This window comes from Pristis pectinata, chromosome 15 (genome assembly GCF_009764475.1).
Source record: "Pristis pectinata isolate sPriPec2 chromosome 15, sPriPec2.1.pri, whole genome shotgun sequence".
Lineage (NCBI taxonomy): Eukaryota > Metazoa > Chordata > Chondrichthyes > Rhinopristiformes > Pristidae > Pristis > Pristis pectinata.
In genome coordinates, this window is record NC_067419.1 from 1169047 (window position 1) to 2313973 (window position 1144927).

A 1144927-nucleotide genomic window follows, 5' to 3' on the forward strand; every position below is an offset into this window, starting at 1 on the left:
CATCACATGTTGCTTAGCATGCATGTCATGTGTATTGCAGCTTTGCCAGATTGGCACCTCAGTGTTAGGGATGCCTTCTGTTGTTCTCAGCATGACCTTCCACACCCCTCTTTGAACCAGGATTGATGCCCTGCTGGAGCGAGGGATATGCCAGGCCATGAGATTACAGATTAGGATGGTTACATTTCTGCTGCCCCTGATGGTCCATGTCATTTCCTGGATGCGCAGTTTTGGACTGCCAGATCTATTCTGAGTGTGTCCCACTTAGCATGCTGGAGGGTAGCCTTGGCATGAGGATGGGACTTTGTCACCGCAAGGATTGTGTCACTCCTACCAATGCTATTATAGACAGATGCATCTGCCACAGGTAGGTCGGAGAGTACACGATCGCGTAGGTTTATAGCTCATGTTGCTTCCTTCGGTACCTGCCGCAGACATAGTCTGGCATCTGTGGTCCCTGGAAATCAGCCACGTCAGGCCAAGATAGGCCAGAAAATGCATATGAAATGCAGGGTGATCCCATGTGGCTGAAATCCAACTTAATTTAAGTTGACCACCTTTCTTACCAAATTGGCCAGGTCCCTTCTCCTCCTCTTCTCAGACAGACCCAGACAGTGGATGACTTCGTTCCACTGCAGTCCTGTTGGTTCCCTCAAAGGATCAGAAGTGAATTTCCTTATTTGGACGTTTCCCCCTTATTTCCTCCTTATTTCCCCTTTGGGTTTTTGATTTGCTGGTCCAGAGACCACCTGTCGGTGGTTGGGCTGGAACATGTGGAATCATGGCGGTGACACACTGAATGGAACAGCATCCCCATCGTCTTTGAGGAGTGGAAAGTGATTGCAGGCACCAGTTTATAACCCAACAAACACAAGATGTCTCAGCTTCCTTTTCTTTTATTACCAATGCATTAGTTATAGGACACATATACAAAGTCAGCAATTCACATTTTCTACTGATAACGTCTATCAGATTCTTAAATAATAAGAATGCCTTATTTTACAGAAACCCAGGTAGCGTGCGAGTGTGGTTAGCCTGAAGCTTCAGTAGGAGCACGTGCAGAGTCAGTGATAGTCTGCATGCCTAGTGTATGACTGGGAAAATCAGCCCTTAACTGATGCAAAGGAGAGTGACCAGAAGTATTGGAAACCCACACTGTTGACAGACAGAAGCAGATCTGACGGGTAATACTGAGCACAAAAGATTGAACAAGTCTAGAAAAAAAAGTGAGGCGCGGTCTGCTGGAGTGCTTTAAAAGGGGTTTGATAAAGTAAACAGAGGCTTTGCATTTGTGAAGCAGTCCAAAAGTAGGAGTCGCAAATAAGATAATTTTTAATAAATAACACTAAGGAATGCAGGACAAAGACTTTACCCAAAATGTAGAAGTCACAACCACATGCAATGACTGAGGGAAAACAACTTGTATGCAGTAAAACGGGTTGAGTTCAAGATTGAGGAATGTGGAGAAAGATACACTGATAGGATTAGGTGAAGGCCGGTGTGAGGAGACTGTTGCGGAACACAAACCCTGCTATCATGGTGTTGAGGCAAACTGTCCTTCCTATGCTGTAATGTGCCTACAAACAAGAATCACATCTAATGATCCCCAAGTTTATTCTAATAACTGATCAGCAACCTAGCAAGAGCATTAGCTGAGGTAAAGGCACCTTTGCAGGTGATTTAAAGTCTCAACACCTATCTATTCACTGGTGGAATCAATGCTCTTCCCGTGGGTGGTGTCAGAGCAAGGTTAACACTATTGAGGATAAATCACTGTCCTTGGTTGTGATGCAAGGAAGGCAGACTAGGGTGGCTTCTCGCACAGTTCACTAGATTCTCATACAGGCGCACACACGTACATAAACAAACCATAATGTTCAGAATTTACCCCTGAAATCACCCTTCAATTCATATTTTGCTGTCAGTCTCGATCTTCTGCTTTACCCTGTGGGATATTGCCTCCCATAGGGCTAAGGTGCTTCAGCCAGGTGACTGCTTTCAACGCAGGAACCTGGGAAGTCAATGGCGATCCGGCCGTGGTCAGCATCAGGGGTGAGGCTGAGCCTGCCTCACCCACCCCCGGCCACACACTCTCCTGTTGTCACCAGCGAAAGAACCCTGGCTGATTTCTTTGCCTTAGTCTGCTATCAGTGGAGCAAAAGCAAGAGCCCAGTTGCAGCTGACCGCGAAGGCTTGGCTCAGAGTGAATATCAAATCCCACACAACCTGCTGCACACAGCTGAATGGTTGGATGTGCCATCTTAACAGTGGTCCATGATGCAATTGGTTCTGGTTCCTCTTTGTCTTCAGATATTCTGATAAAGTGCCTTAAATTTTTTCAATGGTTTCTAAGATGACAGTGTCCGTACACACCCTGGTTCTGTGGTTAGGGGCAAAGCTCAGTGTTTGAACGTGGAAGGTGCACGTCCATGCATCATTTCCAGGTCCTAGAAGCTGCCGTTCCAAGCATTTCCACAGGGTTGTGAATTCTGGTAAGTCCTGGAGGTTTGACCTCTCACCCACTCCTGCCCAGCAAGGATATTCCTGCTGATCATGTTCAAATAAAACGAGAAAATATGCTATTTTATTCATGCCTAATTATTTTGTTCCTCCAGGAATCACTCACAGCAATATCTAGGGAGGCTAATCTTTAATTGCTGGAGAATTTAGGATGATCTGAGGGCCATTGGCAAACAGACGAGGCCAATTACAATATTGGAAAGGCCATTATAAACTACTTCACATCTGGAGTTTCAGAGGGCCAGTCGGGGACAGGTTATTTCACTGCATGTTCGATATAACCTTGGTAAGGAGGAATCATAGAGGAATCTTCAGAGGCCAGACCTATACTCCTATTCCCAGAAGGGTGGGAGATCACCAGGCAGGTACGCTTGTAGGTGCTGACTATCCTCCAATACTCTGGTCTGGGTTACCTACAGATCTTAACTTTGTCCAGAAGCGAAGGGACCCAAATTAAAAGAAAATCTCCCTTAAAGTAAAGGCAAGCCTAAATGGTTAGGACTCCACGGTTACCTTCCCGAGTTCCTCCCCAACAGAGTACAGAATGTTCGAACTCATCTGTTCAATCCTGAATCGTGGGATTGAAGCCTACAGGAGATTCTCAGGACAGTAGGAGTAAGAACTGTACTCCCTGACAGCCTTGTGTTCAAAACCACAGGGGGATGGGGCCTTTATCTCTGAAAGCTCCCCTTCAGAACTCCTCGTAACACTGGGATTCCTCGCCTGTGGTATTCAGTTATCTCCCCAAGGCAACTCCTTGCAGTGATGGAAATGTGCTGGAAATACTCGGTCTCTGGAACCACGAGGCAGATTAACATTGGAGTTCAAGGCCCTTAGTGCTGTGCTTGCAAAGTTAATGGCCTTTCCTCTCCTCAATGGCTCTTCAGCGCCAGCACTTTCTGTTTAATTTCATGTGTCCAGCAGTTGATGGATTTCCTTAAATATTGATTTTTAAAAGAAAAACAAGAATACTGTCTCTCCTCCCACCCACAAGACCCGCCTTCCCACTTTCCACCCTGAGTATTTTATGCTCTGCTCTTCAACATGTTCAACCAGTCACTCTGAGCGGGGAGTGTCATTGGGCTGTTTAGCCAAAGGAGGCAGTGGAGTTTTGGGGGGGGGGGGGTGTGTTTATCTGTGATTCTCCCTCCCCCAAGGGCCAGGCAGAAAGGGGAAGGGATGCTCTGTTCTTTCAAGAGGTTATGGAGAGGATGCCACACTTCCCTCCCTGCCCACCAGGGGGAGGACTTACCCACAAATCCAAACAGAGCATTATGTTTCAACCAATAAATCATCTAAACATGGTCAAATATATAGTTTTATAATTTGGAGGGTTTTGACAGCACACGAGGCTAGTCCTGCTCCAGTAGGACACCTCCCCTCACAATGCTTTCTTTCTGCACCTGTACACTTGGATGGAGATGAACTCACAGACTCCCTGCAGCACTGAGGTGGATACTCATCAGTCGTGAATTAATCAGTGGTCTTACATCTTTTCCAGCTGCTGCAGAAGATGGAGGGATCAGAGGGGGAGAAAAGCACAGGGAGGCATCAGGAGCATTGAACTAATCCTTCTGCAACTGGGGAACACAAGAGACACATCCAAAACAAGAATGGAGGGAAGCGCGAGACACACGTGGTCACCACATTCCACAGCCCCAAATGGGATTCCGAGGTTTTCTTCAGTTTACCCGCAAAAAAGAAAGAGAATATTTACACAAATGGGGTAGAATGCTGGGAGGGGAGTTCCCCCGGAGTATTCTAAATCAATGCTACTTTTTGACCAGTAGGTTCTGGTGAACAGCTGACAGTGTAATAACTTTTCGGTAAAGGTACAATTTATTTACACACATCCAACAGGCAAAAATACTCTTCATTATCTATTTGACTTCTTTATAACATTATCAATACTATTTTCTTCTGCCAGGGTCGGCAGTCGGTTTGCTGTCCATCTCCATACAGTGTCACGTGATTGGTACTCTTGGCAACGTGGACAGGAGACCCTTCCTCAGTCGACACGTTGGAGGTGGCGGGGAAGGGTCCCTGCCTTTGGAAAACCGATGCTACACGTCAATGCCCTTGACCAGCGAGGTCTCTAGTGTAATGTTGAACTCTTGTAGTGTCTGGAGGACACGGATCAGGTTGTTGACAGAGGCGCGGTCACGGAGCAGGGCACCATCCTCATACATCCTCGAGATCACCGGGCACTCTGCCAGCAGCGGGATCCATTGGGGCAGCAAGTGGTCCCTGCATCAGATGGAGGGAGAACATGAGCAAAGGGTGCCGTCCAAATTGGTGTCACTGCGCACCTTCCCTTTGTATCTCTTGCTGCAGCAAGCTAAGGACTAATAGGACCATTGGAAGCGGATTTGACTCTCAACAAAGTTGTCCCTCCCGATCTCTGTAACTTCCTCCAGCCCTGCAGTCCTCCATTCCCCACTTCTCTTGCACATCTACTCCCTTAGGGCAGGCACGGTAGTGCAGCAATCAGCGTGACGCTATTACAGCGCCAGCGACCCGCGTTCAATTCCTGCCGCTGCCTGTAAGGAGTTTGTACATTCTTCCCGTGTCTGCGTGGGTTTCCTCCGGGTGCTCCGGTTTCCTCCCACATTCCAAAGACGTACGGGTCAGGAAGTTGTGGGCACGCTATGTTGGCGCCAGAAGACTGGCGACACTTGCGGGCTGCCCCCCAGAACACTCTACGCAAAAGATGCGTCTCACTGTGTGTTTCGATGTACATGTGACTAATAAAGAGATCTTATATGTTATAAATCTTCTTTGCCTGCTGTTGATAGCCAGGCCAGCAGTTGTCCAACTCCCTTGCTTTGAAATTCCTTCCCTGAACCTCTCCTTCAGAACGCACAACGCTTTGATTAGCCTTTGGGCACCTGTCCCGATGTCTCCTCCTTTGGTTTGGTGCCAATTTTAGTCAAATGTTTGTTCTTGAGAGACACACGTTAAAGTTGCAATGTAAAGTTGGGCGCTGTGGAACAACATGAGCACTCTTGCTTCAGGAGGTGTACTTCAGGGAAAGGCTTACAGGTTTCTATTGAGTTTCAAAGGTTGAAATGAATATTTCCCATGTCCAGCCCCCACTGCCACACCTCACTCTGTCGGAACCTCTGTGAGCTAGGTACAAACATCATTACCCACTGACTGCACCACACTTGGCTGCAGGACTGGGGCTAATTACAAAGACCTTTCAAAGAACTGGATGTGTCAAATGGAACCTCCTACACTGTTGGACTCTCTGCAATTTTCCCTGCATTTCCCTTCTATAATACAAACAGGACCTGCAGTGGCCTGTGACCAACACGAGTCTGCACTCTGCTTCCAACTGGGGTAGCGACCTTACTGCAGAAGGACAAGGCAGCCTTCATAAAAAGGCAGTGGGAGTTGCTGGTATCTGTGCAGGCAGAACTGCTGAATTTTGGCCTCTGTTACACCGATGGCAAAATCACCAAGAAAACGGGCACACGGCTCACGTTTTGTCTCTTTCATGTCCTGGCCGTTCCTACAACTGTGAACCAAGCCCATTGGTGAGCGGGGGAGGGGGAGGGGGAGGGGGAGGGGTGAGGAACTGGTGGAGGCGAGGGGGTGGAGGGGGCAAGGGGGAGGGGTGAGGAGCTGGAGGGGTCGAGGGGGTGGAGGGGGCAAGGGGGAGGGGTGAGGAGCTGGAGGGGGAGGGTTGAGGGGGTGGAGGGGGCAAGGGAGGGGTGAGGAGCTGGAGGGGGAGGGTTGAGGGGGTGGAGGGGGCAAGGGGGAGGGGTGAGGAGCTGGAGGGGGAGGGTTGAGGGGGTGGAGGGGGCAAGGGGGAGGGGTGAGGAGCTGGAGGGGGAGGGTTGAGGGGGTGGAGGGAGCAAGGGGGAGGGGTGAGGAGCTGGAGGGGGAGGGTTGAGGGGGTGGAGGGGGCAAGGGGGAGGGGTGAGGAGCTGGAGGGGGAGGGTTGAGGGGCTGGAGGGGGCAAGGGGGGAGGAGCTGGAGGTGGGAAGTATAGTAGGGTAGGGGATGGATGTGGGGTGGAGGAGATGGAGGTGGGAGGGGGAGGAGATGGAGGGGCGTGAGGGGGAGGAGCTGGAGGGGTCGAGTGGGGGGTGAGGAGCTGGAGGGGGTGAGGGGGAGGAGATGGAGGGGGGTGAGGGGGAGGAGATGGAGGGGGGTGAGGGGGAGGAGCTGGAGGGGTCGAGTGGGGGGTGAGGAGCTGGAGGGGGTGAGGGGGAGGAGATGGAGGGGGTGAGGGGGAGGAGCTGGAGGGGTCGAGTGGGGGGTGAGGAGCTGGAGGGGGTGAGGGGGAGGAGATGGAGGGCGGAAAGAATAGAAGGGTAGGGGATGGAGGTGGGAGGGGGATGAGATGCGGGGAGGATGTGGGGGGACGGAGGGGCAGGGAGACAGATTGTTAAGGAATTTCAATGCTCTGAGGGACAGAGGCATGGATGGAATGAAATGGATACAGTCACAGGTAAAGATTACACGGATACAGTCAGAGGGAAGGCCAGGGAGACGAGGAATGGGAACTACCAATGGGTTACAAAGTATACACAAGAGGGCCCCTTGGGGAGGGCGTGCCTGGTCGGGCAGCCTCTGCTGACATCTGAGGAATAAGTGAGAGTCCCGACCAGATTTTGTGCTGTGGGACTGTTGTCCATACCTGGCCCCGAGACACACGAGCAGCTGCAGCTTCCCATCTTTCCCGATATTCCTCGGTGTGCTATTGATGGCGTTCACGTACTGACATAGTGACTTCGAGGATTCCGTGCAACTTTTCCCCTCCAGCAGGTTGACTTGAGCCTCTTCCTCGTCAACGGATTCGAAGTAGGTGACCGCTTTCTCTGTGTTTCAAGAAATGGGAAAAGAATAACTAGTGGGTTGCAGCTGTGAAGTCATCGTGGTTGGGTCTGGACACAGCAGACCGGGGTCCGGACTGGCGGAGGGCGGTCCCATACACCAGCTGGGGGCAGCACTGTGCCGGGAGCCCACCTCAGCTGGGGCGCTGGTGTAGGAGACACATGGGGCCTTAGCGTCCCTCTCTCCCTCCCACCCTGAGTACGTGTGAACATGCAAGTGTGGAAAGTGAAGGCAAGAGCCAGTGAGAGAGAGTCCTTCGATGATGGAGAGCGAGGGAGTGATTGGCAGTAGGAAGGCTCAACTATGGGAGTGTTTGAGGGAGCAGTGAGGCGATAGTGAGAGAGAGACAGAGAGAGAGAGAGCATTTAAATGTTGGTGAGGCAATGGGTCTATATGGGTGGGTATGTGCGTACACAATCATATACATGTATGCTGTGTACGTGTGTGTGTACATGTGCACAATGTATGGTTGCGTGTAAATGTTGTGCTGTGTATGCGCCTGTGCATGTGCGCGCGCGCGTGTGTGTGCCGTGTGTGTGCCTGTGCGTGTGTGTGCGCCTGTGCGTGCCTGTGTGTGCGTGTGTGTGTGTGCCTGTGCGTGTGTGTGTGCGTGTGTGTGTGTGCCTGTGTGCGTGCGCGCGTGCGCCTGTGCAGGTGCGCGTGTGTGTGTCTCTGCGTGTGCGCGCGTGTGTGTGTGCCTGTGTGTGTGTGTGCGCCTGTGCATGCCTGTGTGTGCGTGTGTGTGTGTGCCTGTGCGTGTGTGTGTGCCTGTGTGTGTGTGCCTGTGTGCGTGCGCGTGTGTGCCTGTGCAGGTGCGCGTGTGTGTGTCTCTGCGTGTGCGCGCGTGTGTGTGTGCCTGTGTGTGTGTGTGTGTGTGTGTGTGTGTGTGTGTGTGTGCACATGTACGCGCCACGGTGGTGAGATGTGTCCTGTGTGAATGTGACTGAGAACAAGTTGTTAAGGGAATGTCCTGTGTGAGGGAGTGAGAGTTGTTGGGGTGTGTGTCCTCTGAGGAGTGTGAGTTGTTGGGGTGGGGAGGGGTGTCTTGTGTGTGCTGTGCATTGATTCAGGACCAGGATGATCGCAGTTGTGCCCCTCCCATGGGAAACAGTCAACCCACTGACCGTCTGTGTTCAGATTCCAAAGGGGCCTTGGTTTTCCCAGTGAGCAATCAACTTTCTGAGGGGATCAACATTTTCCCAGTGAGCAATCAATGTTCTGAGGGGATCAACGTTTTCCCAGTGAGCAATCAACGTCCTAAACTGTAGCGATTATAGGCCTAGTCTGTATAATCTCTCTTCATTTGACAAGCTTAGAGTGTCGAAGATAAAGGAGGAATCTGTTCAGGGTGCTAAAAATGTTAAATGTGCTCAATGTGTTGAATGTGGAGACGTTACTGCTTCCAATGGGGAATCCCTGAACAAAGGATCTGATCTTGGTGAGAAATAAGAAAGCACTCATTAACCAAAGTTCCAAAGGGAACTTGGGAATAGGAAACCTGGAACTTTCTCTCATAAAAGGCTCTAGATGCTGGGGGGGGTTAACTGGGGCATTTAAATCTGAGATCGGCAGACTTTTGTGGGTAAGGAGCAAAGGTGGGCAAATGTACAGATCAGCCATGATCTAAGTCAAGGATGAAACAGGTTTGGGGGGGGGTGGTGTTGAATGACTTACTCAATACTGTGGACGGATTCCTCAGCCAGTTAATAAATCTTTGGATTTAAAGTCTCTCGCTGCTGTGGTGGGATTCGAACTCGTGTCTGGATCAATAATCCAGTACTCTGGCTACCAGTGTTTTGTAACTTAACCGTCACACCAACATATTGCAATGGCAGACCATTTTAGTTCTGTGCACTAACTTCAAATGCATTTTACTGTTCAGGGATGTTTATTTATAAATGTCTATTGCCATTCACTGACCAAGGAGGTTAAGAGATACTATGATTAAAAGTGTTTTTTGCCTTCCTGAGTTGAACACCAGCAAACGTGAGTTAATTTTACTTTACCAATCAGAAATGCAATCCCAACATCTGGATTCTAAATGTGAGGGAGCCCCTCAGTGGAAAAACAATGAAGGCTCAGCCGAGGCGGCAGGCTCATCCGAACCTGCGGCTGAGCACTGAATTACATCACACAAAATACTTGGGTTGAAATGGAGAGGACAGAAATTTAATACATTAATTGTCGGAGAGGTCTTTCTCGAAAAAGGTCTTATGGAGGGGACGGTGGAGAATAAATCAAGTTCCTGGGTGTCAACATCTCAGAGGATCTATCCTGGGCCCAACACATTGATGCAATCACGAAGAGGGCACGCCAGCGGCTCTACTTCGTTAGGAGTTTGAGGAGATTTGGCACGTCACCAAAGACAGTTGCAAATTTCTACAGATGTACAGTGGAGAACATTCTGACTGGTTGCATTTCCGCCTGTATGGAGGCTCCAATGCACAGGATCGCAGGAGGCTGCGGAGGGTTGTAGACTCAGCCAACTCCATCACGGACACAACCCTCCCACCATCGAGGACATCTTCAACAGGCGATGCCTCAAGAAGGCAGCATCCATCACTAAGGATCCTCACCACCCGGGACATACCCTCTTCACGTTACTACCATTGGGGAGGGGGTACAGGAGCCTGAAGACCCACACTCAACAATTCAGGAACAGCTTCTTCCCCTCCGCCATCAGCTTTCTGAATGGTCCATGAACCCATGAGTGCTCCTTTTTTTTGCACTAGTTATTTATTTTGTAATTTATATAATCTTATGCCTTTGCGCCGTACTGCTGCCGCAAAACAACACATTTCATGAACTACAAGTCAGTGATAATAAACCTGATTCTGACTCTTTCTCCAGTTGGGTTTTGAGGAGATTCCCCTTTATTCCACCAGATGGGGCGATGCTGCCATCTCCACAATGTAAGGTTCAGCATGGTGTTTCTCAGCTGGGGTAAAAGGGGCGGATTGGCTTCATCGTTCAAAGGACAGCCAGTCACTTGCCAAGGAGCAGCTCTTGGAGACAAACTGCACTCATGGTGGCGTGGTGACCAAAGGAATGTGCTAATGGTTGTTGAGGGAGGAGAGTCAGGAGGCAGGAGGGACGTAGAAGAGCTGATGCTCACCACCAGCAGCAGCGTGTCGTCCTGAAGGCAATGCCTCTGGTAGAACAAATCCGTCACCAGCACATGCCATCTGGGAGGCCGCTTTACATACGGGTATCTCCGCAGGATCCAGAAACGGAGAGTCATCACCTGGGTCCAGCTGCACACCGGCAACTGACCACCCTCGTCAACTGGGAGGCGCGGAGCTGTAGCAGGGACCCAGTGTTTCCCCTTGCCCCAGAAAAAACCCCACCAGCTTCTTCCGGATCTATGGCGGCGAAAGCAAGAGGCGGGACCCACTGGTATCGCAGAATGGAGGCCACCAGCTGGTTCACGGCTGGAACTTGGCCCCTTCTAACTGGGACCTTTCTGGAGTCTGGGACATGATCGCCACCGGTCAGCTGCCCGGGTGGCAGGTTTTGAAGCGACAGACCAGGTGGCAGAGCAGCCTGTGACCTAAGTCTTTGGCAGTCCAGTCGCACTGGGTGTCGGGAGGGCTTGGGCTAACTCCTGCTCAGCTGAAGTTGCTCTGACCCAGGCCCCAAAACCCCCGCCTCAGGATCTGACCCCACACAGCATGTGCCGTCTCTGGAAATGCCCCCTCGTACCATTCCACACTGTGCTAAGGCACTTTTGTACAGGCTGCCCCTGCACACTCCCCACTTCTGCCATCTGGATTTGTCATGGAGATCTGTTCTACCATCCAAAAGCAATGGAGGTATCTCCAGGTGGGAGTCCTCCCCCTTTCCAAGGGTTTGGGTGGAGAGTGTGGTACGGAGCAGTGCGGTGCCACAGGTTTATGAGTTGGTTCACCGATTCCCTGGCCGCCTGCCGCTTCTGCGGCCTGGAGGAGTCCACGTTTGCGTAATCAGCAGTTGCAGCCCCTGTCTGAATATCTGAAGGGACTGCTCCTCAAGTTCTGGTTTCACTTACGCCCCGCTCTCCTGATATTTAGGCACCCGGTGTGAGGGGAGTTGGTTAGGGGGAATCTCCTCGATGAAGAACACTATGATTCGACTGGACAAGTCAGAGACTTCTTCCCAGGGCAAAAACGGCTAACACAAGGGGGTATAATTTTAAGGTGGTTGGAGAAAATATGAGGGGGATGTCAGGGGTAAGTTTTTTTTTACACAGAGAGTGGTGGGTGTGTGGAACGCACTGCTGGCAGAGGTTGTGGGAGCAGATACATTAGGGACATAGGTACAGTTAGATAGCCACATGAATGATGGAAAAGTGGGGGGCTATGTGGGAGGGAAGGGTTAGATAGATCTTAGAGCAGGATAAAATGTCAGCACAACATCATGGGCCGAAGGGCCTGTACTGTGCTGTAATGTTCTATGATGCTGGAGGAACTCAGCAGGCCAGGCAGCATCCGTGGAGAAAAGCAGGCAGTTAACGCTTTGGGTCAGGACCCTTCCTCAGGACCTGACCCGAAACGTTGACCGCCTGCTTTTCTCCACGGATGCTGCATGGCCTGCTGAGTTCCTCCAGCGTCACAGTGTTTTTCATCTAGATTCCAGCATCTGCAGATTCTCTAGGGGCACCTCCTTGTTGCTCTTCTCCTGGGCCTGACCACGGTGGCCGTTCACAGGTCCAGGCACTAGGCTGTCGAGAGGTCCATCCAAGGAGACTTCTGTGCCTGGGTGTCCCCAGAGAGAGAGAGAGAGAACATGGTAAACACTGGCTGACTGGAGGTCTCCTGAGACCACAGGAAACCACAGGGGTTGGAGTGCATCCTGGACAAGGATGACAATGTTTTGATCAGAAAATGTTGCAAGGGTGTAAAGATTTTCTTTTATATACTGGAAAACAGATTGCCTGATGAGCCCTCCTTGAAAATATAGAGAAATATAGAGGATCAGGATCACTAATTGCCCCCCAGGGGACAACAAGTAACAGTTCCAGCCACAGGTGTTTGATCCCAACCTCCGGTGCTGCCTGTGTAGAGTTTGAACCTTCTCCCTGTGACTACGTGGGTTTCCCCCAATTTCCTCCCACAATTGGCTACGGTAAATTACCCCTAGTGGAGGTGGCTGGCGGCGGAATCAGTAGATGGGGATGTGTGATGGAATGGATTACAGGCGAATGGGCCTAATGGGATTGTTCCGACGACCAGCATAGACCAAAGGGCTGAATGGACTCCTATGCTGTTATGAAATATAATACACAAAACACCATTTGGACAAGGTCCCAGAAGGCAACTAACACAACTCGTCTAACAGCAACCCAACAAAGTCAAAGCGCTCAGGAGAGGGAAAAAAATTGGAACCGAGAACATCGACTAAAACCAAGGTCCTGCAAATTCTAGTGACTGTAATGTAGGAGGGGCATTCAAATTGCAACAGGTTTTGGTCGGAAGCTCTTCCATCTGATGAGGCAGTGTGGTGTAATGCAGGCTGAATCTGGTGTCAGGGTGCTGGCTAACACCACAATGAATTAGATTTCAGCCTGCTCTGATTCGGTAACACATGCACCACTGCGTCAGGTTAACGCTTTGTCCCAACTTTAAACATGAGCCAGAGAGAAGGGGTTCCAGTAATTTAGTGCAGGTGATCAGAGAGCATATTCCACTTATTCAGGGTCCTTTCTCCAATTACCGTTCCTTTCTGCTCTCTCCCCCCCCCACCGTTAATGTATGGAATAAAGGCACACTGACTAAACAGCCACTGTTCACGTTTCTGGGTGAGCAGAGGGAGAAGCCTGGAGTACTGTCCCAAACTCCACTATGTCTGGTACCAGCTGATTCTGCGCAGACAGGCCACTGAATTTTGTACGTGTCAGCTCAGCAAAACACTGGGCCAAGCCTTTAAATATTGGGCCATCGACACAGCTCAGTCAGAGGCTGCTATCGAGTGACTATTAGCCTCTGTACAGCCTTGGAAGACCATGTGGTATCTGGCGCTCACCTATGAAGTCCCAGATGAAGACGTTCTTCTGGAAGAGGCGAACTGACTTGAATCCGTGGTGAAAGACTTGCTCCAGGGCAGAGACCAGGCCGAACTCCCCACACAGCAGAATGGTCAGGCTGCCTCTCTGTGGAAACACAAGCAGTTGGACATTCTTGAACACCGGCTACATTAACCACTTCAGTAAAGAATGGGAGCAGTAATAAAATGGTTAAGTTATTGAACTAATAATCTAGAGATGTGGGCAGCTAGTCTGGAGACACTAAAATCCCATGTCCCAGTTCAGAATACGAAGCTACTATGTTTGATCGTGACAACCATCAGATTGTCATTGAAGTCCACTGGGTTCATCAATGTGCTTTGGGAAAGGAAGTCTTTATACTGCATGGCCTGAAAACACAGAGCAATTTGATCGACTGTCAACCACTCACAGATAGTTCCCAGCAGAGAGTGGTTGATCCACTCAGTTGTACCATATTGTTGCAACAACAGAAACCTGCCTCTCATTACTGTGGGAGCATGTTCACCACATGGGTGCACCCGTTTAAGGCATTAAGCTCACCACCGGCTTTTCAATGGCAGCTGGGGATGGGCAGTAAATGTTGGCCTTGGTAGCAACAACCCACTTTCCTCTCACAAATTAGAAACACCCTTGGCCCTAGGTGGGATTTTAGAACAGTGTTTCCCAGCCTTTTTGAAGGAAGGCCCCATTTGTTGGCACTTGGTTAAAAAACCCTCACCACCATCCAATCACATAAAAGCCTGATGATGACATAGGCCACCCCCTTTTAAGGTGATGATTGGGATTCCTGGGGGGGTTTCTTTCTGTCCTTTCGTTACAAGTGCCAGTGTGCAGAGTATAGTTTTGTTTTTTTTTACTTTTCTGTGAACTTTCTGGCTAAACTAACGTGATGTCACATTTGCCACCCCTCCCCAGGTTGTAGAGAGTTTGAAGCCTCGAATCATTTCAGGGGAAGGAGAGTGGTCAAACTCAAAATAAAGAGCTTTCGATGAAAAAGTCTATTCCCTTCGAGCTGGAGAGATCCCTTGCCAGGAGGACCGAGCCAGTTGGTGACAGACTCGGAGATCATGACTCCAAGATTGGCTTTAACTCCTACAACCAAAGGATCTAATAACTTTGGAAATGAAGATGCTTAAAGGTGAGATGATGGCAGTCTCTCTCTCTCTCCAGTTACTCCAGTGGAGATGATCCATACTTCGAAAGAATGGGTGACTGATGAAATTGGATTGCGGGCAACCATGTTGGGAAAATGTTTCTCTGCATCTGTGGTAAGTTGCACTGGAAATACCGAGATCATTTCAACCTAAGGGAACCCAGGACATTGAGCAGAATATTGATTTTACTGTCCAATCAAAAATAAAGTTGCTGCAGCATAAAAGCAGGATTCCACCTGCTCCGGTCCCCTGACATAGGGATGGTAAATGCCTGTCCGCTCACCTCGATTACTTTCTCACACTTCCTTGTGGTAGCATTCAGCACTGAAACAAAATCGCCCATGTCACTGGTGATCATGGGAATTCTGCAAGTAAACCAATCTCTTCAATTGCAGACTGTGGCCATTAGGTGTCAGCGTAGCTCCACTGCACCCCACTTTAACAGCTCCTCTGATGTACCCACAGGAGATCAGGATCTCAGTTGTTAACCTTCTGCTCCTGCTGATGGAGACTTGCCCTGTTACCAGATCAGATTAACAGTTCTACAACATGCACGTCCTGGTAAACCACATGCAACATAACATTCCCCTGCAGCAGAAGGAACCCACTCCACCTTCACAACGTCACACACCTCTGGCCTTTTCTCAACCCATGTGCTGACGTTACCAGACTCCACCATCACAGTGCCCTCCTGCTCTTGTTTTCCAATCGCAGTTAACTTCAGTGCATCCAAATCTCAGCTGCTTGGATCCTACCCTTCTCCCCCATCACCGCTACCCTCACGTTCTTACTTGGAGTCTCATGTGCCTCGGGTTTAAAATTCCCATCCTCGCATCTTGCCCCTGCCTAACTCTGCGGCTTGCATTGGCTTGTTCCCGCACCCCGCCCCTAAATGTTCCCTTCCCCTGACTCTGGCCTCTTGTGCATCAAGTCCAGGGTTAACTGAAATACAGCACCGGCGGCAGTGCAGGACTCCCTCAGAACCGCTCTAAAACATCAGCTGTATTCTGCACTCAAGCCTCAGGAGTGTGGCTTATGCCCATAACTCTCTAACTCAGAGATTAGTCATTGCTGACACCTGGACAAAGAGAACTGCGAGAAATCTAAGAATAATAATGTCTAAATGTAATACTTCAGCTAATCACCAATATCAAACACAGTATTTTTGAAACCCACCTCTTTCTCTGGCTTGTGAAAGTGCTTCACAATATTATTGATAGACTCCCCAATTCCCTCTTGGATTTGTCCAGCGTTTGGCTCTGTCAATGAAACAAAAAGGATTTAACGGAGCTGACAAATTTTTTTACAGGAATATGAAGCACAAGAGCTGGGGTATCATGTTACAGTTGTACAAAACGTTGGTTAGGCCACACTGAGTATAGCGTGCAGTTCTGGTCGCCACGCTGCAGAAAGGATGTGATTGAGCTGGAGAGGGCGCGGAAGAGATTCACAAGAACGTTGCCTGGACTGGAGGGCTCTAGTTATCAGGAGAGATGGGATAGGCTGTTTTCCCTGGAGCAAAGGAGGCTGAGAGGTGACATGATACAGGTATAAAAAATTACGAGCGGCATAGATAGGATAAATAGCCAGAGGTCAGTTTCCCGTCGGAGGGATGTCTAAAAGTAGAGGGCACAGGTTTAAGGTGAGAGGGGGAGGAGGGTTAAATCTGGAATGAGTTGCTGGAGGAGGTGGGGAGGCAGGAACAGTAACAACATTTAAGAGGCATCTTGACAGGTACTTGAATGAGCAGGGCATAGAAGGGTGTGGTATTAATGCAGGCAAGTAGGGGTTAGTATAGACAGGCATGATGGTCGGCATAGATGCGGTGGGCCGAAGGGCCTGTTTCTATGCTGTATACTCAAATGTCTCTAACGTGTTAGGCCTGGTGAGCAACATATCCGTCATCTAGTAGATACATCTTGCTGATTGGCCAATCATTGAATCACACAGCACTGAATGAGGTTATTCAGCTCCTCCTGCTTACATTAGCTTGCTGAAAGCACCACCCTCTCTCCCTGCAACACTGCAAATGTCCCCAAGTTCAAATATTTCTCCAATTCAAATTCAACAGAACCTCCACAGCAGAATCTGCTTTCAACACCATCTCCGGCAATGCATCGCAGATCATAACACGTGCCCACCTCACCTTCCCCTGGTTATTTTACCAATTACTGCAAGTCAGAGTCCCTGAGCCTCTGGCCAGTGGGAGCAGTTTCTCCCTCTCTGCACCCATCAAAATCCCTCCCAACTGTGAACTTGGCTGTTCCCATTGGAGGAGGGGTCAAGGATGAGAAGTATAAAATAAAGAGGAAGGGAATTAAGAGGAACTGGAGGAAAAGATTATGTTTACACAATGCATGGTTGCAATCTGGAATGCACTGCCTGTAGACGTGGTGGAGGCAGGTTCCACTGTGGTCTTCAAGAAAGAAATGGATAAACGTGAGGTGAGGAAAGGCAGGCAAGACTGTGGGGAAGGGGCAGGGGGGTGGGGGGTGGTGGGGGTGGATCTAGTGAGTTGCTCTGGAAGAGGCCAGGTGCAGATACAATGGGCCAAACTGCTTCCTCCTGCATTGTGGAGATTCCTTTTGTCCTTTTCCTTCTCCAAAAACACAAATCAGGAGGCAGCAATTCTGGTAATGTTGTACCCACGCCCCAGTCCTTTCAGATTTGGAACATAATAATCAGAAATCTAAGCAGAGGTGAGTTGTCCTACATGCAGGTGGATATAGTGAGCTCCCACTGCCCACAGACCAAGGTAGGGAGTCATATAGTCGTACAACACGGAAACAGGCCCTTCAGCCCAACTCACCAATGCTGACCATGCCCATCTACGCTAATCCCATTTTCCTGCATTTGGCCTGTATCCTTCTATTCCGTTCCTATCCATGTAAAGGCCGTGATGTACCGGCTTCTACCACTTCCACTGGAAACTTGTTCCATATACCCACCAGCCTGTGTGTGAAAAACCTGCCCCTTATATCTCCTTTATACATATATCACTTCTCACCTTAAGCCAACGCCCTCTAGTTTTAGACTCCCTTACCCTTGGAAAAAGATTGTGGCTGTTTACTGTGTCTCTGGCCCTCATAATTTTAGAAACCTCTCAGCCTCCCCTCAGCCTCCAGCGCTCCAGTGAGAACAATTCACTGGAGCCCTCTGTTCCAAGCAACATTCTGGGGAATCTCTTCTGCACTCTTCCAAGCACTACCACATCCTTTGTACAGTGGTGGTCAGAACTGCACACCATATTCCAAGTGTGGCCTAACCAATGAATTGTACAGTTGCAACATGATGCCCCAACTCTTATGCTCAATACCCCTGTCGATGAAAGCAAGCAAACTAACACCTTCTGCACTGCCCGATCCACCTGTGTCACCATTTTCAGGGAGCTATGGAATTTGGAAATACTGCACCCATATCCATTCTTTTCTGATGTTCTATTGTAATAATCAGAAGTACAAAGGAAAAATAGCTCGTGTAAAGTCCACTGATCAACTGTTCCTTCTGTTAATTGAAGCAAGTAACATTTCCTCCCAGCTCACGGTTACCAGACGGAACTATCATGTGAACGGCCACATGGAGCTTAGGTCAGGAATTCAGCCTTGTCACTGTGTGTCTGGAGCGGGGTCGAATCCTGTACTGGCTGTCTTGGGACAGGAGAGTTGCTACTAGGTAAAGGTAGGTTCATCCAGGAAATGTCTCATCAGCTATAAAAATCTGCATCAAAGCAATTTCCTTGGAAGAAGTTGGAACAAGTAGTTTGGAGCTCATCTGAGGTGAGAAGTTACTGCTAAGGAATGAAGTGCATTCCATGTCAGGGAATGTGATTCGAGCACTTCCAGGTTAGATAGCGCAGTCAGGTACTGAGTAAAAGCTCCTAATTACACACCAACCCTAACTGCATGAATGTGCTCCATCAGACATTAAGTTGCTCCTCGCATTAACCAAGCCCAATGATTTCAGGGAGTCCTTCTCAATTCATTGGGGGTGTGTCCACTGGGAAGTCCAGGTGTGGTGAGCCTGCCTGTCCAAGAGGGGGAAGTAGCGAGCCTGGGTGGGGGACAGGCCTCTGAGCTAATCCACAAGCTGCAAGGGCAAACTCACTGCCGGTCTTCCCTCCGAGGGAGGTGATGCTGAGTCGTCGGGTGACGGTTGGGGACCGCAGCTGTGGCGGAGTGCGGCACTGCTTGCTCAGGTCCTCCTCCACCACCGGGGTGATGAGCTCGCCGACCAGGATCCTCTCCAAACTGCCGTCGTCCACCCCTTTCCCCAGCCACCTGCCGCACGGGAACCTGGTACAGTGTGAAAGAGCACAAGCCATTAGTTAAGAGAACCAGTGACGGTGGAGGAAGGGGTGGGGGCAGTCGGCAGGGGGCTAACAGCCTCCGAAAATTATATACACCTCAAGGACACTCTTGGACACTCAAAGGCAGGCATGGTAGTGTGGTTAGCGTAACACTTTACAGCGCCAGCGACCCGGGTTCAAATCCGGCCGCTGTCTGTAAGGAGTTTGTACGTTCTCCCTGTGTCTGTGTGGGTTTCCTCCAGGTGCTCCGGTTTCCTCCCACATTCCAAAGATGTACGGGTTAGGAAGTTGTGGGTATGCTACATTGGTGCCAGAAGCGTGGCGACACTTGCGGGCTGCCCCCAGAACACTCTACGCAAAAGATGCATTTCACTGTGTGTTTCGATGTACATGTGACTAATAAAGAAATCTTATATCCTTGGATCTATCTATCAATGATTCCCTGCAGCTCCCAATGCCCCAACACAAGCTATAGCAACTCTGTGTCCCCTAAAACTGGAATCTATTTGCATATTGTACACACGGTGCCTGTGCAAGCATGTGAATACGTATTTCGAGCACATGTACACAAACACAGATGCACACACACTGGTGCCCCACTTTCCACTCCCTGCTCAGCAATCATCCACTGCTGCACCCTCAGCCCAGGGAGAGAAATATTTTTACTAAAACATACGAGGAAACAAAATAAAATAAAATCAAAACTTGCCAGCATTGCTGTAGTGTTCACACTTGTGCAGCCAATGAGAGCGCATTATGACATTAGTGCTTGGACAATGCTGGTGCTGAATGTAATAACCCCTTTTAGAGCTGATTCGTGCTCTTGTTCTTGCTCCCAGGAGCACATCTAATTGTCGGTCCGCTATTAATCTCTGGCTGCCTCTCTTGTTGCAATTATGAAGAATGCTGCCACTCTCCATAGATGTGGTCTGACCATCTAACCCACTCCCCCCCCCCCCCCCCCCGTGAAACCACTCCTGAGTTTCCATCTTAGGGTCAATGTGATGTTGTCTGGGATTGTAGGCAGCTGGTGAAGCTAATGGAATCAGCTTGGTGAAGCAAGGTGTTTTCTATAGCCGTGTTAAATAAGGCTATCCCGCTGTTATCAGAGCCTTGAACTGACCTCTCATACGCTAAAGATGAATTCTTGATCTCCCAATCAACCTCTTGCACTTCATTTGCTTACCTGCACTGCACTTTCCCTGTAACTGTAACACACTATTCTGTATTCTGTGTTTCTTTTTACTACCTCAGTGTACTTACAGTATGTATAGTACGTTATGTACTTATATATGTATCTGACTGGATGGTATGCAAACAAAAGTTTTTCACTGTATCTCGGTACACGTAACAATAATAAGCCAATACCAACACCTTACCTGTAGGTGTGTCCTGTGATCTCATTCCTGACCATCACGCAATCCACCAGCCACTTGGCTAAAAGCCCTGAGTTGTCATGTCCAATCTGAACGGTTGTCAGTTTGCCCAGATTCTGGCACTGGAAGTGAGAGGAGGGGACAGTTGTTAGCCTCTTGCTGCAAAAGCGACATGATCTCCAGGACACCCTCCGCTCCCTAATCCTTTACCTCCAGGTTCTCTTCTCAATGGACACTTTCGACCTATTCAGTCAACAATGTGTTAACTGCAATGAGATGTTGGCAGCACCTGAGCTCAGTGAAAGGGAAGACTCATGACTTCAAATCACAGTAAACATCAGCAACGTGTGAAGATGAGATGGGACACAACAGTGGCACAGGTGGTACTACAGCCTCCCCACAGCTCTGGAGACTGGGGTTCAATCCTAACCTCCAGCATTGTCTGCGCAGAGCTTCTACATTCACCCCGTGACTGCATGGGTTTTCTCTGGGTGCTCCAGTTTCCTCCCACATCTTAACGACATTAACTTACCACTGTAAATTGCCCCAAGTGAGCAGGTGAAAGGTTGCATTTGGGAGAAGTTGACTGGAGTGTGGGGAGAATAAAATGAGACCACTATGGCTGGGAGTTCAATCCCTGACACAGCCTTGGTGGGTGAAGGGCCTGCTTCCACACTGTATGGCTCTATGAGATGCAAAAACCTGGGAAGAAACTTCACAGATTGTATCATACACATATTCAGTTGCCACAGGAATTTGGATGAGCAAACCTGGCATGTTGCAAGGGGTCAAAATCAAACAAGTCCCACAAAACCACAGAGGTTTTCCTCAGGGGAGCAAGTCACTTGGCTTAGTGTGCCTACTGGGGCTCTCCATAAGAGCAATCCAAAATCAATCCCAATGCCCTCCCTCGGTGTTCTCCTCTGCTACCAGTGTGAATCAAGAGGGTGAGATTAATTAAAATACCAGTCAGCTTTCCCCAACTTGGTTTAAGATCATTGAGATCAAAATAGTTTGCTGAGATTTTGGTTCTGTTTCAAGGAGTTAGAACTGAAAACAATGGTTCTTGAAAGCCACTTTGACGATGGGATGCTCCAGTATTTGGGTTCGAAGGTCATTGGATCGGAGAGCACCCATGGGTTCAATGTTAGTTGGTGACTGGCATGACGCCTGGAATAGTGCTCCCTGCCAGAGAACACCCAGCCACAGGGTTAGTCCTTCCTATTAACCGAAGCAGGCAACTGAGTGAGAATGGTACCTATGGATAGGTTACAATTTGCCAAGAACACACTTGATGCCCTGACCAATACTGATCTCTCAGTCTATACCTTGAGAACAGATTTGTTGGTCATTGCCACGCTGCTCCTTGTGGGATCCTGCTGTGGACAAATTGATAATGTGTTGGCTACACTTCAGAAGTAAAGTTGGCAGTTAAGTGATAGAGTCATACAGTGATACAGGAAGGAAACAGGGCCTTTGACCCACCGAGTCTGTGCCAACCATCAACAACTCATTTATACGAATCCTTTATTAAACCCAGTTTTTAAAATTCTCCCAGTATTCTCTTCAACTCCCCCCAAGATTCTCCCCCTCACCTGCACTCCAGGGATACTTTAGTGGCCAATTAACCTACCAACCCATGCCTTTTGAATGTGGTAGGAAACCAGAGCACCCATGGGAAACCCACGTGGTCACAGTCAGAACATGCAAACTCCACGCAGACAGTGCCCAAGGTCAGGATTGAACCTGTGTCTCCAGCACTGTGAGGAAGCAGTCCTACTAGCTGCGCCACTGTGCTCTGTAATGTCCTGAGAAGAACACGAAAGGCGTTACGGAAAAGGTGGTCAAGTCCTCATCAGCAACAACCCACATTGATGGAGGCCTTTAGACACAGTGAATATCCTGAAGGGTCCACGTGAGTGTTAATGAGCAAACTTTGATGCAGAACTATAAAAGATAATAGGATAGATGACCAAAACCAGGGTCAAAGAGACGGATTTCCACGGAGAGGCTGAGATGATAGGAAGTAAACAGGAGGAGAGAGTTGGGGGTGCAGAGATGGAAATTCCATGGCTTGGCCACATGCAGCTTAAGGCATGGCAGATTAATTTCAGGGGTGATAAAGAGGGCAGAAACGGAGGGTGGCTCGGAGAGTTTTCGGGCAGGAAGGGATTTTAAGGATAGGGAGGAATTTGAAGGGGTGAAATTTTTAAAACAGTGCTGGAATGTTTTTGGTTGGAAAGTGTAAGTGAAGTAACGGAGTCAGATGCCAATATACCCACCTCAAATGTCATCTCCAAGAGGTTCTTGGGGACTTGCATCACCCCGGTGCCACCCAGTTCACCCGACACACTGATCCAAGGATTGGAGGTGGTGATGGAATTACTCAGCTTTTTGATGGGGATTATGACCGCTCTGTATGGGATCACTGTGGGAAGCAAGAAGGCGTGGCAGAAATCACTGCTAAACAGAAAATAACTCCTTTCCTTCGCACCCACCTACACTGTACTTATATGTGAAGCTGCTCTTGTGAGGCTCAACGGGTGGTTTGTCTCTGAATCAGAAAGCTGAGAGTTTAAGTTGTACTCCTGACACGGAACACATCACCGTGACTGTTGCTCTCATTCTCCACGGAAGGAGTCTTTCAGCTGTGATATAATCCAATGCCTTGACACCCCTCTCAAAAGGCAGGAGGATCAGGATACCAGTTCACATCAGAGCAGGAAAGTTCCTCCCGGCATTCCAGGCCAATGACAAAGTCTTAAACAACTCCTCAAAAATAGATGGACAATCTTGAGAATATAACATAGGAGATCAACTTAGCCACAGGGCTCCCTAAGCAGGCTCTGCCTTTCAATAAGGTCGTGGCTGTTCCTCCCCTGCCCAATACCCATATCCAATTTCTTTTAAAAACCCAAAATGGTAGCAAGGATTGCCAGCTCTCAAAGGAAGAGTGGTAAATATTTATTCATGTTGTACTGATGAAATAATACGGTTTTGTAGGACATCCATTTAAGGTGAGAGGGGGGAAGTTTAAAAGGTGGTATGTGGGGCTAAAGTTTTTCTTTAAAACACAGAGGGTGGTAGGTGCTTGGAATGAGCTGCCAGCAGATATGATAGTGGTGTTTAAGGGGCTGTTAGATTGACACATGAATAAACATGGAGTGGAGGGAGATGGATCATGTACAGGCAGAAGAGATTTAGTTTAATTTGGCTTTGTGCTTGATGCAGACGTTGTGGGCCGAAGGGCCTGTTCCTGTGAAATGCTTAATGGAATACAAATTTATGTTAGAAAATGGATCGGAATTTTGATTAAATGAGATGTCACCCACCATTTAGGAAACTGGTCCTTTCCCTAGTCAAACTTCCCCTGCTAATTCTAATGGCCATATAATTACTGTGTGTGCAGCTGTGGATTGGATTGTTCAGGAAAAGGCAGAAAAATTACTTTTGTTTTGAAATAGGAACGCTAATCTATTTGCAGTTATTGAAGGTAAAATGCAACACACAAAGTGCTGCAGGAACTCAGTGGATCAGGCAGCATCTATGGAGGGAAATGGCCGGTCGATGTTTCGGGTGCCCAAAACATCAATTTTCCATTTCCCTCCACAGATGCTGCCTGACCTGCTGAGTTCCTCCAGCACTTTGTGTGTTGCTCCAGATTCCAGCCTCTGCAGTCCCTTGTTCCTCAAAGGTAAAATCCAATTTGTTTTCCTCCAATGAAGTACTTCTAGGCTTCATCAATGCAGGAAATGCTGCAGCCAATCTGCACACAGCAAGCTCCCACGAATAATAATGGCCACATCCATCCACTTTGGTAAGCGTTGGCCAAGGGGCTTCACCAAGAAAGGAGACAAGGCCGACTGTGGTAACCACAGAGGTGTCTCCCTGCTGTGTCTGCCGAGAAAGTCACCGTAATGTCCTCCTCAAGCACGTCCTCCCAGTGGCTGAAGTTCTGCTCACTGAACTGCAGTCTGGACTACCTTCATCTAGCGGCATGATGACGATCTTCACTGTGCATCAGCTCCGAGTGCAGGTGGAGGGATCAGCGTTGTCTACTGTACCTTGAAAGAAATGGGCTCAGAAATGCCTTGCTTATGAACTTTCACACCTGGTTACTCCATGTAACTGCACTGTGTAATGAATTGACCTGTACGATCGGTTTGTAAGACAAGCTTTTCATTGTACCTCGGTACAAGTGATGATAATAAACCAATACCAATACCAAATGCCTCGCTAACAGTCAGTACGCATGCTCCTCCTCACCTGATCTCCATGTAGACCTTCGTCTTACAGCCAACTCTGCCCCAGTTCTGCTTTGAGCACTTAAACCCTCCACTCTCTCCCATTCTGAGCAAGGGTCACCAACCTGAAATGTCAAATGGTTTCCCTTTCCACAGATGCCGCCTTGCTGGTTGAATTCTTCCAGTGTTTCTGTTTTTGTCTCGGACAATAACGGTCCCTGAAGAATGCTCCCCACATCTCAGCAGCCAACTCCCAATGAAAGCAGATATGAAATTCAAGACTAAAACCTCAACAGTAAACCCTGCCCTCCGGCATGCTTCTGAGACAAGGCCTAGCTATACAAGGCACCTTGAAGCACTGGAGAGATACAACCACTGCAGTCTCCATAAAGTGGAAGTGAACCAACATTAGTTCACTTCAGACCCTTAGAGCCCTCTCCCAGGTCAGTACACCTAGCACTGAGGCCCTAACCACACTCACTCTGCTCTGCCTCTTCTCTTCTTCCCTTTCCTAGCCCTTTCTTTTCTACCTTTTCTCCCTCTCTCTCCTTACCTGTGACCCATCCCACGGTGGATCTGCTCTCCCCTCCTCCCCCACACCTGTCTATCACTATCTCTCACCTGCATCTACCTATCACCAGCCTGTGCCCAACCTGCCTCCCCTCTTCTGTCCACCTATCACTGCTCTGCTTTTCCCTCCTATATATTGGACTTCCCCTGTTCCCATCTTCATCCTGACCCGAAACATTGACCGCCTGCTTTTCTCCACGGATGCTGCCTGGCCTGCTGAGTTCCTCCAGCATCATCGTGTTTTTCATCTAGATTCCAGCATCTGCAGTCCTTTGTTTCTCATTCTTCTCTGGGCAGGTTACAGCTGACAACAGACTCCTGAAATAGCAATTCTGAGCTCAGTTGGAATAAGGGATGACTAGGTGGGCAAAGAAAACATTTAAGGATGTTCTCAAAATCTCCTTGAAAAAGTGTAACATCTCCACCAACTCATGGGGAATCTCTGCGTCACGACTGCTGAAGGACAGCATTGAGAAACTTGAGTGCATTCAGCAGGAGCATGCAGAAAGCCCAGTGTGAACAGCAGACCACCTCAACTGTTCACCCACCTATCCCATTGAGCAGCCAGCCCAGTGTGGCCGAGTCTGTGGATCTCACGTTGGCCTCCCCTGCTACCTCAGAACCAGACTGGAAACAAGTCACCTCAACCCCAAAGTGCTGCCTTGGAGAGGAGAGTTCGATTGTTGGCCAGGGCATCATCTTTGAGCGATATCACCACCTTACGCCATTTGAGAGAGCAGGCGAGGTGTCTGTTTAGAGCGTCATCTGAAACACTGCCGACCAAGCAACAATCTCTCAGCACGAGTGTCAGGCTGAAGTGTAGTGCTTAAATCTCTGTACTGTCGAATGTACTCCAATGTCTTTCCAGAAAGTAAATTGTTGGGTGCAAAAAATAATTCTCGGAATTAACCTCGGGATTTTTTGACAGTCCAGATGTGCATTGTCTCTACTTACTAATAGTTGTGAAAACACTGGTAAAGCAGAAGTAGTCCACGGCATTGAGCGACAATAGGTGATACAGGAATTGCTCCTTCTCCTCCTCACAGCGTAGAAAGGCGTAACGCTTGTATAGCTTCCTGTTGAGAGGAAACGTAGACGTTCAATACCAGCTGAATATTCAACTCCTCTGACCGCAGGACGATTAAAATACCAATAACTTGCTTCTACAGAGTGCCCCCAGTCTAGTGGAATGGCCCAAAATGATTTACTGGAACACTGTCAGATGAAGTTTGCCAGTTAGCATGATTTCACACAAGTAACCAATAGATCAGTCAAAGAGGTTTTAGGAAATAGGGCCATACAGAACAGAGTCCGCACTGGCCACCAAATGCCTATTTATACCGATCTTATTTTCTTCTCCCCACATTCCCATCAACTCTCCCACCCAGGTTCTAACACTCATTTGCAAACTATGGACAACTTGCAGTGGCCAATTAACCTGTCAACCCGCTCGTCTTCAGAACGTGGGAGGAAATCGGTCACAAGGAGAACATGGAAAATTCCACACAGACAGCGCCGGTGATCACCAGAGAGGAATGAACCTGGGGGGGTGGGGGGGGGGGGCGCGGGTCACTGCAGTTGTGAGACAGCGGCTGTACGAGCTGCACCACTGTGTTGGCCCAAAGGGAAGAGGGAGAGCTGTGGAGGTACAGGGATGGAATTAGTGCAAGGGCAGCTGAAGGTAATGGTAGAGTAATAAACTAAAATGGGAATGCATAAGCAGCCAGGATTTTAAAGCTAAAGGGATGCAGGGAGTAGAAGGGATGGGCAAGGACTTGATGGGGTTCGATAAACAACTTTCAACAGCACTGTGCCTGTTCTCTAGTTGGATCAATTAAGGTGGAAACATAAAAAAAAGTACACATCTTCACACTCCCATTTCCCTGTTCTCACATCGTTAACTTTAGCTTTCTCTCGAATGTGTGCTTGGTGTTATGTAGGACAGTGCAAATTATAACAGGGAAAATAGCAATAATATGAGTCAGTATTCACGTCCTTGCATTCTGACAATGAACTGTTGGTGGCATTTGTGATCGTTTGGTTGAGATTAAAGGGAATGATCAAAAACCTGAAGATATCAGGTCCATGAGATCTGGATTACAATGAGATAAATTGGGGGGAAAATCATTTGTACATGTGAGTAAATCTGTAACTCTAGTGAGCATTTATCTTGGCAACAAAGACCTCCTTATTCTAAAGTACAGCAAACCTCCAGTCATGATCATGAAGGGCCCAGAACTAGAGGGAGAAACATCCAGAACAGAGCAAACAGAAGCATTGGGGGTATGTGCAGAGTTAGAGCAAGCAAAGGCACAGATTGCCCCCAGTAATCACCAAAAGAAAAATGTGTAACGCAAGATTAGGAAGTATGCATGTTTGCACTGTAATGTTAAGGACATACAGGTGTATCCCTCTAAGATCCGGTGATTAAATTCCTGTTTCCCATTAGTTAAATATTGAGGTGATGCCTAATTTGCAGTTCAGGAGGTTTAAGTCTGGATGAAGTCGGGTAAACTGGGGGGGAGATGTATTTCCTGGGTTTTAGGTCCCCTGAGTGAATGAATGCTTTGAAGCAAGTCAGTCTGGCAGGTGAGGCTGGGAGAATTTATTTTTTACATGCAGGTTGTTATTCAGCCAAGGAATGCCAAACCAGCAATGGTAACGCAAACAGTTTCCAAAAGGCGGGGGCCCAGCACTGTGGATAACTTTTACAGAGAGTTAGCAGACGCACTGTGAGTGGAATCGCTCTCTCGAGTGTCAGTACAGTTCAGTGATGGCTTGTCTGCCTCCAAGTCAAATGGCTTGATTTGGACCACACTCCAGAGACTGGAGCTCACACTCTGGCGTGACACTACTTAGGGTGCTCTAGTATTGGAGGTACCCTTCTGGAATGCCTCATTGAGGTGAAGCCCCATCTGTCCCCTTTAGGCAGAGAAATACCCTACGGTACAGATTTACGAAGGCTCGATTGATGAACTTTAGCTACAACACTATAGTTGCCTCTGATTTATAATGCTGTTTTCCAAATAGTGCAGAACTCTCCACACATGGAATGCACTGTACCCAAACACCCATCTTGCATTTTGTCCAGCTGTTACCGTTTTCAGATCTTCACCTCATAAACCATCTTCCAGGAAAGCACCCCAGTTGTAACTGGATGAACAGCTGGACTGTTTCGAACACAGTGGGGAAGTTCCCTCTGAGATGGGGCAAATTCATTCCCCAACATGCATCACCAAAACAAGAATCTAATCACCTTCTCTTTGCTATTTACAGCAGCTGGCTGTCGCTATCTGGCTGCCTCCTTTCCATATCTTATGACAGTGATTACACTCCCATGAGGTATAATTTGGGATTTCCAATGAATGTGAAAGGCAGATTGACGGTGATAGGAGCCAGAGGGTGGTACTGGAGGGTTGGTGATCAGATTGGAGGGCTGTGACCAGTGGGGTGCTGCGGGGATCCGGGCTGGGTCCACTGTTGTTTACCATCTGTATTACCGACTTGGATGAGAATGTAGTCTGCATCGTTAGGAAGTCTGCGGATGACACCAAAATTGGTGGTGTCGTGGACAGTGAAGAAGGCTATCTCAGATTAGGATAGGCTAGGACTTTTTTTCTCTGGAGTGTAGGAAGCTGAGGGGTGACCTTATGGGGGTATTTCAAACCATGAGGAGAGTAGATAAGGTAACAGACTTTCTCCCAGGGTAGGGGAGTCTAAAACGAGGGATCATAAATTTAGAGGGAAGAGGGCAAAAATTTAAGAGGGACCTGAGGGGTAGCGTTGTCACACAGAGGGTAAGTATGTGGAACGAGCTACCAGAAGAAGCTGTAGACATGGGTACAATTGCAATGTTGAAAAGACATTTGGACAGGTATGGGTAGGAAAGATTTAGAGGGATATGGGCCAACCACAGGCAAATGGGACAAACCATAGAACAATACAGCACAATACAGGCCCTTCGGCCCACCATGTTGTGCCGCCCTTCAAACCACACCTAAGACTAACTAACCCCTTCCTCCCACATATCCCTCTATCTTAAATTCCTCCACATGCTTATCTAACAATCTCTTGAACTTGTCCAATGTATCAGCATCCACCACCACCCCAGGCAGCGCATTCCATGCACCAACCACTCTCTGGGTGAAAAACCTCCCTCTGACATCTCCCTTGAACTTCCCACCCATAACCTTAAAGCCATGCCCTCTTGTATTGAGCATTGGTGCTGTGGGAAAGAGGCGCTGGCTGTCCACTCTATCTATTCCTCTCAATATCTTGTATACATCTATCATGTCTCCCCTCATCCTCCTTCTCTCCAATGAGTAAAGCCGTAGCTCCTTTAGTCTCTCCTCATAATCCATACTCTCCAATCCAGGCAGCATCCTGGTAAATCTCCTCTGCACCCTTTCCAACGCCTCCGCATCCTTCCTACAATGAGGCAAACAGAATTGAACACAGTACTCTAAGTGTGGCCTAACCAGAGTTTTGTAAAGCTGCATCATCACTTTGTGGCTCTTAAACTCGATCCCCCGACTTATGAAAGCTAACATCGTATAAGCTTTCTTAACTACCCTATCTACCTGTGAGGCAACTTTCAGTGATCTGTGGATATGAACCCCCAGATCCCTTTGCTCCTCTACACTGCCCAGAATCCTACCATTTACCTTGTACTCAGCCTTGAAGTTTGTCCTTCCAAAGTGTACCACCTCACACTTCTCTGGATTGAACATCTGCCACTTGTCAGCGCAGCTCTTCATCCTATCTATATCCCTCTGCAAGCTTCGACAGCCCTCCACACTATCCACAACACCACCGATCTTTGTGTCATCTGCAAACTTGCTAACCCACCCTTCCACCCCCTCATCTAAGTTGTTAATAAATATCACAAAGAGTAGAAGTCCCAGAACCGATCCCTGCGGGACACCACTAGTCACAGCCCTCCAATCCGAATGCACTCCCTCCACCACAACCCTCTGCTTTCTACAGGCAAGCCAATTCCAAATCCACACGGCCAATCCTCCCTGGATCCCTTGGCCTCTGACCTTCTGAAGAAGCCTACCATGCGGAACCTTGTCAAACGCCTTACGAAAATCCATGTAGACCACATCCACTGCACTACCCTCATCAATCTTCCTGGTCACCTCCTCAAAGAACCCTATCAGCTTGTGAGGCAAGATCTTCCCTTCCAAAGCCATGCTGGCTGTCCCTAATCAGTCCATGACTTCCCTAAATGCTCATAGATCCTATCTCTTGGAATCCTTTCTAACAGCTTACGCACCACAGACGTAAGGCTCACCGGCCTGTAATTCCCTGGACTATCCCTACTACCTTTCTTGAGTAAGGGGGACAAACATTCGCCACCCTCCAATCCTCCAGTACATCCCCGTGGACAACGAGGACTCAAAGATCCTAACCAACGGTTCAGCAATCTCCTCCCTCGCCTCATGAAGCAGCCTGGGGAATATTCCTTCAGGCCCCGGGGACTTATCTGTCCTAATATTTTCTAACAACTTCAACACATCTTCTCTCTAATATCTACATACTCTAGAACATTACCCTCACCAACACACTCCTCGGCATCATCAAGACCCCTCTTCTTGGAGAATACTGAAGAGAAGTATTCATTGAGAACCTCACCCACTTCCACAGCTTCCAGGCACATCTTCCCACCTTTGTCTCTAATCGGACCTACCTTTACCCTAGCCATCCTTCTGCTCTTCACGTACGAGTAAAAGCCTTGGGATTCTCCTTAACCCTACTCGCCAAAGCCTTTTCATGTCCCCTTCTCACTCTCCTCAGCCCTTTCTTAAGTTCCTTCCTTGCTACTCTATATTCCTCATGAGGCCTGTCCGATCCTTGCTGCTTACACCTTATGTATGCTGCCTTCTTCTGCCTAACTAGTTGTTCCGCCTCTCTCGTCACCCACGGTTCCTTCACCTACCATTCCTTCTCTGCCTCACCGGGACAAAGGTCATCCTGACATCCTGCAAAAGATCCCTGAACATCGACCACATCTCCATAGTACATTTCCCTTCAAAAATGTCACCCCCAATTTACACTCCCAAGTTCTCGCCTTATAGCCTCATAATTCGCCTTTCCCCAGTTAGATATCTTCGCGTCCTCTTTGCTCCTATCCCTGTCCATGATAATTCTAAAGGTTATGGAGCAGTGGTCACTGTCCCCCAAATGCTCACCCACTGATAGAGCTGTCACCTGTCCTGGTTCATTACCTAAAACTAGATCTAATATGGCATTCCCTCTAGTCGGCCTGTCAACATACTGTGACAGGAATCCGTCCTGGACACACTTAACAAACTCTGCCCTGTCTAAACCCTTGGCACTAAGTAGGTGCCAATCAATATTTGGAAAGTTGAAGTCTCCCATTATAATAACCCTGTTATTTTCGCAGCTTTCCAAAAAACTGCCTCCCAATCTGCTCCTCAGTATCCCTACTGCTACCGGGGGGCCTACAGAATACTCCCAGGAGGGTAACTGCCCCTTTCTTGTTCCTCAATTCCACCTATATTGACTCTAGGGAGGATCATTCTACATTATCTACCCTTTCTGCAGCTGTAATGGTGTCCCTGACCAGTATCGCCACCCCTCCTCCTCTTCTCTCCCCCCCCATCCCTTTTAAACACTGAAAACCAGGAATATTCAATATCCATTCCTGCCCCGATGTCAGGCATGTCTCTGTAATAGCCACAATATCATAGTCCCATGTACTTATCCAAGCTCTCAGTTCATCTCCCTTATTCCTGATGCTTCTTGCATTTAAGTAAATGCACTTTAGCCCATCCACCTTACTGCTTTTATAGCCTGTACTCTGCTTCTCCTTCCTCAAAGCCTCTCTACCTGTTAGATCTGACTTTTCCCCATCCCCTTCTTCCTCTGATCTACTCCTCTGGTTCCCTTCCCCCTCGCAATCTAGTTTAAACCCTCCTGAACCACCCTAGCAAACCTGGCTGCAAGGATATTGGCCCCCCTCAGGTTCGGGTGTAACCCGTCCTCTCTGTACAGGTCCCACCTTCCCCACAAGAAGATCCCAATGATCCAAAAATCTAAAACCCTCCCTCCTGCACCAACTTCTTAGCCACGCATTTATTTGTCATCCTCCTCCTATTCTTACCTTCACTATCACGTGGCACTGGCAGCAATCCCGAGATCGCTACCCTCGAGTTCCTGTTTCTTCAGCCTTCTGCCTTGGTTGGCATGGATGAGATGGGCCGAAGGGCCTGTCTCCATGCCGTATAACTCTATGACCACTGAAGAAATTCAGCCTCTTGTGCAGTAAAACTCTGTGAATCCCATAGGTTTTCAAAGTATTCTTCAACCATTTAAACAGAAATCAATCCCTTAAACTTACTTGATGAGATTTTGGTTGAATAAACAGTTGCTTGAGCTGTTGAGAAAGCACCTTTTTTTCGAGGGAGAGCCGGATCCAAGCCGGGCACGACCAACGTCTGTCTTGATCTCACTCATTTGCTGGACATGTCTGAAAGATTAGGTGACATCAGTGTTTTGAAAGGAATCATTTTTTTTCCCTCCTCTCCTCCTGCCTCATTCACAATGATTTTGTGTTTTCCAAGGGGTGGAGATTGTGAGTGGGCAGGCCAATCGCACGGGGTGTTAGCTGGTGACTGAGTCGGGATATGGTGGGTTCGAATCCTGATCAAGTCGGGTACTCTCGAAGAACCCAGTGTTTGTCGGATAGGCCTGTGTTTCAGGCTGTAATCTGCCCTCTCAGACAGATACAAAAGTTGCTCCTGCGCTACTCAAGGGTGAGCAGGGCAGCTCTCCTGTCAATATTTATCCTCGAACAACTGCCTTTCTTCGTACCACACTGTGTGCGAGTACTTCGCTGACTGTAAATTACCTTGGAGCGTTCTGATGAACATAAACGGTGCTATATAAATGCAAATCTCTCTTTCATTAACAGATGGTGAAGTACCACATGCTGAATTATTTATAACGTGTTGACAAGAAATTGCCTGTGTGTCAATTATCAGCAAGTGCTTTTGGAGGTTTAATGGCCACCGTCCATTTGAATCAGGCCGTATAAATAACAGGCAGATCGGTCTTTCTGTTGCAGGCTGTCTTTTTACAATGATCTTATGGTGACTCATTGTATAAAATAAGAGGCACAGTTGATAGCAAAGACAATAAAACTGACAGCCAACAACATCTGAGGAGGGTGGGGGAGATAGGTTCTGAATAATGTAGATTCCCCTGAGGCACTGCCTTATGCAGAGAAACAACAGAATAAGCAGAGGCACTGGGACGAAAATGCCGAACAAAATTACAAGCACGGTGACCAGAACAGAGAGGGTATAATTATCAGGAAGACCAATCAGGCTAGGATCCTTCTCTCTCTCTCTCTCTCGAGAGAGAGAGATGAGGTCTCAAAATAATTGGCAAGTAGTGTGCTCAGGCAAGTGAGGAGATGGTTCCTTGTGGACGGGGTACATCAAAAATAGAAGCCATTACAAACAAGTTCTGGAGAAACTTTTTAACTCAGATTGACGGGAATCCGGAATCTACCATTGCAGAGTGATTGAGGGAGAATTATTGATTGATTTAAAGGGAAACTGGATAAGTGTGCGAGCGAGAAAGGAATAGAAGGATTCACCATTCTGGCATCGTGTAGGGTGGTGAGCAAGCTCACAAGGAACATGGACAAACAGTTCAGTCTGGTGCTAGGGTGGCCTTCCCCCATGCTGTGATCTCTCCATTGTACACTGCTTCTGATTGGAACATCAAATGTGCCATGCCACAGTTTACAGGGTAACTTTCAATTCTAAAATTGGATTAGAAGTATCTCTGGTGATGCACAACTGTGTGTAGGTATGTTTGCGTATGTTTGTCTGTGCAGACACACATCGAGGTGATGGTATAAGTGTAGAGACCCCAGTTACACAATACCTCATGTCATGGATGAGGGAAACCTTGAGGGTTGGCAAGATCAGTCCTGACTCCGACTTCCGCCGTTCCGGCCCGGCTGCAACTGTGGGAACATTGGGAAAAGCAGAAGACAGCAGGCTGATGAGAGGCCAGGCTCAGTGAGAGATTTATCACCAACTGTAGAGCATTTATAAAGATATACTGCTTCCTGGTCATTGTATAAAGACAGCGTAAAGACAGCCATAGGTGGTTAAGAGGGATCTTGAGATGGAGATTGTTTCAGCTTTAGGTTGTCAATGTTCCAGGGGTGCTCCCGAGTCTCCAGGAATTAAAGATTTAATCTTCACGACACTGCTGGGGAGGGGTCAAGGGAAGGGAGTCTTGTGATGATAGCTCCAGGATGTATTCGACCAGAAACAGCAACATTTAACATTTTGCAAATAAACTCAGCGGGTCAGGCAGCATCTGTGGAGGGAAATGGACTGTTGCCGTTTCAGGTTGAAACCCCTCCATCTGTCCAGTTCCCTCCGCAGACGCTGCCGGACCCACTGAGCTCCTCCAGCGTCGTGTGTGTTGCTCCAGATTCTGGCATCTGCCGCCTTTTGTGCCTACACGTAACATGTTGCCATGAGTGTGGGGACTGTAATCCCAGCCAAACATTCTCTATATGGTGGAGGAGGGGTGGTCATGGTGTTGGGTCTTGGTGCTGATTTGTATGGAGCTGGACAAAGTGTGAGGCAAGTTGACTAACGGTGCCAGCTGATCTCTCTCCATTAGCTCACCAGCGCCCCACAAAAGGAGTGAGGAACGCCAGTATTTTGGAAGCCTCACGGTCAAAGTCAACTGTCCCTCATAAAGAGGCTATGTTCACCACATGTCAACCCTTCAATTATTCACACACTGCATCCAAAATGCAATTTCTGAACTTCTAATTTGCATTTGAATGAATCACAACTAGCTGCCTTTGAGTGTTTCCCTGAGGGTATTCATTCCATAGACTGCAATTCATTCACTGAAATACTTCCACAGATTAGTTTTGAATTTCCCCCCTGCTTCTTCAGATCGACTAGACTGCACAGACTGAAACACAAATGGAAGTAGCCATGGTTATCCCATCTGTGAGAATTCTAAAACAGTAATCATATTCACTGCGTTTTTTTCGAGCACGACTATATCTATAATAATTGCTTCTCATCTATCTGGCCCTCGGTCGTTTTGTTCGCTCCCTTTTGTGTCCTTTCAAAAGAGGCAATCTCCTCACTGTCCTGTGGGAACCAGAAACATACATAGTTTTCCAAGAGCGATGCTTCAGTGATTTCATCAGAGGCAGATGCACTCTGTACCAACTCCTCAATGCACTCTGTACTAACTCAGTGTAACTGTGTAATGAATTGACCTGTACGATTGGTACGCAAGACAAGTTTTTCACTGTACCTCGGTACAAGTGACAATAATAAACCAATACCAATAGATTGCTTCACTATTTCTGCACAATGCTGACTGCATGTACACCCGACTTTGAACACTCCAATTGGAGCATTGTTACAGCTTTGATGTGAGGTTAAACAGGAACCGCCCACTCCTCAGCACCACCTTCCTCCCAATCCCCACCCCCAAGCTCTTTCCCTTTTATCCCCGAGATATTCTTAAGCAATAGTCACCTCTTACAAACAGGGATCTGCTCACCTGGGGTCTCCACAGTTGCTTCCCGCTTCTCCTCATACTCCTGATAGTGCATCAGGTGGGACCAGAGTGCTGACTTCCCCTGAGATGATAAAACAAATGAACAAGTTCTGAACAAAATGCAGAATGCTGGGAGAATCCAGCTGGTCAGGCAGCATCTGTGGAGGCAAGAGGGTGCACCGGGACTGAGAGGGAAGAGGAATGATTGCCAGTACATAGGACAGGTGCTGAGGAAGGAAATATGGTAACGCATGACAGTGAGTCTTGGTAAGGACATTATCTAGGAGCAGAGGAGCAACAGAAACTACACAAGGAGAACAGCGAGAGAGGGAGACTCACAGTCATCCTGTTGTCGAGAGAAAGGAAACTTTTTCAAACTAGGCATGCCTTGAAGAGAATTCACAGTACAGCAGTAGTATGGATGGTGCTAGATCACACTCAGATGATCTCACACAGTGCAGTACAACCTGGGAAGGGTCTGATCCCCTTCTGAAGGACTCACCTGTTTGATGAGCAGCCCATGACTCCAGATTCTCTCCAGCAGGTCACACAAGCTTGCGATCAAGGTGTTCTCCTCTAAGCCGGTGATGTTGGCCTCTCCGTGTCCCAGCTCCACTGCCTCGTGTCCCATCTTTTCCACCAGCATTCGCTTGGTCTGCAGTGCAGCACATAGCAATGAATTCAAGCCACGCCACCACCTTTACAGAACGACTTGTGCTAAATGTATCTAATACAACTGACAAATCAGAGTCAACCTTCCCTTCCCCCAGTGGCCTTGTGGGCAAGTAATGATGATGTGCTGCTCAGCCATTAAGACCACTTTCACTTCCATAGCGACTGTCCCATCCGTGACATGCCCCAGAGCACGTGGCAGTCATTGACGGACTCGTGAAATGGAGTCACCGTCATGGTGCAGGGATCATCCGACACATATAAAACACGATCCCATAAATATCATTGCGAGGATTTGCTTCTGTGACGCCAGTTGAGGGGTAAATGTTTTCCAGGCTACAGATCTCAGGTGTGTCCCAGGTGGGATCCCTACCCTGGACTGTATTAGCCAACTTCCTGTCAGGGCAGCGACAGGGGTGACTTGCGGTTAAGTCACACATCGCGTTGGTAAGGTGGCGAGGCAGTGACTCACTGTGAAGTTGGGTGGCTTACCCCTTGCTTCTGTCAGTCTTTTTTCTCACATTTCCCCAAGCATCCAACAGATGTCAATGCTGATCGATCCAAGTCTTGAGCCCATACAGGGCGATTTGTCTCTACCGTGGCTTTGTCAAGACAGCCTAGGGTCCTCCATCGACACAAAGGGAGACTCCAGATAAAACAAAATGGAGGCCTCAGCACCCCTGGTCACATATAGCCATATTTCATCTCAACAGGGCCAGGCCATTCAGCCCCTCAAGCATGGTCTATCAATTATCAAGATTGTTCCATCTTGTTGCATTCTCCCTCCATTTAGCCTTCCACCCCAATCAGTTTGCCCCTCTATCATCTACACACCTGGCAATAAAAACAGATTAGTGCAATCCAGTACATTAACCCTGTTGGACCCCAGAATTATTTTGATGCATCTTTGCTGTAAAACCCATGGACATCCCCAAATAATGAACAGGTTCCATTTTTACAGACATCCATATGTCAATTTTGTCCATAAGTTGGAAAATACACAAAAATACTCGATACGGTAACCACACCTCCACAGCCTTGTAATGAATGGCATCAAAACCACTTAAGACCAATAAGAAAGAACAATTACAAAAAGGGAAGAGTGAGAGGAAACTGGTTCTGCTGTTGGTAGGAATGAGTGTCAGTACTTCTGTTGGACTTCATGGGACTACTATGGGAACTAGTTTGTATGTTCGGGTGTCTATAAGTTGGACATTCGTAGTCTGGGCATGGCCTGTACATATTCCCCCAAGTGCAGAGCCCAGAAAGGACTGTGTCAGTACGCTGTATAACTACTCTAAGTTCTAATCGATTGTATTCAAGAGCCCATGAGGTCTTATAGTTTTTTCAATCCATTTCTGTCCCTAAATCCCTAAATCTCACTGCGCCTTCACATTGCCCAACTTTTCACCAGTGAAATATTGGCACCTCGGTACAGTGGCTGGAAGATACCAATAGCCACACTAAGTGCAGTTCTGCCCACCCTCTGTTGCCCTTCTGCTAATCAATTCAGTACTCCATCCATTTGCTCCACACTTCCAGGTTCTCGTTCCTGTTGATCATCCCCAGCCATCGCGTTTCCTCAGCTGAACGTAGTTTCTGCCCCAGAGCCCAAAGGCTTCGGTCCACGCCCATCCCCAGGCAGGGGCTAATGACGTGGCTGACCTTCCAGTGTGGCACTGGAAGTCTCCCAGGTCTTGGTAAACAGAGATCCCAGCAGGTTCACAGGCAAAGTGATTCGGCCCACATTCCCCCAGACACCTCTCTTCCAAGGGCTCTGACATCAGTTGAAGGCAATAACCCAGTTAAGCTCAGAACTTAAATCCCAAGACTGCAGAGGGCAAGGAAACAAGTCACTGATATCACCTGCTCCAAATCGCTTTGATCCATGCATAAGTGGGGAAAAAGTGCAAACCAGTTACCTTAATGCGACATTCTTTGAGCAGTCCTTCCACAAATTTCCAGTTGGTTTGCGCGATGACAGCAGGCGACAGATCAGAGAGCTTCGGCTGGCGTAGGCTCTTCCCCAAGCTCCGGGCCTCCTGGATGTATTTCTGTGGATCAGGGAAAATACATTTAAGGCCACTTTTATCCAAGCACCCAATGAACTTCTGAGAAATCGCACTTGGTAGCGGGATACAAATGTGTGCTGGGGGAGGGTGGTGTGGTTAGAGAGTTACCATGCATATTACCAGTTGATCCATACACAGAGAGATCTCTGCAGTGGCTGTGTCATGCTCTTGGCTTTGACATCTGCTGGGTTATTTCTCATTCACTGCTAGTCTCCAATTCACCTAATTCCCAGTGAAAATGCTCTCCTTCCTGTTTCATGGATCCTGCAACTCTCAACGTTTGTCCAAACCCTTCTTCCTTGTTCCTCGAAAATTACTCACTCTTTCTTTCCCCTTGAGATATATTGCATTAGCCATGGTGTTGCCTCTGGGGAATGCTACTCATGTATTTCAGATCCAGGCAACCACGGATGAAAGCAACTGAAGATATGGATGTTTTTTTGGGATGGAGGCAATACAACAACACAGCAATGTGCATCTTTATAGCACCTTCAATGTTGTAAAATGAGCCCATACTTCTCAGAAGAATAATCGGACAAAATCTGATGCCAAGCATAGCAAGGAGGTCATAGAGTCACACGGCACAGAAGCAGACCTTTCAGCCCAACTGGCCCATGCTGACCAAGATGCCCTAATCAGCTGGTCCCATTTGCCCGCGTTTGGTCCATATCCTCTAAACTTTCCTATCCATGTACCTAAACTCAGCGGGGCAAGCAGCATCTGTGGAGGCAAAAAGTGTAAGTTGGGGTTTTGGGTCAAGACCTTGCATCAAAACTGAGAGGGAAGAGGGAAGATTGCCAGTGTATAACATAGATGCTGAGGAAGCACACGTACTATTAGAATGGCAACCTAAAGCTTTGGCCAAAGTAGTAGGAGGAATGAGCGAGGTTTAGGAAAGGAATTCCAGAATTTGGGACAAATGGTTTCTATCAGTGTGTGATGTAGCACACCATCTGATCACATTCTGAGAGCCTTTGATGTTGTAATGGAAAGAGATCTATTTGACTTTGAAATCAGAGTGTCTGATCATCTGTATTCTAGTTCCTAGAACACAGCAAGTGGAGATTCATTGCACAGAGGGAGCTGAGAGAGGAATCCAGAACAAGGGAAAGGTAATTGCACATGGAAGACATCTCATATTACAGAAAGCATCTGGGTTCTTGGGGATACCGGCACCAATGACCACTGCAGTTGCTTGAGCAGAGTCTAAAATAGGCCAAAGTTTTTGTTTAATCTTCTCTAAGAAGCAATGTAATTGGTAAAGGGCAGTTTGGGATGTGTTTATTGATCCAATTTATATACCTGTGGAGCAGGACAGACTTGATGGGCCATATATCTATTCCTGACTCTTCACATCTTTTGTTCGAAAAATTTTCACGCCAGATGGATCACACCCACCACTTGGTAGAACCAGAAAAGAATGGAACAATCCAGGACAGCAGGCATCCACTTGGCCCCTTCCACATGTGCTAGCTCTCTGTTAGAGCTGGTAATCAGTCACTCACCCATTCTTTCCTCTCTGATGGAATAAACCTTTCTATGTGCCGACGTAGCTGACATTAAGAGGGGCAGCAATGGGGTGATGTAGTTGGCCTTCTGTGTTAAGTCAAGACCCTGTCTCTGCTCTCAAGTGGGCACGAGAGATTCCACAGCACTACTTCTGAAGGGCAGCAGAATTACGTCTGCTGTCTTGGCCAGCATTTGATCAACTAAAAGCGGCTACCTGGTTATTACCACAGTTTGTTTATGGGACCTGGCTGCCAGTTTTGTACATAAGAACTGCGACTACATTTCAAAAGTATTCAATTCATTTTAAAGGAATGTGGGATGCCCTGAGGTCATGAGGGATTGTATATTTATAAAAAGTTCTTTTATTATTTGTAGTCCCCACTGACATACTTGAGATGTCCACATGGATAAGGTTCTGGCTGATTACCAATGGTTCTCAGGCCCTACCCCAAACAGAGTCTGATGGAGAGAAGTGGCCAAGACGCTCTGACATACAGCACTTGCAAAAGATGCTCTGAGCTGCAGCATGATGACACACATTTGTTCTGCTGACAATACCGATTTCATGAATGGAACATGACAACTGGTTACACGTTTGCGGCATGTCATCGAACGGCGAGGAGCAGACGAGAGCGACTCGTGGCAGCCTGCTGCTTGAGGGCCGTTCCCTCCACGACCCTGCAGACCTATCCATAGAAGTCTGATTCATTCAGTCAGTAGATCCCAGATGACAACAACAGCTGCATAAGGTTTCCTCAAGCTGCCTTTCCTTTGTCAATGTGCTGGCTACCAATCCACCTGCCACTTAAAACAGTTTGGCCTTATTTATTCTGTAAAAGGCATTGTAGGTTTGAACAGCTTTACCAACTTCTCTGCTGCATAGAGAACACCAGCTTCTCTATGAAACTGCTACAATCCCTGCTCCCTGCCTTCAGTCTAGCAGTTGCATTTCCTACACTGCATGCATGTGCGTGTGTGCGAGAGCGGGCACGTGCACATACGTGTCCTGCTGACCGTGTTGGGTAGGGCGGCGTTAATGCTGGAAAACATTCATGGTGAGGTTTGCGTGCAAATTTGCGACAGGTAGTGGCACATCCTAGCAAGGAATCAACAAAGTTATGACGGAGCGAGGGAGAAATGTAAATTGTATGAATGAGGGAAAGGCAGCGGATAGGGGAGATAGAGAATAGTTTGGGAATAGAAAATGGTGAGGGAGGGAAGGTGTGAAAATACCCTGTAATCCCACAGGTGACGACTAACCACAGACCCTGCAATATTTTCAAATAACCCAAGTTTTGAATGACAGCCTCTACAATTTTTTTTCATTTATTGGTCTTTCTTTGTGTAGTCACAGAATTAAGATTTCATTCATTGGTTAACACATCTTCAAATCAAGTGTCAAATCAAAACAGGTGAATATCCTTAGCAACTTACATCAAAATCAAGGTGGTGTATAGTCAAACAGTGGGGGTAGTGGTTGAAAGTTCATGTACAATTTCACAAAACTACTTCACGGGTGCTGCGATGAGAAAGCAGGAGTGGGTCTAGACTCAAGTGTGTTACAACTGTGAGGATGACCAACCAACATAGCAGATCAAGGACTTGGAGTAAAGTCTTGTTAATGGCAAACTGGAGGTGCTGCCAAATCAGGCTATATGTTTCGTGCATGGTGACTAGCCTCTTGTACAGTGATTAATAATAAGGCACCTCTTGGAACAGATGGGACTCAAGTCACCTCTGTCCCTTTCTTACACAAAATGCTGGGCAGTTTCACACCAGCTCCGAGTGGTCCTGACACAAATTCCCAGATGATGGCGGCAACTAGTGCAAATCTGGGAACAATCACTTGAAGATGACTAGTGCGGTTAAAAGGGACTTTAGGTTGGCCATGTGGTGAGGCAGGGTGGTGGGGACTAGTGCTGGAATTACTGAACTGGGAATTACTCAATTGAAGCTGAGGGGAGGGAGTTTTCCTTATCACCCAACCCCAGCCTGACACTAAGCCTGGAGGGAAAACGTACTGTGGCAGGACACACAAAGACCTTGTTTTGTCTTAAGTAGGGGAGACTGGGACAACAAAAATGGTGAAAGGGTTTGACATATATGGAGAAAATACTTTCTTTTGTGAAGGAATCACAGTGTGGGGGGGGGGTATAATCTTAAATCTGGAACTAAGCAACTCAGGAGTGGAGTCGGGAAACAATTTTCCATCCATTTGGCAGCAGTTTGGGACGTTTCCCCAAAACCTGCGTGCTTCCTGAGACAAACTGGACCTTTCAAGATTGAGATCGATAGATTTACATTGGGTAAGCAGGTCTAGGGGCAAGGAGCAAAGGTGGGGAAGAGTTGTACTGCAGGTTAACAATGATTCAATGGAATGATGAAGGCCCAAGATTTACTTCCAACCCTAATGTTTCTATGGATACTGGGCCTAGAGTGCTAGACTCCCTCAAGGCTGATGTTCCTCACTTCAGTGAAGGAAAATAGTTTAAAAACGTAAAGCTCCGAGGGCTTTGGGGAAAATGTTAAGGGAGATTTCTACCCTACCTGGAAGAGGTGATGGGGAATGCCTTCAGGTTAGTTCTTCAGGTGCAAATCCTACTTCAGTGAGCCAAACACACTAACCTTGTGAATCAAAACCGTGAAAGATTAGAGCCTCTCACCATGCTGCCTCACGCGGAGTTCGAGCGCAACGTACCAGTGAGCACTCGGAGAAGGACTTTTTGGGAGGTCGTACAGTAGGGGTTGAATCCTGGTCCCATTCCCAGAATGCCATCGAGTTGTGGTGGAGGGGGAGCCCCTCCACTGGCTAAAGGAGACCGGTGGCGGGAGCACAGGGGAGAACAGATTGCAAAACGAGTGTGTGCAGGAAAAAGGAGAACACAGAATACAAAAGGGGAGGAACAACACAAACACATTGAGAACAACCAGTGCAAGTCTCTGATCATCACAGATTTATTCTGCTGCAAGGTCACTGTTCTGAAAGAGCAGGGATAACTTTAACCAAACTGGCCTTTAGAAAGCAGACAATACCTTGCACGTGCAGTGCCCGGGTTACAACAGGGTTCCGTTCCCGAGAACTGTTCGCAGCCCGAACTGCTCAGAGGTCGTGAGTGAAGAGGGACAGTACGTGGGAGCGGATCACAGAAACAGTGGCGATGGGAGGGCGACCAGGCACGGGAAGAGTGGCCGCCAGCCGGCCTCACCGATGGTGAGTGTGCGAGTGAGACTGCTCAGCGCTCCCGGCTCTGCTCGGCCCCACCCAGCCCCCGATCGTTGCGGTTTGGGAGAGAGGGTGAGGAGAGAATTCACGGGGAAATGCCCCGTCCCCAACATGGTAGGAGATGCTTGCAGCGGTCGCCAAATCCAACCCCATCCACCCCACTGATCTCCCAGACACTCCTTCATATGTACGGACTGTCCATTAAGTCGGGTGTTTGTGACCTGGGGAGGACCTGTACAAAGTGAGCTTTTCAACGTGCACAGCATTTCTCTCTGTGAACTCAGCGATGAATAAAATCAGGGGCAGAGTGGAAATCCAGCATTTATGGATGCTGTTCTATAGGGCAATGGGCACAAGTCTCTGTGCTGGTGCACTGCCCAGCCCCAATCTCATTAACACATCTGCTGAGGTATGCTTCATTAATGTAAACTTTTGAGTGTGTTATTAACTTAATACCAGTTTGGGCCCAATTAGCACTGGTGAGCTCATGAGCACTGAGAATTGATTGAGACCATTTAAAGTTAATTCACAACCTGCTAATCACAGAGCAAATCTGTACCAATAAAATAACCCCTCCAAACCAGTCACCAATAAAATAACTCCTCCAAACCAAAAGCTACCAACGTGCATGGGTTCAAACACCAAGGGGAAGAAATCAATGCTGCTGTACAAAGGAATAGAGGCAGCTGCTGAGGTAAGTCTCCCTGATGTGAGGATATGTCCAGATTGTAGCAACTAATGGTCTCCTAAACTCTCCAGAATATGGGTGTGTGTATATCCATCGTTGGACTCAGCAGTGAATTAATTGTCAGGGTTAATCTGGAGTTCACTGGGTCTCTGAATTAACCCTGAAATGAGGTGTTAGTTCAGACATTATGTTGCATTTGTATGAATTGCTCAGATGCAACTGGAGTAATGCCTTCACTGCTGGACACCACTCTTCAGAAGGCTTAAATCAGATTTGCAGGATCACACTGTGAAGATTTACCTGAACGATATTGGAAGGGGTTGAGAGAAGAATTTTTTAAAAATTATTTCTTCATGGGGTGTCGACGGTCTGGAAATGCCAGCATTTATTGTCCATCCCTAAGTGCCCCTGAAGTAAGCAGCCAGTGAAGAGTGAAGTACATTGGTGGGGCTGGAGTTAGCTGGAGGCCTGAGTGGGAAAAGATGACAAGCTTTCCTCCGCTGAGTGAAGTGAGTGAGCCAGATGGGTTTCTGTAACAATCCTGCTGTTCTCAGCTACCTCTTAGTGAGTGTTTCTCTTAAAATTCCAGAATTTTACTTAATTACTTCTATTTAAAGTTCGAACTCCCGTGGTGGGATTTGAATGCGTGGCTCTGCATCAAAGGTCCAGAACTCTTGTTGTTATCAGTAACTTAACCTCTTTATCCTTGGGTATAGAAGATTAAGACATAATCTAAATGAGGTAGTCACAATTAAATGATTTTATGGGATAAACAGGGTAAATTAACCAAAACACAGCAGGCCAGACAACAACTACAGAGAGAGAAACAGAGTTAACATTCGAGGTCAACAAACCCTCAGTTCTGATGAAAGATCACTGACCTGAAACGTAAACTTTGTTTCTCTCTCCACAGATGCTACCTCATGTGCTGAGTATTTTGTTTTTATATTTCCAGGATCTGCAGTATTTCTCTGCTGACAAGTCCAAACAAGCAGGTATAATCTTAACATTAGACCGCAGCCAACACGAAGCAGACATTGGGAACTTCTTGTGGACTTCTGAGAACAGCTTTCCTCTTCGGAAGGTCTTGCTGATCTACAGATATACAGGACAGATTTGCCCTCCAACTATGAGGAAAACTTACACAAACTAAGTTTGTATTGCCTGGTATTTAGAATGGTTAATGTGCAGTTTGAACAATTTCTTTTCTGATATCAAGAGAAACCTATAGAGGCACAAACTGAAGATCATAACAGACCTTTCAGGAGCAGTGTAAGGAAGCACTTTGATAAGTAGGGGATTGTAGAAGTTTGGTAAACACTTCCAAAAGTGGAAATTGATGCTTGTTCTGCTCTTAACTTTAAAATCTGAGCTCTTGACATAAGGTATTAGGGGACATCAGGCAAGGCAGAGCATGGTGCTAGCTCATAGATCAGCTCTGACCCCATCAAATGGTGAAACAGGTCCGAGCTCTGAATGGCCTCATCCTGTTCCTTGGTCCCTGTGTTCGTGATGGTGTCCCAATTTTACTCTTTAGCTGCTTTCAAGGAAAAGGAGAATCCAATTAGGCTCTGGTAGTTATTTTGTTTTAAAATTCCTATTTGGTTGTTGATATTTTTATTTCATTGCAAGTTCAAAGGCCCATATTAATACTCAGTGATCAAGAACACCCTGGAGTTTCAAGGTCATGGGGACATCAGTTCTGTTGGCAGCAAGGATGGTCACTGTGAGAAGTCCCTTGCTCCCAGTCTTTCTCGAACTGTGATGCATATTGTTCTGGGGGACACTGGGTTGCCAGCTCTTCAGAGGGGGTCTTCAGGAATTAAAGACATCACTGGGAGCACCCGGGGGGAGGAAATTACAAGGGCATGAAAATCAATGTTGCTTGTTTGAATTTCTATGGTAACTCATTTCCTAGCTATGGAGATACAGATGGGGAAAAGGTTGTTAAACTCAAGGGGTTAGCGAGACATCCAGAAATAAAGTTGGCAACCCTTGTGGAAGATGAGAATGGCTGAACATGTTTTACTGCTCCTCTCTGCTCTCCTGCATCAAGGAGAACTTGGTAGATGGCTAGAGGATGCATACAATCCACATTCCAGGTGTACACAAGGGTGCAGTGAGAAGAAACTTGCTTAAACCGACCAATCATTAACTGAAGCACTCCTACCACTTTGCTGAGGGACAACCAGGAGAGAATCACACCACAAATGATACCAGTTTCCTCGTTTCTTTTTATTTCAGATTTCCAGCACCTGCAATTTTTCTGCTTTTCTACAGGAGGAGACAGTCGTCCCTGTGCCATCCAATTGCTCCACTCTGCTACTCTACCATAACCCAAACTGTAGCCGGCTCATCATTGAATACTTAAATTCCAGCTACACCAGATTGAGGGTCTGAGCTTCCACGTTTGAGGAAACCACATTCACTGATCCAACTGAAACTTTTACAAGCCTCGAGTCTGACCTGATTTATTTTTCCAAAAGCTCTGAGGTAATGCAACAGACATTCAGATGTGTAACAACACGTTGGAAACTTGCAAAGCATGTACAAGAAAGTTCTGCTCCCCTCACACACATCGCATATATCTTTACTAAAAGCATTTGGACCTGCAGATGCAGGTGGCTTCAAATGAATGTGGCCTGTTGTTATATTTAGTAAATGGAAATGTGATTGGAGTTCAGGAATATTAAAGAGAAAGGGACAGGCACCTCTCCCTGCACACTCATCCACTGTTCATGCTGAAACGATAGCTTGCTTTTCAAGTTGCCAGTGTTCCCTTTGGTAAAATGAGTGGATCAGGCCAATCCTGCTCATAATCAGTCAGCATCACTGAAGCAAAGTTCCTACAAGAATATATATAAAAAGAGCTGCAGATGCTGGAACTCTGAAATAAAAACAGAAAATGTTGGAAACTATCAGTCAGTCAGGCATCATCTGTGGGGAGAGAAATGACATGGAACATTAACTCTGTTTCTTTCCCCACAGATGCTGCCTGGCCAACTGAGTGTTTTCAGCATTCTCTGTTTTTATTTTAAAATTCCTCTGGGGCTTGACGAGCTGGATGCTTTATCTGAGCAGGGTTTCTAAAACCACAGAAATAGGGGATCAGCCATTCAGGAAAGGGATGAGAAGAAATTTTTTCATCCAGAAGACCATGAACCTTTGCAATTATCTACCCAAGAGGTCAGGGCAGTCTCAGTTGTTGACCAAGATGGATAGATTTTTAGATATCAAGTCAATCAAGGGATCTGGGTTAGTGCAAAGAAAATGTTTGCTGTTGTAAAACATAGCTGTGACCTTATTGGCTGGTGGAGCAGGTATGAGGGGCTAAATGACCCACTCCTGCTTCTATTTCTTATGTTCTTAATTTACTTTGGATGACAACAATCAGAACTATCATAGAGCGAGAAAGATTGACTAAAAGTTCTGAAAGAAAGAGCTGGGAATATCACAGACTAAGAATGGTTGGGGTAGGTTCCTGTTGTGAACGGTTACAGTTAGAGGACTTGGGATCACCCTGTACCTCCTTCAAGTCGTTGTCCAGTGCCAGGTGCTCCGAATGTTGCCGAAGGCGATCTTTCCTCCGCTGTGCTGTGGCGCCTCGATTTGCCCATCGACTGTGGGTGTGAAGATAGATGGAAGAGACAAGTTTTAACGCTTGGGCAGCAGCAACAACAACAACAACAACAACCTGCTTTGTGCAAGAAAAGCATCGACTCGAATCGTGGTACACCTAAAGCATCAGTTGCAGCTCAACTGGTAGCCATACCTCCATCTATAAGGAACAAATCAGTAGCTTGATGGACTATTTTCCACTTGCCTGGATGAGTCCAGCTCCAATAACTCCCAAGCTGCAGAGAGCAGTGGACTCAGGCTAATATGTGCCAGGCACATCCCTCCCCATCGTCGGTAGCACCTACATGAGGCGCTGCCTCAACAAGGCAACATCCATCATCAAAGATCCCCACCATCCAGGCCATGCCATCTTCTCACAGCTACCATCGGGCAGGACAATAAACTCGACTTTGACTTTGAGAAGCTTGTCACCATCCAGGGCAAAGCAGGCCACATTTCTGCACACTATCCTCTACCCTGAACAGTCATTCCCTCCACCAATGCAGCACAGCTGTTGTAGGGTGTATCATTTACAAAGTGCACTGCAGTTACTCACCAAAGCCACTGACAGCACTACCCAAATCTGTGATCTCCACCACCAAGAAGGCGCATGAGAATACCATCACTAGGTTGCAGGCTCCCCTCCAAACTGCACACCATCCTGACTTAGAAATATAGCACCATTCCTTCAATGTCACTGGATCTAAATCCTGGAACTCCCTCCCCTCCCCAACAGCACTGTGGGAGCACCTCCACAAAAAGGACTGCAGTGGTTCCAGGAAACTCAGCAGTAGCTTCTGAAGACCAGTTAACGCTAGCCTTGCTCGGCATTTCTAGATCACTAAAAATAAATTTAAAAGACTGGCACAGATGGTTGCGACAAACGTCCCAGTTCGGAGACATGAGCACAAATATCCAGGCCTGTGCAATGTTCACCAGGTGATACACCCTCAGATGAGATGGAGGGTTGTGCCTCCACCATGTCCATGACAACCTTTGTGCCCAAACCCTCGGGCTGTGTGCTATCTCAAAGGGTTTACTTATATCTGTACTGAGTATGTTGAGGATAAGCTGATACTCTGGCTCCTGGTCAGTATTAATACCATGGGAGTCAGATAAATAGAGCATTGTTATATTACTGATTGTTGGATCTTCCTGTGTGCAATTTTGCTGCTGAGTTATCTTACTCATTTTTTGAGATGCATGCAAGGCAAGGCCAGCAGTTCCTGTCCTGAACAGAGCGGCTAGGGTATTTCAAAGGGCATTTGAGAGTCCACCACATTATTGCTGATCTGGCGTCGCATGCAGACTAGACTGGGCAAGGATGGTAGATTTCCTCCTGGAACGTGGGTCGAGTGGGTAGTGTTTGTATCCATCACTGCAGCGGCCTGGGATCGATAGCTGGTCAGGGAAGTTTCCTTGGGGATGTACAATGACGCAGCTAGTTCAGCTGCAACCTCACATCTTCAGGGACCTGGGTTCAATCCTGACCTCTGGCACTGTCCGTATTTATTCCAAGTCCAAACTGGAGGAACAGCACCTCATTTTCCGTCTTTGAACCTTGCAGCCTGACGGCATCAACATTGAATTCTCCCACTTTAGGTCATCCCCACAAGCATCCCCCTCCCCCCACGCTTCTTCTTCCCTCTCCTAGCCTCTCTCTCTTTTTTTCTACCCCCCTTTTTCCCCTCTCTCTCCTTACCTTTGACCCACCCCCCCGGTGGATCAGCTCTCCCCTCCTCCCCCGCACCTGCCTATCACTATCTCTTACTTGTATCTACCTATCACCACCCTGTGCCCACCCCGCCTCCCCTCTTCTGTCCACCTATCACTGCCCTGCTTTTCCCTCCCATATATTGGTCTTCCCCCTTTTCCTATTTTCAGCCCTGAAGAAGGGTCCTGACCCAAAACGTTGACCGCCTGCTTTTCTCCATGGATGCTGCCTGGCCTGCTGAGTTCCTCCAGCATCATCGTGTTTTTCATCTGTCTGAATGCAGTTTGCATATTCTCCCCGTGACTGTGTGGGTTTCCTCTGGGAGTTCTGGTTTCCTCCCACATCCTGAAGTCATGCAGGCTAATATGTTAACTGGTAAAGTAAATTGCACCTAGTGCATAGGTAGGTGGCAAAATCTGGGGAGAAGCTGAGGGGAAAATGTGGGGAGGATTAGTGTAAATGTGTGTCTAATGGTCAGTGCAGACTCAGTGGTTCCATGATACAATGACATTATGATGCATTTTCACTACAATCTGGTAGTCATCCTCACTGAGATGTTTTCTTCAATTCTAGATTATTAATCCTAATTCAAATTCAGGTGGAGGGATTTGAAGCTGGGTTTCTGGATTTTAGTCCAGTCTTTCACATTGCCAATGCATTAACCACTGCGTCACCATCACCCCCATTTCCCATTATAGTGTGACTTCACTCTAAAGATCCTTCATTGGCCAAAAAAGGACATTGGTACAACCTGCCACTGTGAAATTGGCAATTCAAATGCAAGATGAAATGGCATCCCAAGCACCAGTCTGGGTTGAAGGAGCTGCAATTAGTCAAAGCTGAGTTTCTCCTCGAAGCCCCGGTGCCCCAAGACTAGGAAAGGTTGAGGGGATGAACCAGGAACTTGTCGTGGTTCCCATTTCTGGTCATTCTGTGGTGACATCTGCCTGAAATAGTATCTGCATGCCAGGTATGGCCCTGAGCCAACTCTCAACCTAACACCACGACAACATTCATCGTCAATGCTCACAGATGAAAACCGCCCACACAGGAGGCAAGGAACACTCAGTCAGCCCCCAGCAAGAGTCAGGAGTGGAGAGTGAGACAACAGGAATGAGTGAAAGGGTCACCACTTTGTGATGGATAATCTCCACCGACTGCGTGGCACTGCATAAAGTAATGACCCAGGCTTGGAAGTAGTGATATCTTTTGCTGGTAAAGCTCATTTCTAGAGGGATTTATCCATCACTTTGGCTGGGTTAATTAGGAACTAGAGAACACGAAGATCACTTTAACATCAAACCATTCAGAACATTAAAGTGAGAAAATGGCACTTTGGCTCAATGTGACATTGGCTGGTTTCCAAGGTTAAATGCTTTGCCGCTCCAGGCTCAATTTTGCGCAGATGGATCACCACATCACAGCCCTGGTTTGCTCCAGCCACTTACACAGCCAGCATTGCACCATGGAGAATAGAACCTATTGGCACATCTTTGGATGCGGGAAGAAATCAAAGCTACTACTTCAGTTAAAATTGAAAACTAGAAGCTAAAACTTGTACAGATCTTCCATGAGCATCCTGCTCCTGAAATCTCTTCTGCCATTCAAGCAGAGGTCACAGCTGACCTCTGTCCTAAGTCTCATCACCTGTCCCTTCTCCATATTGTTTTGATTCCCAACAAAATGTTGAGTTTTAAAAATCATCTGACCTCCTGGAGTCCACAGCCTTCTGGGGAACAAATTCTAGATTTCCGTCAGCCTTGTGTGAGAACAGACCTGATTTCCCTCCTCAATGGCAAGCGTTAATTTTAAGGTTGCATTGGTTTGCTCTGGATTCCAGAAGGAGGTTCCTTGCATCTATCCACTGAGTACTGTTCGCACTTTAGATAGTTTAAAGTTAGCACCCTCAAATGCTTTAAACTTCAGTGTGAACGAATCAGGATTATGCACTCTATAATTTGCATCACCCCACCCCCAGTCACTTCCAGTGAATGTGTGTACAACTTCTCCAACACCAGGTGACCTGCCTAACAACATGGAAGTACAGATGGGGTCTGCCGGAAGCCACTACCTTATGTTCACCGCTTGGTTTAAGAGGCTTCCAAGCTTTTATTCAGAGGGAAGTAAAAGCAGGAAATAGTGGGAACACTCAGCAGGTCAGGCAGCACCTGTGGAAGGAGAAACAGTTAACAGTTCTGGTCTGGGATCCTTCATCAGAACTGGGAAAGAGAGAAACAAGACAGCAGAGAAGGTGGTGGGGGCGGGGTGTGGCTAGGACAAAAGGGAATTTCTCTGATAGGGCAAGACTGTAATATGTCAAGTAAGGAGCAGTCTGGCCTACTGGGCATGTCTGACAGCCTGTCCATAGGCAACATATTATACAGACAAAGACAATTAGTCTAACTTTAAATGGCCCATAGCCATTACCTTACTGTAGATGTTCCACCCATCCCCGTCCCCTTCACCCACTCTGAAAACTACCTTGTCTTTCCTCTGACCTGAGACATAGAGTTAATGTGAAATGAGAAAATGCTGGATTACCCAGCAGATGCTGCCTGACCTGTCTGACCTGCTGGGTAATCCAGCATTTTCTCATTTCATATTTCCAGCACTTGCATGTTAGTTTTCTCCTTCTCCCCTCCCTTAATCTCGAATTTAATTATACACAATGAATAAAAGCTATCGTTATGGCAAAGAAACCTCCACCCTGCCTCTCCACACCCTACCAAGGAATACTATCACCCAGCTCAAAAGCCTACTCTCACTTAATTGCAATGATGTACAGATATCCCTGATGCTACGTTCTTCTTCCAAAATTGCAATGAACTTTGAGCAGTGGTGATAGGATCAGTGTGTGTGAACAAAGGGTACAGCACATGTTAAAGGAAGTCCTAATATAATGCATTAGCACTGTTTCAGTCAGCAGCTACTCCCTATTCAGAACACTTTAAACAATAGACATGGGTGTCTAAGAAGCGATTCCACTTGTTTGTGATGCCCACCAAGGTTGAATTGCGTGCTAACCCTCACTTCTGAGGGTACATGTTTGCTAAAGGTGATGTCGTACTCACTTGTTGTTGGTCGGCCCTGTTGCCAGTACATCTGCCTGGAGCTTAGGGAAGAACCCTTGCTCGTACTTGCCCTGTCCAATCTTCATATCTAGCAGGTGTGGGTGGATGGCAGTGTGGTCGATCTTCACCAGGCGCTGCTCAATGGCTTGGGCTGTGCGGCACAGTCATGAAGAGCAGAAAATTAGTCAGAGGTCTTGTAAACAAGTACAGAGGAAGGGGAACAAAATCAAATGTGTAGGACGGAGATTAAATAACAATAATAGTGATATAAAAGTTTCAAAAAGCAAACAAAAACAGATGTCGGATATCCGAAACAGAAACCGATAACGCTGGAAATCCTTGGCAGTTGAGGCAGCATCTGTGAAGGGAGCAACAGAATTCATGTTTCAGCTCGATGGCCTGTCATCAGAAAGAACATTCATATTTTGAAGATGCTGACCAAACCACTGAGCATCTCCAGCAGATCCAGTTTCCAATTTAGAGCACAAAGCTTTAACTTACCGAGACTCAGTGGATTTTTGGAGAGCTAGGGGAGGAGAATGCCAGACTTCCACACATCCAAGTGAAGCAGTATTTCCCTCTATTATTGTCTGATACTTCACTATTCTGCTTGGTAAACACTGTATGAAGGGATACGTGCTTTCTTTTGGTTACCTATTTTGGTTAACGGATGCGAGGTGCAGTCATTTAAAGTCACTGAGTTCTACAACACGGCTCCTTTTGGCCCATCCTGTTCAAACTAACCATTGTACTTATCTATATTAGTCCTGTATACCCACATTTAGTCTGTAACGTTCCATGCCCCTGGCTATTCAATTGCTTGTCTAGATGCTCCTTAAATGTTGTGAGAGTCTCTGCCTTCACCACCCCCTCAGGCAGTGCGTTCCAGATGCCAAACACCCTCTGGATGAAAAACTTCCCCCTCAGATCCCTTTTAACCCTCTTGCCTCTTATGTTATACCTGTGCGTTCTTGTTTTTGACCATCTCACCATGGGGAGAAAAGATTATTACCATCTCCTTTATCTATACCCCTTATAAATGTTATATACCTCAAGCAGGGCACCCCTCAGCCTCCTCTGCTCCAAGGACAACTAATCCCGCCTATCCAATCTTTCCTTATGGTGGAGATAGCCCAATCCAAGTAACACCCTGGTAAATTTCCTCTGCATCCCTCCGGCACCATCACATCCTTCCTGTGGTGTGGCAACCAGAACTGTAGGGTCGCCTAACCAAAGTTTTATGAAATTATGACATGAGGTCCCTGTTCTTATAAATTCCAAGCCAAGCTAATGAAGGCAAGCATCCCATAAGCCTTCTTCACCACCCTATCTACCCGTGTTGCCACTTTCAGGAATCTCTGGACTTCTGTCCCAAGATCCTTCTGTTCTTCAACACCCCCTGGGACCCTACTATTTACTGTGTAGGTCCTACCTTTACGTGACCTTCCAAAATGCATCACTTTGCAATAAAACTGGTCTGCAGATCTCACCAGCTGTTAAGTATCAAAATTATTTGCGGCCCCTGATTTGATGCTTGATGCTATTAAGAAAGCAAAGGGACCTGTGCGGACTGGACAATTGGAAGCTCTGAAGGTGGGCTATCCAAGTCAAATCTCAGCTGCTGAATGCAAAGTCATCTTAATGCCATTCAGTTTTTCTCCCCAGCAAATGCTCGGTTACTGGGGATCTGAGTGACGTAACAAGGAGGACAAGTGCAAATAGCGTTAGCCGAGTTTCACAAACTGTGCTGCGAGTCATATTCAGTGAGATGTATCCATTTTTTAGGCTGATTATATATATTTCTTGATACCAGCTCAGTATCAAACAGAAGAGATTAACAAACTAGAAGGTCCCAGACCACATCCAAGGTCTGTGCTAAATGATCTCTGTCAGGGTGAGGCTGGGGCACAGGAAGATGTTTCTGTGCCCCTGGCCCAGTGACAGCCAGCTTGGCCTTGTTGCTTCTGCTTCGTACCTACCTTAGTCACCGTCACATGGAAAATTCTCTGTCACATGGCTTGTGACATACAATGGAACAAATTCACCAATACTCACTGTCTAGGATCAGAATACTCAGGCCTGGACACTGATGCTTCTCAAATCCATGACAACCACTACCTGTCAGTTCCCTTCAATTCACACACCTTGGACAATATATATTGTCCTTTCACTGGCTCAGTCAAATGTTCCTGGCAGCCCACACACAAGTGTGGGAATGCCTTCACCACACAGAATACAGAAGGGCAGCCCAATACCTCTCTCTCAAATGCAAGTAGGGGTGAGCAATTAACGTGTCACCTTGCTGCTCGGCTCCTGTCACCAGAATGAATGTTTTTAAAAAAAAGCGAACTGCTGGTCAAGGAGTTGGAGGGTCATCACCTTCAACAGGCTAAGGGAAAGAAGGGGGGGGAATCAAAAAAGGCACTGATGGACTGATGTGTTGGCTTCTTGGAACCAATTCACACTCAGAAGACTACCATCCCAGTGAGAATTGGAGGTCACCCCTTCTTCCCACCCTCCACACACATTGCAGGGCTTCCCCTTTCCCATCTCCTTTTGCTTTCTGGGACACGCACGCACGCACGCACGCACACACACCCCTGACCATGCTTGCTTTTGTGTTGCAAGGTTTCACCTCCAGTGGTGCAGGCTCTTGGACCGGTCCCCATCCCACTGCCCCAGGAATCGCCACTCAAGAGGAAAAAATAGGTTGAAACTGCCTTCAGCTTCAAAACTGCAATGGAGGGGTCTGTCCTCCAAAACCAGCAGGGCAGTCTGGCACTGAATTCAGTCAGCACTCACAGGGAACCATTAAAAATTCTATCGCCCATGCCCCAGAAATCCTGATATTCTACTTAAGCGGTTTATGGTCTCAACTGCTGCACATTGAGAACACTTTTATACTAAACCCCAGAGGAAATGCATAAGAGTAGTCCTCAGATTTCATGGATGGATGGAATTATTTATTACTCTGTGACTCATGGATTGATAACAAAGATATGACAATAATTTAGATGCCTTATCAGATTAGCACTGGTTGGTGTGCCAGTGTGTAGGAAAACCTTTACAGTTTGTCGTCGCAATAGTGATCTTTGAAGGGAACAAGAAAGGCATCAGCACAGTCTCTCTACTGCTCGCTGGCTCTTACAAAGGAACAAAAACATTGGACATTTCTAACTAAACTTAGGTTTGTCAGTGCCTTTTATTACTGGCACTGAGAGGCATGGAAGGGGCGAGGGGTGGAGGGGGCGATGATGTGGATGGGACGAGGGGTGGAGGGGGCAGTGATGTGGATGGGACGAGGGGTGGAGGGGGCTGTGATGTGGAGGGGGCGAGGGGTAGAGTGGGTGGTGTTATGGACTAGTTTACTATTGGTGAATGTCCCTTTAAGATAGAGCATAGTGTGTGTGTGTGTGTGCGTGTGTGCGTGTGTGTGTGTGTGTGTGTGCGTGTGTGTGTGCGTGTGTGTGCGTGTGTGTGCGTGTGTGTGCGTGTGTGTGTGTGCGCGCGCGTGTGTGTGCGTGTGTGTGCATGTGGCGTGGTTACGACAACAGGAGGTAAAGGATGTACTGACGTTTTTGAAGCAGTCAGTCGGATTCATTCAGAGGAGGAGAGAGAGAGAGAGAGAGAGAGAGATGCCAGCCTGCTAGTCTCTCGATGGATGAGAAACAATAACTGTGTCTGTCACTACAATCCACGTATGGACTTTTGGAGTAATCCGGTGGAGTTCACCTTGTTGTTAACCTGCAGAGGGAAACAGGTATTTGTGTGGACGGCCACATCTCGGATGCTTTTCGGGGTGGCAGACACTTCGGAACAAAGCAGTGGAGTTCACTCTGTTGTTGGCCTGTAGAAGGAAACAGGTATTCATGTGGACGGCCACAATTCGAGAGCCTTTCGGGGTGAGGAAGATGCGGTGGAGTGGGCAAGGCTGGGAAAACACTGAGGTGTCGTTTGGGTTCCATTGTGGAACATTCGGATTTCGTAATTACTCTCTATGTTCTCTCTACATCTACGTTTTGTCTTCAGACAACGGTGGTTGTTGAAGAAGCCTTTGCTCATGTTTCACCTTACGGCTTGCTGAACTGAACTTTAAGAACCATTCCTGGACTTGGAGTTTAGGACTTTGCCACACACACACGACCAGTTTAGTTTTTGGGGTTAATGTTCAAGGTTTAATGTTTTTACTTCTAACATTCTAACATTTTTACTTTTATTTTTCTTATTATCATAAGTAGTTATAAATAAAGTACTTTTTAACACTGAATCATGACTCGGTGCGTTTCTTTTGTGGTGGAGGGAGCAGTGATGTGGAGGGGCTGAAGGGTGGAGGGGCGGTGAGGTGGATGGGGTGAGGGGTGGATGGGGTGAGGGGTGAAGGGGGTAATTGGTAGGTGTGCCCTGGAATGCTTCAGAAGACACAGGGAATGGGAAGGAGGCCCAGCAATGCATCAGGAATGCACATGGAGTGCAGAGAGGTAGGGTTGGGGCAGGTGACAGGGAATCATTAATGCTCGCAGGAACCCTTTGGAAATCCATCACTCGTCGGGGAACCAGGGAAGGGATATTCTCTTTGAGGGTCTCAAGTAAAGTTGCTTTCTGCTTGAGATAACTGAACTATTCCTCACTCTGCCACAATGACATCATGCAACAAACCTCTCGGGAGGTTTTTCATCCAGCTAACAAAACACGAGCCACTTTTACGAGGAAAATGTGAAAATAGTTATGTCAATCATTTTCACCTGGATGCTGGCACACCCACAATTCACCTAATGTTGGTTTTCTTCATACAGGAGCCTTGACGTTGAGCCACTATTGGACCGATATGGATCTTCCTCTTAAACAGAGGTCCAGCCACATCCAACTTCCAACAAGAGTTCCCCTTGGAACGAGTACCAATGGGAAGCCTGGATGAACTTCCTCTTAGCTGAAGCCAATTACCACCATGGTTCCTAGCTGGGATCATCAGCCTTAAGCACAGGGGAGGGTTTGAAACTAGGACCTTCTAGTTTGCAAATTATTTTCTTATAGCAGATTTTTAATCAGAAAGATGGAAATGGAAGAAAACAGGCCTGTACAGAAGCTTGGTGCAGGTAATTCTGGATGTGTTGTTTGTTATCAGTGTTGTTAAACAAGGATGTGATTCACGCCATGGAGTTAGCTGTGTAAAAAAGTCAGTAATAAGCTTATTACGTTCACCACCGTCATCCTGGCCTTCGAGGCAAAGCACATGAGGCTCTGGTGCTTGTATATCAAAGGAGCAGTACCTTCGAGCAAGCCAACTGTCTGGGAATAAAAAAGCACTTGGTATCAAAGCCTTCCTTCATAAACATCCCAGAGGTCATCATAATTGGAAAACAACTAATGCACAGCAGAGTAAAGAGAACGGAACCCATCGATCAGCATCTCAAACAGAAATAGCAACATAACTTTCCAATAACAAGAGGAGCAAATGAAATGCCTTGCCTGCAAATGTAATAGACCATTCACCAATGTCTGGAGCTGTCAGTCATTGCAGCAGTTAAATGAACACATTCTGAAAGGGTTTTTCCACACTTAAATGAACAACATATGTTGCCCTGATGATTTCATATCATCACTTATGAACTATTACATCAATACTCAAGATAAAGCATAGGCCCAATATTTCAAGATTTACCAAAACCTCACCTGTGGGAGAAAATAACAAACATTATGTGTCACACCTCGGAGGCTACGTCCCCAGCTGAAGGAGTTATTTTCTCCATTTCCCGACGCAGTTGATGGGTCAGAGGTTAACTGTGCCTCTCTTCCCCTTTCATTCGAGCTGCATTGCCAGCTGCTTTCCTGGGATTGCCCGGCCCCTGATTAGCTTCCTGCCTCCGCCATCAATAGGGCTGATGAAGAATGAATGGGCTGCTTCCGAGCCAATGAGGTCATTCAGCAGAGTTGCCTGGCAAGGAGGACTCCTGACAAATGTTTTGATTGGGATGAAATGCAAAAGGATGGGAATTTATAAAGTGCCTGTCACGATCGCAGGCTGTCATTTAAGTACCTTTTGAAGTGCTGTAAGAAACAGCACAGTCAATGCCTGTAGAGCAAGGGAAAGAATCTCCACCACTCCGTCACCTGACCCGACCCCCACACAATGCTCTTCATCCAATGTCATGGTTCCTTTCAAGGAGAGGTGGAACGTCAGTTTAAAACCTTAATTGTAAGATCGATCTTTCACTATCGTAACATTCTCTCAGTGTCTGGGATGGGACTTAAACCCATTCAGAGAAAGGAGCACACCAACATGGCCTATGTTGTGGTATATGAACTATTGGCAAAAAAAAAAACAAAGTAGTATTTTAACTGAGGTCACAGATTCAATTCTACTTCATTGATGGACTGGCTGATCTCTGCTGAGGGCTAGAACTGGGCTCGGCATCCGTGGGAGGAGAAGGCTGCTCAGATCTTCTGAATATCATCTGGCAACCCTCAGAGATAAATGAACATGTGATCAGCTGTGACTGTTAAACCTGCCTCTCGAGCGGTGGGGAACTCTTCTAGCTGGGCTTGCACTGAAAACAGTCACAAGCCAAAGGGCGTAGGAAGTGTCTGAGAACTCAGGTGGTTTAAAATGGGGGTCACTGCAACCTGGGAAATGAGGCATGGAACTGGTTCACTGTCAAACACGGCCACTTAAATCAAAATTATTAACTTTTCAGAAAGAGAATGCGTTCTTCTTCAACAACGGGTCTTTAGAGGAAGAAAAATTACAACAGCATGACAGGGAAACGGAAGAAACATATTGCCCCGGTTATTGAACACAATGGTTACCCTTCAATTATAATTGTCCTTGCATTTAAGCACTTTGCTTAATACCAAGTTCCAAGTAATTGAACTGCTGCATGCTTCACTGAGACAGCAGCACTCCGCATTGATATTTCAATTTAAACTGGAAGCTGCTGTTCAACTAAACTACAGGGAACCAGCAAGTCTCTTGAACTTTTCAGACCTTTACATTAATTTAATCACTTTGTCTATTTACCAGCTTTCCTGAAGGACGCATTTCTGCAACCAATAAAACCCCACAGGTCTTGCCAGCAGTTTGCATGTGTTGCCGAGTGTTGCAAGTCTGCTGTACCTTGGAGAGAGTCATCGGGTCCTGCCCACTTACACAGACTGTCCGAGAGGGGCTGCCGGCAACTGCCAGCAGTGAAACCATTTTTCACCCTTCCTCAGCCCATGACACCACTGAGGCCAAGTATCAGGGTACTAATAAGTTGGACATTAATACATTGCTGGACACCCAAAAAGGGGTAGGTCAAGGGACGTGACCCCACTCACACTACGAGTTCAGGATCTCAGGGTGATTGGCTAAAGGATAGGAGCCTTTCTCGGCCACATTTGAAGTATTGTGTGCATTTCTGGTCGCCACACTACAGGAAGGATGTGAAGGTTTTGGAGAGGGTGCAGAGGAGGTTCACCAGGATGTTGCCTGGATTGGAGTACATTAGCTATAGGGAGAGGTTGTTTTCTCTGGACATCAGAGGCTTGAGAAATGACCTGATAGAAGTATATCAAATGATGAGAAGTACAGACAGGGGAGACAGAGTTTTTCTCCCCAGGGTGGAAACATCAAATACCAGAGGGCATAGGTTAAAGGTGAAGGAGAAAGTTTAAAGGAGATTTGTGAGGCAAGTTTTTCTTTTAAAACTTGGAACACACTGCCTGGGGAAGTGGTGGAAGCAGATATGATAGCAATGTTTGAGAGGCACTTAGACACATGAACAGGCAGGGAGTGGAGGGATGCAGAGCACGGGCAGGCAGACGGGAACAGTTGAATTGGCATCATTGTCAGTGCAGACGTGGTGGGCACATTCCTGTGCTGTGCTACTCCATGTTCTAACTTAGGAGTTGGCCCACAAACCCATTTCAGTTTGATCACGGCTCATCCTTCCTTTAATCCTGTTTGTTCACCTTTGTTCCACATCCCTGACATCCTTGCCAATAAAGTCTGCTGAAATCAGTTTTGAAAGCCAAGTTCAACGCATCAAATAGTCCTTCAGGCCAAGGGTGAATAAATCAGGAGGGCTGACACTCCAGACCACTCACAGCCGAGAAATACAGGCAAGGGATCGAGAGCTTAGTCCACTGCTCAGCTGGAGTCGATATGTGTGGAATAAGGTAAGATTAGATTTCTTTATTAGTCACACGTACATCAAAACACACAGTGGTGGGAATTGAACCCAGGTCGCTGGCGCTGTAATAGCGTTACACTAACCGCTACGCTACTGTGCCTGCACAACAAGCAAGGAAAGAAAGAATGGAGGCTCTGAGACTGCTGCAGTGGTTCTAGAAATTAAATCAAGTGGTTCAATTAAACATGGGAGAAAGGGAGCAAGTCTTTCATTGTACCTGTACTCATGTACATGACAGTACACTTGACTTGATATGGGATGCACGGTAGTGTAGTGGTTATTGTAAAGCCATTACAGTGCCAGCAACTCAGGTTCTATTCTGGCTGCTGTCTGTAAGGAGTTTGTACGTTCTCCACATGTCTGCGTGGGTTTCCTCCGGGTGCTCCGGTTTCCTCCCACATTCCAAAGATGTACGGGTTAGGAAGTTGTGGGCATGCTATGTTGGTGCTAGAATCATGGCGACACTTGCGGGCTGCCCCCAGAACACTCTACGCAAAAGATGCATTTCACTGTGTGTTTCGATGTACATGCAACTAATAAAGATATCTTATCTTAAAGAATCTATGAAATCTAATTCAGGGTGTTAAAACAAAAAAAGTACTTATTGGCAACACTACATCAGCCAATGAGTAGGGGCTTGGCAGATGACTTACAGCAGTCTTGTACATGACAAAGTTAATTTACTCAAAAGCACAGTCCTTTAAAACAGCTGAACAAACAAAAGTATAGCAACCTCTCCCAACAAAAGTCTGGGCAACTCCTCCAGAGAACTGTAGTGAGTGGAGGATAGTTACGCCCAAATCAAGAGCATGAAAACAGTCTGAGTCACTTACACAGGTGTGGTCAAACCTGACTGATGAAAATATCATTCAGTCGCTTTCAGTCCCTACTGGGTGTCCCTAATTGCAGCACTTTTTAAAAAACATAGCCAACTGCAATCACAACTGTTATAACTAAGCTTGCTTCTTGATCAAATGGCTTATAAACACTTAACAAGGCTCTTGATTATCAGTGTAGTAACATTTGTTGCATGCAGTTTTAAACTAGTAACCTTGTCAATAGAGTCGAACAGCACAGAAACTGGCCCTTCAGCCCACCGTGAAGATGCTGCCTGTTGTACTTACCTGCACTAATCCCATTTACCCACATTTGGCCCCAACCCTTTTTATGCCTCTGTTCACCCTTAAATCTGGGGTATCTCCTGTGGCTTAGATACCAATTCCCAACAGCAATGCTGCCTATTAAGGTTCTTCCAAATATGAACTATTTCGCCCTACATCCTTGAAGAATTCACCCAAAGTAAATGTTTCCTTGTATTTATCCTGTGCATATTACAGTTCTGCAAATTCCTTGCAGAAGTCCCAGTTCCCAAGTCTTCTTGAGACATGTTCCTTACCCACCCCACACAATTCTTTGGAAGGCCCGTTCTCCTTGTTGAAGTGCCCATTCCCTATTGTGGGTTCTTCCATTTGGATTGGCCACCAGATATTGGTGAAAGTCACAACCAGGGAGGACCCCTTCTCGTTCAATGTCCAAACATGCTTGTGCTTTCCAGTGTGAGTCATGAACAAATAACCCCTGCAGACATCTTCCACACGTCAGTCAGAGATCACGTGTGGCTTGGTAACAATTGAATGGCTGAACTGAGGTCAGGTCTTGAACTGAACACGCTCTCCTCTAATCTATATCGTTTACCATTACACGAGGCAGAGCCTTTGCCCACTACGCCTCAATAAAAATGCTAACACCTGTATAGATGGACCTTCAGTTCCTGGGGTCTCCAAGGCAATCCCAGGAGGATGTCAGCTATAACACAGAAACATAGAACATAGTAGCTGGGAGTAAGCCATTCAGCCTTTTGAACCTACTTTGCTATTGAATATGATCATGGCTTAATTTCCATCTCAATACCACCTTCCTGCTCTCTCCCCATACCCCTTGATGCCCTTAGTGTTCAGAAATCTATCTCCTTCTTAGATATATCCAGTGATGTGACCTCCATCGTTTTCTGTGACACAGAACTCTGCAGGCTTATTACCCTCTGAGTGAAGAAGTTTCTTCTCACCTCAGTCAGAGATGTTTACCCCTCGTTCTGGACCCCCAACCTGCCAAGCAAAACATCCTCCCCACATTCGGTCTGTCTAGCCCTGTAAGAATTTTGTAAGTCACGTGGGTACACTTTGCAGTGTGAGAAAATAGTGAACAGTATTCACAAATTCCTGTTGTTGAAAGCTAGAGCAAAACATAGATGTTCCGCAAGGCCAACAAGACAGATGAACGTGTCTTAACCTTTGGAGTTCAGTATCATGAGCCAAGCGACTATTTTGAGATATCCTGCACAAGGTAAAAATGATACATTGTTCGGAAAGATGATCCTGCCCACATCTGACCCCAGAGGATAGCTGCACTCACCAGCTTCTTTCAAGATGGTACACTTCTGATAATTCGAGGTGCGTATTGTGGGGACGCGAACGTTGTAGATCTTCATTTTCTCGATGCGTGAATCAAACACCCTGAGAAGAGGGTCCTTCTCCTCCCACAGTGACACAATCTTATTGTCAATGAAAGTGGCAAACATCTGGGTCTCTATGAAGTGCGAGAGGAAAGGAAGGTAGGGCTCTGGCTGGTCAGACAGAAATGAGGCCTAAAATGAAAGAAAGAAATCCATTACTTATTTTTGAAGTCTTGTGTATAATGCAAACCAAACTACACATGATCAGTAAAACCTTGACAATCAATGCCCAACATATGTTGTTCCTGGGCCTGGAATAGTGAAGGTGTTTAAGGGATGAATCTGTCTGGTGCAAGTTACAACACTCTTCTAATAGTTGCAACTTGGCCTTCTTGGCAACACCTTCCTTCTATTGCTCTAAGATTCAGAGATTCGAGCACCATTCTTGTGCTTAAGTTTCATGCAAATGTCCTCCCACGATTTCTCATGAACCGTGGCTTTCTCCCTCCTCTGCTTACTTACCTTTGATAAGGTAAGATAAGATCTTTATTAGTCACATGTACATCGAAACACACTTTTGCATAATGATTTTTGGGGAGCAGCCTGCAAGTGTTGCCACACTTCTGGCACCAACATAGCACGCCCATAACTTCCTGATCCGTACGTCTTTGGAATGTGGGAGGAAACCGGAGCACCCGGAGGAAACCCACACAGACACGGGGAGAACATACAAACTCCTTACAGACAGTGGCCGGATTTGAACCCGGGGCGCTGGCGCTGTAAAGCATTGTGCTAACCACTATGCTACCGTGCCTGTTGAGTGGATTTGTACCATTTGCCTCAACTCCCTACTGAGTTCCACATTCTAACCATCCTCTGGGTAGAGAGGTCTCTCTTTAATAGTCCACTGGATTATCAATATATCACCTCATAATTCTGATCTCACTATTCACATGGAAACATCTTTTCACTTTTATTACAACAAATCCGAGTTAAAAGGTGTCTTTCAGGCAATCATTGAGTGGGACAACCCAGTGGCACAGCAAGTAGGGCTACAGTCTCACAGCTCCAATGACCCAGGTTCAATCCTGACCTCCACTGCTTTTCGTGTGGAACTTGCACATTCTCCCTGTGACCGTGTGGGTTTCCCATAGGAGCTCTGGTCAACTCCCACGTCTCAAGATCATGTGGTTTGGTAGGTTAATTGGCTGCTGTAAGTTGCCCCTAGTGTGTAGGTGAGTGGTAGAATCTGGGGAAGAGATGATGGGAATGTGGGGAGAATAAAAATGGATTATTGTAGATAGTGCTTGATGGAGACACAAGAGATTCTGCAGATGCTGGAATCTGGAGCAACACACACAAAGTGCTGGAGGAACTCAGCAGGTCAGGCAGCATCTATGGAGGGAAATAAACAGTCGACGTTTCAGGTCAAGACCCTTCATCAGGACTGGAAAGGAAGAGGGCAGAAGCCAGAATAAAAAGGTAGGCTTGCCCTATACCAGCTGCAGGGAGGGTGAGGTGTTGGGTTGTCCTGATCTCACAGTGGCCAACCAGTGAAACCAAAAATAGAGTAACGAGTCAAAATTCTTTTTGGGCCTTTTGCTTTGTTATATCACCTGGCTGAAAAACATTATATTATCCAATAGTCCTTCAAATTGGGTTTTCAGAACAACTTATTCTCTTTGCAATAGATTAAAGTTTTTTTTGAGGAAGTTGAAGATCCACTCAACTGAATGGCATCAGTTGAGACACTGTATAGATGCTGTGCCAGAGCTTGGCACAGGAATTGATGAGATGAACTGGCCCAAATGGTGTGAATGCCATTGGGCGTGTCTCTCATTTTCTATTTGTCCTACAAGAGGCTACGTTTTCCCAAACCTGGTCTCATGTAGTTCACGGTGGTTTATGTTTTCCAAGGAAATGTTAAAAAGCTGGGATCCTGTTTTGAGATTGCGGTTTGTGGTGTTGCAGGTTATCCAAGTGTTGCAAGGTGGGGAGGACAGGGTGGTTTGTCCTCAGTAAGATTTTACGTGCATTCATGGGGCATGTCCAAACTCCTCTCTTGAAATAAATTATCCTCTTCTGCAAAGTAGTTAAATCAAAGCCTTGTTCTCAACCCACCTTTAACATTATAGTCAATGGCTGTGCAAGGAGATCTGTGCTATAGGTGCTTGTCCTTTATTTGAGCCCATCTCCCATTATGGATGGATTGGTTTCGGCTCCGAACTTCTGCAGGGTTTTGTACCTCTCAAGCCTCTGTGAGGTTATCACTCAGGTTACCTCTTCAAGGCTGACCATCCCAATTTTTGGGCAGTCGTTCCTGGAGGCCAGGCTGGTGGCTCAGTCAACACGGGCCTTACGGGGACATTACACAGCGTAGTAGGGAGCACTTGAACCAAAGTGTCTGCACAAGCTCTTTGAAGGGGCAATCCACTTCATCCCACTCCCCTACAATTTCCGAGGAGTCCTGCATTGCATTTTACCCCTCCTTATCACAGGATCCATCCCCTTTTGACATTTCGACTGTTGATTCAGTTTCAACCACTTTTTCAGGCGATCATCTGGCGATGATAGCAACGCAACAAGTTAAAAAATGTCTTCAATTTCTCCTGGCTTGATGTAAAGTAACCCTTCTGCCAATGCAAACAGTTTTTCCCCAACATGCTCTCTCATAACACCTCGTCAGCTCTTTTGCGATCACTGCCTTTGCCGACACTGGTAGTCTCTAGTGAGAATATCCCCCTCTCTTCTTTTTGCTGTTCTGATATGCGGGACTGCTGGTTTGCAAAGGTACAAAACCCAGTGAGCTCATGAAAGCTCAGATGAGTGGGGTAAAGGCACAAACTAGTAAAATAGTAAGTAGATGCTTAATTAAAAAAAAGGATAAATTCACAGAACAATTGAGTCACTGCACACATTGGCCTACCTTGTGATAGGGAGGGGGACAACAGGTTTTAATTTAACAGAATTCAATTTTTATAAAATATGGGGTTTATAAAATCAACAAAGGGAGCAAAAAGCAAAAACAGCTGCAGATGCTGGAAATCTGAAACTAAAACAAAGATTGCTGGGGCTCTTCAGCTGGTCAGACACTAGCACAAGAAGCAGGAGTAGGCCACCAGGAGTAAGCCTGCCCCACCATTTAATATGATCATGGCCAATCAACCCCAGGCCTCAACTCCACCTCAAAGCCAGATCTCTATTGCCCTCAATTCCCTGATCTTTCAAAAATGCATTTACCTCCTCTCTAAATACCTCCAGTAACCTAACCTCCACACCTCTGTGGGGTAGAGAATCCCAGAAATTCACCATCCTCTGAGAAATTCCTACACACTTCATAAATGATCACCCTCTTCTAACTATGTTCCCTTGTTTGAAATTTTCCCATGGCTGGAGGCATCTTAAGATCCTCCCTGGCATGCCCCTTAGGATCTTATAAGCTTCTGATCTGCCTGGTCTTCTAAGCTCGATCTTCTGAGCTGCCGCCAATGCTGGCGTATCCTTTCTTAAATAAGAGGGCCAAAACTGTACACATTGGCAAGAGAAGCACTAAGTTAACATTTTGGATTGATGGCCTCTCATTGGACCTTGTGATCTGATGAACAGTCACACTTGGCCCTCCTTTGAGGAATCCGACATTAATGTCAAATCACTTGAAGTGTTTGCTTATTGGTGGTCTCTGCCAGGAACTCCAGCAGCCCTTGTTGACAGGAGTAGGGTGGCATTCTGCACTTGAAGATAATTTTGGTTTGCTGTTAACTTGAATACTTTGCTGGGTGCCCTGCTGTTAACGGGGAAAGCAGGCATGGGGTACTGGTCAGAAATAGACAGTTATTTTTCGACTTCACAGAGGAGATTCATTAGGATGCTGCCTGGAATGGAACATTTCAGTTACAGGGAGAGGCTGGAGAGGTTGGGTTTGTTTTCCTTGGAACAGAGGAGACTGAGGAGAGAATTGATTGAGGTATACAAAATTAAGAAGGGTGCAGATAGGGTCGATGGTGAGAAATTTTCTCCCCCATAATAAGATGTCTAAAACCATTGGGCATAGGTTTCAGGCAAGGAGTAAGAGGGTTAGAGGGAATCAGAGGAAATTTTTTTCACCAAAAAGATGGTTGTAATCTTTAACACACTGTGTGAGAAGGTGGTGGAGGCAGGTACACTCACATCATTGAACAAGTATCTGGACGAGCACTTGAATTGCCAAGGTATAGAAGTTACGGACCAAGTGCTGGTAAATGGGATTTGTGCAGATGGGCACCTGATGGTCACCGTGGACAGGGTGGTCCAAAGTGCCTGTTTCTGTCTTATATAATTCCAAGTAAAAGAGAATTTTGTAAAGATTGGGAATCAGGAAATCAGACAACTGAGCAGGTCACTGAATCCAAGAGCCACAGATTTCAACAAAGAAGCTTTTCCTAATTATCAAGCCGGAAACCTGACCGATAGAGGTTCAGTTTACATTGACCCAGGCCACTCTTCCACAGCAGTTATCACCAGACTGTCCACAACACAGGATTATCAGCAGAAAAAAAATTAACTTTCTGGGGCAGAAAAGGAACCTTCAGGAGATGCCACTGTCAGCAGCACACTGCATTATTGTGATCAGTATCTGGCTCCCTGCAGTAAAGATGTTTGGGTTCTTTCAGTCCCCTTAGCTCAGATAAAAAACACATCCACAGGCTTTTGCAGTCCTTCTTCCAGCCTTCCTCCACTTCAGGTATGAAAATTGCACGGTGTTACTAGGGCAGCAGAGTAGCGCAGCTGGTACAGCCGCTGCCTCACAGCACCAGAGACCCAGGTTCGATCCTGACCTCTGGTGTGTCTATGTGCATTTTGTACATTCTCCCTGTGATTGCATGGGGTTCTTCCTACGTTCCAAGGACGTGTGGCTTGGTATGTCAATTGACCACTGTAAATTGCCCCGTGTGTTGGTGAGTGGTAGGATCTGGGGGGAGGTGATGGGAATGTGGGGAGAATAAAAATAGGAATTGATTGTGGACTTCAGGAAGGGGAAGTTGGGAGAACACACACCGGCCTTCATTGAGGGGTCAGCGGTGTGATAATAAACCTGATTCTGAAAATGGGATTAATATCGGATTGGTGTAAATGGGTGGTTGATGGTTGGCGTGGACATGGTGCGTTTCCGTGCTGTATCTCTCGATGGCTGTACTTCTGGTAACACCAAGAACCAAACATCCCAGAACTTTAAAGCAGGAGGGGAGGGGGAAGGGGGAGGGGGAAGGGGGAGGAGGAGGAGGAGTACCTTGTCAAAATTCTGCATCTGCTCCCGATTGGTCAACCATGACTCCATATCCTGCGTGGGTTGGATGACAAAGGCCTCGTAATCGGCGAACATCTGGGTGAAGCGCTTGGCAAAGACTTCGCGGAGCTGCACAGCCAGTTTGTAATCACGCAGCTCTTCCTCGCTGCACTGGCATTTGGTGTCCTTCTCCTTCTCCAGGGGCGCCGCGATTTCCATCTTCTCCACGGCCACCCCCGTCCGCTTTGCCAGGGCCTGAAGCCGGGCCAGCGTCTCGTTGCCTTTCAGCAGCTCGTACATGTCGATGGTGGTGCTGGTCAGGTTGCCGTTCTTCTTGTCTAGCTCATCCAACACCAGGTTCTTCAGCTCGGTGGCGCTCTCGCTGCAGTGCAAGTTCCCCTCGGGAGGGATCCCAAACTGAAGAAGCACCTCCGAGATCTCCTGGATAAACTCCAGCTTGTTCGGGAACTGCGGGAAATCCTCCGGCAGATCGATGAAGTGGTTGTCAATGTCCACAAAACACAGATTCGCCTACAAGACAGATAAAAGGAAGGGTAATTGACAATCCTGCTGTACACTGAATCAACGGGGTCGGGCAGCTATTGGCTGCTGTAAATCGCCCCTTTTGTGTAAGAGAGTGGTAGAATCTGGGGATGGTGCAACAAATTGATGGGAATGTGGAGGGAATAATTGCAGTGAAAAATTAGTGGGGAATAGGATTGCTTGGTGAGCAGGCATGGACTTGATGGGCTCCTTATATGCCCTAAGGAAACATGGAGAAGGTTGTGTGCTTGAGCCCCACTCTAGAGACTTGAGCATGTAATCCAGGTGGACATTTCAGTGGAGCACTGGGAGCACACTGCAGTGTCAGAAGTGCTGCCTCATTATAGACCATCTCAAGCACAAAAAAGACTACGTCACTATTTCAAGAGCGGAGGCAATCCTTCTGGTATCTTGGCCAACATTTATACCTCAACCATTATTACCAGAGCAGATTATCTGTTCATTATTGTTTCTGCTTGTAGTGCCTCTCTGTGCACAGAGTGTCTCTTACGTTTCTGTACATTGCAACAATTACTGCACTTCAAAGCACACTGTAGGAGCACTAAAACACATAATCTCTCTCAATAGATAAGCATGCAACTTGTAAAGCTGGATTCTTTTCTCCACTGGGTTACTGGAAAAAAAAGTTGCAATCTAGTGTGAAACAATTTTTTCTCTTTCAACAGGACTTTCCCAACTGAAAGCCGACACTCTTGGCTGGCCCAGGTACTGGGACTCTCCACATTAATTCTCCCATCTATCCATTACCCTTGCCGATGTTTGACTGGGCGATTCAGTAGAGTTTTCAGCAACACAGAGGTTGCATCTGAATCGGTTTCTGCCTTCTTCTAGCATCCACAGACGTACATTTGCTGTTGGGGTCAAGAGATTGCCATCAGTAACACGAGGTAGCAAAAGTACAAGCTTCAAACCAGACTGTGTCCCAAAGTAACAGTACAGCATCCTATCACAGCCTCACATAAAACACCCAAACACCTCGTGAGAATGTCTGACTAATGGAGAATACTGATCCTCAAATTCACTTCCCCAGATGCACTGCTCGCTGTCAATATGTAGGTTGGGCAATCTGTTTGAAAATCCATGCCAATCTTAGTGGGGAAGGGATGTTAGAAGGATCTCGCACGTTGGGTCCTTATCACAAGTGCCTGTTTGGTGCTAGCATTCATTCACTTGCTTTACCATGGTTGTGGGTACCAGTCTACTCACTGAGATGAGACACAGAGTGCCACAAGGGCTCTCAGAATCAGCCTCTCAGTTTAACGATACTTCTGTCCAATCTGATGAAGGTCCAAAGCAGATAAAGGTAGTAAGGTGGTGAGGGTGTTATACTGAAAAGGTTAACAAGTGAGCCATCAGATTTGAACCGGCGCCATCTCCACAGCAAGAGAGAGAAATGCTGGGCACATACTCAGGAGATTGCATTGCTCAGGCCAAAGACTGCAAGAGGCTTCTGTCTCATGCTGACAATGGAGGCATCTTTCCTCAATCAACCATCAGGGTTAGCCAACACTTGGTCCTTGGCAAACTGACCAAGGCACAACCAAACCCTTTGCCTCCTGCAGCATCACTAACTCTCAACGAGAGATCTGACATTTCTCCACCTCTCAGATTTAACACAGCAAAACCCACGTACAACATCCTCAGCGTCTTCCCAGAATGATGCAAGCACTTCAGAAGCTGCAATTTATTAAATAAATATACTTTACCTGGGAGTAAAGATGCCAGAAACAAATCTTAAAAGCCCGAGAGCTGGTTTTATTCCAAGGATGAAACACATCGTTCTAAACTGCATTTGGATTAAAAATCAGATAGGAGTTTCAGTGATCCAATATTTAAGAATGGAATTAAGGGTTCATAGACCCTCGTTGAAATCGTTCCTTTTGTTATCTGATCTCACTGCTTTAGTAATTCACCAATGGGCTAGCAAGAAGTGTACCTCTTGGGGCCCCCTGTTCTGGTGGTCACAAAATATCCATAGGGGCATGTAAACTGAAATGTAGTTTACACATCTCCTTGTCAATGACAAGTTACCCATCAGTCGAAGCCTCAGCAGCATTCCTCAACACCCACATTAGGTGCTAGCTGGAACAAGACCCCAGTAACCTGGGCAAGCTCCTTCCCACACAACAGTTCAAATGCCTCCACTGTGTTGCAAATGTGACTGGATGTGCCCCATGTGGACTCTCACAAGGGCACACTGACACAGCAGTAATGCTGCCACCTCACTGATCCAGTGACCCAGATTCAATTCTGACTTCTGAAACTGTCTGTGTGGAGTTTGCATGTTCTCACTTGGACAGGGTGGGTTCCTTCCCACATCCCGAAGATGTGCTGCTACGTAGGGTATTGGCTGCTGTAAATTGCCCCTTGTGTAGATGGGTGGTTGTAGATTCAGGGTGCTGTTAGAGAGAATAGGCTACAGGCAAGTGGGGGAAGTGGGATTTATGGGAATACTCAGAGCTGGTATAGAATCAATGGGGCTGAATGGATTCATTCTATATCATAAGGAAATAAGAGGTTTAAAAAAGTCAAGGGCATCCTGATAGGTTTACAGCAAGCCATTGCCAGGATCAATATAAAGTAATACATGTCAGCTCCCTTGAAGACTCAGTTGGCAAGTTGCCTGCCTAGTGTGGTTAGCTCAAAACCAGAGTCCACGATTTAATCCATGTGCAGTAACGGGGCTCAGCACCTGTGGACTAACCTATCAATCTTGCTGCTGTTGGTCATTATCCGGCAACAGTAAAGTGCACATGAATCGACACTGTGAGGGAAGGGCCAGGTTGACAGAAGCCCAGCACTAGCCTCCAGTTGCTACACATGAAGGAATCGGCCATGCGCCAGACAGCACAGGGTGCCCTCTCGATCACTGCTCTACAACAGTGACTGCATTTCAGCGTAACACCAAGCAAATCTCCACGAGGCACCAGTGGATACTTTGCTGAGCCAGGGTCTTCTCACGCACCTCAGCGCAGTCCAGGAAGTGACAGGAGAAAATTAGTGGGACAGAAAATTAAACATCCCATTATAACTGCCATCAACAACACATGCTAAACCTGTTGAACACCAGCAGTGCCTGTTTATGATCTCATTAGTTAACTAGAAATGTCAGCACGGAGCCAGGTTTTAGACTTAATTGGGAGCCTCCAGGGAAGCAGTGACTTTTCTCTCTGAAAAGAGGTTGTTTTAGTTTGTTTGGTTTATGTAAATGGACACATAATACTCAAGGCAGAAAGAGGCAAAGCTGCATTAATATTTCTGGAAATTAACTGTGACCAAAAGGCAATGAAGGATGACTGTGAGCACTGAACCTTAGATACCCTCGGAGCTGATCAACGAAAAGAAGAATGCTGATGGTGCAGGTCATTTGGCACAAGCTTCATACTATCTCAGCCTCTAAACTACTATTCTTTGTAGGCAAGTCTGGGCAGTGTATTCTGGTAGGCTATTTGAAGGTGATAACATTACGATCACCGCCAAACCTTCCCTAACCCGATGGGCTGTATGGATCAATTGGACACCTGTAATGTGATTTGCTCACTGTCCAATGATGGGCCTGACAATCTCCCGACTAAGTTCATCACTTGACCATCCCTCCTGCATGCTGATGTCATCACTACCTTCATTTCATGGGTGATTGACATAGAAACCCTCGGTCCATTACACACGTTACTGGGTTGAGAAGTGGCCATATATCTGCTCCCTACTTCTATCCCAAAAAGAAAGGGCACAGTTGTTAAAATCTCCAAGCTTTCGACATCAGAAACAGGAGTTCGACAAGTTTTAAAAACTTCAAAAAAAAAATTTGGCCCAATTTCTACTTTCATTGAATTGTTTGCCCAGGATGAACTTAGTAGGGAGATTGTCAGGCCCATCATTGGACAGTGAGCAAGGCACATTATGAGCATCCAATTGATCCATACAGTCTGTTGGATTAGGGAAGGTTTGGGGGTGATTGTAATGTTATCACGGTTAAATAGCCTGGATTGGAGAGCATGTCTTATGAGGATAGGTTGAGTGAGCTCGGACTTTTCTCTTTGGAGAGAAGGAGGATGAGAGGTGACTTGATAGAGGTGCACAAGATGATAAGAGGCATAGATTGTGCGGACAGTCAGAGACTTTTTCCCAGGGCGACAATGGCTAACACGAGGGGACATAATTTTAAGGTGATTGGAGGAAGGTATAAGGGGGATGTCAGGGGTAAGTTTTTTTTACACAGAGAGTGGTGGGTGCGTGGAACGCAATGCCGGCAGAGGTTGTGGCGGCAGATACATTAGGTACATTTAAGAGACTCTTAAATAAACACATGAATGATAAAAAATAAGGGTTATGTGGGAGGGAAGGGTTAGATAGAGCTTAGAGCAGGATAAAATGTCGGCACAACATAGTGGGCCGAAGGGCCTGTACTGTGCTGTAGTGTTCTATGTTCTATGTTGTAGAATACATTGCCCAGACTTGCCTGCAAAGAATAGTAATTTAGAGGTTGAGATGGTATTTTGGGCAAAGATAGCTCAACCTTGTTGGCTGATATTTTGGGTAAACAATTATACAGGCAATGTTAACCAAACTCACTAGCCTGACTTCCCAGACCAAAACTCCAATGCAAAATCCCAGATGGAGTCAGAAGCCCTGGGAGATGCCAGGGCTCCACTCAGACAGAGGCAGCTTATCACTCAACTGTCCAACATACCAAAACATCTCAGAGCCACATTGCTGAATGGTGGGGGCTGCCCTCCAACACAAAGGCTGGGAAGTTCCACCTCCTGGTGAGTAGGAAGTCGGAAGGTGGCTCAGCAACCAGCAAGTTGCCCCACTGACCTGGGATCTTCCAATCAGGAACAAAGGCAAGTGCGAGCTGATATTCCAATATCTGTGGGTCTGACCACCTTGTGCACTGTTGAAACTTGCAAGCAGGGTTGTAGGGCAGCAAACAGTTGTGGGCATCCAATCTGACATTCCCTCCCTAACTCCGGGGACATCAGCCCAGTTTAAGTATTGGTATTGGTTTGTTATTGTCACTTGTACCGAGGTACAGTGAAAAACTTGTCTTACAAACCGATCTTACAGGTCAATTCATTACACAGTGCAATTACATCAAGTTAGTACAGAGTGCATTGATAGTTAGAGACATAGAGTTTAAATTTAAAAGTGTAGAATGATTATAGTAAAGGTAATGAGCAGATCTGTGAGAGCAGCTTGTAACATGTCGCCACACTCCGGCGCCATCTTAAAATTTTGATGAGAGTCACTTATTTTCACTACAACTGTTAGGAATGGTTTAGATGTCAGCTTATGGGCAGTGGGATAATTATCCATCTTGTGTTTGATGCTTTCTTTACCGGAGATTCCATCTCACTAGAAAGTGCCACGTTGTCCTGGCCAATGCCATCATTACCCTCGTCAAAGTTCCACCTGCCTTTATCGGGGTATGTGCGTTATTGTTTATTTTATTTTTATTAGGGGTGGACAGGATCCTCCAAAGGCGATTTCTCATCTGGAGCTAAGTAGCTTCTCGATCTGTGGTCCCAGCTTGGGCTTTACATTAGGGACATACAGGATGAGCAGACCTGGCTGGCAAGAGTCGGTCACAAAAGGTTGGAAAGGACCATAAACTCAAGTCCCAGGCTTAAAACAGATGATAGGCCTGAGAATTACATTTTCAACAAGACCTGTGGAACTTTATAAAGAAGTTGGAATATTCATGGGGTGTTTTTTTGGTTTAATATCAAGGATTGAATCTAAAAGTGCTTTATGAATAACTTTTTAATGACACAAAAGATGACCATTCTACCTGTTGTGCCAATGCCAGCCAATAAAGAACCACCCAGCTTAAATCCCACATCCCAGTACTAAGTTGGTAATCATGCAGGTCACGGTTCTTCAAGCACACAGCCAACCACATTTTAAATGTGATGAATATACAGCACAGTACAGGCCCTTCAGCCCACAATGTTGTGTCAACGTTTTATCCTGCTCAAAGATCTATCTAACCCTTCCCTCCCACATAGCCCCCTATTTTTCTATCATTCATGTGTTTATCTAAGAGTCTCTTAAATGTCCCAAATGTATCTGCCCCCACCACCTCTGCCGGCAGTGCGTTCCACGCACCCACCACTCTCTGTGTAAAAAAACTTACCCCTGACATCCCTCCCATACCTTCTTCCAATCACCTTAAAATTATGTCCCCTCGTGTTAGCTATTGTCGTCCTGGGAAAAAGTCTCTGGCTACCCACTCGATCTATGCCTCTTATCATCTTGTACACCTCTATCAAGTCACCTCTCATCCTCCTTCGCTCCAAAGAGAAAAGCCCCAGCTCGCTCAACCTGTCCTCATAAGACATGCTCTCCAATCCAGGCAACATATTGGTAAATCTCCTCTGCACTCTCTCTAAAACTTCCACATCCTTTCTGTAGTGAGGCGACCAGAACTGAACACAATACTCCAAGTGTGGTCTGACCAGAGTTCTATAAGAGCTGCAACATCACCTCGTGGCTCTTAACTCAATACCCCGACTAATGAAGTACAACACTCCGTACACCTTCTTAACAACCCTATCGACCCATGTGGCAACCTTGAGGGATCTATGGACGTGGACCCCAAGATCCCTCTGTTCCTCCACACTGCTAAGTGTCCTGCCATTAACCTCGTATTCTGCCTTTGAATTCGATCTCCCGAAGTGTATCACTTCACACTTAACCGGGTTGAACTCCATTTGTCACTTTCAGCCCAGCTCTGCCTTCTGTCAATATCCTGTTGTAATCTACAGCAATCTTCTACACTTTCCACGACATCACCAACCTTTGTATCATCAGCAAACTTACTAACCTACCCTTCCACATCTTCATCCAAGTCATTTATAAAAATCACAAAGAGCAGGGATCCCAGAACAGATCCCTGTGGAACACCACTGATCACCAACCTCCAGGCAGGATATGCTCCATCTACCACCACCCTCTGTTTTGCTGCTTCTTAGTCCAGACCTCTTCTACACTCTGGGCGAGAACATTAGTGCTCATCCCTCTAATCCTCCAGACGGTCCGTGCCCCTGATATTTGACTCCTCAGCTAAGGGAAATAAGATCTTTCCTATTGGCTCTATTCAATTTTATACCAGCTGAATACCATTTTTAGTAAATATTTTGCAACAATGCGATTGGTTCATCTTCTCGTCAATGTGCACGACAGAAAATAATGACAATAAATAAATTTGCAAAAAAAGAGCATTTTGCTTAGACAAAATCCAATTCACCAAGAAATTTGGGCAAGACAAACAGGGCACAACTGAAATATGATGAATCAGTTAACAAGGATTTCAAGATATTAATCAATATATATTCTGTTAATTTAATCCTTCAAACCCTGCCAGCAGATTTTTGTTGAATTAATGATCCAAATGATTGTCAAATCATGATTAAAAAATATAATTCATTGATATTTATGTCAAAGCTTGTATGTAAAATCAGTGGCAATGTTGGTTTGCTTTATTAAGAAAGACAAAAGAGATATCATTAAGCATCAGTTCCACATGATTTAGAGCAGCCCGTACATATCAATCATAGCCTTGCTAATTTTATTTGTACAGAGGAAGGGAAAAGCGAGCATGCTGGAAAATAAGGAATGGAGTAAGTCATTCTTGGGAGGTAATCACAGTGGTGCTTGATCCCTTCTCACTTCAAGTTCAATCCCGAGCCAATTCTCTGGCTTTAGGGAGGTGCGCGCAACATGTGCGGCCTTGAGCACAGACTGAAGGATGAAAACACACAGACACACAACTGCACTGAGGATGCTGTGAAGGGCATGTATACAAGCTGTGCCTGTCTGAAGGATACACACTGTAAACTGCTTCAGTACTTACTGAAGAACACAAACACACTGATCTCAGAATTCTATGCGGTAACACAACATTTCTGAGCGGAGGCTAATTTGGTCAATAACTTCACTGTGTACCTGCTGCATCAAGAGCATACCTGGATTCGTGCGTCAGGTCCTCCATTCACATGTGCCACTAGCACAGAAGCTGCTGTCCACGCTCAGTGAGGTAACATGGCAAGGAATGTCTAATGATGTTAATTGTTCAGTGTGTATGAGGTCAACACACTGAAGTAGATCCTAGCTATAAAACCATAAGATATAGGAGTATAAATAGGCCAGTCGGCCCATCGAGTCTGCTCCATTCCATCATGGCTGATCGTCTTTTCAACCCCATTCTCACGCCTTCTCCCCGTAACCCTTAACCAATCAAGAACCTATCAACCTCTGCCTGAAATACACCCAATGGTTTGGCCTGCACAGCCCTCTGTGACAACAAGTTCCACAGATTCACCACTCTCTGGTGAAGAAATTCCTCCTCATCTCAGTTTTAAAAATGTCCTTCCTTGGCCAAATTCCCCGCCCCTGCCACTATCTCCCCTGCGATCGTCCCTCTCTACGGCCTGCCATTCTCCTACAACCAGCTGAGTTTCTGCGTGAGGTCCATTCTTTGCAAGGGGGAAGGTTATGAGCAAAAGACCTTTGTGCAGGCCTCCTAGTGTAAAGCCTGATCCAATCTTGGGCCTGGAGTGTGAAAGGAAATATTGAGGTGGGAGGTGAAGGCTGGGTGTGGGAGTGCCTTTCCCAAAACCAATGCGAACCCCCTGTACAACTGCTCAGGTGTGTGGCAGTTCTGATACCACTGTGTCCTGCATTGGATGGACACTGAAGGACCTAAACTATGGCCTGCAGAGTGTACATATCTAAAGGGGCTTCCACACAGTGAATGCTCAGTGTAATGCTGCAAATACACATTTGTACTGTATTCTGATGCAGCATAGAATGCTACTGCTTGGAAAATCAATGCCACACATTATATATTCTTACTGGCACACTATTCAATTTAAAACTTCAAACAGTGACTGTGCTTGTGCATCACGTGCTTGGAATAAATAACCCCACCAGCCCTGGATCTGGGGATGGTGTTGGCCCAAGCTCCTGATTTGCGAATGAATGTACTATATTTTTGATTAACCTTTGGCAGCTTAGCTGAAGCAAACCGATTGACATTGGGTAGATCAACACGGTCATTGAACTCAGCAGGGGTCCATGAGCACACAAGGACAACTCCGAGGCTTGCCTGGAGTAGTCTCACGTATTGTCACTTCCAGATTCATATTCGGTCTTGTTTTTAATCCAATGTACAATATATGGATCTTTATTTTGTTAATGATTATTTTGTTGCTTGGCTGTGAACACAGGGACAACTACAGTGGATCAACAAGATGATGCAACATTTAGACAGACCTTCAGTGACTTCTGTTCCGAAAATTTTTTTCAGACGAGCAAATAAATGTACTGGCAGCACAGACTGCAGTACAGTTCAGAGAGTCATCAGGCAGCAACATCCCTGTAACAGTCACCCAGTGGGCTTACTGCTGCTTCAGGCATGCACACTGAAGCTTCCGCATGGAGCTAAGCTGGCTTCACTGCAGAGTGTAGCATTGATCCAATTCACGCTCAGTTTCTAGCATTGTATGTAGCTGTAAACTCAACATATCAAAGAAGTCTTTGTTGCCAGTATACAGTACAACACAAGGAGCACTGGGGTGAACACTGATGCATGTCACAGATTAAATTAGCTACAATTTTATCAATAATTAGGCTAGATGATATCAAGCAGTTAGGAAGTAAATTGTCAACAGGGAAATCTTTACATGGGACAAAACCAGACAATCAATCTCTCATTCAATCCATTCTTCCCTCTTGCTGGACAGGTGCCAGACACCCTCTGGTCTCTTGGCTGAATGGGCTTTAAAAGTATAGAGTTTGGTATCACATGCTGGCAGGTTAAGTGACAACAGACAGCCTGACACTGAGCTCACGTAATCCGCAGGTAAGCACTTCCAGTGGGAGCCTCAATCATAACTGGGAGTCCTTCCAGGTTGTTTCATCCCCAAAAACTGTAACATTCCTACCTCCATCCAAGGATCACTGAGCATAGTGTAGACTGGAAATAGTTCCAGATGCTCCTGGTTTGTGGAGCTCAGTTCCCTACTGGACAAAGAGTTGGGGGGACTAAAGGTACAGGGATGGAGTTTATTATCAAAATCCCTATTAATCAGTAGGGGTAAAAAGCAGCAAGGCTTTGGCCAGAGATTATACCATATGCAAAAATGCACCTTAGAGCAAGGGGACGGATGTGCTTATTTTTTCTTAGATCTTGGACTTCCAGTCTATTTTTACACAATTATTATTTGTTTAATTCGCACTTGGAAATGAGCCCTGTGATGTGTGGAAACTTTCACAAGTCTGGCAGCTGTTGAGACAGCTGCAAGTTATTGGGTGACAGATCTCCACAAATTCAAATGCCGACTCCTTCCGGAATACTCACTGCCAGCTTATTTCTGCCAACTCACCGCTGGCCAACAACTGGCTCAATGCTGGAACTTATATTTGCCTTGACACAGTTTGAAGTGTCATTTTCACTGACTCTTTCCAAGACATGCTATTTAAATGCAAAGCATATGAATTAGGAGCAGGATTAAACTGTTTGGCTCCTCAGTCCAGCTCCACCACTTAATAAGATCATAGCTGTCCAGTTCAAAAGAAATTTTCACTTAAACATGACATGGATTCTAAAAATAATTAAACTGGATTGGAGTAGAGGCTGCCACTGGACAAGTCTGTGTTCCAATGAAATAACCAGCCGACAATTGTAAGTATTTTAATTTGGGCAGCAAGTCATCATGTCTCTCTCACACACACACAGGGACAAGAGTCGAATATTTCTGATGAAGTAAACTGTTTTCAAGGGATCATGTACATTTGATATGCGGTTGTCTGTTCCCAGTCTGGGTTTATTTTCAATTGTTTCATTCCTTCAGCTGCATTTTTTCTTAACACAATAGGGTAGTGGTTACAGAAACACAGGAAAATGGGAAAAACCTTTCGAGGCTCTTCTGCTATTCAAATGGATCATAAACAAAATGATGGAACTCCCTCACCCATCCTGGTTCTGTAACTCTTCACCCATTTGCCTTATAAAAATTCATCAACTTCTGTTCAAACATTTTCAATTCACATTTTGCCTTAACATCATTTTGGGATTGAGTTCTGAATGTCAAGTACTCTTGATGTGCCCCGCTCTCATTTGGTTGGTGAGTGCACTTGGCAGCAAGAAAAAGTGAATCTGCATGACATGACACCTGATCACATCCTTGGGATGCCTCAGATTGGTTCCCTGCTAATGACTTGCTTTTTGAGACACAGTCCACTACAGGAAAAGCACGACTATCAACTTACGTCAGCAAACATAAAGACAAAGTCGTTGCTATTTGGTGGTGTTGAGGGAGGAATGCTGGCCAAGACACCTGGAAGAAAATACTCCAGCATCACAAAATCTTTGACAGCCGGCTAAGACGCCATGCGAATCCTCAGCATAACATCCAAGGTTGGACTATCAGTCTGGCATGCCTGTGACATTGTGGTGCTGGACTCGCAGATTTTGCATACTATTGGATGTTATTCCCATTAATAACCTTACATAACCTTAGCTCACGTTTTTTTAAGATGTCGCACTGTATCATAATAAATTTTCCAGAGAATCTGGTGAGTTTAAAGACAGAGTAGGAATCGGGGCCCCGGTGAGTCAAGAGGAAGCGCAACACACATCACTTGATGAGCCAGATGCAGATCGTCAGATTCCCAGGTTCAGTGTATTGCTCTGTACCATATTCTCTACATTAGGAGCCCCATTGCATTGAAAGGTTAAAATTTCAAGACAATCAGTGCTACTTAAAATACCTCACACATCAGCTCCTAAAATAGTCAGTCAACGAGATGCTTAACAGTTATGAACAAACCTGAGAATTTTGACAAGCGGCAGTTAATCATGACTAGAATTAATCGATTAACCTTGTGGGTACTGATACTGCTTTTGCAATACAGTCCAGGTGTAATAAGTACGTTACCTACCAGCAAATCATTGCACCTCAGAGCGAATGGCTGAAGAGCCGGGTGATGGCTCCAATGGAACAGTAATATCAAGGATGAGACCCAGTGTCCACCATCGAGTCTCTTCATCTAGTAAGTTGTGCAACTGTCAGGGTAGAAAGCTTTGAAGGTGCGTCACCAAACTGGGCTTTGAGAAAATCAATCCCTCAAAATAGGAACAGCTGTAGAGATTTTAACCCATTCCAGGCTCATTAATTAGTTCACAGTTGATCAGGACCCAATTTCAATTACAACCTCTGATCAATGTCCCGCCACATCCCTACTTAGAGATCCACCAATCCAAATCTGGAAAATTTCAATCTGCTTTTGTTTTGTGGTTGGTTGAGTGGTGGGGAATGTAAGTTCTAGGTTTCTGTAACATAAGCAATATTGGTGGTATCACTTTAAGAATTGTAGCATGTGACTGAGTGTTCACTCTACATTGGCACCTTTCAGTGTGGAAGCTTCCAGAATCTCTTTGCCTCTGTAGAGAAAGCTGCTAAGAAATGCTGCTTTTTACAATGTAGTTTAAAAAAATAAATTACCTGTTGAGCATTTCCAGCATTCCCTGCTTTTATTACCGCTATAGGTTTAAATTACCAACTATCCTCCAGTATCTTAGAGAGCGAATGACACGATTTCCACTAACCTTTGCTTTAAAAGAGTACCCACTTTGATGAGGATGATGTACGGAGATCGTGAATGCTTCTCTTCCTTGTACAAGTGAGGGGCTGTTGACCTGTCCCAATTATAATTGTAAAGGTGAAGGTGGCAAATCTTTCTTACTCAGTTCTTACACTGTATAGGAAACCCTTAAAATGGCTGCCAATAAATGTCCACAGAAAACAAATTTACATTCCCTCAGTGTGCTGCCCACAAGACAGTTGTGCGGGAGAAGGCACCGATGTGTTTGAGAATGAATATCCAAGTTTACTCATGATACAGAGTTGTTTGGCAATGGGGGCTGTGAGGAGGGTACAGAGGGGCTTCAGAGAGCTAAAGGCAGGGTTAAGAGAATGGGCAAGGATATGGCAGATAGGATACAAGGCAGAAAAATGAAGTCAAACTCTTTTGGTAGAAATAAGATAAAAGAAAGCGTTGTACTTTTTTTGAAATGGAGAGAGATTGAAAGGTGTTGGTGTTTCGAGGACCCTGGGTCTCCTTGCACATGAATCACTGAATGTTAACGTGCAGAAATAACAACTAATTAGGAAGGCAGATGGTATGCTGGCCTTAATTGGTAGAGTATAAGATGTCTTGCTCCAATTATGTAGTACCTTGACGAGAGTGTACATGGAATATTAAGTACTGGAATGGTCTTGCTGTCTGAAGAAGCATTTACTTGTGATAGAGGGAGTTGAATCAAAGCTCTCCAGATTTATTCCTGGTTTGGAAGCGGGGGGGATTGTCCCAAAGGAGATTAATCAAACTGGGCCTAAGCTCTCTAAAGTTTAGAAGAGGTAGTACTAGTGAAATATACAAAATACAAAAGAAGCACGGCAGGGTAGAAACAGGGTGATAACGCCTTGGCTACAGTGTCTAGAACCAGGGATTCCAGTCTTAAAGTAAGGAGTCAGCCATTCAGGACAGAAACGAGAAGAAATTTATTCACCCAGATGGTGTGCATCTTTGGAATTCTCTACCCAAGAGGGCTGTGAAGGCTCAGTCACCGAGTATATTCAGAATGGAGATGGATAGATTTCTGGATATTAAGAGAATCAAGGGATATGGATTTGAGGTAAAATGGCACTGAGGTAATAGATCAGCCATGATCTTATTGAATGGTAGAAGGGCCAAATGGCCTACACGCACTTCCATTCCGAGTTATTATAATGATTAGCTTAGCACCACAAACCAGTGGTGGGACAGTTAAGAAACTGGAGCTGACAGCATATGGTTGTAAATCAGGAGGCTCCTTGGTTCTCCAGAACATTAATTCTGTTGACTTTTCACTGCAGCCTTCCCAATCAGCCCAAATCCAGTATTTCACCAGCCCCTGCTGACCACCCTTCTGGCGGCGTTACGCTGAATGCATTTGCCTCACTCAGCCAACTGCACGTGGAACGAAGCTCAGATCCTTACCTCCTGTGCAAGCTCCAACTTGGACCGGTCATTGGGTTCCTTAGACTGCAAGCCCATCAGGTAGGGAACTGGAGCATCGAGAAAGTGCAGTAGGGAGGCCGGGAGAATGGGAACGTAGACGTGTTGCCACTGGAAGGGGAAGAGAAGAGCCGTGATCCCCTCAGCCACCGTCATCAGCCGTTGGTAATCTGAAAGCAAAGGTCACGTGTTTATTCTTTGCTGGAGCATGACACAAGATGGAATCTAGAAGTTGACACAAAACTCAAGACATTCTCCCAAGAAATATCAGTCTTCATTTTTCAAACAAACAGTTTATCAACATATTTTTGTGGAACCACTCTAGAATAGGGCAATTTATATAAAGGCAGCCTGCACTGTAATAAAGTCAACACAATAAGGACTGCGGTCAGGAGCACAAACAGACAAGGCCTTTGCTTTTCTTGGATAGAATTGGACTGTGATTTCCAAAGCAATAAAGATCCTCCAATCCCTGGAAAAATACAGCATTTGACTTTGTTCAGTGCCCCTGATTGCAGGTTAGTGCACTTGCAAGATGATAATAATAGATCAAATTAACAGTTACTGCTTGCATGGCTTGAAAAATAGTCATCGGTCATATTTAGCACATTGGTAGCAACACTGCACTACAATCAAAGCACACGTCATGCAAATAATGCAGGCGAGTTATTGGAATTTTAGACCCTTTGTTCTGCAGGAAAGTTATAGCTCTGAGTCACAGTAGACTGTTTCTTTTAAATTTTTTTTTGTGCTAAATTTAATTGTCAAGGGAGTAAAACAATGACAAGCCGTTCGGAGGTTTACTGGAATGGGCAGGTTAAGGAGAAAGAAGGACAGGCTAGGCTTGTATCCACAGAAGTTTAGAAGAGCGAGAAGGGATTTCATTGGAACTTACAACATCCTGAGATGTCTTTACAGAGTAGATGAGGAGGATGTTTTCTCCTGTGGGAGAATCTAGAGACAGGGCGTCACTTTTGAAAAATAAGAGTTGCCCATTTAAGGCAAAGGTAGGGCAAAGTTTTGTCTCTCAGAGGGTTGCGAGCATTTGGAGATCTGCTTCCATTATTCTTTGAAGAGAGTCCAAATATTTTTAAGGTGGAGGTGGATAGATTCTTGAGAAACAAAGAGATGAAGATTTACTGGGGGTGGGGAAGGTGGAAACTCAGAGCTGAGGTTACAGTTGGATCAACATTCAGCCTGACGAAAGGCTGCAGCAAGCTGGAGAGGCAGAATGGTCTACTTCTGACCCTAATTTGAATGTCACATGTTCATGAAGTGCCTTTAACATAGCAACAATTTGAAGACCTTTCAAAGGAATGTTGCTGAATAAAATGCATCTCTGAATCACACAAGATGTCAGGACAAGTGACAACTTTGGCCAAAATATAAGGAGAATCGTGAAGAGAAGTGAGAGAGCGAGGGGGGGTGGGGGGGACAGTGAGATTTCGGGAAAGAATTCCACAGACTGAGGTCTACATACCCCCCGAAGGGGGGCCACATGGACAGCAATGCTCTGTATATAGAATGTGCTCACGCATAGAATGTATAGGATCGATAACACTACGAATGTGTAGAATGAATCACACTATGAATGTAAAGAAAGCCACACATTTCTTTTTTGTAGTTCTTGTGTATATTTCAATGAAATAAAAGTGGTCATAGGATCGGGCAATAAAGATCAGTTGTTGCACGAGAAGGCAGAGCTGGAGATGTTGCTGGGTGCAGGGCTGGAGGAAATTGTGGGGGGAGAGAGAGGGACAGGAGTCCATGAGAACGCTTGAAAGTGAATAAGAGAATTTTTAAATCAAAATGTTGTCAAAATAGCAGCTATAGTTTGTTACATGGTGAATGGGACTTTTAGTGGGAGATAGGATAATGGCAGCAGAGTTTTGAATGAGGTTATGGAGGGAAAGCCCATTCAGGAGAGCATTGGAAAATCAAGCCTGTGGGTAATAAAGTGATGATGTTGCCAAAGCAGCAGAGTTGGCAAAGTGTTATGTATTGTGACTATCAATGTATCCGTTTATGGAGATGATGCTCTTCCAATTAGACAATAAAAGTCAATCAATTCTGGACTCATTGGGGTAGAATTCTGCAGTAAATGCACCAAAACATTGGAAGCTACACAATGTGCTTCTGAAATTCAGTTCCACTGGCTTCATTGTCGTGGGCCCCAGAGTCAGCTACAGACTAGATGATCTCAGAATATTTCCTTCCCTGAAAAACATCAATGAAACAGGCTGCATGACAATGAGCAAGTTCATGGCAGCTTTTCGTGGCACCATCCGCTCCAGATTATTCACTCTGTTGAATTTAAATTCTCCAGCTGCAGTGATGGATTTGAATTACGTCTTCATGATTGTTAGTTCAGACCTCTGCATTACCAGGTCTGTAACAACCACTGTGTTACCAATCCTACCGGACTGAATGAATCGGAGTGATAATCTGAGACAACATTGAAACTTTATAACACAGTTTATAGTTTATTTACTCTCTCAAACTGCTTGCACCATCTCAGTGACAGCGTTGCCACTAAATTTTGCTTCTACAGCCGACAAAAATTTTAATTTCTCCAGAATGTCGGATACTGATGGGTGACCTGATGGAAGTATATCAGATTATGAGAGGCACAGAAAGGGTAGACTCTTTTTCCCAGGATGGAAATGTCAAATACTAGAGGGCATACATTTAAGGTGAGACCAGGAAAGTTTAAAGGAGAATTGCAAGTCAAGAATTTTCTTTGTTACACAGAGTGCCTGCAATGTGCTGCCAGGGCAGGTGGGAGAAGCAGCCATGACAGCAACATTCAAGAGGCATTTAGACAGACAGATGGACAATCAGGGAATGGGGCATATGGAGCGTGTGCAGGCGAAAGGGATTAGTTAGATTGGCATCGTGGTCGGTGCAAAGACTGTGAGCTGAAGGGCCTGCTCCTGTGCTGAACTGTTCTATGTTCATGGTGGAGGTGTTTAAGACCAGAGGACATGGGTTTAAGCTTAGGAGGGATCGTTAAAAAAAATTTTTTTCACCCAGTGGGTGGTTAGAATCTGGAACGGACTGTCTGAGAAGGTGGTGGAAAGCAGGTACTGGGAACATTTACGAGGCATTTAGATAGGCACGTGAATCAGCAAGGCCATGGACCAAGTCCTGACAAATGATGATCAGCATGGACATGACGGGCAGAAGGGTCTGTTCTGTGCTGTGTGACTCTACGAACGTGAAAGCAATTCTGTTTTTCGGAGATGTGGGCTATGTTATTGACATTGCTCAAGTTGCTCGACGTTGGCCGTCATCAGGGAGGAACGTAGAGATGACAAACTCTGGCTGCAGAACCAGAGACCTTTCAGCTCTCTCAGTCTCCACTCTGATTCTGTTATTAATTATTTAAGCCGGTTAGTGTTTCTTTCAAGTGCTCGAATCTGAACCTAGTGCCAAGCCTCGTGAAATATTCCACAATCTCAACTATCCCTCTCAGAGCTTGGATGCAAGCTGCATGCAAGTCCATTGGAAGGAAGCATGCTTGGTTGCCAAGACGACTGCCACAACAGCTCTGGACTTCCTGTTGCCATGGAGATCAAATCAGGAGGCTGCTTGCACTTTTAAGTTTCATGCCACAGATCGACCACTGGTGCCGCTTGCTCCTCTTGCATCTTAAAATCATTTGTTCAATATTTTAAATATATTCAAGAATGCAGAATAAGGACCATGACCCAGTACTTCCCGTAAAATCTTCTTTCCCTTCCCCTTCCAAAATCCACCCCTTCCTGTAAATTGTCGGTGAGACGCAGTTGCAAGTACACTCACGTATCTGAGTGTCTCTCCTCAACTTTGCTTGTTTAGTAAATGGTGTCATTGTGGAACACAACACCACACAGCTTGGCTCAGCGACAACACATGCTGTGATAAAATGCCAATGCATAACCTGAGCTGTTTCTTCTCTCGCTCTACCAGGCCCCACAGATGCAGACAACAAATATACTGCACCTTTCAGCCTGGCTGTAAGCAGGGCACCTTCTTATCGAAATAGGGAGTGACCCAGCTCAGATCAACTCACATTTACGTATGTAGCGCTTTATCAGAAATATCCCAAAGCTCTCAAGGCGGATTAACAGTTACTGCTGGGGGCAAACAAAACGGCGATTTCGCTTACAAAACTAACACTGAGATAAATGACCAGCTTGTTTACGGTGAAGGCTGTTTGAAGGGCCAAGACCCAAGAGAATGACACAGAGCAGGTCGAATGCTGTTTCTCATTCCCTGCAATGCCCCCGTGTGTTTGTACAAAATAGGTGGTGATTGAAATGTAACGATGACCAAGGACATTTCTACTAGTAAATCAACATTAACAGAATCACAACATGTCTATCAGTGAAAATACTCCAATCATTTCTTACAAACAGGGTAGGGATTGTGCATATATCAGCTTAGGTATCAGATGTCCTTGGATAACATTGTGGTTTAGCAGTCCAAGTCTGATTTCTCCAAAGCAAGGCATTTACAGGCAAAAGATTGTTCAGCAGATGGGCAAACATGCATCACCTTTGATGGCTGGTCATAGTGCACCGACACCTGAACCCTCCATCATTACACCTCTTCATAGCGTAGACCTCATCATTCTCGAACAAGTTGGTCACTCTCCAGCACACCCAGCATGAAGGCGTGACTTGGAGAGTTGTAATGTTGTTCAGAGTTGAATAGTGTCCCAATAAATGTCTTCAAGTCCATACAGAAATAAATGGTCCTTCCCCAAGATATCAGAATGAAAATAATGCATTTTCCAACATGTGTAGGACGTGTATTTTTCATTCAGAAGATGAGAGAGTGGGCAAAATGTGCAAGTTTTGGGGGTGTGTGTCAAAAACTAATTTGTCCCGCATTCTCTAAACTGGGAGGGTACAACAATCCAATTTTGCCAACCAGTCAGCATCTCTGCTCTGACTTGACCAAAGCACTGACCGATCTCCCCTGCTCATTTGTCTAGTCTGTCTGGTCTGTCCACTATTCTGAAGGCCAAATGGAAATCTTTTCAAAATCCAGATCCTCTCCTGTGTCACTTTAACTGTCCAGGTTAGCTAAGTGATAACAACTCACGGAGATGCCTGATGGTTAAGTCATCACACCCTACTAATTTAGTACATTTGGGTAATGCTCACAAACAAAGGCTCCCTTGGAATTGGGATTGAGGCAACTTGTTCAGACCTTATCAGGATGTAATCGGAAGATTGGGTCAGGGAGGCAGGTTTCAATGTCACTCGGTGTTTGTGCATCTTGGTTGCTACATTAACTCCTCGGCAAAATGCTTCGAGAGATGTGATTATGATGTTGTCTTCTTTTGCTTCTGTTGAAGGCAGCTGTTAACAAGCATGACAACATCAGTGAGATTAGATTTGCTCCTTTGGCTTGGAATCCAAAAACTCTTGATGGCACTACTTTGGGAAGGTGGGTGAAAATTTCATGCTCAAAGATGACAGTACTGTCATGATGAATAGCTATTTCCAACCTTGCTACAGTGTCAGCAGAATACATTTCCAGATCTGACAATGTCTGAACAAGCTCCCTTGCATTCTATCTGATTCAATAGTGTGTAAATGAGACTGTGTTCTAATTTGAAAAGCTCATTCACAATGTATGAAGTAACTTCCATCGATGTATTTGCTGATGGTAAACTACTCTCTACTGGAGTAGTTGGAAATGTTTATCTTATTGTAAGACTTAAGTCTGTTTAGTTAATGACCATTGTAGTGGAAAGCACTCTTTCTCTAAAGCACCTAGAACATAGAACATTACTGCGCAGAAACAGGCCCTTCAGCCCACAATGTTGTGCCAAATTAAACTAGAAATTAAATGCCTAACTAAACTAATCCCTTCTACCTACACGATGTCCATAACCCTCCATTCTCTGCACATTCATGTGCTTATCTGAGAGCTTCTTAAACGCCTCTGTAGTACCTTGCCTGTGTAAAAAACTTGCCCTGTACATCTCCTTTGAACTTTCCCCCCTCACCTTAAATGCATATGCTCCAAAGTATTGGACATTTCAACCCTGGGAAAAAGATATTGGCTGTCTTCTTTATTCATGCCTCTCATAATCTTATAAACTTTTATCAGGTCTCCCCTCTGCCTCCAAACAACCTAAGTTTGTCCAACCTCTGCTTATAGCACATGCCCTCTAATCCAGGCAGCATCCTGGTAAACCTCATGCACCCTCTCCAGAGCCTCCACATCCTATCTATAATGGGGCGACTAGGACTGAATTCAATACTCCAGGTACAGCCCAACTAGAGTTTTATAAAGCTACGACACAACTTCCTGATTCTTGAACTCGATGCCTCGACTAATAAAGGCAAGCATGCCATAGGCCTTCTTTGCCACCCTATCAACCTGTGCAGCCACTTTCAGGTAGCTGTGGACTGGGACCCCGAGATCCCTCTGTACATCAACACTGTGAAGGGTTTTACCATTAACAGTGTACTGTCCCTTTACATTTGATCTCCCAAAGCACAACACCTCACATTTGGCGGGAAATTTGGCATCTAACTGATCTCAATTCCACAGGAGCGCCAGTTTTTATGCCAGTCTGGATTTCTCCAATTCCGAAATAATCGATGCTTATTCCATATGAATGAGTTGGCAATTAAGAATTTCACAATATGGGTTGGATACACTCAAAATTGTACTGGGAACTCTGCCCAAACTCACAATCCATTTGCAGAGAGGAAGGAGAGTTTAATCACAAACAATCTGCCTAGATTAGAATTCAGGGCCCAAGGGGTAAAATTTCAATGTGATCTGAGCATGGTATTTGCATGAGTCATCACACAGGAGGCTGAAGAGTTGTAACTAGATTACCAGTGAATTCCCTTGGCATGTATGCGATGCTTGGAACTGCCCTGCAGCATGCAGAAGCAAGTTGGCCTAGATACGTTAGCTTTTCCACTAACCATCTGCAGAAAGGGGCGACATTAAACATCCTTCCCCCAACGCAGGGCTGAGTGAATCACAAGGTAGTCCTACAGTCTTACTGACAGTCAATAAGGTCTGCACGGATTGCACTGCCAGCCTGTGCGCTATTGCAGCTCACGTGATCCGCAAGGAACACAAGCTTCGAGTGCTACATCCACACCCCTTGGAATATGGAGTGGTCTTTTGGTCCACTTCTGCTGATTTAAATTTTGCCACAGGGAGCCACAGCAAGCGAATTAGGATTTCAGTGATGTACACACAGTACATTGCTCACTGCTTTTGGATGCTGTTGGTTCGGAATACCAAAATAAAGCACCTCGGAAACAATAATCTGCTCACTTTTTGTGACTGCACCGTTTTAACGCCAGGTTCTTATGTTGGGTTATTGCAGATGCTGGAACACTGCGTTTCAAAAATTCTAGCTCAGAAGGTTCACTTGAAACTGCTGCCACTGCTTCCAAAGCATCCTTCACTTGTGAAGAGCAATTTTCACAAACTTGGATCCAGTTCTGCTCATCTCTCTGCCAGAACATCCAAGCTGTTCTGCAAGCTGCCACACAAGGCTGATGGTGTTCTCAAATCTCATACTTTCTTCCTGACATTGTCTTTTCCTCCAGGGCAGGGGGAGTTTAAAACTAGAGGGCATAGGTTTAAGGCGAGAGGGGAAAGATTTAAAGGGAGCCCAAAGGGTAAGATTTTCCACACAGAGGGTGGCAAGTATATGGAACGAGCTGCCAGAGGAAGTGGTAGAGGCAGGTACAGTATATAACAACATTTAAAAGACACTTAGACAGGTGAATGAATAGGAAAGGTTCAGAGGGATATGGGCCAAATGCAGGCAAATGGGATTAGCTCAGCTAGGCACCTTGGTCAGCATGGATGGGTTGGGCAGAGGGGCCTGTTTCTGTGCTGTACAACTCTATGACTTTATGATTCTAAAGGAGACTATTCAGCCAATAAACTCTACACTAGCAATCCCATGGGTCCCATTTCCCCTTGTATTTGCCTGTAACCTATTCTCTCTCGCATGCTCATTAACATTACCCCAATTCTCTTACCACATACCTACATTAGGGGCAATTTACAGTCACCAATTAACTTGCCAACAAGCACATCTTTGGTATGCGAGAGGAAATTCAAGTACCTGGTGTAAACCCGCACGGTCACAGGGAGAATCTGCAGACCCCACACAGAGAACACCAGAGATCAGAATTAAACCCAGTCGCTGGAGCTGTGAGACAGCTGCACCACTGCACCTTCAAGATGAGCAAAGCAACGGATTGTCATCAGTAGAGGAATGAGGTGCATTGGGGCAAAGGGGCGGAAAAAAATGATCACTTTGCTTGTTGTCCATGTACCATTAATCATTCCTGCCAATCCTCTCCTGAAGGATCCGAGTCAGTGAGGAACCATTCTCAAGCATCATCAGCACTGCAGGATCGGCAGTAAAACCATTCAGCCTGTTATATCTGTTGCCCCCCTCAGCTGGACCATGGCTGACCTAATCTCCACCCTGTTTTGCCTTCTTTGCTTCACGTATCTTAGTTCCCTAACCCAAATACCATCTGTTGATTCCAATAAGAAATTGTTCAGCTTTCCATTGAGCCACACAGAACAAATCCCAGCTTCAATTCTTGATGTCTTCCAAATGAGCCGATTTTAGCTGGGACAACAATGGACATATTATGAAGAGGTTCCAGGACCTTCAGAGCTCCTGTTATTCCAGTATCTGCAGCATTCAAGCACTTCATCCAAGTGATCACTCTTCATGCAAGATCCTGGACAGCTAACAATTCAATGGTGTAAGATGCCACAGCACAACCTAGTTCTATTAAAAGGTCATTGACCTGAAACATTAACACTGTTTTCCCACAGATGCTGTCCGACATGCTGAGTACTTCCAACAAATGTTTGCTTTCACTGCAGCCAAATCTAGTCTCACGTTCACCAAGTATCCCTGCATTTCAACACATCTTCCAGAGAGCAGGACAACATAGTGCACCGAAACATTGATGCAAAGTTCCATTCTTTATCCTAACATTCTGGAAACAGTTCTTAATACATCCAATACAATCACAGCAAAGGTCAGCTAATGCAGAGCATACCAAGAAATGAAGGTGGATCTTCTGTATGTTATTCAATTATTGCTGAGCAGTTTCATTCAGTACTCAGCATGTTCGGTAGTCATTGTTCACCACGGACCTCGGACAGCAGAGGAAATTTACTCGAAGAGTTTTATGATTTGAGGGTAGAACTTTCTTAATTCAACAGCTCAAACTGAAATACCAGCAGTGAAACAGCTAAAAGTGCTTGCTCCTGTGCAAAGCCTTCAGGAATAGAATTCACAATTTATATTAGCGACTTCGATAAAAAGATTGCATTTAATCCAACTTTGCTGAAGATGCAAAGCAAGATAGGAAATTGAGTTGTGTGAAGGACACAGAGACTCTGTGCTGTGATGTAGGCAGATTGAGTGAGTGGGTATGAAGGTATCAGATAGAGTATGATATGAGTAAATATTAATTTATTCACTTTGGTAAGGCAAGACAGACAGAAGATTATTCAAATAGTGAAAACTAGTTGGTGTACAGACTTATGAAACACAGAATGTAAAGTTACAGGTATAGCAGGCAACTAGAATGGCAAGCAGCGTGTTGATGTTTGTCACAACAGAATACAAGAATAAAGAAAACCTTGCCGCAATTAAACAGCACCTAAAGTAGCGAGCAGAGATTTATTCACCATCCAAAAGAAGAAAATATCTACCTTTGGAATGGTGCACAGTAGATTCAATATGTTAGTTCCTGGGATGAAGAAGTGGTGCAATGAAAAGAAAAATTCAAGGAGGATTAGCGTAAGGAATTTTGAAGGATGACAGGGATCTCATTGAGACAGGACTCTGGGAGGGACTGACAGGGTAGGTGCTGTGAAGCTGCTTCTTCAGGATGGAAAATCTAGAACTGGGGACAATGGACAAAGGGACAAAAATTTAGGATGAGATGAGTAGAATAATGGGTTGTAAACCTTTGGAAATCTCTGTCCTTAGGGGGTTGTGGACACTTAGTTGTTGAGCACATGCAAGACTAAGGTTGCCAGAATTTTTAAGATGTTCAGGGAATCAATGGGGTCTGGTGATTGGTTGGGAAGATGGGCTCGATACATCAGCTGTGATATTAATCCAAAGCAGCCTCGAGGGTTGGATGGCCCAACTCCCGCTTCTATCACTTATGTTCTTACGGAATCTGTCATTCAACTAGAAGGCCTTTTAAATAATTCAAGCAGTCTAGCATGAAGCCTTCTCAGCTTCCTATTACTCCTCACTGGCATTATAATTAAAAGAAAACTTGCTTGCGGAATTGTGGCACAAAGATTTTACACGTACTAACAAATGAAGAGTCATGACTTGACCTGCTATACTGAGGAAATATTCAAGTCACTGAACTTCTTGGTTAGGGGAATGTCTGTAGTGCCCAATGTCTAATTGCACTGTAGTGTTCCTGTCTTCTGTGTGAATTACTAATCTCACCAGCATGTGCAAGGATGGAAAATACAAAAATAATAAATATGCCGTACTTCCCCGTATCAACGGATTGTCTTGCTTCCATTAAGTCTCACTACTCCAAACTATCCTCTTTCTCTGGGAATGTCAAAAGCTTGCCCTAACTGTTTCTGTTTGATAAGTTTGCCTGGGTCTAGGGAGCTCCCAACACAGGAGGAGTGAGAGAGTCATCAGGACAGATTCACAAATTGTTTAACATTCACAGACTCTGAAGAAACAACCTCAAAATTAGTCCATCAATATTTAGCATTGTCTTAGCACACTTAAAGCAATTCTTGTGTGAATGAACTTTGTTTAAAACCCCAACATTTCAAAGTAACTTATTTCCATATCAAGAATCACTTCTGTGGAAACTAGGAACAAAATCCTGATCCCATTCACTTGTTAGAAATCAAAAATCAGGGTGACAATGATTTCATCACGCAAGGACACAAGAAAATAGGAGCAGGAGCAGGACCAGCCCTCAAGCCTGCCCCAGCACTCAATATGATCATAGCTGATCTATGCTGGCCTTTCAGCTCTGATCTCACTGTTCTTGGGTTACTCCAAATCCACACTCTCCAGTTACAGGAGGGGGAAAAACAGCACGTACAATAAACCTGACACCAAAACAGTGAAAATGGCTGGGAGGGGGTGGCTCACAGCGGGAGCTCAGCAAAAGAGAAAATACAAGTTCTCATCTTCCTTCACTGGCAACAAATGTCACTTTCAAATGAAAGCTATTGGAAGAACTTGCAAACACAAAGTGAAATAAAGAACTTTCATGTGGTGTCTCTTCAAGTTACCAGGCTGTGCAAGCAGCTTTGCATCCAATCTACAGAAATGGAGTGAAGTGAAATCACAGTTATAACTTGTACTGAAGGAAACCACAAACAGAAAATGAGATTGTTGCTTTCCATTTGTAAGAGTAACAGACCTAACGTGCGTTTCCAGAAACATGTGGTCTTATTTCACCAAAATAGAGGAGCTCATCATGAGAATTATTTTAATGCACCTCGTTGAGGGCATGTCCAGTCATCCAGGACACATTTGATCCTCTCAATGGGACTAGTGTCCATAGAGGCATCTCTATCTTGACCTTGGGGATCTCCACTCACACAAGTTCACCTTGAAGTCGGAGATATTTATGTTGCTGAATGTTTAACAGCAGAAAATATAATTTGCTTACTGCCTCTCCAAATAATTCAGATTGTCGGAGAAAGCAGAGATGCAACCTGCTCGGTTTATGGAACGTACACCTCTCACGAACACCAGCTAACTGAAGAAATGATTTATCAGGGAGTTAAGCAAGTCCCCGATGATATGTTTGATCCAGGTTTATGTGATAATGCCGTTCCTAGCTTTGAACCAAAGTTATGATGGACAGGTGAATACAGAGCAGCAGGGTGGTGCAGCATTTGATGCTTCTGCCCCAGGCTCGAGGGACACCGGTTCAAAACTGACCTCCGAGCTGTCAGCAGAGGGTTTGCATATTCTTTCTGCGCAAGTGTAGGTTTCCTCTGGATGCTCCAGTTTCCACCTACATCCCAGAAATGTGCTTCCAGATTAACAGACTATTGTAAATTACTTTCATGCAGGTTTAATAGCAAAAAGCAAAGGGAGGTCCACAAACGTATGTGAGAGAGAACAGGTTGCAAGGACGCAAGGGAATAAGCAGAGGGGGGATGGGACTGATGGGTTTGCTCCCTGGAAGTCAGCATGGACCCAATTGGTTAAGTAGTCTCCTCTAGCAGCATCATAACTGCAGGCAATTTGTGTGTCAGACTCATTAATTCAGTAACTATGATCTGTCATTACAATATATTTGCATTATAAGCGTGCCTCCTAAACAAATTATTTTATATTGTTTAATATTAATGATGAGAAACTAATAAATTTCAAAACAATCCACACTCTGCAGCAGACAATGTGAACCAGGATTAGTTTTTCTTGTGTGAGGAAAACAGGAATACAATATGGCATTAGCGGTAAATGACCAGATTAGTAATTCAGAAATCCACTTTAATAATCCAGTTTCAATCCCACTACCACGGTAGTTGTGGAACGTAAATTCAGGTACGTTCATATATTTCTTCCAATATGGGGGGATGCCGTTGAGCCCGTCGACTCCGTGGCAGATAAACTTTGAACAGATATAGCAGCTCAAAACTGGGCATCCGTGCAATGTTCTGGGACAGCAGCAAAGAATGTACAATACCACATCTGTAACCTTACAGCCCGGCATCACAGCGCTCCCATTCTTCTACTCCTCCAATGTATTCACCCCAATCACTAACCTGGACCAGAGCTGCAGCGGGGGTAATCAGCAATGATGAGCACAAGAGCTGCTAGATTATCATAAGAACTTCTGAATTTTTTGTTCTAATTGTGTTCTTTCTTGTAAAAAATCGTGTTTATGTTTTTCTTGCGAATGCTGTTTATCTGATGCTATGTGCCTGTGATGATGCTGTAAGTTTTTCATTACACCTGTGCACACACGTACCTGTGCATCTGACAATAAACTCGACTTTGGTAAGAACCCATCTGGTTCACAAATGATCTTCAAGAGAGGAAATCGGTCATCCTTAAACCCGGTCTGGCCTGTACGTGTTTCCAGATTCACCCCATGTGGTCGACTCTTAAGTGGCCTGGCAAGCTCTTCAGTTATATCATTACTGCTACACTCAAACAAGAGAATAGTAAAACTGGAGGGACAACCAGGTATCGACTAAGGCATTCGGACATGGCAAAGTCACTTCTCGTCTGCTTACTGCTGTCTAAAGTGGGAGAGCTGTTCAATGCGCAACAGTCTGACGTGGCTGCACTAACAGAATCATTGACTCCAGACCACATGAAGTCTCATGGGATCAGGGCAAACATGGGCAAGGAAACCTCCTCTGGATTACCACCTCCCTCAACTCTCCTCCATGTTAAACATCACGTGGAAGAAGCATCAAGTCCAGCAAGGACACAGAATGTACTCTCAGAGGCAGACTAAAACGTCCCCCACCAAGAGTGGCTTGATAGCGCCACCATTGACCCAGCTGGCCGAGTCCTGAAGGACATCTCCCTCAGACTGTGTCTGTGGCAGATAGGATGAGTGAACTAGCGTGACAGATAAACCTACTTGACTTGTTGGTTGCTCATCTACCTGTGGCAAACACATTTGTCATCGTCTGCATTGGTAGAAGTGACCGGCACACAGTCTTTGTGGAGACAAGCTCATCACAGCCTCCATCATGTTCTACGGTACTACAGCATGCTGACTGGGTTAGACTCTGAACAGTTCCAGCTCTAAAATCTGGGCGTCTATGAGGAACTGTGGACCTTCGGCAGCAGCAGAAACAACGACCACAATCTGTAACCTCGTGGCTCAGTATATCCCTCCCCCCACCATTACTAAGAAGTCAGGGGATCAATCCTGGTTCAGTCAGTGAAGGGCATGCGAGGAGAGACACGGAGCATTCCTAACAATGAGCTGCCAGCCTAATGAAGGTGCAACAAAGGACTACATGTGTGTTGAGCAGCAAAAGCTCATGTAAAAGAGAGAGCTCAACAGTCTCAACCAACAGTTGGAAGTTCTGCAGTCCTACTACATATAGTTATGAATGGTGGCGGACAGTTAAATGGAACAGGAGGCTCTAAGAACATCCCATTCATGAAGGATGCGAGGGCTGAAGCACTTTGAACCGCATTCAGCCAGAAGCACGGAACAGATGATCCATCTTTGCTTCCTCCCATGGTCCCCACCATCACAGGAGATGGTCTCCATACAACACCGTTCACACCATGTGATATCAAGAAATGACTGAGAGCACTGGAAACAGCAAATGCTATGGGACTGGACAACATCCCAGCTGTAGTACTGATGAACATCCCAGCTGTAGTACTAGCTCCAGAACTAGCTGCACCTCTATCCAAGCTGTACAGTTACAACACTAGCATCTACGACAACGTGGGAAACTCCCCAGGTATATCCTGTTCACAAAATGCAGGACAAGTGCAATCTGGGCTAATTGCCACTCAATTATCAGCAAAGTGATGGAAAACATTATCGACAGTACCACCAGGCAGCACTTACTCTTGACATCCCCCTCAGGGATGTCCAGCCTGGTTTTTGCCAGGACCACTTGGCTCCAGACCTAATTACAACCATGTCTATTGTGAGGTGAGAGTGACTATCCTTGATGTGAAGGAGGCATTTGATTGAGTTTGCCATGAAGAACCTTTGGTAAAATTCAAGTCATTGTCCTTCAAGGGGAAAACGGTCCAATGGTTGGAGTCATACTTCACACAAAGGAAGATGGTTGTGGTTGTCGGAGGTCAAACATCTCGGTTTCAGGACATTACGGCAGGGGTTTTTCAGGGCATTGTCCTCGGCCCAAATATATTCAGGTGCTTCATCAATGACCTGCATTCAATGCAGAGGTGAGCCAAGGCCCTCTCTGGTGGACATAAACATATCCTGCAGGATTATTTTAAAAATAAGCACCACAGTTCCCTAGCTGTCCCGGCCAACATTGATGCCTCAACCAACGTCACTAAAACCGATTAACCAGTCCCTATGACCCATTGCTGTTTGAGGAATCTCGCTGTGCTCTATGTGTTATTCGAAGAGTGGATACTCTACTGACAATTTTCTCCTTAGTCCTTTCAGGAACTGGATGGACTGAACACACACCACACTTAACTATAACACCAAAGCCAATTCCCCACAAAGACCCACCTATCCTTCCCCAATCACCAGCACAGTCTTCAGAAGAATGATGGCAAGCCCAGCGTTAAGATCTCCTTTTCCAGCTCTTGCAGTGCCTTAAGATTCATGTCCCTGCCACTGCACAACACACTTCAGCTACTGCAGCTCACATCCCACAAGTTCCATATTACCCAGAGTAAGTCTGCCCCTTTCACTCGGCTCCTCGCAGCAGAGACCTCATCCTCACCTCTGGTGTGGTCTGTGTGGAGTTTGCACATTCTCATTGTGACAATGTGGGTTTCCCCTGAGTGCTCTGGTTTCCTCCGGCGTCCCAAAGACGGGCAGGTTGGTAGGTTAATTGGTGTCTATGAAATGCCCCTCGTGGGCAGGTGAGTGGTAGAATCTTTTTTTTGGGGGGGGGGGGGAGGAGGAGCGGTTGAGAAATGTGAGGAGAGTACAAAATATAGGATTAGTGTGAATGGGTGGTTGATGGACTGGAGGCCTGGTTCCATGCGGTGTCTCTCTCTGAATCCTTCCAAGCCAGACAACAGTGTAATAAGATACACATTGGAAACTGGCTGGACAAGCATTCCAGTGAGGGCAGCAGTGAATTCCAAAGAAAACATGCCTTGGTGCAAATTCAAGCCACCGATTTCTCGCATAGTGTTCAAGAGTGATGTTAGCCCAAGTTGGTGACACTCAAGCACAATCAATCCATAGAAAGAGGGTGGTGACTTGTCACACCTTATTTCACTTTTAGGTGCCTCTTTGCTAAATTGTATCTGTTTGAGTTGGGACATCACTTTCCCAGCAAGGAGAAAGACCCTGTGGACTGTCCGAATCCAAAGAGCAGCCTCAAAACCAAGCTTCTGCTTAATTAAATCCTATATACTGAAGCAAACATCGGTCCAATTTGTAGATATCGGTCCTGAGGGAGCTCATTAGAGGAATATAAATGTCATGCCTTATCTGCTCCTCAAGGCTGGTAGAAGAAACATCATATATCCTGTCCAGGTTTCTGGGCCTCATTAACTTAGAGATGTATTTAACGGCTGTTAGAAGTGATCTGCAGTAAAAGAGATGAACTGACATGACAATAGTGCCGTCATTTCTAAAAGTCGTTTGAGGTTGTGAGATGGAAGTTAATTCGTTCATTCTTCCTCTTCTGGCAACCTCAGTTAAATTGGTCAATTGAATGGAAAGGGATCGTTCCTTGAATTTAAAGGGGGTGTTCGGCCCACCACACACCTTCCAACCCATTCATGTCTGGAAGAGCTGGAACAACCTCCACCCAGCAGATGTGGATAAGCAATCTTCCAAGTCCAAGAGCAAATTCACGGTAGGAATGAGGTTGTAGTTCAAATCAGATTGTTTGGGCGTACTAACCAGAGCAATACGTGCGTTATTAAACATAGCCTCTCTGGGATCAGGTGGGACATTTAAAGCAGAGTGAGAGAGAGCATCAGGAGAGCACATGATAGATTCAGACTGGGCAAGGGAGCTGGCACCTAATAAAAACAGCAAAGGTCAGCCATTAACAGAGCCATTTGACCATTAAGATAGGGTTATTGAAGTTCTGAGACCTTCCTTATCACATGTACAGATACCCAATGTAATCAGCAGACTGTTGTTCCAACATCATTGAATTGCCAGATACCTGAACTAATGCTAAATTAATGTCACCCAGATATTGAACTCAATTATAACCGATAATCAGTATTTTAGTTGATACTGAAATCTGAACATATTCTGGGCAGCCTTTGTAAATGTTACTCAATTGCTAGATAAATTGTCTACATCTATTTATATCTCCTAATTATCTGCACATAATATTTGAGTGGGGATAATTCTGATATCAATGAACAAACATTAGCACATGATGCACTGACATCTCACCAGGTGAGTTGGAACAGAACCAACAGAAGCAGGAGTGCCTGCTTCACCATTCAATAACCATTGCTATCTTTCATTTTAGCACACTGTCTGTACCAACTAATATCCATTGATTCCTTAACAACTAAAAATCGATCAAATCTCTCTCCTGAATATCCTTGACAACCCCCTTGGGTACAGAATTCCAAAGATTCACTCCCATCTGGGAGAATAAGCTTCTTTTTATCTCTGCAATGAGTAGCTGACACCCTTTTAATGACAGAAATGCCTAGTCTGGACACTCCAGCCAAGGGAAGTAAATACTAGGCCACTCAGTCCCTCAAGCCTGCCCTGCCATTCATTATGACCATGAGTGATCTGCTCCAGTCCTCAATGCCTTTTCTGTTGCAGTTCCACAGAGCCCTCAGTTCCCTGACCTTTCAATATGCATCTTCCTCCAGTGATCCAGCTTCAGCAATATTCTGGAGTAGAAAACTCCAGCCACTGCAAGGAAGTCCCGTTTTAAATGACTGCCCCCTAATCTTGTAACCATATGCCCGTATTTGTGACTCTCACTTGGGGAAAACATATTAACATCTACCCTGTATTGCACCCTTGGCATCTTATTTGGTCTATTAAGATCTCCCCTCATTCTCCTGTGCTCTGAAGATTACAGATCTAATGCTTTTGTGTCAGTGTTTTGTAAGATGACAACCTTCTCGTTCTAGAAATTGGCTGGATGAATCTCTTCCCATCTTTCCCACATATACTTGCTCAATCCCAGTCAAATTTTTGTTCCAAAGGGTTGCTACTCATCTTTCTAAACTCAAGAGAACATGGACTTCTCTTCATACAACAAAGCTGCCGTCCCACCATTCAATCCAGTGAACTTTTGGTACAGTCCTTCAATCACAAGCATGGCCTTCCTCAGACGGGTGTAGACTCACCAGGGCATGTTGCTCTGTGCAAGGTCAGCTGTGGTTGTACTGCTGACTCACCGCCAAGTGTTCATGATCTCAATCAACATTCAGATTTGCAGTGTGGTATTGACTCAAGAAGGTCATGGTCGCTTAAGCATGGAGTCACTCATTAGGAAATACAGCGAACTCCTATCAAACCTTTGATATTAGAGTCAGGGAATATTATTCAGTGCTGTAGAATGCAAAGGAATTTAATATTGTGTGGGCTTTCCTGGATGACTGTTCTCTTTGGATGTATCTGACATAAATCACTTGCAAAGGCTGTAATGTGTATCCAAAAACTCCAATTTATGTTGGTAAAGTTGAAAACTGGTGTTGTTATTGGTTTATCATTGTCATTTGTACCAAATGGATATTCAATGAATAATGACATTATTGGTAGCCCGGCAGCATAGCTGATAGAGCTGCTGCCTCTTGGCTCCAGAGATCAGGGTTCAATCCTGATTCCCGGTAGTCTGTGTGGAGTTCGCACATTCTTCGTGCAACCGTTGGGTTTCCTCCGGGTGCTCCAGTTTCCTCCCACATTGCAATGATGTGCAAGTTGATAGGTTAATTAGCCACTGTAAATTACCCCTAATGTCTTAGTGGGTGGGAGAATCTGGTAGATGCTGATGGGATTGTGGGGAGAATGAAATGAGGTTATTGCAGGATTCATGCAAATAGGTGCTTGACAGTCGTTGGGATGAAGAGCCTGTTTCTCTGCTGAAAGACCCCGTGACTCGACTAAGTATGCATCTGCGAGCAGAAAAATGTTAGAGACTGGTGTGAATACTGCACGCATATGCCCATCTAATTTCATGAAGGCCCAATTTCACTGGGCAAGAAATCAGAAAAGTTAAATGAATATTATTGCGTATTGCTTGGGAACCTCAATACAAAAGTAGGGAGGTTATGCTTCAGTCATTGGTGAGAGCACATCTGGACTACCATGTACTGTATTGGTTTCCTTATTTAGGGAAGGATGTTAACACCTTGGAAGCAGTTCAGAGAAGGTTTACTAGACTGATACCTGGAAACGGGTACTCTTTAGAAGAGGTTGAACAGGCTGGGTTTGTAACCATGTATCAGAGCAAGAGGGTTAGATTTTTATAACTTTCTTTAGTAAGTGATTTTAAAGTTTTTTCTAACTAGTCGAGTGGGGGCTGGACTGCACAGGTGCGGTGCGGGAAGCTTAAAAAAGCAAACAGCCTACAGAGCAGGCAGCGTCGGAGCAGGCAGTGGAGTGAGAGGCAGCAGAGTGGTTGGGCTTTGGCTCAAGGGGCTTCGGTGTAAAGGGGCAAGGAGGGTAAGTAGCTGGTAAGTAGGTAAAGGTAAGGTTTACCTGTTGTCTATTATAGATTTGTAGGTGGGATTAACTAGGAAAAAAAGAGGTAGTCAGATGGAGGACATGGTCACATGCTGGCAGCTGTTTGATGTGGGAACTCGTGGACCTTGCTGCGGTCCACAATGGCCACGTCTGCAGTAAGTGCTTGAGGCTGGACGAACTTCGGCTCAGAGTTGATGAGCTGGAGTCACAGCTACAAACATTGCACAGCATAAGGGAGGGAGAGAGTTATGTAGACACGGTCCATCAGGAAGCAGTCACCCCCCCCTAGAGCAGGTACATCTGAGGTTCAGGATGCAGATAGAATGGTGACTGTCAGGGGAGGGAAGAGGAAGAAGAAGTCAGGCAGGTAGACAGAGCAGGGTACTGTTCTCAGTAACAGGTTTTCCGCCTTGGAGGCTGTTGAGGGGGATGACCTGCAGGGGCCTAGCTGCAGTTACCAGGTCTCTGGCACTGGGACTGGTACTGCTGCTCAGAAGGGAAGGGTGGGAAAGAGACATGCGGTAGTGATAGGGGACTCGATAGTCAGGGAAACAGACAGGAGGTTCTGTGGCAGTGAGCATGAATCCCGGATGGTATGTTGCCTCCCAGGTGCCAGGGTCCGGGATGTCACTGATCGGGTCCACAGGATTCTTGAGCGGGAGGGAGAGCAGCCAGAAGTTGTGGTCCATGTTGGCACCAACGACATAGGTAGGAAGGGGGATGAGGTCCTGAAGAGTGAGTTCAGGGAGCTAGGCAGAAGACTGAGGAACAGGACCTCAAGGGTAGCAATCTCGGGATTGCTGCCGTGCCACGTGATAGTGAAGGCAGGAACAGGAGGAGGTGGCAGATAAATGCGTGGCTGAGAAGCTGGTGCAGGAGGGAGGGTTTTAGATTTCTGGATCATTGGGATCTCTTCTCGGGAAGGTGGGACCTGTAAAGAGAGGACGGGTTACACCCGAACCAGAAGGGGGGCCAATATCCTTGCGGCTAGGTTTGCTAGGGTGGTTCAGGAGGGTTTAAACTAGTTTGTGAGGGGGATGGGAACCGGAGGAGTAGGTCAGAGGAAGAAGGGAATGGGGAAAAGTCAGATCAAACAGGTAGAGAGGCTTTGGGGAAGGAGAAGCAGAATACAGGCTATAAAAGTAGTAAGGTAGATGGACTGTTTCCTTAAATGCAAGAAGCGTCAGGAATAAGGGGGATGAACTGAGGGCTTGGATATGTATGGGGGACTATGATATTGTGGCTATTACTGAGACGTGGCTGACGTCAGGGCAGGAGTGGATATTGAATATTCCTGGTTTTCGGTGTTTTAAGAGGGATAGGGAAGGAGGGAGAAGAGGAGGAGGGGTGGCGATACTGGTCAGGGACACTGTTACGGCTGTGGAAAGGATGGATATTGTAGAAGGATCATCTCTCGAGTCCATATGGGTGGAAGTAAGGAACAAGAAAGGAGCAGTTACTCTACTAGGAGTATTCTGTAGGCCCCCCGGTAGCAGTAGAGATATAGAGGAGCAGATTGGCAGGCAGTGTTTGGAGAGAAGCAAAAATAACAGTGTTGTTATAATGGGAGACTTCAACTTCCCAAATATAGACTGGAACCTGCTTAGTGCCAAAGTTTTAGATGGGACGGAATTTGTTAAATGTGTCAAGGAGGGATTCCTGACGCAGTATGTTGACAGGCCAACTAGAGGGAAGGCCATGCTAGATCTAGTTTTAGGAAATGAACCGGGACAGGTGAAGGATCTATTGGTGGGTGAGCATTTGGGGGACAGTGACCATTGCTCCATAACCTTTAAAATTGTCATGGACAGGGACAGGTGCAGAGAGGACAAGAGGTTTTTCAATTGGGGAAGGGCGAACTATGAGGCTATAAGGAGAGAACTTGGGAGTGTAAAGTGGGATGTCCTTTTTGAAGGGAAATGTACTATGGAGATGTGGTCGATGTTCAGGGATCTTATGCAGGATGTTAGGGATAAATATGTCCTGGTGAGGCAGAGAAGGAATGCAGGGTGAAGGAACCGTGGGTGACGAGAGAGGTGGAACAACTAGTTAGGGAGAAGAAGGCATCATACATAAGGTGTAAGCAGCAAGGTTCAGACAGGGCCCGTGAGGAATATAGAGTAGCGAGGAAGGATCTTAAGAAAGGGCTGAAGAGAGCTAGAAGGGGACATGAAAAGGCGTTGGCTAGTAGGGTTAAGGAAAATCCCAAGGCCTTTTTCACGTACGTGAAGGGTAGGAGGATGGCTAGGGTAAAGGTAGGTCCGATTAAAGACAAAGGTGGGAGAATTTGCCTGGAGGTGGTGGAAGTGGGAGAAGTTCTCAATGAATACTTCTCTTCGGTATTCACCAAGGAGAGGGGTCTTGATGACGCGGAAGGGAGTGCTGGTAGGGGTAATGTTCTCGAGGTTGTAGATATCAAGAGAGAGGATGTGTTGAAGTTGTTAAATAATATCAAGATGGATAAATCTCTGGGGCCTGACGGGATTTTCCCCAGGCTGCTTCGAGAGGTGAGAGAGGAGATTGCTGAACCGCTGGTAAGGATCTTTGAGTCCTCGTTGTCCACGGGGATGGTGCTGGAGGATTGGAGGGTGGCGAATGTTGTCCCCTTGTTCAAAAAAGGTAGTAGGGATAGTCCAGGGAATTACAGACTGGTGAGCCTTACGTCTGTGGTGGGTAAGCTGTTAGAAAGGATTCTAACGGATAGGATCTATGAACACCTGGAGAATCATGGAGTGATTAGGGACAGCCAGCATGGATTTGTGAAGGGAAGATCTTGCCTCACAAGCTTGATAGAGTTCTTTGAGGAGGTGACGAGGAAGATTGATGAGGGCAGTGCGGTGGATGTGGTCTATATGGATTTTAGTAAGGCGTTTGATGTTCCTCATGGTAGGCTTCTTCAGAAGGTCAGAGGCCAAGGGATCCAGGGAAGCTTGGCTGTGTGGATTAGGAATTGGCTTACCTGTAGAAAGCAGAGGGTTGTGGTGGAAGGAGTGCCCTCGGATTGGAGGGCAGTGACTAGTGGTGTCCAGCAGGGATCGGTTCTGGGACCTCTACTTTTTGTGATATTTATAGATGACTTAGATGAGGGGTTGGAAGGCTGGGTTAGTAAGTTTGCGGACGACACTAAGATCGGCGGTGTTGTGGATAGTGTGGAGGGCTGTCAGAACTTACAAGGGATAGTGATAGGATGCAGAGCTGGGCTGAGAAGTGGCAGGTGGAGTTCAATCCGGAGGTGTGAGGTGGTACACTTTGGAAGGACAAACTCCAGGGCAGAGTACAAGGTAAATGGCAAGGTACTTGGCAGTGTAGAGGAGCAGAGGGATCTGGGGGTTCATATTCACAGTTCACTGAAAGTTGCCTCACAGGTGGATAGAGCAGTTAAGAAGGCCTATGGGATGTTGGCTTTCATAAGTCGTGGGATTGAGTTTAAGAGCCGCAAGGTGATGATGCAGCTTTCCAAAACTCTAGTTAGGCCACACTTAGAGTACTGTGTTCAGTTTTGGTCACCGCATTATAGGAAGGATGTGGAGGCATTGGAGAGGGTGCAGAGGAGATTTACCAGGATGCTGCCTGGATTAGAGCGTATGGAATATGAGCACAGGCTTAAGGTGCTAGGGCTTTATTCACTGGAAAGGAGGAGGATGCGAGGAGACATGATAGAAGTATATAAAATATTGAGAGGAAAAGATAGAGTAGACAGCCAGCGCCTCCTTCCCAGGGCACCAATGCTCAAGATGAGAGGGCATGGCTTTAAGGTTATGGGTGGGAGGTTCAGGGGAGATGTCAGGGGGAGGTTTTTCACCCAGAGAGTGGTTGGTGCATGGAATGCACTGCCTGGGGTGGTGGTGGAGGCAGATACATTGGACAGGTTCAAGAGTTTGTTGGATAGGCACATGGAGGAATGTGAGATAGAGGGATATGCGGGAGGAAAGGGTTAGATAGTGTGAGGGTGGTTTGATGGACGGCACAACATGGTGGGCCGAAGGGCCTGTTTTGTGCTGTATGGTTCTATGGTTCTGTGGTTCTATGGAGCCTTGACTGAAACATGCAAGATCCTGAGTGGTATAGGCAGGGTGGATGTGGAGAGCACAGTTCCTTGCCTGGGAGAATCTCGAACTTGAGGTCACTGATTAAAAATAAGGGCTTGCCCATTTAAGACAGGGACCAGGTGAATTTTCTTTTCACTCATATGGTCGGGAGTCTTGGGAACTCTTCCTCAAAAGGGAAATGGAAACAGTGAATATTTTTGAGGTAGAGCTGGATCGATTCTTGATAAACAAGGGGGTGAAAGGTCACCATGGACAGACAGGAATGTGGAGTTGAGGTGACAGTTAGATTAGCCACGGTCTTATCAAACAGTGAAGCAGGTTTCAGCCTCCTCTTCAACGTAATTCCTATGTTCAAAATGATCGCTGGTGCAGTCTGCTCTGGGTTAAATTGATTTTTGTACAACTTGCACCCAAAAAAACAGGTGCTAATTGATTCAATTTCTAGGTTACAGTGCTTTCAATTATCAGATGCATGAATAATACAGTGGAAATAAAAAAGGAAGATTTGTCACTGTGTTAAGACATTTTTAATCACAGCTAGCTATGACTAAGGATGGATGGGGCAGTTAGGATTAACATTGTTCTATAACACAGAGGGAAGCATCCTCCCCCAGGTTTGCTCCCTCTGCTTGCCCTTTCCAGCTTGGTTCTTTGAGCAACCTGCTGCCTCAGAGAAAGAAGATTGAGGATTCGATCATCACCGTGTGGCTCGGGTCCACAGTCGAGACTCACACCTACGGCGTACTGTAGAGGGAGAAACAGACAATCTGATGGAGGAACAGCGGGTCGAGCAGCATCTGTGGGTTGGGGGGGGGGGGGAAGGAATTGCCGACACTTTGGGTAAAAACCCTGCATCAGGGCCGAGAGTGGAGAGGTGAGATGATTCTCCATTGTACTTCAGAAGGAATCCAGGAGGTGGTGCCTGTTGGGCGAATTGTCTCAGCAAAATTTGACTGGCAGAGCCATCAGTCCCAGTACATGACGAGAATTTCACAACACAATTCAACACCATGTTTCCCAATCAATACTCGGTGTTAGGGAGCTGCAGTTTCCAAAGTTCTCCACTACCAGGCTTTTTCCTCATCGGGTTAGGTACATTTTATAAGTGGGATTCCTTGCCTTGGACACCACGGGGTGGGACTGGCTCAAGCAGGTCTCACCAACACTGTGAAGGATGCTCTGTGTAGGGTACCCAACCAAATGTACCCCGCACACCAACGGAGAGCACTTCAAATGACTGAGCTTCTCCGCGTGAACATTGGAGCTACTTGGAGAAGCACAGACCTTCTGCACTCACAAGTCTCCAATCTTCCATTTCCTATGTATTGTGGATTTGTATGACACCAGCACTGAATGACAAATCTTGTGAATAATTCAACAAATCCCAGTCAATACAATTCAATGTATTACACTGCTTAGTTGTCACCGATCTGATGGCTTGTGTTTCATTTGGATACGAGAGAGCTCAAGGCTCTTCAAAACTGCGTCAAAGACAAAAAGCAGCAATCAAGCATTTTATTCTCCCTTGATTTGTTTGCAGATTTCATTAACAGCGTTTGCTTATGTTGTTTGCTCCTGCAGCTATGGTGTTTTGTTTCTCCATTATATACTTCCCTTTTTATTGATCCCTCCTCCACCTGCTGTGCCTTTTTCTCCTTTACTGATGTAGACTCTTCTCTACAACGGATGTGAATATGATGGCCAAATCTGCCTGTCACTGCAGAAGTTTTGTCAGCAATAGAATGACAACTGGGTGAGCTCTGAGATCAGTTCTTCCAACATTTCAACTGGGCGGGGAAGAGGAAAGTATTTCACAATTTTTGTTTTTATGGATCTAAAGATTAAAACAATTCTTAATTCTGTAATAACCATACAGTAACCAGGTTCGAACTAATTATTGGTAGAGCATGCAGGAATTTTTAGAAAACTCATGAATCTAACAAGCATCACTCATTGGCAGAACCTTGCCTACTTACGTGTGCCTCATCTCCTTTTCCTGATAGGGCACAAACTCTTCCTCCCATCTTTACATTCAGCTGCGGGCTCCTTCAGTTATATAGAGTCATACATTTACACAGCACGAAAACAGGCCCTAATTGGTCCAAATTGTCCACAATGACCAAGATGGCGATCCAAGCCCGTCCCATTTGCCCACATTTGGCCCATATCCCTCTAAACTCTATTTATCCACGTACCTGTCTAAATGCCTTTTAAATGTTGTAATTGTACCCGCCTTTGCCACTTCCTCCGGCAGCTCGTTCCATATATGCGCCACCCACTGTGTGATAAAGCTTCCCATCAGGTCTTTTAAATCGTTCCCCTCTCACCTTAAACCTATTTGGTTTTAGTCTCCTCTACCCTTGGAAAAAGATTGTGGCCATCCACCTTACCCTCATGACTTTATAGAACGTCACCACTTAGCATCCTACACTTCAGAAATAAAGTCCCAGCTGACCCAGTTTTTCTTTATAACTCAAGCCCTCCAGTCCTGGTAACGTCCTCGTGAATCTTTTTGCACTCTTTCCAGCTAGTGACATCTCTCCTTTAAGCTGGGCGACCAGAACCGTACACAGGTCTGGTCTCCCCAATGAGTTGGTGGGCTCTTTTGCCAGCAATCCTCCCCTTACCCACGGACTGAACTGCATTTGCTACCTACTGGCCATTTCATTGACCGACCTTACTTGAATGAATGCTGACCAACTTTGCAGCTCACCTTGCGAGTACAGAAGGATCTGCATCTCCAGAAGCACGCACGTGAAGAGTTGTACCAAATTTTCCAAGCCTAGTAGTTCAAAGGCTTCTCGCAGCGGGAAGTCGAACAGGGGCAACTCACTTGGCCCAGGCCGCTGGCAAATAATTGGCCCGTAGACCCCTGAGAATTTTAGTGAGCGGCCAGGTGGAGGCAGGGGCACCTCGTAGAGGATGTTGTGAATGTAGCTCTCCAGGGGCAGCGGCGGAGTCTGCTGCGAGCTCACCGCCTTGTGCAGCTGCAGCAGAAACTTGCGACAGGCCTGCACGAATGGCAAGGGGGTGATCAGGCAAATGCACTTCGAGACGTACAGGGTGTCCCGGCTGATGTCGTAGGAGTTGTAGCGCTGCATTTTGGCCAGCGAGGTGCTGTCCCCGTCATCGATGCTGCTCGCCAGGGAGTCCATGCTGCAGGAGGATGAGGCATACACACTGCTGTACTGTTCCACGTTGTGCATCTGGTACAGGGTCTGCATGGCACTGCAGATCTGCTTGCAAGTGACCTCCTCGTAGAAGGTGAGCACGAAGCCGTAGGTGCGTGAGCCATCTTCGCGTGTGATGAGGAAGGAGTGGAACTGCGGGTCTCTGTTTTCAGCCTGGGTTTTGAAGGACAGCCCTTTGGGCATGCAGAGCTGAGGGGGCAGAAGAAACAGAACACTTTAGAAGTCATCGAAAGAATGCAACCGTCTTACCAATATAACCCCACCAACAATCAACTCACTAAAAAAGCTACAGAGCAGGGACAGCTGTTTTAAGGTCAAGGGAGAAGACCGTGGGCCAAAGCTGTTGGTGTAAATTCCATGTGCACACCACACTGGCTGCTGGACATGTATGCTAAAAAATTGGTGTACAACACTCAGTGCACAGTGGCACAGCGGGTAGAGCCACTGCCTCACAGCTCTAGAGACCCAGGTTCAATCCTGACCTCTGGTGCTGTCTGTGTGAAGTTTGCACGTTCTCCCTGTGACTGCGTGGGTTTCCTCGAGATGCTCCAGTTTCTTCCCACATCCCAAAGACGTGCCGGTCGGTGGGTTAATTGGATGCTGTAAATAGCCCCTAGTGTGTAGGTGAGCGGTGCAATGGGGGGGATTGATGAGAAAGTCAGCTGATTAAAAAGGGGATTAATGTAGAATGAGTGTGAGTGGATTGTTGGGGGGGAGCACGAACTCACTTTCTGTGCTGTAATGTCCCTAGGACTCTCATTTGAGCTTACTTCGATAAAATTCAACAGGCTGCTTCAGTAGGAATGGGCTCCTCCCTGCCTGGGTACTGATGCAGAACCCAACACATCCATCTTCCTCCAGGTAGGCCCCTTCTTCAAACTTCCCAAAATTACAGATCCACCATATCCCATGCACAGCTGCCAAACTCCCCAGCCTCACGTCCCCGCCAATCACCTGCCCAGGCCCCTCCCTCCTGCCAATCACCTGCCCAGGCCCCTCCCTCCTGCCAATCGCCTGCCCAGGCCCCTCCTTCCCGCCAATCACCTGCCCAGGCCCCTCCCTCCTGCCAATCGCCTGCCCAGGCCCCTACTTCCCGCCAATCACCTGCCCAGGCCCCTCCTTCCTGCCAATCACCTATTCACACCCAGTCTGCCAATCATCCTCCTCACACCAGCCACTCCCGAGCCATTAACCTGAGTTCACAGTCAATTATCTGCCTGACCACTACCCCAAACCTGTCCCCATAATCACTTGTCTGGCAATATACTTGACGATCACTCTAAATCAGATTCTAAGTCTGAATCCAAGTCTGAACATGCACCTGACCATCCCTTCACTCCTCCATCTCCATGCACCATCTTCTCCCGGAGGAATCCCAAGGGAATGCCTCATTGTCAGAGGTGCCTTCCTTGGGCACGATTTTAAACCAAGGCTCTGCCCACCTTCTCAGGGGGAGATACCAGATCATGCAGTGCTGTTTTGCAGAACAGCAGGAAAGTTCTCCTAATGCCCTGGGTGACATTAATCCCTCTTCTAGTACCTTAAATGCCATTGGTTTCTGTGCGACCACCCTGAGCAAGTTGGTGGCTGCTTTTCTCTACATTGCGGTAATTTTAAGGTACTGTGGTCACCCTGTAAATGCAAGGCTTTTCTCTTTGGACTTTTGTTTTTAGCACATAATTTTAGTCATCCTCTGATTTAAAAGAAACCAACAATTTCAATGGATGCCGTTACAGGACACTGCCATCCTGACCTCATTCAAGCAACAACTCCATTCACTGGAGGTTGACAGCACATTAGTTGTGGAGACACCAAGGCATGGACCCTCACCTGAAAGCAACACCAGCACAATTTTAAGCAGAATGCACTGGGGAGAATTCAGGACCAAGGACTTAACTGATCAGTTCCCCTCACTAGCCCAGTCCTACAACTTCAGCCCAATGATAACAGGCCCACACACGATCACAGATTTGATAACAGATCGTAGATTTTACCGAAATCCTCCTGCTTGATGAGACTTAATGGCTCACGCTATTCACCTAGTGCACTTGCATCAGCCTTTTCATTGCAATCTTACTGTGAATAGTTATAATGCCTGATAAAGCCTACAATCCGCCTTTGATGACATCACATCCAGTACTAAATGCAAAACAGCTATTATATCAATGTTTTTTGTAACACACTACAAAAGTAAAAACCACAATTTTTTTTCTTGAAATATTTAACATAATTAAAACTAAAAAAAAATGGTATTGTTGGTGCAATGTTTAGACCTGCAAAGTTGAGCTAAAGAGGAGAAGTCAAGATGGGTGGTCACTGGAGTTTAATTTAGGATTTAAGGACTCCACTGAGCTAGGCTCCTCCCTGACTGATACAAAGAAAACCAGGATTATTTGAAGATCATTGAGCTCAAGGGCACAGGGAAACCATATTACAAAGTGCAACAATTATACTGATAGATTGCATAAATTAAAGGAACCAAACTTTCTCCAGTCATCAAAATACTTCTGTAATTATAAGCTGTTGGGAGTGCCTTGGTCCCACATCTGTTTCAAAACACAGTGCCTTCAAGTCCCAGAGAGCTTCACTTTCAGGGTTACCTCTGCCCTCTCACGTGGATGTTAAATGTTTGCTGGTAATATTTCAAGAGCAGAGGATTTATACATTGGTTCCTGGCAAAAACCTAACCTGCAATTAACACCCAAGAACAGACCAATGTACCCAGTTAGTTAATTCATCGCTGCTTGTGTGAGCTTGCTGTGTTCAAGTTGGCTACTGCATTTCCCTAATTAAGCCAGTAAGGTAGGTGTTACTGGTTGTAGGACACTGTGACGTTCAGGTTGTGAAGGATGAGATATAAAACACAAGAACATGAGTACATTCATCGCTGCAAGCGTGTCCCACCGTTCAATTTGTTCATGGGTGATCTCTGCTGGCCTCAACTCTTCTTCTGTGCCAGTCCCTCATAACCTTTCAATTCCTCGATCTTTCAAATGATGGGCTTCAAATGGTGAATAGTTCAAATGGTATTTTCTATCCACATCTTAAATGGAGACAGCAAGTTCCTTCCTATTATTTCCTTTTGTGATTAGAGTAGGTGTACAGCACACTGCCATTCTATTGTTCAACTGGGACAAAGATTATTTATACAATTCAAGGTGGATTGTGAGGAATCAACATGGAGTTAGCAACATGGGTACTTCTCCTTGATCTCTCAGGGGAAACCGGCCCTTCAGCCCAGAATCTGTGCCAACATCAACCACCCAATTTACAATAATCTTACATTGATCTCTTTTGATTTTACTGTCCCCACATTCTCCCAACTTCCCCCAGATACCACCACTCACCTACATAAGAGGGACAACCTACAGCAGCCAATTAACCTGCCAAATCTGCACATCTTTGGGAAGTCGGAGCAAACCAGAGCACCTGAAGGAAACCCATACAGTCACAGTGAGAATGTACAGACTCCATACACTCAGCAGCAGAGGTCAGGATTGAACCTGGGCCTCTGGCACTGTGAGGCAACTGCTCTACTATCTGCGCCACTGTGCTGCCCTGCTCCATATCCTTTAGTTCTAACTCATGGGTTTCCTGCCACTTTTGTTTAAAAGGATATGAATACCATCAAGAATAGCAAACTTATACCAAGGAAAAACAAATGGAGATTCAAATTCACCTCTGCAAATTGAATGTTAATGTATATATAAATCAAAAAATCTTCAGATGCTGGAAATCTAAATCAAAAGCAGAAAATACTGGAAATACTCAGCAGGTCAGGCCACATCTGTGGGAAGAGAAACAGAGTTAACACTTCAGGTCAGAGACCCTTTGTTAGAACTGTCCTTGCCCCCAAAGCATTAACTCGGTTTCTCTTTTCACAGACGAAGCCTAACCTTCTGAGTATTTCCAGCATTTTCTGAGTTGTTGCACAAAAGGTTTGTTGAGGTGGAAATGCATTTTCAATTGCTTCGCTGCCACCTAAAATGGATTCCCTCAATCCTGCTGATGAACATCTGTAGCACCCCAGCATGCTTCCTCCAATGTTGTGAAATGGGAACTTGCCAGGGGGCACTCCAGCCGGACACAGGGGACCTAAGTCAACTGCTGCTGTCTGCTATCAGCCAAATTCTTTGCCTGTGCCAGACAGCGTCCAATGTCTCATCCAGGCTCAGTCACCGAGCTGTCAGAGGCACTGAAATGGGAATGTCTGTCACGTCAACTGGAATACAAATCCTACTTTTCCTTTGTTTGGCACAGAACAGCAAAGCCATCGATATTTTGCCCAAAGTTAGCCTCCCACGATAATGAACAGAAAGGCTGTGGATATTGCAAATTAAATCTTGGGGCATGTGCAGGAATTTAAATGGGATTGGACTTAGAGGAGTGTTTTAAACAGATGTACATTATGCACACACAGGCACGTCCTTAATGAGATTAGTGATTATTGTGAGAGGCCATGGCTTCTCCTTACACATGCTCTGAAAATTCAAAAATTCTCAGCCTCTTTATAATAGCTTCTGTATTGTAGCAAACTTAAATAAATGATATCACTGCAAGACATCCTTGATCAAGACTGAATTGTGTCTTGATTGAGACACACTTTCCCAGAGCTCACCATTTCCAGTGTAATACTCTGCACATGACGCTATTGGGGAGCGGGAACCTAAGTGGGGGGTGCAAGATACTTACAGCATTTACAGTGAAGCAATACTCCAGAAATGGTTCACTTAGAATGATGCTCTGATTTCCTGCACCCAGTTCAATCACCTGAGAAGGTCAGTGACCGAGAAGTCCCCAAGTTTATCGCCTCATTGAGCCTGTAGAATTTATTTCTTCTTTCTCCAGGCTCCTGCAGGAGATTAAATGGCTGTTGAGTTGGGGATGGGTGAGGGAAGATTCTGCTGAGAGCGTCAAAGAGGAAAGATAAGTGGCAGCCTTTCCCCAATCTTGATCTGATTACAAACTTTCCCCTCCAGTTTTACCAGCTCACTGGGACAAATGACATTGCATTCAGGACTCCCAAAATTTGCCATTTTTGTACTGAGCATAAAGGCAGAAGAAACTCTCATATTGCAGGATACAATTCCCCAGAAACCCAACTTCTGGGATTCTGAGTTGTGCCCAAGATAAAACAAGGACAAGTCATGACCCTTAGTGTCACCGTAACTCAGCCCTGTACAATGGGGAGGTGGGACACCCAGTACACAAGGCACTCTTTAATCTGCTTTTATCTCCTTACTGAACATTTTATTGGGTTTGATCTTCAGTTTGCCCATCTTCTGCTAAGTAGAGTGAGATCTGACCCACACTGTCAAGACAGAGTAAAATGCCTCGTGATGGGTGGGTCATTACAGATTACTGGAAGTTGTAAAATAAAACTAAAACTTTCTATCAAGAGAGATGCTGGAATCTGGAGCAACAAACTATATGCTGGAGGAACTCAGTGGGTCGAGCAGCATCTGTGGGGGGGAGAGGAAATGTCGGCATTTCGGGTAGAAACCCTGCTTCAGGACTGAGAGTGGGGAGGGGAGGCGGCCAGTATAAAGAAGAGAAGGAGAGTGGTGAGACAGGAGCCCGAGGTGATTAGTGGACTGAGAAGGAGTGAAAGATGGCCGGCAGGTTCTGGCAGGTAGGGGAGGGGAGGAGGGGAGGAGGGGAGGAGGGGAGGAGCTGGGAGACAGTGGCAGGTGGATGATAGATGGAGGCAGACAGAGAGAGAAAATGAGAGGCAGAGGGAGCGAGGTGGAAGGAGGGGAGTGTGAAACTTTCTATCACATTGCTTCTATTGTTGTAGGTTTTATTTAAAAATATGGACAACAATGGAAGTTGTGGCACGAAGGTTTCTACTAAGCACGTCAATACTAAGACTACAGCAACATTTACTGAGATGTATAGCAGAGGTTTAATCCTTTGCCATACATTACAGGGAATGTTTAATCCTTTGCTATAACCGACATCATCAGGACCAGTTTCAGACATGCTGCAGACCATGAGAATCCTCAGCCATCCTTCACAGCAGGCTACATGCAACGGTCGACAACACGGCATTCGGGCCCCACAAGGCCAGTGACACCAATAACGACTTTCAATGGTCATGGGTCATTACAGACAGCCTCGAATTCATTACCCAGACAATTCTATTCAGAGTATAGCTATGATTCATGAAACAGAACATATTTTGTATATGGATTGATTGTTTCTGAATATTAAACGAGCAGAGTGTGCACCAGATTGACAGAAGGAGCCAGAGACATTCTTCATGAACACAGGCTTCTGTCACTGGTGGGTGTATGGCCATGACGTAATGATCCGCACAGGTTCACCCGCAGCCAATTTCTAACCTACAGAAGCTAAACTGCTGCTTTTTTTAAAATTTCACCTACAAAATGCTAGTAGATTCTGCAAGTTTAGATGTTTGTTCACACAGGGAAGCCAGGCAACAAAAACGTTCGTTTAGATAGTTCATGAAAAATAGTGTCACACAGGGAATTGGAAAGTCAATTTTGATTAAGCAGCTGATTCTTTAAACGTCCCTCACTCCTTGGGTTCTCAGCAACCTTCCACCCCTAGGCAGGGCATGGATACAGCTCCAGATGTGGCAGTCACCCCAATGGACGTGCAAGCTTTGTGTGAAAGTGCCGGCATGCCCCTCAACCTCAGGGATCAGCACAGCCAAGCTGGGTTCGATTCCCCTCCCAACATGCCCACAGAACTTCCAACAAGGATATTGGATATCAATGTGCAAGGATCTGGCACCCTTTCCTGCACCCATGTCCCAATACAACAGGGACTGCAACACCAGCCTTATTACTATCTGATTGCTGTGATGAAAGGAGCTCGCTTCATTAACAAGTCCCAGCTACACTCAGTTATTCCTACACCAGATCTCTGGCTGCTGATGCAATTATAGCCAAAAGAAGATCCGTCTTTCAAAAACTGGGTTGTAGGGAACTGGGACGCTGGAAAGGTCAACATGTTACAACTGTCACTCCCCTCTGTATCTGTAGATTGGAACTCAGGAGGACATCCTGCTCAGCTCCAAGCAAGTCAGGAGTCAAGCTGATGTAAAGAAACAACACTGTGTGCTCAGTGTTATTTCTTTACATCAGCTTGACTCCTGACTTGCTTCTAGGGTCATCTCCTGGAGTGGGACTTGAACCTTCAATACCCAGGTTCAAGTCCCACTCCAGGGAGATGACCCTAGGTATTGAAGGCATGTTGCACTGTCAAAGATACCTTCTTTCAGATGAGATGTTAAGCCAAGGTACTATCTTCCCTCTCAATTCCACCTACAATAGTGCATGGAAGTATCGAGGGATCAGAAAACTCTCCCCAATATCAAGGTCAATCCCTCAGTTAATAGCAAAAGAATATACCTGGAGATGATCTCATCAGTGTTTGTGGGATATAATTGTGCTCAAAATGACCACTGTGTTCCCTACATTACAACTGTGACACCTCTCCTAAAGTACCACCGACAAAGGTCTTTGGAACATCCTAACATAGGAATATATTCAAGCCAGTAATTCTTTTATTGGAACTGTTGGAAAAAAGAGAATATCTAGATCAGTTAAAGGGGCATAGAGAGCTTTCTTAGTTTTGTTCTTAATGACCATGCGGAGGCTTTAAGATGGTGGACTGAACATGATCATCTGTTTTCATTGATTACAAATGCAAATCAATCATCCAACACTCATTCTCAACACTCCCAGCATCGGAGTTCTGCTCCAGTCACCTGTTGACCAAGCATAACTGGATTGAGAAGCAGCACTTCCCTAGCAGGTGGCCTGTAGGATGCAAGAAACTCAGGTGGCAAGAAGGAACACAGATCAGAATACCCCAGACTGGGTGATTGGGTAATGTCAGGACTGAGGGGCAGTGCTTACTAACTGGCAAAAATCCTCCTTTATTCTGACTGAATTTAAGATCTTCAAAGGAGATTTATCGAATGCCAAACCCAGAGATAAATTTAATCGAAAGGGACTAAAACTCAGGCTCTGAAAGCATCAATTGCTGATTAAATTGTTTCTTTCCGGGGCAGCTTAAAAATAAAGATAAAAACTTGAACTTGTGCTGACTCCTTATCAGCCTCAGAACATTGCAAAGGCCTTTATGGCAAATTAAGTTTGTTTGAGGAGTAGACACTAGTAAAATATATGAAATACAACATCCAATGTGCACGAAGCAAGCTCCCACAAACTGAAATGAGATAACCAAGCAGGACCTGCATTAAGGAATGGTTATATGTCATGCCTGTCAATCAGCACCTCTGGTGGAACAGTGTTTTCCAATATTGTCTTGGGAGCACTAACTTGGATTCCTTATTCTCACCTTGGCAGTGTGGTGCGAACCCACAAACTTCAGAGAGCACTACCAACTGAACTGCAGAAGGCCAAAAGAATTCTGGATTCCTTTGAGTGGGGGAGTGAAAGGGAGAGGTTGAGGGGGATGCCTGAAAAGCAAATGGAATGAAGTGATGGCTAGAATTTGAGGGTGTCAAACAACTTGTTTCACTCAGCAGTCCACTTGTTTGGAGATAACCAGGGCAACTCTCAGAACCACCATCTCTATGCCTTGAGGGACAAGGGCTTCAGGTGAATGGGAACCTAGCCCACCTCAGGATCCTCTCCAAGCCACATACCAGCCGGCCCCAGAAATATATTACCAGTTCTTCACTATCACTCGGTCTAAATCTTTAAAATCTCCTCCAGTTCTGATTGCCTAGCGATAGGATGGATATCATTAAGCTGGAGAGGTGTGGAAAAGATTCACGAGTATTTTATCAGGACTGGAGGGCTTGATTTATAAGGAGAGTCTGGATAGTTTTAGGCTTCCCTCCCCCACTCCCCACCCCCGAGGCTGAGGGGTGACTTTATAGAGATGAATGGTCACAGTCTTTTTCCCAGGGTGGGGTGGGGGGGGGGGGTGGAATCTAAATCTAGAGGGCATAGGTTTAAGGTGAGAGGGTAACAGGGACGTGAAGGGCAGGTTTTTCCACACAGAAGGTGGTGGGCAGAGGGGCGAGCTGCCAGAGGCGGATACAATTACAATGTTCAAAAGACATTTGGACAGGTACATGGATAGGAAAGGTTTAAAAGGGACATGGGTAAAATGTGGGCAAATGGGACTAGCTGAGGTGGACAACTTGGCCAGCAGAGTCGAGTTGGGCCAAAGGGCCTGTTTCCATGCTATCTAACTCTATGATTGCTTGAGAGCACCGTGGAAGCACCTTCACCAGAAGGACTGTGACAAAGGAAGTCAGCAGCTCACCACCACATCCTTGGAGCTTACTTAGGGATGGGAGAGAAATGGTGACCTTGCCAGTGATGCCCATGTCCCAAATAATGAATTAAAGAAAATCAGGTGTGGAAGTTACTGTAAATGCAGAGAGATTATCGAGAGAATCAGGAAACAAAATATAAAATGCTATTGTTCCAAATCTCAGAACAATCAGTGAGCTTAATGAGCAGTTCCCATCAATAGTCTGTCGGACATTTTTTTGCATTGAATCTGTCCGGCAGATTTGTAATTCCTTCAAGCCAGAATCGCTGGTTGATTCACCCGATGGCGACAGTGGGATCCCAGTTATTATATTTGCAGGTAACACAAGGCAGTCACTGCGCATGATGAAGCAAGTGCTTGGATTGGTTACTGCAGAGACAACTGCCAGGCAACAACTCACCACATAGACCTCTTGTTCAACTGCTGCCTTGGGGTCTTCAACATTCACTGACCCATGGGACATGCTGACTGAAGCAAGAGGTGGAAAAATTGTGGGAAAGATATAAAGCGGAAAAAATATAAAGCTTTGTGCAGTGCTACAACTCTTAAATCAAGTCTGTTGGTCTCAGTGCATCAAATCAATGCTCATCATGGGTCAACAAGGGCAGTAGGTGCAGGGAACACCAGCACCTCAAAGATTCCCTCAGAGTCACAGACGATGCTAACCTGGAAACATACTGCTGTTCCATCATCGTTACTGGCTCTAAATCCTGGAACTCTCTCTCCCCAGTAGCTGTGAGGACTGAGCGCTTTAAGAAGATTGCTCATCATCATCTTCTCAAGAGGAATTAGGAGTGGGCAATAATGCTGGCCTTACTGGAGCACCTATACCCCCAGAAATAAAAACAAACCACAAAGAAACACTATTTATAGGGCAGGGCATGCGACTTCAACGAGTGTGTAAAATATGCTGGCAGCATTTTTGTTGATCATAATACAGTTATCTGATGTCTTTTCAATTGGCTTCAAGTGGAAAGATCTCACTATGGTTTTATCTGATTACATGGCTGTTACAATATAAGCAACACTTTTAAGCATAGTAGTATTTCCAATTTTCTACTACACAAAGCTTCATCCATTGGGTTGTAGTGGGGGATGTTCTGAGCAATTACCATCCAGGACATTAATGTAAAAGTTAGCATCCACAGCTTATTAATGCATAACTTAGCACAATATAAAAGTTTGCAGCAGTGGGAAAATAACATGGGTCTGATTCACCTCTTATCCCAATTCATTGGCACACCAAAAAAAAAGACCTGCCTGGTTTCCCGTCACCAAGTCAGGAAGTTGCAGGTTCAAACCATCTCACTCAAACTAATGGAAGTTCTGCATCCCGAATGGGAGAGTAAATTCCAGCCTTTCCTGCATCAGCTACGAACTTACAGCAAGTTATAGTTCCCTCAACAAACAGCCTAAAAAATAGAGAATTGTTCAGTTTCCTAGTGTACTTTTCTCCCCCAAGGAGAAAGCATTAGAATCCTGGTAACTGTCTCACTTACAATGAGCAAAATTTGACATTGAACAAGCACAAAATTGAAACAGACTTAAATTAGTAATGTCCAGCAGATGGCCCAGTGTGGTAAATGGGAAAGTGCCTATAGGATAAAGTAAGGAAGACTTCTGAAATTGGGGGCTGAAGCACACTTTTGGGACAAAATAATAAAAGGGCACTTTTTGACATCCAGCCACATTTGAGGTGCTGAACTAATAGTGCTGGGATGTTCTGAGGTTGAACTAAAATTTAGTTTCACATATGGACCCATAAAATAGCAAAACCTCTTCATATAGTGATTAGGAAAATGGATAGCCTGCTCAAAATGTGATCAAAAGCTTAGTTTAGAGATAAGCTTTAAGGTGTAATTTAGGGGAACAAGAACCAAGGAGCAAATTAGGTAGAAAGGATTAGAACGAAAACATAAGAATTGGAACAAGAATAAGCTATTGGGTCTTTGAGCCCATTCTGCAACTCATCAAGATCATGACTGATCTCCTCAATGCCATCTGAAGGAGGAATACAAGGCATTAGGGAGAAGGTTGAGAAGTAGGACCTCAAGGGTAGTAATCTCAGGACTACTACCCATGCCACGTGTCAAAGACAGGAAGAATAGAAAGCTCTGGCAGTTGAATGCGTGGCTGAGTGACTGGTGCAAGGGGCAGGGCTTCAGATTCTTGGATACCTGGGACCTTTTTTGGGGGAGGCAAGACCTATTTGCTAAGGATGGGTTGCACCTAAACTCTACAGGGTCCAATATCCTGGCGGGAATGTTTAATTTAGTTGTAGGGGAGGGTTTAAACTGATCTGGCAGGGGGATGGTAACCATGATGCTAGGTTACAAGATGCTAAGGTGAGGGAGGAAGTGTATAGAAACGAATCCATTGAGGATGGCAAGAAGGACAGGCAGGTGATAAGTCAGGATAATTTACTGAATAATAGAAGTACAACAAATCAGGATGTTAGGATACAGAATGTTAGGATCGGGGATGAGGATGTTAGGATACCGAATGTTAGGATAGGGGATGAGGTCTACAGGAACATGTCTAAGATAGTAGGCAGCGAAGATAGTAAGAAGGATGGACAGGTAGAAAGTCAGGATAATCTGCTGAACAATAGAAGTACAATAAAATCAATAGCAGATACCAGTCTAAACGTACTATATTTAAATGCACGTAGCATCAGGAATAAAGTAGATGACCTAGTGGCACAACTACAGGTTAATAAATATGACATCGTTGCAATCACTGAGTCATGGCTTTATGATGGATGTGATTGGGAACTGAATGTCCAGGGGTACACAGTGTATAGGAAGGACAGGCGGGTAGGCAGAGGGGGAGGTGTGGCCATGATGGTTAGTAGTGATATAAAATCAATAGAAAGGAAGGATATTGGGTCAGAGGAGGTGGAATCCTTATGGGTTGAGCCAAGAAATAGCAAGGGTAAAAGGACAATAGTAGCAGTCATATATAGGCCCCCTAACAGCAGTCAGGAAGTGGACCATAAGTTGCAGATTGAGATAGACAAAGCATGCCAGAGTGACAATGTGAAGATAATTATGGGGGATTTTAACATGAAGGTGGACTGGGAAATCCAGCAAGGCGGTAGAACTCAGGAGAGTGAGTTTGTGGAATGTCTAAGGGATGTTTTTCTGGAGCAACTTATTGAGGAGCCCACCAGGGGATTGGCTGTTTTGGATTGGGTGCTGTGTAGTGAACCCGAGGTGATTAGGGAACTAAAGGTAAATGAACCACTGGGAACAAGTGATCACAATATGATTGAGTTTAGTTTCAAGTTTGAGAAGGAGAAGCCGATAACTGGTGTATCGATATTTCAGTGGAATAAGGGAAATTACAAAGGTATGAGAGAAGAGTTGGCCCAAATTGATTGGAGGAGTAAGTTAGCTGGAGGGACGGCAGAGGAAAAATGGAAGAAATTTCTACAGGAAATAAGGAAAATGCAGGATAGATTTATTCCAAGAAAAAAGAAGGTTTTGAATGGAAAAGAGGCACAGATGTGGATAACGAGGGAGGTGAAGGATAAAATAAAAGCAAAAGGGGCGGCGTACAAAGTAGCAAAAATTAGTGGGAAAACAGAAGATTGGAAAGTTTTTAAAAATCTGCAGAGAGAAACTAAGAAGGTCATTAGGAAAGCAAAGATGAGTTATGAAAGGAAGCTGGCGGACAACATTTGGAAGGATTCTAAGAGCTTTTTTAAATACATATGGTGTAAAATAGAGACACGGGTTGACATAGGACCAATTGATAACGGTGTAGGAGGTATTATAATGGACGATAGTGAGATGGCAAGGGAATTGAATGAATATTTTGCATCGGTCTTCACCGTGGAGGACATAAGCAATGTGCCCGTTAGTCAGGAGTCTCACGAATTGGAACTGAGTTCAGTTGAGATTACTAGGGAGAAGGTGCTAGGAAAACTAAAGGGGCTTAAGACTGATAAGTCTCCCGGACCGGATGAGGTGCATCCCCGGGTTCTGAAGGAGGTGGCTGTAGAGATAGCGGAGGCATTGGCGATTATTTTCCAGGAATCGATGGATTCTGGCATGGTTCCGGAGGACTGGAGGGTAGCGAATGTAGTTCCGTTGTATAAGAAAGGTGGGAGGCAGCACAAAGGAAATTACAGACCTATTAGTCTGACGTCAGTGGTGGGAAAATTATTGGAATCTATCCTCAAGGAGGAGGTTACCGAATACCTAGAGGCGCAAGGCAAGATTGGACCTAGTCAACATGGTTTTGTGAAGGGGAGGTCCTGTCTGACCAACCTATTGGAGTTTTTTGAAGAAATCACAGGTAGGGTGGATAAGGGAGAGGCGGTAGACGTTGTGTATTTAGACTTTCAAAAGGCCTTCGATAAGGTGACTCACAAGAGACTGATTAATAAGATGAGAGGTCATGGAATTATGGGTAGGATAGCAGAATGGGTGGAGCAGTGGCTGGTTGGCAGGAAGCAAAGGGTGGGAACAAAAGGATTCTCGTTCTGGTTGGTTACCGGTTACTAGTGGTGTGCCGCAGGGGTCGGTGTTGGGGCCGCTCCTTTTTACCTTGTACATCAATGATTTGGATGATGGTATAAATGGTTGTGTGGCTAAGTTTGCGGATGACACCAAGATAAGTGGAGGAGTAGGGAGCATAGAGGAAATAGAAAGGATGCAGAGGGACCTAGACAGTTTAGGAGAATGGGCAAGGAAATGGCAGATGAGATTCAATGTTGAGAAATGTGCAGTTGTACACTTTGGAAGCAGAAATAAGCGGGTAGATTATTATCTAGAAGGAGAGGAGATTGAAAGTACGGTAGTACAAAGGGACTTGGGGGTACTCGTACAAGATACCTTAAAAGTTAACCACCAGGTTGGATCGGTGGTTAAGAAAGCGAATGCTATGTTGGCATTCATCTCGAGAGGTATAGTGTATAAAAGTAAGGAAGTGTTGATGAGGCTCTACGGGGCACTAGTGAGGCCTTATTTGGAATACTGTGTGCAGTTTTGGGCCCCACATCTTAGGAAGGATGTGCTGACGTTGGAGAGGGTTCAGAGGAGATTTACGAGAATGATTCCAGGAATGAAAGGGCTTACGTATGATGAGTGTTTGTCGGCTCTTGGAGTGTACTCACTGGAGTACAGAAGGATGAGAGGGGACCTCGTAGCGACATTTAAAATGTTGACAGGAAAGGATAGAGTAGATGTGGCTAGGCTGTTTCCCTTGGTGGGCGAGTCCAGGACCAGAGGGCACAACCTTAGAATTAGAGGGTACAGTTTCAAGACAGAGATGAGGAGAAATTTCTTTACCCAGAGGGTGGTGAAATTGTGGAACTCCTTGCCACGCACAGCAGTGGAGGCCAGATCAGTGGGGGTGTTCAAGGAGGAGATAGACAGATATCTAAATAGTCAGGGTATCAAGGGATATGGGGATAAGGCTGGAAAATGGGATTAGAATAGTTTTTTTTCCCCACCCCATTTCTTTTTCCCTTTTCCTTGGAGCAGACTCGATGGGCCGAATGGCCTGCTTCTGCTCCCTTGTCTTGTGATCTTGTGATCTTCCTGCATTATCCCTATATCACTTGAAACTCTTAATATCCAGGGAACCAGAGAGTTATACAGCACAGAAACAGGCCCTGCACCCCACAGTCTCCATGCTGACCATTGTTGGATTTGACTGTTTTAAGTAGTTTTTTTAACATGTACAGTGTTTAATACACCTCAAGTGGCTGCACAAGGAATGGCCGCTTCCTAGCTTATTGGTTAGTCCATCAGGTGAATATGTGTTTTCTCATTGGTTAGTTTTGCCACAAGTACCTAATGGGTTTTCTGATTGGACTATTGTTAGCTAAGGAGTACCTCTTATCTCAGGTGTAAAAGGTGTCATTTTTTGTTAATCACTCTCTTGCTCCCCTCCCGCCTCCAGCCCTAGCTAATTTTTAGTTCCTTTGGCTGTGCTCTGTGACTGTTTCTTTGTTTTAAACTTTTCCAGTAAAACATTGTGAAGCACCAAGTTGCTTTCAACTCATTCTTGGACTCCCGAAAGAACCTGTGGATTGGAAAATAACCGGATCTGACACCATCAAATACCCGACTATACTCATCCCATTTACCAGCACTTAATCAGAGTCTTCCATGCCTTGGCGATTCAAGTGCTCCTCTCTCAATCTCTACTGTTGAGATCTGTTTTGAATGAGCTCAACGATGGAGCCTTTACAGTCTCCCAGTGTAGAGAATTCCAAAGATTCACCAAAAAATGGAAGAAGTTCCTTCTCATCTCCGTCCTAGGCAGCACACCCCTTATTCTGACCCTTAGTCCCTTTGACAAATCTTTGATAGAGATTGTGAAGACCTGGGACCCAAGGTCCAATCCCTGTGGTATCCTATTAGGTCACAGTCTGCTAACTTGAAAGCACCCAATTATTTCCACTCTCTGTTTGTTAACCAACCCTTAATCTTTGTCAGTACATTAACCCCATTTCTACGTGCTCCAATCTTCTTGAGCAATCTCATGCATGGGACTTCATTGAAAACTTTTCGAAAATCCAAATATACTACATCCACTGGCTTCCTTTTATTTTTTCCATCAGTCACATCCACAAACATTGTGTCAAATATGATTTCCCTTTCATAAATCCATGCTGACTCAACCTGACTATTCTTTTCCTGGTAGCGCAGTTTCTACATCCTTCACTAAAGACTTCAGCATCTTCTCCCCTAGTGATGTTAGGCTAACATGTCAGTAGTTCTCCATTCCTTCTATCCCTTATTTCTTAGATAGTTGATTCACATTTAGAGTCAGAGTACACAGCACAGGAACAGCCCATCACATCCATGCCGATCTTTTTGCCATCTGCACTAATCCCATTTGCCGACAATAGGATCTTATCCTTCTTTGCCTTGCCTATTTAAGCATCTTTCCAAATACCTCTTAAGTGAGGCAATTGTATCTGATTCCACCACCTCCACATTCCAGACATCATCCACCCTCTGTAGAAAATAAATTACCCCTCAGATCCCCTTTAAAACTCCTACCTCTCACATCAAACCTACGGGGAAGAAGATTTTGGCTATCCACCTAATCTACGCCTCTCATAATCTTTTCTACTTCCATCAGGTCACCCCTCCTTCGTCCCTGGGGAAACAAGCCCAGCCTATCTAATCTCTCCCCAGAACTCAAGTCCTCCAATCCAGGCAACATCCTGGTGAATCGCCGCTGCACAATCACGTCCTTCCTATTGTGTGTTGACTGCAACTGCACAAAATACTCAAATTGTGGCCTAACCAATGTTTTGTAAAGTTGTAACATAATGTCCCAATTCTTATATTCTATGTCCTGACCTATGAGGCCAGCAAGCCACATACCTTCTTCACCACCTGATCGACCACTTTCGGGCTATGGACTTGAACCCCAAGGAGTTCCCTCCCAATCTGCAGGGGCCATTTCAGAACTGATTGAATGGTAACAACCAGAACATTCACCATCTTATACCCACCTCTTTCAAAACTGTGGAGGGAATAAGAAAGTCTGTTCAAGGGCTGTGTGGAGGGAGAGGGAAATGGAACGAAGAGGTTGGTGGCTGTGCTGTTGGAAGTGGCGTGAAACAGGAAGGAGGAACACACAGTAAAGAAAACAACTGTGCAAGTTAGTTTTCAACTCAATATCCCATCCCGACTTGGAAATATATCGGCAGTCCTGCATCAACGCTGGGCCCAAGTTCTGGAATTCCCCACCCAACAGAAGTGTGGCAATACCTTCACCAAAAGAACTGCAATGGTTCAAAAGGGTAGTTCACCAACCCCGTTGCAAAGCGCTGTTAGGGATAGGAAATAATTAAAGTCCTTGTCAGAGACACCCAGACGTGGAAATAACTTCTTAAAAACTATTGAAAAATAATAAAAACCTGTAGATGCTGGAAATCTGAAATAAAGACAGAAAATGCTGGGAACACTCAGCAGGTCAGGCAGCACCTGTGGGAAGAGAAACAGTTATCGTTTAAGGTCCAACACCCTTACTAGTTATTACAAAAAATACTGGACTGAAAGTACAGGGTGTGCTGAATGTGTCATGAGAGGAACTGCAGTGTCACAGTGAGACTATACTGCTCATGAACTCATAGAGAACTAACCTGTACAGTGCTATCAGGGAAAAGCTGGAGACTCAAAACAACTTAACAGCTCTTTCAAAGAGCTGGTTTGGACAGCATGAACGAGCTCCTTCTGTGCAGCAAGACATATTGATTCTAAATGACACTTCCAGTGTCACCTTTTCCTCAATTATAATTAGTTTTAAAATCCTAGCTGCAAGAGAAACTGATTTACATAAACAAAACTCAAATATTAGGGGAACGATAGATAATATTTATTGATCTATGGCACAGGTTAATCTTTCATGATTACAGTCAGGCAAAGCATTGAAGCAGACTTCTCTCTGCTCAGAAGGTCCCCTGAGGTTTTAGCAGAACAGTTATTTGGTACCTAGTCCGCAGATTGCTTCAGCCAATCGCCATCCACCACAGGTGACACTTGCATCATTTTACATTTTCTGAAGCCACATGCTGTGGGGTTTTCACCCATCATGACCCACAGTGCACGAGGAGTGCACCCCCATAGAAACAGCCGTTCCCTTGACAACAGTTGTTGCCTGGAGGAACTTATTGCTTTTCATTTTATGGCTACAATTGCCGAGCTATGCTACAAGTTTAAGCTAGTGCTCAACTTCTATTTCCCAGTGCGGTTAAATTCGTTTCTACTGTATTTTTTTCCATCGAGAAGAGGCTTCCCAAGCTGTGGTATCAAGGGTCCTTCAAGCCAAGTCCCAAGGATTTAGGGACACTGGTGTTTTCAGCGCAAAGAGCAGATATACAAGGTGTTGTTACAAGGCTCAGAATCCTGCCATTAACCTTGTACTCCGCCTTCAAGTTCGTTCTTCCAAAGTGTACCACTTCACACTCTTCCTGATTGAACTCCACCTGCCACTTCTCTGCCCAATTCTGCATCCTATGTCCCTTTGTAACCTACGACAACCTTCAACACGATCCACAACACCTCTAACCTTCATGTCATCCGCAGACTTACTGACCCATCCCTCCACTTACTCATCCGTCACTTATAGGAATCACAAAGAACAGGAGTCCCAGAACACCACTAGTCACTGACCTCCAGGCAGAATACTCTCCATCTACCGCCACCCTCTGCCTTCTGTGGGCAAGGCAATTCCGAATCCAGGCAGCCAAATCTCCATAGATCCCACGCCTCATCACTTTCTGGATGAGCCTACCATGGGGAACCTTGTCAGATACATTACTAAAGTCCAGATACACCACATCCACTGCATTACCTTCATCAACTTCTTTCCTCGCCTCCTTGAAAAACTCAATTAAGCCCATGCCCCTCAAAGCCATGCTGACTATCCCGAACAAGACTGTGCTTCTCCAAATGCTTGTAAATCCTGTCCCCAAGAATCCTCTCCAATAGCTTGCCCACCACTGACGCAAGACTCACTGGTCTATGATTCCCAGGATTATCCCTATTACCTTTCTTGAACAAGGGAACAATATTTGCAATCCCCTGGTACCACTCCTGTGGCTGGGGGGGGGGTGGACGCAAACATCATACGCAAACGCAATATCTGCCCCAGAGTGTCCCAATGGCTACTGGGGGCACCTATAGAATGCTCCCAACAGAGTGATTGCTCCCTTCCTGTTTCAGACTCCCACCCGCAATGACTCAGTGGACAATTCCTCCAGGACATCCTCCCTTTCTACAGCGGTGACACTGTCCCTGATTAGCAATGCCACCCCCCCACCTCCCTTTTTACCTCCCTCTCTGTCCCTATTGAAACATCTAAACCCCGGTACATCAAGCAGCCAATCCTGCTCTTGCAACAGCCAAGTCTCTGTAATGGTCACAACATACTGATCTGTGCTCTGAGTTCATCATCCTTATTCTTAACACTTCTCGCATTAAAGTAAACACATTTCAACTCATCCAACTGATTGCGTTTATGACCTATCCACTGCCTATCTTTCCCCACAGTCTCTCTGCAGATTGCATCTACCTTTACACAAAGTGCTCCATCATCTGACCTATCAGTCTGGTTCCCATCCCCCTGCCTACCTAGTTTAAACCCTCTCCAATAGCTCTAGCAAACCTGCTTCAAGGGCATTGGTTCTTCTCGAGCTCAGGTGTAACTCGTCCCTTTTGTACAGGTCGTACCTTCCCCAGAAGAGATCCCAGTGATCCACAAATCTGAAACACTGCCCTCTGCACCAACTCTTCAGCCATGCATTCCTCTGCCACTGTTACCCTCAGTGACACGTGGCACAGGCAGCAATCCAGAGATTACCACCTTTGAGGTCCTGCTTTTTAGCTTCTTTCCCAACTCCCTATATTCCCTCTTCAGGACCTCGTTTCTTTTCCTATCTATGTCATTGGTACCAATGAGTACAACTTCTGGTTGCTCACCTTCCCTCTTAAGAATGCTGTGGACTCGAAAGGAGACCTCTCTGACCCTGGCACCTGGGAGGCAACACTTCATCCAGGAGTCTCGTTCTCGTCCACAGAATTCCCGATCTGTTCCCCTAACCAATGAATCCCCAATCACCACCGCAGTCCTCTTCTCCCTCCCTTCCCTTCTGAGCCACAGAGCCAGACTCAGTGCCAGAGTCCCGGCCACCGTGGCTTTCCCCTGGTAGGTCGTCCGTCCCTCCCTTTCTTTCTTTTTCAATCTTTTTATTAGTTTTCATATTAATACAGATTGATATATAACATCAATGTTTGTAGATGTAATACAAAGAGATCAGGAGAACAATCATGGCATAGATAATCATAAAGAGCAATAAAGTATTTAAAAAATCTGTAGATCCCACGATCTCTTAGTAAACGAATATAATATAAAAGGAAGGAAAGAAAAAGATTTATTATATAAATTTTAAAAAACCCTAAATCAGTAAGAAAAGTTGTAAACAATATAAACTAAACTAAACAAAAAAAAATTTTCAAAAAAAAACAAACAACTGTAGCGGTTGCTACCGCGGAATAAAACAAGACTCACTCGGAGGATTGCCAAACAGAACTGGTTTATTTTCCCGCCTTGTGCGGGCCCTTTAAGGGAGAAAACTCCCGCCCAAAAAACCGGCAATGACGTAAGTCCTACGTCATCAGGACTTTCCCGCGCGCGGGTTCTCCCCGTCGCTCGGAAAGACGAGGCCCGCCGCCATCTTGGGCCTCGTCGCTCCGACACCGCGCGACCCGACTGCCGAGCCGGTTCACCCGACTAGACGGTGAGTCGCCACACAACAAAAGAAAAGAAAAAAAGACTGGGCTAAAATTTCTCAGTAGAAACAGAGCAATATTATGTCATCAACTCCGTTCCTCTACGTTGGAAAGTTATTGAAAGGGGATCTACATCATGTGAAAATATTGAATAAATGGACTCCAAATATCTTCAAATTTAAGCGAAGGATCAACAGTACCACTCCTAATTTTTTCCAAGTTTAAAATGATATAGTTTGAGAGAACCATTGAAAAGCAGTAGGCGGTATTGGATCCTTCCATTTAAGCAAAATGGATCGTTTGGCCATTAATGTAACAAAGGCAATCATACGGTTAGCAGAAGCAGATAAATGGCCAGACTCTAACCTGGTAATCCAAAAATTGCAATGATAGGGTGAGGTTGTAAATCAATCTTCAATACATTTGAAATAATGTTAAAAATGTCTTTCCAATATTTTTCCAAAAGAGGACAGGACCAAAACATATGTGTCAAAGAAGCCACATTCAACTTACATCTGTCACATATAGGATTTATATGTTGATAAAAATGAACTAGCTTATCTTTTGACATATGGGTCCTGTGAACTACCTTAAACTGTATCAAAGAGTGTCTGGCACACATTGAAGATGTATTAACTAAATGAAGAATTTTCTTCCAAGTCTCTGTAGGTGAAGATGTCTGGAGTTCGCTTTCCCATTCATTCTTAATTTTGTCTAATGATTCTAGACGTATTTTCATAATTAAATCATAAATTAGCCAGACTCAGTGCCAGAGACCCGGCCACTGTGGCTTTCCCCGGTAGGTCGTCCCTCCCAACAGTGTCCAAAACTATATACTTGTTATTGAGAGGAACAGTCAGAGGTACCCTACACTGACTGTCTATTCCCTTTTCCTCTCCTGACAGTCACCCAGCTACCTGCCTCCTGCAACCTAGGTGCAACTGCCTCCCGGTAACTCCTCAGTTTCCCGAATGATCTGGGGTTCATCCAGCTCCAGCTCCCTAATGTGGTTTGTAAGGAGCTGCAGCCGGGTGCACTTCTCACAGGTGTAGTCATCAGGGACACTGGAGGACTCCCTAGCTTCCCACATCCTGCTGGAGGAGCATACCCTTTGACACTCACCAACTTTTATCGATGCACGATAGAAAGCATCCTATTTGGATACGTCACGGCTTGGTACGGCAACTGCTTCGCCCAGGACCACAAGAAGCTGCAGAGAGTTGTGGACACAGCCCAGTGCATCACGGAAACCAGCCTCCCCTCCATGGACTCTGATTATACTAGCTGCTTCACCAAGGCAGCGAGAGGTTATAGACCTACCCACCCAGGTCATTCTCTCTTCTCTCCTCTCCCATCAGGCACAAGATACAGGAGTCTGAGGGCACGTACACCAGGCTCAAGGACAGTTTCTACCCCACTGTGATAAGACTATTGAACGGTTCCCTTATACGATGAGATGGGCTCTTGACCTCACAATCTACCTTGTTGTGACCTTGCACCTCATTGTCTACCTGCAATGCACTTCCCTGTAGCTGTGACACTTTGCTCTGTACTCTGTTATTGTTTGTAGCCTGTACTACTTCAATGCACTCTGTACTACCTCAATGCACTGTGTAATGAATTGACCTGTATGAACAGTATGCAAGACACGTTTTTCACTGTACCTCGGTACAAGTGACAATAATAAACCAATTCCAATAACAATACCACTGCCCTGACTGCTATTCCCACTGCTGTAACTGTGCAAGAACAAAAGGAAGAAAGAGACCTTACCAGAACCTCACCTTAGCCTCAACTCACTTACTCTGCCTCTTCTCGCTGAAGCCTCTTGAACTAAAGCGTCAAGGTCCCACTCTCACACTGAGCCACGACTACAATGGCCGCTCCACAATGGACACTCCGTTTAGCTTACCTTTTTTTTAATTGGCCACTGCTGCCCAATTAGCTAATCATCAAGACTTGCTCTTTCAATGCTTCCTGCTTTCGCTTCTGTGAAGTCTTGGAGTACTTTACTTGGAGTATTGGGTGCAATTCTGGTTGGCCCATTACAGGAAGGATGTGGAGGCTTTGGAGAAGAGGTTAACCAAGAGACCGATAGTTGCCTGGAACAGGCTGCCAGAGGAGTGGTGGAAGCAGGTACGACAGTGGTGTTTAAGAGGCTGTTAGACAGACACACGAATATGCAGGGAATGGAGGGGTGTGGATCATGGGCAGGCAGATGAGAATTAGTTTAATTCAACATTATGTTCTGCACAGATATTGTGGGCCAAAGGGCCTGTTCCTGTGCTGTGCTGTTCTGTTCTATGTTCTAATGGCATAGTGATGAAGCTCAGGGATGTACATGATGCAAGAAATGAAGGAATGCAAAGATCAAGGGCTGGATGGGATAATAGTCATCAGAGGTAGCGAGGATGGAAAGACCATGGAGCGACTTGAAAACAAAGATGAAGGATCTTTGACTTGAAACGTTAACTCTGATGCTCTTCCCTTAGATGCTGCTTGACCTGCTGAGAGTTTCAACAATTGTTTCTACTTCAGATTTCTAGCATCTGAAGTTTTTTTGATTTCCTTTTGCTGCAAACACTTCTAACTTTCCCATTCAAATTTTATGAAGACCAGAACCCCTGCACATTGTATCTGTCAAATCCCCGGTGATATTAATGGCGTAGTCCTCACCGGGAGGCATTTGAGTTTGAAAGCAAGAGTGAACCTCCTGTTGTATATGAAGTAATAGCTCAAAGTACACAGCACCAATTCTGATCAGGAAGGCTGCCTTAGTTCCACCCATTAAATCAACAAGTATTTGCTGGAAATAGGCAGATGCCTAAAGTTTGATCTGAAGACTCCAGAAGGGTAATGGCTATCCAACAGTTATTGCACAATAAAGTGCAGAGTGATGTAGAGAATGTCTTCTTTGTGCCAGAGTCCTCAGGGACTCTAAGCCACCCAAGTCAAGATCCAACGGGTTATGGGTTTAAATCATAGCAGCAAACTGTTGCCATATCCATATCTCCATCCCTGTCAACCTTGCAAATTCCTCCTCGCAAACATCTGGGGACTGATGTCTAAATTGAGAGAGCCGTCCTATAGACTAGTCAAGCAACTGCCTGGTATAGTTGTACACACTGGACTGAACCTTAACTACAATGTGCCAGACTCCTCTGTCACAATCCAGGCGCAAATGAAAAACTTACTTGCAGCAGCATTACAGGCACATTGCATTAGAGGTGCAACATTTACAAGAAAAATATAAATTAGATATAAATTATATAAGAAAGAACACAATTAGAAAAAAATGAAGTCCATTGTAGTGCAAAGTGACTATACTGCGATAGTGATTAGGGTTGTGTAAGTTGGTTCAAGAACCAAAAGGGAAGTAGCTGTTCTTGAACATGGTGATGTGGGACTTCAGGCTTCTGTACCTCCTGCCCAATGGCAGCTGTGAGAAGATGGCATGACCCCAGTGGTGGGATCTTTGATGATGGATGTTGCCTTCTTCAGGCAGCACCTCATGTAGATACTCTCGATGGTGGGTAGGCGTGTGCCTGTGATGTATTGGGCTGAGGCTACTATTCTCTGCAGCTTCTTACATACCTGCGCATTCAAATTGCCATACGAGACCATGATGCAAGCAGTCAGGATAGAGGATAGGCTAAAACATTGACTTCAATCTTGCCAATATTTTGTCGTCAACTGGTACTGGAGTCAAACTGAACAGTCTGACAAATTAGATTGAGAGATGGTGAGCTGGAGCTGCATGTCATCAGCGTAGATGTGGAAAGTGACACTATTTGTGGATGATATAGCCAAGGCATTGGGACAGAACACCAGAGATAAAAGTGTGAGACTGAGAAAGAAAGACACTGCTGGTGATTATCTAGTATAACTGCATAGATAAGAATTATACCAAGCAGGTGTGATCCCATCAAACTTGTATCCTGACACACCCTTACCAAAGCATTATACTGTACCTCCTGCCCGATGGCAGCTGTGAGAAGATGGCATGGCCTGAATGGTGGGGATCTTTGATGATAGATGTCGCTTACTTGAGGCAGTGCCTCCTGTAGATACTACTGATGGTGGGGAGGGATGTGCCCCTGATGTATTGGGCTGAGTCCACTACTCTGCAGCTTCTTGTGTTCTGCACATTCGAATCGCCGTACCAGACCACGATGCAACCAGTCAGGACACTTTGAACAGTACATCTGAAGAATTTTGTTAGAGTGTTCTGTGACAGGCCAAACCTCCTTAACCTTCTCAGTAAGTAAAGATGTCAGTGCGTCTTCCTTGTGATCACATCGATGTGCTGGGCCCAGGACAATTCATCCAATATGTTAATGCCCAGGAATTTAAAGATACTGATCCGCTCCGCTGCCTATAGACTGGCGCATGTTCGTCCCTCTTCCCCTTCCTAAAGTCAACAATCAGTTCTTTAGTTTTACTGACATTGAGTGAGAGGTGGTTGTCGTGGCTCCACTCACCCAGGTGTCCTATCTCGCTCGTGTATACTGACTCATCACCACCTGTGATTTGTCCAACCACAGTAGTGTCATTGGCGAATTTGTATATAGCATTGGAGCAATGCCTAACCACACGGTCATGTGTGTACAGAGAGTAGAGCAGGGGGCTAAGCACGCAGCCTTGGGGTGCACCTGTGTTGATGGTCAGCGAGGAGGAGATGTTGTTACCTATCCTCACTGACTGAGGTCTGCTGATGCGGAAGTCGAGGATCCAGTTGCAGAGGGAGGTATAGAGGCCCAGGTCTTGAAGCTTGATAATGTTTGGACAGGATGATTGTGTTGAACGCCGAGCTGTAGTCAATGAACAGCAGCCTGACATATGTGTTCCTGTTGTCCAGAGCAGAGTGAAGAGCCAGAGAAATCACATCTGCTGTTGACTTGTTGTGGTGGGAGGCAAACTGAAGTGGATCCAGGTCATCTCTGAGGCAGGAGTTGATATGTGCCAAAACCAACCCCCCAGTGATCACTTGGGTTTCCTCCCAGCAGCCACAGACATGGGGGCTGGTGGATGAATTGGCCACTGTAAATTGCCCCTAGTGTTGCTAGGTAGTAGAATGGATGGGAATGTGGTTTTCTATGTTTCTATAGCCTAGTAATTTCTAAGGTAGGGACATGTTCAGCACAGCCCGAAGGGCTTGAATTGTGCTGTAGGTTGTCTATGTTTCTATGTTTCAATATTGGGGGAACGAGATTGCTCTGGGAGCTGGCATTGACGTTGGCCCAAATGGCCTCCTTCTACGTTGTAAGTGATCATGACACACATTGGCAAGGATCAAAATTTTCTCAAGGGACCATCCTTTGAGATTCCATTAACAGACGAAACCCATTCTGTTAGCATTCACGGTATCTTTAAAGTTTCAAGGCACCCAAAACTCAACTGACAATCGGTCCATATGTTCCACTTGGCCCTTCAATCCACGTCCGTGTCTCTATTCGTCCCCAGAGTCCCCTGTCTGGGCTTTATCAGCTCATCTGAAGCTGTGGTCAGCTTCTGCTTGTCCTTCAGGCTAGCCTGCATAGTTAGCTTCTTTGTTTCATGTCACTTTATCAGATTATTCCCAAAATACTACATATTTTATTGCTGAAAAGGACATGTACCTCCAGAGTTTACACTCTCCAGACTTCAGTCACTGCTGCAAATTAATTTTCCCCACAGTGCAAAGTGCACCCCCCTCCCTCCCAAGTCAGATGGCCAGGTGGTTGTGAGAAAAGTATCTGAACAGCAGTGATGATAATTGTGCTGAACTGTAATTCATAAAACAACTTCTGAATGTGTTTCACTTTCTGCATGCTGAACTGTCATTAACTCAGCAGTTCCCTGCAAGGCTGGAACTGTCTTTTTTAGAATCGTTAAATACTGCACAGAACAAAGGTATTCAGACCATCATCTATTTACCAGCTGATTGAGAGACCAAAACACCCCACTGTCCTGTCCATTCCTCATAATCATTTAAGTGTTTCCCTTTAAAGTATTGAACCAATTTTTTTCTTGAACGGCGCCATCTAATCCTCTTCCATCTTCCCTTTCAGCTGTGTCCTCCCAATCCATCTTAAATCTGTGACCTGTTGCTATGGAAAAAAAAATGCTTTGCTTATTAACTTATGAATAAATTAATCCTGCTTAATTTGCATTAGATGGATTACTTTTCCCTGTTACTCTTCTGCACATCTGCACCAGTTCATTCACGCTCTTTCCTTATGGTGTTGGTGCCTGTCCAGTTCCAAGGGCACTGGGTAACAATTTCATCTGTGCACATTATTTATGCAGTGATATGCATCCTTGATCCAAAAGACTGCCCCAGAAGATGGAGCGATATGGTCCCTTAAGATAGAATGGTTACTTTGTCCTGACAGGTATGAATTGGAGGGTTGCTGGATTGTACTCCAGCACATTCCTCATTTGCACCTCTAAGAGGGACTGAGTGTAGTGGATCTAAGTTTACTGATGACACCAAATTGAGTGGAAAAGCAAATTGTGGAGGATGCGGAGAGTCTGCAGAGAGAAGCAGATAGGTTAAGTGAGTGGGCAAGGGTCTGGCCGATGGAGTACAATGTTGGTAAATGCAAGTTCATGCACTTCGGAAGGAAAAATAGAAGATCAGATTATTATTTAAATGGTGAAAGATTTCAGCATGCTGTTGTGCAGAGGGACTTGGGAGGGCTTGTGCATCAATTGAAAAAGATTGGTTTGCAGATGCAACAGGTTATCGAGAAGGCAAATGGAACGTTGGCCTTCAGTACTAGAGGGATTGAATTTAAGAGCAGGGAGGTTATGCTACAACTGCACAGGGCACTGGTGAGGCTGCACCTGGAGTACTGTTTGTCGTTCTGGTCTCCTTACTTGACAAAAGGTGTACTGGCTTTGGAGGCGGTGCAGAGGTTCACCAGGTTGATTCCTGAGGTTAGCGGTTAGCCTATGAGGAGAGATTGAGTTGCTTGGGACTATACTCGCTGGAATTCAGAAGAATGAGAGGGGATCTTATAGAAACATATAAAATTATGAAAGGGATAGTTAAAATAGAGCCAGGGAGGTTGTTTCCACTGGCAGGTGAGACTAGAACTAGGGAACATAGCCTCAAGATTCGGGGGAACAGATTTAGGACAGAGATGAGGGGAAACTGCTTTTCCCAGAGAGTAGTGAATCTGTAGAATTCTCTGCCCAGGGAAGCAGTGGAGGCTGCCTCATTGAATATATTTAAGACACAGTTGGATAGATTTTTGCATAATAGGGGAAAAGGCAGGTAGGTGGATCTGAGTCCACGGCCAGATCAGCCATGATCTTACTGAATGGCGGAGCAGGCTCAACAGGCCAGACTCCTGCTCCTCTTTCTTATGTAAGATATTAATAGGCATGTGCAAGAGAATAGGATACTGGGAAATCAGTGGGGGAATGGGATTGATCCGAGTCCTGGCAAAATCTCAATGAATGGCCTCCCACTACATAGTAATGAAATAAAAGTACGGACTTCAGTTTTAGAAGGACGACTGGGTGCCACACTCAATCAAATGCTGCCTTAACATCAAGCGCAGCCACTCACCTCTGGGATTCAGCACATTAGGTCCACATTTAGACCAGCTCCAAAGCATAACTAAGCTTCAGTGAGCAGTTTACCATCAGTAAACGCCACCATATAGTGGTGGTGGTGGTAACTTCCATCCATCGCCTTATTAATGATTGAGAAAAGTGGTTGGATTGGATTTACTGTGATCTGGGGACAGACTATACCTGGCTTGATGGTAATGAAGGATTGAGGGGTTTGTCGGGCTACAAGATTAAAGACGGTGGGCATACCAATCTGCTCCTGCTGATGAACAACAGTACCTCACTATGTCCAGTTTTAAGCTGGTACATCTGCTCTGAGTCCCACTGATTATTATGGAGAGGTGCCCTCAGTCTGAGGATGGTACATTGTCTCCACAAGGACTACATGGTTGGTCATTCCTCACAATACCTGTGGGCAGCACATTGTCACTTGAAGTAGTGCTAACTGCCTCACAGCTCCAAAAATCTGCTTTCAATTCTGATCTCCGGTGCTGTCTGGGTGGAGTTTGCACATTTCGCCCTGTGACTGCTGCAGTTTCTTTCAGGTTTCTTTCCACATTCCACAGACGTGCGGATGGCAGGTCCAAAACCGGCCAATGTAAGTTGCCCCCAGTGCGTAGGAGAGTGGTAGAATTTGCAGGGAGGGAGGGGCTGGGAGAATAAAATGGGAATAGCGCAGGATTAGTGCAAATGGGTGCTTGATGGTCAGCACAGACCTGGTGGGTGGAAGGGCTTGGTCCAAGCCCCTCTGACTAATACTGTAATGGACAGATTAATTCCCTCTGGATCTATTGCTGCTTGTCCAGTCCAGCAGTTACCTCATTCAGAACTTGGCCAGCTGCATGGTAGTGATGCCACTAAGCCATTTGGAAATGGGCAATGAAGTGTCATGAGATTTCACAGGCCCTGGGACAATGTTAAGAACACCCACTCCCTCCCAACTGTCCACCACTGGTGGATCTATCTGCTGGTTGGGCAGGAGGGACCCTAGGCTGGTGAAGGATGCTGGCTGCATATCATCCACTCAGAATAAACAAAAAGGCATTATTTTGTTCTGCACCCTCCATGTACTCAGGTTATCAAAGCACTTCGCTGCCAATGAGTCACCTCTGACCGCATTCGTTGTTATTCAGGCAGACAGCACCGTTAATTGACACACGGTACTCAGATCAATTTGTATGTGCTGAATGAGGAATGATTGTGGGTTAAAAACCCAACAGGATAACTCCCTGCTCTTCTATCAACACAGCCGAATAGCTTTTCATGTAGAATAAAAACAATGAGGCTGTGGTTTTATAACTTATATTTAGTTAGTGCCTCTACTTTCTCAGAAGGCTAAAGAAATTCGGCGTGTCCCCGATAACCCTCACCAATTTTTACAGATGCACCACAGAAAGCATCCTATCCGGATGCATCATGGCTTGGTATGGCAACTGCACTGCCAAAACCACAAGAAATTACAGAGAGTTGTGGACACAGCTCAGTCCATCATGAAAATCAGTGTTCCCTCCATTGACTTTCTCTACAGCTCCCCCTCCCTCAGGAAAGCAGCCAACATAATCAAAGACCCCTCCTACCCTGGTCAATCTCTCTTCTCCCCCCTTCCATCGGGCAGAAGATACAAAAGCTTGAGAACCTGTACCACCAGGCTCAAGGACACCTTCGATCCAGCTGTTTTAAGACTCTTGAAGGGACCTCTTATAACTAAAGATGAACTCTTGATCTCTCAATCTACCTTGTAATGGCTCTAGCACTTTATTGATCTACCTGCACTGCACTTTTTCTGTAACTGTAACTCTATATTCTGCATTCGGTTATCATTTTCCTTCTGTACTATCTCAATGTACTGTGTGTGAAATGATCTGTCTGGATGGCATAAAAACAAAGCTTTTCACTGAAGCTCGGTACATGTGACAATAATAAATCAATTCTCAGGATAAGACAAGGCCACGTTTAACACTCCGAGGACGTTAAGAGTCAGCACTATCATGAAGGACTGGTTGACAAGCCAGCTTCTCAATCAAGACTCCACTCTTCAAGCTGGAGTCAGTGCGAAGACTTTAAAATACAATGATGATAACCACCTCTTCAATGAGCAACCTGTTCGAAAATAAAAGCCCAGTTCCAAACTGAAGCACCCCGAGAACTAATACAGAGCACTTGAACTATCCCTGATTGAATCCCATGTGGTATGAACCAGTATCTGTCAACAGTATTTGATCAGGGGTGTGCGTTACTTGCATGGCCATTTCTATGGCCAGTTTGTAAAATGTACCAAAGCGACATTCACCATTTAGGGAATCTGGAGATGGAAATGGCTCCCCAAAATTAGCATCAGAGCAAGAACAGTAACTGGAAAGTCTTTGGAATTAAAATAAAATCAGTACTCTACCCACACTCCCAACATCTACAAAGATCATCTGATATCCCTAGATGGCTTGACAAATCCCCAAACCATTTCAAAAATTGGTTGGAACGAGTTCTTAATGATAATTCCACTATCTGCTTGGCTTATTATACTGATGAGCTTGAGAAAAGTAATTACCATTTTAGGAGTTCGAGAGAAGTAATTACCATTTTAGAAATTTATCGCAGGGGTGACGAAGTAATGTTGCAGCTGATTTTTATTTCAAAGCATCACATTCCCTCAGGGTCTAAAAAGAGCACAGTTCACGTCTGTTCCACTTGAGCATTTCACAATCTTCATTTGACGCACAGCAACAATCCCAGCAGAGGGTTGCGCAGCCATATCACGAGCTGGCTCATGTATGGGATATTTCCATTCACCACAGCTGACTGGCGTGGGTTATGTGTTAACAGATGGAATGATTTTTTTAGAAATTCCACAAAGTCAGCGTCTGGTGGCTGCAACGCACGATTTATACTTGTCGCCTGCAATAACTTAGCAAGGTTATTCAGAGAGTGCTGCCTTCTTCACCATGTCCTCACCACTGTAAAGGGATTGGATGGGTAATGACATGGGAACACTGTCATGTCCAGTTTGAACATGAACTTCACATGGGCATAACTCTCTATACCATTTTAAGTAAAAGTCTGAAATAAAAACACAAAATGCTGGAAACAGGTCAGGCAGCATCTTTCCACAGACACCATTAAATTTTTCCAGCATTTTCTGGTTCTATCCCAACCAACGAGCGCACCAACATGAAGGAATGATTCAAGGGCACAAGACAAGAACCAGTGTGCTGAACATTTAAATTCATTGGCTTGTGAGTTTTTCAATCACACAGTTTGGTTGTGCTCACTCTTCCTTTCTCTGTCAGTACTCACATCAACAGTTTGAACATTATGTTCCAAGCAGTACATTTTATTACTGATGCCTTAGTAAGAGCAAGTGCCTTAATGCTGCAAGCTTCAGAGTCACAAGGACAACCTCCTGGGAGAACAATCACCAAATAGACTGAAAGTTTCAAGGAGAAGTCAGCAACTATTTCCTTGAGTCTCCAGGTAATGCGCAATAAACCCCAACCAGTGACATCAGCAACTTCCCCAGGGAAAACCTATAACATTTGCTTCCTTTTTTAATTTTTAAATTTTTAAAAAAATTTTATTTACAGTGTGGTAACAGGCCCTTCCGGCCCAACGAGTCCGCACCGCCCATTTTAAACCCATATTAACCTACCTGTACATCTTTGGAATGTGGGAGGAAACCGGAGCACCCGGAGGAAACCCACGCAGACACGGGAGAACGTATAAACTCCTTACAGACAGCGATGGGAATCGAACCCCGATCGCTGGCGCTGTAATAGCGTCGCACTAACCGCTACGCTACCGCGCCGCCCCAGAAGATCTTTCACCAGAAGATCTTGAGCAATGATCAAATTTGGAGCATATCTGGGAATTGGATAACACCAGCAGGCCAAGCAAGCAGTTGGCTAACTTGGGTGTAGAGGTGAAAGATGAATTGAAACCTGTGTGGCCCATACCTTGGTGACTCATTCCAGTTACATCCATAGCAAGAACAGAAGGAATTACAGTAATTTTCTATTGCTTTCTTCTTACACTTGCTAAGGACTAGAGTTTACAAACACCAATTTACAGGGAAATTTGCCCCAAGAACAGCAAGTCCTTCCTGATCATCACCTGGCACCCTGACCGAAATGAACTTTTGGAGCAGGAGAGGAAAGCAATGGAGATATCCAAAGATGTAGTGGCTTGTAGCATTGCACATCAGTTCCCCAAGCAGGCGGCCCCACAATTCACATACTGCAGCAAAAGGTCACTGTGATAGTATCTCTGATTATCAACTTCACTAATTAACAAACAAAAACCTCCAAGAAACATGTGGATCTTGACAGCTCTTTCACAATCTCAAGATGATCCAAAGCCAGGGTGGTCACTATTGCAACTTTAGGGGACATGACAGCCAATTTGTACACAGCAAGCTCCCACAAACAGTAATGAGATCAAAGTTTGGATACTTTCAGTGGCTGCAGGATAAACATTGGTCAAGCAAACTAACTTGTAAGAATCATGATGATACAATTGAAATGGGAATAAGAAAAAAAGGAAAACACTGGACTCCAAATATTACTATTGCAACTTTGGTCAAACATACAAGCTTATGTAGCCTTGGATTCACTGGACATGGGGAAAGAAAACTTTAAAATCCACAACTCACCATATTGACAGCATCTTGATCGAAAGGGTTGTACTCCACATTTTGAGGATAATGGGCTAATACTTTAGACTTGAAGGTTCTCCTCAATGGACTCTGATCAAAATTTTCCCCTATGAGGTGAAAAGAGATAGTAAATTATGCAGTAATCACCAGGAAATTGCAGAGACGCTGGACAGTTCCAACTGTGCAATGAACAGGAACAAATCGTGATCACCGACTCACCTCAGTGAGAAAACACCTTGCAAAGCCATTAGAAGACAACATTTTGTTTTAAAGTTCACTTGTTTTAAACTTCCACTTGAACTCTTCAAACAAGGAAACATTGTCTGGTTGAAAGGCCAACCTCATAACATGTTTGCAGGCCTCGATATAGGTACAGGTCATGTCGCTCAGTACTGGATGGCATGGCACAGTTTGAAACATTTCACACCAACCCATGAGAAATGCCTCACTTCAGGTAAGAGGCCCCTACACCATTAGACAGTGAGCTCATGGTGCGGGAAGTGGACTCATGGTGCAGGAAGTGAGCTCAGTTCCTGGCACAAAGGGCACCAAGCTTTACGAGGATGACTTCATAACGAGAAGGTTATTACCATCATGAGCATTTGCACGGTGAGTTCTTTTCTCTGTACAAAGATGACTGGTGTGGTGGGCTGACAGAGGTTCTCAACATCATCAACACATTTGACAGTCGAGGGCAAATCAAACCAGAACTTGGTCCATTAATCAAGACAAAATCAAGCAAGTGCATCTGAAGAGATTCCTTCACCGAGAGAGTGGCGAGAATAAGGAACTCACTACCTCAGGGATCAACTGAGGTGAAAAGTATAGGGGCATTTTAAGGAAAGCCAGATAAACACAGGAGGGAACAAAGGATTTGTTGAGGTGGGAGAGGGCTCGGGGAGCTCCAACACCGAGTGGGTGAAGTGGTCTATTTCTAAGGCATAAAAGGAGGTTTCATGCCTCCTGCCAACCACTGGGACAATAGAAAGGCCCATCCAAACCGACCTATCACCAGCAGCAGAGCTGCCTGTTAAAGACATCCCACTGGTCAATGCAGAGACGTGGCTTACAGACTGGCATCTGCTTGGCCTGCTGCAGCATGGCTGCTGCTGGACTCACTGTGGGGCAAAGTGGGAAAGGGTACATGATGGTCGACTGAACCCTGGCGGTTGTCGGGTGCTGTAAACACGGAGGGGTGCTTGTTGGGCGAGAAGCCCACCCAGCAGTTGTCAATGACTGCAGCATGCAACATGCAAGGACGGTGGCACAGTTGGCGGAGCTGCTGCCTCCCGCAGCTCCAGTGACCTGGGTTCGATCCTGATCATTGCTGTACGCGTGGAGTTTACCTCATGTCAGGGTGTGAGCTTTCCCCTGGATGATCCAATTCCCTCCCACATCTAACAGACGTGTGGGTTGGTAGGTTTAATTAACTACTGTAAACTACCCCATAGTGCCCAGGTGGCTGGTGGGAGAATTGGGGGGGGAGGGGGGGTGATAACGCAAATGTGTGAGAGAGTGGGCTGTGGGGAAAACAAGTGGTGGGATGGATCATCATCTTTATTGCTCTGAGAGCTAGCATTGACTTGATGGGCCAAGTGGCCTCCTCCTATTGTCATAAGGAATTATGATAAAACAGATGGATGCTTGGGAACCCTACATTAGAGTCACCAGCATGATGGGGCAAGGGGGAGATGTGACTTGTTATCAACATCAGTTATTATGGACTGTTCACTGAAATTGAAGAAAACATTGATTACAACAAATGAAAATACTATAGAACACATGAAAGAATTTTTCAATGGAACTCAAAAGTCTGCAGATATTGAAAATCTGAAATGCAATCAGAAAATGCTGGAAACACACTGCAGGTCAGGCAGCATCTGTGGAAGGAGGAACAGAGTTTATGTGTCAGGCCAAAGATCCTCAGTCAGAACTAAAGCATCTGACAAAGGGTCTCTGTCCTGAAAAGTTAACTGTATTTCTTTTTCCCTCCACAGATGCTGCCTGACCTGCTGTGTTTCTCCAGCACTCTGGGTAAGAATTTTTTCAATGCCAATTGTATTTCTCACTCAGTTCAAAATATTAGTGGATGTAATTAACTACTGACATGTGCAGTCTAATTTGATTTAATTAAACACTAATTTGAGTCCATCAGATACAAACACCGGTTCGGCAAACCCACAACCAGGGAGAACAATGCAGATAAAGAAAGCATAGAGAAGAGTCCCATCACCAACACCACCACCAAACAAGACAGGAATGTCCACCAAGGCGCCAAGTCTTCGAGAACCGTCCTGCAGTGACAAGAACTGTTTGTGGACAAAAAGCAAGGATGATATAGCTCTACCCTAGTGCAGAAGAAGGAGAGGCTACAGATGCCAGGAGATAGTTCTGCCAATCAACTGCTGTAGCTGCATTACGATCATTTCCGTAATCCCTTTTCAACTAGGAATGAAACACCGGGAGGGATTCCAGCAGAATCTCCAAAATTTGGAGAAGTAGAGGAAAGGAAACAGAAAGCCGAGAGATCTGTTTTCCACTCTTTACCTGAGGCTTTGTTTGGACATGGAGTTTCTCGGCTCCTGCCATACCGGTCTGCTTCTACCCACTGGCATAGCGCTATACAACACAAATAAAGAGACAAGACTGTGTGTCAAGGTACATACAAAACAAAAAACAAGTTTTTTGAAATGTGGTTAAGAACATGTTTCTGCAAACAAAGGTGCCATTCGTATACATGAGACATACAGAACATTTGATCAGGAGCATAATACAGAGCCAGAAGCACTGAGATATCCACAGGCCATCAAGGGATTCATCACTGACTACATCATTACATCTGTGGCTCTTCGATTTAAAGGAAGCCCAGGTCCTTTGCACTTTCCCCAGAGCATTAAGCCCCACTATGAGCCTCCACCACATCTGATTCACAAACTAGGAGTTAACCCACGTCATCCTCCAGGGAGTCGAGGAAAGGTTGTTAATTTTTAATCCACAACATTCCTCAAGGCTTCTGATCCCTTAACACTGATGCCAAAAGCACATTACAGTTGCTAGGACACTGTTCCGCCAATCAACTGCAGCAGCCTCAGCTCAGTGGGAGAATGCATTTAAATCGAGTTTGATCGCAATGGCTCCCATTACATTGCACATTCGTTGCCAGAAACAAACTATGAAATGACTCAGCTCGTCCTGCCTTACCTTCACAATTATAGGGCTTCAAAATACACACCTGCTACAATTTAGTCACTGCCACTTTGCTCTTGACCACTGTCAGGGTTGATGTTGTCCCCCCTGATGTCTCTTCACCTCGTTGTGCTGACTAAAAGCAAATCTTATCTCTGCCTTAGGCCTGAGGCATCACCCAAATGTCCGTTTGGATATGCCAGATTCTGCAAAGGAGTATCAACAGAACCAACAATATTCGAGTGTGCTCCAAACTACAGCTTTGGGGCCGAGATCAAGTCACTATCTAGGCTGATGTTGGCCACCAAGAATGTTGACATTTCCAATTGATCTGGCCTCAACAGTTCTTTCAGTTTATTGTGAGACATGATTTGCGTGCAGTTCCATGCATTATCAAATAGCAGGGAACGTTTCTCATTACATCATAATCATTCCACAACAGACTATGGATATTATAACATTAGAATCACTTCACATTGCCTGTGTAAGCATGTCAAAATTATCTCCTGCCTGCAGCAACATGCATTCTCAGGTACAATTTCTGAAACTTTGTCAATAGCTTCCAAAAGCAAAAGAACTGCCAATTGAAATCTGAAATAAAAACAGAAAAAAGCTGCGGGTCCGGCAGCATCTGTGGAAAGAGAGAGAGATCATGTTTCAGTCGATGACCTTTTATCTATGTTAAGTCAGTGCACTAGACCTTTTGATACAAGGCTAGATCCCATCTGGTCTCAACAGACAGTCCTTGGAAGGGTCAGCTGGGAAACCAGATGCAAACTTTTAACATTGAGTAATGTCATTGACCAAAATGCTAGCTCTGTTTCTCTCCCCACAAATCTTGAATGACCTTCTGAGTACTTCCAGCAAGGTCTTTTTTTGCCATGTCAATTAACTTGTTGAACTCTGGAAGCAATTAACAAAGGGCACTGGAATCCCTGCAAAATTACATCACTTGACACATCCCATCTCTTTCCATTAAGAAATTCAACCTCATCAGGAAATTAATTGAGAGTTCACCAATGAATTTTGTTATTTCCAACTCCTGGCTGCTTCCCACAGCCTCCCCTCTACTTTACGTATCAGCTTGACTTGGTGAAATTTACTTTCTAAAGTTACTCAGAACCATTTGCCAGTTTCACTGGCAGACAGTCACAGGTCTTTTTTATAAAAATTTAAAAATACATTTAAAATCTTTTAAAGCATGTCAGGCAGGACTCTTGAACAGTTTTAAAAAAAGAACCAGTTTCGTTACAGGAGCCTCCTGAAAACCACAGACGAGCAACGTTAGCAGAGTGGTGATGAATTTGTTCTGGAGGTATGTCTGGTTTTGCAGGCGGGGACAGCTTCTCACGTAACGCTCCTTAAAGCCGCACCAAACATCACACTACATGATTTGTACTGGACCTACTCTGTGCCAGAACTTCCTCGATTTTTTTTATAAACTTAAAATGCAAATGGTTCTTTTTCCTAAAACATTGAGAGCACTGACGTGCTTTAAAAGAGTTTGAATATACGTTTAAACTTAAAGTAATCTATGCAGAGTTCGAATAATTAATGGAAGCAAGTGAAAATATCAGTCACAAACTTTCATTTTGTCATCTGGAAAATGAGGTCATACAGGAGAAATCAGCCTGGGTGGGTTCCTGGAGGGGCACTGCACGTGGGTGCACTCCCGTGCCCACTGCAAAAAGGGAAGGAGGGGTAAATTGAGTTTGAGGTTTCCTGTGTACTTTTTGTAATGACCGCTTCTTAAATTTGCAGAAGGAGAATGGGATCAATTGGAAAAAGCTTTCAAAAGAGCCACACAGCCTTAATCTGCACTACATGATTGGTATTGGTTTACTATTGTCACATGTACCAAGATACATTAAAAAAACTCTTTTTTGCATGCCATTCACACAGATCATTTCATCACATCAGTACCTTGAGGTAGTACAAGGGAAAAACAATAACAGAATGCAAAATGTAGTGTTACAGTTACAGAAAAAGTGCAGTGCAGGCAGACAATAAGGTGCAAGGGCCATGACGAGGGAGGTTGAGAGGTCAAGAGTTCATCTTCAATGTACAAAAGGTCTGTTCAATAGTCTTATAACAGAGGGATAGAAGCTGTCCTTGAGCCTAGTGGTACATTTTCTCAAAGTCTTGTAGCTTCTTCCCAATGGAAGTGCCTTTTTTTTCCTTGTTCTGGAATCATTCACCGAAGGAAATAGTTTCTTTGTATGTGGCCTACAGAATTCTTTCACCACTTTAAATACCTTCAGCCTTCCAAACCCATGGTCAAACATTATCCAGCATACAGCTTAAAGTCCGGTCCAGTACCACTTTGCCTCAAATGTCTGATCTGGATAACCATGGCAGCAATATCAGACTGTAGAATGAGGGAAACATTCAGGAACTAAACAAGCCAAATGCTGGTATTGGTAAAGTATATAAGCCAAAGGGAAACCCACTATAATTTAATTACTTCTGAAATGATTGGGTACTATAATCTCATACCATAAGCCTTACAGGCAGTGTGGTGGGATAAAGTATTTCTTCCAATCTTCAAAGCGGTTTAAAATGGCAAAGAGGAACTGAAATGTATTATTAAGCTGTGCAGCAGAAAGGCCTCCCGTACACAGACATCAAAGAGGAAAGAGGAAAATACAGCTTGCAAGAGATGAAAATTCTGTGTTGGCATTGGCAGCTTTAATGATGTTGCAGAATATTTAATGAGTGGAGAAATTCAATGTTTATGAAATGGAAGAGGTCGGCTGCACTCGTCACTAATTACGAAATCCTCAACATTAGCATTTCTTGACTCCCTGCTGGCAAATTGAATTATAACCACACCATGTATTCACACACTGTCTTCAATGTGGTAAAACAGCTCAACTGCATCATGGAAGTGTGACCCGCTCGAACTTCGTTTAAGGAAATGAAGATATGATCCAGGGAATATCTTAATGCAGAAAGAGAGGATAGAGGGGTGTTGGTATAGGAAAGGAATTCCAGATCAAGACAGAGGAGGGTATGGCTATCTCTAGATTGGGTCAGGAATGTGCAGGAATACGGGGTAATCAAAGGGTGAGAGGCAGTATAGGGTTATAGAGCAGGTGGCCATGGAGCAGTTGGAATACAAGGACTGTGCTCAACACTGGTGGTGATGTATGTTAGCAAGATGAGGGAATAAGTGGACAGGTATTTGGTATTGGTATTGGTTTATTATTGTCACTCGTACTGAGGTACAGTGAAAAACTTGTCTAACAAACTGATTGTACAGGTCAATAAATTACACAGTGCAGTTACATTGAGTTAGTACAGAGTGCATTGATGTAGTACAGGTAAAAACAATAACAGTACAGAGTGTCACAGCTACAGAGAAAGTGCAGTGCAATAAGGTGTAAGGTCACAACAAGGTAGATCGTGAGGTCACAGTCCATCTCATTATATAAGGGAACCGTTCAATAGTCTTATCACAGTGGGGTAGAAGCTGTCCTTGTCTGGTGGTACGTGCCCTCAGGCTCCTGTATCTTCTACCCGATGGAAGAGGAGAGAAGAGAGAATGTCCCGGGTGGGTGGGGTCTTTGATTATGCTGGCTGCTTCACCGAGGCAACGAGAGGTAAAGACAGAGTCCAAGGAGGGGAGGCTGGTGTCCGTAATGCTTGGCTGTGTCCATAACTCTCTGCAGTTTCTTGCGGTCTTGGGCAGAGCAGTTGCTGTACCAAGCTGTGATACATCCAGATAGGATGCTTTCTATGGTGCATCGGTAAAAGTTGGTGAGAGTCAAAGGGGACAAACCAAATTTCTTTGGCCTCCTGAGGAACTAGAGGGACTGAGCAGGTTAGGATACAGGCAGCAGAATTTTAAAAGAGCTGAAGAATGCACAGCAGGTAAAATTATATTTACAATTAAATTGATGTTTCTGTTTTATCTCAAGCTCCTCCAAACAAGGTGTTTCGAGTTCAAGGAACTCATTCACACTGACATTTGAGATTGCAAAGAATGGTGTTCTAGGGGTGCTGTCCCCAAGTGCTGGAAACCCACAGCTTCTTCACCAGGGAAGATCCATAAACAGCATTGCCCACTAGACCCATTCTTTCTGCCTGTTCTTGTTCCACCAAACACCTCTTCATACTTTGACTCTATCCTCTCTTCCCTTGTTCAGTCCTTTCCCACCTGCACCAAGAATACTTCTCGCCCTGCACCATTTTGATATTTTTTGGTCCCAACCGCCTCACCTTTACCATGAATGTCCAGTCTCTATGCACCTTCATCTCCCATCAGGAAGGTCTCAGGGCCCTCTGCTTCTTTCTGGAACAAAGTCCCAACAGATTCCCCTGTTCCCCTTCACTAAGACTCTCATCTGACTGGTAGAGCTCATTCTTACCCTCAACTACTTCTCTTTTGATTCCTCTCACTTTCTGCAGATCAAAGGTGTAACATGGGTACTCACATGGGCCCCAGCTACGCCTATCTTTCTGTTGGCTACTTAGTTCTCGTTCCAAAGCCCTTCTGGCACCCCTGCCCATCTCTTTCTCTGCTATATCAATGACTGCACAGGTGCTGCTTCCTGCAACCTCCTTCCTCTGCAACAGGAGAGGAGATGAAACACTTGTCCCTGCATCTCCTCCCTCGCTACCATCCAGGGACCTGATCAGATTCACAAGCACCACCTCCAACCTTGTCTACTGCATTCAGTGCTCACAATGTGGCATCCTCAACATGGCCAAGACCAAGCGCAGACTGTCTTGCAGAGCACTGCACTCTATCTGCAATGGCGGCCTTGAGCTTCTGGTTACACGTCATTTCAACTCCCCTTTCCATTCCCACACTGGCCTGTCTGTCCTCAGCCTTCTCCACTGCAACGGTGAGGACAAATGCAAATCAGAAGAACAACACATCAAATTCCACCTGGGTAGCCTACAACCCAAGGGTATGAACAGTGAATTTTCCAATTTCACATAACCCACATTCCCTGTCTTCTTTTCCCAGCCCATCCAGCTCCTCTCTCCCTTTATTCAGCTCTTCCATCTGTCCTTCCTCCCCCTAGCTCCTTCTGCCCATCGTTCTCCTCCCCATCTGGTTCCACCTATCACCTACCAGCTCTCCCCTGCACTTCTATAAGCTGGTCATCTTCCCCAACCCCCCCACTCCCCCAGTCCTGATACAGGGTCTCGACCCGAAGCAGGGACACATCCCCCTTCCCTATACAGATGCTGCTTGACCTGCTGAGTTCCTCCAGCAGAATTTTTATTTATTGCTCCAGATTCCAGCATCTATAATCTTGAGTCCTCAACCAATCCTCACTCTACCATGCTACCTTGGACAAAAAGACATCCAAGACTCTCAATCCTTTTAAAAGAGAACCCACATCTCCCTAATTATTGCATCAGCCACAACCACCACATTACCCTTCCACTCCTCCACATCTCATCCCAATTTTCAGGTTGTTTCTTTCTCCAAGGAACCTGTCCATTTGCTGGGCATCTTCTCACAATCTTTATCCGTTTCCCCTCTGGTATTAAGTACATTTTTCATGTTGCAAGAATTTGTTTTGACGGATCCCTGTTCTTTAGCTTATTCTGAACACTAACCCCATTGTTATTCTTCACCTTCAGAATAAGGGAGGCACCGTGGCGTAGCTGGTGGAGCTATTGCCTCAAAGCTCCAGCACCGCTGGTTCGATCCTGACCTCCAGTGCTGACTGTGTGGAGATTGCATATTCTCCCTGTGATTGCACGTTTCCCTTGGACGTTCTGGTTTCCTCCCACATGTGGAATAAAATCTGGAATAACTTTCTAAATATCTATGTATCCCCAATTCACACTTCAGTTCAACAACTCTTAACTGAAGAGATTAAGCAGAGATGTACGCTGTAAACAAGTTTGTTCTGGACAATTTGCGCTCCACATGCTCCCACACACAGCAGTCCACATACATAACCTGTGCATCTGTATTATAACCAATACTAGTTTCAGTTTTGAGCATGTTACAAAACTTGTGCAAGTGTATAAGTTTATACACCAACACAAAACAAAATTGGAAATATTGTTGAGCTTACTCAAAATTAAAAGCATTGGAACAAAATGAACAGTTTCCTCCACCCCCCCTACCCCCACCCTCCATACTGAACTCCCACCCTCTAAAAAGGTCTCAACTTTTGCACTCAGTAAACAATGAACTTAATTTATGATTCCTCTGTGTGACAACCAGTGCAGATTTAGCCTGATGATCTCAGTTTCCTCCAGACCAGTACAGTACAGATTTAGTGCAGTGATATCAGTTTCTGCTTGACCAGTACTCCATTGATTTGGCTTTGTTGTTAATTTCTTTAAGATCCGTCTAGATTTAGTGTGTTCTTTCTTTTGGAACTGTACAGTCCAGATTTTGTGCAGTTCTGTACATTTGGACAAGACCTGTATACATATAGTGTCGTGATGTTAGTTTCTGATGGACCTGAACAGTCCAACTTAGTGCCGTGAGATCAGTTTCAACCAGACTAGTGCAGTACAGATGAAGTATGCTGTTGTCAAGTTCTTACATACTTCTGCTATGTATATCTAGTCTGTCATTGTCAATTCCCACCAGTCCTTCATGTATTCTTAGGTAGAGATTAGTCATGTTCAAAGTCTCCCCACTGTCTTGGCAAATTTTTTTCACCAGGAATTTATCTACTTGGTGTTGAGAGCCCTTGATGTGCATCAGAATGTTGTCATCTTCCAACAGTGACTCACATTAGAAGTACTTCATGGAGACAAACAGCGTAGAAACAGGCCTTTCAGCCCATCACATTCATGCCAGCATGGATGTGATGGATATTTAGAAAGTTATTCCAGATTTTATTCCACATGTGGGAGGAAACCAGAACGTCCAAGGGAAATGTGCAATCACAGGGAGAATATGCAATCTCCACACAGTCAGCACTGGAGGCCAGGATCAAACCAACGGTTCTGGAGCTATGAGGTAATAGTTAGGGAATGTTAGAGAAATGGAGAGCTATCTAAATGTCTCTTAAATATCCCTAATGTATCTGCCCCCACAACCTCTGCTGGCAGTCCATTCCATGTACCCACCACTCTCTGTGTAAAAAATTTACCCCTGACATCCGCCTTATACCTTCCTCCAATCACAAAATTATGCCCCTCGTGTTAGCCATTTTCACCCCAGGAAAAAGTCTCCGACTGTCCACTCGATCTATGTCTCATCATCTTGTACACCTCTATCAAGTCACATCTCATCCTCCTTTGCTCCAAAGAGAAAAGCCCCAGCTCACTCAACCTATCCTCATAAGACATGCTCTCCAATCCAGGCAACAGCCTGGTAAATCTCCTCTGCACCCTCTCTAAAGCTTCCACATCTTTTCTATAATGAGGCGATCAGAACTGAACACAATATGTTGTGAATGTACTTGCCTTCACCACTCACTCAAATAGTTTATTCCAGATTCTGGGTGAAAAAATTCTTCCTCATATCCCCTCTAAACCAGTTACCCCTTAGCCTAATCTTTCCCTCTAGTTTCAGGCACCTCTACTATGGGGAAAAATTTCCGACTACACTATCTCCCAATTTTACATACCTCTATCAGGTCCTCTCTCAGCCTCCTCCACTTCACGGAAAACAAACCCAGCTTAACTGGTCTCTCCTCATAACTGTAACCCTCCATCCCAGGCAACATCTCCTCTGCACCCTCTCCAATGTAATCGTATCCTTCCTATAATGTGGCAACCAGAACTGTACACAAAACTCCAATTGTGGTCCAACCAATGTTTTATAAAGTCATGCCATCACCTTCTGCTCTTGTATTCTATGCCTCTAATAATGAGGCAAGTATCCTGTATTTCACTGCAACGTGGGATGTTCAGAGTATGGGAAAGATGCCATATAATTACAATTCACTCATTGTTACTTCCCCTCCACTCCCGGCCCAAAGCTCCTCACCTCTGTAGTCTTGGCCTGACACCAGCCTGCCCCGTCCAGTCCCAGTCTGATACTTGCCAGCCCCTCCATTCCCAACTCACTTTCCCAATTTGGATTAACAATACTAAATGATTACTTTTAACGGACATTCCTCCAGTTCTTCTGTCATGGCCCAAATCACTTAGCCTACTTCTACCGGCATTTATCTTGCTAATGATCTTCATTAAGGCCCCTCCCCAGTTTCCATAACTCCAATACAAGAAAGTCACTAATATTGTCATTCACTAATCAACTTGAACCACTGCATGCCATCACCATCACCCCACCCCCCACTCACTAATCCACCAAATAATTCTTCAATTCCTAAAATTTCATGCACCCCTTTGACTAAAGTGTGACCTGCACTGGGATTAACACATGTCAAATTAGAGTGGCATAACGTCCTCATGTACTCTTGACAATTGATTACCAGCATTGCCTCAGCCAGAATAATCAGCGTTTAATCAACAATGACACACAAATTAGTTCTCCCCTTATTAAATAGTGCCCTTTCATGGTGTTGCCATATCCTAACACCAATTAGTTTCCAATTGTCCACAGCAAATTCCAGCTGCTCAGCTCCACCTGGGGATTTAGTTCAAATCTTTCTGTGTGCTGTCGGCCAACCCCTGCCAACAAATTTAGTACCAGATTTAATAGTGCAGATTCACAAATTGTCCATGATTGTTACATCTCAACTAAACAATAACCAGCTGCTAAACACCTGAAAACTGAAGTTACCATTTTTTGCAAAGAGGTTAATGCTAACAAGGAAAGCCCAGCAAAGACTTGCCCCGATTTCTACAAGAATCTCCTGCCAACTGTCTAGCACACACTACATTCAAATCCAAATCAGGATGGAGAGAAACAGGCTATCCCTGATGATTCATAAAATCAGGGGAAGGATTTGTACCCTCCATGAACTAATGCAAAACCTAAAATATCCTTATAAAGGTCATTCACCATCCTATTACACTGGAATCGGAATAAATCATCAATGAGCAACACGTTAACAATGACCTGAGACATGATCTTCCCAAAAGGCCTCAGTTTCAACAACACACTAGCTATAACTCAACAAATGTATTTCTCTACAAAAATTATCCCAGCATGTTTTTGCAGCACAGACAACCTTATCTCAAGATTAGATACATTGGGACTAACATGTTCCATTCAGTCCGATGAACCTACTCACCTATCCTGTTAGATAATGACTGATTTATAGTTCAACTCTATCCGCCTGTGTGTCAATTTATGCACGATTTTTAAAAATCTATTCAACTCTGTCTTGAACTGACATCCATAGCTATTTGCAAACAAACTTCTAGCTTCCCAAGTAGTAAAGAAGCACCCGATTCACTGGAAAACAGAACTTGTATTTGCATTTGTGCCTTTCACACCTTCAGGACACCACAATAGAACACTAAAAGAGATAATAGTGGGAGAGTGCCAACCAAAATGGTAATGCTGCCCAATGCTGCTTGCCTTCCTTATATCCATGGAGATTTCTGTAATTCTCCTCTGATAAAAGAACTACAGAAATAGCTTTTACCTTGAACGCAGGCTGTAACTTTTCTGACTTAATGAGCGTCTAAAAAGGATACAGCAATCGGTGCCACAAATGGAAATCCTGTAAAGTGTGACAGTGGTACAATTAACTTTAACAGTCTGTCCACTTTGATTGTACAGCACACTTAGCCATGGAATCATAGATTATATACTACACAGGTTATGGCAGCAAAAAGGAACCGTTATTGTAAATCAATAGTATACAAGGCTGTTATTAGACATAGCAAAATTTGGTACAGGTCTGTTATTGTACAGCACAGATACAATACTGTCACTGTATAATGCAGGAGTGAAGGGTCTTGAGTGTAATGAGTTCAATGCTGTTGGGGACTGGTCTGTTACTGTATACATTGTGGGACAGTACTGGTACATCTCTGTACAGTACTGGCAGAAAAAGACTCTCACTGTATAACATTGGGGTGCAATACTGATAGGTATATGTCAGTCATGGTACAACGCTGTGGTATGCTACTGGTTGGGACAGGTCGGGATACACCATTGGTGGGTACAGGTCAGGCGCTGTACAACACTGGGGTGTAGTACTGCTGTGCTCAGATCTGTCACTGTAAAACATGGGTACCAGGCAGTCACTGTGTAACAGTACAGTAATGTTGGAGATAGGCTTCTTACTGTATTACAGTGGGATACAATGTTAATCAGTACAAATAAATCACTGTACAACACAGAGGTACAGATCAGTCACTGTAAAACATTGACGCAGTGCTGGTGGTTATAGGTCTGTCACTCTATAACACCGAGTCATTTTACTATTTTACTGGTAGACAAGATTCTCACACATAACTGGGGTACAGTTCTGGTGGCTTCAGGTAGGTCACTGTGTAAGTGGGATAGTGCTGCTGGGTACAGTCCATGACTGTACAACAATACAATACCACATTGGAGGCTTCGGGTCCATCACTGCACGTGTCTGTGAGGCAGTGCTGTGGGTGCAGAGCTGTTACTTTATGAACAGTGGGGTGCAGTGCTCAAGGCTGCAGATATGTCACTGGTGCCAGTGGAGCAAGTCAAGGCAGTGAGTTAAGAATACTGCTCAAGGACATATGGTCCTGACCCATGCAGACCTTTCTAAGCCTGTCCCCCACACCATCCCGTGCCCTCCCTGAAAGAGGCTGCCAATGCATTCCATCTGATGGATACAGTTGTGCTGTGGAGCACATAGTCTGAGCCTGATGAACACCCATCACTGAGTACTTCAGAATTGCGGAAAGGGAAACACTCAGGCTGTGTGGTTGACTTGACCTGTCTCGGAGCTGACATGCAGCAGTGTCACTTCCCAGAAGATACTACACATTCCTATGTTTCAAAGGAATGAGCAGGGATGTAATAGCTGAAGATTTCAATATACTGTTATGGATTTGACCTTCACACGAGTGTGTTGGAAGGCAGACAGTGTGTGCTGACTGCATGCATCAAGGTGGTATTTTGGAAAGAAAGATCTGCTGTCTGTCAGCATCAGTTCCTTTATATAGCTGCAGCCAGAGATGGGATTGTGCCTTTCGGTGTGGACTGCATGCAGTAGACTGAAGCCAGTCTCCAAAATAGAAAAGGAGAAAGTAGGTCAAAGGGAAAGGCTCACAATACTCAACAGAACAAGCCTCACATCTGTGTCTGTTATTCTTTTTCAGTTGACCTACAAAGGCAAGCTGAAGCATCATAAACTTGCACAAATGATAATGCATTGCTAACTAGTCTTTATGTTCTTGAGGAGACCCATTTCAGAAGCTTGCACTCTTTGTTAATAATTTGATTATTATAATAAATCAGTCCTTACTGCTCTCCTTTTCCAGGTGCCACGTCCTCATAGGATGGACTTCACTGTCCTTCAATCCATGCAACTATTCGGCATTAGTGAACATTCTCTGCATTAGTGAGCGTTCTCTGCAGTAGTGAGCGTTCTCTGCATTAGTGAGCGTTCTCTGCAGTAGTGAGCGTTCTCTGCATTAGTGAGCGTTCTCTGCAGTAGTGAGCTTCTACTCAATGTAAAGGATGTCAGAATTGTCCTCAGTCCTCATCTCACTTGCTTTTTTTCCCCACCAGCAATCAACGGCCAGTGAGCAGGAGCAGCAACCCCTGGCTGACTTATGAAATCCTACCTACCCTGGGACACCGAAGTCAGTTCTCCCACCCCAACTTCTTCTGATCAAGTAACACTTTGAATCTTTGCATGTGGTGGCTCAGCTTTGTAATGCACTGCTCTTCGTGGGTGAGGACTCCATACCAAAATTCTTCAACGCTCTTTTCTTGCAAATATGTCATTCCTTATCAATTTTCCAAGAGTCCATTCAGCTTACAGTATGTAGTAGCCCACACTGGGCAGCAGGTTAGTGTGGATTAAAGCTGAAGTGGCCGATGGCAAAGTTTGGGAGATTGCGAAGAATTAAGAACACTGGGGAATTGTTGGGGGAACTACCCAATCGACCATCTGCCTGGAAAGGCGAGATTGCCTACAAGTTGGGGTCGTGCTTGAAAGCAATGATCATTGGTTTTCTGGGTTAATGACAAGATTATTATTTCTGAAGTATCCCGTTGGGTTAGCAAGTACTCTTTTCCCAGACAAGTGGTGATCACCAGCAGGGGTGGTTGCTAAGACATCATATTTGTGAAGGATTCCAAAGTTTGAGATTGTTGGAGTGCGATCATTATAGAATACGTGACGGCCAAGTAGAGGAGGGAGGTGCTGAAGATTCTGGAGTGGGACTTGATCCTCAGCCTCCTAACCACAGTGGTACGTGTGCTGAATAAACTAACGGAGAGCAAGGGGGTGACATTTTGGGACTGAAAGTTTGAAAGACTTTCTCAAGATCCGAAGTCAAGACTGAAGTAGGTTGATGAATCTTCATTGTCCCAGAAATACAACATAACTCACTGACCCAGAAGGAGGAACAGATGGGACCAACAGGAGGAACAAAAGATTAGAGACAGGCCACAAATGAAGACAACATGATTGGTTCGCCTGGGCTGATTTTGCCAACAGCCCAGGAACAATGTGTTTAAAACATGTGATGATGTAGAGGAAGTACCAGTGCTCTTTCGAAGCAGGCGGACATGTTGAAACAACAGAACTAAAGGTAGAGGTGCAGAGGCCAGTCTGCAGAACATCCCCTGGAGCTGGTCACTTGGTTAGACGTGCAGCCAGGCTAATGGGTTTCATCTAAAATTTACTTGTATATTCACACAGTCATCAATCACACAACAAAACCAATCACAATGGGCATGGGGGAAAAGACAACTCTCGCCGTGTTCTGTAATTATGACACTTACTAAGTGCAGGGGATCTTTAGGCATTGCCTGCTTCTTATTGCCTCACTCCACATCCCTCCACTAACCCACTCCATGCAACTTCCTCTCCTGACTCCTTGTGGGAGATGAGGGTTCTAACTATGCACCACGCTAGTTACCCAGCACGCTCCAATTCCAAGTGTAACCTCTGTGAATTTATGCACAGTAAGATTCCACACAGTCATCTGTACACAGGTGGCTGACTGGAGCTGGTGAGGCAGAAGATCACTTTCAAAAAAAAATGTTTCTTATATTTGCTCACTTAAGCAGATACTCATCATTGACAAACTCCACTGAAGCTTAGTTCATTCTCAAGGCAAAGGTGGTGACGAGAGACAGAAACAGACAGAGACGGGGGGGTGGGGGGGGTTTGTGGAAGAATATTGAGAAAGGAACACAAACAGAAAAACAGATGCAGGCAGAAAGATGCGCGAATTCACACACAGAGCAAATAAAAATAAGAGAAAAGGGATGAGAAAAAGATCAAGGAGACAGAGAAAAACATAATTAAGATTCTTTTTGAGCAGTGTTTCTTGCTAATTTACAAAATTACATTGGTCGCACCCCATATAGTTGGTGGTTTTATTTCAAATCCACTGTGTTTCATCTTTTAAGATTGTTCCGTTTCCTCTCAGAGAGAAAAGAAATCAAAGAAAATCTCAGGTCCATCACCCTCCAAGCCACACAATCAACGTTCTGCATGCCAGCCGAGCCTTCACCCTGCTATTTTTACATTTCTCAGTAACCTTGATCTTTCAAGGGGATGCTGATTGGGAATAAACTCATGCATGTTTCACAACTTCACAAGTGGCGGGATAAAGGACTGCATCATTCAGTATACTTTGTCCGTGACCTAATTGGTTCCAGTTATCCTGTTTCTGTGCAGCAAACTTAAAGTGCTCTGCACGGTGCATCCTTGAAAATCGAGCTTATTTCTCAAAAAATATTCTGTGGTTGAAAACACTGCTTTTGCAAAGGAACCGGTGTTGCATTTTTATGGCGAGTTGATTAGACCACTGCCAAATGGCTGACAAGAAACTCTACAAAAGACCTCTTATTTCCTTTGTATTGTGCACCATTCTCCTGCCCCAGTTTCTTTCCCCCCTTGTTGTTCCTGAAGTTGCTGACTCTCACAGGGGCAGGGCTTTGTGTCTCACTACAGCCCTGCAGTGCCTGACCCAAGCTGCCATTCTTCAGGCATGATACGCAGTGAACAAAAGCAGGATAGCGGAGCGGAATGAGCATCAGGGCCTTGCCCAACCTCGCCCAACCCAAAGTTCATACCTAAACATTTCTCCTTAAAAGGCACGAGGTCCATTTCTGTAGCCCTGCTGCTGCTCAGAGAGAGATGGGCTGATTGGCAGGGATAAAGCAGGAAAGTTGGGATCTACCAGGTAACCTCAGCTTCTGTCTTTGTAAGCCGCATGTGTACACTGTTTGAGCTCAGGTCCCTTAACTGGTAAAAGCTCTCTGAAGCTACTGATGCAAACAGATTATCTGCACCAACAGGCAACATTGCGAAAAGGCCCAAACTGGCCCATGACATTCCCACAAGCCAAGAAGCAAGAGTGAGTTGCATGGGCATCAAGACTTACTTGTCAGTGCTTGGGTGGGAGGCTACACATGGCCCAAGAGTCTCCCAGTAAAGAGGCTGAGAGTCCCCGTTCAGAGATTTAGGTAAATAATCGGGGCTGAGACTCCAGTGCGGTACCCGAAAAGTGTTGCACCCATTAGCTGCATCTTTTACATGAGACGTTCAAGCAGCTTGGCTGAGCACTTTCCTTGTTTACTTACCTGGCCATCAAAGAAGCCCTCCAGCAGGAATTTTGTTTGATTAAATAGTCCTTTCCAAACCAAAGAGCAGCTCAAGGTATTTTACAGTCCTTGTTGAAGTGTTGCCACTGCAGTCAATTTATACACAGCAAGATTTCACGGCACAGTCCAATAGCTGGTACATTCTCCCCGTGTCTGCGTGGGTTTCCTCCGGGTGCTCCGGTTTCCTCCCACATTCCAAACACGTACGGGTTAGGAAGTTGTGGGTATGCTACATTGGTGCCGGAAGCGTGGCGACACTTGCGGGCTGCCCCCAGAACACTCGACGCAAAAGATGCATTTCACTGTGTGTTTCAATGTACATGTGACTAATAAAGATCTTATCTTATAGTGACCACATAATCTGCTTGCTGTGATGTTTGTTGGGAGATAAATGTAGGACTGGGCTCCAGACAGAAATCTTTCCCTACTCCCCACCATCTGCTTGAACATCTCATGTAAAAGACATCGCCAATAGTGCAGCACTTCCCAGGTACTGCACTGGAGTCTCGGCCACGATTATTTACTTAACTGTCTGAACGGTGACTCAAAGCCTCTCCACTGTGCAGTGGCTGCGACATTCTGGAGACCAGCAGCAACGGGGGCAAGGACGAGCATAAAAAAAGGGCCAAGTGAGGTGTTCCTGTAAGCGATACTGGTCCCTCAGCAACAAGCGTCAACGTAAAGAACAAAGTAACATTGCTAAGCAAACCATTGAAGGAAGGTGGGCTGATCCCTGCTTTGAATTACACCCAAGAGTGCAGATAAGAAGAAGCATTAGAATGTAACAGATGTGGAGGTTACAACTCCATGGGGGACAATGGGATCATCTTGACTGAATGTCAGCCCCGAGGTTAAGCCGTTATTATCTATAATGCATTTCCATCACTATAAACAGCATTCATCAGGTTACAGGAGAAATTACTTTGACCTACTGGAGACCTGTATCACAAGCAGTCTCTCTGCATCATTTCACACACGACGTGACACATGGCCTGCTGTGCACCCAGTAAACTGAATGCAAGGAGAGACTCTTTAACAACTGCAGCCTTTACATTTCTATGCTTTCTACAGAATTGCAGTGGAAAGTAATACATTTTTAATGTGGGGGCGATGGTGGCAGATTGTAGTAATAGCAATAAAAACATTGAATTAATAGCATTTTATTAGCCCTTTTTTTATTTATTCATTTTCCTGGCAAGGCCGACATTTATTCGCCATCCCTGATTGCCCTTGAGATGGTGTGGGCGAGCAGCTTTCTTGAACCACTGGTGAAGGTGCTCCCACAGCGCTGTTGCAAAGGGAGTTCCAGGATGTGGCCCCAGCAAAGGTGAGGGACCAGTGACATATTCCCAAAGCAGCAGTGTGCTCCTTGAGGGGGAGGTGTGGGTGGTGGCGCTTCCACGTTCCCACCGCTCTCGTCCTTCTTGGTGGTAGGGGTGGATTTGGGACGAGTCGCTGTTAGAGTAGCCCATGCGACTGACTGCAGTGCGCTTTGTACATGGTGCACACTGCAGCTATTGTGTGCCAGTAGAAGGAATGAACACGTTAGGGTGGTGGTGGTGGTACCATTCAAGCAGGTTGTTTTGTCCTGGATGGTGTTGAGCTTCTTGAGTGCCGTCAGAACTGCACCCATCCGGGCAAGTGGACAGTATCTGTCATGCTCCTGATCTGTCTCTTTGTGCAGTGCCTTGTCAGGAGGCAAGTCACCTGCCACAGGATGTCCAGCCTGCTATCGGAGCAGTTGAACTCCTGGTCAATGGTGACCACCCAGTATGCTGATGGTGGGGGAAGTGACAACAGTAATGTCATTAAGCATCACGGATGGGTGGTTTGATTCCCTCATTGGACTTCCCATGTATTGTACAGTCCGACTAGAGCTCCTCACAATGTGCTCTCCTAACACGCGACTAGAAGTACACCCTGGGGGCTCTGACAAGGTGCAGCTGACCTGAATACAGTGACCAATCGAGTGGAATACCAGCAGAGAGGTTTACAGGTGACATTGCTGGCAGATGGGGTATTGGGGTGGCCATGGAGCAATACTAGTGGGGATGGGGCAAACTGAGTGGTTTCAGAGTATCAGCCATCTGGACCAGTCCGGTAGGGTGGGGCGTGGGGAGGATGGAGATAGCTGTATGGTGGCTTTGAGAACATTATCAGACACTCTCATAGAATTACTCACAATACTTGGGTTTCTCTTGAACAAGCCTTCAAATCCAGTTACATGACCCACTACCATTCAATCAGTGTCAGTAACATCAATTCTGTATTCAAACTGTCTTGAAGAAAAGAGGAAAAGGTATTCTTTTTCAAAATAAAAACTTGTATTGGGAGGACACAGAGTGCCACGTTTCATAACAACTTATATTTTAGGTCGAGCATGTGTGGATTAGCTTTGATAACCTAACCCTCTGCAACAAACCATCGAGGATGTCTTCAAGAGGCGGTACCTCAAGAAGGTGGCATCCGTCACTAAGGACCCTCACCATCTGGGACATGCCCTCTTGTCATTACTACCATCGGGGAGGAGCACAGGAGCCTGAAGACCCAGACTTGACGTTTCAGGAACAGCTTCTTCCCCTCCGCCATCAGGTTTCTGAGCGGTCCATGAACACTACCTTGTTTTTTCCTTTTGCAATATTTATTTATTTTTGTAACTTATACTAATTTTTATGTCATTATGTCTTGCACTGTACTGCTGACACAAAACTATAAATTTCACAACACATGTCATAATAAACCTGATTCTGATATTACTCCTTCATGATGAGGTCCACTGATTTCCTCATAGCTTGATGCTACTCATCTGATTGGGAAACATCCCCACATTCAACTGTGATGGGATTAGTGTCAAACCAAAGCGCATCCTCATCGAATGCTTGCACACAGAAGGGCTCTTACTTTACCTCAGCATTGGTATACAACATACTTGACTCAAATGCTTCCCCAGTTCAGGGACAATTAGGGATGAAGAATAAACTCTGACCTTTCCACACCATGTGAACTATATAAAGATATATTGCCCTCCTATGGCACTGCAGATGTACAGTCAAACCAAACGTCCACTGCAGATTAAGCAGAAAGAGGGGAAGGTGAGGTTTTTTTTACGGTTCATAATAATTCATTAAACGAAGCTAGAGGACTTATCCTACAAAATAAATGTCCCTATCCCTCATGCCTTCCACCCCTGGGGTATAATTAGTTTCTATCCCTCACACTGCCCACTATCAGGGTATAATTAGTCTCTACCACTCACCCCTTTCCACTACTGGGGTAAAATTAGGCTTCAGTCCAGCCTCACTACTAGGCCGTTATTGGAGTCTACCCCTCACCCCCACCTCTGGGGAATAATTAGCCTTTACTCCTCTGCCCTCACCATCAGGGTAATGATAACCCTCCAGCCTCTATCCGTCCCAACCCTTGCACTGAAGTTAGCCTCTACCCCTCATCCCTATCATCACTGGAAAATAATTAGCCTCCATCTCCCATCCCTTCCACTGCTTGGGTAAAATAAGGCTCTGTCCCCCCCCCACTCCATTCACCATTAGGGTATAATTAGCTTCATCCCCCAATACACTGGGGTATAATTAGCCCCTAGCCCTTATCCCCACTGCTACTGGGGTATAATTGCCCTCATCCCCTCCATCAGTGGTGTATAATTACCCCCCTAGCCTTTGCCCCCTACACCTCTGGGGTATAATTAGCTGTAGACCAGACACCCTCCACCACTGGAGTATAGTCATCCCTTAGCCTTCGCCTCTTTTACCACTGGGGTATGATTAAACTGCAAACCGAGTTCAGTTCCCATTTTAAAGTCATACCCTCTGGTGTTGCCATATTTCAGCTCTAAAGCTATATGCCCACAGTTAGTCAAAGTCAAGTTTATTGTCATAAGCACAAGTACATGTGTGAACAGGTGCAATGCCAAATCTACTTGCAGCAGCATCACAGGTGCACAGCATTAGAGACACAACATCCATCAGAAAAACATCATGAATTAAACATAAATTATACAAGAAAGGACACAATTAGGACAAAAAACGGAAGTCCATTATAATGCAATGATGGAAGACATGATCAGTGTTGTTCCCGCAGCTGTCTGTCAGGGAATAGACTATTGTTCCACATGCTGGACGTGATGATTGGGACTAACCACTCAGGGACAACAGCTGAAGTATTCTTTTTCTGTGCTGGATCAGCCTGCAATTTTAATTCCAGTCTGAACTATAAATAATTCTTTCAAATCCTAATGTATCCTGATCCATTCAGTGTAGTTCACTGAGCTGATGTACTGCGGAACTCTGCACTCCAACACCTGCACACACAAAGTGCTTGGAATTCAAAATATGCCAGCAACAATTCTACTGGAGCATTATTGATGATTTATCCCTGTCCAGCTTCTGAAAGAGGGTAGCACAAGTATTGACCAACAAAATGTGAACTGTAGTTTCTCTCCTTGCCTGATCTCTCAGCTGATTTTGGCAGTGATTACCCGAGTGCTACAGGGCAGAGTGTCCTGGACTCTACAGCGACTCAGCTGGGATAAACAAGACAACAGAGCTCCTTACAACCTTGTCAGCTCAGAAAGGGGAAAGACCGCTGGACTAACCATTCTGGATGCATGATCCTATGATCCACGATGTAAGGAGTGTATGTGATGGCTGACGTGGGCATGAGCATGCATGCCTCCATGGTGCATACCTCACGCGAGGGAAGAATCCTGCAAACCTCCAATAGCCCAATGGTAAAATAGCTGCCAGTTCTCACACGGAGAGGGGCCAGCTGGATGTGGTACCAGATGCTGGCAATTCCTGTGGAAAGTTAGCCCAAAGGGAACCAATGCCTCCAGCACAGAAGAACAATCTGACACAGAGACGTCATCTATCAGATCTAGGAGATTAGTAGCTTATTGTTCATTATCCACAATCGGTATGAGGTTAATTAACCCAACTCTTCCACAAAATGACTCCTTGAGGACAAACAAGAAAGTGTGTGTGTATATAAGGGACACAGGAACATTGAAAATTCAGTTCTCAACTCCGTTACATCATTTAATGAGATGTTAGCTGATCGGACACTAAATTCCATGTACTCTACCCATGCCCTGTATATCTTAATACCTTTGGTTTACAAATTCTGTTAATATCAAATTTAAGAACAACATATGACCAAGATTCAATTTCAGGAGACAGATCCAAACTTCTACATTGCTTTGGGTGGAAACGAATCTCCTAACTAAACTTCTGAAAGATCTTCCTCTATTTTTTTAGACCGTCAGCTCCCCCTCACAATTAGTATCTCTTGGTCTTCCTTATTTGTAGATCCTAATATCCAAATTTCAGGAAACTCAACCCCAGTTTGTGTAAACTCTTCACAGAAGTTAACTCATTAATTATTCTGGTAAATCTCCATTGCACTCAGAAGGCCAATCCATCCTTGCAGAGATGCCCAGAAGTGCTTGCGGTATTCCAGAAGTGGATAAACCAGGGCAGTGCACGGTGGAGTCGAGAGTCGTCCAGCACAAAGACAGGCCCTTCGGCCCACATTGACTATCAAGCACCATTTACACCAATCCCATTTTATTCCACCCACATCAACTCCCCCCAGATTCTACCACTCATCTAAACACTAACGGCAATTTAAAGTGGTCAACTAACCTACTGACTCACACATCTCTGAGACGGGGGAGGAAACTGGAGCACCCTGAGGGGTTACAGGGAGAATGGGCAAACAACATGCAGACAGCATCGGAGGTCAGGATTGAACTCTAGTTGCTGGGGCTGAGAGACAGCGGCTCTACTTGCTGCGCCACCGTGCCATGCTGCGTAGCAGGAGTTTCCACCACCTTAGAGTCCTTGTTGACTTTTCTATCTTAAGGCCATCATCCCACAGGACCTTTGCTTTATGTTATTTTAAAGAACCAAGTCCACAGAGCACACAATCTCTTTGATTACCCAATGCTTCTAGTCTATTTCTGTGCTGGTTACAATACTGCCCATCTTCAAGGTATTAGCAATCTTGGATATCTGGTTTCGGATCCAATCATCCAAGTTGTTCATAAATGCATTTCATGGTTGCGGGGCTAAAGTGAATCTTCATGGGACTTCAAGGAACTGCTGGGTTAATGCTTCCCTCTGCTAACTCTGCCCTAGCGTGAGAACCACGGGACACCAAGCACCTACCAACACACAGATAAACAAACCATATGCCTGGAATAAAATGAACCAGCCGGCTCTGCAGAAATCCTTGCCTGCTGCCATATTACAAAAGCCGCACTGCACAACAACCAGGAGGCACGAGTTTACCTTATGCTTGCGTGATTAATTACCTTCTGCCAGAAAAGTGTTGTGACGCAGAGTCCCTGCTACATGGACTTGCAACAACATCATTAGTACCTGGAGTGAGGGAACCTTTGCTCAACAAGTCAATGCAAATAGAGTCATACAGTGCAGAAACTCTTTCAGATCACTCTTTGAGTAATGCAATTCCCCCTCTCTCACCTCCTATATCTCACTTTAAACCCATGCCCTTTAAACCTAAACCTCAATCCCACTCTGAAAAAAACATTCTTACTATCTACTTTATTAATCCCCCCATATTTTGTATATCCATTTTTTTGCCTATAATTCATCCTCCAATTATGATCTATTATGCATCCCTGACTTTCATCTCTCCACCATTGCAGGGCACCGTGGAAAGTATCCTGCCTGGTTGCATCATGGTCTGGTGCAACAATTCCAAAGCACAGGAACACAAGATGCGGCAGAGAGTATTGGATGCAGCCCGGTCCATGACGGGCACACCCCTCCCCACCACTGACAGCATCTACAGGAGGCGCATCTATCGTCAAGGATTCCTACTATCTGGGTTATGCTCCCTTCTTGCGGCTACCATCAGGCAGGAGGTACAGAAGCTTGATGTCCCACACCACCAGGCTCAGGAACAGCTACTTTCCTGCAACTATTCGGTTCATGAATCCACTTACACGACTCAAACCCTACCTCAGCAATGGAGCGCTACAGACCACCTCTTGCACTGCCATGGTCTTATCACTGATTACGTCTTTCTTTCTTTGCACCAAACTCTTGTTTGTGCACACTTTTTTCTCTCTCTATTTGCTGTCTTGTATAATTTATATCCTGTGTTCTTTCTTGTTCATGTTTGTGTTTTTCTTAGTGAATGTTGCATCTCTAATGCTACGCCTGTGACACAGCTGCAAACAAGTTTTTCATTGTACCTGTTCCTTACCATACTTGTACACGTGACAATAAATTCGACTTGACTTGATTTGCCTTCAGCTGCCTATGCCCCAAGAATGTCCTCCCTAAAACACTCCACCATTCTCCACTCATTTCAGGAGCTTTTGAAAAATTGAGCTCTTTGACCTAAATGTCCTCTAGACTAATTGGCCATGTTGCATTCCATTTCACCTGTAAAGCACTCCAAGGCAGTTCACTACAATGAACAAGTGCTTTATAAATGCAATCTGTGTAAGTTGATGTCTGCAGTGCTCCTCCAAACTTTCCACCAGTTTGCCTGTGAAGCCGCAGTCATACACACCTGTACATTCTTCCTGCTTACAATCTACAATGAATTCCAGACTCCTTGCTTCCGCTCCACAAATATATTCTGTTCTCACACCCTCCAAACCAAAAACCTTATGACTCGCTTCATTTTTCTACAATCTTTTTGACTTTCAAAACTGAAGGTTCAATTCAATTCAATTCAGCTGCCTTGCCTCTTCTCTTTCTGACGTCGGCACAGTCCTGTCCCATGGGCTTCAATTTTCATGTGGCTTTCTCAAAGTTCGGACAAATTGTAAATCAGCCAAATAATGTTCTCATATCTTTCATTCACATTTAACGAAAGGTGCACTTCGAAAATTTCAGGTATTCAAAAGAACACTAACAAATATGTGGGGATGGCCCAGAACATACAATATGAAAATTAATAGCCAAAATTAGAAAATATGCATCAAGACAGCTGCAAAATCATTCACCCTTGAAAACCACAAAACAGCTACAGAGGTAAACTACTTTGCTTATCTGTCAATTTTTGAGCTGTTTGATCCAAACAACATCTGTCTTGGGGGCTGTTAAATTCTTATTCTTATTCTTAGAAACACTGCATTCACAGACATGAGAAGTGTTTGTATAGAATGGATTATTGCTGAAATGGGCTCGGGTGCAGGTTCAATGGAACTCTCTCAGTTGCCTCATTCCAGTGCCATGGTTTCATGTTGGCAGGCAAGTTGCCAGTCCACTGGACCTTTGCAATGGTGGGGAGAGGGGGGTAATGAACATAAGCACAGCAGAATGCAATCAATTTACTCAGCAACATCTACAAACACTCACTGTTCCCATGTACAGATGACAAGAACGGAGAATCCTGGCTGATTTTCTCCCTCCTAGATGCAAAACCAGAGGGCAATTGAGAGATGCCTATTACCAAGACTCAATGACACAATAAGGCAATGTGTTCAACTGGGCTTCAGGTAACACGCGGAGAATTTCTCAGCTATCATTCACGACACCTTTCACATATGTAGTGCCTTGTGCAGAGCAAAACGCACTGAGGCATTTCACAGGAGCAGTCAGGGCAAAATTTGGATACCTGAGGTGACATTAGGACAAGTGAAGAAGTATCTCGGAAAGGAGGTGGCAGAGCCATTTAATGAAGGAATCTTAACGCCATGCCTACCAATGGTTTACTGAAGAACCTATGCTTTGCAGTGATGTCTTGTTTTTGCAGTCTGTTTTCCCCTCTTCACTATCTAGTACAGTTTATGTTTTGTGTGTTGTCTGAACCTACATGCCTGTGATGTTGCTGTAAGCAAGTTCTTCATTGTACTTGTACCTCACCGCACTGGTGCACGTGACTATAGACTCGACAACTAGACTTGACATGAAATCTGGAAAAGCCACAAAGGGTTAACACAGAGGAGCAGAGAGATCTCAAGAAATCGGAGGAAGTTACCAAGACAGGAAAGGGCAAGGTCATGTAAGAGATTAAGCATAAGAAATGTTAAAACTTTGTCATTACTAGACCAGAGGCTAACATCTATATTGGTGAGCACTGACCATCCACCCCTCCTTGTCTGCCGCTCCTTTATTGCGAGAAAATTTTAAATCAAGTAGAACTTAACACTTTTACCTCAGGTATGTGGAGTCAAGAGCAAGCCAGGGTGGGAAAATGCCTTGCAGGTGAATTCTTAATCCTAGGACTTGGGAGACATTCAAACAGGTGCCATAGTCATGGCCTTGGCTCTGTTACTGGTTAATTGACCACTTGTGCTGTGATGCAGAAGTACACAGAACATAATGGCAGAACTTACTCAAGATCTGTGGTTCAACAGGTACAACAGTATCATTTAAGCAGCACCTGGATAGGTACATGGAGGGGAGGGGCTTAGAAGGACATGTGCCAAATGCAGGAAATTGGGACTAGCTGGGTGGGCACCGTGGTCAGTATGAACTGGTTGGGCCAAAGGGCCTGTATCTGTGCTGTATTGCTCTATGACTCTAAGATGCAATTGGCCTCTGTCCCACAAACTGGTTCCTCAACAGATCTCTTGTATGATAAAGATGAACTCGTGACCTCACCATCTACCTTTTCAGGGCCCTTGCGCCTTATTGACTACTTGCACTGCACTTTCTCCATAAATGTAAAACTATATTCTGCATTTTGTTATTGCTCTTTCCTTTGTACAACCTCAATGCACTTTGTTCTGCAATGATCTGTATGGATGGCATGCAAAACAAAGTTCTTCCTCTGTGTCTCGGTATGTTTTACAATAATAAACAAATTGCCATCAAGTAAATTGGCATGGAGAGGAGTAACGCAGAGAGCTCAGTTAAGGAGATGAGTGCAAAAGGACATACAACAAAGAGACAGGCCATTTGGCCCAACCAGTCCATGCCGGCAGTTACGTTCTACTTGAGTTGCCTTCCGTCTTTCCTCATTTGAATCTATCAACGCAGCTGAAGGTTAAAAAGTTCAACAAAATATCTTTTTGCTAACCTGAAACATGAGTTTCAGAAGAGAATTGCTCATTAATACTGGTGTTTTGACATTGTTGCCAAAAGTGTGTGTGGCTGGTCTCCAAAGACCAATAAGCTCAAGTGAAATGTGACACCAGGGCTGCTGCTGAAATGCTTGAAGCCCTCCTGTTGGCAAGCTTTTCTTGGCTGAACGTGGTTTCTAACAAGCAGCAGAATCCAACAGCAAAACTACAAGTTAGACAACAGTATCATAAAGACTAGCTCAACCTAACTTAATTCAGTAGAAGTCCTGAACCATACATAAGAAACAGGTGATGGAGCAGGCCATTTGGCCCCAGTAGCCTGCTCCTCCATCCAAAGAGATCCAATCTTGGTCTCACCACCTATTTCCCATTCTCCCCATCCCCTTTGATACTCTGCATCAGACCCTAAATTCAATTACATTGGCCTTGAGGCTGTTTTCAATAAATACTGTCAGAATCGCACAGGTAGGAGGACATTCAGTCCATTATGATTTACCCTGAGCCAATTTCAAGAGCTTACAATTAGTCTCACTCCTCCAACTCTTTTCTTCCAATGTAACACTATATTCTGCATGGTGTTGTTGTTTTCCTTTTGTGCTACCTCGATGTACTTATGTATGGAATGATCTGTCTGGATGACATACAAACAAAGCTTTTCACTGTATCTCAGTACATGTGACAATAATAAACCAATTACACAAAGTCTACAATTATTTCTTTGCACCCCAGGATAATGGTTACAAGTGACCCCAGGGAAGGTTTCCTACACTGATGTCTGTTCAGGTGACATCTTCCACATTGTGGATCATTCAACAAGTTGAAGATCTGGCTCACCAGTGTCACATGGCCGACATTCATCACGTGAGCTCGACCACAAGTCATTAGTGAAAGGTATGGCCTCTTTGGAAGTGGATCCAAGCCACAAGGAAAAAGGCAATCAGAGGAAAAGCTGAAGGAAGGAAAGTTACCTATTCCCATTATCCAGCATCACACTGATCCGTAAATCCAGTCATGAGAGAAACAGTCACCGTTCAGCTCCGGGAGCCCACATCAAATCTGAAATATGATGAGTTACTCCTTCCACAGATGCTGCCTGGCCTGCTGACTGTTCCCAGCATTTTCTGTTCTTATTTCAGATTTCCAGTATCTGCAGTTTTGTTTTGATTACCAGTCGTAACAATTGTGCTTGCCTGAAGCACATGAATGCTTTCCCAACCAAAATATAAGACAACCGATGGAGTTTATGAACAAGTTTGTGCAGAAGCATTTGCTCTGTGCACCATTGAATAGAACAGAGAGCTAATTCAAATTATCTACAGCAGTGACATTTACCAGCATCATCTTTTGAAACCATCCCTCAGGGTTGACGATGATTGCTTCTACTTCAGTTGCGTGGGCTCTGAAGTGGCTGAGGAGTCTTATGGGGGATTCAAAGAGTCTGCCGCACATGCTTGATGGGGAGAGTTGAGGAAAGATTGAGTAGGAACTTGAGAGGCAACTTTTTTTTTACACGGAGGGTGGTCTGTATGTGGAATGAGCTGCCAGAGGAAGTCATTGAGGCAGATACAATAACAACTTTGAAAAGACAGTTGGACAGGTTTCATGGATAGGAAAGGTTTATAAGATTATGGGCCAAACACTGGTATATGAGAGTAGCTCGGATGGACATCTTGGTCAGTATGGACCAGTTGGGCCGAAGGGTCTGTTTCCGTGCTGTATGACTCTACTCCCATTGTAAAGACTCAAGGCACTCAGTGCCTTTCTGGGTTGTTCCGTTGCCATTTTGAGTGGTCATGCATCACAAATTCCCTCGAGTCAATGAGGACATTACATTTATATTGTATTATTAATAGCATTCCTTGGAACCTTACCAGACAAAATTTAACACCTAACCACCTTCTTTTAAAGTGATGGTATAGGTAGAGGTTGTACTATTCTAATATTCTATCCAGTTGAATGATACCATGACCTGCAGATGACAAGACAGACCCTGATGCTCAATGTATCTGCACTGTGTAATGAATTGATCTGTACAAACGGTATGCAAGACAAGTTTTTCACTGTGCCTCGGTACAAGTGTCAATAATAAACCAATACCAATAATAAACCAATACTTGCTTCAATCTGCTCAGGAGAGCAAGAAATTGCATTGGGTTGTGAACGCAGCCCAGTCCAGCATGAAAACCAGCCTCCCCTCCATTGACTCTGTCTACATCTTCTTCTGCCTTGGGAAAGCAGCCAACATAGTCAAAGACCCTTCCCGCCCTGGTCACTCTCACTTCCCTGTGGGGAGAAGATACAAAAGCTTGAGAACACAAACCACCAGGCTCAAGGACAGCTTCCATCCTGCTATTATCAGACTCTTGTATGGACCTCTTATACGGTGACAATAAAAACATGTGGCAATAATAAACCAATTTCCAATGCTTCCCAGGCTTTGTGGAAGGTACCTTGATGAGAAGCAAATCAATAAATTGGTTTACTTTATATTGATCACACCAATGAACAAATCAGAATCAGGTTTATTATCACTGACATATGTCATGAAATTTGTGTTTTGTGGCAGCAGTACAGTGCAAGACATAAAGACATAAAAACTACTAAAAGTTACAAAAGTAAATGAGGCTGTACACTGGGGCCTCCGTAGCGGGCAGTGATGCAACCAGTCAGAATGCTCTCCACCGTATACCTGTAAAAATTTGCAAGACTCTTTGGTGACATACCAAATGTCCTCAAACTCCTAACAAATACACTTTATCTCAACAAGGTATTGATTTCCTGCCACTCCTCCTTCCACTGGGTAATATCATTCCCCTGACCATTGGCAAAGTAATTCCTTCAAAGTAATTGCCCTGAAGCTAATTGCAGCTTTCTTGGGACTCGATGCACCCTTGCTGCAGAAATTCTCTGACCAACCAGTAAGACTGACTTCTCTCCTGTCTGGCCATGTGCTTTATTACAACCAAGTTAATTAATCCAAAACACATATTCTACCCATGTCAACTGAAAACAAAGGAGATTGTCTCTATTCATGGCCATAGACATATCTTTGCGGATGCATTCTCTTGTTGACCATTCAATGTCATTTCCCCTTGCTGAAAGCTACCATAAAGTTAGCAAGCAAGTAATTGTTGAGAATCACTGGCTTCTCTGGACAGCTCACTTAAATGGGTTAACATCGCAATTATCAAAAACAGACACTGGTGTTAATGTCAAGAACACCAACACTTAAATGTAGTAAAGAAACCTGGGCATATCACAGGAGCACTTCAAAACTAAGCAACTTGAGATAAGAGTTGGTGACCCAAGTTGAAGGTGAAAAAAGCGAAGGGTTTTTAAAGAAAAAAATACAGGAAGGGCCCAGGCAGCTGTAGTCAAGGCTGTCAGTAGGGAAGCTATTTGTGTTGGCCAGAATTAGAGTAACACAGGGAGTTCAAAGTTATAAAGCTGAGGGTGGGGAGGGTGGGGAGGGAGCGCGGGGGAATGAGGTAGTCTCTCCCAGAAACAGGGTAGCCCGAGCTCTCAAAAGGGATTTAACAGCAAAGCTGAGAATTTTAAAAATGGGTTGCTACTAAAACGGGAACCAATTTGGGTCACTGAACATGGTCTGATGGACCTCAAGCTTTAGAATTCTCTCCTTTAACTTATATTTATATGATGCCTTTAATATAATGCACAGCCCATGGTGCTTCACAGAAGCAGCATCCAATCAATAAATTATAAAGATACTCATGCAGATGACCAGAAGGTCAATGAGTTAGACACTAAGGACCATCTTAAAAGGAAAAAAGCGAGGTAGAAGGATTTAGGAAGAGAATTCGAAAGCTTTGGCAACTAAGAGCACACCCACTACTGGAGGAGTGATAAAGCTGGGAGAGAACTAGAACTATGCAAGTACCTCAGAAAGCGAAGATTACAGCTCTTCGACAAAGCTTTTGGTCACCGGTCAGCGTCAGATTTCATTTCATAATATGTGAAGTGCCTTGGAGCATTTTAAAAGTGTTAAACTGAGCAAATTATTGTTGCTCTAACGAGAGGGAAAGAAAGGAAGTATTTCTTTGGGGAAGCAAGAGGATGGATTGGGGTGGAGAGAGAGGAAGAGGGTGTGGAAGGCAGCCCATCAATTGACGTAAATAGATAGCTGGGTAACTGCAATGTTCAGGACAATGGCGACAAGGTGTTGTTAGAATCGCAGCTAGACTTTTATGCTGAGCGTTGATAGTTACACTTTCCTGGACCTGGTTTACAAATCAAGGTCACACCTTGCCATCATCTCTGGCTTAAGGTTTCAGTCCCATAACCACAACCCTACCTCAACATATTCAGGGACGACCGTACCTTTTACTGAGGGTCAGAGCTGGAAGGACAAGCCAAACATTGTGTTCTGAAAATGCCTCTGTTGTTGAGAAGCACCAACAGCTGGGTCTCAGCAAATGGCTGCAATATGAGGAACTAAAAAGTAAAGCAAATTTCATTTCCCAGCTAATTAGTTCCTGTTGAGAGAGGTCATTATCCCAGATTCTACTCCAATCTTCCTACATTTCAATTTCTTCCTCCTTTCAATTGCTAAGCAATTAATTTAAATGACCTGAAGGTAAAATTCAGATCAATTAATGTCTCAAGTGCTGAATATCATGCAAAACCTTTACAGTAGGTTATCAGTTCCTTTTGTCAGGACATGCATGCACGCATGCACACGTGATTAAAAGAAGATGCGAGATGTTGAGCAAGCCTGCTCTACCATTCAATGATGTCATAGATAATGTAACTAACTTTTCCCACCATGGCTGCATACCCCTCGATACCCTTAACTAATAGTAACCTCTCACTGTTCTGAAAGCTCCAATACTGCCTACAATTCATTGCCTTTCAGGAAAGATAATTCTATCATCCCATTGACAGAAAAAAATGCTTTCCAGTTTCCCTACTGAAATGGTTTGCCTTCAATTTTACGTTCTTGATTTCTCTATCATGTGGACAAGGTTCACCATTTCTACCCTATCAAAGTTCTTCAACAATCTAAGCCCAAGGAGATACATGCCAAGTTTGTGCTATTGTCTTTGTAATTTAACCGTGGGATCCTCCTAATTAAGCAAGGTCAGCAAATCTTCCAGAGAGTTATAATGGAATCTGGAATCTCCTTATACAAGTGCCCAGTTCCTTGCTTTGGAGAGGTTAAATCTATTGGAAAAGGTTAATTAGAAATGTGGAAATCTTTCAGCTGGCGGCACGGTAGTGTAGCGGTTAGCGTAACACTATTACAGCGCCAGCGACCTGGGTTCAATTCTGCTGCTGTCTTTAAGGAGTTTATATGTTCTCCCCGTGTCTGTGTGGGTTTCCTCCGGGTGCTCCAGATTCCTCCCACATTCCAAAGACGTACGGGTTAGGAGCTGTGGGCATGCTATGTTGGCGCCAGGAGAGTGGCGACACTTGCGGGCTGTCCCCAGCACATTCTCAGTAACGCAAAAAGAAGCATTTCACTGTGTGTTTCGATGTACATGTGACTAATAAATAAATATCTTTATTTTTATACCTTTGTATCATAATATAAAAAAATAAATACAGGAAATGTGAAATAAAACAAAATATATTAAATAGTCAGTAAACCAGAATCAAGTTCTGATCGAAGCTCATTGACATGAAATGTCAACTGCTTGTCTCTTCACAAATGCCACTGGACATGCTTGAGTATTTCCAGCATTCTTTATTTGTATTCAATATAATCTATATTGATAGCATGGTCTTAGATATGCTTCTGTATATGCAGGAGCAAATTAGAAGCCATAGGTGTGAGAACGGTATTGATTAATCAAGGAAATTCAAGGGAAACTTCCTCATCAAGAGTAATAGGGATATGGAAATCGATGTCACAAAGAGATGTTGAGGTAAATGCATTTAAAAGGAAGCTGGATAAGTAGAAGATAGTTTCTAAAAAGGGTATGCTGGTGGTGTTAACTGAATGGAATGGGAGCAGGCTTGTGAGGAGCCCAAGGCACAGCAAAGACCAGATGGGATTGGTGCTGTCTATTTTGTGTGATTCTTTGTAGACCACAGAACTCGAGCCATTTCCTCAATCCATGCACAGCTTACCAACAGTCCCATATCATACAGGATTTACTGGACCCAAGAGGAAACTCTGCTGTCCTGTGTGATTTTGGCACAAGGTACCAATTCTATCAGACAGCCAACATGAAGGGGGGGGGGGGGGGTGCCGGAAACAGGAATCCTCAGGGGAGAACAGCAGATTAGAAGAGATGGGGACAGCCCAAGGCTCAGGAGTGCTGGGGAAGGTATACCCCACAAGGTACGGATGTCACTCATCGTCAGTGCTGCCTGAATTACTGGTGGGCGGCCTTCCGCCAGTGCAAGGGGCAGAAGATGCTGCTGGCATGCAGAATTCTGTCAGGAGCTCGGCGGTGCAGATGGTTTCCTGGTGCAGGTAGAGTCAGGAGATTGGTGACAGCTGCAGGAGGAAGGCTGAACTGAACAACCAACCAAGCAAGACCTGCAAGCACAAATAGTTGCAGAGATAGCAGTCAGCAGTAGAGAAGGCCCATGGGGACAGAGACACAACTGCATAAAACCCTGCTCTAACAAGTCACGTCAACAACCCATCCCTTATTCTCGGGATACTGTTAGCAACCCTGCTCTGTAATTTGAGTGGTGATGGTTTGCGAGGAGTTGGGGGGGGGGGGGGTGGTGTGGGTAGGAATAAGACAATTGGTGACCAACTATTTCAGGTGTTAAACCAAAACAGACACTAATCAGCAGCAGAGGAAAGCTATCCAGCAGCTGCTGTCTTCACTGAGGACCAGCTTCAAGGCAATTATCAGTGTTTCTTCACCACAATGGACATCAGGTTTCTCAGGCACACTTTCAAAAGCACTCTTAACACTGAGTAAGGTTTAAAGAAGGATTCTAATTAAAATGCAGATGCATTGTAGATACATGCAGCAGCAGACTCAAAGGGCTTCCTATCGCTGAATTCTGCACCACCTGCACTTGATGGCAATTAATTCTACATTCCTCTCCTTCACTGCTGATTGCCTGAGTGATACACTGCAGAGAACACTGATAGAGGTGCAGCTGCCATCAAGAGTCATTCAGGAAGCAACTGTTCCTTTTAAAAAGCATCACGCCTTTACTAACAGACTGTCAGTCGCAAGCTGTGGTGCTCAGCCAGCTGAGCTGGTGTCTACAGTTAAAGCCACACTTTGGACGAGGATAATGCAAATATACCTCATGCCCACCACAGTGATGGCCATCTTGTCCGTGGAGAATAGTGTGACCGAAGATCTGACGTTCTTGCTCTTGAGGCAAGCAATCAGAAAGCACAACGGAGTTTGACATCCCCAACAGAATCAGAGGCATACAGCACGGAAACAGGCCCTTCAGCCCATCAAGTCCACACTGACCAGTAAAAACCCACCTACACATCCTACGTTAACCACACTTCTTAAAAATTCTCCCCACATTTCCATCAGCTCCTCCCAGTTCTGTCACTCTGGTGGCCAATTAACCTACCAACCCACATGTCTTTGGGATGTGAGAGGAAACTGGAACACCCAGAGGAAATTCCATGTGGTCACAGGGAGAGTGTGCAAACTCCACCCAGACAGGACCCGAGGTTACGATTGAATCCTGGTCTCTGGCACTGTGATGCATGGATTTTATTAATAAATTAGATTCAGTACTGATAATGTTTTCTTGACTGCCCTGCACTGTTCCAGAGATAAACATTGTGGGCTTGACATCACATACAAGCCAGATTGGACTGGGGTGATATGTTTCAGGATTGCTGTGATGCTCCTCAATAAATTCCTATCCTTTTGCCAAAGAATACATTATCTAGCAAGAGGGCTGCAGTCACCATTATGATGTTTTACATTCTGCAATAGGGATTCTTTTTTTTACCACTTTACTCCCAAGTCCCTTTGCCACCTCACCCAGCAGCCATTTAGGATGTCAGTGTCCTATTATTGTGTATCATGGGTCAGAATTCTTTCATACAAAATTTCTTGTACTGAAGGGCTCACGTGCAGAATAAAGCCCTCGCCGTGCTGTTAATTCTGTCTGCGACAGATACTTCTCTTTTCTCTGCATCTGTGTACAGACTGCTTCAGATGCTGAGTGAGTACCTGCAGTGTGAGGAGACCCACTGCATCTACAATCATCTGGACTTGACATTACATCACCACATTAAGTTTCATTGACCTTCAGGCACTCTGCGCCAAGAGACCTGTGTGATGCAATGTCATCCATAGCACTATGAGACAGCAGCTACTGTTGAAACAAGGGAGGGTCACAGAAACAGAGACCACAGCTGTTGCAGAGGTCTGCTGGCAGAAGGCAAGCACAGATGCTGGATCCGAGCCAATTATCTTATCCTCAAGATTTTTAACCGGTTTGGCACCATAGCTCGTCACATAATGACACTTTCACTGCCCTTGTTAGCATCAGCCATTACAGAAGCACGTACCCATCAGGGAAGACTGACACAATCGTGCACGATACCTGGGACAAAACTTTTAACTGAACTGAAGCCATGAAGCTTTGCAGACAAGATAAAAGCACAAGAGGAAATTAACTGCATCACACTTGGTAATGTAAATGGAAGAACTTTTGCCTACTGAATGTCCCTTGCTTTTCATACAGCACAAGCACATTTCAGGTGCCTGTCTGGTGGGAGCACGGAGGCTTCCAACTGGCTCAGCTGCAAGTCATTTCCCCAGTGACAGCAGAACTCAAAACAAAAAGGGTCAAGTGAACAAAGTTCATACGGAGCTTCTATCAAAAGAGAGCTAAGGAGTGGGAGTTATTTAAGGAACCAGCTCTGCATGAGCTTGTTCAGCTCAGAGTTTTTAAAAACCGAGATGAAAAATGGATTATGATGCACAGTTAAAGTAGGTCAGAATAACAGCACAGTCAAGTTCTAAAACAACTGCACCAATTTTTTAGCTAATTGGTAAAAAGCCTCTTTGTTACAATGGCCAATACTTATCAAATCTACTTTGCAGAATTCCTTCAGTCCCAGTAGGACTTTGGTATAGAATGCATGGAAAAATGCCTGGAATTCACGGTGCATGACTGCACCGCCTCCCCCACCAACACTCACATGCTATTATCCTGTAAAACCCCAATTAAAAATATTCAGTGCTACAACTATAGATTGTGATCCTGGCTTGAGGCTACAGAGAGAATTTTTAGCAAACACTATTATGAAGTAGTGGCGAGTACGAGATCCACCACTAACAGTGATACCTGCCAACATGTCATCCCAGTTGAACACACAAGAAACACTTTTCACAACATTGGTTCATTGCAAGTGGCAAAATCTTTCCTTAGTTACATTAAGGATAAAACTCACCAATAAATTTGGGAATATGAAACTGGGAAGATGTAACTAAGATGTAACTAAGTACTCCATCTCATTTGGAGTATTTTGGGATTGAACAGAAATAGGGACCATGCTCAAAATTCCCCAAAGGAATCAGTCTCTTGATGATTCTGCTTGCTGCTATGAATATACATGAAAAGGGAAAACGGCATCAACAATGTAAAGTTCCGAAGGTTGGAGGTTTAAAACATTAATCCCTCAAGCAATGTCTATGTTGCACTACTGTTTTTGGAAGGTTAGCCCCATGGAGTTTGGGTGCTGCATTTCTTATATTGTAGCACTGAAAATAGTGTTGGGAACTTTGGGAAATCCTCAATAAACACGACCTGTTAAATACCCATTGTTTTCCCATGAGAATGTCACTTGATCTTTGGCCCTTGCCTGATTAGATTCAACATTGATTTCCTAATGCAAGTATCAAGTTGTGAAAGGATGTGACATTTGGACAGAATTGTTCTTTTCTTCTTAAAAAGAAAGCAATGCTTGGCTTAAGAAATCAACACTTCTCAAGGAAGCTCATCATCACGACAAGATTGGAGGGGGATCTGCTGGCTGTTACACGATAGATAATAACCAGATCCCATAGTGAAACAAATAAAGCTCAACTGCTGGAGGCAAACACCATTTCTGAGGTAAAGATGCATTGCTAACATTACATACAAGGAAAATGAAATACCATAGTAACCCTGACACACCATTACAAATTCTGCAGGATAGGTGATGGGAAAACAATGAGCCATCAAATTAAAACATTGAAGTTCCCAGCAACTTTCCGTGGGATTGAGGACTGGCCTGCAACTCTTCTAATATTGGTTTTTGATTGCTTGGTAGGATGTAAACCAAAAAAACTGCAGATGCTAGAAATCTGAAATAAAAACAAAAGATTCTGGAAATACCTTGCAGGTCAGGCAGCATCTGTGGAATGAAAAACAGAATGGGCTTTTCAGGCCAAAGATACTTCATCAGAACTATTGAAACCTTAAGGCTGCCATGTGCCCAGAAGATGACAAAGTGCTGTTCCTCAAAGCTTAATTGGGTTTTGTTGGAACAATGCAGGAGGCCACAGACAGATGGATCAGAGTGGGAATGGGATGGAGAATTAAAGTGACAGGTGATTGGAAGCTTCAAGGTCAGAAAGGAAGCACACTGCAAAGTGGTCATTCAATCTTCATTTGGTTTCTCCAGTATGGAAGGGACCACACTGTGAGCACTGAATGTAGTGCACTAGATCAGAAGAAGTGCAAGTGAATCACTGCATTTTCTGCTTGGTAGGATGCTTGTCTTGGTTCAAAAGATCATGGTTCGAGCCATACCGACCTTCCAATGACACATCCAAACAAGGCTTGTTCAGATGGGATGTTAAAGATCCCAAGGGATTACTTGATATGCTGTCAGAGATTCCCCCTTTCTACTGCCTCCTCCACTGGACCAGGGCAGGCAAGAGCAGAAAAGGTATATGTTCAAATTGCACAGTGAGGTTTGATAGCCAGCTGATGATATCGGAGGCAGATAGTGGATTGCTTCAGTAGCTCCGCAATAAGGGCCAGAGTTAGCAACGTGGCACATTGACTGCAATTTTCATCACCTGAAAGCTACTGCAGTTGAAATGTTAAGGTAGAGCTTAACCAACACATCTAACTACCAATATCTGCACGCAACAATATAAAAAGCTAAGCCATGTGATGCACTCCAGTTCTTAAGGGCACTCTTTACACACACACACACACACACACACACACACACACACACACACACACACACACCACGTGTACCTTGCTGCACACGTAATTTATCATGACAATGATATCTCATTTGCTCAACACAAAAGCACATCTTCCACGTCCTATATGAATATGATTACACATGACTCAGCATATCCATTACAGGAAGAAACCCAGAAACTCAGTGGTCAGATCTGCAAACCAATTTCTGGTGCATACTGATGCTGCAGATTAGATTTCCCACCACCAGCTCAGTGTACAGAATGATGGATGAAAGGAAAGTGCGTTCAAGCAGAGGGTTTCCTGGAAGAAGCCTCCTACTTGTTTTGGGGGCACCATCTACATTCTTGTGTACTCTCAACGTATGGCTGAATCCCTGCCGACCATGCACGGAGTGATATTTGATAATGCTGGCAGCCAGCGCTGCAGTGTGGATTTTCAGTGTGCTAATTATTCCTCCCATGGTAGTGTTCACTTGTGTGTCAGGTGCGAGGACCCTGGCACCAGCTCAGAACGGTCCTCAACCATAGGGAGTGGAAGATGAGAGCCAGCTGGCAGCGCCCCTCGCCTCCTGCGAATGCCCACAGATGTTACGGCAGAGAGCTGAATATCCAGCTCACCGCCGCAACAGCAAAAAATGTTCTTACCTCACACACTGCATCAAAATCAGGTGACCTAGCCCTTCACTTCACTGGTGTTGTGTGACTGCTTTGTTCATCCATGTGAAGGACATCACTTTCCAGGGTATGTGGGTCACTGGGAGGTGCTCATGAGAGTTGGTGCCATTAAATATATCATTCATTCATTCTTCAGCACCATGGAAGACTAGGCAATGAGAATAAATAAAAAATGCTATACCCAGCTTCATACTATTCCGCCGAGACGGATCTTTCTGTTGCATAGAAAGTATTTTCAATGTGTGCACCGATTATGACCTTTCTCTCCCCTGTATTATCATGTGAGGAAAAGTGGCAGTCTCCACCAAGCAGCAACCACTTACTTGCCTGCGTGCCAAAGCAGCTCTCACTGCCCAGAGTCATCACTTTTATTTATAGTGCAAACATTATGTGGATCAAAGCAAGAGGTGTTGGTACAGACAAATGGAAGGCTTTCCCACTTTGGGACAAATACTGCCAGCACCATACATGGCTACGTCCCAAGGGAGTTTGAGATAAAAGAAGCCAATCGGACCTCTCCCCCATTTCAGCATCCAGTTGTTCCTTAAACAATTCCAGGATTTTGGCCTCCGCTGCTTTTCCTGGATTATCAATACCTATTGTTGATCAGTTTTAGTGTGTAGTTTCTTGACGTGAGTCCCAATTTTAACACTTAGACCTCTTGGCGGATTCAAACTGCTTACTCTGGATTTCCCTTTGGAATCCTCTATTTGACGTGCCCCTAAAAAGGATAGAACAGAAAAGCAACGAAATAATGGAAAAAATATATTGAGCTGCATTTAACAATACTGTTCAGACACCCTTAATCATTCACTTAGATCTGTACCCTGTCTTATTTATCAAAGTCTTATTTACTGGTATTGGAGGCAGTCCAGAAGTTGTTTTCTAGGTTAATTCCTACGTTAAGGCGTTGTCCAATCACCTACAGCTAAATAAATTAGACTTGTACTCCTTGGAGTTTAGAAGAATCAGAGATGTTGAATTGCCCAATGTCAAATACAACTTGTTTACTGGATGATCATCTACATCGTGCTGTCTGTGAAATCAGTTAAAACATAGCTGCTTTCTGGGGGGAGAAAATAAGTTATTTTGTTGTAAAAGTTGATGATGTCCACATATACTCAATGAAAAGATGCCTGTTTTCACAAGATCACAAGACAAGGGAGCAGAAGCAGGCCATTCGGCCCATCGAGTCTGCTCCAAGGAAAAGGGAAAAAGAAATGGGGTGGGAAAAAAAGAAGAAAAGTAAAGAAAAAAAACTATTCTAATCCCATTTTCCAGCCTTATCCCCATATCCCTTGATACCCTGACTATTTAGATATCTGTCTATCTCCTCCTTGAATACCCCCACTGATCTGGCCCCCACTGCTGTGCGTGGCAAGGAGTTCCACAATTTCACCACCCTCTGGGTAAAGAAATTTCTCCTCATCTCTGTCTTGAAACTGTACCCTCTAATTCTAAGATTGTGCCCTCTGGTCCTGGACACGCCCACCAAGGGAAACAGCCTAGCCACATCTACTCTATCCTTACCTGTCAACATTTTAAATGTTTTGGAACACAAATTAAATGTGCAAACCACTCTGTGTTTGTTTTAATAGCTCTGAATAAAACACATTATAACATTTTAAGTTCTTCCAACAGAGTTCCCAAGTCCAGATCTGATGCACAAGCTCATGGAAGGTAAATTGGGAAATGACCTTATTAACCAGTCTCACTTGTTTTATGTATTTATGTTGCTAAATCCCTTAGCTCTTCTCTCAACATGGATTCTTAAGGACATGGCTGGAGGAACTTGAGTTGCGAGGGTGTGTAAATGGAGAACATACTTTGAGCATAACCAACCTTTACCCTTTCTTCAAAACTCCGATAAAGATAGAGGAATTTGAAATAAGTGCCACCCCAGTAAGTCACACAATGCACCAGAAAAAAGCTTTGAGCATCTTCAAGAACTGCTGAGGTCTTTATGGTGCAATCAGAGCAGTAGATGCTGACAGCTACTTGTGGTCAAGATCAAATTTTGACAAGTTCCAAATGGAAAAAAAATATTGTTCATGCAAAATGCAATTTTGTGCCAGAACCATGTTCAGTCTAACATGGAGCTCAGGCCCACAACTGCAGTGAATTTTATGGTTACTTAGAGTACTTCTATCATTAAAAAACAGTATACAGCACAGAGGGGAAGCAGGGTCCAAAGAAGATTAATTTCAAAGCTGGCTAAGCCATTACGTTCTAATCAAACCCAAAATAATTGCTGTTTTTGAAGGGCAGCTGTACAGTCTACATGATAGTCCACCAATCATTGCTACCCAAAAAAATTAATAATTACAATTTAAATTATCCAATTAACATAATTTAATTGGCTTTGAAAGTCAGAGAGATGCAGTTCAAAGGATAAGATTTGAACAAACAGTATTTACGTCAATAATGCGTCACAAGGCTAATTGGCCTTGGCTTCTCCTCTGAGGGAACCTGCGGCATTGCTGAAGAACAAACAAGCTGGAGGAGAGTGGGCTGCAGCCTCTTCACTGGTGGAGATGGTAGCTTGTATTTATTGTGCTTTAATATGAGAAATGTCCTAAGGCACTTTGTAGCTGCCTAATTGAACAAAATTCTTCATCAGTATAATAAAACAAATTTGCATTTATATAGCATCTTTCCTGACTTCAGGAATTCCCAAGTTGATGCACCTCCAACAAAGTACATTCTTAAAAAATGTTTGAGTTCAATGTATGAGCCACAGCAGCTAATGTGAACATACTAACTCTCGACCAATGGCAATAAATAAACAAACAGGACATATGTTTCTATAATGAGAGTGATGAAGAACAGCCCTGAAACACCCTACTCTTTTTTTTACAGTGGTGCCATAGCTTCCTTCATGGCTGCCTGAGAGGTAGATGGGGCCTAAAGTTAATGTCCCGTTTGAACAAAATAGCACTACCAACACTACTGCCTCCACTTCTCTTCACCTCCCACTCCTCATGATTGCACTTAAAGTGGCAATGATCTCAAGTGCCGGGGGTGGGGCTTAAATTCCAACTTCCCGAGCCAGGACCAATCCACCACACTGAGATAACCAAGGACGTTAAGGATCCAGATATTAAGCAGAGTCCAAGGCTCTCGGTTTCTAACCTCCCTCCATCAACTAACCAACATAAAAGGTGAAACTATACATGGGAAGCCAGTAATTTGTTACTCTGCAATGCCTTAATGACTGCTATTGGCACTGCAGTTTCTAATTAAGCTTTCTCTATTTTTGATTATGAGTACTGAATCATGAAGGGTCTTACTCTGAATAAGACTTGGTCGTTTGACTGCAGGGTAATACAAACATCCTTCTGGAATCGGGTCTTGGATGGTAGTGTCTGTGTCATAATTACTTACTCCCCTGGGGAATGGCTTTGAATTCAATTAGAGTCTGAGGAACATTTTGCTGATACTGACAGGTGGGGGTGGGGAAGACACAAAGCAGAACCCTCACGTCCGTGTGTCAACGGGATGATAATTACATTGCTCGGAAGAAATATGCAACTGTCTTTCCTGTGAGCACAGAATTAAGGTGGCAAAAGTGAAGGAATGAGCGGCCGTCAATACAGGCATTTCCTTTTGAAGTATCCTTAAATAGCTTGAACCTTGATGGAGAACTGCATCGCTCTTATTGAGTTCCAAGCAACAACGGCTTGCGTTCGAATATCTTGGAGCTTTACAAAAGAGGATGAGCTGTTAATGAGCAGGAGCCAGAAAATGATGAGAGTGGGGTTACACTATAGCGCAGGAGAGAGAATTTCAGAGTGGCGTTTTTGAGAGAAGGGAGAATGGTGCACAAACAGAAGTTCGCAGCTGGACTGAAGGGCCAGCCTTTTAGATGTGGTGACTGCACAGAATCCCAAGACTGCAGAATGTTATTCAGATAAAAAGGTACGGTATGACTGCAAAGGGATTTGAAACAGAAGAACAAAGAGCTCGAAATGGGTATTCTGGGGAAGCAATGGGGTCAGTGAACCTTAAGCTTGGATGATGGATGCACATAACCCACCAATGGTGATACCGTCAACTGTTTTCCTCTGTGGTTTGACGGGAAGCCATATTTTATATTTCATATGCCCATTAGTTACGTCATGAATATTAACGAGAACAGTTAGCCTGACAACCTGCCCAGTGACAGTGTATAAAACACGTAAAGCACTGCAAGTATGCAACACAAATTTGTGGGACAGGACAGTGTTTACCACCACACAGCAGTGAAGTGCAATAATATGATGAAACGGGTATCATTCCTACTTGGAAGATGAAAACCAATGGATGGTGCAGCATTTGGTTAGCCAGCAGAGAGAGGACATCACAGCTCTGGCTCATTGATAATTTATCACGCCACTGGGAAGAGTCTCACTTCTCTGATAAAAGTGAATCATTACAGCACAACTAAAAATTAGCAGTACAGTGTGAACTGGACAGATTTAAGCTTCGGCTGGCAAAAGGCAATTAGGCAAATCTCGAGGCTCAGGAATCCGAGAAAACACATTGATTGAGGGATGAAAATTTCACATACACATGTGGCGTCTTTCTTGGCCTCATGATACCTAAATGTACTAAACAGCCAATTAAAGCACTTCTGAAAGGTAGATGCTGTAGTGAGGTAGGAAGGAATAAGAAGATTCTTTGACCTAAAACATTAACTCTGTTTCTCTTTCTATAGAAGCTTACCTGACCTGGTGGGTATTTCCAACATTTTCCACAGATACTAATGAGATATTGACCATATGTTCGGATTGAGTAATGTTCAACAAGGAATCAACATTCATCAGTAGACCAATGGGAAGGGCCCTGCCCTTCTTCAAAATGCTGTGGCATCTTCTGCGACTCGCAACTTTTCTGGGAGTTAGTGCCTCAGGAGTGCGGTGCCTCTTGACTGTGCTGCATCAGAGTGGCAGCCTAGATCTTGTGCTCAAGTCTCTGGAGTGGGACGTGAACCTGCCGACTCAGTTCAATAGACACACACTTTCCTTTCTAGCCAGTGCCCAGTTTAGCCAGCACAGTTCAATCCTCTGATCAGGGCATCTATCATTTATCTCCACACTCCTTTACCCTCCTCCCCCTCTCCAAACTTGCTCTAGAAAACTGCTGGCAAAGGATCGTCTCCCCACCAGTGGTGCTTGGCTCCCATCTTCACAGATGCCCTGGCAGATTTTTTTTGCTCTCATTCAAATTCTGTTGTGACTGTGCAGTTGCACGTCAATGCCTTACTCACTACTGACAGCCCATCACCCTCATAATAAACACTAGGAGGTCACACAACTCAATAACATATCCATGTTGACCCTGCCCCTTGCTCATCAGTCACAGCCTAACTGTGCTGAGGCAACCAATTGCAAGTGGTTACTACTTTCATGAAGTGATTCTGTTCAGTAGATTTGTGATTATTTTTTGCTGCAGGGGATCATTCTGGCCTGGATTCCATCCTGACTGTACAGACTACACAAGCCTTGCTCATGGCCAACCTCAGAGAAAGACTTGCATTTCTGTACAGCCCTTCACAGCCCTCAGCACATCCCAAATGACCTTACAGCCAATGAATTACCTTTGACAGGAAGCCACCACTTTAGTGCAAGGAATGGTTCTGCTAATTTGTATCCAACAAGATCCCACAAGCAGCGACACAATAACTGACCAGATAACCTGCTTTGTTTTTGAATGACACCGCAAAGGGATTGATGTTTATCAGAACCATTTTGAGATCTTTTACGTCCAGAGCAAGCGGAGCTTCAGTTTACCATCTGAAAGCTCACACTGACAACGCATTGCTGCATCAGTGTCACACTGGGGTGTCAGAAAAGATGGTGCTCAGGCCCCTGGAGAAGTTGAGACTCTCAGACCAAAAGGCAAGAGAGATACCACAGAGCTCACACACAACTAATGGCTTCTAAAGGGAGTCAGCAAAGACCCGCGCAGCATTTTTCCATAACAGGATATTAACACGTTCAGGAAAGGGAAAAGGGAATTGGTGGCAGAAACAAATGTGTATGTTTTTTTGAATGATGCGAGTAACTCCCCTCTCTTCTGAATGACCACAATCTAGCAGCTACACAGATCCATCAGAGGCTGAACCCTTCACCCCAGCTGGAACAGTACCAGCCGCCCTTGTATTAGACATTTAGAAGCTCCAGTAGTCAATCACTCACTGCTGCAAATGCTCTGGGTAGAGTTAGAAACCAGCAAAGACACACAGAGCCTTCTCATTACTGGAGGGTCACGTCTAAGTGAAACATTCTGGAACCAATGAAATAACATTCAGTGCCTTTTCCTTCAAAGCCACAGGAAGCAAAGAGACGCACGCAACAGTAACAGATGACATCATTGCAGACTTCCCATCTCATTGTGCATTCACAGACTCGGAGACAATCTGTGTGACCAGTTCTTTATCACTCTTCAATCAGGGCAATGGTTTGACCTGAAACAAGGCCTTTAGGGGTCAGTGGGGGAGGGAGAACAGTATGTCAGCAGATTTCAATGAATCAAGGTCTTCAATGATTTTATGCTGCATGTGTCTCCTGTATTTATTGCCTTATATTGTCTGTGACTGAAGTAGTAAAAGCTTGTCAGTGGGATTTCAGTCTGGGAAAAAAAGCACGGTCCTCGGGAACAACACACAAAACGCTGGAGGAACACAGCAGGTCGGGCAGCATCTATGGAGGGAAATGGACGGTCGACGGTTCGGGTCGAGGCCCTTCATCTGGGATGGTGTAGTAAGAATCCTGAAATGTCAGCCAGAGAGCGCAAGGAACAATTGCTGGTATCAAATGTGCGTGTGTGTGTGTGTGTGTGTGCGCGTGCGCAGGGGAAGGGTGACCTGGGTGCTAGGTAACCAAGGTACTGTCTCTGCAGACGTGAGCCTGCAGTGCCCGAGGCAATGGTCACCTGATGGGTCGACCTGGACAAAGGGTTGACCCAGGTAGGGGGCGGAGAGAAGTGACCAGGGTGTAAGGGAGTGAGTGCACCGTTGGTGAGGTCTCTTGGATTGGGACTCACCACAGGTTAGGCCATGACTGACGCTGTGGACCGATTGGAACGGGGCACACGCAACACACTTTATTGCTGAGTTACAAGTGGCACTTATCTCGGGAGCGCACCTGAGCCCTTTTAATTGCAGCGCAGTTAAAGGGGTTCAGGTGCGCTCCCGAGATAAGTGCCACTTGTAACTCAGCAATAAAGTGTGTTGCGTGTGCAAGGCTTATTTCTATCGGGACTGCAAACAATCCTGCTTAACTTTGGCACAACAGATGGAAGGAGGGGAGAGAGCTAGTACAAAAAGAGGGAAGGGGCAGAGCAAGAGCTGGCAGGTGATAGGTGGATCCAGGTGAGGGGGGTGATGAGAGAGGGGATGATGTCAGAAGCTGGGAGTGATAGGTGGAAGTGACAAAGGGTTGAAGAAGATGGAATTGGGGAGTTAGGATAACAGGATTCTCAGGGAGGTGTCGAGATTTACAGGGAGTGTATAGATGTGTGTCATTATGTAGAAGGGCTTGGGAAGTGCAGCACATTTTAAAGAGAGTGAATGAGTTACCATTTCCAGGACATGTCTGGGAATGCGCCAGTCACCGGTAAATAAAGGCACCGGTGTCAGTACTGTGGTCGGTGGGAGGAGTCATATTTCATTATCCAATTAGAATGGTCCTGCGTTCAAGAATGAACAGGAATAAGCCGAACTGCTACACCTCCAGCAGCTGAATAGCCTGATGATATTCACCATCAAATCCCGCTGGTACCATGCCAGAGGACAATCTTCAGAGGATGAGGGGTGGGGAGAAACTGATGTAAATATATAAAAGTATAATGAACATAATTAGCAATTAGGCTTACCAATATTGCCTTGAGACTTGACTCATTAGCCATTGGGTGTTCATTATTATAGCCTGTAATCCACGACTGCGTTGAATGTTAATATGCCACAAAAGTACTTTCAACAGCACACAGATTTTCAGCTAATTGCTTTGGCAGTTCGTTAATAGGGCAAAATGCAGCCAACGCTTATTGTCGAGGAAGGCCTGGAGGGTAAACGACAGAGGGAGCAATCACTTTTCAAACACAGCAGAAGGTACTTACTGAGACTCAATCCCTGGGTGTAGAACACACCACAAAATACCCGGGCAAAAACCCACAATGAAAAGAAAGATGCACTCTAATCAGCAGCTACCGCAGCGGAGCAGTTTACTGTCCCCAGCGTTAGTAACAAGAGTGGCGCAAGCACAATTGGCACAGGATAAGAATCAGATGGTATTTAGACTGAGGCAGCAGGACAGAGAGGGGATCTGAATCCAGCTCTCTTTCAATTCTGACTTGCAGCACCAAAGGGGGTCAACAGATGGTTTGTCTGCATCAAACTCAGTGGTTCCAAGTTACTGACTGAAGAATTAGGAGCTAGAAATTGTAGGAGGGCCTCAATATCTTATATCCTAGCTGAATTACAGGTGAGATTTTAGTTCAGAGAGGATATTTGCAAGTGAAAAAAAGTCCTGTATTTCCACAGTTTGCTTCATGAGCTCTCAGGGTTTCAGTCAGTACTTTCTGAAGTGCAGTTGTGGTTGAGAAAAAGATCCTGGGTTCAAAACAAATGCACAAGGATTCAAAGAGATAGTTAACGAATACAGCCATTTATATTTTAATATTAACATAACAGATGCACTTGCAGTACATCTTTAAGTGTGAGCATTCTGCTGTCTCGGTTTCATATTTCAAGATTGATTGGACAGTCATGTGCTGTATCTGCTTTCCAGCAACGTAGCACTCTCACAGATATTCAGTCTGTCAGCTTAAACTCTCAACATGCACACCGTTTAAGTGTGAAAATCAAAAAAAGAACTGCAGATGCTGGGAGTCTGAAATGAAACAGAAAATGCTGGAAACGCTGGGCAGGTTAGGCAGCATCTGTGGAATGAGAAAGAGTTAATGTTTCAGGTGAAAAACCCTTTGTCAGAACTGGCTAAACCGTTTTTAAATAGTTTAAGTGTATTGTCTTTCAAAATAAACCATCACCTTTTTCAGAAATATGTATGTACACTGCTAGTGTGAAGAGATTACTTTGCTTAACATGTTAGCAGTATTTCTGATTAGTTCCTATGATATCACCAAGGGTTTGACACTATTTGCCTGACACAGACGGCCCGCTGAAGCTGCTTATATATATGTAATGAGTCACGTGCCACATATAATGTCACAGATGGTATTTATTGAGAGAGTCAAATACAGCATTAACAAGTGTTCTGAAGCTTCTGGTGTCTCCCAGCAATAATTGTACTCAATACTTATCAGCCCTGCAATAGTGGCAGGCTACTTCCAAAGATGCAACAAGACTAGCTGAAACAACCAATACTTGGATTCCAAGAGAAAAGTGGGGGTTTGAAGAAAAATACCACCACCTACTGAGCATTGGTTATTGTTGGCACTGACTGCAGCACCTCAGACCTCTGCAGTCAGAGAGGAACTGACTGAAGCACCAAGATTTTCGTGGATGCACACAGCGAGTCAGTAAACCCATGCCCAGCATTCAGGCAGCAGTGAATAACAAGGCAGAGGTGGTCTCTGGCACTGTGAGAGGCAGGGAGGCTGGTGACCGGAGAATCAAACTCTTGCAATCACTGAGCTTTCTTGTAAAAAATCATGTAAATTTACATTTTTCTTGTGAATGCTGCTTATCTGATGCTATGTACCTGTGATGCTGCTGCAAGTAAGTTTTTCATTGCACCTGTGCACACATGTACTTGTGCATCTGACAATAGACTCGACTTTGACTTTGGTATAGAGAAGCCTCAAGTTCAGTAGTGTTGTTTAAACAGGAAAGGGTACAAAATGGCAGTGTATACACATGCAGGGCACATAGGCAGTCTTGGACTATACAATGGAAAGAGTGGAAATATTCTTGATTGATAGTAATATTTTCAACATATAGGATCACGTTGAAAATGTGGCAGTGAATACAGTCATTAGAAGATGACTATTCTATTGCTGGAGATTGGCACCGAGGCCAATCAAATATTTACTATGTTTGATGCAGGGTTTTGACTCAAAGGGTCACTGATTCCTTTACCCCCACAGATGTCACTCAATCCATTGAGTTCCTCCAGCAGATCGTCTGTTGTTTCAGATTCCGGCATCTGCAGTCCCTTGTGTCTCAAGTATTTACTAATCTGAAAGTCCCAAGAAAGGCACTCGGCAAAGTAGTACACAAATTGGAGGATTATTCCCAGCCATTTGAAATAGCAAAAGTTACATGTTTGGCACAAGGAATCATGGAGTGTGAAAAAGGATTTATCCAGACATTGCAATTAAAGAAATTCCCCTTTGACACTCACCAATTTTTATCGATGCACCATAGAAAGCATCCTATCTGGATGCATCATGGCTTGGTACGGCAACTGCTGTGCCCAGGACTGCAAGAAACTGCAGAGAATTGTGGACACAGCCCAGCGCATCACGGACACCAGCCTCCCCTCCATGGACTCTCTCGCTGCCTCGGTAAAGCAGCCAGCATAATCAAAGACCCCATCCACCCAGGTTATTCTCTCTTCTCCCCTCTCCCATCAGGTAGAAGATACAGGAGCCAGGCTCATACCACCAGGCTCAACGACAGCTTCTACCCCACTGTGATAAGACTATTGCACGGGTCCCTTATACGATGAGATGGACTCCGACCTCACAAGCTACCTTGTTGTGACCTTGCACCTTATTGTCTACCTGCACTGCACTTCCCAGTAGCTGTGACACTTTACTCTGTATTCTGTTATTGTTTTTACCCCGTACTAGCACAATGCACTCTGTACTAACTCATTGTAACTGCACTAATGAATTGATCTGTACGATCGGTATGCAAGACAAGTTTTTCATTGTACCTCGGTACAACTGACAATAATAAACCAATACCAAAAGGAGAAACAAAGGACCGCAGATGCTGAATCTAGATGAAAAACACGATGATGTTGGAGGAACTCAGCAGGCCAGGCAGCATCCGTGGAGAAAAGCAGGCGGTCAACGTTTCGGGTCAGGACCCTTCTTCAGGACTGAAGATGGGTAAAGGGGAAGTCCAATATATAGGGGGGAAAAGCAGGGTCCCGACCCGAAACGTTGACCACCTGCTTTTCTCCACGGATGCTGCCTGGCCTGCTGAGTTCCTCCAGCATCATCGTGTTTTTAAACCAATACCAACTATGATACATTCTTAAACCATGTACGGTGATATAGATTTGTGTGTAGCTTAAATGGTCAAATTGTCAAATGTGTAGAGTCTGATGCTTGACCTTTGCTCGGAAAACTGCAACTTCCATGGAAAAGGCAGCAAAAGCAATGCCAGCCTACAATGCCAGGGAATTTCATCAATCACGAAGCACAAACAAAATTGGAGTTTATGGCCAGAAGACAGCAGCAAAAGTTCCGTACTCCTGAAACCGGTTCAGCACTACATGAATGTGGGCCTCCTCCAGTGCAATGGCAGCCGTTCACCATACACCTTTTCCTTTAAGGTGTCAGTGGGTTGTGCTTGTCAGAAGGTACATACAAGGATGCTAAATAAATCCAAGCCCACCAGAACCAACCACTGTAAGCCATTGTAAGCCCGCAACAGAAAGGAAAATGTGTTCAGCAGTAAAAAGCAGGAAACCTGTGTTATCATATTTTCCTGCAACCGAGAAAGAGGCTGTTCAGCCCACTGAGTCATGCTAGCTGTGCTCTACACTGAAAGCCTGTGTAAAGCAGAGCTAGATACAACACCTACATAACTAGTAGGTAGTTGTAGGGGAACAACACGTTAAGATAAAATCCAGATAGATTATCAACACAGCAACAGATTGTTCCATCAAAGGGTAGAGATACTGATAGTAAGAAATTCAATCATCTACTTTTGACAAAGGTAATCTTAATCTCATGAAGCACTGAAAGTTCCAGCTAAATACAAAGCATCGTGTGAAATGACTCCAATGAATAGAATTGCCGTGCCTAATTGCACAGAATAACTGGTATCACTCGATGAGCATTGGCCAGGGAAACTAGACATTGGTAAGGCAGATATGGTTTACTATTCATGCAGATTCTTTATCCAGGCTACCATATGAAGATTCTGATGTAGGTCGAGAGAACACAACGAGCAGAGGATGATTTTTCAGCCGCAGCGACAGCGGCCTTAACAGGTGTACAAATCTCCAAGCACACTCTCCAAGGTTGGACCCGTTCAGAATTGTCCACTGAAAGATGGCTGAAGTGGGGGAAAATAGAATACTCACCCTCACTGATCCAAGACGGTGAATCGGACATGAATTTTACTCAGAGCAGACCAGCACTGTAAATATGAAGGAGCAGCAAGTACTGGGGGGGGTACTGACACATTCCAAAGATTTGAGCTCAAACTGAACAGTATTGGCCACCCCCACAGGAGTGGAGTTGGCAGACACACCCATTGAGAGACTCGGTGTTGGTCTTTGTCAGAAAGGCAGAGGCAACTTTCTGGTCCTTGCTGATTCATTTGAAACAGACTTGAGGTGGGATCATGCACGTCGGCAAACCGTAGAAGGGAGGAGAGCAGGTGGATTTCTGCAGCCCATGGTGCACATCTGTTTCAACAGCCGGGAGGTGCAACAATATCAAGCCTTCATTAATTCCACCTTACCATCCAACCCCGAGAGGTCAGAGCCACGAAGACAACAGCACAGCGCAGGCCCTCAGCCCAACGAGTCCACACCAATGATCGACCACACATTCACATTAATCCCACTTTTATTTTATTCACCCCACATTATCATCAATTCCCTTCAGATTCTGACACTCATCTACACAGTAGGGACTATTTACTGTGTCCAATTAACTTACCAAATCACACATCCCTGGGATGTGGGAGAAAACCGGAGCAACCGGAGGGAAACTATGCAGTCACGGAGAACGTGCAAACTCCGCACAGACAGGACCAGAGGTCAGGATTGAACCCGGACCTCTGGAGCTGTGAGACAGAGGTTCTACTAGTTGCACTACTACATGGCCATGTGTGGCTATAAGATCTGTATGTATTTTTAAAGAAGTCTTGGAGACAGGTTTTCCAAGGTTGCTTGAGTCTAACCACGGATCACCATTTAGCTAACTGCTTATCCGAGCATTGTACAATGCCACATTCTGACACAGATTCACCCCAGCAGAGCTGGTAATGCATGCACAGACTTTAAACGTACTCAAGTTTGCTGAAGCCCAGTTTAGAGGAGAGAGAGAGAGAGAGAGAGAGAGAGCGTAGCCGGAACAAAAGCAAAATCCTGACTCGCATCTTAATAACTTATTGGGAAGAGGCAAAGAAAAGCAGCTCAAGCGACACAAGGAAATGAGAGTACCAAGGCTGACAAACAGACAACACTTGCAGAAGTGCGATACTGGTGAGATAGCACCAGTCTGTGCCATTAAATGATACCTTGTTCAAATTAGAGGAAGGTCAGGATTTCCAACCACTACTAAATGATTGCGGACATCCCGGAAGAAATGTGTGATGACAAATGCACTGCAGAAGTGGATGTGAAATAATTTAAAACGTAAAACTTTATTCATAGAGCACAGTAACAGGCCCTTCTTACCCAATGAGCCCGTGCCGCCCAATTACACCCACGTTAGCCTACCAACCCGTACATCTTTGGAATGTGGGAGGAAACCGGACCACCCGGAGGAAACCCACACAGACACGGGGAGAACATACAAACTCCTTACAGACAGCAGCCGGAATTGAACCCTGATCGCTGGTGGTGTAATAGCGTTACGCTAACTGCTACGCTACCGTGCCATTTGTTAAAAGGAAGCACAAGTCAGAAGTGAGTAGGGACAGGATGTTCCGCGTCCTTTTGCTGAAGAGATCTTTGGCTAACAAGCGTCCTGAGAAGGTCCAAGCACCTGAAAAAATGAGGCCACAACAGAATGCGACCCTCCCCGCTCGCCAACAAGTGCCAACTGACACACACCACAATGCACGGAAGCCACAGGTGACTATGTGCCGTGTGTCGTGTGTCGTAGGCAGATGGCCGGATTCCAGCACACCTGGACACTGGGCAGCCACATCTGCTGTAACTGTTGCTGCTAAAATGCCTGCCGCTGTCATGGGTGAACAGTGTGTCCCCACAGCTCAGCTGCTGAAAAGCAACTTGTTCCTGATGAAACCCTGTGTGAGGGAATGAGAGGACGCGGACGGGCAAGTGTTGCAGGATTCCAGATGTCATGGAGTTATTTTGACACTTCAGCCTATCCGCTGCTTTCAAACATCATGGGCTATTGTTTTTCACAAACCTCTCACGGTTTAGAGACATGGATTATATACAGCAAGTACTGGGGTGATAGTCACTGACGCCATCTCTACAAAATCCTCCAAACCCACAAGTAGGAGAAGTGAACCAACATCAGTGCCCTCTCCCAGGCCAACATCAACACACAGAGAGCTCCAATCGGCCCGTCTGCTCTCCCAACAACTAAATTCCCTAAAACAGGCACTCTATTCCAAGCAACATGTAAAACAGTGGAGGAACTCAGCGGACCAGGCAGCACTTCTGGATGGAAATGGACAGTCGATGTTTGGGATCGAGACCCAGGCCTTGTTTTAATGACCCACCTGAAAGGAAATGTGGCCAGCCTGGACATTGTGCTTGGTTGTCACAAGCGAGAGAGAGGCAAATACAGTGGAATCATTGACAGTTTTCCAGCTGAATCGGACAATTGGTTCAGTAAAGACCAAGAAATATCAGTGGACAACATCATCCAGCTGATACCTGCATCATCAGAGGTACCAATTATAGAAGAGGACTCAATCCACAGTCTCATCCCAGTATTTTGGTGGCTTGGCAAAGCATCCAGAGTTCTCTGGAGCCTCTTGAAGACCTACTGTGCGTCCTTCTCTCCACCTATGCCAGATTATTTGCATGTTGACTTAGTCACCTGTTTGTGGGGACTTCCTATGCACAAGTATGCAGTTATGTTTGTCTACTCAGGTAAAGTTATTGGGTGAAAAATCAAAACTGCAGATGCTGGAAATCTGAAACAAAAAATATTGGAAACACTCAGCAGGTCAGGCAGCAACTATGGAGAGGGTTAACAACTGGGGACAAAGATCCTTCTTCAGTACTAGAAAAGAGGGAAAAAAAGTTAGATAAGTTGCAAGGAATATGGGGGGGAGGAATGTGTATGACAAATGGACTATCATGTGGTCTTGCTACTCAGTGAGTAACAGCATGAGAATGATTACACCAAAATAATTCAATTCAGCATAAACTTCCTCAAGAAGTTTTGACTGCTCGATAAAAGCAAGGTCTTTTTTAGTGCCAGGTGCAGGTGGAGGAGATGCAGCTTCAGATCAATCTTGATTTGGATATCCAAGTCCAAGTGCTGCGATATGCTAGGAATTGTGGCTTCAGCCAGTCGTTTGTGAAATGGGACTCAAGCCATTCAGTTTTTTCCCCTTTGCCTTGGACCGAACCCTACAGACACAGTGTGATCAAAGCAAGACCAGAGTGAGAAAAGATGAAAGGGGAACAGAGAGTAGAAGAATAAAATCTGGGCATGGACACAATTTGCTCTCAAAGGGAGTTATACAGCACTGACAAAGTTGTTTTTCTCCAGAAAATATTCAAATCACTCCTTCAAGTAGTCAGCCAGGTGACACTTCCACTGTGGACACAATGTCACATACGAGGGTGCAAGTGTTCCACCTCATTCCATCAACGTGCCTTGCAACGTGAAAGGACCTCGTTAAGACCACTCAGAGGAAGTATTATGCAGTAAAACAAAAATCACACAATTTGAAAAATGCACTGACCATTTTATTCTTGAGTGACAGGTGGGGTGCAAGGCCACAGAGGAATTTAAAATCAAGATGTCGCAAAACCGGACATCAGGGTGATGGGTGAATGGAGCTGGGAAAGATAGAACACTAGAGGTCTGGATGATCTTGAGTTCGTGAAGGGTAGGATGAGAGGGGCTAGCCAACAATCTCAAATATTGTAATAAAAATGACACCACACTTGCACCAACCGTTTCGAGAAAGGATTTGCATTTGGACAGCAGCATAGCTGCCAGTCTTTTGGAACAAAGCTTCTTCCGTCCAGCATCTTCTGACAAAGGTAAGTCTTATCATCTACAAAAAGGTGATACATTAACACTTATTGATCATTAGAGGCCATATGCCCCTGTTGCTATGGCTGCCTCAACCCATGCCATGCTTGCCCCTGCCTACAACCACCCCCTTTCACTGTTAAAAGATAAAACAATCTGCATTTGTATACGGTCTTTCATGACATAAGAATATTAGAAACTGCAGGAGTAGGCCATTCGGGCACTCATACCTTCTCTACCATTCTGTAAGATCATGACTGAGCTTTCACCTCCGTGCTGCCTTCCTGCACTCTCATATCCCTCGATCCCCTTCATATCAGAAGAAACTATCTCCCTCTCTCTCCCTCTCTCTCTCGTGTATACCCAGTGATTGAGCTTCCACAGCCCTTGGGTAGGAAATTCCAAAAGTTCACAACTTTGGGTTAAGAAAATGCTTCTTGTCCCAGTCCTGGACTTGCCAACCCCTGATTGTGAAACATTAAGGCCTGGTTCTGGACACCCTGACTAGGGAAAACATCCTCCATGCATTTACATTGTCAATCTCTTTAAGGATTTTGAGTTTCAATAAGATCACCTCTCACTTTTCTAAACTCTAGCAGGTACATGACCTCAAGATATCCAAAGCCAATAAAGAATTTCTGTTGTGTAGCTAGCCACCGTTGCAATGAGGGGAAGGCTGCAACTAATTTATGCACAGTATGGCCACAGAACTGAAGATTAAGTATGTGATAATCTGACGTTGGTTGAAGATTCTTCTTATCTTCAAAAATGCGAGGGTGCAGACAGGGGTCCAACTTAGCATCTCATCCAAAAATAAATGACATCTCTAACAGTGCAATGTTCCTGGAGGGTCAGCCCAGGTTTGTGTTCAAGTCCTCACAGTACGACTTATGGTCAAATTAGGAGGCAGTAGTAGGCCACTCAGCCCTGCTCCTTTCATTTAATGAAACCATGGCTGATCTGATTGTAACGTCATCTCTGCACCCAGTAACCTTTCATCCTCCTGCTTATCAAGAATGGATTTACTGGTCTGAAAAACATTCAAGTCTCTGCTCCCACTGCCTTTCGAGGAGGAGAGATCCAGAAACCCATGACCTCAGAGAAAAAATTTCAGGTCAGCTCTGTCTTAACATCGTCAATGATTTGACTTGAACTTACGAGTGTCCGACAGTCACCAAATGCAACTGGACAAGAGCTTGGCTTTGACTGCACTGACCAGTTTCATTGAGCTACATGTTTGTTCATGGAAGTTAAATGTCACTACAGCACTATTACCAAACCGTAAGAGCTAAATGTAGTAATAAAATAATGCTACAAACCTATGTTAAACTGCATGATATTCCACATTTGCATCAGTACTTTGAGGCAACATTGGTACAAATTTTGAACTAGTTCCTTTGGATGAGGACGGAGTGAAGCAAACGGAATTTAAGTACCTATATTTTCATCAGGAAATGTCCCAGATTTTTGAAGAGTGAACTTTGACACCATTAGCTGCAACCCATCTGAGACCTAATGAAAGTTGCTTGGAATGTGTGTCATGAGGTTCAAAGGGCTACTGTAAGTGTTATGTTGAAGAGACTTTGCCCATCTGCATCAACACTTGCTTGCACTATAAACCAGTGACACAAACACAAGACAGAGCCACAGCTGACTAACTGAAATTCCAAAGTAATGGTGTCAGCCGTGGCTTGTACAGTGTTCTCCCAGGCCCTGTCAGAAGGCCATGGGTTCAGATGTCACCAGAGATTTGTGTACATGATACACTTCAGTACAGAGCTGCATTAGAAGGACCACAGTATAAGCTCCTTCTGCTACCACATATGAAGAGGCAGTGTTGGGTGGGGAAGCACCTCAAACAATGAAAGGGGCATCACCTCAGGGAGCCAGCGAGTGGCAATGGTGCTGTGCTTCTTTGTGCATTTTCTTTTGAAGTTTACACTACTGAATGTAACGATCATGAATGTAAAAGTTTTTTCACACTGTTTCTTCCTTTGTATATAATGTAGCCCTGCTTTTTTATCCAAAATAGACTTCTTATGAATAAAGTCTATTATTGAAATTAAAAAAAGCAGAGCTGCAGTAATCAGAAGCAGTTAGGAAGATTCCTTCCCCCCGCCACCATTCCCAAGTCTTGATTAACATGTATTCCTCAACAAACATTGCTCTGACTCATCTGATCATTAATGCATTGCTGTTTATGGGAGCTTATTGGGCATAAATTGGTTGCTTGTTTTCTGCTAAGCAACATTAACTACAAAACAAAGTCAGGCAGCAGACCTGACAGCAACACATCCTTCCCCAATGAGCTCAATGCACTCCATGCACGTTTTGAACAGAAGGGCAATGTATCAACAGTGCAGAGGTGGAGGTGGTTGACAGCTTCAAGTCTCTAGGGGTAACCGCCTGTCCTGGTCCAACAATGTAGATGCTATGGGCAAGAAAGCACATCAGTGCCTCTACTTCCTCAGAAAACTAAGGAAATTCATCATGTACCCGATGACCCTCACCAATTTTTATAGATGCACCATAGAAAGCATTCTATCAGGATACATCACAGCTTGGTGTGGCAACTGCTCTGCCCAGGACCACAAAAAATTGCAGAGTCGTGAACACAGCACATCATGAAAACCAGCCTCCCCTCCAGCAATGTACTAATGACCAGATGAGTCAGAGCAATGTTTGTTGAGGAATAAATGTTAATCAAGGCTCGGTCTACAGTTCGCACTGCCCCATGAAAGCAGCCAACATAATCAAAGATTCCTCCTGCCCAGTCATTCTCTATTCTCCCCCCTTCCATCGGGCCGCAGATACAAAAGCTTCAAAATACGCACCAGCAGGCTCAAGGGCAGCTTCCGTCCCGCTGTTATAAGACTCTTGGACGAACCTCTTGTATGATAAAGATTTTCCAAGATCTCTCAATCTACCTCATCGTGGCCCCTCCAAGTTATTAGTCTACTTGCATGCAGTTTCTCTGCAGATGTAACACTATATTCTGCATTCTGTTATTGCTTTTCCCTTTGTAATGCCTCGATGTACTTATGTTTTGGAATGATTTGTATGGATGGCATGCAAAACAAAGTTTTTCACTATGTCACAGTACATGTGACAATAATAAACAAATTACCAATTACACTTCAGAAGTACTTTGCCTGCAAAGCACCGAGAGAGAGCCATCGAGACCCATCAACCCATTCAACCCATCGCCTCTGCCAACCACCAACCATCCACTTACACTCGTCTTACGTTAATCCCACCCTTGCCAACGTTCTCATGCAGGAGAGCTTGTGGGGGTTGGGGCAGGGTTCCCTGGGATGGCTCCAACTCCTTCAAAGGAACAGCCAGTGATGTCACTGCATAGCTTAAGGTTAAATTAATGGCAAATGGAGACCAGCAGTGTTTAGAATGGGCTGGGAACCGAGGGACCAGAGAGTCAAGTGCTAGAGAACAGGAACCAGAGTCCTTAACATTGGGACCATTATATGCCCAAAAAATTCTGCCGGGCTCTTAAGTCCAGATCCACATACCTTTCCAGGGGTATCATACTGGTGGGCACAGGTTTGTTACAACTGGTACAAAAATGTCACTATAACATGGGAATAGTAATGGCCAAAGTAGTAGTGAGCAGAGGTCTGTCATTAAAAAAGCACTCGGGTACAGTATTGATGGGTATAAGTCCATCACTGTATAACACTGGGGTACAGTTCCAGTGGGTACAGGTCTGTCACAGTTTCACACCGGATACAGTGCTGGTGGGGACGGGTGTATCACTGCTTTCACTGGGATAAAGTACTGGTGGGGACAGGTCTGTCAGTACTGGGGTAAAGCAGTGCTGGGGAAGTCATTGTTTAACACTAAGGTACTATACTGGTGGTGACTCGTCACTGTTTAACATCGGTGCACAGTATGTGGGGACAAATCTCTTGGTGGCATGAACTGCAATTTCAAAAAGCTAATTTAAAGATCTGAGACAGGCAGCATGGGCTGTGGGTCATTTGAATCAGTGACCCTGACCATTCTCCTCCTCCTCCTCATTCCCACCCCAAATTTTGCTCTGGTTAGAGATAAGCAAGTGTACATAAACATCAAGGATACCTAGTAAAAGTTGACAGAGGTTCCTGACAGTGGACAGGGAGGAAACATGTGCAGTTTCCTGACTGAGGGGACGAGGAAATGTTTGTCCTCTGGGAACAACATGTGAACTGTTAGTATTAAACTGTTCACTCTTATGTGGTTGTTCTGAATAGCCTGGGGCATTGCGTTTAGAGTTTGCCTCTGAATGTAAGAGCACACACATTAAGGACTGCAGAGCTTTGTAAAAATGGACAGAATTCAGGAATGGGTATGGAAAACCCAGTATAATATTTTCTTTTTCACATTAAACATTGTTTCACATAATGCCTACACTCACTGGCGTGTCTGGTCTGCTGAGCCTGTGTGGTTCTTGGGGTCTTCTGTCATAGTGCAGGGCTTCTTGTTGTCCTGCCCCTAACCAGCTCCACATCCTGCCCTTCATTGTTAATCTGAATGAGAAGACACTGAAGAGCTCATAGTAACTGCTCACCTACATTCACAGCTAAGGCATAGCCAATTAGGCAAGGTACTGAAAAGCTGCCAGCAATCCAGACAGGAGTCTCTCAGGAGAAGGGAAAAAACTCGGAACAGAACAATCAATATCACAGACACAATTAGGATGCTGGTTCAGCTGTGGAGTCAAGTCAGCTGGTTGAAGGCAGCCATGGGGTGCACCCACAACGGCATATAAGGCCACCAGTTAGTGCACCGAACCATTGCCGGCTCTTTGTTGATGAGGGTTAGAGGGATCAAGGGAGATGGGGAGAAAAACAGGGTATTGAATTTGGATGACAAGACATTGAGTGGGGGGGAAGAGGCTCAAAAGGGCCGAATGGCCTTCTCCTGCTCCTTCCCCCCCTCTCCACACAATGTTTCTCGGAGTCCCATCAGTCCCATTCCCTAGCCTCTTCCCCCTTTGCAAAAGACAGTGCTTGACCTTGAAAGTCATGGTTAGCCACTAATCGAAATTCTTTTACCACCTGCTCATCCACCCACAGCTTTACAACGTTTATTCTTTAATGGCACCAGGCTTAGTCAATGGGTAACTCTGCAGAGTCAGAACATTGTGGATTCAAGTACTACTTTAAGCACTTTGTGTACACCTTGACCCAGCAGGTGAGGGTAGAGGTTGAAACTACCTTCTCTGATGAAAGGACTCGGACCTGAAACGTCATCTCTTTTTCTCTCCCTGCAGATGTTGCAGAAATCTGCTTTTCCAGCATTTTCTGTTTTTACTTCAGATTTCCAGCATCTGCCATTTTGTTCTTGATGTTCAGCAGTGAGGGGGCTACACCGACAAGAGGCACCTTCAGTCTGATGAGCCTTTCAACAAGATCGCGCGGAAGAATCTGGGAAAGCACGGGGAAATGTTTCCGGCGGCTTATTCATCTCTTTGTCAAAAGCACCCAAATATATACATAACATTTCTGGGATCTAGCTCTGCACAAACTGCCAGCCATATTTCCCTGTGTAAACATTATTGACTAACCTTCAAAAATAATTGAACAAGTATTTAAATCCAAGAACAAAGAGACACTAAGTAAATCTTTTTTCTTTCTTTCTAAATGCACAGTGGAAGTGGGTTAAATGTTAAAAATAACTGTAAAAGAAGACCAGTAGAGATTGCTTTAGCGATGATTTCTTTTGGCCTGTTCGATTCCCAGTATCTCAGTCCAAACACTTCTTTCATTAGCAAGAGCAGCTCCCTGTGCCTCTGTTGTGCAGGACTGTGCTTGTAACCGAGATCCAAGCTCCAAACGTGATTCCCGAGTCTGAAGTGGGATGTGATCCCATTACCGATCTGAAACCACCGCATAGCCCTTTGTGTATAATTCACATGCAAATAAGGAGCAGAACTAGACAAGTGCCAGAAGGATTGCTGAATCAAGGGTATCAGGAAGCTTCTAATCAGCTCCACTATTTCTTTTGCTTTTGGTTATTAATACCAAGAGGCACAAAAACATCAGGACAAGCTAAACTGGTACAGACAGCAAGCGAGTAAACACCAATCCCAAACACAAAGAAAGGACAGTGTCTGTTCACGGGAGAAGAAAACTAGGTGGACAGGTGAGTGTGTGTGGGAGAGAAGTGTGGGATATTGTGCTACCTGAAATTAGAAAATTCAGTCTTCATACCAATTTGCGTGTCACCTTGAATTCCACTTGGATAGCTTACAACCCGGCGGCATCACTGGTAGATAGGGAGGTGACAGGGGCGTCTGGCACGCTGGCCTTCATCAGTCAGGGCACTGAATATAGGAGTTGGGAAGTTATGTTGAAGTTATATAAGATGCACATTTGGAGATTTGTGTCCAGTCTGGGTCGCCCTGTTTTCGGAAAGATGCTATTAAACTAGGAAGAGTGCAGGAAAGGTTTACCGGGATGGTGCCTGGACTTGGTTACAAGGAGAGGTTGTGTAGACTAGGACTTTATTCCGTGGAATGTAGGAGATTGAGGGGTGACCTGATAAGAGGACATAAAATCATGAGGGGCATAGATAGGGTGAAAGCATAGCGTCTTTTTCCCGTGGGGGGCGTGGGGTGCTAAAAACAAGAGGGCAGAGGTTTAAGATCAAGGGCGAGAGATGTAAAAGGGACTTCGGGGCAGTTTCTTCACACAAAGGGTGGTGCGTATTTGGAATGAGCCGCCAGAAACAATGGTTGAGGTGGGCACATCAGCAACATTTAAAAGCCATTGAGATAAGTCCATGGATAGGAGAGGTTTAGAGGGCTATGGGACAAATGCTGACAGATGGGACTAGCTCACTGGGCAACACAGTCAGCATGAATGGCTTGGGCTGACGGGCCTGTTTCCGTGCTGGCTGACTTAATAACCCAACCTAATTTCAGGTAACGCACACCCCTGGTGCTCCCCTCCCACACACATTCACTTCTCCCCTCATTCCTTCGCCCCATCCCTCTCCCGCACCTGGCTCCACCTGCCCATCGCCCCCTCCCCATCTGGTTCCACCCATCACCTACCAGCCTTTGTAGTGTTATATACCGGCAATCTCTCCTGTTCCGTCTCTGTCCTGCTGCACCTAAAATGTCAACCTACACCTCTTGCCTCGACTGATGCTGCTAGACGCGCTGAGTTCTCCCGGTGTTCTGTTCTTCTGTTAGCTTCGTTTCATCTAACCTGATTGGTCCCACATCTATTTCAAATTATCATTCTTGTCAAGAAAAGACAAGGTTTTCAAAATAGGACAATGTCAGGGATTGCAAAGAGTTCAAATATGGATATCGATTTTTACAGGGAATCCCCTGCAGTGTTGTTCTCTGTAGGGGGATTCCAAAGAAAGTGTTACTATTTATGCTCGTAGGTGGGGGAATCTCTCACAACACAAACCAACATAACCAGAACTTGAAACCAAAAAAAGAACATTCTCAAGCACTCAGCAAGTTAGAAAACATTACTGGAAAGAGAATATCAGTTCTGATGAAAGGTCATCAAACTGAAACTTCGTTTCGTTCCCCTGCCTGATCATCTGAGCATTTCCTCCAGTAAGTTCTGTTCTTCAATTGTTTTTGAAGAATCTGCAAATATTTTTACTTCTTCAGATCTAGAAATATTGGAATAAAAGAACCATTAAGGTACTGTCTCAATCAAATTACCAATTTGAAGACTGCACCAAAAAAAAAAGCAGCTGGAGTCTTTCCATAGCAGAAAAGTGTTTCTTTAAAATACCGAACATTGCACACAAGTTGGTACAATCTACCAAAATGTGCCATTCAATTTTAATTGAAAATTCAAGTGAGGTTGAATTGGCAACTGCTCCTGTTGCTTTGCAGACTAAACCATTGCATTTACCAATATACGGCAGAAAGACAGTGGATAAGCAATTCTCTTTTCTGCTTGTGCTCAGCACCTTAATGGAAAGAAGGAGGATTAGTGTTTGAAGTCGTTAGTTATTGGCTGTTAAATAAATGATCGATCTACTGAGATTACCCTTGACAATGTTCCAGTTCCCATCCCCTCCCCACAGATTCCTGACTTCCTTCATGGAGGTGCCAATTCTGCCCAGAACTTAGTTCTAATACAATTTTGGATCGTCTTTTGGATCCCATTTGCCTCAACTATCTGGACCAGTTTACCTTGCAGGACCTTGTCAAATGCCTTTCTAAAGTCCATATGGACAATGTACATCACCCTGCTTTCAACAATCTTTTTGATTACCTCCTCCAAAAAAAGATCAAATGAATAAGGCAGAGTCTCATGCTGACCATCCTTGATCAGTCCCTGCCTTTCCAAATGTACATAAACCCTATCTTTTAAGGATTTTCACCAATAATTTCCCTGCCACTGATGCGAGGCTCACTGGCCTGTAGTTACCTGGCATCCCTACTGATGTTCTAAATAAAAAGGAACAACGTTAGCTATCCTCCAGTATTCTGGCTCCACACCTGTGGCAAATGAAGATGCAAGAATCTCCATCCGGGCCCTTACTATCTCCTTCCTTGCTTCCCACAGCAATCTGGGATAGATCTCATCCGGCCCTGGAGATTTATCAACATTTGGTACATGGGAGCAAACTACAGCACCTTGACCATGAGTTTCGTCCAGAGCAGTCAGCATCACAGGTCAGGATTAAACCCAGGACCTTGGAGCTGTGAAGCAGCAGGACTAAGTGCTGCTCCTCTGTATTGCCCCATCACTATAAAGCCTGGCTAATATCTTTGCTGCACCCTTGCCCTGAGACATTGGGGGTTAATGGTAACGCAGAGCAATTTTCTCTGAGTGATGTCAACTAACCCATAACCAGTGAGGAACCTAACTGTGAAGTTCTGGTTTGTAAGGCTTGGTCTATCTCCCACCTCACTTGGTACTAGCTCTATCATTGTTTACACACCAGAAATTAAAAAGGAGGTATTAGTCTTGGACAGGGTACAGATTCATCAGTATACAAGGCCTCACAAGGTTATATTTTCAGCCAGATGCCTAGCCTTGGTCTGTATTACCCAGAGTTTAGAAGATTCAGTGGTAATCTCATCAAGGTGTTAAAAAACATATTTAGCAGAGTAGATTCAAAAAAATTATTTCCTCTGGTGCAGAGCCCTGAACAAAAGGGCACAGGACGAGAAGAGTCAGGCGTACTTGGAAGGAAATTCCGGAGATATGTCATCACACAACTTGTAATAGAAATCTTGAAAATCTCTCCTTCAAAATACCATGGATGATAGGTCAATGAAAAATTTCAAAGCAATGTCGACACATTTTGTTAGATAAGGGGATCAACTTAAACAGAGCAAAAGCAAATAAATTGCTTTAAAGTACAGCTGTGATCGACTGGAATTGTGGATCAGGCTGAGGAACTGAATGTGGTGACTCCAGGTCCTATGGAATAGAACTCTCTGCAGTCAGGCAAACCAATCTAACAATATTTAAAATGCCAAACCACAGAACACTTCCACTCTGTGTAACTGCTTCATAATCAGGTTTTATCAGTAGCAAGGATCAGTTGCATTATAGTCAGAAATTGTCCCCTGCATCAATGGCCTGTACCTACCCAAATGTTCCAATGCTTGATGCACTCTCCAACAGACAGGTTCACATGGGGCAATGCCCAAACACTGGAACTGGGATTTTACCAACATTTCCCGCTGACACAATGAGTGATGAAATCCTAGGGATCAAACAAAGGAGTTTCCAAAGCTGCACATAACATCATTAAAAACTCCAAACTAAACTAGATGGGTTTTCCACATTGGCCCATAGATTACAAATTTCACACAAGATTATTCACCGATAAAGGGAACAATGTTGAGTATGTCGTGTTTCTTTAATGTCAACACACATAATGCCAAATATACCTTAAGCTTTTGTTTTTATCATGTCTCGTGCTGATAAGCTAACTAATCAGTCTCTGGTCAGGGAGAATGATTGATTGCAGGAACACAACAGGTTACGTGTACTAAAAGGGAAGTGTGCAGCCTGGTCAACTGTTTTACCACATTGCAGCCCCAACTCCTTCCCACAACAGCCGAATAAATTATCGAGCAACTTCCCAACTCACACGCACACACCTCCTACATTACCAAAGCCAAAGGAGCAATAAATAACACAACGACAGACACTCACTCACATGCCTTTCCTCATGCCTGTCGTGACAACAAACTTTGAAAAGAGGAAATCAGCTTCACCTCTTATTAACGATGCTGTCAGAGACAAACATAAAAGAGTCTTCTTCTCACCTCCTTACTTTGCAAAATCTTCACTCTTCCTCATTATGTACTTACAGTCGCATACTGCCCCCTCATCCCCCTCCCATTTCACCACTCCAGTCATGTTCCTCTCTCACACTCTTTAGTCAAGGCATGGACTCCAGTGTAAGCAAACACCAGCACACATTTTAACGTTGCGTTTCTTTAATGTCAACATGCACAATGTACCCAACATTGTTCCCTTTATCAGTGACTAATCGCAGTTTGAAACCTGTAACCTGTGGCTCAATGTGCAAGGCCCATCCAGTTTGGTTTGGAGTTTTCAAAATGATGTCATGAGCAGCTTTGGAAACTCCTCTGTTTGGTCGCTAGGACTTAAACCACACAGTGTCACTGGGAAATGTGGGTAAAATCCGAGCATTTGGGTATTGGACCATGTACACCTGTCTGGTGGAGAAAGCATCAGGCATTGAACAGTTGGGTAGGTACTGGCTACTGATGGAGGGGACAATTTCTGATTATAATGTACCTTGACCCTTGTTACTGATATGATAAATAAAATGCACCGAACAGTTCCCTTTGAGGCTTAATGCTTTTGTTTTTCTGGACGTTGGCAGAGCCAGCATTTACTGCCCATCGCTCATGTCTCCTGAGAAGCTGGTGGTGAGCCACCCTGAATGCTGCAGTCCCCGTGAAGGTGTTCCCGCACTGCTGTTGGGGAGGGAGTTCCAGGATCTAGGGTCAGCGGTGATGAAAGACGAGCAATTTCCAGACCATGATAGTGTCCAACTTGGAGTGAAACCTGCTGGGAGCGGCACTTTATGGTGGCAGAAGTTACAGCTTTGCGAGGTGCTGTCAAAGTAACCGGGAGGATAACGGAGTGTATTTTGCAGACAGTACACACTACAGCCATGTTGAAACTTGGGACCTGTGTGACTTTACAAGAAACACAGATAACATAGAGGCCTTTTGGATATCTTCCCCTCCCCACCCCTTTCCGCCTTTCACAGGGACTGCTCTCTCCGCGACTCCCAAGTTCACCCCTCCCCGCCCCATCCATCTCGCTCCCACCCCGGGAAATTTCCACTGCCCCTATGCCACCTCCATCCAAGGACCCAAACAGTCCTCTCAGGTGAGACAGAGATTCACCCGCACCTCCCTTAATATCATCGACTGCATTGGGTGCTCCGAGTGTGGCCTCCTCCACATTGGGGAGACCAAACACAGACTAGGTGACCGTTTAGAAGATACAGGTGCCTGAGGGCACGTACAACCAGACTTAAGGACAGCTTCTACCCCACTGTGATAAGACTATTGAACAGTTCCCTTATACAATGAGATGGACTACGACCTCATGACCTCACGATCTACCTTGTTGTGACCTTGCACCTTATTGCACTGCACTTTCTCTGTAGCTGTGACACTTTACTCTGTACTGTTATTGTTTTTACCTGTACTACATCAATGCACTCTGTACTAACCCAATGTAACTGCACTGTGTAATGAATTGACCTGTAAGATCGGTTTGTAAGACAAGTTTTTCACTGTACCTCGGTACAAGTGACAATAATAAACCAAAACCAATACCAATACCAATACGTTTCACAGAACACCTGCGCTCTGTCCGTAACTACGACCTGCATCTCCCCATTGCCAGTCACTTCAACTCCCCCTCCCACACTTTCACTGACATGTCAGTCCTCGGCCTCCTCCACTGCCAGGAGAATTCCAAGCACAAACTGGAGGAACAGCACCTCATTTTCCGTCTTGGAACCTTGCAGCCTAACGGCATGAACGTTGAATTCTCCCACTTTAAGTAATCCTCACAAACCCCCCCTTCCCCACACCCCCCCACCATCATTTCTTCCCTTTCCCAGCCTCTCTCTCTTTTTGACAACCCTCCTTACCTTTGACCCATCCCCCGGAGGATCAGCTCTCCCCTCCTCCCCCACACCTGCCTATCACTATCTCTTACCTGCATCTACCTATCACCACCCTGTGCCCACCCCGCCTCCCCTCTTTTGCCCACCTATCACTGCTCTGCTTTTCCTTCCGATACATTGGGCTTCCCCTTTTCCTATCTTCAGTCCTGAAGAAGAGTCCTGACCCAAAATGTTGACCGCCTGCTTTTCTCCACAGATGCTGCCTGGCCTGCTGAGTTCCTCCAGCATCATCATGTTTTTCTTCTAGATTCCAGCATCTGCAGTCCTTTTGTTGTTTCTCTTTTGGATGACAGTCAGGCAACGACTGTGTCTGTCATGTGCAATGTCACTGCAACCCACTGACACTGTTCCCAGTTCAAACGATTCAAAGCTGAGAGCCTAGTTACAGCTCTCAGTGACAAAAGTTTGCTTGTCACAGACATACAACATGCACGTTGTGTTTGCAGGTCTCCCAACATTTGGCTGGTCTTGGAAAACCTAATCCCAGCAACACTGATGCCAACTGTTCCTCTGTGTATGAGATCAGACCAGGAGCAAATGTGAATGCAGACAGATGCCTTGGATTCTCTGCAAATGCTGCTGAAATTCCAGGCATATTTCCACAAACAAATTGGCAGCCTCTTTGCATCAAGACATGCCACTGCATACCAATGTCATTGGATGTGCGCAGTGTCACTCGCTCAGCAGTACACAACACAGACTCCAATCCTCCCAGAGTTACAGGGTAAGTCTTAATTGAAATTGTTTCTAATTCAGTACTGGTCAGCAGAGTGGCAAAGCAGTTGGTGCTGCTGCCTCACAGTCCCAGTAACTCTGATTCAATCAACTGTAGGTGCTCTCCGTGTGGAGTTTGCACGTTCTCCCTGTGACCATGTGGGTTTACCCTGAGTGCTCCAGTCTCCTCCCATATCCCAAGGACGTGCTGGTGTGTTAATTGACTGCTGTGAATAGTCTCTGGTGTGGACGCCTGGCAGGGGAATCAGAGGCAAGTTGCTGGGCATGTGAGGGAAAATAGGCAACAGGGAAATGTGGGAGAATGGGACTGAGAACCAGCATAAGCTCAACAGGTTGAAAGGCCGCATGCTACGTCACAAGAGAAAACGAGAGAGAAATATGGACTAATAAAAAAGGCAGACAGAGGAAGGCTGCAGTTACATTAGTGGACCAATAACGCAGAGAGATGGACTAATGGTCCAGACAATGCAATTTTAGATCTCACCATTGCAATCTGAGAATTTTAGCAATTGATATTGATAAAAAGTAATCATAACACAGTTGGACTGTTGTAAATACTCTCGCTGATTCACCAATGTCCTTCAGAATCAGAACATCACCAACTTATGTGGTGTGAAATTTGTTTTGCGACAGCAGAACAGTGCAAAGGCATAAAATCTATGACTTACAAAAATAAATAAATAGTGCAAAAGAAGAGGAATAACAAGCTAGTGTTCATGGGTTCATTCAGAGATCTGATGGCAGAGAGGGAGAAGCTGTTCCTGAATCATTGAGTTTGGGTCTTCAGGCTCCTGTACCTCCTCCCTGATGGTAGGAACGAGAAGTGAAGAGAACAGGGAAGGAAATCTGACATTCTTGCCCAATCTGGCCTGTGTATGACTCCAGGCCCACTGCAATATCGTTGACTGCCTTCTATAGCTGCCTAGGTGGCCACTTGGAGACATCAAAATCTCCCAGATCAACTGCAGATGGACAACCAGTGCCAGGTTTATCAGAACACATGAGCAAACATCACAAATACTCACGTGGACATTATTGAGAAAAAGGCCATTTGGCCCTTTATGCCTACTCCACTATCCAATATAATCATTGCTAATCTTTCACCTCATCACTATGTTCCTGGACTAACCCCATATCTATTGATTCAATTAATACCCAAAGAAAAATCTATTGACCTTTAACATCCTCGGGGACTGAGCCTTTGCAGCCCTCTTGGGTTGAAAATTCCAGAGATTGACTAGCCCTTGGTGAAGAATTATTTTTCAACTTGGTCCATAATGGCCGATCCCTTACCTTGAGATGGTGACCCTGGATTATAGACACTCCACCTTGGGAAAACATTATCTGTATACCTTGTCAAGCCCCATGAGGACTTTGTACGTTTGGGTGGTTGGTGGTTGGCACAAACTCATTGGGCCAAAGTGCCTGCTTACATGCTGTAGAACTCCAAATATTTGGGACTCTTCTATCCAGGAGCACAGTGAACTGGACTCAATGGCAATGAAAGTCAACCTGCAGTGTACACTGAGCCCCAGCCAATTTCTGCTTCTACCATCACACGAAGGGGTTTGACAACAGTACAGCAGCCAGGCTGAGGGTTGTGCCCAACAGTCCTGACAACAGCTACAGACCCATGACGGGAGATGACGCACTTCTCCTCCGGCAACTGCTTCGAAACCTACTTCACTTTGGAACAGCCCGAGGTCGTGAAAGGGTCAGGTTGTGTGGGCGAGGAGAGTGTATTCATTTGATGCTTCATTGCCTTTCAGCATTACATTTGTGGTTGTTATTGCACCGTTATTTTCTCAACTCCCTGGGATTATGTGGGTGGATGCTACGGAGATTGTATTGTATGCCTCACTAGATCATTGGACAGCCTGGATACTGTCAGGAACAGGCAGAGCTCCTCTCGGAATACTTACCAAAATTGCCAGTGGTGTTTCTGAGCTTTAATATCCCAGTCGAAAACAACATCCCCCAAGGATATCAGTAAGATTGAAAGAGTGCAGAGGAGATTTACTAGAATGTTGCCGGGTCTTCAAGAATTGAGTTACAGGGAAAGACTGAACAGGTTAGGACTTTATTCCTTGGAGCGCAGAAGAATGAGGGGAGATTTGATGGAGGTTTACAAAATTATGAGGGCTATAGACAGAGTAAATGCGAGCAGGCTTTTTCCACCTAGATTAGGAGAGATAAGTACGAGAGGACGTGGCTTTAGGGTGAAAGGGGAAAGGTTTAGGGGGAACATTAGGGGGAACTTCTTCACTCAGAGAGTGGTGGGAGTGTGGAATGGGCTGCCATCTGACATGATAAATGTGAGCTCACTCTTAAGTTTTAAGAATAAATTGGATAGATACATGGATGGGAGAGGTCTGGAGGGTTATGGACCGGGTGCAGGTCAATGGGACTAGCGGAATAAAGTTTTGGCACAGACTAGAAGGGCCGAATGGCCTTTTTTCTGTGCTGTAGTGTTCTATGGTTCTAACCGTGCAACACTTAGTAATGGACCAAAGGAGAGATTGCACAACCTGACCTTCTCTACAATCATATCAGTTCCAAAAAAAGACTGGCAGCTTTATAATGCTTCGCCACTGTTTTTGTGAAAACTCACTGATTGATCATATTTTGGCAAGGGCTGCCTGCTCATGTGGTGAATACAGATTCAGCTGGAGCTCGCACAGTGGAAACAAGATTAATGGAAAGACATTGCAGGAGTGTGGAGGTAAAAAAAATGGCCAGTGTAACCATAGGTCCAATGAGCTTTCCTTTATAACTACCATCTCGTACACACATCTGTGTTTAGGCAATCCTTGGGTTAGAAGGTGACCTGCTTCCACTTTGGTTTTATGGGTGCGGAGCTGATCAATGATGTCTAGTGGGCACTGCTCACTCTGCCGCAGATGGAGGCCAATGGGGTGGCTGGGCAGTTTGGAGCCGTTTACCCAGGGTGCTCCAGATGAATGGCCTCAAGGCTCTTAAGACCATCCGGACACCACTTCCCTGCTTTGAGTGGTCATAGGCCGGTGAGTGTCAGGAGTCTGTGGAAATGTTGCAGTTTTTCCAAGGAGGCTTTGAGCATATTCTTGAACCTTTTCCTCCCGTTTCCCCCAATGGAGCTCAGAAAGGAGTATCTGTTTCTGAAGTCTGGTGCGGGGCTTGCAAATGACGTGGAGCCGACTGAGTGTAACCAGGATTCAGCGCTGGGGTAGCTGCCCTGGGACAGGACACTGAAGTTGATTCGCATATCCTTCTAGTGAACTTGGAGTTTTCAGAGACAGTGTATATGTCCACTGCGATGAAGTGCCTGCCTCAGGTAATACAGGTGTGAGGGACATATAGGAAGGCAGGGATCATTGCTGCCCGGTAGACCATGAGTTTTCTGTCAGGTCTGTGGTCTTACATCTTCAAATACTTGACTGATCGAGGGATTTGCTGGGGCATTGAAGGCGATGGTGAATTTTGTCATGGATGTCAGCCTTTGTTGATAGAAGGCTCCCGATACACACGCAGACACAGGCGCATGCGAGTGCAAAGGACTGAAGACTGGGCAGAACAATATTAATTACTCCTGGTAAACTCAATGTCAAATCAGATTTTTTCTTAAAATCAGTGTAAAATGGAAGCCTGGTGTGAGTGGAGACAGAGAGAAAGAGAGAGGAAGAGAAAAAGCCAGAAACCTGCACATGCAGGAGCTTGCCTTTGAACTACCTTGACTAACCCACTGTCCAATGACTACAGCTTCTGAATTTGCTTGAGGGAAGCTGGTTGCAGTACAGGTCACAATGACATGGTTTGTGCTCGCAGTGGCTTCACTGCTCCGCACGTCACTCAAACCCAGCCCATGCCCAAATGTCGTCTTCTGCAGCCCATTCATCTGACGGGAACAGTTCTTTATTTAAATCAGCAGCCACAGACAAAGGCAGCCTGATCTGTATACGACATGAGAGGAGTATTTAAGAGGATAGAACAAGGCTTACAGTTAACATCCTTCAAACTAGGGCACAATTTGCTCTGACTTGATTCTTCAGTTCCATTTAATATGGTTTGAGTCACTGTGGCTGATTCATCCTTTTGCATGTCTGTGCCTAAGAGTTTCACCGCCCGAATTAGAGGCAACAGACCCTAGTCACCATTGGTGAATTCATCGACAGCTGGTCTTAAAATCCAGCCCACCCCTGAAACTATTCGCCGTGGAGAAGAACAGGGCCACAGCCGTCAGTACTGCTGGCTCACAGCTCCAGCACACCGGGTTCAATCCTAACCTCCAGTGCTGTCTGTGTGGAGTGTGCACGTTCTCCCTGTGACTGTGGGTTTCCCCTGGGTGCTCCAGTCCCCTCCATTTCCCAGAGATGCGTTAGTAGGTTAATCGGCGACAGTATATTACCCCTGGTGTAGGTGGGTGGCAAAAAGAATCCCTGAGGAGTTGATGGGCATGCGAGAGAAAGTTGTTACAAGGAAATAAGAGGGAAAAATGACATGTGTTTGCTCTACTGGGAGCTTACATGGATCTGATGGGCTCAATGGCCTCTCCCTGTGTAGTAATATACAAGAACTCAGCGGCAAAATCCAGAGTGACAGTCACCCAACACTACCAGCCACCAACACTGCTAACAAAGACCATCAGATAGTGGGCAGAGTGTCTACAACACCCCCTACCACTACCTGGTGTGGGATTGGGGAATGAAACGTCAGGTTCAAGAGGGTCTGCACAGAATAGCTCCCACACTGCGGGAAGCTGTTTTTATGAATTTACCTTTTTAATTGTATTCCAAAAATCTGGCACCCAACAACCAGTGTCCCAACATTCCATGACTTATTCCCTAGGGCCTAGGGGCACCAGAGGCTAGCAGTTAGCTCCCAGATGCCGGGGTCCCAGAAATCCAAATTAAACAGCCTAATTATAACAACAGCCAGGGATTCCTTTGCTTAGCTTCAATCACCCAGAATCATCCGCACTGCCAATGTAGCAGATGTGTGTCAAAAGAGGATTTGTTGGCCCAATAGCTCAGAGACGGACTTGAACCAACGATCAGGAATAAGCAGCTCTAGGGGAACCTGAATACGAATGTTGGAATTAGAACAGCAGTAGGTCAATCGGTCCATCAGTGCTGCTTCACAGCTGATTGTAACCTCCATTTTATGTTCCCATTTACCCCCGGTAACATTTCACCCCCTTGCTTATCTTAAAATCTATCTACCTCCGCCTTACAATACTCAAAGGCTCTACATCAACCACTGAGTATTTGAGGAAGAGAGTTCCAAAGACAAAGCACTTGGAGAGAAATCTTTCATTTTCTTAAATGGGCTACTGATTTGTAAAACAGCGGCATCCACTTCTAGATGCTCCAACAAGAGGAAACGTCCTCTTCACATATGTACATCCCATCAGGATTCCTCAGGATACTCTATGGTTCAATCAAGTCCCCTCTCATTCTTCTCAACACTAGCAGATGCGAGCAGAGGAATAACCTGCTGAACAAACTCAGCAGGTCAGGCAGCATCTGTGAAAGGAAATGGACAGCCGACGGTTCAGGTCAAAACCCTTCATCTGGGCTCTCCAGATGCTGCCTGACATGCCGAGTTCCTCCAGCAGGTTGATTTTTTTCTCCCGATTCCAGCATCCACAGTCTCTTGTATCTCCACTGGCAGATACAAGCCTTGCGTATCCAATTTCATATTTTCCTACATTATATTCCACTTTCCAGATCTTTGCCCATTCCCTCTCTGTATCCCTCGATGACCCCTTATGTCATCCTCTTCACACTTACTTTCCTACCTACCTTTTTGTCATCAGCAAAGTTAACAAACATACCTTCCGTGCTTTCATCCAAATCATTTATCTAAACTCTGCGTAAAAACTCATTTATGTAAAAGCTAAGTTCTTCCACTGCATCTTGGTACATGTGACAATAATAAACCGACACCAATGCTAACTCTAAGAAGTTTACGCCCCAGCACCGATTCTGTGGCACACTCGTTACATCTTCCTAACCAGAAATGGATCCATTTAGGCCTGCTAATAAAAACAGGTGATGTATCCCAAATTATCAGGAACATATGTGAATTCAACGCTGTTCCTCGGGAGGACAGAATGCTACCCTCTGACTAGACATTTCCGTTGCCAAAAGAGTTCCAGGCTAACACTCTAGGCCTACTACAAACCCGTCATTAATAAAAAGATAATTTTTTCCACAAAGGGGTCAGAATTGTGTCTCAGAACAGAAGCCACAGCTTCCATTTATTCAGCACTTTTAACTTGGGTACAAGTCCCAAGCCTCTTCACAGAAACTTTTTGATGGTGGAGGACTGTCTTTGATAATGAGGAGGCAACAAAACAACGTCTGTCAGTTGGCAAGTTCGATGGTCCAATGGCAGATGGAATTTAATCCTGATAAGTGTGAGGTGATGTATCTTGGAAGGCTGTATACATACCGTCAATGGTAGAGCCCTAGGGAGTATTGAGGAATAGAGGGAGTGTGAAATCCATTGATCCCCAAAGGTAGCAATGCAAATAGGTAAAGGTGGTGAAGAAGTCACAAGGGATGCTGACCTTCATTAGTCAGGGAACAGAAACAATGTCAACAAAACTAAAGAGCCAGTCACTGACTTCAGGAAAGGGGGTGGTGTACATGCACCTGTCTACATCAATGGTTCTGAGGTCGAGAGGGTTGAGAGCTTCAAGTTCCTGGGAGTGAACATCACCAATAGCCTGTCCTGGTCAAATCACGTAGAAGCCACGGCCAAGAAAGCTCACCAGTGCCTCTACTTCCTCAGGAGGCTAAAGAACTTTGGTTTGTCCCCTTTGACTCTCACCAACTTTTATTGATGCTCCATAGAAAGCATCCTATCGGGATGTATCATGGCTTGGTACGGCAACTGCTCTGCCCAGGACCACAAGAAACTGCAGAGTTGTGGACACAGCCCAGCGCATTACGGACACCAGCCTCCCCTCCTTGGACTCTGTCTTTACCTCTCGTTGTCTTAGTGTAGCAGCCAGCATAATCAAAGACCCCACCCACCTGGGTCATTCTCTCTTCTCTCCTCTTCCATCGGTTAGAAGATACAGGAGCCTGAGGGCACGTACCACCAGACTTAAGGACAGCTTCTACCCCACTGTGATAAGACTATTGAACGGTTCCCTTATACAATGAGATGGATTCTGACCTCACAATCTACCTTGTTGTGACCTTACACCTTATTGCACTGCACTTTCTCTGTAGCTGTGTTTTTACTTATACTACATCAATGCACTCTATACTAACTCAATGTAACTGCACTGCGTAATGAATTGACCTGTACGATCGGTTTGTAAGACAAGCTTTTCACTGTACCTTGGTACAAGTGACAATAAGAAACCAACCAACCAACCAAACAACCAAGAGCATGGAGGTCATGCTGCAACTTTATAAGACTTTGATTGGGCCACAGCTGCAGTTCAGCTTGCCACATGACAGACAGGATGCAAATACACTGGAGAGGATGCAGAGGAGATTTCCAAGGATTTTGCCTGGGACTGATTCGATAGGATGGGTTTCTTTTCCCTGGGGCGGAAGAGGCTGAGGAAAGACCTGATAAAGGTATCCAAAATTATGAAGAGTATAGATAATGGGAAAAAAAAGTGTCTTGTATCCACCCTAACGTAGACAGTCAAAGCATCATTGAGTTGTACAGCATGAAAACAGGCCCTTTGGCCCACCATGTGCATGCTGACCATGTGCCTAACTACACTGATCCCACGCCTGCTTTACATCCATATCCTTCTACATCTTGCCTGTTAAGTGCCTATCTAAATACCTCTTATCTGTAGCGATTGTATCTGACCTCTTCTGGCAGCGCATTCCAAATATGTGTGAAAAATGTTTCTTTCAGATCACCTTTAAATCTCCACTCTCTCTCTCACCTCTGATCATCTACCCTATCTACACAATTTTGAATACCTCTCTCAGCCTCCTTCGCACCAGGGAAATAATCCTAGCCTATCCAATCTCTCCCCATAACTAAAGTCCTCCAATCCAGGCAACATCCTGGTAAATCTCCTCCCTACTCTCTCCACTGCAATCACATCCTCCCTATAGTGCGTCAACCAGAATTGTACACAGTGCTCCAAGTGTGGCCAAACCAGTGTTTTGTAAAGTTGCAACATGAAGCCCCGATTCTTATATCGTATGTGTGGCCAATGAAACCAGACATGCCTAATGCTTTCTTCACCACCCTATCGACTTGCATTGCCATTTTCAGGGAGCTATGAACTTGTATGCCAAGGTCACTCTGATTTTGCTTCCCAAAATGCATACCTCGCACTTGCAGGAATTAAATTCCATCTGCCAATGCTCTGCCCCACTTTCCATCAAGTGTAGCCCGAGACAACCTTCCTCACTGTCCACAGAACCACCAATTTTTGAGAGATTCACAAGCTTACTAATCAGATCTCTGACATTCACATCCAGGTTGTTGGTCTATATCACAAGATCCTAGCACCAATCCCTGCAGTAAACCACTGGTCGCAGACTTCCAATCAGAAAAGTGTACCTCCACCCCTACCCTTTTACCCCTGCCTTCTTTTACTAAGCCAATTTTGGATCCAGTTTGCCAGTTCGCCTTGTATCCCTTTTGCCTTAACCTTCTGGGCCAGCCTTATCAAAAGCCTTGCTGAAGTCCATGTAAATAACATTAACCACCCTGCCTTCACCAATCATCTTAGTAATCTCTTTACGATCGCTTTAAAAAAACTCAATCAACTTATTGAGGAAGGTTTCCCCCCTGCATAACACCATGCTGACTATCCCAAATCAATCCCTGCCTTTCCAAATGTACATAAATCCTGTCTCTTAGAATTTTCTCCAAGAATTTCCCTGTCACTGATGCAAGGCTTACCAGCCTGCAGTTACCCGATGTCTAAAACTGGAGGGCATAGTTTAAGTTGAGGAGTAAGGTTAGAGGAAATTTGAGGAACAATTTTTCACCCAGAAATGTGGAACGCACTGCCTGAAAAGGTGGTGGAGGCAGGTACTCTGACAGGTATCTGAACAAACACGTGAACCCAGCCATAGAAGGTGACGGATGAAGTGCCAGTAAATGAGATTAGAACAGATGGGCCTGTGATGATCAGCGTGGAGGGCCAAAGGGCCTATTTCTGTGTCATACGACACCAGGTTACCAGGGCAGGTAACCAAGGTGGGTGCAGGGACTGCTGGAGGGGGATTTCCAAAGGAGGATTGGCGGAGAGCTTCGCAAGGAGGCAATCCTGGAGCATAGAAACCAAACTGCAAATTAAGTCACAACTCATCCCAAAAAATATTGGGAATTGGAAGGTTTATCCCTCCTCACCCACAACAATCCACCCCCGGTGCAAGTTCCTATGAACAGAAAGGGAAGAAACATACAGGAGTGAACACGAGTCTTCCACTGAACACAGCAGCGTTACAGTCACGTGGGGAGCCCCGAACAACAATTCAGATCTCTTCTGGAGGGCCACTCATGCAAACACATTTGCCCCAAGACTTTCAGGGGGATCCTTGCTGCTGTCATTTCAATTGCATTCAAAGTCAGAATCAGGTTTATTATCACTGACATATGTTGTGAAATGTGTTCTTTTGTAGCAGCAGTACAGTGCAACACATAAAATTTACAATGTTACCAAAAAATAAATTAAATAGTGCAAAAGAGGAATAACGAGGTCGTGTTCATGGACTGTTCAGAAATCTGATGGCGGAGAGGAAGAAGCTGTTCTTGAGACATGAATGATTCTGCAGATGCTGGAATCTGGAGCAACACACACAGAATGCTGGAGGAACTCAGCAGGTCAGGCAGCATCTGTGGAGGGAAATAAACAGTCGACCCTTTGGGTCAAGATCCTTCATCAGGACTATGCCACATTCATACATTGCATACCACTACCATTGAACGTCCTGATGAAAGGTGTTGACCCGAAGCATCGGCTGTTTATTTCCTTCCAGAGATGCTGCCTGACCTGCTGAGTTCCTCCAGCATTTTGTGTGTGTTGCCTAAAATGTTGAGTGTGGGTCTTCAGGCTCCTGTACCTCCTCCCTGATGGTAGTAACAAGAAGAGGGCATGTCCTGGGTGGTGAGGGTCCTTAATGAGGCACTGCCTCTTGAAGGTGTCCTCGATGGTGGGCACACAGGATCCAATGAGAGTGCCAGTTTCCTGCAGCTTCCTAATGGTTTTACACTGGGAAATCTGGGCACTGAACCTTCCCACGGCTAAACCTGGTGTCAATCATTGCAATGAAGACAAATGGCTCCAAAGTATCACAAGCAGTTGACTATAGTTTTAAGTAAACTGAGTTAAATTAAGCATATTTAATTGTATGCTTTTGTTTAAAGTGCAGCCGTTTGCTTTTTATTGGCCTTACTACTACATTAAAGTATTTTTGAATATTTTATATTTTTCTTTTCATCTCGTTAATTTTTAACAGCTTATAATTCTTTTCAATGTTTGCAAATATTGTAGACACTCAAAGCTGATTGACAACTGAGTGCAGTTTAACCTGCAATCAAGGCATCTCCAGCTTGCATCTCCAATGAGAAGGCCCAACAGGGGCGGGTTTCGGGAAGGCAGTGCAGGCAGCGTGGGGAGCCTGGATCTCACGGAGGCAGCTGGACAGAACCATGCCACATTCATACGCTGCGTACCACTACAAGTGAACGTCCAACACATGCTGCTCTGTTGCATTACTCTCAGCTGTTCAGATCAGTCATCCACTTCATGACCTCTGCAGATAATCTTCCCCCCCCACCCCCACCCCCACAGATAAAGAACCTTATTCCAAAAGAAAAATGACAAACCATGCATCAGTTATTTCTGTGACCAAGCCTGCACTCCATAAACTCTGTGAGGCACAGATAATTGAAGCAGAGTCGAAGTACTTCAGTCTGTCCTGTGATATGCCGGGGTTGCCAGGCAAATGTTTCAGAGCTGTGTGCTGCTTTCAAAACCCTCAGACCAAGCCTTTTCAGTCTATTGATTGCAAAGCCAGGCACAATAAATGCCAAAATATATCACAAATTACTTTTGTATGGATTGGAAACCAAAATCCTGGTAAGTACAGAAAATTCAAGACAAATGAAACACAGACTTGTTTCATTAAGGATATTTTTTACTATATTAAACAAAGCTAAATAATGTTCTTTTTCAGCAGGAACATCACAATTCATTATTCTGATCTTACAGCCATGAGAGGGGCAATTTCAAGAGGCAGATAGATGGGACCAATGTTGTCTTCCTCTTTCTGGTCGACACCCTCCATCAGGACTCGGCCCGAAACATCGACTGTTTACTTCTCTCCATAGATGCTGCCTGAGCTGCTGAGTCCTTCCAGCAGTTTTTGTGTGTGTTGCTTCAGATTGCAGCATCTGCAGAATCTCTTGTGTCTCCTCTTCCTCTTTAACAGTTGGAGGACCACACATATCCATTTCAAAGATCAGATACTCTTTACTGGCAATTAAAATGTGAAGGGCCCCAGCAAGAAGCTCCTCTGAAAGCCACCAATTAACAACCAAAATGGAGTCATTATAGTGACGCACTAGAATGCAAAAGGTAAAACTGCATATAACACTTTCTTCAACCTGCAGATGTGCCAAAGCACTTTACAAGCAACTTAACTACTGTGAAGTACAATCATTGTTTTGATTTGGGAAACATGCAGACAATTTGCATAGCACTAAATCCCCAAACAATAATGCAATCATGATCAAATAATTTACTTCAGTGATGTTCACTGAGAGTTGAATATTGGCCAAGGTACTAGGTTCCATCCAGAACAGTGCCACGGGGCCTTTTACGTCGACCTACGAGGATACTCAGAGTCTCTGTGTCAACACTCCCACAGCAATGTGCTGAACTGAATTGGCTCCCAGTCCTTGCTTTCAGGCTACATAAAACAGATCCCTTCGTCATGAAGATCCATTATAAATGTCTGCTTCCTGGCAAGCACTTTAACTTGGCCCTGTTAAATGCAAAAATCTGCGCATGTGGGAGGCAGGGCAACAGTGATTCAGCCGGTGCACCAAGGCCTTTGTCAGCCAAGCCCATACTCAATAAAACTAGCTAATTGTTGTCGCTGTGCACAAATCTCATGTGGCATTTCAGCAAGCACAGTAAAGATTTACTACTTAACTACTCCCGTTCACTGCTGAAGACTAACCTTTGAGCTCATGTGGTGTTTGAATACCATTTGGTCACTGCAAGCAAACACACAGAGATGTTAATTTGTGCGATGCATGCATGCATGTAAAGGACATGACAGTTTCAAATGATCAAAAGCCCCAGGCTTAGTTTAAATGCCAGTGTGTTTGATAGATTATTAGAGGGCCTTGGATTGCTGCAGAGCTGCTGTCAAGCTCCATTCTTTAGGCAGACAGCGGGAGGTGAAAACCTATTGAGAAACACAGGCTTCCTCTGTTCCTTTGGCTTGCAGATGGACTGAAGTATTTTGATAAAAGAATTAATATTCAGGCAAAGTCCTTTGTACAAAACAGCATAAAATTAATACCGCATTCTTTAGCAGCACAGACATCTTCATCCACACACCGTTGTTCATTTTAAATGACCAAGCACAAAATGCAAGCACACAAATCTGGTGTTATCAAACAATCCCATTCACCACAACATACAATTACAATGTCTGAGACACTACCTCATAACACTCCTGTTATGTACAATACCACCATAACAAACCATATTCCATCCATTGCCGTTGTAGATATTTAATGTACCAAAACTTATCACCTTCACCCAATTATTCCAATGTATCAAACCACATTAACCTAACTCCCAATGCAATATCACAAAGCTTAATACATTTAATATTACTGTGGCATCTTGAGAAGGGAGCATGTAGTGCAGCCCAGCATACTAGGGACTTTGGTGTTAAGATGTTAAGACAGTTAAGGCATTTTCCAGTGAGCCTGGTAAACTTCAGGGGAACACAGGAAGGCAGGCCCCAGTGAGTTTCAGGAGAGTGCAGGAAATATCACCGGTGAGCCAAATGTCAAACCATCAGTATTTCTGACTAATTGGATGGCAGATTATCAGAGTTTTAGTGTACAAAGAAATCACACCCAAACTGTGATGCTCTGATTGCTTCCTCCACTTCTCATTGACCAGCGTTTCAAGCACAAAACTGCATCATGTAAACTGGAAAATTCCATCGATTATCCTTTGAAAGCTGTTACGTGTCAGGAAATTGGATACTCAGAGGATGAATGGGTGGAATAATCTCCTCCCGTCTTTGAAACTATTGAAATCTACATTTGGGAAGATGTAATCTGCAACTGCTGGGTAGCTGTTCAACACACACACACACACACACACACACACATATACACACACACACACACACACACACACACACACACACACACACACACACACACACACACACACACACGCGCGAACTTCCTCAATCACCTTTAGACTGCACCAAAAGTTTAGTGATGATGCATTAATCTGTTGCCTGTCACCTGGTTTTCGACAATGAGCACAGTGCAGTGAATGTACTAATGAAGCTTGTTGACCTCCTAGCATGAAGACAAAATTTTACACACACCAGTGTTTGTTAGCATTCCCCCCCCCCCCCCCCCCCCGCCGTTGTGCCTGCATTGGCCATTTGCATGCACTACCCCAATGATACCACTCCTCTGCTCTTTCTCACTGCCCTGAAAATTTGCCTTGTTAAAATTTATTACTGCCACTTCTCTTTCAAACTGCGCTTTCCAGATCACAACCTACTGCAAAGACTTTATGTTGCCTCTTTTATTTTGCTAATTATCTTAAATTGATAACCATGGAAACACTGGAAACAGTTTATTTACGAGAACGTTCAGGATCATGATCTTAAGCGCAACCTTTATTTTCTGCTCCGGATTGCTCACCTCACCAAACGATTAACATTCGCTCTGTACAAAGGCTTGAGATCCTCTATAATTGAACATGATACTTCTGTTGGGGCTTTACAAGTGTTTCATTAAGCAAATTTCCTTGCTATATTCTGGGCCATGAGGATCCCATGTGACTTCTTAACCAGTCCTGTTGCCTTTAAGAACATACATTGCCAATTAGCTCTGTTCAAGTTGCATCGTTCATTTCATATCTTCTCTCCTAACAAAATAAATCATTTCAAACTTCCTTGAGTTAATTTCAATCTTTTGTCTGCTCTATTCACCAATCTGAGTATTGTCTCTTGAAACAGACCCTCTCTCATGCTCCCTGATGACACAGGAAGGTGCCATTTGATGCATCGAGTCTACACCTGCTCTCACAGCAATCTCGTTCGCCCACCTATTTCCCTGTAACCTACACTCTCACACACCCCATCAACTCCACCCTGATTGTCCCACCACACACCTAGGGACAATTTACAGTGGGCATTAAACTACTAACCCTTATGTCTTTGAAATGTGGGAGGAAACCAGAGCACCTGGAAGAATCCCACACAGTCAGAGAGAATATGGTCCACTCATTCAGTACCGGCAGTCAGGATCGAACCTGGGTCACTGGAGCTGCAAGGCAGTAGGCTCTACCAGCTGAGTAACCGTACCACCAATAACAGATTAATCAGGTGGACAGAAGAAATAATTCAGGGATGTTCTCAAAGCCTCCTTGGGAAAGTGTGGTATTCACACCGACTCCTGGGAACACATGGCCCATGATAGAGGAAGAGCCTTCCGAGTGGCACTGACCACCTTGCATCAGATCTTCGGAAGCAGACAAAAACACGGCACAAATTAGAGGAGAGCATTGCCACTCAAACTACCCACGGCTGGGCCCACCAAGCACCTCCTACTCAACCTGTGGCAGATTCTGTAGGTTCCCACGTCGGCCTCGTCAGAATCAAAATAGAAGTCATCCTCCATCCCCAGAACTACCAAAGAATTCCCATTTCTGTCCTCAGCATATTCCAGATTTTTAAGTTTTAGGTTTTCTATAAACTTTGAAATTATGCAGAAATGGCTCCTTGGAAAACCCTTTAACAGTTCCCTGTTAATTGATAAGAAACTCTCCATTACTACTCTATGCTTTCTATCACTCAGCCAATTCCACATGCAATGCATTCACAACACCTTTGATCCAACAGGCTTCGACTTCCCCGTCACCTATCATGTGTCACTTGGTCAAGCTCCTTGTTAACATCAATATGTATTTTAATTGTCCCACCCTCACCAACTCTCAATGCATCAACATTTCAAAATGACTCTTTTGGGAAATCTTGATAAAAGGGAACCCACCATTTCAAAATAAATCACTGGTGGCTCCCCCCTCTGAAGATTTCTCCCCACTCCCGTGCTCTGTTATTGCACATTTCTTCAAAATTGATACTGAAGGAAACACTGACAGGAAGGAAAAATCTTTTGATAATAAGATTCATGTTGAGGAATAACTGGCATTTTCTCAAAAAGAAAAGGATCACTGAGCAGAAGAAACAAAGAGGAGATGGTAGAATTTGACTGTAAGAAGCCCCATCAATGCAAGAACAATTCTGCTCGAGTCACTACCAATCACAGCTGAAGTGGCCCAGAGACCTCATGTTATGAACCAGCAACGAAAGAAACACACTGGGCCATGATTCAGTGTTAAAAACTACCTTATTAATAATTACTTATGATAATAAGAAAAATAAAAGTAAAAATGTTAGCATGTTAGAAGTAAAAATGTTAAACCTTGAACATTAACCCCAAAAACTAAACTCGTCATGTGTGTGTGGCGAAGTCCCAAACTCCAAGTCCAGGAATGGTTCTTAAAGTTCAGTTCCGCAAGCCGTAAGGTGAAACGTGAGCAAAGGCTTCTTCAACAACCACCGTTGTCTGAAGATAAGACGTAGATGTAGAGAACATAGAGAGTAATTACGAAATCCAAATGTTCCACTACGGAACCCAAACGACTCGGTGGTGACTTCCTCACCCCAAAAAGCATCCGAATCGTGGCCGTCCACACAAATATCTGTTTCCCTCCACAGGTTAACGACAAAGTGAACTCCACCAGCTTACTCCAAATAATTCATACGTGGATTGTAGTGACAGACACAGTTATTGTTTCTCATCCATCGATAGAGAAAACGAGCAGGCTGGTGTCTCTCTCCCTAATCTCTCTCTCTCTTCTGACTGACTCTGACTGACTTCAACAACGTCATTACGTCCTTTATCTTCTGTTGACATAAGGACACCACACACACACACACACACACACACACACACACACACACACAATGCCCTATCTTAAAGGGACATTCACCAATAGTAACCTAGTCTGTAACACTCATGTCCTCCAAATCCACCTGCAGGATTGGTGAACCAACACCAGTGTCCCCTCCCATCATCCAAGGTTCTGGTATTACTCAACCAATGAGCAGTTCGCATCATCCAAAGCTCTGCCTCCAGAGTCCTGAGAAGCAAGCTCCATCACGGCTAGTGGTTTCCAGGAAGGCTGAGAAAAATGCTTTGAGGATATTCTCAAGGCCTTAACCTCCTAACCATCTCATGGGAATCCCTGGCCCAAAATTATACACAGTGACAGACAGGCATTCAGGAAGCCACCAAGCCTCCCATATGGGAGGCCAAGTGGCCAAGTGCAAACAGAAGGAGTGCACATCACGACAGCTTAAGCACCCCTCACTGAAAGAATTGCCTCTGAGGTGGTCCTCAAGATTGAGGACAACTTGCTTCCACTCGATCTCAGTGGGTATTCAGGGTAATGAGGCCAACATGGGACATCCAGACTTTCCCACAGGTTGATGGGGGGAGTGGTTGGAGGGTGGGCGGCGGAGGGGGGAGGCAGGGGAAGGTGCTTCATTGGGCAGGCAGATTAACCGGTTGTTATGCAGTCCTGCTGGTGCTCGTGCCGGACTTCATGTGCTCCCATCGGAGAAACTCTCCTTCTCCACCAATTTGAGCAGGATCCCTTTGGATCAGTGAGGATGTCACATTTCTCCCCCCACCTCCCCAAGGAGGCATCAAGGGCAGCACTGAAGCCTTTTCTCAGTCCTCCAGGAAAGACTTGCTCTGACAGGACTCAGAATGCTTCTTTCAGGAGCTTTGTCCCAGGCACATAAAGAATATAGTCCCTCCAAACCACCCACTCCATCCTCAGTGGAGCCGATTGAATGTAATCAAGGCCTCAACAGTCCTGGACGGGGACACTGGCGTCATCTATCCTGGCAATGGATTTGGAGGATTTCCCAGAGGCAGCACTAGTTACATCTCTACAACCCTCTGAAGGTGCCTGCTATACTGTATTAGGCACAGTGGCACAGTTGGTCGAGCTGCTGCCTCGCGGCTCCACAGACCCAGGTTCAATCCCGACCTCCTGTGCTTTTTTTTACTTACAGCGTGGTAACAGGCCCTTCCGGCCCAACGAGTCCGCACCGCCCATTTTAAACCCAAATTAACCTACCCGTACGTCTTTTGGAATGTGGGAGGAAACCAGAGCACCCGGAGGAAACCCACGCAGCCACGGGGAGAACGTACAAACTCCTTACAGACAGTTGTTCTGTTCCATCATTGTGGCTGCACCACAATTTAGTAACACCTGTGGGCTGCCTTCACCACGTGGACTACAACAGTTCAAGTCGGTGGCTCAGCTGTCACGGTGGTTCCTAAGCTTTGATCATTAATTCTGGATTTGCCAGCAGTGCTCCAATCCCCAAACAATTTGTAAAGAGCAAGAGTAAAATGACAGAATCTGCAATTGCTGATCTATTCCCAGTGCAGATGGAAGAGCAGTTTACAACCACCATTGCACTTCACTGAAAGCTTAGCTTAGCTCAGGAAATAATCACAAGATCAGTCACTTTAAATAGATCAGATGAAATGTCACATCTTAGGGGGTGAAGACTGTGAATGTTTCTGATTTGCACCTTCCTCATGTAAGGAAACAAAACAGATGTCCATTTATATTGAATCTTTCACAACATTAGGACATCTGAACTTTACAGTCAATGAAGAATTTTTGAAGGCTGTTCCAAGTGCGCACATCATTAGTCTTAGGTGAAGGAATACACGCTGGCCAGTGTGCTGGGGAGAACTCCCTTGCTCTCTTCAAAATTGAACAATGTGATCTGAACTCACCAAGGAGGGCAGACAGAGTTCAATCCCTCACCATTTAAGACAGCTCTGAGGCAGCACTTTTCTCTGAAGTGGGACTCAGAAGCGAGAACGCTTCCAGCTGAGCTACAGTTGACACCTGGATAGAATACTAAACAGTCTACCCAGTGCAATGGGTAAAAAATAAGCTCTGCCTGAGGCACCAGAACGCAGCACCTGCCGGGGTACTAATCTTTTCCAGCAACTAACGGAAGGGGGAAAGTGATTAGGTTTGGCGAGGGGGAGCTCCATTCCTCGCTGACATTCGGGAACCAATTCCTGACTGACAAATTCCTGCTCTCAGACTTCACAACAACCAGGCCTAAGAAAGTAATTTTGGGAAATGAAATTATAAACAGTGCTCAAAACGATCGAAGCTTCTTGAAAGAATTACTATTCCTCACTGGAACAACTGTTTTGATTTTTGTTAATCCCTTTGCAGAAAATATCTCCTTATGGTCTCATGGAAGACTGTACTGGAGCAAAGTGTGTTCCAAGTGGATATCTTCATTAGTTTTTGGGTTCTGGGCATTGCCGACAAGGCCTGCATTATTGCTCAGCTGTAACTGCTGCTGAGAAATTCAGCCTCTTGAACTTCTGCAATCCTTCAGTGCTGAAGGATTCCCACAGTGCTGTTGAGCGGACAGTTCCAGAACTTAGACCCAACCACGACGAACGAATTGCGATTTACCTTGAAGTTGGGATAGTGCGCGACCTGGGGAAATCTCCGACACCTGCTGACCTTGTACTTCTTCATGATCAAGGGTTTGGGAAGTGCTGTCAAGAGTAGCCTGGGTGAGTCGCTGCAGTATTTTGTAACTGGTACATTCTGCAGCCTGTGGTGCAGGGAATAAACATTTAGAGAGGTGAGAGGACTGCTTTGTCCTGGATGGAGTTGGGCTTCTTGCTAGCTTTAATTATTTACCTGTACTAACATGGCAGTTGTGATGCAACAGAATGATTTCTAGCCCATTTCAAAGTCAACCACATCAGTGGGTCTGGAGTCACAGCTAGGCCAGACAGGCAAAGCTGACAGATTTCCTCGTGTGAAGCTGGAAATGAACCAGGTGGGTCTTTGTTACAACACTCAAGCATCGTCATCATAATCAGCACCAAAATGTTTTTTTTTAAATGTCAGATTTAACTGAATTTGAATTCCACACCTGACACAATAGGATTTGAGTGCACGTTTGAATTGCTAGTCCAGACATCTTCTTAACATAACCACTGAAACACCAAATTAACACTGGAAAAAGAGGCCATTCAGTCCTGATCTCAGGAATACTCTTGCCAAACAATCTCTATCAACGTCGACTGAACCCTGCCTGTTCTAGACTCCCATTATCTCACCACGTGAAGAAGTGCGTCCTGCTTTCACTTACAAATAGCCTGGCTGCAAGTTGAGCAGCCAGTGGCCCATCTCGTCAAACCACTGCCTCCCGGTGCCAGCGACCCAGCTTCAATCCTGACCTCAGGCGCTGTCTGTGTGCAGTTTGCACGTTCTCCCTGTGACCCTGTTGGCTTCCTCTGAGTGCTCTGGTCTTCTCCCACATCCCAAAGCCGTGCAGGTGGGTAGGTTAATTGGCCACTGTACATATTGCCTCTGGTGTATAGGTGAATAGTGGGAGCTGAAGGGAGTTGATGAGAATATGGGGAGGATAAAAAAATACAGTCCGGGATTAGTGTTAATTGTTGGTAATGGCCAGTGCAGACTCTGGGTCAGAGGGCCTGTTTTCCTGCTGTATCTCTCCAAATCCATGATCTATAAAGTTGAACATTATACACACTTGTTTCAATCTGTGCAATTCACCGTCGTGAATGATCATAAAGGAAAGAAACTACAGATTCTGGGAATCCGAAATAAAATGCGGGAAATTCTCCTACTGCAAGCATCTTCTGTATTTATTGTTTTAAGCACCTTGATTACATACCTCTCAACGTATTAAGCTCAAGGGAATGTAAACCAAGTTTATTTAACCTGCACTTTAAGTTTGAGTTTTACCCTGCTGAAATGGGGACAGGGTTGTGTGGAACACATAACCCTGTCCCCAATAAAGCATTGGCAAATTGCAGGCCAGAGGAACAACGGAGGCCCCTGTCTGTTCCCAAGGATGATGTTGCAAACCTCCTGAAAACCTGCTCACTGTGATACAAGGCAAGGAGCAGATCCTCTCTTTAGACTTGAGCTGTAATTGGTAATCAGACCAAGGCACGAGGAGTAGTGCCTTTCAAAGCAGAAAGAAATCACGCAGTGATGGTTAAAGCTCGGTTGAAATTCCAAACATAAATATCCCTGGACCATTCCACATGGAATTCACAATGTCAGTTTCTGATATACGGGACAATTGGGAGTCCCCACAAGCATGGAGATTCCAGACGATGGAAGTATTAATCAGAATTTGCAAGCTGGGATTTTTATCAGTCTGCCCACTGCACAGAAAACAGAAACGATCAGATACACTTTGACACCAGAGAACAATGCAAATATTTTTGCTTCAGCTGTTATTGCCTTGAAGGGAAATCAAAAAAAAACTCCAGAGAAATGAATAATCAAGAGTAGAGCACAGTGCAGGTATTTCACACAGAAAAACACAGCAAACTGTTTTTGCAAAGTCCCACATTTCATAATGCAAACTGGCCCAGAGGAACAGAAGTCATAAATCCATTCATCAAACTGATGATGAACTGTGAGAAATACCATCAAATTTAGTTTCACTTCTTGACCCACTCACCAAAAACTCCCACTTGCATTCTACAATAACAGCCTGGAATTCCTCTACTCAAAACTAACTGTGACTGCGGGAATATGTGTGGCCTCCGAATAGTCCCTAAAATCAGATAGAAAAACACAACACGCATTGACACTAATGAAAGAATGGGTAATGATAAAACCTTTCAACCCATCAGTATGTGCTGATATTGCGCAACACAATTACAGTGCCAGCGACCCGGGTTCAATTCCGGCCGCTGTCTGTAAGGAGTTTGTACGTTCGCCCAGTGTCTGCATGGGTTTCCTCCCACATTCCAAAGACGTACGGGTTAGGAAGCTGTGGGCATGCTATGTTGGTGCTGGAAGAGTGGCGACACTTGCGGGCTGCCCCCAGCGCATTCTCAGTAACACAAAAAGATGCATTTCACTGTGTGTTTCGATGTACATGTGACTGATAAATAAATTAAGATATCAAATCAGCTTTCTTGTTATTGACCAGGCCAACCTGCCGCTAAATAACTCATAATTTCCTGTGTTAAACAACTCATTGATGATGAACGTGAACAAGAGCAATCCAGTAGTAAGGGCAAAACGTAATTATTTTTCAGCTCTAGAACTAGAGACAATGGCATACAAAAGACCCGAGGGCTAAGTTGCTTAACTTAACCATTCAGTGATAATGATTTGAGCTATAAAATGCAAATACTTAATGACTCTGACAAGACAAGCAATACACTGCATCTATCACCAGAGGGATTCTCTATCGATGCTTATAACTTGCTTTGTTTTTGTATTACAGAAGCAGAATGCAGCTTTACTAAACCCATTGTATGTAACCATTGCTGTGCAATGCTGCACAACGCTGGTCGCTTCATTCAAGTGATTGAGATCGTTAGCCGAGAAAGAGGAGGCTAAGATATCTACTTTAGTGTTCCAAATTAGTCTCTGGAAACCATGGTGCTCAGCAGAAGTAACAAACAATCTGCTGGAGGGATTCAGCAGGTCGAGCAGCATCTGTGTGTGTGGGGGGGGGGGGGGTTGGGGGGGGAAGAGGAGGGGGTGGGGGGAGGGAAGGAATTGTCAATGTTTCGGACTGAAACCTTTCATCAAGACTTACAGCTGATTGTGTGTTGCTCCAGACTCCAGCATCTGCAGTCTCTTGTGTCTCTACTGCTTAGCTTAATGTGAACAGGCACATTAAATGAAAAGAAGCATCCGGGCATGGCTACATATAGATCCCAGTGTCTACCATAACATTATTAATTCTAACCTGCGGTACAATGGACAAGTAAACTTGTTTAATGTTAGCATGGTCTATCAATACTCTCGCTAATGCTACTGTGTGCGGACAAGAGCATTGGAAGCGCACAGATATTATCCTCTTTCCACCACGTTGCTGCTCTCTAGGCTAGAATACCAAACCGTGTCAGGTCTTCCCATTGCGGAACCTCATTCTGTTCAACTATCCAATGACTGCTAGAATTCCATTGTCAGGAGAGATAACTCAGCTCTGTCCAGGTCCACTTCCTCAAACATCAGCCATCACAAGCAGAGCCTTGCCAATTGTGCCTACTGCCACCCATCCAATTTGCACCACCCACTTACAGGCCAAGGGTTGTGGTCTGGTGTCCTCTGTCCACAGGGGTCATCTATGCTCTGAGCTGCCAAGGAACTGGAATATTATTGTCACTGTACCAGTCGTACAGATCAACTCATTACATAGTGCATTGAGGTAGTACAAGGTAAAACAATACAGAATGTAGAGTAAAGTGCCACAGCAACAGAGAAAGTGCAGCACAGGCAGACAATAAGGTGCAAGGTCTTAATGAGGTAGATTGTGAGGTCAAGAGTCCATTTTATCATACTAGGGAACCGTTCAATAGTCTTATAACCGTGGGATAGAAGCTGTCCTTGAGCCTGGTGGTACGTACTTTCAGGCTCCTGTATCTTCCACCCTATGGGAGGAGGGAGAAGAGAGAATGACCCGGGTGGGTGGGGTCTTTGATTATGCTGGCTGCTTCACCATGGCAGTGAGAGGTATAGACAGAGTCTAAGGAGGGGAGGCTGGTTTCCATGATGCGCTGGGCTGTGTCCACAACTCTGCGCAGTTTCTTGCAGTCCTGGGCAGAGCAGTTGCCGTACCAAGCCGTGATACGTCCAGATAGGATGCTTTCTATGGTGCATCGGTAAAAGTTGGTGAGGGTCAAGGGGGACATACCGAATGATCCAAGACGACACCATGTTTGAGTCAAACATTCAAGATTAAACTCCACAACATTGATGCAGTCTAACACAAAATAACTGGCACCCCCATTTCAATAACTTCAAGCCTTCTGAAGCAAAGTAGAAACTCAGGAAAGGGGTAGGCTATTTTGCTCTACTGATAGCAGTTAACTGATTCATCCAGTCACAAGTCACAACGTGTGACCTATAGAAACACATACACAACTGTTTAGGTGAATGCAGCTAAAAGCGACCTTCATTAATATACAGGCAGTCCTCAGGTTATGTAAAGGTTCTGCAACCAAGAACTGCTCCCAAACTGATTTCTCTGCAAGTCAGAAATGTCTGTTTAAGATAGCCACCCATATCACATCGCTCCACGTACGCTTGCTATAATTCTTTCATTTCATTGAATAATTACCCGAACACTATCCGTTATTAAACTAATGGGATATACACTGCATCCTGTCGTTAATGAATCCCATGCAACATTTTATTATTACTACTACTCTCTTGAAAAACGCTTTAAAAATTTATGGAAGATTTTGCATATAGTCAGATTTTTGTAAGTTGGGTCACTTGTAACCCGGAGAACCCCTGTAAAGTGCATTGAAACTACACGGCAAAGTGCGGTTATACTGCAACCAATTTGCACATAGCAAGGACCCACACATAGTAATGAGTTAGGGAACCAATTTTTGGTAAAGCTGATTGAAGAATAAATTCTTTCCAGGTAGCTTGGAGAACTCGCGACTAGTCTTCAAATAGTACCATGGGATCATTCAAACCCATCTGAGAGCCTCAGTTCAACAGCACGACACTCCCTTAGGAGGAGACTGGAGTGCTAGCCTAGATGTTGTGTTCAGGTGTTGAGTGTGAGACAAACCTACAACCTCCCGACTGCAGGGACTTCACATCAGTTTGTTTCCAATGTGTTTTGTTCACACAACCGCCTTGAACATTGCACACATTTTCTGGGACACTGAAGCTGGACGATACCATTTCTTTCAGACCAGTTCTGAATGCCAATAACGCTCTCGCCCATCAGATTATTCTCAACCCACGTCCCAACAGTTCCTCCACACCCCAAAATACCCATGGTTGATTCAATCAGCAAAAGATTCACTCTGAAGGGCAGTTAAGTCTAACGCTGAGCTCCATAGGATCCTGCGCATTTACCAAAGACTACACAGTCGAACTCTTCCAGGATTTTTGTTGGGTTTTAAAAACCAGGGCTGGCTTGGACATTCTACAGATGGAAACTGCATCTTATCAGAAGCAGCCTGTGTCTGCTCTGCCCAGCTGGCAATGCTGCAGAAGCTACTGGTTTTGTCCAATTTTTTTCAGTGGTGCACCGGCAAAGCATCAACATGGTTTTCATGCAGAACAAAAACAGCTGAAAATGCAGAATATGATCACCAAAAACACGGAGGAAAATCCCATGTTATTATGCGGGGCTGTTGAGTCACTGCTATACATCTTGAAGCAATAAACAGAAGACGGCCTTCCACTCTCAGCACATCGCTCATTCAAACTGTTCACCTCAGTCCCTTTATATAGGAAGGGAACAAAGGTGGGAAACAAATCAGACAAGGAACTTTTCAGCTCCTGAGATTAAACCAGCTGCTTCTCCCCCTGCTGGAAAATACACCATTGCAGGCACAGAGAGAGAAGGGGGCGGAGGGGCACCGCGATGCCCCCCATGGCCGAACAGCCCGGTAACCAACGTCACCCCTCGTTCCAAAATGTGCAAATCAACCAGAGGGCAGGGTGTCTGGAAGGAAATGTCAACACCTGCCGAGCTGCAGTAAAGTGAAAGAAAGCGGGGGGGGGGGGGGGGGGGGTGGTGTTGGAGGAGAGGATGGATGGGGAGATGGGGAGGGGGAAATCAATGGATTGTAATGATCCAACTTCAACAGAAACGAACCATGGCACCCAGCCGCAGCAGCCAGCGTAAATCACCCTGCCTGGATTGTGTAACACACACACACACACACACACACACACACACACAGCTGTGTACACAGTCACTGACAGCGCCGGTAGCCCCGTTAAATCCGCACCCTGGGCACCGTTTGATCAAGGCTGCGGTGCCCTCGCCCCGCCAGTCACACACCTGAGAGCTCGTCGGGTTCCAGCCCGCTGTCCGCGTCGATGCCAGCCAGCACAAAGTAGTCGGCGAAGCGGCACGATCCCGGGCTGGGGTTGGGGCTGCTCATCGCGGCGGCGGCGGCTGCTCAGCCTAAGCCCGGCTCCTCTCGCTCCCCATGGCACAGGCTCCCAGCTCCCGGGAGGGGAGAGCGAGCAGTGGAGCCCGCGTCCGCTGCACGTCCCCGGCTGCAGCGCTGAGCTCCGCCCCGCCGCTGCTCCGCTCTCCCTGCCCCGCACACTGACGCAAGGCGGGCGCCACTTTCAAACCCGCCGCTGCTGCCCGCACTCCCCCCCCCCCGCACCCCCGCACCACCACCCCCGCACTCCCCCCGCACCCCCCCGCATCCCCCCACCGCACTCCCCGCACCCCCCCGCACTCTCCGCACCCCCCCGCACTCCCCGCATCCCCCCCGCACTCCCCGCATCCCCCCCCGCCCTCCCCGCACCACCCCCCCGCACTCCCCGCACCACCCCCCCGCACTCCCCCCGCACCCCCCCCCGCATCCCCCAACCGCACTCTCCCCGCACCCCCCCCCGCACTCCCCCCGCACCCCCCCCGCACTCCCCGCACCACCCCCCCGCACTCTCCCCGCACCCCCCCCCGCACTCCCCGCACCCCTCCGCACCACCCCCCACCGCACTCCCCCCGCACCCCCCCGCACTCCCCGCATCCCCCCACCGCACTCCCCGCATCCTCTGCACTCCCCGCATCCCCCCCCGCACCCCCCCCCGCACCCCCCCGCACTCCCCGCATCCCCCCACCGCACTCCCCGCATCCTCTGCACTCCCCGCATCCCCCCCCCGCACCCCCCCCCCGCACCCCCCCGCACTCCCCGCATCCCCCCACCGCACTCCCCGCATCCTCCGCACTCCCCGCATCCCCCCACCGCACTCCCCCCGCACCCCCCCGCACTCCCCACATCCCCCCACCGCACTCCCCCCGCACTCCCCGCATCCTCCGCACCCCCCCACCGCACTCCCCCCGCATCCCCCACCGCACTCCCCGCATCCTCCGCACCCCCCCACCGCACTCCCCCCGCACTCCCCGCATCCTCCGCACCCCCCCACCGCACTCCCCGCATCCTCCGCACCCCCCCACCGCACTCCCCCCGCACTCCCCGCATCCCCCACCGCACTCCCCGCATCCTCCGCACCCCCCCACCGCACTCCCCCCGCACTCCCCGCACTCACCCCCCACACCCCCCCACCGCACTCCCCCGCAACCCCCCCGCATCCTCCGCACCCCCCACCGCACTCCCCGCATCCCCCGCACCCCCCCACCGCACTCCCCGCACCCCCCGCACCCCCCCCACTGCACTCCCCCCGCACCCCCCACCGCACTCCCCCCGCACCCCCCACCGCACTCCCCCCGCACCCCCCACCGCACTCCCCCCGCACCCCGCCACCGCACTTCCCGCACCCCCCCACTGCACTCCCCTCATCCCCCGCACCCCCCCACCGCACTCCCCACTCCCCGCACTCCCCGACCCTCCCCCGCACCCCCACCGCACTCCCAGCACTCCCCCCGCACCCCCACCGCACCCCCCGTACTCCCCCGCACCTCCTCACACTCCCCGCTCTCCCCCGCACCCCCCGCTCGCTGAGGTTCAAGCGGCAGCCGGTGGCGATAGAGCGCTGCCCTGGGGCAGGCACCTCGCCGACTTTCTCGCTTATCCCAGAGAAACAAAGGACTGCGGGTGCTGGCATCCGGATGGCATTCTCCGTCTTGGATGAGATGTCAGTCCTCGGCCCCTCCGCTGCCGGGAGAAGTCCAGGCGCAAACTGCAGGAACAGCCCCTCATTCTCCGTCTGAGAACCTTGCAGCCTAACGGCATGAATATTGAATTCTCCCACTTTGGGTAATCCCCACCCCACTTCCCCACAACCCCCCACCCACAACCCCTCACCTTTCCCCCACCTACTACCCCCCACCCACCCTACTCCACCCACAATCCCCCCCACCCTCACCCTGAACATATTGAAAGATCAACACACAAGGCGCTGGAGGAACTCAGCGGGTCAGGCCGCACCTGTGGAGGGAAACAGACGGTCGACATTCCGGGTCGAGACCCTTCACCTGGACTGGGACGAAGGAGGGGAGATAGCCGGTATACAACTCCCCTTCACAGGAAGAAATTCCTCTTCATTCTCTGTCTTAAATGGCTGACCGCTTATTCTGAAACTCACACCGGGGAAACATTGTCTAGTCCATCCCCCTCAGAATCTCTCGTTCTTCTAAACTCCAATGAGCCGAGACATCACCTTTCTTCATAATGGATCCCTCAACCCTTCTCTGAACCTTCTCTGCGCTGTATCCCATGCAAGCACGCCCTTCCTCACATAAGGACACTGAAACTATATCCAGATTAGATCCCACCAGCACCCTGTAAAGTTGCTTTTTTTTTACTTCATACTCCTTTCAATAAAGGACAATGCTCCAGTAGCCACTGTATCTGCATGCAGATTTGTTTGTGTTCCAAGTAAAAAGTTGAAAAGGAAAAAATAATTGCAGATGTTGTTTAAAAAAATCACATCAGGCAGTATCTATGGAGAGAGAAGAAAGTACTGTAAAAGTTCATTGATCTTAAATGTGAACTCTGTTTCTGTCTCCACAGATGCTACCTGACCTACAGAGTATTTCACCTATCATAAGTTTTATGTTGGACTCCCAGCATATATGGTTTCTGTATCTCAATGTTCCATTGATTTTCTATCTCTCCTCTACCCTCAATCACCTCCATTTATTTGCACCTCCCTCAGACAGATCAGCTGCAATTAAAAGGCTTTTGCCACCCTCCCTCAGGCAGCACCAGCACCATTTGTGCCATTCAGTCTCTCTTGTCTCTACCTATAGAAACCATCCTATCAGATGCAGCATGGCTTGGTATGACAACTGCTCTGCCCAAGAGTGCAAGAAATTGCAGAGAGTTGTAAACACAGCCCAGTCCATCACGAAAACCAGCCTCTCTCTTCTCCCCCCCTCCCATCAGGAAGAAGATACAGAAGCCTGACAGCATGGACTACCAGCCTCAAGTACAGCTTCTATCCCACTGTTACCAGAATCTCAAATGGACCTCTCTCCCGCTAAAAGGTGAACTCTTGATCTCCCAGTCTACCTCGTTGTGGTCCTTGCACGTTATTTGTCTACCTGCGCTGCACTTTCTCTGTAACTGTAACACTATATTAAGCATCCTGCTTTTTTTTCATCTTGTACTGCCTGGATGTACCTATGTGTGGAGTGATCTGCCTGGATGCCATGCAGACAAAAGCTTTTCACTGGATCTCGGTACATGTGACAATAATAAACCAGTTACAGACATTCCCTTTGTTCTCTCCATCCCTCCGCCTGCTCTGCAGCTTAAAATATATTTGTTGTCTAACTTTTCTCAGTTTTGAAGAGATGTCATTAACCTAAAACATGACCTCTGTCCTTCCCTCCACATATGATGCCTGACCTTGCTCCGTATTTCCAGCAATTTCTGTCTGTATTTCAAATTTCTAGCATCTGCTGTTTTTTTTTTGCTTTTCGAGAGCTACCTATATTCCAGGATTCTCCTGGAATTGAGGATTATTATTTTTGTACATTGCAGTGAAAACCCCTGGAGACAAATCACAAGCAAATTGTTTGTGTGTGTAGATCTTGCACAATAGACGATTTCAGAGTCAGCTGTGACTCAGTGGGTGATACATGTGCTTTTGAGTCAGAAGATTTCAGTTAACCAGTTAACCATAAAATCCAGGCTGACACTCCAGTGTAGTCCACATGGAGCGCTGCAGTATCAGAGGTACCTGCTTTCAGATGACATGCCTGTTTTCTCTCTTATCCGAGTTTCCATGCAAGGTCCTTGACCTGAAACCCTAACACTCTCTCTCTCTCTCTCTCTCTCTCTCTCTCTGTCTCTCTCTCTCTCTCTGTCTCTCTCTCTCTCTCTCTGCAAATGCTGCCTGACCTGCCTGGCATTTCTAACGTTTTTGTCCGATGCTCTGTGCCTGTGATGCTGCTGCAAGTAAGTTTTTCATTGCAGCTATGCACACATGTACTTGTGCATTGGACAATAAACTCGACTTGCCTTGACTCTGTTTCAATTTCAGATTTCCAACATCTGCAATATTTAGCTGTTGACTTAGTCCGGCTCTCCTGCCCAATAATTATCAACCACGGTAGTGTGGCAGTTAGCGTAACACTATTACAGTGCCAGCGACCTGGGTTCAATTCCTGCTGCTGTCTGTAAGGAGTTTGTACGTTCTCCCCGTGTGTCTGTGTGGGTTCCTCCGGGTGCTCCGGTTTCCTCCCACTTTCCAAAGACTTACGGGTTAGGAAGTTGTGGGCATGCTATGTTGGCGCCGGAAGCGTGGCGACACGTGGGCTGCCCCCAGAACACTCTACGCAAAAAGATGTATTTCACTGTGTGTTTTGATGTACACGTGACTGATAAAGAAATCTTATCTTATCAACTGCCTGAACATCACCAAAGACGCCATTCAACCATCATTTTGCTTGTTGTGTGCAAATTATCTCCACCTTGCCAACATAGCTATAATGACCACACCTCAAAAGTTCCTCATTTGCTTTGATGCAAACAAGCAGCAGTACAGAAGTTCAAGTCTTTTTTTAAACTACATTGGTTACATAAAGTAATTAGAGCTTGGAATAAAGGCTGTTTGGAAGTTGAGAATCTTCTAATTAGCCCAGGGAAGGTGAAGCACCAGGAGCATGGGCGTGTCAGAGAACAATGGTTGGGAATGTGTGCAGTAGCTGAAAGTGGGCATTCTGAATAAATCCAAGCAGAGGTGGCAATACTCCTCTCACCTCAGAGTCAAGGGTATTGGGATCATGCCCCACATCAGGGATTTAGGCACAAAAAATCTCTCTCTCTCTCTCTCTCTCTCTCTCTCACTGCAACGGTGTATTTCAACCAACACCAGAATAAGACAGAGACACAAGAGACCACAGATGCTGAAAGCTGGAGCAACAAACAATCTGCTGGAGGAACTCAGCGGGTCGAGCAGCATCTGTGGGCAGAAAGAAATTGCTGATGTTTTGGGTCAAAACCCTTCATCAGGACAAAATATGATCACCACATTATTGACCATGGGATTTTGTTCTGGGTAATTGAGAAAATGTTTAGATTTTCGACATTTCCAATTTACAGGAGGTGTGTTTAAACACTTTTAACTTTAATCAGGGAAGTTGCAAGACTTTAATGGCAATTTGCATTTTTTTCAGTGCCTTCAAAGAAAAGGTATTTGGAGCTCTTGAAGAGGCAGAACCAATGTATAAAGGCAGATAATTAGCGTCCCAAGCCATACTGCAGAGAGCTGAGAATGTCATTGAATCATTCCGCATGGAAATGGTCCCTTTGGCCCATCATATCTGTGCTGACCATCAACCGCTCATTTACGCCATTCCTACCCAAATCCCATTTCACCCTCCCAACATTCCCGACACTTTTTCCAGATTCCACCATTCACCTGCACACCAGGCGCAACTTACTGTGGCCAGTTAACCTACCAACCTGCATGTGTTCAGGCTGTGGGAGGAAAGCCACTCAGTCACAGAGAGAATGCACAAACCCTATTTAGACAGCTCCAGAGGTCGGGATTAAATCTGGGTCTCTGGAGCTGTAAAACTGCAGCTGAGCCACTGTGCCATTTTTAAGCTGTTACCCATCAACATACAGAGGAAGGGCTGTGCTGTTTGAATGAAGTGTTAAACTGAGGCCTTGAGTTGGTTCTCAGTGGAATTTAAAAGATTCTATGACAATATTTCAGCACCTACACTTCTGACAAACAATTATCCCACAACCAACATCACTCTACAGATCATTAATGCATTGACATTTGTGGAACATTACTTGGCAAAAATTGGCTGCCACATGATAGCTGTGACCACTAAAAGTACTTCATTGGTTATAAAGCCCTTTCAGATTTGCTAAGGTTGTGCATAATGCTTTTTAAATGCAAGTCTTCCTTTATGATTCAACAATGCAATTTCAATCCTGTTGATATATCGGTGCCTTTTAAATGCTTCAGATTAAGGATAAACAGGTCTATTACTCTTACAATTGCATAAACGATGACTGAAGCTAAAAGCTGGAAATACTCAGTAGGTCAGGCAACATCTGTAAAGAGAGAAATGTTTCAGGTCAGTGTCCTTTCATCACATCTGGCCATTGACCTGAAATGTTAACACTATTTCTCTCTTCAGAGATAATCATAAATTAATTGTTCAAGCACTACGTTCTTGAACGTACATAGGAACATGTGAATTAGGAGCAAAAATAGGCCATTCAGCCCCTCAAAACTGCTCTGTCATTTAATAATCTCTCAGAAGATCTGCCTGTAACCTCAACTCCACATTCCTGTCTCTCCCAGTAATCTTTCACCTCCTTCCTTGTCAAGAATCTATACAGCTTTGCCTCAAAAATATTCAGACTCTGCTTCCAACACGCTTTGAGTTTCAAGGACTCATGACCCTGGAAGAGAAAACAAAATTGCCTCATCTCTACCTTAAATGGGAGACCTTTTATTCTTAAATAGTGACCCACAGTCCTAGATTGTCCCACGAGCGGAAACATATATCCACCCGGTCAAGAACCCCAGGAATTTATATGCTTCACCAAGTCCCCTCTTGTTCTTCTAAACGCATGGATACAAGCCTTGCCTGTTCACTCATTCTGCCAAAGATAATCCACCCCTTCTAATTTATTGTAGTTCAATAAACTTTCCCTGAGCTGTTTTTAACACATTAACATCCTTCCTTAAATAAGGAGACCAATATTGTACACGGTGCTCCGGATGTGGTCTCACAATGGCCTGTAATGGCCTGTACACCGTTCCCACTTCTTGCCTTTATTACTTATCACCTCCATCCAAACCACTTCTCATCACGATCCCCCCGTGTCTGCGTGGGTTTCTCCGGGTGCTCCGGTTTCCTCCCACATTCCAAAGACGCAAAGTTTAGGAAGTTGTGGGCATGTTATGTTGGCGCCAGAAGCGTGGCGACACTTGCGGGCTACCCCCAGAACACTCTAACCCAAAAGATGTATTTCACCATGTGTTTTGATGTACATGGTGACTAATAAAGATATCTTATACCTTATCTCTTATTCCTGGCTCATTTAGGTCATCCCTCTCTATTGTTCCAAACCCATCATTTATTAATAGAGCCACTCCGCCACTTTCTCCCCCAACTTCCTGTTCTTCCTAACTGTCATCTTCAATATTCAGGTCTCAATCCTGCATGCCTCTATAATCGCTGTAAGGTCAGATGCATTTATTTCTAGCTGCACTCTCAGTTCATCTGTTTTGTTTGGAATGCTCAGTAAATTCAGACACAAAGTTTCTGGTTTGTCTTTTTATTTATTTTTGGAAACTCTACCCTTATCTACTGATTTACTCCTAGATTTCTACCCTCCATCCCTTCCTGTCACAGGCCATTTATACTTTCTCACACTAATACCTTTTTCTGGTCTTGTCTTTGTTCTTTGATTGACCACATCTTCACAACTTTGATCCCCTGCCCCCACTATTTAGTTAAAAATCTTCTCAGCTTCCCTAGTTATGGTGCTCACTACAACACCGATCCCAGCAGCGCAGCTCCCACCTTCCCAAGTATTGCCAGCAGTGAATAGAACCCACTTCTACTACACCAGTCTTTGAGACACACATCCAGTTCTCTAACATTACTTCTTCTACGTCAATTTGCACAAAGCTCAGGTAATAATCCAGAAATTATCACCTTTGTTCTGCTTCTTAATTTGGTGCCGAGCTCCTCACACTGACCATATAGAGCTTCTTTCTTTGATCTGCCTGTGTTATTGCTACCTACGTGGATCCTCCCCATCCCAATGTAAATTCCTTTCCAGCCCACAGTAAATGCCCCAAACACTGACACCAGGCAAGACCACCTTTTGAATTCTTGTGCTTGCTGCAGAGAACAAAGTCAATCCCGCTCATCGTACTCTCCTCTCCCAACACTACATTGTTGCTTGCTCCCTGTAACATGGTGTTGATGTTAATATTGTTCAATACTTCTTTTCATACTTTTTTAAAGATCTCTTCTTGTGTTTTGTCCCCTCTTTGCCCCTCTGCCAACACCAGGACGTGCACTGGGTTTTGTATTCTGTGTGTTTTCTGTCAGTGTTCAATCATTTCCTTTTCTCTTTAGGGGCCCCTGAACCATAGGAATATAAAACAGTTTTATTTCCCACATTAAATTCTTTATTGAACACCTCCCACAGACATGTACTTCTACCCATTAGCAGATTTACCCAGCTTACCACTAGGGAATCTGGATCATTGCATTGAAGTCAGCTTACACAAAACTAGAATCTTAGTAACTGATTAATGTTTTTCCCTTTCAAGCCCCACACTGACCTTGAGCCCATTATGATCATTATTAGATAAATGTTTGTGTATAATTGGGCCGTTATCTAAGGCTGGCACATTACCAATTACCGAACGTTAGCCGGGATAGTAAGGGCTTTGCCACACTCTTCGTTCCGCTACAGGATCTGTCACTTTTATCCAAACAGACAAAAGAAGGATTTGCCATTTGAAAAATTGACAAAAGTGTATGTTGCTGGTCATTCGTTCGGGACTTTTGATTCGTCTCCTCAGCTTTCAAAATTGATTGCTATCTCCCTCGTTGAGTAACATAGTACACTGTCTCAGTGGAAGTAAGGATATGTCGCAGAGACTGGTTTTTGCATATGGTAACATCGTAATATATGGCAGTATCGTAATATATGGTCATATAGTACTCCATCTCAGTGGAAGTAAGGGAAATGTTGCAGAAACTGGTATTTACATATGGTAATACAGTAATATAGGGTAATACAGTAATATAGGGTAATATAGTAATAGACGGTAATATAGTAATAGACGGTAATATAGTACACTCAGTGGAACTAAGGGAAATGCCACAGAAGCAGGTATTTACATATGGCTCTCCTGTAAAGAACGATGTACCAATCTGTCAATCATCATTATGGGCTTAGACGAATGTATAGTGTCAGAAAGCCCAAAGGGTAACTTAAAAAGGGAAACTTTATGTCATAACATGGGCCATAACATTTACTGTGCTTTTACCACTGCTAGTTTACCAAATCTCTAAATTAAGTTTCTCCACTAATAGCTGGTGAGCTGTCAGCTGACAAGGTTCCAGGCAGTGGAACTGTCCCCCACCCCCCACTTAACCCTTCCACCTCTCTACCCTTCTTTTACTTTCATGGAAACATACAGCTTGGAAACAGGACCTTTGGCCCATTTAGTCTGTGCTGACCATCAGAAACCCATTTACACAGATCTACACACATCCCACTTTATTCTCCCCCTATTTCTATCAACTCCCCAGATCCTACCACTCACATACATACTCGGTGCAATTTACAGTGGTCAACTAACTTACCAATCCTTCACACATTACTTAAACACCACCTCTTTAGAACATGAGAAATAAAAGCAGGAGTAGGTCATGTAATGTTATATCCCTTGATTCCCTTAAAAAACAAAACTATCAATCCCTTCCTTGAATATAGCATCTGATCCTCCACAGCCCTCCTGGATGGTGAACTCCAGAGATTCCCACCTTCTGCTGACGTTTCTTCTCATCTCAGGCCTGACTGACCAGCCCCTTACTTTGAGACAGTGACCCTGGTTTGAGACACCCAGGTCAGGGCAAACACCATTCCTGTATCTCCTTATTAGGCCCCATAAAGATGTTATGACCAAGCTTTTGGTTGTTTGCTCCATAACCTCTTTATGTGGCTCAGCATCAATTTTTTTTGTTTGTTGGCATTTTTAGAGTGTTTTGAGATGTTTTGATATCTCATTAAAGGATGTAATTTTTAGCATAATGGAGTTACACAGTAATATGGCATGGAACCCTTCAGCCCAACTCGTCCATGCTGACCAAGATGCCCACCTGAGCTAGGCCCATTTGGCCCATATCCCTCTAAACCCTTCCTATCCACTTACTTACGCAAACGTCTTTTAAATGTTGTTATTGCACTCGTCTCAGCCCGTTCCACACAGGCACCACCCTCTGTGTGACAAAGTCACCCCTCAGGTCCCTTTAAAATCTTTCCCCTCTCACCTGAAACCTGTGCCCTTTAGTTTTTGGTTCCCTTTGCATTCACCCTATTTCTGCCCCTCATGATTTTATACACCTCTATAAAGTCACCCCTCAGTCTCCTACACTAAGGACTTCCTAGCCTGCCCAATCTCTCCCTATTACTTAGGACCTCAAGTTATAACTTAACTTAGGTGCTCGTAAATCTTCTTCGTATTTGTCTTATAATTTTAACATCATTGGCTGATTATCCGTCCATTGAACGGTTGGGTATATCTTGAACCTACTGGGGTGCTGAGGTCAATTTGCAGATTAGAGTTAGGGTACTGTCCAATTAGCCTCAGCACCCCTGGGTTAAGGAGGGGCATGGCAAATTAGACAGCTTCTGACTAGATTTATTACAATCCACTGACCAACACAAGTAAATGCACAACAGGGAAGCGGAGGACCAAACTAAATGGTGACACCCTCGTCCACCCATCCGTAAATAACATCAGCCTAATTGTTTTGGACTTGTGTTTACAAAGCCAGGCCTGATTAATTTGCCGTTACGTCCCACCAATGTGCACCTACAGATGATGCCATCACTGACCAGACCTTTCAATTGTCAGCAGGGGAGGATAGCGGCTGAGAGACAGCAGAACAGCGGAGGACAAAGATCAATGGAAAAGCAATCTGAGATGCTTTGAGAGGAGGGGCAAGGTCCAGCTTTGAAACAGAGCAGGACGGAAAATATGGACCAGATGGCAGACAAAAAGGAGACATCGATACAAGTGAGAAGGCCATTTAGCCCTTCACGAGAAGGCCGTTAATCCATTCGGAAAGACTATTGTACCCAGCTGTCAGCCTTGACCTGTATTTCACCTCTGACCCCTTCACCTCCCTCCCCATTTCCATCCCTGCTGCACAGAATTAGTTCTTACAACTTTCTGGAAGTCCATTCCTTATTGATTGCCCTTTGATCACCATGGCTTAGTTGGTAGCACTGTCCCACTGAGTCAGAAGATTGTAGGTTCGTGTCGAACCTGAGCACAAAATCTTGGCCGATACTGGAGGTAGTGCTGGCATGAGGGAGATGAGGTGCTAAGCTGGGTAAGATGCCAGAGGTGAACATGCAGGATCCCAGAGCACTATCTTAAAGAAGAAAAGGGAAATTCCACCCAGTATCAATATTATCATTCAACCAACATAACTGAAATAGTTATTGCATTACAGCTGTGAGTACACTGCCAAAGTACTCCAAAGGCTGTGGAGTGCTTCCTAAATTTTCATCCTCTCTACTATTTTGAAGGTTCTCCCCACCTCCTACTCTCATAACTTAACTTAAAGCTTTGAAAACCAAAAAAAACCCCCACAGATACTGGAAATCTGAAATAAAACCAGAAAATGCTGGAACCACTCAGCAGGTCAGGCCACACGTGGAAAGAGAAGCAGAGTTAATCTTTCAGGTCCAAGACCCTTCATCAGAACTGACACAGCTTTATCTGCCTACTCCCCTTGATTTACAAACAGAAGCTGCAGGAGGATGGGAAGTGGCGGTGGGTTGGGGGGGGAGGTTGCATAATCACCTGCCTCGCCCCACAACCTTCCCCCCGGCTTTAAATTTAAGTGGGTCCATTGCAACTGTGGTCACTGGCACCAGCCAAGTGGGCAATACTCTAGCAAGAGGTATTGCAGAGGGCAATATGGGGGCAGGCACAACGTTAATCAACACAGCCCACCTGCTGTTGTAAACCTACTCGACTAGTGCACCTCCAGAAGGGATAATGTCCAAAGTGGCAACCTCATCTGAGATCACCACAGGGCCCACACAGATATCTCTGCTGTGGTTACAAACATACTCCTTACGTCTTGTCGAACTGCAATAGCTAGCTGGCTTCCATCCTCAAATATGTACTAAAAACATTGTTGTTAATACCAGACCTGCTATTTCTGACACTTTCTTATTTTATTTCATATCAGCAGCAGGTGTAGATTCCTTGTCTCGCATCCTCATGTGCAGACAGCAGTGTGAAATTCCTCAAGCTCATGCAAAAAACAAATTGCTGGAGGAACTCAGCGAGTCAGGCAGCATCTGTGGAGACAGAGGGGGAGAGTCATGTTTCAGGCCAAGACCCTGCATCAGGACTGATGCCTGAAACGTCGACTATCCCCTTTGCCTCCACAGATGCTGCCTGACCCACTGAGCTCCTCAGGCAGTTTGGTTTTTTTCTCTGCTCCTGATTCCAGTATCTGCAGTCCTTTGTTATTTTTCTTTCTGCTGACGCCTGCCTTTCCCCCAAAGATTAGTCAGCAGCGCAAAATATCCAGCCAGGAGCAAGATACTGGAATTCAGGAAATACTCAGCAGGTCGGGACACACTGTCTATCCCTGGTGATTGTAGTATGTCAGGGCAAAGGGCAAATTCCAAGGCTGCTCGCCCCCGGGCCGCTGCATGTAGTGCAGCCGACATCAGAAGGCTGGGTGTGGTGGGGTGGGAAGCCGACAAGTCTGGTGCCAGGAACTGTGATACATCATTGCTCATGAGGACAAAGTTGGAGGCAGAACCAGTGTGTGGTTGCAGAAGGCAGCGGGGAGAAGTGCAGCCGGACCGAGAGGCGGTGCAGAGCTGGTTCCTCCCACTGTAGCGGGGCAGTGGGTCGGGGGCGCCCACCGGCGCTCCTGCCTCCCCCAGCCCCCTTCTTGCGGTGCGGCCATGCTCCCCTCCATCGGACGATGCCTGTCGCGGCGGCTCCGCACACCTCCCGCGCCGGAGCTGCGGGCGTTCATCGTCCGCAACACGGAGCCGGTGAGCGAGCACCTGAGCCCGGAGATCAGCCTGCGGCTTCTCACTCCGCGCTGCCCGTTCTGGGGCCGGGCGGCCCAGCCGTGGCCCTTCGGCGACCCCTACTGGGCCATTTATTGGCCGGGGGGCCAGGCGCTCTCCAGGTAGGTAGCCCAGCGCAGGTGGCGCTCCTTCCAACCTCTGCAAGTCCCAGAGAGGTTGCTGATGTGTTGCCACTGCTCGCTCAGAGAGCAACTGTAGCAGAAGTATGCATTCAGCCAACAGATGACCAAGTTACCTGAAACTATAATGGTCATTGAAGGGGTAAACGCCGGCCGGGAAATGTCTCCAGTGCTTCTCAAAACAAAAGATCCTTCGCATGACAGGACCTCAATTTAGAGTTGAAAGACTGCAGCTAACAAAACTGCAGCACTTGCTCAATACTGCACTTGGAGTGCCTGGAAATGTTTGTGTTTAAGGCTCTGGTCTTAGACTTGAACCCACAAATTTCCAGCTTAGATGCAAGTTTTTGTTGGGTTACAGGATTTAGGAATCACTTGCATTTTATTACCCCATTTCTAATAGCTGTCAGGAAGGGGGTGGTGAGCTGCCTCCCTGAAGCATTGCATTTGGCGTGGTGAAGGCACCCCCACAGTATTATTGGGTGGGGTCCAACGAAAGGACAGCGATATTACCCAGTCAGGATAGGATGCATTGGGGAGGGGAGTTGTGGTCTATGCCTTCTGCTCTTGGCTTTGTTGATGAGTTCATGATGTTGGGAGGTGCTGTTGGAGTAACCTAGGCAAATAACTGCAATGCATTTTGTAGATGGCACACACTGCAGTCACTGTGTGCCAGTGGTGAAGGGAATGAAAGTTTGGACTGGTGGCTGGTGCCACTCAAGTGGGCTGCTTTGTCCTGGTTGGCATCAAACATCTTGAATGTTATCAGAGCTGCAATCAACCAGTCAGTGGATGGAATTCCATCACACTTCAACTTATAGATGGTTCTAAGGCTTTGGTGAGTCAGGAAGTGAGTCATTTGCCTCAGACTGTCTAGATTACAACATTGCATAACATCCACAGTACTTGTGTGGCTGGTCCAGTTTGCTAATGGTGGAGCTGTCTCTAAGACCACTTTAATTTCACCTCCAGAGCACCAGCCAACTTTACGTTTAAAGTGCTTACTCTTGTTTCCAAACCTCTCCAACATCCTGCATCCACTCCACCTCAGCTCCAGTCATCTCCGGCCCCACAGCTCTTCAAAGATATCTCTGACTCTGGCTTCATAATTATCCCTGAATTTAATGTCCCACCATTTGCAACCATGCCTTCAGCTGCCAAGGCCCAAGACTCAAGCATCCCTCCCTAAATTTTCCTCTTTCCCACTTTAAGATGCTTTAAAACCCACCTATTTTCAGGAACCTGTGCCTGCATGTCCATTGAGAGTATCGTGAGAGTCCTGGCCTCAACTAACCCAGTAGGTAGTAAATTCCATGCCTTTAAAACACTATTAAGGAAAGAGATTCTCTTCAAATCTTCTCTAATCCTTCTGGCAATTAGCTTAAAGCTATGCCCCTGGTTATTTACCTCCGATAATAGGTTCATCTTTCTTCTACTTCATAATTTCATACACTTGATTTAAAGTTCCCCTCATCCTCTTCTGTTCCAAGGTGGATAACTCAGCCTATTTAATCTCATTATAGCTACAATTCTCCACTCCTGGCAACCTTCTCTGTCTCCCTCACATCACATCCTTCCAGTAATGCAAAGCCAGGAACTGCTCACAATCCTCTGGCTATAACTAAACTAATAAGATAAAGCTCTTGGGCATCAGACCTAAGAATCACAAGGTCAATGAACAAGACAGGAGGCTCTTTAGTTCATCGCATCTTTGCCAGTTTGAAAAAGAGTAAGAGTGTCTGATCTCAGTGTTCAGCACTGGGTGCTGCAGATCATGGCTCTTCAACTACAGGCAGTGGCGATGGTCTCCCAAACACGTACATATAGGCTGTCTATATGTCAGGCATCCGTAACCCGGGCACGGCCTTAATGCTGGCTGACTTGCTGAGCTTTTCCAGCATTTTAAGATTTTGCTACTATAGACACCATTCTGTTACTGGTAAAGTCCACTCTGCTGGTAGGATGCAGTCCAATGTGAACTCTCTAGAAAAGAATGCAATGAAGCTTGTGCATGGACTGTACTCCCAATTCAGAACTATTTCCTGTTTTCATTAAATGTGGCCCTCTGCAGGTCAGTTTAGCAAAATGGTTGCAAATTGCAACAAGATTTATCATCAATCACTTCACCTGCCCATTGCCTTCGTGATAAAAATGCTCATCTGCCCTTAACTAACAAAGTGCCTCTTTAACATGTGCACAGCTTATTGCCTCAACACAGAAACAGGTTACAAGAACAATTTACAGATTTTATTTCCATCTCACCATTTGTCCATGTTGTGGTTTCTCCACTGTATTCACAATTGTACAAACAGTAGCAAAGCTACACAAATATTTACTTGAATGAGTTAGTTAGGAGAGTGGAGACAGACTGAGAAAATGGCTTTATTTGCTTAATACATCAAAAAGCAGTGTATTTGTGGTATCTGCTCAGTTTATTTTTTGATAAGAAGTGGAGAGCAGAGATGGAGAGCACCAGTGCAGTAAATCATAGTGCTGAGGTGGTCAGTGCATTTCACCAAGGGAATGATCAATGCTGGAAACCACAAAACAAGCAGTAGAATAACTGTTGAACAACTGGGCCCTGAATCAGCATTTCCTTTTATAGTCCTAACTTGGTGTATTGGTATTGGTTTATTATTGTCACTTGTACCGAGGTACAGTAAAAAACTTGTCTTGCATACCAATCGTACAGGTCAATTCATTACACAGTGCAGATGCATTGAGTCAGTACAGAGTGCATTGATGTAGTACAGGTAAAAACAATAACAGTACAGAGTAAAGTGTCACAGCTACAGAGATGGTGCAGTGCAATAAGGTGCAAGGTCACAACAAGGTAGATCGTGAGGTCAGAGTCCATCTCATTGTATAAGGGAACCGTTCAATAGTCTTATCACAGTGGGGTAGAAGCTGTCCTTAAGTCTGGTGGTCCGTGCTCTCAGGCTCCTGTATCTTCCATCCGATGGAAGAGGAGAGAAGAGAGAATGTCCCAGGTGGGTGGGGTCTTTGATTATGCTGGCTGCTTCGCCAAGGCAGCGAGAGGTAAAGACAAGAGTGCAATGAGGGGAGGCTGGTGTCCGTAATGCGCTGGGCTGTGTCCATAACTCTCTGCAGTTTCTTGCGGTCCTGGGCAGAGCAGTTGCCGTACCAAGCCATGATACATCCAGATAGGATGCTTTCTGTGGTGCATCGGTAAAAGTTGGTGAGAGTCAAAGGGAACAAACCGAATTTCTTTAGCCTCCTGAGGAAGTAGAGGTGCTGGTGAGCTTTCTTGGCTGTGGCATCTACGTGATTTGACCAGGACAGGCTGTTGGTGATGTTCACAGGAACTTGAAGCTGTCAACCCTCTCGACCTCAGCACCATTGATGTAGACAGGTGCATGTACACCGCCCCCTTTCCTGAAGTCAATGACCAGCTCTTTTGTTTTGCTGACATCGAGGGAAAGGTTGTTGTCATGACACCATTCCACTAAGCTCTCTATCTCCTTCCTGTACTCCGACTCATTGCTGTTTGAGATACGGCCTACAACGGTGGTATCATCTGCAAACTTGTAGATGGAGTTAGAGCAGAATCTAACCACGCAGTCATGAGTGTATAGGGAGTAGAGTAGAGGGCTGAGGACGCAGCCTTGTGGGGCACCAGTGTTGAGAATAATCGTGCTGGAGGTATTGCTGCCTATCCTCACTGATTGCGGTCTGTTGGTTAGAAAGTCAAGGATCCAGTTACAGAGGGAGGTGTTGAGTCCTAGGTCTTGGAGGTCACTTACCATCTTTGATGTATACATACCAAATGGGTAGAAGTTAGGACAACATACTTTAATATCGCAATTGTAGTTGTCCTCCAAGTTTTGGGGAGTGTTGGTCAAAATATATTTAATTTGAATATATATAAAATATAAAATATAAATATATTTTGACCAACACTCCCCAAAACTTGGAGGACAATACAGCAAGAAGTAAAAGAGAAAATGCTGGAAAGACTCAGTGAGTCAGGCAGCAAGGGTGTAAAAATAACGTTAATGTTTCGCGTCAAAGACCGTTTATACAAAACTACAATTGAATTGAATTCACCAGATTAACTGATTTGGCTCAAGAAATAAACCCATCACCACTTACACAAAGGGAGCTGGAGATGGCCAATAAATGCTGGTCTTGTCAATGGTGCTTGTAAACTGAGAATAATTTGTTTCTACATAACAATGTACAAATTAGGAGCAGGGATTGTCCAACTGACCCTTTGAGCCTGCTCTGCCGTTCATCAAAATCATGACTGATTTTCTTCAGCACTATCTTCCTCCGCTATCCCTATATCCCTTAATATCCAGAAGTCTCTTGTTTTGAATGAACACCATGATTGAGTCTCTCCAATCCTCCAGGGTAGAGAATTCCACAGATTCACTATGCTCTGAATCTCAGTCATGACTGGTCTAGTCTTTATTCTGAGGCAGTGAACCCCTGGTTCTAAACTCCTCAGCCAGGGGAAACATCCTCTCACATCTTTTGAGCTCTATAAAATTTCAATGAAATGCCTCTCATTCTTCTCAACTCCAGAGGCCAGAAGCCTAGTCCACACAGACTTTCTTCATACAATGAATCCATCATCCCAGAAACTAACCCGATGAATCAGCATTACATTCCCTCCATGGTAAGTATATCCTTTTACTGTAGAGACAAAACTGTATACAATACTTCAGGTGCAGTCTTACCAAGGCCTTAAATAATTGAAGTAAAATATCTTCACTTTATACTCAGATTCTTTTGTGATAAAGGCCAACACACCATTTGCCTTCCTGATTGCTTATTTACCCGAATGTTGGCTTTCACCGGACTCTATGCAAGAACAGTAGATCTCCTTGAAGATCAACACTTCCCAAACCATTGCTATGGCAGGCGCGGTAGTGTAGCGGTTAGTGTAACACTATTACAGTGCCAGCGACCCTGGGTTCAATTCCTGCCGCTGTCTGTAAGGAATATGTACGTTCTCCCCGTGTCTGCGTGGGTTTCCTCCGGGTGCTCCGGTTTCCTCCCACATTCCAAAGACGTACGGGTTAGGAAGTTGTGGGCATGCTATGTTGGCGCCGGAAGCGTGGCGACACTGGCGGGCTGCCCCCAGAACACTCTACGCAAAAGATGCATTTCACCGTGTGTTTCGATGTACATGTGACTGATAAAGATATTAGGATACTCTACTTTCTGTTCTGTGCACCAAAGTGGATGATCTCACATTTCTCCACATAATGTTGCATCCGCCGTGTTCTTCCCCCACTCACTTAACTTGTCTACATCCCTTTGAAGGTTTTTACATCTTCCTCCCCGGTCACAATCCCAATTAATGCCCTTTTCGATTTCTCATTTCATGTTCCAATTCTTGCACGATTCAGCGCTTTACCACAGCCAGTGGGGGGAGGGGGGATTAAGAAGCGGGTGTATATGATTTTGTCTCTTGTCTGCTGTGCTATTCAGAAACATCATGGGTGACCACCAGTATTTCACCCAGGCAAAATGTAATCTTTGGTTAAAATCTGCAAGGGCAGATCTGAGGTTTTACTGCTGTTTCCAATCCAAGTCACAAATGTATCCTCTGGCTTGTGTTCTGTGTCTGTACCCTGTGAGGGTCACACTTACTTCCTGTAACATTATCCCTGTTGTGTTTTATTGATAATTCCTGCAGTGCTGGAAGGCACTTCTGAACAATGTCGCAGAAAATCAGACAGAGTAAAGGTAACTTTCAATGTGCTTCATTCTGTTTTGCCGATGTCCCAGGGACAACACTGAACAAGATGCATACCATTGAAAGACAGCAGGAGAAACGATGTGTTTGGCATTAGGTTTTTTAAAATATACATGCCTGAAGCACATTGTTCCTTGAGATAAAAATGGTTTCCTTTAATCTTGCTGCTTAGTTGAGTTAATACCTCTCCTCCATGTTTTCAGAAATTACTTCATTGATTGTGTCTCCTTGAAAATCTCGCTTGTGTAAAGCTCCTCAGATGATTTTTTTATATATATGTCAAGGACACTTTATAAAATAAATGTACTGAGAAAAGATAGATTGGCTAGCATTTAAGTAGCATCTTTCACATCCCTGGACATTCAAAACAACTTCACAGCCGGTGTGGGGGAGAACGCTGCTGTTTTTGTTGGGATAATGCCCAAGTTCTATTACTTCCTGAGAGCCCTGACATACCCTTAGTTCAAAGTCTGGACTCCAGAGGATCAGCTTACATTTTGTGTTCAAGTCTCCAGGACAGGTCAGTGAATCTACAACCATATCTTCTGACTTGGTGATGACGGTGCTGCTGCTGATCTAGGTTACACTTGGTGACAGAGGGAGTGCAGGGAAGGTACATCAGGTTGATTCCAGGGATGGTCAGTTCATTGTGAGGAGAGATTAAGTAGATTGAGCTTGTATTCTGAAGAATTTAGAAGATTGAGAGGAGATTTCATTGAAACGTATCAAGGAGCTTGACACGGATATGTGGAATTGATGTTTTACTGAGCTGGAGTGCCTAGAACCAGAGGTCACAAATTCAAAATAAGAAACAAATTCAAAATTCAAATCAGAACAGAGAGAGGAACCTCCCTAGACGGGATTGAATCTTTGGAATTCTCTATCGCAGAGGGCTGCGGAGGCTCACTCACTATTCAAGACAGATCGATCGTTTTTCAGACGTTAAGCAAATCAAGGAATATGGGGTTGGTGCAGGAAAGTGGTGCTGGGCTAAAAGATCGCCCGTGATCTGACTGAATGATGGAACGCATACGAAGGGCTGAATGGCCTATCCCTGCTTCTAATTACGTGCATGAGGCCGTGTGCAAAGTGGTCAAATACATGAACACTTTATCCGTTGTTACTGTCTCCACAGCCCAATTGGCTAGAGAATTTTAAAGATTCACTACTGTGTAGGTGAAAAGGTTTCTTCTATCTCTGTTCTGAATGGATTCTACATGTGCCCTGTCAGCCTCCTTTAGAATTGTCTAATTATCAAAGAGTCATGCAGCATAGAAACACACCCACTGGCTCACTGTGTCCATCCCGACCATCAGGTACCCATCTACACTAATTGTATTTACCAGCCTTCTATGCCTTGGCAATCAAAGTGCTCCGTCCAGATACTTCTTAAATGTTGTGAAGATCTTTGCCTCCACCACCCTCTCAGGCAGTGTGTTCTAAATTCCAATCACATATTGGGTCTTCTTTAAATCCCCTCTAAATCTCTTACTCCTTACCCTATCTGTATGCTCACTGGTTATAGACACCCCTGCTTTGGGGAAAGGTTTACTACTGTGTCCACTACTTATGCCTCCCAAAATTTTGTACAACTCTGTCAGGCTCCCCCCCACCCCACCCCCCAGCCTTCTCCACTCCAAGAAAACAAACCCAGCCTCTGCAGTCTCTCCTCGTAACTGAAATACTCCATCTCAGGCAACATCCTGGTGAATCTCCTCTGCGCCCGCTCCAGAGCCACTGTGTCCTTTTTGTTTTATACCTTCTCTCATTCTTCTAAACTCTTGAAAGTACAGTCCCAGGCTCCTTAATCTTTCCCCATATGACAGACTTGGCATCTGCCGGAAATCAACCTGGAGAAGGAAGTAGGAATCCTGGTACCAGTGACTGGATGGAGAACGTTGAAATTAGAAGAAAGGAGGATCATTCTTAATCCAGCAGCCTCTCCTCACGATCAACATTAAGGATGGGAAATGCGGAAAGGTTCAACTTGACGGGTAGCAGACATAAAAAGAAACATGCCCGAGGAAAGAGGTTGCTATCTGAAAATAAGCAGAGCGAAGAGGAGAAAGTTATTTTGCAATATTGTAGTGATTCAAGTGATTTAGAAATACGAGAGGACAGGTGTTCTAATTGACTTGTTCTAAACTCTGCTCTTAGATACATTCTGGATAATCCTGCAGTCACAACGGCAAAGAGGGTTTTGGACCTGGGAAGCGGATGTGGTGCTTCTGCAATCGCAGCTGTTATGAGTGGAGCGACAGATGTTCTTGCCAATGACATCGACCCACGTAAGCATAAGTGAACCAGTAAATCTGATATGTAACTGTGCCTGTAGTTATTGGAATTGGTTTATTATTGTCACTTGTACCAAGGTACAGTGAAAAACTTGCCTTGCATACCAATTGTACAGATTAATTCATTACACGGTGCTTGAGGTAGTACAGGGTAAAACAATAAAAGAATGCACAGTAGAGTGTCACAGCTACAGAGAAAGTGCAGTGCAGGTAGACAATAAGGTGCAAGGTCATAAAAAGGTAGACTGTGAGGTCAAGAGTCCATCTTATCATACTAGGGAACTGTTCAATAGTCTAATAACAGTGGAATAGAAGCTGTCCCTGAGCCTGGTGGTACGTGCTTTCAGGCTTTTGTATCTTTTGCCTGATAGGAGAGGGGAGAAGAGAGAATGTCCGGGGTGGGTGGGGTCTTTGATTATGCTGGCTGCTTTACCAAGGCAGCGAGAAGTATAGACAGAGTCAGTGCAGCGGAGGCTGGTTTCCATGATATGCTGAGCTGTGTCCACAACTCTCTGCAGTTTCTTGCAGTCAGGGAGAGAGCAGTTGCCGTACCAAGCCATGATGAAACAGAAGTACAATGTACAGAAAGTTTTAGAACGAGTGTCTGAAGCTGGGTCACCTGAAAATGTTAAGGTTGTGATGGGCAGATTTTTGTGTTTAAATGGGCGTGTAAGAGAGAACGCGTTGCAGGGCTATGGGGACGATGAAGGGGAATGGAACCGATAGAAGTGCTTTGCTGGGAACCAGCATGAACACAATAGGCTGAATGTTTGGATGTCCTTCTGTGAAACTATACAAGGAGATGTATCAGGTGTAATGAAACAAAGATGGGTAAATTGCATTGGTGCACAGATCCGCTGTGAACTGAAAGGTGAAATAAGCTCTCAGGAGTGAAATCTTCTTGTGTTCAGGGAGACCTCATAAAGAACAGCTTCTGTTGTTGTCTTTGTATCAAAGCTCCCCGCGCGCCTGGCCAGTATGTTTCGACACACTCGTGAAGGAATCATCATGGAGTTGGATCCTATCCATATTCATACAGGTCAGAGGCCAGTCGTCTAGTCCTAATGACCAGGAATCCTGGATGTTTTATTTCATTCTCCGTGTCTAGCTCGGAGCAAATTCAACAATCGGAGCACCTGAACAACTGCTCTATCTGAGATCAACCAGCAAAGCAAGAAATGGAAATAATTTCCAAAGGCACTTGATTCACATGGTTCATTGCCCACACAGATGGGTGAATTCAATCACTGTGGAAGACTTCCAACATTATAGCACAAATCAAACCCATAAACTGCATTCACTCACTCAGCATTTTGAAAGAAAGCAAATGTAGGCCGGTCACAGTGGGCAGTCAGAAGAAGTAAATGATTTGATATTAATAGCAAGTACTGATGAAAGCACAGTAGGAGCCTGCATTTTATAAGGCACAAGGCAAACAATTGTAAGAATATGAGGCTATTTGGGAAGCGTAGGAAGTTGAAACACAAGAAATGGCAATCACATACTTGGCAGAGATTAAGAACAATTTTCAAATAGCTTAGGTTCTTAACCCAGGAAGCAAACGTCTGTGCTGTTCCACTCACTGAATAACTGCAGGGCTTCTTCAATTGTTTTTTGCCTGTGCATTTCTAACATAACTAGATCAAAGATGCAGGAAAAGCGGGTTCAATACCTTACATAGCCCTCGATTTCTCTAACAATAGGCAATAATTACATTGTTTATACAGTGCTTAAAAAAGTTGCTTAGAAGTGTTCTTAGAAGCATGATGAGTATTTTTTTTGGCAAGGGTGGAGGGTAGTTGGAGAAAAGATATTGTTTATCTCTGTGCAGTATATGTGAGTTTGAGTGTACTTTTCGGGACTGTCTGTACCATGTGGTATGACTGTTGTACCGGGTACTGCTATTAGTTGAGTGTTGACTGCATTCAATAAAGGACAGTTTGTTGGTGGCCTACCCTTGTTATTTGTTGACGTGAAGATCCAATGGATACTGCAGTCTATGAAGGAACCCATCATTCGACTTTGCTGGTCCTCCTTACACCAGGTCCTAGAGTTGCCTAGGATTGCCAGCCTGATTCCTAGTTACTAGGTCATTATTATTCAGGTGTTGTCAGGCACCACAACATAGGGAATGGCCATTTTGGCTAGGTACTGGAGGTGGCAACAACCCTTTGGTATCTCACCCTGGTGATGATAAGTATCAACAGGTATGGTGCTGTCACACACTTTTAGTACCAACAGCAACTAGGATCTGGGACTCAACATTTGTGGGGCTAGTGGTTACAGAAAGGATCAGAGTCCAAAAAAGGAAATTAGATTGGGAGAGAACAATCTGCAGACTGAGGGAAAAGAACAGGGAGTTGTTCTACCAGGAGGCAGCATGGACAATGGGTGGAGCTAAGAAGCATCATAGGGCAGAAGATATTGGTGGGAGTTGTCTATAGGATTCCAAACTGTCATGGTAATATAGAGAATGGCATCAAACAGGAAATTAAAGTTGCATGAACAAGGGCACTACAGTAATCATAGGTGATTTAAATCTATGTATAGACTGGCCAATCCAAATCAGTAATAATACTGTGGAAGAAGGATTGCTGGAGTAGAGGTGGGACAGGTTTTCCGACTAGTGTGTCGAGCAGCCAACTAGGGAACAGGCCATCCTAGACTAGGTATCGTAAAGCAGAAAGGGGTTGTAAATAATTTGGTTGTGCAGATCCATTAGGGAAGAGTGACTATATCGTGACAGAATTCTTCATCAAGATGGAAAGTGAAGTACTTGAAATTGAAAATAGGCTGATAACAAACTATGAAGTTATGAGGAGTGATTTGGCTTTGATGGATTGGACAGCTTCATTAAAAGGCACGTTGCCGGAGAGGCAATAGGTAACGCTTGAGGAACAAATGCAGAAAATACAACAGTTCTACATTGTTGTCTGTGTAAAAATACAAAAGGAAGAGTGACCCAACATTGCTAATGAAGAATATTTATGATAATATTAGATTCACAGAGGAGTCATATAAGATTGTCAAACAAAGTAGAAAACATGAGGATTGGGAGCTGTTGAGATTTCGGCAAAGAACAAAATTAAAGAGTGTGAGAATAACTTCTAGAAGCATAAATGTGGATTGTAAAACTTTCTACAAATATTCAAAACAAAAAAGATTTGTGAAGTCAAATGTAGGTCCCCTACAGTCACAAATGGGAGGGTTTATAATGAGGAACAGGGAAATGATAGAGAAATGAAACAAATACTGGTTCTGTCTTTGCAGAAGAGAAGACAAATAACTTTACAGAAGCATTGGGTATCCAAGAATCTAATGAAGTTGAGAACTAGTATTAGTCAAAAAGCAGAAATAGCTTTGAAAGCAAATAAATCCCCAGGGCCTGATCATACCCCAGACTAGCAAAGGAGATAACTGTGGAAGTAGAGGATCTGGTTATCATTTTCCAGAATGTTAGAGATTGTGGAATCGCAGATTAGAGGGAAATATAACCACTATTTAAAAAGGGAGAGAGAAAACAGGAAACCATAAAGTGGTTAGCATAACATCATGAGTGGGGAAAATAATAGAGGCTGTTGTAAAGAATGAGTTAACAGAACGGTTGGAAAATATCAACTGGATTTGACAAAATTGGCCATAGATTTCTTGAAAGAAAATTGTGTTTGACAGACCTACTGGAGTTTCTGTGAGGATGGAACTGATAGATAAGGAAAACGCAGTGGATGTGGTGTACAGGCAACCCCCATGTTACAGCCATTCAGGTAACTGAAATTCGCCCTTACAGAATTCATAAATCTCCACCCAAAAATTTGAGATACGGAATAACGTTTGCTCTCCCGGAATCTGTGGGGGAAAAAGGTAAATAAATTAACACAGAATTTACTTCTTTTCAATGCGTGTTTCTTGACACAGGCTCTGATGACATTATTGGGTTTATCACTACCCCCCTTTTTGAATAAGTGCATTATATTTGCAGTTTTCTGGTTCTCAGGCTCGATCCATGAATTGGTAGATGTTTGGAAGATTATGGCCATTTCTTCCCCTATTCTTCTTCGGCAGTCTCTCGGGATCAAGGATGACTTGTTTGCACTCTGGTTTTGTGGGTTCTCAGGTGGCTAATGAGACCAACATGGGAACCGTGGAATTTTCCTCCGACAGACGCTGCCTGACCCGCTGAGTTCCTCCAGTACATAGTCTGTTGCTCCAGATTCCAGCATCCGTGGCCTCTTATGTCTTCATCCTTTTGAAGTCTCTGTGTGCCCACACTGTGGCCCAGCTTGTGCCAGCCAATTCGTATATATTAGACTTTTTATCAACCGGCTTGAATATGATCCCCTCCTCGAAATCTTTGATCGACTCCGGTACCTCAGCTAGCATACAACATGTGCTTTCCCAGGAAACGACAGTGCGAATGGAATCAGCACGAGAAGAGATCATATGGAATTACACACAGAGGGATGTGTTACTGACAGCTGGGAGGTGGTGTGAACTCCTGCCCCCTGCTGCTGTGCTGGGACAATGGGTACAGGAAACTGCTGTACATTGGCGTGCCAGAAACCGAGCCTGAGTCTCGGTGAGGAGAGGGCTGCCCGCGAGGGTTGGTGTGAGGTGGGTGGGGGGGTTGGCGCGAGTGTTTTTGGCTGCTCAGCCTGAGGTTCAGGGTTCCACCCTGGCCAGCATGGTGAGTGAAGGTCTTTTCTGGGGACAGGCAGCACTTGCCCATGTGTTGACGCATCATCCAGATCCTACGGACTCAGTCACCACCTCCTGTTGGTTGTGATTGAAACTGCTGTTTCCTTCTCTCTGCTTGGCTGCACATCTCAGCCCAGCTCACAGATTTCACAAGATCACAAGACGAGGGAGCAGAAGTAGGCCATTCGGCCCATCGAGTCTGCTCCAAAGAAAAGGAAAAAAAGAAAAAGAAATGAGAAATTGGGGGGGGGGAGGCAAAAAAAAAACCTAACCCCAATTTCCGGCCTTATCCCCATATCCCTCGATACCCCGACTATTTAGATATCTATCTATCTCTTCCTTAAACGCCTCCAATGATCTGGCCTCCACTGCTGTACGTGGCAAGGATTTCCACAAATCCACCACCCTCTGGCTAAAGAAATTTCTCCTCATCTCTGTTTTAAACCTGTACCCTCTAATTCTAAGATTATGCCCTCTGGTCCTGGACTCACCCACCAAGGGAAACAGCTTGGCCACATCTACTCTGTCCAGTCCTTTCAACATTTTAAATGTCTGTATGAGGTCTCCTCTCATTCTTCTATAGTCCAGTGAGTACAGTCCAAGAGCCGACAAACGCTCATCATACTTAAGCCCTTTCATTCCGGGAGTCATCCTCATAAATCTCCTCTGAACCCTCTCCAACATCAGCACATCCTTCCTAAGATATGGGGCCCAAAACTGTACACAGTATTCCAAATGAGGCCTCACTAGTGCCCCGTAGAGCCTCATCAACACTTCCTTACTTTTATACACTATACCTCTATAGAAATGAATGCCAACAAAGCATTCGCTTTCTTTACCACTGATCCAACCTGGTGGTTAACCTTTAAGGTATCCTGCATGAGTACCCCCAAGTCCCTTTGTACTTCTGTACTTTGAATTTTCTCTCCTTCTAGATAATAATCTGCCCGTTTATTTCTGTTTCCAAAGTGTACAACGGCACATTTCTCAACGTTGAATCTCATCTGCCATTTCCTTGCCCATTCTCCTAAACTATCGAGGTCTCCCTGCAACCTTCCTGTCTCCTCAATACTCTCTACTCCTCCACCTATCTTGGTGTCATCCGCAAACTTTTAACTCCATCATCCAAATCGTTAATGTACAGGGTAAAAAGGAGCGGCCCCAACACCGACCCCTGCGGAACACCACTAGTAACCGGTAGCCAACCAGAACAAGGTCCTTTTATTCCCCTATTATTTCTCTATGGTAACAAGCTCAATGGTGTTTGCTGGCCATTGAGTTTGTGCAGACAAACAGGAAGACAGCAGCTTCCTTCACATCCAACAGGAGGTGAAGAGAGAGGCCGTAGAAACTGGGTGGTCTGTCAACATGTGGAACGGCAACTCCTGCTAGTTCCCAATGACGGCCTGCACTCAGTGTCCCGGCCAGAGTGCCGACCTGAGCCCCACTTCTCAGTCTAAGTGACCACACATCTCACCACAACAGCAGCTTCACGGGGAGCCTCTCTACGCTGAGCCACGGACGTTTCATTGTTGCGTTCGCTCCAGGTTCCCGGCACAGCAGTGAGCAGCAGGAGGGAAGGGAGGGACTCAAATCAGGATCTTGGAAAAGCAGCGTGCAGCCCAAGTAGATATCTTTTTCAAAGAACTTCAGGACCAAGAGCACGAGAAAGAATCAGCGCTGTATGGCAGGGTATCAATGTAGTCTATGAACAGGTGGATCCCAGCACCCATCTCCGCGATACCCCTCTGTTTGGCAGGCTATCAGTGTAGTCTGTGGACAGGTGGATCCTAGCACCCGTCTCCGCGATACCCCCCTGTATGGCAGGCTATCAGTGTAGTCTGTGGACAGGTGGATCCCAGCACCCATCTCCGCGATACCCCTCTGTTTGGCAGGCTATCAGTGTAGTCTGTGGACAGGTGGATCCTAGCACCCGTCTCCGCGATACCCCTCTGTATGGCAGGCTATCAGTGTAGTCTGTGGACAGGTGGGTCCCAGCACCCATCTCCGCGATACCCCTCTGTATGGCAGGCTATCAGTGTAGTCTGTGGACAGGTGGGTCCCAGCACCCATCTCCACGATACCCCTCTGTTTGGCAGGCTATCAGTGTAGTCTGTGGACAGGTGGATCCTAGCACCCGTCTCTGCGATACCCCTCTGTATGGCAGGCTATCAGTGTAGTCTGTGAACAGGTGGGTCCCAGCACCCATCTCTACGATACCCCTCTGGACACAAGCTCCTCACCTAAAATGATCCATTTACTTCTCTTCTCTGTTTCTTTCTGTTAATCAGTCCTCAATCCACAGCAATTTATTACCCTCAAACCACTTGCTCTAATTTTGTTTACTAACATCCACTGGTTCCCCCCTTATCGATTTTGCTAGGTACAACTTCATTAACAGATTTGTCAAACACTATTTCACTTTAATAAATTCACGTTGACCCTGTCCAATCCTATTATTCCTCTAGCGCTCTTTTACAAATTCCTTAATAGTAGGTTCTAGCAATTCCCCTGCTACTGAAGTTAGATTAACTGCTATGTCATTTCTTGTTTTCTCTAAATAGCAGAGATTCAATCTTCTCCAGAGTCTATAGAATTTTGCCAAAAGATAACCAGTGCATCCATTATCCATTACTCCTTTCAAAATATTGGGATGCAGGTCACCAAGTCCTTGGCAATTATTGGCTTTAGGTCCATTAATTTCTCCAATATTCGTTTTTTTTTGATAAGGTTCCTCATGGAAGGCTCATTCAGAAAGTCAGGAGGCATGGGATCCAGGGAAACTTGGCTGTGTGGATTCAGAATTGGCTCACCCATAGAAGACAGAGGGTGGTGGTAGATGGAGCGTATTCTGCCTGGAGGTCTGTGACCAGTGGTGTTCCGCAGGGATCTGTTCTGGGACCCCTGCTCATTGTGATTTTTATAAATGACTTGGATGAGGATGTGGAAGGGTGGGTTAGTAAGTTTGCTGATGACACCAAGGTTGGTGGTGTTGTGGATAGTGTAGAAAGTTGCTGTAGGACAGTGATAGGATGCAGAGCTGGGCTGAGAAGTGGCAGGTGGAGTTCAACCTGGAAAAGTGTGAAGTGATACACTTTGGAAGAATGAATTTGAAGGCGGAATACAAGGTTAATGGCAGAAGTCTTAGCAGTGTGGAGGAACAGAGGGATCTTGGGATCCACATCCATAGATCCCTCAAGGTTGCCGTGCAGGTTGATAGGGTTATTAAGAAGGCGCACGGTGTGTTGGCCTTCATTAGTCGAGGTACTGAGTTCAAGAGCCGTGAGGTAATGTTATAGCTCTATAAAACTCTGGTCAGATCACACTTGGAGTATTATGTTCAGTTCTGGTCGCCTCATTATAGGAAGGACGTGGAAGCTTTAGAGAGGGTGCAGAGGAGATATACCAGGATGCTGCCTGGATTGGAGAGCACGTCTTATCAGGAATAGGTTGAGCGAGCTAGGGCTTTTCTCTATGGAGCAAAGGAGGATGAGAGGTGACCTGATGGAGGTATATAAGATTATAAGAGGCATAGATCAAGTGGACAGTCAGAGACTTTTTCCCTGGGTGAAAATGGCTAACACATGGGGACATAATTTTAGGGTGATTGGAGGAAGGTATAAGGGGGATGTCAGGGGTAAGTTTTTTTTACACAGAGAGTGGTGGGTGCGTGGAACGCACTGCCGACAGAGGTGGTGGAGGCAGATACATTGGGGACATTTAAGAGACTCTTAGGCACATGAATGACAGAGAAATGGAGGGCTATGTGGGAGGGAAGGGTTAGACAGATCTTTGAGCAGGATAACACAACATTGTGGGCTGAAGGGCCTGTACTGTGCTGTAATGTTCTATGTAATGCTAATTTCCTTCAGCTCATCAATCAGTCTCCACTATCTCCATTGGCTTCTTCTGTGAAGACAGACACAAAATATATGTTTAATTTCTCCACCATTTCCTTATTCCCCAATATAATTTCTCCTGTGAAAATAACAAAAATCTGCAGATGCTGGAAAGCTGAAATTAAAAAAAAGAAAATGCTGGAAACACTTAGCAGGACCAGGCAGTATCGGTGGAAAGAGAAACTTAACACTTCATGTCCAAGACTCATCATCAGAACTGGGAATGAGATAAAAGCTATTTAGTTTAAAGTAGGAGAGACTGGGGAGGGGTGGTTGGAACAAAGGGAATGTTTCTGGTGGGGTGAGACCAAATGGGTTTATGCGGGCAGTTGCATTTCGCCTCTTTGTGTAAGATGTAATAAATAGCAAGGCTGTGGGACATGCCCAGCAGGCCAGACTATAGGAATATAATAAGGAAAATTGATACAAAATGGTGACGGGTAGAAATGGCCGGTTCTGATACAGAAAGAAAGAGATCGTTTGCTCAAGTTGTTGAATTCGATATTTATTCTGGAAGGCTGCAACAAGGCCAGGTGGAAGGTGAGGTGTTGTTCCTCAAGCTTGTGTTGTGACATTTCAGGAGGTCACAGTGGGAGTGGGATGGTGCATTAAAATGGCAAGCAACCAGATTGGGTGATTGCCTGAAACATTAACTATTTCTTTTTCCATAGATGCTGGCTGACCTGCTGAGTGTTTCCAATACCTTTTGTTTTTATTTCACAACTTCTCCCTTCTTTATCTCTGAGGGACCCACATTAACTTCTAATCTTTTCCATTTTATATATCTATGGAAGCTTTTACAATCTGTTTTTGTTTCTCACTAATTACTCTCGTATTTTACTTTCCCTTATCAGTTTCCTGGTCCTCCTTTGCTAAACAGTAATTTTTCTAATTTTCAGGCTTATGCTCTTTTTGACCACATTTTAAGCCTTTTCCTTTGATCTCATGAGCCATGGTTGGATCCCTTGTTGGGTTTTTGTGCCTTAAGGGGATTTACATATTTGTGTAAATTATGTATTAGCTCTTTTAAATATTAACTATTATTTGTCTACAGCCATGCTTTTTAATACAGTTTCACAATTTGGTATTGGTTTATTATAATTGTCACTTGTACCGAGGTACAGTGAAAAACGTCTTGCATACCCTTCATACAGATCAATTCACAACACAGTGCAGTTACGTTGAGTTAGTACAGAGTGCATTGATGTAGTACAGGTAAAAACAATACCAGTACAGAGTAAAGTGTCACAGCTACAGAGAAAGTGCAGCGCAATAATGTGCAAGGTCACAACAAGGTAGATCGTGAGGTCATAGTCCATCTCATTGTATATCCACCATAGACACCTCCTGCATCAGCAATTATTGATTTTTTCAGAGAAGTAAGGATATTATGGGATACTAAACAAAACAGGCATAGCTTTGAATTACATAGAAGAAGCCAAGCAGACTCTCTGGTCTATGGCAGTACGTGGGCCCCAAACAAACCTGCTCCCACCGTACTTCATCTATCCCTTCCTCCCATTGGTGCTTATCCAGCCTCCCTTTAAATATCTGGAAGATGGTGTTATAGGACTGATCAACCATGAATATTGGAGTAAAGCTGATGGACTTACACCTAGGCTTATGTTCCCTGTTCAAGCTGAAATGGTGGTAGGTACCTTCCCCCCGCCCATCCCCAAGTAGTTCTTTCAGACTCCTGGACCCAAAAACCAGATAACTATGTATCAGTTTAACCATTCCTCCAGAATTCTTGTTCCCAATTCCCAGAGGAAATGAGAGATTCCAAGAGGAAAACCCATAATACACAGTGACTCTGAGCAAGCAACAGCTTGTGAAGGAGTTTTACAGCGACGTGTAAAGCAATTATCTGAAACAAACAGGAAATGTCAAATGCGACAGCAACATAAAGTTAAAATCTTTATAAGGACCAGAAAACCACTTCTCTTGGTTTATATAGGCAGAAGGGTGAAAGAAGCACATTTACCATATTGACTACCACAGTAAAAGATGCCAGGTCAGCGACACATTCTCAAGGATAACTGGGGAATATATAACAAGTTTTATAAATGGCTCCCATGTTATGGGAATGAATAAGAGGTACAATGGTTGGAATAAACTAGTGTTACAAACCAACAGGGAAGTCTAAGCTTGGCAGGAAGTTCCTGCAGTAGACTCAAAGCAGAACAGTTCAAATCTTCTCCTTTCCAGCTTTTAGCTTCTAGTATATTTTAAGAGCTTGGCTCTTGGTTCCTGATTGTGCATCTTTGGTACTTGGTTAAGGAGTCATACGGCACAGTAACAGGATCTTTGGTCCATTGAGTCCATGAAGTACCCATTTTCACCAATTCCATTTTATTCTCACCATGTTCCCATCAACTCCTCCCAGATTCTAGCACTCACCTACACAGTAGGGGCAATTTCCAGTGGCTAACTAATCTATCAACCTGGAAAGCAGAACACTCAGAAGAAACCCACACAGTCATAGAGAGAATGTGCAAACTCCAAACAGACAGCTCTAGAGGTCAGGACTGAACCTGGGTTGCTGGAGCCAGGAGGCAGCAGCTCTACTGTGCCACTGAGGAAACGCAAACAGAGTTCCATTGAACAATTTTACCATTCAGCTTATCATCGCGTGAATCTGCTTACATGATCAGTCATTCTAGCCTAACTTCCTATTTACAGCCCAACTCAACACGTTAAATAACTTTAGCTTGAAAACCAGGAACTTGCCAGTGAAGACAGGCAGGTAGATTTCTACTAAACATTTTCGCTGATTTAATTGTAGACACAATCAACTTGTTAGTCATTACCTCTTACATATAACATATGTGAAGTTTTTGTGTAATTTCACCACTAACTTTTCGGTGAAGGCAGTAGAACGTGTTTTGATCTTTGTTCCAAATTTTTCACTCATCTGAAAATTCACAAGGAAAACGTTTAAAGAAATTTGTATTTTTAAACTGGAGCTCTGGTTCTGTCAAAGATTACAGCGGCCACACAGCCAGACCTCAGACAATGAGCATCAAAAGTAACTTGACTGTTTTTGCATCTGTATTTCTGGTGCCCTTCTCAAGTTTACTTTACATGACCATTTTCTCACCCTCAGTTCTGTGCTCCTTCCATTAGCACATTCTCATGATACTTTATTTACTTGCCTTTCTTTTTGCCTCCTATTGTTCCATCTTCCACGACCCGATTAAACTGTTGCATAGTGAGGCACTGTTTGCAGCAAGGGAACTAACATGAAGTCCTTTAATTTAGTTCAGCTGTTTATTGGGCTGATTAACAGGGTCTCACGAAACAACCACCACTTTCACTCTTCCACAGAAGGCATGGCCCTTTGATACTCCACTGTTAGAAAGACAGGAAGGAAATTACTTCAGCTGAAATGTCAGTGCTTTCATCTGAGACTGATGCCAAACTTTGAGGTCAATCTGATGAATTGGCTGTCCACTCTAATCACCAGTGGAGTGTTATTACCATGTGGTACAAACCACATGGCATCCAATCACTCACGGTCAGAGGGCAAAGCACTGGAATACTCCTGATATTTTAAAAAGAGTCTTGTACTCAATTGCAAGATAGCTCTGAATTAAAATATTCCAGTTAGAAATAGTTGTTAGGTGTTGTTTCTGTGGCACTTTATGTAATTCCTTCCTCCACAGCCATTCTTGCAGTTTTTCCAGTTTACTATATATATTAGATTTTTAATGAACCGAGCAATCGTTTCATTTTTGATAAATTTGAGCAAAGGACCAAATTACCGCAGTGCTTGAGCATTCTTCCTGGAGTTAGTGGAAATCTAGAACTTCTCCAAGATTTTGTGAATACTGGGTCAACTGAAATTTCTAAGCATTACCTTTCTTAAAAAAAACTGTTTATCAGGCACATAGAACAAAGGCAGGTGAGGTAAAAATTAATTATCGGAATGAATGGGAGAAAAGGCTCGACGGGAATACCTATTCACGGTACTGTTTAAAGAAAGATGATTACAATCATAGGTTTTAATTAGACACAACACATAAGGAACATAGATTGGTATATATTTGGGTGGCATATTTATACTGTTTTATGTTGATTTCCTACACAGTTGCAGCAGTCGCCATAGGAATAAACTGTGAACTTAACAAAATACCGCCACTGCGAGTAGCAACAGAAAACTTAATTGGAAAAATGGAAGAAAAGTGGGATGTGATTCTTTTAGGCGACATGTTTTATGATGAAGAAATTGCCACTGATCTTCACAACTGGCTGACAAAATACAAGAGATTTCACGGACCAGAGATTCTGATTGGGGATCCTGGAAGAGCTGAGTTTACAAAATATCTTGGACAGGATTGGCTGAAAAAGGTCACTGAGTATGAACTTCCTGCGTCTACAAAGGAGGAGAATTATGGATTGACTTCAAGCAGTGTTTGGAGATTTTTATAGGATATAACTGGGCTAGTCCAATCCATTTTCTGTCAGAGTATAATAGTAGGCCATTCAGCCCTTCCTGTCTGATTGTTTACCTCTGGGCCACTTTTCTACACCAACCCCATTTCCCTTGATTCAATAATACCTAAAGATCTAGCAATTTCAGTCCTGGATATAACAGCCTCCACAGCATTCTTGGGTAGTGGAGTCCTGAGGTTTACTGGGTCAAGAATTTTTTTCTCATATCTGTGCTGAATAGTTGAGCTCTCATTTTGAGACTGTGACTCCTGGCTCCAGACACTTCATTTAGCGAAAACATCAACCCAGTATCTACCCTGTCTAACCCTATTTTGTGTACTTCAGTGAGATCACCCCTCATTCTTCTATACTTGAGCATACAGACTTAGTCTGCTTAACGTCTCCTTATACCTCAAACCTGCCTTTTGAGAGCAACAGAAGTTCTGGTCGACTTCAGCCCAACAAAGACCTGGAACTGAAACAGGGACCTTTGAATCTGTAATGTTCCATCATAGTGGTACCTTGCTCTAGATAAATATAGAATACACAAGGTATGGTCCTTCTACTAACTCCAACTCCAAATCAGATTTATTCCAATAGGACTTGAATTTTAAGTAACTGTAATCCAGTACATCATGTTATCATTCCTGATATTTAAAAATAAAAAACATCCAAAGATTTCAAGCAGACTCAAATTTATTTTTACCAGTATTTATTTGTACATCACACCAAAGCAATGACGATAGCACTAATACATTGCATACAGCCAAAAATACATTCCACATAAACAAAAATTCTATACTGTGGTCAGCAACCAAGTTAGAAATAAACATTTAATTTATAATTACCTAGTCACAAATTCACCAGAATATGCTCAGAGCGACTGTTGGTAGTGCATGAAGATTACGGAACACATTAGTTACCATATATTATGCAGTGGAAAAAAAAAGAAAATTCAGTAAACGGTCCATGTCACTTGCTTCATTTGGTTGGGACAGACTAATTGTTGCAGAGCTTCTCTTGAGCGATCTAAAAACAGAAAGCATAGCACACTTGAAGAGAGTATTTACATCAAAAAATTTTTGATGTCTCTTGAAGATCCCAAGTGCTGACTCAACAACTGCCAGTAACATCCAGTACCTCACACAAAAGCCATTTGCACTGGAGCCTGGGCTGCAAGTGCTGACAGGCTCAGATGTTGGGAGGCATCCTGCTGCACTCAATCATGTTCTGGTCCCAGGTGAAGAAAAGCCAGCCAGGTTTTCCCCTCCCCATTGATAGTGACAATTGCTCCTGTATCCATGAACATGAGCTGAGAACAGACTATTGCAGCCCTTCGGATGCTTATCACTTAGGGAAAGAGCCTGTGTGCAACACTTTTACATATCAGAGCCAAGGGCGTATCAAGGCAGATTTTTTTTCTTTTGTCTAGAACCGAGGCATACTGTAGCCACAGAAGAGGTCAGCCAACTCAGCACGTCCAGAGGCCGTCTAAGACATTACTGCAAGGCTCAATACCAAGCAGAATGGGTCATATCCTCAGTGAGGCCTTGAATTCATTTATTTCATATTCCAAACTGAGATTACACGATCAGCAAAATTAAATGCATGTCCATAGGGCTAATTCTGCATGCTAACTCACCCGTGATAAGTGGACAACCATGGAAAAGAAGAATGAAAATATGGGGACAGAAAATGAGCACACTTTCCACCGCTTCGTCCGTCAAATTCACGCAGCGGTCCATATGAATCTCCTAAAGAAAAGGTATCCTGATATTAAAATTACGTGGAATAGGTGAAACCCTATTACTATAGTCAGACTAGCATCTATCTAGTGCCTGCCAATTTTCCAGCAATGTTGCAAAGGTTGGGAGAATTAGTTTTAGTTGTTATGGTTATTGTTACATGCTCAAATTCAGCAATCAGCTTTCCATGGAGCAAGATTTAATAAACAGCAGCGAAAGGAACATGGGCTGAAGTAGATGTCCTAATCTACAAATATCACGAGTATCCATCTGAACAACAGTAACATAGAACATTTTTTAACTTCTCTTCTGAAATATAGGACCTCTGACAAACAGGCAAGCCTAATATTGTGACTTGGCAATAAAACTGCTGTGCCAACTTTAGAACAACAGTTACATATCACTGCATATATTCCTAGAATCAGTCAAGCAAGCTTGTGCTCTTTGGAAAGCAAAAAAGAGATGCTGGAAATCTTAAATAAAATCAGAAAATGCTGGCAACACTCACATGATGAAAGGTCATTGACCCGAAACATTAACTCTTTCCCTCTCCATCAATACTGCCTGACCTACTGAGTTTCACCAGCTCAAGCATTTTACAGTAGTCAAATTTTTTCAGTACTTTCCTTTTGAACAAACTCTAAATGGTTTATGTTTTTCAAATTAAACAACGGTGGTTTCTGCTACACTACCCATCGTCGAGAAACTCCAGTTTTCTACTGGTGTCATTAATTTTTGATGGCAACTACAACAAATTCGACACCACAACTGTAGGGCTGTGCTCAGTTAGGCTTTATCTAATTTGCAGAAAAGCCAAAAACTTTTGAAATCAGAGTACCATGACTAAAACCGAAACCAAAAATACTAATTTAGTTTGAGGTGGGAACAGTTTAGATGACAAGCTGGAGAAAAGATTGGATTTTGTAATTCAGAGCTGAAATAAAATTCCTCAACATGCCCCCATTCCTTTCTTCACTATCATATTTTCTTCCTCATCTTCCTGTTCACTACTCAAAATATTCCAACTAACCTCATCACTTTCCTCCTCCCTCACCCTGTCCTTGAGTATCCCTCCCGCCCAATCCTCCCTGTCTCCCCAGATCTCCCTTCTCTCTTCAAGTCCTATCAGAAGAGCACACAAACAAAGTCAACTGTTTTTGAGAAGCTAACCTAGTTATGCCCAATTGCAACATTGAATGTTGTAAAACTAAATACTCCACATGTTTTTGCTACCCTGAGTTGTCAAATGTAGGAGAGAGAAAACCTTGATATGGACAAGATTCATATAGAATCATGAGCACAGAAACGGTATCAGGAAACTTACTTTTAAGTTATGGGAACACACGCCATTCACCAACCCAATAACACCAGCATCAGAAACCTGACAAGATAAAAAGAGCAATGATGATTAATAACCCTGATAGAAAGCGTGGTTTGAAACTAATTGCTGGAAACAGTAACGGTCCTGAAACTTCTTGAATATAGCTGTTTTTTGATATACATGCCTGCATATGCTTTACAGATTACATGACAGATTCTATATATTCCTGAAGAGAAAGGGGTGGATTGTGCTCAATCTGACCCATAGCCTGCAATTGTTGCCTGGGCTGATTCCATGTCTGTTGTTACTTGTTGTGGTACCTGTGGGATCTATTGTATTTGAGGCTTTGATGTTCTGAAGCACAGCAAACCATAAGTGGCATCCTGGTCACAGACAACAGAACCTTGTGGCCACCCCAGTAATGCTTTAAAGGCCTTTGGAAAGGCATCTTATGTTTTTGTTAAATATTCTCTGATGTCCACAAACATTTAAGGTTTAATAAATTTAATTACTTTTAATATTTAAATAAAAATGTATATATAAATAGTTGTATACACATATATACATACATTTTATATACACAATTACTTTATGAAGTATATATTAGTTTGTACACGTAATAAAAAAAAGTGAAGAAACTTAACCTGGACTTCCCTTTTTAATGGAAGTCCACAACCCTATTCAAATAAATGGGGTTGCCCAGCTGATGTGAAGCTGAAGGGCAGGAACCAGAGTGTAGTAACACCTAACTTCCAGAATGTTTCTGTTTTCCACGCTCCAGTGTGGAGACATGGAAGTTCAAGATGCATAGACCATTGATGGATAAATGGGAGTGGTTCCTTGTGGAACTGCTGGCCACACTGGAACTCGATCCAGCCCACTATGCTTTTCTGGTGCATGTCATTTTACTACTGAAGTTATCAAAGGGTAATGGCCACTGATTCTCTTTTTCTGAATGCACAGATTTCTTACTTGATACACTTCCCTAGGCAGCAACCACCCTCAACTGGCATGGTTTGCATGTAACCTTTGACGATCAGCATTCTCTGATTCTGCAAGAGAAGAGGGCATGACAGTCAAGCCCAACATGCTTTTCACTTGATGTCCACACAAATTTTTGGCAGGGATCAGATAAGAGAACTAAAGAAGAAAATAGGAGTTGGAGGTCACTTGGTCCCTCAAACTTGCCCGGCCATTTAATATGATCAGGGCTGATCTGCCCCAGGCTTCATTTCCTCTTCCGTGGTAGTTCCCCATTGTCCTCAAATTCCTCATATTACAAAAATGTACCTGTTCCTCTTTAAATACCTCCAATGATTCGGCTTCCACAATCCTCCAGAGATTCACCACCTTTTGCAACAAGTTGTTCCCGTGCACCTCAATTTTAAATGACTGCCCCCCCCCCCAAACTTGGCAATCACGTCTCCTTATTCAAGATTCTCCCAGTAGTGGAAACATCTCGATGTCTACCCTGTCATACTCCTCATTCTTCTATACTCCAAAGAATATAGATCTAATATATTTAGCCACATGTGATAGGAAAGCCCTTTCATCCCAAGATGTAGGTCTAATAATTAGTGTGAATGCATTCCTGACTACTTGCCTCTTTATGCAAGGCTTTCCCCACCACCATGCAGCTGTACGTGAGCTATCCCTGCACACACTGCAAAATCTGAGAACTCTGTTGGTTTGACTGACTCAGCAATGCTTTGAACAAATTCAATGGCTCACTGATAAAACCACTACGCCAATTTCAAACTCATTAAACTATGGTATTACAATTCTTGTGTACAGCACACAATATCCTGCTAGTCAAACTTATTTTCTGTGCTTCATCTCTGTCACATTTGCTGTCACGTGGGACTACCAACTCCAGTTTCATTAGATGACCAGCCACCTTCAACCACTCACCCTCATGATCTCATCACTGGCCATTCGTGCACTCCATTACTCACAGCAAACTGGGAAGTGAACACATTCTCGCCATTTGTTGGATGATCACCTGGCAGTCATATGGTCTCTTTACCCCATCTTGAATATGTTTACAGCTATTCAAAGCATGTTCAAATTAAACAAGAAAGACATTTTGTTTAATAGCCCATCATTTGCTTGCAGCAGTGTCCAGGAGACTCAGCAGCCCTAGCATTACTTTTAACTAGGAACAGTTCCCACTACACCAACCCATGTCCTGCTAATTATATCATCATTAAATCAAGTAGCTAAATAAATCTGTAATTAAATTAAAAAAACAAGTCAGAAATGCTAATTATGAAACTACCAGATTGTATTAAAAAAACAAAACCCATCTGGTTCAGTGAAGTCCTTCACGGAAAGAAATCTGCCACCGTTATTCAGTCTGGCAAGTTTGTAACTCCAGATCCACCCAGGAGATTGCCAGTAGACTGCCTCATCAGTTCAAGGCCGGTTAGGGACAGATCATAAACACGGGCACTGCCAGTGATGTGCACTCCTTCAAGCAAATAAATGAAGTATAACTATGGGGTGGTACAGGGAAACTCAATTACATTTAATTCCCCAAGCCAAGTAACAATGGTCATGTTAATTTAAATATAACATTGTTGGCTTTCATTACTACTAAAATTTTCTGCCACCCAAATCTTCTTCATTTAACCTACTTACTGATTGAGCACATCAGTTTTGTCCAAATATAAAACCATTTATATATTTCCTAGGGAACCATAGTGCATTCCACAGAGAGATTAGCACTTTTCTAGTACAGTTAAGAAAGGTGCCAAAAATAGGTCATGCTGTGTTTCCAACCCACTCACCTGGTTCGATTGCATAGTATGACCCTATCATCCAAACTGTCCAGTCTTCTTGCCACACTACTAACTTGACACAATACATGCTGTACATTTACAGCATAGAATAGATCAAACGATTGCACCCATAGCAGTCAAAGTGGCATGCTCAATATCTGCTAATTCAGAAAAAAATTTACTATTTTACACAGTATGTTTTAGAATCAACTATTGGACTTTCAGCTGAATCTATTCATGCAACACATAGTAAAAGTCATAAGCTATTTCATAAGAGTGCTATCAAATAAAATTTGATATCAAGCCATGATGAAATATTAAAGTGGCCAAAATCTTGGTCAGAGGTATAGACTTTAAGGAGTGCCAAAGGAGGAAATAAGTTGAGAGGCTTGGTAAAGGAATTCCAAAGACTTTCATAGGCAGTCAAATATCAGAAGTAATGGTGGGGTTATCCAATGTGGAGATTTCAAAAGACTAGAACTGGAGTGCAGGAACAAGTTGCAGAGCTGAAAGAATTTTCAGAAATGGGGATGGGTGAGGCTATAGAGATAATTTTACAATCTTTTCCTATCAGTTTCCTGTTTCTACACAGCTGCTTTTTCCATTGATAGCACTCAGCACACAAGGCAGCCAAATACAATATGCAATGAACTGCAGAGTACAGTTTTAAAGCTTCAAAACCATTCGCTTCATAAGATTCCAGATAAAGTTGTCCATGGAACCAATGAATCACATTATTTCTTCTGTAGTACATTTGCAAGTATTGGATCCAGATATTTTAAGTATCTTGATACAGAAGTGACAGTCACCTCTGCATGGGTTATGTCGCATAGTTAGAGGAGGCATGCTCAAGATCATGCCTCCTCTAACTATGCAATAGTATAACAAGGTAGTATCATTAATTGTCATGCATGGAAACGATTTCAAAACAATTAACAATTGTATAGTTTAGTAAATATTTGTTTAGTTTTCAAAGTTAATTTGCGTAGCTTTTCAAAAAGTCACAAGCTCCAGATATTAATGATGTACTAAAGATGAATGGGTGAATTTGTGCAATGTTGGAGCTCAGTTTGTTTCTTCATTCATCAAATCTGGATGGCTCTTAAAATTTCACCATTGCAGAAGTAGGATTTATCCTTTAAAATACATCATTAAGACCTAGAACTAGTGACTTTTTAAGATATTTAAGCATTGCTCACTCCTAAATCATTTTCATGTAGACAATTACAACATAAGACACACTGTTAATAACATGACAACAATTTAAAACAAATAAACAGCATATGTTAACTGCGGCAAAAGCAGCATTGCAACAACAGGCAATTTTTTTTACAACGCAAAATGAACGAGACTAAACCGTCAAGAACAGGGAATCAAATCCCGGGCATTCTGCTTCACACAATTTGCAACATTTTTATTCTTCACACTAGATTCCTAGAGATCTTTGTGTTTTAGGAATGGTCTGGATTCTGTTTTTAATCCCGCTAGAGATTCTAGTCTGTTTTGCTGGAGTCATTCATGATTCTTCGACAACAAATTTTTTGCTTTGCTATTTGTTTGACTGGATTTTTATCTTCAAGCATTCCAAAATCATTTATGTAGTTACACCATATAAACTCATAAGGTCCAAACAAAAGCATCACGCAACAGGGAGTCTTTAATTTAAAACTGCTGCTGCTTCTTTACAACATTTGATTAAAACTCTAAAGACTATACATGTACAAAATAAGAACACTGTGTTTTGATGAAGACACAAGAAACTGCAGATGCTGAAATCTGGAGCATAAAACAAACTGCTGGAGAAAGTCAGTGGGTCAGGCAACATCGGCAGAGGCACAATCATGATACAGGTTCTTGAATTGAAACGTCGACCATCCCTCTGCCTCCACAGCTAGAGTTAGGTGTCTGACTGATACTAAAAAGAGCTACTCATATGCAGTACTTTTAAGTAAGCAGAATGTTTCAATGTGCTCTGCAATGAGATGTATTGAAATAGAGATTAGAAAGGAGATGGCTCCTAGTGTGACAACAAATGATAACAGATTTTCCTCATCACTATCTTGCTGTTGCTGCACTTCCTGTTCAAGATGCATCTCAAATGGTAAGTTACAAAGGTAAGCTTATATCGAGGGAAGTGAGGAAGCAAGTTGACACCACTTGCAACCTGTAAATCAGGTACACGAGGAGGGATAGATTTGAGGATACAACATCCTTGATGTTTATAGGGCCACTACTGGCCCCAGATTTAGCAATGGAGGTTTCGCTGATGGCGTGGACAACATGGGCTATAACAGGAACACCTGCCCCCTTATGGATGATAGTCAGTGATGGAAGGCATGTCTGGGACTATTGGTGAATGGAATATTGGATTAATGTAATAGTTTCTCCTCTTTTTGCCCCTTAGTGACGGCAAGGATGTTGTCAAGTTATGCAAAATCCAGAATACAAGCACAAATCTTAACATCTGCTGGAGATAATATTGCAGGGTTCAGCCAACAGACTTCAGGCAGAGGAAGCACTGTTTCAGCAAGCTGATTATCTGTTCTATCTGATCTCGCATGGCTTCCTCTATGTGTGTGCAATACATGCATGCAAGGATTACATGACATGAACAAATACCTTGAGCATTTTCCATAAAGCACCCGGTAGATTTCTACAACTTGGAATAATCAATGGGAAAGAATAAACATTTGTAAAATCAATTCAACTAAATAAACGATGAATCCTTTAAATGCTACTTAATAATCATTCAGACATGTTGAGATAATGGAAGGCTTTGATTCAACCACTTACCTCCAAGTTAGCAAAATATACATCAGTGTTGTCTGTCAAACCTGTCTACTTTACTTACTCCTGGAGGACTCGAGCCACAGGTGCATGCTAACACTTAAATAATACGGCACATGTGCAATTATGGCAGATGCAACACTATTTTGGTCTTGGAATCCACTGCATTGAATACAACTGGCAGAGAGAAACTGACCCTCGAACTATGTATTCAGAACCATGGTTCAGTATGAAGTACAGTGAATGCAGTCTATCTTATTCCTGCTGCATTATACTACAAATAAAAAAAATGGTATTAACGGCTACGAACAAGTTTCATGATGGGGTAGTAGCAATAGGTATGTAATAACTTTGTCTTGAATTTTAATCAGTGTTATTAATTAGTTTAATGGAATATTGGATTTGTTATGAGAATTATGATATAGAACCATAGAACAATATAGCACAATAGAGCCCCTTCGGCCCACCATGTTGTGCTGACCTTCAAACCACACCTAAGACTATCTAACCCCTTCCTCCCACATTTCCCTCTATTTTAAATTCCTCCATATGCTTATCTAACAATCTCTTGAACTTGACCAACCTATCAGCCTCCACCACCACCCTAGGCAGCGCATTCCATGCTCCAACCACTCTCTGGGTGAAAAACCTCCCTCTGACATCTCCCTTGAACTTCCCACCCAATAACTTAAAGCCACGCCCTCTTGTATTGAGCATTGGTGCCCTGGGAAAGAAGCGCTGGCTATCCACTCTATCTATTCCTCTTAATATCTTGTATACCTCTATCATGTCTCCCCTCATCCTCCCTCTCTCCAATGAGTAAAGCCCTAGCTCCCTTAGTCTCTCCTCATAATCCATACTCTCTAATCCAGGCAGTATCCTGGTAAATCTCCTCTGCACCCTTTCCAACACCTCCACATCCTTCCTATAATGAGGTGACCAGAACCGGACACAGTAAGTGTGGTCTAACCAGAGTTTTGTAAAGCTGCATCATTACTTCGCAGCTCTTAAACTCGATCCCATGACTTATGAAAGCTAACATCCCATAAGCTTTCTTAACTACCCTATCCACCTGTGAGGCAACTTTCAGTGATCTGTGGATATGAACCCCCAGATCCCTCTGCTCCTCCACACTGCCCAGAATCCTACCATTTACCTTGTACTCCGCCTTGGAGTTTGTCCTTCCAAAGTGTACCACCTCACATTTTTCTGGATTGAACTCCATCTGCCACTTGTCAGCTCAGCTCTGCATCCTATCACTATCCCTCTGTAAGCTTCGACAGCCCTCCACACTATCCACAACACCACCGATCTTTGTGTCATCTGCAAACTTGCTAACCCACCCTTCCACCCCCTCATCTAAGTCATTAATAAATATCACAAACAGTAGAGGTCCCAGAACCGATCCCTGTGGGACACCACTAGTCACAGCGCTCCAATCTGAATGCACTCCCTCCACCACAACCCCCTGCTTTCTACAGGCAAGCCAATTCTGAATCCACACGGCCAAGCCTCCCTGGATCCCTTGGCCTCTGACTTTCTGAAGAAGCCTACCATGCAGAACCTTGTCAAACACCTTACTAAAATCCATGTAGACCACATCTACTGCACTACCCTCATCAATCTTCCTGGTCACCTCCTCAAAGAACCCTATCAGGCTTGTGAGGCTTTTATACGAGCTTTTATTTGTCAAATTAAGTTGTTACAAACAAAGATTGACAAGGGTTATCAAACTGCTCAACCAGATACTACAGTGAGGATATAAACTATAAGATGCAAGAGGGTCCTGTAGCCTGCACAGAGTTAACTAAAAGCTCTGCGAGCTGCTACAATTGGTCTCATTTTCCCCAAGTTAAGGAGAGGATCTTTTATTGACTATCATCAAGCTACTGATATTTGGAATACATTAAAAGTAAACAGTGTGAGATAGCATCTTGCTTTTCGGGCATCTTTCCTGCGGATTAACAGCTAGCTAAGACACTGCCACTTACACTAACACATGAAAATTGGCTTTGAGGAATTTGTATGTAGACAAGAAAGAAGGGCTAAAGAGAAATTGGCAACATGTTATGTTCCATCAATGAAGCAATTAAGTATATGAACAGCATAACTAATATCAGAAATCACTATTTCAATTATCCCCTAGTTAGTTCAGGGCCTAACTACATCAATTTGTGTATTTTAGTCATAACAATTTCACACAACTTATGACCAGTTCTGATGAGAGTGAATTTCAATTAAGAAGAGACTAGACAGGCTTGGACTTTTTCCCCTGGAGCAGAGGAGGCTGTAGCACTAAATCATGACAGGCATAGCTAAGGTGGATGGTCACAGTGTTTTTCCCAGGGTTGGGGAGTCTAAACTCGAGAACATAGATTTAAGGTAAGAGAGGAAAGATTAAAGAGGGATCTAAAGAGCAAATTTTTCCACGCAGAGTGTGTTGGGTATATGGAACGCCATGCCAGAGGAAGCTGTAGAGGCGGATACAACTGCAATGTTTAAAAGACATTTGGACAGGTACATGAATAGAAGAGGATTAGAGGGCTATGCAGGAAAATGGGTCTAGCTCAGACAGACATCTTGGTCAGCATGGATGAGTTGGGCCAAAGGGCCTTTTCCTGTGCTGTACAACTCTATGACCAGTTGGAACTGAACCAAACCAAAACATCTAACCCTCTGGGCAGGGGCTATAAAAGGATAAAGAAACAGAAGCGGGATACAGAAAACCAAAAATATTTTGTATCATATTTATCAGTGTACCTTTGTGGCTGAGAAATCAACACTATGCAGAAACTTGCAGTTCTTCCCCAGTGCTTGCAAGCTGGCATCAGTGACACCTAAGCAACCACTAATATTGATTATCTGTAGCAGTCTGCATTGTTGTGCGAGGGCTACAATCCCTTCATCCGAAACATTCTGGCATCTTCGGAGACACACTTCCGACAAGTGGGGACAGGATGAAGCGATAGCTTTTAAACCTGCAGAAAGCCACATAAAGGTTTCAAAAGGAAGCACAACATCAATAATCCCTATACCAAAAATCATCAAAATCCAAGCTCTAGTACTTTATTATATGTCGAGTGAACATTAAATAGGTGTTTGGATAGAGTCTGTCTTACTCTTCATGTTTTGGTGTGGTTGCTGCTTTCTAATTGGTTGGAGTGATAAAAACAGGGTGAGGGAGTGAAACACGAGGGGGTGGGAGTGGGGTAAGTGGATGAGGGGAATGAGGAGCCCAGAGAGAGCAAAACACAGGAATGGGAACAAACCAGTTGCTGACAAATCCGGATGTTTAAGACACTGCCATTATTTATTTTTTGATGTGAAATGTCCACACCTTCTACCCAAAAAAACCCAGTAAAAACAGACACAGTGTTCCCATTAGTCACTGCAACATTACCTGAAAGTGTTTAGGCTGACAGCATAATTGCTAACACAATGGGTACTTCTGGTTTTCACTCTTGAAATTCCACCCCTCTTTTCATGTGTCAGTCACCAGATAACATCATTCTCAGCACATACTAAAAAGCTATAGCTTGACTGCTGGTATCACTTCCAATGGCATCACTCTCATCTGCTCTTAACAGGAATGCAACTCATCGAAACACCCTTGTAACATAAATAACCAAAGTGTGAACTTGCCAAAATTCCCTTCATACATTGGTGTCTAACACTTTGACAAATGCTACCCAATTCCAGATGGGCATGGGCCAAAATGCTGTGGGAGTCACTGTAAAGTGCAACCTAAGCATCCACAACAGTAGGTAGGCCTTTGTTTCCCCCAGAAGATTCTAAACAATGAGCAAAAGCTGCAAAGGAGCTGTTTGGTGCCTCCAGTGAAATTCCTTCTACATTTTTTCCCAGAGATCATATTACTTATCTTATTAAGTAATTAGATATCTGTCACTACTGAGGAGTGACATATGCATGAAGTCATAATTTCTCAGAGAAGTATTGGTCTCAGATGTAGGCTGTGGACATAACTTATTTTTTATGGTGGTGATGATACTACAATTGGAGGAATCCTGAATCCCTACCTGCAAGAAACACTGGTGAGACAGGATGTGAAGACTATTATTTAGAGTGGATGGGACTTGAAAAATTAGGATATTGGCTTCTTAGTCTGTTAGCTCTGGAAAAGTTACTGGAATCAGTTATTAGGGGCAGAGCCCCCAAGTCCCCAGAGTGCACTGGCAGTTTGTCTACATAGACTAATTGACATTTTTTCTTGGAGATAAACATGGTTAAAAGGATATCCTCTCTTGTTATTCATATCAATCTTCAGAAAGCATCAAATCTCTTAACAAAAATAAGAGCTGCAAACAACAAGCAGCTCGAAATGGAAGCGGGGGCAGAATGCAACAGATAACGGGCGTGTACCGCAGTTGACAATTGGTGTGTTCCTCAGGGTTTTGCACTGGAACCAGATTTTCACTATATTCATAAATGATAAATAAAAGAACATTTGGAGTTGCTGATAATAGCAAGTTGAGAGAGACAGAAAATTTTCTGCTCTCACTTACTAAACGACGATGATGATCTATTCACGTGGGCAAAACCGAGAAAGATGAAGTTCCACACAAGAAAGTGTGAGGTCATTCAATTTGAACCCAAAGAGATAGAGTGTTTCTAGATAGTGAAAAATTAGGAGGCTAGTGGGAAATTAACTGAGGTGCATAAAATCATAGACATAAAATGGTTATCCATCTAAAGTAATTACTAGAATTAGACGAGTTAAGGAAGTCCTTTTGGTGAGGGCTCCAGAATCCGATGCCCTAATTGTATATAAAATTACAGATAAGAGCTTGAAGTATTGCGAAGTGGAATAAACCTGGAAAGGTCTTTCACATACCGTATGGACACAATGGGTTGAATGAGCTTTTTTGCTTTAAGTTAACAAGAAATTAAATGAGTCACTTAGCAGTTAATTTTGAAATTCCTTTCAAACACTGGCTTTTAAATCACAGGCAGCTGGAACAAAAAGGGATGAAAGTTACACTTCAGCTATCTAACGCTCTGGCTGGACTCCACCTGAAGTAGTTCATTAAGTTCTATGCTCTTCACCTCAGGAAGGGTACCTAGGCCTTGTTGGGTGTGCAATGTAGATTCACTAGAATTATGCTGGAACCCTTGAGATGATCAAACTGGAGGTGCTTCAAGCAATCAAGACTTTTATAGGGGGGCGGTTGGAGAGAAATTATTTTTCCTTATGGTAAATGAGGAGCATAAATTTAAAACAGGGACAGATACACAAGTATGAAAGAACAGATTTCTGATTGATCCTCTTAGAATCACAGTCTGTCGTGAATATTCAGTATGATCCTCTGCAGAACAGCAACTTAAGTTATTTGCAAGTGCAATTTGATCCAGTCATTATCAGGCAAAAATCGAGAGTACAGACAAGGCACAGTGCAAACACCATCACCAAGGCTCCAGAGTTCACCGTCTGGTGGAGGGAGAAACTATCAAACAGTACTTGGATGTGTATTTGAAGAATTGTGACCAGAAGGGCCATGAATCAAGTGCTGGAAGGCAGGATTAGGCCAGGTAGCACTTTTTTGACCAGTGTGGACAAGGCTGAATGGTCTCTCTGTCAGTATTTTTTAATGCTTCAGAGAACACATAGTTGCTTGCAAATTCAAAGCATGTGCACCACTTATACTCCTGGGTTCAGGGAATGCATGCCACTCAGACTACAGATTTCAGAGAACCAACAGCACTCTCACAATAGATTTCAGAGAATGTACAGCTCTATGCTGATGTTCAGAGAATGTACCGTGCTGGTACTTTGGACGGGTTCCATGATCTTGACCCAGCAATGCTGTGAAGAAATGGCAATATATGGCAAAGTTGAGAAGATGTTGGGAAGGTGGTGCCGCTTCTGTGCACTTGCAGCCCTTGTCCTGGAAATAACTACATTAAAAAGAACAGAAAATTCAGTGTTGGTCCCACCAAATATGGGTAACATTTTGAAAGGATTTTAAGTGAATGTAGTAGCATGTATACAACCCACAAACTCCTGAAAGGTGTCTACCTGTACAGATCCAGCCCTTTTATCAAGTTGGTGATCCCTAAACAGAGCAGAATCCTGCTCAAAGGCATCAGCTGCAGGTCTAGGTGCCTGCAAATACACAACGAGGCCAATTTCCAGAAGAGATCCAAGACAGCGCAGCCTCTGAAGATAGCTCATTGGCCTAAAAACAATATGGATTAAGCATCTGATGTTGAAGCTTGTAAGAATCATCCCTGGCTCAAAATCCTATGCCTGGTATAATCAATACTGAGCAGTAAGTAGTCGTAGTGTTCATTTGGTTGACCATAGACAGCTCATTCCAGTTCCTGAACAAACCACTACAGGCTTTGTACTTGGACCTACATTCTTCAAAGTTTATGCATATAAAAACACCAAAGTTGATGATTTTGACCTGGTCACGTCATCGGCCCCCTTCAAAGCTATATCGACCTTGAATGGTGACTTATCAAAGAAAAGTATTTTTGGAAGTAAAAACTCGAACCAAGCTGCCAGAAAACAAGTCATTCAATTCCACCTTGCCAACATGAACGCTGACTACACTTATGAAAGTAGCCTTAGGCAGAACACTGTGACATGACCTTGTCCTGATGTGCTTCAGAGTGAAACCAGGCTGCATGCTAACTTTCCATGATCAGCAGAAATCATTAGCTGCCAAGATGGGAACAAAGTTCAAACTGGTGGGTCATCACCTGTTATTAATAGCCGGTATGTACTTTGTAGCCAAGTATCAAGTGGACGTCCAACTGAACACTGTTCAGGCTATATCTTGTTATCATGTGGGTGTGGAGTTAGTCAAACTGGCTGAGAGCTGAGAGGGCATATAATATTGCAAAAATTAGTGGGAAGCTTGAGGATTGGGAAGCTTTTAAAAACCAACAGAAGGCAACTATAAAAAGCAATAAGGGGAGAAAAGATGAAATACGAAGGCAAGCTAGCCAATATTAAAAAGGATACCAAAAGTTTTTTCAGATATCTAAAGAGTAAAAGAGAGGCAAAAGTGGACATCGGACTGCTGAAAAATGACACAGGAGAGAAATTACTGGGGAACAAAAATGGCAGATGAACTGAATAAATATTTTGCGTCAGTCTTCACTGTGGAAGACACCAGCAACATGCCAGAAATTCAAGAGGGTCTGGGAGCAGAAGTGAGTGTAGTCACTATTACTAAGGAGAAGGTGCTTGGGAAACTGAAAGGTCTGAAGGCAGATAAATCACCTGGACCGGATGGGCTACACCCCAGGGTTCTGAGAAAGGTAGCTGAAGAGATTGTGGAGGCATTTGTAGTGATCTTCCAAGAATCACTAGAGTCGGGAATGGATCGCAAATGTCACTCCACTTTTTAAGAAGGAGGGAAGACAAAAGACAGGAAATTATTGGCCAGTTAGCCTGACTTCAGTGGTTGGTAAGATGTTAGACTCCATTATTAAGGATGAGGTTTTGGGGTACTTGGATGCACATGATGAAATAGGCTGAAGTCAGCATGGTTTCCTTAAGGGGTAATCTTGCCTGACAAATCTGTTGGAATTCTTTGAGGAAGTAACAGGCAGGATAGACAAAGAAAAGTCAGTGGATGTTGTTTACTTGGGATTTTCAGAAGGCCTTTGACAAGATGAGGCTGCTAAACAAGGTAGGAGCCCACTGTATTACAGGAAAGGTACCAGCATGGATAGAAGATTGGCTGACTGGCAGAAGGCAAAGAGTGAGAATAAAGAGGACCTTTTCTGGTTGGCTGCCGGTGACTAGTGGTGTTCCGCAGGGGTTGGCGTTGCGTCCGCTAATTTTCACGTTATATGTCAATGATCTGGATGACAGAATTGAGGGCTTTGTGTCCAAGTTTGTGGATGATACAAAGATAGGTGGAGGGGCAGGTCGTGTTGAGGAAGCAGGGAGTCTGCAGAAGGACTTGGACAGGATGAGAGAATGGGCAAAGAAGTGGCAGATGGAATACAGCGTAGGGAAGTGTACGGTCATGCACTTTGGTAGAAGGAATAAAGGCGCAGAGTGAATTCAGAAATCAGAGGTGCAAAGGGCCTTGGGGGAGTCCTAATGCAGGATTCCCTAAAGATTAACTTGCAGATTGAGTCAGTAGTAAGAAAGGCATTCATTTCAAGAGGACTAGAATATAAAAGCAAGGATGTAATGCTGAGACTTTATTAGGCATTGGTCAGACCACATTCGGAGTATTGTGAGCAGTTTTGGGCCCCACAGCTAAGGAAGGATGTGCTGGTATTGGGGAGGGTCCAGAGGAGGTTTACAAGTATGATTCCGGGAATGAAAGGGTTAACGTATGAGGAGCATTTGATGGTTCTGGGCCTGTACTTGTTGGAGTTTAGAAGGATGGAGGGGTGGGGGAATCTCATTGAAATCTACCGAATATTGAAAGGCCTGGATAGAGTGGACGTGGAGAGGATGTTTCCAGTAGTGGGAGAGTCTAGGACCAGAGGGCACAGCCTCAGAATAGAAGGACGTCCCTTTAGAACAGGGATTTCTTTAGCCAGAGGGTGGTAAATCTCTGGAATTCATTGCTGCAGACGGGAGTGGAGGCCAAGTCATTTAAAGCGGAGGTTGATAGGTTCTTGATTAGTAAGGGCGTCAAAGGTTACGGGGAAAAGGCAGGAGAATGGGGTTGAGAGGGAAAAATAAATCAGCCATGATCGAATGGTGGAGCAGACTCGAAGGGCCGAATGGCCTAATTCTGCTTCTATGTCTCATGGTCTGACATCCAAGAACCTTAGATGGCTCCTCCACTCAAAAGATGGCAATGATTGTTCCAAACACATCTTTTGCACTCAAATGAGATCAAGGGGTGGGTGGCTGTTGGGCATAGGAGGCCAAACACACAAGTCAAAGTGGACTGAGGCCGTGAATTAAAATGGCAGTCAACTGGAAGCGTAGAATCAAGTATGTGGACTGGAAAGTGCACACAAAGAAATCATCCAATCTGCCTCTAGACCAATTCGAGAAGAGCAAGTGCATGGTAATAAACTGAAGCATGAATGTATGCAGATTAATTGTGTTCACGTGTTTGGAACTTTGGGTGAAGGGGAGATAATAGGACAGGTGTCACATCTCTTGCTGCCATGCAGGGAAGGTGCACCAGAAAGGTGAGTGGGTACTGGTGGAGATGGAGCCGTGGAAGTGTCTCAGAGTGAATGGCTCCTTCAAAAATGCCAAGAGGAGAAGGGAAGCGGCACTGATGGTGGAATTACATGAGAGCTGTCAGAAATTCCAGAGAATGATCCATTGAATATGAAGCATGGTAGAATGGGAAGGGAGGACAAGGAGGATGCTGTCCTGGTTCTGTGAATGGGTACAAGGGCAGAACAATGGGAAATAGGATGGGCATGATTGAGGGACCTGTTATGTATAGTGAAGAGGAATTCGTGATTGAGAGAAAAGACAGACACGTTGGAAGGGGGCATCAACAATACACGTTTCAGAAATAGAGGAATGCAAGACCTTCAAGAAAAAGGGTAAGAGAAAGTATAAAGTAGGTGGCTATAGGAGTCTGTGGGTTTATGGAAGATACCAGCCATAAACTTTGTTAGGGATTAAAAACACGATGATGCTGGAGGAACTCAGCAGGCCAGGCAGCATCCATGGAGAAAAGCAGGCGGTCAATGTTACAGATCAGGACCCTTCTTCAGGACTGAAGATAGGAAAAGGGGAAGCCCAATATATAGGAGGGAAAAGCAGAGCAGTGATAGGTGGACAAAAGAGGGGAGGCGGGGTGGGCACAGGGTGGTGATAGGTAGATGCAGGTGAGAGGTAGTGATAGGCAGGTGTGGGGGAGGAGGGGAGAGCAGATCCACCGGGGGATGGGTCAAAGGTAAGAGAGGGAAAAAAATGCTAGGGAAGGGAAGAAGCAGCATGGTGGGGGGGTGGGGGGATGGGGGGGCTGTTGTGGGGAAGGGGATGGGGATTACCTGAAGTGGGAGAATTCAACATTCATGCCGTCAGGCTGCAAGGTTCCAAGACGGAAAATGAGGTGCTGTTCTTCCAGTTTGCGCCTGGAATTCTCCCGGCAGCAGAGGAGACTGAGGACCGACATATCAGTGATGGAGTGGGAGGGGGAGTTGAAGTGACCGGCAACGGGGAGATGCAGATCGCAGTTATGGACAGAGTGCAGGTGTTCTGCGAAACGGTCACCTAGTCTGCGTTTGGTCTCACCAATGTAGAGGAGGCCACACGTGGAGCACCGAATGCAGTAGATGATATTAAGGGAGGTGCAGGTGAATCTCTGTCAGGATAGTCCTTCTATCCTGAAAAGACTGTTTGGGTCCCTGGATGGAGGTGATGTAGGGGCAGGTGTTGCACCTATGGCGGGGGCCGTGGAAAGTCCCTGTAGTAGATGTGGGATGGGTGGGGAGGGAGGAGTGAACTAGGGAGTCGTGGAGAGCACAGTCCCTGCAAAAGACAGAAAGTGTTGGGGAGGGGAAGATATGCTTGGTGGTGGGGTCCCGTTGGAGATGGCAGAAGTGGTGGAGAATGATGTCTTGGATTGTTAGGAATTATTCTGGAGTTATGAAATTATGGCTAGCATAATAATGGATTAATTAAAATGAGAACCAGTCTTCAGGGAATAAAATCTGTTCACAATTTAACTTTAACTGATGCTCTGGGGTCATTGAAACCAATCATTGGGTGTGGGACATTCTGATTCTGTCCCAGGGGAAGACAATAGATGAATGTTCATGTTAATTGGTGTTCATTGAAAACTTCAGGACAAGATCAGGGAAGACATCAAGTGGCCATCTCCTGTATTAACACATTGTTAAAGGCGCATCCCTGCCACTTAATGCACAGTTCAGGACAGGTCTGTTTTGTCACTTAATATTCTGGCTAGTTGTATATTCAGGGAGCCATCCCTCAACACCGTGACAAAAGTATATTTTGGGTATCTGGAGTTCGTGCTCAGAAGCTTTCAGAACAGACACCAGCATTGAATATTCAAACAGGTTCTGCTAATTGGGATGTGCTATCATTGTAATTATGCAATTCTGCAAATTTACCTGACTATATTCAAAATGTTGAAATAGGTGATTATAGCCATTGAAACTGTAGTTAATCGTTTACTGTTCTCTTTGTGTTTAAACAGTATAAAACATTGTGTCAGGAGAGTGATGTTCTCTTAGACTCTTTCTCCCAGACTTCTATATTTCCCAGTTGCAGCTTCTGTGTGGCTCAGTTCAGTCAGTAACAACAAACGTATCTCCAGAATGCAGACAGAAAAATCAAGCAGAGAAGCAGAGCCAGAGGTGCATGACAGCAGGGTGGAAATTGTCAAAAAAAGTCTTTTTTTTTGGTTCAAGACAAAACAAGAAATGGCACCAAGACAGTCATCAATATATGAGAGAAAGAGTAAAAGGAGGACCCCAAGTCGGTCTGAAATAGAGAACGCTCCAGATATCTCACGGAGTCAGACATATCTTAGATCCATACAGATTCCCAGAGCAACGTCTTTTATTTGGGAGAGGTTAGTGGAATCAAAGAAATTGGAAAATTTAAGATGGTGGAAACCCAAAACAAAAGTGTTGACAGCATTCAATAGGCCAAGCAGAATCAGTATGAAAAACAGTGAACGTTCCAGTGCGATTTAAGTTGCAGATATGAATTTAACAATGTCAGGTAACCAACTTTTCTCCTAACCAACTGATGTTTTTTTTCAAAAGTAATTGTTACCAATGACAACTTTGATTCACACCCTATCACAAACATTCCATCTGTTCTCTCCACCCTTCCCACTTACTGCAAATTGAAAACAAACGCTTGTTTTCTCACTTTTCCAGTATCCTTGACCTGAAACCTTGATTCTGTTTTTTCTCTTCATGGATGCTGCTTGATTTGCTAAGTGCTTCCAGCATTTTCTGTTATTTCAAAAGAAGATATTCAATGTGAGAACAAATTTAAACAGGCAGAGGAAGGATTCTGATGATGAAGATTGATCTGGGCATCTATTTAACAAAGCAAAGGGCTTGAAGGTACAGAGGGATTGGAAATCCATGATGAAAATGAAGCTGTTGGAATCAGGACACAAGAAACCATTAGAATGGTGATGCTATCAAAATTGTCGCATATTTTGATGAGCAGAGACTAGGCAAGGGGAATCATAATAGGAAAAATGCGCTTGCGGGACAAGAACAAGCTATAGTGATGGGAAGTCCTGCTTGTGCATCATAATTCATTGTGTGACTATGACGTTGGAGGCTTTGAAGGAAAGATCCCCAGAGGAAATAACGTCAATTACTGTGTGGGAAACTATGACCTAATGTGTAGTGGTCCAGAGGGGGGTATGAGAAGATGTCAGAATTCACATTCAACCTCTTTAAGCGAGAGACTGGTTTCTGCAAAGGACAACAGAACCACTCTTATTTGAAGGTTTCATGAAAAAGTTGGGATTAGATGTTAGTGAATGGAGCACTACTAGTTCAGAGTGGGAAAGTTTGAGTGGATGTTGGAAAAATTGAGTTGGTCAATATCATGTCACCAGTTTGTGGTAAAAAGATCTAGAGAGGTTACAAGGGCAGTGAATCAGAAATTCTGAAGTTGAGAGATAGGGTCAACGCTATGGATTGAAAAGATCTGGCCAAAACTGGGTACAAAGATGAAGGTGGAAGAAGAAGAGCTCAAGTTATGCCAGGGTCAAAATTCACTGAGGTTTGCAGATGTAGAGGAATGAAGCTCTGGCCCTTGCCAAAGACTGATTATTCAGTGGAGGGGGATATGTCAGAAAGGAATGGTGAAAACACAGCAAAGGATGTTTGGGAGGGGAGATGGGAGTCAAAGGGAAAAGAATAATTAAAGGAGCATTTGAAACTCTTGAATTTTGCAATGCTTGATGCCTAAAAGAAAGCATTGAATGAGAAGAGCAAGTAAAAGGAACTAGGAAAATTTTGAGGTGTTGCTGGAGAGAGAAGTCAAGAGCTTGCAGGTTCTAGTGCATGGCTTTAAGCAAGGATGTGGCAAGAACAGTAATTTGAAAAATGCTAAATATCTTGAGAACATCATGGGTTCATAAAGATACTAGCCATAAACGTATCTCCTAGAATGCAGACAGAAAAATCAAGCAGGGAAGCAAAGAATCCAAAATGTGAAGGAAGGAATTTCAATTGAAATCCACATGGAATAACTTTTGAGCTGGAGACATTTGCTGAGAAAAGAGATGTGGCTAGAAGATGGGTTTTGGTAAATGTCTGACCAAAAACAAGGAGAAAATTAAATCAATGAAAGCGAACATGGGAAAAAAGGATGGAAATTCAGTTAGGGGGGAGAAACAGATCTTCAAGGCAGAAATTCTGAGAAGGGAAGTGCAAGTGGACTAAACAACCTTACAGAAATTATAATGGATGCTGTTAGTATGAAAACAAAATACTTGAAATAACCAGCAGGTCAGAAGCAAAACAGTTGACGTCCTCTTTCTTTTTCCCAAATTTGACTTTTCTCTCAAGAAGACTTCAAAATTACGTGGCTTACACGCTTTCCTCCCATCAGTAATACTTGAACTTACCTGATTTGCTGGGAGCCTCTAAAACATATGATAATCATATCATGAGGCAATTACATGCAACTATTGAGGCACATATGGAAATATGATAATTTGATTTCCACCTCCCATTACCTCTGAGAATTGGAAGTTTATGGTGTCAAAGTTACCTTGTTTTAACTAACATTTTAATTTTTTACAAAATCTTGCTTTTACATAATATACTGAATTTTGTGGCAAGAGTAACTGCCCTATTTCATTCTCAATTCCTTACCCCCACCCCACTGTGCTCAAAATGAGCTATTAAAAATACCTTCAGATGTTATAGAGAGCTTGCAGTCACTGGAACTCAAGTTGATTTCCCTTAGCTGAGTGCAAATCTGAAGCATGATCAAGCCATGATCTGTAATGTCACAGTCACGGAGGTCCAGTTTCTGGAGGCCTGGGTGTAACACCTGCATGCAAATCACCTGCAGTCAGTACACAAGTTCATAGTCTTGGAAAAGAGTTAATTAAGTAACAACTGTAATTAATTAACAATAGGAATGCTTGGCACTGCTTAAGTTAAACTGAATATATTGTATAGGTAAAGCATAGTAATTCTTGTATAGAATTTATCCAGAAAGAATTTAATTGATATAAAAACAATACCCATACTGGTCAGAAGCAATATTCATACTGGCGCCAGTTTTGCCGATTTTAGTTTGGGCAAGCGGTAGGATTGGAAGGGGAGGACGGTAGAGAGAAAATACTCTCTACTGATTACCACCAGTTAAGATAACCAGGATGTTGGGAAGTTCACAGGAATTGGACAAGGATGAAAGACTTTGCTGTAATGCAGCATCCATTCATAACTTTAACAGCTATCTAGGGGAATTATTTATATTGCTGAAGGGTCTTCAGTTCCAACAGCAATGACACTGGCATCAAGTCTTTCATACTGGATGGTTCTATAATGCAGAACGTAAACCCCTGATGACAAAAGCAGCAATCCTATCAGACAAAGGATGAATGGATCAAACAATCTTAATGTTACCTACACTACGTAAAACAAGCCATTGTTTGCTCACCTGACTCATGTTCTCATCTGTAATAATTCCTTGCAAGCTCATTATTTTAATTAATTTGTCTTTCAGATTTGGTGGCAGACTTTGCACATCAGTAGCATACCTCGGAAGTAATTTTACCAGAGAGCACAGGCATCTAGAAATAAACAGAAATATGATAGGGTAAGATTATATGGAAGGTCAAGAAAACTTTTTGAATAAAGGGTAAAAGCATGGAAAATAGAGGCAGAGGGGCTCAATATATGGACTTTACTTTTCCCAAGTTCATCTTGAAATTCTTTTTGTTTTCCTTGCAGCTTTTATTGTTTTGTTAAACTCTCCCAAATAAGTTATGTTTTTCCTCATTTTTCTGTAAATTTCTTCAGCTTTATACTGTAATCAAGTCATTTGTTGCATGTGGTTATTTAGATGTTGCTATGGCCTTTTAGGGACACATATTGGTCGTTAAAAGGACTAAATGCTTCTAATACTGCCAAACATTTGATGCACAATTACCATGAATAGTTTAATCTGTCGTTTCATTTATCATGATTTTGACAATGGTCTTTGTTGAATTTAAAAACCTTGGTTTCTGATAGATTCTCTAAATGCCTTTAACATCAAGATTAATCGTGTTATGGGCACTTATCATATGGTCTATCCTTACTGTCAAGCAGTGAAGAAATACTGGCTTGTCATTATCACTAAAGGTAAAACACATTGTCCCAGAGTGAACTGAATCTCCAGCTTTTGAGAATTAAAACTTAAGGACCATTTGGCTATTTTTACAGCTTCTCTACATTACAAAACAACATCACAAAAGCCAAAAGGTCACAATCAGTCTTGCATTCTCCAATGCTTGATAATTCAAACCGGTCTCCACTGCAACACACGCAATGGAATTCCACTCAGGTTGCAAAGAGATAAACTAGTGTGGATGGACGAGATCAAGAGGCAGAGGAAACGGGAAAATTACAAAAAGTGGAAAGAGAACAAGTGGTGGCTGTAAGAAGTGGATGCAGGGGAGGTCAAACGAAGCAGAAAAACAGAGATGACACAGTAGTGATAATGCATCAAGGTGGGGTACAGGGGATAAAGCACATCCTGAAGTGAAAAACGGGGCAGGGGAGAAAGAAGGTGGAAGGCAATGGGTAAGCGATGGATGGGGTAAAGGAGAGAGATAGAGCTGGAGGTGGGGGAAAGACTACAGGGCAGAAAAAACTATACAAGCTGGAAATTTGAAATATACACAGAAAATGCTGGGAATACGCAACAGGTTAAGTAGTACCTGTGAGGAGAGAAACAGTTAATATTTCGGGTCCCTTCATCAGTTGCAATGAAAGGACTTGAAACGGTAATGGTTCCCCTTTCGGCAGACAACAAGCAACCCACGGGGGTGGGGGAGGAAGTGTGAAGAGCCGGGGGACAAACGGGGGTGGGTGAGTAGCCGAGGGGAGACGTGTGCGTGGTGTCGGGGAGCCGGGGAAGAGGGCGAGGGAAGACAAGTGGGAGGGGGAGTCGGGGAGAACAGTTCGGGACGGTGTGACGACAGCACAGGGAGGAGGGTGGAGCTGGTGGGTGGGGCAGAGATGATGCAAGGACTGGAAGCGGAAGAGTTAGGAGAGAGACTGGGGTGTGGGTCGGGGCCGTGGGGGGGGGGGGGGGGGAGACTGGGGTGTGGGGGGGGCCGTGGGGGGGGGAAGACTGGGGTGTGGGGGGGGGCCGTGGGGGGGGGGAGAGAGACTGGGGTGTGGGTCGGGGCCGTGGGGGGGGAGAGAGACTGGGGTGTGGGTCGGGGCCGTGGGGGGGGGAGAGAGACTGGGGTGTGGGTCGGGGCCGTGGGGGGGGGGGAGACTGGGGTGTGGGTGTGGGTCGGGGCCGTGGGGGGGGGGAGACTGGGGTGTGGGTCGGGGCCGTGGGGGGGGGAGACTGGGGTGTGGGTCGGGGCTGTTGGGGGGGAGTGAGGTTATGGGGAGGGGTCCCACACTCACAGATCGAGCAGAGGTGCGGGGTGAGGGTGTGGGGAGGGTGAGGGTATGGGGGTGAGGTTATGTGGGGGGGGGGGGTCCCACACTCACATCGAGCAGAGGTGCGGGGGGAAGGTGGGGGGGTGAGGTTATGGGGGGGTGAGGGTATTGGGGGGGGTCCCACACTCACAGATCGAGCAGAGGTGGGGGGGTGAGGGTATGGGGGGAGGGTATTGGGGGGTGAGGGTATTGGGGGGGTGAGGGTGTGGGGAGGGGGGTCCCACACTCACAGATCGAGCAGAGGTGTGGGGGGAGGGTGGGGGGGTGAGGTTATGGGAGGGGTGGGAGGGGTGGGGGGGGTCCCACACTCACAGATCGAGCAGAGGTGAGGGTGTGGGGAGGGGTGAGGGTGTGGGGGTGAGGTTATGGGAGTGGGGATATGGGGGGGGGGGTTCCACTCACAGATTGAGAAGAGGTGGGAGGGGAGGGTGGGGGGGTGAGGGTATTGGGGGGTGAGGGTATTGGGGGGGTGAGGGTATGGGAGGGGGGTGAGGGTATTGGGGGGGTGAGGGTATGGGAGGGGGGTGAGGGTATTGGGGGGTGAGGGTATGGGAGGGGGGTGAGGGTATGGGAGGGTGAGGGTATTGGGGGGGTGAGGGTATGGGAGGGGGGGTGAGGGTATGGGAGGGGGGTGAGGGTATTGGGGGGGTGAGGGTATGGGAGGGGGGTGAGGGTATGGGAGGGGGGTGAGGGTATGGGAGGGTGAGGGTATGGGAGGGGGGTGAGGGTATTGGGGGGGTGAGGGTATGGGAGGGGGGTGAGGGTATGGGAGGGGGGTGAGGGTATTGGGGGGGTGAGGGTATGGGGGGGGTGAGGGTATTGGGGGGGGTGAGGGTATTGGGGGGGTGAGGGTATTGGGGGGGTGAGGGTATTGGGGGGGTGAGGGTATGGGAGGGGGGTGAGGGTATTGGGGGGTGAGGGTATGGGAGGGGGGTGAGGGTATTGGGGGGGTGAGGGTATTGGGGGGGGGTGAGGGTATGGGAGGGGGGTGAGGGTATTGGGGGGGTGAGGGTATGGGAGGGGGGTGAGGGTATGGGAGGGGGGTGAGGGTATTGGGGGGTGAGGGTATGGGAGGGGGGTGAGGGTATTGGGGGGTGAGGGTATGGGAGGGGGGTGAGGGTATTGGGGGGGTGAGGGTATGGGAGGGGGGTGAGGGTATGGGAGGGGGGTGAGGGTATTGGGGGGGTGAGGGTATGGGAGGGGGGTGAGGGTATTGGGGGGTGAGGGTATTGGGGGGGTGAGGGTATTGGGGGGTGAGGGTATTGGGGGGGTGAGGGTATGGGAGGGGGGTGAGGGTATTGGGGGGGTGAGGGTATTGGGGGGGGTGAGGGTATTGGGGGGGGTGAGGGTATTGGGGGGGGTGAGGGTATGGGAGGGGGGGTGAGGGTATTGGGGGGGGGTGAGGGTATGGGAGGGGGGTGAGGGTATTGGGGGGGTGAGGGTATTGGGGGGGGTGAGGGTATGGGAGGGGGGTGAGGGTATTGGGGGGGTGAGGGTATGGGAGGGGGGTGAGGGTATTGGGGGGGGTGAGGGTATTGGGGGGGGTGAGGGTATGGGAGGGGGGTGAGGGTATTGGGGGGGTGAGGGTATGGGAGGGGGGTGAGGGTATTGGGGGGGTGAGGGTATTGGGGGGGGTGAGGGTATGGGAGGGGGGTGAGGGTATTGGGGGGGTGAGGGTATGGGAGGGGGGTGAGGGTATGGGGGGGGTGAGGGTATTGGGGGGGTGAGGGTATGGGGGGGTGAGGGTATTGGGGGGGGTGAGGGTATGGGAGGGGGGTGAGGGTATGGGGGGGGTGAGGGTATTGGGGGGGTGAGGGTATGGGAGGGGGGTGAGGGTATGGGGGGGGTGAGGGTATTGGGGGGGTGAGGGTATGGGAGGGGGGTGAGGGTATGGGGGGGGTGAGGGTATTGGGGGGGTGAGGGTATGGGGGGGTGAGGGTATGGGGGGGTGAGGGTATTGGGGGGGGTCCCACACTCACAGATCGAGCAGCGAGGGGCCCATCCCGCGCCCCGAACCGCGCCGGGCACTCTGGGAAACCGGGGCGGCCCGCGGCATCACGGGAAATGGAGTCCGTCACAGCGGCATCATGGGAATTGTAGTCCTTCCAGGCGTGCAGGCCGAGGTAACCCTGGCGGAACAATAGAGACGATAAGGATGAAATTTATTTAAAAATATTAAATATCACTGATAGGTGACAATGTTAAACCTACTTAAAATAAAGTGAATGACCTGCTGTCTCCATCTGTTCCCTCCCTGAAGCTGAGGGGCTGATAGAGGCCTCGCTCCTTCCCCTCAGCACCGAGAGGGAGGGGAGGGAGGAGAGGGAGGGGAGGGGAGGGGAGGGGAGGGGAGGGAGGGAGAGGGAGGGGAGGGAGGGAGGGAGAGGGAGGGGAGGGAGGGAGGGAGAGGGAGGGGAGGGAGGGAGAGGGAGGGGAGGGGGGAGGGGAGGGGGGAGGGGAGGGGAGGGGAGGGAGGGATGAGGGGGAGGGATGGGGGAGAGGGAGAGGGAGAGGGAGGGGGGGAGGAGGGAGGGGGAGAGAGGGGGAGAGGGAGGTGAGAGGGGAGGAGGGGGGAGAGGGAGGGGGAGAGGAAGAGGAAGGGGAGGGGGTGGAGGGGAGGGGAGATGGGGAGAGAGAGGGAGGGAAGGGGAGAGGGAGGGGGTGATGGATGGAGGGAGGGGAGGGGGAGAGGAAGGGGGTGGTGGGGGAGAGGGAGTGGGAGACGGGGGAGGGGTTGATTGAGGGAGGGAGTGATGGATGGAAGGGGAGATGGAGTGATAGAGGGAGTGGGAGACGGGGGAGATGGAGGGGGTGATTGAGGGGAGATGGAGTGGGTTATGGAGGGGGTGATGGGGGGATGGTGCAAAGGCCATGATGAGGTAGATTGTGAGGTCAAGAGACCATCTTATCATACAAGGGTTCCACTCAATGGTCTTATAACAGCGGGATAGAAGTTGTCCTTGAGCCTAGTGGTACGTGCTTTTAGGCTTTTGTATCTTCTGCCCAATGGGAGGGGGGAGAGGAGGAAATATTCAGAGTGGGTAGAGTCCTTGATTATGCTGACTGCTTTACCGAGGCAGGAAGTATAGACAGAGTCCATGGAGTGGAGGCTGGTTTTTGTGATGTTCTGAGCCGTTTCCACAACTCTCTGCGGTTTCTTGCAGTCTTTGCCCATACAAAGCCGTGGTGCACCTGGATATGATGCTTTCTATGGTGCAGCTATAAAAATTGGTGAGGTTAAATGGGGACATGATGAATTTCTTTAGCCCCCTGAGGAAGCAGACGTGCTGGTACACTTTCTTGGCCATGGCATCTACCTTGTTGGACCAGGACAGGCTATTGGTGACGTTTACCCTTAGGAACCTGAAGCTCTCAACCATCTCCACCTCAGCACCATCAGTGTAAACAGGAGCGTATGCACGTCCCCCCCCCCTTCCTGAAGTCAATGACCAGCTCTTTTGCTGACATTGAGTGAAAGGTTCTTGTCATGACACCATGTCACTAGGGTCTCTATCTCATTCCTGTACTCTGACATCATTATTTGAGATTCAACCCACTGCGATGGTATCATCTGCAAACTTGTAGATGGAGTTAGAGCAGAATCTGGTCACACAGTCATGAGTGTATAGGGAGTAGAGTAGAGGGCTGAGGACGCAGCCTTGTGGGGCACCAGTGTTGATGATAATCACGGTGGAGGTGTTGCTGCCTATCTGTACTGATTGGAGTCTGTTAGTCAGGAAGTCGAGGATCCCGTTGCAAAGGGAGGTATTGAGTCCCAGGTCCAGGAGTTTGGAGGTGAGTTTGCTTGGAATTATGGTATTGAAGGCAGAGCTATAATCAATAAGTAGGAGCCTGATGTAAGTGTCTTTATTATCTAGATACTCCAGAGATGAGTGTAGGGCCGGGCCAGGGAGGTGGTGTGGCTGTGGACCTGTTTCGGTGGTAAGTGAATTGCAGTGGATCAAGGTTGCCAGGGAGGCTGGAGTTGATGTGTGCCATCACCAGCCTCTTGAAGCACTTCATGATGGTGGACGTCAGAGCCACTGAGCAAAAGTCATTAAGGCACGTTACCTTATTTTTCTTTGGTACCGGGATGATAGTGCTCTTCCAAAAGAGATGTTGTGCCAGTGTTTGTCCAGCCTTGCTCTTAACGAACTGTTGACAGTTCTTGCAACTGCCACCATCTACCTTTCAAGGAATGTCCCTTTCTTTGAAAGGAACACTCAACAATATAAGCGGCACTTTTTCAGGTGTTTAATGAATGGGATGCTGCAGCGGTGAGAATGGAGGGTTGAGGGTGCTCCTCGGGGAACCTGGACTGAATGATGAAGAAATGTGCATGCAGTAGGCATGACTTTTTTTACTGGGGTGTGCACCATGAAGATCCTCTCCATCAACAGCTGAACACTCTGATTGCCAAGGAGGCTTTTGTAAGTGCAATGAGGATCTGAGTGAAATCTCTAAATATCTGCACTTTGGGAAAGCTGCAATGTTGGCAAAAACCCATGCTTACTCTCTATACTCCAATGGGTTAAAGGAAAAATAGAAAATGTCTCCTCTCATGATTATGGAATTTGAACCACCTCCCTAATGCTTCACTCTGAAGCAAGTTTGATGTGACAGTAGCAGCAGCACTAGAGTACTCATGAGGCTCAGAAATGTAGGGTGACACTGACCCTTACCTACATGGGCAAAGTGGTCCAGGTGCATGTGAGGCTATATTTGAGGTTGTAGGAGGTTACAGGAGGTTACAGATCTCACTGAGAATGAAGAATTAAGTTTGAGTGTATGCCCTTTAAATAGCACAGCATTGGGGAAATACGATTAGGAAAATTGGCTGCTCTATTTTTCCCTTAGCTAACAGGAGAGGCACAGGAATTGCCTGCAATGCACGTTTCCCAAAGTGCAGGCATCCTTGGATTATACATTGTTTTCATACCGGTGAGGTTGGAAATTAGGATGCAGATTATTTTTGCGTGTTGAACCATGTTGACTATTTGGAGATTTTACATCAGTAACAAGGAACTGGGGCAAACAAAAGATCTCACCAGAAGGTCAGGAATACAATTTCCTGACAGCTGCTGAGACTATCAGTGATGTGACAATATTGATCTCCATAAGGTTCAACCAATTTTCAACTGCACAGCATTTTTCTTTTTTGGAGTTGTACGAAGGAATTTCTCATCAAAGGATGGCATCTGGGAACTCTGGCAATGCCTTAGAATTGCATTGGAGTGTAAACCTAGATTATGAAACTGGAGTGAGCCTTGATCCCATAGTCTCCTAACTCTGACAGGAGCACTGCCACCCTCAGGAGCCTGAAGACCCACACTCAACGACTCAGAAATAGCTGCTTCCCCTCCGCCATCAGATTTGTGAATGGTCCATGAACCCATGAACACTATGTCATTATTCCTTTTTTTATTGCACTATTTATTTATTTTTGTAATTTATAGTAATTTTATGTCTTTGCACTGTACTGCTGCTGCAAACAATAAATTTCATGTCATCTAAGTCAGATAATAAATCTGATTCTGATTCTGGCACTGAGTCACAGCTGTATTCCAGCAGGTGGGTAGTTGGTGCTTTCAAGAGATTACAGAGGGAGAGATTGATAGGCTGAGATAACACTTCAGTCAAAATCGTTTATATGTGGAACTAGTAAAGTATTCCTGTGTTTGCCTGTTCATTTCAGTGTCCAAAATTCAGTGACTTTGTTAAAAGAACGATTGGTTTGCTCAGTCTTCCAACAAATTAGTGTGATGGGTCAGTCATTTCATTGCTTGCATGACAGTGTGTGTAGATTTGCTGTCATATTTTCCTATAAAATGACAGACATTATACTTTAGCAAACAAAAGTTTGGATTGGAGCTGTATGTACTTTGTTCTTGCCAGGTACTGGTCAACTTTTCTCTCTCAATGAAGCATAAGACATGATGTCTGATGAAACAATTGTTCCAATTTAGATTTACAGCCTATATTAAAAACATTTTGATATCATGATTTAAACTGCTGCTTTAGTTTTGGTTCAGTATACAAGTAGCAGACAATCTTAAAATGAACTATTTTTAAAAAAGGAAAACATATTATTTCAAAAAGATTATAAGGAGATTTGACAGAGGTATTTAAAATCTTGAAGGGGTATACACAGAGTAAGTAGAGGGAAACGATTCCCACTGGCAGAGGGGTCAACAACTAAGGGACACAGAATGAAGATGATTGGCAGGGGTGCTCCGGTTTCCTCCCACATTCCAAAAGACATACGGGTTAGGAAGTTGTGGGCATGCTATGTTGGCGCCGGAAGCGTGGCGACACTTGCGGGCTGCCCCCAGAACACTCTACGCAAAAGATGCATTTCACTGTGTGTTTTGATGTACATGTGACTAATAAAGATAGCTTATCTTGAAAGAAAACTTCCTCGTGTAGTGAATGTTTAGACACTTGAATGCACCACCAAGGGTAGTGGTGGAGGCAGATTCAATTATAGCATTCAGAAGGGAGATGACCAAATAGGTACCTGAAAGAAAAGAATTGTATGGGTGTGGGCGGAGGGCATGGTGGTGGGATGAGCGAGACTGCTCTTGCAGAGTGCTAGTAAGGACTCAGTGGACTGAATTGCCTCCAGTCCTGCTGTGATCATTTTTCTAATGTCGCCTTTTACAAAAAAAGCCAGGAAAAGTGAAAAACAAAGTGCTGGAGGAACTCAAAGTGGGTCAGGCAGCATCTGTAGAGGGAAATGAACAGTCAATGTTTCTGGTCGAGACCCTTCATCTGGACCGAGGGAGAGAGCCAGTATGAAGTCTGGAAACATAAATTGGTTAGAAGTCAACAAGAGATGGCAGTATTGTTCCAAGTAATGAAAGCTAAACATAGGAAGAAAGATAGATAGATTTCTTTATTAGTCACGCGTACATCGAAACACACAGTGAAATGCATCTTTTGTGTAGAGTGTTCTGGGGGCAGCCACAAGTGTCGCCATGCTTCCTGCGCCAACATAGCATGCCCACAATTCCTAACCCGTATGTCTTTGGAATGTGGGAGGAAACCGGAGCACCCGGAGGAAACCCACACAGACACAGGGAGAACGTACAAACTCCTTACAGACTGCAGCAGGAATTGAACTCGGGTTGCTGGTGCTGTAATAGCATTACGCTAACCGCTATGCTACCCATAGGATCATTGTCTTACACTGGTTTGCATTCATGTTTATGAGATTTACTATCAATTGATCAGGAATGATTTTTCTGGTAATGGGAGGAAGATTTCTTGAGTTGCAGCAAATTTACCTTCTGCTTGCTTGTCATTAGTATAACTTGTGTTAACCTGTTAACAAAATCCGACAGCAAATATTGTATCGTTGCAGTATTTTTCTGAAAATGTGGACAAGCTTGCAGCAATGTCCTAAAATGTTTAATCATTGAAACTGAATTTTCTGTATCCTCAAGGCCTCAGTGGCACTGAGTGAACCAATTGATTTGTGCATTCTTTGCAGGATGTCCTTGTCCAATAATAGTCCAGACTATAATTGTTGAGAACTTTAATAAACAAAACATGAAAATGTGTGTCTTATGGAGCTATTTAAGCTTCATTTGGGCATTTTGCTGCCTGTAGCTGCATCAACTTTCTGCCCTCATTTCCAGAAGCAATACCCTACCGTGACACTGCCCCATGCCAGAATTGCAATTTGACTGTTTCTGTAACCTGCTACTAGAGAAAATGGTGTCATGCCAAATAGGTAAAGCTCCAAAAAACAGGCATTCATTTCGGGTTGAAGAGAGTCTCGCAAAATGAAAGGCAAAATACTCCAGATGCTGGGAATCTGAAATAGAAACAGATTGTGTGTTGAGTCTGAAAAGCTGTTATACCTGTAATCTAGATATAAGGTGCTATTCTTTGAACTACCATTGTGCTTACTTGTAGTAGCATAGGACTCTGGGGACAAATAGGTCAGAGTAGGAGCAGAGTTGAGGTAAGGAGAATTAAAGGGACAAGGCAAGTGGAAGTTTAGAATCTCACTTTTTCTGAACTTATTCATTTACAGGGTGTAAACATCACCAGCGGTGCTGGCATTTATTGTCCATTGCTAATTGTCCCCAAACTGTGGGAGCAGTTAAGAATCAACCACATTGGAGAGTCTGCAGTCATATGTAGACTAGACAGGATAAAATGATAAATTTCCTTCTCTAAAGGACATCAGTGTACCAGATGGGTCTTTACAACAATCCAATTGTTTCATGACTATTATTACAGAGAATAGATCCTTTAAAAAGAAATCCAGATTTTAATTATTTACTTGAATTTCATTTATCCACCTTTATCCAGTATGCTTCAAGCTCATGTTATTAGATCAATGGTCCAGAGCTCAAACTGCTAGTGCACTAACTTAACCACCATGGTTTTGGAGGCAGAATGGAGGTGTCCCCCCAAAACAACCACTAACATGTGCTTATAAAAGCAGAAAATGCTAGAAACACTCAGCAGGTCAGGCAGCTTCTGTGGAAAGAGAAAAAGAGTTAACATTTCAGGTCTCGGAGTCTACCTCTCTTTCCACAGATGCTGCCTGACCTGTTGAGTTTTTCTAGCAGTTTATGTTTTTATTTCGGATTTCCAGCATTTGCAGTTTTTTTATTTCACCAATCTGCATTTGACTTCCTAAACCGAGAAAAAATTGTGAGTAGCAAGGACAATAGATAAATTAGAAGAAATACGTAAATCACTGTTTTTCCTGAAAGTAGTGTTTGGGACCCTGGATGATGAAAAGGAAGAGATGAAAAGGCAGTGATCTCTATTCTTTGTTGACATGAAATAATGCCATGGGAAACCATGGGGCTGTTGGAGCAGGGTGTTCTGGAAGGTGTAGTCCTAGTAGAATGTTGAAAGGGGAGAAAGGGAAATAATTTGTGGTTTGGTGTCATCAACATGGATTTTAGAAAGGGTTTTGACACAGTCCTAAGTGTCAAAAAAGGTAAAAACCAATGGATCTCAATACTCTATTCCTTGCTTTTTGTAATATATATTTAGTCGAGGTTTAAATGTATGGGGCAACGATAAGGACATCTGTAGATGATGTAAAAATTGTCTGTGTGGCTGACAGGAGGAAAGCTGCAGGAAGATGTAGATGGTCTGGTCAGTTGGGCGAAAAAATGACTAATTTAATCCAGTGAAAGATACACAAGAGGTTCTGCAGATGCTGGAGTCTGGAGCAACACACACAAAATGCTGGAGGAACTCAGCAGGTCAGGCAGCATCTCTGGAGGGAATCTATGGCAGTCCTGATGAAGGGTCTCGACCCGAAATGTCGACTGTTTATTTCCCTCCAGAGATGCTGCCTGACCTGCTGAGTTCCTCCAGCATTTTGTGCATGTTTCTCTTTAATCCAGTGGAGTATGAGGTAATGCATTTTCTGGCCACCTATCTGCTGCTGCTTGTCGTATGATTGCCTTTGTTACATTAATGGCCAAGCGATCCATTTTGTTTAAATGGAAGGATCCAATACCTCCCACCACTTTTCAATGGTTTTCTCAAACTATATCATGATTAAACTTAGAAAAAATTAGGAGTGGTACTGTTGATTCTTCGCTTAAATTTCAGGAAGTTTGGAGTCCATTTATTCAATATTTTCATATGATAAAGATCCCTTTTCAATAATCTTTGAATTTAGAGGAGCGGAGTTGACGACATAATAATGCTCTTCGCTCATCGAGAAATATCAGTCCAGTTTTTTTCTCTTTTGAATTTTTTTTTAGTTTGTTTCATTTTATTACTTACAATTTTTTTTTTGATTTGGGTTTTTTTATATAATAAATCTTTTTCTTTCTCCTTTTGACTTTTTTTTGTAATATATTCATTTACCAAGAAACCATGGGGCCTAGAATATATTTTTAATTCTTTATGACTATATACGTCATGATTGTCCTCCTGATCTCTTTGTATTACGTGTATAATTTCTAGGGTAGGGACATGTTCGGCACAGCTTTGTGGGCCAAAGGGCCTGAATTGTGCTGTAATTGTTCTATGTTCTAATTACCGATGTTATATGTATTAATCTGCATTAATTTGAAAATTAATAAAAAGATTGAAAAAGAACGAGGTAATGCATTTTGGGGACGTGCAATAAGGCAAGGGTATAAACAATATTGATCGGTGTGGAGGAGAAGATGGTCCTTGGAGTGTATTTCTCCAGATGTGTGAAGGTGACGGGACAGGTCCAAAGGCTGCTTAAAAAGGCTTACGCAATGCTCTTCTTTATTAGTTGAGACAGACTATAAGAGGAGGGAATTTCTGCTGGAACTGTATTCAACACTGGTTAGGCTACAGCTTGACTAGAGTTCTGGTCACTGTATTACAGGACAGATGCGATTGCTTTGGAGAGGGCACAGAGGAGATTTACAAAGATGGTGCTAGTACCTGAACATTGTAGCTATAAAGAAAGATTAGATAAGCTTCTGTTTGGAGTAGAGGAGGCTGAGGGACACTTCACTGAAATGTGCAAAAAATGGTATGGAGCCTAGAAAGAGTAAATATGAAGGACTTCTCTGAGAGCAGAAAGGTCAAAAACTACTGAGCATGAAGTAATTGGTAGAATGATTAGAGGGGAGAAAAGGATTTTTTTTTCACCCAGAGGATGGTAAGGTTTCTGAGCTAATGGTGTGAGAGGGTGGTAGAGGCAGAAACCCTCATAACCATTAAACAACACTTGGCTATGTACCTGAAGAGCCATGACCTGCAGGACCTTGGATTCAGTGGCGGATGGTAGAATTAGGTTGAATTGCTCTTTATTGACCGGATGCGGTGTGGAAATGGCCTCTTTCTGTGACCTGCATTTTCTATGATCTTTTTCCCCAAAGTCTTTTATACTAATCACAAAAATGTATATGTTCATTTTCAAAGTCTCCTCGCTATATTGTGGAAGTCTCAGGGAACTGGTAAACCAGTCTGAAATTGCCTTTCTAATGTACCACACTATTTATCAACTATCTCTTAGCTAAACTGGATTTGACTTTTCGAATTGTGGCTATGCCAGTGTCAAAGCACACACACAGAGCAGCTGTGAGAAAGTAGGTCAGTGCTCTCTTATTACAGATGCAGACAAATGTTCATAGCCTTTGTGAAATCCCAATAAGATAAGTAAAGTTAATATAGCTATTTAGCTGGAGGCATGTTCAGATTGTGATTTCACAAATGGGTCCTGCTTTAACCCAATTAGTCTTAATTTCAGTTCTGCGAGAACAAAATCCAGTTCATAGACTTTAATTCACAATGGTGAGAGTAAACTGAAATTTATTCCTGGTGGTTGCATTTCACAGGTTTGGTAAGACACTCTTTTGGCAGCAGTTGCTAGATAACAATAGGAAACTTTACATACCTTCCTGGCCCAGGGACAATGAATTGAGTTGTAGTGGTCCTGGTGTAGTTCCAGTTGATGTACAGAGATGTGGCAAGTCATACATTAGCTTGAGAAGGTGAAATATCACGCAAAACAAGGTTTCTAATTTAAGTATGGCTGAATCATCAGCATTGAGATGTTAGTGGGATTCATCAAACTTTGTTGAGCTGCTAACATGTGAAACTGCATAAACAAAATGGCATTCAGAGTATTTTGCACAACATAGAATGTCAGAGAACAGATACATTGATATTTAACATATCAATTGATATAACTCACATTCTTAATTCTTTCCTCTCGATGATAATACAAGAGGGTTGGATTTCAGGACATTGTATTAAAAAGGTCGGCACATGTGGATTATTAAACAAGTAGGTTTGGATAATGCTCAGGTTAAAGACTTGTTAGATTTCATTAGATAGCATGAGATTGGAAGATATAAAAGTCAGTTTGTTGCTGCAGAGCCTTCATTCATGTGGTTGTGTAATAACACCTCGGGTTGGATAAAACTGCAGGAAGTAACAGCATGATCTGAAAAAAAGACAAACTGTTCAGCTAGGTTGGTAATAAAAATGTAGACAGGGTTGTATGCAGCCTGAAGTGGGGCATAAAGATTGTGGTAAAAGAAGGGATGCAATGTTTTCACGTTTAGAAAAACTGCTTGCTACCTTCAAGTGCCTGTGGAGTGAACAGGTTTGCAGAGGCCACTTTTACTTTTCCTCATTGAATCCTACACATGCAGTTGAAAGGGCATCATCAAATGTTGTGTTCTATATGGTCTTCCAGAAGCCATTTCATAAGCTTCCAATGAGAATTTTTTCACAAACACATGAAAGCAAGGAACTAGAAGTGTCCTTCTGGCATGAGTAGGAGATTGTTTGGTGAGATCTGACCCATTCCCTGAGGATCTGTTTTGTTGCCTTAACTTTCACTCCTTAATGATGGATGAAGGAACAGAGCCAAAATCTTGAAACTGGTGCTCAGCCTGGTGGGGGTAAGGGTAAGGGTGGAGGAATATTTTGTAATGTTCAAGACTTTTCATCAGGCACCTAACCTTTTCCCTCTGCATTCCCCTAACCTTCCTATTCCATCCCTCCTTTCCATTGCCTTGACAGTCCATGCTAACAAAGGCTTGGGAGTGGCAACAGAACCCACCTGTTGTAACCTGTGAGCTCCAGTATTGCAGCTAATGCTGCCACTAGATTTGCTGGGTAGCAGGAACACGTGGAGAGAGATAGACCGGGGAGCGAAGGGGTGTCGATGGAGAGTAAGAGGGAGAGAAAGACAAAGGGAGAGATTGGGAAGATGGAAAAAGAAAATGCCTGAGAGGGAATGCTGGAGGTCAAGTAGCATCTGCGGTGGAAAATGGACAGTCGACGTTTCAAAACTCTTCATCTGGACTGAAAGAGTGGAGGGAAGACAGCCAGTACACCTAGTTGAGGGGAAGTTCTTAGTGTCATCTGGTCCATACATTAGGTAGTGTTAACATATTTATTTACATAGTGCTATTGCCACTCCTGTGGCCCCCAGGGGTGATACACCCTTCTGTTGTGAGAGGGGCTTCCCCACCAGACTCCACAGAAGCCTGAAGTCCCACACTACCAGGCTCAAGAACAGCTACTTCCCTTCAACCATTTGTTTCTTGAACCAACCTGCACAACCCTAATCACTACCTCAATATAGCAACACTGTGACCATTTTGACGACCTTGTACTTCAATAGACTTTTTTTGTTCTAATTGTCTTCTTTGTATAGTTCTTTTGTATAATTTTATATTATTTATGTTTATGTTTTTCTTATGGATGTTGTGTCTCTAATGCTATGTGCCTGTGATGCTGCTGCAAGTAGGTTTTTCATTTCACCTGTGCATACGTGTGCTTGTGCATATGATAATAAACTGGATTTTGACTTTGACTTTGTTTACTGCTGAAACTCTCATCCATACCCATTTCTCCGGGCTGGGTCCTTCATATATTTGAAGTTCCAAACCCTGCTGCTTATCCCCTTATCCCCTTCTCTTCCCCATCGTCTCTAGGTTGGCTGATCTTAATTGGACCTCCGCTAAAAAATGTTTCATCCTTCTTTTCAAGTCCCTCCTTGGCTTTGTGCCTTCCTATCTCTCTAATGGCCTCCAGCTCTACAACCCTCCAAAATACCTGTGCTTCATCAATTCTGGCCTCATCGTCTGGTCTATTCCCTGCTGGCATCTCAGCCGGGAGAGGGGAGTTGCCAGCTCCTATAGAATATAGAAAATATAGAAAATAGAGGCTACACACACGTTTACTCATAATCTGCTCTGTGCCTAAGATGGCGCTGGCTCCTTCTCCTTCTTCGTCGAAGAGAAGAGAAAGCCCACGCGCGGAAAGAGTCAGGTAACTCACAGGTGACTGAGCACGACGACCTGAGCGCGACCCTGTGTCCGGTAATAATGTCTGTACTGCAGAAATGACCAGGGCAGATTGTGATTAGATTAGAAAAGCTGTGGCAAAGTACAAGCATGTTGTGATTAGATTAGAAAGACACTTGTGAAAACAACTGTGGCAGAATACAGTGGGTTGAGGAACATGGGGTCTGTAATTAGATGTCACTATGCAGCTGAAACTGACTTGATTGATTATGCCAACTGGACTAGGAAGGGGCCATAAAAAGAGCTGTGAGCCTTTCTCCAGGGGTGATCAGTGACTAGCTCTCTGACTGTCACAGCCTTTGTTTGCAAATAAAGGTTTAACTTCTTGAAGAATCTTCTGCGTCTCCTGGTCATTCTCGAATCTCGGTAATCCACAACACTCCCTCTCCTATTACATAAGTAAAGGTGCATTTGAGGCAAGCCCTGTAGAGGTGGCCTGCTCCCCTGCACAGGTTGCAGTGCTTGGTTCCCTTACAGTCCTTTGTCTGGTTGGCCTTTCTGTTTGCAGGTCTTACAGATTATTGCATTGCACCGGGCTACCACATGTTCAGGTTGTTGCAGTTACAGCACACCTTGGCCAGTCCAGCATACACTGTGAACTCACAGTCTTCTCTGATCGCAGTCACAGAAGCAGAAGGATTCTGTTGTCTGTGTGTGTGGGACGTGAAGAGCAGTGGTACCTTGAGCAGTGACAATAATGCTTTACTTCCTTTCTCCTGGAAATCTTGCGGTAGCTTCTGCCATCCCGCAGCATTGTGGAAGATAATGTTGAAAGAAGTTCTGGATAATGCTGGGAAGTTCTGGAGTCAGTCGATGTCCTTGGCCTTGAACTTGAACCATTAGAACCTTCTGCACAAAAAAGTACCGATTTATGGAGTTTCCATCACTCAGGTTCGTCACTGTCACCCTGATGGTTTAGCAGGCACCTTGACCTCCAGCCAGGTTCACTGCTCGTGGCTATCGCAATGGAGCCAGTTTTAACAGGTTATAACTGCTGGAAAGAGGTATTAGATCAGCATAAAGATCCAACTCTGTGTCAGCAGGTTAAGCTCCCATTGCTCATCACATGATTGGAAGAAGATCTCGAAGAGTCATCCTCCTCCTCCTCCTCCTCCTCACTTGGTACATTGTCTTCAAAAGCCTTGTCCTGGGAAAACTACCTGTTTGGATCACATTCTCCCCTGCTTCTCAACGATCCCCACTTCTGTTGGCTGTGCCTTCAGCTGCCAGGGTCTTAGGCATGTTCCATAGAAATCCCTGGAACATCCTTTAATCTCTCTTTCCTCCTTTTACAAAAATACCTCCTTCTTTGACCAAGCTACTGGTAATTTTCCTTAAAATTTTCTGTAGGAGGTATAGCATATAATTAGTTACACCTGAGATGGATTTTCAAATGTTTTACCATGTTAAGGGTGCTATATAAATACAAATTAGGAGAGGCCAGGAAGAAATCGTGGAGGCCCTTGTAGAGATATTTGCTTTGTTGTTAGACCGTGGCGCAGTTCCAGAAGACTGGAAGGTGGCAATTGTGGTTCCATTGTTCAGGAAGGTAGCAAGGTCAGACCAGGGAACTACAGGCCGGTGAGCCTGACTTCAGTTGTAGGGAAATTACTGGAGGGAATTCTGATGGACAAGATCTACCATCACTTGGATAGTCAAGGCCTGATCAAGAATAGTCATCGTGGTTTTGTGTGTGGGAGGTCATGTCTGATGAATCTTTTGGAGTTTTTCAAAGAGGTAACTAAGGGGATAGGTGAAGGTAGGGCAGTGGATGTTGTCTATATGGACTTTGGTAAAGCCTTTGACTAGGTCGGTTAGGTTGCATGGGATTCGGGGAGCTAGCGAGGTGGTTTTGGAATTTGCTCAATGATAGGAAGCAGAGGGTGATGGTTGAAGGTCGATTCTCTGACTGGAGGTCTGTGACCAGTGGGGTGCCCTGGGGTCAGTGTTGGGACCTCTGTTATTCATTATTTATGTAAACAATTTGGATATGAATGTACATGGCATGATTAGCAAGTTTGCTGATACTAAATTAAGGGGTCTTGTTGATAGTGAAGCAGGTTACAATGAATTGCAAGGAGATCTTGATCAGTTAGGGAGATGGTGTGAGGTGATGAATTTTGGACAGTCACACCAGGGTAGAACTTATACAGTGAATGGCAGGGCACTGATGAGTATTGTGGAACAGAGGGACTTGGGAGTAGAAGTACACAGTTCACTGAAAGCAACCGCGCAAGTAGACACGGTGGTGAGGAAGGCGTTTAGCATGCTGGCCTTCATTGAGTTTAGGAGTAGGGACATTATGTTGCTGTTATATACTGTATGTCGTTGCTGAGGCCGCATTTGGAGTATTGTGTGCAATTTTGGTCACCTTGTTATAGGAAAGGCATTGTCAAGCTGGAGAGGGTGCTGCCTGGACTAGAGGGCCCGAGTTATAGGGAGAGGTTGGCCACACTGGATCTTTATTCCTTGGACCGTAGGAGAATGATGGGTGACCTTGTGGAAATTTATAAAATCATGAGGGGTATGGATGAAGTGGATAATCACAGTCTTTTCCCCAGGGTTGGGGAGTCCATAACTAGAGGGCACAGATACAAGACAAGAGGGGAGAGATTTAAAAGAGACCTGAGAGGTAACCTCTTTACACAGAGGGTAGTGAGTACCTGGAATGAGCTGTCCGAGCAAGTGGTCGAGGTGGGTACAATTGCAACGTTTAAAAGGCATTTGGAGAGGTACACGGAGGGGAGGGCATGGAGGGTTATGGGTCGAACACGGGCAACTGGGACTAGCAGGGAGGCTGCTGTGGTCAGCGTGGACCAGTTGGGCCGAAGGGCCTGTTTCCCTGCTGTGTTACTCTATGACTCTCAGTATTGCATTGGGTGGAGACAGTTGACGGATGGTTCAATTGAAGTGTTGAAATGATAAAGTATCATTGCAGCTGAAAGGGAAACATTATTTCCACAGGTGTGAGAATCCAGAACAAAGAGGCATAGTCCCACACTTAGAACTGGACCGATGGCCAAGGTGTAAACTCGGTAGATATGATTACGTGATTTAAATGTTGAGGGAACATAATGGGCCTCATCAAGACAAATGAGACAAAAGGCTATGTTAATGGAATCCAATTAACGCCTTGAAAGGCCCATCAAAACTGGTAGCAACCACACTGATGAGATCAGGATAAGGGGGACAATGGATGAATGAATGTACTGTAAATAAGAAGCAGGCCAAGTTGTGAATGGACCAGGGATTAGTGCCACAACACATTTTTGAGCTAAGGTATTTGAAACCTTTTTAACATAAATACGAAAAGGGGTCCTTTGTCTCAAATTAATGCATAGGATCAGGCGTGGTTGCTACCTGAGCACCTAAGCCTTACCAAAAATAGTCTGATAGGCTGTCTATAACCTGTTACGTAATATCATTAAATTTAAAAGGTACAAAAGAAAATGTATATTGGTTTTCAGGGAGACTGTGTCACCTGATCTCCCCTGAATGTATGTTTGTACTGAGATTAATTGAATAAAGGCTTGTTACACCTACGGCTCCCGTCTCTGATCATGTCTGCCCCCTCGCCAGGATCTCCACATCTGATACCGAGAACTGGACATGATTCTGCATGTGTGGATGAACCAGAGTTTATTAAGGCTCATCAAACCTTCCTTGCTCTTTTACTCTGTACCAGATAGGCTCTTTTAACCTCTTTGCGGGCTGTGGGTTTGCGAGGAGGGTGTGGTGAAAGATGCAGGGGTCCTTGTCACGTTTCATCCACAGCAGTTGTGTAACAAAGGATTCTCTGATCTATGGGCTGTTCCCCGGGACACACACAGAGACGGACATCAACTGCTGCTGGAAGGTCATCAACTCGGTGAAAAACACCCTTTGGTCTGCCCGAAACTTGTTGGTCTCCCAGCACTGCGAGATGTCCGTAGGGGAATGCTGCCGGCTGGCACATTCCAGGCTGCAGGAGTACGTGCTGAGGGACGCACTGAAGCTGGGTGCAGCCAATGCAAGGGCTCAGTGGGAAGGGACTACAGTTTAGGGTTCTTCTGCCACAGGAGAGGGAGAGGTGGAGTCAGGCAAGGAAGCCCCTTAAATATTGTAAATATGGGATTAGGGTATCACCCCAGGGAGCCACACGTGTGGCATCGGTGCTGTGGTTTTTTTTATATAAAAAGGTGAAACTAATGATTGATTCATACACGAATGTGAAGGTTTGCACTGTTTTATTGTTGTGTATAATTTGTTTTTTATGATGGGTAAAGTTTATTTTGGAATAACTTAAAAAAAGGCTCTTTTAACTGTTTTCTCAACTTGTCCTGCCACTTCCAAAAATCTATGCACAAATACTCCCAGATCGCTCTGTTCTTATACCCCTTTCAGATTACCACTTTTATTGTTTCATGATATGAACCTAAGAGATTCTAAAATCCTGATTGATTTTTACTTTCAGCAAAGTGAAATTAATAGATAAACCATAACCATATCCCTAAACAGTACAGGCTGCTTATTTTGGCCTTGACAATCATAATCTAAACTGTGGAACCTCTTATTTCTACTGATCTAACACTGATGCATGTGAGTGGCTGGTCGTGACCTTCTGTTTAGCTTTTCTCTATTTATCCTATCTCAGTGCTGTCTTACACGTTGCCCTTGGGTTGTTAGCTGGTTCTGTCAACAGCTGGGTTAGTAATGGCAAAGAACCATTAAAGTGAATACAGAGACACAAGAGGTTCTGCAGATGCTGGAATCTGGAGCAACACACACAAAATGTTGGAGGAACTCAGCAGGTCAGGCAGCATTGATTGAGAGAAATACTCAGTAGACATTGACCGTTTATTTCCCTCCATAGATGCTGCCTGACCTACTGAGTTCCTCCAACATTTTGTGTGTGTTGCTTAAAGTGAATACATGTTTGTAATTATAATATACTCCAAGAGTGAAGTAATTAAATTTAGGGATCCTTGAACAGTCAAAATTAGTGGACTGCAGATATCTTGAAGGGTTTCAGAGCTGGAGGTGGTTATAGAGATAGGGATGGGCTGAAGCCATGGAGGGATCTGAAAACAAGTGTGAGAATTTTAATATCGGGTGCTGAGAAAGAAGAAGATTAGATGGGACTATAATGTTTTAATTTTATGAGAATACAGGAGGAGGATATGGAGGATGACGTATTTATAGACTAGGAGGACAAGTAGATAATGTAGGAAAACAGTGACCTTCATAGTATTGATAAAAGAAAAGAAACAATGTGCAGTAAGAAGCATTGTTTAACAGAGGTTCCCAAACTTTTATTTATTGCATACCTACTTCCATCTATCAGGATACAGGGTTGATATTTTAACCCATTAATGCTCACATTCTACAAGGTGTACCAGTTTGATTCCTGGGATGACAGGTTTATCATATGAGGAGAGATTAAGCAGAGTATTGGTTTATTATTGTCACTTGTACCGAGGTACAGTGAAAAACTTGTCTTGCAAACCAAACGCACAGGTCAATTCATTACACAGTGCAGTTACATTGAGTTAGTACAGAGTGCATTGATGTAGTACAGGTAAAAACAATAACAGTACAGAGTAAAGTGTCACAGGTCCTATACTCTAAGATTGAGATTGAGAGGTGATCTCAATGGAATTTACAAAGTTCTTAAGGTGCTTGACAGGGTAGCTAGGATCTGATGTTTGGGGTGTCTAGAATCAAGGGCCACAAGTCTCGAAAGAAGCAGTCAGCCACTAGGGACAGAGATGAGAAGAAATTTATTTACACAGAGGCTAGGAATTCCCTACTCAGGAGGCCTGTGGAGGCTCAGTTGCTGAGAATGTTTAAGATAGAATCTAATAGATTTTTAGATTTTATATCAATCAAGGGAACTGGGGTAGTACAGTGATGATCTAATTGAATGGTGGGGTAGCACAAGGGACTGAGTGGCCTGCAGTTGCTTCTATTACTTATTCTGCACAAGTTATAACACATATACAGAAACTAAATGCTTCATCATGCTATTCTTATTTATTAAGTGGCTGAGACCAAGCAGAGGTGTATCATATTTGGAGTGATAGGTCATAGTTTGACACAAAGGTTATTTTCTACACAAAGAGGCCGATTTCATTCCAGCGATTGTCATAGAGTCAGACAGCATCGAAACGGGACCTTTACTCACCATGTCCATGCCGAACATCTGCACTGATCCCATTTTTCCTCTTGTAGCCCCGTCAACTCCGTCCCCCGATTCTCCTGCCTCCTACCTACACACTACGAGCAATTTACAATAGTCAATAACCTACTATTCAGTGCATCTTTGGCATGTGGGAGGAAAATGAAGAATCCAGGGGACACCTATGTCTTCATGGGAAGAATGGGCAAACTCCACATAGACTGCACCCAAGGTCATGATCGAACTTGGGTCTCTGGAGCTGTGAGGCAGCATTGCAAACTGCTGCACTCGTCGTGGCTATCCCTCGAGGTCAAGGATGATAGTCTTCATCCCGTTGATCTATTTATGGGCTCTCAAGTGGCTTATGAGTCCAACCTTGGCTCTGAAAGTTCTCCTGCATTCAGGACAGGTGGTTCCAGATGGCAGACCGGGCTTTGGTTGTTGCTGCCTCTCTTTCCATTTTCTTTTCCTCTAATTCTGCACATCTGTTGGCTTCAAAAGTTGCTGTTCCTTCTCGGATGATGGTTTGCCAGAGTTTCCTGTCCTTGGCATTGGTTTCCCAATTGTTGATGTCAATGTTACATTTCTTCATGTTGGCTTTTAAGACATCTTTGAATCTCTTCTGTTGTCCGCCTCTTTTACGTTTGCCTACTTTAAGCTGGGAGTAGAAGATTTGTTTCGGCAGACATTCGTCTTTCATCCGAACAACATGACTGCTCCATCTTAGTTGGTTCTTGATAACGTAGGCTTCAATGCTTGTTGTTTTTGCTTCATTTAGTGCGCTGATGTTGGTTCTTCTATCTTCCCAAGCTGATATTTAAGATATTTCGAAGACAACGTTGATAGAACTTTTCAAGTGCCTTCAGATGTAGTCAGTATTTGGTGCTGATAATTCAGAGAAATCTGTTAGCATTTGCACCCCAAACTCAACCAATTTCATTTGTTAGAACTCAATTTTGAGGCTACAGTAAGTTGAGATTCTCTTGATGTTTTATTGACAAGTTCCGCAGTTTGGGCGTTGCCGAAACATTTCTTGAAGCGTGGTGTTTGTCTTTCCAGTTGGGGGAAACCAATCACTTTCACTATCTTGCCTGTCCTGAAATTATAATTCATTGTTTGCAAGGTCTCCAGGCATATTTGTGATAATTTCAGTACTGGATTCCTCCACAAAGCAGGACAAGATTGATTTTTTTTAAGAGTCAATTTTGTCCTGAAAATTGATGATGATTCAAGTTCCAGATTTAGATCATTCAGCTGAGAGAATGTACCTGCCCCGCCATGAGATTCAGGCTGGTGAAGGTAGTGAGAGAATGGGGAAAAAATAACCTGGCTTCTGGCCGAAGCTGAAAGGAACATACCAAGGCTGAACCTTATGACAACCACTTAAGGTTCAACAGTTTCATTCTTGTTTTGTTTCTCATTTCATCACATAAAACCAAAAATATTTTAAAATTTAAGGTTCAAGTTCTGAAAGTTTTTGTTTCATCTTGGCAGCATTTTTCAGAACTTCCTTCAAGTTGATGAGCAAGTGTTCCTTACTCTGTACAACTGTGAACCCACATTACATTGGGAGTGACTGCCCTATTACACAGCAATACACCATGATGTCTACCAGCCATTGACTCCCTCACATGCCAAAATATGTGACCAGTGGATATGTATATTTATGAAGAGTTACCAGCTGGAAAACCTTGGCTTTCTATTGATTGGCAAAACATAATATCCACCTGCACTGTGCTTTTGCAAATGTATGTACACTAGGAGGTGAGCTAAACTGTGGATTTGTCCATCTGCTGAGCAAAGTAATGACTGGTAATATCAAAGACTGCAAATTAAGTTAGGGCATCACTGACCATGCCATTCACTTAACTTGAAAAAGCACAAACTGAATTACTTTTTAGTTCTGCTCTCTAGGTATATCCATGTCTACAGCTTCAGGGAAGATTAATTCTTCTGCTCTGGGTTGAGAGTTTTCCAACTTTGCAGCTCTGTAACTCAATAAATAAATTTATTAATTTAAATTATTTATTTAAATAAGACAAAGGTCTTAATATTGTCATCAGCAGCAACAGAGCACAAAACTATCCTGATTGCCATTAGCTGTGCAAATGTCACCTTGAAAAGTTTTGGCAGCTTGTCCTTTCAGTCATGTATTGTTTCAGTCATTCACAGAAGAAATGATTTTAGACTGTTATTCAACATATAACATAATGCAGCTGAGAGTATTCACTGACCTTAGGTCTGAGTAAATTCCATTTGATGTTACTTTTATCATGTTTATGTCTCTCTGAAACAGATCTTATTTACTGCCTATTGTCAACATTTCACCTCACAAACTGAGATTCAAATATTGTGACAGTATTCACAAATTCCTAGTGATTTCAGAAGCACACTCATTCTGCAAGACAAATTCATTACGGATACTTCGTGTCTTCCCCTTAACACTACCTTCCTGTCATCAAAGGGACAGATTTATATTCACTCTTATACTTTGGCAGATTATGTGCGGTACTTTCAACTGAAAATAACCTCATGTTAGTTTGAATGTAGTTGGACCGGCCAACTGATTGGTATCAGGCATATGAACAACATGGCTTGCCCAACTCCCCAACTGATTGTAATCAGGGCTTCGTTACCTGGGATTGGTTTGCTTACATTGCCAGTAAGTTTGAATGGAGATAGCATTGATGGTATATTTCCAGTGCTTTGAGATACCTGCTGTAGGTAGTCCAGGTCTTATAACATTCCACATCTCTGTGCAAGCTCCAAAATGTTCTGGCATGAGACAGCGTCTTAGTTTTAATTGTCGTAATTTAGTATGTTGTTTCTCTCATTCATGTTGTGTCCTCATCTGCACTGGAGGGACTAAAGGAAGATGAGGAGGCCACCCTCCCAACACTTCTGTTCTGACTCTGTGTGTGGCTCTCCACTCCAACTCCCATTGGCCTTATACACTTCGGCAGTTTCTAAATGTTCTCTGCAGTGAGTACATATAAAATGGACCTCATAGGCTGTCCAACACGTAGGACCAAACAAGGACATACTAAAGAAGGTATTGTATAAATACAAGCTTGTTCATGAATTCTCCTCGACAACACTTAGATTTTGGTGACCTTCCGAACTTGACCTCAGTCACTTGAATGTTAGTTTTAAAACCGCGTATTATGAAACCATATCCCAGCCAGGCTGAGATTACTGGGTAATTCTTTCATCAATCATATGTGGACTCTGGGCATTTGTAAGAAAATGGAATTGTTCTTACACACTTAATTTATCCTCCATATAGTGCATTTTACTGGAGAGTTTTTGCCCGAGGAATTGAGGGTTATGAGGAACTGGCATAGAAGAGGAGCTGAAGTCAGCTTAGATCAGTCATGCTCCTATTTTCTTGTGATCTTTCACATCAAAAATATTCTTAATTAAGAAGAAGCTTTGAGGATAATGAAGAGAGTTTATTTTACAGATTGAGCCATTACGATCAATGATATTGCCTGGAAAGAAGGTGCAAGATTCAGTAACAACTTTCAAATGAGAACTCGATGTGAGTGAAAAGCCATTTACAAAGCTATGGCATTATACTGGAACTAAGTGTGCTGGTCTACAAAAATTTGGCACAGTCATAATGGAAAGAATAGCTTCTTCTGTTTTGTGAGATTTTACGACCTGGGATCACTCTGGAAAATTTATCCAATCGTAGGATAAATAAGTTTTTGGGGAAACAATCAAAAAGATGATGCTCACTTTGCTTAAGCTGCACAATGGACATGTGAGATACTTAGAATGCCATGACAACTGATTCACTGTCAAGGGTATTACTGTACTTCATTATCAGTTATAAAACTATTGAAAAGAAATTACTTCTCAAGTTTCAGCAAAAGGTACAAATAATAAATATTAAAACCTACCCGGTTACAGCTCATTTTATATACACAAACCACACTTTTAAATATGAGGACATTAGCATTGTCTGCCATTGCTGATAACATTACATGTTTCATGTTATCAGCCTCAGAACCAGAGTGAATCATCCCTTTGTATCCTCTGTATTGTCTGCATATTGCACTGCAAAGAGAGTTTGAGAGTGGACTCATACTGTCATCAGGAGGAGACAAGTGGTTTCCAAAAGCTTAACTCCAATCATCCCACAATGTGCCTTTCAGAAATATCGATCCAAATCAAAGGTCATGTTCATCATCCACGTTTGAAGTTGCCACCTCCGTAAAAGGGGTTAAAACCAGCTGGAGTTCAGTTCTCTGGAGAAAGGTAGAGGCTGCCTTCTTGAAGCACCACCTCTTGAAGATGTCCTCGATGGTGGGGGGGGGGGGTTGTGCCCATGATGGAGTTGGCTGAGTCTACAACCCTCTGCAGCCTCTTGCGATCCTGTGCATTGGAGCCTCCGTACCAAAGTGTTACCCACGGGGAGCACTGTGTCCCTCAACCACGGATAATACCCAAACCCTCACTCTCACTCACCGACAACACACAGTCCCTCACCGGCATCACTAAGCTCCTCAGCCAACAACACAACACAACCCTTCACCCACTGATATCACACAGCCCCTTACACATTGGCACCACCCAGTCCTTCACCCACTGACACATGCTGCCCCTCATCCTCTCACCCAGCCCCTCACCCACTGAACTACACCCCCCCACCCACTGAACCACACACCCCTCCCCCACTGAACCACCCAGCACCTCGCCCACTGAACCACCCCCTTCCCCCACTGATCCACGCACCCCCTCCCCCACTGATCCACCCCCCACTGAACCAGACAGCCCCCCCAATGATTCACGCACCCCCCTCCCCCAATGAACCACCCACCCCCCTCCCCCACTGATTCACGCACCCCCCTCCCCCACTGAACCATGCACCCCCTACCCCACTGAACCAGCCCCTCCCCCACTGAACCACGCACCCCCTACCCCACTGATCCACGCACCCCCTCCCCCACAGACACCACCCATATCCTCTCCCATGTGGCAAGAATGCAGTTAATTCAATATAAATCAATCTTACAGGGGTCAGGTGGCTCTTACTGTAAAGACAGTGTTTTGGAATTCACACATAAAAATAAAAGTTTGGATTCATCCACAAAAACCGACAAAACCACTGTTAGCAGAATCTCAGGTGACGATGAGGAGGCGTACAGGAGTGAGATAGATCAGCTGGTTGTGTGGTGTTGCAACAACAGTCTCGCACTCAGTGTCAGCAAGACCAAGGAACTGATAGTGGACTTCATGAAGGGGAAGCCGGGGGAACACACACCAGTCCTCATTGAGGGGTCAGCAGTGGAAAGGGTGAGCAGCTTCAAGTTCCTGGGCGTCAACATCTCGGAGGATCTATCCTGGGCCCAACACATTGATGCAATCACGAAGAAGGCACGCCAGCTGCTCTACTTTGTTAGGAGTTTAAGGAGATTTGGCATGTCACCAAAGGCACTTAGAAATTTCTACAGATGTATGGTGGAGAGCATTCTGACTGGTTGCATCACAGTCTGGTATGGAGGCTCCAATGCACAGGATCGCAAGAGGCTGCAGAGGGTTGTAGACTCAGCCAACTTCATCAAGGGCACAACCCCCCCCACCATCGAGGACATCTTCAAGAGGTGGTGCCTCAAGAAGGCAGCCTCTACCATTAAGGACCGTCACCATCCAGGACACGCTCTCTTCTGGTTACTACCAATAGGGAGGAGGTACAGGAGCCTGAAGACCCACACTCAATTATTCAGGAACAGCTTTTTCCCCTCCGCCATCAGCTTTTTGAATGAACCATAACCATTACCTCGTTATTCCTTTTGTTTTGCACTATTTATTTATTTTTGTAATTTATAGATTTTATGTCTTTGCACTGCACTGCTGCTATAAAACAAGAAGTTTCATGTCATATAAGTCGATAATAAATCTAAATGTGGTTCTCATTCTGACCTTTGGAAATGTTAAAATCCAAAGCCTTGCTAGGGTGAAATCCATTCACTGATCTGATGATAAACCTGGAAGTTTTCCCATCAACCCCTTTGCAAGATAATGGTCAAAACATCAACCATCATATTTCTTATGAGAGCAACAGACTAATTCACAATGAGAAGGAAGCACTCCCCATTCTAATTGCAGACAGATTAGGTTAAATAGTTGAGGGAGGGTGTTTCATCAATCAAACTGTCACAGGTGAAGCCTTTGCATTATAAAAAATATGCAGGGCGAATTTGCTGATCACTTATATACGTGGCAACAGACTCCTCCAAATGATCGCTGTGGTTGCTAGTATTTGAAATCATCTAGCGTTAAAGAAAACTCCGTATGTGAGCAATATTTAAAGTCAAAAAGCAACAGTGTGTTGAAGTGAACAACTGGTTAATATCTGTAAATGCAATAAACTTGTTATAGGAATATTGAGTTCCTCCATTTTGTGAGCCTTGTCCAGTTCTACTTCACCTGCAGAGACTCAGACCAGGTACAGATTGTTACTAGTAACAGAGGGAAGATGAGGATCACCAACCTCCACACTGGCAGCACCCACCCCTCACCCACTGACACCACCTGGTTTCCTTCACTGCCAGCGAATGCTCCATGCGTTAACAGACCACCTGCATCTCACTGGTCTGTCAACACATGGAGCAGGTGCTGCCAGACACCAGCAATGGCCCACACTCACCACACGTCAGGGTGCAACTCATAAACCCAATATCTCAGTGCTGGGTGACCTCATTGCTCGCCTTGACCAATGCAAGCCCACACAGGCAACTTCTCCACACTGAGTTGTGGATGATTCATTGCTGCCAGAGCACCAGCGGAGGACAGTGATCCTCACTGGATTCCCAGCACAGCAGTGGGCAGGGCAAGGGTCCACACCAGGTCCCCATCATAGCAGCACTGTCAGTAATGCATCTCTGTATATATAATGCAGTACTGACCTCGTTTACTGATGATTCTATTCGTGCTCCTGTTCCTGGGAATGTATCCTGCATACTCAGCATGTCACCAGTGTACTCTTTTTGTCTTTTCTTTGGTAATTTTTTTTTGTCATCCTTTGCTGATTTTAAAATTTTTCCAATTCTCCGGCCTATCAGCCTCACTGGAATATTTTTTTATTCAAAATAAACTTTATTCATAATAAAAAACAAACTATATACAATTACAAAACAGTGCAAACCTTTACATTCTTGTACAGATCATTCATTAGTGTTACCTTTTTATATATAACAAAAAAAACAGCACTGATGCCACACGTGTGGCTCCCTTGAAGCTACCCGGTCCCGTATTTACAATATTTAGGGGCTTTCTCCCCTGTCCCTGCCCCTCCCTCTCCAGTGGCAGAAGAACCCTAAACTGTAGTCCTTCCCCACCGAGCCTTTTTGTTGGCTGCGCCCACCGTCAGTGAGTCCCTCATCACGTACTCCTGCAGCCTGGAATGTGCCAGCCCGCAGCATTCCCCTACAGATATCTCGCAGTGCTGGAAGACCAACAAGTTTCGGGCAGCCAAAGAGCGCCTTTCACCCAGTTGATGACCTTCCAGCAGCAGTTGATGTCCGTCTCTGTGTGTGTCCCCGGGAGCAGCCCGTAGATCAGAGAATCGTCTGTTACGCTGCTGCTGGGGATGAACCGTGACAAGGACCCTTGCGTCTTTCGCCACACCCTCCTCGCAAACCTACAGCCCGCAAAGAGGTGGGCGACTGTCTCGTCCTCAGCGCAGTCCTCCCGGGGGCAGCGCGTGCTGGGAGTGAGGTTGGCAGATTGACCAGCATCTGCGACCAGTTTGAGTTGGCATCAGGGGCCAGAGTCAATCGCGCGAAGAGCGAGGCCATGCTCTTCTGCAACTGGCCCGACCGATCCATCGTCCCCTTCACCATCAGGCCTGACTATCTGAAGGTGCTGGGGATCTGGTTTGGAGGGGCTGGGGCGTGCAACAAAAATTGGCGGGAGCGGATTGGCAAGGTGAAGCAGAAACTGGGACTGTGGGAACTGTGCTCCCTATCGATAACTGGGAAGAACTTGGTCATCAGGTGTGAGGTGCTCTCAGGGCTGCTGTACTTGGTGCAGGTGTGGCCTGTTCCTTGCTGCTCTGGCTTAGGAATCACCCGTGCCATCTTCCGGTTCATCTGGGGATCCAAGATGGAGCGGGTCCGATGGGCCACCATGCACAAGTCCCTGGACAACGGGGGTAAAGGTGTCCCCAATGTCGCCCTCATCCTGATGACCACCTTCGTCTGTGGCTGCATCAGGCTGTGCGTGGAACCCAAGTATGTGGGCACCAAGTGTCACTATGTACCAAGGTTCTACCTTGTACCTGCTGTTGCGAAGGATAGGCCTGGCCCCACGGCCACATGGCATCCCAGTCAGCTGGATGCTGCCGCGCTACCTGTCCTTCGTGGAAAAGTTCTTCCAGACCAATACCTTTGACCACGTCCATCAGGCAGTGGTCAGCACGGAACATCCTGCAGGCACTGCAGGAGAAGGACTCAATGGATACTATGGGGTGGTTCCCTGAGCAGACTGTCCAGACCATCTGGCAGAATGCCTCATCACCAGAACTCACCAACAAGCACCAAGACCTTGCTTGGCTGGTGGTGAGAGGGGCCCTCCCAGTCAGATCCTTCCTGTATGGTTGAGCCTCACTGAAATATACCTTTGCTGAGATTTTGTGAAACATTTCCTAAAATGACTGCCACTGTTGATCTACCATTTAATCTGTTTTCTTATCCCATTTAAGACAACTCTAACCTTGTGCCATTAAACTTGCCTTTATATAAGTTCAGGACACTAGTTTCAGATCCAACTTTCTCATCCTCAGACTGAATTTTAAATTCTATTCTGACCGTATGTCTAACAGCTAAACATTTTCAAACATGATGGGAAAGGAAATCAATTTTACATGAACTCTGGGAGAAGAAGTCACCTTTATATGAACTTCAGCCTTGTATAAATAGGAAGGGGAACAAGATAGCTACCTTGGCTCTCTAAGCAGATATCCAGTGTGAAGGATTGCTCAACATAACTGGAGGCAGAGGTCACTAAATTAAGGATGGAAAGGAGAACAATGGAACAAGATGTGACCTGTTTACCTTACCCTTGAACGAATGACCTTGGAGTCATGAAGGTTGTGAGCAGGGGTACATCAACGAACCTTATGGAAGATTAGGAGGAACTGCGTAAAAGGGAGGCCATCGTGGCAACAACCTGGGAACAACCATCGCAGAAGGAAGACCCTGAGTTTGGAACTCAGAAGGTTACAACCCCCATCAGATTGACCCTGGCCAGTTCACCTCTAAGATGTGAGACGTATTTAAGTCATTAATAAATCCTATCTCACTGCATAATACCAGATCTAAAATAGCCTGCTCCTTGGTTGGTTCTTCAACAAATTGCTCTAAGAAACTACCCTGAATACATTTAATGAACTTGTCCTTAAGGTTACTTCTGCTACTTTGATTTGCCCAATCAATATGCTGATTAAATAGCCCATGATGATTGAACAGTTTTTCTCACATGCTCCCATTATTTCTTGATTTATTCTCTGCTCTACAGTATAGTTACTGTTTGAGGGCCTATATACTATTCCCACCAGTGACTTCTTACCCTAACTGTTTCTTATCTCCACCCAAACTGATCCTACAGCTTGAGCTTCTGAGGCGGTATTATTACTCACCGCAGGAGTGATCTCCTCCTATATTAACAGAGCTACCCTACCTCTTTTTCATTTCTGCCTACCCTTCTGAAATGTCAAATATTCCTGAATATTTTTAGTTCCCATCATCAGTCACTTTGCAACCATGTAATGGAAGATCATACCCATTTATATTGATTTGTGCCTTCATCTCGTCTACCTTGTTACCAGTGCTACATATATTCAGATACAGAGCCTTTTATCAACATTTTTCCTTGTGAACCTATTTGCCAGTGCACTCTTATGCTTGTATGCTCTGCTCCTTCCTCGCATGTTCCAGTTATCATTACTCCTGTTGTTACCCTGCACTAATGCATTCTTTTTTTGCCTAAATTTTCCAACAAGCATTTGAGTTCTGCCCAGTCAGACAGAGTTCCAGACAGTGAATCACCACTGAAGCCTCCTATACTCATGAGCTTGGAGATGGGAACACAAAACAAGCTGAACACCATTACAGCATTTATGGGAAGTTAAGAACATAGAACATTACAACGCAGTACAGGCCCTTTGGCCCACAATGTTGTGCCGACATTTTATCCTGCTCTATTATCTATCTAATCCTTCCCTCCCACATGGCCCTCCATTTTTCCATCATTCATGTGTCTATCTGAGAATCTGTTAAATGTCCCTAATGTATCTGCCCCCACAACCTCTGTTGGCAGTGTGTTCCACGCACCCACCACTCTCTGTGTAAAAAACTTACCTCTGACATCTCCCTTATACCTTCCTCCAATCACCTTAAAATTATGCCTCCTCGTGTTAGCCATTGTTGCCCTGGGAAAAAGTCTCTGACTGTCCACTCGATCTATGCCTCTTATCATCTTGTACACCTCTATCAAGTCACCTCTCATCCTCCTTCTCTCCAAGGAGAAAAGCCCTAGCTCACTCAGCCTATCCTCATAAGACATGCTCTCCAATCCAAGCAGCATCTTGGTAAACCTCCTCTGCACTCTCTCTAAAGCTTCCACATCCTTCCTATAACAAGGTGACCAGAACTGAACACAATACTCCAAGTGTGGTCTAACCAGAGTTCTATAGAGCTGCAACATTACCTTGTGGCACTTGAACTCAATACGCTGACTAATGAAGGCCAACACACCAAAGTTGATGGCAAAGGGTTTGTTTGGAGTGGCAACAGGTTTTTCTAATGCAAATTGACAGCTTAAAGCTATTGTATACTATATGAATATCGGCTGAATAAATAAATAAACATGATGATAACAATGCAGATGGACCTCACATAAAATAAGTAGGATTATTATCAAATATTTGGCGAGTAGCCACCATGTTAAGCAACACAAAAGGCGCTGAAGGAACTCAGTGGGTCAGGCAGCATCTATGGAGGGAAATGGACAGCTAACGTTTTGGGTTGAGACCCTTCATCTGGACTGGAAAGAAAGGGGGAGGCAGCCAGTGTAAAACTTCCCCCATGTGCTCACCCAGAAAAGCTCCATCTCCAGGCCTGCCAGTTTGGCCTCAGGCGGGATCCCAGGTATCTACGTTCCATTGATTGCACCCCTTACCTGGATCCACCTATTACCTGCCAGGTCTTGCTCCACCCCTTCCTTCTACCTTTTTGTACTGGCTATCTCCCTCTTTCTTTCCAGTCCAGATGAAGGGTCTCGATCCGAAACGTTGACTGTCCATTTCCCTCCGTAGTCGCTGCCTGACCCGCTGAGTTCCTCCAGCTCCCTTTCTATTGCTCCAGATTTCCAGCATCTGCAGTCTCTTGAGTCACTATGTTAAGGTAGTGCATCTGGATCTGTTTCCACAGCTAAACACACTGTGACCTCTGAGTTTCTAACAACATTCAAGGGAGTCAGACTTAACAAGGAGCTTAAGCTAATGTCCCCATGGTTTCCTGCTGTTAATCTATGCTATTTCTGGTTCAGTTTTAAGATTAGAGGTCCATTGATTTCAGTCATACAGTAGTTACACAGAAAGCTATTCTCTGTTACCTTTTATCACATGGGAGTTGATCTTACAGACATCAACTTAGCTCTTGCATTCAGCTCTCATATCTGGGTCTGGATCCATTTTACCCAGTCTGAGCCAAGACTGTTGAAGGACCTGAAATAAACTTTGGTCCACAGGTTATTGGTGAATTGAAGACAATGTTGGAGACTCCTTCCTTCTCTACATTGATCGAAGCTGATAGGCTGGTAGTTGGAGATTTATCTTGATTGTTCTGGTTCAGACAATCCAGGGCAACCTTGTATATTGTTTGGTAGATGCTGCCATCATAATGGTATTGGAACTTGGCTATGGAATGGCCTAGCTATGGTGCACATATTGTAAACTGCAAGAATAACCCTGTATTGCAGCTAAAATGTTGTTGCAAGCCCTTACTTGTTTGCTATGACTATTGTGTAGTCTCTTTATAATATCCTGGGAAATGAAGTAAATTGTTAGCTGATATGATAGTGGAGGCCTCAGCAAGAGGATTGCTGACTTAGTATCACTTGCTGAAAACATCTCCGCTTTGTCTTTTGCATTTATTCCATTGTAGGGAGGCTCATGGAATCTGATCCTCCTGTTAGGTTCCCAATTGTCCAGGCTGGATGTGGCTTGGTACAGACTTAGCCATGAGACTTTCTTTCTCTGGCAATATCTTACTGAATTTAGATTTAGCATGAGTAGCCCTCTATTGTACACTAACCAGGTTTTTGCCTTCTTCTAATTATGACTGGTGCTGCTATGATGATTGTCTTATTGTATGTTTGTTTGAAGAGAAATGCATTAGCCAGGCCATGAGGTGATAGGTTGTAGAGGCATATAGAGGGCCTCATGGTAGCTCAGTTCTGTATTGTTAAATCCCTTATCACCTGATGCATCCCTTACAACTGATCAACCGTTGTACTTGGAGACCATGCTTGGTGGTGAACATTAGGAAACAGAATTCCATCCTCAGTTGCATGTGCTAAATGTGCAATAGAATGGCCATTGCATGTGTACCCTGCTTCTGAAAGTTAGTTTTGTTGACTTTAATGGAACTGTATTTCAGTAGCCAGGTAAGATGGCAACTTTCACTCTATTGTGCACATTGCTGAGTACAAATTTCCACCCAATAAGTCTTTGCTTTCATCAGAGTCCTCTCTAACATGAAGAAGTACCCAATTTCTCAGCTGAACAGTTAGAGATTGAGTGGGGGTGGTTGGCGCATAATGAGCAGCACAGGTTTCTTGACCCACACTCTTGATGTTGAGGACTCATAAGTGGCTCCCAGCAATTGTCCGCCATCTCTTGTTGGTCTGCCTTATTGATGGTGAAAAGGAACCAGGAGCATTGGCTAATCGATACTTCTGCTCTCTCAACCGAGGAAGTGAGATGAGGAAGACTCTCCCGGGTCAACTGGGTTAAGATCAAATTCGGTTTATCTTGATACAATGACTCGATTGTTAACTATTCTATGACGTGATTAATTTGTTGCTGAACCTGATATGATTGCATTGTTACCTGTAAGTACATCTGATTTTATTATCACTGACCTTCTAGAAATCAATAACTACTTGCCTTAAGGATCAATCGCATTGTATAAGATTAGTGCCAAAAATAGGCCAGACCAAATCAAATATCATTGAACCACTTGGCTGAGTTAATGACTAGCTGGCAGCAATTAATCCTGCAACTGAGAGAGTTTCAATCTGAAACAGCCCTGCATTAAGATAGTAAGAAGAGCTCGTCAGAAGATTCACACAGGCAAAATTTCATGACGGAATTTTTCTGGTACCCTTTTAGCCCGGTGGTTCTAGATGCATTACTCTGCAGTTGCACATCTAATTCTGCAACACTTCTTGTTAATATTCAGCAATAGAAGAATGAAAAAAAACAACAGAAGTATAGCATGAACATTCTTTAATCCAGCATTTGTAGGTCAATAATATTTTGCATTTACATGAGGAAGTTTATTCACTGACCTTTCATATTTACAGAATACCCCTTTTCTTCCATACAAACATTTAAAAATGTGGTCTCATTATCATTTATTCACTTACAATGGAAGCCCTGTAATGCCAAAGCTTTCACAGCTCATCAAGTCAGATATCTGATGAAATTTTTTGATCACAACTGACTAAATTGGTATATAGTTACAATCGTATGTTATTTCTATTCGAGCTGCATATTCTCAGTTGAAATGTTTCTTTTATATCAAGCAGTACATTTCAGTGTGTTGTGCAGTGCAGCAAAAAAGTGAAGGTAAATAGATGCAAAACTTCTGGGGAAACCATGGTCTTCGTTAGCTTCTTCTCGAGATTTTCCAAGCACATGATAAGGGTCTGTCATCTTAATGGAATAGACTTCTTGGTCAAGTCCTCAGTAACCTGCAACCATTAAGAGCAAATAGAATAATGTGCAACAGCCAAGTTGCTTTCTGTAACTGTGCATGCTGTGTGTTTGTTATTCTCCCTCTCTCCTCACCTACTGTTTCTGGTGCTTTGTACAATATGGAGAGCTAAGCTGTAGCTTAAACACATAATATTTTAAACATACAAGTTGAAGAATAAAAGTTTCTGATGTATCTTAGTCTTTTAACTATTACTATTCTACAGCAATGTTTCATGAGTTTTTTTTAAAAGCAACTACAATATATACCAACTTGCTATTAACATGCTGTGAGGTTGAGAAGCAAATTAAATCATCAATGCTAGCAGTAAAGAATGAGTGAAGCAGGAATGCACTTGAAGCTTAAGGGTAGTGATGTGGGGTGGGGGGTACCAAATTCAGAATAAACTCAAACAGTGACACATTGCAAACAGAGAGACAGCTAAGGATAGAGTATTTAAATAAAGCTGCAAGATATGGACTAATGAGCTATGGCTTTCAAAATAAGTGGATTTAGAGCCAAGACATTGACTAAGGGACAAAGAACACAACATAATGATTGAAACATCTGAACACTTAGCACTGGAGTAAAGAAAGATTGGCGCCATGGTTTGTGAAAAATCCTGGGTAAGTAATAGCTGGGATGCAAGAGAAGAGGCAGAGTTGAACTGAGGATTAGAAATGACAAGGGAGAGATAGGTCAGGAGATTATTAGTCATCATATAAGACAAAAAAACATAAAATTGCAGAATCTGAGAGAGAGAGAGAGAGAGAGAGAGAGAGAGAGAGAAGCCAACAAAACAGAGCAGTAAGAAAAGAAACAGTGCCAGTCTGTTGGAGACAACCATCAGGGTTTCAAGAAACAGATTGTCACAGCCATTGCAAATTGATACAAGTCACTTAATAAATCTGCTTATTCCTGCTACAGCTGTACCATAGTAGTTTGTTGTAGTCTCAAACAAGACGCCTGAGCAAACTGAATCGAGAAAGTAAGAAAAAAACCACAATTGAGAAGATCTTACGCAGGACTAGACTCTCAGTCCTTATTATACACATCCTGTTGTAATTTGCTTTTCTATAATTTGCTTCTCTTAACATTTAGTTCCCTTAGCATGGCTTGCAAAGACTTTGAACAAAGTGCCAATGATCACACCCCAAAACAATGAAGTTCATGCAAAAACACCTCCTAGAATCTAACTTTCCACCTGCCAGTTGTAAGAACTTGAGATGCAGCAATGGCATACTCAAGGTTTGCTAAGAGTGACATTGAAACACTTATAGCATTGATCTGCATACCTGACATAGGTGTCCAAAGTCTGCATCAGTGCTGCAGATTGCTTACAACTCTACTGAAAGATAAGGTTCTGGAATTTGATGTCTCAGAAGAACATTCTGTGGCTGATGTTTCCATTTGTTTGTATCCAGTTATATCCAAATATCTAGTATCACAGTTCTTAATAGTCTTCCAATGTGTTCCTGGGCTCTGGCCTTCCAAACTTCCCTCTGCCCCTACAGATTCTGAAGTAAGAATGCTATTTGATAGCTCAGAAAGAACACTGTTGAACTCTTGATCCCCTGGTACTTTAATTCTCATTTCACTACTGAGATCCATGTCAGGCTCACATTCATTCAGACTTTCTTCATCTCTGAAAGGGTGTGGTGAAAGTCTCGTAAAACTTCTGCCTTGGTTCACGAGTTCATTATTATCATGTATGCTGTTCCTCCTTTCAGTTAGTCTCACGGCAGGAACAGATATCTCTGTTTTGCCAGCTTCAACCTCATTGTTCCCATATATACAGTTGTCCAGATCACTGCTCATTTGATCACTTCTCTTTCGGAGACCAGATTTTGGGCTGCAGGGCTCCAGTAGCACTTTTAATAAAGCAGTATCAGTCCAATTATCCATGTTGTCTTCATCAGTCGATAAGTGGGAAATAGGTTTGTGTTCTTCAGACACACCTTCAACTTCAATGACTTCTGCTTCATTGCACTGGATATACAAATCATTTAGATGAGATTTTTCTCTTTGAACCTGGCTCCCATTGACAGCTGCAGTGAAATCAAATTGGAGATGATGTAGAGCACTCAATTTGTGCATGGTCTTATTCAATTCTTCTTCACTGGCTGCAGTATATATTCCAAGTCCTCCATATATCCTCTGTATCTCATGCTCAAAATCTAATCCTTTCTCAGGCTCTTGACCTAGAGAATGCATTTCTGTACCATCTTTGGAAGGAGACCAGAAACGTAAAATGGACTCGGTTGACATTTCCATCTCGGCTGTAGAGTGAAATTCATTCTTGCTGAAAAAATTCTGATTCATAGTCTCTCTGGAACTCCAGCAGCAGAGAGCAGATGTTTCTTTATCGACAACATTTGTGCAGTCTTCAGCTGAGTTTTCATTGCAACTGGCATTTCCACACAGCAACTTAGAGATGTCTGTAGAAGCAGTTACTGCGCTTGCCTGCTTATCATCCACAGGAATTCTACCCAAGTTTACCTCTGGATGGAAACTGCTCTCAGAACAATTAGTAATGGTGCTGAAGGCATCACCCAAATGTACAGGAGAATTGTCTGTAGAAGGCACAGTACCCTGGCTATGAGGCAACTCAGTAGGGTGGTGTCTCTGTGGGCTTGCTCCTAAATTTGAAGCAGTTCCCATTAAAGCCCTGAGTATTCCTTTACCATTTATTACGTTTGCTTTTTGTTTCATTTGGCCAGTGGAGAAACTGCACAGTTTTCTGAAACATCTCTGAAGCTCTTGACCAGTACTTGCTAAGGATCCCGAAATGATGTCCACGCCGTTAATGAATGTCCCATGTTCCCAGTATTCTGAAAGAGAATATACGAATGTGATCCTAATCCCTGACGGTAAATCCGTTCTGGGATTTCTGTGAGCTGCTATTGCTGTGCATTCACTTAGTGTTTCCTTTCGCACCAGACAGCCCTCTTCACGCAGTTCCTGTCGCACAGTCACACCAAGAGGATTGAATTCATCACTGCTGTTGTGAAAGAATGAATGAATGCCCGATGCAGGAACTATGCAATGTAATCTTACTCTCCTGGGTAGCACATCTTGCTTTGCATGCAGAGGATCTAGGGCAATACAGTTAGAACTGTTCAATGCATCATCAGCTGATGAAATTTCAGCTCCTGCAGGGCTGGCAGCAAGCACTGTCTGTGTAGAGTTGGATGAATTTCCAAAACTTCCTTCACTGCCCAGCAGTATATTTTCATGGCTGTCCCGGGCCTGTGAGTTGGACATTCCCATGGTCTCAAGGGTCCCCATAATTTCTTTCTGTGGGACTGGGTTCAGCTGCTTGGTTAACTCTTTACATGAATCAAAATGCCAGTCCACCACATGCTTCTTAAATCTGACCACGCTTACAGTGGATGCATTACTAACGCAACAATCAGATACAGCTGGTATTTTACCTGAGCTGTTTCTCAAACACTGACCATTGTAACTTCCACCCAAATCCACAGGTTGGCTGGGAACAGTATTTATCCGAGTTACCTGTGCCAGCCCTGCAGGGGATGCCAGCAGATGATGACTTGCTATATCTGAAGGAGGGCTGCCATTGTGCAACCCTACATCTTCAAATGGAACACTGTTGGTTGCAGCAGTGTGTTTCTGCATTTTTATTTTGGCACTGGCTGGGTTATCAGGTAAGTTTTCTTCTGCCTTCTGGCAGTCTTCTGTGCCAGCTTGCACTGAAGCAACAGCTGACTGGGTCACTGTATTTGAAGGTCCTGCTGCTTTCGAGGGCAAATCACCTTCTGTAGTCCTCAGTGCCACTGTAGTTTGATCACTCTTCACTTGAATGTTAGGCTGACAAGGAGAGCTCAGTCGGTTTACTCCGTCAGATTTCAGTTTACCAGCCATGGAGTCTGTATTGTCATTGTATAAAGGGTCAGCTGGTACATTGAGCTTACGTTGGCCTTCTTTAATGCTAATTGAAGCAACATTTGAACCATCTGTGCTTACTCTCCACAATGCAGAGAAAGGATCAAGTGAAGCCACTGCTTTTGGCATTTCACTCTGTGGCACCATATTAGGTGGTGGCAGATGTATGTCCTGGTTCTGCTGCAACTCTGTACAGGAAAGATTATCTGGAAAAGACACAGTTGTGTTCTCTTCTGCACATTCTTCTTCACTGTCTTCTGGAATAATCCCCAGGGACCGTAAAATGAATTCTAAGGTGTCTGATTCCTTTACTAAAGGTTCCTCAGAATTTGATACTGAAGTTAGTTCCTCAACAACTCTTTCTGGGGATGAATTACATATTTTGCTGTCGTTGGTTGTGTCAGAAATGTCAGAAGCTGAACTCATTTTTTCCTCATGGTTTCTTGCAGAAACTCCACTGCTGGTTTTACAGTCGAGTCCCATATGACAGGTGTTACAAACTGATGGGCCTGACTGACCATGAGGCAATTCGGGAGGTGGAGCAGGGCAGACAATACCCTGTTCCAGAAAATCCGCTGGAACTGAAAGACCGCCCTTTTGATCATTTGATCCTGCATTTGAGAAGAGAACCATATCAGTGGCAGCTTTTTCCCCTGCGCTTAATTCCTCAGATACTAGAGCCAAGGTTTTGTGAGAACCCACTGAAGGTGCAGTGCATTCATCAGCAGGGTATCCCCCTGCCTGCTGCTCTTTCATGATGCTTTGAGGAATTGGTGCAACATCCATTTTGCATAGAGGTTGTGGGCCCCCCGACCTTTCACTTGAACAGCATGGTAACTTACATTCAGCCAAGTTTGGGAAATCTGCACTGTTGCCTTGATCCATTGATTTATTAAGTAGAACCCTCATCAATGAGCTGTTACTTTTGTCTCCAAATTGGTTTAAAGGAACTGATCCTTTCTCATCTAATGTTTTTGGCAGTGGAAGTGCAACGTTAGCATCCTGCCTCTTGGAAGCTCTTGAATAAGAGCGAGCAGAAGGGCTCGATATATTACGTTTAATGTATGGCCAATGCTCACTCTGCATATATTCTGTAACTTGGTTGCCGTGAGATGACTGTACAGCACTGAAAGATCCAGCATTCGCCTGGTCAAATTCAGATGAAGACAGCTGAATGGTGGTTGAAGGGGCTTCCACCTTCTGACGTTTTGAATGACCATTCGTTTTATTTATATGTGAGCTTTGCAACATACTATACAGTGCTTCGATTTCCTTTAAACTTTGTTCGTCGTGCTGAGATGCATTTGTCTTCATGTCCAGGGTATCTATCTGGTTAATGTTGGCTAAAGTTCTGGCATCCGTTGGCTGAACAGAATGGTGACTTCTTCCATTCAGTTGGCATGGTCCAAGGTAATTGGGATTAACAGATGATGACATTTCCAGATTCTTTGTGCTGTAATTTAAACAGTTAAATGAATGGCTCTTTAAGTTGCAATCAGTGCCCAAAGCCCCACAGTGGTTATTTGAATGGGAGGTTTCTGCATCATTTTGACAAACAGAATTTTCCTTGTGAACTTGGACAGATAGGGCTGCTTGCTCTTCCATTGGACAGAAATATTGGGAATTTCCCACATGGGGAGCTAAAACTTGCTGTGAACCTTGATTTGGATAAACAACATTGCTGTTCATATTTTTACCCTGTGTACAGTAGTCTCTCGTTACCAGATCCATAAGATTTGAATATGCTGTTGGGTTTGTGTTCAGAGACATGTGGTTAGCATGAGAAATTTGTAAGTTACCTCCTTTTTCCTTCTGTAGCCTCCGAAGTACTGTCAAAGGACATGATTCATTAATCTCTTCATATCCATTCACTGAAGCGACAGATCTTTGAGGTATTATATTGACGTCCTTACAAGATACACGTTGCGCTGTAAATTGACAGGATTGCAGCTTTGTGGGATTCTGCTGTGCATTTGGCAGCTGACCAACCTGTTCCGCTGTTTGTTTCTTTCTCTCCATAAGCTCAAATGCAAACATTAAGGCCGTCAACTCTCTGCTTGTAAGTTCTGAAAGAAACTTCACTACATCAACCGCTTTTCTCTTCCTTGAATATTGAGGGAACTTTTGAGAGTATGGACCTGAAACATTTTGCCCTCTATAGGTGAATTCATAATCTCTGCCATGATCTTGAAAAGCTGTTCCATTATCTCTCTGCGTGTCTATTGTCAGGACTGAACCAGATCGTAAATGATCTGGAGCAGGAATCTGAGTATAAGGTTTACTGCCAATTGCTATTGTCCCCTGTATGCTCACAGGTGCTTCGTTATGGCCAACTTTCATAAAATGGTTTTGATTTGCTACTTGTGGAACTGTGAGGGAATCTCTTTGTAGCACCTCTCCCTGATGACCTGCGTCAAAAATGTTGGGGCCAATCAACTCTTTGTAATTTTCAGTATCGGTATTTTGGAATGGTCCCAAATGATGGCGGTGTTCGGTGGAAGATTGCTGATTAACCCTACGGCTAAAAGATCCATGAACAGGCATTTGCTGGTAATTGGGTGCTTGCTTATTCCAGTAGTGTTCCACTTGTCCAGCAGCAAAAGGTGTCCTTCTGTCAGACCAACTTGGAGGTTGCTCTGAGCGAGGGGACATCTTGTGTTTTTGCAGGGGTGGTCTGTGTTGAGTAACCAGAAAGCTTTGAGCACTAGGCTCCATGCCAGTAGAAGAGGGATTTTGATATGGTGAGAAATTCCTCACAGTTCGACAGGCATCTTGGTTCCAGCACGTTGGCCTGTTTTGGGAAGGCACAAACTCACAAGAAGATCGGAAGGAGGCTGGAGACCGCTGCATTGATCTATCTGGAAAACAGGTGGGCTGACCCCCAGTTGTCAAAGACCTTGAGTAAGCAGAATGCAGTGTAGTTTCAGACTGGGAGCCTCCAGTTAGGTTAGACATTAGCTTCGAAGATTGGAAAGTAGAATGACTACAAGATGACAACAATTCATTTGGAGGATAGGCAGGTTGATCTGTAGCTTCAGGTGGGTAGATTGGTACTGGAACATTTACAGAATAGGAAAGCCCAGAGGAGGCCTTCCAAGGCTGGTGATTTGTTGAAGGCATTCCATTAAAAGCACACTTTGATCTGCCAAAAACCTTCTTGGTCACTGGATTGCAGAAAGCTTGGTGACCATAGTTATCTGGAATACCAGGTTGCATTTTTCACCTCTTGTGAAATCAGTGTTCTTCTATTTGTTTTCGTATTAATTGATTCACGTGACCTGTGAATAAGAATCAGAATCAGACTTATTATCACTGACATATGATGTGAAATTTGCTGTTTTGCGGCAGCAGTACAGTGCAAAGACAAAGAAATCTATAAATTACAAAAATAAACAAAAAGAGCAAAAAAAAAGGAATAACGAGGTGGTGTTCATGGGTTCATGGACCATTCAGAAATCTGATGGCGGAGGGGAAGAAGCTGTTCCTGAATCGTTGAGTGTGGGTCTTCAGGCTCCCGTACCTCATCCCCGATGGTAGTAATGAGAAGAGGGCATGTCCTGGATGGTGAAGGTCCTTAATGATGGATGCTGCCTTCTTGAGGCATCGCCTCTTGAAGATGTCTTCAATGGTCAGGAGGGTTGTGTCCGTAATGGAGCTGGCTAAATTTATAACCCTCTGCAGCCTCTTTTGATCCTGCACATTGGTGCCTCCATACCAGGTGGTGATGCAACCAGTCAGAATGCTCTCCACCAAACATCTATAGAAATTTGTAAGAGTCTTTGGTGACATACCAAATCTCCTCAAACTCCTAACAAAGTAGAGCCGCTGGCGTGCCCTCTTCCTGATTGCATCCGTATGTTGGGCCCAGGATAGATCCTCTGAGATGTTGACGCCCAGGAACTTGAAGCTGCTCACCCTTTCCACTGCTGACCCCTCAATGAGAACTGGTGCGTGTTCCCCTGACTTCTCCTTCCTGAAGTCCACTATCAATTCCTTGATCTTGCAGATGTTGAGTGCGAGGCTGTTGATGCGACACCAGTCAACCAGCAGAATGTTCTCACTCCTGTACGCCTCCTCATCGCCATCTGACATTCTACCCACAACATCGGTGAATTTACAGATGGCATTTGAGCTCTGCTTAGCCACACAGTCATGAATGTAGAGATAGTAGAGCAGTGGGCTAAGCACGCATTCTTGAGGTGCGCCTGTGTTGATAAGTCTGTGAGGAGATGTTATTACCGACCTGCACTGACTTTGGTCTCCCAGTAAGGAAGTTAAGGATCCAGAAGTATTTAGATGAGCAACTGAAATGCCATGACGTTGAAGGCTACAGGTGAAATGCTGGAAACAGGGTTCAGTACAGATAGGTATCTGATGGTCAGTGGTAACTGGGAGGGCCACAGCCCCTGTTTCCACGCTGTATCATTGTGACTAGATGCAGAAGTAGGCCATTCGGCCCCTTGCTCCTTTACTGCCATTCAATAAAATCCCGGCTTCTTTTAATCTCAGTGCGACTTTCCTGCACTAACCCCTTAATATCAAAAAATCTATTGAACTCGACCTTGAATATACTCGATAAGTACAGAATTCCAAAGATTCACTGCCCTCTGAGTGAAGAAATGTCTCTCAACTTTTTCCTGATAGTTATAACCCCACAGTATCAGCATCACTCCTGTTGACCTTTATGTATCCTCTCCAGTTGCACTTTGCTTTTTATGATTTAGAACCCAAACTGCAGACATTGTACTGTTTCAGTCAGACTGTAATGCATTTTAGACTGGGCCCTGTTGAGAGACTGTATTAATAGTTCCCCATCACTGGTCCCTGACCGTTAACACTCAGAACCTCACTATGCATATAGGCATGAGTAGATATTGACTGGGAAGAAATTGCAATAGCCACTGGACTTCTGTTCACTTTTAACTCAAAGCTGTTAAACTAAATTATTGTTTCATGCTTAATTACGTTTTGTCTGAAATCAGCAAGTTTCATCTTTTAAAACAGCAATCAGCAAACTGGAATTGTTCCATGTACCTAGGTTCCATTGAAGGGCTATCAGTGGAGATTGTGTCTATTCAATATTGCTGATTAGCCATTCATGTGAAGTTCGTTTTACAGCTACATTATCTGATATTACAATTGTCTCTACACTTGAAAAATACATCTTCATTGGGTGTAAAGGGCTTTGGGATGTCTTGAGGTCAAGAAAGGTGCTATCTAAATGAAAGCTGCAAAGCTGCTCTTCAGGGAGGCACACTGATAACACAGTGAGGTGCTTCATTTCATCTCATAGACTAAACCAAAGACCTGTGTGTGTCTCTCAGCGGGTGTAAAGGATTCCATAGCTTTATTCTAAAAGAAGAGTAGGCTGACCAATACCAGTACCCTGACCAATATTTACCCCTCAATCAATGCCGAAGGACAGGTTATATGCTCAGTACCAAAAATCATGGCCGTGGGATTTTGCTGGATGCAAACTCCAGCCACATTACCCACCTTATAATGTGTGACTGGGCTTCATGACACTTCTGCTCAGATATGTCACCTTGCCTTCTAGTGATTTTGATATATTTTCCTTCTTCCTCAGCCCAAGATTCCCCTCCTCTATTTCTTGCACTTCTGCTCACTTCTCATTCCACCCTGAATCTGGATGGTTCCCCTTGCCCACACCTTCCACCACGAACTTACACATTGAATCACCTTCCACCACATCTAATGCCTCCAGTGTGATGCTACCAGAATATTTCTTCTTCCTCTTCCTTATAGCTTTCTAAAGGGGCACTGCTTCCAAGACACTCTGATTCACTGCTCTGCTTTCATCAATATCCGCGCTTCTCCCCATTCCTGTGCAAATAGGCAGACACGGAAGTGTAGCAATTACAGCGCCAGCGCCAGCGACCCCGGTTCAACTCTGGCCACTGTCTGTCAGGAGTTTGTACGTTCTCCCCGTGTGTCTGCGTGGGTTTCCTCCGGGTGCTCTGGTTTCCTCCCACATTCCAAAGACGTGCGGGTTAGGAAGTTGTGGGCGTGCTACTGTTAGCGCCGGAAGCGTGGCGACACTTGCGGGCTGCCCCCAGAACGCTCTACGCAAAAGATGCATTTCACTGTGTGTTTCGATGTACATGTGACTGATAAAGAAATCTTATCTTAAATATAAGAGATATAACACCTCTTCTGTCTCCCCTTCTGTTGGATTTTAACTTTTTGACCAAGATCACGTTTTACTCAGAGGGTCAAGGAACAGAATGGATTTATTAATTTATAAAGAAATGTAAGTTAATGTAATTATTACGGTAGAAACAATTATAGGAGCAGGGGTTTTGACATGTTTGCATTGGGAAGTGGTGTTGCAGTATCTGGGATCAAGGATGATGTGTCACGGTGTCTGGGTCTCGGAGTGGTACCAGATGGCCTTGGAGTGTCTAGGTCTGGGATGTTATCTGAATCTGAGAGTGGTGTGTCAGATCTGGGAGTACTGTCAGCATGTCTGAGTCTGGGTGGTTATCTGGGTCTGGTGTCTGGGAGTGGTGTTGGGGTGGCTGGGACAGGGAGTGGTGTCTGGGTTGGGGAATGATGTCGGGGTGTCTGGGAGTGGTGTTGGAATATTTGGGAGTGGTGTCAGAGTGCCTGTGTCTGTGAATGGTGTTGGGGAGTGTCTGGGTCTGGGACTGGTATCAAAGAGCATCTGAGAAGGGGAGTGGTGTCGGGGTGTCTGGGTCGAGGAGTGATGTCGGGGTGTCTGGGTCGGGGAGTGATGTCGGGGTGTCTGGGTCAGGGAGTGATGTCGGGGTGTCTGGGTCAGGGAACGATGTCGGGGTGTCTGGGTCGATGAGTGATGTCGGGGTGTCTGGGTTGAGGTGTCTGGGTCAGGGAATGATGTCGGGGTGTCTGGGTCGATGAGTGATGTCAGGGTGTCTGGGTTGAGGTGTCTGGGTCAGGGAATGATGTCGGGGTGTCTGGGTCGATGAGTGATGTCGGGGTGTCTGGGTCAGGGAGTGGTGTCAGGGTGTCTGGGTCAGGGAGTGATGTTGGGGTGTCTGGTTTGGGGTGTCTGGGTCAGGGAACGATGTCGGGGTGTCTGGGTCGGGGAGTGATGTCAGGGTGTCTGGGTCAGGGAGTGGTGTCGGGGTGTCTGGGTTTGGGAGTGACGCTGCGGTGTCTGGGTTGGGGTGTTGGGGTGTGATGCTGGGGTGTCTGGGGGGGTGTCTGGGTCGGGGAGTGACGCTGGGGTGTCTGGGTCGGGGAGTGGTGTCAGGGTGTCTGGGTCTGGGAGTGATGCTGGGGTGTCTGGGTTGGGGTGTCTGGGTCTGGGAGTGACGCTGTGGTGTCTGGGTTGGGGTGTCTGGGTCTGGGAGTGATGCTGGGGTGTCTGGGTCAGGAGGTGACACTGGGGTGTCTGGGTCTGGGAGTGACACTGCGGTGTCTGGGATGGGGAGTGATGGCCAGGTGTGGAGGTCTAAGTGAATTGTGTTGGAGTCAATCCCTGGGTCATTCGGGAGGCTCCAGACATGGCTGTGCTCCTCGGCAGTGGTCAGGTGCGGAATGTATTGAAAGGGACTGGAATGTGAGATCCGCAGGCCAGGTTTACAATGGTCTGGGATGATTGGAGAGTGTGTTCCTGGGGCTTCTGAGTTCCACTGCTGGGTATCTGTTTGATAGGGAAGAGCCCGTCTTGAAATACGGTGAGAACTGCCGGGCTATCTAGTCAGTCAATAGCTGGTTCCTGTTTGACTGCCTGGAAACTAGCACAACAAACAAACCCCACCTCCATGGTTTATTTTCCCGCTCCTCAGGAGTTTTCCCTTGCTGCAGTTCCCTCTTCATTGCCTTCTCCGAAATCCTCCCCTCACCCCCACATGTCCTTCTCTTCCTCCTCCCCCCCCCCCATTTCCTCTCTTCTCTCCCCTCCCCCAAGTGTTTCTCTTCCCTTTCCCCTTCGGTGAGCATTATCGCACAGCACCACACTGGAGGTAACCCCACGACAAGCTCAAGCACTCTGACCGTGAGAGAGGCCCTGTGATATCTGAATCTGCAGGTGTCTCTGCCCATTGGCCTTGGGGACAGAGAGGCAATGAGCAGGCCTCCTGTTTGGCCGAAAGCAACTGCAGAGGTGGCGAGGGGAACAGAGAAGAAGTTCAAAGAACAGTGTGCGAGGGAGAAGGCGAAAGAGGGGTCATCCTGAGAACCAGAGATAAAGACAGAGAGGGCAGGACAGACACGCAGAGTTCCCAAGAAAATAAAGAGCAGGAAATGGGAGCAGCAGCAGGGAATCATGCATAATACCCCTTGAGCTTGCTCTGCCTTTCAGTATCATGGCTGAATATGTACACCAACTCCATTTTCCTGCCCTCCCCCCCCCCCCACCCATATTCCTTGACCGCATTGGATCTCAGAAATGAATATTTTCATTTTTTCTCCTGCCATCAGCCCATTGGGTCAATGCCGGCTAGCCTGTAAATCCCATGCCCCCCTTTAATGTTCCCTTCACTCTCCCATGCCCATCAGCTGCCACCCAGCCCTCAATTCTCACTCACCTGATCTAAAATTAATTTATCGTAACCAAGTAACCTGCCTTCATTTCTTTGGGATGCGGGAAGAAACGGGAAACTAGGAGGAATCTCACAGAGCGCAAGAACATGCAAACTCCACACAGATGACAGCCGAGGTCAGGATGGAACCCACGTTGGTGGAGCTGTGCACAAACTGCAGGCCACCACCTCAGTCTTCAAAATGCTCATCATTCAGTTACCGCACTTCCCTGAAGTACAGAACTCCAATACCTAATATACTAGCAGTGAAGAAATGTTCCTTCTCCTTGTTCCACTTAACCTCCATATATAATCCTTGGGGATAGACTGTTCAGCCAGGGAGTATTATACTTTATCAAACCATGTAAGAATTCTGTGCTTTTCAGTAACATTACCATTCATTCTTCTAATCTCACCCTTTTCTTGTAGTTCATCCCACAAACCAATCTAGTGAACCTGTTATATCAATGAAGCGTTTATCCTTCCTGAGACAACCAGAACTGTGAACAGTAACTCCATGTCTTGTTCCGTCAAAGTGCAGCAAGATTTCCTCCCTGCCACACACAAACCCTCTCTTAAAATAAAGGCCAATGTACTATTTGCCTTGCTTATTGTCCACTAAGTGGCACATTAACATTCTGTGTCGGTGTACAAGAACAACCAGAGAGCCTGGAGACCAGACAACAGCAGGGAGGGAAACCCTTTAGCACAGGCAAACGGAGAGAGAGAGAGATAGAATGAGAACCACCAGAAAGCTTCAACTGACTCTGAAGGAGTCTAATGCTTTTGGATCGATAGTCAAGTTTACAATTAATTAGTCCGCTGATAATAAACCTGTGCAAAACGGTTCTGAGCGTCGGCAATAAAGAACACAATGGCTTCTGTACTCCCTCTCCTGGTCTTTCAACAAGCTGCTGGCTATCCTCTGCACATTGATACATAACTTGCTAAGCAGGGAGACACGGTGGCAGGTGCCCGGGTTCAATCCTGACCTCCTCCGTCACTGTCCGTGTGAGGTTTGCAGGATCTCTCTGTCGGTACTTTGGTTTCTGCCCACATCCTACAGACGTAAATTAGTGTAAATCCCCAGTAGTATAGGGAAGTGGCAACAGAATCAATAAAACTTGTTGGCCATGTGTGAGAAGATGTAAGATATCTTTATTAGTCACATGTACATTGAAACGCACAGTGAAATAAATCTCTTGCGTAGAATAAACTGCAAAAGACCCAGGGAAATAAAGAGAGAGGAAACGGAACTAATGGGATTGCTCAGGGGTACTGGCATGCAGCCAGTGGGCCGAATGGCCTGGTCCTGTGTCAGCATGAGTATGAGACCAGATACATTCTGCTTTTGTTGAAAGAACAAAGAATTTTCTGTGATCACACATACGTGAACTAGGTGAACCAAGATTGTCTGGTAATGTTCTGCCCCATACCAATGAATTATACATTAGCACAGGCATTCCTCAGTTAAAAAGTACTAACCACCGCTGTTCACCAAAACATGCAGCCTCCCCTGTGCTGCCTTGATCAACTTCCACTGAATTACAATGCAGACAGGCCATATTGGTTCACCTGATTTATGCCAACATTTAAGCTCCACACGAGCCTCCTCACACTCCCAATAACTTCTTCTCATCCTCTCTCGTGTGTGTTGCATCTCTTTCCTCAAACAAGAGCAATTATTCAGCGTGGGTGAGGCCAGCGTGGTTTATTGTAACTTCACGGTGATCACCTCAGGAGCTCCTGCATTGATTTTTTGGCGAGGTATCACTTTTGTTTGTGTTCGTGGGGAACATAACCCATGTCAGCACGTTGCATTAACCAGATCAGTTGTTACTCTGCCGGATCAGTGTTCCAGGGAACGCAGGCCGCCCAATGTTCACAGCGGAGGAACCTGCAGACCATTGCTCGGAGGCTATTTTGATGCTGTGGCAATCTCCACGAGCAAGCACAAGCAGCCTGTGGAACCTCGCTGTCTATGTGCCCGGTGCCTTCCCGGCGCCCGCACCGCAGGAGCTCTGCACTGAACCACTGGATCGGGTCAGACCCAGTCCTGGCTGGGATCAGTGGTCGGGCCACTTGCATTCGACATGCACCTGGAATCATGTTGTAACGACCTTCGGAAATATTACTATAAAAACACTTCTTATTCTTACCTCTTCATCGCATTATATCTCTCACGCGGAATGCAAGGATGGTCCAGCACAGCTCACTCCAGCTGAGAGTTCACAATGATCTGCTACATTCCACGTTGTCGTACAATAAGCATACTCATGTCCTCTAACTCCCTGCACCCCAGATAAACTTCTGTTCCGACCAGCAAACATCAAACCAGTTTATCCTGTGAGAACACAACTAACCATCTCTGCCAATCTGCAGATGGAACTATCTCCAAGTATGAAAGACTTTTAAAAGTTTCATTTGACAAATTTTATCTCTAACACAACTTAAAACAACGATAGCTGATAAACATATAAAGAAAAGAATATTATGAGCAATATAGGAATGAAGATCAAAGTTTACCACATACTGCTGGGATTCTCCTCCTCTCCACAGTGGTTTATGGCCACATTTCGAGATTCCCCGAGTAAGCGCCCTCACGTTGTCTCCTGGGTCCTAAACTCCCCCAAATTACAATTCAGTCCTCTGCCATTTCTCTTGAAGCGGCGCAAACCTCTCTGCGAACAGTGGAGCCCTTTGAAGTCAAAGTTAGTTTGCTTGTGTCAGAGAGCTTCAATATCCCAGACAGGATGCACAGTTTCAACTATAGGTGGAGTGAACATGGACCGAACAGAATACTGGTGTCCTTCCGCCTATCCTGTCTGTTGGCTTAAAAAAACAAAGTGCTGGAGGAACTCAGCTGAATGCAGGGTCTCTGCCCGGAACGTCGTCTGTCCATTTCCCTCCACAGAGGTTGCCTGCCCGCTACGTTCCTCCAGCATTTTGGGATTTTTTTGCTCCGGAGTCTAGCATCTGTATTTTCTTGTGTCCCCGCCTCTCTGTTGGATTCTTGTTCTCATTTTTAGCACCCGATCAGTGGTGACAAAGCCAGCATTAATCGCCCATGTCCAATTGCCTTGAGCTTGCTGGACCATTTAAGAGTCAACCACATGGGGTGAGTCTGGAGTCACAAATAGACCAGCTCAGACCAGGTGAGGGTGGCTGATACCCTGAAAGGTGCTTGTGAACCAGACTAATTTTGACTGCAATCCGATGTTTGCAGTCATCATTACTAGGGCTCGTCGGTTTCAATTGCTCAAGTTTCAGGTTATTGACTGAACTTTATTTATGCAATGACCATGGATAGTTTGTCCATGCCTGTGGATCACTGGTCCTGTAACTTAACCACTACACCAGCACTTCTGAAGAAGTTCAAACTGGTGGTTTCACTCTCCCTCTTCTCTCTGTCTCCCTGCAGATACTATCTCAATGCAACTGCACTGTCCGTGTGCAACACAAGTTTTTCACCTTGCCAATACCTTCAAGCTCCCTTTTGAATCGGTTTCTGCCATATATCAGGCTCAGCATTGCAAATCTGTTAATCCATTTGGACTAACTCAATGTCCTGTTGTGGAACCTTTGGGCAATGGTAGCTGTTTATCCTTACTTTTCCTAAATCCTTTATTTCTAAATGCTCTATTAAATCTCCTTTTGGCCCTATGGAAAACGCTTACTTTCCCTTCAATTGTTATCCCTCATTCCAGTAAATTGCTTCTGTAACCTCTCCAGAGCAGTCACACCTCTCCTAAAATGTGGTACCTAGAACTGGATACACTGCAGCTGTGCACGAGTGAATGTCTTAGCAAGGTTTTCTTTCTTCTAATTATGAAGCCTAACATCCTATAAGCTGGACTAATTGTTTTTAATCTTTTCCTGACAACTTCAAAAAACACCAACATACATCTCCAGGTCTCTCTCTTGCACTTTGTCTGACATTGTACCACTTGCTCGAAGTTGGCCCTGATCTAACCACAGTGTAACTGCAGTGAGTGCAAAATCAGCTCAAGCAATATGCAATCACTTCCACCTACTGCTCAAGTGTTTACTGGTGGCTGCATCCTCAGTTCTTATAATTGCCTTGTCAATCTTTGCCCGAACTTTCAATATTATTTTGTCACAGGACGCCAAAGATGAACAATATAAATTTGTCGTCTTCATGAGGAAATGGCCAGAACTAACAGTGGAACGCTGCTGTTGGTACTAAGGCGTGATAGCCCAAGCACCAGTCTGGAGGCATTCAGCATCATCGGAGGCACTGTCCTTCAGATTGTGATGTAACCCCCATGCTGCAATGAGAGGGTTAACAGTGGATCTTTTTAACTCAAAATGGAGTTGTCAGCTCACAGTCCTCATAAAGAGCTGGCATATTAATCAGGAAGATAAGTAGAACAAAAGGTCTTGATTCATAGGGTCCTTGAGGCCTTGAAGCATACAAATGTAAAACATTAAGGAACGTGAAATGATAAAATAACTTGCTTTTCTTAAGACAAGTGAAACTAGTTCAGCTGATAATGTAAAATCCTCCCTATACATTTCTCATTAATAAATAGTTAGTTTTAGAATTGTAGCTGACTGATATGCGTAGATTAGAAAAGAAGTGTGGGCTTTCTTGATTATATAAGTATGAGTAGTGAACAAGCTCATCGGACTTCTCCTTGGACCAGAATGGTGATCAGTTCCAAGGAACTCTGAGATACTCCAGGCCAGTCGTCATAAATCAGAGTCCAACACGACAAGTAGAAGGGTGAGAGACTTGTCTCCCACTACGATGAGTAGAAGGGCAAGAGACTTGTTCTCCCATTACGAGTAGAAGGGCAAGAGACTTGTTCTTTCATCAATATTTTACACTGTGTTTTAGACATTGTTTTGTATCTTATATATATATCTTTGTTATCTCTTATTATACTTTAATAAAATACCCTGTAACAACTTTGAAGTGTTCTTTCTTCCTCATTGATTCAAGTCCTCAAAACTTGCTTATTATCCCGTTACATGTGCCAGAATTGTTGAGAGTTGTCTAGGTTTTATCCTTGCTAGAACTTCCAGCTCTGGATGATAGAAACCAGTGCAACTTATATTCAAAGGGAAATATCGGCTCCGTTAGTGAAGAGTTCATAAACTGGAGCAACTCATCCCATTGGGGAGCAGAAGATGATTTCTCCTTTTGGTGCAAGCTCTCATTCTTCACAGTCAGACTTCACCAGCAAGTCATAGATGATGTAACGCATTACATGGCCTACTCTTAGTGGCTTTGCTGATCAGGGATAGTCCTCCCTTTCTACAGCTGTAGAAAGGGAGGATGTCCTGGAGGGATCATCTACTGAGTCAGTGTGGGTGGAAGTCAGAAACAGGAAGGAAGCGATCACTCTATTGAGAGTATTCTACAGACCCCCCAATAGCAACAGAGACACCGAGGAGCAGATTGGGAGGCAGATTTTGAAAAGGTGCAAAAATAAAATGGTTGTTGTCATGGGTGACTTCAACTTCCCTAATATTGATTGGCACCTCCTTAGTGTAAAGTGGATCGATGGGACAGAGTTTGTTAGGAGTGTCTTGGAAGGACTCCTGACACAGTATGTGGACAGGCCGACTAGAGGAGAGGCCGTACTGGACCTGGTACTAGGCAATGAGCCTGATTAGGTTTCAAATCTCTCAGCAGGAGAGCATTTTGGAGACAGTGACCAGAACCCCTTAACCTTTACCATAGCCTTGGAGAGAGATAGGAACGGATGACATGGGAAAGTATTTAATTGTGGGAGGGGAAATTATGATGCTATTAGACAGGAACTTGGGAGCGTAAACTGGGAACAGATGTTCTTGGGGAAGTGCACAGCAGAAATGTGGAGGTTGTTTAGGGAGTACTTGCATAGGGTTCTGGATAGGTTTGTCCCAATGAGACAGAGTAAGGATGGTAGAGTGAAGGAACCATAGTTGACAAGTGATGTAGAATATGAAGGAAGAAAGAAGCTTACCTAAGGTTTAGAAAGCAAGGATCCAGATAGGGCTCTGGAGAGTTACAAGGTAGCCAGGAGGAAACTTAAGAACGGATTTAGGAGAGCTAGAAGGGGGCATAAGAAGGCCTTGGTGAGTAGGATTAAGGAAAACCCCAAGGCGTTCTACACGTATGTGAAGAATAGGAGGATGACTAGAGTGAGGGTAGGACTGATCAAGGATAAAAGAGGAAACATGTGCCTGGAGTCGGAGGAGGTAGGGAGTCCTTAATGAATACTTTGCTTCAGTATTCACCAGAGAGCAAGACCTTGACATTTGTGAGGATGGCGTACGACAGGCTGATATGCTAGAACATGTTGATGTGTAGAAAGAGGATGTGCTGGAACTTTTGAAAAATATTAGTATAGAGCGGAATAAAGTTTTAGCGCAGGCTAGAAGGGCTGAATGGCCTGTTTTCTGTGCTGTAGTTTTCTATGGTTCTATAAGTCACCGGGGCTGGACAGGATATATCTAAGGTTATTACGGGAAACGAGGGAAGAGATTGCTGCACCTTTGGCGATGATCTTTGCGTCCTCACTGGCTACAGGAGTAGTGCCACATGGTTGGAGGGTGGCAGATGTTGTTGGAGAAACAAAAGATTGCAGATGCTGGAATCTAGATGAAAAACATTATGAAGCTGGAGGAACTCAGCAGGCCAGGCAGCATCCATGGAGATGCTGTGGAGATTATTCACGGATGCTGCCTGGCCTGCTGAGTTCCTCCAGCTTCACAGTGTCTGGCAAATATTGGCAATGATCTTTGTGTCCTCACTGGCCACGGGAGTGGTGCCAGATGATTGGAGGGTGGCAAATGTTGTTCCTTTGTTCAAGAAAGGGAGTAGGGCCAACACTGAGAATTACAGGCCAGTGAGTCTTACTTCAGTGGTGGGCAAATTACTGGAGAAGATTCTTAGAGACAGGATTTATGGGCATTTGGAGAAGCAGAGGCGGATTAGGGATAGCCAGCATGGCTTTGTGAGGAGTAGGTCGTGCCTCACGAGCCTGATTGAATTCTTTCATAATGTGACAAAGCACATGTGAAGGTATTGCAGCGGATGTGGTGTACATGGATTTTAGTAAGGCGTTTGATAAGGTTCCTCATGGAAGGCTCATTCAGGAATTCAGGAGGCATGGGATCCAGGGAAACTTGGCTGTATGGATTCAGAATTGGCTCGCCCATAGAAGGCAGAGGGTGGTTGTAGATGGAGCATATTCTGCCTGGAGGTCAGTGACCAGCGGTGTTCTGCAGTGAACTGCAGAACTGCAGTGGACCCCTGCTCTTTGTGATTTGTGATGAGGATGTGGAAGGGTGCGTTAGTAAGTTTACAGATGACACGAGGATTGGCGGTGTTGTGGATAGTGTAGAAGGTTGCTGTAGGTTACAACAGGACATTGATAGGATGCAGAGCTGGGCTAAGAAGTGGCAGATGGAGTTCAACCCAGAAAAGTGTGAATTGATACACTTTGGAAGATTGAACTTGAAGGCAGAATACAAGGTTAATGGAGGAACAGAGGGATCTTGGGGTCCACATCCATAGATCCCTCAATGTTGCCATGCGGGTTAATAAGGTTGTTAAGAAGGCGCGTGGTGTGTTGGCCTTCATTAGTCGGGGTATTGAGTTCAAGAGGCGTGAGGTAATGTTGCACTCTACAAAACTCTGGGTAGACCACACTTGGAGTATTGTGTTCAGTTCTGGTTGCCTCATTTTAGGAAGGATGTGGAAGCTTTAGAGAGGGTGCAGAGGAGATTTACCAGGATGCTGCCTGGATTGGAGAGCATGTCTTATGAGGATAGGCTGAGTGAGCTAGGGCTTTTCTCGTTGGAGAGAAGGAGGATGAGAAGTGACTTGATAGAGGTGTACAAGATGATAAGAGGCATAGATCAAGTGGACAGTCAGAGACATTTTTCCAGGGTGAAAATAACTAACATGAGGGGGCATAATTTTAAGGTGATTGGAGGAAGGTGTAGGGGAGATGTTAGAGGTAAATTTTTAACACAGAGAGTGGTGGGTGTGTGGAACGCACTGCCGGCAGAGGTGGTGGGGGCAGATACATTAGGGATATTTAAGAGACTCTTAGATAGGCACATGAATAATAGAAAAATGGAGGACTATGTGGGAAGGATAGATCTTAGAGCAGGATAAGATGTCGGCAGAACATTGTGGGCTGAAGGGTCTATGCAGTGTTGTAATGTTCTATGTTCTTTCTGAATCATCTTGTGAACTACCACCCAGTTACTGTGTATGATTACCACTTGCATAATATTCATGGAAGGCAAAGTCATGTAATTGTAAGTGAGTAATTGTAAATGTAAAAGAGTGGTTTGCCATCTTTACATTGTGATTGAAAGACATATGAAAAATAACCTAATGTCTACTTTCCCCAGAGGACCTAAGATTTCCTGTGGCATTATTGTAAAGGTGAGCCTAGAGCAATTCCTATTATTGTGGCCAACAATTAAACCTGTAACTTAAGAATGGGAAGTTTTATTGTCCACATTTACTACTACTCTTACAAGCAGCAGGACCTCTCGAAACCCACACTTCTGTGTTTCCAGCCACTAAACCTTTTTCCATTTCAACACATTTTTCTCACCCTCTCATTTAGTGTCATGGATTCTTAAAGCACAAGACGGCCTGCTTTTTCACCATAGTCCTGCAATCCAATGCACTGATCAAAATTAATTTTGGAAAGAGCAATCCCATCGACCCTGTTCCCCCTCATATATCCCTATAACCTATTCTCTCTTATACATACCTGTTAAAATTCTCTAATTCTTTACCATCCACTCACACAAAAGGTAATTTAGAACAGCTAATTAACCTAACAGCCAGCGCATCTGTAGGATGTGGGTGGAAACCAGAACACCCGGGGGAAACCCACACAGTTACAGGGAGAATGTGCAAACTCCTCATCGATAGTACCTCAGGTCAGTATTGAACTTGGGTTGCTGGAGCTGTGAGACAGCTGTACCACACGCAGCACCACTCTGCCACCCTTCAGTCTTTCAAGTCTGCTGCAAACTTCAGCGAGATCATGGCAGCTCTTGTACTTCAACTCTGTCCCTCTCTATCCCCATTATCAGAACTGAGCCAATTTAATAATTTTATCAGCACTGTCACAATGTTTATTACTGCCACATGTACCGAGGTACAGGGAAAACCTTTGTTTCTCATGCCATCCATACGGATCATTTCATCGCTTCAGTACATCGAGGTAGTACAAGGGAAAAGCAATAACAGAATGCAGAATGAAGTGTTACAGTCACAGAGAAAGTGCAAACTAACATCACACATAACTATTGGGTTTGAAATTGTACCTCTGAAGTGTGTCACAGTGTGTTTATATTGCAACCTGCCCCTGAATGAAATGCCATTGAGAATATTATGGGATAATAACTCAGGAGGATGAAGACGTGATTCCAAAACAAGGATGAGACCTGGCCAAGCTATATCTAAATCAGTCATGGCAACATCTTGTGAATAGAGCATAACTTTGCTTTAACCACAATAGGATGCAATGCAGGCAAGAATGGGCCAAAGTGTGAAGACTAGCTAGCAACAGCTTATGCTGACACAGACAGCTCTGAAAATAGGACTGTGTGGTAGTTAACTTGACAAGGGCATAAATCTGTACTTTTCCCGGATCCTGAAAAGCCAGTGAATCTTTGGATTCAAATCACGAAAACCAGCCACCCCACCGTGAACTCTGTCTACACTCTTGTTACCCCAGTAAAGTAGCCAATGTAATCAAAGGCACCTCTCACCCCGGACATTCTCTCTTCTCTCCCCTCCCATCTGGCAGAAGGTACAGGACCCTTAAAGCATGTATAAGGACAGCTTCTATCCTGCTGTTATAAGACTACCGAATGGACCTCCTGTATGATAAGATGGACTTCTGACCTCACAATCTCCCTCGCCGTGGCCTTGCAACTTATTGTCTGCCTGTACTGCACTTTCTCTGTAACTAACACTATTTTCTGCATTCTGTTATTGCTTTTCCCTTGTACTACCTCGATGTACTGACGTGATGAAATGATCTGTATGGATGGCATGCAAAACAAAATTTTTCATTGTATCTCCGTACATGTGACAATAATAAACTAATTTACCAATTTACTGATTCTTAACTTTAAGGAAAATAAGAAGGGAGAAACAGCACCTAGCCAGGCAGAGATTTTTTAGTCAATTTGTGCTGGCTTTGGCTTAATGCTGATTAGTCTATGAAGAAGGAACAAGAAGAGAGACAACCACTCTCTGTAAGCTGCCACCCATGTGCCGATCCAACGTAAGCAAATCTGCTCCCATCATGAGTCGTGCTTTTCCTTTACCATTACTCAAACAATAACTGTTAATTGCCAAATAAAATACCGATGTAAAGTTTTGAAGTAACCTGGAATGCTCTTGGATCATTTTCTAATATTATGTCTCGAGATTTATTTATTATTCAAAAATTTATTAATCTCAGCATTGAACTGCGAATCCTCAGTTTTCCAGAGCTATTTCCAAAGATCCTCTGAGTCAAGATGTTTCTTCTCTTCTTGATTCTTTCTCCAATCAGCTTAACCTCTGTTTGCCAACTCTCCCAGCCCATGGAATCAATTCCACGCAATTTATTCTATGAAAACTCTTCTTGATTTTGAACTCTTCCCTTTTTTATTTTGAATATAAACTTCATTCATAAATAAATATATAAAAATACTGCATAATTAATTGGTGTCTTTCTTTACACTCAGTACACCATCAAACAAAGACATTTCTTGTGGTATCAAATCAATACATGTTTCCTTTTTAAACAGTGCACCCATGAAGTGTTTGAAAGGCTGTTACACAGGATCCAACCCCACTTACATTGATCTCCCCTTAACTTCTGCACTATGGAGAACATTCCCATTGCCCTGAAGTTCAAGTAGTTTCTGCTTCTGTTATTGATTTCCAGACTTTTTAGTTGGCCAGTGGGATTGTCTTGCCTTTATTTAATTAGACACTAAAAATGCCTGCGCTATAAGACAAAAAAGGTCATAAAGAGATTAAATTCCTTTCTGGGCCACAGTGGTTATCAGGAGATCTTAATCATGGTGATGAGCAAGCTCACCAGACATAGGAAAGGAGGGGGAGGTTCATTCACACAAAACATTGTGTGAAACTCCTTAACAGTTGAAAAGGAAATAGAGTTGGGCAGATGGTTTCTGTCTGTTTCAAGGTTGAACGAAGCTGCTTCATGCCATGCTAGTTAAAGGTAGAATTTAAAGGATGACGTTAAATTTAAAGGGCTTCATTGGAAAGTGGTTTGTCTCCATTGTCTGGGTATGGGACAATTCAGATCTCAGGAGATAAACTCATATAACATGTATTTATCCTTCTGAATGTGCACTAACTAAAATCACTGAAGTCGGACGCTTGTTTAGTGCCAAAGTTGTTATTTTAAAACATATGGAATTAACATATGTGCAGAATGTAACATTCTTGGACTGGTCTTGGTGGATAATATCTTTAACTTAAAGCACAGAGACAATGAATTGAAGATAACAGAGGGACAGAAGATGGGGAGGGAGGAGCCTATTAGAAAGAATTTCTTAGGTCAAGGAAACTACATTTCCTGAGGTATGAGACTGTCACACGTGATACACTGAGACCAAATGTCAGCCCAGGCTTTTGAAACACACTGGCCCATGTTCAAGTTAGAGGCTCACTATTAAGTTATCTTCTTGTGTTTAATTTATAGATATTTTTGAAGTCAAAAAAATAACTTGCAAATACTTAAAAATGCTGCACTTCCAATTCACCTATTTTAGCTGTTTTATATTATGCATTTGTGGAAACCATTGTTATTGTTAATGATTTTATTTAATTGCAGCAAAAATGTAAAATAGTTGAACAGGGCTCAAACAGTACACATTACTGGTTTTGTTCTTGTTCTGACAACTTTTCCCTCCTGTTCTGGCTTGCTTTCCTCAAGGACATTTATCCTTGCTGAGCATTGGTGTTTTGTTCAGCGAGTGTGCTCTTTTTAGGCCCAAGAATAGGTTTATTTTGGTGGTGAACAAGGATAGAGCAAATTGATTATTTTCCCATATCTAGTGGCATTGATGTCTCATTTTTTGTTTTCCTTCTCTGATTTTCTCCACACTGCTTTTCAATTTTTGAACAGATTATGATCCATATTTGTGAAGGCATGTTTAAGATTCACCAGTTTTGGTATATCCAGTTCATCTCAACAGTGAACAATAATTCAATGGAAATCACAGATGAAGTCTAGTTGAAAGACTTAAATCGTGATTTGGAAACACGACAATGTCATAAACAAATCTGAGCAAATAAAAATGAATACAAACCGGGAGAGGGTAATGTGTTCGTTAACTTGACATTTGGTGTTTCATCTAATTTTTTTCACGAGAACTGGCCCACCAGCCCTTGAGTGCATTTGACAGATTTGGTCTGCTGCCACAGCTGGATTGGTTGAACCCAGACCATGGAGACCTAACATTTCCACTGAAGTCCCTTGCTAAATCACTTCTGAACTGATTTATCTGTGCCCAGCCACATGGAGCAGGGCCAATGGCAGAGAAATCAACCTGGATTCATGGAAAGAAGAAATGCTCCAGATAATGTTCAAGTTCTGGATACACTGGCTGGATGTTGAATGTAACATAGATGTACTGGGCAGGAATGCCATCAGTGTCAAATAGTTTGAAAAGTGGATGCCCCAGCTCATGTATGGTTCTTTAAGTGCGGTACTCTGCAGACATCAGACATTGGCAAGACTGAGTGTCTTTGGGGAAATGCTGACAAATAAACCTGAGAAATGATAACATAGAAAGCCTTTTGTGTAGCACCATGTTTTTATGTACTACATGAAGGTATTTAATCAAAAGCCAGATCCATGCTTCCCATGCATTTCCCCTAGAATATGAATTTGGCTCTGTGTCCCCCAGACATACAATGGGCTTATGCACATAGACACCATGCATGTGCAGTGGCTTCACACAGCGCATACAGCATGTTCTGACATTGCTTATGCAGAATACACTGAATCGTTCATAGGATGTGGACATTATCAGTCAGGCCAGCATTTATTGCCCATCCCTAATCGATCCCAGAAGTGCAAGTTTAGACCTAAATGGGAAATTTGGCAAGATTGTTAGTAGGTACTTCGTCTTGCTGTAGGACCATTCTCAGCGCTAAAGCCTTGGTGCTTCCCTGCCACAGTTTCTTAGGTCAGTGCATTCTGGAGTCAACCAGAAGGCAGACTATTCTGACATTTTGCAATGAGGCAGTATTAATTAATGACCTCATTGCGAAAGAGCCCCCAAGTCAGCAGTGATCACAATACGATTGAATTTTACATTCAGTTTACCAAGAAGAGAAGGATAGGTGCAAGACTAGAGTTTTAAACTTAATTCAGCACAAATGGTGCAGTGATGCAGCTAGCTGAGCTGCTGCCTCACAGCTCCAGTGACCCAGGTTCAATCCTGACCTTCAGAGCTGTCTTTGTGGAGCTTGCACGTTCTCCCTGCGACCACAGGAGTTTCCCCTGGGTGTTCCAGTCTCCTCCTGCATCCCAACATGTGCTGGGTGATAGGTTCATTGGTCACTTTAAATTGTCCCTGGTATGTAGATCAGTAGTAGAATGTGGTGGGAACATGGGGAGAATAAAATGGGATTAGTGTAAATGTGTGCTTGATGGTTGGCACAGACCTGGTGGGTCAAAGGGCCTGTTTCCATGTTGCGTGGCCAACGATGTGGGCATGAAACCAGAGCTAACTGGCAAATTTAGTTAAGAGATCAGTTAGTCGAGGTGTAGTGGCAGATGCTGATTATCTGATGCTACGTGCCTGTGATGCTACAGCAAGTAAGCTTTTCATTACACCTGTGCACACGTGGACTTGTGCAGATGCCAATAAACTCGATTTTGACTTTGACTTAAGAATACACAGAGTACATACGTTCCAATGTTACAGAAAAAGTCCATGTGGAGGACCTATCATCCATAGTTAACTAAAAAAGTTAAATATAGCATCAAACTAAAGGAATAAGTGTATCATTGCACGGTCAGGTGGCAGATCAGGAGATTGACAGAATGTGAGCAACTGCCCTTACCTACCTCACACGGTCTGTGCACAGAGTTGGCAGTACCCAATGCTTTTACTAAACTGGATCTGTTACAAGCATTCACTCAGCTGAATGAGGATAAGAAGAGTGAAAGTCTATGCACATGGGGGCCTTTACCTCCACACAAAGCTTATGGTGTGAACTCGTCACTGAAGATCTTTCAGGCAGCAATGGATGAGATACAACAAGGTGATGTACCAGAAGCCACAAATACCGAAGAAGAAAATCTCGGAATATTAGAAGTGTTCGAGTAGCTGCATCACCACAATGTAAAGCTCAACAGAAAGACACTGTTTATCTTGGGCTACAGTAGATACAAATGGATTGCATTCAACCAAGGAAAAAGTGGAAGCAATAGTGAAGGCAAGAAAAGCTGAGACTGTTGTAAGATTTTAGTTACTATATTGCTAACGTTCCAGAAATTCCACTTCTATTCCACATTCCACTTCTAAAAGAGTGGAGCACTTGAGGTTTTGGCTCGAGAGGCTTTGGCGAGAGAAGGTGGAGGCTAAGGTAAGTCTGTGGTGAGTTTCTTCCTGTCTTTCTTTCTCTGATTTTTCCTTCAGTGCTAGGCCAGAGTAGTTAGAATGGCTCCAGGGTCAGTGGTGTGTTCATCTTGTGAGATGTGGGAGTTCTGGGAGACCTCCAGTCTCCCTGATAACTACATCTGCACGAGGTGCATCCAGCTGTAGCTCCTTACAGACCGTGTTAGGGAACCGGAGCTGCAGCTGGATGACCTTCGGCTCCTCTGCGAGAACAGGAGTTCATAGCTAAGAGCTACAAGGAGGCAATCACTCCAAAGCTGCAGGAGGCAGGTAGCTGGGTGGCTGTCAGGAGAAGGAAGGAGAACAGGAGAAAGAAGGAGAATGGGCAGGTAGTGTAGAGTACCCCTGTGGCCGTTCCTTTGAATAACAGGTTTTGATAGGGGCAACGAACTACCAGGGGAAAGCTGAAGTGACCAGGTCTCTAGCGCTGAGCCTGGTTGTGTGGTGCAGAAGGGAAGGGGGGAGAAGAGGAGAGCGGTAGTGATAGGGGATTCCATAGTAAGAGGGGCAGACAGGAGATTCTGTGGATGTGAAAGAGACTCCTGGATGGTATGTTGCCTCCCCAGTGCCAGGGTTAGGGACGTCTCGGATTGGGTCCACAGCATTCTGAAGGGGGAGGGTGAACAGCCGGAGGTTGTGGTGCATATTGGCACCAATGACATAGGTAGAAAAAGAGATGAGGTCCTGGAGAGGGAATATAGGGAGCGAGGTAGGAAGCTGAAAAGCAGGACCTAAAGGGTAGTGATCTCTGGATTGCTGCCTGTGCCACGTGCCAGTGAGGGTAAGAATAGGTTGATATGGCAGATGAATGCATGGCTGAGAAATTGGTGCAGGGAGCAGGGTTTCAGATTTGTCGATCATTGGGATCTCTTGTGGGGAAGGTATGACCTTTACAAAAGGGATGGGTTACACCTGAACTGGAGGGGGTCCAATATTCTTACGAGCAGGTTTTCTAGAACTGTTGGGGAGGGTTTAAACTAGTTTGGCAGGGGAATGGGATCCCGAGAGATAGGTCAGATCTTGGTGCATTTAGTGTACAAGTAGATGCAGAGTGTAGAAAGACTGAGGAAGGATAGACAGTTGAAAGGGCAAAATTGCGGTCAGTTGGATGGGCTGAAGTGTGTCAACTTTAATTTGAGAAGTATCAGGAAGAGGGGTGATGAACTTAGAGCGCGGGTAAGTACGTGGAACTATGACATTGTGGCTGCTGGATATTCCGGGGTTATGTCTCAAAAGGGACAGCGATGGAGGTAAAAGAGGTGGGGGAGTGGCTTTGCTGATCAGGGACAGTGTCACAGCTGTAGAAAGGGTGGATGTCCTGGAGGGATCGTCTACTGAGTCAGTGTGGGTGGAAGTTAGAAACAGGAAGGGAGTGATCACTCTATTGGGAGTATTCTACAGACCACCACCACCCCCCCCCCCCCCCCAATAGCAGCAGAGATGCTGAGGAGCAATTCGGGAAGCAGATCTTAGAAGGGTGCAAAATTAACAGGGTTGTTGTCATGGGTGATTTCAACTTCCCTAATACTGATTGGCACCTCCTTAGTGTAAAGGGGATAGATGGGGAGAGTTTGTTAGGTGTGTCCAGGAAGGATTCCTGACACAGTATGAGGACAGGCCGACTAGAGGAGAGGCTGTACTGGACCTGGTACTAGGCAATGAGCCTGATTAGGTTTCAGATCTCTCGGTGGGAGATTTTTTGGAGACAGTGACCTCCTTGACCTTTACCATCGCCTTGGAGAGGGTCAGGAGCAGGCGATATGAGAAAGTATTTAATTGGGGGAGGTGGAATTATGATGTTATTAGGCAGGAAGTTGGGAGTGTAAATTGGGAACAGATGTTCTTGGGGAAGTGCACAGTAGAAATGTGGAGGTTGTTTAGGGAGTCCTTACATGGGGTTCTGGATAGGTTTGTCCCATTGAGGCAGAGTAAGGATGGTAGAGTGAAGGAACCATGGTTCCTTCCAAGGAAGAAAGAAGCTTACCTGAGGTTTAGAAAGCATGGATCAGACAAGCCTCTGGAGAGTTACAAGGTAGCCAGGAGGAATCTTAAGAATGGACTTAGGAGAGCTAGAAGGGGGCATGAGAAGGCCTTGGTGAGTAGGATTAAGGAAAACCCCAAGGAGTTCTACACGTATGTGAAGAGTAGGAGGATGACGAGAGTGAGTGTAGGACCGATCAGGGATAAAAGAGGAAACATGTGCCTGGAGTCGGAAGAGGTAGGGGAGGTTCTTAATGAATACTTTGCTTCAGTATTCACCAGTGAGAGAGACCTTGACATTTACGAGGATGGTGTACAACAGACTGATGCGCTAGGGCACATTGGCGTGAGGAAAGAGGAGGTACTGGAACTTTTGAAAAGCATTAGGATAGATAAGTCACCGGGGCCAGACGGGATATATCCAAGGTTATTACGGGAAGCAAAGGAAGAGATTGTTGCACCTTCGGCGATGATGTCTGCATCCTCACTGGCCACAGGAATGGTGCCAGATGATTGGAGGGTGACAAATGTTGTTCCTTTGTTCAAGAAGGGGAGTAGGGCCAACACTGAGAATTACAGGCCAGTGAGTCTTTCTTCAGTGGTGGGCAAATTACTGGAGAAGATTCTTAGAAACAGGATTTATGGGCATTTGGAGAAGCATAGGCTGATTAGGGACAATCAGCATGACTTTGTGAGGGGCAGGTCATGCCTCACGAGCCTGATTGAATTCTTTGGGGATGTGACAAAGCACATATGAAGGTATTGCAGTGGATGTGGTGTACATGGATTTCAGTAAGGCATTTGATAAGGTTCCTCATGGAAGGCTCATTCAGGAATTCAGGAGGCATGGGATCCAGGGAAATTTGGCTGTGTGGATTCAGAATTGGCTCGCCCATAGAGGGTGGTTGTGGATGGAGCATATTCTGCCTGGAGGTCGGTGACCAGTGGTGTTCTGCAGGGATCTGTGTGATTTTGATAAATGACTTGGATGAGGATGTGGAAAGGTGGGTTAGTAAGTTTGCTGATGATACGAAGGTTGGTGGTGTTGTGGAAAGTCTAGAAGGTTGCTGTAGGTTACAACAGGACATTGATAGGATGCAGAGCTGGGCTGAAAAGTGGCAGATGGAGTTCAACCCGGAAAAGTATTAAGTGATACACTTTGGAAGATCGAATTCGAAGGTAGAATGCAAGGTTAATGGCAGGACTGTTAGCAGCATGAAGGAGCAGAGGGATCTTGGGGTTCACGTCTATAGATCCCTCAAGGTTGCTGCGCAGGTTGTTAGGCTTGTTAAGAAGGCATTCATTATTCGGGGTATTGAGTTCAAGAGCCGTGAGGTAATGTTGCAGCTCTACAAATCTCTGGTTAAACCACACTTAGAGTATTGTGTTCAGTTCTGGTCACCTCATTATAGGGAGGATGTGGAAGTTTTAGAGATGGTGCAGAGGATATTTACCAGGATGCTGCCTGGATTGGAGAGCATGTCTTATGAGGATAGGTTGTGCGAGCTCGGGCTTTTCTCTTTGGAGCGAAGGAGGGTGAGAGGTGACTTGATAGTGGTGCACAAGATGATAAGAGGCATAGATTGAGTGGACAGTCAGAGACTTTTTCCCAGGGCGACAATGGCTAACATGAGGCGGCATCATTTTAAGGTGATTGGAGGAAGGTATAAGGGGGATGTCAGAGGTACGTTTTTCACACAGAGAGTGGTGGGTGCATGGAACGCACTGCCGGCAGAGGTGGTGGAAGCAGATACATTAGGGACCTTTAAGAGACTCTTAGATAGGCACATGAATGATAGAAAAATGGAGTGTTATATAGGAGGGAAGGGTTAGATAGATCTTAGAGCAGGATAAAATGTCGGCACAACATCATGGGCCAAAGGGCCTGCATGGTGCTGTAGTGTTCTATGTTCTAATATTTTGCAAACTCAATAAGAACATAAGAAATAGAGTGCACCAATGAGCCTTTTGAACCTGCTCCACCATCTAGTAAGATCATGACTGATGTTTTAACTCAGTGTCATTTTCCTGCACTAACCTAGTTCCCTTAATATTTAAAAATCTATCTAATCGTCTTGAATATATGTACTGATTGAGCCTACACAGCATTCTTGGGTTGGGATTCACTGCACTCTTGGTAAATACATATGTTCTCATCTCTGTCCCGAATGGTAGGCTCATTATATTGAGAGTGCTCCTGTTTCTGGAATTCTTTAATGTAATTAAGTTTCCTTAATGCACAAGTGTATTAAATCTTATCACATTGTGATGATCAGATAACAGCAAAAGGAAAGAAGGAACAGAAGAATGTTGAAACAGCCTTTTTTAACCCAAAAGGTTCAAAAGAAGGCTTTCGGAGTATATTGTGACTCTGGTATTCAGGCAAGGCCAGGGTACAATCCTCTGGGATGAAGGGATGAACACATCACACTGGCTGGAATGCAGATAGGAGAAAGGGAGACAGTGGTACCAATGCCTTTCAACAGATAAGGCAGCCAAGTTAATTAAGCTCGTGTTTTCAGAATGGTTTTATCTGGAAGATTTGTCTAAACAAGAGCGCTTGAATTAAGCCAGAACTGATGAAGGGACATTACGCAATCAGAGAGGAGCCTTGATCGGTTCAACAAAACAACCAAAGCGAAGACACTGCTCATCTCTGCCTGTTGCTTTTTGCAGAACTGGAGCTGTGGAATTAAAAAAAAGCTAGTCACCAATAACGATGAAACTACCAGATTCACAAATTTCTTTCGGGAGAGGAATTCTTCCATCCTCACCAGGTCTACCCAGACGGACTGATGTCATTCCTCTCTGAAATGGCCTAACAAGCCACCCAATTCAAGTCAATTAAGGATGGGCAATAATCGCCGGCCTTGTCAATCATGAACGAATTCAACAGCACGCTACAGGTTATGTTTTGTTTTATATGCTTTGCAATAATTTAAAAAAATTTTTGTTTCTGTATGATCCAATAAACCACACCTTGCCATTACATTGTAGCATCAACATTAAGATAAAAAAATCTTACAGCATTTTAAATTTAGATCATTCCTAGCCTTGGTATAGTTCACTGTTGGATCCCTGCCAGATCTTACAATAGTATTGATGCCATATAATGTTGGTTGATTTTTTTGAAGTTTTAAAAAATGTAATCTTGCTGGAACAGCCGACACTTTTATTGTCATTGAAGTTAGGAGGGAGCTAAAAGTCAACCATTCGTGTTGATCTGGTGTCACAAATACAGGTTAATTGGATAAGCAGATTTTCTTCTAAGTGAATGAGGTGGTTTTTACAACAATGCAGTGGTTTCATGGTGTCATCACTGAGGCTAGCTTTTAATTGCAGATTTATTTAATTACCTGAATTTAAATTTCCCAGCTTGTATTCAAGCTCATGTGTTTAGATTTAAGATGTTAGTCCAGTGCCACTGATGAAAGATGAAAAATAGAACATAGAACAGTACAGCGCAGTACGGGCCCTTCGGCCCACGATGTTGTACCAACCGATATAAACACCTACTCCTTGATCAATCTAACCCTTCCCCCCTACACAGCCCATAACCCTCAGTTTTTCTTACATCCATGTGCCTGTCTAAGAGCCCTTTAAATGTCTCTGTTGTATCAGCCTCCACCACCACCCCCGGCAGTGTGTTCCAGCCACCAACCACTCTCTGTGTAAAGAACCCACCTCTGACATCTCCCCTGAACTTTCCTCCTCTGACCTTAAACGGATGTCCTCTGGTATTGGCCTTTGCCGCCCTGGGGAAAAGGTGCTGGCTGTCCGCTCTATGCCCCTCATAATCTTATACACCTCTATCAAGTCGTCTCTCACCCTGCGTCGCTCCAAAGAGAACTGGGGCAAAGACCAGCAAATGGGACGTAACTTTTACAGGAGGACGTAAGGACATTAGAATTAAATTCAAAGTCGGAGTCGAGTTTATTGCCATCTGCACAAGTACATGTGTGCACAGGTGCAATGATAAGCTTACTTGCAGCAGCATCAAGGACACCTAGCACCATATAAGCAACACTCAGAAGAAAAACATAAATTAAACACAATTTTTACAAGAAAGAAAACAATTAGAACAAGAAAAAACGAAGTCCATTTTAGTGCAAAGTGGTCATAGTGTCGCTGAACTGTCGTGATTAGGGTTGTGCCAGTGGGTTCAAAACCAAATGGTTGAAGGGAAGTAGCTGTTCTTGAACCTGGTGGTGTGGGACTTCAGGCTTCTGCACCACCTGCCCAATGGTAGCTTTGAGATGGATGGTGGGGATCTTTAATGATGGATGTTGCCTCCTTGAGGCAGTGCCTCCAGTCGGTACTACTGATGGTGGGGAGGGATGTGCCCCTGGGGTATTGGGAAGAGTCCACTATTCTTTACAGCTTCTTACACTTCTGTGCATTTGAATTGCTGTACCAGCTGCTGACTCTCTCCACCGCCAATCCCCCTCCCCAATGTAGACTGGCACATGTTCGCCCTCCTTCCCCTTCCTGAAGTCAACAATCAGCTCTTTTGTTTTACTGATGTTGAGTGAGAGGTTGTCAGTAGGAGTAGAATTAGGAGTAGAATTAGTAGAATCAGGATGATGGCTGATCTTCTCCCTCAGCTCCATTATCCTGCCCTAATATCACCTGTTCTGAATTTCTGTTCTGAATTAACTCAGCCACTGAGCCTCCAGAACTCACCAGGGTAGAGAATTCCAAAGATTCACTGCACTCTGAGTAAAGAAATTTCTACTCATCTCAGCCCTCAACAGATTACCCCTCATTTTGAGACTGTGACCCGTGGTTCTGGTCTCCTCATCCACTCTAATGAGCCCTGTAAGAATTTTATAAATTTCAATAAGATCTCTCATCCTTCTGAACTCCTGAGCATAACGTGGCCAACTGAATCACTCCTCATATTGTGAACTTGCCATGTCTGGAACTAGTCTGGTGAATTTTTGTTGCACTGTCTCTTTGACGAGTATATGCTCTTTCAGGTAAGGAGACCAGAACTGTACACAAAGCTCCAGGTGTGATCACGACAAAGCCCTATGTAATCGCAATAATTCATATTTACTCCTGTTACACAAATCATTTTGCTTTAAAGGCCAACATACTATTTACCTTTTTTTATTGCCTGCTGCACATGCCTGTCAGTTTTCAGTAATTTGTATACAAGGACACCCAGGTCCCTTAGAACATTTACATTTTCCAGTCTGTCACCATTTAAAACTTACTCTGCTTTGTGTTTTGTGCACCAAAGTGGATAAGCTCATATCTTTCCACATTGTATTGCATTTGACATTTTCTTGCCCATTCATTTAGCTTGCCTCCTCTTTACATTCCTCTCCCTAGTCACAATCCTACCTTGCCTTTTACTTGGTCCACTCAGCAAAATTTTTGATGTTGACTCTGATTAGTTGGGCCCCAAGCACTGATCCCTGCATTACCCCACTACTCATAACAGCAGACTTGAGAAAGACCAGTTTGCTCCCAGACATTAGTTTCTGACTGTTCACCAGTTTTCAATCCATGCCAATATATTACTTCCAATTCCCTGCGTTCTAAATTTGTTATTGAGTCTGTGTGATAAATTATCAAAATCCTTCTGAATGTCTAAACACACTATATGCACTGGTTCCCCCATCTATTCTACTATCTACGTTATAAGAAAACTCAATTTGTCAAACATGCTTTCCCTTTCATGAATCTATGCTGACTCTGCTGAATTTATTATTAATTTCCCGGTGTTCCTGTTTTACATCCTTCATTATAGATTCCAGCATTTTCCCTGCCACTGATGTTAGATTGGAAGGTCGGTAGTTCCCTGTTTTCTCACTCCCTCCTTTCTGAAACAGTGGAGCCTAATTTGCTGCCCTCTGATCCACAGACACAATTCCAGAACCAGAGCCTCCACCATCTCTACAAGCACCTTGTTCAACACTCTGGGATGTAGATCATCAGGCCCTGGGGTTCTATTGGCTTTCAGTCTCACTGACTTCCCAAGTACTATTTTTTTACTAATACTGATTCCTTCAGTTCTTCATTCTCGCTGGACCTCTGGTTTTCTAGTACGCTGACAGTATTTTTTGTTTCTTCAGAAGGATCTTGGAGGTACCTATTAGCTCACTGCAATACAGCATGTACTTTGCAATGTGTGTGGGTGCTTTGAATTATAGACTAGGAACTGCCCCTTCTTCCGAAGTGACCCATTGAGATCCGCGATGACTTGCCTCGCTTCAGTTCTGTGAGTGCTGAGGTAGCTGATGAGGCCAATGTGGGACCTACAGACTGCCACTGACTGGGCAGGAGGAGCTTGATGGAGCAGGTGGGTGTATGATGTGCAGGGTGGTGTGTTCCTTTCACCATTTACACTAGGTTTCTATGTGCTCCTGATGCATGAACCTGAGATTCTCAATACCATCCTGACTGCTCCTTCTCCACCTTGAATGGTCATGGGCCAGAGGTTCCCAGGAGTCAGTGGGGATATTGCACATTTTCAAGTTCAATTTCAAGTTTATTGTCCGAGACATACATACCCAGGCTAAAAATGACAAAATTAGCTGTTTGCAGCAGCAGCACAGGACATTACAAACACGACAAACATAAATTACATAAACATAAATTAACATAAATTATACATAACTTACATGACAAAATAAACAAAACAAACATAATGACATTAGTGCAAGTTGAGGGAAATGTAGCCCAAGGTAGGATTAGGGTTTTTCAGGTCAGTTCAAGAACCTGATGACAGTAGTGAAGAACCTTGAGGTGTGGGTCTTCAGGCTCCTGTACCTCCTGCCTGATGGCAGCAATGAGAAGAGGGCATGGCCCAGATAGTCGGGGTTCTTGATGATGGATGTTGCCTTCCTGAGACAATGCCTCTTGTAGATGTCCTCGATGGTGGGGAGAGCTGTACCCGTGATGGAACAGGCTGAGTACAGCACTCTCTGTAGCCCTTAGCGTTCCTGTGCATTGGAGTTTCCATACCAGGCCGTGCTGCAACAAGTCAGAATGCTTTCCACTGTACATCTGTAGAAGTTTGTCAGAGTCTTCAATGACATGCCAAATCCTCTTAAACTTGTAATAAAATAGAGATGCTGGCATGCCTTCTTCATGGTTGCAGATATGTGCTGGGCCCAGAATAGATCCTCTGAGATGTTGACACCCAGAACTGGAAGCTGCTCACCCTTCCACCGCAGACCCTTCAGTGAGGACTGGTGCTAGTTTGCCTGACTTCCCCTTTGAGAACATCCATAAATCATTTCCTCTGTGTCCCTTTTGCCACGATGGAGCTTGAAATAGACCCTCAGTTTTGGGAGTTTGTTGTGTGGGCAGGGAAGCAACATGGCCTGCCCAACCGAGCCCACTTAATATAGTCAGGGCCTCAATACGGGGATGTTGATCTGAGAGAGGACACTGACGTTGGTTCGCTTATCCTGCCAGTGGATTTGGAGGATTTTGCAGGGAAAGATTTGGTCATCCCTCTCCTGTACTTTGAGCCATGCCATACGTAGACCATGACTCGGAGGCCTGAGGGAGGGCAGGAATTACTGCTCCCCCGTGGACCACGAACTTTGTGCTGGGTTTGTACTTCAAACACTCTTTTCCTCAGATGGTCAAAAGCTGTGCTGATACACTGAGGGTGATGGTGAATTTCATCACTGATGTCTGCCTCCATTAAGAGGTGGTGTCTGAGATATTGGAAGTGGTCCATGTTTGCTAGGATCTTGTCATGGACCTTTATTGAAGATTGTCGTACAGAAGGGCCAGGTTGGTAGGAGGCCTTTGTTTAAAGTATAACACCCATTCTCTCATATGCTTCAGTGAATAAACTGATGATGATTTGGAGGATGGCCACTGATCTCGCAGATACATCTGCGTACTGCATCTCAAATACTGAGACTGGGGTGACCTTTGTTTTGGAGCAGAGGCAACGTAGACTGAACACTTTACTTGTGCTGTAGACTAGTTCCACTCAGTCACATTCTTTTTCCTGCTCTTGGCGTAAAGAGTCACGAAAAGGACAATGGTCAAGTATGTGGCTGAAGAGTGGGGGAAGCCATACTCAGATTGAGAAAGAGGCATTAGGAATTGTCTTTGGAGTGAAAGAGTTCCATTCTTTCCAACTAGTTGGATCGTTTACTTTAGTCACAGACCACATGCCTTCGTTACCAATCCTTGGTTCTCAGTTGACAATTCTGACTGTAGTTTGTTGAGAATGCCTTTGCCTTACCTCAGTATGATTGCACAATTTCATACAGAACTTTGGAACAAAATGTAATTGCAGATGCGTTGTCAAGGCCATTATATGAAAATTCAAACAGATGGTATGAAAACATGATCTTCATATTAAAAAATGGAGAAGATAATTTTCCAGGTGCAATAATGGAGATAGCTGAGAGGAAACTGTAATGGAATGGAATGACTCGTTCTGTTGTCCCGGTTGCTTTAGATTCAGTGCGTGCTGTTGGGAAGAGAAAGGGAACACCACACAAAAAGTGGTAGCTAACCTCTACAGTCTATTAATGTTAAAACAAAGCTCACTAGCACCTTATAGCGATAGGGTGCCTTAGCTCACCCTCTGCTCATCACAAGACTCCTGATTTGACAGCCATTGGTCTCACACTTTTGGCCTGGCACCAGCTGTGACCTGGTCCTCAGTGAAGTCCGATTAAGGAATGTTCCCGAGTTCCTTATATACAGTTTTTCAAAACTGATCACTCATTGTCCTTGGCCAGATGCCAGGAAGTATTCTTGCAAAGTCCAAGTGGCTACCCTTCAGTTAATTATCCTTCTCCCCTTAACCACCCATATCTTATACTTTTGAAGTAAACGGATTCCACAGATAAGGATTCAGACAGGGCGACAGAGTTCCTCTGGCTAATCACTAAACAGTGAAAAAGATAATTCTAACCATTTCTTAATATTGTTAGAAGCAAGCTAAAAAGGTTACGAACAGGGACGGAGGTACTTTTAACCCTTACCTTACAGAAACAAAAAACAACTGATGAAGGGTCATTGACCCGAAACATTGACTTTGTTTCTTTCTCCATGGATGCTGCCCAATCTGCTAAGTTCTTTCCAGCATTTTCTGTTTCTGAGCCAGGGTTTTCTTATTGGCCTGATTAGTGAGGGATCTTGAAGAGCTGGTAGGCACGTGTAGAAATTGCAGAAGGCAAACCAGTTAAGACACCTTTGCAGACAAACACATGGACAACAAGGCCTTTCCAAAGAGTACACGTTGGTTATCAGGAGTAAATTGATAACTTCTTTGTACGCATCTATAAAATCATGAAGGGCATGGATGGGGTAAATAGTCAGAAACTTTTCCCCGTAGCAGAGGTACATAAAGCCAGAGGGCATAGGTTAAAGTAATGGGTAGGAATTTTATAGGGAATTTGAGGGAATCTCAGTGCACTATCTGAGGGATGATGGAGGCAGGTACCCTCGCAGCTTTTAGGAATTATCTGGACAAACACTTGAAACAAGGCAGAGGACTCAATGGCTGGCATGGACACAGTGGGCCAAAGACCTTTTTCTGTGCTGCATGATTTTATTGCTCCGTGACTCATGGACAATCACTGGAAGTGGAATGAGGTGAAACATGTCGGCAGCAGAATGTAAAATTGAAGAATTAAGATACTATTTGCTCTAATCATGGTTTACCAGGCAAACTGGTCTCAGATAATGGTTCTCAGCTTTGTTCATTTCCAATGGAGCACTTCACAAAACAAAATGCCTTTCAAAATCAGTGCAGGCTTATTTCACTATAGCACACAGAGCCAAATGATGTAGGGGAGAGATCAATGAGAATTGTCAATGAAATACTGAAGGAACAGGTATTCCAGGAGTGCTTAACAATGAGTCACTGATTAGCAAAGATTTTATTAAACTACAGAATGACATCACATTTCAAACTGCTGAGTTACGAATGTGTAGGAGATTCAGGGCTGAATTAAGCTTAGTTTGGTAAATCTTAAGGAGAAAGTAAAGTGAGGCAGTTAGAACAGAAACTTAATTATGAATCAACTGAAACAACAGGAGAGAGTTGGTGTGTGTTAACACTACCTGGCAAATCTGATATTTGGATATGGATCATTGGAGTACTTTTTAAGTGTGTGGTATGACGTGGCAGAATGAGAAGTGTAGCCATCGGGCTAACAGCTAAAGTCTCCAAAAGCATGATAGGAAAAGAAGTCAACTCCATACGTACAATGGTCTATTTTGGAAGAAGGAAGTGGGACCAGACAGCTGAATCAGCAGATACCTAGTGTCAGGGTTACTTGATCTTCGTGAGGGCAATGGTAGCGAAATTCAGTAAGGGAACGATAGAACAGATGTGTCCTGTCTACCCTATCCTTGAATGAATGGTCTCAGAACCATGAGGATCCTGGGCAGAAATACATCAGCACACATTCTGGATGGCTGCAAGAAGCATATGAAAGGATTCTTGGACATGAAGAGTGACAAATTGGGAGCAGTGTTGCAGAAGGAGAACCCTGAGTCTGAGACCCAGAGATGACTACAACCCTGGCCAGTTCATCTTGCACCCATAGGATTTAAGTCCCAGCCATGAATTTAGTAAAGTAAGTGATGAGTTAGAACAGTGAACTAATTGCAAAGTCCTTAATGATCAATTGAATGACGGTATGTTAAGTGAACAAAAAACTAATAAAGACTGAATTGTGCTAGACTCTGAAGTGTCTTTTGTCTGCCACATCAGCTGACACCCTATAAAAGTCAGAGGGTCAACAAAAGTGCACTCATAGGTCACAGAATCCCTGTGAGAAATATCCAAAAGCATACTGAAGGGTTTTTCCAGAGCTGATCCAGGGGATGTTGTGGAAGAAGTGACACAAGGTTCCACTAAACTGAGTGAAGAAGTAACAACTTCCTCAGGTCAGTAATTCATGTTCCCTAGGGAAGAGAAAACCCATGAACAGGTTACATTTGTAAATATTATGCATTTGTGAATCACTCTTGTCAAGAAGGGAAAAGCAAAATAGTCCGTGCAAATATAGAATTAATATATGTTAAATTTTTAAAACCACGAGTTTGGAGCCTAGCCATATTGGTAAGTGACGGATTTATTCAATATGCATATTTGATGAGAACACAGTATTCTGAAGCAGGAACAACAGTAGAGAACAGTCATACAGTAACCAAGATGCACCGGCCATTCTGCAGACGTGTGGGGTACAGCTGGTGCTGGAGTTATACCTGGGATCCTTCCACTGCCAGAAGCAATTCCTCTTTTCACGAGGTGAGGTTGCATGGGGTAAACTTCCTATTGGGGAGCTTGCACCTTGTTCTTCTACATTTTGTAACGGTTGTTTGCCAGTACACCCATCAATCATTGCTCCTTATCTCAACACATTTGTTGGCTCCACTGGTATCAAGTGGGTGGCAGTAAATCCTAACTGTGGACTTCAGGGTAGGGTGACCTTGCACAGTGGTTTACTTTAGATACAATTTCAGGATGGTCAGCACTTTATCTTTGTGCAACTGTATCTGAGGTCAGAGTCCACCAGTCAGCTCATTGTTCTTAGTAACAAGAACACTATTGTCCAGTTCTGTGCTGACTCTTCCACAACTAACAGTATACAGACAAACCATTTATTGCACCCCTTCTTTGTCATGATGGACCAACTATTTCTTATATTGATAGATGCTTCTTGCTGTGATAATGGTTGCCACTGAAGATAAAACAAATGTCAAAATGACCCAGCATACTTGATGTATTTCACTTGCAAGAATAGGGAAGCATACACTCAACTAGAGAGTTAAAGAGGTGAATCCATGTGACTCTCTGTGACTCCATGATTCTCACAAACACTTGCGCTGCCCACAGATAGAACAAGTAATGTATGCGTATGCACAAACATTACACTCTGCCAGCCAATACCCAATCTTGCCAATTCAGAACATCTCCCACACCAACTGAAGCCTAACACTCTCTATCCCTTCACTGAGCCTCTCAAACACAACTCCCTCTCCTATCGCTTGATCTGTGATCTGCTGAAAATATTGCTCAGGGAGGGGAGCAGCCATGGACAAAACAGATGTTGTTCTCAGCCCACACACAATGTGCCTTTGGTAAAGCAGAACGATTTCTCAGCCTGTACTCAGTGACCAGCAATAATTGTTATTCGTGATAGAATTGTACAACTCAGTAGGAAGCCGCTTGGCCCATTGTTCTTGTGTTCAGAATTAGAATAATGTTTATTATCACTGTCTTATATGACGTGGTTTGTTGTTTTGTGGTAGCAGTACAGCGCAAAGACATCAAATTAATATAAATTACAAAATAAATAAATAGTGCAGAAAAAAGAATAACAAGCTCATGTTCATGGGTTCATGGATCATTCAGAAATCTGATGGCAGAGGGGAAGAAGCTGTTCCTGAATCATTGAGTGTGGATCCTCAGGCTCCTGTACCTCCTCCCCGATGGTAGTAACGTGAAGGGGGCATGTCCCAGATGGTGAGGGTCCTTAGTGATGGATGCCGCCTTCTTGAGGCACCACCTCTTGAAGATGTCCTCGACAGTGGGGAGGGTTGTGCCCGTGATGGAGCTGGCTGAGTCTACAACCCTCTGCAGCCTCTTGTGATCCTGTGCAGTGGAGCCTCCATACCAGGCGGTGATGCAACCAGTCAGAATGCTCTCCACTGTACTTAGAACATAGAACATTATAGCACAGTACAGGCCCTTCAGCCCATGATGTTGTGCTGACATTTTATCCTGCTCTAACATCTATGTAACCCTTTCCTCCCACATAGCCCCCCATTTCTCTATCTGTACCTCTACAGAAATTTGTAACAGTCTTTGGCGACATATTTGGTATTGGTATTGGTTTATTATTGTCACTTCTACAGAGGTACAGTGAGAAACTTGTCTTGCATACCGATCATACAGGTCAATTCATTAAACAGTGCAGTTACATTGGGTTAGTACAGAGTGCATTGATGTAGTATAGGTAAAAACAATAACAGTACAGAGTAAAGTGTCATAGCTACAGAGAAAGTGCAGTGCAATAAGGTGCAAGGTCACAACAAGATAGATCGTGAGGTCGTAGTCCATCCCATTGAATAAGGGAACTGTTCAATAGTCTTATCACAGTGGGGTAGAAGCTGTCCTTAAGTCTGGTGGTACGTGCCCTCAGGCTCCTGTATCTTCTACCTGATGGAAGAGGAGAGAAGAGAGAATGACCTGTGTGGGTGGGGTCTTTGATTATGCTGGCTGCTTCACTGAGAGGTATAGACAAGAGTCCAAGGAGGGGAGGCTGGTTTCCGTGATGCGCTGGGCTGTGTCCACAATTCTTGCGGTCCTGGGCAGAGCAGTTGCCATACCAAGCCACGATGCATCCAGATAGGATGCTTTCTATGGTGCATTGATAAAAGTTGGTGAGTGTCAAAGGGGACATACTGAATTTCTTTAGCCTCCTGAGGAAGTAGAGCTGCTGGTGAGCTTTCTTGGCCGTGGCATACCAAATCTCCTCAAGCTCCTAATGAAGTAGAGCCGCTGGTGTGCCTTCTTCACGATTGAATCAATGTGTTGGCTCTTTGATTGAGCTATTCAGTTTGTTCTTCTCCCCTGCTCTTTTCCCAGTGCCCTGCATTATTTTCCAAAGTATTTAGCCACAGTGAGTGGTGGACTCAGCCAGTTCCATCACAGGTACAGTTCTCCCCACCATCGAGTGCATCTACAAGAGGCGATGTCTCAGGAAGGCGACATCCACCATCAGGGTGCCCCACCATTTGACCAATGCCCTCTTCTCGATGCTGCCATCAGGCAGGAGGTACAGGAGCCTGAAGACCCCACACCTCAAGGTTCAACAACAGCTTCTTCCCCACTGCTGTCAGGTTCTTGAACTGACCTGAAAAATCCTAAAACTGCCTCAGACTACATTTCTTGTATTATTTCTCAACTTGCACTAACGTCATTACGTTTGTTTTTATTTTGTCATGTAAGTTATATGTAATTGATGTTAATTTAAGTTTGTGTTAACTTATGTTTGTCATGTGTGTACTGTACTGTGTTGGTGCTGCAAAAAGCTAATTTTCATGACATTTATACCCTGGGTATGTATACCTGTGACAATAAAATTGAACTCGAACATGATAAATGAAACCTAAAAGAAAGGAGAAAAATAATTTTAATTCATGTAATAGATTTCATGACCTCTGGACATCATAAATGCTTCACAGAAAAAGTAATCCTCTTAAAATATAGAAGCACAGCACAGCAAGCTCATACACAACAGCAATGGGTTGTTAGCTGAGGGATGTATAGGTCAGGTGACTGGAATGAATTTCACTGCTCCTCTTTGAAATGGTATTAGCAGATTTACCTCCAGATGACAGGCAGACAGACCTGCAATCCAATGTTCTGTCTGAAAAATGGCACCTCTCACGTACAACATTCCTTTAGTACACTGGAATGTCAGCCTGGATTATGTGTGCAAATCGCTGGAGTGGAACATGATCCCACCTAGGTCATAACACCAGCTCTTTTTGAGATTTGTCAAGCTCTTCCCTGCTTGGTTAGAGAGAAGTGCAGCTGTGTGTTTCATCGTGGTTTAGCACAACCCTTATTGACTTTAATAAAGGTCAATTTTAACCATCATTGCAACTATCCATTCTCTTACCGCTCTATTTCCAAGGAATGTCGTTATCCCACATGTTGATAAGGAAGGCCTGACATTTTTCCAAACAAAAATGAAATATGGCTCATTTATCTTTCTCAGTTCATGCCCTTGATCATCCATTTATATAATCTGTAGGAGAACAAAACTGGATTCAAGGGAGAACAAACATATTCCTAACATGTTGGATTGGAAGCTGAAGAGGAGGAAAGGTATTTGGGTGTCCTTCTCATTAAATCACTGAAAACTACCAGACAAGTTCTAAAAGTAATCACGTGTTATATCGGCTTTGATCTCAAGGGGACAGGAATACAAAGGGGGGTAGGGGGAAGCAGTTACGCTTTGCTTGAGCAGAGCCTTGAGTACTCCACTCAGTTCTGGGCATTGCACCACAGAAAGATAAATTGGCCTTGAGGGACCGCAGTGCAGATTTACCAGAATGATCTGGGACTTTGTTAACTTCATTGCAGGAATTTCAGTTCAATTTATTGTCATATACACCAGGGTGCAATGAAATTCCTTGCTTGTGTGAAGCTCACAGAGTACACAGTATACACGGTAATAATAAAGGGCTGCCCCCAGAACACTCCATGCAAAAGATGCATTTCACTTTGTGCTTCAATGTACATGTGACTAATAAAGATATCATCACCATCATCATCAATAAATACAGCGACAAGCGGAAAACAGTGCATTATGAAGTAGTGCGAAAAGAAATACTGCTAAAGTGACAGTAGTAGAATAACAAAGAGAGGCAGGATTAAGAGTCTGAGAATGTGGCAGCACCACCAGGAAGGGGATGTAAAAGGTGATTGGTTCAGGAGTCTGACAGCAGTGGGGAAGAATCGGTTCTTAAATCTGGTCGTCCAGGCTTTTAAGCTTCTGTATCTTCTCCCAGAAGGCAGAAGAGAGAAAAGGGAATGGCCAGGGTGGCAGGCGTCCTTGGCAATACCGTTAGCCTTCCTGAAGCAACACATCATGACCACAGACTGGATGGAAGGAAGTGTTGAGCCTGTGATGGACTGGGCTGTGTTTTTCACTCTCAGCAGGGTTCTTGATATTTTGGATTTGGATAATCAAGCTAACAGCAGCCAAGCATCTATAATGAGTTTTAGTAACTACATTGCAAAACTAGGATGAATAAAGAGGCAAATAAGTCAAACATAAAATTTATAGTTCCAGGAACTGAGATGTGGCTTCACTGAGGAATTGTCTTTTGAATCTGTTCTAACAATTAGGTGGCAATATGCACTTTACATCAATCATGTATGCACATTAGTATAACAGTGGCCATTACCTGATAATGGTTCTAGATTGATTATATATAATGCCCAATTTCCTTTTTGCTATCATAACCCATGACCATTCACACCTCATTTCCATTCGATAAGGGTCAGCAGATGCAAAAATCACTTGCTAAAGATCATGCAAAGACATTTGCTTCAGAGAAACGCTATGACGCTGGGAGTGTTTGTCATCCAGATTCCAGCATCTGCAGTCCTTTGTTTTTCTAGTACTTGCTTGAGAGAACTATTTGCTTTTGCTATGATTCTACAGGTGCTAAGTATACATCTAGAGACAATGCAGAAATGACTGATGTTAATTTTATGGCGTACTTAACAGCCATTGTCTCGTTTGACTGAGTTGTCAATTGTTGGCACTGGTAATCCCAGAATTCTGGGGTCAGGTCCCAAATCAGAAGCTTGAGCACAAAAAACTCCCATCCTCCTTCCCTTCATTCCATGGTCCACTGTCCTCTCCTCTCAGGTTCCATCTTCAGCCTTTCTCTCCATCTATCACCCCCCAGCTTCTCACATCATTCCCACTTCCCCCTCCCCCACCTACCTATCTTCCCCCCCCCACCTCACCTGGATTCACCTATCACCTGCCAGCTCGTGCTCCTCCCCCTCCCCCCCCCCACCCTTTTATTCTGGCTTCTGCCCTCTTCTCTTTCCAGCCCTGATGATGGGTTTCAGCTTGGAACGTTGACTGTTCATTTCCCTCCGTAGATGCTGCCTGACCTGCATAATCCCTCCAGCAATTTGTGTGTGTTGCTCCAGTGCATGGAGTGTTGGAGATGCAACCTTTCAGTTAAGATATTAAACCAAACCTATGATCCCTCTCGGGAGGATACAAGAGAAACTATGTGGCTATTTTGAAAAAGAACAAGTGAACTCTTCCCCCACTCCCTGCCCAGGGTAAAATTTCTCCTCTTTTCAACAGATCCTGGAGATTGATGATGACCAACTTCCACTTTGGTTTTGTGTGTTCTGAGATGGCTGCTGAGGTCAGTGTGGAAACCACAGAGTCTTCCACAGATGGGGCAGGCGGGTGGGTAGTTTGTGAGGGAAGCAGGGGAGGAGATTGCTGGGGCCCTGACAAAGATCATTGTATCCTCTTTAGACATGGGTGAGGTGCCAGAAGACTGGAGAATAGCCAATGTTGTTCCTTTGTTTAAGCAGGGCAACAGGGACAAACCAGGAAATTATAAGGCAGTGAGCCTTCCATCAGTGGTAGTGAAATTATTGGAGCAGATTCTCAGGGACAGGATTTACTCGCATTTGGAAAAGCATGGACTTACTTGGGATAGTCAGAGTGGCTTTGTCTCACAAATTTGATCGAGTTTTTTGAGGAAATAACAAAGGTGATTGATGAGGGTAGGGCAGTGGATGTTGTCTACATGGATTTTAGTAAAGCATGTGACAAAGTCCCTCATGGTAGGTTGGTCCAGAAGATTAAGTCACATCAGACCCATGTTGACTTGGTAAATTGGAACCAAAATTGGCTTGGTCATAGAGGATAGAGGGCAGTGGTAGAGGGGTATACCTCTGACTGGTGGACTGTGACCACGTGTTCCACAAGGATTTGTGCTGGGACCTTTGTTGTTTGTAATATATATCAATGGTTTGGATAAAAGCATAGGTGGTCTGATTAGTACTATTGTAGATGACACGGAAGTTGGTGGTTGTGGGTAGTGAGGAAGGATATAGTTCAGTTGGAAATTTGGGTGGAGAAATGGCAGATGGAGTTTAATCCAGCAAGTGTGAGGTGATGTATTTTGGGAGGCCAATGTGAGAGGAAAGTATAAGTAAATGTCAAGACCATTAGGAGCACTAAGGTACAGAGGGATCTTGGGATGCTGAAAGTGGCAACTGAAGTGGATAGGATGGTCAAGAAGGCATAAAGCATGCTTACCTTCGTTGGTCTGGGCATTGAGTATAAAAGCTGGGAAGTCGAGTTGCAGCTGTGTTAAAGCTTCGGGTAGGCCCCGCTTGGAACATTTATGCAGTTCTGGCTACACTATAGGAAAGATGTGGAAGCTGTGGAGCTGGTGCAGAAGATTGGAGTGTATTAGTTGAGAAGTTGGACAAATTTGGATTGTTTCCTCTGGAGTGTTGGAGGCTGAGGGATGACCTAAAAGTTTGAGAAGCATTGATAAGGTAGATCTATGATAGCAATGTTTAAGAGGCATTTAGTCAGACACATGAACAGGCAGGAAATAGAGGGTTATGGACCATGTGCAGGCAGATGAGGTTACACAAACTGGCATTATAGTTGGTGTGGACATGGTGGGAAAAAGAACCTGTTCATCTGTTGTACTTTGCTATGTTCCATGTTAATAACAAAAATAATGGGCTAGAAGTTCATTCACACTCTCGTTGTCTTGGTGGAGCAGCCAGCATAATCAAAGACCCCACCCACCCGGGACATTCTCTCTTCTCCCCTCTCCCATAGGGTAGAAGATACAGGAGCCTGAGGGCACGTACCACCAGACTTAAGGACAGCTTCTACCCCACTGTGATAAGACTATTGAATGGTTCCCTTATTCAATGGGATGGACTATGACCTCACGATCTACCTTGTTGTGACCTCGGACCTTATTGCACTGCACTTTCTCTGTAGCTGTGACACTGTACTCTGTACTGTTATTGTTTTTACCTGTACTACATCAATGCACTCTGTACTCACTCAATGTAACTGCACTGTGTAATGAATGAACCTGTACGATCGGTTTGTAAGACAAGCTTTTCACTGTACCTCGGTACAAGTGACAATAATAAACCAATACCAATACCAATACAACCAAAAAAAGAACTGTGCTGTGCTGTGAGAATTGGTTTAAAATAGAATAAAGCACATTTACACAATTTCTGGGTGTCCATCTGAAATTTTTAATTCTCCCAAGCACTTTTGACCTGGTGTAAAACTCCCCCAATTGTGCAAAATCATCTGCAGTGAGATTTCAGCTTCACTGGTTTGAAAAACAAAAGTTTGTTTATTTACCAGGCAACCTGGTTTTACTGACCCTGTTTCCCCTGAGACTAAGATTTAGAGGGCCAACACTCAAGCTGCAGCCTTTGACCTCACTGAGATCTGAGACCCCGAATGATCTCTAATATAGGCCTTGAAGAAGTTGAGCACAACCAACAGACCTCTGTGGGCACTTTCTTCACAGCCTGATCCGTTGCCTCTGTATTCCCTTGAGTACTGACTCACTCTGTAGGTAGTTGTCTTTTACACTCATTCTCTAAGCAGAATTAAAAGTTTATTGAGATGAGTGAATGCTATAATTAACATAATATAAATGTAGGCATTATAACGTAACATGAGGTAAATTAAGAGACTACCAAAGGTTTTATGATACGAAGTACTACAAAACACCATGGACTAATATGAGCTTTGTACTCTATTGATCTCACTCAGCTTTAACACTTAACTCATATGTACTTCTTCATTAATCATCGTCCGAATACAAGATATCTTTATTAGTCACATGTACATTGAAACACACAGTGAAATGCACCTTTTTGCGTTGAGTGTTCTGGGGGCAGCCCGCAAGTGTCACCTCGCTTCTGGCACCAACGTAGCACGCCCACAACTTCCTAACCTGTATGTCTTTGGAATGTGGGAGGAAACCGGTGCACCCGGAGGAAACCCACGCAGACACGGGGAGAACGTACAAACTCCTTACAGACAGTGGCCAGAATTGAACCCAGGTCACTGGTGCTGTAACAGTGTTGTGCTAACTGCTACACTACCGTGCCTGCACCGTTCATTCATTGATTGACCACTCATTCCATGATCATTTGGAGGTGCTTGCGCCCATCTGTACAGGCAACCATCCCCGCCTGCAGTTTCCTTGGAGGTTACCCTTTAACTTTAAATATTACTCTGATGTACAGTTCTCCTTTCCCTCAAAATTATTTCAAACAAACTTGATGCGATGATCACTCATAACAGCTTGTTCCCATGTGCACAGAGGATTAATTCTGTCCGCAACTTTCTTGCTGCCAAAAATACGAGAATAAGGCAGTACAATAGGAATTTGGATCTTTTGTGTGAAAAGCTCTGCTTTATTAATAGATTGTATTTAAAGAACCAAGAGTTAATTGGTCAGGATATTTAAGTATTCTGGATGTGTAATTTTCAAGGAGCACTGTTCCACAGTGATTAATATTGCCATTCATATTATCAACAATAGATCACTTGAGGTAGAATGGAGACTGGAAGTATATATAACTAAGCTCACTTCAAGTCTACAATAGCTATGATTCAGTTAATGAGGAGTTTTATAGATTTGTAATTGGTGCTGGAGGAAAATGGTCCCAAGATAAAGACACTTTAATTAGCTTTTTGGGCCTGGAACCTACCTTATTTTCTAATTTAAAAATTCTACCTGTGACAGTTTGACCAATGCAGCATCTCTCATCCTCTCTGACCATCCAATTGTGGCAGCGTTAGCCTGTTTGTTTCTTGTGAGTACGGTTCAGTCTTACTCCTGTATCAATGAATTAGCCCATTATTCCCTCAGGGAAAGATGTTGTCACCATTATCACACATAGGTGTTTGATGGGAAATGTTCTGGTTTATCAGCATTTTGAAACACTGTGAATAGGTTTCATTCCAGCAAGGATTCTGACATTAACATTACCAAAGGCTTTGTGGTAGATTCCAGACTTGAGGAACCGTGGTTGTTGCTTTTTTGTGGATTGTAAATCTCAGGGAAGGAAATAGACCATTCACTTCCTCAGCTTGCAGCCTGTTCCAAAAGTTCATTTTAGCAAGTCCAGATGAAGGGTCCATTTCTCTCCATCGATGCTGAGTTCCCCCAGTGCCTTTGCAATGTTGCTGCAGGTTTCCAGCATATGCAGTCTCTCTTGTGCCTCCATTTAAAAAAGATCCCTTTGGTTTCTCATGGCAAGCTGGAATGAACTGTCAGCTCTGGTTCACATTATATAAAATGCATTCAGTTATTCAATTGCAATTCTCTCTTGTTGGTGGTCTAGTATTGCTTGTGGCAAATTTCTGTAGGCAGCTGACTTTGAAGAGGTATGATGAATGGTATGCAAAGCAATGGGTCTATCACAGAACAATCTGTAGCCAGAGACAAGGTGTCAAGTATCCCATCGGGCTTTGGGAGGACACACTGACGAGAAAGGGACGCTCAGAACCACGAAGAAAGAAATACAGTGTTCAATGCTTGGTTATTATCAATGTGAGGAAGTAGAGTTGTGCTGAGAGGTGCCCTCCCAGTCTGAGCTTTCCTCCACAGACAACATATCACCCCCAATGCATGCTGCCCTTGGGACGGCTGCAGTGGGGAAGAAACGCTCACCCACCTCTTTGCATACTGCGGATTTGCTCAGAGGGTGTGGAGACGGATACGAGGGTCCGTGTCCCGGTTCATCCCCAGCAGCTGCGTGACAGAGGACCCTCTGATCTCCGGGCTGTTCCCGGGGACACACACCGAGGCAGGCATCAAGTGCTGCTGGAAGGTCATCAACTTGGTGAAAGATGCCCTTTCATCTGCCCAAAACTTGTTGGTCTTCCAGCACAGCGAGATATCCATAGGGTACGTGCTGAGGGACGCACTGAAGCTCGGCCCATGCTAAAGCTCTGTGGGGAAGGACCACAGTACAGGCTCCTTCTGCTACCGCACGTGGAGGGGCTGATTTGGGTGGGGAAGCCCCTCGAAAAATGAAAGGGGTATCACCCCAGGGAGCCACATAAGAGGCAATGGTGCTATGTTTATTTGTGTGCTTTACTCTTTAAATTTTGCACTACTGAATGCAACAACCATGCATGTTAGGGTTAGGGTTTTGCACTGGTTCTTCCTTTGTATATATATTTTATTACAAATAAAGTTTATTTTTGAAAGAAAAAAATGTTGTGCTGACTTAGCTCTGTGGACTACGCCATTGTAAATTATTTCACTGCGGATTTTCCGGAGAACAGGATAGATAAATGTTTTGGGATCTATCATGCTGCAGAAGGAACAGTTTGATGAATTACAAAGCACAGGCACCCCTTACAGTTAAATAACTCTCTGGCCTGATAAGTTTACTCCATCCTGATATGTAAATTTTGACAAGTCTAAGTCAGCGATGGGCAAAGGGGGAGGAAACAGATGTGTCTTGTTTGTTCAGTCCATGAATGAATGACAGCTTGAATTATCGACTTCCAAGTTGTGGGGGTCCTGGACAGGGCTAAGAACAAAGAAAGCCTTAAGAGGACCAGAAGAAGCCACAGGGGCCACCAAGGACATCCGTAGTGACAACCCTGGGAACAACCACTGGAGAAGGAGGACTCTGAGAAGACTATCACTACCAGTTCATCTCACATGGGTAGTATTTGAGTCCAAGCCGTGAGTCTTGGATTTAGTATAAGAAGTGAAAAGCTGGAACGGTACATCAAATGTGAAGTTATTGGAAGCGAGCGGTATACATGCACGTCTACGTAAATCAAATGTTAAAAAAAATTAAATTGTATTAAACCTTGGTTCAGTGTCTTTTTGTTGAACACGTCAAATTGATATCCTATAGAGGTAATGGGGTCAACAAATCTCATCGAAGACCGGTGTCAAATAAAGCTGCATCATTGCCCCATACTTCCCTCAATCTTCACTTCACCTCCAGAAAACATCGTGCGGGAGTGGAGGTAATCTTCAGAACTAATGGGAAACTATTCAACCTACAGTGAGTACATTCTAGGACCAAGGTCACCTGGACTTCAGTGGTGGAGCTGTACTATGCACACAACACTTGTATTTGCACACACTTGGAAGCATACAAAATAATCATCGTCCACAAGACAAGGTCCTCTCCTAACCTGGCCCCTTTTCCTTATTTTAAATGTATACTTTATTCATAATATATTACAGTAAATACAATCACTACTTGTCTTTCTCTACCTTCACTGTACCATACATTCAGTACATTCTCTCACAGTGTGCCAATGCCACTCATGTTTCCTCAAACAATGCATTACTGAAGTGTTTGAGAGGCTGTTATACAGGGCTCAGCCTCTCAGTCCAGTTCAACACAGCCTTAGACTGTGGTCCTTCCCCACAAAGCCTTTGTGGTTGCTGCACCAATCTTCAGTGCATCCCTCAGGACATACTCCTGCATCTTGGCATGTGCCAGTCGTCCTTACACCAGCAAACTAACAAGTTTCGGGCAGATCCAAGTGCATCTTTAACCAAGTCGATGATGTTCCAGCAGCAGTTGATGTTTGTTTCACTATGCATCCCTGGGAACAGTCCCAAGATCAACGCTGCATGACACTGCCCTCCAACAATAAAGGTTCTTGGTGAGACCTTGGAATACATGGACCACTTCCCATATCTTGGGAGCCACTTCTCGGCAATGATGAACTTCACCACCACCTTCAATGTACCAGCACGGGCTTTGATCCATTGAGTAAAAGTGTATTTGAAGACTGAGACCTCAGACCTGGCATAGATCTTATGGTCTGCCAGGCAGCAATAATCCCTCCCTCCTGTACTCCTCTAAGACCTGGACTATGTACAGCAGGCATCATAAGGTACTGGAAAAAGACCACCAATGTATCTTCACAAAACCTTCTATCTTCACTTGCAAGATAAGTGAACCTATGTCAGCAGTCTCTCCCAGGCTAAAGCCCCCCACATTGATGCCCTAATTACTATCGACCGGCTACGTTGGCAAGCCACGTCGCATGCCTCACATCAGACTCATGAAATAGTCACGCCTTTCTATTTTGGCAGGCGATTACCAAGCAGACAGAGAACAAGATGCGTGTGGAGCTTCTTTGAAAAAGTGCTCCATCCTGTTTCACACACGACCACTGAGAGTGAAGGGGAGAGATTGGAATGGTGTTGAGAACATCAAGGCCATGAATCTGGAGCACATAGAAGCCCTGTGTGTCTTGCAGAAGGAGCTTACTGCCTTACAAACTACTCACCTGCCTGCTTCATTAGCCATCTCCTGCCCCATCCTTGGAAGCCCGTGGTTCCCAAATTGGCCTCATCAGCCACCTCAAAACCTAGAGTGGACACAAGCCATCCTTAATCCTGAGGGACTGCCTTAGAAGAATGTCCCTTTAAAAATTGCCCGGGGGAGATTGCTGCTGCTGTGTTATGTTGTTCGAACTGTGGGAACTCACAATATATCAGTGGAGAACACCAAGTAGAAACTAACAATGTCAGAGTGATGTTACACGGGGAAAGCAAGAATAATGATTTGCAAATCTCACATGTGAAGGTCTCACTGTTTATGCAACTTTCACAAACTATATTTGGGTTTTCTGTGATGCTGTTTTATTCCAAATAAAACCATGTAAGGGCAGTTTCACAGGGACTTTCAGAGGCATCTTGCTTAAAGACAGAAACAACTTCATCCAATATTACCTGTCTCCGCAGAAATAGTGTGTGGCAAACACTCACAATATCTTCTTGCACAATATGGGGTTAACAGTCCAGAGCAACATTTCTCCACCAAAATCACACCTGGGAGCTCTTCACAGACTGCTCTTACTCTGCACTGCCCAATCTTTAATCTTTCCCTGTGTTTGCTTGGGCTTCTGCATGAGTTTGTAGAAAAATAGTGTTCCTAAGCAAAAGTGTGTCCTTCACAGATATCTTGTTCAGAGGGATGTGTGGTAGTCTCAGTTATCAGTAGTCATCACAATATCGAGACTTACCTTCTTATTTTTAGGGAATACTGCCAGTCCCCAGGTTTTGTTAGGTTTCTGCCCCTGAGAACTGTCTGTTATCCAATTCTTCCATGTTAGAAATGAACAATTTCCCCCCAAACCAAGATAAGAACCCATTGCCTGAAATTGCCTCCTCTTCCTGATGTACTGTGTAGTTTTCTCTCAGTCCTGCGTCGTGCTGTTGTCTGTTTTCTGGAGCCACCCATATTGTATTCCTCTGCACATACTTCCTATAATTCCTTCATTTCATTGAGTATCTTCTGTGTTCACCCAACACTACCCGTAATTAAACTAATGGAAAAAAATACAATATCCAGTTGTTTATGACAATCGCAAAACACTTCAATATTATTTGTTGGGCTAACAAAGCATTTATGGAAGAATTTACGTAAAGTCAGATTTCCATAAATCAGGTCTTCTGTGCCGGGGGGGGGGGGGGGGGGGTCCCTATGCATTAATACCAGTCTGTATTAGCTTCTGCTATCCCTCTCTGCCAAAAGAATGGCAATTGGTTATCTTCCTGTTGATAGTTAGGATTTTGTTCAATGTGATGAACTGAGTCAGCATTTAAGTCTTAGCTTGTTTTTCAACTTTTATAATTCATTATAATGCTGTGTATCCAAACTCTGAGATCTTTATAATTTTACAAAACCCCTTTGACAATGGTATTTCACAGTCATACTATCAGTGACGACATTCAGTTGTTGGGTGATTAGAGCTTGAGCTGCAATGGGATCCAAAACATTGGATGTTGTATCATGTTTGGGTTCAGCGATGTCCATGTATGCATTGAAGTACAGGTGAAAACCTTACTGTAGTTCCAACTGTGTGAGGCTGCAGTGGAGGGAGCACCAGAATGCTGTATATTGATTTCCTATTGACAGTTGGTGAATGATGATGTCTGTGGTGAATTGAGCAGGTACCTGTGGACAATGGAACAGTTGGTAGGATAGGTCATTTGAATTTGTAAAAGTATAACACTGCAGATACCAGAAAACTGAAATAAAACTGAAAGCTGCTAGAAATACTCAACAGGTCAGGCATAGGCTCTGGAGAGAGCCTAGAGAGAGAATAAAGGTTTCAGGTTGAAGACTTTTCACCAGAACTGAGGAAAATAGGAAGTGAACAAATTTTAAGATCTAGACAAATATTATAAAAGCAAGAAGAGCAAAAGGGAAGGTCTCTGACTCACTAATTCTCCCTTTTCACGTCTCAATCTCTTTGTCAGGGGATAAGGGAGTGACCAGTATCCACCATAAGCCCACAAACTCCCATGGCTTTCTTGATTACTCTTCCTCCCACACTGTTTCCTGTAAGCAATCCATTTTGTTCTCTTGGCTTCTCCATTTCCAGGGAAAGATAGTGCAGGAACCGGGCCCCCATAGAGTGGAAGGGACCGTAGGTGAAGCAGTGATTTACTGGTACTTCCTTCATTTGAGCCTACAGTACCCACTGTTCCAAGACGTGGTCTCCACCACCTTTCGGAAATAGAAAGCATATTTGGCGATGGCTTTGCAGAACATTCAGTACATGTGCACGGCCCCCAGTATCTGGTTGTCTGTCATTTTAATTATCCATTCCACTCCAACTCTGACTTCTGTGTCCCATGTTCCAATGAAGCTCAATGTAAGCTTGAGATGGAGAACCTCAACTTTTGACTGAGCATATTACAGCTTTCCAGACTCACACCATTCAACAACATGTCAACAGTTCCCACTTATACCTCCTCTAGATATGATTCCACTGTGATGCTCCCTATCCCATTACTAACCCCTTTCACTTTGCATGATGATCCATTTTGCAGGCTAATCTCTCAAATCCCATCCGTGCTTTATTTTTAGTTTTCCTACCCTCAGTCCATTCTTTGATTTTAAGACTTGTTTATCTCTAACTGTTTCAGTTCTGGCAAAATGCGACTGACCTGAAATGTTAATTCTCCACAGTTGTTGCCTGAGCATTCCTCTAGAACCCCAGGATTTAATAAATGGCTTCAGCTTTCTTCTAATGACACACCACACATCTTGAGTCCCTTTTCCTCTTTGTGGAACAGAAGGTTTCTATCTGTGATCCTTTGGTTCCACATGGTCTACACACAGCAAAGGGTCCCCTTGTCTCTTTGCTGTCACATTAGCTGTCAGCAGGCCATGGGTTTCCATGGTGGTGGTCTACAAAACCTCTAAGCTTCCTTTAACCCCAGCTATTGAGCCATTATTATTTACTTTGACCCAACGTGACACAAAGGAATAAGTAAGCCAGGTCACTTGGTCTCTGGTGCTCTGCTCTAGTGATTCCTCCAACACCTTTCCCCCACTTCCACTGATCCATATGTTACATTACTTTAGTCTGATTTAATTAAAGCCCTGTATGGATTAACAAAATTCACAGATGCCTAAATGAAAATTAAAATCTGTTGGTCTTTCAGGGTGTTTATTAGATGACATGGTTTTATAACCTATCTTGTCCCACAGTGACACATATTTGGATTATTCAGGACAGAATAGACAAAAATGAGCAATCACTTTATCATTGTTTATTCACAAAGAGCACATATGATCTTGTATTCACTTGCCTCTCACTTTTCTTCCAGATTAATCACATCTTTGCACAGTTGGCTGGGTATTATGGAAGCAATTGGTTAAACGTTGCTGAGGATGCAGGCTTATAACATGCTCCTATTGCCTAAAAATTCCATTTGTTTTCTTCAGATTTTTATAATCCACATACTTTAGCTTTTTCTTCCTCCTCTCATTTCTCAGCCTTTGCAAAGACTTTGTTTTACATCACCCACAATCCTCAAGGTCTCTTTCCAAATTATTTTGTGGCCGTTAGCTGTGTTTATCTCATTGGAGTCATTACATCCGCAGTGTTCTTGATTTGCAGGCAGTTGGATTTCATGTGGCACAGAGATCAGAACCATTTCTCATCTATCTTACCTTGTCATGAAAGTGTAGCACTTTGCAGCCCACTCACTTTTGCGATCAAGCCAGAATTTAGCATCATAACTCCCTCAACACGTTCCCCCTCTGCACTGCTTGTAGTCACCCAAGATTCTTGAGGTCAAGTTTTTGAAATAGGTCTTGAACGCAACTTTCTGACTCAGAATCAGGGTATTACTAACTACAGATGACAAGGTCTGCTGCTCTAATTTTAACCAGCTGTATCTTATGTCGTACTTAAGGTTACCAGACTGATGGCTGGATGGCATGATAAACGAACAAGGAGAGACTGTGTTGGTCAGGCCCATATTCACCAGAGTATGGAAGACTGTGAGGCGATTTCATTGAAACCCATACAATTCTAACAGAATTAGACAGACTACAGAGAGTCTGTAGACTCTAGTTCTACAGTTCTACTCTCTGTAGCTCTGCAGAGAGTCTGTAGAATTAGACAGACTACAGAGAGTTACAGAGGGGATGTTCCCGATGGCTGGAGAGTAGGGCTAACAGCCTCAGGATAAGGGTATTCCATGTAGAACCAGAATCAGGAGAAATTTTGTCACCCAGACGGTGGTGAACCTGTGGAATTGTCTACCACAGAAGGCAATGGAGGCCAAGTCATTAAGGAGGTGAAAGATCTCCTAATGCTAAAAGGGTCAAGGAATACGGGGAGAAGACAAGAACAGCACGGATGATCCGGCACAATTATGTTAATAGGTGAAGCAGGCCTGAGGGCTGAATGACCTACTCCTGCTTCTATTTTCTATGTTTCTATATTTCTGATCAATTGCCTAGAAGTCCACATAAATCACGTCCATAGATATTCACTGTCTACTGCTTTAGATACTTAATTAAAATTGCAGTTAGGATTTTTACACATGATCTATGCATTAACAATCCACTTGGCTCTCTCTAGTCAACTGATAGCTCTTCAGATGGTCAGTGATTGGTCACCATGCCCTTGGTTATTCAGACAATAAAGGACCTTATTGCCTCAAGCCTTACCAAAAGACTTCCAAAGATCCAAATACACCGCACTACTAGTCAGATCCTCAAAGAACAACAACAGATCAGTAGCAGTCACATCCTCAAACATATGTCAAACGTGATTTCCCTTTCACAAATCGACCCTGACTTCGATCAGTCCTCATTCTTTTCAAGCTGTTGTATTATATTTCCTTCATTGTAGGTCCCAGCATTTTCCCTGCCAGGAACATTAAACTAGGCAGTTTCCTGTTCTGCCTCTTTCTTCTTTCTTGAGTAGTTGCTAGCACCAAGCCATAGGAACAGTTCCAGAATCTACAGAATTTTGGGACTTAATAACCAGAATACCCACTACTCTTTCAAAACTCTGGGATATAAATCCTGATGCAGGGTTTCCACCAGAAACGTTGACAGTTCCTTTCCCCCCACAGATGCTGCTCGACCCATGTTCCTCCAGTAGTTTGTTTTTTACTCTGGGTTATTGATCACTGGGTTCTGCCTTAATCAGTAAAACACACTGCAGCGATCAGAGAGCAGCCTCCTCCTGCCGTCCTTGTAAAAAGGCATTAGCTTGATATTTATTGCTCAGGCCCAGGTCCTCAGAATAAACACTGAACAGAAATAAGAACTGATACCCTGCATGATGTTTTGCAATGGAGCAAGACAGCAAACTGCTCTTCCATCACTGGGGTCTGAGCTCCTACTCACCTGTTGGTTGCATTATTGCAACCTTTGTGGATATCCCTGGAATTACTGAGAAATGAAGACTATTCTCCTGAATTCTATCTTGAGCAACTAAGGAGAGAAAACACAGAGGTATTAACACAAATTTTGTTTTGTTTTAGTTTTCTTCAAGCAGTTGTTTACTGATGATAAGAATGTCAAAGATGGGAGAATGGCCGTTTGACAGTCCTGGCAGCTGTGAATCAGCTCATTGGATATTAAAGGATATTTGGGTCACAATTGGTCAAGAGGATGATGCATTGTGGGTATGAATATGTCAGGCAACCACCGTAGGAACAGCTACAGGGAGGGCTGATAGACAGGAGGCCACGATTCAAGCTCAGCATCCAGAGAGAATTGGAAGCTGCACTGGACTGTTGAGATGGAGTGACATCTGACCATAAGATTAAAGAATCTTGGATCTGTTCTTTACAATCATGCTGTGGTACAAAAATGAGGAAGTGAGGATCTAGCAGTCCCACATACTTTTGTGTGTTATACATTCCATCTCAACAAAAATTAATTTGCTGAGGAAAATCATGGAATTGCTGAAAGCCCCAGGTCCTCTGTGTGTCTGACGTGCAATAGACACAGGCATAGAATGAACATCTGGATGACATTTCCAGGATTTTGGATCATGCAAGCTTATCCCGTGGATAGTGTAGTCCATTTGTGCTTTTGCAAGTCTCTGAGACCTGCTTTGGAGATACTTAAAAGTATCTTAAAATATTGCTCTTGAGATACTACTTTTGAGATACTTAAAATACTGTTTGGGCAGGCCATGGAGCCCAATGCTGAGAATATTATTCAGGTAGTTCCCCTTTAAGTTAAATACTTACTTGTGATATTGACTTCCCTTCAGGCCTCGCAAATCTCCTGCTCTCTGCTTGCAACCCTACCCATGTAACTGGTGATTCTTGTCTGACGCTTGCCCTTCCCAATCCCCATGGGACCATCCGCCCCACTAATACCTGACCAATGATCTGCTACCAATCCATCACCCACGCCTTCCCTGCAGCGTTGTGTTATCTGACACCCACCCCAACCACCATTCCCTCCAACCTCATGACCTCTAGATATGATCACTCACCCCACACCACACCCAGTCCCAATCGCCAGCAGTTGGTGTCCCTGTCAATCCATCCACCAATATCAAGTCTGATCCCACCTCTGATTTTGACGTTGGAGCTTTAACCAATCTCACCACCCTAGCACTACCTCACCAATCCGCTGCAGTTGATTGCCCTGAGCAGCCACCCCTCCTTCCCTCCCCATCAAATCCTTCGCAATCCCTTTGGCCTCCCTCCGACACAGACCCAACCCTGTGACTGGATTTACCTGATTTGTCTCTGTGCTCTTCAGTAACAAAGAAAAGGTCTTTTACCAAGCAAGGCCTGTTTAAGAGCGCACAATGTCTTGGGCCTCATGAATTATTGAATCCTGCAATGGTAGCTTCTTGAACACAACATTCTTTAGCCTCCTTTGCTAAATTACTGCATTCAAAGAGGCAAAATGTCCCTGTGACTTCTTTACCAGTGAAAACAGAAATAAAGGACTGCAGATGCTGGAATCTAGATGAATAAACAACAAGATGCTGCAGGAACTCAGCAGGCCAGGCAGCATCTGTGGAGAAAAGCGGGCGGTCAGCATTTCGGGTCAGGACCCTTCTTCAGGACTGAAGATAGGAAAAGGGGAAGCCCAATATATAGGAGGGAAAAACAGAGCAGTGACAGGTGGACAAAAGAGGGGAGGCGGGGTGGGCACAGGGTGGTGATAGGTAGATGCAGGTGAGAGATGGTGATAGGCAGGTGTGGGGGAGGAGGGGAGAGCAGATCCACCGTGGGATGGGTCAAAGGTAAGGAGGCAGGCCACCTATCACTGCTCTGTTTTTCCATCCCTATATATTGGGCTTCCCCTTTTCCTATCTTCAGTCCTGAAGAAGGGTCCTGACCCGAAATGTTGACCGCCTGCTTTTTTCCACGGATGCTGCCTGGCCTGCTGAGTTCCTCCAGCACCTTGTTGTTTTTTCATACTTCTTTACCTGTTGCTTGTAGCGGGCCAGGGAAGTTAGAGACAAATACATAACTCATGGTGACCTCGATTTGATCCTGACCTCTTGTGCTGTCCGTTTAGAGTTTGCACATTCTCCCTGTGAGAGCATATGTTTTCCCCCCGAGTTCTCCAGTTTTATCCCACATCCCAAAGAAGTGCTGGTTGATAAGTTAATTGTCCCTCGGGCCCACTGAATTCATGCCAGTTATTCACAACCCATTTACACTAATCCTACATTAATCCTATATTTTTTATTCTCGGACCACTCAGGAAGTACGTGCAAACTCCACATAGACAGCACCTGAGGTCAGGATTGAACCCAGGTCTGATACTGCCAATCAGCAGCTCTCAAGGACAACTCAAGAAGGTTGGCAGTGAGTGGAGGCTGCAGCCAGACTCAAAGGCCCTTCTGACAGATTTTTATATTTCCATATTTCCTTGTAACATAGAATAAGACTATTTGGTCCATCAAGTCCAACAGCACATCCCTTCCTGATGAACCTAACACATTCTGTACGTGTTTTGAACAGAAGGGAAGTGGATTGTCACCACCCACCCTGACAGACTCCAATGCAACTGAACCTGTGCTCACCATTGAGGATGTAAGATCAGTCTTCCAGAGAGTGAACACGAGGAAAGCACCTGGCCCAGATGGTGTCCCTGGCCATGTGCTCAGATCTTGTGCTGATCAGCTGGCAGAAATATTTGCGGAGATATCTAACCTCTCCCTGCTACAATCTCAGGTTCCCAACTGTTTTAAGTAGACCACTGTTATCCCGCTACCAAAGAAAAGCAAGGTAACATGTCTTAATGACTACCGACCAGTGGCTCTGACATCCATCATCATGAAGTGCTTTGAGAGGCTGGTCATGGCACACATCAACTCCAGCCTACCAGACAATCTTGACCCACTGCAATTCGCCTATCGTCGAAACTGGTCTACAGCAGACGCCATCTCCCTGGCCCTACACTCAGCTCTGGAGTATCTGGACAGTAAAGACACCTATGTTAGATGATTGTTTATTGACTACAGCTCTGCCTTCAATACAAGAATCCCAAGCAAACTAGTCACCAAACTCTGAGACCTAGGACTCAACACCTCCCTCTGTAACTGGATCCTTGAATCTCTAACAAACAGACCGCAATCAGTGAGTATAGGCAGCAATATCTCCAGCATGATTATTCTCAACACTGGTGCCCCACAAGGCTGTGTCCTCAGCCCTCTACTCCCTATACACTCATGACTGTGTGGCCAGATTCTGCTCTAACTCCATCTACAAGTTTGCAGATGATACCACCATTGTAGACCGTATCTCAAACAGCGATGAGTCGGAGCACAGGAAGGAGATAAAGAGCTTAGTGGAATGGTGTCATGACAACAACCTTTCCCTCAATGTCAACAAAACTAAAGAGCTGGTTATTGACTTCAGGAAAGGGGGTGGTGTACATGCACCTGTCTACATCAACGGTGCTGAGGTCGAGAGGGTTGGGAGCTTCAAGTTCCTGGGAGTGAACATCACTAATGGCCTGTCCTGGTCAAATCACGTAGAAGCCACGGCCAAGAAAGCTCACCAGCACCTCTACTTCCTCCGGAGGCTAAAGAAATTCGGTTTGTCCCCTTTGACTCTCACCAACTTTTATCAATGCACCATAGAAAGCATCCTATGTGGATGCATCATGGCTTGGTACGACAACTGTTCTACTCAGAACTGCCAGAAACTGCAGAGAGTTGTGGACACAGCCCAGCGCATTACGGACACCAGCCTCCCCTCCTCGGACTCTGTCTTTACCTCTCGCTGTCTTGGTGAAGCAGCCAGCATAATCAAAGATCCCACCCACCCGGGACATTCTCTCTTCTCTCCTCTTCCATCAGGTAGAAGATACAAGAGCCTGAGGGCACGTACCACCAGACTTAAGGACAGCTTCTACCCCACTGTGATAAGACTATTGAACGGTTCCCTTATACAATGAGATGGACTGTGACCTCACGATCTACCTTGTTGTGACCTTGCACCTTACTGCACTGCACTTTCTCTGTAGCTGTGACACTTTACTCTGTACTGTTATTGTTTTTACCTGTACTACATCAATGCACTCTGTACTCACTCAATGTAACTGCACTGTGTAATGAATTGACCTGTACGATCGGTATGCAAGACAAGTTTTTCACTGTACCTCAGTGCAAATGATAATAATAAACCAATACCAATACCAAGTCTTTGTTGACTCTTGGAGAAATCCCATTCCCTACTAATTTTCCTTGTGACCTATTCTCCCCGTAATCCCATTAACTCCTTCCAGATTCTACCACTCACATACATGAGGGGAAATTTACAGTGGCCAATTAACATATCAACCAACGCTTCTTTGGGGTGTGGGAGCAAACTGGAGCACTCGGGGGAAACACCTGCTGTCTCGGAGAACTAGTAAACTCCACACAGAGAGCACTGGAAGTCAGGATCGAAGTTGGGTTGTGAGGCAGCAGCTCTGCTAGCGATTCGAAACCTGGGCGGCTGAGTTTGGTCTACTCGAGACAAGGAGCCAGTGAGCATTGTTGAGAGGTATATTTTATGACAGTTGCAAGTTTGGCGAAAAGATCCTCAGCATGGACACGGCATCCCCTTGTGGTTGGAATAAAGTGACCAGTTCGAACAAGGCAGTGCCAAATCCCACGAAGTCCATCTTACATTACTGAGAAAATTGTGCTGTAAAAGGAGCTTAACTTGGAGTAGAGCAAAATTACACCCATTTCTGAGCTTCTTGGCACCCAGCAGGAAATTCAGCTTTGGCTTTCCAGTGTCAAAGTCTCCCAAATGAGTTTAACTTTTCAGTTCCAGCCTGAATTTCAACCTCTCTGCTCTGAAAAATGATGGTTCTTCTTCATTCACAGAATGACCTGTTTTGACTAAACCTGTTTCCTCATAGACAGTGTTATTTGTGATTCATTCATTGAAAGCAGCGTCAGAGGTCAACAAGGTGGTGAAAAAAGCATTTAGCACAGTGGTCTTCATCAGTCAGGGCATTGAGCATAGGAGTTGGGATGTTATGTTGCAGTTGCATAGGTTGTTGGTGAGGCTGCACTTGGAGCACTGTGCACAGGTTTGGTCACCCTGTTGTAGGAAAGGCGTGGTTAAACTGGACATAGTGCAGAGAAGATTTATGAGGATGTTGCTGGGACTCGAGGGCCTGAGTTACAGGGAGAGGTTGGCCAGGCTGGGACTTTATTCCTTGGAATGTGGGAGAATGAAGGGCGACCTTATGGAAGTGTTTAAAATTATGAGAGGCATGGATAAGGTGGACAGTAATAGTCTTTTCCCCAGGGTAGGGGAGTCCAAAACTAGGGGGTGTAGGTTCAGGGTGAGAGTGGAAAGATTTTAAAGGGACCTGAGGGGAACTTTCTCATGCAGAGGGTGGTGAGTGTATGGAACGAGCTGCCAGAGGCAGTGGGTGAGGCAGGTACAATGGTATCACTTCAGAAGCACTTGGATAGGTACATGGAGGGGGGGGGGGGCTTCGAGGGATATGGGCCAAACGCAGGAAATTGGGACTAGCTGGGTGGGCACCGTGGTCGGCAGGGACTGGTTGGGCCGAAGGGCCTGTATTGCCCTATGACTCTGCGACTGCATTTAAAGGACCTACACTCAATTTGCATTCTTCAACAAGCTGCTCCACATCGCCCTGCAGTCTTGCTGCATCTTTTACATGCAGCTCACAAACGAGTACTGAGCACCCCATGCGTCTTACATGACTTTTCTGCAGCAATGCCTGAGCACCGTCAGGGATGGGTTTACACCTAACACTCCTCTTGCTGTACAATGAACGTTGGAGACACCACAGGCAGCCGTGGGGATATGCGGGAGGAGCATGGAAAGGCTTATGACCCCAGATCTGACCAACTCAGAGTTTTTAGGCACTTTTAATAATTGCTCTCTCAATCTTGCACTAGTGTTGTCATGTTTATTTTGTTCTTTACTTTGCACACATGTAAGTTATGTATAATTTATATTAATTTAAGTTTATGTCAATATATGTTTGTCCTTGTCTTGTAATGTACTGTGCTGCTGCTGCAAAAAACTAATTTTCATGGCATTTATGCCCCGTGTATGTATGCCTATGGCAACAACAATAAACTTGAACTTGAACCTGTACCTTCTCTGAGGTACAATGCTCACGCAGGCTAAGCTTCATCAGGACAGCCCTTGCTGAGATCTGTGACCTCCTGAAATTTCAAACACAGCCTCGTGTGTGCAGATACAGTCTCCTGTCCTGAAGTGTGGAGCTCGGGTGACCTCCCTAACACAGCAGGGAGCAGCAAACTGTGAGATGTGAAAGAAATCAACAACAGCCTTCTGTGGAGACCAGGGCACTGTCACTCGCAGCTTCCTAGCCTCAGGACCATCCCAGGCTGCTGCTGATTTCTGCTGTGTCTCACAGTTTGCTGCTCCCTGCTGCATTAGGGAGGTTACCAAACCCCAGAGAGAGGAGACTTCCATCTGCTCTGTCCTTCAGCCCATAGATGCAGGCAGAGCAGGTGCATGGAGTTGCCTGCATTCCAAGCTTCCCCAAAGTAGAGGCATTCACAGACTGCACGTGCATAACTTCTTGTGGAGACCTCACTGATAATCTCCTGCCAGGAGCACCTGGCTGCGGCCCTGGACAAGGTTCTTCACCAGCCGATAGGTCTCCCTGCCCCTGGGAGAACTCTCCCACCTCTCCTCCCATTGTTGCGACATCCAGCATTCCCCAGAATCTGGCTTATTATATGCATTTTTCCCTTTCTGGTTGACTCCTGAAGCTACAGTCTCAAGGCCTGGTGCTGGCTGCTTTGTAAACTCACAATAGATCAAGAAAAGAGCACATGCTGACACTGACACAGGGAAAATCAGTAAAGTGCCCTTCCAGGAACCTTGCATCTCCTGATGACCACCTTCATCAGACTTTTAAGATCATTAGGGTGATGCACAATGTTATCTCAGTAACAGAAAAACGTTGGCAATGAATTTCCAGCTTTATCTCCAACACTGCTGAACTCACTCAGTACTGGATTTGAATCTACAGTCGTCTGTGTTGGAGGGAAGTGGGCTACCAAATGAGTTTCAGATGGTGGCTTTTTCCATTGTAATCATTTTGTGCTGTAGCACAATCCAGTGTACCTTTGAGCTGGATCTGCAGATAGTAACTGCACTTGGTTCTGCACTTTGTGCAATGGACCCTCCTCTCTCTGGCACCAATCAGTTCACCTGCCCAGGATCTGTTCTGCGAACCCGTTGGGATGTTAATGAGGACTTACGATAATCAGCAGATACTATGTTCTCATGACCTTGGTCAAGGGATAACATTGACCAGGATACTGGAGATAACTCATCTACCCTTCTTAATTATGCTGTGAGAGCTAAAGGTTCCCCTGTGATGACAGCCAAAGTCAAACACCTCATTTGAAAGGGAGCACCTCTAACTACGCAGCACTCCCTCAGTACTGCAGTTCAGGGTCTCCAAACGTTATGTCCTTGAGTCTCTCAGTGAGATTAAATGCACAACTCTCTGAAAGGCATGTTTTTTTAAACTACCAGGCCTGATTTTGCTTAAAACAAAATCCACCATTAGATTGAAAGAGGAAAAGAATGGAGTTTGAATTCAGACTTTGCTTTTATTTAGTTGGTGGCATCGGATGGTATAATATGGGTGATTATCATTATACGTATTTGCTGGCACCCAAAAGCTCTTCACGGTCACAGTGCTCAATGCTGGTTTGTTAGATTATCTCTACAATTGACGAGGACCTGCTCAATTGCCCTTCCGATGGTTTTGATTAGTTTACGCTCACCATTTCCCAATTCAGCTCCGCTCTTTGGAGTTCAGTGGCATAAGCTACTGAATAACGTTATGTTTTAGTTGCTTGGTTTCTCATGATTCACAGGGCCTGCAGGAGCTTTCTCTCATGGATGGACTCACAGATCCCTACGCAGTTACCGCACAACAAATGTGGCACTAATTTGCTTTACAGTAGCTCAAAAATATTTGAGGAAGATGAGAGAGAGAGATAAATCCAGATAATTTCAAATATACAAGGTCCAGGGAGTTTAGGATCCTGCACTATGACAACTCTTACTACAGCTGCATCTTGGGTATCTATTCAAAACTTGTAGTCAAGTGCATACTTATTTACTTGAAGTATCACTGCTGATTTTCAGACTTCATTGAAAACCCTTGTCTCTTGCAAGCATCTTCAACCGTTGCAGCCAATCTATCACTCATTAGCTTCAGTGCCTTATCTCTCTGAGAAGAGTAACAAGTGGTCTCTTCAAAGATACCCAGTAGCAATATTGGCTGAAAAATGCAGTCGCCGGTATACTTAACTTTCCCATTGAGGTTGAGTTCTTTGCGGAAGGAAAGGTTTAGAGGGATATGGGTCAAATGTGGGCAAATGGGACTAGTTTAGATGGGTATCTTGGTCAGCATTGATGAGTTGGGCCGAAGGGTCTTTTTCCATGCTGTATGACTCCATAACTCTCTGACTCCAAGTAAAATAAAAACAGAAAATGTTGGAAATACTCAGCAGGTCAGACTGTATCTGTGGGAAGAGAAACAGAATTAATGTAACATATGCTGTGGATAAAGAGGAACCGGTTGATGTACTTAGATTTCCAGAAGGCATTTGATAAGGTGCCCAATCAAGGGTTATTGTGGAAAATAAAAGCTCACAGTTCAGGGTGTAACGTATTAGCATGGATGGAAGATAATCTGGCTGACAGGAAATGGAAAGGCAGCCAAAAGTGGTATTTTAATCTGGTTGGTAAATTGTAACTAGCAGTGTACCCCAGGGATTGATGTCGCGCCTCAGCTTCTTACAGTTTATACAGGTGACTTGATGAAGAAACCAAAGATAGGGTTGCCTAATTTGCTGATGACACAGAGATAAGTGGAAATGTAAGTTGTGAAGTTACAAAGGAGGGTACAAAGGTACTGTCATGGTTCTGAGTGCTGGCCCTCGATTCAGCCCCATTGATGGTGCCTCGTTGTGCAGCACATGGAGTCCATGCGCTACTGATCACATAACGACACACACCTGAGTCCCATCAGGAGACTAGCCTAAGAACCCCGGTTTCACTAGCACTAGCTGCCAGAGTGTTGGTCAACCTTTGGATATACTGTGTCTTCTAGCTGCTTAGAGCTGGCAACTCTAGAGCAGTCCTGGTTTCACTGTTCCTCTTAGGATATCCTGTTTCTGTGTTGGGACCCCACATCAGAGCCCTGAGGCAAGATTCCTTCCAGTTACTGACTATGTTTGGTTCTAAGGAAGCATCCTGACTCCAGTCTCATACCAGTGTGCTGCATTTGGGTTCTCTGTGAGCTTGCTCTTTGCTTGACATTGTGACAGAATACTCTGACCACCATGAACCCAGCAGACATGAATCCCCTGTATGAAGCCCTCACCAGCCAGGGCTCACTTCTGGGCCTGCATAACCAGCAGCTCTGGGAGGTTATGGCAGACTGCTGTACCCTAGCAGTGAGTGTCGGGCAGGTCAGTGAACAGGTCAGCTAACTCTCTGCTCTTCTTACCTCTTCAACTCTGGGAATTCTGTCTGACCAGCCCTGACAATCTGCAGGAGCATCACCCTATGGTTTAATGACTTGACCACCCAAGGAACTGCACATACCTGACCCAGAACCCTACACTGGGAATCTAGGAAAATGCTGGTCCTTCTTACTACAATTCTTGTTAGTATTTGAGCAGCGACCCTCCACGTACACCACCGAGAGATCCAAGATCGCATTTATCGTGGGGTTGTTGCGAGGAAGTGTGCTGGAATGGGCCACCACCATCTGGGACAATCAGCCAGAGACCTGCTCCTCATTTCACACCTTCATTGAGGAAATGAAAGGTCTTTGACCATCCCATCAGGGGTAAGGAGGCAGCCAAATGACTACTCACCCTCTGTCAGGGCTCCCGCAGTGTCGCGGAATACTCTGTGGAGTTCCGGATGTTAGTGGTGGAATGAGGAGGCTCTCCAGGGGGCGTTTCAGCAAGACCTCTGCAACAGGATAAAGGATGAGTTGGTGGCACGAAATGAGACAACCGGCCTGGATGCGTTGATCTCCCTAGCCACCAGGCTGGGCAGCTGACTCTGGGAACGGCAGAGAGAGGACGGTTTGTCCAACACCTCCATTCACCCCACAGGTCACCTTCCCAGCCTCTCCTGGCCTGAGCCCCTCTGCTCCTCCTTCCACCCCCAGAGGTGCTCCTGACCCAGCCGATTGCACCACCCCAGGACAGCAACCAATGCAACTGGGATGGAACCGCCTTTCTCCCTCTGAACAATGTTGGAGGTTAAGAGCTGGGGATTGCCTCTATTGCAGCCAGCCTGGCCACTTTCTTGGCCAAGAGGAGAGGGCTCACCAGTGGGGGGTGGGGTTGGTTCCTGGTGAGCCAGGCAACTTTCCCAATGGTCTTCCAGAACCAGATGCTGATCCCAGCTACCATAAGGCACCTCCAACAATCCCTGTCCCTTTCCGCCTTGGTGGACTCTGGCGCCGAGGGAAATCTGTTGGAAAAAGATGTAGCCTCCCGGGCCGGGATTCCTCGGGAGCCACTGAGTACCACTCTAGAAGTTTGGGCGCTAGGTGGCAGACTGTTGACCTGAGTCACGCACTGTACACCTCTGCTGTCGTTGCTGATCTCTGGAAACCATTAGGAACCGGTCCAATTTCACCTGAAACTCCCCACAGATGCCGATGGTCGTTGGGTATCCCTCGTTGAGCCGCCACAATCCCCACCTCAAATAGTCCACAGGCAGGATAGTCGGAGTCCATTCTGCCACTCCAGTTGGCCCTTTCTCCGGTACAGGCTACCGCTAGTTTGTCAGCCACTGAAACCCCAGACTTGTCCTGGGTCCCAGTGGAGTATCACGACCCGGGGCAAGCATTTAGCAAACAAAGAGTTCTTTCCCTGTCCCCACACCGGCCATACGGTTGTGCAATCGACATTCTCCCCGGAGCTCCGCTACCTACCAGTCGACTATACAACTTGTCCTGACCAGAGAGGGAAGCAATGGAGGAGTATATCAATGAATCTCTCTCAGCAGGCATTATTCATCCCTCATCCTCCCTGGTAGGCATAGGGTTCTTCTTTGTGGGGAAGAAGGACGGCTCATTGCATCTGTGTATCGACTACTGGGGCCTAAATAACGTAAGCGTTGAGAACAAGTACCCTCTGCCGCTCATCAATTCTGCATTTGAACTTCTTCATGGGGCCACCATATTCTCTAAACTTGATTTACAAAGTGCTTACCATCTGGTCAGGATAAGGGAGGGAAACAAGTGAGAAACAGCATTTAATACCTCTCTCGGCCACTTTGAATACCTAGTAATGCTATTCGGCCTCACCAATGCTCCAGCTGTCTTCCCAGCTCTGATCAATGATATCCTACTGGACTTCATAAATCAATTTGTGTTTGTCTATCTGGATGACGTCCTGATCTACTCCAGTAGTCTCCAGGAACACACCCAGCACATCCGTCAGGTTCTCCAGAGGCTTTGGGAAAACAAGCTCTTCGTCAAGGCCGAGAAATGTGAATTCCATGTCCCCTCCGTCAGCTTCTTAGGTTACATCATTAAGAGTGGACAAATAAGGGCGGATCCCAAGAAGATCTGGGTGGTGGTGGAATGGCCTCAACCCACGACAAGCAAGCGACTCCAATGGTTTCTGGGGTTTGCGAATTTCTATCGCCGTTTCATTAGGGATTATTGTTGGGTGGCGGTGCCCCTTACTCAACTCACTTCACTTACGACCCCTTTTTGTTGGAACCCCGAAGCTGACTCAGTGTTCATGGACCTGAAGAAACACCTCACGTCCTCCCCACCGCCCCCCCCCCCCACCCCCCCCCCAAATCCTGGTCCAACCAGACCCTTCCAGCCAATTCATTGTGGAGGTCGATGCCTCCGACTCTGGGGTGGGAGTGGTCCTCTCACAACGCTCTGGTTTGGATCAGAAACTGCACCCCTGTGCTTTTTTTCTCATCAGTTGTCCCCCGCCAAACGTAATTATGACATGGGTAACTGGGAGTTACTGGCAGTCAAGCTTGCGTTAGAGGAGTGGAGGCACTGGCTAGAGGGAGCAGAGCCGTTTATCGTTTGGAATATATGCGAAACGCCTGAATTCCCATCAAGCCCGGTGGGTGTTATTCTTTGGCAGGTTCTGGTTTACGCTAACGTATCGTCCTGGGTCCAAGAATGGGAAGCCTGATGCCCTCTCTCGGCAATACACTACCAAGGAGGACCATCCTAACTCAGAGACCATCCTTCCCCGGTCCTGTGTGGTGGTGGCCCTCACCTGGGAGATCATGGCCATAGTAAAGGAAGCCCAACCTGACCCAGGTGACAGACAACCCAACCACCTTTTTGTACCAGAGTCCGTGCGGTCTCAGGTTCTGCAGTGGGGACATCATTCTTGTTTCACCTGCCATCCAGGGATTGACAGGACACTTTTCCTCCTGAAGAAACCCTTCTGGTGGACCTCCATGGACGTTGATACCCATTCCTTTGTTTCTGCCTGTACTGTCTGCACCTGTGGAAAAGCCTCCCACCGACTATCTGCTGGACTGCTTTGTCCCTTACCCGTACCTAGCCGTCCATGGTCCCATATTGCCCTAGATTTTGTCACGGGATTGCCCCCTTCTCACAGGAACACTGCTGTCTCCACCATAGTGGACTGCTTTTCCAAAGCAGTACATTTTGTGGCCCTTCCCAAACTCACAGCTTGGGAAACAGCTGACCTGGTCGTCCAACACGTCTTCCACCTCCACAGAATCCCTGCAGACATTGTCTCCGACCGGGGTCCCCAGTCAGTCTCTGCAGTATGGAGGTCCTTTTGTCAGGCCCTCGGAACATCCGTAAGCCTATCATCTGGTTTCCATCCACAGACAAACGGGTGAATTGAGATTTGGAAACAGCACTACGCTGCATAACGGTGAACAACCCGCCTACATGGAGCACCCACCTCGCTTGGGTTGAGTATGCCCACAACTCTCTGGTCTGCACTGCCACTTCGAATGCTCACTTGGTTACCAACCTCCTCTGTTCTCCATCCACGAGGGGGATATCGCTGGTCCCTCATCTCAGGACCATCTCTGCCATTGCCGCAAGGTCTGGGTGGACGCGCGCAGCCCTGCTCTGTACGCCGACCGCAACTGGAGATTTGCTGATCGTCAGTGGGTTCCCGCACCACTGTACCAGCCTGGGCAGAAGGTTTGGCTCTCAGCTAAGGACATCCCCTCAAGGACGAGCCCAAGAAACTTGCTCCTCGCTTCTTGGGACCTTTTGAAATTGAGTGGATCGTCAATCCCACAACAGTCTGGCTCAAATTGCCTACAACTGAGGATACATCCCACTTTCCACATGTCCCAGGTAAACCAGTGGCTAGCAGCCTGTGTGCCCTCCAGCCAAGCCCCCTCTGCCCCCCCTCCCCCGGATTGTTGACGACCACCCAGGGTACACTGTCCAGCGTTTACTGGATGCATGCTGCCGGGGTAGGGGCCTAGTCGATTGGGAGGGATACCGTCCGGAGGAATGTTCCTGGGTTCCTCGCTCCTTTCTGGACCCCTTCCTCATTCAGGAATCCATCAGAACCATCCAGATAAGCCCAGTGGGTCACCTGGAGGCTCCTGTTTGGTGGGGGGCGGTACTGTCATGGTTCTGAGTGCTGGCCCTTGATTTGGCTCCATTGATGGTGCCTCGTTGTGCAGCACATGGAGTCCATGCACTACTAATCGCACAACAACACACACCTGAGCCCCATCAGACTAGCATAAGAGATCTGGTTTCACCAGCACTAGTTGCCAGGTTATTGCTCAATCTTTGGGTATACTTTGTCTCCTGGCTGCTTAGAGCTGGCAACTCTAGAGCAGTCCCGGTTTCACTGTTCCTCTTAAGATATCTGGTTTTCGTGTTGGGACCCCACCTCAGAGCCCCGAGGCAAGATTCCTTCCAGTTGCTGACTGTGTTTGGTTCTGAGGAAGCATCCTGACTCCAATCTCATACCTGTGTGCTGCATTTGGGTTCTCCGCGAGCTCACTCTTTGCTCAACATTGTGACAGGTATGTGAAAAGATTTAGTGAGTGGGTAAAGATCTGGTCAAATGAATATAATGTGGGGAAAATGTGAAGTTGTCCATTTTGGGTGGAAAAGTTAAAGATTGCAAAGTTCTGAGATGCAGAGAGAACATGTGTCCAAATGCATGATTTGCAAAAGGATAGTATGCAGGTAGAGCAGTTAATTAGGGAGTGACTAATTAAGTGTAAACTCTCTAATTTTAAAATTAGGGAGCTTGTGCTTCAGTTGTATTGGGCATTGGTGAGACCACATCCAGAGTATGTGTACACTGTATAAGGAAGGATTGGGAACTGCAAGGGAAGGTTGACTAGTCTAATATCTGGAATGGGTGTGTTGTCTTCTGAGGAAGGGGTTGTACGGGGCAGGCCTGAATGCACAAGAGTTTAGAAGAATGAGAGGGACTTGATTAAAATGTATAAGGTACTAGGGGTTGTGACAGGATTTGCCCTTTTGTGAACAGGCAGTGGTAATAGAGAGACCAGGAATTGCAAACAGTTCCCCAGGACCTGCTAACCCAGAACCAGCTTCGGGCTGATTCCCAGGGACTCCCTGATAGCAGCACCACACCATGCAGAGCAGACAACTGTCCCAGGTTCATCTGTGGTCATGGGTCTGGGAAATGCCAGACGCACCACTGCAGTCTGCTCAGTATGCTGAAAGTGTGGAAGCTGAGACCCCTCTCCCCTCACAGGGTGGTTGGCCTCTCCTTTGGCTCTCAGGGACCCTCTCCTCACCAATGCACCGTAGCCTGCCTCCCCAGACTGCTGCTACCTCCCAGTCTGGAGCCTGCCATCAAGGGCACAAGCATACAGTGGGCTTCCTGAGAGAACATCTGTACCTCCAGAGACAAGCAGAGGGCCAGCAGAAAGGCAGCAGCCACAGGGGCAACATTGTGGTGCTGCGGTGGAGAATAGGTTCAAATTCATTATTTTTCTAAGTTCTTTTCCAACCAATTATACTGTTCTATAATAGTTGTTGTCCTTCTGTCTGTGCAACTCCTGCTGAGAGAAGCCGTTTAATGTAACCGACAGCAGATGCTGCTCACTTTTCAGCCTTTGGTTCCTCACTCTTAATTAATGAAGGTAAGACAAAGGCATGGGAGAGTTTGTACAGTGTCAGTGCGAAGCACACAGTGACTGCCTGTGCTGATGCTGTCTTCATGCTGCAAGATTATAAAGTCCCTTTCTTGTATGTTCCTTGGCCATTCCTCAGGGAATTTCCTACCAAGGAGTTGGCAGTGAGTCTTGCTGTGAGGGCAATGTAGGGCACCATGTCATTAGGCTGCTGAGTTTCCCAGGCTACTTCATGGAGTCTGGGAACAGTGAGCAAGCAATGTTGCCAGCCGTTTGCTATTCATGGGGCTCCTGACAACACAATGATTTTATGCTAGTGATAATAGTGGTTCAAGGGCTTGTAATGGTGACTTACTGCAGAGGCAGGGTTACTTCAGAAATCCAGTGACCGTACATAGCCACGCCAAGGCAGGTCTATTCACATGAGTAGAGTCAGTGGCCATTGAACTGAGATACCTTTGGAAAGGTGAGGATGATTAGAAATCAGCAACAATACTGAAAGGCATCAGAAGGACAGCTGATGCTTAATGTCTTGCTAAAATGGCTGCATTTAAAAGTCATTTTTGGGACCTCAGAAAGGTAGAGAGAGCTATATCTGCTTGAACCAGGTAGTTGCGCAGCTCCTGTGTACGTTTTACCCACTAGGATGTTGTGGGAACACAGACCTGAGTATGGTCCTTAATTGCATAGATTTGTGTTGCATGGCTAACAGGAGGGGACATCATTTTAAGGTGATTGAAGGAAGGTATAAGGGGGATGTCAGGGGTAAGCTTTTTGTACAGTGGTGGGTGTGTGGAACACACTGCCTGCAGAGGTTGTGGGGGCAGATACACTAGGGGCATTTAGAGACTCTTAGATAGACACATGAATGATAGAAAAATAGGGGGCTATGTGGGAGGGAAGGGTTAGATATATCTTAGAGCAGGATAAAATGTTGGCACAACATTGTGGGCCGAAGGGCCTGTACTGTGCTGTAGTGTTCTATTTATGTGCCAAATGGGCTCTAGGATTAGAGTCGTAGCGTCATACAACACTGAAGCAGGCTCCCGAGCAATCCTCTGGCACCCAGTTCCTTCGATACTAGACTAATCCTATTTTATTCTCCCACACTCACACCAGCTCCTCTCTGGATTCTATCATCTACTATGGGTGTTGGGGATGTGGGAGGGGTCCAGAGCACTTGGAGGAAACCCACATGATCACAGGAGAACATACAAACTGTATGACAGTACTTGAAGTTAGGATTGAATCTGGATCACTGGAGCTGTGAGGCAGTAGCTGTGCCACTATGCAGTTACTGTTGAGATTTAGTTGCAACTTCAAATGGACCATGAGTATTTCTTGATCAAGTGAAATGATGACCATTTGCAGCTAATGTCCAAGTTATTCCATTGAACTAAAAGGAGACTAGTAAATCCTCTTCTAATCTTTAGTGGCTCTGGGTACATTATTGATCTAATCCAAACACATTGATTGTAAGTGTTCTTAAGTGAGCTGTTTGATGGGTACTTGTCAGGCTTGTAAATGGAAGGAGCTCTTTCTCAAGGTGACATTCTCTTGAGATTAATCAAGATGTAACAGATGTTACACGGGAAAACCAAAGTCTGTGTATAGATAACAAAGAATAACATTCATATTTGTACAGGGATTCCCCATGATAACAGCACTGATCTGTTTTTTGCTGAGTAAACCCTTGTTGCAATGTTTTTCTGAGACCAAGAACTGAATTGCTGAATTAGAAACTTTCAGCCTGATGGTAATGAAAGAGAAAGTCCAGTTCATTTTAAGCTAAGTAAATTTCTTAAAATCGAAAGTGTAATTGATTGGATCACATTGACGGAAGCCTATAATGGCCATGTTAGTGCCTAAGGGATTTGAACTTGAGTGTTCAGGATGTTGTTGAGCTGATGAGTCTTTCCAGGTATTAATTACTGGTCTACTTCATAATAAAGTTGTTACGGTTAATGTTTATGCACCCAATGTAGATAACCCTGAATTTTTTAAACATCTATTTGCACTTTTTCCTAATTTAAATGAATACACTTATGGGTGGAGATTTTAACTGTTGTCTAAACCTGTCGATGGATAGATCTGTGTCAAATCCCGCACTTCCAAACAAATCTGTCTTTATTAATTCCTTCATAGTTGAATCCAGAATTTTAGATGTTTGGAGATTTCTACACCCATATGATAAAGAATTTTCATTCTTTTCTCATGTCTACCATAATTGAGGATTGGTTTTTGTTTATTGATGATAAACTAGCTCCACTTACTATGGACTGTAAATACAATATAATTGCCATTTCTGATCGTGCACCATTGAGATTATCACTTAAATTACCAGATGTATCCTTTGTCAGACAATGGTGATTTAACCCTTCTCTATTACAAGACTTGGATCTTGTCCAATTTATTAAAGAACAGATTTCATTCTTTTTAACTAATTTTACTGAAATCTCCAGTGGAATAATATGGGATACTTTTAAAGCATACATCCGTGGTCAAATTATTTCATATCTGCTGGATTGAACACACGAACTAATAATGAAATACATACATTAGCTGACAAGATTAAAGAAATCGATAAAATATATTCTGTTACTCCTAACCTGGAGCTTTTTAAAAAGAGAACAGAACTCCAACTACAACATAGTTTATTATTAACATCTTCAATTGAAAATCTACTACTTAAAAACAAAAGTCAATTTTATATACATGGTGACAAGGCCAGTATATTATTGGCCAACCAATTGAAAGCTACTATATCTAAATGTCAGATTAATAAAATTCGTAAACCAGATGGTACCTACACGATAGATCAGGTTCAAATTAACAAATCCTTTCAAGAATTTTATTGTTCATAGCAATCAGAATCCCCTGAGGATCTTACATTAACACATGAATTTTTAAGAGATTTGAAGATTCCCCAATTATCTTTAAATGAATGCTCTACATTAGATGCTCCCATTTCGGAGGAAGAAATAAAGAAAGTAATATTTTCAATGAACTCGGGTAAAGCACCCGGCCCTGATGGATATACAGCTGAACTTTTAAAATCCTTTTCTGATATTCTTGTTCCCCGGTTAGCCAAAATTTTTAAAGATGCCCTATCAGTGGGTAAACTACCACATTCTTTCTATGAAGCAACTATTTCTTTAATTTCTTAAAAAGGACAAAGATCCCACTGTGCATCTTAGACCTATTTCTTTATTAAATGTAGATTCCAAAATATTGGCCTTTAGATTGGAAAAGGTTCTTCCACAAATTATCTCTGAAGACCAGACAGGATTTATTCAGAATAATCATTTACATTTTAATATTAGGAGATTAATAAATATTATATATACCCCTTTATCCCAAATCCCAGAATGTGTTGTTTCACTAGATGCTGAAAAGGCATTTCCCAGTTGAATGGGAAAATCTATTCACTACACTTCAAAAAAAAATTTAATTTTAGCCCTAACTTTATATCTGTGATTAAAATGATTTATTCTACACCTATGGCTTCAATCCTTACCAATAATCAAAGATCTCCTTTGTTTAGGCTTTTTCGAGGTACTAGACAAGTTTGCCCATTAAGTCCTTTATTATTTGATATTGCTTTAGAACCCCTGGCTATTGCACTCCGGGACTCTTCAAATGTACGTGGCATTACTCGCGGACAGAAGATTCATAAGGGATCTCTTTACGCAGATGACCTGTTACTTTATATTTCTAATCCTGAAGAATCTATCCCCGCAGTACTATCATTACTAGATCAGTTTAGTGTTTTTTCTGGCTATAGATTAAATCTTAAGAGTGAACTTTTTCCATTAAATATGCAAACCCCAATTTATAGGCAATTACCTTTTAGATTGATAACTGACTATTTTATGTCTTTAGGTGTTAAAATTACCAAGAAACATAAGGACTTATTTAAAGCTAATCTATTGCCTTTAATTGACCATGTTAAACAATTATTTACTAAATGGTCCCCACTGTCTCTATCATTGGTAGGCCAAATTAATGCAGGTAAGATGAATATTTTACCAAAATTTTTATTTATTTCAAATGATCCCAACTTTAGACCTGAAATTTTTTTGACACTATTGATTCTAAAATTCTTTCATATATTTGGCAGAATAAAAACTCCAAGGTTAAGTAAGAAATATTTACAAAAACTAAAAAAGGATGGTGGTTTGGCCCTGCCTAACTTTAATTATATTATTGGGCAATTAATATCAGATACTTAATTTTTTTGGATACAAGATTCAGATATAATTCAATGCCCCAAATGGGTACATCTTGAGCACCAATCAGTACTTGAATTTTCATTAGTTTCTATTTTAGGAGCTTCACTCCCTTTTGTACTTACCAAATTAAGTAAACATATGATTAACCCAATTGTTAAACATACAATATGAAAATGGCTTCAATTTCATAAATTTTTTGGGTTGAATAAATTTAACCTGTCAAGTCCCATTCAATCTAATTTTTTCATTCATCCATCCAGAGTTGACTCGGCTTTTTCCATATGGAGAAGGAAGGGAATAGTATGTTTTCGTGATTTATTCATTGATGACTGTTCTTCATTTTTTTGAACAATTGTCTAACAAATACAATTTGCCTAGATCACACTTTTTTCGATATTTGCAGATCAGAAATTTTTAAAAAGCTACTATACCCTCTTTTCCGACACCTTACAAAACTGAAATTACGGAAAATATTTTAGGTCTTAATCCTTATCAGAAGGGCTTGATAGCAATAATCTATGATTTAATTATGAAAATACGTCCAGGATCACTGGACAAAATCAAGAACGAATGGGAAGGTGAACTCCAGACATCTTCACCTACAGAGACATGGAAGAAAATTCTTCATTTAGTTAATACATCTTCAATATGTGCCAGACATTCTTTGGTACAGGTTAAGGTAGTTCACAGGACCCACATGTCAAAAGATAAGCTAGCTTGTTTTTATCACCATATAAATCCTATATGTGACAGATGTAAGTTGAATGTGGCTTCTTTGACACATATATTTTGGTCCTGTCCTCTTTTGGAAAAATATTGGAAAGACATTTTTAACATTATTTCAAACATATTGAAGATTGATTTACAACCTCACCCTATCACTGCAATTTTTGGATTACCAAGGATAGAGTCTGGCCATTTATCTCCTTCTGCTAACCGTATGATTGCCTTTGTTACATTAACGGCCAAACGATCCATCTTGCTTAAATGGAAGGATCCAATACCCCCTACTACTTTTCAATGGTTCTCTCAAACTATATCATGTTTAAACTTGGAAAAAATTAGGAGCGGTACTGTTGATCCTTTGCTTAAACTTGAAGATATTTGAAGTCCATTTACTCAATATTTTCACATGATGTAGACCCCCTTTCAATAACTTTCCAACTTAGAGGAACGGAGTTGATGACGTAATATTGCTCTGTTTCTACTGAGAAATTTTAGCCCAGTTTTTTGTTTCTAAAAAATTTTTCCGTTTAGCTTAGTTTGGTTTGACATATTGTTTATAATTTTTCTTATTGATCTGGGCATTTTGTTTTCTTTCTTTATATAATCTTTTTCTTTTAATATTATATTCATTTACTAAGAGATCATTGGATCTACAGATTTTTTTATATTTTATTGTTCTTTATGATTATCTATGCCATGACTGTTCTCCTGATCTTTGTATTACATCTACAAACATTGATGCTATATATTAATCTGTATTAATTTGAAAACTAATAAAAAGATTGGGAAAAGGCTTTCCAGGATCAAATACTGATACTGCCTCACACTGTCCAGAAAAATATTCTCTTCAGGTGGTCCTGGCACAGGCTCCTGTACAGAAGGTCTGGACTTGCCCTTTATTTTCCTCCAGTTCCTTGTAGTTGACTTAAGTGTACGTATTCGCCCTGCTTCTCCTGCTACCTTGGCTGCTGGTCTTCCCCTTGCTCCCTCTCCCCTGGCAATGGCTGAGGTGGTCACAGATGTGAATGAGAACTACTTTGTGTAACAGCTTGTCTCGATATAGCTCTTCTGAGCTCTGCATGTGAGCTTGGCTCCCTGTAGTCCCTGGGTCTTTGGTGATGAGGCCCTTCATGTGGACTGTCATGTGGTCCTTGCGGGCATCTGTTGTGTGTCAGGAGTGTCTAGAGAACGTCCAGGTCATCCATTAAGAGGAGTGGTGGGTCTGGACAAACCTCCATTGTAAGGCAGCTTTGCCTGTAGGAGAGTGTTTGAAAATGCAAGGAAAGCTCAAACCTTCAGTCTGAATGTGGTCCAACCTACAGAGTGATGTCCAGCAGTCTGGTCCTGAATGCAAGCAAACATGGCCTTTAAATCCATTGTTTCTGAGCTATCAGCATCAGTAAAAGCTGAAATAAAACCTGGAAGTGTCGACGGCACCCAGCCCATTAGGCAGCATCCGTGGAGAAAGAAACACAACATTTCACATGGATGACTTGTCTATGTCAGTAAAAGCTGGTACTTCTGTGAGTGAACAGCAGATGTCATTTTTCAGACTGATATCGTTAAAAATCTTAATCCTGATGAACTTCAGCCTTGGGCCACTGTTGATATTGGTATATCAACAGTGGCCCAACACTATATCTATCAGTCAGGAGTGTCTGGGAGGTTAAAGAAACTTCCCCGTGGGAAACAACTGATTGTTAAAGAGTGGAACCGTGGTGTTGAGTGAAGAACATTCAGAAATATGATTTATTGGAGGATAAAGGAATCTGCAAAATGCCACTAAACATCACACTGAGACATTAGTGTGGAAGAAATCAGCTAGAGAAGAGGTGCAAGAGAATTAACAATGTTTGCTCAAGGTCCCCCAAGTGCTTTCTGCCAGTTTAATTCCTTGTGAAATTGTCATCCCAATTTGTGGAAGAATGTGGCTGGCAAATTCTGCACAACAAGGCCCAAAATACTGCAAAAGGATAAATGGCTAAATAATCTGCTTTGGTAATGTTGCTGTAGGGATAAATATTGGCCAAGACAGCTGGGAGTTATTCTTCAAATAATGCCATTATATATGGGGTACTTGTTATATCTGAAAGGCAGCACTAATGACACAGCACTCATTTGATTTGTACAAAGGTGTTTGTATAGCTGGCCAAAATGAACGTCAAGAAATACTCATCTCCTTCTGGTGATTTCCCTCTCAGTTTTTGTTTCCTCCAGGTGTAAGTAAGTAGATGTAACTGTTGTGCAATACGAGAGCTTGCCTCACAGTTCCATGGATCCGGATTCAAGCCTGACCTCGGGTGCTGTCTGTGTAGAGTTTTCACGTTCTCCCTGTAGCCATACAACTTTCCTCCCACATCCCAAAGATGTGCTGCTAGGTTAACTTGTCACTGTAAGTTACCCGCCCCCCCCCCCCCCCCTCCCCAGTGCAGGGAAGTGGTGAAAGATTCCTATGCAAGCAAGAGACATGTGAGAGAGAATAAGTTTGCAAGGATGCAGGGAAATAAGGAGAAGGACAAAGGGACTGATGGGATTGGTTTGCCTGGAGCCTGCTTGGATCTGACGGGCTGAATCACCTCTTTCTGTGCCATAAGTAAACAATGTGACTATCCTGGTTGAACAGCCTGACATATAGGTGAAAGTGGCTTTGAGGATTTAAACAAAGGTGAGGCTGAGAAGTATTTGAACGTTAGACATGTCTTCTGCAAGAGGTTGTTGGTGTTAAGTTAAAGGCATGAGTGTGAATTGTGCAGTGAAGGGTCTAATGGTGTAGCTGGTGGGAAATCACTCACTGATAGTAAACCTCTTCCTGTACTATGTTCATGGTCCCCGGAGCTATATTCTTACATTGACCTCCACAACCATCTCTTGTCACAGCTTTCTGAGCAAATGCTTGGAAGGCCTCCTGCCCCACATCCCCCTGAGGGTAGTCATCATCTCTTCGCCAGTGCTCCTCTTCATCCAACCCTTCTGGCGCTGTGGTCCCCACTCTCTCTCCCTCTTACTGCTCCAGTCATGACAAACCTCTCCTTGAAGAGATGCAGGCCAGCTGTAAGGCAGTGCCTCAGATTGTCGGACCTCTTACGTTGTTGTTTTTAGGCATTCCCTGAGGATCAAGGAAGATGTACTCCTGCTCTGGTGCTGTGGATTGGCTAATCAGGCCAATGAGGGTCTGCAGACTCCCCCACAGATGGGGTAGGAGGTACCTGAAGGGGGCGTGCGGGTAGGTGGTTGTGAGATAGTGTGCTGCTTCCACTGCTTATGCGGGTCCTCAGAGGCAACAATGTCTCTGAGTGTGTGCAAACACGAGTGTCCCCTGCATACTGCTGTTTGGCTACTGAGGCTTGGTTGACCTTGGTTCCTGATTTATTTTTTGGTTTATTATTGTTGCATGTACGGAGTTACAGTGAAAAACTGTTTTGCATGCCATCCATACAGATCATTTCATCAAGTCAATACATTGAGACAGTACAAGGGAATGCAATAACAGAATGCAGAATAAAGTGTTACTGTTACAGAGAAAATGCAGGCAGACAATAAGGTGCAAGGTAAATTGTGAGGTCAAGAATTCATCTTATTGTACTAGGGGACTGTTCAATTGTCATAACAGTGGGATAGAGGCTGTCCTTGAGCCTGGTGGTACGTGCTTTCAGGTTTTTGTATCTTCTGCCTGATGGGAGAAGAGAGAATGTCTGGGGTGGGAGGGGTCTTTGATTATGCTGGCTGCTTCACCAAGGCAGTGAAAAGTGTAGACATAGTCCATGGAGGGGAAGTTGGTTTCCGTGATGTGCTGAGCTGTGTCCACGACTCTCTGCAGTTTCTTGCAGTCCTGGGCAGAGCAGTTGCTGTACCAAGCTGTGATGCATCTGGATTGGAGCTTCCATGAACACAGCAGATTCCTGTTAGTTGTGAAGGTTAGTTCCACTAACACAGGAAGTTTGTTGGAGGTGAGATGCAACATTATGGTGAGAAAGGTTGAGAAAAGTGTTGGGCAGTGATGCAGCCTTGTTTGACACTAGTTTTTTTTGGGAGTGGTTCTGTTACAGATTAACACCATGGTTTGCATTGCCATTGTGGAGAAAGGGTAAGGTGGAGACAAATACTTGTGGGCAGCTGAATTTGAGGGGGGTCTTCTGTAGTCCCTCCTGACTGAACAGTTGGCATGTGTGCTCATGTGGCTTTGAGTATTTCAACAAAGCTTTGTGTGAGGGTGAGGAGAAATATTTGAATATTAGATATGTCTTCTGACAAATGCGGTTAGTGTTAAGTCAAAGACTTGTGTGTGAATCGTGCGGTGAAGAAGTGAGTGATGTAGCTGGTGGGAAATAGCATTTGAAGATGCATTCACCATATTAAACCTCTTCCTGCACTGAATTGTTAGTATTCAGTGACAAGCTGAACCTCCTTAACCTTCTAAGAAAGTAAAGACCCTGGTGCGCTTTCCTTGTGATTGCATCGATGTGCTGGGCCTAGGACAGGTTATCTGATGTTAACACCTAGGAATTTAAAGCTGCTGATTAAAGCAATCAAGATGTTCAGGCAGCACAGAGCTGGCATGTGTCTGCATTGCACTGACCAGCAGGGGTTTATCATGGGATCCCTGTACCCATTTGCATCCATTTGGCTGGAATGTTCAGGGACATCTTCAATCTCACTTCTGCATACTATGGTTCCCACCTGCTTCAAGATGGTATCGATTGTACCAGTGCCCAAAAAGAGCAGGGTGATCTGCTTCAACGACTACCATCTAATAGTGCTTACATCCATCATAATGAAGTGCTTCGAGAGGTTGGTTATGGCTTGAATTAACTCCTGCCTCAGTAAGGTCATGGACCTGCTTCAATGTGCATCAATCTGCAATCAATCCACAGCAGATGCTATCTTGCTGGCTCTCTACTCTGCTCTGGACCACCGGGACAACAAGAACATGTACATCAGGCTGTAGTTTATTGACTACAGCTTGGCATTCCCAGTACCTGGGCCTCTGTACCTCCCTCTGCAATTAAATCCTGGACTTCCTCACTGGGAGACCACAATCAGTCTGGATCAGAAACCTCGCCTGCTCCTCAGTGACCATCAACACAGGTGCACCTCAGGGCTGCGTGCTTAGCCCCTTGATCTATTCTCTCTATACCTATGGCTGTGTGGCTAAGCACAGCTCAAACACCATCTACAAACTTGCTGATGCAGTGCTGTTGTTGGCAGAGTCACGGACGGTGACGGAGGCGTACAGGAGTGAGGTAGGTCAGATAGTTGACTGGTGTTGCAATAGCAACATCAGCAAAACCAAGGACCTGATGGTGGACTCTGGGAAGGGGAAGTCAGGCAGACACGTACCAGTCCTCATTGAAGGATCTGTAGTGGAAAGGGTGAGCAGCTTCAAGTTCCTGGGTGTAAACATCTTGGAGGAGCTATCCTTGGTCCAGCACATCGATGCAACAATGAAGGTGTGCCAGAGTCTCTACCACCTTGGAAGTTTAAAGAGATTTGACATGTCATTGAAAACTCTGACAGACTTGGACAGATGTACAGTGGAAAGCATTCTGACTGGTGCATCAGGGCCTGATCTGGAAACTCCAGTGCACAGGAACCCAAGAGAGTGCTGTACTCAGCCAGATCCACCATGGGTACAGCTCTCCCCACCATTGAGGACATGTATAGGAGGCGATGTCTCAGAAAGGCGACATCCATCATCAGGGACCCCCACCGTCTGGGCTGTGCCCTATTCTAGATGCTGCCATTAAGCAGGAGGTACAGGAGCCTGAAGACCCACACCTCAAGGTTCAACAACAGCTTCTTCCCCACTGCTGTCAGGATCTTGAACCCACCTGAAAAACCCCAACACTATCTCGGACTATATTTCTTGTTCTCCCTCTCAGTTTGCACAGTGTTATGTTTGCTGTGTAAGCAACGTATGATTCTAATTAAGTTTGAACTTATGTTTGTCATGTACCGTGCTGCTGTTGCAAAAAGCTAATTTTCATAGCATTTATACACTAGGCACACCTATGACAATGAACTTGAACTTGGACTCATTTTCTTGGGCTGACCAATATTCCCCGCCATGCATGCAGTTCCTAATGAGCATCAGTAGATGGAGCTAAATCACCCCTTTATCAAAACACTGAATGGCTTGTGTTTCAGGTTTTTTCCCCTTTCTCATGAGTTAGAATTTGTTTTCTCCTTTGAGCCTTTCTCACAGTGGGTGAAACTCACTCCAGGGTTGATGGTTGAGGCCAGAACTCTGCCAACATTTGACTGTAAGCTGATGGGAGTGGTGTAGAGGGATCTGGGCCCAGACCTGGGTGAAGGTGTTTTGGATACATCAATGACAACATGAGCAGTTTGGGCCGAATGGCTGCATGTTTAAAAACTTTAAGAAAACAATGTTAAACACAACCAGACTCATTTAACCAATGTAAAGGTCCAGCAACAAACAACAGTTAATGTTTCAGGTCAAGGCCCTTCATCGAGACTGAGATAGCCAGTATGAAAAGGTGAAGGGAAGGCGTGGAGCAAGAGTGTGGTCTCAAAGAACTCTCGTCGAAGAGAGGGGGAAGACTTCTTCAAAGTGGGCATACTATACCTTGAAGAGTTCACAGTGGAGTAGCAGAGTGGACCGGCAACCCTCGCCTTACCCTCTTCCTGTTTCTTCATTTGGGCTGCTGGAATTGCACATTTACCTTGCACGTGACTTTTAAAGGCTGATGTGTTCTGGGCTTGTTTCACCTATTTGCCCATTTGTTTCTGTCCCTTCCCTCCGATAGTTTGAAACTCACCACACTGTGTGGTATTTTCTATCTCGCTCCTGGCCATTACCACAGCTTTCCTGTGCTGGTGCTACTGTCAAGGCCACTTCTCTATGCTCACCGCTCATCCTGGGAAGCCATGCTGGGCTCCAGTTGTTATCCGTAGAACCATACAGCACAAAACAGGCCCTTCGGCCCACCATGTTGTGCTGTCCATCAAACCACCCTCACATTGCCTAACCCCTTCCTCCTGCATATCCCCCCATCCCACACTCCTCCATATGCCTATCCAACAAGCTCTTGAACCTGTCCAATGTATCTGCCTCCACCACCACCCCAGGCAGCGCATTCTATGCACCAACCACTCTCTGGGTGAAAAATCTCCCCTGAACCTCCCACCCATAACCTTAAATCCATGACCTCTCATCTTGAGCATTGGTGCCCTGGGAAGGAGGCGCTGGCTGTCTACTCTATCTATTCCTCTCAATATTTTATATACCTCTATCATGTCTCCTCTCATCCTCTTCCTTTCCAGTGAATAAAGCCCTAGCACCTTAAGCCTCTCCTCATATGCAATACTCTCTAAACCAGGCAGCAACCTGGTAAATCTCCTCTGCACCCTCTCCAACGCCTCCACATCCTTCCTATAATGAGGTGACCAGAACTGAACACAGTACTGTAAGTGTGGCCTAACTAGAGTTTTGTAAAGCTGCATCGTCACCTTGCGGCTCTTAAACTCAATCCCGCGACTTATGAAAGCCAACATCCCATTGGCCTTCTTAACTGCTCTTTCCACCTGTGAGGCAACTTTCAGTGAACTGTGAATATGAACCCCCAGATCCCTCTGCTCCTCCACACTGCCAAGTACCTTGCCAAGTACCTTGCCATTTACCCTGTACTCTGCCCTGGAGTTTGCCCTTCCAAAGTGTACCACCTCACACTTCTCCGGATTGAACTCCATCTGCCACTTGTCAGCCCAGCTCTGCATCCTATCAATATCCCTCTAAGTTCCGACAGCCCTCCATACTATCCACAACACCGCCGATCTTAGTGTCGTCCGCAAACTTACTAACCCAGCCCTCTACTCCCTCATCTAAGTCATCTATAAATATCACAAAAAGTAGAGGTCCCAGAACCGATCCCTGCGGGACACCACTAGTCACTGCCTTCCAATCCGAGGGCACTCCTTCCACCACAACCCTCTGCTTTCTACAGGCAAGCCAATTCCTAATCCACACAGCCAAGCTTCCCTGGATCCCTTGGCCTCTGACCTTCTGAAGAAGCCTACCATGAGGAACATCAAACGCCTTACTAAAATCCATATAGACCACATCCACCGCACTACCCTCATCGATCTTCCTGGTCACCTCCTCAAAGAACTCTATCAGGCTTGTGAGGCAAGATCTTCCCTTCACAAATCCATGCTGGCTGTCCCTAACCAGTCCATGATTCTCTAGGTGTTCATAAATCCTATCCCTTAGAATCCTTTCTAACTGCTTACCCACCACAGACGTGAAACCCACCGGTCTATAATTCCCTGGCCTATCCCTATTACCTTTTTTGAACAAGGGGACAACATTTGCAACCCTCCAATCCTCCGGCACCAACCCCGTGGACAACGAGGACTCAAAAAGATCCTTACCAGTGGTTCAACAATCTCCTTCCCTCGCCTCTCGAAGCAGCCTGGGGAAAATCCCATCAGGCCCCGGAGATTTATCTGTCTTAATATTATTTAACAACTTCAACACATCCTCTCTCTCGATATCTACAATGTCGGGAACATTACCCTTACCAGCACTCCCTTCCACATCATCAAGACCCCTCTCCCTGGTGAATACCGGAGAAGTACTCATTTAGAACTTCTCCCACTTCCGCTACTTCCAGTCAAATTCTCCCACCTTTGTCCTTAATCGGACCTACCTTTACCCTAGCCATCCTCCTACCCTTCATGTACTTGAAAAAGGCCTTGGGATTTTCCTTAACCCTACTAGCCAACGTCTTTTCATGTCCCCTTCATGCAGGGTGATGCAGCGTTTCGACCCGAAACAGCAACAATTCCTTTCCTTCCACAAAACTCCAGCAGACTGTTTGTTGCTCCAGGTTCTAGCATCTGTGGTTTCTTGTGTCTTCTATGAGTTCACCAACCAATAGTTGGCTCGGCTGTGCCCTCTGGTGGGTACACAGGCTGCGGATGTCTCTGTCAGCCAGGTCCCCTGCAGATATGGCTGGCAGCATGATGACCGGTCCAACAACAGGGATGTCGTGGCATCTGCTCTGCCTTGGAATGCTCTGTTTTGTATTGTACCACTCAAGACATAAAACACAGGAATTGAACTGTTTGAAAGCAACCCCCATCATTAAGTGATTAGAAACAGCACTGGGCTGTTCACTTGTCAATGCTGGGGTCAGAACAATAGTGTGTATTCTCAGAGCTCCCTGCTTTTAAGGATTTCCCTGTTCTCCTGAAGTCTTGCATCTTAGGGTTTTGGAAACAAGAATTCTACAAACAAAAATCGCTTCTATGTGTACCAATATAAAATGAAAATCGCCACCTCGAAAGGACAATCCCCCTCTCAGCAATTCCAAAAATGCCAGCCTCTTTTTAAAAATGCTCTTCTGCACACAGCTTAAGCCCCATGGAGAATGGGTGTAACTAATACTGGCCGGGAACTCTGCTCGAGTATCAGGATATCCCGTGCTGGATGTCAGATTTCCTGCTCCCCACTTCTACCTATTTTTAGATTATTCCCAATGGCCAACACATGTGTGACACTGCAGGAGGTGGATTGCATCCTCCAGCTGTTCCCAACGTCATCTAATCAATGCTAGCACATGTGGTGGTGGGGCTACTCGTGGTCTAGTAACCCAGGTGTCTGGGCTAACAATGAGACTGGCGTTCAAATCCCACTAAGGCACCACTGGAATGTGGAATCAGATAATAGACTGGAATTAAAGATAAAGCTTGTCTTAGTAAAAATGACTAAAAAGGTACCAGATTGTTTATATATAAACAATCTGGTTCACTGATATCCTCCAGGAGAGGAAATTTGCTATTGTGGTGTCTTTTGTGCATTTTTAAAAATTATGTTTTTAAATTTTTTTGATAAATATAAAATGTACATAATTTATTATTGTATCATGTGTGACTTTCCTCTTTTAACCCAGACTCTCTGGCAGTGTGGTTGACTTTTTAATGCCCTCTGAAATGGCCCGGCAAGCCCCTCACATTTAGGGCAACTACGGATGGGCAACAGTGCCCGCCAGCGATGCCCAGATCCCCAGAGATGAACATGTACCTCTGGAGAGTCTGTGTATCCAATCACCTTCAGAAGAAAGTGAGAGGGAGGGGCTTCAAAGGGGATAAGTTCATCTTATTTTAAGAGACACACAAGGATACCGTTTTGTGTCTCTTAACAATAAGATCAGCTGATGTTGACAGTCACCACGGCAGGTTTGAGATGGCCCTCATAGTAAGAATGTGAATTGTAAGCCCATGATGTCTTTCTAAGAAATAATTTGGAAGGGAATTGGAGTACTGTGTACAGTTTTGGTCACCCTGAGATAGGAAAGACATAATTAAATTGGAGAGAGCACAGAGAAGATTTACGAGGATTCTGCCAGGACTGGAAGACCTGAGTTATAGGGAGAGGTTGGGCACGGTAGGACTTTATTCCTTAGAACGCAGGATACTGAGGGATGATCTTATAGAGGTGTATAAAATCATGGGGGTATTGATAGGGTGAACACACATTGTCCTTTTTCCCAGGGAAGGGGAAGTAAAAAGTAGAAGGCATAGGTTTAAGGTGAGACACCAAAGATTTAAAAGGGACCTGATGGGCAACTTCTTCATGCAGAGGGTGGTGCATATATGGAACGAGCTCCCAGGCAAAGTGGTTGCAGCAGGTACAATAATAACATTTAAAAGACCTTTGGATAAGTACATGGATAGCAGGGATTTAGAGGGATATGGACCAAACGCAGGCAAATGGGACTTGCTTGGTGGGCACCATGCTCAGCATGGATGAGTTGGGCTGAAGGGCCTGTTTCTGTGCTGTACTACTCTATGATACCCATCTGAACCTACACATTATTATTAAAACAGAAACCGTGGGAAATATGCCAGACAGTATACACGAAGAAAGAAACCGTTTTAGAGTTTTAAGTCTAAAGTTTCACCAAAACTGGGAGAAGGTAGACATGAAACAAGCGTAAAGTTGGAGAGAAAGAATGGAGGCATGGAGAGAACAGAAGGGGAGGACAGAGAGCCAGCACTACCCCCACCATTTGTCATGTCTCTCCCACTCTCTATGCTATCACAGATCTTCCCACTTGGCCCTCTGTCCCTCCCACTTCTCTGCAATTTCAAATCTCTTTCATTTCTAACTTCCCAGTTCTGATACAAAGTCAAGGACCCGAAACTTTGACGCTTGTTTCTCACTCCGCAGAAGCTGCCTGACCTGCTGAGTATCTCCAGTATTCTACCTCAGATTTCCAGCATCTGCAGCATTTTACTTCAGCATTACTGCCTATGCTCAGAAACATAGAAAAATAGGCACAGAAGGAGGACATTCGGACCTTTGATTCTGCTTCTATCCCTTTGATGAATTTGGGTAAAAGTTTACCTTTTAATAGGATTGAGGATTGATTGTAACACAGAACAGAGCCAAGGTCTGCTGGTGTATTATTGCCTATGTGCTGGTGCATAGACAGTAAGCCATGGAGATGAGAAATCCCAGATGTGGGTTTGCTAAAACCAGCAATAAAAGGAACATTGGTTGGGTCCAGTGTCTGTGGCTAGAAAGAGTGAGTGTTGTAGGAGGAAACAAATCCCTCAGGGTTCCTACTCCTGGTGACCACCCACAGTAATCCCCATGGAGGGTGAATAATCCAGCCTGCCCACTGCGGTGTGGTAATGACTAACACCCTCGCTGCAGGCTCACACAGTAAAAACAGCCACTGAAACGCACTTGTACATGCAAAAAGGAGAAAGTGATTATTATTTCAGACTTTGCAGCTCAGTTGATCAAGCACTCTTTTTAATTTTGGACTCCTCTGGGTAGCATGCATTTTCTCAGCGAGTGGTGCTACCTGTTCATCTGTAACCCAACTGCTTATTCCAAGTGTGCAAGCTCCCATCCAAACAATAGTAGCTGAATGCGGGGCTGACTGCAGGAGAGTTTGCCTCAAGACAGGGTATGGAAGCAGGTTCTGAGGCAGGAACTGGATACCAAACTCCATCATAAAATTGCTAAGGATTACTGATGACTGTTAGTTTAATGGTTCCTCAGCAGTTCTGCTGATGGAGCGATACATGTCTGGCTCTTTGTGCTACAGGGCTAAATCCATTGGGAAGGATGTCATGGAGCCAGATAGTTCCCATTTTACTGCACACCATCAGCTCTAGCCATTTGAATGGTGGATACTTGCGTGGGTCAGCTGTACACTTCTGCAGTCCAATCTGACTGAGAAAATTGTGAGCTAACCTTGTCCTGACTTTGTTTTTGCAAGTTGGGTAGTCATCTCACTGCATGTCGTAATGCAAGACAAGTTTTTCCACTGTACCTCGGTACAAGTGACAATAATAAACCAATATCAATAACAATAAATCCCCAGCAGAAAGAACTGATGAAACTATACTGAAGTATTTTTGAATGGGCATTCACTGGCACCTGAAATGGGCTGGTTGTCTACTGAGGAAAGGCTGGACAGACGAGGCACTGTGTCTAACAGAGCTTGGAAGAATAAGAGGCAATTTGATTGAAACACCTAAGTTCCTAAGGGGTCCTGTCAATGTGGATGTGGAGAACATGATTTCTTGTGGTAGAATCTTGTGGGTGTCACTGTTTAAAAATACGGGGTCACCTATATGAAGCAAAGTTGAGGCTCTCGGAAAATCATGAGTCTTTGGAAATCTCTTCCACAGGACAGTGGAGGCAGAACCTTGTAATATTTTTAAGGCAGAGGCAGACAGATTCTTGATAAGTAAGGTAGATGGAGATTTGAGGTTACAAGCAGATCAGCTGTGATCTTGAGCATCGTGAGAGTCCAGATGAAGGGTCACGACTGGAAACGTCCACTGTCCATTTCCCTTCATAGATGCTGCCTGACCAGCTGAGTTCCTCCAACATGTGTGTTGCTCCAGATTCCAGCATCTGAAGTCTTTTGTGTGTCTCGGCCATGATTTTATCAGATCATGAAGCAGGTTCAAGGGACCGAGCTGCCGACTGCTCCCAATCTGAATGCATGTATGCACACATTGCAGGTACTTTATAGCTCAAAAAGCACAATCCCTTTTTTCACCACCCCAACTCTAACCCTAACTGCTAACTATAACCCAACAGCATCTAAATCACAAAACTCTGATGTACATAAATCTCAATACCTTAACCCTAACACTCCAATCCCCTAAACCCTAATACAAAGTAATCCAAGGTAAGCCCCTCTCCAATGTCTTGCATCCCCCTGTCCAAGATACCCAAACCCCAATGTAGTCCTCACCACCACGGAACCCCAGCCCTGAGATTCCCCATCCCAACATACCCCCACAGCCTCAGCAATGCCCGCACCCTCGATAACCCCCATCCAGTATGCTGCACTCGGACATCATCATCATGACCACATCACCTTGGGTCCACAGCTCAAAAAATAACACACATGCTGAAGACACATCCACCCAGTGAAACTTTAAGGTAAATATAAATATTCCTGAGTCATGAAAGAGGGCATAGCTTGCCTCAGTCTTCCAAGCCAGTCCCACTCAGCATGACTGTTCCTTCAATAACATCTTCCCTCCGGTATAACCCAAGTCTGGAGTGGACAGTGGAATTAGACTAAGGGAATGAAGACATGCACCAGATCAAAGTGGCAGTTACTAGTGAGGCTAGTAATCTCAGGTGATGAGAATAACAAATACAAGAGGGGCAATTACCCTGCTGACCCTAACCCTTTCTTCATCGCCCAGTCAGTGAAGACTCCATGCACGTCCTGATGCAGAGTTTGAACCCAAAACATTGACAACTCCTTTCCCTCCACAGATGCTGCTCGACCCACTGAGTTCTTCCAGCAGGTTGCTGGTCAAGACTCCATGCAGTGCTCACTATCGAATGTCCTCAGTGTCGGGGAGGAGACCCCCGCCTGAGAAGACGGTGCAGGTGACTGGACCCACTGGAATTGGATGTATCTGGAGTGGACTCATCAGGGATGACAAAAAGGCACCTTTGCCCTTGAGGAGATTCCAGAGGATAAGGTAGAATGAATTTATAACTGGTTGAGCTGATAACTGTATATTCCTCTGTAAATAATTAATTGTCATTTTATGTAGGTAAATAGTTGTGTGGGTTTATTATCTTTTATAGGAACCAGTGTGGTGTACATGAGGGTAGCTTGCCTTTCAGGACAGAGTATGCCATGCAGAGCATTGTACTAGCCTCTGCTGCTGGTTGGGAGTTGGGCCAGTACAGGGTGTTTTGTTCGTAGCCTCATCACCATTATTTGCCATATTAGCAGCAAGAACAAAAACTTCACAGACACCACACTTATTTCTGGGAACTTCAGGCTCTATCTCAGTACTCACTGTTTCCAGTCCTATCAAATCTCCACCTCTGCATAACACATATGCACATTTTTATGACCATTTTTATTATGGTCTCAGCACCTCCTGTGGTCTCTCCATTACTAAAGTCAAGGCTGTTCTGACCACTATTGTGTATCTCACCATATAGCTCTTATTGACATTTCATCCCACTTCTGGATTCATGCTTGGAAAAATGAACTGTTCCTCAAGCTGTTGAGAAATATGCCATCAGACATCCTATGTGTCTAGCCTTCTGTTGCCACAGGTCCTTTGTAGCTGCTCATCTTTGCATGTTTCATCAGTGAGACCTTCATGACTTCCCATATGAGTTGTGCACCTTGTTTCAGTCACACCCTTCCCCTTAATTTCAAATGACACATGATTGGCTTCACTGTCCAACTAGAGTACTGTAACAGTGGGTGAGACTGTGTCCTTGCTGCCAAAGCCTCTCACTATTCTCAGATCGTTCTGAAGAACAAATTTAATCCCACCTTACCTTTTCCCTAATGCCAACTGTCTCATTAAACTCTACTCCCTTCAACCCTTGGTGATACCAACGTGTCATACTTTCTGATTTGTCTCTTCCACTGCCTGCTCCAGATTCAAGCCATTCACGAGATCTGCTCTTTTCGAAATTACTGTCTGCTGATTCCAACATCAGTAAAACTTTGATTAGAACATGGAGCACAGAAGATTACAGCACAGTACAGGCCCTTCAGACCATGATGTTGTGCCAACTTTTAACCTACTCTAAGATCTATCTAACCCTTCCCTCCTATATAACCCTCCATTTTTCTATCATCCATGTACCTATCTAAGAGTCTCTTAAATGTCCCTAATGTATCTGCCTCCGCCAGCACCCCTGGCAGTGTGTTCCATGAACCCACCACTCTCTTTTAAAAAAAAAAGTAACCTCTGATATCGCCAACCCCCCGCCCCCCATATTTTCTTCCAACCACCTTAAAATTATGCCCCCTCGTGTAAGCCATTTCCACCCTGGGAAAAAGTCTCCCTGACTGTCCACTCGATCTATGCCTCTTATCATCTTGTACACCCCTATCATGTCACCTCTCATCCTCCTTTGCTCCAAAGAGAAAAGCCCTGGCTCACTCAACTTATCCTCATAAGACATGCTCACCAATCCAGATAGTATCCTGGTAAATCTCCTCTGCACCCTTTCTGAAGCTTCCACATCCTTCCTATAGTGAGGCGACCAGAACTGAACACAACATTCTAAGTGTGGTCTAATGAGGGCTTTATAGAGCTGCAACATTACCTTGCAACTCTTGAACTCAATACCCCGACAAATGAAGGCTAACACACCAGACACCTTAACAACCCCATCAACTTGTGTGACAACTTTGAGGGATCTATGGACTTGGACCCCAAGATCCCTCTTTTCCTGCACACTGTTAAGAATCCTGCCATTAACCCTGTATTCTGCATTCAAATTCGACCGTCCAAAGTGAATCGCTTCACACTTTCCCGGGTTGAACTCCATCTGCCTCTTCTCAGCCCAGCTTTGCATCCTATCAATGTCCCATTGTAACCCTTGACAACCTCCTGCACTATCCACAACACCACCAACCTTCGTGTCATCTGCAAACTTAATAACCCACCCTTCCACTTCCTCATCCAAGTCATTTCTAAAAATCACAAAGAGCAGTGGCCCCAGAAAAGATCCCTGTGGAACACCACTGGTCACCGATCTCCAGGCAGAATATGCTCCATCTACGATCACCCTGTGCCTCCTATGGGCGAGCCAATTCCAAATCCATACAGCCACGTTTCCCTGGATCCCATGCCTCCCAACCTTCTGAAATGAGCCTATCATGGGGAAGCTTATCAAACACCTTACTAAGGTCCATATACAGCACATCCACTGCTCTACCTTCATCAATGTGCTTTGTCACATCCTCAAAGAATTCAATCAGGCTCATGAGGCATGACCTGCCCCTCACAAAGCCATGCTGACTATGCTTCTCCAAAAGCTCATAAATCCAGTCCCTAAGAATCTTTTCCAATAATTTTCCCATCACTGAAGTAAGACTTACTGGTCTATAATTCCCAGGGTTATCCTTACTCCTTTTCTTGAACAAAGGAATAACATTTGCCACCCTCCAATCATCTGGTACTACTCCTGTGGCCAGTGAGGATGCAAAGATCATTGCCAAAGGCTCAGAAATCTCCTCCCTCGCTTCCCATAGTATCCTGGGATATATCCCATCTGGCCCCAGTGACTTATCCACCTAATGTTTTTCAAAAGTTCCAGCCCATCCTCTTTCTTCACATTGACATGTTATAGCTTATCAGCCTGTCTTACGCTGTCCTCAAGTGTCAAGGTCTCTCTCACAAGTGAATACTGAAGCAAAGTATTCATTAAGGACCTCCCCTACCTCCTCCGGCTCCAGGCGCATGTTTCCTCCTCTATCCCTAATTGGTCCTACCCTAACTCTAGTCATCCTCCTGTTCTTCACATACAAGTAGGGGTTTTCCTTAATCCTACTTGCCAAAGCCTTCTCATGCCCCCTTCTAGTTCCTTCCTGGCTACCTTGTAACTCTCTAGAGCCCTGTCTGATCCTTGCTTCCCAAATCCTAGGTAAGCTTTTTTTTCCTCTTCACTAGATACTCCACATCTCCTGTCAACCATGGTTCCTTCATCCTACCATCCTTTTCCTGCCTCAATGGGACAAACCTATCCAGAACCCCCTGCAAGTGATCTCGAAACAACCTCCATATTTCCATTTCCCTGAGTACACCTGCTCCTAATTTACACTCGCTCCTAATTTACACTCTTAAGTTCCCGCCTAATAGCATCATAATTCCCCCTCCAATTAAATACTTTCCCATAGCATCTGATCCTATCCCTCCAAGGCTATGGTAAAGGTCAGGAAGTTGTCACTGTCTCCGAAATGCCCACTCACCGAGAGATCTGACGCCTGACTAGGTTCATTGCCTAGTACAAGGTCCAAAATAGCCTCTTCTCTAGTTGGCCTGTATACATATCATGTCAGGAATCCTAACAAATTCCGCCCCATCCATACCTTTTGCACTAAGGAGGTGTCGATCAATATTAGGGAAGTTGAAATCACCCATAACAACAACCCTGTTATATATGCACCTTTCCAAAATCTGCCTCCCGATCTGTTCCTCAGTGTCTCTGTTGCTCTTTGGGGGGGGGGGGGGGGATCTATTAGAATACTCCCAAATAGAGTGATCGCTCCCTTCCTGTTTCCGACTCCCACCCACACTGACTCAGTAGACGATCCCTCCAGGCTGTCCTCCCTTTCTGCAACTGTGATACTATTCCTGATTAGCAATGCCACTCCCCCACCTCTTTTACCTCCCTCCCTGTCCCTTTTGAAATATCCAAACCCCGGAACATCCAGCAGCCATTCCTGCCTCTGACAGCCAAGTCTCTGTAATGGCCACAACATCGCAATTACCCGCTATCCAATTAATCTGAAATCCTGACAGTTCGATATCTGGCTCACTGGGTGCTGAATCCCACACTCCCTTTAAATACACCTGGCTGTGTTTCCTACGCTCCCTTGAAACTTACCTGGTTCACTGGAAAATGTATTATTCTAATGTGTCACATGTATAGAAAGGATATTCAAAGTGTTTTGGACTATTAATAGGAATATCATCCAATAGTCTGTCACCACCAAAGTCCTGTGTGCCGGATTAACTGTAATCCTTCTTCTAAAACCTCAGATTCCAACAGAACATTGTATTTCCTCTGTTGTCCTTCCTCTAATGCTAAGCAGCAGCTACATCGATGTTAAATTCTGCATGCAACTTTTATGGGAAATACTGCTTAACCTACATGAAAAGAATCTGTGTAAATCAATGAAAAATCCCCAATCAAATCTTCACCAGATAATCAAAAATTAAGCCTTGACTTTCATAAAGGGTTTTGCAGACTCAAGAGTGCGCATAATGAAGAGTAAATACTTGAGTTTCAACATAATGAAGTGCGCTGAATTTAGACTATGTCATTATCATGCAGTAATGCACTGACCCAATAATGTGTCTTAATAGCAAGCAGCAAACTACCCCCAGCTGACCTTTACAACGATCATCCTTTGTACTATTTCTGAGTGAGTATTCAAGTCTAGTGCCAATTAGTTTTGAACTGTGAGTAGATTTTGTGCTACTGACTAATAATGTCCATTGACTTGAAATTACCCAAAATTTCTGCTGGGGCCCCCTCTCAATTGTCAGAAGGAGATTACTATTGTGAACTGGATTCTGATCTCGAGGTCATGGAGATGAAAAGGCAGTGTACTAATCATTGCCTCACTCAGCAGAGATTTTGTACCTCTTACTGTCACTGGTGATTATTTATTAAACTGCCAACACAAAGAATGATCCAGAGCCCGTAATGCTTTATAAAACTGCAGCAACATATCAGCTCCCAACAAAACCTGCAGCTGCAATAAAATGCAAACCAGTGCAAGTCCAGCACACCATTGATTTATTTGCTGTTTACTAGAATTGCTTCCTTTTGTAAAATGTTGTTCTGCTTCCTCCTGTCAATTTTTCCTCTGTGGCAATCCCTCTTTGTTTGACTCCCAGCATCTGTTAGCACAGGGAAAACCTCTCCACGCAATAGGATTGACCTTGCGTGGATACAATGTTAATTGCCAGAATACTTCTACACTTTTACCTCGAATTTCCCCGCCCATCCATTGATCCCAAGCTATCTGCACGCCATTCCCCTGCAACATTTTCCAAAAACACAGTCTCGGATTTTGTATTAGGAATAACAATGAGGCTATCAGTGGTCTGTTATCACGGGGTAAATCAGACAGAAACCTTTGGTGTCCGTGCACTATTGTTGATTGTCTGGGCACTATTATAAATGGGCATTAAGTTGCCAGTCTTCCAGGGCAAGGAGCCATCCACGACCCTGTTTTGTAACCTTGGCATCCTATTTCACCTGGCAGCTGCACTTCTGACCCCCTACATCTTCTCCAGTACAAAGGCTACCCACGTCCATCTGTACAGATTCACCCCTTTTGCTAATCCCACTTTCTGGGCCATCTATTCCAATGCGATCCTCTCTGGCTTCCCATTCAACGCTGTAGGAGTAAACAAAAAGGCCACACGGAGTTGGTGTTCAAAATAACGGGCGATTCATTAAAACTGGTGCGTGCCCGGAGACCTGTCAAAGCTGATCTGCTTGAGCGCGAATTTGGTACAGCTTTGACATTCTCAGCTGACAAGATTACACAGAAACTTGATTAACAATAAAACTAGGTTTGGATAACAGAATGGCGGTTACAGAAAGACTTAATTAAGTAACAAACTAGGTCTTGATTACAGAATAAAATGATTATCTACAAGTCTAATTTAGTTAACAGTAAATCCCTAATTTTCTATTACAACAATGGATGCACACTATAACATAAATAATGAAGTTCCTGAAATTTGGGTGTCGTCACTGTCGCAGTCCATGCCTCTACTTGTAGGCTTTGTCTGCGGCTCCCTGTTACCACACTAGCACAATCCACATCCTTATTTACTAGTTATTAGCCCTCGCTATTCTTTTCCTTACAACAGCACCATCCATAATATCCATAAAAGCTCCCATCCTTTCCTCTTCACCCATCAGCTCTATGCTCATCAATCAACATTGGCTCCTGATCCAAATTGAAAGTCTCATTGTCATGTCTAACATAGTCCTTGGCCTCGCTATCGCTCTCTCTGGGGCTTCCTCCAGCCGTACAAACTATCTGGCCTCTCATCCACCCTTTACTACCTTGACCCAGCCATTAGTGATTATGTCTTCAGCAGTCTAAGTCACAAAGTTACATACCAGAACAGGCTTTTAGTCATTTTTTCTTCTTTGTTAAAGGCACAGTGTGCATGCAAGTTATATTTATCATGCACACTCCCACCCCACTCCAATTTTGAGCAAGGCCTCTAGAATCGGGTATTCTATTTTGCATGAAACCCAAGACTTTGGATGAGGTTGTGGCGACTCACCATCTAGTCGGGCGAACCGGCTCGGCAGTCGGGTCGCGCGGCGTCGGAGCGACGAGGCCCAAGATGGCGGCGGGCCTCGTCTTTCCGCGCGCGGGAAAGTCCTGATGACGTAGGACTTACGTCATTGCCGGTTGTTTTTGGGCGGGAACATTCTCCCTTAAAGGGCCTGCAAAGCGGGAAAATAAACCAGTTCTGTTTGGCAATCCTCCGAGTAGAGTCTTGTTTTATTCCGCGGTAGCGACCACTACAAGCTAGAATTACTCCTGCATAACTAAACACACACAATGGCCTTTCTCACATTATCTCCTGCCGTTGCAGAGGGGAGTTTGTGAAGGGTTAATTTTGAAGGTGGGTTAGTTAATGAGGGGGAGATAATTGTGGGGGTGCACTGGAGGGGTGGCCCTGGAGGCAGGTGTGTCATGAAAGGGGAGATGATTCTGCTGTGGTGATCGGAGTGGGGAGGTTATACCAGAAAGATGGGTGGTGAAAATGACCTGAGGGTGGGAGTGGGGAGTTTACCAGGGAAGATTAAATGGAAGAGACGTCAGAGAGATGATTGGAGGGAAGAGACGTCAGAGAGATGATTGGAGGGATGGTTAAAAATAGAAGACACTGAAAAACCAGCAGGTTAGGCAGCATCTGTGGAAAAAGAAATTCCCTTTGTTCCACCCATCGCCCTCCCCCACTGATTCCTCTACCTAGACTAATTTGTTTGTCTTTCTCAGTTCTGATGAAGGACTATGGAGCTGAAACATTAACTAGTTCTTCTAGCTGGGTACAGGAAAGAGAGGAGAGAGGGATTGGAACTGATGGGATAGTTTTGCTGGGAGCTGGCTTGGACCCAATAGGACGAATAGCTTCCTTCTGTGTCATAATAAGTAAACGATATGGAGGGATGTTAATGGTATGATTCTGGAGACTCGGGGAGGTGATCCAGGGATAAGTATTTGTGGATTCCGATGGTGAGAGAGAAGGGGCAATCAGTAGCTGTGACTACTTAGTTCAATTCATCTGTTTTCTTCCTTCTCTATCAGGCAATGGCCTTTAAATAATGCAGAAACGTGTCTTAATCTTCGTGCCATGACCTGCTTCAGAGTTCATGGGCCTCGTACATGTGATAGACTCTGGTGCTACTGACTTCAAAACGTGGACTGTGTGCTGTTTGATGTCCCGTGAATCGTGTGGACATTGGGATGTTATGGAACTCAGGATGTGGATCTAATTTCAGGAGGTGTGTTACTATCACCCGGTCATGTTTACCTTAAAAAATAAAATCTATAACACACACAAATGTGGTGTTATGTGATCAAAGTTCTAGGCCATTGATACTTGCTGGAGGCACAAGAAAAACAAACTGCCAGAGGAACTCGCGGATCAAGCAGCATCTCTGGTGGGGGGGAGGGGAAGGATTTGTTGACGTTCAGGTCAAGACCCTGGATCAGAACCCAAAAATGTTGACAATTCCTGCGCCCAAAGACACTACTTGAACCACTGAGCAGTTTGTCTGGTTTGCTCCAGATTTCAACATCTGCAGTCTCTTGTGTCTCCAGTTCCAAAGGCCCTTGTTGTTAAACAGGTGATGCAGTTCTTTACATATCAATGCCAGACTAACCAAGGAATTCACATGGAATCTTTATTAGCTTCCTGCATATAAAACTTTTGGCAAGATTTCAAGGCCCACAGGGGTGATTTCCCAGAATGAAACCAGTGACAAGGGACCTCTGTGTATGGACTAGAGAGGCCATACCTGTTCCCCATAGTACAGAGAATGTTAAGCGGAGATTTAACAGGTGTTCAAAACCATGCCAATTAAAGGAAAAAAGTCCAGGATAATCTGCTTGAAGAACCAGAGTGGAGATGGAGAGACTTTTAAAAATATCAAGGTCTGATGAAAGATAACTAACCTGAAACGTTAATCCTGTTTCTCTCTCTCCACAACTGCTGCCTGACCTGCTGAGTGTTTGCAGTATTTTCTGTTTTTGTTTCAGATTTCCAGCATCTGCAGTTTTTTGGTTTTTGTGTGTCTTTTTAATGTAATCATGAATACAGGTGTGCTGGAAGCAGATTTAACAGTAACTTTGAAAGGGGAATTGTATAAATGGGAGAGAAAAATCTGCGTAAAGTGCTGGTGGGATGAATTGAAAAGTTGCCACAGTTGAAAGGATCTACACAGGAGCATAAGAAGCAAGAGTAGATCATTCAGCCCCTGGAACCTGAGACTGCTCTATTACTGAGACACAATTTTCCTGCCCAATTCCCCATGTCATTTGGTTTCTCCAATTTCCAGAAACCTTTGCTCTGTTTTAAGTGTAATCAAAGACTGAGAAACTATAGCCTTCGAGGGCAGGAAGTTCCAAAGAGTCCACATCCTCTGAGTCAGAGAATTCTGCTCATTACAGGTCCTCCCCAGGTTACGGCTGGGCTCCATTCCCATGAATTGTTTGTAACCCGAACAGTTCACAAGTCGGAAATGCAGCCGTGAACCGAGTTCCCGCATGGCAGAAGATGCCTGCAGCTGGCAAACCCACCCCATCGGTCTCCCGAACACTTATGTAGGGGCCATACATAAGTCGTGTGTCCATAAGGTGGGGAGGACCTGTAATGAGGAGAAATCTCTTACTCAGGATGGGGAATCTTTGGAACTTATTTCAACTCCTCTGCCGGGGTAAAAGAAAATACATTTTGTATGTTTCAATGAGGTTTTACCTTCCATGCATCTAAAGATTGACCAAATTGATTCCCGGGATGAAAGGGTTGCCTTATCATGTGGCTAAAGAAATTAGATTTATATTCTTTGGAGTTTAGAAGAATGAGGGGTGATCTTATTAAAACAAGGGGGACATGACGGGGGAGAATCTCAAGCGAGGAGACACAGTTACAAGATTAGGGGGTGGTCATTTAAAACTGAGGTGTGTAGGAACTTCTTTGTGCAGAGGAGGGGTGAATCTCTGGAATTCTCTGACCCAGAGGGAGGCTGGATTATTGGAGGTATTTATAAAGGAGGTAGAAACAGTTTTGAAAGATCAGGTGATTGAGGACTATGGGGAACTGGCACAGTAAAGGAGATGAGGCCTGGGGCAGATCAGTCATAATCACATTGAAATGTTCGGGGGTGAGGGGTAATTGAGTGACCAAATGGCCTCCTACTACTCCTATTTTGTTATGTATTTATATACCTTAGAGAACAAAGGTCTAGCTTACTCAGAAGTTTCCTTGTATGACTGATCCACCATCCTAGGAATCAGTCTGCTGAATCCCTGCTCCATTTCCCCTATGGCAAGCTAATCATGTTCGGGTAAGGAGACCAACAGAGAACAGTGCAGCACAGTATGGGCCCTTCGACCCACCATGCTGTGCCGACATTTATATAAACACCTACTCCCTGATCAGTCTAACTAACCCTTCCCTCCTGCATAGCCCATAACCCTCCATTTTACTTACTTCCATGTGCCTGTCTAAGAGTCTTTTAAATGTCCCTATTTGCATCAGCCTCTACCACCACCCTCGGCAGTGCGTTCCAGGCACCTACCACTCTCTGTGTAAAAAAAACCTACCTCTGACCTCTCCCCTGAACATTCTTCCTTTGACCTTAAAGGGATATCCTCTGGTATTGGCTATTGATGCCCTGGAGAATGATTCATAATACCCCAACCTTGGCTCCACCAAAACCCTACCTAACTGTAACAATGATGGAGTAAATACTTCCCCCCACCCCCGGTGAATTGGCAGATTTGACCATTGTTCCCACGGGGAGATTAGCCGCTGATCTCACTGCCAATCTCTCCCAACACCCACTTTATAAGTTTGCTGGGAACAACCATTTGGAAATGAAGGTTTACAGGAATGAAGCCAGTGAGAAGATTCCTCTGTCATTGTCAATGGCCCTGAGAGATGTCCTTTCAAGCCAGAGGAGACACTTGAGATGTCCTTTCAAGCCAGGGGAGACACTTGAGATGTCCTTTCAAGCCAGGGGAGACACTTGAGATGTCCTTTCAAGCCAGAGGAGACACTTGAGATGTCCTTTCAAGCCAGGGGAGACACTTGAGATGTCCTTTCAAGCCAGGGGAGACACTTGAGATGTCCTTTCAAGCCAGGGGAGACACTTGAGATGTCCTTTCAAGCCAGGGGAGACACTTGAGATGTCCTTTCAAGCCAGGGGAGACACTTGAGATGTCCTTTCAAGCCAGGGGAGACACTTGAGATGTCCTTTCAAGCCAGGGGAGACACTTGAGATGTCCTTTCAAGCCAGGGGAGACACTTGAGATGTCCTTTCAAGCCAGGGGAGACACTTGAGATGTCCTTTCAAGCCAGAGGAGACATTTAACAAGTACTTTTAGACAGAGTACAGAACCTAATCCCACGTACGTGCACTTCCTCGTATGTATAGAAGCCAACCGCCCCCACTCTATTGCTCCCAAAGTGCAGTGTGTACCCCCCACCCCCGGTTGCAGCGGCCGAAATCCGAGCCTTGTCGACGGCCACGGCCGGTTCGCGGAGGAGCCCTGAGGTGCCCCGGTTGCACTGAAGTAAGAGAAGGGGCCGTGTTGCCTGTTGATGCGGGTTATTAATATTAATGCGGTGCCGGTGACGTGCGGGGACGGACGTGGCTCGGCCGCCCCTCACTGGCGCCGTGTGCCCGGGAGATGGAGCAGTCCCCGCGTCCGACAGCCGCCTGCCTCTGAGCGCCCAGGGCCCCGGCGTGGAGCAGCGGCCGCCTCTGTGGATGGATTAACGAGCCGGGCGGGCAGCCCGCCGCCCCGGGAAGGCAGAGCGGGACGGATGGGAACAGCCTGAAGCCGCAGCAGCCGTGAGATGGCAGAGAGCCCGCAGGAGCCCGGGCTCAACACGGGCAACGAAGCGGAGAGCAGGGAGCCGGGCGACAGGGCGGAGGGAGCGCAGCTCAACCTGCTGGAGACCTGCGCCGTCTGCAAGCAGAACTTCCAGAGCCGCGACCCCAAGCTGCTGCCCTGCCTGCACTCCTTCTGCAAGCGGTGCCTGCCCGAGCCCCAGAGGCACCTGGTGCTGCAGGGCTCGGGCAGCCTGGCCGACCCCGCCTCTCCCCAGCACCACCAGCAGCACAGTGAGTACGCGCCCCGCCGAGCAGCTCCTGCCGGCCCCCCGGCCCCCTTGCGCAGTGCACGGGATTAGCCAGCCACCACTCCCAGGCTTGCGGCGGGCCTAGTGTCCAACCCTTTGTCAAGCCGCTCCCTCCCCGGGACCATTCAACACAGAGGCGGGTCCTTCCTCCCCTCCCTCTTTCCTCCCCTCCCTCTTTCCTCCCCTCCCTCTTTCCTCCCCTCCCTCTTTCCTCCCCTCCCTCTTTCCTCCCCTCCCTCTTTCCTCCCCTCCCTCTTTCCTCCCCTCCCTCTCTCCCACCCTCCCTCCGGCCGCCCCTCCCTCCCTCCCCCGTTCCTACCCTCCCTCTTTCCTCCCCTCCCTCCCTCCCTCCCTCTTTCCTCCCCTCCCCTCCCTCCCTCTTTCCTCCCCTCCCCTCCCTCCCTCTTTCCTCCCCTCCCCTCCCTCCCTCTTTCCTCCCCTCCCCTCCCTCCCTCTTTCCTCCCCTCCCTCTTTCCTCCCCTCCCTCTTTCCTCCCCTCCCTCTTTCCTCCCCTCCCTCTTTCCTCCCCTCCCTCTTTCCTCCCCTCCCTCTTTCCTCCCCTCCCTCTTTCCTCCCCTCCCTCTTTCCTCCCCTCCCTCTTTCCTCCCCTCCCTCTTTCCTCCCCTCCCTCTTTCCTCCCCTCCCTCTTTCCTCCCCTCCCTCTTTCCTCCCCTCCCTCTTTCCTCCCCTCCCTCTTTCCTCCCCTCCCTCTTTCCTCCCCTCCCTCTTTCCTCCCCTCCCTCTTTCCTCCCTCCCTCTTTCCTCCCCTCCCTCTTTCCTCCCCTCCCTCTTTCCTCCCCTCCCTCTTTCCTCCCCTCCCTCTTTCCTCCCCTCCCTCTTTCCTCCCCTCCCTCTTTCCTCCCCTCCCTCTTTCCTCCCCTCCCTCTTTCCTCCCCTCCCTCTTTCCTCCCTCCCCTCCCTCCCCTCCCTCCACCCCCCTTCCTCCCCTCCCGCCCTCCCTCTGTCCTCCCCTCCCTCCCCTCCCTCCCTCACTCCCCTCCCTCCCCTCCCTCCCTCCCTCCCTCTTTCCTCCCCTCCCTCCCTCCCTCTTTCCTCCCCTCCCTCCCTCTTTCCTCCCCTCCCTCCCTCTTTCCTCCCCTCCCTCCCTCTTTCCTCCCCTCCCTCCCTCTTTCCTCCCCTCCCTCCCTCTTTCCTCCCCTCCCTCCCTCTTTCCTCCCCTCCCTCCCCTCCCCCCCCCCCCCCCCTCCCCCCCCCCCCCCCTCCCTCCCTCCGTCCTCCCCTCCCTCTTTCCTCTTCCCTCCCTCTTTCCTCCCCTCCCTCCCTCCCTCTTTCCTCCCCTCCCTCCCTCCCTCTTTCCTCCCCTCCCTCCCTCCCTCTTTCCTCCCCTCCCTCCCTCCCTCTTTCCTCCCCTCCCTCCCTCCCTCTTTCCTCCCCTCCCTCCCTCTTTCCTCCCCTCCCTCCCTCTTTCCTCCCCTCCCTCCCTCCCTCTTTCCTCCCCTCCCTCCCTCCCTCTTTCCTCCCCCTTTCCTCCCCTCCCCTCCAAACCCCGCTCTCCCGGCCGGGGCCGCCGCAAGCACTTTATTTTGGTTGTGAGTTTGCACCCACTTGGAGCTGACACTGGCGTCTGACGTTTTAAGCCCCGCTTTCTGCCCAGCTCTGCTCCCCCTCCCACCCCCCTGTTTGCAGGCGGTGTGATCCGCCCCGGGGTGTTGACTGCTCCCCTAACTTCAGCGGCGGTCGCGCCGGCTCTGTGCAGACGGTCATGGACAATGGGAGCCACCCTGCCGTCTGTCACACTGGGCTGGGCTCTCACCACCATCTACCACGTATACCCTCCGGACCGAGCTGCTTTCCGCACGCATTTGTCCGGCTGTGATTCCCTCCCACTACTGGGTTAAGTCCTACACCAACAGTAGCCGAGGGGTATTTGGGAGGATGGGGTGTTTTGGCGCGTTGACATCGTGGTCAGAGCGCTCAGAAGCCAGAGGTAACACAGAGGAGCTTTTGTGCGGCTGGCTGGCCAGTCTCTCCAGAGTGAAGTCAACGGGAGGTCTGATCGCGTTTCTTATTAATATTCATGATAACGTCTCTGATGAGCCAAAAAAAACTTGATGTTAAAGTGTTAAGCTATAAGGGGCTGTCACAATTAATCAGAAAACAACCAAAGATCAATGTTTAGCTCCGGCTGGGACCTCTTGGGAGGTAGAGTCCTTTTACAGCCTGTTTGTTTTGTGTAGTTATCTCACGTTAACCACAATGCAGCAACACAAATCATTGGGTTCCAGGCGAATTTCACGCATCATCTGACACAGTATATCAACAGCTGAAATATACACACGTAAGGACAGAAGTAAACTTGCAGCATTAAAAAGATGAGTTTGGGCACATAGCCTTATTGTGTAAAACTAGCTCCTGATGGTTCATTTGGAGGAAAGGGATGCATTTAAGAAGGTAATTCAGTGGGGTCAGGATAAACGTGTTCCCACAAAAGAAAAAGGGCGGGAGGGCCAAGTCTAGTCCCCTGGATGACGAGGGATATAGGAAGCAGGATGAGGCAAAAAAGGACACTTATTTCGTATTAGCAGAAGGGTATAGAAAGTGCAAGGTTGATATTAAAAGGGAAATTAAAGAGAATATGAAAAAAGTACAGGCAGATAGTCAAAGAAAATCCAAAGATGTTTTGTAAGTACATTAAAGGGTGTGAACATAACTCGGGCAAGACTGCGGCCAAACTAGCACAGAATGGGCAACCCATCCTTGGAGACTGACGATGAATACTGTACAGAAGGGGAGGGTGCTGATCCTGATGTGGCAATTAAGGGAAACTAGTGTGAAATGTTAGATTAAAATAAACATGGTGAACGAGGAAGTGATAAAGGGTTTAGCATCTTTCAAAGTGGGTAACTCACCAGGCCTGGATGAAGTGTATCCCGGAGTCACTGTTTGCAGGTTGTCGACCTTCCGCCTGAAATAGAAAAACAATAGAAATCAAATGTGTTTGGAGTTGCTAGAGAAGGGAGAGGGAAGGAGAGAGCAGACTGGAATGTCTGTCAGAAGGTGACACAAGTGATGGTACTACTTGCTTCTGTAAGCTCCTTATTTTCACAAGGCCCTCAGCTATAAAGACTCATCACAATGTCCTGGCTCTTGGACTGCCACTATTTCTGGCAGGGTTTTTTAAAATCTTATTCCTGAAGACAGACATATTTATTTTCTCTGTCACTTCCTCATTCCAAATGTAATTTCTCCTGTCTCAGTGGGTAAATGATCCACGTTAAGGTTAGCCAGCCTTTTTATATATTTGTTAAAGCTTTTATGTCCCTTGTTAGGTTACTCTTGTACTCTCTTTTCCCTTTCCTTATCGATGACTTGGTCCCCTTTTGCTGATTTCTGAAATTTTCCCAATCCTCGGCCTTTTGGCAAATTAAATGCCATTTCCTGGATCTAATACTGCCTTTAATTTATATTGATAGCCGTGGCTGGATCACTTTTCCCTCGGTGTTTTGTCGTAAAGAGATGTATATCATAAACTTTGTATTAATTCTTTAAATGTTTGCTTGTTTATGATCATGGCCTTTAATGTAGTTTCCCAATCTACCAAAGCCAGGTCATGCCTCATCCTGTCCTATCCTCATCCTGTTTTATTTGGATTTCGGCCACAGATTTCAGATTGAACTAAATCACTTCTTTTTTTAATCATAAAACTCTCTATCATATTGGGATCACTGTTCCCTAAAGGCCTCTTAACTGCCAGGTTAATAATTAACATTTTCATATTTAACAGTGCTACATCTAAACTAACCCATCCCTTGTTGGTTCCTCCACATATTATCAAGACAACCATCTCTGACACGCTGTGAATATTTCCTCTGCACTCTTACTGCTCACTTGGTTTGTCGATGTGTAGATTGCAATACCCCATGATTATCATATTACCCTTGTTACATGCACCTCTAATTTTCTGATTTATGCTGTGCCCTTAATTACCACTACTCTCTCGGGGCCTCTGTACGTAACTCCTCCTAACGTTTCCTGCCCCTTGCATTTTCTTAGCTCTATCCAAACTGATTCTACTTGTTGATTTTCTGAGCTAAGCCCTTCCTCTCCACCGCTTTTATCCCATTCTTTACTGTCAAGACCCCGCATCCTTTACTAGTCCCGATGAAGCTGAAACATTAACTGTTTCTCTTCCCAAAAATGCAGCCTGACCTGCTGGGTATTTCTATCCAGCCTTTTATGTTTTGATTTTAAATTTCCAGTCACTGCAGTTTTTATTTTTTCTGATTTTCTGCTTTTCCGTTTAGCTTGTCTTTTTTTTTAAAAAAGAATATCCTGGAATATTTAATTCCCAACCTTCGTCACTTTACAACCATACTCTGGAAAGGCAGGAGATACGTGAGACTGCAGGTGCTGGAATCTGGAGCAATAAGCAATCTGCTGGAGGAACTCACTGGGTCGAGCAGCATCTGTGGGGGGGAAACGTTACGATGCAGGGTTTTGACCTGAAACACTGCCAATTCCTTTCCTCCCACAGATGCTGCTCGATCGGTTGAGTTCCTCCAGCAGATCGTTTGTTGCTCTGGAAATGCTGTCAGGGAGTACCTATTTATTTCTATTCTCATCATTAATTCACCTTCCTTGTTTTGAATGTTACATGGAGCCAGATAGAGAGCCATTTTACTATTTTCCCTACTCTTTTAATAAAAAGCAAAGTGTTATGTTTGTAGTACTATTCCTCTCTGACAGACTTTGGTTATTATTATATAATAACAGGAAATGCTGGAAATACTCAACAGGTCAGGCAGCATCTGTGGAAGGAGGAACAAGATTAACTTTTCAGCTCTGAGACCCTTCATCAGACACTACACACATGTGCATTAACACTTCATTTGAAGCCTAGATTTTTTGATACAGCAAGACACTGGTCCCATTCTGATTCAAATGACAACTGTCTTGCCCTCTGTCCTCCCCAGTACTTGTGTTAAAAAGCCATCATTGTACAGCACAGCAACAGGCCCTTCGGCCTACCATGTCCATGCCAACCATCTACACTAATACCTTTTGCCTGCATTAGGTCTGTATGCTTCTATTATTGTCCATTTGTCCCTATCAAAATTTCTATTAAATGTAATGATTGATTCCACCACCTCGTCTGGCTCTGTTCCAGAAATCAACAACTCTCTTTGTAGGGGAAGGAACTTTCCCCTCAAATCCCCTTTAAAAGTCCTTCCGTTCACTTTAAACTTATACCCTACCATGGAGAAAGTGATTCTGACTATCTACCCTGTCTATGCGTCTTGTACACCTCCTCGGTCTGCTCTGCGCCATGGAAAACATGCCTAGCCTCTCCAATCTCTCCCCATAACTGAAGTCCTCCAAAGCAGACAACATCCTCTGCACTCTCTGACGTAACCACATCCTTCCCATAGTGCGGTGACCAGAACTGCACAAAATACTGCGAGTGTGGTCCAACCAGTGTTTTGTAAAGTTGCAACATAACGTCCCAACTTGTACAGTCTCTGCCCTGATCTGTGAAGGCAAGCATATCATTTGCCGCCTTTGCCACTCTATTTATCTTTGTTGCCACTTTCTGAGAACTATGTACTTGAACCAGAAGGTTCCCCTGTTCATTAACATTCCTTAGTGCCCTATCGTTTACCATGTATTTCCCTTTATCTGACTTACCAAAATGCATCACCTTGCACCTAGCGGGATTAAATTCCATCTGCCAATGCTCTGCTTTCCATCTGATCTATATCCTGATGTACCTTAGACAACCTTCCTTGCTATCCACAACACCACTAACCTTCATGTCATCCTCAGACTTAACTAATTATACCTCCTATATTCACAGTCAGGTGGTTAATACATATCACAAACAACAAAGGTTCCAGCACTGATCACCAGACTTTTCTCACACCCCGGTGAGCCACGCATTCAAATTTTTGACCTTATTGACTCCATAACAATTTGCATGTGGCTCATAATAATCCAGAGAATATTACCTTTTGTGGATTTGCTTTTTAATGTGGGCTGCAGCTGCTTGCGTTCCTTCTGCAGAACCTCTTCTTTGTTCTGTCAGTCATTGATTTCCATTTGGACCATTACTGTTGGCTGTTTCTCCTCCTACTCCAATTTACTCTCCTTAACTCTGGCACAGGCAGACAATCTAGCCTTTGGGCCTCTCACGTGGCTGCAGAGAATAATATGTTACCCCCAGCTATGCTCCCTTCTGCTACTACCATGTTCCCCTTCACTCTTCTTCGTGGAATGGACCCTGTACCACAGAGCCCCATACTTGTTGGGCAAGCACAAGGGCTGATGCTCCTGCAATACGGACCTCACTCGTGGTTGCATCCTCCTATCCCTTTTGACTGACCACTGACTAGTACTTAATTTAAGAGGTGAATTGCCTCCTGGAACAAAGTATCTCGGTAACTTTTTCCCTCCATGATGCTTTGCTGTGTAAGAATCTCATCTCCAGCTCATCAATTCTGAATCAACGTTAAGACAGGAGGGGGGATATTGTCAGTGAGGCCACATGAAAAATAAAACCTAACAGAATTGTGTCTGAGAATTAGCCTGCTACAGAATTGGAATTGAAGAGTTTATTTCCAGTATTGCCATTTTTACAAAAAAAAATTAATGGCTTGTCCTGTGACAGGACAGGAAAGAAAGAGTTGCTGCAGGTCCTAAAATCTTGTGCTAGCCAGGGACTGGCAGAAGCCATTGAAGATTTCCAGAATTCCTTCAGTCGAGATCACTGTGTATTATGATTGACGAGTCCTGTAATTATTGGAAATGGATCAACTGGTAGACAAACATCAACTAATTTGCTTGTGTGAGCAAGCATCATTCTGTTATAAAAATAGTACTGATTGCACAGTTCAGCACCCCCAATTATTGTATACATTGGCTTTAGACTAGGTAAAAGGATTTAAAAGTAAGTCATTTATACAGCATGCTTCACAACTGTTGGATAGCCCAAGCTCTTCACATCCAAATAAATTTGTTACTATTGTCGTTAAGGTGACAGGATTGTCATGTGATGCAGATCACTGGTATGAAATAGGAAAAAAAATGACAAGAATGCAAAAGAATTAGGGAAGTAAAGGTGATGGAGAAATTGTACTGGGGAATGAGGAAACAGCCGAAACATGAGGAATGAAGTAATTAACATTTGTGCCGAGAAAATACTGGAGGAATTAATGTGGCTAAAAGCGTTCATATCCTCTGGGCTGGTGATTTGCACCGGTTTTTAAAGGAGGTTGCTGGGGAAATGGTGGACGCAGTACTAGCGGTACCTTAGACTCTAGAAGTGGCCTTGAATGTAGCAAATGTCCAACTGTTATTTAAGAAATGAGAAGGAGAAAATAATATGCCAGTTAGCCTTGCATCAGTTATCAGGAGTTGCTGGATACAATATTAAAATACCTGCTAAAAGGAAGTTGGAACATTACCCCTTCTTCTCGGGCAGTCCCTTGAGATTGAGCACGACTTACTTCCAGTCAGATTCTTTGGGTTGGGAGGTGACTGGTGACACCAATGTGAGGCCCACTGATTCTGCCATAATTGGGCAGTATGTGCCCGACAGGATGGCTGTGTGGGTAGTTTGTGAGGTGGTGCGATCCTTTCACCACTTACAGTGGGTTTTGGTGTGCTTCTGATAGCATAAACCCAAGGTTCCTGGTACCATCCTGAAACGCCTGCTTCACTTCGACTGCTCGTGGGCCATCTGTGGAAGAGTCTGCAGAAGACTTGACAGTTTTGCGTACTGTAACCTTATTCCGAAGAGCTGGGAGTTCTGCCCTTTGCCCTGGCTGGTACTCGGGCAATGTTCCATAACGAGGACATCTGGTCACTTTTGTTGTTAGTGAGAGCTTGCTATGCGTAGATTGGCTGCCGGACGTTACTAGAGTGGTTGCATTTCAGACGTGCTTTATTGGCTGCCAAGTCCTTTGGGTGTCCTGAGGCTGTGAGCGATGCCTCCTAATTTTATGACCCCCCCCCCCCCCTTGCTCCCCGGGCAGTGCTTGATGCCCTTGGCACTCCCCCAACGGTGCAGCACGCCCTCTCAGTGCAGGTGTTCTTTTGTGCTCAAGCATGCACATCTTTCTAAATCAAATTACATGTTTGCAGTCAAACCTTTGAGGTGTTTGGTAACCTAACAAGCCTGTCCCTACCTCCACCCCCCCCCGCCATTCTTTGTTCTTCCCTGCATGTGGACAGGCTACACTAATGCAAGCAATCCTGTGGACGGGGTGACCACTACAGGCCTGTCGTGCAGCCAGTACAAGGGAGGGCCTGCTGTCTATGTGAGAAACTTAAATGGGCGAATGTGGTTTAATTAGCTGGCTCCCCTAAGACACGAGCTATGTGGTAAGAGCAGTCTCGAACAGCATCCATCAATGACAAACGGGTCCATCAACGGGTACATGAATGTCTGAAAAAGAACAGCTATGAATGAAGAGTCTGGCCATACAAGCCTGTAGGTGTGTGGTTCCTTCTATATCAGTGTATGTAGGGTGGGAGGATGGACCATAGAGACATAGGAGCAGGAGTAGACCTTAAGCCTGCTCCACCTTTCAATATGATCGTGGCTGATTATCTGTCTCAGTATTACACTCTCCACACCCCTTAATGCCGCTTGTGTCCAGCAATGTCCCTATCTTCTTATCAAATACATTCAGTGACTTGCTCTCTATAGCACTCCATGACAGAGAATTCCATGGATTCATCATCCTCTGAGTGAGGAAGTTTTCTCTTGTCGCAGTCCTAAGTATCGTGCCCCGTATCCAGAGACTAACCCCTCGATCTAGGCACTGGAGCTATCCTCCTCGCATTGGATTCCTTTCATTCTTCTAAACATTAGTGAATCCAAGCACCAAACAAACAGCTGGAGGAACTCAGCGGGTCAAGCAGCATCTGTGAGCGCGAAGCAAATTGCTGGAGGATTTCACCTGCTGAGTTGCTCCAGCAGTTTGTTTGGTGGTGCTGTTTGCAGCATCTGCAGTCTCTTGTACCTCTTGTTAGTGAACACAAACCTAGTTCATCAAATCTCTTCCCAAGGAACAGTCTGGTGAATCTTTACCGCACTCCTTCTGTGGCAAGTACATCATTTCTTATGCAAGCGGACCACAGCTGCACATGATACCTCTGGTGCAGCCTTGCCAGTGTCCTGCAGATTGCATCCAGACATCCCTCCTCCTGCTATCAAATACTCTCGCACTGAAGGCCAACGTACCATTTGCCTTCATGACTGCTTCTCACTGAGTCTCCCTGTACACCATTTTCCATCTAACACCGTTTGTATATTATGCCTTCTTTCTGTTTTTTTGCCCTACTGAAGGGAATAACATCACCCTTTCCCATGTTACACTGCATCTGCCAAGTTTTTGCCTCGTCACCTAATCTATCTAAATCACCTTGAAGCCTTTTTGGATCTCCCTCATAATTCACAATCCCACCCAATTTAGTATCGTTAGCAAATTTCCAAATAGTACATTGTACGCTTATCCAAATCACTATAATATGAAAAGGGTCTCTTCCAGTATGAAGACAAGCATCTAAAGCCATTGCTGATTTCAGTTATGGTTTTCAGAAAGGAATTGTATCTTCAGTTGGAAAAGAACCAGTTGTAAGGCTCTGGGGACAGAATGGGGGAGCAATTGGGTCACACTGTCAAAGAGCCAGTGTATAGATGGTGGGTAGAGCAGCTTGCTGTTGTGATGTGGCAGCACAGGTCAGGGAACTGTGATAGGGTGAGGGCTGCCTGTCCTGTGAAAGTAACTGCACCCCGTGGGCTCCAAACCGAGACCCTGGGGCAGCGGAGACCAGGAAGTCAGCCTCTGGGTGAGAATAAGCCACGACAGTGATGTGAAAGTGTGCGTCTTTTGAAACATATCTTGTGGTTCTGTGTTTGTGTGTGTTCTATTTACACTACCCCAGCAGCTAGAATCTCTCCAAGGTGCTGCATTAAACCTATCCCCTCTGACCAAGCTGTCGCTCAATTATCCTTTCATCTCCTGCTATGTCTTGTTTAATAAGTGCAGGGTTAGCACAATCCCTCAGCTGGTAGAGCTGCTGCCTCACGGATCCAGTGACCCAGGTTCAATCGTGACCTCTGCTGGAGTCTTCCCCCTTCCTCCTCCATGCCAAAAAAAATTTGCAGGTTGGTAGGTTGATTGACTGCTGTAAGTTGACCCTAGTGTGTAGGTGTGTTCTGAAATCTGGGGGAATAGCCGGCAATGAGGGGACATTAAAAATGGGATTAGTGTAAATCGGTACTTGATGATTCTTGGACTGCAAACCCCTTGCAATAACCCCTTGCCTTCTTAATTAGTCTCTGTACCTACTTGCTAACTTTGTTTCTCCTTGGAGGACGTTTAGATCTTTGAACAGAAGCTTTTGGTAGTCTCACGTGACTTAAATAATTCTCTGCTTTTCTGCTCTTTATACCCAGGAGAAGAATGAGAAATATTACTACTTCATCATAAGAGACTAATATTATTAAACCAATTTAGCAAGGAAGTCTTCATCATTTTTACAAAGGAAATCAAGGGACATTTAGCGCAGATGACTGGGTCAGAATCTCAGTTCCAATATATAATAAGAGGTTTGAGCAAACTCATTCCACTTGCTAGTAAGCATGGGACAAACCTCATTAAATATACATTTAATTGGGGAAACTGCAATGCCACGTGGATGATATTTGGTGGGGAAATATGAAAATATGACCACTTGGCGGTATCGTGTGTTCTGAGGTTGAGTTGTGACGTTTGAAGGCGAATCACTCTGCAATTCATCTTGCCCAGAAGCATTTGGTATCAGGAACTGCTATCAGGCCCCTTGATGGGGTGGTGAGCTTTCCAGAATTAAAACCTGTGGCACAGTTGTATTTTAATATGGCACCACCTGTGTTACTGCTTACTGCGGATGACACCAAGATTGGGGGCGTAGTGGACAGCGAGGAAGGCTATCAAAGCTTGCAAGGTGATCTGGACTAGCTGCGAAAATGGGCTGAAAAATGGCAGATGGAATTTATTGCAGACAGGTGTGAGGTGTTGCACTTTGGGAGGACAAACCAAGGCAAGACTTGCACAGTGAATGGTAGGGCACTGAGGTGTGCGGTAGAACAAAGAGACCTGGGAATACAGATCCATAGTTCCTTGAAAGTGGCATCACAGATAGATAGGATCGTAAAGAAAGCTTTTGGCATATTGGCCTTCATAAATCAGAGCACTGAGTACAGGAGTTGGGATGTTGTGTTGAAGTTGTATAAGACATTGGTGAGGCCAAACTTAGAGCATTGTGTGCAGTTCTGGTCACCTACCTACAGGAAAGATATCAATAAGCTTGAAAGAGTGCAGTGAAAATTTACACAGCTGTTGCCGGGACCTGAGTTACAGGTATAGGTTGAATAGGTTAGGACTTTATTCCCTGGAGCGCAGGAGAATGAGGGGAGATCTTGTAGAAGTATACAAAATGATGAGGGGTATATATAGGGTGAGTGCATGCAGGCTTTTTCCCCTCCGATTGAATGAGACTAGAACTAGAGGTCATAGGTTTAGGGTGAAAGGTGAAATATTTAAGGGGAATCTGAGGGGGAACTTCTTCACTCAGTTTGGATAGGTACATGGATGGGAGGGGTTTGGAGGGATAAGGTCTGGGTGCAGGTAGATGGGACTAGGCAGAAAACTAGGCCGGCATGGACTAGATGGGCCGAAAGGATTGTTTCTGTGCTGTAGTGCTCTTTGACTTCTGCCCAGGTGACCTCCCATCATGCAGGGCCTCACTATGAGATACTGTATAGAAACAGGGTCTCTTGACCTCACAATCTACCTCGTTGTGGCCTTGCACCTTATTGCCTGCCTGCACTGCACTTTCTCTGTAACGGTGACACTATTTCTTGCATTGTGCTATTGCTTTTCGCTTGTACTATCTCAATGCACTCTTGTGGTGAAATGATCTGTATGGATGACGTGTAAAATGAAGTTTTTCACTGTATCTCAGGACAATAGTGAACCAATTTACCTTTGGCCCACTGCGTCTATGCTGACTATTGTGCCTATCTATACTAATCCCACTTGCCTGCATTAGTTCCATATCCCTCTATGCCTTGCTCATTAAGGTACCTGTTCAGATGCCTCTTAAATGTTGTTACTGTTCCTGCCTCCCCACCTCCTCTGGCAGCTCATTCCAGATACCAACTACTATTTCTGTGGAAAAACATTATCTCTTAGATCCCTTTAGATCTCCTCCCTCCAGTCTTAAACATATGCCCTCTAGTTGTAGATACCACTGCCACGGGGAACAGACTATCCACCTTATTTATGCCTCTGGTAATTCCATATGCTTCTCCCATGTCACCTCTCAGCCCAGGGAAAACAGGCCTATCCCATCTCTCCTGATAACTCAAATCCTCCAATCCAGGCAATATCCTTGTGAATCTTCACTAGCTTAATCACAACCTTCCTACAGAAGAGAGACCAGAACTGCACACAGTACTGCAAGAGTGGCCTAGCCAAAGTTTTGTACAATTGTAACATGATGTCCCAACTCTTATGCACAATGCCTTAGCTGATGAAGGCAAGCAGACTTCCTTATCACCGTCTAGCTGTGTTGCCACTTTCAGTGAGCTGTGTACTTGTATGCCGAGTTCTCTCTGTTCAACAACACTCACCGGGCCCCTGCCATTCACCGTGTATGTTCTCCCTTTGCTTAACTGCCCAAAATGCGTCACTTTGCACTTGTCCGGTTTAAATTCCACCAGTCATTTCCTTGCCCAGTTTCTCAATATCCTGTTCTAACCTTAGACAACCTTCTTCAATGTCCATTGATCCACCTTTTGCAATCTGGTTGCTACCAGCAAGGCCCACATTTATTGCCCTTCAGAAGGTGGTGGTGAGCTGTCGCCTTGAATCACTGCCATCCTCCTGGTGAAGGTGCTGTTGGGGGATGTAGTTCCAGGATTTAGGCCCTGTGAAGCACTGGTGACGTATTTCCAAGTCAGGATGGTGTGCAGTCTGGAGGGCAAGTTTCAGGTGGCAGTGTTCCCATGTGGTAGCTGCCCCTTTTCTTCTCAGTGGTGGGGGTTGTGGGTTTGGTTGTCGGAGGGGTCTGGGTGAGCGATTGCAGTGTATTTAGTAGCTGGTGCGCGCTGTAGCCACTGTGGGCCAGTAGTGGAGGGAATGACCACTTAGTGTGGTGGATGGAGTGCTGACCAAACGGGCTGCTTTGTGCTGCTGTAAAGGTTTCTTGGCAGTTGTTGGAGCTGTACTCATCCAGGCAAATGGAGGGTATCCAATCACACTCCTGACTTGTGCCTTGCAAACAGTGGAAAGGACTTAGTGTCAGGAAGTGAGACACTTCAGAGGCTGGGTATCCTGCAGACACTGTTCTGCTCTTGTAGACACAGCATTTGTGTGCTTGGCCCAACTTTGGTCAATGGGACTCAGTGTTGCTGTTGCGGGACTCAGCAATGGTAAGGCCATCGCGTAACACGGGTAGGGGGTTAGACTCTCTTGTTGGAATAAAAATAGAAAATGCTTGAAACGCCCAGCAGGTCAGGCAGCATCTTCAGAAAGAGAAACAGAGCTAATGTTTCAAGTCATACACCCTTCGTAAACTCTGTTTCTCTTTCTACAGATGCTGCCTGACCTGCCGAGTGTTTCCAGCAGTTTTTGGTTTATTTCAGATTTCCAGTATCTACAATTTTTTGTTTTCCCTCTTTTTGGAGAAGGTCATTTCCTGACACTTGCATGGTGCAAGTGCTGCTTGTCGTTTATCAGCCCATGCCTGAATGTTGTCTAGATTTTGCTGTATCCAGGCACGGGCTGGTTCATTTGCTGAGGAGTTGCAGGTGGAATCGAATGCTGTGCAGTCATTAATCAATATCCCCATTCCTGATCTTATGGTGGAGCAATTGAAGCTGCTTGGGACTAGGACAATGCCCAAAGGAATTCCTGCAGTGATGTTCTGGGGACATCATCAAATCTTTCACGAGAGTATGGGCCCATGTACTCAACATCTGCAAGACATGTATCCTCCACCAGCATGTAAGTGCCCTCTGACAATAAAGGTTCTTGGCAAGACTTTGGAAAATGAGGACTGCTTCCCATATCCTGGAGCCACTTCTCAGCGACATTGGTGAAATTCAACTTGGTAGCACGGCATTTCGCCAGTTGAGGAAAGGGTGCTTGAACACTTCAGACATGGAATATTACTCGTGGTCTATTGGGCAACACTAGTCTATATATATCCTCCTTTACACTTCTGAAACCTGAACTAACTGCAGCAGGCATCTCAGGGTACTAGAGAAACAGCACCAATGCTCTCTCCACAAAATCCTGAAATTCCTGGAGGACAGGCAAACTAACCTCAGTGTCCTCTCCCAGGCCAGCATCTCCAGTGTTGAGGCTCTAGTTAGCATCAGTCAGCTATGTCTGACAAGCCATGTCATTTGCATATTGGACACCATATTCCTGAGATGGACACTATTCTGAGCTTTGTCACAGGAGGAGATTACTACTCCTACAGGAAGAGGGAATGCACTGATGCCTGGGAATCTCTGACCTATGACCACTTAATGTGAAGAGGGAACATTCGGGATGGTATTGAGAACCTCTAGTCCATGCATTGGGATCACAGAGGCCCTGTATAAGTGTTGGAAGGAGCACACAACCTCATGAACTGAACACCCACCTGCTCATACCATCAGGCAGCTTCTGCACCATCAGTGGAAGTGTCTGTGGATCCCACATTGGCCTCATCAGCAAAAAAGTAAGTCATCTGTAAGGACTGCTGAAGAAGGTGGTTGCATAGCTTTTTATTGCAAGATTTACATTTGGGTCCTTGGCACATATGACTCCTGAATTCATAAATACTGCCTGTTCCCTGACAGGCTGAGACTGATACTGGTGTGTAGACTACCAGTGATCGTCCAGTAAGGTCCACCATTTTGCCATACTCAAGTCTCTTTTTTTCTGTCTCTTGTTTCTTTTGAGATTTTGCCTTCTGGAGTAGATTTTTTTATGGCATTAACACTGGGCTAGCTCTCTCCATGAAATGGTTCAAACTGTCCTTCCCACGCAATTCCTCAATATGACCTGATTCCCTGTCCCATTCTTGTGATTGCAAATTCATTTTATCGGCTTGACATTGTCTGCGAATTTACTCTCTGCAGCTTGCTTGTAAAGCTCTTCCAATTGACTTTTTACTTATCCTCCTAATCCATTCTGAGATACTTCACTCTCCTGCCTTATAGTCAGAGTAGGAACTAACAAGTATACCAGTATTCTCATAGGTCTCCCCGTCATTATATCATGAGGTGTTTCCTTTGATAGTCATTTTTTTGCTTCTATTCATCTCATCCTTTCGTTGTCATTTTATTCATGCACTTGACAACTTCTGCAGATTATGGATTATGACTTGCATACCACTTTCCATACCCAACAGTGTCAAACTTGTTTGACTTGCTCGTAAAGTATTTTCCCAGATGGGGTTCCAGGATCCTTAGTTGTCCCCATCTGAAGCATACCTCTTAAATTGCAATCTTGGCTGTGGTTGGTGCAGTAGTTGCTTTGCATGGCAATCCATTTAGTGAAGTTATCTACCAGAAGTAGAAAATGTTTATTCTCCCTGCTGGAATTTGGATGAAGACCAGGGAAATCAATCTGCATGCACCATCAGGGTCTTTCCAATCTTTGGGTGTGCCCTGGAGGTACTTGTCTCTGTTGTGGAGCTGGTGAATGTGCTGCATGGGTCAGACAGTTGTGACAGAAGTCCTTCATATCCTCTTTCTGATGAGGCATTGCATTTGTTCTTTCCCCATTTCCTCTGCACAAGGATGCCCTGCCCCTTATCCTCGTTGACCCATTCAGAGGAAATCCTTTCTCTGAACTGTGGATACCACCCATTTATCATCTTTCGATCACAGCCGTTCTTTACATCTTCCATAAGGTCCCTTCCAATAGTTTCATCTTTTTCGGTTAGCTTTGCACTTCCCAAGTCACTGGGTCCATCTTGCATGAGAGCACTTACTCCCACTGGTCCAACTATTGTCACCATTATTTCTCCCATTCCCGCTGTAGGATCCCAAAGTATCCTTCAACAGCACCTTTACTAAGCTGTCCATCTTCCCATCTTGGCTCTGTGAGCATTCACTTTGTGTATGAAATAATCATGTTTCCTTGCATCTGCTGACTGTTTGCAGAGCAGTGCTCATCACAGGGACACGCAAAAGTGGTTTTCCTTCTGTTGATCTAACCCCTTGTTTTTCACAAGTAGCCAGATACTCTGTCAGTGGATTGCAGGCAAACAGAATCTGAACAGATAATGCATAGAGGTGGGAACTCGGAGAGCTGAGTCATAGCAGCCAACTCTGCTTGCCAAGCACTCAGATGACATAATTTCAGTGACACTGCCACTTCATACTAAGTCCCAAATTCTATCTCCCACCAACATTTTTCCAGCTTCCATTAAGCTGGATCAATCCACAGAGCTATCACTCCCCCATGGGTGAATGCCTTTCTTGAATGTTACTGTTTCCCACACCTGTACGTTGATGGGGAATTCGTGGAATCCACGTGTTTGCTGCCAGGGTTGGGGTGATGCATTGACTCTACCTTCAGATTTTGTGACCCCAGTCCATCCACTGCAAATCGGACTGGGCACCTCCCTTCTATCAGCCTCCCATGTATCAGTAACCTCATAAGGGTGTGCTCAGTTATTGTATTGGTTTCTATAGACACGGCCAAATGGTCAACTAGTGAGCAGTTAACAGATGGTTTTCAGATGGTGACGTGCCATCTGTGGTGGAGTTAAGGTCTGAGAGCATAGAGTAGTGGTCCAAAGTGTCCTGTGGGCTGATTGTGATGGTACTGGACTCTCTAGTTTCTGAATTTGCACACTCTAGCCAAGAATCCTCAAAGGGTTTATTTTTCCCAGGATAGAGCAGTCTGCAGCTTTTCCTTAAATATATGAGATTAAGATAAGATCTTTATTAGTCACATGTACATTGAAACACACAGTGAAATACATCCTTTTACTAGTGTTCTGGGGGCAGCCCGCAGAAGTCGCCACGCTTCTGGCGCCAACATAGCATGCCCACAACTTCCTAACCCGTACGTCTTTGGAATGTGGGAGGGAACCGGAGCACCCGGAGGAAACCCACGCAGACACAGGGAGAATATACAAACTCCTTACAGACAGCGGCCGGAATTGAATCCGGGTCGCTGGAGCTGTAAAGCTTTACGCTAACTGCTACACTACTGTGCCTGCCCATAACTACCGTACCTGCCCATATGGAAAGATTCTTTGCTCTATTTGTCCATTCCACTGTTCACTGACATATGTTAATGCTTACAAATGTCTATCTATACTTGTATAATCCCTAACAACATCATGCAAGGCCCAGAAATGATCTTAACCGTGGTAGGTCCTGTACTGCCTTCCTCTTTGACTTTATCTATGCTCTGCTCTCCTGGTTTCATTGTGGGTCCCAAAAACTGTACCTTGAGTTTGCCAAATTTTGTCCCTCTGCTCTCCCTGCTAGGTTGGTTCCCAGCACCTGGTTTTCCCTCTGGTGACTCCCCTGCCCTGTCTGCTTCATGTCACTTCCATCTCCTCTGCCCTTGCTTAGTAATTAAGTTTGCAGTTTCCTTTGCTTTCATCTCCTGTATCTTTTCTCTCTTTCTCCTCTCTGTCCTGGTCCTACCTTACTTCTCCCACAGCATAATCATTTTCTGTGACACTGGAGCATTTGTCATACCTAGACCTTTCAGATTTGAATCCTGGCACGATGCTAGTAACAGGCTCTTTGCGAGTTAGAGGGGCTCAACCAGTGACAGAGATGGTCTCCAGTCAACTGATGGCACCAACGGCATGGCCACCTTCTTGAACCACTACAGTCCTTCTGGTGAATGTGCTCCCATGGTGCTTTTAGGTAGGGCATCCCAGGTCTTAGACCCAGCAGTGATGAAGGACCAGTGATATAGTTCCAAGTCAGGATAGTGTGTGACCTGGAGGGGAACCTGCAGGTGGTGGTGTTTCCCTGCACCTGCTGCCGCCTTGGCGGTAGAAATTGTGGGTTTGGCGGATACTTTTAGAGGGCTGGGGTGAATAACTGTAGTGCATTTTATAGTTGGTGCACATTGCAGCCACTGTGTGCTGGTGGTGGAGGGAATGAACGTTTAATGTGGAGGATTATGGTACCAACCAAGTGGGCAGTATTGTCTCAAATGGGGTCGAATTTCTTGAGAGCTGTTGGCATTGTACTCATCCAGGCAAATGGAAGGCATTCCAAACGCTCCTGACACGCTTTGCAGATGGTGGGAAAGCTTTGAGTGGTCAAGCCGTGAGTCGCTTGTCACAGGATACCCAGCCTCTGTCCTCCTCCTGTCGCCACAGTATTTAAGTGGCTTGTCCAGTTGAATTTCTGTTTAATAGTGATACCGGGGATGTTGATGATAGGAGACTCGGTGATGCTGATGTCATTGAATGTCAAGGGTAGACTCTCTCTTGTTGGGGATGGTCATTGGTGCTTTTGTGCCAAAAATGTTACCTGCTACCTATGAAGCCCATGCCAGAATGTTGTCTAGGTCTTGCTGCACGTCGGCGTGGACTGCTTCATTTGCTGAAGAGTTGAGAATGGAATTGAGCATTGTGTAATTATCAACAAATATTCCCACTTCTGACCATATAATTGAAGGAAGATTACTGATGAAGAGCTTGAAGATGGTCGAGCCATCTGAAGAGCTTGAAGATGGTCGGGCCATCTTCAGAGGTTGAAGGTGGCTAGAACATTGCCCTGAGGAACTCCTGGAGTGATGTCCTGGGACTAGGATGATTGACCATCAGCCACAATCATCTTCCTTCGTGTGAGGGATGACACCAGCCATTGGTTTACTTGTTGATGCTCACTGATTTCAGTTTTACCAGGGCTCCTGGATGCCACGCTAAGTCAAACGTTGCCTTGATGTTAAAGGCAATCACTTGTCACCTCACCTCCAGTATTCAACGATATGGTTTGTGTACCAAAGCTGTGATGAGCTCTGGAGCTGAGTGTTCCAGGTGTAACCCCAACCCTGCAAAGGCGAGTAGATGCCATTGTTGATGATGACTTCCATCACTTTGATTATTGAGATTAGACTGGGCAGTACTTAGCCGATTGGATTTGGCCTGCTTTTTGTGAGCAGGGTATTCCCGGGCAACCTTCCACATTGTCGGATAGATGCCAGTGTTGTAATTGCATTGGAACAGTTCGCACAGATAGTTCTGAAGCTCAGGTCTTCAGTAATATACGTAGGGCATTGTCATGTGTCTCGGAGTAGCCCAGCCAGAACTGCCCCATCCGGAGTAAAGCATAAGATGCAGTTTTTGGCATTGCAGCCACTGTTTCCAGACACAAAAGCTGGCCTTTCACATCTCCTCCCCATCTGAGGGCTCCTTGTGGTTTTCATAAGCTGCTTCACTGGTCGATGCTACCAGGTCTCCCCAGTGGTGTTGTTTTCTTAGGCCTTACCACATTGTTGCTCTCTCACACGTTACTTCACCCTCCAGTTTTCTCTTAGCCCTTTTCCTTCCTCCATATCCTTTCCTATTACACAGATTATGTGTCTCTGTTTCTTTGGCAGCCATTCATCCTCTTCCTCACCTGGTGAATGGCCAGTGTGTGTTTCAGAGTTCTTGTGTTGCCCTTGCAGTGCTCAGAAGGCTGCTGTTAAATCACTGGACTCTTGAAATGTGATTTATTGTTTTCTCCCCCACTCATCACCTACACACTGTTGTCACTCAGCATCCTGTGCTTCTAAATAACTGCACATTATCTCCATCATTTTTGCTTCCTCCTTCGAGTCACAGAGTTGTACAGCACAGAAACAGGCTTTTCAGCCCATCGTGTCCATGCTGACCATCTAGTACCCATCTCAACCAATCCAATTTTCCAGCACTGATGTGTAGCCTTCTCTGCCTTGGCGATTCAAATGCTCATCCAGATATGTCATAAATGCTGAGAGAGGAGTGCCTCACTCGGGCAGTGCGTTCCAGATTTCAACCACACTCTGGGCGGAAAAAGATCTTCCTCAGTTTCCCTCTAAACCTCCGTACCATTTACCCTAAACCTGTGCCCTCAAGTTTTGATCAGCTCTGGGGGAAGTGTTTCTCTGTATCTGCACCCCTCATAATTTTGTGTGGCTCATCTCGTCTGCTTCAAGAAATGAAACTCCTGTTTTAACCTCCTGCCGATTCTTTTTACCAATCTGTCAGTCTCTCCATTCTTCCTTTGCAAGCTTTCATCCTTTTTTGTGGCAGTACATCTTTTTTCCTGAAGCTTTGCACTTTCTCCCCCTCCCCCACTAGTCAGCCTGCAGCCAGACATAGTCTTCCTGACGTTCCCTGCCCATGTGCTAACAATCACGCAGGTGTTAACCATTTTTGGCTATTCCTCGCCGTAGGAGTTTCCTCCCATTAGGCTCGAGTTAGATCAGTCGCAGCTACAGTCACTTGTACCCAGACATTTGCAACAGTGATTTCTCCAGCAAGTAAAGATCTACCTAACTTCCATTTTCCTCTTCAGGCCTCATGTTGGGTACAACTTTCCAGGTAGCTGCCTCTGCCACCTATTCTCTGAGCTTGGCCTGGACCTAGTCAAGTCCCACAGAACAGCACAATCCAGAACAACTTTCAAAGCTTATTTTAGAACCGAGTACATCATACAAATAAACATAATATGAATACAACAAATAATATATCCAGTATTACAAGAAACCCCCAACAATTAGATATAAAAATACTGTGCACTGATGACCTCTGTATTCTAACAGCCTTCCAGAGCCTGAAATCTTACCTTTAACTTCAGTCCTTGTGAACGTTTGTCCAATTCTGACTCTGAATGCAACTCACCCCAGTGTTCACTCGGAGGATCTTGTTCCCATCTGTACAGGTCATCGCCCCCGTATTCAGTTTTATTTTTGGCAAGCAGCCCTTTAAACTGTAAATGTTATTTGCATGCAGTTCTCTATAACAGTAGAGTTTTGAATGTAGCTCATACTGGTGGTTGCTCAGAGGAGTCTGCTCACATGTGCACGTGATCAATCCTGTCCATAATTTTCTTGCTCATTGATAGATCTAGCCCTGAACCCTCATTTCTTAATACACGAATACACGGCTTTGACATTTGTCAACCCTGTCCCCAACATAGCACAGGAGCAGGCCCTTCGGCCCATGATGTTGCGTTGAACTAATTAAGCTAATGATGCCTCATTACACTAATCCTTTCTGCCTGCACATTCTCTGCATATTGATGTGCCTCTCTAAGAGCCTCTTAAAGGCCTCTATTGTATCAGCACCCACCACCACCCCTGGCAGGGCATTCCAGACACCCACCGCTCTCTGTGTATATAAGAAAAACTTGCCCTACATTCCTCCTTTGAACTTGCCCCTCTCAACTTAAATGCATGCAATCTAGTATAAGATATTTTGACCCTGGGGGGGAAAGATACCGGCTGTCTACTCTCTCTATGCCGCTCATAATCTTATACACTTCTATCAGCCTCCACTGCTCCAGATATTTGCAATATTTTGCCATATTCTCAGCCCATTGAATGAGTCTCAAAGTGTTCCCATCAATTGTATTCCCCACCATTAATTTCTCTTTAACCTGTTCTCTCTCAAATGCTCGTCAACTCCACCATGGTTCTCCTGCTATCCACTTGGTTTCGTCATTCTCTTAATCTTGTCCATTTGTTTGTGAAGTTGTTCCTCCTCACTGAAGTAATCCTCTCAGGGAGAGGTCAGCCTGTTTAAAGCTTTGACTATTATCACACCAAGATGTTTTGACAGGAAATGTTCTGGGATCATCAGCAATTTGAAAAGTTGATAAATGGATGTAATTCAATACTGATTTGAATATTAATATTTCCGGTGGCTTGAGGATAAATGCAGACTTGGTGGAACCATGGTTAGCTTCTGTGGATTGCTGAATCTCGTGGACAGCGGAATCCTGGGGGTCGGTGAAGGAAAGGAGATGACTGCAGCTCAGCACGCTTCAAAAATTCATTTAAAAGCCTCTTGATTCTTCATGGCATGCTGAGATATGAGACGGTCAATTTTTAATCAATATTGGTTTATCATGAGTTAAATACGTTTCTGCTGCAGATTTGGCCGCAGTTGTAATGAATGATAGAAAGCATTAGAAATGCTCAGTGGTCAGGCAACATCTGTGGGGAGACTGGACGATATGAGATTGAATGGATGTTATGCAGATAATCAGGGAAAATGTACTAGGGCTGGGTTGGTGGCAGTTGGCAGCAGGAAAGAGAAGATTTGTGATAATTGGAGGATTAGGAGTGAGGTTTTGGAAGATCTTTTACTACCTGCACTGTGCAGTGTGCAATTTATTTTCTTCATGCGTCGCTGGACTGAATTAATATGCTCGGAGCTAGACTCCTGTGGAAGATTACGCTGGAGTCTGTGTTGGAATGAACAGTGGGTCCCAAGAGCAGGCCAATGTTGCCTTTGAAGTAGATCATTAATATATTTGTGGAGATAGATAAATATTTGAAAGATCAAGGAATTGAAGGTGCAGAAGAGTTGAAACTAGCATAGATCAGCCATGATCATACTGAATGGTGGGACAGACTTGAAAGGCCTTTTAGCCTACTCCTGGCTCCTAATTTTTTATATTCTTGATTTCAAAGGTTGATTGGCGGCATTGTGATTGAGTGGCATCATTTATTTATTTACTACCCGAGGATATTTATGAGGGAAATCTGTTTTTAGATGATTAGAAGCAGGTTTAATTGGAAGCTTGGATGCCAATAAAGCACAAAGAGCTGGGGATTATCAAGAGGTTGATCTATGGAAATTATCACCATCCCTCAGTCCCGCTGGCCACCACCCAGCCAAGGTAGAGCCATATGTTGGGTGTGAAATCTGGCAAAGAAGTTAGTCACAAAAAAAATGTGATCTGCCTGCTTCTGTTTTGCAAAGCCTGTGAAACAAGGTGGTTTTAATCAGAAAAGTGTGACAGGTACAGTGTGATAAGCTTTGTTATTTTTATGTGATCTGGAATATTGAGGTGTTAAAACTCAATTTTACTTAATTCTGCTCATGTAAGACATCCTATTTGTTTATAATTGGCCTCGTTCCACCCTTGTGCTTATTTCCCTGCCATCTGGAAAATTCTATCTATCAGTTTGGATAATATGAAGTTTATTCTTGCTATGTGGAGCAGTCGAGGTATACGTGTGATCTGGGGACGCTGAGCCCAAGCGCAAGCTTGACGTTTGTAACATCTCAAGTGAAACACTTGTCTGAAGTGAAGCGTACATTCCACAGTTAATCCTGCTGTGCTGTTTGTAGTATCATTGTTTCTAGTATCCTAGGGAGGGATGAGGAATGACATGATCTCAAGAGGACACAAGGGTTACGTCGATCCTGGATCAGTGACTCGTAGAACGAGAACGTTTTCTGATAGGTCGGAAAGAGCAATTTGAATTACCAAATTTTAACTTCATTTTGTCTCTGTTATTTGTATCAAGGCCTTTGTTTCAAGAACTTTTTTCCGATTTTAACCATCACCGGCAAGGCCAGCATTTAGTGCCCATCTCTAATTGCCCTTGAACTGGGTGGGTAGCTGGGGCATTTATCAGTCACCCACACTGAGGACTGGAGTGACATGAAGGACCATCCAGATACGGATGGCAGATTTCCTACCCTGCGGAGCATTTGTGAACCGGAGGGGTCCATTGCAGCAATCTGGTAGTTTTGTGGTCATCTTTACTAACGACTAGTATCTTTTTAAACTTCATTTGATTGTGACTGTGTTGGAATTTGAGTCTCTGTACATTAACCAATGCACTTGGTAATTTAACCGTGGCACCATCACCACCACCACCCATACTTGGTGTTTGAAGACAGGAGGGAGGGTCATTAAGCTGTGAGAGATCAGTCATAGTGTCATATAACACAAAAAGGCAGTCATTCTGATCCTTTGATAGACCCACCCAATTAATTCCGCTCCCCTGTTCTTTTCAAATGACTGCAATTTTAATAGTACTTATCCAGATCCCTTCTGGAACTTATTTCTGAATTACAGTTCTTACACTCCCTCTGGTTCTATTGCCAGCTACATACAGTCAATCCATATCCTCCTGCTAACTGAAGTAGTTTCTCCTGATCAAGACTCTGCAGAGTCTTGGAAACCATTAAGTTGCTGCTCACTTTGTCCTCCTCCGGGGAAGGAATCTCAATACCAATACAGAGTTGTTCCTGCATGGGAGGAGACCATTCACTCTATGGAGTCTCCCAGAAGGATAGGTTGAGGGAGCTCAGGCTCTTCTCTTTGGAGAGAAGGAGGATGAGAGGTGATTTGATAGAGGTGCACAAGATGATAAGAGGCATAGATCGAGTGGACAGTCAGAGACTTTTTCCCAGGGCGAAAATGGCTCTCACGAGGGGGCATAATTTTAAGGTGATTGGAGGAAGGTATAGGGGGGATGCAAGAGGTAAGTTTTTTTACACAGAGAGTGGTGGGTGCGTGGAACGCACTGCCGACAGAGGTGGTGGAGGCAGGTACATTGGGGACATTTAAGGGGCTCTTAGGTAGGCACATGAATGATAGAAAAATGGAGGGCTATGTAGGAGGGAAGGGTTAGATAGATCTTAGAGCAGGATAAAATGTCAGCACAACATGGTGGGCCGAAGGGCCTGTAGTGTTCTATGCAAGGGCTGTCTGGTCATTCCCACTCCCCCACTCTTCCCTCATGGTCGTACAAGTTGTTCTCTTTCTGATGCCCATTCAATTTCCTTCATTGTTTCCACCAACCTTGCAAGCAGTGAATTGCAGATCATAAATCATCCCTGGATTAAAAAAAAATTAGTTTCCCTCACATCTCCCTTGCAGGGTTTTAAATCTCTGATCCCTGGTCATTGAACCATGGCCTGGTGGGAACTGGTCTCCTGCTATTTAACCTATGTAAGCCAGCACACTCATTTTAATGTGTTATTCAGAATTGGTGTGCTTATGTCTGTTTCCATCTTTGCTCCTGGAAGACAGGACGCCTTTGCCGATACAGTACCTTGGCTAGAAAGAGCTAAGGTGCTAAAATTCCACATACAGCAGGGGAAGTGGAAAGTCTGTACTTGTTAAACGTTTTTATGTCTGATAGTCATATTCCTCCACAATGCTTGCAATGTGAAGTCTTCACATTCATGCCATATATTTCCTTTTATTCATTTATAGAATAAGTGTCACTGAAAGGGGAGCATTTGTTGTCCATTTTTATTTGCCCTTCAACAAGTGGTGGTGAGCTGCCACTTTAAACCACTGCTGACCTTGTGGTACACCCAGGGATTGGGCAGGGAGTTCTTGGGTTTAGACACAGAACTGATAAAGGACAGGCAATATATTTCCATCTCTTCACAAAACTGGAGTCCTCATCCCCAACATCAGCAGTGTAGTGGTTGTCCTGTCCTCGGAGGCTTTGACAATATTTATAATGTGGTGCCCAGTATTAGATATAGTAAATCAGATGATGCATAACCAGTATTTTTTTATTAAAGGTCTTTTTTTTGTTCTGTATGTAAATAATTCATGTCCCTATATATCATCCTGCAAATGACTGGAGCACGTTAGACTCTAATAACGTGCATGTCCTTATTTTGTTGCTTCTTGTGTCTTGTAGACATGATAATGATTAGAATTTGGCACTATGAGACTGGTTCACAAACCACTTGCAAGTACACGAAAATTGGCCACAGGTTGTCACTGGGCAAGAAAGTGAGAAAGAAAAAGGGGCTAATTTTTTAAATTAATAAAGAATGTAGCAGCTTGGGGACATCAGTCATCGTAGGACCCAGAGGACGCCACAGGGGAGAATGGCAAAAGTGGAGCAGCCATCCAATTTCCTGGCATGCAGTAAGTTGGTAAATTAGCACAGGCAGTAGCGCATCAGGAAAAGGACAAAAGGTGTAGTTGTGGGGAGAAGAAAAGCAAGACAGACACGGCTAATCTATAGCAAAAACAGAAAATTGGAATTGGTTTATTATTGTCACAAGTACCGAGATGCAGTGGAAAAACTTAGTTTTGCAAGCCATCCATTCAGATCATTTCAAAACATAAGAACATCAATTTAAATACTCAGCAGATGAGGCTGCCTGTCTGGGAAGAGTCAAAGTTTCAGGTTGGAGACTCTTCGTAAGGACAGAAAAGGATTCCAAGCAGCTTGTTATAGCTGCAGGGAGAGCAGGTGGAGAGGGGTGTCTCTGGTAAGGTGAAACCAGTGTGACCATGGGAGATAAGCTGTAAACAAGGTTAGCTGGTCAGTGAGATAGAAGGTGAGAACTTGGACAAAGGAACCCAGAGAAACCAATGTGGGAGTTGTGAAATGCAGAGCTGGAGGACATGTCCAGAATTCAGTACTCAGTCCAGAACTTGGTCCAGTTCCTCAAGCTTGCATTGGGCCTCACTGTGATGGAACAGGAGGCCACAGACAGTCAGGTCAGAGTGGGAGTGGAGTGAGGAACTAAAGTGGCAGGCAATGGGAAGCTCGAGGTCAACCCTGGAGGCCCTGAATATAAAAGAGATAAATACAAGGCAAACCTGAGTGCAACAACGTCATGGTTTAGTCACAGACATACAGCATGGAAATGGGCCCTACGGCTTATTGAGTCTGTGCCAACTATCAACCACCTATTTATATTAATCCTGCATCAAGTTGATTTTTTATTCTCTCTCAATCTACCACTCACTTAGGGGCAATTTACAGCAGCCAGTTATTCGACCAACCCACATATTTTTGGGATGTGGGAGGAAGCTGGAACAGCTGGAAGAAACCCATGCGGTCTCAGGGAGAATGTACAAACTGCGCACAGACAGCAGCGGAGGTCAGGATGGAACCCACGTCTCTGGCACTGAGAGCCAGTGGCTCTACTAGCTGCACCACTGTGCCAGCCCTTTTAGAGATTAGTTGGCACAAAAAGGCAGCTTGAGCATGAGCAGTCTATGTAGCCAGTTGAGTGATGTACAATAGTGTGTTGCTCATGAAAAGGATAGAATAGTTTTTTTATGGTCAGCAAGTATTCCTAAGGTGGAAGGTCCATGTTGAGAGTGCACAGGCAAACCATATACCAAGAGAGCAATCTTACCAACAGAGATTGGCTCTGCAGCACATCACCTGCTTACTAATGTGGTGACTTCACAGAAGACTAAAGATTTTCCTTTCATAGAGGTAAAGCAGACATTGGAGCAATACTTTAACCCGAGCCACTTGACACAGCAGAGCTTTGTAAATTCAGCAAATGTAGCCAGAAAATGAGGGTGACTGAGTGATTATATTCGTCTTTCAAACACTTTGGAAAGTTTTTGGTTCTTGTGCTAAGACATAGAAGCATGTATGGCTGAAATGATGAGTAGATACAGCTTGTTCGAAGGGCCTCATATTTGATCTGGTTTGCAGGATTGCAATCTCAATGCAAAATGCCAGTGAAAAATGCAAAGGAATTCCATCCCATCACCAAGTAGAGATGTAATGGTGATCTATAGAAACACAGCCAACGCCACGTGGGTGTAAATGGAGCAAATTCTTGTAATGGCTGTCACTCTTCACATGCCTGTACCTTTAAGGAAGACCAAGTGTGAGATGTGCCAGAAGGTAGGGCATGTAGTAAAAGTATTCATGGCTTGGATCTGCATAATACTATTGTTAGCAATGAACGTACATTGATCTGAAAGATTGATTCTGTTTCTCTCTCCACGGATAGTGCTTGAATTGCTGAGTATCTCCAACATTTTCTGTTTTTATTTAACAAAATATCTAGCACCTGCAGTTTTTTGTTTTTCGATTAGCTTCAGGGCCAAAGGTACCTGAAGTAAGAGTCTCGATCACTAACCCATAGCACAAAGCACGGTCTGCCTCCAGACCCACTCAGGTGAAAGTCTGGATCCAATAAAGTGAACGTAATGCACATAATGGCCAACAGGTAGGATTGCAGTGGTTGCATTGTGCAACCAGCACTACTGGTCAAGGGTTGCAGCTCAGTGACAAATGTATTCGATGTCCATGTGGATATTTTGAGATCATGCTTGGAAGTGGTGTTATGTAAATATGATCAGATCTTTAAAGATTATGCTGGAGTCATTGAACATTTGCATCAAACCTGCTGTCAAGATGGCATGTTCTCTAGCAGACTACTGGGGGGGGGGGGGGGGGGGGGGGGGTAAATTAGTGAAAATAATGAATGGGGATCCCCCTCTCTGTCTGTTCCCTAGGTTGGCAAGTCAAATTGTCTATATTGGCAACCACAGAATATACCCATTGTTATACAGAGTTTGCAGAAGGTACTTTTTATTTTGCAGTTAGAATTTTTGCATGTGTGCATTTATTTGAATGTCAGATGTATGTCTGTTAAATGTCTGTATTCTTGCCGTAAGTCACTGTCAGGAATGAAGTCCTTGGTGAAGTTCTTCTAGTTTTTGGTAGGTGGAGCACAGACCATGGCCTGTGCAACCAGGACAACTTTCTCATCACCATGGCCAAGACAGAAGACAATCTGTGCATTTTGGAGGGAGTTCTTAAGTCCATCCACCCTCATAATACAAAAACTAAGTGATCAGATGCTCTCTAGGGAAGCCAGAGGTTGCTTATCTTGTACTGAACCTCAATGCCAATGGGTTGCACCCATTTAAGATAATATTTCACCCGTTTCCATTGGAAAGACCTTGTTGCCTTGGTTAGTGATCACAAAGCCCATTTAGCCATTGTGGGCATTGAATTAGTGATTTTTATCTATACCAGCCTCCGGGATCCCCAGAGAGACAATTTTGATATCCCAGTGTAACTATGTGGTATTGGTCTTCCAAACAAGTTTTGAAGTTGCTGATGCTTTATCTGAAGATTCTGATGTGATCAGTGAAAGCCTGATTCTTTTCCCCCCATGAACACTGGGGGATGATGATTTTCCGATCAGAGCTGCCGAAGTTGTTCAGGTGACACAGCAAGGAATGCTCATGAAAACAGTTTACAAACACGGGCCGAGTTTGGATCAGTTCTGATAAATGTCCAAGTGCAGACTTGCAGCCATTCTACAATGGAAGATCTGAATTGTCGGCTGACCAAGGGTGTCTAAAATGGGGCCACAGAGTGGCTATCTCTAATGTTCTGGGAAGATGTACATTGGATGAGTTGCAAACAGAATGTAGTGACGTTGTTAGCACAAAGGCTGTTACCAGTAGATTCATGGACCGGTCAGATGTTGATCAAGGCTTAGAAGAACTAGCGTCCACACGAATGGCTTGCCAGGAGTGCAGGGCAACCACACCACGGGCACCAAAGTGACTGACATGAGCATTTCAGAGTTCATGTGGCTTTTGCCATTAATCTGCATCTCAATGATACACACTCAAAAATGATAGAAATCATGTATGTTGAGATGTTGTACAATCATGGAACATGCATCGCAAGGACTTAGATGAACCTTGCGACATACGGTATACCTGCGCAGTTAGTGTCTGACAATGGACCGCACTTCATGTTTGTTTAAGCATTCCATGAGAAGCAGTGGTATCAAGCATTAATTGGCTGCTCTATATCAGCTTGCTGCTAACCATGCAGCTAGAGAGTTGTCCATCTTTTTGAAGGAAGCTTTGAAGAAGCAAATTTTCCTAGGTGGTACCAGTTTGGCAATAAGTCAGCAGTTGGCCAGTTTCTTTAATTGTCAGGCAGTGACACATTATACCACAGTATTCACCCAGCGGAGCTGTTGATGCATTACAGACTTCTCATGTAATTCAGATGGAGTGGAAAAGCATGTCAAGAGCAAAATGCATCATTCCAAATGGAGCAATGGCAAGGAGTACAGCTTCTGTGGTTTGAAATAATATTTACACGGACTGGAGAAGGAAAGGTCAGAAGTGGCCACGATGACCAAATAATTGCAGCAGGGGCACTGAATAGGAGGAGAAATGTGTGATGATGAACTTGTTCCAGAAGTGGATGTAGACTCCCATCTCTCCTTCATTAGTTGATTGACTCAAGGTATTGCATGTTGTTCACACCAGTGAGTAACTATAACATCAAAGATCCAAACACAGTTAAGGTTCAGGACTTTGAGAGAACCAGTTAACAGACTGAACCAGCAGTTGCTTTTTTGAAAAGGCAAAGCAGTGTTTATTTGTACAACAGTATGTAAATGTTATAGAGCCCTTGAGTATGCAGTTGCGTCTGCAGTCTCGTGTTTCCACACCTGGAATATTGTGTGTCGGTCTGGTTTACCTACTGAGGGCAAGATATAGTTCCAACAGAGGGAGTGTAGTGGTTCCCCAAACTGATTGCTGGGTTGATTTGTCTGAAGAGAAGAGATTAAGAAGCTGATTGTGTCTGTACTTGCTAGAGTTTAGAAGGAGAGGCGGTCATACTGAAACCATACAAATTCTTTTTAGGGCTTGATGTGGTAGATGCAGCGATGATGGTTCTCCTGGCCGGGGTGTCTAGAGCAAGAGGGCTCATGGGTTCAATGGGTTGGCCATTCGGGGTTGAGGATATCTCAGGGTAAAGAAGGGACAGTTACTAAGTATATTCAAGACTGAGAACAGATTTCTAGATGTTAAGGGATGAGGAATATGGGGTTTGTGCAGCCAGAAGATCAGCCAAGATCTTGCTAAATAGTGGAGCAAGCGTAAGAAACCAAATAGTCTACTCCTACTTCTAGGTTTCATAGGAAAATTAGGGTCATGATACCTTGTTCAGTTGCTTGCGAGTAAGTAATAAAGTACACACCCTTGTCCTGAAGCTTCTGGCTTCTTCTGTATTATATTTAGAAGTTACCAATGCTAAAAGGCTGGTTCATACAGTGTCAAAATATGCAACAATTGCAGCTGCTCAGTTTGGCTTCTGAAATGTTCATATTATTTGCATAAGTATATGAGAGAATTGCACAAGATATTAGGCCCATAAGCTGCTCTTATGCAAAATGCCATTGTACATTGAGTTACCATGGCTTTTGTTGTATTTTGATATTAGGTATTCTGAAAGTACATTTAAATTCATCATCCAGCTGTGCATGGTTATGAGAGGTAGGAAGCATGTAACAAACCTCCCAATCCTGCAGTCTCCCCAGTTTTTCTATAGTCTCCTCTGCTTTGTGTTCCTCACCAAGGGCAGACTCGCCTTCTGCTGCCTTGCTGAGGTGGCTTAACAGATCAAGTTTGCAATGATTTGTCTCGTTGTTCCTCTCTTTGGCTTTGACCTACAGGTCCACACATATGTAAAGCTCCAATAATCCTCTGTCCGATTGTTTGGAAATCCCGATGGTTCGACATCTGGTTGGCTGGGTGTTAACTTCCATGCTCCCTCTAACACATCAGGGCTCCGGTTCCCACTCTCCCTTTGACTCAGTGGGGCCCCTATTCCCCACACTCCCTTGAAACTCACCTGGTCCTGTTTTCCTGTGCACCCTCTGAACTCGCTGGGTTCAGAAATTATGCACCACCCTGCACCAAGTACCGCCGAGAAAGAATCAAACATCCTTGTGAGTGGTCGGAGACTTTCAGTAGTGGACGTTTGCATACACTAGCAACACTCTCTCCAGATCAGTCAACGTTGATGACGAAGTCAGGATGGCAAAAGGCAGCTCTGCTTTTTGGAAACCTGAGAAATAAAGTGTGGGGGGAGAAAAGAGGAATCAGCCTAAAGACCAGCAGAAGATGTATGACGCTGTTGTCATACCCATTTCACTCTGTGCATGGACAGTGTACAGCAGGCATGCCACTCAGCTTAACCACTTCCACGCGACCTGTCTGCACAGAATACGTCACGTCAAGACAAGATTCCAGATACACAGCTTTTGTCCCAAACAAACCTGCTCAGCCATTCACACATTGCTGTAAGGATCGCAGATCAGGTGGGCAGGACATGTCAGAAGAATGTCTGAGGACGCAATACCAAAGCAGCTACTTTATGGAGAGCTGACTGAGGGTAAACGACCACATAGTGGACAGAAAAAGAGATTCAAAGGCTTTCTGACAACATCCCTGAAGAGCTTCAACACCAGTGGGAAGATCAAGCTTTGGATTGTCCTGTTTGGCCTACCTGCAGAAAGAGCGGTGCTTGCTCATATGAGGAAGCTGGAATGGAGGAAGCAAAGAGGAAAGCACAGTCTCAAAGATCAAGGGCCACTGATGCTTCAGCATTCCTCCAGCTCTGTCACCTGTGTGAAAGGAACTTTCGAGTCCAGATTGGTCTAATCAGATCTCCATACACACTACAACACTATAGACTAGATGTCATGGTCTTGCTTGGGAAAAGTGAACAGAGGGATCTTGGGGTCCAAGTCCATACCTCCCTGAAAGTGGCAACGCAAGTAGATAGTATGGTAAAGGTGTATGGCATGCTTGCCTTCATCGCTAGAGGCATGAATATAAGATTAAGGAATTCATGTTGCACTTGTGTAAAACCTTGGTTAGGTTGCAATTGGAGTATGGTGTGCAGTTCTGGTCGCCCCATTACAGGAATGATGTGGAGGCTTTGGAGAGGGTTCAGAAGATGTTTTCCAAGATGCTGCCTGGATTAGACGGTGTTAACTATAAGGAGAGGTTAGACAAACTTGGATTGTTTTCTCTGGAGCAACAGAGGCTGAAGGAAGACCTTATAGAAGTTTTATGAAAGTATGACAGGCATAGATAGGGTAGACAGCCAGAATCTTTTTCCCAGGGTAGAAATGACAAATACTAGAAGGCAACGCACACAAAGTGCTGGAGGAACTCAGCAGGTCAGGCAGTATCTATGGAGGGAAATAAACAGCTGACGTTTTGGTCCAAGACCCTTCATGAGTCCTGATGAAGGATCTCGGCCCAAAATGTCAACTGAGTCCTGATGATTGGTCTCGGGCTGAAATGTTGACTCTTTATTTCCCTCCATAAATGCTGCCTGACCTGCTGAGTTCCTCCAGCATTCTGTGTGTGTGTGTGTGTGTGTGTGTGTGTGTGTGTGTGTGTGTGTTGCTCTAGATTCCAGCATCTGCAGAATCTCTTGTGTCTCTGAGTACTAGAAGGCATAGCTTTAAGATGAGAGGGGGAAAGTTTTTTTTACACAGAGTGGTAGATGCCTGTAACGCACTGCCAGGGGTGGCAGTGGAACCAGATATGATGGTGACATTCAGGAGGCTTTTAGGTAGGCACATGAATATACAGGGAATGGAGGGATATGGATCATATGCAGGCAGAAGGGATTAATTTAGCATCATGTTTGGCACAGACATCGTGGGCCGAAGGGCCTGTTTCTGTGCTGTACTGTTCTATGTTCTAACGACAACAGTCCTAAAGTTTTACTGTACCTGGTGTGAAGTCATGAAACTTGCTCTGGCATCAAGCTTGCTCCCATACAACAAGCTTATTTCAAACTTTCTGTTGGATTTCTTGTGGGTGGGTAACTGTTGCGCTATGTTTTCTTCCTCATTTCTGTGCTGTTTGTCCTGTCAACCATCCACGACCCTCTTCACTGCGAGTGAATTTTCCAGCTTGCTTGCTTGCTGTTTCCTTTCTGCTGCCTCCAATTCTACTCCTTGTTTCTGTGTCTGTTTTAGACACAGTTGTTGTATTCCTCCTGCTGGGCCTGACCTATAGCAGCTTTCTCAAATCGGAGGATTGTTGAACACATACTTCAGACACTATCAATGTCCTACACCTTCACTTTGCAGATGAACGAGAGGAGTTGGAAAGGACCGTGGTTGGATTGGATCCCACTCTTTGGTCACTGCATAATGAGGCAGTTCTCTTTGTTGTGTAGATTTCAGTCGTGTAACCGTACTGGAATGCCTTGCCTAGCGGTGCGGCTTGTTCTGAGGTACATTTCTTCACTCCCATTGGCACGCGGCCATTGTTTCATGAGGTTTGCTCAGCCATATGGTGGCCAAAGAGTAGGGTCCTTTCCATCTACTGTTTTGGACTGTGTGCTTGTGCGAAAGTGGAACTTTGTCTCCAGACGGGCAATGTAACAGTCATTTCTTTCATGAACAGATGCCCAGTGCCATCAGGATACGGTAATAAGATTGTCTCATGTTGGTTGACCATTTGTTACAGAGGCGGTCCTTCAGGACCTACCTAGTCCATTCACGTCAAGTCAAATGATGATGGTCAGTAAATCTCCAACCCAGAGTATGATGTGCTCTTGCTGCTCTGGCTGTGCTCTTCTAAGTGGCATTCATTTATCAAAACTCCGGTTAGGCTGCATCTGGCTGCCCCATTATAGGAAGGACATGGAGGCTGTCGGAGAGGGCGCAGAAGAGGTTTACCAGGGCGCTGCCTTAGAGGGCATGTGCCATAAGGAGAGGTTGGACAAACTTGCATTGTTTTCTCTGGAGTGCCGAGAGGAGACCTGATAGAAGTGTATAAAATTATGAGCAGCCTAGGTCGAGTGGACGGACAGTATCTTCTTCCCAGGGTTGAAATGTCTAATACTAGAGGACATGCATTTAAGGTGTGCTGGATGGGGGGAGGAATTCAAAGGAGATGTGCGGGGCAACTTTCTTTTACACAGAGGGTGCTGAGTGCCTGGGATGTGCTGCCAGGCCTGATGGTGGAGGCAGATACAATAGGGGCGTTTAAGAGGCTCTTAAATAGGCACATGAATATGCAGCGAATGGAGGGATGTGGATCACGTGCAGGCAGAACGGATTAGTAGAATTAGGGGTCATTAGTTTAATTAGTTTGGCACAACATCATGGGCCGAAGGGCCTGTTCTTGTGTTGTACTGTTCTGTGTTCTCTCATGGATGACTGATTCATCAGCCGGAACAGGCAGATAGGTGATAATCACCGGGCGGTTCCTTGTCTCTGCTTGGACAGATGACCTGAGTCTCCATATTACCTTGTCAGGATTGTGGTCTGTCAGCCATACAAACGGTGCGGTATGGTTATGGCTTCAGTACCAGGGATGTCAATGTTGGGTGCTTAATCTTCCCTTGGATTTGGAGCAATTTGCAGAGATGGCATCAGTGGCATTTCTCCTGTGCTTTGAAAGTGACCGCTGGAGGTAGTTCATGTCGCGGAAGTGTGAGCAGGGCAGGGATCACTGCTTGTTATGCTGGATTTCAGTACCTAGCAATTAAAGGCTGATGTTTGCCCTAAGCTGGCCCAGAGGAATATCTATTAATTATACAACTGAACAGAGTAAATACTTAGGGACATCGAGAACAGCTTCTGTTGATGAAGAGGCCAGAACTTCTATAAAATCCTTTTGGTGCAGTAAACACTACAAAGCAATTAAACCTGGAAAACCAAGGAAGTGCTGGGAGTTTTATGTGAGGATATTTATACCCCAGTCACCTGTTTCAGGATTAATTTGGCTCTGACTGGGTTTATAGACAGGCTTTGATGAAAAAGAGAATGAAATTTCCTAATTTAGCATCTTAAAGAATTGCTACTGTCCGTTTGTTACACTGAGAAGATATGCCTTTCTTTGAGTATCTTTGCCAAGGTTTTCTTGTCTTGACGCTGAGAAAAGTCAATAATTCCACCCGTTGGCCATCCAGACAGTGCACCTTGGATGAGGGTGGATTGAGATCCCGAAAGGTGACATATAATGCTTGTCCTGAACTCTCCTGTCAAGTATAACTACATGGGCAAAGTATTGTGGTATATCCCAGCAGTGAGTGAGTGGGAGAGATGTGGAGAACGAAAGAGGCGTGTAACCTGTTCAGGAAGTCAGAGTCAGAGTCAGAGAGTGATACTTCACAGAAACAGGCTCCTCGGCTCTCTGTATCCATGCCGACCGCTAAATATCCATTTATACTAATCCCATTTACCAGCACTCGGTACATGGCCTTCTTTGCTTTCATGAGTCAGGTAGGTGCTCGTCTAGATACGACTTGAATGTTGTGAGAGTCTCTGCCTCCACCACCCATGCAGGCAATGCGTTCCACATTCCAGCCACTCTCTGGGTTGAAAAGGAAGCATTCTTCAGACGGCTCGATCTTGCCCACCCTCTTCCCTCCCTTGAAACACCACTCAGTCTGCCAGATAGTTAGGACCAAACAGTTTGTTTGACCATGCAAACCCAGATGACCACTAAAGATGTTGCCATGGATGTTGGGGTAAAGTTTAGCAAGATTGGTCTTGTTTGCACTGGAAAGAGACTTCAATGTTGCCCTCCCTCCTGTGTCCCTCCATCCACCTTATGATGAAAAACATTGATAGCTCAGCACCCCATGACTGGTGTGTCAACTTTGCTTTGGGTCAGAGGATTGCAAGTTCTTCCCACTTAAGAGTCTTCAGCATATCATCAAAATCAGTAAGGCATTGCTGCACTGTCAACAGTGATGTTTTTCAAAGGAATTGTTAAAAATGAAGTTTCTCTGACTCTTCAATCTGCAGAAGAGTCTAAGGGTTTACTTTGAGCAAGAGCAGAGTCTTTCTGTGTTGTGTTGTTCAATATTAATCCCCAAGAAGAACAGGTGATGGGGACATTTAGCGCGTTGTGTTTGGGATCTTCCTATGTGAAAGTTGGCTATGGCGTTACCTACGTTACAACGGTTCCTTCACATTAATTCTTTTATCGGCTATAAAGGGTAATGCAATTCTTACAGTTTTGAAAAGTGCAATTGAGAAACAGAACTGGAGTTGAAGTTCATTTGTTGCCTCCTGGGTCAAGGGTTCTGAGGCCAAATGAGGTTGGCACAGTGGCTGACCTGCCTAGAGAGGGATGAATCGTCCCTTGCCAGGGACGAAGCTAAAGGGCCTTTGACCATTGTGGTGGAAATGGCTCCAGATGGTGGGCTTGGAGAGCAGCTTGCCCTTGGTTGTTTAATCTGGATGATAAATGCAAGTTGCTTGGTCTTTTGCTACGTGACACACACTTCGTACATTAAGTTGTATGGATGTTTCAAGGCCACCGACTCTCAGCTGCATGGGCTGAAGCTGTAGTGTTTGTGTTTCCTGTCATTTGGACCTGGCTTGTACCCAACACCCCGAAATCGATTGGCAGAGGCCTTTATCGTTGTGGCTGTGCACAGAAGGCATCTTTGCAAACAGCAGTGAATGAGGGTGAACGGATCAGGCAGTCCGGGTAAATGAGGATAAGGGGTCTGCCATTGCATTGGGTTCCATGTGGCCACGTCCTGCACTCAAAGAAATACAACCAGGTCACCATCCTGCTTGGGTTACTGCCATTTGAGTCATTCCAGCACTGCAGGTCCCTTCCGGATGGCCCGGCTCTGCACTCCCTGTGTGACAGGCACAGTTGCCTTGCGCAATGTCCCGTAAGTCATCCATGTGTCTCGTGCATAAATGAAGCTTCCGCCTCGCGCTCTGGCAGACTCATGGACTGCTGCGATCAGTTGCACAAAACCACCTGCAATGTAAAGTGGAGAAACTGGCTGCTTGGTCCATCTGTTGAATGGGAGGCTTGGCACAGGCCTCCTTTCACTCTCCTCCTGATCCTTTCTTGCTTCGTGTTTATATAGTTCCTGTTTAATGCATCCGTGTTATGCTCCTGAACTGGACTGCATGCTCTGGTGATGTGGCTTCCCCTGAATTCTGCACTTGGCTGCTGCTTCTGAATGTCCCAGCTGGCCTTTACACCACAGTGGTGGCTGTGGAATGTAGCACCCGGGGAACAGTGCGTCCGGTGCAGCATGACTCTGGTTTTATCCAGCCACTCCTTGCTGGTGTCATCTTTAGATCTGTCCCCGCCTTGTACTTTGCTGCCGCTTCTTCACATTATAAAGGTGGCAGTGCAGTAAAGCTCCGATCTTCCAGCATGCTTGGGACTTTGGTGACAGACTGGCAGATTCTCTGCACTCTTGGATGTTAATACCTCAAAGCCCTTTAAATTCGCTTTTCTTTCAGATGTTACACAATATCGTACATTTTCCCGTGAACCAACTAGGATGAAAGGAAGTGTTGAGAGCAGAGCCCTGGTGAGGGGAAAGAGTGTCACAGAATCATACAGCATGGAAACAGGCCCTTCGGCCCAACTGGTCCATGCTGGCCAAGGTGCCCATCTAAGCCAGTCCCATTTGCCAGCATTTGGCCCATAACCTTCTAAACCGTTCCTATCCATGTACCTGTTCAACTAGTCTTTTAAAAGTTGTAATTGTACCTGCCTCGACCACTTCCTCTGGCAGCTCGTTCCATATACCCACCACCTGCCTGTGTGAAGAAGTTGCCCCTCGGGTCCCTTTTAGATCTTTCCGCTCTCACCTCAAACCGATGCCCTCCAGTTTTTGATTCCCTTACCCTGGGAAAAAGACTGTTTGCATCATCTATGCCCCTCGTGATTTTATATACCTCTGGCAGCTCATTCCACATACATACCACCCTTTGTGTATCTAAAAAAATGTTGTCTCTCAAGTTCTTATTAAGTCTTTCCCCTCTCACCTTGGACCTCTACCCTGTAGTGCGGCAAATATCACCTGGTGAACTTGGTGCTGAATCATTGGGGTTTCTGAATAGTTGGATAGAGAGAGAGAGCTCTGCAAGTCTACACTTCACACCAAAACAGTCAGGTTTGTCTAATGTGATTTAGAGTTGGACAGCATAGAAACAGGACCTTTGGCTACCGAGTCCATGCCAGCCATTGTGCACCACATCTACACTGCTCCTACTGTAATCCCATTGTATTCTCTCCACAATCTCATCGACATTTCCCGTGGGGGAAACTGTATTAGACAGCAGTCAGTGCAAACATGCAGTGGATCTGAGAGGGCAAATGGATTTTGCCTTCAGCTGCAATTAGCACGACTGTGCACCAGACCATGGCTATTGGCATTTTTCACCAATGGTCTACACTTTATTGACAGCCTATTGTATGTCCACTAGATCATCTGACTGAATACACATACGTGGCTTACAGTCTAGGGTAGGTACAAATTCTCCGCCAGTATGTCAGCAATAACTTTTTGATTGATTCACAATGTCATAAATCAATGTCAACACTTCAGTGCATTGCTAAAGAGAGTCGCAGTGTCATGGGCATGAACTTCCAGATGAGCCAATAAACTCTGACATCATCAAATTGAGTTTATTGTCAGAGTAATACAGCACGGAAACAGGCCCTTTGGCTCAACTCGTCCACGCCAAATGTGTTGCTCAGCGAGCGGGCCCATAGCCCTCTAAAACTCTCCTATCCATGTACTTATTTAGATATCTTTTAAACGTTGCTAATGTGCCCGCCTCAACCACTATTTCTGGCAGCTCATTCCAAATATGCACCACCCTCTGTGTGAAGAAGCTGCCCCTGATTTCCCTTTTAAATCTCTTGCCTCTGATCTTAAACCTATGCCCTCTTGATTTTAGCACCCCCTCCTTGGGAGGAAGACGATGTGCTTTCACCCTGTCTACACCCCTCATGATTTTAATATACCTCTGTCAGGTCACCCCTCAATCTCCTGCGTTGCAGGGAATAAAGTCCTAGTCTACACAACCTCTCCTTGTAACTCAGGCCCCCAAGTCCAGGAGCATCCTAGTAAATCTTTTCTGTGCTCTTTCTGGTTTAGTAACATCTTTCCAATAGGAGGGTGACCAAAACTGTACACAATACTCCAAGTGCGGCCTCAACAATATCTCATAACTGCAACATAACTTCCCAGCTCCTATACTCAGTGCCCTGACTGATGAAGGCCAGCGTGCCAAACGCCTTCTTCACCACCCTGTCTACCTGTGACGCTGCTTTCAGTGAACTATGCACTTGCAATCAAATCCTTCTGCTCCATAACACTCCCCAGGGCCCTACCATTCACAGTACAAGCCCTACCCTGGTTTGACCTCCCAAAATGCAATACCTCACATTTACCTGGATTGAAAGCCATTTGCCAATCAGCCCACATACCCAGCTGATCAAGATCCTCCTGTGGTTTTTCATAACCTTCTGCACTGTCTACAACACCTATTTTAGTATCATTTGCAAACTTACTAACTATGCCTTGTACATTCACATCCAAATAGTTTATATAAATTACAAACAACAAAGGTCCCAGCACTGACCCGTGTGGCACACCACTAGACACAGGCCTCCAGTCTGAGAAACAACCCTTGACCCATCACCCTCTGCTTCCTACCACTGAGCTAATTACAAATCCAATCTGTTGTCTCCCCCGGATCCCATGTGATCTAACCTTTCACACTAGCCTGCCATGCGAGACCTTGTCAAACGCCTTGCTAAAGTCCACATAGACAACATCCACTGCCCCACCCTTGACTACCCTCTTCGTTACCTCCCCAAAGAACTCCAAGAGATTTGTTAGACACAACTTCCCATGCACAAGCCATGTTGACTGCCCAAAATCAGACCCCGTCTCTCCAAATGTAGGTAGATCCTGTCCCTCAGAATCCCCCTGAACAATTTACCCACCACTGATGTCAGACTCACCAGCCTGTAGTTTCCTTTCTTGTTGGTGCCATCGTTTTTACCATATTAGCCACTCTTCAGTTCTCTGGTACCTCACCTGTGGCCAGAGATGAAGCAAAAATCTCTGCAAGGGCCTCTGCAATTTTTTTCTCTAGCTTCCCACAAGGTCTGAGAATGCACCAGTCAGACTCTGGGGATTTATCCACTTTAATGCACCTTAAGGCCTCCAGTATCTTCTCCCTGCTAGTTTGTATGTGGTTCAAGGTAACACAACTCATTTCCCTCATTTCCTTAGCTTCCATCATTTTCTCCACGGGGAAAAAAGAGAAACATTCATTAAAAACCTCACCCATTTCCTTTGGTTCCACACACAGACGGCCATGCTGATCTTTAAGGTACCTATTCTCTTCCTTTCCACCCTTTTACTCTTAATATCCCCAAAGAATCTCTTGGAACTTTGCCTCACCTTGCCTGCCAGATCATTTTCATATCCTTTTTGCCTTCCTAACTTCTCCCTTAGTGCACGCCTGCACTTCTTGTGGTCATCAAGAGATTCACTAGTTCCCAATTGCTTATGTGGTGCACGTCTCCCTCTTTTTCTTAACCAGATCCACATGTGTGCATAGGTGCAATGAAAAACTTACTAACAGCAGCATCACAGGCACATAGCATTAGAAAAACAAACTAAACATAGATTATACATAAATTATACAAGAAAGAACACAATTAGAACAAAAAATAACAAGTCCATTGTTGTGCAAAGTAGTGAGTGGTCATAGTGTTACCATACTGAGGTAGTGATTAGTGAAAGACATGACAGATCCTTTGGGATTATTTTGGAGAGCATGAAGTTCTGCCACTGTCTTCCACCCTTCCTCCTAACCCTATCAATGTAAATTCTTCTTTTTCTCCTTATGTTTAAGAACATAATAAGCATAAATGTAAGGTTCTTATGTTTATGAACTGCATGTTCTGACTTCCTTTCAGCCAACATTATTAAAAATAAAATCCCAAAATACTTAGCTAAGAATTACTTGGGATTTTTTGAGGTTGAGAGAGTTGCTGTGTAGCAGCAACTACTTTCTCTCTAGGACAGGTGAAATTTAGTTTCGACAAGATTAAAATGGATTAACAAATGATCTGCTGGAGGAACTCGGCAGGTCGGGCAGCACCTGTGAGGGGAAAGGAATTGTCGACGTTTTGGGTCGAAATCCTGCATCAGGACTGAGAGGGGAGATGGCTGGTATAGAGAGGAGAGGGGGAAGTAGATTGCACTTCCTCTCAATATCGTTTCACAGCTTGATTTATGCTGAGGAAATGTACTTGGGGCATTTGTACTGGGGCATACATCAATTTGTAGTTTACTGTACAAAAAAAGTTGGATGTGTGGCACATGTTGTTTATTTGGTATCACTGATATATAGAACATTACAGCACAGTACACGCCCTTCAGCCCACGATGTTGTGCCGACATTTTATCTTGCTCTAAGATCTAACCCTTCCCCACATAGCCCTCCATTTTTCTATCATTCATATGGCTATCTAAAAATCTCTTAAATGTCCCTAATGTATCTGCCCCCACCACCTCTGCCGGCAGTGCGTTCCACGCACCCACCACTCTCTGTGTAAAAAAAAACTTGCCTCTTGCATCCCCCTTATACCTTCCTCCAATCACCTTAAAATTATGCCCCCTTGTGTGTCATTTTCGCCCTGGGAAAATGTCTCTGTCCACTCGATCTATGCGTCTTATCATCTTGTACACCTCTATCAAGTCACCTCTCACCCTCCTTCTCTCCAAAGAGAAAAGCCTGAGCTCCCTCAACCTCTCCTCCTGGGAGACTCCATAGAGTGAATGGTCTCCTCCCATGCAGGAACAACTCTGTATTGGTATTGAGATTCCTTCCCCGGTTAGGCAAAGTGCTGTGGGAAATGGCTGTTACTCTTGGGGAAAGCACGTGCTCCAGGCAGGATCCAATTCATGAATGCTCACTAAAATGCCATCAGCTCTTTGGGGCTTTTTGTGCAAAGCTATTTTTTGCTATGATGCAAAGTGCAGCACTTTCTGTGTAGAGAATACACATACTCATCATTTCATCTTTACAGTTTACAAAATTGCACTTGAAAAAACATAGGTGTGGGGGTTGTTTGGGCTCCTACTGGTTCTTGTGGTATGTTCAATGACCGTTATGTAAGGGTGTGTCAGTAAAAATCCCGCAGCCAGCATGTGGTGAAACCAGTGGTTAATCTGCTGTGTTATGTTGTTAAATGAGAGGAAAAATGGGCCTAAATGGATTTTTGTAAAAAAAAATCTCCCACTCTGAGGCCACCTTACTTCCTTATAATGACACAGAGGTGGCCATTGGGCTCCAGTTATCCCATCTTCCCTTTCCCTCTGTAGCCTATTCTCGGAAAACATATTATTCGTTTATCATTCACACATGTACCAAGATACAATGAAAAGCTTTTGTTCTGTGTGCCATCCAGACAGATCATGCCATGCATAATTACATCGAGGTCATAAAAAGAAAACAATGCAGAATATAGTGTTGCAGCTACAGAGAAGGTGCAGTGCAGGTAGACAAATAAGGTGCAAGGGTCATGACCATGGAGATTGGGAGATCCCATCAACTCCCTTCTGATTCTTCTGCCACTTCCCTGCATTAAGAGGTACAGGTAGTTCTGCTATATTGTGTGTTTCCATAATGTAAATTGGTTATAACATTGATGGATTAGGGAACTCTATTTGCATTACATGGGCCGCATTGGTTATAGTGTGCTCGTGATCAGGAAAACCTGTTTAAATATGTACTTTGAAGGTAAGTACAGCCTGTTCTGCTATAACGTGACTTTCTATAGCACAAGGCTTCTTGGGAATGGAACTATTTGGCATAGACATGGTGAAAGCACATAGTCTATTTCCCAGGGAGGGGCTGCCAAAAACTAGAGGGCATAGGTTTAAGATCAGAGGTGCAAGATTTAAAAGGGACATCGGGCAGCTTCTTCACACAAAGGGTGGTGTGTATTTGGAACGAGCTGCCAGAAGTAGTGTTTGAGGTGGGCACATTAGCAACATTTAAAAGCCAGCTAGATAAGTACATGGATAGGAAAGGTTTAGAAGGGCTATGGTTCACACACTGGCGGGTGGGACTAGCTCACTGGGCAACACGGTTGGCATGGATAAGTTGGGCCGAAGGGCCTGTTTCCATGCTGTATGACCTTGTGACTCTCACGTTATAGCAGAGCTACCTGTATTTTACACTTGTTATTAATCTACCAGTACATCTTTGGGATGAGGGAGGAAACTGGCGCACTGGATGGAAGCCCATGTGGTCACTGGGAGAACCTACAAGGTGCCTGCAGAATTGATCCCGGGTCTCTTGAACTGTGAGGCAGCAGCTCAAACTGCTGTGCCACTGTGCTATGAGATTGTTAACTTTGACCAGAACAGTTTGTGTTATTATCTGGCAAAGTACACCCAGTGAAGCGGTCACTTACCACTGCTCTGAAGAGGTTGACCAGAAGCTGGGGAATTGTGGAAGAGTGAGGCCATTATTTGGAGAGATTTGTTTTACTTGCTGCCACTCGGGTTATTACACTCATTTTTAATTCTGGATCCTTTGATTTTTAAAGCCATCCTCTCCCTCCTTTCGCCTCCAGTTAACGATGCCTGACTCCACCCCATTCTTCCCACCTGCTGGTTTTCATTTACCCCTCTCTCCTCCCCCCCTTTGTGCAGAAATGATGCTGCCCCTTCTACCAAGTCTGCCCACCGAAGCACTCCCTTTCTGCATGGTGTACCTGCTGCTTCCCATGTCTGTCTGCAAGCCGGAATTCCTTGCAGTTTTCCTGGATAAGAACTCCTTGCCACAGCCTCCAGTGGCTCTCCATTCCTTGCAGTGATAGCAGAAGGATTCTAACCCTGGTTCACCTATTACCTTGCTGATTGCCACTGGCAGAGTCTATAAGGAGTGAATCAATGCAGTTTGTGTTGACTATGTTTTGTTGGCACCAGCTTTAAAAGAACACAGCAGCAGATTTCATGAGTGGATTCACCAACAAAGCACCGCTCGAGTGCTCAAGAATAGTTTTGTGCTTCAAATTACAGTGATCTAATAAAATAGTCAAGATATTATCCAGTTTTGTTAAGAGGGACATGACATCAGAACTCCACGTGTCTGCTTCCAAGTATGAAACAAGCTGTTCTGTTTTATACTTCTATTTATATTGACTGTTTGCTTTGTGGTCTGCTATTGTGGGAAATTGATAACTTGCCAGATTAGATCTAAGACTTTGATAGCGGCCCCATCTGATCAAGGATGTTGGCCCGATGGAGAAAAAGCTGCTGGATGATAACCTCTCCAATGTGTGAAATATCTAAGTAATAACAGATGAGGCTTTCAGGACCACATCCCTGTCTGCCTCAACTCTCACCAGACACGTGTCATCTTCTCCCCATCCCAGTTGACATTGATCCACGTTGTCCCCTCTAACTCTCCTGAGTCAGTCCACTTCCCTTCCCATTGAACCCAAAGTTATACTGTCCATATCCCCAGCTTTCCCTCAGAACAACTCCGGGCATCCAAATGATATGTCTGTTGCTTTTGGAAGCCAGGATCCCACAACCAACTCTACCCAACACTCACTGATTTGTTTTCTTCTGGCACCTTTCTAAAGCCCTCCAAACCATCATTTCCAGAACTCAAAGAACCATGCCCTCAGCCCTCAATATCCTTTGCTGGAAGTTACCTTAATTTGCTTTTAACCCCTAACCCTAGCACGAATCCAATTTTATGCAAAGTGTTTAGACCCGAACCATTGACAGTTCCTTTCACTCACAGATGCTGCTCAACCTGCTGAGTTCCTCCAGCAGATGGTTTGTTTGTATTTTGCATTCAGATATTGCCCAACAACAAAAGTGTCAATTGGTCATCTGTCGTCTCTAAAACTTCACAAATCGGGCCTTTCTCCAGCTTTTTAAAGACTTTTTTTTTGATTGTGGGTGACTTTGCATTAAACACCACTTTGTTAACTTTTCTGTTTTGAATATTTATTTAAAAACTCTTGCTTTCTTATTTTTTAGCTAGCTTTATTTCAGACTCTGTTTTCATTATTTAACATGCTAGTCATTCCTTGCTATTTGTTACACTTTGTTCAATCTTCTGACCTGCCACCTCTCTTTGTGTTTTCTCTTTTAAGTTTTATTCTTTCTATCTTTTTTATTTAATCATGGATTATGGGTTCTCCACTTTTTCATCTTATTAAAATGTATATATTCTGTGCATTTTAAAAGATGCCTTTATACGCTAGCCACTTTATCGTGTTTGACTGATTCCTTAGCCTAATTTGCCAGTTCACTTTAGCGAGCTCTGCTTTCATTTCTTCATAATTGCCTTCATATAACATTAAAGCACTGGTCTTGGACCCATTCTTCTCTCCTTCAGACTGAATGAAAAGTTTGGTTATATTATGATCGCTGCTACCTAGTGGCTCTTTCATTGTGAGGTCATTAATTAATCCTATCGTACAATATCAGGTCTAGTATAATCTGCTCTTTGGTTGGCTCCTGAATCTGTTGTTCTAAGAAACTATTCTGAAAGCCTTCAATGAACTACTCATATACTCTCCCTTTGCCCATCTGATTTATCTGTATGTAGATTACAATCCCCCAGGATTATTGCTGTACTTTTCTGAAGCTCCCATTATTTCTTCCTATTTTACTGTGCCCTTCCATGTGCTCACTGTGTTGTGGACAGGGGTGGGACTGTAGGCACAGAAGGTATGACTGACTGAGCTTAAGAACTCAGTGCCCCTACATCTGAAGGCACAACTGCTGTTGGAGGCGGTGGAGGAAATTTGGGATGCACAAGGGATGGCTGGAATTGTTTGCAGAAATGCGGAGAAGCAAGGCCAAATTAGGTATTGATCGCAAGGATGATAATTTTAAAATGGAAACTGTGCTAGGAGACAAGGTGTGTTATTGAGCAGAGGTGATACTTGGTGAATGCAGTTCAGGGAGACACTTTTAAGGGGTAGAACTTTTTACAAACCTCTGGGTGGGCATGATCATGCCAAGTTCAGTTTCTGAGAGTCTAGTCCAAATTTTAGCAACCACTTACACTTATGTTGCATCTTTTTTAATGCCAAAAAAAATGTCCCAGCATTTCAGAAACATACTGAGGAAAAATTGAGATGCTAAGAGAGGCATCCGAAAGCTTGAGTGGAGGCAAAGAGCATATGATAGGAATTTGACAGCATGATGTTGAGGTTGTGTAGGCATAGCCACCAGTTCTGTTGGAGTATTGGGCCTTGGGGATGGGCAATGTAACAGAGTAACCGTGATGAGAGGGGATTTATACCCCTTATATATTGCATTGTGGTGAGTTCTGAGAAACCAGGATCTTGGAGCTTCCCGGATGGATGACAAGCTGATAGCCAGCCAGCTGTCAGATTGCTAAAAGGAAGAAACTATGGTTGAAAATTTATTCCATCATTTTTGAAAAGGTCAGATTGCATTGGGCATCTCACCTTTCTCCACTGTGTAAGATAAATTAACCTGAAGCTTTCCAACTTTATAATTTCCAGAAGCTCTACTATGGTGCCAGTTATACATGTGGGAGCTTTTAAGTTTGCCTTTCTTTTGGTGTGGCTGTTATAAAAATGCTTTAATTACTTTGGATGTAAATAGGAATGACTTACTGTCAAAGAATCTGCCTGTACAGCCTGTCTTATAATGCACTTTTATGGTCAATCATTGCTTGTTTGTAGACTGTTATTCTGGAAGATTATTGAACTTTAAGGTTAGTAGTGGGCAGAGAAGCTCCAAGTTTACCTGCATGTTCAACTGCGGGGGTGGGGTGGGGGCGGTGGGGTGGAGTGCCTGGACTTGTGGCTCTGGGCAGTAAGGTTGCAGTTTCTCAATTAAATTCAAACTCTCTCATAGGGCTAAGAAAAATTAAGCAAAGATTGTGGAGCAGCTGTATATGAGTGAACTGTTTCCTTTCCTGGCCCCCTACCTAACCACCTGAAAAAATCCACTTTAGCTGGCCCCTTAAATCATTGGGGAAGTGCAGTGATCTCTGCTGTTGGCAGCTTGCAGGGGTAATTTGGAGTCGCATTGAAATGTGCTTTGTGACTCGATCCTGAAGGGGCACAGTTTCCAATTATTATTACTCCCAGGTTGTACGTTTGCCCTGGATGAAGTTGCTTTTAGGATTTGTCAGCACAATTATTGGCTCGCATTTCCAACCCAAAATATTGTCTTTGTGCTTCATGCCCTTACAGTTATAAAATGCCTTCCGCAAGTCAATAACAAAAACGTACAGACACTCTCTTGTCTTATGTAAATGCCTGCTCAAAAAGTTCAGCTCAGTTCATTGGACACTCCTTAAGCTTTGCAAATCCATATTGGCTCTCTCGGGTTAGACCGGGTTTGTCTTCGTGCGCTGTTTAGGATGTGCCAGTGGGTCAGCTTGTCTCCCAAGATGCAAAGCTCCCCCCTTGCCATAGGATTAGAAGGGGCAGTTCCATCTAACCCCAAAATAGATGGAAGCTATTAAGTGACAAAAGTTGAAAGAGACTGAGTGAATTATAGTCTCTGCAACAAAAAGATCACAGCCAGGGTTTTGTGTGTGTGTGTGTGTGGGGTGATACTAATTAAAACTTTGGAAGCAGCAGATAAGCCTGTGGCTGCCTGTGTCAAAGGGCTTGTCCGGAGCACTTGATCAATGGTCCAAATATCATCCCACATCCAAAGCTGCTTTTGTGATTGTGTGGTCCCCGCTGTGCTCGAACTGCATGAGAGTTAACTTGTAAACACTGCAACAAGAGAAACACATGCAGCTTTGAAACCCAACGGGTATCAACAGTCGAGTGGCGAACTACTGTGGAAACTGTCGAAGTTGAGGGATGATGAGTCTCTGGGTCCTGATGGGCTTCGTCCTAGGGTTTTAAAATAAGTGGCTGCTGAGATAGTTAATGTGTTGGTTTTATCTTCAGATTCCCTTGATTTGTAGAAGGTTCCATTAGGTTGGAAAAATAACAAATTTAACAGAGATGAGGTGAATTTTTTTTCTCTTGGAGGGTCTTGAGTCTTTGGAACACCCTTTACCGAAGGGCAGTGGAAGCAGAGTGTTTGAATGAATTTAGGTCACAGGTCAATAGATTCTTGATAAGCGTGGAGGTGAAAGGTTACCACAGGAAGGCAGGAGTGCAGAGTTAAGGTTACGGTCAGTTCAGCTGTGATCTTTGAATGTTGGAGCATTCAAGAGCCAAGCGGTCTAGTCCTATTTTTAATTTGTATGCATGTATGTAAATTGGTTTATTATTGTCACGTGTACCGAGGTACAGTGAACAACTTTGTTTTGCATTCAGATCATTTCATCACATCAGTGCGTTGAGGTAGTGCAAGGGAAAACAATAACTGAATGCAAATGAAAGTGTGCAGTTGCAGGGAAAGTGCGCAGTTGCAAGGCCATGACGAAGTAGATTGTGAAGTCAAGAGTCCAACCTTATTGTACTAGGAGGTCGTTCAATAGTTTTATAACTGTGTACAGCAAAGCAATGTTAATCTGGCATACTTAGGACATTTAGTGGTGTTGAACGGGCACATTTTCTGGATGATTGGAAGCTATTCCAATTAATACTTTTAATGAATTTAAAGAGAGCTTGGGAGCGGAGCTCTGGTGTTTTAAAGGGAATGTGTAATCAGTATCCGGTGAGCCAATTGCCAAACTATTGGGACTTCGGAACAATTGGTGGATTATTGGATTTTTACGATAGTTACTTTTTCAGATAGAAGTACATAGTGGCTTTCTATAGGGGCTGATATTTGGTCTGTTTTTTGATTAAAACATCAGTGACCTGGACCAGGCTATGCCTGGTATAGATTCAAAGGTTACAAATAAAACAAAAGCTGGGAATGTTATAAACAAGGGGAAGGAAGGTAACTGAGTCCTGGGGGATTGTGGCAAAATTTAACGCATTTTGGGAGGATATGTGAATTTTCTGAAATGATGGAATGGACCGTCCGTCAGTGACGTCAATTGAAGAAATGGGTGGTTTCACAGTGAAGTTTTAAACAACTGTAGAATCATTCCAAGCAAAGCCAGTTCTACCTGAAATTAGTGCTTAGCAGTCAGAAGTGGGATCCCGTAGACTACATCTGCCTTTCCTCCGCTTCTGTCATTGACGTTCAAAAACGGAGATGAGGATGAAATCGTGACCAATTTTTGACACTGACTCTGGATGAAGGATCTATTGCCTAATCGTGGGTTGTGTACCTTTGCTCCTCAGTTGGTGTGATCCGTTGCCCGGTCTGTCATCAGGAATGCCGACAACCAGATATTATAGACAACTACTTCGTAAAGGACACCACGGAAGTGCCGAGTAGCACAGATGAGAAATTCAACCAGGTGAGAGATTGTGTGTGTGTGTGTGTGTGTGTGTGTGTGTGTGTGTGTGTGAGTGACCAGTTCTGTGTAGATCTGGTGATTGTCAGGAGTGTCTCCTGAGAGTTATGAGAAGGTGCAATAAAGGCAGCTGCTTGGGATTTGGCAAAGTACTGGATGTTCCTGATGTCTTTCTGCTGTCGGCTGACTTGTGTATTGACTTCCTCCTGGAGTAATCACTGTATCAGGCATTGAATGACTCTCCTCTGAGTGATCACTGGCACGGTACCGACCGACTCCACCCCCAGTAACCTTGGCTCGGCTCTGGGCTTACTTCTCCCTGAGTAATTATTGTCTCAGATACTAACTGCTACATCCTTGGTATTCATTGGTTCAAGTGCATCCAGAATAATATCCTGGAGAGTTTTTATTACCAGAAATGGGAATCAAGTGTGCTGGAGGAATAGAACATTGAGCCTTCATAGAAAGTACAAACTGCCTGTCCTTTGCTGGATTTCACACCCTGCTATTTGTTTGCTCAGTGTCTTGGGGAACCTGCAATTAGTCTGACTGACTGGAGAACTGCAAGCCGGTGAACAATAGACATCACACAAACGTAGAGCAAAATCAAAGCACCACACAAAGGAACGGACAATGGCATCAAAAGTTGTTGCCGTGCAGTTTGGCTGCTTATTGCATTCGCTCAAGGCAAACTTTTGAGGCAAATTTAGATCATTCATTACTAATAAATTTCAGTCAGTTTTATTTAAAATGTGACTTGTAACTTAACTTTTTACCATTGAGTGGGTGAAACGACCTCCAAGAATTTCTGACATTTTTCTCATTCTTCGTGAAAAGGTTGTCACCTTCTCAGGCTGCCCCTCAGGATTGAGGATAACTTATTCCGATATCGTTCTTTGTCCCAGAGGCTTTGAGCATAATCTTTTCCTCTGATTTGCATGGTAAATCTTTTCCCATGACAGAGCTCAGAATGGAGAGTCTGTTCTGCAGTTCTGCTGAGTGACCTCTGCTGCCTCACTCGAATGGCCATTACTAGTTTGTGAGCCCTAGCAGCATTACTAGTATCTAAGGAGACATCATAGTGGAGCAGGTCCAGACATCAGGTCCCTGGCTATCAGGCAGTGTTCTGTGGATTAGGAAGGAACAGGCACTTGCATCGCCTCCAGGCTAATGTTAGTAATGAAAGACTTGCTTTATGCACAACCATCTGTGACACCAGGACACTTTTAATTACTTGTTGTATAGTAATGTTTGTAAAGGCAGCAGTCAATTTGTGCTCCATAAAGACCGATGTGGTAAATGGCCAATTAACCTGTTTGATTGCTTGGGGGAGAAGTATTAACTAGGACAGCAGAGAGAGCTGTTCTTTGAAACAGTGCCGTGGAGTTCACATTAACTCAAGAGGGTAGATTCTGTTTTAATTTGTTCTGAATGACACCTAATACTGCAGTGGTCTTGCCGTATTCCATTTGAGCAAATAGTCCTGTGCAGCACTGAAGTGTGAACCTACAGGCCAGTAGTTCAGGGTAACAGCAGCCAACCACGTCACCACTGGTACTGGACAGACGTTTCTTTTTGAATGCTGCCTTTTTTCCAGTATGCTGGAATTATTTGTCTTTGCATTTTGGCAACAGAGAAAACAAAGCAAGCTTTTGATTTTACTGAAGCCGTTTGGAGTTTGACTGATCTACTGTAAAGTGATCATGATGCTGTTGATGACACAAGAGATGCTGCAGAAGCTGGAATCTGGAACAACACACACAAAACGCCATCTCGACCCGAAACGTCGACTGTTTATTTCCCTCCATAGATGCTGCCTGACCTGCTGAGTTCCTCCAGCACTTTGTATATGAAGCTGTCGATTCTCATTTGGAATGCTGCTTGGTTCATGAATTCCCTTTTCAGGAAACAAACCTGCTGACCCTCCCTGGTTTGGCCTCATTGTAACTTCAGTCCCATGTCGATGCGGCTGACAGTGCTGCCTTCTAAAGTGGCCCAGCAAACTACCCAGTTGTATTAAACTATACAAAGAATAAGAATAATAAAACCATTGAGTCTCTCTCCAGAGCTCTGAGCCCAACCTTGGTTGACAGTTCAGTGCAGTCATGATGAAGGGATGCACTGTTGGTTTTGCCATCTTTAAGATAAGACCAAAGCCTTGTCTGCTCTTTCGTGATATTAAGGAGGGTTATATTATGCTATTTTGAAGAAGAGCAGGGAAGTTCTTCTTTGCATATGGGCCAGCAGTTATTCTTCAAACAGTTTATACCTGCTCCACAATGATGCTTCTCGAGTGAGGCAGCATAGGTCACTTAATGCAATATTCCCTACGGTATTACAAGCCCAGGGTGGCACGGTGGCACAGATAGTAGTACTACTGCTTTAATCCTGACCTTGGATGCTGCTGCGTGGAGTTTGCACGTTCTCCCTGTGACTGCATGGGTTTCCTCTGGATGCTCCAGTTTCCTCCCACACCCCTAAAACGTGTGGGTTGGTGGGGTAATTGTCCATGCAGATGTGGGGCGGTGGGGAGGAGGGATGGATTGATGGGAATCGTGGAGAACAAAATGGAATTAGTGTAGGCTTAGTGTAAATGGGTGTGGACTTGGTGAGTCAAAAGGCCTAGTTTTGTGCTGTGTGACTCTATAAATAATGGGTACACTTTTAAAAGTACTGATTACAACATTAAAAAAAACATTTGGATGGGTGCATGGATAGGAAAAAAACCTGGAGGAATTTGGACCAAACAAGATTAGCTTAGGTAGGCAGCTTGGTAGGCATGTATGAGATGGGCTGTGTCCATGCTGTATGACTCGATAAATCAGCTTTAAAAGAGCGCTGGGACATTCTGTGGTTGTGAAAGGTCCTACATGCTGCTCGCTTTTATCATTCCAAAAGAAGTGATTTCCTGATGTGTTCTCTCTTCTGCCCCACGCTACCCATTGATGAGATTCCTTTTCAGGAAAGTCCACTACTGAGCCTACTTTGATGTGAGTGCCCAGCTCCCCAGGCACAAAAGACCCTTCAGTAACATCATTCAAAATGGCAGAAAAATCACACACAGCTGTTGAAATCCTCCAAGCTGACCAGATCTCAATGTAGGTGGAAAGACTTGGGAGGCTTCGATTGCTTCTTGAAACCTTGGGGCTTCTATCACTTGAATAAAAGGAGATAAAATAAAAGAGGTTTGGCAAAATTGTCCTCATTTGAGCGATCAGTAACAAGTGGCAGTCAATGAATCTGGGCTGAGAACAGTTGAGAGTAATTTCTTTACACCAAATTATTTGAACATTGAAGTTTTAGTTTCAGAAAATGATCATTGTAGTTTTTATGGAAAAATCAAGTACATAATTAAAAAGAAAAAGTGTGTATGTTAAAACATTACCCAATTGCATTGTAAATGTTTGCATTGGACCAAAGATTTGACGTTTTGGGATAATACCTTTATAGACTTAAGCCACCATATCCAGTTGGAGATTAGCTTTGACCCATTATGTAACCTTGAAACATTGTCTCCATTGTGCTCGATGTTCCTGACGCACGCCAGTTCAGAAACGTGTATATACAAAGAAGTCTTGATTGCAACTATCCAGAGCATTGTCCGAGAGCTCATAAACCAGGATACAAAATGTAGTTGGGAGACACGAGACTGCAGATGCTGGAATCCGGAGCGAAAGTCAAACTGCTGAAGGAGCTCGGGGTCGAGCAGCATCTGTGGAGGCAAAGGGACTCTCGACGTTTCGAGTTGACCTGAAATGTCGACTGTCTCTTTGCTTCCACAAATGGTGCTTGACCCACTGAGTTCTTCCAGCAGTTTTTTTTTCGCTGCAAAATGTGATCTAGCAATTGTTATTGAAGTCAGTGGGGAAAATCATGACTCGGTGGACTGTAGTTTAAAGGCCAGCACAAATGTACTTTGAACGAACGATCCAATAAAACAGCACTATCTTCAGAGATTTGTTTTGCAAACTGGGTTTCTTGCAGACAGATCATGCCAAGGGCCAACATCAAGTCAGGCATGGGATGTGGCCATCATTGACAGAACCACCATTATTGTCTGTCTTTGGTAGGCTTTGAGAAGGTGGTGAACTATCTTGAGCCACTGTGGTCAGTGCCATGAAAGACTCCCATGGTGCTGTCAGGCAATTGTATTGACCCAGCAATGTATCTGCAAGTTAGGATGCCGTGTAATTTGAGGGGAACATGGAGCTCTCAGTGCACATCTTGTTTCTATCCTATGAGGTGATGGGTGGTGATGCAAGATCGTGTAGTAGAGATACTGAAGTGTGTTTTGTAGACTGTGTACACTGCAGCTGCTGTGCGCTGGTGCTGGAGGGGAGGGAATGAATGTTGAAAGTGGAGGATGGTGTACTAATCAAATGGGCTGCTTTATCTGAGATGGCATTGAGCTTTTCACGTGTTGTTGGAGGGTGCACTCATCCAGGCAGGTGAGGCTGTGTAGATAGTGGAAAATCTTCGGGGACCCAAGGACATGAGTCATCCCAGCCTCTGACCAGCTGTTGGAGCCACAGTGAGTGTGGCTGATTCAATGAAATCTCTGGTCAGTATTGACCTCGGAGGATGTTGGGGATGAGATCTGACAATGGTAAGGGCGTTGATGAAAGTGGCTAAACTTTCTCTTGCCTAAAACTGTCAATGCCGGGCATTTGTGTGATGTATTATTTGCCTCTTGTCTGCCCAGGTTTGAATGTTAGTCAGGTCTTGTTGCATGCAGGCACAGACTGCATCGTTATCAGAGGAACTGGAATTATTAGCCAACCTTTGACCTTGTGATGGAAGGAGGATGATTAGTGAGACAGGAGTTCCAGGAAACAGTCGCAGGAGCTATTGCAGCCATGTTCTGGGGATGAGATGAGTGAGTTCCAACACATGCTTCCTTCATGTAAGGTGATTCCAGCAAGTGGAGAGGTTTCTCCTCGACACCCATTGATTTCAGTTTTACCAGGGTTCCTTGACATTCCACCTGGTCAAAGTCGAGTTTATAGCCATATGCACAAATCCATGTGTGCACAGGGAGAAAAACCTACTTGCAGCAGCATCACAGGCACATAGCATCAGATAAGCAGCATTCACGAAAAGCATAAATTAAGCATAAATTATACCCAATATTTACAAGAAAGAACACAATTAGAACAAAAAAAGTAGTGCAAAGTGATCAAAGTGGTCATAGTGTTGCTATACTGAGATAGTGATTAGGGTTGTGCAGCTTGATTCAAAAAACTGGTTGAAGGGAAGTAGCTGTTCTTGAACCTGGTGGTGTGGGACTTCCGGCTTCTGTACCTCCTGCCCGATGGGAGCTGTGAGAAGATGGCATGGCCCGGGTGGTGGGGATCTTTGATGATGGATGTTGCCTTCTTGAGGCAGCACCTCATGTAGATACTCCCGATGGTGGGAAAGAATGTGCCTGTGATGTATTGGGTTGAGTCCACTACAATCTGCAGCTTCTTGTGTTCTTGCTCGTTTGAATTGCTGTACCAGGCCATGATGCAACCAGCTGGGATGCTTTCAATAGCGCGTCTGTAGAAGTTTGTTCGAGTGCTGCCTTGATGGCAAGGGCATTTACCCTCGCCTCACCTCTGGAATTTAGTTCTCTTGTCCACATTTGCACCAAAGCATTGAGTGAAATAGTTCTGGGACATCCAAACTGGGCATTGGTTAGCAGGTTATTGATACCAGCTTCTATCACACTGAGTATAGCCTGTTGGGGCATTAATTGGCTAGACTAGATATATATTGCTTTTTTCTGGCCAACCTACCTGGGCAGTTATCTATTTTGTTGGGTGGATATCAGAGCTGGACCAATTTGGGTAGAGGCATAACTATTTGTTGAGCCCAGGTCTTCAACCCTGCCTCTGTCCTGGCCTCTATTCAGTATTCTCAGCCATTTTCTGAAGTCTTGCTATGGTGGCTTTCTCCTTTTTAAATACGGATCACAATGGAAGTTTGAGGTATATCATCCATTTGGTGGTACCTGCTAAAGACAGTTGCAAATGTTTTGGCCTTGACTTTTGCACATGCGTAGAGTCATACAGCACAGAAACAAGTCTCTCAGCACATTCTGTACGTGCCGACTATCAAGTATCCACCTTTACTAATCCCATTTACCAGTACTTGGTCTGTAGTGTTCTGTGCCTTGGTGATCTTGACTTTGCCTTCTTTGAAGATGGGAATGTTCATGCAGTCTCAGTTAAAGTGAGGGCAGCACATTGGTGCAGCTTGTGGAACTGTGGGACCCGGGTTTGATCCTGTTTGTTTGGAGTTTGCACATTCTCCCTGTGATTGCGTAGGTTTCCTCTGGATTCTCTGCTTCCTCCCACATCCCAAAAGCCTGCGGGTTGGTAGATTAATTGACCACTGTAAATTATCCCTAGTGGTGGAATCTGGAATGAGTTGAAAGGAGTGTGTTTTGAGAATAAAATGGGCCCAGGGTAGGATTAATGTCAATGGATGCTTGATGATTGGTGCAAATGATGGGCCAAAGGGCCTGTTTCTGTGTTGTATCCCTGTGTGACTCAGATGGCTATTATTTTAATATGGAGATATTCTTTCAAAGATAAAATTAGCAAATTAAGTATATATTTAATGTTGCTGAAAGTTTTTTTTCCTATAAATGCGAGGGACTACTTCCATTCTTAGAAATGGGATGTTCATTCCAACCACGGCTTCTTTGTTGTGAGGGCGCAAACTGCATGGAATAGATGAGGGAAGACGTATTTCTTTAGCTGCATCAAGTTTCCTTTTAATTCTGCCTTGGTTAATCTTAAGATAAATTAAACTCTTCAGTACTTTTGGAATGCTCCTCAGCAGAAGTAGCTTCTTTCCTAACTTGTTTTTAAAATAAGTTTTTAATTTCTAATTCCATTCCCCTACCAAATCATCTCCATAGTTCCACCTCGAAATGCTCTGCTTTATATATCTGCCACTCTTGCGTCAAGTAATCAAATCTTAACGGTCTGGTTAACCTTCTCTCTTGGACAGAAAACCTCTGTCTTTCTTGGTGCTTTTCCAAATTCATCGTCAGAAACAGGAACTGGATCATGTACTGATTTTGTAGTTGATTTAACGCCTGATTTCAGATGGTTGATCCAAAAACTATGCTGGACCTTGTCAAATGCCTTACTGAAGTCCCTATAGACAATGTCTACTGCTTTGCCTTCATTAATCTTATTTCTCTCCTCAAAAGGGGTGATCGTAGGATTTCACCCTCACATAGCCATGCTGACTATTCCTGATCAGCCCCTGCCTTTCCAAATGTACGTAAATACTATTCCTTAGAGTTTTTTCCCCAACAATTTCTCTACACTGACGTATGACCTACCAACCTGGAACTTGTGGCTTATCCCAGTTGCCCTTCTTAAATAAAGGAACAACATTATCTTCCAGTCTTCTGGTACCTCAGCTGTGGCTAACAACAATGGAAAAATCTCCATCGTGGCCCCAGCTATGTCTTCCCTTGTTTTCTATTACATCCTGGGATCTATCTCATCTGGCCGTGGGGTTTTATCCATCTTTATGCATTCCAAGACATCTAACATCTTCGCCTTAATACTGAATGCTCTAACCATAACAGTAGCGTAGCAGTTGGCATGACGCTACTACAGCGCCAGCGATCGGTGTTCGATTCCGTCGCTGTCTGTGAGGAGTTTGTACGTTCTCCCATGTCTGCGTGGGTTTCCTCCGGGTGCTCCGGTTTCCTCCCACATTCCAAAGATATCCGGGTAGGTAAATTTGGGTTTAAAATGGGCTGCGTGGACTTGTTGGGCCGGAAGGGCCTATTACCACGCTGTAAATAAAAAATTTAAAAAAAAATTTAGAAAGCCACTAACGTGCTGAATTATACAAGCCTTTCAATTGGTTTGCCAAATCCAAGTCCTTGCACTCTGAATATACAACTGTGATGGTTGACTGCAGGCAGAGCAATGGATCTAGTATGAACTGGATGCTACAAAAGAGAAAAAGGAAGATTTGAAGTGTGGAAGGATTGAATAAAATGGGTCAAAAATGCAATCTTCATAACATTCCCTTGCGGTGATGTGAACCAGCCAGAGAGGTGGAGCTGTACTTTGCTCACACCCCTCTCAACTCCTCAAACTGTCTCAAATTACCACGCCTGATGTCCAGCAGTGGAAGAGAAGTTTTCCTCCAACTAAAACTGAAGGAGATGAGAACCGTTCTTTTCATGCAAGGACCCTTCATGTCAGTAAAGCTTGCTTCCCAGCCACTGTCTCCAACCCTCTGTCTGATAACTGTCAGGAGGCTGAATTAAACTGCACCTAATTTTTATGGGACCTCAATCAGTTTTGGACCGGATATCCACATCATAAGACCACCTATTTTCTGCTCAGTAACATGTTTGAATTCCCCTGCTGCATTTAATTCATTGCTGATATTCTCATTTGTGCCATTTTGGCTTCACTGTTCCAGTGGACCTCCTGACTGGCTTCCCTCCATAAACTCTGCTATGGAAACCCTTCCCAGATCCTCACTGCCAATTGCCCAGCTGCTTGCTGACTGCATTGGCTCCTGGATAAGCAACATTGTATGTTTCTAAACAAAAATCCATCTTAGTTTCCAACCCCTTCTATGGTCTCATCTGTCCAATCTCATTACCTTCTCCATTCCTACACTCCACTTCCAATTCATGCCTTTGAGCGTTTTGGCTGCAAGTTCCTAAGTTCTGAAATACAATCCTTATTTTCTGCCTAAGATGCTCATCAAAACCAACTTCTTTGACCGAGCTTTTGGTAATGTGCTATCACGTGCTCTTGAAAAATACTTCTATGAAGTTCCTTGAGATAATTTATTTCATTAAAGGGGTTGAATAATTGAAGTGATTGCACTTTCAAAGTATTCAATGAATGGTTGTGCTTTAGGCCACACTGAAAGAGAGGGAGGAGGTCTGTATATGGTGGAAGCATTTTAAGTAGCAACTTTCAAAAAGGGAATTTGATTAACAATTGAAAAGAAGAAATTTGCAGGACAGTAGGCAATGGTGAAGTGTGGAGTTAATTGCAGAATTCTTCCTGAGTTGACAGAGACATAGTGGACCAAATGGCTATTTTCTGCATGATATTATTTTGCGTAATTGTTTAGTCTAGGTATCGCCCAGTGATAAAGGAGTGGGCCCCACCGGCCAACCTGCATTTAAAATGGGCTGGAAGTTGATTTACCACCAGCTGTGGCAAAGTCCTGAATTTTAATTCATGGAAATCAAAGAATCCCATTTTCTATCGTGAAATGCCTTTTACTTGAGGTTGAGAGATTACAGCTATCTAAGTGCAGCAGCTCAGACTAGGAAACACTTCCTGATTCTGTACCCCAGCTAAATGCTGGGTATACTCATGACTGTCCCAGGAGTCAATCTGCCAACGATTCAGTGATGCACAACTTCCTGCGAACCACCACACCACTTAACCCTGACTGCAGCCCCTTTTGTGACTGAGAGATTTTACTTTGACATTAAAACTCCACTGTCATAAGCAATAGACCTCCTGCTTTGATCAAACACTAAGTTTCACACTCTTCCCCCCCCCCCCCCCGCCCATCTCCTCCGAGCAAACAATACTTCAACTCTCTTCCCCTTCCCATTTCTCTCCCACTTTACATAATTACTGCACGTAATCCAATTTCCCCCTACCGGTCATTTATTATAAACATCACGTAAACCGTAAAGTAGAAATATATGCCACGGTAAAGAAATCCTTTGTCAATCAAAGTCGTGGATCCTCCCATCACTGGACGAGTGATATTGGATTACTCTGTTTCTAGTGAGAGCAGTTTCAAATGCTAAGAAGACTCCCAGAATTGCAGCAAAATTGCTGCTGCTGTGGCTACAGGTGAGGCCTCACTAATGTTTTGTACTTCTAGAATAGCTTCCCTGGTCCTGTAGTCTAAGCCTCAGCCAATATAGGCAAGTGTCCATGTGCCTTTAGTAATCATGTTATTTACCTGACACCTGCTACCTTCAGGGCTCTGTGAATGTACACTCCACAATCCATCAGTATCCTATTATTTGTCACATATTCCCTTGTTTTGTTTGCTCTTCCTAAAGGCATTACCTCTCACTTCCATTTTCCACTTTGCACCCACCTAACCGGTCCATTAATATATCTCTGCATTCTGCAACCTTTTTCTTCCTTATTTAATATCGCCAAGCTTTATAATCACAGTCTGTACAAGTTGGAATTACTTATACCTACCAGAAAAGGCAAGGGGTTAATACTGAGCCCTGTGCGACACCCCCACCCCCTACGCACACAGCGACTGAGAGATTTTACTTTTACATTAAAACTCCACTGTCATAAGCAATAGACCTCCTGCTTTGATCGAACCTCTCTTCCACTATTATCCTCTCTCAGTATTGAGCTTTTTGTTAACTTTGGCATGCTCCCTGAATCCCATTAGCTTCCACTTTCCCGATCAATCTTTCATGTGGAACTTTGTCCAAGTCCTTGCTAAAACTCAACAAATTGTATCAAATATGCTACCTTCATCAATTCACTTTGTTAACCCCCTCAAAAAAAATTAATGAGGCGCAGCCTTAGCTGACAGCCCTGGATTAACCTGTGCCTCTCTAGCTATCTATAAGAAGTTTTCCCCAGTAATTTTTCAGCTGCCAATACTAGGCTAAATAGCCTGCGATTTTTGGTTTATCCATTCCTTCCTTTTATAAACAATGATACCGCAAACAGTTTTCACACCACACCTTTAGTCGGAACCTCTGCTATTACCTCCTTAGCTTCTCAAAAACCTGGGACACATGTAATCTAGTCTTAGCAACTTATCCATTTTTAATACATCCATCCTTTTTTTCCTCTCCATCTCTCAACGTAGTTCATATTGTTTTTGCTTAACGTCAATGTTCATTTAACACCATTGCTCCTTCCCATATTCTCTGAAATTCAACTGGAAGTATTTTTTTGGAACTCTACACATCTGCTTTCATACTCTGATTACAGCTTTGGTCACTAATTCACCTTACTTATTCCTTTTATAATTCTTGATGTGTTTATAAAACACCTTGAGGTTTCCTTGATGTTTATCTATGGATTTACCTCTTGTAACATCTTTGTCTTGCACGTTTCCGATTTAATTTTGCCCCTGAACTATCTGAACACGATATTTTCTGAAGTATTCTCTGTACCTGCCATAGGCTTTTTTTCTTGTCTCATCCTCTCTCAGATGCTGCTACACAAATCCACTGGAGTCAGGAATTGGGAGCCCCACCTTTTCTGTTGATTGTAATCACTATCCCTTCACATGCCTTCCATTGCTCAGATACTGATTTACTTTCTAGTAGCAAAAAACAATCTGCTGGAGGAACTCAAAGCAGATTGAGCAGCATCTGTGGAGGGGGAAGGGAATTGTCGACATTTCGGGTCGAAACCCTGCATCAGGACTGAGAGTGGGGAGGGGAGACGGCCGGTATAAAGAGGAGAGGGGGAGTGGTGAGACAGGAGCCCGAGGTGATTGGTGGACGGAGGAGGGGTGTGAGATGACAGGCAGGTGGTGCCAGGTAGAGGAGGGGAGAAGGGGTGGAGTTGGGATGAAGAAGCAGGTGATGATAGATGGAGGCAGACAGAGAGAGGGAGGAAAATGAATAAATAAAATATTGAGAGGCAGGTGGCGCAAGGTCGGGGGGAGGGAGTGTGAAACTTGGCAGACAGCTGCTGAAGGGAGACAAACTGCTGGAGGAACTCAGCGGGTCAGTCAGCATCTGTGGAGGCAGAGGGGTGGTCGACGTTTCGGGACAAGACCCTACTGATGCTTTTGCAGTTACTTTCCGGTAGCTGTTTCCTGTGCACTAAATCAAATTGCAGCACGGTAAAGAGAACTTTGACCCCCGTTTCTTGCTGGCTTATTTTTGTGTCCATATTAATTTAAACCAGTGAATTATGCTCACTGTATCCGAGATGGTGCCCCACTTCACCTTCTCCCATGTGAGTTAAATGAGGTGCAGTGTTTGTTCTGCGTGGATTAAAACAAATAGTCTTGAATACATTTTAAGATTTTCTGCACTTTCTACACCTTCTTTACTGTTATTGTCCCAGTTAGTGTTTGGGGAATTTAGATCCCTCTACTATTGCTACTTTATTATTTTTGCACCTCTCAGAAGCTTGCTGACATGATTGTTCTTCTATTTCTTGCTGATGGTTTGGGGAGCTGTTGTGTTTATCCACCAATATGATTGCTCCTTTCGTTCCTTGGTCAACCTATATTGTCTCATTTATTGATCTTTCCACCATAACCTTCCTCTTCACAGCTGCATTCATTTTTGACCAATACTTCATAACCACCTCCTTTATATCTCCTGTTTTTTGTCTGTAACCAGGAATATTGGGCTATCATTAATGGCCACTCCGGCATACTCTTGTCTATCTGATCCCTCATTCGTTGCCTTTATTAATGAGTTAAAATGCTATTTTTTTTTCCTGGTCTTTCTTTCTTTTGTCATTTAGACTTGTTCACTAATCTGTATTGCCTCTCCAGCTTCTGAAACTGCTCACCTCCCATCACCCTACCAGGCTAATTTAATCTCTCCCCTACAACACTGGCAAACTTCCACACGTCCCTTCCCTCTACCTGCCCCCATTAGTCTATGAACCAGATGGCCTCATCATCACCTTATCACCAAAACAATCCTGGCCTCATCCTATCGGATATATCCCCTTTGTCCTATGCATCCCTTCCCCACTCTCTCCACAATTTAAGATTAGCTTGTTTTGTCTCTATCCCAGTTCTGACGAAGGGTCTTCAACCTGAGACAGTAATTCTGTTTTGTTTTCCACGAATGCTGCCTGACCTGCCTTTCCAGTATTTCCTATTTTTATTTCAGCTTTCCAGCACCTGCGGCCTTTTGTTTATTTTTGCCTCCCTGCACTGATGTTGGTCTTGGCCCAGTTAAGGTACCAGATGACCAACTTGCATAGGTCATGCCTGTGCCGCAGCTGATCTCGATGCAGCGGTGATCTAGATCTCCCTTTCCTACACTACCTGGTCAGCCACTCTTTCAAGTCCACCCACCTCCATGTCAACTATCAGGCACCCAGCTGCACTAATCTCATTTTTTCTTCCACAAATCCTCCTTCCTCCCAATTCTCCTGCAACCTACGTAGACAAGGAGTAATTTACAGTAGCCAACTAATCTATCAACCTGGAGACACAAGAGACTGCAGATGTTGGAATCTAGATCAACACACAAAGTGATGGAGGAACTATTCAGGCAGCAGCTATGGAAGGAAACTGACAGCCAACGTTTTGGGTCAAGACCCAGTCCAGATGAAGGGCCTCGACCCGAAAAGTCAACTGTCCATTCCCCTTCCGATGCTGCCTGACCTGCCGAGTTCCTCCAGCACTTTGTATGTTGTAACCGATCAACCTGCACATCTGGGATATGGGAGGTAATCACAGCAGCTGTGGAAACCCACAGGGTCGCAATACTGGAGGTCCAGATTGAACCTGGTCTCTGGAGCTGTGAGGCAGCAGCAGTAGCCATTATTTCTAATAGAATACAATATTGTTTGTCCTTTTATCAGTTTTCTAAATTTAGCCACCTCTAACTTAGAAAGTAAACGCTAAGTTTAAATGTCTGTCTCTATACATTGTAACAAGACTTTCTTCGTCTTGTACCCTGCCTGTTTTTGTATCAGTTTGGAAGTCACAGTATCATTCTTGTATTACAATGTACGGGACAGTACATGCCATTCTAAGTGAGTTATACTTTGAGGCAGATGTCTCATTGTCCATGGAACATAAGCAATGTCACAGAAAGTAAAATACTGCAAATGGTATTGGTTTATTATTGTCACTTGTACCGAGGTACAGTGAAAAACTTGTCTTACAAGCCGATCGTACAGGTCAATTCATTACACAGTGCAGTTACATTGAGTTAGTACACAGTGCATTGATGTAGTACAGGTAAAAACAGTAACAGTACAGAGTAAAGTGTCACAGCTACAGAGAAAGTGCAGTGCAATAAGGTGCAAGGTCACAACAAGGTAGATTGTGTATAAGGGAACTGTTCAATAATCTTATCACAGTGGGGTAGAAGCTGTCCTTAAGTCTGGTGATACGTGCCCTCAGCAACCTGTATCTTCTACCTGATGGAAGAGGAGAGAAGAGAGAATGTCCCGGGTGGGTGGGGTCTTTGATTATGCTGACTGCTACACCAAGACAACGAGAGGTAAAGACAGAGTCCAAGGAGGGGAGGCTGGTGTCCGTGTTGCGCTGGGCTGTGTCCACAACTCTGCAGCTTCTTGCGGTCCAAGCCGTGATGCATCCAGATAGGATGCTTTCTATGGTGCATTGGTAAAAGTTGGTGAGAGTCAAAGGGGACAAACTGAATTTCTTTAGCCTCCTGAGGAAGTAGAGGCGCTGGTGAGCTTTCTTGGCTGTGGCATCTACGTGATTTGACTAGGACAGGCTGTTGGTGATGTTCACACTCAGGAACTTGAAGCTGTCAACCCTCTCGACCTCAGCACCATTGATGTAGACAGATGCATGTACACCGCCCCCTTTCCTGAAGTCAATGACCAGCTCTTTTGTTGGGAAAGGTTGTTGTCATGACACTATTCCACTGAGCGCAGATATCAGATATGTTGGATATCTGATATAAAAATGGAAAATGCTGGAAATACTCAGCAGGTCAGGCAGCATCAGTGAAGAGCGAAACAGAGTTAATGTCTCAGGTCAATGATCTTTCATTGGAACTCAGGAAACTTGGAAGTAAACTTGTTTTAAGTTGCAGAGAAGGGGAAGGGATGGAGAGAACAAAGAATTTAGCAGGCTAGGAAGCATCTGTGGAGAAAGAAAGATTGAGTTAATGTTCCAGCCTGGAAAATGTGTGTACCCAGACGTGTGCTGTACCTGAAGCTTACATTGGGTTTTGTTGGCCTCTTGTACTATTCCAAAGACATTGATTAGAGTGGGATGGAGAATTAAAGTGACAGGCAACTCGAAGCCCAGGGTTATCATTTCAGACTGAACGGAGGTGTTCAGCAAGGCGGTCTCCCAATCTGTCTTTGGTTTCTCCAGTGTAGAGGAGACCACATTGTGATGGTAGGTACAATTACAATGCTTAAAACACATTTGGACAGGCACGTGGGTGGGAAAAGTTAGCGGGATAAGGGCCAAATGCAGGCAAATGGGATTATCATAAATCTTGGACGGCATGGACAAGTTGGACTGAAGGGCCTGTTTCCATGCTGTATAACTCTATGAATCCATGTGACTAATGTGTTATACTGGATTTGAAGAGGTCCAACTACTTCAGCTGAAAACGTTGTTTGGCTTTAATGGATTGCGAGAAGGAGAGAGAGCAGCTGTTGCATCTCCTCTCTGCAGTACGGGCAGCGCTCAACTACTCTCCCAGAAATAGTTTCTTATCTCAGTCTCCGGTGATAGAAATGTATTACGTAACCTGGCTAAAAATACTGAATTTTACCTTGTAGTTCAGTAACTTGGCTCGTTGCAGGTGTCTTAACCTCTTTGCTGGAAACTTGTGGGTTGAACCTCCACTGCCAAGACTTCAACATAAAATCTATGTTGACATTGCACTGAGCAGTGTTATGTTGTTGGATGAGATGTTTTTTGGATGTAGTGTAACGCCCACCTGTTTCATTGGTTGAAGACTATAAGAAATTACAAGAGTAGCAGAATGTCCAGGCTGTTTGTTGTGCCTCAATTTACCCTAAAAACTGACTGACAGTGTCAATATTTCTCGGTCTTTCTGGGATAACGTGTGTGCAACAAAGCCTTAACAGCACATTCAAACATGTGTGCATGGGAAAGGACCAAGAGTATGCTACTCAGCCCCTCAAACCTGTTCTGCCAGTTAATAAAATGGTGATTGATCTGGTTGTAACCCGAACTCAGCATTCCCACCTATCCCTGGTAATCTTTCTCCCCTTTGCTTACCAAGTATCTATCTCCATCTGCCATTAAAACATTGAAGGACTCCGTTTTCACCACCCTGTGAACCCCATGACTGAAGAAACCTTGAACTTGAACTGCACTGGAATCTGTGGGAGGCGAGTAACGTGCAGTCTTCAGCATGAAGTCTACCCACGTGTCGATTGTCTGTGGTGTCTGTTTATCAGCAAACTCCCTTGTTCTGTGGATGACTTCGAGTGGAGCAACTGACAGAGCCGCTCCCTCACAGCTCCTGCGACCTGGGTTCGATCCTGACCTTGGGTGCTGTCTGTGTGGAGTTTGCATGCTCTCCCTGTGACTGAGTGGGTTTTTTTCCCTCATCTCAAAAACGTGGAGGTTGGTAGGTTGAGTGGCCACTATAAATTGCCCCTAATGTACGGGCGAGTGGTAGAATCTGGAGGGAGTTGATGAGAATGTGGGGAGAATAAATCGAATCAGTATGAAGGATGCCTGATTGACAGCAGAGACTTGTTGGGCTGAAGGGCCGGTTTCTGTGCTATATCTGAAAATGACACTATGACTGCTGTTTGACTTTACTGAACATAAAACTTAAATAGATGCAGGAGTTGGCCATTCGGGCCCTTATACCTACTTCCCCACTCAATAAGGTCATGGGGTAGTATTGTACATAACATTTAGAATGTACTAAAAACAAGTCCAGGGGTCATCTTATTGAATAACCCAATTACAGGCATGACCTAGAGGTTGTCCCTGTAATGAGCTTTGTTAAGATTATGTGTGTCTACTGTTTCATGGGACGCAACATGAAATAGGCAGTTTCAGTGGAATGGGGCCAGAGTCGACAGGGACCACTAACTGGTCGGAGAGCATACTTCCGACTGCTGTCCTGGGGGTTATCCAGCAGCTCTGCCACCACCCATCAGGCTGAGACTGAAGTGTGGATGTTCTCCACAAAGGAAGCTATCTTCTAAACCCAACCTGCCCGCTGAGAGAGGCTCTTGGAAAATCGGAGAGTCTCTCACTAACTGACGTAGTGGAGAAAGGCTGGTCAGGTGCTGCATCCTACACATGTCTGTTGAGCAGGTCATTGGGTGAGGGATTATCAGGCATCTGAAGAAATTGTAGGCTGCTGTGTGGCAACTGGGGCAAGTGAGGAATAACCCAGGCATGTTTCCCTCAGGCTTGTGTGAAGGCAGTGAAACTGCTTACTGCGTGCCCTGTAACATTAGTGCCTTCTTTCCACTCAGTGAGATCATACTTTAAATCTCTTGCCATTTTTGATAAGTTAATGATTCCTCACAACTCAAGCATCCAAAGATTTGTTCTCTCCCTCATGACCTTGATGGTCAGTAACTTGTTTGAATTAGTGCATCACCTTTGGTTGGTGACACATCAGTGAGTTTCTTGTACTATAACCATATTACGTTAGATTAACAACTGTAAAACATTAGTTTGGTCGCAAATGGAGCAGTGTACACAGTCCTGGCTGCCATACTACGGGAAGGACATGATTACACTGGGGAGTGTATAGAAAAGATTTACCAGGATGTTACCAAGGGTGGAGGGCATAAGCTACAGGGAGAGACAGGGTAGGCTAGGTGTGTCTTTCTTGGAGCAGACTAGGTGGAGGGAGGATATCATTGAGGAATACAGAAATATGAGGGGCATAGATACAGCAGGTGGTGAGAAACGTTTCCCCTTGGCAGAGCTATCTATAATCAGAGGGCATAAGTTTAAAGTAAGGGATAGGAGGTGTAAAGGAAACTCGAGTAAGAATTTTGTTTAACCCGGGGATGGTTGAACTCTGGAATGCGTTGCCTGAAGGGAGGTGCTCTGACACAATTTAAGAGGCATTTTGATTAGCATTGGAAAGCTATGGCCTAGAAGGCTGAGGCATGAAATGAGATTGGTATAGACGTGTACTAGTTGGCCAACATGGGCTGTGTGACTAGGATTCTCCCTGAGCAAAGGTTATTATATAACCAGCTTGTTGGGCAGTAGAGGTAGTAACATTAGGCAGTGAACTGTTGTGAATACATACAAAATAAATGTGAGTTATGGGTTTGGAATCCTTAAAGCAGATCTTTGCTTTGAAGCAGTTATGAGGTAATTTAGCTATCAAAGGGTGACCTACATAGTAACAGGGAATGACCCATTTTTTTGTCTCATAATTCAGTGAACAACTTGAGCTGGAAATAATTGTGGCTTTTAGGGAGTCTCTGTGTCTGGTGCTTTAGCTTGTGGTGTTCATTCACTCAATCCGTTCTTGCCAATGATTGAAGAGTCTGCCTTGGAAAACCATAGCTACATATATGAAAAGGTGAGATTGATTAATTCAACCACTGAGCAAACTTCACCCTCACCTACATGTTAGAAGTCTAGAGGTTAATGTTCCTCTTCAGAGGCTGTGGCAGAAAATCTTGACTGCAACCTCATTGTGAGGAAGGTCAGCACCGATGGAGGTACCACCTTTAGGATGTAATGCTAAGCCAAGATTGTGTGCGCCTTTACAGATAGATATACAGGACCTCACTGTTTCTGGAAGTAAAACTATTCTGGCCAATATTTACCTGTCAACCATTGTCCCTAAAACAGATTATCCTGGTCATTCATTACATTGTTCGTAGGACTTTGCTGAGTGCAATTTTGCTGCTGTGAATACTACATTAAAACAATGACTACATTTCAAAAAGTCTGCAGTGGATAGAAGGACTTTATATTGAAAGGCTGTACATAAATGGAAGCTTTGCATTTTTTTTAATTTTCAAATTTCTGCTTATTTTAGCTTCGAACAGAGGGAAATTAGTTAAAAGTCCAGTGGCTCAGCTAGTGGAGCCTGCTGCCTCAAAGTGCCACCGACCCAGGTTCAATCTTAACTTGTGACACTGTGTGTGTGTGTGTGTGTGTGTGTGTGTGTGCGTGTGTGTGTGTGTGTTTGCACATTTTCCTTGTGACCGCCTGGGTTTCCTCCCATGTCCCAAAGAAGTGCTGGCTCATAATTGGCCGTTGTATATTGCTCCTAGAATCTGGGGAGAGTCGATGGGAATGTGGGGAGAATAAATTATAGGGAGGATTAGTGGGGCAGTGGGAATGCTCTGAGAGCCCATGCGGACTAGATAGGCGAAATGGCCTCCTTCTATGTCATAGGGAAATATGTAAAAGAAGTGTTAGCTGCATTTTCAGGAACTTTTGAGGCCACAGTAAACTGGACCTAATATTGATCACATTTTCCAAACTTCAACATCTGTTCGAAAGCAGTGGGCCACTGATGGAGACACAGTGTGTTCAGAGGTTTAATGTTTGCAGCACATCAAGAAAGAAGGGGGATAACTAGTGGAACATGTTTCAGAGGAACGATGGCTCTCACTTATCAATGAAAGCACATTATGGACTGACAGTAAGCTTTCAGAGGAAGAACTCCATATATCAATAATAGAGAGCGAGGGAAAGGAGAGGGTAGAGTCATCAAAGAAAATTTAATTTTAAGCTAACCAAGGAAAAACACTGTTGGAGACACAAGAGGCTGTAGATGCTGGAACCTGGAGCAACACACAGAATACTGGAGGAACTCAGCAGGTCAGGCAGCATCTGTGGAGGCAAACGGACAGTCAACATTTCATCTGAAAAACTGCAGGTACCAGAAACCAACAAGTGAACATTTAAAGCTTAAAGCTTTTAGTTTGTTTATCCCTTAATGTTTTGTCTACTTTAATATTGACTTAAGCTGTGAACCATCCCGTGTGTGTGTGTGTGTGTGTGTGTGTGCGCGCGCAGTATCTCTTCCCTGTGGCAGGCCCTTGCCTATCAAACTGGGGAGTCTGGACATGGTAAAGTCAGTCAGGACTTGATCAGCACACACTCTCACAATGAATAATTTATAACGTGTCACTGAAAACCATTCAGTTTCCTGAGTGTCCTCTGCTCCCATTGAACCTGGTGGTTTCAATTACATCGCAGCCTTACAGCCATTGATCCCACACCCACCATTAACACAGCTTTTGAAGGAAGTGCAGACCTACGCCACTTATTTTCTGAATTGAAATTCTTGTCAAAGAATAAAGTGGGATCAATGCTCCTCTATTGTCTGTTAAAAGCACGAGAGGAGTGGAAAGTGGCTGGGCAAGCCCTGTTTTTTGCTGCTTTGCTTATAAGATTCTTTCTACGTTTTAACAGCAGGTTAAATGACTGCTGGCGTTCTGGGTGATCATGCTCGGGAAAGCGTCTCTTCTGATGAGAGGTTCACTGTCTTTCTCTCACCACAGATGCTGGCTGACCTGCTGAGTATTATCAACATTTTCTGATTCTTCTCCATCCTCTTCACAAGCAACTGGATTTGAGGAAGATTCACTACCCATTTCTTCTATCGCCAGGATGCTCAGTCCTTAATCCTGCTCACCATTTGCCCCTCTTCTTGTTTTGTCTGTTTTTTTATTTTATTACCATTTTACTGATGCACTTCACTATGGTCAAATGGTGGCTTTATGTAGTAAATCCTAGCCAGAAATGAAATGAATGTTAATTCCCAAATCATGCCTGGAGATGATACTGTTGCAAGAGATTGGGATTAATATTGTGTGCATTAATTGTACTATCCTGTGCTTATTGCACTTCACTGGAAAAATTGCCCTGCCTTCATAGGGAGGTGTTGCTGCAGTTTTGATCAGGTGTGTCTGTCTAAGTTGCTGTGGTGCGCTGTTTGACAAGACTATTTTGCTGTAAAATAGATCGCAAGGGTCATAAAACGTGACCTGTCTCCCAATTCGTTGACTGATACAACCAACAGTGAGAGAAGCTACATGATTTGCACCAGGTCATCATTGAGCCAGTGTTCAGCAGGAGAAATTTAAGAAGCAGCAGACCCTTGATTGTGTACAAGCAGATAAATACACTCATTCTCACTTTAACTGCTGCCATGTAGAAAGTTTAACAATAAGGGTTCTGACTTGTGTGCACTGAGCTCAATAGCTGCAAAACCATTTTCTTTCCGAGAGCTTACATTTCCTTTTCTACTTGCATCGAGGGACAGCACTTCAGCAGACTAATGTTCAGGATCTTCTCATGACCAGCATCCAAGAATGGATCTTAGTGCAACCATGTTTAAGGTCCTTGTTGATGTGAGTCAGTTGATTGAAGTATATGCGTGGACTGTGGTGTTAAAGACAGGAGATGAGGCAGAGGTTCAGGTGAACCACTGCAGAAGAAACTATACTGATCAGAATCTGGAGCAACACACAATCGGCTGGATGACTAGCATCTGTGAGGGGAAAGGAATTGTCAATGTTTTGGGTTGAAGCCATGCTTCAGGACTGAGAGTGGAGAGGGGGGGACGGCCAGTACAAAGAGGAGAAGGGGAGTGGTGAGACAGGAGCCTGAGGTGAGTGGTGGACTGAGGAGGGGTGAAGGATGACAGACAGGTTGTGACAGAGAGGGGAGGGGACGGTGGCGGAGCTGGGGGACGGTGGCAGGTGGATACAGATGAAGCGTGGTTGGAGAAGGGGAGTGCGTGCATAGGTTGGAGACAGCTGGTGGAGGGAGATAAGCAGGAACACGAAGGGACACCAGTGCTGGACTCAGTACAGGAGGTGAGAATGGGAACCATTAGGGGAGAGGCGCATGGCAGTTGGAACCAGAACCCGATAGGGGAGGGGAGGGGGAAGCCTGTGGGTAAACTGTGTGTGGTGGGCGGATGGAGCCAGGAGGGGGATGAAGGTGGGTGATGGGGTCTGGTGGGGGTGTGGGAAAGCGGACAAAAGACCTTGTTGAATTTTATACAGACATGTTGCAAATCTACTCACTGTGTTCTGCATGACGACAGGGCAGTTTGCTTTGGAAGGATGGAAAGATAGAGTCAAATGGAAAAAGATCTTATTTTCGTACAGTGCTTTTCATTTCTTCATTACTGAGAATAATGAGCTACTTTTAAGTTGCCGATAGGTTTGCAAATTCAAGCCCTACCTCAAAAGTTGATACGAGTTCAAAACTGACACACATGAAGGAAGACTCAAGATCTTGGAAGAGCTGCACTTTTAGATGTGATGTTAAACTGAAGTCCAATCCGGAGTGCAGCAGAAAGATCCATAACATTATTTGTCTTGTGCCTGTACAATGCCAATGTTCACCATGCTCCCACCACATCCTAATCAGGCTAACCGGTCATTCATTGGACTAGTTCCTCGGATCTGATGGAAATTTATCCTCCTTTTGGAAGCAATTTACTGCATGCTATGTGCTATGTGACATTTGAAAGATGTGGTTCTACGTTAATGACCTTGTACACACGTTGCTGTTGACGGTGGCCTTCCTGCAATTCGATGAAGTGGCAGTTCTACTTCAACAGATCGATCCGTGCATTGATGCATCTTGTTGACAACTTGCAGTTGCTGACGGATTAAGGGAACTACTTTGGATGCTTTGCTGGCAAAGAACCTCTTATCCTTGGAATATTGTGACAATGAACTTGAACTTGGGCCAATCCAAGAGAAAGTTCCGATGAAGGGTTTCGACCCGAAATGTCAACAACTCCTAACCCCCCCACAGATACTGCTCGACCTGCTGAGTTCCTCCAGCAGGCAGTTTGTTGCTCCAGATTCCAGCATCTGCAGCGCTCTTGTGTTTATGCACAAGGCCGTATGTGCTTGCAACAGCGCCCACTGGAAGCATGCCCTGAAAACTTGCAAAATGTATTGTTGAGTACATGAGCACAGTGTTGTAGATCGTGTTTGTCTGCCGAGCACTTGAAGTGATGGGGCCTTGTTTGAGGGCAGGCTGCTCCATTGTTTTCCTGCAAACCCCAGTGCTGTTCGTCAAGTACCCATCGTTTTCTGCAGCACTGCCATCTTGGCTCCTTTTCATTACATCCCTCTTGAATGGCTGTAATAGCCAGGCCTCAAGTACCCTCCCTGGGAGCACATTCCAACTTACTGGTTAACCTCTGTCGAAAGAAGCACTTCCTGTCAGCAGTCCTGAATCTACCTCTTGTAACCCTGAACCTGTGCTGCATGTTGCTGTGTAAAACTTAAAGTTCGTCACTTCTGACGAAGGGTCGCAGACCCAAAAAGTCGACTGTGCGTCTCTCTGCAGATGCTGTCTGACCTGCTGAGTGTTTCCAGCATTTTCTGTTTTCATTTCAGATTTCCAGCGTCTGAACCATAGAACCATACAGCACAAAACAGGCCCTTCGGCCCACCATGTTGTGTCGTCCATCAAACCACCCTCACACTATCTAACCCTTTCCTCCCATATATCCCTCTATCTCACATTCCTCCATGTGCCCATCCAACAAACTCTTGAACCTGTTCAATGTATCTGCCTCCACCACCACCCCAGGCAGTGCATTCCATGCACCAACCACTCTCTGGGTGAAAAACCTCCCCCTGACATCTCCCCTGAACCTTCCACCCATAACCTTAAAGCCATGCCCTCTCGTCTTGAGCATTGGTGCCCTGGGAAGGAGGCGCTGGCTGTCTACTCTATCTATTCCTCTCAATATTTTATATACCTCTATCAAGTCTCCTCTCATCCTCCTCCTTTCCAGTGAATAAAGCCCTAGCACCTTAAGCCTCTCCTCATATTCCATACTCTCTAATCCAGGCAGCATCCTGGTAAATCTCCTCTGCACCCTCTCCAATGTCTCCACATCCTTCCTATAATGCGGCAACCAAAACTGAACATAGTACTCTAAGTGTGGCCTAACTAGATTTTTGTAAAGCTGCATCATCACTTCGCAGCTCTTAATCTCAATCCCACGATTTATGAAAGCTAACATCCCATAGGCCTTCTTAACTGCTCTATCCACCTGTGAGGCAACTTTCAGTGAACTGTGAATATGAACCCCCAGATCCCTCTGCTCCTCTACACTGTCAAATACCTTGCCATTTACCCAGTACTCTGCCCTGGAGTTTGTCCTTCCAAAGTGTACCACCTCACACTTGTCCGGACTGAACTCCATCTGCCACTTGTCAGCCCAGCTCTGCATCCTATCACTATCCCTCTGTAAGTTCCGACAGCCCTCCACACTATCCACAACACCGCCGATCTTAGTGTCGTCCGCAAACTTACTAACCCAGCCTTCCACCCCCTCATCTAAGTCATCTATAAATATTACAAAAAGTAGAGGTCCCAGAACCGATCCCTGCGGGACACCACTAGTCACTGCCTTCCAATCCGAGGGCACTCCTTCCACCACAACCCTCTGCTTTCTACAGGCAAGCCAATTCCTAATCCACACAGCCAAGCTTCCCTGGATCCCTTGGCCTCTGTGACCTTCTGAAGAAGCCTACCATGAGGTACCTTATCAAACGCCTTACTAAAATCCATATAGACCACATCCACTGCACTACCCTCATCAATCTTCCTGGTCACCTCCTCAAAGAACTCTATCAGGCTTGTGAGGCAAGATCTTCCCTTCACAAATCCATGCTGGCTGTCCCTAATCAGTCCATGATTCTCCAGGTGTTCATAGATCCTATCCCTTAGAATCCTTTCTAACAGCTTACCCACCACAGACGTAAGGCTCACTGGTCTGTAATTCCCTGGACTATCCCTACAACCTTTTTTGAACAAGGGGACAACATTCGCCACCCTACAATCCTCCGGCACCATCCCCGTGGACAACGAGGACTCAAAGATCCTTACCAGCGGTTCAACAATCTCCTCCCTCACCTCTCGAAGCAGCCTGGGGAAAATCCCGTCGGGCCCCGGAGATTTATCCATCTTGATATTATTTAACAACTTCAACACATCCCCTCTCTTGATATCTACAACCTCGAGAACATTACCCTTACCAGCACTCCCTTCCGCGTCATCAAGACCCCTCTCCTTGGTGAATACCGAAGAGAAGTACTCATCGAGAACTTCTCCCACTTCCGCCGCCTCCAGGCACATTCTCCCACCTTTGTCCTTAATCGGACCTACCTTCACCCTAGCCATCCTCCTACCCTTCACGTACGTGAAAAAGGCCTTGGGATTTTCCTTAACCTTACTAGCCAACGCCTTTTCATGTCCCCTTCTAGCTCTCCTCAGCCCTTTCTTAAGTTCCTTCCTCGCTACTCTATATTCCTCACGGGCCTTGTCTGAACCTTGCTGCTTATCTGCAGTTTTTGTTTTGATATTTATTCCAGATTTGTTTCTCTGTTCTACAAGATGATTAGCAAGATCATAGGCTGAAGGGACTGTTTCTGTGCTGTATGACCCCACGAATCTAAATTCACTCAGCAGTTGGCATTGTTCCTGAATAGTTGTGCTGAAGTGAATTATTTCATTGGAAGTGTAGGCATGGTTCTGATGTTGCAAGAAGGATAGCCAATTTGCAGATGGTAATCTCCTATAAACAGCAATGCAATGACGATCAGAAGTTGTGTTAGTAAAAGATCAAAAACACGATGATGCTGGAGGAACTTAGCAGGCCAGGCAACATCCATGGAGAAAAGCAGGCGGTCAACGTTTCGGGTCAGGACCCTTCTTCAGGACTGAAGATGGGGAAAAGGGGAAGCCCAATATATCGGAGGGAAAAGCAGAGCAGTGATAGGTGGACAGAAGAGGGGAGGCGGGGTGGGCACAGGGTGGTGATAGGTAGATACAGGTAAGAGATAGTGATAGGCAGGTGCGTGGGAGTGGAGAGCAGATCCACTGGGGGGTGGGTCAAAGGTAAGGAGAGAAAGAGGCTGGGAAAGGGAAGAAGAGGAGAAGCATGTGGGGGGGGGGGTGGAAATTGTGGGGAAGTGGGGTGGGGATTACCTAAAGTGGGAGAATTCAATGTTCATGCCTAAGATGTGTTAGTAATGTTGGTTGGGAGATAAATAATGGCCAGGACACTGTGGTTAAATTCCCCGCTCTTTTTAAAAATAGTTCAAAAGGATCACTTACATTGGTTTGATATCTTGTTCAGACAAAAAGCATCTTCAACATTGAAGTGTCAGCTGAGAATTTTGTTCCCGAGTTGTTGCAAGGGACTTGAACCCAAGGTGCTCAGAGGGGAGATGAATCACTGAGTAGATATGATGATTTGCCGTTATCTATCTGTATGGTGCAATAGGCTTGAAGAGTGAAATGGCTGACACCTATAGTGCTTCCAAGTCACCTGAATGACTATCATTGGTTATCTATGCCCACTCTCCTATCTTAGATTATCAACCACTCCCCCACTTAAAACCTAATGTGTGAGAAGACAGGAAATATTAAGGAAGCTGAGCTGTGAATGTGTGCAGAGTTTGAAGGTAAAGCCTCCATTTTTTCAGTTCATCACTGAAAAGCTGCTCCTACTGTATCAGTTTAATCTTTATTCAGCCACTCACCATCCTGTGATGTCTCTCAGTGAGGTTCCCAAGCAGTTTTGAGAACAGGCCAGTCCTTGCAGTGTAGTTTCATGTCTGCCATTAATTGACTGAAACCTCCATTGCAGCCAACAAACATGGCTGACTTCCATTCGTCTGGACCAGGCTGAGATTGAGCCAGAGGTAAAAGACCAGTATCTGGTTTCTCCTCCACCTTGCAGCGATCCATTCATGCCAGCTGAAGGGCAAGCTTTGTTCTGCTGGAGATGAACAGAGGCTGGCTCAGTTGATCAGAAAGGGCTGATTTTTCTAAAACATATTCAACTCTCAAGAGATCTTGCATCATTTCTCAGCAGTGTGGCAGGCAATGATTTATTCTAGAAGATCAGTCTGAAGTTTGCATTTTTTCTTAAACAGTTATTTGTTGGTTTTCCGGCCAGTCAATCCCACCCACGTGATAAGCTTTAGCTCTTGGGACTGAGGTGAGATGAAGACTCCAGTGTGTACTTAACTAGGTTGGTGATACTTGCCCAGTTTGACGCGCTTAAGGCCCAGACCTGACGTAGGTGAAGTTGGCCAATGCAGAAATCCAACATACGGTTTGAGGACACAGGATGTAAGGTGGTGCCAAGGAGGCAGACAAAAGACTTTCGCTCCACTAATCAATTTAACAGTCAACTACAGGAAGGCCTGTTTTGTCACCGAGCTTTTCGTGGTGTCATAACCTCAATAACTAAAGAAGTCCCATTGCAGGGGTGAATCTTAGGCAGACACTCCAGTACAATATTGCAGGAGTAATGTATTGTTGGAGCCAGGTTTGCAGGAGTGGTGCATTGCCAGCAGCAGGTTGGCAGTTGTGATGCGTTGCTGAGGGTGGTTTTGCAGGCACTGTGCATTGCCAAGGGTGGGGTTGTGGATGTGGTGAATCATTGGGTGCAGGGGGTGGGATGTAATGTTGAACCAAACCTTTGCCCTCCCTGGTCGATATTAAAATAAAACACTATTAATGAAGCGGAGCAGTAGTTTCACTGATATGCTGGTCGGTATTTAATTTTCAAACAATAACAAGCAGTAATTATCTGATTGTTATTGTTTGTGGGAATTTGCAGTGTGTGGCTGCTGCATTTTGTTACATGACTTTACTTCAGCAATGGTCTGTTATTTGTAAAAGGATTTTGGAGATCCTGATGTTGTAACAGGTGCAGTAGAAATGCAAGTTTCTTTCTGCATGTGTTGACTAATTTCCTTCTGCCTTTTATTCCATTCACGGCACTTTAAGTGCAGGAAAGCTGAGGCAGGGTTTTGGTGCTGAAAGAGTTAGCAGGAAATGGATGGGTGATGAAGTAGTTTATCAGGATGTCAAACAGGACGTGTGACTGTCATTAGGTCTGTTTTGTTGGCTGGTTGGAACATTATGAACTGTAAGCATTTTTTTTTCTTAAATTTGCAATGAGGGTCATTGGAAATAAACAGTGGCCGGGTGGTATTGGCAGCGAAGAAGGTCAAAGTTCATGTTTCAACACCATCAATGGACATGCATTTGAAATACCCAAATGCTGTGCTATCCTCCAAGTGACTGTCTAACGGATGGCAATGTTACCTTCTCTGGCTTCAGATTTCCAGACCTTGCACTTTTTAATATGGCCCTCCCCAACTCGCAGCACGGGTTCCGTTCCTGTGAACTGTTCGTAACCCAAACGGTTGGCAAGTCAGAAGTGTGGCCGTGAACTGAGTTCCCACACGGCAGAATATGCCTGTAGCCCCGCATCAGCTGGCAAAGCCATCCCTCCAGTCTCCCAAACACTGGTTTGTGTGTATTGGCTGTATGTGAATCAAGCATTTGTAAGCTGGGGAGAACCTGTATATCACGTGCAATTAGTTTCACTTCTGCCAACTATAGGTTTGCTGGTAGGTGAGAATGAAAGTCAAAAAGTTGCAGGTACTGGAATTCTGAAACAAAAATAGAAAATGAAAGCAGTGAAGAATTCAAGTGCTGCCACATCAATGAACCTCTCTGGCAAAGGGTCCCAGATCTGGAACATTAACTGTTTCTCTCTCCGTAGATGCTGCCTGACTTGCTGAGCATTTCTCTCATTTTGTGTTTTTATGTTAGTTGGTTGCACTCTTGGTTGTGGGCCCCTGTCAGACACTTCATCCAGTGGTGTTGATGGAGTTCTATACTGTCTGAGGTGCACTCGGTTGGATAGGATTTTCAACCGAGGCCTTATCTGCTCTTTCAGGAGGATATAAACATCCCACGATACTATTTGAAGAAGAGCAGGGAAACTTTCTTAGTCAATATTTTTCTTTAAAATAACAGCACAATTACCTTTGGTATTTGTGGGAGCATTTGCTTGCTGCCCTGTTTCAAGCATTACTACTCCTCAGAAATACTTCATTTTCCTTGGAATTTCTTCTGGTTGTGAAAAAAGATTTGGCCATGTATGTCCTTCTTTTATTTACATTTTCCAAACTTTTAGTATCTTGCCTGAGAGAGGATCTAATAGTGTTGTGCTGTACGGTTCTATGAATGATAGAGCAGGCTTCAGAGATCTTGGGTCCATGCCTTAATGTTCATAGTGTTATACAGCATGGAAACGGGACCTTCGGCCTAACTGGTCCATGCTGACCAAGATGCCCCATCCAAGCTAGTCCCATTTGCCCGTGTTTGACCCATAACCTTCTAAACCTTTCCAATCCATGTACCTGTCCAACTGTCTGTTAAAAGTTGCTATTGTCATTGCTTCAACCACTTCCTGTCTTGAGATATAGGAATGCACTTTTTGCCCTATAAGAGTAGGTAGAAAGCTGATGTATTCCATCCCACATCAAGGTTGGGTTATAAATTTTGAGATCAAGATGTTTTCATTATCGTTGATATTGAGGGATGTTGAGCAAGTGGAGTTGAGGTCAGAATACCCGTGGTCTGATTAAAAGTTATAACTGGCTTGAGGGACTGAATGGGTGAGTCCTGCTTTGAAGAAATGATATAATGAGGAGATGGAAGAGTTGACATTGTGGAACTTTTCTCAAGGGAATATATTCTTCTGTTCCTGGCACCATACAGGTGAGGAGTTCAGGGGCACTTTTGTCCGAGGATAATAACCGCTGGCTGCTTTCCTTTTGCTCAGGTCTGCACAAGCTGTGAGGACAATGCTGAGGCCAATGGTTTCTGTGTCGAGTGTCTTGAGTGGCTTTGTAAAACCTGCATCGAGGCTCACCAGAGAGTCAAGTTTACAAAAGATCACACCGTGAGACAGAAGGAGGATGTGTCTCCAGGTAAATGTAAAACCATTTTCAGCATCCCTAGATACAGTAGGTCAACAGCTGTTCCAATTCAGTCCTGATCTTCACTCAGAGCCAATTACACAAACAATAAATGAAAATCACATAAAAATGTCCTGTTTTTGTTTGTAATTGTGCAAGAGGTTATATTGAGTCTTTAGCAAATCACCATGTGGTGTGTGGCTGGGTTGTGCAGGTAGATTCCATGTTTGATTGCTATGCAGGAGGTGATTGGGTCATTTGGAGTTTCCTCAGTTGCCTTATGGACCTAAGGGAAAGATTATTGGTGGGGTTCAAGTTGGGGGATGGTGCGAAGAAGATACGGGCTGGTTAGCTTGAGTATTTTTTCTCTCTCTCAATGAGGGTGGTAGTGGTAGGGGTGGAATATATATTTTCTTGTATTTCTATATTTTACTCTATTTCAACTTGCAGTCATGTTGTTATATAGTTTTTGTTGTGTAAGTTATGTATAATTTATGCTAATTTAAGTTTATGCCAACTTACTTTTAATGTATAGTGCTGCTGCTGCAAAAAGCTGATTTTCATGGCATTCATACCCTGTGTATGCATGCCTGTGACAATGAATTTGAATACAAACATTGAAAACACACCTATTTCCTGCCCTTATACCGGCTTCACTTGGGGATGTTTGGAGGGAACTATGCAAAGGGAGCGGGGTGAACAGTAGTCAACTAGGACATAGCTAGACCAGTGAAGTTCTTGGTCATAGTAGTTACCGGGATGATGATTGTGGGGGACATGGTGAAGGTAGTGCTCTTAAATGCCAAGGGGAGGTGGTTAGACTCTCCTCTTTGAGGTGGTCATTGACTGGCACTTTAGTGGCATGAATGATACTCATCAGCCCAAGTCTGAATATGGTCAGGCCTTCTTGGCTGTGTTCTTTTTTTTAATAAGGAACTATGAATGGAACTGAATACTGTGCGTTCATCATCAAACTTCATAGCTTATAACTAGCCAATGAAAACGCAGCAGAAGACCATGAGACTGAAGAACTCTTGCTGCTGTGTCCTGGGGCTGAGACGACTGTAACCACTTTAGCTGTGTTAGGTACAATTTCACCCTACAGGGTTTTCTCATCGATTCCCATTGTCTAATTTTAGTAGATACCACATTCAGTCAAATACTGCCTTAGTGTCACTCTCATCTTTGCCTTTGGAGTTCATATGTGTTGTCCATGTTGAACCAAGGCTGCAGTGAGATTTGGAACGAAACGGTCCTGGTGAAAGCAAATCTGAGCATCACAATTTAGCAGTTATTGTTGAGTTTATGCCACGATTGCATTGTCCACAGTTCATTGAGGACAGTGGGGAGTGGGGACTGATGGCACTGTCCACAGTTCATTGAGGATTGAAGCGTTGCTTGATTCTGTAGATAGGACACTGAGAATTTTTTTGCATTGTTAGGTAAATTTTGGTGCCTTAACCACATTAGAACAACTTATGATTTTATATACCTCTGTAAGATCAGATGAGGAGCATAGATAAGGTGAATGCACTCCGTCTTTTTCCCAGGATTGAGGAATTGAGAACTAGAGGGTTATAGGTTTAAGGTGAGGGGGAGAGATTTAACAGGAACTCGAGGGGCAACTTTTTTTTATACAAGGGTGGTCTGTATGTGGAATGAGCTGCCAGCCGAAGTGGTTGAGGCAGGTACAATGACAGCTTTTAAAAGACAGTTGGACAAGTACATGGATAGGAAAGGTTTAGAAGGTTACGGGCCAAATACTGGCAAATGGGGCATCTTGGTCGACATGGTCCAGTTGGGCCAAAGGGCCTGTTTTTGTGATGTATGACTCTATGAACTTGCCTAGAGCATGTCCTCATAACTACCCTGGAATGTTGCCTGTAATTTTCCATTAAAGGTAGGGGTGTTTTATGTCAATAAACACTGAAGCTCCTTTCCCTAGTTGATCAGAATTGGTCACAGGTGGAAAGTGTTAATTGTGACCTTGTTTTCTCCCCCACCCCCCATTTCTGTTTTCTCAGAGGCGGTCAGTGTGTCCAACCAGCGAATGCTCTTTTGCCCCATTCACAGGCAGGAGCAGCTCAAGCTTTTCTGTGAGACCTGCGATCGGCTGACGTGTCGAGACTGCCAGCTGCTGGAACACAAGGAGCACAGGTAACCAGGCGGGCAGGCATGGCAGTAGCTCCCTGCTCTCAGCGTGGGTACTAGCTGGGTCTAGATCTGGTGAGTGTGTATCTGTCATTTTGTGTAGCACTGGGTGCTGTGCAGATAGAGCAAGTGTCTTTGTGTGTCATTGAGTTGTAGGGCTGGTGGGTTCATTGATTAGTGCTACATGAATCCAGTACTGGTGGGTACAGTTCTGTATAATGTGGATACAGTATGAATGACCGTCACTGTCTCTATAATGCGAGTACAGTACTATTGAGTATAGATCAGCGTCTTACACTGTGCTGCAGTACTGGTGGGGACAGGTCAGTTACTGTACCATGTGGCTACTGTATGGATGGGTTTACATTAGTTACTATACAATGGTACAGTACTTGTGAGCACAGATCAGCCACTGTGTAATGTGGGTACAGTATTAAAAGGTACAGGTCAGTCACAGTATAACGTTATGGAAATTTTCTATGCCGGTCTGTCACTGTATCCTGCGGTATCAATAGTTTCAAGTGAGTCTGCACAACATGGGTATAGCGTTGGTGGGTAATATCAGTCACTTTCTAATACTGGGCCACAGTGCTGATATACTTTGATGTATTACTGTGCCTCACTGGGTTCTATACTTATGCTTGAAGAACATTAGGACAATGGGAATGATAACAGGTCTGTTGCTGTGTAATGCTGGGGTACAGTGCTGATTTATATAGCCTGTTACTGTATCTCAAAGGGACTGTACTGGTAGATGTGGTCACTGACACTGGGATACAGCGCTGGTGGGTACTGGACTGTCGCTGTACATCACTGAAATACAGCACTAATGGTTTCTGTACATCTCTGTATTGCACTGGGGTATAGTTCTGGTGTCTAGTCCCATATCTGTAACATTGGGATGTGTCACTGAGCTTGGGAGCATATAAGGTGACTGACTAAAGAGCATCAGTTAAGAAACTTGCAGTATGCTGAAATTTACAGTACCAATCAGACCGGTGAGAATGTTTCACTCTTAATCTATGCAACAGCATCACTGAGCATAGAATCAAAACCTCTGTAGTTTGGAAAGGGCTCTTAAACCTTTTTAGAAATTTCTGGCTGTGAGCTTCTGCTTTTTTATATTTGGTCTTTTGAAAGTGTGACTTTTTGTTAAACAGTGGCTTTCATGTTTTTGCAGTCTCCCCACTGATTGTGTGCCCCTCCCTGCCCACTTCCTGTTTTCTCTGCTCAGGCAGGAGAACAGAATAATCCAACCCTTCGAGTGTTTCCTTACCGTTGTAAGCACTGTGCCATAGCACGTCTTGGCAGCTGATTGCTCTTCACTTAAAGCTCCTTGGCTTCGGAGGAAGAGTAATCTGGGCCCTCCAACCACTCACCCCCCCCCCCCCCCCCCAACTCCCAACTCCACACCCCAATGCTAGTAACTGCCTCCTTCCTGCAACACAATCATGTTATGATCCATTTAAATGGATTGAATCAAGTTAAATGAAGTAATGTGGGATGAAGCTGCTCCGTAACCTTAAATGCTGGCATGGACCTGTTGGGTTCAATGGTTTCCGTGCTATGCTTCCAAGGAAAACCACTGGGACATGAGGGGTTTGGAGTTGCTCAGTGAATCTGTGTTTCTGCAGGTACCAGTTTCTAGAAGAGGCCTTTAACAACCAGAAGGTCATCATCGATACACTGACCGCCAAACTGCAGGAGAAGAGAAACTATATCCAGTACACAGCCACTCAGATCCAGAACAGGTACCATGTGGAGTAGACTCCTCCTTTTGTTTCATCCCTTGTGCTTCATGTTGGGGATCACTTTTCTTAACAAAAATGGCATAGACACTGATGGTATCAATTTAGAACTGTGAGCAGTCCCTCACCCCAGGTATCTCCACTTCCCTATTAGCAGTTCTCTTTCTCTTTCTGCTATCCACTCAACCCACTTTGATTTCCTTCTCGCCAGTAACCCCGTGACTTGTCCCTCTCCCTCTTCACTGAGAATTCAGTCCACATCACTCACTCACTCACTCACTCACTCCCCAAAGGCTTTCCCTCCACTCTCTGCTGTGTCCTCATAACTCATGCTGTCTAGACTGAGGATTATTTGGCCAGCAGGAGAGAAAGTTTCCTAAAATAGAAGAGGGAAGTGTTCCAAGAGTAATCTCAATGAACTATGTAGGGAGATGAGAGGTAATAAGGTGCTTCAAAAGAGAAAGGGCTGAGCATTGGCAGGAATACATGAGGGGACTGAGGGGTGTGGAGAAATTGGTTGAACCTCTTTATCAGCTTCTGCTCTAGACCTCCCCAACCCCATTCCAAGATCCTGCCCTGATAGTATTTGACCATTTACTGGGGAACAACTCCAGCAGCCCTCCACTCTCATCATCGACAGACCGTAAAACATAAACAGAATGAGTAGGTTGTCACCTTTTCAATACTGACTAATCCTTTGCCTGCATAGATGCTGAAAGACTGTTTGTGGTGAGTGAGGAGAGTGAATGTTGTTTAAATTCTCTTTCCCTCCATCTCTGGCGATCATTGTTAGATGGAGCTGATTGTAGCTTCCAGTTATTAACCAGTCTGGATGTTCTACAAACCTTAACAGGCTGAATACAGGCAAGTAGGTGTGGTTGTCTGGACTGAATCCCACATGAATGGGTGGATGCATCTGTTTAGTATTTTTTTTGATTTGGCCCAATCTGAGTAAGGCAGTTGGCAATAACCTAGTGTAATACCAAGCCCAATGACCCTGCTTGTGTTACAGGATTAATGAAGTGAATGAAAACTGTAAGAAAGTTGAGCAGGACATTAAAGTGGCCGTCTTCACGCTAATGATCGAGATTAACAAGAAAGGAAAAGCTTTGTTGCAGCAGCTGGAGGTGAGATTTTTTTGGTTTCCTTTGAGGCTCCTTCACTTCTGGCCTCTTGCACACACGCTTTACTCCTCAGTCCTTCTGCCTGCCATGGTGGACATTACTTCAGCCAGCCAAGCGTTAAGGTCTGGAATTTCCTCCTTCAACCTCTGCACTTTATAGTTCGTCCTATTCCAGCAAAACCTAGAACAGTGGTACTGCATTGCAAGAAGGACTGTATTCCTGTTGAGAAATTCAACTGAGGTCCATTGAGGGTCAGAGCAAAACTCCCCTCAAACAGGGCGTACACCTGTTACCTGGTGATTATCACAATGCTGTTTGCTGGACTCAACTGTGTTCAAGCTGTTTTCTGTGGTTCCTGCGTTACAACAGTGCCTACTTTGAAGTACTACAAGGTGGTGTATACTGGGTTATGAAATGAGCTGTAATGATCCAAGTCTTTCCCACTGTAAAGAATTTTATTTTCACCACAACAGAACTCCCAGAGACCTGGGTTCAATCCTGACCTTCCAAAGCTGTCTGTGTAGAGTTTGCATATTCTCCCTGTGACCACGTGGGTTTCCTCCGGGTGTTCCGGTTTCCTCCCACATCGCAAAGACATATGGGTTGGTAGGTTAATTAGCCACTGTAAATTGCCCTTAGTGTGTAGGTGAGTGTAGGATCTGAAAAGAGTTGATGGGAATGTGGGGAGAATAAAATGGGAATTGTGTAGGATCAGTGTAAGTGAGTGCCTGGTGGTCAGCAAGGACACAGTGGGCCTGTTTCTGTGCTGCATGACTGTAAGAAATGTCCATAGCCTTCATATCTACTGATTTACAATGTGTTCTTGCTAATGGGTCATTTTTGTTTCCTTTGGGACTGTTTTGCAGAGTGTAACCAAAGACCGTCAAGCAAAACTCCTCCAACAACAACTTGAGATCTCTGGGCTCTCAAAGCAAGTGGAGCACGTCATGAACTTTGCCAAGTGGGCCATCTCCAATAGAAGCAGCATCGCACTGCTGTATAGTAAACGGCTGGTAGGTGATTGATGTGTTACAGACAGTGACCACAGGCCTCACTTCCTCTACAGCTGACAATGGAATTTTACGGCACAGTCTCCAAGAAACCTGGGTGGAATTCTGTGCAGCCCAGACTGCTCAGGCCAGTTTCTCTTGTTCCCTCTTGCGCTCTGGCAGAGAAGCAGTAGATAAACACAGTCATTACTTGGTGATCTGGATGGTTCACCTACTTAACAGACAAACCAACCAGGCTGTGAAAGGGGTGGGGTGGGGTGGGCAGTGGGAGCAGCTGATGTCTCTCACCTCTAGGCTAGTACACAGATCTAGCTTGGATTTCTGATGGCTTTAAGTTCCGGCAGTGAGTTTGAAGAAACCTCAATGCAGTCTCTGTTTTTGCGCTGGAGCAGTGGGCTTCACTAGTGGGGCTGCATTTACTGTTCCCCTTGAAAAAATTCCTGGAGAGTTTTAAAATCAGGTTAATAAAACTTGAGTGGCTTGCTAAGCCACTCCCCAGAGGGAGTTGTGTCCACCAGACTTGTCTGAGACCAGAGTCTCAAGCAGTCTAGTCGGAGTGAGAGCAGCGTACAGTTGTGCTTTTATGTTGGCCCAACAGGTTTGAGGTTTCTTTTACTGAAAGCAGCTTTCAGTTTCAAGATTTAAACAAACATTGATTTCAAAATCACAAATTTTAATGGTTAGCTTTGAACTAATGTCCTCTGCATTGTACAGGCATTTGAGTACTGGAAATTCGCCCTGACAGAATTCACAAATCGCTACCCAAAAATTTGAGATACGGAATAAAAATTGCTCTTGCAGAACGTGTGGAAAAATGAAAGTAAATAAAATAACACAAAATATTTCTTTTCAACTCGCATTTCTCTACGTAAGTGCAGGCGATGTAGCTTCACATTGTGTTTTCTAGGAATGCAATCCTCCCATAACGTGCGGATCTCCTGAAATTCCTTTCAGATAATGACTACACTGCTATATTGTAGGGTGTAGAGGCCCATACGGGGAAACGTCTACTCATAACCAATGTAATTAAGAGAAGCCACCCATGCCTGGGGTGGATGATGGGAGGATTGCAATGCTGGCTATAGGACCTGTCTGTGGTTGCAGCCAAGTTACGTTGTTTGGGCAGAGCCAAGTTACTTTGTCTGCCTGACATTGGGGAACTTTGCACAGGGATACCTGAAATGGGAAGAGTTCTGTTTGACACAGAGATCCTGCAACAGTAAGGGGAAACTCGACATGGTCCAGAGGAGATGGTCGGTGTTTCTCAGCTCAGTGTGCACTTCTGCAGCTACAACACTAGCTGTTTTGTTGGGAAATGGAGACGTTGGGATCGAGCCCGCAGATGTTTGTTATGTTGCAGTGCTGAAACCTTCCGGTATGTCAATGTCCAGCCTCTCCTCTGATTGCAGATCACATTTCAGCTGAGGTACATTCTCCGGGCTCGATGCGATGCCTCCCCAGTAGCCACCAGCTCTGTCCGATTTCACTGTGACCCAACCTTCTGGGCCAAGAACGTTCTCAACTTGGGTAAGTCGGAACGAACAGTGAACACTGCAACCTACCGTAACGTGTTGAGGAAACCAACCTTGTTTTAGTTGGGAAAGCTTTCTACTTGCTCCATGCCATTTGAGATCTTAAAATCAATGCTGCTACCTACTTTCCCACGTCATCTGGGCTCTGAGCTACTCTCTCCTGATGCAGGTTGTATGTTCAAGATCCACCGCTACCCAGGAGCACCTTAAGATCAATTCTTATCAAAATCAATAAGGCTATTCAACCCCTCTGCTATTCAATAAGATTATGTCTGATCTTTTACCTCAGTGCTGCTTTCCTGCTCTAGTCCTATCCACTTTGATGCTCTTAATACCTAAAAATCTGTCTTGAATGTACTCAACAACTGAGTCTATAGTCCTTTTGGGTAGAGAATTTCAAAGATTCACCACCCTCTGGCTAAAGAAGTTTCTTCTTAACTCTGTTCCAAATGGCAGACTCCTTATTGTGAGACAGTGACTCCTGGTTCTAGACAACCCAGCCACGTGAGATATCAACTCTGCACCTGCCCTATCAAACCCTGTCATTTTTTTTTGGTTTCAATGCAATCACCTTTCTTTCTTCTAAACTCTGGGCTCAGTCTGGTTAATCTCCCGTTTTAGGATGAACCAGGAATAACTCCGCTAAGAGTGTCCATTGTCTACTGGCCTGTCTTTCAGATGGGGCTTTAGTTCAAAATCCCCATCTGCCTCCTCAAGGGAGTGCAGAAGATCCCATGTCACAGTTCAAAGAAGAGCCAGCAAAGCCCCCAGTGGGAAGCCCAATCTGGAACGCCTTCAGTCTTGTTTCCAAGGCAATCGGACTGAGAGACACTTTTGTAAGGACATCAGTGGGTGGCTAGATACTTGATGGCCAGCATGGACTGAAGGAGCTGAAGTACCTGTACGGCTCTATGGTTCTTTGTGGGATCTTGCTGTGTGCAAATTGGCTGTTGTGTGTGCGTACCACTTGTAAAGGAGGTCCATAGTTGCAAATCTTTTTGACCAGGCAGGCAATGATTTCTCTTCCTGTTAACAAAATGTCGGAGTTCAAAGTCAAAGTCGAGCTTATTGTCATATGCACAAGTAGGTGTGTGCACAGATGTAATGATGAGCTTACTCGCATCACAGGCACATTGGATCATATAAGCAGCATTCACAAGAAAAACATAAATTAAACATTATACGCAATTCTTACAAGAAAGAACACAATTAGAACCAAAAAAAAATGGTCCATTTTAGTGTTGCACTGGTTGGTTCAAGAACCGAATGGTTGAAGGGAAGTAGCTGCTCCTGAACCTGGTGGTGTGGGACTTCAGGCTTCTGTACCTCCTGCCCAATGGTAGCTGTGAGAAGCTGACGTGGCCCGGATGGTGGTGAGGTGTTCTAAAAGGGACGGGGGAAAGGGGGGGTTTAAAATGTCTGTTTGTTTGTTTTGTTTTTCCAAAGTGAGAAACAGGAAGGTTGTAGTGATGGAGGGTTACTCCATAGTTTGTCCTAAAGTAGAAGATCCATAACTTCTTTTACCCTCCCAATCCCGACAGGTTCCCTCGTTTTGGACAAGAGTCCAGTTCCGTCCAGCGGTGGTCCTAATGTGGCAACGGGCCCAAGCCTGCAGTCCCAGGACAATAACGCGGGTAAGGTCCAAGGGCAGATTAACCTGGCCCAGCTCCGCTTGCAACACATGCAGCAACAAGCCATGGCTCACAGAATTCAGCAGCGCATGCACCAGATGAGACCCATCTTACCAGGCGCACAGCAGCCCAGGCCTCAAGGCCCAACCCTGGGCCAGCAGCAACCACCTCTGTCTCCTAGCAACCAGGTAAGCACCTACAACCAAACATTAGCTGTGATTTCGAGTGCCAGAGTCGACCATGGTCACCATTGGCTCAGAATTCTGACAAACGGTCTTCGAACAGAAATGCTAACTGTTTCTCAGAATTATAGAGTCACGCCGTATGGAAACAGGCCCTTCGGCCCAACAAATACATGCTGACTATCAAGCTCCCATTTTTACAACAATTCTACGCTTCTCCAAATATTCCCCTTAACTCTCCTCCGATACCGCTGCTAACCTACATAGTAGGGACAATTTACAGTGGCCAATTAACCTGCAATTATGTAATGGGGACCACTTGGTGGAAACCCATGCGGTCACAAGGACAACATTCAATCTCCACACGGACGGCACCGGAGTTCAGGATTGAACCTGGGCCGCTGGTGCTCTGAGGCAACAGCACTACCAGATGCGCCACTGCACCAACTCAGATGTTGCCTAACTAATTTCCAGCGAGCGTGTCCCATTTTCATTTTATATAACAGGAATGGAGGTGGGACAGTTATGTCACTGTAGCCGTGGTGGACCTCCAGCTGGGGTTGTATTGTTTGTGAAACCTCTACTCAACTGCCAGGTCCCATGTGTTGGCAATGCATAGTTTTAAGGAGCTTGTCCTGAAAAGCCCTGAATCCTGAACTCTTGGCGTGGATGATGGATGTTGTTGGCTGCACTTCAGTTTTTTTTATATATCAGAACTTGCAGTGAATTGTCTGCAAATTCGACCGGCAGTTTTAATTGAAATGGATGAAGGCTACCAAGAACTAGAGGACTTTCCCAGTTGGAAAGTGAGTAGTGTACTGTGTGGTGAGTTGGCTTTCCACCGTCTGGAATAGGATTCAGATCTATGCCAGATTAAAAGTCCACCACGTATATTACAGGAACCGAGTCTTCCTGTGGGTCAGATTATGAGGTGGGCACAGGTCTTCACTATTCTGAAGCTTCTCGTTCCTACTGATTGTCAAACTTGCTCTGGGAAGCCCAAGGCTCAGTGATGTGAGGAGTAGAATAAATTCCCACATCGCATCCAAGGTTGAGGTAGAATGGAGAGAAGTTTAATCAGTAGCAGACTGGGCAATTCAGTGCTGACCTTCCTCTGCATGAGGTCCATAAATAAATTGGAGTAATACATCACCGCACATTGTTCACATCTGTCCACTCCAGTTTTGCCTGGCACAAATAAAGTGTTCTAGTGGCATGATCCAGGCAGACTCGAAGGCTCCCTCATACTGATTCGGGGCTATCTCTGGAGCAGAAGAGGTATGTGCCCAGGTATGCACATTACTGTGTGACATTGGGAGGTTGCTGCACATGTTGAGTGCAATGCATCCTGGCATTACTCAACCAATGATTATTTTTGAGAGTTACTGAGATGAGAGATGTTCATGCCTCAGAATGGGAAATACCTTCTCTCTGCCCATCATTATGGGACATGTTCTGAGGTACAGGTTGGCACACTTAACCGCCATATCACAGGCTGTCTAAAGACTTAACTAGATCCTTAACAGGAGATCCAGGAGCTAATGAATTACAAAGGCTTTCCGATTGGAAGCTCCGGCAAGCCGAAAGGGGCAAAGAAGCAGCTCTACAAGTACTTGAAGGCTGAGGTCTAGCCCCGTAGCCCTGTGACTGAAAGAACTGATGGTGTGTAGAAAGAGCGTAGGAGATCTGTAGCTCACTGAAGCCACAACGTGCAATGATTCTTCAGCACTGCCAAAACCGTCTCTCACCTACAAACCCAAGATCTCACCTGAGTGAGAGCCGGCATGGAGGAGAGCTTATCAAGGCCAGAGGGGCAGTCAGTGCCCACTCAAAAGAACACCTAAAAGCTTTTCAATGGAGACTCTGTCCTTGACATGGGGGCCTATGACTCTGTTCCACAGCACACCATGCCCTCCAGTCTCACTGCCACTCCAGATCAACAAGAGGTTGAAATGGCCATTTATCAGGGGAAGAGCCAAGGCCTTGTGGTCCTGTATTTGAATAGTACAGGTTGTTCTGCTAAAACATGTGTTTCCGCAATGCAAATTGGTTATAATGTGATTGATGGATTGAGGGAACACCTTGGGAGCTCACGATATCCCTGCTGAAACTTGGCGACGTGGAACCTCTGACTTAAACTTGGGAAGAGCGGACTTGCTGTAATTGTGACCATCTTCGAGAAGAGACGCATCTAACTACAGAGAGGTCTTCCAGTTGTTTGCTACAGGGTCAGTCACTGCCAGATCCTCCTCAGCTTGCCTGCTGCCACTGACGAAGGAGCAACTCCTCAAACTGCAGCATTGGTTCTGTCCATCTGGAGAACGTTATCTTCACTGTGTGGTAACTCCAGAACAAACCAGCAGAGACCTGCATCAGCCTTTGTACACAGCCCTTTTTGAACTTCCAAGAACCTTTTAATTGTGTCAACCAAAAGGGACTGTGGCTGCCCTGAGAAATTTGTGTTCATTCTGTATTTGTTACTGGATGGCAGGGAAGCTGAGATTCTAATGTGTCCAGTGCAGACCCAGTCCCAATGCATAACTGGGGTCAGGCAAGGCTATCCTCAATCTTTCTCTCCTCAATCTTTCTGTGGGGTCTTGCATTCAACAAGCATCCTACTGGAGTGGAGCAAATCTGGACGAAGGGGAATCTTCGACCAACATCAGTCCAACCTCCATTGTTGAGGTGCAACACTGCAGACAGTGCTTGCATGTGCAGGTCAAGCTCCAAGTCATCATTGACTTGTTCACTGAAACACAAGAGAATGGGCCTTGCACTAAACATCTGCAAAGCAAAGGTTTTCCTCCAACCTGTCGTTGCCACACAACACCGCCCATCCAACGATAAAGGTACGTGACAAGACCCAGGAAAACATTTGGGAACAAATCTCTGAACAAAGGCAGATATCCATGACCAAGTTCACCACTTCCTCCTTGTACTTTGCTAGCGAAATGCCACCTGATGGAGCCATAGACTCGTACAGATGGAAGCAGGTTATTCAGCAAACACAGTCCACACAGACCTGTGGGCACCCAACCATATTAATCCCATATTCCAACACCTGGCCCACAGCCTTCTTATCCACCGATGTCTCTGGAAAATCTTCAAAGTCGATTGGCAAGATAAATGAACCAACATCAGTGTCCCCTCCCAAGCAGGAGGCTCTAGTTGCACAAAGCTGGCTCTGATGCCTGGGGCCGTACTCTGGAAACGGGCTGTCCATTGTGAGTTCTACATGGGAAGAGATCACCAGGGGGATAGGGGAAAAGATTAGATGTGTGCTCCAAGCCTCAGTGAGAAGTATTTTACAACTTCACTGATTTATGGGAACCCTTGGCTCAGGAGTGATCAAAGTGGAGACGGTGCTTTTGGGATGACACTGTGTACCTTGAGTTTCTTCAGGAAAGCCGAACTTCAACACTGGATTGAATCACACCACTTTTCACCCTTCTGGCCAACAGACACCTTCCACACCACCTCCGGTGGAGTTTGCAGGTCCCAGAGTGGCCTTGCCAGCCACCTCAGAAGGGGAAGCAAGCCATCCTCGATCCTGAGGAACCACAGAAGAGAATGAGTACAGCCTTTCACCACCTCACTCATCAGCCATTCTGTGACCTTTTTAACTGACGCAGCCATTTCCAGAACTGACATTTGCTGGCTCCAGAGAGCCACTTCTGATGTGGCCCAATGTTGAAAAATACAGGTTATTCTGCTAAAACTTGTTTTTCCATAACGCAAGTTGGTTATAATGTGATTGATGGATTGAGGGAACAATGTTTGCAGTATGCCCATTGGTTATCGTACAATCGCGACTGGGAAAACCTGTTTGAATCTGTTCTTTGAAGGCAACTGCAGCCTGTTCTGCTATAACTCAACTTTCTATAACAGAATGTTACTTAAGAATGTAACTTCAGAATGTAACTTATTGCGTTACAGCAGGACTACCTGCACCTTCATTTAAACCATCAGAGAAAAAAATCCCTTAATGTGGGACTTGTGCCTCTAATCCCAAAAGCTGTGAAGGCCATTGGGTTGGTGAACATTGCAGCCAGTGTGCACCATTTACAACCAGAACAGCATAGAAGGAGCCTATTCAGCTGATCGAAAGGGCCGTCTGATTAGCCCCGTGCTCCAAAGCTCGGCAATATTCCTCCTTTTTAAGCAATTTATCTGGTTCCCTTTTGCAGGTTACTGCTGGTTCTACTTGCAGCAACCTGGCAGGCAGAGCCTCTCTGACCTTGGCCACAAATGGTACTCTCATCTTCACTTCTCAGTTACTGGCCACCACCTTCTTGAGGACAGTTAGGGAACGGGCAGTAAATATCTTGTCAGCACTGCCCATAGCTTGAAAAATGAATAAATGATACAAAGTTTGTAGCTGTCCCCCTTGGCTATCACCCTGCATGATCAATATCTGCTCATTATTCTGAACCACACATGATGGCACCTGGTGTTATCATAAGACAGTGAAGAAGGTTATCGAAAGTTACAGGGGGATCTTGATCAGCTTGGTAAGTGGGCTGAGAAGCAAATGGCTCTCAATCCAGACAAGTGCAAAGTGATGCACTTTGGGAAGTTAAACCAGGGTAGGACTTCCACAGTGAACGATGAGGCCTTGGGGAGTGTTGTAGAACAGAGGGACCTAGGAATCCAAGTGCATAGTTCCCTGAAAGTGGCATCACAGGTAGACAGGGTGGTGAAGAAGGCAGTTGGCACACTGACCTTCATCAGTCAGGACACTGGGTATAGAAATTGGGATGTTAAGTTGCAGTTGTTACGAGACATTGGTGAGGCCACACCTGGAGTGTTGAGTACAGTTTTGGTTACCCTGTTATAGGAAAGATGTCATTAAGCTGGAAAGAGTGCAAAGAAGATTTACGTGAATGTTGCCAGGACTCGAGGACCTAGTTATAGGGAGAGGCTGGGCAGGCTAGGACTTTATTGGAGCATAGGAGTCTGAGGGGTGACATTACAGAGGTGTGTAATGTTATAAGGGGCATAGATAAGGTGAATGCACACAGTCTTTTACCCGGGGAAGTCAAAAACTAGAGGGCATAAGTTTGCAGTGAGAGGGGAAAGGTTGAAAAGGGACAACTTCTTCACGCAGTGGGTGGTGGGTATATGGAACGAACTGAACTGCCTGAGGAAGTAGTAGAGGCGGACACTTGGAAAGACACATGGATGGGAAAGGTTTAGAGGGATATGGACCAAACATGGTCAAATGGGACCAACTTAGATGGGCATCTTGGTCGGCATGGATGAGTTGGATGGAAGGGCCTGTTTCCGTGCTGTATTATTCTATGGCGCTATGGTTTTGAATGCCTCTGTTAAACGTTACCTTGTATTTCCCTGCTTTAAGTCAAGAAATTCTGATTTTAGAGTCCCTCTAACCTTTCAGCTTGGTGATTTATTCAATTTTTTTGCTGGTACTGTCCCTGCCATTGATAGCCTTCGCGCTCAGATGAATGTTATAAGCCTGTTACATGTGATGGCTGTTACATTATGGCAGCGTTAAAAATAATTTCAACATGGACAGCCAAGGGGAAGAAATTAAAAAATTTGTGTTGCAACAATAAATTACTTTCAAAGCTGTGTCAATTATTGCAGCTTGTAAATTGCAGGTCATGAATTTGCAGGAAATGTCGAGATCTTTGTCTTTCGTTTTGTCATTCCATTTTGGGTAGAATCCCCTGAAGAGCCAGAGAATACAGAGCACACTGAAAATATTGAAGAATATTCAGAGAATACTGAATACAGAGCAGAAACAGCCCCTTTGGCTCACTGAGTCCATGCTGCCCAACGACCACCCATGTAGACCACTTCCATGTTTTACTCCCCACATTCCCATCGATCCCTCCGGATTCTACCACTCACCTACAGACTAAGTCCAATTTACAGTGGATGGCCAACCTTCCGACCTGCATGTGTTTGCGCTGTGGGAGGAAACTGGAGCACCCGGAGGAAACCCACGCAGTCACAGGGAGAATGTGCGAACTCCAGATAGACAGGACTGGGGGTTGGGATCAAACCTTGGGTCGCTGAAACTGTGAGGCAGCATCTTCACCAGCTGGGCCATTGTGCCATCCCCTGTGGTAAAGTTTGAAGGATAGAATATTAAAAATTAAATTTGCCCCACCTGAGCTCTTTCCTTGCAATCTGTTGGGTGTGCACTAGAGAGCAAACAAAGCTAACTCTGTCCAAAATAAGCAGAGACCTGTGAAATTGAGGTGGTTCTCAAAGATGCACCTCGTGTTGCCAGTTTTCAGTGGTGCATAGACCCGGAAGCTGGAGGTGAGAGACCTCATTTGTTTGCCTTGTGCTCAGTCCCTGCAGCCACCTCGCCTCATCAGTCTGCAGAGCCTGCAGCGGGGTAATCCAAGTGCACCGGCCCCTCCAGCACAGCAGAACCGAATGCCGCCGAGTAATGCCACCAAGATGACCAGCCCTCAGCAGCAGAGCGGGCCGCAGCACCACATGACCACAAGCCCCCTGATGAGACAGGTAAGCGGCAAAGGGGCCGGTGGGATCAAGAGGGAAGCCACCCACAGTCTTCCCTCCCCAAACCCTTCTCTGTGCCTTTCAACCACCTTGAAGTCCAATTTATTTTTGACCAACCCTTCCTAAGATCTCCTGCTTTGCCTTGTCAGTTTACATTTGATTACATTCCTGTGACTCTCCTGTGCTGAGAAATTATATCGGGCCTCTCAGCAGCTTCCGCAGGCTTTTTAAATGAAGTTTTTACTCTGGTTTAGGAGAAAACGAGGGCTTTTCGGTAGGTTGACTGGCCCAGGGCTCTTTGAATAAAAGTGCATCGAAATCTGCTCCCCTCTCCCTCCTTGTCACCACATCGCTGAACAAATGTATTGTTTGCATATAGAGCAAGAAAAATTTGCATTTTTAAAAGGTGAAGCTTGTCTGAACCACACTGAGGTAAAATGCAGATGGGAGAGGCAAAGGACAAAAGACTTTGTACTTTTAGAGTGATGGGCTGCCCATTATTGGAAAGGCACACATCTAATCTTAGAAACAGCCCCTTACTCTGGTACCGAAGAGTCGTCAAAAAGGTGCTTTTACAGCATTGGCTAAGTATCATTGTCTAAGGCCCTCTCTAAAGTCACAGTACAAATCTGGAGCTACCTGATCTGACACCTGGAGGGGTTGTGTCAAACCGGATTAGGTTTAGCGTTTGTGTAAATGCACTTTGAAAAACCTGAATCTTGGTTAGATTTCTGAAAATATCTCGGCTGTACTTAAATGTTCAGAGAATGCCATGCAGTGGAAGTAACTGTGTTCGGGAGTAGGTGTGTGACTGTCCCCACAGCTGTCACCTGACTGGGGACTCCATAGTCCTACTCAGCCAGTATAAAGAGGGGCATTGACTGATTGGAACCCAGTACTTTAACTATTACTGCTCCTCCCCTCCCCTTGCAGAACTGGGGGGAGGACAAGAGAGAATATGATAGATTTTTGGGAGGGACGAGACCTTGCCAGCAATGCTACCATCCCAGAAACAATGAAAAAAGAGAAGGAAAAGAAGCCTTTAGGTACCACATAAGAGATTTCCATGCTTGCAAGCCAGTTCTTGGGAGACCTCATGCCACTTTTGCTCAGATAATAATAAATTGTGAATGTATCTAAATTCTTCTTAATAATGGACTACTATTGGTGTACGATGACTAGAACTGCGTGGTGACTGTTGTTAAATAGACCAATGTGCCCACAGCAGGAGCCCACAAATCCACCACATGATGGCTCGCAGTTGACTGTCAATGGGAAGTAGAATGTCATTGAGGAAACGTGGAGGGCACCCAGTGTGATGTTGGATCTTTAGCATCTGATGGGGCAGGTGGGCAGATTTAATGCTTCAAAGCCTCCAAAGCTGCAGCTCACCCTTGAGACATTTATGGCACAACAAGTTCAGTGTGGCAAGTTTGAGCTGTGGGCGGGAGTCACTCCACAATGAGCACAGTTGAAGTATTTCGGTCTATGAATTTGTTGCTTGGGACCAGCTCTGTTTTTTACTGTTGTCCCCTTTTGCCCCATTTTCCTCAGCACTGCAGTCTTGGAAACTCAAGACCCCTCCCAGTAGCCAGCACTACAAGCCCCTCTTACTCTTCCATGGCCTTTGTGACTGCACGTGGTGGATTTGCCTCCAATAGCCCGATTCTGATGGTCGAGCTGCTCCCATCAGTTACCAGCCCTGACCATCTATCCTGTCTTCCTGATATTCCACAAATACAGGTAAAAGCAAACGTAGGCAAAGGGAACAGGGGTGCACCAACCCTTTATTGAGGTACAGTTCAGAAGATTTGTGTTTGTATTGAGGGGTGGTATGGGAATTGAAAGAATTTGAAAGCTTTATAGTTTGTTACATTGTTAAATGCTCAGTGCTACCCCATCCCACAGGACATGGTTCCCGCTTTGTTGCCGATGAGTCTAGTGGACACATTCTGTACAGCAACCACGATAAAGGCCCAAATGTGCCAGCTCCTTGCTTCTTACCAGGTGACCATTGCAGACATTAACCTGAGATCCTGTCTCCTTGTCCTGTTAGTTCAGGTGGACGGTAAGGATTCCTGACGAAGGGTCATTGACCTGAAAAGTTAACTCTATTTCTCCTTCCACAGATCCTGCTTGACCTGAGTGTTTCTGAATTTTCTCTTTCATTTATTACGTTAAAGATTCCGTACTTGAGGGTAATGTGTGGAGGAAAGTAGGTAGTTCCACTCCTGTGTTTCCACTTATCACCTTCCGGCCGCTGTCTCTGCCTCGTCCCTCCACCTGCTTCCATCTGTGCCCTTGTTTGCCACCTATCGCCCACCAGCCTCTATCTCTCCCCCCACCAGTTCCCCCTCCCTGCTCCATCTGCCCATCATCTTCCACCTGACCTGGTTCAACCTATCACCGCCCAGCCCCTGTCTTGCCCCTCTTTATACTGGCTATCTTCCCTCTACATTCGTAGTCCTGATGCAGGATCTCAACCCGAAATGCCGACCATCCGTCTGCCTCCACAGATGCTGCTTGACCCACTGAGTTCCTCCAGCGGTTTGCTTTTGGTTTGCTCCTGATTACAGTATCTGCAACCTTTTGTGTCACCAGGTCATTCTGCTGGTTTCTCGGACAATGTTAATCGCTCACTAATTAATTGACCGGGACGTTACTGAGTACAAATGGCAGTTTCGTTGGCCTGCATAACAACGGTCACCACACAATATCAGTAACAATAGAAGCAACACAATGTTCACTGAGGGTTGCCTGCATTGTACAGCAGAGAAAGGAGTTCTGATTGTAATCAACTATCTGTCTCCACCTCTCGCTGCCTTGGTGAAGCAGCCAGCATAATCAAAGACCCCACTCACTCGGTTATCGTGTGGGATTGGAAAGATGTTAGAGACCTGAATCAGGTCATTGTGTCTTCTCTCCTCTCCCATCAGGCAGAAGATACAGGTGCCTGAGGGCACGTACCACCAGATTTAAGGACAGCTTCTATCCCACTGTGATAAGACTATTGAATGGCATCGACCTTATATGATGAGCTGGACTCTGACCTCATAATCTATCTTGTTATGACCTTGCGCCTTATTGTCTACCTGCAATGCACTTCCCTGTAGCTGTGACACTTTACTCTGTATTTTGTTATTGTTTTTACCCTGTACTACCTCAATGCACTGTGTAATGAATTGATCTGTATGAACGGTACGCAAGACAAGTTTGTACCTCGGTACAAGTGACAAAAATAAACCAATACCAATACAAAACCTAGCAGATTTTTAACAGGGCCATCAGTGGATAATCATGATTGGTTATCATATGGGATTGGAAGGACGTTAGAGACCTGAGTCTTGGTTGCCTAGTACTGTGAAGTTGTAAGCACTTCAGTGGTGCTTTGCAATTATACAGACACTTTTAGAGCTTAATACAGCCCCCAAAGTACTTCACAAGAGCTTGGTGGATGTGATTTGACTTCAAGCTGTGCGGAGGTATTAAGGTTGGTCAGGGAGGTAAGTTTTGAGGAATATCCTGAAGGAAGGGAGAGATGCAGTGAAACAGATGGTTTTGGATGGGAATTCTGCCTTAACAACAATTACTGTGTAACCTTAGTCATCGCACATCTTAAGGAATCCATTTTAAGTGTAAAAAAGAGGTGCAAGTGCAGCTGTCCACTTGTTTTCAACTGCACACATGGAGTGTGTGAAGACATGCCCATATCTACTTTTACCATGAGCCTTGTACACAGTGGTCCCACCAGTTGACTGAAACCCAATATTACAGCCATGGTCCCTGTAGAAGGGCAGTGAGGGAGATTATGGCAGCACTGTTGCCACTTCACGTTCACTATCTTCAAGAAGGATAACGGTATCGTCAGGGACACCAGCCTCCCCGGCCAATCCCTTTTCTCTCTTCTACCTTCTGGGAGAAGATACAGGAGCTTGAAAGCCCTGATGACCAGACTCGGACAGGTTCTTCCCCACTGCTGACAGATTTCTGAACCATCACCTCTTCCACATCCCCTTCCCGGCAGTGCTGCCTCGTTCTCAGACTCTTAATTCTACTTCCATTATTAATTCCATTATTGTCACTTCAGCGTTTCATTTTGCACAGTTTCGGACTGCACTATAATCCTTGCACCATTCTGTTTTTGTTTTGCAACCACCACTGTACTTACTGTTGAATTTATTATTACCATGTATACTGTTTACTCTGTGAGCTTCACCTGAACGAGGAAATTCATCGCACCCTGGTGTACATGACAATAAACTAATCTGAATCTGTAGTAACATTGGTGGAGGGGAAGAGAGAATTAAATGGTTTTAAAATCTAAAAGGATCACCACAAGCCCTCACCCGAGTCAGCCCAGTTCTTGTGTTGCCCTTTACCCTTGATCATAAGTTGTTCCTGTTTAGTTCATTGTTCACAGGATCCATTGCAGCCACCCCCACCACTGGGTGCGATTGATGTCACTGTGCTGTGACTAAGAGTGCAGTAGAATGGGGAATCAGTATCCACTGCACCAGAGTATCGCGCATATAGCCATGCAAGCATCCAGTCCCAGAAAGAGTGTTGTTTCCTGCAGCTGTTGATTTTGGGTAAAGAGCTCCCCAATCCATGAAAATGACTCTTCTCCTGCAGCTGCCTTGTACAGACCTGCGTCATGTATTTTTGAACCTACGTGCCTGTGAGGCTGCTGCAAGCAAGCTTTTCATTGCACCTGTGCCACACCGTACTTGTGCACGTGACAATAAACTCGACTTGACTTGGAGGATGTACATGGGTTATAATCTGTGAGTGTGCGTGGTTTCAAGCTGCAGCTTGTATTTATTACTGTGCAGAGTGCTGGGAGTCCATTTGTGTAGGTTCACTATGCCGTCACCCTACTTGTAAAGGGAGGACTTGTGGAGGAACATTCACATTTACCATCTAAATGAAAGTAGAGCATGATTGGTATTGGTTTATTATTGTCACTTGTACCGAGGTACAGAGGAAAAACTTGTCTTGCATGCCGTTCGTAGAGATCAGTTCATTACACAGTGCATTGAGGTAGTACAGGGTAAAACCAATAACAGAATACAGAGTAAAGTGTCACAGCTACAGGGAAGTGCATTGCAGGTAGACAATGAGGTGCAAGGTCACAACAAGGTAGATTGTGAGGTCAAGTGACCATCTCATCATATAAGGAAACAGTTCAATAGTCTTATCACAGTGGGATAGAAGCTGTCCTTGAGCCTGGTGGTACGTGCCCTCAGCCTCCTGTATCTTCTGCCTGATGGGAGAGGGGAGGAGAGAGAATGACCTGGGTGGGTGGGGTCTTTGATTATGCTGGCTGCTTCACCAAGGCAGCGAGAGGTATAGACAGAGTCTGTGGAGGGGAGGCTGGTTTCCATGATGTGCTGGATTCTGTTTCTAATGTGTGTAGGTTCATTTATAGAGCTGGGCATGGCACTGAAATGTCCTGAGTAAAACCAAACATCTACTGGCTGTCCCAAACCCTCAGCAGTTGCTCTTGTTTCTTCCTATAAGACATAATGGTGAATAGAATAAGAAGAAAGGACGTGAAATATTTCCTGTCTTTCTTTGCTTTATTCCCAAAACACTTTACTCCCAGTGAATTACTTTAGAAGTGCAATTGTAATGAGGAAATGTGATGATTTGCCCACCGCCAGACCCCAGAAGCACTAACGTGAAAACAATCAATGTATTTTGACAATGAGTGAGGATAAATCTCTGCAACTTCTTCCTGCCATTCTGCCTCAGCAAGACCAAAAGCTGAGTCGTCATGGACTCAACAGGTCGATCAACCGGTGATGGATCTACGTATTCCTAAAACTTAGTAAGGAATGCTGAAGCTCCTTTTTCCCTTCACACTGCAGCTGGACGACACAGGGACTGTGCTGCTGGAGAACCTACTGGCCAGAGAAAAGAATGGCAATTGTGTGCCAGCACGACCTTCGGCCACCAGCACAAACCCTTCTCCTGCTCCTTCCATGCCCTCGCCAGGGCATACAGGTAAGTCTGCACCCGTAGCGGTTAGCGTAACGCTATTACAGCGCCAGCAATCAGGGTTCAATTCCCGCCGCTGTCTCTAAGGAGCTTGTACTTTCTCCCCGTGACTGAGGGTTTCCTCCCACATTCCAAAGATGTACGGGTTAGTAGGTTAACATGCATGTAGTTGGGTGGCGCAGGCTCTTTGGGCCGGAAGGGCCTTTTACTGTGCTGTATAAATAAACGTTTAAAACAATTAAGCCACTCGCCAATGCAAGACATCAACAGAAAAGAGTTTGGTGACAAACATTAAAGCCAATTGCTAAGACTGGGGAACTGTGGAGTTGGGAGGATTTCATCCCTCTATAGTTAGTTATTTTGCATGGCACATCTGTTTATCTATTTCTCTATAAAATATTTCTGCTTTTCTCGGGTTGAGAGGGCTAAGTTAGATGGTGCTAAATCCTTGTACCACGCATCTCCTTGTTTGTTGAATCTTCATTGGGTTTGGAGATTGGAACGCAAAGTAAGGCACTCCTTGCTCCTCCAGGTTTCTGGGCAAGCTTCCAGAAACCAGGCAAACTCGGCCATTCTTCCTCCAAATAGCACTAGGTGGGGTACCTGTAGATCCGTGCATATTCTGGCTGCCTGTTAGTGTTGAGAGTTCTGGTATTATCAATACTTGTGTGGCCCCCAGCACAATGGTGGCCAGTGGGGGAGAGACTGGGATCAGGTCTGGTGAAAGCTTCCTCACAATCAAACACTTGCTGATGAATAGCTTTGTCTAAGTTGCAAGAACTGCAAAAGGCGCACCTGTAGCGACTCACTGCACCGGCATCGAACTGGCTCCCAACACCGCGAACGTCGTCGGAGGCCCCAATCCAAAGTGGCGTGGGGCCCTCCTTCTTCCCCATTGTCGGGCTAGGAAAACCCGTGCGCGGGAAGGTCAGGTGACCCGCGCATGATGTCAGCACGGGAGCGGTAGCGCGGGAAGTTTTCAGATATTAAAGGCGCATCACGCCCCTGTCGTTCACTCGACTTCTGATTTCGAACCAGCGACTCTGTGTCTTCATTTCATAGTGTGTAGCTGGCCGCTACACACCAATGGTTAGCAAGTGTCTGGCATCATGTGCTTACAGGCATGGTGGAGGGCAGGCACTGTAGTGTAGCGGTTAGCGTAACGCTATTACAGCACCAGCGACCCGGGTTCAATTCCCGCCGCTGTCTCTAAGGAGTTCGTATGTTCTCCCTGTGTCTGCATGAGTTTCTTCCGGGTGCTTCGGTTTCCTCCCACATTCCAAAGACGTACGGGTTAGGAAATTGTGGGCGTGCTATGTTGGTGCCAGAAGCGTGGCGATACTTGCGGGCTGCCCCCAGAACACTCTATGCAAAAGATGCATTTCACTGTGTGTTTCGATGTACATGTGACTAATAAAGATATCTTATCTTATCCTCTCGTGCTTTGTATCTCTTCCCAGGGTCAGTGACAGTCACCAGTGTGCATGCACCTGGGCACACCTCCAGCACTGGCAGCAGAGGGAGGTGAGAAGCTCTTTTATCCCCATTCCTCAATGATGTTTTCCTTGCATCTTTCTCAGTCCTAATATCTCTCACCCTCTCCCGCCTTTCGCCTCCATATCTATCTATCTATCTCTCATTCTCTCTCTCTCTCATTCTCTCTCTCTCTCTCATTCTCTCGCAGTTGTACCTCATCAAGCAGGCTATCGAAGCCCGAACCTCAGCAGATGGCACCAACCATTCGCCTCGAGTCGATTAAAGTCAAGCAGGAGCCCATTTCCGAGGATGACCTGTGTGATTTCCCCATCATTGTTGTGAAGCAGGAGCCGGGGGAAGAGATCACAGAGCCTAGCCTGGTTCGTTGAATTTCTTATAAGTCTAGCCAGCGCTGTTATGTTTTTAATGTTGTGTTTTCCAATATATTTCAAACAATTTTACATCACATTGTACAACTGGTGCAGAATCCAAGGAGTTTGTCAGTTGCATTGGCACAGACGGGATGGGTCGATGGGCCTTTTTCTGTGCTGTATGACGAGGCCACCGACCTGTCATCAGAACCTTTCCGGCGACCACGGCTGTTGTTTTGGATGCGAGGGGGAAAAGTTCTTCCTCTGCAAGCTCAGTTCGGGTGTGCTGCCTGCAACTGTCCTGATGGGAGGTCTTCAACCTGAAACGTTCACTGTTTCTCTCTCCACAGATGCTTCCTTACCTGCCGAGTGTTTCTAGCATGTTGTGTTTTTATTCTGGAATTCCAGCAACTGTGGTCTCTCTTCTATTTTTGTTAGTGGTGGGGTTCCCATTGGTTCCAGCCCAGTGCTCGGTGTGTGAAATGTATTGCAGGAGAACCTTCGTAAGCCGACTTGTATTCTGTACAATATGACAGTGGAGGATCACGTGTTTCACAGTGGTGAAATGGAAACTTCTCACCACCTAAATAATTGCAGCTGATCACTTTCTGAGCTGTAGCTCAGCATGTGGACATCACAGTGGGTGTCTGCGTGCCTTGAAAGGTGCGGTGGCCTCATCACAGAGAGCTACAGCACAGAAACAGGCCCTTTGGCCCATTGAGCCTGTGCTGATCATCAATCACCCACACACTAATCTTGTATTAATCCCAATTTTTATTCTACCCAATTCCCATCAACACCCCTCCCCCCCTCAGATTCTCCCACACACCTACATACTAGGGGTAATTTGCAGTAGGCAATTCACCGACCAACCCACACATCTTTGGGAAGTGGGAGGAGACCCACCGTCATCACAGGGAGAACGTGTGAACTCCACACAGACAGAACCCGAGGTCAGGATTGAACCCAGCTCACTGGAGCTGTGAGGCAGCGGCTTTAGCAGCTGTGTCACTCTGCTGCCCCTAAACTGGTCAGCTCTTGTGCGATTTGCCAGTCCAACTAGGAGACCAGTTAATCATATCACCTTAGGCATCATTGGCGTGTCCTCGATAATCCTCACCGATTTTTACAGATGCTCCATAGAAAGCATCGTATCCGGATGCATCACGGCTTGGTATGGCAACTGCTCTGCCCAAGACTGCAAGAAACTGCAGAGAGTTGTGAGCACAGCCCAGTCCATCACGAAAACCAGCCTCTCCTCCATGTCTCTTGTCTACACTTCCTGCTGCCTCGGGAAAGCAGCCAACATAATCAAAGACCCCTGCCTCCCCGACCATTCTCTCTTCACCCCCCCCCCCCCCCCCCATCAGGCAGAAGAGACAAAAGCTTGAGAACATGTACCTCCGGGCTCAAGGTTAGTTTTTATCCCACTGTTAGAAGACTCTTGAATGGACCTCTTGTATGACAAAGATAAACTCTTGATCTCTCAGTCTACCTTGTCATGGCCCGAGCACTTTATTTGTCTACCTGCACTGCACTTTCTCTGTAATTGTAACATTATATTCTGCATTCTGTTTTGTTTTCCTTGATGTATTTGTGTAAGGAATGATCTGTCTGGATGACACGCAAACAAAAACTTTTCACTGTATCTCGGTACATGTGACAATAATAAACCAATTACCGTTGGGAGTGGGAGCAAGCAATGCAGGATCTGTTCTTCACGAAGTTTCAAGACGGTATACTCCATTCCATTGTGACCGGACCTGCTTTCCATCTCTCCCCTCCAGCTCGTGACCCAGCGGAACAGCACAGCAGCTCTCCCACACAATAAGCTGGTGCTGGATGGCCGGATGGGTGCTCAGCAAGACAGCACGACCAAGGGGGACCCTCCAGACAGCACGGCGTCCCCCTCCGCCAATACCGCCGGCCCTCAGAATAGGCAGTCCCAGCCCTCCAGCGCCTCACACAAGCCTGCGCGGGCAGGAGCCGAAAACAGTAAAGAGGACGATCCAAATGAAGACTGGTGCGCGGTCTGCCAGAACGGAGGTGACCTGCTCTGCTGTGAGAAGTGCCCCAAAGTCTTCCATCTTGTCTGCCATGTGCCGACTCTGCTCACCTTTCCAAGGTAAGGTACAACTACTCTCCCCTCCCATTCTAGTAAGGCTTTTCCAAGAGTAAATCCACCTCATAGAGAGCTGGCTTATGAACGGTGCTTAGTTTCTTAAAACTTCATAGTGGGACTTGGGCTTTGGGCCAGTTTTTGCCATTATCCTAACTGTCCTTGAGAAAGGTGATGGCGATGAGCCACCTTCCTGTTCCACAGCAATTCCTGTGGCGAAGTTATTCCCTCAAGTGATTACGCAGGGAACTCCAGGATTAGACCCAGTGATGATGATGGAATGACAATACTTTCCCAAGTCAGGGTGGCATGATGGTATTCCCATGTCTCTGTCTCCTACCTGTGGATGGTAGGAGTTTGGGGATTCATTGGTGCTTCTGAAGAATCATTACCAAGTTTCTATAGTGTGTCTGTAGGGTGACAGATTGGCTGCCTGCCACGCCATTTTGAATGCCACCTAGCATATCTTTCTTGTTTTGATGTTGACTCTTTTGGGTAGAGAATGGTTGAACACTTACTGTGAGGGCCTCGATGGGCTTTGGAGAGCTGGGAGTAGGTTACTTTCCACAGAATACACAAGCTCTGACTTGATCTTGCAGCAGTCTGTTTCTGCAGTTGGCCTGATTGCTTTGGACTGGGTCAATCCAGGAGTCTGGTGCTGGCACGAGGACCCTCCAGTTCAGTTAGAAGCTTCCATAACTGTGGAAATGCCGCTTCTGTCTCCATACACGAGTTGTTGTTCTGTGAAACAAGCCCCTTCAGAAGATGCTGGAAATGGCTAACAGTTAACCACTTCAATGCTGTTTGAATAGATTTTATTCAAATATATTTTTGGGAGAGAGTCAGAGAAGTTGTTGGGATGATGTGGTAAATTGGGAAGATCTGCTGGCTTTTATTCATATCCCTCTCTGCCTGTGTGAGTTTCCTCACCCTGTGTTGTAGCTTAATTGTTCACAATGGTTACTCAACAACAATTATTATTGTACATATGACCATCAGGATAGACTATAGAACAATACGGCATGGTTATAGGCCCTTCAGCCACAATGTCTGTGCTGAGCATGATGCTAAATTAAACTAATCCCTTCTGCTTGCACATGAATCATATCCCTCCATTCCCTGCATATTCATGTGTCCATCAAAAAGCCTCTTGAATGCCACTACCACCCCTGGCAGTGCGTTCCAGACACCCACCACACTCTGTGTGGGGGGAAAAGACTTGCCCCGCACATCCCCTTTAAATTTTCCCCCTCTCACCTTAAAGCTGTCCAATCAAGTATTCAGCCCTGGGAAAAGGACGCTGACTGTCTACTCTAAATACGCCTCTCATAATTTTATAAACTTCTGTCAGGTCTCCCCTCAGCCTCTGATGCTCCAGAGAAAAAAAACAAGTTTGTTCAACCTCTCCTTGTATCCAGGCAGCATCCTGGTGAACCTCTTCTGCACCCTCTCTAAAGCCTCCATATCCTTCCTCTAATGGGGTGACCAGAACTGCATACAGTAGCCTAACCAAACTTCTACACAACTACATCATAACTTCCTGTCTGCTATACTCTATGCCCACGCAATGAAGGCAAACATGCCATATTCTATCTACCTGTGTTGCCACTTTCAGGAAGGTATGGACTTCCCAAAGTGCGACACCTCACTCTTGCCCGGATTAACCTCCACTTGCCATTTCTCTGCCTATAACTTTAACTGATCTATTATCTTGCTGTGTCCTTTGGCGACCTACTTCACTGTTCCCTCCCACTCTAATAAGGCTTTTCCTCTTCGTGTAAGCCAGCCTGATAAGAGAGCAAACTAGAAGGGCTGCGCTTGTTCTTTGATCAGCAAGTTCTATTTTTCTTTTCTGAATGAGGTTGCCAACCAAATGCTGAAGCTGGAGTAATTTTGATCTCTGGATCCACAGAGACAGTGATCAGATAGAGATACCTGGCTCCCATCAATGTCCCATTGACATTTAAACCAAAACCTAGGAGCTGGGCTGCTGTCTGCCCCCAGTAATTGTAAGACCAATCATTCAGAGCTCTGTGTTCCCTTTGAACTTTGATTGGATAGTTTGTCGGTGACTCTAATTCCACACTTAAACACAAAATGTGACAAAGGCACAACTTTTAGAAGATGTTGGTTTTAATACAGAGGAGTAACAGTCGAATCAGAGCAGGAGAGAAATCCCTGGTGCACAGGCAGCTATTTAATCATCAAGAAACTTGGGTACTGACTGAATAATCCACTCTTTAATTGTGTGCACAGCAAGATTTCATAAGCAGTAAATTGGCTGTGACGTCTCACGTATTAGGTAACCAAAAAGTGTTCCACTGACAGTAAAACACACATTGGGTTGTGAAAGTTTCACAAATTCAACAAGGTCAGACAATTGCAAATCAATAAGTTCTGTGATCAGAGACTGAGGTTGCTCTGGACAGATGAGGTTGGCCAGATAAATGGGATCTGATGTACGTTGCTTATTATATCCAGTGAAGATTTGGGGACAAGGTGAGACTGTGGAACGAGGTGGAAGACTGGCCGCCATCTAGCGGAGCTGGCTGAAGGGAGTGGCCTTCTCCTCTTCCTGTGTGGCGATTCTATCTGTCGTGTGGCAGCTGTTGGAGGTTAACCCATGAATGTCCTGTCTATTGCTGAGCCGGTGTGTTTGTTTCCTGCAGTGGCGAGTGGATCTGTACCTTCTGCCGTGACCCAGTGAACCCTGAGGTGGTCTACGACTGTGACGAGCAGTGGCAAGCGGGTGAAAAGCGGAAAGTGGGTGGAGCTTCGGAGATGCCCCCGATTGATCAAAGGGTATGGACGTACTTCCAGAGGTTTCTCTTCCGGTGGCAGCAGTATCCTGTCAAAAACTGGGAGTATTAATGGATGCTGGCATGAGCGCTTACCACAGGTTCATCACCAGCCATTAATGCTGCTGAGATTTAATATTGTTCGTAGCTGTTAAGTGTGGCTTATTTGGTTTTACTCTGGAAGATTGTGGGTTCAAGACCCACTTCAAACCCCGAGCACGATCGAGGCCGACGATGTTGAGGGAATGCTATACTGAGTGAGGTGCCGTGTGAGGCAAATTGAGGCTTTACTCTCCTGTAAGTGCAGACGTCCACAGGAAGTTAGATTCTCCCATAAGGGGAAACACCCTCCCCACACCCACCCTGTCAAGATCCTTCAGCTTCTTGTATGTCCTCTTGCTCTTCTCCACTCCTGCGGATACAAGCCTAGTTTGTCCAACCTCTCTCCGTGCTGCACAGAGTCAGACAGCATGGAAACGGGGCTTTCAGCCCAGTAGGTCCACGTCTACAAGCACTCATCTACACTAATCTCTTTTTTATTCTCCCCATGTTCTTATCAACTCCGCACACACCCCCCCCCCCCCCCCCCCACCTCGATTCTGCCGCTCACTTACAAACTAGGGGCAGTTTCCATTGGACAATTAACCCGCAAACCCAAACGCCTGTGGGATTTGAGAGGAAACCGGAGCAGCCAAAGGAAATCCACACAGTCACCAGGGGAACCTGCATACTCTGTGCACACGCATGCACACACACACATATTTACACACACATACATATATATACACACACACATACATATGTACAATACATATACACACAGACAGACACAGGCATAACACACACACACACACACACACACACACACACACACACACACACACACACACACACACACACACACACACACACACACACCACCTGAGGTCAGGATTGAACCTGGGTCTCCGGTGCTATGTGGCAGCAGCTCATTTAGCCATGTCACAGTGTTCCTGCCCTTGCTTCTACTTCTTACATTCTAACGTTAAGGTATTTTACAAGACCAATGACTTCTTTTTCACCAGCACTGAGCACAGACACCACAGTGAGAGAGAGAGAGAGGATGTCGGTGGGTGTTAGCTCAGTAAGAACCCTGCAAGCATAATGACTGGACCTCTCGAAATCGCATTGATAATCAGTGGTGGAGAGGTGTGGGGACGGGTTGGTCAAATGCCAAGCTTTAAACCACCGTGTTAATGGTTTATGTGTTGGTGATGGTGACCAGTAAGCTACATTGTTCCCTTGAGGGCTGCAGAGGATATCAATAGATTGTGGGCTGTTCTAAGAGTGTGGACTCGGTTACTGAGCCTTTCCTCTGGCAAGTGACAAGTGTGTGTTTCTTACAGAAATGCGAGAACCTGCTGCTCTCCATGTACTGTGACGAAATGAGCGTTGCCTTTCAAGAACCAGTTCCCGCTTCAGTTGTAAGTATCAGTTCCCCTCTCGTCCTGAAGGGGCTGAGTCACTGCACTGCACATTCGGCAAGTCTTTCCGTGGCTGTGAGGCAGGATATCGGGCCGTGTCTAAAATGGTCTGTCAGCATGCGGGGACTACTGGTGTCCGGGGGAAGGTCCTCTTGTTGCTGTGGGGCAAAGAGGGAATCTCCTGAGGGAGTTCACCAAAGTTTTTATTTGAAAACTTTCCCCATTCAACATGAAGATGTGTGCTCAGGGGGTGAGACTGAAGCCATATATAGGGTGGCTGCCTTACAGCTCCAGCAACCCGGGCTCATTCCTGACCTCCAGCAGAGTTCTGTGCAGAGTTTGCACCTTCTCTCTGTGACCATGTGGATTTCATCAGGTTGTTCGTTTTCTCCCCCGTCCCAAAGATGTGTGGGTTGGTAGCTTATCGGTCACTATAATTTGCCCCTAGTGTAGGTGGGTGGTAGAATTTGAGGGGGATTTCATGGGGATGTGGGGCGAATAAAAGGGGGTTAGTGTAGGATTGGTACAGATGGGTGCTTGACGGAGTGGGCTTGGTGAGTCAGAGGCCTGTCTCTGTGCTGTAGGTAGGGTAGAGACTTCCCTTTCCTGAAGGCTCTTCCTGTCCACCAATTTTTAAAGGTATTGAATTCAGTTTTGGTGCTTCAACTGTTGATAATTGAGTTTTTGCTAGTCAGTCCTACACACCCTGTTGCCTTGGGGTTCATTGATACTTAGAGGCAGCTGCTCATTGTTTGCAGGTTCCCGACTACTACAAGATTATAAAGAAACCAATGGACATGTGCACTGTGAAGATTAAACTGCAGAAGCAGCACACACAGCACTATCAGAGAGCTGAGGACTTTGTGGCAGATGTCAGGCTGATCTTTAAGAACTGTGAGGAATTCAATGAGGTAAGAGGCAATTTCAAATGGAAACACAGGCTGGGCTTCAGCTTCACACACTTGAGTGTTGAAGTCTAACCCACTGAAGACTAACAGCAGGGCAGGGTTGTCCCACTTTACTTTCCAGGCTGTGTTGTGTATGTGCCCTGTGCATCTGTCTGTCTACCAGTGTATCTGGTCTGTGTGTGTGTGTGCATTCAGCTTTGCATGCCTCTGTGTGTGTGTGTGTGTGTGTGTGTGTGTGTGTGTGTGTGTGTGTGTGCGCGCACTCAGCTTTGCGTGTGTGAGTTTGTGTGTGTGTGTGACACTTTGTAACACTTGCTCCCAGATGCATATCAGGAGCTGTGGTAAAATCCAAACCTTGCATCATCCTGGGGCTCCAAGATTGACCAGATGCTTATTTGGTGCAACAATCAACTTAAGTGTTTGGTTGTACCATGGCATCATTACAGAACTTGGTAGAAGTGGTTAGCAAGAATTTAAAAAAAAAGTTAACTTACAGAATTGCACCTTGTGCACAGTTGCAGCTCCTGGTACAAGAAGTGCAGAGTCAGAAAAGGCATTTCTTCAAATGTTCTGAATATCTAATTTCCATCGTCACCTTCTCCCTCAGCCAGTAACCCAACTGACAGAGGCAGACAGGACCTCTGGCAGGGTGGCATTTCCTCTGTCACAGTCAAGATGTGCTCAAACCATGCCTTGAGCCCACATCCTGGTGACTGTGAAGTGCTGCCTCTGAGTGTAGCCGATACATCAGGTCTGGCTGGAAGTACGTTCTGTGGGGCATCAGGTTTAACTCTGGCCCATTCCATTGCCTCCTACCCTCTATTTATGGCCATGACTAACTCCCCTAAGCCTGGCTGTATGCCTGCTTCCATCGGACAGCACCAGCAAGGTCAGCATTTATTGTCCATCGCTGATTGCTCTCAGGGAATGTGGGGACCTTATTTATTAAACCCCTGCAGTCCATGTAGTGAAGGTACATGTTGACCAGAATGGTCATATTATCAGGTCAGTGGGGGTGATAATGTTCTCATCCACCTGCGACAGTTGTCCCCAGCTCGTGGGGATTTCAGAGAAGTCTTGGCAAGTTGCTGCAGTGCACCTTGCAAGTACTGCACGCTGCAGCTGTGATGTACCCGGGTTGGCCTGTGACCCACACAGGTTTCTTTGTCCTGGATGGGGTCGAGTTTCATGAACATTGCTGGAGCCTGCACTCGTCCAGGCAAGTGAAAAGGATTCCATCTCCCTCCTGACTAGGTGCTGGAGAGCTGGCAGGTGAATTACTCTTCACATCACACGCTGACCTGAACTTGTTTTACTGCTACATTTTTGGTTTAATTATTGCATGTTATTTTGTTAACGATTAAATCCCCATTTGCTAAAACATGATTTGAGCTCACCCAGATTATTAATCCAGTAACCTGACCACCATGTCTCTCTTCCCTTGCCAACATAGAACATTACAGCACAGTACAGGCCCTTCAGCCCACAATGTTGTGCCAACATTTTATCCTGCTCTAAGATCTGTCTAACCCTTCCCTCCCACATAGCCCTCCATTCCTCTATCATTCATGTGCCTATCTAAGAGTCTTTTAAATGTCCCTAATGTATCTGCCCCCACAACCTCTGCAGGCAGTGCATTCCACACACCCACCATTCTCTGTGTAAAAAAAAAACTTACCCCTGACATCCCCCTCGTACCTTCCTCTTGACTTGTTCCACACTCTCACTTCCCAAAAATCCTTATTCTCCACCCTGCTCTCCTTCCTCAACTGCTCGCTGACTTAAAACGACATCCACGTCCCCTCTTCCCTCGACAGACTGGAACCTCCCGCAGATGTCTGCTGCCTTTGACAAATGGCCGGCAGGGTACACGAGAGCCTTGGCCAATAAAAGTTGCGCTTGCTTCCATTCTGTTGCAGCCTGATTCTGAAGTCGCCCACGCTGGAAGGACCTTGGAGCAATACTTCGAGGCAAAGCTCATGGCGCTTTTTCCAGACAGGATATTCCCACCGCTGCCTCCCTCCAAATCCGACTCCGAGCGGACAAAGGTTAACGTTGATTCGGAGGAGGACGATGAAGATGTTGTCCCGCCCCGGAGAAAGCGTTGCAAAGGAAGAGAGAGCCCCATCTTCATCAAATGACTGCGAAGGAATTCTCTTATTAAATAGACTTGCTGAGGACTGTAATATTTGTATCAGGAAATTGATATTTAAGAGAAACCATGCTTGAAAAGTCTAGTTAGTGATGAACACTATTCTGTATTAGAATTACAAACCAGCAGGTGGTAAATTAAATACATTTCTGCTACCTCACAGACATGTCTGCCTGCTTGTTTGTCTGTAAGCTCTGATAGCAATGGCTGGCAAAGCAAACTGGATTTCAACTGTGGCTGATTATCGCATTCAATGAGAGGTTACGTCTCCCTTGGAGAATCAGGGTTGATGTGACAATGAAGACCTAACATGGGGCGGTTGGTCCCAGCTGTTAAATCTTCTCCTGTCCCCACAGTAAGGCCCACTATCCATCTGCCCTCGCCTTTCTTAGTTATTGCAAGGCAGAGTTATTGCACTCCATCTCTCGCTCTTCACTCTCTCCCATTAATCTTTCACCTTTGAGAAACAGAAAAGGCTGACTCAAACTTTCCCACTTGGTGAATTGGGCTCAATCGTTTTCAGGAGGGAGTCATGCCAAGATTCTGCAGTACAATTACGGCCGATTAATCACGAAATTACTTCAAATTTCTCCCTCGCTTTCCAGCTCCAAGCACCCTCCTGTTGACCTTTGCTATCACCTGACATTGTTAAGCACACCCAGGAGCAAATCAGGCTGGGATTTCAATCACTACAGATCATTGGGAGATTGGATGTTGGGTGCTTAACCAATCGTGTGCCACGGTCAAAAATACCCCCCGTGTCTAATTTGAGAGCAGTGCCCTGTCATACGACATTTCAGTGGGACGTACAGGGCATCTCTCTGCCTGTGTGCTCACCTCCTGACTTCTATTGCATCATTCATTGGGTAGATGCCAAGCCACAGTCCACAGTAAAATAAAATGCAGGCTGATGCACAGGGCTGAAACTTGGCGGTAAATGCCAGAGGTCCCAAGGCAAACCGCATAAATGCAAGCAAGTTTGGGAGTTCAACACAGGCCCACAAACGTGTGGGATCCCGAACCCACTGGCAGATTCCGGTGGGCAAACCTGACGGTGTACTCTGCCACCTTATGAGATTTGCCAGCCCTTGCACTGGGAAGTCTGCACCCATGGTGTGTTCATCTTGCCTCAGGCTCTGCTGGCACCGTTCACCCCAGAGGAAGAAAGGTAAGAATACAGAAGGTTACATTTTTGTAATTGTGGTCCTTGTAATATTTTCAATTACAGCGCCAGCGATCGGGGTTCGATTCCCGTCGCTGTCTGTAAGGAGTTTGTACGTTCTCCCCTGTCTGCGTGGGTTTCCTCCGGGTGCTCTGGTTTCCACCCACATTGCAAAGATGTATGGGTAGGTTAATTTGGGTTTAAAATGGGCGGTGTGGACTCGTTGGGCCGGAAGGGCCTGTTACTATGCTGTAAATAAAATAAATTTAAAATACTTCATTTAATGTTTTGTTTTAAATACGTAATGTTTGAGTTCCAGGCAATGCTCAGAAACATTCCAAAAATTTGACTGCCAAGTTTTGTGCCCGTCGGCTCTCCTTCCGTTTGTGGAGAGGGCTTTTCATGGCGCACCTTCTCTACCCAATTTACGACTTGCCAGCGCCTCGCTGATAGGGTCCAGGATGCTCTTGGCTGCCGTGCAGCATTCGGGTAAGGGGTGCGTGGGGTTGGAGGAAGTGGCAATAGGAAATTGTAAACGGTGAGCCCCACTCACAACATCTGCACCGGTGTCCTACTTGTCAATAATCGGGAAGAGTTCTTTGCATTTCCTTGTGTGACTGCTACTAGAGGAGCAGGAAAACCGTAGGGACAGCACTGGGCACCAACTTGGCTCAATGTTTGGGCCAGTGTTTGTTGTCCATCCATAATCGCCTCCCAAACAGCTTTTGATGCAGGTTTTAACTGTAAAGGGGTTTTGAGAGGTGCAGTATTAAAATGCTTTTGCAGGTTGGGCAGGATACTCCAGCAAACATCTCATTACACCTGGAAATAGAAGGGTACGAGTCCAATGGCTTGATAACCTAAAATAATGTTTCTGAAAGGATAATTGTGCTTCATCCACAGAGCCTTGCACCTGCAATCTATTTACACCACAGAAAAAGTTCTGCTGAGTCACAACTGACATGCTATGCATGGGTGTATTTGGAATTGTACACTATTATTTGTTAATAATTTTGGTCTTTTTTTTTCTTTTCTGCAATCTCCTACTGTCCCCGAGTTCTTCAGGGAATCTTACAAATTTTCAGAGTAACAAAACTGAAGACTGTAAAGAGAAAAGCTAACAGAGAAAGGTTGCATTCACTTTGCAAGCAGACACAGTTTAATAATGGTTTGCATCACTTCTCAACCTGCTTCACGCTGCAACCTAATGCTTTGAAGTGGAGAAACTGCTGAGTAGTAAATATGGAAGTCATGTTCTGTCAGTTACCCCTGCTCACTGTGCATTGGCTGGGGGAGGAGAATTGCTCTCCAGGATTACTCAGTGGTACTCTGAACGTTAAAGTTTCCAGGGCTTCAAATTCCACGGATCCAGAATGGATGTGAGTTAAAGAGGGACAGACAGACTCAATATCTGAAACACTTGGACTAAAAGCAGGGGATAGATGGAATGAAGCTCGTCAGAATGGAAAGAGAACCTACTCTGCAGGATATATCACGAAGTATATGTTACTGGTATGAAATTGGAAGGTTATCCCTCGATGTGGAATAATAATTTGCCATCCTAGGGGAATAACTTGCAGGGCTGTCTGAGGAGGATTAGTCACATATCTACTCTTCCAAAACTTATCAGTTTTTCAAGTTGCCTAATCAACCAGCCAGAGATTAGTAAGTCTTCCACAAAAACCTGACTTGCTTCTTATCTGTCAGTGACAGATTCCCGCAATGGTTTATGCCAGCTCAGTAAAAAAAAACCTGTCCTCTCTAATGCTGGAGACCTGACTGAGCACTCACAGCAGGTCCTCGGAGCTGCTGAGCTTTCTGTGAAAGCTGAGCTCCCGTCTTCATCCCATCCTCCAGGGTAATGTAGTTGTTGTTCCAATCATTAGAATTTCTTATACAATGAGCCAACAGTGCAGTAAGGTATAATATACAACATTTTGATTACTTTTTGCCAGAATTCTTTCTTGCTGGAAGGCAGGAAATCCTTCTGTTGCATGTCAAAGACTTTGGAATCATGAAGTTAGGTGTAACGCCATAGAGGTTAATCCAGATCCGTCTCTCTGATCATTCTGAGACATCGACCTCTATTAACCTCTTTGTGTTCTGCAGAAAAGTGAGTCCAGTTAACATCCCCTCTTGATGGGAAGTCCTGAGGAATGCAGCTGGACTGAAGCAAGCAGTCACAGTGACCTGTGGCTAAATCAGCAGCTGGATCGGGCACCTCCGGCAAATGTGGAATGCAAAATGCTGGAAATGCTCAGCAGGTCAGAGCGCATGTGAAGAGAGGGCAGCAGTGGTGGTGGTCAGGATCTATCCAGGACCTGGGTTTGATCCTGACCTCCGGTGTTGTATGTATGGAGTTTGCACATTCTCCTCTGAGTGCTCCAGTTTCCGCCCACATCCCAAAGACATGCGGGTTGGTAGATTAGTTGTGTGTACTGTGTAAGGTGAGTGGTAGAATCCGGGAGGAATTGAAGAGTAAGATGTGATTGGTGTAAGTGGGGCTTGATAGTCAGTGCAGAGGCAGTGGGCTGAAGGGCTGTGTGACTGACAACATTTCAGATCGCTGACCTTTCGTCGGACTATCTCCGTTTCTGTCTGTTTCCGATTTCAAGTGTCTGCAGCTTTTGCTTTCAGCCTTCGGATGAATGCTGTCACTCTGTGGATGAGGGCCACACCAGGGGATCCTCAGTGAAAAGATGTTGCATTGATTGGAAATGTTCAGGAAAGAGTCTGTGACCACCTACATTTGAGACATTTCTTTGCATTGAAACACTGTGTGAATGAACCTGGGCGTACTGCCTCCTGAAAGACACATGCGAACAAATAGTAACTCGGCAAAACAATATTTATTGGAGCTTAAATGCAGCACACCATTGTCAGATAGTTTTTGTCGTATATACAGTAAAATACAAACTAAACAACCCACTACAGTGCAGTCAAAATGTCTGCCCATCAAGCCCATTCATTAGGGTCGCCATTTTTTGCTATTGCAATGACTATGAGTATATTAGATCCTGTTTTTGTGGTTGTGTTCGCACTTCTGTGAAGAGGAAATTGCTTAAGTAATGCTGTTCAATAATGTTTTCAATTGCCCAGTATAATGTAGACGTTGGACAGGTTTCATCTTGAATGGAAACTTGGATTGACGCTCAATGGTTCCCTAAAGAGCAAGAAGACGAACACAGTGTCAGCAGAGTGGGACAGAGAAAGGTGCTGCTTATATTTGTAGAGTTCATGGTGTTTTGACCCCTTAGGTAGACTGGAATCTTGCACACCGCCTTGTCCCACAAGCAATTTTAAGTGGAATAGCTTGTAAATCCTTTTGATGTTCATGGCCAATTTCTTGTGACATTGCTCAGAGCAGATCAGAGGACACGATCCTCTCCGAGGACAGGAGTATCTTCATGGCCGTGATAGCTGATGTATTATTTTGCCCTTGAGAGGCACTTGTGTCCTATTGAGTCTGATTGTTTAGAATGGCTCTGAAAGTCATCCAGAGAACAGTTCTTTGAGAAAAGACCTAAAGGTAGTTATTTGACAATTCTCTAATCTCCTTACTCCATGTTTTGCCCCCTGAAAATGATTAACTCTGCAATTCACCAAAAAAAAACTCTCAAAAAGAGATGAAAGTTGAACTAAGGTATACTCACTGATATCACCTGAGATTGGTGGAGTGGATGAAACAAGTTGAATAATTCTGTGGAAGTAAAATGTATTATTAGAGTACATCCATCTCTTCTCCCACACAAAATATCAGAACTGCTAGTAGATATAAAATTGAGTTTGGGGTGTTGACTGTTAGTTCTATGAAGGAGCCTATTGTTCTTTTGAAGGAATATGGACTTCACTCATAAGAATGCACTTCAATACATTCTGGCAATCTATTCATTCTTTTGGGGGTGTTTTTTGGTGAATATTCTCCCCTAAACTTGACATTTGTTGGATGGGGTTCCTAAAACACTGTTTGTTCCCCTGCATCTTGTAGCAGGACAGTTTATCTACAGGGGCCATGACAAAGACCCTGCAGTAATAAACTTGACCTCCTCCGTAACACAAACTGCTGAATCTTGTTCATACAAGACATCCTCTCCATCACAGGGGAACCTATTTCATCAATCAAGGGAACACATTACATCATACCAAAGTGGAGCCCCTCTTTTACAGGGGAACCCACCACATCATTTGCAAGAAGACCCCCTCCATTACAGGGGAACACACTGCACTGGGACATGCTATATCTGGCAAGGGGGATCCCTTCATCACAGGGGAGCACAGTAGTTCAGACAAGGGAGAGCCTCTTCAACATGAGCACACATTACATTACACAGTAGGGTCCCCTCCTTCACAGGGGGATGCATTTCATCACCAAAGGGATGGCACCCATCATAGGGAACCCAATACGTCACACAAGGGGAGGTGGGTTCCCTTCTTTAACAAGCAAAGGGTTGGCCATTTTGTCATATGAGGAACCCACCACATCATTCAGGAGAAGGCCTGCATCATTATTAACAAAGGACATCTGGGAAAGAGGTCATCTGAGACAAATACTTCATCACACCTTAAACAATTACATCTATCCAGGGAGGATGGACTTAACCTAATAAAATATCTCCACATATTTATTTAAAATATATGGCCAAGTTCAAACAATAACAAAATCATATCCAAATGGCCAGAATATTATTCTGATCGTGACCTAACTGAACTCCATTAAGAAAGTTTCTGAAAGAGATGCCACTTGGAAACATAATTTAAGACTTTGGTTTTATCTTTTGGTTTTCCATTGGTAGACTATCTACTCACTCTGATCTGACTTGATTAAAAAAAAATTCAGAAAATACACTTTTCTAGCATTTTGGGTCCAAGGGGATAAAATCTCATTTTCCAACACTGAGGTCCATTGAGGACAATTTTACTCATGCCCTCAACCTTTTAATATCTTGGTCATTTAATTTTTCAACCTACGTTCCTTCCATTGCTCCAGTCTTTACAGTACCAGCAAACTTTGATATATAGCTTTTGATCCCATCATCAGAGTTAATTTATAAATATTCTGAAAAGTTGCTCCCCAACAGAACCCCACTAATCACTTGTCATTTGGAATACTTTCTCATTAACCTCGCTGTGTCCCACACCATTCATTCAAGATTTAACCATCAATAAATTGCCTTCAATTCTATCAGCGTAAAATTGATTTAGCATTTTTTTAAATGCGAGGCTTCATGCTTGTAAATAACAGCATTGACTGTCCAATTATTCCATCACTTTTAAGAAAAGTCAGTGAAGTAAATCAGTCACACTGACTCTCTCCAAGCTAATTTTCAAAACGTTTGATCACTCTATCTTTCGTTAGAGCATTAGTCCAAGTGGTTTCTGGTTCCCTGGTTTCCCCCTCTCAGGTAGGAAGGCACTGGAAGAGCCGCTGTCTCAAGAGTGCTAGAAAACTGGGTTCAATCCTGACCTCGGGTGCTGTCTGCGTGGAGTTAGCACTTTCCTTCCATGACTGCACGGATCTCCTCTGGATGCTCAGGTTTCCTCCCCCATTCCAAAGAGAGGTTAATTGGCCACTGTAAACTCCCCACAGTGTGGAGGGTTGATGAGAAAGTTGGGGGCAAATAAAAAGGAATGGGATCCTCCCAGGATGAGTGTAAGTGGATGGCAGATGGTCAGCATCGATTCAGTGGGCTGAAGGGCCTCTTTTTGTGTTTCTCGATGGTTGCATGACAGTTTCCAATCTAAAGGACAATTCCTAAATACAGAGAATTTCAGGAGGTCGGAGAATATTCAGACCTACTTCCCTTAAAACCCAGGAATGTAAACTAACTAGTCCTGTCGTTCTTTAGTGTCATTATTTTCTCCGCTACTTTGTTAGCTTTCAATACCCCTCACTCAGTACCAGTTTCCATGTGATTTCCTGTTCTGTTACTCAACTGATGCAAAGTATTTATTCAACCTCTTCACCATTTCCTTTTGACACATACCATTCCCTGTGGTCATCACCCCCCCCCCCCTCTCTTTTTCCTCGGTGGAACCATTTCACCTTCTTGTGCAGAGACTAGTGATACTGGCATTATCCTTAGACCCATGAAGGTCGTGAATTGTAGGACACTAATCCGTTGTCAGGCTCAGCTGAGGACGGGACAGTCAAGATGGACGGGCTTCTTTTTTGAACACGGTAAGTGTTTTGACCTGGAAGCCTCCACTGGAAAATCTGGAGTCGGCAGATTCAGCAGCAACTTCCAAAAGAAAATTGGGTAAATAAAGATGTGTGGGATTATGGGAAAACGGCAGGACTAATTGACTATCTCCTTTAAAGTCATCATCAGTGAGATAGGTCTAAACAGGCTCATGCAGTGATTTCCTGATGAGAAAAGTCACCACCTGTTCAACACCTTGGAAGTTCCTTAAGCCATACAAGTTCTGCTGCACCAACACCTGGGATAAAGATCTCAGGCGGAATGCGCGAGTACAAATGCATTCAAAGAGGCTCTTGGACCCCCTCATCAGTGTGGTAGACTTGCCGTACATTGGACCACTCTAGTCCCTGTCCAGCAGCTGTTCACAACGGAGCCCAGGCTGACGGGAGTGGCATGGTTGGGTTACGACTGTGGGGATGTCCGTGGCTGGCGATTGGCATTAGAACTGGAAGTCTGGGCGGGTGGCCTGACGGCGAGTGCGATTCCCATTCGAAAGGAGATGTAAATGGAGATTCCTCAGACACGCATTCAGAATCCGTTAGAGGAAATTAAGAAGTGCGCAGGTGACACCAAAATTGGTGGGACAGTGAAGAGGGTTGCCTGAAGTTACAACGGGAACTAGATCGATGAAGAAAGTGGGCTGATGAAATTTAACTTGGTTAAGTGTGAAGTGATGTATTTTGGGAAGTTAAACCCAGGCAGGACCTACAGAGTGAATGGTAGGGCGCTGGGAAGCATTATTGAACTACGAGACCCAGGGGTACAAGTACATAGTTCCCTGTAGGTGGTGACGCAGGAGGACAGAGTGCTCAAGAAGGCATACGGCATGCTGGCTTTCCCAGCCGAGGCACTGAGTATAGGAGTTGGGATGTCAAGTTACAGCTGTACAAGTTGTTGGTTAAGCTGTGCTTTGAGTATTGTGTGCAGTGCTGGTCACCACACTATAGGAAGGATGTGATTAAGTGATAGAGGGACCAGAAAACATTCACAGAAACGATGTCTGGACTGGAGCGCTAGGCTGGGACTGTTTTCCCTGTAGTGAAGGTGGCTGAGGGGTAACCTTGTAGAGGTATAAAAAAATGATGAGGGGCAGATAATCACAGTCCTTTTCCCAGGGTAGGACAGTCTAATGCCAGGGAACAAACGGTTAAGGTGAGAGGGGAAAGATTGAAGGGGGATCTGAGGGGCAAGTTTTTCCGCACAGATGTTGGTGGGTAACCGGAACGAGCTGCCAGAGGAAGTGGTAGAGGCGGGTACAGTTACAACTTTTAAAAGACATGTGGATAGGTACACGGGTGGGAAAAGAGGGATGTGGGCCAAACACAGGCAAATGAGATTAGTGTACGTAAGGCATCTCGGTCGGCATGGACGAGTTGAGTTGGAGGACCTGCATCCATGCTGTAAAATTCTATGAATCTCTATGAATTATATTTTAATGAGACTTCATGGCAGGTGTCTGATGAACCTTCAGGTTGTCCAAATGATCTTTACAATTGATGAACTACTTTTGAAGTGGCATCACCAGTCAGCCAGGAAGCGGTGGTCCCTACCCTCCTATATGCTTCCTGACTTGGATTACCGACAGCAGGCAGGTCGAAGCACGAGAGAGTTACCATCAGCAGTTTCTTCACCAAAACCTCCCATTCCATGGGAAAGATGAGTAAACTTCCTCGGGTCAACATTCCCAGCAATGAGCTCCTAGTTACACTGGGCTGGCTCTGTTAGGCAGCTCACATCAGCCGACACTGGATTCCTGAGACATGTGCTCCAATCTGAGCAACACACACGATGCTGGAGGAGCTCAGGGGGTCAGGCAGCATCGTTGGAGGGAAATGGACAGTCGGCATTTCTGGACAAGATGAAGGGTCTCGATCCAAAACATCGACTGTCCACTTCCATCGATGCTGGCTGACCCACTGAGTTCCTCCAGCATCTTGCGTGTTGCTCCAGGTTCCGGCATCTGCAGTCTCTGGTGACTCTACTCCGAGCTCTGTTACCACACAGATGGAAGAAAAGATTCAAAGCTTCCTTGAGAAAAGGCAACCTTCCTTCTGTCCCTGGGAATCCCTGGCCAGGACTGCTCAAAGTGGAGAAGGAGCATTGCACGACAGCAGCAAGAACCTCAAGTCCGAGCACAAGGAAGCCCAATGAAAACGGTGGAAGGAGTGCACTACTTAACCATCCCCACCACCTCTCCCAGATCTGGGGAAGTCTGCCAGTCTCACTTTGGCTTCATCGGCCACCGTAGAACCCACAGACCCAGAGTGTCCAAATTAACTCCACACTCCTTATTTTCCCGAAAAAGAAAACAATAAGTGTGGAGTAAACTTGGACACAAGAATCTCCCGAAAATAGCATTCTGATAATGACCATTTTAGCCTACTTTAGTGGTGATATAACTGTTGTATAAATATCAGACAGAACTATCAGACCCTTCCCTCTTCTACAAAATAGAATTCAGGGATCTTTGTCGTCCACTGAGAAAGCAGATGGGGCCTCAGTTTGAAACCTTGGGGAGGTGGGACCTCTGACAGCGCAGCACTCCCCCAGTACTCCACTGGACTGTCAGCTCTGATGTCCTATTCAAGTCTTAGGATTTGAGCTCACAGCCTTTTGACCCCAGTCTGAGAATATCACCCGACTAAGTCACAGCTGAACCTGGAACGACACCAAAGGCCAAGAACTGAAGTCCATTGAAACCTGCTGGAGAATGTTTGCGGTAAACATTAAGGCTGGTAAGTAGAGATTCCACTTCAAGTCCCGTACCTGTTAGACTGAATGAACTGTGCTGTTGATCGGCTCCTGGAACATGAATGAAAACCATGTGAGAAGTTGGCCTGGTGAGCTGGAAGACACTCCTTCGGCTCGTTTGCCCACGTGTCCTTCGACCATCGGGATTGTGGTTCACAGACGTCTGACATCATGGAAAAGGATCGCTCGACGCCGGCTGACCCCACTCCCCGAAACTCTGGCTGCCTCCCAAGATCATGGTGTCCACCGTCCCAAGGGGGCACTGGGGTTGGGGGGCCAGTTTATTAACTCACCATTCCCTGTACACTCTTGGCTTGCCCTAATATATATTGTGTTTAATAAATGTGGAAGAAACCACCTTTGTGTGAATTGCATTGCATGCAGTTCTGGTCTCCTCACAATAGGAAGGATGTCGAGGCTCTAGAGAGAGGGTGCAGAGGAGGTTTACCAGGATGCTGCCTGGATTAGAGGGCATGTGCTATCAGGAGAGCTGGACAAACTTGGGATCTTTTCTCTGGAGCAGCAGAGGCTGAGGGGTGATCTGTTGGCAGTGTATAAAATTATGAGGGGCATAGATAGGGTGAACAAGCAATATCTTTTTCCCATTACTGAGCGATCCAATAGCAGAGGACATGTATTTAAGATGAGAGAGGGTAGGTTCAGAACAGATGTGAGGGGTAAATTCTTTACTCAGAGAGTGGTGGATGTCTGGAATGTGTTTCCTGATAGGGTGGTGGAGGTAAAATCACTGGGGGCTTTTAAGAGGGGCTTGGATGGGCACATGAATGAGAGGAAAATGGAGGGATATGAGCATTCTGTAGGTTGGAGGGATTAGCTTTGTCGGCACAACATTGTGGGCCGAAGGGCCTGTTCTGTGCTGTACTGTTCTACGTTCTAGGTCTGTTTGTCAGCTTTTCCCCGAAAGGTTACTGACTTTTCCCAATTCCGATGAAAGGTCACCAAATCATTTCCACTCTCCACAGACGCTGCCTGACCTGATGGGTGTTGCCGGCTCCTCCTGTTTTTATTTCAGCTTTCCAGCATCTGCAGGATTCTGACGTTGTGTCAACAGTTGGAATGTAGAGCCACCTGGTGGCCAGGACCTGTATCTACACCCTGACGGCAACACAAAATAATCGGCGAAGAGGATCCTTGGCAATTTGAGGCTGCAGTCCCATTCAATGTCACATGGGTGCCTTAAACCGTAGCACCGTCGCCCTGCTCTGCTTAGATATCCAACAATATCTGTTTTGAGTATAAATGACATCTGAGCACCCACGTCCCTCAGGGATTGAGAATTTGAAGCCATTTAGAGTCATAGTCACACAGCACAGAAAAAGGTCCTTTGGCCCGACTGGTCCATGCCGACTGTATTGCCCAGCGAGCTAGTCCCATCTGCCCGTGTTTGGCCCACAGCCCTCTAAACCTCTCCTATCCATGGACTTATCCAGATGGCTTTTAAACATTGCTAATGTGCCGGCCTCAACCACTATTTCTGGCAGCTCGTTCCAAATACGCACCACCCTTTGTGTGAAGAAGCTGCCCCTGATGTCCCTTTTAAATCTCTCACCTCTGATCTTAAACCTATGCCCTCTTGTTTTTAGCACCCCCTCCCTGGGAGAAAGACGATGTGCTTCCACCCTGTCTACACCCCTCATGATCTTATACCTCTATCAGGTCACCCCTCAATCTCCTGTGTTGCAGGGAATAAATTCTCAGTCTATGCAACCTCTCCTTGTAACTCAGGCTCCCAAGTCCAGGCAACACCCTGGTAAATCTTTCCTGCACTCTTCCTAGCTTAGTAACATCTTTCCTATAACAGGGCGACCAAAACAATACTCCAAGTGCGGCCTCACCAATGTCTCATATAATTGCAACATAACTTCCCAACTCCTATACTCAGTGCCCTGACTGATGAAGGCCAGTGTGCCAAACACCTTATCTACCTGTGATGCTGCTTTCAGTGAACTATGCACTTGCAGTCCTAAGTCCCTCTGTTCCATAACACTCCCAGGGGCCTACCATTCACAATACAAGCCCTACCCTGGTTTGATCTCCCAAAATGCAATACCTCATATTTACCTGGATTGAAAGCCATTTGTCAATCCTCAGCCCACATACCCAGCTGATCAAGATCCACCTGTGGTTTTTCATAACCTTCTGCACTGTCTACAACACCTATTTTAGTATCATCTGCAACTTACTAACCATGCCTTGTACATTCACATCCAAGTCATTTATATAAATTACAAACAGCAAAGGTCCCAGCACTGACCTGTGTAGCACACCACTAGACACAGGCCTCTAGTCTGAGAAACAACCCTCGACCATCACCCTCTGCTTCCTACCACTGAGCTAATTACGAATCCAATCTGTTGTCTCCCCCGGATCCCATGTGATCCAACCTTTCACACGAGACCTTGTCAAATGCCTTGCTAAAGTCCACATAGACAACTGCCCTACTGCCCTACCCTTTTGGTTACTTCCCCGAAGAAGTCCAAGAGGTTTGTCAGACACGAATCCCCACGTACAAAGCCGTGCTGACTGCCCCAAATCAGACCCCGTCTCTCCAAACGTTGGTATGTCCTGTCCCTCAGAATTCCCCCCAACAATTTACCCACCTCTGATGTCAGACTCACCAGCCTATAGTTTCCTGGCTTGTTTTTGCCATTGTTTTTACCACATTAGCCGCTCTCCAGTTCTCCAGTACCTCACCTATGGCCAGAGATGAAGCAAATATCTCTGCAAGGGCCTCTGCAATTTCTTCTCCAGCTTCCCACAAGATCCAAGAACACGCCAGAGGGGTTTATCCATTTGAGTAAATAAATGTTCTTCACCTCAGTGCCAATTATTCTGGCATTGTAAAACCCATTGTTCTCAACTCCCCAGCTGGGGGTTGGGTTGGGGGAGCATTGTCCTGCCAACAATCCACAAGAATTTCATGCATCCCACTTCAAGCTCACTTCTCACCCTTGTACACTCTATGGAATTTAGCTTATGCACTTAATCTCTCCTCAGTAGAAAATCACCCTATCAAAGGAATCAGGGAATATTGCTGCACAGCCTAAAAGGCAAATGGATCTTCCTTCAGTTGTGGGCACTGACATCGTACAAAGGACCCACTCCAGAACTGCTCCCATCAAGCTGCAATCTAATTGCTAGAAGGCTTCTTACTCCCATCCTCTCGTCCCTTTATAAGGAGAGGCCAATGCATCGTTTGCTTCCCTAACTCATGCTACCAGTTAACCCTACATACTTGGACACCCATGTTCCCCTCAGCCCCGGCATTTCCCAGTCTTGCACCATTCACAAAATGTATTCTGTTTCCATTTTATCTACTCAAATGGAAACCTCCAAATTTGTCCACATTTCATGCCATATCCCACATGCTGAAACACACCTACCTCTCTCTGTAACTTCTTTCTGTTCTCGTCACAGCTTACTTTCCGCCCAGCTTTGTGTCAACAATAGTCTTGGATACAATACATCCAGGTCCTCTCGTCTAACTTAAAGATTGTAAATGGTTGAGGCCCCAGCACTCTATTAGTAATTGTTTGCCAACTGAAAATGACGTTTATTACTATTTTCTGTATTCTGTCTTTCAACGAATTCTCAATCCATGTTAATAAATTACCCTAACCCCATGAGCACTGGTTTAGTGTACAGTACACCCAGTGTTACTGAGGAGTTGCATTCTAGAAAGCCATCAGTATCACAAATTTCCTTGACAAATATTGACAAAATTGGTTGTTTCTTTCGCATTTTGTGTTTATTTAGTTTTTTTTCCTCACATGAATTTCGTAAGAGTGAATTTTTATTCCATATGTCAAATTTTGGCAGTGACTTCTGAATTCGATAGGGGTGAACTTCCATTACACAAACTACTGTGATGTGGGTGTACACTGTAATTATTTCTTGTGTTGCACCTTATCTAAATGCTGTTTGGGAAACCAAATACACCAAATCCACTCTGCTCCTGGCCAGAGCAAGGATGGGCTCTCCTCATTCTCAACCTCCAGCTTCTGCAATCAAAGGTTCGTCTTCCACAATTTCCACACCTTCACCGAGGTGCCACCAGCTGACACATCGTTCCCTCTCCTTTCAGCATTCTGAAGGGATGGTTCTCTCTGCAACTGCCTGGTCCGCCCTCTCATCTCCACCACCACTCCCCTTCTCACGCACTTTCCCTCGCGATCACAGGAGGTGCCATTTCACAATCCCTTCTCTTTCACCTCTCCCCTTCCTACAACCCAATGACCCAAGTTCTCCTTCCCACTTGCATTTCTACCGATCTGCTGCACTGCATTCACTGCCCACAGCGTGTTCTCCTCTATAAAGGAGAAACAAAATGCAGATTGGACAACCACTTTGCAGAACACCTCTGTTCAGTTTGGACGGGTGACTCTAAACTTCCAGCTGTCTGTCACTCTCATCTTACTGCTCCACTCCCCCTTTGACCTCTCTGTCTTTGATTCTTACCCTGTTTCAATGAATCCCAATGTCATCTCTGGGAACAGCACTGCATCTCCCCTCTGAGCACATTACAGTCCTTAGGACACAGCATTCTCTTTCAGTTCAGGTTTCCAGCCAGTGCAATGTGTTGAAGCCCACAGTTTTGCTTTTGTTTGTGTCTCTCCTCTGCTCTCATTCATTGCCTTCTCGTTACACCTCCTCCAGACAGATCAACTGTGACTAACAAACTTCTGGTACCATATCACCACCAACACCACCACCACTTGTGAAAACAGAAAATGCTGGAAACACTCAACAGGTCAGGCAGCAACTGTGGAGAGAGAACCAGATAATGTTTCAGGTTGGAGGCTCTTCATCAGAACTGAGAAAGGGAGAAAACAAGTTAGTCCAGGTTGCAGAGCAGGTGGGTGAGGAGAATGGGTGAATCAAAGAATTTCTCCGGTAGCGTGAAATGTTGTGGCTGTTAAGGGGCACGAGAGAATGAGCATCTCAGCAGCTAAATGCTGGAGAAAACCATCCCTGTTAGTTTGAGCACACTAACAGGGAGCGTTAATGTGCTGCCCATTGAACTCTACGGGCAGTCTGTTCAATGACCAGTCTGAAGTTGCCTAGTCAACTTTCCCGAGGTCAGCAGATTATCCCTCAAAATAGGGAGAAAAACATTGCCCCCTGCAGACAGTCCTTCTTGGTTTCATAAAAGCAAATGCTGCAAACAGGAATGTAAAACAGAGTTAATGTTTTGGGTCAGAGACCCTTCATTGGGACAGAGAAAGAGGGAGAACATTCATTATGAGTTGCAGAGAGGGTGGGGGAGGGATGGAGAGGACAAAGGGAATAACTACGATAGGGTGGCACCAGGGTTTCAATGGGAATGTTTAACAAAGGTCACAGGTTGCTGTCAAGAGCTCCAGTTTATGTGTGCAAGGAAGAAAATGTGAGGTGCACGATTAGTGTCAGATGCACACCAGATGTGTCATGATGAATTACACATGGATGTTCCTGGCCAATTTGCCAACGGACTTAAAAGCTTCACTAGGAAATAGTTGCTAAAGTAATCCAGCCTAGATTGAATTGAATTTTGTGAGAGCTGCACATCAAAAACAGATGCTAATGGGTCCAACTTCTAGACTAAAGTTCTCCCTAATAAGTAGTCTGTTCAATGACCAATACCAGATATAATGAGATAAAAACAGTCCAATTACCTTACTGATTCAACCAAGCTCGATGTGTCACTGAACCTGAAAGACAAACACGATACAACACTTTAAAACTAAAATTGCTATCAGAAAATACGAGGCACAATGAAGCTATAGAGTCGCTGATTTGCCTTATTAATGAGGCTGGGGCAGTTACTGAGGATTGAGGATGATTTGCTTCCACTCCGGTGCTGATGCGCACACACACACATCTACTCACGTTATAAACACACACACACACACACACACACACACACACACACACACACACACATCTACTCAGCTGCTTTATCAATGAGCTTCCTCATTTGTAAGGTCAGGAGTGAGATGTTCGCTGAAGATTGCACAATGTTCAGCACCATTTGCGACTCCTCAGACAATGAAGCAGTCCACAACCAAATGCAGCAAGACCTGGACAATATCCAGGCCTGGGCTGATAGGTGGCAAGTAACATTCACGCCATGCAAGTGGCCGACAATGACTATATCAAACATTAGAAAATCCAGCTATCACCGTCACTGAATCCCCCACTATCAATATCCTGGGGGGTTACCATTGACGAGGAACTGAACTGGAGTAGCCATATACCAATCTGGCTACAATAGCATGTCAGGGAGTAGGAATCCCGTGGCAAGTAATTCACCTCCTAACTCCCCAAAACCTGTTCACAAGGCTCAAGTAAGGAGCGGACAGAACACTCTCCACTTGCCTGGATGAGTGCAGCTTCAACTACACTCAAGCTCAACACCCATACAGGACGTGGTAGCCCATTCACACCCACTCACTCACTCCACCACTGACGCACAGTAGCAGCGGTTTGTACCATCTACAGGATGCACTGGAGCAACTCACCAAGACCCCTCAGACAGCACCTTCCAAACCCATGACCTAGAAGGACAAGGGCAGCAAAAGCACGGGGAACACCATCGCCTGGGACTTGCCCTCCAAGCCACACACTGTCCTGACTTGGAAATATTTCGCTGTTCCTTCACTGTCACTGGGTCAAAATCCTGGAACTCTCTCCCGAACAATATTGTGGGTGTATCTACACCTCAAGGACTGCAGCGGTTCAAGAAGGCAGCTCACCGCCACCTTCTCACGGGCAACTAGGGATGAGCAATTAACCTGTGTGTATAATTTTGTGTGTAAAATCATGAGGGACATAGATAGGGTGACAGCTCTCAAACTTTTTCCCAGGGTTGGGGAATCAAGAACTAGAGGGCATAGGTTTAAGGTGACAGGGGAGAGATTTAGTAGGAACCTGAGGGGCAACTTTTTTTACACAGACTGTGGTACATATATGGAACGAGCTGCCAGAGGAAGTGGTTGAGCCAGGTACAATGACAACTTTTGAAAGACAGTCGGACAGGTGCATGGGTAAGAAAGGTTTAGAAGGTTATGGGCCAAATGTGGGCAAAGGGGACATGCTTGGAAGGCATCTTGGTCAGTCGGCATGGACCAGCTGGTCCGAAGGGCATGAGTCTCTGACTCTGTGACTCTCTGATTAAATGCTGGCTCATCCTGTGAAGCCCACATCCATTGAATGAACATAACAAAACACACACACACACACACACACACACACACACACACACACACACACACACACACACACACACACACACACATACACACACACACACACACACACACACAAACATGTAAACACACAGAGACAGTCATACATGTTCCTGGCCAGATCCTCCCCCTCAGCCCACCTCCCCCACACACCCCCTATTCTGATCCCCAGCCGGCTTTGATCTCCCCTCCGAGTCCCCCTGCCTCAGCAGAGTGCAGCAGCAAAGCGCTGCAGCCTGCGATAGTGAGGACAACATTTTGCTTGTGTGTGTGTGTGTGTGTGTGTGTGTGTGTGTGTGTGTGTGTGTGTGTGTGTGTGTGTGTGTGTGTGTGGGTGGGGTGGCGGGGGTGGGTGTGCTGGGGGGCGGGGGAGCATTGCTAGGAATCCAGCATTTATTGCTCATCCATTGGGAAGGTGCTGGTGAGCCACCTTTTTGAACCGCTGCCGTCCTTCTGGTGAAACTGCTCCTGCGGATCCGTTTGGGAGGGAGTTGCAGGAATTGGACCCAGTGACAATGAAGAACCAGTGATAAACTTCCATGAGAAGTGCGCAGCTCGGAGAAGAACCTGGTGTTCCTTCGGCCCGTGTAAACCTTGACGGTGGGGATTGGGAGGTACCGTCAGAGAGTAAATGCAGCGCGGTGTACAATCTCTTCAACCCATCTCCAACCACTCCAGACAAAATTATATGTGATTGAACAAAGCCGACAATTCAAATCTGGTTAGTTGGCATACCTGTTGGTAGATAGCACTGAACTTATCCCGACTGATCCAGCCTGTTCCATCTCAGTCTGAACTGATTGACTTTGCACCACCCTCGTGCGGAGAGGGGACCTGGTAGAGATGTGCAAGGTTATGAGGGGGCATGGTTTGGATAGATGGTAAGAAACTACAGCCCACAAAATAGGTGTGTAAAACCAGAGGACAGAGGTTTACGGTGAGGGGGTAGGTTTAGAGGATACCTGAGGAAGAATTTTTTCACCCGGTGGTTGGAATCTGGAACACACTACCTGAGTGGATGGTGGAGAAAGACATCTCACAACATTTAACTACATGGTCAAGCACTTGAATTGCCAAGGTATCAGAAGTTATAAGCCAAGTGCTGGTAGGTAGGGTTAGGATAGGTGGGTACTTGATTGGCAGCATGGAGGTGATGGGCTGAAGGGCCTGTTGACTCTATGATATCTCATGTCTTCAGTTTGGATCACGTTGGGCTGGGCCCATGGCTCTAGAAGGTGTTGGAAAGGGGCTGCAGTGTAGTCTACAGCTGGCAATATACAGTGGCAGGCAGGGAGTGAGGGGAGACCTGACAGAAGTTTATAAGATTACGAGAGGCATAGACAGACTGGACAGCTGTATGTTTTTCCCAGGGTCGAACTAGAGGGCATGCATTTAAAGTGAGGGGGGGTAAGTTTAAAGGAGATGTGCAGGGCAAGTTTTTTACACAGAGAGTGGTGGGTGCCTGGAATGTGCTGCCAGGGGTGGGGGTGGAGGCAGATACGATAGAGGGGTTTAAAAGGCTCTCAGACAGGCACATGAATGTGCAGAGAATGGAGGGATATAGGCCTTGTGTAGGCAGAAGGGATTAGTTTAGTTAGGCATTTAATTACTAGTTTAATCAATTCGACCCAACATCACAGGCCAAAGGCCCTGTTCCTGTGCTGTACTGTTCTATGTTCTATATCTGGCAATACATCACAGCTCAAATCAACTAGCACTGGTCTCTACCCAATGCACTAACTTGTCCTGGCCCTTCTTTTGATGGGCCTGCCGTTGGCTTTCCCAAAGATGTGTGGGTTGGTACGTTAATTGGCCACTGTAAATTACCCCTAGTGGGTAAGTGGGTTGGATGAATTTGGGAGTGGGGAGGGGCGGGCGGATGGCTAATGGGAATGTGGGGAGAATAAAATGGGATTAGTGCTGTCTGTTTGTCATGGGCTCGGTGGGCCCTGGGGCCTGTTTCTGTGCTGGATGACTCTATGACTACAGTTACCACTGACCTGCTGGCGATGGGAGCTGCCGTGTGTTCTTCTAAACCAGTTGGAGCTAATCTGTGCCATGCCGACGCAGTGTGGACCGATCCAGTCTCAGCTGATCTCGTCTTGGCCATTTCAGTCTGGGTTGATTCAGTCTTAGTTGATCTATTCCAAGTTGATCCAGTCTGAGCTGATCTGTTCAGTACAGATTCAGCCTGGGTGGACCCACTCTGAACAGATCCAGTCTGAACCAAATCATTCCATGCTGATCCACTCCAAACCGATCCAGTCCGGGTTGATCCAGTTGGAACCTTTCCATTCCAGATCCATCCAGGCCCCGTCAATCCAGTCTGAACCAGTCGATTCTGACCTAGACCACCGGAGCTGCAAGTGAAGGAAGCCGTTGAATTGTCAACGTGGTGCAATGAAAACTGCTCGGTGTCATCGCACCATGATGCACAGACTCCCAAACCAAGTGCAGTCAACGCTTCACTAGTCAAGTGTCAGCCGTAGCTAGGTAGCGGCATTCCTGAAACTAAATCTGAAGGTTATGGGATCAGGTCCACTCCTGAGATTTGGGCACATAGGAAGCCCCAGTGCAGGACTGAGTGGGCATGGCCCTGTTGAGTGAGCCATGCAGGCAGCTTCTGCTGGGTGGGACTTAAGTTTGCGGCCGCATTTCCTTCTTGGGAACTGTCCCGGTTACAAACAACATGCAGGGACGGAACCCTGCCGTTACCTGGGGAAGACCTATAGGTGAGGTGCCTGTTGTGATCAATGTATTGAGGTACCAAATAGGGAGAAGGCTATCTTAGATTGAGACAATTAGAATTTAGATTAGAAGGAAGCTACAAAAGTGATTGTGTGGAGTGTGTTCCTGACCCTGTCCGTTTGGGAGTATGGAGGTCTGATCCTAGGGGAGGAGAAAAAGCAGGTGGGGAGGGGGCTACACATGAAGTGACCTTGATGCCTCCACCTCCCATCTCTGAAGCTGTCTGCCCCTCTCTCCTGCCAGCTTCCCCGAGCTGCTGCATAACTGCAGTCTTGTAATGGGATGACCTTCCCAATGGTGCCAAACCTTCATACATGGAAGTAAGGAGATGCGATTAATGTAGAATCTCCCTGATGTCACATTACAAATGCATCCGGATGTTTGGAGCCCTCAGTCAGATGCTGACTGACTGTTGTGTTTCCTTGACTCCAGTTCGCCAATATCCCAACACGTGCGGAACATCTTCAGCAATAGTGGTGACTTAGAAGGGAGGTACGAGGCATGGTATCATCATGGAACTATTTCCCTCCCAGAGCACCTATTCTTTATGCTTTGGATCCTGCTAGGATCCTTAATGCATGTTTTTATTCCATTATAACCATAAGGACACTCACTCTGATTTCCACATGGAAGTCCTACAAGTACAGTGACAGCAGAGGTAAGGTAAATCCATTCAATGCATCGTATCAGTTTGCAACCAGCTCTGTAGAAAATATGACAGCCAGAAAAGCACAGAGTAAAAGCACTTCACTACTGAAGAGAAGGGTCTGTACCTCTTCTGGAAGGCCAGGCCATCAGTGGGTGCAGGGTTACTGAGGGTGCTGTACGACAGATGTTTGGAGCCCATCGCTTGGGTTAGAGCTGACCCCTTGTCTCCGTAAACACTGGGAAGGAAAGAAGGTTAAAAGAGGGGAAATTCTCTTTAATTTTAATGTTTTTTTCACTTGAATTTTAAGCAATTTATGTCCCTCTTGGTGGGTGATCTCTCTGACGATGATCTCTCTCTTCCAACCTGCAAACTCTGCGTTTCTGCATCTCTTCTATTTTTGGCACCCCACTTCTTTCCCCTACCCAGCTGAGCATTCAGCTGAGTGCATGCTGAGAAATGAAGCTCCTTCCCAAAACCTCTCTATCTCTCTCTTCTTGGTTAAAACCCTATGAACGTATCTTTGCCTAAGCACTTGGTTCACGGATCTAATATCTCCTGCGGCTCAGGTTATGTTCTTTAGAAGCACCTTGGGATGTTTTGAGGTAGTATAGGTCTCCATGGTGGGCACTGTACAGCCCACGGGATGGGTGAGTCTGCCCTCATTTCCTCTACAACCTGCGGGATCGTCCTGTTCTTCCCGTCCAGCTGAGATCACTGCACGGGCTGCCCTGACACTCTGCTGGTTTTCCCTCTGTCCCTGCACCCCACGCAATCCCGATTCTGGCAGGATTTACATTCTAACTTTAAAAGGTTGCAGAATGGCATTCATTGGAACGACCAGTGAGAGGGAGGCCCCAGTGAGTCGCGCTCTCCCAGTGTGTCCATCTCTCAGCCTCTCCATGTCCAATTCATCATCACTGCCTCTCACACTTCCTTCTTGCCCTTTTGCATTCCCTCCCTCTTATTCACTCTTTCTCCCCTCCTAACCCTCTTTGTTTCTTCTGCAGAGACACCCGTCCACTCAGAGGCTTGTTCGCTGGAGATCCGAAGATAAGAAAAGGGGGAAGCCCAATATATCGGAAGGAAAAGCAGAGCAGTGATAGGTGGACAACAGAGGGGAGGCGGGGTGGGCACAGGGTGGTGATAGGTAGATGCAGGTACAACATAGTCATAGGCAGGTGTGGGGGAGGTGGGGAGAGCAGATCCACTGGGGGATGGGTCAAAGGGAAGGAGCCAGGCCACCTATCACTGCTCTGTTTTCCCACCCCATATCTTGGGCTTCCCCTTTTCCTATCTTCAGTCCTGAAGAAGGGCCCTGACCCGAAACGTTGACCGTCTGCTTTTCTCCACGGATGCTGCCTGGCCTGCTGAGTTCATCCAGCAGTTTTTTTCATACTTCTTTACCTGTTGCTTGTAGCGGGCCAGGGAAGTTAGAGACAAATACATAACTCATGGTGACCTCGATTTGATCCTGACCTCTTGTGCTGTAGATGCAGGTAAGAGACACCATGTCCATGCCAACCATAAAGTATCCATCGATACCATTCCCATTTACCACCACTTGGCCTAGAGCTTGCTATGTCTTAGTGATTCAAGTCCATGCCCAAATACTTCTTAAATAACTTGGTGTGTACCCGCCTCTATCATCCACTCAGGCAGTGCGTTGCAGTTTCCCACCACCTTCTGGGTGGAAAAAGTTCTTCTTCAGATCCATTCTAATCCTCTTACCCCTTACGCTAAACCCAGTTTTAGATATTTTCCTTTTGTACTACCACGATGTACTTATGTTTGGAATGATCTGTGTGGATGGCACACAAAACAAAGCTTTTCACTGTACCTCGGTACATGTGACAATAATAAACCATTTTCCAATCTATGCCATTCATAAGTTTATATACACCTATCAGGTCCCCCCTCAGCCTCCTCTGCTCCAAGGAAAGCAAGCCCAGCTTACTTCAGTCTCTCCTCACAACTGAAACACTCCATCTGGGTCTCAACCTTTCCCTCAATGTCAACAAAACAAAAGAGCTAGTCATTGACTTCAGGAAAGGGGGCAGTGTACATTCACCTGTCTACATCAATGGTGCTGAGGTTGAGAGGGTTGGGAGCTTCAAGTTCCTGGGAGTGAACATCACCAACAGCCTGTCCTGGTCAAATCATGTAGATGCCACAGCCAAGAAAGCTCACCAGCGCCTCTACTTCCTCAGGAGGCTAAAGAAATTCGGTTTGTCCCCTTTGACTCTCACCAACTTTTACAGATGCACCACAGAAAGCATCCTATCTGGATGTATCATGGCTTGATACGGCAACTACTCCGCCCAGGACCGCAAGAAACTGCAGAGAGTTGTGGACACAGCCCAGCGCATCACGGACATCAGCCTCCCCTCCTTGGACTCTGTCTTTACCTCTCGTTGTCTTGGTGAAGCAGCCAGTATAATCAAAGACCCCACCCACCTGGGACATTCTATCTTCTCTCCTCTTCCATCGGGTAGAAGATACAGGAGCCTGAGGGCACGTACCACCAGACTTAAGGACAGCTTCTACCCCACTGTGATAAGACTATTGAACAGTTCCCTTATACGATGAGATGGACTCTGACCTCACGATCTACCTTGTTGTGACCTTGCACCTTATTGCACTGCACTTTCTCTGTAGCTGTGACACTTTACTCTGTACTGTTATTGTTTTTACCTGTACTACATCAATGCACCCTGTACTGACTCAATGTATCTGCACTGTGTAATGAATTGATCCGTATGATTGGTATGCAAGACAAGTTTTTCACTGTACCTCGGTACAAGTGACAATAATAAACCAATACCAATACCAAACCGAAACATCAACTGTTTATTTCCCTCCATAGATGCTGCCTGACCTGCTGAGTTCCTCCAGCATTTTGTGTGTGTTATCCCAGGCAATATCCTGGTTCTTTGATAGTCTTCCTTTCTAAACAGTAAGATCAATTTTTCATCATTTTTCCTAAAATTACCTTTGCTGGTTCTCTGTAATTTGCTCTGTTTCTGTCAAAAACACCCCAGATAATTATGCTTTCTTTATGATATTTATGTCCTCATTTCTTAACAAAATACAGCTGGGTGAGGTGACGTGAGGTGAGGCAGGGCCCTTCACAGATGCAGCTGATGACGCCTACCTGTCCTGAATTGTCAGGCCTTTATCCGAGGATTGCTGAATAGAGTTGAATGACAGATGATTGGAATGTATTCCTTGAGTTATTGGCAGTCCCTTCTCCTCATAACCACTGAAAAAAATATGCATTTTTTCTTATACTTTAATCATTTTCCAGATCTGCTCATACTAAATCATTTTCCTTACATTTTTTGGTGTTTCTTTTGCATCCAGAAGTAATTTCTTTGCCCCAAACATCATGCAAATCGCTATTTTCCTCATCAATGTAGCTGACCCTGAAGGTACCAGTGGCAGATTACCCTCGATGTCCTTGACAGCTGATTACACGTACGAGCAGATGGATAATGGTTATGAAAGGAAGCCTTGGTTGGCCACCCTTCCCAGCACAACCTTCCTGATCTCAATCTCACTGAACCAGGTTGAATTCAGCAACCCTGATTTGGACAAAGACCTCCGTAGTGCATGTGGCTCAGAAGCTGCTTTAACCAAGGCAGTCTCCAGGTTAGCTGAAGGGAGAGAGGTTAGTGGTAAATAGGACAAAAGTACCAATGCCCAAGAGGTTTGCCACCACTCAGGATAATGCAGCCTGCTCGATTGGCAACCCATCTACCAACACCCTCCAGCACTGATGTGCCATCTGCTGTGTGCAAGATGCACTGTAGCAAAGCTCAAAGCTTTCTTTGGCAGCACACGTCCTGGTATCCTGAAGTAATGTAAGAACTTGCACCTGGGTTAGATTGCTTGGCCGACAACCATCTTCAAAGCAGCTGAGGTATCTGGAGTGTGGAATTTGGTAGCGGTTGATATTCCCTGGCCCTCGAGTTAGTGAATCTATAACACTTATGGTAAAACTTAACCCTGTCCCAGAAGAGAAGAATAAGATTGACTGCAGAAGAAACACTGTGAGCAGCAGACCTTAGAGCAGACGTGTTATGACAGCAAAAGAAACAAGTGGAACTGCTGACTTCTACAATATCATCTCGCAGCAAGCACCTGTGGTATTCTGGAATTTTCCAGAACTGAGGAATATTGTCCTCTTTGTATCGTTGGTCCTGGGGTTGGAGAAAGAACAACGTGTTGTTCACTTTCTGGTTTTCCTGTTCTCCGCCTGCTGCTGAGAGCAAGTTGTCCGTGCGAATATTTTTCTTAAAATGTGTGTCGTATCCCATCCAGTTATTCTTCATAATTCCAGTCCTGCTTCAGATTAAAATTAAAAACAGCAATGAGAGCTGGAAATTATAAATCACTCAGACACACAATCAATGGAACTGTAGCTCAGGAGCAGGACATGTGGTCCTTTGGGCTAGTGTTGGCTCCTTCAATTATATCTTCTGTCCTCTTACGTTTGTCTTCTTCAGACCAGTGGGATCAACCTTTTCCTTAGAAATTCACTTGAATTGGTCTTTTGCCTCCCCTTAACTTTCATGGTTTCCATGAAAAGTCCCTCAATTTTTTTATCTATTCTTCATAAATTAATCATCTTTCTAAGAAAATTCTTTTCAACCTGCATTGGACCTCCACCGTGATGTACTTATGGCCTCAGATTGTCTCCCCACAAGCACTGTCAATGCTATTAAAATCCTCTACTAAATCGACCCTCATCCTTGTATTTCTAAAAAAGATTGCCCCACCCTGTTTGAGCTCTGGATTGTCCAACTGGTGTGTAAATGTGTGAAGTGTATGCAATTTAAGAATGTGCCAGGTGATATTTTAAATATACCCTTCCTCTCAGGTGATTGATGTGGAGCCCCTTGGTGACATTTCCCAATTGGGTCCTCATTAAGGGGAGGGGTGAGGCCCATCCCATCTTCAAAGTCACCACCTGGAAGGGACTGAGCTTTACATGTCATCAGCCAATCGCGGAAGGGCAGGCCGTCACATCACAAGCCCTGTGCTCTCTCCCGAAGCCCAATGTGTGCCTGTGATTGAGTGGTGCGGAGTTTGTCAGAGGCCCAGCCAGACGCAGTCCCCCAGCCTGTCAGTGGGGCTGGACAGGGAGGGGTGCACATTGTATCTAACTATTGGGGTGGCACAGCCAGACAGCCATTCGGATGACCCAGTCCACTATTTCCAGTTATAGTATCACCCATGCAAATCCTCACCTTCCCGAGGGTTTATTGTTCATTGATAGTCCCAGGCTTCCCAAAGTCTATTTCCATTGTGCATTGTGCGTTCTAGAAACTTACCCTCCAGTGAGTGAAGTTTGCACTTTCCTATCTTGCCCCTGGTGGCACAGTAGCACAGCTGGCAGAGCTGCTGCCTCACAGTGCCGGAGACCCAGGTTCGATCCTGACCTTGGGTGTTGTCTTTGTCGGGTTTGCACGTTCTCCCTGTGACTGTGTGGGTTTCTTCTGGGTGCTCCAGTTTCCTCCCAAACCCAAAGACGTGCGGGTTGGAAGGTTAATAGGCCACTGCAAATTGTCCCAGTCTGTGGAATCTGGGAGGAGTTGATGGGAATGTGGTGGGAATAGAAAATGGGATTAATGCAGGATCAGTGTAAGTGGGTGGTTGATGATCTCTGCGTGGACTTGATGGGTGGAAGGGCCTGGTTCCATGCTGTATCTCCCTGTAGAACAGGCCCTTAGTTTCGCTACCTCTAGTCCTTTGGGATAAGTGACAGGTTTTTCATCTGCTTTGGAAAGTTGAGGAGGTAGTGCCTCACCTATCTTAATCCAGAAGTTCTGACCCAAGATGTGAAATGAAGCAAGAAGTTCTCAACTTGGGCAGTGTGGTGAGTTTGCATGCCACCCTTTCACTGAGACTTTGTGTAGATCCAAGAGAAGTTAATGGACAGATAATTGATGGACTACCTTGAATCATGCAAAACTCTGCATCCAAAACTCTGAGTAATGCCCCCCGTCATGTCCCTGTGCCTGGAGCATAGGTTTGCTTCCCAGGGTGTTGCGATAATTGGCTTCGGTTAAAATCCTCTCCACAAACCTTTTCTTTCTGTAGCAGCATACAAGGAGGAGGCCAAGGAGTAGGAAGCAGAGGAGACACGATGATACGACAGTGATGATGATCATCCCTGCAGACCGCTGCCAGTCCTCTTCCAGTACTTGGTAAGGAGTAACTGGTGTGAGACGGAACATCATGGTCAGGCAGGAGAGTCAGAGCAGAGCAAAGTAAAGCAGATCCTGCAACAACACTTGCTTCTACCAACAAGGTGTAAAATCGCCCAGGTGTGCCCTGCTCACAAAAAAGCAGAACAAGTCGAATCTGGCTAATTACTGTCGAATCAGTCTGCTCTCGACCAACAGCAATCTGATGAAAAACTATCGCCAACAGTGCCATACAAGAACCTGCTCAGGAACACCAGCTGGGTTCTCACCAGGAGCACTTGGCTCCAGACCTTGTCACAGCCTTGGTCCAAGTGTGGATGAAAGAGCTGAATTCCAGAGGGGAGGAGAGAGTGACTGCCCTTGATATCAAGGGAGCATTTCATTGTGTGTGGTGTTAAGTGCCTTGGAATGACTGAAGTCAGTGGCTTCAAAAGGAAAGCATTCCAATGGGTGGAACCATATGCAGCACAGAGGAAGCTGGCTGTGATTCCTGGAGGACAATTAAACCCCCCCAGAAGATTACTGCAGGAGTTTCTCAGGGAAATGTCCTAACCCCAAACATCTTTTTCTTCTTTATTAATGACCTTCCTTCCATGATAGGGTCAGATGTGGGATTTTCACTGATGATTGCACAGTATTCAATTCCATTCGCAGCTTCTTAGCATGTACGGTCCCTGATCAGAAGGACCACCAGTGGAAATTGCGGCTGGGTTGCACTGCTCTCTGATTTTGCTCGACCTGACGTGACCTTTATGCCACCTTCTCAAAGATGCAGTCAGATTGTGCTTGAAGCACATGGGGGATTATGAGGAAAACCCTACATTGCTGTTGCTCGGTGTAACAAGTTGGAGCCTGAAACACACCATGCCTTGTATGTCGCTGAAAAGTGAGAAGAAACTACAGATGTCCGAAATCTGAAATTAAAGGGACGGAGAATGCTGACAACACTCAGCAGGTCAGGCAGCATCCGTGAAGAGAGGAACAGAATCAACGTTTCAAGTGAGTGACCTTTCATTGGAATAAGGAAAGGTTAGGTGTCGTAAGTTGCAGAGGAGGGGAAAGGGCAGGTAGAACAGAGGGAATGTCTGTGATAGAGTCGAGAGCATGAGAACTTGATGATACAGGTGGTGCTGAGAGATGGTGGTGAAGATTTGTTAGCTGTAGCTGATCTGTTTGGCGGAGGTGTAAACTGCATTTCACCTCCTTCTATTAACACCTCCAGACAGATGGGCTGTGATTAACAAGCCTCACCCCCCCTCCTCTCTCAGCTGCCAACACCACGGTTTCCAACACAGTCTCTTTTGGTCTCCACCCTATCACAGACTCTCCACTTCTCCCGCTTCTCTGTAACTCAAAACATGTTTGATTTCTAACTTTTCCCAGTTCTGATGGAAGGTCGTCGACCCCCAATGTTAAGTTTCTTCCTCTTTGCACAGATGCTGCCTGACCTGCTGAGTATCCCCAGCAACTTCTGTCTTACACTCTCTTTTTGGAGATGTTCTTCTAAAGGCGCATGGTCATAATTTGCATTGAATCTTCTGTCAAATTTCCTTGTGATTATACCCTTGATTTTCCACTATAAACTTTGACCCGTTTCCTGCTGACATTCTATTTCTAACCTACAGGAAGCCAGCCAGAGCTTCTCGGATCAGCAATGACCATAATCATTTCAATTAGCTGAGGTGTTTGCTGCTCCGTTCAAACCTAAGCTGTCCATTGATTGAGGAGTGGAGTCAAATGGCAAGTCCCTGTCAGAACCACTGATTTCTTGATGTAACTTCTGGCATCATGGCAATGGAGGGAGGGATAAACAGTGTTCATTTTCAACAGTCTTTGTGACAATATTTCCATTCAGACATGCACTACCTGAGCTATTTATAAAACCCATTCGCCAGCAATCAGCCCTTGAATGTGATTAATTTTGGAACTGTTGAATTGTCATTGTATAAGAAAGCAACAGTGCAAGGCTTTTTCTGTCACTCATTCCTAGAGTCATAGAGGAACACAGCACGGAAACAGGCCATTCAGCCCAACTCGTCCATGCCGACCATGGTGTCCACCAAGCTAGTCCCATTTGCCCACGTTTGGCTCATATCCCTCTCAACCCCTCCTATCCATGTTCTTATCCAAATGTCTTATCATTGCACCTGCCTCAACCACTTCCTCTGGCAGCTCGTTCCATATACTCACCACCCTCTGCGTGAACAAGTTGCCCCTCAGGCCCCTTTTAAATCTTTTGGAAGTTTTGGAGACTTGTTTTTTTTTCATTTGGCTGTTACCTGCTTTGGTCCTGAACTTATCCGACCAATCGCTGCTCATGATCTCTCCTTTATGTTGATCAGCGAGAATGTATTTGATTCTGCAGGAGTCAAAGACACAAGTTAGATCCATTTCTCAAAATCCCAGCCAAAACTAAAGCAGGATCAAGCTTTCACCGAGGAGCTTCTGTTAACCAGGCCAGTCTTTATTCCTTCCTCTGATTCCCTCCCTTCATAAGCTGTTAGCCTGAGGTTGGTTCCATGAGGAGTTCACACTCTCCTCACGACTGGACCGTAACAGTGAGTGATGGCAGTGATACTACACTCGATTACTTTTTCATTTCAAACCGGTGCAGATGTGTATTTTCCGGCATTGGTGGTTAGCTTGTGAGCAGGAAGTCATTTTGTGGACAACCTTCCTTCTCCAAGACGATGAGACCAATAGCACCATCTGAGCTGGTGCACCAATGAGATCAGATAAAGCCATCACAGAACAGAAATCAAACCAAGGCTCTTCTGCTCTGTATGGCTATAACAACCCTGGTCAAATGTGTCAGAGAGGTTGAAGCCATAGGATAGAACCAAACTGAGGCAGCATTGACGGCAGTTAATTCATTGATTAATTATCTAGAGCAGTGAACAACGCTGGACATCTCCTAACTAATGCACAAAGAAATCAACAATTGAATTTAAATTACTCTTCATTTTTAACTCCATCACGTCTTTCCTGAATCACTACCTTCTCACAAAAGAAATTGTATTGGCAGGAACCGTCTTGTCACAACACTAAAACTTGTGAGTTCCATTACTCTGAAATGTAATCAAGGTGACAATCTGGTGTGGTGCAGAAGGACTGATGCACTGGTAAAGGTGCTGGTTTTTGGATGAGATATTAAATGGAGACCCTCTCTGAAGGATGTAATTTAACCCAAGGCACTAGTAGGAAAAATTGAGCAGGGAGTTCTAGTAACCAATATTCATCTCTCAATTAAGATCATTAAAAGATTAATTGTTGCTGCTTGTAAGGATACATTGTCCTTGGCTTTCAATATTACAACAGTGACTACAGTCAAAATGTAATTACTGGTATTGGTTTTACTTAGCGGAAAGGGCCATTTAGCTTTTGGAAATTATGTCACGCATCTAAATTCTTGCTTACTTATACATAAATGAGTTAATGTCCCATCTATGGTGTACACTGAGTCAAATGACCTGATGTTAAAAACAGAAAATGCTGTAAAATCTCGGCAGGTCAGGCAGCATCTGTGGAAAGCAGGACAATTAACACTTCAGGTCAAAGACCCACCACCAGAACTGGGAATATGCTGAAATGAATGTGTCCAATATTTAGAACATTATAAGTGGCCCAGGTGGAGCAGAGGGCAAAATAGCCATGTCCCTTTCCAATTAACTCCAACTGGAAACTCATACTGTACAGACAACCACACCATTCAACTGTGGATTTACTGCAAATACTTAATGTAAGGTTCAGAAGTAAAGTTTAACCATGTGGGCTGAACAGACTGCTTGTTCCCAGAGAAGAGTACAGCAGCAAGAGTTAGCACCTTTTAAGAGGAAAAAGGAAAACAGAAACGTAATTTTTCCTGCATAAAAGATGCTCCTCTGCTCCACTCTCCGAACCAAGCCAACTTTAGACATGTACCACCAGAAAATGGGCAGAGATTCATTAAACTCATGTGCTGATGAAAGGTCATCATTAACAGTTCTTCTCTCCACAGATGCTGCCTAGACTGCTGTGTATCACTAGAATTTTCTACTTTTATTTCATCTAATCAGATTATCAGCCCATTTGATGCCCCATCTAACTCTGGACTTTGCACCATGACAAAGGATGTTTCAGAAAGATGTGACAGACATGGCAGAAGTGCATCCATTTCTGTTTATTTTTAATTTAAACCAGATCAGATATTTTTAATAGCACATACCCAATGCCCATTGGCCACCATCGGCTGTGTGGTACACAGGGCACATCCATATATTTTTTGGAAGTCCAGCAAAACTTTCTTCCAGTGAAAACAATTCTGTTACAGTCAGAGTACTGCTCACCTGTAGCTTGTGTTAGACTGCAGTTGGCTGTCACAAATAACTTCAGTCGAGTGACAAGTGACATTGGAGCCAACCACATAGTATGACATGGTCTTCTGAGGTAGTCGATGCTCTCTGTGGTGGCAGTCGTAGACAGAGAAGTGTCGCTGTGCAATGTATGGACGTTGCCCTTCTGTGCCAGTGTAATAGTAGTAGAGCCCGCCAAGTGCGCTTGGAGACAGGAGGGTAAAATTCTCGGAGGCAACTGGAAATGGGATTTGCCAAAGACATGTGAGTTATTAAACGGAGCTTGGGTTAATAATGAATGGCTTAATTAGGCATGATCATCTCCCAACGAAAGATATAAGATATCTTTATTAGATACTTGGTAAACCTCCACAAGGTGAAGTAACAGGAGAAATAATGAAGGATAAGCAGGGAAAACAAAAATTAAGTGGAGTTAGGAAAAGGGATGATGAAAATGGCACATACATTTTACAATGCTGCTGCAAGCATGTTGTTCATTGTAGTGTACCTCACCGTACCTGTGCACATGACAATAATCTCGATTTGACTCAACAATGCAGAGATGAATACTGGAAACCTCCCTCAGTGTATTGATAGACCAACTTGTGATATGGGGAAGAGATAAAGGAGAATCTGCTCTAGATCTAGTAGGATGCTGAACAGCTTTTTCCCCACAAGTAGTCAGGATCATAAATGGACTGTGTCCCCCTCCGCTTCCACCGACAAGCTCTCCCTCCACACACACGTACAGACCCACATCAATACAGAAACAGTTTGATAGTTAGTTACCTGATACGTTGAACTTCATCTCGAGCTGAATAAGCTCTTATTAATACATCAACGCACTTTAACAGATATGAATATGTGGTGTTGATATGTTTTTAGTTTTGTTTTAGAGATGTTTTTATAGACGATCTTAGATATTTATCACTGTTCTTTTTGTTGCACTGATATGAGCTGGTGAGAAACAGTATTTTGTTTTTTTTGTATATGTAAATACTCAGAGAAATGACAATAAAGTAAATCTTGAATCTTGAATCTTGAATCTTGAATCTCGATGATGGGTGGTGGGTGGGGGGGTGGTAAGGGGAGGGTCAGGGCTTGCAAAGCCCACACTTTGCACAATCTCAGTCTGGTTGTTGGGAACGAATATCATTCGATGCGTACACAACTGCGCTGAGTGATGGAGGGTAAATCACTGGGCTGCTCATCCACAGCTCTCAATGGACTACAGCAGCAATGCGAATGTATGAATGTACACAGGATGAATGCTTGCCTGCTGCTTGATGGATCACATTATGGGGTGAGGGGCGCTTGGTAACTGACTGTGGTTAATGGTGAAAGGCAGTGGAAGACACATTCTAATTGCTGGTGGAGGGCATCATGTTAGTTGACAGTGGAGGGTACCGCTTCCATTGATGGTAGAGGACACCATTTTAATTTAAGGTGGAGGGCATCATTCTGGAGAATTTCATCCTCTGACCATGCTGCAGACCAAAGTAAACTTCAAAATGAAGACTGGCTTAATTGTTCCTCAGCTTCTCACCAGGAAGGTATTTTCAAGCTGGTGATCACTTATTTCATTCACCTCTGATAAAGTAGGCCTTTAGTCAGGGAATGCCCTGCACTACATCAGATTGGGGGAGTTACTGGAATAGAATATACGAGAACGTACAAGATTTATGTTAATGTTGATTTATGTTAATTTGTTTATGTAATTTATGCTTGTAATGTACTGAGCTGCTGCTGCAAAAAGCTAATTTTCATGGCATTTTTACGCTGGGTATGTGTGCCCATGACAATGAACTTGAATAGAAATGTCATTTTGGATCATATTGTGCTCCCTGAGACTCTGGAATAAACAAGGTAATATGCAAAGTATCCAAACTGCACCATTACTTAAATTGATCTTATTCCAAACAAATGGTTCAAGTGGTCTATATCTATGTTGAGTAGGAATTTCAGGAACTCTTTCAAACCTTAGCTCCTTGATTGTGCCCACAGTAAAACCTGTACTATTTTGTTCCTACCTTGTTCGTAGTCTGAATGTACAGTCATCGAGTCACAGAGTCATATAGCACGGGAACAGGTTCTTTGGCCCAAATGGTCCATGCCGACCAAGATCCCCATCTAAGCGAGTCCCATTTGCCCACGTTTGGCCCATATCCCTCTAAACCTTTCCCATCCATGTGCCCATCCAAGTGCCTTTTAAGTATTGTTCATGTACCTACCTCAACCATTTCCTCTGGCAGCTCATTCCATATATGGGCCACCCTCTGGGTGAAAAAATTGGCCCCCCCTCCCTAACCCTGGAAAAACAGATTGTGCACATTCACCCTGTCCGTGCCCCTCATGATTTTAGACAGAGTCAGTACAATTTCTGAGGTGTTGATCACTGGAAGATCCTAAGGAGCAAAGGACTGAGAACAAGGAGGGGTCTGACCCAGGCCTCTGAGGAAATTTGGTGGTCATTGGTGACATTGTGGAGATGACAGAGAGCCACAAAGGACTTAAGATACACTAGCTTAATATCTGGCTCCTTGTCAGTCTATGGGAGTTGCTGGCAACTGAATTGGAAGCAGTGCATGCTCTTCCAAGTGATCACTGTCTGACTGAGGTCAGGGCTACTGATGTGAAAAAACTCAAACATGATAAAAAATCCTGATAGATGGAAGCATTAAAAGCATACCCTTGTCCTTTGCAACAACAATATAGATGGAGAGGCGACCGTACGTAGCGTTCAGCTGTTTTGCAGCTGCATCAAATACTCCACAGTCTGGAAGTCTCAAGAAGATGCTCGAAGCCCTTATCGAGAAATCTTCACTGATTAGTAATCTTGGCTTTATTTTCAGTGCTAGAAATAGAAAACAAAAGGTGACAAAAATGGCATTTATAGAAAGAACTCAACTATCATGTCTTTGCAATTCGGAATGGAAGGCCTCACCTTGACAGCAGATGTGGCAGAGATGGAGAAACTGGGGGAAAGGGGTGGTGTCCTCACAAGAGACTGTGTGGAAGAGGTGTAGTCTAGGTAGCTGTGGGAGTCAGTGGGTGCATGTCAGTGGTTTATATCAGTGGATAGTTTGTCACCTGAGATGGAGAGAGAGATCCAGAAAACAGAGAGAAGTGTCAGAAATGGTGAGTTTCTCCAGCAATTTGTTTTTTGCTCCAGATTACAGCAGTTGCAGTCTCTTGTGTCTCCATTGTATGGCTCCAGATTGAGTGAACGGTGTCTGTTCTGTTACCCACAGAGACTCACCATTCTATGGGAGAAGGTGGATGGAGCAGTAGGTTTTGTTACTGCTTCTATGTCCAATTTGGTGGGTTCTGGTTGAGGAGGAACGCCACAGCTGAAGAACCATTCATTCTTGGAATGGTTCTGAGATCTTTCATTTCACTTAGAGCAAATAAGTGAGATTTAACATCTCATGCATTCAGCAGTCGTGCACTCCCTTGGTGATAAGCAGGTGCATTGGCTTAACTGCCTGTGATGCTGCTGCGAGGAAGTTTTTCATTGTACCTGTACCTCACTGTACTTGTGTACGTGACAATAAACTTGACTTGACTTGACTTGACACATTCCTGCAGTGGGACCCATGTCCTCCTTGCTTATTGGCAGATGCCAAACTGAAATTTACTGCATTCATCCCTTGGTGATACTATAAGATACCACTTTATTTATTTTGTGTCATGAAAGCAGTAAAATTTCTTTAGCTTCTTCACAGGGGAGTAATCAGGCTCTGACTATTGACCATGCTATATAAAAAAAAGCATCTTGGTCAGTCACAGGTTTGATAGAGTGTTGCAAAGGGAAAAGAGAAGCAGAGAGAGAGAGAGGTTCAGGGTAAAGGTAGAGAATTTAAATTGAATGTATTGGGAAAAGATCATAATTTAGTTTAACAAACATTCTGCAGAAGGAACAGTGGGTTGAGCAGCATCTGTGAGGTGTAAGGGACTTTCACTCCAGATTCCAGCGTCTGCAGTCTCTTGTGTCTCCAGAATTAAGTTCTTTTCAGTGAATATTTGATGAATAGCCACCCATCATCTTAGTATTTCCTGACTTGATGAAGTATTTCTAGCCCAAGTGAGTTTTACTTAATCTTTAGACCTTGCCTGTTTCAGTTTCCTGGATCAGTCTGACAGATAGCTTCTCACTGGTTAATCCTACACCTTGGCTGTTTACCGCGGACACACTGATGTCATATATCTGCTCCGGATCCAGATCTTGCAGGTAGATATAGGTTACAATTGTTGTGTATTGCACAGGTGAGGATTCACTGACCTGGACGTCAACCTGTATAATGAAAAGATTATTGCCTTCATCAGTAAGCATCTGGAAATGGCCAGTACTATGTCCAAAACTAATATGCATTCTCAGAACACGAAGAAAGGCACAAGACCTCTTTAAAATTGTTTGAGCCTTCTTCTGCTCCTGCACCTCAGTTGCATAATGTCCAAATGCTATGGTGCAAAACTGTAAGTTCACCTCAGTATCATTGTGCACGTGTTTAATGCTGATCACACAATTGTGAAGGTGCCTTAGACCTCTTTACTAGACTAAAGGCAGCATATAGAGGCAAATTATTGTTACAGGAAGGAAGACCTCTCAAAGCCTTTTACAAGAAGGGACGAGATTAAGCATATGATTGCATAATGCTATTACACAATTTCAGGCTCGTTTGTTGTCAGTTGGAAAATTTGACCAGACACATCCTGATGTCAGTCACCCTTGCGATTTCCTCACTGGATGATATATCAGGTCCTTCCCTTTATGAGTAAAGAAGGGAATATTTGTCTGGTTATCCCGGAAGCCAGCGTCACTGAGTGCTCCCAAACCAGCATATTCATCAGACTTCAGTACTCCACTGGGATTCCATGCAGGGTAAGTACCTACCTACATTCTAAAGCCCTCCCCTTTAACAAAAACAGCCCCCATACCCCTCATGCCCCAATTGCACAGGTGGTCCGGAACCCTCCTCTCTATTTTTCAGAACTCTCAGATCCATTGATTCCCCCGATCTCACAATGCTCTTGGCAGCCTGGTCTCGAGCGCTATCCCCCTAACAATCAACAGACCTGTCCCCGGCATTCCTAATCCCACCCCGAAGGTCTCAGAATCTTGCCCCTCCCACAATCTACAGGTTCCAAGTGGTGCACCATCAGCAACGACCCCTCCACCCTCCAGCCCCAGCAGTGGTCTGTGGGTTCCTTCTCATCCCAATCCCAATGACCCCCATTCCGTAGGCCTGGCTTGAACAGACTTGAAGCACCAAACTCCTGAGCACGTCCACAGTGATGGACTGGGTGTCACATTTTTGCCTCCTATGAGATCACATTTGAACTCCCATCTAGTTTTTGATCAAACAGTACTTTCCTACAAGGGTTATTGAAGATGGATTGCTGCCCTGTTTCTCCACTCCTTTGCCCTATAGCTTCATGGAACAAGCTGGAGTTACCCTCCCCTACTCCTCCCGCCCCTCCGACTCCCCCATGCCTGTTCACCAGAGGGCACAGCCTCAGAATAAGGGGACGTTCCCTTAAAACTGAGATGAGTAGGAATTTCTTCAGCCAGGGGTGGTGAATCTGTGGAATTCGTTGCCACAGAGGGCTTTGGAGGCCAAGTCATTGTGTGTATTTTAGGCAGAGATTGATAGGTTCTTAATTGGTAAGGGGGTAAAGGGTTACAGAGAGAAGGAAGGAAAATGGGGTTGAAAAAAATCAGCCATAATTGAATGGCAGAGCAGACTTGACGGGCCAAATGGCCTACTTCTGCTCCTATATCTTATGGTCTTGTTGTCTTATGATCTTGTGGTCTTATGATACAGGTGGTTAGCATAACGCTATTACAGCGCCAGCAACCCAGATTCAATTCCCGCTGTTGTCTGCAAGGAGTTTGTACGTTCTCCCTGTGTGTCTGCGTGGGTTTCCTCCTGGTCCTCCGGTTTTCTCACACATTCCAAAGACGTCCAGGTTAGGAAGTTGTGGGCATACTATATTGGCGCCGGAAGTGTGGTGACACCTGTGGGCTGCCCCCAGCACATTCTCAGTAACACAAAGAGATGCATTTCACTGTGTATTTCAATATACATGTGACTAATAAGTAAATGTCTTATCTTATCTTATTAGCCAACTTAGAACAAACATTGATTAAGCCAAGTTGTTTGGCTCAGGATGTCCTTGCAAGGTTACTTTATCTGACTGAGGCACCCAGTCTCTCTGTGGCCTAAGGACATTTGCAGACCTATTTTCACTTGGATGGAGTTGATAGGTAAAAACAAGGTGGTAATGGCTTAGAATTGGGACATTGGCTAACACTACCACTAGCACTGAGGATTAGTCCTTTATGATTTGAACCATTTTTCGGCTAAGGTGGGAGAACTGGTAGAAGCCAAGTCACAAACTTAAGGGTCATATGGGCGAAGCTTGTGTAGCCTCATAGAGTCATAGAGTCATAGATCCCTGCAGCCCTACCTGTCCATACTGAACAGCAAGTTCCCATTTGTACTCATCCCATTTACCAGCATTTGGTCTGCTGCCTTCTATTCCAATCAGAAAACAGCTGCAAACATTTCATCTGATTTTTTTATTTTTGGAACCATTTCTCAACCCCAAAAATAACACTGCTAGATTGGCCTAACTTCCCAATCCCATCACGTTTGTGAGACAATTACCTGTGGGCTGGGATCATTCCAGATCGCCTGCATTGCCGAGGTCTCAGGACCCCTCCATGGTGCCTGTAACTTGCCTGCTGAATTCAAGCAAGGCCAGGACCTCAAATCCGAGGCAGCCTCTTGATTGTCTTAACAAACAGGAGCCAAAAAAAGCCACACTTCGTCTGATAACCACACAAGTACGCTGCACGAGTCTTTGATCCGACGCCAGCTCTTTGGTTGTACTCACATTGTACTGTATTATTTTCTCCTCGGGTGCAGAAGGTGGTTTCCAGCTGACAAGCACACAGCATGGTTCAAACTCCCCTACCTTCACTTCCTGTGGGGCTGATGGGATCTCACCCGATTGGACGACGACTATGGGACAGACAGATACAAAAAGCATGTTTTTTTTCACATTGAGAAAACTAGAGTGAGTCAGAATACATTGATTTGAAAAGCTTGGTAATTTTGGCAGTTGGGTTACCAAATTTCCTTAAAGACATTGCCTGTTGTTCAAGCACATTGCTTGCCCTACACCACCACCATTACTTGCCCAACTTGTACACGCTCATCACTGTTTTCACTGTTTTTCTTCACCAAATGCATGGGCTCTTCATTACCCAACTGAACCACCCTTGACTTGGCCCAGCACCCTTGGTCCTAGAATCCTAGAACTGTGTGCAATTCTGGTCGCCCCATTACAGGAAGGATGCACAGGCTTCGAAAAGGGTGCAGAAGAGGTTTACCAGGATGCTGCCTGGATTAGAGTGTATAAGCCATATTGTATGGAGAGGTTGGACTTCGGTTGTATTCTCTGGAGCGGTGGAAGCTGAGGGGAGACCTGATAGAGGTTCATAAAATTATGAGAGGCATATATAGTCAAAATCTTTCTCCTGGGGTAGAAATGTCAAATACCAGAGGACATACATTTAAGGCAAGAGGGGAAAGTTCAAAGGAGATATGCAGGGCAAGCTCTTTACTCAGGGAGCCGTGGGTGCCTGGAATGTGCTGCCAGGGGTGGGGGTGGAAGCAGATACGATAGTGGTTTTTAAGAGTTTTAGATAGACACATGAATATGCAGGGAATGGAGGGATGCAGATCATGCGCAGACTGATGGGATTTAGTTTAATTTGACATCGGGCTCAGTGCTCACATGGTGGGCGTCAGGGCCTGTTCTGTGCTGGACTGTGTTCTAATCCCCAACAGTATTTCAACTAGCAAACAGAAGTTCTCAATGAAAATGAAATACAAAACTTGTTTAAAAAAGATCCCATTAAATTTCTCCCGCTGTGCAAGCAGTAGTTTTCCAGGGATTTCCCTTCAATTCTTGGACATGCCTGGAGGGCTGACGATCGAGGAAGGGAGAGAGGTAAACGAATTGGGATGTTGAGCTCCCCGGCTGATGATGGAGATGGCTTCAGGCGTCTTCATTTCAACACAGAGTGGGTGAAGGGGAAAGAAAGCAAATGCCGGTTGATCTGGTGAAACAGCAGATTCAAAAAGAAGTTCTGGCAATAGATTGCTGATAAAATCAGGAACGGGCGGAACAGGCGATACTGGTGGGGAGATAGAGGGGAGAGAAGTCCCCACCCATGAAGCTCTCTTCCTGAATCCTGCCCAGGAAAATTGAAAGGCTGGTGTTAAAAGCCTCCACAGGTCTTGCGTTGGACTCTTTAGCACTTTGGATAAGTGAGAGAGAAGTGGGATTAACACGGAGATAACTTTTCCAGAGGGGGCTGTCTCCAAAGGAGATAGCAAGTCAAAACATAGTAACGGCTGAGAAAAGGACGAAAGTGGTTTTATCAATAGGCATACATTCTGACAAAGGGTCTTCGACCTGAAACATTAACTTGGTTTCTCTTTCCACAGATGCAGCCTGACCTGCTGAGTATTTCCAGCATTTTCTATTTTTATTTTAGATTTCCAGCATTTGCAGTTTTTGATTTCTCATAAATTACGCCAACTTTTCTCAAAGGATATTGGAAAAAGGCTTAATCGTCTACCTATAAAATATGAAATATGGCACAAACATTCTGTTTAAATTGCCTGAAACTCCCTGCCACATAATTTATGCCACCCTTTTATGTCAATATTTATAATGGGATGTACCCCTGTCAACATTCATAACTCTTCCTGTTATTGAAGATTTTTCTGAAATCACGAACCAAACACCTTCTCCCATTCCCCATGACCCATATCCTTCAGCCTGGGAGCCCTGAACCTGCAACCAGCTAATTTAGACGAAACTATATTTGGAACTGACTGTGGACTTCAGGAAGGGGAAAGTCGGGAGAACACACACTGGTCTCATTGAGGGGTCAGCAGTGGAAAGCGTGAGCAGCTTTAAGTTCCTGGGTGTCAACATCTTGGAGGATCTATCCTGGGCCCGACACATTAATCAATCATGAAGAAGACACGCCAGCGGCTCTACTTCATTAGGAGTTTGAGGAGATTCGCTATGTTACCAAAAATTCTTGCAAATTTCCATAGATGTATGGTGGAGAGCATCCTGACTGGTTGCATCATCACCTGGTATGGAGGCTCCAATGCACAGGATCGCAAGAGGTTGCAGAGGGTTGTAGACTCAGTCAGCTCCATCACGGGCACGACCCTCCCCACCTCTGAGGACATCTTCAAGAGGCGTTGCCTCAAGAAGGTGGCGTCCATCACTAAGGACCCTCACCATCTGGGACACACCCTCATAGAACCATAGAACAATACAGCACAATACAGGCCCTTCAGCCCACCATGCTGTGCCGACCTTCAAACCACTCCTAAGACTATCTAACCCCTTCCTCCCACATATCGCTCTAAAATTCCTCCATATGCTTATCTAACAATCTCTTGAACTTGACCAACGTATCAGCCTCCACCACCACCCTAGGCAGCGCATTCCATGCACCAACCACTTTCTGGTTGAGAAACCTTCCTCTGACGTCTCCCTTGAACTTCCCACCCATTACCTTAAACCCATTACCTCTTGTATTGAGCATTGGTGCCCTGGGAAAGAGGCGCTGACTGTCCACTCTCTCTATTAATATTTTGTACACCTCTATCATGTCTCCCCTCATCCTCCTTCTCTCCAAAGAGTAAAGCCCGAGCTCCTTTAGTCTCTCCTTATAATACACACTCTCTAAACCAGGCAGCATCCTGGTAAATCTCCTCTGCACCCTCTCCAACACCTCCACATCCTTCCTATAATGAGGCAACCAAAACTGGACACAGTACTCTAAGTGTGGTCTAACCAGAGTTTTGTAAAGCTGCATCATTACTTCGTGGCTCTTAAACTCAATCCCACGACTTATGAAACCTAACATCCCATAAGCTTCCTTAACTACCCTATCCACCTGTGTGGCAACTTTCAGTGATCTGTGGATATGAACCCCCAGATCCCTCTGCTCCTCCACACTGCCCAGAATCCTGCCATTTACCTTGTACTCAGCCTTGGAGTTTGTCCTTCCAAAGTGTACCACCTCACACTTCTCCGGATTGAACTCCATCTGCCACTTGTCAGTCCAGCTCTGCATCCTATCAATATCCCTCTGCAAGCTTCGACAGCCCTCCACACTATCCACAACACCACTGACCTTTGTGTTATCTACAAACTTGCTAACCCACCCTTCCACCCCCTCATCTAAGTCATTAATAAATATCACAAACAGTAGAGGTCCCAGAACCGATCCCTGTGGGACACCACTAGTCACAGCCCTCCAATCCGAATGCACTCCCTCCACCACAACCCCCTGCTTTCTACAGGCAAGCCAATTCTGAATCCACACGGCCAAGCCCCCCTGGATCCCAATCCCTCTGACCTTCTGAAGAAGCCTACCATGTGGAACCTTGTCAAACGCCTTACTAAAATCCATGTAGACCGCATCTACTGCACTACCCTCATCAATCTTCCTGGTCACCTCCTCAAAGAACCCTATCAGGCTACTGAGGCAAGATCTTCCCTTCACAAATCCATGCTGGCTGTCCCTAATCAGTCCATAATTCTTTAAATGATCATAGATCCTATCTCTTAGAATCCTTTCTAGCAGCTTACCCACCACAGACGTAACGCTCACTGGTCTGTAATTCCCTGAACTATCCCTACTACCTTTTTTGAATAAGGGGACAACACTTGCCACCCTCCAATCCTCCGGTACCATCCCCGTTGACAACGAGGACTCAAAGATCCTAGCCAACGGTTCAGCAATCTCCTTCCTCGCCTCACGAAGCAGACTGGGGAATATTCCGTCAGGCCCCCGGGACTTATCTGTCCTAATATTTTCTAACAGCTTCAACACATCCTCTCTCTTGATATCTACATACTCTAGAACATTACCCTCACCAACACTGTCCTCAGCATCATCAAGACCCCTCTCCTTGGTGAATACTGAAGAGAAGTATTTATTGAGAACCTCACCCACTTCCACAGCTTCCAGGCACATCTTCCCACCTTTGTCTTTAATCGGACCTACCTTTACTCTAGCCATCCTTCTGCTCTTCACATACGAGTAAAAAGCCTTGGGATTCTCCTTAACCCTACTTGCCAAAGCCTTTTCATGTCCCCTTCTCACTCTCCTCAGCCCCTTCTTAAGTTCCCGCCTTGTCACTCTAATATTCCTCATGAGCCCTATCTGATCCTTGCTGCTTACACCTTATGTATGCTGCCTTCTTCTTCCTAACTAGTCGTTCCACCTCTCTTGTCACCCACGGTTCCTTCACCCTGCCATTCCTTCTCTGCCTCACCGGGACAAAGTCATCCCTGACATCCTGCAAAAGATCCCTGAACATCGACCACATCTCCATAGTACATTTCCCTTCAAAAATGTCATCCCAATTTACACTCTCAAGTTCTCGCCTTATAGCCTCATAATTCGCCTTTCGCCAATTAAATATCTTCCCGTCCTCTTTGCTCCTATCCCTGTCCATGACAATTCTAAAGGTTATGGAGCAGTGGTCACTGTCCCCCAAATGCTCACCCACCAATAGATCTGTCACCTGACCCGGTTTATTACCTAAAACTAGATCTAATATGGCATCCCCTCTAGTCACCCTCTCAACATACTGTGTCAGGAATCTGTCCTGGACACACTTAACAAACTCCGCCCTGTCTAAACCCTTGGCACTAAGTAGGTGCCAATCAATATTTGGAAAGTTGAAGTCTCCCATTATAATAACCCTGTTATTTTGGCATCTTTCCAAAATCTGCCTCCCAATCTGCTCCTCAGTATCCCTACTGCTACCGGGGGGCCTATAGAATACTCCCAGTAGAGTAACTGCTCCTCTCTTGTTCCACCCATATTGACTCTAGAGAGGATCGTTCTACATTATCTACCCTTTCTGCAGCTGTAATGGTGTCCCTGACCAGTATCGCCACCCCTCTCCTCTCTTCTCCCCCCCTCCCTATCCCTTTTAAAACACTGAAAACCAGGAATATTCAATATCCATTCCTGCCCTGATGTCAGCCATGTCTCTGCAATAGCCATGTACTTATCCAAGCTCTCAGTTCATCTCCCTTATTCCTGATGCTTCTTGCATTTAAGTAAATGCACTTTAGCCCATCTGCCTTACTACTTTTATAGCCTGTACTCTGCTTCTCCTTCCTCAAAGCCTCTCTACCTGTTAGATCTGACTTTTCCCCATCCCCTTCTTCCTACAGCCTCTTCATGTTACTACCATCGGGGAGGAGGTACAGGAGCCTGAAGACCCACACTCAACGTTTCAGGAACAGCTTCTTCCCCTCCGCCCATCAGATTTCTGAACGGTCCACGAACCCATGAACACCAGCTCATTATTCCTTTATTTATTTGTTTATTGCACTATTTATGTTTGTAATTAATAGTAACTATGCTTTTGCACTGTACTTCTGCCGCAAAACAACACATTTCACGACATACAGTATGTCAGTGATAGTAAATCTGATTCTGACAGGCTCTGATAAACATTCTCTGCCTGACACTGTTCAGTCTCTGCTTTCCTTCCCCTGGCCCAGGTTAAGTGGTCTTTTAGCTCCTGGTAACACTCTCATTGCCACATAATATGTTATTTATTGTACAATTTTTTCCAATTTGAATATGGAAGTTATCAAGTGTTTTTTATTCTGCTGGATTACTTTTGTAAACCTGCCTGGTATTGTTGGTGTTATGCTGTGCCTGGTTTTACTTGGCCTCACAACGTATGATGATGCCACGCACAGTGCAGACAGGGAGCCTCCAGCAAGTTGGATAAAAGTGAGGAAATGGAGCCGAGATTCCAGCCAGTCATTGTCCCACTGAATGGCTGAATTCTGTCACTGCTCTTACAGTGGTTCTGTGGTCATAGAGCAGGGCAGCTGATAGAGCTGCTGCCTCACAGCTCCAGTGAACAAGGTTCAATCCTGACCTCCGGCGCTGTCTGTGCGGATTTTGCACGTTCTCTCTGTGACCTCATTGACTCTGCAGTTTTCTCCCCACATCCCAAAGACTTGTGAGTTAGTAGGTGTTGGTGAATGGCAGAATCGGGGGCCAGTTGATGGGAATATGGGGAGAATAGGTGATAGGGCAAATTAGTTGGGAATGGGATTGCTCTGTGAGTCAGCATTGACTTGATGGGCCAAAAATGGCCTTCTTCTACGTTGTAATATGGAAATATGGAAGTATGGAATATTTTTCTCCTATTCTTCTAATTTATTTCAGACACTTTAGATCTTTGTCTGGTCTGCATCCCCTTTCTGTCTCACACACAACTTGAACTCAATTCTACTGCCCACACCATTCATTCTAACGAATGTCTCATTGCTTGAGATGGGAAGGGAGAAAGTAATCAGTAAGGAGATGTTCCTCAGAAATACTTACAGCTTTGGGTCATAAATTTCAACAGCAAACCACTGTCCTCATCCCCATAGAACGTTTTAGCAGAAGCTGACACAACGTACAGAGTCGACTCATTCAGATCTATTAGTGGGAATGAAAGTGATTAATGTACTGTTCAATCACCTAAACAGTGTTGTTACTGAAACCCAACGATCACATCTGAGACACTATAGGATACAAGTCTTTTTGAGTTTGTAAGCGGCTGGGGATCTTTCTGATGGAGGGGTTGGACAGAGCACAGAACATTGCAAGTAGAGAGACACATAGGCAGCAACAATGCACCTTAAGAATCCTGTCCCTTTCTATGATGTCATTGGTGATCCTCTACCTCAACGATGGTCTCAATCGCAGATTTACATTTGGATCAGGACTCTGATCCTGGAGCCACAAACCCATCCTCAGAAGGGGGCTCCTTTCTGTTTCCTTCCTCCTTCAGCTTCAATTGTGGAGCTCTGTCGGAGAGACATTCCATAATAGCCGTTCTTGCCCCTCTATAATGGAACTCTGAGCTGGGAGCTCCATGCGATACCTGGGTACAATTCATTGCAGCCAGCAATCAGGGAACTCAGCAAGTGTTCCCTATTGCACTACTCTGTCATGTCAAACCACATGAAATCCTTGCTCTCCCAGCTAAAACATTGGTCAAATGCCAGGATGGCACATTGGGTTATATCAGAAATGTCTTGAAATTAGCCTGTGATATCAATAATCCCAGCCACAATAAGAAATGGAATTACTGTCGGCTTTATGCACAGGCAATGTTGCCCTATTTGTGAGGCACACCCTTCATATGTACCCTATAACCTTCCCTTAAGGTGTCTTTCTTTTCATTCACCTTGCCTGCATTAATTTTCCTCCTCTTCTGTTAAAATTTCAAGCAAAAGAATCCCTTTTTGGAAATCCCACACCTAAAACTCTGAATTCTGGTGGTCACTTTTCAAGCCCTCCAGGTCAAACTAAAGAACTTTCACTGGAATCGGTAGATGGTGGGAACATGTGGACCTTAGCTTATTGTTAATGAGCAGTTGGAGCACAAGTCATAGACGCAGGAAAACTTTTTCCTTATTGGATCATTTTCCTCAATGATTTCTCTGCAAATGCACTTTGAGGAAGTCCACAGCACAGTGAAGACCAAACCATTGCCAAAATGGTCGAAGTGGGTCCTGAGGTGATCAGTTTCACATGATTTCAATTCCTGAGCTTGGTAGATCTTGCAACCAAACTTGAGGACCATGAGATCTCATTCTAACTAAGAAATGGGACAAGTCCATGCCTTTACCTGTGAGGATCACTCTTGTGATTGGAGGAAAAGCAAAGACACTCTTCATGGGTCTGTTGCTCCCATAGGGACCATAGTTAATGCAGTAGGACACAACCAGGACAGCTTCCGACTTGGGTGGGTCCCAGCTGATCACAGCGATACTTGCAGTTACATGAGAAGCCCGTAGGTTGCTTAAGAATCGCAAAGCTGCCAAAACAGACATAGTTTCATTTAGATTAAAGACAACATTTCAGCTGATCTGATTTCAAATTTCTGGGCAACTACATAATGATGAACACATACTCGGCGGAGTGGTGATTTCAAGAGGCTGGGAGGTGAGTGTTTGATTCAAGGGAGAGTCACACTCCACGGACATAGTGTATGTGGTATTTGGTTCCAACCCTGAAAATAAATGCACAGGATTAAATATAGCATCCAGCAATAACATTTCACTCAGATTATTTAGTGATGTGTATGTATTCTTAACTACTAAATTCACTTTTTCACATTGGACAACTTTAGGCCTTACTTGTGGGTTGTCCACCCAGATCAATGCTCCTCCCGCACAGAGTGTGTATGGTAACAACCTTCCCACATCTGGCAGGAGGTGAGTGGTCCACAGTGGCTGCCTGCTCACTGAAACCTCCGTCTAACCTCTTGACTTTGGGTATCATGGCCACAAATGGACAGGTGGGTGGGGGAGTGGGGTGGGGGAGGCTCTGCCTTGTTTCTTTTAAAGGTGCCAGTAAGCTTTTACGAGTCAACCAGGTTGACCAGACTGCCACAGAGCTGCAGTTTGTGGTGGATCTCCAACACCTTTGGCCACAATGGAAAACAAATGTCAATCCTACAATTCCTACATTTTGAGGTGAATTTCCATAGATGTTCTCCCATTTGTCTGTTACAGCAAACACTTGACAACCAGCTGTCCTTTATATAGAGAGTACAGTATAAGGTGAAGACTTTACCTTTGAAGTTTTAACCCATTTTCTGACCACGTACTTTAGATTTCATGACAACATAGAAGGAGGCCATTCGGACCATTAAATCTGTGCTGATTCCAATCCCCTTCCCCCACTTGAAATCTATTCTCCATTACCACCCAGATTCTCCTATCCCACTCATACACTAGGGGCAATTTACAATAGCCAATCGACTTACCAACACATCCTTGGGATGTGAGAGGAAACCAGGGCACCAAAAGAAAACCCATGCAGTCACAGGGAGAACTTGCAAACTCCACCCAGACAGCACCAGAGGTCAGAATTGAACTCGGGTCACTGGAGCTGTGAGGTAGCAACTGTACCTGCTGCGCCACTGTGAGGTATTACCCTATAGCAGTGGGTACGATTGCAGGGAAGGTGCTCTTAGGTCTCCATTGGAGTCAGCCTTGTGGATCGTTAAAGAGAGCCTGATTCTTGCCTTGTCCCTCTCTCATGTCACTTTGTGAATGGAAAAAGATTTCAGAGAAACCCTGATGTTGAATCATCACCAAAAAATCTTCACTGATACACTAGATCAGTAGCGTTTTCATTGAATATCATTCACCCTGGTGTGGACTTTCACTTGAGACTGACAATGCCATGCTCGGAGAGCAGGCCACATGTGCTTACCTCTGGGCATTCAATTAAAAGCTGTTTAACCTAAAAAGAACAGCACTGGGCAAGTTGCTGGTTTTAAAATCCTCTTCAGGCAAATTCAAGGGCTGAAGCACGATGGAACGGGACGTGTCCATTGCCTGGTAGAAAGCACTAATCCTTTTATAGCATCATAATCCATTGATAACACCTCCCTCAAAGCAGCACAATAATTTGAGGGAAAAAGGCATTGATTTCAGTTCTTCATTCCTATTCATCCTATGTCAAAGCAATCTGCCAACTATAAACACTTTACCATTTGCACCAATCATACAATGCTTATAACACGGAAGGAAGCCATTTGACCATTGAGTTTGTACTGACTCTATGTAAGAGCAATCCAACTAGTCCCTCTTCCCTGCCCTCACCCCATAGCCCTACAAATTCTTTCCTTTCAGATTCAATATCCAGTTCCCTTTTGAATGCTACCATTGAACCTGCCTCCGCTACTATCCCTGGCAGTCAATATGTGGAAAGTTATTTTCTCAGGTCACATTTAGTTCATTTGCCATCCACTTTCATTTTATGCCCTTCAATTCTTAACCCTTCTGACAAGGGAAATAGTTTCTCTCTGAATATACCCTTCATGATTTTAAATACCTCCATCAGATCTCTTGTAACTTCTTCTATTCCAAGGAGAACAACCCCAAATTCTTCAGTCTATCTGCAGAACTAAAGTCCCTCAAAACAGGAATATTTTGGTAAATCTCTTCAAAGCCTTCATAAAGTGTGGAGCCCAGAACCGGACATAGTCCTCCAATTGTGGCCAAAGCAGAGTTTCATAAAAGTGCATCATGACGTCCTTGATCTTGTACTTTACAAAGCTCAGGATCTCACCTGCATTTTAAACTCTTTTTTCACCTGCCACTTTCAACAGACTGTATTCCTCTGGTTCTTGTACCTCTTTTATAATTGTGCCTTTTATTTTATATTGCCTCTGCTTATTCTTCCTACCAAGATGTAGCACTTTACATTCATCAGCATTAAATTTCATCTGCCACCTGCCTGCCCACCTTACAGAAGATGTGGCGGTGGTGCAGCAATTGAGCTCACAGACTGGTAATACAAGTGCCCAGGTTCAAATTTCAGCATGGAGGCTGTGGAATTTAAATCCAATTCATTTGGAATATTGAAGTGAAATAGTTATTGATAGTGATGGGCACAGAACTACTGGATTGTTGTAAAAACCCATCTGGTTTATGGCTGTCCAACCTATTCTGGCCTATATATGACTCCAGACCCATCCCATGCTATGGTCTCTCAGTTCAAGGGCACTTAGGATGGGCAATAAATGCCAGTATCACCCAGATCCTGCAATATGAATGTGAAAAGTAACTAGCCTATCTATAATCTTCTTGAAGTCTATTACTTTCCTCCTCATATTTCACCATGCTTCCATGATTTGTGTCATTAATAAAATTGGAAATAGTGTTCTGTACACCGAATTCCAATCACTAGAATACATTAGGGTAAACAGTGATCCGAGTATTGATCTCTGGGGAACTCCATTATACCCTTGCCTACACTCTAAGAAATAATCTTTCACTACTGATTATCCACCCTCTCCGTGACTGAAGACACACTGCTTCTCTCTCTACAGATGCTGCTTGACTATTACTTTCTGTCCTGCTACTTATCCAATTCTCAGTCTATGTTGTTACAGCCCCTTTTATTCCTGGCCTTCGATCTTGACGTCAAACCAATTTTGTGGCACCCTAGCAAATGCCTTTTGGCAGTCCATAGATACCTCAACTGCATTTCTCCCTTTTACTTCATCAAAACAATTTGATGTACACAATCTGCCGTTAATTAATCCGTACTGGCTTTTTCTAATCAATCCACCTGACTTCTACTTTTTTCCCTGATTATTTTTTCCAAAATTTTCCCTATCACCAGAGTTAAGCTGACTGGTCTGTGGATTTATCCACATGTTTTCTAAACAAGGTTATAAATATCCACAGTTTTCCAGTCCTCAGGCATAACCATTAAGTCAATAGATGTTTGGAAGATTATGGTCAGCGCCTTTGCAATTTCCTCCCTTAATTACCTCAGCAACCCAGGATGCATGCCATCTGGTCCAGGTTACTTATCCACTTTAATTGTACCTAGCCTTTCAAATAATTCCTTTTTATCAATGTTTAGATTATTCAGAATCTCAACTACATCTTCCTTTGCTGGGACTCCAGTGGCATCCTCTTCCTTGGTGAAGAAGATGTCACCTTCATTCTGCTTCCATGAGTAAATCTCTTTTTTTTAGCCTCTGATCGGGCCTACCTGACAACTCTTTACCAGTTCACATGTCCAGAGAATATCTTTGGATTCCTTATTATCCTTGCCACCAGTCTTTTTTCGTGCGCTCTCAGGGACTACTTTCAATTCAGAACCATTACTACAGCAGAATTTTTAAATCAAATACATTCTTCCTGTGGCTTCCCAGAGGCTAAAATTAAATTGGAACAAGACAAATAGATGCAGCTGTGGAATAATTTGGGAACTCACTGTTGAAGGTAAGGTCAGGAGCGACACTTCCATCCTTGGAGCAATGAGAAGGAAAATTCTTAAGCAGCTCCAAACATTGGAATGTGCATATCCTCTCTTAGTAACTGATCAGCTTAACACTCTTCTTGGCTCTTCTAAGATTATTTCTACAAAGTCTGGTTCCAAAAGATTGACACACAGCTTAGTGGTAAACAATAATCCATTCATGCTTTAGACAAATTATCTCCATTTATTAAAACTAAACAAACCCTTGCAACTTGAGCATTGTTATATGAACAGGCTGCCAACGTTGATGGGAATTTAAGATCTGCTTTACACACCCATGTTTGGAGCTTAAATGACCTTAGAGAAGCTCTGAAGCTGATTTGGAGCATGGAATCTATCCTTCCTTTTGCATTCCTGGCAAGTTAGCTCAAAGCTCAGCATCAGGGTCAGAACCGTCCTACCTTTCTGATGGGTTGACAGATGAATTGGTCTCTTAGGTGTAGGCCACGGAAGCACCGCTGTCTCTGAGTCAGAGACTGTGGGCTTAAGTCTTACTCCAGAGATCTGAGCATGTGATCTCGGCTGACACTCTAGCACTGAGAGAGGGCTACACTTGTCTCCTAAGATGCTGTTTTTTGGATGTGGTATTAAACTGAAGCCTCACCTGCTCTCTCCCACAACAATCTTTCAAAGGTGAGCAGGGCAGATCTCCCTGCCACACAGACCAATACTCAACCTGAAACCCAGATCTCTGAAACGGGTTTTTCCATCACCATTATGTTGTACAAGAGAGCTTGTTCTGCACAGATTGGCTTCTTACATTAACCAAAAACAAATGAATCGGCTGCAGAACTTGTTGCGACCAAATTAAGTTGTGAAAAGCTTGCATATTATTTTAACATTTCCCTGGATTTTACAGAATCTTAGGTAAACATGAAGGTACAAGGGTTTATCCACAAAGATGAGACCTGATTCAATTTCAGTTCTTACCTGTGATCAGAATCTCTGTACTGACTGAGTCGGTGTTGATGGTATGAACCATACTGGGTGCCCCAGTGCTGTAATAGTGAAGTCGGCAGGCTCTCAGACCATTTACACTTCTAAGGGCACCCCATGAGATCACAGCACTGGTGGTCGAGATGGAGATCAAACTCAATGGCTCCAGGATCATTTCTAAAACAGTAGAAGAATTATGAACAGAAAGTCTTGAGTTCCAATGATATCTTGATGTCACTGAATAAAAAATGAGACGGGAGTCACAGCAGAACAATCACCTCCAAGGAGAACTTCAGCTGCATATTTTTGAGTTTTAAAATGTACTGTTCAATATTTCTTCTAGGTCTGGGTTCAACAGTGTGGGATGTTCAGTGCATTGGGATTGAGGTGAACACAGACCCTGTTATTGATAGGTCAGGATGGGGAGGAAGGGGGTTAGTGGGAAAGGTGTGGGACTGAGCACTGGAACCCTTCAGTGATAGTGCTTGGGATAGAAGATAAGGGTGAAAAATGGGAGCCATCCATGATGGATGGTCAGGTATTGGGATGGATTGGAACCTACCATTCGAGGTGGATGGTTGGGGAAGCGGGGTATGTACTGGACTCTGGCAGTGATTGACAGTGGAATGGAGATGTAGCATGAAACATTGGGGGCCACACTAATATGTCTGGAGCCTTGCTAGTTGGGGCATGGGGCTCTGGGAGGGTGGTGTTTGGGGGTTAGGACATTGCAGAGTTTGGGGGCGTATGGTGGGGTTAAGGATGAAAAGTAAATGGGCTGTCCATTTACCTGCAGTTGGCCCACCTTAGTGCCACACTGAGAAGACCAGATTGTCCAGGGTGTGGTCAACGATGGTCAGTTCTGGGATAGTGTAAATGGTATCCCCAGAAATGTTCCAGGAGGCATGTTACACGGGAAATGAATCAGCCTACGGTCCCCTGAGAGTATGCAGTTGAACTAGGAAAGTCAAGTCCTCATCACCTCTTAAAAGTAATGAAACAAATTTAAGAATGACCGAACACTTTTTATTCTTTTCTTTCTTATTATTGATTGAAGATCTGCTTGACTGAAGGGCTAATGAAAATTTATGTCTTCGGTATCGGGATGTTAATTTGATGGGATGGGATTGCCCATCCATTATACAATGAGACGGACAGAAGTAAAACTGGATGGAGAAGGAAATCCCTTTCACCAATCTGTCACCCTTGCACTGAAGTTGGGTATGTTCCCAGGGCAGTGACGCTAGGCTGGTCAACCACAAGAAGATACACCACACTCTGAAGAGAGCATGTTCATCATTTTCTTTCTCTACCTCACAATATAAATTACAAAGGACACCACATAAACAATCCGGCAGGGCACGGTGACACAGCTGGCGGGGCTGCTGCCTCACAGCTCCAATGACTTGGTTTCAACCTTGACCTCAGGGTCTGCCTATGTGGAGTTTACACGTCCTCTCTGTGACTGTGTGGATTCTTCCCAAAGACGTACAGGCTGGTAGGTTAACTGGCCACTGTAAATTGCCTCTAGAGCGAGGGTGAATGGTGGAATCTGGGGGGAGTCGATGGGGATGTGGGGGGGGGGGGCGCAGGGAATAAGGACGGGATTTCTATCCTTCTCACAGAGGTTACTGAAGCTCTAACATTCTTTACTCCAGAGAGTTGTGGAGGCTAGATCATTAGAAGTGGAGGTAGGTAACTTTTTGAAAGTTCTGGGGGATTGAGGGTGATGGGGAAGTGACAGAGAGAAGGAGCTGGGGCCTGCAGCAGATCAGTCACAATCATACTGAGTGGCAGAGCGGGTATGAGGGGCCAAGTGGCCTCCTGCTGCTCCTATTTTCCTGTGTATCTTGTGTGTTACTGTAGGATTAATGTAAATTAGTGCTTGATGCTCAGCACGGACTCAGTGGGCTGAAGGGCCTGTTTCTGCGCTGCATGAATCTCTACGGAAGTTGTTAATTACGGTGATGCCACATCATTCAGCTTTTCTTCAGCTAACTCATTCCTCTGGCTGTCATAATGAGAGTTGGTCACTTCCTAAATCCTGCAATTCCCTCTTCTAAATGTAAGCGGGCTCTTGAAGTAGATTTCAGGGATCACCCTGTCAATTTTCCAGTATTGATCTTACAAGGTAACTTGGGGACATCTGACTCTTCTACTGTACTAACTCAGCTTTGACCATCTTCTACACCCAATTCTGTTTTCAACCAAGTTGCCCACAAATGTCAACTGGAATTTGAGAGAGGACGCCTATCTTGGCACGGCAATTGCTCTGCCCAAGACCGTAAGAAATTGCAGAGAGTTGTGAACACAGCCCAGTCTATCACACAAACCAGCCTCCCTTCCACTGACTCCATCTACATTTCCCACTGCCTCAGGAAAGCAGCCGACATAATCAAGGGCCTCTCCCACCTGGGTCGATCTCTCTTCTCCTCTCTTCCATAGGGCAGAAGATACAAAAGCTTGAAAACACGCACCACCAGGCTCAAGGACAGCTTCTATCCTGCTGTCATAAGACTCTTGAATGGACCTCTTATACAATAAAGAAGAACATTTGATCGCTCAATCTACTTTTTCATGGCCCTTGCACTTTATTTGTCTACCTGCACTGCACTGTCTCTGGAACTGTAACACTATATTCTGCATTCTGTTTTTCTTTTCGCTTTGTGCTACCTCAATGTACTTATGTACGGAATGATCTGTCTGGATGGCACGCAAACAAAAGCTTTTCACTGGATCTCGGTACATGTAAAATAATAAAATAATGACCAATTACACCTTATACATTGTGGAGTCCATCACAAAGTGACAGGGAAATGCAGGGGCTCACCGGAGTATATGCCGAAGGTAAAAGGTCGAGAGGTCACCAGGCCATCTGAGGAGGTGTTTACCTGGATCACAGTGGTACACATGGACAAGGAGCCCAGACCTGAGATTTAATTCACAGAAGTTAACAAAATAAGGTGTAAAATACACACAGAACAATTTCCATGAAAACCTCTGACCTTCTCTGAAAATTCAACAAGTAGATCGTGGCACTGCATTGTAATGAACCACAAGTCCAACACTTCAGCAGAAGGAAAACAAGCTGCTGGAGGAACTCAGCGGGTCAGACAACATCTGTGGAGGGAAGTGGACAGTCGACATTTCGGATCGAGACCCTTCATGTCTCAGTGTGTGTCGCTGAGGTGAGTGTCCAGTCACTGGGGCTGGGAGTCCCTGCTCTATCCTGCTTTATTTGCAACAGGTTTGAGTCCCATCCCTGAGACCAGGCCACAGATTTCCTCCAAACTCGAGCTCCTCACTGCTTCCAGTCCAGATGAAGAGCCTTGACCCCAAACATCGACTGTCCATTTCCCTCCACAGATGCTGCCTGACCCGCTTGAGTCCCTCCAGCACTTTGTTCTCCCTCTCCAGATTCCAGCATCTGCAGTCTCGTGTCTCCATCCAACAGTTCTGACGAAGGGTCTCCAAGCTGAAATATTAACTCTGTTTCTCTCTCCGAGTATGCTGCCTGACTTACATTTTCTGTTTACATTTCAGACTTCTGGCATCTGCAGTTTTTTTTGATTTTTGTTCCGTCGGTGATCTGCTGGGCACCCTCCCACATCACACACTCTATAAACCTCCACTCATCCAAATCTCTACCACTGTCTCTGAACTCAAACATTTGCCCATCATCCCTGTGCACGTGAAATCCGCTTGTGTAAATGCCTTGATTTTAAAAACTGCTTGCTTGTTTTTAAATCCCTATATGGTCTCTCCCCTCCCTATCCCTGAGGCCTCCTCCAACCCTACAATCCTCTGGGAATTCTGTACTCTTCCTCCTTGATTTTCATCAGCATCAGTCTCACGATTAACTGTTTCAGCTCTGCAGTTTCGTCTATAAACCTCTTCATTTCCCTCCCCTCACTTCTTAAAACCCAGCTCGCTGGCCGAGACCTTCGTCACTTCATGGAATTTGGCGTCAATGTGAAGCACCTGAGGAAATTTCGCAATGTTATGGATGCTATACGAATACAGCTAGTTGTTGATTTGGACAGCCTTGAGGAGATTTGTTAATTTTTGTCAACCATCTCAGGGAAGAGGACCTGCCACATCTCACTGGAATCTTACAACTCTGAGGCCATCTGAACAATCCTGTAAGCAGAGATCTCCAATCTCTGAGAGGAGGGAGACCCCTGGGCAGTCCTGTCAGTGTGTGTCACTGAGGTCAGTGTTCACAGAGACACGAGATTCCGCAGATGCTGGAATCTGGAGCAACACACACAAAATGCAGGGGGAACTCAGCAGGTCAGGCAGCTTCTATGGAGGGAAATGAACATTTCAGGTTCTTGACTTGAAATATAAACTGTTTATTTCCCTCCATAGACGCTGCCTGACCTGCTGAGTTCCTCCAGCATCTTGAGGTGAGTGTTCAGTTACCGAGGCTTGGAGTCCCTGCCTTCTCTGGCCTCATTTGCAATAGGTTTGAGTCCCATCCCTGAGCTTCCTCCAGACTGAAGCCCCTCACTGCTTCCAGCCATGGATTCCTCTTCCCCCACTCACACCCACCCCACCGTACCCCAACTACCCTGCCCAGCCCCTCCCTCACACACCACCCTCCACCACACCTCTATCAACCCTTGGAGGCCTCTATCGGCACCTAACCCCACCACACTACCCCGTATCCCTCTCACTCTCCGACACCACCACGTCACCTCCCACAACAGCCCCAACTCTCTCATCCACCAGTGTACCACCACATCACCCACACCCCGATCCACCTCCATCCACACCCCGACCCACCCCATCTCAAAAACACCACACCACCCTCACCTTCTCCACCTCACCCTACCCCATAACACTACACCATACCACCAAACTCCATCTAGCCCACCCTACCCCTATACCACCACACCACTCATAGCCCATCAACCCCTACAGCACCCCCACCCACTTTATCCTACCCCTACAACTCTGCAAGATTCTCACACTACCCCTGCTTACCCTACTCACCTCTACTCCTTTGACACTAAACCACCAACACACCCCACACCACCTAACTTCTATATCATGACCCCTTCTCCTCTTCCCTGACCCAACCTTACCCCTACAGCACTGCACCATGCACACTAACCCCACCTTCCTTACCCCACACCATCTCTATATCCTCACACCACTCCTGCTTCCCCTACTCAGCCCTCCCGCTACAATACTACACCATAACACCAATGCTCCCTGACATCTACCCCACTCTGTCTCTGTACCACCACACCACACTTACTTCCCCTGTTCCTAAACACTATAGCACACCACATCACCACACCAAACCCTCAACCTCCTCCGTAGCTGTTTAGATGATGGCCACAGTCTGGAAAGTGTATCCAACTTGGAAAGTTCATTGGGCAAACACTCCATTTGCCAACACCGACTGCCTGGGATCATCCAGGAAGGACGAGCACAGGAATGACTCAGTAAAAGACAATGCCTGGCAGGTTATGGAAACTCACAGGTAAAATGGAAGCTCCGTTACTGAAAGTGATTTCTGCAAGTTTCCCAGGCTTGGTTATTGCAGCAGATTTATGGAAGGAAGACCTCATTGAGGTAAGCAAAGGCTACAAGATCTGAGTGGATCTTACCTGTTAAAACTAAAGAGGTGGCATTTGCAGGCCGGTAACTCTGCATCTGCTGGACCCTGCCGGTGTGGTTTGTGCAGTTGGTGTTAATTTGATAGTTGAGAATCACAATTCCTGGCAGCGGCTTGACCACCCATGTCAGTCTGATGTTGGGTCCTGTGACATTGGCAGTGACAGCCTGCACCATGTTCCTAATGTCTGGGCAAGAAGGCAGGAGCAGAAATATATAGGTGAGTAGATGGTTTTTCTGGTATAAGACCTCACTGAGCTTCGAAAAGCTTTTCCGGGACAGCTTTTTCTTGGAGGTGACATCTCTCGTTGAGCCAGAAGGTTACAGGTTCCAGTCCGACTCCAGACGCAGCCATCCTGATAAGAGATAAGTTACAACACCACCAACTACCCAGCAATGTGGAAAATTGCCCAGATGTGTCCTGCTCACCAAAAGTAAGACCAGTCCAATTAGGCTAATTACTGCTCCAATTCCAGTCCTGTGCTTTCTAAGTGGTGGAAAGTCTTTGGGTGTCAGGAGGTCCCAACCTCAGACTTACTCTTGCAACCGTGGTATTTATGTGACTAGTCCAGTTGAGTTTCTGGTCAATGGTGACCCCAAGGTGTTGATAGTGAGGACTCCGCAATGGTATATGTCATTGAATGTCAAAGGTAGATAGTTTGGTCTTGTCTTGGTAGAGATGGTCATTGCCTGGTACTTTGTAGGGCAAGTGTCAGTAGCCACATCAGCTTATACCTAAATGTTGTCCAGGTCTTGCTGCACGCAGGCATAGTCTGGGTGTTTGCTGAGGAGTTATGAATGGAATTGAATATTGTGCAGTCATCCCCACTTCGAACTTTAAGCTGAACATGGTTGGGCTTAGGACACTGTCCAGAGTTTCTTAATGTCCTACTTTCCAACACTTTGCTGATGATTGACAGTATCCTAAGCCCAACCACCTCAACTGTTCCTTCAATGACCTTCCATCCCTCACAAGGCCAGAAGTGGGGATGACTACACAATATTTAATTCTATTCACAACTTCTCAGCAAACAACCAAACTACACCTGCATGCAACAAAAAGTCGGAAGGTATCGTTAACAGCGCTGTCAACAACCTGCTCAATGATATCCAGTTAATTGAGGGCATCTGAATAAATAGCGTCATAGGAGCTTAAATCCATCTGAAAGGGCAGATGAAGCCTCGGTTTAACAGCTTCTTGGAAATGATAGCATTTCTAACAGTGCAGATTTCCCTCAGTACAGTACTGCAGCATTATACACTAATATGTTGGAGACCTGGGATTTAAGGATAAAACTAGATTAATCGTAATTGGTCTTGCACCAGACGTATGTCTCAAAGACTGAGGAGAAAAAAATTGAAATCAAAATTTGTGCTTTGCTCTGGATGTTCACTTCTCAGTTGTAAATGTCTTCAACCAGAATCTTTGGAATCGTCTGCACAAGGAGCCTGTGGAAGCTCGGTGAAAATGTTCAAGACAGAGGTCAATAGGGATAAGTTTTAATGCAAGAAAGTGGCACTGAAGTGAAAGATTGGCCGTGTTAGTAACAAATGGTAGAGCAGGCATGAGGGGCCGAATGGCCTGTTCCTGCTTCTATTTCTTATGTGAAAAAGGGAAATGTGCTGTTAGACGGACATTGATCATGATTAATGTATCACTACACCCTACTAATTAACCATGGAACAGCAAGAGTAGGCTATTTGTTTGGAATAAAGAAAGCATCCTGGATAAAGTCCGGAGGCAGCTGATGACAAAGTCAGGAGGTAACTAGTTAAAAGAAAGTTAGTTGTCCAAAAGTCTTTCATTCTATGAAATAAAGTGTATGTTTCTTCTGCAATTAACAATAAAGATTTGCAGGGGTGAGTTAGGTGGCTGGAGAGAGAGCCCTGAATCTCCCCATTAACTGAAGGGACTTATCACATGTACTGTACAACACAGTGTGCTTCACATAGACCATAAGACCATGAGATATAGGAGCAGAATTAGCCCATTCGGCCCATCGTGTCTGCTCTGCCATTCAATCATGGCTGATTTTTTTCTCAACCTCATTCTCCCACCATCTCCCCGGTACACCCTTAACCCCCTTACCAATAAAGAACCTATCAGTCTCTACCTTAAATACACCTAATGACTTGGCCTCCACAGCCCTCTGTGGCAACAAGTTCCACAGATTCACCGCCCTCTGGCTGAAGAAATTCCTCCTCATCTCAGTTCTAAAGGGACGTCCCTTAATTCGGAGGCTGTGCCCTCGGATCCTGGATTCTCCACATCTAGTCTATCCTGGTCCTTCAGTGTACTCAAGTGGCTTGTGCATACTTAAAAGGGTGTTGAAATACCCTCCACCCTGACCTTGGGTGCCATCTATGTGGAGTTTGTTGCTCTCCCCGTGGCAGTATGATTTACCTCTGGGTGCTCCGGTTTCCTTCCACATCCCAAAAAATATTTGGTCACTGTAAGTCATCCCTCACGTATGTAGATGGCAGGAGAGTCGGCAATGGGGTGGGGGTGGGGGCTGTTGATGGTGGTGTGAGAGGAAATGATTGGGATTAGTGTAGATGGATGCTTAATGGTCGGCATGGATATGGTGGGCTGAAGGGCCTGTTTCTGTGCTGCATGACACTACGACGAAGAATAAAGGGAAGTATTTTGACCAAAGTGAATTTTTCAGTCTGGATTAACCTTCGGATACAGAGCTGAGACTGTGGGCCAAGAAGACCCTTGGTATCAATTGTACAATTTCCAGCATCCGGCCGCTGCTTCATCCGAATCCAGAACCAGCACCGGTAAGCAAATTGTATCTGTGATATGTGTGTATGGTGCTGCAGACTTACCATAACATCCGGTATCCGATTCACTCCAGCCTGGCATGCAGATACACACTGGATATCCTGACCTAACTGAGCCACACGTTGCGTTTACATCACAATTCAATCTCCGGCAGAGGGACCACTCTGCAAAGATCAAGATGACACAGTAATATCAGTAAAGGGATGGATGGGACGTTCATTCCCTCTTGGGTAAGAGTGAGGCTTCCCTTCCTGTTACAGACATACTGACCAACTCATGGTTCTGTGCCATCCAATATACACTGGGAGCTATTTTGGCTTCAGGTGACAGTGTAACTGGACATTATTGTTTCAATCACCCCTTATCCTTTATTCTTCCACTGACCAGTGAAAATGAAAGTGGAGAGGAGTGTGTATTAAGGAACTGAATGGAGATTGGACAATCTTGTGAAATAAACAAAGTCGAAACAGCCTCCAAGGATTTCACAAGGAGGAACAGCTGACTGCAGTTCCAGCATTGAGAATCACTTTTGCAAACGGCTCGAATCTCGAGAGAACGACCTCTGTATGCATCTTTCCCCCTTCACACGCACCATGGGTGTTAGCCTCAGTAGCAATTCTGGGCTCTGCCATGTGCCTTACTGGTTAAATAGAACATCAATGCTAAGTCTGACTCTGAATTTTCCAAAGTACAAGTCTGTAAGTCAATGAGAGGTTTGAGAATCTGCATTTAATTAGATAGATGATGCAGCTGCTTCCAGTTTGAGTTGCATGTATATTAAGCTGACATCTCTTAGACAGGTTGCTTACTTCAGATTGAGCAGCGAACCTGAGAGAGTGACTGCTGTCACAGTATTTCTTCAACATAAAAGCACGAAAGTCTGCACTGAAACTACTGAACTGTTTGTCTGAGAGGGCTGATGCTGTGAAATTTACCTTGTTCCGGAACAACAAACAATCTACTCAATTCACACACATACACACAAACTATTTTGGAAGCATTATTTACACTGAGCATGCTAATTAATTAATTATTAATAATTATTGTAATTTGAAGGGCAATGCTGCTTATTGTTCCTGTGTGAATGCTTGATGGAACTGTTGATCTAGAACTCAAACTACTTTATTATCTCACGTCTGGATAAGTGACATGTTAAAGCTCATCCACCCGAGCAACCATTGTATTAATATGCGACATTCTGGGAATGTGGTTCTTCTCCTTGTCCAACATCTGGGAAAGAGGTTCCCTTGCTCGCTCAACATTTGAGAATGTGGTTCTCTCCCTCACTCAGCGTTTTGCCTTTTAAGTTGTTCTTGAAGGCCTCCATCAATATGTTGCTTAACAAACCCCACCAACTCGCTAGCTAACATCATTCCCTTAATTTTGCCATTTTATGATTTGAAACCTGTGTCCTGCTCAGTATCTGAGAATATCAGAGCACTTTGAACATGAGCTCACTTTCTTCCAAGGGGGATGTGATTTTTCTTTGTAGGCTGCCTCTGTCGCCTCTGTTTGAAGATCTAGATATGACATGACATGTTGGATCATGTGGGCAATTCTGACTTTAAACTGAAGTTTTGATTAAAATAATGTTTCTGTTCTCATACAGCCTCATTTGTTCAGAAAGAAAAAGTCTTCTTTCCACTGGCAATTTTTAGTATACCCTGAGCTTAATTTTGCATTTAAGAATGCCGAACAAAGTACTCTATTATCTATTTTTCTAATTCCAGTAGGAACAACTGCATTAAAGTCTCAGCCATACAGGTAACTACCCCTCCCAACTTCTTGTCTGCCACAGCTTTCCTGAAAGCTTTTTTTGAATGTACACCTCATTTAATTTGTACTCGCAGTGTAAAAATGGATTCCTTTGTGGATTGAAGTTTGCCATGTTACTGAGTGAGCTCTGTATATGAAGGCTCTCTCTGTACATTTCAAATCTTTGCCTGAATATCTTTCATTGCTCAGTGAAAGGGAGGTTTGATTCACCTATGTTGGGTTCTCAGTGGGAGGTTCACTGAAGATTGGGGTTAGAATGTTTTCTCTCACAACTTTACTGGCAGTGTTACTTAAACGAACTTATCACGTTGCTTCACAGATTCTCACAGACCTCTTGGTTAATTGCCTCTTCCTCCCAGAACAAAGGTTTTCTCCTGAATTTAATTTGCTTTTCTTGTGACTTTCTGTTAAGTTAGTGTTTTAAGTATAAATTTTCAGACAAAATAGTCCTGGGAGAAGGAAAGAACCGCAAGGATGTAAAACCTAGGAGCAGGAGTAGGCCATTCAGCCCATCAAGCTGTTCTGCTATTTATCAAAATCATGGCTGACCTTCTACCTCAGCTCCGTTTCCCCATATCCCTCGATTCCTCTAATATCCAGAACTCTACTGTTTCAATTAATTCTGTAACAGAACCCTCACAGCCCTCTGGATTTGGGAATTCTAAAGATTCACCACCCTCTGGGTGAAGAAATTTCTCTTCATCTCAATCCTAAATTCTGTCTCAGCTGCTTATTATGAGACTGTGATCTCCTGGTTCTAGACACGTTCCTTTTGTTCAAGAGGTTATTTCCCAATGCTCGTGCTCTTCATCTGGCTTGGGTTGCAGTTGGTTTTCCTGGCAACCGCCCCATTCCCCCACTTTGGAGGAATAACTTTCACTGAAGAATTTGCATCTTAAATAGGGATGGAGTAATAGTGGTGGGGATTGTGTCCAGTGTGACCTTCCTGTCCAGCAGTGAGTGGGACAGGGAATGTGGATTGTAATGCTACTGGCCTTGTTGATATGACCCATAATGGTGACTGGCAGGACTTTGCTGGCTCCTTTGAAACCACAACATTAATGCAGTAAGCACCCGGTCACACAAGATATCAGCTCAAAGATCCAATGATGGGCCTGAGAAGGGATATAGTTAACAACAAAACATTGTCATGCACCAGCTGTTTTGCAATTGCCCCCTGTTTGAGATGCAAAAATAACCCCACCATTTATAATTTGGGAATGGAGAGGAACAAAATCCTTTGGCCAGCCCTTGGTCCTGTAGGCGAATAATTCGTATATTTCTTCAGTTCAATTACTTAATTTCCCAAAATGTCCAGTCATCAGGAGACACAAGGTCTGTAATCTTTCACAATCAGCTTTGCTCAGTTTGGACTTTCAGAAGATATTGGATAAAGTGCAACCCAATAGATTGATCTCAAATCTATAAATTAGTAGGTATGGATAAGCTACAGAAAGCAGCGATGGATGTTTGATTTTTCAGAGGAGGCTTTAGAGTGGGGTTTCCCATAGTTGAGACTATACACGGCGATCTTTTAGATTTATTATTAATGACCCAGGCTAAAAGTACACAATTTTGGGTGTGAAGCTAACATAAAACTTGGTAAATAATGAAGAGCATAGGAAGGCATAATGCTGAACTGGACAGACATAAGAGAGAACAATGTATGCAGAAAGCTGAACTGGTGTAATTGATGGAAGGAAAATAAATTAAGCAGCACAGTTTTAAAGAGAATACAGGAACAGATATCTCAGGGTCTTTACATGCAGATCTATGAAGATGGTAAAGCAATTTTATAATCTGCGGAAAAAGAAAATGCAGTATCACTAAACTGACATTGAAATGAGTACAAAAGCAAGGAGGTCATTTTAAATTTTTGTAAGCCTCTGGTTATTATATCCAGTTCTGGATATCAAATTTGAAGGAGGTCATGGCTTTTGAAATGCCACAGAAGAGATTTATCAGAGCAGCACTGGGAGTGAAGGATTTTGTTTAACCCGGAGAAGTTGTGATTCACAATTATGAGGGTTTTTGATGATAATGTTGGATAGGAAGGAGTGAGAGAAAACTGAGGCAGAACTCACCCATTTCATAATAAATGTTGAACTTTGTGTTTGGTGTATGTGGACCAGAATGGAAATGGACCCACACGTCAGTGCAATTGGAGACACGAAAGTACATGATATTTAAGTCTTTCTCAGTCAATGTGAATCGCAAGCGTTGATCAGGATTCTTTCCACAACCAAAGGAGATGTGATCTTCCTGGGATGTCACAGACAACAAGTCCACCCTGAATAGGATTCCTAAGGGTAAAACATGTGTCCTAGTTAGTTGCAGCGCCGTTTCTCAATAGCACACACACATCTTCAGACATACTCAGTACTACTGTATCTCTTTACTTTGTAGGGCCGCACTTGGCTCATTTAGTGTATTCTTGTTTCTGGATCAATATGCTGTGGATTCAAGTTACCCTTCAGAGTCTTGAAGATGTTTCCAGGCCTGGAACTTCCAGGCCAGAACATGCTGTCCTGACTGTCAATAAATTGGTGGGGGACTGAAGAGTGGCAGGTCCTCTTCCCTGAAGGACTTTGAACTAAATCCTATCTTTCCTCTCAGATATATTCAAAATAAGAACTGGGGAGTTCTTCTGGTGACCTCAGCCACTAATTATCTCCCAGCAATTGGATTATCTGGCCAATATCACACCACTGTTTGTGGTTTCTGTCTGGGAGTAATTGTTTCTTGCTTCAGAATGTCCCGTGTATTGCTTCAGAGCACCTTGTTTCTTATATTACAACTGTAACAACACCTCTAATTGCACTGCACTATTTGCAAGATGATGTAAACATCCTTATGCAGTGCAAGGAGCTACAAACTAGCTACAATCAATGCTACAATGGAGACACCACCTATCACCTCCCAGCTTCTGTCACTTCCCTCCCCCACCAGACCGCATCTGCCAAACAACCTCTCCTCACCTGGGTCCATCTATCACTTGCCAGCTCTTGTCCCTCCCCTCCCCCTCACCTGTTTATCTCCCCTCTACCATTTCAGCCCAGATGACGGATCTTGACCTGAAATGTCAAATGCTCACTTCCCTCCACAGATGCTGCCTGACCCGCCGAGTCCCTCCAGCAGCTTGTCTTTTAGCAAACAATGCTACAACTTCTTGCTAGAATCTTTTTTTGTTTTTCAGGGATACAAACAAAGTGGAAAGGGGATTTAAAGTTTACAAAATCATGTCTTAGCATGCTGTTAGTCACAGAGATTGGAACAATTTCTAATTCTCACCAGCTGGACCCCACTATGTCAGGACACTGAGAGAAGTTGCACCATTTCCTGGATGTGGGACAATTTAACATACCTCCATGAAGTCACCAACACTTTACTAATGATACCACCCCAGTAAAGCAGCTGGATTAGGACAAGCGCTCATAAACTGACCACCCACGTCCCGAATGATCCAGGATTTAAAGATGAATCCAATAGACATTCCTGTGAGCAAGTCTGGAGGAATAATCAAGGTTTCATTTCCTTCTCCCAGTAACCATGAAGTCTGCCCGCTCAAATAAGTGGAAACTAGGGAATGGAACAATGGTTTCCATAGCCCAGAGGAATGTGTGCACTGCAGCAACCATTTGATGACTGATTGCCATGATTGACATCGTGACCAAAGGCAAGATCTTGAAGTAGGTGGATGAGTTTGGAACACAAGTGATTAAAACTCTTGGAATATGGTCAATCCTCATCTGGATTTGAGAGCGAGATTTCCCTTTTCTACTCAGCATCTGCTTTCTGGTCATTGGATGGTGCACCTGTAATGACTGTTCCTCCAGCTTCGGGAGTGGAGGGTTACCTGTGTACAGGTGAGTGGAGTTAGACATCTGGATCAAGTTGAAGAACCAGTACATATCCGCACTATTCTGGTAGTAGCTTGGGAAATTATTGGACACGATGAAACCAGATACACAGGGACAGGGACTCCTTGAAAGAGCCGGTAGATTCACAGTTCCTGGTATAATTTCTGGTGGGCAAAAGCAACCTAAAACCAAAGAAAGATAACATGAATCACTGGACAACTTTGGCTTTTTGTAATGGTTATTTTTGTTCTTTCTTATATTCTACTGTTTTACATTTCATTCACACAATGATTCCTATGCATTTTAATAGACTGCAACCCTTCAATCCAAGCATAAAGGAGAAAAGCTGCCCTAATGTATCTCCATGCTTTACATACGATATATAATGGGCAAGGAAGCTGAGGTTCCTATTTTGTAACTCACCTTCACAGTGTGTCCCATTCCCTCTGTAATAGGATTTGCACTCACAGTGGTAGGAACCCACTGAGTTCAGGCACTGAGCGTTGCTGTCACACTGATTCCGTACAGGATTCGCACATTCGTTGAGATCTGAAAAGATTGGAAAAGTAAACAACCATAAGATGAAGGGGAAGGTGGAAGAGAAGTGTGGACCTGGTTATATTTTCTGGCTGTGTGACTCGCCTAGAGTATGTCCTGTAGAGCTGTTCCAGCAGCTTGGATAGGTAATGGAGTCCGTGTATAAATGGACAGAAGTCAGGATAAGAGAAGAACTTCCTGTTCTTTAAGTAGAAATCTCACCTCATCAAAGCCTACACACTTCTGACAGGGTACAACAGGTTGGATGCAGAGAGGAGGTTTCCCCTGGTGGGACTGTCGGGAACCAGGGGTCACAGTACCAGGGTATGGGGTAAGACATTCAGGACTGAGATGAAGAGAAATTTCTTCAGTCAGAGGGTGGAATTTTCAACCACAGAAGTTATGTTTAAGAAGGAGGTGGATAGATTTCTAGACACAAAAGGCATCAAGGAGTATAGGGAGACAGTGGGCATATGGTAGTGAGATAGAGGATCATATTGAATTTCAATGAGTTCAGTCATGGGTCCAAGACATTGTACAACCACAAATCTTGCTTTTAAAAAAGGAAAATATTTGGTGTGAATTCTTCAAAATGTGAAAATTCAAACCTGTGCATGTTGTTCTGCTTCCGGGACTCAAGGTGTACCCTGGGTGGCAGTCACAGCGATAACTGCCCACCGTGTTCACACAGCGCTGGGAGCAGCCGCCATTGTCCCGCAGACATTCGTCCACATCTGGAAAGCAGGCGTGTGTTACACTCAGTTTTACTTTCAGAAAAGGCCATTGAGGTTATACTAAAACAATGCCACATCTTTCAAACCTCAAGAACTTTTGAACAAAGATTGTAGGCTCAGTTTTCATGTTTTTAAAATTCTACATGTTGAGGTTATTTTAACTCTGTAAGGAAGTTGGTGAGATCAAATCAACAGCCACTTTGATTCAATGACTGGTTGGTTCCCTGCTGGGCAACTTAGATGAAAAAAATACCCTCCACAGTACTCACTGGTTTGAAATGTCTCCCTTGAGGTCTTGAGGCTACAAAATCTAGCTTATTATTCAAATTTATTGGCTTAACACCTACTGTTATACCTCCAGTCGAAAAGGAAGAGAGTATACTGGGGGATGAGAGAGAAAGAGTGGGCAATAGAGAGATAGAGTGAAAGATAGATAGTTAGAGAGAGACAGAGAAACAGGAGAGAGAGAAACAGAAACCAAAAACAGAGAGAGAGAGAGATTCGTCGAGAGAGAGAGAGAGAGAGAGAGAGAGAGAGAGAGAGAGAGAGAGAGAGAGAGAGAGAGAGAGAGAGAGAGAGAGAGAGAGAGAGAGAGAGAGAGAGAGAGAGAGAGAGAGAGAGAGAGAGAGAGATCGAGAGCTATATAGGGGGAGAGAGAGAGAGTGAGAGAGGGATTGAGAGATTTAGCCCCTTCTGTCCATGTTTGTTGAGAAAGAGCTTCCCAGCCTAATCCCACTTTCCAGCACCAGGTCCACAGTCCTTCAAGCCACATGGTTCCTCTGAAATGTAGCGAGGGTTTCTGCCTTTACCGCCCTTTCAGGTCGAGAGTTCCAGACCCCCACCACCTTCTGGATGAAAAAAACTTTTCTTCACCTTCCCTCTAATCTTTATACCAATTCCTTTGACTCACTGACCCATTGTTTTGAATCCTCCTCTAAGGGAAATATATCCTTTCTATTTACTTTATCCAGGCCCATCATAATTTTATGCACCTCAATTATCTGTCCTCAGCTTCCTCTGTTCCAAAGAAAACAACCTGAACTTCAACCTATCCTCACAGGTACAATTTTCCAGTGCTGTCAACGTCCTGGTAAATCTCTGCCCCATCTCTAGTGTAACCACACTTTTCATGTGATGTTGTATTTAGTTGCAGCATTACTTCCATGGTGGTATACTCTATGCCTCAGCTAATAAAGGAAAGTATCCTGTCTGGCTGCCTAACCATCTTGTCAATGAGGTCAATACCCTGCTAACTTCAAGGATCAGTGGACATAGACTGCAAGGTTCCTCTGTTATTCTGTACCACTCAGTCACATCCCATTTATTGGATATTTTCTTCCCTACTACACCTCCCCAAATGCATAAAGCATCGGATATAGAAACACTTCAGAAAGGGAAATAAAAATGTGAAGGCAAGATTAAAAATGATCTGGGGAAAGGGGACGTTGTGGTGGACAGGATGACTCACACAGCCTGTCCCTCAGGTCTAACAGAAGTTACAATCAGTCTGACGCTTTGCATGTGGGAGAGGGGTTGGTAACCTGACGAGGTGTGGGCCACACATTGTCCCCAATTGTACAAAGCACAGCATTCTTATAGACATGGAACGTATGTGCCTCTTCCCTTGCCCTGCAGCGGAAGTTTTGTTGCCAAGCTCATAGACTTTTTACTGCAAAAAAAAACCCTGTCCCCTAATGACTAACTAGAGATAGCAGGTATATATTGCTGCGGTCTCTTTGTACACACAGTTCAATGCCTCATGTTAATATTTCTATGTCCTATTACCCTGTACAAACTCAATTCCCAATTTGAGAGGCGGATGGGGCAATGGGCCAAGTGAACATTTCCCTTGGAAAACTGGTGCAGATATCCTGGCATTCCTGTGCTGTGAAATTAATTCATAACCTAATGATACAACGCTGGCAAGATTTTATCCTTGGTTAAAAGATTCCTGTCCTGTATAGAAACCTTCCATGAAAGGCGATGAAATGGAGAGATTGCCTCTTCAGTGCCAGTTACCTGTACAAGTCCTTCCGTCTCCAGTGTACCCAGCCCTACACACACACTGGAAAGAGCCGGGGCTGTTGGAACAGGAGGCCGAGCTGTGACAGTCGTGGCTCCCACTCTGACACTCGTCCGCATCTGCAGGTTGGGAGAAAAGAAAGAATTCACTGGAGGGTCCAGAGCCGTAAGAAGGTTCAACTTTTCACTGCTACGTGACCAGATTTCTGCACCTCAATGAGTTCAGTCGTGGGTCCAAGACGTTGTACAACTACAAGTCTTGCTTTTAAGAAGGAAAATATTTGGTGTGAGCTCTTCAAGGATAAAATGTGAAAATTCAAACCTGTGCATATTGTTCTGCTTCCGGGACTCAAGGTGTACCCTGGGTGGCAGTCACAGCGGTAACTGCCCACCATGTTCACACAGCGCTGGGAGCAGCCGCCATTGTCCCGCAGACATTCGTCCTCATCTGGAAAGCAGGGGCGTGTTACACTCAGTTTTACTTTCAGAAAAGGCCATTGATATTCCACTAAAACAATGCCACATCTTTCAAACCTCAAGAACTTGTGTACAAAGATCATAGGCTCAGTTTTCATGCTTTTAAAATTGAACATGTTGAGTTTAGTTTAACCCCGGAAGGAAGTTGGAGAGATCAGATCAAAAGCCACTTCAATTCAACAACCGGTTGGTTCACTGCTGGGCAATGCAGGTGAAAAAAAAATCTACAGTGCTCACTGGTTTCAAGTGCCTCCCTTGATGTCTTTGAGTGCAAAATATAGCCCATCATTTGCAATTTATTAGCTTTACATCTGCTTTTGTATATCCAGTCCAAGAAAGGAGAAAGCACTCCTTGGGAAGAGAGAGATAGAGTGAGAGGTAGTGACATAGAGACATAGATAGAATGAGAGATAGTGAGAGGTAGTGTGAGGGATAGAGAGAGAAGGAGAGATGGGGAGATAGAGTGAGAGAAAATAGAGAGAGGGGTAGAGAGAGAGATCAAGTGATACAGAGATGTGAGAGAGAGAGGTGAGAGTGAGCGGTGTGAGAGAAAGAGACAGAGAGAGATAGAGATAGAGAAGGAGGGAGAGAGAGGGAGAGAGAGAGAGGGAGAGAGAGAGAGATGTAGCCCCTCGTAGTTGTGTTGGTTGAAAAATCATAACTGGCCTATTTGCATCTTCCAGTATTGGGTCCACAGTCCTGTAAGCTACAGCTCCAGATATACAACATGGTATTTCTTAAATGTGTTGAGGGATTCTGCTTCTACTGCCCTTTCAGGTAGAGAGTTCCAGAGCCTCACCACCCTCTGATAAATACTTTTCTTCACCTCGCCTCTAATTCTTCCACCAATTAGACTCAACAACCCATGATTTTAGATCCTCCTCTATGAGAAATATGTCTTTTCTACTTACTTGTCTGGCCCCATCATAATTTTATAGATCTCAATTATAAAATCTCCTTGGCCTCCACTGTTTCAAAGAAAACAACCCGAACAATTTTTCATCACAGGTACAATTTTCCAGCCCTGTCACATCTAATTACCCCTCTGTCCTCTCTCCAGTGTTATCACATCTTTCATATAATGTGGTGAATAGATCTGCATAACGTCGTCAAGGTGTGGTCTAACTGGTGTTGTAAAAATTACCAACTAGCAATTAATGACTAACCAGAGATAGCAGGTATATACTGCTGCAGTCTCTTTGTACGCACAGTTCAATGCCTCGTGGTGATATTTCTATGTCCTATTACCCTGTACAAACTCAATTCCCACTTCAAGAGGCGGATGGGGCAATGGGCCAAGTGAACATTTCCCTTGGAAAGCTGATCCAGATATCCTGGCATCCCTGTGCTACTTTTACCTGTCCCAAATAGAAACGTTCCATGAAAGACATTGAAATGGAGAGGTTCACTCCTCAATGGAGACACTCATCCACATCTGGAGTATGGACGAAAGGAAAGAATTGACTGGAGGGTCCACAGCTGTATGAAGGTTCAACTTTCCACTGTTACATGACCAGATTTCTACATCTCAATGAGTTCAGTCATGGGTCTAAGACACCGTACAAGCACAAATCTTGCTTTAAAAAATGGAAAATATTTGGTGTGAGTTCTTCAAGAATAAAATGTGAAAGGTCAAACCTGTGCACGTTCTTCTGTTTCCGGGACTCAAGGTGTACCCTGGGTGGCAGTCACAGCGGTAACTGCCCACCGTGTTCACACAGCGCTGGGAGCAGCCGCCATTGTCCCGCAGACATTCGTCCTCATCTGGAAAGCAGGCGTGTGTTACACTCAGTTTTACTTTCAGAAAAGGCCATTGAGGTTGAACTAAAACAAGGCCACATCTTTCAAACCTCAAGAACTTTTGAACAAAGATTGTAGGCTCAGTTTTCATGTTTTAAAAATTCTACATGTTGAGGTTATTTTAACTCTGTAAGGAAGTTGGTGAGATCAAATCAACAGCCACTTCGATTCAATGACTGGTTGGTTCCCCGCTGGGCAACTTAAGTGAAAAAAATACCCTCCACAGTGCTCACTGGTTTGAAATGCTTCCCTTGAGGTCTTGAGGCTACAAAATCTAGCTCATTATTCAAATTTATTGGCTTAACAGCTACTGTTATACCTCCAGTCCAAAAGGAAGAGAGTATACTGGGGGATGAGAGAGAAAGAGTGGGCAGTAGAGAGATAGAATGAAAGATAGATAGAGAGAGACAGAGAAACAGGAGAGAGGGAAACAGAAACCAAAAACAGAGAGAGAGAGAGATGGTGATAGAGAGAGTGAGAGAGAGAGCTGGCTGGTTTGCCACTAGGCAGCTTAGGTGAAAAAAATACCCTCTATGTTGCTCACTGGTCTCAAATGCCTCCCTTGAGTTGGTCATTCCAGGTTATTGGCTTCACCCCTGCTTTTATACATGCAGTCTAAGAGAGCGTTATGGAGGAAGTGAGAGATAGATAGATTGAGAGTATAAGAGATAATGAGATAGGGAGAGATTATGTGAGAGAAAGTGTGAGAGACAGAGATATTGTGAGGGGAGGGAAAGAGAGTGAGAGTTGGAGTGACTGAGACTGAGAGAGATAGAGCCATTTAGCCCCTTGTACGTGTGTTGGTTAAATAAAAAGCTTCCCAGCCCAATCCAACTTTCTAGCACCAGGTCCACAGTCCTGCAAGTCACAGCCTCAAATATACAATATGGTATTTCTTAAATGTAGCGAGGGGTTCTGTCTTTACCGCCCTTTCAGGTAGAGAGTTCTAATTCGCTCACTACCCTCAGGATGATAAAAAACATTTCTCCACCTCCCCTCTAATCCTTCCACCAATTACTTAAACTCAATGATCCATGGTTTTACATTCTCCTATAAAGGAAATAAGCCCTTTCTGTTTACTCTATCCAGGCCCATCATAATTTTATTCACCTCAATTAAGTCTGTCCTCAGCTTCCTCTGTTCCAAAGAAAACAACCTGAACTTCAATCTTTCCTCACAGGTACAATTTTCCATCCCTGGCTACATGCTGGTAAACCCCCTCTGTCCTCTCCGCAGTGTAATCACACCTTTCATGGAATGTGGTGACCAGAACTGTATAAAGTGGTCGAACTGTGGTAAATGATTTTTACATCTCAATGAGTTCAGGCATGGGTCCAAGACTCTGTACAACCACAAATCTTTGTTTGAGAAAAGGAAAATATTTGGTGTGAGTTCCTCAAGGATAAAATGTGAAAGGTCAAACCTGTGCATGTTGTTCTGCTTCCGGGACTCAAGGTGTACCCTGGGTGGCAGTCACAGCGGTAACTGCCCACCGTGTTCACACAGCGCTGGGAGCAGCCGCCATTGTCCCGCAGACATTCGTCCTCATCTGGAAAGCAGGGGCGTGTTACGCTCAGTTTTACTTTCAGAAAAGGCCATTGATATTCCACTAAAACAATGGCACATCTTTCAAACCTCAAGAATTTGTGTACAAAGATTATAGGCTCAGTTTTCATGTTTTTAAAATTCAACATGTTGAGTTTAGTTTAACCCTCAAAGGAACTTGATGAGATCAATTCAAAAGCCACTTCGATTCAACAGCTGGTTGGTTCACCTCTGGGCGATGCAGGTGAAAAAACTACCCTCCACGGTGCTCACAGGTTTGAAATGCTTCCCTTGAGTCCCTGAGTACAATGTCTAGCCCATTATTTTCAATTTATTGGCTTCACTTCAGCTTTTATACACCCAGTCGGAAATGGGAGAGAGTACCTTGGGGGGAAGAGAGGTAGAGTGAGAGAGATAAATGAGAGAAATATTGATAGAGAGGGAGAGGGAGAGAGAGAAAAAGAGGGAGAGTGAGGGAGAGAGAGGGAGAGGAATAGGTGTGTGTGTGAGAGACGTGTGAGGGAGAGAGAGGGGTGAGAGAGAGGGATAGGTTTGTGAGAGAAACAGGTGTGTAAGAAAGAGAGGGAGAGAGGATTGTGTGAGAGAAGGAGAGGGGGAGAGAGGGAGAGAGGGGGAGAGAGGGAGGGGGAGAGGGGGGAGAGGGTGGAGAGGGAGGGAGGGAGAGAGAGAGGGAGAGAGAGAGGGAGAGGAGAGAGAGAGGGAGAGGGGAGGGGGAGAGATGGAGAGAGGGAGGGGAGAGAGGGAGAGGGGGGGAGGGGGAGGGAGAGAGAGAGAGAGGGGAGAAAGAGGGAGGGAGGGAGAGAGGGAGAGGGGAGAGAGGAAGAGAGGGAGAGGTGAGAGAGAATAGGTGTGAGAGAGAGAGAGGAATAGGTGTGTGAGAGAGAGGGAGCGAGAAAGAGGGAGAGAGTGGTGAGAGAGGAATAGGTGTGTGTGAGAGAGAAAGAGAAGGAGAAGGAGAGAGAGAGAGAGGAGAGAAAATCAGTAGCGCTGACTACTGAAACATTATCTCGAATCAGAAAAAGATCTGTGTGTTACTGCCTGCCTCCTGAACCTTAACTAAGTATCTTCCCAAATTAACACCATTTATTTGAGACCATGTGTTTTATTTTCTTAATAAATCTGTTATGCTGCACTCCACCTCGTGCTATTTGAAACCTGACATTCACAACATCTGTTTCTCTACCTGCTCACAAAAGAATTGAAAGGAACAACAATACTCACTCTAGCCAGTGTAATCTCAGTCTCAGTCTCAGTCATGGGGTAATTCCGCCCTCCACCATCCCAACAATCAGTCCATTGAACCTTCATTGCACCTCCTCTATTGCAAGTATATCCTTCCTTGAGCAGGGTAAACCACATCCCACTCAATATTCCAGACATATTCTCACGTAGGCTCTTCACAAACCTTTGCACTTGTACTCAAATCCTCTTACAATAAAGGTTAAAATACTATTTGCTTTTCTAATTTCTTGACTTACCTGCAACCAGAGCATTCAAAGATGCATCTCACTGTGTGTTTCAATGTATATGTGACTAATAAAGAAATCGTATCTTAAATTAAGTGACTCAGTGATTCATGTATAGATCTCTCTGAACATCAGCATCTTTCAAATACTCTCCATCTCATAAATATTTTGTTCTTTTTTTCTATCAACATGGATGATCTCACATTTTTCCACATTATTATTTAGTATTACACATTTGGCAAATCCTCACCATTCACATGGCCTGTCTATAAGTCCTGAAGCCGCCTTGCATCCTCATTAAAACTCACACTGCCTCTCCACTTTGTATCGTCAGCAAACTTGGATATGTCACTCTTGATCCCTTCATTTAAGTCATTGATATAGATTGTGAACAGCGGGGGTCCCAGCACTGATTCCTGCAGCCTCCCATTAGTCCCAGCTTGCCAATTCAATATGACCCATTTCTTACTGTCTGGTAAACAATTATTGGTTGAAACCGGTATATTACTCTCGAGTTCATGTGCTTTAACTTTGGGCAGCAACTGGGTGACTTAACCAGATCAGAAAGGATTCCAGTCCAATCGTTATTCCACACAAAGACAAACCTCCAGATGTTTAGGGTTCATCACAATCGGGAGAAAGTAAACTGAAGATTGAACTTAAAAATCCAGAGGTTTTCATAACGAAAGATTCAGCGCCAGTTACCTGTACAAGTCCTTCCGTCTCCAGCGTACCCAGCCCCACACACACACTGGAAAGAGCCGGGGCTGTTGGAACAGGAGGCCGAGCTGTGACAGTCGTGGCTCCCACTCTGACACTCATCCACATCTGCAGGTTGGAAGAAAGAGAGAGTTCATTTGAGAGTTGGTTGGTTTGTTGGTTTAACTTTCCCCTGATACTAGCCCAGATTTAGGTTCAATCCTCATAACTTTTGGAAGTCTATTGGGTTCAATGAGGAGAGACCACGTAGAGCCTTACAGTCCAGGACACTCTCAGCTTTCATTCCGGCTCTGTAAGTGTTCAGTGGAGGTCAGTTAGACTAGAGCTGCGTGTCACATCTCTTTTCAGCATAATCATCAATAGTTCCTTCCTCATACATGTGCATGCATGTGTGCCTGTGCACGTGTGTGTGTGTGTGTGTGTGTGTGTGTGTGTGTTTGTGAGTCTGTGTATGTACGTGTTTGAGTGTGTGTTTGTGAGTCTGTGTGTGTACGTGTTTGAGTGTGTGTATATGCTTGTGAGTGTGTGTGTGAATGTGTGTGTATACATATATGTGTGCATGTGTTTGTGAGAGTGTGTGTGTTTGAGCATGTATGTATGTGTTTGTGAGAGCATGTAAATGTGTTTGAGTGTGTGCATGTGTTTGTGTGTGTGCAGACATGTGTGTATGTATTTGTGAGAGCATACGTGCTTATGAGTGTGTGTGCATGTGTTTGTGAGAGTGTGTGAATGTGTTTATGAGTGTATGTGTGTTTATGAGAGTGTGTTTATTTATGTTTGTGAGTGTATGTGTGTGTTTGTGACTGTGTGTGTCTGTGAATGTGTGTGCGGTTATGTTTCTTCTAGTGTGTGTGTGTGTGTGTGTGTGTGTGTGTGCGCGCGCACATATTTATGTGTGTGTGTGTATGTGTGTATTTGTATAAATGTGAGAGTGAAAAAGTATGATCACATACATAAGTTTGAGAGACTAAGCTTAAGAGTGTGAGTGCATGTGTGATCCTTCAAAGTAACCGTGACAAAGCCATTAGACTGTGAGAGGCATCAATTGGTAGTACCTACAGCAAAGCAAACTCCAGTCCTGCCTTGGCCTGGTTAGGGAATGAACAGAAAGTCCTGTTCCATCACTCATCTGCCTCACTGTTATAGAGTCATAGAGTCATACAGCGTGGGAACAGGCCACTCAGCCCATCCCATCCATGCTGACCAGTGGGCACCCAGCCACATTAATCCCATCTCCCAACACTCAACCTGTAGCCTTCTGTGTCTAGGTGATTCAAGTGTTCATCTAGACACTTCTTGAATCCTGTCAGCATCTCTACTTCCACTACTCTCTTAGGCTGTACATTGCAGGCACTCACCACTCTCTGGGTGAGAAAGCTCCCCCTCAGCTCCTCTCCAAGTCTCTTACCCCTTACCCTCAATCTATGTCCTCTAATTTTATTCATCTCTGATAAGGGGCAAAGTTTCCTGCAGGTGACTAGAACTGCGAGCAGTACCTCAGCTGAAGTAGTACCTCAGCTGGACCATAACCTCCCTGCTCTTGTATTCAGTGCCCTGACTAATGAATGCCGATATCTCATACGCCTTCTTAATCACATTATCTACCTGCACTACCACCTTCAAGGATCTTCGGACTTTACACACCAAGGTCCCTCTGTTCTTTAATACTCATGATGTATGTCCTAGCGTCAGTAGAACTCCCAAAGTGCATCACCTCACATTTATCAGGATTAAACTCCATCTATCATTTCTAAGCCCATTTTACCAATACAATGATATCACCCTGTAGTCTAAGACTACCCTATTGTCCTGCAGAGGAGGAAACACGGAAACAATTAAACACAGCAGTGGTCACCAGGCAGTTTGATGCCCATTGTACAGGCGCAAGGCAGGCACGGTAGTGTAGCAGTTAGCGTAACTCCATTACAGCGCCAGCGACCCGGGTTCAATTCCGGCCGCTGTCTGTAAGGAGTTTGTACGTTCTCCCTGTGTCTGAGTGGGTTTCCTCCGGGTGCTCCGGTTTCCTCCCACATTCTAAAGACGTATGGGTTAGGAAGTTGTGAGCATGCTATGTTGGTGCCAGAAGCGTGGCGACACTTGTGGGCTGCCCCCAGAACACTCTACGCAAAAGGTGCATTTCACTGTGTGTTTCGATGTACATGTGACTGATAAAGAAATCTTATCTTATCTCATCTAAATTTTTCAAGACTGTGATCAACATGATCACTGATCTCGATGCATTATGTTCATCTCTGTTTTATTTCCTTCTCCAGTGAAACTTTCATTATGTTTCCAGAGTTAGCCAGGAAGTGAAGGAATTTCTGGTCTGGGATCAACACTCTCAATGTGTTTGAAAAGAAATGAAAAATCCCCCCCAAAAGATCCAGCCGGATACCCTGATTAAATCGGTGACAACTGGGTATACTTATACACAGGTCACATCACAGCTTATGGGATTCCTCTCGTGCTTCTGTTTCCACCATATCACAAAAATGTGTGGACTGGGGGGTTATTTGGCCACTGTAATTTGCCCCCAGTGTTGTTGGTTGGTCGAATCTGGAAGGGGTTGATGGGAATGTAGGAAGAACCAACTGGGATTACTGTAAATGGGCACTTGATTGTCAGGTGGACAGAAGGACCTATTTCCACGTTTTATGACTCTAAGATTCTCATCCAGATCATTTAATTAATTAAATTTAAATTTTCCGGTTGTCCAGGTGGGACTTGAAGGCACATATCCATTCTGTTCGTCCAGCTCTCTGGGTTACTGGACAACTAACTTAATTGACACAGCACTAGAAAATGCCATAAACACTTAGCAAGTCAGGCAGCATCTGTGGAGGGAGAAACAGTTTCTGTCCTGATGAAAACTGAAAGGTTAACTTTCTTCCTTTCTCCACAAATGCTGCCTGACCTGTTGAATGCTTCTAGCATTTTCTGTTTTTGCTTCAGATTTCAATTGTCTGAAGCTTCTTTACTTCAAAAACACATTGAAAGACTGAAGATAAAAATGGGAAGAATTTTTTTCCTCTGGGAAGATTGAATCCCAGTTACCTGTACAAGTCCTCCCGTCCCCAGTGTACCCAGTCCCACACACACACCGGAAAGACCCAGGGCTGTTGGAACAGGAGGCCGAGCTGTGACAGTCGTGGCTCCCACTCTGACACTCATCCACATCTGCAGGTTGGAAAAAAGGAAATAAATCATTGCAGGGTCCACAGCCATAGGAAGGTTTGACTTTCCACTGGCACATGACCAGATTTAGCCCAATGCTTTAAAGAAACTGATTCAAGGTGATTCGTCACCCAACAAACCTCATCTGGGATGTTACAAAGGACAAGCTATAAAACAGCAAACAGCTGATTAATTTATCCCATGGCAAGTTATTTTTAAGCTGTTCATAAAAGTTTTCTCATCACTACAGTTCCAGATGCAAGCGATCTTCCCAACCTCCTATTCAAATGTGTTATCACATCTAATTTGCAGATTTTTTGTATTCAAAGCAATCCTTTTCTCAATAAATGGTGCAAAACAAAGTAATGAAAAGTATCAGGGTTTATACTCCTCCTAAACATGGTAACATTGAAAATAATTCCCAGTAAATTATGGTCCCCGGTTAATTGTCTCTTTAGCTCTTTAAGGATGGACAATAAATGCTGGCACTTCCAGAGAAGTTCACATCCCTTGAATGAATAATAAATGAGATGAGGTAATAAAGCAGTGCTCCCCAAAAAGTGGACAACATTCAGTCTTGAGGTGATATGTCTAATAATGTCATACTACTCAAGTACCTGACTATTACCATAGAGAGAGATAGAGATAGATAGATAGTGAGATATATATAGAAAGAGAGAGATATATATAGAAAGATAGAGAGAGAGAGAGATAGAGAGATGGAGATATATATATAGAGTGCGAGAGAGACATATATAGATATATATAGATATATATATATAATATATATAGATAGATAGATAGATAGATAGATAGATAGAGAGAGAGAGAGAGAGAGAGAAAGAGAGAGAGAGAGAGAGAAAGACAGAGAGATAGAGATTCACCTCCCTCAGACTTTTATTACCTTAGATAACTCCCATACTGTCCACAACTTGAGAAGCAGGAAGTGGTCACCATAGAAAGCATCCTATCAGGATGTATCACGGCTTGGTATGGCAACTGCTCTGCCCAAGACCTCAAGAAGCTGCAGAGAGTTGTGGACACAGCCCAGCGCATCACGGACACCAGCCTCCCCTTCTTGGACTCTTTACCTCTCGTTGTCTTGGTGAAGCAGCCAGCATAATCAAAGACCCCACCCACCTGGGACATTTTCTCTTCTCTCCTCTTCCATTGGGTAGTAGATACAAGAGCCTGAGGGCACATACAACCAGACTTAAGGACAGCTTCTACCCCACTGTGATAAGACTATTGAACGGTTTCCTTATACAGTGAGATGGACTATGACCTCACGATCTACCTTGTTGTGACCTTGCACCTTATTGCACTGCACTTTCTCTGTAGCTGTGACACTTTACTCTGTACTGTTATTGTTTTTACCCGTACTACATCAACGCACTCTGTACTAACTCAATGTAACTGCACTGTGTAATGAATTGATCTGTAATATCAGTTTGTAAGACAAGCTTTTCACTGTACCTCAGTACAAGTGACAATAATAAACCAATACCAATACCTGCAACTCAACTCATTGAACCCAGGTGTTTTAGCTTAAAACATTTGTGTTGGGGATTTAAAGACGAATCATCGGTCAACGCTTTGGGCAAAATCTTTGTGAACACCTCAAGTGAAATGAAGCTGAGGGTGATCAGGCTCCAGCTGTCAATACAGGGTCATCAGACTTGGAAATTAAATCCACCCAACTAATCCATTCATTACTGGGCACACTCCTGCACCTTATCTGAACAGACAATTGAGCCAACCTTTCCCCACTGCTCAGCCAACTAAATTCCAGCATCCAGCCTCTGAAAGGTCATTGCCTCCAGGCACACAGGAACAGTTCGCAGTTCTGTCATTAATGATGAGAGATCTGGGACAACTAATGTCAGCTGAAGTTTTTTTATTCAAAGCATTCTTTCTCTCAACGTGTTAAAAAGTAGCAAGGTTTGTACTTAAACATGGCAACATTGAGAATAATCCTCAATTGAATGTGGCAGATTGTTAATTGCCTCTTTTGTTCAGGGATAAATAGGAATAGATCATAAATGTCAGCACTGCCAGCGCAGCCTATGTCCCTTGAGCAAATTAAAATAAAGAATTGAATTAATAAAGCAGTCTGCCCCAAGCCCACCAAGTACTAGATGATATTCAGCCTTGAGCTGATATGTCGAATCATGTTTGTATCAAAGTACCATGATATTACTGCCTCTCACGAGAGAGAAAGACCGAGAGAAAGAGGCAGGAGGAGAGAGAGAGAGAGAGTGAGAGAACAAGAGAAAGAGAGAAAATGAGAGAGAAAGTGAGAGGGAGAGAGAGGCAGACTGACAGAGAGACAGAGAGAAAACGAGAGAGGAAGTGAGAGAGAGAGAGGAGAGAGATAGAGAGAAAGTGAGAGGAGAGAGAGACAGAGACAGAGAGAGAAAATGAGAGAGAAAGCAAGAGAGAGAGGAGAGAGAGAAAGCGAGAGGAGAGCGCGAAAGAGAGAGAGAGAGAGACAGAGACAGAGACGGAGAGAAACTATGCGCCTCCCTGAGAAGTTCATTACCATTGTTGACACCTTCCCCATCCATGACTTGAGTGATGGATGGTGGTCACCTCATCGACCAGACATTCCCTAATTCCCTACAGGATGCAGCGCAGACACTGGTTAAAAACTTCCTCTGCTGCCACTGACTAAACCTTAGCCCACAGCCCAAAAAAAATGTCAATGTCACCCAGTGACACAAGAGCATCACCAGCTCTGAGTCACACACCACCCTGACTTATAAATATATCACATTTCCATCTTCATCAACAGGGAAGAATTCTGGGACAACCCCTGTCAAGGCTGTGGGAGCACTGACCCCACTTGGATTGCCCTGGTTCAAGAAGGCAGATGTCTGCCTCATGCTGAGAGTGAACTGTAAATCACTGTGATGGGGTTTCTTTCCCTGGACCCAACTGGTTCAGAAAGTCTTTGGTTGTGTTCCTGATGAGGAAATCTCCAAACTGCATCATTGTTAAAACCAACTGAAATAAAACTTGAGATTTTGGGAATTCATCACATCAGAGAGGGATTTCATGAAACAAGCAGATAATTGAGTAATTTCCACAGTGAAAGATTCAGTGCCAGTTACCTGTACAAGTCCTTCCGTCCCCAGTGTACCCAGCCCCACACACACACTGAAAAGAACCGGGACTGTTGGAACAGGAGGCTGAGCTGTGACAGTCGTGGCTCCCACTCTGACACTCATCCACATCTGCAGGTCGGAAGAAAGGGAGAGGTCACTGGAAGGTCACCAGCTTCCTGAACATTCAACTTCTCACTCTGATGCACAAAGCCAACTTGGTTCTTAACACAAGAAGCCCTGGGACCATGGCAGGAGTCTCTGGCTGCCCATCCTTCTCACACTATTCACAGAGTGAACCACTACCATGGATGGATCCCTGACTTTGGTGGATGGGCAGGAGAAGGAGTGGAAGACAATAATCTTTAAGAAGAAATGGCAACTATGGAATCAGATAGGACAGCAGAAGGGAAAATATTACTACATGGGGTGAACCTAAAACTTTAATGTAGCTGTAAGGCACTCACTAATACATCTTACAATGAGATGAAGAGAAACATCCTTACCCAGAGTGATGAGGATGTGGAACGTTTCAGCCAGAGGCAGTATTTGAGGTGAATAGCCAGGCTGCTATTCACAGGGCAACTGAATGTGGGGGAAGGACCAGAGGGTTCGCTGAGAATGGGAGATGAAGTGGGGTTTGTGTGCAGTGGGAGCACCAACGTGAATTTCTCAGGCTCTAGATTCTGTGGTGGAATATCTGCTAATTCATGATAGTTAAGGAAAGAGCATTCGAGGATGATACCAAGTACAGGCAGTCTTCCAGTTATGTCAGGGTTCCGTCCCTGAGAACTGACCATAAGCTAGTTTCTCCATAGCCCATAAACATTCATTTTCTATAGTGACCCATATCACATCGCTGTACATACACTTGCTATAATACTTTCATCCTGTTGAATATTCACCCAAACAATACCAATAATTAAACTAATGAAATATGTCATGTACCAGTAATTAACAAATACCACAGAACATTTTATTATTATTATTATCTTGAAAAATGTTTTAAAAATGTATGGGAGACATTGTCTAGTCAGATGTCCATAAGTCAGGTCATCTGCACCCTGGGGAGCCCCTGAATAGGAAAGAAAATCCTAACAAAAAATTAACTACTGCATTGCAAATTTTCAATGGGAAAAATCAAAAACCAATTGAAGAAATTGAAATATTCCCGAGCCACATCTGCCTTGTTGGTCACGGAGACAAATTTCAGAGAACATCATTAAGGAGGAGAGAGAGTTCGAGGGGTTCCCAATGACATTCCACAGATGGGAGCTGGGCAGCAGAATGCACGGCTGCCTGAAATGAAGGAGAGGAAAACAGGAACAAACAAGATTGTGGGAATGTCATTGGCCAGAGAGACTCCATTGGCTGGGAAGCACAGGGATGTGACAAAGTGAGTTACATTTATTACAGATTGAACACCCAGAAAGATCTTTCCCAGTGTCAAAAAAAAATGAAGAGATTGTAATCCTGTGATGATATTGTTGATCTCTGTGCCAAGTTGTAGAAATTGCATCAGGCATGCAGAGGTGAATCTTAATCAGAATTTCTGGATCAAATTTCCAGATGCCTGGAAAATGGATAGAGTCGTGACTTAGTGACAAAGTAATTTTCTTCTGGGTCATGTGGTGAGTGGTTGATTGATCAGACCAGGAGGATTCCAGTTGTCATCAGACTTCTGGGGTGGAAAGAACTCTGATATTTGGGATTCATCAGAACAGACTCAAACCAATCCAATTCCAATGAATAAAGACAGTGGGAAGGACTTATCCTGGGAAGATTCAGTGCCAGTTACCTGTACAAGTCCTTCCGTCCCCAGTGTACCCAGCCCCACACACACACTGGAAAGAGCCAGGGCTGTTGGAACAGGAAGCCGAGCTGTGACAGTCGTGGCTCCCACTCTGACACTCGTCCACGTCTGCAGGTTGGAAGAAAGAGAGAGTTCACCGGAGGGTCCACGGTGTGTGAATATTCAGATGCTTAATGTTTTTCCATCACTCACCTGTGCAGCCGGATCCATTCCAGGCGTAGCCGGGCTCACAGGTGCAGATGATCCTTCCATCCCGTTGGGAACAGGAGGCATTGGATCCACACGGATTGCTGACGCACACGTCACTCACTGCAGAGACAAGATGAATGGAAGTGGTTTAGTAAACACCACAGCCTGGGGTCTCTGATCTTGAATTGAGGAAGGAAGGAGGGAAACTGTTGAACAAAACTGGGGATATTACTGTGGTGATCAGATCACAAGAAGGTGGAGGAATAAAGTTACACATGAACTCTGGTTGGTCCTCAGCTGGAGTACTGCGCCCATACTGGTGAGTACACTTAAGGAAGGACGGCAATTTCCTTGGAGTACAAAAGAGAATAATCACAGGGATTTGGGCGGAAGTACAGACTCTACAGAGACAACTCCCGATGTCAGGATCGAACATGGGATGCGGGTGCCGTGAGACAGAAGAACAAGCCCAAAAATAGTCCAGCATTCTGGCCCAGTTTGGATTGGATGCAAAGGGATGAGATTGGAGTTCGTCGGCTTTTAAAAAACAATTAGCTGAGGAACAGGCTCATTTCCATCGAGTCCCTCCAATACCAAGGGCCTGTAGATGACTAAATCCAGAAATAATGGAAATGAAACAGGAACGAATAACATTAAAATGAAGTCAGATTCATAGTTCCATGAAGATGGAAACCATCCACCACAGTGGAATCCAGTGGCTCAGAGGAGAACTGGAAAAGTAACAGGGACCATAAAGAGTAGCCGTGAGGAACATAGCAGGGAACCCAAACGTCTGTTATGAAGACGTGAATGTTAAAAGGTTGGTCAGAAGTAGGGTACAGTGATTAGGGAGCAAAAGGGAGACAGAAGGCGTGGTTGAGGGACTAAGTGTCAGTCCACTGAAGAAGCGACGGCAGCCAGTGTCATAGGAAAGGAAGAGGAAGCAGAGACATTAAAAAGGAGCAGTGAAAGTGGGAAAGTCTCTCCATGCAGTGACTCCAGTCGTAGACGGTGATGGCCCAGATGTTATGGGAATGCATTCCAGTTCCCATCAGATCTGGTGATGGGTGCCAGTAAATGGGGGGTGTTATAACTTGTTTAAAAAAGCAGGGAGGGGTAATCCCCACAATTCCTGCCTGATATCCATGGCAGGGGACTTGTAGGAACATCAATCCGGGAGAAAAGATAATTCACAATTGAAAAAAGATGTAGGATTACATGAAAGATGGCAGGATTGGTTAAACGCAAATTGTGGGCCTGATTTCATTCAATGGATTAAATTACTTTATTTATCCCCCTCTGCTCGTGTTCTTACTAACTTTCAAAAGTCTAAACTTTCTAAACTTCAATGTGGAACCAGACAGGGACACCCTCTGAGCCCTTTGCTCTTTGATCTGGCTTTAGAACTTTTACCTATTGCTTTTCGAGAATCTAGAGATATCACTGGTATCTTTAGAGGAAGTATTACCCACAAAGTTTCGCTTTATACTGACGATTTACTGCTTTTTATCTCTAACGTTGAGACCTCATTACCTTCTATGCTTTCTCTACTTTCTTGTTTCGGCCAGTTTTCAGGTTATAAAGTGAACATAAGAGTGAACTTTTCCCTTTGAATAATCTGATGTCATTCGATACTAACCTTCCTTTTAAAATTGTAAGAAATCATTTTACCTATTTGGGTGTAACAATTACTAAAAATCATAAACACCTATTTAAAGAAAATTTTCTTACTTTACTGAACTATGTGAAAAGGGTTTTATCAAACTGGTCACCCCTTTCCATATCGTTGATTGGTCGAATTAATTCTATTAAAATAAATATTCTACAGAAATTTATATACCTATTTCAGGCTCTACCCGTTTTTATTCCTAAGTCCTTTTTTGATTCTCTTGATTCAATTATACCTTCTTACATATGGAAAAAAAACATCCTAGTTCACTTTCAAAAAATTAAGAAGCATGGAGGTTTAGCCTTACCAAACCACAGGTATTATTACTGGGCAGTCAATATACGAAATCTTACGTTTGGTTACTTTACATAAATCATGAGGCATGTACAGTATGGGTTTCTTCAAAGCTAATTCTGATAAATCATTTTCTATTATTTCTCTGCTGTGTTCCTCGCTTCCTTTATCATTAAATAAACAAGCTGATAATCTGGTAGTTAAATATGCCTTGAATATTGGCTACAATTTAGAAAATATTTTGTCTTATTGAGATTTTCTTTGTCGCATCCCGTTTTCTCTATTTGTTTTTTTTAAACCTGCTATGACTGATGTAGTTTTTAAAGAGTGGGATTGATTGAGTTGTAATTGTTTTCAAGCTCTGTTTGTTGAGGAAATCTCTCTTCATTTGCAACAATTGTCAACTATAATATAGCTTACCAAAAACTCATTTTTTCCATATTTGCAAACAAGAGACTTCCTCCGATCTCAATTACATACTATCCCCTATGAGTCCTGATCAGAACTTACTAGATGTAATTTTTTAATTTGAAGCCTTTTTATGTTGGCTCAGTATCTAATATTTATTTCAGGTTATTAGGAATGAGTAAGGTTCCTTTAGACAAAATCAATTATGCTTGGGAACAAGATTTGCAGATTTCAATCTCTGAGGAAACTGGAATGAAATTTTTTAATTGGTCAATACTTCGTCATTGCGCGCTCATCACTCCCTCCTTCAATTTAAAGTGGCCTATAGAGCTCACTTCTCCAAAGACAAGCTATCTCTTTTTTCATTCGGATATATCTCCCTGTTGTGATAAATACAACAATGGAAATGTTTCTCTAATCCATATGATTTAGACATGTCCGAGTCTTTAAAAAATACAGGATAGAGGTATTCCAAACTTTTCCTGTGCTTTTTAAAATAAATTTTAAGCCTAATCCTTTCAGTGCATTATTTGGGATTGTTGGAGAAAAGGCATAACTTTGGAGACTTCTGATCTACATATATTGGCCTTTATTTGTCTTATAGCCAGGAGGGCTGTGTTGCTTAAATGGAAGGAAGTTACTCCGCCTACTCATGTTCAATGGTTATGTGACGTTATGTCATACCTAAATTTAGAGAAGATCCGTTGTTCAATTTCTGATTCTGACTTAGACTTTCAAACATTGTGGGGACCTTTTTTGAACTATTTTCAAAACCTTTGATTTGTTGATTAAAGTACAGATGTTGGCTAGCATCATTATGTGATAAGGGTTTCTCTTTGTCTTTCTTTCTTTACCAAACAGCTTCGGTCTTGGTAGTGGGTTTAGATTTTTTTTAATGATAAAATCATTGCAATTTAATCGTTATTAATTAATTATCATTTTTGATTACTGTTATGGGGTATTGTGATTTTGTGTGATTCAAGACAATGTATTCGGTACTATTTCATTTTTTTTCTGATTCATGTACTCTGTGTTCCCTACGTAGAATTAATAAAAATATTATAAAGAAAAGCCAATAGTGTTGAACCACCTTGACTGTGTTACGAGATGAAGGAGTTGATGTGGAGAATACAGTTGATGTTGTCTGTGTGGATGTTTTAAACGGTTTTGAACAAGTGTCTAGCACTTTTTGATAGACACATTGATAAATTTAAGATGACCAGGTTCGGCTGTGGCCTGATAAATCACAGTTCCTTTTTCATCAACAGGTGAGAATTCTGGGACAACCTCCTGCAGCACTGTGGGAATACTGTCACCACATGGATTGTAATAGTACTTGGAGGTGGCTGTCTGCCAAGTTCTGAGAGGGAACTTTGTATTATTATGAATCTGTCACCTTTCAGGAATCAATGATTTAGACAGTCTGTGGTTGTGTTACCAATGAGGAAAGTTCCTACCTCCATCATTGTTCTTGACTGAAATGAAACTCCATGGTTTTGGACCTCATCACCTCAGAGAGAGATTTCATGAAATAAACCAGTGAACTGAGAGATTTCCGCAGTGAAAGATTCAGCGCCAGTTACCTGTACAAGTCCTTCCGTCTCCAGTGTACCCAGCCCCACACACACACCGGAAAGAGCCAGGGCTGTTGGAACAGGAGGCCGAGCTGTGACAGTCGTGGCTCCCACTCTGACACTCATCCACATCTGGAGTTTGGGAGAAAGGGACAGTTCATTGAAAGGTCACCTGCTTCCAGAGTGTTCAACGTCTCGCTGCCACACGCAAAGCTTGGTCTCTGAAGAAACTGACTGGAGAAGTTCCCTCACACACCAGGCCTGGGCAACACAACAGGGGGTCTCTGGCTGCTGGTTTAGTTGGGAATGGCTGGTAGTGGTTCTGAAAGCAGCATCGGAGCCAGAGGCACTGTGGGGTTGGGAGGAATCGCAAGCAAGATTGGGATAGTAGTAGGGATTGTGGAAATCAGGTAAATGACCAGTGAGGGGGCTGGGGAATGGCTTCTATAATGACCTTAAGCCAGTCAGAGGCAGTGATGAGTTTGGGTGGGTGGTGTAGGAGGTGTTTAAGGCCTGTGGAGGTGGGATCAATGAACAGCAAAGGTAAGGACTTCGCTTACATGGATCCCCATCCAGCAGTGGACTGGAAAAACCTGGTGGTCCCGGGCAATGGGCTATGTTCACCAACAATGTTCCAAAATGATCACTACACCAAGACTGGGGTCATCCTGTGTGTGGCCTGATGTGAAATTTGTGTCAGGCATATAAAGTTGACTCTCGACCAGATCTGCGAGCTCGAACTTTTAGAGCTGTACGATTAAACCTGGACTTGGTCACAACATAGGAAAAAAAAATGATTTCCAATACTGGACCCCTGAAAGTGTACAGCCTTGGGTACCTGCATATCTTCATCCACAAACACATTTGAGGATTTCAGAACCTCAGATTGAAAATAAAAGGACCTCAATAACCACCTTCCCAACCCGGGCTCTCATCTCCCCAGGACCCACCTCCTGCCACCCCATCCTCCCTGCCCAAACCCATCAGGGTGGGGCAGTAAGTGATCAGACCAGGAGGATTCTTGTTATTATCAATCTCCCGGGATGGAGAGAAATGTATGGGATTGAACACAATGGACAGAAACAAAGAACTTCCAACAAAAAGAGCCAGAAATGGGAATGTTTTCCCCAGAAAGGGTCAGTTCCAGTTACCTGTACAAGTCCTTCCGTCCCCAGTGTACCCAGCCCCACATACACACCGGAAAGAGCCGGGACTGTTGGAACAGGAGGCTGAGCTGTGACAGTCGTGGCTTCCAGTCTGACACTCGTCCACATCTGGAGTTTGGAAGAAAGGGAGAGTTGACTGCAGTGACACGTGCTTCCTGAAAGTTCAACCTCTGTACGCCTGCTTCATCAAAATTATGCCCACACTGTTAAAGAAACTTATTATGTGTGGATTGCAAACACAATGCACCTCTAGGCTCATTGATTATTAGAGGAGATGGGGGAGAAAATGCCAGTGTAGAAACAAACATGTGATTAGCTTGTCCTGTGGCAGGTTATTTAAAATCATTGTTGATCAGAGTCCTTACCACCACACAACCAGATGAATGGAATTTTCCCAATCTCATTGCAAGCAAGTTATCAAATCTGATTCGCTGTCTTTTATTTACCTAATGATCCTTTCTCACAATATTGAAACCAAAACATTAGAACGGATCAAAGGTTACACTCCTCCCACTGATAGGAATATTGAAAATAACTCCCAATTCAAAGTGATTAACTCTGAACTACCCATTCAGCTCAGTGGTAACAGGGATGGATAAGAAATGTCAGCAGCAGAAAGTTGACCACATCAGGCTTGAGGGGACATGAGGAATAATGTTCCTACACAGCTCACAGACCATAAAGATGGAAAAACAACAAGATGCTGGAAGATCTCAGCAGGCCAGGCAGCATCTGTGGAGAAAAATAGATGGTCAACGTTTCGGGTCAGGACCTGAAGAAGGGTCCTGACCCAAAACGTTGACCGTCTCTTTATCTCCACAGATGCTGCCTGTCCTGCTGAGATCCTCCAGCATCTTGTTGTTTTATCATCTAGATTCCAGCACCCGCAGCCCTTTGTTTTTCGCAGACTATAAGAAGCCTCCATAGTGGCTATCCAAATGCCTGAAACATTCATTCCCATTGACAACTGCACCACCATCCACAACTTAGGAGGCAGTGGTCACTTGATCAAAAACTTCACCCATTGGACCAAGGCTTTCAGCTCCAAATTCTGTGTGTTGGGGATTTAAAGAGATATCAGCAGCCAACATTTTTGAGTAAAACTTTTGTGAAAACCTGAAGTAAAACGAAGTCTCGAGTAATGAATACATGTCCATCGGACTAGGGAATTAAAACCATCCAACTGATCCTTGCGTGGTCAGGAATTTTTCCTGTATCATATCAAAATTTTTTAAAAAATGTAAAAAAAACATTATACATCAACATTTTTAACCCTTTCTAACTTGTTCCTGTCTGGAACAGCATTACTACCTTTGTTGAAACACCTTACATGGCCCTGACTTCCAGTTGACCAGACACACATGTGCTGTGACCATTTGAGCACGTCAACTGCTGGATATTTTGTGGTGAGGACCTCAGCTGTTGATTTCACAAAGCCTGACGTTGTGTTATGACAGGGAGAGTTCTAAAATCCATCATTGTTCTTGACTGTAATAAAACTCTAGATTTTGAAAACTGAACACATCAGAGAGAGACTCCAGCAAACCAACCAGTGAAATGAGAGGTTTGCACTGTGAAAGATTCAGTGCCAGTTACCTGTACAAGTCCTTCCATCCCCAATGTACCCAGCCCCACACACACACCGGAAAGAGCCGGGGCTGTTGGAACAGGAGGCCGAGCTGTGACAGTCGTGGCTCCCACTCTGACACTCATCCACATCTGCAGGTTGGAAGAAAGGGAGAGGTCACTGGAAGGTCACCAGCTTCCTGAACATTCAACTTCTCACTCTGATGCACAAAGCCAACATGGTTCTTAACACAAGAAGCCCTGGGACCATGGCAGGAGTCTATGGCTGACCATCCTTCTCACACTATTCACAGAGTGAACCACTACCATGGATGGATCCCTGACTTTGGTGGATGGGCAGGAGAAAGAGTGGAAGACAATAAGAAGAAACGGCAACTATGGAATCAGATAGGACAGCAGAAGAGAAAATATTACTACATGAGGTGAATCTAAAACTTTAAGTAATTGTAAGGCACTCACGAATACATCCTACAATGAGATGAAGAGAAACGTCCTTACCCAGAGTGATGAGGATGTGGAAAGTTTCAGCCAGAGGCAGTATTTGAGGTGAATAGCCAGGCTGCTATTAACAGGGCAACTAAACATGGAGGAAGGACCAGAGGGTTCGCTGAGAATGGGAGATGGAAGTGGGGTTTGTGTGCAGTGGGAACACCAATGTGAATTTCTCAGGCTCTAGAACCTCATTCTGTGGTGGAATATCCATTGATTCATGATAGTTAAAGAAAGAGCATTCGTGGATGATACCAAGTACAGGCAGTCCCCCGGTTATGTCAGGGTTCCGTCCCTGAGAACTGACCATAAATCAATTTATCCAAAACCCATAAACATCCATTTTCTATAGTAACCCATATCACATCACTCTACATACACTTGTTAAAATTTCTTCCTTTCATTGAATAATTATCCTATATAATGGCTATATACTATATCAGTCATAAATGAATAGTCCAGGACATCTCCTTGTTATTATGCTGAAAAATGCATAAAAAATGTATGGGAGAAGGATTTCTCAGTGTCAAAACAATTTGAAGAGATTGTAATCGTGTGATGATATTGCAGATCTCCTTTGTAATGTTGTGAAAATTGCATCAGGCATGCAGAGGTAAATCTTAATCAGAACTTCTGGATCAAATTTCCAGATTTCTGGAATATGGATAGAATTGTGACTCAGCAAGAAAGTAATTTTCTTCTGGGTCATGTGGTGAGTGGTTGATTGATCAGATCAGGAGGATTCCAGTTGTCATCAGACTTCTGGGGTGGAAAAAACTCTGATATTTGGGATTCATCAGAACAGACTCAAACCAATCCAATTCCAATGAATAAAGACAGTGGGAAGGATTTATCCTGGGAAGGTTCAGTGCCAGTTACCTGTACAATTCCTTCCGTCCCCAGTGTACCCAGCCCCACACACACACCAGAAAGAGCTGGGGCTGTTGGAGCAGGAGGCTGAGCTGTGACAGTCGTGGCTCCCACTCTGACACTCATTCACATCTGGAGATTGGAAGAAAGAGAGAGTTCACCGGAGGGTCCATAGTGTGTGAATATTAAGATGTTTAATGTTTTTCCATCACCCACCTGTGCAGCTGGATCCATTCCAGGCGTAGCCGGGCTCACAGGTGCAGATGACCCTTCCATCCCGTTGGGAACAGGAGGCATTGGATCCACACGGATTGCTGACGCACACGTCACTCACTGCAGAGTCTAGATAGGACCATAACGCCGTAAGACATAGGAACAGAATTAGGCCATTCGGCCCATCGAGTCTGCTCCACCATTCGATCATGGCTGATTTATTTTTCCCTCTCAACCCCATTCTCCTGCCTTTACCAGTAACCTTTGATGCCCTTACTAATCAAGAACCTATCGATCTGTGCTTTAAATACACCCAGTGACTTGGCCTCCACAGCCGTCTGTGGCAATGAATTCCACAGATTCACCAGCCTCTGGCTAAAGAAATTCCTCCTCATCTCTGTCCTAAAGTTTCCATTCTGAGGCTGCGCCCTCTGGTCCTAGACTCTCCCACTACTGGAAACATCCTCTCCATGTCCACTCTATCCAGGCCTTTCAATATCAGTAGGTTTCAATGAGGTAGCCAAGGAGTACAGTCCCAGAGCCTTGAAACGCTCCTCATATGTTAACCCTTTCATTTTCGAATCAACCTTGTAAACCTCCTCTGGACCCTCTCCAATGGCAGCACATCCTTCCTTAGATATGGGCCCAAAACTGCTCACACTACTCCAAATGTGGTCTGTCCAATGCCTTATGAAGCCTCTGCAGTACATCCTTGCTGTTATATTCTAGTCTGCTTGAACCGAATGCTAACAGTGCATTTTCCTTCCTTCCTACAAACTCAACCTGCAGGTGATCCTTAAGTGAATCCTGCACTAGGAATTCCGTCCCTTTGCACCTCTGATTTCCCAGTTCATTCCCTGTTTAGAAATTCGTCTACGCCTTTATTCCTTCTGCCAAAGTGCACGACCATACACTTCCCTACGTTGTATCCCATTTGCCACTTCTTTGCCCATTCTCCCAACAGGTCGAATCTTTCTGCAGACTCCCTGCTTCCTCAACACTACCTACCCCTCCACCTAACTTTCTATCATCCGCAGACTTGGCCACAAACCCATCAATTGTGTCATGCAGATCATCAACATATAACATGAAAAGTAGCGGACCCAACACTGACCCCTGAGGAACACCACTAGTCACCGGCAGCCAACCAGAAAAGACCCCCTCTATTCCCACTGTTTGCCTTCTGCCAGTCAGCCAATCTTCTACCCATGCTGGTGCCTTTCCTGTAACACAATGGGCTCCTATCTTGTTTGGCAGCCTCATGTGCGACACTTTGTCAAAGACCATCTGAAAATCCAAGTAAATGGAAGTTGAAGAATGGAAGCGGTTCAGTAACCGCCACAGCCTGGGGTCTCTGATCTTGAATTGAGGAAGGAAGGAGGAAAACTTTTGAACAAACCTGGGGATATTACTGTGGTGATCAGATCACAAGAAGGTGGAGGAATAAAGTTACACATGAACTCTGGTTGGTCCTCAGCTGGAGTACTGCGCCCATACTGGTGAGTGCACTTAAGGAAGGACGGCAATTTCCTTGGAGTACAAAAGAAAATGAGAGCAGGAATGTGGGGGGACATCAGAGTCTGGGGGGAGTCCCACACATTCACAAGGAGAATGTCCAGACTCCCGATGTCAGGATCGAACTTGGGATGCAGGTGCCGTGAGACAGAAGAATAACCAAATATCAAGCATGGAAATAGCCCAGGGTTCTACGCCAGTTGGATCAGATGAAGAGGGATGAGATTGGAGTTCGTCGTTTTTTAAAAAACAATTAGATGGGGAACAGGCTCATTTCCATCGAGTCCCTCCAATACCAAGGGCCTGTGGATGACTAAATCCAGAAACAACTGAAATGAAGCAGGAACAAATAACATTAAAATGAAGTCAGATTCATAGTTCCATGAAGATGGAAACCATCCACCACAGTGGAATCCAGTGGCTCAGAGGAGAACTGGAAAAGTAACAGGGACCATAAAGAGTAGCCGTGAGGAACATAGCAGGGAACCCAAACGTCTGTTATGAAGACGTGAATGTTAAAAGGCTGGTCAGAAGTAGGGTGCAGTTATTAGGGAGCAAAAGGGAGACGGAAGGCGTGGCTGAGGGATTAAGTGTCAGTCCACTGAAGAAGCGACGGCAGCTGGTGTCACAGGAAAGGAGAGGAAGCAGAGACATTAAAAAGGAGCAGTGAAAGTGGGAAAGTCTCTCCATGCAGTGACTCCAGTTGTAGACGGTGATGGCCCAGATGTTATGGGAATGCATTCCAGTTCCCATCAGATCTGGTGATGGGTGCCAGTAGATGGGAGGGTTCTATAACTTGTTTAAAAAAGCAGGGAGGGGTAGCTCCACAATTCCTGCCTGATATCCATGGCAGGGAACTTATAAGATCATCAATCCAGGAGAGAAGATAATTCACAATTAACAATATACGTAGGATTACATAAAGATGGCAGGATTGGTTAAAAGCCAATAGCGTTGAACTACCTTGACTGCGTTACGAGACGAAGGAGTTGATGTGGAGAATACAGTTGATGTTGTCTGTGTGGATTTTTTAAACGGTTTTGAAAAAGTGTCGACCACTTTTTGATAGACACATTGATAAAATTAAGACGACTCAATTAGACTGTGGCTTCATAAATCACAGTTCCTTTCTCATCAGACCACCAGGCTGCGTTCCTTCTCCCTGTATACAAACAGAAACTGAAACAGCAGGATCCAGTACGGATCAGATCCGGTACTGGTCAAATCACGTAGATGCTGCGACCGAGAAAGCTCACCAGCGACTCTACTTCCTCAGGAGGCTAAAGAAATTTGTTTTTTCCCCTTTGACTCTCACCAACTTTTACCGATGCACCATAGAAAGCATCCTATCTGGGTGTATCATGACTTGGTACGGCAACTGCTCTGCCCAGAACCACAAGAAACTGCAGAAAGTTGTGGACACAACCCAGCGCATCACGGACACCAGCCTCCCCTCCTTGGAATCTGTCTTTACCTCTCATTGTCTTGGTGAAGCAGCCAGCATAGTCAAAGACCCCACCCACCCGGGACATTCTCTCTTCTCTCCTCTTTGATCCGGCAGAAGATACAGGAGCCTGAGGGCACGTATCACCAGACTTAAGGACAGCTTCTACCCCACTGTGATAAGACAATTGAATGGTTCCCTTATACAATGAGATGGACTATGACCTCATGATCTACCTGACCTTGAACCCTATTGCACTGCACTTTCTCTGTAGCTGTGACACTTTACTCTGTACTGTTATTGTTTTTACCTGTACTACATCAATGCACTCTGTACTGACTCAATGTAACTGCACTGCATAATGAATTGACCTGTAAGATCGGTTTGTAAGACAAGTTTTTCACTGTTCCTCGGTACAAGTGACAATAATAAACCAAAACCAATACCAATAGGTGAGAATTCTGGGACAACCTCCGCAGCACTGTGGGAATTCTGTTATCACATGGATTGTAATAGTACTTGGAGGTGGCTGTCTGCCAAGTTCTGAGAGGGAACTTTGTTATATTATGAATTTGTCACCTTTCAGGACAAATGATTTAGACAGTCTGTGGTTGTGTCACCGATGAGCAAAGTTCCTACCTCCATCACTGTTCTTGACTGAAGTAAAACTCCATGGTTTTGGACCTCATCACCTCAGAGAGAGATTTCATGGAACAAACCAGTGAGCTGAGAGATTTCCGCAGTGAAAGATTCAGTGCCAGTTACCTGTACAAGTCCTTCCGTCTCCAGTGTACCCAGTCCCACACACACACTGGAAAGAGCCGGGGCTGTTGGAACAGGAGGCCAAGCTGTGACAGTCGTGGCTCCCACTCTGGCACTCATCCACATCTGGAGTTTGGAAGAAAGGGACAGTTCATTGAAAGGTCACCTTCTTCTTGCATGTTCAATGTCTCGCTGCCACACGCAAAGCTTGTTCACCGAAGAAACAGGTTGGAGAATTTCCCTCACACACCAGGCCTGGGCAACACAACAGGGGTCTCTGGCTGCTGGTTTAGTTGGGAATGGCTGGTGGTGGTTCTGAAAGCAGCATCGGAGCCAGAGGCACAGTGACGTTGGGAGGAATTGCAAGCAAGTTTGGGACAGAAGGAGGGATTGTGGAAATCAGGTAAATGACCAGTGAGAGGGCTGGGGAATGGCTTCTATAATGGCCTTAAGCCAGTCAGAGGCAGTGATGAGTTTGGGTGGGTGGTGTAGGAGGTGTTTAAGGCCTGCGGAGGTGGGATCAATGAACAGCAAATATAAGGACTTCGCTTACATGGATCCCCATCCAGCAGTGGACTGGAAAGACCTGGTGGTCCAGGGCAATGGGCTATGTTCACCAACAATGTTCTAAAATGAGCACTACACCAAGATCGGGGTCATCCTGTGTGTGGCCTGATGTGAAATTTGCGTCAGGCGTATAAAGTTGACTCTCGAACAGATCTGTGAGCTCGAACTTTTAGAGCTGTACGATTAAACCTGGACATGGTCACAACATAGGGAAAAAAAAATTTCCAATACTGGACCCCTGAAAGTGTACAGCCTTGGGTACCTGTATATCTTCATCCACAAACACATTCGGGGATTTTGGAACCTCAGATTGAAAATAAAAGGACCTCAATAACCACCTTCCCAACCCGGGCTCTCATCTCCTCAGGACCACCCCCTGCCACCCCATCCTCCCTGCCCAAACCCATCAGGGTGGGGCAGTGTGGTCAGACCAGGAGGATTCCTGTTATTATCAATCTCCTGGGATGGAGAGAAATGTATGGGATTGAACACAATGGACAGAAACAAAGAACTTCCAACAAAAAGAGCCAGAAATGAGAATGTTTTCCCCGGGAAGTTTCAGCGCCAGTTACCTGTACAAGTCCTTCCGTCCCCAGTGTACCCAGCCCCACACACACACTGGAAAGATCCGGGGCTGTTGGAACAGGAGGCTGAGATGTGACAGTCGTGGCTCCCACTCTGACACTCATCCACATCTGCAGGTTGGAAGAAAGGGAGAATTCACAAGAGTGACACATGCTTCCTGAAAGTTCAACCTCTGCACGCCTGCATGATCAGACTTAGGCCTACACAGTTAAAGAAACTGATTATGTGTGGATTCCAAGCACAAAGCACCTGTGGGCTCATTGATTGTTAGAGGGGATGGGGGAGAAAATGCCAGTGTAAAAACAGACATGTGATTAACTTGTCCTGTAGCAGGTTATTTAAAATCATCGTTGATTAGAATCCCCACCACCACACAAGCAGGTGAATGGGATTTTCCCAATCTCACGGCAACAAGTTATCAAATCTGATTCGCTGTCTATTATTTACATAACACATCCTTTCTCCCAATATTGAAACCAAAACATTAGAAAGGATCAAGGTTTGCACTTGCCCTACTGATTGTGATTTTGTTACGGACTTGGTGAATGTTCCTCTAAGATAGAGCATAGTGGTGTGTGTGTGTGTGTGTGTGTGTGTGTGTGTGTGTGTGTGTGTGTGTGTGTGTGTGTGGGTGCGTGCGTGCGTGGGTGTGTGTGTGTGTGTGTGTGTGTGTGTGTGTGTGGGTGGGTGCGTGCGTGCGTGGGTGTGTGTGTGTGTGTGTGTCGTGCTTACGTCAACAGAAGATAAAGGACGTAATGACGTTGTTGAAGAAGTCAGTCGAAGTCAGTCAGAGGAGAGAGAGAGAGAAAGAGAGAGAGACACCAGTCTACTAGTTTCTCTATCGATGGATGAGAAACAATAACTGTGTCTGTCACTACAATCCACGTATGGAAATTGGGAGTAATCCGGTGGAGTTCACTTTGTCGTTAACCTGTGGAGGGAAACAGATATTTGTGTAGACGACCACGATTCGGATGCTTTTCGGGGTGAGGAAGTCACTACCGAGTAAACACTGAGGTGTCGTTTGGTTTCCATCGTGGAACATTTGGATTTCGTAATTACTCTCTCTATGTTTTCTACATCTACGTCTTATCTTCAGACAACGGTGGTTGTTGAAGAAGCCTTTGCTCAGGTTTCACCCTACGGCTTGCGGAACTGAACTTTAATAACCATTACTGGACTTGGAGTTTAGGATTTTGCCACACACACACACGATCAGTTTAGTTTTGGGGTTAATGTTCAAGGTTTAACATTTTTACTTCTAGCATTCTATCATTTTTACTTTTATTTTTCTTATTATCATAAGTAATTATTAATAAAGTAGTTTTTAACACTTATACATGACTCAGTGTGTTTCTTTTGTTGCTGGTTTGTAACAATATTGAGAATAATTCCCAGTTCAATGTGATTGACTCTGAACTACCCATTCACCCAGTGGTAAGAAGGGATGGATGAGAAGTCTCAGTAACAGAAAGTTGACCACATCAGGCTTGAGGTGACATGAGGAATAATGTTCCTACACAGCTCACAGACCATAAAGAAGGAAAAACAACAAGATGCTGGAAGATCTCAGCAGGCCAGGAAGCATCAGTGGAGACCTGACCCGAAACGTTGACCATCTGTTTATCTCTACGGATGCTGCCTGGCCTGCTGAGTTCATCCAGCATCTTCTTGTCTTTTCATCTAGATTCACAGACTATAAGAAGCACCCACAGCGACTATACAACTCCCTGAAACATTCATTCCCATTGTCAACTCCACCACCATCCACAACTTGGGAGGCAGTGGTCACTTGATGAAAACACTTAACTCATTGGACCAAGGCTTTCAGCTCGAAAGTCTGTCTGTTGGGGATTTAAAGAGACATCATCAGCTAACATTTTTGAGAAAAACTTCTGTGAAAACCTGAAGTAAAATGAAACCGATAGTGATCGGTCTCCCGTAGTGAATACATGACCATCGGACTAGGGAATTAAAACCATCCAACTGATCTTTGCATGGTCAGTTTTTTTCTGTATTGTATCAAAATAAGAAAAAAATTGAAAATACCTTGACACATTGAGATTTTTAACCCTTTCTAATTTGTTCCTGTCTGGATCAGGATCACTGCCTTTGTTGAAACTCCTTACATGGCCCTGACTTCCAGTTGACCAGACACACACGTGCTGTGACCATTAGAGCAGGTCAACTGCTGGATATATTGTGGTGAGGACCTCAGCTGTTGACTCCACAAAGCCTGTTGTTGAGTTACTGACAGGGTGAGTTCCAAGTCTCATCATTGTTCTTGACTGAAAGAAAACTCTAGATTTTGATAACTGAACACATCAGAGAGAGACTCCACCAAGCCAGCCAGTGAAATGAGAGATTTGCACTGTGAAAGGTTCAGTGCCAGTTACCTGTACAAGTCCTTCCATCCCCAGTGTACCCAGCCCCACACACACACTGGAAAGAGCCAAGGCTGTTTGTACAGGAGGCCGAGCTGTGACAGTCGTGGCTCCCACTCTGACACTCATCCACATCTGCAGGTTGGAAGAAAGGGAGAGGTCACTGGAAGGTCACCAGCTTCCTGAACATTCAACTTCTCACTCTGATGCACAAAGCCAACATGGTTCTTTATACAAGAAGCTCTGGGACCATGGCAGGGGTCTCTGGCTGCCCATCCTTCTCACACTATTCACAGAGTGAACCATTACCATGGATGGATCCCTGACTTTGGTGGATGGGCAGGAGAAGCAGTGGACGACAATAATCTTTAAGAAGAAATGGCAACCATGAAATCAGATAGGATAGCAGAAGGGAAAACATTACTACATTGGGTGAATCTAAAACTTTGAGGTAGCTGTTAGGCATTCACGAATACATCTTACAATGAGATGAAGAGAAACGTCCTTACCCAGAGTGATGAGAATGTGGAACGTTTCAGCCAGAGGCAGTATTTGACGTGAATAGCCAGGCTGCTATAAACAGGGCAACTAAACATGGGGGAAGGACCAGAGGGTTCGCTGAGAATGGCAGATGAAGTTGGGGTTTGTGTGCAGTGGGAGCACCAACGTGAATTTCTCAGGCTCTAGAACCTCATTCTGTGGTGGAATATCTGCTAATTCATGATAGTTAAGGAAAGAGCATTCGAAGATGATACCAAGTACAGGCAGTCCCTCCGTTATGTCAGGGTTCCGTCCCTGAGAACTGACCATAAATCAATTTATCCATAAGCCATAAACATCCATTTTCTAGAGTAACCCATATCACATCACTCTACATACACTTGCTATATAACTGGTTCATTTCACTGAATAATCACCCTAACTAATGGAATATTCAGTATACTGTATCAGTCATTAATGAACAGCCCAGAACATATTATTATCATTATTATCCTTAAAAATGCTTTAAAAATGTGTGGGAGAATTCGTGCGGTCAGATTTCCATAAGTCAGGTTATCTGCACCCTGGGATCCCCTGTAGAAGAAAGAAGATTCCAACAAAAAATTAACTACTGCATTGCAAATTTTCAATGGGAAACATCAAAAACCAGTTGAAGAAATTGAAATATTCCCGAGCCACATACGATGGCTTGGTCGTGGAGACAAATTTTAGAGAACATCTTAAGGGTGGAGAGATAGTTCGAGGGGTTCCCAATGACATTCCACAGATGGGACCTGGGCAGCAGAATGCACGGCTGCCTAAAGTCACGGAAAGGAAAACAGGAACAAAAAAGAATGTGGGGAACGTCATTGGCCAGAGAGACTCCATTGGCTGGGAAGCACAGGGATATGAGAAAGTGAGTTAAATTTATTTCAGATTGAACTCCAAGTAGGATCTTTCTCAGTGTCAAAACAATTGAAGAGATTGTAATCGTGTGATGATATTGCTGATCTCCTGTGCAAAGTTGTGAAAATTGCATCAGGCATGCAGAAGTGAATCTTAATCAGAACTTCTGGATCAAATTTCCAGATTTCTGGAATATGGATAGAATTGTGACTCAGCAAAAAGGTAATTTTCTTCTGGGTCATGTGGTGAGTGGTTGATTGATCAGATCAGGAGGATTCCAGTTGTCATCAGACTTCTGGGGTGGAAAAAACTCTGATATTTGGGATTCATCAGAACAGACTCAAACCAATCCAATTCCAATGAATAAAGACAGTGGGAAGGATTTATCCTGGGAAGGTTCAGTGCCAGTTACCTGTACAATTCCTTCCGTCCCCAGTGTACCCAGCCCCACACACACACCAGAAAGAGCCGGGGCTGTTGGAGCAGGAGGCTGAGCTGTGACAGTCGTGGCTCCCACTCTGACACTCATCCACATCTGGAGATTGGAAGAAAGAGAGAGTTCACCGGAGGGTCCATAGTGTGTGAATATTAAGATGTTTAATGTTTTTCCATCACTCACCTGTGCAGCTGGATCCATTCCAGGTGTAGCCGGGCTCACAGGTGCAGATGACTCTTCCATCCCGTTGGGAACAGGAGGCATTAGATCCACACGGATTGCTGACGCACACGTCACTCACTGCAGAGTCTAGATAGGACCATAACGCCGTAAGACATAGGAACAGAATTAGGCCATTCGGCCCATCGAGTCTGCTCCACCATTCGATCATGGCTGATTTATTTTTCCCTCTCAACCCCATTCTCCTGCCTTTACCAGTAACCTTTGATGCCCTTACTAATCAAGAACCTATCGACCTGTGCTTTAAATACACCCAATGACTTGGCCTCCATAGCTGTCTGTCGCAATGAATTCCACAGATTCACCAGCCTCTGGCTAAAGAAATTCCTCCTTATCTCTGTTCTAAAGGGATGACCTTCTATTCTGAGGCTGTGCCCGCTGGTCCTAGACTCTCCCACTACTGGAAACATCCTCTCCATGTCCACTCTATCCAGGCCTTTCAATATTCGGTAGGTTTCAATGAGATAGTCAAGGAGTACAGTCCCAGAGCTTTCAAACCCTCCTCATATGTTAACCCTTTCATTCCTGGATCAACATTGTAAACCTCTTCTGGACCCTCTCCAACGGTAGCACATCCTTCCTTAGATATGGGCCCAAAACTGCTCACACTACTCCAAATGTGGTCTGTCCAATGCCTTATGAAGCCTCTGCAGTACATCCTTGCTGTTATATTCTAGTCTGCTTGAACCGAATGCTAACAGTGCATTTTCCTTCCTTCCTACAAACTCAACCTGCAGGTGATCCTTAAGTGAATCCTGCACTAGGAATTCCAAGTCCCTTTGCAACTCTGATTTCTGAATTCATTCCCTGTTTAGAAATTCATCTACGCCTTTATTCCTTCTGCCAAAGTGCACGACCGTACACTTCCCTACGCTATATTCCATCTGTCACTTCTTTGCCCATTCTCCCAACAGGTGGAAGTTTTTCTGCAGACTCCCTGCTTCCTCAACACTACCTACCCCTCCACTTAACTTTCTATCATTCGCAGACTTGGCCACAAACCCATCAATTGTGTCATGCAGATCATCAACATATAACATGAAAAGTAGCGGACCCAACACTGACCCCTGAGGAACACCACTAGTCACCGGCAGCCAACCAGAAAAGACCCCCTCTATTCCCACTGTTTGCCTTCTGCCAGTCAGCCAATCTTCTACCCATGCTGGTGCCTTTCCTGTAACACAATGGGCTCCTATCTTGTTTGGCAGCCTCATGTGCGACACTTTGTCAAAGACCATCTGAAAATCCAAGTAAATGGAAGTTGAAGAATGGAAGCGGTTCAGTAACCGCCACAGCCTGGGGTCTCTGATCTTGAATTGAGGAAGGAAGGAGGGAAACTGTTGAACAAACCTGGGGATATTACTGTGGTGATCAGATCACAAGAAGGTGGAGGAATAAAGTTACACATGAACTCTGGTTGGTCCTCAGCTGGAGTACTGCGCCCATACTGGTGAGTGCACTTAAGGAAGGACGGCAAGTTCCTTGGAGTACAAAAGAAAATGAGAGCAGGAATGTGGGGGGACATCAGAGTCTGGGGGGAGTCCCACACATTCACAAGGAGAATGTCCAGACTCCCGATGTCAGGATCGAACATGGAATGCGGGTGCCGTGAGACAGAAGAATAACCAAATATCAAGTGTGAAAATAGCCCAGGGTTCTACGCCAGTTGGATCAGATGAAGAGGGATGAGATTGGAGTTCGTCGGTTTTTAAAAAACAATTAGCTGAGGAACAGGCTCATTTCCATCGAGTCCCTCCAATACCAAGGGCCTGTGGATGACTAAATCCAGAAACAACTGAAATGAAGCAGGAACAAATAACATTAAAATGAAGTCAGATTCATAGTTCCATGAAGATGGAAACCATCCACCACAGTGGAATCCAGTGGCTTAGAGGAGAACTGGAAAAGTAACAGGGACCATAAAGAGTAGCCGTGAGGAACATAGCAGGGAACCCAAATGTCTGTTATGAAGACGTGAATGTTAAAAGGCTGGTCAGAAGTAGGGTGCAGTGATTAGGGAGCAAAAGGGAGACGGAAGGCGTGGCTGAGGGATTAAGTGTCAGTCCACTGAAGAAGCGACGGCAGCCAGTGTCATAGGAAAGGAAGAGGAAGCAGAGACATTAAAAAGGAGCAGTGAAAGTGGGAAAGTCTCTCCATGCAGTGACTCCAGTAGTAGACGGTGATGGCCCAGATGTTATGGGAATGCATTCCAGTTCCCATCAGATCTGGTGGATGATGCCAGTAGATGGGAGGACATTATAACTTGTTAAAAAGCGGGGAGAGGTAAACCCCACAATTCCTGCCTGATATCCATGGCAGGGAACTTTTCAGAACATCAGTCCAGGAGTCAAGTTATTTTGCAATTGAAAAAATATGTAGGATTACATGAAAGATGGAAGGATTGGTTCAAAGCCAATAGTGTTGAACTACCTTGACTGCGTTACGAGATGAAGGAGTTGATGAGGTGAATACAGTTGATATTGTCTGTGTGGATGTTTAAAAGGGTTTTGATAAAGTACCACTTGATAGACACATTGATAAAATCATGACGACCCAGTTCGGCTGTGGCCTTGTAAATTATAGTTCCTTTATCATCAGTAGGGACAACTTCCTTCAGCACTGTGGGCACACTGTTGTCACATGGATTGTAATAGTTCTTGGAGGTAATATTATAAATCTGTCACCTTTCAGGACCCAAATGATTCAGACAGTCTGTGGTTGTGTTACCGATGAGGCAAGTTCCTACCTCCATCACTGTTCTTGACTGAAATAATGGTTTGGGACCTCATCACCTCAGAGACAGATTTCATGCAATAAACCAGTGAACTGAGTGATTTCCAAGTTTAAGATTCAGTGTTCGTTACCTGTACAAGTCCTTCCGTCCCCGGTGTACCCTGCCCCACACACACACTGGAAAGAGCCGGGGCTGTTGGAACAGGAGGCCGAGATGTGACAGTCGTGGTTCCCACTCTGACACTCATCCACATCTGGAGTTTGGAAGAAAGGGAGAGTTCACTGGAGTGACTCGTCTTCCTGAAAGTTCAACCTCCACGCGCCTGCTTGACCAGATTTAGGTCCACACAGTTAAAGAAACTGATCCAAACACAGTGCACCTGTAGGCTCACTGATTGTTACAAGGGATGGAGGAGATAATGGCAGTACAAAAACATACGTAATTAATTTGTCCTGTGGCAGGTTATTCAAAATCATCGTTGATAAGAGTCCCCACTACCACATATCCAGATGTGCAGGATTTTCCCAATCTCATTGCAAGCAAGTTATCAAATCTGATTTGCTGCTTTCTTTTTTTCACATAATGCATCCTTTCTCTCAATATTGAAACCAAAATGTTAGAAAAAAAAATCAAGGTTTGTGCTCCTCCTAAAATGTTAATATTGAAAATAATTCCCCATTCAATGCGATTGACTCTGAACTACCCATTCAGTTCAGCGATAATTAGCGATGGACGATAAAATTCAGCAGCAGGACGTGGACAACGTTCAGGTTTGAGGCGACATGACGAATAATGTTCCTACACAGGTCACAGACTATGAAAAGCACCCACAGTGACCATCCCACTTCCCGAAACCTTCATTCCCATTGTCAACTCCACCACCATCCACAACTTGGGAGGCAGTGGTCAGTTGATCAAAAACTTAACTCATTGGACCAAGGCTTTCAGCTCGAAACACTGTGTGTTGGGGATTTAAAGAGATATCATCATCCAACATTTTTGGGTATAATCTTTGTGATAACCTGAAGTAAAATGAAGCTGATAGTGATTCTGTCTCCAGTAGTGAATACATGACCATCGGACTAGGGAATTAAAACCATCCAACTGATCTTTGCATGGTCAGGAACCTTTCCTGTATCGTATCAAAATAAAAAGAAATTGAAACTACCTTTATACATCTATATTGTTAACTCTTTCTAATTTGTTCCTGTCTGGATCAGCGTCCCTGCCTTTTTTGAAACACCTTACATGGCGTTGACTTCCAGATGACCAGAGACACACGTGCTGTGACTCTTAGAGCAGGTCAACTGCTGGATATTTTGTGGTGAGCACCTCAACTGTTGACTCCACAAAGCCTGTTATTGAGTTACTGACAGGGTGAGTTCCAAGTTCCATCATTGTTCTTGACTGTAATAAAACTCTAGATTTTGATAACTAATCACATCAGAGAGGGACTTCAGCAAAATAACCAGTGAAATGAGAGATTTGCATGGTGAAAGATTCAGTGTCCGTTACCTGTACAAGTCCTGCCATCCCCAGTGTACCCAGCCCCACACACACACCGGAAAGAACCGGGGCTGTTGGAACAGGAGGCTGAGCTGTGACAGTTGTGGCTTCCACTCTGACACTCGTCCACATCTGGAATTTGGAAGAAAGGGAGAGGTCACCGGAAGGTCACCAGCTTCCTGAACATTCATCTTCTCACTCTGATGCACAAAGCCAACTTGTTGCTTCACCCAAGAATCTCCGGGACCATGGCAGGAGTCTCTGGCTGCCCATTCTTCTCACACCATTCACAGAGTGAACCACTATCATGGATGGATCCCTGACTTTGGTGGATGGGCAGGAGAAGGAGTGGACGACAATAATCTTGAAGAAGAAAGAGCAACTATGGAATCAGATAGGACAGCAGAAGAGAAAACATTACTACATGGGGTAAATCTAAAACTTTAAGGTAACTGTAAGGCATTCACTAGTACATCTTATAATGAGATGAAGAGAAACGTCCTTACCCAGAGTGATGAGGATGTGGGGCATTCCTATCACTAGGAGTGTTTGAGACAGATAGCCAGGCAGCTATTAACAGGGCACCTGAATGTGGGTGAAGAACCAGAGCGTTCACTGAGAATGGGAGATGAAGAGGGGTTTGTGTGCAGTGCCAGGCTTCCATTAACAGGAGAGGTCAATGAGGAAAAGAGGATCAGAGGGTTGGCCAGTAATGGCAGATGAAATTGGGTTTGTGAGCAGTGGGAGCACCGACATATATCTCTGTGTTGGTGCCCTACAGAGTCAGGGATCCATCCATTATAGTGGTTTACTCTGTGAATAGTGTCAGAAGGATGGGAAGACATAGGGGTGACAATTCCAATTAAAAAGTAACCCTCTGGCTTGCAAATATAATTGTCGTTCAGCCATAATATTTAACTGATGAATTTATCTAGACATAAAACAATGTAACACATGTCACCACAACACAACTGGAAATATCTGACCTGCCATGTACAGTTTAACTGATGAATTTATCTAGACATAAAACAATGTAACACATGTCACCACAACACAACTGGAAATATCTGACCTGCCATGTACAGTAGCAGGTCAGCAAATTGGTTTGTAAACTTACAATGGGAAAAATCAAAACTCCATTGTAGAAATTACAATGTTCCTATGCCACACACTTCTATATTAAAGAGAGGTGGCAAAAGGTTGTTGATGGATGCATGTTTTAGAGAACATTTTAAAGGAGGAGAAGGATTTCAAGGTGGTCCTGAATGACATTCCATTTCTTGGGACCCTGGCAACTGTACGCGTGGCTGCCAAAAATGAGGGAAAAGCTATCAGGAACACGCAAGGAAACATAATGTGAGGAATCTCTCTGGACTGACAGACGACATTGGCTGGATAGCACAGGGACAATAGACAAATGAAGCACAGTGAGTTAAAAGTATCCTGACTGGTTGCATCATGGTCTGGTAAGGCAATATGTATGCACAGAAACATAAGAAGCTTCATAGAATGGTGGACTCAGCCCAATGCCTCACTGGCACATCCCTCCCCACCATTGGAAGTGTCTACATTAGGAGGCGCTGCCTCTAAAAGGAAACATCTATCATCAAAAATCCCCACCATCTGTGCCATGTCATCTACTTACAGCTACCATCGGGCAGAAGGTACAGAAGCCTAAAGTCCCACACCACCAGGTTCAAGAACAGCTTTTCCCTTCAGCCATTCGGTTCTTGAACCAACTGGCGCAACCCTAATCACTACTTCAATCAAACAACACGATGACCACTTTGACCACTTGCACTGCAGAGGATTTTGATTTCTTGGTTCCAATTGTGTTCTGTCTTGTATAATTTTGTATAAATTATTTTTAATTAATATTTTTCTTGTGAATGTTTTGTATGTGATGCTATGTACCTCTGATGCTGCTGCAAGCAAGTTTTTCATTGCACCTGTGTATACAGGTACTTGTGCAGATGACAAGAAACTCGGGTTTGACTTTGACTTTAAGACTTTGAGTTACATTTATCCCAGACTGCACATCTAGAAGGATCTTTCTCAGTGTCAAATCAATTGAAGAGATTACAATACTGCAGTGATATTCCCGAGTTGTGGGAGTTACATCAAGTCACACAGGGGTGACAATGAACCAGAACTTCCAGACCAAATTTCCAGATTGATATGACTCAACCTGGATATAGTCATGGGCGAAAATGAATTTCAAACTTAGATCATTGAAGTGGAACAGTGTTGGGTTGCATTACTTGGCAACCAAAGATTTAGAAGATTTGAAGATTATGAGGATTTAGAGACCACAGATTTGTTAAGACTGAAAATAAAAGGATCTCACAAACCACCTTCTCAATCATGGCTCTCAACTCACCAGTCCCTACCCCCTCCCACCACTATCCACCCTGACTGAGCACATCTGGTCAGGCAGTGAATGGTTGATTGATCAGACCAGGAGGATTCCAGTTGTTGTCAGACTTCTGTGGTGGAGAGAACTCTGATATTTGGAATTCATCAGAATGGAATTAAAACAATCTACTTCCAGTGAATAAAAATGATGGGAAAAGTTTTTCCTGGGAAGATTCAGTGCCAGTTACCTGTACAAGTCCTTCCGTCCCCAGTGTACCCTGCCCCACACACACACCGGAAAGAGCCGGGGCTGTTGGAACAGAAGGCCGAGCTGTGACAGTCGTGGCTCCCACTCTGACACTCGTCCACATCTGGAGGTTGGAAGAAAGGGAGAGTTCATTGCAGTGACACATGCTTCATGAAAGTTTACCAACGACACATCTGCTTGACCTGATTTAGGCCCACACAGTTAAAGAAACTGACTGAGAGTGGATCCCAAACACAATCTAGCTCAAGGCTCATTAGATGTTACAAGGGATGAGGAAGAAAATGCCAATGAAAAAGCAAACATGTGATTAATTTCTCCTGTGGCACGTTATTTCCAATCCCCACTACCACATATCCAGATGTGCAGGATTTTCCCAATCTCATTGCAACCAAGTTATCAAATCTGATTTGCTGCATTTTTTTACATAAATCCTCCTTTCTGACTTTAGAATTAAAATCATCCAATTGATCTTTATATGGTCAGGAACCTTCCTTGGATCATATAAAAATAAAAAGCATAGAAACAACTTTTGTGGATCAACATTTTTAACCCTTTTTAATTATGTTCCTGTCTGGATCAGCATCCCTGCCTTTGTTGAAACACCTTACCTGGCCCTGACTTTCAGTTGACCAGACACACACGTGCTATGACTATTAGAGCAGGTCAACTGCTGGATATTTTGTGGTGAGGACCTCAGCTGTTGACTCCACAAAGCCTGTTGTTGAGTTACTGACAGGGTGAGTTCCAAGTTCCATCATTGTTCTTGACTGAAATAAAACCCTAGATTTTGATAATACATCACATCAAAGAGGGATTTAACCAAACCAACCAACGAAATGAGAGATTTGCACTGTGAAAGATTCAGTGTCCGTTACCTGTACAAGTCCTTCCGTCCCCAGTGTACCCAGCCCCACACACACACCGGAAAGAGCCGGGACTGTTGGAACAGGAGGCCGAGCTGTGACAGTTGTGGCTCCCACTCTGACACTCGTCCACATCTGGAGGTTGGAAGAAAGTGAGAATTGACTGGCCAGCTTCCTGAACTTTTAACTTCTCAATCTGATGCTCAAAATTTGGACTCTAAAGAAACTGATTCAACTTGTTTCTCCACACAAGAAATGGGGCCATGACAGTAGTCTCTGGCTTCCCATTTTTCTCTCACCATTCACAGAGTACTTCACTATCATGCTGACAGCAACGGATGGATCCCTGGGTATGGTGATGCAAAGGACAAAGAGTGAGACACATTAATCTTTAAGAAGAAAGGGCAATCATGGGATCTGATAGGACAGCAGAAGAGAAAACATTGTTGCATGAGGTGAATCCAAAATTTAAGGTAATCATAAGGTACTCACTAATATATCTTACAATGAGTTGAAGTGAAACCTCCTAACCTAACGGTGACAATGTGGGTCATTAAACCACAAGGAGCATTTCAGATCAATAACCAAGCAGCCATCAATGGGGGAGCTAAATGTGGGTGACAGATCAGAGGGTTAGCTAGCAATGGGAGATGAAGTAGTGCTTGTGTGCTGTGGGAGCACCAACATAGACCCCTCAAGGCTGAAGGTCTGATTCAGTGGTGGAATCTCAGCGAACTGATCGCAATTAGTGAAGGAGGATTCTTGGATGTTACAAAGGATAGGGGATAAAATTCCAAACAAAAAATAACCTTTTGGTTTGCAACTATGTTTGTTGTTCAGCCTTAATATTCACATATGATGAACTTATTAGAAAAAAAAGGCAAAATAGATCACCATTACACAACTGGAAATTATCTGACCTGCCATGTGCAGAAGCATTTACAAAGGTGATAGAGGCTTGGTGATGGAAATAAGTTTAGAGAACGTCTTAAAGGAAGAGGTAAAGTGAAAGGCATTCCTGAATGACATTCTGTAACTTGGGACCTTGGGAACAAAATTTATGGTGGCTAAAAATCAGGAAAAAAAACAACTGGGGACAAACAAGACACCGGAGTGTTGGGAATACTGCCGGAAAGAGATGCTGCATGGGCTGGGCAGGGAAGATAGGCAACTGAGGCAGATTGAACATCTAAAACAATCTTTCTTAATGTCGAAATGAATAAAAGTGATTGCAATGTGGTAGTGGTATTCCAGGGCAAAATTGTCATTGGATTCGAGTACTTTATTCACAAGGATTTGCCTTTTTAATGAATTGTGGATGAGAAATTCTACTTAACCCCAATGGTCGCACCAGCAGCATGAACCAATCCCTTCAGTCTCGTCACTAGTGCCTGAAAGGTCATAGCTGGTGGGGTGGTGCCACAGGAATGAGACCAAGTGCAGAGGCTGGGCATTGGAGGGGGCAGGGGGGTGAAGAGAGGGCAGTAGCCGTTGGCAACGGATGAGGCAAGGGATGAAGTAGGGAAGTGAGATAAATGGTCAGTTTTCATGAGTGGCTTTCCAAGGATGGTCAGATGGCACTGGTGTTGAGGGTCTGAACAAATGATTAGATTAATTTAGATCCCTGATTAAAAAAAAGCTGCCATCGGTGTCCAATTTCTCGGTTAGCAACAACACATTTGATTAATGTTAATACTGAAAATCAAAGGACATCACTAACCACCTTCCCAACCAGGGCCCTCAACTCACCAGAGCCCACCCCCTCCGACACCATCCACCCAGCCCGAGCCCCTCTGGGTCAGGCAGTGAGTCAGTCCAGGACAATTCCAGATATTATTAACCTCATAGGATGGAGAGAACTCTGATATTTGGGATTCATCAGAATGGACACAAAATGAATACTTCCAATGAAACAAAAGAGATATGGGAAGGTCACTGCCTGGGAATGTTTTCCCCGGGAAGGTTCAGTGCCAGTTACCTGTACAAGTCCTTCCATCTCCAGTGTACCCAGCCCCACACACACACCGGAAAGAGCCGGGGCTGTTGGAACAGGAGGCTGAGCTGTGACAGTCGTGGCTCCCACTCTGACACTCGTCCACATCTGGAGTTTGGAAGAAAGGGAGAGGTCACTGGAGTGACACATGCTTTCTGAAAGCTTAACTTCTACGTGCCTGGCCGACCTGATTTAGGCCCACACAGTTAAAGAAACTGATTGAGGGTGAATTTCAAACAGAACACACCTCAAGGCTCATTGGATGTTGCCAGGGATGAGGGAGAAAATTCCAATAAAAAAAAACAAGTGATTAAATTGTCCTGTAGCAGGTTATTTCCAATCATCGTTGATAAGAGTCCATACTATAACATGTCCACAAGTGATGGATTTTCCCAGTCTCATTGCAGACAAGTTATCAAATCTGATTTGCTGCATTTTTTCTATACAAAGCATTCCTTCTCTCTACAGTGCAAACCAAAACGTTAGAAAGGATTGAGGTTTGTACTCCCTCTAATGATGGTAACATTGAAAATGATTCCTAATGACTCTGAACTACCCATTCAGGTCAGTGATAATTAGGGATGGACGATAAACGTCAACAGCAACAAGTGGACAATATGGGGGTTTGAAGTGACAGGACGAATAATGTTCCTACACAGGTCACAGACTATCAAAAGCACCCACAGCATGGATAAGCACCCATAAAAAGCACCAGATAGAGTTTCAATCCAACTCCCTGAAATATTCATTCCAATTGTCAACTCCACCACCATACACAACTTGGGAGGCAGTGGTCACTTGATCAAAAACTTAACTCATTGCACCCGGGCATTTCAGCTCTAAAATCTGTGTGTCGGAAATTTAAAGGGATATCATCAGCTGATATTTTGGGTAAAACCTTTGTGAAAAGCTGAAGTAAAAGGAAGCTGATAGAGATTGGTCTCCAGCAGTGAATACAGGGTCAAGGGACTTGGGAATTAAAATCATCCAACTGATCTTTGCATAATCAGGAATGTTTCCAGACACACACGTGCTGTGACTTTTAGAGCAGGTCAACTACTGGATATTTTGTGGCGAGGACCTCAGCTGTTGACTTCACAAAGCCTGTAGTTGAGTTACTGACAGGGTGAGTTCCAAGTTCCACCATTGTTCTTGACTGAAATAAAAGTACAGGTTTTGATAACTCATCACATTAGAGAGGGATCTCATCAAACTAACTAGTGAACTGAGAAAGTTCTACAGTGAATGATTCAGTGTCAATTACCTGTACATGTCCTTCCGTCCCCAGTGTACCCAGCCCCACACACACACCGGAAGGAGCCGGGGCTATTGGAGCAGGAGGCTGAGCTGCGACAGTCGTGGCTCCCACTCTGACACTCATCCACATCTGGAGGTTGGGAGAGAGGGAGAGGTCACCGTAAGTTTACCAGTTTCCTGAACAATCATCTTCTCACTACGATGCACAAAGAAACTGATTCCGCCTGGTTTCTCACACAAGAACTTCTGGGGTCATGGCAGAAGTCTCTGGCTCCTCATCCTCTCGCCGTTCACAGAATAAACCACCACCAGAGGTGGATCCCTGACTTTAGTGGTAGGCAACAGAAGGAGTGGAAGACAATAATCTTTAAGAAGAAAGAGCAAATATTTAACCTCATAGGACAGCAGAAGGGAAAACATTACTACACGGGGTGAATGCTGAAGGTTAAAATAAGCACAGGGCACTCACTAATTTGTCTTACAATGAGATTGTGAAGGACCCTCCTTTTCCAGAATGGTGAGGATGTGGGGCATTCCTAACACAAGGAGCATTTGAGATGAATAGCCCGGTTTCCATTAACAGGGGAAGTCAATGTTGAGAAAAGGATCAGAGGGATGGCTGGCAACGGGAGATGGGGGGAGGGTTTATGTGCAGTGGGAGCACCAACATAGGCCGAAGATCTGGTTCAGTGGTGGAATATCAGTGAACTCATTGTGGTTAATGAAGGAGTATTCTTGGATGTTCCCAAAGATAGGGATGAAAATTCCAACCAAAAAATAACCCCTCTCATTTGCAAGTATGATTGTCATTCAGCCATCATATTTAACTGATAAATTTATTAAAACATAAAACAATGCAACACATATCACCATAACACAATCAGAAAATGCTGACCTGCCATGTACAGTAGCAGGTCAGCAAGCTGAAAACTCAAAACTCTGAATTACTTCATTGCAATATTCCTGAGCCGTATGAAACAGAGGTGGCAAAAACTTGGCGATTGACATGTGCTTTAGAAAGTATTTTGAAGGAGGATAAGGACTTCAATGTGTTCCTGAATGACATTCCACAGCTTGGGACCTTGGCAGCTGTATGCACGGCTGGCAAAGATGAGGGAAAGGCTATCAGGAACAAACAAGAGACCAGAATGTGGGGAATGAAGCTGGGGTGAGATATATCATGAAACAAATGAGAAAGAGTGAGTTACATTTATTACAGACTGAACATCTAAAAGGATCATTCTTGATCTATTGAAGAGATTACAATACTGTAGAGATATTCCCGAGTTGTAGAAGTTACATCAGGCATGCAGTGGTGACAATCAACTGGAACTACCAGATCAAATTTCCAGAGTGATATGACTTAGCCTGGATATAGTTGTGACTCGGAGAGAGAAGAGAATTTCAAATTTAGATCACTGAAGAGGAACTGCATTTCTTGCCCAACATATGTTAATCCAAAACACATGTGAAGATTTAGAAACCTCAGGCTTGTTAACACTTGAAATAAAAAAGATCTCACTGATCACCTTCCCAACCAGGGCTCTCAATTCGCTAGACCGCAACCCCTCCAGCCACCATCACCCTGCCTAAGCCCACCTGGGTCAGGTGGTGAGTGGTTGATCGATCAGACCAGGAGGATTCCAGCTATTATCAAACTTCTGGGTTGAAGAGAACTTCATTTGGGATTGATCAGAACGGAGTTAAAACAATCTACTTCCAATGAATAAAGACAGTGGGAAGGATTTATCCTGGGAAGATTCAGTGCCAGTTACCTGTACAAGTCCTTCCATCCCCAGTGTAGCCAGCCCCACACGCACACTGGAAAGAGCCGGGGCTGTTGGAACAGGAGGCTGAGCTGTGACAGTCGTGGCTCCCACTCTGACACTCATCCACATCTGGAAATTGGAAGAAAGGGAGAGTTCACTGGAGGGTCCACGGTGTCTGAATCTTAAGGTATTTAATGTTCTCCGTCACTCACCTATGCAGCTGGATCCATTCCACGTGTAGCCGGGCACACAAGTGCAGGTGACCCTTCCGTCCCGTTGGGAACAGGAGGCATTGGGTCCACACGGATTGCTGACACACATGTCACTCACTGCAGAGTCTAGATGAATGGAAGTGGTTTAGTAAACGCCACAACCTGGGGTTTACAATCTTGAATTCACTTGGTTAGAAGTAAGGAAGAAAAATGCAAAATAAAACTGGGCATATTACTGTGGCGATCAGATAACAAGAAGGTGAAGTAAATTTGCAAAAGAGCTCTGGTTGGTCCTCAGCTGGAGTACTGCGTCCATACTGGTGAGTGGACTTTAGAAAAGATGGCAAGGTCCTTGGAGCACAGAAGAGAATGATACCAGGGATGGGGAATTACTGCTGTGTGACGGGATGGGAGTGGCTGAGGCTGTTTTTCTTGTTGCAGGAAGGATCCAGAGGGTCTTAATGGAGTGGTTCAATTCAATCAAGAGAGACTATCTGCAGAGGAATGTGGCTCTGAATAAGGGGCACGTGTAAGCTGCTGGCAAAAGGACAAAGGCCACATGAGGGAGTTTTTTCTCCACACATGGAGAGTTACAATCTGGAATACAAGACCTAAAAAAGTGGTAGATGTCAATCCAGTGGCAACATTTAGGAAAGAATTGCATGGCAGTTGAAGGGAAATTAATACAGGTCTCTGGGGAAAGAGCAGGGGTGAGGAGTTGATGGGATAGCTTCTTCTGTGCTCTGTCATCCTATCATTCTGTTCTATGTCCAACACTGTCACTTCAGTGATGCTACTGTCAACTGGGATAGTAAAGGGTGAGAAGTACACAAGGAACTCCCAGTCGAGTGAAAAAGAAAAAGATTTTAGGGAATGAAGCTTGCTGTTTGGGAAGCAGAGGTTGTCGTAATAATGAGATGTGGAGCAGTTCCTTACTTACCCACCGTGACAGAGAAGGAGGTTATTTGGCCTATTGAGTCTCTTCCCTTTGTTACTGTCACCACCCAAACCAGCAGTAGTTTAGATTCGCCAGTTAACCGACCAGCAGTTTATTGGGATGTGGGAGGAATTTGGAGCACCCAGGGAAAACACACATAGTCACAGGGAGAATGTACAAATTGCACAGAGACAAAAACCTTTCCCTCAATGTCAGCAAAACAAAAGAGCTGGTCATTGGCTTCAGGGATAGGGGTGGTGCACACGCTCCTGTTTACATCAATGGTGCTGAGCTCGAGAGGGTTGAGAGCTTCAAGTTCCTAGGAGTGATCATCAACAATAGCCTTTCCTGGTCCAACCACGTTGATGCCACGGCCAAGAAAGCTCACCAGCGCCTCTACTTCCTCAGGAGGCTAAAGAAATTTGGCACGCCCCCACTGACACTCACCAACTTTTATTGATGCACCATAGAAAGCATCCTATCCAGATGCATCACAGCTTGGTACGGCAACTGCTCTGCCCGGGACCGCAAGAAACTTATGCGAAACATGATGCGGAACTTATAGGAACACTGATCCAGGAAAAATGTTTTTTAACATTTGATAAAAATATGGAAAAATAAATGAATGAAAGAAGACAGGATTGGTTAAAAGCACATTGTGTTGGACCACCTTGACCGAGTTACTTGAGGAAAGGGGAATGCACTTGATGTTGTGTATAAGGACGTTGAGAAAGTACCACTTGATAGACATATGCTCATTAACGATATGGTCACCTTTCTCATCATTGCCCCGATATTACTGAGAGCCCTGTTTCCATTTGCCATTGCTGAGATACTTCTCCACCTGGTTTTCTTCTCCCTGGGTTCCACCTTTCCCATCCCCTCCCTCACCTGGTCACCTGGTTCAATCTGCCATCATACGCCCTCCCCCCCGTTCTGGTTCCACTTATCACCTTCCAGCCTCTTGTCTCTATCCTCCTCCACCTCCCCTTTCCTACACAGTTTCATCTGCCTAATCTATTCCCCCTTCCTTATCTGGTTCCACTGTTTACCAATAAGGTCCTGTATCGTCCCTCACTCTCATCTCTCTATACTGGCTAGCTTCTCTTTACCCTCCCAGTAATGGTGGTGTAGCGGTTAGCGTAACGCTATTACAGCGCCAGCGACCTGGGTTCAATTCCGGCCGCTGTCTGTAAGGAGTTTGTACGTTCTGCCCGTGTCTGCGTGGGTTTCCTCCGGGTGCTCCGGTTCCCTCCCACATTCCAAAGACGTACGGGTTAGGAAGTTGTGGGCATGGTATGTTGGCGCCGGAAGCGTGGCGACACTTGCGGGCTGCCCCCAGAACACTCTACACAAAAGATACATTTCACTGTGTGTTTCGATGTACATGTGACTAATAAAGAGATCTCATCTTATCTAATGATGCAGGATATCAACCTAAAACATCGACCATCCCTTTGCCTTCACAGACACTGCTGAACCTGCTGAGTTCTTCCAGATTTCAGCACGTGCAGTCTCCTATATCATGCTTTGCAATCCTGAAGTTTACCGGGTTGAGGGGGATGTGACTTTATAAATCACAGTTCCTTCATCAACAATAGGACAAAATTCCATGACAAACCTTGGCAGCATTGTGGGAGCACTGTCACCACGTGGATTGTTCGGATCCAAGAAGGTGGCTCTCCACCAAAGCTGAAAGTGAACTGTAAATCACTGGTAATATGGTTTCCCTCCCCAGACCCAACTGATTCAGACAGTCTGCAGTTGTGCTGCAGAGGAGGAAAGTTTCCAGTTCCAACATTGTTCTTGACTGCAGTAAAACTCCAGATTTTGGGCATCTATCACATCAGAAAAGGAACAAGTGAACTGAGGGATTCCCACAGTGAAAGATTCCATGTCGTTCACCTGTACAAGTCCTTCCATCCCCGGTGTACCCAGCCCTACACACACACACACCGGAAAGAGCCGGGGCTGTTGGAAAAGGAGGCCGAGCTGTGACAGTCGTGGCTCCCACTCTGGCACTCAACCACATCTGGAGGTTGGAAGAAAGAGAGAGTTCACTGGAAGGTCACCAGCTTCTTGAACGTTCAGCTGCCCGCTGCCACACACAACATTTGGACTCCTGGTTAAAAGGGCCATGGCTTGGGGATGTGAAGCTGCCTGAGCAATGGGAAGATTGTGGGGGTTCCCACTGCTCCATTAGAGCCCATGAGAACCCATTGGGTCAGCTCAGGTGCAACTGGTGGCCCAAGTGACTGGGTGGCAGATGCAACAATCAATTAAGACTCAATCTAGAGTTTGAAGCTGAGACTTCTGTAGATTGTAGGTCTCGGCAACAGCTGAAGATCTAACCCTGTTTTTTTTCCCCTCCTTTAGAGAAGTGAAGATCCAGAAGAGATCTGATTCATTCAAAGCCTTGGAGGCTTTTGTTAAACAGTAAATGAGGAGAAATTATCTCCTGTGGCAGAAGGGTCCGTAATCAAGGGAGAAAACTTTAAGGTTATTGGCAAAGGAACAAGAAGTCTCATGAAGGAAAGAAATGACATTGAGCTATGCATTGGAACACCTCATTTCAAAGGGAATTGGATCAATGCAGGGAAAGTTAAGGTGTTCTGGGTTATAGGAAAGAGTAGAGCAGGCAACCTGGTTTTGTCAAGGAGCAGAACAGGAATAAAGAGCTGGAAGGACACTAGCAACAACGTGACCCTGTTTCTATAGATACTGCTGAGCAGACACTGTCAGAATGTGTCTTTGAGAACAAACCTGCATCATTCTGTCTCAGGAAAAAGAAAGGGATGAACACTGCGGATGCCGTCAGCAAGCAGTTCAGTCACACACTGAATGAGTAAAGGTGTGTGTGAGCGATAGAGAGAGAGAGAGAGAGAGAGAGAGAGAGAGAGAGAGAGAGAGAGAGAGAGTGTGAAAGAGCATGAGAGAGAGTGAGTGTGAGAGAGAGTGAGCGTGTGTGAGGGAGTGAAAGTGTGAGGGAGAGAGAGGGAATGAGACAGTCTATGTGAAAGAGGGAGTGAGAGTGTATGTAAGAGAGAGGAGTGTGTGTGTGTGTCTCAGAAAGAGAGAGAGAAAGTTCACTGGAAAAATTGAGAATGCATCCCACTACAAGTGGAACCATTTAAGGTCGAGGGTCAGTTTAGAAAGATTGTTTTAATGCTGACCATGCTGCTCCTAATTCTCACCAATGCTTGGGAAGATTGAACTTGAATTCTCCATTGGCCAATTCTTTTGAAAAAGATTTTCCTTGTCTGGCTCAGATTGTACTCTGAGGAAAAAAATCATCCAGAAATGGCTCCTGGAGGGTAACTCTCGATCAAGTTAGAAAAGGTTTGTTCTCCTTTTTATTGCTTACTCAAGTATTGGGAAAATTACCACACGAAGTGTCAAAACTGAATGCCTGTTGTGGACAAAAGGGAGGGAGGAAATCTGTTTAGATTTCCCTAGGGAACAAATCCCAGGGTCTTGACCCTTGTCTTTTGTTTGGAGCTTCATGTAGAAAACAAGATATTGTTCTACCTCTGAGATTCCTTTCACTTTATAATTTGGTATTACAGATACATCAGGGACAAGTGCACAATCCCAGTACTGGAGAGAGCTTTTTGTTTCCCTTGGACTCATACTTCAGGGATAGTTTAAAGATTAGTTCCCTTTGTTTTTTGCTTACAGAGGTTAGAAGAGGTTTGTTCTTGTCTTGAAGACAGTCCTTAGTCATATGCCTGAGGCTATCAGTTGAGCTGTGTTCCACTATATTATTTTCTTGGCATAATTGGGTCCCGTGTAGCACTTCACAAAACTTTGCATTTGGTCTCAACTACTAGATGGAGTTCTAAAACATTTTTGGAATTAATGACTATCAGTTACATGATGTTATCTATACCTAGCTAAACTCAAACTACTGCTTCTAAATGTTTTTATCATCTCCCCATCTTCATGGACATTGCTGAGAGATTTATTTTGAATTTTCTTTGAATGTTCTGGACAGTCATCGATTTGGAAGAGATTTGCTTCCAAATGATTCCTGGAACTGCATGAAAGGTAATAACTATACAGTCATATAAAAAGACTTTGAAAAAGTTCACATTCAAATTAACCAAATTCAAATTTAACTGAATGTGTTGGCCACTGACTGACACATTGAATAGACAACGTATTCTAACAGTGCACTGCATTATCGTGATTTCCACAAGTGATTGAGGTTTTTAACTCTTTATGTTCAGATATGGAATTAACAAAAGCAAGACTTATTTTAAAGTAAGGAAAAATATGGTCATTTTTTGCCACAATATGATAAGTGAAATAATCTGTCCAGTTGCCATTGGTTTAGTTACATTATCAAAAACAATATTGCTTTTGGGAACCATCTGAGTAATTTGTTTTACTTGGGCATGAGCTGTTAACTGTAGCCTTTGTCCAGCTTCTTTCTAGATACTGGTGTGTTTAGTCAGCCCTGGAAGGGAATAAGATTGTTCTCTATTCCAGACTGTTGAGAATGGAAACAAAATTAAAAAGAAGAAAATTACTAAAACAAAAGGAGAATGAGAAAATTATACGCCTGGTACCTGTACAAGTCCTTCCGTCCCCAGTGTACCCAGCCCCACACACACACTGGAAAGAGCCAGGGCTGTTGGAACAGGAGGCCGAGCTGTGACAGTCGTGGCTCCCACTCTGACACTCATCCACATCTGGAGGTTGGAGGAAAGGAAAGAATTCAATGAAGAATCCATAGCTCTGTGAATGTCTACCTTTCTCCCGATGCCTAGATTTAGGCTCCAGACACATTAGATCAGCTCCCTACCCCCCTTTGACAACTGCTTGTCAAGCTGAACCTTTACATAATCAGCCAAAGCAGTTCATTTGCAGATGGCTCTTCCAAAACTGTCGCTAGCATAATTTTCTGATCTTCACATGTGCAAAGTATTGGTAGGATTCAGGCTTATCAAAAGCCTAGTAGGCAAGAAAGCAACTTCCCATCCAGTAAACACCTTGTCAGCTGGTCTTCATGTGGTGATGTCATCCACCCCGATTTCCAATATTAACACCTCACTGGTTAAACGTTGGCAAATGACCACCCAGGAATATGAGGTACCGGGAAAAGGAATCTTGCCACTGATGCTGGACACTGTCAAATGACTGGCTGATACTCTCTAAAACCTTATCCAGTGAACCATTGTCATTACTCTTGAAGCGTAGAGGATTTAACTTAATTTGAAAGAAACCAACCAGGTCAGCTGTTTCACCAGCTCACTGAATCCAATAACACTCTCCATGACTTCAAAGAAAGGTAAAAAAAGATACCAGAGTGCAAAAACAACTTTGCATTACTGATGAATGAATTGAGTTCAAATGGTCTCGACTTTCTTAGAAGCATAAAGAGATTTGGCAAGTCACCAAATACTCAAACTTTGACAAATGCACTGTTGAAAATATCCTTACTGCATCACAGCCCGGTACAGCAATTCCAACGCACAGGAATGCAGGAGGCTGCAGAGAATTGTGGACACAGCCCAGTCCATCACAGGCACACCCCTCCCCACCCCCGACTGCATCTACAGGAGGCACTGCCTCAAGAAGGTGGCGTCTGTCATCGATCCCCACCATTCGGGTCATGCCCTCTTCTCGCTGCTACTATCGGGCAGGAGATACAGAAGCCTGAAGTCCCACACCACCGGGTTCAGGAACAGCTACTTCCCTACAACCATCAGGTTCTTGAACTGACCTGCACAGCCCTAACCCCACCTCCGCAGCGGAACACCACGGACCACCTCTTGCACTGCCATGGACCTGTCTTCAATTGCGTCTTTGTTTTTTTGCACTGTCTTGCTTTTGCAGTTATTTTTCACTGTACGGTATAGTTTTATGTATAATTTATGTATAATTTATATTCTGTGTGTCGTCTTTACCTACATGCAAGCCAGTTTTGTACCTTACCGTTTTTTCTGTACCTCACTGTATTTGTGCACACTACAATGACTTGACTTGAGTCCATAGGATGCTTTGCTTTGAGGAGACTCATTATCTGTAGCTAAACTTCTCAATTAATTTTCTTCCTCGGAAGAGCTAGCTTCTGATCTCATCCCTGGTTCTCACCTACCCCCGACTGATTTGGAACTCGACAGAAGCTCCAGCCTTTTTCGTAAGTAATGGTTTCAGTTCATTGTCCAATAGGTTAAGTGACTCCCTGTGGAGCCGTATCCATTCCATGGGCAGCCAGAGCCACAGCAGCATCTGAAGCTTCTGTCCCACTGGATACAAGAGGCATTGGGTCCACACGGATTGCTGACACACATCTCACTCGCTGCAGACACCAGATGAATTGGAAACAGCTTGCAATGATAAAGGAAAGGCCATTGGGAAAACAAATCTCCTTACCTGTGCAAGACTTTCCGTCCCCAGTGTACCCAGCCCCACACACACACAGGAAAGAGCCGGGGCTGTTGGAACAGGAGGCCGAGCTGTGACAGTCATGGCTCCCAGTCTGACACTCATCCACATCTGAAGTTTGGAAGAAAAGGAGAGGTCACTGGAGGGTCCATGGTGTGTGCACCTTGAACTATTCTCCCACAGAAAACCCAGGTTTAGGCTGGACCCTCAGATATCATGGAACATCATGTTTAACTCCTCTGTTTGTTTAGATTACAAAGGCCTGTACAACAGAACTCTGAGCTCCACAGCCCAGTTTTGGTTCCTGGTCTGGTCCGGGTGAGCAGAGCTCAACTGGAGCAGCAGAGTGGGATCAGAACTGGTCTCAGCTCTCATGGGCTGGGATTGAAAAATCATTCATCATCCTCATTTCCACGGCCGAGTACGTGTGTTGTCAATGTCTCAGAGATGTGAAGGGACAAGGAAATTTCTCTGGGCTCAGGAGACAGAGTAGGGGTGTGAACTCATCAGAAATCTGATACACTGAACTAAATGGGCCAAATGGCCTGATAGGGAGTTGCACAATTCTATGAAGTCAGGGTAGGGAGAATCTGAATGAAAGAAAGATCTGGATATCAGACTGCTGAACTCGCATTCTGATCCCACCATGTCCCATTCTGGACAGCAACTTGACACGTTCTGGCCCTAAGCGAAAAGGCCTCCAGGAAGATTCAGTGCCAGTTACCTGTACAAGTCCTTCCATCCCCAGTGTACCCAGCCCCACACACACACCAGAAAGAGCCAGGGCTGTTGGAACAGGAGGCCGAGCTGTGACAGTTCCAGGACCCAAATGATTCAGGCAGTCTGTGGTTGTGTTACCGATGAGGAAAGTTCCTACCTCCATCACTGTTCTTGATTGAAACTCTATGGTTTGGGACTTCATCACCTCAGAGAGACATTTCATGAAACAAACCAGTGAACTGAGAGATTTCCGCAGTGAAAGACTCAGTGCCAGTTACCTGTACAAGACCTTCCATCCCCAGTGTACCCAGCCCCACACGCACACCGGAAAGAGCCAGGGCTGTTGGAACAGGAGGCCGAGCTGTGACAGTCGTGGCTCCCACTCTGACACTCATCCACATCTGGAGTTTGGAAGAAAGGGAGAGGTCACTTCAGTGACACATGCTTCCTGAAAGTTCAGCCTCTACACGCCTGCTTGACCAGATTTAGGTCCACACAGTTAAAGAAACTGATCAAAACACAATGCACCTGTCGGCTCATTGATCGTTACAAGGGATGGAGAAGATAATGCACAACAGAGATGCAAAAAATTCTGCAGATGCTGGAATCTGGAACAATACACAAAAAGTGCTGGAGGAACCCTCAGGTCCATGGAGGGAAATGAACAGTCGACGTTTCAGGCTGAGACCCTTCATCAGGACTGGAAAGGAAGAGGGCAGAAGCCAGAATAAGAAGGTCGGAGGAGGGGGAGGAGCACACGCAGGCAGGGGAGAGGTGAGTCCAGGTGAGAGAGGGAAGGTAGGTGGGTGTGGGGGAGGGGGAGAAGATGTAATAAACTGATAGGTAGAGGAGGCAAAGGTCTGGAGAAGAAGGAATCCGGTAGGAGAGGGCAGTGCCTCATGGAATAAAGGATTGGGAGGGGAGGAGAGGAGGTGGGCAGGTCGTCAAGGTGGGGGAAGGGAGCCATTGGAATAAGGGAAGACAAAGGATTGGGGGGGGGGAAAGAAAAAGAAGGAATGGAGTTACTGGAAATTAGAGAAATTGATGTTGAGATAATGCCAGTATAAAAACAAACGTGATTAATTTGTCCTTGGCAGGTTATTTAAAATCATTGTTGATAAAAGTCCCCACTACCACAAATCCAGATGTGCAGGATTTTCCCAATCTCATTGCAAGCAAGAGAATATTACCCTAAAAAGAGACATGATGACAAAAACAGAAAATGCTGGAAATACTCAGCGGGTCAGGCCACCTCTGTGAGAAGAGAAATGTAGCCAACGTTTCAGGTTGGAGACCTTGTCTCAGAAGTAGGAAGGAGACAAAAGAAGCTTGTAAAGCTGAAGGGAGGGTGGGGATGAGTGATGTCCCTTAAAGGGTAAAACCAGGATGGCCATGAGGATAGGCTGGTCAACGAGTCAATGGGAGCAGTTAGAGAGTGAGGAGATGGACAAAAGAGCCAAGACAAAAGAATGTAGGAGTTGCAAAATGCAGAGCAGGAGGAGATGCCCAGCAGGTCAGGCTGGGCACGTCCTTCACATCCAGAGAGAAGAAAGAGGAAGGGGAAAAACACACTGAGCTAATGTTACAGATGGACGACTGATACAGACCAAGAAATCGAGTTATCTGAAGTTGTAGAATTCAATATTGCGTACAGACGGCTGCAATGTGTCCAGACGGAAAATAAAGTTTCTGTTTTAGATTTCCAGCATCGGAGGTTTCTTCTGATCCTCAATGGGTTTGTTCCACATTGCAGAAAAATAATTTGCAATTCCCATTGCGAGCCAACATTTTGAATGAATGTATGGAATTATATCTATTTACCTCCATTCATTGGAAACTGATGTCAGATTCACTTTGAAGATTACAGAGAGCTGTCTGTTATTTTGAAAGTCCTGGATATAAACTTTGATTTGAAAAAGGTTGGCTTCAGCTTGGATTCTGTGAAGTTAAACTACCTCTCACACTTGATACTTGCATTTGAACAGAAAGTGGTGGTCACTTTCACAACAGCTGTGCAATAGCTGCACAGTTCACTACAGTAACATATGCAACTAATCCTGGCCATGCATCCGGCAAATGGAGACTGTTTTAAATTCCTGAGGTACTGGGACAGAAATCAAAAACTTTCTTCTGAGACAATAAAGAAAAGTGAGATGCTTAGTTTGCAAATATTAGTTGCATTCTCAACTGCAACTTAATCAAAAACTTGAACGGGGCAGAATTTGTTAAGTGTCCAGGAATGTTTTCTCAAACATTATGTAGATAACCCAACTAGCAAATAGGCAACATTGGACCTCCTATTGAAAAATGAGACAGGCCAAGTCACTGAAGTGTCAGTGGGGGAGCACTTCAGGACAAGTGACCAAAATATTAGTTTTAAAATAGTTATAGAAAAAGATAGGACTAGTTAATTAAATGCTTTCGGGAAGTTTTTGCAAGAATATTTTGGGGTTTTGCATTGCTCACACATGAGTTTTTCTTTGCTAGCTTTTATGCAGCTTCTACAATTCTTGGTAACCATGTGTGTAAGCAGTTGTGGGATGACCAGGACTGTTGTCTATTCTGGATTCAACAGAGAAGATGCAAAATACAAAACTTGCAAAGGAAAAGAAATCATATGTGAAAGTTCAGTGCCAGTTACCTGTACAAGTCCTTCCATCCCCAGTGTACCCAGCCCCACACACACACCGGAAAGAGCCGGGGCTGTTGGAACAGGAGGCCGAGCTGTGACAGTTGTGGCTCCCACTCTGACACTCATCCACATCTGGAGATTGGAAGAAAGGGAGAGGTCACTGGAGGGTCCACAGCTGTATGAAGGTTCAACTTTCAACAACTCTACACCCAGATTGCAACAAACCATGGACATGATGTGTTGTTGATGTATGACAGATAGAAAGACCTTTGTGTCGTGGGTATTTACACAACCTCATTCCGGCAATGAGTGTTTATTCAGGAATGGACAGGAGGCCGAGCGGTGACAGTTGTGGCTTCCACTCTGACCTTCTTCCACATCTGGAGTTTGGTAGAAAGCGAGAGTTCACTTGAAGGTCACCAGCTTCGTGAATGCTCAACCTTCTCCTGTACACTCCCAGTGTTCATGTTGAACCACATGGCCTCATGGAAAGATGAACAGTCCATCATGTTCTCTAAGCAATCCTAACTGCTGTTCCTGTAGTTAAAGTCCAACTTTTTGAATATTGCTGAAAGGAAACTGAGAGGGGACCTTTGGGCATTATTCAAAAAAAATGTAGTTGAGACCAAAACAAGATATGGTTTGATTGTGGATCAGTCACCTCTATTCAGAATTGCTTCACCTCACACATAGTGGTCAGGTAAAAAATGCAAGGAACAGTAGAAAATTGTGCAGAAATCCAGGGAGTTTGACAATGCCCCGGGACAACACTTCTTTTTTCTTAAATGATGAAACAGAGGGGATTTTCCTCTGGGAAGATTCAGTGCCAGTTACCTGTACAAATCCTTCCGTCCCCAGTGTACCCAGCCCCACACACACACCGGAAAGAGCCAGGGCTGTTGGAACAGGAGGCCGAGCTGTGACAGTCGTGGCTCCCACTCTGGCACTCGTCCACATCTGGAGTTTGGAAGAAAGGGAGAATTCACTGGAGGGAGCACAGCTGTGTGAATGTTTAACTTTCTGCAGCTGCATACCCAAACTGAGAGAAGCTGTGTGACCCTTGGAAAACATGGGTTGTTAATGAATAGTCCTATGTGGCAGATATTTGCACAACTTTATTCCAGCAACGAGCATGCTTAGTCATTGGTGGACAGATGGCCCAAAACACAGGACCTTTGAGAGGTCTTCCCAGAGTATATAGCCGTTAAATAAATATAGGTGGTGGAAAATACCGCAGTCAAGGGTTAGCCAATTAAGTAATAAAGAATCTCCTCCTTTTAGAAATTACTAGGGAACCTGGAAGTGGCTAGTCCAGGTGACTGGTGGTGGAGATACAGGGTTGGGCCAAATGACAGCCATGGTTCATGTGATGGGTACTCCCAAAGCTGCCATCCACAGGATATAACCAGGGAAAACCAACATGGAACCCTCACTCTGTGGCAAAACTGACTAGCACACAGGTTGGAAATCACAAATGAATGCAACTGTTGAAAACACGCAGCTGAGGTGAGACAAGGCAAAGTTCTGCTGTGGGTGAGGATCCTTTGCCTGTTGTCTTTCCAGCTGGTTGCAGTAGGTTTCTTCAAATTGCTTCCCGCTGGGCACAAGAGGCATTGGGTCCACACGGATTGCTGACACACCCCCCACTCCCTGCAGACACAAGATGAATGGGAAACAACTTGCAATGATAAACAAAAGGCCATTGGGAAAATGAATCATTTGTTACCTGTACAAGTCTTTCCGTCCCCAGTGTACCCAGCCCCACACACACACCGGAAAGATCCGGGGTTGTTGGAACAGGAGGCCGAGCTGTGACAGTCGTGGCTCCCACTCTGACACTCATCCACATCTGGAGTTTGGAAGAAAGGGAGAATTCACTGGAGGGTCCATGGTGTGGAAATCTTGAACTTTTCTCCTACAGCACACCAGATTTAGGCTGGACCCTCGGATATCATGGAACATCAGATTTAGCTCCTCTGTTTGTTTAGATTACAAAAGCCTGTACAACAGAGCTTTGAGTTCCACTGCCCAGTTTTGGTTCCTGGTCTGCACCGGGTGAGCAGAGCTCAACTGGAGCAGCAGAGTGGGATCAGAACTGGTCTCAGCTCTCATGGGCTGGGATTGAAAAATCATTCATCATCCTCAGTTCCACGGCCGAGTACGTGTGTTGTCAATGTCTCAGAGATGTGAAGGGACAAGGATATTTCTCTGGTCTCATGAGAAAGAGTAGGAACATGGACTAATCTGAAGGCTCACACACAGAGCTGTTGTCGGGAAGATTCACCACATGACCTCATTCTAAGTTGGGCAATTCTGTGAAATCAAGGTGGGGAGAAACTTTAAAACCTGAGTGAGCTAGCACAGGCAAGATGGACTTGTACAGGTAACAAATGATTCATTTTCCCAATGGCCTTTTGTTTATCATTGCAAGTTGTTTCCCATTCATCTTGTGTCTGCAGTGAGTGGGGTGTGTGTCAGCAATCCGTGTGGACCCAATGCCTCCTGTGCCTCATTCTAAACAGATTGGCAGGTTGGGGAACAGGGCTTTTGTATCTTCTCCTTTCAACAGAGAGGATATAAAATACAATGCTTGCAAAGGAAAAGAAAGCCAATGGAATAATTTAGAGATGATTACCTGTACAAGTCCTTCCGTCCCCAGTGTATCCAGCCCCACACACACACTGGAAAGAGCCAGGGCTGTTGGAACAGGAGGCTGAGCTGTGACAGTCGTGGCTCCCACTCTGACACTCGTCCACATCTGGAGTAAGAGGACAGTTTATCAGAGGGTTTCCATCTTTGCAAATGTTCAACTCTCTTTTGCTGCATATCCAGGTTTATCTCCACATGTTTCATCTTCCCTCTGTCTGGGCATTGCTTTACTCTGTCAGGGTTGTATGGGCCCAAACATAATCTCAGAGTGAGGAAGGAAGATTGTTAGGCAGGATGTCAACTTGTGTCAAAGTGACACCTGATGAACTATGAGATGCCTGAATATCAAGAACAGGGCAGAGCTCAGCATTAGGATCCTTTCTGGTTCAATAACATGGTGGCACTCACTTCTCCTCACAAGTATTATTTATTTTGGATAAACAACTCGCCACTTGGAAGCATCATTAGGAGGGTGTCGTTTCCAGCGGAAACAGAAGAAGTATGAATTGGAAGGGACACATCATCAACCAGATCTTTAGATCTTGGTTCTGGGCATCAGGTAGAATGTTTCCCACCTTTAGAGATAAACCATCCGGATCTTGAATTGAATGGGGCTTCCACAAACCTTGTGAATGAATGTTTCTGATAATACTTATTGATTCAGCATGTTGTGCTGCGTATGGAAGAGAAAGGAAAATTTCCTGGATGAATATAAAACTCCTCTATGAACTTTACAAAGCATTTTCTCACTGGGGAATGAATGAGGTTTTATGAAATCATTCACTCTACGTCTCCACAACCAGACTGGACATCAGCTGTACAAATTAAACAGGTTCATGGTAGTTGCCTCACACGCAATCTCTAACATTCACTAGGATCTTATCAGTGATGAACAAGGATATTCCAACAATAAGACAAGAAAAACATCATCAATTTATCAAGCACACATTTACACTAATCCTATTTTGTTCCCATCCCAGTGCCCATTCACTTCCCCCAGATTGTACCACTCACCTACACACTAGTGGCAACTTACAGCAGACTATTAACCCACCAACCCACACATCCTTGGGAAGTGGGGGGAGCCAGAGCACCCGAAGGAAACCCATGCAGTCACAGGGAGAACGTGCAAACTTGCCACAGGCTTCACCGGATCTGAATTGAACTCACGTCATTGGAAACATGAGGCAGCAACTCTACGAACTACACTGCTGTGCTGCTCTTAACCTCCGTGTTTCCATTGGCAGCAGGTCATTCAGGTTAACAGCATATGGAAAATTATTCCATAACAAAGTGACACGATAGGATTCCCAACACGACTGTGGATCCATCTAATTTTACTGTGATGGATTTTGCTCAACATTTCTTTATTCACCAACAGATACTGAACAGATTCAAAATGTCCTCCCACACCTTACAAAAATGTACTCGAGAATTGACTACAATTATTGCTCAGTCACACCAGTGGGTGGAGAGTCACTTTATTTTCAATGATATTTAAACATTACCAATGGAAAAACACCAAGGTTATACTCTGATCCCATCCTGTCCTCATCTAACTTCGGATGGCAGATGATTCATCCCTATTCGCATGACTCTAGCTCCAAGTAAACAAACCCTTTGTTTGTGGAATCAATCTTGGTACAAACAAAATTACAAGTGCTTCTTAAGTCGGTGGCAATCCTAAGGTAGCGCATCCACTAACAGCTAAAATAGATGCCCAACAGTTGTTAATAGTTAATAATAAAAACAGTTAATAATAAAAGTTAATAATTTTATAAATAAAAAAGTTAGACAACAGTTAATAATAAAAATATTATCATTTCTCTCCCGCAATGCTTCAGGCAGTGTGTAGACACATTAGGCAATCCTAGAAGGTGGCAGGGTTTGGCTCTGGGCCCGGAACCCAAATGAATATTTCTCAGCATGATACATATTTAAACAATTCTTTAAAAAACAATTTTCTTTCTCCCTGGGAAGATTCAGTGCCAGTTACCTGTACAAGTCCTTCCATCCCCAATGTACCCAGCCCCACACACACACTGGAAAGAGCCAGGGCTGTTGGAACAGGAGGCCGAGCTGTGACAGTCGTGGCTCCCACTCTGACACTCATCCACATCTGGAGATTGGAAGAAAGGGAGAGGTCACTGGAGGGTCCACAGCTGTATGAAGGTTCAACTTTCAACAACTCTACACCCAGATTGCAATAAACCATGGACATGATGTGTTGTTGATGTATGACAGATAGAAAGACCTTTGTGTCGTGGGTATTTACACAACCTCATTCCGGCAATGAGTGTTTATTCAGGAATGGACAGGAGGCCGAGCGGTGACAGTTGTGGCTTCCACTCTGACCTTCTTCCACATCTGGAGTTTGGTAGAAAGCGAGAGTTCACTTGAAGGTCACCAGCTTCGTGAATGCTCAACCTTCTCCTGTACACTCCCAGTGTTCATGTTGAACCACATGGCCTCATGGAAAGATGAACAGTCCATCATGTTCTCTAAGCAATCCTAACTGCTGTTCCTGTAATTAAAGTCCAACTTTTTGAATATTGCTGAAAGGAAACTGAGAGGGGACCTTTGGGCATTATTCAAAAAAAATGTAGTTGAGACCAAAACAAGATATGGTTTGATTGTGGATCAGTCACCTCTATTCAGAATTGCTTCACCTCACACATAGTGGTCAGGTAAAAAATGCAAGGAACAGTAGAAAATTGTGCAGAAATCCAGGGAGTTTGACAATGCCCCGGGACAACACTTCTTTTTTCTTAAATGATGAAACAGAGGGGATTTTCCTCTGGGAAGATTCAGTGCCAGTTACCTGTACAAATCCTTCCGTCCCCAGTGTGCCCAGCCCCACACACACACCGGAAGGAGCCGGGGCTGTTAGAACAGGAGGCCGAGCTGTGACAGTCGTGGCTCCCATTCTGGCACTCGTCCACATCTGGAGTTTGGAAGAAAGGGAGAATTCACTGGAGGGAGCACAGCTGTGTGAATGTTTAACTTTCTGCAGCTGCATACCCAAACTGAGAGAAGCTGTGTGACCCTTGGAAAACATGGGTTGTTAATGAATAGTCCTATGTGGCAGATATTTGCACAACTTTATTCCAGCAACGAGCATGCTTAGTCATTGGTGGACAGATGGCCCAAAACACAGGACCTTTGAGAGGTCTTCCCAGAGTATATAGCCGTTAAATAAATATAGGTGGTGGAAAATACCGCAGTCAAGGGTTAGCCAATTAAGTAATAAAGAATCTCCTCCTTTTAGAAATTACTAGGGAACCTGGAAGTGGCTAGTCCAGGTGACTGGTGGTGGAGATACAGGGTTGGGCCAAATGACAGCCATGGTTCATGTGATGGGTACTCCCAAAGCTGCCATCCACAGGATATAACCAGGGAAAACCAACATGGAACCCTCACTCTGTGGCAAAACTGACTAGCACACAGGTTGGAAATCACAAATGAATGCAACTGTTGAAAACACGCAGCTGAGGTGAGACAAGGCAGAGTTCTGCTGTGGGTGAGGATCCTTTGCCTGTTGTCTTTCCAGCTGGTTGCAGTAGGTTTCTTCAAATTGCTTCCCACTGGGCACAGGAGGCATTGGGTCCACACGGATTGCTGACACACCCCCCACTCCCTGCAGACACAAGATGAATGGGAAACAACTTGCAATGATAAACAAAAGGCCATTGGGAAAATGAATCATTTGTTACCTGTACAAGTCTTTCCGTCCCCAGTGTACCCAGCCCCACACACACACCGGAAAGATCCGGGGCTGTTGGAACAGGAGGCCGAGCTGTGACAGTCGTGGCTCCCACTCTGACACTCATCCACATCTGGAGTTTGGAAGAAAGGGAGAATTCACTGGAGGGTCCATGGTGTGGAAATCTTGAACTTTTCTCCTACAGCACACCAGATTTAGGCTGGACCCTCGGATATCATGGAACATCATGTTTAACTCCTCTGTTTAGATTACAAAAGCCTGTACAACAGAACTCTGAGCTCCACAGCCCAGTTTTAGTTCCTGGTCTGGTCCGGGTGAGCAGAGCTCAACTGGAGCAGCAGAGTGGGATCAGAACTGGTCTCAGCTCTCATGGGCTGGGATTGAAAAATCAATCATCATCCTCATTTCCACGGCCGAGTACGTGTGTTGTCAATGTCTCAGAGATGTGGAGGGACAAGGAAATTTCCCTGGGCTCAGGAGACAGAGTAGGGGTGTGAACTCATCAGAAATCTGATACACTGAACTAAATGGGCCAAATGGCCTGATAGGGAGTTGCACAATTCTATGAAGTCAGGGTAGGGAGAATCTGAATGAAAGAAAGATCTGGATATCAAACTGCTGAACTCACATTCTGATCCCATCATGTCCTATTCTGGACAGCAACTTGACACATGTTCTGGCCTTAAATGAAAAGATCGCTTCTCAAAGAAAAGGCCTCCAGGAAGATTCAGTGCCAGTTACCTGTACAAGTCCTTCCGTCCCCAGTGTACCCAGCCCCACACACACACTGGAAAGAGCCTGGACTGTTGGAACAGGAGGCCGAGCTGTGACAGTCGTGGCTCCCACTCTGACACTCGTCCACATCTGGAGTTTGGAAGAAAGGGCAGAGGTCACTGGAGGGTCAACGGGTCAACTGGAGGGTCTGACCTCAACTTTCTACCCCTACACATCCAGGTTTAGACTCAAACCACCTGACCCTGGGAAAAATATGGGTTGTTGATACAATGCAAATGGATGGACCTTTTTATGGTGGAGATGTGCACAACTTCATTCGAGCAATGAGCAAGTTTATTCAGGAACGGACAGGAGGCCGGTCTGTGACAAATTTGGCTCCCAATGACATTCATCCATATCTGGTGTTTGAAATAAAAGGGAGAGTTTACGAGAGGGTCAAGAGGTATCCTTTTCTGCATCCAACCTTTAGACCTCTGGGTTCTGTGGGAGGAAACATTCAAATATTCATCTCTGGTTTGCTGCCTGAATCTGGTGTGGGTGAGTAAATGCGGTGTGTGGACACCATCAAGAGTAGACGCCTTCTCCCCTGTGGCCGCAGAGGCAGAATTGCAGCTTGTGCGGAGAGTGTCTGTGGAACTGTTGCTTGGTGGTCCGTCAGTGATGTTAGGAGGTGAGGAGTGGTGATGGGTGGCTGAATGGGAGGGTCGTTGCGGGACTGGGTACTGTCCTTACACTCCAGCAACTCAAATCTCTACCTGGACCCAGACATCAAAATAATTAAATGTTGATGGGGGAATCACAATGGACCACCACTCTTTCACCCTTCCTCTTTACCGAATCCCTTGTACTTTTACAGATACCCAAACTCGATACAAATTTACAAGTGGCCATTCTTCACAGACAAATATTAGTCGATGATTCCCATCACTTACCTGTGCAGCCGATTCCACTCCAGGTGAAGCCAGGCTCACAGGAGCATCTAAAGCTTCCATCCCCCTGGGTACAAGAGGCATTGGGTCCACATGGATTGATGGCACATAGGTCACTCACTACAGACACAGAACAAATGGAGGCGGTTTATAACATATCATGTTGCAGAATGCGTCACCAGCTCTGCAAATGTTAGCGTAACGCTATTACAGCGCCAGCAACCCAGGTTCAATTTCGGCCACTGTCTGTGAGGAGTTTGTACGTTCTCCCCGTGTCTGCGTGGGTTTCCTCCAGGTGCTCTGGTTTCCTCCCACATTCCAAAGACGTACGGGTTAGGAAATTGTGGGCGTGCTATGTTGGTGCCAGAAGCGTGGTGACACTTGCGGGCTGCCCCCAGAACACTCTACGCAAAAGGTGCATTTCACCGTGTGTTTCGATGTACAGGTGACTAATAAAGAAATCTTAATCTTAATACCCATAACACGTACAGGAATCTGTTCCCATCACCATTTTAGATTGGATGACAGAAAGGATATTGGAACATGGTAGCTACAATGGTTCTAGAAAGGAATGGATTGGTTATGAAGATAACTTCTCAGGAACAAAGAAAATTATGTAGTGGAGGTTATCAATATTATGAAAGTGGAAATATATGGTGATTAAGACTTGTGTTTGCTCACTGATGAATCCGTAGACAAAGCAAATTGTACCTGATTATTACTGAAGAACTGAGGGAAGAACAGGCAGAGTTTTCTTCAAACAGAGAGCTCCTTGAACATGGGATATTACCACACACATTCTCATGGAAGCAATTCCATGGAACTGGATGGGAATGTTGAGGAATTTGCTCCCAAGCTTCTCACGTGAGCTGTTGGTGGACTGGGTGCTATACCAATATCGTTCTTTTAAAATTTGTCCAATGTATTGACAGGAAAAATGTTTGTGGTTCCATTTTGAGTAGGTGAGGGGAAGTGGTTGAACATATGATCACATAAATAAGCTTTGAGATAGATTTTTTAAGGACGGAAAGAGAGGTGGAAGGGCAAAGGGTGTAGGGAATAGGTTGAGGGGGTTGAGGTCTGGCACCAGTGGAGCTACAGACCAAAATATTGTGCTAGTTCAGGTACATATAAAAACTGTCTGAAAGCCTTTAAGAGCTGGGAGAGGTTGTCCAGGGGCAGGGCATCAGGATAGGCCACCTGAGGTTCAGTCATCGACCGATACCAGCTTCACATTGTGGGGCAAAGGAAGGTCAAGTGATTCAGTATCCAGAAAGGGTTAGGCCCTGACAGACAGTCTGACAGTGTTTTCTGGAGCCAGATCTGTGCTGAAATAAATCCCATTTCCCATGGTAGTTGTTGCCACACAACACAAGAGAGGGCGTCTTCCCTTGGCAATCAGACCTTGTAGTTGTGAGTAAGGAGCTACTGGATGATGATGAAGTGCAGGATCATTTCCTCCATCACTCTTCTCCACCTGGAGGTAATTGGCAGAGGTACAACCACGAGCCAAGCAAGAAGTTGCTTGGCAAAGGTGGGGATTGAACTTGAAAGCTTTCTGTTCCCTGTGGTTCAGCTATTCACAAGCAAAGTTGCTGAGCCTGCCAATCAGTGAGGCCACCAGAGTGGGGAGTCAGGAAGGTAATTCAAATTTTGTCTGGGCAGATCCCACTCCGTTTAACACTGGCCTTCACAAGTATATGAATTAGGAGCAGGAATAGGTTACTCAACACTTCTACAGCATTTAATAAGATCTAGGCTATTTAACTGACTGTTTCTTCAGCTCCATATTCACATCGGTCCATCGTGACCTTTCACCGCCCCCCATTGCTTGTTGAGAATATATTTATTTCTTCCTTAAAAATATTCAAGGATTTTCTTCCACTGCCCTTTGAGGAAAAGAGGTCCAAAGACTCATAACCTACTGAGAAAAAAAATCGTCTCATCTCTGTTTCAACTGGATGACCTCTTATTTTTAAACAGTAACCCCTAGTTCTAGTTTCTCCCACAAGAGGAAACATCCCCTCCACAACCACCTTGTCAAAACCTTGCAGAATCTTGTCTACTTGAATATTATGTTTATTTGGAGTCAGCACCAAAGACTCTACAGAATCTCATCTAAAACCATGTCACCATTAGAGGCAGGAATTTCATTAAAACCCGGCATAGTTTCGTATTGGTATGCTGGAAGTTAACTGTATGCTAACAATAACACAGTCTGGATGTAGCTCTACACCACTTTAAAGCTATGACCCAGCTGAGCAGTTGTTGGAGGGACACACACATGTAGATAACTGCCCACAGAGTTTACACAATATTCTCAGGGATCACATGCATTGTTCGAGTATGTGACAAAAGAAGATTGTGCTTGCCAGAAAAAAATATTTAGCCTGCTTTGCTTAACACTGAAATCTTTAAAAGTCAATGTTCACTGATAACAGATTAATATCCTGATTGTCCTCCCTCTGAATAGTCCACTTCTGCTAACGTCAACTTGCCATTTGACTTGGAGAGAGCCAGAGATTTGCATTGTGTTTCCAGTGGACTATATTTTTCAGAATAAAACAGTACATAATCCCTCCAAATGTTGCTCCCCTTTTCTTTCCTTGAAGAGACAAATTATTTCATTCAGAGTTTGGTTGCACCATACCCAAGTCATTAACATGCCTGCTCTGCCCTGGGTGACACTGAGCTTCTTGAGTGTCGTTGAAGGTGCACTGATCCAACTATGCCCAGTGTGTGGAGCAAAAAACAAACTGCTGGAGGAACTCAGAGGGTCGGGCAGCATCTGTGGAGGTCGAGGATGGTCGATGCATCAAGACCAGAAGGGGAGAGGGGGGGATAGCCAGTGATAGCCAGGGTGGAGATAGGGGTTGGCAGGCGATAGGTGGAACCAAGTGAGAGGCGGGATGATGGGCAGATAGAGCCAGGTAGGGAAGGGGGTGGGTTGGAGATGGGAGACCACGGCTGGTGGCTGACAGATAAGGAGAGGTGAAAAAGGAGGCAGAGAGAGCCAGGTGGGGGGAGGAGAGGATGGAGGTCGAGACAGAGGCTGGAAGGTGATGTGGAAGCAGATAAGGGAGGAGTGGTGGGCAGCCGGAACCAGATGGGGGAGGAGGACGGAGAGGAGACTCTGTAGGTTAAGTGTGTGGCTGACAGGGAGGTGGAACAATGTGTGGGGGGGGAATGAAGCTGGGTAACAGGACGTTGGGGTTGGAAAAAGGCTGGGGACGGGGGTGTTGGTGAGAGAGCCTGCGTGGATCAGAAGGAGAGAGAAAAGAACACAGTGGGGTGTGGGGAACCTGAAACTGGGCAATTCAATGTCTCTGTGCAGAGAGTCCAGATTGAACCCAGATCTCTGGATTTTCACCACCTACAGTGCCACTGCGCTGACTTTTGACTTGAGTTTTCCTGAGGTATCTCAATAGTGTGACAGACTCACCAACACATACGCCATTGCTCAGCTCAAATCCAGGTCTGCAGTCACAGCTGTAACCTCCGGGGAAGTTTCTGCAGAAACTCTGCACATCACAAACACCCTCACGGCACTCATCAATGTCTGAAAGGAAGAAATAGTTTCTTTTTATGTTCCTGCTTCTCTTCCTCCCCGGAAGCCTGTTGACAAAAGGATAGAGAGAAAACCTGCGTCCAGGAATTTTGAGGTTCCCAGTCCATTAGCACTGGTTCCAATGCGTGACAGAATAAAAGATTTATGGCACAAATAAAGACCAGTCTGTCCACTGAGTTTATGCTGACCCAAAAAGTAGTATTGAGACCAATCACATGTTCAGACTTATGGTCTGTAGACTTGTAGTTTACCGCACTTTAAGTGCTCTCTTGATCAGAGTTCAAATTAGATGAGAGTTCCTCCTGCCACCAACCTCTCAGGTAGTGAGTTCCAGACCCTCCCATCACTCTTTGTAAGAGCCCCCATGTGGATCTCATGGTATAAAGGTACCCTGTGAAGGGAGATGTGATTAACTGCTTGTGACATAGCATTTGGGATAGGATTTATACACATCTGGAAAGGCATAGCCTGCTTAGGGACAGCCAGCATGGCTTTGTGTGGGGCAGGTCATGCCTTACAAACTTGATCGAGTTTTTTGAGGAGATGACAGAAGTGCTTGCTGAGGGTAAGGCAGTGGACTTCAGTCAGGCATTTGATAAGGTCCCTCATGGTAGGTTGATTCAGGAGATAAAGATGCATGGGATCCAGGGTGAATTGAAAGTTTGGATTCGGAACTGGCTTGTCCATAGAAGACCGAGAGTAGTGGTGGAAGGCTGTTACTCTGGCTGGAGGTCCGTAACCAGTGGTGTACCACAAGGATTGGTGCTGGGACCTCTGTGGTTTGTGACGTATATCAATGATTTGGATGAAAATGTAGATGGGTGGATTAGCAAGTTTGCAGATGACACCAAGATCAGTGGAGGTGAGGACAGTGTAAAGGACTGTCAGAGAATACAGCAGGATATAGATCAGTTACAGAAATGGGCAGAGAGGTGGCAGATGGAGTTTAATCTGGGCAAGTATGAGGTATTGCATTTTGGGAGGTCAAATGAAAGGAGAAAGTATACAGTTAATGGTAGGCCCTTTAATGCTATTGAGGTACAGAGAGATCTTGGGGTCCAGGTCCATAGTTCACTGAAAGTAGCTACACAAGTGGATAAGGTGGTAAGAAGGCATATGGAGTGCTTGCCTTCGTTGGTCGGGGTGTTGAGTACAAGAGTAAGGAAGTCATGCTGCAGCTGCATAAAACTTTAGTCAGACCACACTTGAAGTATTGCGTGCAGTTCTGGTCATCCCATTACAGGAAAGGTGTGGAGATTGTGGTGGGAAAGGTGCAGAAGAGGTTTACCAGGATGCTGCCTGGAGTAGAGGGTATGAGCTACAAGGACAGGTTGGACAGACTTGGGTTGTTCTCCTTAGAGTGTCAGAGGCTGAGGGGAGACCTGATAGGGTTTTTTTAAATTATGAGAGGCATAGCTAGGGTAGACAGTCAGAATCTGTTCCCCAGGGTAGAAATGTCAAACACCAGAGGACATGTTTTCAAGGTTAGAGGGGGGGAGTTAAAAAGTGGTGTGAGGGGCAAGTTTTTTTACGCAGAGAGTGGTGGGTGCCTGGAGTGGATTACCAGGGGTAGTAGTGGAAACAGGCAGTTTAGTGGAGCTTATGAGGCTTTTAGGTAGACACATGAATATGAAAAGACTGGAGGGTTATGGATGATAAACAGGAGACGACGTGTGGTATCAAGATCGACATCAAATCAGCATCAAGATCGGCACAACATTGTGGGCCGAATGGCCTGTCCCGTTCTGTACTGTTCTATAATCTATGTTCTATGTTTATTCATGCATTTTTTCATCAAAAATGCTCAAAAAGGACAAAATTAATGCAAGTCAACATCCTCTAGTGACTGGTATAATGATGACATGTAGGAAAGATGGAATCAGTGAAGCTCTAAAGTATTCCTCGTGGAGGTGTTCCCCACCCATTCATTTACATTGATTCAGTAACTCGCCTGCCATCCAGGTGGGTGATTCTATCGTCTTTAATCACCATGACAACCCCTTCAATAGTAAGGCAGCCCGTGCCAGCCAACATCGAGATGTGAGTGTATCCAGGTCAGGCTGACAGTCTGCGCCACAGCTAACCATCAATGACCAACAGCAACAAGGCCTGGCCAGCCTTCCTCCAGAATTCAATGGCCTTAGTCACATCCTGAGGACCACGAGGGACAAAGATGACCTCACCGACTTTATCACTGTGGTCACAAGTGCAGAGCAGGATGATGGGTTGGAAACTGATGAGTGTTTCAAGCACCTTCTGTTTTTATTAACTCTGATGAGTGGTTCACTTTCTGAGCTCATTTAGCCACTTCGATCAAGACAGCAAAGGACATGGTTATCATAGCACTGAAGACATTCGGCACTATTCAACACAGAGCAGTTCATTTGATTAATGTTCTTAACACTGGACCCAATATTCATCCTCCCACCTGTGTTACACTGAGGCTGCAGTCCATGGCATCACAAGGTGCAAACAACACCTCATCTTCTGTCTTGGGACCATACAGCCTAATGGCATGAACATCAAGTTCTCCCACTTCAAGTAAACCAACCACACCCCACCCCACCCACTGACTTGTCTCTTCTTCCCTCTACTAGCCGATCTCTTTTTTTCCTCACTATCTTTTTCTCCCTCTCTTTTTCTTCTCCTGCCCTCCCCCCGTGTCTCCTGCCTCCTTACCTATGACCCATCCCCCGGTGGATCTGCTCTCCCCTCCTCCCCCGCACCTGCCTATCCCCATCTCTCACCTGCATCTACCTATCACCACCCTGTGCCCACCCCACCTCCCCTCTTTTGTCCACCTATCACTGCTCTGCTTTTTCCTCCTATATTTTGGGCTTCCCCTTTTCCCATCTTCAACCCTGAAGAAGGGTCCTGACCCGAAACGTTGACCGCCTGCTTTTCTCCACGGATGCTGCCCGGCCTGCTGAGTTCCTCCAGCATCTTGTTTTTTTTCATCCAGATTCCAGCATCTGCAGTCCTTTGTTTCTCTAGTTCTTTGTAATTGCCTTGACAGTATATTCCAGTCCTACAACCACTACCACTGGCAAAAGTAAGCATAGTAAGATCATGCAAAGCCCATTTAGTCACACCCCACATGACCATGCATAGATTGCACCAAACCTTCTTTGCTGAAGCTTCATTATTTGGTATTGGTTTATTATTGTCACTTGTACTGAGGTACAGTAAAAACCTTGCCTTGCATACCGATTGTACAGGTTAATTCATGCACAGTGCAGTTACATTGAGTTAGTACAGAGTGCGTTGATGTAGTACAGGTAAAAACAATAACGGTACAGAGTAAAGTGTCACAGCCACAGAGGAAGTGCAGTGCAGGTAGACAATAAGGTGCAAGGTCACAACAAGGTAGATTGTGAGGTCAGGGTCCATTTCATTGTATAAGGGAACCCTTCAATAGACTTAGTGGGATAGAAGCTGTCCTTGAGCCTGGTGGTACGTGCCCTCAGGCTCCTGTATCTTCTGCCTGATGGAAGAGGGGAGAAGAGAGAATGACCCGGGTGGGTGGGGTCTTTGACTATGTTGGCTGCTTTACCAAGGCAGCGAGAGGTATAGACAGAGTCCAAGGAGGGGAGGTTGGTTTCCGTAATGCACTGGGCTGCGTCCACAACTCTCTGCAGTTTCTTGCAGTCCCAGGCAGAGCAGTTACCGTACCATGCCTTTGACTCATCCCCTGGTGAATCTGCTCTCCCCTCTTCCCCCACACCTGCCTATCACTGTCTCTTACCTGCATCTACCTATCACCACCCTGTGTCCACCCCGCCTCCCCTCTTTTGTCAACCTATCACTATCTGGTTTTCCCTCTTACACATGGGGCTTCCCCTTTTCCTATCTTCAGTCCTGAAGAAGGGTCCTGACCCGAAACGTTGACCACCTGCTTTTCTCCACGGATGCTGCCCGGCCTGCTGAGTTCCTCCAGCATCTTGTTTTTTTCATGCAGATTCCAGCATCTGCAGTCCTTTGTTTCTCTAGTTCTTTGTAATTTCCTTGACAGTATATTCCAGTCCTACAACCACTACCACTGGCAAAAGCAAGCACAGTAAGGTCATGCGAAACCCATTTAGTCACACCCCACATGGCCATGTATAGATTGCACGAAACCTTCTTTGTTGAAGCTTCATTATTTGGTATTGAAAAACCAATACCAAGGTACAGTGAAAACCTTACAAAGTGCAGTTACATTGAGTTAGTACAGAGTGCATTGAGGTAGTACAGGTAAAAACAATAACGGTACAGAGTAAAGTGTCACAACTACAGAGGAAGTGCAGTGCAATAAGGTGCAAGGTCACAACAAGGTAGACTGTGAGGTCAGAGTCCATTTCATCGTATAAGGGAACCTTTCAATAGACTTATCACAGTGGGATAGAAGCTGTCCTTGAGTCTGGTGGTACGTGCCCTCAGCCTTCTGTATCTTCTGCCTGATGGAAGGGGGAGAAGAGAGAGTGACCCGGGTGGGTGGGGTCATTGATTATGTTGGCTGCTTTACCAAGGCAGCGAGAGGTATAGACAGAGTCCAAGGAGGGGAGGCTGGTTTCCGTGATGCACTGGGCTGTGTCCACAACTCTCTGCAGTTTCTTGCAGTCCCAGGCAGATCAGTTACCGTACCAAGCTGTGATGCATCCAGATAGGATGCTTTCAATGGCACATCGTTAAGAACTATTTAAGAACTTTGCCTGCAACACCCCATCAGGGCACCACAGCGGTTTTAGAAGAACGTTCTTGCAACAATAAAGAAATGATAAACGTGCTTCTGTTGATGTAACCAACATACAAAGATAGATGCCAATAAATTCCCAACAACTGAACTGAAGATATAATCCCACTTCCAGCTGTAATGCTGTTTCTGCTCTTTTTAATATTTCGTTCGGAACCAGAGGAGGCTGTATCCTGACCACATAGGATTTGGAAGAAGGTAGAGACTTAATTACAATTTAACAGGAATAATATGTGGAAGGTCATACCTGTACATGATGTTTTGCTTCCAGGTCTTAACGTGTACCCTGGGTGGCAGTCACAGCGGTAACTGCCCACCGTGTTCACACAGCGCTGGGAGCAGCCGCCATTGTCCCGCAGACATTCGTCCACATCTGGAAGTGTGAAAAAAGCACAAGTAAGAAGACTCAGAGTGAATGTGACATTGATGCAATAAAAATGAGAACCGTCTTTTCACCTGCAATTGAAATTAGACTTTCTCCTTCCCCTCCCACAGCCTCCTGCAAAGATCTTCAACTTTGCTGGTGCATCACTCCACCGGTAATTGCAGGCTCCCACTGTGAAAAGTGCCAGTCTTTGCAAAGAAAGGTTAAAAAAAGGAAAGAAGGGAATCAAGCAAATAAGAAAGGAGGAAAGATTTTTATCTTCATAAAGGTGGTTTTAGAGAAATATCTGCCAAAGTTGCAGCTGTGAGATAAAGCAGATCGACCCCTGCTTATCCCAAAAAGTCCCCTTCTCTGAAGCTGTGTGCTAAAATTGGGATAAGCATTATTCGTCATATTCATGGTATCATACTTCTTAGCCAATATCTCAGTCCTCTCCACCACAACTGGTAGCCAGGTATGCTCCACCTGCAGGACAGACCAACCAGAGGTATTGGCACAGTTGTATACACTAATAATTAGATTCAGATTTATTATCACTGATTTATATGATGTGAAATTTGTTGTTTTGCAGCAGCAGTACAGTGCAAAGACTATAAAATTACAAAAATAAATAAATAGTGCAAAACAAAAGGAATAATGAGGTAGTGTTCATGGGTTCATGGACCGTTCAGGAATCTGATGGTGGAGGGGAAGAAGCTGTTCCTAAATCGTTGGGTGTGGGTCTTCTGGACCTGATGAAGTCACATGGTCAAACATAGGGATGGAAGCATTTGACTGCCTTCCTTCAGTAAATGAAGCAGTGCTCCTCAATGGTAAGCACTGAGACTACATGAGCACAGAATGTATGTCGTCACCAAAAGTGGCTCAGTGGAACCACTGCTGACCAAGCTGGCTGAGCCCCAAGGACAAGTGTCCAGAGTGGGTAGATGGCAAATGGTGAAAGGAGCAGGAACATTGAAAAACCTCCTTGACCCTATGTTCATCTATCCACCCACTGCAGATACATCCATCCATTGCAATCTCAGTGGGAGTGGCCACCATTTTTGTGTTGAAGATGTATTGTGTGGCTTCACCATTGTACTAATTGGGATTGATTCAGAAAACATCTAGCAGCTCTTCATGCTATCAATCTAGCAGCACTGCAGGAGTACCTTCATCACACGAGCTGCTGCAGTTCAGGAAGGACTGTGCCAACGTTGTTTAATGCCAGGGATGGAAATAAACTGTTGGACATCCCAGCACAGTGACACCAACAAGCCATGAATTAACAAAATACGTCCAGTGAGATGTACAGGATCCAGACATCAGAACCTGCATGTCACTCGAAATGTCTTTTATTATAACCTCAAGAATATAATTTTCCTTGCCTCTATTAATTTTCATTTTCCTTTTCAAAACCTGACTTTCGTCTCACTCAATCACTACCATCTAACTTACTTCATCTTGATTGCACTGGAGAGAGCACAGAGGAGATTCTCCAAGCTGCTGCCTGGATTGGAGGGAGGACTCTACTTGTGGGGAGAGATTGGATAAGCTGGGCTTGTTTTCGCTGGAGCAAAGGAGGCTGGTGTGACCTGATAGAGGTATAAAAGATTATGTGGGGGTGTAGGTAGGGTAGATTGTCAAAAACCTTATCCCACCAAAAGATAAAAGAGGGTATAGTTATAAGGTGAGGGGAAGGTGTTGGAATCAGACACAATAACCATGTTTAAGAGATATTAAAACATTTAAATAGGCAAGGCCTAGAAGGATACAGTCCTAATGCGGGCAAATGGGATAAGTGTAGATGGGCAAAGAGGTCAGCATAGACATGTGGGCCGAAGGGCCTGTTTCTGTGCTGTACGACTGTATCACTCTTTCTCTTCCAAATCTGAAGTTGTCCTGCAGGAAGGGCATTGTTCGTTTATAGAAACCTCCCATTCCTCCATACTGCCACTGATGCGATGGGCTCCATGCCCTCCTCGGTGCCATTATCTTTGAACCTATCCTGCTTCATGTTCAGCAGGTGTTCACAGTTCCTGGATTCAGTTATGGTGGGTTCACCACTGACACTGCAGTCAAGAAATCAGGCCACTTTTCACTTCACTCCCAGCCCAGAGTTATGATTGCCAACAATCATACGTTGCAGACAGGTTAGTCTGCATCCACGATATGTTCCCTTGGTGGGAGAGTCTAGGACCAGAGGGCACAGCCTCAGAATAAAGGGACGTCCCTTCAGAAAAGAGATGAGGAGGAATTTCTTTAGCCAGAGGGCGGTGAATCTGTGGAATTCATTGCCACAGACGGATGTGGAGGCCAAGTCATTGGGTGTATTTAAAGCGGAGATTGATAGGTTCTTGATTAGTAAGGGTGTCAAAGGTTACGGGAAGAAGGCAGGAGAATGGGGTTGAGAAGGAAAAATAATCAGCCATGATCGAATGGTGGAGTAGACTCAATGGGCCGAATGGCCTAATTCATCTCCAATGTCTTATGGTCTTATGTTCATAGAAATCAATAGCGTCATTATATTGACCATTCAAACCTGCGCATGTTGTTCTGCTTCCAGGACTCAACGTGTACCCTGGGTGGCAGTCACAGCGGTAACTGCCCACCGTGTTCACACAGCGCTGGGAGCAGCCGCCATTGTCCTGCAGACATTCGTCCTCATCTGAAGATAAGATAAGATCTTTATTAGTCACATGTACATCGAAACACACAGTGAAATGCATCTTCTGCGTAGAGTGTTCTGGGGGCAGCCCGCAAGTGTCGCCATGCTTCCGGCGCCAACATAGCATGCCACAACTTCCTAACCCGTGCGTCTTTGGAATGTTGGGAGGAAACTGGAGCACCCGGAGGAAACCCATGCAGACACGGGGAGAACGTAGAAACTCCTTACAGACAGCGGCAGGAATTGAACCTGGGTCGCTGGCGCTGTAAGGCGTTACGCTAGCCGCTACATATTTACTGCCTGCACATATTTACTGCTTGTAAACATAAGATACACAAAGTGAAATCATCACTGTAATAACTGAACTCCAGAAAATGCAATCAACACAGCAATATAGTTATAGTCAGGACAGGGGAATTCTTATGGCCAAGCTGACATCTCTACCACTGTAATCAGTTTTATTACTAGGAAACTGACTGTGGTCAGGACTGGGTCAGAGTCAGAGGGTAGGAGCTTCAATCACCAGTGTAGTTCATGATTACATAAGATGACAAGCAGATTAATGGGGATCATCTCATTTTCTGTGTGGGACCTTGTTGTGCACGTTAGTGGTTTTGTCCATCCACAAAACAGCACTGACTTCAAAGTAATTTGTTTGCTGTTTCATTTTGAGATTTCCAGAGAACAAGTCAGGTGCAACGTTAATGTTAGTAAATATTAATGGCTATTCTGGAGACAAAAGACACTGCAGATGCTGGAATCTGGAGCAACAAACAAAATGCTGGAGGAACTCAGCAGGCCAGGCAGCATCTGTGGAGGGAAATCAATGGTCGATGTTTTGAGCCAAGACCCTTCATCTGGACTGATTGCTTTGTGTCCTATTTATGAGGAAACTTCCAACTTGCACAGGTTTTTGCCACAGAACATTTGTAACACAGGTCACTTACAGATTCTCCAAAGGTTACCATAAATTCAAATAATGGAGAGTTAAGTGAAGCAGTTGGCAGGGTGACACAGTGGTGCAGCCAGCAGAGCTGCTCTCTCACAGCTCCAGAAACCCTGGTGCAATCTTGACCTCCAAGACTGTCTATGTGGAGTTTGTACGTTCTCCTTGTAACTGTGTGGGACCCCACCCCCACCCCTGGCTGATTCAGTTTCCTTCCACGTTCTAAAGGCGCATGGGTTAGCAGGCTAATTAGCCACTGTAAGTTGTCCCTAGTGTGTAGGTGAGTGGTAGAATTTAGTGGGGAGAATGTGGGGAGAATAAGGTGGAATTAGTACAGGATTGGTGTAGATGGTTGCCTGATGGCCGGCACAAATTTAGTGGGCCGAAGGGCCTGTTTCTATACTCAACTCTATGGTTTAACTTAAACAGTGGAATAAAAATCAGGAAGGGAGGTATTCTGGCCGAATTTTCTCCCTCCTCTTCACATGTGTCTTATGTGCAGACAGTGAATATCCAGTTGATCGGTACTGAATCTTCACCCATTCCTCTCAGACACTAACCTGTGCAATTACCGAACAGGCACACACAGAAGTAGCTTCCCACTGTATTCACGCATTGTTCGTAAGGTTGACATGGAGCACTTTTACATTCATTGACATCTGAGAATAGAAGACGGAATAGAGATGTGAACAGGTCACCAATGATATACTGAATACCCCGCTGTCCCACAGGGAGCAGGTACCACTTCCTCTCCAATTACCTAACCATTGATTCCCATTGGTTTATGACAGGACCACTTGGCTGCAGACTTCATCACACCCTTGGTCCAAACATGGACTAAAGAGCTAAATTCCAGAGGGGAGGTGAGAGTGACTGCCCTTGACATCAAGACGGCACTGTCCGAATGCAGCATCAAGGCTTCCCTGTAAAGCTGAAGTCAACAGACCTTGACTCACACAGACCATTGTGGTTGTGGATGTTGGTCAATCATCCAACCCCAGGATGTCTCTGCAAGAGTTCCTCAGCGCAGTTTCCTGGGCCCAACCGTCTTTAACTGATTCATCAATACCTTCCTTCCACCTTAAGGTCAGAAGTGAGGATGGTCACTGATAACAGTGCAATGTTCAATTCCATTTGCAACTTCTCAACTAATGAAACAATCCAGGCTTGCATGCAGCAAGACCTAGAGAACATTTCAGGCATGAGTTGATAAGAGGCAAGTGCCTTATAACGGCCAGACAATGACCACCTTTAACCATCTAACCCTGAAATTCAATTACATTACCACTGCCAAGTATCCCACAATCAATCTCCTGGGGTTCATCATTGACCAGAAACTCAACTGGACCATGGACCAGACACAGAAATACTGAAGGTGGCTGTAAAAGTAATTGAGAATGTAAGGGTTAATGTTGTTCATCTTGCTATGGCTTAACCACGGCTGACTATAGTGGAGATGCATGATGTACCCAGGTGCCTTGTGTAAATCAAAGTAGTTAGGAGTACTCCTCTCTTTGTAATTCTTTTTGATAAGTGGTTATCCTTGGAGCCTGTCTGTGACTTCAGATTGTAACATGATGAACTCCTGCTGAGTTACAGATTGCTTAAAGATAAAGAGAAATAACGGATAATGAGGGAAAGAATAAATCATTCTAATTAAGAAAAAATAATTAAGTAACAGAGCTTGGTGTGTGAAACTTAGCATGTAGGCTTCTTTGTTTTAAATATAAAAAGGGACTGTGGCTTTGAATCTTTGAGTGAGTATCAATACAGAGCTCGGGTTACGCTGTTTACTCTTTCTCTGTATCCCCCACTCTCGCCAGCGCTGAAGATAATAAAGCATTAATTGTAAGTTCTTTGGTTCTGCTGTTGTTTGATTTACTACAGAGCGCGGGTCGACTTTTACAGTACAACAATAGGTCATAGGCTGGGTATTCTGTGAGAGTGACTCATCTCCTGACACCCCAAAGCCTTTCCGTCATCTGTTAAGCAGGAGTATGATGGAATAGTCTCTGCATACTTGGATGAGTGAAGTTCCAACAACTCTCAACGCCGTTCCGGGAAGAGCAGTCAGCTTGATTGGTACCCCATCCACCACAGTAAACATTAACTTCCTCCACCACCAGCACAGTGGCTTCAAAATGATCAGCAGTTACTCACCCAGGTTATTTCAACAGCATCTCCCAAACCCACACCCTGCAACAACAAGAAGGGTAAGGTGCCAGGGAACACCACTGAGTTCCCTTCTATGTCACATAATATCTTGATTTGGAAATATATCATTGTTTCTTCATCATTGCTGGAACTAAGTCCTTGAACTCCTACCCCAACAGCATTGCAAGAACACCTTCACCAGAATGACTGCAGTAGTACAAGAAAATAGCTCACCAGCACCTTGTCGAGGCACATAGGATTGGGAAATAAATGCTGGTCCAGCCAGTGTTGCTTACAGTCTGAGAAATTAATAAATAAATAAATAGATACTGTATGTGTAGCTCCAAGCAGGAGATCGTTGGATGCACTGGAATTGTAAGTTCAAACCATCCTGGGAAGTCCTGTTCACCTGCTCTCCTTGACATACCACCAGCGCTGGAAAGCCTGGCCCTTTCCAACTACTGGGAACCACAGCTGCTAAATTCTGAGCCATGCTGCTTCATTGCACATTTATTCTGCTGGCTACTACACATCTTCATCAAGCTTTTCCTCAGCAGAATTATTAATTATAATATTACAGTAGGCTGAGTCAGTCTCACCCATTTTGCATTCTCAGCCAAACTTATCCCATTGTGCTTGATGTAACATTATCCTATTATAGTTTCAGGCCACTTCCTTGACTGTAATGGGTTTCCATTCTGATTTTAGTTTTCCTGTCTCCTCTATTCTAGGACTGGACAGTAGCAGCTCATATGGCAGGATTTCCTGTCCCTGGTCATTGGTGTGGGGGCTGATAGCCAGATCACTGGCAAGAAGTCTTCAAATTACAGACCATCACCTCAATCCTTGGGAGTCTAGGGCTGCCCCCTCCAGCATGCACTGGGAGGTTGCTAATGCCAATCTCGAGGGAAACCCTTGCTTCTGGGATCTCCCCTGCAGTAGAGGCAAGAAGAGTGTTTGACAGACTTAGTAAGTTCCCCCTCCTTCCTCTTGGCCAACTGTAGGGGATTAAACATACCAGCTCATACCTACCCCCATAGGAGTCACTGTTTAAAAGTAAGGTGTTGTCTGCATAGGAGAGAGATGTGGCATTTTTTTTCTCTCTCAGAGCATCATCAGTCTTTGGAACTCACTCTAAGAGCATGGAATCAGAGTCTCTGAAATTTTTAAGGCAGAGAAAGGTAGAGTCTTAATAAGCAAGAGGGTGAAAGGTTACTGGAGGTAGGCTGGAATATGGAGTTGAATGTGCGGTCAGATCAGACATGACATTAAGTGGCGGGACCTGGCTTGAAGAGCCAAATGGCCTACTCCTGCTCCTAATTCGTATATCCGTAGGTGTAAATCCTGCATCAATTTTAAGCAGGAACGCACAGGGAATGGGTCACTATGGTCAGTTTCCAGTCCTTCTTCCTTTACAGGTGGGTAGCACCTCGGAAACTCAGCCACCAAATCAGCCCTCAGTGGAACACACTGGTCTCTGGTCATTTATCTCATTGCAGTTTGTGGGATCTAACTGTGCACAGCATGACTGCTGTATATCTCGCATTACAACAGTGACTACACTTCAAGAGAGCTTTGAGATGTGGTGTGGTTGAGAAAGGTTCTGTGTAAGTGAATCTTTGTTCTCTTCTCTCCCTTGCATAATAAATCTGAAAGGAAGCACTCACAAAGTTTCAGTAAATCCTATGATTCAGGACAGGTTCCATCATATAAACTAAGGCCATGTTTCCCCTGATGGGGTGACGTGAAACATTGAAGCCCATCAGGACTGTTCCCCATGACTCACCTGTGCAGACGTGGCCACTGTACTCAAAGCCCACCCTGCAGTCACATCTGTAGCCCCCAGGAACGTTGGCGCAGACGCTCAGAGCATCACAAGGATCCCACAGGCATTCATTGATGTCTGAGGAAAGAGACAGAATCTCGATGTCAACCAACAGCATCCAGTCTGGGACTGACAGGAAACAATCATAGGGTTGAAGGGATACTTTCTCAATAAGAGTCCCTTCAAAGTGTCCAAAGACTGATGACCTCTTTCATAGAGTCACAGAGTCCATACAGTACAGAGACAGGCTCTTCGGCCCACCATGTCTATGCTGACCATTGTACTGGTCCCATTTTACCCGCATTTGGTCCATAACCTTCTTTCCCTTGCCGATTCAAGTGCTAGTTACATGTTGTGAGAGTACCTATCTCCACCACCTCCTCAGGCAGTGCATTCTGGATTCTGACCACTGGTCAGAGAAGAGCTGTGACCTCCCCGATGCGGCAGTGAGAGGCAAACTAGGATATAGGGCATGTTTCAGCTACCGCTTCCTAGAAGCTGAGGCTGATAGTGATCTCTGCAGGTAGAGCACTAAAGTGGAGCTCTGTCTGTAGAATGCTAAAGGTTATCACCACTCACAATGGAAATCATAGCCTCTAGTTATAGTATATTGTTTCTCAGGGAATTGTGGATATCTGCCTGTGCACGCTTGATATGGATGGTGGATATGAGCCCTTCTTATCTCCTTCCTTGGTGTCCTTGGGCACACCCACCCTGTCTGTCTGCCCTCCTAGAATCCTGTCCCATAGCTGCAGCTTGTGCTGTATGCCCAGTGTGACCACGACAGGGGCACCCATGCCAAGGTGGTTATCATTGGAGTAAAGAGAGGGCGCCTCCCCCAAAGTCACCTGCCGGGTTTTAGTCAATCTTCGGTCTGCAGGCACCTTTCAAAGTGTAGGGGCAGCAAACCAAGGCAGAGAAAAGTGGCTGAGTGGTCCTTCAAGCAGCATTGAATGGAGCGCAGTGAAAACTTAGCTCCCTGCAAGTGCCCAGCGCCACTTCTGAAGCAGAAACTCCCTGACCCCATTTCAACTGCTCACACTGCAAACGAACATGACACAACCGGTGATGTTCAATCCATGGCTGAGGCCACGAGTGTGTTAGTGTGTACTATGTCAGACGGGCCAGGTTGAGGCTTTGTCCAGCTCACAAGACATGAAGAATGTCCACGTTCTCATAATCTGTGGATAAAAATGTCAAAATTCCTTCCCGTTGCACTTAAACGCACAGCCTGACATGAGTGAATTTCTATGGCAAGGCACATTACAAGCGAGAACAGTGAAGAGATGATGCCAAACCAGGCTTTTGAAGGGCTTTAAATTAAAGGACTCAAGGAGGTCAGTGCAGGGACGTGGTGTTGGGGGAAATGATCAGCCACAATCTCATTAAATGGCAGGGGGGGCACAGTGGTACTGCGGGCAGAGCCACTGCCTCACCACTCCAGCGACCCGGGTTCAATCACGACCACTGGATCTGCCTGTGTGGAGTTTGCTCGTTCTTCCTGTGACCACATGGGTTTCCTCTGGGTGCTCCGGTTTCCTCTCACATCCCTAACACATGTGGGTTAGAATCTGGGCGGAGTTGTGGGGAATGTGGGAAGGATAAAATGGCGAGGAGGGTGGGGGTTGTGTAGGATTGGTGTAAATAGGTGCTTGATGCTTAGTGTGCACTCAGTGGCTGAAGGATCTGTTTCTGAGCTGGATGCCTCTGGGACTTTAGGCACTCCAGCTTCCCCTTCTTATGTTTACATCTTATTCTTATCCAAGTCCCAGATGGATATTCCCAATCAGAGATTATGGCCCCTTCTTCTGGATTTTATATATGAGAGGAGAGAAAATTGAGACAGGTAAAGAGTCCCATGCTTTTAAGACAATGGGAAAGATTGGACATGAACCAGACATCGTCTCAGTTTCAACAATGGGTGAAGGCTTTGTATATCTAGACTTTGCAAAGAGCAAGCGAGGATTGTACAGACACTTGGGCAGATAATCAGATTTGCAAATAAAATGCAACAGCAACGAAATGTGAAAGGTCATACCTGTGCATGTTGTTCTGCTTTCAGGCTGCAAGGCGTACCCTGGGTGACAGTCACACTGGTAGCTGCCTGCTGTGTTCACACAGCGCTGGGAGCAGCCGCCATTGTCCCGCAGACATTCGTCCACATCTGGGGAAGGGGGAGAAATGGGTACAGATTAGATCGAACTGCACTAAATCCAGCACTAAAGCACTGAAGTTCACTGATTGTTTGGGATAGAGCCATCCATGTTATATCCTTGTGTTGAAATCAATGGAAATATCGATCAGGAGAGGTGGTGATTCACTGTCATCCGTTTTACTCAACTGTATAAAGTAAAAGTCCACCCACCTCTTCCCACAAAGGGTGTCTGGTACCAATGGTCTGGAGTTGTGAGGATTACCAGACAAAAGTTACGGTTAGATTTATGGAAGTCATCTGGATGGCCGAGCTCACAATGAGTTACCAGTGAAAGGTACTACTTCTAAGAAACAATTGAGTGTGGTTCTGGGGATAAAATGGACTGATGGTTCTGGTAAGAAGCTGGGTAGATGGGATTAATCAATGAAATCATTATGGCTTCAGTGCTAATGGACTGACCTCTACAGCCTCCTTGTAGTCCACTCCCCGCATATCCCGAGATACAGGCACAGTAGTATCCAGCCCTGTTCTGTGCGTCACGTGGCACGCTCACACAGGTGGCCAGCACAGGATCACAGCCATGGGTCCCATCCAAACACTGATCCCTCTGATCTGCAGGCAGTAACAAAGGGGTCAGACCAAGATCACAGACCAATGCTGACTTTCACACACAGCGGAGACATTTCACACTCCTCAGGGAGATATTGCTTAGGTCCACGAGCGCAGTGAAATCATGACTGTTCTTTTGGAATAGTTTCTCAGGTCACCAGTTAAGTAGAAAGGTAATGATTTCCTTTTAAAGCAGTAACCAAGAAATACTCCCAGATGAAAATGAACCTGTCCACTTATATGCGGAGATGGGAGAAACAGGTGGATTCAGGATCTGCGAGAGCAGCAAGTTTGGAAAATCCGAGCTACGAGAGCAGGGATGGAGAGTTAGCATTATGAAAAGATATGGGATGAGTGCAGTGCAGGTTAGGATCACTGGGCTCTGGGACGGGGACGTACGGGAGGAACAGATGAGGGAGTGGGTTGCTGTGGGACAAATCATGGAAGCAGGTTGTAGTGGGACAGGGTATGAGAATTTAGCTCAGGCCTTTAGTGAGACAGCAATAAAATCATTAAAACAGGGTTAATGTTTTGGTTCAATGACCTTTCATCAGGGCTCTGATCTAAGTCATCGACCTGAAGCATTGACTGTTTCATCCTCCACAGATGCTGACTGACCTGCTGACTATGCCACAGTTTGTGTTTTTACTTCAGATTCCCAGCATCTGCAGTGCTTTACTTTTCTCCAGTGGGACGGGTTTTGCGAGTGTAAGGTGGGTTCAGGAATTCCAGACTATGGTGGGATAGGATTCATGAGTGCAAAGAACCAGGGTCTAGCAAGGCACCAATTGGGAGTGCACTGTAGTGGGAAGAATCAGAACTATAGTGGGGCAGGATCTCTGAATGAAGCATGGATTAGATAAACAGAGGTAAAATCGGTCTGAGTCTATGAGGTTAGGGAGTCAGGGTTATGACAGGGCATGAATTAGACATAATGAGTTCAGATCTGTGTTGCCTGGGTCAGGAATTCAGGGCTGCAGTGGGAAAAGATCTGTGAATGCGGCATGGGCTAGAGAAATGGAGATGTAGTGCGTCTGGGTCTCTGTGTAGGACAGGTTAAGGAGTCAGGACCATAGCAAGACAGGTTCTGTGAGGGACAGGTGAGTTAGGGAACTTGAGTTCCAGTGGTTTGCATCTCAGAGTGTTGCCTGGGTCACCAATTCAGGGCTATAGTGGGGCAGGGTCTGTGGATCCAGCAGGGGCCACGGAGACAGGGTGAGATGGAATTGTGGGAGTGCAGCACAATGGGACAGAGTATCAGTGCAGAAAACCCAAAGGCGGGATTACAATGGGATAGGATCCATGTATGAGGAAGAGGTCAGGAGCTCATTCTGAGGCAGGCTGTGAGGACATAGGAAGTGCTCGTGAACCAGGGCTGCAGTAAGACAGATAGCGTGAATCTAGATGGGCCTGGGAGCTACTTAGAGTGGACGAGGGTTTATGTCCTGAACTGTTGGTGTTGGTCAGGACAGGAAAGGTGCACTCAGGACCAGTCAAGCTATTGGTTGCTGACACCTCTGGGGAGGGGGTGAAGGAACTATAATGAGTGTGTGGTAAAGTTAATTATCACTTGGGAGCTCTCTCTTGTTGGATATATAGTTTCGAAAAAACTGTGAGGTTACTTGAGTCAACTCTGACCTCCATCAGGATTCTGTGTGATTGAAAATTATTCGACAAAATATGTTGTAGAATCCTACAGCGATGAAGTAGGCCATTTGGCCCACCATACCTGTGCTGGTTATTCAGTTAGTCCTCTTGCTCATTCTCCAAAGACCTGAATGTTTGGTGATAGATTAATTTTGGTTGATTTGAGTACCTCGATATCTCATCGCCCCTTCCGATGAACCAGCCCACTGCTCTAGGTGTAACCACCATAGGTCCCCACCATAGGGGTAACACCTGCCCCTGCACTGCCTCCATCACCTCCATCTAGCGACCCAAACAGTCCTTTCAGGGGAGACAGAGATTCACCTGCACCTCCCTTAATATCATCTGCTGCATTCAGTGCTCCAAGTGTGGCCTCCTCTACATTGGTGAGACCAAATGCAGACTAGGTGACCGTTTTGCAGAACACCTGCACTCTGTCCGTAACCGCGACCTGCATCTCCCCGTTGCCAGAAACTTCAAGTCCCCCCCACACAATATCACTGATCTGTCAGTCCTCGGCCTTCTCCACTGCCAGGAGAATTCCAAGCACAAGCTGGAGGAACAGCACCTCATTTTCCGTCTTGGAACCTTGCAGCCTAACGGCATGAACATTGAATTCTCCCACTTCAGGTAATCCCCACCCCCTTCCCCACGACACCCCCCCATCCCCCCACCATGCATCTTGTCTTCTTCCCTTTCCTAGCCTTTTTTCCCTCTCTCTCCTTACCTTTGACCCATCCCCCAGTAGATCTGCTCTCCCCTCCTCCCCCACACCTCCCTCTCACTATCTCTTACCTGCATCTGCCTATCACCACCCTGTGTCCACCCCGCCTCCCCTCTGTTGTCCACCTATCACTGCTCTGCTTTTCCCTCCTATATATTGGGCTTCCCCTTTTCCTATCTTCAGTCCTGAAGAAGGGTCCTGACCCGAAACGTTGACCGCCTGCTTTTCTCCACGGATGCTGCCTGGCCTGCTGAGTTCCTCCAGCATCATCGTGATTTTCCAGACCATTGCTATGCCCAGGATTCCTTTATAAAGCAGTGTTCACCCAGATACATAGGTAGCCCTGACTGAAGTGGGCGCAGGCTTGCTCTTGTAGAAAAACGTGAAGAAAGACCAGTGTGGCTTCATGTTGCTTAGAAAGGACGAATATTGTAAACTTCATCCTCCCTCCAGCAATCACTGATCACAAGGTAGACTTCTGGATAAACAGGAGTCTGTGACGAGGGAAAGCAGAGAGGTTTTCAGGGATTGACAGGGCTGGGATTCTCTCTCTGGAGAAGGAAGACTGCGAGCAGTCCATTAAAATTCCTAGGTGTTTGGTTGTGAGATATGAAGAAATTATTTCCAGGTGAGAATTAAGGAGGTATTTCTTTATGACGAAAGGGTTGTGATGTGGAATCGGCCTCCATGTGGAACGATTGAAGGGATGAGATTTAAGGGGGAACCTGATGCACACGAGACAGACTTAAACAGAGGAAACAAGGTTGTTGGATGGTTAGTTGGCAGTGACCAGGATGAGGAGACTCCGCTTGAGCTCCTCCGTCGAGGTGTCAGAAATAGAATGCTTAAAACCTCTGCTGGCTGAATGTCCCGGATTTAATTCCTGTTCCCTACTAACCTCAGTCGGAGACAGTGAATGGGGATGGGGTCTGATGGGGCACTTGCGAAAAGCTCCATCATTGTCGTTAGTACACACAGGCTGGGCAGTGTTGGGGGCTTGCAGTCTGGTTAGTAGCTTCCTTGACTTAGGGCTGCGCAGCTGGAGTGAGAGCAGTGCATTTTATAGATGGCATGCATTGCAGCCACTGAAAATTAAACATAACTGCAGATGCTGAAAATCTGAAACAAAACGTAAAATGAAAAAGCTCAGCAAGTCAGGCACCATCTGCAGAAAAGGAAATAGTCAATCTTTTGGTCTGTGACCCGTTGTTAGGATTGGGAAAGAGAAATGCAAGTTAGTTTTCAGTAGAACAAAGTGGAGGAGGGCTGGGCAGTGCAGCAGTTAGCGTGATGCTATCACAGTGCCAGTGACCTGGGTTCAATTCCGGCCGCTGTCTGTAAGGAGTTTGTACGTTCTCCCCGTGTCTGCGTGGGTTTCCTCTGAGTGCTCTGGTCTCCTCCCACATTCCAAAGACGTACGGGTTCGGAAGTTGTGGGCATGCTATGTTGGCGCCAGAAGAGTGGCGACACTTGCGGGCTGCCCCCAGAACACTCTACGCAAAAGGTGCATTTCACTGTGTGTTTCGATGTACATGTGACTAATAAAGATATCTTATCTTATAAAACAAAGTGAATGCCTGTGATAGGACAAGTCGAAATGGCTTAATAAAGGCAGTTACCAGCACCTTACGCATCCTGGTCTGTATGATGTGCTGTTACTGGTAAGGTGGTGGGAGCTACCCGACAGGCTCAACTTAACGAATAGAATAAGGAAAACTGAGCCAACATGATATAAAAACAGTAAACAGAAAATTCTCAAAAAACTCAGCAGGTCAGGCAGCATCTGCTGTGGAAAGATAAACGGTTAGCATTTCAGATGAATTGAGATAGAGAGAAATAAGTTTGTCTGGGTAGCAGGGAAACGTGGATGAAAGTAAGGGAATTTCTCTGATAGAGTGAAGACATGTGGCAGGTGAGATCAGGTGAAGCTGCCAAGGCCGTGTGATTTGTCGCGGATGTAGTTCTACCAGACTCAGACATGCCCAGCAGGCCAGACTATACACAGAGAGGAAAAGCAAAAGGACACAGACAGAAATGGTTCTTATAGAGACAAGTAAAAAGAGCACATTATCTAAAGTTAGAGAATGTAATACTGAGTCCAGAAGGCTGCAATGTGTCCAGACAAAAGATGAGGTCAAAAGATTCTCCTACTGTGTCCCCTCCCATCACTGTTCCCGTCTACCCAGCCCACCTCCCTTATTTGGTTCCAGGCTCCACCTTCCTCTCCTATCAGATACCTCATCTGCAGCCCTCTGTCACCTCCACCTATCACCTCCCAGCCCCCTTCACTCTCCCCTCCTCCAACTGCCTATTGCCCCCTCCTCACCTGGATCCACCTATCGCTTGCCAGGTCTGGCTGCATCCCTTCCCCTCATCTCTTTATACTGGCCATCTCTCCTCTATCATCCAGTCCAGATGAAATGTCAACGGCCTATTTCCCTCCACAGATGCTGTCTGACCCGCTGAGTTGCTCCAGCATTCGTCTGTTGCAAAAGATGAGGTCTTGTTCCTTGAGCTTGCACTAGGTCTTGTTGTAACAGTGCAGGGGGTGACAGATCAGAATGGGAGGGGGACGGTGAATTAAAATTGCAGGCAACTGGAAGCTCATGGCTGATCCTGTGGCCTGGGTGTAGGTGCTCCACAAAGCGATCAGCCAATGTACGTTTGGTCCCTACACTGTAGAGGAGTCCGCATTGTGAGTACTGAATGCAGCACGCTAGACTGGAAGAAGTCCAAAGGAGCTGCTGCTTCACCTGGAGAAGGTGCTTGGGTCTCTGGATGGTGAGAAAGGGAAGGGTAAAAGAACAGGTGCTGCATCTCCTGTGGATGCATGGGAAAGAGCCCTGTTTACTGCTGAACGTTTCAGCATCTTCTGATATTATTGCACCTTGCAGCCCCAGTGCAGTGGTGGGGGAGGGAATGAATGTTTAGTGTGGTGGATGACGTCTGGGGTGCCAAACATAGAACATATAGAACATAGAACAATACAGCACAGTACAGGCCCTTTGGCCCACAATGTTGTGCCGACATTTTATCCTGCTCTAAGATCTACCTAACCCTTCCCTCACACATAGCCCCCCATCTCTCTATCATTCATGTCTATCTAAGAGTCTCTTAAACGTCCCTAATATATCTGCCCCCACAACGTCTGCAGGCAGTGCGTTCCACGCACCCACCACTATCTGTGTAAAGAACTTACCCCTGACATCCCTCTTATACCTTCCTCCAATCACCTTAAAATGATGTCCCCTTATGTTAGCCATTGTCACCCTGGGAAAAGGTCTCTGACTGTCTACTCGACAGGTGGGGCTGCTCTGTCCTAGACAACGTCAAGAGCATTTAGATTTTCTCTTGTAGCCACGGTATTTTTGTGGCTGGTCCAGTTGAATCTCTGGTCGTTGGTGACCCATCTCAGGATGGGATTCGGTGATGCTATGCCATTTAAAGCAATGGGAGACAGGTGGACTTCCTTTTGCTCCAGATGGACAATTGCCTGGTATTTCTGTGGAACAGAACTTTCTTGCCATTTATTAGTCCATCCTTAATGTTATCTAGGACTGCTTCCCTTCTTGAGGAGTTGTGAATGAAATCGAAGATTGTGCTTGAATGGCAGAGAAAGATCATTGGTGAAGCGGCTGAAGATGATTGTGCCTCGGACACTGTGCTGAGGAAGGTAAATAGTTGCAAATTGTCAAGATCAAATTTACCACAACATGCTTCACCATGGCATTAACTCTATCAGTAAGCTCTTATTACTGTTGAAGTTATTCCTGGCTATACATCTGTTGAGCCAATTGATTCCAGACCTCTTTAATTATCACAGTTGATTGAAATATGCAATGGAAGGAGCTCTTTACCATGAGGGAATTAACCCTGCCAGATACTGATACCTATCACAGCTGGTCTGATAGTCCCAGGCTAATAAGAATCCAGGCTTATTTTGAAAAGCCATCACAGGGGACCCAATGGGGATTGATATAATTATAAGACAAATTAACATTTCATTGCATTTTTTTCTGGGTCAATCGTAAGATACATGGAACAGTGATTGAGCCTCTGTCGACAGAGGAAGCGCAATCAGTAAGATGAACCTTATGTTCAGTAAATGAGCCTTAAGTTTGTGCTTATGTGATCCATTGGAGGGGAATGGTGTGGATCGTTGAAGTTGTTGGCTGATGTTAGCTGAGGCTACTGTGGTGCTTAAGGGGAGTTAGACCAACACCGGAAGAAGATTATGACTGGAAGCTGGGGTACACTGTATGTGACAGCACATCTAGATGTTCTCTCCGTTCTGTGCCACCCGTCCTTGTAATCTCCCACTTGTACACCTGTGGGTGCTCTGCTGGCAACCCCTGGTAACAGAACGTCACTCAAGTTCCTGCTACAGTGGATGGAGGGAAAGAAGAGGGGGAGAGAGGGGCAGAGAGAAGGGGTGGGGGGGGGCAGGGAAAAGGAGAGAGAGGGAGGGGGAGAGAGGGAAAAAGAGAAGAGGGAGTGAGTGACAGAGATAGAGATGAAGGAGAGGGGAGAAGTGAGGGGGAAAGGGGAGGGGAAGGGGAGGGAGGGATGGAAAGTGAGGGGGAGGAGGGGGGAGAGGGAGGAGGGGAGGGGAAGAGGGAGGGGAGAGAGGATGAGAGGGAGGGGAGGGGTGAAATGATAGAGAGAAGGGAGAGAGGGGAAAGAGTGAGAAAGAAAGAGAGACACAGTAAAAAGAGAGGTGTGCAAGAGGGGTGAAGAGAGAAAAAGATTGCAGAGTGAGAAAAAGAGAGAAAGGGAGAAAATGACAGAGATTGAAAGGGAGAGAGAGAAAGAGAGAGGGAGGGAGAGAGAGAGAGAGAAGATAAGGGGCAAGGGTGGGGAGAAGGAGAGTGGGAGAAAAAGTGAATGAGGAGGAGGGGAGGAGAGAAACATGGTTAGAGAGACAGGGATAAAGACGCAGACAGAAAGAGACATGGAGAGAGAAAAATCCCTGATGGGAATTGTAATGCAGAGTCTTATTATAGATTCGGTGCACACAGGTCATGGAGTCAGCTAAATCCAAATGTCTCCATACCTTGAGTGGCAATATCCTCCTCACTGTGTCAGAGCCGAGTTGGTTCTGATGTCTGTTCGGAGCGACCTTTGTTGAAACTCTAGCGCCCCTGCACCATTGGCAGTGCCATCTTCAAACCAAGGCCCCACCTCCCCCTCAGACGAGTGTGAAAGATCCCAAGACTCTACTTAAAGTATAGAAGAGATTTATTTTACCCATTAATCAATATAACTCGAATAACTTCTCTGGGCCTCAGCACATTACTATTTATGAGATCATGTTCTGTAACATTTATCACATCGCATGGTTACTGATTTACTTTGATTATCATTGTAAGTCATATAAAATTTCAAGTATTTTAACAGGGTAATATTGGAAAATAACTGGGGATTTCTGTCCCAGAGTACAGAACGTCATTGACTTCAGTAATATTATGCTGAACAGCAAACTGACATCCAGAATGGATTAAAACGTAGCTACCTGGAACAAGGCTGAGGAAGGAGGTTGTGTGTGCCATATCCTTAACCCTAGCTGTCAGAGTTATCTTGGCATGGATGTGGACCTGCAGTTGGGATCACAGGAGCAGATCTCTTGGTAAACAGCCTTCAGAGACATTACTCCTCAGAGATAACGATATTGGAAAGTGAGCTCCTGTTGACCCTGTGCTGATATAGTGTTGAGTGCCAAACTCTTCTACGCATCCTTCCCTGCAGGTCCCTGACCATATCTGATGCCCGTGCTCCAGCTCCACTATCTCGAGGGCAGCACTGTGGCACAGAACTTAGTGCTATTGCTTCACCCTGCAGGGACCTCGTTCAATCCTGAGCATGGGTACTGTCTGTGTGGAGATTGTACATTCTCCTTGTGACCAGATTGTTTTCCTCCGGGTGCTTCAGTTTCCTCCCACATCCCAAAAACATCCTGATAGGTTTGGTAGTGAGTCATTCATAAATTACCCTTCAGTATAGAATAATGGCAAAAGAATCAAAAGGGGAGGTTTGGGTGGCATATGAGAGAGAACTAGTTGCAGGGTTACAGAGGAAAAAAGCAAGGGGGGGTGGGGCTGATGGGATTGCTGTGTTGGGAGTCATCATTGATTGGAAAGGCCAAATGGTGTTGTGATAATTCTGTTAAATGTCCGCCCAGCTCCATCGAAGGCAATCCTCCCAGTCAAGCCATCATGGCAGTCGACACTCAAGTGTCCAAACGACAAATGTCAATAATTTTCTTGGGATTGGGCGCTACCGTGACCCTGAGTTGACCTTCAGGAGCTTCTCCCAGCTTACTCCATGTTCAGTTTTTACTTATTATTGCGCAGCCATTAAGCACTAGAAAATGATTCTTGTTAATATTTCATCCTATGCTATGTAACAGCAAAAATAACCAAGTAATTCTTCAAGGTTGTTCTGCAATTGCACGAATACTTTGGAAGATATCACACTCTTCCCACTCAGTGGGTTTTAATCTGCGCTATTTCAAAGCCTCTTCATGCTGTAGGGACGATTAGGATGAACATCTAAATCAGATTTGCATAGATGATATCGGTACGGTAATGGGAGTGGGGGGAGAGTATGATTATTTATAAATCTAATTAATTTATACCAGTTAAGAGATCATTAATCTCTTTTATTTTTTCTCACTGGTGGCACTTAATGTTTAAGGTGAGAGGGGAGAAATTTAAAGGAGATCGAAGGAGTAGGTTTTTCCACAGAGAGGGTGGTGAATATCTGGAACAAGCTGCCAGAGGAGGTGGTGGAAGCAGATACAATCACAAAGCTTAAAAGGCATTTGGACAGGCATAAAGGGACACAGGCCTAATGCAGGCAGATGGGATTAGACAGGCATCATGGTCAGCATGAATGAGGAGGGTGAGAGGACTTGTTCCTGTGCTGTACGATTCCATGTTCTATGAATGTCGATGCATTCCAATTAAAGTCAGAGAGTTAAAGTGAAAATTTAAATAAAAGACTGCAGATGCTGAAAATCTAAAATAAAAACAGAAAATGCTGGAAATAGCACGTCAGTCTGTATCTGTGGTTAAAAAAAAGGGCTAACATTTCAGATCAAAGACATTCTGATGGAGGGCTTTGATCTGAAAAGCTAACTCTGTTTATCTTCCCACAGATATGGTATTACCTGCTGAGAATTTCCATCATTTTCAGTTTTTATTTTAGACAGTTAAAGGTTGTGGTTTAGGTGTATTTTTTTTGGTTGTTTGCACAAATCTGTTGTTTGCCCTTTTTTCCCAATCCTTTGTTTTAATCAAAATCACATACACAAAGGATCAGACAACAGGAGTTTCACAACCAACAGGACCTTGTTTTGCTACCAGTGGCTGGAAAGATCACTCATTCTGTCCCAGTGCGATACGATACCATCCAAAACATCCCCATCCTAAAGTGTCATTTCACTGTAGCTGCAGTGTTGGTGCTCTCTACAAAATGTAGAGCTGCACCTCACTAAGCCTTCTCCTAAAGCCCTGATGACTAACAGCCAAGAAGGACAGGGGCATCAGGTGTATGATGACACCACTGCCGCCAGGTTCCATTCTAAGTGATACACCATCCCAACATAAGTAGGCAACTTTCCATTGTGTCAATCTTAGAACATAGAACACTACAGCACAGTACAGGCCCTCCTACCCATGATCACAAGATCACAAGATCACAAGACAAGGGAGCAGAAGTAGGCCATTCGGCCCATCGAGTCTGCTCCCTTGTCTTGTGCAAAGAAAAGGGAAAAAAGAAACGAGAAATGGCGGGGGGGGGGGGTAGACTGCTCCATGAGCAGGAAAAAAAACTATTCTAACCCCAATTTCCAGCCTTATCCCCATATCCCTTGATACCTTGACTAATTAGACACCTATCTATCTCCTCCTTAAACGCTTCCAATGATCTGATCTGGCCTCCACCGCTGTACGTGGCAAGGAATTCCATAAATTCACTATCCTCTGGCTAAAGAAATTTCTCCTCATCTCTGTTTTAAACTGGTACCCTCTAATTCTAAGATTGTGCCCTCTGGTCCTGGACTCACCCACCAAGGGAAACAGCTTGGCCACATCTACTCTGTCCAGTCCTTTCAACATTTTAAATGTTTCTATGAGGTCCCCTCTCATTCTTCTGTACTCCAGTGAGTACAGTCCAAGAGCCAACAAACGCTCATCATATGTAAGCCCTTTCATTCTGGGAATCATCCTCGTAAATCTCCTCTGAACCCTCTCCAACATCAGCACATCCTTCCTAAGATATGGGGCCCAAAACTGTACACAGTATTCCAAATGAGGCCTCACTAGTGCCACATAGAGTCTCATCAACACTTCCTTACTTTTATACATTATACCTCTCGAAATGAATGCCAACAAAGCATTCGCTTTCCTTACCGCCGATCCAACCTGGTGGTTAACCTTTAGGGTATTCCGCACAAGTACCCCCAAGTCCCTTTGGACTTCTGTACTTTGAATTTTCTCCCCTTCTAGATAATAATCTGCCCGTTTATTTCTGTTTCCAAAGTGTACAACTGCACATTTCTCAACATTGAATCTCACCTGCCATTTCCTTGCCCATTCTCCTAAACTATCGAGGTCTCTCTGCAACCTTCCTGTCTTCTCAATACTCTCTACTCCTCCACCTATCTTGGTGTCATCCGCAAATTTTTTACTCCATCATCCAAATCGTTAATGTACAGGGTAAAAAGAAGCGGCCCCAACACCGACCCCCGTGGAACACCACTAGTAACCGGTAGCCAACCAGAACAGGATCCTTTTATTCCCACCCTTTGCTTCCTGCCAACCAGCCAAAGCTCCACCCATTCTGTTATCCTACCTGTAATTCCATAACCTCTCAGCTTATTAATCAGCCTCTTGTGTGGCACCTTGTCGAAGGCCTTTTGAAAGTCTAAATACACAACATCTACTGCCTCTCCCTTACCCACCCTACCTGAGATTTCCTCAAAAAACTCCAATAGGTTGGTCAGGCAGGATCTTCCCTTCATGAAACCATGTTGGCTTGGACCTATCTTGCCTTACACCTCTAGGTATTCCTTAACCTCATCCTTGAGGATGGATTCTAATAACTTTCCCACCACCGATGTCAGACTAATAGGTCTGTAATTTCCTTTATGCTGCCTCCCACCTTTCTTATACAACGGAACTACATTTGCGACCCTGCAGTCCTCCGGAACCATGCCGGAGTCTATCGATTCCTGGAAAATTATCACCAATGCCTCCGCAATCTCTGAAGCCACCTCCTTCAGAACCTGGGGATGCACCTCATCCGGTCCGGGAGACTTACCAGTCTTTAGTCCAGTTAGCTTTCCTAGCACCTTCTCTCTAGTAATCTTAAATGAACTCAGTTCCATTCCTTGAGACTCCTAACTATTCAGTATATTACTGGTGTCCTCCACAGTGAAGAACGATGCAAAATACTCATTTAGTTCCTCTGCCATCTCTTTATCATCCATTATAATCTCTCCTGCACCGTTATCGATTGGTCCTATATCAACCCATGTCTCTCTTTTACTCCTTATATATTTAAAAAAACTCTTAGTATCCTTTCGAATGTTATCTGCCAGCTTTCTTTCATAATTCATCTTTTCTATGATGTTGTGCTGAAGTTTTATCCTGCTCTAAGATCTATCTAACCCTTCCCTCCCACATAGCCCTCCATTTTTCTATCATTCATGTGCCTATCTAAGAGTCTCTTTAATGTCCTAATGTATCTGCCTCCACCACCTCTGCCAGCAGTGCATTCCACGCACCCAGCACTCTCTGTGTAAAAAACTTACCTCTGCCATCCCTCTTATACTTTCCTCCAATCACCTTAAAATTATACCCCCTCATGTTAGCCGTTTTCGCCCTGGGAAAAAGTCTCTGACTATCCACTCGATCTATGCCTCTTATCATCTTGTGCACCTCTATCAAATCACCTCTCATCCTCCTTCTCTCCAAAGAGAAAAGCCCTAGCTCGCTCAACCTATCCTCATGAGACATGCTCTCCAATCCAGGCAGCATCCTGGTAAATCTCCTCTGCACCGTCTCTAAAGCTTCCACATCCTTCCTATAATGAGGTGACCAGAACTGAACAAAATACTCCAAGTGTGGTCTAACCAGAGTTTTATAGAGCTGCAACATTACCTCACTCCTCTTGAACTCAATACCTTGATTAATGAAGGCCAACACACCATACGCCTTCTTAACAACCTTAACAACCTGTGTGGCAACCTTGAGGGATCCATGGATGTGGACCCCAAGATCCCTCTGTTCCTCCACACTGCTAAGAGTCCTGCCATTAACCTTGTATTCTGCCTTCGAATTCGATCTCCTGAAGTGTACCACTTCAAACTTAACCGGGTTGAACTCCATCTGCCAACTCCATCTCCATTCACCTACCACCTTTGACATCTGCCAACTCTTGAGTCCTCCTCACAACTTACTTTCATGTGAGGTTTTGTATTACAGCAAATCTGGTGCATAGCTGAGGGCCCAGTACAGATCATTATGGCACCCCACCAGTAACAGATCTTCCAAAGTGTATCACTTCAGACTTTTCCGGGTTGAACTCCATCTGCCACTTCTCAGCCCAGCGCTGCATCTTGAATCTTGAAGCTCTTTGTCTAATTCTTCCACCACACTGATGTATAAGTTTGCTTACTTTTGCACTGTATGAAGTAGGCCTTCTACCATTTTAAAACAGGCTAAATAACTGCTTGGCAATAAAACCCAGTTATTCAAGTATCGCCCATATTTTGGGAGGGCAAAAATGCTGGATTTTAGTGTTTCTTGATAGTGGTATAGAGTGACTCACCAAATCCTTGCAGCTGAAACCAACAACAATTAAATGACTGGAGTGAATTTCAAGGAAGTTATTTAGCTGAAACTGTTCCAGCAAGTCCCTGGGGATAAGGGCACCACCCTGTGCAGTTTGAAGCCATCTAAACCAGTAGCTGCTGTATTTGATCCCTCGTCTGTGCGAGGTGAGATGGGTTTGAGCTAGCCTTTCACAAACAAAAGCACAAAACATTGTGGATGGATTGCAACTCCCAGGATGGAAGGGAAGGGTATGAGAGCAGTACAAGAGGGTCCACGTCATCCTCTCACTCCCACCTAAAGTGTGAAGTGACACACATTGCAAGATCGAATTTGAAGGCAGAACACAAGGTTAATAGCAGGACTCTTAGCAGTGTGGAGGAACAGAGGGATCTTGGGGTTCATGTCCATAGATCCCTCAAGGTGGCCGTGCAGGTTGATAGGGTTGTTAAGAAGGCACATCCTCATTGACAGAGCAATTCCAGCACTTCACTGCTTAAAGATCCAGGGCAAAGCAGCCTGCCACATCAGCCACATTTTTTCCCCCACAGTGGTTGCAGTGTTAACGTCCACACAGTGTGCTGCAGTCACTTACCCCAGCAGCAGCTCCCTAAAGAAGGACAAGGGCAACAAGTACATGGGAGATTCACCGCCTATCTAAGTCACACACCATCCCAACAGGACGTACCTCACCAGTCCTTCATCGTCACTGGGTCTAATCCAGGACCTCCCTCCCAAACAGCACTGTGGAAGCACCTTTACTGGAAGCACTGCAGTGGTTCAAGAGGGTGGCTCACCATCACCTCCCAAGGGCAATTAAGCATAGGCAATAAACACTGACCTTGTTTGTGATGCACAGATCCTGATAAGTGAGTTAATTTTTAAAAATGACTAATTAATTACTTTTGGTTAGTAGAGATTCAGGCAGAGATATGCTGACCTATCCTCTTCCTTTCCATGTTGGGCTCAGCGATCTATAACTTCCAGCTGGGACCAAGGTTTATTATGAAGGAATGAGATCTTTAATGGTGCGGCAGCATTATCCCATCTGCTCAATCATGTTTTGGTTTCCACCACACAACTAATCCCCAGTAATTGTCTCAAACTCCCATATCAAATACACCAAGCTCCAGCCCATACAAAAGTCTGATGCCCACAATGAGGGCACACCTAGGGAAGACCACCTTATTCCACCTGCTACCCATGCAACCGCTGGCACTTGAGGCAGCTGGTCTTAAACATCCATTCACCTGATACAAGCTCGGAAACAGCTCACCGTCTACAACTAAAGGTTACTGGCTCCAGACTCCGAGGTGTTGATGAAAGGTGTCTGTATGTTGAATTAGGAAGGCTTACAAGCAGGCTCCTGTGGTACTCCAAACATTAGAATGATCAATGAACAATCTGCAGGAGGAATTCAGCGGGTCGAGCAGCATCTGAGGGAGGAAAGGAATTGTCGCCGGTCCTGATGCAGGGTTGCGACCCAAAACGTTGACAATTCCTTTCGTCCCTCAGATGCTGCCTGACCTGCTGAGTTCTTCCTGCAGTTTATTTGTTGCTCCAGATTCCAGTGTCTGCAGTCTCTTGTATCCCCAGTAGAATGATCAAATTTAAATTTATGTGCCATTGGCCTTTTCCTGGTTAGCACAGAGTCCATGGGAGTCTGTAAGTTCTCCCCGTGTGCCTGCGTGGGTTTCCTCCGGATGCTCCGGTTTCCTCCCATATTCCAAAGACGTATGGGTTAGGAAGTTGTGGGCACGCTATGTTGGCGCTGGAAGTGTGGCGACACTTGCGGGCTGCCCGCAGAACACTCTACGCAAAAGATGCATTTCACTGTGTGTTTCAAAGTACATGTGACTAATAAAGAAATATCAATATCTATCTAAATCGCTCTCTGTAAGTACATCAAGTAGTTGACTGGTGCAGGAGGGCCATAACCAACTTTCCTTTCCCATGGTAACAGGAAATGAATCTGATCAAGCATTTCAACTCACAACTTTTCTAAAGCATGGAATTAATTGATGGCATGGCACACACATAGCTAAGCGGAGAGCCATTGGAGTTCCCTCCGCTGCCATGTTACTAAGTATGTAACCAGCTGACTGAGTTATTTGAAGCTGGGGCGGTAGGAATACTTTGCCTGGTGTAAGTGTTGGGTTGGGAGGAAGCTTCATTGCAAAGCCCGGGCGGGTCACGTGCGGCAAACTGGGGGCCATTCTCCAGTTGCAAGATGCACCTAGGGATAATGTGTTCCAATGAGCTTATGGGGGCTGGTGGGCTCATCTGCCAATGGAAGACCTGTCCCTTGTTCACCAATCTGTGCTGACTGTTTGCTCTCACTCTTGGGCTAATCTGATTTCAAAGTTCTCATCCTTGTTTTCCAAACCCTCAGGTGCCAAATCCTCCCTGTCTCTGTAACCTTAATATCTCTTCTTTCCTCCAGCTCTGGCCTCTTGCCCGTCCCCACTTATTTCATCCAATCTGAGCTTTCAGATAACCAAACCCTAAACTCTGGAATTCTCTTCAGAACCTCTCCCTTTTCCATCCTAAAACTTATTTCCTCGATGAAGCTTTTGGTCCCCTCACCTAATGTGTCCTTTTGTTTGTAATCATTTTGTCCAAATGAATTTCAGTGCTGTGGTCGGGAACTGTTTTTATGGTGAAATCTGACAACTATTATTTACCAGTTTTGAAACTGCCAGTTAATTTTTGACCAACTTCATTTTCCTGAGTGATCCAAAACTCAGCAGTGTGTGGAATGCCTCACAAAACTTTCACCAGGTCCCAAATTGTGAGACACAAAAAATTCTGCAGATGCTGGAATCTGGAGCAATACACAGAAAGTGCTGGAGGAACTCAGTAGGTCGGGCAACATCCACGGAGGGAAATAAACAGTCGACGTTTCGGGCCGAGACCCTTCATCAGGACTCGGAGTTCTGTTGATCCTACTGTTTGGCTCACGGACCCCTCCAGGCATAGACAAAGCTGGGGGTTGTGGTGCAATAGGCAGGGGGTGGGGTGTTGGTGTGAAAATCAAATTTTCAAGAGACATGCATCCTCAGTGTGCATCAGACTCTGAAAATGATCTTACGCACCTTGGTCAGCATGGACAAGTTGGGCCGAAGGGCCTGTTTCATGCTGTTTAAACCTATGACTATGACTACGACTATGTATTCTTCTCATCATAATGACATTAAGAGTGCAAAATCAAAAACGTGCAGATGGTGAAATCCTCACAGCCCTGAAACGTTAACTGTTTCTCTTTCCACTGGTGCTACCTGACTCACTAAGTTTTTCCAGCATTTTCTGTTTTTGTGATATTAAGGGTTCAATGTATCAGGGACCACTGTCAATGCCCTTTATGTACTCAAATCTGCAAACACTTGAATTAGGAGCAGGAACTGGCCCATTCAGCCTTCTGGCTTGCTCCATCATTTAGAACTATCCCAGCCGATCTGTCTGCAGCCTAATTCTGCATTCCTCTATCCTGAGCAACTTACTTAACAAGAATCTACAGAGGGAAATGGACAGTCAGCGTTTCAGGCTGAGACCCTTCATCTGGACCCAGACGAAGTCTAGATAAAGGTTCTTGACCCAAAACGTCAACTGTCCATTTCCCTCCCTGCCTGACCTGCTGAGTTCCTCCAGCATCTAGTGTTTTGCTCCAGATTCCAGCATCTGCAGTCTCTTGTGTCTCCATCTTGACAAGAATCTAACTTCTTCTGTCTTAGAAATAGTTCCAAAGATGCACAACATTCTGAGAGAAAAACATGTAATTGTATATCTGCCTGAAATGGAAGATCTCTTATTTTGAAACTATGACCCTAGTTCTAGATTCTCCTTCAAGATGAAACATCATCTCCATATTGACCCTGTCAAGACTCCTGGGGATCTTATATGTTTCAATCAAGTCCATTTTCACTCTTCTAAACTCTGTAAACCTAGCTAGTCCAATCTTTTGTCATAAAACAATCTAACCATTTCAGGTCAATAAAAATCTAAAAAACTGAAAATGCTAGAAATCTAAAATAAAAACAGAAAATGCTGGAAATAGCAGGTCAGGCCACATCTGTCGGAAGAGAAACAGAGTTAACATTTCAGGTCGAAGACCATTCATCAGAACTCGTTTCAGATATTAGACTAGTAAACCTCTGGATTGTTTCCAATGTAAATAAGGAGATCAGCCTTGTGCACAGTACACCAGATGTAGTCACATTAATACTCTATATAATTGAAGCATAACCTCTCTAACATTGTATTTAATTTTTCCCTACTAAAATGGAAATTCCACATTTTCCCACATTGTACTCTATTCACCAGATCTTTAGCCAACTTACCAATGTGGTTGTTCTAAGATTTGACCTGTACCCAATTAGGTGCACCACAATTTATTATAATACACCACAGGCTAATTTGGCCCATGAATTGCTGTCATCTCAAGCCAAAAGCAAATGTAATTAAACCCCATTGCTTCAGTGTTAATCCACTGACCCAAAGCATGCCAAATAATGATTACTTTCTATTTACAAAGGCATCTCGTGAGACTTTAAACCAAGGTCCATCTTGCTACATTGGTTTAATAGATGTAACCAATCCCATGGATCCATTTAAAGTGATCACCTCTGAACTGTAAATTGTACGGTCAAAAACGGTCCCTAATATTATCTCCGGCAACACTCTCCAAGCAGCCACTAATGTCAATTATTTCTGTTCAGTTTTTGCACAAGAGAGTTCTTATATCAGAGCCTTTGACAGCAGAATGAGCACAAAATAATGATGCAGATTAGTGCAATGGGAACTCTGCTTGTCAGTATCCAGCTGTTGGATTTGATAACAATTTGGATATATTCCAGTGGCCCTGTTGTATGATTTCTTGCCTATAGCCAACCCATCTGGGAAAAAAGCCTCTTACATAGAATTTTACAGCACAATTCATTCAGATCCATTACTTACAGACCCCTCCCACCTCAATTTATCTCTTCCTAAAAACATAAACCAATCCCTTTCTCCCTGTCTAGATTTCTCATCAATACATTTCCTCTGCTGTATAACACACAATTACAAATAATCAAAAGAATGAGGATAAAAACACCCCATTTCTTTTCTTTTCTGGGTGCCTCACAGTTCACAGGGTCTTTGGGAGTTAAAGGTTGTTGTTGGAGGCTGATCGTTAATTCCTGCAGACTCCAGGGAAAAAAAAACTGGAGCATTGGTAGCCCGTGTTTGGGAAGGTGCTGCTCCCTGTCACTGGGATCTGTCTAATAAGAATCTCTTGCTCGGTCTCATGTACAAAGTTACAGAGCCTTGGCAGCAATCTTCAACCAGGGGGCAAGAGCAGAACATCGCAGGGTATTGTAAGAGGTGAGAAAGAGAGGCTGAAAGGTTTAAAATCAACCAAGAACTGTTGAGAATATACAGCAGTTCATGCTGTGGTTTGTATTAGAGTAGAAAAAAGCTCTTCAGCCCAACGAATCCATATCGACCATCAACCACCCATTTACACTAATCCTACATCAATCTGATTTTCCCCACATGCTCAACAACCCAAAACTGATGACCTCACACTCCCCTACACTGAGCTCCATATGCCAAAATTCTTCTGGTCCCTTAGTTCTTTATTATCCCATCTCCACTGCCACTAGCTGTGACACGTTACTCTGTACTGTTATTGTTTTTACCTGTACTACATCAATACACTCTGTACTAACTTAATGTAACTGCACTGTGTAATGAATTGACCTGTACGATCGGGATGCAAGACAAGTTTTTCACTGTACCAGTGACAATAATAAACCAATACCAATACATCTCCACCACTACTATTCTTCCTAATAGAGTGTCATTTACAAAATGACTCACACAATATGTGTAATATAAAAATAATATATTGTGGATGTTGGAAATCAGATAAAAATCTGGAAATACCCAGCAGGTCAGGAGGTAACCATGGCAAGAGAAATAGGTTTAATGTTCAGTCCAGTGACTTTTCATCAGAATTCTAAATTTGGTATAATCTGTAAATGATCCTTCTATTTCTGACTACCACAAGAAAGCTGAACTTTTCTCCGTGATTTACACCTGTGGCATCAAAAGTTTCCTTTGACATAAATTTGGCGTTATTGAACTCTATCTTATTCTGTCTTTTTTCACATTCAGATGCAAACTGAGTGCCTATTTTACTATTAAACTCGCATTTCTTCAGCATCTTTCACAGTCTCACAGGAGATGCTAATGAGCATGAAAACCTCACTTTATTTGCAGAGATGGATCCCACAAACTGTTGACAAGATGAACTGTTCCAGGTATTGGTTAAATATTGGCTGGAGCACAAGGGAAAATCGGCTGCTTTTCTTTGAAACGCTGGCATGGATCTTTTGAGAAGGGAAAGAGGGCTTTTGTTTAATGTCTCGCATAAAAGGTAGGAGTTTTTCGGCAGTGTTGCTGCATAAGGACAGCCAGGATGGAGTGGGTGCTCCTGTCACTGGTTCAAGAACACAAGTAAATAGGAGCAGGAGTAGGCTACCAGACCCAGCAAGCCCGCTCCACCATTCAATATGATCATGGCTGATTTATACTCTCAACTCCTCCTCTGTGCCAGTTCCCCATAGCCCTCAATTCCATTTGTTTTTTAGATCTTTATTAGTCACACATACAGCGAAACACACAGTGAAATGCATCTTTTGCGTAGAATGTTCTGGGGGCAACCCGCAAGTGTCGCCACACTTCCAGCGCCGACATGGCATGCCCACAACTTCCTAACCCGTACGTCTTTGGAATGTGGGAGGAAACCGGAGCACCCGGAGGAAACCCACGCAGACACAGGGAGAACGTACAAACTCCTTACAGACAGCGGCGGGAATTGAACCCAGGTCGCTGGCGCTGTAATAGTGTTCTGCTGACCGCTACACTACCGTACCTACCCTTTGGTAAGTGGTAGGTTATTATCTAAATGGAGAGAAACTAAATGGAGAGTGGAGTTCAGAGGGATCTAGGTGTTCCTGAGGATGATTCACAAAATGTTAGCAGGCAATTAATCTTTCAAAAATTTATCCAGCTCTACCTTAATTACATGTAATGATCCAGCCTCCACCGCCCTCAGTGGCAGAGAATTCCCGAGATTCACTACCCTCCGTGAGAAGAAATTTCTATACACCTCCATTTTAAATGACCAGCAGCTCATTTTGTAATGTCCCCTTGTTCATGACTCTTCCATTAATGAAAACATCTCAACATCTACTCCATCAAGCACCCTTAGGATCTTATATGTTTGAATAAGGTCACCCCTCATTCTTCTAGACTTTCAAGAAATACAGACCCAAACTGTCCAGCCTCTTTTTGATAGGACAAACCACTCACCCAGGAAATGGCCTGGTGAATCCCCTTTGGACTACCTCCAATACCACTATATCCTTTATTAGATAAGGGGACCAAAATTATGCAAAATATTCCAGGTGAGGCCTCACCAACACCCTATCCCCTTCACAATCAAGGCCAAAATGCCATTTGCCTTCTTAATTGCCTGCTAACGTTTTGTGAATCCTCCTCAGGAACACCTAGATCCCTCTGAACTCCACTCACTTGCATCTCTCTCCATTTAGATAATAACCCACCTCTTACCAAAGCGCAGGACTTCACACGTCCCCCACATTAGACTCCATTTGCCAGGTTTTAGCCCAGTCAATCAATCTACCTATATCCCACTGCAGAATCACCATGTCCCCTTTTACAACACAACCTTCCACCTGTTTGGGTAACATCAGCAAACTTTGAAACTTTACATTTCGTTCCCTTGTCCAGGTCATTCATGTAAATAGTAGGCAAAGGAAAACCAAGAACAGATCCACTAGTTACATCCCTTCAGCCTGAAAAGGAACCATTTATTCCAGTCCTCTGTTTTCTATGTGGCAGCCAGTTCCTCCAAATACCTTGGGCTCTTCACTTATGGATGCTTAGAACATAAAAACATAAGAAACAGGAGCAGAAGTTGGCCATCCAGCACCTCAAACCTGCTCCACTAAATAAGATTCATGGCTGATGTTTCATGTCCCCATATCTCTTTATTCCTTTACTGTCCAACAATCTATCGATCTCAGTTTTGAACGAAAACTACTACTGAGCCTCCACAACTCTCCAAGGTAGAGAATTTCAAAGATTCACCACCCTCTGAGTCAGGATGGTCTCGAACCCTTCACCTCCTGAGGCTGAGGTGGGAGCCTACTATGTCCTGCTTTACACATTTCCAATAGCTGCAGTTTAAGATCCTGCAAAATATAAACACATGAATATAGGTTGTGTCCTCACCACAGAGAGCAGCCACATCAGCCAGTGCCCAAACCATGGACAGCAAACAGAACTCAATGCTTAACAAAGCCATTTGATCTTCCTCCAAACATGTCTCACCAAGTACTGACGTTTGGAATAGGGGTTTCCCTTGGCTTTTTATAAACACAATTATCTATTCCTGATTGTCACGCCCCTTTTCAATATTCAATGTGTCATTGTGAAAAGGGGTGGGTCTTGCCAATTGCATGTGAAGCAAATAAAACAAAATTCAAAATGAAATGTCAGATTCTCAGCAGCAAGCTAAAACAACGAATTTCAGCTTCATTTGGAGCTTGAGCAGTGGAGAAATAAAAGTACCTCAACAAACAAATTCTACCAGTGAATTAAGTTAGTCTTGCATCTCTGGGTCTATCTACTTGTTTTGCAGGTCACTTTTTAAACAGAGCCGTTGATCACTGTGTAACACAAAGGAGTTCATTCAAGGTAATCCCCCCTCACCCCACCCATTCTTAACATCTATAAGGCCACCACAGTAATCAGGTAACCCTAATGACGATTATGGGATTTAATTGCATAAATAGCCATCCTGCAGTAATAAAACAAAACCCTATTATTTGAGAAAGGCACAAAGCCAGGAGCATTTGTCAGCAATACGTCTCCACGAACCTTCTTCAACATCATCTCTGCGATGGCTATAGTTGGGGATCCAAAAGAAACATTGCTTCTGTTGGCTAATTTGCAGTTAAATACAAAACAAGCACAGCTTGGGATCACACATGGAAAACAGACAGAAGTAATCTTTTCAAATTGATCTGTAATCTTCCTATGACAAGAAAGACTTGCACATATCTCAGCCTCCATTTTCCCTCTTCAACCAGCAAAGTAATTTTGAAGCATTGTTATTTAGGAAACGCAGCAGACAATTTCCACATGGCAGCAAACAAAACTCGTACTAATCTTTTTTTAACCAGTTGTTTGAGGTTCAATTATTGGTCAGAACCTCAGGGATAACAGTGGTGCCTTGGGATCTTTTACATAATAACATAAGAAACAGAGCTTTTGTGCAGAACACAGGAATGACCAGACAGTGCTAATGATGATTACTGTATTTAATTGTTAAAACTTGCCACCCCTGTAGTAATCAAAGAAAAATACCCATCACTTTAAAGAGACAGAAAGTCAGGAGCGTCTGTTAGCAATAACTGTCCAAGGATCCTGAGCACCTCCTAGTCCATTCAATAAAGTCATGGCTGAACTTTGACCTCGGCGCCTATTTCCTACACTAACCACATGGCCCTTGATTCCCTTCATATCTAAAATACCAACTTTTGCTTTGAATAAACTCAAGAACCAAACTTCCACAGCTCTCTTGGGAGAGAATTCCAAAGGTTCACTATACGCTGGGTGAGGAGGTGTTCTCTTATCTCTGTGCTGAATGGTCGACTCCTTATTTTAGGGACCGTGGTCCTTGGTTCTGAAAAAGAGAAACTCCATGTTTATCCTGTCAGACATTTCAATGAAATCATCTCTCATTCTTCTAAACTTGAGAGAATATTTGCCCAGAGTTTAATCTGTATGATAAGTCTGCCATCCCAGGAATCAAATTGCTGAACCTTCACTGCACCCTCTCTATTGTAAGTAGATCCTTCCTTAGGTAGGGAGATTAGACTTGTACGCAACATTCCAGGGCTCTGTATAGTCTCGGTATGACGTCTCACTCTTGTATTCTGATCTTCTTGCAATTACCTGCACCTCCCTTAATATCACCTACTGCATTCGGTGCTCCAAGTGTGGCCTCCTCTACATTGGGGAAACCAAACGCAGACTAGGTGACTATGCACTTGCTGAACCATTGGGATTTCTGAACAATTGGTTTACAGAATAGTCACGTTTAACTGCATTTATGGATCTGGCATCATTGTCACAACCAGCGTTAATTGCCCATTCCTAACTGCCCTTGAGAAAGTGGCGGTGAGCTGCTGCTTTCAACTGCTGAAGTCCTTCTGGTGAAGGTGTTCCCACAGTGCTGTTGGGAAGGAGTTCCAGGATTTAGACAATGAAGGTTTAGCGATATATTTCTATGTTAGGGTGGTGTGTTACCTTTTCCTTGTCCTTCTTGGTGGTAGAGGTCAGAGGAGCTGTCATAGTAATTTAAGTGAATTACTGCAGCGTGGCCCATTTGCTTACTAAATGATAAAATTTTGGATCTGATTTCACATCTTTAGCAGTTTAAACCTTGCAAACCAATTGTTCAGAAATCCCAATGGTTCAGCAAGTGGCTGATCCCTGAGGGTCTGATCCCTGGTGTTATACCTCCAAGCTGAGTCACATCTGTGTCTGCAGCCATGTGGCAATGGAAGTTCATTACTTTGCATTTCAAGGTTTTAATGATACCAGAAGATTCTATCTTGTGACATCACTCAGAGTAAGGAACGTTATAAAAGGCTTTCTAAAAATCCAAGGAGAGATGCCTACTGGATCTCCCCCATTCACTATCCTAGCGGGTACCTTACAAAGAGCAACTTTTTCAGGATTGCTTAATTTTTCAGATGCTCTTTTATGAATTTCTAATGAAGCCTTCTGTTCTGAGTGTTCAGAAAGAGCATGAATCCTTTAAGCACCCTCACCATTAAAGGCACCAGCTGATAACCCTGCAGTTCCCTGGCCTGCAGGTCATTTCTTTTATTGAGAACAGGAGAGAAGGAAAGCAAGAATGAAAGGTAAGATGAAACGAGCCTTTTTTTAAAGCATCCTTCATGACCTTGGTGCAATCTGAAGGAATGTATGTCCAATGAAGCATTTTTGAAATGTTGTCACTGTTGCATGGTCACCAATTCTTGGGACAACAGTGTCCAACAAGGTGCAACATAGACGAGGGATAAAAGTATTGGCCATGAATGGAACTCCTTTTCTCTTCGAGGAATATACCCTAAGAGAGCATTAATACCTCATCTGAAAATATACTTCCAACACTGAAGCACTCGTTCAGCTCTGGAGTGGAGTGCCAACCTCATTTATGGGTTCTCTGGGATAGGTTTTAACCTTCTGCATCATCAGTGGCTATCAGAGAGCCAAGGCTCAATGACACAATCTGAGGTGCCTCACAGTAGTATAATTAGACTAAAGGCTGACAACATATGAGAGGGAAAGGCATCAGCATTTGTGTCTAAAAGTGATTAAAGAGTTAAACTTTAGCAGCAGCATAAAGAAATGGAGATGTACGGAGAATTCTAGAGGAGTGTTTCTTTCAGACTAATGCTGATGTTCCAATCTCTGTAATGGATTCAGAAGTGACTCACATTCCCTTTTATTGTTACTTCCAAGCTATTAAACCATGGACTAAAAAGAATCATTTACCTAAGGAGTCAGTAGATGGTTAAATGCTTATTGGATAAGAAAGCTGATGGATAATGATCCAAATAAAATTATTTTACAGTCATCCTCTCAGAGATCTGTAACTGAGGATCATGGACACAGAGGGAATTCAACAAACTTAACAAAGCTTGAGTGTATCATTGGAGTTCAGTGGGGAACCACCCCTACAGAAATACTTTAATTAACCTTCTTGATTCATTTAATCGTGAAGGCACATTGAGTTGGCTGCCTTAACCTGCTGAGGATTTCCAGCATTTACTGTTTTTATTTCAGATTTCCAGCATCTGAAGTTTTTTTTCACATTTTCAGAAACGAGGGAAGTGCCTGGTATGATCTCCAGTTAGTTGACCTGAAGCAAGGCAGTGATGGGGTGTCATAATTAGCCTTCGTGTGCCCTTGAGGGAGGCAGAGGAAACACCCCTGCATGTCTGCTCCTGATCTCAATCAGCTGGAAATGCTGAGGTCGAGAATACGGGCTGCCCTTGAGTTACGAATGCCCGACTCACAGACACCCATACATAGGAACAAGCTCCCATATTATTAAATTCAAACGTCCGACATATGTGCTCTCCTCCCCACTTTCAGTAATTGGCCTTTCTTATTAATCTTATGTGCTTTTAATGCTATTTATTTCAATACTGTGGAGGTATGGTTACCACATTGAGTGGTTTTTGTGTATGTTCCAACTTACAGACAAAATCGACTTATAGACGTCTGTAAAAATGGAACCCGTATGTTATCCGGAGATGGCCTGTATAAGATTTTTTTTTCAGATTGGAGGATGGCAGAGAGTAGTCTTTTCCAGAGGTCAGTACTGGGACCTTTGCTTTTTCTGATAGACCTTACAGAGTTAGACCTGGGTGTGCAGGGTAAAATTCTCACATTTGCAGCTGGCACAAACCTTGGTAGCGTAGTAGATAATGAGAACAACAGTAATGGACCTCACAAAGACACAGACAGAAGGGATGAATGAAGAAAGTCTAAGGCAGAATGAATAAAGAGAAACATTATAGACTGAAGGACAGGAGCCAGAAGTTCTGACAGACAGTTTCAAACTTGAAACATTAACCCTGTTTCTCTTTCCACTGATGCTGTTTCCTGTATTTTCTGTTTTTTATTTCAGACTTCTAACATATGTAATTTTTTTTGATTTTCATAGTCTAAAGAACACAGCTTTAAAGGGTAGGCATGAACAGAGGGATTTGTGGGCCTAACTCTTTGCAAGTGGCAGGATGTGTCAAGGAAGTGAATCATATGGGATCTGGGACTCATAAACAGGGGTACAGAAAACAAAAGCAGGGCAGTGATATTAAACTTGTACAAAACACTGGAAGAATCTTAGCACTGAGGTAATGCATTTGGTTCTGGTTTAGCACTCTAAGAGGTTGCAGATACCAGAGTAGATGGAGTAAAGATTTACTAAAATGGCTCTGGAGTGATGGATTCCAGCTACAGTAAAACTTTGATAATCCACTATCCAATTGTTCAAAAATCTCGATGGCTTAGCATCTGGCGCATTCATTATGAAAAACACAATGATGCTGGAGGAACTCAGCAGGCCAGGCAGCATCTGTGGAGAAAAGCAGGCGGTCAACGTTTCGGGTCAGGACCCTTCTTCAGGACTGAAGGAAGGAAAAGGGGAAGCCCAATATATAGGAGGAAAAAGCAGAGCAGTGATAGGTGGACAAAAGAGGGGAGGCGGGGTGGGCACAGGGTGGTGATAGGTAGATGCAGGTAAGAGATAGTGATGGGCAGGTTCAGGGGAGGAGGGGAGAGCAGAACCACTGGGGGATGGATCAGGCCTCCTCCACTGCCAGGAGATTTCCAAGTGCACTAACGGCATGAGAATTGAATTCTCCCACTTTAAGTAATCCCCACCTTCCTTCCCCACAACTTCCCCACCCCTCCAACCATGCTTCTTCTCTTCTTCCCTCTCCTAGCCTCGCTTTCTTTTTTCTACCCTTTTGTTTTCCTTTCTCTCCTTACCTTTGAGCCATCATCACCCTTTTTCTGCCTAGATTCCAGCATCTGCAGTCTTTTATTTCTCTGGCTCATTCATCAGACTGGAGGGTGAGCCAGACTGACAGACTGCCAGCAAGGGTGATGTACGCTAGTGGTATTTGTTACTACAGCAGGTAAGCAACGCCTTCAGGAGAAAAGAGGAGAAAGAGGAGGCAAAGGAGAACAGACAACAGAAAGGAGAGCACCTCATATCACAGGAACATCCTTCAGCCTTCCTGTCTCCTCCAGCAGATACCCCAGCTGTAGAAATTGACCATCTCTAAATGGGTTCGGGGCTCTTTTTCCAACACAGAACCCAAACTCCGCACATTACTCCTCCTAGGAGTAGATCCCTGTCAGCAGTCCTATATGGATTGAACCTGATGTATATGGGTAAAATGATTGTCATGGAGATAATGGACCTTTCTTTATTGAGCACTGGTGTTCCATCTTTTTCATTTTCTATTGTAAACATTAACTACACATTTTAATCATCTTCCTTCATTATTCAAAAACTAGAGACTTTTCTGTATTTCCTCATTTCTATGACCATTGCATTGTGAAGAGCTGTCCAAGGATAGTTCTTTGCACTACCCAGTGTGTAGGGTGTTGACTGCAAAGTGTATTTGACTCAGTTCAAAATTCAATGATTAAACTCTTGTTGTTGACATCACAAATTCAATGGATACTGACATAGAACTGGGTGATGATCTAAGTCTTCCAATTGTAAAGAATCAATAACCATTGACTGGAGAGCAACTGGAGGAAGTTGTTATATTAGGAACAAGCCTGTCAATTACTGAGGCAATAATGCATCCAACTAGCTCAGTTGATGAATGCAATGTTTCATTGAACATTGAATATTACCGGTTCCATCCTAGGTCTTTCAATGATGAATTAATCCCAACCGGAATGCTGTTCTGGATGTCGCAACCGAGCATGTAAGGAGAAAATCAACCCAGATTCTCACCTGGGACAAGATGGCACCTGCCTGCAATTTGGTATTGGTATTGGTTTATTATTGTCACTTGTACCGAGGTACAGTGAAAAACTTGTCTTGCATACCGATCGTACAGGTCAATTCATTACACAGTGCAGTTACATTGAGTTGGTACAGAGTGCATTGAGATAGTACAGGTTAAAAAACAATAACAAAGTAAAGAGTCACAGCTACGGGGAAATGCATTGCAGGTAGACAATAAGGTGCAAGGCCACAACAAGGTAGATTGTGAGGTCAAGAGTCCATTCAATAGTTTATCACAGTGGGGTAGAAGCTGTCCTTGAGCCTGGTGGTATGTGCTCTCAGGGTCCTGTATCTTCTGTCTGATGGGAGAGGGGAGAAGAGAGAATGACCCAGGTGGGCGGGGTCTTTGACTATGTTGGCTGATTCACCAAGGCAGCGAGGTGTAGACAAGAGTCCATGGAGGGGAGGCTGGTTTCTGTGATGTGCTGGGCTGTGTCCACAACTCTCTGCAGTTTCTTGCAGTCCTGAGCAGAGCAGTTGACATACCAAGCCATGATGCATCCATATAGGATGCTTTCTATGGTGCATCGATAAAAGTTAGTGAGCGTCAAAGGGGACATGCCAAATTTCTTTAGCCTCCTGAGGAAGTAGAGGCGCTGGTGAGCTTTCTTGGCCGTGGCGTCTATGTGGTTGGACCAGGACAGGCTATTGGTGATGTTCACCCCAAGACACTTGAAGCTCTCAACCCTCTTGACCTCAGCACCATTGATGTAGAACCATTGTCATAGTGTTTCCAATTCCCTGATAACTAAACTTACCTATTATGACACAGACGGAAGCCATTTAGCCCAATGAGTTTATCCCAGCTCCTAGCAGAGTAATCCCTTTCCTCCTCTTCTTATTTTCCTGCGCTCCTGCAACTTTTTGTCCCTCACATACCCATCAACTACTCTGTCACTTTTTTTTGGCGTTTATCTATGTTGAGGGGTGACTTACAAGAGCCAATTAACTTACCAGCACATCTTTGGGACATGGATGCTCATGAGGAGAAAATGCCGACCTTCATTCTCCCAGAAAATCGGCCATTTGAACCAGAGCTTATGGTGACATAAATGTAGTATTTGCAAGGAACTTAACGGAGGCATAAGGAAATAAAAATGCTTCAGCCTGATATTGATAATTGCTCATGGGACTGTACACACAGCAAGAGACAGTGAGGTAGATTTTCAATTGGCTAATAGGGTCTCCCAACTCTTGTTGGGCAAATACTTCATCAGCTCCCGCCTCAACAGGCTCAACACCCACACTGCTGGCATTTTTTCCTCCACACACCCATCCTCAGACCATTCTGCTTTTCCATCCTGGAAGCCAACAGACTCTCTATTCGTTCTTGACCAATAGCCTTCCCAACTCCAATAGTTTTATAACCGGGAAATGAAAGTCTTCAGAGTAAAATGTAAGAGTGAAATGCATAATATTCTCTTAACACCATGATATCTTTTCTCCCAGGTTTTTCATAACGGCACTTAGGAAATAAATCCTTCATTCTGTAAAATCAAGGCAGGTTGACAAACTGCTGGGTACCTGAGAGCAAAATTGACATCGCAGTGCAGTTCACATTTATTTCTCAAATGTTCTTATGGAGGCCAATCTGCCCACTGAATCTGTGCTATTCTCAGTCCTGCTCCCGCAACTATTTCCCAATAAGCTATTCTCTCTCAACTCCCTCCTGATTCTCCTGACCCCCATCTACATTAGGGAGTAATATACAGTAGCCAGTTAACCTACTGATCAGCATGTTATTGGGATGTGAGAGGAAACACGTGGTCACAAGAAGAACTTGCAAACTTCACATAGACTGGCCCGAGGTCAGAATTGAACCTGGGTTACTCGAGCTGTGCAGTGGCAGCACTCCTGTGTCACACTGCCACCATGTAAGTTTTATTTCTACTGCCTTGATGTACCCACAGCCTGAACAATAAATTCAACACAAGCAGCGAGGTTTGAATAACAGTGTTCTGATTCAGTGTTCTGGAACTTAGTTAGGCCAGGCAGAAGAACATTAATGTTAATAATTAATAATAATCATGAAAGTTGCACCATGGATGATATTTAAACTACTGTAAATCAGCCAGAAAGCACCAGGATGTCTCATTGCTCAGTGTTCAAGGTATAAATCATTACCATATAGATAAAATCAGTGAGTTGTCTTTGGAGTTATTCTGCAATTACTTCTGCGAACTAAACTACCACTCTCCCTGGGCAATGATTGCATCCCATAATTTTTCAGTTCATTCACTTTCAAAGTTCGTGAGACAATTATAAGGCTTACGTGTGTGCCCAAGACAGTAATTGACCAAGATATCCTGACAGGAAAATGGAACTGGTGATAAACATTTGGGAAAGTTGTCAGGGTCACTCAGAATTCCGACGTGCCTTGCGAAGGAGTGTGCTTGTGACATTGACACAATTCCTAGGCTTTGCAGACCCTCGCATGAACGAGGATCTCTCAGGACCAAGGTGATCGTGTTTTATCTCTTTCTTCAATCTGCACAAGGTCAGTGCACCTCCACGTGGACATTATCTCCTTTGCAAACAGAAGATTCCTTCTCTTTTCCAATGTGCATTATCCAGATAGAGCTCATACAGTGTGACTACTAAATCTATTTGGATAAAATAAATTGTAACACTTACATATTACTAGTAAGATCTGGACATAATATTACCTGACTCTATTGTCATAATGAAGAGACTAATAAACTTGCCAGTTTCACATTTCTTTCTGGATACTATTTGGATTTCTGTCTGGACTGTGTGCTGGTGACTGATTAACATAGGGATGTTATTTTGTGAGACACCTATCCCAAACAAGTTGCTGATAGGGATGTCCTGTTAGGGGCAAGAGACTCAGCCATGGTCCCAGTGGTTAGATCACAGGGTGTTTGTGCTTAGCCTGTAATGGAGAGTCATTGAGAGATACAGCCAACATTGGGTTGAAGGGCCTGTTTCTCGGCTTAACTCTCAATGCGTCGACCATCAACCACCCATTTACATTAATCCTACATTAATCTAATTTTTTATTCTCCCCACATTCTCATCCTTTCCCCCTGTCCCCACAGTCCCACCTCCAGATTCTACCACTCACACATTGACAAAGGGCAATTGACAGTAATAGCCTGCATGCCTTTGGGGTGAGGGAGGAAAGTAGAGCACATGGAGGAAACCCACTTGATCACAGGGAGAACATGCAAACTCCACACAGACAGCACCCAAGGTCAGGATTGAACCTGGGTCTCTGGCGCTGTGAGGCAGCAGCTCTGCCATCTGCGCCACTGTGCTGCCCTGTCAATATTTAGTGTCTAGAACAATATGAAATAATTGTTGCTTGGGCGCAATACTGACAAGCAACTGTGGTACTCAACCTGCTCAGAGAGGGAGCAAGCAAGGAAATTAACAAAAAAGGTTTTTAGAGAAAAGCAAATATAGATCAGAGGAAAAGACTGATCAATCAGGTCCTCGAGGCTTTTCAATGATTCAAGTAGCACAGTTAGATTCGAAGCATGCTATGGATCTGGTAATACTGCTTTGTACATACTCCAAGGCCAATATATTCTGCCTGCAATCCGGCATCTGAGACTTATAGCAATTCTGAAAATGGAATCTGACCAAAGCACTGTGAAACTGAAGCTTAAATTGTTTTCAGACCCCCCCCACTAAAGGCCAATATTTTACTGACCTTTTTGATTGGTATTAGAACCGTTCAGATTTTGGTTGTTTTCATTTTTGAATCCCAAATATCTTTGCTCCTTCACAGTTCCTGGTTTCTCAGCATTTACAGCTCCTTGAGTCCAAGATGGATGACCTCACACTCCCCCACACTCACCTCCATATTCAAAAATTCTTCTGCTCCCTTTGTTGTCCAAATGATCACAGCTCCACCACTACTATTCTTCCTAATGGAGTGTCATTGACGAAATGAGACACACAACATAGGTCATATAAAAACAGTAAAAAGTGGATGTTGGACATCAGATAAGACACTGGAAATACTCAGCAAATCAGGAGGTTTCCAAGGAAAGAGAAAGAGTTAATGTTTCAGATCAGTGACCTTTCATCAGAACTCTGACTTTTATGTAATCTGCAAATTACCCTTCACTTGCTGACTGCCACAGGAGAGCTTGACTTTTCCATGATTTAGATCAAAGTTCTCCTTGACATAAATTTACCGATGTTGTTCAGTTCACCATTCCACATTCAGGCATAATAACAGAAAATGGTGGAAACACTCAACAGGTCAGGCAGCATCTATGGAAAGAGAAACAGTTAACATTTCAGGTTAGGATTCTTTATCAGTACTGCGGAAGTGAGAAACAAGATATATTTCTCTCTTTCCCAGTACTGATGAAGACTCCCAAACCTGCAACAATGAGTGTTTCTCCACAGACACTTCTTGAACTGCTGAGTGGTTCCAGCATTTTTTGTTTTTATTTCAGATTTCTAGCATCGGCAGTTTTTTGATTTCCACATTCAGGTTCCTGATCGACACTTCAGTTTAAATGATCCAATCAACATTACCTCATTGCCTTTAGCATCCCCTCACCGGAAACTCTCGATCCCGGACTCTGTGGACCAGCAAATAATTGTCAGCAAATACCGTAAAATTAGTAAACTCACAAAAGGTATGTTCCTCCAAAACTTAACAATTTTTGTTTTGTAAGAATTACCTTCGGAAGAAGAAAAATATAATCCTGATATCTGACTACTTTTTGTTTCCTGAGCAATTGTGGCATTAGGTCCTGTTACTTCTCTGCCTCTTTGTAATTATCAAATGTAATAAGTATAGTTATTAGATTTAGCAGGAATGGAATGATCTCATAGTGAAGCATTGATTGTTTTTCAGTCTATTCCACTGACAGGAGGGTGAGTGATAATTTATGACAGAACTAGAATGGGATGAGAAGGATTTTTCAATGCAGTAGCTTATTGCTATCTGGAATGCACTGTTTAAAGGGTAGTTGAATTCACTAGCTGGAGTACCATGTACCATTTGGGTCGTCTTGCTATAAGAAGGATGCGATTGCATTGGAGAGGATGCAGAGGAGATTCATTCATGAGGAGAGGATGGATGGGCTGGGTTTGGTTTTCTTGGAGGAGAGGAGGCTGAGGGAGTAGCTGACTGAGGTATCCAAAATTATGAGGGGTGTAGTTGAAGTAGAGAATGAGAAACTTCTTCCCATAGCAGAGGAGTCAAAGACCAGAGGGCTAGGCTAAGGTTAAGGGTGGGAGGTTTATAGGGGATCTAGGAAGGAATATTTTTCACCCAGAGGGTGGTTGGTATCTGGAATGTACCAACATGAGGGATTAGTGGAGGCGGAAACTTCCACAACAGAATACAAGTATCTACATTAGCATTTGAATTGCCAAAATTTAGAAGATTATGGATAAATGCTGGTAAATGGGATTAGTATGCTGGTATGGTGCCTGATGTTCAGCACGGACATGGTGGACCGAAGGGTTTCTTTCTCTGATGTATGACTCGATGGCTTCATGACTCTAGAAATGAATAAGTATCAGGAAAAGAAATATTTTCAGGGGAATGGGACTAGTTATGTAGCAACAGCATGGAGGTTTGAAGGAGAAAATGCATCATGTGATTGCAAATTGAAAGTATTGGGAAATAAATGTAGCAGGTGGAAACTTACAAACAGAAAAAGCCAAGTGATGGGTTTGAAGCTAGGAAAAAGACGCACAGTTCTACCTCAAAATTAATTTGCAATAAATTCAGCTGCAAGTTGGCAAGCAAAATCTAGCATAGCTAAAAACTATTCCTAATGCATTTAAGTTTCATATCAGAAAATAGGAATTTAACTTTCCAACATTTATATTCAATTATTAAAAGTTTATTGTAATCCAACGTTTATTATAAGACAATCAATACAAATGTGCCTACAAAATGGTGAAAATGACAAAACATTCCCAAGTGAAAGTAAACACAGACTTGTACTTGCAGTTTCTTGTAGACAACTGCATAATTATATTATCATGCGGTGAATGTACCATCCTGGGGAGGAAGGAATGACTCTGGACCTATGGTTTCTAAAATTCAATGGGGTTTATCTCGTCTCCTATCTGGGTCCACTGCAGACTCGTTGATAGAGGTCGCCATTCCTATTTTAAAGGATAATTCCCCTCGAGGGCTCTCCCATTACATAGATTGTGGGCCCACACATTCTAACTTTACTGTTAATTTATTTGACTGACTGAGAAATGGCAGGTTTGTCCTATGTAGAGAGATTGAATGGAATAGGTCAGCATTCTCTAGCGTTTAGGAGAGAGAGGAGATCTCATTTGAACTTACAAAGTTCTTACCAGGCTTGACAGGGTGAGACGTGTTTCCCCTGGTTGAAGAGTCCAGAACAACAGGTTACAGCCTTAGAATAAGGAGTCGGCTATTTAGGACTGAAATGAGGAGGAATTTCTTCACACAAGGGTGGTAAATGTTTGGAATTCTCTACCCTAAAGGGTTCTGGAGGCTCAGTCACTGAATTCATTCAAAGCAGATTTTGGTAGATATCTGTATACCAAGGAATCAAGGGATATGGGGCCAGTGCGAGAAGAGAGAGTTGAGATGGAAGGTCAGCTATGATCTTGATGATGGGTGAGCGGGCTAGAAGGGCTGGTGGCCTGCTCCTGCTCCCATTTCCTTTATTCTAATGTGGGTAGATTTCCTAACAAGATTTGAAGAATTTCTCAGAGACAGAACCCAGGCGTTGAATCAGCCCAATTGCAAAGCTGCTTTTTTACAACAAATGTTTAGAAATTATCTGTATGGATGGCATACAAACCTAAGTTTTTCACTGTTTCTCGGTACGTGTGACAATAATAAACCAATACTAATACCAAATTCAGACATTACCAGCAACACTGTGATGTGTAAGATCACTGTCTAGAACACAGTTAGTTTGAGTTGTATCATTTATAAGGATATAAGCAATGATGTACTGCTTTAGTAATATTGGACCAGTTTTAGTGAGAACGGTTCCTTTACAAAATCATTATAGACATTTCATGACAAAGAGCCCAGCCTTCTTATACTAGTAGCACCAAAATCAAAAACAGCAGAGGAAGGATGAATGGAATTAATTTGGACAGAAACTCCATGTTTTATAAGCCAGTGGGTTGTAGGAAGAAGTGAATACTCAGGGAAGCAAGGAGGTTCACAGTCTTGAGGTCTTGGAAAAAAAGATAATGAATTCTTGACTTCAACACAGCCAATGAAGCAGGAAGAGTAACATGTGCAAAGTATCCAGAACTTACGAGGAACAAAATGATCAACAGTGAACGAGTATGATCTTATCAACAAAATGGAGGGAATATGTTTGCAAGGGTGAAGGTCATGGCATAGTCTTCAAGAGCAGAGATGAAGGTGAACAGAAATGGGCAAGTTCATTACCAGAGGAATGGCCACATTGAAGACTAGTGATTACGTGTTAGGTAAATATAACTGTAGTGTGTTGAATAAATTAAGAGTTAACAACAATTCTCAGATATTGCAAGTGTAAATGCAACAAGACAATGTTCAGAGGATAAGCTTGATCAGCTTTCTCCAGGTTAAGAGGAATGTAAAGTTCAGGAGTAATAGAGATGGCAGTTGGAGATGGTACATAGTCAAGACCTGAGTGCAAAAGTGAAGGCACAAGAGAGCTGGGAGGGAAAACTTTCCTTGTTTAGTTTGTCTTCAATGTTTCACACGGTCTCACCCACCACTGATGCTAAGGTGTCACTTCCAGGAATTAGAAATAATTTTGTTTTTGAGGTTTTTTTTTGTTTTCATTTTATCCCATATTTTGTGGTGCAAGGTTAATTCCTGAGTGCAGACAATAGAACACAGTTCTTCCAGATCGCAGCCTTTCTCAATGCTCCTTCTCTGTCAAAGACCACTTATGATGATGGACATTTGAAGGATGTGAGACAAGGAGATGAAGTTTGAGTCAATGTTGTGTATGTGGTCCCTGGTGCAACGGTAATGAGAAAATGCCACGCCGTACATACAGTCCAGCAAACGACTTAACCTTTACTAGTGAAGCTATTGCAAAAAGTGCCAAGGATAAAGGTTATCCTTCTTCTGGTCCAACACACACTGAGTTCAGGACTGTATTCATAGTTATCCAGGAGATGGCTTGATCTCCTGTAAAATAAATGACACTGGTCATTAATGACGGCACCAACTTAAATGGAAAAATACAAAATCTTTTCTTAGCACCTTGCTAAGCATATAAATACTTTGGTGAGGCCCTCTCCAAGTACAGTCAGCATAATTTTCAAGGCTTATAGTCATAGAGTCACTCTGCACAGAAATAGGCCCTTCGGCCCAACAGGTCTGTGCCGACCAACATTTCCATCTTATCTCCACTCCGGCCTTACCTCGTGTATGGTTCAATCCACATCTCTGTTTTTATTCCTTCCAATCACAACTATTTTAATGCTTCTGCCTTGCACCCTTGTAAACTTCGCTCATCCAAAACTCTGCTGCTGGAATCCTAACTTGTCCCAATGGTCAGCACAGCTAGTAGACCCACTGCCTCACAGTGCCAGGGACCTGGGTTCGATCCTGACCTGAGGTGCTGCCTGTGTGGAGTTTGCATGTTCTCTCTGTGAATTTTCTCTGGGTGCTCCAGTGTCCTCCTACGTCCCAGAGATGTGCAGCTTGTAAGGTCAATTGGCCACTGCAAATTGCCTCAAGTGTGTAGGTGAGTGGTAGAATCCGGAGGGAGTTGATGAGATTGTGGGGAGAAACAAAAGTAAGATTGAGGTAGAATTAGTGTGATAATGAGTGGTCAATGGTCAGTACAGACTTAATGGGCTGAAGGGCCTGTTTCCGTTCTGCATCTCTCTGTGAATCCGGGGCTCAATTCACTCATTGCTTCCATGCTCATTGACCTACCCTTCAATGAAATATCTCTCTTTAAGCATTCCAAATCTTGTGTTCAGGTTCTTCTACCAACAGCCACCTCCAACTCTGTACATTCCTCTAACCCTACAGCTTTCCTTCATCATTGCGTTCCTCAGTTCTGGCCAATTAGGTCCGCCAGGTTTAGTCACTCTGCCGGCTCCACCTCCACCAATGACCATTCTGGATACATCAAGAAGCTGCTCAGAATCTCACCTGCATTGCTCGTCCTTTGGTCTCAATTGGAAGGGTGAAGGCCAAAATGGAACAAATAATGCACATAGCGCTGAACGAGCACAAGGCTGCAATAGGCCTTGTGGTTAGTAGGACCTGAAAGGGCAAAACAATACTAATTAGAGAGATTGCACTCACCAATCAATGATGTCTGAATGTCAGCATTAAGGAGACATGAAGGGTGATGGCTTTTGAACGAAATAGAAAGCCAGATATTGAAACCTGTCAAATTAATGCTGAAAATCAAAAAAGCTGGAAATACGAAATAAAAACAAAAAATGCTGGAAATGCTCAGCAGGTCAGGCAGCAGCTGTGGAGAGAGAAGCCGAGTTAATGTCTCAAGCCCGAGACCCCTTGTCGGAACTAGCGCCCATTTCTCATGATGATGGTATCTACTGTAACCTTTCAATTACCTCAAATACCTATAAAAAATTAAGCACAGGTCTCCCCCGGTCAACAAAAGAGTTACATTCCTAAATGACCTTCACTAAACAGGAGTAGCTTTGCACTATTTCCTATGGAGAAAGTTCAGTTTAGTTTCTCGTGCTGAGAAGATGGTGGTGGAGGAGGAGGAGGAGGGCACTGCACAAAGCTTTCTTTTTCTGGTTAGCAGTCATGATCGACATAAATAACTAAAATTAAAACACTCAGAAGCTGCTCAGAAGCTCACCTGCATTGCTCGTCCTTTGGTCTCAATTAAAACTAAAACACTCCAAACAAAGTAGAATTCCAATTTGATCCCATCTCAAAATTGGATAATTAGTTGATTGAATGAACGTGGAAAGTCAAGACAGGTTAAGGTCCAATGGTTTACCATGGGCCTTCCCAATAGCTTAAGACAGAATAACACACAGCTCACCTGTGCTATAAAGGGTGCAACCATTGCTCCAATCCGAGCCATTGAACTGCAGGATCCTAGTCCCAAGGATCGCATGATTGTGGGATAGACCTAGAATGCAGAAAGAAGCAACAGTTGTTGGAGTGTTCTTAGAAAAAATACATTTATGCACTCCATCTAGTTTAAGAGAGGAGATGACAGCCATAACCCCACCATCATTACAAAGAAGTCATTGTTCAAGCTCAGTAAGATTTCATATGATCTTTGTCTGATGTTTATCGAAGTTCCTATGCCGTCAATATTTCTTAAAAACTGTTGTGGTAGCCATTTTTGAATAAGGCTACAGCTGAGGATTTTTTTTCATTGCTACATATCACCTGAAATAATGGACTTCTATGTCATCCCAGTGTTCCTTGACATTTAATAAAAGATTCCAAGAGTAGAAGCGGCCCAGCAAGAATGGTGCACATGGGATTAAAATTAGACCATCTACCTTGTGGTCTGAGGTCACTGTTCCTGCTCAGTACCATTTCATCTTCACTGACCTTCAAGTCTACAGAGACTCTCACTGCAAAGGTCATTCTAAATTTAAAATTCATAGGCAAATGACATATTCTTTAACGTCCGGTCAGGGCCAGCCATGCACTATGGGAAACCCATTAGCTGAACCACAGTGGGAGGAGAAAAGGCCAAAGAAAGTTCTAAACAAACTACTTTAATCAGAACTCCCTGTCAACCGGAAGGATCAGGAGTTATAGAGTCATACAGCACAGAAACAAGCACTTCAGCCCACCACATCCACGCAGACCATCAACTACCTGTTTTTACTATTCCCATTCACCAACACTTACCATTACCTTCAAGGTGCTTGCCTAGATAATTCTTACACATGGTGGGGGTACCTGCCTCCACCACCCTGCAGGGATTTCATATCGGATTCCAACTATCCTCTGGGTGAAACAATTCTGACTCAGATTCCCTCTTACACTTTACCTTAATCCCATGCTCTCTACTTTTAGACACCTCTGCAATGGGGAGATGTTTCCTGCTATCTACCCTATCTATGCCCTTGTAATTTTGTATACCTCTCAGCTCCCTCCACTCCAAGTAAAACAAACCCAGTCGATCCAATCTCTCCTCATAAATGAAATGTTCCATCCCAGGAAACATCCTGGTGAATCTTCTCTAAATTACATCCTTCCTATAGTTCTCCCTGTAAGGCCCCATAGGAATGTTTGAAGGAAGTGCAGGTTAGAGATGAGGTTTTGAAACTCCATTCTCTCCCCCGGCTGGGCATCGCTGAGCTTACCCCAATATGCCAATGTTCAAACGTTTAATGCAGATGAGACCAAACTTTAATGATTGGAGAGATCAGTTCAAGGCTCAATCCTCCCTCTGCTTCACCCAACAGTGACACCAAACTTCTGTCCGTTCTTGTTGGACCTTCACCCCATGGACCAAGGTGCCCCTTGCGCCTAGTCACCAGGTGCAACCACTGTTGCTGTTGTTGAACTGCTGTTCAGCCTAAGCTGGCCAGCGGACGGGACTCTGGGAGAAGTTGTGGAACTGAGCCCAGATATTAAGTTGCCATGTCTCTACATCACAGGGTCCACTGCCCACAAGTGGTGTCTCATGTGGTGACCACACAGCATCTCATCCTAGTCAAGGCTATTGCATCTGCATCCATGGTACATTAATAAATTCATGGACAAAAAGAAATCTAATGAGCTGGCCAGTTTGACAACCTCGGCCGTGAACACATCACCAGATCTTTTAGAGACACAAGAGACTGCAGATGCTGGAATCCGGAGCAACACACAAAAACGCTGGAGGAACTCAACGGGTCAGGCAGCATCCCTGGAGGGAAATGAGCAGTCAACGTTTTGGGTTGAGACCCTTCACCTGGACTGAATGTTCAGACTTTTAGAGTCCCAATTATTTGCCAGATCACTTTATCATTCTGTGAGGAGAGTGGTAGCATCAGGACATTATGGCGGGAGTAAATGAGCACTCTGCCTCCCTCCAGGTTCTCCCAATTTTTAATTCAATCCTTGCATCAGCATGAAACAGTGGCTTACTACATATCCTTAACACAAAGGGCTGCTTGTCATTTAATTGACACAAAGGAGAACAGTCACCTTACAGAGTCGCATGGTTTCCTCCTGTTTCATCTATATTAAATTCTCGACCAAGAACAAGGTGGAGTGGTACCCATCCCAACCTTACAATCTCTTGTCAGACCCACAGCAAAAGGGAGAGTCAGCCAGAACTTAATTAAGATGAATACGCAACTGTTTAAATTTTGCCCAAGGGTCGGGTTCAGATCATTAATCCAAAGTCTCCCTTACACTTTGTGGACTTCTGCAATTTAGACGAAGGTCAAGTGTGCTTAAATATAGTCTGAGAGAAAGAGAGACAGAGAGGTATAGAGACAGAGAGACAAAGACAGAGAGGTAGAGAGCGATACAGAGCAAGAGAGAAAGGTAGAGTCAGAGAGAGAGAAATAAAGTTAGAGAAAGACATAGAGTGTAAGAGGTACAGAGAGAGGGAGAGGGATAGACATAGAGAGAGAGATAGAGATGCAAAGAGACATAGATGGAGATACAGAGAGAGAGAAGCATGGAGATACAGAGAGATAGAGAGAAGAACATAGAGAAGCAAAAAGTGAGATAGAAGGACAGTCAGACAGCAAGAGGGAGAGAGAAAGAGAGATAGAAAGAAACACGGAGAGATGGAGATACAGAAAGAGATAGAGAGAGAAAGAGTGAGAGAGATTCATTGCATTCACTGGATAGAACAATAAATAACTGCAGAACACATAGCGCTTAAGTTCTGCTGACCTTGATCAGGCTGAACCACATCTTGTTTTTCATGACTTGCTGCAGTGTTGACATTTGAAGACAAATTCACCAAATCCATGATCCCAGCAGAAGTGGGACCACAAGCTTTGCAATGGGGATTATGGCCATATCTCCAGCCTGCATTCCCTTTGAACATTGCTCTGTGATGACTTGCATTTGCACTGAATTTTCCCAATGACCTCAAGGTAGAACAGCAATCATTAACTTTATTTTAAAAAGGCAGAATTCCTTCTGCAAACAGGACAAACTCAGACATGAATGAAACTAGAATCGTGAGGGCTAATTTCAGCTGCTTCCATCCACCCGGTGCTGAAGTGGTCGGTAATTCTCAAGACTTGATTGGCACCCAGCACCTGAGTGGAATTGCTTAAAATTACCTCCGCCAAGATCTCTCACAGCCCAAGAGTCAGGGAAGGGCCAGTGAAACATGGGCTTCAGCAAGGCACATTTTTAGCAGAGCTGAAGGAGAAATAGGACACCTCAGAGTGAGTGCAAAAATGTCACAGAAAGCTAGTGGGAAGGGTTATTAATCATTTGAAGTGAAGAATGGAATTCAAGCTGCTGCATTGTGGTAAATAGACAAGAGCTCTGATTGTACCCAGAGTGGTCGGAGTCTCAAACTATGACTATCTTAGGTTCTATTCTCAGAAATAAGTCCATAAAAAACATGGCAGTGATTTAACTCAAAGTAAGTCAGTTAGAGTGGGTGACACAGATGATGGTCCTCCCAGGTTACCATATCTAGAAGAACTTGCAAGTTTTTCATGTACAGGTAATTCTGCTATAACGCGTGTTTCTATAACACAAATTGGTTATAATGCAATTGATGGATTAGGAAACACTGTTTGCATTACGCAATTGATTATAGCACAAACACGATTGGGAAAACCTGTTTAAGTCTGTGCTTTGAAGGCAACTGCAGCCTGTTCTGCCAAACACAACCTTCTATAACAGAAGGTTTCTTAGGAACGTAACTATCGTGTTATAGCAGAACCTCCTGTATGTAGCAAGGAACATTTTATTGTTGACTGACATTAAACCTGAACCTCATGGTAGAACCTAAGTCCCTTGTAGGATGGACTACTCAGCAAGGGGTTCCGTAGCCGAGGAACATTTTTGGATTCCAGCCTCCCAGTCAACAAAGGCGGAAAATTCAGTTTCAGAGTGGGCCATGGTAGGATGTGAATGTTTCCATCTAGCTAGGCCAGAGCCACACTCTCTGGGCCACCATCCCTCATTATAGAACTCTGTTTTCAACCTGCTCCAAGGTTGTGACCCTCACTTCTTCCGGTATAGCCCCTCCGGTGTCACTTCATCATCAGGAATTTCCTGAAAAACTGGAAGGCAAGCCCAACAATTGGGATAAAATACAACAATAGGATTAATTTTGAGGCCTGTGTATTTTTTGCAATAAATAATGAGAAAGGACATGCAGGAAGACGTTATTCTTCCCTCCTTCGGCTGAGATAAAGCTAATGCCTGGTGTGTCATTACCATTAACAGTAGATGCCACTTACCTCTGCAGTGTAGATGTAGATGATACTGAAGTTAGCAGACACAAGGGCTCGAAGAATAAAAAGCAAAGTGGTCAACAATGCCCTAAGAGTGAAAAAAAGATTTGCATTCAGATGGTCTCATTCCTGGACTCAGCAATATCAAAGCCATACCCTACCCTTTATATACTTTTGACCTAATGGCATCATCGTAGGAAAGGCAACAACCAATTTTCACGCCACGTCCCAACAGGAAGCAATGTGGTGAGCAGTTTTTAATAATGTTGGTTGAAGGATAAATAGAAAAGATGGAATGGAGAGAATTTGTCTGCTTGACTTTAAATAGTGCAGTGAATCTTTTTTATTCAACTGAGAGGACAAGCAGTCTGTCAGCTTAATATGTCACATTCAATTACATGCTTGTGTCCCAGAATATTGGATATTCAGGGAACCAAGGGACATGGGGCTATGTTACAAGATCTTAGTAGATGGTGTAGGAGGCACGAGAGGGCAAACAGCCTAATCCTGCTTTTATTTATTCTATTCATGTTCTCAGTGCATAACCTACAAAATCAGGAGTTAGCATTTTTGGGTCAGGAAACTCTTTTAAACATACCATCAATTGAAGGTTTAGAATAGATGGAAACTGTGTTGTGAATGCTCAAGAGGTATGATCAAATTCTAGGCTGCAATGCACATGCTTGCCCCTAATTAATGCCACTCCTTGGGAAGTGCAGTCCTCCTACATATTGGCCCCAGACAGGACCTGGAGCGGTGCTTGAACCCACAACCTCAAGCAGCGAGGGGGATACCAAATGCGTCACGCTGTTTCCTATCAGGCCACTTGTGCACTCACTTGAAAGTTTCAACAGCACTTAAAATGAGATACTTGCAATTGCAGAATTAAAGAAATTTTAAAATCACAGAAAATTTACAACACAGGAGCCATGTGGCCCGTTGTCGCTGATGGAAAACCTAGCCAAACCCGTCCAACTTCCAGCTCTGGATGTCCAGGTCTGCTGGTCACGGCTCTTCAAAGACACATCAAAGTACTGTCTAAATGTGAAAGCTCTTTACAGTCCTCTTTTGCTGATCCACTTCTCAATCAGCCTGCCCCGTTAGAATTTATTCCTCTTTTATCTTTCTCCATTTTTATTCCCCTGCAGAGTCTAATTATCATGATCACTGTTGCAAAGGTTACCCTCCTACCGATATACTTCAGTCTCGGAAACTACCCCATCACCCAAATTCCCGTGGTGTTGTGCTTGCTCCAAAATTTTCTGCTGAATCCATTTTAGGAGTTCGATGGCCTTTATACCTTTCACACTGACTGAATCTCAATTAGCACTAGGGTAATGGAAATCCCCACTATTACTGTCACGGTGCTTTTGCACTTGTTAGATATGTGCTTACAAATTTGCTTTTCTATCTCCCTCAAACTGTTTGCAAGTCTATTGTACAGTCCCAACAGTGGAATTACCCCTATTTTGTTCACTAGTTCAGCCATGTAAACATGTGATGCTCTTTCTAATATCTCATTCCTTCTCACAGCTGTGATGGTTTAATTAACCAAGAGTACCACCAACCACCCCCACCCATCCACCAACCCCATCCTTGTTTATCCCAGAGAATGGTTAATTATTTTCCTGATGGCCTTTAGAGCAAGTGGTTTGGCATTAAGAAGAGAACTACTAAAATGGAAGGCAAAATCTGACAAGAACGTGAATCATGGGAACAGAATGAGCAGGGAATTTAATGTGCTTCTGGGATTAAGCATTGGGATCGTGTACTCTACTCTCCTGTCTCCTGATTCCTTAATAAAAGCTCCTGCTAAAGAGCAGCTACTGGTGTCACTTGTTCAACTAACATTTGGGCTGCAGAATTACTGGCATTTTTACTCAAGAGTGCCCACTAATGCTTGAGAGGCCATAGAACAGCCTGTTCCGATCAGCAGTCTGACTCTTTCATCATTCAAAAACATTGCCATAATTGAACCACCTCATTTTACCAAGTTTGCGATCAAAGGGGAGGCCATCAATCTGCCTACATTATGATCTCACATGTTGCCATCCGCTGATTGTCCTTAAAATCTCCGTGATAGCTATAATCAAAGATTTAAAAAAATGAAAGTTACCGAACATTTGATCTGTGGTGGGTATGCACAATGCACTGCTTGGATTAAGTTCTCAGATTAGGTTGTACCAGGAACAACAAAGGTACAGAAATGGACAGAATTGTGGTGAAGGGCAGGTGTGGAGGAGGGGAATCTGGATAATAGACAGCTAGGGTGAAGAGTAATAATGGACAGGTGTGAGGAAGGAATGGTTGGTAGATAACAGACAGATGTGGCGAGGGGAGGAATTCTGGATGAAGGCTAGAAACAGTGAAGCACAGATTCACTGTTAAAGCACAGATACAGAGAAGGAAGAGCTAATGGACAAAGGACAGGTGTGCTAGTGAAGGGGACTGTGAGTGAGGGCAGGCACGGTAGTGTAGCGGTTAGCGTAATGCTTTACAACGCCAGCGACCCGGGTTCAATTCCCGCCGCTGTCTGTCAGGAGTTTGTGCGTTCTCCCCGTGCGTCAGCGTGGGTTTCCTCCCACATTCCAAAGACGTACAAGTTAGGAAGTTGCGGGCGTGATATGTTGGCGCCGGAAGCGTGGCGACACTTGAGGGCTGCCTCCCAGAACACTCTACGCAAAAGATGCATTTCACTGTGTGTTTCAATGTACATGTGACTTATAAAGATACCTCATCTATCTTATCTAAAGGATGGGTACGGTGAAGGTATAGGACAGATATGCTGAAGGAAGGGGTTCAGGCTGAGAGATATATGCAGCCAAAGGAAGGTTTAAATGGGTGTTGTAGGTAGACAACAGAGTATGTGAAGGCAATGGAGGAGGGGCATATTGGAACTAAGAAAATGATAGAGGGGAGAAAAAGAGCCAAGAAGATCCATGAAACCTTGTGTCATTTTTGTAAAGCCTTCTTGTATTCAGTTTGTTAAGGGACATTGAATAAACTCTTACTCCTCTACGCCAAGAGATGTTGCAGAACATTCTCCATAAACAGTAGCCATTAGCCATCCTACCTGCTACTGCAGAAGTTGAGGAGGAGGAAGAAAATACCAGAGGCTCCCATCATTAATGCCAAACTGCGCCGTCTTCCCAAGGTTTCGATGATGAAAGGACTAAATGGAATAACTGTGAAAAAATGAGCCATTCAGTCTTAAGATAAGGATAGAAATAATACGATTCAATCCACTTGGGAGATTGTGAGAGGGGACAGTATCAGTCGGGAAAAATCCAAATGAATTAAAATTCTGATAGACAACTAAAGTTATAGATCTTACACGTGCGTCCATCAAATAAGGAAATTGCTGTGGACAAAGCGATTTTGGCCGTGAGATGGCTTTCCAGTTCCTCACGCACTTACTCATTCCTACCAGGAAAAGGGGAGGAAAGTGAACAAAGAACTTCAGATCAGCCACGATCCTACTGAATGGTGTGAGGGTCATGTGACCTGGTTTGACATCAGTCAAAGCTGAGCTTATTGTCACGTGCACAAGTCCATGTGTGCACGGGTGCAATGAAAACTTACTTGCAGCAGCATCACAGGCACATAACATCAGATAAGCTGGTTTATATAATGGTGTGGCAGGCTTGAGAGGCTGAATAATGTACTCCTGTTCCTACTCCTTATGGTCTTATGAAGATCATAATTCTCAGGGATATGAAAAAATATTTGAAACAACTGTTGGGATATTTCATTAGAGATGGTTGTCAAGAAATGCTCAAGGCAGAGTTGATGCTATGATGGGACAGTTCTGTCAGTAAAGAAATAGGTTTCAGTGGTGAATAGGGAGCCTCAGTGGATGTTGCTCTGGATACAGCCTGCTCGAGTTAGATGAGTCACCATGTCTGGAACCTAAGGCCTGTTTGGCTCAGCTGCACATGGAACTTTTATTGAATATCTCACTATTCCCCTGCATCTGTGTGGCATGAAGCCATACCGCACATTTGAAAATGTTCAAAACTATGAAGGTTTTCCTTGTGGCAATTTGAGAAAGCCATATTTATATTGCTTAACGAGTCAGTAAACATAGAACATAAAATTATGACAGATCTTTATTAGGACGTGGAGCACCCAATCAAAAACAACGGTGAAGGTAGAGCCCAAGATTTTCAACCTGCATTGCAGAAGAGCTACCCATTATCTCCATGGCAATGGACATTGGGTGGGTTCATTATCAAGCTTCCAGTTCACAGTGCCAGATTCTAAACTTACACCCCAGAGGCGAATTGAAAATCTACACCCAGCATCTTATAAATGACGAGGGTCACAAATCCTTTAAAGGATTTATAAGGAAAAATGGGAGAGGACGGAGCAAGGAGGATAAGTAACACAAAGGTTAAGCGGTGTACACGGTCAAGATGGACAACATGATCTTATCCTCTGCTGTAGTAATAGCTTTGACATTGACGTATGAATATGTGAATTTATTTGGATACTTGTATTGCTTAAGTTGAGGCATTGCACTGATAAGCCTGCATGACAGAGGGATGAAAAAAATCAAGGCTCTGTAGTTTAGGTTATCCTTATTTTGGCTGTTGGTGTATCACCAGCTGAATGTCAATGACAGCTCACTGTGCAAACTCTGAAAGTAATCGCATATGGAAAGAGAAGGCTTAGGCCAACCAAGTCCACGCTGACCACCAAGCACGTATTAATCTCATTTCTATTTCCATTATTCCCACGTTCCCATCGGTCCCTCACAGATTTTACCAGTCACCTACACACTAGCAGCAATTTACAATGACTAATTAACCTTCCAACCTGCATGTCTTTGGAGGAAACCAGAGCACCCAGAGGAAACCCACATGCTCACGGGGAGAATGTGCAAACCCCACTGGGGTCTCTAGAGCTATGAGGCAGCAGCTCTACCAGCCTCTGTCCTGCCTTTACTCAATTGTCTGCCAAGAATGTAATTCTGAGTCAGTTTTTTGTTTAGATATATTTAGTTAAATTTCTGGTTCATTACTTTCACAAACCAATTCTTATCATAAAAAGAAGAAACTCTGTGCTCAGAATTAAGATCGAGTTAACCGAACTTAAATATGCCACTTACAATCTGTTAAAAGCAAGCAATTTCATCACTGTAGATTTTACCTTTGCTCATTTAATCTATGCTGGGACACCATATCAGTCCTAACTGGAAAAGAAATGCATCTGGTGGAAATCTGATATAAAAACAGAAAGTGTTAAAAATACTCTGTAGGTCAGGCAGCAACTATGGAGATGAAGGCCGAATTAAACATTTCAGATCATCAGAAGCAATACAAGCATCCAAATAAATTCACATATTCATACATCAATGTCAAAGCTATTACTACAGCAGAGGATAAGATCATGTTGTCCACCTTGACTGTGTACACTATTTAACCTCTGTGTATGGGGGCAATGGGATAAATGGCAATTTATTTATTATTGTCACATGTACCGAGGTACAGTGAAAAACTTTGTTTTTCATGCCATCCACACAGATCATTTCACCACATCAGTACATCGAGGTAGTACAAGGCAAAAGCAATAACAGAATGCAGAATATACAGAGAAAGTGCAGTGCAGGCAGACAATAAGGTGCAGGGCCATGACAATGTGGACTGGGGGATTGGATGAGGTGGGGACAACAAAGGGACTGTCTGTGACGGGTGCAGAACAAGGTTGTCCAAGTGGCAAAATACTTTCAGAACCATCTGGTCAAAAGATGAACAAAGCAGTTAGAGAGGGGGAAAAAACCAAAAAGATATACTGGAACCGAGATGCAGAACATGCAACAATCAGTGGAAATAAGAGACAAAAGGGAATGCTGGAAATACCCAGCAGGTCAGGTCACATCATGAGCATTGAATGCACTACGCCAGACTGGAAGAAATGAATGAAAACTGCTGTTTCACCTCGAAGGAGTGTTTGGGTCCCTGGAAGGTGGAAAGAGGCAAGGCAACGTGTTGCATCGCACATAGTTGCATGTGAGAATGCTGAGGGAATAGAAGTTGTTTGGTGGAAGCAGAGTGTGGATCAGGAAGTCTCGAAGGAAATGGTCCCTTTGAAGTGCCGAAAAAGAAGAAGCAAGTTTTTCTCTCCAGACAGTTGCTGCCTGATCTGTTGGATATTTCTAGCATTCTCTTTTGTTTCAGGTTTCCTGAAACTGCTGTCTTCTGAATCCCACAGCTCCAGGTTTTGTTCTGCTTACTGCCTTCATTCATCTATAAACTAGAAGGCTCTGAAAACATTGTATCACCTGGACAACACCCAGCCCTGATGAAGGGTCTCGGCCCAAAATGTCGACTGTTTATTTCCCTCCACGGATGCTGCCTGACCTGCTGAGTTCCTCCAGCACTTTTTGTGTATTGCTCCAGATTCCAGCATCTGCAGAATTTCTTGTATCGCCTAGGCAACCTTGGTCTCCACCCCATCACAGACATTCCCTCTATGCTCCATCCCCTCCAACCCTCCTCCCCCACACACACCTCTCTGTGACTTAAATACACTTGTTTTCTCATTTTCCCAGTGCTGGTGGAAAGGTATTGAACTGAAATGTTGTCCTTGTTTCTCTCTCCACAGATGCTGCCTGACCTGTTGAGAATTTTCAACACTTTCAGTTTCGATACCTATCCTACCCTTCTCATCAGGCACTTGCACCTGCATTTGGCAATGAGAATCACTGGAGGTCCTTCTGGAGCAGGAACTCTGGCAGATTTTGCTTCTTCATTCCAGCCAAGGACAGCTCTAAAAGTGACCCAACAGAGGTCAGATTGCTTAGCTGGTTCTAGGCTTTCATTCGGCAAGATTTTAGGGCTTCACTGCTGTTTGGGACTCTGGGCTTTAACTTTGACAATGCAAGTTAGCCAGAGTGTTTGCACTGGTTACAAAGACAACTAAAGCAATCATCCCATGTTGAACCTCAGACAATTATTGGCCAATACAAAGAGTAAAGAGGACAATGCGGTATTTGACCTGTATGTTGTGCAGCTTTTAGACAGAATCCTGAACCACAAAAGAAAGCCATTTCAGTTCTTTAAATTTCAATTAATCCCACCTCCCACTTCTTTGCCGATAACCACAATTTTTCCATTTCAATTTTGTTTTAAAAGTTTCCATGAAATCTGATTCCACCTCTCTCTCAGCTAAAGACGTGGAAACACACAGAAAAATACAGGCACACACACTCACAGGCACATACATGTACAGAAATATGTATACATGTTCACACTCACACTCACACACACACACACACACACACACACACACACACACACACACACACACGTACAATAAGAAACACATTAACAAGCACACCTGCATATATATGCAGATATGCAGACACCCAGCTACACATACAAGGACACACATCCCCACTCACACACACATGGAAGCATACAGAAATACAGAATAGCATTCCTTGCTAGGAAAACCAGATGTTTCCTGGAACTCAAAAATTAGATGCAGAAGTCATGAGGTTAACGGAATAACCGTTGCAATGAATTTCTAGTTGTGCATTAGTACCTGAGAATTTGCCGTTTGTTGCCATCCAGCTTTTACTCCTATTTCAAAATTTTCTTGTTAAGTCCATGGATTTCTGCCTTATTATTTCAGCTGTCTAAAACTGCACCAGTAAGGTGCCTTATATATTGGTAACATCAGGTATACCAGCCAGTCCTTTAGCTTTGAACACACATATTACTTAATACAAAGTTCAGAAGCATGTGATCAACATCATAAACAGCAACGGTTACAAGCAATATTTAAATTCTTAACCAGCATTTGATAAACAGAGATCTTATTCTTACACATGAATTCTCCTAAAGTGCTGATAACCATGGTCTGGTAGTCTGCCGTTTTGAACATTTTACAGTGGCAAGTCTCCAATGAATTATACTCATGCGATCCTTCAGTTACACCACAGACAGGATTGTTTTCCAAGAGTTCTGAGCTGGTTAGGACGATCCCATAATAAGCGAATGCTGTTCCCAACCTAGGAGAAACCATGTAGGCCAATTATATCAAACACTGTCTTCAAGTCAAGTTATTTTATCAAATAAATTTCAACATTTTATTTCAGAACATCTTTTAAAAAAAAGTAGTCAATCAACACAGGTCTGATACATATGAGTCAGGTCAAACAGGATGATAGCGTTTCAATATAGCTCATTGCTTTATTGACCAAACCATTTTTGGCTTTCTCAAACTGAGGTCAAGAATACTGTACAATGAGTGAATTGTCAACGCAGGTTTTGTTTTAAAAAAGGAATCTGATTAACACACTATTGTAACGTTCATGTCACCTAGTAACAGAGGAAGGGACAGATTTACAGAAACAGCAGCCTTCCCTTGACCTCATTTATTAGTTCCCTGCAATTGTTCATTGATGGTCCACTAAACTCGCCACTGAAAGTCGAGCAACCAATAGTGTATGTGATAAATGTTAATAATTGCCAGGCAAACTTCCTTTCACAGAAACTGGGTTTATCAGAAGTGTGGGTCATTCCTACAATGTGAATTGTTGCTCAAAATCTTAAACATGTCAGATAATTTTTAAAAATTTAATTGCCTACCTTTTTCTTCACAGATTTCAATCTTTCTCTCTATTTCTTTCTCCACATGATTTGACATTGAATTCAGACATTCCAGTTATCCCCCATCTCAATCCTGGCTTCTGTTATATTATCTTATACTTACAGTGAAACAAAAGGAGGCCATCAGCCCATTGGATCCATGCCAGCTCCCAACAGAGCATTCTCATCAGTTCCATTCCCCCCTACACCACTACAAAATATTATCTCACACATGCACATCATTTCCTCTTGAAAACTTTTTTGCATTCAACTGGCTCTGAGGGTAAGTTACAGTAGCCAATAAATCTACCAACATCCCTTTGGTATGTGGGAGGAAACCAGAGCACCCAAGAGAAACCCACGTGAATTAAATTGGTGAATTGATTTGTCACATGTACGGAGGTACAGTGAAAAACTTGTTTTGCATACCATCCATACAGATCATTTCATTACAACGGTGCATGGAGCTAGTACAAGGGAAAACAATAACAGAATGCAGAATAGAGTGTTACAGTTACAGAGAAAATGCAGTGAAGACAGACAATAAGGTGCAAGGCCATGACAAGGTAGATTGTGAAATCAATAGTCCATCTTATTGTACTAGGGAACTATTCAATAGTCTTGCAACAGTGGGATAGAAGCTGTCCTTGAGCCTGGTGGTACGTACTTTCAAGGTTTTGTATCTTCTGCCCGATTGGGGGGGGGGGGGAGAAGAGAGAATCTCTGGGGTGGGTGGGGTCTTTGATTATGCTGGCTGCTTTACTGAGGCAGTAAGAAGAGTAGGCATGGAGGGGAGGCTGGTGTCCATGATGTGCTGAGCCATGTCCACAACTCTTTGCAGTTTCTTGCGGTCCTGGGCAGAGCAGTTGCCGTGCCAAGCCATGATGCATCCAGATAGGATGCTTTCTATGGTATATCAATAAAAATTGGTGAGGGTTAAAGGGGACATGCCAATTTTCTTCAGCTTCCTAATGAAGTAGAGGCGCTGGTGAGCTTTCTTGTAGTAGTCACGGGGAAATTGCGTAAACTCCACAGAGACAGCACCCAAAGTCAGGACTGAACTGGTTTGATCTTGTACTCTCATTGGATAAGGGGATGGACTCCTTTGTTGCTAGATGTCTTGTTGTCCCTGTTGTCCTGTTCAGCTCATGCTGTGTGGGAACCTGGGGTTACCACAAACTACCACCAACTGAAACCTCCAGAGTACCAGAGGAGCAGATTCCACATTAAGACCTGCAGCATCCAGGCATCCTGAGGGAAACTCCCACTCTTCCAGCTTTCCAATGGGTCAAATCACAGGAGATCCAAAAGAAGTTGATATTGCCTTGAACATTGTATGAATTAAAAGGGAAATTCATTTGAAGTGTCTGTGATGGTGAGCTCCGTGTTCACAAACAGTTGAGCTCCCACATCTCATAGAATAATGATCATGACTTTGATTCCGAGTGACCTTCAGTGAATCGAAAACATCTCACCTGAGAATACTGGGAGTATTCTATAGGATCCCGTTAGCAGCAGGGATACTGAGGAGCAGATTGGGAGGCAGATTTTGGAAAGATGCAAGAATAACAGGGTTGTTATCATGGGAGACTTCAACTTCCCAAATATTGATTGGCACCTGCTTAGTGCCAAAGGTTTAGACGGGGCAGAGTTCATTAAGTGTGTCCAAGACAGATTCCTGTCACAGTATGTTGACAGGCTGACTAGAGGGAATGTCATATTAGATCTAGTTTTAGGTAATGAACCGGGTCAGGAGACAGATCTCTCGGAGGGTGAGCATTTGGGGGACAGTGACCACTGCTCCATAACCTTTGGCAGTGTCATGGACAGGGATAGGAGCAAAGAGGACGGGAAGATATTTAATTGGGGAAAGGCGAATTATGAGTCTATAAGGCTAGAACTTGAGTGTAAATTGGGATGGCATTTTTGAAGGGAAATGTACTATGAAGATGTGGTCGATGTTCAGGGATCTCTTGCAGCATGTTAGGGATAAATTTGTCCCGGTGAGGCAGAGAAAGAATGGCAGGGTGAAAGAACCATGGGTGACAAGAGAGGTGGAACAACTAGTTAGGAAGAAGGCAGCAGCATACATAAGGTGTAAGCAGCAAGGATCAGATAGGGCTCGTGAGGATATACAGTAGCAAGGAAGGAACTTAAGAAGGGGCTGAGGAGAGCAAGAAGGGGACATGAAAAGGCTTTGGCGAATAGGGTTAGGGAGAATCCCAAGGCTTTTTTCTCGTATGTGAAGAACAGAAGGATGACGAGAGTAAAGGTAGGTCCAATTAGAGGCAAAGGTGGGAAGATGTGCCTGGAGGCTGTGGAAGTGGGTGAGGTTCTCAATGAATACTTCTCTTCAGTATTTACCAAGGAGAGGGGTCTTGATGACGCTGAGGACGGTGTTGGTAAGGTTAATGTTATAGAGCATGTAGATATCAAGAGAGAGGATGTGTTGAAGCTGTTAGACAATATTAGGACAGATAAGTCCCCGGGGACTGATGGAATGTTTCCCAGGCTGCTTCGCGAGGCGAGGGAGGAGATTGCTGAACCGTTGGCTAAGATCTTTGAGGGAGTGGAACCGGAGGATTGGTGGGTGGCAAATGTTGTCCCCTTGTTCAAAAAAGGTAGTAGGGATAGTCCAGGGAATTACAGACCAGTGAGCCTTACATCTGTGGTGGGCAAGCTGCTAGAAAGGATTCTAAGAGATAAGATCTATAAGCATTTAGAGAATCATGGTCTGATCAGGGACAGCCAGCATGGCTTTGTGAAGATCTTGCCTCACAAGCCTGATAGGGTTCTTTGAGGAGGTGACCAGGAAGATTTATGAGGGTAGTGCAGTAGATGTGGTCTACATGGATGTTAGTAAGGTGTTTGACAAGGTTCCACATGGTAGGCTTCTTCAGAAGGTCAGAGGACAAGGGATCCAGGGAGGCTTGACCGTGTGGATTCAGAATTGGTTTGCCTGTAGAAAGCAGAGGGTTGTGGTGGAGGGAGTGCATTCAGATTGGAGGGCTGTGACTAGTGGTGGCCCACAGGGATCGGTTCTGGGACCTCCACTTTTTGTGATATTTATTAACGACTTAGATGAGGGGGTAGAAGGGTGGGTTAGCAAGTTTGCAGACGACACAAAGGTCAGTGGTGTTGTGGATAGTGTGGAGGGCTGTTGAAGCTTACAGAGGGATATTGATGGGATGCAGAGCTGGGCAAAGAGGAGGCAGATGGAGTTCAATCCAGAGAAGTGTGAGGTGGTATACTTTGGAAGGACTAACTCCAAGGCTGAGTACAAGGTAAATGGTAGGATTCTGGGCAGTGTGGAGGAGCAGAGGGATCTGGGGGTTCATATCCACAGATCACTGAAAGTTGCCTCACAGGTGGATAGGGTAGTTAAGAAAGCTTATGGGATGTTAGCTTTCATAAGTCGTGGGATCGAATTTAAGAGCCGCGAAGTAATGATGCAGCTCTACAAAAGTCTGGCTAGACCACACTTGGAGTACTGTGTCCAGTTCTGGTCACCTCATTATAGGAAGGATGTGGAGGTGTTGGAAAGGGTGCAGAGGAGATTTACCAGGATGCTGCCTGGATTGGAGAGTATGGATTATGAGGAGAGACTAAAGGAGCTAGGGCTTTACTCATTGAAGAGAAGGAAGATGAGGGGAGACATGATAGAAGTATACAAAATATTAAGAGGAATGGATAGAGTGGACAGTCAGCGCCTCTTTCCCAGGGCATCAATGCTCAATACAAGAGGACATGGCTTTAAGGTAATGGGTGGGAAATTCAAGGGAGATATCAGAGGGAGGTTTTTCACCCAGAGAGTGGTTGGTGCATGGAATGTGCTGCCTGGGGTGGTGGTGGAGGCTGATACGTTGGTCAAGTTCAAGAGATTGTTAGATAAGCAAATGGAGGAATTTAAAATAGGGGGATATGTGGGAGGAAGGGGTTAGTTAGTCTTAGGCGTGGTTTAAAGGTCGGCACAACATGGTGGGCCGAAGGGACTGTATTGTGCTATATTGTTCTATGGTTCTATGGTATCTGACAGAGAGCTGAACCATTAGAAGGCTGAATCTGGTCAACCAATATCCCCTTCATAAACCAGAGGTCTTATGTCTTTGGTCATTCAGAATAGGCTAAGAACCCCTAATGCCCAAATCCCAAGCACTGCAGAATGGAAGGCAGTTGGTGGCATCACCCAGAGTAAGGGCTGGACGTCAGACTGTGCTCAATGAGTAGACTCAACCATAATTATCTCAGTTGTCCCAGCAACAGGTCACAGCTCCTGCAAAATAAGCCTGCTGGAAAACTGTATGAAATGTCGTGTGAAGGACAAAGTCAGGCTCCTTCACAGTTCAATGAACTAACACTCATTTCCCAGACTCCGGGTTGGGGGTGGGGGTGGGGGAAGGGGAGGCTATTGGTGACTGTGGAACCTCCTCCCAAAAAGGGTCATACATTTCAGAAGAGGTGGGTATGTAATAAGAGAATAGGAAAACGCACAAAGAAATAAAAAATGAGAAAAAAATGTGAGGAAATTTGTTGGTTATGGCGTAATTACATTTCACTTTAATATCTGCAGGTAGCTAGCATTTACCATATGAACCAGCATTGCAGTGTTGTACGTCTGTATTCAGAATCTACCAAGTCAAAGATACTTCCCCTCCTTGCCTGTAGACAAAAAGAAATCCAAGATAGCAGTTGGGAAAACTTATTGTTTCTAGTGATAAGGCACAGTCAATATTATCCGATCATATTTAGTTGCTGCAGCTTTGACCTGTACCAGGTCTCTTGCATTCAACATAACGAGGCAGGAACAGCTCATTCTCCCTCTTAAAAAAATCTTTGGAATATCCTTCCTTTCCACCGAACTTTCACTTGTCTCTCTAACCTCTTTCATCTTGATTTATAATCTGTTCCTTTAACCCTCTACTAGTTGCTGTTATTTTAGTGGTTGCAATTAACCAGTGATGCATTTCTGAAGCAACCTTTCATAACCCATTACTTCAAAGTAATTTGCAGAGATTGAAACTCTTTTGAGTAGCAGCCACAAACAGCATTGAGATAATGATTAGAAAATCTGTTTTGGTGATTTTATTGAGGCATGGTTATTGGTCAGGGTGAGACCTCTGCTGCATTTCCAGTCAAGTCGAGATTAATGTCATGTGCACAAATACAGTGAGGTACAGGTACAATGAAAAACTTGCTTGCAGCAATATCACAGACAATTCTTCAAATAAGTGCCTAGTGACCTAATGAAAATTCTGCATGCTAAGAGAGACTATCTCATAGAGACAATTTTAACTCTTAGCCAGAATAGTTCAGAACTAATCCTGCTGCCCATCCATATCTTTTTACCGTAGAAATATATTAATGCTCAATCTGTCTGATATTTAAAGATGGCCCACTGAAAATCCGTTGAATTGCTGGACCAGTTTTATTGGAGCAAGATCTCTTATTACCTGGCATACCTTCACCAACTCAGCAATGTTATCTTTGGCTCTCTGATAGTCTTGTATTGAACTTTTGGTATTGGTTTATTCTTGTCACTTGTACTGAGGTACAGTGAAAAACTTGTCTTGCATACCATTCGTACAGATCAATTCATTGCACAGTGCATTGAGGTAGTACAGGGTAAAAACAATAAAAGAATACAGAGTAAAGTGTCACAGCTACAGGGAAGGGTATTGCAGGTAGACAATAAGGTGCAAGGGCCACGACCAAGTAGATTGTGAGGTCAAGGGTCCATCTCATCGTACTAGGGGACTGTTTAATAGTCTTATAACAGTGGGATAGAACCTGTCCTTGAGCCTGGTGGTACGTGCCCTCAGGCTCCTGTATCTTCTGCCTGATGGGAGAGGAGAGAAGAGAGAATGACCTGGGTTGGTGTGGTCTTTGATTATGCAGGCTGCTTCACCAAGGCAGCGAGAGATGTAGTCAGAGTCCATGAAGGGGAGACTGGATTCCATAATATGCTGGGTTGTGTCCACAACTCTCTGCAGTTTCTTGCGGTCCTGGGCAGAGCAGTTGCCGTACCAAGCCGTGATGCATCCAGATAGATTGCTTTCTATGGTGCATCGATAAAAGTTGGTGAGTGTCAAAGGGGACATGCCAAATTTCTTTGGCATGAAAAACTAGAGGAAGTAGAGGCGCTGGTGAGCTTCCTTGGCCGTGGCATCTACGTGGTTGGACCAGGACAGGCTATTGGTGATGTTGAACTTGAAGCTCTCAACCCTCTCAACCTCAGCACTATTGATGTAGACAGGTGCAGGTACACTGCCCCCTTTCCTGAAGTCAATGACCAGCTCTTTTGTTTTGCTGAGATTAAGGGAAAGGTTGTTGTCATGACACCGTCACTAAGCTCTCTGTCCCCTTCCTGTCTTTACAACTTTAGTTGTATTTGCTGTTTCCCTGTTGATCTCTTTCTCTCACCTCAATTAGTTACTTAGAATTTCAGAACTAAATCAAGTTTTGCATCTTTCCTTCCAGGGTTAGAGATCTACTAATCTTAGATGCATTCTAAAAAGTATTATTCAAAGGTCTTATTAGCATTACTATAATGCAATGTGTTTTCCTACCACTGGAAATTTACCTGCTATAAAGACAAGAGCATTTTTGGACTTACTGTTTGCGTTTCTATCAAAGATCCCTGAGGGAGGTGGGAGCGGTTCATCTTTGCAATGTATTTCAGGGTCTCCTTGGCATTCTGAGTGTCTCCGACAGAAACATTATAACGTGCTGATTCTGGGATACACTGGAAAAGAGGTAAAAGTTCAACATAACCAACTGGTTTCAGGGAAGGGAGTGCAGGGTAGAACGGATGAATATTTTATTCATTCTCAACATATGGGTCTCACTGACCAAAGGTGACGCACTGCTGATCGCTGACTATGCTTGAACTCGATAGCTTACAAAGCCATTTATATTGCTTTGGGTCTGAAGTCACATACAGCAAGAAAGACATATTTCTATGTTCTTTGTAGTTTAGAAGAATGAAACATGTAAGATCCTTAGGGGTGTGACAAAGTAAATGTCAAGATGTTTCCACTAGTGGGAGAATCTCAGACAAGGGACATAGCGACAAGATTAGGGATCAGTCATTAAAAACCAAGGTTTATACAAACTTCTTACAGAGGATAATGAATTGCTGAAAGTCTCTACCACCTGTGGAGGCTGGATCATTGGGGTACTTAAAGAGAGTAGATAATTTTTTGAAAAATCAGGAACTACGGGGAACTGACACACAAGAGAAGATGAGGACAGGTCTGAGGGGCCGAGTGGCCTCGTCCTGCTCCTATTATTTCGTTATGTTGTTTCCCTGAAGGACAATACTGAACTAGTTAGGTTTTAATTTCATTGTTGCTGTTACTGATGGCGTGAGAGATCCGGGTTCTATCCTGACCTCGGGTGCTGTCTGTGTGGAGTTTGCATGTTCTCCCCGAGGCTGCATGGGTTTCCTCCCACATCCCAAAGACATGAGAGCTGTTAAGTTAATTGGCTACTGTAGTTGAGTGGTAGAATCTGGCGGGAGTTGATGAGAATGTGAGGAGAATAAGAAAATTGGATTAATGTAGGATTATTGCAGACATAAGGGACTGCAGATGGTGAAATCTGGAGCAACAAATAAATCTGCTGGAGAAACTCAGCAGGTCAAGCAACATCTGTGTGGGGGTGGGGGGGAGGAAGGAATTGTCAACATTTTGGGTCCTGATGCAGGGTTTCAACCCAAAACGTCAACAATTCCCTTCCCCCCACAGATGCTGCTTGACCCGCTGAGTTCCCCCAGCAGATTGTGTGTTGCTCTAGGATAAGTGTCAATGGCAGGTTGATGATCGGCATGGACTCGATGGGCTGAAGGGTTTGTTTCCATGCTGTATCTCTTTATGACTTAATTATAATCACCCCTGAGCCTTATTGGGATTTAAACATGTGTCAAGCCTCTGGAATGCATAATTACTTTGCTGATGTACCCCAGAAACAGTTCTGAGTGTCTGGAAGAATAAACAAGGGTAGTTGAAATGCAGACCTGGTCAAATAACTTCCCATGATCAGCAACAAATGCAACAAATATTGTTAATAATTCTGGAGGTGCAGCGAGTACAGGGTAACCTGAGGGAATGTCTGATTTCTGCCTGTAATGGGGAAGGAGCTGGAATGTGCTTATCTGGTGCTCACAGACAGACTCATGGTTATGGATGTCGTGGTATAATTTGCTCTGAACAAATAAATGTTCTGAAACAGCAGGAGCAGAGTGGTGTGGGTGAGGGGAGGCTGACTGCAGAAGGGAAACCTGAAAGATTAAACGGTGCACAGTTCAGTGGGTTTTGAAACCATTAACATATTATTTACACACTTTCCGACAGTTAAGTGGCTGAGATGGCGATATCCCTGACTCAAATTCAACTCCACTAACAAAATCAACAGTGACATTTGATGGACTTTGCGGTTGGCTGTAGAGCGAAGTAAATGGATAACAGACCAGCCAAGGCTGTCTCTAGCTTCAGTGATTCCTCATGGGTTGTCATGGCGATCAATGAGGGGTCCACAGCGACTTCACCTTCCCCACCGACAGCAGGAAGAAGCCCAACAGTGAGGCTGCTAATGGGAGTAGCCTGTGGAGGTGGCAGCAGGATCAGTCTCCAGGGTTCTCTGGGAAAAAGCTGTTTACTACACTCAGGAAACATTGAATACCACGGCACGTTCACCCACAGACTGACGTGTGAATCACTAAAACCCCCTCAACCTTCCTTCTTAACCCTACTCCAGCATTGCTGGTACCCTCACCTCTCTCTCTGCCTGCGCACATTCACACATCTTCATTTGTCTGGCCACCATGGACCGATCTCCAACGTCATGCCTCTCCCTCATGGCCCACATCAGCCGAAGCCCTCCAGCTATCCACTCAACACATGCCATTCACCTCACTCATCCCTTTCCCTCCTCACTGGAGAAGAACCTTCAGAACATCAGGGAAATAGAGATGACTCCCCACAAACCAACCCTTACCACCAGCAAAGGCAGGGCAGCTTTATCAAAATGCATGGATATTGGAGATGGGGCCTCAGTTACCTGGTGACAGAATTCTGCTTCATCCAGCCACATTGCATACCACACTGTTGTGGACCCAGTCAGCACTCTGAAAGGTAGGCATGCATAATAACAACCTGAATATCCTCAACTTAATGCTCCCTTATACATGTTATTTATTTCCTTGCATGGCATGCATCAAGATGTCGACAATAATCATTGTCCAGAGAAGGAAGTTATGCATTCTCAGGGTGCACAATCACAGTGGTGTCCACAATGCGCAGTTCACAACTTCTTTGTGGCTGGGAAGATGGATAATTTTTTTTTCACGGTGACTCGCACTTTGCATGGGCAAAACAGATGGTAGGAACGGGGTCAGCAATGGAAAGCTCGCGGCTGAGCGCACGGGAATATCCAAACTCTGCTCGGGGCCGGATATAGATGCAGCATCTCCAGACCTGTGAGCAACGCCATGTTTCTGGAGCAGCGTTCAGTGAAGTGGTGGAAGGTAGAGACACAAGGGACTGCAGCTGCTGGGATCTGAAGCAAGAAGTAAACTGCTGGAGGAGGTCAGTGGGTCAGGCAGCATCTGCGCAGGGGGGTGGACAGTTGATGATTCATCCGGACTGTGTGTTTTTAAAAGTGGGAGGAATCAAAAGAATTGTTGTTGAGGGCAAGCACACATTGCGTCAGGCGGAGGAGAGTGCTCGTAGAGGGGAACTGGCTGGATCTATGTTCTAGAAAGAAACAGACAGCTCCAAGGGAAGGTGACCCAGCCACATTGCACACTCCTGACGATGAGATTGGAGGAGTACGTCCTGAGTATAAGGGCACCACATCGCGATCCTTTGCAGTGATGTCTCCATCTGTGGAAAGATATCCACCCACCTAAAGCACCCAACACAGCAATGAGATGAGTGTGCGCAGACCGCACCAAGGGTCTTTACACCACATGGGATATACAATGCTCCAGTCTCGGTTACTCAAACCCACTGAACTGAAGTAAAGAACTCAGCAGCTCATTGCTCAGAGCCTATGATGTGGATAATGATGACGAGGGAACATGGAAGCGGTGTTGCTATGGAGGTGTATACTCTATGCCCCACCCTCTGTCAGCACCCCCAACACTGTCTTGTGTCTAGACAATCAAATCTGTCCTTGGACGTACAGGCAGGCTCCCTATGTCAGGACATGGAGTCAGAGCAGCCCACCACTGCCTCTGCTGAAGGCACAAAGTTTGCATCATGTCAGATTTGTCGGTAGAGGAAGAGACAATTTGCATCTGCACTTGGATATACCATGGATGCTTTACATGGATGGACCACTACACTTCGATATCCTGATTCATAAATACCCTCTGTTTACATTGGTTTCAGTTAATGCCTGTCAGGTTGTCTTTGTGCCTGTGGAATGATGATAAATCACTCCTGAGCAGTGGGGAGAGTGCTCTGTAAGGCATGCATGCCTGTTACAGGACCACTGTGTATTGGGGAGGGGTGTGGGGTAGTGGGAACAGCTGGGGGAACATGGGTGTACCTTCTGGATGTTGAATAGACAGGCTGATGGTGCCTGGATGAACTACCCAGTCAGGAGGGTATTGCAGTCACACTTGTTAAAGTCCATGTATCTACTTCACCCCTTTATCAACCTGAGTGGTCAGACAGCTCGAGTTACCCCACTCCTGGGGCTGGTTGGTTACATTCCTTTCAGATCCCACTTTCCCTGCTTTGATTCCAGCCAGCAGCCACCCTGGAGAGTCTGCTCCATGTTGCAAGGGCAGTGAGGATAGTTCGCAACCACACGGTAAAGGAATTCTGGATACTGCCCATGAACCTTTTGCCTGCTGAAAGATCTTTCCGTGTTTCCACACCATTTGCACAGTGATGGCCTCAAAGGTCTTCTCACTGAAGGATGCTACAGGGTGAACAGGGGCACTTCATGTCACATGGGTATGGTTAGTAACACCTGCACCTGCACCTGTCCGAAGCAGGACAGAGATCCTCACCCACTCATTCTGACCGGCATCATTGCCTGAAAAGCTGGTATGATTTTAGCCCTGGCAAACATGTCTTCTGCATTTACAAAGGGTTCTGATGAAGAGTTATTACTCTGCAACGTTAACTCTGCTTCTCTCTCTGCAGATGCTGCCTGACCTGCTGAGTATCCCTGCCATTTTCTATTTTTATTGCTGCAGGTGTGTGCTGGTGACTGCAACATACTGCTGTTTTTCTGGCACAGCCCTGGAATGACCCCAGGGCAAAGTTAAGGGCAGTGGCGACTTTTTCAACCATTGCAAGATGTCTTACCCTGGATGGCTGCAAATATCAATCACACCTGCTGAAAGACCTGAGTCTACTGTGTGTGCAGGGTACCTTTAAAGGTCAGTTTGTGTCAAATGGTATAATACATCATTGTACCCGACTCTACCATTAGTTGAGAGTTACTGCCTTCAATAAAGAATGCTGTCTATAGCTCCACCTCTGTTTATGTGGTATTGGTATTGGTTTATTATTGTCACTTGTACCGAGGTACAGTGAAAAGCTTGTCTTACAAACCAATCGTACAGGTCAATTCATTACACAGTGCAGTTACATTGAGTTAGTACAGAGTGCATTGATGTAGTACAGGTAAAAACAATAACAGTACAGAGTAAAGTGTCACAGCTACAGAGAAAGTGCAGTGCAATAAGGTGCAAGGTCACAACAAGGTAGATCGTGAGGTCAGAGTCCATCTCATCGTATAAGGGAACCGTTCAATTGTCTCATCACAGCTTGCTTGTTTGTTCAAGCAGCAACACAAAGGAATCTGGAGGCATTATCCTTGCAGGGAGTTTGGGATCTGCTGCTAGAAGCAGTGACAGGACAACGATCTCGTGTGAAGAAGATGGAGACTAGGGTTCCCTGAGTAGAATCAGATAATGAGCTGGCGGAAATGGGAACGGTGAATAGTACCGATTGCTCACCTGAAGATAGCTGTAAGTTCAGTACATTTAGGTCACCTTGTTGATTGAGGAAGAACGCACATTGATACCATGGTAACATTCCATCATCTGAAATATCTGTTCAGGCAGAACAAAAGGAAGAAACCCTCCAAGCTATGAAAGAGGTGAACTACTGGGCCTCTGAGAGAGACAGGCGGGTCCAGTTATCTATAAGATTTATTGGCCAGTGATCATGTGATCATGGAGTAGACTGGATTGAGTCATGGATCGAGGGGCTGGGTTTTTGGACAGCAAGGGGATTCAGAAGCCACTCACACTCTGCAGTGCACTGGCCCCACCTGAGCTGGTCAGGTGGGTTTGGGCAGAGGCAAGTTATCTCCAGCTCACAGACGTGGGCAGACCAGGGCTGTAGACTGCAGTGCAAGTGTAAAAAAATATTTGTTCAATGACTACTACTGTGTAACTGGAACAGTGAGAGAAAGTGTAACCCTGGGTGAGAGTTCAGCAGACACAGGCAGCTCCCACCATGAAGTCTGGTACAGTGACCGCAATATAGGTGGTCATGCACCAGCACATGGAATTTGGTGCTGGTCCATTCGATGACGACTGGGATGGTTGAGTTGCAGAGAAGCCAAATGTTTGGTCATGAGACCTTCTTGGGAATAGGTAAGGCAACAGATTGGCCAAAGTATGAATGTGTTGCAAAAAAGAAAGTTTGCATGACATGGAGACAAGAGCTCTGGTGAAGCAGCTTGTCAGTGAATGGGAGCCTTTTATCTCCAGATGTGGGTTTGCAATCAGAATGTATAATAATAACAAAGAGTTCGACCTTCAGACATAAAGAAATCACAGAAGGCATTTTTTGAGAGTCGTAGATTCTCAGGGCTAATTATTCTGGCGTCTGACAGTAAGCTGCTTGGCCTATGTCCATTTCACCACAGGTCAGCAGGTGAAGCGGGTATTATATCATGATAGCAGTGAGATACTGGGGCAGATGGTGTCGATTACAGAAACCAACCTACAAAGCAAAGTAACAAGCTGGCCAGAGAACTAGACCAGGGCGGGGTGTCCCAAAAGGGAAAGGCATTCTGGGCCAGGGGCCAGTGGAAAGCAGTCTGCTATGAGTAGCCCGATTCAAAGACATCGTTTTTGACAGTGATTTAGCATTTTCAGGACAATGGGACGATTCACAAACCCAAAGGCGGGCAGAGGAAGAGTCTGCAATCTGTGTGAATGAGAGAGCCAGTTCATAGCAGTTTCAGGACAACAACTACCATCGTGAGAGACCACAAGTGAGGGGAGAGGCACAAGGCTGAGCAGCAGGTGCTGCAGTGAGGTGGCTGTAATTGGGTGGAATAAAATTCATACAGACAGAGAGATTGAAACTGTTCTACTTGTAGAAAAGTGTCTACGAGACTCTTGCTCCTTACAGGATTGCTGAGTGACCTGAATCAAGCAACAGTTGAATGTGGCTGCTCGAGATGTTTTGAGGCAAGCAGGTTGCCAATTTGTGTGTTGTTTGAGAATGTGGAGGAAGTTCCAAAGCTCTGATGATATTACAGAGGTTTGGACTCACTAATGTCAGCCCAGAATAGCACAATCAGAGCACAACAGGACAGACTAAAGACAATCATGTCAGAGTTGAAAGCCTTAGAGGCAAGCCAGAGGAGATGAATTTATGTCCTCAAAAGTAACAGCAAGAGAGAGGAAAGATCCAGTGACCAGAGCGAGTCAGGGAACAGGATGGTGTGGAGGCAGAGGCACGGTGGTGCAGCAGTTAGTGCTGGTCTCCGAATCACACTGTGGATTCCAGCTATCTTGCACCATCCAGGGAAGGTACATAGAGCAGCACCAGCCTTCCTCAGCCTCGTTAAACCCATTGACACCGTCATTCAGGAGGCACTTGCTCAAACTCAGCTGCCCACCGAAATTCCTCTCCATCTTACATTTGCTCCACAATGGAGTGCAAATCATGATACCAACCAACAGGTCCACAACAGAACCAATCTCAGAGAGACTGGTGTCCAACAAGGCTGTGTCATGGCCCAAACGATTTTCAAATTTCATCCATTTCTTAAATTCTTGTTAAATCTGCTTCTCTCTCCACAGATGTTGACTGATCTTTTGAGTCTTTCGGTTTATATTTCAGATTCCCAGCCAGTGCAATATTTTGCTTATATAAGTAGTTCATAGTTAAGATAAATAGCCACAGTCTTTTCTCCAGGGTGGGCGAGTCCAATACCAGAGAGCATAGGTTCAGGGTGAGAGGGGAAAGATTTAAAAGGGACCTCAGGGGCAACCTTTCACACAGAGGGTGGTGAGCGTATGGAACGAGCTGCCAGAGGAAGTGGTTGAGGCAGGTACAATTACAACATTCTAAGCTCATTTGGACAGGTACATGGATAGGAAAGGTTTAGAGGGATATGGGCCAAACGCAGGCAAATGGGACGAGTTCAGTCAGGCAACTTGGTCGGCATGGACGAGTTGGGCCAAAGGGCCCATCTCCGTGCTGTATAATTCTGTGACTCTATGATTCGATGTTCTATTTCTAATTCTACTTTCTGCATATTTGGTTCTGGAAGCAGTAAAACAAAAGAACCTACACAGGTGCAGGTCTAAAGCAGGGAACAGACCCTTCAGCCCACATTGTCTGTGCCGAGCACGATGTCGAATTATACTAATGCCTTCTGCCTGCACGTGACCCATATCCCTCCATTCCCTGCGTATTCATGTGCCTACGTAAAAGCCTCTTGAACTTCTTCTTGCGTTCCTCTTCCTGTGTCCATCCAGCAAGATACTGGCCCCTTATTTTGGCAGGCACATGGCATTGGTTCATTTAGTGAATAGTAGTTGCAAGATCAGCGGTCAGAAGGACTCCCAGGGCCATGAGGTGAGAGCTCCTATTGGAAGCCTGCAGAGAAACTGGTACTCAGACCTGCTAAGAAAGTTTACCCACTGCCTGCGCGCCGCCTCACAGTCCCCCTGCGAGATGCACTTCCCCACCGCTGACCCTTCCCTGCTCTGCACCTGCAGACTTCTAGAGAGCAGCCTGCTTTTGCTGCTGGGACTCCTGCTGTTGCAATCCTCCCAAATTCCAAACTCCTCATGCTGTCATTCACGCTTAATCACCTTCGAAGTCTGAAAACTGAACCACAAAGTTTACAAACCTAGTGCCAAAAGTAACCCCTTTGAGCCTGTTTGTACTCAAAGTTAGAAACTCCTGTTATCATTCATTATAGATGAGAAACATATTGAAATTAGCAACACAAGAGAGACTACAGAGGCTGGAATCTGCAGCAAGCAAACAAACTGCTGGAGGAACACAGAGGGACAGGCTGCATCTGTGGCGGCAAAGGGGTGGTCGTCATTTCGGGTCAGGACTGGTTCAGAGCGTTGACCCGAAACTTTGACCCTCCTTTTGCTTCCACAGATGCTGCTCGACGCACCGAGTTATTCCAGAGGTTTATCTTTTGGCAACCTCCTTGCCCCAGGAGAGTCGCTTGCGTGCAGTCTGATGCAATGGGTTAAATGTGGAAGTCAGTGGCTTGGCTGCAGCTGCCGCTTGCACTGTCAATCTCAGGGCATTCAGGCTCTCCCAGCTCCCAACTCATGCACTCACAGGAGTTACATTTCAGTCCAAAGAGTCGAGTAAAATGGAGCAGTTAAAGATGCAATGAAACCACAGATCCAGGAAAGTCACTCGTAACATTTGATTATCATACTGCACTTTGTGAACTTCCATCCCACACCAGTATACGGTTAATTAATTAACTTAAAAAGTTAGGTGACTACATTGTACAAAAGCATTTGCTTCTTTAGCACTGATTAGACGAATGCTGGAATGTTTGGTAAAGTGGTTTTGCTTGCAGCAGTCTTTGTTAATAAGCAATTAATACACCTAAAAAATGTGCAGCACATCTTATTTGATTCACATCTCTCCCTTCTACTGTTACAGCAGATTATCTTATTACATTTCCAACAGAATCATCAGGGAAACTTGACCCTCAGATTGCAAACACACACCCTTTGTTCCTTGAAATGGACTTTGGTGAATCCACAGTTTTTCAGCAAACACTAAATATGTTTACAATTTTCGAACTATGTGAAAGACATGCCTTCCTTGGAAGGTGCTCAAATAGTTTGCTGGATATTTTTCACTTGCTTAAATTTTCTGGTCACATCCCTGCACACATGGGAACGCCTTTCAAATGAACGTTTTTGTCAATGTCTTGGCTGAGATTGTGTAATCGACAATTAAAAGTCACCAAGGAACAGAGTTTGCCCCTTCTCAGAGCTGCTACAAACAGAATATATCACTGAACACAGTTTGGAAGCTCCATGTTCAGCCCTTGACCTCTGATGAGTTAGATAATAATTGAAGCAATGGAAAGAGTGGCACTATGTTGGTGACAGCTCAGGTTGTGCACCACCGATTGTTACCCAGTGATCTTTGCTGGCAAGGCTACATATGAGCACTTTTGGTGCGGCAAAATATGCCCTAGCTGTGATGCTCAGTTCAGTTCATACCCACCGTTGCTCCTTAGTACATTGGCACTGTTCCTTAGGTGGCAATTTATTTGCAAAAGGAAGGCAATGAAGGTTCATCGGATTGATTCCTGAGATGGCAGATATTTTGTATGAGGAGAGATTACGTAGACCGGGCCTATACCCTGTTCAGAAGAATGGGAGGTGATCTCACTGAACATACAAAATCCTTACAGGACTTGACAGGGTAGATGAAGTGTTGATACTTGCCCTCGCTAGGATGTCTCAAAATAAAGGGTCCGCCATTCATGACTGAGATGTTAAGAATTTTTTTCATCCATCAAATCTTTGGAATTCTCTGCACAAGAGGACCCTGGAGGCCTGGTCAGTGACCACATTCAAGACAGAAATTGATAGACCTTTCGATATTAATGGGAATCAAAGATATGGTGTTAGTGAGTAAAAGTAGCTTGAGGTAAAAGATAAGCCATGGTTTTACTGAGTGGTGGACCAGGCAGGAAGGGCCAAATGGCCTACACTTGCTTCTATTTATTGTTGTTATGTACAGCTGGCAGACCTGAGTTATACAGCCAGCTGTGCCACCTCACTGTCCCAATATGTGTGGCACATAATAAAAACATAAGAAATAGGAGCTGGGATAGATCGTACAGCCGCTCAGACCTACCCCACCATTCAATGTCGTGGCTGATCCGATCTTGATCCCTTCTCCACTTTCTTTGCTGTTTCCCAGAGGCATTGACTCCCCATAGACCAAGGATCTGCCTCCTTTGGCCTTGAAGATATTCAAGACTCTGCCTACAAAGTTCTTTGCAGTAGAGAATTCCAAAGATTCACAACCATCTAAGAGGAAAGTCCCCTAATGTCCACCTTAAATAAGCAACATTATGAAACTACGCCCTTGGTTCTAGATTGCGTTTCAGCACCCACCCAGTCAAGTGCCCCGTAAATCTTCTGCCTTTCAATAATATCGCCTCTCTTCCTCTTATGCTCCAACTGGTAGGGGCAATAACTTGCTCAGCCTTTCCCCATAAGACAACCCTTCATCCCAGGAATTAACCTTGTGAATATTTTCTGAACCGCATCAAATGCAAGTATATCCCTCTCAAGTGGACCTCTCATACGTTGAAGATGAACTCTTGATCTCCCAATCTACTTCACTGTGGCACTGCACTTCCTCTGTAGCTGCAACACTATATTCTGCATTCTGTTTTCTTTTTACCGTCTCAAATGTATTTTTGTACGGCATGATGTGCCTGGATGGCACACAACAAAGTTTTTCACTGAATCTCGGTACTCGTGACAATAATAAACCAATACCATACCGTCCTTAAACAAGGAGACCAAAACTGTATGCAGTGCTAGACTCACCAATGCCCTGTACAAACGTGGCAAGACTTCCCTACTTTTATGGTCTATTCCCTCGCAATGAAGGCCATTTGCTTTCTTAATTACTTTCTGTACCTGTATGCTAACTTCTGCAAAAGGGTACCCAAGCTCCTTTGGATGGCAAACTGTAGAACTTATTGCTTGCATACAAGCTGATCAAATTTCAGTTCAGATCAGAGTCATATGCAACCCCATCTAATCACCAGCCCAGAACTCCTATTTCTGTTGGTTTTGTTGATTCAGTTCAGCTAGATATAACGCATGGAGAATGCCACGAGTTCAGGGATTCCTGATCGCCACTGAAATTTGAGTGCTATGGCCAGGAAAGGAAAAGAGGGCTGAGGAAAGAATGAACCTGCATTTATTGACTAACATTCACAACCCAAGAATTTTCTAAAGTACGTCACAGTCAGTCAAGTACGTCAGGAGTGTTGTTACAGCTGGAATGTAGGAAACCCAACAGCCAATGTACAAGCAGTGAACTAGCCCAAAGAGAAATGTGTTCAATGACTGCACTAGCTGTTTTCTTGTTGGCTGCAGGATAAATTTGACCCACTCACCTAGCTCTCTTCCAAGCTGTTCCACCAGATCTGTCACATTAACCTAAGGTTGCGGATTCATTCAGAAGATGACACCTTCCCCTTCACTAAGGCACTGGGGGGGGGCTTCAGTGTATATTTTGCGTTCAGGTCTCTGGAGTGTTGCACAGACCTGCAACTTTCTGACCCAGAGGCCAACAAGCCAAGGCTGGCATCTGCCAACGTGGGCACAAGAGGTTGGAAAGAAGTGTTAGCATCAATGAGAAACAGGTAGAGAAGGAGAACTGTCGGCAGGAAGCTTGGCATCCGAGGCTGAGGAGAGTGCAGACTAAACAGGGAACAGGGGAAAGTAGAGAAAGTTCAAGGAACTTCGTCTATAGGATCTGAACGTTTTATAAAATCTGCATCCCTCTCTGTGGGTGGCAGTTAGTACTATACAAGGACAGCCAGATTTCTTTGGAAACTTTATTGCCTGTTGCTGCACAGCTCCAGGTTCAATTCTGATGTGGGTGCAGAGTTTGCACATTCTCCCTCTGACTGCGTGGGCTTTCCTTGGGTGCTCCCGTTTCCTCTCAAATATCAAAGCCACACCGATAGGTTACTTAGCCATTGTAATTTGTCCTTCGTGAAGGTGAGTGGCAGGAGAGAATCAGGAGGCAGATAATGGATACTTGAGAGACAATAGGATACAGGAAAAATAAGTGGGAGAAATGGACTGATGGGAATGCTGAGGGTCAGGATGGACTCAGTGGGTCAAATAGCCCATTCTATGTCAATATGAAGCAGGGGTATACATGTTTGCGTTTTAGAGTCTGCATTTTCTTTGTGTAATCCTCAATGGCAAATGTTATCTATTATCATTTCAACAGGTACAAATCCAAGGTTTGTTGGATGCTGAAACTGTGGCTCAGAGAGTGGAAGGACTTCTCTGCCTCACCTTAAACACCACCAGCAGAACGATACTCGGTATGGTGGAAATACGTACAAGCCATCGCCAGCCCAGTGTGGGAACAATTAGATAGGCCAGGAGGACCTCTATTGTGGATCCGGTGAGCCAGAAGATCTGCAAGAGAAAAGAGATTGAAAAGTACAAAGAAAAGGAAAGGATCATGAACGATTTCACCTCCTCCACGTAAATGGAAGGATCAAGTCTATAAAAATCTGGAGACGGCCAAAATGGGTTAAGATTTTGATTGAAGATCATTCACTAGAATTAGAAGGAGGCTTTTTAACTGCATTTTAACAATGACAGTTGTCATCTCATTAAATGATTTAATCACTGGATTAAATGAAGATGGCTTCCCCCATGTCTTAACATAAACTCTGTGCTTTGTGGAGTCATTGAACAACTGGAGAGAAGGGATTTGGGGTAATTTCGATCTTGGACAACTATGTAAATTGGACAATATGGATTATCTGTCCATCATACATCTCAATCACCCAAATTATGCTCATATTTTCTTTATCAGATTTTCCATTGGAGAAATATCATTCTAGCTATTTTTTGAGATAAAAGCTCAAAAATATCTCTCCCATGCAAGTCATCCCTGGTTCATGTTCTGACCTTTTAGGGCATACATGCTTGGGTTCTTACCTGCCCCAGAGGCAAAATGCGCCCTCGATATTTGGAAGGAATGAACTCACTCATGAGAATAAACCTGAGCAGAAAAAAATAAAATTGGAGTTACCGTGTTACATTGACAAAGAGGCAGCAACGAGCAACAAAACCTTTGTGAATGCATGCGGAGAGCCTGAGTCACTCTGTGGAAATGGTTACTTTACATCTTCTCACACCAAACAATTCAGCAGACCGTCAGTGCTATGACCAATGGAAGAAGACTATTGAATACTCAAGAGAAAACAGCAGCTGCAAATTACATTTGTAAACACTTCCATTACAGTAATGGCATGCTTTCATTGATAGATCATGCATGGATTCGGGAGGTCTTCTGCTTAATAAAAGTAGCCCATTGACTTTGATAAGATAATGTCAGGACCAAAAATTATCTTACCTAAGTAGTGCAGGTTATAAGAGTGAAAAGCAAATGTGGGACTGATAACTAGTCCTTAACACGAGGGGACAGAAGATGGTGCAGCCACTGTCTCACAGCCCTATTGATCCGGATTTAACTCTGACCTCCAGGTTCTCACTGTGACCATGTGGGTTTCCCCCGAGTGCTCCAGTTTCCTCCCACGTTTGCAGGACATGCAGGTTGGCAGGTTAACTGGACTCTATAAACTACCTGTAGTGTTTAGGTTAGTGGTAGAATCTTGGAGGAGTTGATGGAAATGTGGGGAGAACAAAATGTGTTTGGTGTAAATGGATTCTTGATGGTTGGCACAAACTCAGTGGGCCAATCAGTGAGGATAGGCAGCAACACCTCCAGCACGATTATTCTCAACACTGGTGCCCCACAAGGCTGCACCCTCAGCCCTCTACTCTACTCCCTATACACTCACGACTGTGTGGCCAGATTCTGCTCTAACTCCACCTACAAGTTTGCAGATGATACCACCGTTGTAGGCCGTATCTCAAATAATGATGAGTCGGAGTACAGGAAGGAGATAGAGAGCTTAGTGGAATGGTGTCACGACAACAACCTTTCCCTCAATGTCAGCAAAACAAAAGAGCTGGTTATTAACTTCAGGAAAGGGGGCGGTGTACATGCACCTGTCTACATCAATGGTGCTGAGGTCAAGAGGGTTGAGAGCTCAAGTTCCTTGGAATGAACATCTCCAATAGCCTGTCCTGGTCAAATCACGTAGATGTCACAGCCAAGAAAGCTCACCAGCGCCTCTACTTCCTCAGGAGGCTAAAGAAATTTTCATGTCCCTTTTGACACTCATCAGCTTTTATCGATGCACCGTAGAAAGCATCCTATCTGGATGCATCACAGCTCAGTACGGCAACTGCTCTGCCCGGGACCACAGGGAACTGCAGAGAATTGTGGACACAGCCCAGCGCATCACGAACACCAGTCTCCCCTCCATGGACTCTGTCCATACCTCTCGCTGCCTTGGTGAAGCAGCCAGCATAATCAAAGACCCCACCCACCCAGGACATTCTCTCTTCTCCCCTCTCCCAACAGGCAGAAGATGCAGGACCCTGAGGGCACGTACCACCAGGCTCAAGGACAGCTTTTATCCCTCAGCGATAAGACTATTGAACGGTTCCCTTATACGGTGAGCTGGACTCTTGACCTCACAATCTACCTTGTTGTGACCTTGCACCTTATTGTCTACCTGCAATGCACTTCCCTGCAGCTGTGACACTTTACTCTGTATTCTGTTATTGTTTTTACCCTGTACTACCTCAATGCACTGTGTAATGAATTGCTCTGTACGAATGGTATGCAAGACAAGTTTTTCACTGTACCTCGGTACAAGTGACAATAATAAACCAATACCAATACCAAAGGACCTGTATTCATACTGTATGACTCAGTGACAATGTGCTTTACTCTCTATGAAAATAGTCATCCTGGGCTTGCTGTATAAATTCAAGTCTTCCTCTTTTTATGAACAACATGTACAATCGAAAAGGCAGTTGACATCCATGCAAGAAAAGCTGCACTGGAAATTGTGGGATATTGAAGCATTCAAAACTGACCTTGCCAGGGTTTTATGTGGTAAACCTGTCAGGGGATATGGATCAAAAGCAGGTGACTGAAGTTGAGATACTGATCAGCTGTGATCCGAGTGAGTGGGGAAATAAGCCCAGGGGGCTGATTGCTCTGCACCAATTCCCATGTTACTGCATGAATGAGCATGCGCTGAATGAACTCAGATTCCATAATTATCTTGTGATCTTGCAAATACATAAAATAACCCCAACGAAGATCAGCCCAGCAGCCCTTAAGAAAAAGCATGCGTTCTGAGTCTTTTACCTGGTTAATAGAGAGATGCGGTACTAACTACAATGTGTTTACACCAATATCAGCCCAGTCGAGCCATCCCGGGACCATGAGCCTTATTTCAGCACCATATCCCTGGTTACAGCTCGTCCTTGAGCTCCATTATCCTCACCTCACCTTGGTTGACAACGCCCTCCCTCTACTGATGATCCCCCAGACTGCAAGCCTAATCATAACCTCGTCCACCTTCCACCTTAATAGCGAGACTCCTCCACCAGCTTACCACCAGGCGATTGGCTCATCCTCTCCATTTATGAAGTGAATAATCCCAATCGCTCCCCAAGTATCCAATCTGATGCTTGACATTCCATTAACCAATTGACACCCTGAAAGTCCACCAAACCTTACCTCAGACCTCTCTCCCACAGGACCCACTCTCACCCAATGATGGCAGAGCATGCAAGGGAAATGTCTTCACGTATGCAAGGCTCAACTATAACACACAATGTTGAATCTATAGTGCACCCAGTTTATGCCAAGTGCAGAGGAAACTCTGGATCTGAGCCACAAATCAATCATACTTCCCAACCAATCCTGTAAGTACTAGTCAATAACGTAATTGGTCAGGGAAAGGAAAATGTGAACAAGATGCTCCCTACCCTTGTGAATGACCAGACACTCCACTTCCTACCATGGAACGCAGGAAAACAAACCAGCCGTAAGTGTGAGCAAATGACGTTAACCCAGAGTAATAGGAACTCCAGATGGTAGATATGAGAAGAATCTGGAAGAGAAAGAGAAGTGTGAAAGAGAGCCTCAAGAACTACTGATTAACAAAACTTCTAACATTACCAAACCTGGCTCATCCAGAAGAGTTAAATATCATTGGATCTTTTCCCCAGGACTGAGATCCCGCCAGACGAGGGCCAATGAAATGGTCTGAGTGCAACCTCCCAGGATCTATCAGAGGTACAACATTAATTGGCAATTTCTTGGTTGTTTTCAGAAATATTTGCAGAAGGGTGGGGAACAAATTTGAAAAAGTGTAGTTTATTCTGATCATGCTTATGCTGAATATTTTTAAAAATACGGAAGTTGGAAGCCAGTATGAATGGAGTCACAAATAGGCCAGGTTGCGTGAGAAAACAGATTGCTTTCCCTCAATGATTTTAGTGACACTGGTTGAGTTCTCATTTTGTGTTCAATTTTGCTAAGATTAATTTGTTTCTTCCCCAATTGTTTTTTCCTAAATGAATTTAAACTCACAAGATGTTTAGTTGAAGAGAGTTGAATCCAATTCTTTGAATCATTAGTCTTGGTACTTGGGATTAAACAGTTCAATAAAATGACCACTATACTAAAGTAAGAATAAATTAGTAATGTATCTTTAGCTAAAGTTCCCCTAAAGTTCAAGGAATCATTCACAACTTCAGTAAACTTGAGGTCGTTATAATTGAAACTCTATTCATTGACACAATATTACTCAAATAATGAAAGCAAAATGAATTCTATTAGCTTAAAAAAAACCTTCAGTAACTTTAAAAGTGGTTCGGGAGCAAGTATTTGATCACTGTTAAATTTAACTTCAATTTGACCAGCTCATTCTTCTCTTCACCTACTGAGACTGTAATCTTTCAGGTAAACCAGACAAAAAATATAGGCAATTTTGAGCATAGATTCTTTTTAAAATGCAAACTTTTTTTTCTTTAAATCTCTTCAGTCAACCACAGCAAATGTATAAGAACTTAAAGCTGTGTGGACTATGAGCCTATTCAATAAGAGCATTCTGACTGGTTGCATCACCGCCTGGTATGGAGGTTCCAATGCACAGGATCGCAAGAAGCTGCAGAGGGCTGTAGACTCAACCAGCTCCTTCAAGGGCACAACCCTCCCCCCATCGAGGACATCTTCAAGAGGTGGTGCCTCAAGAAGGCAGTATCCATCTGGGACATGCTCTCTTCTGGTTAGGTACAGGAGCCTGAAGATCCACACTCAATGATTCAGAAACAGCTTTTCCCCTCCACCTTCAGACTCCTGAATGATCCATGAACCCAGGAATGCTACCTCATTATTCCTTTTTTGCACTATTTATTTATTTTTGTAATTTATAGTACCTTTATGTCTTTGCACTGCACTGCTGCCACAAAACAACACATTTCACATCATCTAAGTCATCTGATGAGAAAAGGAACTTCTCTCCCTGGACTTAAATGGCCAACCCACTACCTAAGACAATGACCACCTTATTTCAGAAGTAACAGTAGAGTGCTTGACATTGAAGATGCTAAGAATTTTATGTTTCAATTAGATCTCCTCATTCTCCAAAGCTTCGGAGAACACAGTTCCATTATGCTCAATTTTTTCTCATACAACATCCTTCTTAAACCAGGATCCAACCGAAAGAAAAAGGGTGTGAAGTATAAGGTCAAGGAAGTCTTGTTGAAATTGTTCAGGGCTTTATTAAGAACACACCCATACAATTTAATTTCCTTACATCAGGAAAGATAGACATCTGTGAGGTGCATGGACCCTTGAGCATATTCAATAAGCTAACTGACTGAACCTTTGTTACGTTGTCTCTGAGATAAGTCTATCTTTACTTAGTAAAGCAAACTAAACTGAACATGTGTGCTCTTGCTTAAGCCTTGTACAATTTCAGCAAGACCTCCTTGACCTTATACTCACACCCTTTGCAATGACCTCTAACACATCGTCAATCTACCTAAGTAATTGCTGTACAAAGCCCGGCCAGCCACTATTTAGGACTGGGCAACTGGACAATCATTATCTCCATTCAGTTTCCTTCCATTTAATCTATGATATTCTCTTCTGCTTGATGCCTGCAATTCTCATTAATCAAATGCATTCAGTCTACCCACATTCAGCAGCTAATTATCACCTCAAACCCAAGAAAAATATGGAATTTCAATCCCAATACGGTACTCTGTACTGATGGGGGACATAAAACCAAAACATTCTTTGCATGGAAAATTCTGAAGTAAAAACAGAAACACACAGCAAGTCAGGCAGAGTGACTGGAGAAAGAAACAGGTCAATGACTTCCATTCTGATGAAAGATCTTTGATATGAAACATTAATTCCATTTTGCTCTCCAAAGATGCTGCCTGACTTGCTGAGGTTTTTCTTTCCCAGCATTTTTTATTTTGGATTTTCAGCATTTGATTTTTTTTTTGCTTATGAAAATCTCTGGCTTCACTCAGGAGAATAAGATATATTTCAGGCATTAAAAGAAATGACGTAACTCACCTTCCAACGCCCATATCTATCGGCAAAGAAACCCCAAACGCCACTAAATGCCATGAAGCCAAGGAATACCATCTGGAATAATTTTTATTTAGAGGCACATATTAGTTTCCGCTGACATCAACTTTGCTTAATCATGCCAAGTTAATGATTCTTCTCCAAAAATGAGGTGATAGGAATATTTTATTTCTCTATGTCTCCAGCTTCTAAACATTTCCACCGTAGGGTTTTTAGTTGAAGAAAGTGCAAGTGATTTAGCCATAATCTTCCCAAGATGGAAATCTTGGAAATGTAACTGTTCATAAGAACAACCAGGAAGTTATAGGCCTGTTAGTCTATCATAATGCTGTGAGGAAATTATTGGAACCAATCATCAAAGGCATGGTGACTGAGCGCTTAGGGAGAGATTTAAGAGATCCCAGAAGGAGAGGTGCTTTCAAAGTTGATATATTGACAAAGTTTTTATAGAGCACAGGAAAAAGTCCATGGTTGTTGTTTATATGGACTTCCAAGAGAAACTCTTTTAAGGTTCCATGTTAGAGACAGCTAGTTAAAATTAAAATTCCTGGAACCGGAGGCAAATTATTGACCTAGCTGGGAGGTTGGTGAGGTGATAGGGAAGTGACAAGTAATGTCCTACTAACATCTGTACAGATGCTCCAGTTGGTCACTACTTTTATTAATGACTTTGTTAATTCCAATGAGAATGTTATAATCCAAGCTTTTGAATGAACACAAAGATTGGTGACATGCTGGATACTGTAGATACAGGACAAATATATGAAGAGATTATGGCAAATTGAGTGCAAAATTATAGCAGCAGGATTTCGTTGTAAGTATAGAATTATTTATTTTGAACTAAAGGAAAGTGAAGTCCAAGTATTCTTTAATTGGCAATAGGCTACGAATAATAGAGATCTAAGAGGTCTAGAAACTTGTGGACTCAGCTTATTAAAATGTAGTGGTCAGGCTAAATGGAATTCCTGAAGTCCCACACCACCAGGTTCAAGAACAGTTACAGTATTTCCCTTCATCCATTCAGTTCTTGAACCAACCGGCACAACTTCAATCACTACAATTTAGCAACACTATGACCACATTGCTCACTTTGCACTACAATGGACTTTGGAGTATTTTTGTTCTAATTGTGTTCTTTCTTGTGAGAATTGTGTATAATTTATGGTTACATTATGTTTTTCTTGTGAATGTTGTGTCTCTGATGCTATGTGCCTGTGATGCTGCTGCAAGTAAGTTTTTCATTGCACCTGTGAATAAGTGTACTTGCGCATATGGCTATAAACTCGACTTTGACTTTGAAATAAATGTTACCATTTACAGTTGGAACATTATTTACAGCTGGATGGAAGGCCTGGTTAGAACATGCCTGCAGCACTGCAAGCAAGTTTGGGGCTCTGCACCTTGGAAAAGAAGCAATGATCCTGGTAGGAATGCTGTGTGGAACCACCAGAATGATACCAGGGTTCCAAGAGCTTGATTAGATTACACAATGGACATGTATTCACTCCGACATACAGTGTAAAGGGCTGATTTGACAGAACTTTTTGGGAATATTAATGGAACTTAAAGAGAGGAAAGAAACCATTATGCTCGTTGAGGATTCTAAGAAAGGCAACACAAAATCAGAGCCAGAACATTCTGGGGAGTGACTTACTTATTACAATACAGAGGAGGCCATTCAGTCCACCGGATCTGTGCGGACCTCCAGCAGAACGATACCATCCATCCTATTCTCTCTCTCTATATTTCCCTGTAGTCGCACCATTTATTTCTCTCACACATGCTCATCAACTACCCTTTGAGTCTTCTGCCACTTTACCCGCACAATGGGGTACTTTGCAGTTGCCAATTAACCTACATCATGTCCTTTGGAATGTGGGAGGAATCCATATACACTCAGTAGAAACCCACACGGTCACAGGGAGAACGTGCAAACTCCACACAGACAGCACTGGAGGTCAGGTTGGAATCCGAATGGCTGCGCCGTTAACCCAAGGTATTGAAAACATTTTACACACTGGACAACAAAAGTGTGAAAACCCCCCCCCCCCCCGAATAAGAGGAAGAGGGCCAGGTCAGCAAATACATTTGAATATGAGGCCAACAGACTATTCCTAGCACAGGCATTAGAGTGATTTGGAACCAAAGAAGGTGAATGGAGTCATGAACTCAGCCCAGTTTTGTTCAGTGATTGTTGGACCAGACTCATGAGGATGGACGACCCAGTCCTCTCCCTATATTCCTACAATTTCTAACGTTTACCTTGCTTCATCGATTCCTGGCCAACTGTTTGGTTCAGTGCGTTAATGCTCTTTGACCTCTGAGTCACAGGGGTACGAGCTTGGGCACTACCCCAGAGCAATGAGCTTATAGCCCGCAACAATACTTTCAGTGCAGTGTTGAAGGTGTGCTACCTCACTGTTGGAATTGCCCTTTCACATTGGGCATCATCAGATCTTTTTTTTATTCCAAAATAAACTTTATTCATAATACAAGACAAACTATATACAATTATAAAACAGTACAAGCCTTTACCTTCTTGTACAGATCATTCATTAGTGTTACCTCTTTATATAAGAAACAGCACTGATGCCACACGTGTGGCTCCCTGGGGGCTACCCAGTCCCGTATTTACAACATTCAGGGGCTTTCTCGCCTGACCCCGCCCCTCCCTCTCCAGTGGCAGAAGAACCCTAAAATGTAGTCCTTCCCCACCAAGCCCTTGCGTTGGCTGCACCCTCAGCACATACTCCTGCAGCCTGGAATGTGCCAGCCGGCAGCATTCCCCTACGGACATCTCGCAGTGCTGGGAGACCAACAAGTTTCGGGCAGACCAAAGGGCGTCTTTCACCGAGTTGATGACCTTCCAGCAGCAGTTGATGTCCGTCTCTGTGTGTGTCCCTGGGAACAGCCCGTAGATCAGAGAATCCTCTATTACGCTGCTGCTGGGGATGAACCGTGACAAGGACCCATAGCAAAGGCCTTATCCCTAGTGTCTTTGGCACTAGATAGTGTACATTGGCAGGCACGGTAGTGTAGTGGTTAGTGTAGTGCTTTAGAGTGCCGGTGACCGGGATCTGTAAGGAGTTTGTACGTTCTCCCCGGGTCTGCGTGGGTTTCCTCCGGGTGCTCCGGTTTCCTCCCACATTCCAAAAGACGTACGGGTTAGGAAGTTGTGGGCATGCTATGTTGGCGCCGGAAGTGTGGCGACACTTGCGGGCTGCCCCAGAACACTCTACGCAAAAGATGCATTTCACTGTGTGTTTCAATGTACATGTGACTAATAAAGATATCTTATCTTATCTAATAACTATTGTTCAACCTTATTGTCTACCTGCAATGCACTTCCCTGTAGCTGTGATACTTTACTCTGTATTCTGTTATTGTTTTTTCCCTGTACTACCTCAATGTACTCTGTACTACCTCAATGCACAGTGTAATAAATTGATCTGTATGATCGGTATGCAAGACAAGTTTTTCACTGTACCTCGGTACAAGTGACAATAATAAACCAATACCAATACCAACCACAGAGGAGAAGTTGGCCAGTGCTATCACTTGCAAGAATACCAACATATGGGTGTACTGACCTTCAGTCAAAAAAAAACAAATCTGCAGACAGAATACAACTAGGTCACTGCATTTAGTGCTAGAAAAATGTCCACCCAAATATCAAGTGTGTTTACTTCATTAGTGTTTGTGGGGGCTTGCTTCAGTGCATACATTGTAAAGCACTTTCAAGCCTCCTGAGATTGTGGACAAATGTCACGTAAATGCAAGGTCTCTTTTTTAAAAAAATTAAATGAAGAATTAACAGCAGCAGCCCAGCAAGACGGAGGTAGGTGAAAGGCTGACAGTGCAAAGTACGAGCAAGAAGTGAATCGTTAGTTGGAAACTCCATCGAACACACACAGAATATAGAACAGTACAGCAGAGGAACAGGCCTTTCAGAGAATCCGCCTGTGCCGATCGTGATGACAATCAAAACTAATCCCTTCATGGGGTCAGTATCCTTCTGTTCCCTTCCTGTTCATGTGTCTGTCTAAATGCCCCTTAAATGCTGACATCTTCAGTGCTTCCTACCACCACCCTCGGCACCCACTACCCCCCGTGTAAAAATCTTGCCTTGCACATCTCCTTTAAACTTTTCATCCTCTCACCTTGAAGCTATACCCTTTAGTATTTGAAATTTCCACCCTGGGAAAGAGATTCTCACTATCTACCCTGTTTATGCATCAGATAATTTTTATACACTTCTGTCTGGTCACCGCTCAGCCTCCAACGCTCCAAAGAAGACAATCAAAGTTCGTACAGCCTCTACTTTTAGTTAGTACTCTCCGATCCAAGCATCTGCTTTAAAATTACGAGGACAGTAAGAAGTTTAGAAGCTTCCTCTCCTCGGTTCTGGTGCAGAGATGAACCTTGGATTGGTTTTGGTTCCTGATTAGTTGCTGTGAGCTTGCTGTAGGGCAAAGCTGCTCTTGACTCCCAAGGGACACGGCGCCATAGAAATATAATGATCTAAATGAAGTGGAATAAACTTACGGTTGTAACCATGGCAACCTGCCATTCTTCAAGGAGCCACTCACAACGAATGACCGGAGAAATGACAGCCAGCAGCATGATCTCCATGGCCTCAGCTACCTGAAGAAACAATCAGAGAAATGTTCAGACCACATTCTGAGCTATCAGAGGCTTTTCTATTCATTTTATTAGCCAAGCCGTGAGCTCAGTGTTAAAACTCCTGCTTCGCAGGCCTGGAGGTGAAGACTGAGGACTTGCTCCATATTGCTGGAGATACTGGAATGTAGGCTCCCATTGGATAGAGGCCACAGGCTCGGGGCAATATTCCCATCTCTTGTCACAAGGGTTGGGATAAGATACCACTTCAGATTGGCCTAATGATTGGAGAATGGGGTTCCACCTCTGAATATTGGTTGGCATACAGCCAGGGGTCCCTGCATCCCAAGGTGTGAGGGTTCCCCCTTTACCAAGTGTAATGAGACTCTCAACCCTTGCTTGTAGTTTGTCCAGGAGAAAACTCCTTCAGGCTGACGAATCTGTCTGAGATCAGCTTGGGACCTGCCTCATGGGGCAGAGCAGCCATCGTTCACGATCCAGACCCACTCACAGAGACCAAATAATCTCTATTTCTCTAACTGTCCATCACTGCCTTCAGCTTCGTTGATGCTCTTGAAGCTGTTGCCGAGTTGTGGGTTCAAGACTCCCTCTTGGAGTTCAAGCATAATCTAGGCTGGGAATCACAGTGGTCGGGGGAGAGTGTTGCAACACTGAAGCTGCCCTCAGAAACCATAACATACCTGAAGACATGGGTGAATGTAATTTCCATTTCTTACAGTACCATCGTATCAGTAACATGCCTGATTTAACCCTTTGTACTGATTGTGACAGACAGCTTTTCACTGATAAACTGGGCTGGCCCATTTCACCTCTGCATGAGGGGGAATTGACTAGTAGGACAGCACAGTGGTAGAGCTATTACCTCACAATTCCAGTAACCCAGGTTCAATCCTGACCTCCGGTGGTGTCCGTGCGGAGTTTGCCCATTCTCCCCGTGACCATGTAGGCTTCCTCTGGGCGCTCTGGTTTCCTCCCACGTCCCAAAGACGTACGGGTCAATAGGTTAGATGGCCACTGTAAACCTCCCTTCATGAGTAAGGTGAGTGTTAGAGAGGAGGGGAGGTGAAGGGGAATGGAGTAGGATTAGTGCAAATGGGTGTTTGATGGCCGGTGTAAACTCGATGGGCCGAAGGGCCTGTTTCCATGCTGTAAGCCTGCAAGAGTTGAACTTGCTAGGAGCTGAGATGAATTCGTGAGAGGAGGCTGGTGTGAATCATAAATACCTGAGCAGTTGCGTCAATGACCTTAGTCGGGCTTCAAGATTCAGTGTAACTCAATATTGGAGTTTCTTAAAACACCTTGAGAACCTAACCATCCCGATACTTGAGATGTAGTTTATCAACAGGCAAAGATATTTGGTAAAATATTAAACCCTATTAGCTTCAATTTGGTTTTAAGGAAGGGTGGTGAAAGACGCCTTCTTAATTAAGCCTTCCACTCCCACTGGTGTGTGTAGTTTGATTATAAGTTCAGCAATTTCAATTTTAAGGTTCTCAATCTTTCTCATTTTAGGTGAAATAAAGCTGTCCTAAGGCTTCAATTAACGGAATGACTGAGCACTTTTCTGAGAACAAGTATGATGTTGTACTTTCCATCACTGTTCGTTGGAGTGTTTGGCGGAGACTGGGGCAGTCAGTGTTTGTTGGAGTGTTTGGCGGAGACTGGGGCAGTCAGTGTTCTCAACGTACAGGTCAACCATCCCACTAAGTACTTACATTCGTGCTACCCATGATACACAGCAACAGAATATGGAACCGGCCAAACCCAATGGTTTCCACGGCCTCTTCCACTGTGTACGTTTTTCTTTGAGCTGGAAAACAAAATGGGTTCACTCAGTGAATCTGGAATGGAACAGAATTCAGTCAAGGTAAACTCATCTTTGGTTACAAGATGGTGCTGGTAGCCTACTAGTCAGTGGCAGCGGGTTTGCACAGTAACCTTTCAAACAGGGAACTGGTGAAAGGTCCAGTCTCTGTAAACCAGTCTGGCTCTTCACATTGTGGACAACTGATAAATTGTTAACAATGATGAGAAGATTATTCTGCCCAGCCTGATCTTTAAGCTCCTATGGTCATGTAACTAAACCAAAAGAATCAATCAACCCTCAAACCAGAACAAAACATTTAAGTTTGTCACAAATTGCACTGGGCTTTCTCCTTATTGACGAATCGTCATGGCCACTTGAGACGAATGATACAGTCAGCAAAAGAAAACAGTACTTGTGTGGAATCTTTAACAAGGCACTTCACAGGAGGGTTCAACACCGAGCCACTGTGGGAGTGGCAGGGAAGTGAAGAGGGAAGGGAATAATTAAAGGGGGAGGGAACTGAGAGGGAGTGTGAGGGTGAGGGAGGCTTTTAGGGGAAGGAGTGGGGGTGATCAGGATACAGGGGTGTAAAGGAGGGGCAAGCCAAAGAAAAGCATGTAGGCAATATTTGTGTGTGTGTGTGTGTGTACGCACATGCGTGTATGTGCGCGTGTGCATGTGTGCGTGTGTGTGTGCGTGTGTGTGTGTGTGCGTGTGTGCGTGTGTGTGTGTGCGTGTGGGTGTGCATGTGTGTGTGCATGTGCGTGCATGTGTGTGTGCGTGCGTGTGCGCGTGTGAGTGCGCGCATGCTTGTGTGTGCGTGTGTGTGTGCAGGTGCGTGCGTGCATGTGTGTGTGTATGTGTGTGTGCATGTGTGTGCGTGTGTGTGCGTGTGTGTGTGCACGCACACGCGTGCGTGTGTGCGTGTGTGTGCGCGTGCGTGTGTGCGTATGTGCGCGCACGTGTGTGTGTGTGTGCGTGTGTGTGTGTGCGTATGTGCGCGCGCGTGTGTGTGCGTGTGTGTGTGTGTGTGTGTGTGTGTGTGTGTGTGTGTGTGTGTGTGTGTGTGTGTGTGTGTGTGTGTGTGGAGTGAAGAGGAAGGTGAAAATAAAGAAGGAGAGAGGGAAGAAGGTTCTTTATAAGCAGGATCGAGGCAGAATTTCTGAGACACCTGGCAAAGAATTGACAAGTCAAGGACACATAACCTGTACTGTTCAGGAAGGGCAGCAACAGAGAGCAAATATAATCACTGCTGGGATTGCTGGGTTTGACGAGCAGCACTCATTAACCATCTGAGCTAATAAATACAAGGTGACCGCTTCGTTGAGCACCTTCGCTCTGTCCGCCGCAGCAGCCGGGACCTCCCGGTGGCCACCCACTTCAATCCCACATCCCACTCCCACACTGACATGTCTGTCCACGGCCTCCTCTACTGCCACGTTGAGGTCGGGCGCAGGCTGGAGGAGCAACACCTCATATTCCGCCTTGGGGGTCTCCAGCCTGACGGCATCAACATCGATTTCTCGAACTTCCGGTAACCCCCCCCCCACCTTCTTTTTCTTTTCCCCAATTCTTTTGTCTTCCCTTATTCCGATGGCTTCCTTCCCCTGCCTTGATGACCTGCCCATCTCCTCTCCTCCCCTCCCCCATCCACTGCCCTCTCCTACCGGATTCCTCCTTCTTCAGCCCTCGGCCACCTCTACCTGTCACCTCTCAGCTTATTACATCTCCCCCCACCCACCCACCCCCCACACCCACCTACCTCCCCCGCTCACCTGGACACCCATCCCCCGCCTGTGTGTGCTCCTCCCCCTCTCCTTCCCCCCCACCTTCTTATTCTGGCTTCTGCCCTCTTCCTTTCCGGTCCTGATGAAGGGTCTCGACCTGAAACGTCGACTGGTTATTTCCCTCCATAGATGCTTCCTGACCTGCCGAGTTCCTCCAGCATTTTAGTGTGTGTCGTTCCAGATTCCGGCATCTGCAGAACCTCTTGTGTCTCCGAAATACAAGGCCAGTTTTAGTTAGGCAACATTTTATAATATAATGCCTGATTTTTCGTGAAATAGGAATGTGCTTCATTAAATTATGGGATTTAATTCATGACAGCACATAAGATAGTAAATGAGGAAAGCTTTCAGTTACAACTCAAATCACCCAGTCCAAGTACAATGCCCATTTGTCTCCTCTCTGTACTTTTAATTGTGTTGTAAATGCAGGCAGCTTTAAAGACAAACCAGAGTGGATTCTCCTTCGGGGAGATATCAAAAGAAAGCCTGAAAAGCAAACTCCAGATAAAGCTCATCTTCAGTTGAGAGTGTCACCCAATCAGAGGGCACTTCACCACTCTCCCACCAGATTTCTGACTCCTTCAGTTAGACAGAGCAGCCAGCAGACGCTTGATATCAGAAGGGAAAGAGGTGGCTACCTGATTGGGCCTCATCGGGGGTGCAAAGGGGCAACATCGGGCCTGTACTATCGACGTCCAGCAAGGTTCCAGTGTAACCTGTGCGTCTGAAGAAGGAGGTCATGGAATCGCCTCTCATTGTACACTAAGAGTTCATAGATGAAGGAGCTCTTTCGCATAGATGACTCAGATCATGAAAAAAAAATTAACATCCTTGCAGAACAAGAGGTGAATCGTTCCCACTGGAGGAGGCACAGTGGACAACTGGCCAGCTCCACCCTTTGTGTGAACCAGGACAGCGAACACACTGTTCAACAATGGCGGGGGATCACAGCCAAACCTTGCCTTGTCCTCCTTTGATGCTAATCAAAATATCAGGCCACACTTCTACATCTCCAGTATCTTCCAGGCAAAAGCTAAAGTGGCACATCCTCATAAAACAGCACTGGGGCACAGCTTCCCCACAGCTCCACAGGTTCGATCCTGACCTCTGGCGCTGCTCATGTGCAGCTTGCACGTTCTCCCTCTGACCCCGTGGGGTTTCCCTTGGTGGTCCAGATTCCTCCCACTCCCGAAGGCGCGCGACTTCAGAGGGTAAATGGGGAGCCGGAGAATCAAAGGAGAGTCGATGGGTGAGATGTTACCAGGGGAAAAATGTGGGGGGAGTGGGATTGCTCTGAGACCCAGTGTGAACATAATGGGCTGAATGGTCTCATTCTATGTTGCAAGGTGAAATATAGGAAATTGCAGTACAGTGTAGGAAAGAAATTATCTTAACATTTTATAAGAGCGTTTTAATTTAAGACAAGCTACCACATTGTCAGTCACCTATTTTACACTAAACCCTTCTACACTGAAGGTAACTGGTGCACATACAGAGGTGGAGGGCAGGATAACCAGGAGAATGTCTATCAGACCCCCTCACTAATAATTATTAAGGACATAAGCTTACTGATACAGGATAATATCATTTGATTAAAGTTCCCTCCAAATTCCAGATTGAAATCATATTTCAATTCCTGTGCACAGCCCTGCCTCCAAATTGCTTTGTAAACGTGCATGTGCTGCCACTCTGTGGTACATACAGGAACTGCAGCTTCAGATACCTCCAGAGGTCTCCTGGACGCACCATCAGCAGGTGGCTTTCAACTCCTTCAGGGAGTTCTCAAGTGATACACCAAGGAAACAGGCTCTTCGGCCCAATTCATCCATGCCGACCGAGATGCCTATCTGCGCTAATACCATTTTTCTGCATTTGGCCTGTGTCCCTCTATTCCTTTCCTCTATATTTACCATGTCCTCAACAATCTTATCACTCACCAACTTTTACCGATGCGTCATAGAAAGCATCCTATCTGGATGTATCACGGCTTGGTACAGCAACTGCTCTGCCCAGGACTGCAAGAAACTGCAGAGAGTTGTGGGCACAGCCCAGAGCATCACGCACACCAGCCTCCCCTCCTTGGACTCTGTCTATACCTCTCGCTGTCTTGGTGTAGCAGCCGGCATAATCAAAGACCCCACCCACCCGGGACATTCTCTCTTCTCTTCTCTTCCATCAGGCAGAAGATACAGGAGCCTGAGGTCACGTACCACCAGACTTAAGGACAGCTTCTACCCCACTGTGATAAGACTATTGAACGGTTCCCTTATATAATGAGATGGACTATGACCTCACGATCTACCTTATTTGACCTTGCACCTTATTGTCTACCTGTAATGCACTTCCCTGTAGCTGTGACACTTTATTCTGTATACTGTTACTGTTTTTACCCTGTACTACCTCAATGCACTGTGTAATGAATTGACCTGTATGAACGGTTTGTAAGACCTTTTCACTGTACCTCGGTACAAGTGACAATAATAAACCAATACCAATACCTGTCCAAATGCTTTTTCAACACCACCGTCCACCAACCATTGTCTCCAAACTCCATCCCCGCGCCCTCCCCTACTTGACTCCATCCTGCTCATCATCTCCCTCATCACCTGGTTCCACCTCTCACCTGCCAGCTCCTATCCCTACCCTCCCTCTCACCTCTACACTGGCTATCACCCCTCTCCCCTCTCAGTCACAGTCATAGAGTCATACAGCACTGCACAGGCTCTTCACCCAACTGGTCCATACCAACCAAGATGCCCATCCAAGCCAGTCCCATTTGCCTGCGTTTGGCCCATAACCTTCTAAACCGTTCCGATCCATGTACCTGTCCAGCTGGTATTGTACCTGCCTCTAATATTTCCACTGGCAGCTCGTTTCATACACCCACCACCCTCTGTGTGAAAAACCTGTCCCTCAGATCTCATTTAAATCTTTTCCCTCTCACCTTACACCTCTGTTGTCTAGTTTTAGCCTCCCCTGTTCTGGGAAATGAACAGAGACTGCCTACACTATCGTAATTGAATAAACCTCCATAAGGTCACCCCTCAGCCACCTGCGCTGCAGTGAGAACAATCCCAGTCTATCCAATCTCTCCTTGTAACTAAAGCCTTCCGTTTCAGGCAACGTTCTGGTGAATCTCTTCTCCAATCTTTCTCCACCAGTACTGTACCCCGGTGTTATACCATGATAGACCCGTCCCCACCAGTACTGTACCCTGGTGTTATACCGTGATTGACCCGTTCCCACCAATACTGTACCCCAGTGTTATGCAGCGACAGACCCATCCCCACCAGTACTGTACCCCAGAGTTGTACAGTGACAGATCCGTCCCTACCTGTACTGTACCCCAGAGTTATACAGCGACAGACCCGTCCCCACCTGTACTCTACTCCAGTGTTATACAGTGACAGGCCCGTCCCCACCAGTACTGTACTCCAGTGTTATACAGTGACAGACCTGTCCCCACCAGTACTGTACCCCAGTGTTATATTGTGACAGCTCTGTCCCCACCAGTACTGTACCCCAGTGTTATACAGTGACAGACCCGTCCCCACTAGTACTGTGCCCCAGTTTGTACCCCAGTGTTATACAGCGACAGACCCGTCCCCACCAGTACTGTACCCCAGTGTTATACAGCGACAGACCCGTCCCCACTAGTACTGTACCCCAATGTTGGACCTGTTCCCACCACTTATTTCCCAGTGTTTTGTTGTGACCAACCTGTCCCCATCAATACTGTTCGCCAGTGATTTTTAATGACTCCTTCTGGTACAGTAGCCATTGCTGTTCCCGTATAGCAGTGAATCTTGCCAATCAATCTGCTGGGCACTGCAGGATGCATTACAGCATTGTTTGGGCAAGGCAAAGACTTGCTTTATTAAAGTTTGTTTTTTCCTTCTTTATTAATTTTTGGCAAGGTCAGCATTTTTTGCTTATCCCTCAACATCCTTTCTAAGGTGATGGGGAGCCACCTTCTGGAACTGCTGTAGTCCTTCTGGTAAAGGTGATCCCACACTGCTATTGGGGTGGGAGTTCCAGGATTTCGATCCAGAGAAGATTCCAATCTAGTTTTCTGCATTCAGTGTTCACACTGTCCACATTAGAGCAGCCAAGCACAGATTGGGTGACTGCTCGATGGAGCACAATGTTCTGTCTGCAGGGGTGACCTGAGTTTCCTGTTCCAACCCACTTTTATTCTGACCTATCTGTCCATGGCCTCCTGCGCTAATACAACAAGGCCGAGGCAAGCCTGATGAACAGCTCGTCCTTTTCCCAGGAACGTTGCAAGCTTCCGGACTCAGCATCGGATTCTACAGCTTCACAGAACTCATTTTAGTTGCTTGCATCAGAACCGGCCATTTCTGCTGTCAGTCCACCTCTGATCTTGGTTCTTGGAGTTTTCCTCTCCCCATTACTGCAGTCTGACCTGCTGGACATGTCCGACCGCCCTGCTGTGTGTAACATTTTACACTCTTTTGTCTGTATCCTCACTCTCCAACTGCAGCCATGAACCCATCGATAACAACATATCCCCATGGCAACCCTGACCTCAGATCTTCTCTCTGTCCCATCGATCCCTCCTCCACCTTCCTGTCACTTGAGACTAACTTGCTTTATCTCCTTCCCCCCTCTGACAAAGAGCCTTTGACCTGAAACATTGACTGTCTTTCTTTCCGCAGATGCGGCCTGACCAGCTGAGTGTTTCCAGCATTTTTTTGTTTGGTTCTATTTCAGATTTCTGGCATCTGCAGTTTTTTTCTGTGGATTTCCATGAGGGAAAAGTTCCCCTCTCAAAGGGTTTGTGAGTGTTTGCAATTCCTTGCTCCAGGGGAAGATCTTTAATCAGTAAGAGAATAACAGAGAGAGGGCGGAATAGTGGATTTAGGAATGTTGAATCTTACTGAATGGTGGAGCAAATTTAAGGACTGAATGGCCTAATCTTGCCCTTATTTCTTCTGGTCTTATGCTCCAAGCCTTCCTGCAATAAAGCAGAGCAAAACTTTTGTATACCTGATTACTTGGAGGTACTTAACCTAATAAAACTCAGGTGATTGAGAGAAAACTCGTCCCTCTGCTGGGTCTGCAATTTTATAAGATAAAGATATTTATTTATTAGTCACATGTACGTGGAAACATACAGTGAAATGCGTCTTTTTGCGTCACTGAGAATGTGCTGGGGGCAGCCCGCAAGTGTCGCCACATTTCCGGCGCCAACATAGCACGCCCACAGCTCCTAACCTACACGTCTTTGGAATGTGGGAGGAAACCGGAGCACCGGAGGAAACCCACGCAGACACGGGGAGGACGTACAAACTCCTTACAGACAGCGGCGGGAATTGAACCCAGGTCACTGGCGCTGTAATAGCGTCACGCTGACCGCTACACTACCGTGCCTGCCCATACACTGCCGTGCCCGCCCATACACTGCCGTGCCCGCCCATACCCTGCCGTGCCTGCCCATACACTGCCGTGCCCGCCCATACACTGCCGTGCCCGCCCATACACTGCCGTGCCCGCCCATACACTGCCGTGCCCGCCCATACACTACCGTGCCCGCCCATACACTGCCGTGCCCGCCCATACACTGCCGTGCCACATCACCTTTCCACGCCGCTGTTTGCTTGATGCACATTGGAAACCTTCTGTGCTATGCCAATTTGCACCATAAGTCTGGGTCACATTTCAGACTGGCCTCCTTGAAGAACAAGGCACTCCCAGCAGTTTCCTGAATCCCATGTGGGCTATGGTAATCCGTCTGGGCTATGGTAAATTCTCTGCAATGCGCAGATGGACCCAGTCACTGTTAAGCAGGCTCCAAAGGTTAGAATAAACAACCACTTTTCTCCTTAGGCCGTGCAACTCTCTGACAGGATCAAGTCGAAGAGAGTTGGTTGCTGTGGAGGGGGAGATCTCCCGAGCTGACGAGGTCAGTGATGGTGCAGGAGTTAACATTCTGGATCAAGGATGACTTGCCTCCATCCTGGTATTGTGGGTTCTGAGGTGGGTGATCAAGCAAGTGATCTGGGCAATTTGTGAGGTGGTGTGCTCCTTCTGTTACTTACCTTGGACTTCTCTGTGTGCCCTCAAGGTTCTCAGTACCTTCCTGAATACTCCTCCTCCACTTTGAGCAGTGCTGGGCCAGGAGTCTCTGAGGATGTTGCATTTCTTTAAGGAGGTTTTGAGCACATCATTCAGTGTTTTCCTCTACCTGCCCGGTAACCTCTTCCTATGACAGAGCTCAAAATAAGGTCTCTGTTTCAGGAGATGCAAGAGACTGTAAATGCTGCAATCTGCAATCTCTTGTCCACCAATCACCTCAGACTCCTGTCTCACCACTCCCCTCTCCTCTTTATCCTGGTTGTCTCACCTCTGCATTCTCAGTCCTGCTGCAGGGTTTGCACGGTAGTGTAGCAGTCAGCGTAACGTATTACAGCGCCAGCGACCCAGGTTCAATTCCGGCCGCTGTCTGTAAGGAGTTTGGACGTTCTTCCCTGTGTCTGCGTGGGTTTCCTCCGGGTGCTCCGGTTTCCTCCCACATTCCAAAGACGTACGGGTTAGGAAGTTGTGGGCATGTTATGTTGGCGCCGGAAGTGTGGCGACACTTGCGGGCTGCCCCCAGAACACTCTACGCAAAAGGTGCATCTCACTGTGTGTTTCGATGTACATGTGACTAATAAAGATATCTTATCTTATGACCTGAAACGTCGACAATTCTTTTCCTCCCACAGACGTTGCTCGACCCGTTGAGTTCCTCCAGCAGGTTGTTTGTTTGCTCTCCGTTTCAGGAGTCTGGTGTTTGTTCTCTGTTTCAAGAGTCTGGTGTTGGACCTGTGAATGACACGTCCTGCCCAATGTAGTCACCTGAGTGTAACTAGGGCCACGGTGCTGGGGACATTGGCAGGGGATGTTGGTTCACTTATCCTTCAGGTGAACTCGGAGGATTTTGTGCAGACAGCACTGGTGGCATCTTTCCAGTGCCTTGAGATGCCCGCTATGGTAGTCCCAGTCTCAGGAGCTGAAAGGGGGTTTGATTGATCACTGCTTCCTAATCGTTCACGAGTTTTGTGCCAGGTCTGATGTCTTGAACTTCAATCAAACTTGGATGGTGGTGCAGAAGGGGCAGGTCGGTCGAGGACTTTGGTCCTGTTGATGTTGAAGTGAAGCCCATCCTCTCATAGTAAAAGTATCTGGAGCTCGGTCTGAGTGTGTTCAAACGCAGGTGTTGTTTGCATCCTGTAGCTCAACCTTGAAGGTCCAGGTGAACCTGGTTTTGGAGTGTAGTCACTGCAGGTTTAACAGTTACCTATTAGTTCTAAAGATTCGCTCTACTCCCCCAGGAAGTTTGTTGGACGCAAGGTCGAACATTGCGCAGGAAATACTGAAAAAAGTGTTGGTGTAATGACGCAACCTTCCTCGACACCTGTCTTCACTGAGATTGGCTGTAGACTGTTGGTCAATATCATGGCTTGACACTGTTTTGAAGCAAACATAAAATGGAGACAAATTTCTGATGGCAGCCAGATTTAAGGATAGTGTTCCACAGTCCCTCCCATTTGATGTTGTCAAATGCTTTGGTGCGGTCAAAGAAGGCCATGTATATGAGGTCAAAGAAGGCCATGTATATGAGGTCAAAGAAGGCCATGGCTGATGGTGCTCCCTATATTTTACTTGGAATTGTCACGCAGTGAAGGCCATTTGCATTTAGATGAATCACACTCTAATTCGGGGAGCAGCTCCTTGGCCATTTAGGGGAGACAGTGTAAGAGGACCCTGCCAATGACTTTCCCATAAATCCGCAGCGTGGAGACCCCTCTGTAGTGGGACTTGCCTTCTTCTTTAAAGATGTTCACAATCACATCTCTGAAGTCCGTTGGTATATGCTCCTCTTCCCAGATGGTTTTCAAAGAAGAAATATCGCTTGCACTCCCTGGTTAGCAGCAAGCATGGTGCTAATGACTTCTGTGGATGCACAGTACTCACACTACTGAATTTACCAAAACCAAAGACTAATCAAAAAGCAAAGCGCTGCAGATCCTGGAAATCTAAAAAAAACACACAGAAAATGCTGGAAATATTCAGCAGGTCAGGCAGTGACTGTGGAGAGCGAAACAGAGTTAATGTTTCAGGTCGTTGACCTTTCATCAGAACTGCTTCTTTATTTAAGTAATAATATCATTGCCTGAATAACATTGCCTCCAGTAGCACAGCACCCCCTCAGTGAGGCAGCTGAGGGAGGAACCTGGAGTGGGTGTCTGGGCATCAACCCATAGATTACCAACAGAGAGGCAAGATACTGAATGAGCTACAGCAATAGGGGCAATCAGTGTGTGTGTGTGTGCGTGCGTGCGTGCGTGCGTGTGTGTGTGCGTGCGTGCGTGTGTGTGTGTGTGTGTATGTGTGTGTGTGTCTGTGTGTGCGTGTGTGTGTGTGCGTGTGTGTCTGTGTGTGTGTGTGTGTGTGTCGCTGTGCATTTGTATGTGTGCGCATGTGTATGTGGGTGTGAGTGTGCATGTGTGTGTGTGGGTGTGTGTATATGTATGTGTACATGTGTGTGTGTGCATGTGTGCGTGTATGTGCATGTGTGTATGTGTGTATGTGCGCGTGTGTGTATGTGCATGTGTATGTGTGTCTGTGTGTGTATATGCGCGTGTGTGTGTGTGTGTGTGTGTGTTTGTGTCATAGTTTGCACACCACTGAGCTGTTCACCAATGCTGTCTGAATTGACATGGGTCCTTTAAGAGGGTGAGCCCTTGTGCATACAATACAAAGTCGTGCCAGCTGCTCTAGCTGCCTCACCAAAGATGTTTACAAATCCGCAGCCTTAATTATGTTTTATAACAGGAGTAGCAACATTGGTTTAGGGAGGCACATTTCAACAAGAACAGGTAAACACCGTGTCATTGCAGCTAATATGGACAGAGCAGGTGGCCCATCCATGCAGGATAGGACATGAGTCAGCCACACTACCAGAAGTTATCACTGTCGTTAGTCTCGCTGGCAAATTAAACCCACTGAGCAAACGTCAGTTACTGACGAGCCGTTGTGCCTGGGTCATGGCTTGTCAGCACAGTTATTGGGTAGAATGTGGGATTTTCTAGCACAAAATGAACAACGACATTGTCACGGCTTCCTGATTCAGTTCAGTACGGTGAAGTCACAGGCCCAAAATGGACTGAGGTTTGCGGGAGTACACCTCGCGGCCATTTGTGAGTGTTACCATGGTCTGTGGTACATGGAGAATGGGGTGAGGCTGAGGGTACTGGATCTCATTGTCCAGCTGTACGGAGGTGGGGGTGTGAGGAAGAATGATCTGGGTCTATCAGAGATATGGAACAAGATTTGACTTCTCATTGGGATTGCATTCTGCCGGGATACCACCTCTCTGACTCGTTCCTCGACCTCAGGGACCCTGTACATCTGAGTTGCTAAATATGCCCTACATAAGCTCAATTCCCCACCCTCTCCAATCTCCCATCCCCTTGCCTCCCTTCTCACCCCCTGTATCCTGGTCCATAAAAACAGGAGTAGGAGCAGGAGGCGACTGTCTGCCTCTTCAAGCCTGCTCCACCATTCACTGGATCACAGTTGATCTTCCACCTCAATGCTATTTTCCAGCACTTATCCCTATGTCTCCTGATTCCCTTAATGCCCAGAATAGATCTCGGTGAATTTTGAATGAACTCAGTGATTGAGGGTCCACAACCTCACGGATAGAGAATTCCAAATGTTCACTGCCCTCTGAAGTGAAAAAATTCTGCTCAGCTCAGTCCTAAATTACCTTTATTCTCAAACTATGCTGTCTGCTCCTAAGTCAGGGAAAACATCTTCCCTGCATCTTGCCAGCACACCATTCCAAGAATCTCAATGGGTCAGGCAGCGTCTATGGAGATCGAGGGATGGTTGATGTTTCGGGTTGAGACCCTGCATCTAGACTGAGTGTAGAGGGAAGACATAAAGAGGTGAGGGGGAGGGGTGAGACAGGGGCTGGCAGGCAATAGGTGCAACCAGGTAAGGAGCGGATTGATGGACAGCGGAAGCCATAGGGGAAGGGGAGAGGGGAGGGTGGAGGTGGTTGCCTGACCTGCTGAGTTCCTCCAGCAGATTGTTTTTTGCTTCAGATTCCAGCATCTGCAGTCTCTTGTGTCTCTAAGAATTTTGTCAGCCTCATGTTCTTCTAAACTCTGGAGAAAACTGTCCCAGACTACTCGCTCTCTCCTCCTACAGCAAACCCACCTTCACTGGAGCAACACACAGAGGCGACGGAGGAACTCAGCGGGTCAGGCAGCATCTATGGCGGCAAATGGACAGTTGACGTTTTGGGTCGAGACCCTTCAGCTGGACTGATTGCTTTGTATCCCATATATCACTCAATATGGTAACCATACCTCCACAGTATTGTAATGAATGGCATCAAAAGGCTGATAAGAAAGAACAATTACTAAAAGTGCAGAGAGAGAGAGAGAGAGGAAACTAGTTCTGCCATCCACAGGAATGAATGTATGTACGTTCATTGGACTTTTGAATTTAATACTATAGGAGCTCATTTGTATGTACAGGAGACTATAAGAGTCATAGAGTCATACAGCATGGAAACAGGCCCTTCAGCCCAACTGGTCCATTCCAACCAAGGTGCTCCACCCAAGCTCGTCCCATTTGCCAGTGTTTGGCCCATAACCTTCTAAACCTTTCCAATCCACGTACGTGAGGCAGGCGTTCGTAACCTGGGGATGTTCTGTAATATTATTTCCTTCAGCCTTTGTCACCCCAGTAGACGTGTTTCTGTAATGGCAAGTAAATCATCCTCTTTACTTTTATTTGTGCCTTTAATTTATCTCACTGCATATGCTGCAAGCATTCAGATGTAGTGCCCAAAGCTTTGTCATTTATCTGTACTTTAACCCCCTGACTCTATTCTTATCCTCAGTTTTTTCCCCACTTCCTACATTTCTAACTTCCTTGCCTCCTCGTTTCTCTCCTTCCTGAATTAGTACCCCCCCCCCCCCCCCCCACCAAGGATATTGGTCTCAGCCCCACCAAGTTGTAGCCTGCCCAGTTTGCAAAGTTCCCACCGGCCGCAGAAACAATGCCTGCCTCAGAAGTCCTCCCTCACACACCTCCTCTCCAGTCCTGCATTTGCCTGCTTTATCTTATTTCTGTACACATTTGCAGCTGGTGCAGGGACCAATACAGTCCTCGAGGTTCTGTTCTTTATCTTAGCTCCCTAAGCTCTGTCTGTAGGACCTCAGCCCTTTTTATACCTGTTGTTCAGACTGGTATGGAGCAGGACATCTGGCTATTCACCCTCCCCTTTCAAGACGTTCTGTAGCCTTACAGTGATATCCTTGTCCCTGGCACCAGAGAGGCAACATCCCATCCTGGAGTCACGTTTATGACCACAGAAACGACTGTCCATTGAATCCATTATCAATGTTGCTCATTCACTCATCTTCATCCCCTCCTATGTGGCTGCCACTTTAATCACCGCATGGAAACAGACCCTTCGGCCCAACCCATCAATGTCGACCAAGTTGTCCAACCAAGCTAATCCCATCTGTCTGCATTTGGCCCATATCCTGCTAAATCTTTCCTATCCGTGTACCTGTCCCAATGTATTTTAAATGCAGTAATTGTACCTGCCTCAACCTCTTCCTCTGGCAGTTTGTTGCATATCCCCACCACCCCTCTGTGTGAAAAGTTGCCCCTCACGTTCCTTTTAAATCTTCCCCTCTCACTTTAAATCTGTGCCCTCTAGTTTTGGACTCTCCGACCCTGGGGAAAGGATTGTGGCTATTCACCTTATCTATGCCTCTCATGGCTTTATCAACCTCCTATTAAGGTCACCGCTCAGCCTCCTTCACTCCAGGGGAAAAAGTCCTAGCCTATCCAGCCTCTCGTTATAACCCACACCCTCCAGTTCCTGTAAAAATCTTCCTAAATGTTCTTTGCAGCCTCTCCACTTTAATGACATCTTTCCAATAGCAGGGCATCCAGAAATGTAGGCAGTACCCCAAATGTGGCCTTACCAATGTCTTATAGTGCCACACCCCAGGCTCGGACTACACTTCTCCGAGGAACCAGCACCGCCAGAAGTGTCCAAAACAGAAAATCTGTTAGTGAGAGCAAATGACTCGGAGGAGTACCGCCTGCTGGTTCTAGTCTGCCTGGTGGTCACCCATGCCCTCTCTGCCTCTCACCTTAAGCTGCAGAGTGATCGCTTCCCCAATCATTTCTTCCACAGAGGTCGCAACCTCACAGATGCACCACAGTGATTCCAGCCACGACTGCAGCCGGAGTCTCTTCCAGTGCATGTGACCATCCGAGACACTGGAAGTATCCCGGACACTCCACATGGTGCAAGCGGTTATCCCACTCCACTGGGCTACACCGCTGTGTTCATCCTCACTAATAACCTGCAAAAGCATCAGAAAACACCATAACTATCCAGTGTCAACCTGTTGAATCAATAGTGTTGATGGACTCCACAGACCCCCTTCACCCTCACTCCCACGTCACCAAAGCCCCCCTCACACACCAAAGACCACACACTGAGAATTGCAGTGTACGAACCATGTTGTGGTCTCTAAGCCTCCCTCAGCAAACACCCAAACAGCACTAGTCCAGTCATCTGACTTCACGATCTCAGTGAAAAGGAACCTCTCAGTAGAAGGCTTCCCCTTCGTGTGATCTCGCAAAACCACACCTTATATCCCGATTCCTTCATGTCAGTCCCCTCCCTTCACTTTCTTCTGATCCTCTCCCCACCCCAATCACAGTCCCCTCCCCTACCCAACCATCCAATCCCACCCCTCCCCCTCCCCAGTCACCTCCCCTCTCTGTATTTGCAATCCCTTCCCCTCACTAATCATCCAAACCCCTCCTTCCTGTTTCCAAATCCCCTCCCACAGTTTCAAACCGGCACAGTATTAACTCTGAATGTGTTTTCACTTTATCACCCAGTTCAGTAAATGGTTTCATTTCCCACAAAGAAGAAACTCCCACAGAGTATCTCACTGGCTGTCCAGCACTTCAAGATGATAAGCGTTCATGAAAATCCTTCTATCTTTTTCATACAGTAGCATTAAAATGCAACAGCTTACATTTCTATCCACTACAATTGGTCAAACAGCCTTCATTGTCAGGTCAAACAGAACTTGTCAAGCTCCTGATTAACTGCTGCATGAGCTCATTGTGGGTATGTGCTCACCTGTGACTGACTGGCAAAGGACCAAGTGTTAGGGCACCACATCCACTCCACCTTCAAAGGAGAAAACTATTGTGGGTTTGGTTTATTATTACCCATAGGAGAGGGCTGTGGGCCCAGGTGGGTGTAGGGTCCTCCGCAGAGTGCTGTAAAAGCATAAATTGAGGAACAAGAGAACAACCGCAAGCTTGAAACACCAATGGTAGAAGTGAGAAACAATGGAAAACCTCATGCAAATTTAATGCAAATGGAGGCAGTAAAGGGGGCAGCACTGTGGCACAGTGACAGAGCTTCTACCTCACAGCTCTAGCGACCCAGGTTCAAACCAGACCTTGGATGCTGTCTCTGTGGAGTTTGCACGTTCCTCCGGGTGCTCCAGTTTCCTCCCACATCCTGAAGATGCGCGGGTTGGTCGGTTAACTGGCCGCTGTAAGTTGCCCCTAGCGTGCAGGTGAGTGTTAGAATCTGGGGCAAAGTTGCTGGCGATGTTGGGAGAATAAAATGGGATCAATGTAGGATTAATATAAATAGGTGGGCCAAAGGGCCTGTTTCTGCGTTATATGACCCTACGACAATCTAAACATCCTCCCCACAGTGACTAGTGTACCATAGCTGCTTGGTGGAGTATCTACATGATGCACTGAGGCAACCCGTCAAGTATTCTCAGTCAGGACCCCTCGTACCTGTGAGCCCCACTCCATCACCGTTCAGAAGGACCAAGCAGGAGTGTGGGAGCAGCACCACCTCCACGTTCCCCTCAAAGTCTCACGCCGGCCCTTCTTGGAAATGTTCTTACTGTTCCTGAGGTTCCCAACCTAGCAGTACCCCGGGACAACCCACAGGTTCCCCGCCACTCAGAGCGGCAGCTCAACAAAGCATCAGAGTCAACCAAGGAAGATCAGCACGAGTCTCGCCAGCTGAGGCTCCGTGTGCCGAGAATGAATTCTTTTGGGGAAGCAAAACTCCGATCCATCAACAAAATAATTGAGTAGTGTTCATTGATTATCTGCCAGGACAACAACCAGGAAACACAGAGGAAGGAGAGAATCTTTTGCTGTACCACATTTATAAAACAACATAGATACTGAACAGATCCAGCGTTGCAGGTGGACTGCTAGGGGGGATTTTAAGTCACACAGTGACTGAGAGTGCCACGTCTGAATTCCTGCCTGCTATCAAGCTGCAATCTGAGTTCATGGCTAGGTTTTGGGGGAGGTCTGGCTGTCTGCTGCAAAGAACAATGAAGAGGCATTGCTTGGTGTGCAACTGAGGCAAGGAAGGATTGGAAAGTCCAGCCAGACGGAGCAAAAGGTCGAGACAGTAAGTGTTTAAATGTTCGAGGAACTGAGAGTGGTCTTGACTGCCTCTGATCATCTGATGCACGTGCCTTTGGGTAAACTGTGGTTTGTTTTCCTCTCTCCCTTGAGTTATGAAAATTTGTTTACCTGGGCTGCACTTTCTCTGTAACACCATGTAACACTATATTCACTATACTCAGTCTATATTCATATATTCAGGTTCCATCTTCTCTAGCCCTTTGCCTCTTCCAACTATCACCACCCAGCTCCTCACATCATTCCCACACCCACCCCCAACCCACCTACCTTCCCCCTCTCACCTGGACTCACCTATTACCAGTCAGCCTGTGGTCCTCCCCCTCCCCTTTTATTCTGGCTTCTGCCTTCTTTTCTTTCTAGTCCTGATGAAGGGTCCCAGCTTGAAACGGGGACTGTTCACTTCCCTCCAGAGATGCTGCCTGACCTGCTGAGTCCCTCTGGCATTTTGTGTGTTGCTCTATATTCTGCATTCTGCTTTCTTTTTACTACCTCAATGTAATTATATATTTTGATCCGTCTGGATGGTATGCAGAACAAAAGCTTTTCAGTGCATCTCTGTACATGTGGCAATAATAAACCAACATTAAATTGTCTTTTATTTGTAATAAACTAGAGTTCGGTAAATGGTTTCAAAGAAGGAAAGCCCTGAAGGAAAAAAAGACCTACAACTGCATTTAGAGGGGCTGCTTATTAGAATACTCCTGAGAGGACAGAGGAACCTGATCAATTAAAGAGAACAATTGAAACCTTGTACCCCTGTCGGAACAAAACCCAACCTTAAGGCACCTGCCATTCAAAGAAAAAAAGACAGATGCCCCATCAGCCGCAGAGCTACACTATTGCTGGGGCTTCCAAAGCCTGGTGTGAGGTGGGTTACCTGCATTCTGAACTGCAGACAGTTTAATTGTCCCTCAGCCCAGTTAATTACAGGACCTGATCGTTTTTCTTCCTCGTTCCACTAACGCCAGAGGTTTTCTGCCATAAACAAGATTGTCGCCCGTCCCTAAACTCTCTGGTCCCAGCACAACTCACTGCCAGTCGCGACGTTCACACTAGACTGCTTGCGCATTCAGCTCCTCGGTACGATGTGCAATATGTGAACACAACTTCTGCAGGCGCGCTTCAGGTTTACGATACCTTGGATCTTGTAATTGTCGAACTCCTTACACTCCTGCATTGACACCTCCATGATTCCCCTCAGTGCCACTTACAAAGTAAACACCCAAGTGAAACGGTGATTGGCTGCTGGTTGCAATCCTATTCCTGACGGAGTATGACAGCTGATTAAGGGGACACGTACATTGATAGCCACACTTCCTTGTTCCTTGTAAAGGAACTGAGAGAATACCTGAAAGACTTTTCGATTCTGTGAAGGTAGCTGGGAGGAGAAGCTCCAGAATTTGATCAGCAAGCTGTTCAGGGAATGCTACAGTTAGGCCAGCTATCCTTTACTTGGGGTGAAGAAACTGGGTTCCAACTAGTGGTCACAGTCCAGTGCCCACTGCTGTTTACTGCAGTTGTACTGAGGGAGTATGGAGTTGAACATGGCTGTCAGCGGGAAGGGTGCTAGAGGTGGCAAGTTCAATGGGAGACAGTGTGAAAGGTGGGTGAACTTCACTGGTAAAGTGTGTGTGAGTGGGAGGGGAATTTGTTGGGGTAAAGTCTGTGTGAAGAGTGTAGGGGCAGGCACGGTAGTGTAGCGGTTAGCGTAACGCTATTACAGCGCCAGCGACCCGGGTTCAATTCCCGCCGCTGTCTGTAAGGAGCTTGTTCGTTCTTCCCGTGACTGCGTGGGTTTCCTCCGGGTGCTCCGGTTTCCTCCCACATTCCAAAGACGTACGGGTTAGGAAGTTGTGGGCATGCTATGCTGGCGCCAGAAGCGTGGCGACACTTGCGGGCTGCCCCCCAGAACGCTCTACACAAAAGATACCCTTCACTCTGTGTTTAGATGTACGTGTAACTAATGAAGATATCTTATCTCAATGAGAGGGATGAGGTGTTTGCCAGGTTAAAGAGAGTATGAGGACAGTAGGGTGCTTGCTAGGTGAATTGTGTGTGAAAGGGAGAATTTGGGTTGATTGGAATTTTGTGTGTTAAACTGATTGGTACTCAATGGACAATGATCTGTGGAGTTGGATGGGATGGTTTATCGTGTGAATTAGTGGGAAGTTGAATGGGTATAGCATTGTATCCATCACGTTCCCCACACTTTCGTCTTCTGTATACCAGCTATTGTACCTTCTCAGCAGAACTTATCTTCTTTCTAACCTTATCCAATAAAGTACTACACTCCTCATTGGAACGGCCTCTCCCCTTACCCTGCCTTAGTTAAGTTCCACATTACCCTTACCCATCGCAATCCTAACTGTGACGATATGATATCTTTAGCATAATTTCTTTGGTCAACAACAAAAAAATTTGGGTAATCAGTTATCCAAGCAGGGACAGGATGTGACATGACATGGTTTGGTATTGGTATTGGTTTATTATTGTCATATGTACCGAGATAGCTGAAAAGCTTTTGTTTGCGTGTCATCCAGGCAGATCATGCCATAGGTAGTTACATCGAGGTAGTAAAAAGAAAAACAGAATGCAGAATATAGTGTTGTTGCTACAGAGAAAGTGCAGTGCAGGTAAACAAAGAAAGTACACAATGAGGTAGATTGGGAGATCAAGAATTCACCTTTAGTGTACGAGAGGTCTGTTCAAGGCTCTGATAACAGTGGGATAGAACCTGTCTTTGAGTCTGATGATTCATGCTCTCAAGCTTTTGTATCTTAAGCTGTTGTATCTTCTGCCCAATGGGAGAGAGGATAAGAGAGAATGACCGGGTGGGTGGGGTCCTTGATTATGTCGGCTGCTTTCCTGAGGCAGTGGGAAGTGTAGACTGAGTCAGTGGATGGGAGGCTGGTTTGTGTGATGGACTGGGTTTCACTGAAGGTGCCATGCAATCTATGCACAGATTGGCTGAGGACGGATGAGAAAGAAACTAAGCCAGTGACATCAAAACTGATAACACTAACAATTATATCTGCTGTTGTGAAATCTTCCTGTTCTAACGAGATTGCCCCATCTTCCTACAAAGCAGTATTTTCCCAGCAGTGAGGGATGTACTGAGAGGACAGGGCACCTTGGGGACATTACCATCTCTAAATTCCTTCCAATTCACCACCTGTACTTGGAAATAAATCAATATTTCTTCATTGTTGCTGGGTGAAAATCCTGCTCTCTGGTCCTGTGGCAGGACCTTCACCACATGGATTGCAACAGGCTGCCCTCCATCACCTATCCAGGGGAACTACTGATGGGCATCAAGTACTGCTCTTTCCAGTGATATACACAGCCCGTAAATCAATTATGAAAGGGACACTGAGCAATGTCTGATGACTTCAGGAGGTCTGTTGCAAAATAAAACCCGAGAAAATAAACGCACACAGACTTGTGCCGCTATCTACTACTTAGTTGTAGAGTTGTAGAGAGATACCATAGAACCATACAGCACAAAACAGGCCCTTCAGCCCACCATGTTGTGCCGTCCATCAAACCACCCTCACACTATCTAACCCTTTCCTCCCGTATATCCCTCTATCTCACATTCCTCCATGTGCCCATCCAACAAACTCTTGAACCTGTCCAATGTATCTGCCTCCACCACCACCCCAGGCAGTGCATTCCATGCACCAACCACTCTCTGGGTGAAAAACCTCCCCCTGACATCTCCCCTGAACCTCCCACCCATAACCTTAAAGCCATGCCCTCTCGTCTTAAGCATTGGTGCCCTGGGAAGGAGGTGCTGGCTGTCTACTCTATCTATTCCTCTCAATATTTTATACACCTCTATCATGTCTCCTCTCATCCTCCTCCTTTCCAGTGAATAAAGCCCTAGCACCTTAAGCCTCTCCTCATATTCCATACGCTCTAATCCAGGCAGCATCCTGGCAAATCTCCTCTGCACCCTCTCCAACGCCTCCACATCCTTCCTATAATGCGGGGACCAAAACTGAACACAGTACTCTAAGTGTGGTCTAACTAGAGTTTTGTAAAGCTGCATCATCACCTCGCAGCTCTTAAACTCAATCCCACGACTTATGAAAGCTAACATCCCATAGGCCTTCTTAACTGCTCTATCCACCTGTGAGGCAACTTTCAGTAAACTGTGAATATGAACCCCCAGATCCCTCTGCTCCTCTACATTGCCAAGTACCTTGCCATTTACCCTGTACTCTGCCCTGGAGTTTGTCCTTCCAAAGTGTACCACCTCACACTTCTCTGGATTGAGCTCCATCTGCCACTTGTCAGCCCAGCTCTGCATCTTATCAATATCCCTCTGTAAATTCTGACAGCCCTCCACACTATCCACAACACCGCCGATCTTAGTGTCATCCGCAAACTTACTAACCCAGCCTTCCACCCCCTCATCTAAGTCATCTATAAATATCACAAAAAGTAGAGGTCCCAGAATCGATCCCTGCGGGACACGCCTAGTCACTGCCTTCCAATCCGAGGGCACTCCTTCCACCACAACCCTCTGCTTTCTACAGGCAAGCCAATTCCTAATCCACACAGCCAAGCTTCCCAGGATCCCTTGGCCTCTGACCTTCTGAAGAAGCCTACCATGAGGAACATCAAACGCCTTACTAAAATCCATATAGACCACATCCACCGCGCTACCCTCATCAATCTTCCTCGTCACCTCCTCAAAGAACTCTATCAAGCCTGTGAGGCAAGATCTTCCCTTCACAAATCCATGCTGGCTGTCCCTAATCACTCCATGATTCTCCAGGTGTTCATAGATCCTATCCCTTAGAATCCTTTCTAACAGCTTACCCACCACAGATGTAAGGCTCACCGGTCTGTAATTCCCTGGACTATCCCTACTACCTTTTTTGAACAAGGGGACAACATTCGCCACCCTCCAATCCTCCGGCACCATCCCCGTGGACAATGAGGACTCAAAGATCCTTACCAGCGGTTCAGCAATCTCCTCCCTCACCTCTTGAAGCAGCCTGGGGAAAATCCTGTCAGGCCCCAGAGATTTATCCGTCTTGATATTATTTAACAACTTCAACACATCCTCTCTCTTGATATCTACAACCTCGAGAACATTACCCTTACCAGCACTCCCTTCCGCGTCATCAAGACCCCTCTCCTTGGTGAATACCGAAGAGAAGTATTCATTGAGAACTTCTCCCACTTCCGCCGCCTCCAGGCAAATTCTCCCACCTTTGTCTTTAATCGGACCTACCTTTACCCTAGCCATCCTCCTACCCTTCACGTACGTGAAAAAGGCCTTGGGATTTTCCTTAACCCTACTAGCCAACGCCTTTTCATGTACCCTTCTAGCTCTTCTCAGCCCTTTCTTAAGTTCCTTCCTCGCTACTCTATATTCCTCACGGGCCCTGTCTGAACCTTGCTGCTTATACCTCACGTATGTTACCTTCTTCTCCCTAACAAGTCGTTTCACCTCTCTCGTCACCCACGGTTCCTTCACCCTGCATTCCTTCTCTGCCTCACCAGGACATATTTATCCCTAACATCCTGCATAAGATCCCTGAACATCGACCACATCTCCATGGTACATTTCCCTTCAAAAAGGACATCCCACTTTACACTCCCAAGTTCCCTCCTTATAGCCTCATAGTTCTCCCTTCCCCAATTAAATATCTTCTTGTCCTCTCTGCACCTGTCCCTGTCCATGACAATTTTCAAGGTTATGGAGCAATGGTCACTGTGTCCCCCAAATGCTCACCCACCAATAGATCCTTCACCTGTCCTGGTTCATTTCCTAAAACTAGATCTAGCATGGCCTTCCCTCTAGTCGGCCTGTCAACATACTGCGTCAGGAATCCCTCCTGGACACATTTAGCAAATTCCGTCCCATCTAAAACTTTGGCACTAAGCAGGTTCCAGTCTATATTTGGGAAGTTGAAGTCTCCCATTATAACGACCCTGTTATTTTTGCTTCTCTCCAAACACTGCCTGCCAATCTGCTCCTCTATATCTCTACCGCTACCGGGGGGCCTATAGAATACTCCTAGTAGAGTAACTGCTCCTTTCTTGTTCCTTCCTTCCACCCATAGGGACTCTAGCACGCAAACAGGCCCTCAGCCCACCGAGTCCATGCCGAAAATCAACCACCCAGTTACACCAATCCTACATTCATCCTATTTCATTCTCCCCACATTCTCATCGACTCCCCCCAGATTCTACCCCTCACCTACACACGAGGGTCAATTTACAGCAACTGAGTAACCTTCTAACCTGCATGTCTTTGGGACGTGGGTGCAAAGCGGAGCACCCAGGGAAACCCATATGGTCACAGGGGGAGTGTGCAAACTGCACACAGACAGCACCTGATGTCAGGATTGAACTTGGGTCGCTGGAGCTGTGAGGGAGCAGCTCCACGAACTGTGACACTCTGCTGCCCCAGTTGAAAAAAATGTGGCTCCTTAACATTAAGCCAATGCTAACAGTTTGCACAATGCACTGCTTCCTGTCATCTCGGGGAATTGTCTGTTTACTACACTAGATTAATGTGATTTTGGATAATTATTATATGAATCCATTGAAGATGATCAATTCCATTTTCACACTCACTTGGCACTTAATTATAAATCATCAACCTTATACAATCAGCAAAGATGAATGAAATTATGTCAGGAAGTTTAGCATAAATCACGGTTAGGAGAATGAAATAGAGAAACACGCTGCACAGAGGGCAGAGGTTTGAAGGATTCTATGAAGCTGGAGTGAAGCAGAGACTATATGAACATCCGATGAAAATTTCTTGTTAACTTGTTTCTCCCTCCACAGATGCTGTTTGACCTGTTGAGTATTTTCAGCAAACAAATATATGAATTAGAGAATGGCAGGGGGTGGGAATCCAAAGCAGAGACCAGAGGAAATGTTAGAAAAGAGAAAAGTAAGAGTACAGAAAAGTCAAACTCAAAGGACACAAAGGTTACTAGATTCTAAAAGGACAATGAATGTAAGGGCATTTTATCTGAATGTCCGTAGTATTCGAAACAAGGTCAGTGAACTTGTGGCACAAATCAGTACAAGGGGGTATGATTTAGTGGCCATTACAGAAATGTGGTTGCAGGGTGGAGGTGAGTGGGGATTAAATATCCAAGGGTATCAGGTAGTATGGAAGGATAGGCAGGAAGGTAAGGGAGGTGGGGTAGCGCTCCTAATTAAGAATGAGATCAGGGCGAGATGACATAAGATCTAGGAAGCACAATGTTGAGTCCATCTGGGTAGAGATTAGGAACAGTAAAGGGAAAAAATCACTGTTGGGAGTTGTCCATAGGTCACCGAATAATAACATTACGGTAGCACAGGCAATAAGCCAAGAAATATCTGATGCATGTAAGAATGGAACGGCAGTTGTCATGGGGGACTTTAACTTCCACATAGATTGGGCAAATCAAGTTGGTCGAGGCAGTCTTGAGGAGGACATCATAGAATGCATCCGTGACAGCTTTCTTGAACAGCATGTTAGTGAACCTACAAGGGAAAATGCTACCTTAGATCTGGTCCTGTGCAATGAGACAGGTAAAATTAATGATCTTGTAGTTAGGGATCCTCTTGGAAAGAGTGATCACAGTATGACTGAATTTCTCATACAAATGGAGGGTGCAACAGTTCGATCTAAAACCTGTGCATTATGCCTAAACAAGGGAGACTACAACGGGACGAGGGAGGAGTTGGCTAGCGTAGACTTGAAGCACAGGGTATATGGTGGGACAGTTGAGGAACAGTGAAAGACTTTCAAAGAGATTTTTCAAGATGCTCAACAAAAGTATCTTCCAGTTAAAAGCTTGGATAACTAAAGGGATAAAATAAGGCATCAAGCTAAAAGCTCATGGATACAAAATCGCCAAAAGTAGTGGGAAACTGGAAGACTGGGAAAACTTTAAAAAGCAACAAAGAACCACTAATCAAGCAAAAAGGAAAAGGAAGATAGATTATGAAAGTAAATCAGCACAAAATATAAAAACAGATAGTAAAAGTTTTTATAATTGTATAAAGCGGAAAAGCTTGGCTGAAGTGAACGTAGATCCCTTGGAAGATGAGAAGGGGGGATTAATATTGGGTAATGTGGACGTGACCGAGTCCTTGAACGACTACTTTGTGTCGGTCTTCACGGTGGAGGACACATCTAACATGCCAAAGAGAGATGTTATGGATGTGATGAGAGGTAAGGGCCTCGATACAATCGCTGTCACTAAAGAAGTAGTGATGAACAAACTAGTGGGTCTAACGGTAGACCCTCTGGTCCTGATGGGATGTATCCCAGGGTACTGAAAGAAATGGTGGAAATTACAGTAGAGGCATTTGCGATAATTTACCAAAATTCTCTGGACTCTGGGAAGGTCCTGGCAGATTGGAAGACAGCGAATGTCATGCCACTGTTTAAGAAAGGATGTAGGCAAAAGGAAGGTAACTATAGGCCAGTTAGCTTAACATCTGCAGTCGGGAAAATGCTTGAAGCTATCATTAAGGAAGAAATAGCGAGACATCTGGATAGAAGTGGTTCCATCGGGCAGGCACATCATGGATTCAGGAAGGGCAGGTCCTGTTTGACAAACTTACTGGAGTTCTTTGAGGATATAATGAGCGCAGTGGATAGAGGGGAACAGGTGGATGTTGTATATTTGGGTTTCCAGAAGGTGTTCGATAACGTTCTGCATAAAAGACTTATCCATAAGATAAGGATGCATGGAGTTGGGGGTAACGTATTGGCATGGATAGAGGATTGGTTAACCAATAGAAGGCAGAGAGTTGGGATAAATGGGTGTTTTTCTGGTTGGCAACTGTTCACGATATACATTATAATGATTTGGAAGAGGGGACCGAGTGTAACGTACCTACGTTTGCCGATGACACTACATTGAGCGGAAAAGCAAATTGTGCAGAGGATGCGGAGAGTCTGCAGAGAGATATAGAGAGGTTCAGTGAGTGGGCAAGGGTCTGGCAGATGGAGTACAATGTTGGTAAATGCGAGGTAATCCACTTTGGAAGGAAAAAATAGAAGATCAGATTATTATTTAAATGGTGAAAGATTGCAGCATGCTGTTGTGCAGAGGGACTTGGGAGAGCTTGTTCATGAATCACAAAAGGTTGGTTTGCAGGTGCAACAGGTTATCGAGAAGGCAAATGGAGTGTTGACCTTCATTGTTAGAGGGATTGAATTTAAGAGCAGGGAGATTATGCTGCAACTGTACAGGGCACTGGTGAGGCTGGACCTGGAGTACTGCGTGCAGTTCTGTTCTCCTTACTTGAGGAAGGATTTACTGGCTTTGGAGGCGGTGCAGAGGAGGTTCACCGGGTTGATTCCTGAGTTGAGGGATCAGCCTATGAGGAGAGATTGAGTCACCTGGGACTATACTCGCTGGAATTCAGAAGAATGAGAGGGGATCTTATAGAAACCTATAAAATTATGAAAGGGATAGATAAGATCGAGGCAGGAAGGCTGTTTCCACTGGTAGGTGAGACTAGAAGCCTCAAGATTCGGGGGAACAGATTTAGGACGGAGATGAGGAGAAACTGCTTTTCTCAGAGAGTAGTGAATCTGTGGAATTCTCTGCCCAGGGGAGCAGTAGAGGCTACCTCATTAAATATATTTAAGACACAGTTAGACAGATTTTTGCATAGTAGGGGAATTAAGGGTTACGGGGAAAAGGCAGTTAGGTGGATCTGAGTCCATGACCAGATCATCCATGGCCTTATTGAATGGCGGAACAGGCTCGACGGGCCAGGTGGCCTCCTCCAGCTTCTGTTTCTTTGTTCTTAGGAGGGAGTCGACCATAAGCCTGCTCCACCATTTAACAAGATCATGGCTGATCTGATAGTAACTCTACCTTTGTTTATCTTTCACCCTCATGCTTATCCAATATGCATCTACCACTGCCTTCAAAATATTCAAGGATTCTGCTTCCACCACCTTTTGAAGGACAGTTCTAAAGACTTAAGACTGAGAGAGAAAAAGTGTCTCATCTCCGTCATAAATGGGTCAACCCTCATTTTTAAACAGCTACCCCTAAATTCTAGATTCTCCCACATGGAAACTTCCTCTCCATCTCCACCTTGTCAAGGCTCCTCAGGATGTTGCATGTTTCAGTCAAGCCTCTATTAAACCCCAGCAGATGCAAGCCTAGTTTGTCCAACGTTTCCTCAGAAGACAACCCTTCGGTTCCAAGTATCAGTCCAGTAAACCTTCTCTGAACTGCTTTCAAAACATTAACATCCTTCCCCAAGTAACATGTCTGCAGATGTAATCTCACCATTGTCGTCTACTTTCTGCTTTTATTTCAGATTTCCACCATCTGTAGTATTTTGCTTTTGGATAAATATTCAAAATTAATTACACAGGTAGTTGAACCTGGGATAAGGTCTATTGGTCATGTGGAAAGTAAACACCGATGTGTACTACTCAGACCAAGGCTGCCTTTCGTGATTTACCTCTAATTAGGTGGGTTGGTTTTGGGCCGGGTAGCTGGAGATAGGTGGGCGCAAGGCTGGATGAGTGTAGGGCTGGGCAGATGGGTGCAGGGCTGGGCGAGACGGTGCAGAGCTGGATGAGTGTGTGGATGCTGCGTTGAGTGTGTGGGTGCTGTTGCAGGATAAGGGTGTAGGGCTGGGTTGAGTGGGTGTCTACGCAGGGTGGGTGGGTGCAGGGCTGGGCTGAACAGGGGGGTTCCTGGGCTAAGTGTGTGGGCACTGTGCAGGTCAATGGGTGCACACCTGGGTGAGTTGGAGCAATGGTGAAACAAGTTTCAATGGGCTGGAGATCGCCATAGAAAGCATCCTCTCTGGGTGCATCACGGCTTGGTACGGCAACTGCTCTGCCCAGGATCGCAAGAAACTGTAGAGAGTTGTGGACACAGCCCAGCACATCACGGAAACCAGCCTCCCCTCCATGGACTGTCTATACCTCTCACTGCCTTGGTGAAGCAGCCAGCATAATCAAAGACCCCACCCACCCGGGTCATTCTCTCTTCTCTCCTCTTCCATCAGGCAGAAGATACAGGAGCCTGAGGGCACGTACCACCAGGCTCAAGGACAGCTTCTATCCCACGGTGATAAGACTATTGAACGGTTCCCTTATACGATGAGATGGACTCTTGACCTCACAATCTACCTTGTTGTGACCTTGCACCTTATTGTCTACCTGCAATGCACTTCCCTGCAGCTGTGACACTTTACTCTGTATTCTGTTATTGTGTTTACCCTGTACTACCTCATTGCACTGTGTAATGAATTGATCTGTACGATCGGTATGTAAGACAAGTTTTTCACTGTACCTCGGTACACGTGACAATAATAAACCAATACCAATACCCTGGAGATCTTGCATGAAATGGTTTCTACCTTCCTGGGGTTTGCCACGGCCTCTCGGAAATGAAATAGTGCAGCTCTCCTCGAGGTGAATATAATTGACCAGGGCTTCTTTCCTGGAGGTCATTTTGGTTCTTGGACACGGAATCACAGCCTCTTTTCAAATGATAGAAGCTCAGCATCACTTTTTCCAACACCAGAATGGTCTAAAAGAAAAGAGAGGACGAGATGAGCATACCCAAGAAATAAAAGGTTATAGTATCAAGCATCACAGCAAATATAACGCATAAAATCAAATCATAGTGCTGTGCTTTTCACAGGAATCCTTGCAAATGCCAAGATAGACTCACAGAGCAGTGTGAATCCTGATACAGTACATGCCCAGGAACCCTGAACTCCTTAAATGCAACAGTGACTACATTTCAATAATAATTTGTTAATTGTAAAGTGCTTTAGTACCACTGGAAAGACACGTGGAATGTATACATAAATGCAAGACGTTTTAATTCACTTTTTAATCGTGATGAAATCCTAACCCACCCATAAACATGGACACCGTCATAACACCCGTAATTACAGACACAGACCCTACATAGTCCAAAGCACTCCTAGGTAGCTAGAGTGCCTCAGCAAATGTAGCAGTCTCAGGTAACCATAAAATACTCAGATACACTCTCTTAACTGCACACACATATTAACATAAACACTGACCTCCTCTTAAAACACATACACACAAACACACCTCATGTACATCCTGTCACATTCCCTAAGTTATTAAGTACACTGAAACCCCATCCTACAAATAACTCCACATTCCTCTGAACCTCTGTAAATGTGGATAGAGGTTCATCCCCGGGTTACGAATGCCCGACTTTTGTACAGCCCGAACATATGAGCGAGTGGTTGGGAGACCGGTGGGACGGATTTGCCCGCTGCGGGGGGCTCCGGGCATCTTCTGCCAGGTGGGAGCTCGGTTCACGGCCGCTTTTCCGCGTTACGAGTTGTTCAGGTTACGAACAGTTCACAGGAACAGAACCCTGCCGTAATCTGAGGAGGGCCTGTACACTACTAGCAACTCCCATTAATACAGACACACTCTAAGGAGACTTTGCAAACTTAGACACTCCTCCTGGCATTCCTGTAAATACTACACATTCATAGATAGCCCCTATTTATGTTAACAAATCTTCTGAAGTTAACTTGTAAGTCGTGACAACCTCAGGGGAAATCCCTTAAAAACACACAAACCCAGGAATGCCTGTAAGTATTAACACACTCCTAGAAATCCCCTCTGTACTGACACAGTCTCAGGGTTACCTGCAAACACACTCAAAGACGTTTGCAAATATTGACGTATTCCCTCTGAGCTCCTGTATACTTTGACACAATCCCAAACATCTGCTGTATTGATGACACATTACAACGGACCTAATATATATATACAGACACAGCCAGCAACTATTATTAGTACAAACACCCTGAGAGAGAGTGAGAGAGAGAGAAAGACCCTGTAAACAGTGACACAGTGCCAGGCCATTGAGGTAATACTGGTGAGTCCTCAGAACACGATACAAATACTGACACACTTCAAGTCTGGGAACACTCTGCTGGGTCCTCTTGAAAATACTGACAGTTTTCCAAAGAGATCACCCAACAATCACCAACCCCACCTCCTACCCCCACCTCTCACCACCCATGACTCCCATTTTTAATTCCTTTTCCAAAGGTGGTTTATTCAGTGATTACAGAATCACATTAATACAATATTACAGTACTTCACGATACACACTATTTCCAGCTTCAAATTGTAACACGGTCATCACTATCCAGAATGCACTCGAGCCCCTCTTGCACCAACCAGTCCCGGAAATCCCCCATTATACCCGTGGATACCGTGTGCTCCTTCTTCAGAGACACCCTGGCACAGATGTAACTCCAGAAGAGAAGCAGGAATTTGGCTCGGGCAGAACCCCTGACTGCCCGCCAGCTAGACCCATGAATAGCCACCTAGGCCAGGCCCAGGAGCAAACCAACGAGGAGATTCCCCGAGCAACCCATCCATGACTCCACAAATACCCTGACACTTACGACTCTATGATAAACGTCAATGCATTCTCAGAAATCTCCTGTAAATGGAGGTACAATCCTGAAAAGATTTTATAAATAGGAGAGATCAAGTAGACTTCTTCAGGAGAATGAGAGCTGAGCCCTTGGAAATGTGTAAGATTCTCACAAGCTTGATAGGCTGGATGCAGGGATGATGTTTCTCCTGGCTGGGGTGTCTAAAAATAAGGGGCTGCCCACTCAGTACAGAGCTGAGAAAAGATTTCTTCACCCGGAGGGTAATGGACCTTTGGAATTCTCTACCCAAGAAGAGTGCAGAGGTCAGATATGTTCAAGACATAAATGGATCAAATGTTTGGATTTGAAGGGAACCAAGGTATGTGGGGACAGTACAGAAAAGTGGTGCTGAGGTAAAAGGTCAGCCCTGACCTTACTGAAGGCCAAGGGATTGAATGGCCCACTCCTACTTCTTAATATTCACTGCACACATTGGCATGTCCATGATAAATACATACAGAGGTGTCAGAGTTTACAGCACGGAAACAGGCCCTTCAGCCCAACTGGTCCACGCTGAGTGCATGCGCAAGCTCGGACACCTCCTGAAAAGGCTGAATCACATCCAAGCATATTCTCTAAATCTTGACATTTTCCCAGGAAAGACGTATCCATTTCTTTGGACTAGAGTTGGAGGAAGTTTGTTTTAATTTTAAATACCCAAAGAAAACAGTGCTGGTACATCGATCAAAACAGAAATATATAAACAAAAGCAGTCAGGTACTCAAGTCAGTAATTCCTCCTGGGATCTGCTCAGCAAGGCCTCCCTCGGCCTCCAGGTACCCCACAATAATATCAAAATGACCTTAGCTGCAGGTTAGGAGTCCAGGGTTTAGAGTCAGGAGATGCTGGGGGAGAAATTAAAAGTGTCTGAAAACACAAGCTGGAACTGCAAGGGTTGATGAGCCTGCAGTAGTTGGGCACGATTCAGGACACATCTGAACGTGTCTTCGTTTCATCATCCAGCCTGTAGCACCAGTGCTGTTTATCACACCTGGGTGCGGTACCATGGGATGCTAACATACACCAAACGCACCTCTTAGAGGCAAGGTGGTCACTTGCTAGGGCTGCCGGAAGTTGTTTCAAAGCTTTGAGCTGTTTGCCAGAGGGCGCGCTTGCTAGAGGGAACAGGGCAGCGAAAGGGGGTGCAGGAAGCCCCAATCTTTTCACAAGGGTCAGGATGTTTCAGTGGATGAAGCACTAAGGCCTTACCCTCACAGCAGTGTAGGGATGCAGCCAGGTCCATCACTGCGCTGGTTGGTAGGTTAATTAGCCTCTTTAAGTTGCCCCTAATAGGACAAAATTCAGGGGAGAGTGGATGGGCACATGAGAGAGAACAGGTTAGAGGTGCCACAGACTCACTGGGCCAAAGAGTCACCTCCTCTGCTGTAAGAAAATATAATAAATATGTGAACACAAACAGCAAATGGGAAGAGGTCACTGATGCTGTCAATGCCAAGGACCTGGATGCAGAGCCCAGAGAGCATGTCAATGACTTCACATCTGTGGTCAAAGTCAATGAAAGGGTTAATAATTCCGACTTCAATCAACCACACCACTAGCCTTATACTGTGAGGATGATGCAGAAGCTGTGCAAACGTACATAGATAGGTTAACCGGATGGGCAAGGAGGAGGAATATGATGCTTTTCACTTTAATAGAAAGAATAGAGAAACAGAAGCGGTTACGGGTTAGCGCAGAGCGGGATTGCGTGTTGGCTCATGAAACACAGGAAACAGTTGGACAGAAACAATAAGCTATTTACAAGGCAAGTAATACATTGGCTTTTACTACCAGGCTGTTGGAGTATAAAAGTAATGAAGTGTTGTTGCAGAGTTTTGGGCGAGATCACAGCTGGAATATTCTGTTTTATCCTGGTCTCCATACCCAACAGAGGATGTAATTTTCTTCGAGGCAGTACAGTGGATTCACTAGATTGGTTCCTGGGATGAGGGCATTGTTCTATGAGATTGAGTAAGATTAGTTTATTTTCACTGGGTTAAAAGAATGAGAGGCAACCCCTTAAGATGCTGAAAGAGATTGATAGGAGAGATGGTGAGAGATGGTTTTCTCCGTGAGTGAATCTGGAACCATGGGGTCAAAGTCTCAGGAAGATGGGTGAGACACTTCTAATTGAGACAAGGAGAAACTCAATTACCTCTAAACACTGGGTGCTCAGTCTTTGATGTCCGAGACTGATGTCAACAGAATGAAAGGAAATGGGGATCAAACAGGAAGTGTCTTGAAGCACAGGATTTGCCGTGTTCCGATTGATGGTGGATCAGACTTCAGGGGCCATGTGACTTACTTGGCGCCAATGTCTTATGTTCTTATACGATGCTCCCCACTATACGCCATAGTCAAAGTTGTACAGCATAGAAACAGACCTATCGTAACAATGCTGCCTATGGTGCCTATTGTTGGGATAATTCAGGAGTCATGGAATGATGTGGCCAGCCGGCATTAATTCAGATGAGAACCAATAAAACCCTATTCACATTTCAACTTCCACAATACTTGAAGACCATCAAAACCAACCATTGGGTATGGGACATTCTGATTCTATTGTAACTACGCAGAGGAAGACAACAAATGAATGTTCATGTTAATCAGCCCTCATTGAAACCCTCATGATGAGATCACTAAGTGGCTATCTCCTGTATTAACACATCATTAAAGACATATCCTTTAATACAACAGTTCAGAACGTCTGTCTTGTCACTTAATATTCTGGCTGTTTGTGTATCCAAGGAGCTCACCCTCTGCACTGTAACAAAAGTAGTATCTTTTGGGTGTCTGGTGTTTTGTACTCAGAAGCCCTTGGACCAGCCACAGGTGGTTGAATATTCAAAGCAGTTGTGCCATTGGAGCTGGTGCTCCCATCATAAACATGTAATTCTGTAAAAGTTACCTGCCTACACTCGAAATGTTAAAATTAAGTAGGTAATTATAACCATTGAAACTGTAAGCTTATCGTTTATTGGTGTCATTGTGTTTGAGAAGCATAAAACATCTCTGTACTGTTGAGTGTGGGGAGAGGAGAAGTAGATTCTCCAGAAGACCCGCTTCAGAGAATACGTCAACCAGCTTCGTCCTCCAATGACTCAGTCACGGTCACGGAAACAGGCCCTTCAGCCTATTACATCCATGCCGCCCATTGTACCTGTCTGCACTAATCCTGGTTACTTGGTCAATAGCTTTCTATGACTTGGCAATTCATCTACTTGTTTAAATGCTTCTTAAATATCATGAAAGTGTTGTTATACCTGCTGAGTATAGCATCATTTTCTGTTTTGAGTTTAAGTTTACAATATCAGCGTTACTTTGGCTTTGTGTTAGTACCTAACAACTGGAAAGCTGGAACATGTTCCTTTCGTCTAATGTTTCAGTGTAAACCCAGATTTATGGCCCCTGGTATGGTGAACAAAGGATCCTGATGCCTGAATTCAGAGGTGGTTGTGAGGTACGTCCGGATTATCTTAAACTGCTTTTATATCATCATTTTCACTTTGATTCCAGGAACCAGAGGCTGGAAATGGCAATAGAGACCCAGTTGCATGTTGCACCCACAAGTGAGGCACAGCCACTCGTTCTTCCGGCTTCAGTTGTTTAGGATTGACAAGCTACGGGCACCAGCCCTGGCCCCGGGGATAGCTTGCCAAGACAGAAGTGATCAGCTTAAACCAGTAGTGTTCGGGAGGGGTTTCAGGCTGGCAGTCTGGGGAGAGGTGAACAGTGGTTGGCAGCAACCTGCAAACAGGGCTGCACGGGGTCACAGCTGGTAAAGCCGCTGCCTCCCAGTTCCCTCACCCGTGTTGAGTCCTGACCTCCGATGCAGCTGTGTGGAGTGCATTCTCCCTCTGACTTCCCCTGTGTGTTCTGCTATCTCCCACATCCCAAAAAGGCACAGGTTGGTAGGTTAATTGGCCATAGAGTAATACAGCATGGAAACAGGCCCTTCAGCCTAACTTGTCCATGCTGACCAAGATGCCCATCTGAGCTAGTCCCATTTGAGTGTTTTTGGCCTCTCTCCCTCATCCACATACCTGTCCAAGTGTCTTTTAAGTGTTGATATTGTACCTTCCTCAACCACTTCCTCTGGCAGCTCGTTCCATACACTCACCACTCTCTGTGTAAAGAACTCGCCTCTTGGGTCTCTTTTAATTCTTTCCCCTCTCACCCTGCCCCTAGTGCGTAGCTGACTGGTAGAATCTGGGGAGAGTTGGTGGAAATGTGAGGAGAATGAAATGGGATTAGTGTAGGATTAGTGTAAATGGACATTTGATGGGAGTGTGGATTTGATGAGCTGAAGGGTCTGCTTCTATGATGTATAACTCTTTGACTCTAATGTGGAACCAGAAAAACCTCTCCTGCACAATGACGTGACAGCCTCCAGTAGCCACTTTAAATGCCACTGCTTTGGTGATCAATATTAATCACAGGGCTTTCCGTGATCAGTTAACAAGTGCGAAGAGGGCCTCAGGTACTGCTGTATTATAGGACACAGCAGATTACTTGTACTTGGCCAGGCACCAGTAACCTTGTAATGATCAATGTATCTGTTTAGCAATACTTAGGGCCAGAACATTGGGGGGGGGTTTACTGAAGTGTAGCATAACATTTTTTGAAGTGTCGCATCAATTGTCTTTTTCCGATAATGAACTACAAATCGTTCAAAGTGCCAAAACAAACTGCATGGTTTCACAACCTTTAAGTGTTCCTATAGCAACATTCCATGAATAGCTACAACCACAAGAGTCATGAAATATAATTGTGTGCCGAGGGAGGAGGAACACTGATTCACCCCCGACAACTCATGTAATTTTACCTTTTGAACCTCAATCGACAACGTCAAGGCGAAAGACTTTGATTTCATTTCAATGTTATCATAAATAATTTATAGTGAGAGCAACGCTTTTGAGGAAGTAAAAGACCCAACAATTTAAAGATAAAAGCATTGCGGAGGTATTGATGAATCAAATCTAAACCTTACGTTACTGTTGCATTCCTTCCTTTCAAACATTTCTGATTACGAAATCCAACTTCAAATGTGCTATTACTTAGAGTTATTTAATTTATGGTTTTGAGAAGGGTTGTGCATTGTGGCTGGAGGAAGAATATTTTTATTTTCAGGGTGTGGCTATATCCAAATTTATTGCCGAAGTCTCATTGCCTTTGAGAAGATGGTAGTAAACTGCTATCTTGAACCAGTGTTTTCCCTGTGGTGAAGATATTCCAAAAGCACTGTCAGGTGGGTAGTTCCAGGATATTGACCCACATGACGATGACAGATTTGTCATTTTCTTTTATTCATCTTTTGGGAACTGCATCATTGGCAAGGCCAGCAGTTATTGCCTATCTCTAACTGCCCTTGAGGAGGTGTTTAGCTGCCTTCTTGAGCCATTGCCATACTTTTTTTAAAATTTTATTTACAGCGTGGTAACAGGCCCTTCCGGCCCAACGAGTCTGCGCCGCCCATCTTATACCCCAAATTAACCTACCCATACGTCTTTTAGAATGTGGGAGGGAACCGGAGCACCCGGAGGAAACCCACGCAGACACGGGAGAACGTACAAACTCCTTACAGACAGCGGCGGGAATCGAACCCCGATCACTGGCGCTGTAATAGCGTTGCGCTATCCGCTATGCTACCGTGTCGCCCACCATGCTGTTGGGGAGGGAGTACCAGGATAAAGACTCAATGACAACAAAGGGCTGGTGAGAGATTTCCAAGTCAGGATGGTGTGAGACTTGGCAGGGTGTGGGGGAGGGGGTGGAACCTGAATGCGGTGGTGTTCCCTACTGGCTTGTCCTTCTTGGTGGTAAAGGTAATGGGTTTGGATGGTGCTTTCAGAGTAGCCTGGTTGAATAACTGCAGAGCATTGTGCAGATAGTACACACTGCAGCCACTGTGCACCGATGATGAAGAGAACGAACATTTAGCATTGGTGGATGAGGTGTCAATCAAACAAGCTGCTTTTTCCCTGAAGGTGTCAAACTTCTGGAAAGTCGTTGGCGTTGCACTTGTCCTGGCAAGTGGAGATAATTCCATCACGCTCCGAACTTGTGCCTTCTACACATGGAAAAGCACTGGGGCCTCAGGAAGTGAGTCACTCACCTCAAGATACCTGGACTCTTGACCTGCTCTTGTAGCCAGAATATTTATGTGCCTGGAGCAGTTGAGATTGTGGACAATGTTGACCCACAGCTGGGGATTCAGCGACGGTAATGCCATCGTATGTCAACCTCTCACTGCAGTAGTCGGAGGTTCCACCCACTTCAAAAGGGCATCAATCACACCAGTGCCCAAGAAGAGCAGGGTGAGCCGCCTCAACGACTATCGCCCGGTAGCACTCACATCTACTGTGATGAAGTGCTTTGAAGGGTTGGTCATGGCTAGAATTAACTCCTGCCTGAGCAGGGACCACAAAACAACAAATTTTATGACAGTTGTCAATGATAATAAACCTGATTCTGATTCTGGTAGGTGGTTAGACTCTCTTGTCAGAGACAGCTCTCTCATCTGTCATTTATGTGGCACAATGTTACTTGATGTTTATCATTTCATGCCCAAATGTTGTTTAGGTCTTGCTGCATACAGACCTGGGTTGCTTCATTTCTGAGGAGTTGCAAATGGAATTGATCATTTTGCTACCATCAGCAAGCATCCCAATTCTGACCTAATGGAAGGCAAGTCATTGATTAAGGAGCTGCAGCCAGCTGGGGTGAGAAAACTGCTCCAAGGAGCTTTTGCAGTGGGCTGGGATGATTGACCACCACCATCTTCCTTTGTGCAAGGTATGGCTGCAGCCACTGAAAAGTTTTCCCCTTGAAACTCTTTCACTTCAGTTTTACCAGGGCTCCTTGATGCCATAGTTGGTGAAATGGTGCCTGGACTTCAAGGGCATTCACTCCCACTCCTGGAATTAAGCTCTCTGGTCTTTGATTGAACTGTGTATCACTGAACAGGTTATTGATGTGTAAGTGTCACTGCTGACAATGGCTAACATGACCTTGCTGATGGTTGAGAGGAGTCTGACTGGGTAGTAATAAGGCAGATTGGATTTGTCCTGCCTTTTGTGAAGCGGATGTACCTATGCAATTTTCCACATCATTGGCTCATTGCCAGTGTTGTAACTGTACTGGAACAGCTTGGCACAACTGACTCTGGAGCTTCAGTACATCGATTGGCATGTTTTCTGGACTTTGCTGTATCCAGTGATTTCAGCCACTTCTTGATACCGTGTGGGATGAATAAAACTGGCTGGAGATTGGCTTCCATATCTCAGGAGGAAGGCACTCAGCATTTCTGGCTGAACATTCTCACTAATGTTTCAGTCTTGACTTCAGCACTCACTTGCTGGGACCTGCCATTGTTGAGAATGGGGATGTTCTTGAAGCCTCTTCCTCTGGTTAGCTGTTTAATTGTCCACCGTTGATGCATACATATTATTGCATAATGAACAAGTATGTTCGATACTCAAACCTGTAAGTATAAAGATTTGTAACTTTTATTTCAAAGGCTGTTTGGTATTGGTATTGGTTTATTATTGTCACTTGTACCGAGGTACAGTGAGAAACTTGTCTTGCATACCGTTCGTACAGATCAATTCATTACACAGAGCAGATACATTGAGTTAGTATAGAGTGCATTGAGGTAGTACAGGTAAAAAAAACAATAACAGAGTACAGAGTAAAGTGTCACAGCTACAGGGAAGTGCATTGCAGGTAGACAATAAGGTGCAAGGTCACAACAAGGTAGATTGTGAGGTCAAGTGTCCATCTCAACGTATAAGGGAACCGTTCAATAGTCTTATCACTGAGAGATAGAAGTTGTTCTTGAGCCTGGTGGTATGTGCCCTCAGGCTCCTGTATCTTCTGCCTGATGGGAGAGGAGAGAAGAGAGAATGCCCCGGGTGGGTGGGGTCTGAATTATGCTGGCTGCTTCACCAAGGCAGTGAGAGGTATAGACAGAGTCCATAGAGGGGAGGCTGGTTTCCGTGATGTGCTGGGCTGTGTCCACAACTCTCTGCAGTTTCTTGCGGTCCCGGGCAGAGCAGTTGCCATACCAAGCCGTGATGCATCTAGATAGGATGCTTTCTATGGTGCATCGATAAAAGTTGGTGAGTGTCGAGGGGGACATGCCAAATTTCTTTAGCCTCCTGAGGAAGTAGAGGCGCTGGTGAGCTTTCTTGGCTGTGGCGTCTACGTGGTTGGACCAGGAAAGGCTATTGGAGATGTTCACTGCTAGGAACTTGAAGCTCTCAACCCTCTCGACCTCAGCACCATTGATGTAGACAGGTGCATGTACACTGCCCTCTTTCCCGAAGTCAATGACCAGCTCTTTTGTTTTGCTGACATTGAGGGAAAGGTTGTTGTCATGACACCATTCCACTAAGCTCTCTATCTCCTTCCTGTACTCTGACTGATCGTTAGTTAAGATACGGCCTACAACGGTGGTATCATCTGCAAACTTGTAGATGGAGTTAGAGCAGAATCTGGCCATGCAGTATTGAGTATATAGGGAGTAGAGGGCTGAGGACGCAGCCTTGTGGGGCACCAGTGCTGAGAATAATCATGCTGGAGGTATTGCTGCCTATCCTCACTGACTGCGGTCTGTTGGTCAGAAAGTCAAGGATCCAGTTACAGAGGGAGGTGTTGAGTCCTAGGTCTTGTAGTTTGGTGATGAGTTTGCTTGGAATTATAGTATTGAAAGCAGAGCTGTGGTCAATAAACAATAGTCTAACATAGGTGTCTTTACTGTCCAGTTGCTCCAGAGCTGAGTGTAGGGCTAGGGAGATGGCATCTGCTGTAGACCAGTTTCAGCGGTAGGTGAATTGCAGTGGGTCCAGGTTGTCTGGGAGGCTGGAGTTGATGTGTGTCATGACCAGCCTCTCAGAGCACTTCATGATGGTGGATGTCAGAGCCACAGGTCGGTAGTCATTAAGGCACGTTACCTTGCTTTTCTTCGGTACTGGGATGAAAGTGGTCCTTCTTAAAACAGGTGGAAACCTGAGATTGTAGCAGGAGAGGTTAATATGTCCGCAAATACTCCCGCCAGCTGATCAGCACAAGATCTGAGCACACGGCCAGGGACATCATCTGGGCCAGATGCTTTCCTCGGGTTCACTCTCCAGAAGACTGATCTTACGTCCTCGACGGTGACCATAGGTTCAGTCGCATTGGAGGCTGTCAGGGTGGCTGGTGACAATCCACTTCCCTTCTGTTCAAAACGTGCATAGAATGTGTTAAGCTCATCAGGAAGGGATGTGCTGTTGTTAACTATGCAGCCCAACTTCATTTTGTAGCCCGTTATAGCGAGTAAGCCCTGCCACAACTGACGGCTGGTCTGGGACTCTATTTTGAATCGGGATTATCTCTTGGCATTCCTGATAGCTTTCCTGAGGTCATATCTCAATTTCTTGTACAGGTCAGGATCACCAGATTTGTGTGCTGCAGTCCTCGACTTCAGTAGGGAGTGGAAATCACAGTTCATGCTTGGTTTCCTGTTTGGGAACACCCATATTGTCCTCTTTGGTACACAGCCCTCCACACACTTGCCGATGATGTCCGTGATGGTGGTGGCATACTCATCAAGGCTGGCAGCTGAGTCTTTGAACATGGAGCAGTCCACTGTCTCAGAGCAGTTACGGAGAAGCTCATCTGTTTCCTCAGACCAGCATTGCACGACTCTCTGTACTGGATCCTCTCGTTTCAGTTTCTGTTTGTGTGCAGGGAGGAAGAGCACAGCCTGGTGGTCCGATTTACCAAACTGAGGGTGAGGGGTGGCTCAGAGGGCACCTTTAATGGTTGTATAGCAATGGTCAAGGGTGTTAGGGCCCCTGGTGGGACAGGAGACATGTTGGTAGTATTTTGGTAACACACTCTTGAGTTTGGCCTGGTTGAAGTCACCTGCGATAATGACGAGGGCCTCAGGGTATCCTGTCTCAAGGTTGTTGACCACGGAGTATAGCTCATTGAGTGCAGGCTTCATGTCCGTCTGTGGTGGGATGTAGACTGCCATCAGGACAGCTGAAGTGAACTCCTGTGGCAGGTAGAATGGTCGACGCTTCACCGTTAGATATTCCAGGCTGGGTGAGCAGGAGCTCGCCAGGAATGTCTGAGCACCACGAGTTATTGATTAAGAAGCAGACCCCTCCACTTCTAAGTTTGCCCGAGGACGCTGTGATAGATCGAGAACTTTCCACCTTACACATCCTATTTTTTATTAAACTCATCACCATCTTGATAAAAATAGTCATCACAGCTCTGCTCAAGTTCAAGTTCCTTTATTGTCATTCACCCAAATGTCATTGAGTCATACAGCAAAGTAACAGGCCATTCGGCCCACCAAGTTCCAACCGTCAAGCATCCATTTACACTTATCCCATTTTACTCTCTGCACATTCCCATTAAGTCCCCTCAGATTCTACCACTCTCCTCTACAGCAGGGGTAACTGACAGTGATCTACTGACCTGCACATCTTCAGAATGTGGGAGGAAGCTGGAGTGCCCAGGGAAACCCATATGGTAATGGGGGAAAATGCATTAACTTCAGTGGTCTTTCTTACATACCCATCTTCCCCAACATTTATAAAGAGCTTGTGCCCTCCCACCCCCTCAACCCACTTCACTGCCAACATTAAAACTGTGGCACTGATGGAATTGAGACCAAAAATCAGCCCTGGCTCTTAAATTACAGTAGCCTAAGTGCAAGCTGTGGGCACCAGGCTAAGTTATTTTTACATACTTAGTGTGTGTCTGTTTTTGAGTGCAAGTATGTGTTTGATATATCATCTGTAAATAGTTAAGCATACTTCATTAATTCACCCAATGTGTTAACTTTATAATATGTAAGCTGATCTGTAATTGTAAATTTTCATTTTGCTTTATGACTTTTAACAAAATATATGTAAAATAATTGAACAGGGATCAATAATATTTTCTTTTGTGTGTGGCATGTTTTGCTTTGCTTTCCGGAAGAATGACCTTTCTTCATGAATGGATTGGAGCTTTTACCTTCAGTGATTGAGCTCTCCTTAGACCCAGGAGTAGGCTTGCAATGACTCAGTGGACAAGGGCAGGGTAAATTATTTATTTTCCCACATCTGCACGCATTGATCTCTGAGTCTTTTGTTTTTGCCTCCCTGATCTTCTCCGTTCCACCTTTCATTTATTGGTTGGTTTATTGCCCCGGTTTCGGACAGTGTGCCTAGGATTCACCAGTTAAGGTTTATCCAGTTTATCCCATTAGCAGACAATTTATTCAGCTGTGCAATGAAAATCATAGATGAAGTCAGGACTTTGCATAATTTAACATCACAGTAATGCAATAAAAACACATACAAATCAGAACAAGTATAAATAAATAACGACAAGCAGTTTCATGTAATTTTCTTTCAATGAGACTGGCCCATTGGCCCTTGAGTACAGTAGCCCCACTGACACTGCCAGATGGCCTGGTTACAGGGCACTGGAACATTGAATGTGGGTGTTTACTCTAACAACTGAAGGAACTATCTACATTCAGTGTTTACATGTAATATATTCACATGATGAGATCATAGGGTCATAGAAACAGACCAATTTGTCCACGCCGACTAAGACTTCCATCTAAGCTAGTCCCATTTCCCTGCGTTTGGCCCATATTCCTCTAAACCCTTCCTATCCATGTACCTGTCTAAATGTTTTAAACATTGCAATTGTACCCACTTCTATCACCTCTTCTGGTATGTCATTCCATATACTGTAAACACTACCCATTGTGAGATAAACATGTCCCTCAGATCCCCTTTAAATTTTTTCCCTCTCACCTTAACCCTATACCCTCTAGTTTTAGACTCCCCTACCCTTGGAAAATGACTGCAATTATCTACCCTATCGATGCCCCTCATAATTTTATAAACCTCTATATGGTCAGCGTCAGGCACTCCAGGGAAAACAGTCCCAACCTGTCCAATCTCCCCTTATAACTCAAGCCCTCCAGTCCAGGCAACATTCCTGTGAATCCTTTCTGCACGCTCTCAAATTTAATCACATCCTTCCTATCACCCGGAGACCAGAACTGCACACAACACTCCAAGTGCTAACTACATGATGCTCCATGATCACCCAGAGACCAGAACTGCACACAACACTCCAAGTACTAACTACATGATGCATCCATGTTATTGCCCTGTTATGAAGGCTGGCTTGAAGGACAAGCTGGTATTTTCTTGTCCATCCATTTAATTTCTCCACACTAACAACAGTTTAGAAGTACTAAAATACAAACCAGTGTGCAGAGACTTTGCTGCATCATGCTCCTGGGCTCGTTCCCAGCTCAGGGAGCTGCCAACACAGTCATCTCACTAATAAAAATGCTGTCTGTATGGAAGGTTTTCCACCAAACTCAATAGTAATGGACATTTTCCAATCAGACACGGAAGACAGATTTCCAAATATGCCTTATTATATTTCCCAGAACATTATAATTGCACCTCCAGAATAATTAATGATGGTAATTGCATGGGCAACCTTTATTGTGCACAGGTTGATCCCAACAGCAAATAACTTATATAGCACACTCCATTTGAATCATACCACTAGACCTTTAACATCCGCCAAAACCGCCCAGCCAGGACAGGTCCACAGCCAGGACAGGTAGGATCTTGATTTAACATCCCCACATTAAAGGACTAAAGATTCATCTCTCCAGGTTTATGACACAATCTGAATAACCCATTTGAATTAGTCCCTTGTAAGCTTTCCACCGTTACCCTTTCCTCATCCTTGCAGACAAATTTTAGACAGTCTTTGCAGCTGATTTTCCTTTGAGTTTAAAAGCAGAATCTTGGGGAATTTGATGAGAATGTGGGGAGAATAAACAAAAATGGGACAATACAGGATTAGTGTAATGGTTCAATAAGGAGTGCAGAACAGCAGCCACAAGCATAGCTAAAAATAATGTGGTGCAGGCCTTGTGATGCTGCAACACAGGCCTTCTTGTGAGCTAACCATAGAACCAGCATGCAGAAGACATAGCTAACTGATTTCATAACCGGTGGATCAAATTGAAGTTCTGCATTCCTACCACATCGCGTCATTAATGGTGGTGAACAATTAAACAGCTAATGAGAGGAGGAGTCTCCAAGAACCATCCCCATCCTCAATGACAACCAGACACAGTGGGCGAGAGTTAAGGACAAGGCTGAAGCAATTAGAAGCATAGAACAATAAAACAATACAGCACAATACAGGCCCTTCAGCCCACCATGTTGTGCCAACCTTCAAACCACACCTAAGACTATCTAACCCCTTCCTCCCACATATCCCTCTATCTTAAATTCCTCCATATGCTTACCTAACAATCTCTTGAACTTGACCAACGTATCAGCCTCCACCACCACCCCAGGCAGCGCACTCCATGCACCAACCACTCTCTGGGTGAAAAACCTCCCTCTGACATCTCCCTTGAACTTCCCACCCATTACCTTAAAGCCATGCCCTCTTGTATTGGTGCCCTGGGAAAGAGGCGCTGGCTGTCCACTCTATTCCTCTTAATATTTTGTATGCCTCTATCATGTCTCCTCTCATCCTCCTCCTTTACAGTGAATAAAGCCCTAGCACCTTAAGCCTCTCCGCATATTCCATACGCTCTAATCCAGGCAGCATCCTGGTAAATCTCCTCTGCACCCTCTCCAACGCCTCCACATCCTTCCTATAATGAGGCGACCAGAACTGGACACAGTACTCCAAGTGTGGTATAATCAGAGTTTTGTAGAGCTGCATCATTACTTCTGTTCAACCAGCAATACCGAGTGGGTGATCTATCTCACCTTCTTCCCAAGGTCCTCACCATCACATTGGAGACAGCAAAGATTATGAGACTAGACAATATCGCAGCTAATAAAGATCTGTGCTTCAGAATTAGTTGTGTTTCTATCCGAACTGTTCCAGTACAGTTACAACACAGGCATCTGTCCAGCTATGTAGAAAATTGTCCATATATGTCCTGTTCACAAAATGGGTATTGGAATTGGTTTATTATTGTCACATGTACCGAGATACAGTGAAAAGCTTGTTTTGTGTGCCACCCAGACAGATCATGCCATACGTTATTACATTGAGCTAGTAAAATGAAAAACAGAATGCAGAATATAGTGTTGCAGGTAGGCAAATAAAGTGCAAGGGCCACAACGAGGTAATTTGGGAGATCAAGATCACCTTTTAGCATATGAGAAGTTCAAGAGTCTGATAACAGTGAGATAGAAGCTGTCCTCGAGTCTGGTGGTTCATGCTCTCAAGATTTTGTATCTTCTGCTCGACGGGAGAGGGGAGAAGAACAACCAGGATGGAAGGGGTCCTTGATTATGTTAGCTGCTAAGTGTAGACGGAGTCAGTGGAGGGGAGGTTGAGTCAAATCATTCAATCATTCTACTCTCAGTCACTGGTAATGTGATGAAAGCCACCATCAACAGCCCAGTTTGGGTTCACCAGGACTCCTTGGCTCCAGACCTCGTGATAGCCTTGGTCCAATCATGGTCCAATGAGCTGAATTCCAGAGATGAAGTGAGAGTAACTCACTTCACATACATCAAGGCAGCAGTTGACCAAGTGCGGTATCTTGGTGAAACTAAATGGGAGTCAAAGGGAAAACAGTCCAATGACTGGAGTCATAATTTGTTCCAAAGGAAATGGTTGTGCTTCTTGTAGCTCAATTATTGCAGCCCCAGACATCACTGCAGTAGTTCCTCAGGCAATTGTGCTAGGCCCAACCACCTTCAGCTGCTTCATCATTGGCCTTCCTTCTATCACAAGGACAGAAGTAGAGATGTTCACTGGTGATTACACAAAGTCCAATTCCATTCACAACTTCTCAGTAAATAAAACTGTCTATGCCTGCATGTAGCAAGAACTAGAGAACATTCAGGCAAGTACCGTCCACACCTCAGAAGTGACCAGCAATGACTATCTTTAACAAAGAGAGTCTAAACACTTACCCTTGACATTGAATAGATTATCAACACTGAGTCCCTTACCATCTATATCCTGTGGGTCAACGTTGACCTGAAACTCAACTGGACCAGCCATATAAATACCGTGGTTACAAGAGCAGGTCAGAGGTTAGGTATCCTGCAGCAAGTGACTCATCTCCTAACACCCAGAAGCCTTTCATCCATCCACAAGGCACAGCTCAAACACCATCTATAAATTTGTTGGCAGAATCTCAGGTGGTGATGAGTAGCCGTACAGGAGTGAGATAGATCGGCTGGTTGAGTGGTGTCGCAACAACAACCTCGCTCTCAATGTCAGCAAGACCAAGGAATTGACCTTATTCTGATTCATAAGCCACAAGTTTGTGCATTGTGTGCAGTTCTGATCACCACACCATAGGAAGGACGTGATTAAGTTAGAGAGTGTGGAAATGGGCATAGAAATAGGCTACATGGGAGGGAAGGGTTAGATAGATCTTAGAGCAGGACAAAATGTCGGCACAAGATCGTGGGCTGAAGGGCCTGTACTGTGATGTTCTATGTGAAATGTGAAATGTTGCTTGGATTGGAGGGGTTTGACTTATTAGGGGATATTGATTAGGCTGGGACTATTTTTCTTGGAGTGAAGGAAGCTGAGAGTGACCTTGTAGAGGTTTATAAATTCATGAAGGGCATAGATAGGGTAGATAGTCATAACCCTTTTCCCAGGGTAGAGGAGTCTAAAACTAAAGGTTTAAGGTGAGAGGAGAAATATTTAAAGGAGATCTGAAGGGCAAGTTTTTTTTTCCACACAGAGGATGATGGGTTTTTAGAACGAGCTGCCAAAGGTGGTGGTAGAGGTGGGTACAATTACATTCACAAGACATTTGGACAGGTACATGGACAGGAAAGGTTTAGAGGATATGGGCCAAACACAGGCAAATGGGATTAGCATAGATGGGCATCTTGGTTGTCATGGATGAGTTGGACCAAAAGGTCTGTTTCCATGCTGTATAACACTACGAATCTATGACTCTAAGGAAAGAGCAAGATGGAATACTCTCCAATTGCCTGGATGAATGCAGCACCAACTCCTCTCAAGAAGCTCAACATCACCTAGGACAAAGCAGCACATTTAATTTGTACCCCATCAGTCACCTTAAACATTCATTCCCTATACAACCAACGCACAGTGGCTGTAGGGTAAACCATCTACGAAAGGAACTGCAGTTCCTTGCCCAGGTTACTCTGACAGAACCCCCCAAACTCACCACCTCAAACACCAAGAAGGACAAGGAAAGCCCCATCTTCAGGTTTCCTCCAAGTTGCATACCGTCCAGAGGTGGAAATATATCATTGTTCATCCATCATTACTAAGTCCACGTCCTGGAGCTCCCTATCAACAGCACAGTCGGATTACCTTCACCAGAAGGTAAGCTGTGGTTCAAAGCAGTTCACCACCACCCTCTCAAGAGCCATTGGGAATGAACAATAAATGCTGGCCCTCCCAATGATGCCCAGCTCTCCAAAAAAAAAGATAAAATTGCTAAGACAAGACCATGGGCAACTTAATTTCCCACTGTACAGTAGAATGGAGAGCAATATGAATTTACTGGACTCTGAGATATGGAGTTGTCTCATGAGGAACAATTAAGAAATTTCGGGATATCCCCACTGGAGTTTTAAACCAATAAAAGTGACCTCATTGGAATATTTCACCTTAAATGTTTCAAGGTAGTGTTAAGGGTGGTGAAACAAGAGACTTCAGGTACTGGAATCTGGATCAACAAATGATCTGCTAAGGGAACTCAATGGGTTAAGCAGCATCTGCAGGGGAATGGAATTGTCGACAATTGTCGATTACAAGGTTCTGAGTTTCTCCAGCAGATTGTTTGATGAGCCTGAAGGATGTGTTGGAATGCTGTGAATGAGGTGGAATGACAATCAATTTGGTCACAATCTAACGACATCAAATACACTTTCAAGTTAGTCCTGAGGCAATTGCAATGAACAGGGAATTTACATTACATGTATCTGGAAATGTGTCACCTGGTTCTTCTCTCCCAGCACTGGCTCGGGAGATCACTGTAGGCTTGATCAAGTCTGTGGGTGTGGGGTTGGTGCGTTCCCTTGAACCTTGCCTCAGGTCTTTGTGAAATTTGGGCTGCAGGCAGGGAGGTCATGTGACATTGGAAAGAGCTGAGAATTGGAAGCAGGCCCTTGAGGTCGGGGGAGGAGGAGGGAGAACAGGAGGGAACACTGGAGGGGGGGATGTAGGAGATTGGAATGGGGTTGAGAGGTGGTCAGGAAACCAACTATACATTGGGTAGGAGCAGGTGTTGGAGGAACCCAAGGACTTAGACCATTATTCTACCTACTTGAACCCTGCCAGGTTGGTGCTGTGGTACAGCCATGCCCTGGGCATGCCAAGGAACATTCCAAAAGAAGTGCTGTATGTGGAAAGATGTCATCCTGGGTGCTGCCCTACATGGAAATCACCTCAGTGTTGCAAGGGTGACTCAGGATAGGAAGTGCCCAATCAAATCTCCAATGCATCTAGCAATGGTCACAAATCAATTTACTCAAACCTGTTCACTGCAGGCTGAGTCAGTTTTCAGCCACATAATGCTGATGAAACTAGTGCCATCTGATCCATTTTCTAAAATTCTGAGAAAGATTACCAGGATAGATACTAAACCAGGAATGAGGGCATTGTCATGGAATAAGGGCTCTTTTCCTTTAGGACTGGGAGAAGAAATTACTCAAAGGTTAGAACTTGTGGATCTTTGGAATTCTTCACTACTTCTGATTCTTCACCTGCATCTTTAAGGGTCCATCTCTCTCCACAGATGCTGCCTGACCTGCTGAGAATTACCAGCATTTTCAGATGGGATTAGTGGAGGAGAGTCGTTCAGCACAGAAACAGGCCCTTCGGCCCACCAAGTCTGTGCTGACATCAACCACCCAGTTACAATTTTTACTCCCTCCCCACATTCTCATTGTCCAGATTCTCACTCTCTCCCACACACCAGGGGCAATTTACAGCAGCCAATTAACCCGCCAACCAGCACGTCTTTGGGATGTGGGAAGAAACCGGGGAAACGCATCCAGTCACAGGGAGAACATGCAAACTCCACACAGGCAACACCAGAGATCAGTACTAAACGAGTCACTGAAGCTGTGAGGCAGCAGCTCTGCTCTTGGATCTTGGAGAAATAGAAAGATATGAGGGTACAGAAGGAACATGGACTGCAGTAGAGGATTGGCCATGATTTTAAATGGTGGAAATCACAGTATCCCTATTCTTGCCCCCATTTCTTACAGCTTTACACATAGGATGAGATGTGGAGTGGGGTCTGAGAACAGGCTTGAGCAGTTGCAACAGGCAGGTTCACATATTGCCAGGAGAACAGCCCAGGGAAGTTAATGAACTCACAGGAAGAAGCCAGCAGTGTAGTGATATTTAAAAGTGGGGAGAATAGATTGTCACTGGATGGGGAGTTTGACTGCAAAGTAAGCACAGCCCTAACTCACGGCGTGCACTCCCTCAAGCAGCAAATGCAGCCTGTGTCAGTCAGGTTCGAAGAGGGAGCCTTTTCTGTAAGTTTATCTAGCCTGCTTTGTTACTGTTAATACTTGCATGTCAAGCTCCATCTGCTTAGTATTTTTAGAGAGGAAGTAGATAGAAATATGTTAAAAATATAATAAGTACTTTTCTTCCTCTTTACAAAAGCTTCTCTTCAGGTCCTTTGCTTTCATGTTCTGTTAGCGAAAGCATTTGGAAACCTTTTTGTTTAGATTTTCTTCCTTCGCTCTTGCAAGAATAAAAAGAAACTGTCGGTCTGTCTCTCAGCTGACCCTGTTTTCTAACACCAAGTCATTCAGTCTGTAAAAGGGTTTCATAAACCTACCTTCCAGTCATTCCAACACAGCGGAGCTCTCTGTTTTGTTCCATTAAAAAAGGTAAAGAGAAATTGGCTGGCAAGTGAGTTCCATTTCTTTGGTTACAAAGTCATTATATGGCAAATGTCCTCTTTTCTCTTCTGCTACAAAACCGGTAAACAGGTTACACCCGTCAAACAACTTCAATATCCGCCTCTAATTTCTTAAAGGGGTTGGCACACCAAAAGCTAACGTCACTGAAAGAATGATCTGCAGAATAGGGAAGGCTCACTTGTTGAAAGTAAAATCGATGTTAATTTGGTGCTCATCCCCTTTAATGTTGTGGGAATTAGAAGACAGGAGTGTGTGGAAAATATTAGCACTCAGCCTGTGTGGAAGTAAGTCCCACAGCACTTGGTTATAAAAAGTGTTAATTTTCATTAATTTATTTTGGTTAAGTGTTTCAAATTCATAATTGAGTTCATCCAGTTGGTTGACAGGAGTATCTTTCTAAGAATCATTTGCTGATCTGATGTTAAATTAAAGGCCCTCCAAATTTGAAAGCCTTATAATTTAAATTCAAATCATGCGACAAACATTCCTACTCTTCAATTGCTGAACAGTCACAAAACCTGTCAACAGAGAAGGAAGGCATTTGGCTCATCTTGTCTGTGCTAACTCTTTGAAAAGCTATCCGTTAATCACACATTCTCACACGTTGCAAATGTTTTCTATTTTTTAGTTTATATTTAATTTCCTTTTAAAAGTTTTTGTGATTATTCCCATCAGTTGTTCAGGGGACGGGTGATTTAGTACATTACATTTTTGGGTGTTTACCTAGAAGTTGGGAAATTAAATTCTGAGTTTTTCCATTGATTGTTCTTTATTTAGCTTCACTCAGAGATCTGGGATAACTTCCTCATTTTCCAAGCAGCTGCATGCAGTTGAGATTATGGAGAGCTAATTATATTTGGTTAATTCTAGGATTTTACACAGGGAACCTTGTGTTTGGAAGCTTTGGGAAGGAAGCCACGCATTTTGTTAATTCTTGGAGAGGACCAAGCTTTGGCAATGTTGATGGTGGACTGACCTTTGGATTTGGTGGTACTGGAGGGAGGGATGTTAGGGTGCTGTAGGTAGGTGGAGGGAGGAGTCTGGTTTCGTTGAACGATCCTGATCTGGATCAGAGTTGATCCTTGTTGATTAATGATGTCCTAGGGCTGGGATGATTTCTCATATATTCTTCCAACATAGAAGGAGGCCATTTGATCCATCATGTCTATGCCAGCTCTCAGAGTAATCAATTCTATTTCCCTATAATCTATTTTCACTCATCAGTTCCATCCTGTGATTCCCCTACCAACGACCTAAACTGGGGGCAAATTACAGTAGCCAACTAACCTACTGACCAGCACGTCTTTGGGATGTGGGAGGAAACCGGAGCACCTGGAGGAAACCCACCCGGTCACAGGGAGACTGTGCAAACTCCACGAGGTTGATATCAAACCTGGGTCACCGAAGCTGTTGAGGCACTATCCATAACCATCTTCTTTTGTGTTATATGTGATTCCAACAACTGGAGAGCTTTCCCCATCAACTTCAATATTAGAGAGAAGCGTCTGCAGACGCCAGAATCTGGAGCAACAAGCAATCTGCTGGAGGAACTCAGTGGGTTGAGCAGCATCTGTGGGAGGAACCCACCCCCCCCCCCCACCCCCACCAGATGCTGCTTGACCTGCTGAGTTCCTCCAGCAGATTATTTGTAACCTCAGTATTATCAGGCTACTTGACGTCACACTCAGTCAAATGTTGTCTTGTTGCCAAGGGCAATCACTCACATGTCACCTCTGGAATTCAGCTCTTTGGCCCATGAGATCTGGAGCTGGGTGGTCCTGGCAAAACCCAAACTGACCACCTCCAAAGAGGTTATTGGTAAGTAAAAGCCACTTGACAGCACTGTACACTATGTCTGTGCCAGGGTACAAGAAGAGTCCGGCTCGCCCTGCCCTCTCTCCACAACCCTCTATTTACTTTCCTTTTACCTACTTATCAGCTCCACTTTGAACCCCACAACTGAACCTACCCCTGCCACTGCCCTGATTCCTGATCCCAACAATTTGTTGTGTGATTCTGGATCTCGGCCCGAAAAGCCAACTATTCCTTTCCCTCCACAGATGCTGCCAGACCTGCTGAGTTCCTCCAGCAGTTTGTATTTTTTGCTCCAGATTCCATCTTTCCATCGTGGAAAGATGTTTCTCCTCATGCCAGATTTGTTTTGGTTGATGCATACTCAGTAGGCTGGAGAGCCTGTTCTGCGCTGTATGGCTATTTGACTCTGACCCTAAGCGCTTGTCTATCCACAGAACTAATGGCCTTCATTCCTGATATCTGTTTGGTAAATGTCTTCTGCATCCTCTCCAATGCCTTCACATCCTTCCTAGAGAGTGATGCTCAGAACTGGCACAACACTCCAGATGTGGCCAACCCAGTGTTATATAAAGGTTCATCATGACTTTCTTGCTTTTGTACTCTGGCACAGGATTCCATGTGCTTTTATAAACCACTTCCTCAATCTGACTTGCTACTTTCAACAGTGCAGGCAGAATTATTGAGCTGAATGTTAATAATTGTCTGAAATACTGGATAAACAGGTAACCTAAAGGATAATGTAAGAGGAACAGTAGAAGCTTTGGAAGCAAATTGCAACTTCCTCATTAGCTCTGAAATTTGTTTAGAAAATCTGCTGTGAGCAGTAAGATTTCGTGCTGAATTGCATTCCACTACAACATCATTGGCCTTGCATGTTAACTCTACTCTCTCCACACATGCAGCTACTTCCCTTCCAAATTGTCTCCTTATCTCCACCTAGGAGTTCTTTGTTCACTTCCTGCCATCCTTGCAGCATGCCATCAGGAGACGTTAGGTTTGCATCTGATAGAAAGCCGGCCTTATCTGCCAGATCTCATGCAACCAAACCACACTTCATTCTGCTTCGTTTTCTCCAGGCAAAACCGAATGCTATTCAAAACTCATCGTGGAGGGAAGAGTGAACTCTAGTCTCTTTGTCACCATTTCTCTTCTTAGCAAGTGCCTGCAGAAACAAGTCTCTGAGTTTCTAATAGAGTCATACAGCACAGCAATGGGACCTTACGGTTCACCTCATCCATGCTGATCCTGATGTCTATCTATGCTAATCCCATTTTCCCACATTAGACCCATGTCCCTCTATGCCTTTCCTATCCAAGTACCTGTCCAAACGCCTTTTAACTGTTAGAATTGTACCTGCCTGTAAGACCAGGACCATCAAGTTAGCTGCATTTGCATCTTCTTTCATCCTGGACCTTCTCCAAGCTCCACCCATAATGCTATCCTAACCATTGTAGCCCCAGCTCCTCGTTATTTTCTGGTGTCTCTCTTTTTGATTTTTCTAAGCTTATCCCTTACATTAGAATCGTCGCTGCACCTTCTACCCACCTCCTCATCAGTCCTGGCACACATGTAATCAAATATTATTAATATATTAAGAGCTGCCCATTTTCTCTTCTCCTCAATCAATGCCACTGCAATAGTTTCAAAATTCATTCCCAATTACCCTGACCCTTTTTTTGCTGCCTAAAATCCTGGATTGTTTAATTGATTCACAGATACACAATCAAATCTTCACACACTTCATTGTTATTATTGCTGGTCTCTGTAATTATATACCCATTATAATTAGAGCATATCTAGCATGCTAGTCCTCACTAATTGATAATGGCTCCTTGTCTCCCTAGCCCTTGAACAGTTTTTCCCTTCTGACTCTGCAGTCTCCTCCAGATTTACCCTTTTCCCAAACTTTCTGGGGTCTCTGAACTCTCAAGGATCTAACCCTTTACCCTTCCCACACAAGGATACAGTTGTTATACAGTCATAGAGCGCTACAGCACAGAAGCAGGCTCTTCAGCCCATCTACTCCATGCTAGCCTGGTTTTCTGCCTAGTCCCATCTACCCACACCCGGACCATGGCCCTCCATACCTGTCTCATCCATTTACTATCCAAACTTCTCTAAACTTGAACCCGGATCCACCACTTCCACTGGCAGCTTGTTCCACACTCGCACCACCCTCTGAGTGAAGAAGTTCCACCTCAGATTCCCCTTAAATATTTCACCTTTCACCCTAAACCTATGACCTCTAGTTCTAGTCTCACCCCACCTGAGGGGAAAAAGCCTGCATGCATTCGCCCTATCTATACTCCTTGTAATTTTGTATACCTCTATAAGATCTCCCTTCATTCTCCTGCACTCCAGGGAATAAAGTCCTAACCTATTCAACCTTTCCCTATAACTCAAGTCCTTAATTCCTGGCAACATCCGTGTAAATTTTCTCTGCACTCTTTCAAGCTCATTGATATCTTTGCTGTAGGTAGGTGACCAGAACTGCACACAATGCTCTAAGTTTGGCCTCACCAATGTCTTATACAACTTCAACATAACATCCCAACTCCTGTACTCAGTGCCCTGATTTATGAAGGTCAATGTGCCAAAAGCTCTCTTTACAACCCTGTCGACCTGTGATGCCACTTTCAAGGAACTATGGATCTGTATTCCCAGGTCCCTTTGTTCTACCACACACCTCAGTGCCCTACCATTCACTGTGCAAGTCTTGCCTTGGTTTGTCCTCCCAAAGTGCAACACCTCACACTTGTCTGCATTAAATCCTATCTGCCATTTTTCAGCCCATTTTCCCAGCTGGTCCAGATCACGCTGCAAGCATCGATAGCCTTCCTCGCTGTCCACTACGCCCCCAATCTTGGTGTCATCAAATTTGCTGATCCAGTTTACCACATTATCATCTAAATCATTAATATAGATGATAAACAACAACAGGCCCAGCACCGATCCCTGCGGCATGCCACTAGTCACAGGCCTCCAATCGGAGAGAAAACCATCTACTACCACTCTTTGGCTTCTCCCGCTAAGCCAACGTTGAATCCAACTGGCTACTTCATCCTGAATGCCAAACGACTTAACCTTCTAGATCAGCCTCCCATGTGGGACTTTGTCAAAGGCCTTGCTAAAGTCCATGTAGACAACGTCCACCACCTTCCCACGATCAACCTTCCTGGTAACCTCCTCGAAAAGCTCTCTTAGATTGGTTAGACATGACCTGCCACGCACAAAGCCATGTTGACTATCCCTAATCAGGCCCTGTCTATCTAAATACTTATATATCCTGTCCCTCAGAATACCTTCCAATAATTTACCCATGACTGATGTCAGGCTCAGCGGCCTATAATTTCCCGACTTATCCTTAGAGCCTTTCTTAGACAACAGAACAATGTTAGGTATCTTCCAGTCTTCCGGCAGCTCACCGGTGGAAGGAGGTGCATATCAGGTATGACGTTCTAAACATCTCTGCCAGGCCCCTGCAATTTCTGCACTAGCCTCCCACAAGGTCTGAGGGGACACCTCATCAGGCCCTGGGGATTTATCCACCCTTGCTCATCTCAAGACAGCCAGCAGCTCCTCTTCTGGAATCTAGATAAAGTCCAGGACCTCACTACTCTTTTTCCTCAGCTCTATAGACTCTGTGTCTGTCTCCAGAGTAAATACAGACGCAAAAATTTCATTTAAGATCTCCCCCATCTCTTTTGGTTCCATGCATAGGTGACCATGCTGATCTTCAAGAGAACCAATTTTGTCCCTTACTATCTTTTTGCTCTTAATATAGCTAAAGAAACCCTTGGGATTCTCTTTCACCTTGTCTGCCAGAGCAACCTTATGTCCTCCTTTAGCCCTCCTGATTTCTCTCTTAAGTATTCTCTTGCATTTCTTATACTCCTCAAGAACCTCATTTGATCCTAACTGCCTATACCTGATATGCACCTCCTTTTTCTTTACCAAAGGCCTCAAAATCCCTCGACAACCAAGGTTCCCTAAACCTGTTAGCCTTACCTTTTATTCTAGCAGGAACATACAGATTCTGTACTCTCAATATTTCAGTTTTGAAGGCCTCCCACTTACCAAGCATCTCTTTGCCGGAAAACAACTTATCTCAATGCATTCCTGCCAGATCCCTTCCGATGCCCTCAAAATCGGCCTTCCTCCTGTTTAGAGTCTTAACCCTAGGACTGGTCCTATCCTTCTCCATAATTATCTTGATACTAATGGAATTATGATCACCAGATCCAAAGTGTTCCCCTACACATACTTCTGTCACCTGTCCTGTCTCGTTCCCTAAGAGGAGATCCAGTATCTTGCTCTCTCTAGTTGGGACATCTACATATTGATTAAGGAAACTTTCCTGAAATGATCGTTGTCCTAATCAGAACGTTATCCTGAATGATTTCTCTGGAACTCTCTCTAGAAACTGCTCTGCCTCACTTCCTCTTTCTCAGAAAATGTGCACAGTTTTGGTCTTGTTGTTTAAAAAAGGTTATATTGGCATTGGAGATAGTCCAAAAGAGATTTGTCAGGCTAATTCCTGGGATGAGAGGATTGTCCTATCATGAGTAGCACAAGAAATTAGATCTACATCTTTTGGAGTTTAAACCAATGATGGGTGATTTAATTGATCCTTAGGGGCATGACAAGGTACATGTATCCACTTATGGGAGAATCTCAAATGATAGTTACAAGATTAGGGAGCTATCATTTAAAACTGAGACGTTTAGGAACTTCTTCTCACAGAGGGTGGTGAATCTCTGCAATTCTCTATGCCAGAGGGTTGTGGAGGCTAAATCATTTTTGGCGGGTGAAGATGAAGTAGAAGTTCATTGTCATAGGCACACATACACCAGGTATAAATGCCATGAAAATGGATTAAGGATGGCATTTTTGCAGCAGCAGCACAGTACATTACTATCATGACAAACATAAGTTAACATAAACTTAAATTAACATAAATTATACATAACTTATACAACAAAATAAACATAACGATATTAATGCAAGGAGAGAGAGAGAGAGAGGGGAGAGAGAGAGGGGAGAGAGAGAGAGAGAGACCGACCGAGGTAGTGTCAGGGTGTTTCAGGTGGGTTCAAGAACCTGACGGCAGTGGGGAAGAAGCTGTTGTTGAACCTTGAGGTGTGGGTCTTCAGGCTCCTGTACCTCCTGCCTGATGGCAGCATTGATAGAGAAAAGATTGGGAACCAAGAACTGTGAGTAGCTGGTAGAGAAGAGGAGGCCTGGGGCAGGTGCGTCAGGCTTAAGAGGTTGAGGCGCCTACCTCTGCTCCTGTTTTCTGACTTTTATATTGTCTGCAGAAAACTATGCCTTGCAGCTATCATCTGATAGAGCATTTACTGTTGATATGGGTTGTGTGAACAAAGACCCTAGGGATACGTTCACACAAATTTTTAAAAGCAGATTACAAAGAAGTTATACTAGATCGCATCCCTCCATTAAAACAGTGACTGCCCTTCAAAGTACATCACTGAACGTAAAACACTTTTTAATTGGAGAGTTCGGGGAGGGGAGTGGCGAAATTCTGGAACAAATTACCATTGAAAAGGAGGAGGTATTAAATTTCTAAGTGAGCTTGAAGGTGGATATATCCGCAGAACCTGATGGGATGTACCTTAGACTGCTTTGAGAAGCAAGGAGGATGTTGCTGGGGCTCTGACAGAAACTTTTGTATCTTTGCTGGCCATTGTAAGGTGCCAGATAACTGGAGGGCAGCAAATAACCTTTATTCAAAAAAGGTAGCAGGGGCAGCTCAGGAATTTACAGGCCAGTAAGCCTAACATCAGTGGTAGGGAGATTTTTTGGAAAACAATTCTGAGTCAGCGCAGAAACAGGCCATTCGGCCCAACTGGTCTATGTCGACCAAGGTGCCCATCTAAAGTAGTCCCATTTGCCCTCATTTGGCCCATATCCCTCTAAACCGTTCCTATCCATATACCTGTGCAACTGCCTTTTAAATGTTGTTATTAAACAGAGAACAGGTTAATCTGCACTTGGAGAGGCAGGGATTAATAAAGATGGCTTTGTTGAGGGGGGATTCTGTCTGACTAATTTAATTGAATTTTTTGAAGAGCTGACCCCCTCAAGGGTGTTGATGAGGGTAGCATAATTGATGTAAAGGACATGAATTTCAGTAAGGTATTCGACCAGCGACACGGTAGTGTAGCAGTTAGCATAATGCTATTACAGCGCCAGCAACCAGGGTTCAATTCTGACCGCTGTCTGTAAGGAGTTTGTACGTTTTCCCCATGTCTGCGTGGGTTTCCTCCTACATTCCAAAGACATACGGGTTAGGAAGTTGTGGGCATGCTATGTTGGTGCCGGAAGCGTGGTGACACTTGCGGGCTGCCCCCAGGACACTCTATGCAAACATTTCACTGTGTGTTTCAATGTACATGTGACTAATAAAGAAATCTTATAACAAGACCCCACATAGGAAACGAGTCCAAAAGGTTAAAGCCCATTGAATACAGGGCAATTTGGATCCAAAATTGATCTGGGTGACAGTCGAAGGTTATTTCTGTGACCGAAATCCTGTGCCCAGTGATGCACTGCAGGGATTGGTGCTGGGACCCTTGCTGTATGTTATATACCTTAATATCCTGGATGTTTATGAAGGAGATATGATCAGTAAGTTCTCAGACGACATGAAAATTGGTGGTGTCATTGATAGTCAGGAGGGCTATAGAATGATATTGATGAGTTGGTAAGATGGGGAATTTAATCCTGAAAAATGTATGCGACTGCATTTTGGGAGAACTGATAAGGCTAGGATATCGACAAAAAATTATACAGCCCCAGGAATTATTGAGGAACAGAGGGACCTTTGTGTTCATGTCTAGGGATCCCTTAAGGCAGCAACCCACAGTTAAGGCGGCATACAGGTTACCTACCTTCAATAACCAGACACAGAATATAAGAGCAGGGATATTGTGGTACAACCATATGAAACATTATTTAGGTCACAGCTGGAATACTGTATGCAGTTCTGATCACCACTATAGAAAGGATATGACTGCACCAGAGAAGGTGCAGAGGAAATTCATCAGGATGTTACCTGGGATGGACATTTTAGCTCCGAGAAGAGACTGAATATGCTGGGTTTGTTTTCCTTGAAGATGTCAGAGAGGGGACCTGATTGAGGTATGCAACAGGGGTGTGGCTACCATAGTTGGTGAGAAACTTGCCCCCTTCGCAGAGGAGTCCATAACCAGAGGTCATAGGTTTCAGATAAGTGGGAGGAAATTTAGAGGGGATTTGAGAGAAAAATCACCCAGAAAATGGTTGAAATCTGGAAGACACATACCCAAGGTGTGGTTGAGGCAACTATTTTCACAGCATTTAAGAGGTATTTAGATGATTACATGGCATAGAAGATACAGGCCATACCTGAAATTTGGAGAGATAGGTTCTTAATGGCTAGCAAGAAAATGGTGGGCCAAATGGCCTGCTTCCACATTGTATAACTTGATGGCTCACTTTCAGATATCCCAAGCCAGTGAAAAGTGTGATAGAAATACAGGCTTGCTCTTTGCTGTTATATGAGAAAATGGAATTCTAGTTTCATATTCAGGGAAGTAAATACGAATAACAAGCGATGATGTTAGGGTTGTATGAAACATTGACACACTGGAACTTGAGGCCATTTCCACACTGCCCTGGGGAAGGTGGTGGTGAGATGCCTTCTTGAAACGCTCCAGCCCTAGCGAAGGGTGAACCCACAAAGCTGTGGGGGGGGGGGGGGGGGGGGGGTCGGGGGGTGCCAAGAATTAGGCCCAGGGAGGATGAAGGACCAGTGATATTTTTCCAAGACTGGACAGTGTTCCAGTTAGAAGGGAAGCTGCAGGGAGCAGTGTTCCCATTCACCTGCTCCCCATTATGGAAGAAATATTGGAGTCGAGGGAAAAGTTGACAATGCAAGTCGACAATGTCGATGACAGGATAAGGGTTGTGACAAGAAGTTTGAAAAACTAGGAGCAAAGAAAACTAAAATGGATCTGTTTAAAAGGAGATAACAGATTAAGGATTGACAAATGATTGCTGTTGAAGAGAAGTAAGGTTTTACAATTTATATTTCAAGTGTTTTTTTTAAAACAAGCAAATGTTAGGAAAGCAACCACTTCATTTAAGAGGGAAGTGAGCAAACACATAAAATATAGATTGAGAAGGGGAAGCAGTGTGGAAGATGGGATTACAGAGCCAACGTAGTAACATTTCTATGTGTTGTGGATATGAATACAGCAAAGGTAGTGAACACAGTTTGGTACGAAGCATGAAATGCTACTCATTAATTGAATAGCGCAAAAGGAAAATAAAGCATCATTCAAAAGGCATTTGCTTAAAAAAATCAGAAAAGCATAGTTCAGAAACACAAGCATTATTTGCTTAAGTGATTGTTTACAATGATTTGATTGAACCAAATAGCGACATAATATGTTCACATATTTACAAAAGCTGAAAGCATGAAAAATATAATTGGCACGTACTAGCTGGAACTGAGTGCTTGATTTTCACCAAAAGTTCCCCAGATTGACTCTGAAGATGGCAGCTTTGTTGTATGAGGCTTTTTCTTCAGTTCTCTAAGAATATCTTCCCATTCAGAAAGACTTTAAGCAAGCTCTTCCAGGTGCCCAACAGACTCTCCCCAAACCACTAGAGTCCCTGCAGCAACTCTATTTCATTCTGGAGCTGTATTCCAAACATGGGTTTAAATGGTAAATGATGCAGCTCAGCATTGCAGTAACATGCAGCACAGGAGATTGTTTTAGTTAAATAAGTAGAGTCTTGTCGATATTTATCACAATGTTATAGACAATGTGATAGACGATATCAGCATAATGTCACCTGGCTGAGTGATCAGAAACCATCAGAGAAGGCAGGGCCAGCTTTTATTGCCCATCCCTGATTGCCCGTGAAGGTGGGTAGAGAACTGCTTTCTTGAATGTCCGCAGTCCTCTGCTGAAGGTTATACAGGGTGCTATTGCGTAAGAGTTCCAGGATTTGAACCCAGCAATGATGAAGAAACAGTGATATATTCCAAAGGCAAGATGATGTGTCACTTGGAGTGGAACCTACAGGTACTGGTGTTCCCAGACACCTATCACCCCTATCCTTCCTGACAGGAAAGGTTGTGGGTTGGGAGCTGCTGTTAGAATAGCCTGGGTGAGGAACTGCAGAGCATCGTGTAGATTCTATACATTGCTGCCTCTGTATGCCAGTGTTATGGGGCGTGAATGTTTAGGATGGTAGATGAGATTCAGGTCACATGGATTGCTTTGTGCTGGATTGTGTCGAGCTCCTTGAGAGGTTTTGGTGCTGCAGCTTGAGAGAATACTTCATCATGCTCCTGACTTGTACCTGGTAGATGAAGGAAAGGCTTTGGGGGTATCAGGAGGTGAGTCACCCATCACAGGACACCCAGCCTCTGACTCTTGTAGCCACAGTATTTATGAGGCTGGTTCAGTCGAATATCTTGCTGATTGTGATCCCAGGATGTTGAAGGTTGAAATCTTGGCAATCGCAACACATTGAATATTAAAGTTAGATGGCAAGACACTCACATTGGAGATGGTCATTGCCTGGTGCTTCTGTGATGTGTATGTTACTTGTTGCTCATTAACCCATGACTGAATGCTGTCCAAGCCTTACTGCATGCAGGCCTAGGCTGCTTCAATTGCTGAAGGGTTGCAAATGGAATTGAACATTGTGCAATCAGCAGCAAACATCCCCACTTTTGACCATGTAGTTGTAATCTAATCACACCCTTTCCACATTATGTGCAATGATGATAAATTTGATATCCAGAGGGAAAGAATTTTTAATCTTTCCTGATGTCGAGGTTTGTAAAGCTATATAAACTCAGATTATCCTGCATCTGAGACAGGAGCAAAGATACATTCTTGTCATCATACATTAGGGAAGTTGACAAGAACCAAGCTAAACCAGAACCAAGACCTCAACAATGCAACTTAAGAATCAAAATGATCAGACTGTGAGATACAAGTTCACCAGAACATGGCTAATATCACCCATTTTCATTACTTGTCTTCTTGCCAACCATAACTAAAATCTTTACAATCTGCTCAGCATAACAAAATCATTTGTCTTTTCATAAGATGTTTAGCTGGCTGTATAGAACATACCCTCATTCTTTATGCAAGAGCTGCTCAAGGTTTTGGTTTAACTTAAGCCAGGCCCAGCAAATGAAATCAACTCTTGGAACTGTTTTAATTTGGTTGTGTACGGCAGGAAACTCAGAGTTTCTAAGCACTAAGAGTATGAAATATAAAGTGTATGGAGCCCTGTGGAATGTTGAGCTAAATCTATCTGCATTTATAATACAATGTTGTTACTGCACTCAGCAGCCTATTTAATAATCAATTACCCAACTGGTGCTGAAGCCTCCTAATAAGGAAGATGAAGCAAAATAATCCACTTTGTCTCATCCAACCACAAACATTTTTAAACAGTTTACACATTTCATGAATAATTTGCATTTTGCAATGAAACAAAAGTTATTGTAAGAGGGTTTGAGTACAAGAGTAGAGAAGTCTTGCTCCAATTATATAGGGCCCTGGTGAGATCACATCTGACATATAGGGTGGAGGTCTACTTTCCCTACCCAAGGAAGGAAGCACTTGCCATTAGAATGAGTGCAGCAAGTGTTCACCAGATTGGTTCCTAGGATGACAGCTTTAGTGTACGAGGAGAGATTAAGCAGACCCATTCAACTGTACAAAATTCTTAAAGGGTTAGACAGGTTAGTTGCAGAGTTGATGATTCCCTAGGTGACAGTCTCAGAACAAGGAGGCAGCCATTCAGAACAGAAGACGTCTTGATCCAGTGGATAATGAATCTTTGGAATTCTCTGCACAATGGAGCCTGTGGACTCGGCCACTGAGCATATTCAACCCAGAGGTCGATAGAATTCTAACTGTTAAGAGAGTCAAGAGATATGGGCTTAGTGCTTGAAAGTGGACAATGGTAAAAGATCAGTCATAATCTTACTGAATGGTGGTCTAAGCAGAAGCAAGGATAAAGGAAAAGAGAATATGGAGATTAACAGTCAGTAATTGGGAGGGCAGATGTGGAGGCCAAAAAGGAGAATGCCACTTGGTTTTACATTGAAGGACAAAGTTTGGTGGTGTTGTGGAGAGTGCAGAAGGTTACTGTAGATTACAACAGGATATTGATAGAATGCAGAGCTGGGCTGAGAAGTGGCAGATAAAGTTCAACACGGAAAAGTCTGAAGTGATACACTTCAAGAGATAGAATTCGAAGGCAGAATATAAGGTTAATGGCAGGACTCTTAGCAGTGTGGAGGAACAAAGGGATCTTGGGGTCCACGTCCATAGATCCCTCAAAGTTGCCACGCAGGTTGATAGGGTTGTTAAGACGACGTATAGAGTGTTGGCCTTCATTAATCGGGGTATTGAGTTCAAGAGCCACGAGGTGATGTTGCAGTTCTATAGAACTCTGGTCAGACCACACTTGGAGTATTGTGTTCAGTTCTGGTCACTTCATTATAGGAAGGATGTGGAAGCTTTAGAGAGGGTACAGAGGAGATTTACCAGGATGCTGCCTGGATTGGAGAGCATGACTTGAGGATAGGTTGAGCAAGCTAGGGCTTTTCTCTTTGGAGAGGAGGAGGATGAGAGGTGACTTGATAGAGGTGTACAAGATGATAAGAGGCATAGATCGAGTGGACAGTCAGAGACTTTTTCCCAAGGCAACAATGGCTAACACAAGGGGACATAATTTTAAGGAGATTGGAGGAAGTATAAGGGGGATGTCAGGGGTAAGTTTTTTTTTATTACACAGGGAGTGGTGAGTGCGTGGAATACACTGCTAGCAGAGGTTGTGGGGGCAGATACATTAGGGACATTTAAGAGATGCTTAGATAGACATGGAGGTTATGGGGTAGGGAAGGGTTAGCTAGGTCTTAGAGCAGGATAAAATGTCGGCACAACATTGTGGGCTGAAGGGCCTGTGCTGTGCTGTAGTGTTCCATGTTCTATGACAAGAATCAGGGTCTGATAATAGTGCTGAGGAACTGAGGAAAAATTCGACATTACACCATGGTAAAAGATACTGGACATCATTTGTGTCTTCTATGACCCATTTCAGTGTGGCTGCAGCAACAAAAATCCAGGGAGATTCAAACATTATTCCAGCTACTTTGTTTTGGGTCCAAGACTTAACCAATAGAAACTATAGACGGTCACCTCTCCTGATGGTTCCTCCTTTAAGATGAGCAGATGAGCAGTTTCATAACTGGGTTGACCAAAAACTTTATTTGAATGCATACTCGGGTGCAAGGTTCAGAACATTTTCACCAGTAAATTCTCAAAGAAAATTAGACTAATAAAATGAACAGTTACTTCACCACACCTCAGATGCCATCTGACCTGCTGAACATTCCTGGCATTTTCCTATTTGCAGCATCTGCAGGGTTTTCTTTTTGGATCATTTCACCTGTAGCTCTGGGGGAGGGGGGGGGGGGGGGGGGGGGAGTTTCAGGTCAATATATTAGGCTGGCTTCCAGCATGGATGCTTTGATTCTGATAACATGGACAGGCCCTCCCCAGGTTACAGCAGAAAACAGTTCACAGATCAGAAATGCCACTGCAAACCAAGTTCCCAGGCAACAGAAGATGCCTGCAACTCCATGGCAGCCAGCAAATTAATTCTGCCAATCTCTTAAACGCTCATTTGTATATATATATAGGCTGCAAATAAGTTGAGCTTTAAGCTGGGGAGGACCTTACTGATCTAAATAAATGGCAGATGGCCTTAAAACAGTGCTTTCATTTCCAAATATCAAATTGCAGAAGGACATTCTTATTCACTATTTCCCAGGTTAGGATACATTTCCTTGTGTTTTTTTCTTGAAAGGAATAATGTTGTGATCATAGGTTTCACCACTTGACACTCACTTTAACTACTTGGTTGTATATGTGAATAGAAAATATTCTTGGTGTGTCTGTATTTCACAATAACAAAACACTTACAAGCAAAGGAGGTAGAAGGGTCCAGCATTTATGGCATCTAGAAGATTTAAGATGTGATAGGTTGCCTTCTCAAAAAAAAAACCTCAATCTGGAGACTCTCACCTCTTCTGTTAATTGTCTCATCAGCAGTAGAAACCCCTACCGTCTTAACTGCAAGAAATATTCATATGCATAACTCAAACCTTACCCAAATGAAGCAAATACAAATCATTTTAAAATTAGATTTTAGTTTCTCCCCCATGGAAAAAGTCACATTTTATGCTGAAAGTTAGAATGAACACAGGGACACAGAATGTATTTGACGTATTCATGCTCTATTTTAACATAGCCTCCCCACCCTCTCCAAACTCAATTTCAAAATCTGCAATTTCACCTGAATATTGGTAATCTAATAGTCGCAAAAATTAAATTAAGAAATACATCTCTTCAGAATCAATAATTCATATGTTAATTGATTAGCAAGGTCCATGGATGATTTGATTGCAATTTAAACAATCCTTTGAATCTATAGCAGAAATGTCCTTTTTGTACCGATATTTTATTCTTAAATTCCACTTTATTCATCTGGATTTCCATCCAGAATTGATTTGAATGAGAATGGGTTAAACTTGTGGCCAGATCCACTGTAGAACTTATTCTGGAATTCCACCCTAGAGATGATAAAACAATGGATAGTTTGAAATTGTTTAGGAAATCACAACCCATTGCAAGTAATGAATTTTTCAACATATACATATTGAATGCTCAGATTTGGTCAATTTTGATATTTATTCCCATGACTTGCTCTTGCATTCAAGGTCAGAATTCAAACACCAATAGCATCATTCACAGGACCCAGTGGTGAGACTTTGATTTTTCCCTCCCCCCCACCCAAGTAAACTTGTTAATATACAAATAATATCACCAAATAGATTAGCTGGATAATTATCCAACTACAGTTTACAGGACCTCACTATATCTGGTTGGCACATTACCCACATTATAACACTGACTACATTTCAAAAATTTTTTGGAGACAGTTTTTGGTGCCTTAATTTGTGAATGGTGCTATGCAAGTTCTCTCTTCTGTTCTACCTGAATAAAATACAAATCAGACTAAATTGGAAATGTGAAACACTTAACTTTTTGACTTTGGAATCGGAACATGGTGATTGCATATTCTGAAACAAATTACTGAGGGAAGACCCCAGCAGTATTGAAAGCAAGGTTCCTGGTTTAAAAAGACATTTGGGGGGCTTATTATAGCTTCAACCTGAGCTTCCAAATGAATAACCAGGAGCATGGCCCAAGAAAGCTGGCAGATGCCAATCTTCATAAGCTTCTGAATACTGTAGGTTTCTAAAAGTGCAGATTTTATTATTTAATTTGGATCTGATTTCCAATATAATTTTAAAGAATCATATCGCACATCATTTTCTCTTCTATGCAAAAAAAAATCATATTTAGCCTGGAAGATAATGGTGGGATTGCACAGAGGTTTTTGCCTTTCTGAAAGTGACAGGTTTAGGGTGAGTGGTACAAAGCCTCACAGCTCGAGTGACCCAGGTCCAACCCTGACCTCCACTGTGTGGAGTTTGCACTTTCTTCCTGTGACCTTCTGGTTTCTTTTGGGCAGTCCAGTTTCCTCCCACATCCCAAAGGATTGGTAGGTTAATTGGCGACTGTAAATTGTCCCTAGAGTGTATGTGAGCAGTGGAATCTAGGCAGAGCTGATGGGGTGGGTGCCCGATGGTTGGCACAGATTTACTGGGCTGAAGGGCCCATTTCTGTGCTATACAACTTTATGTTTGATGGCAATTCGTAACCATAAACTGATGGCTCAAGAAGCAAATCTGAATACTGTGGGGCACTACCTCACTTGTAAAGGGTGCAAGTTTAATGAGTCTGTCCATTGACACTACATCATCTGGAACCTACTGATGAAAGGTGGTAACAATCAGAACTGAACACCATGTTTTTGCTAATTCTTGGCACAATGCAATGCATAATGCAACCAAACACAGAAACAATAATGAACTAATCCCTGCTTTGAAGATTATTTATCAAAGGATTCAGTGTTGAGGTATTTGTAACACAAATGATGACATTACTTCAGAGGACCTGCCCGGAACTTTTTTTGTGGAATTAAAAGGTTCAAACTGAGACAATAACACTCAATGCAATTGAGGTGTACTGAATTACTCACCAATGAAGACGTAATGCATGAAGAAAAGCGGATAGTCCTTCCATCACCAACAGAATGGCAACAGTTAAGACAGCAAAAATTGCAAAAATGATGAAGACACCTATGAGACCACCCCAGGAAGCACTACTCAGACCAATGTGCAGGACCATAGTCCAAAGGACTTCAGATAGCTCTAGAAATAAAGGAGATTGTTATTATCTGTTAAAATAAGATGTATCCTTCTGAATAGACTACTGAGACTAGGGTTTTTCCTGATTAGGATTGGAAGGTTGCAGGTTCCAAGGTTTTTGTTTAACAGTTTCATAATCCTTTGCTAGTGATTCTAATGTGCAGTTGATACACAGCTTGGCCTCTATCCCCTACACTCTACAGAGTTAGTAGTTCCAAGCTGCAGGAGTCCTAGTCCATTTAAAATTAGGGTGTAAAAATCAAGGTTGCAGCAAGTCTCTCTGGATCTGTATATTAATGCAATAAATGGAAGCAAACTAAGTATCAAGACTAGCAAACATCTTCAATTCCCACCATCGACCCCATCAACATTGGCTGAATCGGGGGGGGGTTGCACTTGGCCTAGATATCTTGTCACAAATGCATCTCAGGGTCAGCTGCAGTGACATGATTAGGACTGGTCCCTCCCACCTCTCGCGTTGGCTAATTACACCCCCCGCCTCATCCACTGCCGACACACACACACACACACACACACTTATCTCCAGACCCATGTATTCCACCACCTTCCTGGCAGATCTCTCATTTTCTAGCCTTCATAAACCACACATCATTATGACACCTAGAAAAATCTTTGAAGTTCTCAATCTGGCTTCTAAATTCTCTCCTTGCCTCAATCTTTCCTTTAGCTGTACAATCCTTCAAACAGGCAATCCACTGCCTTGACTGGTCCAATCCCGAATCCTTGTGTATACCCTCGTTTAATTGCTCCATCACTGATGGCCGTTCTTTCAACTGCCAAGGTGTTAAGCTCTTGAATTCCCTCCACGAACCTTTCTACATCTCCTCCTTTCAGACACCACCTGACTAGCTGACCTTTTGGTCATGTCTTAATGCACAAGAACACAAAATAGGAGCAGGAGTAGGCCACTAGGTCTCTCAAGCCTGCCCCGCCATTCAATATGATCATGGCTGACCTACCCTTAGGGCCTCAACTCCTCCTCTGTGACAGATTCCCATAGTCCTCAACTCCCTGATCTTCAAAAACTTATTTACCTCCCTCTTTAAACATCTCTAGTGAAATAGTCCCCACAGCCCTCTGAGGTAGAGGATTCTAGAGATTCACCACCCACTAAGAATATGACTCACGGTCAACTATTCTCTGATAGCCAATCAAAAGCAGTAGATGCTAGAAATCTGATATCAAAACAGAAAATGAGGGAAATACTCAGTTGCCCAGGTTAATAGCCTTCATCAGAACTAAGTCATTGAAAATCTAATCGTTTCTATCCCCATAAATGCTGCCTGGCCTGCTGAATATTTCCAGTACTTTGTTTTGATTTGATGACTCTGTGAAACATTGGGATTTTTCAGTGTTAAAAGTGCTAAACAAATACAAGTGGTTGTTGAAACTTATACAGATACAGAATACAAACAACAAATCACCATACAGCAGATGAAAGCATCAACTGTTACTATTCATATCCATGAAAAATGGTGGAAGAGAATACATTTTGATTAAGCAGAACAAGATTTGACACATGGACAGAATATATCATAAAAATATTCCCTGATTTCCTCTCCCACCCTAGATTATTAATGTGCATTTTACTCCAGTATTTTAACTGTATGGCAGGATCTTTGATATTACAGGAAGCTTTACTGGCATCTCAGCATCACTCGTATTCAGAGTTCACCAAGTCCATTCACTTCATTTATTGCCATGAATATTCCACCCACCAATCACCTGCATGAGGCCCAAAAAATATATGATTAGTTACCTGCATGAGCCAAACTTAGAGCCCAGAGCCGAAGATAGGAAGCAGTGTTGGAGATGCAACCGAGACAGTACTCAATTGTGTGGATTGTTTGGTGCACAAAGATATCACCAAAGTTAAACTGAAATAATACAAGAGAAATGAAAGTAAAATTCAGCCATTGTAAAAACCCCTTTGGTATACAACTAGTCATGTAACACTAGCCTCTCAGTAAAGGGTCTCTGTACCTCCCTCTGCAACTGGATCCTTGACTTATCAGGAGACCGCATTCGGTGCGGATCAGTAATAACATCTCCTCCTCGCTGATAATCAATACCATTGCACCTCAAGGATGCGTGCTTAGTCCATTGCTCTACTCTCTCTACACTCATGACTGTGTGGCTAGGCACAGTTCAAACGCCATCTACAAATTCGCCAATGACACCACTGTTGTTGGCAGAACCTCAGAAGGCGACGAGGAGGTGCAAAGGAGTAAGATAGATCGGCTGGTTGTGTGGTGTCGCAACAACAACCTCGCAGCAAGACCAAGGAATTGATTGTGGACTTCAGGAAGGGGAAGTTGGGAGAACACACACCAGGGGTCAGCGGTGGAAAGGGTGAGCAGCTTCAAGTTCCTGGGTGTCAACATCTCAGAGGATCCATCTTGGACCCAACACACTTACGTAATCATGAGGGCGGCATGTCAATGGCTCTACTACATTAGGAGTTTGAGGAGATTTGGTACATCAATGTGCAGGATCAAAAGAGACTGCAGAGGGTTGTAGACTGAGCCAGCTCCATCACGGGCACAACCCTCCCCACCATCGAAGACATCTTCAAGAGGCGGTGCCTCAAGGCGGCAGCATCCATCACTAAGGACCCTCACCATCTAGGACATGCCCTCTTCTCGTTACTACCATTGGGGAGGTACTGGAGCCTGAAGACCCACACTCAACGTTTCAGGAACAGCTTCTTCCCCTCCATCATCAGATTTCTGAATTGTCCAAGAACCCAACCTTGTTATTTCTCTTTTGCACTATTTTATTTATTTTTTTGGTAACCAAGTCATTTTTTTGTCTTGCATGTACTGCTGCTACAAAACAACAAATTTCATGACATATGTCAGTGATAATAAACCTGATTCTATTCCGAAGGCAGTGAGTAACTGAACCATGCTATGTTCAACCCCTGGGCTGAACATTTGGGACAGCGGCGAGTGACTGCGCAGGCGCGTGACGTCACTCGGAAGCGCGCGCGGGCGATTTAAAAAGCAGACGAGCATATCCAGCGGGCAGCGTTGGAGCGGGCAGCGGAGTGTGAGGGAGCAGAGTGGGTTAGGCTTTGGCTCAACGGGCTTCAGCGAGAGCGGGAAAGAGGCGAGATTATAGAGAGGGGGTAAGTTATTAGTTTAGTTTAGTTGTTGAGCTCAGTGATATTCAGCAGTATGCATCTGGGATTAGTGTTGTGCTTGGAGTGTCAGATGTGGGGCCCCTGGGAGACGACCAGACTCCCTGATAACTACATCTGCGCAAAGTGCACCGAGATGCGGCTCCTCAAGGAACGGATTGAGAGTCTGGAGCAGCAGCTGGATGACCTTCGGTTGGTTAGGGAAAGCGAGCAGGAGATAGACAGGAGTTATAAAGATTATGTAGACAGCACCTCAGTGGCGGTCCCCCTCAAAAACCGATATCTCATTTTAGATTCGATTGGAGAGGATGACTTCATAGAGGAAGACCTCAGCAGCCAGGACCTTGGCACCGTGTCTGGTAATGTGGTCCAGCAGAGGAAGCGAAATGCAGTGGTTATTGGGGATTCGATAGTAAGGGGTACAGATAGCAGATTCTGCGATACCGACAATGAGCCTCGGATGGTGTGTTGCCTCCCTGGTGCCAGGGTACGGGATATCACGGACCGTGTCGAGAATATTCTGAGAGGGGAGGGTGAGCAGCCAGAAGTCTTGGTACATGTAGGTACCAATGATGTAGGTAGAAAAAGAGAAGAGGTCCTGAAGGAGGAATACAAGGCATTAGGGAGAAGGTTGAGAAGTAGGACCTCAAGGGTAGTAATCTCAGGACTACTACCCATGCCACATGTCAAAGACAGGAAGAATAGAAAGCTCTGGCAGTTGAATGCGTAGCTGAGTGACTGGTGCAAGGGGCAGGGCTTCAGATTCTTGGATACCTGGGACCTTTTTTGGGGGAGGCAAGACCTATTTGCTAAGGATGGGTTGCACCTAAACTCTAAAGGGTCCAATATCCTGGCGGGAATGTTTAATTTAGTTGTAGGGGAGGGTTTAAACTGATCTGGCAGGGGGATGGTAACCAGGATGCTAGGTTACAAGATGCTAAGGTGAGGGAGGAAGTGTATAGAAATGAATCCATTGAGGATGGCAAGAAGGACAGGCAGGTGATAAGTCAGGATAATTTACTGAATAATAGAAGTACAACAAATCAGGATGTTAGGATACAGGATGTTAGGATCGGGGATGAGGATGTTAGGATACCGAATGTTAGGATAGGGGATGAGGTCTACAGGAACATGTCTAAGATAGTAGGTAGCGAAGATAGTAAGAAGGATGGACAGGTAGAAAGTCAGGATAATCTGCTGAACAATAGAAGTACAATAAAATCAATAGCAGATACCAGTCTAAATGTACTATATTTAAATGCACGTAGCATCAGGAATAAAGTAGATGACCTAGTGGCACAACTACAGGTTAATAAATACGACATCGTTGCAATCACTGAGTCGTGGCTTCATGATGGATGTGATTGGGAACTGAATGTCCAGGGGTACACAGTGTATAGGAAGGACAGGCGGGTAGGCAGAGGGGGAGGTGTGGCCATGATGGTTAGTAGTGATATAAAATCAATAGAAAGGAAGGACATTGGGTCAGAGGAGGTGGAATCCTTATGGGTGGAGCTAAGAAATAGCAAGGGTAAAAGGACAATAGTAGCAGTCATATATAGGCCCCCGAACAGCAGTCAGGAAGTGGACCATAAGTTGCAGATTGAGATAGAAAAAGCATGCCAGAGTGACAATGTGAAGATAATTATGGGGGATTTTAACATGAAGGTGGACTGGGAAATCCAGCAAGGCGGTAGAACTCAGGAGAGTGAGTTTGTGGAATGTCTAAGGGATGTTTTTCTGGAGCAACTTATTGAGGAGCCCACCAGGGGATCGGCTGTTTTGGATTGGGTGCTGTGTAGTGAACCCGAGGTGATTAGGGAACTAAAGGTAAAGGAACCACTGGGAACAAGTGATCACAATATGATTGAGTTTAGTTTCAAGTTTGAGAAGGAGAAGCTGATAACTGGTGTATCGATATTTCAGTGGAATAAGGGAAATTACAAAGGTATGAGAGAAGAGTTGGCCCAAATTGATTGGAGGAGTAAGTTAGCTGGAGGGACGGCGGAGGAGAAATGGAAGAAATTTCTTCAGGAAATAAGGAAAACGCAGGATAGATATATTCCAAGAAAAAAAGGTTTTGAATGGAAAAAAGGCACAGATGTGGATAACGAGGGAGGTGAAGGATAAAATAAAAGCAAAAGGGGCGGCGTACAAAGTAGCAAAAATTAGTGGGAAAACAGAAGATTGGAAAGTTTTTAAAAATCTGCAGAGAGAAACTAAGAAGGTCATTAGGAAAGCAAAGATAAGTTATGAAAGGAAGCTGGCGGACAACATTCGGAAGGATTCTAAGAGCTTTTTTAAATAAGGAATAAAAGAGAGACACGGGTTGACATAGGACCAATTGATAACGGTGTAGGAGGTATTATAATGGACGATAGTGAGATGGCAAGGGAATTGAATGAATATTTTGCATCGGTCTTCACCATGGAGGACATAAGCAATGTGTCCGTTAGTCAGGAGTCTCACGAATTGGAACTGAGTTCAGTTGAGATTACTAGGGAGAAGGTGCTAGGAAAATTAAAGGGGCTTAAGACTGATAAGTCTCCCGGACCGGATGAGGTGCATCCCCGGGTTCTGAAGGAGGTGGCTGTAGAGATAGCGGAGGCATTGGCGATTATTTTCCAGGAATCGATAGATTCTGGCATGGTTCCGGAGGACTGGAGGGTAGCGAATGTAGTTCCGTTGTATAAGAAAGGTGGGAGGCAGCACAAAGGAAATTACAGACCTATTAGTCTGACGTCAGTGGTGGGAAAATTATTGGAATCTATCCTCAAGGAGGAGGTTACCGAATACCTAGAGGCGCAAGGCAAGATTGGACCTAGTCAACATGGTTTTGTGAAGGGGAGGTCCTGTCTGACCAACCTATTGGAGTTTTTTGAAGAAATCACAGGTAGGGTGGATAAGGGAGAGGCGGTAGACGTTGTGTATTTAGACTTTCAAAAGGCCTTCGATAAGGTGCTTCACAAGAGACTGATTAATAAGATGAGAGGTCATGGAATTATGGGTAGGGTAGCAAAATGGGTGGAGCATTGGCTGGTTGGCAGGAAGCAAAGGGTGGAAATAAAAGGATCTCGTTCTGGTTGGTTACCGGTTACTAGTGGTGTGCCGCAGGGGTCGGTGTTGGGGCCGCTCCTTTTTACCTTGTACATCAATGATTTGGATGATGGTATAAATGGTTGTGTGGCTAAGTTTGCGGATGACACCGAGATAAGTGGAGGAGTAGGGAGCATAGAGGAAATAGAAAGCATGCAGAGGGACCTAGACAGTTTAGGAGAATGGGCAAGGAAATGGCAGATGAGATTCAATGTTGAGAAATGTGCAGTTGTACACTTTGGAAGCAGAAATAAGCGGGTAGATTATTATCTAGAAGGAGAGAAGATTGAAAGTATGGTAGTACAAAGGGACTTGGGGGTACTCGTACAAGATACCTTAAAAGTTAACCACCAGGTTGGATCGGTGGTTAAGAAAGCGAATGCTATGTTGGCATTCATCTCGAGAGGTATAGTGTATAAAAGTAAGAAAGTGTTGATGAGGCTCTACGGGGCACTAGTGAGGCCTCATTTGGAATACTGTGCGCAGTTTTGGGCCCCACATCTTAGGAAGGATGTGCTGACGTTGGAGAGGGTTCAGAGGAGATTTACGAGAATGATTCCGGGAATGAAAGGGCTTAAGTATGATGAGCATTTGTCAGCTCTTGGACTGTACTCACTGGAGTACAGAAGGATGAGAGGGGACCTCGTAGCGACATTTAAAATGTTGACAGGAAAGGATAGAGTAGACGTGGCTAGGCTGTTTCCCTTGGTGGGCGAGTCCAGGACCAGAGGGCACAACCTTAGAATTAGAGGGTACAGTTTCAAGACAGAGATGAGGAGAAATTTCTTTACCCAGAGGGTGGTGAAATTGTGGAACTCCTTGCCACGCACAGCAGTGGAGGCCAGATCAGTGGGGGTGTTCAAGGAGGAGATAGACAGATATCTAAATAGTCAGGGTATCAAGGGATATGGGGATAAGGCTGGAAAATGGGATTAGAATAGTTTTTTTTTCCCACCCCATTTGTTTCTCCCTTTTCCTTGGAGCAGACTCGATGGGCCGAATGGCCTGCTTCTGCTCCCTTGTCTTGTGATCTTGTGAACAGGGCCAGCAGGAGAGGGATCACAACTAGGAGTTGAGGTCTACCCTGCATTGGAAGTGCGATGAACAGGAGTTCCACAGGAGAAGGCATATGGTGGGGGGGCGGAGAGATAACAGCAAACGTTTTGCAGTGTTTCAGGTTATCATTAGGCAGGCAGAGCATTAAAAGCATGTGTGCACCTGTTCACACATCAACAGACGATGGTTAACACATTGTCCCTCAACTCTGCACTTTGCACAGGTTTCCAGGATTGGTCCTGTCCATTAATTTTCCATACATCTGTTTGCCGCCTCCCGTTCCCAGGGCTATGCTTGTTCCCTATTTTATAAGCATTGCAGGAGGTCTGCGCAGAGCATTGCATATAATGTTTGGGACCATAAATGTGCTCCACGTCACTGGAATTTCTCCACATATGCATTTCTCCCCCAAATAGTATAAAGGTAAAACTGTCCCTCGATATTTGATAAGGCAATGAGAAGTACTGCTCTCGACAGTCAGTTTGTTAACAGAGCAGAGCCTGGTTTAAACCTCCAGGTTAAATTTGATGACTTGCCTCTTCGCCATGTTGATCCTCACGGTCATCACCGTGGTCAGTGGAGCTCCTTTGCTGGGGCTGTAGGATGTCTGCATCAGCTACATCCGACACGTAGACATTCTCTTGTGCTGTTGCCAACTTAAAAAAAAACAAATCGAAATCATATTCATCCAAGATATCACCTTACAACACAGCTACTGGAATTTGTTTCAATATACAACATGGTTTCAAGTCTGTCTTGCGTACAGTGGTAACGAGGACAGGTTGATCAAAGTGAAACCAGAAGGACAGTGTTGGTAGGCACAGTCCCATCATTGTAACGTTAGGCGTGGTGGGCACAGGTCTGTCACCTTAACACAGCATGCTATAGTGGCGAGCACAGCTGTCTCTATAAATCTGGGCATAGTAATAGGCAAACACCTGTCACTACAGCACAAGGTACTGTAGCAAATGGGCACAGAGACCTATCACCATAACACTGAATACTGAAGTCCTTCCTTGGACTCTGTCTTTACCTCTCGTTGTCTTGGTGAAGCAGCCAGCATAATCAAAGACCCCACCCACCCAGGACATTCTCTCTTCTCTCCTCTTCCATCAGGTAGAGGATACAGGAGTCTAAGGGCATGTAACACCAGGCTCAAGGTCAGCTTCTATCCCAGTGTGATAAGACTACAGAACAGTTCCCTTATACAATGAGATGGACTCTGACTTCACGATCTACCTTGTTGTGACCTTGCACCTTATTGCACTGCACTTTCTCTGTAGCTGTGACACTTTACTCTGTACGGTTATTGTTTTTACCTGTACTACATCAATGCACTCTGTATTAACTCAATGTAACTGCACCGTGTAATGAATTGACCTGTACGATCGGTATGTAAGACAAGTTTTTCCACTGTACCTCGGTACAAGTGACAATAATAAACCAATACCAAAATGGGCACAGTTCTGTTACTGTATGACATGGGATATTGGCCAGTAACTGCAACACACTGATGTTACAGTACCGGTAGGTGCAGGAACATTGGGTTTAATACAAATGCATAGGTCTGCTTCTATATAACGCTGGGATACTGTGGAAGTGCCAAGTGGTTGCATTATAACGCTAGGGCACAACACCAAAGGACACAGCTCAGTACTGAATTATACAGGTAGCAATATGATGACCACATCAGGTGGGAACAGACTGTTGTCATGTACAGTACCCTGGAACACAGTAACATGGTGCACGCAAGCTGCAACATCTTTGAATTGACCTGTAGCCCAATGGTGGTTGGGTCCTTGTTCCCGGACTCCAGCCCAATGAATCAGGTCTGGATTGAGAGGGATGGAGTTAGGGTGCACAGTAGCCAGGATCCAATGAGACTGAAGGATTAAGAACACACTTGAGATTGGGTCAAAGCAAAACTAGCTTTAGTTTAAGGGAAACTGTCATTACAAAGCAAGAAGATACAGCCAGGCCATCTGATGCTTAGCAGAAAGATAACTGCAGGATTGGGAAGTCCAAAAAGCGAACAATAATAAAAAAAATCCACAGTGCACTTTTAATGGGGATTAATTCTCTGGATTAGGTTGGGAACCACCTAAAAGTATTTAACTAAATCCCCAAAAGCCAATGAAGGCCCACCCTGCAGAATTATCAGGGGGTCCAGAATAAGAGAGGCAGGGACTCCCACTGAAATCCCAACCCATTCAAATGTCTGGCATACAATTCACTGCATTAACAGCAACTCTTTTGATGTGTTTTATTATGGGTGATCTTGCATGTTTATCTTACCATTTGCTGAGATCTCTTGTGATTTGATCGCAAAATAAAAGGCTTCAAGAGAAGCATCCAGGGGACTGAAATGAGTGCGAGGATCACCAGAAAGCTCTGTACCTCTTTCTGCAAAAATTAAAAAGAATAATTTAAGATATTCTTGTTTCCCTGTTAGTCTATTCTCCTAGGGGGTGGAGTCACCCAGCCCCTAGGTCAGCAGTGGACCCACAGGTACCTGCAGAATCAGCCAACCTTCACGACAACTGAGCTGACAGACTACCATGGAGACTTCATGATAGAGCTCAGTCCTTGCCCAACTACCAAATTACATGCTGTAGGAGTCACTGGATACTGATCCAAAGCAGTAATACTGGCTATGCTTTCCCCCTTCCTGGCCCAGGTACTTGTAGCTCACAAATCAATAATAACATGGGCTTGGACATAAACCTTGACGTCAAGCTGTAGATGCATTCTAAACACTGACCAAGACCTTTCCATTGAGGCAATTGGCAGTGTAAAGTATGCAGACTCAGTGGGTTCTTCACCTCTAATGACTGGACAGACTTTCATATAAAACAAAGTTTATTCAATTGATCTTCGCTGATGGTTGTTTTAATTTTCTAAGTTTTGGTGCAGCCCAAAGAGCAGTTAGTCACATGACAATCCAGAAAGGGGAAAACTATCTTAACATTGGCTGTGTGATTGCCACTTTACGTATAATGTAGCCAACACAAATCTGTGTTCATAAAACGACCAGTGACATGAGGGTAGCACAGTGGCTGTGTTATTGAATAAGTACCTCAGAAACCAGAACGGATACTCTGAAAACACAAATTCAAATCCATTATGGTGGCTGAATTTTTAAAGCAGTTGTTAAATAAAGCTGAAGTACAAAGCTAATATCAGCAATGGAAACAATGAACGACAGGATTTTTGTGAAACCAATCTGGTTCACTGATCTTCTTCGGAGAAAGAAATCTGTCATCTTTACCTGTACATAACTTCAGGCACACAGCGATGGGATTGACTCCTAACTGCCCCACAAAACAGCTAAGCAAGCCATTTTGTTCAAGGGTGACGGACAATAAATCCAGCCCTGCCAGTGACACCCAGACCATAAGAATGAAAGCAACACGTTGAGAAACATGGGCAGATTGTTGCAGTTCATTCAGGGGAGCTTTGGGTTACAGTATAACTGAACATTTTTTCGTTGCTTGAAAAGGATTTTAACTAAGGGATTTTTACCAATAACATACCTGATAGTGGTACAAGGACACGTTGGAAGAATCATTGTAGGAAAACAGAAACATGTTGATGAAGTGGATTAAAATACTGGGTGCAGACTGGGAAATGCCGACATGATAAAAACACCACTTAAAAATAACCATGAAGACCAAATAACCAAATAAGCTCAAGATGAAGATCATTTCTGGTATGAACTGAAGGAAGATGTTGACTTTGCTCTTGAAGTAGCTGTAAAATAGGGAAACAAAATGGAAGGGCATGAATTACAGGCAAATTAGGCCCCTAAAAAGGCAAGAATAAAAGCACAGACTCATTAATAATTTGTACAAAGAAACCAGCACTTCTGTAGTTTCTTTCATACCAAGGTGATAAAAGCATTTTACAGATAAGCCATTATGGAAATGTAATGGAAGAAAAACACTATGATGCTGGAGGAACTCAGCAGGCCAGGCAGCATCCGTGAAGAAAAGCATGCTGTCAATGTTTCGGGGGTCAGTACCCTTCTTCAGGACTGAATAACAAGTCGTGTAACATAGGCAAATGCAACAGCCAAATAGTGCAGAGCAAGGTCCAAAAATAGCAGTGTGATTGAGCAGATAATGTGTATGGGTTAACACGTGGGTGGGACATTGGAAAGAATTGCCACTATTCTTAATCAAAAATGGTACAGTGGCATCACTTACATCCAAGCACTATGATAGAAAGAGATCGCAGAGAGAGGCTGAACATTCAGGAGGTAGAGTCTTTCGTCTAGGAATTAAACAGAGGTCCCATATGCTCTGGCAGATATTCACAATAAATCCCACAGAACTAAAGGTCGATATGGAAAAAGGGCAGGACATAGAATTAGTTCTACTGGTGATTTGGAGGACAAAACCCAGAGTGAATAGGTCGCTCCACCTGCTTCCGTGATTCAATTCTACATATTATTTACCAAAATGTTTAATTATTTAAACAGATGGCATGAATTTATAAAAGAAACAGAAGCAAATAGGGTGGCACAGTGGCTAGTAGTGCTGCTGCCTCTCAGCTCCAGCAACCCGGGACAAATGCCAACCTCCCGTGTGGTCTGTGCAGAGTTTGCACGTTCTCCTCGTGACCTTGTGGATTTCTCCCAGGTGCTCGAGTTTCCAACCATATCACAAAAAATGGGCAAGTAATTTGCTGCTGTAAATTACTCCTAGCATGTAGATGAGAAGGAATCTGGGTGGGGGGGGGGGGCATGGAAGGAGAGGGGAAGTTGATGGGAATGTGGGGAGAATAGAATGGATTAGGGTAGGATTAGTATAAGAATGGGTGTTTGATAGTCAGCATGGTCTCAAATGGGCTGAAAGCCAGTTTCTGTGCTGTGCCTGTGACTCTAACACTATGACATTATGAGAATACTGTGCAAAATAAAGTTTAAAATGGTGATTAAAAATTTTACTGTTTTGCAATAGATGTGGGTAGTTTGCCAGAGGTTTGCAGTTAAAAGTCTGTGGCCCCAGAGATCCACAGAAACATTTCAATGAAGTCACTACTTTACTCTGTGCATTCTCTTGTATCCCTTTCTAGGCCAACATTAGCATCTGTATTACACTCTAAAACTAGTTCCCAAACCCAGCACTAGAGCGTAGCCTTCCAGCATCTTCTATGGAAGAATAGATCAGCTCAGTCTTTTACCATCTTGTATGAAACACTGCACTCAGTCAGTACTGTACAGAAGCAGAACCAAAACCAAACAGTAAACACGACAGATACTGGAGATCTGAAATAAAATAGTACCATGGCAAAATGCTGAAAATATTCAGTAGCACAGGCAGCATCTGTGGAGAAACAGATTCATGCTGAAGACCCTTCATCAGAATAGAGAAAATTTAGATATCAAACAGGTTTTAAAGGTGCAGAGAAGTGGGGTGGGATAGAGATAACAAAAGGAATGTCTGTGCTCAGGTGGTGCTGGCTGGGAGACGGTGGAGGCTTGATAATCATGGTTAGTGTAACACTATTACAGCGCCAGCGACCCGGGTTCAATTCCTGCCACTGCCTGTAAGGAGTTTGTACGTTCTCCCCGTGGGTTTCCTCCGGGTGCTCCGGTTTCCTCCCACATTCCAAAGACGTGCGGGTTAGGAAGTTGTGGGCGTGCTACGTTGACGCCGGAAGCGTGGCGACACTCGCGGGCTGCCCCCCAGAGCATTCTACGCAAAAGGTGCAGGTCACTGTGTTTCTCGATGTACACGTGACTAAAAGATGTCTTACGATCTGCTTAAAGGAGCTGCAAGCAGTAGGAAGGAGGTGAACGAGAACAGAGGAGGGACAGGAAAACGTTGCAGGAGCTGTGACGTACACTGTGCCTAAACTGTTTTGTAAAACAAAGAGCTAGAAACAGCAGGTCAGGCAGCTTTTATGGGGGAAAAAGATAAACAGTGTTTCAGCTCTGTAACCTTTCATCAGCAGAATCATGGGCCTGAAACATTAACTCTCGTTTCTTTTCACAGATGCCCCCAACCAACAGATCCTCTCCAGTCTGTTCTGTTTTTATTTAAGATACGAAAGCTTCGGACGAGAGGGGTGAAAGGGCTCATTCAGGGAACGTAAATGATTGGCTCAACTGCCAGCATATTACATGAAAATGTGGATTTAATCCAAGCATGATGGATCAGTTGTTCGCTCAGAAACTCGTCCATAACTCACATGGACCAGCGTTACTGCACCTAAAGGTCAACTTTACTGTTAGCTCAATGGTGCCCTGCGACACCGACCTTGCAGGGTTAGAGGGAGGCCACTTTCATTGCATTCTCCAGAAGTGTTTATATCACTGTCAGTCTGTCCTGAGGGCCCTTGAACCTCAGTGCATGTGGGTCGGGGATTGGGGATGAGCCAGTGATAGGATTAGTTGTCTGGAAAATATTTCTCCTCTCTCAAACCCACAGAAGTGAAAGCTACAAAAAGAAACTTACCCTCACAGACCTCCACAATACCCTCATGCCCCCCCACCCCATTCCCATACGTCTTTTTGGATGCCAGCTTTGAAATGTAAACTGCATTTCTCCTGAACAGAATAATAAAGAGCGTTGCAGCCCATCTCCTGACCGTGGAGTCTGCTGCAACTATCAGCCTCCAACGTTTAGATTAAATCCACCAAACATTGCTGTTCTGGTGCGATAGTAAACTTGAGGCATCGCTGAAGGTGGTCAGTTCAAATCATGCTTCAGAGCCTAGATTACAAAAACCTAGTGCAGTATTGAGTATAGCTACACTCCTGGAGTGGCCATCTTCTGAACCCAGCATTATATAGAAGAGCTCGACCAGTGGTTAATCATCAAGCAATATTAAAGCAGATCACAGTCGTTTACTCACTGCTGTCTGCAAACTAGTTATCTTTCCCCAGAAGTACATCATTGGCTGTAAAGTGTTTTGGGACATCCTGAAGTTAGGAAAGAAAAATGTCTGTGGACAGATGAGCTTTGAATCGATTTCATGTACCTACATGTGGTTGAAGAGGCTGATGACAACACCAAACACCATTTGTGTGACACCAAGGATGACTGACATCTTCATCTTGTAGGAGTTGAGGAAAGTTAGCTTGTTTGAAGCAATGTTCCAAATCTTTGAAGTGAGAAAGAATTCATTAACTGTCACAATGAGGACAAATACAGCTCACAATTGTGGATATAAATTAGTGATAACAAGATTATTGTGCAAATTAAAAGGTGGCTATGCTGGCTTCTATCCTTCAACGTTTAATTTCCTGACAACGAGCCTTGCTCTGATTGCACTCATGTCTGGTGATTAATCTGAACTTGGGCTTTTATATATTTTGATCCACACTGAATGAACATGGCCATACAGACATTGGTTCTCATGCCAATTTAGTAACTTGTCAAAAATAGAAGCATCCCATGGTACATGAAACATGGTCGTGACCAACATGGAAAGCTTGGAGTGGATGTATGACAGTCCTCACCGGATCAATGCCAAATGGATACGGGTTTCCTGAGAATACTCCCGGCACAGCAGGATCTAACTGTAGTAACAGATTGTTTGCAACGATCTCATCACTGCACAGAAACACAAACAGAAGTCCAGGGAGTTATTGCATTTTTAATGAGTTATTGACACCAAAAAAAAGGCATCAAACATAGCAATGGATTATCAACTACCTGAAAAAGTCCAAGAGGGATAACGTATCAGGTTGCAATCAAGTTTAATGCTCCAAATTATTTGTGTAAGCAGAAAGCAAAAAAAAAGAATATTGTGGTCACAGAGATGGAATTTAAGGGTGTCAAAGAATTAGAAAAAGGTAGGGTGGAGTAGGTTGAAGGAGGGAATTCCTAAATGTAGGACAATATGTTGAAAGGTTTGAAGTTGGGCAAAAGTGGCCAGAATTGGAAGGAATATTGGTATTGGTTTATTCTTGTCACTTGTACCGAGGTACAGTGAAAAACTTGTTTTGCATACCGTTCGTACAGATCAATTCAGAGGTGCATGGCAGGTAGACAATAAGGTGCAAGGTCACAACAAGGTAGATCATGAGGTCAGAGTCCATCTCATCATATAAGGGAGCCGTTCAATAGTCTTATCACAGTGGGATAGAAGCTGGTGGTACATGCCCTCAGGCTCCTGTATCTTGTGCCTGATGGGAGAGGAGAGAAGAGAGAATGATCCGGGTGGGTGGGGTCTTTGATTATGCTGGCTGCTTCACCAACGCAGAGGTATAGACAGAGTCAATGGAGGGGAGGCTGGTATCCGTGACACTGTGTTCAGGTGGGTTTAGGACCAGAAGGGGTGACCCAGACCACGGGTGGGGGGCCACACTCCTATCCGACCAGTGCTAACTACTGCTTCATGTACTACCAGTCAGTAAGCACAGGGAAAGGCACATGTTTACAGTGAGAACAATAGAAAAGAAACTGAGGACAAGAGATGGAAAGAACACATGAATAATAACAGGCATTTTTAGCTACTTCAACTTCTTAGAATGTATTCACAATAGTTTATTTCACAAAACATGTCCAATGAAGGATTCATTGCTGGATCTAATACCAGGTGACCAAACAGAAAAAAAGTGAGAACTCTCACATGCGTTATTAATGCAAATAATACTGATGTCCCAGGTAGTTCACTGCCCAGTTCTATGTTGAAGTTTAACAGTGAAGTTAAGCAAGCAGAAAAAGGTTACAGTATTGAAATTGACTCAGTTTTAAACAACTGCACATAGCTGAGTGATCTCTTATCATTTGTTGTTTTCTGGGAGACTTACTTCCACGTTCCATTATAAAACATCCCTCTGACATGCCACGAGGATCCAAATATATTGAAGGACTTTGAGAAGCAATCATTGTAGATAAATCCAGTGTAAATAGAGAATATGCTCATCAACAGAATGAGATAGCGTCCACTGAAGAAAGTATTCCAGATCTGAATAGAGGGCAAAACAGAGAAGCATTAACAACCAAACACCTAGATTTCCCCATCACTCCAGGACTATTATGACCACTAACATTCAGAGGGTCCAAGGAGTGGAACCAATTTTTACCAATCATCAGGACACAACTGTGACTTTGAGTAACTTATGGGGTAAGACTGCACATACTAGGCCTGTGTTCTCCTAAGGGTGCTGTGGTTAAGGTATTTAATACATTCAGAGAATTGATCCAGAGGAAGTATTTATTCTGAAGTGAGAATCCAGAACAAGGAACCAGTGCCTTAAAATTAAAGCCACAAATGAAATTTGGAGGCACCTCTTCCACACCAAGTGTAACAGAGATCTAGATAATCTCTCTCAAAAGGTGGGACTGCTGGAGCCAACTGAAACCCTTCAGGATGGAGATTGGCAGATTAGACAACGAGTATGAAAGGGTGGGTAACGAGCTGAGGGGGCTCCTTTATAAAATGGCACTGGCCAAGTCATGCCATCAGCACTATGCAACACACGTAGTTGGGTAACATGTTTGAGCCTTGCAGTGACAATGCACGTAGGAAAGAGTGGGCATTTAACCCTGTGCAGCCTTCTACATAACTCTTCCGCAGATAGACAAATGTAGGGCTAATGAGTGTGTGAGGCATACATTAATTTGAAGGAAAATTAGCATTTAGTTTCTATCTGCCTGTAGGTCACGGCAGCTTTCAAGTGTCAGTCGTATGGGCTAGAAGCAGTGGCCATTTTTCATTCTTGACCAGGCAGCAAGCTGTTCCACTGTGTGGGGCAGCAGAACAGAGCCAGATTCTGACCTCAGGTACCTCCCCTTTCAGCCGAGGCATCTGAAACCGCACGCAGAAACATTTATTCTCATTGATATAGATCAATGGCACAGAGCTGAACAGTGACCGTTGGGACCTTCATTGTTGGGGAAACAAAGGCAGAGAACTGTTTGAATGGCATGAGACTGAAAGGAGTTAAAAGGTCAGTAGGCGTTTTTGTATGCAAATTACTGTGAACATGCAATTGCAGGGAGCAATTAGGAAGGCAAATGAGGCGTTGAACTTTATCGCAAGAAGATTTAAATACAAGAGACATTTTGCTCCAATTATACAAGACCTAGTGAGAATGCACAAGGAAATGTTTTGTTCAACAAAACACAAAATGCTGGAGGACCTCAGCGCGCTAAGTGTCACATCTGCCCCTACACCTCCTCCCTCACCACCATTCAGGGTCCTAAACAATGCTTCCCGGTGAGGCAGCACGTCCCCTGCGAATCTGTCGGTGTCTTTTACTGTATCTGGTGCGGACTCCTCTACATCAGTGAGACCCAAGGCAGATTGGGCGACCGCTTCGTCGAGAACCTTTGCTCCGTCCACTGCAACAGCCAGGACCTCCCTGTGGCCACCCACTCCAATCCCACATCCCACTCCCACACTGATGTTTCTCCATGGCCTCCTCTACTGCCGTGTTGAGGCCAGACGCAGGTTGGAGGAGCAATACCTCATATTCCGCCTTGGGAGTCTCCAACCTGACGGCATCAACGTTGATTTCTCCAACTTCCCTTATCCCCTCTCCCTTCCTCCTCCATTTTCCCTCATTATTCTTGTGGCCCCTTCTCTTTCCCCTGCCCTGCCCTCACAACCTGACCACCATCTTCCCTTTATTCCATAGTCCACTGTCCTCTCCTCTCAGATTCTTTCTTTAGCCCTTTGCCTCTTCCACTTATCACCTCCCAGCTTCTCACATCACTCCCTTTCACCCCCCCCACCACCTTCCCTTCCTGGACTCACTTACCACCTGCCAGCTCGTGCTCCTCCCCCCACCCTTCTATTCTGGCTTCTGCCCTCTTCCTTTCCAGTCCTGATGAAGGGTCTCGACACAAAATGTTGACTGTTGATTTCCCTCCACAGATGCTGCCTGACCTGCTGAGTTCCTCCGGCATTTTGTGTGTTACTCCAGATTCCAGCATCTGCAGAATCTCTTGTGTCTGTCTATTTCTTCCCTTCGGGGAAACATTTAGTGGATGTGATTCAAAGATCACGGCATCCTGACAGCCATTTCCCTGCAGCAATTTCGAAATCAGGTCATTTGGTTACATGACTCACTGTTCTTTGTGGGATTTGCTCCTGCATTCCCTCACCACTACTGCCATACTGAAGTACTTCAGTCACATGGTGTGCCCGCTTTGGATCCTGGAAAAGTTCTCTCTGGAGCAGACTTGATAGACTTAAAAATCATGGAGGTTTAATGGAATAGGTAAGACGATGAATGTTTTGAACAACAAGACGCTCAATTGCCAGAGGAAGTAGAAATATTTAAGGGAGAACAGCCATACAGCTCCTGAATTGAAATTGAAAGTTTACTTTAAAATGTGGAAGAACAGTCTGAAAGGAACAGTAGGAACACTCTAAAGAAGAAAAAGTGAGAGCGGGACTAATTGCTTTGGAGATGACATGGGCTGGAAGGTCCCCTGTACTGTATCACTGTGACATCATTTACTACACTCTATTTTACTGGGGACAAAGCACTTCAGGTCATCTTAAGATTCTTCCTTAATTCTGTAAAGAACTCCATATCCTGCCATAAACACTCTGGGATCACAATGCTCAAATCCAGAGCTACATTGCATAGGAAAGACACCAGGAATGAACTATGGGCCCGTGAAGTAGCCCTGCTTGCTAAAACACACATCAAATCTTTCACCCACCTCATTGCCTCCTCTCTGGGCAGCAAAGGCTTTCTCATTAATGATCATGATAAGTGAAAATCCCAAGAGGACTGCTCCATGCCCACAGTCTCCAAACATGACAGCAAACAGGAATGGAAACGTGATGATTGTATAGGGAGCTGTGAAAAGAAAATGCACAAACAAATGACATTTCACAAGGGTTGTATCAGAAGGTCAGTACATTTAAAACAAGAAAGTACTATACAATAAAAAATTCACACATTCAAGACCTGTGTGACCTAAGATTTTCAGTCGAACTATAGGCAGTGAGTGGATGGTTTTTCCAATGCAAAAGTGCAGGTCTTGTTGCCTGGTACTCATCATTTGGCATCATGGCTGGCTTGAATTGTCAACATCCCCAGCATTGAGACCATGGTTACTTTCAGCTGGCTAAGCTGGATAGCGCACATCGTTCACATGCCCATCACTGCGATCTCAAACAGACGCTCGGTCCCGAGTTCTGTTGTGGGAAACTAGCAGGCAGGCAGAGGAAAAGATTCAAAGGTGTGCTCAAAGCTTCCTTGAGAACCTCAAGGCCGTGCATCAGGAGCACATAAAGGCCCCGGATAAGCAGCAGCAGGAGCATGTCATCTCACAAACTACCCACCTGCCCACCCCATCAGTCACATTCTGCTTCATTTAAGACTCCATGGTTCCCACAATCACCCCAAAACCCACAATGGAGCCAAGTCATTCTCGATCCCAAGGGACTGCCCAAGTTGCCACTAGAGCCCAAGTTTAAATCTTATCGCTGACTGATTTCCAATTTTCCCCGCTTTAAAAAAAAAGGACCAATTAAGTCCTTCGGTGAAGCTGAACTTTCATGGGAGAAGACAATTCCACAGTGGGGAAGGAAATGTGGAACCCCACACTTCAATACCTTTCAACCAGCCCTATAGAGCAGCCTCTGCTAATCAGTCTCTTTGATAAGCTGACGTCAGTCAATTTCATTTGGGCACGTGTAATCCAGCCTCGTTGATTCATCAGCAAATCCCCAAAGGTGGCCTTCTTGCACTTGCTACTGTTCCAGCTGAAGGATGGTCTTGGTGGCATTCTCAGGATCTTAATGAGTTTTCCCCCACTACTTGGCTGAGAGGCATGTTAGTGAGATGAGATACTTTAGAATCCTTGCAAAGCCATTGACAGCTTGGATATAGAAGGGTTAACAGGCATGGGGAAAGAAATGGTTCTGGGACATAATGAGATAAGAGAGTCTAAATATTCAGCCAGCACCATGAGACGGACTAATAAAGGACATGTGCCTGAAGAACTTCCAACAAAGACCATTAAGCAACTGGTTTCTTTTTCTGAACCATAAAGAATTCTCAGCGGGCAGAGCAAAGATCTATAACTGTAAAAACTAACTAGAAGAATGCTTGCTCTGAGTCAGAGCAAGGAGAGACATCAGCTGGCAGATGTGACGTGCATCAGAGCAGCAGCTTCATCCAGGCAGGGAGAGCAGTTTCCTAGCAGCACACTGATGCATCCTTGACGAGGTCTGGGCTCCCTAGACAGTGACAGCAGCTTAAAGCAACCAGCTGCCAGGAGATGCTACAAAGTTTGCAGTGGAACCACAGATCAAAAGGAAGCACTTTGGCCCATTGTCAGCTTTCTGAAAAAAAATCCCAATTAGTCACACATCCCTGCACTTTCCATGGCTTTAGAAAGCATTCTTTTAATGAGTACATCTCCCTTAAATCTCTGAACATTAATTCCTGCAAATCAACAACAATATCACCACCAGTCACTCCGCCCGACTAAAGACCATGTGCTCAGTGCCATTCCAGCAAATCTTTGCAATCTATACATTTACTTTATTTATACAGCACAGTGACAGGCCCTTCTGGCCCAACAAGCCCATGCCACCCAATTACACCCATATTAACCTACTAACCAGTACGTCTTTAGAATGTGGAAGGAAACCCACGTGGACATGGGGAGAACGTACAAACTCCTTACAGACAGCGGCCGGAATTGAACCCGTGTCACTAGCACTACAATAGTGTTATGCTAATGTGTGGCCCTCATAATATTCTCAAGAATATTTCTGGAGGCTGGTGGAATTACAACAGTAAATCGGCCTGCTTTCTTCCATTTACCAAACCAGGGACACTTGCTTGAAGAACACACAAGGTTTTCTACATCATTTCATCTAGGAGTGGCTGAAGCACACCAGGGAAGGTCATTTGGTCAGCAGAGGCACTGTCAAGAACCAAGGATGCTTCAACTGCTTGCGTCAACTGGGCCACCTCATGCTGTCAGTCTCCATACCTTCTCCAGACCATTACACTTGTACAAACGTCACTCACTGGAATCACCAAGTCATGACAAAACACCACACTCATGCACAATTCAACTTTCGAGCACTTTTGTGAAAAGAGTTCCCTTTGTAGGTATTAACTTGCTTGCAATTGTAATTTCAAGGAATTTAAGCAGCCCAAGTCCATACACAAAGGTCCCAAATGAGAATAGCAGAGCAATCTTGCACATTAGATTAACTGGTCAGCTATTGCTACACAATTGAAACTATGATGTAAAATTGAACAAGAGTCACCAGGATTCATTTCTCGATATGTCCCAACTCCATAGGCATCCACGATGTTCTGGAACCCAGCTGTGAACTTGTTGGTCCTGTTGAAGGTGGGTGGGGCCATTTGGGTCTGCACAACTGTCATGATTGGATCAACACTGGAACCACTGCGCTCCTAGAGCAGGGCAAGGGGTGCAGAGGGAGAGAAAAGCAGCTTTCATTTAGTGTCAGCTTGAGGCACGATTTCACTCCCATCAATGGTGCCGAAACAGAAAGCTGCAAAAACACACAGAACACACCTTTACTTCTTCATAGGCAAACTGTGTTGATATGCAAGGCAAATTGCTATCAGTCACAAACAACTGCACAGCATTGTCTCACAGTGAGTCGAGCTGCTGCCCGACAGCTCCAGGGACCCAGGATTAATCCTGACCTTTGGTGACGTTTGTGCAGATTTTGCACAATTCTCTCTGTGACTGTGTGGTTCTCCCCCACACCACCCCCCACTCCCTGGGTACTGGTTGGGAGGTCAGCTAATTGGCCACTATAAATCGCCAACTAGTTCAGATAAAATGGGTGGAATCTGGGTGGGGGGGGGGGGGGGGGAGGGGGTGGTGCAGCTGTTGATGGGAACTTGTGGAGAATAGGTTGAGAGTTAGTGGGAGAATGAGGTCACGCTGAGAGCTGGCATTGACTCGATGGGTCAAAATGGCTTATGTCACGTGAAAATGATGATTGGAAACTGCACCTGGGATCTATGTCAAACAGGGTGAACAACTGTGCATCTTCCCTTAAAAAACACACTGAGGAATCGTTAACAAAAAGTTCAGTTTGAATGCAAGTGCAAGCATAGTTAGGATAATTAAATCAGGTATAATTGAAATAGTTAAATCAATGTCAAATTATTATAGGAAGCGGAGCAAAGAAGATGAAAGAAAATTTAAGATCTCGAACATTAAAAACTGAAGAAATAAGAATGCACACCTGTTCCAGGCGACTGGCTCACAGTAATTCAGGCTTCTCACACTAGTAAAGGGGAACATATTGAAACAGACAACCCTCGACTTTTAATGGTAATCTTACTCCTTGTCTACAATGATAGTACAGATAATTCAATAGACTTAAGCAGGAGGAACCAATTTCATTTCTGTACAGCTTTTGGTGGAGGACTGCGTTTTGGGAGCACATTCCAGATGTTGATGCACCTGTCCTAGTCGGGCACTGGGTTCCAATGTGCGAAACAAAAAAGTGCTCTGAGCCTTACTGCTATTTTCACAAATCCAATTCTAGGTTTGTCCCCCTTTATAAATTAGACCTGTTGCAATGTACCTTTATGGCACTAGTACCCTCTTGTTGCCATTTCCCTCTGGGCCATTGTGATTGCTGTAACATTGGGGATAACCATTGGCCAGAGCTTAGTAAACAATCGACTAAAATAAGATATCAGCCCATGAGCAGAATACCTGGCACGAATTATTTATACTTGTTAGGCAAATCAGGTTGTTCCATTTCCAGTGGCAGGATTGAAAAACCCCTTCATAATGATCCTTGCTACTTTAGTCAACTCTCTCTCTCTAGAACAAATCAAAGAGAAAACAGTGACGTATAGTTTTTGTACGTTCTCCCCGTGTCTGCGTGGGTTTCCTCTGGGTGCTCCGGTTTCTTCCCACTTTCCAAAGGACGTACGGGTTAGGAAGTTGTGGGCGTGATACGTTGGCGCCGGAAGCGTGGCGACACTTGCGGGCTGCCCCCAGGACACTCTACCCAAAAGATGCATTTCACTGTGTGTTTCGATGTACATGTGACTAATAAAGAAATCTCATCTTATCTCAGAAGGTAATGTCACCTAATGAATAACCTTTTGAACTGGAGGATGAGGTTTTCTCACTCCTTGTTCTCTGCACAACTCCCTTGTCCACTCTTCCATTTCTACAAACACTACATCTTCCCATACAACTGCAGGCGATGCCACACCTGACCCTTTACCTACTCCCTTTCCATTATTCAAGGACCCTCCATCAGGAGGAGCAGTGCTTCATTTGTACTTCTTCCAAACCAGCTTACTGCTTTCAGTGCTCACAATTCGATTTCACAGCAGAGAAACCAAATGCACATTGGGTGAATATTTGTAAAACAGCCCGGTCAGCAGTGCTAATCCATTTACCTGCTGTTTTAAATCTTCCATCCCACTCTAATCCACCTTCAGCCTCCACAGTTTCAAAGGCCAATGCAAGCTCGAGGCACAGTATTCTCACCTTCTGACCATGCATGTCACAATGCTTGGATCTCAGTGATGAATTCAATAACTTCAGGTAGCCAGCCTTGCCATTTGCATCAGCTAGTTCAGATGCATTCACCTGTAACATTCTATTTTTCTCTCTCCACAGTGCCTATTTCTTGGATTCGATTTCAGATTTACAGGAACTCAATTTCTCTCTCCTCACTTTCCTCCCTCTATTTACCCCTCCTCCAGTTTGATCAGTTCCAGTTAAGAAGCCTTCACCATCCTCTCTCAGCCAGCACAACTTCAGCCATTCAGTCCCTCTTGCTCTCCACCCTATCGCAGACATACCTCCTGGTTCTCCCCACCCCTCCTGTTGCAACTTAAAACACATTTGATTTCTAACCTTCCCTAATTCTGATGAAAGATCAACAGCCTGATAACCCATCAGTGGAAAAATGCCAGAATTCATTATACAAGATACAATAACTGAACACATGGAAAGCATTAACAGAAATGGACAAAATTGGTTTGGGCTTATGAAAATTAAATCATTTACCAATCTACTGGAGGTTTTTTTGTTGAGAATGTACCAGGTAGAATAGATAAGGAGAAAACAGTGGATGTGGTGTATTTGGACTTTCAGGCGGCTTTTACTAAGGTCCCACATAAGAGGTTAGTGCTCAAAATTAAAGCACATGGGATTTGGGTTAACATATTGCAATGGATTGGGAATTGACAGACAGAAAACAGTCGAATGATTCTTGTTCTGGACAGCAGACAGAAATGACTGGAGTGCCACAGCGATCAGGGCTTGGGCTTCACCCTTCCAAGCAGCATTAATTTTGGTTCCCTTTGCACAATCTGTGGGCATTTCCAGCCTTTTCAAATTTCCATACGAGTTATGAGCAGTCCTGTTGAGGCTGAAATTGAGATGGAGGATAGAAGCCACGACTGGGATGCAGCACTTGGAATAATGTCCGAAAGTGATGGCTGTGGCATTAAATTTTAGCTGTTAGTGGAAGATTGGATCTTGGATAATCGGTATGACAACACCAGCAGTGGAGGCTTCGGAAAGTGAGCAGAGCTTGTTGTGAATGATGCAAGAGTGTGGATGCACATCACACATTTCCCAGAAACAAAAGCCCAAGAGAGGAGAACATACTTTACTCAGGATCACGAAGAAAGTTGTGCAACTACAATTAGGATCATTTCTAAAGTATGGCAAGGCAGAAACATGACTGGAAAGATGTAATTACAGACGTCTAGGAGGGAAGGGCATGGATTTGAGGGAGACAACTACACATTCAATAATAGTTGCTCGAGAATATAGAACACACACACCCCTTTCTCATCAAATCACTGCACCCTCCCTGAAATTAATTGATAATTGCTTTATTATTGTCTCATGTACTGAAATACAGTGGAAAGTTTTTGTTTGTCTGCCATCCAAACAGATCATTCCATAGACAAGTACACTGAGGTAGTACAAAAGAAAAAGTGCAGAGTATAGTGCCACTGTTACAGAGAAAGTACATGGCAGGGCAGGCAAATAAAGTGCAAGGGCCACTTTGAAGTATATTGAGATCAAGAGCTCATCTTTATCATAAAAGAGGTCCATTCAAGAGCCTCATTACAGCGGGACAGAAGCCGTCCTTGAGCCTGGTGGAATGTGCTCTCACGTTTTTGTGTCTTCTTCCTGATAGAAGGGTGGGGGTTGAGAGAAAACCCACCTGCCTCCTTAAACTCACACATACAGTCTGCATCAATAATCTTACCTGAATATTTACTCCATCATTAAACCTTCCTTCACAAAAGATAAGTGTCCAACTTCCTAACTCATTAAGTTTGAGCTCATCTCCATCTGAGTGAATTGTCACTCAGGGGAAAAAAAAACTAGTCAAGACACCAATGACAGATGTGCCCTATCCTTAACACACAGCTCACCTTCCCCTGATTGAGTGCCTTCTTGATCCTGTCCATGTCGGCCACCGGACACCAGGTCTCTGCAATCAGGCACTGTTGAGTCACGTCGATGTTGCACAGGTTCAGGGTGTGATAAATTGCCTTCATTTTCTTCACTTTCACCTGCCAGTTGCGCAGGTTCTTGGCCGCTTCCTGGAGAACACGGCGACGATGGCTCTCTGTCTGGTTAAGTACCTGAAGAATTGAAAAGTGAATTTGGAACTTCAACAAAAATCAAGCCCCATTTTTATTTCAAATCAATAAAGCAAAATCTTATTTTAAGACCCATTGCTAAGAAAAATACCACGCAACAAAACACGCTGGGGAGATTACTTGGTCCATTTTATTCAATTCAGGGCAAGGAGCAGAAGTCATTGTACAGGAAGGAGGAAAGACTGAAGTCCAGAAATAGTAACATGCTACTACAGGTTGTTGCAAGAGAGGCTCATGAATATTTCTGCTCTGGGCCTGTCAGTAACACAAGTGGGACCTGGGCACTTCTGAATCAGCATTACTCTTCGGCCCCCCCCCCCCCCTCCCCCCACCCCTCCATACAGCATGCTGGAAAATGCCACCAGTCACCACCGTCACATTGGGTTGTGTGGGTGGTGGTGAAGAGACAGGGCCTGCAGTCAAAGGCTCAGAGTCCTGGGTTCAGGCATTGCAGGACTGTCACAGAGTTGGGTGGAGGTGGAGAAGGCCTTCAAGGGCTCAGAGGGTCAAGGCCAGATCAATGCCCGAAAAAGGAAAAAAAGTAATGGGGAGAAAGTAAAAAAAAAGGTTGCTCCTTGTAACAGTGTACTCATTTTCCACCCACCCTCCCCACAAAGCTCTACAGAAATTGCATCAGATGCAGAAGTGCAACTTGCACCCGGTTGAATTTCTTCAATGATATGAAACAACCCCGAAACTGTGGTTACCACATTTCACGTCAGGAACTGCCCCTTTTCAATCATCCAGCATTGAAATGAAGCATGCTGCGTGACTGAATTTCTGGATGATTTGAGAAGGCAAATGAAGGGTTAAACAGGTTGAAGACGGCACCATATTGTTGGCAGAATCTATTACACTCATCATCTTTGCCTTGACAAGCAAACTTTCACAGGGCAAAGTACTGGAAAAGCTGCTTTAACAAGGATGTGGAATCTCCCTGTTAATTGTGCCTACACTGAATTCCTTGGGAATTCAGTCTAGGCACACATGCTCCACATCCCTGCCCCCTACCCCCTTAGCAAAACAAAATGCAATTCTCACCACTGCCCACCAGCAACCCCTTCCAGTGCATTGCTGCAGAAACCTCAATTGGAAATTTCTGGTTGTGCCATGAACTGAGTGGCAAACTCCACTACACCCATTTTTCTCCCTCATTCATTTCTCAGGATCTGGGTGAGACTGACAAAGGCAACATTTATTGCCCATCCCGCAGTGCCCTTGCTAGGCCAGTTCAGAAGGCACTTAAAGAGTCAACCACATTCGCAGGTCCAGAGTCACAAAAGAGCCAGAGGGATGCCAGATTTCCCTCCCCAAGGGGCTTTTGTGAACTAGATGGGATTTTACGACAATCCATCTTCTTGACCCTCTGCTTTGTGGTCATCATCATTAAATTTGACACCTGCCCCGGTGGAAAGTGATTGCTCTCTATCACTAGTTTGGTAACTTCTTCACCACCCCATCAACGTACCCCATTACTTCCCTCATATATCTCAAGCAAGATACTTAAAGTGTCTTCTGTCCTCCCCAAAAACCAATATTAAATTTCTTGAAACGTTAATAAAATTCATCAAATCACAAGCAACAGAAAGGAATTCAGTTCTGGTCACTGGCTTTTTGTGTTTCGTTGCAGCAGTGTTCCTGTCATTTTGTTTTCACGTGGGATTGGGGCGGGGAGAGAGAGAAGAAAAAGGGGGGATTGCTTATGGAAAGGCACGGTTGGGTTTGACGCCTCAGGTTTTGTCAGCTGACTTGCACCAGAAGGTTAGGTGATCTCCTGGATTTTCTTGGAAATAAAAGTCTCAAATGGGACCAGCTTGGCTTGACTTGCCAAAGATGGGATTCTTGTTTCTGACCAAATACAATCCAGCTGCTGAAGGTACAAAGACAAGTCACCTCAGAGTACAAGCAGTTTGCTCCCACCCGTCCCCATTCCCAGATGTGGCATTATTGGCAGGGCTCCTGTTTATTCTCCATCCCTGGTTGGCTTTAAGTGATCCACATGCATGAACGTCTGCAAGTTGTAGGGCACTGCAGCTGGATAGGGAGCTCCAGGATTCTAAACACAATAACAATGCAAGAACAACAAACAGCAAGGTGCACAACTTGAAGCCAGAGATGCTCTCGTGGATACGTTGCCCTTTTTGTGATTTGTGGGGTGAAGGGTATTACTTATGCGATGGCATGCAAGCCAAGGTTTTAACTGGCAGGACCACAGCACAATCTGTGGAGACCAGTGTGGACAAGGCCACGTCATTGGACCAACATTTTTCTCAACCTTTCTCACCACAGACTTCCCATGGGAGTGAGGAAATCTTCAGGACTAAATGGGAAACTGTTCAACTTAAGATGACTACACTCTAGAAGCAAGACCTCCTGAATCTCAGGAGTCGAGTTGCAGTATGCAGATGACATATTTGCACACACACACACACACACGCCAAGCTCCACGTGCATTCACTGAAGCAGACAACAGGATTGCCTTGCACTCAACAGCCACAAGACAAAAAGTCCTCTACAATATCTTCACCCATTGCACCACAATTCACTCCAATTAACAAAGGTTTATCACAAGAGTCTGGAACACATGGACCATCTCCTGCATCTCAGGAGCTACCTCTTGGTGAAGTCACCATTGCCTTCAACGTGCCAGAACAGCCTTTGATCAACTGAGGAAAAAATGTCTTGGGGGTCAAGGTCTCAAACCTGGCACCAAATTTATGGCTTACAAGACAACAGTGATTCCTGCTCTCCTATATGCTTCCGAGACCTAGACTACTTCAAGGCACTTGAAAGATACCACCAACACCATCTCTGCAAAATCCTCCAAATCGACCGTAATAATAAATGAATCAAAGTTATCGACCTCTCCCAAGCCAACACTAACGCCATATTGAAACGCAGTCAGTTACATTGGGCAAGCTATGTCGATCGTATGCCGATACCAGCCCCCCCAAACACACACGCTACTCTGAGCTCTGAAAAGAGATTATTCAGCCTCTAGTAGCCCACTTACTGTATTCAAGTCCTCAATGCGTGTTTTCACACCAGCAGCCATCTCTCGGCGCTCATTGGCAGACTCAGGACATGGGTACACAGTGGCACGGAACCTGAGGCAAACCGGAGAGGAAATTACTACTTTTTTTAAAGAAGGTGAATCTGCTACTGTTGCTAAACATAGCTCTTACTAGAAGCCCATAGGTGCCCTGATAAAAGCAGGAGGTCTTCTTTAACCATTGTAAGTCATGATTTGACTGAGCTGGGCCACCTCAAAGACCAGTTGAGAATAAAGCCCATCTGTGCAGCACTCAGCCAAATGAGCAAGGGTGGCGGATCTCCTTCCTAAGCAGGACCCAGATGATACAACATCAGGCTCTCATAACTATCTGTTGTGGCTTAGGGTTTTATTTTTCCAGTCAATCCAATTCAACATGAGATTGTACTTAAACCAGTTGAGTGGATCACTGTGTTACATCTTTCCTCTTGCTTGCCAAGAAACAAATGTGCTCAAGGCGCCCCCTACCTCCACTCAGCTCTTCCTGTGTTTAAAACTGATGAATCTTCTTAAAGGAATCAATTGGCTTTGAAGTACTGCGCAGTCCAAGGTTATGGTGGGTGTCATAAAATGGAAGATTTGCATTTACATGACAGCAAACACTTGAATTGAGAGTTGAAAAAGTGAAAACAGACTGGGGAAAAAAAAAACAGAATGCCGGAAGAACTCAGTGGGTGAAACAGCATCCGTTTCAACAAAAGGTGCATCCACCCCTCTCTCAGACAGAACAACGATTGAGTTCTCTTGGTCCTAACTTTTCACCACACCTGCCTCCCCATCCAACATATCATCCTTCGCAATTTCTGCCAGCTTCAATGCAATCCCACCACCAGCCACATCGACCCCTCTCCTCCCCTTTCTGTAGGGACCACTCTGGTCCACACATCCCTTCCCACCCACCCCTCCCTGACCTCTGACACTTTGCCCTGCAACCACAGGTGTAACACCTCCTCTCTCACCACTATCCAGGGACCAAAACAGCCCTTCCAAGTGAGACAGATTCACCTGCACCTCTTGCAACCTGGTCTACCGCATTCAGTACTTGAGATGTGGCCTCCTCTCATTGGAGAAACCAAACTGAGACTAAGCAACCATATAGTGGAGCACTTGCTACCTGTCTGAAACTGCCATCGAGCTTCCGGTTGTACGTCATTTTAATTCTTCTGTCCACTCCCACACTGACCTGTCCATCCTCTGTCTTCTCCATTGCTCATATGAATGTCTCTTATTCTGCTTGGGAAGCTTACAATCTAATGGTATGAACATTACACTTTCCAATTTTAGGTAACCCACACCCCAGTGTTCTCCTCACACACACACATCTGTCTGGCTAGGATTAGTCTCCCTTTGTTTCCCATCCCTGTTCCATCTGTCCATCACTGTGTCTCCCACCTGCCCCCCACCCCCAAAACTAAAACCTGGTTCCATCCATCCCTCCCAATCTCTGTCCCACCCCTCCTTCCTACTGCTATTTACTGGCAATCCTTGCTCTCAGTCCTGCTGCATACAGCCCTTGCCTCCACGGATGCTGCTTGACCTGCCGAGTTCTTCCAGCCTTCCAGGTTCCTGCTTCAGCATCTCTCAGAGACAGGCACTTCGAACAGAATAAGAGAGCAGATAGATGATCAGCATTGATAGAATGGTCTTTGGGACCTCAATACATTCCAAGACGCTTCATGGTCAATCAAGTACTTTCTGAAATGGTGACTGTTGCAAGATAGGAAACACAGCTGGCAATTTGTCTGTAGCAAGGTGCCACAAAGATCGACTTAGACACTGGAGAGAACTCCCTGATCTTACTCAAATGCTACTCTAGATCTTTCACACCTACAGGTCCTGCCTAGGTAACGAACGGCCGACTGATGTACACCCCATACATACAAGTGTTTGGGAGACTGGCGAGATGGATTTGCCGGCTGCTGCGGGGTTGCAGGCATCTTCTGCCGGGTGGGAACTCTGTTTGTGGTGATATCATTGCATTCTGCAGAGAAATCAGAGGTAGAGCTGAATGCCCTGGTTTAACTACCTGTTGCACTTGGTTTGCCTGTGTTTTTATTTAAACATATTGCTGGGCAGCTGCATTTCCAACTTGCGAACTACTCGGGTCACGGACAGTTCTCGGGAGCGGAAACCTGACGTAACCAGGGGTGGACCTGTACCTAGAAGGTAAAAGATAGTGTGGTTTGTCATGTCTAAATGACTGCACATTTAACAATGTCATGGTCCTTCAGGTCTGAACTGGAAAGATCAGTCTAGAGTGGGACTTGAAACCTAACTTTGAGTGATAACATTAAGCCACAGCAGAGATGTATGAGATTCTGACACTGTGCCCAGCTTTTAGTAAATAAAAGCAGTGTGAATAGCTACAGAGAGTGACCCAATCCCATCCACCTGAACATGTGCAATTTCCTTTGAAATCAAAATACAAAACAATTTCATAAATACACATTTTAAAGGCAAAAATGCTTGCGGATGCAAGACCAAGGTCCATCTGAAGAAGTGATCCACTGGGATTACTGGGACCAGAGCTGATATTTCAGAGATGTCAAGTGGAGTTGCCTAAAGAGTTCAGGGAGCAAAGAGACCAATTGATTGAATGAATTTATAGTTGGTTGAAGTTACAAATGTATAGTGACAACAATGGTTAAATGATTGTATAAACTTTGTGTAAATAGTTGAGGGTTTGTAGACATTTATTACTTCTTTTTCGAAAAAGGAAGCAGTAGAGTAAGAACACAAGTGGAATGACTTCTGATACATTGTTGTACCCAAACATTGCCATTAGTGAGAGTAACTGTCTTCAATAAAGGATGTTCTGTTGATAGATCTACCTCTCAATCTTTGCAAGCAGCAACACAAAACCAACAGACACTACAGTAGTGGAGGCTGATAATGCATCCAGAATAAGACTTGGTGCTCCTGGTGTCAAGGACATTGATTGAAAATGTACATTGATCCTTATCCAACTGTTCAAAATCTGGTTCAGAATCTGGCTCACTGGATGCTTCCTTGACCCTCACCTGGTTCTGTTTCCTGCACTCTGATGAAACTCACCAGAGCCTTGTCCCCCGTGCTTCCTTTAAACAGAGTTCACAGGAAAATTTATTCTATTGTATAATGTCTTAAAAAAGTGAATTAGAAGTGCACAGGGAGTATTAATTGGAACAGCAACAGTCCAGAAAATCTGCTCGCCCAAGCAGCAAATTCCTGAATGTGCCGCATTAATGGTGTTTTTTTGTAATTCATCCTTTGCAGAAATGAGAGTTGTAATACCTTGATTCCACTTGATTATTTTGAACCAATTTCAGAATAAAGAAAATAACATGTAAAATCAGAGAACCCATCGTTTCTCTACGTCAGCTTATTTCCAGAACATGCCAAACAGGCTGTGACATTGTACGCATTGTGCTGAAATGATCACCTCACCCGTCACAGATCTTCTTCACTTTGTGTCTCAGCTGCTCCCCTTGAAAGAAGATGATAAACACATTCTTCTGTACCTCCACAAGCTGCAAAACACAATTACCTCTCATACATTGAAAGAGCCAAGAAATTATGCACCTTGTCATGTCTTTTGGCGCCACCTGTCTGATCAATCACTTTGAAGTCCAGTCACTATTGAATGCCATCAAGGACTTAATGGCAACATGGCAGGTTACAGTAGTGTGGCGGGGCAGGTACGGTAGTGTAGCAGTTAGCATAACACTTTTACAGTGCCAGCGAGCAGGGTTCAATTCCGGCCGCTGTCTGTAAGGAGTTTGTACGTCCTCCCCGTGTCTGGGTGGGTTTCCTCCAGGTGCTCCGGTTTCCTCCCACATTCCAAACACATACAGGCTAGGAAGTTGTGGGCGTGCTACGTTGGCATCAGAAGCGCGGCAACACTTGCGGGCTGCCCCCAGAACACTCGACGCAAAAGATTCATTTCACTGTGTTTTGATGTACATGTGACTAAAAGAAATCTTAATCCTATTCTCAGCCAGAAGGTGGTGCTAGCTGTGGAGACTGGGAAAACACCCTCAAATACTACCACAGGATCTTTAATTTAAATGAAAGTACTCCCAGTAATGTGGACTCCCTCGGGAACCCTCCAAATTATGCGCTCAAACACTGGGATTCAAAACACCAGCTCCAAACAAGATCACTGAGCAAACCAGGCAGCTGCCATTTTACAACAACATCTTAAACCTGAAGTTGTGGAAACAATGCCAAATGTTAAGAAAGCTGCATGCCACAGAGAAGAGCCTCTTTGGTGTTTCCAAAAGAGACCTTCCTCTTTCTCTCGGTGCCTTTGCCCTCTTGAACTATTTCCCATCCACATGTTCCTCCTCTTGCTGTTTACATGGAAAATTTACATGGTAGGGGTGGTCATTCGGCCCATTGTGTCTATTCTAGTTGAAAAAGCTACACAGACTCGTCCCACCTCTGCTCTGTAGCTCAGCAGATCATGGCTCTTCAAGTACATGCCCAAGTCCTGTTCAAATGTGATGAGGCACTCTGCTTCTGCCAACCTTTCAGACCACGAGTCCCAGACTGCCACCATTCTCTGGGTGAAAATATTTCTCCTCATCTAATACTTCTACCACGTAACTTGCATCTGTACCCCATGGCCTTGGACCCCTCAGCTAAGGGAAAGAGACCATTCTAACTAGTCTATCTAGGCTCCACATAATTTATGCAAAATTATTCAGTGTCCCCTCAGTTTCCCCCATCCCAAAGAAAACAACCCCAACCTATCCTCAAAACTACATGCTTTGTTAACTTCCATTCAAGCTTTCTCCAGTTATTGCCACTTCTGTCAAAGGCTCTACACCCAAAAGATTAGGTTGATGATTCTGGCCTAAGAATTGATTACACATGAATCTGGCTCCAATCCCATGCAGTCTGCGCCCAATGTGTCCGGCAAGGGACTGTAGCAGCTGGAGAGAAAGGGACCAGGCCAGTGCGTCGGAGGCAGGTCAATGATCCCGGGTGCAGTAAATTTCCATTAACACCAGCAAGGCCCTGACAAAAGGCTGTTGGTAATGGAATGAGGCAATGCATCGAGGCAGTGGCATCCTTGAAATGAAGATCCTATGCCCACATGTTCAGCCTGTTTTTCCAAGGACCCATCGCGCTTGCTCTCGCTTCAGGTTTCCAACATCGCATTTTTTCCATTGACTAGAACATGGAACTAATATCAAAAGGATTGTAGAAGTAGCCATACATAGGAATTCCTTACTGTGCTTGGATCTTCCAAAGGGACTTCCATCTCTGACTGTTTCATGTAGACATTTCCCCTGCAAGCTCTCCAGAGCAGGCGTTCAAAGGCAGCCATCCTCTCCCTACGGATCACACCAGCTATAAACCTGGAATATCCAGTTTATAATGAGTGTCCGTGAACATATTGGGTGGTCTTTGAACTACAGCATTAGGGCTATAATATACAGACAATACGTCAACTTTGCTCCTGAAAATCAAAACCGCAGAATTCTTTAATAAGACACAAAGTACTGGAAACACTCAGCAGGTCAGGCAGCATCTGTGGAAAGAGAAACAGAGTCAATGCATCAGATCAGAGACCTTTCATCAGAACCCTGGCAGTAATGGAATAACTCCTGGAACTTTACTTATACAGCATGGTAACAGGCCCTTCCAGCACAACGAGCCCAGGCCACCAAATTACACCCTGCTTGCCTGCTGTTGACTGGAAGGAGGGTACCTTGTCAAGGTGCTCGTCAATCCTCTAAACTTACATTGTCCCACCCCCATGCACATTCAGCTACTACCTTGGCAGATTGCCAAATTCCCACAGACATCAGAATCTCCCTATCTATAGTTGCCCAACAATGGCCTCTTACCAGCAAGATTTTCCAGCACAGCAGGACTGATGAATGGTAGGTCTCTGGCTGAGTGGGACACCAGGAAAGAACAGGAGAGTAAACTTTGTGATCAGTTCATGGGGGAAACGTTACCAGAACTGAAAAGATGGAGACACAAGAGGCTGCAGATGCTGGAACCTGGAGCAACACACAGAACACTGGAGGAACTCAGCGGGTCAGGCAGCATCTGTGGAGGGAAGTGGACAGTCGATGCTTCAGGTTGAGGGCCTTCACCTGGACCGGGGGAGGTAGCCCATGTAAAGGGGTGAGGGGAAGGGATGGAACAAGAACTGGCAGGTGATAGGTGGATCCAGGTGAGGGGGGGAGGTGACAGACAGAGGGGAGAGTGGGAATGGCATTAGAAGCTGGGAGGTGATAGGTGGACGTGACAAAGGGCTGAAGAAGATGGAATCTGATAGGAGAGGATGATGGAGCGTGGAGTAGAGATGGGGAGGAGAACCAGTGGGAAGTGTTTGGGTGGATGGAGAAGGTGGGGAAAGGGAGGTTGAAGAGATGTTTTATTTGAAAGCTATTTAGTCAATTTCTGGAAGATAAAAAAAAGAGTCAGGTGAATAATCAGCTAACCAGGCAAAAATATAGCAGGCAAGTTATAAAGTGGAGACAGAAACAGTACAGAAATATTTTTTGAATTCTCCCTTTCCTCCCAACTATCAGGGGAACCCCTGGGGTTTATCTTGCAACTTCTACCTTGTGGGGCCTTTTCGGAAGGGTGTGGGTTGGGTCACGTGGCTCTCTGGCCTCATACCCACCCCGAAGGTTTTCGTGTGAATCACCTGCGGGATGAAGTTGAAGATGTCGTCTGCCCGCAGGAAGACCTGTCACCTGGTCCTCTGCCTGAGGGAGTTTGTTCAATGCAGAATTCGCCAATGAGCAGACCGCAGAGGGCAGCAAGGGTTCAAGTGCAGAGTTTTGGAGCGGTAGGTAGACAGTGGGTCAGGTGACCCAGACCAATGTATAGGCAGCACCTTACAGTCAGAAGGGAAGATAGAGAGAGGGGAGGAAAGAAGGGAAAATATCTTCAGGATGTGTCGATAAATGGTGCAGCCAACAAAGCATTTGAACACCAGCGCTCCAGTGACCAGCTGCATAGGCACGTGGCTGCATTACTCACCGCTGTTGTTTGAGAGACCTTATCGTTGGTACGTCACCAGTGTCAGATTAAAAGGAGTGCAGCCGCAATTCTGAGATGAGGGGACCACAACAGCAAACTTATGTAAGAGCCCCCTCCTGCACCACAATATACTTTCCAATGCCAGCACTGGGAAATTTCTTCCAGTTAGATCAAACCAATGTGTTAATTTATGGCAACTACCAGCACCAGACAGTGCTGAGCTGAAGGGCCGGTGAAGAGGCTGCCTTCCCATCAGTCCAAGTAGGCGTCAAAGCCCAGACCTCAGGTGATTACACTGTGTATTGGAGCTGGTGATATCACTGTGTTTACGGGATAGCACAAGCTCCAACACAGATGAGAAGACATCAAGTTTACCAGTTCAGGCAATTTCCCTACACCTTGGTGTCAATCTTCCTCACGGTCCCTGAACTTCCTTGAACTTCTACCAGGTTGTGCTGTTCTTTTACCTCAATTCTCCCACAGTCAGTCAAAACATCACAAAAGATAACAACTTACATCACAAGTTGTATAACTTGTGGCTTCCCACCCCCCAGTGGTTTACAAGTCATTGCCCTTGAAATCCAGCCCCACAGGGAAAATCTGGACTGTGTTCTGGATCCATTTAATCAGCACTGCAAACTTCTGCAAAGATATTCATCGGTGGAGGCACCGAAGAGACTCTTAAAATTCATCTTGTTTTGGGTGTATGCTGGTGCTAGTGGTGGGGAGTTGAGAGTGGGAGGGCAAGTAGCACAAGAACACCAACGTCATCTTCTTCAAACTTTTGAATACATTTTAAGTAACCAATAGAAACAATAGCTTACTGCTGTGCAGCAATACAATTTAGGAAAATGTTCCAAATATCATTTGACATTTTCCAGATACAAAAAGTTGCTCACAGACTAGAAATGCTTACTAGATATGACCCTTTCTCTCTTGTATAAATATTTCAAGGTGGTCACTATTCTTATATGTTAAGAAATATTTATCGAAGCAACTTTTTTGGAGAAATGTTTTAAAAGGCTGCCCAGTGACACAGGCCCACAAAAACAGTTGTTCCATCGGAGTCACCAGATTCAGCCATTCCCACACAAGTCTGTTCAGGATTGACACTGAATCGCTGCAAGTCTGGGACACGCACAGTGACTGATACCACAGAATCTGTCAATCCATTCCTTCTCTGCTCTCAACCCACAGCCCAACAGCAGAACCTTCACCTATCGGTACTGTTCTGGGGAATCCATCCTCTCCAATCCTACACCAGTCAGACCTGCCATGTGATTAGAAGTCCCTTGATTGCAATGATCTGCAGAGTGGAACAATTGTTTTCCTTTAAAAACAATGTTTTTTATTGATGCAAATGCTTTTCATGTGTTTTACTTAATGCTGAGTTTTCAATTTTTAAAATTAGTTACAGACATTTAAAAATTGTTTGAAAATCGCTCCCTGGTTGTTGAGAAGGAAGCAGGTGCTTCCTGTCAAAGCTGTTCAGGGTGCTGGGCTCCTCTTGTACACCACCTCAGCCTTCACTTTGATGGGGTGCTGTTGGACACTTCCCAGGTGTTTGGGGGGGGGGGGAAGGGGTGGGGGGGGGGTGGTGGTCAGCTCACCCTGCATTCCAGCCCTAGAAGTGTGGGTGGCAGGACCACGAGGGTCAAGCCAGATCCAGCATAACTCGGCAATGTGCCAATGATTTTCAGCACAGATTTTGAGAAGCAAATAACTTTAAAATACAGTGCAATTTGCAGGCAAAGTGAAAATTTCTCCTGTTGTACAGAGGCAATGCCCAAAGCAGTGTCAACATTTGGGTATGGTAGCCGACTGATTAAATCACAGGACCTGTAATGGAGATAATTTTGCTAATGAGCTGGAGACGCAAGTTTAAATCTCACCATGGCAACTGAGGAATTTAAAGTCAGTTACTTAAATAGACCTGTAATTAAAACACTGGCATTGGTGATGCTGAGCCACACCTACCGGACTGTTGTGTAAAAAAAAGGCACAGCTGGTAAAGCTGCTACCTCACAGCTCCAGAGACCCAGTTCAATCCCCACCTCCGGTGCTGTCTATGGGGAGTTTGCACCTGCTTTTACCCAGGTGCTCTTTCCTCCCACATCCTAAAGACATGCAGGTTATAGGTTAATTGGTTCCTGTAAATTGCCCCTAGTGTGTAGACAAGTGGTAGAATTTGGGGGGAGTTGATGGAAGTGTGGGTAATAAAAAGGATTAATACAGGATTTATGTAAACAGGTGGTTGATGGTCAGAGTGGACTTGCTGGGCCATGGGGTCTGTCTCCGTGGCATCTCTCTGCCTGAGTCTATGACATATCCACTTCACTGATGCCCCTGAGGTCTGGAAGCCTGTCATCCCCATCTGGTCTAGCCGACACACAAATCCTAACCCACAGCAATGTAGTTGACTCTTACCTGTCCTCTGAAGTGGCCTAAGAGGTCGATCACTTGAAGGCTTTGTGCTTTTACTAGATGCCAACCAGAGTAGTAAGATTCAGAGGGAAAAAGTGATCAACAGGTGACTTTTGTTGCCTTTGGACAGTGGAGGCATTGGGCAAAAATAGCATTGTGCCAAAATTATCATGGCAAGAGACGGTGCTAGGCTTCTGTTTACCCTGTTGACGATCATTCGACAGGCTCACAAGTAAGGAAGCATCAAATAGACAAAGTCATAATAAAACATAGGGATCCAAAGACTGGGCAGCCACAGTAGAGAAAGACAGAAGCATATAGAGAAAAATTAATGGCCGCTCCTCAGAACTTTGTATGGTATCAGCTTCTTTGAATTGCTTAATCAACTTTTGTTTGACGACAGCCCCTGCAAAGCACTTTGGGGTCATTTTTGCGGTGAATGATGTTATAAAACACAAAACAGTGGTGTTGTTTGTCCAGCCACACCGAGTTAAAAGGAGGAACACTCACTTCTTCAAGAGTGTGCCGTCATAGGGCACATCGCAAAGTGAAAAAAAGTTATCCCGAACTGCTCTTGTGGAAGGGTTATTGGGCAGGTTGTCTTTCTCCTTCAGGGATACTAATACAATGTAATATAGGAAACGTTTTTGCTGATGATTACATTTCATTCTATACAAATAGAAACCAGATTGTTTCTGGATTTGAATTTTTGTGCAACAGTGAATAGTGAAGTATTGTGATAGGCAGTCTTGTACATTCTTTGCTCTACATGCCTGAAGTCCCACATCACCAGGTTCAAGAACAGCTACTTCCCTTCAACCATTCGGTTCTTGAACCATCTGGTGCAACCCTAATCACTACTTCAGTATAGCAACTTTGAAGTACAATGGACCTATTTTGTTCCAATTGTGTTCTCTTGTAAAATCTCTGCATAATTTACATTCAATTCACATTTTTCTTGTGAATGCTGCTTATCTGAGACGATGCGCCCGTGATGATGCTGCAAGTAAGTTTTTCATTATACTTGTACATGTGTATATAGCAATAAACTCGATTTTGGTAGCCTTGAGATTCTTTGACACCCAAAAATGCATTAAATTTGCATTGCTCGGGTGGAGGCATGATATGAACAACATTGGTAGTGGGCTTGGGTTGTTGTGTGGGACAGAAGTCAGAGCAAACACTAAGCAAATTCTTTCAGATTGGAGGTCCAATCTGCCAAAAAACTAGCACTCAGACTGAGCCAGTGGTTTCATTTAACTAACATAGAACCAGGCCATAAGTCTCAACAAGCACCTCTTTGGACAAAGGACCCTTTGGAACTTTGCATCCTTCACACAGAGGGTAGGAAACCCTGAAAGGTGTGAGATTAAGTTCCTCTGCATAACACACACAGCTAAACTGTGCCAATCTGGATCAAGGTTTGCACAGGACATTGGTTACTGATGAATCAACCAGCCTACCCACACTAGTTGCTCATCGAAATTGAGCTACTGGTTTGGATTTTCAGCATTAAGGGACCCAGTTCTTCAATACACACACAAGTCGTACCCTGGGTCACTGGGGGCTGGTCAGGTTCAGGCTTTGGTATCTTAGATCTGCTATGAAAAATGTGTAGGTTGCAGGAAGATTATCAGTGACTCTCCAGAATTGCCCCAAAATCCCTGGAAATTAATGATTTTCTTGCTGGCCACTGCTTTGAGAATCCAGTTTAGAAACCATAGAACATACGAACACAACAAATAAAAGCAGGAATAGGTCATTCATTGCCTCTCCCACCAACAAGATCATGACTGACCTTTTATTTCAGCTGCACTTTCCTGCACTAGCCTCATAGTCCTTGATTCCCTTAATATCTAAAAATTGTTTAATCTCAGTCTCGAATATACTCAGCGACCAAGTCTCCACAGCTTGTTTGGGTAGAGAATTCCAAATATTCACCACACTGGCTGAAGAAATTTCCCGTGTTAATGATAGATAGTCAGCCACTTACGTTGAGACTGCAACATCTTAGTGGCATACACTCCAACAACGGAAACAGCAACTCTGCATCTACCCCTTCGAGCACACTAAGAATTTTACACATTTCAAATGGGATCATCTCTCATTCTTTAAACTCGAGAGAGTATAGGCCCAGTCATTGAGTTGTGAAAAAAAAGATTAATTTCCACAAAGTTTTCTCTGTTAACTCTGTGGCAGGCAGGGAGTGGGGAAGCGATGGTAGGGAGGGAGGTTGCTCGAGTCCAAATCAGGTACAAATGTTCAACTCCCATTTGGCCCCAGGACAATGGCTCACAGGGAGTAGGGATACATTGTGGGACTGCAGGCATGGGGCAGTTAGAGCACAAGATCAAGGAGCAGAAGTAGGCCATTCGGCCCCTCAAGTCTGCTTCACTACCTCACCATGAGCTGAACTATTCTCCCATCTAGCCCCAATTCCCAGCTTTTTCCCCATATCCCTTGATACCATGACTAATTAGATACCTATCAATCTCCTCCTTAAACACCCCCAATGATCAGGCCTCCACAGTTGTATGTGGCAACGAATTCCATAAATCCACAACCCTCTGGCTAAAGAAATTTCTTCTCATTTCTGTTCTAAATGGGTACCCTCTAATTGTAAGACTGTGCCCTCTAATCCTGGACTCACCCACCAAGGGAAACAACTTAGCCACATCTACTCTGTCCAGTCCTTTCAACATTTGAAATGTTTCTGTGAGGTCCCCTCTCATTCTTCTGTACTCCAATGAGTACAGTCCAAGAGCCGACAATCGCTCATCATATGTAAGCCCTTTCATTCCGGGAATCATCCTCGTAAATCTCCTCTGACAACATCTTAGAGACAACATCTAACATGTTGATCCCAGCAGGACTGAGAGTCAGACTGATAGAGGTGTAGAAAATCATGAGGGGCATAGATAAAAGGAGCACAGTTTCCCCCCCCCCTCCCCTCCAGGAAAAGGGAATCAAAAACAATTGCTTAATGTGAGAGGGGAAAGATTTAAAAGGTACCCGAGGGGTAACTTCTTCACACAGAAGATGGTGGGTGTATGGAACAAGCTGCCAGAGGAAGTGGTTGAGGCAGGTACAATAACAACATTTAAAAGACATTTGGACAGGTACATGGATAGGAAAGGTTTAGAGAGATATGGACCAAATGCGGGCAAATGGGATTAGCTTCTCAGGAATCTTGGACAAGTTGGGCCGAAGGGCCTGTTTTTACGTGCTGTCTTTCACTATGACGCCACAGCAACAACAGCCAACTATCTGCTGATGAGATAGAAGTATTGGTATTGGTTTATTATTGTCACTTGTACCGAGGTACAGTGAAAAACTTTTCTTGCATATTCTTCGTACAGATCAATTCATTACACAGTGCATTGAGGTAGTACAGGGTAAAAACAATAACAGAATACAGAGTAAAGTGTCACAGCTACAGGGAAGTGCAGTGCAGGTAGACAATAAGGTGCAACGTCACAACAAGGTAGATCGTGAGGTCAAGTGTGCATCTCATCGTATAAGTGAACCATTCAATAGTCTTATCACCGTGGGATAGAACCTGTCCTTGAGTCTGGTGGTGTGTGCCCTCAGGCTCCTGCCTGATGGGAGAGGGGAGAAGAGAGAATGACCCGGGTGGGTGGGGTCTTTGATTATGCCGGCTGCTTCACCAAGGCAGCGAAAGGTGTAGACAGAGTCCGTGGAGGGGAGGCTGGTTTCTGTGACGCACTGGGCTGTGGAGGTGCAACAAGGACAGGAAAGCCTGACGAGACCGTACCATGCCAAGACCAACAATGGTTAGACATGCTAAATGAGATCATGGGCAGCATGTTAGGATGTTTATCTTCAGAATCCTTCCGCCTTAATATAACGTTACCGTGAGAACGTCAGAACTGGTTACATTAGACCATTCAAGGACATCGTACGCAGGGATATAAGTATGATCAAACAAGAGAAATGACTGGTGTGCATGCAATGAATGTCACAGGACCCCAAGAATGGGGGCTGGAGGGGGTTGTGTGCATGTGCAAGGCAGGGAGAGATAAATGCTCCAGTGGCAGAGGGCCACCACTCACCCCAGAGTCAGGTGAGAAGAGGAGATCTGCCAATCACAAGACAAGGGAGCAGAAGCAGGCCATTCGGCCCATCGAGTCTGCTCCAAGGAAAAGGGAAAAAGAAATGGGGTGGGGGAAAAAAAAACTATTCTAATCCCATTTTCCAGCCTTATCCCCATATCCCTTGATACCCTGACTATTTATATATCTGTCTATCTCCTCCTTGAACACCCCCACTGATCTGGCCTCCACTGCTGTGCGTGGCAAGGAGTTCCACAATTTCACCACCCTCTGGGTAAAGAAATTTCTCCTCATCTCTGTCTTGAAACTGTACCCTCTAATTCTAAGATTGTGCCCTCTGGTCCTGGACTCGCCCACCAAGGGAAACAGCCTAGCCACATCTACTCTATCTTTACCTGTCAACATTTTAAATGTCGCTACGAGGTCCCCTCTCATCCTTCTGTACTCCAGTGAGTACAGTCCAAGAGCCGACAAACGCTCATCATACTTAAGCCCTTTCATTCCCGGAATCATTCTCGTAAATCTCCTCTGAACCCTCTCCAACGTCAGCACATCCTTCCTAAGATGTGGGGCCCAAAACTGCGCACAGTATTCCAAATGAGGCCTCACTAGTGCCCCGTAGAGCCTCATCAACACTTTCTTACTTTTATACACTATACCTCTCGAGATGAATGCCAACATAGCATTCGCTTTCTTAACCACCGATCCAACCTGGTGGTTAACTTTTAAGGTATCCTGTACGAGTACCCCCAAGTCCCTTTGTACTACCGTACTATCAATCTTCTCTCCTTCTAGATAATAATCTACCCGCTTATTGTCTGCCTTCCAAAGTGTACAACTGCACATTTCTCAACACTGAATCTCATCTGCCATTTCCTTGCCCATTCTCCTAAACTATCTAGGTCCCTCTGCATCCTTTCTATTTCCTCCATGCTCCCTACTCCTCCACTTATCTTGGTGTCATCCGCAAACTTAGCCACACAACCATTTATTCCATCATCCAAATCATTGATGTACAAGGTAAAAAGGAGCGGCCCCCAACACCGACCCCTGCGGCACACCACTAGTAACCGGTAACCAACCAGAACGAGATCCTTTTATTTCCACCCTTTGCTTCCTGCCAACCAGCCAATGCTCCACCCATTTTGCTACCCCTACCCATAATTCCATGACCTCTCATCTTATTAATCAGTCTCTTGTGAGGCACCTTATCGAAGGCCCTTTTGAAAGTCTAAATACACAACGTCTACCGCCTCTCCCTTATCCACCCTACCTGTGATTTCTTCAAAAAACTCCAATAGGTTGGTCAGACAGGACCTCCCCTTCACAAAACCATGTTGACTAGGTCCAATCTTGCCTTGCGCCTCTAGGTATTCGGTAACCTCCTCCTTGAGGATAGATTCCAATAATTTTCCCACCACTGACGTCAGACTAATAGGTCTGTAATTGCCTTTGTGCTGCCTCCCACCTTTCTTATGCAACGGAACTACATTCGCTACCCTCCAGTCCTCCGGAACCATGCCAGAATCTATCGATTCCTGGAAAATAACCGCCAATGCCTCCGCTATCTCTACAGCCACCTCCTTCAGAACCCGGGGATGCACCTCACCACCTCCAAGCCTACTGCATCAGCAGGATGACCCACCAGGTGAGATGCTAGGAGGTAACAATTATCAAAAGCAGCTATAATGTTGTAGTTTTGTATATTACAGTGTTAACTAAAGGGTTGAATGTACTTGCCCTGTCCCTGCCTCGTGCATCACTCAGTTCTAGTGTCATAAATGTAATGGGCAAAAGGCAAAGTCCAACAGAGGTCATATCATTATCCAAAGTTGGTAGCAGTCCATGGAGTCTGGATTCCTGATGGAGGAATTCATGTTTTGGGGTCTGAAACTTTGAGGTCTGAAACTTTGATCTTTGCTGCTTATGCACGTTTCATTGAGGAGGAACATCACTTTGGAGAGATGTCTTGCACTTCATAAAACGCAAATGGAAATTCCACATTGGGGTTTCTCATTAGTTTGGTTTCCAGAGTTGAATGTTGCTGGATTCCACAATAACAGGTACACATTTACAATGTGGTAATTCAAAATACATTTCATAACCTGGACACAAAGACACAGACACCTTGTAATCAATTTCAGAACAACCAAACCTGCAGCAGTGACTTGCCAAGTCATCACTGCAGTTCACTTACCCCAGCCTACCAGGTGCAATCACTGCAGTTGCAGTCTGCAATTCCAACAGGTGCATGGTGTCTTCACTGAAGAAATCTTCAGTTAAATTTGCTTCAGTCTGCAAGAAAAGTCCCTCTATTAACATCTTCCACCGATACAATTCAAAACAGTCCCCTGGAATGAGGAGAGAGGTTTCCTGTCGTTCCACTAGAATCAGGCAACTGGTAGCAGAGGAACTGTGCGCGCATCTTTGGAGGACGTTCAACGTTAGGACGTCCTCTTAAATCTAGCTGGTCGAGATCTCTGTTCAGCTGGCTCTCTGGGATCTATTGATTTATGGACCTATGCTTCTGTTATTGCAAGCACCTCTATATACCTAAAATATGGATGATGTCCTACAGCATACAGAATCATTAGTCGCCTGCTTACCGTGCCCACACCATAACTTCAAACACTTTGCTCTATTGTGCCTGTCGAGAGTTTAACCAGGATCAGCACTTCCCAAATAACTGGTTAGCTGTGCCAATTTTCCCAAGAGTTGAGCACAGAGTGAAAACTTATGACACACTTAAATGGCACCCTTAACATAGGAAGATGCCCACGGTTGCTTATTACGAACTATAATAACAAGCCAGTGAGGAAGATATTACAATGGGTAATTAAAAGCTTGGTTAATGAGGCAAATTTTAAGGAGGTGCATAAAAGAGGGGAAGGGGTTCAGGGAGGGGATTCTAGTGGGAAAGAGAGAAGGGTGGGGTGTAATTTGCCTTTCAAGATGCTCTGGTCCATGTTGAAGATAGAAATGTCAATGGCCATCCCCAATTGACCAAGATGATGGTGAGCTACCTTCTCCATCAGCTGCTGCCCTTGTGGAAGAGATACTCCCACAGTAGGGAGTTGCAGGATCTTCACCCAGTGATGATGGAGCAGCAGTCCGGATGCTGCGAAATCCGAGAGGGGAACTTATGGGTGCTCCCTAGGCCCTGCCTTCTGGTGGCAGAGGTCACCAATTTCGGAGTAATTGCGAGTTCTTGCATTGCATCTTGTAGATGGTGTACTCTACATTCACACTGCTGAGGACAGATACTTCAAGAAACTTTCCCCTTTCTACAATCCAGACCTGAAGATTTTCTACATGCCATGAAACAGTGTACAAATATCACCCAGAATTTCCATGCTTTCTATCCTAGAGTGTGTTTGTGCTCAACGTTACCTCAAAGAAGTCCTGTGTTTTCTTCAGCAGGTGTTTGAGCTCAGTGAGCTCAAGAAAGTTCTGTTTGAGAGTCTGCTGGTTTTGGTTCACTTCCCTCAAATCATGCTCCAGCTTTTCCAGAACCACCTGTTGAAAGGCACAGTACATCTTCTGCTGAATTGTCACTTATAAATCAAAGCATCCAAAGCATTCTACCAAATCAAAGCATCGTAGAAGTTAGTGCAGGAAGCCATTGTTTCTACACCAAAGGGAAGGGATGGGGCAAGTAAGCCTTGGGCATTGTATCACGAGATGCCACATCCCAAGGCCCAGAACCCCACTGTCAAAGGCTCTTGGAACAGTTTTTGTATATGATGCTCAGAGATAAATATTTAATTGAATAATTTTCAATTAAAAAACAAAAATGTTATTAAAGGCACATTAAAACTTATGATTACTTGAACATCTTAATGCTTCTGATATAAAATAAAGCACTCCCCCCCTCCCCCCCCCCCCCCCAACAGGGTCAATGAACCCATCCAAATGCAAAGTAGATCTGGTGTCTCTCTCGAGCAAGTTGCTGCTGTAAACATGTCAACAGCGATCCAGCAATGGACCAGACAGACAATGCCTGGCATCCGACATTAACAATGCCTCATATCTGTGTGTAAATCAGAGGTGTCTGTAGGCACCCACTGTCTCTCAGCTCGCCTCTCTTTCACTTACTGTGTTTTATCTTCAGGCAACTTGCTTTTAAAACCAGTGGAGAAGGATTTCTAAGAGGAGCCTTGAGGTTTGTTTGCTGCAAGGTGTTCAAAAATGAGTAAGGGAGAGCAGCAGAGTGATTGAGAAACTGGTTGTGAATCAGTGAGGTTAAATGGGCAAAGATGCAGCATCAGAGGGCTACGGAAGGCAGAGGAACAGAGTGGGGATCTTTTTTAGGGATTTATCAAGATGCAAATGAGAATATTAATATCAATCCTCAGGAGGTATCATACAAACACTGGAAATGTTGAATAATAAAATCAAACCACATTGTCAGGTGAAAGGAAATAATTGCAGAACAAAGCCAAGGGATTGGAAACTCTTGCTTAAAAATACACAAGATATATGAGAAGCCCGAGGCTTTCTATCAGCGAACATGTACCAGGCACAGCCTGACACTGCAGAAGGATACAAAGATTCAGAAGCAAGGAGTATAGGCTTGGCAAAGACATCGTTATAGGCGTTTCATAATCACGGACAATTCTTTGCTTGGGGAAATGGATAGCCAGTTTGTCTCAAAAAAAGTTAGCTTCCAACATTGTATGTTAATTGCATATCAAGAAAGCAGGGAATTTCCTAAAGACACTTCATTAATGCAAACTCTTTCCCTTACAAGGGACTGAGATTCCTACATGAATCTACAGGTACACAAAGGGCCAAGCTGCAGGAAAGGTTTAACTTATGACTCAATATTAACGAAAGACTGACTTGCATTCATTTGATGCCTTTTATAATCAAGATATCCCAAAGCACTTTACAGTCAAATACCATTTTCTTTCAAATGTCATGTAGGAATCATGGCAAATTACCCAGATGACCGGTTCTAGTTATGTTAGTTGAAGGATGAATTTTGGCTAGGTCTCCAGCAATAACCATTACTTTTCATGGAATCTTTTACATTCACCTGAGTTTAACATCGCATCTGAAATGTCACGGTTGTGATGAACACCACCCATGGATACCAAAAGCTATATGCTGGAGAATTGGCTCAAATTTCAAAGATTGAAGACGCGCATCCACCTTTGAATTGTTTACCTTGCTCTCACTTACACTCCCGGGTGTTGGAGGAGGGAGGGATTCAAAAAAGGAACAAGGGAGTGGGAGATAAGAGAAAAAGACAGGTCACTGGGAATCACTCCAGAATGGCGAAGCAGGTTTCATTTAAAGCGGGAGAATAGGGAAGCAATGAGGCAGGAACAGAAATTGAAGTGTAGAAGATTGGGGAGGATGGTACAATACTGGAGCCTAGTTAAAAACTGAAGTGGGGAGTAAGTGGTCGTTAGGTTTGTATGGTTATACAGGTACCTTGGATAAATAAGCCTGGAGGAAGAAACAAAATGCTGTTGATTTTTATTCCTCCAGGCTTATTTATCCAGAGTACCTGTATAACCATACAAACCTAATGACCGATTTCTCCCCATTCAAAATAGGAAGGTACAAGTCAGAGGAGCCAAGAAGGAGACACCACAAAGCCTCCATCAGACTAACTGCTCCTCAAATATTGTATCCGGTTCTGGTCACCAAAATCAACACTCAAAGACAATGCAGAAAATAGACAAAGGTTTGATCCCCTGTCTCAGTAATCCACGTTACAAGACCAGAAAGGTTTGGACTTGCCAGTGAGGAACGGAGGCATCTGTGTCGTGACTTTATTGAAGTGTGCAAGATGGTTACAAATATGGGAGAAAAAAAAGTTTGCCTAGATTATAGGATGTGTACTTAGACCTAGAGAGGAACACATTCAGACTGGGAGGAGGATGCATCTAGATCAGAATCACAACATTCTTAATGCTGAGCATGACCAACATTTAGATTAAATCTATGGACATAGTGGTGGAGGCAAAAACCTTGCACCTTTCAGCAGCTGGAACCGATAAATGAGATATTATCTCTCGGTGTATGGATCAACTGTGTTCAGATATCAATACCAGGCTTAACATTAGCATCACCACACCACCCTCCCTCGCACCTGCCTGACCCCACCCCCCAACTGTAAAGAAAAACAATTAAATTAGAAATGACTTTGGTTGCGAAGTAGCTAGTTGGACTTCCACAAGGGTCAGAAGATGTATCCTCATCACGTAAAATTTGGTGCAATTTAAGTTTTGCACACTATGTTTGTCTTTTTTTAAATCATTAGCGACAGGTGATGGGAAACAGTTTCAACCCCAGAACATACGATGGGAGAACAATTATCAGTCCTATAACAGATCTTCTCCTTGGTGACAGTCACAGATGTATTGTATGTTTCAGTTTATAGGATCAAGAACCAACTTTACAATGAATAAGGATTAAAAGTCCTGGGAAAAAAAGATTTCAAATTTTGACAGAAGTGTCTTCACACAAAATGTTAACTAACCATTCCTTTTGCAGATAGTGAAGGAGCTGCTGTGGGCTTCAGGGATTTTGTAGATTTACAGAACAATGGACTTTCTGTAGCAAATGTATCCAAAGCAGAGGGTTCCTGACATACCTCAGTATGGTAGCCGAGCTGGGCCTTTAGACTGAACTGAATGATTACAGCCCCAACTAGCAGCTTTCAATACTCTTCATAAATACAAATGAACAGAAACGACAGATGGGAAAAGCTACTGTCCTACACAACGCTGGTCACAACACAACCCAACCATCCTATCTTCTACAGGAGACAAAAAGTCCACATACATTTAAAATAGAGCGAGGGGGCTTAGTGGAGAGACAGCTGGAAGGGGTAGAAACTGGATAAGTGCTCTCGATCCCCTTAGCTGATTAAAACTCATTGATATCACACTGGCCACAAAACATAGAACTGTACCAAACACTCGGATTTCAATGCTCCATCATTAAAGTGGTGCAAAATAGAAGCAGGCACATTGTTAAAGGTGCAGTGTTGAGTAATGGAGCACAACTGTCACCCAGTGGAGAGCTTGGATCATGGACCACCACAAAGTAACAGGTTCTCCTTGAACATTAATGATGCCCTCATTCTGGAGAAGGCCATAGTCTCCACGAACATCTCCATTTCTTCTACCAGCTGTTCTGCACCCTGCTCAGAATGAGACTACCATTATATCTTATACTTAACTGTTATAACTGTTTATCTAAATACACTGGGACCCAGATGAGAATCTAACATACAGCCCTTCCAACATATCGCATTCAGGAGAGATAACTCCTCGGTGTAGTGTGTATTAATATTCTGAACCATACAAGATTTTCATTCTTACCTCCAGGTCAATCATATCCTTTGGAAGAGGAGCCTGCGGATTCTCACCATCATCCTGGACGATGATCTCATCCCTTTCCATTTCGATCTCCAGAAACCCTACAAATCCAACAGTAGGATACAAGAATGAGACTCATTGCAATGGATCAGGGAGGCAAACAAAAATAATCACAAAGCAATAAACTTCAGACGCTGAAAGTCTGAAAATAAAAACAGAAAATGCTGAAGATAGAGACAAGAAATTCTGCAGATGCTGGAATCTGGAGCATGCTGAAAACATTCAGGAGTCAGGCAACCTCTGTGCAGAAAGATTCAAGCTGTCAGAGCTGATAATCTTTAATTCGAAAGGTCATCAAATGTAAATGTTCATAGCTTCTCTCTCCAGGAATGCAGCCTGACCATATGAGCATTTGATCCAAGAGATCAAAAAATGCTCTGCTGTCACAATCAAAATGTTTTCAGCAAATTTTGATTCCAAATAATCTGTACCAAGGGACATGATTGTGGAATTAGATGCCGGATAGAAGAATGGATTGAAAGACAGCTGCTGCAAAACAGAAAACAGTGCAGGAGTTCATGATTGTTTCTGAATCTAACGGGGAGATGGGAAGTAGTGTAGGCTCCAGCGGTCCATGAGAGGATCACAGCTGGTCAATATAACCTATAGAGTGTAGGTTGTAAATAGGTTGTGTGGCATTGAAATTTGCTGCTGATTCCAAAGTGGGCACAGTTAACGTGAAGTACTGAACCATACAGGAAAAGAAACAAGCTAGGAGAATGCACAGATAAATGGTAAATTAAATTCAATGCTCGAGGCAATTCATTTTGGAAGGTAAGGGCACACATTCCTTGTAAGAAATTAATTGAACAGAGGAGTAACAATGCAAATCATTTGTTTGAAGCACCCAAAAAAAAAATAGGTTTATTTCTAGAGGAAAAGAAAATAAGGCAAAGATATGGTCATAAATTCAGATAACCTTGTTTAACTAAAATTGCACGCAGTTCTGGTTTCCACAGCCTTACACTGAAGTTCTGCCAAAGGGATTAGGATGTTATGTGAAAAAAAAATTAGGGAAGCTTGAGCAAGTTGGGTTTTGCCTTTAAGAATGATAGAGAGGAGACTTGACAGAGGCAAGAAAAAAAAATTTTTTTAAATATATAAACCTACACTTCGCTTTCTGTCTTCATACATCCATCAGTTCAAGCGGCAACAATTTCTTTCTTCATTATTCTGCAGTTGTTAACTTCTCTACATCAAGTTGCTTATGTGCCTCTGTAGCTGTACATAACCGCATGTCCTTGGAGCCCTACCCTTGCTTTAACAACTGTGTTACTGCCAAAATGGTGCAAGAATGTTTTTATTTTAATTGGTCTTTGTATTTTTAATAATTATTTTACATGATCACATTTGGTATATTTACACCACAATAGTACCTGTTCTCATATTTAACAGCTCGTATTTGTGTTCTTGGCATATATATGCTGTTTCCTTCATGTGCAATCTAGCCTCTCTATTTAACTTTATGTAAATAGATATTCTTATATTTGTTGTTTAGCTTTGTTTGAATCTGCACTGGTTATATTTTTCAATATTTTCTTGATGTTTGAACTAAGCTGTGGCAGTTCATTAGGATTAAGAAAAGTTCATATTTGCATCCACATAGTGGTTACATTGGGTGTAAAATCCAAAGCTCTGCTCCAGATGGGGAATACACATACAGAGAATTCGGAGATGGAATAGGATTTCCTGTCCCTCGAGCTTGCTCCACCATTTACTATAATACCTGATCTGATTATGACCTTAACTACACATTCACCTCTACCCTGAGTAACCCTTCACTCCCTGGCTTACTTGCCATATATCCAATTCTGCCTTAAAGCTATTCAAAGACCTCAGCTTCCATCACCCTTCGAATCGGAGAGCTCCATAGACTGAGAAAGAACATTTTGCCCGCTCTTAAATGGATGACACCTTGCGTTTAAACAGTGAGCCCTAGTTCTAGATTTTCCCATAAGAAACATCCTCCCTATATCTCCCCCATGACAACCTTTCAGGATCTTGTATGTTTCAATTGCACCCTTCTATTCTTCTAACTCCAGTTGATACAGGTCCAGCCCGTCATGAAACAACCTGCCCAGTGTTTAGTAAATCTTTTCTGAACTGCTTCCAGCACACTTACGCCTTCCCTTAAAAATGGAGAACATTACCATACACAAAACTCCTGACCTAGTCTTACCAATGCCCTACATAAAATGAAGCACAACCTCACTATATTTATATTCAGTTCCCCTCACAATAAACAAAGTCTCCATTTTCCCTTTGCTGTCTCCTTGAGGAATCCATTCATCACTTGCAGAAATTCAGGTACTCTTGAAAGGATTCTACTCTCCACCGTGCTAACCGCATGACAGAAAACCCAATTAATGTCACAAAACCATTTGTGCAGACTTACGAAGAATTCTCTCCATCACCTCACAGCGCCTGACTTCATTTACAAACTTCCGTTGGAACAAATTGACACTTGCGTTCAGCTGTGGGGAAGGAAAAAAAACTTGCTACAGTGTTGTTCTCCTCCAGTACACGTTATAACAACAGGAATCTCTCAACACCACGGCATTGGTATATTCTGTGTTTGTTCTCACATCTCTATTCCAATTGCTGGCCATCACCTTCTGAAGTCAGATTTACAAAAAGTGCTGATAAAGCATGCAAATGATGACACGTTCAGGATGATGCTTACCACTTGGGGAGATCCCAGGTGGCTTGGTGGCCACCATAAACAGATGGTTCCCAGTTTCAATCAATAGTCTGTGTTGATCTATGGGGTGGAGTAACTCAGACCACACTTGTCTTTGGAATTGGTGATCCAGTGCAGGATGTGTGATTTGTAGCCTTATAGAAACAGATTTAATTCTTGTTTCAAGTGTTGACTTGGTGGCTCTTGCTGGAAGGAGCCCCGGTTGGGTAACCCGCCCACACTGATCCAACAAGTCTTACACACTTTCCATCCTCGTACCTAATCTGATCGTGGTGCTGGTGGGATACTAATTCTATCCCAGTAAGAACTGAAGGGAAAAATGGGAAACAAAATTGAGGAAAATTAAGAAAGACCACCGAGTGGAAGAGGTTCACATCCCACTCGTTGTACTAGATACCTTTGCTAAAAATAAATCACAAGTATTGCCACCATTCCCTCAGAAAGAACAACTATCTTCTGTATCATAAAGCACAGCAAGATCAGTGTAGATCGCTTGCAGAAGGCTGAATCCATTCACTTTGTAGGGAGGCCACATACACACACCTCAACAAGGTGGCACTTAAACACAGGTTGTCTTATTTCATAGGTACACAAGGTAAATGCAGTACACAGTGAGACTTAAAACCCAGTCACAAACAGACGCAAACATGAAGCCAGCTGGCTGCAGCTTCACCTGTAGAAACTGGAGCAGGACTGAACAGTTAATCAGTTCACCGGCACTAATCCTTCCCCTTGAACACTGTGGTATGGAGCCTGATGCTGAGCGTTGGAGACCGCCTTTGCTGAGCAACTTCTTAGCAAATGAAACACCCGTCTCGACGTGCAGCAAGACCCAAACAATATTCTGGCATGAGCTGATAAGTAGCAATCAGACTGCCCAAGAAGTGGAAACATTAATGAACGCTCACTTTGTAAGCGATAACTCCACTATATAATTGATTGGGAAAAGTGGAAGCTGTTAACTTATACTCACGTCACGAAACTGCATGAAGCCCAGCTCTCCCAGCTCAGAAATGCAACAGTAGGCAGCCTCCACTTGCAGGAAAAGCTGGGTCAGACACATCTCCTCACTTCGAAATAACGATGCCATCCTTCTACTGTTTCACTGAGGAAGATTTAAAGGCGGCAATAAGTTAATGCAAGTTTTTTAAATTTCTAATTTAACTAATTTCTTTTACCTGCAAGAGGGAACGTGACACAATTAAGTGAAGAATTTGTATTTACATAGCATGACAATATTCTATCAAAAGGCAGCTCTCCACATTATAGCTTGTGGCTTCACTTGATGAGTCTGATGCAGGGTTTTCACCCAAAACATCCACCCCTTCCCCCGCACCCGCCCCCCCCCTCCCAAATATGCTGTTCAACCTGCTGAGTTCTTTCAGCAGAGTGTGTTGCTCCAGGTTTCAGAATCTGCAGTCTCATGATTCCACCACACTTCCATCATTACAGCAGTGACTACTCTTCATAAAGCCCATTTAAAAGGTCCTCCATCTACCTCCTTTCTCAGCCTCTTAGATTGGCAACCATGTGCCCTTGGGAAGGGGCTGCAGGGCTCAACGCCAAGCAGTGAGTTGCTGTCAGTGGGGAAACAACTGGGGACCACAGTCCAAAATCTGGAGATGCTGAAAAAAAAAGAAAAATCAGGCAAATTCGAGAGTACATGGGTGGGTCATGCCATGAATTATAGAAAAATGATCACACAAGGGACCATCATGTCCTTATCTATTGAAAGAACCTACCTAATCCCATCTTCCAGGTCTGGGACCATGCAGGTCATAGTTCTGCAGGGAAACACTCAAGTACTGAGAGTCCCTCCTCCACTTCCCTTTCAGGCAGTGAGTTCCAGACTCCCATCACCTTGTGGGAGGAACATTCCTCATCTCCCCTCTAATCCTTCTACCAATTACTTTAAATCCTTGCCCCCTGGTTTTAACCCCTCTGCCAAGCAAAATAGGTCCTTCCTATATACCCTCCGTAGGCCTCTTAATTTTATATCCCTCAACTAAGTCTACATGCAGCTGCCTCTGTTCCAAGGAAAATAATCCCAGCCTATCCAATCTTTCCTCATTTCTATTATTTTCTAGTCCAGGCGACATCCTTGTAAGTCCCTTCTATCCTCTCTGCAATCAGAGAGAGGGGTGAACACCTCCGACATTTTCCCAATCAGGAGAGGGAGACTGGAGACCAAGCGAACCTGTAAGACTCGGAGAGTGGAGGATCAGAAAATGGACATAAACCGTAGATTGGAGACAGGGGAATGGGGGAAAAGCAGGGGATAGGTGGTTGAGGAACAAGTAAGGGAGAAAAAGAAACTGGAGAACGTTGGTTCAAAGGATAATACCTAGGCACTGAGACTACGGGAGAAGACAAGAGCCCAGCTGGTGTAAAAATACCACTTTGTGTGAGGAAGGGAAACTGATGAACGAAGCCGGAACGTAGAGGGAGACTGAGGCATGGGGCGGGCCTGGAGACCAGAATTTCCTGGAAAGGAAAAACAGCAACATCAAGGTGATCAATGCAAATGGTGGAGAGAGGGGCAGCAAGTGAACATTGTGGAACCAGGAGACCTGGGTAAATGGTGAAAAGTCATCATTACAGATGGAAGAATGGAGAACAAGACGATAGAGACAAAAGATTCTCACTGAAGGAGACATGGGAAGAGGAGATGAATGCTCTTGAGGTGCGAGCTGTTAGACTGAATATTCAGTTACAGTGCAAAAAAAATGGTGAGGGAATGAGACTGACCTGCACAATCCAACTTTGACTTGTGAAGTCCAAGGTCAGACAGATTCAACGTTAGACAAAACTAGAATCCATACAGGGAAGGAGTTTGAAAGACAGAGCAGGTCATTGACTGGGTGCATTACCCAATACAGTGGGTGCAGAGAATTTTGGCTGTGATTTCAAAACAAACATCAATGGGGCACAGGTTTACCGCTACTTACAGGTCAGATATCAGGGTTTTACACCTTTCACTATGTTACACCATCAATGAGTCATTGCATTATTGTTGTTGGTTATTTGGTCGAACCAAGCAGCACTATTACTGATATTAGTAATCAGACCAATTCAATGCATTACCATTAGCTGTTTCCCTCTTCACCTGCTCACAAATCGGCTCCTGGTTCTTGAACCTTTTTGCACAACAGGAACTGCTACAACACCACAAGAGAACAATTCAACTACAAGAACCTCACAATAAGGTGAAGGCAATGAGACTGGTCAAAGTCATGTGACTTGATGTCATGTGATGAAGCACCACCTGCTCACCTATCATGTGACCTAACCTTCAGGGATCTATCCAATCAGATGGTGCTAATTCTAATCTCTGCTCTAAAGGTATTGTTAGTTAGGGATCTTTTTTAGAAACCTGATATTGTTGCAGCCTGTAATTTCTCTGATAGAAATAGCTGGTAGTGTAAAAACAAAAGTAATTGTATCTTTGTTGGCCTGGAAGAGTTCTCTGGGCTGCATTCGAAAAATGTGGGACTTCTCCTCCGCTCCTCTCCTGATTTCTGCACCAGATCTTACTCCTCTTGCCCTGGACTCTCTGTTTTCCATCACCCCAACTCATCCCTGGCTCCAGATTCACCCCCAACCAATCCTCTGCCTGGGCCTTCCTATAGGTCCACGGGTCTCCATTCCCAGTCCCACACCACCATCCTCCCCTTAGACCACTTCCCTGGGCCAGGCCTTTCTCCAATCCACACTGACCCATCTTCCCATCTACTCTACTTAGCCAACCTACCACTGAGATGCCCCCTTCTGCAAAGTAATTCTCCCTTGCCCATCACTGTCCCCTCTGCGGATGCTCCCACCCATCAAACTGTCCTTTTCCGCACCACCATCCTTCTTCTACCGTCACACCCAGTTTTCCCTCTCCTCTTCCCTGCCCCTGCTGTCACACTCCCTCTCTGCTCCTCAACCCCCCCACTGTAAGCTCCCCTCACCATTCCCCACCAATTCCTCCCCTTACGCTCCACAGCCCCAAATTATGGTGACAGCTAGACATTTTGGTTTTCTGAAATAATAAGCTGACTGTGAAATTTTGACGGCAGCTTAAGAGGCCAGAGGTGGCAGGTCCAAGTGAGAACAGCCTGTGGGGCTGGTCTTTGGTCTAACCAGCTACCCCTTCTGATGTCAAAAGGATGTTAAATGATGTGAAATGGGCAAGTAACGTGTGTGCCACGAAAGTACCAGGCAATGACCGTTTCCAACAAGGGAACGTTAATGCACCTTCTCTTGCCGTTCAATGGCATTGCCATTGATGAGTCTTCTACCATCAATTTCTGCAGTAGTGTCACCACTAACCAGAGACTTAACTGGTCCAGCTAAGTACACAGTAGATGCAGTACATTCCACCCACAAAATGCACTGCAAATACCCTACTGGGCTACCTCAACGGCACCTTCCAAATCCCTAATCTCTATCACTAGGAAGGGTAAAGTCTTCAAGCACAGGAGGGCGCCACCACCTGCAGGTTCCCTTCCAGGCTGCACACATCTTGATTTGGAAACGTATCACCAACAGCACAGTGGGAGCACCTTCACCTGAAGGACTGCGGTGATTCATGAGTGCTAGTGACACATCCCAAAAATAATCAATAAATTAAAAATATTCACCCTGTTTGGAGGCTTCTCTTCAGAGACAGGTCACAATGTTACCGGAGTTACACTGCATTAAATACGAAGAGAAGTGGGTCAGGATTTATCAAATATTAATCCAAAAGCAAGATGCTGTTCACTATATTAGGAGGTCACACTAAGTTTGGGGAGCAGCATTTGAGTGTACAGACCTCGGGGGTAGCAGTTTAGTTTAGAATAAAAACTGATCCTTGTGAAAACAGCCTGAAGTAGCTTCAAACATGTTTCCGCTGAAACATTGCTCAGTGAAACATTATGCTTACTTTACCCACATTTGGGTCAGGTTTGATTAGACTGACCACAAGGACAGACCGAAGGCAGAGGTAGCCTGAAGCTGTGCCACTCTTGGTTATACTGCAAACACTCTCCATGTTTGGGATTTAGCACAGGAAACATCAAATATATTTGCAACCATAACAGATTGTATCTCTGGGGATTGGAGAGAGGGTGTCCTGTACACCACTATTCAAAAGGTCACAGTTCTGTATGAAAAATACCGGTTATTAGTCCCAGGAATGTATCTGAGGGATTTCCATAGTACTTCAAGAAGTATGCTTAGAAATTGATGAGAAGGTATTTGTGCAGCATTTGTTGGGAAAATAACAGTGAGTTTAAGATGCATGCTGTTAGAACAGTTAACAGGCTTGTGGCAAGTAAGCTGCAGTGATTTGTGAATCACCAACCTGTTGGCCTCTTTTGTAGTGTCTGCCTTGTGAAGACAGCAGAATGGATCCAGTTCTACTCAAGTTTCAAAAAATCGCTGCACTGTGGTGTGAAAACAAATGCTTCAGAAAGAAGGTGCAGGTACCTTTTCATGACTCATGTTCAGATTAGTTTATTGTCATATACACCAAAGTGCAATGAAACTCCTTGCTCGCGTGAAGCTCACAGTGTAGACAGTACACATGGTAATGATAGATTCAACAATTAATACAGTGATGAGTGCAAAACAGCAGAATGGTACAAAGACTGCAGTGCAATCTGAAGTAGTGCAAAAAGAAATGCAGAAGTGATAATAATGTTAGAGGTAGAATTAAGAGTCTGAGAACGTGACAGAACCACTGGGAGTGAGATGTGAAAGAGGTGATTGGTTCAGGAGTCCGATAGCAGTGGGGAAGAAGCTGTTCTTGAGTCTGGATGTCTGGGCTATCAAGCTCCTGTATATTCACCTAGAATGTTAAAGAGAGAAGAGGGAATGGCCAGGGTGGCAGGCATCGTTGACGATACCGTTAGCCTTCCTGAAGCAATGCACCTTGAAGGGGGACTGGGTGGAAGGAAGTGACAAGCCTGTGACAGACTGGGCAGAGTTTACCACTCTCTGCAGGTTCCGTCGGCCCAGAGCAGACCAGTTGTCGTACAAAGCAGAGATGAAACCCGTCGGGATACTTTCTATAGCACATCTGTAGAAGTTCAAGAGAATCCTCGTAAATAAGCCAAATCTTCTCAGACACGTCTTTTCATGACATGATATATATTTTTTGCAATGCTCACAATGGAAACAATTTAAACTGTGGGCAGTCAAATACTTCAGTGAATTTTAATTTTAAAATTAATTTTTTACTTAAGCCACTCTTCTCTATGTTAAAATTTCCCCTTATATCTAATTTGACTCTACTCACTATGATTAATACACCATCGATCCTTAAACCTCATCGGTTAAGGAGAAAGGTGTAGGCCTAGAAAACAGGAACAGAACGAAAGTTAACATAAAAAGGAACTCAGAGTCTTTTACTGGCATGTAAATAGCCAGCAGAAAGTAAGAGGCAGGGTAGGACCTTTAGCGGTAAAAAAGGTAATATCTTCTTCTTTTTGGGGAGTCCCATGGGATCAAGGGTGACTTGCTTACATTCCAGTTTTGTGGGCTCTAAGATAGCTAATGAAGCCAACGGACCACAGAACTCTTCCACAAATGGGGCAGGTGAGTGGTAGGTTTGGGAGGCTTGGGAGGCAGTATACTCCTGCCACTCATGCAGGGCTTCAGTGTGCTCCTGTAGCACGGTCTTGAGGTATTCGGCGCCATCCCAAATCCTCCTTGCTTTGAGCAGTCACGGGCAGTGAGGGTGCTGAATTTCTTCAAGGAGGTTTTGGTAAATCCTTGAATCTTTTCTCTGTCGATTTGGTAATCTCTTCACATGACAGGGTGTGGAAGAGAGTGTCTATTTGGGGAGTCTGGTGTTGGGGATGGGAATGGAGTGGCCTGCCCAACAGAGCTGACTGAGGGTAAATAGAGCCTGTATGGTCAGAATAAGATAAGATATCTTTATTAGTCACATGTACATTGAAACACACAGTGAAATGCACCTTTTGCGTAGAGTGTTCCGGGGGGCAGCCCGCAAGTGTCACCACGCTTCCAGCGCCAACATAGCGTGCCCACAACTTCCTAACCCGTACGTCTTTGGAATGTGGGAGGAAACCGGAGAACCCGGAGGAAACCCACACAGACACGGGGAGAACGTACAAACTCCTTAGAGACAGCAGGCGGAATTGAACCCAGGTTGTTGGCGCTGTAATAGCGTTACACTAACCGCTACACTACCAGATGTTGGTCTGGGAGAAGACACAGATGTTGGTTTGCTTATCCTTTCAGTGAAGTTGTGGGACTTTGCAGAGACAACGTTAGTGATATCTTTCCAGTGTCTTGAGATGCCTGCTGTAAGTAGTCCAGGTGAGAGAAGCATATGAGAGGGCAGGGGGTCACTGCTGCCCAGTAAACTATGAGTTTTGTTTTTGGTTTGAGGTTTTGACCTCAAACACACTTTTCCTCAATCAACTTAGCTGGTGCTTTGATGATGAGTTTCATCATTGACGTCTGTCTACAAATTCTGAGATATGGGAAGTGATCCAGGTTTTCCAGGGTATATTTCAGAAGGCAGCATTGTACAGCAAGATGATACTTTGGAAACTATCATCAACAGCTATTAGGTGGAAGGGCGATCCAGTAGGGTCAAGGTTACACAGGATGCAACTTGTGACCTTGATTATCTATTTCGGTGGCTGGGGCAGATTAAATACAGAAGTTAGAGGGGTAAAAAAGAGGTGACATGTTCAAAGGCTTCATGATTTCCACTTCACAGTACCAGAGAAAAATAAGGCTGTCACCATCACACCAGCAATACTAAACCAGCTCATCTCCTTCAAAATGTAATTGCTAATGATGATCATTTCCCATTAAACCAAACACTGGACAATAACATAAATACAATCCTCATAAAGAAAAAGTTGAAATTTCAGAGGAAATTTCTTTTGAAAGAAATCTTATCTGCAAATTACAACACCTTTGGCCCGATTCACTGGTCACGATCCCTTAAGTCATTCTCTAAATTTCATGAAGGTATAGACTATGTTTTGGGAGAGTGTAAAGTATCATTAAAAGAACTGTATTGTCATTAGTCCGCTCATCCAAGATTTGTCACGCCAGGAATTACTGTCCAATATAGGGGAAATTCCTGACCATTAAATGAACCTGCTTCTTTTTCCTTGTAATTTACCATACCAGATAACATTTCACAACAATTCGCAGTCTGCACTGTTAAGAAAATATTTTTTTAAAATTTCAGTCGAAAACTTTATTCTCTGTCTGGGAGTGGAGGACATGCCCACCCTGACCTGCTGGGTTTGTCCTCTAGCTCTGCATTTCACAACTCCAACGTTGTTTTCTTGCACTTCTTTTGTCTATGTTCTCACTCTCTAACTTCTCCTGTTCACCCACTGACCAGATAAATCTGTCTATAGCTTAGCCACATGGTCCCCCAGTTTTACCCCATCAGATATATCCCACCCTCCCTCACCTTCCCTGCAGCTTTACAAGCTCCTTTTGGCTGCTTTTCGGTTCTGACGAAGGGTCTCCAACCTGAAACATTGACTCTTGTCTTTGATCTGCTGAGTATTTCCAGTATTTTCTGTTTTTATTTAATTCCAATTGTTGACACCTTGCTGTTCTTCAGCAGCTGTGCACGTCGCAGTGGCACCAAGTTCAGGAGCGAAAGTTTCAGATGGATGTCCAGATTTTGGAGAAGGTTCAGCAAAGATTTCCCAGGAAAAGATGTGGGGCTTTAATTGATTAAATTAGGAGTAATTGTTTCTGGTTTGGTAAACGGAAGGTACAGATTTAAGCTAAAGGACCAAGAGAAGATGAGAATTCTTCTTGTACATGGTAGATTGTCATAGTCTGAAAGGACAATCAAAGAACATTCAGTAGTAATTCTTTGAAAATAATGGCTAAAGAGAATTTGGCAGATGACAGGAGAATAGCAGGGGCTGGATCCAATTTAAAGGCTCTTTCAAAAGGTGCACAATAGACCCAATGAACTCCCTCTACATTCAAGATTATTGGTAGTCTCCTACAGATTTCTGATACACCAAGGTAATAGGTTTCTGCAATGACTGGGTATTCACTCTAGTACAGATGCACAGAGAGCTGACTTCATTCTCAATTTGGTGCTATTTTCAGTCTCAGTTCTCACAATTCCTATCTAAACTTCACTGGCTGTAATTGCAAAATGTAATGCTGCCTTTGTCCTCCTACAGCTGTCAGAGTGAACATGCTTTTGATTCTAAAGCCACTGCAACACAGAGCAGGGTGGAGTCATAGCAGTATTAAGATTGCACCCCCCCCCCACCCCAGTACTGCAGGCAGACTGAAGCGCTAATGTGTTATAGCACTTACCCACACAAAATACAGCACAATCTCAGTACTTGTATAGTCAGCGATTAGTGACATTCATGCAAGATTCATTCAACTGGCATGTAACCTGCTGACTCCATTCCTGCATTATTCTGGCACACTCATGTGATACGTTTTGCAAGCACGTCCACACTTTGTTCAGATCCAAAGGAGCTTGATAACGTAAGCTCGGTATCTGAAATGGGATCCTCTCTCAATGTGCGAAGCTATTTAAAATATGCAGAAATGGAATAAAACTAGTATATCATTATGAAAGCACACTTTATTCAGCTCCTAGAAACAAGGCACAAAATAGAATAAAAGGCTAATTTCACCTGAGTTTGAAAAGTACAAAGAATTGTTAATTGAACATCAAAAGAGAAAGATGTTAACTCACAGTGTGGACACTCTTTTCCTGTTCTTCATACGAGCTCCAATCCACCTGCAATGCAGCTGAGGCAGTTGCCAATCTGAAGGCTTTCGAGACCAGCCTGGTCCTATGTCTGACGTGTGGGCTGAGGGTAAGAAGCAGTAGATGGAGTTGGCTGCTGCCAAATCATTCACAGTGCTGTTGGGAGTGAGGTAGCTGGGTCTGTAGCCGTCACCATACAGCCAGACCAGTTTGCTTTCACATCAACAACCACACCTACCTGTGAAGTTTGCAACCACACACAGTAACCCACCCCTAACCCAAAGCACTCTCAAGGAAAGAAAGACTTACATTTATTTAGTGCCTTTCACGACCTCAGCAGTTATTGAAGTGCATTTCACTCAGTGAAGTACTTTTGAATTGTAGTCACTTCTGCAATATAAAAAAACACAATAGCCAACATCCATATAAGCTCCCAAAAAGAAAACTAGATAATAAAGTTGGTTGAAAGATAAATACTGGGCAAAATACTAAGGTGAACATCCTACTCATCCTCAGATAGTGTTGTGGGTTGTTTTACATCCAGCTGAGAGGGGAGATAAGGGCATTGCTCAAGGCCTTAGTGGCCGATTATTTACTCCGACAGCGTAGCACTCCACCAGCACTACACTAGAGTGCCAGCTTGGACTTTGATACTCAAGTATCAACATACACGTATCTATTAATCACTACCAAACAATTGGTTGCCTGATAAGTTGAAGGTTTTGTTCATTCTTTCGTTTTTCAGGTTCTAGTATCATCTCCCAATCTAACAATGCCCTGCGCTATCAATTACTTTTAGCAAAGGAAAAACTACTGATACCAGAATCTTAAACAAAAACAAAAGTATCAAGCTACCACTGGGGAAAGAGAAATGTAGTTAAGATCTTGACATATTACATTGTACTCAGAAGTCTGACAAAGGGTTATATCTGATGGATGGGGTTGGCTCATTCTTGGTCTTGCCCACTGCTATCACGTTCCCACCCTTATGCCTTTCCCACATCTGCACTTTTTGTAGATTTACAGTGCAAACTTCAGGCTACCCCACAGAGCAGAGAAGTCCTCTCGCACCAACCAGGCCTCAAGGCAGTGAGAAGGTCTTGAAGCCCTGCCCCTGGCATGTCCTGATGGCATTTTTGCAATTGGTTCCTTCAAGTAGGATTGAATTATTTCTAAATGCCTCCGATGGTCAGAGATATTTGAAAGCTGTTCAAAAGGATTAAAATATTTTTAAATTATTCATTTAAAATTTAAGTGGTGACACAGTGGCGCAACTAGTAAAATAGTTACCTCACAGGGCCAGAGACCTGGGTTCAATCCTGACCTCAGGTGCTGCCTGTGTGGAGTCTTCATGTTCTCCCCATGACTCTGTGTTTCTCCCTGATGCTCCAGATCCCACCCTCGTCTCAAGTGTGCAGTTGGTAGGTTAATTGGTCAGTGTAAATTGCTGCCAGTATGTGGGTGAGTGATAGAATCTGGAGTGAGTTGATGGGAATGTGGAGGGAATTAAAAAAAGATTAATGTCGGATTAGTGTAAATGGGTGGTTGATCGTCCACCCAGATTTAGTGAGCTGAAGGGCCAGTCTCCGTGCTGTATCTCTCATTGACTCTATTTTTATGGAATTACATTGCTTAAAAGGTTTAAGTAAAATAAAGAAAAGGAAAACACTTACGTTCATTTACTGTTTTGATCCCAGACGGTGAGCCAATCAGTGGTAAAGCTGAGAACCAGGTGTGAAGGCATCTAGCCCCTCAGCCCAGTACATTTGTGCTCTGCTGGGACTCGGTCTTAGGTCCGAGTCATAGACCAGCAGGTCAGTAGTGCCAACTTGTCTCTGAGTTACAACGTACGGGCTCAGAAGTCTGAGACGAATTTACCCACGAAGAGCACCTTGCTGGCTGTTCCCTCCTGAACTGCCGCAAAAGTTAAGTGCGTCTCAAGCCATTAACTTTTTAGCATTTTGCTCTGAGGCTGACTGCCCTGCCCTTTGCTGCTGTACTGAACATCATGCAGGATGTCCCATGTTCTCCGAGGCTCCGTGTAACTGTTTAATAAACACTCCATCTGATCATGATATAGGCTAGAAACTATGGAACAGGTTTGTTAAAAATATATGCTGCTGGAACACAGATCACACATCTTGCACAATATTTACAACAATGACTATATATCCAAAATAAAGAACTTAATGGGTTGCTTCATGAACCTGCTGGATAAATATACCCATCCATATTCACAATTCCTTTTTGAAACAAAATATCCGAGACTATGCTACCTCTGCTAATAATAATAAACCGGGAATACTAACTATTTTCATGAAATGCAGTGAAGCAAGAAGTACCAGGAACAGGTCTGTAATTATTACCTTGGGTCTCTATTTTGAAAGCTGGAGGGTAATTGATATTTGACATTTGCACATATTTAAATCTAGCTCTCCTGAAAGGATTTGTGTTGTACAGCCCACAGACACCTAATTAAAAAGAAGACTGCCAAAGGTACGTCATGGAGGAGCTCAGCAGGCCAGGCCAGCATCGTAGTGCTTTTCATCTAGCTTCCAGCATCTGCAGTGAAAAATACAATGATGCTGGAGGAACTCAGCAGGTGATCAATGTTTCAGGTCAGGACACCTTTAGAAGGGTCCTGACCCAAAATGTTGACTGCCTGCTTTTCTCCACGGATGCTGCCTGGCCTGCTGAGTTCCTCCATCATCGTCGTGTTTTTCATCTGGATTCCAGCACCCGCAGTCCTTTGTTCCTCTGGTACTTTGATTAATGCTGATTGCTTTGTGTAAAAGGGTGTTGAGATATTCTAATTCTGGTACGGTAATTTGGGAACAGTAGCGTAGCGGTTAACGTAACGCTTTACAGCGACAGCGACCCAGGTTGAATTCTGGCCACTGTCTGTAAGGATCTTGTACATTTTCCCCATGTGTCTACGTGGGTTTCCTCCGGGTGCTCCGGTTTCCTCCCACACTCCAAAGACGTACAGGTTAGGAAGTTGTGGGCGTGCTATGTTGGCGCCGGAAGCGTGGCGACACTTGCGGGCTGCCCCCAGGACACTACGCAAAAGATGCATTTCACTGTGTGTTAGGATGTACATGTGACTAATAAAGATATCTTATCTCCTTAGAGCCCTTCTCACTCAGTTGTTTATGGACAGAAACCAGACTGAAACCATTGGATTTTCAAGAACCGTCCCCACACCATTAATTCCTGGGCTGTTGAACTTTGTCTGCAGTCTCCTTCACTGATCCTATGAAGCACAGTATAAACTGAAAGGGAACAGAACCATTCACCTCTCCCATAATGGTTCCCATTCTCACATCATTTACTCATGAGAATCCAGCGCTGCTAGCGCTTTGTGTTCCTGCTTCTCTCTCTCCGGCAGCCCTCTCCAACCTTCACCCTCCCCTCCTCCCACCTCGCTCCATGTGTTTTTTTCCCTTCTTCCTCTCTGTCTGCCTCCATCTATCATTCACCTGCCACTGTCTCCTAACTCCACCCCCACCCACCCACCCTACCTGGCAACTTACACCCCTCCTCGGTCCACCACTCCCCTTCTCCTCTCTATACTGGCCATCTCGCCTCTCCACTCTCAGTCTTGACTCAGGGTTTCAACCCAAAACGTCGACAATTCCTTCCCCCCCAGAGATGCTGCTCAACCTGCTGAGTTCTTCCAGCAGATAGTTTATTGCTGTCTAAAGTTAGTGTGCTCGTCTTAATGAGGACGTGCATTGTGAATACAACAGGTACTGGAACTTAGCTTTTGTAACTTTGCTGCTTACCTTCCTTGTACTATTTTGCGATACTCATTGGGGCTCTGGTGGACCTATTGTTACTTCTCACTCTTCTCTCAGGATCAGTATTGTCATTTACCCCTTGCTCTCATGCCCACTCTCTCAGAAACTTCGCTCTTTTATGCTTTTCCTTGACATTGCATTTGCTTAAAAACCATTCATCTGCTACCGGATTTTATATTACTTCCCATTGACACAGAGGGAATCCATCGTCTCTCTGTTGACTCTCACAATCCCACCCCCCAATCCCATTCCCTCCACTATTTTCCTGCTCCCTAATCTCTCTCGCATGTCCCTCCCACCCCCACTGATTCTCCTGACACCCCCCTACACAAGGGACAATCCTGTTGACCCTCACCGATTTTTATGGATGCACCATAGAAAGCTGCCTATCCAGATGCATCACGACTTGGTACAGCAACTGCTCTGCCCGAGACCGCAAGAAACCACAGACAGTTGTGGACACAGCTCAGCATATCACAGAAACCAGCCTCCCCTCCACAGACTCTGTCTACGCTTCTCGCTGCCTCGGTAAAGCAGCCAACATAATCAAATGCCCCACCCACCTGGGCCATTCTTCCTTCTCTCCCCTCCCACTGGGCAGAAGATACAAAAGCCTGAAAGCACGGACCACCAGGCTCAAGGACAGCTTCTATTCCGCAGCTATAAGACCATAGAACGGAATTCTTGTATAAAATGGACTCTTGACCTCATAATCTACCTCCTCATGGCCTCGCACCTTGTTGTCTGCCTGCGCTGCTCTTTCTCTGTAACTGTAACACTTCATTCTGTATTCTGTTATTGCTTTTCCCTTGTTCTACCTCAATGTACTGATGTGAAGAAATGATCTGTGTGGCTGGCATGCAAAACAAAGTTTTTCATTGTACCTCAGTACATCTGACAATATTAAACCAATTTACCAATCACATCTTGCAGTCTGTTGCTATCCTCATTGTTTATCACACTTTGTTATTGATGGTGGAATAGAGGGATGATGGACACACAGGCTTGGAGATATAAAGACACATAACTGGGACATGGTCAGTTTAGCTTGGGTTGTGTGAAGCTGGAAGGTTTGAAGCAAGATGATACATCAACGGATGCTGAGTATGACGCCAGGGAAATGGTAGTAGCCTAACAGGATGTGCTCAGTGTTGTCAAGTTTAGAGGATGTTCTGACTCATTCATGACCAGATGCTTGACAGGCAATCATAATATTCCAATGACAAGGGGGTGGGGTGGTGGCAAATAAGGCAGAACACAGCTTTCCCCAGGTCTACGGAGGTTTATAAGGATCAGGAATCCAGGAACGAAACCTTGGTGTATTCTGTGGGTGACTTTGCAGTAGAGGAGAAACCACTGCTGGAGATGTGCTGGTCTTGTTAAAACTGACAGTGGATCAAGGAAAAGTCAGGGGAGGATGCAGTCGATGGTAGAAACTATACGAGAAGATGCAAAAGGTAGAGCATCCCAAAGTTGTTGGTGGTTGGGACAGGCCAGGACTCAGGTTGAAGGACAGGAAGTTTTGAGAGTTGGATTGAGGCAAGGTGGTACAGATCCATAGAATGTTCTCAGGAAAGGTGTCAGTCAGTCACTGACAAGTGAGCTCTGAGGCTCTCCTTGTTCATCAGGGCACTCGTGTAGTAGGAACGGGAGGTGATGGTGGGACTGGCTAGTGACCCAATCAGATAAAGCAGTCACACGTCAGACACAGTCAGATTTCAGTCCCTGGTCTCACAATCGCAGCTGGGGAGAATTCTCTAGCAGGCAGGGTGACGTTGTAGACTTGATGTGCCTTCCTGAGAAGGTAGAAGTAGTCAGGCTAAGGATGGAAAGGAGCAGGGAGATTCTGATAATCCAGTCAACACCTCATACTGTGAAAAACAGCTTGGCTGGAATCTTGTCATGTAAAAGCTGTAGTTGGGTTGACTTGCAGCCCAAGTAGCTGCACTACATGATAGTAGGTGCTTTGAATTGATGTAATACATACTAATTAACTGTATTTATTATCATTTTAGCAACTACAGAAAAATACAATGAAGTCAGTATTTGTACAATTTATTCATTCTTTTGGCATAGATAACCTTTATATTTTACTGCCAGCAGACTGCCTGTCGACACAATAGGAATAAGATGGGGTAGTGGGCTTGTACTGTGTAAACAATAGTGCAGAAACAACTATTACTGTCACTGCAGAAATCAAGAGTGATAGCAACAAAGGAATAAATGCTCAGCATCTCTTCTGGTGATTTAGTGACACATTCAAGGTCACAGAGAACTCTAACAGCAAATTTACAATCAAGCAAAATCCCATTCCCACAAATGTATAAACTGCGTGGGTGAATAGGCTTTGAACTTAGACATGTAGCATCACCCTGAAAGTTTGGTTGGAAATAGAACAAATATAGACATAGGTGACACTTTTTGCAAAGCAGGATCCCACAAGTAGGAGTGCGATGAATGACCAGTAATCTCTCTTTTAGCTCATCAAGTGACAAATGTCACCTGGGAGACTCAGAGGTTTTGTGATCCTTATCAAATGCTACCGTTGGTTCATTAATAAGCAGACTAGTCTTTGGTTTAGTCTCATTGAAATGCTGGCATATTCAACAATGCAGTACACCCTCACTAGAGCACTGCTGTATTGTACAGAAAGGCAGATTATAAAATAAAAAGACATTTTGGTTTTATATGGTACACAAATCTAATTAATTTCAAAGTACAGGTTTGGACCAAGGAGCTTATCACAGTGAGGCTACTTTTCCAGAATGTAACTCATGAATAAACTGAATGAATTAATAAACATGAATAAACTGAATGTAAAAATGGGAATCTTCTTATTTTGACAGTAGATCAGTGTTCATCACAGTATCAAACAATGGGAATAAAATTCTTCAAGAGCAGCAGGTTCCTTTCTTGTTCAATGGATACAAATCCAGCCCCCCGCCCCTCGCAAGACTGCACCCGCAGGATTGTGTGATGACCACATCGTAGCAGGGCCACCCTGGGTTAGAAAGGTGTAGCAATTGCTGCCGGGAGCATGAACTGTGAAAAACGATCAGTGATCTTCAGGCTCAGGTTTTTATTTCTGGAACTTTAAACAATATGGTTTCCCAAACAGACATGGAAGGCTTTGAGTTTATGATCTGCTGGATTATTTCAGGAATAAATCAGCCATGATGGAATGGCGGAGCAGACTCGATGGCCCGAATGGCCTAATTCTGCTCCTGTGTTTTATGGTCTAATAAATTGCAGAATCATATCCACTAACATCCAATAATTTACTTCAGGTGTGTAATTAGTGTTGTAATGTAGGATGTTCACCAACCAATATGCAGACAAAAAGTTCCCATTAAGAACAGAAAAACAATGGTGAAGAAATCTGATGGCACCATGCCTGTGTTTCAGGCAACAAGCAGAAACCAATGAGTAAAGCAGAATAGAGTTTGCATTACTGGACATGTAATATATTTGACTTGGATCAGGCTACTTTCTACTCTCTCGGGTGCATGCCACAACTACTTAAATGAAGATTGAAATCTTCAAATCAGACTAATGCACTACCTGTACTGTGCTACCTAGGTGAGACACTTGCCACTAGCTTGTGACATCCTTCAGAACTTCAAAGGGATTTTTCACTACATACGGGCTATTTGCTGAATTGTCACTTCTGTTTGTGAGTTAACCCCTGGATGTTTTGTGCACCTCATTATTTTTAACATAGAATTCATTTCCAGCATAGAAAGGGATCATTCTGCTTGTCTGGTTAATGTCAGTGTTTATGCTCCCTGATCATGTATTTCTCCCTCTTATTCCTGTCCAGTTCCCCTTAAATGCATCTTTTCCATTTGCCTCAGTCCTTCCAGATACCTGTTATTTGACATTCAACGTGCAAAGATGTTATTTACTGTACTTCTTAGTACTTATGGAGGTTTATAAAATCATGAGAGGTATTGATAAGGTGAATGGATCCCAACTTTTCTCCAGGGTAGGGGAATTTAAAACTAGAGGGCATAGGTTTAAAGTGAGAGGGGAAAGATCTAAAGGGGACATGAGGGGCAAGTTTTTCCACACAGAGGGTGGTGGGTGTGTGGAACAAACTGCCAGAGGAAGTGGTAGAGGCGGGTGCAGTTACAATGTTTAAAAGACATTTGGACGGGTACATGGATAGGAAAGATTTAGAGGGATATGGGCCAAATGCAGGAATTCAAATCTCAAGGTTATTCATGTAAAGGGGTGGGGGTGAGGGTGGGGGCGAGGGTGGGGGCAGGGCCTTGAGATTTGGACTCTGCACATGAAAATATGGGGTCTAACACTAATATGAAGGTAGCTTCTATGCGAGGCTGGGATTAAGTGAATCCTGCCCGTGGTCAGGTTCCCTGATTATCAGCTGGTGAGGCCGCACTTGGGAGTATTGTGTTCAGTTTCGGTCACCCTGTTTATAGGAAAGATGCTGTTAAACTGGAAAGAGTGCAGCAAAGGTTTACGAGGATCTTGCCAGGACTTGAGGGACTGAGTTATAGGGGGAGGTTGGACAGGTTAGGACTTTTCCTCTTGGAGCAAAGGGGACTGAGACGTGATCTTATAGAGGAGTACAAAATTATGAGGGGCATAGATAGGGTGAATGTACACAATCTTTGCCCCAGCATCAGGGAATCAAGAACTAGAAGGCAAAGGTTTAAGAGGAGAGATTTAATAGGAACTCGAGGGGCAACATTTTTTTTCCAAACACAGAGGGTGGTACATATATGGAATGAGCTGCCAAAGGAAGTAGTTGAGGAAGATACCACAATTAACAACATTTAAAAGACAGTTGGACAGTTACGTGGATAGGAAAGGTTCAGAGGGATATGGGCCAAATGGGGGCAAACAGGACTAGCTTGGATGGGTATCTTGGTCAGCATTGACCAGTTGGGCTGAAGGGCCTGTTCCTGTGCTGTATGAGTTTATGACACAATAAGTACAGTACCAACATCTGGGTCTGGTGCTTCCAAGGCATGCAGCAGGCTGACATGCACCCAGACGGCGCAATCTCCATGCCTGAAGAGTCAATGCCAATGCAGAGGACCGGAGGGGTATGGAGATGGGACCCACAGAGCAAGGGCAGCACACTTCACGATGCTTCACTGGAATCAGTGCTGCACGCAGTCGGGAGGAGGAAGGGCTCTCACTTCCACAGCGGGAGGGAGAACCTTGCATCTTCCACCAGGATGGTGTGGTGAGAGGTGGCTTAAGGGGGCGAGTAGCAGGAGCGTGTAGTGCAAGAAGTGATTTAATGACCGGACAAGGTCGAAAACCGTCAATACATTTGTCAATGTACCCTGAAATCCTGTGGTTTAGGCTCCCCCAGCCCTTCATTCTATTCTCAATGAATGTATCAGACCACCCCATACCCACTCAGATTTCAGCACCTTCTGCACATCGTATTGCCTGTGACAAATATGAGGATTGAAGATATCTTGGGGGGGGGGGGGGGGGGGGGGGAGGGTGTGGTTGGGGGGCATCCAAGGCAGGCTGAAGGAATAAAGAACATTTTAGAGATACAGAGGACAAGACCTCAGGTATTAAAACAGAGGTGAGAATTTTAAAGTTAAGCCGTTGCTTAGCTGAGAACCAGCATAAATTAGGAAGCACAGGGTAATGGGCGGCTGGGATTTGGTGCAAGTTAGGACATGGGCAGCAGTGTTCTAGAAATGGCCTCAGACTTACAGAGAGTAGAATGGGGATGGCTGGCCAGGATGTACTGGGTAATTAAATCTGTGGCATTAATGGCAGGGAGAGAATTTCAGCCACAGATGAGCCGAGGGTGAGGCGATGTGACTGAGATGGAATGGGGGCAGAATTGTGGTCCATCACCATTCAGTTTCCAACTCTACACCAAGAAGGGCAGTCTATTTCAATTTCAGGCAGTGGCCAGGAAGAGGGATGGAGTCAGGAGTTCAGGAGATGGTTTCAATCCTGCCAATATTTAGGCCAATCTGATGTTTCAGTGATTTTGTTTGAGACACAGAGCCAAAGAGAGAATCTCCCTGCTCTTCCCATAGATTTTCTTTTATTCACTCACAGGATTTGGGTGCCACTCACAGACCAGGTATCTAATTTCCCCTGAACTGAGGAGAGGGTTAAGAATCGACCACCTTGGTGGGATCTGGAGACACATACAGACCAATCCAGTAAGAACAGCAAGCATTAGTGAACCACATAGGTCTTTATGGCAATTCAGTAAGTTCATGGTCAGTGCCACTGAGATTAGCTCTGTTAAAATATTCCATATTTTTTGTTTTATCCTTACTTGGATTCAAATTCCTCTGCCACCGTGGTGGGATTCCAACTTTTGTCTCCAAATCAAGGTCCAGAACTCAGATACTAATGCAATAATTTAACCGCTATGTATTCCCACGTGACATTTTTCTTGCCTCATTCCCTTAAACTGGTCTTGTTGGCTATGTTAACACTGCAGACCAGAAGTGTGGGACAGTCTAATCTTAACAACTTAATGAAAGTTACCATTAGTCCTTCCAACTCCAGTTGAAACAAAATCTTCACCCCTTCTCCTTCTCTAGCACACTCAACCAAGGAGCATGTTCCCCATGTCCTTGGACAAACTGAATTCCAACCTCTGCTCTCCCTCACTCGAACCCCTTAGCTATGACTCCAGGGCCCTCACTGTCATGGAGTTACAGAATGATACAGCATGGAAACAGGCCCTTCAGCTCAATGAGACCAGGCTAAACATTAAGCACCTATTTAGACTAATCCTACACTAATCACATTTTATACTCTCCACATTCCCAAACCTGCTCTAGATTCTACCATTCACCAATACTCTCAGGACAATTTACAGTGGCCAATGAACCTACGAACCTATACATCTCTCGGCTGTGGAAGGAAACCAGAGCTCCCGGAGGAAACCCATTCAGTCAGAGGGAGAATGTGCAAATGCCACACAGACAGCACTGGAGGTCAAGATTGAATCCGGGTTGCTGCAGCTGTGAGGCAGCAGACCCACTAGCTGAATCACTGTACCAGCTCTCTAACACCGTTACATTCTGCATTTCTCCAGAATGAAGCAATCACAGAATTTCCTACTATTTCTGAAAATGTAACACTGGGACTACATGATTATTAAGCAATTGTCACATTGATTGCATAGAATTCATGAAGGGAGTAATCTTTTCAAGTACTGACTTCACAATCCACTGAATGGACTGCCAGGGAAATTCTTGAAATACATTGAAATAATTTACTAAAGATAAGAATTGCCACATGATTCATTTCCACCCATTAGCTGAGTAGGTTCAAGTTCAAATGTATCAAGCAGAAAAAAAGGATCAAATCAAACATGTGCCTGTTTAATTGATATCAATATTCTCCCTTGCTACCTTGCCCAAGTACCCATCCTTAATACACTCTTAAGTCTGGACATTAGGTGGTTTGGCAATTGGGTGATTAGTTAAGAATGGAAACACAATTACTGCAATTACAGTAAAACTCTGATAATCTGGCACCCGATTGAAAATTCTGATAGTTTAACATCTGCATGTGAGCTAAGGGTCCAGAGTGCATGTGGGGTGTGTGAAAAATGCCAGGGTCCAGACTGTGGGTCAGGTGCCTCGAGAGAGTAGCCAACATAATCAAGAACCCTGGCGTTTCTCTCTTCTCCCCTCTCCTATTGGGCAAAAGATAGAAAAGCTTGAGAACACGTACCACCAGACTCAAGGACATCTTCTATCCCACTGTTATCAAGAATGGATTTCTCACATGCTAAAGATAAACTTTTGATCTCCTAATCTACCTTGGCGTGGCCCTTGCACTTTATTTGTCTACCTGCACGGCACTTTCTCTGTAACTGCCTTGATGTACCTATGTATGGAATGATCTGTCTGGATGGCTCACAAACAAAAGCTTTTTGCTGTATTTTGGTACATGCGACAATAATAAGCTATTGGTATTGGTTTATTATTGTCACTTGTACCGAGGTACAGTGAAAAACTTGTCTAACAAACCGATCTTACAGGTCAATTCATTACACAGTGCCAATACATTGAGTCAGTACAGAGTGCATTGATGCAGTACAGTTAAAAACAATAACAGTACAGAGTAAAGTGTCACAGCTACAGAGAAAGTGCAGTGCAATAAGGTGCAAGGTCACAACAAGGTAGATTGTGAGGTCAGAGTCCATCTCATTGTATAAGGGAACTGTTCAACAGTCTTATCACAGTGGGGTAGAAGCTGTCCTTAAGTCTGGTGGTCCGTGCCCTCAGGCTCCTGTATCTTCTACCCGATGGAAGAGGAGAGAAGAGAGAATGTCCCGGGTGGGTGGGGTCTTTGATTATGCTGGCTGCTTCACCAAGACAATGAGAGATAAAGACAAAGTCCAAGGAGGGGAGGCTGGTGTCTGTGATGCGTTGGGCTGTGTCCACAACTCTCTGCAGCTTCTTGTGGTCTTGGGCAGAGCAGTTGCCGTACCAAGCCGTGGTACATCCTGATAGGATGCTTTCTAATGGTGCATCAGTAAAAGTTGGTGAGAGTCAAAGGGGACAAACCAAACTTCTTTAGCCTCCTGAGGAAGTAGAGGCGCTGGTGAGCTTTCCTGACCATGGCATCCACGTGGTTTGTCCAGGACAGGTTGTTGGTGATGTTCACTCCCAGGAACTTGAAGCTGTCAACCCTCTCGACCTCAGCACCATTGATATAGACAGGTGCATGTACACCGCCCCCTTTCCTGAAGTCAATGACCAGCTCTTTAGTTTTGTTGACATTGAGGGAAAGGTTGTTGTCATAATACCAATAACCAAAGTGTGCAGCCGAAGCCAGGCTTGGGTCTGTGGATAGGTTTGCAGCTGGAGTCAGGGTCTGGAGTGATTGTATATTTTCTGCTCACTTTAAACTTACCAGGTTTCCAGAAAAATTATACTACTGTATAACATGTTAAAATTATGAGTACCATCCAACAGTCCAGAAAATCTACTAGTCCAGCACCAAAGTCCCCAGATTATTTGAATTTTAGTGTATATTCTGTTCTGACAATAATCATTTCCAGAGAAGTTGTTGAACCAGCAGGGAAAGGGATGTGAGTACCTTTTGGATCTACATTCCAAATGCAGAATCCCAATGTGTCTGGGGTTGAGATCAGCTAATCTAGTAAAGACTGGAACACTTCCTGGGACATTCAGATAGGATTAGATTAGAGCCACACAAGTAGCTTTTGGGGGAGGAAATCACCAATTACTTCCAGTGAAAATGACACTTTATTAATAACCTGGAGTACCCAGGTGATGTAAGAAATATGGTCAGATTTTAACTGTCCACAGAGTGGAGGCAGTACTTAACATGGCAACAGCACAGAAGACTGTCCAGTGCATGGAAGCATGCAGTAAAGTCGGCTGCAACAAAAACCTGCCAGTTTGGTGGAAGGCACCAATATTCCAACACAAATAACACTGCAAGTTAGAGTGACAGCCCCAGACTACACCCATACACTAGGACTCGCCTCTGCAACCTCCGAACATTGTGGGTAGGGGAGAGGATTGAGGAAAAAACCAGAGCTGAACCAGATGAATGAGTGAGAGGAAGAGTTCAAGTTATACTGAACCATCATTACATACTTGGGCCTTTTTCAGCTTAATGGACTGCCATTTGGTGTTTCTTCTCCAGAGATTTTCCAGAGTATAATGAACCAAATCTTGCAATGAATAGAATGGGTAGACTGATATTTGGATGATGTTCTCTTCTAAGCCTCATGACCCATGGTAACAGACTGAGAAAACTCCTCCAACATTTGGAGAAGTTTTGAGGGAGGGTTGAAGCACAAGAACATGGTCTACAGAATACCCAGCTCATCGAATAGACAAGGATAGGCTGAATCCCACCAAGGGAGCGGTTGTTCAAGAATGCAGACACCCCCAAGAACACTTCAGAGCTTAGATTTTTTTACGGTTTCGTGATTAAGTGCAGTAAGTTCATAGCAAAATTGGTAAAGTTGTAGCATCCATTGAACAGGATATTGGGGAAAGATGGAATTGGACTAGCAACACAATCAAACTGTGCAAGCATCAACTTGTAGAGAATACTATTCTTGTTTGTTACAGTGTGTGAAGAGAGATCAAACTATGGCACAATGTTACCGCAGTTACAGCTTTGCCGACCCAGGTTTGATCTTAATCCCAGGTACCACTTATGTTGAGTATGAAATGACTAGAAAGAGGGACCTGAATTCCGTGTACTCACAGCCATGACTTTTAATGAAGATCAGCAATCCCAGTACGTTAGTCCAAATAGGGAAGTAGTACTTAACTTCTCCGATGTGGAAGAGTGTATGTCACTGTGGACGACATTGGCAGAGCAACTAAGCAGGATCCCGTGATAGCCAAGGTATGTAATTACATGGTCAGTGGCTGACCACTTCACATCAGATTCAAGTAAAGATATTTGTTCATATTTTAGTCGCATGAATGAGTAGTCAGTTGAGAAAGAATGTGAGGAGCCAGAGAAGTGGTCCCTGAGAAGTACAGATCTCAGATGTTACATTGGGACGATCAGATTTCTTCACAACTCACTGGCTGACTTCATATTAAGACTGTGACCATTGTCCTAGACACTCTATCCATGGGATATGTCATCCCTGCATCTACCTTGTCAAGCCCCATGAGAATTTTGTTTCAATCAGGTCACCTCTCGTTCTTCCAAACTTTGGAGAGTGTAGACCTGATCCACTTAATCGCTCTCCACACTACAAAGAAATGCACAATACAACATGAGAAACAAAGACAGAACATCCTACTCGGGCCTTCCAATGCCACGTACCTGCATTATCTGAATTCACTCCCCAATTTATGCAGTCATGCTTAACTGTAAATCATTGCCGTCTTTGATCAAGTGTCGGGCAGGGAATGGTTACTTTGACAGATTGGAGGTGTGTCTAACCTAGAGAATGAACATGACGTTTCTTTCCTCCCAGGTTTTTAAATGGGATGTTGTTAAACACAACTAAAAGGTTCGAGCCCAACAAAGGCCTGAAGCAATTTCCTTCAAATCATGGATCTCAGTTCATTGAGCTGTTGCTTTACAACCCCTGCTCACTTGGTCCTGCTCTGGGCATCTGCTGCAATTGGTAAGCTCTCAGATACTGCAAGAATTTCTGATGCTATTTTATCAACAGCTTTAAAAGAAACTTTCTCGAACATTCTTATTGCTTTCTCAGAACAAGGAGCTGCCTCACCTGACAGCAACTTCAGTTTAAACAAGTCAATGAGATATAATCTGGATCCATGTGAACAATGTGAGTATGAGTAAGGGCTGAATGTATTGACTTAAAATACTGACCGATAGGATTCCTCCATGCAATTACAAAATTGCGAACTTGTTCTTTTCCACTAAGTTTTTGACTTCAATGTTACACCTACGGAGGAAATTGCTCATTCTTTGCTTCTCATTATAGATGAAGGAAATGATATCTTCTGCATTTAAAAAAAAACAAATAAGGAACAATTTAAAATATTTTCAAGTATTTCAGCTGTCCAATTAATAACGTTCTGGAACATACCAGAGAACACTAAAATGCCCTGATGTTATATAAAGGCAAGTATAATTGGATTTTATTCTATAGCTCAGGAGAAGTTAATCAATGAGCTGATCTCAGCATACAATTATTAAGTCAGTGCAAAGTTGTACATAGAGAAAAGTTTTCTCATTAACGTCTGATTCAAGGGCCAGGGAACATAGATTTAAAGCAATGGGCAAACGAAAGAAGGCTTGGGGTGAAAATGTGAAGAACTTTTTCTTTAACCTTGAAATCTGTTATAGTCTGAAAATGACAGTCAACCACGAATTTAAGGGAAAATAATTTGCCGGGCTATGGGGAAAGAGCAGGGAAATGGATGACTATATAAAGAGCTATCATGAACTTGAGCTGAATGGTCTCCTATGCTGTAACTGTTCTACGAAAATCATTTAACAGCCAAAGGGCAGTATGGTGCTGCGGCAGTTCGAGTGCTACCTTACAGTAGCAGTGACTGGGGTTCCATCTTGACTTTGGGTGCTGCCTAGGTGCAGTTTGCATGTCTTCCCTGCGGCTGTATGCATTTCCTCCGGGTGCTCTGGCTTCCTCCCATATCACAAAGACATGCTGGTAGGTTAACTAGCTACTGTAAATTAAATCTTAGTGCAGGAAAACAGCAAACAGAATCCTGGGGCATTTGTCAGAGAGAATAAGTAGCAGTGGTACTGGAAAATAAGGAGGGGGAACTGATGGGATTGCTCTACTGGGACCCAGCATGGATCTAATGGGCCAAATGGCTCCTGTGTTATAAATGTTTCTGTAACGTGTCATCTATTGCAATATGAAATGCAACTTCCAACTTGCACATGACAAAGACCCACAAACAACAGGATAATGAACCAATGACCTGTTTCGCGATGTTGGTTAAAATACAAGCTGAGGGCTGAGTAACCTTCACCATTCTTATGAAGCTATAAACGTTTTCGATAGGTAATTACAGTTTCATCACAACTACAGCCACTCACCTTCTTTAGGATCTCTTCCCCTCCCCACCCCAATTGCCGTTCAACCATAGAAGGCACATTGCTCAAAGTCTGAAAGCCTTGGGGAAACCTTGGTCCACCCATCTGCCTTTGCCCAATGTCAACATCTTGCTCAGCCAGCATTCTCTCAACATCCATCTCCCATTCTTCTGTGAACCCACGAGGCCTCTGACACCACCTCTGCCCCTAAACACAGGGGCCCTCTCATCTCCCACTTGTTCTTAATCCACAGGGCCTCCTTTCTCTGCTTCCCATAAACCCACTGGGCCTCTGTCTCTCCTGTTACCCCAAAACCCACGGGGTCTGGGTCTCCCCCATTCCTAATCTCACGAGGTGCCTGTCTCACCATTGTTAAACCTATGGGGCCTTTGTTCCTCGCACTGACAGTAAAACCCAGGGAGCTTCCAATTTCTTCTAACCCTAAACCCTTGATGCCTTTCTCTTGTCCTGTCCCTGATCAGCGCATCACGGACACCAGCCTCCCCTCCTTGGACTCTGTCGTTACCTCTCATTGTCTTGGTGAGGCAGCCAGCATAATCAAAGACCCCACCCACCCGGGACATTCTCTCTTCTCTCCTCTTCCATCGGGTAGGAGATACAGGAGCCTGAGGGCACGTACCACCAGACTTAAGGGACAGCTTCTACCCCACTGTGATAAGACTATTGAAAGGTTCCCTTATACAATGAGATGGACTACGACCTCACGATCTACCTTGCTGTGACATTGCACCTTATTGCACTGCACTTTCTCTGTAGCTGTGACACTTTACTCTGTACTGTTATTGTTTTTACCTGTACTACCTCAATGCACTCTGTACTAACTCAGTGTAACCACACTGTGTAATGAATTGACCTGTACGATCAGTTTGTAAGACAAGTTTTTCACTGTACCTCGGTACAAGTGACAATGATAAACCAATACCAATCTTCTGCACTGCATTTGAATTCACATGTACGTTGCCTTTAGACAATACATGTGAATTCAAATGCACATTATTAGATGATCAAATGGACCCAACTTGGACAGAAGCGATAAATTAACACATTTTTCAAAAGTACAGATGTGATTTTTATAAGTTTTTTTAAAACACAGCAATATGTATGGATTCTAAAACTATTATTACAAGTGCTATTGGCCCACTTTATCACTGCTACTTTAGAACGTAGAACAGTGCAGCACAGGAACAGGCCCTTTGGCCCACAATGTTGTGCTGATCGAATTACATTAGTAATAAGATGTCCAACTAAACTAATCCCTTCTGCCTACACAATGTCCACATCTTACCATTTCCCCTCACATTCATGTGCCTAGCTAAGAGCTTCCTGAACGCCCCTCTCGTATCTGCCTCCACCTCCACCACCATCACCACTCAGCAGCGCATTCCAGGCACCCACCACTCTCTGTGTAAAAAAAAACTTGCCCCACACAACTCCTTTGAACTTACTTCCTATCACCTTACATGTATGCCCTCTGGTATTAGACATTTCAACCCTGGGGAAAAGATATTGGCTGTCTACTCTATTGATGCCTCTCATAATCTTATAAACCTCTATCTCTCTCCCCTCAGCCCCCGCCACTCCAGAGAGAACAACCCAAATTTGTTCAACCTCTCCTCACATCACATGCCCTCTAATCCAGGCAGAAATTTGGTAAAACTCTTTTGCACCCTGTCCAAAGCTTCAACATCCTTCCTATAATGGGGCACCCAGAACTGAATGCAATACTCTAGATGTGGCCTAACTAAAGTTTTATAAAACTGCAGCATAACTTACTGACTCTTGAACTCAGTGCCTCGACTAATGAAGGCAAGCGTGCCATATGCCTTCTTTACTGCACTATCAACCTGTGTAGCCACTTTCAGGGAGCTATGAACTTGGACCCCAAGATCCCTCTGCTTATCAACACTGTTAAGGGTCTTGCCATCAACAGTGTACTGTCTCTTTACATTATGAATCCAAAGGACCAATTCACCTTGGATCCCATGCATCTTAATCTTCTGGGTGAGCCTCCCATGAGGGACCTTATTAACTGCATTACTAAAATCCATGCAGACAACATCCACAGCTCTACCTTCAATCAGCCTCGTCACCTCGTTAAAAAACTCAATCAAGTTAGCAAGGCATGACTTGCCCTACACAAAGCTATGCTGACTGTCCCTAATTAGGCTATGGTTTTCCAAATGCTCATAAATCCTATCCCTAAGAATCATCTGCAGTATCTTCCCTACCATTGACGTGAGACTCACTTGTCTATAGTTACCAGCATTATCCCTGTTTCCCTTCATGAATAATGGAACAACATTAGCTATTTGCCTGTCCTCTGGGACCTCACCTCTGGCTAGAGAGGACATGAAGATATTGGTCAAGGCCCCAGCAATCTCATCTCTTGCCTCTCTCAATAACCTGGGGTATATCCCATCAGGCCCTGGGGGCTTATCCACCTTAATGTTCTTAAAGAGACCCAACACTACCTCCTCCTTTATCTCGAAATGCCCTAGCATATTAGCATGCTCCGCACCGATCTCCCTATCTTCCTTATTCTCCTTGGAAATACGAAAACAAAGTACTCATTAAGGACCTCACCCCCATCCCTCGCTTCCAAGCACATGTTCCCTCCTTTATCCTTGAGTGGTCCTACCCTTTCCCTAGTTATCCTCTTGCTCTTGATGTATGTATAGGATGCCTAGGGATTCTCTTTAATCCTACTTGCCAAGGACTTGTCATGGCCCATCCTGGCTTTCCTAATTCCTTTCTTGAGTTCCTTTCTGGCTTCTTTATAATCCTCAAGTGCTCTGTTTGATCCTAGCTTCCTAAGTTTTACATAATTTTCCTTTTTCTTCTTGATTAAATTCACCTCCTCTCTTGACATCCAAGGTCCTCTTACCTTACCATCCTTAAAACTTGAGTTATGGTCACTATTCCCTAACTGTTCTCCCATTGAAAAGTCGGTCACCTGGCCAGGCTCGTTACCCAACACCAGGTCCATTACGACCCATCCTCTCGTTGGACTATCTACATATTGATTTAAGCAGCCCTCCTGGATGCACCTAACAAATTCTGCCCCATCTAAACCTCTTACATTAAGGAGGTCCCAGTTTATACGAGGAAAGTTGAAGTCCCCCACAACAACAACCCTATTAGTTTTACACCTTTTCCTAATCTGCCTGCATACCTGTTCCTCAATGTCCCGGTGGCTAGTGGGGGGGTCTGTAGTATAATCCCATCAGAGTGATTACACCTTGCTTATTTTTGAGTTCTACCCATATAGACTCAGTGGACGAGCCCTCCATTATGTCCCCTCTGAGTGCAGCTGTGATATTGTCCCTGATTAGTAGTGCAACTCCCCCCCCCCCCCTTTTACCTCCCTCTCTCTCTTTTCAAAAACATCGAAACCCTGGAACATTAAGCACCCGTTCCTGTCCCTCTCTCAACCAAGTCTCTGTTATGGTTATGTTATTTTTATAATGCGAATCATATCATGGTGAAGCAATCATTCAGTCACTCCTAAAACACTGTGTTCTTGGCACTTTCCATAGCTATTGTACCTCATGCCTCCTGGTACCTAGAGGAGATTGTCTTGTAGAATGAACAGCACAGCAAATATGATTCATCAGTCAGAATATCTTCTCTTAGCTGGCTTTCCTCCTGAAATAACTCTAAAAATATTTTTATGGTACAAAGTTCAGCTCATCACAGATACCTGAGCCTGTAAACATGAGCTGTGGTCACGTCTTAAGCTCCTGGAAACAACAGAGAGATAGACCCACCTGAATATCATTGCTGCCAAATGAGTGTCAGCTTTAGCTCTGCATAAGCAGAGAGCTGGTTTTCTAGTCATGTTTCTGGGGAATATTTAAAGAGCCTAGCTCTGCCTGAGTTAACTTATTAACCTGGTAGGGAAATGCATAGGCAATGTTCTGCCACAACAATGAACATAAAAAAACTGCCGATGCTGAAAATTTGAAAGTACATACAGAAAATGCCAGAAGCACTCAGCAAGTCGAGCAACATCTGAGGAGAGGGAAACAAGCAATATCTCAGGTTAAATACCTGCTGTCAGAACAGGGAAACAAAGGAGAAGGCAAGCAATGGATGGGACAAAGGGAATATCCCTCATGGTTTGAGGCAAAGGTCGACCTAGAGCTTAGGTCATCTGGTTGATGGGTTTATGGGGGCAATTAGGGAGAGAGAATGGAGTTAGGAAGTGGGGCAGGCACGGTAGTGTAGCGGTTAGTGTAACGCTTTACAGCGCCAGTGACCCGGGTTCAAATCCGGCCGTTTGTACGTTCTCCCCGTGTCTGTGTGGGTTTCCTCCGGGTGCTCCGGTTTCCTCCCACATTCCAAAGATGTGCGGGTTAGGAAGTTGTGGGCGTGCTATGTCGGCGCCGGAAGCGTGGCAACACTTGCGGGCTGCCCACAGACACTACGCAAAAGATGCATTTCACTGTGTGTTTCGATGTACATGTGACTAATAAAGAAATCTTATCTTATGAATGTAGTCCTTTGGCCAAAAAAGCTGTGAAATGAGGGCAGTTAGATAACGAGGACAAAGTAAGGCATGCAAAATGCTTTGGTGTTAAAGTTACCAACTCTGTTTCCACAAGCTCCTCCAATAGGTAAGAGTTCTCTCCAGATCTCCCACAATGACTACATCCTCCTGCTGGTAATTTCCAAAATAGCAAGGGTTGGCACATTTCCCCAAAGTTTTCAGTTCCTGCACGTATGGTGGACTGACAGGCTACAAAACCTCAGGAAATTGACTGAGATAAAATGGTCTTGGCTACTTTAAACGGAAATTCTTTATTAAACTAGAAGTTACATATCTCCACAGATTTTCAGGATGGCCAGGACCTTTGTGCGACAACAAGAGCGTGCTGTCAGACTGGAATGGATGAATACGGTTGGATTGCTGCGGCTGTGGGTTGGAGTCTCTGGTTCCTGACCCTCATCCTTGTCTGTGTGAATAAAGTAGCAAAGCTGAGGCCTGATGAGCCGCAGAAGTACACTTCAGCATGAGACTTGGGAGGCAAAAAGAACCTCCATGGGCAGGAGGAAGAGAGCAGCAATCCACTCCACTTGGGACAAAGGAGCAAAGCCGATGGCGCTCTGAGACTTCCTTTGGCTTCATCCTAGCTGACTGCAGTCATCAAGTGGCCTGAACTGCAGTAAGACTATCTATTGGAAGTGGAACTCAATAAAGGCCGTCAGATTATGCTAATCTACATGACATTGGTCGTGGATTTTGGAAATAACTGACAATAAATTGTCTAAAACTGAGTCTCGTTTCATACCTCTAGAGGGAGAATTGATCATCTGATAAGCAATTTCTACTTTTTGCTCCTGCCATCTGTCTACTATAATATTTCTGTTTTATTGTTTCTATTCTTAGTGCTCCTTTGAGCTTTCTAGTCTTGCTACTCTTGTTTCAGGTACAGCATCTTGCATGCTTGTTTCCTTTTGATGCATCTTTACTGTGCAAAAAACAAGATCCAGTGCACCCTCTGCTCTCAGATGGTACCATGATACCACAGGGCTGGAATTTCTCCACTGCCTGAAAGGGGAAGTTAACCATGTGATGCGTGGAGGGCCATCAAAGGCTTTTCCACCAAGGCCCCTGCTCACGAGGCCCGAGGTGTTGCACACTGCGGAACAGGTCCGGGACAGTGACCTACCCAGGCGGCTCCCCTTGTCCTCAGTGAAGCAGCAAAGGTCTGATTTTGTACAAGTGGCTCATGAATTAATACGGCAGGAACTCCTCTCCAAACATCTATTGGATATTGCTGAGCAGCTCCAGCTAACTCCATCTGTTGTTGTGCCCTATGCACAAAGAACTCAGAAGCAAGTCATAAATCTAAGCATTCAGACAACTGGCACCACACAAACATTGTATTACATGCTGGAATTTGCACTTCACCTGTTCTTGCAACTCTCCTAAAGCAATCACACCAGTTGTTATCTTATGAAATCCAAAGGACACGGGGATATAGCTAATGGATCAATTGACTTTTCTCATGCTTGATACTTTATGTTACACAAGCACTGTTCCTGAAATATACTGTGAAAAATATATTCCCCACTACCATTGTTTCCTTTGCGTTGACTCAACACATGATTTTTAGAATCAATGGGACAGAGTTCCAACAAAGTCATTTTTCATCCTTGATAAAAAGCTGCTGATGTGGGAAATCCATTTCCTTCTTCATTAGCACAGCCTAACCTGGTGGGCATGTTCCACAGACCAGTATTTCACAAGTTTTTATGTTCCTTTGTTTGTATTCTCACTGTCTAACTTCTCCCATTAGACCATTGACCGGATGACCTCTACAACTTATCCTAACGATAACCGCGGTCTCACCTTATCACGGACAGTACCCTTTGTCATAGAGTCATACAGCATGGAAACAGGCTCTTTGGCCCACGAATGCGTGCCAATCAACAACAGAACCCACATTCATCCTACACTATTCCCAATGTTTTTATGACAAAGGATTTTCAACCTGAAATATTAACTGTTTCTCTTTTCTCAGATGCTGCCTGTCCTGATGAGTGTTTCTACTACTTTCTGCTTTCATTTTCCATGTACCTTCCTCTATTCTTACCAAGACTCTGTGTTACGTTGGGGTTCCTTGAACCTGCTCCACCATTCAACAGAATCCTGGTCGACGTTCCATTTTCCTTCCTGAATCCAGTTTCCCGTGATTCCTCTAATATCTAGCAATCGGTCAACCTCTTCTTTGAATAAACTTAACTGACCTTCCAGAGCTCTCCAGGATAGAGAACTGCAAAGATTCACCATTTTGTGAGTGAAGAAGTTTCTTCTCAGCAGACTACAAAATATCCTGCCCATTATTTTGAGACCATGAATCTAGTTCTTTACTCCTCAGCCAGGGGGAAACATCCTCCCCACATCTACCTTTTCAAGTACCCTAAGAATTTTGTATGTTTCAATGAAGTCACCTCTTTTTTCTACGAAAATGCAGAAGGACAGCGATTTAGCCTACTCAAAGTCTCCTCATGTGACACACCTATCTGGTGAACCTTCCCTGCATTCCCTCTATGGCAAGTACACCCTTTTGTGTTTACTAAAGGAAGCCAAAATTATACACAATACTCCAGGTGTGATCTCACCAAGGCCCTTTATAATAAAGACATAGTTACTCTTTTCTAATATTTTTAAAATAAAGGCCAATGTATCATTTGCCTTCCCAACTGTGAAAACATACCGTACATCTCCTTAACTATACCTACCTGTCCTGCCGAATATGTGGACATGACTCAAAACACCCTCTGTTCCCCCCTATCAGTTATTGCGTATTGCTTTGCCCTTTCCAAATGCATTATCTGATCTTTTTACACATGGAATTACTGACCACTTTGCTGTCTGCATTACATCCTTTCTGTGCGTGGCAAACATACTCATCAATCTCCTTTCCTTACCATATCCTTTCTGTAATGTCTGTGTTCAGAACTATGCACAATCTTCTACCTGTAGGGCTCATGATCAAGCACACAGCCAATTTCTGTATCATTCAACCTCTTAGTCATGCCCACTACATTCAAATATTTAAAAAAAGTATATATATGCTACACAGATTAAGGCCCTTAATACTTGCCTTGTGCTGCCTAACTGGAAACAGCTTTATAAGCACTTTTGTTTTTAAGCCCACATAAATACTCTTGTACATTACCCTTTGTTTCATGCAACTGAACCAGTTTTGCATTTAACTTTCTCTTGGATCCTATGAGCTTTGAATTTACTTACCGGTCTGTCTTTGGAAGTTTGTCAAAAATCTTGCTGCAATGTATGTAGATTAGTTTACCAGGTCCTCTTTACCACTATATTCACACGCATCCTCCTAATAAGTCTACACTGTCTGTTTTTGATTATTCAATACCATTTTTTAAATAAGGGGGAGAATTCCTCTGGCTTAGAGCTAAAGCATGGAACTCTGGGGGGGGGGGGGGGTGGGAGTGGGAAGAAGAGGAGAATATCCAGAAAGATGCCAAGAATTTCAATATTAAGGGGTTGGAAAGCATTTCTGCAGCTGCAGGTGTGATTCCAAACGGCACATTGACTGACTAGCGTTGAGAGCAAAAATGGGGTTGAGTGGGGTGGGGGCGTGGGGGGAAGAGTGGTGAACACTCTGGAGAGGGGGAGGAAGTGAAGTTATGGCCAGTGCTAGCACTGAAGGTGAGGGTATCCTTATTTTTTTTACATTGGCTTTTCACAACCCACTTACCCCTCCCGCTTCACCCCTTTCCTGATTCTCTTCCAGTACAAAAGCTGAATATGGGCAGGAATTGCACCTCTGCCCTTACTACAGGGGGTCAGGAAGCTGCCAAACAAATCTCGAAAGACACTGGGATTACAGACCTGTCACAGTCATTGCCAGGATTCAGACCTGGATGTAGAGCCACAAGATGCACAATGACCTTGCATTAACTGACCCACTTCATGAGTGCCTCTGCAATTATAATTTCTCATGAACTGCACCTTGGCTCAGACGCTGCACCCCATCACTCACCGAGCAGCAGTCAGGACTCGTACGCAACACTCCTAGGCTTATCTCCTTCCACCATCAGCTGCAGAAGCCTCACAATCACACATCAGTCTGCACGCACTCACACATACGCAACCCAGCCTTACCCTCACGACAGAGGTAGTGCTCGCCAACACTGGAGAGGCCACTGCTCGGGCTGAAACAACAGAAGGTGAAGGCATTCTTGTTTTTAAATTTCTTTCTCACATTTCACTTTCTCCTCACCCCTTAATTTCTGATATTCAGCAGCTACAAATGTTAGAATGCACCTCTCCCTTCACCATAACCCTACAGCGTTCCTTTCAGAAGACCAGGAAACATTCCAGACTCCAGGTTTGAACCTCACCTCTGGTACTGTCTGTGTGGAGTTTGCACGTTCTCTCTGCATGGGTCTCCCCCCGTGTATTCCAGTTTCCTCCCACATCCCACAGTGGTTAATTAGCCACTGTAAATTTCCATCTAATGTGGATAAGTGACATAATAATTAAGGGGGATTTGATGGGTTCACAAGAAAGAATAATTTGCAGGGATGCAGGGAAATAAGGAGAGGGGGACTGATGGGATTGCTCTGCAGGGAACCAACATACACCAGATGGGCTGATTGGCCTCCCTCTGTGCCATTTGTTCACACTCAACGGCCAACTCAAATACTGACAATGCATGTAATACAGAGGAGAGCCTGGAAGGAGGATCTGCACATGAGACAACAGGCACTCTGGGAAAGTAGCAAGGGCAGCAAGTGGTTAACGTTACACAGGTTGTGCTGTAGGTACTCAGATGAACATTTTAATAGGGCCGCCAACAGAAGACATTTGGAAATACATAACGTGTGGCATGTGGGCAGGCCTGTGAGTACCACATTGAGGAGAAAGGACCAACTTTACATAGGGCTGACCTGCAGGGACAGGTTACTGTTGTTGTGGCCATGGGTACCACTGTTGATTCTTTGCGACCGCTGCTTCAACAGATTAAATAGGACTGCTGAGGTGCTGCTTGGGTGACTGAAAATAGCTCCCTGATGTCTCTCATGATGCAAGTATACATCATCCCATCACTGTGACTCCTTGCTGTTGCCTGTCAACTACCTCCCACAAATGGTGCAGTATGAAGGCAAGCTTTTTAGACCTAGAGACGCTCAAGTTTGTACTTGACCATCTGCACTTCCTTCACTGAAAGCCAGCAACTTTCCACAGGTGTGCCGCAGAACTAGAGTAGTACCATGTAGGATCACTGGGACAGAAAAGGCACGATGAACTCAAACCCCCAAGTTGAGTAGTTGACCTTCATTATTTGGCATGCCGTACAACATTACCTTGATTTGGAATTTTTATGATGGATGTTGTGCTTGCATTGCCGCCAAATGGACATTTCAATGGTGACTTACGGAATACAAGGTGTGGGGACGACAGTGGATAGGGCTCTGTTGATGGATCTGGCAGGTGAGTTGGACTTGGACAGCCTGACTAGAATGGCAGTCTGGGTTCCTTCCTCTTCAGCTTCTTGCCCTATACTTCGTGCCAAGGGCTCTGCCCTCATAATGGCAAGCCTGTGGCACCAGCCCTTAACACCTCCTGCAATGTTCCACCAGAATGGTACAATGTGGAATCAGAGAGCTATAAAGAGCACCGAAACAGACCCCCTGGCCCAACGCGCCCATGCCGATCAAGTTGCCTAACTGAGCTAGTCCTATTTGTCTGTGTTTGGCCCATATCCCTCTAAACCTTTCCTATCCATGTACCTGTCTAAGTGCCTTTTAAAATGTCATAATTGTACCTACCTCTTCTACTTCCCCGGGCAGTTTATTCCATATACTCACTACCCTCTGTGTGAAAAGGTTGCCCCTCAGGTCTCTTTTAAATCTTTCCCCTCTCACTTTAAACTTAGTTTTGGACTGGGGTGAAGACTTTGGCTATTCATCTGATCTATGCCCCTCATAAACCTCTATAAGGTCACCCCTCAACCTCCAAGGGAAAAACGTCCCAGCTTATCCAGCCTCTCCTTAACCCAAGTCCACCAGTCCTGGTAACATCTTCTCTTGCACCCTCTCCAGTTTAATGACATCCTTCCTATAGAGCAGGGAGACTAGAACGATATGCAGTACTCTAAATGTGGCCTTACCATTGTCTGGTACAGCTGTAATGTGACTTTCCAACCAGTACTCAATATTCTGACCAATGAAGCATACCAAATACCTTCTTCACCACCATGTGTTGCCACTTTCAAGGAACTACGTACTTGTACCCCTAGGTCTCTCTATTCTTTAATACTCTCCAGGGCCCGACCATTTACTGTGCAAGTCCTGCCCTGGTTTATCTTAGCAAAATGCAACACCATATATTCATCTGAATTAAACTCCATCTGCCATACCTTGGCCCACTGGCCTAGTTGATTAAGATCCTGTCATAATCTTAGATAACCTTCTTCACTGCCCACTATACCAACAATCATCTGCAAACTTACTAACCATACCAATTCCATTCTCATCCAAATTGTTTATATAAGTGATGAACAACAGTGGACCTAGCACCAATCTCTGCAGCACCTCGCTGGTCACAGCCCTCCAGTCTGAGAAACAAGCCTCCACCATAATACTCTGTCTCTTACCATCAAACCAATTTTGCATCCAATTGGCCAGCTCCCCCAGGATCTCATGTGATCTAACTTTCTGGACTAGCTAAAGTCCACATAGACAGCATCTACTGCACTTACCTGATCTATCTTGGCCACGTCTTTAAGAAGCTCAACCAAATTCATAAGACACAATTTTCCATGCACAAGGGCACGTTGATGATCTCTAATCATTGCTTGCCTTTCCAAATGCATGTAGATCCTGTCTCTCAGGATCCCCTCCAATGACTTACCCACCACTGACGTTAGACTCGCTGCTCTGTAGTTCCCAGGCTTTTCCTTGCAGCCTTTCTTAAATAAAGACACATTAGCCAACCTCCAGTCTTCTGGCACCTCATCTGTGGCTAACGCTGATACAGATATCTCTGCAAGGGGGCCCCGCAATTTCTTCCCTAGTTTCCCACAATGTCCTAGTTGTTGCTATACTAGCATAACAATGGTTTGTTTAATGGTATTTTGTACGGATAACTAAATAAAGAGGTCAAAATAATGCAAAGACATAAAAAATAAGATCAAGTTGCTGAGAAGGAAGGGTTCAGGTTGCAAATACTTTGACCACACTTCCTTACAAGTGAGAGTGGTGCCAACAGACTGAAATACTGCAAATATTATACCACTGTTCAAAAAACAAGGATAAATCTGACAACTGCAACTGTTAACCAACATTGATGAAGAGAAACTTTGAAAGATAACAAATTCTAGCTCTTTGATCAAACTACTCAACTTCCCGGCTCCTCTCCCTCAACCCTGTGGTGTGAGTGCAGGCAGACCGTGATGTTGAGAGTGGAATTTCAAAGGGCATTTGACAAAAAGATGTGCAAGCAAAACTAAAAGGCTGCAGGGACAACGCCAGCATAGAAAATTAACAGAAAGAGGGGATAGTAGAGATGTTTTTCCAGAATAGAGGAAAATATATAGTAGAGTTTCCCATTAGGACCACTGTTGTCTTTGAGGCACATTTAATGACTTGGATCAGTAATAATTTCAGGAGCTCTGTAGATGTGCACAGGAGGAAATTGTAGTGTGATAACAGACTTCAGAAGGAGAGAATGGAGAAGTGGAAAATACAACACATGACATTTAATTCAGAGTGAATGAAGTGGTACACTTTGATAGCAACAGTTAGAAAACTTTTGCACGTGGCTGACAAGTTGAGGAGGGTGTTAGAAAGCTGACGGCATTCTTGGCTTTATCGAAGAGAACTAAAGAACATTGTTGACTTCAGGAGGGGGAAGGAGGGTGAACCTGCGCCAGTCTACATAGGGGGATCAGCGGTGGAGAGAGTCAGCAGCTTTAAATTCCTGGGCGTGAACATATGGGGTGTCTTGTCCTGGGCCCAGCACACAGATGCAATCACAAGGAAGGCGTACCAGCGGCTTTACTTTCCTAGAAGGTTAAGGAACACTCTAACAAACCAAACACTCTAACAAATTTGTACAGAGGTACTGTTGAAGGCATCCTGACTGGTTGCATCACGGTCTAGTACGGCAATTTGAATGCGCAGGAACGCATGAAGCTACAGAGGGTAGTGGACTCTGCCCAATACATGAGGCACTGCCTCAAGAAGGCAACATCTATCATCAAAAATTCCTACCATCTGGGCCGTGCCATCTTCTCGTAGCTACCATCGGGCAGGAGGTACTCCACCAGGTTCAAGGAACAGCCACTTCCCTTCAACCACTCAGTTCTTGAAGCAACCTGCACAATCCTAATCACTACCTCAGTATAGCAGCACTATGACCGCAATTCGTGTTTTTCGATTGAAAACATACCAGCCTCCGTTAGCTTTTGTTTTATAAAGGACCCCCATGTTGACCTTGTTGCTCTGAATGGAGTTAATCTGTATGTTAGTTGGTGCTCTTCTGCTCTTCCAATGAGATGTCTACTCTCTATGTTTCTCCAGAGACACCGATTCAAATGGAGGCAGTCAAAACTTGCTCACACTCAAGCTCAGATGGAGCTTCAACTAGTTATTCAGTTACTGAGAGCTTTACAGCCTTGACCCCTACAGATGATTGGATTTTGGAAACTAGTTAATTTTTAGCCCCTCAACCCAGCCAAAAGTAGCAATGGATCCCACTCCACCACAGCTGTGAGCTAACATAGACTGGGAATTGAACTTAGGACTTTCAAGATTTCATGGCTCTAAGTTCAGTGCTTTGAATAGAACAATGAATTAAGTTTCCGGCAACACAGCAACTGTGCTATTGAGTATACATGGTACAATTAAGCTCAATTGCATCCAACCCATAGGGACTTGACTACCATTCCACCAGCATGTAAGGCAAGGTTATAAATCATGGTAACTTTACAGTAACGTATTCATTCACTGATTACTTGCATTTGTCCATTTCTCCAGCTAATTTTCTTTCCCCCATTGTTTAAATTCCTATCATGAGGACTTCTCCAAGAGGTCATCACACTGGAAACGACAGAGCTGACTGGATGACATAGGCACCTTCCAACTGCCCCTGTCCCACTAGAACACTGCAAGGACCAGCCACTAAACTCCTAATATTCTCTGGTCTGATTAACTAAAGGCCAGAATTGAACTTGGGGCTTCATGGCGGAAGTGACACAGCTACTTGTTGGTTAAACTCACTGCACTAATGAGAAAGGTGGATATCTGATTACATCAAATATGAATGATGTCTTCCCACTGAAGATTGCATAGCTTTAATCCCTGGACAACCAGTGTAAAAGAAGACCGCTGTAATCCCAAACAGTACTACTTGCACACATCAAGTTTAAAAATTAAAAATGAGACTTTAATTTATATATCATCTTTCAGAACCATGCGCCTCAAAGCACTTTACTTCAACTAAGTACTCTTGAAGTGCAGTTAATGTTGTAATAAAGGAAAGATGAAGGCATAGAAATCAATTTTCACAAAACAAGGGTCCACAGATACGAGCAATATTTTAGTGCTGGTTTATAGACAAATATTAGGCAGGATTCAAAGAAAACTCTGGTCTTCTCTAAAATAGTGGGAAGCAGCAACCTTAGATTAACGTCTCATCTGAGAGATGTCACCTCCTTCAACAAAGTCTCAATTTTTATTATGCTCCTGGGAACCAGCTGAAATGTTTTCACATGTTAAATACATTTTATATAAAATAAGTCAATTAGCAATGGCTCCCTCAATTCTTCTATGTTAAAACAAAGGGTTAACCAGCATTGCAAAGTACATTTTATCCAATTTGATTGATCATAGAATAATTCCTCAAGGCAGCAGCAAAGTTCCAAATTCAACTACAAACTAGTTAAATGATTTGTTCAAATGCGATGTTAGTTTCATTTTAAATGTTTTTACTTTTCTATTTCTAGTTTTTAAAGAGGTGGCTATTGCTCACCTTTGAAGTTAATTTGCAAATTACAAAGCACATTATCCATACCAAATATTTCTGTCAGATACTTTCATGACAAAAGGAAAATACCAAGAATGTAAGAAAATTTGCAACTTCTGTGCTAAACATGAATATGTATAAACTGAAGTAGCAAATCATTTACAGTTTTGTATTTTGCACAGCTGGTTGAGCTTACAAACTGCTTGTGAGGATAAATGGCAGTTTATAAAATGAATCGTTTTGATAGAATGAATAGGCAGACAATTTTCTACTGTTAGTTATTCTGTATAGAGGGGTTATTAATTAACTTTGCTAAGATAACGTGGATTGTGATCTCAAGAAATTTCTTCACAGTTGTTAGAATATTTCTGTGCCCAGTGATAGAACAGAAACCATTTGTTCTTTAAAGGAGTAAATAAATAATTTTTTTAAAGCAGAAGGTGGTTTATATTTATGGGAAAACCACTGTATTTGTATCTAATTTAGTATATATGTACCTTTTACTGTGCAGGGGTCAGGGCTCAGATGTTAATTTACAAGTGACTTCTGTCGGAGGAAAAATACATTTAAGTAAAAAGAAACCCAAAGCTACCATGCTGAACTCTTTTCCTGAAGAACCATTCCACTTATTACTATCTAATCGCGACAACTGAAAGTTAATCCAGTTACTAGCCATAATGTAACAGAAATATTCAAGTCCTACAGTAAAGAGGTACAATAAAGATGAAAGGATTTACATTCATAATAGAGCTTTTCACATCCTACAATCGTCTCAAAGTACTTCATTTGGATAGGGTGCTACCTTTGTTTTGAAGCCAAAACTTCGAAGAGTCAGCCTTGGTTCAGTGGCTTAATTCTCATTCGTCAAAAGCTCTCGGATATGTGCTCCATTCTTGAGGGTTGATCATATAATCCGGGCTGACATTAAATCTGCACTGAGAATGTGCTGCATCCAAAACGACACTATGAATGGATTGTTAAATCAAGACCCTATTGGGCAATTCTGGTGAAAAATATAGTATCTCATGAAACTAGTCAAAGCAGAATAGGAGAGCTTGTGTCCTGGACAACAATTATCCCTTTAGTCAACAGTACTGAAATAAATTATTATTTATCTTACTGCAGTTGAAGGGACCTAATGTGTGAAATGAATGCTGTGATTTTCACAGCATGGTGAATAAAAGCAAGGCATTAACTGTAACAGTCTGGGATATTCTGAGGTCATGAGAGATGATATATAAATGTGCATCCTTTCAAAGTTAGTAATTGTGAGCACAGTGTGAAATATCAATGAGATCAGTAGAATTATTCCAATGAGGAACGCAAGTCGGAACAATAGTGGAAATTTGCTCTTTGAACAGAACTGGGGTCCAAGCATTATGGACTCTGAAATCTGAGTCTCTGGAACAAGCAGCAAACCTTGGTTTAACCACTCAAACAGTAACGGCCCCCCAAGACAATGTAGCACTCATCAGGACTGCGATGGAATACTACGTGGATTACAACCACGTCCTGGAACTGGATTTGAACTCAAAATCTGATTAGAGGTGGGTCTGACAAATACTCGTGGGACTGATGGCCTACTCCTGTTCCAATGACATCAGACAAGTGAAGCAATTTAGTTCATCAAGTACAAAAGTCAGAAGTCTTAATTTTTATTCAGTAACCGTTATACAAAACTGATTCACTCGGCTTGGAAAACATTGAGCAGGAAGTTAAGTAATAACATGAATGCCAGCTAAAAGTATACTTTAACATATAAGCCTAATTTAAAGAAAAGTTTTCTTTTTGGGCCCTGCTAAAAAATTCTTAAATAACTATACTTGCACATTGAAACAGGGGTAGTAGGAATGACTGAGACTAACTGAACAGTTCTTTGAACAAACTTGCAAGCACCACGGTCCCCTTGTACTCTAACAATTAGTGAAATCTTTCAAAGCAGTAAATAATACTTTATCACGGGAAAGTTGCACTGTATGCTCAGGAATTTTAGCTGGGAAATTTCAAGCAAGAAAAGGAGAACAGGAACGTTGGGAACAATACTAGTGTGTTATTTCATTACTTAATATCTTGGTAATAGACATTTGGGTCAGAGTGCTTCATTTAGTTTAAACCACAGGAAAAAGTGGTCAATCATTACTAGTTTTATGTTTCACCTACTTACAAGTCACAGCCTCCACACATTAATAACATTTCAGGGTATGCTGATGAGTTTACTTGAATTTTTACTTGGAAATATTTATTTACCGATTACAACAGAAATCATATCAGAGTGCCATGGCATATAAAACCAATGGAATGACTGGGGGCTTGCGAGTGATATTTACTCTGAGCAATTTCGGTCATTTCTTCCTCAATTTTGTGCCTTCCTTCTTCTCCTCAGCAATGGTGACTGGTACAAAGTAGTAGTTCCAGATGCACTTCGCTTTAACAATCATGCTGGAAGTATGCTGGACAGTCATTAGGCTAGTCAACCACAGAAAGAATCACAGTTGAATCCAATTTGCTTCTTACTCTATGTCCTGATATGTAGGTTACCAGTAGATGTCACTGGATCACCAGTAAGTATCTGAATGTTTCTCTGGCTCACGGGCAGAGATTAATATTTCTATTGCTGAGATCAGCCAGGCTGGTGTAGACAGAAAGACCGCACCTGTCATCTATGAGTTTTGCCCAGCATACATACCCTGCTGCCTTAAATGCTGAGCTATCTGTTGGAACCTTAGTTTTTAATGTGCAGAAAGAGAACAGCCTCAAGGGATTTTCCGCTCACCTCTTTGGACAATGCATTTATCTGGGGAAAAAAAGCCAGTGATCTGTTTCACAACTAGAAATATGAACTCCTGGTCTATTGTAAGGAACTTCACTGCACACTGGTTCCTGATTGCTAAAAGCCACATGTAGTAGGTAACATGATCTATTACTTAGTGAAATCTATATTGAAGTTACTCATACCTTTTTCATTAGGATTTTCTTATCATAAGGAGTGATATTTTTAAAAAGGAATGAAGTTCTGCTTTACTGTAAATATGAATTCATTTGTCTTTGACAATAGGCATCCTTCTGGTACTGAGAGACTGATTAAAGGTTACTCTGCCCTCGCATTGGGATGTAGTACTCTTGAGATCCATAAGCAGGCTTGAGCATGATAAAGCCTTGGAGTCCTAGTGGTGAGATATCGCAAATTTCATAAACAAAATACTTGTCAGACAGGGACAACATTCACTGTATATAAATCACATCTGCCCATTAAACAACTTGACTTTTGAAATATATATATGCATGAACATGCCTGTTGAAGAGAAGCCTTAAAACAAAATGAAATGACCCAAATACCTATCTTGCCAATTCTCTCTGCTTCTGCTGAAGGTTTCAACATACAAGGAAATGGCTCCTGGCCACGATCCCTCACAACATCTTTTACGAGAATGCCTCAGCAAACTACTGAACTATGGAATGCACTGCAGGTGATCACGATGCTTTCACCACAAACGGGGGTATATTATTAAACAGTGACAGAACCCTTGCTAATCTTTCACTGCCGTAGTTCAGGCACGATGCTCAACTGCACTCCCTGTTGCTCCAATATGCTAATTGAACAGAATGAAACATCTGGGTTTTCCAGCCAGTATTAATAAAACATTATATGATTTTTTTTTCGATTACACTATTGCAGGGATAATTTTACTGTGCGTGATCTCCAATGATTTATCATGCAGTTACTTAAAATGGGAACTTTAGCTAATAAGAGTACTTTGTAAACTTACTTGATTGTGCGAGGATACAGTAACATTGCTTTGCAGAGGATTAAAAAGGTAAAACATTGCCATTGCATTCACACCAGTATGAGACATGCAGGATAAAAACATTGCAAGGTACATCATATTTCATATCAGAAGAGAAATCAGTAGAAAGACATGCAAAATAAATACAAATAGAAAACCTCAACTCAAAACACTGTTGGGCCTGCCAACACTTCTGACGAAAATAAAAACGAGAACACAAACAAATCCCACACCTTATTCACCCCCCCACAAAAAAAGCGTACAAGTGAAATGGGTGCGTTAATGGTATTCTGCGAGCAAACAGAAAAGCTTCTTTTTCTATCTGAGATTCACTTGCTTCATATATCCAGATAATCACAAAGGTCAGACTATTGTTGCAATGGGCACAAAATAATTTGCTGGTTATAAAAGAGTCATCACCCAATAAAAGCAATGGAGAGAAGGATAACACTGATGGAATTCGTAAAGCCCACCAATAACTTACTTTAATTCATCCAGTTGATATGCACTAATCTTTCACTATTACTATTCCATTTGCTGGAAGTCTGTACGTTTGCTGTATCAGTGAGATTGGGTATTATCAAGGCCACAAATGAGCAGAATCCACCAAAACACTGGCTGAAAGGATAAAAACCACAATACTCTGGCCTGCAGCACCTATACATTTTAAAAGCAAGGCCATGTGAAAATGGAATCAATCACAGAGTCCGATCTTCAAAATACTGACAGATGTCCTGGAACCCTCTTCAGAAAGCACAGAAACTGATCTATTCAGTCACAGCAAACCAGTAATCCTGGTCATGGTTAATCTCAATAAGTCAGTTATAGCTTTCAAGGAATGCCAGTGAAAGTGATTAATTGAAGGCTGCTGGAATCCACAAAACATTGCCTTTAACTCATCCAATTCAAAGAGGAAGTGTATTGCATCTTACTCTACTATGGTGTAATGGTCATTGACAAAAGCAAGTAAGACAAGTGGTGCTGTACATCAGTCACAGACATCTGCCATTATTCTGCATTTAGTTTTTTTTTTGAAGTGATACAAAAATGGGATCAAGTGCTGATTTGGTAGAGAATAAATACGTCGTGTCTGAGAACAATGCATTTGTGCCATTTCAGGAGAGTTGTACAATGAAATTCAACCAACCCATGACAACTACTACATCCAATTCTCTTCTCCAGAAAGGGTAAGAAGTCCTCAGTTATTCTCTGCTCAGATTTTCCCCAAAGACAGTATACAATATAATTTCTAGCTTATTCTGTCAATAATGCACTTGAACCAAAAGACCTTTGCATCAGGTATGATATCATAATTTTCCATAGCATTTAAGAACGTCATAATATTGCCAGCCTTGGACTTCCTACTTCAGGCCATGCTCAATATCCGCTGATCACTGTCCATATTCTAATAATTTATTAAAATCTGTCCAAACTACAACTCTTCAACTCTCATTTTAAAAGGTAATTGGGTAACCTGACTATCAAAATCTCATTGACCTATTTGCTTCAAATCTAATTCCCATCTTGCACGCATACATCTATGAAAAAGCTATCCGAGGCTAACTGTTCACAGCTCCACTTCCTTCCTTTGAAACTTTTCCTTTCTTATGTTTCACCATCCATTTTCCTTTGCACTTTTCAATGTGACCCTCTCTCATATGCCTTCTCTTCCTTCCATTCTGTTCTGTTCCCATAAGCTCTTATGTCAAAGTTCGGACAGAATAGTACTCATCAGGCTGTTACAATCATGCTTAGTTGGGGGAAGGGGAGTGATACTGGGATGCAACCAAGGTAGAGAAGTTAACATCCAAGGTAGAAAGGGAATTTCTCCTTTTGCTTGCTGGTGATGTTTGTTCATGCTTCGCTGAACGAAACTTAAAAGTTTTTACAGCAACTAGCTGGACGACTTCCAACTCCATCTCCAGCTACACAAAATAATGTTTAACTTCCACAGAAATGGATAGGTTCAGCTCACAGGCTGTAAACTGAAGGCGGCGCCAGCTTTGTTTGGAAGCACAATGTTAAAACAAAATCTAGTTGTGCTGAACATTTTTTTGTTACACACGTCAGTGGTACTATTCATCATTTAATATCTCTTCTTCAGAAATATAACTGTGGATTTTTTTCTGGTTGGTTTCCATAGGAAGCAAATAGCTCAGGGCCCCTCCTTGCCAAGATCAGCTATGGAGGTTCTGAAATGCCGACTGTTTTTGCGAAAGTCTGAGCAGCTCTTCGCGAATGGCTTTGATGAGGGATGTGGAGGACTGGCCAGATACGAGTTCTTCTGTGCAACTGGGGCGAAGGCCTTCTCCGGGTTCTTGAGCGTGGCAGTGCTGCAAGTGCAAAGATGGCGCTGAAGGGTCACGGTGGGACGTCCTCTGCATTTGAAAGAGTGGCGACACATATTCCAGGTGCCCTCGAGTACTTGGCTAAAAAACACAGAAGACAAGATGTGTAAAATGGCAATGGATGGAGTAACACCTTTTTTTTTAAAAAGCCAGCAACCAGGCAGCCAGCTCATTAGCAATCAACTCAAGCATCAAACTTTCATGACAAAAATCCTTAAGTATTTCAAATGGTTATCACTGCCAGATATTCCAAATGATTAAAATCCTTTCCCCTCCACAAAGCACTAGCTTGGGCAAGATTGTATAGGCAAGGATTCTGTGAGCCCCGGCAACCAACCAGACAAATGGGCACATGCAGCAGTCCCAATAGAAATTTTAAACACTTTGTTGCTGGGCACGATCTGTGCCCCGATTCTGCACATTCCATCAGCAATAACAAGATGGTGATCAACAGCACGAACCCTGCCTGAATTTTTACAACCTTAGTGTGGAGGGCAATCATATCCTCTTTTAAACTAACCATCCTAGGAAGTGCTACTCCAAAAAGACCAAGAACCTGATTTGCCAGATGTGGGTGCCACAGTTATGACACAAACTGCCCTTGAGGTGGTGTGCAACCTTCCTGAATTGCTGTAGCCTTTCTGATGAGGTTGCTCCCACAATGTTGTTGGGAAGCTCCAGAACTCAGACCCAGTGATGAAGGACTGGTGATATATTTTACAAGGCACAATGGTGTGCAACTTGGAGGGAGTCCTGCAGTGGTGGTACTTTCATGTGCCTACTGTCCTTTTCATTCTTGGTGTTAGAGGGCGCTGGTTTGGAAAGTGATATTGAAAGTGCATTGGCAAGTAACCATGGTATATTTTGTAAACATGACACACTTTGGCCACGTTGCAGAGTGACAGAGGGAATGGACGGTTAGATGGACGGGGTGCCAATCAAACATAATGCTTTGTCCTGGATGAGGTCAACTTTTTGAATGCTTATGGGAGTTGTACTCATCCAAGTGGGGAAGTACTCCATCCTGCATTTTACTTGTGGCTTGTAGATGGAAAGTGGGAAGTTTCTGGTATGTCCGGAGGCGGGTTACTCTCTGCACGATACAAAGCCTCTGACTTGCTCTTGTCATCTCAATATTTACTTGCCAGAGCGAACTGAGTTTCTAGTCAGTGGCGAACCTCAGGATGTTGATGGCAGGGGGGCTCAGCAAGGGTAATGCCACTGAATATCCACTAGGTGATTAGACTCACTCATTGGAGATGATCTCTTCCTGGAACTCTCTGCACAAATGTTACTTGCACCTTATCAGACCTTGCCTAAATATTGTTCTAGGTCTTGCTGCATGCAGGTGTGTGAATTGCAAATTGTGCAATCCCCCACTTCTGACCATATGATGGCAGGCAGGTCACTGACGAAGCAGCTGAATGTGCTTGGGTCTCGAACACTGTCCCGAAGAACTTGGGATGACCGACTTCTGAAACCAAAACCACTTTCCTGCGTACTAGGTAAGACTCCAATCACTGGAGTGCTTTCCCCTTGATATCTGTCGACTTCAGTTTCTGTCCAGCAGTCCATGATGCACTCCATGCAACGCTACCTTGATGTCAAAGGGAGTCACTCTCACCTTACTTCTGGGACCTAGAAGTTCTACATTTGGACCAAGGCTGTGATGAAGCGTGAAGCTGACTGGTCCTGGCAAAACTCAAACTGGGCATTGGTGGGGAAGAGCCACTTGACGGCACTATTGACTACACCTTCCATCACTTTGGTGATGGTTGAGAGTAAACTGACTAAGTGGAAATTAACTGGAATGCATTTGTCCTGTTCTTATGGTCAGGGCAAAACATTTCCACACTGTCAGCAAGATACCAGTTTTGTAACTGTACTGGAGCAGGTTGGATAGATGTGCAGCTAGTTCTGGAGCACAAGTCTTCAGTACAAAGGTCTGATCCCATAGCCCCTGCTGTATCCAGTGCAATCAACTTTTGTTATCATGTGGGCTGAATCCAATTGAAGATTGGCTCCCGTGATAGTGCGATTTGCAGGAGGAAGGAGAGATGGATCACCTACTCAGCATTTCTGATTGAACGTGGTTATGAATACCCCAGGCTTATCTTTAGCACTCACAGGATGTGTCCTGCTATCGAGGATGGGTATGTTATTGGAACTTTTTTCTTCTGTTATCTGTTTAATTGCCCACCACCATTCCAAATCGATGTGACAGGTGTACACAGCTTTGGTCCGATCTATTAATTGTGGGGTCACTTATCTCTGACTATTGTATGTCATTTTTGTAGGTAGTCCTGTGTTGCAATATCTCTAGGTTGGCATTTTTAGGTACACATAAATGTTCCTGGCACGGCCTTCTGCACTTGAAGCAGTGTTAATTCCCTGGCTTAATTCCAATGGTAGTGAGGGATAGCTGGACCACAATGTTATTGATTATGGCAGTTTACATTTCTGCTGCTTATCATGGGCAGAACACCTCAGGGATGTTCATTTTCGAGCTGGCAGATCAGTTCCATCTGATTTAGAAAGATTGCAGTGCCAGTCAACGCAATGTAGGATGTCCTCGGTGTGAATATGGAACTTCATCCCAACAAGGCCGATGCAGTGGTCATCTACCAATACTTTAAGGAAAGATGCATCTGCCACAAGTAGGTAGGCAAGGTGAAGGTCATGCAAGTTTATCCCTTCTGTTGGTTCACTAAGCACCTATTACAGAGTCAATCTGGCAGCTATGTCCTTCAGAACTTGGCCAGCTCAGTCACTTGTGGTGTTACTAAGCCACTCTTGGTGATAGACAATGAGTACATTCAGTACTCCTTCCAACTGCTGTTCAACAGTGCTAATTTATTTGCTGGGGGAGGACAGTAGGTGGCAATCAGGAAGAGGTTTCCCTGTCCTAATCCTTTGAGATTTCATTGGTTGAGGACTCACAGGGTTACTCCCTACTGCCTACATATCACTGTGCTGCTCACTTTGGTGGGTCTGTCCTGACGTTGGGACAGAACATACCCAGGGATTGTGAAGGAGAAGGCTGGCATTTTTTCTGGAAATTGCGATTCGATGAATAAGGCTTGATTAGTTTCTGGAAAAGCTCTTACAATATTCGTGAGGATGGCTCTGGAAGGTTGATTGAGAACGACTTTGCCACGTCTGTATTTAGTGCCTTAACCAATTTCAAATAGTCCGCCTGGTTTCGTTCTTTTTCTGCTTGTACAGCGTTATGAACTTGAGATGGTAGGCAATGGAATTTCATCAAATGGCTGAACCAAGCTGACTTCCAGCTGACGTGTTCATCTGAGAAGAGATGGAGGGTGGCCGCCGGTGCATCTGACCTCCCCTCTGCTGCAGGACTCACCTTTGATGCGCAGACAGAGGGACTAGCTTCACCACTTCTGACCCCTCAGTCTTATGCTGAGGCTGGTTGGGGTCACTAACCCTGTGCAAAAAGGTAAGTACATGCAACTGTTTAAGTATTTTACTTTATCTTTAACATTGTCAGTCTTATAACAAGTTATATAATGTTATATTTTTAATTATTTAACTCATTTTGAATAGATTTTAAACACTCCCATCAGAGCTATTTGGAAACAGGTCAAAATCCTTCGACAGCAGTGAGCTTAGAGCCGGCTCCATCTTGTATCTGGAACATAAAGTGTTGGTGGGTGGGCACAACAATGTTTAGGTCCTGGTAGTGAGCTAGGCCCATAAAGATGATTCAAGCTTGAAGTGTCTATATACATTCGACAGCAGAAAGGAAACAAAAACTGTTCACAATCATATGCTGCATAGGTGTCCATTTGTGTCTCTTCTGAGGAGGAACACTAAAGTGGAAAGAGCAGTTGGTCAGCCAGCAATACCCAGGCCTCTGTGCTACAAAACAGAAATTGGAAGATGCTGCAATACAAAGCCAACTAAGTGGGTGAGGAATTGTGATAGATGGATGCAAGTAAGCACATTCAACTTACAGGATATAAGGGGAAAAGTGAATGTGCCCTTTGTATTCCCAGCTCCACATTACTTCCTCTGTAACTCCTGGTGTGGCTTCCTTACCTCTGCCTCTGCAGTGCACTCGGGGAAGTATCAGGAGAACTGCACAGCTTATAGCTATGGCAAGTACTCAAATTTGGAAATGACATACAACTACCACTTGCTCAAATGACAGCAACTCTCTCACAATCATTAGATTGGATTGTCAAATGAAATAGTGATTCAAATCCTGCATTGTCAGGACTGCATTCGTTATAAATACATTGGCCAAGAAATACAATCACATAACTCTTTTCCTCATTCGGAGTTATACCACTTAAAAATTGATTTTTCCTGGAAATTTATCTGGGTCACCCTTCTGTTTTTTTAGATGTTGCAAGGGAACAGACTACGGTGGCCCAGGAACAACTGTCAGAGAGCAACCTCAGGAGAACTAGATCTTCACACAATACAGAATTGTGACCCCAAAGAAAAATGTCACTTATTTGTCTTTCATTCTTCTGGTAACCTTTCAGCCCCATTCCTGACCACCTCACCCTCTAATCTCAGCACAAGCACCGAGTCCTCATCACCATCTCACGCCAACCTAACCTCATACCTCAACAGAAGCACTCGCCGTCTCCTACACTCCAACCTCAGCACAGGCACAAAGTCCAGACCACCACCCAACCTCAGCACAGACACAGAGTCCAGACCACCGCCCAACCTCAGCACAGGCACAGAGTCCAGACCACCGCCCAACCTCAGCACAGGCACAGGGTCCAGACCACCGCCCAACCTCAGCACAGACACAGAGTCCAGACCACCACCCAACCTCAGCACAGGCACAGAGTCCAGACCACCACCCAACCTCAGCACAGGCACAGAGTCCAGACCACCACCCAACCTCAGCACGGGCACATAGAGTCCAGACCACCACCCAACCTCAGCACAGGCACAGTCCAGACCACCACCCAACCTCAGCACAGGCACAGAGTCCAGACCACCACCCAACCTCAGCACGGGCACATAGAGTCCAGACCACCACCCAACCTCAGCACAGGCACAGTCCAGACCACCACCCAACCTCAGCACGGGCACAGAGTCCAGACCACCACCCAACCTCAGCACGGGCACAGAGTCCAGACCACCACCCAACCTCAGCACGGGCACAGAGTCCAGACCACCACCCAACCTCAGCACGGGCACAGAGTCCAGACCACCACCCAACCTCAGCACGGGCACAGAGTCCAGACCACCACCCAACCTCAGCACAGGCTCAGAATCCAGACCAGCACCCAACCTCAGCACAGGAAACGAATGTCCTCAACACCAGTCCAACCAATCTCATGCAGCTAAGCTACCTTAGCACAGAGTGAATTGTTCCTATATGCCTCCCGTGATCAGCACAGATACCTGTCATTCTTCCACCAGATCCTTCAGCTAGGCTTACAGCTGCTGGTTCTCCCTCCCCGAAACAAAATGTATAACACCCAGGGCCTTGGATGTATCTGGGGGAAAGTATGAGCCCAAAAACATTGGGGTACAGTGAATTTCTAGGTAATTACTTATTCAATAACATAAACTTTGTATCTGGTACTGTCTCTACCGTCTCTTTCCAAAAGTAATCACTTCGCCCTCCTTACCACTTCCTGGTTACACCTGTTACGGATTAGTTTACTAGTGGTGAATGTCCCTTTAAGACATAGCACAGGTGTGTGTGTGTGTGTGTGTGTGTGTGTGTGTGTGTGTGTGTGTGTGGCATGATTACAACAATAGGAGACAAGGACATGATGACGTTTCTGGAGCAGTCAGTCAGAGAAGAGAGAGACGAAGAAAGAGGGGGAGAGACACCTACCTGCTGGTCTCTGTATCAATGAATGAGAAACAATAACTATGTCTGTCACTACAATCCATGCATGGATTTTTGGAATAATCTAGTGGAGCCCACTTTGTCGTTCACTTGTAGAAGGAAACAGGTATTTGTGTGAACGGCCACGTCTCGAATGCCTTTCGGGGTGGCAGATACTTTGGAACAAAGGAGTGGAGATCATCAGTGATTGAGGTGTCGTATGGGTTCCATCGTGGAACATTTGGATTTCGTAATTACTCTCTATTTTCTCTCTACATTTCCTCTTCAGTCAACGGTGGCTTTGCAGAAGCCTTTGCTCACATTTCACCTTACTGAACTGAACTTTGAAAACTATTCCTAGACTTGGAGTTTGGGAATTTGCCACACACACACTTCGAGTTTAGTTTTTGGGGTTAATGTTTAAGATCTAACATTTTTACTTCTAACATCCTAACATTTTTACTTTTATTTTTCTTATTATCATAAGTACTTATTAATAAAATAGTTTTTAACACTTATACACGACTTGGTGTGTTTCTTTTGTTGCTGGTACGTGACACACCCCCCTCCCCACCCCACGTTTCCATGATTACTTCTAGCTGGACAAGAAGCTGATGGAAAAATATTACACCCGTGCTGACTGTAATAAGTTGTGAAAGTCTTTTCAAAATTATTTCCAGAATTTAAGCCATCATCTGCCCTTCTAAGCTACATGCCTAGTTATTGCAAGTACATATACTGTAGTACACGGTGTGCAAACGCTATTTGAGTTCTATATATTATTGCCCAACACAATTGATTGAGCAGAAATTCAGTGCTTCCTCCATTTATCCAGCGTGACAGCACTCCCTCCACCTCTGCACTCGTCCTGACCCTTTGAATTTGCCCCCTTCAGTGCTCCTTCCAAATTAAAGTCTGCAAAGCTCCCTGTGTTTCTTGTCAGCTCTGCAACATTCTCCAGAGCTTCCTCCAGTGCTCCTCCTGCAATCTATGCTTTGTACTGCAACACTTTTGGTAGTTTTTTTTCCTTCTCTGAAAAATACACCAAAAAATCCAACATTATGTCCAACTTACAGGCTCCCTGCTGTGAGCAGCATGCACCAGTCCATCTTCAGTACCATACGGTGTCCAGCCCACGACTCCTTGTGGCCCAGGTCTTCCAACACGCATCTGCCCTGGCTGTGCCCCTACTTTGCCATCTACACGACTTTGAGACACTGGATAAACATGAACTCCTGCGGAAAAAATAAATTCAGAACCAAAATTTATTACATTGAAGTCAGAACGCATTAACAGAACCTTTAGCTAAGTAGGTTAAACTGTGCTTTATCTGCCAAATGAGAAGGTCCGGTTCCCTCTCCTTGTCCTGTATACCTTTTCTTTTATTGTCCTTAGCTTGAATCATCTTCATAATCTATATTCTTAAAATGACCTCTGTTTCAATCACAAACCTGAAAGTCTCAGAGGCATTTTGTTTTAACAAAAAGGCTTCTCCTGCTCTGTACCCATACTGTGATTCCATAAGATAGAGCAGAAGGACATTTATTGAGCCCTTACTAGGCCTTTGCAAGATCAATCCACTTAGTCCCACTCTCCTGACCTCTCCCTACGGCCCTGCAAATTTTCTCTGTTCAAATACTTAACCAGCTCCATTTTAAATGCTATAATTTAAGCTACCACCACCACTGTCCCTGATAATATGTTTCTGACCCTAATCAAATGGTAGGGGAAAAAAGCACTCTTTTTTTCAGGTTACTTTTGGTTCTTTTGCTTATTGCCTTCATTCTATATTCTAATTCCAGCCACCTCTACAAATCGGAGAACTTTCTCGCTATCAAATCTGTCTATACTCTTAATACCTCTATCGAAACCTCTCACAACATTCTCTGTTCCAAGGAGAACATTCAAGCTTCTCTAGTCTACCCACGTGACTTGTGTCTCTTATCCTCGTCATCGTTTTAGTAAATCTTCTTGGCAAACCTCTCCAAAATGTTTCCATATTTCCCAAGATGTAGCACTTAGAACTGGACACCTGTTGTGGCCAAACCTGTATTTCATAGAGGTTCATCCTGACTTACTTATGTTATGTATCTGGTTACAAAGCCCAGATCCTATGTACTTTATTAACCTCTTTCTCAACCAGCCTTGTCACTTCCAATGAACTGTAGATACATAATCCCAGATCTCTGTTCTTGTATGCTTTTAGAATCTCACCATCCAAGTGTGTATCATCTCTTCCTACCAAAATATAACACTTCACAAATTGTATTTATCACCTATTCACCCTGGCTTGATCTCCATCATTAATATCCCCCTCACAGGTCAGTATGCATCCAGTTTTTGCGTCATCTGCAAAAATCTGCAAATTATGTCTTGTGCACAGGAGTCCAAGTCATTGACATGTATTAAAGAAAGCAGTGCTCTTAGTGCCGACTCCTGGGGACCATCACTGCACATTTCCCTCCAGCTTGAAAAAGAACCTTTAAACTAGTACTCATTTGGTTTTCATTCATGCTGCTCCAGTGTCTTTTATTCCATGGACTTCAACTTTAATGACAAGCCTATTATGTGTGAGCTTTCGAAATGCCTTTTGCAAGTCCACACATTCAGCCACACTTCCCTCACTGACCATCTCTGTTAATAGATGTTTTTGATAAGTCAGCTCATTAGACACAAATTCATGCTGACTTTTACCAATCAATCCATGCTTGTCCAAGTCACTGCCTGTTTCTAGAACTGTCCCCACAACTAAAAAATAAACTATACACTTGTAATAACCTGGCATCTGTCATGAGCTCTTTTATTTCTTACTCACACTTAAATCATACACATTCTCATTACTACACCTCCTCATTCTGGGCTCCTCAATCATTGTTTCCCTTTAACCCATCTTGGCTCTTATACCAAACTGGCTTGACTTTCTCCAACCAAACTCCCTTCCATGTAATTCAAATCACTCATTCAACATGATCTGCAACAGTGAGAACTCATGATGGCATGTATTCCACACAACATCTTGGGGCTTATGTGTGGTAGAATATTGGAGGCACTTCACAAGTCACCACAGGTTAAACTTGGCCCATGAGCCTTATTCTGTACGTCTAAAATCTGAAAGAATAACTTTCCATGCCTGCAAAGTTAACTTTCAATGCCAGGGAAGTTCCTAAGAAATTAAAACATCCTGTTGTTAAAAGTTCACTTGCATTTGAATGGATAAGCTTTGGTGTTTTATTGTGTCTTTTATGGTTACATATTGGGAAAATATTCGAAGTTCACTACCTTACAGGCATTCCAAATCCAGATTAACTGTTGACACGCCAGTTAGTGAAGTTTGTGGTGATTGGAGAGAAGCATCCAGGTTTCTGCATTTTACTGCCCAATGCAAATGACAAAAGTGGTTTCCAATTTACACTATTTTAAGGTGAGCACTAGTAGCCTCAGTTATTTTAACTGCAATACATGGTCCATAGAATATTATCACAAATCAAATACCAGAGGCACACTGGAACTCGTACCTTCAACAAACGTCAGTGCTGTCAGTACAGAAGAGAAGAATGGGGAGATGAAAACCATTCACATAGAAGTATGAGTGCCATGATATTGTGCTGTTAGTGTGCTGATTTAAGAGTTTTTCCAGGGGTAACAGAAGTTTGTCTGTTAAACACAACGCAAACTGCTGATTTAATACTTCAGTACTCAATTCACAGTTCAGCTTTCAGCATTTTTACAGAGAAACAGAAAACCAAGATTTATACAGACTCACATGAGATTGAAGAACAAAGCAAGCTACTACATGCAATTAACATTGTGTCTCATAACTTGTGCCTCTCTTTTTTACGGTGATTTATTGCATCTTTTGCCATGGCAGCAATTTAATTCTGTGCTTTGACTAAATTTAAAACCTCAAGACATCTGATCTCATTACTGAGAAAATATACACTAACGATTGTGGGTGTACAGAAATGGTTTGTAATAGCAAAGGCTGTAAGTAAAACTGAACAATATTCTCTAACAGTATGAAATGTAACACTTGATCAGAGGGAATAAACCAGAGTGGAAATACAGTGTGGAATAACTCCTCATGGGGGAACTTCAGTATGGAGGGACTGAATAACAAAAGACAAGAGAAATAACAATGTGGATGCAGAACACATTATAACGGCAATGATAAAAGTGGGCTGTATCCAGAGTGAGGAAAATTAGTTAAGGAAACACTTCAGATACTGATGGGCTAACGTGGAGAAGCAGATAGAGAGCAGGAACACAGCAAACAAAAGGGGAGAATGTAGGTAAGCAATAAAGAACTGAAATAACGAACATAGAGCCAGTGCGGTGCAGAGACGGAGCGGGGCAGGAGTGAGCTGGAGAGACAGGGGTGAGCCAGAGAGACTGTGAAGCATGCAAAGTGAAAGAGAGAGAGAGGGAACAAGCAAAGACTAATGGAGTACAAACAACATAGGGAGCCAGAGGGAGCGAGTGATGCACAGCAAGACAGAGTGTGACACAGAGCGTTCTGATGAGGCAGCAGCAGAAGCTGGATGAACACAAGACAGTGACAGATGATAGAGCATGGTAGACACAGAGGGGTGGGGAAGAGGATTGGAGGGTGGGAATGGGAAGCAGGAGAGATGGGGTGAAGAGCAGGAGGGTGTACAGCAGAGAAAGTGGTGAGGCAAGGATGAAGGGGAGAGTACTCCTCAGGACCGGCAATGATAAGCTGATGAAATTTTCATATTCTATGGTCTTTTATCATCTGGATATTATTTTATCAGAAAATTCCAATTGGGAACTTCAATTATAATTGATGAATTGGAGGGAAGAGCAGCATGAATGAAGCCCCAGATCCAAAGACTAAAGATTTACTTTGGCATTTTAAAGCTGATCCTGGAAAACTGTCAAATGCAAGAAGAAATGCAAATTGAGATGGTGAAGGGAACATCACGAGGCCATCAATGTGCTCCACTGAAATGGAAAAGGGCTAACATGTGAGAGCAGATTAAGGTCTATTCCATGAACAGAAAACAAATGGGTCACTCTCAGGTTGGGATCCTACTGGGATACCACTGGGATTGCTGCCTGGGGTCCCAGCTGTTCTCAATCTATATCAATGATTTGGACGAGGGGACCAAGTGTCATATATCTCAGCGCTAGGTGGCAGAGTGCACTGTGAAGTGGATGCAGTGCCATTCTGGGAAGATGTACAGGGTAAATGAATGGGTGAGAACAGGGCAGATTAAATGTGGGTAAATGACATTATTCACCCCGGTAAAAAAACAAAGAAAGGCCGAATATGGTTTTTAAAATGGTGATGGGTTGAAAGTGGTTGGTCTCCTTGGACGCAAATCACTCAAAGTGCTCATAGCGATGAGGATGGCGTGGGCCCTTACTACAAGAGTATTTGAGTATAAGAGCGAGATACCTTGTGTTGGGCCCTAATGAGATCAAATCTGGAGTATTTTGGACAGATGTGATCTCCCTACAGAGTGGAGAAATGCTTGAGATAGAGGAGTACGACAAAAACTCACCAGATAGATGCCTGGGATGGTGGATTTTCACTCTGTTTAATCGCCTTTCAAACAACAAATCCACCATTCCAGCATATACTCTCCAGAGTTTAGAAGTGATCTCACTGAAACATCCAACATTCTTAAGGGGCTGATGTGCAGAATGGACATTCTGGGCGTCAAGAACCATTGGTCACAGACTCAAAGGGTTAGACACTGAGGCAGAGATATAGATAAGTGCTTTCACCTGGAGGGCAGTGAATCTTTGGAATTCTCTTGTCAAAACAGTTCTGGAAACTCAGTCACTGAACATATTCAAGATAGGTCATATGGAATAGGAAATAAAAAGACTTTTGGCTCCTTGAGTCTACTCCCTCTTTCAGTAAGATCATGGCTGATCCAACTTTGCACAAAATGCTCGATTCCCTTACAAGGATATGGGGTTAGTGCAGAAAGGTGGAATGGATATAACAGATCCATGATTGGCCACGAGTTTTTTTTTAAATGGCAAAGCAGACATGAGGGGCCCAACTGCCTATTCTTGCCCTTAAATTTGCCAATGCCATGTTGAGGTACACTAAGTGCTTTCCTCATCATCTTTGGTAGTAAGTGCAAATATCTCACAAGGGTGAATAACATGATAGAAAGATAGGTGAAAGAAATAGAAGGATAACTCAATAGGATGAGATAAAGAGTTTTAAAAGAGATTGCGTGGTGCATGAACACTGGCGGAGACTTGCTGGGCCAAATGGCCATTTACTGAAGTAAAATTTTAATAAAAAAGGGCCAAAGGTCACTACTTTATACAAAACATAGTTAAACGGTTAACAAAACCCAAGAAAGTAAACAAAATGATTAAATGCAGAAAAGGTTGGGTGTTCAAGAATGTGGGGGTGTGACCTTGCTGTACCGTCTGTGAAATTCTCACACATTAACTGAAAATCAAGGAAAAGTGCTTCAAGCTAAGTCACGTTATTGCTGATTCAAGAATTGATGGTATCGACTGCCTGCCTTATAAATATTTATCCAGACCTGGCATGCTTGGATTCAATTTATTATTCACAGGTTCATCGAAGGTCACCTCCACAGAAACTAAATCTTCCAATACTCTTTTCTCAGATTGCTGTTGACATACCTTTCTTTTGGTGCTTCATTCAATCCTTAAGTGGTGAATTTTGTACTAATTTCTCACAAATTGATACTGTAATTTGCTGTACTGCAATAGCACTTCAAAGAGTCTCATTGACGTTTCAAATGACTTCTTACATGATGAATTAATTACACGGACAAAGGTAGGCCTTTTTGTAAGAATAAGAGAGCACATCATATCAGAACTTGGAAAACTGTCAACTGCATTAAGAGTTGCAAATTTAAATTTCTTGATCACATATTACATGGCTTGGTGCACAGATAGCCACAAGCACGGATCCAAAATAGTTAACTCTGTTTATCACTCCACAGATGCTGCCTGACCTGCTGAACATTTCCAGCATTTTCTATTCTGTATTTTGAGAATAAAATAATCTTCCTTGATCCTACACAGTCAATGCATTTTAGCTACAAGTCCAATGAAACAGCCCAAATTTACCGCTAATATATTTTCTACCCTGAATACTGATCCCTTTGGTAATCCATTTGCTGCAGGAGTTGATGGGTGATTATGTGGATGCTAAAAACAATGGACCCTGTTTGTAACACTGATGTGTGTTGTAGCCCAGCAGTTGGGGAAATCCAGAATGCAAATTCATTCCAGTACAATTTAGTAACAATAATTAAGCAATTAAAGTTCAGCATAATGAGACAGATCCATGTACCTGCCCCGTTCCATAATACCCTCTGCTTCACAGCAACTCTCCCCCCCCCCCACTTCTCATTGTTTACAAGGCTACTTCTTTAGCAGAATAATGCAAGCCCCAAAGTTCTTCACCCAGTTAATACATTTCCCAAAGATTCATAATGTATAATGCTAAACAGCTAACAGAACAAAGTCAGAAACAAAATGGATAAATAATTCATCACCATGGTTACACCTCGACTAGGAAACTACATCATCTCACCCACCACTGTGAGGGCCTTCACAAAAAGAAATTAGCAAGCCATTATTGAAACTTTTGCCTCAATATAATGAATTGAATTATATAGAAGCTTTGTTTCTAGATGGATCAAAAAAAAATGTCATGGTCCAGGCTACTCATCATGTACAAGAACTTGATGTGTAGCCTGAACCAAGATGGACTTTTGAAACAATATGTAGAGTGCCTTACTAGAGATGGGGCAGCACTCAACTTTATCTTAGGAAATGAAACTAGGCAGGTAGTGGAAATGTTCGTTGGTGGGGGGGCGGGGGGGGTGGGGGGGGTGGTGGGCAACACTTTAGGAACTGTGACTATAATTCTCTAAGTTTCAAGACAGTTATCGAAAAGGATAAGGTCAAGGTCTTGAATTGGGGGAAGGCCGATTTCAAAAGTGCAAGAGAGGGCCTGGTAAAAGTAAATTGGAAGCAGAGCCTTGTGGGTAAAATGACAGCAGACAAGTGGGAGTCTTTTAAAAGATAGTAATAGTTCAGGACCAGCGTGTTTTTGTAAGGGTGAAACACAAAGATGGCAATATTATGGAACACTGATGACAAAAGATATTGAAGGCTTGATTAGAAACAGGGGAAACATATGGTAGATGTAGGAAACTGGGATTGAGGGAGTCTCTTGATGAACATAAAGCATGTGGGAGAGAACTTAGGAGGGCAAAAAGGGCATGGAATACATTTGGCAGGTAGGATCAAGGAGAATCCCAGGACATTCTATAAGTACTTCAGGTGGAAGAAGGTAGCCAGTGAAAGAGTGGGTCCCCTTAGGAGACAAAGGATCACTGATGTGTGGAGCAAGGAGATGTGGGCAGAATCCTAAATGAATACTTCTGTATTCACTAAGCCAGAATCTTTTCCCCATGGTAAGGGTACCAAAAATAAGAGGGTATAGATAAGGTGAGAGGAAGGAGTTTTAAAGGAGGTGGTGGATACAATCACTATGTTTAAGAGACGTTTAAGGTAGGCACTTAAATAGGTAAGGCATAGAAGGATGAGGACCTAATGCAGGGAAATGGGATTAGTGTAGGTAGGCTAAAAGGTTGGCAAGGATGTGGTGGGCTGAAGGGCCTGTATTCTGCTGTACTATATAAATTTAAAATTTCACGTTATTTTGGTTATTATTGACTTAAGTAATGCATTCCTTTGCATGTACATCATGTTAACTGGGCTTGTGCTATACTAACTGAGGTACTAGGTGAATCCAGAAGCGTACATGATGAAAGAATGAAAGGAAAAAACAGGATGGAGATTCAACTGCATACAGTACTTTCAGCATAATATACGACATCCACACAAATCACAGGATTAGCTAACAGCAAAGTCATCCTCTGTCCAATATGACACTTAGCAACAAGGCATTTGTAAAAGTGTCCTGAAAACCTGTGTGGTGCTCAGGAAATCTTTATGTTATTAGCTGTTCAATCAATATAGTCTTTATATATTTCACATACAGCTAGCAGAGTAATTAGAAATTAACTTACATATATTTTGTCAACCATCCCCCTGGTTGGAGGTGTTGTTAGTGGGGGGTTGTGGCAGAATTTTAAATTGGTGTTTATATGTCGTTGCCTAGGATCATGAAACTAGTTATATCCAGGACCACTATCATATGGATACACATTGCACCTAATGAATCATCCCTATGTAACACTTGGTACTGTCTCAGTAACAACATTTCTGTGAATATTGATAAACAACATTGGGAGACACATTCATTCATGGCAGTGGCACATCCACAATCTGAAAAACTACTTCATCTATTCACACCAAGGCCCCAATAGGTTTCATTTTCTATAATTCATGACAACATCACTACAAAGAGTTTTGTGGGTATGTATCAAAGATGGCATATATGGAATAGCGTTCAATTCCGTTCTTATCATTCAGGATTCATGACTTGGAGTAAGGGGTTACCTCTCAAACATCTGATCAAAATGGAGCAGCATTACAAGGAAGCAGAGAAGACATACATCCTTTGGATTTAAATCATGGTGGGTGAATACCTATACTGCTGAAGGAGCTATGTGGGTGCACTTGCGATATGCCTTCCCGAGCACTTATGTTTTGGGAACCTTATCACTTTCGGGTCCACAGAACCAAGGACTCCAAAAACAAAATGGTAATCCAAAGACTGGCGACAAAAAACCTTTCAAAAGGTCTCATGAGCAAATAAGTAATGATGAATAAGTAAACATTTGACAAATAAATTATTAATCTAAAAGGATCTGGTAATTAACAATTAACATCTGGTGCAAGGTTCCTGTTGTGATTTAAAATCTGTGGTCTTCTGAGCTCCGGAGAGAGGCAAATTCCGGCAGTCAGTAGGTTTCTTAGCTGCTAAAGAACTTGAAATAGCTACATCCATACCATCAGTTTAATTGTGAGTGTTGCCCAAATACTAAATCCAATAATTACCCATAGTGATGAAATGACACAATGTTATTTTGATATCTATGTTCTGATTGTTCCAATTTTTTTATATTTTTCATACATTTAATTTTAACTAAATAAGAAGCTGTTTACCATTTGGACCTCAGAAGCTGCTGGGCAATGACTATTAATCTTGGTTTGAGAGCAACCTTAAGACATACAGATTTGAGGAATTACTTTCATACAAATTGTTCACATTAATGCACGTAATCAAAGGAACTAACAGTGAGAATTGTGAAAAGGAACTAAAATATTACAAATGATCAAGGATGATAAATTCTAAAACCATCAACACACTATCCATTCGTACCAGGATTGTTTCCCAGAGGTCTTGTTTGAAATTCCTCAGCATACATGGGTCTGTTTGAGTACAGAATTTCCTGCTGAGACTGTTCATGCCTCATCTCTTCTGGCCGCAAATATCCAGAACTGGACCAAACACAAGAAATTAGAATCAAATATTTAGTCATTATACAAGCAAATTGCTTGATCGGTATTTCACACAAAAGGAGTTAAAAGTTTACGTATTACAAAATCTTCCCAGCAAATGCTTTAAGGATATACTAAAGGTTCATGATTCCAGTAAAAACCAGAATTAAAATGCTAAATCATTTGTACCAGTTCACAATTGGACAGCACAGTAGACAGCTCATAAACGTACAGTAGGGTCAATATGATAAAATACTATTTTACCTCACTGTGTGAATTCCATGAATTTAAAAGACAGATGAAGGGGTTAAGCGTCAGTTTGCAGTTAAAAAGATTGTTCAGGAATGGGCCCCTATCGCACATCTGACAGTGTTCTGCTGCTGATTCTGTCTACTTTTTGTCAGTGGCTGCTACTGTACAGAAGACCTGGATAAAAATTTTGTGCCAGCGGCAACAACATGCTATCTTCTGGATCCAAAACTGTTGACTTTGATTATTGGTTACTTTTTGGACATTAAGATAGAGGCCTTTGGGAGAAGGTCAATATTTTCTGGATCTTCTGTACATAAGCTTGAAAATTATTACATTGTATTATTTAAAATACATTGTTTTTTTTCTGGAAAAAGGAGAATCAGTCAGTGTAAAAAAATTTCAGCATTCTGTTTTTTTTAAGATTGGAAAAGTGCAAAGGGAACTGGAGTGAGGAGGTCAAGAAGAATATTCTTTTCTGCTGTGCAAGGCTTTCAATGCACCAAGCCATTAAACCTGGAATGGAAACATCAGAGGTTGAAGCCATGAACTGTTGAGCAAAAGTTGGAAAATTCCATTTGGGTATCTTTGCTTTTCATGTGCCTGAGGGAGAGCATATCAGACATTGAAAGGTTTTATGGTGTGATTAAATTCTTTGGATGAATGGGCTGTCAAGCTCTCCTAGCTTGCATTCTCTGATTGTCTCGAGTCAGGGGCTCTCTGTATATAAAAGAAAACATGGCTTAGACTGCAAATGAGTTTATAAGTAATGAATAAAAATACTGCTGGCATTAAAAGATATACTCTGCTCATTAACATCGAATGGACTGTAAACACGTTCGATACTGGAGACAGACTGCTGCTCTTCAGGCATGGCATATGTTTTAATTGCATTGTTAAACTGTGTGCCATAATTAGACCGATAACCTATAATCACAAGCCTTTGAGGGATCTCGCTGCATGTTGTCTGAATGCCAGCAGCAGTGGAATCTGCACAGCAAGTGTGGAAGATGATGTGTCAAAGAGGGTAAATGGACATGCATAACATCCACCAAAACAACTTAAATGACTACTAATAGTTAATAAGGTTTAAAAATCTAGGCCTACGCCGTGTTACCTACAGTTGCAAGCAGAAGTACTGAGCCATCTTCATCCCAAGCAGCTTACATAATTTGGCTATATCAATATGGCTGACGGTCAAAGGAAAGACCTCACTGGTGACCTGAAGTTCTAACACATCTGCCTGAAATATTATGTTTTAAGATATTTAGATAACTTAAAATATAACATTCAAGATATCTAGGAAGATCCTCAGTTTGTTTTTCTCCCTTTACTAAGACAGCTTCTCAAGACCCGTGTTCTCCAACTGCTCTAGTTCAAAGACAAGGTTTTGCTTAATCAAAAAAGTGAAGGGTGAGGTCACTTCACTTGCATGCTTCAGCAGTGCTCCTTATCATCTCAGGAACTGCATTTGTTCATTTCTTACCTGTGCAGGTGGCCTGCCGCAGAAGGTTGATTTGGTCCTGTCTCTTCATACCTCTGGTGGACCAGAGACAGATCAGAATTGTATTAGTTAAAAGCATTCATATAGTGCAAACCTTGAATCTTTCATTTTTGAAAATGATAGCTGCCATAAGTAACATCAGCAGACAAAATTAATGAATGATGCATGAATTTGTGATATTTAGTAGGGCCTTCCACTTCTTCCCACTCCAGCATCAGATCTCTCCACACTACCATTTCAATATTATCAGATTGTCACCAATGAAGTACAGTTCAACAGACCCTGCTCTATGTGGCTTTTTAATATTGTTGCTTCAGACAGAGAAACAAATTACTATCTGCTATCAGAATGGAACCATGATCTGCAACCCTGTGTACTTTTAGAAACATCAGCACCAGCATTAAGGCAGTTAGGCATGATGTTACGGGCATCCTGGTAGGCTCTGCATAGAAAGGCTAGGGCTTCATCCACTGAAACCAAGAGTTTAGGAATTTCAGCACTGCCAGGAGCAATGCAAAAATCTAACAAGAGCTATGTTATTACAAAGACTTTGATCAATAACTTTCCTTTCTGTCGCAGTAGACACAAACACCCAATAGAAAAAGCTCTTATTTCCAGCATGGTATTGTTTTTTTCTCATTGGAAAAGAATAAAAGTTGCTAAATAAAATACCTTAATCATGAAACATTGTGATTAAAAAGCCTGTAATGAAACTTTAAAACCAGACTATTTGTGGTTTTAATGGAGACACAGATGTTAAGATGCATTTAGATTCTGGCCCTTTGGTTTTGGGATTTGGATTGAATCCTGCTCATATGGATGAAATGGAAAATTGCCATTCCAAGCAAGATCTCAACTGAATTGAGTACGTAACCCTGCAATCAGCACCCGGCAGCTCCAGACTTTCCCAAACGTTGTTAAATTTCATCTCACTAAGATCAGTGCCTCTTAAACACTGCTAACTATACTTCATTATCCGAATGTTTAAAAATATTGGATGAGAATTAATAAAGTCAAAATAAAATTCTGCAGAATGATGAAAAGAAATGAATATGACGCTGGCGTGACTTCAGCAGTGCATGCACCGTGGAAGCGTTTACACATGTTTGAACACACTTGTGTGGAATGATTTACATATTACATACCGTGACATATGGATTGCTGAGACTCTGGGGTTGTTCATACACTGGTGTCCAGTGGTTGTTAGCTGAAACTTTGGTTCCCCTGATAGGAGTGCTGGTGGCTGGCTGACCAAGGCTGACTGCTGACAAGACTTTTCCAGGACTACCTGGAGCTGCCAAAGCAAATGCATCATCCAGCAGAGAGTACATCTGCTGCCTTGCCTCTTCAATGGATGGCTGTGGCGGGATATATGGTGGGGGAGCAGGAGGGGGAGGATGAGTGTGTGATGGAGAGTGAGGTCTAGGCTCCGGAGGCAGGTCAGGGTCCGACTGTAAAATACAGAACCAGATCAAGATTAGGTCGCTGGAGCTGGGGCAATGAGGGGGAGATAATGTAAAGGTCAATTGTTCTGTAGGAATGTAGTGGGAGGCTGATTAACCCAACCCCTTACTCCAACCCAGTGTTAGATCTTTCATTCAAATAGTCTTTTCAGAATCCAGCATCAATAGTTTCATAACTCTGTGAGCGAGCAGGGACGCTATCACAGAAAAATAAATGTTGGAAGATTTATTGGTGGCATAATCCATAAATCTGGTTCAATTCACCATTTAAAAAGTGTGAAAGCTGGGCTAATTACACGGCTAGTTGGAGCTTCAACAAGCTGTGCCACAAAGTAGCTTGTATTAACAGGCCAATTCTTAGCCACGTCCAAATTGAAACCATTCCAGCATGAGGTGGTGCAAAATGAAAAGCAATAAAACTCAATCTTCAGGCTTGCTGATCATCAGAGGTGAGCCCTCACAGCCAGAACAGTTGCTGTAGGCTGGTCCAGAAAACTTGAACACAAATCATACAGCAATTTAGCTTCCTTGAAAGGGAACATTTTTCATCCCTCTGAAAGTTTGCTGCATACTGGGTCTATTCTTCCATACTTGGGCAACAATTTGAGAGACTGGTGATCCAACAGGGATTGTGCAGTCAATCATGTATACTATATAGTTGCTGAAATTATCCACTTTAAGTGGTGACCTTCCACCCTACACACTAGGTATAACAATGATTGGATAAAGTAAACTCCATCTACCTTGTTTTGATAACAAAGACTAAAATACTTAATATTTTTTTCCAAGATCTAAATTTGATTCAAAATGACTGTGTGCATTGATCTTTCAAAATTAACAGAGACACATTTCAGCCCAAAGGATAGATAATTCCTCTGTAGAGCAGTATGATGCGATGGGCACAAGAAAATTTCAGCTTTAACATGACAGAAAGGTTGGATATGGGCTTCCCACTTAATTTACCTACAAGCCCCCTGGAGATGGTATTAGAGAAGTTAAGGTCCAAGATGTACCCTTGAATGTTTTCTGGTGCTTTATAAGAATTAATTACAAATAACCCAATTACATCATTTATAATAAGCAAAACATCTCAAAATGGTTCAGGAAGTGGGAAAATACATAAGGGGATATAGGTAGATTAACTGACTGGGCCAAAAGGAAGCAAATACAGTGTATTGTGGGAAAACAAGAGAGAAGAGCAGAACCGAACTATAAGAATTGCTCAAATGATAAGAAACTAGTAAATGTTGGGTTGGGATCTGGACGTGCTGGTTCATGAGACTCAGAAAGTAAATGTGCAGCAAATGATTAGAAAGTGGTAGTTTGACCCGCACTGCAAGCAAATGGAGTGAAAAAAAGTACTGTTGAAATTGTAATTGACTTTGGCAAGACTTCACTTGGACCTTCATAAGCCATTTTGATCTCTATATTGAAGGAGAGGTATTGTGCAGCAGAGATTCACCAGTTTGATTCCCAGGACTTGGTCAATGAGGAGGTGAAGAGGACTGGCTGATATTTACTGAAGTTTTGAAGAATGAGAAGCTATATCATTGAGATATACAAGGGACTGAGAGTAATGGCTGGGGGGAAATTTTCTCAGGTTGGAGAATCCAAACTAGAGGCAAAGTCTCAGTATAAAGGGGTAAATATTTAGAATTCAGATGAGAAATCAAAAGGCTAAAGATTTATCTGCCTCCAAAGGTCATGGATAGTTATTGTTTTTTTGAGATTTATAGATTTTTGGACAAGGAATACAGTAGAATTCTTATAAGCCTGATAGGATTCTTTGAGGAGGTGACCAGGCAGATTGACGAGGGTAGTGCAGTAGATGTGGTCTACATGGATTTTAGTAAGGCGTTTGACAAGGTTCCACATGGTAGGCTTCTTTAGAAGGTCAGGGGGCATGGGATCCAGGGAGGCTTGGCCGTGTGGATTCAGAATTGGCTTGCCTGTAGAAAGCAGGGGGTTGTGGTGGAGGGAGTGCATTCAGAGTGGAGGGCTGTGACTAATGGTGTCCCACAAGGATCAGTTCTGGGACCTCTACTTTTCGTGATATTTATTAATGACTTGGACGAGGGGGTAGAAGGGTGGGTTAGCAAGTTTGCAGATGACACAAAGGTCAGTGGTGTTGTGGATAGTGTGGAGGACTGTTGAAGATTACAGAGGGATATTGATGGGATGCAGAGCTGGTCTGAGAAGCGGAGTTCAATCCAGAGAAGTGTGAGGTGGTACACTTTGGAAGGACAAACTCCAAGGCGGAGTACAAGGTAAATGGTAGGATTCTGGGTAGTGTGGAGGAGCAGAGGGATCTGGGGGTTCATATCCATAGATCACTGAAAGTTGCCTCACAGGTGGATAGGGTAGTTAAGAAAGCTTATGGGATGTTAGCTTTCATAAGTTGTGGGATAAAATTCAAGAGCTGCGAGGTAACGATGCAGCTCTACAAAACTCTAGTTAGACCACACTTGGAGTACTGTGTCCGGTTCTGGTCACCTCATTATAGGAAGGATGTGGAGGTGTTGGAAAGGGTGCAGAGGAGATTTACCAGGATGCTGCCTGGTTTGGAGAGTATGGATTATGAGGAAAGACTAAGGGAGCTAGGGCTTTACTCTCTGGAGAGAAGGAGGATGAGGGGAGACATGATAGAGGTGTACAAAATATTAAGAGAAATAGATAGAGTAGACAGCCTGCGCCTCTTCCCCAGGGCACCAATGCTCAATACAAGAGGGCATGGCTTTAAAGTAATGGGTGGGAAGTTCATCAGAGGGAGGTTTTTCACCCAGAGACTGGTTGGTACATGGAATGCGCTGCCTGGGGTGGTGGTGGAGGCAGGTACGTTGGTCAAGTTCAAGAGATTGTTAGATAAGCATATGGAGGAATTTAAAATAGGGGGATATGTGGGAGGAAGGGGTTAGATAGTCTTAGGCGTGGTTTAAAGGTCAGCACAACATGGTGGGCCGAAGGGCCTGTATTGTGCTGTATTGTTCTTCAGTTCAGTGGTTCTATAATCTGACAGCCTTGGGACTTTGGTGGTGCCGGACTGGCAGATTTGCTGGATTATTAGATGTTACTTCTATTCATATCCTAACACTTTTAATTCACACTCTTCAGATGTTTCACAGTAGTATAATAATTATTTTCAGTAAACCAGATGAGTTTAAAAATAGTGAGGGAAATGAAATCAGGTGAGTTTAAAAGGAGCATTGAATGTGGCTCCAACACATTCAAAAGGAGCATGGAAATGGAGCCCAGGTGATTTAAAAGGAACGTGGGAACTGGGTCCTGGTGAGTTTAGAGGGAATACAGGAAACATCAACTAGTTAGCCAGATGTTGAACAATCAAGATTCCTGAATAATTGGACAGCAGATTATTGGAGTTTTACTGTAGTGGAATATGGGGATCAGGTGGGAAAGTACACGAGCTACAAGATCAGTCATGATATTGAATAGTGAGCCAGATTCATAGCCTTTACCACACCTCATAGGTCATGGACCTCTTGTATCCCTGAAGAAAGCAGCAGAAGGTTGTACATTGGCCCAGCTAGTAGAGCTACTTCCTCACAATTCTAGTGGTCTGGATTCAATCCTGATCTTCAGTGTAGCGTGCAGTTTGCACGTTCTCCCCGTTTCCTCTGTGTGCTCTGGCTTTTGCCCCCCACATCGTAAAGGCATGCGGGTTGATAGGTTAATTAGCTAGTCAATTGCCCCTAGTGCGTAGATGAGCTCCACAATCTAGGGGGGGCTATGGTAAAGGAGGACAAGAAAATAGGATACATGTATGATTAGTGTAAATGGGTGCTTGATGGTTGGCACGGATTTGGTGGGCTGAAGGACCTACTTCCATGGTGAATGGCCTTTTGACTCTCAGTCACTAAAAAGGAAACGTGGGAACAGTGGAGGGATCAAAAAGGTGCAAAGAGATGTAACAACAATGTTGCAGCTAAAAGCTTGTTTACCCTCTCACCAAGAAATAATGCGTGCATTGTATAAGAATGAGAGAAAAACTATCTATAAAGGCTTTTAAGAAAAAGTTACAGATAATTATGATTCTTCCATGCTTACAACATAGGCTGCATTGTTCACTCCAGGTGGCTTCTTGTAGGTCCCATCACTATCTGTGGTTATCAGCCTATCCTTTTCTGCATCCATTATGTGGCCATTCACCTGATGCCTCCGTCTCTGTCGTGGAGACCTCTTGCCACGATAACTGAAGTGAATGAGACCAAAAGAATCATTTTGGGATCAAATCATTCGCTTGTGCATTGAGGAATGTTCACACATCATGTACAGCATATGATGAATCAATATATACCCTACTTTCAGCTGGAAATTATAAAAAGATTACCCTCAATTGTAAATGGATTCTGAAGGAATAGATTTGAGAAGAGAAAAGGCACTGTAGGTTAGTGAGCTGATGTTGAGCTAGTTTGATGGCCATTGTAGGCCAATTGCACTGCTGGTGAAACTCTGATGGGTGATTTGGGATCCAGCATTGTAGGCCAATTGATGAGGACAGGAGCGGAGAAGGAACCTTTGATATCCATATCACTTTATTTTTGCCCGTACTTAATCTACCATACCAATGTGGAATTAAGATGGCAATTAATCGTAATGTTTCCTTTCATGTTTTATTCATTATGTGCTAGATAGTTTTATTGAAGTATTCCCTGATGATAATTCTGTGTTTACTGATAGCTCTCTGCTTACCCTGTCATCATTTAAACCCAATTTGTCCCATTTTAATGCTAGTGTAAAGTACAGGCCAACAGTATGTTCCCCATTACTAAACCTGCGAAGTTCAAAATATTAACTTAGTCTAGGTAAAGCTATTTTGAAGTTCATCTGTTTAAGTATTTATTCATGGTCAGAAGGTTCCTTTTCAAGATGACCTTGTAATACATTCAGAGACTTTTTATGCCCACCTTTTCCTTGGTTCCACAGGAGCAGATGAGCCGTCAACACTCGGATCGAGGATTCTATCGATATGAACCTGGGCCCTGCGGTAGACTCTGCGTCGTTCCTTTGCCTCGATGGTACCAACTTCATCCATGATGGGGAAGTCGTAGTGTCCTTTCCTTTTAGCTCGGAGTCTGATCTTATTGCGGTGATGTTCAATTTCAGATTTCTGCCTCAGAGCTCTCTGAACCTGAAGTAGAAATGGGAAGATACTGAATTATGTACATCACTCTGGCACCTTTGTGGGGACTTACCAAAGGCTCGCAGAATCACCTCTTGGGGCTTCAACTAAGAACACACACAAAAAATTAAGAAATCTATTTGGTACTGGGAGCTGGATAGGAACAAGGTGCTGGATAACTTTGTTAGTCGACATATCAGACTTGAACAGGCAATGAAATATAGTAGACTTAAGCTTTGACTACAAATCCGAGGAACCTAAAAAGAAAAAGCAGGTGACCAATCAGGTCACAACTATTCAACACGACAGGTAAATAAGCGAGTACTTTATTGGAAATGAGTGCAAAGGGGTCAGAGATGATGATGGGGATACCAGGCAGGATTTTGTTTTGAAAAGTGAAGTGTTGCTCGTAACGTGTGTGCACGTGACCACGTGTGGAAGTGAGAGAGATAGAAAGAGCACACGTGACTGTGTATGTTTGTGTGTACACACATGACCAAAGTGAAGCGTTGCTCGTAACGTGTGTGCACGTGATCACGTGTGAAAGTGAGAGAGATAGAAAGAGCACATGTGACTGTGTATGTTTGTGTGTACACACATGACCAAGGGAGATAGAATGATTGATAGCCATGTTTTGTGCACTTCAGTTCACATGTCAGGGAGCTTGTTGTGCATAAAATGGCAAGTATCTTCTCAGTGAATGACATATTTCCTGTGAATTATTGAAAAACCTGTTAGCTTAATCTATAAATGAACATCATTTTGATCTTGGATTAGCATGAGATTCAAGCAAAACACTGTATTGCAAAAACCCTATTGCATTTCTCTGGGGAAACCAGCGAATCTTACCTCTTTATTGATTTTGTTTGTTTCTGCCACTCGCTCAGGAAGTAATGGATTCTGTAAAGGAGGGGCTGGAATTGGTTGCATGGCAATCAGCTGAATTTTGCTGGGTAGCCGCTTGCCTGTCTCAGACGGGCGTGACATCCGATCAACATGGTCAAAAATGGAAGCTGAGGAAGGCTGCTCATCAGACTTTTCGGTCTGAGGTGGTTCTGGAATAGAACATAGATATCAATGTTTAGAATACAAGTTAATGAAGTTAAGGTTGGTTGGGACGATTGGCCAGTTGCACTGCTGGTGAAACTCTGATGGGGTGATTTGGGATCCAGCATTGCAGTGGCTTTATTATCGGACCATATTATTGGAATTAAAAACCTGGAACAATCCAGGGAATTTAACACTAAGGTGAAATGATTTCCAAGGTGAAATGGCCTATGGCTGTTTCTATAAAGAACTATTGCAATTTTGGAACCAATATGATGACATCAAATATCAAGACAGGAGAGCTTAAGAAAGATATTATTCACCTTAAAAAAAATCATATTTTGGATTGTATTTGGGTCGCCTTCATCCTCAGTACATGTAAGTAATGCCGCTGATTGGGTGAAATACATTGTAGCAGAGAAGCATTGTTTATTCCATTGCAAACAATATGCATAAAATATTCCCTCTGCTCTGGACCATCTGGACAACAGGAATTCATACATCAGGATGCTGTTCATTGACTACAGCTCAGTGTTCAACACAACCATCCCATCCAAACTCATGATTGAGCTTCAAGACCTGGGCCTCTGTGTCTCCCTCTGCAACTGGATACCCGACTTCCTCATCGGCAGACCTCGGTGAGGATTGGTAACAACATCTCCTCCTCGTTGATCGTCAACACAGGTGCACCTCAAGGCTGCCTGCTTAGCCCCCTGCTCTACTCTCTATACACGCATGACCGTGTGGCTAAGCACAGCTCCAATGCCATACACACATTTGCCGATGACACCACTGTTGTTGGACGAATCACAGGTGGTGATGAGTCAGCTTAAAGTAGTAACATAGGACACCTGGGTGAGTGGTGCCACAGCAATGACCTCTCGCTCAATGTCAGTAAAACTAAAGAGCTAATTGGAAGGGGAAGAAGGGCGAACATGCACCAATCTACATTGGGGACTGGCCATAGAGAGAGTCAGCAGCTTTACATTCCTGGGCACTAATATATTGGATGACCTGTCCCGGTCCCAGCACATAGGCACAATCACAAGGAAGGCACATCAGTATCTTTACTTTCTTAGGAGGTTAAGGAGGAGGAGGTTTGGCTTGTCACTGAATGTTCTAAGAAACTTCTACAAATGTACTGTTGAAAGTATCCTGACTGGTTGCATTATGGTCTGGTACGGCAATTTGAATGTGCAGGAACACATGAAGCTGCAGAGAATAGTGGACTCAGCCCAATACATCACAGGCACATCCTTCTCCGCCATCGGTAGTATCTACAAGAGGTGCTGCTGCAAGAAGGCAACACCCATCATCAAAGATCACCACCATCCGGGCCATGCCACCTTCTGGCAGCTACCATTGTACAGGAGAAACATAAGCCTGAAGTCTGAGAGCACCAGGTTCAACAGCAACTACTTCCCTTCAACCATCGGTTCTTGAACCAACTGACACAACCCAAATCACTACTGTTTAGCAAAACGATGACCACTTTGCACTGAAATGGACTTTGTTTTTTTTTTATTCTGTGTTCTTTCTTGTAAAAATTGTGTATAATTTAATGTTTAATTTATGTTTTTCTTCTGAATACTTTATCTGATGCTATGTGCCTGTGATGCTGCTGCAAGTAAATTTTTCGTTGCACCTGTGCACACATGTACTTGTGCAGATGACAATAAGCTTGACTTTGACTTTGAACGTTTCAGGAACAAATGATGATCACAATAGTACTGACTGAATGAATGTTTTGGATACCTTACGAATAAAACAACTTCCTTGGAATAATCAATTCTTCCCTGGCTCCCAGACTAACGTGACCTTGGAAATCCTATGGATATGAGTGGATATGCTGCACCAGGTAGGCTGTTAATAACTCCAGTGATTCTATCATAGTTGGCTAGAGAGAAGGAGATACATACCAGTGTACCTTTGCTATAGATCCCATAGGAAATGGGGGCGCTGCAGGTAGTGCAGAAGTCTCAGAGATTCTGCAACCCCAAGTTCGGCTCTGACTTCGGTGCCTCCTCTATAGAGTTTGCACGTTCTCCATGGGGACAGCATTGGTTTCCTCCGCATGCTACTGTCTCCTTCCACATCCGAATGGTGTGTTGGTTGGTTGGTGAATTGGCCAATATAAATTTCCCCAGCATAGATGGATAATGGGAGAACAAGCATGCGGGGCGGGGTAGGGCTGTATTTAACGGGCACGTGAGAGAGAATAGGTTGAAAGGAAATAATGGGATTGATGGGATTGTTCTGCTGGCATGGACTCAATGGGGTTGCATGGGCCCCTCCTTGTTAAAAGAAAGTATGAAAATTATGAAATATGGAAACGCAAATGAAATTGGGGTAGCTGAATCCTTATTGAATAATTAGAAACATCCTCAGGTTAAGAGCTAGTCCTTCAGAGGCAGGGGAGCAGGCAAAAGAGGTAGCAGAGGGGTGGGATGGGGTTGCACAGAATGAGCAGAGGGTTCAGAGCCAAGTTAGTAGATACTTTAGAGTCAGGGTCAGAGGGAACCATAGCTCCAGGGGCGGAGGAGCAGTCAAGTTGAGGTCCAGTGGCAGGAGCCTGGAACCTGTGATAGCGAGGGAGCAGCAGGGAACAATGGGAGTTGGGGTGGCAGCACCTATTGGGTTCATGGATTTCAAGGGCAGCAGGAGCCAGGGAGAGCAAGAGATTCGGGAGCTGGGACGTGGAGCAGAAGGACGGCAGGGAAACAGGTGCAGAGGCTTCAGAGAAGGGGAGCAGCCGGAACTGGGGATCTGGGAGTGATGGAAGTTACAGAGAGTGGGATTTCAGATTGAGGCAACAATAGAAGTTAGGCTGCCAGGAGTAAAGCAGTCTGAAATTTATTCATGCAAATTAATGCCAAGTTACTTCAACCACCCGTGACTGACAGGGTTTTATCTAATTGATCCGTGGAGATACTTTGTTTGACACTGAGATTTCATTGTACGATTGTGCTTGGACTGGATCAATTGATCTTCTTCAAATACGTTGATACCAATAACAACTTCAAACAAACAGAGGGCGCCAGTATGCTTTCTAAACATTGAGCGTTCTGAGCCCATGCTGCAGATCTTCTTTGCAGACTTTTAAATGTGGCTCTGGTATCCACGGAAACCGCTGCCAAGCATTTGAGCACCATATACCTTCAAAGGCCTTGAAATAAACTGGACTATTGGCTTCCAAGGGATTCCCTATTTCATTCTGTGACTGATTTTCAGTTTCTGTGAGAATGGCATTTTGAAAAAGATTACAAACTTCCACCAATGGCTTCTGAGGTACACTTACTTTTCAGAAAATATTTTGGAATACTTGATGGCATCATTAGAATTTAAGACACACATTGTAAACGTAATAATTTAATTTAGTTAGTGATCCTTCAAAGAATTATGGTACATTTACTGTTGCCATATCATTGGTAGAATACACAAACATTTTTCATCTTTAGTTTTCTTACAACATGGGAGGCAGCCATTCAGCCCATCAAGTCTATGTTGGCTCACAGAGCATTCCCTTCAATCTCACCCCCCCCCCCCACTTATTTCTCTGTACCTTTTCTCCAACACATGCCCATTCATCCATGCTGATCTTCCCACCGCCCAACTATCCAAGAGGTAATTTATAGCAGCCAATTAACCCATCAACCAGCACGTCTTTGGGATTTGGGTGGAAACTGGAGTACCTGGGGAAACCGACTCAATCATCAGAGAATAGGCAAACTCCAATCAGACAGCTTGGAGTTGGGCAGCAGCAACACTACCTGCTGTGCCATTGCACCCCCTTTATGAAATGCCATGGTTTTACACTTGTTTATGCAACAAACTAGGAAAATTGTAATTATAATGGGGCACTTATTCCTGAAATATCAGCATATGGATAAACAATGCTTCCAAATTAGTGCAGCTTAGACCATTTTAGATATAATCGATCATGTACAAATATATCCATACAAGTAACAATGCTGTATATCACATCTTTTAAACAACATAGCTGGGGTACTGATATTGTAGCACTCAATGTCTACAGCTGCAAGAATGCTGCTTGCATTTTTATAAGTGTTTGCATATGCCTAATCTTTGGGTAAGAATATTGGCTGTGGTTATGTGTATATAGTAATCTTCAGGTGTACAATGTTTGGATTATAACTTGAATGTGACAATAATGCACAAAACTAAGCTGTATTTTCACTTTGTTGATTGTAGAATTCCTAATTACCTTAATGTGTAGGTTTCTTATCCTTCTCCTAAAAGGAGTATGTACAAAATAAACTCTGTAGTTCATTGCAAATAGCTCAGCCACAGGTTCAGTAGGGAAACTGGAGTGCCACCAGATTCATCTGGGTATCCCCGAGTTCAGCTGGGAAACAGTATCCCTCTGGGTTCACCTGGGAAATGGTGTGCCCCATCAGAAAAAGGCTCATCCACATGTTCGGAGTGACAGGTGGGAAAGGCCTCCAAAGGAAATGGATCCACTTGTACCCTAGTTCAGGAAATAGGCGTGTTTGCACTTGAAAGGTGAAACAGTTTCATCCATAGGTGTACACAGAATCAATTCCAAATCAGGCAAGTAGTTACTATGCCAAAAGTAGACTGGCTCCCTTTTCATTTATTTTCATTTCAAAATTTATCATGTACAAATTAGCATTGCATTGCTAATAAGTTAGAGGATACGAACCATTTCTGATTGTCGTGTGTCTATTGCCACCACTAGGAACCACAGGAGTTCTTGGACTATCCTCGACAGATTCCCTGCCACTGGACTGTTCGCTGGCGGTGGATTCAGCTTCTGAAGGTGAAACTCTACACAAACAGACATTCCTTTTTAGACAAAGCACTAAAGTTTGAATTGTATGATTTAAAGCGACATTATTTATGTGCCTTTGATTTATTTCCCCCCCCAAAGACTTACATGAGACAGGTTTCACATCAATTCACTGGATTTCTGAACTGCTTTTAAAAATACAGAATCCAGGATGTGTAATCAGCTAATCCAAATTAAACAAAAGCTATAGTTTGCATCAGACAATGCATAGAAGGATTCTTAATTATAGGCCTATTATCCCTTAACTATCAAATGGTGTCTCTTTCTTCACTATAGTGGATTAGGAGGTGCTATATACACACAACGGCCTTTGTACAATAAACGTCGAAAACAGTTGTGACATCAGGCTACGAGGAACTCTAATTTGACTTATGAAGCTTGGAGGTTCGTTTAAAAAAAGTTATATGGTGAGTTGCAATTGTGATGAAGAGGAGAGTCTCCACACAAATACATTCTAATAACAATGTGCACACAGCAATTAATACCTTGACATTGACTTCACAGTGGAATGATCCACTTGCCAAAATCATTCATTCTTCTTTGAAAAATGCAGGAGCGGTAGGGATTGTACTAAAGGCCCTGAGGATGGAACACTGCCAGAGGCATAGGGCTCCAAGACAAATTGACCGTAATCCACACAAAATGGACTCATAATTTTGAACATTTCTTATGTGAGCGGAAAAGCTCAATTATCAACTTGAGACATTCAAGTCTTCTTTTCAAAACATCAGCCTCACATTCAACAGGATTGTCGTGGCAATAGATATATTGCAGACAGCTGAGCTTAACATTGACTAATGACTTTACACATCAATCTTTACTCCAATTTTCTTGCCAACTGGTGGTGGTGCTGCTAACATAAGACTTCAGTCATTCCCTGGGACGGTAGGAAGAAATGGATTGGTGTTTGGACTGCCAGCTTTTTGAATTACTATTCTCCATGGAAGGGTAGATCTTAAATAGGCAAAGAGATCAAATCAGCAAGAAACACAGGCCAGCAAGGGAGGATTTTAGGGGTTATGAGGACATCTGTGCATGTTTGCCGCTGAGTCTTAAATAAAACATCTCAAATTTTTGTCTACCAGTTGAGAAAAATCCACTTGGGTCTGCACCGGCTGCACTTAAGAGTATGAAGGCCTGCACCATGACGTATGGGAATTAGACAAATTCTCTTGCAAAGCACTTTACAAATAAAAAGTAAAAGTGGAAGATTCTTAACACCCAAGTTGCACATTCTTGATTAGTGTCCTCTGAAACTTTTTTTGAGCATGAATACCTTGTGTTTCTCTCTTTTCTCATCCTCTGATGCCAGGGATCAAGATTTGCATTAGATCTGGTCAATACTCCACGACTGGGCAAAAGCAAATCTACTCAAAACGCTGCCACTTTTCATTATGTGAGGCAGAAACTCAAATAAAATTACATCATTTAATTTGAATCTAATGTTGAATGAAAGAAATATTTCTGCTGTTGAGCAGTTAATGCTCTGTGCAATGGTTAATACTTACCTACTTCTTTGTCGAAGCCCTTTGGACAGCTTGGCTGCCTTTGGCTGAGGACTGGAGACATCACCATTCTCAGATGGCGAGTTGTCCTTTGCTGAGGCAGGTGGCAGACCTTCATGGATGACCAGTATGTCATCTTTACCATGCTGACCAATATGCTGCTTGGCAAAGTCAAAACCTTTAACACTTGGTACTTGCAGCTGAGGAGGCAAATGTGATCATCTATTAGAGCTAATGATACAGGTATTATCACATAATTTAAAGAAGCCTTGTTGATGTAATGTATTATACTACACGTGCTAAATTACAGCCTGGGGTAGTTGCAAAACTTAACCTTTCTTTTAAAAACTCTCTTTGCACTAAGCTAGCCTTTCTTATTCTTATCAATATTCATCTTCCCTCACTTTCTTTTCCACCTTGGCAGGGTCCTGCATCTCAGTTTCTAAAGTAAATAAAACAAATGGTTTTCCAAGCAGTTATTCCTAAGGACCATTCAATGTTCTTATGCTCATAACTATAGGCACCTCAGCTATGATGTTTCCAGTTGAGATATTTCTTATGCCTTTGTAAATCACTCAACAATTACTTTAGCTGGATATTTATTCTTTGTTTCTACAGTCTGGTGCTGAAGATAGTCAGAAGAACCCTTTTAATGAGCACAGTGGCATATACAAAGGCATGGTCCACCTCTATCTATTGCACTCTTTCATGCAAGACAAGTGACCTGTCCAAAACAGGGGAAGAAAATTTCCCATCTCCATCACAAGACAACTGGCTCATTACAGCAAATCCATTGCCGAGATTATTGTATCTATTAGGATAGACGATACAAAGATGACTCTGATTCTGTGCAGCATTTCAAAATGGATTGCAATCCCTGGCCGTGATTAAACACCACTGTAGAGATGTAGGTGGCATATTCCATGCTGGCCTCGATACTTGCTATCCAGAAATTCAAATGATTCAATAAAATAACTACGAAATATTGTGTATCCTTTCTTGAAGTCTAAATTTGAATCCCTGCAGTAGATAGCCCCATGCTTGTGTTTACACAGAGTACAATGAATGCCGCTGTATGCATGTGGAGTGAAGAATCAGTATTATCTGGGCTTACAGTTGGAAGCTTCGCACTGAAATACAAAATGAGCAGCCATCAAAAAAAAATCAGAAGTACAAGGATCCTGAGTAGTCAATATGCTGCATTGATGCAATGGATTCTAAGTTTGGGATTGACCAAACATCCTGGCTCTGTGAAAAATTGCGAAAAGAAAGAAAAAGCAGCAATGTAAGAGGTTTTTTTGTGAACATATGATGCCCTGTTGCACGACTCTCTGTCACCTCCAGCAAACTACAGAGTGACAATCTGGATGGTTTTGTGGCTTTCTTCTTATAGATTGAAATGCATCAAGTATGAAGAGCCTTGGGACTGTCAAACATGGGCCAGCTTGACACACAAACTGATCAATACAAGGTTCAGTTGATGCGGCATTATTTGGTTGCTGTTTCTGATCTAAGTTATGCTTTTGTGTTCCTTTGCAAACTGGAACTCTGTTTGCAAGAAACCCTAAAAAATTCCCAAATGATAACAAACATGATGTTCTGGGAGTCTGTTGGTGGTGCTCGATGGACTAAGTCATAATTTGGTTCGGTCCAGGCACTTTTCAATCTATTATTTACCACCCTTTAATAAGTCTTTTACAATACTGGCACAAGTTTAATCTTGATTTTTAACTGTTAAAATGACCACCAGATCTAAAGCTTCTGCTAATGGTAAAGGTAGTGTGGAGACCAACCTACTTTGGAAGCTATTTCTAATCTGGACAGAAAGTTCGATCGTAGCTTTGCCAAAGTGAAGTCTATTTTAAAAGACTCTGAAGACAAAAAATAGTCTTATCCAGGAAAATACCAAACAAATGCAATTATTTGCTGAACTTGACCAAGCTGGTAAAGATAGAGATGCCAAACTCCACTCACTTGAAAAAGCCTTAATGACGACCAACCAAAACCTGGAAAAGCAACGACCGAGGATCATCGACCTGGAAGGACGCAGCCAGAGGAAAAGAGACTGGTAACCCTACGGAATTCTTTTCTAATCTTTTGGTCAATGTGTTTGGTTCCAAAATGTTCCCTGTTCAGCCCATTTTGGATAAGGCTCACAGAGCATTAAGATCTAAACCTGCTCCGGATCAAAAATCTCGGCCAGTAACACTGAGATTCCATTATGTCGGTGTCAAGGAGCTCCTGATTCGTGCCGCTCGTAGACGTGGAATGATTCAACTTAAACAATGGAAGTTTCGAATAGTTGAAGATTACACCCCAGAAGTTATGAAAGAAAGGCTGACCTACAAACCAATTATGGCTCGTTTCTATCAAAGCAACTATCAATCTTGTATTATTATTCCCAGCAAGGTTGAGAATTTCATTACCTGATAAATCTCGCAAATGGTTTAAATCCATCCAAGAAGCCGAGGAATTCCTTTTGAATTAGTTTTTAATTTTAGAAGCTAAGAAATGCAGAAGAGACACAGTGTTTTTCCTTTGACTTATTAGCTACTTGTTTTATTATCCAATTAATTTTTAGATTTAAACCTCTTTTTTCTTCTTTTAATATTTTTAATGTTTTGTTTTAATAGTAATTAAGAATTTAACAAAATGACTGATATTTGCTTTCTTTTCGAAATAATTATTAAACCGTATTTTTTAATTGTTGGCTGTTAACGCCCTTTGGCTCTGTTTCAATCTCACAACTATGCTGTGAGTTCGATATCTCTGTTTGTATTATGTTGTTCATTTTTAGACAAAACATGGGTGGTTTATATATTTTTTCAATTTGGACTATTGCCACCAATAGAACTGGGGTTAGTTCAATTAGAGGGAAGCTTTCTGGCTGCCTATTGGCCAGTTTTCGGGCCGTTGGGGGAAGGGGGTGGGGTTGTTTTTATGTTTTTTTTTCTTCTTCGGGCTAAACTACAAATTTTCTAAATTGTCGTCACATCCGTTTCCCTCTTTGAATATTTTTTTTACTTCTTCCTGTTGGTAAGACTCAGACATACCAAGATTAACCCTTTACATACCATATGTTTTTTAATCTGTTAAAATGGATAAGACTATTAATTTTATTTCATGGAATGTTAACAGTTTAAATAATCTGCTTAAACACAAGAAGATTTTAAAAGTTTTTCATAGATTAAATGCTCAGATTATTTTTGTTCAGGAGAACTCACACCAGGAAGAAAGATAATCAACGTTTTGTTTAGATTTGGAGGGGTCAACAGTTCCATTCAAATTCACAAGCAAAGGTGAAAGGAGTTTCTGTTTTTATAGACTCCTCAATTCGTTTGATCATCATGAGACAATATCAGACCCAAATGGTAGATTTTTATTAATTACTTGTCTGCTTCATAATAAAAAAGTTGTTATGGTTAATGTTTATGCACCCAATGTAGATCATTCTGAATTTTTTAAACATTTGTTTGCATTTTTTCCTTAATTTAAATGAATACACTGTGATTATGGGTGGAGATTTTTAACTATTGTCTAAACCTGTTGATGGATAGATCTGTGTCAGATCCTGCACTTCCAAACAAATCCGCTGTCTTTATTAATTCCTTTTTAGTTGAATCAGGAATTTTAGATGTTTGGAAATTTCTACACCCATATGATAAAAGAATTTTCATTCTTTTCTCATGTTTACCACAACTACTCGAGGATTGATTATTTTTTTTATTGATGCTAGATTAGCTCCACTTACTATGGACTGTAAATACAATGCAATTGCCATTTCTGATCATGCACCATTGACTTTATCAATTAAATTACCAGATGTATCCTTTGACTTCAGACAATGGCGATTTTATCCTTCTCTATTACAAGACTCAGATTTTGTCCAATTTATTAAAGAACAGATTTCATTTTTCTTTTTAACTAATTTTACTGAAGAAATTTCCAGTGGGGTAATATGGGATACTTTTAAAGCATATATCCGTGGTCAAATTATGTCATAGTCCGCTGGATTGAAAAAACGAACTAATAATGAAATACGTACATTAGCTGACAAGATTAAAGAAATCGATAAAATATATTCTGTTACTCCTAATCTGGAGCTTTTTAAAAAGAGAACAGAACTCCAACTACAACATAGTTTATTATTAACATCTTCAATTGAAAATCTACTACTTAAAAACAAAAGTCAATTTTATATACATGGTGACAAATCTGGTAAATTATTGGCCAACCAATTGAAAGCTACTTTATCTAAACCTCAGATTAATAAAATTCGTAAAGCAGATGGTACCTACATGATAGATCACGTTCAAATTAACAAATCCTTTCAAGAATTTTAACTCTTCTTTATACCGAACGGAATCCCCTGAGGATCCTACATTAATGTACGAATTTTTAAGAGATCTGAAGATTCCCCAACTATCTTTAAATGAACGTTCTACATTAGGTGCTTCCATTTCGGAGGAAGAAATAAAGAAAGTAATATTTTCAATGAACTCGGGTAAAGCACCTGGCCCTGACGGATATACAGCTGAATTTTTTAAAGCCTTTTCTGATATTCTTGTTCTCTGGTTAGCCAAAATTTTTAAAGATGCCCTATCAGTGGGTAAACTACCACAATCTTTCTATGAAGCAAATATTTCTTTAATTCTTAAAAAGATCCCACTGATTGTGCATCTTGTAGACCTATTTCTTTATTAAATGTAGATTCAAAAATATTTTCCAAAATATTGGCCTTTAGATTGGAAAAGGTTCTTCCACAAATTATCTCTGAAGACCAGACAGGATTTATTCAGAATAGTCATTTACATTTTAATATTAGGAGATTAATGAATATTATATATTACCACCCCTTCATCCCAAAGCCCAGAACGTGTTGTTTCACTAGGTGCTGAAAGGTGTTTGACAGAGTCGAATGGGAATATCTATTCACTACACTTCAAAAATTTAATTTTAGCTCTAAATTTATATCTGCGATTAAAATGATTATTATACACCTATGGCTTTCAATCCTTACTAATAATCCAAAGGATCTCCTTTGTTTAGGCTTTTTCGAGGTACTAGACAAGTTTGCCCATTAAGTCCTTTATTATTTGACTATTGCTTTAGAACCCTTGGCTATTGCACTCCAGGACTCTTCAAATGTATGTGGCATTACTCGCGGGACAGAAGATTAGAATCTCTCTACACAGATGACCTGTTACTTTGTGTTTCTAATCCAGAGGAATCTATCCCTGCAGTACTATCACTACTAGATTAGTTTAGTGTTTTTTCTGGCTATAGATTAAATTTTATAAGAGTGAAGTTTTGACATTGAATATGCAAATCTCAATTTATAGGCAATTACCTTTAGATTGGTACTGACTATTTTATGTCTTTAGGTGTTAAAATTACCAAGAAACATAAGGACTTATTTAAAGCTAATCTATTGCCTTTAATTGACCATGTTAAACAATTATTTACTAAGCGGTTCCCACTGTCTCTATCATTGGTAGGCCGAATAAATGCGATTAAGATGAATATTCTACCAAAATTTTTATATTTCAAGCGATTCCAACTTTCATCCTGAAATCTTTTTTTGACACTATTGTTTCTAAAATTCTTTCATATATTTGGCAGAATAAAAACTCCAAGGTTAAGTAAGAAATATTTACAAAAACTAAAAAAGGATGGTGGTTTGGCCTTGCCTAACTTTAGATTATATTATTGGGCAATCAATATTAGATACTTAATTTTTTGGATACAAGGTTTAGATGTAATTCAATGCCCCAAATGGGTACACCTTGAGCACCTATCAGTACTTGAATTTTCATCAGTTTCTATTTTAGGAGCTTCACTCCCTTTTGTACTTACCAAATTAAGTAAACATATGATTAACCCAATTGTTAAACATACAATACCAATATGGTTTCAATTTCGTAAAGTTTTTGGATTGAATAAATTTAACTTGTCAAGTCCCATTCAATCTAATTTTTTCTTTCATCCATCCAGAGTTGACTCAGCTTTTTCCATATGGAGAAGGAAGGGAATAGTATGTTTTCGTGATTTATTCATTAATAACTGTTCTTCATTTTTTGAACAATTGTCTAACAAATACAATTTGCCTAGATCACACTTTTTTCGATATTTGCCGATTAGAAATTTTTAAAAAGCTACTATACCCTCTTTTCTGACACCATACAAAATTGAAACTACGGAAAAAATTTTAGGTCTTAGTCCTTATCGGAAGGGCTTGATAGCAATAATCTATGATTTAATTATGAAAATACGTCCAGGATCACTGGACAAAATCAAGAATGAATGGGAGAGTGAACTCCAGACATCTTCACCTACAGAGACTTGGAAGAAAATTCTTCATTTAGTTAATACATCTTCAATGTGTGTCAGACACTCTTTGATACAGTTTAAGGTAGTTCACAGGACCCATATGTCCAAAGCTCGTTTTTATCACCATATAAATCCTATATGTGACAGATGTAAATTGAATGTGGCTTCTTTGACACATATGTTTTGGTCCTGTCCTCTTTTGGAAAAATATTGGAAAGACACTTTTAACATTATTTCAAATGTATTGAAGATTGATTTACAACCTCACCCTATCACTGCAACTTTTGGATTACCAAGGATAAAGTCTGGCCATTTATCTGCTTCGGCTAACCGTATGATTGCCTTTGTTACATTAACGGCCAAACGATCCATTTTGCTTAAATGGAAGGATCCAATACCCCCGACTACTTTTCAATAGTTCTCTCAAACTATATCATGTTTAAACTTGGAAAAAATTAGGAGTGGTACTGTTGATACTTCGCTTAAACTTGAAGATATTTGGAGTCCATTTATTCAATATTTTCACATGATATAGATCCCCTGTCAATAACTTTCCAACTTAGAGGAATGGAGTTGACGACATAATATTGCACTGTTTCTACTGAGATATTTTAGCCCAGTCTTTTTTTTTCTTTTTTTTGAAATTTTTCTGTTTAGTTTATATTGTTTATAATTTTTCTTATTGATTTGGGGATTTTTTTTCTTTCTTTTTTTTAATTGATATAATAAATCTTTTTCTTTCCTTTCTTTTATACTATATTCATTTACTAAGAGATTGTTGGATCTACAGATTTTTTTTATATCTTATTGTTCTTTATGATTATCTATGCCATGATTGTTCTCCTGATCTCTTTGTATTACATGTACAAATATTGATGCTATATATCAATCTGTATTAATTTGAAAACTAATAAAAAGATTGAAAAAGAAAAGATGTCCAAGTCACAGCTGGTTGAGATGCAAGTGTTAGTTGCATCCACTGTATATTATTTCGCTTGAAGCACTGCATCCAGAGTACACTTAAACTGCCAAACCTCCTTAAAACACATCAAATATTTTTCTTGGAACAAAAAAACTGCTGATGGTGGAAATCTGAAACAAAAACAGAAAACGCAAGCAGCATCCAGCAGGTGAAGCAGCACCCATGGAAAGAGAAACATGGTTGAAATTTTAGATCAAGGATCTTTGATCAAAACTGGAAAAGTGAGGAAGCAAATATATTTAAATTGCTGAGGGGGAGGGGTTGGAAAGAATGCAGAGAATGTCTGTTACAGGATGGAAACTAAAGTTATCAAGGTAGCAATTACCTTAAAACTGGCATTTAGAAACACATGACGAAGAAACAACTAACAGAGAAAAGAACAGCCACGTCTATCGAATGATAAAAAAGGATTGTTATCTTAAATTGTGAAATTCAATATTAAGTCCCAAGGGTTTGCAACATCTGGACATTTTGCACAGAGATAAACTATAGCTGCCACTTTAAATCTGAGCTGCAATGGATATCCTGTCATGACCACCATTGAATGTATACATAGCTTTATGACTAATTTAAACAAAAGGACTTCAGAATTGTCTGGGCTTTTGGAGGTAATTCTGCTGCTTAGGGATATGATAGGGGAAGGCTCTGCCACTTCTGCAGTGGAGAAAAGGACACAGAGCAGACAAGATAGAAGCATGACTAAAAGGCAACAGAAACTCTGAATGGATCTGTAAACTTCACTGCTAGTGAAAGGATTGACTCCTGGTTTGTTTTTCTATTGTGGAACATTCTGCGCTTCTCAGCCTGTTTGTCTAATCTCTCCTTAAGATGGTGGCATCTTAAGTTCCAACTCAGTGCACAAAGATAATATGCATTCACAGCATGTCCTTCATGTCACTATCTCACCAACTAAGTCTTGAAAGATGCAATAGGGATCTGAATTCAGACAACATCAAGTTTATAACTAAGGCTAAGACTGTGTGCAGCAAAAACCTTTTTCACATTGACCCAATTCAGCTATGAGGGAGAAGAGAGCTCTCACTTGAAATTCTGCACTAATGATTGACCTCTAGGTTTTGTTGCTCTTGATAAAATAAGGTAGCCTAGTTCTTGCTCCTAGCTACTCTTCAAATGAATGTTTATGTAGCAAACACACCGTCTGGAAAAAAAGCAAAACCTTCTACCAGGGCTGAGTAATTAGGGTCACTTTTTTTTACAGGAATAAGAAAATATTTTTTTCTCCTTCAAAATCTGTAACCTCACACTTAAAACCAACTTTCCTTTGCAGAGTCATAGTTCTACAAGTCATGCAATATCTTGTCAAAATAAAAACAGGGAATGCTGGAAAAATTCAATGGGTCAGGCAGCATCTGTGGAAGCTGAGAAGTTAGTGGAGAAGTTAGGGGTAGGATGGTGAGAACAAAGGGAATATCTCTGACAGCATGAGACCAAGTGTGTTAATATGAAAGTTAGAAGCACATGATGTTTCTTTTTTTGGTATTCCATGTTGCTAAAAGCAGAGCTGTGGGACCTGTCCAGCAGTCTCGGCTATACTAATGGAGAGAGTAAATCTGAGTCAAAATCGCAGATGGATGACTGGCAGAGATGGACAGTTCTGATCCTGAGAGAGAAAGAAGAAAGAGCAAGTTACTTTAAGTTGGAGCACCCAGACTGAAACATACCCAGACAGGAGATGAGATACTGTTCCTCCAGCTTACGTTGGGCCTTGATGTAGCAGTGCAGGAGGTCACAGACAGACAGGCCAGAGTGAGAGTATATTACAATGAGGCACAAGACAAGCCTGAGGTACAACACCTCTTCTTCTGTCTGCACATGTTGCGACCTTCAGGACTATATTGGATTCTCCAATTTTCCGTAACCCACTTTTTCTGTCTGCATCAGAACTGACCATTTCTGTCAGTCATCCGTCTGTGATTTTGGCTCACTTTTTCTCTCTCCATTATTATAGCCCATCCTGCTGGCCACGTCCCACTGCCCTGTTTTTAAGGTGAAAGGGGTCTTCACAAGACACGAGGGGCCATCGTATGTCTGGCCAAACCCAGGGCTGCCCACAAAATACACAGACCCAGACTTAGCCAAGTTATTACAGACATTAATCTTATAAAAACAGTCTAAACATTACTGAACAGTTCCAATGTTTTAGAAATGTTTAAAACGTAGGAAACAAAAAAAACCTTTAATCCTCAGAACAGCTTTCAAGGCAAGAGAAAACCTAAACTAGAAGGCATTGGACAGTCTTTTTTTTAAAAGTACAAATTAATAAGCCTGGACTCACCCTGAACTGACAAGTATTCAACTTTTCTCACAGTCTTTCCCCTCCTGTAAAGCCAACAGCAAAGCACTGTACCTCCTCAGATCTCGATCGAATCATCAGGCGAGTTTCTTCCATAAGTGGTGAACAACTAACCCAAATTCACCCTCCCTTGTTGAACATAGTGCTGAGTCAGTATCGAAACAGCTTGTATGTTCGTGTTGAACTGTCTACAACTATTTTTGGACTTCTGTCTTCAAACATGAGCAGCAAGGAGTGGAAATCCCAAAGTTGCTAAATAATGATGGGGAATGCAGGCAACAATATCACAACTCCTCCAAATTTGGGCCATTATATCTCTAAGTGTATTGAATAAAGATGGCCTTAGTTTCTGCACTTCCCTCCTTACATAACAATATTTGTAGATGTGCAATGGCTCACTCAGTACTCACATGAGAAAGAGCCTCACCTGACTGCATCCATTCAATTATTTGCTTGAAATTTAAACTGTTTGCTTCTGTTATTAAACCAAGATACTTGTTGTTCATTGAAGTAATGTGTGGTCTAGTAAGAAAAATCAGTACAGTGTCTTTGAAAGTCAAGGACATGATCAACAATTTTGTTTATTCAATGTCCTGTAACTGTCAAGTTCATTACTTCTGCTTGTCAGATTCAAATAATAAGAAAAAAAATTACGAATGTAACAAATGCCCCTTGGCTGATAGCTTCAAGTGTTCCCTCAGTCCTAGATTCTATAAATTTCATTTATACTGCTGGATATCAAGTTTAGACTTATTGCCATTGAAGGAACTTGGTTATAGTTTAGTCTTTTGTATCCAAATATAATTCACAAATTAATCTTGAAACGATCTGATTTCTATTAATTCTTCTTAGTATTTTGGACAGCCCCTCCAAAACAAATTTTATATTTCAATTACTTCCCTGATTGATCCTTGTTCACAAAACTCACAGAACAATGAAAAATTATAAACAGAGACTCTGATGCAATTTCAATCAAGTGGTGTAATTCAGCGAGACATTAAAGCCAGCCCTCATCAGGAAAGAGGTCCCATAGTATTTTGAAGAGAAGCAGCCATATCTCCCCAGGTACCTGGCCAACATTCATCCCTCACATCTCCAACATTACTCTGGATCAGATAAAATTATTGACACACTCCAAGGGACTCAGTGCAATGAATGACACATTATAAAGACTACTTCCAAATACCAATGGTTCTGAATACCAGGAGGAATTATTGACATACTTCTGCTGTTTTCTGAAGTTACTTGCAATTGGCACTCGGCTAGAGATTTCTTTGCAACTGGCTATTCAGGACATTGCCACGTGAGACATCAGTAACCATACAATCTCTGTGAATACAAGTACATTCTTGATAGCCTGCCTTCGTTTCCAAAATACAGTCTCAACTTGAACAATGCAGTTCTGTCTGAAAGGAACTGCAAAGAACAGTTCCGATGAGAGGACCTCTCATTAACTGTATTTCCTCTCTGCTGATACTGGCTGGTTTGTGGAGTATCCTGTTTTTGTTACTGAGTATAAACTGTTAGGATTGAATCAAATTAAGTTTCAAAATGTATAAACAGCGTCATCCTGATGGCTGTACATTGAATTTTTAAACAGGGGCTGAATCTAAAGCCCTGCATCTTAATAGAATTTAGTATTTAAAAACTTTCAAGATACCTTGCACATAGCTCTTTTTGGGCTGTCACCAGCAGTATGTGCCACTGTAGGGAAGTAAAGACATGAATCTGAGGTAAAACATTTTAAGAGGTTCCAATGTAATTTGGTAGAAAATCATATTAGAATTACAGTGAGAGTGACTGCCTTTGACATTAAGGTGACTTGGTCAGATATTATCTTAAGCACTTCAGGCAGCATAGTGATGCAGCTCTTAGTGCTGCTGCCTTGTAGCTCCAACGACACTGACCTGACTTTGGTTACTGCCAGTGTGGACTTTACACACTCTCCCGGTGACCATGTGATTTTTATCTGGTGCTTTGGTTTCCTCCTATGTCCCAAAGATATGCTGGAAGGTTAATTGGCTACTGTAAATTACATATAGTGTAGATATGTGGCAAAAGAACCTAAAGAGGAGTTGAGGGGTACACATGGGAGAATAAGTTGCAGGGGTGTAAGTGGGGGTGGGGGGTGTGGGGGGGAATGGAACTGATGAGATTGGTCTTCTGGAGCCAGCATGGTGCTGATGGGCTGAACATATCTCTTCTGTGTCACAATAAGTACTTAAGTATCGAGGGGGAAAATCATTCACTAAGGAAGATGGTTGTGGGTGCTTGAGGTCAATCATATGGGGCTTATCAGTGATGTACAAATCCTGAAAACTGAATTGTAAAAAAGGCTTTTTTTTAAAATATACCCAATGAATAGAAAGAAAAAGAATAGGCAAAAATGATTGTTCTCACAGTCCTTTCAGTGCAAGGCTGGATAAATTAGGCAACATTCACGGCCAGTTTAATTTGGCTGTCCTGATGTGTAATATTGAGGTTCACAGTGACAAGAATTTGAAAGCCTTTTAGATTACTGTAAATCACTGTGGTGAAGCCTCTGCCCAACTGATTTTATCTTCCATCCTTTTGTTGTAGCCAACACAAGACAAGCTTACATTTTAGCTAAAATAAAAGGATCAAATTGATTGGATAACATATTCATGTTTATTTATTTTATAATTTGAAATATTTTTAAAGCAATTCTTTATAAACTTAGCTCTTGCTAACAACACTGTGACCTCATTTATTTTACCCCATTACTCACGATACCACCCTTGGTGTCATCCGACAGGTCTGAGAAAAGGTAATATTTATCTATTCTGACAAAGTGGAACAGATTGCTGTCCAATGTCAGTGCTCGGGCTGCACAGGACTACATTGGCACCGTAGTGAAATGCCATGGGGCCAGACATAATTTATCTTCCTTCTTATTTCAGGATGTTTTTTCCACAAAAGGGAAGGTGTTCTGCACAGCACTGATTCCAAGGTTCAACCAGAATCTTTTAAAGCGTGAAAGGTCATCATCCCATCCTCAGGCAATGCATATCAAGCCCTCCTGAACCAGATATATGCTAGCAAATATGAAAGCATTGTGCATCAGAGCCATCTGCCAGGAGGTGCCTGTGCATTCATCCTCTACAAGTACAGTTAATTCAATCACAAGCCACCATTTTTTGCCAATGTCCTCCTAACTGCCAAGGTTAAAAGCATGCATCAATCTCTCTTCACAGCTGATCACATAGAACCAATTTCCATGCTTGCAGAGCCTCAAAACTTAGCCAAAATTATAAAAGGAACCAGTTGTTGTTTAAGCATACCAAACATTGCTTACAAGAGGCATTATGTCATTTTTTTGATCCTATCACTCTGAAACTGTCAGCTGTGTGTTAGGGATGAGGGCAGACACAAGGATGCCCTAATATCATATTCAGTACTCCCATGCAGACTTTAATTTTGTTGTTCAAATCTAAAAAGTATCACAAATGCAGTGAAAATTTATATTGAATGTAGTTAATATACTAGCAAATTCATTGTTGAGAGATCAGAAGCAAATGGATTTTCTCTATTCACTTCATTGCAGCAGACTCCCTTCCTGGTCTGTGGTGGGTAAGGAAATTGCAGCGTAACTACTGGCCCCCAATGCCTTCAGTTAAAGAGGACTAGGGTGCAGAGAAATAGTTTTAAAAATATCGGGGAAGTATTTGTGATTTCCAACCAGTGTCCGACTACTGTTGGAAGATATACACGTGGACAACCAGTGAGGACCAGATAACAAATAGGTTAATACTACTCCCGAAAGTTAAAGAGAACAAAATCGGGAGTTAAATAGTCCAGGACTTTCGCAAGAGACAGGCAAAGTGGGAAAGCAGAGGTAACCCTGGTTATAAAGAATGGGAGGAAGGCAGCAGAGAGAACAGATTATAGAAATCCAAGAGGTAATATCAAATTGGGTGGAATTAAGAAACAGCGAGAGGTAGAACACATTGGTGGTTGTATACAGGCTTCCAAACCAGTGGTAATGTAGGGCAGAGTATAAAATAGTAAATTAAAAGCACATAGAACAAGGGTAACACAATAATCATGAGAGACTTTAAGCTGCACATAGACTGGACAAACCAACTGATGAGAAATAGCACAGAGGACAAATTCATGGAACGTATACGAGATGGTTTGTTAGATCAGAATATTAAAGAACCAACAAGGGAACAGGCTGTTTTAAATCTAGTACTGTGCATCAAAATTTGATAGAATTTCATGTAAATAGTGAAAATGATTTAGCTCAATTCAAATTCAGGGTCTTAAATCCAAACAAAGCAAACTACGATGAGGTATGTTGGCTTTGGTGCACTGGAAAAGAACATTATTAGGCATAACATAAACAAACGGTGGCTAACATCTAAGGAATTAATATTTTGTTTACAATAAACATATAGCCTTTTAAGGCCACGAACATCCAAAAGAAAAGTGGTTGAGCTGTGCCTTTCAAGACAAATTAAAGATAATATGAGATAAAAAGAAAAGGCATACAAAGTTGCTAAGAGAGCAGAAGGCTGTAGGACTGGCAACATTTCAGAAGTCAGCAGAAAGGAGGACAGAGACATTAATAAGGAAAAGGAAAGTAGAACATAAGTGTAGTGAGAAATACAAAACTCTGAAAACTTCTACAGATGCCCAAAAATGACCAGCAAAAAATTAACATGGGACTGTTAGAGTGAGAAAGGTGAAACGATTGCTTTCCCTTTGCATTCACTGGACACCATTTTAACATGTTTAAATGTTATAGGGCAACTTTTAGCTGGGTTAATTGGTTGATTACATGACACAGCCATACTATGTTTGTTCTTTCTTTCCTTCATATTAGTAATTAGTTTATTATTGTTACATGTACCGAGATACAGTTTTGCACGCCGTCCATACAGATCATTTCAAAACATAAGTATATCAAGATAGTACAAAAGGGAAAATCAATACAGAATGCAGAATAGTGTTACAGTTACAGAGGAAGTGCAGTACAGGTAGACAATAAGGTGCAAGGGCCACAACAAGGCAGATTTGTGAGGTCAAGAGCTCATTGCACAAGATGTTTAAGCTTTTAAAGTATTAAGGAGAATTGGCAGAATACATAGAGAGAAACTATTGCCACTGTTGTGAAGTCCAGTACCAGATAGCACAGCGTGAAAATTGGAAGCAGGCCTATCCGGAATAAAGTTAAGAAATACTTCTACATGCCGAGGGTGGTAAAAGTTTGGAAATTTCTTCTGCAAACACCAAGTTCTCGTGCTAATTTAAAATATGGGATTGCGCAATTTTTATTCACAGATACTAAAGGATAGAGGGAAAAAAAAGATATATGGAATTAGGTCTCAGGTCAGCCAAGATCTCATTGAGAGGTGGAACCAGCTCCCAAAGCTACATTGCATATTCCTGTCCCCATGTATGCACAATTTCTGCTCTAATTGCTCAAATCAATAAAATTACTTCTCATTCGAATACTTCCTCACAGAGAGAGCTTCATGTTTTTAATCCCCCCAACTGGCCCACTACAAAAGTAGTTTGGAAACATGAGATCTCTTGCTTTATCACAAAGCGTCCTTTCTATTATTGATGATTGACATTATCTAACAGTTGCTGGGTAATGGGATATACTGCTACCAGAAACAGAGGACTTATTCTCCTTTTGAGTATTTAAATTCCACATTTTCTAAACGAGGCAAATGATATTCACTAAGATAAGCAAAAACTCCATTTGGAAATAGAGCTATTCTGTTGACTATGTAAGAGAGAGCTAGATTTTCCATCAGCATTAATTTTGCCTTCTTTCTTCTTTTGTTAGTTGGTATCTCCCTTTTCCATCATGCAAGTCACATCCACCAAATTTCAACATTCCTCAAAGGGTTTCAACCTGGGAAACAACCGTCTTCCGACGGCATAACATTTCTGGGCAAGTTATTCCATTACAGTTCTTAATTCCCAGAACAAGATTTAAGAAAGCACATTGCTTGAATCAGCAACACAGAAGCAAAAATACCGTACATGGTAGAAATCTGAATAAATATAGAGGGTGCTGGAAATATTCAGATTAGGCAGGTCTGTCACAGAGTTGATTTTTTTTTAAAAATCCTGATAACTTTTTCCATTATTCTTCAACTGCCATTCTGATCAAGCTGACCTTAATTTAACCGAAATGGATTTCTGTTGCATGAATGGATGAGACAAAAGGGACTGAACAGCCTTTTGCTGTACCCTTCAATCTAGAGTGAAATGCAATGCCTTTCCCCTCCTCACATCTTCAAATTATTACACCCTCTGACTCATCAAAACTGTCGTTCCCTTTCCTTTTTCATAATATCCTACCATAGAACTCACCTGATTTACTATTTCCTTACACACAGCAGCAAGTTTCTTTTCAATCAAACTGGTGCCCTGCACTGTGGCTCTGTAACTGAAAAACAAACTTCGATTTATAATTTCTTACTTTTTGTCGCTGTTGAATGTTGCTCATGGTGTCTGGCTGAAACTCCAGCTTGTCTGTTCGGCAGAACTTCCAGTACAGAATCACGATGATGGTGATGACCACAATCACTGGTACCAGCACTGCCACAATAATCCACATCTTCTTATTTTCCTCCGTTGGAGATGAGGTGGCAATTCTCTCCACCGCTACAAAAGAAAAATCACAACAAACTCTGGCACCTGAACGATACTCTTAAAAAGTATTAAGTTCCTTTATAAGGTAAATAAATTCTTTGATGAAGCTCACACTGCTACGAATTATTTCATTTTTAGTCACTTATATTCAGTGCAAGTACAATTGATTATGCTAAACAATATATATACTGCTCATATTAAAATTACTACACAGGGACATTTGGACACTGTAGGACTTTACAGGATAGATGATCAGAACTAGCAGAGTGGTCTTCCCCCTTATTCATTTTGTAACATATACAGATGGCACAATAGCTCTACTGCCTCCCAGCTCCAAATGCACAGGTTGGATCCTGACCTCGGGTGCTGCCTGTGTGGAGTTAGCACATTCTGCCTAGTTTCCACCACATGCTCTGGCTTCCTCCCACATTCCAAAGACCTGCTGGTAGGTTAATTGGCTACTGAAAATTATCCTTTAAGTCGAGATCAGTGGAAAAAGAATTAAAGAAAAATTGATGTACATGTGAGAGAGAGAGAGAGAGAGAGAAAGAAAGTTACAGGGCTACGGAAAAATGAGGAACAAGTCAGTAATTGATAGGAATATCATTATATCCAAATAAGCTTAGATTTGTCCATGCCACACAGTGCTCCTGGAGTGAAATCCTGTACTCCCCTCATCCCATATAAATGCATTATATTCACTCCATTTCTTAATATTTCCAGGATATCATTGCTTACACACCATAAGAGTTTATATTAACATATCTTCAGTGAGATCACAGGAAGCTGTTATTTACAAGATTATACCAACTTGTTGATCAAACTCAGTGAAGCGGGAGAAGGCAACTTGATGTCATTCCTTGCACCAACTGATGCTACTTTTATTGAGCAACCAAATGGTGGTGGAGGGGGTATTCTACATATAACTGCACGACTAATTTGTGGGAGAAGTGTTTTGTTCCAAATTCTCCATTATTAACATCACTCAGAAAATTAAACCACCCATAAAAATTCATTGAAAAATTAACAAAGATCTTTCATTGTTTTGCAGTCGGGGTAGATATGCCTTACAGCTAGAAATATTTGTACAAATAATCTATCAATGTATTGTTTAGAGATTTAACCCATATCTCTGTGTGTGTGCGTGTGTTAGATTCATCAATGTGTTGGGTGCACACCTCGGGCAGAAAGCCTAAACAGTACAGCAGAACACAATTTTAACAGTCACTCCAATTTAGTACTGAGGGAGCATTATAATATGTAATTACAATAAGTAGCAGTCTTTTTTTTTCCTTATACACCAATCCATTTGTTCAAGTGATGTCAAGTAGTGAAGAGGAGCATGGAGCTTTCACAGAATCCTTCACATTTCCCATCAATCAAAACAAAACAAAAACTGTGGATCCCTGCTCTGTACAAATTATTGATGTGTTTACATTACAAAATTGATTGGCTGTAAAGCATTTTGGGATGCGATAAGGTGTGTTATAAATTGTCCCATTTTAGCATGGACTAATGCTTCAAGATTTAGCACAAGTACAGCATAGTGCAGTATCAGTGGAATTTAAAATGCCAAGGGGCTCTGAAACGATCAAATAAACTATATCTATTTGTCGCACAAATGCATCACGATAAAACCCTATAATCCCACCTACAAAGGAGTCACTTATTTGTTTGATTGATCTGCAGAAATCAAACCAAAGGAGTTGTATTTATTTATTATTCAAGAAAACAGAAACAACGGCAATCTTTTTCATTCAAGAGCAATAAGAGCCATTTGTTACAGATACCTAGGTGTAGCAATAACATTGATAAAGGCAGTAGTGCCCAGCATTATCTGGTAATTGGGACAGTCCAAGATGCCCTGGAAGGAAAGTCCAAGGCAATGGGCCCTGTAAATTAAGACAAACTGTAGCTCAGTTCCTGACATTGATGGGGTGCCATCTGATTTTCTTCACAATTGAAATTTATTGTACACACGAAATGTGTTTGAGTTTGCAAACTGTCAATTTTATGACATCAGAACTGATTTGCAGAGACCAATGCAAGACTTCTAAAGTTGCAATACCGAAGTTATTAGGCTCAGTCTCTTCAATCTAATTTTCTCACATTCTTATTCATTTCCTTCAGCCCTTCACTGAAGGTTGTAATGCATCAAATTTTCCTGGATTCTGAAGTGGTCTCAGGGATTGGAAAGTAGCAAATATAATGCCACTATTCAAGAAAGTGGGGATTCAGAAAGCAGGAAACTATGGAGCAGTTATAGCTTAACGTGCAACATTGGGATCCAACATTAAGGGGTAATACCAGTACATTTAGAAAAACATAAGATAAGCACAGTCAATAAGAAAGAAGAACTGTTGACAAATTTAAGTTATTTGAAGGTATAAAAACCATGTTGAATAAAGGGGAAACCAATGGATGTATCTGTATTTCCAGAAAACATTTAATACGGTGCCACATAAAAAGTTACCTTCTAAGAGTGCACAGACTTAGGGTTCGTACATTGGCAGGGAAACAACTCAGCAGGCATCTTCTGCCACCTGGGAACTCAGTTCATTGCCACACTTCCGATGTGAACTGCTTGGGTTACGGACAGTTCACAGGAATGGAACCCTGTCAGAACCTGGGGTGGACCTGTATTTAAGGAATTACATACTTGCATTGGAGACAATGCAGAGTAGGTTCAGTGAGTTGATTACTGGAGAAAGAAGACTGACGTAGGAAGATACGTAGAACAGTTTGCACCCATACTCATTGTTTTGAAGAATGAGAGGTGATTTATGGAAACAAAAGTTTCTGAGAGAGATAGACAGTGTGCTTGCTGGAGGAGTTTTCCACAGTGGGGTCTGATGGAACAAGGAGGCATGCTGACAGAAAAAGGAGACATCCAGTTAAGATGGAGACGATGAGGTATTTCTTTTCTTTGTTGAGTCTTTGGAATTCTCTACCCCATGAGCTGTGGAATTGGAGTTGTTGCATATATTCAAGGTGGAGAGTGACATTCACACAAAATAGAGAAGGGGTGTGGAGAGAGCATGGAAGGATGATGTTAACACCAACACTTGACATGCCTTGATCTCATTGAATCTCAGCACTGGATTGAAGGACTGATTGCTGTGCTCCTCCTCCTTATAAGGCTGGATTAATATAAAATTTGACGCCTAACATTGGTGTAGGAGCACCATCAGCACAACATGATTTAAGATACCTTTATTAGTCACGTGTACATTGAAACACACAGTGAAATGCATCTTTTTGCATAGAGTGTTCTGGGGGCAGCCTGCAAGTGTCGCCACGCTTCCGGTGCCAACGTAGCACGCCCACAACTTCCTAACCCATACGTCTCTGGAATATGGGAGGAAACCGGAGCACCCGGAGGAAACCCACGCAGACACAGGGAGAACATACAAACTCCTTACAGACAGCGGCCGGAATTAAACCCGGGTTGCTGGTGCTGTAATAGCATTATGCTGACCGCTACACTACCGTGCCTGCCCCAGCCTGAAAAATCACGTATGCAAAGTACATGGAATGACTAATAAATATGCACATTTTTTTTTGAGTCTCAATTATTTCCTGGACTGGAACAGTTCCTCCTGATATTCCTTGTTAGCTTTCTTTGTTCTCCTGCATCTCCCAACCACTGCAGATTTTTCTCTTTCTTTATTAAAGCACAGGTTCCTCATTAACGTATACCTCTCAGGGGACCTCTGTTTGTTTGGCATAAAGATCCAGCATGCAAAAGCCGTGGACAACACACATGAATCTTGCTTAATTCTGGCAGGCATTCACTGCCCAGAGGGGTAGCTCAGCAGTAAAACTAGGACATTCTTTATTCCAAGAGCCGCCAGAGTGAACTACTGAGTCATTAAATCTCATACCAAGATCAACCAACTCAATAAGGACTAAGACAAAATTCGCCTGCATGGCTCAGCTGGTCATTGATGGATCAAATAGTCTGATTTTCAGATTTATAACAGTGAGATATGATTTTATTCGATCAGTGCCATCAATTTAGTTCCTTCCTTCTACATTCAGCTCTCCATTCTTCAAGCTATGCAAGATAAAATCAGACTTACGTTGTGCCAATGCACCTTGTATTCGATAGCCTAGAACAATTGCTGCTCTCTGGATATCTACTTTGTTGATGAGGTTGGCTGCTTCATTTGCATCAAGGCGCTCCCCATTCTGCTTCTCCACAAAGTAAATTAGTTCAGCTGGGCTCCCGTCACCACTAATCTTCGTGATATTCACAACCTGCAAACAAACAGAAATGTGGAGATTTTGAGTCTTAATTTAAAGCATGCATAATCGAAACTTAACCGAGCATCATAACTGAGCCGAGCTAATGTTTGCTGGCATTTTTAACAGTAACAAAAGGAATGCAGAGAGGAAAGGGATGCAAATAGTACGATAGAGGAGCACAGCCTAACAGCACATTGTAGGGTAGTTGGTGAGAAGAAGTGGATGAGAACCCCATCGTGGTCTTGGGAAAAAGGGGGTGATGATCCACGAGGCCCAGCAGCGGTCGGCTGAAGGGGTGCAGGGGAGTTACAAGCTGGGAAATACAAAAACGGGAAGAAGATTGGTACTGAGACGGCTATTGGTACCGGTAAGCCTGGCATTTGAGGTCAGTAGTGAAGGCAAGTGCATACCACTGAAAATAATAGTAGCAGCTTGTACTACCTAGTGATCTAAAGGAACTGATTTTCAGTTTCCTCTTTCTAATTGCCGTCAGACTTCAACAATAGGAAGTTTGGCACCAGTGATATCATTGAGCAGGATAAGCTGCCAATCACACTTAAGAGCTAATCACATTGCCTAAAAAGTTACTTGATTGATAGGGGTCCCAATATAGTGCTATAGTTGTAACCTAGGGTGGACTTGTATTTAAGGAATGAGACACTTGCATTGGAGACAATGTAGAGAAGGTTCACTGGGTTGATTACTGGAATAACAAGATTGACGTTGGAAGTTACTTCACTTTAACTTTAATACGACTAAAATTCAATTTTTCTGTAGTAAAGAACAACAACAGTTTGTGTTGTTTCACCCCAGAAATAACAATGGTCACTTCCAGCTGCGATGCTCCACTGACAACTGATGTCATTCCTGCATCCAAATGCATTGGGATGCCAGCGTTCTCCATGCCACAGCCTTCTTGAAGCAAAATGGGGTGATTGGGAATGGAGGGGAGCAATGTCTCCAAGGCACCCATTGTCGGGCCTGTTCAGTGCAGTATTATATTGGGATCCCCATCAAGCAAGTCCCCTTCATCCTTTGCACTGACTCTAACGACCACCCCCACCCCCCTCAACTTTTTGCCTCCACAATCTCTGTGCCTTGTCTCCCTCAACAGCCTGAGTCCCAGGGCCTGCTCCCCGATCTATTGCTCAACACCAAAGTAATCATCAGTAAGCTATGATCCCCCAGTACCTAACCCCCTGACCATCCAGTGTGCTGGGTATGCATTCTGACCCCCTTCCTCACCTCCATCAGTGTGTCACCATTTCTTCTCCGAGAACATCCAAACAGGGATGGGCTAAAAACGTGGCATTGCCAGCAACAGCCAGATCCCAAAAATGAATTTGAGAAAAAAGGGCAGTGACTTGTATGTGAAATTAAGAGCTGAGATATCAAAAGAAACATTAAATAAGAATTTAAAAGCAATTATAATGACAATATACACAAAAAAAATTTTAAAAAATTAAGGATCAGTGAGTTTTTCCAAAAGTAAAATTATGACTTTGTATACCATCAAACACTCAGCTTTGACTTATTAACATGGTGTGGCATTTTCAAGCTGATTTGGTTTCACAGCAAGAATATTATTTCAAATATCTTAAGTTCTTCATTTACTGATTTCACCAGAGCAGGTTACAACAGGGCATTTTGTGGAGGAGCAAAGAATCAGAGTAACTTCAGGATTTCTCTGCTTGAGCGTGCATCTGCATACTCCAGAGCTGCTGTTATATTTCCTTCATCAAGGAACACCAAGCATTGATTAACTCAACATTTTCATATAATAATCTGGATCACAGTGTAGATTCAGAAATGAAGAATAAGCGCTCAGAAAATGAAACTTAGATAAAATGTCCACACTTCCAAGAAAAGGAGCAAACTTAAGAAAAACTAGACAAAATATGACATCAGCACATTTGCAGCCATCTAATTTGTGTGGCCTCCTCTCCTCCCTGGATGAAGTATTTTGGCAGTTGATAAAACTGTGGGTTATAGAAAGTCATCTCTATCTTGTTCATATTATTATCTAGCTTCTGTTATTCAGAACAGAAAGTACTGATTGTTGCATATAGTTTAACCGTGACTGAATAAATACACATGGGTATAAGTATCTCTCCGGTCTCTACAGCAATACAAAAGTAATCCTTAAAAATTTTTCCCCTTACTCAGAGGACTTCTAGTTCTTTCTTACTTTAATCTGCTCAATAACCTTACAAATAAAATGTGAGCCTATACGAGTACAAAGGCATTCTGGTTCAAGCAACAAATACATGGAACATTTTCTGTTAAAATGGGCTGTTTTCTGGAATTATTTAATCAATGGACAAAAGTCTGTACATGACATATTCTGCACCAATAGGAGTGAGTGAACTTGAAGCAAACCAGGAAATGGACCAGGATTGGGACTGGTGCAGTAAGAGCATACTGTAGCTGATATGGGCTGACATCAGGGTTTGTCTCAGCTGTGTCTTACGGTGCTGGGTAAATCTGAAAGGCAGCTGTCTTCCTTTAAAGTTGTTATAAAATCTGACTGAATTCAGGCCTTTTGGCTACTTGAGCTGAAGGACTGGGAACAAAAAACATGCACATGGTTGAGTGAATTCCCTTCATGTCCTTTCTCAAAAAACAAGGCGAAGAGCAGTAGGGTGTCCCATAAAAAAACCAACACGTAATATGTTAAACTGTTTACAATGTACAGACAATGAGCTTCAAAGATATGCCCATGACTTGTGCGGTGGTGTAGTTAGTGGGATTTTGTGCATTTTCACGATGTAAGGAAAGCAAAAATGATTGGAAAGAAACCATCCCAGACATGAAGAATACAAGCAAACTATGACCTGGTCACAGCATGATGCTAATATGCTACTGACCATATTAATTATTCAAAAGATACTCTCTTATATAAAAAAAAGTAGTTTCACTGCATCCCCCTTAACTGAGCATTATTAAACTTAGAAATCCAGATTTTAGTCTATCAAGAACAGATGGTGTTTTTATTGGCCTTTTCCTGTACTGCTGGACATAACTGTAGATTTTCAAACTGTAAACTGCAGGCAACTGAATGAAGTTCACATTTACTAAAGCATTGATAAATCATTGTACACGCACAAAGATGAATATTCAGTGAGAAGTTCTTAGCTCACATTTACCAAAAATTAACAAGATAGTCAAAATTCAAGTCACACACAGTATTACTGTCAGAAGATCCCAGAGATGAGAGCTGCTATTCTGCACTACTCAGCACTCAAAGTTTACTATTTTAAGTAGAAACTTGGTTATATAATATCCAAGTGCAACTTGCACCTCTGAATCATTCTTAGGCAGAGCTTTCATGTCACAGTTTAAAATTCTAATAGAACAGCTTCAAATTTCGTGTAAAGCCCAGATCACCTATTACCATTCCTAAATTTCAGTCCTCAGAATGGGTACATTCTAATTATCAACTATTCTTACTTGAAGATGCATGTATAATCACTCAATGCATTCTCCTTGTGTTATTCTATGGATCAATTAGTGTCTACATATAGAATTTTATTTGGGGAAGATTCAAATACAAGAATCTCTAACAACAGTAATTATTCTGAAATTCTGACACAGTCAGTTGCACATTTACTACTGAGTCCACATTCAGGGGTTCATATTCTGCTGTAGGCCTTGATGCATATACTAAAGCATTGAAGTACGTAATGCTTTGCACAATAGAAATGCCAGTTATGTTAACCTGTGGCCCTTCATGTTTGCTCAGGTGAACATAAAAACTATTCAGAGCAGGCAGTGTTGCAGTGAACATTCCTTCCTAATCCCATGCAAAAGATGAAGTAGTTGTTTATTAAGTTAAGCTTTGCTGCATTTGCTCATGCTAAACAGCGACTAATTTTTTTTGCAAAAGTAGCTCGAGGCAACAAATTATTTACATTTTCTACCCATTTTTTGGAATCCTTCTGAAGTTCTATCCCTAGTGGAGGCAAACAGAATTGATTAAAACACAAAGGTTATTAACTATGATAGTAACAGCACACCCCAATAAGAACTTTTAAATTAACTGGTGTCTCGGAACTGCCAGTGGAGAAATTCCCCTGAGAAAGAACTGTGTGGTTGGTTGAAAATAGATTTGAACTTTTATAACGTACAGTTCAAGAAGCATAAGGTGATCAAGTGGGAGAAAAATATTCAATGTCAAAAATACTTTCTACCTCTCAGTAATAACTTCCCAAAAGAGTATTGCTTCTAAATTGCTTGTGGGTGGCATGGTGGAGCGGCAGTTCGCGCAGCAGTCACACAGCTCCGGGACTCCGACTCAGTTCTGACTTCAGCTGTTGTCTCAGTGGATTTGTACATTCTCCCTGTGACCAGGCAGATTTTCTCCCTTGAGGCATGCTAGTAGGTTAACTGCCTACTATAAAGTATCATCTCGTGTAGGTAAATGGTAGAAGAATCAAAGGAAAGTTGATGGAAATGTGTGAGAGAACAAGTTGCAGAGTTAGAGGCATAACACTGAAATGCTGGATAAAGGCAAATTTATACTCCCATCCAAGTTAAATGGGGCAGGCGGTTCGAGCAACAGATTATAAACTCCATATGCATTCCTTATGCAGATATTTAGAACAAGGGGATTCAACAATTTATATTATTAATTGCAGTGGTAGGAAAATGTTGACATAAGCTTTAAAATAAAGTATTCCAACAAAAATGCTCTAACTACACACATAATTGTTATTATAAAAAAAATCAATTAATTTTACCTCTATAAAGGAGTACAATGGGAATTCCTATATCAACAATAGTTGCAAAAAGAACAATTTGATGAATATCCCTTGCATTTTGACTCTATTTTGTTATGTCATTTGTTTCTCAGATGGAGCTGCATCAGTGTTCATAGGTTAGGAAAGTGAAAAAAAGAATACCAGCTGGTGTGCCCATAAGTATATGCTTTAGTTGGTGCTGGCTGATGACAGCATTTCGGATCAACTATGATGCCAACGAGTGTCTCATGATCATTGAGAATGGATGCTTGCTCAAGATACTGGAACATTGCTTGTGGCCATGATGTCATACCTTAAGCCACAGAAAGGAGAAAGGCTAATATTGCTGAGGAATTAACTTCACTTTCCACAGTAAGCAGTTATGCCTCACACTAAACCGACTGCTAGGGAGAGTTGAGAATGACAATCTGAGAGAGGTTAAATAACATGCTAAAACATCCAAAGTCAATAACCAGCCACAGAGAATTACATTCTCTTTCTGTTGACCGTCATTCCCAATTACACCTCCGCACAGACTTTATTAAATGACATCAGTCCTAAATATATTCATTCATAAGGATTCCCACCCATTACTGATACATCATTGTTGGGTTACACAATAAACACTTAACAGGCAAGCAAAGGAGAAATAAAGAGGAGGGAAAAGTAGCTATGCTTAGAGAAAGCAATAAAAGTGTCAAGATTCAAGCTCAAAATCATTTTCACCAAAGGAAAGGAATGTATTTTACCTTCCACCCCCTCACCTGAACTCACCCATCCCCTGCCTGCGCGTGCTCCTCCCCTTCCCCCCACCTTCTTATTCTGGCTTCTGCCCTCTTCCTTTCCAGTCCCGATGAAGCGTCTCGACCTGAAACATCGACTGTTTATTGCCCTCCTTGGATGCTGCCTGACCTGCTGAGTTCCTCCAGCACTTTTTGTGTGTTGCTCCAGATTCCAGCATCTGCAGAATTTTTTGTGTCTCTATTTTCAGGGGCAACTATTTCCAAATATATGGAGGTACCCAGGGCACTTATAGGGAGATGAAGAAAACATTGATTTATGAGACAATTAAAAAGCTGCACAAGGGGAAAAGTACTGACTGAATAAAATTCACACTGTGTGCAGTTTTAAAAAAGTAAAACCTTTAAAATGCATTTTGATGGGCTCATAGTTTGAAGCAATGGGAATTCCATTGCACAGTTTAATAACCAACTGTATTAAGAACAATAGAAGTAGTGGCTTTTCATAAAGCAAGTGCTAGGTTGCAACTGCAAACAAAGTATTGGATCAGAGGGGAATTAAGCCGTTGTCCTCGATCCTCAAAAAGAAAGATTCAGAAATCAAAATACATTATGGGGGAAAATAAAACCAAAGGGGATACTCAGATAGATTTGCCTCAGTGTTTTAAAAACAAGTAAATATTGTAAATACTCAGTGCATCAGACAGCATCCATGAAGAAATAAACAGAGTTAATGTTTCACAACAACACGAGAAAATAGGAGCAGGAGTAGGCCACCAGGCCCCTCAAGCCTGCTCCACCAATCAGAACTATCTGACAAATGCTCTTGCTAGTTCCCCAGAGCACTCAATTCCTCAAGCTTTCAAATAGTTATCTATCTCGACCTTAAATATATCCAACAATCTGGCCTCCACGACCCTGGGGAGCAGAGAATTCTGGAGATTGACCACCTTCAGAGTAGAAATTTCTACATGCCTGTTTCAAATGACCAGCTTCTTATCTTGCAGCTATACTTCCTTGTTCATAACTCTCCCACCAGCGAAAACATCTTGACACCTACCCTGTTAAACCACCTTATGATCTTACGTGTTTGAATTAAGTTACCTCTCATTCTACTAAACTCCAAGCTGTATAGCCTTTCTTGAAAGGACAACCCTTTCACCTCAGGAATTAGCCCATTAGCCGGGTAAATTTCAGATTGTGGACTTTTCACTGGAATCAAGTAGAACTTTTACTCCGTTCTGCTGATAGGTCATCAACCTGAAATGTTAACGGTTTCTCTCTCCGCAGACACTGCCTGATCTGCTGTTGTCAGCTTTTTCTGCTTTTATTTCAGGTTTTCAATATTTGAAAGTTATTTGCTTCTCGCAGTAAAGGATGGATAAGTTATCAACAGTGCAGTTAAGCTAGGACTTCCTAGCTTGAAAATAAAAGAACCATCTGGAAGTAATTAAATTACTCAATAGGATAGGTTCAGTGTTCTAATGGATGTGGTACATTTTTTTTCATATATATGCTTGGATATCAATAGCTGTAGTTGGTTGCTAGAAAGGCAGGAGCAATTTATGAAATCATGTTGGGAGATTGGATCCAATGGGTCGAAATATTTTCATCTGAACCCACCTTGTGATTCCTTAATGCTTCTGCACACTTTTATTTGCAAGCACCTTACCACATCTTTCTTTAATCTAATGGGGTTTGGAAATAAAAACACAAATATAAATGTACTCGTAACTGAGGTGAGAAGCACCGCAGTGTATATTTCTTTACTGAAGGTGTGTCAGCAGTTGAGGTAATTGGTGATTATGACTTCCCAATCATTATGGACAGCACTACCTACTGAAGACAAATCACAAGTAAACGAGTTCACTCACCACCGTGAATTACCATTCAGTTAAAACCCACAATTAACTGTTTGGTTTTGTACTAAACCATACAACAATGTCTCACATTTTACGTTACAGTCTACTAGTTTAAGCAATCTCTTGTCAGTAGTTTGCACATTAATACCAGTCATCACATTATTGGGCTAGTGCAGTGGGATGGGCATGGTCAATCAGGATCATTACTCCAGACCACAGCTGCTTTCTCCAGACTTTATAAACTCGTTGACATTGAATAGCTGAGCTCATTAATGGAAAAAGACCAGTATGCAGAGTGACATGCCCAGGGAACTGGTTTCAACTTTGGAAGGAAAGAAGATTGTTAGGAAAAAGAAAGTGGCTCAACAAACAGTTTTAAAAATAGTCTTAATAAATTAACAGTTTAGCTCTTTTGGGAAGTAGAGGGCTTTGTGCTCGCGATCCTTCTGACATTGGAGGACTCAAGAAATTGGGATTCTCAAACTGTTGTTGGTGGAGCTGGAAAGCTGAGGGGTTTGTCTTCCCAATTAGTACTGCCATAAATTCTCACTTGGCATGGAAAGCATCTAGCCTTACTGAATCAAGGGCTCTTCTACCATACTGGCCGAACCCCCATGAATGAAGCAGACTTGTGAGCACCTCAATCATCTTTCACAATGGGTATTGTAGGAAGCCATTTGGCCTACTAATTCTACTCCAGTTTCTCACCAAGCTGTCACATCAGGTCCCATTTCCTTCCAGTCTTTCCCTACACGTAATTTTCATTCAACAGCCTATACATTTTCTGTCCGATAGTTCTGACTAATTTAGTTTGTATTAATCTATAATTCTATAACTCAAATTAAAAAGCTTCGTCTGGTATAGGAAGTAATAAGAAATGTGAAACCAGTTTAAGTGGCTTCATAGGAAAGAAACTTAGGCTAAATGTTCGTTTCTGTGAAGTAATGTTCCACAATTGAATGGTAATCTATTTTAGACATTGATTATCTAATATAAAATCAAATAGAACTGGTTAAATAAAATATTATTAAAAATAATGAATCAAACATTAGAGTTTCAAATTACGATAGCTTGAATTTTTAACCAAGAGGTTTACAGAAGGTAATCAATATACCAAAATTTTGAGTAAGTGAAAACGGAGATTTTAATTAAATTAAATTTTATTTACAGCGTGGTAACAGGCCCTTCTGGCCCAACGAGTCCGCGCCGCCCATTTTAAACCCAAATTAACCTACCTGTAAGTCTTTGCAATGTGGGAGGAAATTGGAGCACCCGGAGGAAACCCACACAGACACGGGGAGAACGTACAAACTCCTTACGGACAGCGACGGGAATCGAACCCCGATTGCTGGCGCTGTAATAGCGTCGCGCTAACCGCTGCACTACCGTTTTCCATATCAAGTTAATATTACTTGAACAGGATGGAACATCAGCCACAACAAGATCATAGACTATTCAAGTCCCCAGGCATGGTCCACCATTCAAATAGCTCATAACCAATTAATTTTTCCACATTTACCATCTTGCCCACAGACAAATTTGTTCCGACCATACCTTACATTAGTTTCTGTCGAGAAAAACAGAGAAAACTGACACAGACCAATCTTCCCTTTCACTCAGTAGAAGCTTGAAGAATGAGAAAAGAAAGTAGTTGCACAATGTCTGACACTTGCAAGTTGCTGCCTACCTGAACAGTGTTATTCCCCAAGGTGCTAGCCCGCTTCCAACGTCTTGCCGACCCAGTTGCCTCGCAGATAAGTTGGGCTAGTTTTCGCTCAAGTTCAGCTTGAAATGTCTTGTCCTGTATGTGGTTGTCATGCACACCCAAAAGTACTGAGCAGAGAAACAACAGCCAGCATTACAAACTCAAATTGAAAGCATTATTCACACATTGAAATGGAATTTGACCAGATAGCTAATACACATCAGTAAGCTTTATGCGGGCATAATTGAAAACTACAAAATAAATATAAATAAAGATGTTCATTTTCTAGAAAAACCTATTGCAATTCTTCCCAATTTCAATGTTCTGGTATCTTCAACGATAACCGTTTCCTCTAAGCATACCCGAGACCATTCCATGCTGATAATTTCAAACCTAAAGTCAGTTTCTCTCTTGTTATGATAACTATATAAGAGAGCAAAGTTAAAGCACGTAGGATTGCAAATGCTATAATGCCATGGATTAAAAATTGACTAACAAACGAAGGAGAGATTAGGAATAATTCTTTTTTTCCCTGGGTGGTTAGTGGGATGGTGCAGAGGTCAGTGGTTGTGACCCAGCTATTCACAACGTATATGTGGAGGAAACTAAATGCAACATCTCTGTTTGCAGACGGGACAAAGCTGAGGTGAGATAGTACAAGCTATAAGGAGGGTGCAAAGAGGCTCCAAGGTGACAAAGACGTTGGTTGAATAGGCAAATGCACAGCAAATTCATTTAACGTACATAATGTGAGGTTATCCACTTTGGTTTGAAAATCGGAAAGAAAAGTTTTCTGAATGGTGATAGATTGGGGAAAGGGAAGGTGCAAAAAGACCAGGGTGATAGCGAGTGTTCAGGTGCAGTAAGAAGATAGGAAGCACGTGGTCTGTTGGCCTTCAGTGTAGGAGGATTTGAATACAGGAGCAAGGTTGTATGCTGCAGGTGTACAGGGCCTCATTGAGACCCTATCTGGACTTTTGTGGGCAGTTTTGGTCTCCTTATCCAATATAGAAAGTTCTTATCACAGAAAGAATGTAACAAAATTTACAGGAATAACTCCTGGGATGCTAGGACTGATGTACGAGGGCGGGTTCGTTCTGTTTACTTTCAGTGAATTATTGAAAAAAATAAGAGAGGATCTTAGAGAAACCAATAAAATTCTAATAGGACTAGAGAGACAAGATATAGGGAGAACATTCCCAATAGCTGGAGAGTCCAGAACCAGGAGTCAGGCTCAAAACACAGGGTGTGTCATTTAGAATCGAGATCAGGAGATATTTCTTCACCCAGAACCTTTGGAATTCTCTACCACAGAAGGAAGTGGGAGTTAAGTCATTAAATACATTCAAGAAGGAAGTAGATACATTTCTGAATGCCAGTAGGATCAAGGGATATGGGGAGAAAGTGGGAACAGGGAACTACAGTGGATGGCAAGCCAGGATTGTGTTGAGTGGTGGAGCAGGTCCAAAGGGTTAAATGACCTACACCTGCTCGCACTTTCTCTGTAAGATTATACCAGCATACTAGCTGGCATGTATTCACAATATAGACTTTGTAAGATCAATTCAATCTATTTCTTTCAAGGCTAAAACAACTGTGATTTCTCTATCTTCCTTCATAGATCAATTCCTTGAATCTGGAGATCAGTCTCATGATTCTCAGCACCACATCCAAGCTTTAATCTCTTCCTAGTTCTTTCCAATATTACTTGAGGATGGGTTACTGCATACACACTCTGACAGTAGGAATGCTCATGTCAAAAATGTGAGTCACATGAACAGCTTCCTTCCTTTCCAATGGCCATACCAGTTTTTAATCTGAACAGTTTCAGTCAGCACTAGGAGCTATAGGCATATTTGTCATTTGTGAACAAGCTTTTAACAAAGGTTTGCCTTTCTCTTCATCGTCAGGATGGATTGTTGCGAATTTCTAATTTTCACATGATAACTCTGCTGTTATATGCATCTCAGTTTAGGTTAAGTTATATTTTGATTAAACCAAAACATAAATGCCTCTATTGCTCAAAAGGTTCATTTAGCAAATGACTGGACTAGTGACTGAAGGTGGTGGGGGTTTTAACACTGGGTCTCAAGTTTGATTCTAATATGTGCTGAGGTAGCTGATCTAATCTGGAGTACTATCACCAGAAAAGGATCAGGCTCAGCTACAACTCCTGTTGTCAAAAGCATTTATTTGTAATGTGCATCTGTTCTGGTTAGCAACCATCACATGCAGAGCTTTTAGAGCAGCCAGAAAACATGAAATGTTACCTTGGCAATGAAGTGCATACGGTAGATTTTTATGTTCATTTAGTCCTAGTGCTGTCATTCCTCAACAAAAGCCCACTTCATTAAATATGTTGGGTTGACTGCAGATGTGTGGGACTGAGAAACATACCTGTCTTTATCCAAGAAGCCTTCAGCAGGTGTGACCGGTTAAGTTCAGGGTAATAGATAGCTGTGAAAATTTAGAAACATAGATTTTGAACATGCAACTGAATATTTCGAGTCAAGTACAGTTTACATCTGTATACACCGCTCCACACAGGAGCTAAAACACAAGGTTATGCTTATTTTTGTCGTGCATTTCTCAGTCAATACTTCTTAAGATTCTTTTCATGCAGCACCTTTGTTACTAGAATTATTGAAATTACAAAGTGAAACTCCATCAGAACCAGATTTATAGGATAAACACAAGGCTGTAGTTTAGAAGTGAAACTTTTGGCCAAATCGTCAGCAGATTCAGCAGTGTAAAATATATTCTTAAACATGCAATCTAAAATTCCCCAGGTTTACAGTCAAAAACGGAGCATTTTGTTCATGAGTTCTCTTCTGTCTTTTCTTTATGATAATTTCCGGGTTGCAAAAAAAAGCCGTGTGTTTATTAAACCTGTGCTTTAGAGGTAATCAGGCCACAGATTGCTGCAATGAAATAGAAAATGCTTTGGACTGCTGACACTTAGAATTGGAAAGTTGATGGTGTTGAATTCCTCCAAGTAGCATTTCCTGACAGCAGAGTTACCATGCTCCTGAATTCAGAAAATTGTTAGCTTTTGGCTAGAGAAGGTCTTGATCATTCTGAAACCGGCTATGCATGACAGATCTAAGTTGTTAGTGTGAAGCAGATTACTTACAGCTAAATTTTAAGGCAGTGACTGGATCAGTTGACACAGGTTTCCCAAGGGTTGCATACCCTCTTAACCTTTTAAGTCAAACTGGTAGAACTACATGTACCTTCAATGCCCTGAATTAGGAAGGAAAGAATGGATCTCAATGTAACCGTTAGCTATCTCCCAAGTCATTGATTCTAATGGGAACAGTGAACTGGAGACAACCACCTCTGTGGAGGTTAGACAAGGCATTTCATATGCCTGCACGGAACCTGGTCAGGTACAGTATTATGGACAAAAGTTTGTAAAGTGCTCTGCTCTGTATTTACTTTTTATATATACTGAACCTCTGGTAAAACCATATAATACTTAAAGTCCAGGTTTACTTTGCCAATCAGCTAAACGTATAAATTGAGTGCAACTATTCAGGGTTTGGATATTCTAAAGACATTTCCAATGTGTTTGCTGTGTGCCGTGGGCCAGAATTTGTTCCTAAATATCCGACACCGAGTGTTTGATTCTGACAACAAATGCCTAAATTGGAAAGTTCAGCACTTTTTAACTAATTCTTTTTCTAACTTGCTTGGAATCCTCCTTAAACTGGATCATACGCAAGGAGTCTCGAAATCAGTTCAACTAACTTGCATCCACAAATCCGATAGCTTATTTATATCAAGGTAATTTAATAACTTGAATAAATGAAAAAAAAACTTACGCTCAGCTGTTTTAAGGACAGGAAATCCCAGATAAAAGCTAAATTCTACTAGATTCAGTATCCTCAGCAAGTCGCTCACATCCGAGCCATTCAGGAATCCTTGCTGGCTGTTGATAGCGAAGGTTATATTAACAGGACCTTGCCGCAATCCTTCCAAATTCTGCACTGTATGCGTAACGTTTATAACCTGAATGAAATGAAACCAAATAAAAGTTAACTGTGCACCAGAGTATAATAGCAGTTGTGAAAAATTAAGAATGGGACGTTCTAAGACACACTTAAATGGATAAGCATTTTACAATTTCACGTCCCATTTCACACTGGGTATGAAGATATTTTCTCCTTAGACTGGCCTGTTTATGACTGAAATTAATTGGAGCATGAATTAATGAAATTAGGTTGTTTAAAACTGTACCTCTCATATTTCACCATCAGTAGTCCTTGGTTAGTATTTTCATCTTGAATGTTTTTCCCTTCTGCTTCTTAAGATATTGATTCATTCTGGGATGCCACTTCACTGGCAATAAAAATCCTCACCAGCCTCATAAACCATTATGAATGAACTAAGGCAGAAAATGTCAAAGGAAACTTGGGATACGGAATTCACCCATCATTCACCCCAGATGAAATGCATATTCTATCCAGATCCAAGTGCTTTTTTTTAATGCACACATTACATTGGGTGTTTGTGTTTGAGATTCGCTCACTATACATGGAGGACAGTGTAACCAAAATTGTAAGGGATCAATATAATTTTATAAAATCTTACTTAGTAATTATGTCTCCTAATAGTGAGTAATTGGATCCAGAATCACCAAGGTGGTCTCCATTCAATCTGCCATAAAAAGTTACTTGAAGCACATTAAAAAATTTTTGTCTGAAAGCAGCTGGTCCATTTAAACTGCATTTATATGGTGTGTACTGCAAAGCTGCACAAAATAGCCATCTCACAATCCATTTAAGTGGCACATTTTAAATTGGTAATGATAAATGAATTGTTCCTTGGGAACAGGCAACTGCCGTATAAATCACGTATGTCAGTAGCGAGGACTGGAATTACTTTGACACAGCAGAGGTTGGCTGATAGAGGATCCTGATTTTGTGGATATTGAATTTAAGGCACATCCTCTTGTACGCTTGGAAATTGTCCTCTGGATGTGCACAAACAGAAAGCTGAAGTGAAAATAAAGATCCACTGCGAGACATTGGATAACATGGATCACTACCCATATCTCAGGAGCAACCTCTCAGCAAAGTCAGACATCAATGATGAGATGTCATCAGTGCACCAGCAGAGTCTTTGTTTGCTTCAGGTAGAGGGTATTTGAAAATCAACACCTCCGACCAAGCACAAAGCAGTCTACTGGGCAGCAGTGATCCCTGGCCTCCTAAAGGCTTCTGAGATTTTGACTACCTACAGCAGGCCCGTCAAGGCACTGAAGAAATACCGTCAATGCTGTCTCTGCAAAATCAATCAAATCCACCAGTAGAATAAGTGAACCAATGAGAGCAGCCTTTTTCAAGCCAAGCCATATTGTTCACACACAACTGATGACAGACGCTCAAAATAGGCACTCTATTCTTAGCTCTGTTGTGGGAAGAAATTACCAGGCGGACATAGGAAAAGATTCAAGGATGATCTCAAAGCTTCCTTGTAAAAGTGCAACATCCCTACTGACTTGGGAATCCGCGATCTATTAGCTTTCCAAGTGGAGAAGCAGCAACTGCAACGGCACCAAAGGCTTTGACTCCGTGCATCAAGTACAGAAACAGCAAAAGGGGTGTATTTCATCAAAAATTATCTGCCCACACATCCCATCAAGTATCTCCTGTCATCTGTTGCAAAGTCTGCAGTTTCCACATTAGTGTCATCAGCCACCTCAGAACCCACAGAACTGGAGTAGAAACAAGTAATTCTTGATCACAAGGGGTACCAAAAAAAATTAATTTGATGTGAAGCTGTGCATATGAATGTTGAAACCATCCTGCAGCTGTGAGCACTACAAACATGATGAACCAATGAAAAGTTATTTTACATTTGTTGCTGGTTGTAGGAGAAACGTTGGCTGCAGGAGAACTGTTGGCTAGATACTAATAGACATTGATTGAAGCCATCAGAGGACATGAAATCTTCAACATCTACTTTAGCACAAAGATGAAGCTTCAGTTTAACACTCCTTTCAGAGTGTTAGTCCGGTTGATGCGCTCAAGGTCATAAATTTTACCAGGATATCTACTAACTACCACTGCAGCTGAAACAGAGTATGCAGTGATTGGAGGTGCTTATTGCTGCCCAGCAACTGGTACTAAGCAGCAAAGGCACATTTACAGATGATGCCCTTGAGATGTTTATGCACATCTTAAGGAAAAAAAAGGGGTACCTGATGAGCGCACAAGGTCATTCTCTCCAAATAGAAAAACACAAGGCAGCAGCGAGCTGACCACATCCAGAGAATCTAGCACAAAATAAACCACAATTTGAAGGAGATGCAATAAGGCCACTTGACATTTCTCTGCAGCATATTTTTATACTCTGATGCACTGCCATGTACAACCAATTACTCTTCAGCTAATGACCCTTCTAAAGCTTTTGTGAAACATTACAGTAGTTCAGTGATCAGTGAGCCAACTGGTGACTCTTTGCAAACTGCTCTCTGCAGATCTACTCATTACTTTCAGTATAACTGTTCTACACTTTTAAATATAAATTCTATGTATTGCTTTTACCCTGTACTACCTCAATGCTCTCTGTACTACCTCAATGCACTGTGTAATGAATTGACCCATACGAACGGTATGCAAGACAAGTTTTTCACTGTACCTTGCTACAAGTGTCAATAATAAACCAATACCAATATCAAACCATGAAGCAGCGCAGTCCTTATGCAGGCGGCAAATTGTACTGAAACTGTCACTATATTTTAACCGATGAAATATGACAGCCCAGCTTTTGTTTAGTTTTTGGTTAATTATTGTTCACTATTATTATTTGTTTTGTTATTGTTCTTTTTTTAAGTTTGTTTTTTTTTCATATAATCAAATTTCTTTTTAAATCTTTTTCATGCTCAATTATCAAGCGATTGGGAGGTTCAGATTACATATTTTACTCTGTGTCTGTATACGTTAACTATTATTATTGCAATCCCGATCTCTTTGTATCATGTGTATAATTACTACCATGTTTATTAATTCAAAGATTAATAAAAAGATTGGAAAAGAAAGAAACTGTCACTATATTGTAAAGCTTTTCCTTCCAATACATCATCAATTTTGATTCATATGACAGACACACGCTAACATTGCAAGTACTCCCAATACTGATCATAAAAATATTTTCTACTTTCTGGAAAATATGCTACATAATGAAGAGGGAGCAGCTTCCAACCAGATGATTATATCTATTAAATAACAGATTTTGATGCACTTTGGTATTAGCACTAAATCAGACATCTCACAAAAGAAATCAAAAAATTGGTTAAAAAATGCTTAAGACACCAGTGTGGTTTACATCTAGAAAGCAGCACTAAAATGTGCAATTCCCCATGAGACAGTACTCATTTGAACACATCCAATAGCTCACTGTGCAGCATTCACAGAAGACCATCAGCCCCTAAAATGGCACTCCCTGTGCCAGCCAAACATGCTATGGCTGTAGGGATACAGAAAGAGCTTTCATATTCACACAAAGGGACTTGGAAGTCCTGGTCAACAAGATACATGTCTGGAGTTAGATCCTGTGCATGTGCGCACCAGGAGATCTTCCAAAGCCACTGCGAGGATCCTGGCAGGAGGTAGATCCAGGACTCCTCCAGTACTGGGAATACTCGTACAATGGAGCAATGCAAAAATAAGTTTCACTTCCTCAAGATATGCAACGGTTGAATGCAGACCATTTACAAACTGCTGTCTCTCATACAGACATACATAAACACAGGTACTCACAGAAGCTGTGACTAACAACACACACAAAAATGCTGGAGGAACTCAGCACATCAGGCAGCATCTACGGGAGGGAAATGAATAGTCGATGTTTCGGGCCGAGACCCTTCATCGGGATTGGAAAGAAAGAGGGCAGACGCCAGAATAAGAAGGTGGGGGGGGGGGGAAGGGGGAGGAGCACAGACTAGCAGGTGATAGGTGAGTGCAGGTGGGAGGGGGAAAGGTAAGTGAGTGGGGGAGGGGGGATGAAAGGGAGTGATGTAAGAAGCTGAGGTGGGAGAGGCAAAGGGTTGAAGGAGAAGGAATCCAGTAGAGAGGGCTGTAGACCATGGAATAAAGGGAAGGAGGTGGGGAAGGGATGGGCAGGTCATGAGGGCAGGGGAGGGGAAAGAGAAGGGGTGAGGGGCCCACAGGAATCGAAGACAAAAGGGGAGGGGAGGGGTTACTGGAAGTTAGAGAAATCGATGTTGAGGCAGGTCAGGTTGGAGACTACCCGCTTCAACACCCTCTCCTCGGCACTTGCATTCTAACCCCTCAAACACACGCCCCAACCTGTCCCCAGGTACCGAGGTCAAACCTTCAAATGTTGGAAAATGACACGTTTGTGTACAGGGGGATGTGGTCTGCGAGCTGTTGGCCTCAATGCATAACCTGTCATCTCTAACCTTGCAAGGCTGTTAATGCTTTGCGTTCCTAGCCAACCGGCTCAAGAGCACTTCTGCTTGCTGTTAGCCGGAGCAGGATGCTTTTCAAATATAAAGGACTGCCTCACAACAGTGGAGCACAGCATTGTGGGTTGACGGGGTCGATGATGTAGCTGTCAGTTATTCTGGCAACGATTATGATCCTTCTGTTGGAAGTCTTCTCTCCTGTTTGTCTATTCTTCCAATACCCATAATGACAACCTCTGACAAAGGGACTGCTGTGAGAGGCTCAGAAATACAGGGCCATACAGCGAGTTGAAACATCTCCTTTCTGTTGCCCATTCACTTGCAGCCCTCTTACTTTTGCATGGAAGAGTGATTACATCAAACTGTTATGAAGGTAGTGAAATGTGGTGCTTTTAACACTGAGACTTCATTAGTTCTTTCCCATTGTGTACCTTGAAATGGTTAATTACATGTATTTTTTTAAATCATGGTAATTTCATCCAAAGAACAGGTCACTTTCAGTTAACATGGCAAAAATACAGATTAGGAGGCTTAGTGTTCTTATAATGAACATCACCTTCAGTTTTATTGGGGATTTCCCATTGCTCAATGAGTATGAACTTCAACAGCTTGAAATGTTTCCCTTCAGTTCATCTCCCTACCCTCTGCATGCCATTCTGATCAAAACATTGATCCACATTTCTCTCAGTTGCAATGCTGACTGGTAGCCAATGATGTTGAAAATCAGTGCAAACCATTTGAGCTCCCAACCAATGTTACAACTGTCGAGATTCTCTGTGGGGCCAAATCAGAGTCTCTAATTAAGGGGACAACAGAATTCCCCTTTCACAGACCAATAGTGTGTTAGTTTGGATGAAATTCGTTAACCAGAAATGTTAACTTTTTTTTCCCTTCTCTTTCCACAGTTGTTGCCTGATCTGTTATTATTATCATTTTTTGTTTATAATATAGGTTTACCTTTAGGCCTTTTTCAGAAGTGTCACAAACTGGATCAAATCACCAGGTCATTCACGATAAACCTCATTGGCAAGATATATAGGTGAAAAATTTATTTTCTGCTCTAGGAAGCTCAATCTTAAGTCATTAATTTGCTACCTTCAACAATCTATCAGTTACAACTTAGGCAGATTACTCTGCACAATGTTTTCACACGGCTATAAAACAGGTAGCAACATTGCCTGAAAATGGAGTTTGTGTTTAAAACAATCAGACTTTTCTTGCAAGGCTATCATTTACTGCCTTTTCCTGATTACCCTTGACTAGATGGTGGTGTGCTGCTTTCTTGAGTTGTTGCAGACCTTCTGATGAAGTTGCCCCCACAGTGCTGTTGGATAGGGAGTTCCAGGAGTCAGAAGCATCAACAATGCAAGTGGCAAAGTGGCCTGTACTGTGTTACAATTGAAAAACAATCTCCTGCTACTTCCTTTGCATATTTTCTCAATTTAATGTCTTCTGTTTGAATTTTACTAACGGTTATTTTGAACCCAAAGTCCTTTTTCTGCAAGATCTAGTGCACATAATCACATTCCACTACATTTCTTGTTAAAAGGACTATTTTTACTTTAATTCCATTATCATTTTTGGAAGTGTCAACAGAATACGTAGCATTTCTTTGTTTGTTCAGAAGGATGTTACTTGTTAGAGAACCTAGCAGGACAAGGAGCTACAAAATTTAGATTAACAAAAAGAAATTTTGAGATGAATAAACAGCATGATTTTCTTCACACGGGATCAATGAATGAAAATAGACTCTCAGATAAATCAACAAATGCAAAACCCCCTGAAACCTTAATGAATTTCCTAATCATAGAACCTCGAGGGGCATTCTGGAACTATGAACCAAGATGCACAAAATGGCTCTGCTCATCAATAATTACCTTGTGATCTTGCACAGAACGATCTGCCATTAAAAGGACAGACTGCGCCAGGTGATCAGAAGTCTCAACAACTTGCAAGGTGAGCTGCACCTCATAAATCAAATACAATGGTATTTACCTTCTGCTCCTGTTTCCATTGAAAGACAGATCTCCTATCTACTCTAATCTTCCTCATTTATACATGCATCATCTGGTATCACACATCTAAGGATAACAAAAGCATAATAAATAACGTGGAGAAACAGACCGTTTTTATTTGCAGTATTCTAACTTAAAAGGAACCGAAGGGTATAAACATATGTTGCTTTATCACTTTGTTGCATTATCAGAATGGGTACTTATTCTGGATTGCCTGGAATATGTCACAAGACAGAGAACTAGAGAGAAAGGAGAGATTAAATACCATAACTTTTCTAAAGGACATTTCTCTTCTTTGAAACCTCTGTATGCTTCACCCAGACAATGCAAACTCATTCTCACCTGGACGGCAAAAGCTTCAGTTTCTTGTCGCCTTCGGCGCATTTCTGCAAATGCCATTGTCAGACCTTTCTCGATTCTCTGAGTGAAGTTGCAAAATCTCACATCAACATAGCGAGGGACAAACTGCAGAACTGAAGAGAAAGGAGAGGCAATAAACACCGACTTTATTTTTGAAGTATGCTTTGTGAGCATGCCCCTGTTAGAATAACAGAATTAAACTGTCATGAGATTTAGGAATTTCACCTTTGGAGTATTTTTGCATGAAAGGTGGAAGCAAATGACAACAACCAAGTGCTCTCCCGGAGGCACCCATTATGCCTACACAATTCTGGCAACGCTTGGAACTCTTCATTAACAGAGTCAAGTACTTTGGTCTGCTGAACACCATCGTCCATTATTGGTCTTATAATTACTCCAGCTACCTGTTTATCCATTTAGTTAGCTACACTGTACATTTGGAGGTTGCTTGCTGGCGAGAGTGAAGTTGTTTTACATAGCCTTCCAGCATTTCATCAGTCATCCAGGAGTGCGCTGCAGTGACAGTTGGCCAAATGTGGTGAAGTAGAATAGGAGCTGTATGACCACCTACAACTCCTGGACAGGACAAACATTCACAGCGCTCAGAGGAACGCAGCACTGAATAGTACCCCTCTTGGCATAAGAACAAATGCTTCACTCAGCAAAATGTACTCCACTTCATTCAAGCCATCAAGGGCGAAACTCAAGTCACGGCAGAGGCCAAGACACCCATTAACATTTGCCCAATCACTAAACTCTTCTCACTCAAAAGGTCTGCTTTGGATAATGCCAGTCAGGATGACTCAGTTTCCAGATGCCTGGTTGAGAAAGGAGACAGGAAGCAGGTGGAGATCATTACCATTGTTTTGACAAAGGGTCACAGAGCCGAAACCTTCAATGCTTCTCTTTCCATAGATGCTGCCTGACTTGCTGAATTTTTCTAGCATTTTCTGTCTGTTTCAGTTTTCCAGCACCTGTGGTTTTTGACTTCCGTTATAATTAGGCTGCTGTTGCCAGGACTGGCAATTCCTCATAACTTTTTGATTATATACCGGTGCTGTTGTAGAGGCCGCAAGTGGCTCTCTCTACTGGCCACCATTCCTATCACTCGAGAGGTGGAATCTGCTGATCGGTCCTATTTTCAGCTGCGTGCGAACATTGGCTTTTTTAATGTCTGGCTGCTGGGTCTCTGAACCAGGTAACAGGAATGCTATAGAATGAGGAAGGCTTGGAATAACCCCTTCTTCTCTCCCCCCTCCCCATGGGAAGTTCATTGTTTTATGGAACTGCAGAGAGGTTTCACAAGTGAAGAACTCATGACTAAGGAAAGGAGTTGAGGAGGAGAAAGGAGTTTCAAGGCCACTGGGGAAGCTATAAATTCTGTCTTGAGACAGAATTTATAGCTTCCCCAGTGGCCTTGAGACAGAATTAATATTCCTTTCTTGCAACAATCTCTCATAGATTATTTATGGTACTTCTTTTCTAGCTAGTTGAATCATCCCAACTGAGTTATTGCTCAGGACCTCCTCCACGTTATTCATGGTGTTGTTCCTGCTGCAGATCTTTGTCCTTGCTCTGGACTCATTGTCCTTTTGTACCTCAACTCTAGCCTTGTTATTCTAAGTTCAGGGGCGAAGCTTGTTTGATACTTAGAACCATAGAACACTACAGCACGGAAAACAGGCCATTCGGCCCTTCTAGCCTGTGCCGAAACTTTATTCTGCTATTCCCATTGACCTGCACCCAGTCCATGACCCTCCAGGCCTCTCCTGTCCACGTATCTATCCAATTTATTCTTAAAACTTAAGAGTGAGCCCGTATTTATCACGTCAGATGGCAGCTCGTTCCACACTCCCACCACTCTCTGAGTGAAGAAGTTCCCCCTAATATTCTCCCTAAACCTCTCCCCTTTCACCCCAAAGCCATGTCCTCTCGTACTTATCTCTCCTAATCTAGGTGGAAAGAGCCTACTCACATTTACTCTGTCTATACCCCTCATAATTTTGTAAACCGCCATCAAATCTCCCCTCATTCTTCTATGCTCCAAGGAATAAAGTCCTAACCTGTTCAGCCTTTCCTGTAACTCAACTCCTGAAGACCCGGCAACATTCTAGTAAATATTCTCTGCACTCTTTCAATCTTACAAATATCCTTCCTATAGTTAGGTGACCAGAACTGCACACAATACTCCAAATTTGGCCTCACCAATGTCTTATACAACCTCACCATAACATCCCAACTCCTGTACTCAATACTTTGATTTATACATGCCAGGATGCCAAAAGCCTTCTTTACAACCCTGTCTACCTGTGACACCACTTTCAGGGAATTATATATTTGAATTCCCAGATCCCTTTGTTCCTCCACACTCCTCAGTGCCCTACCATTTACTGTGAATGTCCTCCCTTGATTTGTCCTTCCAAAATGCAACACCTCACACTTGTCTGCATTAAATTCCATCTGTCATTTTCTGGCCCATTTTTCCAGTTGGTCCAGATCCCTCTGCAAGCTTTGAAAGCCTTCCTCGCTGTCCACCATGCCTCCAATCTTAGTGTCATCTGCAAACTTGCTGATCCAATTTACCACATTATCCTCTAGATCATTGATATAGACAACAAACAACAATGGCCCCAGCACAGGTCCCTGAGGCACACCACCAGTCACAGACCTTTAGTCTGAAGAACAATCATCCACTACCACTCTCTGTCTTCTCCCACTCAGCCAATTTCGAATCCAGTTTACAACCTCTCCGTGGATACCTAGTGTCTGAACCTTCTGAACTAACCTTCCATGTGGGACCTTGTCAAAGGCCTTACTAAAGTGCATGTAGACAACATCTCACTGCCAACAGCATTGCAGAAGCATTGTTCAAATGGGTCCAATTCATAATTAATTAGGTCTGTTCCATTTGAACTAATGAACCCACTCATTCAACTTCAAACAATGTTCCTGTTTCATTTCCCTCTGTAGCAGTGTCAACAAAACACAGCACTGCTAACACAACAAAGGAGCTATGATTTCCTTTGATCACAGTCCACTATAGTCACTGAATAAGCTGAATTATGTTTTCAGAATATGAATTGCAAGATTTTACTGTTGAAATACATTCCCCATTTCTGTGAAAAGAAGCAGGCTGGATTGTAGCTATCCATGACATGGAATAAATATACAAGGATTGCCAGATGACCATCATTCAAAAAAAAATTGCCATCTATTTTGTTCTATCATAAATATCTGAGCCCATATTTAAGACAAACGGTACTAATATAAACCTAGCATCTGTAGGAACACAATGGAATCAGTAGGTGGTGCTTTAGAGTCACGGGGGGAGGGGGCGGTGGGCGGGGACGGTTGAGGCAGTGGTGGTGGTAGGACATGCGTCTTTGGATGCCAGCATTAAGCTTGCCGAGTACTTTTCTTCCGAAGGAAACACCACAGGCAACTAATACTATACTACACCAGCTATTAATGTTACAACTAAAGATGAATTCCTCCTGCACATAATCATGCAACGCAGAAGAAGCCATGTGAATCAGCGTGCCTGTGTGGATCTTTGAAAGTTATCCAATTCATTCTACTCCCATTTTTTAACTGTACTCCTTCAAATTTCTCCTTTTAAAAATATATCCCACTCCCTTTAAAAGTTACAATCAAATATAGCTTCAAGACCAAATTCCAGAATATAATTTGCTCAACAACTAAAGGTAGTGGTACTATGAGATAACTTCAATGACATTAAATGTACCTCTTCCAACTGTCATTGTTTTACAAACCTATTAAAATCAATCATCGGCTGGCAATAATGGCAGGAGAACAGTGATTAAAATGGAAGACAAACCTAATGTCTCTACTTCTTTGTTTTCAAATCAACAAAAATGGAGCACATTTCTAGCCAAAATACTCCTTAAAACCTCAGGATTTGTCCTAGTAACTTCTTTCTTTTCCAATATTATTAGTTTTCAAATTAATACAGATTAATATATAGCATCAATGTTTGTACATGTAATACAAAGAGATCTGGACAACAATCATGGCATAGATAATCATAAAGAACAATAAGATATAAAAAAATCTGTAGATCCAATGATCTCTTAGCAAATGAATATAATACAAAAGAAAGGAAAGAAAAAGATTTATTATATAAATTTAAAAAAAGAGAAAAAAAACCCAAATCAATAAGAAAAATTATAAACTAAACTAAACAGAAAAATGTCAAAAAAAAACAAACAAAAAAAAAACAACAAAAATGGAGCACAGTTCTAGCCAAAATGCTCCTTAAAACCTCAGGATTTGTCCTAGTAACTCCTAATTGGGCATGTTGTCAAATTTTAGTTGATTACAATCCTTCAAGGCCCTTTGAGATATTTTACTGCATTAAAGTGGCTGCACAAATCCAATATGTTGTGATAGATTATGTGCTGAAAGCCACAACTTCTCAACTTGTACAGGAAAGCTACCAATAAAACTGACATGTGTATAGCACCAAGGAAAGGAAAACCTGGCAAATCTCTTAGCTCAGGTGTCCTCAGGCAACTACAAGCACCAACTCAGAACTGACAATGGTTTGATCAGAGACCCCTTTGACCCATGTCACCCGTACACTATACAGGAAGCTCCCTAATCCCTTTAGTTTTTGATATATGACCCTATATTGAGATATCACCCACTTGACAGCTGGCTGAAGTGTTATCTTGAACTGAATGCAGATACCAAACATCTTCAGCAAGGTGCACAATTAGAGTGCATACAGTTTGTCACAAAATCAAACAACATTATAGACTCTCACCAATTTGAACCTGTGCCTGGAGGTCTGGTGCAGTCAGTGCTGGCTGGAGAGAAAGGATAAGTGGAGAGGTGCCACTAACAAGTGCGGTTTGAGAGAGAGAATTGAGTACAGCTGGAGCAGAGAAAACAACGGGGCCTGCCGTCACCATGAACATGAACTCTTGATTCAGTTGAAAAACCTAGTAGCAAAAAATTAAAAAAAGAAAAAAGAAAGCAAAAATAATACTAAATATAGCCAAGTAACACCGTGTATTAGTGATAACATTTTGAAAACTTCATTTCTAGACTCTAAAAATGAAAGCATACTTCGATGTAATTTTATTCCATAGCACACATTAAACACCTGGAGTAAATATAAAATGGTCCATAGAATTCAGGTTAGCCGTTCAAATTGATAATAATTATTAGCTTTTAAGTGGCAACTAGGTCCATTCCTAGCAGGAAGGAAGATCATGGAAAAATAAGAATGAGCTTGAAAAAAAAAGCATCATCATATCATTCAACATCTCAATGAACCTCCAGTACAATAGGTTATTTTCCAGAGTGACAACAATCAGGTCAGTAAGTACCACAAGATCTGATAAAACGGGAGTTTTCTATTTCTGGTAAATAGTGAAGTAACATTTCCAGAATAATTGGGACGAATCCCTTCTTTTGTTCAATTAATGGCTACCGTACTTTGACACAGGATTAGGGTGTCAACTTGAACAGGATGCAGTATACTCCAGGTTTAGTGCTGGAAAATGTTATTCATGTTATATACAAATTATTTGAAATTAGGCACATGGAATCTTTTAATCCATTTTTGGAATTTGAAAAAAATCATATACATTTATTGGCTATTCCTGGTTTTCCTTAAGATGCTTGACCTTCTGTTGGAACTACTGCAATCAATACAGGTAATGAACAGGTTCTATTGAAACAGACATCCGTAAGTTGATTTTGTCCGTAAGTCGGAAAATACATAACAATCACTTGATGTGATAACCAGACTTCCACTGTGCTGTAATGAGTGGCATCAAAAGCACATAAGACTGATAAGAAAGAACAATTACTGAAAGTGGAGCGAGAGAGGAAATTATTCTGCTGTTCGTAGGAACGAACATATGTATGTACGTCGGACTTTTGAACTTAATAATATTATGGTAGCTCATTCGTATGTACAGGTGCCCATAAGACAGGCATCCGTAACCCGGGGATGCCAGGATGGTGAAAGTAATTTGCTGGCAACTCAAAAGGAGGCCATTAAGAAAACTGCAGGACAACAGCCTGGTTAGCTGACTAGATCTTTCAACCTTCGTGGAAAAGCATGAGGGGAAATATAAATGAGGCGATACTTTTTCCTGACAAAATCAAGGAATATGTATGCAAATTTAGACAAAAGGCAAGATTAGCATAGAAATTTTCAGGTTTAAAAAATAATTTCCTGGAATTTCCTGCATAAAATGTGAAAAGTCCAACAGCATTTGGCTTTTACAAATGGGGCATAAAGCAAAAGGATAAAGATGGTTTTACTAAACATTGATTACAATGTTTAGTTTTGGGTGCCTCATTCAACTAAGGGGATCAAGGTTAAAGAATGCCTTCTGCATAGATTCTGCAAGATAGGAACTCTCGTTGAAGGAAAAAATACTGGGGTGTTTTCCACAGCTCCGCTGGTGAACACAAGGCTGAAGACTCACTAGGTTTCACAAGCTATACAGAGCTTTGACAGTCTGAGCAAAGAAAGAATATTTCTATTGAGTAATGAGCAAGTGATGAGAATAACTGGGTGGATGGATCATTAACGTATAATTATTGCTGAAAAGGCTTCTGAAATATATAACATTTTGTATTATAATATTAGCAGCAGGAGATCATGTCAGGTTTCTGGAACAGTGGCATATAGTCCCAGGTGTCTTTCTGAAAAAAAAAAGTACATGCTGGTCTTCAAACTGGAGGACCAAAAACATTATAATGAATCAGAGCTCTGTGTGGTAGCACTAATAGGGGTACCAGTAGTTCTCTGTTGTATATTCTATGTAGATTTACATAAGTTTCTGTACGAGTAATTTCAACGTCTTTGTCTGAAGGCCTGCCACAAAAGACTAGGCTTGGATTTGATACTTTCACCCAAGACTGCTGGAATGATGGGAAATTTTGCCCACTGCTAAATTCACACCATAAGATAGCAGTGGGCAAAATTTCCCATCGTTCCAGCTAGATGATTATTTCTCTTCAATGTTACACGATACCTGATATTTCGCTAAACTGTTTAAACAAAATCGGAACAACTTTCTAAAACTCAAATTCGGCTAAAGGTGATGACAGTTACTTTATTAACCACCATATTGTCTGCTACATGCGTGGAGGAAAGTCATCACTGCATTTCCCACCAGCAGCTGAATGGGATCCTAATTACATGATATAGTGGAAATGATCAAGATATTTGCTTGCATGTATAATCCAATTAGTTGTCCTTTGGTTTTTAAACCCCTCCCAAAAAAAGTTTTAATATTTTCTGAGAAACATTTGAGTTATTTGCACAAAGTCATCACCTTCTTCCTTCATTTGCCTGCTGAGGTGAACATAAACGGCCTGTGTGAATAAAGGAGCAAGGTCTCCTCCAAGTGTCCTCGTCATCACCCGTCTCAAGATGACACAAAACTGTTACGAGCTGCTTTTTGCAAGTATCAAGTAATTAGCAGGGATTGCATTTCAAAAATAATCCGACACACAAACCTATGAATTTCAGGAGGAGGAGGCCATCCAGCCCTTCAAGCCTGCTCTGCTTTTTAATAGGATCATGGCTGATCTGACTGTAATCTCAACTCTACACTCCCTGTAACCTTCCATCCACTGCTTACCAAAGATATAGCTACCTCTGCCTCAAGGATATTCAAAAACTCTGCTTCCATCATCTATAAGAGGAAGACTCAAGGTTTTCTTTAGCAGCAATAAATAGTACCAAACTACCATGTGCAATATATGAAACCACTTTAATTAAGAACTGTATGGAAAATGAACAAAATGTTGTGTTTCATAAAACGCATTGTTTTCTTGAGAAAATGTCGGTGCAAATCTACTGGGACTGCCTTTAGCCTTGCATTGTTAGTAATCTTTAAAAACACAGGCGCTACTTTGTAATAAGTTATCACAAAACTAAATTTTAAAATAAAAGTCCCATGCTATGTATAAATGAACTTCATTTTATGATGCCACGATGTATAAATAACCTACTCAGTAAATTTAAATGACTCATCTTCATAATTATTCACTGTTTAATAATTAATTTACAGTTAAATAAATTTTTAATTGGCTATTCATTGACTATATTAGAAAATTTGATGCATATACTGAATACACTTTATAGTTCAGCAACTCTTCATTACAATTGATAATGACATTTCTATTTAAATTATTTATAACCTCAGGCATAAGAGATCAACAGAATAAAATGGTGCTTGTGCGTTTCCTATCTTTTACAGTTTCTCTGGCATTCTGCCACATCAACATTTTTTTTTAGATAGCTTGCATGCAAAGTTGGTCTATTTTGTTCATATTCAAATTTGTTCCACCTCAAAATATTTTCCCTGCCTCAGTGACGAATGCAGTATGCTATTCATTGTTAGCTCAACAGCAGCACCAGCACCCATGACAATCTTTTAAGTTGCACTATTAATATTTAAAAGTTTCATGTCTTGAAACCAGATCCTTCAATGTTGACAACTTAATTAAATGTGCTGGCAGTTTTGGCCAACCTTACACTCTCAAATAAATTAGCAGAATAATTTTCGACTGAATTTACTCCTTGCTTTCCACGGCATTACTTGCAATTCTTTGCTACTCTGGCTTGCTCTCTCTTGTGCAAGTTCAATTTTTTTGTGTCTAGCCTCCTCCCTTCTCTCAGTTCTTGGTGATCCATATCCTCGGCTTCAACTCCCATTGTTACACCCAACTTTTTAAAAATTCAGTTTCTATCCTCTCTGATGTTTCCCATCATTCACCCTTTCTCTCTCCCCTCTGTTCATGTAAACAGTTTATCAAAATATGCACTTATAAAGCTCTGCCCCTAGCTCATCCACCCTAATCCCTTCAAGATAATTTTATTCCCATTGAAGTTCCTGTCTGAGTAGGAGGGCAATAGAGTATTATCACAAAATTTACAAACTTAAATCCAGCAAGACTTTAAAAAGAATTCTAGATGTCATCCTTCCAATAAATGCAAATGCCGAAACGGGAGGTGATTGTAGTACAGACCAGACGTTTTCACAAGAACAGATAGTCCAGGAATAGTGGGATCTTCTAAGAAGTGCAGGAATACAATCAAAATGAATTAAAAACAGACTTACAAAAATTCTGGACTTGGTAATGCAAAAAAAAATTAAATTGCTGGGTAAAACATAAAATGGAGGAGAAACAAACTTCAGGAAGGGTGGGGGGAATACAGAATGGAAAATAATAAAAAGTTGTTTATAAATCCATAAAAACTCAGAATTTTAAATGAACAAGATAAGATAGATAGCAAGATAAATTAGAAATGAAACAGGAAAGATTTAAGGAATGAAAGAATAGTGGGAATACAAAAAGACCATAGTTTCCGCAGACAATAATGCAAGGCAATGAAAAGACACGGGAGAACACTATTCCAGGAGACCCTGAGAGATACTGCAACAGTGATAAGTCTGACTGGGGTATCTACAGAGGGGTCTTCCTGCAGTCCACCACAGGGCAAGTCATCCACAGGGTACTCCTCAACTGCCTCCTCCCAGTGGCTGGATAGCTGTTCCCTGATTCACAGTGTGGATTCTGACCAGCAAGAGGCACAGTGGAACATGATGCTAATTGTGAAACCCCGACAAAAATGCAGCGAGCTGCACCAGCCGCTGCTGCATGTGGCCTCTCTTGACTTCACTAAAGCTTTTGATTCCACTGTGGAACACCTCCCTCAAACCAGCTGACAAAAATTTGCCTCCACTTTACGTTTGCATCACGAGGACATGCAAGCCATAACTGTAACCAACTAGTCTACAACAGAACCATTTTCAGCAAAAACCAGCGTTAAACAACACTGCATTGTTACCTCAGAACTTTCCTCAATCTTTCTTGCCTCAACGTTGCATCTCACAGTGACACACTTTACATAGAAATGGAGCAAATCTCTGGAACTAGAGAAACAAAGGACTGCAGATGCTGGAATCTAGATGAAAAACACGATGATGCTGGAGGAACTCAGCAGGCCAGGCAGCATCCGTGGAGGAAGGCAGGTGGTCAACATTTCGGGTCAGGACCCTTCTTGAGGACTGGGGAAAGGGGAAGCCCAAGATATAGGACGGAAAAGCAGAGCAGTGCAAGGTGGACAAAGAGGGGAGGTGGGGTGGGCACAAAGTGGTGATAGGGAGATGCAGGTAAGAGATGGTGATAGGCAGGTGCGGGGGAGGAGGGGAGAGCAGATCCACCAGGGGATGGGTCAAAGGTAAGGAGAGAGAGGAAAAAAAGGTAGAAAAAAGAGAGATAGGCTAGGAAAGGGAAGGAGAGGGATGGTGGGGGTGGGGGGGGAGGGGTGTGGGGATTACTTAAAGAGGGAGAATTCAATTTACAAGGTTCCAAGACGGAAAATGATGTGCTGTTCCTCCAGTTTGAGCTTGGAATTCTCCTGGCAGTGGAGGAGGCCGAGGACTGACATATCAGTGATAGTGTGGGAGGGGGAGTTGAAGTGACTGGCAACAGGGAGATGCAGGTCGCGGTTACAGACAGAGGTGTTCTGCAAAACGGTCACCTAATCTGTGTTTGGTCTCACCAATGTAGAGGAGGCCACACTTGGAGCACCGAATGCAGTAGATGATATTAAGGGAGGTGCAGGTGAATCTCTGTCTCACCTGAAAGGACTGTTTGGGTCCCTGGATGGAGGTGATGGAGGGGCAGGTGTTGCACCTATGGTGGGGGCCGTGGAAAGTCCCCGGGGTGGGAGCGGGATGGGTGTGAAGGGAGGAGTGAACTAGGGAGTCATGGAGAGACCAGTCCCTGCGAAAGGCAGAATGGAGAGGGGAGGGGAAGACATGCTTGGTGGTGGGGTCCCGTTGGAGATTGCAGAAGTGGCGGAGAATGATGTGTTGGATACGTAGGCTGGCGGGATGAAATGCGAGGACAAGAGGTCCCTTTCCCTGTTGGTTCTGGGAGGGGTGGGGGTGAGAGCAGAGGTGCAGGAAATGGCAGAGATATGGGCGCGAGTTCTCTCGGCCGCAGATGGGGGGGAAGCCCCGGTTAGAAAAGTTGGACATCTTTGGAACTAACGGGAAGCTGTTCAACATATGGAGGCACATGCCAAAATGAAAGTAGCTCAAACCTCAGTAGTCGAGTTGCAGTATGCAGATGATACTTGCTTTTGCATGAGCTCCAAATCAATGTTGACGCTTTCACAGAAGCATCTGAGAGACTGAAGGTTTATAGTCGACATCTGCAAGTTAAGGATCCTCTAAAAACCGGTTTCTGCTACATCATACTGCCTTCTGATAATAAAGGCTGATCTCCATCTCTGGATAAGGAATCTCCTCCCACATCTTCTACAAACCCACTGACGCCCACAGCTACCTCGATTACAGCTCCTCCCATCCTGTCTCTTGCAAGGATGCGATCCCTTTTCCTCAATTTCTCCGCCTCCGCTCCCATGACGAGGCTTTCCACTCCAGGACATCCAAGATGTCCAACTTCTTTACTAACCATGGCTTCCCACCACTGTGGTTGAGAGACCTCGCACCCGCATCTCTGCCATTTCCCGTAACTCTGCTCTCACCCTGCTCCTCCCAGACCCAACAGGGATAGGGTCCCCCTTGTCCTCACATTTCATCCCACCTACCTACGTATCCAACACACCATTCTCCGCCACTTCCGCCATCTCAAATAGGACCCCACCACCATGCATATCTTCCCCTCCCCACTCCTTTCCGCCTTTCGCAGGGACCGATCTCAGCGTGACTCCCTAGTTCACTCTTCCCCCACCCATCCCACTCCCACCCCGGGAACTTTCCACTGCCCCCGTCATGGGTGCAACACCTGCCCCTACACCACCTCCATCACGGGACCCAAGCAGTCCCTTCAGGTGAGTCAGAGATTTACCTGCACCTCCCTTACTACTGCATTCGGTGCTCCGAGTGTGGCCTCCTCTACAGTAGCGAGACCAAATGCAGACTATGACCATTTTGCACTCCATCCATAACCTCAATCTGCATCTCCCCATTGTCAATCACTTCAACTCCCCCTCCCCCTCCATCACAGATTTGTCAGTCCTCGGCCTCCTCCACTGCCAGGAGAATTCCAAGTGCAAACTAGAGGTAAAGCACCTCATTTTCCATCTTGGAACCTTGCAGCCTAATGGCATGAACATTGAATTCTCCCACTTTAAGTAATCCCCACACCACCCCCAACCATGTCTCTTCTTTACTTCCCTTTCCTAGCTTCTCTTTCTTCTACATCCCTTTTTTTTCTCTGTTTACCTTTGACCCATCCCCCGGTGGATCTGCTCTCCCCTCCTCCCCCACCCCTGCCTATCACCATCTCTTACCTGCATCTACCTATCACCACCCTGTGCCCTCTCTTTTGCCCACGCATCACTGCTCTACTTTTCCCTCCTATATATTGGGCTTCCCCTTTTCCTATCTTCAGTCCTGAAGAAGGGTCCTGACCCGAAACATTGACTGCCTGCTTTTCTCCATGGATGCTGCCTGGCCTGCTGAGTATTGTACTCCGTTTTGGTCTCAATTTCTGGAGAATATACTGGTCTTAGAGGGAATTGAACAAAGATTCAGTAAATTAATTCCAGCACAGAAATTAGGAATTCTTTATTGTAGAAGAGGTCCACTTAAGAGACTTATAACAGTGGGATAGAAGCTGTCCTTGAACCTGGTGGTATGTGTTCTCAAGCTTTTGTATCTTCTGCCTGATGGAAGGGGGGAGAAGAGAGAATGACCAGGGTGGGAGGGGGTTTTGATAATGGTGGCCACTTTCCCGAGGCAGCTGGGAGTGTAGACAGAGTCAATGGAGGAGAGACTGGTTTGCGCGATAGACTGGGGTGTGGTCACAACTTTCAGTAACTTCTTGCAGTCTTGGGCAGAGCAATTGCCGCACCAAGTTGTGAAGCATCTGGATAAGATGCTTCCTTTGGTGCACCTGTAAAATTAAGATTCAAAAAGATGCTCACCACATCGCACTGACCCATTTTTACACCAACTGTATTCTAACCCATTTTATTCTTCTCTCATTCTCATCAACCAACCACCCCACAATAGAATCCAGCACTCAGCTGCACAATAAGAACAATTTATAGTGACCAATTAGTCTACGAACCCATGCGTTTTTGTCACGTCGGAGGAAACTAGAGCACCCCAAGGAAATACACGCAGTCACAGGGAGAACGTGCAAATGCCAAACGTAGACAGCACTGGATGTCAGGACTGAATCCACGGCACTGGGGCTGCAAAGTACCAGCTCTACTAGTTGTGGCACTGTGCTGCCCTCATATCATTAATCCATTTCTTCCCTCCCCCTTTCTGAACAGCAGGCTTGCATTTGCTACCATCCAATCTACAGGTGCTCTTGTAGAATCAAGGAAACTTTGAAAATCTTTGAAAACTCCGAAAATCTTTGAAAACTCCAGGGGCCATGCCATTAGGTCCGAGATTTAATCTGATTTGCTGCTTCAACTTGAACCGGCAATATCATTAGGTTCTTAGTTCCTCACAAGTATAACAGGTTCTTTGAGAATATGTCATAAATATGTTGCATTTTAGGCAAAGACGCAAATTGTTTGCTCAATTTTTCTGCATTTCCACATTAGTAAGAACACAAGAAACAGGAGGTCAAGTTGGCCATTGATCTGCTTGAACCTGCCTGAGCACATCCTCTGGTTTCACCTTAGTATCCACAAATCTATAGATCAGGCTTAAATGTATTCAACATTTAATCCTTTCCATGGAGAATTCCAAAGATTTACAATCCTCAGAGAATTAGACCTCTTTCTCACCTTTGTCCAAACAGTGCAACCCCTGCTACTGAGACAAAGTACCCTAGTTCTAGACCCTCCAAGCTAGGGGAAAACGTCTCTCACCATATACCCTGTCAATGCCATAAAAATGTCTTGGAGATGGATGGAAGTAGGAACTGAACTGCAGGATGCCTCTGCCTGGTCTCTATAATACAGATATTTAGCACGGTCCTGAAGCAAGTCAATTTAAATGATGATATAGGCACTCAAAGAAGATTACATATAACATGGAGACAGGTAACAAGGCCTGTTCAATACACCCATTCTTTGCTTTGGGAAGTTTGATGTACGTTCCTGTTCCTCCTGACTGAAAGGATAACCTTAAAAAAAGCATTAAACACATCTTTCTGCCCTTCTTCTAAGGGAATTATTACTGCAAGAATGAATGGGGGTCTATATTGTGATAGACACAAATATACTTTTAGTACTTATATACCATATCATTCACTAGTCATGAGATACTGGGTAGAAATTACACATTGCATCTCTTGACAACATTTCACTGTGGTATCTGAAAATAAACATTCTGTAAATCACAGACTTGATCCTTGAAGTGTAATTAGTAAATAGATTTCTGACAAAAATAATATGTTAAATAATGGCAGCAGTTGAGTGAGAAAGATTCCATGCCATATTAATAATACGCATTCTGAATTTGACTTTAGAGAAATCAACACCTTCTGTGCTGATTGTACGTACCAGATGTATAAACATGGCTGTGACAACTGCACAGATCCGGGCTTTGAGGAACTGGGAAGCCAATGATGTTCGAGGAGCATATGGGAAAATTTAAGCAAAAAATGTAACTGATATTCAACTATTTTCCAGAAGTACATTCTTTTGTGGATGGGAAAGGAAACACTGGATCGTTTCAAGAGCTGAGAAATACGTGCGTTAGAGAATAAAAGTCCTTCAAAGAAAAAAATCAGCACACACCTTGAGCTGAAATCAAGCCAATTGATCCACAGACAAGAGTTCCAAAGCCAAAGGCAGGAACCAGCTGAGCCTGTTGATGAGTTCCTTACAAGGGTTAAAAATAGAAATAGTAAGTGCAAGGAAATGGATGAATGGCAGGTGGACCAACTCTGGGGACTCAGCAGACCATATGTGCACAAAGCCTTGATCGGGAAGGAGAGCTCACTATGGGAGGCTAGAGAGACATCAAAGCACAGAGAGCCACAAATAAACAGATGAAAACACTGAAATTGAAACAGAAAATGCAGGATACTCAACACGTCAGGTAGCATCTGTAGAGGAAGACATCAAATTCATGTTTCAGGATGACCTTTCAGCAGAACTGATGAACTAGTTTCTGTATTTATTCAGAATTTTCTGTTTTAATTTCAAATTTCCAGCATCTACAGTTTCTTGCTTTCTGATTACAGGTCAAGACACTGACTACTCAAACAGCCAGCCTTCAGATCAGTCTTAGAAAAGGATATAGAGCTGATTCAGCTAAGGCAACAGACAGAAGAGAGTGAAAGCCAGACTAATAGGCAGCTTTCTCGTAGCTGTTGACCACCACATGAATTCACTGGAGAAAGAGAACACCCTATATGGAGGAACCTATAATTAGGTGGAAAGCCTAATGGTGAGAAAAAGATTTGCACATTTAAAGTGAAAATATACAAACAATGAAAAAGAAGGGAAATCAGAACAGCCATACCATGGAAAATGAGAGAGTGCAATGCACATGAGATACTGAAACTGTACCGCTGCATAGAGTGGCCCGATGTAGCAGTTTCTAGAGAAGTTAAATCCACATTACCACCCAAATCAGAAAAATAAGATGAGAAACAAACCTACAAACACTAATCCCAAGGTAGAAATGGATTTGGGAGGGCAAACCCACATTATACCATTCAGGTTATACTAAAAGATTTTTCTGAGAACCTGAAAGAAGATCGATTACCAAAATAAAAAAACATGCCTTGAAGCAAAGCACTGTCGTGCTGATGGCATATGCAGGAGTTAAAATTCCACAATTTTGAACTTAAATCAGAGAGACTAACTAAAGGGAAAGAAGTTAGCTCTGCGTTCTGTGTTACAAAAATGGAAGGACCTGCCAGCCTGGTTCTGAGATGATGAGAACAACTGAAGTTGATTTCACTAAACCACAAGATGGAGAAGACCACAGAGAATTGTGCAGATTATAAAGCTGTCTCCAATAAGAAGCAAAACGGACTTTATTTAAGTGTACCCAGCATCTTTTGATGTAATGATTGAATACTTTGAAGATTTTGAATAAACCATCAACATTGATCCAAGTGAATTCAGTGATACACCTTCACATAAAGTGTTAATTAAGTGAGAGAAAGCTTCAATAGGAACTGAGATGAAGCCCAAGGGGTAATGGCTAAAATCAAAAAGCCAAGCAAATGGGTGAACAGTGTGGTAAGGGAGAAACTCAATGCATAGTAAGCATATGCCTAGACACAAAAGAAATGAATCAGGCAATTAAGAGAGACCATTAACCAAGTCCAACACTGGAAGAAAGCATGCCACCACTTGCAGAGGTCAAAGTTTTCAGCAAGCCTAATACCAGAAACAGGTACTGAAACGTGAAGCTTGATGAGAAATCTGCACTATTGACAATTGTCATCTCCTTTGTCAGTACAAATTCCAACATTAGGTGGTTTTTCAGTAGAATATAGATGAGATTTACAGAGGATGCAAGAGAGCAGTAAGCAATGCAGATGACATCCAGCTCTACGGAGTGGATTGCAAAACCCACAACTGTCAGCTTCATGAGACAATGCAATGAACCAGATACATTGGACGCAAGTGAAATCTTAACACGTGCATCTGAAAGGAAAAGAAAGCCAGTCCTTTGAATTGTTTTTGCACGCAAGACAAAATTAAGCCAAGCCCAGAAAAATTCACACCTATCACTGAATTGAAAGCACCAAACGATAAGGGGAAAAGATGAGAAGGTCTCTAGGGCTGTTCCAATAAATTTTTTCATTCCTCTTTTGTCAGATCACAAGGTAAAACTGAGAGAACTAATGAAAGAAGATGCCAAATACCAGATGGGCACAATCCCATGAAATTAGTTTTAACAAGGAGTGGTGTACACCAAGATGAGCCTGTCACATTACACTAAATGAAATAAAAACTACCAATTACGTGTAGATTCTGCTGCTAAATGCTTGAGAGCACTGTAGTGCAAGGTAATAGCACATCTAGTCAAAGAAAGTACATCAACACAAGCACAGCAGTGAAGAAAGAGAAATGTTAACAGTTGTATATGGATGTAAGATTCTGCATCTTGAGGAAAGTGATCTCTGACCCTGACAGAAAACCTGCTGCAACTGTGAAGGCCCTTGGTGAGACTTACCATAGAGGAAGTGCAGTGAAGATTGACCAGACTGGTTCCAGTTATGATGGGTTTACTGTATGTGGAGTGAATGAGAAGTCTGAGACATATCCTCTAGTTTAGGAGAAGGGATTTCATCAAAACTTCAACTTCTTAAAGGGCTTGATAGACTAGATGTAGGGGAGATGTCCACGATTGGAGATAATGAGAGTAAGGGGTAGGCCATTTAAGACTGAAATAAGGAAAAAATTTCTTCACTGGGAGGGCTGTGGAGCTTAGTCATTGTGTTCATTCAAAACAGATCAATCAATTTCTGGATATTTAGGGAATCAAGGGATACAGTGAAGGGCTGGACAGGGAGTCGATGCAGAAGATTAACCACGATCTTGATGAACGTCTATATCTGCTCCTTTGGACTGCACACTACCTCAGAGCTCCCCAATTTAATCCTGACCTCTGGTGTTGGCTGCATGGAGTTTGTGTGTTCTCCCCATGACTGTATGGGTTTCCTCTGGGTGCAAGGAAAATCACTCCAAAAGATATGCGATTTAGACTTGGATATAGATTAATGCAAACTGAGCTACATCAGCTGCATACTGAATTGAACCATAAAGACGAAGACAGATATGCAGGTTGATAGGTTCATTGGCCACTGTAAATTTCCACTGCAAGTCAGTGAGTAATGGAATCTGAGGGGAGTTGATGGGAATGAAGGAGAATAGATTGCACGGGAAAATAGTGGGAAATGGGATTACTCTCCCAGTTGGCACAGATTCAATAGGCTAAAATGGTCTTCCTCAATATTGTAAGTTAATATGAAATATTGCCTAAGTACAAGAACCATCTGTACAGAGAGCCAACGAAGCTGCAAAAATTACTCTTGATGATTCCAAGTTATGACTTTTACTTTGAAATACAAATTAGGCAAAGGAATGGTGATCGCAAATAGCCCATCTTGATGGTGGCTACAGGAGAAGCATAGGAGATCCAGATGTGAAACACACTACCTGGTAAATGTGAACCAGCAGTGCCGAAAAGCGAGCAGAGAAGTTAAACAAGTACTTTCTCAGCGTGTCATTCAAGAGTTGACTGAAAAGATGAGATAAACATATTGAGTACAAGACGTTATCAGTCAATCAAAAAAGGCATTTCGTTGGAAGATGGTGTTCAAGTGGCTGGATCCAGAATCATCATAAAAGAGTTGAAAGGAGAATTACTCCAAAAGATGCATACCTGCTGTATTCTCACCCAAGTAGTTGTATATTGGATTGATCTATAAAGATCATGATAGTATGTAGTGAGTGTTAGAAGAACATAAATGATGGCTACAAAATACAACCTGGACTAACACATAGAGTGGGAACTGACTTGTTCACACAATCAAAAACAATATCTCATCATTGTAGACGAGTATTGCAAGTTCCTATTCATTAGGATTAGAGCTGCAACTATTACCAAAGCAGTTTCAATCCTGTTTGCAAAATAAGGGATTCCTGAGAAGCTGGTATGTGACAATTCATCTTGAGTCTGCCGAATGATACAGCTTCATCATTGATATTTCATCCCCACTGTGCAGAAGAGGACACGGTTTCATTGAGGTAAATGTCTAAATAGTCAAGAGGATCCTTATGAATTGCAGAGAAATGAAAGAAGACCCAAACCATATGTCACTCCATGCTACTTTCTCAAGATCGATATGAAATTGCCAGCCAAGCTACAGAATGCAGAAAGTACAGCAGAACGTCTCCAAGCTAAATTTCTACTCCATAAGAACAAGTAATAATAAGATAATAACTAACTGATATATAAGTAAAAGGAAGTCAACACTATGATAATCACATTAAATCATTACCCGAGTTGTTGAGAGGGTACGGAGCACATCTACAGGATCCAGTTATGAAAATGTAGAACTCAACTAAAGTTATAAATAAAGTTGATGCTCCAAGGACGTACATAATCCAGATCGAGACAGGCCAGCAAATGAAATGGAATAGGATCTCTGGCTGATACCAGAACTGATAAAGCAGAGAGTAGCAACAGCAACACCAATACCAGCAACGTCAAGCATAACTTCTAAGACAGGAGGTACAGACCACATCACCAACACAATACACCAGCTCATCTTACAGGGAGTCTCTATTCAAGTCATGAAATGGAGGCACAACATCCTACTGATCTTAGTGATAGCATAAATCACGTTTTAAGAAGTGTGACAAGTAGTAAATGAGTTTAAGTTTTAAAATAGATTGTAAAAATTACAGGTTTTTTTTGCTAGAGACATTTTTAGAATAAAAAGGAAAGTTACATTCTTGGAATAATAAAACTTTATACTAATAATAAAATAAACAATATCTATATTGTTACAAGCACAAATATACTATAAGCACTTATGATATAACTTCACCCACTGGCGTAGAAATCACATAATGTAGGCTTCAGTAGCACATGGCCTGCAGCCTTAAAATAAACAATACTCAAGCCACATACTTGAAAAATCATTGAGAAACAGCTTTAGGAACAAATAGGCAAAATTTTCTGAAATACGATATTGGCCCGCATTGTGGCAATGAGAAACTAACTCTAATAAGAAATAATTAACTATATTCAATATAGTTCAAGCAATGGACCTGAACTCCAAACTCACGAACCGTCCCATCCAAATTCTCGGGTCAAGACCAGATATACAGTGAATACCTGAAGTTCCACATGCCGTTTGAAATGCTGGCTCAGTACATCCTTAATTGATCTAACCACATCCTGCAGTGTTGTCACCTTGTCAGAAAGCACTGTGGAAGAAAATGTATGCACTGTTAGTTTCTTCCCAATTCTGAATATTGCTTTTGAGATGTACATTACTTAGTAAGAGTTGGAGATGATAATCTTTTTAATTAAATCTACAATTCAGAAGCTGTATCCTAATAAAAGGCAGAGGTGAGAGGGAGATTGTAGAAAGGACATATAAAATTAAACATTTGAATTATTTGACATAGCAGGTTAGCAATGTTTTATTTACAAGTGCTTGGCAAGACACTATTTCTCCCCAAATAATTCCTGACTCCTTTATGTGAAAGGTCAACATAGAGCAATACAAGAGAATTTTGGTATACACAGTTCACAGCTGACTAATAAAAAGTGGTTTGGTAGCATAATAGTTATAATACTAGATTAGAAATTCAAAAGATTTAGACTAATGAGCGAAGTTATGATGGTTGCAGCCAGTGGTTTGGTTTCAACAATTCAAACTGAAGTCAGTCCTGGCCTGTGCTGAGAAACACTCAAGTACAGGACCTTCGGACGGGTTTGGGGAATCAAATGTGTCATTACAGCCTACTGCATAATATTGGAAAAATCGCCATCTGCAACCAGCATTGTCGGACCAGCGCAGGATCCAAAACCTTATTGAGTTCAATGAGGTTTGTAGGGCAACAGTTTAGGAATTAATGGGGAAGGCACACTTTTATTTTGAATGATTTTTCTTTACATTTTTAAAATTGTTTTATTTAACCTTCTAAGATATATTTTTATTTTAATTGTTTGTGACTGTCTCTGAATGGTAAAGATATCTAAAAGCTTAAATTCCCTTCTCTCAGTTCCTCTGCCTCATCTGTTCTCATGATAAGTTTTCCATTCACGGACATCCGAAATGTCCTCTTTATTTCCCAGAAAACAGTGTTTCCCCTCCACTACTATCAATGCACCCCTCACCCACATCTCCTCCATTTACTGTACATCTGCCCTCACTCCATTCCCACCCCCTCCCCGACATAACAGGGATAGGGTTCCCCTTGTCCTCACCTACCAGTCTTCCAGCCTCCTCATCCAACACGTCATTCTTCGCAACTTCCGCCATCTCCTACGGGATCCCACCATGAGGCACATCTTCCCCTCCCCCTCCCCTTTCCACAGGGATCGCTCTCTCTGCTCATCCTTCCCCACCGATCACCCGGTGCCACCTACTCTACATTGGTGAGACCCGACACAGATTGGGGGACCGTTTCGTCGAGCACCTTCGCTCTGTCCGCCACAGCCAGGATCTCCCGGTGGCCAGCCACTTCCATTCCACTTTCCATTCCCATACTGACATGTCTATCCACTACCTCTTCTACTGCCATACTGAGGCCAGACGCAGGCTGGAGGAGCAACACCTCATATTCCGTCTTGGTAGTCTCCAACCTGACGGCATCAACATTGATTTCTCTAACTTCTGGTAACCCTACCCCCCCCCCCTTGTTTTCCCTCTTCCTGTGGCCCCTTCATCCCTTCTCTTTCCCGCCCTCACGACTTGCCCACCTCCTTCCCTCTACTGTCCTCTCCTATCAGATTCCTTCTTCAGTTCTTTGCCTCTTCCACCCATCACCTCCTAGCTTCTCACATCATTCCATTTTAACCCCCTTCCCCCACCTACCTACCTTCCCCCACCTACCTACCTTCCCCCTCTCACCTGGACTCACCTATCACCTGCCAACTCATGTTCCTCCCCATCCCCTTTTATTCTGGCTTCTGCCCTCTTCCTTTCCAATCCTGATGAAGGGTCTCAGCCCGAAACATCGACTGTCCATAGCCCTCCACAGATGCTGCCTGACCTGCTGAGTTCCTCCAGCATTTTGCATGTGTTGCTCCAGATTTCCAGCATCTGCAGAATCTCTTGTGTCCAAATTTAACAATAACTTTGATAGCAGACAAACTCCACCCCTAGCTTTGCCTTCTATTAAGAGCCATCAAAGACATTCCAGGATTGGGACCTCCATGCAATGCCACTCGGAGCCCAATCCTCATTTAGATCTTGATGCTGGACGTCAGTGTGCAGAAGTATTGAAGCACTGGCTCTCTGCATCCAGCCCAGTCAAGTCCCAGCTGGATGCTGTCAGCGTGGAGTTTGCATGCTTACCCTATGACAGCGTGGGTTCCTCCTGGGTGCTCCAGTTTCCTATCACATGTCAAAGACATGTAGTTAGAAGGTCATAAATTATTCCTGGTCTAGTTGCGTGCCAGGACAATGGGGGAGTGGATGGAGTGGGGTAGTAGGAGACAATAAAAATGTGTGCGGACTAAAATGAAATTAATGCAAATGGTTGACTTTGTCACAGTGAGCAGAAAGGCCTGTTTCTGCCACATGACTATGATTGAGTGTGAGTCAGCAGGAACTATGGGCAGTGACTCCGGATTTACAGACCAAATCGACATCATCTGGCCCAATGACCTGGAAGCATAAACTCAAATTTCATTAAGACATCAGCCGAATTTAAATTCAGTTAATTAAACCTGTCTTAGCAATGGTAATCATCTCCACTTAAATGTCACTAAAATGTCACTGGTTCAGTGTTCTTTAGGGGAAGGAAATCTGCCTTTCTTACCATATCTCACTATATGTAATTCCATGTACACAGCAATGTAACTGACCCTGAAGGAAGATAACCTACCACATTAAATAAGAAATGTGGAACAAATGTTGGCCATTTCTTATGAGTGATAAAACAAAACAATTCAAGTCGGTCCCAAGTATTTGTTAAAACTATGTAAAACTTTCACAAGACCTGGATTTGACCAACACTCTACATTGTGGGAAAGTAAATTTCACAGAAGGTTCACATAGATCAGGAAGGATATCGAACTCATCTTAAGTTTTCTGCCGAGCAAAGCCAAAGTCTGTCCATCAGAACAACTAATGCCTTTTTAAAGGGATCCAGTTAAATTGTGCTACCTTGTCATGCTGAATCCTTTTGTATGAAATAATACTCCAAGTACTCTGAACAAATGATCTGCACCACTTCCATTCAATAGCACTCGTGTCAACCTGGCCTAATTGCATTCAAGTCTGGAGGTTGTAGGTTGATCCCACCCTGATGGAGCATACAATTTCAAATGACAGTGAGCTGTCTTTTGGGCATGGCCCTCTACTAACTGCAGTTTAACTGTTCTGGCTAACGTGTAAGATCCAAATACACCTCAAAAACAAAAGTTGGAATCTTTCCTGATTTTTCTTGATTAGATTATCCTTGCTGACCACTGAAAACACACATAATTCTGGTTAATTCTTGTGAATAGAATTTCAAATTAAATAGTAAATCCATTATAATTTAGGATAGAAAAAGATTTTTCACTTGGGTACTGTTCTACTGGATTTGACACAGTCAAATAAAGCTAGGTAAGCTAATAATGTCCAAACTTATCTGCAGGCAACAGGTGTACTTTAGTGGACAGGTGACTTACGTAGCAGACAGCCTGTGAACAAGTAAATAACATTGTTGGACAGGGGATTTGGAAGTACATGTGATCTTACAACAATGAAAGGAATACATAATATTTCACCATGTAAGAAATGAGCATCAATTTTGTATTTGGATTTCTGCTGCTGTTCTGACACTGAAGAAAGTAGTAAAACCTGTAATTATTAATTATACTGTTGGGAAATGTTATTACCTGCCTCTTTAAATATCATTTTGCTTAACATCTCCATAATTACCTGATAGAATGTTTATTCACCTTGAGTTTAGTGGGGGATTGTATAATACATAATATAGTACAATACAACTGTTCATGACAAAACCATTTGGCCTAGCTACACTTTTGTGGAACAGGTAAAGAGGCACTCTGGTCACTTGGGGTGTAATTTCTGCACTGAACTCAAAAACATATCCAACCCAAAAATCAAAATTCCCAGTTCTTTCATGAAAATATTCACCCAACCCCTTTTAGTATACATGTTTACTAAAATGAATGGAGCAATGAGCTCACTGAATAGAATGAACACCAGTGGCATGAATGTGATGCAACCTACCTTCTTTGAACACTCACTATGCTGACCATTTCTGAAACTGCTTTGTCAGTATTTGATTACACTGTTAAGGTCCCTCTAGGTAAGCACACCAATCCCACCCCCCCCCCCAAAAAAAACAATTCATCAAGACAGAAGAACTAATACTTCCAAATTATACGCTCATTTTAGTGTGAAGGAAAATATCAATTTATCATCCCTGCAAAATATACCGTAGGCTTCAAAATAATAATTTCCTGAATATGCTTTATTGATTTGTTTTTACTTGGTTTATTCATTCAAGAGATAAATTAATAGTATATTTTTCATTTACACATTGGTTACAAGTTAAACAACATAAATGATACTTGGAGAGTATCTCATTACGTATATTTATAGCCACAAGTTGCAGGAGACACAAATAAAGCAATTAAAGAGGCTTAGGAAAACATTCCTTTACTAGCCGAGGTATGGAATAGAAACACAGGGAAGATATGCTAGAACCACATACAATCTATTCAGATGAAGGGTCTTTGATCTGGAACGTTAACTCTTCTTCTTTCTACAAAAGCTGCCTGAGCTCAAATGTTTCCAGCACTTTTTACTTTCCATTTCCAGCAACTTCAGTTTCCTTGGTTTACAATTATTGTGTAAAATGATAGACCACATCTGGAATAATCCTATTGTTCTGACCATCTCATTACGGGAAATGAGTAATTGCATGAGAATAGATGGAGCATAGCTGAGGTTTCCTTTCTCAACAAAGGAGGCAGAGGGAAACTTAACTGCAAACAAATTCGAGAGTCCTGGATACCATGGATAAGAATAAAATGACTTCCAGAGACACAACCAAAGGTCCAGATTTAAAATGTAGTGGAAGAGTTTGAGGAATAATTGTTTCATCCAGAACTCATCACTGTAATCAGTTCTAGAATTGAGTCTAGAACTCATTACAGTAGTACTCCAATAATCTGCTCTCTAACTATCTGAAATCTCTGTGGTTCGGCATCAGGCTCATCAAGTGATGTTTGCAGCACCCCCTTTTCACCCACCAGGGTGCCTGTTCCCATACTCCCTTCCCACTCGCCTGGTTCATTGGAAAAAATATTGTAATAATGTGTAACATATAAAAAAGTCAATTAAAAATGTTTTGGGGTAGTAATAGAAATAACATCCAATAGTTTTTAAAATCTGCTAGTCAATGCATGGCGGATTATTGGAGCTTTGAGATAAATGAAAGGTGATAAAGGCCCTTTAACATTCCTTATTTTTTCAAAAGCCTTAAAAAAATCACTTGGATGTGCAGCTAACATGCCACAGGCTATGGACCTAGAGCCTGAAAATAGAACGAAACTGGGAAGAGGAGAAGCAGCTTTTACTCGGCCAGTACTGACATGACGGGCTGAATTTATTCTGTGCTATAAGTCTCTACAATTCCTTGAGACTGATGTAGTAAGAAACAAACCCAGACAAAAATTTAAGAACTGTTCTTCTAATTTATAACTAGAAAGGTTTTCAGCAAAATCATGTCATTAAGTATCCTACTATTATCTCCTTTGGTCTTAAAACTTGAGACAAAATTGAAATTGCTTGTCCATTTCCCATCCCATCAGATGAGGTTTCATGAGGGCATCTCAGCAGGAGCTGGGAGAGGTTAGATGTGACCAAATATATGTAATCTGAATTCTAAGAAAAAATAAATTCATAGTGAAGAGATCTGCATTTTAAGGGAAGACTATATCAAAGGAGTGAAAAACACGATGGTGTCGGAGGAACTCAGCAGGCCAGGCAGCATCCGTGGAGAAAAACAGGCAGTCAACGTTTTGGGTCAGGATCCTTGCTCACTTTTTCTCCATAGATGCTGCCTGGCCTGCTGAGTTCCTCCAGCATCATCGTGCTTTTCATCTAGATTCTGGCAGCTGCAGTCCTTTGTTTCTCCTGTATCAAAGGAGTTTTTTTTCCCTCACGGAAGTGAATGGACAGACAGTTCACAGATCTGCGCATATGCACGTCACTTCACAAGTAAAGCAACAATAGATGGGCAAATGGGAAAGGAGGGAAAGTAAGTTCACTGCTTATGAAAAACAAATCAGTCAGAAATCAAACGTTGGAACAGCAAATGTATGAGAATCTACCAAATGTCAATTTCATGATTTTCCATGGATTTTTATTTTGAATTTTAGCTGCATGTCAAAGTTGGTTAACAATTTAAAAAATGTTGGCATAACATTGGATGAAATAATGAACCTTTATTTGCTTCAATCAAGTTCCCCTCTCACTCTTCTAAACTTGAGCAGATACAAGCCTAGTCTGTCCAACCTGACGTTATAAGACAACTGCCCATTCTAAGTATTAGCTTAGCAAACCTTTTTCCAAACTGCTAACAATGCATTAACATCTTTGCTTAAATAAGGAGACCAATACCATACCCAGTACTCTACAAGTGGTCTTACCAACACTATATATAGTGAACATAACCTCCTTACATTTGTAACTAATTTCGAGCAATAGATTATTTCCTTCAACTGAGAAAATAATTTCTGTTTCCGATGAAGTCAAATTTAGCATTAGGTTAACATGTTCCCCCAACACAGTTAATGAGTAATGTGTGATAAACAGATATATTTATATTGATGCATTAACAGAAGGCAAGGCACAGTTGCAGATGTCTTATTTGAACGTCACAGTATTCTTTCACTGTCAAGATGTTGCAATAATAATTTTGGATTCGAATTCTATGTATTAATTGCAAGGACAACAATGCATATTATACACCTACTATTGTCTTAAGCTACTTCATTGTGAAAGCATGGTTCAAAGCCATAGTTTACATAGCAGCATTCCACTAATGCCAACAATCAGAAACGTAGATTTTTTTTTAACCTATCTATTCATTTAAATTTCAAAACCAAAATGGAGGCTGGTTTTTACCACACTGATATCCACAAAGACTTAGGGGAATGGAAGGGTTTAAAACAAGAATTTTTATCTCCAATTCCAGAACTACAAAAAGCACTGAAATATAAATGCCTAATGCACCTGATAGGAATTTCCTTCTCCCCCACCACCACAAAGCTGCTTCATGTGGAAACATATCTAATACCCTATAAGCTTGACCTTATTTGTACAAAATGATCCATTCAATACTTTATAAAGTATATGAATTGTATTAAAACCGTTCTCTTTAAAAATGACAACTCACACCTACAGTATATATGAACTTGTGTAGAACTCCAGTTGTAACCTATGCTACAAGGTATCTTCAGATAAAATGTCAAGATGGCTAAGTAACTCATGTTCAATTTTATAGTTCCAAATTTATTGTAAAGTAAGTCTGAAGTTGAACAGGATCATTGCCTAGTGTCTCATGTAACAAGCTATCAGTAATCTAAATGACAAGTAAAAACATCTTAAATTCTGTGACTAGTTTACTACATGATAGTTCCTTTCTTGCAGTTTAAAGCAAATCTCTTATTTCTGTAATATTTAAAATATCTTATGCCATGATGGATCAGATCTGAGTGGCATAGTTTTACATTAATACTGATTTTAATGTATCCCTGCATTGCGTCCTTACTTTAAATTTGTTTCAATCTGACCAAATTAAGCATTCATCATGGGCAAAGGCCCTTAACAGTGCATTGAAATCTAGGATATTTAACTGAAATAGCTTACCTGCTCTTACGAGATAGGAATCAGGTTCATTAACATCACACACAAAATTCTTGGCTGTTGCAGAAACCGTAGCTCTGGTTGTCATGGGAAAGGTGGGTTTTGAATCAGTGTTGCCGGCTGCTGCAGTCGTGGTAACACTGGTTGGCGGGGCTGTGAGATTGCGGACTGGGACCTTGATGGTTGTTGCAGGCAAAGTTTCCACAGGGTTAGGATTTGAAGAGCTTGCAGTTGGTAGGGGAGATGGAGTCAACAGGAGAGAAGTAGAAATCCGAAAGGTCTCTGTAGATGATGGGAGAACATCTGGAAAGATATATGTTGAAGTGGAAGAAAAAGAAAATGGCATTTCAACAGTTGAGTTCAGAGTAATTAAAGGATCTGTGATGATAGCAGTTGTAGAAGTTAGAATGATATTTGGCAAAGTCTGCACTAAACTTTCAGTAGTGTGAACAACTCCTGTAGTGCTATCAGCAGTAAAAATGGACTCAAAAATGGATGGTGTTAATGTGGGTTGTCCTTCATCAACTGAAGGTGACAATGCCTCAATGAAAGAGGTCCTTTCTGAAGTACTACTGGAATAAGCCTCGCTGTATGAAGATTCAAGAATTACAAGATTTGTACTATTACTATTTTCTGCCAGTAAATTAGACATTGTAGGCTCTGGTTCTAGAAATGTGGACTCCTGAGTTAAAATACTGAATAATGTTTCAGGAGACATTCCCTCAAATATTGCTGAAGTTTCTGCCTGTTGGTCAAATAAGCTCGAGTATTCAGTCGACAGAACAGTACCCGATTCCGTCGATAAGACACTTATCAAAGAGGAAACCAAATCCATTGGAGAGTCTAGACCACCAGTCGGTTCAAGGGAATCATTTGCTAAGAAATCTGTTACATTACTGGTAACGTGTGGAGGATAACTTGCATTTTCATTCAGTGATAATGTTGGTTTCAGGTTCATATCAGCTACAATGAATGAGGAATTCTCATTAACTGTGGGTACAAATATTGGGGTTTCACTCATCAACAGAGAAGGAGTAACCGAGCTAATAACTAAATTATCCTCAAATGATGAAAACAGTGTCAGACTTAAAGGGTGGGTTGTTGCAGGACTGACGCTGTTGAAAGATGAGGAGATCAACAATGGCACAGACCAAGATACAAATCCTGTTGAAGTAGTTGGAACTGGCCTTGTTAGAAAATGGGTGTTGTAGTCTTGGGATTCTAGCACATCTGGATCAAATGAATCAATAAGCAAGATGGAGGTTGGAACAAATTCAGCAGTATTTGATATACTGAGTGTTGTAATATCTGGGTCATCACCAGATCCAAAATGATTACCAAACAACTCCATATGAATCAAGTCATGTGAAGAAGATATAGCTCCATGAGTAGGTGATGTAAGCAAATGAATGGAAAGCATTGACCCATCAAACTCTGTTAACATCACTCCATCATTTATTGCATTACTTTCAGATAAAGCAGCATCAGATGTTGCCAGCGGAGGTAAGGCAGATGCTGAACTTGCAGAAACAAGCTCTGATGTTAAAGCAACATGAACCAAAGTTTCAACTTGATCAACAGAAGATTCTCCAGTGATTTCAAACTTTCCTGTGCTACTTATAAATGCAATGCCATTTGAAATTGGAGACAATTCATTTTTTCCTTCCATATAGTTAATGAGGCTCTTTGTTCTATTGAATGTCATGTCAATGTAATTCAGCAGAGCTGTTTCACTGTGCTCCTTCAGTGACTCCAAGCTGTCCCAATCTGTTGGTGTTGTAATTACGGTGGACTGCCATGTGCCATGGTTATTGACCGAAAATGAAGAAAATAATGAACTTACAGCTTCAGATGATCGTTCACTTAGTGCCAGAACCGGCATGTCAGACTTTGTTAGGAAGGATACTGGGTGAACCAAGTTGGGACTGGAGAAAAAAGCTGAGATGGAGAGGTCTGACAACTGACTGGTGGCTTTGCTTCTCAGTGGAATCCCTGATGATACTGCTGTGATTGAAGGCAGTGGCGTTGTTGGCTGGTATTCTTCAGTCACGACTATGGTGCTAGATTGTGATAAAGGAACAACTTCCAGCTTGCTAGAAGGAGCTAAAGATTCTGAGTAATCAGAGAGCACAACCTTTCCTGACCAGCTGATGTCTTTTATTTGTGTTGTGGTCTCTTCAAAGTTTAGATGAATCTCTTCTTTCAGATTCAAACTGGACTGCAAGGTTGATTGTACAGAGCTGGTGTTTACAGTTTTGACCTGCTCTTTTATTAACAAAGCATCCAAGGTGTCATTCAGTCCCAAACTTTGTTCATGCATCTTGCTCGACAATACTGTGTGATTGAAGAAGTGTTCATCTGCAGGAGAATGGGGAGAAAAAAACAAATGTGACCTTGCTGAAATTCAATGCACTGTGAAACACACATAATGCATGCAAAACACATTTTGTGAGTTTTTGGAATATATTGTTCTAATTATTATTGATTTTTGCAATTATAAATTTGTACACATATTTTTGTAGCTAAATGGATTTAAAGAAGTCAATGTATGCAATCATTTTCTTATTAAGCATGGATGCAGGTTCATAAGACTAAATAACTGCATGTACAACATTCACTGCATGTACAAAGACTGTCCTGAAATCACAAACAGTAAAATAAATGAATATTCTGAAATAATGAATGGGTAAATTTTGGTGATCTCTATGGAGTAGTAATCACAAGAGCCACAGACAGTGTTCCAATCGATTTAGACCTGATCCAGTGTCACAATTACACTGCAGGCAAGTGTATCGCCTGGCACTGGCACTCACTAATGTTCTGAGAAACCTATTCCCAAGATAGGTTTTCCTGACACCAACACTAATCACAACTTATTTACTTTACAGTCTTACCAGAACCAGTAGCAAGCAGAGAGCAAAAAAATTGCTGAAACTTATACCTATGTAGTTAGTATCTCTCACATCCTTGAGATTACCTTCACAGCCAAAGAAGTGAACACTTCTACACAATGTTACGGATTAGGTTACTATTGGTGAACGTCCCTTTTAGACATAGCACAGTAGTGTGTGTGTGTGTGTGTGTGTGTGTGTGTGTGTGTGTGTGTGTGGGGCGTGATTACAACAATAGGAGACAAGGACATGATGACGTTTCTGGAGCAGTCAGTCAGAGAAGAGAGAGACGAAGGGGGGGGGAGAGACACATCTGCTGGTGTCTGTATCAATGAATGAGAAACAATAACTGTGTCTGTCACTACAATCCACGTATGGATTTTTGGAATAATCCGGTGGAGTCCACTTTGTCGTTAACCTGCAGAAGGAAACAGGTATTTGTGTGGACGGCCACGTCTCGGATGCCTTTCGGGGTGGCAGATACTTTGGAACAAAGGAATGGAGATCATCAGTGATTGAGGTGTCGTGTGAGTCCCATCGTGGAACATTTGGATTTTGTAATTACTCTCTATTTTCTCTCTACATTCCCTCGTCAGTCAACGGTGGCTTCGCAGAAGCCTTTGCTCACGTTTGACCTTATGGCTTGCTGAACTGAACTTTGAGAACTATCCCTGGACTTGGAGTTTGGGAATTTGCCACACACACACACACTTTGAGTTTAGAGTTTTGGGGTTAATGTTTAAGATCTAACATTTTTACTTCTAACATTTTTACTTTTATTTTTTCTTATTATCGTAAGTAGTTATTAATAAAATAGTTTTTAACACTTATACACGACTTGGTGTGTTTCTTTTGTTACTGGTACGTGACAACAAGCAATTGAAACTGAATTGTACACGGTGTGGTCACATACATATCAATAAAACGAATGACCAGTTAATCCATTCAGATAGTATTCACTGAATGTTAATTTCTTGTGAAGGTGGTTATTGTTTAAAGAGTCCCACTGAATCTATAATACTCATATGGAGAAATAGCCATGATATCGCTTTGGAACTTCATTTGAAAGTTGACTCCTCTACAAGTGCAATAATCTTCCAATACTGATATGAAATTTCACTATGAATCACATTCTTGCAGTCTGCACAAACCAAAAACGCACTGATTCTAAGTAGAAAGCACCAGTAGAAAACGCTACCATAAAGTAAAGGCCACACAGGGACCCAAGAAGCAATGCAGACAACTTTGTACATTAGATCCAACTGGGTCTATACTATACTGGTCTCATGCATCTTACACAAGACCATGAGCAAACATGACAAAGTGCATCAGAGAAGCAGACATAACCATTTAAAAACTAGCAAATCGTTGGCAGTCCTGAAAATCAGTCTCAAGAGTAAAGACAATAATCAATTTAGTAGCTGCGTGCACATACAAACATCAATCCATTACAGATCTACCATTCAGAGCTCAAACGTTTCTAACCCTATCTGCACCTCATGGGTCTTTAGGTTTGTAAAAGGCTGCTGTAAGCACTGTTACCCTACTGCAGAACCAGCAGGAGCCAAGTTTCATTATAGATCAACATTAGTCCTGTTCAGCACGCAAGGAGGAGACTACCTCTGTGGGTTGCTGATAGCTCTTGCTCCTAGGAAAATGCAGCAGTTAGTGTCACACCCCCAGTAAGCCCAGGCAAGAGGATGCCTCCTGAGGAGCACCAGCAACGGAGGACACCTTACCAAGGAACTGCAAAAAGTTCCACCACCAACTCCTGACAAGCTGAAACAGTACCGAGGAACTCCAAGGAACCTCAAGCCCACCACCCACTGACACACTCATGAAGAGTGACAGCTATTAAACTACCCTGGGGCACAAAAAACTACTGGCACACTCTTTAAGGATACCAGCATGTACTGTGATCCTTCTGAGTATTCCCAGCTGAGGTAGACATGCCCAAGAAGCCCTGGAAATGATAGGCATTCTCCCGAGGAGCCCCGGAAGTTACTGACACTCTCTCGAGGAGCCCAAGAAATTGCTGCTACTCTCCCAATGAGCCCCAGCAGTACTCATGCATTCCCAACTAGCACTGTCACACTGCTAAGGAACCCCAGCAATTACCGATATACGCCCAAGGAGCCCAAGCTATTACTAGCACACTGCTGAGTCCTGACAATTACTGGCAAAGTCCAGAGGAGCCCCAGCAATTTATGGCATGCTGCCAAGATGCCCTAGCAATTACCAACACACTCCTTAGAAATTCAAGCAATTATGGCCATACTTCCAAGCCCCTGCAATTATTGTCACACTTCCATAGAAATGACTCAAAAACTGGCAATCTTCCAGAGTGTTCCCGTCAATAATACCAACAGGTGCCTATAAACTCTGTCACATTCCTGCCAAGCCCCTACAAACACTACTACATTCTTGGAGAGGCCTTGCAACTCCTGTAAATCTCTACAAAAAAAAACTTGGCCAAACAAATTACCCCAAAGCAGGAAACCTCTATCAATACTGATTCAACGTCTATCAATACTGGAAAATTTCAAGAACCCCGTCACTCTCCCAATTCCAAAAGGATAACGTTAGCAAACAAAAAATGTACTTCTATTAGCAGATGAAGTGCATTTACGAATAAAGAAATAATGATGTCCAAATAAAGTCAATGTAGGAAATTATAGGAAATCTGATGATTCTTTTTCTGGAATCCCTTTAAAAATTGCGAGTCCAAGGGTGCCCCTCGGCTCAATGATGCTGTTGACAGTGTTACACACGATTTTGCAAGAAGCTAATTGGCAAATGCTACTGTGCAATACATTGACTGACTTTGTTCCTTTATATAATCCTTTGGTAACTGTTACATTCAATGAGCGATTTGTGACAGCATTCCTGTCCTCATTAATACCAATAAACAACAACGTGCTTTACAAAAACACCCCGAGATAATGAAGCACACAATTATAGTACAATAGCCAAGTGATTAAGTGATCAAACTGGTAACCAGAAACCTGGACTTGATCTGAAAGCATCAGTTAAAATCCCACAACATAAATTTAAATAAATCTGGAATAAAACAACCATATAGTGGCATTAACAGTAACCAAAATCCACCAGTTCACTTATATTCTTAAAGTAGTTTGGCCTATATGTGACCGCTGACCCACAGCAAGGTTAGCCATGCAGTTCACGGGCCAGTTTGGGTTGGGCAATGAATGCTGTTCGATCTGGTGAAAAGCTACATCCTAAAAAAAAGTCAGGACAGGTGACCAAGAGCTTGGCTAAAGATACATGGCTTAAGGAGCATCTCAAAGAGGCAGTGATGCTTTGAGCAGGAATTCCAGAGTTGAAAGCATAGCAAAAATTAACAGCAGTTAAGAACCAGCCCATCACAAATATGAATTGAATGTAGGAGTTAGGTGGTTTGCTCACTGATACAGTGGAGCATGTTTTACATCAATTATGCAATGACTCAATTGCAGAACCTGAGAAGTGACAAGATGATTCAAAAGACAAACAAATGACTTTAACCATTCAGTTATGGCCTTGGTATTGTTCCTGCATGACTATCTCAATGACAGGCAAAGCTGGAGTTTTAATGTTGCCAATGTTGATTTAACAAAAGAAAAATCTTGATTTATAACTCCCTTCTAAACGACCATGTTAATCTGCCAGATTCACCGTCCCCCTCTTTTACTTTAGCAAAATAAACCGTGGTTCCAGTTTCTTTTCAGAAGTATCAACTAATCCAGAAGCGATCAGTATCTTAGTTACAAGGCAGGCAGGGTAATCTCCAAACTATTTTTCAGAGAAGTCTTCAAAGTACAATTGAAGTGTTGATATCATTTAATGCCATTATCAATGAAACAGATTATCTTTTGTTGGAATCAATTACACTATTGAAGAAAAGATGAAAGACACCCAATACACTGGAAATGCACAGCAACTGTACAAAGAGATTAACTGAATTTTTCAGACCATCTTCAGATTGGATAGTAGTATGAATACCATTCTCCACTGACCTCATTTTTCTAATAGTTTTATTGAAAATTAATCTGCCAGGATGGATTAATATTGAAATTTGAATTTTGTCTAAGCGCTCCAGAAAGAACCACAAAGCATCAAACATTTACGAGTTTCGTCACATGCTGGAGATCAAATAAACTTGGTAAACTAGCAACAGGTTAAAAAAAAGCCAAACAAATTGCCTTCCTTGTCCTGTACTTCGTTTTCCCCAGCTGTCTCTTTACCAGTTACGCCATGAACAGTTTTCCATGTAATTACAATCAAATGAAATTTGCAGATTTTGAACACATCAAATGACGTGCAGATTATTACAGTTGGTGTTATATTTTGGTTTAAAAGATTGCACTCATTCAAATCCGTGTACAAAGAAAAAAAAACAAATTTTTAGTTAGTAATTAATATTTCATATATACCAAGTACAGTCCAATCATTTTATTCCAGTATGGAGAAATCTTATAATTCTGCCTGAAAACATGAATAAAATGAAAACAGTTCAACTGCAAATCAAAACATGCAATTACTGTAGTAAAATAAGCATTTATCTTCTGCTGGAAACCCAGGATATCATTTTGTATTATCTCGTTGACAGAAGCATTGAGAAACCAGCTAAATCATTAAAAAAATCAAACAAATGCATTCAGAGCAAAGGTCACATTCTGATGTTGGAGAAAACAAGAATTTACCAAACTGCTTTTCAAAAATGTATCGATGAAGTCAAGGAAGTGGGAGGGAAATTACAAAATATAATCTTGGAAGAGCAGTGCCATTATCCTGGCTTTTTTGTTGGACTGCCACAGCTAGATTAGTGTCTGATTTGGTTTATGCTTACAGTTACTCTTGGTGTTGCCTGCAAAGAGAAGAGTAAAACAATCTTTATCTGGAAGCATGGAACAGTTTTCTCATTCCTCAAGACAAACATGTGCAAGGACATCCTCTTCTCAAAGAGCCCCATCTATGTTCAACAATTGTTTAGAAGAATAGCCATATTCCTTGATGGTTTGTTTCAGTTCCTTTAGAAAACCTTCTGCTGCCATAATATCTGCTCTTGCTATCTCCTCTGAATTATTATGCAGGTTTGCATGCTTCTTGAAGTGTTCCAACCCACCATGTTCAATCCATCACCTTCCCTCACGTTCTTACAAGTCTTGCACTAAAGAGTTCACTATTTCCTGGATCATCATTCCATCAAACTCTGGTTCATATGCCATTTATTCTGATCTTCTAACCACAGGCTTAAATTATCTTTCACTTTCTCCATCACAACGTCCCTGCCCTTCGCAACACAAGGGATTTCTGGGGGTAACATCCTGCTAAAAGAGAGGTCTATTTATAATAGCCAATTATGTCAATAAGGTGCAGTTTGTCTCATTAGGTCCTTCTCAACAGCCTCTGTAAAAAGCAGTCTATTTCAACACCACTATTGGACTAGAGCCTAGTGATCTTCCTTGATATTGCCGTGCTTGGGATTTCAATTGTTGCTTCTGGCTAATATTTATATAATCTCTCTCTCAGCCTCCTAGCAGAAGGATCGTTTGCTACAGTGTAAATTGCTTTGTAAATTGAGGACGTGTATCCTAAATAATCAATCACGCTATAGCAAAAGTTCACAAAATAAACATCTATAAATCGAGGGATATCTGTATCCATTCAACTGTGTGAGGTAAATCCCCTAGATAGAAGAAAGGTATTTAGAAGCAAAGGAACCGAACTAGGAACGAAAATACTGCCCTCCAGTCGGGAGTCTGTTGGTGGTGCTCGATGGACTTAGTCATAACTTGGCTTTGGTCCAAGTACTTTTCAATCTATTATTTACCACTCTTTAATAAGTCTTTTACAACACTGGCACAAGTTTAATCTTGATTTTTAACTGCTAAAATGAATACCAGATCTAAAGTGTCAGCTAATAGTAAAGGTAATGGAGACCAACCTACTTTGGAAGCTGTTTCTAATCTGGATAGAAAGTTTGACCGGAGCTTTGCCGAATTGGTCCATTTTACAGGACTTCGAAGAAAAACAAAATACTCTTATCCAGGAGAATGCCAAACAAAGGCAACTAATTGCTGAACTCAACCAAGTTGGTAAAGAGAGAGATGCCAAACTTCATTCACTTGAAAAAGCCTTAATTACGACAAAGCAAAACTTGGAAAAGCAACAACCGAGGATCATCGACCTGGAAGGACGCAGCAGGAGGAAAAATTTAAGAATCATCAACCTTCCAGAAGACACCGAGACTGGTAACCTCACGGAGTTCTTTTCTAAACTTCTGGTCAATGTGTTCGGCTCCGATATGTTCTCTGCTGACCCTATTCTGGACAGAGCTCATAGAGCATTAAGATTCAAACCTGCTCCACATCAAAAACCTCAGCCAGTAATTTTGAGATTTCATTTTGTCAGCGTCAAGGAACTCTTGATTCGTACCGCTCGTCGTCGTGGTATGATTCAATTTAAACAATGGAAGTTTCGAATAGTTGAAGATTACACCCCAGAAGTTATGAAAGGAAGGCTGACCTCTAAACCAATTATGGCTCGTGTCTATCAAAGCAATTATCATCCTGCATTATTATTCCCAGCAAGGCTCAGAATTACACTACCTGATAAATCTCGTAAATGGTTTAAATCTGTTCAAGAGGCCGAGCAGTTTCTTTCAAACTAGCTTTAAATTTTAAAAGCTAAGAAATGCGGAAGAGATACAGTGTTTTTCCTTTGATTTACTACTTACTCGCTTTATTATCTAATTAATTTTTAGATATAAACCTCTCCTTTTTCTTCTTTTAATGTTGTTTATATTATAATTAAGAATTTAACCAAATGACTGATCGTTTGCTTTCTTTCTGAAATAATTATTAAACTGTATTCTTTAAATGTTGACTGTTAATGCCCTTTGGCTCTGTTTTAATTCCATAACTTTGTTGTTATTTCGATATCTCTGTTTGGGTTATCTTGTTCATTCTTAGTCTAAACATGAGTGGTTTATATATTTGTTAATTTGGACTACTGCCACCAATAGAATTGGGGTTAATTCAATTAGTGGGTAGCTTTCTGGCTGTCTATTGGCCAGTTTTCGGGCTGTCGGGGGACAGGGGTGGGGCTGGTTCTAGGTTTTTTTTCTGGGCTAAACTACAAATTTTCCTAAATTGTGGTCATATCCGTTTCCTCTTTAAACTTTTTTACTCCTTCCTGTTGGTAAGATCCGTATATACCAAGATTAACCCTTTACATACCATATGTTTTTTAATGTTAAAATGGATATGTAGCGGTTGCTACCACGAAATAAAACAAGACGCTAGTCGAAGGATTGTCAAACAAGAACTGGTTTATTTTCCCGCCTTGCGCGGGCCTTTTAAGGGAGACTGTTCCCGCCCAACGCAACCGGCAATGACGTAAGTACTACGTCATCAAGTCTTTCCCGCGCGCGGGTTCTCCCTGTCGCTCGGGAAAGACGAGGCCCGCCGCCATCTTGGGCCTCGTCGCTCCGACGCCGCACGACCCGACTGCCGAGCCGGTTCGCCTGACCGGATGGTGAGTCGCTACAGATAAGACTATTAATTTTATTTCATGGAATGTTAACGGCTTAAACAATTTGCTTAAGCGCAAGAAGATCTTTAAAGTTTTTCAGATTAAATGCTCAGATCATTTTTGTTCAGGAGACTCACACCAGGAAGAAAGATAATCAACGTTTTTTTAGATTTGGGGGGGGGGGGGGGGGGGGTCAACAGTTCCATTCAAATTCACAAGCAAAGGTGAAAGGAGTTTCTATTTTTATAGACTCCTCAATTTCGTTTGTCCATCATGAGACAATATCAGACCCAAATGGTAGATTTTTACTAATTACTGGTCTATTTCATAATAAAAAATTTGTTATGGTTAATGTTTATGCACCCAATGTAGATAACCCTGAATTTTTTAAACATTTGTTTGCATTATTTCCTAATTTAAATGAATACACTGTGATTATGGGTGGAGATTTTAACTGTTGTCTAAACCCTTCGATGGATAGATGTGTGTCAAATCCTACACTTCCAAACAAATCAGCTGTCTTTATTAATTCCTTTTTAGTTGAATCCGGAATCTTAGATGTTTGGAGATTTCTACACACATTTGATAAAGAATTTTCATTCTTTTCTCATGTCTACCATAACTACTCGAGGATTGATTATTTTTTTATTGATGCTAGATTAGCTCCACTTACTACGGACTGTAAATATGATGCAATTGCCATTTCTGATCATGCACCACTGAGATTATCAATTAAATTACCAGATGTATCCTTTGATGTCAGACAATGGTAATTTAACCCTTGGCTATTACAAGACATAGATTTTGTCCAATTTATTAAAGAACAGGTTTCATTTTTCTTTTTAGCTAATTTTACTGAAGAAATCTCCAGTGGGATAATATGGGATACGTTTAAAGCATACATCCGTGGTTAAATTATTTCATATTCCGCTGGATTGAAGAAACGAACTAATAATGAAATACGTATATTGGTTGACAAGATTAAAGAAATCGATAAAATATATTCTGTTACTCCTAATCTGGAGCTTTTTAAAAAGAGAACAGAACTCCAACTACAACATAGTTTATTATTAACATCTTCAATTGAAAATCTACTACTTAAAAACAAAAGTCAATTTTATATACATGGTGACGTCCAGTATATTATTGGCCAACCAATTGAAAGCTACTATATCTAAATGTCAGATTAATAAAATTCGTAAACCAGATGGTACCTACATGATAGATCACGTTTAAATTAACAAATACTTTCAAGAATTTTATTCTTCTTTATACCGATCAGAATCCCCTGAGGATCCTACTTTAATACATGAATTTTTAAGAGACTTGAAGATCCCCCTATTATCTTTGAATGAACGCTCTACATCAGATGCTCCCATTTCGGAGGAAGAAATAAAGAAAGTAATATTTTCAATGAATTCAGGTAAAGCACCCGGCCCTGACAGATATGCAGCTGAACTTTTTAAATCCTTTTCTGATATTCTTGTTCTCAGGTTAGCCAAAATTTTTAAAGATGCCCTATCAGTGGGTAAACTACCACAATCTTTCTATGAAGCAACTATTTCTTTAATTCTTAAAAAGGATAAAGATACCACTGATTGTGCATCTTATAGACCTATTTCTTTATTAAATGTAGATTCCAAACTATTTTCCAAAATATTGGCCTTTAGATTAGAAAAGGTTCTTCCACAAATTATCTCTGAAGACCAGACAGGATTTATTCAGAATCGTTATTTACATTTTAACATTAGGAGATTAATGAATATTATATATACCCCTTCATCCCAAATCCCAGAATGTGTTGTTTCACTAGGTGCTGAAAAGGCATTTGACAGAGTCGAATGGGAACATCTATTCAGTACACTTCAAAAATTCAATTTTAGTCATAAATTTATATCTGCGCTTAGAATGATTTATTATGCACCTATGGCTTCAATACTTACTAATAATCAAAATCTCCTTTGTTTAGGCTTTTTCGAGGTACTAGACAAGACTGCCCATTAAGCCCTTTATTATTTGATATTGCTTTAGAACCATTGGCTATTGCACTTTGGGATTCTTCAAATATATGTGGTATTACTCGCACTTCGGGATTCTTCAAATATATGTGGTATTACTCGTGGACAGAAGATTCATAAGATATCTCTTTACGCAGATGACCTGTTACTTTATATTTCTAATCTGGAGCAATCTATCCCTGCAGTACTATCACTATTAGATCAGTTTAGTGTTTTTTCTGGCTATAGATTAAATTTTAATAAGAGTGAACTTTTCCCATTAAATATGCAAATCCCAATTTATAGCCAATTACCTTTTAGATTGGTAACTGACTATTTTATGTCTTTAGGTGTTAAAATTACTAAGAGACATAACGACTTATTTAAAGCTAATCTACTGCCTTTAATTGACCATGTTAAACAATTATTTACTAAATGGTCCCCACTGTCTCTATCATTGGTAGGCCGAATTAATGCGGTTAAGATGAATATTTTACCAAAATTTTTATATTTATTTCAAGCGATTCCAACTTTTGTTCTGAAATCTTTTTTTTGACACTATTGATTCTAAAATTCTTTCATATATTTGGCAGAATAAAAACCCAAGGCTAAGTAAGAAATAATTACAGAAACTAAAAAAGGGTGGTGGTATGGCCTTGCCTAACTTTAGATTATATTATGCGGCAATCAATATTAGATATTTAATTTTTTGGATACAAGATTCAGATGTAATTCAATGCCCCAAATGGGTACACCGTGAGTCCCAATCAGTACTTGAATTTTCATTAGTTTCTATTTTAGGAGCTCCATGCCCTTTTGCACTTACCAAATTAAATAAACATATGATTAACCCAATTGTTAAACATACAATACGAATATGGTTTCAATTTTGTTAATTTTTTGGATTGAATACATTTAATCTATCAAGTCCCATTCAATCTAATTTTTTCTTTCATCCATCCAGAGTTGACTCAGCTTTTTCCATATGGAGAAGGAAGGGAATAGTATGTTTTCGTGATTTATTCATTGATAACTGTTTTTCATCTTTTGAACAATTGTCTAACAAATACGATTTGCCTAGATCACACTTTTTTCGATATTTGCAAATTAGAAAATTTTAAAAGCTACTATACCCTCTTTTCCGACACCTTACAAAACTGAAATTACGGAAAAAATTTTTGGTTTTAATCCTTGTCAGAAGGGCTTGATAGCAATAATTTATGATTTAATTATGAAAATTCATTCAGAACCACTGGATAAAATTAAGAATGAATGGGAAACTGAACTCCAGACATCTTTACCTACAGAGACTTGGAAGAAAATTCTTCATTTAGTTAATACATCTTCAATGTGTGCCAGACACTCGTTGATAGAGTTTAAGGTAGTTCACAGGACCCATATGTCAAAAGATAAGCTAGTTCATTTTTATCAACATATAAATCCTATATGTGACAAATGTAAATCGAATGTGGCTTCTTTGACACATATGTTTTGGTCCTGTCCTCTTTTGGAAAAATATTGGAAAGATATTCTTAACATTATTTCAAATGTATTGAAGATTGATTTACAACCTCATCCTATCACTGCAATTTTTGGTTTACCAAGGATAGAATCTGGCCATCTATCTGCTTCCACTAACCGTATGATTGCCTTTGTTACATTAATGGCCAAACGATCCATTTTGCTTAAATGGAAGGATCCAATACCCCCTACTGCTTTTCAATGGTTCTCTCAAACTATATCATGTTTAAACTTGGAAAAAATTAGGAGTGGTACTGTTGATCCTTCGCTTAATTTTGAGGAAGTTTGGAGTCATTTGTTCAATATTTTCGCATGATATAGATCCCCTTATAATAACCTTTCGATTTAGAGGAACGGAGTTGACGACATAATATTGCTCTGTTTCTATTGAGAAATTTTAGTCCAGTTTTTTTTTGAATTTTTTTTAAGCTTAGTTTGGTTTGATATACTGTTTATAATTTTTCTTATTGTTTTGGGGATTTTTTTTCTTTCTTTATATTTTATAATAAATCTTTTTCTTTTATATTATATTCATTCACTAACAGATCGTTGGATCTACAGTTTTTTTTACACTTTATTGTTCTTTATGATTATCCATGTCATGATTGTTCTTCTGATCTCGTATTACATGTATAAACATTGATATATTAATCTGTATTAATTTGAAACTAATAAAAAGATTGAAAAAGAAAAGGAATGAAAATATTAATATTAAAAATGTGTCTTTACATGGTGCCGTCAACACAAAGCACTTCCCAGGAGGATTGTCAAACTATATTTAAAATAGAGCTGCATAAAAAAATGCTATAAAGTGTGAATGTAGTGGCTTTTAAAGAGCATCTTACAAATGGAACAAAAAAGATACAAAGATTTGGGATTGAAATTCTAGAGGGGTCTGTACAATTGCTAATGGTGGAGTTAAAAAACAATGCTGCAAAATTTATAAAGTTGGTCACATATAGGCCAGCAACTGAAAGAAAAATCAGCAAAAAATCCTAAAGCTAAGGCGAATCTAGCAAATTTTAGGATGTACTACACTAAGCTGAATTTTGCAAGATTAGTGCTACACTATGTGGCTGTCTCTTGATGGTCTTAGGACAACTAGGAATAGACAACGAACACTGCCTTACCTGTAAGCACCCACCACCTTGCAAGAACAAAATAAAAGTAACCAAGGATCCGTTTCCTTGCAGAATTAAAGTGTGGTGCACTGATGTTAGGATTGGAAAGGGCAATCAATCAATCAATCAAGTATTTTTTAAACAATATAACATCAGAAAATTAGTTTGTTTACAAGATTTCTCAAATGCAGAAGGTACTGTGCAGCCTATAGGCTCTCACAGAATACTCATCAGTTACATTCCCAAACTTCCCTCAAACCTATTCTCTCACATTGCCTATCAACTCCCCCGATTCACCCATCACCCTCCTAACTGAGGGCAATTTACAGTAGCCAATTAACCTACCACAGTATCTTTGGGATGTCAAGATGCTGACATTACTGATTAAAAACAATTACCTGTTCAGAATATACCTTAGTTTGCAGGAAGATTATTTGTATATTTTTATTTTTCCCATGTAACCCAATTCTAAGTGCAAAGTCAGTCACTCTTTACCAAGTGGATCTTCAAGTAAATCAATGTAAAACAACACAAATGAAAAAAAAATTAAAGTCCAAGAAAGATGAAATAAAAATCTTTCTATTCTTTGGTAGTTCTTCGGTTTTTCTCTCCTATTCTCCTAAAAACCGCAACACATTCCAGGGAGAGAACTCCTAAGTACCTCCTCCCCTGAAGTGTAACCAAAATATTCATCCCTTATTCAACAAGCCAATGAACTACTGATGGGGCATTTTTTGCATGGCATGCATTAAAGTTCAGGTACATGTATACGTACACAGGCTTCCTCCAAGTTACAGCAAAGTTCAATCCCTCATAAACAGACTGTGATGGGCTGAATGGTCTGTTTTCAAGCTGAATGACTATGGATTCACAAGTCAGAAATGCATCTGTGAACCGAGTTCCCAGACAGTAGATGCCTGCAGCCCCACAGCACCCAGCAATTCCATTCCTGCTGGTCTGCCCAGTGCTTGTTCCAATTATGGGCTGTACACAAGTCTGGTGTTTGTAACCTGGGGAGGACCTGTATTAGTGACTGTAACTTAAGATTTGTAAGACCAGTAATTGAGCTGACAACAATGCTCATTTCTGCCCCCATTTGCCTTGGCTAACAAAACTAGACATCAAACTTAAGATTTTATTTAACCACAGAATGGGATAACCTCAAGCTTTTGAAAAAAGCACACTATTTTTTTAAAGTATGAGCTGTAGCCATTTCATAAGCTGTATTTGTGGAGGGGTGGGTTATAAAATCTATTTTTTAACCATAGCTCAAGTACTTTATCTTGTGTCCAAAGATATAATTGGAGTAATATTACTAACCCTCATTAAACAGACTGAATAATAGGATACATACTATTATGTAAACATACCAATTAGACAATATGTATTTTTTTGGTAGCACCTCATATTCCGCCTTAGTCGTCTACAACCTGAGGGAACATTGAATTCTCCAGTTTCGGGTAACCTGCTCCCCCTGTCCCTTTCTCTCTCCTCCTGGTCTACCCAGTTCCTCCTGCACACACCCAACCTTTCCACACCCCATGAGCCCCTATCACCCAGTTTATTTCCATTCTTCTACCTACTCCATCTGTCTATTACCCACACATTCCTCCCACTGAGTCCCGTCCCCTCGCTATTCCCATCCTCTCCACCCCACCTCCCTTATTTGGCTCCATGCTCCACCTTCCTCTCCTATCAGACTCCGTCATCTGTAGCTCTTTGCTGCCTCCACCTATCACCTCCCAGCCTCTTGTCGCTATCTCCACTCTTCCCTCCTCTATCTGCCAATCACCCCTCCTCATCTGGATCCACCTATCGCCTGCCAGCTCTTGGTCCACCCCTTCCCTTCAACCCCTTTATACTAGCTATCTCCCAGTCCAGATGAAGGGTCTCGACCTGAAGCGTTGACTGTCTATTTCCCTCCACGGATGCTGCCTGATTCACCGAGTTCCTCCAGCAGTTTGCTTGGAACCTCATAAAAACTATGACAACAAAAGCAGATCAGAGGCTGGGTATCTTGTGGTGTGAGTCATTCTTAACATCCCAAAACCTTTCCAGCATTACAAGGCACAAATCAGAAGCATGATTGAGTATTCACCACTTGTTAGATGAGTGCACGGCCAACAGTCCCAAGAAACCTGACATCATTCAAGACCAAGCTGCTGCATGATTGGTACCTTACCTATACATTCCTCCACCACAGTGGCTGCAGTGTACACCATCTACAAAATGCACTGTAGTTATTCACCCAGGGTACTCTGACAGCAGCTGCCAAACCTTCAGTGAGGACGAGGACAGCCGGTGCATGGGAACACTACCACTTGCAGATTCTCCAAGTCTTTCACCATGCTGACTTTAAAAAAATTATTGCTGGGGTTTCATTGCTACTGGCTCCAAATCATGGAACTCCTGACCCAATAAGCACAGTGGGAATATCTTCACTAGAAGGACTCCAGTGACTCACCACCGCATTCAGGGGTAATTACATATGGACAATAAATGCTGGCTGTGTCCGCGATGCCCAGATCCTGAAAACAAATATAAAACAAAATAAAAGTTATTTGAAAATAAAACGAAATCAGCCTTGAACAATTGCTGGATGATAAAATTAACTCTCACCACTCGGGAAAAGAAATAATTGTGTGTGTAAATCTACTCAAGTTAATTAAAAGCCTTAAGAATTGTCAGCAACTTGAAAAGCCATCAGACTATCCAAATGAAAACGGGTATGATTTTTCATCTTACACAAGAGATCCACTCTGCACTATTAACAACCTCTTGCCCAGTAAGTTCCAAGGGCCATTAAATACACAATGATGCAGACTGGCTATTGTTTTTCCACTAATATAAATATTTTAAGTGCCTGATGGCTAAATTTCAATACTACTTGTTGAAAGTGTGACAAAGAAATTCACTTTTCTTTAACAACCACCAGCATGACCAACGTATTTCCCTAGAGATAAGCAGAGCAATTTTGAACAAGAAAATAGCGAAAGGTTACAGCGAAGTCAATTTAGCACATCGTGCACAAAGTTGCTCCCAAGAGTGGCTACTTTAACACAGTCCGGGATGTTCAATGGCCTACATAGTTTGGCATTAAAACAAGCACTGTACCTACACTGGCCCATTTGAGAATTGTGACATTTTATCAATGATGAGAAAGTACCCAAGAGTATAAGAATAGACAAGACACTTACACCTCTTTTGTATTTGCCATTAGCCCAAATGCCTGGCAGAGATGTGAAGTCAGTCAGTTAGAAAGCTACTGGAGAGACACTAGACTGACATACTATGCTACACTTTCACCCCAGACTTGGACCTCTGAATTAAACGTGGAAAACCACTACATTGCAAGAATCTGAAATAAAAAGTGAAAATGCTGTTAATACTCAACAGGCCATGCAGCATCTGTGGAAACAGAAAAAGAACTAATAATTGAAGTCAAAAGTTACATCAGATATTTTCAAAGAAAAACTAAAAATCTTGGAAATAATTAGATCCATGTGAGTCAGTAATATCAATAGTCCAAGGCATTTTTCCTACAGTTCAGAATTGCATACTTTGATGATGGCGGATGGGGAGATATTCTGGACTATTGCACGCTGTCTATATTAGTGGCTCAGCACACTTTGAATCCATTTTTTAAAGATGTTACACAGTAGTATAATAAATTTTGCAGTAAATTTGGTGAATTTAAAGGGATTGCAGGAACCAGGGCTCCAGTGAGTTTAAAAAAAGGGAATGTGGGAAATGGAGCCATGGTGAGTTTAAAGGGACCATGGGAAACTGGACCCTGATGAGCCAGACGTCAAACGATTAAGATATCCAAACAACTGGATAGCAGATTACCAGAGTATTACTGTTGCATGTCAATACAGAGAGAGAACCTGCACAAAATTACTTTGAAATCTCTATTTTGATAAGAGTCTGTCATACTTTGGAACATAATCACTCACTTTATGCAACATTTAACATCACAAATTAATTCTAAGCACAATGTGTAGGTAATTTTAAATTACTAAAATGAATTGGAACAGATGGAAAGCCTTGGAGTTGTTATTCAGAAACATGATACTTAAAGAGCACAAAGAAAAAAGAAAATGTTTTCCACAGAACTGTACTCCCATTAAGTTTCTGCATCCTTAGGTAATAGTGTAGCTTCCTTTCGTAATTATACCTGAATATATGGATTCTTCATCGCGACATGCAATTGTAGCGACTCACCGTCCGAGCAAGCGAACCGGCTCGGCGGTCTGGTCGCGTGTCGTCGCAGCGGCGAGGCCCGAGATGGTGGTGGGCCTTCGTCTTCCCCGAGCGACAGGGAGAACCCGCGCGCGGGAAAGATTTGATGATGTAGCATATACGTCATTGCCCTTTTGAGTGGGCGGGAACAGGCTATCTTAAAAGGCCCACGCAAGGCGGGAAAATAAACCAGTTCTTGTTCTGAAACCCTTCGACTAGTGTCTTGTTTTTCACATCGCGGTAGCAGCCGCTGCATTGGTGACCCCGACGGTCCAAACGGATCTTGGACCCGCACAATGGACGACAATGCAGCAGCCAATGCAGTGGCACTCAAGCTGCCCACCTTTTGGACACTTCGTCCCAGCATCTGGTTCGACCAGGCCGAAGCACAATTCCACCTTCGGCAGATCACCTCCGACTCCACAAAGTACCACCATGTGGTCAGCTCTCTGGACCAGGAGACAGCCGCCCAGGTCGGAGACTTCATCCAGTTTCCTCCGGAGGAAGATAAATACCCAGCTTTCAAAGACCTTCTGATTCGGATCTTCGGCCTCTCCCGTCGTGAGTGCGCTGCCCGCCTGCTTCATCTCGATGGCCTGGGGGACAGATCCCCATCTGCCCTAATGAATGAGATGCTGGCATTGGCCGAGGGACACGAGCCCTGCCTAATGTTCGAACAGGCCTTCCTCGAACAACTACCCGATGACATTCACCTGCTGTTAGCCGACGCCGACTTCAGCAACCCACGTGAGGTAGCTGCCCCGGCAGATGTGGGGTGCAGAGGCCTGTCGATGCCCTGCAAGTTTCAGGGAAACGCCAGGGCCAGCTGCTGCTGATGGCCACAGCGGCTGGCCGCCGACAAGGCTTCCTATTCGTTTAGGACAAGCAGTCTGGGCAGCATTTCCTCGTTGATACTGGAGCAGAGGTCAGTATTTTGCCCCTGACCGGCCGCAACACTCGTAACAGGCAACAAGGTCCTGTACTCAATGCCACAAACGGCACAACGATACGGACTTTCGGTACCCGTACACTTCAATTACAATTCGGCGGCAGCCATTTTACCTGGACCTTTACCCTTGCCACCGTCACCTGACCACTCCTAGGAGCCGATTTCCTTTGGGCCCACAACCCGTTAATCGACCTGCGAGGGAAGTGGTTAGTTCTCTTGTTACGGACTCAGTGAAAGTCCCTTTAAGATAGAGAGTGTGTGTGTATGTGTGTGTGGGGCGTGCTTACGTCAATAGAAGATAAAGGATGTAATGACGTTGTTGAAGAAGTCAGAAGAAGAAGGAGAGAGAGAGAGAAGGGAGAGAGACACCAGCCTGCTTGTTTTCTCTATCGATGGATGAGAAACAATAACTGTGTTTGCCACTGAAATCCATGTATGGAAGTTGGAAGTAATCCGGTGGAGTTCACTTTGTTGCTGACCTGTAGAAGGAAACAGGTATTTGTGTGTGGACGACCACGGTTCGGATGCTTTTCGGGGTGAGGAAGTCACTACCGAGTAAACACTGAAGTGTCGTTTGGGTTCCATCCTGGAACATTTGGATTTCGTATTTACTCTCTCTATGTTTTTCTACATCTACATCTTATCTTCAGACAACGGTGGTTGTTGAAGAAGCCCTTGCTCATGTTTCACCTTATGGCTTGCGGAACTGAACTTTCTAAGAACCATTCAGGAACTGGGAGTTTTGGACTTTGTCACACACACACACGACGAGTTTAGTTTTGGGGTTAACGTTCGAGGTTTAACATTTTTGAATTCTAACATACTAACATTTTTTTTTAACTTTTATTTTACGTATTATCATAAGTAGTGATTAATAAAATAGTTTTTAACACTGAATCATGCTCAGTGTGTCTCTTTTGTTGCTGGTTCATGACAAAATTGGGGGCTCGTCCGGGATAGTTCCCAAGGTTAACGAGTGTCGTCTGGGATTGTACCCCAGATTGACGAGATTTGTTCGGGATTCAATCCAAAGATTTTTGAGGAAGGTCTGATAAATTCTTTTTAATTGGCTTGTGTGTGTGGAAACCAGCAGCAATGGATATTAAGGCATTTTTGGAGTCACCAACCCAAAAGGGATTGGAGGTGGCGAAAAAGGATGATTTGATAAAGATTGCTACAAGGCTAAACCTTACAGAAGTAAAGCAGTCTATGAGAAAGGCAGATATTCAGAGACTGATAGCTGGCCATTATGTGGAAAAGAAGGTGTTTGAGAAGGAAGTGTTAAAACAGTTTCCTGGCAGTGAAATAGCAATTTCTGAGGCACAGGTGCAGCTGGCAAAGATAGAGGCTGAACGAGAGCAAAATAAATTAGAAGCTGAACGAGAACAAAAGAGATTAGAGGCTGAACGAGAGCAAACTCAGTTAAAGATAGAGGCTGAACGAGAACAAACCCAGTTAAAGATAGAGGCTGAACGAGAACAAAAGAAATTAGAAGCTGAACGAGAGCGAGAGAAATTAGAGGCCGAACAAAAGCTAACTCAGATGAAGATAGAGGCTGATCTAGCAATGAAGCAGATGGAATTGAAGAGGATGGAGCTGGATAGTGAGGAAAAGGAGAAACAGAGGCAGCATGAGTTACAAATGAAGCATAGGAGTTCGGAATCTGATTCTGATGATGGTTTTTTTCAGCCAGTAGGGAGGTTCGATTAGTCCCTCCGTTTGAAGAAGATCAGGTTGATCAGTATTTCCAACATTTTGAAAAGGTTGCTGTGAGTTCAAACTGGCCAAGGAAAGGATGGGCTCTTATGGTACAGAGTGTGATTAAAGGTAAAGCTCAAAAAGCTTATTCTGCTTTGTCTGCTGAGGATGCAGCTGATTATACCAAGGTAAAACAAGCTATTTTGAAGGCCTATGAATTGGTCCCTGAGGCTTATAGACAAAAATTCAGAGACTTGAGGAAATCTGCAGATCAGACATATGGAATTTGCCAATGGAAAGAGAATATGTTTTGAACGATGGTGCCTGGCTAAAAATGTAGATGGGGATTATGATAAATTGACAGAATTGATACTAGTGGAAGACTTTAAAAGATGTGTTCCAGCTGAATTAACAACATATTTAAATGAAAAGGCAGTGGAAACTTTACAAGAAACTGCTAGGTTGGCAGATGATTATGCTTTAACCCATAAATCCAAATGGGGACAACCTAAAACCTTTCAAAAGAGTTACAAAGACAATCCAGGTAAACCAGAGATTAAATTGGGAGGTAATCAAAAGAGAAAAGATGAAAAGAAGCCAGGTCTGGAGAAACCTGTTGAGCGTACTTGTTATTACTGTAGGAAACCTGGCCACGTGATATCTAATTGTGCCCTTTTGAAGAAAAAGAAGGAAGCTGGGCCCAATGCTTGCTTTCAGGCAATTAAAAATCAAAAAGGTTTAGGAGATGCTGTTAAAGATCAGTCCTTGCAAGAGGGAAAAGCGGAAAAGTTGGAGGAGGTGAGAAAAGAATTCCGTTCGTATGTATCAGAGGGTTTTGTTTCACTGAATGATGAGTCACCCCAGGTGCCAGTGAAAATTCTTAGAGATACTGGGGCTAGTCAATCTCTCTTGCTGGACAGTGTTTTAAATTTTGGTGAAGAAAGTGACACTGGTGAGGTAAATCTAATACGAGGCGTTACAGGTGAGACCATGTCTGTCCCTTTTCACAGGGTGATTTTAAAGTCAAAGTTCGTAGAAGGACCAGTCGAGATAGGGATAAGACCTAGGTTACCAGTGGAAGGAGTTTCTTTGTTATTGGGAAATGACCTTGCAGATGGAGAAAGTGATCCTGTGGTACGGTTAACAACCAAACCAAGGATTGATGAGTCTGAGAATGATCCAGATGTTTACCCATCATGTGTGGTGACTCGAGCTAGAGCTAAAGAATTAGCCAAGACAGAGAGTCCGATGCAGTCTGATGTGGCTCCTTGTGACAGTCCTAAACAGGAAGAAAATTATGATGCCTTATCTGAGACTTTTCTGTCTTCATTGGAGGATCAACATCCTTATAGTGAGCCTGAATTTAAAGATTTGTCTTTGTCAAGGAAGGATTTTATGGTGGAACAGACAAGGGACCCTGAGTTGACAGAATTGAAAGGAAAAGCTCTCTCATGTGAGGAGATTGAAAAAGTGCCAACTGGATACTATGTCAAAAATGGAGTGTTAATGAGGAAATGGAGACCTCCTCATGTTCCTGTTACTGAGGAATGGGAAGTTATTCATCAGGTTGTTGTTCCAAAAGTTTATAGGGATGAGATTTTAAACCTGGCCCATAGTATGCCTTTGGGTGGTCATTTTGGGGTGAATAAAACTGTAGGGAAGATCTTGAAACAATTCTATTGGCCTGGTTTGAGAAAAGATGTGGTGATGTTTTGTCGAACCTGCCACACATGTCAGATGGTAGGTAAACCAAATCAAAAACCCCCTGTGGCTCCTTTGAAGCCAATTCCTGCTTTTGGTGAACCCTTTTCGAAGGTGATTGTGGACTGTGTTGGCCCCTTACCAAAGTCTAAGACTGGAAATCAGTATTTGTTAACCATCATGTGTGCCACTTCTAGATTTCCAGAGGCAATACCCCTTAGAAATATTAAGGTCAAGACGGTGTCAAAGGCTCTTGTAAAATTTTTTACCTTGTTTGGTTTGCCAAAAGAAATACAATCTGATCAAGGTAGTAATTTTATGTCAAAAATTTTTCAACAAATAGTCTATGAGCTGGGAGCAAAGCAGATTGTATCATCTGCATATCACCCAGAATCTCAAGGAGCTCTGGAGAGATTTCATTCTACTCTCAAAAATATGCTGAAGACTTATTGCTTTGAAAACACCAAGGATTGGGACGAAGGTATCCATTTACTTTTGTTTGCCGTTAGAGAATCGATCCAGGAGTCAATAGGATTTAGTCCGTTTGAGCTTGTGTTTGGACATAGGGTGAGAGGACCTTTGGAGTTGTTAAGAGAGCAATGGGTAAATGAGGAAGTGCACTTGAGTCTGTTGGACTATGTCCAAAAATTTAAAACTCGGTTGGAGAGAGTCTGCCAGCTAGCGAGAGAGAATTTGAAAACAAGCCAGATAAGAATGAAGACATATTTTGATAGACGTACTCGGCCTAGGACATTCGCAGTGGGGCAAAAGGTGTTGGTATTTTTCCCTAGCCAAAATAATCCCTTGCAATCTCGTTTTTCTGGACCCTATGTTATTGAATCTCGAGTGACTGATCTAACATATATAATCAAAACACCAGATAGACGCAAGAAAACACAACTCTGTCATGTAAACATGCTAAAACCTTATTATGAGAGGGATTCAGTTGTGGCCTTGGTGGATGGTGTAAAGGTTGTTTCTAGAATGCCTGATGTTGATGTTGAGGAAGGCCAATTTAGACCAAATATTGTTCCATCGAAACTAAAAAACCAAGATATCATGGAGAACCTTGAAACGAAGTTGGACCATTTACAAGTTTCACAAAAACAACAGATGAGAGAATTAATTTTAAAATTTAAAAATTTGTTCCCAGATGTTCCAAACAGAACATCGATAATTACCCATGATGTTGATGTTGGGGATGCAAAACCAATCAAACAACACCCATATCGAATGAATGTAGAAAAAAGTAAACTTGTTGATCAGGAAATAAAGTACATGTTGGAAAATGATATTATTAGACATTCAACTTGGAGTTTGCCCTGTGTTATTGTACCTAAACCTGATGGAACTGTTAGATTTTGCACAGATTACAGGAAAGTGAATGCTGTAACAAAGTCAGATGCTTACCCTATTCCTAGGGTGGATGATTGCATAGACAGAGTGGGAAAGGCAAAATTTCTTACAAAGATTGACCTATTAAAAGGGTACTGGTGTGTTCCATTAACAGATAGAGGAAGGGAGATTTCAGCCTTCGTAACCCCTTCTGGATTGTATGAATACAATGTTTTGCCATTTGGAATGAAAAATGCTCCGGCAACATTTCAAAGAATGATTAATTCAGTGATTCATGGGTTAAAACATACAGATGCCTACATTGACGACTTAGTGACTGGGAATGATACTTGGGAAGATCACATCTCTGCGTTAGAAAGGTTGTTTGAAAGACTTTCCAAGGCTAACCTTACAGTTAACTTGGCTAAAAGTGAATTTGGCCATGCCACTGTGACGTATCTTGGTTATGTTGTAGGTCAAGGCAAGCAAGCTCCTGTTCAGGCAAAAGTTCAAGCAATATCTGAGTTCCCTATTCCCACAGGTACGAGGGAATGTTAGAAGATTTTTGGGAATGGTTGGATATTATCGAAAATTTTGTAAAAACTTTGCTGATATTGCTCTTCCTCTAACTAATCTTCTGAAGAAGGGAGTAAAGTTTGTTTGGACAGATTCTTGTCAAGAAGCATTTGAGAAGCTGAAAGCCATTTTATGCTACCATCCTGTGCTCAAAACACCTGACTTTGAAAAGCCATTTTCATTAGCAGTAGATGCCAGTGATGAAGCTGCAGGAGCTGTGTTGTTGCAGAAGGGTGACCTTGATGATATTGACCATCCTGTAGCTTACTTTTCAAAGAAATTTAATGAGCATCAAAAGAATTATTCCACCATAGAGAAAGAATTACTGTCGCTTGTTTTAGCCTTGCAACATTTCAGTGTATATGTTTGCACCGCTCAGAAACCATTGACTGTGTATACAGATCATAACCCATTGGTGTTTCTGAGCCGAGTCAAAAACAAGAACAGAAGGCTGTTAAACTGGAGTTTAATTTTGCAAGAGTTTGATCTCATGATAACTCACATTAAAGGCAAAGATAATGTGATTGCTGATTGTCTTTCCCGATGTTAAATGGGAAACATGTATCTGTACTAATCTGATAGTCTGTAGTTGTGTAGCATGATAATTATTAACATTACTAACTGTATGCGCGGTTAAAATTTTCTTGGGAAAATTTTTTTTTAGGTGGGAGGTGTTACGGACTCAGTGAAAGTCCCTTTAAGATAGAGAGTGTGTGTGTATGTGTGTGTGGGGTGTGCTTACGTCAATAGAAGATAAAGGACGTAATGACGTTGTTGAAGAAGTCAGAAGAAGGAGAGAGAGAGAAGGGAGAGAGACACCAGCCTGCTTGTTTTCTCTATCGATGGATGAGAAACAGTAACTGTGTTTGCCACTGAAATCCATGTATGGAAGTTGGAAGTAATCCGGTGGAGTTCACTTTGTTGCTGACCTGTAGAAGGAAACAGGTATTTGTGTGTGGACGACCACGGTTCGGATGCTTTTCGGGGTGAGGAAGTCACTACCGAGTAAACACTGAAGTGTCGTTTGGGTTCCATCCTGGAACATTTGGATTTCGTATGTACTCTCTCTATGTTTTTCTACATCTATATCTTATCTTCAGACAACGGTGGTTGTTGAAGAAGCCCTTGCTCATGTTTCACCTTATGGCTTGCGGAACTGAACTTTCTAAGAACCATTCAGGAACTGGGAGTTTTGGACTTTGTCACACACACACACGAAGAGTTTAGTTTTGGGGTTAACGTTCGAGGTTTAACATTTTTGAATTCTAACATACTAACATTTTTTTAAAACTTTTATTTTACGTATTATCATAAGTAGTGATTAATAAAATAGTTTTTAACACTGAATCATGCTCAGTGTGTTTCTTTTGTTGCTGGTTCATGACACTCTCCAGAAATTTCCAGACCTACCCCCGGGAGAAGCCAGACTACCAGCCTCGCGCCTGGACTCCATTTCCCTGCCTGGCAACAAGTTCACCAAGCTCCTAGCCAAATTCCCATCAGTTTTGGCACCTCAGTTTACAAATTCTAGGCCCAAACACAGGGTGCGACACCACATCATTATCACAGGGCCACCCCTTCATGCCCGAGCACGATGACTACCTCCAGACAAGCTCTGCCTGGCAAAGGAAGAGTTCCGTTGCATGGAGGAGCTGGGGATTGTTCGCAGGTCAGACAGCCCCTGGGCCTCCCCCCTGCACATGGTCCTCAAAGCCACTGGTGGGTGGAGGCCCTGCGGCGAGTACCGCAGGCTGAATGACGCCACCACCCCGGACCGCTACCCCATCCCTCACATCCAGGACTTCGCAGTGAACCTACATGGGGCCCGCATCTTCTCCAAAGTGGACCTCGTTTGGGGATACCACCAAATCCCGGTCCATCCGGATGATGTCCCCAAAACTGCGATTATCACCCCATTCGGCCTGTTTGAATTCCTTCGAATGCCGTTTGGCCTGAAGAAGGCCGCACAGACTTTCCAGTGGCAGATGGACGCAGTAGGCTGAGACCTGGACTTCGTGTCCATTTACTTAGATGACATACTAATCGCCAGCCGTGACCGCCAAGAAAACCTTTCCCATCTCCACCAACTGTATTCCCGTCTCCGTGATTTCGGCCTCACAATCAACCCGGCCAAGTGCCAATTCGGACTTGACTCTATCGATTTCCTCGGCCACAAAATCACCAGTGACGGGGCAACACCCCTACCCGCCAAGGTGGACTCTATCCACCATTTTGCCCACCCCAACATGGTCAAAGGCCTACAGGAATTCCTGGGGATGGTCAACTTTTACCATCGGTTCATCCCTGCAGCAGCCCGTATCATGCGCCCTTTGTTCTCGCTGATGGCTGGTAAGGGCAAAGACATCGCCTGGAACGACGAGGCTGCAACTGCCTTCGTTAAGGCCAAAGACGCCCTGGCAAACGCCACGATGCCTGTACACCCTAGGACAGACGTCCCGACTGCCCTCACGGTGGACACATCCAACACCGCTGTTGGTGGGGTACTGGAACAACTAATCAAAGGCCGTTGGCAACCCTTAGCATTTTTCAGCAGGCACCTTAGACCACCCGAACTGAAATACAGCACTTTTGATCGGGAACTTCTAGCGCTGTACCTGGCAGTCCGGCATTTCTGGTACTTTCTAGAAGGCAGGTCTTTCACTGCTTTCACTGACCATAAGCCTTTGTCCTTCGCCTTCTCCAAAGTCTCTGATCCCTGGTCAGCTCGTCAACAGAGACATTTGTCCTACATTTCCGAATTCACAATGGATATCCAACATGTCTCCAGAAAGGACATTGTCGTTGCTGATGCACTTTCCAGACCGACCATCCACAACCTGTCCCTGGGTGTCGACTACACGGCCCTGGCTGACGCACAGCAAACCGACGACGAGCTGCCCAGCTGCAGAACCGCAGTCTCGGGCCTGCAGCTCCAAGACTTCTTGGTTGGTCCAGGTCGGCAGACCCTCCTTTGCGACATCGCAACAGGTCAGCCCCGCCCTATAGTTCCTGCAGCCTGGCGGAAACACATTTTCGACTCGATACATGGGTTGGCGCACCCATCCATCAGATCAACTGTCCGACTGGTCGCCAGCAAGTTTGTCTGGCGTGGCCTGCGCAAACAGGTCAGTGAGTGGGCCAGGACTTGTCCGCACTGCCAGACATCGAAAGTCCAACGACACACCAAAGTCCCACCACAGCAGTTCGAGCCTACCCGTAGAAGGTTCGACCACATCCACGTCGACCTCGTTGGCCCTCTGCCGGTTTCAAGAGGGGCCCAGTACCTCCTTACCATCGTGGACTGGTTCATGAGGTGGCCAGAGGCTACCCCTCTATCTGACATCACAACTGATTCCTGCGCCCGGGCGCTGCTCACAACTTGGATCTCACGTTTTGGTGTTCCGGCCCACATCACTTCAGACAAAGGCACCCAATTTACCTCCAGCCTCTGGTCTGCATTAGCGAACATACTGGGGATGCAGCTGCACACCACCACTGCCTACCACCCTCAATCAAACGGGTTAGTGGAACGTTTCCACCACCATCTGAAATCAGCCTTGATGGCCCGCCTGAAGGGTCCTAACTGGGTCGACGAACTGCCTTGGGTCCTGCGTGGCATACACACTGCCCCCAAAGAAGACTTCCACGCTTCGTCAGCTGAACTTGTGTACGGGGTGCCCCTGGTCGTCCCAGGGGATTTCATATCCGCCCTTCGGGACCAAGGGGAACAACCCACGGCAGTCCTGCAAAGACTGCGCGAGAGGCTCGGCAACTTGGCCCCAATTCCCACAGCGGCACGGTCAAGCCTCATCTTGCAAGCCCAAAGAACTACGAGACTGTAAGTTTGTTTTCGTTCGCAGGGGCACACCTCAGGCACTGTTGCAACGACTATATGAGGGGCCGTTCCGAGTCATCAGGAATAATGGATCCACCTTTAGTTTGGACATTGCGGGCAAGGAACAGGTCTTCATGATGGACCGCCTCAAACCGGCCCATTTAGATCTACAACAACCGGTCGAGGTCCCAGCACCGCGACGCAGAGGCCGACCTCCTAAGCAACGGCTAACACAGCCCGCCGACCTTGGGGACCGTATCGCCGGTTCTGGGGGTGGGGGGGGGGGGGGGGGGGGTGGTGGTTGTGTAGCAACTCACTGTCCGAGCAAGCGAACTGGCTCGGCAGTCGGGTCGCGCGTCGTCGGAGCGGCGAGGCCCAAGATGGCGGTGGGCCTTCGTCTTCCCCGAGCGACAGGGAGAACCGGCGTGCAGGAAAGATTTGATAACGTAGCATATACATCATTACCGTTTTGAGTGGGCGGGAACAGGCTCCCTTAAAAGGACTGCGCAAGGCGGGAAAATAAACCAGTTCTTGTTCTGAAACCCTTCGACTAGTGTCTTGTTTTTCACGTCGCGGTAGCAGCCGCTACACTATCATATTAATATGATTAAAGCTCTTAAGGATGGAAATGGTATTCAATCACGAGAAGCAGGCAACTTTCATCATTATTTAAGAATATGACAAATTTTGTTCAACACTGCTTTTCATCAAAAATTTAGATTGTTAATCAGGGCTGAATTAATGCTCAATTAAAATGATGGGAGCTCAAGTCAGTAGCCACTGGTTGATGATTAACTAGCGGATAATTTGAAGTAGGTAGAAAACACCACACAGTTATACATTTCCCTGCATTCTTCAATAAATAAAACAACATCTTTTATATCAACTGAATTGATTCATTCAGGAAGCAGCTGTGGATTGGGTGTTTTTCTTGGGCTTTCCCTTGCAAGGTGGCCACAGCCGAGGATGCACTCAACCATGCATTTGGTAATTTGTTGCTTAGTTACTGTTTCTAAGGAAACAAAGGCTTTGTGGACTTAAATAAAAGAAACAGTGAGCCATCCTCCAGGCCAACATGACTTCGTTTTGAAACAAAATCATGGAATCTGACCATAGAACTACACGCACTTGTACTCATCATTCCAGTCAGCACATCCATATTAGCTCCTGATCCTGCAATGCCGTGATCTTAAAATTCTTACCTTTTATTCCCCCCAAATCCTTCCATGAATTCACCTTTTCCCATTGTGGAAACCTCCTCCAGACTAGAACCCTCCAAGATCCATGCTCCTCTACCCTACCCACTGGACTACCCCAACTTTTCATCCCAACATCACTGGCACCTGTGCCTTCAGCTACCCAATTTCGTCCCTAAACCTTTCTCCCTCACTACCTCTCTCCTTCAAGATGTTCCTCAAAACTTCTGTCTTCAACTAATCTTTTAGTCACTTTTCTTAATATCTCCTTACATGGCTCAGTTTCAAAATATTTCTGACAACGTTCCTGTGAAGCATCTTAGAACACTGTTAAAAATGCTTTTTAGTACTCTTTGCTGTGACTGTCACAGCAAATCACTGCAAACCTGTCACAGCAAATCTTTAAAAAAGGTAATAGTTCTTTATAGATTCTCCCAACTGTACATCACAAATTTTACAGAAGCCTTACAAGTGGAGTTTATTAAAATGAGTTCAATCTGCAAAAGTTGCCAAACTTATCCAAAAAATATTAAATATGTTCAGCACAGAAAGTGATGTTTTGTTCAGTTTGGTCTAAGTAATCATTTCATTATGTTCTATGTGCTATTATTGGCACTTGCATTTAATTCCTCAATTGCAGTTCCTTCTTCCTTCAGATTTCAGTTATTTATTAACTTTAAAATACAAAAAAAATATACTTTTCTTTCAGTCTATTTCAATTCTCCCTTAATCAAATCTTTCTTTCTCTATGCCTGATTTGATACTGAAGCATTTTCTGTTTTTATTTCAGATTTTCAGGAACTGTTTTTTCCCCTCATTTAATCAGGATAGAATATAATGTTGAGTTTTGGGATTGTCACCTTGGCAAAGATCTCCACAGCGCAGTGTTTAGAATGATTTACAACAGCAATAAAAGATTAATTTAGTTACAAGTAGTAAGAGAACCTGGGGCACTTCACTATCGAAGTGCTCTGAATCATCTAGGATAAAATATTTGCACAGATTATAAATACTTAAGATAATCAAAAGAATCAAAATAGAAACATAGAAAACCTACAGCACAATTCAGGCCCTTTGGCCCACAAAGCCGTGCCAAACACATCCCTACCTTAGAATTTACTAGGCTTACCCACAGCCCTCTATTTTTCTCAGCTCCATGTACCTATCCAACAGTCTCTTAAAAGACCCTATCATATCCGCCTCCACCACCGTTGCCGGCAGCCCATTCCACGCACTCACCACTCTGAGTAAAAAACTTACCCCTGACATCTCCTCTAAACCTATTCCCCAACAGCTTAAACCTATGTCCTCTTGTGGCCACCATTTCAGCCCTGGGGAAAAGCCTCTGACTATCTACCCGATCAATACCTCTCATCATCTTATACACCTCTATCAGGTCCCCCCTCATCCTCCATCGCTCCAAGGAGAAAAGGCTTATTATCTTCACTGTCTTGCATGATTTTTGTATAATTTATGTTCTGTGTGTTGTCTGTACCTACGTGCCTATGATGCTGCTGCAAGTTTTTCCACTGTATCTGTACCTGGCGCTGTAACTACGTTACGCTAACTGCCACACCACTGTCTCTGCTAGGCTGGGACTGTTTTCTCTGGAGTGAAGGAGGCTGAGGGAGTGACATAATTGAGGAGTCTAAAACCAGGCACAGCTTCAAGGTGAGAGGGGAAAGACCCAAGGGGACCCGAGGGGCAAGTCCCCCACACACACAGAGGGCGGCGGGCGCACGGAACAAGCTACAGGAATGTTTTTATGTAGTCTTATTAAGTCATGGAATACTGTAACAGAATCAGAAAAGATATAACTGTAGGCTAATTGCCCACGTTATCAAAAAAGAGCTACCAGTCTAATCTCAATTTCCAGCACCAGGTCCATGGACCTTCAGGTCATTGTGCTTCAGATACACTTCTAAACGTCAGAACCGGGGTGGAAGCTGAACCCAAGGCTCTTAAAATGATGTAGAAAAACACTTGGAGTGTTTTTAATGAGATCAAGTGAACAACAAGCCGATACTGCAGTCGTAGGGCAAACACAGTGAAAAGTTGGACTTGAAGGTATAGAACCAATGTATTGGTTCTGTCCATTACAAAGCTACATTTACTTCAAACTTTGAGTTCCACAATACACTTGTCACCTTTAAAAAAGACAGGCAGTTGATGTTTTAATCAAATTGTTCCAATCATCTCATCAGCTGAAGAACAAGAAATACAATTTGAAATGAGACACACATCCTGTTAAAGCATACACACTGAATGTATGAGCAAGTGAAGGAACTATCATCAGTAATTAAAAGGCATTACTTAAAGCTAAAAGGAGTAGGCACTGCAGTTGGGGCAGATTAGATTCACATCCTGAATGCCTGCTCTAACCTGGGAAGTCATGAAGAATGACGCAAGGTTTCAGGAGACAGCACTGGAAGGTCAAGTGGAAAGTGGAATGCAGGAAATCTGCTGGCTTTACAGGGTCTGGACCACATGCGACTCCAAACCCACGACAGACTTTACAATTTTAGCAACACATTAAAGAGACAAAAGGAGCTTACCTGCCCCCTTTTCCACTCCTGGCAATATTAACCTCCTTTGCCACTCAAGCTCCCAGTTGCATGCCATTTCAACTTCCATTCCCTGTCTTCGGCCTTCTCCACTGCCAGGGTCAGGCCAAATGCCAACAAGAAGAATAATACTTTGTATTCCACCCGAGTAGTCTTCAACCCAATGGTATGAACATAGAATTTTCCAATTTCAGGCAGCCCACACCCCCCGAGATTTTTCTCTCCTGAGCCACCCAGGTTCCAACAGCCCCTCGTCACCCAGTTTCATTCCCCTCGGCCACCTGGGTCCATCTCCCCATCACCCAAACACTTTACCTACTGGGGCTCCTATCCCCTCCCCTGACTGCTTCCATCTGGTCACCATCCCTCCTTTATCTGGTTTCACATATCACCTTCCTTAGATCAGATTCCAGCATCTGCAGCCTCTTGGGTCTCCACTTTCGGCCTCTGTCACTACTTCCCTCCTCCCATTCCCCCACCTTCCTCCATCTGTCCCCTTCTGTTTTCTCTCTCCTCATCTACCGCTACCTATTACCTATCAGCCACAGTCTCCCAGTTCCCTTCCCCCACCTGCCCATCATCCCCCTCCTCACCTGGTCCCACCTGTCACCTACCAGCCTCTGCCTCACCCCTCCCTCTCACCTCTTTATACTGGCTATCTCCCCTCTGCACTCTCAGTCCTGATGCAGTGTCTCAACCTAAAATGCCAACTATCCCTGTGTCTCCGAAGATGCTGCCTGATTTGCTGAGTTCCTCTAGCAGTTTGTTCTTGCTCCAGATTATAGCATCTGCAATATCTTGTGTTTCACATTTGATCCATCTAATCTTCAATAGCATTAAGTGTGATTTTCATGCTTTATGGGTTAAAAAATGGTGAACAGACAGGTAATAATGGTAAAAGCCTGGGATCGAGGTTAACAATGTGTATCATTGAATGTCCATAGATCCTATCTTTCACATTCTTTTAGTGATTTTTACCAAATCTGATAGCGCTTGCCTTTAGTTTCTGCTTGGTGAAACACCTCAGGAATTCCTGCACACGACAGGTGCTGTATAAATCTTGGGTGTTATCATTTTATCTGGCATCCTGTGAAATGCATTGATGTCTGTTAACTGAATTCCACAGGTGGTACAATACAGTCAACATATCAGAAGACCACACGGTGGGTAGATTTTGGTAGTGCCGTGTCATTAAGATTGCTAGAAGATTAGCAGGACTAAACAATTTTAGTTATGCATTGGCTATTAAAATGTGGTAGGGGATATCAAGAACAATTTAGTCGAGTAATTTGAAGCGGGAGAGCTAGATTAGGTTTCAGAATTAATTTAATCTCCATTTGCTGTCTAAATAAATTAGAGACATTAGCTTGATCTCAGGAAATGTCTTAATTTATCACCAAGATTCCAGGAAATGCTAGTGACTGAACATTCTGCTGTGTCACTGTTCTTGACGTGTTGACAATCCATGCACTAAATAATGGTCAAGAAGCTTTTAGTTCATACACTGTAATTCATGGGAATGCCAAAACTTACTTGTGTGCTGCACATTATAAGCTAGGATACCCTTTGTACTACTAAGAACAATGGAACAGCGATATGCCATAAGCATTGCTAATCTCAATACCTGGAGAAAAATCACACATCACTTCTTGTCTCTGGATCTTAGCCTGTCCCATGTTCTTTTTCTACTCCTCATCTATTATTTGACTTTTCCTGTTTTCATCTTCAAGGGTTTGCTTGTTTAACTTTCTGTTACAATTAACTATTTGTTGCTTTGGTGCTGCATTCTTCAATTAATGAAAGAAACCAAGGAACTTGTAGGTTTTCTAAAAAAGAATCAGTCTTCTCAGCTCATTCTGCCACCTCCAGAGGCTTGCATTCATGAATCCCCACGAGTTCCACACCACTGGTAAAACTGTACCATTTATATTACCTCTCATTCTTCTTTCAAAATGTTCCATCTCAGACTTCTCGTACTAACTTTCACATCCAGAAAAAGTAGGGTATTAACTATCCAGCAGTTCATTCAAACATCAAAGTGAAGGCAGGCGTTTGTGTTATCGAGCAGGGTTTGCTTGCTGATAGTCAGTTTGGATTTTGCCAGTACCAAAGTTCCAGGCTTCATCACAGGTTTGGTGTAAATATGAAGAACTGAAATTCAAAGACAAGGCAAGATTTATGGTAGTCGCTGAAAACAAGTAGTTCTGGTGCAGCTAGTAGTTTGGAAGGCCAGTGGTATGTTGGTCTTCATTGAGGTTTGAGTACAGGAGCTAGAATGTATAGGGCTCCATCTGGAGTAGTGCATACAGGTTTGGTCTTCTTATCCAAGGATGGATGTCCTTGCCATGGAAGAAGTGCAACTAAGGTTTGCTAAACTGATTCCTGGGATGGTAAGACTGATGTCTGAGGAGAAATTGGGTTGATTAGGCAAATATACATTATGGTATAGAATGAGAGGAGATCTCATAGAAACGTATAATCATCTAAGAGGACCAGACTTGATACAGGGAAGATGTTACCAATGGCTGGAGTCCAGAACCTGGGTTCATGCCTCAGGACACAACATTTAGATCAGATATAAGGATAATTTTTTCAGCTAGCTTATGGTGAATATATAGAATTCTTTACCACAGAAGCTAATTCAGTCATTAAATACATTCAAAAAGGAAGCGCATATATTTCTTTAATACCAAAGGGATCAAGAGATATGGAGGAGGCAAGAAGAGGGTATCAAAGTAGACGACAGTCATGATCACGTTGACTGCTGGAGCAGGCCCAAAGAGCTGAATGGTCTACTCCTGCTCCTATTTTCTATGTTTCCACATTAACGTCAAGCAGCATCTGAACAAGTAGGATATTAAGGAGCATGGTATAACCAGTAATGGGAATTATGGCAAAAATCCCTCCACCGTCCAAAACCATTCCTGGCACAAAGAAAAGTGATTTTGTTTATTGGAGTCCAATCAGTTCAACTCCAGGACAGCATTAAGGCCAGCACAGAACACTGCCCTGTTAAATAACTTAAGTGCCTAATTATAATTTCTTATGTATTGTGGGGTGTCTGGATAGATAGCCCTCAAAACCAGATTCAATGGCCTCAGCTACAGTGGGCTACTGATTCTTATTTGTGGTTAAAGCTGGAAAAGATGTTTATGATCATTATAAATTACAGGCAACCCCCACGTTATTTGGGGGGGGGGAGGTGGGGGGGGGGGAAGGCGGGGGGGTGTGTTCCTAGAAAACGGTCATTATCACAATTTTCCATATCATCTGCATACATGTCAAGAAATGAGAGCTGGAAAAAAATGTGTGTATTTATTTACTTTTCTCCCCCCCTCCCCCCCACATAAATTCCGTCAGTGCAAATGTTATTCCGTATCCCAAATCTTGGGTAGGGATTTGTGAATTCTGCAAGGATGAATTTCTGTTACCAAAATGGCTGTAATGCTGGGGTTACCAGTACAAAAAAGCATGTTGGAATGCAATTTGTGTGGTTCACTTTTCTCTACACCATGAGTATCACCAATACAACAAGGAATTACAGCATACAGTGACTCCTGAAATTTTCCAATTACATTATAGTCCTTTCTTTTACTAATATGCTCCCCTTAAGGTAGCAACAATAACTCAGCCTGACTCTCCACAGACTTTAGGAGGAGTACTAATCCTAGGATTGCAAACTTTGCATTATCAACAGGCAATTCAACCTTGGCCTGGTATGGAGTGCTGTCCAACTGTCTCATCCCAAATGCCAAATGAAAGATTTACATTTATATACCACCACATCAATATTATTTGGAACATAGAAAACTACTTCAAAACTTTAATCATCATTACATAGATGAATGGGACGAACAACACAAATCCTAAAGCAAAATGCTGCAGTTGATGGAAATATGAATGTAAAACACAAGATGCTGGAAATTCAGTAGATCTTTTAATGCTCTATTCTTTCCAAAATAAGGCGCCTAAAGAAAAAAAGGCTGTTCAGCAGTTTAACTTTAGAACAGTCAGATACTATTGGTAATTTAACGTAAAACCCATTTGACAGGTACTGATAACCTGCAAATGCAGTACATAAATGGAAGCCTTTTTCCTTCCTCGTGGTTCAATTGATTCGCTGTAGAGAACTTTCTGTGGCAAATCCTATGAAAGTCTACACTTACTCTGTACAGCATTTTGCTGCCCGAGGTCGTAGCTAAGTATCACTGAGCGAGAACAAATTGATCATCATCATCAGTAGAATCATACAGCATGGAAACAGGCAATTCAGCCTACCACATCCATACTGAACAGTGGGCACCCATCGCTACCAATGCTATCTTCCAGCACTTGGCCCATAGTCTTCTATGCCTGGGCGATTCAAGTGCTTGTGTTAAATCCTGTCTCAGACAGTGTATTTTAGGTATTCTTGGGGTGAAAAAGGTACCGCTCAAACCTCCTCTAAATATCTTCAACCTTCTGAAAAATCCCCTTGAATGACTAACACTGTATCTCAATTTACCAATCCCTTCAGCATCTGCCCGTTCACTTTAGCTAGCATTGCTCCTAATACCCTTATAATTGTATTCATTTAAGTTTAAAATACTAGTCATGGATCCACTCTTTTCTTTCTCAAAATGAATGCAACATTTAATCATATTGTGATTGTGGCTGCCGAGGTGACCTTCACCATAAGATCATGAATCAATCCTATCTCATTACACAATACCAGGTCTAATATAGCCATTGTTTAATCTTTAACAAAGATATTGGATTTTCCTTGGTCCCATCTGAATTTTGAAAGGATGCAGAGGAAGCAAAATCATTGTACTTTCTTGTAAATATCAATTAGATACAAAATTCAGTATGGAAATAAGCAATATTCCACCCCCCCCCCCAAACTTCAGGTCTTTTGGGCAACTTTGAAACTAATTTAGATCTCAATGCTGATTAGAAAAAAGGTGTTTAATTGTGGAGTGGTGTACAATAGTTTAATGTCAGGCATCGGTAACAAGAGCAGAACACTGGAACGGTTAGCCTTTTGTTCCGGTTGCTCGTTCCTTTATCTGGAAAGCACAGAGCTCATGATGGAGTAAGTTCTTATAGGTGGCAGTTGCTCGCAGTACACCATCATAGTGGCTGGAGAACCAAAAAGCTACTCAAATATGGCCATCACCGTATGCCTAGACTGCTACTATTAATTTATTAACAGTGATGGTAGCAGTACCATCGCTGCTAATAAATTAATTGATGGAACCCATGACTGATTTTCATGTTACCGAGCAATAAGAGCAAGCAAGGCAAGTGTTACTCCAGCTGAGAATAGCTAACTCGGTAGGGAAAAACGCATCACTGCGAGTTATGCAAACTTTGGAAGGATGCACTAAATCCCCACGGGGAGTTCCAACAATCCTCAAAAATAGAGGTTATAATAATGAAAGACTGAGAAAAACTGACCCAGCTCTGTGGATGATGCACCTTATCTAGTTAACAGTCTAAAGTAGAGGTTAAATATTTTGATTCAGATTACCAACAACTCCTCTGTTTTATGGCTTCATCCTCAGACAAACATCCACAAAGGTTCCTAAAATAAGCTCACTATCTTCAAGCAAGGTTTTAAATGCTACAGGCAACCTTGAGTAAACTATAATCAGAGCAATATATCACAACAATGTAAACAGATGGGTTAGGCTGAGGCATTGCCAATACATGATGTAACTTCATTAAAATGGCATTCAAACCACAGGCATACTGTAACATTCAATTCAGCATCAGACCGAAAGGTTAAAAGTTCTGACTGAGTCAGAAGTAGGGACAACTGTGCTCCAAACTAACATTTCAAAAATGCATCTTACAGACACAAGCATTACCAGCCATATCATTTTCATCCCAGAAAGATTAATTTCGGAATCACTTTATCCAGCAGTTGCCTAGAGACAACAAATCATCTCAAATAACAGTAAGGCCATCAAGATCTGGAGAGGTGCCAGGAAGGATTTACTTTCTTGCCTTGCAATTAACAATGGACGTTCTAATGATGAGTTGCATGTAGATAAAATGCAAGAAATCCAGTCCCTTGAATCAGTACCATTAGCATTATTAAAAATCATTTTCCAAGCATTAACAGAAAACAGTTGGGAGGTGAAAGCAGAAATTCACTTTGCATAACAGATCTTTACATCTTACGACTGTGCAAAACGGCAGATTATGTCTTTATATTAAGCATTAATAATGCATAAAAAGCAAAAAATGTAGATGCCGGGCATCTGATAAGAGGTGTGGAGATCTGATGAACGTCATTAACCAGCTCCTCTCTCGACAGATACTACCTGACCTGCTAACCGTATCAATATAGTAAACTCTGATAATCTGCAACCAGACCATTCAGAAATACAGTGAGTCGGCAACTGGCTCACTAGGTGATGTCTGCAATTTCCACTTGTCGGGGCCTCATTCCTGCTTTGAACTCACCTGGTTCTTTTGGTTGCTCTGCCTTGAGATTTACCTGGTGCCATTTCCCATGCTCCTTTTAATCCTACCAGGTTCATTGAAATGTTATTGTGTAAAATCTTTTAAAAATCTTTCAAAATGTGTGTTAGAAAGATATTGGAGTGTTAACAAAATTACATCCAATCGTCTGGAGAATCTGCTAATCCAGCACCTAAAATCCTGAATGTAGCAGATTATCTCCATACGTTAAGTGTCTCAACTATGAGTGCAAGTGGGAATTCTGTAACAAAATTTAGTTTACTATTCATGTATGTGAAAACATGGATTACAATAAATGAGGTTAGTGAAATATGGACACAGTTAGCTGTGTGGGAATATGATGTGACAACAAAAATAGAAATTTGGCTCAAATGGGGCAAGCCTGGGAAAGTATTCAGGAAGAACAGGGAAAGTAAAAGGGTGGGCAGCAGTGTTGATGAAAGAGGCTATTACAGTGGAGAGAGAGAACGGCACAGAGGGGCCATAAGTAGCCACACTTACAAAAAACTTCATTGTAAGTGTTTTGGGATGTCCGGAAAGGGGCACAAAAGGCACCGTAGAAATCCAAATTTTTCTTTTATCTCCTTTAACACTGCTTAGCTCCCTGATCTGGTCACTGATTTCTTCCTACAAATCTGTGATGAGCTGTATACATTCGCACACCCACCCCCCACCACCGTTAAAAACATGTAAATCTACACGTTGCTTCTCCTCTCGAATTTTTTTTTCTATTTCCATTATTTTTCATGGAAACCTATTTTCTTTAATTTCAACATTACCACATTCCACTTAAGGTCATATTCAAAGTATTATGTATATTACGTAGAAATGTAGGTACAGTAGTAAGAGAGACAAACCTTTCAGAAACAAACTTATCGCTACAGCTCCTGCATCATTTGATTTGATTATACAGTGGTATGCAAAAGTTTGGGCACCCCTGGTCAAAATTTCTGTTACTGTGAGTAGTTAAGTGAGTAGAAGATGAACTGATCTCCAAAAATCATAAAGTTAAAGATGAAACATTCTTTTCAACATTTTAAGCAAGATTAGTGTATTATTTTTGTCTTGTGCAATTTTAGAGTGAAAAAAGGAAAGGAGCACCATGCAAAAGTTTGGGCACCCCAAAGAGATTTGAGCTCTCAGATAACTTTTACCAAGGTCTCAGACCTTCATTAGCTTGTTAGGACTATGGCTTGTTCACAGTCATCATTAGGAAAGGCCAGGTGATGCAAATTTCAAAGCTTTATAAATACCCTGACTCCTCAAACCTTGCCCCAACAATCAGCAGCAATGGGCTCCTCTAAGCAGCCGCCTAGCACACTGAAAATTAAAATAAATGATGCCCACAAAGCAGGAGAAGGCTACAAGAAGATAGCAAGGCGTTTTCAGGTAGTCATTTCCTCAGTTCGTAATGTAATTAAGAAATGGCAGTTAACAGGAACGGTGGAGGTCAAGTTGAGGTCTGGAAGACCTTCTGAGAGAACTGCTCGTAGGATTGCAAGAAAGGCAAATCAAAAGCCCCGTTTGACTGCAAAAGACCTTCAGGAAGATTTAGCAGACTCTGGCGTGGCGGTGCACTGTTCTACTGTGCAGCGACACCTGCACAAATATGACCTTCATGGAAGAGTCATCAGAAGAAAACCTTTCCTGCGTCCTCACCACAAAATTCAGCATCAGAAGTTTGCAAAGGAACATCTAAACAAGCCTGATGCATTTTGGAAACAAGTCCTGTGGACTGATGAAGTTAAAATAGAACTTTTTGGCTGCAATGAGCAAAGGTATGTTTGGAGAAAAAAGGGTGCAGAATTTCATGAAAAGAACACCTCTCCAACTGTTAAGCACGGGGGTGGATCGATCATGCTTTGGGCTTGTGTTGCAGCCAATGGCACGGGGAACATTTCACTGGTAGAGGGAAGAATAATTTCAATTAAATACCAGCAAATTCTGGAAGCAAACCACACCATCTGTAAAAAAAAAAGCTGAAGATGAAAAGAGGATGGCTTCTACAACAGGATAATGATCCTAAACACACCTCAAAATCCACAATGGACTACCTCAAGAGGCACAAGCTGAAGGTTTTGCCATGGCCCTCACAGTCCCCCAACCTAAACATCATCGAAAATCTGTGAATCAACCTCAAAGGAGCAGTGCATGCAAGACAGCCCAAGAATCTCACAGAACTAGAAGTCTTTTGCAAGGAAGAATGGGCGAAAATCCCCCAAACAAGAACTGAAAGACTCTTAGCTACCTATAGAAAGTGTTTACAAGCTGTGATACTTGCCAAAGGGGGTGTTACTAAGTACTGACCATGCAGGGTGCCCAAACTTTTGCTTCGGGCCCTTTTCCTTTTTTGTTATTTTGAAACTGTAAAAGATGGAAATAAACAAGTAATCTTGCTTAAAATATTAAAGAAATGTGTCATCTTTAACTTTATGCCTTTTGGAAATCAGGTCATCTTTTACTCGCCTAGCTATTCACAGTAACAGAAATTTTGACCAGGGGTGCCCAAACTTTTGCATGCCACTGTATACCCCTAAAATTAAATCTCTGGAAAATATTGTGCCTATAATGTCCAATTACTAAATATTGCAGCTGCTGGTCACGCCTTAATTCCACACTTAATATGGTTCATGTTCAAAGGCCCAAGGTAGTGACCCCAATTTTAACAAGTAAATCCAAAAAAATCAAATGAAAATGCCTCCAAAATAAAAGATAATTCAGTTCACAATTCACATTTTCTAATATCAAGGGAGATCCTGATGCACACAAGTGCTGGCATGCCTTCTCCAATAGACAAAACTTTATTTTGTTGCAACAAAATGGGGACAAGAAATACTAAGAGAAGAGAGAGAAGGTGAGCAAAGTCCTAGAGATCTAGTCTGAATGGTACGGGAGAAAATATCATGCAGAGAAAACAGACACCTCTTTTGTAAGGGTGCAAAAAGGATGATGGCATTGAGTCAGAAAGAAGATACAGTGAGAAAGGAAAAGAAGATACCAAAAGTACTGACTGTGAGGTGGGGGGGCAGGAAGAGGGGTAATAGGAGAAAGGTGAGAGAAATGGAGAAAGACAGAAACAAATCTCCTTCGACAGCAGTTTAGATAAGTCGTATTGAACTACATTGCGTAAATGTTTGTTTCAGTGAGTTCACTGCAACCTAGCAACCTGAACTAAATAAGACAACATTTGGTATTTCCACCCAGGGGAACATAAACTACCTCAGCAACACTTTTGAACCCACTGCATGCCATTCTTTTGACTGTAAAGAAACAGTAGACATATAGAACACAGGCACTTATTAAATTTTCCCATTTTCTAACCAATTTCTGTTACTTATAATGTATGCTCTTTCTAGCAGGCAGTAATTCACTATTAATGAAATCTCATAGATACCGAAGTAAATCTCGACTTTTCCTATTTCTAATACCAATATTTATCAGACATGGTAAGTATTTGAGTATGTCAGCCAAATGCACGTACAACTCTGGACGTACCCTGAAAGAAACTTAGCATCCTAAAATAGAGGAAAGAGCAGAGGCATATAGAAAGAAGCTCCCTATCCATTTTATAAGCAAGATTCAATGGGAAGCAAACAGATAATGCCTGCCAGAGGGGCTTACTCTGCACAGCAAAAGATTAGGTCTTCTCCTTCTCCTTGCCACAGTCCTCCTCAATTGACTGCTTCTGGCAGCTCTTTGAGTGTAAGACTATTATACTCTCTCGCAAACTGGATTTTCTAGTTTGGGGGAAAAGATACAATTCTATCCTCTAATTCTCAACAGTTTCATGTTATTGGATATAAAAAATTGGTAACTGAGAAAAAAATCTTACTAATTAAGTTGTTAAAGTGGTTTTTATGTACAATTGGCTGGTTAACACAATGGAGAATACGCAGTACATTTAAGATGATTGAGGTTACATCAGAACAGATCGTAAAGGATTGTTCTTGATTAATTCTGAGGTGCAACATTAACAATATCAGATATTAATTTCTGTGATTTCCATTACAATGATGGTATAACATTAATGTAATGATTTTAATCAGTCAGACTGGCATAAAAATAACACTGAAAAACAGTTAGTAAAACAAAGTTGGAAAAGGAAATAAAAACAGGATCACAGAAGTGTTAATGCCAGAAACTAATAGACTTTATTTGTAGTTTTTCCAATTTTAAAAATTGTAGACGTGTCTCCAGCTAAGATTATTCATCTGCCAAGCATGAATTTAGTTTTAGATTTGGAATTGAAAAACATCTTTTCTTGCAACCCCCCCCCCCCCCAACAAAGACAGTGTGCCTTTGCTGCATTTTCTGTTCTTAGTTGAAAATTCTATCATTTATAAATTTTCTGTAAAGACTGGTAGATGATTTGCTGTTGTTTCACTCTCACCGTTATGAATAAGAAACATTGGAAATAATTATAATATCCATGTACCACTGCTGAGCATAACAACTCATTATTTTGTTTGGGTAATAGGCTATTGACAAACACCCAATTATTTAAATATCATTTTTGAACAAATTGCTGATGAGAATGCTTTCAACTGATCAAGGATACACTGCAGAAGTTAATCCCTTCACTGCAGAACCCCAATCTAGCATTCCAAATCAAAAAAACTTGCCAGCAGAATTTCAACACAATGTAGTCACATCCTTGCAAAGTGCCCAAGAAAAAAAAATGCATTCACTGGAAATCTGAATTATTAATAATAAAAAAATGCTGCACTCAGTTGGTCATGCAGCATCTGTGGAAAAGAGGGAGTTAACTTTTCAGGTTAAAGGAAAGCTTTCCCACATTTAAATAAATTTGTATCAATAAAAATGAGGGCTGGACGTTCTTTCTTCTGAGCACTCGCAGGATATATCGTGGTGTAGGGTTTTTTTTGCCATTCAAAGACCATGGGTGCCATTAGAGCAGAGCCCAACATCTACTGTCCATTCTTTCACGAACCACCATAGTTCCTTGTGAATCATACCAATAATGCTAGTAGGGAGGGGGTTTCAAGATTCTGATCCAGTTCCAGTGAAGGAAGACTGATCTGTCCAGACAACTTTAAGAGGAACTTGATTCTTGCAAACTCACACCCATTACACTTGTTCTCCTTGGCGGTTAAAGTCCTACATCTGAGGTGCTGTTGACCACGGAACTTGTATATAGTACACAGTCTTCCTCAATTGATTCCTCCTGGCAGCTCTTTGAGTGTAAGACTATCACTATATTCTCTTGCAAATTGGATTTTCTAGTTTTGGGGTTTTCTAGTACACATTTCAACTGTGGTGAGCCAAGTTGTAGGTGGTTCATCTTCAGGTTGGTGAGTGATATGCCAAACAAAAGTGATTTTGGAGCAATATTCTTTTAAGTAAAAAGTATTTCACCACACCTGACTTGAGCCCTAGGAAGCGAGGACGTGAGTCACTCTCCACAAAATATCCAGCCTCTGACATGGTCTTGCAACAACAGTGTTTATGCATTTGGTCCAATTATTTTTTGGGCAATAATTACCCAGGGACTTTAATCAAAGGGAATTCATAGATAGCAATGCCATTGAATGTCTGTGTGAGGTGTTTAAAGATTGTCCTGATGTAGATGGCACCTGTTTTGCAGAAGTATTATAAGCCACTTATTAGTCCATAATTAAATATTGTTCAATTTTTACCGCATGCGGGCACAGGTACTTCATTACCTAAGCAGCTGCGAAAAGAACAAAGGAGTATTAAATCATCAGTGAACATCTGATATGATTAAGGGAGGATTATTGATGAAGAAATTAAAGATAGCTAGACAAAGGACAGGGCCCTGAGGGACCTCCAGAGCTTTGTTCCAGGTTGGGATAGTGGCTTCCAACAGTCAAAACAACCTTTCCACGTGATAATCTTCAGCCAGTGGAAAGTTTTGTTTGTTTCTCTTCCCACAGATGTTGCCTAATATGTTAAGTGCTTCCGTCATTTTACGTTTTTATTTCTAAAGCATACTACTTCTAACGATTGTCGTGCGTTTGTTACATTTCATCAGATTTGCACTTCATTTGAATGTAAATGTATACCTCGTTCCGCTCCCAGTATGATATTCAACACTTTTCAATGAATCAGGGTCATTTCCCTGGATTGAAAGTACCAACAGAGCGAGCATATACCAGGCCAAGAGGTACCATTCTATTGCCAAGGCCCTCAGAGTGTCATGGATGTCCACCTTTAGGCTTCTAGACATGTTCTGAACATACAACAATTGGCACTGTGGTAGCCACACAGTATGATAGAAACTGTCCTCAAAATTCATGCAAGTTATAGAACTCATGAGCGCTGTGGCGTTGTCACCATCATCACGGCCATGGAGAATTATATCTGTGATGATTAAATTTTTGGGGGCAAAGTCAAGTAGACTTCTCCCTCAAGGTATTCTTCCACCACAGATTCAGTCTGCCAGCCGTGTCCTGTGCAATCAATGGTAGTGTTATCAACACTATCTGGTTGATAAGCCCCGCTTTGTCACCCAGAGTTCATCTGTACCCTTGCTACTCACGATGCTTCTTACTAATGGCATTCAAAATACTAGTTACTCAATGAGTATAGACAGTAATCAACAGGAGCTTTCCTTGCTGATGATGCAAGAGTCAATGCTGAGAACTCCCAGTGCCGCTCACTCCCTCACTGTGCCACCATCTCTGGTGAGTATATCCTGCCAGTGGTCCCGGATATACTCAAGGACCATGAAGAAGATTCTAGAACATTGGCTGAAAGGTGCAATTCTGTAAATGAGATGTTGTCAGACTTTTATTTGACCATGTGGGACAGCTTTCTCGACTGAGGAACATACACCAATATCTACAAGAACTTTGGAAGACTCAATGTAAAAGAGTATATGCACCATATTCAAATCTGGTACCTGTGGCAATGCCAGGAAGTCTGTTCACTTTTAAAATCAAATTTCCTCTACTTTGTCACACAGGTAATTTAGTACCCGACTGTTGTGTGAAAAGGTTCTTTTGGAATCTTTAAGGTGGAGGGTTCTGGACACAGGCTTTGGATTTTAAAAGTAGTTTAATCACAAAGGCAAACGTGAGGACAGAATGAATGGGAACAGATGCACACTCACGCACGCACACACACACACGCACACACCCACACGCGCGCAGGAGACCGCGAACGTGAGGGGGGAATCGCAACAAGGATGAGATACACACACACACACACACTCACGATAAACAAGATACAGCTTATCAAGGGATAAATACTTCAATGCCTGGATACCTTGACCTAGACAAGCATTGGCTCTAACACTCCCTGGAATCTGACTAAGATGCTCCCAAACCACATGGTGGTGCACACTCTTACCAGTGGTCTCTGCAGCGTGGTTTCACTACTCCTGGGGCAGTCGAAAGAGGAAGGGCCAGGGGAGTGCAACACACTTTTATAGTGCTGGGTGGAGCCTGGCCAGGTGATTTAGACAGGCCAATGGTCAGGCAGGTTCAGGAACAAAGGTGCTCTCCAGGGACAATCCCGATGCCCACATCTGATGGGTGGGATGGAGCCACACCTTGATTGACAGTGGTGTCACTTCCGATCCCAGGAGCAATGCTGTCCTCCGACCAGAGGGAGGAGTGTTGTTACTGTCACGTGACAGCCATGTGCTCTCCTACTACACCAACTAAGAAGCACACCCTAAAACGCACTGACATTTTTCAATTTCTTGTAAAAGCCATCAAATATGTTAGTTTTCTGCAATTCATTGCGCGATTCATTAGAAATTCTCAGAAAATGTTGCATGGATGAAGGTGTACATTTTGAAATATCAAAGTCTAAAGGAGGCAATATAAATGAATAATGAATAAGACAAAAATTTTTCACCTTTGGGGCCAGCTTCAAATTCAATCCATGGCTCAAAAAGGTTGATCATGAAATCTCATTCCCAAACAAGAAAATAGCACCAATGTTCCATGCAGTCATCTCTCAAAAAAGACTGCCGTACTTTAAAATGCACGCATAGTCTTCTTTCACAGTTCTCTGCACAATCCCCACACAGGCTCCTATTTTCTATTAGTCTTCATATCAAACACCTGCTTGTATTGATTGTTCACTTTGTGAACAACTTAAATTGATTCTTGGCAATGGTGCTCAAAGCAGACAATTCTTCCCATTAAAGTTGAATGGCCTTCTCCAAACAAGTTCAGCATTTTTCAGATGACCTGCCAGAAGACTGCAAGGGATCAAATAGAGCAATCCAAGAAAAAGGAATTTCCTTCTAACCAACACCGTAAAAACACTTTCTCTTGTAGACTGATACAGGTATCATGATTGGATATCATGTCTGTCAAAATAACAGAAGCTATACTCCTAGGGTGAAGTCCTTTGAGGTGTTTCGACAACGTGGCAAACTATCGCGAAATATTCCATGAGAGACACACAATGACTTAGGATTTGACGTGCAATTGATCAAACCACAATTTTAGTCTATGAATGTTTTTTTTGCATTTCATCAACCAAAATTTTATACCAATGATACCCAAATACTTTCATGTTATAATTCTGTACACTCACATCACAGGTATTGTTTTTCCCCAAATGGCAAATGGCAATTTCTTACCTTTCTTGTCACAATTTTAATTAAATGCTCTGAGATCTTACAATAAAATTAATATCAGAACAATGAGTTGCAAGTTCTTTCTGCAGAATCTGCTGAATTGATTTATCTCCCTTTCGAACTATGGAATCTGACATTCATTTTTAAACAATGAAGGCACTCAAACCATTCTCTGTGCTAGGTATTTTAAAAGCTAAATGAAAGCATCTTTGGATCAATTCCTCTCTAGAGATGTTCAGCAATTCACAGATGGTCAGAACATAATTGATAAATCTGATAGATCCTAATTAAATGGATGCTTTATTTAAAATTTAGACAGACGGCGTTTCAGCTTTATAGTCAGGTACATTAATCTTTGTTCTGCATCAAGATATTCATGAAATGGACTAGAGGATGGAGGGTTATTTCCTTACTTGCATGCTCCTTCTCTTGCTACACCAGTACTTAATCTGCTTCTGCTAACATACTCAAACTGGATGAAAAAAAACCCATGGCATTCTCTGACAGAGTCCCAGGTAAAAGACAGCACCTCCAGCACTGCAGGACATCCTCAGTACTGCACTACACTATCAGTTTAGATTATAAATTTACAGTAAATCTCTGGAGTGGGATCCAACTCGCCATCTCTTTACATATGTGAGAGAAAGGTCACACAACTAAATGTACCGTGTTAATGAGCAGAACAATATGTCAGGTTTAATCCTTGCTCCAATACTAATAGACCACTGCACTACAAGTAGCAAGTGGGAAAAAAACTGCAGATGCTGGAAATCTCAGTTCAGGTGAAGGGTCTTTAACCCAACTCTGTTTCTCTTCTCATTGATGTGGCCTGACTTACTGAGTATTTTCTGGTTTTATTATTACTGCAAATGGCAAGACTAACCTCAAACTCCCTATCTGAGAGAAAGTTGTAGAAGTAGCATAGAGTTGGCACACATCATGATCAGACCAAGATCCAAATGAATGCATATTTGAAGGCATGGTGTCAACAGGGTCAGCCCGAGCAGTGAAAGATCAAGCCAAGTGATTCAACCCATGTAGCCAAAGACCTAAAAATTTGTATAGTACACTTTGAAAGCAAATTAATCTAAACTGCCCTTTGTGTATGGGTCAAATAATTTGGTAAATTAATTCCAGGACGTCCATCATAAGAAATGCAGACAGTTGCTGACAGACATTCACAGTGAAAGCAAACACCGTTCAACACACATTTTAATGTCAAATGCAAAATACTTTTGTGTCTTGAAAGCTTTCAAATAGCATGGTCCACTCACACAGAAGGATGACTTAGGTACAAAATTGAAGCCTAATTCTGTACTAATTAGAGGATCAACCATACCAGCTCCTTGGCTATCAAGTGTGGCCCATAGTTCTTCTGGCAGCTTTCCTGATCCAATTGAAACCCTAACCACCACCACCCATTCCCTCCCACCATCTCTGCACTGTTGTCAACCCTCAACTGCAATGCTCACTCTATCCAAATCCCAACCCACTCACCCAGATGCCCGAATCCAACAAGTCTCAAACCTACCATGACTTCACCTTGCCTACTCTATCCCAGCCACACCACAGCTCCTCAATCTTGGGTTGCCATTTAATATCCTGGCTAATCCTTGAGCTCAACTCTACCTTGTTGCCCAATTCCTAGAATCAATACTTCCTCTAAAGTCTAAAAACCTCAGATATACTAAAAAAAATAAGGAGCAGAACCACGTGGGTTAGAAAACTCAAATTATTCCCAACCATTTAAGTAAATAAATATCTCATCATACCATTTAAAGTGAAAGCATGTCCCCTAATCCTAGATATCCCAGACAGGGAAAAAGCATTGCAGTATCTACCCTACCAAGCTACATTTACCCCTTCATGAAGTTGAGTAAGTGCACCTCCAATTCTTCTAAACTTAAGCATTCTAGGCCCATTCTACTCGTGCCTCCTCACAAGGTATCCTGTCCTTCCCAGGAATTAAGTTATTTTTGTTGCATCACCTTAAAGGCAAATACATCTAAGGAGATCATAAAATGCACACAGTACTCCAGTACTGAGTTCTCACTAAATATAGGAAGACTTCCTTACTCTTGTACTCTAACTCCCTTTTCATTAAATACCAATAAAACATTCTTCGACCCAACATCTTGCTATTCCTACACAGTAACTTTGGTATGAAAGCATGCTGAAGATCCTCAGCACAAGGTCATTTTTAGTTTGCATTTAATTTTTTTCCTGTTCTTCCTACTAAAATGGATAACCTCACATATCTCCACATTGTGTTCTAACTGCCTACTTACCTTGTTTGTGTTCCTTTGTAGACAATTCATACCTTCCTCACAATTTGCTTTCCCCTCTAAAGTAGTACTGCCAGCAAACATTACTCCACCACCCACCCTCTGTTTTATGCAAAATTCTTGTGTACTAACTAATCAAAACCCTTTCCAAGTTCCAGGCATATTAACATTGACTGGCTTCCCCTTTTCTACCCTAACTCAACAATATTCTAGATTTGTCAAAGTTCCCTTTCTTAAAATTTATTAATTTATGATATGATCAGGTGGAGGCACTTTTCCCATTTAGAACTTCCTTAATAATGGATTGGTGTACTTTCACAACTACCAACATAGTTCTCCATTTTCTCTTTCCTGCTATACTTGCTAACTTCTAGTCTCTTGGGATTATTCCAAAATCCAGGGCAACAAAAAAATCACTGCTACCACTGCATAGAAATCATTCTGCCCTGAACAGATGCACCATATTGACACATGCTTAGTTATCCTTGCACTGCTGGCAACTGGTTTTCAATTGTGCTCCTCCAAAAACACATGTATTTTTGACATCTCAGCCTGCACGGTAAATGCTTCTTAGTAAACGCAGCTCCTGTGAGGACCCTGCTCCAGCTCTTACAGGGCATTTGATTTCCATATTACGTCGTTCAGAGCTTCTGAAGTGACTTGGCTAGAATGGACCCCAACAAAGGACTCTGGGGGTCTTGTTCCTGGAAAGTCTCTCCAATAAAATTTCTTCTCAATTCTTAACAAGGAGATGGAAAGAAAGTTAATCACAACTAGCTCATGAACAAGTGACATTTCCAGTATTGTGGCACAATGCCACTCCGCATTACCTTTACTCACACACTTAATGAGTAGGAGAATAAGGATTTTTTTTGCACAGGACATCTATGGGATTTTGCAAAATACTTGGTTTGATTTTTAAAAAAAAATACACACTAGGGGCATTCAATAGCTTTCACAGTTAAATAAGACCCTGGAATATAAAGCAATTCTACCAAAGAAGATGCATTAAAACTCAAGAAAAATTATTCTTGATTATATTTTACCAATAGAAGTACTCTTGAAATCTGGCTGTCAATTCATCCAGTGTTCTTTACATAGATAAAGATGCCTGGACCCAAGCTATGCCAGTCTTTGTGGGATATGTGGAATAGTCCTTGTTTCACTCTTATCTGGGCCCACTTTCACTTGTTCCAGTTCATTGATTGCTGTATCGGTGCAGCTTCCTGCAATCCATCAGAACTCAAGAAGTGTCTCGTCTTTGCTGCCAATTTCCAGCCTGCTCTCACTTTCACATGGTTTGTTACTGTCTCTTCTGTTCACTTCCTGGATTTCTCTATCTCAGGGGATAGGTTAGTGACCAGTATTCCCACAGTTACTCAAATTACAGATCTTCCTACCCTGCTTCCTGTAAGAACTCCATTACATCCTCTCAATTGCTCTGATTGTTGTATCTCTTCTGATGGAAAGTCTTCCTTTTTCCTCAAACTTGCTGGCCCCTCTACCATAATTGACAAAGGCTCTTAACTGCATCACCTCTAATCCCTGCACCTTGGCTCTCACCCCTCTCTTTTCAGCCAGAGCAAGGACAACCCTCCACTCCATCCATCACCACATTCAGCAGATCGTCCCCTGTAATTTCCTCAAGCTTCAATGTTTCTTCTCCTTCTATGGCCGTCTGGTTTGCTCTTTCCTCTCAGCCAACTCCTCCTCTCTGAACTTCCCCAGAAAGCCACTGTTGATCCCTTCTCACCATCCACGGATCCATACAATCCTTTTAGGTGGAGCAGAATTCATTTGCACTTCTTCCCATTCAGGGTAGTGCATTCAGTCCTCACTGTTTGATCTCCTTCTACTGGAGGAACCAAACACAGTTTTCGAGAGCAAACCATAGGTTCAGCCGTCTGTCACTTTAATTCCGTATCCCACTCCCACTTTCCTGTCTTTGGTCACCTACCCATTCCAATGAAACCCAATGATAGCTCAAGGAACAGCACCTTATTTTCCACCTGGGCATATTTTCCTCTGGACTCAATAGTATATTCAATAATCGCCCTTTCTGGTTTGTGCCTGAACTGACCTGTCCTTATGCAAGTTCATTCACCTGCAACATTAACTAACTTTTCCTCTCCCTAAGGATACCTGATCTGCTAAGTATTTTCAGCTTTCTTTTTACTTCAGATTTCCAGAAATTGCTGTTTTGTCTCTCCTTGTTCCTGCCTGTTTTTCTCTCCCTAACTATTTCATAATTCATTTCCCTCTACGTACGTTCCTCCAGACAATTCAACAATTATTAACTAGTTTCATTCTCCTCTTTTAGATGGCACGTTATGGCAGACATTCCCCTTGTTCTCTCCACCCAACCCTCACCCTGCAACTTAAAACAGAATTGTTTTCTCACTTTTCCAGTTCTGATGAAGGGTCATTGATGTAAAATATTAAAGTCTTGTTCTTCTCTCTCCACAGATGTCGCAATAACATCCCGAACATTTTCTGTTGTACGTCAGATCACCACAGATCCTTGTAGAAACCAGACTGCAAACCTACATTTTAGATTTTATCATATTGTGCCTGTTTACTTTTGTTTTCCTTCCCCAAGTCACACCCCTCTATACTTGTCCATCTGGGATACTTTATCTCGTGTAATCCCAAACCTAGTTCATCACTTTGCCCTCCAGTTAATTTATTACCCTCCTGTCTCCCGAGTCCCACATTCAAGGCACATTTTTCCAATACTCTTCATTAAACATGAACTGATATCGCAGCTTGACGATAACGACAGAGTAAGGTATGTAGCAGAGTGGGGGATATATCAGGAACGGAGGTTACTGATTATTCTGGAATCCAATTCTGTTGCTGCTGATGAGCAATTACAAAATACTGTGGATCATTTTTGAGCTGCTAGATCTGAAGTGTTTATTGCATTTGCATAGCTGTAGTGCCACAGAACATGAAGGGCATCATTCAGGTGATACTTCTTCCCCCCCCCCCTCCTTCCCCCCCCAAAAAAAATCTGTGTGGTTATTACTCCTCCCAATACCTCCTACACTATTATAAAATAAGTTTGAGGAACAGCATCTCATCTTCCACTTAGGCATGTTGCAAACTCTCATTTCTCTCTTTCCCAGTTCTGATGAAGAGTCCTAGACTCCAAACTTGAATTGTTTCTCCTTCCACAGGCGCTGCCTGATGTGTTGAGTGTTTCCAGCTATTCGGTCTTTACCCCCAGTAATATTAAAAGGAAACAGCTACAAAAAATAGAATGGTCAAAAAGTTAATTCCTTATTTGGTTTTCTCACCACTGGCCACCAGTCTAGCATCTACACACCAGGACTTGGCCACTTCAAATCAGTGGTGATGCTACCAAACCACTTCCGTAAATAGACAATGAAGTCCCATACAGAATATCTGTGCAAGAGGGCTGATTCATCAATTGTGTGAGGGCAGATGACATTAAGCAGGGTTACTTTGCATATACAATATAATGCTATGAGAAGTCAAGAATACGGAGTCAACTGAGCAGAGGAAAAACTTGCCTCTACTGGTGGGACAGGCTGCCCATAGGGTTGGTGACAGATGAATCTCAAACATTAGCTTAAAGTTTGTAACTATAACTTGGCAGGGTGATATGGGACAGCCATTCCCAATCTGAGTGACGAGTACTTTGCAGGGTTTACAGGGCTGGTGTATATCTTTGTTATTTCCAGGGCCATGTCAAAAAACAATTTATTCTTACATTCTTTTAAGTAGTAGTTTCGATAGCAGGGAATGCCTTGCTAAAACATTTTGGAGGACAGTTAAAAGTCAGTAGTTACTGAGAGCCAGATTAGGTAATGACTGCTCATATTCCAATGGATGTATTCAAGCACAACCACTGTTACACCAGCAACAGGAAATTAAGTTGGTAAATAGACGCAAAATAGATGAGTGTTTTACATACCTGATATAACCTGATGTCATTTAACATTTGATGTGAAATGGTTTGTATATGGAAAGTTTTGTGCCCGGCTCAATGTTGACATTTTTGCAAGTAAATATTTTGAACTGCGTAGAGTGTACTTTTCCAACCATTTTGAACAGTAAACATCTTTAAAAGAAACCACCATTGCTTCCTCCTCCACAATCAGCACCACACTCACCTCTCTCCAGGTCATCCCTATTAACTCTCCTCTGGGTTATATTCTGACAGCATTTACTGTCTGGGACCTGCTGTTGGTTGTCTTGTTAGAATAGTTGACCTATTCAAACTCAGTGCAGTAAGGAAAACAGAGGCAATCTGTACATTAAATATTGAGTCACATCTTGAACGGCATGAGCGATGGAACAGTTGGACTCTTCTGAAGTTGGTAATAAATGCAAGACAAAAAAAAGTTTCCCATTTCTGCTCGGTGGCTACTGCTCAAACTGCTGATGTCGATACCAGGCGTAACAGTTAAATCGTCCCTTGATGCTGTTCAATCTCACAAAAGGCTTCTTAGGCAACATATCACAAGGGACCCAGCTCCCTTTGAACACTATCCCAGCAACAGGGCTCAGTCTTTGAGGAAGAAACAAAATGAGGAGGAAATGTCAAAAGTGAAATGATTCTTGGAAGCCATCAGCAATGCTGTTCAAAAAAAAACACAAGGATCAAATGGGACTGAATATTGTAATAATTGGAGTTTATGTCAAACATTTCAAGCCCATTATCAAAAGTACAAACTTAAGGAAAATAACAAATAAATATTTTGGAATGATTTGTATCACACTTCAGTTTCACTGGATGCTAACTAAAAACCTTGAAGATAAACAAAATGAATTTGATTCAATAAACAAAATGGATTTGATTCAATGGGACTGTCCTAATTAAGTGCAAAATACAATTAAATTAAAATCTCAATTCCATACCAAGAGAGGTCCATGTATTTTACAACAAGAGAGGAAATAAATATTTGCAAGGATGAGATGTTGAGCTCCCAAAGCAAATAAACCAGCCCATAAACAAAGTGTGCCATAGGATATGCATTCATTCAAAAGACATCACAGGTTTAGAAATATGAGAAACTACAAATGAAGAAACACCAGTCCACCCATCAGTGTTATATTTCTACATTATGAGGGGCATCTCTTTTACTGCAGATAAGTCTGCACAATTTTTGATTAAATGTTAAACATAAAATATCTTGGGCACTGTAAACAAGTTCAGGTACGAATGCTATACCCCTTGTAATCCAGCATTCAATGGAATTTTAACAAGGTTTAAAACATTTGCATTATGAAATACTACAATTCAACCACAAATCACAGATTGGCAAGTGGTGGACCAAACAGGATCTGTGCTGGAATGAAAGATCCAATTTCTAGATTCAGACAAGATGCCAGCTTTTATTTTGGTGGTGGGGATTGGAGTCAATTCCAAGGAGGACTGCAACAAACTACATGAGATTAATAAACACATGCTCACAATGGTTAAATCAATTTCAGAGTGTTTCACGTTGGTAAGATGAAGAGGTCATACATTGGAAAATGAGTTAAAAGGGGTGAAGGACCAAAAGGGATCTGGCAGCATAAAAAAAAATGAAAATTTCTAAAATTTTGAGAGGGCTAATTTAAAAGATAAACATACATCAAGTTTTAGTTCTAGAGGATCAGAATTGAAAAGGTATCAAACGGTTAGATTACACTTGGAAACTCAGTACAGTTCTGGCCAACCTATTATAAAAAGAATGTAAAGGTACTGCAGAGGATGAGAGGAATCATGATGACGGAACAGCGAGAGTATGTAGCTATGAACAGGATGACAGGGTGGTGGCCTGTAGAATGATGTGTTTACTTAATGTATAGGAGACCTCATCCATGCCAGCTTCCAGCAGAGAAAGCGCCCGAGCCCCATTACTACATTCCTTATTTCCTTGTATTTTATCCCCTCTCATATGCCAATCCCCTCTTATTTTTTTGCTGCATACAGTACCTATATTAAGGGGCAATTTATAGAGGCCAATTAACCTCTCAACACCTCTTTGGAATGTGGGAGGAAAATAGAGCACCAGGCAGAAACCCATGTGGTCACTGGGAGAATGTACAAAATCCACACATTTTTCAGCAGAGGTCAGGTTGAACCTGGATCCCTGGTACTGGGAGGCCACAGCACTAACTGCTGAGTTACCGTGCAGGAAGAAACAAACCCAGAGGTTATCAATATAATATTGGAATAAAAAGAGGAAAATCAGAAGAAATTACTCGAGATTGGTGAAGATGTTGAAATCTATTACCACAGGAAGTATCTGATGTAATTAAGGGGAAGTTAAAAAAGCAAAAGGTGGAAGAAGGGAATAGAGGGATGTGAAAGAATGAGACAAAGCTCACTCCCATATGGAGTATGCTCCTGTGTGGAGGAATTGGGGCAAATGGCCCATCTCTATATTCCGATGCAACACCATCTTACAGGTTCCAGCCTTCAGCGTTCTGGACAAAAACCATTGCCTAACTGATACATGATCATGTAACATTACACAAGGAAACAATCTTTGAATTGCATTCTGAAGCAAATATAAAACATTGATGTTTCCTGGTGTTAAGCCAATGTTAAGTACTGTTTATCTTTGTAAAAATCAAGTAGATTCTCCACTTTCATCAATGATCTTACTGAAGGGCACTTTCTGGTTAACGGCCTTGAAGGAAAGCTAAATGTGAGACCACACAGCAGACATAGAGGATTTTATCCAGATATGATGACACAGCTTTCTGTTTTACTTCATTTACAAAACAACAGCAGCACACTGATTCCTAACTGTAAAGTGTAATTGCGAAATCCACTCCCAGCAGATAGTTCCATCCAAATGCATAGACGATAGCCTTTCTTGCCAAGAACATACTCACAACAAGCAGACCTTTGTGAATCACTGAATAGCAGGTTTAAAAGTCTTAAAGTCTCAGCACAAGCCACAGGACTTCACCCATAAAAGATGATTGCCAGTGGAAATTTGTCTGTAATTTTCTGCATATGTTTTCACAAAATTGAACATTGTAGACACAGGATAACAAAACTGATTTGAAGAAATGCACACTATAATCATTTTCTCTTAAACCCTAAAAAAGCATCATACTACAGATTAGCATACTGGAGGTATTGATTTGGTACGGATATTAAAGGAGGTGTAATAAAAACATCTGCACCAAATCAATACCAATTATATCTCAATTATTATCTGCTGTCAATTGAACCATTGCTACTTTTTGTACAAAACAAACCAGGTTTAGGTAACCACAAATGTCAGATTTAATGCTATCCATTCAAGGAAACTCTCAACATAACACTAGATTACATACATTACCTCGGGATATGGACAACACTAACATGATTTAACGTCTGTGCATCCCACCCTACAGTTAACATGTCTACAAAGGGGAGGTGAGCTCTTTTGCCTAAAATGTATTAGTTAACCTTTTGGGAGTAGGGCGTCATGGTAATGGTGAGATCTGGACTGACAACCTCTGACTTACTATTCCAATACCAAAACCACATTTTAAAACTCAGTGACGCATAACTTATTTTGCCAGTAGCACTAGAGCGACAAACTAAATAAAACACCTCTGCAGATGTTAAAAACTGCACTTCCTCAAGCTGTCGTTCCTGTCACAGTCAGACAATGGTCTCCACAAGTAGTCCGGTGACAGCACCAGTTTCCCATGAGTTATGCTGAACCTGTGGCAGGTGAAGCAGCTCTAATCAGTTCACCTGAAAGGACTAGCTCTGAGGAAGATAGGCAAGTTTCACATTTCAGGTAATTCATATATTTTTAATTAAATTAACTTAAAAGCTATCAAAAGTCATACAAAATTTTAATTCTAATTTTACTAGAATATTTTAAATAGTTTATGATTGTTTCTTGATTGCTTGAGAAGGCCAGAGATATTCAGACATTCAAAAATATTTTGATCATTTTTTATAGCCAGTGAAATCGGGGCATGGCTTAGCCATCGCCAAAACACTTCAGAGGACAAGGCTTCCTATTTGCAAGTGAAAATCCTGCCCTACACGGATCATCTTCTATCGGGAGCTGGCTTCATGGGCCAAGCCACTACTTCAGCTAAAAGTGGGTAGTGGAGCAGTGAGCACAGGTAGCTCGCGGCTCGCCGATTGTAGTAGAAAACGGGCCGCATTGCAATTTTCCAAGAAGCCAATCCACATCATCTGCCCATGAATCAAGAAATAACAGTTAAAAAAAATGTTTGCATTGATTTATTTACTTCTTTCCCTCCCACACAAATTCCATGAGAGCAAATTTTATGATCGTATCTCAAATTTTTGAGTAGTGATTTGTGAATTCTGTAAGGACGAATTTGGAATCAGATTATCACTGACGTGTGTCATGAAATTTGTTGTTTTGCAGCAGCAGCAAGACATGAAAATTACAAGAATAAATAGATAGTGCTAGGGGGAATAACGAGGTAGTGTTCATGGGTTCGTGGACTGTTCAGAAATCTGATGGCGGAGGGGAAGAAGCGGTTCCTGAAACATTGTGGGTCTTCAAGCTCCTGTACCTCCTTCCCAATGGTAGTAACGTGAAGAGGGCATGTCCCGGATGGTGAAGGTCCTTAATGATGGATGCCACCTTCTTGAGGCACCGCCTCTTGAAGATGTCCTCGATGGTGGGGAGGGTTGTGCCTGTGATGGAGCTGGTCAAGTCTACAACCCTCTGCAGCCTCTTGCGATCCTGTGCATTGGAGCCTCCACACCAGGCAGTGATGCAATGTCAGAATGCTCTCCACCATACATCTGTAGAAATTTGCAAGAGTGTTTGGTGACATACCAGATCTCCTCAAACTCCTGATGAAGTAGAGCTTCTGGCGTGCCTTCTTCCTGATTGCATCAATGTGTTGGGCCCAGGATAGATCCTCTGAGATGTTGATGACCAGGATGTTGACCCTTTCTACTGCTAACCACTCAATGAATTGGCTCCTCTGGTTCCGTAGGTGACATGTTGGTGATAGTTTGTCAGAGACTTCTCCAAGCTAGCCTGGTTGAAGTCCCTGGCGATGATATGTCAGTGATACCAAAACTGACTTTGAATTTCCAGAACCCAAATGGCCAAAACAGGGGGGTGGGGGGAGGGGAGGGCAAGAGAAGGTCACGTATATATTATGGAAACGTGCACTATGCCAGTAAATAGGACTGCACACGCAGCTTGCCTCGTACTCCTTGGGTGGCTTAGGCCTTTTCATTTGGTCTCGATTACAACATTTCATAATATTTTCCTACACTTAACATGTGGACTGAAGTTTGCTGATCAAGTAACCAAATTTTTGTATAATACATTCTGGAAGGACTAAATATATCAGTTTTCAAAGGATGTGTGTAACAGAAATAGCCTGCAAGCACATCACCTTGCAAGTTTGATGTAGCCTTATTTTCATTTAAGAACAAGGTGTTTTGCGCTGCAATTGTTACAAATCCGAGTTAAAGGTTCAAAATGACTTGAAGACTTCCTGCAGCTCAATGAACTTGCATTGCGACAGAGAGCAACACCATTCTAATTTAATCACAAAATTCAGTGTTCAAAACTACTGCTAACGTCATTCTTCCCACCTCGACTTTCCTCTCCTGAAGGTGCTAACTCTTGCCTGGGTTCAACTTCATCAACAGTTTCACAGGAACCTCACCCAAGCTGGTTTACTTCACACGTGCTGGCCCAGTCCATTCCTGGCAATTTGACAGCGGAAGTTGCATGCATGCCAAAACAATTTGGAGCGAGAACCACGGTCAATTTCTCCCTACCCTGGAAGTTAGGAGGGCAAGTATTACCATTTCTTTCAGCCTCCCCCTACCATCAAATAGAATGACTGGGAGGGTGAAAGATACTAAATTTATTGCACTCTTATTCAAATCTTGCAATCTAGCTGTTAGGATCTAGCTTTATAAATGATCTAATTGAAATCAGAATGGTCAAAATGACTTCATTGTAAATCATAATGGCTTCGCTTTCACAACTATCATGTAGAGTCTCGAACCGACAAGATGAACAGTGGTCTTATAAAACTGAACAAAAAAGAACAGTCCAGTTTCCGAAACTGTTGCAGGTCAAAATAGCACATGAACTGATCAATACAGAAGATAATTTTGTGTCACACAAGATACTAAACATTGCATAGACTATTCAACAGAGAATTTTCATTTATATTAATGACAAACATTGGTTTAATTATTTACATAGCTGATGTCAAGAATTATTCAAGTACAAGCACGATGCAGAATCAATCTTTTTCTCTTTTAGTTCCCAGCAGAAAGAACCAGAGTAGGTAAGATAACAACAATACAATAACAACATTTAATAGACACTTGGACGGGTACATGAAGAGAAAGGTTTTCAAGAGATATTGGACAAACGCAGGCAAATAGGACAGCTCAGATGGGCACCATGGTCAGCATGGACAAGTTGGGCTGAAGGGCCCGTTTCCATGCTGTATTACTCTACGATTCACATCACTATCAGTCTTTTCATCTCACCACCACTCCCTCCTGTCAATCAATTTGATGACCTCCCTTTGGATCTTGGACTAACTCTCACAGCAACTAGTTATTATCATCTCACTGTGAGTGACTTCCATTGACATCTTGAACAGAAAGAAAAGTGTGCTAATTGCCTCTCTCCAATTCCCAACTCCCCAACACATTTCTTTAGCCATAATGTCAGCATTAGCGAATTTGATGGCATTTTTCCCAATCTATTTCTGGTCTCTGGAAGACTCCAATTTGCACATATGGGTCTTAGAACCAGTGGAGGAGAATCCCTTGACTACCAAGAAATTGCCAACATTGATGTCATCCCATTCTGACTCTGAAATTCCAGCTGCTGCAGTCACCAAGAGCCATCTACACACAACACATCTGTAATTCTCCAAGCAACAGTGACTAAATTACTTCACACACCCACAATTATCAGAACCTAAAATAATCATTTCCAGGAAAGCAATAACACTTTTCCTAGCTGATTATTTCTCCTAAATACATATGGAAAAATCAGTGACTTCATGTTCTACCCAAAAGTAATGTTTCCCAGATAACCCTGAATTGTATTCATCCCTCCTCACAAGTGTTTCACCTAACGTACCACTGCGTACCAAGACTTAGAGGTCACAGCACCCCACACATTCTCCAGCAGCACATAAAAGCTTAGGCACGAGTGCACAAGATTGCAAGCCACTTTTAACTTCAGGTGCAATTTAAAAACAAAGCAACTGAGTATGAAATATATGAACAGGATTCAGCTAGCTTGAACAACATAACACACTCAGCTCTTAATGATTATCAGAATCCCTCAAGCTGGCATCACACCAAACTCAAACCATTGCTTAAAACATTAATATAGCCCTCCTCCCACTTATTCAACCCAAGGATTCGACATGCAGGGTTTACTTTGGCATCCTTCCAGGTTCCCAATTTACAGCTGCAAGCTGGGATGTCAGGGCATTCGGAGCCTCAATGCTGTGTCCAATCTGGGTTTCTTTGGTACACTTTCCAAATTTTGTTTAGTTCCATCTTATGGTCCCAAAACGTTGAAACCAAATGAAGCTCTTCACATTAGCTCAAATGAGTGAGTGAGAAAACTCCTTTCTAGGCACTGCAATTGTAGGAGATGCAACCCCTGTCCCTACACCTCCTCCGTCACCATCACCCTGGGCCCTAAACAGCCCTTCCAGGGGAGGCAGAGATTCACATGCATCTCCTCCAGCCTTGTTCATTGCATTTGGTGCTCTCGATACGGCCTCCTCTACATCGGTGAGGCCAAGGGCAGATTAGACGACCACTTCACCAAGCACCTGTACTCCATCTGCCATGACCTTCTGGAGCTCCCGACTGCCGGTCACTTTACTTCCTCTCCGCATTCCCACACTGACCTGTCTGTCCTCGGCCTCCTCCACTGCCAGCGTGAGGCTAAGCACAAACTAGAGGAACAGCCCCTCCTATTTCACCTGGCGCGAAGACTGAATTCTCCAACTTCAGGTAAATTGTTCTGCCTCTGCCCATTTTTCCTCTCTCCTCCTGATCTACTCAATTCCTCCAACAACCGCGCCCCCCCCAAACCTTCATCACCCTCTTTCCCCTCCTCCCACTCCATCAGCCCATCACCCACCCACTGCTCCCAAGGGTGGCCCTGCCCCTACTGTTCCCATCAGCCCATTACCCACCCACTGCTCCCAAGGGTGGCCCTGCCCCTACTGTTCCCATCTGCCCATCACCCACCCACTGCTCCCAAGGGTGGCCCTGCCCCTACTGTTCCCATCTGCCCATCACCGACCCACTGCTCCCAAGGGTGGCCCTGCCCCCACTGTTCCCATCTGCCCATCACCCACCCACTGCTCCCAAGGGTGGCCCTGCCCCCACTGTTCCCATCTGCCCATCACCCACCCACTACTCCCAAGGGTGGCCCTGCCCCTACTGTTCCCATCTGCCCATCACCCACCCACTGCTCCCAAGGGTGGCCCTGCCCCTACTGTTCCCATCTGCCCATCACCCACCCACTGCTCCCAAGGGTGGCCCTGCCCCTACTGTTCCCATCTGCCCATCACCCACCCACTGCTCCCAAGGGTGGCCCTGCCCCTACTGTTCCCATCTGCCCATCACCCACCCACTGCTCCAAGGGTGGCCCTGCCCCCACTGTTCCCATCTGCCCATCACCCACCACTGCTCCCAAGGGTGGCCCTGCCCCTACTGTTCCCATCTGCCCATCACCCACCCACTGCTCCCAAGGGTGGCCCTGCCCCCACTGTTCCCATCTGCCCATCACCCACCCACTGCTCCCAAGGGTGGCCCTGCCCCTACTGTTCCCATCTGCCCATCACCCACCCACTGCTCCCAAGGGTGGCCCTGCCCCCACTGTTCCCATCTGCCCATCACCCACCCACTGCTCCCAAGGGTGGCCCTGCCCCCACTGTTCCCATCTGCCCATCACCCACCCACTGCTCCCAAGGGTGGCCCTGCCCCTACTGTTCCCATCTGCCCATCACCCACCCACTGCTCCCAAGGGTGGCCCTGCCCCTACTGTTCCCATCTGCCCATCACCCACCCACTGCTCCCAAGGGTGGCCCTGCCCCTACTGTTCCCATCTGCCCATCACCCACCCACTGCTCCCAAGGGTGGCCCTGCCCCTACTGTTCCCATCTGCCCATCACCCACCCACTGCTCCCAAGGGTGGCCCTGCCCCTACTGTTCCCATCTGCCCATCCCACTTCCCTTATCTGATTGCATGCCCCAGCTTCCGTTCCTACTACAACCCATCTTCTGCATCCTTTTGTTGCTTCCATCTATCACCACCCAGCCTCTGTCAGTATTGCCAGTCTTCCCTCCTCTCCATGGCTCAGTATCACAGTAAGGAGCACTCTTTTATTTCATAGCAGGACAAAACCACACTGATCATCAATTAGATGCATGCAAATTCACATCCTGAAAGACCTTCCTGACTTCCATATATCATTTAGCATTCTAATTAAAAATTATATGTTATTTCATGGCTGAAAGGGAATCTAGCTCCACATGTTTAGATTTAAATGGAAAAGTAAAGACAGCTTGCTAAAGCCACATAAATGGTTCTCTGCTTTGACATCAGTTATGGAAACTTGTGTCCTTGATATAAATAATGAAAGTACTGTGCCAGCCATGAATGCAAGACAACATAAATATTCTTTATTATTCAGACCAAGGAAATACAATGAAAATATCTGTTCTATTGAGCTCGGAGACCAAACTACAACTCTTGAGTAAATTCCAAGCCCTATTTCTCCTTGAACATCTCACCGTTTTGCTACCATACAAATGTATGGATTAGGTGCAGGAATTGGCCATTTGCTCCCTGAAGCCTGCTCTGCCATTGAAAAAGATCATGACGGACCTGAAACCTAAATTCCCCATTCCTGCTTAATCCTGGCAACTTTCTCCCTATATCTGATGATTGACGAGGACAGGGTAATGGATATTGTCTACATAACTTCAGTAAAGAATTTGACGAGGTCCCTGCTGGTAGACTGAGCGAGAAGATCAAGTCATATGGGATCCTCAATGACCTGGTTGGTTGGATTCAAAATTAGCTTAGTTAGAGCATAGTGGCGGAGGGGTGTTATTCTGACTGGAGGTCTGTGGGCAATGGTGTTCCGCAAGGTTCATTGCTGCTGGGACCTACATGTACGATTTGGACGAGAATGTAGGTGGGCTGATTAGCAAGTTTGCAGACAACATAAAAATTGGTGAAATTGGAGACAGTGGGGAAGCTTGTCAAAGGATACAGCAGGATCAGTTGGAAATTGGGGCAGAGAAATGGCAGATAGCGTTTAATCAGGCCAAGTGTAAGGTGGTTCATTTTGGGAGGTCAAATGCAAGAGGAAATTATGCAGTAAATGGCAGGACACTTAGGAGCATTGATATACAGAAGGATCTTGGAGGGCAAGTCCATAGATCCCCCTGAAAGTGGCAACACGTGAACAGGATGGTAAAGGCAGCATACGGCATGCTTACCATCATTGGTTGGGACACCGAGTATAAAAGTCAGGAAGGCATATTGCAGTTGTATAAAACTTGGATTTGGCACATTTGGGGTACTGTGTCCAGTTCTCGTCACCACATTACAGGAAAGGTGTGCCAGGCTTTGGAGAGGGTGTAGAAGAGGTTCACCAGTACGTTGCCTGGATTGGATTGGAGAATATTAGCTACAAGGAAAGGCTGGACAAACTTGGATTGTTTTTGCTGGAGTGTTGGAGGCTGGGGGATGACCTGACAAAAATACATAAAAGAAACATAGAAAGGATAGATGGTCAGAGTCTTTCCCCAGGATGAAAATCTAGAGAGCATACGTTTAAGGTGAGAGGGGAAAAATATACTTACAAAGCAAGCCTTTGTTTAAGCAGAGGGTGGTAGGTGTCTGGAACACACTGTTGGGGGAGGTGGTAGAAGCAAATACAAACAGCAAAGTTTAAGCATTTAGACACATGGACAGGCAGAGGATTAAGGGATATGGGCCTTGTACTGGCAAATGGGATTAGCTTGGACTGGTATCATGGACAGCAGAGACATCATGGACTGAAGGGCCTGTTCCTATGCAGTATATCAAGAATCTACCTACCTCTGACATTGAAATATCTGAAGACTCTGCTTCCATCGCCCTTTGCAGAAAACATTTGCGTAGATTCACAACCCACAGAGAAAAAAATGACTTCATCTCTGCCTTAAGTGACTGACATCGAGCCAAACTTTGATGAGAATGGACTGTGCTTCCATTACATGGCAGAGACACTGGTGGCCTCTGTCTGTGATACCATGGAAGCTGAAGTCTCCTCCATCAACTACTGCATCATTGGAGAGTCTGAACCTTTTGGCAAGGAGGTACCGGCCACCTCACTGGGTCTGCTCCAAATCCTGTAAAAGGTTGGACGGCTCTCTCTTTCTCACAACACCTCTTGTAAGATTTCTGGCAGGTAAGACAATGCACTGACCATAACTGCATGCATCCCCATTAGTCTTCTCATACAGGTTGCAATACTGTGATTCTCTGGAGCAGAACAAGCAGAGGTGAAGTGAGAGTAACTGTGTTTAACATCAAGGCAGTGTGTGATCGAATGTGGCATCAAGCCTTGGCTAAACTGGAGTCAATGAGAATCAGAGGGAAGCCCTCCACTGGTTGAAATCATACCTAACACAAAGGAAGATGGTTGTGGCAGTTGGAGGTCAATCATCTCAGCCACAGGACATCCCTGCCAGAGCTCCTCAGTGTAGCGTCCTGGGCCCAACCATCTTCAGTTGTTTCATCAATGAGCCTCCTTCAATTGTAAGGTCAAAAGTAGCGACGTTCGCTGAAGATTGCACAATGTTCAGCACCATGTGCAACTCCTCTCAGATAATGAAGCAGTCCACAACCAAATGCAGCAAGACCTGGACAATATCCAGGCTTGGGCTGATAAGTGGCAAGTAACATTCATGCCACGCAAGTGGCGGACAATGGCGACATCCATCAAGAGAAAATCCAGTTGTCACTCCCTGACATTCAATGGCATTACTGTCACTGAATCCCCCTGTATCAATATTTCAGGGGTTACCATTGAACAGTAACTGAACTGGAGTAGCCACGTACACAACGTGGCTACAAGAGCAGGTCAGAGAGTAGGAATCCTGTGGCAAGTAATTCACCTCCTAACTCCCCATAGCCTGTCCACCATCTACAAGGCTCTCCATACAGGACATAGCAGCCCACTTGATAGCCACCCCATCCAGCACTCACTGCAGCAACTCACCAAGAATCCTTTGACAGCACCTTCCAAACCCATGACCTCTACCAGCTGGAAAGACGAGGACAGCGAAAATATGGGAACACCACTACCTCAAAGTCAATCTTCAAGCCACACACCCCCCTGACTCAGAAATATAATAGCTGTTCCTTCACCGTCACTGGGTCAAAATCCTGGAAACAACCCTCCCCAATAGCAGTGTGGATATACCCACATCTCAAGTGCTGCAGCAGTTCAAAAAGACAGCTCACCACCACCTTCTCGAAGGCAATTAGCAATGGGCAATTAAATGTTGGCTCAGTGCGCAAAGCCCACATCCTGTGAATGAATAAAAGAAACTAGTGTGCAATCTGTCCTTCTGGGTGGTAATCTAAGAAAAAAACAGCACTGAATAATTGCCTCAAATGGCAGGAAATAAATGGTAACGGTCAACATGTTTTTAGTGACTGGAAGGCTGTTTTGAGCAGAGTTTCACAAAAAACAGGGTTCATCACAAAAAGGAAGAAATTTAATTCATGTATCTATAACCTAACGCTTAAACATAAGAACATAATTAAAAAGTCTGAACAGATGCAAGGAAGTGACATGGAGAAAGAAAACTATAGACTGTAGGGAGACATCAATGAATTGAGAAGAGGTGAATGGAATTCAGTCAGAAGTGTGAGGTAAGGCATTTTGAGAGAATAGGAAAGACAACTGGATGCACATTAAGACTGTGGGAGACTGAGAACCAAACACAGAGACAAGCAGGAAAGGTGGTTAAGGTGGCACATGACACACTTCGTTTTTATTAGCCAAGATACAAAAGCAAAAATATCATACTAGCATGGTATAAAACACTGTCACAGCTAGAGTTCTGTGTACAGTTCTGGTCACTACATGGAGAAAGGATGTGATTGATCAAATAAAGACCTACAAAGAGTGCTTGTTCTCCTGTCTTGACATCGGTTATGAGGAAAGTTTGGATCGACTGGAATATTTTTCTTTCACTGAAGGAAGAGTTAATTGTGATGTACGAAATAGGAGGAGGTTGAGATTAGGTAGACGGGGAGGATCAATTCTCTCAGAAGAGGTCAATACCCAGGTTGCATAGGTTTAGGGTAACCAGTAGAACAACAGAGAAAACCATGTAATGCAGAGCACCAAGTAATCAAGATTTCAATTTTGAACCTACAATTCATGAGGCAACTCAACTGCATTCAAGCCATTAGATTCTCTCCAACCCTACTGTTGGGCCACATATATACAGAGAAACACTCATTCATTGAGCATGCAGGAAAAAAACCTCCAACAAAAATCACATTCTGACTGATCTTGTGCTTGCATCTGCTCTCCTTTGCTGTATTACACCATTACACTTCAAACATCTGAAGCATATGGGTTGATTCTTTCCTTATGACAGGAAAGCAAAAGTATTCTACAGAGGTGGAGAGCCAAAAGTTTGTTGTGAGCCCTTTGATGAAGAGATAAATTGAGCCATTCAAATCATCAGGCAGTGGAAGCAATGTACCAAAGCTAAAAATAACCCTAATAGATGAAGGTCAGCATTCAGCCTAAAAAAACACAAAACCAGACCTCTGCCCCTCCAAGCCACTGCTACATAGCACTTATTAGCTCCAGCAGATTAAAGCAGGGCCAGACCAGTTTATTTGTTTTCAAAAGGAATGCATTAAAACAAAGAATTAAAAACAATAAGCACTTAAGCATAATTTTGTTACAAAACACTTTTTCTCGCCCAATGCAGATTACTTTAGCTTGGCGTGCTCTTGATTCACACAAGAGAAGCTTGTAATCATTGGCCAAAAAGGTGATGGAAGCTTTTGCCTGCATTATTTTAAAAAGAGTACTTAGCTGATACAGTGTCATGGAGAAAAAGAAGGGGCATGGGTTTAAGCACAACATTGCTTTGTTTTCTGTGCTATGTTTCAATGATTCCAACTCCACAATGAGGAAGTGCAACAGAAATCTGCTACCTCACTACACGACATTCGAACAATTTAGGGGGTTGCCAGACAACAATAAGGAGTGGGTTGCAAGGCTCCATCACCCAGGAACATAGGAGATATTCTTAATATCCTGACAGTGCAGTTGGCATGTGTCAAATTCAACACAAGAATCACATTGGGTGCTTGATGTCTGCATGGCCCAACGATTCATGATAAACCCAGGATGTACTTTGATATCAATTCACATTTTTTCCCTTATTATTTTCCTGATCAATCCACATTTTTTCAGTATAAATAGCCTCCAAAAGGGGTAGCTTCATTCCTAATCATGGCATATTTATACCACATTTAACATTAAAAAGGTAACAATCTAACTGACTTTTCAGAAGACCTGTTGAAAAAGGCAAAATAACCCTGCACATCTACAAGAAAGAGACTTGTTCTTTATTAAACAAGTTCAATGGATATGGTACAGCAAAGATCTTGTATTCGTCAACACTGGTAAAGGGAACAATTTTCTAGCAGTACCCCACACAAAAGCATAAATCAAAGCCATAAGCCCAAAGTCTTTACTTTGACTAATAAAGAAAAAATGGTCCATTCAGCATTGCATACATATTTTCTCGAGAAAATATTCTTATAACAAAACCCTCTGTTGAGTCATTCAAACATCTTAATTTTTTTGTGTACCCAATTTCTGATTGTATAGCCCATATACCAATTTCAAAATATGTCCCTCCATTGCCCTTGAGCTAGCGAACATGATGTCTTCGTTAAGGAAGCTTGTTCCATGTAATAAGCTGAAACACAAAATTCAGAATAAAGACAATTCGGCAGAAGCACATCAGTTCAGTGAACATCTGTGGAGATAGATCACAGCACTTCAGATGCAAACTCTCCATTAGTCATCAAGCTATTCTATTCCAGCAAGTTTCCTCTAAAATGTGTCCACCCAAGGATCATTTCCCTTGGCCTTTCAGATTTTCTTTCTCAAATATTTATCTGTTTAAAATATTATGGATATTTCCATTAATGTTTCTGGTGAGCCAATCTGTTTTCATCACAGCTTTCAGCATTTAAAAGAAAACATTCTCCTGACCTTTCCCTTTAAAGGGAAGTCAGCTTTGCAGCTCCAGCTGCATGTCCAATTTTAAATTTCAGAAGTCTTTAGGAACTTAATTTTTCACTTCCAAGGGGAATTTTTTTTTAAATCAAGGAACTGCACTGCAGATACTTAGAGGACAGCATAGGAGGTACTACACAAATGCTTGATTATATTACTTTTGGTTTTATACTTTTTAAATGTTTTTACAAGACTCAGTGTAAACTTGCCCTGAACCTGCTACACTAATCCTTAATGACATGCAGTTGAATGAAAAAGAACAATCCAGTAAAAGTACAAAAGAAGTGAAGGCAATAGATGGAAATGGAGAAGAGAAAGTTCATGAGAGAGACACAAATAGAGAGCAAGAGCTGAGAAAGAGGAGGGAGTGAGACAGAACTAGAGGCGAGAAACAAAGTGAGAAACAGGAAAGGTGAGGAAGGGAACAGAATAGATAAGAGACTAAAATTGTGGAGGGGCTTATAGATATGAAAAGGCACAAAAGCAACATAAAATTCAATGTCAGTTTGAAAAGTCATTTAACTACCAATATAACCACTGGTCGTGAAATCCTGTCCTTTGAAGACAAGTAATCCAGGTTTCTCAACCTGCCTCACTTACAAGCCTTGTAAAATCTACCTAATTACAATCTGCAGAGCTCTGACCTTGCATTAAATGATTATTGTTCCAGCAGTGGATACGTTGCTGTTTTAACTGATCAATAACTGGGCATTTGGAAGTTGGGGAGGAGGGAAACGAGAGTCATTCTGGGAGGTGCTCGTCAGAAGCATTTTTCTGCTTTCTCTACATCAAATTGTATGTGTCACAATTTCTTTTGTTTAATCTCATCTCATCATTTGTTTTAGGAATGCATCTACCATTTAAATACTGCGGCTTAAGCAAGTCCTGTACCAATTATTTGAAGAATGAATTGCTTCTGATGATTATTAAAAGGCATCCTAAATAATTCATTAAATGTTTTTTCTCTGATGGATGGAAATTCATTTCCTAGCTTTTATTTGTATTTTGTCAGAAGATTAGCATACTAGATAACTCTTTATGTAACATAATGTAGGATCTTTAATTTAAAAACTTACTGAATGCTTTACACAATGAATTACTTTAACATGTAATGGCTTGCATACATAAATGTAGCAAGCATTCTTGGTAAACAATAGAGCTGTTGTTTCAATTCCCTGGAATTCCTCAAAATGTGCTGTTGTAAAATCTTTAAAATTCATTTAACGGTCCCATTTAAACATCTCTTTGAAGAGATGTCAGTCATTCCAACTTGATATGGACAACACATGATCCTTCCAAAGATACTGTATTGTTAACAAGGTTACTCCCAGATATTCTGAATAACAATGCAGAATTTCATTTATAACTGGATAGAAATCTCAATTCAAGCAGGATTTCACTCTATTAAATTCCATCTTTCAATAGCTAACATAAAAAGTCATGTTCCACAGCATACACATATTACAAACCCGGCACTTTGGTGAGCACAGGAACTTGAAGTCGTGAAGAAGAAAAAGGTATTATGTTTGCATTTTTTTTTAAAACAAAAAAGTTAATAAGAAAGACCAGCAGCATCAACAACCCAAATCAAGAGGTTAAGAAATGGAGTAAATATCAAAATGTGACATGACAGAAAGGCAGGCAAGTAATTGGTAGGTATCGCAGGATTTTTTTTGTTCTCTGTCTTGAAAAGGTTCACACTAAGTTATAGTCCAGTAGGAACAGTGTAATTAAAATTGGTATTTTAAAACTAAAATTTTAACTGGACTAAATTGGAACTCAAAATTATACATAACCAGTTGGAAAACTTAATTATTATTTAAGTAGGTGATGAGTTGTGCTGCAGCATGTGAGTGCTGATAGAGACCACTCTGAGGCCACATCTGCAGGAAGTATCTGCAGCTTAACGAAACTCAATTCAGTGTTGAGCTGGAGTCTGAGCTTTGGGTAATGCATCAAGGAGGGAGAAGGTTCCTCGAACACTGTCTCAAGAGGCATTTACACCCCTTGGGTTAAGCACTTTAAATCTGGCCAGAGGAAGATGTGACTCCAAGGCAGCTATGGAGATTCATAAGGTAGCACAGGTATGTTCCTATAGACTGTGTGTAGAGATCGCAGAGAGGATGAGCAGACCACTGTGGTGCACAGGACCACTGAAGTTAGACGAATAAAAACGAACATTATGGTAATCTGATTATATTTGGGAGGTGAATAGACACTGTTCTCAGCAACTGAGTCCAAAAGTATGTGCTTCTTGCCTGGTGTTAGGATTATGGATATTTCTTTGGGACTGGATGAGAACTTGGAAAGAAGGTGCATGAAACTGCAGATTGCTGGAATCTAGAGCAATAAACAATCAGCTGGAGGAACTCAGCGGTTCAACCAGCATCGGTGGGGTGAAAAGAACTGTCGACATTTTGGGTCAAAACCCTGCAACAGGCCTGAGTGTGGAGAGGAAAGGTAACTAGCATAAAGAAGGGGCAGCAGTGAGACAGGGGCCACTAGGTGATTGGTGGACCAAGGATGACGGGCAGGTGGAGCCAGACTGTGGGGATGATAGGTGGAGGCAGGCAAATACTAATATTTCACATCTACTTTCATGAACCAGGGAAGTTCCAGTTGTCATTGTCCACATATATACCAATCACAAAAGGAACCAAAGAAGCGGTTCTGCTAAGGGATGAGCAACTTGAGTCTAAATTAAACAGCAGAGGCCACAGAGATAATAACCTCTGTATTGCTATCTGAACCACGTGGAAACTGGCACAATGTCAACAAGATCAGAGTTGAATGTGTGGCTCAAAAATTCTGTGACAAAGAAAAGAGAGAGAAAGGTAGCAAGATGTATAAAAGCAGCAAGGGCTTCAACAAGGAAGAGAGAAGTTATGGTAAACATTAACCTTTCAGGATGAGACTGGGAAAATAATATTAGGAAATAAGGCAATGGCAGAGATTTCGAACAAATATTTTATATCCATCTTCATGAAAGGCAGCAGTAAAATCATCCCAATAAAATTGTAAAATCTCGGGCCAAAAGGGAAGGAAGTTAAAACAATCATTGCTTAGAGTCATACAGTCACACAGCATGGAACAGGCCATTCAGCCCACCAGGTCCATGATGAGCAATGGGCACCCATCTGTACCAATCCCATCTTCTTTTCTACAGCCAACCTTCACCTTATGATTTAATGTCTCCTATCAAAACTTGGTGCACTTCACCCAACTCAATCTCCAGAACCCAATTATCTGGATTATCTGGGACACGGTTCAGAAACTCTTCAGCCTCTCTGCCCTTTTACTGTTCCAGTTTACACTGAGATAACTAAAGTCCCTTTATAACTGTCCAACAGTTTCTGCACTTCCTTGTAATTCCATCTGTCTTTTACCCACATCTCAACCCACTGGGTCCCTATCCCCTGCTCCTATCTGCCCACCATCCCTTCCTTATCTGGTTCTACACATCACCTTCCTTTCTCATCAGATTCCATAACCTGTAGCCCTCTGTTGTCTCCACATCACATCACCTCCCAGCTTCTGCCTCTACCTTCACCCTTCTCTCCCCTACCTAGTTCTATCTGCCCCTCAACCCCTGCTATTGTTTGTTAGCTCCTGCCTCACCCCTCCCTCTCACCTCTTTATATTGGCTATCTCCCCTCTACTCTCAGTCCAGACGAAGTGTCTCGACCCATAACATCAACTATCCCTTTGCCTCCACACATGCTGCCTGACTTACTGAGTTCCTCTGGCAGCTTGTTTTTCACTCCAGATTCCAGCACCTGCAATGGAGACACAAGGGACTGCAAATGCTGAAATCCAAGTCCTGATGCAGGGTTTCGACCCAAAACAACGACAATTCCTTTTCTCCCACAGATGCTGATAGAGAAATTGTAATCAAACACACTAATGAGACTGAAAGCTGACAAGGGTTCTGGACCTCATGTACTGTATTCTCACACCTTAAAGGAAGTGGCTACACAGATCGCGGATGCGAGGGTTGTGATCTCCAAAATCCCAGTGGACTAGGAAACCAGAAATATAACATCCCCTTTCAAAAAACGAGAAAGAAAGTAAGAAATTATAGGCCACTCAACCCGATATCCACCATTGCAAAAATGTTGTAATCGATTAAGAGACTATAAGCTGTCCCCAGGTTTCGTAAGGGTTCCATTTCCAAAAACTGTCCATAAGCCCATTTCTGCTGTCAGATGTCCATTTTCTACAGTAACCCACATTGTATTGCTCTACGTACACTTGCTATAATTCTTTCATTTCATTGAATAATCACACCAACACTACCCATAATTAAACCAATGGAATATGTATTGTATCCAGTTGTTAATGAATACCGAGAAACATTTTTTATTATTACTATCTTGAAAAAAGCCTTAAAAAACATAGGAGAATTTGCATCGTCAGATTTCCGCAAGTCAGGACCTCTGTAACAAATGGGGCCCCTGGAGTAGCAAGGCATAGAAAAGAAAAACATATTAGATTCAATTAGAATCAATGTGGTATTGACAAATGTATTAGCATTTATGGGGATACAAGAAGTAGGATGAATAAAATGGGGGAAACCAATAGATGTAGTACATTTGGATTTCCAGAAGGCATTCATTAAGATGCAACATAAAAGATTACTGCACAATACAAAGGTCATGGAATTGGGAGTAATATGTTAGCACAGATCTAATTTTGTATATCAAACAAAACTGTTGGGATAAATAGATAATTTCCAGGTTATATAACTGTAATTAGTGGGATGTCACAGGGATCACTCTGGGATATCAACTATTTATAAATCTATTAATGATATAAATGAAGGTACTGAGCGTATTGCAGCCAGATTTGCTTAAGATACCAAGATGTGTGGAGAAAGCAAGTTGGCGGAGGACATAATAAGTATGCAATGGGATAGATTAAGCACGTGGGGAAATGAAAATGGGCACATGAGTATAACGTGGAGAAATGTGGGACTATTCAGTCGGGTGTGCTGTGAACAGTTCTGATCTCTATACCACAAAGAGAATAAAGGTTACATGGGAGAAGACACAAAACAAATATTAGGACTGCACCAAAACTGCAAGAAATGGTTAAACAAACTGCTGTTCTTTTCTCTAGAGAAGATTACTAGGATGATCTGATGGAGTCTTCGATATTATGAAAAGAATTTAAATCCCTACCCAGGTAAGCACGTACTGAAATTTAGAAACGTAACCACTTAAATTTTATGTACAGTTTAACTTCCTCAACAAGCAACTGAAACAGTCAGTGCCTGATAAAGAAAAATATATTGGTCAAACTGGTATTGGTATATTATTGTCACTTGTACCGAGGTACAGTGAAAAACTTGTCTTGCATTACCGTTCCGTACAGGTCAATTCATTACACAGTGCAGTTACATTGAGTTAGTACAGAGTGCGTTGCGGTAGTACAGGTAAAAACAATAACAATACAGAGTAAAGTGTCACAGCTACAGGGAAGTGCAGTGCAGGTAGACAATAAGGTGCAAGGTCACAAGGTAGATCATGAGGTCAGAGTCCATCTCATCATATAAGGAACCATTCAATAGTCTTATCACAGTGGGATAGAAGCTGTCCTTGAGTCTGGTGGTACGTGCCCTCAGGCTCCTGTATCTTCTACCTGATGGAAGAGGAGAGAGAGAATGACCCAGGTGGGTGGGGTCTTTGATTATGCTGGCTGCTTCACCGAGGCAGCAAGAGGTAAAGACAGAGTACAAGGAGGGGAGGCTGCTTTCCGTGGACACGCTGGGCTTGTCTCCACAACTCTCCACAGCTTCTTGCGGTCCTGGGCACAGCAGCTGCCGTACCAAGCCGTGGTGCATCCAGATAGGATGCTTTCTGTGGTGCATCGATAAAAGTTGGTGAGTATCGAAGGGGACATACCGAATTTCTTTAGCCTCCTGAGGAAGTAGAGGCGCTGGTGAGCTTTCTTGGCTGTGGTATCTACGTAACTTGACCAGGACAGACCATTAGTTATGTTTGCTCCCAGGAACTTGAAGCTCTCAACCCTCTTGACTTCAGCACCGTTGATGTAGACAGGTGCATGTACACCGCCCCCTTTCCTGAAGTCAATGACCAGCTCTTTTGTTTTGGTGACATTGAGGGAAAGGTTGTTGCCATGACACCATGTCACTAAGCTCTTTATCTTCTTCCTGTACCCCGACTCATCATTGTTTGAGATACGGCCTACAACGGTGGTATCATCTGCAAACTTGTAGATGGAGTTAGAGCAGAATCTGGCCACACAGTCATGAGTGTATAGGGAGTAGAGTAGAGGGCTGAGGACACAGCCTTGTGGGGCACCAGTGTTGAGAATAATCGTGCCGGAGGTGTTGCTGCCTACCCTCACTGATTGCGGTCTGTTGGTCAGAAAGTCAAAGATTCAGTTACAGAGGCAGGTATTGAGTCCCAGGTCTCGGAGTTTGGTGACGAGTTTGCTTGGAATTACAGTATTGAAGGCAGGGCTATAGTCAATAAACAATAGTCTAACACAGGTGTCTTTACTGTCCAGTTGCTCCAGAGCTGAGTGTAGGGCCAGGGAGACGGCATCCACTGTAGACCTGCCTCGGTGATAGGCGAATTGCAGTGGGTCAAGGTTGTCTGGAGGCTGGAGTTGATGTGTGCCATGAACCAGCCTCTCAAAGCACTTCATGATGAGGGATGTCAGAGTCACTGATCAGTAGTCATTGAGGCATGTTATCTTACTTTTCTTCGGTACCGGGATAATAGTGGTCTTCTTAAAACAGGAGGGAACCTAAGATTGAAGCAGGGAGAGGTTCCTGCTTTAGGGTCAATAATGGAAAGTTTTTTTTTATAAAGCAGTTGTTAACAACTATCATCAATATTAAAAGGTATATCTATTTGCCCCTTCGTCTCAGTTTCATTTCATCAATTTGTGAAAACCATGAAACAATACAATTTTTGTGGCTTTATAGATGAAGCAGCCAGAGAGCTAATATTCCAGGATATACATGTAGATGTTTTGACATCAAAGACAAAGAGCCTATAAACATGCTGGCATCTAACTGTGCCCCTTGTATGCTGCTTGAAGACAACTACTTTGGACTTAGAAAGAATGAACTGTTGAGCAAACAGTTTTCCCGCCACAGACTTTGAAATCAGCTTCATGTTTCAGTTCCAAGCCATTTTGACACTGCTAAACAGGTTCAAATGACTTGAATTTATATTGTGCTGTTGGCAAGACAAACTTTCCTAGGGGTTGGCACAAAGCATTGTAAGATGTCATGGCAAACAACTTAAAGCTTGGTCAAAGAATTTAAAAGGAGCATCTACAGATTTGGAGAAATGTGTGCGTTAGAGAGGTGAAGGGCAACTGACAACTACATTAAAAGTTCATTCATGGGACACAGGTATTGTTTGTTAAACAGGTCTACAATAACACAGAACAATGAATAAAGCCAATGAATAAAGTTAGGGATTGCAGAGTGAGGAGACAGTGGCAAAGTAAATTGCTAACTGGCTTCAAGATAGAAAGCATGGAATGGAAGTGAAGGGCAACTACTCAGTGGGAGAAGGTGGGTAATTTATTTACAAGAATCAATGCGAGACCAATGCTAGTCACAATTTACATTAACAATTTAAATCTTGGAATCAGCAACTCAATTTCTAAATTTGTCGATGATATCAAATGCTGGTGGGCAATGGGTAGTGGGTAAAGAGTTGGTAGGTGGCGATACTTCAATGTTAGAGGAAGACATTCATACATTTGCAAAATGGGCCAATAATTGGCAGGCAAGGTTCCACACAAATAATAGCCCACTTTTAGTAGGACAGCACAAGGACTTCTATTGCTACTTGGAAGCTGAGAGTTGAGGTTGAGTAGCAGAATTAAAGGCATCCTTGAAATGCAAACACACCAATCACCAAAAATTGTACTACAGATTAATTGGGCCACAAAGGAAAGCCAAACTAAGAATGACGATTTCCAGAGGGATAAAGTTCAAAAGTAGAAAAGTTATTCTAAAGTAAGAACAGAAAGTGAAGAACTGTAGGTGCTGGAAGTCTGAAACAAAGAGAGGAATGCCAGAAACACTCAGCAGGGTCATGCAACATCTGGGGAGAGTTCACGTTTCAGGGCAATGACCTTCCATCAGAATCTGTCTACATTTCTGGTTACCATAGGACAAGAATATAGAGGCAACAGAAAGGGTACAGAGAAGATTACAAAGATATACTGGAAAGCGCGAGGGTATACTACAAAACAGATGAAGTAAAGTGTCTCTTTTTGCAACCATAATAGCAGCCTTTAAAACTGTGAAAGGTTTTGAATAGAGTGCCTACAGAAGGATATTTCCATTTGTGGGGAAGTCATAACAAGAGGCCATCAATAAAAGATAATCATCAAGGAATTCAGAAGAAACATCTTTACTGAAGAAGTGGTGAGAATGCAGAATCTGCATAGGAAATGGTTGAAACAGTAGAGGTGCATTTAAGAGGAGGCTGGATAAGCATGGGAAACAGAAGATGATAATGCTAATAGATTTAAATTTGGGATCAGCATTGTCATGGATATTGGGTCAAATAGCCTGTTTCTGTTCAGTATGTACCATGTAATCCTACGTAATGTAAAGCCATCATTAGTCATCCAGCTCATTACCCTCAAGAAGGTGATCATAAGCCACTGTCTTGAACAGCTGCAGGTCTTCTATTGTTGAGTTGGGAGTCCCAGGAATGGGATTGGGTGACAAGATTGCCAAGCATATTGCCAACTTTGTTTCTTATTCTACAATTATAATCTTTATGTTGTTCCGAATTGAATCTGATCCAAATGCACTATAAGATCTGTGCAGTAGCTCCTAATTCTTCATTAGTCAAGATTTTTCAGGCAGTACTGTACATACAGCTTACTGCAAATTCATTTTCCCGACAGTCACAAAGCAATGGGTTTTGTTTTGAGGTGGGGTGAGGTAAGATGTATGGCATTTATTGCCCATCCCCAACACACCCAAAGAGAGTGGCTTGCTAGACCATTTCAGGGAACATATAAAAGCCAACCACACTGCTGCAGTCACCAGTACACACACCCCCACCCCCCAAGTAAGCATAGCTGTTTTCCTCATCAGTGAACCAGATGTTTTCAAAAGCAATCCAGTGGTTGTCCCAGATTAGGGTAGAAGATTCCTGATTAATTAGAATTCCCACTGCTGGTGGAACTTTAACTCATGGTTGTGGATATCTAGTCCAGCATCATAAACACTGCATTACCATCTTACCTCTATATAAATGGGAGCAATATCTTTGAAAACTGATCCAAAATTGCCCAATTTACATTATCATCCAGTCAAAAAGACCTCAAAGAGCCAATGCCTCATGAGATCAAGCAGTGTTTAAAAACATGTGACTGATGCATTCCAAAAAAAGAACAAATTGTAAATAGAAAGCAAATTGAAACTTTTGCTTTACCAGGTTAGTTGGACTAATATTATTTTTCTTTGGCTGCATTAGTTTTCTAAATTATTTCCAATAGCCTTGTTATCTTGTGAATTTATCTATTATAAAACAAAGCCTGATGGGCCATACATGGGAGGACTGTGCTCAACTCTGGTCTCCATATTGTAAAAAAAAGACAACAGAGGAGCTCAAGAAAGTGCAAAAATGATTCACAAGTATATCCTTATCAGGAAAAGCTGAAAAGGCTGCTATTCTTCAGAAAAAACCATGAAGAATTTGACAAGATGAATATAGAGATGTTTCCATCTCCACTCGAGAGGTAGGACTACAACAGTAAGATAGTCACCAATGAATCCAGTGAGAATTCAGGCGAAATGCCTTTAACCCAAAGAGCAGCAAAAATGTAAAACTTTCCACCGCAAGGAAGTGAAATGGAGAGCAAAGGTACATTTCAGAGGAGGCTAAAGAAATGAAGGAGAAAATAATAGGTTGCGCTGAAAGGGTCACATGGAGGAGAGGGAGCAGATCTACAGGCTTGCTTCTGTGCATAATTCTAAATGAAACAGACACTCAACTTGAAATGTGATAAATGCATGCATTGATCAATTCTGACAGCATAAACAGTATAATCATAAATTAAATAAACTATTACTGTTCTTAATGAGGCTCAAAATTATTTCCACAGGAGCTTGACTTTAATGCTAAACGTATCAAAGTCAGCGTTAAGTTGCAGCTAGCAATAAGTGTTGTCAATGCCACTGCTCTGAAGATTTCACCACTTTTTCTTCCCCAGTCTCTAACAATAGTTGAGGTTCATTCCCTTTGTTGATTTGGAAGTCGTAACTGTGTGATTTAGGTACCAGCTGCAAGCAACTCTAGCATGGTTCCTGGGAGCAAAGAAAGTGAAAGAAAACCTAATGTGGTACAAATAAGAAACTCAGATTTAACCCAGCCTAGAAAGTGCTCCAAATGACTCTAGGTGATGGATTTTGTTTTTCTTTACAGGCAGCTCTTTGGGATTGAAGATGACTTGCTTCTGCTCCAGTTATGTATACAGGTGATTGATGAGCTCAACATGTAACCTGGCAGAACAGGCAGATGGTTTGTGAGATGGTGCACACCTTCCACCATTTACTCTAGACTTCTGGGTGCTTCCAATGCACAGTGCCATTTTGAATGCTCTTTCTACAATTTGGGTCATGGATTTCCAGGAGTCAGTGGGAATGGTGCCTCCCCCCATCCCAAGGAAGCTTTGAGAAGAACATCCTTGAATCTTTTCCTCTATCCACCTAGTAATAGTGTAGCGGTTAGCATAATTCTGTTACAGCAACCAGGGTTCAATTCCAATCGCTGTCTGTAAGGAGTTTGTATGTTCTCCCTGTGACTGCGTGGATTTCCTCCGGGTGCTCCGGTTTCCTCCCACATTCCAAAGACGTACGGGTTAGGAAGTTGTGGGCATGCTATTTTGGCACCGGATGCGTGGTGACACTTGCGGGCTGCCCCCAGAACATTCTACGGAAAGATGCATTTCACCGTGTGTTTCGATATATATGTGACTAACAAAGATATCTTGTCTTATCTCAATCACTTCCTGTGAGAGTGCCCAGAATAAAGTGATTGCTTTGAGAGTCTGGTTCCAACATGCTAGAAACATGGACTTCTCAACAAAGCCAACTGAGTGTAATGAGGGCTGCACTGCTGGATTTGTTGGCCCAGGAGAGGATGAAGTTGGTTCACATCCTTCTGTTGACTTTGGACATTTTTGCACTGGAAAAATAACACCAACACAGCCCAGTTGATTAAGCAGTTGTTGACAACACAATTGAATCTCGAAGTAGTCAGTCCAATGAGGCATGATAAAACCGTTACTAGAAATAGTTCACCATGCATGCAATAAAACAAAGCCTATAGGGATTTGTGAGAATTTAGAAACAGGAAATGAACAACAAAGGCAAAATTAGTTTGGCAACGGTCTAGAAGCAGGCGACTGACTGTAATGTTTCCATGTTTCATAGATTATAAGCAAGTTTGATGGTGAAACATTAAAGATTAATAGGTGCCCGTAGAGAACTGCAGTTGATATAAAAACATGAGACTTATTAAGAATCCTTACTGGGAACAAGTAGCAGAAAGAATTCATAATGAGTGTGTGTAAAAAAAGTTGATGATAAAAAGCAGGCAACATACTTGTGTCTATTCCCTAAGTGTGATTCCATAATACATTTGCACATTGGAACTTCATATGAATGATTTATAAACTGGATTCAAGATCAACAGCAAATCAATAAACAGCCTCAAATACAGCAATATTATAGCACGAATTCCAAAGATAAGTGTCATAAGTAAATCAGACATTTGGAATTGCTGCCAGCAAAATCAATGAGAATCAAAGAGCAGTGCTTCAAAGTTTACTATAGAACCTTTAGATTTGACACAACTGGTAACAACATCCATGCTAATATTCCAAGTTTACGCCCATTTTGAAATGCACATCGCACATTGCCCTCTGCTTAAATCCTACTACGCATTGAACGGATGCAAAAACAGATGAAGCAAGTGAACGGCTGGTTCATTGGACAATGTTTCAAGGACATAAGCACATGAACTTAAGCAGAAGCTTACAGCACATTCAAATTAACTGGTCATCTTCTACAGATTTTGAAGTGGAAAATTCCCAAGTAGGTCCTTTCCAAAAAAAAATGCAAATCCAATCCAACCACACAATGTGCTTAGTCATGTTGACTTTGGATTGTGTCAGGAATACCCAGCTCCAGAACTTAAGGGCTTGGTCCAAATATGGACAGGAGTTAAATTCCAGAGGCAAGGTGAGAGTAACTGTCTTCAATGGTTAGGCAGCATTTGACCAAGTATGGTATGTATGGCACGAAAAAGCAAGTTAAATTAAAGTCAATGGGAGAGGTTTCTAACCACTTCATCAAAGACATTCCACGCATCAGATGGGAACATTTGCTGAAGACTACACACAATTCTGTTCCACTTGCGATTCCTTACACATTGAACTAGTTCATGCAGCAATACTCGGTCAATATTCAGGGTTGGCCTGATATGCGGCAGGAATGATATTCCCTCATTAAATGCCAGGCAAGAAAGTACAACACATCCTACTGACATTCATTAGTACTGTCATCATCAAATCCCTCATATCTGAGGCCATCAATAATCAGAAACAGCTATAAAAGTATTACAGAAGCTGGGTATTTTGGGTATGTGACTCACCTCATGTGTTAACCAGCTACAAAAACATTAGGGTGAGTGTTGAAATGATTTCCTGTATTCTGAATGATTGTAACTCCAACAACATTTATCATGCTTGACACCATTCTAGACAAAGCAACCCACTTGACTGACTCAGAATCCACCAATTCAACCTTTTCCTCCTTCCGCCGCCAATAAATCACGGTTGCTACATGCACATCTACACGGTGCACTGCAGCAACTCGACAGGACTTTTGAAAATCTACGACCCCCTACTACCCAGAAGAATAAGGATAGCAAGTGCAAGGGAATACCATCACTGAGGTTCCCCTCCAGAGTTACACACCATCCTTACTTGGAAATATATGGCGGCTTCTTTACCTTCACTGGGTCATACTCAAGGAACTTCCTAACAGTACGATGCAAGTGGCTTCATCACAAAGACTGCAACCATTTAAGGGAATTAGGAATGATAAATTAGTTCTGTCAATTACAATGACATCAAATGGATAAAAAGATATCAGTTCATTTTGTTTTTAAGTTTTCAGTTTATCCCTCATTAAATGTTTCTCACATTGATAATGGAAATCCCAGAGCAGACATTTAGCATCTTACTAACCTGGAGGAAATCTGAATTCTCATGCTGCTGAGATCATAAACTAGAAAGCGGAGGATAAGTGGTCTGTACTTTCACTAAAGGAAATATGCACAAGAGGCTGGAAAAGCAAAATTGTCACTTGACCTGTTGACCAACCTTAAAGTTCAGCGTTTTCACTGCACTTGAAATTCCATATCCCACTGCACTTAATGCATATATACGATTTTCTTAAACAATATATAAACAGCACTAACCTAATTTACCACAGGCCATCCCCAGGTTACAAATGCCCAACTTATGGACACCCCTACATACGAAGAAGCTCCCATTATTAAATTCAAAAGTCCGACATACATACGTTCTTTCCTATGAATGGCAGAACTAGTTTCCTCTCTCTCCCCACTTTTAGTAATTGTTCTTTCTTATCAGTCTTATGTGCTTTTGATGCCACTTTACAAACCGTGGAGGTATGGTTACCACATCGAGTAATTTTTTAGTATTTTTCAACTCATGGACAAAATCAACTTCTTGACATTTGTAACCAAGGGGCAGCCTGTGTCCTGTTTTATATAGCACTTTCAACGTGTTTTACAGCTAATGTAAAACAACATGCTCAGATCTCAAAACATTTAGGAGGGTGGCCTTCAGAGGCACCTTGGCCCATAGTCATAACACATTGCCAGGAAGTTAGTGCAAGCACACACATAACCTCTACCCCTATGCCGGAGTACTCCCCACCCAACACTAGCTTCTTTCAATCACCAAGCAATGGGAGTGTTCAACCTCATTTACAATTCAAGGCTACATAAATGAGTTACTGAAGTATTGTCAATGCTAATCTATGCAAATTAAACCACTGAAGAGAAGGACACAATAAATAATGCAACCCTCTTGATTTTCCTGTTTGATCTTGTTTCAATTATTTGGAATAGAATTCTATTGAAATTCTGATACTTGACCTCAGGTTTTTAGATGGATAACAATGCTATCCTTGAAGCAAGTCCTTGAAGCTGCAATGAAACTTCTCCATTCTGGACCTGATCCACTTCGTTGAGCAGGTATCCAGAAATATCCTGACAAAAAGTAAGTGACCTGAAATTTAGTTCACATTACCCCCTCTACAGCTGTTGTCTGGTGTGCCGAACCTTTCCAATTTTATTACAAATTTTCAGCATTTGTGGCATTTTGCTTGAGGATTTTAGTTGTTTTAACTGTTCTTCTGGTCACTGGAACTTCAGAATCAATTTCACTTTTTGACAATTAACACAACATACATTTACTCAAGCAAGCTGCTGGGTTGACTTCAAAATTTAAACCAAATGTAATCTGTTTGATCCAAGCCAGACAAAGCTACCTATAGATCTTGAATTTTGAAAAAAAAAATCAAGAAAATTCAGATGCTGGAAATCTGAAATAAAATTTTGATCCTATTCTGTTTTATTTAGGATTTCTGGTATTTTGCTTTGATACCCAAGATCATCTTTTGTTCTGACTATGAGGATATTCTTGTCTGTTTATTATAGATATTGTAATTTCTAGACTAGGTCATTAATGGTCCTTTCTCTTTGCTGATAATTAACCTAACTGATCTAAATAGTTGAGATCAATTTTTGCACATGTCCAATAAGTTTCTTTATCCCATTAATTTTTATTTCATTGTCTTTTACATTCTGTGGACTGTTTTAATGTTCTTTATCTATGATTGCCCAATCTTATTGCATCCAATGATGTTCTGATGTATAATTTCATTCAAGTGTTGAGTTCAGAAATCATACCAGGTGCAACAGCAGGCTGTGCAGAGCAGTATATTCTAAGCTATCCGCACAATCAAGTCACAGGGGAAACTGTTACAGTACTGCAAGAAACTGCAGAGAGTTGCGGACACAGCCCAGCGCATCACGGACACCAGCCTCCCCTCCTTGGACTCTGTCTTTACCTCTCGTTGTCTTGGTGAAGCAGCCAGCATAATCAAAGACCTCACCCACCCGGGTCATTCTCTTTTCTCTCCTCTTCCATCGGGTAGAAGATACAGGAGCCTGAGGGCACGTACCACCAGACTTAAGGACAGCTTCTACCCCACTGTGATAAGACTATTGAACGGTTCCCTTATACAATGAGATGGACTATGACCTCACAATCTACCTTGTTGTGACCTTGCACATTATTGCACTGCACTTTCTCTGTAGCTGTGACACTTTACTCTGTACTGTTATTGTTTTTACCTGTACTGCATCAATGCACTCTGTACTAACTCAATGTAACTGCACTGTGTAATGAATTGACCTGTACGATCAGTTTGTAAGACAAGTTTTTCACTGTACCTCGGTACAAGTGACAATAATAAACCAATACCAACAAATGGTCTTATGAACCTTGTCTAACAATTCCATGTATGCAAGTTCCAGACATCATTACATCCAAATGCAACCTCTCTAAAATGAAACAACTTGTTAATATTTATCAACTAGGTTAACACAGGCAGAACAGTGAAGCAATCAGTACCTTTGTTCAAATGACATCAGGACCATGAATCAACAGGAATCAAGGAAAATCTTACAGCCCTGATTTTGTAAGAAGTGCCAATGTTTTTCTTGCATTACTACCAGCAGATTTGGCATTTCTCAATTAACTTTGAGATCTTAAACACAATGACAGTGGTTCATTTTTTTTTGACAATGTGGAAACATGAAGCAATTCCCCATCATTTATGGTGGGAAATCAACTCAAGTAAGTTGCACCAGTTTAGGCTTGAGCAGGAAGTTCTTCTGCAATAATCTTAGTGCAGGAGAAGAGAGGCAATGGACTATGTTAAATGGTAGTTAGTAATTTAAAAATACTTTTAGTGTATTTAAATACCTGTTAGTGTATTTAGCCTTGAAATATTTGTTACTTTACAGTAAAATTTAATAACATTATTCAAACAAGTGTATCCAGCTTTTCAATGTTTTATAATGTGAAAATTGATTAATAAATTAATAAATGTACGATGGAGTAATGAATTCAATGTCAAATTGCACATGAAAAGCACAATAGAGAGGGAAAGAAAGATTACATTTTCAAAAATAATTAAAAGTTGAAAGATTGAGATTCAATATTTCCCCAACCCCCACAGAATGTGGATTTCTTTGACAATACTGACATTTATTGTCCATCTTTAATTGTCCCTGAACTAAAGGAGGCAGTTAAGAGACAACTACACAGTGGGTTTGAAGTCACAGATAAGGACGCCATATATCCTTCCCTGACAGACATTGGTAAACTAAATAGGTTTTCACAACAATTTCATAGTTTCATATTTACCATTACTTCATATCAACATTTTTTTTTACAGATTCTCAAATTATTTAATAACGAGTTTAAATTCTCCAGCTGCCATGTTATGATTCCAGTCATATCACTGAATTCTGGCTGCTGGTCCAGTACTTAAACACTGTACCATTAACACTACTATTAATGTAAAATGAACAAGCAAAACTGGTAAATTAACTTACAAGAGTTATTTTCAGGATGGTGTTTGCCAGTACTAAAATCTAAAGGATAGGTAGAAGCACCAGACTATCAGAAAAACACTATCAAGGCTGAACTGAAGTCACAGGTTGCCATCCAAATGGCAGAGAGGGCAAAGTTGAGGACAAGAGAGAGATTTGGGGGAATAGAATCAACAAAGAGATAGTGACAAAGAGAAACATCAACATGGTGATATCAAAGACAAGTATCATAAATACAATATTCTGAATTGCAAGTCCAGCAATCAAAATAAGAGAATTTAGGGAGCATGAGAATTCAAGACAGAATCAAAATATCCTGGGGGAATTTCCACATGACATTGGAGATTCAAGTAGATAAGCCAAATGTAACCCATGATCCTAGAAATAATTGACAATCACTTAGAAGTACCATATTAGTCAATATTTTAATTGGCACATCTCATGATTGCAATTCCCTGACATTAAATGTACTCCAGTAGCAGTTTACACCACCCCACTGATTGAGATAAATAAAATTATGAGAAGTATAGATAGGGTAAACTGCAGGAATCTTTTCCTCATTAGAGTGAATAAAAATAGAGAACATAGATTTAGGATAAAGGATGAGAGATACAGAGGGGATTTGAAGGGGGACCTTTTTCACCCAGGGAGTGAGGAGTACCAGGTATGCACTGCTGAAGGGAATGGTAGAAGCAGAGACGCTAACAGAATTTAAGAGGTGTCTAGGATGAGCATCTGAATCACCAGGGCATTGAAGTAAACTTGCCAAGCGCTGGAAGGTGGAGATAATATGGATGGGTGCCCACTGGTCGACATGAACGAGCTGGGCCGAAGGTCCAGTTTCCAAGCCATATGACTCTATGACCAACAATTCTGAATTCTGGATAAGTGAATTTTCCAAATGCAGTTTAAAAAAATATAAACATAACTTTGTTTTTAGTAAATTTGTGCCAAACTGCAGGAAAGATAAGACTTTAAAATTATTTAATATTTTTGTCCACCTCAAGAGTAATCTACAAATCTCTAACAGGTGGGCTACAAACAGACAATTGTAGTGGTTAGAGTAACACTACTACAGCGCCAGCGACCTGGGTTCAATTCCGGCCGCTGTCTGTAAGGAATTTGTGCGTTCTCCTCGTGTGTCTGCGTGGGTTTCCTTCCACATTCCAAAGTCGTACGGGTTAGGAAGTTGTGGGCATGCTATGTTGGCGCCGGAAGCGTGGCGATACTTGCGGGCTGCACCCCAGAACACTCTACGCAAAGATACATTTAACTGTGTTTCAATGTATATGCAACTAATAAAGATATCTTATCAAACCATGCAAAGTACAAGTATAAGCAACAACAGCAGAGACTAACGTTTTTGGTTAGGTTACACGAGTAATTCCAGAGGCAGACTCACATTCCACACTTTGCTCAGTGGTGGTACCCTCATTTAAAACTAGGGGGTCAGGTTCCATAGAGACAGTGGGAGTTCTGCACCACTGGGGATGCCAACTTCAAATGAAACATCAAATTGGCACCCATTCTGAAAGGTCATTCTGCGCTATTCAAAGAGCAGTTGCGTTGCCCCAGCTGTCCTGCAAAATAAACAAATGACTTGGTTCATTGTCGAATGTGTATTTATGGGATCCTGCTGCAGCAGATGAGCTATTATTTTTTCCCTCTTCTGTTCCGTGGTTTTCCTCCCCGAGGAACAAAGTACGAGGCTAGGAGAAAATATTTTGGTTTATATCAGGAAAAGCCAGTTAAAGCAATAGACAAATACTACCTGGGGATAAATACACTTTGGTATAGACTAATAGCAAATCTCCCAGAGGGAAGTCATTATACGTTAATTACATTAGCAATTTTCTACCGAACTAAGAATGCAGGACACCTAAAGGACAGCAACCGCCAACTGCTGGACTTCATATCATCCCCACTGCTTGCAAGTTGGACGTTGAAAGGAACAAGAAACTTAAAAGTTGGAATGTTGAAACTTACCCATTCCAACCAAAAAGAGTGAATGATATATTTTCCGGCTATGGTTAGACTCCTTCGGTACTGCATTGGCAGGGTAGTCCAAGTTCAGTTACCTTTCCCTATTCTTGCCAAAGAACACAACAAGGTACAAGACAGGCAAAGGCTTTACTGTTGTGTTTCTGGTATCTTCAACTACTTGCTTCTGTGTCGACTGAGAGTGGACCTTGTTTGCAACCAACAAGCACAGAGTTAAAAGATTATGAAGAGATGCAATGCTTTTAGACCAAAGAATTTTAGAATGGTATAGAACAGAAAAACACCTTGCTTCCCACAGTGTTTCCTTTTGCACACAATAGAAGAATTTAGTTTAAAACCTACTTCAGGAGATAAACCAACAACTTCATTGGGCATTAAAATGCAGGTTCAACGACCTAGTCCAAAATGCCATGGCTTGGGAGGCAAGGTTCAAACTGAGGTCCATCAAACAGACAAATCCACATTGACACGCTAGTTATAGGGAGAAGACCTATTGGTTGCAACCTATTGGTTGGATGATATGAAGTCCAGCAGTTGGCGATGGCACTAATGGAAAGGAGTTTTGAAAGAGATCACTGATCATTCTTATCCAGAAGTATTATTTCTCCAAACTATCATTGTGAAGCTAGGTAAACAAGAAGGTATTATTAAAATTAAAAAGAGTTTAAGCACACTTCTTAAAAAAAAAATCACATGCACAGCACAATATTTGGAATAGAAGTGCAACTTTTCCCACAGAAGCACTGACTGTTTGATACACAGAAATTGGCCTACCCACATTCCCTTATGCCATAACTGAAGTAGTGGTCTTCCACAAGTCACAATTATCATCCAAGCATTGGACAGAAGTTACGTTGTTTAACTTGTAAAATTTAAAAAGTAAAGTGATTTATTTTAAATGTGGATGTCATACAATAGAAAGATTTATTGTGAACAATTTGTTACGTTAGGTATCCAAAAGAACTACATTCAAATCCATGGAATGAAAGGCCTATTAGGAAAGAAGATTACTTGTCTCAGTGCATAATCTGTGTATATAGAAACAAAATACAGAGTGGAACCAAGATACCACTACTAGCTGATCTAACTCAGAAGCTTGAGTGCAAAATGAATGAAGAATCCACAGCAGTACACAGGTATCCAAAACGCATCCTCACTGGCTACTTGACCCAAGCCTGACAGAACCTGGCTACGTGTTGCCTTTGGGTGTATATTCTGATGAAACATTCAGGTTTCAGTCATGTCGTGTCAGGCCAGGCTGGGTTGTGCCAAGCTGGTTCAGTACCTTCTTTGCCGCAGGATGACTTGCTTCATGTTATTGCATGCTAACAGCATGTTTGAGATTGTTCTCTTTATGGGTTGGGTCAGGAATGAAAAAAATTTTAAGCACCTGGACTCCCGTCTGGTTCAGATTCACTGTAGTTGGCTTAGGTAACTTAAAACCTGAATATACCTCGAGTTACCTGGGCAGAATAGGGAGAGTTTTATTATTGAAATAAGTTTTCCAAATTGATATTTAATGCTGATGGGGGATAACCAAAACAGAATGTATTCCATGCCCTCAATTAGATGTTAAAAGAAAAATGACTGCAATCTTCAGGCAAATGAAAGTCCAACAAAGCTAATTTATTGTCATTCAATGTCTTCACACTCATGTGTACCTTCACATCCACTGTACCTTTGGGTTAAACTGGATCAAGATTCTAACAAACATTCCTATCTCCTAAACAAAGCTCCAAACAACAGGGTTTGCATGATCAATCTGCTGATTAATACTGCTGTAGTCCAAGAGCCCACATCTCATTTTAACAAAAAGACAAAAGCCAGCAACCTTCATATTCACTGAGAATGAGGCACTAATATTCACAGGCCATTTGTATGTTATACAGGCCATTTGTTTACGGCCTCCCAAAAACCATCTAATTTTTCACCTAATCACTCAAATTATATCAGAATGTGTTTGCTAAACTTATATTGGATGTGAAGAAATAACCAGTAGATTGAAATCTTTTAACTGTTTATTTTGCAAATATTATTTAACTATAAATTGCAATATTGTTGGCATTAGTCACCCAAATCCTTAAGAACAGCTTTGCCTGATTTCAAACACCTCGTAATCCTCAGATTCTGGTGTGACACTCACTCACATCTCTTTCTCTACCTTTCAATAAAAAGGCAAACTTGCTAGTGTAGAAATTCATGAACTGGTCTCTAGTTACTAGACATGAGCAAATGTGAATCAGCAGGCTACCTGGTTTGAACCTAGGAGTTGCAGAGCCCACAAATCTATCTGGCCCATTAGCCCACAAAGGCTATTTGGCCAATTGCTGATGTTTTTCCACAAAGAACCCACCTCACAGTTTCAGTGCCAGGGAGGCTGCTGGACTACTAGAAATTAATTGTTCACAAGCTTAAACATTCAGGAGGTTTGCAGGTTGGCAACTGCCAGGCGAACAATCAACAGCTTGATTAGGATTACTCAAGAATTGGCCTTTTGCTTCCCTTAGTTCCTCACAAGAACTAGGTCATGTGATTGTTCTTGGTACCTTTAGTGTCTTTCACCTAGGATACAATAAAATGGAGCATCAGCATCAATGCAGCATGGGCGTTTTTCCTGGATTAGTTGCGATGATTATTAAAAATCTCCAAAGCTACACACAACTGAACAGCAATAGTGTCAGTTCAGATGCATGAGTTGAATATAAGGTTTCTTTTGTGTTCGTGCAATGTCAAATCCCAAATATACTTACTACTTATCCCTCATAAAGCTACGAAATGGATTTACCCTTACACAATTATTAAGTGTTTTACAAAAAATACCTTCAGTCAAATGAAGTTTTCTTTGACTAAAAGAGAAATTGCATTGCCCTCTTTATAAATTACATTCTTCCCATTTTACATGACCACTTAATTTTGACAAATTATTAGATTTACTACTACAATTAGCACTGTGGCTTTAATTATCAACATATTTTTGCAGTTAAGCATATAAAGAAGAAGGAATCTGGGGAACGCATATTGAAGCAGAGCCATCCAGTGGATGACAGTGTGGTCTGCTATGGCAAGTGAGATCAAAAATAAGGATGAATGAATAATTCTCTCTTACCATGCTCAATAAAGGTAAGCATTCCCCAAGATTTGTCAATTCCCAACTGCATTTTGCTGATGAAATCCAGCAGCAATGCCAAAATCTGTTGAGATTTCCCAGCATTAACACTGAGGATTCTCCTCTCTCCGATCCTAAGCCAATTTAAGGGTAATATTTCAGGCTAACTTCTCCTATATCCTCAACAATCTTGTCCAACGCTCTCAACCTCAATTTTAGGCTTTTGAGGGAAAAACCCAAATTGCCACTTTCTTCTTCATTGCCCAGCACAACGCTGGGCATCACTTTCATGACTTACATCCCAACTGCCTCCAGAGCTCAAGACGTTTTCTTTTCACTTGCCAATCAGAAATGGGAAACAGTATTCATAAATTAGTGCTCCCTCCCACAGAATTAGGCTATGTGGTCCCTTAGGCCTGCTCCACTATTCAAGATGATCACGCCTGATCTTGCCCTCAGTCCAGTTTTTTGTCCAAACTCCTTATCCAGGGATTTCTTTACAGGGAAAAGGAGGTAGCATACACCAGGTATAGGCAACTGGGATCAATTTTATATCCAACTGGCTAGCTCACACAGGATGTTATGTTACCGAATATTCTGGACCAGCCTACCATGCGGGACTTTGTCAAATACCATGCTAAGGTCCATGTAGATAACATCTACTGCCCTGTGCTCAATCCTCTCGGACACCTGTTAAGAATCCTGTCTCTCAGAATCCTTAGATCCTGTGTCTCAGAATCCCTTCCAATAACTTTCCTACCACTGATATTAGATTCATCGGCTTACAGTTCCTTGGCTTGTCCTTGCAGTCCTTCTTGGCAGGCCTCCAGTCTTTTGGTATCTCACTCATGGCTAACTAAGATACAGAAATCTCTGCAGGTCCACAGCAATTTCTTCCCTTGCTTCCTACACTGTCTTAGGACACACTTGGTCAGGGTCCGGGGATTAATTCACCTCTACAAGCTTCAAGAGTGCAAACGCCTCCTCTTTTGTAATGTTGATGTTTCAGGGCATTACTTTTCTCCTCCCTGAACTCACTAGCTTCTATTTCCTTCTCTACGGTAAATATAGACAAGGAGTATTCATAAATTCATAAGACCTCACCCATCACCTGTGGTTCCACACATAGACAACCACACTGATCCCTAATGGGACCCACCCTCTCCCTAGTTGCCCTTTTGCTCTTATGTACTTGACTCTTTTAGGATTCTCCATTACCTTGTATGCCAAGGATAGCTTGTGTCCCCTTTGTGTCCTTCCAGTTTCCTTCTAATGTGTACTCCTACATCCATTATAGTCCTCAAGGGATAGGCAGTGATGCACTTTTGGAAGTTAAACCAGGGCAGGACATACACAGTGAATGGCAGGGCTCTAGGGAGAGTTATTGAAGAGAGACAGAGGAGTACCAGTTCCCCGAAAGTGGTGACAAAGGTCGACAGGGTGGTGAAGAAGGCGGATGGATCAGTTGGAGAACTGAGTAAAGGATTTGGGATGTCACGTTACACTTGTACACACACTGGTGAGACTGCACTTATAGAGTATTGTGTACAGTTCTGGTCTCAGGGTAGGGAAGTCTACAACTGGAGGGCATAGGTTTAAGGTGAGAGGGGAAGAGATTTAAGGGGATCTGAGGGGCAAGTTTTTTTTTAAAAGCACACCCTTTGTGGTGAGTAAATGGAACGAGCTGCTAGAGAAAGTGGTAGAGGCAGGTATGACTACAATGTTTAAAATCAACAGGTACATGGATAAGGAAAGGTTCTGTTTCTATTAATACTGCCTGATCTGCTGGCCATTTCCTGCAGCTGTGCATTTCACAGCTTCTACACATTCCTTGGTTCTTGCTCTCTCTCTCTCTCCAGACCAGGCCAAACACAGGCAAATGGGACTAGCTTTGGTCTGCACTTTGGTTGGCATGAATGAATTGGGCCAATTCGATTTCTGTGCTATACAAGGTTTATTTATTAGTCACATGTGCATCGAAACACACAGTGAAATGCATCTTTTGCGTAGAATGTTCTGGGGGAAGCCCGCAAGTGTCACCATGCTTCCGAAGGCAACCTAGCATGCCCACAACTCCTAACCCCTACGTCTTTGGAATGTGGGAGGAAACCAGAGCACCTGGAGGAAACCCATACAGTCACAGGGAGAACATACAAACTCCTTACAGACAGAGGCCAGAATTGAACCTGGGTCACCGGTGCTGTAATGATCCTATACCATTGTGCTTTCCTAAGTGCTTATTGTTTCCGAATGTTTACTTCCTGTGCCCTACAAGTTAGCTCAGCAAGATCCCACTGGACATTTAGAGTCTCACCATTTCAATAATATCCTGATTATATCCTTCCTCCAACATGAACTTTCCCACATCTAAGTTCATCTGCTACTAATTTTCCCACCTAGTCTTCAAAGCAATAGAAAGAGTTGAACATGTCTTTCTCATAGCTTACTGACTTAAACAGTTTTGAATCGCCTGCAAACTTGGATAAGTCTCACTTGGCCATTTCATCCAAGTCATAAATTTAAATTGTGAATAGCTGAGAGACCAGTACCATTGCCTGTGATATCTCAAAATTAATGACCTGCTACCGTGAAACGACCTATCTATTCAGGGAACATCCTTGGAGAAGATTCAGAGTAAAAATTTGATCAAGTTGTTGTTCATCTGTCATAGCTATGTCAGTTAACCTCTGCCATTATGTATTTTGACCCTGCAAAATTTACTGGTGTATAAACTGAAACATTTAAAGTATGTGATATAAATCTATCTTCCTTCACCAAGAGCACTTCAAACAAAGAGTACAGAAGTACACCCTTCAGTCCACCAAGCCCACACTAAAAATCAAGCACACCTTTACACTAATCTCCATTTCATTCTCCCCACACTCACCATTACCTTCCCCCTCTTCCATCCCCAGATTCAACCATTCACCTACAACCTGGGGGCAATTTACCTCTCAACCTGCATGTCTTTCAGATGTGGGAGGAAACCGAAACTCCCAGAGAAAACCCAATGGTCCCAGGGAGAACGTGCAAAGTCCACACCGACAGCACCAAAGTTCTGAGAGAGAGAAAAAGAGTACAAAAGGGACACGTAGAGGCTGTGAAATGCACAGATATAGGAAATACCCATCAGATCAGGCAGTATAAAGGCAGAGAAACTGAGTTCGTTTTACAGATAATACAAACAGAAAAGGTGAAAATGCCGAATCTGAAAAGCTGCAACATGTGCAGATCAAAGACTAGCTGCTGTTCTTGAGCTTACTTTGGGCCTCATAATAATAGTGCAGCAGGCCACAGACATATGGGTGGGTCAGTGTGAGAGTGGGATGAAGAATTGAAGCGACAGGCATCTAGAAGTTCAGGGATATCCCTGCTGCCTATGTGCACATGCTCCACAAAACAATCACCTAATCGGTGTTTGGTTTTGCCAATGTAGAGGAGACAAAAACTGTGAGCACTAAATGCAGTACACGAGATTGGAAGTAGTGCCAGTGAATTGCTGCTTCACTTGGAAAGACTGTTCGGGTCACTGTATGGTGAGAAGAGGTGGCAGGTTCGGATTTTATTCTTTGGAGCGTAGGAGACTGAAGGGTGACCTTACTGAGGTGTACAAAACCATGAGGAACATAGATAAGATGAATGCACACAGTCTTTTTCCCAGGGAAACAGAATCAATAACGAGAGGGCATAGGTTTAAGGTGAGAGGTGAAAAATTTAGAAGGGACCTGAGGGGCAATTTCTTCACACAGAGGCTGGTCCTCATATAGAAGGAGCTGCCAGAGAAGGTAGTTGCAAGAGGTACAACAGTTAAAAGACACTTGTACACGTACATGAATAGGAAAGGTTCAGAGGGATATGGGCCAAACGAATGGGACCAACTTAGATGGGCATCTTGGTTGGCATGGATGAGTTGGGCCGAAGGGCCTGTTTCCATGCTGTATACTTTATTACTTTATGCTTAGTGGCAAAAGGAGAGATGTTGCATCCCCTACATTTGCAAAGGAAAAGTGGCCACGAGAAGGCGAGTGGTTGGCAGAGATGGAAGAGCAGACCAGGGGGTTGAAATACACTGCAGATCCACAGACAGCCAGAGAAATTCATTTTGCATTTGTACTGCAACATAATAGATCTATACTACTTGCAATATTCATTATTACATAAACCACAAAAATACAACATTTATTTCTAGTCTGTGGCAACTATGATCAGTGGTGTGCGTCTTCGTTATATGTTATTCATCCTACAAAGCTGTCTCTCTCAAATTCAAAACAACCAATAATAATTTTTCTTCACCTCCTGGATCATGGAAGAGGGCCATTGAGAATTCTCATTTCTGGTAACTAAGTTAGAAGTGTATAGATATGATACAAGGGTCCACAGAAGATAGCACATAGGTACTTGAGCAAATGTAGCACTGGACTTGCCTGTGATGCTCACTGCAGACACTCAGTCCAGATCCACATATGAAGAACGTCCACTAGCTAAATATCATTCAATTACGCCCGAGGAAAGAGTTAATTCTTTCCTGAGCGCAGCACATAGAAAGGAAAAATCGAGAAAAGAAGTGATGACGTTAAGAGGCTTGTGTGCAAAGATTACAGGGACTTTTAAAACAACAACTGGCATTTATAGTTCAAATAATAGCAAGTCTTTTATTTGCAATAATGCTGTTTATGAATAAGTGGCTCAAAGTACTTTATGGCAATATTTTTTTTCCAAATATAGCTGTCTTGTAGGAAATAAGGCAGTCAACATTGTAGGTCACCACGCACATTTATATAATGACCAGACAATTTATTGTGATGTTGTTAAGTATTGACTGGGACACTAAGGACTCACTAGCTCTTCAAAATAGTATCATGGGATTTCTAACCACCCTAGAGAACAGATGGGCCCTTGGTTTAAATTCTCAACTGAAAGATGACACATTTGATAGTGTACTGCACTGGACAGCTGCCTAGATTTTTTTTTTACCAATGTCTCAGGAATGGTACGTGAACCCACAGCTTACTGATTCAGAGGGTGAAAGTGCTACTGAGAGGGATTTTTTGTCTGAGAGTCAGAAAAATGTTGTTACCAAATACAATTCCTCTCAACTGAGCAGAAGTTTCCAGAGCTGCCCTCAGAGTTCCGGAAGACCCCCAGCATCAGTAAAGTCAACAGCTCAAATCCTTGTCACACAGATTATAAATTTATTGGTCATGATTAATTTCACCATAGTCGGCTATAGAAGCAAACCTTACACTACTCTTGATCTCAAAAGCATTAGTTTGGGCTAGTGGAGGATGGAGAAGTGAAGAAAGAGGAAATGCTAACAGACACCTCGCTCCTGATTATTCCCCCATGCCCTGTTTTACAAGGGGTCTTTAGTCCTCTTTTGAGGTCCTGTTTGCTTATGACTTCACAGCTGGCATGTGTTACGGACTCGGTGAATGTCCCTTTAAGATAGAGTTAGTTGTGTGTGTGTCGTGCTTACGTCAACAAAAGTTAAAGGACGTAATGACGTTGTTAAAGAAGTCAGTCGAAGAGAGAGAGAGAAAGAGAGAAAAGGGAGAGAGACACCAGCCTGCTCGTTTCTCTATCGATGGATGAGAAACAATAACTGTGTCTGTCACTGCAATCCATGTATGGAAATTGGGAGTAATTCAGTGGAGTTCACTTTGTTGCTGACCTGTAGAAGGAAACAAGTATCTTAGTGGACGACCATGAGTTGGATGCTTTTCAGGGTAAGGAAGTCACTACCGAGTAAACACTGAGGTGTCGTTTGGGTTCCATCGTGGAACATTTGGATTTCGTAATTACTCTCTATGTTCTCTCTACATCTACGTCTCATCTTCAGACAACGGTGGTTGTTGAAGAAGCCTTTGCTCAGGTTTCACCTTATGGCTTGCAGAACTGAACTTTAAGAACCATTCCTGGAGTTTGGGACTTTGCCACACACACATGAAGAGTTTAGTTTTGGGGTTAATGTTCAAGGTTTAACATTCTTACTTCTAACATTTTTACTTTTATTTTTCTTACTATCATAAGTAGTTATTAATAAAATAGTTTTTAACACTGAATCATGACTCAGTGTGTTTCTTTTGTTGCTGGTTCGTAACACATGCAATATCTAGGCCCACAAAATAAGGGTGCACACGTAAAGCACATTGCAGAGCCTTGAAATAATATGATAGGGGAAGAAAACTGGGAAGAACAATGACATACGCATTGGATTCTAACAAAAGGATCGATTCATTTCATGTCACTTCATATCTAGCTAATCAATGGCATTAAGCTTTCTAAATATTGGAAGTATTTCAAATGAATCATCATAAAAATAATATTTCAAAATCCAGAGACGATTTAATCACCCATTTATTTAAGCCATTGTCACAGTGGCACAGCTAGTACAGCTGCTGACTCACGGCGCCAGGGACCCAAATTCAATCCTGATCTTGCATGCTTCTGCGTGGAGTTTGCACCTTCTCTCTGTGACCATGTTTGTTTAGTCCAGGTGCTGTTTTTCCCCCACAACCGGCCAAACCACATTTCTTTAGGATGATTGGCCACTGCAAATTATTCCAGTGGTTAGGTGAGTGGTCGAATCTCCGGGGGGGGGGGGGGGGGCAGCTGATGAGAATAGAAAACAGGGTTAACGTAGGATTAGTATAAATGGATGGCTGACAGTCAGCACAGACTCAGTGGGCCGAAGGGCCTGTATCTCTCTATGACATCTAAAATTAAATGCCTAAAAGAGCCTGCAATGGCTTTAGGCTCCAGAGAGGAGGTGGCATTCCAAATTCTCTCCCAACAATTTGCATTCATTTCTGATTTCCAATTCTCACAAGTAAGCACATCTTCCAGACAATCTTCAGGATGAAGAAAACAAAACAGCAGTTATGGCAAATAATTTAAATTCCTTCCATTTTGTTTGGGCAAACTTGAAACTTGCTGTATGAGTCAATAGTACTATCTGAACCCACAATCCTGATAAGTGACTTGGTCAAAGGCCATTCTCACAGACCTACTATCATACAGCAACCATTGGTCCTTTTGGTTAAATCCATTCGGTCATCTCATCTTTCAACATATGAAGCAGGCGGATATGCGAGTTGAAGGACCCAGAAACACGTAGAGCAACATCTGTCGAGGACCACAGAACAGGGAAGTGGGATACAAATGGCACAGTGTCTAAGGTAGCAGCAGGTGTATTCTCTCTTGCCCCTGGATAAGAAAGGTCTGCTTCTAGTATTTCACTAGAATGCAGTGGTGTGTTGGTAAAATTTTCACTTGAACCTTAAATATAACAAACAGACCATTGATACCAAACTTACTTTTTTGTGAATGCCTTGTTAGCTGTATGTTCATTCAAATGAATATTCGGTGTATCCATGGCACAGTGGTAGCATTCTCAGATTGGGATTTATGACCAACTGCAATTACTTGAGTACACATTCAGGTTGACAATTCCCTACAGTACTAAATGTCGCACATTCAGGGGCACTGCATTGCAAATTGGGCATGATTGCATCAAATCTGCTCCACTGCCTGAACTTGCCACCCATACAGCGTTCTCCCCCGCCCCCCCCCAACCTAATCTAGATTCAGAAGGCCAACTGCGATAGCCCTCTTACTCAAGAGCCTAATGGAAGGTCTTGAAGAATGCAAACGACAACAAATGTGGCACAGATTACATGTGAATTTTTTGAAGGGGTATTAGTGATGACTGCAAAAAAAAAAGGAGCAGAACATCTTCCAAGCAAAGGAAGCTGTTAATAATTTTAAATGTGGAAACCAGAAAGGACACAAAGTAATCAGTGGAATGGACACTGAACTGAGGGAACGGGATGTGGTTTCCATAGAAGAGACACTCTTGGAAAGATGAGGCATGGGGGTGAGCAGGCTGTGGCGGAGAAACACTTCCACAACACAAACGACTGGGTGAAAGGAGGCAGGACTGGTCAGGACCATCGAGCATTAAGGGGGGATGTGTAGGCTGGGGACAAAAGAGTGTGGGAGGGGGGGTATAGGTGGCAGAGGAGGTGCAAAAAAAGTAATCGTACAGATGGCTTACATCTTAGGAATAGATATGGCATGGACATTACGTTTTATTGATGCACAAATTGCATAAAAAGTTATTTATTTATTTGGTTAAACAACAAAGTAGTGTGTAATACTGAAAACAAGATACTAAGTTAGAGTTTCATAACCGGAACCTAATCTTGAGGTGGAACATGATACTTAAAAATATAATTGACACAAAGAGCAAAGGAGAGCTGAAGGCTTCAATTAGGTAATAACTTTGAAACCCAATCCCATTCATTTATTATTCTACTTGCAGTAACTGCTATTATTCCATTGATTCATTAAAGACTGAAGATCACATCAACAACCATGATGCACTAAAGCACCAGCATGGCCAACATACAAACCTCATACAAAAAAAACTGCATTAGCCCAAGAGTTGGGATGCAGTCACGCTGTTATTGTATTTCATTAAATTTGTCAGAAAATTTGTCGCCATTATGCTGGATACAATTTTCCAATATAGGTGCTATTATTACTCTTCAAGATGTGTTTTTTTTTGCACAGCCTCAATGGCATCTACACATAAACATTCAGAGTTGATTAAATAATATTTGTGCTTGGTGACAAAGATTGAGACCCAACTGTTGAGTTCACTTAACTATCACACTCTATGATATTTTCTGTGAAGATTAGGAAAGAGAAAAATTGCACTACTTACAAGTATAAGTTGAAGACCTTGGGAGAAATATCATACATGGAAATTGGGAAGATGTTTTACAAAATAAACAAATTGCAATTCAGTTTCTTCTCTGAAAAAAAACTACACACCCAGCACACCTATGCAGTCAAAGCAATGAACAACAGGGGCCTGAACAAAAAAAGGGTTGTAAAAACCTTGAAATTCTTCCTGTCCATATTCTCAATCCCCAA

At 44.0% G+C, this 1144927-nt stretch overlaps 9 protein-coding genes and 1 long non-coding RNA gene across 76 annotated transcripts; 3 read left to right on the top strand and 7 right to left on the bottom strand.

Annotated features, from left to right (window-relative positions):
* Nucleotides 1–896: 896 nt before the first annotated feature.
* On the bottom strand, nucleotides 897–236094 carry LOC127578365 (DENN domain-containing protein 5B-like). 4 transcript variants are annotated; one of them, XM_052030307.1, is made up of 23 exons: nucleotides 235844–236069; nucleotides 144599–144670; nucleotides 142049–142158; nucleotides 108817–109483; nucleotides 82682–82869; nucleotides 81249–81338; nucleotides 68075–68602; nucleotides 62769–63000; nucleotides 52189–52339; nucleotides 47312–47405; nucleotides 38216–38347; nucleotides 36124–36276; nucleotides 35625–35703; nucleotides 33960–34041; nucleotides 32404–32532; nucleotides 25992–26113; nucleotides 22506–22651; nucleotides 20227–20345; nucleotides 18646–18833; nucleotides 15718–15800; nucleotides 13366–13492; nucleotides 7169–7349; nucleotides 897–4767 (listed from the first exon to the last, which is right to left on the bottom strand). In XM_052030307.1, the coding sequence occupies exons 1-23, from the start codon at nucleotides 235944–235946 to the stop codon at nucleotides 4584–4586; spliced, it is 3960 nt and encodes a 1319-aa protein (XP_051886267.1). In that variant the 5' UTR covers nucleotides 235947–236069; the 3' UTR covers nucleotides 897–4583. The 4 variants fall into 4 exon arrangements, with proteins under 4 accessions (XP_051886267.1, XP_051886269.1, XP_051886268.1 ...); XM_052030309.1 differs by lacking the exon at nucleotides 81249–81338 and having other exon boundaries at nucleotides 235844–236094; XM_052030308.1 differs by lacking the exon at nucleotides 144599–144670.
* Nucleotides 236095–248570: 12476 nt separating this feature from the next.
* etfbkmt (electron transfer flavoprotein subunit beta lysine methyltransferase) lies at nucleotides 248571–270572 on the top strand. The gene is made up of 3 exons (XM_052030817.1): nucleotides 248571–248881; nucleotides 256785–256915; nucleotides 269606–270572. Exons 1-3 carry the CDS (start codon nucleotides 248649–248651, stop codon nucleotides 269944–269946), a joined length of 705 nt encoding a protein of 234 aa, XP_051886777.1. The 5' UTR covers nucleotides 248571–248648; the 3' UTR covers nucleotides 269947–270572.
* A 67-nt stretch (nucleotides 270573–270639) lies between these two features.
* Nucleotides 270640–297481, bottom strand: amn1 (antagonist of mitotic exit network 1 homolog (S. cerevisiae)). 4 transcript variants are annotated; one of them, XM_052030812.1, is made up of 8 exons: nucleotides 297384–297481; nucleotides 297152–297301; nucleotides 293170–293302; nucleotides 292413–292554; nucleotides 281343–281560; nucleotides 273019–273075; nucleotides 271592–271703; nucleotides 270640–270978 (listed from the first exon to the last, which is right to left on the bottom strand). In XM_052030812.1, the coding sequence occupies exons 2-8, from the start codon at nucleotides 297226–297228 to the stop codon at nucleotides 270905–270907; spliced, it is 813 nt and encodes a 270-aa protein (XP_051886772.1). In that variant the 5' UTR covers nucleotides 297229–297301; nucleotides 297384–297481; the 3' UTR covers nucleotides 270640–270904. The 4 variants fall into 4 exon arrangements, with proteins under 4 accessions (XP_051886772.1, XP_051886776.1, XP_051886773.1 ...); XM_052030816.1 differs by lacking the exons at nucleotides 297152–297301; nucleotides 297384–297481 and adding an exon at nucleotides 294434–294726; XM_052030813.1 differs by lacking the exons at nucleotides 293170–293302; nucleotides 297152–297301; nucleotides 297384–297481 and adding exons at nucleotides 284359–284495; nucleotides 290398–290483 and having other exon boundaries at nucleotides 292413–292552.
* A 31359-nt stretch (nucleotides 297482–328840) lies between these two features.
* On the bottom strand, nucleotides 328841–331564 carry LOC127578470 (uncharacterized). The gene is made up of 2 exons (XM_052030536.1): nucleotides 330406–331564; nucleotides 328841–329108 (listed from the first exon to the last, which is right to left on the bottom strand). Exon 1 carries the CDS (start codon nucleotides 331430–331432, stop codon nucleotides 330431–330433), a length of 1002 nt encoding a protein of 333 aa, XP_051886496.1. The 5' UTR covers nucleotides 331433–331564; the 3' UTR covers nucleotides 328841–329108; nucleotides 330406–330430.
* Nucleotides 331565–432164: 100600 nt separating this feature from the next.
* Nucleotides 432165–438322, bottom strand: LOC127578268 (uncharacterized). 2 transcript variants are annotated; one of them, XR_007957504.1, is made up of 3 exons: nucleotides 438267–438322; nucleotides 435893–435948; nucleotides 432165–432224 (listed from the first exon to the last, which is right to left on the bottom strand). It is a non-coding gene; the product is annotated as an uncharacterized LOC127578268 (long non-coding RNA). The 2 variants fall into 2 exon arrangements; XR_007957505.1 differs by having other exon boundaries at nucleotides 432169–432224; nucleotides 438239–438276.
* Nucleotides 432222–545504, top strand: LOC127578267 (E3 ubiquitin-protein ligase TRIM33-like). 2 transcript variants are annotated; one of them, XM_052030061.1, is made up of 19 exons: nucleotides 432222–433005; nucleotides 482614–482732; nucleotides 512044–512191; nucleotides 514204–514336; nucleotides 515965–516081; nucleotides 517091–517205; nucleotides 518069–518215; nucleotides 519622–519739; nucleotides 521286–521563; nucleotides 527882–528058; nucleotides 529610–529798; nucleotides 533926–534061; nucleotides 535516–535579; nucleotides 535740–535911; nucleotides 537690–538027; nucleotides 540691–540823; nucleotides 542205–542282; nucleotides 543041–543193; nucleotides 545110–545504. In XM_052030061.1, exons 1-19 carry the CDS (start codon nucleotides 432738–432740, stop codon nucleotides 545329–545331), a joined length of 3105 nt encoding a protein of 1034 aa, XP_051886021.1. In that variant the 5' UTR covers nucleotides 432222–432737; the 3' UTR covers nucleotides 545332–545504. The 2 variants fall into 2 exon arrangements, with proteins under 2 accessions (XP_051886021.1, XP_051886022.1); XM_052030062.1 differs by lacking the exon at nucleotides 529610–529798.
* Nucleotides 545505–549477: 3973 nt separating this feature from the next.
* Nucleotides 549478–718060, bottom strand: LOC127578644 (fibrillin-2-like). 45 transcript variants are annotated; one of them, XM_052030843.1, is made up of 65 exons: nucleotides 717957–718060; nucleotides 696300–696452; nucleotides 695724–695849; nucleotides 693647–693763; nucleotides 690267–690365; nucleotides 688635–688760; nucleotides 685976–686101; nucleotides 680871–680987; nucleotides 677432–677548; nucleotides 676506–676628; nucleotides 675754–675876; nucleotides 674862–674984; nucleotides 674037–674159; nucleotides 672027–672149; nucleotides 670226–670348; nucleotides 669401–669523; nucleotides 667038–667160; nucleotides 666028–666150; nucleotides 664218–664340; nucleotides 658710–658835; nucleotides 658504–658626; nucleotides 645489–645611; nucleotides 643703–643825; nucleotides 641294–641416; nucleotides 640158–640280; nucleotides 636437–636562; nucleotides 636230–636352; nucleotides 634871–634993; nucleotides 633260–633382; nucleotides 632118–632240; nucleotides 628167–628283; nucleotides 627960–628082; nucleotides 626171–626293; nucleotides 622938–623060; nucleotides 619869–619991; nucleotides 617555–617680; nucleotides 615970–616095; nucleotides 614177–614302; nucleotides 613852–613974; nucleotides 611707–611832; nucleotides 610985–611110; nucleotides 610558–610743; nucleotides 608786–609004; nucleotides 604970–605089; nucleotides 602131–602325; nucleotides 599340–599438; nucleotides 596504–596686; nucleotides 591696–591794; nucleotides 591411–591599; nucleotides 590114–590212; nucleotides 583540–583667; nucleotides 580753–580933; nucleotides 579329–579493; nucleotides 576634–576877; nucleotides 574588–574667; nucleotides 572187–572319; nucleotides 570240–570440; nucleotides 569251–569358; nucleotides 566224–566334; nucleotides 564703–565062; nucleotides 563438–563536; nucleotides 561131–561166; nucleotides 555471–555506; nucleotides 550158–550204; nucleotides 549478–549667 (listed from the first exon to the last, which is right to left on the bottom strand). In XM_052030843.1, the coding sequence occupies exons 1-65, from the start codon at nucleotides 718027–718029 to the stop codon at nucleotides 549657–549659; spliced, it is 8334 nt and encodes a 2777-aa protein (XP_051886803.1). In that variant the 5' UTR covers nucleotides 718030–718060; the 3' UTR covers nucleotides 549478–549656. The 45 variants fall into 45 exon arrangements, with proteins under 45 accessions (XP_051886803.1, XP_051886805.1, XP_051886808.1 ...); XM_052030845.1 differs by lacking the exon at nucleotides 676506–676628; XM_052030848.1 differs by lacking the exon at nucleotides 669401–669523.
* A 12110-nt stretch (nucleotides 718061–730170) lies between these two features.
* Nucleotides 730171–828032, bottom strand: svopl (SVOP-like). Of its 2 annotated transcripts, XM_052030520.1 has the most exons (16): nucleotides 827889–828032; nucleotides 806939–807111; nucleotides 779149–779243; nucleotides 777338–777436; nucleotides 772778–772849; nucleotides 770170–770294; nucleotides 767251–767314; nucleotides 766594–766719; nucleotides 753883–754011; nucleotides 751855–751928; nucleotides 746505–746689; nucleotides 741746–741857; nucleotides 738679–738760; nucleotides 734322–734411; nucleotides 733445–733558; nucleotides 730172–732466 (listed from the first exon to the last, which is right to left on the bottom strand). In XM_052030520.1, exons 2-16 carry the CDS (start codon nucleotides 807030–807032, stop codon nucleotides 732443–732445), a joined length of 1485 nt encoding a protein of 494 aa, XP_051886480.1. In that variant the 5' UTR covers nucleotides 807033–807111; nucleotides 827889–828032; the 3' UTR covers nucleotides 730172–732442. The 2 variants fall into 2 exon arrangements, with proteins under 2 accessions (XP_051886481.1, XP_051886480.1); XM_052030521.1 differs by lacking the exon at nucleotides 753883–754011 and having other exon boundaries at nucleotides 730171–732466.
* Nucleotides 828033–843111: 15079 nt separating this feature from the next.
* LOC127578461 (V-type proton ATPase 116 kDa subunit a 4-like) lies at nucleotides 843112–939205 on the bottom strand. 14 transcript variants are annotated; one of them, XM_052030506.1, is made up of 26 exons: nucleotides 936529–936692; nucleotides 932414–932463; nucleotides 922549–922682; nucleotides 907736–907816; nucleotides 907412–907529; nucleotides 902331–902382; nucleotides 898679–898810; nucleotides 897400–897478; nucleotides 894948–895045; nucleotides 890998–891123; nucleotides 889805–889902; nucleotides 879324–879465; nucleotides 877547–877629; nucleotides 874082–874175; nucleotides 870838–871050; nucleotides 866694–866844; nucleotides 864119–864258; nucleotides 861250–861407; nucleotides 859954–860047; nucleotides 859477–859595; nucleotides 856019–856235; nucleotides 854781–854888; nucleotides 853022–853141; nucleotides 846951–847068; nucleotides 845002–845173; nucleotides 843112–843466 (listed from the first exon to the last, which is right to left on the bottom strand). In XM_052030506.1, exons 7-26 carry the CDS (start codon nucleotides 898793–898795, stop codon nucleotides 843373–843375), a joined length of 2541 nt encoding a protein of 846 aa, XP_051886466.1. In that variant the 5' UTR covers nucleotides 898796–898810; nucleotides 902331–902382; nucleotides 907412–907529; nucleotides 907736–907816; nucleotides 922549–922682; nucleotides 932414–932463; nucleotides 936529–936692; the 3' UTR covers nucleotides 843112–843372. The 14 variants fall into 14 exon arrangements, with proteins under 14 accessions (XP_051886466.1, XP_051886477.1, XP_051886476.1 ...); XM_052030517.1 differs by lacking the exons at nucleotides 922549–922682; nucleotides 932414–932463; nucleotides 936529–936692 and adding exons at nucleotides 899204–899330; nucleotides 936707–936861; XM_052030516.1 differs by lacking the exons at nucleotides 922549–922682; nucleotides 932414–932463; nucleotides 936529–936692 and adding exons at nucleotides 903035–903116; nucleotides 936707–936861.
* LOC127578463 (transmembrane protein 213-like) lies at nucleotides 922173–929043 on the top strand. Its single transcript, XM_052030523.1, has 3 exons — nucleotides 922173–922336; nucleotides 922427–922504; nucleotides 928598–929043. The coding sequence occupies exons 1-3, from the start codon at nucleotides 922261–922263 to the stop codon at nucleotides 928780–928782; spliced, it is 339 nt and encodes a 112-aa protein (XP_051886483.1). The 5' UTR covers nucleotides 922173–922260; the 3' UTR covers nucleotides 928783–929043.
* Nucleotides 939206–1144927: the final 205722 nt, after the last annotated feature.

Excerpts from the sequence above, each read along its gene's own strand:
- LOC127578267 (XM_052030061.1), top strand. The coding sequence starts at position 432,738 with ATGGCAGAGAGCCCGCAGGAGCCCGGGCTCAACACGGGCAACGAAGCG. Across the intron at positions 482,733-512,043 it reads CAGATGAGAAATTCAACCAG|GTCTGCACAAGCTGTGAGGA; the intron begins GTGAGAGATTGT and ends CCTTTTGCTCAG. Across the intron at positions 529,799-533,925 it reads CTGATATTCCACAAATACAG|CTGGACGACACAGGGACTGT; the intron begins GTAAAAGCAAAC and ends TTCACACTGCAG.
- LOC127578644 (XM_052030843.1), bottom strand. The coding sequence starts at position 718,029 with ATGGCTTTGTTAAGCATTGAGTTCTGTTTGCTGTCCATGGTTTGGGCA. Across the intron at positions 670,349-672,026 it reads GGACGGAAGGACTTGTACAG|ATGTGGACGAGTGCCAGAGT; the intron begins GTAATCATCTCT and ends TCCAAACTCCAG. Across the intron at positions 614,303-615,969 it reads AAACAGAAGAACGTGCACAG|ATGAGGACGAATGTCTGCGG; the intron begins GTTTGACCTTTC and ends CCTGCTTTCCAG.
- svopl (XM_052030520.1), bottom strand. The coding sequence starts at position 807,032 with ATGACCTCCAGGAAAGAAGCCCTGGTCAATTATATTCACCTCGAGGAG. Across the intron at positions 766,720-767,250 it reads GCATTTTGCCTCTGGGGCAG|ATCTTCTGGCTCACCGGATC; the intron begins GTAAGAACCCAA and ends TTTCTCTTGCAG. Across the intron at positions 733,559-734,321 it reads TTGCACCCTTTATAGCACAG|GTCCTACTAACCACAAGGCC; the intron begins GTGAGCTGTGTG and ends TTGCCCTTTCAG.
- LOC127578463 (XM_052030523.1), top strand. The coding sequence starts at position 922,261 with ATGGATCTCAGTTCATTGAGCTGTTGCTTTACAACCCCTGCTCACTTG. Across the intron at positions 922,337-922,426 it reads CTGGGCATCTGCTGCAATTG|AACAAGGAGCTGCCTCACCT; the intron begins GTAAGCTCTCAG and ends TTGCTTTCTCAG. Across the intron at positions 922,505-928,597 it reads TCTGGATCCATGTGAACAAT|ATTTTCAGGATGGCCAGGAC; the intron begins GTGAGTATGAGT and ends ATATCTCCACAG.
- LOC127578461 (XM_052030513.1), bottom strand. The coding sequence starts at position 898,795 with ATGGCATCGTTATTTCGAAGTGAGGAGATGTGTCTGACCCAGCTTTTC. Across the intron at positions 895,046-897,399 it reads GGTGATGGAGAGAATTCTTC|GGTTTCTGGAGATCGAAATG; the intron begins GTAAGTCTGCAC and ends TTGGATTTGTAG. Across the intron at positions 861,408-864,118 it reads CCCAGAGAGGAGGCAATGAG|ATCTGGAATACTTTCTTCAG; the intron begins GTGGGTGAAAGA and ends CCCTCTATTCAG.
- amn1 (XM_052030812.1), bottom strand. The coding sequence starts at position 297,228 with ATGCCGCGGGCCGCCCCGGTTTCCCAGAGTGCCCGGCGCGGTTCGGGG. Across the intron at positions 281,561-292,412 it reads GCTCTCTATAACATCTGAAG|GTTTAAAAGCTATCGCTTCA; the intron begins GTATTTTTAATA and ends GGCTTTCTGCAG. Across the intron at positions 273,076-281,342 it reads TTGATTTCTCAGCCACAAAG|GTTTCTGATGCTGGTGTTAT; the intron begins GTACACTGATAA and ends TTATCTTGTCAG.
- etfbkmt (XM_052030817.1), top strand. The coding sequence starts at position 248,649 with ATGCTCCCCTCCATCGGACGATGCCTGTCGCGGCGGCTCCGCACACCT. Across the intron at positions 248,882-256,784 it reads GGGGGCCAGGCGCTCTCCAG|ATACATTCTGGATAATCCTG; the intron begins GTAGGTAGCCCA and ends CTCTGCTCTTAG. Across the intron at positions 256,916-269,605 it reads TGCCAATGACATCGACCCAC|TTGCAGCAGTCGCCATAGGA; the intron begins GTAAGCATAAGT and ends TTTCCTACACAG.
- LOC127578470 (XM_052030536.1), bottom strand. The coding sequence starts at position 331,432 with ATGAATCAGAATTTTTTCAGCAAGAATGAATTTCACTCTACAGCCGAG.
- LOC127578365 (XM_052030307.1), bottom strand. The coding sequence starts at position 235,946 with ATGAGCAGCCCCAACCCCAGCCCGGGATCGTGCCGCTTCGCCGACTAC. Across the intron at positions 52,340-62,768 it reads TACCATCTTGAAAGAAGCTG|CCCAAGCCATTGAGCAGCGC; the intron begins GTGAGTGCAGCT and ends TGTGCCGCACAG. Across the intron at positions 7,350-13,365 it reads CTTCATCTGGGACTTCATAG|AGAAAGCGGTCACCTACTTC; the intron begins GTGAGCGCCAGA and ends CTTGAAACACAG.